A 949,194-nucleotide genomic window follows, 5' to 3' on the forward strand; every position below is an offset into this window, starting at 1 on the left:
CTTCTATGCTGTTTGTAAACCCATCCCTTTTACATACTGCATAATACAGTCATACCTCGGGTTACAGACGCTTCAGTTACGTTTTTCAGGTTACGGACCCGCTGAAACCCAGAAGTACTGGAACGGGTTACTTCCGGGTGTTGGGGGTCGACCATGCGCAGAAGTGCTAAATCGTGCTTTGCGCATGCGCAGAAGTGCCAAATCTCAACCCGCACATGCGCAGACGCGTCGCTGTGGGTTGCGAACATGCCTCCTGCATGGATCATGTTCAAAACCCAAGCATGCACTGTATCACCTGTTTAATCTAATACACCGTCCTCTATTTCATATATTATCATTTTCTTCCCGTTGCTCAGATTTCAAATGCTGCCCGCAATTTCCTCTTAGCACATTTCCTTCCTCTTAGCACATTTCTTCCTTGCGTCCTGAGTTTGAGTGTCTTCAAAGCTTATGACACCTTTGGTAGAGGCTGTTCTCCAACTGGAGTGCTCGCAGGCCAGTGTTTCCCAGTTGTCAGTGTTTATACTACATTTTTAAAGTCCAACCAAGTTGATGTTGAAGATCCATTGCTTCGACATTGAAGAAGAGTTTGGATTTGATATCCCGCTTTATCACTACCCGAAGGAGTCTCAAAGCAGCTAACATTCTCCTTTCCCTTCTTCCCCCACAACAAACACTCTGAGGTGAGTGGGGCTGAAGTGTGACTAGCCCAAGGTCACCCAGCAGCTGCATGTGGAGGAGCGGGGACGCGAACCCGGTTCCCCAGATTACAAGTCTAACGCTTTAACCACTACACCACACTGGCTCTCTCATTGATGATCTTTACTTCTTCCATTACACTGGCATTAGCTCACCTGTCTTCCCAAGTGATGTGTAAGATAAGTCCAGTTTTGACGTCTGCTGCGCTTGCCTCCCCTCCAGATTGACAACATGCAAGCTCTGCTGCACTGTCCCAATGTCCTCGTCTGTGTGGGGAGAGAGCCCTTCAAACCCATCGTGGTGGAAAACCCCCGGAAGCCCTCCTCAGAGAAGCTGCCCGGTCTACCTTCACAGTCCAACAGCAGAGGCAACGTTGGCGAAAACCACGAAAGTAAGAAAGAGGGCAGCGGGGTTGCATTTCGGTTGGTGGTTTGGAAGCAATTTGTTCTTTTTCTGGAAAACGTATTGATCACCCACCCCACCCAAAGGTCTCAGGGTGGGGTGACAAAATCTGGGTGGCCTTCCTGGATCAGAATGAGGATCCATGTAGGTCTGAAGTAAGACTGAAGACAGCGGCCACTCAGATGCCTTGGGAAACGCTTGGTTATATTCCAGCATCTGGCAAGCCAAGGTACACTGTGCCTGACCATGGAGGTTCCATTTAACTTATCCTGGTTGAAATGGATTCCGTTTGTTTAAATGATGACGTGATATCAGGAAGAGCAGTGGAGAGGGGAGGCATAAGAAATACGTTGCCAATATCCGCCACCTTAGACAAAATAATTTAAATAAAAAATACTGTATGCACAGAACTATCACCATTTATTTTTATAATGAATTTTTAGTTTATACTACTAGCATGTTGGGCAACCTAATAGGGTGATACCAATCTGGTTCAAACACAATTAAGGATTTAACAAATGGACAAAAATGTAGCCAAGTTATTTGATGAGACCACAGGTGTTATGGGTTGCAAACCAACCCGCCTATTTCACTATTTTTCGATCAGGGGAACTGTATTATCCTCGTGAAGAAAGCATGAAAATATACAGGGAGATTGCAAATGTGAGGTGCTATTTAAATTAACAGCCAGTAGACAAATTAATGTAGCAGTTTGACTTCACCCCCGGAGGCATATTCCATTGTCTCTTGAGACAGACGGGTGCCAGCAACAATATTTGTGGGGCTGGAAGATAAAGCAGTTGGCATTGTGAGAAATTGGGGGAAGGACTGGGGATGGATGGGGCCAAATCACTATCAAACCTGGTTTCTGCAGATCTGATAGAAAAATACCTTAAATTACAGTTCATTCATTGATTGGTTTATATATATATACCGCTTCTTTGCACGAGGGCCCCCAAAGAGGTGAATGGATGAGTACAAAATAAAACGCATTAAAACTATAGCTTGTACAAGATCGCAATATGTATATCTGAAGGAGCGTCTCCATCCCCATTGTTCTGCCCAAACACTGAGGTCCAGCTTTGAGGGCCTTCTGGCGGTTCCCTCACTGCAAGAAGTGAGGTTACAGGGAACCAGGCAGAGGGCCTTCTCAGTGGTGGCACCCACCCTGTGGAATGCCCTCCCATCAGATGTGAAGGAAATGTTTATTTGGGAGGGCATTCCGCAGGACGGGTGCCACTACCGAGAAGGCCCTCTGCCTGAGTTTTAGGAGACATACCTGACTTTTAGGAGACATCTGAAGGCAACTCTGTTTAGGGAAGTTTAGGCCTTTCAGTTTTTCTCAAAGGGCAGGTGCCAGGTGCCTCAACCTCCTGGTCCTCCAACAGGCCGCTGTTCTGCAGGTTCAGTAAAGAACGGATGGAGAAGCGGAAGTTGGCACAAGTACCTCCACCTGCATAACAGGACTTCCTGTCTATCTCCTCCCCAAATCTGCTTTGGAGTCTTAAGGGAACAATTCAGTAGCAGTGGTATTTAACACAACAGAGACTAAATCAATTGCATTCAAGATTGAGCAGATTTTAGACCTATATTTTGGGAGTGCTCGATCTTTGAAATACATGGGATTATATATATATATATACATGGGATTATATATATATTATTACCAGCAGAATTACTAGTACTGGGTTGTTTGAAGCATTTAGTCCTGGAAACAGATTGAGAAGAACTGATAAATCTGCTTCCTGCTGCCAAAAATAAAAAAGTCCCATACTTTTCCATGTATAAGACTAGGGTTTTTTTACGTTAAAATAATGGAGAAAAATTGGGGTTGTCTTATACACAGGGCAATCTCCCCCCCCCCCATTTTCTTAATTTGGAGTCCCCCCAAAAAAAGGGGCGTCTTATACACGGAGGCGTGTTATACACAGAAAAATATGGGAACTTGGGGGAATGTTTAAAGCCGGGAGGCTGCGTTAAACAGTGATTTTGCAGAGCACATTAGGAAGCAGCCTGCATCCTCCTCTAAATGTCGCTTGAGTGGTGTTGAAAGCAATGGCAGTTTCAAAGAGCCCTTTTGCAAAGGGCCTCCCCCTGCTTCCATTTGAGGCTCTTGTGTCCGGAGGGGAGGAGCTGCCTTAAAAGCCCTTTGCACACAGCCATAGGGCTTTGAAGATGTTGCCGATTCCTAAGTGCCAGACAGATCATAAAATAGCAGCAGCAGCAACCTCTGTACCTTGGCTTTTAACACCTGAGGCATATGTTTTTGGACCCACCTTATATTTATGCTGTGGGTTGTTTTAAATAGTTTTTGATGTTCTGATGTTGTAAGCCACCTTGGGACCTTATGGCAAAGGGACGGTAATAATAATAATAGTAATAATAATAACAACAACAGCAACAACAACAACAACAATAATAATTTATTATTTATACTGGGTTTCCCCAGCCACTCTGGGTGGCTTCTGACAAAGTATTAAAATACAGTAATGCATTAAACATTAAAAGCTTCCCTAAACAGGGCTGCCTTCAGATGTCTTCTAAAAGTCTGGTACAGTAGTTGTTCTTCTCCTTGACATCTGATGGGAGGGAGTTCCACAGGGCAGGTGCCACTACTGAGAAGGCCCTCTGCCTGGTTCCTTGTAACTTGGCTTCTCGCAGCGAGGGAACCGCCAGAAGGTGCTTGGAGCTGGACCTCAGTGTCCAGGCAGAACGATGGGGGTGGAGACGCTCCTTCAGGTATACTGGACCAAGGCCATTTAGGGCTTGAAAGGTCAGTACCAACACTTTGAATTGTGCTCGGAAACGTACTGGGAGCCAATAATAAAAATATCACTGAGCTCCCAGTTTACTATCCTAAGTGTCGCTGTATGTTTGGCATAATTTCTTATGATTTCCCTTTTTGTGTTTCCTCAAAACCCCCATCTCCTGCAAACTCCAGTGAACTTTGGACTCAAAGCCAAGAAAAGTGTGATTCATCCACGGTCGGCCTTGAGCAATCGCTCCGCAAGATTCTCTTTGTCGTCGGAAAAATCCTATCCAAACGGCCTCGTGACATCGCCGGAGAATGGCGCCCCCTGCTTGAGCCACTGTCCACACCCTAAAGCGGGCAACCTGGTTCATTCCTTGGTCAACGATGACATCGAGAAGAGGGTGCATGTGAACAAAGATGGCAGCCTGTCCGTTGAGATGAAAGTCCGCTTCCGCCTGCTCAACGACGAGACGCTCCAGTGGTCCACACATATCCAGAAGTCCAGTCTGAGGGGCAAGGTGCCCTGTGAAGAGTTGGGCATAGACGAAGACAATGGAACTGACCCTGCAGAGAAAGAGAACCCAGAGGTCAACTCTGAGGTAGATGACTCATTATATCCCTGCGATGCCGATTCCTACATCTCGAACCTTGACGTGTCCGAAAACGAGGAGGCGTGTTGCCACAATTGCGGCGAGCCGTGCAAAGACTATGACATTTGGAAGAACCCCATGCATGCTTCCCAGAAAGAGGAGCCATGGGTCAAGAACACTTGGTACACCCACTCTTCTTGCTCGAGCACGTCGTCCCACCGTAGGGTCGTCCGCAAAAAGACGGCCTCCGTCGAGAGCAGCCGCACCTCATCCAGCGGGGAAGAATATTCCAAGCATGTCGTACGGGAATCCTCTTGCTACTCGGAGACTGTAGAATACCGTGCGGTGCAAAAATGCCGTTGTCGACACGGCCAGAGCAACACGAACAAAAGGGGGTCACCTGTGGAAATGGATTCCGCAGCTTTCTTAGCCAATTCCCAAAATGAGGACAATTCCACGGCGACCGCAGAACAAATGGAGGGCAACAGCAGCAGGGCGGGGAGCAGCGGGTCGAAATCGTCTCGCTGTTCGACGGAAAGCCAGATCAAAGTGTGCGAGGAGAGCAGCAGCGTGGTGAGGACCATCTCCTCCCGTAGCATCAAGGCGAGGGAAGAGGTTGAATTGGATGAGGCCAGCTGCCCGTCCTCTCCAAAGAGCGCCTACAGCCAATCCATTCAGCGGACAACACCTGAGAAAAGGGACAACCCAGATGAGCCTTCAGAAGACTCTCAGCCAATCTCTTCATTCTCCGTGGAGGAAGAGGCGGACAAGGAACAAGAGGAGACCAGCGAAGTTCATTCCGCCTTGGAAAATGTGGCGTCCAACCAATTGGTCAGGGATGATGTCAGCGAGTGCGGGAGGTGCTCCACAGAACGGTCCTTCCGTTCCAAAGCTTGCGATGGGAATAGCCAGAGAGAAGACAGCAACGAAACGCAGGTGTGCAGCGCGGCAGCTTCCTCTTCCTCCAGGAGGAGCAAGCACAGCCACAATCACCGAGAGGCAGGCGCCAAAGTCCCCAGGGTGTCCACCATCAAGAAAAAGAGGACAAAACGGTCTCTGCATGCAGAAGATGCACGGTCGAGCAGCAGGGCCTCTTGCTACTCCAAAAGCTCCCCAGAGATGGAGGGAAGAGAGGGAGAATGCCATGCATCTCACGACTCAAGCTCTCCTCGTTCCAACGTGTCGTCCTTAAGCGAAGCGGCGGCACCTCCTGCCGGCAACATGGAGAGTGCAAGTAGCTCTTCCGGACATTGCAGCCAGTCCTCCAAGAGCATCCAGGAGGGCGGCCAGCCGGATTCCTCCAGCAAGGAATCGTCTCCTGGCTCCAGCTTCTCCAATTCCAATGGGAAAAATGGAATTGACAAAGCATCAAGGCCGGGGAGTGTGTTCGAATCCACGTGCTCCAAATGCGGCTGCATGGCGGCAGCAAGAAACAAAGGCATTGGGAGCATCCAGTCGATTGTGTCTTCCCGTTCGGAGAGTAAATGCGCAGAGACAGAGGCGTCAGGGAGGAGCGAGCATGCTGGCTCGCAGTCGAGCGTGGCGCAGTCCTCGAAGCTTAGGAAGAAGAAAAGCAGCCTCCATTCCAACGCAGAACGCTCTAGCCAAGCTTTGGCATCAGAATCTGCATCCATGTACAGTTTGCACTGCCCAGCTCCCCCGAAAGGGAAGCCGAGCGGCAAAAAAAGTCGGTCTGCGGTGCTGAAGAAGAAATCGAACAATGCCAGCGCCGCTGGGTCGGAGCCAACTGCGAGCAAGGAGGAAGAGGAAGCAGCCCGTTCGCAGCCCACTGAAATGGAGGAGGAGAACGGGCCAGGGGGTCCTTCTGAAGCGCTGCATAACGAGGCAGGAGAGGCTGAGGTGGAAGGCAAGGACATCATCCCTTCTTCTCTTCCCAACGCCTCTCCAGAAGAAGTTGTGCACGAGTGGTTGAGGAAGATCCCCTCAGAGACTCTGCTGATGAAATGTGAGATGCAGGATGATGGAGACAGCACAGAACTGGATGCTGAAATGCCCAGTTGCTCAAACAACCGGGAATCGTTGGGAGAGGAGTCAGAAGGAAAGAAAGAGGAGGAGGAGGAAGAAGAAGTGGCAGCTGAGGAGGCGGCTGAGAAAGGGGCCATTGAGGAGGGAGCCGACCAGGATCTCAATGATGAGGCAGCTTCCAAAGCGGTGTCAGAAGAGGCTAAGGCAGGCCAAGCAGAATGCAACCACTCTGTCATCTCCAGCCAGAACAACCACAAAAAGGACTTGCCCAGCACCATCCAGACCTCTGTGCAGATCATGAAGGCGCTGTTGGCTTCCAAGCAAGAGGCCAAGCTGGACCGTTCACACAGCTTGCCCGAAGTCTCCCCTACGATGGGCAGAAAGCTCAGCAACTCAGCAAACATTCTGATCACGTGCCTGGCTAGCCTGCAGATCCTTGACGAAGAGCTGGACCCCTCAAGCAAGTCCAGCAAGTGCCTGAACAGGCCAAGGTACACTGAGCTCTTGAACATCTTCCAGGCTCTCTGGTTTGGGTGCACATCAGAGAAAGGGGGCACGAGCTCAGGCCTCCAAGGAGAGGCCCCTGAAAAAGTGCCCTCCACTTTCAAGGACCGTAAAGACGGCGACTTCACACCCTTGTCCTCTTCTGGAGTGGATGTGAGCAGTGGCGATGGAGGCTCGGGAGAGGGGAGTGTTGCTGGTGCCCGAGACTGTGCCTTGTCACCAGAGAAAACGAATGGCGCCAAACCCACCAAAGAAGAGGCAAAAGAGGAGGCAGAGCAAGAGGGAGGCTGCAGTGAGGAAGAGGAAGAGGAGCATTCCCAGCCTTGCTTAAAATCTGAAGGAGAAGAAAAGGCAGCCTCTACTGGAGGAGAGGATGTGACAGAAACCAACGAGAACCAGGGCAGTGACGTTGGCGAGGAGGAGGAGGAGGAAGATAAAGAAGTTGTTGGAGAAGAAATGGGAGATGTCGAGGTGGAACAGGCAGAAGCTGATGATGCTGATGCAGACCCTGTTGAGCAGACCCAAGAGGACCCCGCTATCCAGGAAGTAGAAGGGAGTCCCAGTCAAGAGAATGTTGAAGTGGCTGAAGAGCCAAGCGATGATCAAGAGAATGTTGAAGTGGCTGAAGAGCCAAGCGATGATCAAGAGAATGTTGAAGTGGCTGAAGAGCCAAGCGATGATCAAGAGAATGTTGAAGTGGCTGAAGAGCCAAGCGATGATCAAGAGAATGTTGAAGTGGCTGAAGAGCCAAGTAATGATCAAGAGAATGTTGAAGATGCTGAAGAGCCAAGCGATGATCAAGAGAATGTTGAAGCGGCTGAAGAGCCAAGCGATGATCAAGAGAATGTTGAAGCGGCTGAAGAGCCAAGCGATGATCAAGAGAATGTTGAAGTGGCTGAAGAGCCAAGCGATGATCAAGAGAATGTTGAAGTGGCTGAAGAGCCAAGTAATGATCAAGAGAATCTTGAAGCGGCTGAAGAGCCAAGCGATGATCAAGAGAATGTTGAAGCAGCTGAAGAGCCAAGCGATGATCAAGAGAATGTTGAAGCGGCTGAAGAGCCAAGCGACAACCAAGAGAATGCTGAAGAGCCAAGGAACAGTCAAGTTGAACCCAACCCAAACACAAATAAGAGCGAACCCCAAGCGAGTGTCGAAAATCAGCTGGTGGATGAGTCAGAAGCTGACACAGTATCCAGCAACATAGTTTCTCGCCAACCCACAGCAAAAGCTTCCCTCATCACCCCACAGAAATCTATCGACCCTGACCCAGTTTGGGTGCTAAAGCTTTTGAAGAAGATCGAAAAGGAATTTATGGCTCACTATGTCAGCGCCATGAATGATTTCAAGGTGAAATGGAACTTGCCAAATAGTGAGGAGTTGGACTTGATGATTGCACAGCTGAAAGAGGAAGTGAGTCGGAGGATCCAAAAGAGTATCGAGAAAGAGTTAGGGAAAATCAGAAGCAGGGCGGGCAGGAGGGTCCCGAGGCCTCCGGACGAGCAGCTGCGCCGCGATTCTTCCATCCTGCAAGTGGAAAACCGAAGGCGCCGTTTGCAGAGCATTCACAAAATGTCCCTCTACAATGACCGCAGCAAGCCGCGCGAGACAAGGGAATTAGATGAGGAATTAGATTTTTTCAGTACGACCATCAGAGACGATATAAGTGACCCCCCTGGGGAAGACGAGTACTGCCCTTGCGATGCCTGCTTCCAGAAGAAAATGGAGGCCAAAGCCCTGCGGTCTCGAGGGCCGGTGGTGGCAGCCAATGCCCCCATTGTGAAGGCCTTTGACCTACAGCAAATCTTGAGGATGCAGAGAGGCAAGGCAGAAGAGGACATTGTAGAAGAGGAAGCAGAAGGGGAGGCCACTGAAGCTGAGGCAGAGCAGGAAGTGTTGGCTGATGTGGAAGAAGTAGAGCAGGAAGTGACCGGAGGTGAAGCAGCAGAAGCCCCAGCAGATGGGGAGGAAGAAAATCAGAACTGTGAGGAAGCCGAGGGGGAGGAAACTGTGAACGAAGAAGTAGGTGGGGAAGCAATGGAGGAAGCAATGGAGGAAGGAGGAGAGGGAGAGGAGGAAGTAGGAGAAAAGGGGGAAGAGGAAGTAGAAGAGGAAGCAGAAGAAGAAAAGGGAGAGGAAGTAGAAGAAAATGAGGAGGAAGTAGAAGAAAAGGGAGAGGAGGAAGTGGAAGAAGAAAAGGGAGAGGAAGTAGAAGAAAATGAGGAAGTAGAACAAAAGGGGGAGGAAGAAGAGGAAGTAGATGAAGAAAAGGAGGAAGCAGCAGAAGAAAATGGGGAGGAAGAAGTAGAAGGAGAAAAGGGAGAGGAAGTAGAAGAAAAGGGGGAGGAGGAAGCAGAGGAAAAAGGGGAGGAGGAAGAGGAAGTAGATGAAGAAAAGGAGGAGGAAGCAGCAGAAGAAAAGGGGGAGGAGGAAGCAGAAGAAGAAAAGGGGACAGAAGTAGAAGAAAATGAGGAGGAAGTAGAAGAAAAGGGAGAGGATGAAGAGGAAGTAGAAGAAAAGGAGGAAGCAGAAGAAAATGGGGAGGAAGTAGAAGAAAAGGAGGAAGTAGAAGAAAAGGGGGAGGAGGAAGAAGAAGAAGAAAAGGGGGAGGAGGAAGCAGAAGAAAAAGAGGAGGAAGGGGAAGGAGAAGGTGAAGAAGAAAAGGAGGGAGAGGGAAGGGAAGAGGAAGACGGGGGAGAGGAAGTGGAAGCAGAGGAACAAGAGGAGGGAAAGGAGGTTGCAATGGAAGAAGAAGATGAGGAAGTGGGAGCCAAAAGTGAAGGAGAGGGGGAAATGAATGAGGAGGAAGAGGCAGTAGACAAAGAAGAAGAAGAAGCTGCAGAGGAACCTAAAACAGAAGATGAAACTGACGGTGCGGCAGCCGATCCAGAGGCAGCTGAAGGAGATAACGAACCTGAATGTGCAGCAAATGTTGACGATGGCGAGATCTCTGAGGCACCAACAGAAGCGGAGGAACAGCCAGCAGACGGTGCAGAAGAGAATGAGGGCGATGCCAAGCCAGAGACAGAAGTGGAAGAAGCAGGAGAAAACGAAGCAGAGGCGAATGGCAAGGGCAGCGAACCTGTGCAGGGCGGTGGCAGTGAAGACCCCAGAGAAACGGAAGAAGGAGCCACCGAGGGGGCAGAGACCCAGAGAAAAAGCTCCGCCTTCTCCTCTATGGGGAATTGTTCCCAGCAATCCCAGAAAGGGTCTGAGGAGGGGAGTGGCGAAGAAGAAGAAGACTGTAAGGAACTGGAGGGTGGTGGTGGTGGTGGTGAGGATGGAGAGACAGAAGGCGACACAGAGGCCAAACCCACAAAGATGTACCCAGACAGTGAAGAAGAGGAGGAGGAGGAAGAGGGAGAGGAAGAAGAAGACCAAGCACCCCCTCAGGCAAAGAAGAAACCCAAAACTGGCAAGAGCATAGGTGGAAGCAGCCCAGTCCCTAAAAAGGACGCGAGCTCAGAGGCGATTGATCAAGACGACCTGGACTTTTAGAATAAGCCACCCAAGACTCTGGGGACCATTGGAGAAGCGTCTGTTTTCTCAGGTCCTACTAAACCAGACATCTCTCACCCTCTGATTCCCTCAATGTTGTTTGTGTCTATTGGCAGCGCAAATACCTGTGCATCTTTGTAACGGGGGAATCGGCCACAGCAGTGCAGATAAGCAACTTCCCGTGGCGAATATTGTAATACAGGGAGTGTCTTCTCCACATGTCAAACTGGAATTCCTTGAGAGCCCCTTGCACTTAAGTCATAGGGTGAACAATTTGCTCCCAAGGGGATGGCGTGTTTGCTTCTTGAATGAGAAGCTTTGGATATGGACAAACCTGCAGGGAGTTCCACAGGTGTTTTGTGCGCATAGACAAGGTCACTTTCCACTCGCTGACGACGTTTGCACATCATTTGAACGTCGCAGCTTGCTTGAACTTTTAAGGTAATCCAACTTTGCTCAACAGATTATGTGTTTACCTCGGAGACAATATGTCGTCCCTTTTACTTGAAAGGCAGCAATATGTATCTCTGCTCCCTGCCCGCCACCAAGCGAATTGTAGCTTTCCAGGGGGAAATGGTTGATGGAAAAGGACAATCAAATCTTATTTGCACCGGTATAAAATGTGTGTGGTTTAAACAGCAAGAAGGCTGTCTTTCCAAATGTGTGGGTTCCCCCTGCCTTTTTATATTTTTAAAAAATAGCTTTTTTTTTTTAATTGTTCGTTTTTAGTCAAGTATGTAAATGTGAATGAAATGTGGAAAATGGATGAGAAAATAAAACAAACCTGATTTGTTTATTTATGTTTTTCTTTATTTGTTTTTAAATGCCCCACCCCAGTGGGAAGCTAGAATCATGCACTTGGAAGGTACCTCAAAGGTCATTTCTCCCAACCCACTTCCAAGGGATCCTGCACCTTGTATTGCTCCTCTGTCAAACAGCCAATACCACCAGAGGTAAAGGTAAAGGGACCCCTGACCATTAGTTCCAGTCGTGGCCGACTCTGGGGTTGCGGCGCTCATCTCGCTTTACTGGCCGAGGGAGCCGGCGTACAGCTTCCGGGTCATGTTGCCAGCATGACTAAGCCACTTCTGGCGAACAAGAGCAGCACACAGAAACGCCATTTACCTTCCAGCCAGAGCGGTATCTATTTATCTACTTGCACTTCGTGCTTTCAAACTGCTAGGTTGGCAGGAGCAGGGACCGAGCAACGGGAGCTCACCCCATCGCGGGGATTTGAACCGCCAACCTTCTGATCGGCTAGTCCTAGGCTCTGTGGTTTAACCCACAGCGCCACCCGCGTCCCTCTAATACCACCAGAGAGTTCCTCCTAAAGTCTAGACAAAATCCCTTTCCTTGTCACTTGAACCTGTTGGTTTGGATGGGGCATACTGTTGTAAATAAAAATATGCCCCCTTTCCCTTATGGGGTATCCAAGAGCCCATATAGAGTCCTTACATAGGTTTCCTATTGATAGGAGAAAATAACAGAGGCCAAGCAGAGAATATTGAGAAGCAAAACAGCTAGTAAGCTTGATCTTTATTGATCTGTTGCAACAGGGTGCTCCCCTCACATGCAGGAAAGGAGGAGGACTCACAGAAATGCTGTGCAAGGGCTTATAAAGACTTTTGAAATCCCCATCCTGTAGACCAAGACCACCCCCAGAAACATTATACATACATCACAGAAGGGGTGTAACCTAAGACCACCCCTCAGATACATCACAGAAAAGGCGGTCTAAAACAGAACATTTGCATGTTGTTTTTCTCCTGTCGCTTGTTTATTTCCTGTCTGGCAGGTTACTTGACTGGACTGCCTGGGTAGCCTGGCCATTCTTTTGTAGTGATAACTACTTAGTTCCTGGGCCAGGTCACAGGCTCACACCCTATTCAAACACAGGTAAAAGGTAAAGGTAAAGGTACCCCTGCCCATACGGGCCAGTCTTGACAGACTCTGGGGTTGTGCGCCCATCTCACTTAAGAGGCCAGGGGCCAGCGCTGTCCGGAGACACTTCCGGGTCACGTGGCCAGCGTGACATCGCTGCTCTGGCGAGCCAGAGCCGCACACGGAAACGCCGGTTACCTTCCCGCTGGTAAGCGGTCCCTATTTATCTACTTGCACCCGGAGGTGCTTTTGAACTGCTAGGTTGGCAGGCGCTGGGACCGAGCAGCGGGAGCACACCCCGCCGCAGGGATTCGAACCGCCGACCTTTCGATCGGCAAGTCCTAGGTGCTGAGGCTTTAACCCACAGCGCCACCTGCGTCCCTATTCAAACACAGACATACCCTTAAAAGAGGATTTGTGAAGGAAAAGACAATGGGGAGGTTTTTCCACTTTGACCTTGCAGAGAAAACATTGGCTCAGTTTAAGAATCAAAATGGCTTCAGGATCGGTCTTCCAGTGCTGATCTATGTACTTGTAGTCATGAACATTACCATATATCTAGGACCATAAAATTCCTATCACAATATCAGGAGAGGCGGTCCCGTAGGTACGAGGGTCCTAGGCCGTGAAGAGCTAGTTCTCAGTTTAACCTGGCAGTGCGACTAATTATAGCTGCCTCCCTTGCTCTGAACCTTTGTGCTGCATGAGCTGCTTCTGTAGGTCAGCCAGGAAATGCCTTGGGGCTGAGCTCTCTAATTCGAGACTCTTTGCTCCTTGCATAAAAGCCTCTCCTTGCTGCTAAGCATGAACATGGGTAGAAACACCAGGAGCAGAGATGCAAGGAAGCCGGTGAGCTTCGATTCCCACAAATATTTCCTGCAAAGCGTCACCAAATGTCCTCAGGTCTCGGATTTCATCCCTAATGCAGCCCAAGGAGAGTTTGGTTGCTTTGACCCTCGATCCTTTTCCTTCACCAACCCTCCCCAAGTCTCCTCTTAGCCTGCCAGGCTTCAAGAATTGGATTTTCCAGTGAAACAAGGAAAAAGTGCTGGGAGCAGACAGAGACTGGAGATTGGAAGCTGCAGATGGACCTGATTCTGTACACACACACACACACACACACACACACACGGAATTGGTTTGTACATTGGATGGAAAGATACTACTGGGATTCTTCCATTTTCCCTTGGACATTTAGGATGGGAATTTCTTTCTTTTACACACACACACACACACACACACACACACATATATATATATATATAATTTTTATTAGTTTTTTTAACATATCATTTTCAACAATAATTAAATATACTGTTACATCTTATTCAAATTTTTGACTTCCATCAATCCTGTCTGAAAATTTTCCAGTCTAATCTCTCAGTATGCATTTTTTATTTTCCCTATTACATTTCAAACTCATAACCAATATCTCTCTTTTTCTACTTTGTAACACTTCGTATATTTCTCCTTACAAAACCTCTTGTAGTCCTACTAGCGTCATTTGTTGATTACAGTTGCTCTTCAAATAATTCATATACTTCTTCCAATCTTCTGTAAATCTCTGGTCCCGCAGGTTTCGAATCCTTCCTGTCATTTTGCCCAATTCTGCATAGTCCATTAATTTTGTCTGCCATTCTTCTTTCGTCGGAATTTCTTCTTGTTTCCATTTCTGGGCTAACAATACTCTTGCCACAGTTGTTGCATATAAAATCAATTTAACATCTTGCCTATTAATGTCCTGACCTATAATACCAAGTAAAAATGCTTCTGGGTTTGTTTTTTTAAAAAAAGTATATTATTAGGATATAATTAGGATGGGGATTTCATCTCCAACCTATTTGGGGCTGAGGGGCACATATGGACATTTGAGAAGCTGCCAGAGGCCCACAAAAATAACCATTAGCCAGAAGAAAAACTGGTGATGCTCAGAGCCTGCTAAATCAGGTCCATCCAGGCCACTATCCTATTCCCACAGTAGCCAACCTGTGGGTAACTGGCAAGCAGGATTGGAACACAAGACCAACTCTCCCCTCCTGCAGTTTCCAGCAACTGGTATTCAGAAGCCAACTGTGGAAGCACAGCCATCATGCCTAATAGCCACTGGTAGCGCTCTCCTCCTCCATGATTCATGCAATTCTCTTTTAAAGCCTTCTACTTTGGAGGCTGTGACTGTTGTAAACAAAATCTGCCCTTTTTCCTTATGGGGTATCCAAGAGCCCATACAGAGTCCTTCCGTAGGTTCCCTATTGGTAGGAGAAAATAACAGAGGCAAACCAGAGAATATTGAGAAGCAAAGCAGCTAGTAAGCCTGATCTTTGTTGACCTGTTGCAACAGGGTGCTCCCCTCACACGCAGGAAAGGAGGAGGACCCAGAATAAAGGTGTGTCAGCCCTTATATAGACATTTTAAATTCCCTCCCTGGAGTCCAAGACCACCTCCAGAAACATCATACATACATCACAGAAGGGGTGTAGCTCAAGACCACCACCACCCCAGATACGCCATACCTACATCACAGAAAGGGCGGTCTACAGCAGAAATCTGAGTGCTTTGTTTACCTCCTGTCTGCCAGGTTACCTGTTTAATGGTCACTTGATTGGATTGCCTGGGGAGCCTGGCCAGTCTTTTGTAATGAATGTGCCCTTAAGACAGGATTTGTGAAGGAAAAGATAATGGGGTACTGTGTCCAGTTCTGGGCACCACAGTTCAAGAAGGACACTGACAAACTGGAACGTGTCCAGAGGAGGGCAACCAAAATGGTCAAAGGCCTGGAAACGATGCCTTATGAGGAACGGCTAAGGGAGCTGGGCATGTTTAGCCTGGAGAAGAGGAGGTTAAGGGGTGATATGATAGCCATGTTCAAATATATAAAAGGATGTCACATAGAGGAGGGAGAAAGGTTGTTTTCTGCTGCTCCAGAGAAGCGGACACGGAGCAATGGATCCAAACTACAAGAAAGAAGATTCCACCTAAACATTAGGAAGAACTTCCTGACAGCAAGAGCTGTTTGACAGTGGAATTTGCTGCCAAGGAGTGTGGTGGAGTCTCCTTCTTTGGAGGTCTTTAAGCAGAGGCTTGACAACCATATGTCAGGAGTGCTCTGATGGTGTTTCCTGCTTGGCAGGGGGTTGGACTCGATGGCCCTTGTGGTCTCTTCCAACTCTATGATTCTATGATTCTATGATTCTAATTTGATTTTGACATGTTTTCAGGAGGTAGCTTAATTATTGTTTGATTTTATACCAATGTTACGTATCTGATGTTAGCTGCCCTGAGCCTGACTTCGGCCAGAGAGGGCAGGATATAAATAAAAGATGATGAAGATGATGATGATGATTCCTTTGTAAGAAAATATGAAATAACGTAAAACCATTTTTGCAGGCCAAAAAATAAATAAATAAATGTGGGGGGGGGGGACACAAGAAATTTTCCACACCGGATACCACCTGGCCTTTCTACGCCTCTGCCTCTTCCTTGAATTCATCCAATCCTCTTTTAAAACCTTCTACTTTGGAGGCCATCGCCGCCTCCCGTGAGAGTGGATTCCATTGTTTAATTGCAGAAAAAAAGGACTTTCTTTCTCAGAATCATATGCCCCCCCCCAAAAAAAAAAACTGGCAAAACACCTACACACAAACCCAAACAAAACACCATCAAAAAATGAAGAGTCGCCAAAACTTTCATTAAAAGTGGGTGTATGCTCATGTTATCATAGAGTTGGAAAGGATCACCTAGTCCACCCCCCTGCAAAGACAGGCACATGCAGTTTTCCCATATGGGGACCGAACCTGCAACCTTGCAATCATCAGCACCATGCTCTAATCAGCTGAGCTATCCAGGCTGACTGTGGAAACCCAGACCTTTGTTCTCTCTCGAGTTGACGGAGTGCATTAATGTCCACATGGAAGAATAAAGGGGCAAGAATCTGGAATGGGGGGTTCACATTTCCTACCCACCCCCTCCCGCTGCCACACAAGCACATTGCAGACCCTATAGCCCCAAAAGTCTGGAGTAGGAAGGGAGGTGCTGTTGCTTTCAGGAGTCTGGGAGTACTGGAAATGAGAATCTGCATTCCGGCGTCGCTGAGCATTTATTTCACGGGTCTTCCCCAGCACAAAGGGTATGTCCACGCAGTGCCAGATTTACGTATAAGCTAAACAAGCTCTAGCTTAGGGCCCCACTCTCTTGGGGGGGGGGCAAAAATTTTAATGGTGGAAAAACTGGACGTACATTTCCAAAATACAAGATAAAAAACAAATAGAATAAAACCTACATATAGCAACAGTGTTTTGCATTGTGTAGGCTCCTATGATGTAAGTCATGGGCCCCACCTGCTAGCCTGCTCCCTAAAATATCACTGGTTTGCTCCTTTCTATATACAGGGTGCCTACATTCTGCATGGACTGGTTGCAGGGCAACATGTGCAAATGGCTTTAGATACCTATTTGTTGTTGTTTAGTCGTTTAGTCTGCTTTTGAATTATGGTGTTGGAGGAGACTCTTGAGAGTCCCATGGACTGCAAGAAGATCCAACCTATCCATTCTGAAGGAAATCAGCCCTGAGTGCTCACGGGAAGGACAGATCCTGAAGCTGAGGCTCCAAGACTTTGGCCACCTCATGAGAAGAGAAGACTCCCTGGGAAAGACCCTGATGTTGGGAAAGATGGAGGGCACAAGGAGAAGGGGACAACAGAGGACTAGATGGTTGGACAGTGTTCTCGAAGCTACCAGCATGAGTTTGACCAAACTGCGGGAGGCAGTGAAAGACAGGAGTGCCTGGCGTGCTCTGGTCCATGGGGTCATGAAGAGTCGGACACGACTAAATAACAACAGTCATTTAGTCGTGTCCGACTCTTCGTGACCCTATGGACCAGAGCATGCTAGGCACTCCTGTCTTCAACTGCGGGAGATACCTGTTAGGTCCATAAATTACCATAGAGCATATATTCAACACAAAGAACAGCAACAATTTGTTGTTGACAAAGGACGGCTGGACATATGAAGGGCCCCATTACCTTCAGTAGCTGAGGGCCTCATCAAACCTAAATCCGGCCCATGCAAAGGGCAAGACCATAGCACGATGCGCAGCAGAGAAACCCATTGCTAAACAGGCTCCTAAATAGCTGCTTGGAAGAGAAACATCACCACGGCCACTGCCCTCCCCGTCAATTCTGCAGAGTCGTGTTTGCAAAGCCAGCTTAAAGTCATTGCATCATGTTCCATCCCATAGGTGCAAAGAGCAGAGTGAAAGGGGGAGGTTAATCCACACCTCCTCTTAACGAACTTCCACGGCTGTGTTCTTATCACTGGCGGAATTAATTACATTGTCAGCCTCCTGTGGCAGCCGACCAACTGCAGAAGCGGTTTGTGGATCTAATCTGATCAGCCTCACCTTCGGATGACATTAACCACCTGGAGGAAAAGAGTGTGGATTCAGGCAGGTACCCAGAAGGTCTGTAGCCCAAGTATTGAGATGAATGGAAAGAGCCCTTTCTCAGGACCAAACTAGAACAAGGGTGTTATTCCAAAAACAGAAGGAGGGCTGGGGCAGAAATTCAGTCCAGCTCATGCGTAAACGTGAACTTTCCTACCTTTAAATTTTGTAGTCCTCTGGATTTCGAAAGCACAGTTCTCCAGCCATGTAAGCTGCATGCATTTGGTTAAAAATTTTTTTTACAAAAATGCTTAATATTAGAGGAGATAGCTTTGCAAAAATGTGTCTATCAGGCAGTGCTGAGGCAGTGTTGCGTAGTGGTTAGGGGCAAGGTGCAAATCCCCACTTGGCCATTTGGGCAGTCCCTGCCTCTCAGCCTAACCTACCTCACTGGGTTGTTGCGAAGATAAAGTGGGGTGGGGGAGAAGGGAGAACCATTGCATATCACTGAGAGCTCCATGGTGGGATATAAATGCAATCAATCAATCAATCAATCAATCAATGTACCTATGGAGCGCCGCCTTTGCGCTGCTCCCCGACCTCTTTGAGGCTTTTCCCCGAGGGGAGGACAAGAGACTGACTGGCCGCATCAGTCCCTTCTCTCTCCTCGTAGAAAAGCCCGCAGGAGCCGTGCGCTCCTTAAAGGGTGTGCAGCTCCTGTGGGCTTTTGCGGGAGGTGGGGGAATTCCGCCACCTCCCGCAAAAGCAGGGAGAAGGTCTGGGAGAAGCGCACAGGCTGTGCGCAGCCTGTCCTCTGCTCCCAGAGCTGCGGGGGGGGTCATATTTTTTCCCTTGATTTCCCCCTCTGAAAACTAGGTGCGCCCTATGGTCAGGTGCACCCTATGGAGCGAAAAATACGGTATATCAGAAGAAATTTGCAATGCGGTGCTGATGAATGTTCATGAGTAGTTTTTTTTGGGGGGGGGAATCAGCATCCAAACTGATGTGGAAATGTGGACAAATGAACTTAAGGGTTGAAAAATGCAGAACCAAAAGAGGCTGATTCGCTTCCTCCAGCGACAACTGAATCTTTGCTCAAAGCTGACAGGGGAAGGAGTAGCCATGGGGCTCAGGAGAAATGGGGGGTGCCACTCTTGAGTCCCCTGCCTCACTCTGCCTAATGGTAGGGCCAGCCCTGCTTAATATGACCCAAAGGTGAAGCTGTTAGTTTTATAGATCCATAAAAGCAGAGAAATCACCTTGCCAACAAAGGTCCGTATAGTTAAAGCCATGGTTTTCCCAGTCGTGATGTATGAAAGTGAGAGCTGGACCATCAAGAAGGCTGATTTGAGAACCAAGGTATACCACTGTATGGCCAATATGGTCAATGCACCCTTAAAGTCAACGGCATACTTCATGGCAAACAACGTTCCCGAGTGAGCAGGACAAGTTCCAGGGAGAGAAAAGTCTCTGTGCTCCTAATTTGAGGCCTTGCTAATTGAGTCCCAAGAGGGGATTCCTGCCTATGACTGAGAGCAACTGCTGAACTGGAACTTTAGCTGTGGTTCCCTAGAGATGACAGTGGCTTCCTTCATCACATTCAGCTTCAGGAAAAAAACCACTCCTTTTCCCCAGGTGAAATAGAAAGCGCTTTCTCTCTTACCTTTGCTTCATTTGGAAAGGTTCGGATAAGTTTTGGCTGGCATTCTCTTCTCTCCCTGTTTGGGTGAACCTACAGCCTACACCAGCCTACAAAATCAAAATGATGATGATATTATTATTATTATTATTATTATTATTATTATTATTATTATCATCATCATTATCATCATCATCATTATTTCTACCCCGCCCATCTGCCTGGGTTTCCCCAGCCACTCTGCACGGCTTCCAGCAAAAGATTAGAAATACAGTGGTACCTTGGGTTAAGTACTTAATTAGTTCCAGAGGTCTGTTCTTAACCTGAAGCACCACTTTAGCGAATGGGGCCTCCCGCTGCCGCGCGATTTCTGTACTCATCCTAAAGCAAAGTTCTTAACCCGAGGTACTGTTTCTGGGTTAGCAGAGTCTGTAACCTGAAGCGTCTGTAACCCGAGGTACCACTGTACATTAATACATCAAAATAAATAAAAATTCCATCCAGTAGCACCTTTGAGACTAACTAAGTTTGTTATTGGTATCAGCTTTCGTGTGCATGCACACTTCTTCAGATACCTGAAAGCTCATACCAATAACAAACTTAGTTGGTCTCTAAGGTGCTACTGGAAGGAATTGTTTTGTTTTGTTTTGTTTTGTTTTGTTTTGTTTTGTTTTGTTTTGACTACGGCAGACCAACACGGCTACCTACCTGTAATTAAAACATCAGTCATTAAAAGCTACCCTAAACAGGGCTGCCTTCAGATGCCTTCTAAAAGTCAGATAGTTGTTTATTTCATTGACATCTAATGGGAGGGCGTTCCACAGGGCGGGTGCCACCACCAAGAAGGCCCCCTGTCTGGTTCCCTGTAACTTGGCTTCTTGCAGTGAGGGAACCGCCAGAAGGCCCTCGGCGCTGGACCTCAGTGTCTGGGTAGAACGATGGGGATGGAGATGCTCCTTCAGGTGTACTGGGCCAAGGCTGTTTAGGGCTTTAAAGGTCAGCACCAACACTTGAATTGTGCTCGGAAACGTACTGGGAGCCAATGTAGGTCTTTCAGGACCAGTGTTATGTGGTCTCAGCTTTGCAGGACCATTCCAGGGAATAGCTGAGATGCAGCCTGGGCAGTTGGCATCAAGTCCCAAGGCGACGGCGGTTCTCTGAGATGAGCAATACGGAGCGGTACTATTCACAGCAGCAGACGCAACGAAGGGAGGCAGCAGCAGGCGAGCAGAGAGAGACCAGGGATCAGCTCTAATGGGAAGGCTTCACTTTGATATATGGGGCCGGGATGGTTATTAATAGCATGCCGGGGTTTACCTTTAAAAATTTACGGTGGATTATTTATTATGTCACTGCTCTGAGTCTATGATCTATAGATGGGGCAGGAATATTTGCTCGGAATTTCTTCCGGAGACAGGGTGGTGGCGGTTCCTACACGGAGAACGAGAGTCTTTAATTAAGGACTTAATCCATAATTGCTTGCGCCCAGGCCTTCACGGGTTGCAGCGTGCAAAGGATATACTTGTGAGTAGGGATGCAAGAGGAAACCAGTTCGGTTCATGCTCAGACACACTTCCCAAAACAAAGCACAGTGACTCGTCCAGATTTTGCAGTGCATTAATCCAACCAAAGCACATGTCCCAAAAGTGTGCATTTTAAGGGGGGGCGGGGTAGTTTGCACAGAAATGCATACAGCTGTTAAAGTAAAATACAGAAATGCATTCTGTTAGGCAAAATCGGTTGCAGAAATTAGGCAAAACTGTGTACAAATATATGTATACCAAGGTGTTGTCAAGCACCTTCGTGAGAAAGTTTTCAGTGAACACTGAAGACGCACCTCTTTAATCTAGTCCAACCTCCAATGCAGGAATCACACCTGAGATGTGTCTACCTGGATTTCATAGGCCAAATTGACATCTGGGGGGATTTCTGAAAGGCGACGCTTTGTCCTGGATCAGGCATAGGCAAACTCAGCCCTCCAGATGTTTCGGGACTACAACTCCCATCATCCCTAGCTAACAGGACCAGTGGTCAGGGATGATGGGAGCTGTAGTCCCAAAACATCTGGAGGGCCGAGTTTGCCTATGTCTGTACTGGATCTTAGAGAAGTCAATCGAAAAATCATGTTTTTTGGGTGATTCAACAACTTTGGGGGTTTTGCTATTTGGAATATGGCAACCCTATGTGTGTTTTCAGAATCCCCCTATTCCTGTGACAGGAATCTCTTTCCACTGTTTTTAATTCTGAATTTTAAATTGTTGTACCTTGCCCTGGGACTCACTGAAGGAAGACAGATAGTAATGCATGCTGATTTGCTTTTTTATGGTTTGGGAAAACCATAGCTTTAACTATACGGACCTGTGTTGGCAAGGTGATGTCTCTGCTTTTTAAGATGCTGTCTAGGTTTGTCATTGCTTTTCTCCCAAGAAGCAGGTGTCTTTTAATTTCGTGACTGCTGTCATACATTCCCAGTAGTGATGTATGGAAGCGAGAGCTGGACCATAAAGAAGGCTCATCGCCGAAGAATTGATGGTTTTGAATTCTGGTGCTGGAGGAGACTCTGGAGAGTCCCATGGACTGCAAGAAGATCAAACTGATCCATTCTTAAGGAAATCAGCCCTGAGTGCTCACTGGAAGGACAGATCCTGAAGCGGAGGCTCCAATACTTTGGCCACCTCATGAGAAGAGAAAAATCCCTGGAAAAGACCCTGATGTTGGGAAAGATGGAGGGCACAAGGAGAAGAGGACGACAGAGGACGAGATGGTGGGACAGTGTTCTCGAAGCTACCAGCATGAGTCTGACCAAACTGCGGGAGGCAGTGGAGGACAGGAGGGCCTGGCGTGCTCTGGTCCATGGGGTCACGAAGAGTCGGACACGACTAAATGACTAAACAACAACAATGGTCATCATGTTGCCTAGACATTGTTGAGCTCCCTTACCTGTAATCCCTGCATCGCAGGGGGTTGAACTACAGGACCCTTGGGTGTCCCTTACAACTCTTCTGCGATTCCAGTCCTGCTGCAGTCTCAGCGATGCCTGTGCGAGATTAAAGCTAATACGCTACATCTTAGCGCAGGCTTTTCCTGGTCAATAGCCCCAAGCAGAAACTACCCCGGCGTCATTTTTCACTCTCCGCAGCTGAAGGATCGGCTTGGGATGATATAATGTTCCCCATAACCTGTCCGTCCGAAGAGACTCCCGGCTCACTCAATACCCTGTCAGCATGACAGGCCTTCTGCGGCGAAAGGGGCCTTGATGGATCATTCCCTGGCTAGATTTCATATATCTTTGGGCTTCCAAAGGGGGCTTGACAAACATAATTGGTGTCACTCGGCTCAGCTCAGCCCAGCACCAAATGCTGACAAAACAGTTTGGAACAAGGAGCTCGGCCAAGTCAGTCTCAATCACTGGAAGGAGAAGGATGAAATCTCGTGCCTTGGCTCCATGGTTTGTTCTCAGCTTCCTGGGCAGCCCATTGCTTTGAAGGACGTATGTGAGTCATTTTGGACTCACAGCTGTCCATGGAGGCACAGGTCAATTCTGTGTCCAGGGCAGCTGTCTACCAGCTCCATCTGGTACGCAGGCTGAAACCCTATCTGCCCGCAGGCTGTCTGGCGAGAGTTGTGCGTGCTCTAGTTAACTCTCGCTTGGACTACTGCAATGCGCTCTACGTGGGGCTACCTTTGAAGGTGACCCGGAAACTGCAACTAATCCAGAACGCGGCAGCTAGACTGGTGACTGGGGGCGGCCGCCGAGACCACATAACACCGGTCCTGAGAGATCTGCCTTGGCTCCCAGTATGTTTCCGAGCACAATTCAAAGTGTTGGTGTTGACTTTGAAAGCCCTAAACGGCCTCGGCCCAGGAGACCTGAAGGAGTATCTCCACCCCCATCATTCAGCCAGGACACTGAGGTCCAGCTCCGAGGGCCTTCTGGTGGTTTCCTCTCTGCGAGAAGCCAAGTTACAGGGAACCAGGCAGAGGGCCTTCTTGGTGGTGGCACCCTCCCTGTGGAACGCCCTCCCATCAGATGTCAAAGAGAAAAATAACTACCAGACTTTTAGAAGACATCTGAAGGCAGCCCTGTTTAGGCAAGCTTTTAATGTTTGATGTATTATGGTATTTTAAGCTGTTGGAAGCCTCCCAGAGTGGCTGGGGAAGCCCAGCCAGATGGGCAGGGTATAAATAATATATTATTATTATTATTATTATTATTATTATTATTATTATTATTACATGCTGAACCCTGGGACAGGACGGCAAACAACTAAATGGCACCTCCACGTCTTGAAGAACTCTACTTTATGTTTTAATGTATTATATATTTTGATCTTAGCTGCCCTGAGCCTGGCTCTGGCCAGGGAGGGTGGGATATAAATAAAATTTATTATTATTATTACTACTACTACTACCCATGAAACACCAAATATAATTTATGTGTTACATTTATATCTGTGATGGGATGATGAGCTGCTTGTGCGTTAAAGCTTAGTCCCTCAGAGCTTGGGCATGTTCCTCAAACTCTGCCTTAAGCGGAGCCCCCTTAAACATGACTCCCTCAATCGCTAGCAGAATCCGACAGTGGGCGTTTGCGGAATCTGCTCCAACATAAAAGTTCCTTAACGGAAACACGTCTTCGGGATTCTCGGCGAGACAGTTTCCGGCGAGGAGTGGGTGTACCTATGGGGGGTCCTGAGACTTCTCCACTGTTTTCGCTGGCAGTCGCTCGGAGCCCTCCCTCCGACTCACTTTCTCTCTGAGCTCTTTCCCTTCCCCTGCTGGTGCCTTCCTCTGCTGCTGAGTCTCTCTTAGCGTCTGAGAGCCCTTCCACCGCCTGCCTTTCCGATGGCAGTTCCCTGACAATATCCGCCCCGCCCCCCTTTCCTCCTAGAAGCTGAAGGGGTTGTACATGTTTCTTTCCCTTCCTCATTTAATCCTCACAACCACCCTGTGAGGTAGGCTAGGCTGAGAGATAGGGATTGGGCCAAGGTCACCCAGGGAGCTTCACAAGCAAGTGAGGATTTGACCTCTGCTCTCCCAGGTCCTAGTATGACACTCTATGACATCACACTGGCAAGATGGAGAGAGAGAGAGAATAAATCTGTCTTATTTTCAAGGTTTGAGATTTTGCTTTGAAAAGCCTGCCTCAGAAAAACACAATTTGACACCAACATTCAACTTTGCGCCGCTCCTCTCGAAGGCGCTGTTTCCTGGCAGGTTAAATGAATGAACGGACAAAGAACAGAAGTTACTACGCGCTTCTGCATGTCGCCTGCCAGCAAACTGTCAAATGTCAATTGCTACTGCGTGCCAATCACCTGACTGAGTCATACTACGAATTACCTTCCAGAAAGTGCCAAATATCGACTGTTACATGTCAAACGCTGTCAAACGCTGCTTGCTTCTGCATGTTAGTTGTCAGGTACTCTCAGATATTGACTGTTTCATGGCAAACACTGCCAAATACTGCCAGGTATAGCGAGAGTGCTGTAGTGCAAAGTGTGTTAATGGCTACCAAGAAATTATTCAGGGTCAACGGCGATCCTGCATTGCAGGGGCTTGGACTACATGACCCTTGGGGTTCCTTCAAGCTCTGGGATTCTATTCTCAAGCAACAATTACCATATTTTTTCTGTGTATAAGACACCCCCATGTATAAGATGGCCCCTATTTTTGAACCCAAAATTAAGAAATCAATTTCTTAATATTTCCATTTTTGACTATTTTTTTTCTTAGCAAAGAACATCCATCGTCTTATACACGGAAAACTATGGTACCCACAAATACACTTTTTAAAATGAGAGTGTAATATTTTAAGGCTTTTTCAGGCACTTTCCCAGCCTTGGAAAACCTGGTATGAGGGATTTAGACAGAGTACAATTCTTCATAACCTTAAATTTTAAATAATAAAATCAGGGGTTTGTTTTGTTTGTATATATATAAAATCAGTATATAATCTCAGAATATTATGGTGAGCATTTAAGGTCCCCAACCCTAATTTGTGGGTTGCCATCTGATTGGATTTTATTCTGATCCTGATCTGATTTTAGGATGTATTTTAATTGATTGCCTGATTTTATGTTAATGTGTTATACATTTGATGTTAGCTGCTCTGAACCCAGTTTTGGCCAGGGAGGGCGGGGTATAAATAAAAATTATTATTATTATTATTATTATTGGCAGAGGAGAAAGCTGGGGACAGCATTTTGAGGCGAAGTTTCTTTTCAAGCTCTCCTCGACACCCACTGTCTAGGAAGTCTGTTGAAAAACTGGGAGGGGGGCAGAGAGACGACAACACGGGTTCTGTCCCAGGAGCTTCCAGCATCTAATTGTTACCCCCCTCCCTCCCCACTTTGCTGCATTGTTTGTGTTATCAGCAATTCACATGCACCACGCTGCCCCACAGGAAAATATTTCTGCACCTGGCATTCAGCATGTATCCTGTCTGAAAAGGCTCCCATTCAACAATTCAGCCGGCACCTACCTGGGGAGGAAATCTAGGGAGAGCACACAATTGATGGAAGATACGACAGCCAGGCATTGAAATAACGTAGGGGAAAAAATGTGTTACCCTGAGGTTCCCTCAAGTCCCCTGGGAAAGAGGCGATGGTTCTGTGATAGAGGAGAAACTTCCTTGTCGGCAGAAATGATCAGGTTCAGCGGATGTGTGGCTGAAGGAACTTTATTGGTAGGGCTAAGAGAGTGTCTCCATTTATCCCAGTACAGTATTTATCCCAACAGAAATACAGTGGTACCTCAGGTTACATACACTTCAGGTTACAGACTCCGCTAACCCAGAAATAGTGCTTCAGGTTAAGAACTTTGCTTCAGGGTGAGAACAGAAATCATGCTGCAGCGGCGCAGCAGCAGCGGGAGGCCCCAATAGCTGAAGTAGTTAAGAACAGTTTCAGGTTAAGTACGGACCTCCGGAACAAATTAAGTACTTAACCCGAGGTACCACTGTATCCCTTTTTATAAGTCTTCAAGTCTCCTGTATACAAGTCACTTAAAAAGGCACAGTTTTGTTTACAATTGTTGTTGTTGTTTAGTCGTTTAGTCGTGTCCGACTCTTCGTGGCCCCATGGACCAGAGCACGCCAGGCCCTCCTGTCTTCCACTGCCTCCCGCAGTTTGGTCAAACTCATGCTGGTAGCTTCAAGAACACTGTCCCACCATCTTGCCCTCTGTCGCCCCCTTCTCCTCGCGCCCTCCATCTTTCCCAGCATCAGGTCTTTTCCAGGGAGTCTTCTCTTCTCATGAGGTGGCCAAAGTATTGGAGCCTCAGCTTCAGGATCTGTCCTTCCAGTGAGCACTCAGGGCTGATTTCCTTAAGAAAGGAGAGGTTTGATCTTCTTGCAGTCCATGGGACTCTCAAGAGTCTCCTCCAGCACCATAATTCAAAAGCATCAATTCTTTGGTGATCAGCCTTCTTTATGGTCCAGCTCTCACTTCCATACATCACTACTGGGAAAGCCATAACTTTAAGCTTTAACTATACAGACCTTTGTTGGCAAGGTGATGTCTCTGCTTTTTAAGATGCTGTCTAGGTTTGCCATTGCTTTTCTCCCAAGAAGCAGGCGTCTTTTGATTTCGTGGCTGCTGTCACCATCTGCAGTGATCATGGAGCCCAAGAAATTAAAATCTCTCACTGCCTCCATTTCTTCCCCTTCTATTTGCCAGGAGGTGATGGGCCCTGTGGCCATGATCTTCGTTTTTTTGATGTTGAGCTTCAGAGCATATTTTGCGCTCACCTCTTTCACCCTCATTAAAAGGTTCTTTAATTCCTCCTCTCTTTCTGACATTCAAGGTTGTGTCATCTGCGTATCTGAGGTTGTTGATATTTCTTCCGGCAATCTTAATTCCAGCTTGGGATTCATCCAGCCCAGCCTTTCGCATGATGAATTCTGCATATAAGTTAAGCAAAGTTTAAGCAAAGTTATTGAATCACCATTCAGTACAGCTCAAGGCCCCTACTTTTACACGTTAATACATTTTTTTAAAAAACACACCACACACTATATAAAAAGTCATACCTACTCACAAAACACATAGCATTAGAAAAGCAATAAAAAAATTATAACAGTCCAAGACTTCCAGGCACATTATAGAACTAGTAACATAAATATGCAAGACAATTAAGAGTCAAACATAAGGATGTAATGCACATATTCCTTTTACCGGTATTTATATTTTACGGACAGCCTTTTCCAACCTGACGCCCTCCAGATCAAGAAAAGTTGCAGCATTTGGGATGTTTTAGTTCAGTGGTTCTCAACCTGTGGGTCCCCAGATGTTGTTGGACTACAACTCCCATCATCCCTGACCACTGATCATGCTGGCTAGGAATGATGGGAGTTGTTGTCCAACAACATCTAGGGACCCACAAGTTGAGAAACACTGCTTTGATTTATTATCTAGAAGCCAGAGTTAGAGGAGATCGCCATCTTCAACTATCTCAAGGGTTGTCACATGGAATAGAATAGAATTTATTATTTATACCCCGCCCATCTGGCTGGGTTTCCCCAGCCACTCTGGGCGGCTTCCAACAGAGTATTAAAATACAGTGGTCTGTTAAACATTAAAAGCTTCCCTAAATAGGGAGCAAGCTTGCTTTCTCCTGCTCTGGAGGGCAGGACTCAAACTCATGGCTTCAGGTTGCAAGAATGGCGATTCTGTCTAAACATTCGGGGAAAAACTTTCTGACAGTAAGAGCTGTTCAGCAGTGGAGTAGACTCCCATGAGAAGTAGTGGACTCTCCTTCCTTGCAGGTTTTTAAGCAGAGGTTCGGTGGCCATCTGTCGTGGATGATTTAGCTGAAATTCCTGCATTGTACAGGGTTAGATGCCTTTTGCGGTCCTTTCCAACCCCATAATTCTATTATTATTCTATTATTATTATTATTTATTAAATTTGTATACCGTCCTATAACTGTGGATCTCAGGCCGGTTTAGGAAACTGGTGACTTAGAGGCGACGTGATAGAAGTTTCTCACATTGTGCATGTCTTGGAGTCACAGAAATGTAGAGCTGGGAGGGACCCTAAGGCCCATCTAGTCTAACCCATTTGCAATGCAGGAATCTCAGAGATCATACATGACATGAAGGAGCGTCTCCACCCCCATCGTTCTGCCCGGACACTGAGGTCCAGCTCTGAGGGCCTTCTGGTGGTTCCCTTCCAGTGTGGTTACAGGGAACCAGGCAGAGGGCCTTCTTGGTAGTGGCGTCCTCCCTGTGGAACACCCTCCCACCAGATGTCAAGGAAATAAACAACCATCTGACATTTAGTAGACATCTGAAGGCAGCTCTGCACCAGAAAAATTTCAATGTCTAATTGTCAGGGGTTCAGAAGGAGAGACACAGGAGGGGGAGCAAATGGAGAGTGAGGAGGAGGAGTACGAGGGGGGCGCAGGCAGTGACAGTGGCCAGAGTTATTCCACAAGCCTCTCTAGCGAATCGGAGGACTCACAGAAGGGAGCGCCGGTGGCCAGAGCAAGGGAGATTCCAAGGGAGAAACCTCAAGAGGGAGGGGCCAGCGGGGAGTCTCTGAACAGCAGCTGGAGATCAGGGCCAGCGTCTCCACCAGAGCGCAGTGGGGAGGGGGAGTCCCAGGAGTCGGAACCAGTGTCCTCACCACCAGAGGGAGGAGAGGAGTCAGGTTTGGCAACACCCACATCAGGAAGCGGGGAAACGGTCAGAAGGAAAGTCACCGGCTGGGCGCGCGCGCCAAGTTCAAATGTACAGGAGCGCGGCACAGCGGGGAGCCCGGGAAGGGAGCCAGGTCCTAAAGCCCGCCGGAGGGAGGGGCAAGACTCAGGAGGCTCCGCGTCAGAGGAGTCCAGGAAGGAGGGAACCCCAGAGGGCAGAAGGACCCAACGCAGGAAAGAGCAGCGCAAGAGGTGGAGCCAGGCTAGAATCTTAAACTGGTGTGGGTGGAGCAGTGAGTCAGAGGGGACTTAGCCGGTCTAGCGTTAAGACGTGGGCCTGCGCGCCCCAGAGCTTGGAAATGGAAACTAAACTTCAATAAAGACTTTTGTATATAATATCCACTGGGCGTTGGTCCTCTGTGAGCTGGGACCTAGCGGCAGTCCTGACAGTAAGTCCCCTCTCCATTTTCACCAATTTTGCAACCTCGTGGAGTGCGGGAAAGCAGCGAGGGGTGAAGATTGGTGCTTCGCGAGCTCACGAAAAACAGGGAAATGACTACCGAAGAGAGGATAGCGAGTTTGCAAAACGCAGTGACGCAGTTGACTGCAGAAATTGCGGCTTCCAGAAAGAAAGAACAGGAAGCAGCTGCTGCCTGCCAGGATCTGCGAACCAGGTTAGAAGTGCTAACTACACAGAGGCTACCGGCCACCAGACCAGAAGGGATTGGGCTGGGAAACAGAGGAGGGAGCCTGGTATCTCACTTCAATGGGGACCTGCAGGAGTATCCTAACTTCAGAGCAGATGTGATTTATACATTGCAGCTGCTTGACAAAGACTTTAAAAATGAGGGAGAGAAAGTGGGATTTATTATTTCGCATTTGCGGGGGGAGGCAAAATCGTGGCTGCGCAATCTATGGAGAGACAAGGATCCAGCCCTCCAAAATGCGGCTGCCTTCATTAAAGTGATGGATGCGTGTTTTTTATCTGAGATTGATGTGGATATCGCTAGGAGGGAGATTCACGGACTAAGACAAGGTAAAGCCACTGTGAGGCAATATCATGCACGTTTTTTCGGATTGGTGAATGTACTAGCCTGGGAGAAAGAATCGCCTGCCGTCAGAGACCTGTTCTGGGAGGGGTTGAGCGGAGCTGTGAAAGATGAGATCGCAAGGGGGGGAAGACCCCAAACCACCAAGGAAGTGGTGGAACGGGCACTCTCCATTGGGGTTCGGTTGGAAGGACGCCCTTGGGGCAGGGAGGAAGGGCATTTGGGACGCACGCCAGCGAAAGGACTGCCTCCCTTCCCCAAGGAGGCGGCGCGCGCTCGATCCATGCCTCCGCTGGGAGGGGGAGAGGAGCCGATGGAGATAGGTGGTGCTAAGGCTCACTCCACAGTCGGAGCCCTAACTCCGGGAGCAGTCAAGATGAAGCCTCCTAGAGGAACCAGGAAGTGCTACATCTGCGACAGTGCTCAGCATATGGCAAAAGAGTGTCCCCAGCGGTTTCACAAGCATACTGCAGCCGCAGCGACAGTAACAGACGCAATTCAGCAGAGGGAGTCGCAGCAGGAAAACTCCACTGTCTGGCTGGAGATGGCATCTCTGGGGACCAGCCAGACAAGTCAGTGAAGCAATCCCCAGGGATCTTACAGCCCACCGACCCCCTCCCACCCAAACCAGTAGTGCAGCTCACCGCATCCCTTTAGCTCCCCAATGGGCTACTGGTGGAAATTCCCATCACCGTAGACTCGGGGAGCAATGCAGATTTTATAGACATGCAGTTCCTCCAGCAACATGGCATAGCCCTTCTGCCAGCGGCGGTACCTCTGAAAGTCGTCACAGTGGACGGCAGGGAGCTACTGGGAGGGCAAGTGCTACAGCAGACGCCGCCAATGGTGATGCGCATTGGAAACCACCGTGAGGTCATCAGCTTCAACGTCACCCGCCTGTCAGACACGCCCATAGTGTTGGGAATGAGTTGGCTGGATAGGCACAGCCCGGCATTAGCTTGGTACCAGCGGCAACTGACCTTCGGCTCCTCTTACTGCGCAGAACACTGCATCCTGGCGGACTTGGAAGATGAGGGGCACGAGGATGGACCACAGCTGAACTTGGGCATGTTGCAAGCGGTGCCTAACAAATACAAGGAGTTTTTGGAGGTCTTCTGCGAGAAAGAGGCGGATAAGCTGCCACCCCACAGACCCTACGACTGCAAGATCGACCTCCTGCCCGGGGCGACGCTCCCGACGGGGAAACTGTACTCCATGTCTGAGGATGAATTGCAAGAGCTCAGGGAGTTCATAGATCACAACCTGAAGCGGGGATTCATCCGGGAGTCCAAGGCGGCAGGAGGCAGTCCCGTGTTCTTTGTAAAGAAGCGGGACACGCCCCAAAAGAGGCTGGTCGTTGATTTCCGCTTCTTGAACCTCAAGACCAAGCCCTCAGCATTCCCTATGCCCAAGATCGATGACCTGCTGGCGACGGTGAGGAAGGGTCGCATCTTTACCAAGTTGGATCTGCGCGGAGCGTACAATCTCATTCGCGTACGGGAAGGCGACGAGTGGAAAACAACCATGTTTACGCCGCTGGGCACTTATGAATACAGAGTTATGCCTTTTGGATTAAAAAATGGTTCCCACTGCTTTCAAGCCTTCATGCATCATGTCTTGGCGGGTCTCCTCTACAAGAAGTGCGTCTGCTTCCTGGATGACATCCTAATCTTCTCGGAATCGCCGGAGGCTCACGAGAGAGATGTTAGGGAAGTTCTGCAGAGGCTGCGGGAGCACAGGCTGTACGCCAAGCTGGAGAAGTGCCAGTTCGACAAGACGGAGGTGGATTTCTTGGGCTACAAACTGTCCGACAAGGGACTGGCTATGGACGGTGCCAAGGTACGTGCAGTACTGGATTGGAAGAGCCCACGCAATAGGAAGGAAGTACAGAGGTTTGTCGGTTTTGCCAACTTTTATCGCAAGTTCATCAAGGGTTTCGCCATGCAGACAGCGGCCATCACCGACACCCTCAGTTCCAAGAAGAAGAGGTTCGTCTGGACGGAGCAGGCAGAGCAGTCCTTTCAGAAGCTCAAGCAGCTCTTCGCTTCCGAAGAGAACCTACTGCACGTAAATCCCAGCAGGCCCATGAGAGTGGAGACGGACGCCTCAGACAGGGCCGTGGGAGCCGTTCTGTTGCAGCAAGACCACCAGGGGGACTGGAGGCCGTGCGCTTTCTACTCCAGAAAACTCAGCAAAGCGGAGCAGAACTACACCATTTGGGACAGGGAGTTGCTGGCCATACATGCAGCCTTCAAGGCGTGGCGGCACTTCCTCGTCGGAGCCAAGCACACGGTGCAGGTCCGCACAGACCATAAGAACTTGGAGTACTGGCGCACGGCGAGGTTCCTGAACCAGCGACACATCCGCTGGGCGGAGTTCTTTGCAGATTTCGACTTCAGAATTGAGTACATCCCAGGAAACAGCAACGTCTTGGCGGACGCGCTGTCCAGAAAACCGCAGTATCTGGAGGCAGAGGCACCGGCGGCGGCCAAGCACATTTTCACACCACAGGCGTGGGCATGCGCGTCAGCCACGGTGGACCTGGACGCGGTGCGCCGCGCGCTGCGAACAGACTCGTTCGCCCGAGCCAAGATGGAGGAGGTGTGCAGTGGCAAGGCGAGGGGCGACGAATTCCAAGTGCGAGACGGCCTGCTCCTACGCAAGGGAGTCCTCTACGTACCAGGAGACAGCCTCCGCGCGAAGGTCCTGCAACAGCTGCACGACGCGCCCAGCGCGGGGCACTTCGGCAAGGAGAAGACGGTGGACTTAGTAGCCAGAGACTTTTGGTGGCCTAAGATGCGGGGGGATGTCGCGGACTATGTCAATAGGTGCGACACCTGCCAAAGGGCTAAGCCTGTGCACCAGCCGCCGGCGGGCCTGTTGGAACCGCTACAGACACCGTTCGTACCGTGGGAGAGGGTAGCCCTGGACTTTGTCACAGATCTACCCAGCTCAAGGGGCAAGACGGCAGTGCTCGTGGTAGTGGACCTGTTCACCAAGATGGCCCACTTCATTCCGTGCGCGAAGGTGGCCACGGCCGAGCAGACCGCTAAGATGTTCATAGACCACGTGTTCAAGGTGCACGGCCTACCACGGTCTATTTTGTCCGACCGGGGGCGCCAGTTCATCTCCAACTTCTGGCAAAAGCTGATGGGATTCCTGAACGTCAAGGTCAGCCTGGCGTCGGCGAGACACCCGCAAACTAACGGGCAGGCGGAAAGGGTCAACGCCATCATGCAGCAGTACCTGAGATGCTACGCGAACCAGCAGCCATCGACCTGGGTGGACTATCTACCGTTGGCCGAGTTTGCCTACAACAACACGAAGCACGGGTCCACGGGGGTGACCCCATTTTTTGCCAACTACGGGAGGCATCCCAGAACCTTCCCGGGTCTGGACACAGTGCGGGAGGGGGAGCCACAGGGAGCAGAGGAAGTGGCAGCGGAGTTGCAGGAGATCCACGAGCAGCTCAGGAGGCAGTTAGAGTTGGCAAAACAGGCTTACAAAGTGCAGGCAGATCGACACAGGAGGGTTGGGGAGGACATCCAGGTGGGAGACTGGGTCTGGTTGGCAGCACAAGCAGTTCCAGCCAGATCGTTAGCCAAGAAGAAACTAGGGCACAAGCAGCTAGGGCCTTACCAAGTAGAGGCGCAGATCAACCCAGTGGCCTTCCGGTTGACACTCCCGGAGGGTTCCAGAATGCACCCGGTCTTTCATAGATCAGTGCTCACGCCCTACAGAGAGCCCCACAGGTTTCAAGCACCGGGGAAGGCGCCAGACCCGCTCAGAGAAGCGCCCAAAAAAGGGGGGTCGCCGAAAGGGGAGCCACTTAATGAAGCCACTGAGATTTTAGACTCAAGGTGGGGGGAGGACGGGATTGAATATCTTCTCGCCACGGAGGACACCCCGGCCAGCGCCAACAGGTGGGTGCCGGATTACGCAGTGGAAGAGCAGTTGCTCAAGGAAGAATTCCACACACTTTTCCCGCACAAGCCTATGCCGGCGGGCTTTTTCGAGGATTGTTTGTTCACACCCACACTCTCGGCCAGCACTTTCCGGGGTTTCTCGTCAGCTGAGGACTCGGCTCCGGGAGGCAGCTCTCCGGAGGGATCACTTTCAGGTTTTGGCACGGGGGGATCTTATTGGTGGGAGGACCAACCCGAGGTGGGCTGGCGCAGAGACATGCCGAAGGGGCCCTGGGAGGTGGACCCCCATCAAACAACAGGGGGAGGAGGGCTCTTGGGTGATTTGGGGTCGAGCGCAGATTTCGAGCACACCGCGCAGGAGATGGAAGCGGAGGAGGTCGTCGTCGACGAGCCCATGGGGGACTTCCCGGACTTATCTCGATGGTTGCAAGCCTCAGGGGACGAGCTGTATCCTGGACTCACCCCTACAACAATGGAGCACCCGGAACCCGCACCGGAAGAGGGGGAGGGGGGAAGGGGGGGCTTCGAGGGGGGGATGGATGTCAGGGGTTCAGAAGGAGAGACACAGGAGGGGGAGCAAATGGAGAGTGAGGAGGAGGAGTACGAGGGGGGCGCAGGCAGTGACAGTGGCCAGAGTTATTCCACAAGCCTCTCTAGCGAATCGGAGGACTCACAGAAGGGAGCGCCGGTGGCCAGAGCAAGGGAGATTCCAAGGGAGAAACCTCAAGAGGGAGGGGCCAGCGGGGAGTCTCTGAACAGCAGCTGGAGATCAGGGCCAGCGTCTCCACCAGAGCGCAGTGGGGAGGGGGAGTCCCAGGAGTCGGAACCAGTGTCCTCACCACCAGAGGGAGGAGAGGAGTCAGGTTTGGCAACACCCACATCAGGAAGCGGGGAAACGGTCAGAAGGAAAGTCACCGGCTGGGCGCGCGCGCCAAGTTCAAATGTACAGGAGCGCGGCACAGCGGGGAGCCCGGGAAGGGAGCCAGGTCCTAAAGCCCGCCGGAGGGAGGGGCAAGACTCAGGAGGCTCCGCGTCAGAGGAGTCCAGGAAGGAGGGAACCCCAGAGGGCAGAAGGACCCAACGCAGGAAAGAGCAGCGCAAGAGGTGGAGCCGGGCTAGAATCTTAAACTGGTGTGGGTGGAGCAGTGAGTCAGAGGGGACTTAGCCGGTCTAGCGTTAAGACGTGGGCCTGCGCGCCCCAGAGCTTGGAAATGGAAACTAAACTTCAATAAAGACTTTTGTATATAATATCCACTGGGCGTTGGTCCTCTGTGAGCTGGGACCTAGCGGCAGTCCTGACACTAATATTTTACAATTTTGAATGTGCTGTAAGCCATGCAGAGTGACTGAGGAAACCCAGCCATATGGGCAGGGAATAAATAATAATATGTTGCTGCTACTGCTGCTGTTGTTATGGCCATCCAACGTCAGCTTAAAGGTGGATAGAGAAAAGCTTTTCTCCCTCTTTCGTAACACTAGAACTGGTGGACATCCTGGAAGATTCAGGACAGACGAGAGGAAGTCCTTTAAAAGAGGACTGGGCTTTAAGAAAGACATCAGATCTAAGATAAATTAAGGACTAGTCAAATTAGGATAAAAGTGTGTATTGGCAACAAGCAATATGTAATTCACCTTGCCAACAAAGGTCCGTATAGTAAAGGCTATGGTTTTCCCAGTAGTGATGTATGGAAGCGAGAGCTGGACCATAAAGAAGAATTGATGCTTTTGCATTATGGTGCTGGAGGAGACTCTTGAGAGTCCCATGGACTGCAAGAAGATCAAACCTCTCCATTCTGAAGGAAATCAGCCCTGAGTGCTCACTGGAAGGACAGATCCTGAAGCTGAGGCTCCAAGACTTTGGCCACCTCATGAGAAGAGAAGACTCACTGGAAAAGACCCTGATGTTGGGAAAGATGGAGGGCACAAGGAGAAGGGGACGATGGAGGACGAGATGGTGGGACAGTGTTCTCGAAGCTACAAACATGAGTTTGACCAAAGTGCGGGAGGCAGTGGAGGACAGAAGTGCCTGGCGTGCTCTGGTCCAGGGGGCCCTGAAGAGTCGGACATGACTAAACGACTAAAGAACAGCAATATGTAATTGAAGTAAGGAATAGACAGGAGGTCGGGTCTATAGTTCAAAGACCAATATTTGTTTTATTGTTTTGTAAGTAATCTTGTGTTCATTTTCATTTGTATTTCTGTTCTTCTATCAACAAAAAATCAAATAATTTTTTTTAAAATTTTATTTTTAAGAGGATTGGGCAAATTCATGGCTAGTGGCAATGATGGTTGTGCTGTGTCTTCACAGCCAGAGGCAACAATGCTACTGAATATGAAGTGCTCTCCAATCCTGCTTCTGGGTTTCCCAGGGTGGCCTGTGAAGAATTCAAGCTGAGATGGACGGCAGCAGGGAGAGAAACTGAAATCGATTCTCTCGCCCATAGTTGCAGTCCGTAACACCTGAAGAGTACCAGGTTTGCTGGGGGTGGAAGGGATACATTTCTGGCTTCCCCCTTTGCTCTTCACACAGGTTGGTTTTTGTTTGTTTGTTTTTTAGGCCAGTAGGGGCCTGATGCCCCCTCGTGGCAGTTCCCAATAAAGCAACACAACAAGGGCTGCTTCTAGATTGTAGTCTTCGAACGCCACTGCTCTTCTGCAATAAGCTGCTCTTTTAAGTATACTGGGCCGAGGCTGTTTAGGGCTTTAAAGATCAGGACCAACACTTTGAATTATTCTTGGAAACTGTTAAAAGATGTCTGGAAGTTAAAAGAGACCTGGAAACCAAGACTTATGAGGATCAGTTGGAGGAGTTGGGTATGTTTAGCCTGGAAAAGAGGAGACTGAGCGGAGATAGGATAGCCATCTTCAAAAAATCTCAAGGGCTATCAAATGGAAGAGGAAACAAGATTGTTTTCTCCTGCTTCTGAGGATAGGACTCAATGGCTTCAAGTTACAAGAAAGGAGATTCCAACTAAACACTTGAAAAAACTTTCTGAGGTGTGTGGACTATCCAGTGTCGTAGCGTGGGGGGTGCAGGGGGGGCCGGCCGCACCGGGCACAACATCTGGGGGGTAGGGTTAGGGGGCGCAAATCCATGGGTTAGGGGGCGCAAATTACTTGCCTTGCCTGGGTGCCGACAACCAACGCTACACCACTGCTTCGAACGCCACTGCTCTTCTGCAATATGCTGCATGGCAGAACTGCAATGGACTTTGCACAGTTTCGTGGATGTAGCTGTTCTGGGTGTGTGCATGCCTCTTGGGCTCTATCCGGTTTAAAGGTCAGCACCAACACTTTGAATTGTGCTCAGAAACGTTGAAGAATGGAGGATGAAGTTAATGGACTATGCAGAATTAGATAAACTAACAGGAAGGATTCGAAACCGGCGAGACCAGAAATGCACAGAAGACTGGAGTAAATTTACGGACTACTTGACTAGTATTTGTGAAGATCAGACAACGTTTGTAGGTTTGCAAGGGGTTTTGTGGGGAGTATTATCGGAAGTACTGCAAAAATGGAGAAGGGGGAGGATGATTTGTTAAGAGATGTAAAGGCAATATAAAGTTAAGAAATGCATAAGAAGTGGTTAAAACGGTGGATCATCAGAGGTGCTGATGGAAGTCCAAAAAGATTGTATAAGTGATAAGTTTTGTGGTACATTTTATAATTTATATGTTAAAATTAATAAAAAATATTATATAAAAACAGAATTGTACTCCGAAACGACGCTTAGAAAGGAAGAGAATGTGCAAATTCGCCTTAGTGGCATTTGATGGTGATTTGCCAGCCTTTGGGGTTCAGCAGGGATGCCGAGAGCCCTGGCAGCATGTGTATAAGTAGCATCATCTCACCTACTCCGTTTCCGATTTCTGGTGTGGGACCCGTTGTGCACAATAGAGTTCCTTCGATTGGCAGGAGAGAGGAGGCCGTTTCCTGTTATGAAAACACAGCCAAGAGCCTGACACTCAGGGTGGCGGAATCTGGGTATTGGTGCAATAAACAATGCCGATTCAGACCTGCAACAGAAAACACAATAGCATGTCCCCATCATTGAGAAGGCAGGGGCACTTGGCGTGACCCCAAGGGCATGGACCCTCGGCCACAACTAATAAATATTTTTTTTTTTTTATACCCCGCCCTTCCGGGTTCAGGAAACCGGGCTCAGGGCGGCTAACAACAAATTTAAAACACTTAACTGATGCTACAAAAAGAAAACCCACAACACAGCATAAAATACGGTACAAAGTGTAAATAACAATAAAATCAAAAAATTAATTTAGGGGGGAAATCCATTCAATAAACATTAGATGATTACCAGGGCTAGCTGGCTAAATTAGTCCTATTTGGGCCAGCGAGGAGACCAGGGGAGAATTAGCTGTGGGGTCCCAGAGCGGGTAATCTTCAAAAAAGGAGAGCGGGAGGGAAGGAAGAGGAATAAAAGATCAGGCCAGGTTGAAATTGAAAGCCAGGCGGAATAGTCCTGTCTTACAGGCCCTGCGGAGGAAGGTTAAATCCTGCAGGGCCCTGGTCTCATGGGACAGAGCATTCCACCAGGTTAGAGCCATCACTGAGAAGGCCCTGGCCCTGGTGGAGGATAGTCTGACTTTCTTAGGGCCCGGGCCTCTAAACTATGGTTATTCATGGACCTTAAGGTCCTCTGCGGGGCAGACCACGAGAGGCGATCCCGTAAGTATGGGGCCCTAAGGTTAAACTGCATTATAGGCAGGAACCAAATGCGATTCCATGCACGCAAATCCAAAGTGATGCACCAAAGGGAAATAATAAGAAGATCTAAAATTCACATATACACTCAAGGGGGGCTGAGAGTCCTTGGGGTCATAGTGGGTGGCTCAGTGAAGTCACCCAGTGGGTGCCAGCTGTGAAAAAGGTGAATGTCATGCAATGGATCGTTAGGAAGGGGCAACAGAGCACATTCGTGTTCTTTTGTTAAATTCCAGGCGGACCTATTGGGGAAATATTAGCCAGTTGTTTTAGAGGACTGTTAGCAAGCAAGCTGCCTCAATAAGGATGGCAGGCCTGCAACTGTAATCTTGCTCCCAGGAGTGGCAGAGAAGTCCCCTAAGTTCTATGGGTATAGTAGCGTGGTATACAAATTTAAATAATAATAACTCTAATCCCAGGTAACTTATGGTAGATGTTGTCGGCATGCAGAGGGCAGGGAGGCCAGCTGGCAAGCCCCAGCTGTGCCGTCTCCATCCATCGGCCCTTGCTCCAACGTACATCAGTGACCCGGACTTCAAAAGCCAGGGCACACGATTAGCAGAGTGTATTGCACACAGGGAAATGGAGCCCCAGCTGTAGCATAATTGCCTTAGAGGACCTCTGTACGTGGACGGGGCCTACTCTGCTTTATGATCACGGTGCCTGCTTCTCCGATGTATGGAAGTGAGAGCTGGACCATAAAGAAGGCTGATCGACGAAGAACTGATGCTTTTAAATTATGGTGCTGGAGGAGACTCTTGAGAGTCCCAAGGACTGCAAGAAGATCCAACCTCTCCATTTTGAAGGAAATCAGCCCTAAGTGCTCACTGGAAGGACAGATCCTGAAGCTTGGTCACCTCATGAGAAGAGACAGTGTTCTCAAAGCTACCAGCATGAGTTTGACCAAACTGTGGGAGGCAGTGGAAGACAGGAGTGCCTGGTGTGCTCTGGTCCATGGGGTCACAAAGAGTCAGACATGACTAAACGACTAAACAATAACAACAACATTGCGCACACAGAACAGGCAAGAGGATTGTGAAGTCAATCTACAGCTACATAAATCAGAACAAAGAAACATGTCTCTCATGTCGTCTCACGGAAGTTCCCAGCAAGCTGTGCAGGAATGTAAACAGACATGTGACACACAACAATCTCATGCCTGTTCCTTAAGGTGGAATGGAAATGTCAACAGAAACAACCCAGAATGGGGTCACGCCTTCTGTGTGTAGCAACATCTGGCTAGCACTTGGGACCGGATGAGCATCTTCATGCAAATAGTTGCCTATATCAATATTGCTGTGCCCAGTAGACACTTTGCTTACCTGCGTCTCCCTTGCTAGATCTGGATTCGTTAAACGCTATATAGCTCAGCTGGTAGAGCATGAGGCTCTTCCTCTCAAGGTCGTGAGTTCAAGCCCCACATTGGGTGTAAGATTCCTGCATTGCAAGGAACGCAGGACGAGATGAGCTTTGTGGTGCCTTCCAACTTGACGATTCAGTGAAAATGCGTTGTCAGGGAACTGACATCGGAGCCAGAAGTGGTGGCAGGGCTCCCAAGTGATGCCGGAGAAGGGCCAAGCAGGGAGAGAGGGAACTCATCGGCTGGGGAAGGAAATCAGCGTAACACCAGGGATAAAGGGGGGCGGATGGGGGAATCGGAGAGGGGGCTCCAGGACTCTTCGCTGGAGACCAGCGGGGAGAGCACAGGTCCTCCGCTACCCACACCCACCCTGCGCAGAAGACTTCCGCGCAGGGAAAGTAGGCGTAGACTTGGCGTCAAAGAACTTCTTTGCTGGAAGAAGTTCAAGAAACGCCCACTGACGGATTCTGCTAGCGACTGAAACAGCCATGGAGTGAAGGGCTGTCCAGCCAGGAAAAGGTATAACCAGGCAACCTAGCCAGGAGTGGCGGCAACTTACGCACGAGCAACCCCATATAACCATTACATGCGTCAAGGAAATATGAAGTCCTGCACTGCAGCAGTTTGGACTAGATGACGCTTTGGGTCCCTTCCAACTCTTCGATTCTGTGAAGTCCTAAATAAAGTTTCATGGGGGAAAGCACTATCAAAGGCCACTAGCTATGATGGTTCTGCTCTGTCTTCATGGCTGGAAGCAATGATGATTCTGAATATCGGTTTCTGGAAACCACAGGAGGGGAGGGGATTTTTTTGTGATCAGGTCTGGTTTGCAGGCTTCCCACTGCAAGAACAAGGAACTGGACTAGTTGGGCCACTACTCTCATCCAGCAGGCTCTTCTTACGATCTTAAAAATACTTAGGACATGTGCCTGGGTGGTAACATGGGCTCTCCAGGAAACCAGGAGGAACGGTTGAGAGAGTTGGGTAGATAGATAGATAATTTATTACGGTCAGAGACCAGCTTATAAAACATACTTGGGGGTAAAGTCACAGAAGGAAAACAAACAATTAAAATAAATTTAAAAACAATATATTTAAAAACAATGTACAACAATAAACTACAGCAGGGAGCTGACCCAGAGTCACCCACAGAACCAAGTTTGGGGGTTTTCTTAACGAACTAGTTTGAGTTGGGAGATGGTCTGTGCCTACAGATCTGTACACAGAATCTGGTGACCATCCGGGTCGTCTTCCTGTTGCCTAAAAGGAAAAGGTCGAATTTTGCTTTTCCAGGAGGACAGCAAGTCTCACTAGTAGGGGATCAATGATCTCACTACGTGCCTCTTCATAAAAGGGACATCTAAAGAACAAGTGCTCTGGGCTTCCTATCTCCCCCAATGAACAGGCACAAAGTCTCTGAGCATATGGGACCTTTTTAAAGACTCCTTCCAGGACCGGCGAGGGCAGAGCCGAGCTTCTGACAAGTGTAAAGGCTCTTCTTGCATTTTTAGATACGAGAAAGAAGAGATATGCTGCTGGTGCAGCTATATATCTTCCAATTTCTCCAATTTTAGGACTCAGAAGGGCTTGAGGGGCAATACCCAGTTTCTGAAGGGTGTTCAGGACTGTTGTCTGCCAGGAGAGAGTTGGGTATGTTCAGCCTGGAGAAGAAAAGACAGAGAGGTGAGAGGATACCTGAAGTCCCCTGGGGAAGAGGTGGTGGTTTTGTGCTAGAGGAGAAACTTCTTTGTCTGCAGAAATTTTCAAGTTCAGTGGATGTTTGGCTGAAGGGACTTTATTGGTATGGCTATCTTCATTGAGATCTTCCATTTATTTAAATTATAAGGACAGCCTTTTTCAACCTGGCTCCCTCCAGATCAAAGGGATGGATCAACCTCCCTATGAAGAAAAGCTGCAGTGTTTGGGATGTTTGAGTTTATTATCTAGAACAGGCATAGGCAAACTCGGCCCTCCAGATGTTTTGGAACAACATCATCCTTGACCACTGGTCCTGTTAGCTAGGGATCATAGGAGTTGTAGTCCCAAAACACCTGGAGGGCCGAGTTTGCCTCGCTGCGAGAAGCCAAGTTACAGGGAACCAGGCAGAGGACCTTCTCGGTAGTGGCACCCACCCTGTCAAGAAAAACAAACAATTAAAACAATGTACAACAATAAAATTAAAAACAATGTACAACAATAAGGCCCCGGGAGGGCCTTCTCGGTAGTGGCCCTCCCACCAGATGTCAAAGAGAACAACAACTACCAGACTTTTAGAAGAGATCTGAAGGCAGCCCTGTTTAGGGAAGTTTTTAATGTGTGACATTTTAATGTATTTTTAATTTTTGTTGGAAGCCGCCCAGAGTGGCTGGGGAAACCCAGCCAAATGGGCGGGGTATAAATAAATTATTATTATTATTATTATTATTATTATTATTATTATTATATTATTATTATTATTATTATTTAAGCAGCTGGGAATGTTTAGCCTGAAAAAGAGCAGAGCAAGAAGAGAAAGCCATCTTCAACTACAGTGGTACCTTGGGTTACAGACACTTCAGGTTACAGACTCCGCAAACCCAGAAATAGTACCTCGGGTTAAGAACTTTGCGTCAGGATGAGAACAGAAATTGTGCACCAGCAGCGTGGCGGCAGCGGGGGGCCCCATTTGCTAAAGTGGTACCTCAGGTTAAGAACAGTTTCAGGTTAAGAACTGACCTCCAGAACGAATTAAGTTCTTAACCTGAGGTACCACTGTATCTCAAGGGCAGTCACATGGAAGATGGAGCGAGCTAGTTTTCTCCTGCTCTGGAGGGTAGGACCCGAACCAATGGCTTCAAGTTACAACAAAGGAGATTCTGACCAAACATAAGGAAGAACTTTCTGATGGTAGGAGCTGTTCAACTGTGGACTGGACTCTCCCAGAGCCTGGTGGACTCTCCTTCCTTGGAGGTTTTCAAACAGAGGTTGGAGGGCCACCTTGCCAGGGTTTCTCTAGCTGTGATTCCTGCACTGTAGGGAGGGTTGGACTAGATGAACTTTGAGGGTACCCTTCCAACTCTGCAATTCTCCGATCCTATGACTCTGTGTGCCTTCACCGCCGGAAACACCGGTGGATCCTGGTTGTCACGTAAGGCGTGGAAGGGCATCCGCTGTGTTTTACTAAAGCAGCGCTCGCTTCTTCAGAAGGGAAGCTGGGTTTGCCAAGCTCATTCAGAGAAAAAGAAAAGAACAACAACAACAACTCGGGGAACCGTCCCACGCAACTGCAACATCACCCATTCAAGAATAATTGCCATGATAATGATTCACCGGGGAATCTGGCGGCCGTCAAAACAACAACCTATGGTGGAAGGTCTGGAAGCCAGGGTGGTGTTCCCTGGCATCAAACCGACATGGACGCTGCCTGTTTCTTCACCATGAATGAGCGCATAAGTACCCACGAGGGGAAGAGGAAACCCCCAATGTAGTTCTGAATAGACCTGTGAAGAGGGATAATAAAAGTTGTCCTGGATTTCCTCTCTCAGCAGGTGTTTCCTTCGGTCCTCCTATTCATTCATACTTTGGGTAGCCAGAGGCTGCCAAGATTATCATTATTATTATTCTTGTAGGAATGCCCCACCACATTTTACTGGCCTGCGTGTGAGAGAGAGCCAATTTACTCGCTCAGTTCTCTAACTGTGGCTCTCCCAATAGTGCCGAATTAATAGCCGCCAAACTGTATATATTACCGTTTTTTTTCCTCCCCAAATTTTTTTTATTCATTTTATAACACAAATAAAAAACACAGACAGAAAAGACAAACAATACGAACAAATTCTTGCCATATCCTTATTTTCTAAACATTGTTAAGTTGACTTTCCCAAGTCCCACCTATCTGATTTTCATTTTACTTCAACTTTAGCAATTTAGATATATCATAATTTCAAACCATCTTTTTTTATATAATCATACTTAAAATAACTTCACATTTTATCACTTACAAATAATACTATTTTAAAATACCCTATCTTCTACATCTAACCCTACAGCCTATACCCACTTCCAAAGCTATTCTAGGGTTTAAATATTAACATATATTTTTCAAATATTCCTTAAACTTCTTCCACCGTCTCTTCTCTCTGGTCTCGGAGTCTCCCGGTCAGTTCGGCAAGTTCCATGTAGTCCATCATCTTCATCTGCCAGTCTTCGATAGTTGGTAAATCTTGTTTCTTCCAATTCTTTGCTAACAATATTCTCGCAGCTGTTGCGGCATACAGAAAAAAAGTAACATCCTTTTTGGGGATTTCACCCTGCGAACTGTATGTCTTCCTGGGGCAATTAAGATTGACACCTAACATTTGAACATGGGCACACACTCCACCAATGTACCAGCTCCCACCAATGTACACCCCCCAACGTACCAGCAGTGGAGGCAAAGCATCACAGTCATGGCTAGTAGCCTGTCGCGAATATTCGCGGAGCTTTAGCAGAAATGCTCAGAGTTCCAGGTTCTTCCGTGCATTATATTTATTGTGAGCTATATATATAGAATCTCTTCATGGATCACTGCCTTACCGTGGCGAAGGGGCTTGAATAACTCAGAGAAGCTATGAACTATGCTGTGCAGGGAACCCAAGATGGACAGGTCATAGTGGAGAGTTTTGACCAAACGTGATCCACCTGGAGCAGGAACCGACGCCTGCTTCTTGGGAGAAAAGCAATGACAAACCTAGACAGCATCTTAAAAAGCAGAGACATCACCTTGCCAACAAAGGTCCGTATAGTTAAAGCTATGGTTTTCTCAGTAGTGATGTATGGAAGTGAGAGCTGGACCATAAAGAAGGCTGATTGCCAAAGAATTGATGCTTTTGAATTATGGTGCTGGAGGAGACTCTGGAGAGTCCCATGGACTGCAAGAAGATCAAACCTATCCATTCTGAAGGAAATCAGCCCTGAGTGCTCACTGGAAGGACAGATCCTGAAGCTGAGGCTCCAAGACTTCAGCCACCTCATGAGAAGACTGCCTGGAAAAGACTCTGATGTTGGGAAAGTTCGAGGGCACAAGGAGAAGGGGACAACAGAGGACAAGATGGTTGGACAGTGTTCACTTCAGCTAATGGGGCCTCCTGCTGCTGCTGGGCCGCCGGAGCACAATTTCTGTTCTCATCCTGAAGCAAAGTTCTTAACCCGAGGTACTATTTTCTGGGTTAGCGGAGTCTGTAACCTGAAGCGTATGTAACGTGAAGCGTATGTAACCCGAGGTACCACTGTACCTATTTATCTACTTGCACCTTGATGTGCTTTCGAACTGCTAGATTGGCAGGAGCTGAGATAGAGCAACGGGAGCTCACCCCATCGCGGGGATTCGAACCGCCGACCTTCTGGTCGGCAAGGCTCAGTGGTTTAGACCACAGCTACAGAGCTAGGTGAACCAATGGTGTTACTGAATATAAGGCAGCTTCTTAGGTTAGAGAGAGAACACGAACAAATATGAGAATGACCGAGGTGTCTATGCAGATGTTACCAAGCGAAGGTGCGATTCCCACACTGAAGAGGAAATGCTGAACCTTTTCTGGAAGCCCTGAAATCCGTCTGAGGAAGTGGCAGCGAGTCGGATTCTCAGAGGCAGAGGGAGATGAAGGTAAAAGGGGGGTCTGGAAGGCATCTATTCTTAGAGAAAAGGCGGTGGGGGGAGGCAGAACGGCAGCAGGGGTTGGGAAGGGGGGTTTATTATTGTGAGTCTTTGTTTACTCCAAGAACTGAATGAATCAAATGACCTTGTTGATTGTCAAAAGTCTGAATGGAGAGCAAGGTGTGAAGGGGGGGGGAGGGCATTCTGTTATTATTGTTCATTCACAACTTTTTTCCCTTTTATTTCCTCTCCTTCATATTATTGCCGAGAACAAAACAAGAAAAAAGGTGAAGAAGACTGAACTTCCCCCATCTTCTCAGATGCATTTATGTGGGTTTCCGAGTAGGGATGTGAAGGCCAGGGTGGATAAATTCACTTTTGTTCGCACTCTAATGAGAAATGATCCAATTCAGTTTTTGAAGCAGTATACAAACAGAAACACGACGCTCCTTCAAAATTCGCACTTCCCTGAATTTTGTGATGCCGTTCTCCAGCCAAAGGACGCACGTGAAAATTTGTAAATAAGGAGAAAGTGTGCATTAAAATGCCTAAATGAGCAAAACAAAAAGATGTTGTATTAGGGGTAATTGCATCACAAAAATATGTGTATTGGCCTAAACTGCCAACAAAAATATTAGAAAGAATTTATCTGCTTGGGGAAATCCTTTGAACTCTTTCACGCAAGCTCTTTATATGGTTCCTGCCTCATCCTGGTGATTTGTGGTCATGGGGCAGTCTTCCAGCAGAGGTTCAGCAGGCACCCTCACTTTCGACTTTCAGGAGTCCCTTGAACACTTTTCAGTGCCAACAAACCTATGCAGTTCTTGAGCGCTTAAGTCATATTGATGATTGTTCTATATTGTCTGCTAAGGGTGGCGCTGTGGTCTAAACCAACGAGCCTCTTTGGCTTACCGATTGGAAGGTTGGCAGTTCGAATCCCTGTGACGGGGTGAGCTCCCATTTCTTTGTTCCAGCTTCTGCCAACCTAGCAGTTCGAAAGCATGCCAGTGCAAGTAGATACCGTATTTTTCGTTCCATAAGACACACTTTTTTCCTCCTAAAAAGTAAAGGGAAATGTGAGCGTGTCTTAAGGAGCGAATGGCGCTGAGCAGAGAGGGAGAACTGTGCAGCACCCTTTCAGCGATGCGCCTCTCCTGCGAAGCTGGAGGAGGAACAAAAGGGACTCCTTCTGTTCCTTCTTCCGCTTGGCTGAAGGGGCACTGCAAAGCTCTCGCTCTCTGCGCAGCACCTCTCCTGCGAAGGAGAGGCGCTGCACAGAGAGGGAGAGCTGCGCAGTGCCCCTTCAGCCAAGCGCCTCTCCTGGCTTCTGTCTTAGCCGCGCGCAACCTCTTCCGGGCAGGGGGAGCCTTCATCCCGCTGCCCTGAAGAGGCTTGGCGCAGCTATCCCAGAAGCCAGAACAGCCAGAGGCTATGCCAGAAGCCAGATCCTTCTTGCTGTTCTGGCTTCTGGGATTCAGAATATTTATTTTCTTGTTTTTCCCCTCCCCAAACTAGGTGCGCATTAGGGTCTGGTGTGTCTTATGGAGCGAAAAATACGATAAATAGGTACAGTGGTGCCTCGCAAGACGAAATTAATCCGTTCCGCGATTTTCTTCGTCTAGCGGTTTTTTCGTCTTGCGAAGCAAGCCCATTGACAGCTTAGCGGATTAGCGCTATTAGCGGTCTAGCGGCTTTTAGCGATCAGCTGAGAAGCGGCTTATCAGCGGAACAGCTGATAGCGGCTTAGCGCTTAGAGAAAGGGCGGAAAAAAGCGGGGGGGGGGAACGCGGGAACTCGCAAGATTTTTTCGTCTTGCGAAGCAACCCCATAGAGAAATTTGTTTAGCGAAGCGCCTCCAAAAACGGAAAACCCTTTCGTCTAGCGGGTTTTTCATCTTGCGAGGCGTTCGTCTTGCGGGGCACCACTGTACCACTGTGGCAGGAAGGTAAACGGCGTTCCTGTGTGCTCTGGCTTCTGTCATGGTGTTCTGTTGCACCAGTAAGCAATTCAGTCATACTGGCACATTGACCCAGAAAGCTGTCTGTGGACAAACACCGGCTTCCTTGGCCTGAAGTGAGATGAGTGCTGCAACTCCCATGGTTGTCTTTGACTGGACTTAACCACCCAGGGGTCCTTTACCTTACCTTACCTTACCTTTACCTTTATACAGTGGTACCTCTGGTTGTGAACGGGATCCATCCCGGAGCCCTGTTCACAACATGAAAAGCCCGCAACCTGAAGCATCGTATCTGCACAGTGCGCGGCACGATTTGATGCTCTTTTTTTTTTTTAAAAAAAAGATTTTTATTAAGATTTCAAAAGTTATATAAAAACAAAACAAAACAATAATAAAAACAGACAAAAATAAAAAACAAGTATAATTTCAATCCCTTTTTTTCTTATAACTTACTTCCCCGACTTCCTCATACCTCCCCTCTCTGTATTCCAATTTCTAATTTATTAATTCAGCAAATCCTTTCCCTTGTTTGTCATTTAATTTTTAACCTTTCTTTTCATTTTACTTATCCATTACCGCTGGAAACCACGTAATTTCTAAACCAACGTCATTCTAACATTCATTAATTTTGCAATGTTTCTTAAGATTTGGTGCTTTTTTAGCACTTCTGTGCATGCGTAATCGGCGAAACCTGGAAGTAACCCTTTCCAGTAGTTCCGGGTCACCGCAGGATGCAACCTGAAAAAACGTATGATGAAGCAAATGTAACATGAGGTATGACTGTATAAAGGTACAGCACCCTGGTTTTGCAAGAGGGCAGTCTAGAAGTACTTGTATAACTCAAATCAATGCATAAAGTCTTCTCTTGCTTTGCAAAGGAACCTCATCCCCTGGCATCTCCCACTGCCATGCCAGGCGCTAGTAAGAATGGCAAACTCCCACAGAGCAGCACAGAAAGGCACATGAGCTTGCATGGGCTAAGGAAAGACTCTCAGTAACCAAGTCTTGCCTCCCTGCAAGTGTTTTTTCCCCAAAAAGAGTTTGCCCAGAAAGCTCCTAAAAGACGGCATCAGTTTTGAAGCGAGCGGAGGAGTGTTTGCTCATTGCTAGGCAGAACGTAAGATATTCCAGAGGAGGCAGAAGGACCCTAGTAGGTGGGGAAGGCAATGTTGCCACCTAGGGGCTTTACTGAGGAACTACTCCGTTCCTTGAAAGGATGGTGTGGTCTGCACTGGAGACTCAGCCCCTGGAGCTGAGTTGGGCCTCCTTCAGCCTTTTCCAAGGAACTATTTGCCTTGGCTAACTGCTTGGCTCCCCTTCTAACCCCCTGCCCTCCCTCTCCCATGCTCCCCACTGATGCCAAAAGGAATGCACCACCCATTGAAAGATCCGTGGGGACAAGTGCCGTATTTTTCCATGTATAACACGCCCCCATGTATAAGATGCCCCCTATTTGAGGGGGGGGACTCCAAATTGAGAAAATGGGGGGAGATTGTATCTGTGTACAAGACGACCCACAATTCTGAATGTTATTTTTAAAATAATAAAACCCTAGTCTTATACACGGAAAAGTATGGTAAAGGGACCCCTGACTGATAGGTCCAGTTGCGGACGACTCTGGGGTTGTGGTGCTCATCTTGTTTATTGGCCGAGGGAGCCAGCGTACAGCTTCCGGATCATGTGGCCAGCATGACAAAGCAACTTCTGGCGAACCAGAGCAGCGCACGGAAACACCGTTTACCTTCCTGCTGGAGTGGTACCTATTTATCTACTTGCACTTTGACTTGCTTTCGAACTGCTAGGTGGGTAGGAGCTGGGACCGAACAACGGGAGCTCAGCCCGTCGCGGGGATTCGAACCACCGACCTTCTGATCGGCAACTCCTAGGCTAGCGCCACCTGCATCCCTATGCGGGATCCCTATGCTTTCTTTTAGAAATCCCCTAAAACAGTGTGGCAGTGCATGCCTTTGCAAAGTGATTTTTTAAAACAACAACAACAACAACAATAACTAGTATTTATTATTTTTTGTACTGATTTTTTAAATGTAATTATTGTTGTAGTTTTAAAATTACAAGGAAAGGAATAAAATTACAGAAGGGGGAAAAAAAGAAAGGGGTGAGAGAAGATAGCAAAAGAAAAGCAGTATCAGAGCAGACATGGAGAAAAATTACACTTGTTGAGGTTTAACGAATACTTCTACATATTTGGAAAAGAAAATATCACAGTAATTACCAACATGTGGAATGCAGAATGGGTTAAACAAAAACGTTAATCTTAATCTTTGGTGATGTTTTTATCTACCTCATTGTAATTTTGCATGCTGAATGCTGCCTTGGTGTATTTTTTGGGGTAAGCATTTCTGTTTTATCTAAGAAATAAATGGTCGGTACTATTGATTCGAATGCCTAATACATGCCAGGAGCTGCACAGAGATAAAGAAAGTTTCTCTCCCCCACAGCCAGTAAACAGCCTTAAAAAAAGACACACACACACACACACAAAGGGTGAGGAAAGTGGCAGGAAGAGGGGGAAACTTTCCACAAGGCAGGGAATGAAAAGATAAAGGTGCGAAGGAATGATTCCCATCTCCCGCTGAGAACTTCTCAGCAGCCTCTTTGCAAACAATTGCTCTTACTGCAGATTTGCAAGCATACAGTGAGGCAAAAGCCATTAATAACAGCACTATCAGTGATGCAAACGATCCTTCTGCAACCGGCATCCATCCAGATGTTGTGGACGACCCCTCCCATCATGATGTCATGGAGACTGAGATCAGGTGATTGACAGGTGAGTGATACTGCCCGTCTGTCCAAAGGGGACACACACTCCTGTAGCGTCCTGACCCGGTGTAGTGTATTTGGTGGTGCAGGTCTGAGAGAAGAGGGCCAGAGGCAAATTCTGGATTGCCAGGGGTGGGCCAGAGGTGGTCTGTGGCCTACAGCAGCTGTTGATGCATGTACACAGCATCTTCTGTTGCAGCGCAGCCTCTCTCTGGCCGCAGTGCGCAGTGTAACCACAAGATGTCCCTCCATATTGCAAAACGTGCCACTACTTGCAAAAAAACCCCGAGAAGTCAGCCCTGGGGGAACGTGCAGGAAGCATGTTCATTTGACGGCCCTCGGGTTTCGTTTTAGGAGCTTTCTTTATTTTACGCATGAAGAAAGCGAGCGAGAACTCTTGCAAGAGAGAGAGAGAGCATTTGCAAAGCGGATTTTATTACAATAAACGGAAAAGTATCGACATCAGAACAGAAGCAACGGCACAGGGGGCGGAAAGGAAGGGAGAGTCGGCCAAACCAGGAACGGGGATTTCGGGATGAGTTATGACAACGTCCACCCCTTCGGGGATTAATGGTTTTTCTTCCTCAGCCGTCACCTCTTCGAACTCAGCCAAAGCGGGAGGAGGGATTTCGGAATCGGCTAGGACCACGTCCACTCCTTCGGGGATAAATGGTTTCCCTTCCTCGGCCGTAACCTCTTCTATCCAGTTGAGGTAGCTGAAAACCACAGTGTAGACAGCGGGGCTGCCCTTTCCTTCGCAGGCCTCACCCTGACTGCCTAGTCCAACCGCAAACCATCTCCCAACTTCTCCGGAAGTGCAAACCAAAGGAGCCCCGCTGTCATCCTGGGAGAGGTCAGAAGGAGGACACAAGAGAAAGAGGTCAACGTCCTCATAGAATCATAGAATTCTGGCGTCGGAAGGGACCCCACGGATCATCTAGTCCAACCCCCACAATGTAGGAATCACAACAAATGAATCCCGATCTGGTGGAACACTCTGTCACAAGAGACCAGGGCCCTGCGGGACTTGACATCTTTCCGCAGGGCCTGCAAGACAGAGCTGTTCCACCAGGCCTTTGGCAAGGGCACAGCCTGACTCCCTCCCTCGGCAATCTTCGCGGACCTCTGGCCCAATGGCTGCCAGTGGCTTGAATTAATTAATTTTATGATGAATGATTTTAGAGTGTTGTTTATGCTGTACTTTTGTACTGTTTTATTGTTGTTAGGCGCCCTGAGCCCGGCTAAGGCTGGGGAGGGCGGGATATAAATAAAATTTATTATTATTATTATTATTATTATTATTATTATTATTATTATTATCCTTCGCAGATGGCTACCCAAACTCTTGTTTACAAACCTTCAAGGTAGCCTACTGCACTGCTGAACAGCTCCTACTGCCAGAAAGTTATTCCTAAGGTTTAGTTGGAATTTTCATTCCTGTTATTCGAAAGCACTGTTTTCGGGCCCTGCATTCTGGAGAAGCAGAAAGGAAGCTGCCAGCTTTGCACTATTATGCACTATTATTCACGGTGAGGGGTTGTTACACCCCTGTTAGGTATCCCAAAACTGAGACGGCGCAGTCGCTCTCTCAAGGTCCATGGGCAAACTTTCCTCTCCATAGGCCCCAAAATTCACACAACAGCCACTTGATGGGCAACCAAGACACCAGAAAATAGTGTGCAAATGTTGGGAGTTTTCCACAATCCTTCATCAGCAGGCTAGGTGTTCAATGACTACACATCAAATGATTTTACATATCAAAAGCTTCTCCGAGGTTTAGCGGCAATTGGGTTGGTCTAATCATGGAATGGCCCTAACGTGAATTGTAGATTTTCAGTTTTATCGGAAAACTCAGCCACTTTAGGTTGTTTTTTTTTAATGTTTCTAAAAACATAAATGGAGACATTTTCTGAGCCTGTGTTTCAGCCAAAACAAAGGCATATTCTTCTCCATTTACCCCAATCTCCATTTCATGCCTTTTCTTTTCTTATCTCCACTGTGTCAGAGTTGAACATTGGGTGCCCCTCAAGACAGGAGTCCAGTGCTCTCGCAGCCTTGAAGCCCCCGACACATCGAAGGCACACCATAGATAATAAATAGCAACCACGTGGTTTATAAATTCCCCGCATTAATTCCTCACCCTCCCTTGTTCCCTTACCCTTCTGCATTTTCCATACAGTTTCAACCAGTGCTATTTTTTCAGAAAATGAGGTGCTGGAACTCACCAAAAACACCTCCCTTGTTCTCTTATAATGGCAATGACGCCCACCTGAGAGGTGCTGGAACTAAGTTCCAGTGAGTTCCGGCTGGGGGAGGGGGAGCCCTGGTTTCAACCCTCTGCAAAACCTCCTCTTGAGTAAAGAATATACATCTCTTCCTAAAGAGTTTCCACCTCCCGCCACAAGCTCACTCCTCCGAAAACACAGTGTGTATCAGTGGAGGCAGAAAAGCAGGACAAGAAAATGAGGAGGGGGGAGGAGAGGAAGGAACAATAATAATAAATATTAATAAAATTTTATTTATATCCCGCCCTCCCCATCCGAAGCCGGGCTCAGAGCGGCTAACAATAGTAAAATGACACAACATTCTAAAATCAGTTCATTATAAAATCAGTTCAAATCAGATTAATGGCAACCATTGGGCTAGAGTTCAGTGAGGGTTAACAAAGGAGGGGGTCAGGCTGTGCCTTGGCCAAAGGCCTGGCGGAACAGCTCTGTCTTGCAGGCCCTGCAGAAAGACGTCAAGTCCCACAGGGCCCTAGTCTCTTGTGACAGTGTTCCACCAGATCGGGGCCACAGCCGAAAAAGCCCTGGTTCTGGCTGAGGCCAGCCTAACCTCTCTGTGGCCTGGGACCTCCAAGATGTTTTTGTTTGAAGACCGTAAGGTCCTCTGTGGGACATACTAGGAGAGGCGGTCTCGTAGGTACGAGGGTCCTAGGCCATATAGGGCTTTAAAGGTTAAAACCAGCACCTTAAACCTGATCCTGTACTCCACCGAGTATAAGACTGGGTGAGTGTGATCCCGTGGCAAGGACCCCGTAAGGAGTCTTGCCCCGTAAGGAGTTCTGCACCCGCTGGAGTTTCTGGGTCAGTCTCAAGGGCAGCCCCATGTAGAGCGAGTTACAATAATCCAGTCTGAAGGTGACCGTCGTGTGGATCACAGTGGCTAGGTCAGGGTGAGAGAGGTAAGGAGCCAACTGCTTAGCTTGGCGGAGATGAAAAAATGCCGCCTTTGTTATAGCTGCAATCTGCACCTCCATGGAAAGGGAGGTGTCGTAGATTACACCCAAACTCTTAAAGAGAGGGAAGGAGAGGAACAAAAATAATCAAAAGGAGGGATAAAGGAGCATGAAGACATCTCTCCTCCCCTTTTTGGGGACTCAGAACAAGACTGGAGGACACGGCTTCTATATCCTTGTAGGTGACCAGGACTTCCCCTATTTGTACGCTTGCTAAAATAAGTCTTCCCCATCTCTCCGGAGGCTGTGCAGAGAAACATTAGCAACCCCCAGGAAGCCTGGGGAAGAGATCGAAGATCATTACCGCATCCATCCTGCCTGCCCGGCCTGCGGCACAGCAGTACAGAGCCAGGTTCATTATACCTTGCAGGTCTCCTTCCCTCCTTCGTCAGAGACGGCGCACAGCATGCTTTCCGTCAGCCCCTGTACGCTCTTGGAACAGGTCTCCCCACCGACCAGAGACATTTCCGTTTTCTTTAGCACTCTGGTCGGTGTGTTCTCGTCGCCTGCAGGCACAGAGGAAAGAGGGGGAGGCGGCGGCTTTCAGAAACGACAGGAGGAGGAGAGGGGGTGAATGGGACGGCGGGGGCTTCGTTTAGGCCTCACTGCTCTGTGCAGCGCGGAGGCTTGTGCTGCTCTGGAATTGAGAAAAGGAGAGCCTGTGTTTCTCGAAGCCCAAGAGGGGCCTCGGATGCTGGTGGCATGGCATCAAGGCAAAGGGGTTGCACTGCTGGCCAGGGCAAGGGCAAAAGGTCTGGGCAATTCAGAGGCCAAATCTATAGCCTGCCAGCTACAAAGGCTGGCGATTCCACTTGCTCTAGATCATTTTGTGCTGGTTCCTTCCAGTGAGATCTCATGGGGAGGTCTCTGTCCCAAGTCATTGAGTTCCCAGTTCAATAATAATAATAATTTATTATTTGTACCCCGCCCATCTGGCTGGGCTTCCCCAGCCACTCTGGGTGGCTTCCCACAAAATATTAAAATGCAGTAATGCATCAAACATTAAAAGCTTCCCTAAGCAGGGCTTCCTTCAGGTGTCTTCTAAAAGTCTGGTAGTTGTTTTTCTCTTTGACATCTGGTGGGAGGGCATTCCACAGGGCGGGTGTCACTACCGAGAAGGCCCTCTGCTTGGTTTCCTGTAACTTGGCTTCTCGCAGGGAGGGAACTGCCAGAAGGCCCTCGGAGCTGGACCTCAGTGTCTGGGCAGAATGATGGGGGTGGAGACGCTCCTTCAGATATACTGGACAGAGGGCTTTCAAGGTCAGCACCAACACTTTGAATTGTGCTTGGAAACATACTGGGAGCCAATGTAGATTTTTCAAGACTGGTGTTATGTGGTCTCGGCGGCTGCTCCCAGTCACCAGTCTAGCTGCCGCAATCACGCTCAGAATCCAACAGTTTTGGTTTCTCTCCATTTCTCATTCCTAAAATCTCCCTAAATCTTAAGTTTGGTTATCTGTATCTTCCTATCAGTTTGGGGGGAAAGCCCTTTAAAGTTCTCATGAGAATTTATCAGCACCTTAGTACAAATTTCTCCTGTTTCTATGCAATTTTGTCACACACACACACACACATTTTTACAAAGCAACTCTCCCTAACATAATGCATTTTTCTGTACTTAAACCAGTACTTGAGTTTTCATGTGCACTTTACACATGAATTTTCTGCACGTTACTTGGCTGGAAAACTGCATTGCAAAATTCAAATGCGAATTTCAAAGGGGACAGCTATGTTTGGGTTCGGAAACTGTGGATTTGATCCTTTCACCTTGAAGTGCAGACTGAGCCAATGGATACCTGCACATTCACACGCCCCATCTGCTCCGACTTACAGCAGCGAGCGCATGTCTGTGCGGCAAACACAGGGGAGTATTTTTTTTACTGAGCTCTGGACTAGAAAATGCAATACCAGGCGTGGTGGATCTCCAAGTTGCAGCCCAGCAGTCTCGCCACGCTCCAAGGTCCTGCAGCAAGGGCAGGCAAATGGGAGTCCTCTCTTCGCCGAAGTCTACTGGGGAGGCCAGCAGGAGCAAAGCAACATCGTTGTTCAGGTTTGTACAGTCAAAGTCCTCGTGGATGAGCACCCTGTCCAACTTCGTTCTCTCCAATTCATGCCCATTCAAAGCAACCACTACATGGAGATCTGAAGGACTTGGGGACAAAGGAAAGAGGGGCAGAGCATCAACAAAGATCAAACAATGAACCCCAGGACTGTGTCCCAACGAACCAATGACTTGAATGAGCATAAAACAGCTTAGAAAGAGTGGGGGAGGCTTGTGGGGCAACATTTGTGTGCTGGGATCCATGCGCTCTCCCCCCACCATTCCCAAGGTGAAGCAAAACAAACAAGAGGCAAAGCCTCAGGTTGGTACCCAGAAAGTTGAACATGCAGCAAAACATTGCAGTGGGAAACATTCTTGTAAAGTTTTCCTGAAAGCCAGCTCTGCCCTTTTTCAGTACACTCCATTCTATTCCCTCTTTGCCCAGTTTTCCATTCCACCCATCTAACAGCTGGGCAGCACCGTCCAATGGGCATGCTTAGTAGTAATTAAGCATTAAGCCATTTGACCTTCCTCTCCTTGAGTATTCTTTTTTCTAGCACAGTCGTACCTTGCATCTCAAATGTCTTGGCTCCCGAACAAACCGGCTCCCGAATGATTGACACCCGGAAGTGAGTGTTCCGGTTTCCAAATGTTTTGGTGAGCAGCCAATCGGAAGCTGTGCTTTGGTTTCCGAATGTTTTGGAAGTTAAACAGACTTCTGGAACCGATTCCGTTCTACTTCCAAGGTATGACTGTATTAAAACACACACACACACCTCTTACTCCTTGCCAAAGCACCCCTGGGCCACCCACTCACCTGTCTGGGGTGCCCACCCACTCACCTGGTCCATGTGCTGCCTGGCTGAGTTGTCTGTCTTCCGTTCTCTCCCCCCTCCGAGTGTCTCTTTGCACCTTGCCAAAGCCACCCCTTCCCCACAGGCCATGTCAAACTTCTACAGCTTGCCTGGAATGCTTGCTTACCTGGGTGGGCGGCCTGCCTGCTCACTCACCTGGACCACCAGCTGCCCGCCTTCCTGACTCCTTCCTTGGTTCTCATCTCCAGTTCCCTCCTCCTTGCCTGTTATAATGGCCTAACAGCTCTGAGACCCAAGCTTGCCATCACACTGTAGTTCATAGCACCACCTGTCTGCAGCCAGGTGAACTGCAGTATGATGACATTCTTACATTTTCGTTATATATGTGTGTATTTGAACGTGAGCCTGCTGATCCCTCCCAGTTGTGTATGGAAGGTGCTTAGGATCCATACTCAAAGGAGGCGTTCACGATTAATATATAGTATTATTATTTGAAGATTGCTCCAAAGAGTGTTTGGAGAGTGAGCTTTCTCAGGGACAAAGGTTCTTTATGGATCATACTCTTAATTCATCCATTAAAAAAACACAGGGGATTTTATTATTTTTAAAGACAACTTGCACAGTTGTCTCCCTACTTAAAGGGAATCCTCAGTACTCACAGTTCCTCCGTGTAGCAGTGAGCTGCAGACAGAACCCACCAACTGCTCAGAATCACACCTCCACAGAAATGCAGCTCATTTGATTGGATGCTGGCCTGCCAGGGAAGTATCTCAGAGGCAGTCGTTGCTCCTGATCCTGAGATGGCTTTAAATTCAGGCCACAGGCCACAATGCACAGGGGGCAAGGCCTGTAGCTCTGTCAAGAGATAGCAGAATTATTTCATTCCCTGCAAGATTTGTGCCCATATGGCAGACTAGGGAAAGTGAGGCCGGGCTTGGCTGGAAGCGTGTCTTGGTCATGGCCTTGCAGCACGATGACTTGTGTTTCAAACCCGTTTTCTCCCCCCCCCCCCCGGTTCCTGTGGACAGCACCAAGACTGAGGGCTTTTTGCCACCTAGCTACCAGGAATAAACGACATACCGCGGAAACAGAATCCGCCTACCTGTATGGGAGATTCTCGTGAAGGATGCTAGCAACAGGAGAAGGCGTTGTAGCATTTCAGCCTCGTTCTAAAGAGGCCCTCAGTCTTCATGTTCAGACCAGAAGCTACAAGAAGCAATCCCATCATTCCTCATTGTACGGGACATAAGCAATCTGTTTGCCTAGAAGTGACATCACTCACAGTTCCTCCCACATTGCCAGTCCCCATGTGATGTCACCCACCAGCCTGTTCCCTTGTGGTGATGTCATAATGGAATGCTGGGTCTGGCAGTGAGCTGGAAGGCCAGCAACCTGCGGGTGTCTAGCCTCTGTTAAATTCCCCAGGGGGATATCTGAATACTGAAAGGAGAAAGTGTCACAAGGAGCCAATGTCAAGATCTGGCAATCCCAAGGAAGAAAAGGGAAAGTGGCTTTTCAAATGAGCTTCATGTGTGTGTGTGTGTGTGTGTGTGTGTGTGTGTGTGTATGTATACACACACTCACATACATATAAAGGTAAAGGTAAAGGTATCCCTGCCCGTACGGGCCAGTCTTGACAGACTCTGGGGTTGTGCGCCCATCTCACTCAAGAGGCCAGGGGCCAGCGCTGTCCGGAGACACTTCCGGGTCACGTGGCCAGCGTGACATCGCTGCTCTGGCGAGCCAGAGCCGCACACGGAAACGCCGTTTACCTTCCCGCTGGTAAGCGGTCCCTATTTATCTACTTGCACCCGGAGGTGCTTTCGAACTGCTAGGTTGGCAGGCGCTGGGACCGAGCAGCGGGAGCGCACCCCGCCGCAGGGATTCGAACCGCCGACCTTTCGATCGGCAAGTCCTAGGCGCTGAGGCTTTAACCCACAGCGCCACCTGCGTCCCACCACATACACATACACACACACAAATAACCACCAGACTCCGGGCATGTACTACCCAAAAACTTCACACCAGGTAGCATAATCCCCACCCCTGTTATTTTAGAAATTAAATTACCGTATATTAATGTAAAAACACACACCAGGAATCTAGTGACAAATGCATCTGCTCTGTGAGATTTTTTTTGTACGCCTTTTGGGTTGAAAATCTGCTTTCAATGCATAGGGCAGATGGGGCCCAATATGGCAGCTCCTCTAGCTATGTCAGGTCGCAGTGTCGTAATCCAGGTTACAAATAACCAGGAACCTTTTATGTGGTGAGTTGCAGAAATGCCTAAAAAACCCATGGAGATAATGGGCAGGTGTGTCTTGCATCCACGCGCAGCACTTACGAACATAAGAGACCGAGCGAAACCTCGTTCCAAATGGCGGCAGCCCAGCATAGCAATATATATAGCCCCAAACAGCTGAAGGGGGGCATTTGTTTTCTGGAATGAGAAAATCCGCTCCCGACACTTGCTGAGGCCCGTGGTATCCGATTTGCTAATAAATCCAATCTCTTTGTGCAAAAGGCACGGCGGCTTCAAGGCTGCAATTTCTTACTGCTCCTTGAAAATGGGCCTTCCCGTGCCAGAGGCCCTCACCCAGCAGCGGGAGGAAAATAACACTCTCCCGCCGCCCAGCCAATACTAACCAAAGAGGTGAAGGCAGCCACAAGTAAAGAATCAGCTGCAGCGCTATTATGCTCTATTCCCCTTTTCACCCCTGCGCCTGGGAAATTAGATAGGGCCAGGTTCCTTGACGGTGAACAACAGAACAATTCGGAGGTATAACACTTCCACACAATGCGCTCTGTTACTATAGGAACCATGCCTTCTAAGGATGAGGGGGGCAGCTCGGGAAGGAGGGCAGAATCACATGTTAGACCCTAACCAAGGACAAACATTGAAAAGGATGGGTGGTGGTGGGGAATGTTGCTCATCACCGGGCCAGTTTGGCCCCACGACCGTGGGTGCCATGCAGCGTGCATGGCCTTGGCACCAAAGGGGGTGCCCGACCCCTCCATGGGGAATTTCGTGGGTGCCCCGGGGAGTTGGCGCCTATGCCACGTGACCCATTCCCACCACCCAGCTGCAGGGCAGAAGGAGAATGCCCTGAAGCGGTCGTGGGTCTGTGGCTTTGAGCATGTGGCCATCAAAATGATCCAACCCACATTTGTTTGCCACGGAAGAAGATAGAAGCGGGCAGAACGGTGGTGCAAGGATTGATTAGCTGGTTGGCGTTCCACTGGTGGACATCTCAGCAGAAACCTTAGTTATGGAGGGACCTGATCTGTAGCTTTACAGAGGGGAGTGGTAAATGAAACTGAGTCTCCAAGCTCAGGTCGGCAGCCTCGTTGTATAGAGCCAAAAAGCAGCTCCAAGGCTTGGGTACGTGGACTCGAGATAACAGCACAAGACATCTTTTTTCCTTAGCAACCTGTCGCTCTTTATTGCATTACATTTGATACAGTTTCCTTGCCGATCCAGACCAGCCCCTGGGTCAAGGGAAGCCAGGTTTCTTCAGCTTTCCCCATGTACAGCTGCTCTCACAAATAAGAAACAACTGCATTCTTTACAACTGAGTGAAGGACGGGGGAGAGAATCACAGGAGTCCTTTCGGTGGGGGTGTGGTGGGAATTGCATGCCATAGACATCTGGGGCAGTAACAGAAGGGTACCCATGGGCCGAGGAGCTTATAAAACTGCACATCTGATGCTACAGAAATCAAACCTTGCGGCTCCTCCTTCAGTCAAGAGACTTCCCCACAGTCCAAGCTCTCAATTTTCACACTTATTTCCAGCAAATTCCCCGCCCCGAGAGGATAGCAGAAGCTTTATATGCCACAGCTGCAAAAGCATCTCAGTTGTGCCCACGTAGCTCCCCTCCCGAAATGCCTTCCGACAGAATTAACTTCTGCAAGAGCACACGTAAAAGATCTGTGGCTGCCTGAACCCACAGAATTAAGGCATTAGCTGAACACAGACTGATATAACTGAGCTCTGGCACCAGTTTCAAAACAAATTCACACCATCAGGATTCCATCGTGGGAGAAGAGGGGCCATTCTTGTCATCCCCACCCTCTCTTGTCACATTCTCGCCCCTAACCCGCTGCATGAATCGGCGTTGGGAGATGTGAAGACTGCTTTCCTCACGCTGGATTGTCATGCTGGCGATACAGACCTGGCTTCTAAATCCTGTGTGTGTGTGGGAGTCTGCAGAGGTTGCTCGCTTCAAACCTTCAGCCCTGGTGCATGGAGGATGGTGGAGGTTGGGTGACAGGGAAGCAACAGAAGGTGGGGGCAACCAGAGTATCCTCGTCAACCCTGCAAAATATTCTAACCCCGTGAACGGGGCTTGAACAACCGAACGGGGGCTTTGCAAGTATGAGCAAAGAAGCTAGAGGGGTGTGCAGATATTTTGCTCTTTCTCTGTTGCCTGCATCTCAAAAGGCTTTCGCCCCCATCATCTTGTTTTTCTATCTCTTCTCTCTCCTGCATGGGAACACACAGCCTTGCCTTCCACACCCCCTTCAGATTCCAGGGCTAATGTTGGTACACAGCGTGAAACACCCAGTCCATCCCTGGGTTCCACTGCAGAGTCTATGCCCACCTAAGGTGCTTGTGTTGGGATCCCGAGCCATGTAGATTCCGCAAAATTACACATTACAGGCCTTCCTGGACTGCACCACTTCAGAATGTAGAACGGGGAGTGCGTTTTTAAATCTCCCCTTTCTTTTTTAAAAAAACCCAAACACTTTGTGCGTAGAAAATTAATATTCCAGGCTATGGCAGTACACCAGTTGAGACATCCGATGAGCTGATTTTCTTTATGCTGTGAATTTGTTTTTACTTATATGGAGGAGCATGAAACAAAAGTGATTTTCCCCGTCTGCATCCTGAAGTGGTGGAGTCCAACAAGGACTCCAGGCATGTGGCTCTGCTAAATGTATAGCTCAGCTCTCAGCCTTTCCTTGCAGGCAGGTGCCTTTGATTTCACGGCATTCACTCGTGTTGGGAGCACCCCGAAGACTGCAGCCAAATGGTAGGAAAGATTCAGAGCATGTCCCTTTGCGTCCGACATCTTGCTTTAAGGTGCTGAGGTGGTCGCAGGAGGAAAGATCTCTTTTAGACGCCGATGGGGCAGGAAACCCCAGTGCCTCCAAGTCCGCAGTAGCCGTTAGGGTGCTTGCTCAGGTACTGCTGGTGATATTCTTCAGCGTAATAGAACTCTGGAGCCTCGCGGATCTCAGTGGTGATCTTGCCGAAGCCATTCTCCGTCAACACCTGCCAGAGGGAGGAAAAGGAGGGAGAATCCCATTAGGAATTGTTTGCACTGAGGTAAGAAATTCATTTGAGTGACCCACCAGCCAACAAACAGAGGCTAGAGCCCAATTCAGGAGTCTATAGCTTGGGGGGTCTCCACACACGCGGTGGCACATGTGAAAACGTCCCCGGAATCTGCAAACCTGATAGTTCAGGGCTGCAAATTCCAGAGAAGTCTCTGCATGGTGAACTATATCAGGGGTGGCCAACTCCCAAGAGATTCTGCAATCTACTCATAGAGTTAAAAACTGGCAGTGATCTACCCCCTTTTTTGGGTTCAGGTCAAAGTTGTTGAGGAGGTAAAATGTTGAACTCTTTTTAGGGGCGTCACAGTTGTTCAGCATCTTTGGGGAGAGCCAATGATCTACCAGTGATCTACCGCAGACGTCCAGTGATCTACCGGTAGATCACGACCTACCTGTTGGACATGCCTGAACTATATGCATGGAGGCCCCCTCCTCTATATGTGGGTGTCAGGAGTGGAGTCCACAATGCCAGGATGGGGTCTACCCAGGGAGGACATAAGAACGTAAGCAGAGCCTGCTAGATCAGGCCAGTGGTCCATCTATTCCAGCATCCTTTTCTCACGGTAGCCAACCAGATGCTCCAGTCCCATGAGAGTTCCTTCCTTATTGTTGACTTCCTTCCATTTCTGGCTGCATGTTTAAAGAACCTTTTCTCTTAGTTGCATGGCTTGGAGGCGGCGAAAGTGGGTTTTTTTTTTACCCCAGCTGTCAGAGAACAAATTGGGGTGTGTGAAATTACTTTCACTTGCTTTCCAGAATGGTAGCCATATAGGTCTACTATACTACAGAAAAGCTACAAACATGAGTCTGACCAAACTGCGGGAGGCAGTGAAAGACAGGAGTGCCTGGCGTGCTCTGGTCCGTGGGGTCACGAAGAGTCGGACACGACTAAACGACTAAACAACAACAACATACTACAGAAAATGGGGGTGGGGGCATTCACTATATACCAGAGACTTGTTCCAATCCATTGATTGCAAAAAACGGATTGCTTTGATCCAATTTCTCCAGACAAAGACTGGCTATTTCCACTGCTATGGGGGATCCCATCTAACCCCTTTATCTTGCCAAAGTTTTGGGTTAAAATAAATGGTTCTTACATAGTGCAATCTCAGCCAAGAAGGAAATGGAATGAGTGGGAGGATGTTTGTAGAGCTGATTTCTCAGAAATGGGGAGCAGCTAATTCTTCATTAGGTGAGTAACCTGATATCTATAATCACCTGAGAGAGACATATCCAGCCAGCCATATCCATCTTGGAATGGAGTCCATAAGCTGACCTCATAGAGACAGCACACAGCCCAATTTTGGGTCTTTCTGTTGTCAGGTTTCCCCTAATTTTTTTCTTGTTCCCCATCACCCACTGCTATCCGTAGCATTCTACTTGATTTCGAGTCCTGAGAACTCGAAAGCTTGCCACAATTTTGCAATGTTTTCAGCTGACCTTAATAAAGGCATTGCCTAGTTGTGGATTTGAGGAGTTTCCCCTTCTCCACGGACCAACACAGCTACCTTTGCTTTTTATGTGAGAACAATTTGAATGTAGGAGAAAGCCTGTTGGTTTCCTTGAACCCTGTTTACTTACATATCTCTTCGGTTTATATCCTGCCCTTCTTCCCAAAGGAGCCCAGGAGGGAATGTGACCAAGAGAGCCAGCTTGCTTTAGTGGTTGGCGTGTCATACTAGGACAACAGGGAGAGCACAGTTCAAAAACGCGCTCAGGCACAGAGCTCAGTGGGTGAGTTTTGGGCCAGTCTCTGCCTCTCAGCCTAACCTACCTCTCTGGGTTGTTGTGATGATGAAACGAAGAGCAGGGTGAACTACAACGCACGAATAAATAAAGAGTTAAATCCCGAGTCTTCGCAGTTAGCGAAGCAGGCATGGCTCCAGGGGGAGGAAAAGGAGGGGGGAAATGTATTTCCCCTAACGGCGGAAAAGGTGTTTGGAAGAATCCAATTCCACAGAGTTGGACTGTTGTTGTTTTGGCTGCTGGCACCATACCGTGGGGAGTCTAAGATGGTGCGAAAAAGGAAAGAAAAGGAAGGCTTTCTTGTTTACATCCGAAGTCTGAAAGTGGTGTGCTGTGAATAAACAAAGGATGCTCCCCCAAAATGCTGTGTCAGCGAAAGGCCCCCCCCCCCCAGCAAAACAGCTCTGCGGAACATGCCTCTGAGCCAAAGGCGTACAGCAGCAGCTCAACTTTTGCCTTTCTGCGCTCCCCCGTTTTTTCAGAGCGCCCTGTTTCTGGATGCCTTCGAATGGCACCCTGCTCCTCATACACACACCCATCCGTGCCTTCTGAAGGTAGAGCGGCTAAAGCGGAGTTTGCATGCAGCTGCACTTCTGAGCAAAGTCAAATCGTCATCCTGCAGTTTGGGGATAGCAGAAATCAGGTCACCTTTCTTCATTCCTGGGAACGTAAGATCTAAGAACAGGACGCAACGGGAGGCGGCCCAGGCGCCAGTTCTGGCTGGCAGAGAAGCAACTTTCGACCTGTAACTCGCCCATGTTCTCCTAGCAGATAAAAGGAACCCTCCAGACCCTGCCAGTCTCTGCGCGGCCCACGCGCGCTTGCTGCAGGATCGGCTTCCGACCTTGCTTTTGCCACAAGCCTGCTGGTGGCGGCTGATAAATCAGGGACAGGAGCGCAGACTCTGATCTCTGTGCCCTCCTTATATTGGCCTGCTGACAAAACCAGCTGCTAAAATCTCAGAACGGGGTCTAGGGGTTAGGACAGGCTGTTCAGTCCTGCAGAGGAGACTTTTAAGTTAAAAAAAGAGAGGATAATTTAAAGTGCAAATTGTGCCCTCTCTTTTTTCCAGCTCTCAAGGGCGCTGGGCACAACTTCTGCTCAGAGGCTCCCTTTCTGCCCTCCAAACAGGAACCATGCTTTGCTTTTAACCCCTGCAGATCTGAGTGTGAAATATTCACCCGAAAGGCTGGCTGCTTTGATAGCTGGCCATCGCAAGGGACACCTAAGCTTCTGGCTGCACCTGTCCCCCCCAAATAGCCGCTGGATATGGAGGCCAACCAGAGTGTGAGCAAGACGCATTCACCATGATAAATTTATTGGGGCAAGATTGGAACGGCCCCGTTTCCCATCTCTGGTGAAAGTTGCAGAAGCTCCAATATGCAGGAGATATTTAATCTGTGTATGTGGCTGAGGGAAGTGAGAGCTGGACCATAAAGAAGGCTGATCGCCGAAGAATTGATGCTTTTGAATTATGGTGCTGGAGGAGACTCTTGAAAGTCCCATGGACTGCAAGAAGATCAAATCTCGCCATACTGAAGGAAATCAACCCTGAGTGCTCACTGGAAGGACAGATTGTGAAGCTGAGGCTCCAGTACTTTGGCCACCTCATGAGAAGAGAAGACTCCCTGGAGAAGACCCTGATGTTGGGAAAGATGGAGGGCACAAGGAGAAGGGGACGACAAAGGATGAGATGGTTGGATAGTGTTTTCGAGGTTACCAGCATGAGTTTGACCAAACTGCGGGAGGCAGTGGAGGACAGAGGTGCCTGGCGTTCTCTGGTCCATGGGGTCACGAAGAGTCGGACACGACTAAACGACTAAACAACAACAACAACAACATGCGGCTGAGGGTTTATCCACCTTCTGCCCTGCATGCTTTCTAGGCAAAGATATGAACTTTCCCGATCTGAATCCGAGTGCATTTTCTTTTTTTTCTTTTCTTTTTTGCCCTGCAGCTTTCCTTGAGGAAACCTGATCATTACCACTGAAATGGAGGAAACGGCAATTCAGGTTTTCTGTGAATTGCCATTTGCTCCTAATCAGTGGCCAATAGTGGGGGTTTTTTGGGGGGGAAGCAGCAAGGTAATCCCCCCCCCCAAAAAAGCACTTGAACAAGGACCTGGAAAGACCAGACCTCTGCCTAGCAATGTGGAACACAGTTTAAGTGTGGATGAGCCCTGTGTTTTCCTTTAGGCATTATAGCAGCATGTACTTCATCCAATCCCATTTTCCTGAAACAGCCCCAATTGACTAATCCACTAGGAAGCCACTCACCCACTAGCTTGCCCATAATTTGTCTGCTGGGAGAAATCAGGGAAAGCTTCTTTGAAATGGCATAAAAAGCACACATGCTTAGGAATATTAGGTGTTAGGAAGGCAGGAAACTGCCTTGTCTATGTCAAACCAAAGGCCCAGCTGACTCGGTATTGCCTTCATCAGCCTTATTCAACCTACCGTATTTTTCGCTCTATAAGACGCACCAGACCACAAGACGCACCTAGTTTTTGGAGGAGGAAAACAAGAAAAAAATATATTCTGAATCTCAGAAGCCGGAACAGCAAGAGGGATCGCTGCGCAGTGAAAGCAGCAATCCCTCTTGCTGTTCTGGCTTCTGGGATAGCTGCGCAGCCTGCATTCGCTCCATAAGACGCACACACATTTCCCCTTACTTTTCAGGAGGGAAAAAGTGAGTCTTATACAGCAAAAAATACGATAGTTGTTTGGGGACTACAGCTTCCCTAACTGCCACAGCCAATAGTCAGGGAGGGAGGGAGCTAGAGACCAAACTATCTGGAGGGCACCTGTTTGGTTTAGATGGGTCTACAATGACTGACTGGGACTCTCCTAGGTATGACGCATGGGCAAGAGCGGCCCTATTTTTTTCCGCAAAACACTGGAGATTTTGCAGGGGGTGTTGTGCTGCAAGGAAGGCACGATTCCAGGATCGGACACCTCTTGAAAACCTTCTTCTGTTTTATTGTGTGTGAGTCCTTGCAGCTATTGCTCTTCTCACCTTGGTAGCTGTATCTGTTCTGGAGGGCTAGCACTTCCCACGCCACATTCCCACCGTACCACTTCAACAGGCATGGCAAATCCCGGGACCTATAATTTGATAAAGGGTGCTGGGAGGTGTTAGAGGAGACCTTTCACAAAGCTACATCTCCCAGCACCCTTAACAAACCACGTTTCCCAGGATTTCTTTGTGGGGGGGGGGAGCTGTTAAAGTGTATGTGAGTGCTTTAAATGTATGGCAGGGCCTCTCTCTCTCGCTCTCTCTCTCTCTCTCTCTCTCTCTCTCTCTGCCTTTTAAACAGGGTGTGGTCTTATAAACTACAGGCTCTGTCCCCCTGTTAGCGTTGATCTCCTTCCCGACTTCCATTATTGCTCTCTTTCCAGCCACGGCAGAAGAACCAGATGCACGAGAGGGAAGAGGCAGGCGAGGGAGATGGAGGGAGGGAGAGTAACAAGGAATGCACCATGCCTTTCCAAGAGAACTTGGCGTTTGCATCCCCTCTCCTTCCCTGCCAGCCATGGAACAGCAGTGACTTGGCAAGAGTTAAAGAGACAGATGTCAGTCTCATCTGGTTGCTTTGGCTCCAGTTGTTTGTTCAAAATGAACAGCAAAGCCAAGCAAGCGTGGGGGTCTTTTGTGCCCAGAGAGAAAGGAAATGAGCAAAGCTCTTCTGGTCAGCGCCTCTGACTCTTGAAGCCCATGTTGGTTTACATGGCTTGAATGAACGTGATGAGGTTTGCGAGGCACAATTGGGAGAGAGGGAACCATCAGGCCAAAACTTCAACAACAGGGAGAAGGGTGTGCATGACAGCCCCTGCGTTTTGTGGAATGTGCAGAGAGGAGCAACTGATCCTTTTAGCATATTCCAGAGCCATGGCATTGGCTCGTCTGGAGTGACCAGAAGACTCACAATAAGGCCTTCCATCATGGTCTGTGATGCAAGTACTGATGTGCCATTGGCTTCGCTCGAGCAAGTTCATGACTTTATTACATCATGAAGTTTGGTAGACAAAAGCCTGCTTCTGACGCATGAAATGGACAGAAAGGGGACTGGTTTATACAGACAGGTAAGTTACCGAGCAAAAGACCAGGTTAACAATGTAAGAGGGTGGGGGGAAATTGGGAAAGCAAAATACAAAGAAAGAATGCTTAGGAACATGGCCTTATCTCCTACTGATCCCTTTAGCAACCAAGCCTTCAAACAAGCATGATCATAGGTCGGTGCTACCCATCGGCAAGTGGATTTTTCAAAGGAAGACATGACCAGACCGCATCTGAATCGTATGTATTTTGCATGTGCCTTTCATGTAAAAGACATACATTTTACATGAAATATGCACTTTTTGATGCATTTCAGTGCATTCACCTGTAAAGCACGTATTTTGAGCACACTGAAAATGCACTGCAAAATCAGTGTAATTTGTGTAGTTCTGAAAGAGAGTTCAGGAGTGTTGGATTGGGCTGGACCACTGTGAAAAGCGGACGAAACACATTCCTCCCCAATCCCTAATTGCTACAGAACCACCATCATGAAGACCTTACTGGCTGCCATTAAGCGCACCATGCTTTATTTGGGGCATTAGTCTGTTATAAAAGAATTGCGACTGCATCATAGGGACCTCGGCACGACCTCCTTGCTCCACAGTAATGAGGTTAGCATACGCCACTCTCTGTGCCCCTGCAATGAGGCACATCTACAGAACCAGGAAGTTCGGATATACAAAGTTGTAACTGCACTTCATGGGTCCCTGTCATATTTGGTCAATTGTGCAGCTACTTCTCAGTGCGGAGCTTGACAAACAGAAATTTTGTATACAGGCTGACCAGGTGGAAAATGCATATTAGGCAGCATGGACAGCCCCATGTAAGCGGAGACCAATTTGCCTCTGTGCCCTTCATTGCTGGGTTCACATTATCCCATAATAATGTAAGAAGAAATCCATTGGATAAGGCCCAAAGCTCATCTAAGCTAGCATCCTGTTGTCACGGTGACCAACCAGATGCCCATGGAAAACTCGTGAGTAGGAAGAAGAAGAGGAGTTTGGATTTGATATCCCGCCTTTCACTCCCTCTAAGGAGTCTCAAAGCGGCTAACATTCTCCTTTTCCTTCCTCCCCCACAACAAACACTCTGTGAGGTGAGTGGGGCTGAGAGACTTCAGAGAAGTGTGACTGGCCCAAGGTCACCCAGCAGCAGCATGTGGAGGAGCAGAGACGCAAACCCGGTTCCCCAGATTATGAGACTACCGCTCTTAACCACTACACCACACTGACTCTCAAATGTTTTCATCTGGTGCCTGAAGATATATAGCAGTTGTGCTGGGCAAGCCTCCCTGGGGAGAGGCTCAGAAGATGAGTACAGGGTCCGTGTTGGTTCATGTGGGGAGAGGCAGTCCTCGAGGTATTGTTGTCCTGAGCCATTTAAGGCTTTATAGGTCAAAGCCAGCACTTTCAATCGAACTCGGTTCCCCAGATTACGAGACTATCGCTCTTAACCACTACACCACACTGGCTCTCTAGGAGATGAGTGCAACAGCACTCTCCCCATTTGTGATTGTGATAGAGGCCAACCCATTTGTCCCCCACAAAAAACAACAACACACCAAATAGTGCAAGAAAATGAAACGGAATGCACACATTTCAAAAAGGAAAACAGCGAGGAAAACATTATGCAATGCAAACAGATCTCAAGTAACACCAACCGGCCTGCATTGCCCAGCACCACTCACTGAGTCTAAGGTGGGTTTTTTGCATCATAGTTTCACAGGGCCAATCCTGATGGACTACACATGCTCTCGTTGGTGCTGGAAGAAAATGAAGTTGTGTGTTTATTGCTGTAAAAGTTTATTTTTTAATTTTTTAAAAATTGAATACTCTGTGCAGGCAGCTGATGTGGTACAGTGGCTAGAGTGTTTAAGACTAAGGCCAGTGAGACCTGGATTCAAATCCCCACTGGGTGGGTCAGTCTCCATACCTCATAGGGTTGTTGTGGGGACAAAACAGAAGCTGCCTTGAGCTCCTTGGAGGACAGGCAGCATATAAGTGTACTAAGCAAGTAAAAGTGCCCTGTTTCGAAAAGCAGTTCAAAGTACAGTGGTACTTCGGGTTACAGACACTTCAGGTTACAGACACTTCAGGATACAGACCTTGCTAACCCAAAAATAGTGCTTCAGGTTAAGGACTTTGCTTCAGGATGAGAACAGAAATCGTGCTTCAGTGGCGCGGTGGCAACGGGAGACCCCATTAGCTAAAGTGGTGCTTCAGGTTAAGAACGGACCTCCGGAACAAATTAAGTTCTTTAGTCAAGGTACCACTGTATGGTTTTAAAGCTATGGTTTTCCCAGTAGTAATGTATGGAAGTAAGAGCTGGACCATAAAGAAGGCTGATCGCCAAAGGATTGATGCTTTTGAATTATGATGCTGGAGGAGACTCTTGAGAGTCCCATGGACTGCAAGAAGATCAAACCGATCCATTCTTAAGGAAATCAGCCCTGAGTGCTCACTGGAAGGACAGATCCTGAAGCTGAGGCTCCAATCCTTTGGCCACCTCATGAAAAGAGAAAACTCCCTGGAAAAGACCCTGATGCTGGGAAAGATGGAGGGCACAAGGAGAAGGGGACGACAGACGACGAGGTGGTTGGACAGTGTTCTGGAAGCTACAAACATGAGTCTGACCCAACTGCGGGAGGCAGTGGAAGACAGGAGTGCCTGGTGTGCTCTGGTCCATGGGGTCACGAAGAGACGGACACGACTAAACGACTAAACAACAACAACCACTGTATTAACCATTCGGTTGAAATTTGAGGGGAATCCAGACCCTAGCTAAATGCTCACAGATGCATGGCTCTTTAAACAGAGGTCGCACAGAACCCGAATGCTTTCGAAACGGTTCCCTACTTTTAGCAATTGCCACTCGATCCTGAAAGTAACTGTTGAGAGCCGGAAGGATCCGTTAGTCACTGACCTTCTACGGCAAGTGAAGCTACATCAGCAACAACAACAAAAAGGGGGAGCGCCGATTGTATGTGCCTCTTTGCATACGCACATCAATGCATGCGAGAAGAAGGGCCGCTTTGTAGAGAAACTTGCCAACAAGCCTACTTTTGGTGCCATCTGCTCCGAGGAGAGTGAGCACCTGTTCGGAGCAGCTGCTGAACGCGGAAGGTAGGTAAGGGAGAAATCAGTTTCATTCTCGACTTGGCCTGCTGCAGGTAGCACATGGGCCTCACCAACGGGAATGCCAACTGTTCCCTTTTAAGCTTGTCCTAATTAGGAAGCGGGGAGCGTTCTGAAATCTCAAAACTGTTTGGTTAGATTATTACAGGAAGTTCCAAGAGAAGAGAGGGTGGCGAGCCTCCTCTCTCTCCTGAACGACAGTTGCGGTTGCTCTTTTTATCAAGGACGCCAGCTTATTGCTGGGCAAGGGGTGGGGAAGAGTGGAAAGAGCATCCCAAACTCCCTTTCGCACCTTAACCCAGCCTTCATTGGCACGGTCCCTATCAGTAGAGCATAAACAGCCCTCCGGCTTTCATTTGCAAGTGAGTCTTCTGCATGTGATGCTTCTATCAGACACTAAAAATACTGCCTCCCTGTTGTAAACAGAACATTTCAGAACAAGGACTTAGATTGCAACGAGACCCGCGAAGGGAGGCTTGGAAAAGCGCCAAAATTGCTGAGAAGAGAGAAAGTGTTCCCTCGCCCAAAAAATGTAACATGAGAAGAGCCCGACTACTGGATCAGGCCAAATGGGGGCACATCTAATCCAGTGTCTTGTTTCTTACAGTAGCCAAATGGATGTCCCAAATGGGAAGCCCACAAGCTGGGCATGGCGGCAACAGCCGCCTCACGCTCTTCTCCCCCAGTGTTTAGAAATGTGTTGTCATTGGTAGCCTTATTCTCAATGAATTGGTCTAATCCAGGCATGTCCAAAGTCCTTTCCGGGGGGCCTAATCTGGCCCGCCGGTCGATTTAATCCAGCCCCTGTGGCAGTTTATTTCCTGGGGTAAAATCCTAAAAAAAACCTCAACAACTTCAATCCTAAAGAAAGGTCAACAACTTTGGTTGGCCCTTTGGTCGGCCCTCACGGCCCTTCACTTCATCAAATCTGGCTCTCGTCCTTAAAAGCTGATTAAGTTGGTGACCATCGCTACACCTTGTGGGAGTGAATTCTATAGTTCGACTTTGCTTTGTATGAAGAAGCACGGCCTTTTTCTCTGCCTTGAATCTCCCAACATCCAGTTGCCACGGGGTACTAGTAACACAAGAGGTTGAGAAATAACTGCCTCCAATCCACGTCTTCACGCCACGCATACATTCATGTAGCTCTATCATGGTCCTTCTTTCTCTCTATTTTATTAAACAAAAAACCTTTCCACGTAAGGAAGCCTCCTGGACATGCTTGCTACACTTCCCTTCTCCTGTCCTACAGTAGTCTTCTTGAAGTCACAGAACTGACCACTAGCCCCGCCCTTCCCCCTCTGGCCGCTCACTCTGGATCCCTCCCAAGCAGACGAAGGCTGCACCGAGGGGGTGAGCTCCTCTTCTGGGTCTGTCTGGCCTGTTGCTCAGCAATGTGCAGAATTCTCCTCAAGCAGGGTGTCCGAGGGGGGGGAGGGCCAGCAGGACTGAGACTGTCCTACTGTTGGGTAGAGAGGACAACCTCTGACCCATCTCTCAGCCTCTAACCCTGTCCTGGAAGGTCCTCCTCCTGATTTCTCTCTGCCCCTGATCACTTAACCCACCTGCTTCTATCACCTGCTAGTTCATCACTTCCCCTGACTGCTCTTCAGTGTCCCAGCACCAAGGTCTAGGGTCCATGTTATCGTCTTCTGTGTCTTCCCTGGAAGGCTTTTGGGTGGGTGACTCCCACACTCTTTCTCATCCAGCCAGTTCCTGACAGATGGACTGTTGTTGGTTTGATTTGGCATAATCTTAAAAAGCAGAGACATCACCTTGCCGACAAAGGTCCGTATAGTTAAAGCTATGGTTTTCCCAGTAGTGATGTATGGAAGTGAGAGCTGGACTATAAAGAAGGCTGATCGCCAAAGAATTGATGCTTGGACTGCAAGAAGATCAAACCTATCCTTTCTTAAGGAAATCAGCCCTGAGTGCTCACTGGAAGGACAGATCCTGAAGCTGAGGCTCCAAGACTGGCCACCTCATGAGAAGAGAAGACTCCCTGGAAAAGATCCTGATGTTGGTAAAGATGGAGGGCATAAGGAGAAGGGGACGGCAGAGGACAAGATGGTGGGACAGTGTTCTCGAAGCTACCAGCATGAGTTTGACCAAACTGCAGGAGGCAGTGGAAAACAGGAGTGCCTGGCGTGCTCTGGTCCAGGGGGTCATGAACAGTCGGACACAACTAAACAACAACAAAGCTTCCCGTGCTCCTAACACTTAGCCTTGGGTCGATGGTGGGAATTTAAAGTAACAGTTCTTCTTATAAAAGGGGGGAAGTCAACATGGAGGTAATTCTGCTGCCCAGCAGGGGTCCCTTCAGTTTGCGTCATTAACTGAGCCTGCAAGTGCCATGGTTTGATCTACAAGGGCTTGGCTCTCTCTTCGCTGCTAATCTCGGTACCATGTAGAGCTCCCAAATGAATAATGTAGTGTTTGTGTTTTCCAAGCCAACTCCATTATCTCGCAAGGTACACCTGGCATATACGAGGCATATTTCCCTTCATCGAAGTACGCAGGCAATGGCTTGAGCTTTTGAGATGGAGAGAGTTTTAAATCAGAGTTTAGATACTGACAGTCGTGCAAGCGTTTCCCATGGTCACCTTCACAACAAAGCCTGAGCCCAATATAACACCGGGCCCGGGGTGTGTGTGTGTGTGCGCGGAGAACGGCTTGGAAATAAAAAGGAACCTCATTTTTTTGCTTTGCAGCAAGAAATAGAAAGACGATAGCATCTGGCAAGATGTCTGGACCAGCCCATTGTGTCATCCTACTCAAGACACGATGGCACAACCTACAAATCTGGCAATGATCATGGCATTCATGGATTCCTTCCACTTCTCCATTACACGGCAGCAGGAGGAGGAGACGCCTACTGAAGCTGTGCTCGGTTCCTCACTCAGTCTCCTCTGCCCCCCAGATGGAGGGAACATTGGGGAACTGCCCCCCAAAAAAATACTGGGGGGGGGCCCAAAAACGCTCGGTCCCCTGGAGTTGGTGCATAGCATGGAGGAAATGGATGAGGTGGTGTTTTCTCCGTCTTGTAATACTCGAAGCACCCAATGGTGACCAGCCAATGAGGTGGAATGTTGGGAGATTCAGGAAAAAGAATGAAAATACTCTTCCATACAGCTCATAGGAATTTGTTCCCGCAAACGTGGTGGTGGCCAACAGCTTGGACAACTTTAAAAGATGATTAGACAGATTGATGGGGAGTAATTTATGGGGACGCGGGTGGCGCTGTGGGTTAAACCATAGAGCCTAGGACTTGCCGATCAGAAGGTTGGCGGTTCGAATCCCCACGACGGGGTGAGCTCCTGTTGCTTGGTTCCAGCTCCTGCCAACCTAGCAGTTCGAAAGCACGTCAAAGTGCAAGTAGATAAATAGGTACCACTCCGGCGGGAAGGTAAACGGCGTTTCCATGTGCTGCTCTGGTTCACACATGACCCGGAAGCTGTACGCCGGCTCCCTCGGCCAATAAAGCGAGATGAGCGCTGCGACCCCAGAGTCGGCCACGGCTGGACCTAATGGTCAGGGGTCCCTTTACCTTTAGACTATCCATGGGGTAATAAGACTAACCACAATGGCTATGTTCTGCCACCGCTGTTGAGAGACAGCATACTTCTGAAAGCAGTTGTTGGGTATCAGAAGTGGAGATACCCAGGTCTTGCTTGTGGGTTTCCCACAGGCGTCTGGTTGGCCACTGTTAAAACAGGATGCTGAACGAAACGGGTCCCAGCAGGCTCTTATGCTTTTACGCTTATTTCTGGCGCAATGACTGATAAGCATCATTACACACACCAAGTAACTGCAGTGGTCAGGTGCCTATTGCAACAGAAGAACAGTGAAATCCCACGTCTTTGTGTAGCAAATGCGTAGAGGAGCAAAGGCAGCTTTTTTCGTGTTTTTACAGCAAGGAAAAACCTCTGGTTTGGGATTTTTAAAGGGTGGGGGACACAAATCTTTTCAATTTTAGGTCTCCTCTTCATTGCTAAAGCTCCAGCTTAACCAAACCACAAAATACTCCCCCCATCATGCTGTTAAGAGTTTAGGTTCTGCTGGCATCTCTTATCTCCGAGAGGAAGACAAGCAGGAAGCCGAATGTGCCGCAGCTGAGAACACGCAGATTTAGAAGCAGCAGGCCGGAGCAGATGGGAGAGCGATTACTGATGCCGAAAGTTATTGTCTTTTAAAAATCTTGGCATTTCAAACAACAGGGGCGGGGTGGGGCAAGAATGACAAAGAGAATGGCATGGAAGTGGGTTTGGGTTTTTTGTTTTGATTTACTCATCCCACTACTTTTCCGACAGCCAAAAGCTTGGAAAGGGTTAACCTCCCCCTACATAAAAGGCTGTGGGTGGTGCTGTGGGTTAAACCACAGAGCCTAGGGCTTGCCGATCAGAAGGTTGATGGTTCAAATCCCCGCAACGGGGTGAGCTCCCGTTGCTCGGTCCTGCCAACCTAGCAGTTCAAAAACACAAAGTGCATGTAGATAAATAGGTACCGCTCTGGCGGGAAGGTAAACGGCGTTTCCATGTGCTGCTCTGGTTCACCAGAAGAGGCTTAGTCATGCTGGCCACATGACCTGGAAGCTGTACGCCGGCTCCCTCGGCCAATAAAGCGAGATGAGCGCCGCAACCCCAGAGTCGTCCGTGACTGGACCTAATGGTCAGGGGTCCCTTTACCTTTACATAAAAGGCAGGTCACTGCCATACGACACCAGACCCGGCAGACTAAAGTTGAGGTGGTCTAACCTTCCTTCTCTGAGTTCGTACATATTGTTTTGAAACCGATTCTCAGTTCGCTGTACTGTTTCCAAAACTCTTTTACGAAATATATGTGAATTACCTTGAGACATGTATGTGAAAGGTGATTAATAAATGTACAAATAATAATAATCAAGCAAAACAATAAAAAATTGAGGCCAGTTTCCGAGGCTTTGATTAAGGTTTTGCAAAGAACAGCTTAAAAAAAAAATGCTTGATACCCTATACTTCATATTCCTAAACTTATTGTGATAGATCAGGAAGTGAGGTTTTCTATAAAGCTTGAAGGTTTTCTATAAAGCTTTATTCAGACATGAAGCCTCGAGACAAAACCTTGATAGGATTAAAAATAAATAAATAAAGGGGTTTCAGTGTCTATCGCTGTAAACCCTAGTCTTTTGTCATGGTATCACTACTGACAAAGATCTTTCTGAGAAGCAAGAGTATAAAATTGCTGCAATTGCCACTTAACACACAACATACACAGAGCTAAGGCTCTGTAGTGTGTCAGTGCCTTTGGACGACATGAATAGCCCTATTGCAGAGATTCAACACTTGTCCCAAGGACAAACAGAATCAATGGTGGCAAAGGAGAGATAATTCCCACCCCAGTGCAATTTAACAAGATTCAGAATAGGGCATCTGAAAATGATAATTGCAGAAATGCCACCTGTCTGATGCAAGCCCTCGTGGACAGGAGTGACTAATCGTGGAGGCTGAAGTGTGTTTTGCTGTGTAATGGTGAATAGCGCTGCTAAGGCATTGTGCTGATGAATGGATGTCTCTATTAAGGCTGTGAAGACAGGGAAGTTCTCACCGGGAGCTCAAGAAGAAAGCAAGATGCAGAACCGGAAGGGGAAATTAGGCCAGGTGCAGAAACACTTCTGCTGGAAACGTCTGCAAGGTAAAGAGAAATGCGGTTTATTTTTACAGCGGATCTCGAGTTCAATGAATCAGTGGAAGAAAATGTCATGAAGCCTCGGGACAATGGAGGCCTGCGCCTTTATGGAATGCGCCCCGGGGACAACAGCTACAAGTCATTAATGCCCCAAAGTTAATATGACCGCTGACTGTACAGGCCATTGTATCAGACTCCTATGAATATTGTAAGGTCAGCACAAGGGCCTACTTGCTCAGCCTTCATTCTTCCAACAGCCTGTAAAGGATGAAAAGGGTTTCACCTGAGGTCCTCTCCTTAGGGCATTTGTTTTCAATGCGCAGGGCGTTTTTGTAACGGGGGCATTCAAATCCACTGAAGAGGGACAGTGCAGGAAGAATTCCAGCAAGTCACATTGGTGGAAGAGCAGATGAGACCTCAGCCACTTGTTTGTGCCTCCCCTCAGGAAGGGGAAAAGCAATGTGTCAAGCATCGAAGTGTTTCGTTACAATACCCGCTGGTCAAAAACGCCTCAAGTTTAAAGGATGTGATGTGCAGAAGTAAGGCTGGTGTGAGGGGGTGCCATTTCCCCACTGAGGACATCACCAGGTCAAGAATGGCTGCTAACTCTCATATTTGTAGACTTGAACCTGCCATTGGACCAGCTAGCTCAGTGTTGTATACACAAATGGGAGTCGCTCTCCAAAGTCTCTGATCCAGCTCTTTCTGAGGCCTCCTTGGAGATGCCCGAGACTGGATCTGGGACCTCTTGCATGCAAACCACATTTTCCACCGCCGAGCTACAAAGCCATCCTCCTCGGGACATAGAGCTTTATATATGAGACAGGTTGCCAACAAAGGTCCGTATAGTGAAAGCTATGGTTTTCCCAGTAGTGATGTATGGAAGTGAGAGCTGGACCATAAAGAAGACTAATCGCCAAAGGATTGATGCTTTTGAATTATGATGCTGGAGGAGACTCTTGAGAGTCCCATGGACTGCAAGAAGACCAGACTGATCCATTCTGAAAGAAATCAGCCCTGAGAGCTCACTGGAAGGACAGATCCTGAAGCTGAGGCTCCAATCCTTTGGCCACCTCATGAGAAGAGAAGACTCCCTGGAAAAGACCCTGATGTTGGGAAAGATGGAGGGCACAAGGAGAAGGGGATGAGAGAGGACGAGATGGTTGGACAGTGTTCTCAAAGCTACCAGCATGAGTTTGACTAAACTGCGGGAGGCAGTGGAAGACAGAAGTGCCTGGCTTGCTCTGGTCCATGGGGTCACGAAGAGTCGGACAGGACTAAACAACTAAACAACAACAACATATGAGACAGGTCCCTTTAACAGTCCTTCATGGTACAAACCAAGGCTTGTTGGCTGATTTCAAGGCCATTTGCTCCAGTGGTTCCGGTTGCCCCTGAGCAATCTCTCCTGCCCAACTATAGGGAGTAAGCAACCATCAATCCTTCCACCCACCCTCCAGCTTCCCCATCACTCACTTCCTCCTTGAAAGCCCAACCTGTGTAGTCACAAGAAGCAGCCACCATGCCCCCTGCAACTGCCAGTGTTGGTGCCCATTGGAGACAACCCCGAGTGGCATTCTCTTGGGATTTCCGGGTGATGTTGCCCGTCATCCCCTGCCCACCCCCCTCCAGAATATGATTATAGTTCTGCCATATGCCAGCATGCAGAACACACAGAGGACATTTGAAAAAAGGGGGTGCGAAATACACCCAAAGCCTTATGGCTACATGGGGGCTCTTTGGTGATGACAGGAAGGATGGCGAGGCAGGCTGAGAAGGAAGCAGAAAACCTGTCACAAAGAGACGAGAAGACAAGGCAGTGGCTTACGGAATGGGGGGGGGGGCGGAGAGAAAGAGATGAATGAAGCACAACAGTGTGAACATTTAAAAAAATACAGAGCATTTCCCCTCTGGGGAGGCAAACCGCACAAATCGGAGCAAAACCAATGTGCTGTCATTTGAAACCTCCCCCCCCCCCAGTTGTTCAAACACAAATACCAAGACAGCAGTAATAATAATAATAATACAAAAAAAAACCCTTTGCACCAACCTTTCCAACCTTGGACTGAACTTGGGGGTGTCGTGAAGCATTATTGACACTCCATCTATTTATCACTTCCTCCTCTTAAGCACTTGACCTTGTCAAAAAGCTTAAAGGTTATTGTTTTAAATTATAAATGAACAAGACTGCTCTACTTATCTGTCAGCACCTGGAAGGCCAGGTGAGGTCAATCCTGGTTCAGAATTCTGAATATGGTTCAGGGAAGAGAGAGGGGGGGGTTGAGTATGCATTGCAATTCTCTGCTCCCTTCAGCCTGGCCTTAGTGCTGCTACATACTAAGTGATTTGTCACGTAGTCAGGTTTAAACAAGTACCAATATGCCCAGAGCTAGTTGCATTTTTGATGTCTTTGCTGTGGAGTTTAGGTCAACCGTCTGGGCAGCAGAGTTTGCTTCAACATACGGACGTGGATGTGCCGGACTTGCCTCGGTAATGGACTGGATGCGAGCCAATAAACTGAAGCTCAATGCAGGTAAGATTGAAGCACTATTAGTGGGTGGCTCCCTCGTCTGGATGGATGGGAGATGACCTACTATTGAGGAGGCTACACTCCTTCTGAAAAAGCAGGCACACAGACGGCAAGTGCTTCCGGATCCACTGCTGTTGCTTGAGGCTCAGGTGGCATGGAGTGCCATCGGCAAGCGGCCCAGCTGTGCCCCTATCTGGATAGAGATAACCTAACTTCCATCATCAATGCTCCGGTAACCTTTAGGTTATGTTACTGCGGTGGGTTATGTGTAGGGCTGCCTCTGAAGACGGTCTGGAAGCTACGGCTGGGGCAGAATTCAGCAGCCAGGTTGCTCACCAGGGCAAGATGGTCTTAAGCATATAATGCCAATCTTGGCCTGCCTGACTGCACTGGCTGCCGTTTCGTTTCTGGGCCCGATTGAAAGTGCTGGCTTTGACCTAGAAAGCCTTAAACGGCTCAGGACCACAATACCTCGAGGACATTCATCTTCTCCCAGGCTAATTAAACAACCTATGAGCTTTTAAGGACGCGGGTGGCGCTGTGGGTTAAACCACAGAGCCTAGGACCTGTCAATCAGAAGGTCGCGGTTTGAATCCCCGCAACAGGGTGAGCTCCCGTTGCTCGGTCCCTGCTCCTGCCAACCTAGCAGTTTGAAAGCATATAAATAGGGTACTGCTCTGGCGGGAAGGTAAACGGCGTTTCCATGCGCTGCTCTTCTTCGCCAGAAGCAGCTTAGTCATGCTGGCCACCTGACCCGGAAGTATTGGAAGTTAGGAAAAGTTTCAGTTGTTTGCCGTACAGCAGAGGCGGATTTAGGGCAGTGCAAGTGGTGCAGCCACACTGGGCTAACAGCCAAGGAGGGCACCTTCTCAATGTCCAAAAAGCACTTGCCCAGCTTCGGGGAAGGAGGAACGAGGGCTGTAGGACCCTGTCAGAGCCTCATGCCTCCTTTCTAGAGACCTGTTTAAGATTGGGGGGGGGGGTGTCTAGCAGAGTGACATATTACCATGGTCTGCCCCTGCCCTCAGCGCTGTCTGCCCTACACCCCATTCACCAACACAGCGTCTTGGACACACAACTTCCTTCCCCGCTTTTCAAACTCAGTTCCTTCTGCGTTGGGCGAAATCAAGAGTAGAAGATCAGGAATTTCCTTTTGTCCCCCCAACCTGAAGCTAATAAGTAAGTTCGGGGAAGCAATGCCTCAGACACATTTCCCCTACTGGCTCTGTAAATAATACTTTGCGAGAGTGACAGAAGTTAAATTACATGGATTACATTATTAAATTACATAGATGATAGATAGATAGATAGATAGATAGATAGATAGATAGATAGATAGATGATAGATAGATAGATGATAGATAGATAGATGATAGACAGACAGACAGACAGACAGACAGACAGACGAATCTTATTTTGATTGAATTTGTTCTTGTAAGAAGCACAGGAGATGCTACTTTTAAGAAAAACACAGTTAAAAGAAATATGGGTTTGTATACTTGCTTGATGTTTTCTCATTGTTAGGGGAGTGGGGGCAGAACAGCGTTTCTTTAAAGTCAGCAACATTGCCCTTGATTTTATCCTTATTATCGGCCAATGTTTCAATGGGCCTTTAGGATATGTGCAGCCTGCACAATGTTTTAAAAGGGTGCCTGCTACACTGCACTTTGTGCATTTTACTGCACTGCAGCTGAAGTAAGAAAAAAACCAGGGTGAGTAAAAAATGGAAATTTGTCTTGCTGTGAATTTCTGTTTACTGGGGATGATGGATGACGTTCCTCATGAGGGTGAAGGAACAGGCAGGGTCTGCTAAAGCATTTTGCTGCCTCTCCAAGGGAGAAGTCATCATCCCTCTCACCAGACCAACCAGGAGAGCAGGCAGCTCTCTGAGCAATTTCTCCTCGCTCTGCTGGTGAGCTGGGGTGTGTGGCTTATGGCTTGTGCTGCCAGTGGTGGTGATGGGGGGGTCCCCTTTTCTTTCCACATGTGTGTGCTCTGTTGGTCAAGGGGCTGCCTGTTGTACCCTGGTGTGGACATCCCGCTTTCTGCCATGCTCCTCTGTTCCGTGTCTGTCTCTTTTTCCCCCTGTCTAGTTTAGTCTATCAACCGTTAGGTTTTAGTCACTGACGGAGCTGAAGTTTCAAAGTCCGCGCGGGACCGAATATTTGTCCACTTTGCTGGTCGGTCTGGAGATGGGGGCAGAAAGCTGCCTGTTCCTCCCAGTCAGAGGCATCAGGCCCGTGAACAATGTCACCTATCACCTGAAGGTAAAGTGTTGTTGTTGTTTTGTTGTTGTTGTTGTTGTTGTTTAGTCGTTTAGTCATGTCCGCCTCTTTGTGACCCCCTGGACCAGAGCACGCCAGGCACTCCTGTCTTCCACTGCCTCCCGCAGTTTGGTCAAACCCATGTTGGAACCTTCAAGAACACTGTCCCACCATCTCGTCCTCTGTCGTCCCCTTCTCCTTGTGCCCTCCATCTTTCCCAACATCAGGGTCTTTTCCAGGGAGTCTTCTCTTCTCACGAGGTGGCCAAAGTCTTAGAGCCTCAGCTTCAGGATCTGTCCTTCCAGTGAGCACTCAGGCCTGATTTCCTTACAGAATTGGTGCAAAAATTACTAAGATAGCATGCATTGCTCATTTTAGGAATTCTATTCCCAGGGAAGAATTCAGCGCTGCACTATGTTTGAAGTCCCTTAGAAGTGTACCAGTTGCACTAGCAGAACGGCTTGCCCAAAAGAAAGGCGGGAAGCTGGCAACCCACTGCCATGTTGTTGTTGTTGTTGTTGTTTAGTCGTTTAGTCGTTTAGTCGTGTCCGCCTCTTCGTGACCCCCTGGACCAGAGCACGCCAGGCACTCCTGTCTTCCACTGCCTCCCACAGTTTGGTCAAACTCATGCTAGTAGCTTTGAGAACACTATTCAACCATCTCATCCTCTGTCGTCCCCTTCTCCTTGTGCCCTCCATCTTTCCCAACATCAGGGTCTTTTCCAGGGAATCTTCTCTTCTCATGAGGTGGCCAATGTATTGGAGCCTCAGCTTCAGGATCTGTCCTTCCAGTGAACACTCAGGGCTGATTTCCTTAATAATGGATAGGTTTGATCGTCTTGCAATTGTAGTAGTAGTAGTAATGATAATCATCATCATCATCATAATTTATTATTTACACCCCGCCCATCCGGCTGGGTTTCCTCAGCCACTCTGGGCAGCTTCCAACCAAATATTAAAAACAATACAGCATCAAACATTTAAAAACTTCCCTAAACAGGGCCACCTTCAGTTGTCTTTTGAAAGTAAAATAGTTGCTTATTGCCTTGACGTCTGCTAGGAGGGTGTTCCCCCATCTATGCTGCACCACTCCCCCAACTGCTATGTAGTTTTGTAGTAGTTTTATGTAGTTTTGTAGTAGTTTTATGTAGTTTTTCAATTTCATTGTTCTGCATGGGACAATGACAATAAAGATATCGTATATCACAGGGCAGGCGCCACTACCAAGAAAGCCCTCTGCCTGGTTCCCTGTAACCTCACTTCTTGCCGCGAGGGAACCACCGGAAGGCCCTCAGCACTGGACCTCAGTGTCTGGGCTAGACGATAGGGGTGTAGACGCTCCTTCAGGTCTACTGGGCCGAGGCCGTTTAGGGCTTTCAAGGTCAGCACCAACACTTTGAATTGTGCTTGGAAGCATACTGGGAGCCAATGAATCTGGCACATAACCAGATGTTGCCATGCAGCAACAGTCTCCAAAAGAAGGTGATGCTGGATACTGTCAAGTTTCAGATTAGCTCCTTGGTTCAAGAGAAATAACACAGTTGACACGTCCCCCATGTCTTCCCACACATTCAGCGGAGCCAGAGAACCCCCACCATCGCTTATATCTGTTTGGTTGCTCTGACTTTTAATGCCTCCGTTTTTAAGTGGGCTGTTGTGCTGGTGCCAAGCCAGCAGCACCTGGAGCTCACTGTCACACTGTGTAGGCGCAGATGTGGGCCTGTGATGGCGCTGCGCTAACTTCCTATTCACTTTCGTGGATGGAGATGTTCTGCTGGATGCAGGCATGAAATGCCCCAACTCGGGGAGAGGGGAGGTGTTCCACAGAGTTTTGCCACTGGTCCCTCTCCACCAATAGGGCTGGGGGTGGGGGGACCAGTGGCAAAGCTGGACAGCGGAACATTGTGCCTCTCTGCTGCCGCCAAAGCTTCCCTTACCTTGGTTGCTTCTGCAGTGGTGAGGGTGGGGTGCTTGCAGGGCCACTGCATTTTCAGTTTCTGCCGCCTCACCCCGTGTCATGGGTGAGCCGGCTCTGAGCGTAACACACTGACTGTCAGGATTCTTTTCCCGTGTTGCAGTCATGGGATTGTTTATATCACATGACGGTGTACGTTTTCATTCCACATTGTGGGAAGTGACGGAGACAGGATGTTTATATTACTGTGGGACGTTTGTCCTCTGTTCTCTCTGTTTGCTGTCTGATGCTGAAGAGGAAGGAGCAGAGTTACGACACTCTGAGTGTGTATACGTAAATAAAATGTCGTATAAACACTGACAACTGGGAAACACTGGCCTGCGAGCGCTCCAGTTGGAGAACAGCCTTTCCCAAAGGTGTTGTGGGCTTAGAAGACGCTAGAACTCAGGACGCAAGGGAGAAATGTGCTAAGAGGAAGGCACGCTTGGCAAATCCACACCGTGATCAACTCCTGCCCAAGAACCAATGTCCCCACTGTGGAAGGATGTGTGGATCCAGAATTGGCCTCCACAGTAACTTATGGACTCAATGTTAAAACCATGTTTATGGAAGACAATCTTACTCGGCTACGAGTGATCGCCAAAGAAGTAGAAAGAAGAGGTAAATAAATGTAGTTTAGCCAAATGCTGCGCTACTGAGTCTGAACGCTGACTGCCTATACTCTGCTGATCCTGAAGTGTGCTGATGCCTCTTAGGTATCAGTCGCTGTGATGTTTGGGCTGGAGAAAGACTTTGATTCTCCCAAATGAACCACCAGGAGAGAGAGAACTTGCCAGTCAGGCACGTGTCTCTGCCGGACCCCTACTCGTGTGTAGGACCTCCTGACACTGACGGTCACCTGCTCCCCAAGGTTTCAGAGTTCAGACAGGAGCCGTTGCCCGTTCTAACTGGACATGTTGGGGATTGAAGCTGGAGCCTTTTGTTATGGAAAGCAGATGAACTAACAGTGAACTCTGGTCCTCCCTCAGTGCTGATTTAAAAAAAAAAAAAGTGTCACAATTAGTTTTACACCTTGAATATTTTCCTAATATTCAGAATTGGGGATATTGAGGGGGTTTAGTGGAAACAATTTTTGATTGTATGCATATTAAAATTATGGGGGGATTCGTGCACACCCCAATAATCCTCTACTTGCAATAGAATATCAGTATGAGAATGCCAGAAAGTCGATTTTCCAACACAAGATGAGATGGATTCTACTTTTTAAGGAAATGCAGTTTGGAAGCTTCTTCTTCTTCTTCTTCTTCTTCTTCTTCTTCTTCTTCTTCTTCTTTTCCTTCTTCTTCTTCTCCTTCTTCTCCTTCTTCTTCTTCTTCTTCTTCTTCTTTTCCTTCTTCTTCTTCTTCTTCTTCTTCTTCTTCTTCTTCTTCTTCTTCTTCTTCTTCTTTTTACAAACTGAGCACATACAAGACTCTACACAAATCATGACCAAATGAGTACAAAAAACTGAAGAGCTAGGTAATATCTAACTCCAACGGACGAATGAGTCCATTCACGCTTCATCTCAAATGTTGACCTGACAGCCTGCCCCATCTTCCTCCCACAGATCAGACTCAAGAGCACAGAACAACCTTGACATGACAGGACCCATCCTGATGGATGGATGAATGAAGACTCAGTTTGTCTTCTTCCTCAAATGAATGAACGACAGCAACGGCTCCACACACAGAGGGCTTTTGGAACTACAAGGGCACTGGAGAGGTGAGGGGGCTCCAGAGGCATCCCTTTCTCTTCTTCTTCTCAAACGGATTAGCAGCAGAAGAGGAAACACAGCACCCCTCTGTTGTGTGTGCCAGCCGTGGGTACATGTGAAAAGAAGCTCAACCTCTCGCTTCCGAGAGCCACATAGATGTGTGTTGAAAAGGGGGTGGAAATGAGACTTGTAACACCCAATTCATTCTCGGCTAGACAAGCCAAACTCTGTTGCAATAGGATCTCAGTGGCACATATGTTTGCCTTCTCCTTCTCCTTATGGGCCGAACTTAAAGCAAAAGGAGTATTAATTGAATTACTGCAACCCTTACTTGGCCTCTGTTTATGGCCTTGCTACACAGAAATTACATTTAAAAGATAGGAAGCCTGTCAGTGTTGGAAAACAGACATTGCATGTAGATCCTATGATTTATATAATTTTTGTTCTGGCTGATATTGTTGTTTTTGATGGATTGATCAAGTTACTGTGGAGGCCAATTCTGGATCCACACGTCCTTCTACAGTGGGGACATTGGTTCAGTCAGGGGAAAAAGGGAGGCAGACTATGTTTAGGGCACCTTTTTAGGCCCCTCCCCATTTTTGGGGTGAGCAGAGTGGATCCTAAAAGGGGCTGCTCAGTCGTGGATACAGCTGCCGAGGTGCTCAACTGCCTCGTTCCTTGAGTCAGAACGACTAAATCTGTATCTACCGCCCATGTGCCGGTTCATGACTAGGGGCTTCCAGATTTCACAATCCTGCCCCCATTACCATTTGCCAATCGCCATGGGACTTTTGGGGTTTGGGTTTGGGATGGGTTTTGGGAAGATGCCTGTGCGTGAATTAGTTTTATGTGTGTAGATCAGGGCACTCTGACCAATGCACAGTCTTCGCAGTAGGGCTCTGTTCCGATGGCTGAGTAGTCACAACAACCAGTAGATTCCTATCTGCTGCAGCCTTCATCCGCCTTCACAGCCATTGTAACATACCGCTTGTTTCACCTGCCTGTTCTGCCATTGAGGACTTCTTGGATCATTCTTTGTCTAGCTCCTTCCCTTTGACCTTACTGTCTTGGGTGACTCCACTGGGAATACAAGATTCCTGACAGCTTTGCTTACAAGGGTCATAGGAACGTGCAAGACCACTCACCATGACAAGGTGATGATCCAGTGAGTGAGAAAGGATCAGGTAGCAAGATCCCTGCCTGGAACATTGGAGAGCTGCTGCCAGAGAGTGGACAATACTGGGCTAGGGGAACAAACAGCCTGACCTGCTGTTGGGCAGAATCTCGTGTTCATTGGCCCCTTTGAAACTACCCACCTCAGCATCATACTCCCTGAGAGCCAGTGTGGTGTAGTGGTTAAAAGCAGTGGACTCATAATCTGGGGAACCAGGTTCGCGTCTCCGCTCCTCCACATGCAGCTGCTGGGTGACCTTGGGCTAGTCACACTGCTTTGAAGTCTCTCAGCCTCACTCACCTCACAGAGTGTTTGTTGTGGGGGAGGAACGGAAAGGAGAATGTTAGCCGCTTTGAGACTCCTTAGGGTAGTGATAAAGCGGGGTATCAAATCCAAACTCTTCTTCTTCTTCTTCTTCTTCTTCTTCTTCTTCTTCTAGCCAGCAGCACTGGGGTGGCTACTTAACAACTTATCTGGAAGACTCAACCAAGGAGCAGGTTCAAGCAACTTGAACTTGCAGAAGCAGTTTTTCGTAACAGCAATAAGTCTGCTGGATGAGCACTGGAATCAACCAGAGGATATAACTAAACAGGGGGCCTGGGGGCCGGCGGAAACCTTACTTCAAGTCCCAGGAAGGTGCGACCATGCATAAGGAGGATAAAAGTGCTTACTCCTTCTTCCCCTCTTTATCTCATTCGGGTCCTCGTCTTATTTTCGTTTAATGTTACCGACCAAACCACCAAAGACGATCCCAATCCGAGAATATGTGCCCAAACAAAACTGGCAGGATAAAAAAGGAAAAGAGAGATGCTTTGGAAGCAAGCCAGAGGAAATCACATCCCCTTGTCAGAGAGAATATTAATAATGTAACAAATTCTCACCCAGTGCTCTCCAGCCTCATGATTTTTTGATGGAAAGATGCTACTAGGATGGTGTGAAGGGATTATGCGCTTCATGCGCCAGGCAGCATTGTGCGTCTCGGTCTGGGCAGTGGGGTGAGCGAAGGAGCTGAAAGCCAAGGCAACTTGACCTTCCCATCTGAGAGAACGACTCTGGATGGCAGCCGAATGTGCCCACCCCCCTGCATTCAGCCAGCCGTGCATCTCCATGACACCCAAAGCAGCTCCAATAAATGTGCTTTTGGTGTGGGCATGTTGTTCTCTGAGTCACAGTTAGAAAAATCAGACTCCGTTCTCTCACTGTGCTGTCAAGTAGGTTTGCTCTGTATCTAGGCCCCTGTCCTGAAAACATTTGGTTCTCGTTTTGCTTTAAAAACACTGCGGTTCTCAGCAGGTGCTAAATAGATGTGTTTTATATAGCAGTGCTATGCTGAATTATTAGCAGTGACAATTCTTTTGTTGCAGAAAGCCCAGGCGATTTGTGCATGATCTTCCTTCATACACTCCTTTGCAGAACCTAACTGCATTTGGCTATTTTCTTTCTCTTTTTATTTTTCTTGCACCCCACCCATTTTTATCCTACCCTTCCTCTAAGAATCTCAGGGTGGTTTCATGTTCCCTTCCCCTTCATCTTCACAACAAACCATGGACACTGAACAGGCTGACAGACACAGTGACTGCCCCAAGGCCACACAGTGAACTTCACTGCACGATCAGGGTTTGACCCCAGGTCTCTGTCTGACACTCTAACCACTACACTCTTGGTTCTTTAGATCAGGTGTTCCCTCACCACAGATGGTCTCAAAGATCTGATGTTGAAGGCAAGGAGTAGATGAACATTAAGAGCTTGGCTTCCATGCAGAGGCTTAAACAGTTGTGACTTGGCCAGATGGAATGATCCCCCATCTCCTCACCCCACATGCTTTTCAGGGGGCTCTTCCAGAGCCAATTTCAGGGGGCACAAGAAGACATGAGAGGGAAAAGTTCCATTGCAAAAGTGAAAGTCCTTGCACTGGGCTTCCACTGCTGAGGTTGGTTAGGTGAATCCCACCCTTAGAATCCAGCAGCTGAGTTGAGTTCCTTCAGGGTAACCCTTGGATTCAGTTGTTTGTGTCTGTGGTCACAGCCTGAACACAGGAAGGAAGGATCATGAAAAGGTGCCTCACTCTGAGTCACACCTTTGGTCCCTCCAGCTCAGAATGGTCAACGAAGAAGGAAAGGATGGAAAGCTGGAAAGGAAGGCTCAAGAAAGTTGAGGCAATTGTGTCCTAACAAGCGGGGTGAAGGCAAAATGTCCATGTCTAGATCTGACATGGGTGGCAAGAGCTTCTATCAGGCTCCCAGCTAATCAAAGCCAAGCTAGGAGGGAACCAAGGAGAGCAAGAGAAATCCTGAAGTACACCAGTGAAAGAGCCCAGGATCTGCTTCTGAAGTGGTCCGCACGCAATAGCAACTACCTTGCCACTGAGAGTTGGGATGGCTGTGATATAAAATGGAAATACAGGAGCGTCAAATGGGTGGTGCCCTTTTAATACGTGGTATTGGGTTGGCTACACTGTCAGAAGCTCTCTTCTAGAGCTGAAAGAAGGGTGGAAGATAGGCTAAATAGGCTCAAGAGACACAGAGGCATTTTCAGTGCATAATACAGTGATCAGCCTTCTAATTTAGGATAGGACATGACATAAATCTTAGTAAACTAATTAAGCAAGTAAAAAGGATGCTGTCTGGAGCCCTCCTGCGTGTTCTGAACTCCCAAGAACTTCACCAAGCCTCACAATAGTGTGATGCAGTGGGTGCCTGGATTAAGTTCAGAGCGTAACCCATTCTAGCCCGAGCGCATAAAAGCTCTACTGTTCTTAATCTTTTTACTGATATGCCAGCATGTAAAAGAAGCATAGGCTCCACACAAGAGGAACTTCAGCGGCTACATAGCTACGAGTTCTAATGCCGTCTGACACTGGAAGACCGCCCAAGGTCCCAATGAAAAGCCAAAAGGATACTTGGCAAACCGACAAGGATTACAGGTGTGAAGAAGCACATTTAATGTCAAGTGACAGGATGTTTCTCAATTTACATGTAGCTTATTTCTTCCCATGACCCGTGTCGTAAAAAAGAAATGTAAATTAGCTCTGGAAAACTTTAATCAGCTGTGGCACCCACTATATACAGCAACAGTTGCAGACCATGGAATTTACCAGCTTTGAGCATACTTTTGCACACAGATGACAAATTAGAGCTGGGTTCCTTCCCTCCCTCCCTTCCTCCCTTCCAATTGGCCCATTCCAAGGGTTGTGTTTGGGGAAGGGTGGGTGACGGGTAACAGTTTAGAAACACAGTGCTGACAAAAAACCAACCAACCAACCAACCAACCAACCAACCAACCAACCACATATATGCAAAATCTTACCCCTTTCGTAAGTGGCAAAAACGTAGTTGAGCAATAGGACCAACCAAAATGCCACAAAATACAGAGAAGACATTCCCTCCAGTTCCTAGATAATGCTACCCTATTTGGCTTTTAATGATTTTTTAAAAAAACTAAAACTGATCTCCAGCATTGCTTAATATAAAAAAGCTGCCATGTTTCTCTCTATTTCTGTTTTTCCTGCCTAACAATGAACCTACACTAGCTTCACTTAAAGATGGGGACAGATCCAGGTAACTGCTGGATTGCATAGTTTTAAAAATAGGGGGTCAGCCATTCTTGAGTTTCTCCCAGCATTCCTACGTAGAAGTGTTAGGTTCACCACAGGTATGAAGTTTACGGCATGCAATGCCTTAAGAGAGAATATTATAAAAATGATTTACAGGTGGTACATGACCCCAATCAAGCTTGCAAAAATTTATCATTTGCCCGATAATAAATGTTGGAAATGCAAAGAAAATGAAGGTACATTCTTTCACCTTTGGTGGACGTGCCCAAGGATTAAGGCTTTCTGGGAAATGATTTATAATGAAATGAAAAAGGTATTTAAATATACCTTCCTGAAGAAACCAGAGGCCTTTCTCCTGGGCATAGTCGGCCAATTGGTGCCAAAGAAGGACAGAACTTTTTTTATGTATGCTACAACAGCAGCAAGAATACTTATTGCAAAGTACTGGAAGACAGAGGATTTACCCACTCTGGAAGAATGGCAGATGAAGATGATCGACTACATGGGATTGGCAGAAACGACTGGCAGAATCCGTGACCAGGGAGAAGAGTTGGCGGAAGAAGATTGGAAGAAATTCAAGGACTATTTACAGAAATATTGTAAAATTAATGAATGTTAGAATCATGTCGGATAGAAATTAAGTGGTTTCCAGCTGTAATGTTTTAAGTGATATGGGGGGGGAGGTATAGAAATAGGTTATAACCTATCGATAAGGATTTGCTGAACTAACAATTTGAACTGGAATACAAAAAAGGGAGGTATGAGGAGGTCGGGGAAATATGTCAATGAAAAATAAGTATTGTGAACCTTATGTGTTTTTAACTATTTTGTATTTTTATATTTTTTGTTATTTTTTCTTTTTCTTTTCTTTTTGATTTTCTTTTATTGTATTAACTTTAAAAACTTTAATAAATATTTTATATATATATATAAAGTGTTAGGTTCAAATTCCTGAGAGCCAACCACTCTCAACTTCTGCTCTCCAGTTGTAAAATGGGAATCATGCCAACCCATCTCTCAGGTTGTGGTGAGGACAACCAGAGGGAATCTGAAAAGCACATTGTGCCTGGAAAAAGATATAAATTACAATACCAAAATTTATTACAAATATATAAAAAAATTGTCCAGTAGCACCTTACAGACCAACTAAGTTTGTTCTTGGTATGAGCTTTCGTGTGCATGCACACTTCTTCAGATACAGATATAATTCAGATATATTACAGTTCTACAGCCCACCTTTGCTCAAAGGAAACCAGAGAACTGGAAGGGTCTCAAAGGGTCTCCTAGTCCAGCTCCCTGTGATGCATATATATAGTTTTCATTATTAGTAGTATGCCACCTTTGCATTACAAAAATGTAAGAAAAAATGAGTTGCCATAAGCAACAAATGAAAACATATCAATCAGCTTACAATAAAATCAAACAATTCCCACATGATTCATAATAAGGTGCAAAAATTAGGTGCAACAGCAAAAATTAAGCATCTCCAAAATTAAATCCTGACCTCTCAATAAAAACCCCTAAATGATGTCCCACCCCAACTGTCTATAGGCACCGTGAGCTGCAGGTTTCGTAGCTGGAGTCCGTCAGGACCCCACCTTCAATCAGCTAGCAAAACAGGGAACAGGTCTTTTAGGAGTCACAGCAAAGATGGTTCTCCTACCCATTTTATCCACACAACGACCCTGTAGGTAGGTTAAGAGACAAGAGACTGGACCGAGGTCAGTCAGTGAGCATCACAGGTGGCTGGGGAGTTGAACCCTGATCTCCCAGGTCCTGTAAAAACACAACCCTGGCTCAATAACCTTTGACTCCTTCGCTTCTCTCTCCTGATGTGGCTTGCCTTCATTGCATGAAGATCACCTGGAAACTGTCATGGGACAGGGTGGGTTCCGTATTTCATGGGATTTAGGAACTGTGTGTGTGTGTGGGATCCCGTGTCCCTGAATCCAATGGCTTTCCACTGTCTTTCCCCCCCAGTGGCGTAGCGTGGGGGGTGCAGGGGGGCCGGCCGCACCGGGCGCAACATCTGGGGGTTAGGGTTAGGGGTGCAAATCCACGGGTTAGAGGGCGCAAATCCACAGGTTAGGGGGCGCAAATTACTTGCCTTGCCCCGGGTGCTGACAACCCACGCTACGCCACTGTTCCCCCCCATTCTATGATTCTATAAATACACGATCAGAGAGCAAAGGGGGGGAAATCAAACAAAGCAAAACCTTTTGGTGTTCCAGAGTTCTCCCCCCGTGTTCCTCTCTGAGGCACATTTGGTATTTCCCCCCCCTCCCCCTGCCCCCTTTAAATTCTGGCCGGCTTTCAATTCCGAAAACCTGATACAGAGAGTTACTTGGTATTCTGAAGGCGTTATTTTAAGAAGAAACAATGTAAATTGTGATTTGGGTGGCAGATGGCTGGCAGTTCACTGCTTGGCAATGCAACATGTATGGTATGTTAGAAAGTCGGAGCAGCAGGTAGCGCAGCTCCATTTGAAACAACCACAGATGCTAGGAAAGGAGCGGGGGAGGGGCACAAGCTGGTCAGGAAATTAAGAACAGGAGTGAGACTCACAGGGGGAAAGGAAGACCATAATTAGCTGAAAGTTTCTTCCGCCAATCAGCACTCCCCCCCCCCTCCAAAGTGCACCACCAGAGAAGCAAAAGGGTCTGGATGAATCCAACTTCCTTTTCACAGCGTTGGAAGGGACCAAGGGTGCAATCTAGTCCAACCCCTGGCAATGCTGGAGTCACAGCTCAAGAACCTCTGGCATATGGATACCCAACATCTGATTAAAAGCCTCCAATGAAGGAGGAATCCTATTCTACCCTACCCTACTCCTTTCTCTTGAGAGGCCCATGAACTGCAAGAAGATCCAACCTCTCCATTCTGAAGGAAATCAGCTCTGAGTGCTCGCTGGAAGGACAGATCCTGAAGCTGAGGCTCCAATACCTCATGAGAAGAGAAGACTCCCTCGGAAAGACCCTGATGTTGGGAAAGATGGAGGGCACAAGGAGAAGGGGACGACAGAGGACGAGAAGGTGGGACAGTGTTCTTGAAGCTACAAACATGAGTTTGACCCAACTGCAGGAGGCAGTAGAAGACAGGAGTGTCTGGTGTGCTCTGGTCCATGGGGTCACAAAGAGTCGGACACGACTAAATGTCTAAACAACAACAACAACCCTATTCTAGAGTGTTGTCTACATTTCCGGTTCAGTACTAAAAGTCACAATAAATAGAAGAGGCGCCTACCACCGGGATGGTCCTTTCATTAAGGCACAGTGCAGCCAGGAGTCAGGCTCCTCCTGGTGCTGTTTAAAGGCCCCTCAGCACTGTAAAATACTCTCCACCGCAATATAATGGTTGCCTCCCCACCTCCCTGAGGCCACATTGTGAAATCTAACCTCCAACATCATACTTTCACAAAAAGGAGGGTAAGAATGAAATCTGGCCTGCATTTCTAAAGCAGGCTATCTCGAGCCTCTCCACTGTTCTAGTCTGGAGAGTGAGGGACAATTTATCGGCAAGGAAGCCAGAGTGAATGCCTGGGCAAAGTTTTCAGTGATGGAGGAAGTGGAAGCTTCAGCACCCTGGACAGTTCCTCAGTCAACGTCTGCCAAAATTTTTCTCTGCCAAATTAGACTCTGCAAAATGGCTGAGAGAAAGACTACTGCAGCAAGACAGGAGGTAAATGTTTACCTTTGGCCACTTTTCTGTTCAAATTTACCCCTCCTTAAAATTCTTCTTCCAACCATGGAAGAAAATAAGACAGGTACATTGCACAAAGCTGCTGATGGAAGCAATTTTGAGAGGAATTTCAGGAGGGGAAGCATGAATAAAAGAAGGTATTAGGCATTCCATTCCCACCTAGCCCCAAAGCACTTCCACTCCCAATGGCCACTTTTATGTTTTAAAAATCAGGAAACTGTTACATAGGTCTACTGCATAATACAGTGGCACCTTGGTTCTCAAACTTAATCCGTTCTGGAAGTCTGTTCCAAAACCAAAGCATTCCAAAACCAAGGCGTGCTTTCCCATAGAAAGTAATGCAAAATGGATTAATCCGTTCCAGACTTTTAAAAACAGCCCCTAAAACAGCAATCTAACATGAGTTTTACTATCTAACGAGACCCTTGATGCATAAAATGAAAGCAGTAAACAATGTACTGCAGTCACACAATCAACCAACCAACCAACCAACCAATCAATCAATCAGTAGCTGAACTGGGTTCCACACAGTCACAAAAACAAAACAAAAAGAGCCGCAAAAACAAAAAAACGCAAAATAAATAGCAAAACCAAACAGACCTTAGCATAACACTCAAATTGTCAGTGTAACACTCAAAACGGAGCACGTTTGGCTTCCGAAAAAAGTTTGCAAACTGGAACACTTACTGGGTTTGCAGTGTTTGGGTTCCAAGTTGTTTGAGTACCAAGGCATTTGAGAACCAAGGTACCACTGTATCTAGTTCAATCCTGAGTCTCCTTGCTGGTCTTCTTCCACTTCCTGCGACTTTCCTTTTTCTGCCATTTTACTCTTCCCCAGTCCTCTGCCACACTCAACCCTGCCCAGAAGCGTCTTAGTAGCATGAATACCTGTGCACCCAAGATGCCAGCGACTTTCCTAGAGTCTCAGGTTGAGCTGTGCCATTGGCCTGATGGAATCATCAAATCACAGATGAAGAAGTCCCACTCCTCTGAATTTGTGGCCCCTGACACTACTGTGCCCTTCTCCAAATGCCAGTCCCATGAATTCCTTATGAGTTTCAATATGAATGGATGAATAATGCTATCATGATGATGTAGGTGATGAACATTCAAAGTGTGCTACACATAAACGCTTCCTTCTGCTGCTGTTGTTACTACAATCAAACTCTTGCAATGGATATACCGTATTTTTCGCCTCATAGGGCGCACCGGCCCATAGGGCGCACCTAGTTTTTTGGGGGGAAATAAAGAAAATAATTTTTATTCCCTCCTCCCAGGCGTGGGGCTGGGGCGGGGGAGGCCCGAGCTTCCCACGGCTTGCGGAGAGCTGCCCGAAGCCCGGGGTGCACTCCGCTGGGCTCCCCAGGCTTCGGGATGCAGGCAGCTCTCCACAAGCCGTGGGAGCCCAGCGGGAACTCCCGTGGGCTCCCACGGCTTGCGGAGAGCTTCATGAAGCCTGGAGAGCGAGAGGGGTCGGTGAGACCAACCCCTCTCGCTCTCCAGGCTTCAGCCAAAGCCTGCATTCGCCCCATAGGACGCACACACATTTCCCCTTCATTTTTGGAGGGGAAAAAGTGCGTCCTATAGGGCGAAAAATACGGTATCTTTCTGATAAGCATCAAGGACAGACTTTGTTCCTTCAAACATCAGCAGCACCAGCAGGAAGCCACTTCTGCGGCTGACATATTTTAAAAGCAATATATATATATATATATATATATATATATATATATATCCCATCTGCTGTTCCACATGAAAGCCACTCTATTACAAGTAAGTTTCATTGTAAGCAGGTATGGGTCACTCAGGTGATCCTGAAATACAATAATTTAGAGAACAGCCCATAGGCATGAACTTTATGAAGGTTAGATCACCTAGAAACAGACTCGTAGGGACGCTATTAAGATACTGTTTCCCCTTCTAACCGAATCTGTTTGGATCTTTTAAAGAATGTGTCCACACGGAATAGAAACCTATGTGGTATGGCGGGCAGTGTGCACACAGACCCAGACTAATGTGACAGCAGCAAGTTAGTTCCCCAACTGTCTTTTGAACTTAACCCAGCGTTCCAGCATAGTTCTTGCCTCAAATGCAGCAAAATGCATTTTAAAATATGCATTTTGAGAGCAAATACATTTAGAAACACACATTGAATGTGAATTTTCTTGCAGACGTAAAAACAAACAAACGTGGAGGGAACAGGCTGATGGGCAAACACATGGGAAAGTGAAATGGACTGGAAAGAGGTTCCTTTGTTCATCCACACTTGTGAAGTCTTAGAGGGGTACAACGGCTTGTTTTATGGCTCACTGCAAAACTACAATTCCCAGGATGTTCTGCATTTCCCCAGGAGGTTTCAGTACAGTATCTTGGGGCTCTCTTTCATTTGCTTCATGGCTGCTCTCCACAGTTACTGTAATGTTCTGCCGTTTTATCACAAGACTTAACAGCTAGATTTCACATCTGCTGCGAAGTGAGCAAAGGGGCAGGGAAGCCAGTTCCCAACAGCAAACGGAAATGCAATTAAGAGAAATGGAGCAGAATCAAAAGGAATGTTGTGAAGAAAAACAAAATTGAAAGACTAGTATTAGCTTATCCGTTAATTTTCAATAACGGAAGAATGAGTCGAAAACAATAGCCAAATTCAAACAGGAAGACTGGAGACCAGCAGAGAGCATGCTGAGCTCCTATCAATATGAATCAACCCCACCTCAGCTGTAATTCTCCTTTGCGGCCTTGGACAAGTCATACACTCATGCCCTTATCTCTAAAACTGCAAAATATTAACAGCTCAAATAATAAATAATAATAATTTTTTATTTATATCCCACCCTCCCCAGCCGAAGCTGGGCTCAGAGCGGCTAACAACAATAAAATAATACAACACTCTAAAATCATTTAATTATAAAATTCACTCAAATCAAATTGATGGCAACCATTGGGCTAGAGTTCTGTGAAGATTGCCAAAGGAGGGAGTCAGGCTGTACCCTGGCCAAAGGCTTGGTGGAACAGCTCTGTCTTGCAGGCCCTGCGGAAAGATGTCAAGTCCCGCAGGGCCCTAGTCTCTTGGGACAGAGCGTTCCACCAGATCGGGGCCACAGCCGAAAAAGCCCTGGCTCTGGTTGAGGCCAGCCTAATCTCCCTGTGGCCCGGGACCTCCAAGATGTTTTTGTTTGAAGATCTTAAGTTCCTCCGTGGGACATACCAGGAGAGGTGGTCCCACAGGCACGAGGGTCCTAGGCCATATAGGGCTTTAAAGGTTAAAACCAGCACCTTAAACCTGATCCTGTACTCCACCGGGAGCCAGTGCAGCTGGTATAGCACCGGGTGAATGTGATCTCGCAGCGAAGACCCCGTAAGGAGCCTCACTATGGCATTCTGCACCCGCTGGAGTTTCTGGGTCAGTCTCAAGGGCAGCCCCACATAGAGCGAGTTACAATAATCCAGTCTGGAGGTGACCGTCGTGTGGATCACAGTGGCTAGGTCATTTTGCAAGACCGTTACAGAAAGCATTGTAATGCTTTGAACTCCTCAAGAAGACAGGCAGATCAGCAGCTTGTGCTCATATCAGGGTTGTCCATCAAGTGTCCTGCTTCCACTAAGGCCTCCTGGTGCTTACAGGTATGGGTCTGGCCTCTGGCCTCAAAGTGGTGGCAATTCCCACTAGTACAACCTTCTTCAAACTCAGCAGGCATAGCTAAGAGTTGGGGTTGGTGGGAGTGACGTCTGGGGATCCAAGGCTGAAGAACAAGGATGAAGAACTCTAATGTCAGCTGGCACTAGTGGAATATGTAATGCTGGTGGTTAACAAAAGAGGTTCGAAGACTCTCTCAAGGCAAATCTAAACACTGACGACTGGCAAACACTGGCCTGCGAGCGCTCCAGTTGGAGAACAGCCTTTACCAAAGGTGTCATGGGCTTTGAAGACACTCAAACTCAAGACAAAAGGGAGAAACATGCTAAGAGGAAGGCACGCTTGGCAAATCCACACTGTGATCAACTCCCGCCCGGAAACCAATGTCTCCACTGTGGAAGGACGTGTGGATCCAGAATTGGCCTCCACAGTCACTTATAGACTCACTGTTAAATCTGTGTTTATGGAAGACAATCTTACTCGGCTACGAGGGATCGCCAAAGAAAGTGGACCCCTTAACTGGCTGACACTGCTGGTCTCCATACCTATCATGAAATTCCCTTTGGTCACTCAATATTTAGGGGTAATGGTTGGGAAGGGCTGGTTATGCCTTGTTGACTAGTCAAAATACTTAATAATTCCCATCTATATCTGCTCAGTATGTACGTACATCCAGAATTCAGGCAGTTGGAACCAGAGATTCCTTTCTCTGATTGAAGGAGACTCCTCTCCAATGGAGAAAAGGAATGTTAAATGGGAAATAAAATTAAATGAGTGTGTGTGTATATTACAGGCAGTCTATGAGTGTTTTCTTGAGGTAAAAGTAATGCATTTGGGCAAAGCTACTCTCCCCTTTTCACAGATGTTTAGATGCAGCCTATAAAAATAGTACCTGCATTACACAGGAAAAGAAGCTTATATTGACAAATCAATATGTTGTGCAAATATTTTTAAAAGATGAAGAAAGAGAAGATTGGCAGGCCCATGGTTTACCACAGGACATATGCCTTCAAGGGAAGTAATAAGATTAGAAAGTGAGGGCAAAAACAGATGGCTTAAACAGGCAAAGAATAGCTCATACCACCCAGGCAGAAAGTCTCATCTCAACATCAATCATGCTGAAAGAGGGCTTGCTCCTGAGAAAGTAGCTTATGGAATTCAGGGCATCTAAATGGATTTTTAAGGAATAAAGGCTTAATTGTTGTGTCTTCAGTACCTAAGTTGCAGGTATAATATATCTTTGCAATGGCCATCACACCCTGGAGCTCACATCAGTGGCCTCTAGAATTATAAATACAAGCAACTGACGCAGTGAGATATATGGTTAGGTTATAGGAGGACTGAAGTCACACATATTGCCCATTCTTTTTGCTTGGCAAATAGAAGGGGAAGAAATGGAGGCAGTGAGAGATTCTACTTTCTTGGGCTCCATGATCACTGCAGATGGTGACAGCAGTCATGAAATTAAAAGATGGCTGCTTCTTGAGAAAAGCAATGACAAACCTAGACAGCATCTTAAAAAGCAGAGACATCACCTTGCCAACAAAGGTCCGTATAGTTAAAGCTATGGTTTTCCCAGTAGTCATGTACGGAAGTGAGAGCTGGACCATAAAGAAGGCTGATCGCCGAAGAATGGATGCTTTTGAATTATGGTGCTGGAGGAGACTCTTGAGAGTCCCATGGACTGCAGGAAGATCAAACCTATCCATTCTTAAGGGAATCAGCCCTGAGTGCTCACTGGAAGGACAGATCCTGAAGCTGAGGCTCCAAGACTTTGGCCACCTCAGGAGAAGAGAAGACTCCCTGGAAAAGACCCTGATGTTGGGAAAGATGGAGGGCACAAGGAGAAGGGGACAACAGAGGACGAGATGGTGGGACAGTGTTCTCGAAGCTACCAGCATGAGTTTGACCAAACTGCGGGAGGCAGTGGAAGACAGGAGTGCCTGGCGTGCTCTGGTCCATGGGGTCACGAAGAGTTGGAACACGACTAAACAACAACAACAACCTTCCCAGGGACTTTAAACAGGACTGGTTAAAGCCCAGGTAATTTCATAGACTCATAGAGTTGGAAGAGACCCCAAGGGTCATCTAGTCCAACCCCCCTACTCTGAACATGTATGCTGGGTCTTAGGAATGTGTTGCAAGTTTACTCAGAAGTCCTTTCAGCTGATGTGAAAATGTGACGTTTGTCCAAAGTGCACAGTGTTATTTGTATGTTGCAATTCTGCACAGGTGAAGAATGTGGTGCAGAATTTAAACTTCTTGGGAACTTCAGTCACAAAATATTAAAAACACAATAAAACACCAGACATTAAAAACTTCCCTATTCAGGACTGCCTTCTGAAAGTTGTCTAGTTATTTATCTCCTTGACATCTTATGGGATGCCATTTCACAGGGTGGGCACCACTACCGAGAAGGCCCTCCGCCTGGTTCCCTGTAACCTCACTTCTCACATTCGAAGCTGGACCTCAATGTCTAGACTGGACGTCGGCGGTGGAGATGCTCCTTCAGGTATACAGGGCTGAGGCCATCTAGTGTTTTAAAGGTCAGCACAAACACTTTGAATTGTGTTCAAAAACGTACCGGGAGCCAATGTAGATCCTTTAGGACCAGTGATATAGTTCTGGCAGCCACTCCCAGTCACCAGTCTGGCTGCCACATTCTGGATTAGATGTAGTTTCCAGGTCACCTTCAAAGGTAGCCCCACGTAGAGCGCATTGCATTCTTGGCTTCTGTTATGCCACCTGTCCTTCAGTGCTTCTCTTGTCCTTCTAAACTACAAACTTGGAGGTTACAGTCTATGTTAGCAATCACAACGGAAGAGGAGAAGCACCACCACAATGGTGATGCTCAGATTAGCACAAGGTTACCATGCCTGTCATCATCATCGTCATGCCCTGTTTATGATCACAGGTACAAGTGCCTCCTTTGAACGGTTCCTGTTAATTGGAGGAGTTATTTCAAAGAGCTGCTGAACTGTTGGGATTTGCTTTCCCTTCACATAGTTTTGTTGACACAGTTTTGCCTGACTATTGTTTCGTTGCTAATGCCCTTCCCACACACACCTAGGAAACCAGCACTGTCGAAATGACTATGCTCAGTGTGTTCTATATATGGATATTGGCATGGAAACAGCATTTTTTGCTCCACAGAGCTGATCCACTTTTGCTTCTTATTCCCCACACCTATTAATTACAGTCTTCTGCTCATGACATCATGATTAGCTGCCATGGGAACAATGGGGGGGGGGGTTGTTTCTTCTAACACCCGTTCCAGGGCAGGTACTCCTGACAGCTGCCAATGCCACCAGAGCTAACTGTAAGAGCAACGACAGTCCAGAATGCTAGACCTTTGGGTGACCACTTTACAAAGTTGAGTATTAGTCAAAACATGCTGCAGCCTGAAGTATTCCAGCCAACCATGCCCTTGTTCACAATACTCCATTGCATTCTCCTTCCTTCCTGGCTTACCACTGCCCACCCCACAAGTATGCCATTATTTCGTGGGCACTTGACCCACTCAGTCCTCAACGTACAGGTTTGTTTACCCCACACCTTAGGCCTTTTTTGTGCTTCTGCAAACTTTGAGGTTCTCCCCAAGTCTGATGATCCCTCCCTCTTGGGAACTGAAGGTGCTGCTTTGTCTGGAAAAGCACCAGCATTCACAGCCTGAACATCAGAAACATGAGGAACAACACCCAGAGAAACCAAAGCTGCAATCCTATTGTCCCCGGGAGGATGTAAACAGATGGCTGTGCCCTTACATGGAAGCAAGACCAACTGAAAGCAGTGGAGTGACTTCTGCAAAGAACTTGCATCGGCCACAGTCTGCATGGCCAATGGCCAGGGATGATGGGACTTGTAGTCCAATGACATCAAATTGGCGGACCCTGATTTATAGAGCAAAGCACTATCTCTTCAAGCAATGGCTGGTTTCTAAAGTGCCCACACAGCATTCCAGGGCCTTTCCATGGGCCCCACATAATTACCCTGTTTCTCCCTGAAGCCCCCCCAAAGCTGATCCTGAAGACCAATGTCCCTCTGGAAAAATAGTCAATACCGGGAACTCATTTACCTTTCACATGGCTGCAGATTTTTTGCTTGCACACAGAGATCTTTATATGTACGCCAAGATATTTTTGGGGGTGGATACTGCCAATTAAGTGTGTGCATGCAAAATAATAATAATAAAGGTTATTTAAATAAACCAAGAAAAAAGTAATGCTCTTGTAGCTGAGAAGGAACAGCAGAACAATGGCTGGGTGGATGGATCGCCTTTGATAATGGAAAGCACAAGAGGAAAACACTAAATCAGGGCACTGCGTTGGCTGAGATGTTCTGCGATGGTGGTTTGGCCTTTGGCCATGCTTCTCACAAAACATTACACTCTCAGCATCTAAGATAGCCTTCCCCAATGTGGTGCCCTCCAAATGCTTTGGGATACAACTCCCGTTGGCACCAGCCAGTACAGCTACACTGCCTGTGGCTGACGGGGAATTGCTTTAGCTGAGATTCCTGCATTGCAGCGGGTTGAGCTAGATGATCCTTTGGGTCCCTCCCAACTCTACCATTCTATGATCTGGAGGGCCCCACACTGGGGAGGGCTTTTCTAAGACAAGCAGAGCTTGTGCACAGAGTCTTTTCCTTCCACCAGCCTTCAATCCGAGACCATTTGGGATTTCTATATAAGCCCATAACAAGACATTCGAAAACCACAGCAGTTATCCCTCCGTTAGTTCACATTTTGGCTGGCAAGAGGCCTTTCTCACTTTTCTGGTGCTTCCCTGGTTGGTTGCTCTGGATCCAACTCTCTTGCCAAGCTTTTAAGTTACAGGAACCCTTTCTGGGGGCGTAGGGGAGGAAAACACCAGGAGACAGTCCCAATGCTTTCACGTGTCAAACAACAGTCAGGGAAAGGGATAGGTGAAATACCGTATTTTCCGCTCTATAGGACGCACCTTGTTTTAGAGGGGAAGAAAAAGAAAAAAGAAAAATCCTTTGCGATTGTATTGGAAGTATTGGAAGACACAAGATCTACCCACCTTGGAAGAATGGCAAATGAAGGTGATAGACTATATGGGACTGGCAGAAATGACTGGCAGAATCCGAGACCAGGGAAGAGAGACGGCGGAAGAAGATTGGATGAAATTTAAGGATTATCTTAGGAAACATTGCAAAATTAATGAATATTAGAATGACGTTGGTTTAGAAATTAAGTGGTTTTCAGCTGTAATGATTAAGTAAAAAGAAAAGAAAGGCTAAACATTAAATGGAAAATAAGGGAGAGGATTTGCTGAATTAATAATTAGAAATTGGAATACAGAAAGGGGAGGTATGAGGAGGTCAGGGAAGTAAGCTACAAGAAAGTAACAGATTGAAATTATACTTGTTTGTGTTTGTGTTTGTGTCTGTTTGTATTGTTGTTTTGTTTTTATATAATTTTTGAAACTTTAATAAATATCTTTAAAAAAAAGAAAGAAAGAAAAATCTCCCCCTCTCTGCTCAGCGCCCCTTCAGCGAAGCGGCAGAAGAAATGGAGCCCCTTCCATTTCTCCTCCCGCTTCACTGAAGGGGCACTGTGCAGCTCTCCCTCTCTGCTGAAGCCAGGAGAGTCTTGCTCTCTTGGCTTCAGCGATAGCAACCCAAAGCCTCCGGAGCGCAGTGGGACTCCGGAGGCTCCAGGCTTCAGCGAAAGCAACGCGAAGCCTCCGGAGTGCGGAGGGAGTGCTCCCTCTGGGCTTCGGAGGCTTCGCGTTGCTTTCGCTGAAGCCAAGGAGCCTGCATTCGCTCCATAGGACACACACACATTTCCCCTTAATTTTTGGAGGGGAAAAAGTGCGTCCTATAGAGCGAAAAATACGGTACTTCAGGAACGAAGCACCTTTCTAAAAATATCCAGGCTCTCAACAGAGAGGCGGCAGCAGCAGCAGCAGCTCAGATATGTTACTAAGGAAAGTTAATTAAAAGAGGGAGGGAGATCTATGCATTCAACTGCTGCCTACCCCCCACCTCCACGTCCCAAGCCCCAAACACAGGGCCTGGCACTTATTCTGATCCCTGGAGTTCGGCGCGTGTTTTGATTCACAGACTGCATCATGTTTGCACCAGATGGCCCAGAGTTAATGAACACAAACTCATCACTTTTGCTCACCAGGGAAATGTGCAACACAACCTGATTTGTACACGGTGGCTAAAAATATTTGCGTATTTTTAGGGAGTGTTTTACTGTTAGAGAACGCCGCTTGAGGGAAGTGTTAAAAAGAACACGGCCTCCTTGACAAATATGCCTGCGCACGTTACAGACCCTGCTGGAGGAGAGCTGGGTTCGGATTCTTTCTCTCTTTTTTAAGGTTGTTTTTTTTGGGGGGGGGGATCAGCTTCTGACACAAGCAATGCTAGCACGCTCACAAACCACAAGGCCTAGAAGCTAGCAGAGTGTTTGACTGCACGTGCTTCTGTGGGAGAGATGACAGAAGGTCTGCGTGGATTTCTCTAGAAGTAAACCTCTTAGAAGAGGAAATCTACAGCGAAATTGTGGCTTAGAGAGCCTCCACCGCACCCTCCTTTGCAAACACACACACAGAGGGAAATTCAGTTGATGCTGCTTTTGTGCAAGAGTCTGATGGCATGTCCACAGCGGGGTTTGCTGAGGCTCAGGTGTGCCAATTCAGCCCAATGGATTTCCTGCAAGCTACAGAGCAGCCGCAATGAATCTTGCACAAATCCCCAGTAGCTCAGAAGACAAACTAGAGTCTCTCTCTTTCTCTCTCTCTCTGTGTGTGTGTGTGTGTGCGCGCGCGCGCGCTTCTCACTAAAGTGATGGACTGTCACAGCATGGAAAATAGTTCTCTGTTGGCATTCGTGATGACCGTGCAGACAATAAAGTTCCACTCAATAGTTCACCACTCAATAGCCTGAAGACGAGGATCTCGAACCACATGCAGATGAATTTAATTGTGCAATTAGACTGGCATAGCAAGTTTAGGTTATCAAGTCTCAGGGCGGCTGGGCAGGCTTTGCTGAGATAACATGGCATGGCAAGCTCCCTCGCGCAGGTAAGGAGGGGAGAGGCTCTCATCTCATCAGGGCAAATTCTTTGTAAAATTCCTCTAGATTGCATAGATTGCAAAAGCAGCCTTGTCGTTTCCTGCTATTCCCCCCAAATCCTGTATGTAGTTCAGGTTTTGCGTTGTTGGCAGGAGTACTCGATAGAGACTGCTAGCAATGAAAATGCATCAGAACTTGGGGGCTGAGAAGGAAAGTGGAAGCAGAGTTGTAGGCTAAGCATGTTGTCCAGAGAAGCCACAGAACCATCAGTAAGCTGCTCTTACCTTTACAATACAGGCACCGAGGAACAATGCAGCAAGGGCAGTGATTAAGGGAGTGAGGTGGGAGCCTCGGGCTCACTTCTCCCCTCAGCCATGAACTCACTGTGTGGCCTTGAGTAAGACACTTGGCAGATTATCTACCTTACCTCAGCCTACCTTACATGATTGGTGCAAAAATCACTAAGATAGCATGCATTGCTCATTTTAGGAATTCTATTCCCAGGGAAGAATTCAGCACTGCACTATGTTGAACTCCCTTAGGAGCGTACCAGTTGCACTAGCAGAACGGCCTGCCCAAGAGAAAGGCAGGAAGCTGGCAACCCACTGCCATGTTGTTGTTCTTGTTGTTTAGTTGTGCCTGACTCTTCCTGACCCCATGGACCAGAGCACGCCAGGCACTCCTGTCTTCCACTGCCTCCCGCAGTTTGGTCAAACTCATGCTGGTAGCTTCGAGAACACTGTCCCACCATCTCGTCCTCTGTTGTCCCCTTCTCCTTGTGCCCTCCATCTTTCCCAGCATCAGGGTCTTTCCCAGGGAGTCTTCTCTTCTCATGAGGTAGCTAAAGTATTGGAGCCTCAGCTTCAGGATCTGTCCTTCCAGTGAGCACTCAGGGCTGATTTCCTTCTGAATGGAGAGGTTTGATCTTCTTGCAGTCCATGGGACTCTCAAGAGTCTCCTCCAGCACCAGAATTCAAAAGCATCAATTCTCCAGCGACCAGCCTTCTTTATGGTCCATCTCTCACTTCCATACATCACTACTGGGCCCTTATAATTGACAACGCTGTGTGCCACAGGCAGATTGCGGCGGCCCTAATACTTTCTGTTGCACAACTGGTTGCGCAACCAGCTTCCGTTATTACAGCCGTTGTGTTAGGTTTCATATTGCACAATCATTATTCTTATCGTTGGCACAACAGCCCTTGTGCTGGTGGTCAGAAGATGCTGAAGCCGGGCCCTAGAATTTGGAATTTTAATGCCACCTGTTTTATAACTGGATTTATTAAGGGGAAACTTATGTGTACACCCTCGTGTTACCTGAATTGCATATGGGCTACCTGAACCACACAACTGCAGTGGAAAATATATCATGCCACGCTTTCTGAATTTCAAAACATACACTTTCGCCACACTTAGGAGTTCACTCTTTTGCCACCAAGATCCTACTGAGCATAAAATCTGAAGTCTAGAAGGAATTCCCCCTGCCCTGCTCAGACTTTTCTGCTGCCTGTGGCCCACAATGTGGTTGATAAGGACCAACAAGGTGGTGAGCCGGTTTTGCCTTGGGGTAGGCAGCTGGGACTAGAACCTACCAGCAGAAACTGCTCAAAGGCTGGCACCCCCTGCAAACTTAAAGGTAAAGGGACCCCTGACCATTAGGTCCAGTCGTGGCCAACTCTGGGGTTGCGGCGCTCATCTCGCTTTATTGGCCAAGGGAGCCAGCATACAGCTTCCAGCTCATGTGGCCAGCATGACTAAGCCGCTTCTGGCGAACCAGAGCAGCGCACGGAAACACCATTTACCTTCCCGCCAGAGCAGTACCTATTTATCGACTAGCACTTTGACGTGCTTTTGAACTGCTAGGTTGGCAGGAGCAGGGACTGAGCAACGGGAGCTCACCCCGTCGCGGGAATTCGAACCGCCGACCTTCTGATCGGCAAGTCCTAGGCTCTGTGGTTTAACCCACAGCGCCACCCGCGTCCTGCAAACTTACGAGGGGGGAAATCCCCCCTCAATAAAGTTGGAGGCTTACTTCTGTGTAGTAACTGCCCTGAACGTTATCCCCCAGCCAGGCGTGACCTTCGATTTGACTCTTGGCAAACGCAGCAGGAGAAGGCACTCTGTTCATATTCTGAGAGAAGAGATTAGTTGGAACTGGGCAGCTGGGCCCCGCAGCTGCCAAAATCGCACCAGCGAGTGGCCCGTGCCAAGCCAATATACTATAGGAAGAGCACATTCTTCCATTACCTCCATCAGGAGGGAAGCTTGCCAGGCGCGTATTGCTACGAAATGGCTTACTCCACGTACAATGCTGAATGCAAACACACAGCTTGGAATGCAGGGTTGACGTTCCAAGCTGCATTCCCAAGTGTGGCATGAGCAGGGAAGGGGAGGGAGAAGGGGAGAGAGAGTGAAGGGCTCTGGTTATTTCCGTAAGAGCCTTTTGTGGGGGGTTGGGGGCGAGGGAGATCCTGCCAGCTACTTCCACGTACGTTGCGAAATTACGATAGAGATATCAAGGGAATGCTGATAATAATAATAAAAAAATATTTTTGTAAAAAAAAAACCCTGCACAAAACCTCCAGATAGAAACTCATTGTGCAGATTGGACCATTTCGGTTTACAATATTGGTATTAAAGATGAAGCAAAGCTGTTCAAGCCAGATATGCCAGCGTTGTCCTCTAGAGGATGGAAGTGGGAAATTAACCCATATGTGAAGCGGACTGGAGTCAAGAGGCATTCTTCCTGAAATAATGTTAACACTTTCTACTCCATTTCCCATTTTTTCAGCTGTGTAGCTGTTTTCCGAGGTGTCGTGAGACATTTTTGTTAGATTCACCTTGAATAAGGGGGGGGGGTGGGGTGCACGTGCAATGTTTTATGTGTCAGACAGGCCATTTTTATACATGTTTCCATGCATTTTTACTTCTCTGGGGCCTCACATCCACTCCCATTCTACCAAGATGAATTTGCTAACTGTGCGATAATGCACTCTTAAAGTTGCACTGTATGCCAGACCTTGCCTTTTACACGCTTAGTTGGTTAGCAAATTCTATCTGGCTTAGGAATGCTGAAGGTATGGAAATGGGACTTGCACAAATGTAGGGTACCTAAATGTGAAAAGGGGTGCTTTCTGAAGTGGGCAGAAACATATACGACAATAAGAAATGAGGAGAGCACAAAGAGGCACTGAAAATGCATTTCAAGTTTTGTTACTCTTCTTCCGGGTAAAGATGGACTGATCAGTCTATTTCCATTTTAGATCAGTTCAACATGCACTCAAGCACAGGTCCATTCCACACTGCCCCACCAGATTTTTTTAAAAATGAAAAATTTGAATTTAAATGATATGCCATTTGTATGGATTTTGTAAGCATTAACCCCATAAAATGTGCCATTTTTGTAAGCCTTTCAAAGCATTTATCCTAATATACGGATGTCTGCATGCTTTTCCCTACAAAATATGTATGTTTGTGCAAATTTGTTTCCAGCGAAAGTACACCAGCAAACACACAGAGATGCGCATAATCTGAGTGACAGCTGTGTTCTGCAAATTAGGTCAGTTTGCCATAAAATCTGGTCTGAACAAATTTCTCCTCCATCCTACTTCGGAGCAACAGCAAAAATGAAGCAAATCCAAGCTGAGGCAGTTGTCATGAAGGCTCTTGTTGTTTTATACTTATTATTTTTGTAGTCAAAATAATGTGATGTGTTTAAACAGTAAAGGTACTCTTCTCCCACAATCTGAACCAGGATTTCTAATTTAAAATTAGTAGGTTTCATCTGTGGAAAGAGCTCACATTTGCCAAGTTCCAAATAATGCTTTTTGCAGTTCTTAGAGGCAGGTGTGTGAAGATACTATGCAACCCGCACATGGTATGTAGTTTGGCTTCAGCTCAGGGTTAGAAAGGACGAAGAGAAAACTTAGGGAAGCTTTTAATGTTTGATGTATTTTAATATTTTTTGGGAAGCCGCCCAGAGTGGCTGGGGTATAAATAATAAATTATTATTATAATTATAATTATTATTATTATTATTATTATTATTATTATTATTATTATTATTATTTAACCACATGCTAAGCCAAACCTTGCCTTAGCTCAGGGTGGAAGTAAAGAGGACCAGGGAGGAGGCAAGAGGCTGTGAGCTCCTCTCCAAGTGCCCTACACAGTCACAGGGCCTCACTAACCCATAGAGTGGTTAACCAAATTGTCTGAATCAGCCTATATGGCCAATAATAACCTAAAAGTAGTATCAGAAAACGGTATGATGGGGAAAACTAAACCTAGGCAAACAAGCAGCTGACCTAGCCTTGGTAACTGTGCCATTTGCACTATGAAGTTTTAATTAGTTGCTTTTCGCTGATTTATACTTAATTCTATGTGACACCACATTTGTCATATTGTACAGTGGTTTGCGCCCCCAAAAGTCTGCAACTAGAGTGGCGCTTTTGCACAAGCGCGGAGTGCGATAGAGCGCTTCTGCACATGTGCAAAGTGCGCAGAACACTTCTGCACACACAAACACGGTGAAACCTGTAAGTATACACTTCTGGGTTTGCCAAGCTCGCAAGCCGGAAAGACGCAACATGAACCTAACTCAACACAAGGTATGACAGTATCTGTCTCCGTTTTAGTCTTGTGATGCCCTCTGGTTTTTGCTGTATTGTGATCCCTCCATTATATTGTTCTACACTGTGATGGCCTATGGTTTTAAGCAATACATTTGAACAGATTGGTTCTTTAAAAAAGATTTTACAATTGTCTTGCCATTGATGTGCTGAGTGGGTCATGGATGGGTTCGACTTAATATGAGTGACTCTGTAGTAGAGCCTCAAGACTTGACAAACAGATTGGGGCAGTAAATTGTTTTCAGTGCACCTATGAGGCTTCCTCCCTACACGTTTTTGAGCTGATGCTCCTTTCCTTCCCCGAATATACATAACAGCCAGACCAGTGGTAGCTGATGAACAGAACCTGCTCTCATATCCCCTCTCCCAGCCATGAAACTTACAAGTTGGCCTTGAGGATATCACTTTCTCTTGCCCTAGATGAGCCCCTCAAAGCTGCAAGAACAAAATTGGATAGCCCTTGATGAGCCCCTTGGCTGCTCTCTACCATCACATGCTGCAAGGCATACAGATAAATATAGGGACACATAAAGGTAAAGGGACCCCTGACCATTAGGTCCAGTTGTGGCTGACTCTGGAGTTGCAGCGCTCATCTCGCTTTACTGGCCGGGTACAGCTTACGGGTCGTGTGGCCAGCATGACTAAGCCGCTTCTGGTGAACCAGAGCAGGGCACAGAAACGCCGTTTACCTTCCCGCTGAGTGGTACCTATTTATCTACTTGCACTTTGATGTGCTTTTGAACTGCTAGGTTGGCAGGAGCAGGGACCGAGCAACGGGAGCCCATCCCCTCGTGGGGATTTGAACCGCCGATCTTCTGATCGGCAAGTCCTAGGCTCTGTGGTTTAGCCCACAGCACCACCAGCGATAGGGACACATAAGAAGCTGCAAATAGCCAGGTAAGCCTCTCTGTCCATCTCCACGTGAGTAATGGCCACCAAGGAAGAGTACTGGAGAGCATGACTGCTAGAAACCTCTGTCCAAGAGTCCCCCGGAAATTCACATCCAAGTCCTGGCCTTGTGAACAGTTCCTTGCCCCTATCAGCAGTAAAGGCAAAGGGATCCCTGACCATTAGGTCCAGTTGTGACCGACTCTGGGGTTGCGGCGCTCATCTCGCTTTACTGGCCGAGGGAGCCGGCGTACAGCTTCCGGGTCATGTGGCCAGCATGACTAAGCTGCTTCTGGCAAACCAGAGCAGCACACGGAAACACCATTTATCTTCCCGCTGGAGAGGTACCTATTTATCTACTTGCACTTTGATTTGCTTTCGAACTGCTAGGTTGGCAGGAGCAGGGACCGAGCAATAGGAGCTCACCCCGTTGCGGGGATTCGAACCGCCAACCTTCTGATCGACAAGTCCTAGGCTCTGTGGTGTAACCCACAGCGCCACCCGTGTCCTATCAACGGTAGTCCATTTTAATCAGTTTGATTTCCCATCAATGCAAAGAGAGGGCTGTCAACGGCTACTAACCATGATGGCTGCAATCTGTCGCCACAGTTGGAGGAAGCAATGCTTCTGTCAACTGCTGGAAACCTCAGGAGGGGAGAGGGGTCTTCTGCTGGGGCCCTGTTTGCGGGTTTCTGACGGACATCTGATTTGCCAATGTGAGAACAGGATGCTGGACTAGATGGGCCCTTGGCCTGATCCAACAGGCCCTTTTTATGCTTTTATCTAGGTTTCCTTTCAGGTCCTTTGCACCTTTCCCTGTACGGCTGGGCTCTCCCAAGATGTCTCTGCACTGCCCATTGCCGCCACTGCACATACAGACCTCGGCTCTCCCTCCACCCTGCTTATCCTCCCGGCTCCTCGTTCACTGGGTCTTATTCTCTCGTCTCAATTTCCCCGTCTCCCTAATTTAGCTCTCTAGTTTAAAGTCTTATTAGTGTTGCATTAGAAGCACGAAGACTCGTGCTGTCATAACAAAGAGACAGAGAGCTTGTAGGCCCACTTTGCAAAGGGATTAAGTGGGAAGCAAGGCACCTTGCCGCATACTAATGATGCTTAAATAATGCTACTCTAGCACCCTTGTGGCTGGGTTAACAGTATGCAGGCTTCACAATAAGCAAGGAATGCAATTTGTGGGCTCGTTATGAGTTAAGATAATGGGGAAATGTACAATCCAGCCAAACAAGTTTGCCATAAACAATAGTGTGCAGGAGACGATAGCCCTTCTCTCCCTTTGTTTCGTTCCTATTTGTCTCCCCCTTCCCTCTCCCAATACCTTTCTTTCTGTGATGGCATTAAGTGACCCCCATTTCATGTGCCTCTCTGATTCCAGTTAAAGAAACAATGTGGTGAGGATGTTTCACACCAATATTTTGAGAGCTTCCTTTCATTCCCCTGCAGATACAATGCCACATGTGGATTAATTATGATGTGTCAAGGTTAGTAGGTTTAAAATCTGCACACACACACACCCCTTTTCTAAATCTGTGTTTGCAAAAAGAACCAGTAATTTCCTCTGCATTTCCTATTTGGAGTGGGTATGTCTGTGATATTATGTGGATGTGGTATCAGTGGTAATTTTTAAAAATAAGGTAAGCACACCAGTTTGGGGGAGAACCCAGCTTCATGAACCAAGGCTACAGAACTTTTTCCTCTATGCCATTTTCTACCTTCTATAAATCAAAATCAGTCACTTTAATCTCAAGCGTGATGGTGAAATGGTCTCCTCCAGCACCAGAATTCAAAAGCATCAATTCTTCGTTGATCAGCCTCCTTTATGGTCCAGCTCTCAGGGCAAACAACTACCGCAAAGTAAAGAGTCGCTGCTGTTACTAGAAACTGCACCTCTGCAATGGTCAAGCAGAGAGTGCAAACACTGAACGGTCCAAAAGACACACTGACTTTTTTGCAACTCCCAGTTCGATGATGGCAATAATCCGCGGGGCTGTTCTTCACGGGCTGAGCTCCACATGAGCATCTGCTGCAGCAGGGCACTGTGTTCCACCTCCTGACTAGGGCCGATATTCGAAAATGACTCAAGGAGGAATTGCTTTCCGTGGTAAACACAGGTGCAGTTCATTTGCCCCTTTTAATTTTGCCGGTGATCAAACTGGCTAGGCGTCTTTAACCCTCTGATAAGAACCATCAGTCCCCTTAGGGATGACTAGGGGTACTGAAGGACCATAAAGAAGGCTGATTGCCGAAGAATTGATGCTTTTGAATTCTGGTGCTGGAGGAGACTCTTGAGAGTCCCATGGACTGCAAGAAGATCAAACCTCTCCCGTCTTAAGGAAATCAGCCCTGAGTGCTCACTGGAAGGACAGATCCTGAAGCTGAGGCTCCAATACTTTGGCCACCTCATGAGAAGAGAAGAATCCCTGGAAAAGATCCTGATGTTGGGAAAGATGGAGGGCAGAAGGAGAAGGGGACGACAGAGGACGAGATGGTGGGACAGTGTTCTCGAAGCGACCAGCATGAGTTTGACCAAACTGCAGGAGGCAGTGGAAGACAGGAGTGCCTGGCGTGCTCTGGTCCATGGGGTCACAAAGAGTCGGACACGACTAAACAACTAAACAACAACAAGGGGTGCTGAAGCACGGGCTCATCTGTAAATCCAAGAGCTCCCTTGCATCTTCCGTAAAGAAAATCTGTGGGGGTTTTTTTTGTCCTTTAAGGACCTCAAAAAGACTTGATCCAAAAATGACCAGGCCAAAATCATTAATGCCAATCGTACATACACTCTTGAGTTTAACCACTAGGAGCACAGGGAGGACAGAAAGATTGCAAAGATTGCCATTTCCAGGAGATTTTCTCCCCTTAGGCCCAAGCCTGTGCATTTTTAGGAATATTCTGAAGCCTCTTCCTATCAACAGGCAGGTCATAAACACTCCTAAATCATTTACAGGGATGGGCTTCAAGTATCGGTATTTTATTTTTAACTGAATGGAGATTGCACATTTTATCAACCAAACAAGCTATAGTTGAATTAAAGTGATGTACAGTAATATCACCAGCAGATGGCTGCAGCTACAGCTTTACTATATGTCTTTAGCAGTGGTGCAACACTATTATAAGATACCAGAAGCAAATGTTCAAGGAATAACAGGAGTTGGATTTTTGCATAGGCCACAAGTTCTCCTTTTAAGTGACACAAGAAAGTATGTTAAAAACAACAACAACCCCAAAGCCAATCACACAAAAAGAGAGATTGTTTGGAATTTGTTAACTGCTGCCCAAATGATTATTGCAAAGAACTGGGAAAATAACAACAATCAATCTGCTGCGGAATGGTGTAAGAATTTGGAATACTTTACTAACAAGAAAGCTTACTGCTCTTACTCAGATACATTTAAGCAGGCAACGTCCCATAAATGCATTTTGAGGTGCAGGGAATGGCAAGCATTCATAGCTTTTTGCACCCTGGACACGGGTGGCGCTGTGGGTTAAACCACAGAGCCTAGGACTTGCCAATCAGAAGGTTGGCAGTTCGAATCCCAGTGACGGGGTGAGCTCCCGTTGTTCGGTCCCTGCTCCTGCCCACCTAGCAGTTCGAAAGCACATCAAAGTGCAAATAAATAAATAGGTACCACTCCGGCGGGAAGGTAAACAGCGTTTTTGTGCGCTGCTCAGGTTCGCCAGAAGCGGCTTAGTCATGCTGGCCACAGGACCCGGAAGCTGTACGCTGGCTCCCTTGGCCAATAAAGTGAGATGAGCTCCGCAACCCCAGAGTCGGCCACGACTGGACCTAATGGTCAGGGGTCCCTTTACCTTTACCTTTTTAAGATCCTGGAAAAAGAATCTGAACACGTACATCATTTATGTTCTATTATTTACAAATCCAGAGAGAAATTGGGTGTTTTGCTATATATCTGTGAGAGTGTTATTAACTGCAATACTCGGTATACATCATTACAATTAAGAAACCAAGGTGATATTGCATGAAAGGAGAAACCGGTGATTTTTTTTCTAAAACAGCCGTTTTTCATTAACCACTATAAGGCTAGAATTTTAGGAAAATGTCACAGAAGTTATGGAGTGGGAGCCTGTGGACAAATGGCTTTGATTTCAGTACACAGTTGTTCCCTTTGGTAAATCTACAGAAAGGGGGAGCTGGGCATTGATTTTTCTAGCATTGGCGGGGATTTAGCTGAAAAACCCAGTTACTGGGTAACTTTGGTTTATTCATAGCTGCTGCAGCAAAATAAAAGGGCCGCTTCTTATTTCATTTAAACAACAATGACCAAGTATGTCTCTCGCTTACCCTGCTCATCAATCTGTTCTTGGAGACTTGCATGTTATGCTCTTCTTTTTATCCTTGCGTGTGAACATCGTGGGGGTGTGAGAGGATAGCATAAAAGCAAAGACACTGGCAGTGATCTGGGTGTTTGGGTGATGCGGGTGCCCAGCTGACTTCAAGCAAAAGTCGCTCCATTTACAACGATGTTCCAAGGCACCGTTAATGCTTTGATGGATCACACCAAAGAGAACCAGAATAATTCCTAGGCATCAGGCAGAGATTTTAACATGCAGGAGGGCAAGCGCTAGAAAGCTCAGGAAAGAGGACGAGGCAGACAATGGAGACATATAGCTTTAAAGAAACAAAGATGTAGTGCAGGCTGTGCTCTTTTCTACGGACCATGTTTCAAATGCCTCCAAAGAGCTCCCTCGGAAATTTTCTCCACATGTGGTGGTTGTGTGAAAAGGTGAAGACTTTTGGGGAGAGTGTGCCTAATGAGTTAAAAAGATATTTAGGTACTTTGCTGCTGTTGTTGTTTAGTCGTTTAGTTGTGTCCGACTCTTTGTGACCCCCTGGACCAGAGCACGCCAGGCACTCCTGTTTTCCACTGCCTCCCGCAGTTTGGTCAAACTCATGCTGGTAGCTTCAAGAACACTGTCCAACCATCTCGTTCTCTGTTGTCCCCTTCTCCTTGTGCCCTCCATCTTTCCCAACATCAGGGTCTTTTCCAGGGAGTCTTCTCTTCTCATGCGGTAGCCAAAGTACTGGAGCCTCAGCTTCATGATCTGTCCTTCCAGTGAGCACTCAGGGCTGATTTCCTTCAGAATGGATATGTTTGATCTTCTTGCAGTCCATGGGACTCTCAAGAGTCTCCTCCAGCACCAGAATTCAAAAGCATCAATTCTTCGGCGATCAGCCTTCTTTATGGTCCAGCTTTCACTTCCATACCTCACTACTGGGGAAATCATAGCTTTTACTATACAGACCTTTGTTGGCAAGGTGATGTCTCTACTTTTTAAGATGCTGTCTAAGTTTGTCATCGCTTTTCTCCCAAGAGGCAGGCGTCTCTTAATTTCGTGGCTGCTGCAGTGATCATGGAGCCCAAGAAAGTAAAATCTCTCACTGCCTCCATTTCTTCCCCTTCTATTTGCCAGGAGGTGATGGGACCAGTGGCCCATCGTTTTTTTTGATGTTGAGCTTCAGACCAAATTTAGCGCTCTCCTCTTTCACCCTCAATAAAAGGTTCTTTAATTCCTCCTCACCTTTTATTAAAAACAAAACCGGAGGCATTTTTGCTAAGAATGGTTGGAGAGGACATTAAAAAGGAAGATCAGAAATTCTTCCTGTATGCCACAACAGCAGGAAGACTACTCCTCGCACAGTGATGGAAACAACAGGATATTCCAACAATTGAAGAACGGCAACAGAAAGTATTGGAGTATGTGGAAATAGCAATGCTAACTGGAAGAATTGACAGCAGGACGATGAGAAATTCCAAAAAGAATGGTCCAAATTTATGGCATACTTAGAGAAAAGTGTACGTAAATAAAGACACTCACAGGACTGAAATAAAACTCATAACGTTTCTTGTTAATTCGGATAAGATACAGATTTAAAGGAGAATAATATTGTTAAGCTGTCTTGTGTTTAAGATATTTGGAAAAAAATAATAACAATTATTGGGGAAAACAAAAACAAAGAGCTCCCTCGATCTGCCAGTGTTGGATGTGATTCTTCTCTTTCCATTGCCGCGAATGTGGTTGGTCCTTGCAGCTCTGGGATTCCTTGAGAAACAAGGCCACGTCAGTAATAAGCAGAGAGCCTGTGGTTCACGTTACACTTGCACGTTGCAAATGAGAAGTTTCACGAGAGGTTAAGGCACCTCTCACGGCAGCCATTCGTGGGCACCCTGCTCATGTCAACCGCCTTCCCCTCGTTCCATGGGGGGCAGCTAGCTACCAAATGCATCATCTGATTTGCCAGCACAAATTGCGCCAAAAACACTCTCCCCTGGCGTTGTGTGGTGGCATTCAGAAAGGTTAGTTCTGCTCCTGGCAAGCAGGTGAGATGCCCCCATTTAACCAACAGCTGGAAGAAGCCATGAGCTTTTAGCGGGGAGGGGAAAAGCAGGTTTTGTGACTCTTCATGACCCCCTGGACCAGAGCACACCAGGCACTCCTGTCTTCCACTGCCTCCCGCAGTTTGGTCAAACTCATGCTGGTAGCTTCGAGAACACTGTCCCACCATCTCGTCCTCTGTTGTCCCCTTCTCCTTGTGCCCTCCATCTTTCCCAACATCAGGGTCTTTTCCAGGGAGTCTTCTCTTCTCATGAGGTGGCCAAAGTCTTGGAGCCTCAGCTTCAGGATCTGTCCTTCCAGTCAGTACTCAGGGCTGATTTCCTTCAGAATGGAGAGGTTTGATCTTCTTGCAGTCCATGGGACTCTCAAGAGTCTCCTCCAGCACCATAATTCAAAGCATCAATTCTTCGGCGATCAGCCTTCTTTATGGTCCAGCTCTCGCTTCCATACATCGGAGAAGCAGGTACTGTGATCATAAAGCAGAGTAGGCCCCGTCCACGTACAGAGGTCCTCTAAGGTAATTATGCTACAACTGGGGCTCCATTTCCCTGGTGCACCTAGTCTGCAGCATACTTAGACTAATGCTTAATGCAGCTCTTATCATTTGTTGTGTACTCAAGGGAAATGGGAGCTGAACTCCCAATCATTCATCATTCTAGAGAGTGCCTCATTAAACTAAACAATCCAATAAAAAACAAAGTCAGATAAGATACAGCTGAAGTTCTTCAGAATCAGTTTATCTCTTAGTAGATTTTATTGTGGAGAGGAGGATTGAGGATGGATTTGCTCGTCTCCCGGGGCCTGAATTTGGAAGGTGAGGAAAAATACACTGCAGAGAGAATCAAATGTATTATTTCAAGCTAGAAAAGTTGGATTCTTCGAGGGCTGTTTAAGATTGGCCTGGGTATCATGGACCCAGGATTCTTCCAACTGACTTGATCAGAAGTAACTATGCGCATCTGTAGTGACAGGGAAAGGGTGCAGAATCTGACCGGTGACTAAAATGGCAAAGGTCTGATGCTTGCAAAAATGGCCTTTCCCCAGAAATTTTGGAAATACTTAACCAATTTAAAATGGCATTGACGTCTGATAAAGAAAGGGTTTCTGTTTGAGAGTGATCCCTGCTTGCACTCTCAGAAGAGGCCTTAAAAAAAATAAAATCCAATGGGACAATGGTTCGGAAAGGAAGGAAGGAAGGAAGGAAGGAAGGAAGGAAGGAAGGAAGGAAGGAAGGAATCTTTGTAATGAGGTAATGTTTTTCAAAATTACGGGATATTTGTTTTCCTGGGGTCCTTGGTATGGAAAGATCTGTACATGAAAAATTACCCACACAAAAACCTAAACCATTAGGCGTGTGATAATGTTCCTACTGCAGCAAAGCTCTTTGCAGTGCTTCATATTAGGGTCATAAGACGAGCCCTGCTGGATCAGAATAAAAGGGCCAAAGAGATCCCTATATTGAGATGTGTGTCTGCTCACAACTGCAGCCATTAGTGTTGAGGTTGTGGGACCAGGGGCTGAGCTAGAGAGAAATAAGCCTCAGGTTTTCATAACACTATTGCAAACATTAGCGTTGTCACGGGCATACGCACTGTGCCTTGACCAGAGCCGTTCCAAACTCACAGGCTGAATAAGTCGATTGCCTTGAAACAAACCATCTAATTAAAAAAAAAAGTCACATTAGCTAGGTGCTATATTTCTTGGCAGCAATGACAAACCTAGACAGCATCTTAAAAACTAGAGACATCACCTTCCCAACAAAGATCCGTATAGTAAAAGCTATGGTTTTCCCAGTAGTGATGTATGGAAGTGAGAGCTGGACCATAAAGAAGGCTGATTGCCAAAGAATTGATGCTTTTGAATTGTGGTGCTGGAGGAGACTCTTGAGAGTCCCACGGGCTGCAAGAAGATCAAACCTCTCCATTCTGAAGGAAATCAGCCCTGAGTGCTCACTGGAAGGACAGATTCTGAAGCTGAGGCTCCAATACTTTGGCCACCTCATGAGAAGAGAAGACTCCCTGGAAAAGACCCTGATGTTGGGAAAGATGGAGGGCACAAGGAGAAGGGGACAACAGAGGACGAGATGGTGGGACAGTGTTCTTGAAGCTACTAATATGAGTTTGACCAAACTGCAGGAGGCAGTAGAAGACAGAAGTGCCTGGCGTGCTCTGGTCTAGGGGGTCACGAAGAGGCGGACACAACTAAACAACAACATATTTCTTGGCATTGCTAATACAGCTATGAATTTATAACATGACTCTGGGCATGTAGAAAGTGCTTGCCCCCTCCCTGCTTAGCAGAGCTGGAAAAAGCTGAAGCAGTTGCGCGCCTGCATGCTGGAAAACCAAGGCTGGTGCTTAGAGTCTGAAACATTTATTTTTAAAGAGATAGGTAGCCGTGTTGGTCTGCTATAGTCAAAACAAAAAAAATTCCTTCCAGTAGCATCTTAAAGACCAACTAAGTCAGTTCTTGGTATGAGCTTTCGTGTGCATGCACACTTCTTCAGATATCTGAAGAAGTGTGCATGCACACGAAAGCTCATACCAAGAACTGACTTAGTTGGTCTTTAAGGTGCTACTGGAGGGAATTTTTTTATTTTTAAACAGAATGTGTGAGAGACGGAAGGAGGCAGAGAGAGAGGGGGGGGCACGGATCAAAGGAGAACCGAGTCTAAAATTAAATCTGGTCCAGGTGCAGAATGGCCCTCTCGGTCCCTCAATTGTCATAGCAATTCTGATGACAGCTGTGCTGTAAATGGAAGTTAATTATAATATCTGAGGCCTGTCATCTGCATTTCCGCCGTTTGAACTGGCAGGAGGAAAGGCCCCCACGCGCAACTGCATCCCAAGCAGTTCAAAAGGAAACGCAGCGAGATGTTAAACAAAAGGAGCCCACCGCTCTCGCACTTCCCAGCTTGACGACTGTCCTTTGGCGACACCCGCACTCGAGGGTCAAGATAATGGCCTTGACCGGCAGGGGACCAAGGCGGGTGGGGAGGGGAGGGGGCTCTGGAGAGCGCGAGCCGGGCAGGGTGCGCAGCTGGCCGTTCAAGTGACCTCTTGGGTGATGCCCTTCTTTGACATTGCCTGTTAATGCGTCCCGGGCGAAGGGTTGATGGGAAACAATGGCAGGCCGGCACCCTGCGCAGGCAACCCTTGACACGGCGGGCCTTTTCTTCCTCCTTTTGAGGATGCAGCCAATGGGCACGTTCCCCAGGCTGGCTGCCATGGCAACCACACTGCAGCTCGGTAGCACATTCGAGGCCTCACGTGAAAGAAGATGAATGTGCTGCACGGAAAGGGGGGGGCAGCAAGGAGGCGAGGAAGGAGGCCGAGAGGCAGGTGATCGCGCTCAGAATTATACATTCCCACCAGGGGGAGCGAGTCCTTTTTAAAGTGCAAAGATGGACCATTTCCATTTTTTAAAGTGTCCCAGGCCCTCCTCACTGTACACAAACACACCACATATATAACACACCATATATATATATATATATATATATATACACACACACACACACACAACATATATACAGTGGTACCTCGGCTTACATACGCTTCAGGCTACAGACTCCGCTAACCCAGAAATATTACCTCGGGTTAAGAACTTTGCTTCAGGATGAGAACAGAAAACGTGCAGCAGCGGCGCAGTGGCAACAGGAGGCCCCATTAGCTAAAGTGGTGCTTCAGGTTAAGAACAGTTTCAGGTTAAGAACGGACCTCCGGAACAAATTAAGTACGTAACCAGAGGTACCACTGTAACACACTATATATATATTGCATGTTTTATTTTTTATATATGTTAGGGTTGCCACATTTCAAAAAGGGGAAATCGGGACACAAAAGTTGAGGTTTTGGCCAAGTTTTTGTGGCCAAAGTTGTTGATCCCAGACGCTGTATATGTGTGTACACACACACACCATTCTTCTCCATTACAGACCTGAAGCAATGATTGTTGTTTTAAAACCAAATGCAACTCTGACCCAATGTTTTGGGAAGATGGGAAAGAATGCCTTCCTGCACAGAGAATCTCTTTTCTCTCTCTAGTGATTTGCACAGGAAATTAATGATACATGAACCCCGAATTCATTGCACTGGAATCCCAAAGAAAAGACCCCCCTGAAATGTCTGTACAATTGAAGAAATCCACATTTAACTACCCATCCTACAAAGTTATCACTCAGACTTTTATCATTTATGTAAGTGGTGATACTGGAGTTGCACCAGTCGTCACTGCTCAAACAAGAACAGCTGCTATCTGAACACCACAAATGGTAATCATTGCTGCCAGACCTCAGGCAGAGTGTCTATGAAGTTTCCTTTGCACCAGGCCTGACTAGTGCTTAGTTCTGGGACCTGCAGTCTGGACAAGGCTCACACCTGGAACATGTAATATACTAATGAAGAAACAGGTTCCTTGACCATGTGTGTAGTCAGCCCAGTGGGCAAGGAGACGGGCCTTTCAGGATGAAGTGTGTGGGTTTCAGGTAAGCTTCTAAACTTTAGACTTGTAAACAAGGCGCTGTCTGAAAGTAACAGCAGCAGCAACAGGGATATACTTACATTCCATTCTTCAACTAAACCTATCTAGAGAAATGAGTAATCAGCTCATCACAATTAAGCCACTCTACCTGTCTTGAACAAACCAATAAACTGAAACTAAGAAACAAAGCTATATTTGCAAACCAGGTGTTAAGATCCCACTAACACCGCAGAACACATTCCACATTTTTACATGCAGTACCATGAACATTTATATTCCGCTTTCTCCTCTACACTACAAGCTTTGTATAAGGCCAGTAATCCTTTCAACTCTGTAAGGAAAGTAAATATTATTGTGTCAGAACTCGGGTGGATAAAGGCTGAGGGTGAGCATTAACGGCTGGGTTCCAGCTGCCCAGGTGAGCTATGCTATCTGACATCTTTCGCTGTATCCTTAGCTGCAGGCCCAACAATCACCATTCACGAAAGGCTGGTTAATTTGAGTTTCGAGGGAAATCCCTGAAGCTGAAGATCTGAGAGTTTTTTGAAAAGCCTGTAAGTATTTTCCCAGTAGCCGTCTACAGAGCACACTTATTTTTCACTACCAATCAATCCCCGAGGTTTTAGTCAACCAACTCAGTGGTTCCCAATAAGGGGTCCATGGACCATTGGAGGTACGTGGAATGCACCTAGAGGGTCCACGGCCCCTTCCCTTGACTCCCCTGCAACTATACTTTTGTCATTTTCACATTGCAATACAGTGGTACCTCGGGTTAAATACTTAATTCGTTCCAGAGGTCTGTTCTTAACCTGAAACTGTTCTTAACCTGAAGCACCACTTTAGGTAATGGGGCCTTCCGCTGTCGCCACGCTGCCGGAGCACAATTTCTGTTCTCATCCTGAAGCAAAGTTCTTAACCTGAAGCACTATTTCTGCGTTAGCGGAATCTGTAACCTGAAGTGTATGTAACCTGAAGTACCACTGTATCACAAATGTTATGGTCTGTTTTAGCGCTGTGCGATTTTTCAATATACAGCCATGCCTTGGTTCTCAAATGGAATCTGTTCCGGAAGTCCATTCGACTTCCGAAAACGTTCAAAAACCAAGGTGTGGCTTCCGATTGGCTGCAGGAGCTTCCTGCACTCAACTGGAAGCCGCAGAAGCCATGTCGGACATTCAGCTTCTAAAAAAAACTTCGCAAACCAGAAAGCTTACTTCCAGGTTTGCGGCGTTCGGGAGCTAAAACGTTTGTGTCGCAAGGCGTTTGAGAACCAAGGTACGGCTGTAGTGGTGACAACACTGCGAGAACTGTTTGCAGGTACATATGCAGCAATGTATTGCGAGGGAAAACAGGGCAGTTGATTTGCAGGCACTGCCGGAATTGCGCAATGATCTCGGCCGATAACACTGTTTATCTGAGACCAGGGCAGCTGATTGCCCTGACTTCAAGGCATCGTGGCACTACTCTCCCCTGGCACTGAGGCAGAGCAGGAAAGAAGAAGCCACAGTGGACATGTATTTTCGCTGGCTGCCATTGCTGGCTGTCCCGCTGACAGCAGCTGATGCGTCCCCCCCCCATCCCCTCCCACTCAAGCCATGCTGCGGACGTTACTCCACTTCCTCTCCTCCCCCCACCCATCCAATCTCTGTGACTGCGCCTTCCCTCATCCCCACGCCTGATCTCCAATTTCAGACATTGTGATATATCAGAATATCACGGTGTTTAGCTGCTGATATATCATAATGTTGAAAACCAGACTTTCACTCAAACCTAGTCTGTTTTTTTAGTATACCTAAAATCCTCTGAAGAAGTGTGCATGCACACGAAAGCTCATACCAAGAACTGACTTAGTTGGTCTTTAAGGTGCTACTGGAAGGATTTTTTTTTGTTTTGACTAAAATCCTTTGCTTATTAGGGGCTACACCACATTTTGTTCCAGAATTTGCCTCGCAGAGATAACTACCATAGAGCTATCAAAATTTTCAAAAGACGAAAAACTATATCCGTATGCGACAACGGTGGCCAGAGCTTTGATAGCTCAAGGATGGAAACATCAAGAAGAGTTTGGATTTGATATCCCGCTTTATCACTACCCGAAGGAGTCTCAAAGCGGCTAACATTCTCCTTTCCCTTCCTCCCCCACAACAAACACTCTGTGAGGTGAGTGGGGCTGAGAGACTTCAAAGAAGTGTGACTGGCCCAAGGTCACCCAGCAGCTGCATGTGGAGGAGCAGGGAATCGAACTCGGTTCACCAGATTATGAGTCCACTGCTCTTAACCACTACACCACACTGGCTCTCGCCGACTATCGAGGAATGGCAAAGATGGTAGAGTATGCAGAATTAGCCAGGCTGACGGGACGAATTTGTGAGCAGGACGACCAGACGTTCCAAAAAAACTGGAAGAAATTTATAACTTACCTTGAGAAACACTGTTTAAATATAAGAACACTGGCAGGTAGAGGATAAACCTTACAATGTATAATTGATGGAGCATTCTATATGAGATTATAGAAAGAACCATGTATAGATATGAACAGTATGCTGATACAAATCAATGTGTACATGTTTTAGTGTGGAAACAAGAAAACCAGAAGAGGGGTAGAGGGAAGTGGTAATCCTGAGAGTTTTAGGTTACTAATATTGTAAGAATGTATAAATATACAATACGAAAATAAACAAAAATTGCAAAACAAAAATTCAAAAGTAAAGGGGTCCATGGCTTGGCTATTGATAAGTACGGGGTCCTGGGTAATTAGCTAATTGGGAACCACTGAACTAACTGATTGATGGAAATAAATTCACAAAAACCTCCAGGCAACTGCTTTCTCCCCTTGAAGATAGAGAAGGAACAGTGACTTTAACTCAATAGCCAAATAAACATCACTACTCATTCTTCGATTTATGCTTCTGCATTATAGTTAATACACCATGGCCAAAATGTTTTCAAACATTTATAGATATGCCCTTCAGTCTCAGCCACTATTAATGTGACAAACGTAGTGTATAGCCCTCATCACCAACCCCTCTACAAGTTTAGTTCCCTGTGCTGGATTTGTGAGTAAAACTAAAGAGCAGCTGAGCTTTTATAAAAAGCGTACAGGTGTTTTCTCCTTGGTTCCTGTTTCCAATAGACAACAAATGGGGATACATTATAGGCCGTAAAATGGAAGCTGAGAGCATCAGACATGTGTATCAGATGGCAGGAGGGGTATGTGCTAGCCTGCAAAAATTGTGATAAAAGGGTTGGGAGAAGGTGTTGAAACGTATTAAAGATTCCCACACAAGCTCAGGTACAGTAGTGGATCCATTTGGGCAACAGACAGAAACTGAGCATCCTAGACCCAAGCACACATCCTGTTTCTAACTAGGCTCCGTTTGGGGTAATTCCCAGTGCTGAGCTGCTTTTTGCAGAGCAAGGTTTAAAAAGCAATTTGTTGTTTTCTCCTTGAAAAAGGATGGCGTGCCTGTGCTCTTCCTCTGCTGGTTCCCGTGGACCAGGGAGTATTGTCAGGATTCATTCTTGATCTTGTTTGAGTGTGCCAGTTTCGGTAGTGTTTGATTTTGGTGATCAGAACCAGCCCTACCCTACAGGACTCACAGCTTTCCAGCTGCCCTACATTTTTAAAGCACATCTGCTGGCAAGCTGATCTCCAGCTGTAACAGGGAACTCTGTGTTCCTGCCTTCTCTTGCTCTGGAATGTTTCCCTGGATTTGAGACCTACCTGGACTTTGGATTTCTACTGGGACCCACTGGCCTGCCGCTCTCAACTTACTTCCTTTCTGAATTTCTGCTGCTTTGACCAAGTTCTGCACTCTGTGGGGCCTTGATCCTGTAAGAAGCATTGGCTCTCGCTAATACCCAATAGCCTACGTAGGGGAAGGGGGCACATACCGATGTGGCTACTGAGAAAAAGGCAACTTCAGCCAGTATAGGAAGGAGTAAATGTGAGCTGCTTCATTTGACTGCGCTGCAGTCATGTCTCAAGGCCACCAGAGGGCAATGAAATAAACCAGGTTCTCCCGTGGTCATAATTCTGAATTTCAACATCTTACAGCAGGCAAGTCAATTACAGCAGCTTTCCCCTTTGCTGCAATAAAATGCCATTGAATAATGTGGATGTTTATTTGCTGTGGCAGTTGATACTTAACACCAATTTGCACATTTGGAAGAGATAATGACAAGTTTGGAGGGGCGCGGGGGGGGGGGGAGATGATCACGCAAGATATAATTAAACAATTGCAATAGTAAGAAATGATTACACCAACACAGAAACAGGGCAGGTGATGCCCAACAGTTGCACAGAGAGATAAATGGGCTATTTAGCATCAGCAACAACTGCAGAGTCAAATATATTAATGCCATTAATGCGGATTCGAGGCAAATGTCTGTCTTGGAGCACACCGTGCAAGTGTCCAGAGTCATGAAGTGCAACCCACAGATATTCCTGGGACACCACCACACGTGCCAGAACCAGCTAAGGACCTAGCCTATCCGTGGCATCCCTTGGGCTAAGAGATTGTAGGGCTCTGCACCCAGCTGACATGTCCCTTCTGTGACTGGTCCGAATAGAGGCAAAAGAGCCTTGATGAGAAACAGGTGACCCTGGACGGGATCTGCTGCAATGGATCTTACAATTCTATTGGTGGATGGAGCAGATCAGAAGGCTTTCTAGGGGTCAGAGATTACTTGAACTAACCTGGCCTACCATAGGGACGGAGGGGAATTTTATTCGATCTGCATGTTCAAACAAACTAACCTAAATCACACCTTCCAGACTAACACACAGACTGGAATACAATTGTCTTTGGATTTTGCTCTTCTCCAAATGGTATGATACAGATTTCAGCTCTAAAATGTACCCAAATGCATTAAAAGAAATACGCGCTTTATGATAAATTATGTTTAGAAATGAATGCATTGAACTAAAGTAGTCCTTAATCAAAATGTTGTGATAACATATATATTCAAGCAACGTCTAAATACAAACTTACAGACTTTAAAAGAAAAGAAAAAAGCAGAATGAAAAAGCATGTGTGAAATCAACCGAGACCAGAAACAGACTGGCCCTTAGCCTATTTATGGGTGCCTTTACTGCTTTCATTCTATTTTGCATGTCGTAAAGTTTATGATATACTTTATGGAAGTGTGGCTTATGTACAGTATATTTCAATAAATAAAATTAAATAAGTTTCTTTAGAGGCTTCCTTGATGGTATGGCTCTGCAATTCTCTTCTTCAGCCAGAGCTGGACAGTGTCACAAAGTCTGAATTGATGCCTGACACCCTTTGTGTCCCATGTTCAGAACCAGCTGTGGGCTTCAGTCCAGGCAATGACCTCTGCGGGAATATTTGCAAGCTCCTCCAGCCCACCTTAATGGGACGCAGGTGGCGCTGTGGGTTAAAGCCTCAGCGCCTAGGACTTGCCGATTGAAAGGTCGGCGGTTCGAATCCCTGTGGCGGGGTGCGCTCCCGCTGCTCGGTCCCAGCGCCTGCCAACCTAGCAGTTCGAAAGCACCTCCGGGTGCAAGTAGATAAATAGGGACCGCTTACCAGCGGGAAGGTAAACGGCGTTTCCGTGTGCGGCTCTGGCTCGCCAGATGCAGCTTTGTCACGCTGGCCACGTGACCCGGAAGTGTCTCCGGACAGCGCTGGCCCCTGGCCTCTTAAGTGAGATGGGCGCACAACCCCAGAGTCTGTCAAGACTGGCCCGTACGGGCAGGGGTACCTTTACCTTTACCTTTACCAGCCCACCTTCCCAGCCAAAAACATTTAATACTGAGAAAAGCAGGTATAACATGCTGATTGGCAATTTACTTATCCCCACTGACTCAGTCCACAAGTCAGATAAGGAACACACAAAAGCAACTGCTCCAGATTTTCCAGGGCGTGCTTGTTGCACCACAGAAGGACAGTGAGAGAAATCCCCACCCCAGCACTCCTTATGACTTAAGCCCTAAGCAGAGGCTTAACACCCACATCTGCTAAAGCGGTCTCTAGTTCACAAAATCTTATGCTATAATAATACTGGTTATCCTTTAATGTGCCACAAGCCTCTTGGTTATTTTTCTGCTGCAACTGACTCTCTTTGCCTGGAAGTTGCTCGCTGAAAATTACAGCTAAACGACACTAAATTGCACCCTTCATTCACTGAGATTGCAGAAAGATTATTTAACATACTGTATATTAAATATCTAAGGCTGCAATTCCATATGTACTGAAGCCCCGATAGGGCTCATTTTTTCCAGAAGACACTGCACATTACCTAAATTAAGGACAATATTGTCCCAAGAACAGATAAACATGTTTCATTTAAACTTCCTATGAATAATTCCACTGACTCGATCTTTCAAGAAACATCTGTGCTGATAAGCAGGAAAAATGGTAAAAAAGGGGAACCGCCGAATTAAAATGCAAGAATATTAGCATGGGAGGAACCAAGGGAACAGCCTGGAGTAAGGCAAAAAAGAGAACAACGAGGTATACATGGAATAAGTAGTAAAATGAACCACTCCAGAGATAAGGAGACATTGAGAAAGAGTCTGGTGAGTATGTTTGGAACAGCACCACCTCTTTCAATTCATCAAAAGACTCTTCAGTCTCCTCCTTTAAGGAAGTCAAATATGCATGGGCTACAGTCTCTCTTGAGACTGTATCATCTTGGGCTGCAAGTAGGGAGCGACTGTGTTGAATGTACCCGTGTGCACAACCCCCTACCCCACCCCAAACCTTTGCCTGTGGAAAGGTATCCTATCAGTAAGGAGGAAAGGGAAGCAAAGGACTGGCTAGAGGCATAGAGACCCTCACAAATCAGGCTGCCATCCCTGATTAGAGGGCCAACGCTTGCGTGGTCGCGCGGTCACGTCTGACCTCCTATCAGTCAGACACAGGCCAGTACTTATCCATCCAAGTTGGCAGCCCAAAACAGACAGACAATGACAGGACTGCCAGCTCCAGGCTGAGCACACCAGGAGGGGAGCTGCGGACACTGAACCTCAGCTTGTGGGAGCAATGAAGGGAGTCAAACCTGCCAGCTTAAAATCTGCTTAACCCTTCACAGGACACAGCTGACAATCTGTGCCAAGCAATCCTAAATATATAGGTCTGGTACTGCACTGTCCTGTCCCCCTCGACCCATCCTCACCCTCTCCGTCTGGCATTCATCATGGCAAATTTCTGGAGGTGAGGAAGGAAAGAGTTGTCCTTTCAACTTTCTCCAGGACCGAAATCAAATAACAGCACTTAGAGCAAGAATGCCAACGACATAACTAGAACTACCTACAGCCCTCTGGGGAGGAAAACTATACTGTAAACCCAAGTTTCAATGGTTGCCAGCTGACAAAGAGAGCAAATCCAATATGTTTGGGGGTGAAAAGTCAGAGGTAGAGCATATGCTCTGCAGGAGAAGGTCTCGGGTGTGCAAGGATGATGCTATTGAGTGCTTTAGTATGTAAGGAAGTGGCCAACTTACCAATTGCCAGGCACTCTTGAGGGCTTTACACCTTAAGAAGAGCCTGCAGGATCAGGCCAATGGCCCATCTGGTTCAGCATCCTATTCTCGCAACAGGCAACCAGATGCCTATGGGACTTCCGAAAGCTGGATCTGAGCACAACAGCACTCTCCCTACCTGCGATTCCCAACAACCTTCCAAGATAAAGGTAAAGGGACCCCTGACCATTAGGTCCAGTTGTGGCCGACTCGGGGGTTGCGGCACTCATCTCGCTTTACAGCTTCCGGGTCATGTGGCCAGCATGACTAAGCCGCTTCTGGCGAACCAGAGCAGCGTATGGAAACGCCGTTTACCTTCCCGCCGGAGCGGTACTTATTTATCTACTTGCACTTTGACGTGCTTTCAAACTGCTAGGTTGGCAGGAGCAGGGACCGAGCAACGGGAGCTCACTCCATCATTGCGGGGATTCGAACCGCTGACCTTCTGATCGGCAAGTCCTAGGCTCTGTGGTCTAACCCACAGTGCCACCCGCGTCCCAAACCTTCCAAGATACCTCCTGGTAATCAAGAGCTCCTTGATGTAAGCTCATGTCTGACTACAGAGCTGGAAACTGACATACTGTTGAAGTATCTCTCTCTAGCGCATTGTTCAAACTCTTTTTAGGCTTTCCTCCGGGAAAATATCATTAATGAAGGCTTGGGTTGACATGGACCAATGGTAAAGCCCAAGAGGTTTGGCCAGTGCTCTGTGCAAATAGCAAGGGCACTGCTGAATGGGACTCTGAATCTGACATAGGTTCCTCGAGAAATGGATAGACTCAGTGGCAAGCAAACAGATAAGGAAAGGGCTCCCTCGGGGGAGGAATATGAAAAGCATTGCTCTGGTGCTGAGTTCTTTTTGACTATGACTGCCAAAAGTGTTAAGAAAAAAAGGATAATGCCGGCAGATTTAAATGCAGAAGAAGAAGAAGCTGCAACATTATAAACCAATGTCATGCAAACCCCAGATATTCCAACAGGGAGAGATGGCAACATCAGCATGGAGTTCACGGTTCAGAGTGATGAATTCTCTCTTCTGCTAGGTGCGACACCATGAAACAAGGATAGCGAGGCCAAAAGGATCTCTCATGTGAGTGCACTAATAGCCAGGCAGGAAACCCAACAGGGAGCTAGTCTCCAGGAAGGCTGGAAAACTCACGCTGGTACTTAGAACTCTGCAAAACTTTGCAGCAAAGCACAGCCTGATGGCTAAAAAGTTGATGATGGATTTTCCACCCAAAGGCCGGATGCTTGTGGGGGACCTGAAAGTCCCCCTCACTGTTAAGTTCTACTCAGCCTTACCTTTTGGTAATCTTCTTTGGATCTCAAAGCAGCCTCCATCTGTTCTGGGGAAAACGTGTAGATGGCAGACCGATACTGTGTGCCGAAATCATTCCCCTGCCTCATCCCTAAGATTAAAGAAGAAAAAGAAGAGGAAGGTGTGGGTGGCTCAGTTCTACATCCCAGAGGGTGAAAATATAACCAAGTAATCTAATGTTAATGTTGTCCTGCCATAGGATTAGAAAAACAAGCCCTCCGCGTGTTGTACGCCCACAGTTGACATTTTTATCAAGTATTTGCCTCTTGCTTAACCAGAAGTGAATGCATATTATGGCTTGGTGACATCACTGGCAGCCAAGTACAGCTGTAAGGCATTAAGAGAAATCAAGAGAGTGATTGCAATATGTGCTGTCATTTAATTCACTGAAGTCAAGAGGCTGCTTTTAAAAAAAAAACGAGAAGGGGGTATCATAAAATCACTCAAAGAACCCAACTGTAAAGAGGCCTTTAGAAACTCTCTAATGAGTGGGGAGTGCTTATCAGAGGAGGCGGTTCTGCACCCTTACAGGAGCTGGAAAGTTCCCCCTATAATCCTGCTCTGCTTTAAATAGAAGGAGGTCCCTGTGCTGGCTCTAGGGCAATAGAAGCCCAAGGCTCATTTGTTACTTCGTCACTGGAGGGAAATGGGCTGAAGATTAAGAGAGGGCTGCATGCCACTGTGAGAAGCCTGAGTGGAAGTATGGATGCACACACCAAATTGATGGCATTATGCTGTGAGTTGGCGCACAGTCAGACAAGGTGGAGTGGCCACTGACAAAGGCAGTTCAGGGGTAGCAAGAGCCAAGCCAAAGTTGGCTCCGACCAACTTTCTGGCACTTCTTAAGCAGCCAGGGAGAATGGCGGTTGGTGGAAACAGTTCAGGTAAGGGAGGAGCCAAATGGCAAGGGATAATGGCAGAAGCAGTGAGCATGAGACCATCCCTTAAGGTGGCATAACAGGGCAGACCGCCTTTGCCTCTCGTACACAAGCCACCCCATGCGTGTTGCACCCATGGTTATCTAAATGACTCTGGGACTGCGCCACTGCTGTGCTGCGTTGTCAAACAGTTTGGACTTGCTTGTGAAATGGAATAGTTTGCCTGCTGGACTGCAAAAAAGGCAGGCCAGGGGAAGAGGGAGATTTTGCCGCCCTGTGAGGCAATGCACGTTTTGTATAAGTGCCCCATTTATTGCTGCTGTTTCATATAAGTGCACCATTTATTTTCAAGAGAACATAATAATAATAATAACAACAACAACAACAACAATAACAATACCATTATTGTCATTGTACAACCTGTGTACAATGAAATTAAATGAGCCTCCCTCCCCCCCCCCAAACACTCAATCTCTTATCAAACAACACACCACCTTGCAAGTCAATTTCACTATGTTATTTTTCTTTCAACAGCCTAACAGCCCACGGATAGAAGCTATTTTTTAGCCTGTTGGTACGGCTGATTATACTTCTATATCTCCAGCCTGAGGGTAGAAGATTAAAGAGGTGCTGGCCGGGGTGTGAGTCATCCCTGAGAATTTTTCTCGCTCTCCTAAGGCATCGATCCCTTGCGATGCCATCCAGCGGATTCAAGGGACAGCCCATGATATCATGTGCTGTATTCACCACCCTTTGTAGAGAATGTCTGCCCGTGACTGTCAGGCCAGCATACCACACTGTGATACAATATGAAAGGACACTTTCTATTGTGGACCGGTAAAAGGAGTTCATCAGTTGTTGTTTAACATTATTCTTTCGCAAAACCCTGAGGAAATGGAGTCTCTGTTGGGCCTTTCTGACCACCTGAGTTATGTTGATTTTCCAAGTGAGGTCCTCACTAAGGTAAACTCCCAGGAATTTAAAGGAGGAGACTCTCTCCACACAGCCCCCTGATATACAACAGGAAGGTTCCCCTCTCTTCCTCTGGAAGTCCAACACCATCTCCTTTGTCTTACTAATATTTAGGTGCAAGTTATTCTCTAAGCACCATGTAGATACTTTTTGTTTTTAAAATAATATTTATTAAATTTTCCAGAATAAAAAGGAAAGATAGAAAGAAAGAAAAATATAGTTTACACTTAGTTTCAGTAACATCTTTCCCGGACTTCCCCCCCCCCTCCCCCTCTTGTATTCCATTTCCCTTAAGTTGATTCCACAAATTCTTACCCCGAATTTTAAAGCCTTATTATAATTTTAAATAACCCATTTATTCCAAATTAATTTATCTTATTTATCTTATTTAACCATTTCTCCTTATATTTTATATACTTCCCTAAGGTCGACCCCATTTCCCTTCCACGAATTCCCCTATTTTCAAACAACAAATAAGAAAAAAAGAAAAGAAAGAAAAAATATGTAATTTTACAGCCTTTGGGTTCCAAATCTCCCCCCCCCCCCCAGTCCCCGGTTCCGATCCCCAAAGTTCATCCATTGTCTACTGCCAGCCTGGTGCATCCACGTCTATATCTCAGTTCCACTTTGCCGTCTTTTGATAGCTTTTAATTTCAGAAAGTCCAATCTCGGAGAAACTCTCAGAAAAGTTCATTCTTCTTCCATCCAGACCTCTATGTTTAAGAGTATAACTCAAATTCTGTTTCTTGATCCTTTTAAAGTCTGGATGTTCCAAATGCTCCAACTTCAAGTTTAGTCCAGCTCTTATTCCTCAGGTTGCTTTTTCCTGTTCTGCTGCAGAAACCTTCTAATTCAGAAACTTCTTGTTCTCCACAGAGGCTTTTGTTATTCAGGAACATAAACTTACGTCAAGTCCCTTCCTTTCTTCAATAGATAAATCCATTGTCTCCTTTAGTATAGAGACCTCTGTAGACAAAATAATGCTTCGTTTTTGCAGCTTTCCCAAGAGATAACAAATCCTGCTCAAATTCATAGTATTTTTCCACTTGCTGCTACTGTTGCAATGTCCCAGCCTCCCTCTAGAGGGAATATGGTAACTTAATTTCTTTCCAGATCAGACCCGAAAGTCAAATAACTTGTTGCCTTTATTTCCAGTAATTTATGTCCAAATTGTATCAAATCTAACCAGCAAAGCCATCGTAACAAAGTTCTCGTTTATTTTCCTGCTTTGACAGCTACTTTGACAGCTGTCAAAGTTTCTGTGTCTCTTCGCCAGTCTCTCATAGCGGATCGTTCCCGGTTCCCGGGGGGGTTGCACTTTAGTTCCTACAAACCAATCTTCTCCTCCAGCACAATTATTGTAATTTCCCTTCGTGAAGTTAATTTTTTTTTCAAGTAAGCAAGTTCATCTCTCGATCTTAGTTGTCAAATCCTTGCGTTAAGCCATCTACAACATGGGGGGCGGACTTCCTTTTTGCACCTCCCCCGCTCACTCCAAATTCGTAGATCAAATTTCCCTTTTAAGTCCAATAAATTTACTCACGGGTTGTTCTTTTTAATCCAAATCCGAAATTTCCAAAGAAGAAGTCGTTGCTCTCCGCCGAATGGCATGCGGCTTCGCTAGGCAGGGGAAGCAGTGGACTCATAGCACCACACACACCCCGTCACCCGCTCCGTAGCCTTTAAAAAGGCTCCTTCGCGGGTCGGGGGGCGCAAACGGTGCCCGCTAAGTCACCAAGTCCATGGGCATCTCCGCCCATGGTTTTTGAGGGTCCCCGCGTCGCCGGCACGGCAGGACCCGACCCCTACCCAGCAGACTCCCTCCGGAGCTCGGAGGGAGTCCGCCATTCGGCGATGGCGCCGACCCGGAAGTAGATACTTTGTAGATACTTTTTGAACCTCCCCCCTGTACGCTGTTTCATCTCTGCCTGCAATCAATGTGGCCTTTTAAAAAAATCTTTTCTTCTTCTTCAAAGCAGCACTGGTGCTTACTATCAACTCCCCCGGCAACTATTGCTTGTGGAAATTTCAATAAGGAACAAATGAGGCAAGAAATTCAATTTAGGAAACAATAGTGTAGAATGACCGATCCTGATAATCCTTTCTTTGTCAGGAAGAATGTCTACCCAGGCAAGCACTACGCTGCCGGTGTGAGATGTGTCACCTTATATTTCCACCTGGAATCCTTAACTCCCCCCAGTGATGCCTTAATCAAAAAATCTGGAGCAACCTTAGATTTGTATCACAGTTGCCAAAATGGAAGGTCTATTTTCCATTTTTGGCCAGGCGGTTTGAAAGTCGCATTTTTCAATACAATGTTTGGGTTCCTGAAATTCGTTCCGATAGTGCAGATAAAATATCAGGGGTAGAATTCTGCAGGGTGTGTTCCTGGTGTGTGAAAACAGTCCCGATCCAAGGATCCCCAGGCAGGCACCTCCAGGTGGTGGAGACTTCAGGCACTATCCTGGCGCCTGGGCATCTTCACTTGGTTGCAAGTGACTGATAGCCTGTTGCAAAATCCACCAGGTGCATTTCAAACGCTGCATATCACTATTGAAACTTCAGAACCAAATTCCCACCTACATAGAAAAGTCATATCTGCTTCTAAAATAAATCAAAACTCAGGTGTCACTTAACCATCCCCACATACCGTATTTTTCGCTCCATAAGACGCACCTTTTTCTTCCTAAAAAGTAAGGGAAAATGTCTGTGCGTCTTATGGAGAGAATGTGTGGTCCCCGGAGCTGAATTGCCCAGGGGGGAAAAGCAGATCATGCTCCTTTTTTTGAAAGAGGGAAGTGGGTGTTGAAACAAAGCCACTGATCTGCAAGCGATCGGGAGCAAGATAAAGGACGCTAGCAATAAAGGAGACTGCCTGGGAGGGGGGAGGTAAAGAACGAACTTGCAAGGAGAGGAGACAGGAAGACTAAAGCAATAAGGAGAGAAATTAGAAGAAAGGGAGGGGCAAAAAACTGCTCCAGCTAAGGAAAAGACACTAAGGCAAACGAGGGAAGGGAGTGTTGAAAGGAAACAGCTGATTGGTAAGCAACTGGGGAGGAAGATAAGGGACACTAGTGATAAAGGAGGCTGCCTGAGAATGGGGAGGTAAAAGCCCATGGACCCTCAGGATTTTTACATTGGGTCACCCCAAATTCACCATCAGATTACATAGCATGTCCATGGCTACAGCCTGCACCAAACACACACACACACACATCCACTGTTGCGTGGGGCCACAATGACGCAAAAATGTGTTTAAAAAGCACGGATCCACATGGATTCTCAGGATTTTTGCATTGGGCTACCCCAAACTCACCGTCAAATTTCACATGTCTGTGGCCACAGCATGAGCCACAAAAATCATACATACACTGTTTCGTTCAGAATATTTTTTTCTCTTTTTTTCCTCCTCTAAAAACTAGATGCGTTTTATGGTCAGGTGCCTTTTATGGAGCGAAAAATACGGTATATCTGAGCCCAGAGGGGTGGTGCATCTGATGGAAAAGCCCTGCTCCACTTCCCCACTGACCTCATTCCACATACGAAAGAAATCACAAGCTGGACCCACTCTGTTGATCTTCAGGGGTGGCTGGGTCTGAAAAGACTTGCTCCCGAAACTGTGTGCAGAAACCTGGCCATTTAAAGCTTTTCTAGTAAGTACTAGCACAGGCATAGGCAAACTCGGGCCTTCAGATGTTTTGGGACTACAACTCCCATCATCCCTAGCTAACAGGACCACTGGTCAGGGATGGTGGGAGTTGTAGTCCCAAAACATCTGGAGGGCCAAGTTTGCCTATGCCTGCACTAGTACTTTAGAGTTGCAGACAGTCTATGAGAAGCCACCATGCAGCTGCCCTACAATTGGCTGAATATGAATTAATGTATATATACTAATGGAGCCTGGTCTGCTATGGAAACTTGTTGTCATGCTGACCCTCAGGAACAAGAAATGCAAAATAGTTTGAACCATGGGCATCTCTGAAACAAGGACCACCTCACCCAGCCAACACTAAGGATTCACTTGTTCTACTGATTTTAAGCATGGGTTTAATTCTCTCACCAGAACCAACAGAATTTAGAACTGATTGACTTAGACCCGGGTCATGCCAGTTACACAGAGAAAGGTCTCTGCTCAGGGCTGGTGCATTTGCTTAACCTGCAGAATATCTCAGGTTCAGTCCTCATCATCTCCAGGTAGGACTAAGAAGGTCCCTTCTGAAACCTTGGAGAGCACTGCCATGAATACTCCAGAAAAGACAAAGAGTTAGATGGATCAAATGGTCCGATTCAGTATGCTTCCTGTATTCCCGAGTTGCTGTGAGCTCTCTGTTAGGTAAGTTCTTTTTTTTTTCCAAATACATTTTTATTAACATTATATACATAACAGGCATACAAACAAATACAAACAAATACAACAAGAAAAAAGTAAAAATATACAAGCCAAACTTTTTCCTCTCTCTAACTATACAAAGAGAGATTAATCCGGCTACTTCACAAAAAAGGAGAGGGGGGAAAAAAACCCACCTCCTGAACTTCCTTCCATCCTTTTGGTAAGTATCGAATGTTTACTTCCATTCACGTATTTGATTTTGATCTGTAAACCTAAATTCACACGCTGGTAGTATTGTTCTGACCCCGCCAGTCACATTAACCATTTATTCCAATGTAGTTCCAGTATTTACTCCAATTTTTCAGAGATTTCTGTTCATCATGGTCTCTTATTTTACCTGTTAATTTATCAAGCTCAGCATATTTTATCATTTTAATTTGCCAATCATTTATATTGGGGATAGTTTCCACTTTCCAATATTGTGCCAACAAAATTCTCGCTGCTGTGGTGGCATAGAGGAATATCGTTCTATCTTCTTTTTTAATATCTTTATCCAACATTCCCAGCAAAAAGGCTTCGGGTCTTTTGGGGAAGGTGTATTTAAATATTTTTTTAAGCTCATTGTAAATCAATTCCCAAAAGCCTTTCACCTTTTTACATGTCCACCATAGATGATATAGGTCACCCTCCACCTCCCCACATTTCCAGCATTTCTTATCCTTTAATCTATACATTTTGGCCAACTTCACAGGGGTGTGATACCACCTGTATAGCATCTTCCAAATATTTTCTCTCAGGGACATACATGCTGTAAACTTTATGTTACGGTTCCACACTTCCAACCACCTTTCAAAGTCGATGTTATAACCAAAATCAATTGGTTAAGTTCTAAAGATTTTTTAAAAAGCAAACCATACCTTGAGCCAGAGGTAACAAGGGTCACGAGAAAAAAGGTGTCTGTCAGCTTTTCCACCCGAAGGCTGGGCAGGGTGGCAGGGAAAGGCACACACAGACACAACCACACTTGCCTCTGTGCAGGAGTTAGGATGGAAGAGCCACAGAGTAAAGCAAGGTTTTTGCTTACAAACGTTTTGCTCTGGTGAAGATTATAGTGGTCTTCAATGTGCATATTGCATGTTAGTTGCCAAACCTGATGCACTAATTCTCAGCTGTGCATCATGCAGGTGAAATTAACTTCCAGTAGCACCTTAAAGACCAACTAAGTTAGTTCTTGGTATGAGCTTTCGTGTGCATGCACACTGTGTATCTGAAGAAGTGTGCATGCACACAAAAGCTCATACCAAGAACTAACTTAGTTGGTCTTTAAGGTGCTACTGGAAGGAATTTTTTTTGTTGTGAAATTAACTGAAAGTGAAAGAAAAACTGTTCAGCTAAAACTGTCGGAAGTTGTGAAAGGTGAGCAGTATGTTATAGAAACGCTCCACAGTAGCTGAAATATGGCACAGGAATTGAGATTATGCCGTGCTTCAAACTGGATCAGGAGCACACCAGAATGCAGACCATAATATGTTGCACAGCTGCCTAAGCCTCCTGTTCCAATGTAATGCAACAGTGTCATTGAGCCAGGAAGCAAAGGCGGCCTTGAATGCACCCAACAATGGCTACCATATCTAAGAAGCATTTTGTAGCCACAAAAAACTCACCGGGTGTTGATAAGCTACAGATCGGGCAGAAGCCAAAATTAATCCTTGCAGTGGGATTTGCAACTAGATGAATAATCCAGGTCTTTGACCATGTTACTTTTCAAAGTGGAATCACCAAGTTTAATTCAGTTCTAGTGTAAACTTGGATTGCAATGGCATTTTGAGAGTCACACACACGGCACTCCCAATCTCCCCCTCTCATGAAAGGCAAGAACCTAATGGAACCATTTTCCTTTCCCCTCCATTCTCAAAGGCTCCAAGTGGTAATGGAGACAAATTGCTACGCTCTGAAACGCTCTCTGGCGTGGTGCAGTGAAAATGTAAAGGGCAGCTCATAGCTCTTACTTTGGTTGTAAAAATGTATCTTTGATTTACAGAGTTTTCTGCAGCTGTCACTTGTCTTCTGATATATCAATCCGCGATTTTCCTCCCCCCACAATCAATAACTGCTGAGTTAAGACTAATAAAACTCCCTTCCTGCAGCTCATCATATGATTATTTAGCAGAAGTCATTTGTACCGTGTCGCCCTGGCTTCATCTCATCATTCACTGTAACGATTCCTGCGAAAAGAGCTTGAGAGTCGCCAATGGGAAAGGGAAATTTTTGAAGAGAAGGCATGTTAATGAGCTGGCACTGAGGCCGTCCCACTTGTTTGGCAAGGGGAGAAGCTCTACACCCAGAGGAGGAACTCAGCAGCTAAGTTCCCGGCTGCAACTGTCCTTGGTGAAGCTCTAGGCCACAAGGAAATCAGAGCCTCTGCTTTACCAAACTTAACTGCCCGTTTCAGGTTTCACAAAGGCATCAGCGGGAGGTGGAGCAGAGGTGAAGAGACACTACTGCCCCTTATGCTTTGTACCATGGGTAGGCAAACTAAGGCCCAGGGGCCGGATCCGGCCCAATCGCCTTCTGAATCTGGCCCGCAGGTGGTCCAGGAATCAGTGTGTTTTTACATGAGTAGAATGTATCCCTTTATTTAAACTGCACCTCTGGGTTATTTGTTGGGCCTGCCTGGTGTTTTTACATGAGTGGAATGTGTGCTTTTATTTAAAATGAATCTCTGGGTTATTTGTGGCGGCATAAGAATTCGTTCATGGGACGCGGGTGGCGCTGTGGGCTAAACCACAGTGCCTAGGACTTGCAGATCAGAAGGTCGGTGGTTCGAATCCCCGAGACAGGGTGAGCTCGGTCCCTGCTCCTGCCAACCTAGCAGTTCAAAAACACAAAGTGCATGTAGATAAATAGGTACCGCTCTGGCGGGAAGGTAAACGGCATTTCCATGTGCTGCTCTGGTTCGCCTGAAGCGGCTTAGTCATGCTGGCCATATGACCTGGAAGCTGTACGCCGGATCCCTCGGCCAGTAAAGTGAGATGAGCACCGCAACCCCAGAGTGAGTCACGACTGGACCTAATGGTCAGGGGTCCCTTTACCTTTACCCTTTACCAACCCCCCAAAAAATATAGTCTGGCCCCCCACAAGGTCTGAGGGACAGCAGACCGGCCCCCTACTGAAAAAGTTTGTTGGCCCTTGCTTGTACTATGGAGTCACTTGCCAGTCCAGGAGCCCGAAGGGTGGGATATTCAAAGGACAGTCAAACCAGTGGTTCATTGTTTGCTAAGAAAGGCTTGTGATGGAAGTTGAAGCTCAAAGAGTTTTGCTGTAAGTTTGCTAGAGAGAACTCTGTGAGAAACTCTCAATGTGCTCTGCCAGGGGTGTTGCCATATATAGTCTCACCTGCCTGGGCACACTCTACTTTGACTCTCTTCATCTCATCACCAAACCAGAAATCTGAGCACAATGTGCATCTCTGCTCCATTGCTCAGACACCACCTTAAACTAGACTCAAGCATGTCTTTGTAATGCAATCACCATTTTAAGCCTGCCTGAACAAAGTTCCGATAATATTCTAGTGGGAGAAGCTGATAAAATGTGGGTTAGACGGTGTTACTGTTATGTGAATTTGTAGCTGGTTGACTCCCTCCTCATTTTTAACATGTCAAAATGAAATAGCATGCTCATAGCAGAATGCATAATGGTGGCTTAGGCCTCCTTTCACATTCTATATGGGTACAGCTGTTCTTCCACTCCTCTAAGAAGACACATCTGTTCATTAGGAAAAACAATGTAATTTCTAGTGACTAATTTTAATTATTTGCAGATGATAGATTCCTTGTGCATCTATAAAAGGCTCAGGCTTCCCCGCTCGGTGACAAACGAACAGGCCCTTTAGGCAAAATGGGATGCAGTAATGAAAATCTGATACAAACTGAGAGAATGGAGCAGGTTGGTCTCTTGAGAAAAAGAAAAGGGGATTCCCTGAGTCCTCCACCTCATCAGCTGATTCAGAGGTAGCAACCAGAGCAATAAACTGGTTTCACAAGCTTGGCTTGCTGTGCAGCATGGTTTAATATTCAGTTGCTGCTGAGGTCTGATTACAGGATTCATAAGGTCCTTTTGAAAGCTGTCAATGAGCTATGAGTCACATATCCCACCACTGCCTCCCTCCCAAGCCACATCCATGGTGGAGGAGGATATGAAACCCCACGGAGACAGCATAGGTAACAGGAGTCAGAGTTGCATCCCATGCTGGAAGAAAAATATGGTTGGAGGCTCACCAAAATGGCATACAATGCCCAGCATGCTCACTGCAGCTGAGCTACTCCACTAGCCAACTAGAGGGAAGGGAAAGGGCTGGGCAAGCTTAAAAAGTAGCAACAGACAGGGCAATAGGAGGAAAGTGGGGAATCTTGGATCATCCCCCCAACCTGCTACCTTCCAAATGTTTTCGACTGCATCTTCCAGCAGTCCCAGTCAGCAAGGTGCTTCAGACTTTAACATCAACAGTAACATCTAGACCATGGGAGTGTTTCAGCCACGTTCTTGAGTTTCTTCAAAATCTAAAATACTGTATTTTTCGCCCCATAGGCGCACCGGCCCATAGGGCGCACCTAGTTTTTTTGCGCAGCTCTCCCACGGCTTGCAGAGAGCTGCCTGCACCCTCCCACAGCTAGCGGAGAGCTGCGCGAAGCCCGAAACCTGGGGCGTGCAAAGTCGCGCAGCTCTCCCATGGCTTGCGGATAGCTTCCTGAAGCCTGGAGAGCGAGAGGGGTCGGTGTATACCGACCCCTCTCACTCTCCAGGCTTCAACCAAAGCCTGTATTCGCCCCATAGGACGCACACACATTTCCCCTTCATTTTTGGAGGGGGAAAAGTACGTCTGTCAGGGAACTGCCATCAGAAGAACAGGTGGTAGAAAGGCTCCAGGAGAATAGGAGAGACTCTGCAGCAGAAGAGGGAACCAGTAGGGGGAGAGCAGGAGCTCAAAGGGAAAGGGAGTCGGAGGGGAGGCTCTGGGATACTTCCAGTGAGAACAGTGAGGAGGTAACAAGACCCCCTTTAGCAACCCCCACCCCTCGCCGGAAGCTGTCACGCAGAGAGTCCAGGAGGCGCATGTCCGTCAAACAGCTTTTATGTTGGAGTAAGTTCCGTAGACGCCCACTGTCGGATTCTACCAGCAACTGACGGAGTCATGCTTTGGGGGGCTCCGTTAGAGACTTAGGTTGGCTGACCAGCCAAAACCCGGAGGGATCAAGCTTTACGCACAAGCAGCTCATTATCCCATCACAGCAATCCGACAGTCTTTGAAAGCAGCTTGTGCAAGCAGAGGGCATCATGAGCGAACCAGCCGGAACCGGAGGAGCAGGAGCTGGAGCTGGAGCGGGTCCAAGCCTGGAAGAAAGGTACAGGGCGTTGGAGGTCCAGCTCGCGCTGCAAACGGCGAGGCTCGAGGAGAGGAGGGCTCAAGATGCGGATAAGGGGAAAACCACCCCACTTGCCAGAAAGGTGCCTGGATTGGTGCAGAAATTTGGGGGGGATCCCAGGAACTATCAAGCCTTTAGAACAGAGATGCAATATGCTCTCAATCTACTGTTTGATGACTTCCCCGATGAGAACTCTAGAATGGCGTACGTTATTGGCCATCTAGAGGGAGGGGCGAAGGACTGGATTAGACCCCTGATGGCAGCCAACAATGAAATCTTAAAGGACACGAGGAAGTTTTTTCGCGCCATGGACTTGATGTTTTCCAGCGAGATTGAGCAGGGAGTGGTGCGCAGGCAGTTAATGGTGTGTAAACAGGGGAGCCGATCTGTACGTGAGTACTGGACTGAGTTCACCATGTTGATACATAGACTGGGGTGGGACCTAGCGAGTGAACCTATTCAAATGCTGTTTGAAGAAGGGCTCTCTCCGGCAGTGAAAGATGAACTTTCCCGGGCACCTAGGGCGGAGTCTATGGATCATCTGACTAAATCTGCACTGTCCATAGGAGCGCGCCAGGAGGCAAGAGCTTTGGAAAAGCGGGAAGGAAAGGGGGAACGTTGGAAGGACTTCCGCATTCCAGAGATTCCGGAGCAGCCTTTCCCGCCAGCAGAGCCGATGGAACTTGGAACAGCGCGCGCGCGCGCAGTTTCAAACACCAGTGAAGGGCGGAGGAAGGAGGGAAAGAGTGCCAAGAAATGTTATCTCTGCCAACAGCCAGGTCACTTTGCCAGAGTCTGTTTGCAAAGGAAGGAATGGCAAGGGATGGCGGGAACTATTGGGGGGAAGGAGGAAGAAGCGCAGCGGGCGTTCGAACGCTTAAAGCAGGCGTTTGCGTCGGAAGAGCAACTTTTGCACGTGGATCTACAACAACCAATGAAAGTGGAGACTGACGCGTCAGACCGAGCGGTGGGGGCCGTGCTTCTCCAGCCGGGAAAAGATACGTCTGAATGGAGACCGTGTGCATTCTTCTCGCGGAAGTTGAACAAATCCGAGAGGAACTACACAGTATACGACCGAGAACTGCTCGCCATTCATGAAGCATTCCGGAAATGGCGGCACTTGCTGATTGGGGCGCAGCACAAGGTTCAAGTCAGAACTGATCACAAAAATCTGGAATACTGGAGAACAGCCCGAGTGCTGAACCAGAGACAAGTGAGATGGGCCCAGGAGTTCTCCAAATTCCACTTTGAAATTCGTTACGTGCCAGGCTCCGAGAACGTAAGGGCGGACGCTCTTTCCAGGAAACCTGAGTACTTAGAGGGGGAGGGAGCACCTGAGGAAAGGCATGTAATCCCTGAGGACCGCTGGGTGTGTGGGGCGGCTTTGGTGGGGCAGAGGGAATTGATAGCGAGTACTGAGAACGATGAATACGCCCAAGAGAAACTAAGAGAACTCAGGAGGACAGAGGAGAACACAGGGGGGTTTGAAGAAAAGAATGGGGCGTTGTATTACAAAGGGGCACTGTACATACCCGATGGGGAACTGAGGGGCAGAGTACTCAAGCAGTTGCACGACAGCCCCACAGCGGGGCACTTCGGGCAGCACAAGACCATGTGGTTGGTTACCAGGGAGTTTTGGTGGCCCAAGGTGAGGGAGGACGTATGGGAATATGTCAGGGGGTGCGACAGGTGCCAGCGAGCGAAAGGGGAGAGGCTGACACCGGCGGGGCTATTACAACCCTTACCCACACCAGAACGGCCATGGGAGGCAGTATCCATAGATTTTATGACGGACCTGCCAAAATCCAAAGGCAAGACAGCGGTCATGGTGGTGGTAGATCTATTAACTAAGATGTGTCATTTTATAGCCTGTTCACATGCGGTCACAGCGGAGGAAACCGCCAAGTTGTTTGTAGAGCATATTTTCAGGTTGCATGGCGCCCCCTTGAGGGTTGTCAGCGACAGAGGGAAACAGTTTACTTCCAGGTTCTGGAGGAAACTCATGAGCTTACTGCACGTGGAAATCAATTTTTCAACTGCCCGGCACCCAGAAACAAATGGGCAAGCGGAGAGGGCAAGCGGGATTTTACAACAATACCTGAGGTGTTATGTTCAGGACAGAGAAAATGATTGGGTAGATAAGTTACCTCTGGCAGAATTTGCCTACAACAACGCAGAGAATGTGTCCACAGGGATGAGTCCCTTTCTGGCAAATTATGGGTGTCATTCCCGGGCTTTTCCAGGAGAGGGAGGGGAGAGGTGGAGCGTGCCGGCGGCGGAACATTTTGTTGAAGAGATGGAAGCGATCCACCGTCAGCTCCAACTCAACTTAGAGAAAGCCAAAGAAGAATATAAGAAGCAAGCAGACAGAAATAGGAGGGAAGGTGAAACTATAAGGGTGGGAAACCGGGTGTGGCTATCCACCCAAGGACTACCGTTCAAGGGAGGGAGTAAGAAATTGAGACCCAAAAGATTGGGACCCTTTGAGGTCATACAGCAGGTCAACCCAGTAGCATTCAAACTCAGATTGCCCAGTCACATGAAATTGCACCCAGTATTTCACAGGTCATTACTGTCGCCGTACCGAGAGGGACGTGAGTGGGGGGAACGTGAGAGGGAGGTCACCCAAACGCCCGTGATAGAAGAGAGAGAACGCGACATGAACGTGGCAGGAATCATTGATTCCAGGTGGAAGGGGAATCAGGTGGAATATTTGGTAGAATGGGAGGGGGAAGTAGAGTCAGAAAACACATGGGTACCAGCAGAGGCAGTCAATGACGAGATTTTAATAGAAACGTTTCATAGGCGTTTCCCAAGGAAACCGCAGCCCATGGCACGATTTAGAAGGGAACATTTCGGGACCACCGATGAGGAAGGGGAGTTTGAAGGGTTCCCAGAGTCAGGGGTGGATGAGGAAGCAGACTCCGACGAAGAAGAGGAAGACGGGGCAAGAGACGGTAAGCCGTGGCAAGAAGTGTTTGAATCCACGGACGACGAGGAGAGTTCCTTCAGGGGCTTTCCACCCTCACCGCCAGTGGGAGAGGAGGCGGGAGGGGGTGAAGGGGGCCCTGGGGGGGAGGTGGATGTCAGGGAACTGCCATCGGAAGAACAGGTGGTAGAAAGGCTCCAGGAGAATAGGAGAGACTCTGCAGCAGAAGAGGGAACCAGTAGGGGGAGAGCAGGAGCTCAAAGGGAAAGGGAGTCGGAGGGGAGGCTCTGGGATACTTCCAGTGAGAACAGTGAGGAGGTAACAAGACCCCCTTTAGCAACCCCCACCCCTCACCGGAAGCTGTCACGCAGAGAGTCCAGGAGGCGCATGTCCGTCAAACAGCTTTTATGTTGGAGTAAGTTCCGTAGACGCCCACTGTCGGATTCTACCAGCAACTGACGGAGTCATGCTTTGGGGGGCTCCGTTAGAGACTTAGGTTGGCTGACCAGCCAAAACCCGGAGGGATCAAGCTTTACGCACAAGCAGCTCATGATCCCATCACAACGTCCTATAGGGTGAAAAAAATGGTAGCAACCCGAAAATACTTATCCCAAAGCTACTTCAACCCGAGGTATGACTGTACAGTTATACCTCATGTTACGTTTGCTTCAGGTTGCGCAAGTTGCGTCCCACAGCTACCCAGAAGTAACGGAACAGGTTACTTCCGGGTTTCACCTCTGGAACAGATCCCGTTCGCAACCTGAGGTACCACTGTACTGCTTTCAGCCTGCAGATACTTCAAGGGAGGAGCTATCAAACCAGAGTACCTGGCTAAGACAATTGTCCAACGCACTGGTGCTAATGGTCTCCGATCAGCAAGCCCCGCAACCTCTCGCTCATTTTTCTCTAATCGTAAGAGATACCTGTAATTCTGGAAAGATGAAAAAACCGCACCAAATTCACAGAGGATAAAGCTCTGTGCCTGAGTGAAATCATCAACTGCGAAGAGGCCTTTAATTTGAAAGACAAAAGATCGCATTAAGGAAGAAACTGTAATAATCAAAGGTGAAAGGAATGTCTATTGTCTTGTTCTCTGTTCTGTTCCCTCCTCTCTCTCTGTGGGAATTTTCACAGCCAGGCATCTGTGGGGGGGTTGGGGGGGGGCTGCCTTGCACGTTTCCTGCTCCTCATTCTTCCCCACCCCATCAATAAATGCCGGCAATCATACTCTCAAGCTGCGGTGTGATTTCAAGGTTCATCTCTTCCTAGCAGCTCGAACACTAATTATCCCAGCTGTAATTAGTAAGATAATTAAATACTGGCTCGCTCATCACTCTACCTTGTGTCGGGTCATGATTCTCCCAGAAGACCTTGAGCAGTTTCTCAAAGCTGATGGTTTCTGGCTGGAATACCACTCGCACAGCTTCGGTATGGCCAGTCCTCCCTTCAACGAAACGAAAAAGAAGAAGAAGCCAAAGTATTAATCACAAAAGGCCACCCCAAAAGAATGGGCATCTGCCTCGCCAATAAATTAAAACGGCAATATAAATATGGGGATAGGATAGGGGTTTCTAATTTGCTCGCAATTTTACCACATCACTTTTTCAGGTGGTTTGAGAGGAGCATTTGCAGTGCATTGCGATGGATTCCTCAAGCAGGGGCCTTGCAAGTCGATCCCAGAAAAGCCAGCTGGCGAACATTTCGCTGTAGCAGCCATGATGTTGGACCACAAGGAAAACTAAGCCAGAACCTCTGCTCTGCTCCACAGTTCATGGCGTGAGGAAGGCTGGGCTGAAGTAGTGAGGCGTTCTCAAAGTAAAGGAAGGATTGAACTCTGATTAATAAGAATACACACAGAGGCTTGAACCAGCAAGACTCTGGGAAGGGTGCCTATAATAATCTCTCTCTCCAGCCCCTGGCCCAGGTCGTTTTATTCACAAAAGAGCTTTTTACAAAGTGTTCGGAAGAACCAATCAGATTTCTTCTGAGCATTTCAACAAACCCCACGTGGGGACAAAGTTAAAACTACAAACACTAGTTAAACATGCATACTTTTGGGGTAAATGAATGAAAACTACAAGAGAGTGCATTCAAGAACCCCGGAGGTCATAAACAATCAATACACATGATAAGAAGGATGGCCAGGAGGACAGCGATCATGATCACCTTTATGTGAAACCTGTTTCCTGGCCCGAAGATTAACATATCAGAAAAGCTACAGCAAAGAAACTGCCCACTGTCTTTGATGACTCAGGACGCCTGCCTGTCTAAGTGAGTACGTGACTTGTGAAGAAAGAGAAATGGAACAGAGATGCAGAGGTGTGGATTGATCAAGAATCATATCAAAATAGTTTAAACCTAGTCAACACAATGCTTTCATTGCTGACACAGATGGCTTACTCTATATTTGTTATAATTCCTCATAGCAATCCCACCTGATCACTACAAGTAGCTTATCAAGTTTCATGCTTTCTTTCATTCGTGTGAAAAGTTACCTCCCATTTTCAGAAGGTGGGTTTGATATCCATGGCAAACAAAAGTTGTGCTGCTTTGACACACTTTTTTCTCCATGGATGTTGCCAACTTTCATTTTCTTAATTGCTCTCACTGTCCTCAAGTTCTTTGCTCTCACTGCTGTTAACCAGAAGTTGGCTCTGGCAACGCATGCAATTTCATTCATGACATTGCATTGCTCCAATGTAATGATACCCTACAGTGTGTGTCGTTAAATTAGGGCTCCAATGATGCCTGCAAACGAATTCACAGCCAGGGGGCAAATGGGGGCAAATGAGGGCAGCAACAGGCAAAGATGTGCTGAGAGGAAGCCACTGTCAGATAACCAGAGTACTGAATCAGCAGAAGGGCTTGGCAAGGTAAGTGCCGTATTTTTCCATATATAAGACGCCCCCATGTATATTTGGGGGGACTCTGATTTAAGAAAATGGGGGGAGATGTATCCATGTATAAGACACCCCTAAATTTTTGACATTATTTTTTAGGGGGGAAACCTAGTCTTATACACGGAAAAATACAGTATTTCTTTGGCAAGTTGCTTGCTTACGTCAAACATGACAATTTCAACATGAATGTCAAAATTCAGGAACATTCAATGTAGCCTAACTAGCACCCAAGTGGTAATAAATTCATAGAGGCTGCAGCAGACAAAGAGCTCAGTGGTAGGGCCCAGGGTTCGAAACTCCCATTGTTCCAGGCATGTTTTGCGACAGGGAATTTCAATAATGCAAGAAGTTTCTGAGCTCTGAGTGCTGTACTGAGCCTAAGATTTCATATTAAAACTGCTACTCCTGGAAGAAAAGGAGGACCTTTTCCTGCCTCCCCAATTCCAGCCACTCTCTGAAGACTAGAAAAAAATATTATCATATTATCATAAGAATATGGGGAGGAGGACTAGACCATGTGAAAAATGAGCGTAATATTTTAGCTGCAGTTCATTCGTTTTCAGCTTTGTATTCTTGTTATTACAAAAGCGTGCCTAGACGTTCCATTGCGGCACCCCGACCTTAGGTTTAAGGTGCCATTTAATTCCTAGCTTTCATATCTCAATTTCTAACACTAGTAGAGCCGTTATATTAGCTGTGCTGGAAGACCAGCTCCATAGGGCTTCTCACTGTCTATATGTCACCTGACGTCAGCTACTTTATTGGGCTGCAGAAAAGACTGAGAAGGGAAACAGGGATGCAAAGAGAGATAAAAATGGCAGTGGCTGAGGCATCTGGGACGCCAGATCTAAACAACTGTGCTAATACAATGCATAGAGGAACACACTTGCATAAACACATGGGTTCTGGTATGTCAGTTCTAACCCTGGGCTGCTAGTCGTTTCCATGTGAACCAAGCAGTTATCATTTTACGCCTGGTAATAGCAGTTCTCAATTAAAACTATGTACAGTGCAAGGGGGGAAAGGCATGATTAATTACAAATTATTCCTGTAATGGAATTACTGCATAATCTACCCAGTGGATTTGGTTATCTCAATAACTCTCAAATTATTAATTGGGGATTATATCTGTTTTATGGTTAAGTTCAAACCCAAGATATGAACTGCTCTTCTGTTGCCAAGAACGCTGATACTCCGCATTCTGTGAATGAAATTTCAAATAACTTCAGTCCAGAAGACCATAGAATCAGAGAATCATAGAGTTGGAAGGGATCCCTACGGTCATCTAGTCCAACCCCCTGCAATGCAGGAATCTCAAGAAGAGCAGCTAAACCTTAGAACAGGAGTTTGCTTATTTATTTTATATATATTTAATAAATTTATATCCTTTATACATGAGATAATTTCTCATAGAATCATAGAATAGAATCATAGAGTTGGAAGAGACCACAAGGGCCATCGAGTCCAACCCCCTGCCAAGCAGGAAACACCATCAGAGCACTCCTGACATATGGTTGTCAAGCCTCTGCTTAAAGACCTCCAAAGAAGGAGACTCCACCACACTCCTTGGCAGCAAATTCCACTGTCAAACAGCTCTTACTGTCAGGAAGTTCTTCCTAATGTTTAGGTGGAATCTTCTTTCTTGTAGTTTGGATCCATTGCTCCGTGTCCGCTTCTCTGGAGCAGCAGAAAACAACCTTTCTCCCTCCTCTATGTGACATCCTTTTATATATTTGAACATGGCTATCATATCACCCCTTAACCTCCTCTTCTCCAGGCTAAACATGCCCAGCTCCCTTAGCCGTTCCTCATAAGGCATCGTTTCCAGGCCTTTGACCATTTTGGTTGCCCTCCTCTGGACACGTTCCAGTTTGTCAGTGTCCTTCTTGAACTGTGGTGCCCAGAACTGGACACAGTACTCCAGGTGAGGTCTGACCAGAGCAGAATACAGTGGCACTGTTACTTCCCTTGATCTAGATGCTATACTCCTATTGATGCAGCCCAGAATTGCATTGGCAAGTCCAGATAAATGAGAGAACGCTTGTTACGGAACAACCAAAAGGGTTTTTATTAAATGCTGCCTACAGAAGCACAACCAATAAATAAAGATGGCCAAGGTTTATGAACACAATTAAACGAGGATTTGCATCTCCTCTTAATATTTTTAGGACATAGGCGTGACTTCCAGGAGTACTGAATGGCAAGAAGCGGGGAAAGGGCTCCTGCAAAACCTATTAATGATAAACTATGCTAGCACAATGGCCATAATATTTTCAAAATCACCCTAGGAGGAGCCATGACAGTAACTTCCCTTCCCAGGATAAGAGAAGCAATAAAATTGCAGATATTGTTGTGTACTCAAATACATACTAATGGACAGTGCTAGACCTTCAAAATTTCTAAACTTTTAGGGCAAACCTGACCTGACCAGATCATACTGGGACATCCATCAACACAGGAAGCGGCTGTATACCAGATTATTTGCCCATCCGACCCTGTACTTACTGACAATAGCGCTGCACTACCTTGGCAGGTCATGTCACCTGACCCTTTTAACTGGAGCCATGGGGGCAGAAAGTTCTGCATGCAAAGTAGGTCCTCTACCATAGAGCTATGGTATTCACCAGTGCTTTTTTCCCCCTACAAAAATGTGCTGGAACTCACCGCCTCAGTCATCAATGCCACCATCTTGAAACCAAAATCACATGACAAGATGCCGGGCCACACCATCATATAGGGAGATTCAGATTGTTTCCCTCCCTCAGCGCCTTCACTCCTTAATGGGGAGCAAGACACTATGTACAGTGGTACCTCTGGTTAAGAACTTAATTCGTTCCGGAGGTCCGTTCTTAACCTGGAACTGTTCTTAACCTTTAGCTAATGGGGCCTCCTGCTGTGCCGCCGCCGCACAATTTCTGTTCTCATCCTGAAGCAAAGTTCTTAACCTGAAGCACTATTTCTAGGTTAGCAGAGTCTGTAACCTGAACCGTATGTAGCCCGAGGTACCACTGTATTCCAGCAGAAAAAAAGCCCTGGTCTCTCCTGTAAACTAGGTTTCTATACACACAACACAACACAACAAAACAATACAACACATAAACATCTAGACACTAGCACCATGATGTTCTTCTGTTCATTACAGTCCACATTATGCATGAGGAATTTGCTGGTGTGTTGTTTTTTTACTATATGTTAGTCAATGTTTGTATCTTACTTATACGTGAATGTAAATCTGGATAATTACTACTGCGACTTCGGTGAAATTGCTCTGTGTAACAGAGATGAAGGTCTACTGAGGACCTATAGGGGCTATTAGAATGACACAACAAAAATAAATCTTGGGAGTCTTTGGGGGGAAAGCACAGTGGAAACATCTGTTCATCGCACAACAGGAATAATGGGGAGGGAGAAATAGGAAGGACATGGAGATATATTAAAACCATTGGAGAATAACAAGAGAAAAGGCACAGGAGCTTTTAACGGTACCTTCAAATCTCAAACCTCCAAATTCAGCACTCATTTCTGTCCTTTTATTGCTAGTTGCAATTGGGGAAGGGGAGAGATGAAAGAACCAAAGTGGAATGATGGGGAGGAGGACTGCTTTCTGTTAAGAAACATATAAAAAATTAGGATTACATGTTGTAGGACACAGTAGTAAAAATGTGTACAACATACTTTGATTTGTGGGACAGTGCAAATATTTTTGTACATTGCATGTGTGCATGTTCCTTTACTAATGAAGTACTTTCTTCTGTTAGTCACACTAAATTTGCAGTGTACAGTCATACCTTGGGTTGAATACGCTTCAGGCTGAGCATTTTTGGGTTGCGCACCGCGGCAACCTGGAAGCAGCGGAACACATTACTTCAGGGTTTTGCCGCTCGCACATGCGCACACTCAAAATGACGTCATGCGCACGCGCGGAAGTGGCAAATTGCGACCCACGCAAGTGCAGACGCGGGTTGCGTTCGCTTCCAGATATGAACGGGGCTCCGGAACAGATACCGTTCGCATCCAGAGGCACCACTGTATGCAAGAGCTGTTTGACAGTGGAACAGACTCCCTCGGAACGTGGTGATCTCGCCTTCCTTGGAGGTTTTAAAGCAGACGTTGGTTGGCCACCTGTCAGGCATACAGTGGTGCCTCACAAGACGAAAAGAATCCGTTCCGCGAGTCTCTTCGTCTTGCGGTTTTTTCGTCTTGCGAAGCAAGCCCATTAGCGGCTTAGCGGATTAGCGCTATTAGCGGATTAGCGGGCTTAGCGGATCAGCTGATAAGCGGCTTAGCGGATCACCTGTTAAGCTGCTTAGCGGATCAGCTGATAAGCGGCTTAGCGGATCAGCTGTTAAGCGGCTTAGCGGATCAGCTGTTAAGCGGGTTAGCGGCTTAGCAGATCAGCTGTTAAGCGGCTTAGCGGCTTGGGAAAAAGGGGGGAGGGGAAAAAACCGCAGGAACTCGCAAGACATTTTCGTCTTGCGAAGCAAGCCCATAGGAAATTCGTTTTGCGAAGCACCTCCAAAACGGAAAACCCTTTCGTCTAGCGGGTTTTCCGTCTTGTGAGGCATTCGTCTTGCGGGGCACCACTGTACTTTAACTGTGAATCTTGTATTGCAGGGAGTTGCAATAGATGGCCCCCAGAGACCCTCCCAACTTTACAATTTTATGATTCTATGTGTGGGTGGGTGTGCACCTAGTAAGCAACATGCTAGGATGCCAAATATGAGTGTATGAGAGAATCCAAGGATCTCGTTTTACTTGATTGGGAGCCGCCCAGAGTGACTGGGGAAACTCAGCCAGATGGGCGGGGTATAAATAATAAATTGTTGTTGTTGTTGTTGTTGTTGTTGTTGTTGTTGTTGTGACCAGGTTGGAGCCCCCTTTCCGCTGGCAGGGCCTATGCCGTTGCCTGTGGGTGGACATGGACTGGGACCCATTACCAGGCCTGCAAGTCTGTGATTCCACATTTGGAAGCAACGTGAGCCAAAAACTCTCTAGAGAATTCTTGGAGACATCAATCGCAAGGTGGGGAAAGACACACTAAGTCTATTTCAAAGTGCCTTTCTAACGAATGTGCATCTTCCACCCCTCTAAATACACAGCAGAAACAAAATCAGCAGGTGTAAGGTAATAGATCTGAATAAAACTCAAATATTTTTCCCCTGAGATAAGGCTTCCAGTAGGGAACATTTCTGCTTTTCAACATGACAGAAGAAAGAGAGGTTGTTCATGTTATAATAGTTTTGATGTGCAACTTAATAACGAAAGGGTCACTGCTGAAGATGAAAACTTCCTGATTCCGGAATGTATTTTCCCATTTTGCTCTTAAAGCATGTTCATTTCACTCTGATTTATCTCACGTTAAAAACAGAAAGTTCTCCTCAGTCAGTCGAGCAGCCCCGCAGTCTGAGGCAGCAAAATTTCAGGAACCTTCTGTGCTGAAGCTTAAACTCTGAAACAGAGCCACAGAACCTTGATGGATTGATCTCAGGTCAGAAAATCTCAGCGTCAAACGGCTTTCTGCTTCTGCTTGCCATGTTCAGCTCAGCCATATGAAGCCAGCTTTTCAGCAATAAATGTTCTTAAGAAAGAAGCTTGCAGCTAGAACCGACATGCTGTTCTAGGGCCTATTATCCTTGTTTCTATGTAACAAGGCCTTTGTGCAATCAAGCTCTACGGCAAGCAGCCGAGGGTTGCCATGTGTCCCAAGGCCGCTCGATACTAAGTGTAGATGTGGGTTAAAGCCCAAGTACGCTGAAGCTCCGTTGATATAAAACAGCACCGACAATTTATGCAGAAGCGGCACCTCGCTCCAGCCGGCCTGACCCACATTAGTTCAAGACGGTGCTTTTCCCCCCTAAAAAAACAATGTTTAGGGGTACTCTCATTTTGACTCAAGAAAATCACCATTTTATAGTTCAAATCAGGGAAAATAAATACAGTAAATGGACAAAAGTACAAAGATTCACAAAACGTTTAGGGGTATGCGTACCCCCAGAAAAAAAGCACTGGTCTTTCTCTTAGCAAAGGTCATGCTGTGGAGTAAGGATGAAAGTTTCCGTTTCAAAACCAGGCCTGAAATCCCATTTAAATGAATCCAAATAACTAGTTTAATCCAAGTGTGAGTGGAATTGGCCAGCAACCACCTGCTTGAACACTTTACCCAGGAAACCCACTGTGGAAGGACGTGTGGATCCAGAATTGGCCTCCACAGTCACTTATGGGCTCAGTGTTAAAACCGTGTTTATGGAAGACAATCTTACTTGGCTACGAGGGATCGCCAAAGAAGTGCAAAGATATCCAGAGCTGCAGAAGTAACTGTGTTATCTTTGACGACAAAGAGTTAACTACCGTATTTTTTGCTCTATAAGACTCACTTTTTCCCTCCTAAAAAGTAAGGGGAAATGTGTGTGCGTCTTATGGAGCGAATGCAGGCTGTGCAGCTATCCCAGAAGCCAGAACAGCAAGAGGGATTGCTGCTTTCACTGCGCAGCGATCCCTCTTGCTGTTCTGGCTTCTGAGATTCAGAATATTTGTTTTCTTGTTTTCCTGCTCCAAAAACAAGGTGTGTCTTATGGTCTGGTGCATCTTATAGAGCGAAAAACACGGTATCTGCTATGTGCATTCCTTTGGCTGGGAAGCACCCCTGACACTGGGAAAGAACTCTGCTTCCATTTTGGAGGTCAGTCACTTCCTATAGGTTACACAAGGAGTGACACCACCCAGGCCAGCAACTGACCAGTCTGATCTGAAGTGGAGAGGGGCTGGACCATGCCTGATCAGCGCAGGATATGGTCCACAGGCTAACAGCTGTCTGCCCCTGCAGCGATGTGTCCACTACCTGACCCTGCTGCTTCCCCCCCATTGCACCACCCAGCTTTCTCCCAGGGAGCCGTGGACCAGTGGAGGATAAAAGTTTATCACGCTGTTGTTGAAAAGCTGTTTTCTGGAAGCTAATTGCCTGTTCAGCCTACATTCATTTCACACTTGGAAAGCATAGCCACTCTTAGAAGATTACATGAAGTAAGCTCTTACAGTGGATATTCCAAACAAGGGAGATCAGAAACACGCAGTCTTGGAAAAGAGCTATTTGTATGCCACCTAACCACTGTTTGTAAATTTCCCATCAGATTGTCAGTTTAAAATCACTGAAAATAGCTCTCTGATTCGGCTTAATGGAGGCTGCAATCACAGCCTGTGGCAGCTGCGTCAAGGGGAGAGAATCTGTCACCTCACCTTATTTCCCTGTGTTGCAGTTTTGCTTCTTGGTGAAGGATTAAATATGCAAAAGAAAGCCTGTGTGTTTACAGAGATCTATCCAGACCTTGTCCTGCCCACAATCATCTCCCCCCCCCCCTTAAATTGCTTGAATAAGATACCACTGAGTATCTTCTAACACGATGCACCTCACTGCGTAACCACCTGATATGGCTGTACAGCTGTTCAATGCACACATTTTTGTTAAACAATCTCCACAGAGTTAAAGTTATCATAGGGTAGGTACTGTTCCACAGCGGACGTTTTCAAAAGCTCTGACATTCTGCTCTGCCACAAGCAGGGATGTACGAATTTGTCAAATTCGCTTGTCTCTGTTTCTCATATTTCCAATCTTAAATTCAGTTCTCCATATTTCCAAAGCAATTTGCAAACAAACACCACCTTTTAGAAAAAAAAGTCCTCATGAATATTTGTCAATATTTTAGTGCAAATTCCTACTAATAAACATATTTTTGGTATGAAGTTTTGACTAATATACACGTTTCCCCTAATGTAATGCATTTTTGTTATTTCCTATTTCACTCATATAGTGATGTATGGAAGCGAGAGCTGGACCATAAAGAAGGCTGATCGCCAAAGAATTGATGCTTTTGAATTCTGGTGCTGGAGGAGACTCTTGAGAGTCCCATGGACTGCAAGAAAATCAAACCTCTCCATTCTGAAGGAAATCAGCCCTGAGTGCTCATTGGAAGGACAGATCCTGAAGCTGAGGCTCCAATACTTTGGCCACCTCAGGAGAAGAGAAGACTCCCTGAAAAAGACCCTGATGTTGGGAAAGATGGAGGGCACAAGGAGAAGGGGACGACAGAGGACAAGATGGTTGGACAGCGTTCTCGAAGCTACCAGCATGAGTCTGACCAAACTGTGGGAGGCAGTGGAAGACAGGAGTGCCTGACGTGCTCTGGTCCAGGGGGGTCACGAAGAGTCGGACACGACTAAACGACTAAACAACAACAACCATTTCACTCATATATGCATTTCTATGCACACTTTCCCCTGGCATACACATTTTTGTACACATTCCTGGCTAAAGACCTGCATTGCAAACTTCAAAGAAATGTAAATTTCAAAAGGTATCTGTGTCTTGGTTCACATATTTGCTCCCGAAGTGTGACTTTGGTAAGAACGCAAGAACATAAGAATAGCTCTGCTGGATCAAGTCAGGGAACCACCTAGTATAGCACCCTGTTCTCACAGTAGACAACCAGATGCACCTGGGAAGCCCACAAGCAGAGCCTAAGCAGAACCAGCACTCTCCCCTTCTGTAGTTCCCAGCAGCTGGTTTACAGAAGCATGCAGTCTACAGTCATGGAAGCAGAGCATAGACTCCATAATGGCTAGAGGCCATTGAGAGTTTTATCCTCCATGAATTGGTCCAATTCTTTGAAACCATCCAATTGGTGGTCATTGCTGCCCTCTGTGGAAGCAAATTCCATAGTTTAGCACCATACTTTGTGAAGAAGCACTTTATTTTGTCTGTCCCCAATCTTCCAACTTTCAGCTTCATTGGCAGTCTATAAGTTCTAGTGCTATGAGACGGGGAGCAAAACTTTCTTCCATCCACTTTCTTCATGCTATGCATCATTTTATAAACTTCTGTCATGTTGCCTCTTACTCACCTGTTCTCTAAACTAAGGTAAAGGGACCCCTAACCATTAGGTCCAGTCGCAGACAACTCTGGGGTTGCGCAGACGACTCCGGGGTTGCGGCGCTCATCTCGCTTTAGTGGCCGAGGGAGCCGGCATTTGTCCGCAGACAGCTTCCAGGTCATGTGGTCCACATGACTAAGACGCTTCTGGCAAACCAGAGCAGCGCACGGAAACGCCGTTTACCTTCCCACCGGAGTGGTACCTATTTATCTACTTGCACTTTGATGTGCTTTCGAACTGCTAGGTTTGCAGGAGCAGGGGCTGAGCAACGGGAGCTTACCCCGTCGCAGGGATTCGAACCGCTGACCTTCTGATCGGCAAGCCCTAGACCCTGTCGTTTAGACCACAGCACCACCCACATCCCTGTTCTCTAAACTAAAAAGCTCCAAATATGTTTGTAACTTTTCCTTCTTGGGGAGTTTCTCCATTGCCTTGTTCACTTCACTTGACCTTTTCTGAACCTCTTCTAACTCAACAATATCCTTTTTGAGGTGAGGCGATTTGGTATTCCAAATAAAGCTGCACCATAGATTTGAATAATTCCATTATGCTATCGGCAGCTTTATTTCCAATTCCTTTCCTAATTATCATTGATCCCCAGCATGGAATTAGCGTTTTTCACAGCTGCCACACACTGGGTTGACATCTTCATCAAGCTAGCTGCTACGATCCCAAGGTCTCGCTCCTGGTCAATCACTGCCACTTCAGCCCCTGTGAGTGTATACATGAAATTAGTAAAAAAGAATTGCCCCAGCATGCATCATCTTATACTTGTCTGCACTAAATTGCACAGTCCCTGTTTGTTTTATGACCCAAACAATTTAACATCAATTGCAAACACGGCCACCTCACTGCTCATCCTGAACACTAGATCATGTATGGACAATTTTAAAAGTGCAGGCCCAAAAGCAATCCTTGGAAGACTCCATTTTCTACATCCTCCCCCCATGAGAACCATCCATTTATTCTTACTCTCTGCTTCCCATTACTTAACCAGTTCCTGCTCCACAAGACTATATCACCAGATATTCCATGACCGCTAGGAGTCTTTGATGAGGTACTTTTCCCTTAACCTCATCTCTGATCTATCTGCATTCCTTGCAATCTAAACCATCTCACACCACAGAAATGTTTAAAGGCCGCCATGCATAGCAGGTGTGGAAGGAAAGGGTCAGGTGTGACTAAAGGCACACAGAAGTGAGCAACAACCAGCACTGTTATTATCTGTGAACCTAACTGAGTGACCTCCTGGCAAATAGAAGGGGAAGAAATGGAGGCAGTGAGAGATTTTACTTTCTTGGGCTCCATGATCACTGCAGATGGTGACAGCAGCCACGAAATTAAAAGACACCTGCTTCTTGGGAGAAAAGCTATGACAAACCTAGACAGCATCTTAAAAAGCAGAGACATCACCTTGCCGACAAAGGTCCATATAGTTAAAGCTATGGTTTTCCCAGTAGGGATGTATGGAAGTGAGAGCTGGACCATAAAGAAGGCTGATCACCGAAGAATTGATGCTTTTGAATTCTGGTGCTGGAGGAGACTCTTGAGAGTCCCATGGAGTGCAAGAAGATCAAACCTCTCCATTCTGAAGGAAATCAGCCCTGAGTGCTCACTGGAAGGACAGATCCTGAAGCTGAGGCTCCAATACTTTGGCCACCTCATGAGAAGAGAAGACTTCCTGGAAAAGCCCCTGATGTTGGGAAAGATGGAGGGCACAAGGAGAAGGGGACGACAGAGGACGAGATGGTTGGACAGTGTTCTCGAAGCTACCAGCATGAGTTTGACCAAACTGTGGGAGGCAGTGGAAGACAAGAGTGCCTGGCGTGCTCTGGTCCAGGGGGTCACAAAGAGTTGGACACGACTAAACGACTAAACAACAACAAAACTGAGTGACAGTGCAGAAGTTAACTGAAAGGGTGACACAGAGAAAAAGAGGCAGGGCAAAGCAAGGTGGGATACAGTGCTCAGATTATGGTTGGGGGAGGGTATGGACCCCCACTTCCTGACTGCCCCACTGACCTTCCCCATAGCCTTCAGCTGCTGATGGAGTCATCATAAATGGTAAGGGATAGTGGGCCCTCTCTGCCCCCTGTAATTCAAGTACTGCTAGCATTTGCACACTGCAATATTTTTATGGCCACATTTCCATAGGGTGCATAAAATCCTTGCACTCATCTCACTTGTGCTCATCTCTGGCGAGCTGAGAATTCGTGCCTCGTCATTCTGCAACCTGGCCTTCTGCCACGGCATTAATTGAAGCTTTTGTTTATTCCCTTGCTCCACATTCAGAACACCACTCCTTTGCAGATAGCACTGATTTCTGCTCTCCCGCTATTAAGGACCAGTTGTACCTTTAAAACAAAACAAAAGATTGCCTATCTGAAAACAGAACGCTCCGAAGCAGCACTTTAAGATCTGGTTTTATTCTGCCATCAGGTGTTGTAAGAGACAGGCTCGGATCTTGCTTAGGACTACCAGGCATGGCCAAACTCAGCCCTCCAGATGTTTTGGAACTACAACTCCCATCATCCCTAGCTAACAGGACCAATGGTCAGGGATGATGGGAACTGTAGTCCCAAAACATCTGGAGGGCCGAGTTTGGCCATGCCTGGACTAAACAAAACCAAGGTGGCTCCCTGTTTGCGGAATGCTCTCCCCAAGGAGACTCACCTGGTGCCTTCATTACATTCCTTTAGGCGTCAGGCAAAAACATCCCTCTTCTCCCAGGCCTTTGGCTAATTATGGCCTTTTAAACTGTGTGATGGGGATTCTTGTTTTGTTTGTTACTGTTACAGATAGGTAGCCGTGTTGGTCTGCCATAGTCAAAACAAAAACAAAAATTTCCTTCCAGTAGCACCTTAAAGACCAACTAAATTAGTTCTTGGTATTAGCTTTCGTGTGCATGCACACTTCTTCAGATACCTGGTATCTGAAGAAGTGTGCATGCACACGAAAGCTCATACCAAGAACTAACTTAGTTGGTCTTTAAGGTGCTACTGGAAGGGGGAAAAAAAATTTTGTTTGTTACTGTTATACATTTTTGTGTTTTTATACTGTAAACCACCCTGTGATCTTTGGATGAAGGGTGGTAAATGAATTTAATAAAGAAGATAAAGAACAAACCTTGGTTACAGTTAGTGGTTCAAGCCATGAGCCTAGGTTTGGACAAAACATGTAAGGTGAACCATGGTTTAGGTGACAGCAGCAGGATCAGAGGAAGAGCAAAGTGCCTGTGATCCTGTGATCTCCTCTCCTGGGAATCTGCATGATTTCATGTTCACACTCAAATCAGTGTGTGTGTGTGTGTGTGTGTGTGTGTGTGTGTACACACAGAGAGGGGGGGGAGGAAGAGGGCCTTTTCAGTTGTGGCTCCCTGCCTGTGGAATGCTCTCCCTACCCAGGTCTACCAAACACCAGTATTAACATTATTTTGACACTGTTTAGTGATAGTATGCTTTTGCAGCTGTTTTATTGGGGCTATTCTTTAGGTTATTGTACGGCTTTTATTGGGAGTAATCTGGTTACTTGGGCACAGCTAGAGGAAACTAGAGGAACTCAATGGCTTTCATTGTAACATACTTGTTATTTTCTGCCTTTATGTTATGCATTATGCTCATAAAAGTTTGCAAGCCACAGTCAGAAACTTCTTTGCAGCAAGGGATTATGTAGCAAGTTTGAATTTTAGCTGGATGAAGAGGTATACAACTGTTTTGGTTTTTTTTACAAACTGAACCAATTCAGCCAGAACACCTGAACACTTACTTCCAGGTTTCCGTTGTTCGGGAGCCAAAACGTACGAGTACCAAGGCATTTGAGAACCAAGGTATAACTGTACTTCCATCTTGTCAGGATTCAAACTCAATCTGTTAGCCATCATCCATCCTCCAACCTCATGTCTTTCCAGTGTGGTGTATTGGTTAAGAGCGGTAGTCTCGTAATCTGGCGAACTGGGTTCGCTTCCCTTCTCCTCCACATGCAGCTGCTGGGTGACCTTGGGCTAGTCACACTTCTTTGAAGTCTCTCAGCCCCACTCACCTCACAGAGTATTTGTTGTGGGGCAGGAAGGGAAAGGAGAATGTTAGCCGCTTTGAGACACCTTGGGGTAGTTATAAAGTGGAATATCAAATCCAAACTCTTCTTCTTCTTCTTCTTCTTCTTCATCATGTACACTGAGGAAAAGACATTCCAAAGTGCAGGGGCAAGCGTGGAAGACCCCCTGCTTCCAGGCTGCCACCCTGTGATATTCTGTAGGGTGCAGTGCCATGAGTAAAATTTCCACAGCTGAAGCAAGCAATGCTTTGCGATGCTTTTGTACTTACGGTATAATATGTGGCCCTGCAGGGTGAAGGTACTGGCCAGTTCTGGAAAGTGTTCTGCTAGGTACTTTTACATAATTTGCCATAGAGGCATTACAGAGTTTCCTCTGCTATGGCTACCCTTTTGCCAGCCTATGTAAAGAGGAAGTGGGGTTTCTACGACACTGCATGGTATTTCAGGTTGGTCCTTGACAGAAAAGGTTGCCCACTTCTGTCATAAAGCAGTAACTAAAAATGTACATCACAATAAATTTAAGATATACACAATTTATGATCTTCTATGTATATCATTTGGGACGCAGGTGGCACTGTGGTCTAAAGCACTGAGCCTAGGGCTTGCCGATCAGAAGGTTGGTGGTTCGAATCCCTGCGATGGGGTGAACTCCTGTTGTTCAGTCCCAGCTCCTGCCAACCTAGAAGTTTGAAAGCACGTCAAGTGCAAGTAGATAAATAGGTACCACTCCGATGGGAAGGTAAATGGCGTTTATGTGCGCTGCTCTGGTTTCGCCAGTCATGCTGGCCACATGACCCAGAAAAACTGTCTACTGACAAACGTCGGCTCCCTCAGCCAGTAAAGCGATATGAGCGCCACAACCCCAGAGTAGTTCACGACTGAACTTAACTGTCAGGGGTCCTTTACCTTTTTTATGTATATCATTTATTTTTGTAGCCATGGTCTCACAATTTCACATTTACTGATGACTAGCATCTTGCCAAGAATATAAATGAAAAGTGAAACATTGTGCTTTTTCACTAAGAAAAAGTTAGCCACTGGGAAATGATCAAGCACCAGCCAACGTATTTCTGTTGGGACTCGACCCAGATTTAAGCTCTCAAGTTTAGCAGATAAAACGCTGAACACATCAATCATTAGCCTTTAATAAATCTTTCCAGATATTTCACTTTTTCTGTGGCAAACCTTTTAGATGTTATTAATTCCCATCCCTTTTTTAATGAATTGCTGTGCCCATGTTTAACCTTCGGAATCCACATAAAATAAATTATTACTGATGATTAATTATGCTGTGAGGGACCAATAAGAGCAACTTAGTTTTGAACCATACAGGGAATTAATTAAAACTGGCTTCAGTAAACAGTTTGCTATTTACGCTGCCACTTCTCCAGAATAAAAGGCCTCTTCTCTCCCCTCTACTCCAAATGATCTTGAATTCTCATCAAAAACAATGCAGTGGGACAAAATCCTTGTCTGTTTACAAAAGAAATTGTGAATTGCAATTTTAATCAAGAGGTCATCCTTTTAAAAAAACAAACCCCTTCATAGCTAATAAGATTTCTAAGTATGACTTTAGTACACATGAACCCCATTCTAACCCACATTAATTTTCTCTTATCAAGCCTACCAGTGTTGAGAAGAGATAATATAACCAGCTCCTCCTGGTCATTCTACTAATATACAAAATCCCAAGGAACTTGGATCCACCTTAAGGCCAACCTGCTCGGCCACTCAGATCTGGAGGAATGCTTTTAGTGGTCTCCCATGTTTGAGAAGTCCGACTGGCATCAACTAGAAGTTGAACAGTTAGTGGCACCTTCCTCATGGTGTACAATACTCTGCCAGCAGAGATTCAGCAGGCATCCTCACTGCTAACTTTCAGGACTCCTGAACACCTTTTTGTGCCAACAGGTCTATTCAGTTGCCAGTTATTTTCATATTGTTTCATGGTACCTTATGTTTTGCTGTGTTTGCATATATATTGCATACATATACATAAAAGTAAAGGGACCCCTGACCATTAGGTCCAGTTGTGGCTGACTCTAGGGTTGCAGAGCTCATCTCGCTTTACTGGCTGAGGGAGCTGGCGTACAGCTTCCGGGTCATGTGGCCAGCAGGACTAAGCCGCTTCTGTCGAACCAGAGCAGCACACGGAAACGGCATTTACCTTCCCACCAGAGCGGTACCTATTGATCTACTTGCACTTTGACGTGCTTTTGGACTGCTAGGTTGGCAGGAGCTGGGACCGAGCAACAGGAGTTCACCCCGTCGCGGGGATTCGAACTGCCGACCTTCTGATTGACAAGTCCTAGGCTCTCTGGTTTGGTCTTGAACCCTTGCCACAGGAGGACCAATTGTGCTCTGCAGCTGCCCTGCCCAGAAAGCCAAGCTGCGGCAAGTGGCTTCTCCCCCTTCCCTTTTGTGTGTGCACTTAGGAATTCTGTGTATTAGATGGCGGTTGTGTGGGGTGTCACGGGATTTCCACCCCTGCCCAAAGGAACATCTGCAGGCTGGATATAGAAGGGTCCCTGCTGGCTGTGCCACTGGGGCTGGAAGTCCCCTGGGGTTGCCTGGCATTTTGTGCATGCCGTTATAACACAGGGAGGTGGCGGGGGGCGCTTCCCCATCTTCATGAGTTCATTGGCTGCTTCCGTGGCTGGGTACAAGCACAGTCATGGTTGGCGGTCACTGGCAAGGTTTTCAGGGATGCTGGGAGTGTTAGGACCCTGTGTAGGACCCTGGCAGAGACACATGCCCAGCTGGCATGTTCTCTCCCTCCTGGTCGATCGTTTGGGAGCTTCAAAAGTTTTCTCCAGCCTGAACATCACAGCGACTGATACCAAAAGGCATTAGTACGCTTAGGGATCTTGCAGAGTATTTGTGGTTCGCGCAACAGAACTCAGTAGCACAGCATTTTGACTAATCTATTTACATATAATACACTCAAAGCATTCTGCTTTAGCTCCTTCCTCTTTCTCATCAGACAGCAAAGAGGGGGGGGGGGAGGACAACAGTCCCACTTTCCGGAACACAGTAACACAAAACATCCTGTCTCCGTCACTTCCCACACTGTGGAATGAAAACATACACTGTCATGTGATAGACAACAATCTCATGACTGCAAACACGGAGCAAGAATCCTAACATGAAGTGCCTCTTCTGTTTTTATGTCACATTTTCATTTCTCGGTTGCTTATTTTTCCAGGTCGAGCATACAGCGAACACTACAATGCAGCAGGATACCCAGTTATTGAATACATATTACTAGAGCAGCCACATCACTAGAGCAGCCACAAAATTTGGTATGATTAACAAACCGTATCAATACTTGATTATTATTTAATTTCACAGGCAACCTCTGCTAAGAAATAGTTTCAAAATGTAACGCAAACAAAGGCCCTCAGTAGAAAAGGGATTCTGATATTATAATGGTGGTGTATCTGTGCATGTGCTAATCTGTTTACATATACATTCCAATTTACATATTCATCAATGTAGATACTGCAGAGTAGTATCACACCTAAATATTTTGCTCCACAGGGAAAATAAGTAAATTTGGAGGAAAGGGTTGTAACTGGGGAAATTGAATGGATGGGAAATGGTTTTAAATATGCCATGATCCTCATTCCAAATCGGCCTTTCCCTGCCGTGCTGCTTTGATCATATATATCTCATTTCACATCTTTTCTGGTCGTAAGTCCTATGTGGTGAACAGGGTAAGATATTTATCTAGTTGTTCAGTCATACATAGTGAAATGCAAAACATACAGAAAAATGCAAAAAATAAATAAATTATGCCGCAAAAAGTGCAACAGGAGTAATATCAGCAAACAGCCTGATTTACATATTCTCCTCCCACAATGACAATTAGACATTCTGGAGTTCTCATAATGCCTACATTTCAATTCCCTGATTTTAGCATGGAGACAATAGTCATCTTCTTAAGCTCCTTCTCAAGAGAATGCAGGAATGGAATAAAAATATTTCATGCCATTATGTTTAAAAGATACATTTCACCATTAAATCACACTTTCAAAAAATGTGGAGGAGAAAGACTACTACTAAGTGTGACCACTATTCAGCACTTAATTGTTTTTATAAATTTATAAATTACGAATTGGATGGATACATCATATGAGCACAGATTCCATTTTCTGGAAATTATGGCGGCGGCTCCATTTTAAAAAGAATGGCATTACAGGCAATAAGATGAATGGCTAAAATAAACTGGCCTTCGTTAAGCTTAACTTAACAAATCTCATGTCATTTCCTGCATTCCACTTTCCCCATTTCAGTTTCCCATGAGTTGCTAACACTGATCAGACTGAAAACAGTAGGGGGAAAGAATCTTTTTAAAAGACAAGAGCAGTCCTGATGTCAACAGGGCCAAGACTCCTTCTTTGGAGGTTTTTAAGCAGAGGTTGGATGGCCATCTGTCATGGATGCTTTAGTTGAGATTCCTGCATTGCAGAGGGTTGGACTTGATGACCCTCTTAGTCCCTTCCAACGCTTCAATTCTATGATTCTATTTTTTTTAAAAAAATATATTTATTAACAGTTTAGACTTTACAAAATAAAAGCAATTAAAACAAAACAATACAGTTCAGTACAAAAACAAAGACACTACATAACACTAACACTAAAATATTAAACTGTCAAAACAAAACAAAAACGATTTAAAACACATCCAATAGTTTCAATATCTTATCTTTCATTCACTTGTTTCAACGACCTCCTCACACCTCCCTTTTTGTATTCCACTTCAGTTAACTGTTTCAGCAATTCCTTTCCTTCTTCCTCTGTTTTCTGTCCTGTAATTTATCTTAACATATTCTAACCTTATTTTTTCTTTTAATATTCTAATAATCTATTTATACTTAATTCCTTATAACATTTCTACTAAAGCCATATAACTTCATTCCAGCATTTTTCTAACGTTCATTAATTTTACAGTATTTCTGTAAATAGTCTTTAAACTTTTTCCAGTCTTCTTCCACCGACTCTTCTCCCTGGTCTCGGATTCTGCCAGTCATTTCCGCCAGTTCCATATAGTCCATCAACTTCATTTGCCATTCTTCCCGGGTGGGTAGATCTTGTGTCTTCCAGTACTTCGCGATGAGTATTCTTGCTGCTGTTGTTGCATACATAAAGAAAGTTCTATCCTTCTTTGGCACCAATTGGCCGACCATGCCCAGGAGAAAGGCCTCTGGTTTCTTGAGGAAGGTATATTTAAATACCTTTTTCATTTCATTATAGATCATCTCCCAGAATGTCTTAATCCTTGGGCATATCCACCAAAGGTGAAAGAATGTACCTTCAGTCTCATTACATTTCCAACATTTATTGTCAGGTAAATTATAAACTGGGACGCAGGTGGCGCTGTGGGTTAAAGCCTCAGCGCCTAGGACTTGCCGATCGAAAGGTCGGCGGTTCGAATCCCTGCGGCAGGGTGCGCTCCCGCTGCTCGGTCCCAGCGCCTGCCAACCTAGCAGTTCGAAAGCACCTCCGGGTGCAAGTAGATAAATAGGGACCGCTTACCAGCGGGAAGGTAAACGCGTTTCCGTGTGCGGCTCTGGCTCGCCAGAGCAGCGATGTCACGCTGGCCACGTGACCCGGAAGTGTCTCCGGACAGCGCTGGCCCCTGGCCTCTTAAGTGAGATGGGCGCACAACCCCAGAGTCTGTCAAGACTGGCCCGTACGGGCAGGGGTACCTTTACCTTTACCTTTAAATTATAAACTGTCAGGTAAATTATAAAGCTTGCAATTCTATGATTCTAAGAGATAAGGCCAAACACTATCATAGCCCATATATGCATTCTTTGACTATGATTATTAAACTTAGCATGTGGCTGACCACATGGACCACAATGGCTGTGCAACTGCTTGTCGTTTATTTCATCCTTTATTTAATTCTTAACAGCACTTTTAGCAATCCTGACCCTGCCTATACTCAGCATCCTTACCAGAGACCAAGCCATCCTCTGCAACACAGTCCGTACCATCCCCTTCTCTGCCACCCCAGTTGTTGACGTAGGTAACAAATATGCCAACCTAGGCAAGCATGAAGCCAAAAGATGGCTCTCTACTTGCTTGTTGTCCTTTTATTCAGAAATGGGAGATTAGACACACTCATGTCAGGCTGCTACAGCACATTCAGCAGAAAGTTCAGCTGCATACACTTTATGGAAATGTGACATTAGAACTGAATAACTGGAAGACATTTCAGCCACAATTAACATTTGATACTGTTTGGAAAGAAAACACAATTAATTTCTAATTTTGCCACTTCGGTGAGCAAACACTAGCTTAAGCCAACAGGGAAATCAGAACACAAACTAGCAAAAGTTGCAGAAGGTGGCTACTCAGAGAGTCTTCGCTGAAGTTCTGATTTGGACTACCTCTTCAAATCTCACAGATGTGGCATTAAAGAACTGAGGCATCTCGCTCAAGTGTGCAAGCTTGAGATAAAGATGTGTGATCACACAGAGGCCAAGCACTGCCCTAAAAAATTATACAGGTAGGTAGGTTTCTTCACATCCAGACAGCCTCCTACACCTCCCAGTATCTGACGACTGTCCTTGCAGCCCTCAATTGCCCTTTGGTCTTCTTCTTGCTTCTTCTGTGAGGAAGTTCCTGGGAGGAGACAGGGTGCCAAAGGAGGCTGCAGGCTGCCAGATGAAGGAACACTATGCCACAGATGGAGCATGGCCAGAATGGGTAGCTGCCAATTTCTCTGCTTGGCCTGGGAAGACAAAACTGGGTGGACCTTGCTCCTCCCCTCACCAGCTCTTCTCCCTCCCCTCTGTCCCCTTCTCTCTTCTTTTGTGGCAAGAATCAAAAAGGAACAATGAGACGAAGAATAGAGCATGAGACTCAGGGTTTCACCCACACTGGGTGAAAGATTTCTGTATTGCAGTGGGCTGAACTAGCAGTCCATCCCAACTCTACAATTTTATGAGTCTCATGGCAACTTAAAGGCTAATAAATATATTGATATATTATTATGGCATATATTTCCACAGAGTATATATTTCCACGGAGTACATCTGATGAACTGGACTCTCTAGTCTACAAGAGCTGATGTCATAATACAATTCTTACTCTCTAAGATGCAACAAGGTTCTGCTGCTTCTGCCCCACCAAAAACTAACATGGCGATCTCTGTGGAAGTTAATATCAAAAGAGACAACTGCCTCACTCAAAACATAAGCCCAAAGAAGAACTCGGATAAATAGGAAATAATACAATAATTTGTTGTTGTTGTTTAGTCGTTTAGTCGTGTCCGACTCTTCGTGACCCCATGGACCAGAGAACGCCAGGCACCTCTGTCCTCCACTGCCTCCCGCAGTTTGGTCAAACTCATGCTGGTAACCTCGAAAACACTATCCAACCATCTCTTCCTCTGCCGTCCCCTTCTCCTTGTGCCCTCCATCTTTCCCAACATCAGGGTCTTCTCCAGGGAGTCTTCTCTTCTCATGAGGTGGCCAAAGTACTGGAGCCTCAGCTTCACAATCTGTCCTTCCAGTGAGCACTCAGGGTTGATTTCCTTCAGTATGGAGAGGTTTGATCTTCTTGCAGTCCATGGGACTCTCAAGAGTCTCCTCCAGCACCAGAATTCAAAAGCATCAATTCTTCGGCGATCAGCCTTCTTTATGGTCCAGCTCTCACTTCCATACATCACTACTGGGAAAACCATAGCTTTAACTATACGAACCTTTGTTGGCAAGGTGATGTCTCTACTTTTCAAGATGCTGTCTAGGCCTGTCATTGCCCTTCTCCCAAGAAGCAGGCGTCTTTTAATTTCGTGGCTGCTGTCACCATCTGCAGTGATCATTGAGCCCAAGAAAGTAAAATCTCTCACTACCTCCATTTCTTCCCCTTCTATTTGCCAGGAGGTGATGGGACCAGTGGCCATGATCTTCGTTTTTTTGATGTTGAACTTCAGACCATATTTTGCGCTCTCCTCTTTCACCCTCATTAAAAGGTTCTTTAATTCCTCCTCACTTTCTGCCATCAAGGTTGTGTCATCTGCATATCTGAGGTGGTTGATATTTCTTCCGGCAATCTTAATTCCGGCTAGGGATTCATCCAGCCCAGCCTTTCGCATGATGAATTCTGCATTTAAGTTAAATAAGCAGGGAGACAAAATACAGCCTTGTCTTACTCCTTTCCCAATTTTGAACCAATCAGTTGTTCCATATCCAGTTCTAACTGTAGCTTCTTGTCCCACATAGAGATTTCTCAGGAGACAGATGAGGTGATCTGGCACTCCCATTTCTTTAAGAACTTGCCATAGTTTGCCGTGGTCGACACAGTCAAAGGCTTTTGCATAGTCAATGAAGCAGAAGTAGATGTCTTTCTGGAACTCTCTAGCTTTCTCCATAATCCAGTGCATGTTTGCAATTTGGTCTCTGGTTCCTCTGCCTCTTCTAAATCCAGCTTGCACTTCTGGGAGTTCTCGGTCCACATACTGCTTGAGCCTTCCTTGTAGAATTTTAAGCATAACCTTGCTAGCGTGTGAAATGAGTGCAATTGTGCGGTAGTTGGAGCATTCTTTGGCACTGCCCTTCTTTGGGATTGGGATGTAGACTGATCTTCTCCAATCTTCTGGCCACTGCTGAGTTTTCCAAACTTGCTGGCATATTGAGTGTAGCACCTTAACAGCATCATCTTTTAAAATTTTAAATAGTTCAGCTGGAATACCATCACTTCCACTGGCCTTGTTATTTGCAGTGCTTTCTAAGGCCCATTTGACTTCACTTTCCAGGATGTCTGGCTCAAGGTCAGCAACCACACTACCTGGGGTATATGAGACATCCATTTCTTTCTGGTATAATTCCTCTGTGTATTCTTGCCACCTCTTCTTGATGTCTTCTGCTTCTGTTAGGTCCTTTCCACTTTTGTCCTTTATTATGGAAATCTTTGTACGAAATGTTCCTTTCATATCTCCAATTTTCTTGAACAGATCTCTGGTTCTTCCCATTCTATTGCTTTCCTCTATTTCTTTGCATTGCTCGTTTAAGAAGGTCTTCTTGTCTCTCCTTGCTATTCTTTGGAAATCTGCATTCAATTTCCTGTATCTTTCACCATCTCCCTCGCATTTTGCTTGCCTTCTCTCCCCCGCTATTTGTAAGGCCTCATTGGACAGCCACTTTGCTTTCTTGCATTTCCTTTTCATTGGGATGGTTTTCGTTGCTGCCTCCTGTATAATGTTACGAGCCTCCATCCATAGTTCTTCAGGCACTCTGTCCACCAAATCTAAATCCTTAAACCTGTTCCTCATTTCCACTGTGTATTCATAAGGGATTTGACTTAGATTGTATCTTACCGGCCCAGTGGTTTTTCCTACTTTCTTCAGTTTAAGCTTGAATTTTGCTATAAGAAGCTGATGATCTGAGCCACAGTCAGCTCCAGGTCTTGTTTTTGCTGACTGTATAGAGCTTCTCCATCTTTGGCTGCAGAGAATATAATCAATCTGATTTCGATGCTGCCCATCTGGTGATGTCCATGTGTAGAGTCGTCTCTTGTGTTGTTGGAAAAGCGTGTTTGTGATGACCAGCTTGTTCTCTTGACAGAACTCTATTAGCCTTTGCCCTGCTTCGTTTTGATCTCCAAGGCCAAACTTGCCAGTTGTTCCTTTTATCTCTTGACTCCCTACTTTAGCATTCCAATCCCCTATAATGAGAAGAACATCCTTCTTTGGTGTCACTTCTATAAGGTCTTGTAAGTCTTCATAGAATTGGTCAATTTCAGTTTCTTCAGCACAAGTAGTTGGTGCATAAACTTGGATTACTGTGATGTTAAAAGGTCTGCCTTGGATTCGTATCGAGATCATTCTATCATTTTTGAGATTGCATCCCAGTACAGCTTTCGCCACAATACAATAATAGCAAGTTATTTACAGGACTGTTCAAAAACAATAAAGACTGCAGCACACCAATACTCATGTGCTTCAAGAGTCTTCCCAAAATAAGAGACACAAAATTATTAGATCATAAATCAGTCCACCAACCGATTGTATTTTTTACTATGGGCCTTCCTCAGCCACTTCCACCCTTGGGAATCCCAAACTCCAGGCACATTCAGCCTGCACCCAAAGAAGCTTTGATGCAGATCTTCCATGGTGAACTTCTCTGGAGATTTCTGAAAAAGGTTCCTCCATGTGCTTTTCCTGCTTACTGAGCGCTCCCCAGCCTAGCTCCCTATCTTCACACCAAAGCTCCTTGGCACCACTGCAAGTGGCTTCTCTTTTTAACCTCACTCCATTTCACTAGTTGCCACTTTGAGTGGTGGCAGGATGCCAAGAAAGAACAGCTGTTGTTGTTAAAAATTGTATACCGCCCTATACCCATAGGTCTCAGGGCGGTTTACCCAAAGCAAACCTCCCATCAGCCTGCAAAATGATTATTTCTTAGTTAGATTTATAGCCCTTACTCCTAAGGATGAGATGTAGTGACTTGCCCAAGTATGGAGGGGACGCGACGGTCACCTCCAGACATGATTACTGTAGAAATGGCGTCTGTCCTTTATGTGATATGGCTCTTGGAGAGTGTAAAATCCACACAGGATATGTTTGTTTTCAACCCGCTTGTGAAGATTATCAGAGATCACAAAGAAAGGAATATATGATAACAACAATAAGATGAGGAAAATAACAAAGAGACTATCTGGACAGAACTGTGTAATTAAAGCAGCAGCAAGAGTGATGTTTGGATCCCTTTCGGAGCTCAAAGTATGGGTACCCCCAACAAAATTTTAAAAATTTGGCTGTATAATTTGGAACTAATGTGATTTGGAATTAATGTGATTTGATTGGCCTGTTAATAAAAATTATTTTTAAAAAAAGACTTGATTATTGTAACTCACTCTACATGGGGCTGCCCTTGAGACTGACCCAGAAACTCCAGCGGGTGCAGAATGCCGTGGTGAGACTCCTTACGGGGTCCTTGCCGCAGGATCACATTCACCCAGTGCTATACCAGCTGCACTGGCTCCCTGTGGAGTACAGGATCAGGTTTAAGGTGCTGGTTTTGACCTTTAAAGCCCTATACAGCCTAGGACCCTCGTAGCTAGGGGATTGCCTCTCCTGGTATGTCCCACAGAGGACCTTACACTCTTCAAACAAAAACATCTTGGAGATCCCGGGCCACAGGGAGGCTAGGCTGGCCTCAACCAGAGCCAGGGCTTTTTCGGCCGTGGCCCCGATCTGGTGGAACGCTCTGCCACAAGACCTTTGGCCAAGGCACAGTCTGACCCCCCTCCTTTGGTAATCCTCACAGAACTCTAGCCCAATGGTTGCCATTAATTTGATTTTGAATAGATTTTAAAATGAATTGATTTTAGAGTGCTGTGTTACTTTTATTGTTGTTAGCCGCTCTGAGCCCAGCTTCGGCTGTGGAGGGCGGGATATAAATAAAATGGTATTATTATTATTATTATTATTATTATTATTATTATTCAATTGAGCTTCACAGCTGAGCAGATGGGCATCCCACTTTGACGCATGTGAATTAAAGAGAGTCAACAAATTTTACCAAATGAGCTCCTTGGGAGACAAACAGAGGAAGGCCCTTGAAGCCTGGAGAATTCACAGGTAGAATTTATCCTCCTCATTTAGTTACGTTTGTGAAACCAATATAGCTTTATTAGCAACATCTTCATGAGGACAGAGCACTACTTTTCTGAGCAAAATAGGCTACTTTTCTGACACAATATAGGCTAAGAAGCCCCCCTCCCACCCAACCCACATTTTAAAAGTGCTCAGAATCATTACCCTGATGTGAAAGGGAATGCACACGACATATGGAGGCTGTTGCTCCTTGGGAACAGCAGTGTATAAATGGCGGCTATAATATTACACGCAGTAATTACAGAAATATCACCATTTCAAGGAAATAGGATGTGCCCTGTAAACGTCATCATCATTATCACTGCAGCTCCATAGCGTTGGATCGTTAAGAGAACAAGAGCTTTAACATTGAACTGAAATAAGAATATAAATTTTTAACAAAACAAAACGCAGCAGCGAACGAGAAAGATGCGAACAGGCCGCCGACACCATCTGCTGCCCTTTGGAAATCTGCACTGATAGCAGCTGCAGTCCATTCCTGTTATTCATGGCCATGTCATAGAATCACAGAATGGTAGAGATGGAAGGGACCTCAAGGATCATCTAGTCCAACCCCCTGCCATGCAGGGTTCTCAACTAGATCATACATGACGGGTGGTCATCCAACCTCTGCTTAAAAACATCCAAGGAGAGTCCACCACCTCACATGGGACTCTGCTCCACTTTCCAATAGTTCTTACTGTCAGATAGTTCTTCCTGATGTTTAGTCGGAATCTCCTTCCTTGTAACTTGAATCCATTGGTTCAGAAGCTAGCCTCCAGAGCAGTTGAAAACATGCTTGCTCCATCCTCCATGTGACCAACTTTTGGATATCTGAAGATGGCAATATCTCTTCTCAGCCCGCTCTTTACCAGGTTAAACATGGGACACAGGTGGTGCTGTGGTCTAAACCACTGAACCTCTTTGGGCTTGCTGATCAGAAGGTCGGCAGTTCGAATCCGACTGCAAGTAGAACAAACCTATCTATTCTTAAGGAAATCAGCCCTGAGTGCTCACTGGAAGGACAGATCCTGAAGCTGAGACTCCAGTACTTTGGCCACCTCATGAGAAGAGAAGACTCCCTGGAAAAGACCCTGATGTTGGGAAAGATTGAAGGCACAAGGAGAAGGCGACAACAGAGGATGAGATGGTTGGACAGTGTTCTCGAAGCTACAAACATGAGTCTGACCAAACTGTGGGAGGCAGTGGAAGACAGGAGTGCCTGGCGTGCTCTGGTCCATGGGGTCACGAAGAGTCGGACACGACTAAACGACTAAACGACTAAACGACTAGACAACAACAACAACCATCCAGGGGTCCTTTACCTTATTACCTTACCAGGCTAAATATGCACAATTACCTCAACCATTATTCATAATGCTTGGGTTTCAGATCCTTGATCCTTCCCACATGTTCCAACTTGTGACAAACATACCTTCTTGCTCTGGGGGCAAACCAATGCACTCCGTCTCCCCACCCCCCACAAAAACAACCAAGACACTTCCCCATTATTTTCTTTGCCTCAGTAACAAATGTGTATATTTCTCAGAAGTGTATTTCTCGCCACAGACACTCATCAGTTTTTTGAAAGTCCAGATTTAGCCATCTGAAGGGCAGATATGCAAATGCACTTAATGCCTACCATTTACTCAGTGTGCAACATCAGCAGTTCAGCATTGGGATCGTTTTTCGCATCAGTCTGACTTCTGAGGAACCTGCCAAGATGCAGAAAATTCCAGGCCATGTTCTAGGGGGCACACTAAGTCAATGTCGTGCTTGCTAGGGCTTTTGTGATCACTGATGCCACCATGTGAACTGGACCCAAAGATGCGCCCATCACTCTTTCGTGACTTCACATTACAGGGCAGAAATTTGTAGTCTTTCATGGAAGCTCAGCTCTGATCTTACTGATCGTCTCATCAAGGAACACCTCGTGAGCTTCTAGAAAACCCCAGAGTTCCTCAAGAACATAGTTTTAAACTTCTTTCGTCCAACAAAATTCCTTATTTTCTATAATGAAATAATGGGCAACGGTTAGGTGCCAACACCTACCCTTTCTTCAGATCATGTTGTTGTTATTGTTTAGTCATTTAGTCATGTCTGACTCTTCGTGACCCCCTGGACCATCTCGTCCTCTGTCGTCCCCTTCTCCTTGGGCCCTCCATCTTTCCCAACATCAGGGGCTTTTCCAGGGAGTCTTCTCTTCTCATGCGGTGGCCAAAGTATTGGAGCCTCAGCTTCACGATCTGTCCTTCCAGTGAGTACTCAGGGCTGATTTCCTTCAGAATGGAGAGGTTTGTTCTTCTTGCAGTCCATGGGACTCTCAAGAGTCTCCTCCAGCACCAGAATTCAGGAAGCATCCATTCTTTGGCAATCACCCTTCTTTATGGTCCAGCTCTCACTTCCATACATCACTACTGGGAAACCATAGCTTTACGGACCTTTGTTGGCAAGGTGATGCTGTCTAGGTTTGTCATTGCTTTTCTCCCAAGAAGCAGGCGTCTTTTAATTTCGTGGCTGCTGTCACCATCTGCAGTGATCATGGAGCCCAAGAAAGTAAAATCTCTCACTGCCTCCTTTTCTTCCCCTTCTATTTGCCAGGAGGTGATGGGACCAGTGGCCATGATCTTCATTTTTTTGATGTTGAGCTTCAGACCATATTTTGCGCTCTCCTCTTTCACCCTCAATAAAATGTTCTTTAATTCCTCCTCACTTTCTGCCATCAAGGTTGTGTCATCTTCATATCTGAGGTTGTTGATATTTCTTCCGGCAATCTTAATTCCGGCTAGGGATTCATCCAGCCCAGCCTTTCGCATGATGAATTCTGCATATAAGTTAAATAAGCAGGGAAATAATATACAGCCTTGTCGTACTCCTTCAGATCATACAGAGTCGTACTTCAGACCATACAGAGTGCTTTGATAGCTTTGACCCTTCAGCCCAGGTGAATAAGTCTATTCAGAGAAAGTGACAGTCTGGTACAGTAAAACAAGCAGAAGAATGTAGAATAATCAAAGGTCCACAGCATACTGATAGTCTCCACTGAATCTGTAAACTAGTCATTTAAATCCTTACACCCTTTCCTTACAAGAGAGGCTATAAGGAGTACAGACAAAAGCTCAACAGGAATCCATTCTCCTGACAATGGCTTGAACAATAAAAGGAAATGTTCTGAACCACTCTCATTACTGTCTGAAGACTTTAATCTTGTGATCTCCTTCAGAGTCTGTTCTCAAAAACCTTCAGGTATCCTTAGAAGCCATAGAAAATGAGGATAATGTTTGCAGTTTAATTATGCAACGAAACCATCACAGAAAGCTAGGTGATCTGGCAAGGTATAATGACGTCTCAGTTATATTGCCAGGACAGTGATGTCTTTTTCTCTAAGTTATATGACAGTTGAATTTTCCTAATGGGGGTGGGAACATTCCACGTACAGGATAGGTGAAACTAGAGGGGGGAGAGAAAAAACTTTGCACTGCTCATTTTCTTTATTCTGCTCAGAGAGTGGTAATTAACACAGGGACTGTCATGTACATCCTTAAGGAAATTTTTTTACATGCACCTGCTATTGTGCACTCGTGTATGTAAGCATGGTTTTTACTTGACAAGATATAAAGCAGTGGTTGGGGCACTGGGCAAGCTTTCTAAGTAAGCAACTGTCTGGAGCCAATTTCATATACAGTTATACCTTGGATCCCAAACGCCTTGGTACTTGGACGTTTTGGCTCCCAAGCGCCGCAAACCTGGAAGTGAGTATTCTGGTTTGTGAAAGTTCTTTGGAACCTGAATGTCCAACGGGGCTACCGCAGCTTCTGATTGGCTGCAGGAGCTCCCTGCAGCCAATCAGAAGCCTCGCTTTGGTTTCGGAGCATTTTGGAAGACTTCCGGAACAGGTTTCGTTCGACTTCCAAGGTACGACTGTATTCAGGTTTGATGCCCAAGTTACACCTATTCCAGGAAGTATAGGACAGCAACTCTTTCTCTCTCTCTAGACAGGTCTGTCCAGAATAACACACATGTCATTCACGATTTGAATGTGGACTAGGGGGCCACCCTGAAGTGTATAACCAAGACCAGGATGGATGACCTGGATGCTCCAAATACTTTTGGTAGTTTGGCCGCCCTCCTAAACGCAAGGAATGACAATTCAGAAGAGCATTTCTCTGCGACAACACCTAAATTGTGAAACTACCTCCTCACAGACGTACATCTGGCACTTTAATTGTACGGCTTCCACCTTAAATTGAAGATGCACTTAACAATAGATTACACTGTTCAACAGAACAGAACAGAACAGTGTAATCTATTGTTAGGTATCAAAAGGTCAGCGGTTCAAATTCGCGAAAGGGTGAGCTCCCGTTGCTCAGTCCCTGCTCCTGCATAATTTTTTTATACAAATAAATAGTTTTCCACCTGCTCAAGGTGGGATCCCAAGGTGGGATTCCAAAGCAGTGTACAAATAGTAAAACTGCACAATAAATGATGACAAAAATATAAAACAACACAATATAAAACTTATACTGAGTTGGGCAAGGTTGGATAGTGGAAAATTCATCTTCAAGAGGTGCTCTGAGCTCAATGGAATCGGGGGCCATGTTTCCATTCTGCCTTGGCACTATCACCCTCTGAGCCTTCCCTACTTTTTCCGGAAAGGTATGCTATGTATCCAATGCACTCTTCTCCAAATGAAGCTGAACCTGCAGAAGAGGCCTTGAGTTTCTTCCCATCAACAAGGGAAGGTAGAACAGAGAAAAGCATTGTTCAAGACAGCGTTTGTGTCGCCTCCACAAATCCTTAAAAATTCTTAGAAACATTAACCAAGGACACTGGGTTACTTGAGTGGCAATCTCATTTCTCCTTCTCTTCATGCATGCCACAGTAATATCTAAAGTAGCTTTTAGACTAGGATTATAAAAGGAAAAGCCAACCACAAAGAACACGATCAGGTGGGTCGCCCCCCAAAAGCTAATTTTGTGACCAGCATAATTTGTCACACAATGCCGTAGGTATCATGGTAACAAAGCTAATGGCAGGATGCATATATTTAAATTGCTATTAATTTTCAAAGATCACTCACGCATATTAAAAGATAAACTGACAGCTGTTGAGAAAAACCATCAGAGGGTGACAAGATTTAAAACAGGCCAACCAAATGACTTTTGGGGTAACACGATGATAAATAATGTTTAAAGCACATGTTTCCCCATATAATTACTTTTTTTAAAAGCTACCCTAAATTCCGGGAAATTACATGGTTGCATACCCCAAGTATGAATCAGAAATATAATGTAAAAACATTCTGATTTCAAGAAGTGCGGGCGGAGGTAATTGCAGTGAAGCAGCTGATAAACCTCCAAGTACTTTCTGCCTCCATCAGATTTCAGTTCCACTTGAGATGTGCAGATTTCAAATAGCTTATGAATACATTGATAAACAAAGAATTGTTCTGAACATCTGTAAGCAAACTATGAAGAGATGTTTCGTACTGAATGAACATCATGAGTTTCACATAATGCTTGCCAAAAAATGTGTATTTGTGTGTTGAGTAAAATGCACTGGAAATAGCCCAAACACTTATCCATTGCAAATGCCTTTTCAAATTTGCATCTGTAGGACAATTTACTGTGATGTAAAAATAATTCCCTATCAGAGTACTTATTGGCTTCAGAAATCTGAGCAGGCCGATTGCTCCTTCAGTTCAATGCAACGTGGCATCCATCTTGCCACCAGAAAAGGTGCTGTGCACCAACTATTCTTAAAATCATATATATATAATAACTCCTTGTTCCTAGTTTCTGCTAATAGCGCATGGCAATCAAAATGGGGTCAATTAATCTTAGAAGGTTTTCAAGTGTGTTGTAGATAAAAAATCTGGGCACGGATTATTTTGCTTTCAGGCAGAGTTTGTGTAAGATGATCACTTTTGTAGTTTCTGATACCAAAAGATCGTATTTTTAGAGATATTCTGCGCTAGCCCAAGCCACTCTGTTACTCCTGATCATGGGTAGGCAAACTAAGGCCCGGGGGCCAGATCTGGCCCAATTGCCTTCTAAATCCAGCCTGCCGACGGTCTGTGAAGAAGCATGTTTTTACATGTGTAATAATAATAATAATAATAATAATAATAATAATAATAATAATAATTTAATATTTATACCCCGCCCATCTGGCTGGGCTTCCCCAGCAGAATGTGTCCTTTTATTTAAAATGCATCTATGGGTTATTTGTGGGGCCTGCCTGGTGTTTTTACATGAGTTGAATGTGTCCTTTCATTTAAAATGCATCTCTGGGTTATTTGTGGGGCCTGCCTAGTGTTTTTACATGAGTAGAATGTGCCCTTTTATTTAAAATGCATCTCTGGGTTATTTGTGGGGCATAGGAATTTGTTAATTCCCTCCCCCCAATATAGATAGATAGATAGATAGATAGATAGATAGATAGATAAATAGATAGATAGATAGTCCGGTCCCCCACGAGGTCTGAGGGACAGTGGACCGGCCCCCTGCTGAAAAAGTTTGCTGACCCTTGCTCCTGATGGCTGAATTACATCACAGCTGTTATGGCACAGAGGCTAGGCCACAACCTTTGCATCCTTTATGTCTGAGAAAAATACAAGTGCATCCAGACTCTAATGCCTTATTTTACAAGCTCCTAGCACACAACCCTCAGATTGCATAAGAAGTCAAGTTATGCTGAGTCTGCCCATTGGTCCATCTAACTCAGCAGTAATAATAATAATAATTTATTATTTGTACCCCGCCCATCTGGCTGGGTTTCCCCAGCCACTCTGGGCGGCTTCCAACAAAGATGAAAGATACACTAAAATGTCACATATTAAAAACTTCCCTGAACAGGGCTGCATTCAGATGTCTTCTGAATGTCAGGTAGATGTTTATCACTTTGACATCTGATGGGAGGGCGTTCCACAGGGTGGGCGCCACTACCGAGAAGGCCCTCTGCCTGGTTCCCTGTAACTTGGCCTCTCGCAGTGAGGGAACCGCCAGAAGGCCCTCGGAGCTGGACCTCAGTGTCTGGGCAGAACGATGGGGGAGGAGACGCTCCTTCAGATATACTGGACCGAGGCCGTTTAGGGCTTTAAAGGTCAGCACCAACACTTTGAATTGTGCTCGGAAACGTACTGGGAGCCAATGTAGGTCTTTCAAGACCGGTGTTATATGATCTCGGCAGCCGCTCCCAATCACCAGTCTAGCTGCCGCATTCTGGATTAGTTGTAGTTTCCGGGTCACCTTCAAAGGTAGCAGTATCTGACTGGCAGGCAATCTCCATGGTTTTGGACATGAGCCTCTTTTCCAGCTCTACCTGGAGACGTCTATGATTGAACCCGGGAACACCTGTATGCAAAGCTTTCCCCATTTTGCATTCGTAAAAACACTCCAGTCATTCCAATGACTTCTTGGATTTCCAGGGCAGCTGGGTTGGCCCCCTTGCATCCACAGGAAACCAAGGACGACGTAGACCTTGAGATACTGGTCTTCTACTAGCAGGTCAAGACCCACAAATGATCGTGCTGTGACTTAAGGTCAATGACAAACCTAGACAGCATCTTAAAAAGCAGAAACATCACCTTGCCGACAAAGGCCCGTATAGTTAAAGCCATGGTTTTCCCAGTAGTGATGAATGGAAGTGAGAGCTGGACCATAAAGAAGGCTGATCGCCAAAGAATGGATGCTTTTGAATTATGGTGCTGGAGGAGACTCTTGAGAGTCCCATGGACTGTGAGAAGATCAAACCTCTCCATTCTGAAGGAAATCAGCCCTGAGTGCTCACTGGAAGGACAGATCGTGAAGCTGAGGCGGAAAAGACCCTGATGTTGGGAAAGATGGAGGGCACAAGAGAAGGGGACGACAGAGGACGAGATGGTGGGACAGTGTTCTCGAAGCTACCAGCATGAGTTTGACCAAACTGCGGGAGGCAGTGGAAGACAGAAGTGCCTGGCGTGCTCTGGTCCAGGGGGTCACGAAGAGTCGGACACGACTAAATGACTAAACAACAACAACAAGTGACTTATTGCAAAAGGAAGTTTCCTAACCTTGCAGATTGTATGCAATCCCCAATGCAAAACATTACCAGGGAATGGGGGTATTTGCTGGGCACATTGCCACAGTTCCCACAATCCCATGTAAGCAGAGCACTAGGCAAAACAAATAAATCTGCGCTTCACTGTCAAAATGGGTTATGGAATCAAAATTAGAAACAGAGCTGTTAGAACCTAAAACTAAGATTTTGTCAAAGATGTATAACTTGCTGTTGAAATGGAACACTCAGGATGAAACAGTGAAATCTGCTATGATTAAATGGGCACAAGATGTTGGACATAACATTATGTTTGCTGGCTGGGAACAGTTATGGACCACAGGTATGAAGTTTACGGCATGTAATGCCTTAAGAGAGAAGATTATGAAAATGATTTACAGGTGGTACATGACCCCAGTCAAGCTTGCAAAAATTTATCATTTGCCCGATAACAAATGTTGGAAATGCAAAGAAAATGAAGGTACATTCTTTCACCTTTGGTGGACGCGCCCAAGGATTAAGGCTTTCTGGGAAATGATTTATAATGAAAAAGGTATTTAAATATACCTTCCTGAAGAAACCAGAGGCCTTTCTCCTGGGCATGGTCGGCCAATTGGTGCCAAAGAAGGACAGAACTTTCTTTATGTATGCTACAACAGCAGCAAGAATACTCATTGCAAAGTACTGGACGACACAGGATCTACCCACTCTGGAAGAATGGCAGATGAAGGTGATGGACTATATGGGACTGGCAGAAATGACTGGCAGAATCCAAGACCAGGGAGAAGAGTCGGCGGAAGAAGACTGGAAGAAATTTAAAGACTATCTACAGAAATATTGCAAAATTAATGAATGTTAGACGATGTTGGATAGAAATTAAGTGGTTTCCAGCTGTAATGTCTTAAGAGAATACGGGGGGGGGGGGGGAGGTCTAGAAGCAGGTTAAAATTTATTGATAAGGATTTGCTGAACTAACAATCTGAATTGGAATACAAAAAGGGGAGATACAAGGAGGCCTGGGAAATAAGATAATGGAAAATAAGTAATGGAAACTTTGTGTGTTTTTAATTATTTTTATTTTTTGTATTTTTGTTATTTTTTTCTTTTTTCGTTTGATTTTTATTGTATTAATATTGAAAACTTTAATAAATATCTTTTAAAAAGCAAACAAAATGGGTTATGGGATTCTCCCTTTTCTTGGCACAAAATCTGGGTTCCTTTGATGGAACACTTGTTTCATTTCTGCTTTTCAGTGCGGAGCACACACAGAGCCCAGCCACAGCTCAGCATTTGAACACTTGGTTTCCATGCTGAGGGTCACGGATTCAATCCCTGGCCTGCACCTCCAGCTAAATGGACCTCTTGATATCTGAGCTGCCAAAGGCTTTTCTGCCGAAGTCCTTGGCAGGCCAGAGTAGGAAGCCCTGGTCTATGTAGAAAGATCAATGTTCTGGGTTGGCATGAGGCAAGTCTGCATGCTTATATGCCACTAATCTTCCTTCTATAGATTAGTCTTAACAACCTGTTTGTTTGGGGGAGGGGACTTACATCACAGTGCTTCAGAAAAAGGTTTATAATCCATGACAGAGTCAGCCCTACCTGAACAGACCTCTTCATAGGTGGGATTTGGGGTGTGTCCTCCAGCATAGCCCACTTGAGTTGAGTAGACGCCTTTCTGTCGCCAAAATTTCCTCTCAGCGCCCCAGAAGCAGCCCATCCCTGTTTGGAACAAAATAGAAAGCATTCTTGTTACAAAAGACTTACAAGGTTTTGGCTTAAAAGAGCATATTCAATGTGCCATAGGACACAGCTAAAAATATAAAACATAAACTATTTAAGAAAAACAAAGCAAAGATTATGGTAAAATGGGCAATAGACATTGGATATAATTTGGATTTTGAAAAATGGATGAAGTTGTGGACTAAAGGAATGAGATTTACAGCCTGTACTGCCCTCAGAGAAAATATGGAAAAGATGATGTGTCGTTGGTACATCACCCCTGTGAAATTGCAAAAAATGTATAAGACTGGCGACAAAAGGTGTTGGAAGTGTAAATCTAAAGAGGGAAGCTTCTACCACATGTGGTGGAAATGTGCAGAAGTTTAAAAATTTTGGGATTCCATCTACAACGAACTAAAGAAAATTCTTAAATACACCTTTGTCAAAAAGCCCGAAGCCTTCCTTCTGGGAATGATCGGAGAGGAGATTAAGAAAGAAGATTATATAATGTTTCAATATGCAACTGTAGCTGCCAGGATTCTGTTAGCACAAAATTGGAAAACCCCAAATACCCCGACCGTTAAAGATTGGCAAATTAAATTATTTGAGTATATGGATCTGGCAAAAATGACGCAGAACATTAGACAGCAAAAAGGTATAAGGTTTATCGACAATTGGTCTAAATTCATAACATATATGGAAACAAATTCTAGAGATATAAAAATCACAGTAGGTTTAATATAACCCTTGTGATGTGTTTACGTTAAAAAATGAAAAACTGCAGAATGGATTTAATATTCACATAACCCAAAACCAAGATGGAGGGAAGTCAAACGTTATTTATTGTTAATTAATGTTTGTTTTTTGGTTGGTTTAGGTGTCTTGATTTGGTTGATGTTTTCTGTTCTTTTTTTCCGTTTTTGGTATGTGTTGGCTATTTTTCTTTTTCTTTCTTTGCTGTTGTTTGGTTATAGAAAATGAATAAAAAGAAGTTAAAAAAAAGAAAGAAAAACAAAGCAAAACCAAGAACAATAAATTCAAGAAAAGGGAACCCTGTCTTCCAATCTGCTGTCAAAAACTCTGTAAAAAATAATAATTAAAAGGAGAAGGGAAAGAAAAAGAAAGAATTACTATACATTTAAGAACATTAAAAAAAAAAAAGCGCTGTCAAAACTGGTGCCACTATGACAGAGCTCAGATACTTACTGGTGTGCCTGGGCAGGTTCCCCAGACTCTGAGTTTTCGTTTAAAAAGAAAATCTCCCTATGGCAGCCATTTTGAATTATTTTATGCCCCATGGCAGCTATTTTGTGACTGGCACCAATTGTATTCTCCCCCTGCTATAAGACATATCCCAAGGGAAAGACCAGTTGTTGCATGGAGTCATTGTCTGGTATCAGTCAGTCCATTAATATCCTCAGTAGAATACTGCCAACCCCTGCCTGTTCCAGGAGGACCAGAAGGATTTAGAGGGCAGCTGCGTCAAAAGTTTATCAGTAGTACCAATAGGATCCCACTTCCCCTATGTAACAAGGAAGAATCGGAGCAGACCCTTTGATCCAATGGGAGGGAAAGGAACTCTTCAATGGTAACTGTCAGGGAACTGCCATCGGAGCCAGAGGGAGAGGGAGGGCTCCAGAGGGGTTCCGGAGAGCGTCCCGGGAGGGAGAGAAGCAGCCTATCTACTGGGGAAGGAATTCAGCGTAGCACCAGTGGAGAAGGAGGGCAGATGGGGGAATCGGCGAGGGGGCTCCAGGACTCCTCGCCGGAGACCAGCGGGGAGAGCACGGGTCCTCCGCTGCCCACACCCTCCCTGCGCAGAAGGCTTCCGCGCAGGGAGAGTAGGCGGCGACTAGGCGTCAAAGAGCTTCTTTGCTGGAAGAAGTTCAAGAAACGCCCACTGACGGATTCTGCCAGCGATTGAGACAGCCACGGGTGAGTGGCTGTCCGGACAGAAAGGGTTCACCCAGGTAACCCAGCCAGGTGTGGCATCGATTTACGCACGAGCAACCCCTAGAACCATTACAGTAACCTAATTAGATACCCTCAGTTGTCATGAACACATACTTTTCTTGAAATAAAATAAAAACCTAATTCTTCCATACTTTAGATGACCCACTTCCTTAAAAAAAAAAAAAAAGGATTTCAAAATGCAGAACCTTTAGGGACGAGAATCCCCATCCATGTAAATGCCTTAGGGTTGGTTAAATGGCAATTGTACATATTTTTACAGCATAATTTTCTTTTAGCTGATTAACAAACTGTCAAAACACAATAATTTGTATTAATGGCAAACATTCATTTAATGTTCTGCTTCCTGGCATCTGCAATCTTTAAAGGTGGCAGAGCAATAATTAACTAAATTAGAGATCATACAGGAATTTGGGGGGGGGCGCTCTCTAGGCTAGTCAATTTATGCATGAAAATAATATTAAAAGTGCACACAAAAATGAAATATTTATTCACTGACATGGCCAGCTAGCCATTAAGTCGGAGCTTCAACTCAACAGAATTCCACTAATTTTAACAAGAGCTTCACCAATTCAAATTATCTGCAATTACAAGTTAGCAAATATCTAAATATAAACAGGGCCTGGCCTGAAAATTCTCCCTTTGAAGCTGAATGCTCCAAAGCAAACAACAAATTAAATAGCAGACAGAACGGACCTTGGTACAACCGGCACCATCTTGAATCCATTCACCCTGTAGTCTCCTGCCCTGTGAGTCATTACCTTTAAAAAAAAAAACTTAACTAGGAGAAAAGCTTCAAGTGGAAGCAAGGAAAAATGCCTTTTCTGTGTCCTTTCTTGAATCAGAAGTCCTACATATCGAAAGTCGGTTTCGTGTGCTCTATGGTGATATCTACTTCTTAGCTCAGACCTGAGAAAGTGGGGTTTGCTGTTCTTTGTGATCCTTGCGACAGGGAAGGGGTGCCACTTCCCTATGAAATTCATCCCTTCAGATGTCGAGAAGAAACCCAAAAGTTCAACGGCTTTTGGATGGTAGCCAGTAGGTGCTAGCTTCATTAACCATGTTCGAATAAATACGAGTTATAACATGTTAGAATAAAGATGAGTTATATCCTGAAGCTGAGATTCCAAGACTTTGGCCACCTCATGAGAAGAGAAGACTCCCTGGAAAAGACCCTGATGTTGGGAAAGATGGAGGGCACAAGGAGAAGGGGAAGACAGGAGGGCCTGGAGTGCTCTGGTTCATGGGGTCACAAAGAGTCGGACATGACTAAATGACTAAACAACAACAAAATAACTGGAGAAACTTGGATACTCTTCAAACCTAGTGGAAGGAACTCTGCACCACCAAGGCCACCTGAGCCTCAAGAACCAGCAAGGGATCCAGAATTACCCCCACGTTGTGTACCCTCTCCTTCAGGGGGAGTGCAACACCAACAAGAGCAGACAATCTCCCACTAAGAGTGCCTCCGTCTTATCTGGATTAAGCTTCAGTTTGTTGGCTCTCATCCAGCCCATTGCTGAGGCAAGACAATGGTCCAGTATGTCCACTGCCACACCAGCAGATGTAAAAGAGAAGCAGAGCTGTGTGTCATCAGCACATTGCTGACAACATACTTCAAAACTCTGAATGACCCCATTCACCGGTTTTTTGTAGATCTTAAACAGCATGGGAGATAGAATTGAACCCTGAGCAACCCCACATTGAAGGCTCCACATTTCTCTCTCCCAACAGAAGTCATCATACAGGCCACCAAAGCAGTTTCTATGCCAACACCAGGCCTAAACCCGATTGAAATGGATCAAGAAAATCTATTTCCTTCAAAAGTGCCTGGATCTGGTCCACAACCACCCTCTCAAGAACCTTGTCCAAGTAGGGGAGGTTGACGACTGGACAATAGTTACTTAGATCTTCCAAATCCAAGGTGGGTTTCTTCAAGAGTGGTCTTATCACTGCCTCCTTCAAGCAGCCAGGGACCACCCCCTCTCTCAAAGAGGCATTAATCATCTCCCTGGCCCAGCCAGCAATTCCCTCCCTGCCAGTTTTTATCAGCCAAGAGGGGCAAGGGTCCAGAATGCAAGTGGTTGCCCTGAAAGAAAGAAACATCTCCATATCCTCGAACTTTGCTATCTGAAATTCATCCAACATAACAGGACACATCTCAATATTCATCGACTTTAACAGTAGAGTCAAGGTCCTGATGGATGCAAGTGATTTTATCCTCAAAATGCTTTGCAAACAAGTGACAGCCAGCTACCGTCAGTTCTGCCACCTCCTTTGGGTCAGACTGTAAAAGGCCCCACACTACCCAGAAAAGCTCTGCTGGACGGCCCAATGAGGGTGCAATGGAGGCAGGAAAGTATGCCTTCTTTCCTGCCTTCACGGCCACTAGGTAGGCTCAGTGATGTAGCAGGCTCTCATAAGAAGCAATGACATCTTTGCCCACACCACTGCTGCTGCCTGCCAGCCACTTAAGTGAAAAGAATGGTACCCCTGCATGCTCAGGATGCTGTGGCTGCCAGCTGGGCAGAAGAGGCAGCTGCTTCCTCTATCCAGTCTCATTTTCTTCTCTTTTAAACGTGCCAGCCATTTTGTGTTATGCTGCGCCCCCATGGCAGCCATTTTGTACCACATTCCAAGGCATCAACTATGCAACTGGCAACCCAGAGCAGTTTCTCAAAATTCAAAATGGGCCCACTGGCCCCAAAAGTTAAACTTCGACTCCAAATGGGTTTGGGATTTGTTTTTTGCTTTCCATCTTTTATTTTTAGGGCCGGGTTCTACTGGACATCCTGTGGTGCATTCTTTTCTTTCTCTTTTTGCTTTTCCTGTTTGAAAAGTGTTTCAGGCCAGGTCCTCTCTAGGAGTGAATCACAAGAGCTCTGCTGCCTTCTGCGAATTTCAAAGATTCTTTGAAAGCTCAGTTAACAGAACAAAGCCGTACCCGCCATCAAACGGATTACAAAGGTATGGCCTTCCTTTGATACTTCAGAAACCAACTTCAAACTAAGTCATGTACTCTGGCCGGCTCCTACCTTTGTTGCTGGTTGAAATGTACTAAAAACAAAGAGACAATATAATGACAATCTAAGAATAATTGTACATCCAGAATATTCTGTATCCAGCAATGTATAAAAAGAACTGAACAGAGACTGTGCGGAATTGTATTCTGGGTCACAAAACCATTTGCTTCCCAAACAGTACCAGTCAGAGTACATGCTTGCAAAGCAAGACCTAGCAGGATTGAACCCTCCTGCTCTATGCAGTGTGGTCGGGAGCCGGGCAGAAGACACAGTGCCTCCTTCCCCCACTGTACAGGCTTTTGTAAAATAAAAAAAACCCAATTAAGCATTAGTTCCACCACCCCCAATTGATATCGGGCCAGATCCAGGTCAGGTGTTTCCCGGGTCACCCCAGAGGGTAGGGGCAGGTATAGCCCTAGAAACTAACCAATTATATTAGCCATTTATGATTCTCAGTATTCTTTGGTTTTTTGGAATTCCCCAGCAATGTCAGGTACTTTCAGCTGGTAAGACAAGATTAGGACCCTCAAACAGGGCTAAAAACAACATGTCAGAATGCCTGGGAAAATAAGCATGTTTAGTTAGCCTTCCCTGGAGAGTTATCACTACCTCTGCAACTGATTCATAGACCGCTGACCACTGTGGCCATGTCCACAGCCCAGAGAATAGCTTGAAGGTATGTGATTAAATTTGACAGCTGAAGCTCAGAAGAACTGGCCCAAAGCAGTGCCTGGATTCGAAACCGCCTAGGAATCATTTGTACACTTTTGCCAGTTCTAGGCAGCATTAGGGAAATTGAAAAGTTCTCCAGAGGGTTGTGGGTTTTTGTTTTTCAGATCGTGTGACACACTCTGCTCCAAAGGAGACTGGAGAGTGCAAGCCAAAGAGATGCTGGACTTCCCCGGGTGAATAAAATATAATAATAATAATTAAAAAAAAAAAAGCCGGGCTCAGGGCTGCTAACAACAATAAAACAGTACAACAGTACAACACAACACAACTCTATAATCATTCCTTATAAAATTAATTGAAATTAAACCACTGGCAACCATTGGGCCAGAGCTCCGCGAAGATTGCGGATGGAGGGAGTCAGGCTGTGCCCTGGCCAAAGTCCTGGTGGAACAGCTCTGTCTTGCAGGCCCTGTGGAAGGATGTCAAGTCCCGCAGGGCCCTAGTCTCTTCTGACAGAGTGTTCCACAAGATCGGAGGCACAGCCGAGAAGGCCCTGGCTCTAGTTGAGGCCAGCCTAACCTCTCTGTGGCCTGGGACCTTCAAGATGTTTTTATTTGAAGACCGTAAGTTTCTCTGTGGGACATACCAGGAGAGGCGGTCCCGTAGGTACAAGGGTCCTAGGCCGTATAGGGCTTTAAAGGTTAAAACCAGCACCTTAAACCTGATCCTGTACTCCACCGGGCACCAGTGCAGCTGGTATAGTAATGAAGGCAACAGGAATGCATGCTTCGGGGCAAAGGAGTCCCAGAGTCAGGGTACTACCACTGAAAAAACTTTGGAATGAATTCAACAAAGTAGTATCCCCAGCAGGAGCCAGCAACGGAGCTTTCCCCACTCCACCCCTCACACCACCACCAAAATTGGCCTGGGAGAGTCAGGGGAACCCCCAGAAAAATACACAGGAGGAGGAGAAGGGAGGTCGTTCAGTTGGGCAAGCAGATATGCTTGTACTGACAGAATGTATTTTTAGTGTGATGTTGAATTCCTCCCTCTATCCCCATCATTCTACCCGGACACTCAGGTCCAGTGCCGAGGGCCTTCTGGCGGTTTCCTCGCTGCGAGAAGCCAAGTTACAGGGAACCAGGCAGAGGGCCTTCTCAGTAGTGGCACCCGCCCTGTGGAATGCCCTCCCATCAGATGTCAAAGAGAAGAACAACTACCAGACTTTTAGAAGACATCTGAAGGCAGCCCTCTTTAGGGAAGCTTTTAATGTTTGATGTACTACGGTATTTTAATATTTTCTTGGAAGCTGCCCAGAGTGGCTGGGGAAGCCCAGCCAGATGGGCGGGGTATAAATAATGTTGTTGTTGTTTAGTTGTGTCCAACTCTTCCTGACCCCATGGACCAGAGCACACCAGGCACTCCTGTCTTCCACTGCCTCCCGCAGTTCGGTCAAACTCATGCTGGTAGCTTCAAGAACACTGTCCCACCATCTCGTCCTCTGTCATCCCCTTCTCCTTGTGCCCTCCATCTTTCCCAACATCAGGGTCTTTTCCAGGGAGTCTTCTCTTCTCATGAGGCGGCCAAAGTCTTGGAGCCTCAGCTTCAGGATCTGTCCTTCCAGTGAGCACTCAGGGCTGATTTCCTTCAGAATGGAGAGGTTTGATCTTCTTGCAGTCCATGGGACTCTCAAGAGTCTCCTCCAGCACCAGAATTCTAAAGCATCAATTCTTCGGCGAGGTATAAATAATAAATTATTATTATTATTGCTATCTGCAGTCACCACCCTTCCTAACTTCAAACTCCAAGAGCACCTAGAGAAGGGTGCCCAATAAAGATCTTATTTTCCAGGCAGCTTCAGAATCAAAGGGGATGGGAACAGATACTCTGAAGTGCCTGGTATGGGGTGGGGAAGAGAGTAACACCATTCTAACGTTCTGTGGAATGGAATAAAGGAAAGGCTGCTCTAGAAATCAGCAGCAGGCAAAAGATCCCAGAAGAGAGTGAGCCATGAGCCCACAGAGATGGAGTTTGAGTTCTACCAGATCTTACAGTTCTTTATAGAATTGTTGAGTTGGGAAGGGCCGAGAGGCCACCTAAACCAACCAAATACCGAATCTGTAAGCATCCACTCAACAGACTCCTCACAAGTCACCATAAAGCATGCATGAACAAGCAAGTTCACCCAACCAGCCGCATCCTGTGGGCAACAAGGAACTTTGCTCCCTGCCTCAGGCTGCAAAAACATGAGGGGAGGAAATAAGAAGGCACCAATTCTGGAAAAGAAGCATGGAGACTTCTAGGTATGCAAATACATGTTTTATTCAGCCCAGCGAAGCCTGGGGTTCAACGAAACATACTACTGTGCATCTTGAGCTGTCTTCCTTTTTTCCCCCAAACACCTGGAAAGTAATTGGCTGGTGAACTGCAGCAAAGCCCAGTGTGCCAGAGGCCAGGTGTCCTCAGAGAACAAGTACCTTGGAATGACATTAAGGCTGCGCATTTCAGAGAAATGTTCCACATACACTGTATGTACATAAAGGTAAAGGGACCCCTGACCATTAGGTCCAGTCGTGGCCGACTCTGGGGTTGCGGTGCTCATCTCGCTTTATTGGCCGATGGAGCTGGCATACAGCTTCCGGGTCATGTGGCCAGCATGACTAAGCCGCTTCTGGTGAACCAGAGCAGCGCACGGAAACGCCATTTACCTTCCCGACAGAGCAGTACCTATTTATCTACTTGCACTTTGATGTGCTTTTGAACTGCTAGGTTGGCAGGAGCAGGGACTGAGCGACGGGAGCTCACCCCGTCGTGGGGATTCGAACCGCCGACCTTCTGACTGGCAAGTCCTAGGCTCTGTGGTTTAACCCACAGCGCCACCCGCGTCCCCTGTATGTACATACATGCACACATATAGACATAGAAAGATATGGCCCACTGTCTCAGACTGTGATCTGATCAGCCAATCATTTCCAAGGGCAATATTATTGGGGCACACCAATACTACACAGCATACCCCATCCCTTAGTTATGGAAGTCCCTTCTGCAGAAATGACAAGATATACAACATATATGTTTATCTAACTCTGCACCGAACCCAAGCAGGTGGTCTGTTCCTACAACTACTCGAGGGAGAATATTTTAAGAATTTTACACTTCCAGAAAGAATGCTATGCTTCTGAAAAGAGTATTCTGCAGATCAAAAAGTCTCTTTTGAAAAGCAATTTGCACTGACATCAAACTCAACGTGCATTGAGACGGATAAAGAAGATACAAGCTGAGCAGATGAAAAATAAAACATAAACTGCAAAATGTCAGAATGAAAAATACAAATTATGGTACCTTGGGGAAAAGACCATGAAAGAGAGCATAAACAGGACCTACACATACACTCAAGAGTTTACAGTTGCATTGCCTTTTTCTCCAAGAACAAAAATCAGAGAGAAAGCATAAAAAGATAAATATGTGATCCTTTGAAATAAGAGAATGCTAATGCAACCTCAATCAAGGACAGTTTCCCGTATTATTCCCGTATTACAGTGTACTTCAAAAATGTCCTTGGTAATGTCACAGTAACTGCAGATGTTTTGAAGGAATCTAGAGCCCAATTCCATTGCTTCTCCATGCCTCGTGTAACAATTTGCCTAGTTTAAAAGGTGAACACATCAGACCAAAAATGGAACATTTTCAATCCAAAAAAATTACTCTCAATTTGTTTTCCAGTGCAAATGATTATAAGTACAATAAACTGAAAAAGAATTAAGTTTAAAGTATTTAGAAGATGCAACTGTTCTAAAAAACGAGAAAGCATTGTTTGCTTAGGGAGCTGTGCATGAGCATCAGTGAGCATATATATTGAAATGTCTCCTGAACTTTTAATCCTTTTATCTATACCAGTGATTACTTCTTTTTTTAATCAATGATTCTCAACTGAATGTTCAGAGAGGTCCTGGTTGCTCCCAAATCCCAAACCAAAATATATGAACTCGTAACACTCAAAAGCAGAAGGAAGGACTTGTAACCGAGCAATTTATAAGAAGTAAAATCAATAAAAATGTAGGGCTGCATTCACATGTCACATTTAAACCATTGTGTGCTCATTGCCCAAAAGTCCTCCTCCTCCACACTAGGAGCAACAAATCACAAGCCTTGGCTTGTTGTGTCATCTAAACATGAGCTCATGGTTTGTTTCTCTCAAAAACAAACCAACCAACCATGAATGATAGCCAAGGTTGCAAGGTTTGCCACATCTGGATTCAAGTCCCTGCTCAGCCTTGAAGCTCACTCAGTCATCTTGAATGAGCCACCAAGGAGTTGGGAATACTAACAACAACCAAGTGGAATAATAATTGTAAATAATTTTATAGAGCACACACAAAGAGCTGCGCTGATAGTCAATATTATTAATAATAGAAAAACTTACCAAATATTGCCATTTGTGTTCCCTCTGGAAAAGGTTCGACCATGCTGTTTCCATTCACATGGTGTTTATCTAAGAAAGAAGGAAATAGCTACCTGTCAGGTAAGAAAATGTATCATGGAAACAAGCCCCTAAAACATATTTATATCTTTGATACCTCAACTAGCATGGGTTAATGCTAAATCCTTTATTCATAGCAATGATGATAAAGGCAATTGTCAAACGGCACTTCTTGTAGAGAAAACTTTTAAAAATTGCATGAAACTAAAAGATTCTGCTCTTTAGGTTTGTTTTTTGGGGGGGGTTATGTATCATGTATATGTGGGACGCGGGTGGCGCTGTGGGTTAAACCACAAAGCCTAGGACTTGCTGATCAGAAGGTCGGCGGTTCGAATCCCTGCGACGGGGTGAGCTCCCATTGTTCGGTCCCTGCTCCTGCCAGCCTAGCAGTTTGAAAGCACGTCAAAGTGCAAGTAGATAAATAGGTACCACTCTGGCGGGAAGGTAAACAGTGTTTCCATGAGCTGCTCTGGTTCGCCAGAAGCGGCTTAGTCATGCTGGCCACATGACCCGGAAGCTGTACGCCAGCTCCCTCGGCCAGTAAAGCAAGATGAGTGCCGCAACCCCAGAGTAATTCGTGACTGGACCTATCAGTCAGGGGTCCCTTTACCTTTACCTTTATCATGTATATGTACCTATATGGTATAGTTTGCCAGGCAACAGCATCCCTGAACACACTTGCTCCATAGCCAGGAAGCCCACCTGCCACCTGGATCACTAATGTGAGCTAAACTCCTGAAAACAGAATAGACTGGGGTCTGGGTCTGCTCCCCTCGGTATCCTGTCCCTAGGTGTGACTGTATTGGAGGGCCTGTTATATTCTTCATGTAGCTTACTTGGTCACCTTGCCTCTGTAACACCCATAACATTTGAATTGGGGTCCTTAAATCTAGAAGACCTGCTGTAAATAAAAATTGTTGTGTGTGAACAAACATAAAAAAAACCTCTTGCTTACTGCAAATGGCAATTCCTTATGTCATTTTTTTAATGTGCTTCCAGGAGGAAGGGGTGGGGACACCAACAACAGTAGTGGGGTGGGAGAGCTGAAAATAATGTCAATACGTATATTTCACATCTGGCAACCAGTGAGCCCCTTTGGTTTCCAATAGCACATGGGTAGACAAGTCTATAAAGCCTGGGACACAAATTTTTATAAAGCCTGGGACATGGCCCTTTAGCGACTTGTTGTTGTTGTTGTTGTTTAGTCTTTTAGTCGTGTCCGACTCTTTGTGACCCCCTGGACCAGAGCACGCCAGGCATTCCTGTCTTCCACTGCCTCCTGCAGTTTGGTCAAACTCATGCTGGTAGCTTCGAGAACACTATCCAACCATCTCGTCCTCTGTAATCCCCTTCTCCTTGTGCCCTCCATCTTTCCCAACATCAGGGTCTTTTCCAGGGAGTCTTCTCTTCTCATGAGGTGGCCAAAGGAATGGAGCCTCAGCTTCAGGATCTGTCCTTCCAGTGAGCACTCAGGGCTGATTTCCTTCAGAATGGAGAGGTTTGATCTTCTTGCAGTCCATGGGACTCTCAAGAGTCTCATCCAGCACCATAATTCAAAAGCATCCATTCTTCCGCAATCAGCCTTCTTTATGGTCCAGCTCTCACTTCCATACATCACTACTGGGAAAACTATAGCTATAACTATACGGAACTTTGTTGGCAAGGTGATGTCTCTGCTTTTACCGGAAGTACTGCATTTAGTGTTAACTCTGGATGTGTATACTTGATTCTGACCAAATTAAGCCTCCTGGTGTATATTCTGCACTAGGAGGCATAGTTTGGTCAGAATCAAGTCTACACTTCCAAAGTTAATGCCTAGCAGGCATTTGGCACAGAGAATTTTATCCATGCCTATTCTCTCAAGAGGGCGTTCTGCGGTGGGCATTACCTTCAAGGCCACAGGAAGGTAACACCTTGGGGTTGGTTGTCATGGCCTAAAAGACCACCCCCAGCTCTTTATTTTCATGAGAGCTCAATAATTTTAGCTTGAACTGTTAATGTCTCCACCACATATAATCAATAATGGTTACTTTGTTAGATACTTGTTATTTATAGCTAATAGGCTTTTAAAATACTTGCTTTCAATTATGCCTGTGTGAAAAAGAAATTCACTTCTGTATTTTATTTCAATACCAATTTATTGTGCTGTTGTTACACATGGGTCTAAAGAAAATATAGAGCTCCATTAATTTTCTTAAACAACCTCCCATTATGTCAGAGATCTAAAAAACCTTTACAGCAATATCCACAACAGTGCCCAGATATTTTAACGTCAAATTCCATTGGCTTTGATGAGACCACACCAACCCAATTAGCATGCAATCCTGCAGGAACTTTTGCAAAAAACAAAAAACTGACCAGCAATGGTCATGAGGCAAAGCCAAGCAGGTTCCAATAAAACGAGCATTTTAGGGAAACAGTACATAGAAAATTGAAGTACATAATGTAATTTTCATGAGTCAGAACAGGATGCTGTACTAATGGTCTGATCCAGAAGAGCTTTTCTTCCGTTCTTAAAGTCTGCAAAATTAACTAGAACAGGCTTAAGCTGCTCCATCTGTACACTTGGAAGAAGCAGAAGATCACCCTCCCGAAAGAAGAGCAGGAGTATATGGGAAGCATGAAGAAGAAAGAATGAGGGAAAGGCGATACCTCAATGATAGAGCATTTGCTTTTTCCGCAGAAGGTCCCAGGTTCAATCCCCGGAATCTCCAGGAAGGGCTGGGAATATCCCCTCTTTTAAACTGCAGAGAAGCCACAGCAAGTCCATGCAGGCAATACAGTGTTACCTTGGTTCTCAAATGCCTTGATACTCAAAAAAACATGGAACCCAAACACTGCAAACCCAGAAGGAAGTGTTCTGGTGTGCAAACTTTTTTTGGAAGCCGAACGTGCTCCGTTTTGAATGCCACACTTCCGTTTTGAGTGCCACGCTTCTGATTTGAGTGCCACACTTCCGTTTTGAGTGTTACGGTGAGGTCTGTCTGTTTTTGCTATTTATTTTGCAGTTTTGTTTTTGCAGCTCTTTTTTGTTTTCTTTTTACGACTGTGTGGAACCCAGTTCAGCTACTGATTGATTGATTGATTGACTGATTCATTGATTGTGCGACTGCAGTACAATGTTTACTGCTTTCATTTTATAGATCAATGGTCTTGTTAGACAGTAAAATTCAAGTTAAATTGCTGTTTTAGGGGTTGTTTTTAAAAGTCTGGAACAGATTAATCCATTTTGCATTACTTTCTATGGGAAAGCGTGCCTTGGTTTGGGAACACTTTGGTTAGTTTGAGAACCAAGGTACTGCGATAGATGGACCAATCCTCTATCTCTCTATAAAGCAGCTTACAATGTTCCCAGGATATGGACTGTCTGTTCCATTTATTCCTTGCAAGTTAAAAAGGCCCAAATGTTTAAGTTCTAAACTAAAAAGAAAAGCAATGAGTAAATTCCTTGTTTCTGAGAGTTGCATGGCTTAAGGGGGAAGGAAGAAGCCCTGCCAATCTGAGATGCAGCAATAAATCACCAGTGCCAGGAAAGACAATAGGATTGCAATGGGATTACACTGGAGGAAGTTTCTTCCACCTGATTTCCAGCCCATTCCCAGACTTACCCCTTAACTCCCACTCTTTGTAACAACCCTTCACTGCTGTGAATAAGCATCAGGGAATATCTGGAAGCCAGTGGTTTGCATTTCACACTTGCATACAAGATACTAACCAGAAAGAGATGGAAATAGCGTATTTAATTTAAAAGCGGGTATTTGTCACTGTGATTTTCTCTTTCAGTATCTTATAAGTGAAACGTCTAATAATGTCAGCAGGTGGGGGGGGGGCGGAGAGACAGAGACAGAGAGAGAGAGATTGTGTCCATTTGCTAATGCTGCTTTCCACTCAAATGTTCCTCTTCAACAGTAGAAGAGTTCGCTCTCATTGTCACGACTGAAAGAACTTGCTCAACTAGCTTCACTGGGGGTTTGCATCTTTGATTCTCAAGCATCAGCTCCTCATGCTCCACAGCAAACAAAGCTTGGTACTCAAGGGAATTTGAGAAGATTGCAAGAGGGTGGGTGTTTTCAGTGCTGTTTACTTATTTTCTTTTATAAACTGAGCCTAAATTAGTTGTTTGTCTCCTGGCCCACTTTAAACTTTCTGCAAGGTCAGGCCAGCATATCAGGCAAACACAGCGTTTGCCCTAATGCTACACAACCTTCCCTGATGTCTTGACTGCCTTTTAAATCCCCAACTGCACCCTTTGCTATACACAGTTGTGCAGGGTACTGATAGTTCTCATGTTCCAAATGGCAAACGATTTAATCTTAACTCCTAGCAAAGGCGCTTTAGGCTCCTGCTTCTTAATCTCCTGCTCCGAACACCACTGCCACTGAACCCAGTCTCTCTCCTAAGATCTCGGACAGCAGTACAATTCCCAGCTCCATGGCTTTCAAGGCTGAATGGTGTGATAGGAATTTTGAGGTCTTAGATATATGGAAATGTTAGAAGAAGAAGAAGAAGAGTTTGGATTTGATATCCCGCCTTTCACTCCCCTTCAGGAGTCTCAAAGCGGCTAACAACCTCCTTTCCCTTCCTCCCCCACAACAAACACTCTGCGAGGTGAGTGGGGCTGAGAGACTTCAAAGAAGTGTGACTGGCCCAAGGTCACCCAGCAGCTGCATGTGGAGGAGCCAGGAATCGAACCCAGTTCACCAGATTACAAGACTACCGCTCTTAACCACTACACCACACTGTAATAAATGTACTAACCAAGCAGGTACATAGATCAGCACAGGAAGACCGACCTGGAACCATTTTGATTCCTAAACTGAGCAAATGTTTTCTCTGCAAGGTCAAAGTGGGAAACCTCCCCACTGTCTCTTTCCTCACAAATCCTGTCTTAAGGGCACATTTAAGATATGAATAAGGTGTGAGCCTGTGACCTGGCTCAGGAACTAAGTATTTATCATTACAAAAGACTGGCCAGGCTCCCCAGGCAAACCAATCAAGTAACCTGCCAGACAGGAGATAAACAATGACAGGAGAAAAACAACATTCAAATTTCTGTTTTAGACCGCCTTTTCTGTGATGTAGGTATGATGTATCTGGGGGGGGTCTTAGGTTACACCCCTTCTGTGATATACGTATGATGTTTCTGGGGGTGGTCTTGATCTACAGGGTGGCAATTTCAAAAGTCTTTATAAGGCCTTGTTCTGGGTTCCTCCTCCTTTCCTGCAGGTGAGGGGAGCGCCCTATTGCAACAGATCAAAAAAGATCAGGCTTACTAGCTGTTTTGCTTCTCAATATTCTCTGGTTGGCCTCTGTTGTCTTCTCCTACCAATAGGGAACCTATGAGAAGACTCTATATGGGCTCTTGGATACCCCATAAGGGGAAAAGGGCAGTTTTTGTTTACAACAATGGCACTTGCCAAGAGACTAGCAAAAGAAAAGTCCGTATCCTTGAAGAGTAGCCCCCACCAAATACCCTCAAATAGTGCTTTTCATCTGGCTGGATGGGAGCTTTGTGAAAAACAATATGGCTCCAAGTTATACTAGGAACAAATTATTTTCACTTATTAAAATTGACACTGACAAAGGGCACAGTGGTGGCTTAAAATAGTTCCAGCAATGTTTTCATGCAGTTGATGTATCGCGATGTGACACCCCACATTCAACTGCATCCATTATATCAAGCGGCATTACTGTCTGCACACTGATTGATGCTACAAAATATGATGTGTTTCAGTACAATATTCAGTACAATATGTCAGCAAATAATGATCTTAAACTGGGCCAAAATTCCTTTAGGTAGGATTTGGAAATTATTATTTTTCTCTTTAAAAAAGTAAAAAGACTGGTGAGGCATTCATAAGAAAAAGAGATTCAGGTAGGTAGCCATGTTGGTCTGACGCAGTCGAAATAAAAATAAATAAAATTTAAAAATTGTCCAGTAGCACCTTACTTTGGCCACCTCATGAGAAGAGAAGACTCCCTGGGAAAGACCCTGATGTTGGGAAAGATGGAGAGCACAAGGAGAAGGGGAAGACAGAGGACGAGATGGTGGGACAGTGTTCTCAAAGCTGCCAGCATGAGTTTGACCAAACTGCGGGAGGCAGTGGAAGACAGGAGTGCCTGGTCCATGGGGTCACAAAGAGCTGGACACGTCTAAACAACAACAGCGCCTTATAAACCAACTAAGTTTGTTCTGGTATAAGCTGAGTATAAGTATCTAAAGTAGTGTGCATGCACACAGAAGCTTATACCAGAACAAACTGAGTTGGTCTATAAGGTGCTACTGGACAATTTTTTATAAAACAGCTTGTACCATTACTGCCAGGAAAAGGAAAGGCAGAATAAAAACATAGTCTTTTAAACGATTTACACATTTCTCTGAAATTAAGAATATTTACATAGGATTGTGGTTCATGGGTTTAGACCACAGATGGTAAGCAAATCAGTCTCCATACCCCACTGACACCCACACCCACAAGAACCTAGCTCACTGTTCTTCTCTTTATATACATTCGCCAGTGCTCGTTCCCCTTCTCCATTCCCATTCTCTTGTTCCCTCTGCTTTACCCTGAGATTTGCAAGCTGTTGCCTGAATTCAATTATTCTCAGGACAGTGGATAGAACAGACAACTGAAGACAGTGAATATGAGCAGACACATGAGAACTGCACTGTGCATGCCACTGCGCTGAGTGTTAGTAGCTCATCACGCAAACAATAGCCCAAGGCCCCAAGCACATTATCACTTGCTTCCAGCCAGACCCTCAAAAACCAGATGGGTCTCTGGTTTTCTCCAGTAGAACTGCTGTTATGGTGAACCGGGACCCACTACCACAGCCTGACCTACAGTGGGTCACATGCATAAACTTATACGGGAACAAATTAAAGAAGCAGGTCACCAAATACACACTTGGCTTCAAAGGGGGTCCTGCGTCTGAAAAGGGTGAACACTTCAGATAGAAGATAAAGAACACTGGACAACCCTTTCACATGTATTACTGGGTCGCTGAGATCCAGATTTCCCATCTCCTACACCAAAATGACCATGCAATATTTCAAGAGGTAAAACATACAGTTGCTGAGCTTTTTTAGGGCAATCACCTGATAGTCCAAGCCACACACGCCAGAGCCACCTCCGTGTAAACAAAAAAAATCCCACAATCCAGGACATTTGCTTTAAAATGCAAGACTTTCCACTGGATGGGCTTGTAGGACCCCAAAAGCGGACACATCCAGGAATTCCCAAACTTTAAGACAGAAATAAGGAGCATGAAAAAGCAGAAATACTTTGCACTGCAGTATCTGTTCAAGACATGAAAAACTTCTACTCACTGGATATGGCATCAGAATCATAAAGGGAAAGGATCATTTGGGTCTTATATAAACTATTCACTGAATGAACTAAGTGGGAGGCACTGTATTAATCACACAAATGAATGATTTCCTGAGTGTGGACTATCCACTTTGTTGTGAATTACTGAATTGCAATGGAACTTTACAGATTACAGATACATGAAGAGGGAGGAGGATAAGTGAGGCACATCTGTATAGAAGCTTCTTCCAAATATAACTTGCTCAGTGTGAAGAGCCACTATAGGACCAGCCAGCCTCCTACTCGTTCCTCGAGTTACCTGGTGCTGCTTTTTCCGACCATTACATAGCTGGGAGTGCAGCACAGCAAACTAGAATCTAGATCATTAAGTCCCTCTACTTGAAAGCTGTCCCAGTAGTGCACAAGTAGGGCGTGATCACCTCATCTGTCTCCTGAGAAATCTCTATGTGGGACAAGAAGCTACAGTTAGAACTGCATATGGAACAACTGATTGGTTCAAAATTGGGAAAGGAGTACGACAAGGCTGTATATTGTCTTCCTGCTTATTTAATTTATATGCAGAATTCATCATGCGAAAGGCTGGGCTGGATGAATCCCTAGCCGGAATTAAGATTGCCGGAAGAAATATCAACAACCTCACATATACAGATGACACAACCTTGATGGCAGAAAGTGAGGAGGAATTAAAGAATCTTTTATTGAGGGTGAAAGAGGAGAGTGCAAAATATGGTCTGAAGCTCAACATCAAAAAAAAAACGAAGATCATGGCCACTGGTCCCATCACCTCCTGGCAAATAGAAGGGGAAGAAATTGAGACAATGAGAGATTTTACTTTCTTGGGCTCCATGATCACTGCAGATGGTGACAGCAGCCGTGAAATTAAAAGACGCCTGCTTCTTGGGAGAAAAGCAATGACAAACCTAGACAGCATCTTAAAAAGCAGAGACATCACCTTGCTGACAAAGGTCCATATAGTTAAAGCTATGGTTTTCCCAGTAGTGATGCATGGAAGTGAGAGCTGGACCATAAAGAAGGCTGATCGCCGAAGAATTGATGCTTTTGAATTATGGTGCTGGAGGAATGATCCTGAAGCTGAGGCTCCAATACTTTGGCCATCTCATGAGTAGAGAAGACTCCCTGGAAAAGACCCTGATGTTGGGAAAGATGGAGGGCACAAGGAAAAGGGGATGACAGAGTATGAGATGGTTGGACAGTGTTCTTGAAGCTATCAACATGAGTTTGACCAAACTGCGGGAGGCAGTGGAAGACAGGAGTGCCTGGTGTGCTCTGGTCCATGGGTTCACGAAGAGTCGGACATGACTAAACAACTAAACAACAACAACAAGGGCATCTGGTCTCAGAATCCCTGGTTTAAGTGCTGCCACCATACAGGTATACCTGTAAAACACCATGATGAGAAGGCTGGGAGCTACTGACTGGATCTGGAGACAAAGCCACAGAAAGGGGCCTGTGCACACTCCTGACCTTTGGAGGCTGAAAACTGGGGAGCATCAGAGCTACAATTACTGCTTTCTACTTACATGGAAACAGCAAAATATTATTCATTAAGGAAGGAGTTTGAAATCATTAAACTAGCAATGGTAAAATGTAGAATACTAGTTCACTGTACTTCCTCTTGCTTGCTTGCTTGCTTGCCATGTTGTTTAATGGGTCATAAAGGAAAAGTTGAAATTTCCAAAGCCACAATCCATGAATGCTACATTCACATTGTTCAAAGAGTTTGAAATTTCACTTTCTAGAATACTTATTGCAGTAGCTTATAACAATTGCTGTCAATAGCGTTTTAACTGACACTACTTTCAAGCAAAGTTCCATAAAATCTGCCTAAGCTAAAGCATGTGATATGAAATGAATCTCAGAAATGATTACATATACAAATGGGAGGATTTAAAGAATTTGGATGTTAGGATGACGGAAGACTCCCTTAGGTTGCAGCACTTGAGTAAAACGGAAGCCATTGTCCAAAACAGCACGCCAAATCCCCCAAGCCACAGAGACAATGTATTTTAACCACTAATAACAACAAATAAAACAGGGGGAAGTGGGATTCTGGGAGGGGGGATGACGACAAAAAGTGAAGAACAACATTGCAAAAAGAAACAAATGAACTGGCCAATTAAATTCAGAACAGGGTGAATTTAATATTTGTTTATCCCCATCCTCCAGGCTGGGGGCAGGGGCTGAGATTGAGAGAATCATGGCTTGCCTGAGGCTACTGGGTGAGTTCACGGCTGTGGCCGAATCAGAAATGAGGAATCTTCCAACTCGCACTATTCTACAGCATCACCAGGCATACCCTGGGTCCCTTGGACACTGACATTTGTCAGGAGTCGACTCCCTCTGTACAAACGCAGAACAAAAACACTGACATCTTCTCATCTGGCTCACAATGTCGTGGTATTATCATTTTGGAGATTGAGAGCACGTCTCCAGTATGCTGCTAATATAGCACAAACGGGGGGAAGGGGGAAAAAACCACCCCAACAGCCCTCGTGAAGATGTCAGTAGCTGTAAGCAATATGCAGGCTGTGATAGAGTATCTTCCTTGTACACACTCCCCCCCACCTCCCCTTGATGGCAGATTATCTGCCTGGAGGTTGCATTAAAGCTTCATTCTGCTGTCAGTCAACAGATGAGCAGGAATGGTTCAGTGCCTCTTCCCCACCCCCGCCCACTCCCATCTGACAGTGATAAATGATCAGGAGTAATGCTCAGATAAGATGGAGAGTTCCAGGCCTCCCTTTCAGAATCTTGTTTCAGACTGGTCCCCCAGTTTTTCCTCCCCGGGATGAGGGATGGGCTACCAATGGAAACAACAAGCAAATAATAATAATAAATAAAGCCCCATCCGCAGCACCTCGACAGCGAATTCCGCGCGGAGTTGGGGTTTAGTGGAAAAGGGAAATTCTGGAAAGGGGATTTCTGCTCCCCCAAAGCGGCCTCGGTTGGGTGCTGAATTTGGAGCGCTCTTGGATGGTTCCTGTTCGTTTCAGTGAGCACTGGTGTTACCGGAAAAATCCGAGGGCTCCCTTGGACAAAAAGTAAAGACACCAACCAGGGTAAATTGAAGCCTGTAGGCTTGGTCTTTATTGAAGAAAGACTGTCGCGACAGGGTGCTCCCCTCACTTGCAGGTGAGAGGAAAGACACAGAAAAATGGTGTGCAAGACCTTATAAAAACTTTTGAAATTCCCATCCTGTAGGTCAAGCCCACCCCCAGAAACATCATGCATACATTACATAAAGGAGGGGTTGAGGGAGGAGTTGTGGTGGTAACCTGAGTGTCCTGTCACCTGGCTGATTCCCTTCTCCCCCCTCCTCATGAGTCATTTTCAGAAGACAAAAGGTAGTCGCAGTTTCCTGCCCCCTGAGGGAAGATCTGATCATTGTCCTTTGTTCCAGTCCATGCTGAATCCACTCCCATGTGGAAGTTCTTTGTGATCTTGATTGTCTTCTGTCTAGGACCATCAGGGTTGGCATAGCAACTGGGCAGGGCTCCTGTGGATGTGCTGGGATGGTGAAGGGATTATGGCTGGCCTGTATCAAACCTTCCCCATTTTGTAGTCCTTCCTTCATGGAGTAAAATAAAAGTGGAACAGTGCAAGTCCGATGTATGGTTGATTTTCTATGAATTTATAACAGAAGTGTAGCATATGTAGTGTGTGAGTGTGAGTATGTGTGAAGTTTGTACAAACTGAATGATGGGGGGAGGGGGTTTCCTGCTACACTGGGCAGAAGAACCACCCGCTGGATTGTGCCCCTTGTTGGTTAGTGGAGAGTGTGCGTATGGTTGGGGACAGGACCACCTCAGGAACCAAAGTATCCTGGGTCAGCACCAGTTCTTGCCAGGGAAAATCAAGGAAGGCCACAAGTTCTGTGAAGAACCTCTACAACAGTGGTTCTCAACCTGTGGGTCCCCAGATGCTGTTGGACTACAACTCCCACCATCCCTGAGCTCTGGCCTTGCTAGCTAGGGATGATGGGAGTTGTAGTCCCAAAACATCTGGGGACTCCACAGGTTGAGAAAGGCTGTTCTACAACCAGGTTTCAGTTTACACCTCCTCTTTAAATGGATACAGGTTTTGGAAATAAGCAGCAGTGCTTTAGCTGCCCTGTCCAACAAACTCTCCGTGTTTAAAAAGGAGATATCCAAAAGAGAGAGAGTCTGCACAGCCTGCTTTTCCCTCTTGGAAATAATCTGGATAAAGAAGTTCCCAAGCCAAGGGAGATTCCATGATTAAAACATGAGATAATGGGTCTCCAGAAGGAATCACAAGGCAAACAGTTGTCAGGGGACACCCAATCTTCTTCCTTCCCTCTCCAAATGAGTCATAACACTGGACAAACAAGCAGAAGCTCAACGTGCTCATGTAATAGTCCCCTCTTTTCATGTACTGATTAGGAATGTATGGAATATTTGCATCATTTCAAATTTTGAGTGTGAAAATTCAACCAACAGGAAATGGTCGGCTCTACAGTTCTGACCAGAACTGGCCAGAATATGAATACTCAACCGGTATTTTAAGCTACTGGGTGCGCAAGCAATTTGTCATCATGATCATTATTTATATTTTTTACAGTTGCAATCAAAATTACTCAACCCACATTGCAATTCAAGTTTGTTATCAAAATTTACAGACTTTCAGCTACTTGCAATGAGTTTTAAAGCACAGTTAGCACAACGCCAAGTGTACCCCCCCCACACACACACAAACTTCATGGGTGAACACTAGGTATCACACTGCACCCAAATGCATTTATCTGGATGCAAATCCCATTGATCTTATTGGAGCTTGCCTCCAAGTCGACAAGCCCAGGATGACAGTCAAAGTACAGTGGTGCCCCGCAAGACGAACGCCTCGCAAGACGGAAAACCCACTAGACAAAAGGGTTTTCCGTTTTGGAGGCGCTTCACAAAACGAATTTCCCTATGGGCTTGCTTCGCAAGACGAAAATGTCTTGCGAGTTCCTGCGGGTTTTTTTTCCCTTTCCCCCCCTTTTCCTAAGCCACTAAGCCGCTTATCAGCTGATCTGCTGATAAGCCGCTTAACAGCTGATCGCTAAAAGCCGCTAAACCGCTAATAGTGCTAATCCGCTAAGCTGTCAATGGGCTTGCTTCTCAAGACGAAAAAAGCGCTATACGAAGAGCCTCACGGAACGGATTAATTTCGTCTTGCAAGGCACTACTGTATTCTCTCTCTCCGATTCTATGATTCATGTTATTAATTTTAAAAGTTTTCTAACACTTTTAACTTTCTGGGCAGAAGTGGGGGGGGGCAATCAATAGATCTGGGCTCTTTTGTTTCAAACTGGTTACAAATTTCTATATTAAATGCAGATTTCCATTATTACTGATCTAATAAGCCTTATTCTCATCTGGGCTATCAGCGACTCAATAAGTAATTATCATTCACCTTAGGCTGTTCCAGTCCATTAGACCAATACTGATGACTCAGGAGAGACAATAAATGAAGAGCAGAACACTGATAAAAGAGTAGAGAAGCAACATAAGTGGGGAAATGCTGTGGATGTAACTCTCTTAGTCTTGGCTACGCTTGCTGAATGCGTGCAATGCATATAAAGATTGGGGCAATTGAACAGGAAAGTTTATTCTAGGTAAGGCAAGACGGGCACCCTACTTCTGGGTGTGCCCTATAAGACCCTACACCAGCACGCAAGAATGGCGCAAGGAGTGCCAAGTCAGCTCAGCATAGCAACCCATGGAGTTCTCCAAGCCAATACTCAGTAGGTGTCAATGGCCCAATGGAAACTGGTCCATTAGGGTGAATGGGGCACTGCCACACCAAGCTCAGCCAGCCCTCAGCTGCCTACCTCCTTGCTCATAACCAGTCCAGGGGGTGGCAAAGCTGCCAACTTTCTAATCTTTGGTCTCAGCGCTCCCTTTGTAGAACTCAGCAGGGAAGAGTGTGAGAACAATATCAGAAGTAACTGGCTCTGCCTAATATTTGCTCTGCCTCCGCCAGTCACTTTTCTGGAATCCGTCTACTGTTGGCCTCTCTGCCTTCTGACCTACAAGTCCCAATGGGTACGGGCCTCCACTACTCAATGCTATCACACTAATAACCGACCCTCCCATCCCACGCTGCACAGTCCTAATCTATAAGTGTTCCTACATTTATGAGATGCTGCTGATAGGAAGTACAGTGAAGATGGGCCAGAAACAATCCTGAAAGTGGCCTTCTTCTGTGGATCCTAACAGCAACACTGTGCTTGAAATATGAAAGTGACTACAGTGGTAGCTCAGGTTAAGTACTTAATTCGTTCCGGAGGTCCGTACTTAACCTGAAACTGTTTTTAACCTGAAGCACCACTTTAGCTAATGGGGCCTCCTGCTGCTGCCGCGCCGCTGGAGCACGATTTCTGTTCTCATCCTGAAGCAAAGTTCTTAACCTGAAGCACTATTCCTGGGTTAGCAGAGTCTGTAACCTGAAGCTTATGTAACCTGAAGCATATGTAACATGAGGTACTACTGTACCTGTAATGGGATTTTTTTGGAGAGGGGTGTTAGCAGGCAGTGTTACAATATGGCCTTGTCCTACCCGAGATGGAAGGGTAGCTCTGTAAGAACAAGTCACAACTTGTTTGAAAATGAATCCCACTGGCTTGGGTAGAACTTAGTTCCCAACAGTGTTGTTGTGTTATATTTGGTCATTTTCCCCCCTCCCATTTTTCTGCAGATTCATGTTTGCGTACACATGCTTTAAATTTTAGTTAAAGGGGGAAGATAAACTAATCCCAAAGCATGTTTAAGCTTCTAAATATTAAACCTGTCTCAAATTGGATTGATACAGCATATTTCCTTGAATAGGCTTTTTATTTGTTTGATTTAAATTAAGTCATAGATTTGGGTGGATCACCTATAAAATAAAAGAAGCTGAAATAGATTATGTAAAAGATATAATAAGAAATTTTGCAATTCCAAAATATTCCAGTGAAATGCAAGAATGGCTTAGTGAAGTATATCCTCAACTACTCCTGTTAAATAGGTTGTCCAGATTCAGGTATTAAGAATTAATTAATAAAATTACTTAAAATTAGAATGCAATGACAATTTCTCATGGCTAAGCTGAATTGCTTGAACATGTTCTCTCTAAAAGCTTTTTAGAAAATTAAAGCTCTTCCAATACATATGCCATTGTATTTTCTGTAGCTGACAAAAACTGACAATTATAATTGAAATAAGAAAATTAAATATACTTTAAAAGAAATTCTGCCAAATACACCACTTTTATTATGAACTGTGATAATATGAATAGAATCAGAAAGCGGGAGATGGGAGGAAAACAGCTAGTGTAAGATGGGGAAAAAACCTCTGAGTACTCATTGATTTTCCTGTTATGGAAACCAAGGTTAAAAGAGAAAAACACACATTTTTTAAAAAATACTATAGTCAGCATAGTATTCATTTCTATACTGAAGATTTACAGTAAGCTAGAACAAAAACACGTGGAAGGTTCTGTATCCTAAAAGGTGATATTATAAATAACTGTGTTGTTGTTGTTTAGTCGTTTAGTCGTGTCCGACTCTTCGTGACCCCATGGACCAGAGAACGCCAGGCACCTCTGTCTTCCACTGCCTCCCGCAGTTTGGTCAAACTCATGCTGGTAACCTCGAAAACACTATAGAACCATCTCGTCCTCTGTCGCCCCCTTCTCCTTGTGCCCTCCATCTTTCCCAACATCAGGGTCTTCTCCAGGGAGTCTTCTCTTCTCATGAGGTGGCCAAAGTACTGGAGCCTCAGCTTCACAATCTTTCAGTGAGCACTCAGGGTTGATTTCCTTCAGTATGGAGAGGTTTGATCTTCTTGCAGTCCATGGGACTCTCAAGAGTCTCCTCCAGCACCATAATTCAAAAGCATCAATTCTTCGGCGATCGGCCTTCTTTATGGTCCAGCTCTCACTTCCCTACATCACTATTGGGAAAACCATAGCTTTAACTATGCGAACCTTTGTTGGCAAGGTGATGTCTCTACTTCTCAAGATGCTGTCTAGGCCTGTCATTGCCCTTCTCCCAAGAAGCAGGCGTCTTTTAATTTCGTGGCTGCTGTCACCATCTGCAGTGATCATTGAGCCCAAGAAAGTAAAATCTCTCACTACCTCCATTTCTTCCCCTTCTATTTGCCAGGAGGTGATGGGACCAGTGGCCATGATCTTCGTTTTTTTGATGTTGAGCTTCAGACCATATTTTGTGCTCTCCTCTTTCACCCTCATTAAAAGGTTCTTTAATTCCTCCTCACTTTCTGCCATCAAGGTTGCGTCATCTGCATATCTGAGGTTGTTGATATTTCTTCCGGCAATCTTAATTCCGGCTAGGGATTCATCCAGCCCAGCCTTTCGCATGATGAATTCTGCAAATAAGTTAAATAAGCAGGGAGACAAAATACAGCCTTGTCGTACTCCTTTCCCAATTTTGAACCAATCAGTTGTTCCATATCCAGTTCTAACTGTAGCTTCTTGTCCCACATAGAGATTTCTCAGGAGACAGATGAGGTGATCTGGCACTCCCATTTCTTTAAGAACTTGCCATAGTTTGCCGTGGTTGACACAAAGGCTTTTGCATAGTCAATGAAGCAGAAGTAGATGTCTTTCTGGAACTCTCTAGCTTTCTCCATAATCCAGCACATGTTTGCAATTTAGTCTCCAGTTCCTTTGCCTCTTCTAAATCCAGCTTGCACTTCTGGGAGTTCTCGGTCCACATACTGCTTGAGCCTTCCTTGTAGAATTTTAAGCATAACCTTGCTAGCGTGTGAAATGAGTGCAATTGTGCGGTAGTTGGAGCATTCTTTGGCACTGCCCTTCTTTGGGATTGGGATGTAGACTGATCTTCTCCAATCTTCTGGCCACTGCTGAGTTTTCCAAACTTGCTGGCATATTGAGTGTAGCACCTTAACAGCATCATCTTTTAAAATTTTAAATAGTTCAGCTGGAATACCATCACTTCCACTGGCCTTGTTATTAGCAGTTCTTTCTAAGGCCCATTTGACTTCACTCTCCAGGATGTCTGGCTCAAGGTCAGCAACCACACTATCTGGGGTATACGAGACATCCATTTCTTTCTGGTATAGTTGCTCTGTGTATTCTTGCCACTGTAATAACTGTAATAAACAATAAAACCAAATGGAATTGCATCAGCAGTTGATCCAGCATGATAACAAAAATGTATAAATTAAACAGATTTACACACTTTTGATCTGGATCTGCTTTTTCCATTTTTACAAAGTTGGCCTAGTCCAAATATTCCAGAAACTATGTAGGCGGCCATTGGAAATGCAACCATATTTATGAACCTTCATAGAGCTCACCTTTCATATGGCACAGTGGCCCAAGCAGGTCAGGAAATTTCTTCTCTACCAACACAAGCCAGGAGACACTGTGTACTTGCACTTTCGAAAACTTTGTAATGAAGTCAGGATGAGTTCCTTTAATAATCTTGCCTGATATGTGGACCAATTCTTGTAGGGTCTCAACCCCAGATGCCAACGCAGTACCTAAACCTACTAAATCAAACTAGTACTGGATAAAACAAGGGCAGACCCAATAGTTCATTTACCAGGTCATCTTCCACTGTGATACAATAGCATCCATCTCTCAGCAGTGCCTTTCTACATTCCAGGTAGGATAAACAAGCCTGTTCCTGTAAATGTCATTGGCATCTGTGTGTCCTGAGAGACAATGGAGTACCTTTTCAGAGGTGAAGTCAACCTGCTGCATTAGCAGCGCCACAGTGACTTCCCCAGTGTGCAAGCCTGGGTAGTGTGTATGGAGGTCCTGGGCTGCCCAGACAAGAAGTCCTCGCTCTTGGCCTCACTGATGTGGTCTAAAGAAAAGCAGAGAAGAAGAAGAGGAGGAGGAGGAGGAGGAGGAGGAGGAGGAGGAGGAAGAGTTTGGACGCGGGTGGCGCTGTGGGTTAAACCACAGAGCCCAGGACCTCCTGATCAGAAGGTCAGCGGTTCGAATCCCCGGAACGGAATGAGTTCCCGTTGCTCGGTCCCTCTCCTGCCAACCTAACAGTTCAAAAGCACCTCAAAGTGCAAGTAGATAAATAGGTATCACTCCAGCGGGAAGGTAAACGGCGTTTCCGTGTGCTGCTCTGGTTCACCAGACGCAGCTTAGTCATGCTGGCCACATGACTCGGAAGCTGTACGCCGACTCCCTTGGCCAATAAAGCGAGATGAGCGCCGCAACCCCAGAGTCGGCCACGATTGGACCTAATGGTCAGGGGTCCCTTTACCTTTACGTTTATCACTACCCAAAGGAGTCTCAAAGCGGCTAACATTCTGCTTTCCCTTCCTCCCCCACAACAAACACTCTGTGAGGTGAGTGGGGCTGAGAGACTTCAGAGAAGTGGGACTAGCCCAAGGTCACCCAGCAGCTGCTTGTGGAGGAGCGGAGACGCGAACCCGGTTCCCCAGATTACGAATCTACCGCTCTTAACCACTACACCACACTGGCTCTCAATATGTTTGACTCTAGTGTAGCCGCAGGAGTTGCCAGAAGGGGGCATACAAGGTGCCATCCAATCTCAAGGTCTCCACTCCAGTCTTTCATAAGGTTTACTTATTAAGTTTTTCTTCTCTCAAAGAAATCCAGCAAGGCTCAGGTTCAGTGTTCTCCTCCTAGATGGCTCAGTGAAGGCTCAGGGTCAGTGTTCTCCTCCTAGATGAGCTGCTTTTCCAGGTTGAAGAACCCTATCTGTCCCTCACTTCCTTCTCCAGCATGCACAGAAACCATCTTCTTGACCGTTGGACTCACTCTTGGTCTCATCCGCTCAATCCACTAGAGCCCGTCTTCGCATGCGTGGAAAGTCCCTAACTCATTGAGACTTTGAGACCCATAAGCTACACTCACCTGGTTTAGCCGGCCAGTTGAAGCTGTTTCCGGGGGTGTGGCTGCTGTTGCCTGCTGACAGCTTCTAGGAGCCACAGGTGAGCGCTGAGTGCAGGTGAGGACCAAAGGTGGACAAACTAGCCCAGAAGGAGCCTGACGTGTCCCCCACCAGAGGTACTATCCCACCCCATAAACCCATGGGTGCCAACTTGAACAAAATATTGAGGGGGAGCAACATCACATGATGTGGCACATGCACACCATTTGAATGGCAATGCCTATTAGCTTGAGGGGCTCCTCAAAAAAATTATTGGCGCAGCCAAAATCCCTAGGAGTTGGCTCCTATACCAGCTCCTGTAAATATATAGGCACAAATCTGACACCAGAATATTCAGAAACAAGTAAGGCAGCATTACAACCTACAAGGAATTTAAGGTGCCCATCTATGTTGGGCTACTTGTGAAGGTGACTCAGAAACTACAACTAATCCAGAATGCAGCAGCTAGACTGGTGAGTGGGAGAGGCCACCGGGACCATATAGCACAGGTCCTAAAGGATCTTCATTAGCTTGCAGTGCATTTCTGAGCACAATTCAAAGTGTTGGTGCTGACCTTTAAGGCCCTAAACAGCCTCGGTCCATTATACCTGAAGGAGTGTCTACCCCCATCATTCAGCCCAGAATTATTATTATTATTATTATTATTATTATTATTATTATTATTATTTTACAAAATAACTTTAAAGGAAAACTCCAGTATTAAACTGCTGAATTACAACTTATCAAGACATAAATTCTATTCATCTAGATCTGGTTTCCTGTTCTTCCTCAGATGCTAATTTACTAAGCAATGGTAAGATTCTGCTTATCACCATTTATTGCTATTGTGAAGGGTCACTGTGCTTATTTGGCCTACATTGAAGCTTTAATTAATTTCAGAGAGTGTACTTTGTGTTTTTTATTGCCATTTAACTTCCACTGTTTGCTGTCCTCTTCAACCATGTGAACCTGGCAACTGAGGAATACATTTTCTGCATCTGACATAATGCCGGGGTGCCTAACCCCTGCCTGTGAGGTACGCATGGCCCCACTCAAGATTTTTTGTACCCCGCAGCCTCCCCATCTAACATTTTCTAATATATCTTTTGCATTATGGTGCTTGAGGAGACTCTTGGGAGTCCCATGGACTGCAAGAAGATCAAACCTCTCCATTCTGAAGGAAATCAGCCCTGAGTGCTCACAGGAAGGACAGATCCTGAAGCTGAGGCTCCAAGACTTTGGCCACCACATGAGAAGAGAAGACTCCCTGGAAAAGACCCTGATGTTGGGAAAGATGGAGGGCACAAGGAGAAGGGGCGACAGAGGACGAGATGGTTGGAGTGTTCCTGAAGCTGCCAACATGAGTTTGACCAAACTGCGGGAGGCAGTGAAAGACAGCAGTGCCTGGCGTGTTCTGGTCCAGGGGGTCACGAAGAGATGGACACGACTAAATGACTAAACAACAACAACAATATATCTTACTATATAATCTTTTAGTAAGAAAAAAATCATCGCATTGCATGTTGCATGGCAGCTGATAGGGGAAGATGCTAACAGGCAAGGGCTCCCTGCCGGACGTATCAATGGGTAGTTTATTTTATGCTTCTGCTCACTGAAGGCAGATGTAGGGGAGCTGGTATCACTGAAAATCCTGCTGCTACTGTAGTAACTGCAGCACATGACAATGTTTATGAACACCTGCATCTTGTGAGTTTTAAGAGTTCAGCTGTTAGGACAATCCTGACATAGTTTTCTGCAGTGGAGATTATCCTACTAAAACACTGGTGGCCTTTTCTGTCAAAGGGTTCCATTTCTAAAAAGTCTGCGATCCAAACCCAATGGCTGCTTTGTTATTTTTAAACTGCACCCATGCAGTTTGTCCTCAGCGCCAAAATGAGCTGAACTTGTAAGTTTCAATAAAACTTGCTCTACTGTGCATCTTTCCCTCCTCCCCTTCGGGGGGGTGGGTAAAAGTTTAGCCCCTTTGCATCTTGTGCATCAAATTAAGTCATTATCACAACCATCTAATTAAGAAAATACATCAAGACTCCTAAACGTTTATTGGACAACTTCAGCAGGAAGAAAAGGCAAAAGTGGCCAGAGGAGAACTAGGAATTAATGGAGATACTTAATTAAATCAATATCCACAACAGCATTCAATGGAATCAAATTGTTTTCTATGCTGGATGGAATGATACTGCTGGGAAATTTTTACATTGGCATTGGGTTTTTTTTTATTACTCTCATTCTTATGATTCGTGCGCATGTACATGTGACACTTAGAAATTAGGTGAATGCAGAGCCATTCGGAATATTTCAGGGCAAAGGCTGCATTAGCTCTTATTACCCTGTTTAGTTATTATTGTTTGTAGTAATTACATCACAAGAATTAGCCGTGTTAATTATTGGCACAGTAATTCAGTCCTAATTGCTGCCACTGAAAATAGCATCCAAGCAGTATTCAGTAGTGGCATCTTTCAGCGGAACAACTTCTGCTTGTAAATGGAATTTGTCTGGAGATATAGAAACTGGATACCAAGAAGAAGAAGAAGAGTTTGGATTTGATATCCCGCCTTTCACTCCCTTTAAGGAGTCTCAAAGCGGCTAACATTCTCCTTTCCCTTCCTCCCCCACAACAAACACTCTGTGAAGTGAGTGGGGCTGAGAGACTTCAAAGAAGTCTGACTAGCCCAAGGTCACCCAGCAGCTGCAGGTGGAGGAGCAGAGACGCAAACCCAGTTCCCCAGATTACTAGACTACCGCTCTTAACCACTACACCACACTGGCTCAAACAGTTGGACTAGTCCAGGCATAGGCCAACTCGGCCCTCCAGATGTTTTGTCACTACAACTCCCATCATCCCTAGCTAACAGGACCAGTGGTCAGGGATGATGGGAGCTGCAGTCCCAAAACATCTGGAGGGCTGAGTTTGCTTATGCCTGGACTAGCATGACCCCCTGAAACAACTTTGCAGGATGACTCACTGAGGATGCAATGCAGGTAGCAACGTCCTTTCCTGCCTTCATCACCACTTGGCAGGCAGGACTCTGTTGAACTAAACAAGCGTTCAGCCACCTTTAGGGAGCGTTTTCTGCCACCTACACCCAATCAACTCCCAGCTGCTTCATTGCTCCCAGCTCTTTGGTAAAACCAAGGTGCAGAGCAGAACCGGAGGCAGCAGAGGAGAACCCGTGGGAGCGAGTTTTTGACAGCTCTCCTCATCTCACCAACTCACAGAAAAATCAAGGCATCAAGAGGATCTGAATTCCCCCCATTTGTACCATTTATACCGGGCACAGATTTCAGCTTTGTTTGTACAGAACTTAGATGCCCAGGTATGTAATTCTAATTTGCTTTAAAAACACAGAGGGCTCGCACACACATAATACTAAACCAAGGTTCAGTGTTGATCCTCAGAAAGCTAGAGCAAATGGACAAAAACATACACACTCCTCCCTCCCTTCTTCCACACAGCCAGGACAATGACTGCTACTGGCTTTACTTTCATTTTCAAAGAATCTCAGCTTAGCGTAAGGTTGCAAATCAGAAATCCTGTTTTAAAACAAATACAGTGGTACCTGGATTTAAGAACAGCCCGGTTTAAGAACAATTTGATTTACAAACTCCGTAAAAAAATAGTGTCTTGGTTTGAGAACTTTACCTCAGTCTAAGAACGGAAACCGAACGGTGGAAGGACACCGGCGGCGGGAGGCCTCATTAGGGAAAGCACATCTCGGTTTAAGAACAGTTTTGGTTTAAGATCGGAGTTCCGGAACGGATTAAGTTCGTAAACCAAGGTACCACTGTAGTGGTTAGTAAAGTCATGGTTTGAAACTTTCTTGATTAGCAAGAAATAAGCACTGCTTATTTTAATCCAGGACTCCTTGTTCACACGTACACTCGAAACAGACATTCATGCAGGCAGGAGAGGGAAGCATATTAACTCAGTGGTCTACTTCAGCTTGCTGAATCTTATTCGCATAGCACTGATACAGTTTAGTGTTCCATGCAAACTAGCCCCAAAAAATACACTGTCTTCTGCAACCCTTTCAGAATCTCATTTGCTTAGTCTTTGGAGATATAAGAACCAGAGAATGGTTCCTTATCCCATTAAAATGTGGTGGAAATGAAAATCCCTGCACCAAGATCAGAAGACATGTATGTGTGCAAATGCATGGAACATTTAAGGAACCAGAATCCAAATATTGTGAAATAACAACTACAATCAGCTAAAACTGCCCTAGCTTTATTAAACGTAATACTGGAACTGGCCACATGTATGTAGTTGGTTGTTTGCTTTGGGTTTTCTAAAGAGATGTTGCTAAATTTCTCCGCATTAAGCTTCTGCAAACCTCCATTAAAAAGCTTTCACGAGTAACAGTTGCTGTTTCCATAGAAACAGAAGATCATAATTTCCGTGAAAATATAAAATCTTTTCAATGTGTTTGATGGCAATTTTCTCCAAATGACCTCCAGATAATTAACACAATGGTTTAACCCAAGCTTTAACATAACTTTCTATGAGCCAAGCTAATTTTCCCCTTAAAAAAAAAGGAATGTATTGTTCTTCCAAGGCAAAAAGAAAGTCCTTGAAACTCTGTGATCTTTTCTGAAGAGCTTTTGTGAATGTGGCCTGTTAATGTTTCTTCTCCTATTAACACATTTGATCTAACCTTGTGGAAAATTACACATATTTATGACCTCTGTGTCTTTGCTGAATTAGCAATCAGAAAACCTGCAGTGCTAAACCAAATAAATGGAGAAAAGTCCAATCAATTTGCATCCCATTGTGACAGCCTGGAACGCATTCTTTCTGAAATCATGAGACTGCATTTGCTCAATCAAAACCTAAATAAAAGCTGTTGTTAAAGGGATACGAACTATGGATTTTACTTTTTGATATAATTCTATACCCCCTATTAGTGTGGGCAGAGATCACAGACTGCAACACTCCAGTAAAAGGACAAAAGCAAACAACAGATTCTTATTACTAAACGATGCTCACTCTTCTAGTGATGCTGTTCCTACAAGCAGTAGGGCCTCTGGGGAACACAGAAGAGGATGGTACTAGCAAATGTGCTATGGAAAAGGGAGAGATAACCAGGGCTGTAGCTGAGCTGTAGAACACATGTTTTGCATACAAAAGGATCTAGGCTCCATCTCCAGCACTTCCTGACAGGGCTAGAAAAGACTCCTGCTTGAAATCCTGGAACGCTTGATGTTGTTGTTTAGTCGTTTAGTCGTATCCGACTCTTTGTGACCCCCTGGACCAGAGCACGCCAGGCACTCCTGTCTTCCACTGCCTCCCGCAGTTTGGTCAAACTCATGCTGGTAGCTTCGAGAACACTATCCAGCCATCTCGTCCTCTGACGTCCCCTTTTCCCTGTGCCCTCCATCTTTCCCAACAGCAGGGTCTTTTCCAGGGAGTCTTCTCTTCTCATGAGGTGGCCAAAGTATTGGAGCCTCAGCTTCACGATCTGTCCTTCCAGTGAGCACTCAGGGCTGATTTCCTTCAGAATGGAGAGGTTTGTTATTCTTGCAGTCCATGGGACTCTCAAGAGTCTCCTCCAGCACCATAGTTCAGAAAGCATCAATTCTTCTGCAATCAGCCTTCTTTATGGTCCAGCTCTCACTCCCATACATCACTACTGGGAAAACCATAGCTTTTACTTTACGGACCTTTGTTGGCAAGGTGATGTCTCTACTTTTAAGAACGCTACGAGTGGTCAATAGAGACAATGCTAAACTAGACGGACCAGCTTCCTATGTTCTTCCTAAAACACAAAGTGAGGAAGAAAGAATGCAAGGTACAGGTAGAAAACTAGGAGGAAGGAATGGGAGTGGAGTAACCCAGCAAAACGGGGTACAAAGAGGCTGAGAGGTTCATGGTTCAAGATGGGCAAAGTTTGGGGTTGGGCACCACCTACCACAGAACTGTGGTCCACATACAGGCACGTCAGCCACTCTGACAGCATGGATGCCCAGCAAGCAAAAGTCTTCTGCCACCTTTCCTGTTGGGTCAAGCCCTGATGGGTTCAGAAAATACTCATAGGTAAAACTGTCTGTCAACATGTATGGGAGTCCACCTAGGAGTCTTAAGTAAGCCACTCTTAAGTAATTACAGTGGTATCTCGGGTTACATACGCTTCAGGTTACATATGCTTCAGATTACAGACTCTGCTAACCCAAAAATAGTACCTCGGGGTAAGAACTTTGCTTCAGGATGAGAACAGAAATCGTGCAGCCGCAGCACAGCAGCAGCAGGAGGCCCCATTAGCTAAAGTGGTCTTCAGGTTAAGAACAGACTTCCAGAATGAATTAAGTTCTTAACCCGAGGTACCACTGTACCTTTAAAGCCCTAAACGGCCTTGGCCCTGTATACCTGAAGGAGCACCCCCATCCCCATTGTTTAGCTAACAGACACTGAGGTCCAGCTTTGAGGGCCTTCTCAATAGTGGCACCCACCCTGCGGAGCACTCTCCTGTCAGGTGTCAAACAATTACATGACCATTTGTAGACATCTGAAGGCAGTTCTGTTTTGGTCACCAACTTGAGTGCTTGCTACAAGAGAAGCCTAGAACTAATAATTTATTATTTTCATGAGATACTTTTAAACAAAAATAGTGAGGCGCCCAGAAAACCAAAGAGCTCTCCCCCCTGCAGGGTTCAATGTGCAATGAGTCAAACTCATATAAGAGACAAAGGAACCCTGGAGCAGGAGGAACTGACTTTTCCAAAAGAGCAAGCTTGGCTGCCCCAAACCTGGTACAGCTGCCTAGTAGGTAGGCAAGGAAGACTTAAGAGACCGGAGGCTGTGGGATGTAGCTGCTTAAGAAAGTGCAATGAACTGATGATACAGGAGGCAACCAGGCCTGTAAGGCATATGCTCAAGGTGTTGAATCAAGTCTGGACAGGAAAGGAATGTATTCGGTCACTCGCTTATTTTCTGGTGAGCCAGTCTGCACATTCCCTCAGGCATATTCCACTGTTGCTGAGTTGCTGCAGATGAGAATTGTGAGTGGCGATCTAACATGCTGCATTGCCCACACAGCTAGATGACTCTCATGAAAACAGCAATTCCAACATAATCCATGAACAGGCTTTGTGTGCAAAGTACAAGGGAGTAACACTCCTGTTTCTGGGTCCTGGTTTCAGAACAAGAAGGTATAAACCTTCTCTAAATTCCAGTATATGAGGTTCAAGGGCTGCACTGGTAAATTGCATATCTATATCTATATCTATATCTATGTTGTTGTTGTTTAGTCGTTTAGTCTTGTCCGACTATTCATGACCCCATGGACCAGAGCACGCCAGGCACTCCTGTCTTCCACTGCCTCCCGCAGCTTGGTCAAATTCATGCTGGTAGCTTCGAGAACACTGTCCCACCATCTCGTCCTCTGTCGTTCCCCTCTCCTTGTGCCCTCCATCTTTCCCAACATCAGGGTCTTTTCCAGGGAGTCTTCTCTTCTCATGAGGTGGCCAAAGTCTTGGAGCCTCAGCTTCACGATCAGTCCTTGCAGTGAGCACTCAGGGCTGATTTCCTTCAGAATGGAGAGGTTGGATCTTCTTGCAGTCCATGGGACTCTCAAGAGTCTCCTCCAGCACCATAATTCAAAAGCAATCTATATCTATATCTAAACTTCCAAGGGAAGAAACTTTGATGGAAACTAGCATTCATGTTCACAGAAGCATCTATCGATATAGATATTGATATCAATATCAATATAGATATAGATGGATGCATCTGTGAACATGAATGCTAGTTTCCATCGAAGTTTCTTCCCTTGGAAGTTTCTTTCCCTTGCCTACGACCTCAGAAAAAAGAGATTCTTGAATAAAAACTGCCACCTTCTCAAGCACAGTTGCTAAAAACATGTAAAAGGCAATATATTACCATAATATAAAACTGAGGATACTCAAACAAACCAAAACAGGCAGCATCTTCACATCCTACGAGATTGTAAACAAATAAAGGGAAAAACCCAACAATAGGCCCTTGCCCTGCAGATGGGATGGAAATAAGCAGGCATCATCAGAGGACACATGAGCAGAGATTCTGACAGGTTGAAATGAATTATGCATACAGCAAAGAATTACAAAAAATGAAGCTTGGATATTTTCAGCTACGAGACACAAATTCAATAAGCCAACCAGAAGCAGCCTTAAAGGTAAAAAAGGTAAAGGTACCCCTGCCCGTATGGGCCAGTCTTGACAGACTCTGGGGTTGTGCGCCCATCTCACTCAAGAGGCCAGGGGCCAGCGCTGTCCGGAGACACTTCCGGGTCACGTGGCCAGCGTGACATCGCTGCTCTGGCGAGCCAGAGCCGCACACGGAAACGCCGTTTACCTTCCCGCTGGTAAGCGGTCCCTATTTATCTACTTGCACCCGGAGGTGCTTTCGAACTGCTAGGTTGGCAGGCGCTGGGACCGAGCAGCGGGAGCGCACCCCGCCACAGGGATTCGAACCGCCGACCTTTCGATCGGCAAGTCCTAGGTGCTGAGGCTTTAACCCACAGCGCCACCTGCGTCCCTAGAAGCAGCCTTACAATGGATTAAATACATGGCATGTTTCTTTTTCAGATGCATTCCGCCATTCTGCAGAATGACAACTTGCCTGAATGTTTTGTTCTGGAATCTACTTACTTGTTTTCAGCTCCTAGCTAATCAAATATCAGAGTATCAGATGGTTATTTGCATCCTTTATTGGCCTTAAACTATCTCAGACAACAATTGAGCACTTAGGTTACTGCAGGGCCAGGGTCAGCTCTTTCCCACCCTAGCAAAGACCACTGCCTCAGGCACTCCAATAAGCACCAGGCAGTCACCATTTACCGTATTTTACGCTCTATAGGATGCACCCAACCATAAGACGCACCGTGTTTTAGAGGGGGAGAACAAGAAAAAAAATATCTCCCCCTCTCTGCTCAGCGCCCCTTCAGCGAAGCAGCAGGAGAAACGGAGCCCCTTCCATTTCTCCTCCCGCTTCGCTGAAGGGGCGCTGCGCGAGTTCCCGCTGCGGCGGAGGCTTCAGGCAGCTATCCCTGAAGCCTTTGGAGCACAGCACGAGCTCCCACTGAGCTCCGGAAGTTTCAGGTTCCTTTCGCTGCGCTCTGGAGGCTTCAGGCAGCTATCCCTGAAGCCTGGAGAGCAGGAGGGGTCGGTGCGCACTGACCCCTCTCGCTCTCCAGGCTTCAGCGAAAGCAACGTGAAGCCTCCGGAGCACGGAGGGAGCGCTCCCTCTGCGCTTCGGAGGCTTAGCGTTGCTATCACTGAAGCCAAGGAGCCTGCATTCGCTCCAGAGGACGCACACACATTTCCCCTTAATTTTTGGAGGGGGAAAAGTGTGTCCTATAGAGTGAAAAATACGGTAAATTTCCAATGATGTCCTAGAACAGGGTTAACCAGTATGGTGCTCTCCAGATGTTGTAGGACTCAAATTCCCATTGGCTCCAGCTAGCATGTCACGGGAGATGGAACTTGCATGGAATCATAGAATTGTAGATTTGGAAAGTAGCCTGAGAGTCATCTAGTCCACCCCCTGCAATGCTTGAATCTGACAGGTGGCCATCTAACCTCTGCTTAAAAACCTCCAAGGAAGGAGGGTCCACTGTTGAACAGCTCTTACCATCAGAAAGTTCTTCCTGATGTTTAGTTGGAATCTCTTTCCTTGTAAGTTGGAGCCGTTGGTGTGGGTCCTACCCTCCAGATCAGGAGAAACCAACTTGCTCCATCTTCCATGTGACAGTCCTTAATACATTTGAAGATGGCTATCATACCTCTTCGAGGTCTCCTCTTTTCCAGGCTAAACATACCCAATTCCTTCACCCGTTCCTCGTAAGGCTTGGTTTCCAGACCCCTGATCATGTTGGTCACTCTTCTCAGCACACATTCCAGCCTGTGAATATCCTTCTTAAATTGTGGTGCCGAGAACTGGACACATTATTCCAAGTGTGGCCAGACCAAGGCAGAATAGAGTAATGCTTTTACTTCTCTTGACCTGGACACTATACTTCTAGACACTATACAGTGGAACCTTGTGTTATGTACCGTCCCCCTTGTGAACGCTTCGGGTTATGAGCTCCACTAACCCGGAAGTAGATGCTCCTGATTGCAAACATTGCCCCAGGGTGCAAGTGGGAGGCGCCATTAGTGAACGCGCCTCATGTTACGAGCGGTTTCGGCTTAAGAACGGACCTCTGGAACAAATTAAGTTTGTAACCAGAGGAACCACTGTACTTTGCAGTCCAACAACTTACGGAGGGCACCACATGGTATACCTTCACCTTTCAGTGCCCCTGCTAGATGCTCTAATTCCAACATCTCTTCAAGCTTAAAGCCAGTCCTGGGTTGTTGCTTATAGGAAGAACTACCCCAGCCTCAGTGTGCCAAAGTTACTTTGTCAAGACTGACAGAAAGCCAGTCTGCCAAATCTGAGGAGCACTCAAGGGACCAGAAATTAGCCTAGTTGATGGAGAAACAGCCTAGGAAGAGGGTTGCCACCTCTCCACTTGAAATTGGCCCTGCCACACCTCACATCCTGCCACAGGCATGCCACCATAGCATCCAGTTTGAGCTGAAAATGAGAAACTGCCTCAGTGTCCTAACAGTGATCTGTTCAAAACAATGCCATCAACGCCACATTCACCTATCATTTCATTCTTAAAGCAAGCCTGGCAACACTTCTCATCAGCTGGAGTTTGGAGAAGAGGCTCAATTCTAGTCATTTCTCCTCTCAAACAACCCAGATTTGCAGGGGAAGAGGCGCATTTGTGAAACATACAAAATGACAGTAATCATGGAGTTTGCGTGTATCGTCTTAAGCAATCAAGGCAGAGATTTAAGCATAGTCAGATGTGCCTATTCCCAAACTGGCCACCTCTGATGAGCCAGCTGTGAGCTACAATTGCCACATTCTAATATAGGCAAAGGTTGGGGGGAGGAGGAGGCATCTGATTCTACACAGGATTAACATAATTATTCACAGCAGGATACTGCGGAATTAATTTAGCCAATCAGAATTACAGTTGGGGGCTGGGCATGTGCAAGGCTGAATATGAGGGGGGAAAGATAAGCAAACACGGAAAAGGAGGCAGCAAAAATGCTACTTGCGCCTTGCTAATGTTTTGATTATTCATCACTCAGAAGAACTGGAAGACAACCAAGTGAAAATGTAACTGTTACACGAAGGTCCTTGGCTCCCATAAGCAGACTTGAAATTAGAGAAACTGTGAATGTGTGTCAATAAGAAACGAAACAGCATGAATGTTATTACTGAGACGCCGTGTAAGCTGCAAACTGGACAAATGTATATTTCTCGGCGGCGCTGCTCTGGGATTTCTGAAGCGGATACTGTATATTAATGATTTCCAGAGACGCAGGGTGAATTTAGCCTGGAAGTCCCTTGACCCATGCAGAATGGAATGAGGGAAAGGGTCTTCATTCAGTGGCAGAGCCCATGCTTTGCAGGCACACAGGTCAACAGATATCACTGGGCTGGGTGGATAAACATGTATCTGGTACAGTATAAGGCAGGTTATTCCATTCCTAAGAAAATAACATGCATAACTCCTGGATGGCTTCTTAACATGTGAGTATAGAAAGCTGCCTTATATGAAGTCAGACTAGTTTAATTTAATTAAACCCAATACTGTGTACTTGTTGTGACCCAGGAACTGGATTCCCTACAACCTGGAGAAAGCTCTGAGGACGCCATAAAGCACAAGTCTGAGTGTATCATGCCTAGAAAGGACATCGGAGGACTTCAAATAATAATAATAATAATAATAATAATAATAATAATAATAATAATAAATTATTTATACCCCGCCCTCCCCAACCAAAGCCGAAGAACCTTAAGAGATCCACAGTGCTCAAGCTCACAATGTGAAGTCATTCTACTCTCCTCCACTGTGAAGAACACCAACTTCAAACCTTCACCTGTGAAGGAAGCCAATCAGCCTTGCTAGAGCCGACAGCTGATCCCAAAGGAACTTTGACCCAACCACAGCTTACCTACCGTAAATCATCAGTTAGTTTCAGGCCTTCACTAGAGTAGCGTCATACTCTGCTGCCTGTATCCAGCCTGAACTTTTTCCAGCACCACTTGGAGCTGTCCCAGGTATTGCTGCCTTGCTTGAACTCTATAATTCTCCGTGCAATATCTGCCCTAGACCATAATTCAAGCAGCGACAGATCTAAGGTCTCAGGCCCTGTTTTCTTTGCCACATTGGCAGCAATCCTTTTAACTGGAAATGCAGAGGACTGGCCCTGGAGGTTTCTATATACAAAGCCTGTACTCTGCCACTGCACTCAAGACCCTCCCCTTGAACACCTTTGAGAAATGGGGATAGATTTCACCTAGTCTCCGTGCTTACACTGGCCTGCTTAGAGTGAAAATCCTGTGTAATGTATTGTCATCCATGGAAGAACCAGAGTTAAGAGGCTGGATCCACAGGGAACTTGGCTAAAGAATGCACACCAGGAGCAGAGTTTCCTTTATTCTTCCCTGCAAGATATTTGGATATTAGCATTTTTGGAGCATCTTGGAGTAGCCAGCAACTAGAGATCCAGACAAGCGTGGTTTTGGACACCTCTGCACTATATGAATACTGAGACAAACACTGAAGTTACATTACCCTAATGCAACTGAAGAACTCCCCCCCCCAAAAAAAAAGCTTAACTCTTCTCTCCCCAGCTGTGAACTCCCAAAATCACTTCTTTCCCACTACCATTAAGCTTGAAATGGGGGTTTCTATTTGCTTCAATATAAGGTTTTCTTCAAGCCTATTTGTGGAGTGGGATGATCTTCCTGGAGAATACAGCTGTAAAGGTGAGATTAACTCTTGCCTCCCCAGCTGCACTCTCTAGGAAGACCACCCCCTACCTCCATTAGGCTTCCCAAAAAAGAGTCTAATTTCTAGCGCTGGTATAAAACAGAGTGTGTGCAAGCTTGCGTGTTATGCTCATGACAGTTTCTGCAGTTTGCAAGATCATGTTTGTTGTGCAATACACCATAACAACATCCACGTTTTTCCACAGCAGTTGTCAACATGGAAATTTGGCTAAAGGAACAGCAGTAACTCTCTCAAGCACAACTAAAAAAAAAGTAACTACACAAGGAATAATTCTGTAATAGGGTAATACAGTGGTACCTCTAACTGCGTTCAACTCCGGTTACATATCCTTTGGGATACATACGTGGCAAACCTGGAAGTATTTTTCCGGGTTTCGCCCCGCACACATGCGCAGAAGTGCTAAACTGCACTGCGTGCATGCGCAGAAGTGGCACCTCCGGATATGCACACCTCGGGATCCGACCAGAGCTCCAGAACGGATCCTGTGCACAACCACTGTACTTCTATAAAGGATCAGTACAGTGGAACCTTGACTTATGTACGGCTCTACTTACGTACGATTCCAGTTACGACCTTCAGTAGGTGCTTCGACTTATGAACTTTCCTCTAGATACGAACAGAGGCTTTGCCAGCAGCCCGGAGCTCGCCCGGCCAGCTGTGGGGCAGTGATGGGGCCTCCGCCACCGGAGAGAGACATCCGGTTTGCCGGAGCTCACCCCGCCAGCTGCAGAGCAGCGCTGAGGCCTCTGCGCTGCTGGGGAGAGGGCCCCCATCCCACCCCCGAAGCTGTGGAAGAGGTGCCGCCTGCAAGAGGAACAGCAGGGCGTACTGCAACCCCAAACCCCGCTGAGGAACTAACCTGAGGAAGTCCAGAGAAGAACCTGGCCTGGCAAGGGGGGGGGGGGGGGAAGTGACCCTGGCCAAAGTGAATCAGCTCTTTACTGACCCTTGCTCCAACCCAACTTGTAGGCAGGTAAGCCCACCAACCCTCAGTGCACGTAAGGGGAAAAAATGTTGAATTTTGTTCATCTACAATACTGTCTTATTTATTTTATAGTACAGTACATTGATTATCGCCTTCATTTTATGGATCTATGGTCTCATTAGACAGTAAAATCCGTGTTAAATTGCTGTTTTAGGGGTGTTTTTCATCGTCTAGAAGAGATCAATTCACTTTTCCATTACTTTCTATGGAAAAGTGTGCCTCTACTTATGTACGTTTCTAGTTATGACCAGACCTCCGGAACGGATTATGGTTGTAAGTAGAGGTTCCACTGTATATTGGGACTGGTGCTTTTTTCCTTGATCATAAATGATCTACAGTTAGGGGTAACCCGTAAGGTAGCCAGGTTTGCTGATGATATCAAATTGTTCAGTGTGGCCAAAACAAAGGCAGATTATGAAGAGGTTCAATAGGACCTGTCTAAACTGGCTGAATGAGCAGTAAGATGGTGAATCCAATGCAATGTGAAATAAGTGCAAAATGATGCACATTGGGATTAAAAAAATGAACATTTCACATATGTGCTCATCAGTTCTAAGCTGGTGATGACCGACCAGAAAAGTGACCTTGGAGTCATAGTGGATTGCTCTATGAAGATGGCAACCCAGTAATGTAGGATCTAATGCCATGCCAGAAACCATGAGGCAAGAAATTGAAAATATAACTGCCATTAACAATGGTGTTACACCAATCTTTGGTGTGACCACCCTCGGAATACTATGGTAAGTTCTGGCCACCTCACCTCAAAAAGGATATTGTAGAATTCAAAAAGGTTCAGGAAAAAGGCAACCAAAATGACCAAGGGGATAAAGCAACTCCCCATGAGATGTTTTGATATGGAAAAAAGACAAATAAGAGGTGACATGACAGCATTATAAAGTGATGCACGGCATGGAGAAAGTAGATATCCCCTCTCATAACATAATAATAATAATAATAATTTATTTGTACCCCGCCCATCTGGTTGGGTTTCCCCAGCCACTCTGGGTGGCTTCCAACAAAGATAAAAGATACACTGAAATGTCACATATTAAAAACTTCCCTGAACAGGGCTGCCTTCAGATGTCTTCTGAATGTCAGGTAGATGTTTATCGCTTTGACATCTGATGGGAGGGCATTCCACAGGGCGGGCGCCACTACCGAGAAGGCCCTCTGCCTGGTTCCCTGTAACTTGGCCTCTCGCAGTGAGGGAACCGCCAGAAGGCCCTCGGAGTGCGGGATGTACTCCACTGGAGCAGTCAAGTACAGCATTACCTGTTTTGCTAGAGTGGTCATGCAGGGGCTGTTGGTCCAGCCAGTTGAACTTCCTGTTACACCTGGCTAGAGCATCCTTCTTTTGCATGTGGCTAGTAGGCGGGCAGGGGACGCGGGTGGCACTGTGGGTTAAACCACAGAGCCTAGGGCTTGCCGATCAGAAGGTCGGCAGTTTGAATCCCCGCGACGGGGTGGGTTCCCATTGCTCTGTCCCAGCTCCTGCCAGCCTAGCAATTCGAAAGCACAAAGTGCAAGTAGATAAATAGGTACCGCTCCGGCGGGAAGGCAAACAGCGTTTCTGTGCACTGCTCTGGTTCACCAGAAGCGGCTTAGTCATGCTGGCCACATGACCCGGAAGCTGTACACCGGCTCCCTTGGCCAGTAAAGCGAGATGAGCACCGCAACCCCAGAGTAGTCCACAACTGGGCCTAACAGTCAGGGGTCCCTTTACCTAGTAGGTGGGCATGACCTTTCCAGACCTGGTAAAAGACCAAGTCACATAACCACCTCCCTTCTTTTTCATCCTGCCTGGTTCCTACTTCACTTGGACTGGACTGCTGGCTGCTATCTCCCATATGGGGTAAGCCTGTTTGTACATATTTGTAACTTTAAGCCTAAAGCCTGCCTTCAGGGAATCATACTGTGCTCTGCCTGATCATAAGTAAAACTACTTTTTGTTACTTATGTTACTGTTGTGTCTTTATTCTTTTATTCACTCAAGTCGGCAACCAGCTTTCTGCTGTGTAAAAGAGGGAATGCATTCTGCTGTATAAAGAAACTTGCTAGCACGAGTTAGGAAGGATAATATTAATCAATATATCCTCTCCTGTTACCCACAACATTCCCACAATCAGAACTCTTGGACATGCATTGAAGTTGAATGTTAGAAGATTAATGACAGACAGGAGGTGGCAATGCTCCAAACAGTGCATAGCGAAACTATGGAAACTCAGGCCCGCAGGACGCAGTGATGATCACTAACATAGATGGCTTTAAAGGAAGACCACACAAATTCATGGAGGATAAGGATATAATGATGGCTATTTTCTCCCTCCAGTAGTGATGTATGGAAGTGAGAGCTGGACCATAAAGATCGCTGAAGAATTGATGCTTTTGAATTCTGGTGCTGGAGGAGACTCTTGAGAGTCCCATGGACTGCAAGAAGATCAAAGCAATCCATCCTGAAGGAAATCAGCCCTGAGTGCTCATTGGAAGGACAGATCCTGAAGCTGAGACTCCAATACTTTGGCCACCTCATGAGAAGAGAAGACTCCCTGGGAAAGACCCTGATGTTGGGAAAGATGGAGGGCACAAGGAGAAGGGGACGGCAGAGGACAAGATGGTTGGACAGTGTTCTCGAAGCTACCAGCGTGGGTTTGACCAAACTGTGGGAGGCAGTGGAAGACAGGAGTGCCTGGCGTGCTCTGATCCATGGGGTCACGAAGAGTTGGACACGACTAGACAACTAAACAACAACAATTTTCTCCCTCCGGTGTCAAGAGTGGGAACACCAGCTGCTGGAAACCCCAATTAGGGAGAGTTCTGTACCAGGATTGCAGGCCTCCCACTGGGGCATCTTGTTGCCACTGTGATGGTGGGCTAGAAGGGCCTCTGGCCTGAACCTGCAGGCCTTCTTATGTTCTTCCCACATTGACCCAGAGAACGGCTTGAACTTGCTGGCCTTTACACATTAGACTCAACTGCATGTGCCATTTGCAGGACCATAGCCAATGACACTGACTTGAAACTTCTACAACGTTGATACAAGCTTTAAAACCTGCACGTTCAACTGGCCAACTGCCCTAGGATGAAAGGACTTGGAGCTTCTCAACTTCAGGTTTCCTATACAATGCAAGGGTGATGGTCTTGGGGAGTGTAAAATAGGAAGCCAAACAGCACGTCAGCTAGACATCTGGGCTCTTCTAAGCCCAACAAGAAATTCTTCTCTTGCCTCCTCCTGAATTTCTTCCTCTTTATAAAAGGCAGAATGTGCTGACCGTTTTACAAATGACCTCAAGCTGATGGGAAAGTCACCATGCCTTATTTCCTCTCATGAATACTGTGGCTGAAGATGCTCTTTGCACACAAGAGTGCACCCTGTCCCTTTTAATCACTCTCTTCTGGAGTGATGCTATGGTGCACCAGAAGCCTGTTCTTTGTGCAGGAATTCTGCGGGGATCAAAGGCATTAAGTCGGGCAAGCAGCACTCTCTGAGTTTCCTGGAAAAGCTAAACTTGTGTCTTTGCTTCTGGTAATAATGAGAAAAATGACAGGAAGGCTGATGCCATTTTATATCTTGCAATAATGGTTGATCTATGCCACTGTCAATGAGAACCATGATTCAATCTATAAGAATATAGGGCCCCGCGATGAAAATAGTATAACTGCAAATCCTGATTAACAATCACTGCATCACTAAAATGGGTTCCCATAGCAACAGGACAGAAATTATACAACAAACGGCTTTGCCATATCAAATAAATTATTCCGTGAAATGTTCCTTTTTCGGAAATCATTTGGCTTTCTGCTGCGTTGACGCTTAAAAGTCTGGCAAGTGCTACTTCAGATGCTTGTGCCATACCTCTCAAAAAAAGATGCTAAACTCCATCATCATTTGCAATTCAAATATCTGAGAGCTGCTTTTCTAAAATACATGCGGAAAACCACAAGGCGCAAACTGACTGAAGGTAGAATTGGCCCAATTTAAACAGACGCATTGTTCCTGACTCCAGGCTGTTGTTTGTTCTGCCCAAAACATGGGGTGAAGTTTCAGACTCACTTATGAATTGCTTAACTTAGAGTTCCTTTCCTGTGCATCTCCCATTCTTTGAAAAATGGCATCTCTTCCTTAGGAAAAATGCACACTCTATTTTTCACACTTGGAAGCTATATTGGTGCATCTGTGTATTGCTAGACCAGACAAGTCCAAAGAACTCTGGCCAAGTAACAATGCATAAAGCATCCATAAAAGTCAGTTATAAGCCAATAAGACAGAAAAAATATTATTAACAGAAACGCATACTATTTTAACTCATCTGCTGTCATTATGTATTTATCATTTTAATGCTTCTCCAAATCAGCTTACAAAACATGAAATCACACTCCAACAGATAAGATGAAGGTAAAAAAGGTAAATGACCCCTGGACGGTTAGGTCCAGTCCAAGGCAAATATGGGGTGCAGCGCTCATCTTGCTTCAGGCCGAGGGAGCTGACGTTTGTCCACAAATAGCTTTCTGGGTCATGTGGCCAGCATGACTAAACCACTTCTGGCACAACGGGACACCGTGATGGAAGCTAGAGCAAACGGAAACGCCATTTACCTTCCTGCCACAGTGGTACCTATTTATCTATTTGCACTGGTATGCTTTCAAACTGCGAGGTTGGCAGAAGCTGGGGCAGAGGAACAGGAGCTCACCCTGTTGCATGGATTCGAACAGTCAATCAGCAAGCCCAAGGGGTAGCATGAAACAGAGCACAAAATAAAAGTCAGCCATAGATAAAGCCACCAGCCGCCCCCCATAGAGAAATTTTTAAACAAAAGAGTCTCACAAGCCTTCCTTACAGTCCACAAACTGAGGCAAAATCAGCCACTAGCAGGCAGGCTGTTCCATAGAAAATTATATTGAAAAATCAGAACTCCTATTAGAATAAACAAGTTCCGTTATAAATACTGAAATACTAAATAAGATGGATAACAAGGTGTAACAGAAAAAGAAGCAGAAAATTGGTTTAAAAGTATGTGAAAGAAAGTAATAGAAGTGGAAAGAAATTGCAATTGAGTGGATTGGAAGTTTGTCACAAGGGTGGGGTGAGGGGTGAGGTGGTGGGAAAATGAAGTATTTGTGGGATTGAGTGTGGGTATGTATGAATATTTTTAAAGATTGTATGTAATGTATGTTTGTATATTCATAACATATATGCATTAATGTTGAATTATTTTAATAATAAAAAAGAAAGAAAGGGAACAACTACAGGAAGACAGAATTGGAGGAAAAGAGAACAAACTAAATAATTTTAGAGACTCTTCAAGGAGCTCCATATTTGTGGGACGGGAACTGAAAATAACTCTTTCAGTGTGCTCAACTTGGTGCAGACAATGTTATAAGTTAATTGCAGGTGTTATGCTAGGATGACAGGAGGTCATTATACTGGGTCTCAGCAAAGCATGTCAAAATGTCTCCATGTTTTAATGGCAAAAATTTCATCAGGCAGTAGAGAAGAGGACAGCACAGAAGCAAGACTATTCCTTTGGCCTTCCCTCAACAGTCACTTAGCAACAGCCATTTCATCAAGCTCTCTCAGCAGCTCAATCTTAGCTGGCCATTACAAGTTGTAAGAACTGGAGAATGCATTTTTTTTCCGCCCTTCCCATCCCTTTTCCTTTTGTGCCATGTCATGCCTTTTAGAGTATAATCCCGAGAAGGTTGGGGCTGTTTTACTACTGACTTCTGATTTTTGAAAGCCACTCTGGGATAGATATGGGGGAGAAATCCATTTGATTCACCTTCCCATTTGTACTTCCCAACTTAATAAGCAAACCAAAACACAACTACCCTCCAAAATTTGTACTTAAAAAACAAAAACAAAGAAAGAAACAGAAAACCACCTTAAAATGCTTGCTGTAATAGGAAAGTCTTCGTTAAGTGCCTGTTAAGTCAGGATGGTATGTGTCTAATCTTAGTCAGGATGGGAAGGAGTCCCACAGGACTGGACCTCAAATATTGAATGTACATCTGGACCTCAAATATTGAATGTACATCTGGTAGTTAGACCAGATGCAAGGTGGCCTCACATTCAGCACACTGCTATAAACAAGCCTTGAGGTTACCAATGAATGATTCACCTTGGCAAAGGTATCCCTGTCCAAGAATGATCATAGCTGAAGTACCAGCTGCAGCTGGTAAAAGCCACTCCTGGCCACTGAGGCTAGCTGAGCCCCAAGTATCAGAGTTGGATCCAGGAGCAGCCGCAAAGTACAAATCTGTTCTTCCAGAAGGAGAACAACCCTCTCTAGGACTTGCAAGTAGCCAGTCTCCCAGACACAGGAACCATTCATAATTCCTCCGTCTTCCTGGGGTTCAAACTCAGTTTCTGGGCCATCCATACCAAAACTACATCCATACAACGTTCTAGACCAGGGTTTCCCAAACTTGGGCCTCCAGCTGTTTTTGGACTACAATTTCCATCATCCCTGACCACTGTTCCTGCTAGCTAGGGATGATGGGTGTTGTAGTACAAAAACAGCTGGAGGCCCAAGTTTGGGAAACCCTGGTCTAGATCATGCTCAGCCTCTCCTGACTCAGATGTTGTAGAGAAATAGAGGTGTGTATCAACAGCATACTGATTATAGATTGACTCCCAAAACCCCAATGACTAGGGAGGAAAGGAACAACTGTAAAACAAAGTCCATTCTACAGAGCTGATCCAGGAGGTTGCCATGGTCCATGGTGTTAAAAGCCACAGAAAGATGGAAGCAGATGGAAAATGCATTCCCATGTATCACTCTCAATACAGGTCATCCATCAGGCCAAGCAAGGCTGATTCGGTCCAAAAACTGTGCCTGAGCCCAGACATAGTCTGTATCCTTTTATCCTACAGTTATAACTGCTCCATCACCACTCGCTCCCTCACCTTGCCCATGAAGTGGTGTTTGCGACCAGGCTTTTATAGTAAGTGTTGCAAACCATGGGGTGCTGGTGGGATTCTTCAGTACAGTGGTACCTCGCAAGACGAATGCCTCGGAAGACGAAAAACTCGCAAGACGAAAGAGTTTTTCGTTTTTTGAGTTGCTTCGCAAGACGATTTTCCCTATGGGCTTGCTTCGCAAGACGAAACGTCTTGCGAGTTTGTTTCCTTTCTCTTAAAACCGTTAATACCAGGGTGCATCCGTGCTTCGCAAGACGAAAAATCCGCAAGACGAAGAAACTCGCAGAACGAATTAATTTTGTCTTGCGAGGTACCACTGTAATGGATGCATGACTGCTTGTTTAAGGGCAGCTAAAGCAACACTCCCTACTAAAGCTGCTGCCGCTTTGCCGTGCGTTTGTGGGGAGGGCTCTTCCCCTGCTAGCCCATTCTCCATCTTGGGCTTGGGGACGGGCCCCATACTCCACCTCAGCATAAAAGACCCCAAGGAGGCCCGGGACACTGCTGCTGCCGCTTTGCTGGTGAGTCTTGGGGAGGACCGCTCCCCCTGCAAGCCCATTCTCCACCTTGGGCCTGAGGGCGGGCCCCAGACTCCACCTCAGCATATAAGGCTCCAAGGAGGCCTCGGAACATCGCTGCTGCCGCTTTGCTGTGCGTTTGTGGGGAGGGCTCTTCCCCCTGCAGGCCCACTCTCACCACTGCCGCAGCTTTGGGGACACTGCTGCTGCTGCAGCGGTTGTTTGAAGTGTTTTTATATGTTTTAAACTGTTTTTATTTTTTGCTTTGTTGTACCACCATAAGCGGTGGTTTTTATCCATGTATTTTTTATCCATGTATTTTTATTTTGTTTTGGTTTATTTTGGGTTGGGGTGGGGTGGTTGTGGAGTGGGGTGGGGATTGGTTTTGTTTTCGTGTAATTGTTTTTGTTTGTTTGCTTTTATATTCTGTAAATGGAGGCGAGTCTGAGGCTTGGGATTCCTACTGTAGAGGGGCGAGGGAGGTATGGCGGTGGGGGCAGATGTCATAGGCGAAGGGGATCGAGATACGGATATGCTCGTACCCCTTCCAATCTGCGCCCCATCCCGAGAGACGAGGGTAGGGTGAGCAAGGATCACTCACCTCCGTCACTGGTGTTGTGCAATGCCAGGTCTATAGGCAACAAAACCGCCACCCTGCGAGATTTCTTCACCTCGCAGGGGGTTGACCTGGCATGTGTGACTGAGACCTGGGTGCGCGAAGGGGATACTGTTACCTTACGAGAGATGGCGCCCCCGGGTTTCTCCGTCCTCCACCAGTCGCGGACTGTGGGCCGGGGGGGAGGGGTGGCGTTATTAATCCGGGAAGATTGTTCTTTCAGGGCTCTACCATCGCCATCGATCCCCGGCATTGAATTTGTTGGCCTAGTGTGGGGCTCCGAGGTGAGCTTGGCTGTCTGGCTGGTGTACCGGCCACCTAGCGCAGCAGCAGCCACCCTGTCAGGCCTGCTGGAGGCGGTGGCTGGCTGGGCCTTGGAGTTCCCTAACCTATTGGTATTGGGGGACTTCAACGTCCATGCTGATGCCACTCCCTCCTCACAGGCTCTGGACCTGGTGTCTTCCATGGCGACACTAGGGCTCTCCCAGTTTGTTTCGGGCCCCACACATCAAGCAGGCCACACGCTGGATTTGATCTTTGGCAGCGGTATAGATGTGATCATGTTTCCTTCGATGAAGGTGCCATGGTCTGATCACTATGCTCTGAAAGCCAGGATTGACGTTCCACCCCCACCCTGCTTGGGTGGCGAGCCAATTTGGGCTCGCCCGCAGAGGCTGATGGACCCTGATAGATTCCGTCAAGCCTTGCGGGACCTTTCTCCCCCTGGCGACTCATTGACTGAGCTTGTTGAGGCCTGGAATACCCAGCTCCTGGCAGCCATCAATGAGATCGCACCTAAGCGCCCTCTGCGACCCCGCAGAAACCGGGCTCCCTGGTTTACCGAGGAGCTCCGGAAAATGAAGCGGGACCTCAGACGGCTAGAGCGAGTATGGCGGGTTGCCCGTGACGGAGCTTCAAGAACATCTTATAGGGTTTTTATGAAAACCTACGAGATGGCTGTGAAGGCCGCTAAGAAGTCCTACTTCTCGGCCTCCATTGCATCCGCTAGCTCTCGCCCGGCGCAATTATTTAGTATAATTCGGTCTTTAACGTCCCTCGAAGGACAGCCAAATTTAAATAACAATTTGACACACAGCTGTGAGGCATTTGCGAGCTTTTTTGCGGAGAAGGTCTTGTTGCTCCGCCATGACCTCCCTGCCAATTTGGATACAATAAAGGAACTGGAGGCCCCTCAACTGTCCTCGGGTTCAGTATTGGACCACTTTGACTGGATATCCCCAGCCGATGTGGACAGACTCCTCCGAGCTGGAAAGCCCACCACCTGTCCTCTCGACCCGTGCCCGTCCTGGCTGATTAGAGCGTGTCCAGACGAGGTGTGGGCCCCCCTGGGGGATATCATCAATCTGTCCCTTGCCACCGGGACATTCCCAGGGGAACTGAAGGAGGCAGTGGTGCGCCCGCTCTTAAAGAAAACATCATTAGATCCCTTAGATCTATCCAATTACCGCCCGGTTTCGAATCTTCCATTCCTGGGTAAGGTGATTGAGAAAGCGGTTGCTGAACAGCTTGGTAGGTTTCTGGATGAAACATCAGCTCTGGATCCATTCCAGTCCGGCTTCCGCGCTGGTCATGGGACCGAGACGGCTCTGGTCGCCCTAACAGATGATCTCCGCAGGCAGCTGGATCGAGGCGGGTCGGGGCTGCTGATTCTTCTAGACCTGTTAGCAGCCTTCGATCACGAACTCCTGGACCACCGCCTTGCCGACGTGGGGATCCAGGGCACAGTCCTTCAATGGCTGCGCTCGTTTCTCTCTGGTCGGGGACAGAGGGTGGCGCTTGGGGGGGAATTGTCATCCCGCCACTCCTTGGTGTGTGGTGTGCCCCAGGGTGCAATACTCTCCCCGATGCTTTTTAACATCTTTATGCGCCCCCTCGCCCAGCTTGTCCGGAGTTTTGGGCTGGGCTGCCATCAGTATGCTGATGACACCCAACTCTATCTGTTGATGGACGGCCACCCGGACTCGGCCCCAGACACACTGATCAGATGCTTGGAGGCTGTGGCTGGATGGTTACGTGGGAGCCGGTTGAAGTTAAATCCTTCGAAGACAGAGGTCCTCTGGCTGGGACGGGACGACATGGGACTGAGGGGGCAACTCCCATCTCTTGCGGGGGTGCAATTAGTGCCAGCACCGTCCGTTAAGAGTTTGGGTGTAATCTTCGATACCTCCCTCTCCATGGAGGCGCAGATTGCAGCTATAACAAAGGCGGCATTTTTTCATCTGCGCCAAGCTAAGCAGTTGGCTCCTTACCTCTCTCGCCCTGACCTAGCCACTGTGATCCATGCGACGGTCACCTCCAGACTGGATTATTGTAACTCGCTCTACGTGGGGCTGCCCTTGAGACTGACCCAGAAACTCCAGCGGGTGCAAAATGCCGCAGCGAGACTCCTTACGGGGTCTTCGCTTAGAGATCACATTCATCCGGTGCTATACCAGCTGCACTGGCTCCCGGTGGAGTACAGGATCAGGTTTAAGGTGCTGGTTTTAACCTTCAAAGCCCTATACGGCCTAGGGCCCTCGTACCTACGGGACCGCCTCTCCTGGTATGCCCCACAGAGGAACTTACGATCTTCAAATAAAAACACCTTGAAGGTCCCAAGCCACAGAGAGGTTAGGCTGGCCTCAACTAGAGCCAGGGCTTTTTCGGCTGCGGCTCCAACCTGGTGGAACGCTCTGTCACAAGAGACAAGGGCCCTGCAGGACTTGACATCTTTCCGCAGGGCCTGCAAGACAGAGCTGTTCCACCTGGCCTTTGGTCAGGGCGCAGCCTGACTCCCTCCTTTGGCAATCTTTACAAAACTTTAGTTTATGGTTGCCATCAATTTTGATTTTAATTCATTTTTATAATGTTTTATAATGTTGTACTGTTTTAGTGTTGTTAGCCGCCCTGAGCCTGGCTTCGGCTGGGGAGGGCGGGATATAAATAAAATTTTTTATTATTATTATTATTACTAACTTAAATAATTCCTTTAACAAGACATTTCTGGAGATTTCCTATATTGATGCTTCTTTTCAATGATACTTTTTTTTACAAGAAGAAAGTCCAAAGTAGAAAAAAGTGCGTCATCAGGTGAGGCATCTCCTTTGGAAGAATAACAAAACTGATTCAATTTATCCAGAAATGTCAGCCAGTTTACTTTATTATGCTGACTACAATATTTCATTTTCAAAAATCATTCTCAAGAACCATTTTTTACTCTCCAGCTTGGAAATGTAAAAGAATTGCAAACAGACAGTGCTGCAGTTATGGAAGCAAATGAGAATATTCTTCATTGATTTTTGTTGTGAAAAGTTTCCAAGTTGCAAACAAATAAAAATTACCAGCACAATTCAAGAGCAGTAATCAATATCAAGTTACTTTCTCTCATTCTTTCTCATCATACCCCTTGCAAAACTAATTTCTTCTTACTTATATAAACTTATCCAAAGGCACAATTACTATGCTGGCTACTAGTGACAGAATTGAAGACTTATTTAAGTATTTTTATGCCACTCTACACTTATATTCCCAGGGTGGTTTACAAAAAAAAAAAAAAGTTTAAGTTAAAAGCCAAATATATTAAGATGACTTTAATTTTATACAGTCTTTGGAAAATTCACTAAACATTGCTGCTAAGCTTATCATCAATAAATTTATTTAATAGAGGGTTATCCAATACAGAATTTGACATTGCTCTCCCTCAAGTCAAGAGCAGTAAGTTCCTGGAACTAAAGAGAAGAGGGTGGCATGCCTGTTCTTAAGCAGCAGCGATCAGCCTTTACAGATGCAGAACCCACCATTAAGCTTCTATATAATACTTCATTTTCTCCTGTATTAATTTTACCTTTACATCTTACATCTATTGAACAAAATCCATCGTATCCTCTCTTTCTCTTGTTCGCTCTCCCTTTCCCCACTCTCACCAGTGTCGCAAATCCCTCTTAGGTCAGTTCACAAACCACTTGTGAGTTGTGACCAGTGCTGTTCTAGAAAACGTGGTGCTGGAATTCAACATGGACACCTCCCTTGTTTTCTTAGAACGGCAATGGCACCCACCTGAGAGATGCCAGAACTGAGTTCTGCTCAGTTCCAGCTGGAAAAAAGCTCTGGTTGTGACCAATCTATTGAAATCTGCAGTGGTACCTCTGGTTAAGTACTTAATTCATTCCGGAGATCTGTTCTTAACCTGAAACTGTTCTTAACCTGAAGCACCACTTTAGCTAATGGGGCCTCCTGCTGCCACTGTGCCGCCAGAGCACGATTTCTGTTCTCATCCTGAAGCAAAGTTCTTAACCCGAGGTACTATTTCTGGGTTAGCGGAGTCTGTAACCTGAAGTGTATGTAACCTGAAACGTATGTAACCCGAGGTACCACTGTACTGTTCTAATTTGTGGGGATGGGTAAAGGAGAAAAGCAGGTTTATACTGCTGCAAAAATGCAACTAAGGTTTTTAGATGAAATAATCCTGAATTTCAACCTGAACTCCATTCAGTAGCCTCCTACTGGTCACCACCATTATTGAACTATATAAGCAAGAGCACAGAGGCACTGATCAAAGAAGAATTATGTTATCCTGACTCTTGGGAACAATGCCCCTGTATCTATAATTTTTAAAAGGAGCTGGCCATTTCTACCAGAGTATCACATTGTTCATGGCTCAGGTTCTTCTGCTGCTTTCTGCTTTTTAGCTCACACTGACTATTAGTGACTTCTGTGGACCTCATTGTACATCCCAGAGACACTGCAGCACAAAGCCTCATTGCGAGTACCCACAACTGCAAGAGCTGCAAAGCATAGCTGAAAATATGATAAGCAAAAGGCACTTGCTTGGTTGTGGCAAGTAAGAAATGCCTCAGACGACCAGGCTGGGAAGGATTACAAAGGCTGGTCTCCATTTTCTTGTAGTCCACACGAGGGGTGGGGGGGCTAATGTTTGAGGGCTAGTCAAATTAACGGGCTTGTTTGCAAGGTTGGTTGGATCACAATTGACTAAGATGGGAAGTAAATTAACCGGCAGCTGTACACACTACACACTCAGTACCACTTGATGCATTTATTCAGGACCCTAGAAAAACAATAAACACGTTTTAAAAATCTAACCTATCCCAAGAAGGAAGGCAAATGTGAATAAACACTGGACAATTTTTTGCCTCCAAGTTCCTTGCGGGAAACTGAGCACTGCTGAAATAGGGAACAGCAAAAGGTTAAGTGCGATGCAAGAAGGCTAATTCCGCCCCCTCCCTCCAAAACAAAAAGTGGGGGGGGGGGGAAGGGTGTTCAGACCTTGAGTACAGATGTCTGTGTTGAAACAATAGGGGTTTTTTTTTTCTCCCAAAAGCATACAGAGCTTGTCCATCTTGCTCCCTGTAATTATAAGAGAACACAAACAAAAGCACACTAGGAACAGAACAGCAACACACAGTCACATCTCATCAGGGAGGAAACGTAATTGCACTAGGTCACTTCAAGGGGAGCCACAACTAGGCTCTCCTTTTATACAGCTATACAGAAGAACACTGTACTTCAATGTGATTTCCCCCTGCAACCTTGGGGGCTAAAACAAGAGGGGGAAAGCAGCTAAAGACAACTTATATTATTAGACGGACACTAAGGCTGGCAGCCAGAGAGACAGGCTAAAAGGTCTTGATTTGTAAAAAGCATCGGAGGAAAAATTGTTTCTTAACAGGGGAGTGAACGTGAGGAAATTGGGATAATTTTCTCATTTCATTAAAGGGAGAGATAGGAAATGTTCTGCTTCTTTATTGTGGCTGTTGTTCTAAGGCCGACCTTCGTGTTGCCCTCCCTTGATTAAAAGAAGACTTTCTCTCTCTCTCTCTTTTGCAAAAAGCAAGCGAAAGACATCAGGCACAAGCACCGAGCTATTTACAGCCTCCTCCACAAAGCAGTTAAGCTGAAAAACTTGGGTTCAGAGCAACTAAGATAACTCAGCCCAAATATTTTGTTGTTGTTTAGTCGTTTAGTCGTGTCCGACTCTTCGTGACTCCCTGGACCAGAGCACACCAGGCACTCCTGTCTTCCACTGCCTCCCGCAGTTTGGTCAAACTCATGCTGGTCGCTTCAAGAACACTGTCCCCCCATCTCGTCGTCTGTCGTCCCCTTCTCCTTGTGCCCTCCATCTTTCCCAACATCAGGGTCTTTTCCAGGGAGGCTTCACTTCTCATGAGGTGGCCAAAGTCTTGGAGCCCCAGCTTCAGGATCTGTCCTTCCAGTGAGCTCTCAGGGCTGATTTCCTTCAGAATGGAGGGTTTGATCTTCTTGGAAGTCAACTTGCTTCCAAAGAAGAGTGCTTAAGATTGCAGCATGGATGCTTGCGTGTTAGTATGTAGTAATACCAGTAGGTATATTTAGGATTGTAACTGGGCTGTGTGGCTATGATCCTCAACATACGTTCCCTAGAAAAACATTGAAGTGAAATCAACAAGACTTAGGGCTCCTGCACACCCTCATTTACTTTGCTGCTTTCCGCTGGGGAAACCCAATCTTCAGCGCTGAATGGGAACAAAGGGCAATCAGGTTTTCAGCAGATTGCTGTTTGTTCTGATTTAACACCTAAGAGTGGGCTTTCCAGGGGAATGCGGCTGGGGAAAGACAAAATCACCTCCAAAACACGGGGGGAAGTGGAAAACTGCTCAGACCTGTGCTTTCTAGGACAAGCAGAAATGTACATGAGCTCTCGCTATCAAGTACAGTGGTACCTCAGGCTAAGTACTTAATTCGTTCTGGAGGTCCGTTCTTAACCTGAAACTGTTCTTAACCTGAAGCAACGCTTTAGCTAATGGGGCCTCCTGCTGCCGCGCCGCTGGAGCACGATTTCTGTTCTCATCCTGAAGCAAAGTTCTTAACCCGAGGTAGTATTTCTGGGTTAGCGGAGTCTGTAACCTGAATCGTATGTAACCTGAAGCGTAAGTAACCCGAGGTACCACTGTAAATTCATTTAAGTACAAGATTTTGTACAAGTAAAGGAGTTCAGACTTTCTCCCGAAAAGATACAGCTCTTATCCAAGGATTTCAATTAAAGTACTGCACAGCAAGGAAATTGACTATGGTTTTAATAACTCCAGTTCCAGGTTTGCAATGAGGCCATAGCAAGAGCAAGGGGACAAACGGTCTGGCAAAAATATAGTATATTACAGTACTGATCCTTACATTGACTTGGATCATTTCAATATCTGCTGAGGATGCCTTCCTGCTCTATGACTAACAAATCCAGACCTAAGAAATCTACAAACTGGGCTGGTTATGTCTTCTCTTCCAGAATATGAATGGCATCCTCCTTTAAAAGGTGTTAACTAAAAGGGAGTAATAGGAGAGACAACAAACAGACCCCACAGCAGGAGGAAGAAGCACAAGTCAGGGATTCTGCACAAACACAAAGGGCTACAAACTGACACAGAGGATCATGGGATGTTTCTTTTGTTATTGCCAAGAGAAACTGGCAGTGCTGATAGATAGGGATGCAAGCATATACCTTGCAGAACCTTTGAATGCACAGAGGGAAATCTCTAAGAGCAGCGAAGAAAATTCTCCACCAGCTTTGAGTGCTTCCTTCAGAAGCTGACAAGACTTACAAATATTCAGCAAAATAACCAGGAAGCTTCTGAAGGCGAAGGAGAACATTTAAGAGCGACGACAATGAGAAAAAAGTTTTCCGCACTTCTTAGATATCACACACCGAACACAGCAGTGCAGAAGTCAACATGTTCCAATTTCTTACAGCAAAGCTTTAGGGGGCATACATTTGCACCATACAAGTTTGCATATATAAGCTTTGATGGAAGAGGTATGCATCTTCCTGCCAAGAGGCAAAAGGCGTCAAATGTGGTGTGAAGAGCATGCTGACAGCACCTTTGATGGGACATGAGAGGGGAGGGGAGGGGTCATGGGGGAATTGTCAACTTCCTTTTTTCTCCTGTTTACGTTATCGAACAGTGGGGGCAATGGGAATGGTTCATGTTCTACAAAGGAAAGGGGAAAATCCCACCCCTTGATCTGGAGTCATCAAAACTCCAGCACAGCTTAGCTGGATGTTAAGTCTCTTCTGAGCAGAATCCGTGCACCAGTTCTGCACGGAACCAAATAAAGGTTGGAAGTAGCAGCATGGTAGCAGATGAACGAGTGGGAGAATGTGTGTCAGCAAGGGAGTGTGATGAATCTGTAGGTGGAGTCTGGGTGAGTGACAAGTGGAGAGTCAACTGAGAAAGACAGGGAGGTGGGACAGTTGAGACAAAGTGTGAGAGGACTGAGCAATATTAGAGAGCAGCAGCTTGGACAAAAAAATGGAACAGCTATTAAAGGGGGAAATAAAGTATGCTTGGTTAGGATAGTAAATGGCTACTTGTTCAGATTGCTGTTTTCCATAAATAAATAAATATATGTACATATTTTTAAATTTAAATGTGTTTTGGTCTGGGGGCTTCCAGGTTAGTAGATCTCGCCCCACGACTGTGTATTTCAAAGCTAGCACAAGTAAATAAAAGGAGAATCCCTGAGGAATGCTAAGGGAAGTCTCGACTCCAGGTAGCAGCTGCAGAGCTGACCTACTTTCTACTTTCTACTCTTGAATCGGCAAAAATAATCATGTTGGAGTTTGTTTTGTTTTGTTTAAATGATATTTATTGAAGTTTCCATTAACAACATATAAAAACAAACAACAACAATAAAAAACAAACATAAACAAAAACAACAAGTATAGTTTCAGACCTTATTTTCTCAGCCTACTTTCCCCGACTCCCTCATACCTCCCCGTTCTGTATTCTAATTTCATTATCCAGTCAGTAAGTCCATTCCCTTATTTCCCAAAGTTTTTTGACAATTCCATTCCTTTTCTTAATTAACATCTCTGAACACCGTATTATTTTCCAACCCATGTCTTTCTAGCCTTCATTAATTTTATAATACTTGTCAAGATAATCTTTAAATTTCTTCCAATCTTCTTCCACTGTCTCTTTCTCCTGGTCTCGGATTCTGCCCGTCATCTCTGCCAGTCCCATGTAGTCTGTCATTTTCATCTGCCATTCTTCCAAGGTGGGTAGCTCTGGTGTCTTCCAATACTTTGCAATAAGAATCCTTGCTGCTGTTGTGGCATACATAAACAAAGTTCTATCCTTCTTTAACACCACATGGCTAACCATGCCCAGGAGAAAGGCCTCTGGTTTCTTCAAGAAGGTATATTTAAATACCTTTTTCATTTCATTATATATCATTTCCCAGAAAGCCTTAATCCTTGGGCACGTCCACCATTATAATCATGTTAGAGTTTGCATTGAATGAAGTGTTTGGCAATTCTTTTCTCACAAATCTTCACGCGGGACAATAGATGCTTGCTCCCAATGTCCATATCGGGCTCCCCACAGCTTCTTGGTACCGCTGTGTGCCACTGTCCCCAATAGCATGGTAGTACTGATGTAAAATGCCAGGTCAGTATGTAATGAGACCACGGTTGTACATGATTTAATAGCAGAGGAGGGTACTGACCCGGTGTGCATCACTGTGACTTAGGGGTGGGGAGAGATGGCTGTGCTTCACTGAATACTCAGCACAGGACCGGCACAGGCTAAGGGTCAGGAAGGTGAGGGGGGCATATTTCACCGGAGTTTGTTCTATCTAACCAGGAACCCTCTCTGCCCTGGAGCAGATATAGAGGGCCTGCATCTGGCACCGGGTCTTGGAGGCAAATTAAGGATGCTATTATTGTATCAGTCACACAGCTGTCCAACAACCTCCCTGACCCAGCTGGGCAAGGTAGTCCCAAGCACAGTGCTGAAGGGATCCTGGGTGATAATTCTGGGTGACTTCAACATTTATGCTGAGGCTGCACTGGACTGGCTCCAAATTTCATGGCCTCCACAGCAACCATGGGACTGTCTCAATCTGCCTCTCTCAACTGAAAGAGCTGATCGGTTGCCAATCTGCTACCAGGACAGGTCCAAGGTACTTGTGTTAATCAGGGACGTCTTAAGCATATCTGGCGCCGTGGTGCAGAGATCCCTCCGGTGACCCCCCCCCCTTTCCCAGAGTTGTCAACCTTTTCCCAAGCTTCTGCGGGGATTGTTCTCCTCCCGCGGAGGCTTGGGAAGGAAGATGCACACCCGCAGGTGGTGTGACGGGAGCACAGCTGGCGGGCGTGCAGGAGGCCGCCGGCAAAGCTGCGTAGCTCCCCCAATCGCTGGAGCGCCCCTGAGAGGCCAGCGCCCTGGCGCAACACACCAGTAAGCCCAATAGGAAAGACGGCTCTGGTGTTAATCCACAAAGCCCTAAACAACTAGGGCTCAACGTACCTTAAGGGCCGCCTGATTCCTTATATTCCACCTTAGTAACTGAGATCCCCTGATGGAGCACTTCTGGGGCTTCCCCACGCCCCTGAGATTCAATCAGCCTTTACTATGGACCAAGCCTTTTGGGTAACAGCAGAGGTTCAGCAGAAACCATCCCTCCTTTCAGATGTCTTGTGAAAATGCTTTTCTTTAGACAGGCTTGAACAGCATTATTTTTTATTTTACCCAATCAGTATTTATTTATACTTATTTATTATGTTTTTATATGTGCTGGAAGCTGCCCTTAGTGGCTGGGGAAACCCAGCCAGCTGGGTGGGGTAAAAATAATAAAATTATTATTATTATTGCTTTATTGGTGTTTTTGCTTATTTTAAATTTTATTCTTCTTCTTATATACTTGCTACATTTTTTATGAAAGAAAGGACTATAAATTTGCAAATAAATAAATCTGCTTCCTTGAGCAGAGATGTCAAAATATCAGGTATGGCAGGCGGTTTATTTTCCCTGAAACTATTATGTCAGCTGTGTCTGCCCAGGCTCTTCTTTATCTGCCCTTTCCTTGTTGCTGTTCATTACAAATCACTGCCTTTTTATGAGTAAATTATATAGTAATACTAATATGTACCAGAGATCATATATAGGATAACTGATAACTACAGTGTTAATAAAAAGCTGTAATTCTCTGGAGTACACTTCTAGGAGTATAAAATGGACTACACATGTAAATCTCAATATGAATGTTAGCAGACCTTTGTGAATGATTTAGAGTTTTATACTCACTACTTAAGCAGCACATTTTAAAGAGAACTGCCACTTGTCTAAGAAGCGGTTGAAACTGAAGCACTATCAGCATTGTTATAGATATAGATATATAGCTTTTCAATTGTTTTCATATAAGCAAGTAGTTTACTGTTTTTATATGTGCAATTGTTTCATATACATATTTATTGTATGGTGAAATCACTTTGTGATGTTTCCTAGGAAGAGATTTATAAATGAAAGAAATCAATAATTACTTTTTTCCATGCAAAGTGCAGCACTGGATTCATGCATCTCATCTATGATGAGGTGTCTTCACCCCCTGGTGCACAGCTGAGATGTACAAGACCTCTTTTGCAAGTTACAGAAAAAGCAAAGAAAACACAGCAGGAAACACGTGTGCAACTCCTGTCATTGCTCTTGTTGAAACTATGAAGGAAAAACAACAGACTGCAGCTGACAACAGAAGGAACAGCAATTTTTTTGCATATATGGGATTCAATGCCCAACTCACTCCCAATATTCACTAACAAGGCTGTTAGTAACTGTTGGAAGTTAATGCATCTTGCAGGTTTTAACAGGGACAATCCCAGTTCAGCTCCAGAGAAGGGGCAGGTATTACTGTTCTCAGAATACAAAAATGCCAGATATTTGCACTGTTATATTCCCAATGCAGAACTTATTTTGCATTGGCTGATAGGTATTCAGCAAGTATTTGTAACATAAATCTTCTCAATATGACTTAGCTATTTCTATTCGAATTAGAACCATATCGGCTCTCCCAACATCTTTGCTCTGGAGGTCAGGTTCAACTAGGTAAACTTCAGCTAATGCACATGATCTGTTTTACTCATCTAGAACCTCAGCTTGAAAAGTTTGCTTTCTAATACTACAAAAAAATACTTGGGCCAACTATCAAAAGTGCAATTCTATACATCGTCACATATATATCCAAATCTTTATAAATACAGAAAACGCTGGCCATGAGCAAAGTATCACGTATCTTAAGGTTGGTGTCATCATCAGCCTGTCCAGTTGAATTAATTTGCCTCTGGTTGGAAACAACTGTTTACTTTGGTGCACGAAATAAGCCTCCTGGCAGAAATGCCTGTTTGCTTGGTATACACACAGTATGCATGCCTGCAGGCCACTGCAAACATGACATCTTCTGCAATGACTCAGCAGAGTGTGCCGTCTAATCCGTGATGGATCATCTGAAACCGGCCACTTGCTTTCATAAGGCCTGAACCAAAACGTGATGACAGTACTCTGGTCCCAAAGAACTCAAGAGGAGGAGGAGGTTGCACACACCTGATCGAGTAGCCTCTACATCAGGCATAAGCAAACTCAGCCCTCCAGATGTTTTGGGACCTCAACTCCCATCATCCCTGACCACTGGTCCTGTTAGCTAGGGATCATGGGAGTTGTAGTCCCAAAAACATCTGGAGTGCCGAGTTTGCCTATGCCTGCTCTACATTAAAGCACAGCACCTATCTAGATGCTGGTTCGTGTCATTGCCAATGGCAAACAGGGAGGGAGAACAATTACTATTGTATTTTAATATTTTGTTGGAAGCAGCCCAGAGTGGCTGGGGAAACCCAGCCAGATCACCTCCAGGCTTCATTATTGTAGCCTCCAGGCTTCATTATTGTAACTCGCTCTACGCGGGGCCGTCCTTAAAGCTGACCCAGAAACTCCAGTGGGTGCAGAATGCCGCAGCGAGGCTCCTTATGGGGTCCTTGCTGCGGGATCACATTCATCCAGTGCTTTACCAACTGAACTGGCTCCCAGTGGAGTACAGGGTCAGGTTTAAGGTGCTGGTTTTGACCTTTAAAGCCCTATGCGGCCTAGGACCCTCGTACCTACGGGACCACCTCTCCTGGTATGCCACACGGAGGACCTTAAGGTCCACAAATGACAACACCTTGGAGGTCCCAAGTCACAAGGTGGTTAGATTGGTCTCAACTAGGGCCAGGGCCTTTTCAGTACTGGCTCCAACTTGGTGGAACGCTCTGTCACAAGAGACCAAGACCCTGTGAGACTTGACATCTTTCCGCAGGGCCTGCAAGACGGAGCTGTTCCGCCTGGCCTTTGATTTGGACTCAGTCTGACCCTTATGTATCCCTCCCCTTATGGTTTTGATCTATGGGCTACTATTAAAATGAGGCTGCATTTTAAATTATATTTCAACCTGTATTTTAAATTGGTGGTGTGTTTTTTTAATTGTAATTTTACTGGTGTTAGCCGCCCTGAGCCTGGCTCTGGCCGAGGAGGGCAGAGTATAAATCAAAATTTATTATTTATTATTATTATTACTCAGTGGCAGCCCCTGGGAATGGTGGAACAGCAGCAGTTAGGTGCTGCTGACCAGGGCACCCCACCTTCCCCACTACACAGGCTGCATGAATGCCATCAGTAAAACAGTGGACAGAGCTGGCTGGGAGGAGCAATCCCTTCTCAGCCCCTTGGGAACAGACAAGGAGCCAAACCACAGGCCGGGGAGGGAGAAGGTGGAATGCAGCCATCACAGTCTCTGAACAGCTGCCCCCAGGGTGCCAAGGCATCCTATCCAATTGCACGGAAGAGCTGTTTCATATATAGATAAGTCCAAGCAGCCAGAATATATTTATAGAGCAGAAATGTTATGCTTCACGTATTTCCCCTCCATATTAGATGTTGATCATCTTTTCATTTTGCGCACATTATGTCAGCTCCCCCAAAAGATAGCTGTGCCTCTTTTGTGGGTTTTAACAGTGTGTAAGCTGATTTTAAAAAGAAAACACTCTGCAAAGGAGCCCCCTGGGATTCGGAATTCATTAGCATGCTAAGGGAACATGTGCCAACAGGAGAGGTTTAAAACAAGCCCCCTAGGGGATAGGGAAGATTCTTAGAGACTGCCGCATACAACTCCAAAAGACAGCATTTGATGTCAAGGAAAAGCTTTTGCTATAACCAGCTTTCCTGGGGAAATCTAGGAGCCTTGCATCATTTATTCAAATAGAGTTTTGTGCTCAGTGAAGTTAGTAAATAATCTGGACATCTTTGAGTACTAATGATTTCATATGTGTGAAGCCTTTGGTAAGAACAACACAGTCTGTCAACAGGAGTTAAATGCAATTAGGGCACTGTTGGGGCAGCTATCTCCTTTTTAAAACATCACCGTGAAGCACCTCCGGTGCCAACAACAGCTACCCTCAGCCACCAAAGGTCAGAATTGGTCGTCCTCCACAATGTGAGCTCCGCAGGTTCCCTTTATCTGCCATTATTGTCCACTGACAAAGGACAGGTAATCTGTGTTTGTTTGGCGGAGGTCCCAATTAGGCTCGGAGATTCTTTGATTCTATGTTCCACTTACATTCTCAGCTCATTATGACAAGGACTAAGAATTCATGTTTTTAATCCACTTAAAAAAAGAAAAAACAGTTTAATTCAAGGTTTTTCTCTCATCACCTCCATAGCAACCATGGGGTGATCATCTACAGCACAGTGCTCAGAAATAGTGGCGCACTGGTTCTCATGTTCAGAGTTGAGGAAACTGGATGAGGGAAATGTTCCCCTTGGCCACTATCGCCACAAGCCTAATCTTGGTGGGTGCGGGAGGGAAATTCTCTTTTGATGTTTCATTCCAAAAGATGGATGAAGTCAACGAGATCTATAACAGACCTGAAATACTGAATCACTGGGCAGAAAGACCACTCTATTCATGCTTAGTTCTGAGCATTTAAAGTTACTTCATCATCAAATCACTACCGTAACTTCAGACCTCTACCTTTACCTACCCTTCGCGATCCCATTCTCGGTACATGTATGTTCATGCTTCCAACTTTTACCCACCCTGTACCATTATTTGTCTGTCTGGTGTAGACCAGGCATAGGCAAACTCGGCCTTCCAGATGTTTTTGGCCTACAACTCCCACAATCCCTAGCTAACAGGACCAGTGGTCAGGGATGATGGCAATTGTAGTCTCAAAACATCTGGAGGGCCAAGTTTCCCTATGCCTGGTGTAGACTGTAAGCCCTCTGGACAGGGACTGCACCAACCTCTTATCTCCTGTGCTTTGTGCAGTACCCAGTAAAGGGACCCCTGACTGTTAGGTCCAGTCGTGGACAACTCTGGGGTTGCGGTGCTCATCTCGCTTTACTGGCCGAGGGAGCCAGCGTACAGCTTCTGGGTCATGTGGCCAGCATGACTAAGCCACTTCTGGCGAACCAGACCAGCGCACGGAAACGCCGTTTATCTTCCCGCCGGAGCGGTACCTATTTATCTACTTGCACTTTGTGCTTTCGAACTGCTCACCCCAACGCAGGGATTCGAACCGCCGACCTTCTGATCAGCAAGTCCTAGGCTCTGTGGTTTAACCCACAGCACCACCCATGTCCCAGGCAGTACCCAGTAAAAGTAAAGGTAAAGGTACCCCTGCCCGTACGGGCCAGTCTTGACAGACTCTGGGGTTGTGCGCCCATCTCACTTAAGAGGCCCGGGGCCAGCGCTGTCCAGAGACACTTCCGGGTCACGTGGCCAGCGTGACATCGCCGCTCTGGCGAGCCAGAGCCGCACACGGAAACGCCGTTTACCTTCCCGCTGGTAAGCGGTCCCTATTTATCTACTTGCACCCGGAGGTGCTTTCGAACTGCTAGGTTGGCAGGCGCTGGGACCGAGCAGCGGGAGCGCACCCCGCCGCAGGGATTCGAACCGCCGACCTTTCGATCGGCAAGTCCTAGGCACTGAGGCTTTAATCCACAGCGCCACCTGCGCAGTACCCAGTACAATGCTGCTAATAAAGAAATTATGCAGTCCCTGTGGTATTGATAACAGTGGTTTATAACAGTACCATTTATGTGGTCGCCAAACAACCACCCCTGTTGGTCATTCTTGGGGAAACACCACAGTTGAAGAAACAAGGAATCATGGGAACCTTAGAAATTTGGTACAGATTGGGCCTCTGGAAATTGCACAATACAATCCTATGTATGCACCTTTTCTTTCAATGGTCTGTTCTCCCAAGCAAGTGTGTTTAGAATTGCAGCCCAAATTAAGCAACAGCCTGAATCATTCAGCCTACAGAGTTAAAGGAGACAGCAGCAAAGTTATCAGAAAAGTTCCACATAAGACCAAAACACCTCCACCTGGAACAAGCTACAGTGGTACCTCAGGTTAAGTACTTAATTCGTTCCAGAGGGCTGTTCTTAACCTGAAGCACCACTTTAGTTAATGGGGCCTCCTGCTGCCGCCGCACCACCAGAGCACGATTTCTGTTCTTATCCTGAAGCAAAGTTCTTAACCTGAAGCACTATTTCTGGGTTAGCAGAGTCTGTAACCTGAAGCGTATGTAACCCGAGGTACCACTGTAATATTTTTCTAGCTGGAAGAAGGATAGAACAATAGTTGTCACTCATTAAAGCCTAACTTTTAGGAAATGAAAGGTTGTTTTTCATGAACCTATGGCCATGTTTCCTTTCATTGTAGGAAATGAAAGACACTTAAGGAACCAATGGTCATGTTTGTGTAGAATATTATTATATAAAACCCATTGTATAGGAGATGTGGTTCATTTTAGTTTTGCATTGTTTTACATGCAATACTTAAAATGCTACATTATTCTTAGCATTAGCCGCCCTAAGTCTTTGGTGAGAAAGCAGATTGAAAATCTAAAGACCACTCTGAAAGTCAGCCCAGCCTTTAGTACAGCTGTAGCTTGCTTCTTAGCAGAAACTATAAGCTTCCCTCCAACTCATTAAAACACATACGGAGTTGTGAGGTCATTAAATATCATTAAGAAAAATAGAATCATTACGAAATGTAATTTTAATTTAATTTCCCAAGTGAAATGTAGATAATAAAGGGGAGGTTAATAAAAGGTGTGAAAATGCAGCCAGAGGAAAAAGGTGCTCTGTTCTATAAAATTTAATTAACTCTTTCAGGATTCAATTGAATTGCAAAGTTATGTGATATTTTATTTTTTTATTTTTTTTGCCCAACTCCTTTCTCTCACCTTAACTTTTTGGGCAATAAGCTGAGCTATATACTACCCCATGTTCCAGACGATCTCATGACCGCAGAAGAGACTCCTGTTGAAAGTTGGTGCCAGCTTTATTTTTTAAGAATAAGCACCTAGTCCTCATGACTGACAATGTGATACTATGCATATTCGTCCAGAAATAAGTGACACTGTATTAACCATTGCTTTAATGGAAGTGAGCACTGGATTTCAGCCAGAAAAAATAATTTTAATGTGTGTGACAATTTTGTTTAAGGACCAGGAATTAAAAGTCCCATGTGGTCATCTCTTTTTGTCCTAGGCTTTGGACAGTGACAGCAGGGGGTTGCAAAGAGGAGGCCCACATGCGAAAACCACAAGACCTAAACCTTGGGGGTTCAAGGAAAATTCAGTTGTACACATTTGTTTCTATCCTCTCATTGCCTCAAAGTCCAAATCAAAACTGTTTATTTTTGCTGTTACAGCAACAGGAGACAATAGGAGAGCCTCAACATCATAATTAGCAAAGCAAACAGTTTAAAACAATCAACCAGTAAGACTTGAACATAACAGTACCTTCAGAATTATGATGTTGTCATTTCATAGTCTTAGCGCTAATATGATTTGCCATGCACACAAATATTACAACATATTATTGTCTAATAGATGCAGGGCTCAAATTATGAGGAGAAGAGCAAAGTAGGGGCACTTAATAACATCCCCAAGTCCCACTCTGACTCCCTGCCCCTGCTATTTTAGCCAAATCCAAGGTCTTCTGAAATCCATCGTCAAAAAGGAACCATCCCCACCATGGCTCAGCCCAACCCTCAGTATTCTGAGGAATGAAAAGATCAGTTAATTATAACAATGCAAAGGAAATGTGTATATAAACAATATTTCCAGTTCAATTTTGGACTAGCAAACACTGCCGTAATTATGAATTCTGAAGTAAAATGCATTGCTTGCACAGCCAGTATCAATAATTTCCCTCTTGAAAGGTGCACTTTCTGATACTCTGCCATTGCTACTGAAAAAGGAGTTGCTTCATTCATAATACACTTTTTGGTGACTTCCATCAGGAAATTTCACATTTGGGCATACGAGCTTCATTAACAGGAATAAGAAAAATTCTGTTTTGGAGACCTCTGAATTGCATCAACTATATTTCAGCATTTGTGGAAAATTACAGAGATTAATTCTAAATCCTCTTCAGCCCGGGACATCAATTTTCAGCTGTCTCATGAAGATGCCACTGAAATTATGCACATTAAATGTACATTATGTAGGCACTATCATGGTATAAAGCATAGCTATTGTTATTAATCTAAGAGCCGTGGAATCAAGCCCCACATTGGGCAAAAGAGTCCTGCACTGGGTTGGACTAGATGATCTCCGGAGTCCCTTCCAACTCTACAATTCTGTGATTTATATCCTACCTTCTAGAGAGGAGCTCATGGTTCCCCTTTCCCATTTAGCCTCACAACAACTTTGTGAGTAGGTTAGGACAAAAAACAGTAACTGGCTCAAATTCACAAAGCGAGAGCATCATGGCCGAGAAGGGATTTGAACCTGATGTTGTTGTTGTTGTTTAGTCGTTTAGTCGTGTCCGACTCTTTGTGACCCCATGGACCAGAACACGCCAGGCACTCCTGTCTTCCACTGCCTCCCACAGTTTGGTCAGACTCATGTTTGTAGCTTCGAGAACACTGTCCAACCATCTCATCCTCTGTCGTCCCCTTCTCCTTGTGCCCTCCATCTTCCCCAGCATCAGGGTCTTTTCCAGGGAGTCTTCTCTTCCCATGAGATGGCCAAAGTATCGGAGTTTCAGCAACAGGATCTGTCCTTCCAGTGAGCACTCAGGGCTGATTTCCTTCAGAATTGATTGGTTTGATCTTCTTGCAGTCCATGGGACTCTCAAGAGTCTCCTCCAGCACCATCATTCAAAAGCATCAATTCTTCAGCGATCAGCCTTCTTTATGGTCCAGCTCTCACTTCCATACATCACTACTGGGAAAACCATAGCTTTAACTATAAGGACCTTTGTTGGCAAGGTGATGTCTCTGCTTTTTAAGATGCTGTCTAGGTTTGTCATTGCTTTTCGCAAAAACTGGGGAGTATCAGGTTTTTGAACCTGATACTCCCCAGTTTTTGTTTGAAACACAAACCACCAAACCACACAGAAGGCGTAACTGTCCCACCAGGTATGAAACCTTCTTTGAAAATGGCAGTGATGGTTATGGAGACTCAAGTTGGTATCCTATTCTTCTGTGGTCCTCCATGAAGCTCATTCTCATATCACTTCTACGGCAAATCCTGCATTACTGTGGGCTGGACTAGTTGACGTTTTGAGGTATCTTCCAACTCTGTAATTCTAAGTTAAGTTCTCATTTTGTATGTTCTTGACTTAAGAATGCAGAAAATAAAGGAGCTGCTTGCTGGACCCAACTGAAAACTGTTTTTAATTTTTATTCCAAATGCCCATCCTATCCTCAAGGAACTCTGCTTGCTTTTTTTTAAAAAAGAGCCCAGTAAAAGCTATCAAATCTCTCCTTTCTGGATGTAACTTCAGTGGGTAGTTTTAGCAGAACAGCTCTAAGATCATTTCCCCTGCAGCAGCTATAAAACGTTTATAGTCTTCAAAAAGCTACACTAAGAACCTGCTGTTGGAATTCTTCCTCATTAATTAAGCTAAACAAGCCCCTGAAAAGCCTTTGGTAAGAGACACTATATTGCATTAATTAATCATTTAATTTTCTTCTGAAAAAATATTTCTTCCATTCCCACAGGCAATCCCAGTTCTTCAAAGGCTATGACTGCAGTTCACGGGGGCAGCTACAAAACAAGATGTAGGGTTGCACACAGGGGCAGCTGAAGCCTATTTATTAGAATCATATATCCTAGCAAAATCACTTTTGCCTATATACTGTATATAAAAAAATAAAACGCACCCCAATTTGGGTCCATGTTGAAGAATGCAGCTTTGAAAGATGGGGAAGCAAATGCTTTATTTACTTTAGATTTCCATTCTATTGCAATGGCTTGGTGTGAATTATGAACAGAACTGCCAGATGATTAAAGAAATCTGAACTGATTAATGAAATGTGTTTAGTTTATCAATCAGTTAATTAGTTGATTAAGATTGCAGCTCATGCACACTTTCCTGAGATAAGGGCCCACTGAATATACCGGGAAGTATTTTTCATGTAAATATAGAACTGAACTGTGGTCTCCTATCATTTACCTTTAATATTAACAGGTTGGTTTCAAAAGGAAGCTTTCATTTTTGAATGATATGTGCATGTGTCACAGCAAACATCACCTTAGGAGAGAGAGGCATCCACTCCTATCCTTGCAAAGAAGAGAATGCCTCTTCCAGCAACAGCCCAATACGTTTTGCTGCCTGAAGCAGAACTAATACAGAATGTGGCAGCTCATACGCTCACACAATTTTGCTTGTTCAACCTACCAAACAACCAAACAACCAGAAGGCAGGACTTATGCTGATTATGAATCTGTGAATGAATGCATGGAAGGAGTCTGTAAAATGTATGAAGAGCGTCTGAACAGAATGAGTGTCGATTTCATGCTATTTATTCAGCTCACAGTAGTGAGGAATGGAAGTTCCCCCAGAATGTCTGCTTTCTATACATTATTTACACAATGGGCCCCACGTGATTGGCTAATTCCGGGATTCACCTGTAGGCCAATCAGGTTGCGGATCCACTTCCACCTGGAGCTGGATTGGGTGGCTCCTGTGGACCAATCAGACTGCTGCATTCTGGACCCTATTGTTGAATCCTATTGTTCTAGGACCAATCAAACTGCTGCCTTTTGGGTCCTATTCAACTCAGTATATAACACAATCCATTAGCCAGTTATTTGATTTCATTGATGACTTGGCTGACCTCAGTCACCTTATTTATCGTGCTTACACTCACACATACCAGCCATACAATAAAGATTGGATAAAGGAGAAGACCTATGTCCTTCTCCGCAGACAAGCTCAGCAAGCAAGCAAATAGACACAGTGGTTAAGGGGGTTTTGACAACAGGTGTGTACAGCATTCTGTAGTGAAAGTTTGGTATTGTAGTCCTCCTGTTCATTCTTGTTAGCCTGTACCTGAGACAAAATCTGTTAGAATTCCAAGGGACTTTCTCAGTTTAACACTCAAAGAAGAAAGGATATGCCTTCCGCAGGTCTTTTAGTTTAATTGTCTTTGTTTAGAGAGTTCTACTTTTGTTCCTCACTCCCAGGATCGTTCAATTCTGCTTTACCAAAGTCGCTGTATGTGCCCCTCTTTGGGGTTTCCCCCAATGTTATTTCTTGGAGACAGTCAGGGTGAAGAATAAAATAAATACTCTTTAGATAATAATAAAAAATGCTGACTGGGGCAGAATAACATCATCCTATTATGCTCTTGGGAGAAAAGCAATGACAAACCTAGACAGCATCTTAAAAAGTATAGACATCACCTTGCCAACAAAGGTCCATATAGTAAAAGCTATGGTTTTCCCAGTAGTGATATATGGAAGTGAAAGCTGGACCATAAAGAAGGCTGATCGCCGAAGAATTGATGCTTTTGAATTCTGGTGCTGGAGGAGACTCTTGAGAGTCCCTTGGACTGCAAGAAGATCAAACCGATCCATTCTATAGGAAATCAGCCCTGAGTGTTCACTGGAAGGACAGATCCTGAAGCTGAGGCTCCAAGACTTTGGCCACCTCATGAGAAGAGAAGACTCCCTGGAAAAGACCCTGATGCTGGGAAAGATGGAGAGCACAAGGAGAAGGGGACGACAGAGGATGAGATGGTTGGATAGTGTTCTCGAAGTTACCAGCACGCGGGAGGCAGTGGAAGACAGAAGTGCCTGATGTGCTTTGCTCCATGGGGTCACGAAGAGTCGGACATGACTAAACGACTAAACAACAACAACATTATGCTACTGTTGAAAAAACTGCACCAGCTGCCGATTAGCTACTGGGCTAGGTTCATGGTGATATTATTGGTGTACAGAGCCCTAAATAGCTTGGGACTAGGATACCTGAAGGATCCTCTCTCGCCCTACATACCGAACCAATCACTATTCTCTGCAGTAGAGGGAACCAGCAGATGCCATCATATCAGGAGGCCCTTCTGCAAGGTGTCAGTATCAGGCCTTTAGTGTGGTGCCACCTACACTCTGGAACTCCCTCCCATTAGGTATCCAACAAGCTAATTCATAGGAAATGATTCATTAATGAATGAATATTTGCAATTGGAATCAATTCATTGTTTCAAATCAACTTACAAAACAGATTTCCCCCACACACACAAAGCACTGGAAAATTTTCTGCTGCTGACCTCAATCAGCTCAACTAATACCCCAATCAGTTCAAACTAATTTTTTATTTATTTGTTTTGTTAATCTGCTGTTGCTTGTTGTTTGTTATTGCTGTTATTTTATTTCAAAAAATGTTGTTGTTAACTGACTTGTGACGCTGACGAGAAGGGGGGGTTAAAGTTTTGAAATGTTTTATTAAAAAATCTGAAGATCATAAATGGAAAGCCTTTTGATTTGCACTCTTTTTTGTTCTTAGACAACAAAATTCCCTTGGGAGTACAACACTGCTAGAAAACTGAACAGCATTTAATCTCTCACTCTTGTCCACTGCTTCGAAGTCATCAAGTGGCTCCCCCATTATTTCCTAACACTTGAACATAAAGGTCAAGTCCTTCTGAGGCAGTCAGTTTTAATTTTGCATTCCTATTTATTTTGAAGCAAGTTGTGTTGATTCCAAACACACTCCCTTTCAAGCGCTTAGGGTTGCTTCCATTTCAAGAATTGGCCAGGTCACTAGCAGCAAACTTTCAAATTATAATGAGAATTATCATAAGAATATAATGATAGGATCACCGTCAAGAGACTTTTCCAATATCAATATTTGACTACAGGTTTGCCAAAATATAAATGCTTTGAAAATCAGGAGCAGGGCAAGCAATCAGTAATTGGCAAAGGCTTATAATAAATCAAAATAAGAACATGTCTCTCTTGTACAAAGCAATAATCCAATCTATTTTTTTCAAGTGAAGACTAGGAGCCCAAAGGCCAGGCAGTTTATTCAAATAAAGGAACTGGATTATTACCTCATAAAACAGCACAGCACACTGATGATTACCTTTCTGCTACAAGCCTTGTCAAAATAATATCACCCGTAAATGCTAAAAACATAACCAGCAGCAGAGAATAAGACAGTGCTGATTCAGGGAAGAGGGAAGGAGACACAGGGGGGGGTGTGTTTTTTTGTCACTTTCCAGGTAAAATGAAAACTAAGCCCGTCACTTTTGTGGAAATAAGTTCCATTAAATCTAATGAGACTTCCTTCCAGGCAAACATTATTTGGAGGGAACACTTAGCATCAGGCTCAAGAACCAGCTACAGACTTGTAGATCTCCTCTTTGGAGGAAAATTCCTATTGCAGAAAATAAGTCGCTGAATAGCACATTTCCATGGGTTCTTCCACTGAAGAAGAGAAAGAATCTTCGGACTCGCATCGTCCATCCTCAAATCTTGTGACCACCTAATCTCTGGCACCCTTGAATGTGAGAGATGCCTCTTGCCCCAAAGCCCTCAGCATCCTGCCTCAACACAATCTCAAGGTAACAACAGGCTTAACAGTATAGCCAATATGTGTACAAGGCAAAAGCAATGCTGCTTTAAATGTAGGCAGACCCCTCAAATGGAAGCTGGCCTGGGCAGCATTGTATGTAGAACTTCTGTGCACAGCTACTAAGAGCACTGATGGGCTCTGCCTTTAGAGCTCCAGTGCTCTGTCCAAGGTGCTGAAATATTGCTTGAATTTCCAGCTTTCCTAAATCAACCATCTACTTGATGTCTACTTAAGATACCTCATCAGCGTGAAACACCTGTGCTCAGAGATGTGCACAGATTGCCAATCTGCTACTGGGCCAAGTTCAAGGTGTTACTATTAGCATATAAAGTCCTTAACAACTTGGTTCCAGTTTAGCTACAAACTCTGCTTACTCCACAAGTGCCCGCTCAACCACTTCGATATGCAGAACTGGCACTATTACAGGGACCACATAACACCCGTTCTGCATTTGTAAGAGCTTGATTGTTTAGTGTGGTGCCACCGACGCATCGGAACTCCCTGCCTATTGAGAAGAAGCAGGCGACTTCACTGTACTCTTCGACGCCTGCTAAAAGAACTCTTGTTTAAAAAAACATACACAGATGCTTAGAAAGTTGAGGTATTTTTAATCTGTTTTAGTATTTTAACTTTTGTATGTTTTAAAGTACTGTTGTAAACATTGTAAAAAAAAATGTCTTAAAGTGGTTTACAAAGAGATAAAACAATTGTTTTATCTCTTTGTAAACCACTTTAAGGCATTTTTTTTCAGTCAAGCGGTATGTAAATTTTATTAAGTAAATTAAGCAAAATAAATCAACTCCCTTCATTCTTCGCCATTACCCACACTGGCTGGGGCTGATGGGAGTTGAAGTCCAACAGTATCTGGAGTACCACAAGTTAGCTACCCTTGAACTAGACAGAAGGTGCTCCCCACAAGCCAAGTACACAGTGGTTCCTCTGTGGAATGTGTTTACTATAATGTTTGATATACAAAGGGCTCTTTCTGTTCTTCTGTATTCCTTGATATTTCCCACAAAGCTGACCTTTATAAGGGCCGTCTGGCGGTTCCGTCATTGCAAGATGGGAAGTTATAGGGGACCAGGAACTCAGTAGTCATGCCCAGCCTGTGGAATGCCCTCTCATTAGATGTCAAGGAGATAAACCATTTTCTGACTTTTAGGAGACACCTGAAGGCAGCCCTGTTTGGGGCTTTTTTAAAAATATGATGTTTTAATTTGTTGGAAACCGCTCAGCGTGGCTTGGGTACCCCAGTTAGATGGGTGGAATAATAACAACAACAATAATAACAATAAGAATAATAAGAATAATACCACCTTGCTTTGCAAACCCAGTCATCTTACTCACTCTTCATTCGCTATACACAGGACATTCAATGACAGTTCAAACTCAAGTTTATCATATCACCTGGTTCCCAAACATATACATAATTGTGCCCACTTGGGTGTATTTATTTCTGGGGTGGGGGAAACCTACTTTATTCCTTCATCAAAAGTTTCATTTCAGAATGAGGAACCAGACATATCGCTCTAACTGCTGAACTGCTCTAATGGGTAGGAAGTTCTTCCTAAAGGTTTTACCTACACTCCCAATTTTGAAGAAATGCTTTTCATCCTGTCCTGGATGGGGAAGGTGTGCAACTGATCCCCCTCTTTCTTCCTCTCTTATTGTAGTTGCTGTGAATTGCCAACAAATCACAGCACAGCAACAACAACTGAGGTCCTATACTTAACTTTTCATGGTGTTTGATTGTCTTTGGATATTGTTTTATGCTTTGTTGTTTGATGATGTTAACCATGTTGTGCTTCCACTTGGAAGCAAAGCAAGATACAAATAAGCACTGAAACAAACAAATGTTTAGGGAGTCTGGTTAAGACAGGCATAGGCAAACTCAGCCCTCCAGAAGTTTTGGGATTACAACTCCCATGATCCCTAGCTAACAGGACCAGTGGTCAGGGATGATGGGAATTGTAGTCCCAAAACTTGTAGAGGGCTGAGTTTGCCTATCCCTGGGCTAAGACATGCCTGCCATCTTGAAAGCAGAGCAACTGGAGAACTGAGGAAACAGCCTTAACCAGGGTTTCACATCCCGGTATTCTTACAGACAACCATTATTGCTTAGTTTATTCAAGACTAGATTGCTCAGATTTAATTGCCATATTTTTCGCCCAAAAGACGCACCAGACCACAAGACGCACCTAGTTTTTGGAGGAGGAAAACAAGAAAAAAAAATATTCTGAATCTCAGAAGCCAGAACAGCAAGAGGGATCGCTGCGCAGTGAAAGCAGCAATCCCTCTTTCTGTTCTGGCTTCTGGGATAGCTGCGCAGCCTGCATTCGCTCCATAAGACGCACACACCTTTCCCCTTACTTTTTAGGAGGGAAAAAGTGAGTCTTATAGAGCAAAAAATACGATAACTGTGGTAAAGGAAACAAACTGTAGCTAAACATTTTGTCTGCCTAAGGCCTAATACATTATTAACACGTTGCTGGTAATGGCATTTTCTAAAAAAAATTCTAACACATGTCGTACATGCTGCAGCAAAAAGTGCAGTCCCCAGGAACTACTCCTATGCATACCCCATCAAATCAATGGAGATTGAGCCAGAGCATTGTAATATTTTAATACTCCATTGTGAATCCTAACAATTTCAATGAAAGTTGTGCAGGAGCTACTGTGACTGGATTGCATTCAAATTAACACCTCTAAAGAAATACAGCATTTCAGAATAAATTGGCAGTTTGTATATTTGAATACTCCCCTATATTACATGTTCTGTATAGGACAACGACAATAAAGATTATCATATCGTATCTGAATCTATTTTAAAGAACATTTCAAAATTCAGTTATTTTTCCAGCTGGCTTACTGCACTTTTAGAGAGAATTTCATTCCAAAAGCCTGGAGTTTTGGGTCCATAACACACAAACAATGCACTCTTGTGGCATCTCAGTTTGGGGATTCAGAATAATTCCTTGGCAATCATTTGGCTAAAAAGTTTTTTAAAAAAACTTTTGAAAAAGGTAAGCAGAATACTAATGCATCTTGCATGAATACGTCAAAGTATATTTAAAGCAGGTTACTTGGTATATCCTCCTTTAAAATTCTGCATACTTTCCCATATATTTGTTTAGGAATTGCAACCAAAAATTAGAATAGGTTTTCAAGACCAAAGGGCACAATCCACCAAAGTAATCCTGCTTAACTGTGTAACCCTACACATCTGCTGTGTTCCCCTGAGTTCAATAGTTTATTCCTATATAACTGGGCATACCATTGCAGAATCCTAAGCACACCTAGTAGGGAGTAAATCCCATTGGATACAGTGGCTCTAACTTTCATGGAATCATGCACCGGATTGGACATTCAATCCCATTCAATCCAATGGAAGAATTCAAGGTGTTTAAATATCTCTCTTTCAAATCAAAGCAGTTTTAAAGTGCTTACCTTTGGCTGAATACTGCTCATCTTATGTTATGTTATGAAGAATTACACAAAAGATAAACACAGAAAAAGTACATTAATAATAATGGTAACTTCAACCCTATAAAATGCAATCAAGTCTACATGAATATTAGCATGAATGTTACAAAATAAAATAAGCTACATGCAGACCTTTCATTTCCAAAAAATTAAATGAGATCTTACAAAGGCAGTTCTAAATATCTTTCCAAGCGAGCCATTACAACAAACACTGCAATAAGACACAAAAAGAAGTTCAGTGACAGCATTTGCTTTACTGTAATGACTCTGGACTCTGTTCAGCTAGGCAGGAACTTTGTTATTAAAAATATATCAACTTCTATATACACTAAAAACTCCAACTATTTTTGGCTCTTTAAAATCCCAGTCCTAAACTTGTTATTCATAAAGTTCTTTGAATTTCAAGGGAATTAATTTCCTCATAAGTGTGCTTGGCATCACAAATGTAACAATTTTCTATGTACATTCAGGATCTACATAAAGATTTTTAAACACAGTCACGGGCTTGTTTTGTAAAAAAAAAATATATGATGGAACTTGTTATGCTAACAGCTGGTGGCACAAGTGAACAATCTCATATTTTAAAAAAAGTTCATCAACTATTTGTGCTAAGTGAAAAGGACCCACACTAGACTGTCATAACTCTCTAAACCAGTAATGAAGGAAAGAAATGGAGTAATTCAAGGCCTAGTTGACAAGATACTTATGCATTTGTTGGTTCAAAATTAGGAATAAACTATTCCTCTCCTGTGTCATAAAGTTAAAGACTGCTTTAAGAGAAAATTACTCTACCTAACTGCATAACTAAAATCACACTGAAACTGATCTTCATTCATTGTTAAACTACTTAACCCAACAAATTCAAACTCAAGCAAATAAATTGTGGGGCTTTTCTACCAGTTATCTCAATCAACAGAACAGAACCTACTTAACCCAAAACTTTCCTTATCCTGAGTAATCAGCCCATATTCCATTTCCTGCCACCATCAAACAATTTTACAGAATCCATTACAATTTGCTCCTGAAGTATTCAATTTGCTAATTTCACAAGCGACTTTTGAAAGTTATACTGTATGCCCAAAACTGTTTCCAGGCACTAAAACAAATTGCCATCTTTCTAGCTGCATGTCTTCAAGCAAAGACTGGTGCCTTCAAACTGAACATTGTGGGTTTTCCCTGTTGTCACCAATTGAAGGGAAACGTGCTAGGTAAAGGAGGAATTGTTGAAAACAAATGCTGCTGTTTTAAGAAAATACAAAACACTATTTTACATCAATATTTAAACTATATCATTTCACAGCGGATATAGGAACATATATCAGAGGGAATCCCTTTTAAAAGTTATCATTTGCAATGTATTATAAAGGTGAAAGAAAGAAAAGCTTATACCCTCAAACCAGTTTTCTTGAATAAAAACAACTGTTCAGCTTGATCCCAAAAGCTTAAAGTCAATGAGAACTTTTATTCTGCAAATGTATACCATTATTTTAAAACTTAGAATCTTCCCCCCGCCCCCGCCCCCTCATCCCCATCTTCCAACCTTACTATACATTCAAAATTCAAATACCGTATTATCCTATATGTATAAAGATAAAACACTGTGGTGGCTTCTTTAAGAAAGGCTGCTATTTCCCAAACCAGTGATGGACGAATTTTAATATACCGCCGCTTTAAAACAAAACAAAACAAAAAAACCCAAGCGACTTTTAATAATCTTCTAAGTTTGGACACCGAAAACTTCTGAGTTTTTTTCTGTATCCCAAGATGGTTTTCTTTCCTGAAGCTCAAGCCGAGAAAGCAGACAAAAGAAGCCGATTTGATTGAACAGTGCCAAGTCTTGCCTTTTTTCCCCTTTCTTCAGCTTGCTTGCTTGCTTGCTTGCTTGCAGCATGGCAACCTTCCCAAGCAGTCTTGGCAGAGCTCCAGCCTGTGCCAGGCTGTTGGAAGTCCTTGTTTCCAATAGATGCCCTTTGCAAGTCAATTAATATACATATATATATATATATATATATACACATATATATACACACACACACACACACAGACACACACACACACACATATATATATATATATATACACACATATAAGCGTGTGTGTGAGTATAGATGTATATGTATATGCATACATATACATATATGTATATATTCTTAGCCAAAATTCTTATTCTTAGCCAAACCAAATCCTGGCACCAGCATCGCTTCATCCTGCCAAATCGCCTTACAGCCTTCATGGTTTAGTACACTGTGCACAATGGTAACAAAAACATTTTACTCAGTAGTCCTGGAGAACTGGATGCAATGCGCACCATTCAGCGATAAGAAATGTGTTCTCTATAAACGTCTGCAGGCAATACATAAAGATGGCAAGCTTCTTTCGAAGGAGGTTCTACCCATAACATTAAGAAGCATGGAATACTGCATTAATATCAGGCTGACTGGTCATAATGGGGAAAGCTCCACTATGGAAACAGACCTAAATCATGGATAAAACTGAAATTATAATCATTTTGTTCTCAGAGAAAATACAAGGAATGTTAATTTCCCCTCCCCTCCTTGTGTCTCATCTTGTCAGATATCTTGTCAGGTGGAACCACAGGCAATGGGTGGTCAGACCGTAAGATACAGTAAAGGTAAAAGGTAAAGGGACTCCTGACCATTAGGTCCAGTTGTGACCGACTCTGGGGTTATGGCGCTCATCTCACTTTATTGGCTGAGGGAGCCAGCGTACAGCTTCCGGGTCATGTGACCAGCATGACTAAGCTGCTTCTGGCGAACCAGAGCAGCGCACGGAAACGCCATTTACCTTCCTGCCGGAGCGGTACCTATTTATCTACTTGAACTTTGACGTGCTTTCGAACTGCTAGGTTGGCAGGAGCTGGGACCGAGCAACGGGAACTCACCCCATCGCGGGGATTCGAACCACCGACCTTCTGATCGGCAAGTCCTAGGCTCTGTGGTTTAACCCACAGTGCTACCCGCGTCCCTTCCGTAAGATACAACAAGGCATTGAATTGGGACCAGTTCATAAAAAGTGCTTCCCTCTCCTACAAATGCCTGGTGACACTGTGCTGGCATTGAAAAGGAACTCTTAAAGGGATCTTGCTGTCCATTTGCAAACATTTCTTCTTCTTCTTTTACAATAAAAAGCAGTAGCAGGCACACCTAATTATTATCCTCACCAAACTACAGTTAAAACCGATGTTACAGTTAAAACACACTCCTACAGAAGGCAGTAATGGCCACTAACTTGGGTAGCTTTAAAAGAGGATTTGACAAATTCATGGAGGAGAGGGCTATCAATGCCCACTAGCCATCATGGCTATGCTCTGCTTCCATAGTTGGAGGCCATAATGCTTCTGAATGCCAGTTGATGGAAATTGCAGAAGGGGAGAGTTGCTCTTGTGCTCAAATCCTGCTTGAAGGTTTCCCACAGGCATCTGTTTGGCCACTGTCATGTCGTGTCACTGCCCTTACAGAAGCCGTGCTGGCTGTGCTTCAGCGAAGCTTGTCCTTCTGTATTATTTTATCTTCAGCAATACCTCCCACCAGTTTTCCTGGAACAGACATTAAGTTAACCAGTCCATAATTTCCTGGATGCACCCCCACCAGCCAATTCCAACAGTTATTTTAACGTATGTTATTATACTGTGTTTGAATTATGGTGCCGGAATTATTATACTGTGCTTGAATTCTGGTGCTGGAGGAGACTCTTGAGAGTTCCATGGACTGCAAGAAGATCAAACCTCTCCATTCTGAAGGAAATCAGCCCTGAGTGCTCACTGGAAGGACAGATCGTGAAGCTGAGACTCCAAGACTTTGGCCACCTCATGAGAAGAGAAGACTCCCTGGAAAAGACCCTGATGTTGGGAAAGATGGAGGGCACAAGGAGAAGGGGACGACAGAGGACGAGATGGTTGGATAGTGTTCTCGAAGCTACCAGCATGAGTTTGACCAAACTGCGGGAGGCAGCGGAAGACAGGAGTGCCTGGCGTGCTTTGGTCCATGGGGTCACGAAGAGTCGGACACGACTAAAAGACTAAACAACAACAACAACAAATTATACTGTGCACATAACACTGTACAGTTTCACAATCTGAAGGGTCCATGTTCTGGCTTCAGAAAAGTATCAATGCTTCCATGAAAGAGTGCATTAACTGCAGGAAACAGTATGCTGCAATAGGGAGGACGTCAGTCTTAGACACGGACACCCAAATGGAAAAACGGGTTTCAAACCCCTGCTCAGCCACAATATTTTACTGGCTTGCTCTAGATTGCATTCCAGCCCCCAGACAACTTCACACAGCACTTCAAGGAGCTGTAAGACAGCATGAGAGACAATATTTAACCCCGGGGAAGCACAAAGGACAATTCCCAAGGGGAGAAGATGCCACTAAAATGCTATCTCCAATTCCCAACACACAAGGGTAGTTGAGAAGGACACCGTGGCTGATGGCGTCAGAGGCCACCAAAAAGACAAGACGCATTAGCAGGATCATCTTCTTTTCTCAGTAGAGATAGGTATTGGCTTGTATGTGGCTAATTGTATGTATCGTACTTTTCCGTGTATAAGACGGGGGGGGGGGGTTAACTGAAAAATTATGTTTAAAATTGGAGTTCATTTTATATATGGATAGTGCACAGTGGGGATGTGGTTTTGGTTGCTGCCACGATGCGGAGATTGCCAGCATCTATTTGGTGTGCTATTGGTGGCTGCGGCAAGGGCTGGTGTTGACTGGCTGTCGCTGTGGCATTAGGGCAGGTAAATGGTGGCTTGTGCCGACACAGGGACATATTTTAGGTGGCTTCTGTGATGCGTTCAGGTGAGCGATTTCCTACAACCCCCCCCCCCCCAAAAGCTCAACAACTCAGAGCAATCTCCCCCATTTTCTTAATTTTGCATCCCCCAAAATAGGGGGCGTGTTATAGACAGAAAAATACGGTAAGCCACTCTGGGAGCCTTTTCAGCTGAAGAGCGGGGTAGAAATGCTAATAGTAATAATAGTAACAAATTGTCCATAAACGCAAAGTAAGTTTCCATCCTCAAACCATGCATAGAAGTTACCTTTTACTAGGATCCCTGGGGAAGGATAGGCTGCTGCCTGCCACAGGAGAGCCACAGTTGAAACTGAACAGTGTGGCCAAGTCATAGCACCCTCAGAAGGGTAGCAAGCAGCTCATTGCTCAGTGAAAGAAACTGATGTAGTAGGGAATAGGTTATTTAAGGTCCCTGCAGGAACCACTCAGTCACCAACTCTCTGTGAATACAAAGATTTTTTGTTTATTTTTGTTTGACTGATTTACTGTATTTCTATGCCACCCTTCATCTGAAGAAAATGAAGAAGAAGAAGAAGAAGAAGAAGAAGAAGAAGAAGAAAAGAGAAGAGAAAAATACCCCACCTATCTGAATAGGTTGCCCCAGCCACTCTGGGCATTTTCCAACACATTTTAAAACATTTGCAACACATTTTAAAACTTCCCAATACAGGGCTGCCTTCAGGTGTCTTCTAAAAGTTGCATAGTTATTTATCTCCTTGACATCTGGTGGGAGGGCGTTCCACAGGGTGGGTGCCACTACCGAGAAGGCCCTCTGTCTGGTTCCCTGTAACTTCACTTCACACAGTGAGGGAACCAGCAGAAGATCCTTGGAGCTGGACCTCAGTGTCCAGGCTGAATGATGGGAGTGGAGATGCTCCGAATTAGCCACAGGTCTGGGATAACTGTATATGTAACAGAGGCGCGAGGCAAACTTCCCTGGGGAGAGTGTTCCACCAGCGGGGAACCACCACAGAAAAGGCCCATTCTCATGCTCTCGCCCTCTAGACCTTAGGACTGCATTCCAAATGTCCACACCTCTACAGATGTAGAAAGGGAAGAGAGATGCTTGAAACTGCAGATTTGTATTGAAGACCTACTTCCGTTTGTCACATATGCTAGCCTTTGAAAATACAGAATAGAATTTAAGTTCTTTAATCACAGCCCCAGGGATGCGGGTGGCGCTGTGGGTTAAACCACAGAGCCTAGGACTTGCCGATCAGAAGGTCGGCGGTTCAAATCCCCGCGATGGGCTGAGCTCCCGTTGCTCAGTCCCTGCTCCTGCCAACCTAAGCAGTTCGAAAGCATGTCAAAGTGCAAGTAGATAAATAGGTACCGCGCTGGCGGGAAGGTAAACGGAGTTTCCGTGCGCTGCTCTGGTTTGCCAGAAGCGGCTTAGTCATGCTGGCCACATGACCCGGAAGCTGTACACCGGCTCCCTCGGCCAATAAAGCGAGATGAGTGCCACAACCCCAGAGTCGGCCATGACTGGACCTAATGGTCAGGGGTCCCTTTACCTTTAGCTTTTAATCACAGCCCCACTGTCTTACCTATAGGGACACAGGAATCTGTGTTATACCAAGTCAGACTAGCAGTACCCCCTAGTTCAGTGGTGTACACTGAATCATTGAACACTGAGCCATTTGACAGTGGCTCTCCAGGGTTTCAGACAGGGAGTCTTTTACACTCCTAGCTGGTGATGCTGCAAAGGAGATGATCTACAACTGAGCTATAGGCCTTGCCCAATAAAAGCAGGTATTAAAAACCTGGGTTTGTTGTTAGCCTCCTGCAGCATTAATGCTTGTATGTATACCAAATGTTTGTATTCCAAAACATGCACTAAAGGCAAAAACCATTAAAGATTGCCAAACGTTATGCCTGAAGGGTAGGTAAGAATTTACATTTCAGCCTGAAGTGGTGGTAAAGCTTCTGACAGCTAATTTTAAAATCTGCTCAACCTCAGCAGGCTTAGAAATTATTAGCAGACTTTGAAATGTTGAAACCGTACATGCGCACATAGCAGAGAAGAAGTCCCCTTGAATTCAGCGGGACTTTCACCAAGTAAACATGCTTAGGGCGTCACTGGGACAAGGTACATTTAGCTACCTATCAGCACAAACGTAGTCAATGTTCTTCATTTGTGTGGAAACTAGCTGCAGACCTTGCACAACTCGCAGGTGAGTTGAGCTTGTTTTTGTTTTGACGAAGTCAAGCCAGCTCAGCCAATGGGAAACTTCTGATACCATAGCCTGGGAAACCGCAGAGGAGGAGGAACCGACCGCAAAGAGGAAATATCACTTTCAAAGCGGGAAAAAGAGAAATGAGCCTGGAAATGAGCTGCCTAAATAGCTAGAGCTGGTTGATCCACAGTACCAGGCTCAGTTAATATAAGGATCTTTTATTATTATTCATTAGCAGCTCTGCATACCAAAGGAGTGACTCAGGTCTGTGAAGTGGCAGCACTTTCTATTCACAGCAGCAGACATCAGGTCCATACTGATAACCGCAAGTGAACAGAGTTTCTTCATCCCTGGGGTACGGGAGAAGCGGAGACTCTCGAGGGAGAATTTGAATAAAAAGAAGGAAGCAAACCTAGTAATCGCTGTGGACAAGGCATATTATAATGTTATCTGTGGCACAGCTATTTTGTTATTGATAACCTCAGAAAAGCTTTTAGTATGGTTTGTTAAGCCGTATCAGAAATTCATCCCTCAATTGCAGTACATGAAACACTGTCCTTTAAAAAATGTAAACACAACCTTTGGGAAATTGGAGATAACAGATGTTTTTAAGATATTCTCCCTCTTTGGCGTACATAACCGTTTTATTCATGGATAAACATTTTCCACAGGTTTCTGAAAGGCTGGTCTTGCTGCCACTGTTAATAAACTATAGAAGCTATAGGACTGCACCTTCGTCCCCAGTACAGGACCAGATTTTCAGCAATAAGGGAATTTACACCAGTGTTGCTGCATAGGCTTCCTTGCTCAGCAATGAAGCAGCACACTTTGATAAATCAGAGTTTCTCAACTTAATCTGCCTCACAGGGAAGTTGTGAGAAAAATAAAGTAATACTCTGCAAACAATCTTGACACAGAGTGCAGGAAAGATTTCAAAATTATTAATCTCTGCTCCATAGACCCCAGGATGTTTTGATATAGTGTCCAGAAGCAGAAGAGGCTAGGGCCAGGTCTTCTGTATCTTTAATTGGCCCACAGAAGAGGGAATTCCGGAAGGTGCAGTTTTCCTAACCCTTCCAAAATTCCCTCTTCTAAATGCCATCTTCCTCTAATCCCAGATACTATTTGAAGAACCGATCAGCTGCTGTATTTTATTCGAGGGCCTTCCCAAGCCTTGACAGCCAGGCATTGAAGAACGCCTTCACATCAAGTTATTTTGTTCCATAATCTGGAATAAATTCTCAGAGCAACACACAAGCATCATTCTCTGAATACAGATCTTCTCCATTTTCTTGTGGTCAGGTTCATGAATATGCAATCTGCTGAATACGTCTCTTTTATGTCTTCTTTGCAATCAAGGGATTGCCAGTTGAGTAAACGTGTCCACCCCTCAAGTGATGCTGTTCCCCAGCAACCTGACTTTTATTGCCAGGAGGGACCCTTCTGGTGAGATACTTCGGCTTACAAGCCCATCTGAATCCTTGTGGGGTGGGGATCCAGCTTTGCACAATAAAGCTTCAGGCCCATGCACACCGCAGTGTGAGAGGAATGTTAAGCAGCTTTTGAAGAACTCCAGGGATTGGAGGTGTGGGGGCTTTCAGGTGAAAGTGCTGGCTAATGAATATTGTGCGTGGTACTTAGGAGGTGATAAGACAGTGTTGGGTTTTGAGGACTCCCAGGAGCTGTGTTTCTCTGACAGTTGGCCAGGCCATCTGAAATGCATACATATTGGATACCATTCATCTACCAAAGATTATTTGCACGCTTTTGACGTATTGCTTCTTTTCCAGAAGCCACATGAAGAATTTCCACCTAAGTATCAGTTGCATTATCCCTGCATCATTTTACCTGAAGTACAAACACACAAAAAAAACTAACACATCCCTGTTTCTGGTTGCTGTTGCTATAAATTTCAGTGAAGAATACATCGTAGGGTACAGGCACATTGCACGAGAGAACAGTTCTTTTTTTCCCTTTTTCTTTTTAGAAAAGAGGGGGAGGGAACACTTCTATAAACTTCTATCATGCCATCTCATACTCGCCTTTCCTGGGGGGACGCAGGTAGCACTGTGGTCTAAACCACCAAACCGCTTGGGCTTGCCAATTATAAAGTCAGCAGTTCGAATCTGCGCAATGGGGTGAGCTCCCATTGCTCTGTGCCAGCTCCTGCCAACCTAGCAGTTCGAAACCATACCAGTGCACGTAAATAAATAGGTACCGCTGCGGCGTGAAAGCAAACGGTGTTTCTGTGCGCTCTGACACTTATCATGGTGTTCCATGCTCCAGAGGCGCTTTAGTCATGCTGGCCACATGACCCAGAAAGCTGTCTGCAGACAAACGCCAGCTCCTTCAGTCTGAAAGCAGATATGAACGCTGCACGCTATAGCCAAATTCAACTGGACTTAACTGTCCAGGGGTCCTGTACTTTTATCTCACCTTTGCTCACCTTTTCTCTAAACTAAAAAGTCCCACACGCTGCAACCTTTCCGCATAGCAGAGTCGCTCCATCCACTTGATCATTTGGGTGGTCCTTTTCTGAATCTTTTTCAACTATACAGTATTTTGAGGTGAGGTGACCAGAACTGTACTTCTTGTTGTTTAGTCGTTTAGTCGTGTCCGACTCTTCGTGACCCCCTGGACCAGAGCACGCCAGGCACTCCTGTCTTCCACTGCCTCCCACAGTTTGGTCAAACTCATGCTGGTAGCCTCGAGAACATTATCCAACCATCTCGTCCTCTGTCATCCCCTTCTCCTTGTGTCCTCCATCTTTCCCAACATCAGGGTCTTTTCCAGAAAGTCTTCTCTTCTCACGAGGTGGCCAAAGTATTGGAGCCTCAGCTTCAGGATCTGTCCTTCCAGTGAGCACTCAGGGCTGATTTCCTTCAGAATGGATAGGTTTGATGTTCTTGCAGTCCATGGGGCTCTCAAGAGTCTCCTCCAGCACCATAATTCAAAAGCATCAATTATTTGGCGATCAGCCTTCTTTATGGTCTAGCTCTCACTTCCATACATCACTACTGGGAAAACCATAGCTTTAACTATATGGGCCTTTGTCAGCAAGGTGATGCCTCTGCTTTTTAAGATAATATGCCAAATGCAGTTGCACCATCAATTTCTATAGCAGCATTATGATAGCATTTTATTTTCAATTCCTACCATGGAATTTGCCTTTCTCCCAACCACCGCACACTGAGGTTAACACCTTCATCTACTATGATCCCAGGGTCATGCTCCTAGTCTCTGGTTCAGTCCCCATGAGTATGCACAGTAAGCCTGCAACTTATAAAGGTGGCTATGTTCAGCGGCTTGCTCCTAAAGCCAAAATCATGTATAGTCAAAACCCTCTGGGTTCAGTGGCGGGTGGGCTTGCCAATGTTATTTTCCCCAGAACCCTGCCCCTTAAAAAAAATAAAACTATTTTTTGCCCTGTGCGTAAATCTGAATGCGCACATATTAACTGTGTGTAAATGGTGGGCTTACTCTATGTCAAATTTCACCCTGGCATGTATCACTTCACACTTATTTACAAAGGACTGCATATGCCATTTTACCACCCATTCACTGACCCCTATCAACTTAACACCCCTCTGCAAACTTGGGCCACCCCTCCACTGCCTTCCCAACTCCAAGAGAACATTTCATGCAATGTGTCTTTTTAGGTACTTTTCATTAGAGCACGTCTTCTTTTTGCAAATAAAGGGGGAGGAAAGCAGGTATTTTATTGTAATGACATGTTTATTTTATGTATAGTGGCATTATGGTAACATACTGTTTTTAGATGTTTCTATTTTAGCTGTAAGCCACTTTGAGTTCAGGGGAAAAGGCAAGGTATGTACGTATGTATAAATATTTTTCTCCAACCATTAGTTGCAACCCTTAACTTTCCAAAGCCAGAGGTGTGCAAGGAAGTATAACTGAAAAAACCGCCTTATGCACGCTGTGAGTGAGATGGAATGCCCTTTATTGGAGCAAAGCCTGGGGATAGCTCAGTCACTAGAGCACGAGACTCTCAGTCTCAAAGTCGTGGGTTCGAGCCCCACGTGGGGAAAACAGATCCCTGCATTGCAAGCGGGTTGGACTAGATGACCCCCGTGGTCCCTTCCAACTCTACGTTAAAAATCATTGCTCCAGTTGCAAAACAGCCGCCTCTGCTGCTCCTTAGAAAAAGACAGCCTAATGCAACCTATGCACCGCCTAAGATTGCAGAGACCCACGCGGAGCATGCGCACTGGGGCTTGGCTTTTCCCTCGGAGAGAGGCGGGCCAAGAGGCGCGCATGCTCCCTCCGAACACCACCGCGAGGTCGCCGACCCACCTCCTCAGCGCGCAGGCGCCGAGCGCGGCTTGGGAGAGCTCGCGCATGCGCCACAGTCTCGAGAATAACGTCTCCCTCACGAGCTGCGCTCGCTCTCACCAGCGACTCGAGACGCATGCGCGGCCTTCTCCTTCGCTCTGACTCGAGGCGCCCGGCTCCCCTCAGGAGGCCGCTTTTTAAGTCTTATCTCTTTCTCACTCTCCCCGCTCACTTACCCAGGAGGCGCACAAGGCTCCGGCTCCGGCCGGGCAGGACCTCTCGTTCCCCGGCTGCCTTGAGGGCAGAAGAGGCGGCTTCTCCCATGGCTGCGAAAGCGATGAAGAGTCTGCGGAGGCCGACGGAACTCATCGCCCCTCCCCCCACCCCATAAACTGGGGCAAAAGGGACGGGGAGGCGGTAGCCGTCAGGTGGCGCGCGCATGCGCCGGGACGGAACCCAAGTCGCGAGGCTCGAGGGGGGGTGGGAGGGCACGTGGTCAACGGCTGGGCGCGAGTGATGGGGAGTCACGTGCCTCCGGAGAGGAAAGCTGCAGTTGCGCATGCGCGGGCGGGAACGTTATTCAACTTACCTTGCATAATATTGGGGTTTGTTTTTTTTAACGCCTATGGGGGGGTGTGGAGGGCAGGCAATGGATCAAATTACGTTGCAAACTTCCCGCGGTGGTCGGTACAGAAATGCAGTCCATGATCATAAAATTAATTATCAATAATAATGCTTCTTGTTTAATGTTATTTGATATTAATTTGTTATGTCTGCTGCATCAGAGGCTAAGCCCCGAATTAATGGATTCAAGTTGCAAGGAGGGAGATTCCGACCAAACCTTGCCCAAGCAAGTGTGATGGCATGGGCGTAGCCAGGGGCAGAACAGAGTTATCTGTGACACAGTTGGTTAGTTAAGTATTTTTATTTATTTACCTGATTTGGCAGGCAGCTCCCCACTACACCCAGGCTGCGCACCTGGTCCTTCAGGGGCACAGTTACCCCATTCAGGACCAGGGAATCCTCCACACCTGCCCGCCCCCTGTCCCCCAAGAACAGGACTTCTGTCTTGTCAGGATTCAACCTCAATCTGTTAGCCGCCATCCAACCTCCAACCGCCTCCAGGCACTCACATAGGAAGCAGCAAAACGCAAAACCGTCACAGCTTATGTTGCGTTCAGGATGCAAACGGGGCTCTGGAACGGATCCCGTTCGCATCCCAAGGTACCACTGTATGAGGTTGCGGCACTTGTCTCGCTTTCAGGCTGAGGGAACCAGCGTTAGTCCACAGACGTCTTTCTGGGTCACGTGTCCAGCAGGACTAAACCTGCTTCTGGTGCAACCGAACACTGTGATGGAAGCCAGAATGCACAGAAACACCATTTACCTTCCCGCCGCAACGGTACCTATTTATCTAATTGCACTGGCATGCTTTCGAACTATTAGGTTGGCAGGAGCTGGGACAGAGCAACAGGAGCTTACCCCATTGCGCAGATTCGAACTGCGACCTTTTTATCAGCAAGCCCAAAGGCTCTGTGGTTTAGACCACAGCACCACCCACGTAGTAGATGATGCGCTAAATGGGTGCCTGGCTCTTGGGAATGGACTGTCTGAGAACATCTGCATCAGGGGTCGACTTTTTCCCCAAAGAAGGTTTCGTACCTCAGTGACATGAGAGGACAAATGCAAAGGGCACAGCTCACCTTGGCATGGCAATGAAATGATGGGAAGTGCTGTGCTATTTCTGCTTGTTGTGCAGCTGATTTTTAAAAAGGCAATGACAATCTCTCAGGAAAGATATCAGGAAGAATTTTCTGATGGTAAAAGCTCTTCAACAGTGGGATGAACTCCCATTAGAGGAGGTGGACTCCTGTTCCGTGGAGGTTTTCAAGTAGAGGTTGGATGGCCATTGTCATGTATCATCTCGTTGAGGTTCCTGAATTGCAAGGGGTTGGACTAGATGACCATGGGTTCCTTCCAGCTCTACAGTTCTATTATTCTATTTACTTACAGCATTTATATCCTACCCTTTTTGGCCTAAGCACCTTTCAAGTCAGCTTACAGAAAACTTGTCCATAGAGGGCTGACAACAACAATAATAAAAATACATGTCACATGAGGAAAAAAGGAAGGGAAGGGAGGAGGAAGGGAAACTACATAAGGCACACAGGTTCCTGAAGTTATAGGCAGTCTCAGTGATGGTTCTGGCTGTCTTGCCCTTGAAAAATAAGCCCCTGTCCTCTTGACTGCCTCCACCCCACAGATCCAGAAGCAGAACTGGGGGAAGCATCTTGGCCAGGAAATTAGGGCACCTCTTGCCACGTAGTTCTGTAACACAGCGAGAATGGACTTTGCAAAGTTCAGTGGTTGTATTATTGCTTTTGAGGTACTTTCAGGTTTTATACGTCAAATCCTCTGCCTCTGTTTTGGAAAGTTTCGGCTTCCGAACGCCGAAAACCCAGAAGTAAATGCTCCAGTTTTTGAACATTTTTTGGAAGCCGAACGTCTGACGTGGCTCTGCGTGAGTGCAGGAAGCTCATGCAACCCTCAGAAGCCGCGCCTTGGTTGTCGAACATTTTGGAAGCCAGACGGGCTTCTGGAACAGATTATGTTCGGCAACCGAGGTTTGACTGTACATACTTAGACTGTTGTGCCCCAGTGAACAACGTGGCTGCCAAATCCTGCACCAGCTGAAGTTCCTAAAGCGTCTTGGGGGGGGGGCAGCACCATGAATAATGCATTGCAGTGCTCTATAACATAAGTTACCAGAGCAGTTAAGCTGTCCCTATCCAGATAGGGGCACAGCTAAGCCATCAGCAGAAGCTGATGGAAGGCACTCTGCACCACTGACGCCCTGAGCAGGACTGACGCCCTGAGCAGGACTGGAGAATCTGCCCCCTCAAATAGTTGCTGACTCCCAGCTCCCATCACCCCTAACTGGGCCATGCTGGCTGGGGCTGAGGCTTATTTATTGATGCTTATTAATGTGATAAAATGTAAACCACTGTGTGTCGGTCTTCACTAGAAGAGTGGTACATAAGCACCCTAAACAAACCTTGGGGATCTCCTCTTAACTACAATAACATCTGGTTTTATTTATTAATACAGTGGTACCTCACAAGACGAATGCCTCGCAAGACGAAAAACGTGCAAGACGAAAGGGTTTTTCGTTTTTTGAGTTGCTTCGTAAGACGAGTTTCCCTATGGGCTTGCTTCGCAAGACGAAAACGTCTTACGAGTTTGCTTCCTTTTTCTTAAAGCCGTTAATTCCCAGGGAATCCTCGCTCCGCAAGACGAAAGAAACAACTCGCGGAATGAATTAATTTCGTCTTGCGAGGCACCACTGTAAATAAAGGACCTTAAAGACACAACAAAGTCTTCTGGTACCTTAAAGCATGGGTAGGCAAACTTAAGGCCCGGGGGCTGGATCCAGCCCAATCACCTTCTAAATCTGGCCCATGGATAATCCGGGAATCAGTGTGTTTTTACATGAGTAGAATGTGTCCTTTTATTTAAAATGCATCTCTGGGTTATTTCTGGGGCCTGCCTGGTGTTTTTACATGAGTAGAATGTGTCCTTTTATTTAAAATGCACCTCTGGGTTATTTGTGGGAACTGCCTGGTGTTTTCACATGAGTAGAATGTGTCCTTTTATTTAAAATGCATCTCTGGGTTATTTCTGGGGCCTGCCTGGTGTTTTTACATGAGTAGAATGTGTCCTTTTATCTAAAATGCATCTCTGGGTTATTTCTGGGGCCTGCCTGGTGTTTTTACATGAGTAGAATGTGTCCTTTTATTTAAAATGCACCTCTGGGTTATTTGTGGGGACTGCCTGGTGTTTTCACATGAGTAGAATGTGTCCTTTTATCTAAAATGCATCTCTGGGTTATTTCTGGGGCCTGCCTGGTGTTTTCACATGAGTAGAATGTGTCCTTTTATTTAAAATGCATCTCTGGGTTATTTGTGGGACATAGGAATTTGTTCATATATACCTCCTCCTTTTTTCAAAATCTAGTCTGGCCCACCACATGGTCTGAGGGACAGTGGACCGGCCCATGGCTGAAAAAGGTTGCTGACCCCTGCCTTAAAGACTAACATTTATTATGACATAAGCTATTATGGAGCAGGGCCCACTTCATCGGATGCAGCTCCGTTACATTTTCAGCGTCTTAAAATTATAAGTTGAAGGTTTCCGTTCAGTTTATTTATATGCCTAAAGCGGATTGTGATAAACATGTAGCTTGCCATCAAAATACAGAACATTTGGGGAAGCATGATTTGTTACGAAACATAAATAAACTCAAAAGGAAATAAAATCAGCAGCTTAATAAACCTAGGGTAACACTTAGGCACCGTACAATTAGGTGGGGCTGTCTGACATCTGTTCACAAAATGCTGCTGCTGCAACCACCCGTGAGGGAGCAGGCACTGCATGTCACGTAAAACGCGGACTGGGCCTCCAGCTTTTTGCAAATGCCTACGTCTTAATCTTTTCCGCAGCACCAGTGTTACATGGGCTGAAGAGGGGCTCTGTGAGAGTTAGCTGCAGGTGTGCATTTGTTTCACACGGTATGGATTTCTTAATGCGGCCTAAGATGCTCACAGGCAGATTATAAAGAAATGCGCAGGCATAACGACATGCATCATGTAGGTTGTTAGTTTGCGTAACACCGTATTTTAAGAGTTATTCTGAACGTTACCAAATAGACCATCGGTGGGGGGGGGGGTCCTTCTCCTTCGTCAGGAATTTTTGGTTTTTGCAACAGATTCCCTCAAGCCACCTGGTGGATTTCCGGTGTAACTACAGCATCAGGGAGCTATGCCGGCAGCTGAACGCTCCTAGTGACTTGTTAATGCCAGTGTTGGTCCCAAAGGTTGAGAACAACAGGGCACATTCCAAGAAAAGAATAAAAATGCCAGAGGGCAGAACTAGCTCCATCCAGGAGGAATCATCCACTGGCTAATGCCCTGAACCACATGGTACCTGGGCGAGCCCCACAGGTGCACATGATTCCATGGCAGATGGTGACACAGAGTCCAGCAGTCCAACAAGTCCAAAGTCCGGTCAGGCCAGGTTCCTGCCTCTGCAGCCGATCTGGGGTCAGGACACCTAAAGGTCAGTCCCACACAAGAACAGTCCCAAAGAGCATCTCATGGTATATCCCACAGAGGACCTTACGGTCTTCAAACAAAAACATCTTGGAGGTCCTGGGCCAGGGCTTTTTCGGCTGTGGCCCCGATCTGGTGGAACTCTCTGTCACAAGAGACTATGGCTGTGGGACTTGACATCTTCCTGCAGGGCCTGCAAGACGGAGCTGTTCCACCAGGCCTTTGGCCAAGGCACAGTCTGAACCTCTCCTTCTCTAATCCTCATAGCACTCTAGCCCAATGGTTGCCATTAATTTGATTTTGAACTGATTTTAGAATGTATTGATTTTAGAATGCTGTATCACTTTACTGTTGTTAGCCGCCCTAAGCCCGGCTTTGGCTGGGGAGGACGGCATATAAATACATTATTATTATTATTATTATTATTATTATTATTATTATTATCCAAGCCATGATCCAACCATTGTGGAGAGTTGAGCAGACACAGCACCTCCGCTCTGCTTCCCTTTTATACCTTGTATCCTGGTTGCAGCATCTGGGCTTGACAAGGCATGTGACCCTCACCTGTCCTGAGCCTACTCCACCTGGGGAATTGGACACCTCCTCCCAGAGCTAGCAAGCCTCACCTGGCCAGCTACTGAGCTGGGCTGTGAGCCCTTGGCTGCCTCAACCTCCTAAAGCATCCCTCCTGCTTCTCCTTAGGTCTCAGAGCCCACCATGTTCGGGGAGACCCGGGCCCCTCTGGTGATGGGTCCTGCTGCTCTGGTTCCCCGTGCACTGTCCCCCATCACCTCACCATTCTCCACTGCCCCACAAGTACTTTCCACACCAATCATCCCCAGCTTGCCCCAGTCTGTCCCGGTCACGGCTACACTCTTCGCTGGGCTCTTCTTCCTTGTTCCCGCCATTCATGACTTCAAGATTCTGAGTGCTAGGTTTTCATAACCAAGTGAATTGGCATGGCAGGCAAATTGCCTTGCAACATCAACTCCAAGGTGATTTCGGTACAGAAGCACTCATGAAAGGGAGTGCTCAAAACAGGTAGGAACTTTCTCCAATCCAAGGGATGCATTCTCTTCTGGGAAACCTTCTGAGGACAACATGCCAGCAGTAGGCGGAGCAACAGATGTAAATTTAGGCTGGTTTCTGTCCCCCACCAAGAAAACAAATGGTCACTGTCAGAGTTCAGAGACTCCATCCAGGCAGAAACAATTCAGCTGCAAAGGAGAGCCAGTGCGGCCTAGTGAAAGTTCTGCAGCACAGGTAGAGAGGCCTGGAGAGCCTGAGGTTCTCTGCCCCATAGTAGAGCGTAGAAGAGACCAGCTGGGGAGGTGGGAATCCCAAATGGAATTTCCATATTTCCGTTATCAAGGCCATTTAAGTGCATCCATTGAAGCTGAATATTTGATAATTCAGGATGGAAAAAAATAAGGATGGCTTTAAAAGAGGATTGTCGTTTAGTCATGTCCGACTCTTCGTGACCCCCTGGACCAGAGCACGCCAGGCACTCCCGTCTTCCACTGCCTCCTGCAGTTTGGTCAAACTTATGCTGGTATCTTCAAGAACCATCTCGTCCTCTGTCCCACCATCTCGTCCTCTGTCATCCCCTTCTCCTTGTGCCCTCCATCTTTCCCAACATCAGGGTCTTTTCCAGGGAGTCTTCTTTTCTCATGAGGTGGCCAAAGTCTTGGAGCCTCAGCTTCAGGATCTGCCCTTCCAGTGAGCACTCAGGGCTGATTTCCTTCAGAATGGAGAGGTTTGATCTTCTTGCAGTCCATGGGACTCTCAAGAGTATCCTCCAAGACTGCCCAAAATAGGATTTTGGGCTATAGCCCAAAATATTGATGGCTACTAGCGACAATGAGCATATTCTGCCTGCACTGTCAGAGGCAGTATGCTTCTCAAGACCATTTGCTGGGGGGTCCTAAGAGAGGAGAGTAGTTGCTGTATTCAAGTCCTGCATGCGGGTTTCCCATAGACATCTGGGTGGCCACAGCAAGAACAGGATGCTGGACTAGATGGGACTTTGGCCTGATCCAGCTGGACTCTTCCAATATTCTTTTTTTATAATAATATTTTATTATTTTTCCAAAGATAACAAAAATAAAAACAACAATACAAAAACAAAACAATAGATTGACTTCCCTGTTGTCCCTTCCTTGGTTCCATTATTTATCAATGTACTGCATGTGCATTGCTAAGTTTAAACTCATTTGTATCCATTCATAACAAAATTACAAGTAATTTTAAAACCCTGCTAATGTATTAACTTCTGTACAATGCTTCTGTACATATGCAATAAAGTCCTTCCAATCTTCCTTAAATTCGTTGTCGTCTTTTCCTCTTAGTTCCATTGTCAATTTTGCCATTTCAGCATATTCTTTAGCTGGGTTACATTCTTCTTTCCAATGTGCTAATAATGTCCGTGTGGCTGTAGTTGCATACATAAATAAACTCTTTTGTGATTTTGGTAAATCCACTCCTATAATACCTAAAAGAAAAGTTTCTGGTTGTTTTAAACATCTTCATTTCATTATAAATCATTTCCCAATATTTCTTTATAATTTTACAATCCCACCACATATGAAAAAATATCCCTTCAATTGTTTTGCATTTCCAATCCTTCTTTCCTTATTTTTATGCATTTTTGCTAATTTAACTGGGGTTAGATACTATCTATACATCATTTTCATACAATTTTCTTTAATCGCCACACATGCTGTGAACTTCATCTCATTCTTCCATAATTTTCCCCAATCCTCCATCTGGATATTATGTTCCACATTTTGTGCCCAGACTCTTCCAATATTCTGATGTTCTAGCTTAGGGTTACAGGACGTCCCCATTTCCCGGAGACAGTCCCCGGATTTGCAAAAAAGTCCCTGGACAAATTCCATCCCCGGATTTCATCTAATGTCCCCGGGAAACGCAGCAGCGGCAGTCTCAGCAGCTCGGAGCAGTTAGCTCTGGCTGGCTTCTGGAGCTGCTGGGAAGTCCCCATATGATGGTGGTGCAGGGGCTCCAAGATGCAGCTTCCGGGCTGCCTCCACCTTCCCTGACCCCAGCAACTACCGTATTTTTCGCTCTATAACACGCACCTGACCATAACACGCACATAGTTTTTAGAGGAGGAAAACAAGGGAAAAAACATTCTGAATGAAACAGTGGATGTATCATTTTTGTGCTTCATGCTGTGGCCACAGACATGTGATCTGATGGTGAATTTGGGCTGACCCAATGCAAAAATCCTGAGAATCCCTGTGCATCCATGGTTTGTAACCACGTTTTTGCACCATTGCAGCCCCAGGCAACAGTGGGTGCGTGATTTTGGGGGGGCAGGCTGTAGCCATGGACATGCTATGTGCTCTGATGGTGAATTTGGGCTGACCCAATGTAAAGACCCTGAGGATCCATGTGGATCCATGGTTTGTAACCACGTTTTTGCACCATTGCAGCCCCAGGCAACAGTGGGTATGTGATTTGGGGGGGGGGTGGCAGACTGTAGCCATGGACATGCTATGTGATCTGATGGTGAATTTGGGGTGACCCAATGCAAGGATCCTGAGAATCCCTGTGGATCCATGCTTTTTAACCACATTTTTGCACCATTGCAGCCCCAGGCAACAGTGGGTGCGTGATTTTTTTGGTGCAGGCTGTAGCCATGGACATGCTATGTGATCTGATGGTGAATTTGGGGTGACCCAATGCAAAGATCCTGAGGATCCATGCTTTGTAACCACATTTTAAGTGGGGAGCGAAGGAAAAACAAAGAAGGGACATTAGAGGGGTGTGCAGAGAAGCAGCTGGCTAAGAATGCAGGAGAGGGATTTAACGGGAGGGAAGAGAGAAAGGCAAAAGTTTCCCCCCACCCAAGCCAGCCATCTCTCTCTCTCTCTCCCTCCCTTCCTCCCTCCCCCCCTCTCTCTCCCTCCCCCCTCTCTCTCTCCCTCCCCCCTCTCTCTCTCCCTTCCCCCCTCTCTCTCCCTCTCCCCCAGCAGCACCGGAGCTTGCCTGGAGGGGAGGGGCTTTCCCTGCTCTTTGTTCCGTTTCAGCAAACACAGCAACGAAACAGAGTAGGGTGGGCAGTAAGACCCTGAGGCAGAATGCAGGAAAGCAGCCGCTTCCTCTTTTCAGGTTTCGCTTCTCCGTGCAGCGTGCAGCGCCGCGATTTGATTTTTGCATGATTTTTCGGCTCCAGGGACCACACATTCGCTCTATAACACGCACAGACATTTCCCCTTCCTTTTTAGAAGAAAAAATCTGTGTGTTATAGAAGGAAAAATACGGTAAGTTGTGAAAGGAGGCTTCGTGCTGCCTATCGGAGCAGCCTCCCAACTCCTACTTGCGTGCAACCAGGAGGGGGCAGGGATCTCTCAGTTAGGCAACGGGAAGCCTTTCCCAGCTGAGGGATCCCTTCCGCCTCCTCCCTGCATGCAAGTAGAATGGGATTGGGGCTGCTCCGATTGGAAGGGAGGCATCACGCTGCCTGAGAAATCCCTGCCCCCTCCTGCTTGCACGCAAGTAGGAGTTGGGATGGGGCTGCTCCGAAAGGCAGTGTGAAGCCTCCCTTCCCAGCTGAGGGATCCCTGCCCCCTCATGCTTGCACACAAGTAGGAATGGGATTGGGGCTGCTTCAATGGGAAGGGAGGCATTGCGCTGCCCGAGCCTTGCTGCAACCACCACTCTCGGCCCTCCTTCTCTGCCTTCCATGCCTGACCCACCACACACTGCTTCCCCACCACCACTGAAGAACCAACAACTCAGGGGCTGCCCAGGCTCATGGAGAAAGGAGACAGAAACCTCGGAGGAAGGAGGAATGTGGCGGTTGAGGTCAAGGCAGTGGCCGCCCCTCTGCCACCTCCATCACTGCAACATCAATGTCCCGAACATGTATTAATTAATTAATTAATCAATCAATCAGCGTGTCCCTGGATTCATTGAAAAAAAATCTGGCAACCTTATTCTAGCTATGCCAATGGTCTGGCTTCAGTACGAGGTTGCTTCCTCTGCTCTGATCTGTCTTGCATACAGAAGGTCTGGGAGAGAATTCTGGAGAGCTTCTGCCAATTGAGATCTAATATAATGCTTCCTATGTTCCGATATGCCTGTTGTCTTTGTCCATGGAGTTTTCTTGGCAGGGATACTGGAGTGGCTTGCCGGTTCCTCCTCCAGGTGGATCATGTTTGGTCAAAACTCTCCACTATGACCTGTTCATCTTGGGTGCCCTGCTCGGCATAGTTCATAGCTTCTCTGAGTTCTTCAAGCCCCTTCGCCACAGCAAGGGAAATCAGCCCTGAATGCTCACTGGAAGGACAGATCCTGAAGCTAAGGCTCCAATACTTTGGCCACCTCATGAGAAGAGAAGACTCCCTGGAAAAGACCCTGATGTTGGGAAAGATGGAGGGCACAAGGAGAAGGGGACGACAGAGGACGAGATGGTGGGACAGTGTTCTCGAAGCTGCCAGCATGAGTTTGACCAAACTGTGAGAGGCAGTGGAAGACAGAAGTCCCTGGCGTGCTCTGGTCCAGGGGGTCACGAAGAGGCGGACGCGACTAAACAACTAAACAACAACAACAATGTTCCGATAAATTGTTCAAGGTGTTGGAAAATGAAGAAAACAAATCAGTCCCTGCCTACAGTCTTAACAGATGCAAAGATTGGGTGGGGACGAGAAGAAGCAAATTTAGCCACTATGTCTTTTTACAAAGCACCCTTGTGCACTATAGGACCTGTGCTCGGGAATTGTAGCCATTCATTCATTAAACCAAACCCCCATGAAGATGGCCGGTTGTTATTCACGTGATGGGACAAACATCCGTCATCGAGGTGGGAAGATGGGAAATCAAACTAAATCCACTGAATTTTCATTAAGGCCGAGCCCTCTGCTCCTCTATCCTACTGGCTCCATTCGACATTTATTCATTGTGATAAGGAAGAAAAGGTCGTGCAGAAGTCATTGCCAACACATGGAACCAGGGTGTTCTGTCTTTTATTCCTTTGGCCAATTTAAGCATGTTGACAAATTTATGTTAACATTTTCCCCCCTCCTGACATACTAATGGCCATATAGCTTGTTTTTTCCAGCAAATTACACATTATCTCTAATGGAGAAAGTAGAGGAGGGTGTTCCCTCCCACCCCACCCCTTCACTCCAAGGATGCTCAACAATTTCCAAGGGCTGAAATGAGCATTATTGAGAAGGCATAACAGAGAGGCATTGGCTACCTCTACCACCATCATAATGTGAGCTTCCATCATCTTTATTACCAGCCACATAATGCACACAAGCACATTTTGGGGGTGCTTCTATAACGGCTTTATATTGTGGTTATCTATAAGACTCCACCTAACGTTGCATCCCAGAATGCGGACACACCTTTGTGCTTTCGGATTTAATTGCAAGCAATATACGATCTCGCTAAGCATTTGATTAGCCATCCAAGGCATCAGCTAATGTATCCCTTTTTCATTTGCCCATTTAATTTCCCTTTATCTATTTGCACTATTTTACCATGATTATGTGAGAAACAACTACAACCAGGCTTGTTACTATTAGAGAAGTCATGACATTTGTGAGATATGGAACAGGCACAATCCTAGCCAGTCGCCTGTGGCTTTTTTTTAAAGGGTCAGATTAATATACACCTAGGTCTGGGAGCTTACAAAGCTGGCCACTGTCTCTGCGCTGCGCCTCTCCTGCGAAGCGGGAGGAGGAACAGAAGGGGCTCCATTTCTCCTCCTGCTTCACAGGAGAGGCACTTCGCTGAAGGGCCACTGCGCAGCTCTCCCTCTCTGCGCAGCGCCATTCGCTCCATAAGATGCACTCACATTTCCCCTTACTTTTTAGGAGGAAAAAAGTGCATCTGATGGAGCGAAAAATACAGTATGTGCTCGAACCATAATATACAGTGGACGTGCGGGTTGCGATTCGGTGCTTCTGCGCATGCGCGACTGCTGAAACCCGGAAGTAACCCATTCTAGTACTTCTGGGTTTCAGCAGTCCGTAACCCGCAAGAACCTAACCTGAAGCATCTGTAACCCAAGGTATGACTGCACTTGTAGTATTTTGGGAGTGTAGACCAGCCTTCACCAACCTGCTACCCTCCAGGTCCGAGCCACCATGGCCATACTGGCTTGGGCAGAAAAGAAATGGGACACTGGGTTGACAGAGGCTGTTATCACAGAACCCAACCATCTTACTCATCTGCCAGAGGCTGAAGAATCGCCTGTGACTGAAGTTAGGAAATGGAAAAGGCTACACAATGAAAAGAAAAATAAGGCAGATTGTACCTCGTCCTTGACTGTAAGGCTTCAAGACTTGTCCTTAATGATGCAAGGATGAAAGGGTAAGCCTCAAGGCTGAAAAGGGTGAAGTGGCTGGCCGGACAATGGCATCGAGGAGGTCTGCAACAAGAACTTGATTTCAGACCTTGACCACTTGAAGGACAGAATTAAGGAAGGAGGCCCAAATAAGAGATTTGCTACGTTAGTGCAGCTAGCAAAAGAGAAACTCGGGTTATAGGTATATATGGTTTTTGTTTTTTTGCAGGGGTGCGTGTTATTTCTCAGCAGTGACCCTCTAATATAGCAGAGGTGGCTTGCTATTGATTCCATCAGGCTAGCTGAAAGTGGCATGGAAAATAATGAACGGTGCGGGGGGGGGCGGAATCACAGGCAACTTTCCTTTCTTCCTCTTCGTGGCACTAAAGACATCTCTGTGCCACCTGCAAGAGGAAAAGTCATCAACTGGACCAGGGATGTGGGGAGTGAAAGGGAGAAAAAATGGATGACATTATAAAAGGAAACACACAACTCATCTATAAACAGTGTGCAATTAGCTGATAAAATGAACTGCCATAGCTCTCGCTGGCGTCCTGGCTTTTGCTGGGGAGTGTTGTTGCATCCTGCAGCCTTCCAGGTGTCCATGCATTGAAGGGGACATGAACCATGGGCCCCAGCAGCCGGACTTTAGTGCCTTGCCCACCACACCACTATGGTACTTGGATGCAGGACCAAGCAGTGGTCTGGCTCTCTGGAAACATAGGAAGCTGCCTCTTGCTGCGTCAAACCATTGGTCCATCCATTGTAGATGTGCTGGGCCCGGTGGTAAACCGAGTAACGCACTCCAGGTCCAGTCCTGAATCCAAGGGATCCATGAGGAGTCAGTCCGACAGGGCCAAGGCAGGACACGAGGCAGGAAACCAGGCAAGGTCAGGCACAGGATCACAGGCAGGTTCTGGCAAACAGCAATGTTGCTCCCGAAACCTGGGGCAGGGTTCGACAGCCTTTTATCTCTGTCAGGGTAACAGCTGGTCCTGATCCCCCAGTGACTCACCTCCCTGTCTCGCCCAAAGGCGAGCACTCCTCCTGCGAGTACTCAAGTCTCTCCTTCTCTCAGACCTGAGTCTCTGCAGCTCAGGAGACATCAGTGTGTTACTAGACCCAGAGGCCACCTCAGCCTCTCCTGACCCAACTGGCAGTGGAGCAGCTGTAGGTGATGGCCCAGCTGGAGGCAACGAGGGAATCCCCACATCTGGAGCCAGGGCAGGCTCAGGCCCCTGACTCAGCCCAGCTGGTGCTTGTTGCAGGGGAACCTGTGCAGACTGGGGCTCTTCAGGATCAGGCCCCAGACTTGGTTCAGATGCCACCTGAGGCAGAGGATCCAGTGCGGATTAAGACTCCTCCGGTTCCAAGTCCAAGCCCGAGTCCAAGGCCATCACACATAGGAAGCTGCCTCTTGCTGCGTCAAACCATTGGTCCATCCATTGTAGTGCTGGGAGGGATCCTGAGGCTCATCTAGCCCAATACCAGAGTCTCAACTTAAGCATCCATGACCGATGGCCATCCAACCTCTGCTTAAAAACCTCCAAGGAAGGAGAGTCCACCACGTTTCATGGGAGACAGTTCCACTGTTGAACAGCTCTTACCGTCAGAAAGTTCTTCCTGGTGTTTCGCTGGAATCCCTAACAGGATCATTTAGAGGAACATGGAAACAAAAAACAACTCGAGTATGGATAATATTCAAGAACTATGTAAAACTTTATTGTACAGGTAATTCCATATTAGCAGACACTGAGTGATATTTGTAAAGAAAACGATTAGATGAATATATACAAAGTAGAAAGAAATGATATTATGCAGTACAAATCTGTGTTTAAAAAGAATGTTTATATTACAGTATAATAATAAGGATGGGAAGGATTGTGTCGATGAACAGTTTTATTGTGTAAATAATGTCTTGTCTTTTCCTCTTTTGATTTTTTTTACTTCGTATCGTTGTTATTTCTTTATTTCTTTCCTTTCCTCTTTTTTGTTCCTTTAAAAATTTTCTATTCTCTACATAATTTTCTTTTTCTTCATATGTAAAGATAGTGTATAATGTTTGTATAGATATGTAAAATTTAAATCAATAAAAAAAAATTAAAAATTAAAAAGGAACCCCCTTTTTTTTACAACTTGGAGCCATTGGTTTGAGTTGTTCTTGAGCAGGAGAAAACAAGCTTGCTCCATCTTCCATGTTGCAGATCTTTCTCTTTGACAATAGTTGATAGAAAAGGCAAGTAGGCATTGACATGGCAGAAGCAGGGCTCTCTTTTGTTAGCCAGAACTCATGGAAACTCCGCCCGTCCAAGTGCCCCTATTTTCCAGGGACCGTCTCAGGTTTACAGATGCCATCCCAGTTTCTGACTTGATCCTAGAATGTCCCACTATTCCTTAGGACATCCCTATTTTTGTTGGAGAAATGTTGGAGGGCATGGAAGAGGATGTCCCTATTTTCATCGGAGAAATGTTAGCGGGGGTGTCTCTGTTTTAATCAGAGAAATGTTGGAGGGTATGGGAACTCCATTTCGGCATTTCTCTTTTCTTTTTCTTTTTTTTAAATAATATTTATTAAAGTTTCAAAGAAGTTACAAAAATGAAAAGAAGGGGGCAGGAAAGAAACAGGAAATACAAAATACAGAAAAATAAAAACAATTAAAAACAAATCAGTCTTTCCATGTCTTGTCTTTCATTTGCTTGTTTCCCTGACCTCCTCACACCTCCCTTTTTTGTATTCTAGTTCAATAGTTGTTTCAGCAAGTCCTTACCATTTTCGCTTTTATCTTGATATTTTATCTTAATATATTGTAACTTTACATTTCCACCTGTTAATCCATTTTTACATACCCCTTTGTAACATTATTGCTAAAACCACATAACTTCATTCCAGCATCCTTCTAGCATTCCTTAATTTTACAGTGCTTCTGTAGATAGTCTTTAGCCGTTTCGGCATTTCTCAGGTGTCATTGCCAGTATAAGAGCACAAGGGAGGCATTCCTAGTGAGTTCTGGGTCCTCTGAGCCAGTGTGGTGTAGTGGTTAAGGGAGGTGGACTCGTAATCTGGTGAACCGGGTTCGCTTCCCCGCTCCTCCACATGCAGCTGCTGGGTGACCTTGGGCCAGTCCCACTTCTCTGAAGTCTCTCAGCCCCACTCACCTCACAGAGTGTTTGTTGTGGGGGAGGAAGGGAAAAGGAGATTGTTAGCCGCTTTGAGACTCCTTAGGGTAGTGATAAAGCGGGATATCAAATCCAAACTCTTCTTATGCATGGCATGGTGAAAGCGAAGAGTCTCCATCCGGGGGTTACATTCCCTTTGGGGGCAACCTTCCGGAGCCTCCCTTCTCCTTAGCCAATGATTACCACAGGAGCCACAAACATTATGAAATCCCTTTTGTGGGGGCGACAGCATGTGTTTACCCATTTCACGCACTCAACCCCCCCAACCCCGCTAGCTCTGCCATTTCCTTGTGATTTCTTTTTTGTCACAATTTCCTCCGCCCTCCCCGCTCCAAATAATCTAAGTACAGCACTTTCATAGCTGCTAATGTGATGGAGAATGAGAACTATAATGGCATATAACTAGGGGGGATCTAATTTTAAAGGGAAGCTGTCAAAGTTTAGAGTAATCTAGTCTTAATTAGTCCATTTAGAATGCCACTCTGGTGCCTCAGCTTAAGTATAATTACACGGAGGCCTGGCGGTGTTTAACAAGGGACAGACCCACGAAGAGATGGTGGTTGTTTCCCATGTGGCAACACAGAAACGTGCAGCCCCAATAAATTCCACGGTGGTGGGCGTACTTTTACAGTGAACTTCCCTGCTAAGAAATTTAAGCTTGGCCGAACGAGAGGAACATTTCCTTTTCACTTTGCTAGCAAAGATCGACATTTCTGATGCCTTCAAGTTCCCATTGCAAAAACATATCAGCTGATTTTACAGGTCTGCAGGTGAACTCCGTGAAGCTACAAAGTTTGGCGTTTGTTCCTTCACGCAAACCTGCCAAATAATAAAACATACAATCTGATCCACCTTCAGCAGTGTGTATGTGTGTGTTTGTTTGTGTGTGTGTTTGCTATTAGCTCATTTACAGCCAAGCACTAAGTTTCTTACTTAAAAACAAACACTACACGCAGAAGATGGCAGCCTGGGAAAATGCAGTGCATCGTCTTTTAAAACTAACTCTGCACGGGGCAAAAAGACAACACTGAAAGCTTTCAAAGGATTTCGGGCTGATTTCTGTTTCATTCTATTTGCATAATTCTATCAGGTTATTATTATTATTATTAGTAGTAGTAGTAGTAGTCCACTTTATTAGCCACTTGCCAGCCTCTAAAACTTAAAGTTTTTAAAGCATACAATCAGGAAAAGAATAGTACATTACAATAAGAGCCTATAAAACAAACCAAATAAACAGCAGCAAAACCAGACAGCAGAATCATCCTGTTCTGCCAAAGGCCTGTAAGTAAATATACGTTTTTAACCTCGCCTTGAAAGGGTGTAAATGATGTCACCATGCAGAGCATTCCACAAACAGGGAGCTATAACTGAAAAGGCCCTCTCCATTGATACCACCCTCCAAACCTCCCTCAGAACGGTGTGGCGTAGTGGTTAAGAGCGGTGGACTCGTAATCTGGTGAACCGGGTTCGATTCCCTGCTCTTCCACATGCAGCTGCTGGGTGACGTTGGGCCAGTCACACTTCTCTGAAGTCTCTCAGCCCCACTCACCTCAAAGAGTGTTTGTTGTGGGGGTGGAAGGGAAAGGAGAATGTTAGCTGCTCCTTCGGGTAGTGATAAAGTGGGATATCAAATCCAAACTCCTCCTCCTCCTCTTCTTCTTCTTCTTCAGACAACAGTCTGACTAGAGCTGACAACAGTCACTAGAGTAATGCGACTGGAGTCCGGAGAGAAAAGTCCTGACAACACTTTGCTGAGGAAACTGAACTCTCCTGCATAATCTGATGAGCAACAGATGGGTTTTGTCACTTCAGGAACTTTGTACTTTGCAGGGAAAGCGTTCAACTAAATGTACAGAGGTAAGCTCCCTCAGAACTAAGCATCCAATTGGAGCATGTGCTACCACAGTAGAAATCATGCCGCTGGGCTGGGCTGGGCTGGGCTGAGCTCCCGTTGCTCTGCCCCAGCTCCTGCCAACCTAGCAGTTTGAAAGCACACCAGCGCAAGTAGATAAATAGGTACTGCTGTGACGGGAAGGTAAACAGCGTTTCCATGCTCTCTGGCCTCCATCAGGGTGTTCTGTTGCACCAGTAATGGTTTAGTCATGCTGGCCACATGACCCAGAAAGCTGTGTGGACAAACACTGGCTCCCTCGGCCTGAAAGTGAGATGAGCGCCACACCCCATAGTCACCGTGGACTGGACTTAACCATCCAGGGGTCGTTTACCTTTTTACATACCTGCTTGCAGACTTCCCACTTGGGTATCTGGTTGGCCACTGTGGGAACACTGGGGGAACTAGACTAGATGGACCTTTGACCTGGCACTTTTTATGTCATTAAGTAAGGCAGAGCTTTCCAAACTGTGTCACAACACGTTGGTGTGTCAGCTGCAGTGTGCAGGTTTGTCGTGCAAACGCTCCCCGCATTCCTCCCGGAGCTGGAAAGGGGTTAGATTAACCTCCGGTTTGCTAGTAAAACCGAATTACTGTGTCACGAAAGGATGCGTGTCTAAAATGTGTTGTCACCAACATGAAAAGTTTGGAAAGCTCTGAAGGAAGGGATGAGAGCGCTGGTCCGGCCACATCCTGGCACGTATTCCCAAGTTAACGAGTCACCTGAATGGAAGCCAACAATGAAACGAGGAGGAGAAGGCAGCCATTTTAAAAAACGGAGGCGCATCTGAACGGAAAATGTCAAGTGTTGCCGAAAAGGCGGCCCCAAATGGTGCGCCTTCACGGGGACAGCCGACGGAACGGGTTCCTTGACGCGAAGAGTGTTTTTGGAGTGTTTAATTGCCAGCCCTACATAACAAACTAGAATCATTATATAATTAGCAAGAAATTACAGATCCCATTAGGTGCTTAGAACGAGCCAGATTAAGTTCTGATTATTTTTTAATAAGGAGGGAAGTTTGATGCATCGTCGAGGTTCTCTGCATAATGATGCTGCCTCCAAGAATGGAACTGTTCATTCCATCTCCAAACACTTGAAGCTGGAGCAGTTTGGGGGGTTTACACTGCAAATGCAACTGCTACACGTGTGTAGGCCCTGAATGGACCATGTTTCCTGGCACCAGGGGTGTAGCTAGCTGCTCCAGCATCTGAAGCAGCAGGGGCAGGGCGATCCGCGCTCCATGCTCCGCCCAGGGTAGGGGGCGTCGCGGCGAGCTGCCCACGGAGTCCGCCTGGCGGATGTAAGCCCCACGCTGCTGTTCCAGGCAGCGCAGGGCCCTGAGCCACCGCGTCACTCTTAGGAGAGATGTGTGGCTTGGGTTCGCTGCAGGCCAGGCCCCACAGTAAGTGCCTCCCCCCACGCTGTGCCATTTTGTGTCCCCCCCCCTCAGGGATGGCACCTGGGGCAGACCGCACCCCCACACCTCCCCTATGCCCCTGCCTGGCACAAGTACAGTGGTACCTCGGGTTAAGTACTTAATTCGTTCCAGAGGTCCGTTCTTAACCTGAAACTGTTCTTAAACTGAAGGACCACTTTAGCTAATGGGGCCGGCCTCCTGCTGCCACTGCAAATTAAGTTCTTAACCCGAGGTACTATTTCTGGGTTAGCGGAGTCTGTAACCTGAAGTGTCTGTAATCTGAAGCGTATTTAACCCGAGGTACCACTGTATGTGAGCAATGCATCTGCATTGTGCAGAAATCTTCTTGTTCAGAAGAGATGCCCCATAGCAGAGGGGTGTGATGGCCTGGGACTCAGGCTCGGACTCGGAATCAGAGAAGTCTCAGTCCACACCGGATCCTTTGCCTCAGGCATCATCTGAACCTAGTCTGGGGCTTGATCCTGAAGAGTCCCAGTCTGCACAGGTTCCCCTGCAACAAGCACCAGCTGGGCCGAGTCCGGGGCCTGAGCCTGCCCTGGCTCCAGATGCGGGGATGACCTCGTTGCCTCCAGCTGGGCCATCACTTACAGCTGCTCCACTACCGGTTGGGTCAGGGGAGGCTGAGGCGGCCCCTGGGTCTAGTCACCCACCGACGTCTCCCGAGCTACAGAGACTCAGGTCTGAGAGAAGGAGAGACCTGAGTACTCGCAGGAGGAGGTGAGTCACCGGGGGATCAGGACCGGCCACTACCCCGACAAAGATAAAAGGCTGTCGGACCCTGCTCAAGGTTGTGGGAGCAATGTTGCTGTTTGCCAGAACCTGCCTAAGACCCTGTGTCTGACCCTGCCTGGTTTCCTGCCTTGGCCCTGTCGGACTGACTCCTTGCAGAACCCTAGGATTCGGGACCAGCACAAGGGGCATCGCTGAAGAGTCAGTTTGCCTCATTTAGCTCCCAGGTTATTGGGGAAATCGGTGTAGCTCTGGGGCGAAGGGTGCTAAGTTCAGTCTCTAGCAAATCCACGTAGGGCTGAGGAAGATCCCTGCCTAAAACCCCAGGTAGTCAGCACCAGTAGGTGTAGGTAACTCACAACTTGCACGGGGGATACGTTCCAGGGGTCAGCACAAAAAGCCAAAATCGTCTAGAGTCAAAATAACCCCTTTGAAGTGCCCCCTGCACTAGCAAACTTTGTTTCCAGAGCTGGCGCTCTAAATGGGTCTTATCCCCCTGCACAAGAAAGAAAGAGAGTTTTTGAAGCCCTTTGGCTTGCTTACTGGGCTCCGTAAGGCTCTTGCAAGATCTCACAGGACTGTCCAAGTTCCTATGAGATGAATAGAATAGAATAGAATAGAATAGAATAGAATAGAATAGAATAGAATAGAATAGAATAGAATAGAATAGAATAGAATTTATTATTTATGCCCCACCCATCTGGCTGGGTTTCCCCAGCCACTCTGGGCGGCTTCCAACCAAATATTAAAATACAGTGGTCTGTTAAACATTAAAAGCTTCCCTAAACATGGCTGCCTTCAGATGTCTTCTAAAAGTCTGGTAGTTGTTCTTCTCTTTGACATCTGGTGGGAGGGCATTCCACAGGGCGGGGGCCACCACCGAGAAGGCCCTCTGCCTGGTTCCCTGTAGATTTGCTTCTCGCAGTGAGGGAACCGCCAGAAGGCCCTCGGCACTGGACCTCAGTGTCCAGGCAGAACAATGAGGGTGGAGATGCTCCTTCTGGTATACTGGACCGAGGCTGTTTAGAGCTTTAAAAGTCAGCACCAACACTTTGAATTGTGCTCGGAAACATACTGGGAGCCAGTGTAGGTCTTTCAAGACCAGTGTTATGTGGTCTTGGCGGCCGCTCCCAGTCACCAGTCTAACTGCTGCATTCTGGATTAGTTGTAGTTTCCGGGTCACCTTCAAAGGTAGTCCCACATAGAGCGCATTGTAGTAGTCCAAGCGGGAGGTAACTAGAGCATGCACCACTCTGGCAAGACAGTCCGCGGGCAGGAAGGGTCTCAGCCTGCATACCAGATGGAGATGTGAAGTTTCGCAAGAGCCTCCCAGAGCTCACTAAGCAACTCCAAGAGTTTAAAACTTCTTTCCACACCAGGAAAAGGGTCTGTAAACAAGAGCTTTTAAGCTCCCCACCTTCTGTGCATTTAATTTGTATGATATCAGCCAGCGGTATGAAGTTGTGATCGCATGTGTTAAACGCACGTAAGCTGCAAGTTGGTGGCATAGACAATAGTGAGCTGGATACACATTGGGCATCTTAACTGCTACAGATTGTGGCTAACATTACTTGTTTGCTACTTCCCAGAATACTAGTAAGAGCGCACTCAGGCCTACCTTGGCTCTGGAAGAAAATGGGGCATGATGGTGCCATGATAGAGCCAACATAGTATAAGGGGTGGAGCATCAGACCAGGGCCTGGGAAAGACCAGAGTTCAAATCTTGCCCCCAACTTGGCCACGAGTGGCCTTAGGGACTAGTCACATGGCCTTTCAGCCTTTCTTACCTCACTAGGTTGTTGTGGGATTAAATGAGGAGAGAGAGAGAGAGAGAGAGAGAGAGAAAGAAAGAGAGAGAGAGAGAGAGAACAATGTATGCTAGCTTGAGCTCCTTTGAGAGAAAGATGGTGTATACTTGCAATAAAATGAATAAATGACATCTCCTGTTAGAAATTATAGGGGCAAAAATCTCCCCCCCCCCCAAAAAAAAAATGTTAAAATCGTTCATCTATGTAACTACAGCAGCTAGGATACTATATGCACTGAAATGGAAGGAAGAAGAAGTTCTAGCCAAATAAGAATGGATAATTAAGACAATGGACTATGCAGAATTGGCAAAATTAACAGCAAAATTAAGATAATCTAATGATGGCTGTTTTGTGGAAGAATGGATGCCTTTTTCAGACTAAACAAAAGAAATTCCTTCCAGTAGCACCTTAAAGACCAACTAAGTCAGTTCTTGGTATGAGCTTTCGTGTGCATGCACACTTCTTCAGATACACTGAAACAGAAGTTTCCAGACCCTTCTATATAGTGAGAAGGTGGGGAGGGGTATTACTCAGAAGGCTGGTGGGAATGGGTGATTGGCAGATAGCAGATTGGCAGACTCTTCAACAGGCTCATCACAGCTATCTGCCAATCACCCATTCCCACCAGCCTTCTGAGTAATACCCCTCCCCACCTTCTCACTATATAGAAGGGTCTGGAAACTTCTGTTTCAGTGTATCTGAAGAAGTGTGCATGCACACGAAAGCTCATACCAAGAACTGACTTAGTTGGTCTTTAAGGTGCTACTGGAAGGAATTTCTTTTGTTTTGACTACGGCAGACCAACACGGCTACCTATCTGTAACTTTTTCAGACTATTTAAAGAAATATTATAGTATGATGAACTCGCGAGCAGAACTATAAGCGACAGAAGTAATTAGATTATAATACTGTGGTTATGATTTGATAGCAGACCCTCCAAGTGTCCCTGTTTTCCAGGGACACCCCTGATTTAGAGAAGCCAGTTTCTTATTTGATCCCAGAATGTCCCACTTTTCCTTAGGACGTCCCTATTTTCATTAGAGAAATGTTGGAAGGTATGGAGTTATCTGACCCCTGAGCCATCTGAAGGCAAACCTGTATAGGGAAGGGGTGTTTTTTTTTAAAAAAATTAAAGTTTAATGTTTTGTTATGTTTTTTATATATGTTGGAAGGTGCCCAGAGTGGCTGGGGCAACCCTGTAAGACGTGTGGCTTATAAATAATAAAATTATCATTATGGAACGGGACATCTCTATTTCCATCGTAGAAATGTTGGAGGGGATGGGACAGATAGAAAACAAGGTGCCACAGAAGGGGAGAAACAAAAACTCCACTTAAAATGTGGTTAGAAGCCGACAAAAATAAGAGAAAAGATGGAATTGTGTTTGGACTGTACCATATATGTTAGAATTGTTGAAATGGAAGCAAGAAGAAATTCCGACGAAAGAAGAATGGCAGATGAAATTAATGGACTATGCAGAATTGGACAAAATGAAAGGAAGGATTCGAAACCTGTGGGATCAGAGATTTACAGAAGATTGGAAAACGTATATGAATTATTTGAAGAGCAACTGTAATCAACAAATTACAGTGGTACCTCGGGTTAAGTACTTAATTCGTTCCGGAGGTCTGCTCTTAACCTGAAACTGTTCTTAACCTGAAGCGCCACTTTAGTTAATGGGGCCTCCTGCTGCCACTGCGCCACCGGAGCACGATTTCTGTTCTCATCCTGAAGCAAAGTTCTTAATCTGAGGTAATATTTCTGGTTTAGCAGAGTCTGTAACCTGAAGCGTATGTAACCCGAGGTACCACTGTACTCTAGTAGGACTACAAGAAATTTTGTAAGGAGAAATATACGAAGTGTTACAAAGTAGAAAAAGATAGAGCTATTGGTTATAAGTTTGAAATGTAATAGGGAAGATAAGAAATGCATACTAAGAGATTAGATTGGAAAATTCTCAGACAGGACTGATGGAAGTCAAAAAAATTGAATAAGATGTAAAAGTATGTTTAATTATTGTTGAAAATGGTATGTTAAATAACACACACACAAACACAAATATATATAATGTTGAAATGTGATAAAAAAAGAATTGGAGAAAATAAATAGCATCTCCCTCCTGTCTTCCTAGGAGGCGCCATAACCACCCTTTTAACCCCAGGGTGTGACTTGGGGTCCGTTCCTCATCTGCCCCATTGTCTCAGGCCTTTGACAGGCCTAGCGGAGACCCAAGGAATCAGGAAAAGAAGCCTTTTCACCGGAGACCTTAATATATGCGCATACGAAGAATGGGCAGAGGGAGCGCTGACAGAAGGCACGTGAGGTCATTTGAGAGCAGATGTCACGTCAGCTGGGGACACAGAGGAACTGAAACGGACCGAACTTGGATGAGCCCAGCAGTTTTTCACTTGCTATCCCAGCCTTTCTCTTCTGGTGACAAAAAACGAAAGAGCCTAGGAAAAAAACGTGTCACTAGAGAGCTGGCCCATTCTCCTTCTTTATTTTATTTTTTGCAAAGATAATCAGCCTAGGTGATGGCGTCTTGCTGCTCAGGGGGGGGGATATGTGGAACGAAGGCTACAAAGAGTTTTATCTGCGATCAGCACTCTGGCTTTGCGGTAATGAAAAGATTTGCATAACAAATGCTTCCTTGGTTGCTCTTGTTCAGGCCGAAATAATTCATTTCCCCAGCTAAAATAAATCCACCTACGAGTGAGGGTTTGCTAGGTGGGAGGAGGGATCAGCCTCGCTTCCCTCTCTCCCTATGTGATTCCCTTTAATTTGTTGTTTAGTCGGGTCTGACTCTTCATGATCCCATGGACCAGGCCCTCCTGTCTTCCACTGCCTCCCGCAGCTTGGCCAAACTCATGTTGGTAGCTTCAGGAACACTGTCCCACCATCTTGTCCTCCGTCGTCCCCTTCTCCTTGTGCCCTCCATCTTTCCCAACATTGGGGTCTTTGCTTCTCACAAAGATTATGAGTCTACCGCTTTTAACCACCACACCACACTGGCTCTCTGGGCCCTGGGTTTAAATAACACACACTTCCCCGAACATGTTTTGGGTGTATAGTCAACGGTGAACTTCCCAGCTTCCCAAAGGGCCCATCAAATCCTCCCTGCCCATCCCTGAAGAGGCTGTCTTCTGACGCCGCTCGCTTTGCTTCCCCAGATTAGCCTGACCAAAAATAGCCAGTCCTAATCCCATAATCCAAAGAGCCTTTCCTAACAGCAGATTTGATCCGAGTGTCTTCCTTGCGTCAGCCTTTTAACTACCGTATTTTTCAGTGTACAGTGGGCGCTCGGGTTGCGAACGTGATCCGTGCGGGATGCATATTCACAACCTGCAGCATTCGCAACCTGCATCTGTGCAACTGCATGTGCGCGGGTTGCGATCCGGCACTTCTGCGCATGCGCAAAGCACGATTTAGCACTTCTGCACATGCGCAACTGCTGAAACCTGGAAGTAACCTGTTCCGGTACTTCCGGGTTTTGGTGGTCCGTAACAGCCTAGGACTTGCCAATCAGAAGGTCGGGAGTTCGAATCTCTGCAACGGGGTGAGCTCCCATTGCTCGGTCCCTGCTCCTGCCAACCTAGCAGTTCAAAAGCACATCAAAGTGCAAGTAGATAAATAGATACCGCTCCGGCGGGAAGGTAAACGGCGTTTCCGTGCGCTGCTCTGGTTTGCAAGAAGTGGCTTAGTCATGCTGGCCACATGACCTGGAAGCTGTACGCTGGCTTCCTCGGCCAATAAAGCGAGATGAGCGCCGCAACCCCAGAGTCGGCCACTACTGGACCTAATGGTCAAGGGTCCCTTTACCTTTACCTTTAACCCAAAAAAAATAACCTGAAGTCGCTGTAACCTGAGATATGACTGTATAAGATGAGCTTTTTTTGACCCAAAAATGAGGTTCAAAATTTAGGTAGTGCTGAGGGGGGACGCACGAATGTTTTTTTGGCGTGAGCTCGAGATTGAAAGTGGTGATTGGCTGCTTGATTGTTGGGGGGGTGCCGAAAATTGCTCACCCGCCAGAACGCAGCTCATAACCGCTCGCGTCGCTTACAATTGCTGCTTACAATCTCGGGCTCACACTTCATTCCGGAGGGTGAACGATTTTCGGCATTGGCCGCTTGATTGTTGTGGGGCGGAATCCCGAAAATCACTCACCCGCTGGAACACAGCGCACAACCACTCGTGTCGCAGCTGCCTGATCGCCGCCATCAGCCTTTGCTGCGGCAGCCAATAGACCACTTTCGCTGGTGGCGATCGGGCAGCTGATAGGTGGTTTTCTCCCCGAAAGCTCAATCCCCACTATTTTCTAAATTTTGAGGCCCCCCAAATAGTCTTATAGACAGGAGGGCGTCTTATAGATGGAAAAATACAGTAGTTCCTCCCACTTTCAGAGTTGTTGGCTTTTCCTGGGTCACTCTGTTTCCAAGGTAGGGAGGCCAGTCCAACTGTTTTGCAAAATACACAACAACGCACTTCGAGCTGCTTTTGCGCTGCTTCACATTGCAAAATTTCAGGAATTTTGCACGGGAAGCCCCAGGAAGAGAGGCCTGTCAGAGTTGCATAGGTCTCTGGTTATAACAGCTGATGCAATTGGATAACAACCCCAAACACACACACACACAACACACAGACACAAACCCTGGAGGTTGCAAGGAATTAAAGGATGGGAGAAGGGAACCTTGCTATTAATTTTGAAGATGCTACAATGAATCTCTGCTTTATGACACACTCTGATTCGCTCTGGCCTTGCAAGACTTGTCAAGCCCAGCAGGGACAGCTGCATATAGATTTCCTTTCCCCTCTCCTTCCTCCCCTCTCTCTACTACCCAAAATTAATTTCTGCTGTGGATTCAACACCTCGCTTCCACGGCTCCGGAATGAGGTTGCATGTTCTCTGTTCGAACTGCTGCATTTCCCCAACCCCTCCCTACTCCACCTCTGCGTGAACAGCAGAAAAAGCTGGAAATTCCCCGCAGTCAGCATTTCATCCTTGGTGCAGCCGCCCTGGGCAGCAAATCAAGGGATAAGGCAGTGGGTGGCGGGGGGATGAGGAAGAAGAGGAGGAGGAGGAGGATGAAGTCAGGTTTGCACCATTTCGCGACTCGTGGAGCACCATCATTCAGGAGCTACAAAAGGCAAAGTGCGCCAAACACACAAACAAGCCGAGGGTCCTGCTTTTTTGAAATGCCTGGGGCATTTATTTATTTTTTGAGAGCAGTGAACGCAGCAGCAAAATGCAGTTGTCTGGATGGGGTGGAGAATTTATGTACTGCATTGGGTGGAGCTGGTTTAACCCTCTGCGTTCGCCCTGACCCCCCCCCCCCACCGTGGAAACGGAGGGCGAGAAAGCAGAGCTGCGTTGCTCAGATTTGTCCCCTTCTCTTCCACTTGCTCCTTCCTGCTTACTGGTCTCTGACAGGAACCTGGTGGATCACTTTGAGAGCAGGATGCTGGACCAGATGGGCCCGATCCTGCGGGCTCTTCTTATGCGATTGTGTTTTAAGTTTTGTGTGCTGTATGTTTTATATTGTTATTGTTACTACTACTACTACTACTATCATTATTATTATTATTATTCCCCGTAAGCTACTTAGAGTCATATTGTTAAAATCAGGGTATAAATTCCTTAAATGAAGAAATGAAACTTAGTTTGTTGTTGTTGTAGTTTAGTCATTTAGTCGTGTCCAACTCTTCATGACCCCATGGACCAAAGCACACCAGGCACTCCTGTCTGGAAGTGGTGGCCATCTAAACTAAGCAATGACAAACTTAGACAGCATCTTAAAAAGCAGAGACATCACCTTGCCAACAAAGGTCTGTATAGTTCAAGCTATGGTTTTCCCAGTAGTGATGTATGGAAGTGAGAGCTGGACCATAAAGAAGGCTGATCACCAAAGAATTGATGCTTTTGAATTCTGGTGCTGGAGGAGACTCTTGAGAGTCCCATGGACTGCAAGAAGATCAAACCTACCCATTCTGAAGGAAATCAGCCCTTAGTACTCCCTGGAAGGACAGATCCTGAAGCTGAGGCTCCAAGACTTTGGCCACTTTATGAGAAGAGAAGACTCCTTGGAAAAGACCCTGATGTTGGGAAAGATGGAGGGCACAAGGCAAAGGGGATGACAGAGGACGAGATGGTTGGACAGTATTCTCGAAGCTACTAGCATGAGTTTGACCCAACTGCGGGAGGCAGTGGAAGACAGGAGTGCCTGGCGTGCTCTGGTCCAGGGGGTCATGAAGAGTCAGACACCACTAAACGACTAAACAACAACAACAGCCACATGCCATAGATTTTTGCCGTGCCTAACCTGTAGTTTCATGTGGAGAGGTTGTACTGACTTTAACACCGTTACAAATTCCATCCGTAGTGAGAGATTGAGCTCTGAGTTTAAATGGGAGGACCAGGATACAAGCATACTGCAATCCCTGCAGGAAAGAGCCTTCTCCAGCCCAGAGAAGGCACCCTTCTGCTACAGAAGCCTACAGGGCTCACCCCATTTGGGGTGCACGTGTGTGCTTGAGGCAGTTTTCAGGATTTCGCCAGGATATGTTTCCAGCTCTGTTGTGGAGGTTTTTAATGTGACCGGCCTGGTCGCTGTCCGTGGTCCTGACTCGCTTCCTTGGCTTCCCTTGTCTGTGTTCAGTTGCCTTACTGTTTTCTATCAGAATCAGTAGTTTCCTGATGGGGTCTGTAATATTGCAACCAAGGACAAAGCCAGTCTGGTCTGGGGCTATTAACTTGCATAAGAAGATTTTTAGGCGGTTGGCCAAGATTGATGTGAATATCTTGTAGTCTTGGTTTATTAGTGAGATTGGGCGGTATGGTTCTACTTTCAAACTGTCTTTCAGTGGTTTTGGGATGGAGATTATTTTGGAATGGGTCCAGGTTTGGGGGATGGGCCCCCCTTTCATGATGTCATTGAATAGGTGGGTCATGTAGGGAATCAGGGGTTCTTTGAATTTCCTATAGAATTCTGCTGTGAAGCCATCTGGGTCTGGGGCTTTGTGTGGTTTCAAGTTTTTGAGGACCGTATCTATTTCCTCTTGGGTGATAGGACTGTCTATGAATGCTTGTCCCTCATCTGTTAAGGTAGGCATGGTCAGTCCTGCTAGGAATTTTCTGATTTCCTCCTTGGGTGGGTTATGAGAGGTGTATAGGTTGGAGTACAATTCTGCAAATTCTGAGATTATTTCTTTGGGGGAGAATGTTATGTTGCCGTCTTTTTTGGAGATGCAGTGTATTCTTGTTTTGAGTGCTTTTCTCCTACATCTATTTGCTAATAGTTTGGAGTTTTCCCCTCTGTATTCATAGAAGCGTGGTTTAGAGTATAGAATGCTGATCATTGTGTTGTTGATTTCTAGGGAGTCTAGTTCTGTCCTTTTTTTTGTTCTATAAGTTGAAGGAGTTTTTAGCTCCTGTTTGTTTGTAGCGTGATGTCTTGTTCTGTTTTGCTAATTTTTGAGGAGGTTTGTTTTTTAAGGAGAGCTTTCTCTTTTATGCAAGCTCCTCTGGTTCCCTTGTCTGTGCTGAACTGGCTTCAGAAACCACTGCCAGCTGCCTCTCATTCCCCCATCACCACCACCACGTGATCCCACGCCATGTTTTGTAGACTTCAGTCAGTTAGGACAAGACACAAATCCAGATGATTGCTTGGGTTTCTGCGTCCTTAGACCCCCTCGGGGTCTCCATCCTTTCTTCACCCATCATTCTTAAGTAGAGAGATTCGAAATTTGCCGTTGGGGTGGGAACATATTGCTTTCCTTTGCTATTATTTCTCTTTCCTTCTGCTATGCACTCTCATGAGGCATAACAGGGCAGTGTTGGAACCAACGATTTACTCTGCTAACGACGTCTCCGTAAAATAGACATTTTGCACGATGCATATTAAGATATACGTTGTGTCGAACAGTTGCTAATTTTCTTGCAGAAACAAACATGCAAATAAATGTTTTCTTCTCACTGTGTGTGTGTGTGTGTGTGTGTGTGTGTGTAGCACCCATCATGCTATGCAAACCCAGTGATACAAATTCAATCTGACATGGAAAAACATTGCCTCCAGCAGTGCTAACTTATTGCAGAAGCCTTGCTCACAGACAACACTGTGGAAAATATTCCATACTCTTGTGCGTTTGTGTGTATGTGCGTGGTGATATAATATATTTGACTAAAGCTGCAATCCTAGCCCCTCTTACCTGAGAATGTGCTCTCTTAATTCAGTAGGCATGGTGTCAGTTTGGGAAGAGGCCTTCCAGTGGAAGGAAGAAGAATTTTTAGATGTTGCATCAGCAGAAGGAAAACTCAAAAGACTATCAATCGTGTTTATTCTTAGAATATTGTTTATCATTAGACATTTCATTAGAACCTATCCTCTGAGATGTGCATGTGTTTATGTGTGAAATATTCTAAATAAATAGCGTAAACATTAATAGATCAGATCTGTAGGTTAGGCAGCATGGTGTTTACCATCTGCTTCCTAGGCCATGTGCTATTGAAGCATGCCAAGCAACCCTTATGGAAGATACACTCTTCATTGCTCAAATTACTGGGTGGGGCATAGGGACACCACACTCCTTATTTTTTACTGATGGACCCTATAGAAGAAGAAGAGTTTGGATTTGATATCCCGCTTCATCACTACCTGAAGGAGTTTCAAAGCAGCTAACATTCTCCTTTCCCTTCCTCCCCCACAACAAACACTCTGTGAAGTGAGTGGGGCCGAGAGACTTCAGAGAAGTGTGACTAGCCCAAGGTCACCCAGCAGCTGCATGTGGAGGAGTGGGGAATCGAACCCGGTTCACCAGATTATGAGACTACTGCTTTTAACCACTACACCACACTGGCTCCCTGTATATTAGTCACCAGCACGAATAGCTACTATTCTCAGAAGACAACCAGGGGATATCATGATCTGGCTAAAATTGAGGCAGGTGGAGCATGTGGGTAGCCAGTGCAATGCCCTCCAGATGTTGTGAGCTATGACTCCCATCATCCCTTAGAACATAGGAAGAGCCCTCCATATGGGTCAGCCCAAAGGGGCCCCATGTATTCCAGTATCCTGTTCTCACAGTGGCCAACCAGGTCCGTCAAACGGAAGCTCCTAATCAGGCCCTGAGTGGTCTCCAGGCTTGTGGTTCCTAGCATGTTGTTATCCAGAGCTCTACTCCCTCCAACAGTGGAGGGAGATCGTATCCATCATGGTGAGCAGCCTTTGATATTGTCCACGAATTTCTCCAGCCCACCTTTAAAACCATCCAAATTGGTGGCCATCACTACTTCTTCATGGGAGCAAAATCCACAGCTCAGAGGTTTTCAACTTTTTAGACTCCCTGGCTCCCTTGACCAACTACATTCTTTAGGAGGCTCCCCTGTAGTAATAATAATAATAATAATAATAATAATAATAATAATAATAATAATTTATTTATACCCACCCATCTGGCTGGGTTTCCCCAGCCACTCGGGGTGGCTTCCAACAGAATATTAAAATACAATAATCTATTAAACATTAAACGCTTCCCTAAACAAGGCTGCCTTCAGATGTCTTCTAAAAGTCTGGTACAGTGGTACCTTGGGTTACAGACGGTTCAGGTTACAGACTCCGCTAACCCAGAAATAGTACCTCGGGTTAAGAACTTTGCTTCAGGATGAGAACAGAAATCGTGCTCCGGCGGCGTGGCAGCAGCAGGAGGCCCCATTAACTAAAGTGGTGCTTCAGGTTATGAACAGTTTCAGGTTAAGAACGCACCTCCGGAACGAATTAAGTACTTAACCCGAGGTACCACTGTAGTTGTTTTTCTCTTTGACATCTGGTGGGAGGTTGTTCCACAGGGCGGGCGCCACCACCAAGAAGGCCCTCTGCCTGGTTCCCTGTAACTTGGCTTCTCACAGGGAGGGAACCACCAGAAGGCCCTCGGCGCTGGACCTCAGTGTCCGGGCAGAACAATGGGGGTGGAGATGCTCCTTCAGGTATACTGGGCCGAAGTTCAGGAGCCCAGTTATGGCACTCCTTGCTTGAAGAGCTGGCAGTCTCTCACCCTTTCTCGAACACCTTCCCTTGTGGAGGGTTCCCTCAGCCTCTTCTCCTCCCCCCCTCTCCTTGGGAGTCCTCTGGACAGCTGCTACTGCTGCCCCTGCTCCAATAGAGGTGTCTCCAAGAGGCACCATTCGCCTGCGGAGCTTGTAGCCAGGGCTGCTGCAACAAACAGCCTTTGGGAGGCAGAGATGTGAGAGGTTCATCAGAGGAGGGAAGGAAGGAAAGAGGGACGGAGGCCAGTGTTGCCCGCGGCACTCCTGACCATCATTCAAGGTACCCCAGGGTGCCACGGCACACTGGTTGAAAACTACTGCCATACTTTAACTGTATGCTGTAATCACTTCGTAGGATGAGCTTTTCCAGTTCAGTCGTAGCGGAGATTCCGACATTTCTGTGGTTGCCAGTAGCTGGTGTGCAGAACCATTGCTGCCTCCGGGTGCTGCTAGTAGTCACTGAAAGCCCTCTCCTCCAAAGTTCATGAAAGCCCCAAGGAGGCCACCCTTCAGGTGATTTTAATCATCAGCTGGCACAATTGTGATATTCCACACACACCTCTGCTGTTTTTCAAGGTTGGGGTCGCTTTTGACAATTGAGACAGATCTGCTGTTGTGGAATTTAAGGTGGGAACTTCTGGGATCTGTGTTTCTTTAGACAAAATTCTTACTGTGGCAAGGGAGGGGAGACGTGACTCATAGGCTTGCCTTGCTTTGGGTGATGATCTCTCTTCCTTTTAGATGGCACAGGTGTGCATGTTGGATTCCCCAGCAAAAAATAACCTATGGAAACATATGGAGGGAGTGGAGCGCCCAGGAGGGATTTTAAGGTTAACACCTTTCCAAGAAGATCTTTGTGCCAGATTTAACCCAGGCGCCTTAAGGGTTTAACTGTTAGAATGTAGCTCGGAGCAGGCAATTACATGACCTCTTTGCAAAAGATGTAACACAGTGGCTAAGAGCATGAGCTGTGAGCCAGGAAATTATCAGATCAAATCTCATCTGAGCTATGAATTATTTAGGTGTCCTTAAGTAAACTGCTATCTCTGAGCCCTATCTCCCACCCCACCAGCAATATGTGGGTGACAATGGCCTACCTTATAGGGCTGGTGTGAAAATTGCTCATATGGAAGCAACATCTCTTTGCCTTGGAGCTCTCCAAGGTACTGAAAGTTCCCTTGTAATTGGATTTTGCTAGCGCAGCGCCAGAGACCTCCTACTCCAGCCCACTTTTGCTGCATGCTCTGAAAGCTCTCAAGCAGGCCAAATCAAGGCACACTTAGATCTTTCTTTCTGTGTGCACCCTCCGCCCCCCCCCCAAAAAAAGAAGTTGGGACATGCCCATGTCAGGTATATTCTAGCACAGATTCCTTGCAAGGAATTGGTTTAGCTCAGGGTACAGGAAACCTTTTTAGTCCAAAAACTGTATTCCCTTTATAACAACATTCCAGGGCCTCCTACCTATGGTGCACAAAGCTACAAACTGGTAATTTTGCCTCCCAAAAAGCAGAAGACCTTGCTTTCCCCAGTGCCTTCTGAGATTTCCACCAGACATTTCTCACCCACTCTCAAGGCTTGATGGCTTGGAACTTGCGGGGTGGCCATAGCTCAGTGCTGAGCCTCTGCATTGCATGCAGAAATTCCTGGGGTTCAATCCCAGCACCTCCAGGCAATGCTCAGAGAGACCCATGCCTGAAGGCTGCTGCCAGTCATTGCTGATCTAGGTGGACCCAATAATAATAATATTTTTTTATTTGTACCCCACGCATCTGACTGGGTTGCCGCAGCCACTCTGGGTAGCTTATATAAAACATAATACAGTGCTACCTTGGTTCTCAAACGCCTTGGTACTCAAACAACTTGGAACCCAAACACTGCAAACCCGGAAGTAAGTGTTCTGGTTTGCGAACCTTTTTCGGAAGCCGAACGTGCTCCATTTTGAGTCTTACGCTTCCGATTTGAGTGCCACACTTCCATTTTGAGTGTTACGCTGAGGTCTGCCTGCTTTCGCTATTTGTTTTGTGTTTTGTTTTTGCGGCTTTTTTGTTTAGTTTTTGTGACTGTGTGGAACCCAGTTCAGCTACTGGTTGATTAACTGATTATGTGACTGCAGTACATTGTTTATTGTTTTTGTTTTATGGGTCAATGGTCTCTTTAGATAGTAAAATTCATGTTAAATTGCTGTTTTGGGGGGTTGCTTTTAAATGTCTGGAACGGATTAACCCATTTTGCATTACTTTCTATGGGAAAGCGTGCCTTGGTTTTGGAATGCTTTGGTTTTGGAACGGACTTCCGGAACGGATTAAGTTTGAGAACCAAGGTACCACTGTAAAACTCTTAAATGTTAACAAGATTAACAAACAAACGAAAGCAAACTAAGCACTGTTGAATTCACACAATCTTTCCCCACCTTCATGACTCATAGTTTACGACTCATTTCATCCTAAGACTGAAAAGTGAGACAAGGCAAGTGGAACAAGCCCTATGGACCCAATGGTTTGACTCGGTTGAAGGCAGCTTCCTATATTCTAGATATAAAGATACTGTAGATAGACAGGCATATTGTGGAGTTGAGATCTGAGTCCTATTCTGATTTATGTTCTTTCACAGAATGTCAAACTAAGAACATGGCCACTGGTCCCATCACCTCCTGGCAAATAACAGGGGAAGAAATGGAGGCAGTGAGAGATTTAACTTTCTTGGGCTCCATGATCATTGCAGATGGTGACAGCAGCCACAAAATTAAAAGACACCTGCTTCTTGGGAGAAAAGCAATGACAAACCTAGACAGCATCTTAAAAAGCAGAGATACCACCTTGCCAACAAAGGTCCGTATAGTTAAAGCTATGGTTTTCCCAGTAGTGATGTATGGAAGTGAGAGCTGGACCATAAAGAAGGCTGATCGCCGAAGAATGGATGCTTTTGAATTATGGTGCTGGAGGAGACTCTTGAGAGCCCCATGGACTGCAAGAACATCAAACCTCTCCATTCTGAAGGAAATCAGCCCTGGGTGCTCACTGGAAGGACAGATAGTGAAGCTGAGGCTCCAATACTTTGGCCACCTCAGGAGAAGAGAAGACTCCCTGGAAAAGACCCTGATGTTGGGAAAGATGGAGGGCACAAGGAGAAGGGGACGATGGAGGACGGAGGACGAGATGGTGGGACAGTGTTATTGAAGCTACCAGCATAAGTTTGACCAAACTGTGGGAGGCAGCAGAAGACAGGAGTGCCTGGCGTGCTCTGGTCCAGGGGGTCATGAAGAGTCAGACACAACTAAACAACAACAACAATAGCAACACAGCCCTAGGTTCACACACCCCAAACATGGTCATCATTTCAGTGAGGCTTGTTTGGGACACAGCTTTAACGAACAAGTGCCGTTGCACTGAATAGTGACCATGAATCTGCTGCTCTAGTTGGATCATTCCTGTGATCAAAAACCACTGCAATCCATGGGGGGTTTGCTATCGTGGGGAACGAATTGCACGTGGTACCTGAATCTATTTATATTTGCTCCTGCTTTTATATCCTGCATCTTTTATTTTGTTTTATTGTTGCTGTTCCAAGTACAGAAATGAAACAAGTTGATGTTAATAGGCTAGGCATGAATGCTATAATAATAGGCATGCTTAAGGCTCAAGAAACCTCGCAGGGTGGGGGAACATTTTTAAAGGGAAATTAGATCCCAAATTTAGCACCGGGAGATTAAGAACATGGGTGTGCATAGCAACGGGTTCTGAGTTGATATGCTCAGACACCCGCCCACCCAAACAAGAGGAAAAACACATACCTCTTCCAAAAATCCCAAAATGCATAAATGTCCCACACTGAAATAAGCACAACAACAACATCAATTATGGGGGGCAGTCTTGGTGGATGTCAAAGGGGAGAGAGGTCTGTGGCCACATTGGGGAACCCAAAATTAGTGACTCTTTGCAGCTAGAAGAGAGTTTTATGCATGCAGCCTCGGCCGTGCTGTCCTGTGCGACAGCACAATGTCGGCTGTGAGTATGGCTATGCGAGTATGACGTTTCCGAGCACAATTCAAAGTGTTGGTGCTGACCTTTAAAGCCCTAAACGGCCTCGGTTCAGTATACCTGAAGGAGCATCTCCACCCCCATCATTCTGCCTGGACACTGAGGTCCACCTCAGAGGGCCTTCTGGCGGTTCCGTCACTGCAAGAAGCCAAGTTACAGGGAACCAGGCAGAGGGCCTTCTCGGTGGTGGCACCCTCCCTGTGGAACACCCTCCCACCAGATGTCAAAGAGAAGAACAACTACCAGACTTTTAGAAGACATCTGAAGGCAGCCCTCTTTAGGGAAGCTTTTAATGTTTGATGTATTACTGTATTTTAATATTTGGTTGGAAGCCGCCCAGAGTGGCTGGGGAAACCCAGCCAGATGGGCGGGGTATAAATAAATAATTATTATTATTATTATTATTATTATTATTATTATTATTATTATTCATTTTTTGTATCTTCTAGTCTTACCCGGCCACTGGCTCTTGGAAGGTATGTGACGGAGCACATAGCATATAACCCCATTTCTTCCTGCCACAACTGTTCGTAAGTAGTTCAAAGCAGCATCACTACAATGCAAAATACTGTATCTATCCCCCCAACTGGGTATGTTTTCCTACAATAGCAATTAGTCGTCTTCTTCTTTGATGATCACTCGTAGCCGAGTAAGATTGTCCTCCATAAACATGGTTTTGGGTTGGGTTTTTGGAAGATGCCTGTGCGTGAATTTGTTTTATGTGTTTAGATCAGGGCACGCTGACCAACGCACAGTCTTCGCAGTAGGACTCTGTTCCGATGGCATGAAACAGTCACAACAAACCGGTAAATTCCTATCTGCTGCAGCCTTCATCTGCCTTCACAACCATTGTAACATATGGCTTGTTATCACCTGCCCGATCTGCCATTGAGGACTTCTTGGATCATTCTTTGTCTATGTGCTGGGCCCAGGGGTAACCCGTGAAACGTGGTCCAGGACTGGTCCAGAATCCGAAGGTTCTGCTAGGAGTCAGTCCGACAGGGCCAAGGCAGGACACGAGGCAGGAAACCAGGCAAGGACAGGTACAGGAACTCAGGCAGGATCTGGCATACTCCTGCAACCTGGGGTGGGATCTGACAGCCTTTTATCTTTGTCTCGGTAGCGGCTGGTCCTGATCCCCTGGTGACTCACCTCCCTGTTTCGCCTGAAGGCGAGCACTCCTCCTGCGAGTACTCAGGTCTCTCCTTCTCTCAGACCTGAGTCTCTGCAGCTTGGGAGACGTCGGTGGGTTACTAGACCCAGGGGCCGCCTCAGCCTCCCCTGACCCAACCGGTAGTGGAGCAGCTGTAAGCGATGGCCCAGCTGGAGGCAACGAGGGAATCCCCACATCTGGAGCCAGGGCAGGCTCCAGACTGGGACTCCTCAGGATCAGGCCCCAGACTTGGTTCAGATGATGCCTGAGACAAAGAATCAGGTGCAGACTGAGTCTCCTCTGGTTCCAGGTCTGAGCCCGAGTCCCAGGCCATCACAGTCTAGCTCCTTCCTTTTGACCTTACCGCCTTGGGTGACCCTGCTGGGAGTACAAGATTCCCGGCGGCTTCGCTCACAAGGGCCATAGGAACGTGCAAGCCCACTCACCACGACAAGGTGATGATCCAGCAAGTGGGAATAGCAATTAGTACTGGGCTTCAGGTGTTTGTGTGTGAAGTGGGGAGGAGAACCACATTGAACTGTGGGAATTTTCAGATGATGAAGAAGAAGAGTTTGGATTTGATATCCCGCTTTATCACTACCCTAAGGAGTCTCAAAGCGGCTCACATTCTCCTTTCCCTTCCTCCCCCACAACAAACACTCTGTGAGCTGAGTGAGGCTGAGAGACTTCAGAGAAGTGTGACTGGCCCAATGTCACCCAGCAGCTACGTGTGGAGGAGCGGGGAAGCGAACCCGGTTCACCACATTACAAGTCCACTGCTCTTAACCACTACACCACACTGGTTCTCTACTGTAGGAACATCGGGAGACAGAAAGCTGCCACACCATTCTTGGTCTACCAGAATTGCCTTAACTGGCTACCTGTGGCTCTCCAGGATCACCAAATCATGGAATGATAGAATTGGTAGGGACCCCAAGGGTCATCTAGTCCAACCATGTACCCCACCTTGAGTTCCTTGAGCTGCAGGGGAGAATATAAATGCAATAATAAATACATTGTGGGAGATCTAAGGCAGGGAAGCTGTGCCATCACCACCCATCAAGCTTGCTTGATGGCCTGTGCAACAAGGAGACCTTCCAGAGATGGCTCCAGAATCCTTGTGCTAAACTCAGCAGGCTTAGCTTAAGCTCTCCTTAAGAAGCGATTTTCAAAAAGCACCCAGGTCCTCCCTGAGGTCAAGCAGGCCTTGATCTGAAAGGTTGTTCCAGGGCTCAGGGAGAAGTGACTGATCCATTCCGACATACGGGTGCAAGAAGGGCTCCCTTGGCTAGTTCTCCCTTTTATTATCCAGAACTGGGTGGGTGGCACACAGTGCAGAAGAAGACCTGCGACAGGCTCCAGTCCTGACAGAATTTTCCCAAGGTCAGATGAATGAGCCGTGGCCAGGGAGAGGGGTATATAGGAAACACAGACAGTGCCATTGATTCTGCTCACATTTGTTATGAACAATTCCAGGCACACCCATCACCACTGTCAATATTTATTGCAGTTGCCTAGCTGGGTTCTGTTTTTTTATGAAGTTGTTTTGCAAATTGCCTGTTCACTCCAGCCACGCTCTCAACCTCTGTGAAGAGGGGCTCACAAATCCATATAAGCCAAGTTAATCTTTGGACTTTTGTCTTTCAGAGAGTGAGTTGGAAACTAAGTGAAACTGCATCATTATTCAGATTTTTAGTATTTGTTTTTGTACTCAGACATGTAACCATAGCTGCAATGGGTGAACTCAAAGGAGCAACATCTGAGTTGCCCGGTTGCTGTCCTTGGTCCTGAAGAATCAGCTACTGGCTGCCCCATTGCCAACACTGAAGAGAAGCACGAACTTACTGGACCCTTTCAGTCCAGCTCAGCAACCTCTTTACATGCGTGGCAATGACACGGACCAAGAAATTGGGAATAATGACAATAGTAGTAGCAGCAGCAGTAATAATTTTACTATTTATAAATTGGGTGGCTTCCAGTACATATCAAGTTGTTCTGAGGCCCTTCGGTTCCTCTCTCTGCCATTTCTGGTCCACCACATGCCATTGCCATCTTGAACATTGCAATGGATGTGTGCATACAAATCATATATGATAACATACATGTGCACACATGCTCTGCTGCCTAAAGGACTGCTGCACATAACTAAGGATGGCACCACCCATATTGATGTCAGTGGGATGTCAGTGAAGATCTCAACTGTCTGGACGCAAAAATCCAAAAATACAAAGGCCAACAGCAAAGCTCTGGACATAAATGGCAAATTCTTTCTCTGGGTTTCCTTCTGAGTAGTAAGTGAAATAGCCTCCTTGCAGCCGCCTTTCCTGTCTCTGCTTGAAAACCTCCAGGCTAGGAGAGATTCCACACAGCCTCCTGACAGAATAGCTCTTAATAAGATTAGGAAGTCCTTCCTGCTGTTAAGCTCCACCTGTTCTGGTTGCCTCATCTCAAAAAGGATATTGTAGAGTTGGGGAAGGGGGACCAAAATGTTCAAGGCTTGCAGCATATGAGACTTGTAGGATAGAGGAAAGGCGAGTGAGAATTGACATGATAGAAGTTTATAAAATTATGCACAGCATACAGTAAGTGAAGAGAGAGGTTCCCCTCCCCCGCTCTTTCTTAACACTGGAACTCAATGGACCTCCAATGAAGCTAAATTTGGGGAGGTTCAGGACAGATGAAAGAAAGCACTTCTCCACGCAGTGCCTAGTTAAACTATGGAACTCCCTGCCACCGGAGGCATTGGGGGCCACCAACCGGGTCAGCTTTAAAAGACGATTGGGCAAATTCTTGGAGGAGAGGGCAAGTAATTGTTGATCTTTGCTCAGCTTGAACCTTGCTGGGGGGTCTCCCACAGGCGTCTAGTTGGGCACTGTGAGAACAGGATGGTGGACTTAGGTGGACCATTGGCCTAATCCAGCAGGATCTTCTTGTGTTCTGAGTTTAAGGCTGTTGCAGTTCTGCCTCTCTCCTCAGTGGGCAGGGAAAATGCAACAGCCCCCTCGCTGCCTTCTGCAGATCCTGCAATGGCTCGACATCTATCCCCTTTCTCTACACCCCCCCCCCCTTTTCAATCTCCTTTTCTCCGGGCTAAAGCGCACGCATCTTATCCCCCATTTCCTCCAGCGACCTCGGCCTCCTCTCCTTCCGGGCTCTGCCCACCTCCTCCTTGAGCTCCCCTGCCTAGGACTGAAAAGCGCACAACAAACAGCCCTCGTCTCCTTCAAATTCACCTTGAATGCAGTAAGGTGGGTTGGAAGTGCGGAGGGGTGGGGTGGGGGTGGAGAGGAGAGGGGGGGAAGAATAGCTCTCCTTTCTCTGGCAATAATCAGTAGAGTGGCTGGGGGAGGGAAATAATGGCTTTTAAAAAAATAGAGAAAGAGACACACTGTACAGTATCACTGCAGCAGCCTGCATGCAGTCTCAGAAATTCTCGGTTCTACTCCACCGCAGTGATGTCAGCTGCAAAAGATGGCTACTCCCTCCCTCCCTCCTTTAGCAACCCCCCCCCCCACTTCTCTCTCTCTCCCCCCCCCCAACCCTGTTCCCAGTTTCATCATCAACAGCAGTCAAACTCCAATGCACAACACACGCTCTGCATGCACACACACACACACACACACACACACACACAGACCTCAAACCTTCCTATACCTTGCTATTTGCGTCTACATAGGTATCTGAGAGTTTGCTGTTTGTGTTGGGTTTTCACAGGCAGGGTTAAAACACAGTGCAGGATTTCTCTGTTTTGCATCCACGTCTATAGATAGCTCTCCTTTAATCAGGAGCCACCTTTGATAGATACTGAGAGGGCTGTTTGGGGTCGTTTTTGTCCTCAAATTATAGCAAACCACCTGGAGCTTTTGCAAAACGCAAAACCAGAAAGAGGGGCATAGACATAGCTGTCAACGTTTCTCTTTTTTTAAAGGGAAATTCCCTTATTCCAAATAGGATTCCTCGCAAGAAAAGGTAAAAGTCGACAGCTATGGGCCCATAAAGAGGAAATCTCCGGGACGTGGAAGCTGTTGACAATCCACATGTTAAATGTTGTTGTTCGCAAATGCTGTTGTGAGTTACCCAACTCGGACCGCCAGCATTCCGACCAAAACAGGATGGTGGGGCGCGTGTGTGTGTGATTGTGTGTTAATCCGAGATTGTCAGCATGCACATAAAGGATGCCCATGACGTGCCCGAAATCTGGGGCACTCCACTGCAGCGTACATGCGTGTGGATCCGTACATACATCCACAAGCGCCCCCGCGGAAGAGGAGGGCGGAGAGACTGGGACGGGGGACGCGCGCGCACACACAAACATACATATCCAAGCGATGAGTTCATTCAATCTCCCCAGCCAAAGAGCTGTCAAGGTGGGACCCCTAGATGACCTTTTCTGGTCAAGGTGAAAGCTCAAGAGGATTCTTGGCCATGAGAGGTGGGGCGGGGTGTGTGTGGGACGCGTTAAGAAACTAGCCTCTCCTCCCTCCCCAAACGGCTGTCGAGAGAGGCCGCGGTGGATCTTCCAAAACGCTTCTTTTATTCCCCCCCCCCCAATTCTCCCACTCCTGCCTTAGCAGCTGGGTCGTGGGTGCCTCTGTGGTCCCTCTTAGGCACCCCCAAAACCTCACCTCTCCCTCTCCTTCCCCAAAGATCCCATCAGCACCGCCGGAGAGGGAACTCAGAGACAGAAAAGCAAAGGGCATCTCCAAGACCTTGCGCAGAGCGCTGGTTAAAAAGAGAAACGGGCGGGGAGGAAATAATAGGTGTAGGGGGCTGATAAAGCAGCTGCTGGTAGATTTTTTTGGGGGGGTTGTTTTTTAAAGGAATAACCCCTCCAGGACTAAGGGAAGGAGGGCAGAGCGTGGAGGAGGAGGAGTTGCTGGTGGAGAGCCCTGCGGAAAGGCCGACAAGCGGGCAAAACAGGCGCGGAGGTTTTCTCCGAAGGAAGGACATCCTTTGAGGCTGCCCCTCTCCTCCCCCTCCTCCTCCCCCTCCCCCAGGTGATCCGCAGCCTCCTTTCTTTCTCTTCTTCCTCCTCCTCCTCCCCCATCTCCCCCCCCCCCCATTCTGCCTAGGATGGCGCTTGCCGGGTCTCCAGATTGAGCATCAACTACAGAAGCGCCTCGCAGCCTCGTCCTGCCTGCCTCTCTCTCTCTCACAGCGCTGCCTGGACCATCGCTGGGGGGGACTCCCGGCTTCCCTCCTCCCCGGACTGGTCCCATGGACGCATCTTTTCCTCTCCGGAAGGTTTGGAAGAGTCTCAAGTCCTGCTTGCGGATTTTAAATATATATATATTTTACCCCTCCTCCTCTCCTCCTTTTGCTTCAGGAAGACTACCCCCCTTCTCACCCCCCCACTCCCGACAGCATCTTTCCCCCCCCCCCTCCATCCCTCCCCCCTCTCTCCGTCTTCTTGTTCTCCCGCTCCCCCCACCCCAGCAAAGAAGCTACCCCCTGGAGGGACAAACCGAGCCCTTCCCATAAAGGGGAGCCTGGAGATGGAGAAAGTGGGGGGGGTCTTGTTTTCTGTGCTGGAGGGGTTGGTTTGTTGTATTTGGGGGTTTTTTGGGGTGTGTGTGTGGCGTCGTCAGAAGCAGCTTTAAAGCAAAGAAACAACAACGACAGCAAAAAAAAGCGTTCGGGAGAGGATGCTAAATGGAACGTCCGCGTCCAGGCGCAGTCTACCGGCTCTTGAATATCAGCTGCTTGCGGGGGGGGGGCACACGGAAAGGCTGGTTGGGGCGGGAGTTCCTGCTTTTGCGCTCTTCCCGGAGGCAGCTGTCCGGCCGCGGTTGGAAGCAGGAGCCTGGCTCCAGTGAGGCTGGTCCAATGGAGAAGAAACTCCAGTTGGGTGTTCGTAGGAAGCTCGCGCTCTTGGGTGTCATGGGAAAGGGGACTCCGCGGAGTTTCCCCTGCCTCCTCCCGGGGAGCTGGAGAGGTGAGGACGGAGAGGGACTTTGGACCAGGGAAGGTCCTGGGAGGTGTTTGGTGCTGCACGTGTGTGTGTGTGTGTGTGTGTGTGTGTGTGTGTGTGAGAGAGAGAGAGAGAGAGAGAGAGAGAGAGAGAGAGAGAGTTCTTGCTTTTGGTTGGTGGGGAAATCGCATGATAATCCTAACGCGGAGGGAATAATCTTGTTGGTGGCTTGCAGAAAGAATGCCGCTGCTTGTCTTTGCCCGCAATTATTTGGGGGGGGGGACAGGCGGGTGCCCCCCCACTCTGGTGGAGGGGTGTGTGTGTGTGTTGGCTTAGGGAGGCTGCAGAGAAGAGGCGCCGAGGGTTCGATCTCATGGGTCTCTTTTAATCTGGGGCACCTTGGCAACCCCCCCCAAAAAATTCTATTTTTAAAAATATGTTTTTTTAAAAAAAACACTGGGGGGGTGACCTTTGGCCAGGCTCTGGCCAAACCCATCTACCTAAGCAATAAAGGGCTTTGAAGCTGGGGCGAGGATACGTTTCTATGTGCGTGTGCGCGCGGTGGCCGGTGTGTGCGGGGTGGGGGGGGCGAGATCTGGTTCTCTCCCCCTCCCTCCCCCTCCTCTTTCTGCTGCTGCATTTTGCATGAGCTATCTAGGTCATTAGCATTTTAGCGTATGCAAGAGTTGACAAAGCAGGAGACAGATGGGCCCCGCTTCGCCGCCGTGTGGCCCCCCCCTCCCCGCCTCCCCCCCTTCCCCCCCTTTTGGACCACTTGGGACCTTCGCTTTAGAAGACTGGCTGCAGCAGTCAAAGACTGGCTTCCTCCTTTCTTTCTTTCTTTCTTTCTTTCTTCCTTCCTTCCTTCCTTCCTTCCTTCCTTCCTTCCTTCCTCCCTTCCCTTCCCTTCCCTTCCCTTCCCTTCCCTTCCCTTCCCTTCCCTTCCCTCTCTGCTTCTCCTTCCATCCTTCCTCCCCGCCGAGCGCAGGCCTGGCAGAGGCTGCGCGCTCAGAGCATCCTTTGCAGAAGAACCAAAGCGCAGCATCACCGACGCAGCATCCGCAGCATCAGGACCAGTAGGGATGCTATTCTTCTTCTTCTTCTGTTTTCCAAAGATGCTCTTGCAGGGATGGGTCCGGCGCCGTGCGGGGCGATGGCGGGGGGAGGATATAAGGGCATTGGCTTCTCCCCTCTCCCCACAACCTGAGGTCTTCACTCCCCTCCTCCACTCCCTTCTCCTCCGCCCCACTTTTCCTCCTGGCATCAGCTCTTGTGGGGGGACGGGGGGGCGGAGAAACAGGGCCCACCGCCCACTGCAGAGCAAGCAGATCTGACAGCGGCGCCCGCGAGGGGCTTAAGAACAAAGACGCCCTTTTGCAGAGGCATCGTCATCGTCATCGCCTCCCTCCCCCCACTATTGTTTGTGGGATGGGGTGGGATGGAAGTGGGGGTGGTGGGAGAGAGAGAGAGAGGGGAGAAATAGAAGCAGGTTTGGGGAGGGAGGTTGGCTGATCTGACGCCCCCCCTCTCTCCTCCCCCTACCCACCTCCACTCCATTCCACTCAGAGGGTGGGGGGTTTGCCCACCTCAATTTGGGCTGCCGCTACCCCTGCCTGCCTGCCTGGGGCAGGATCAGGACCAGCAGAGGCCCCCTTTCTGCGTGTTCACAGCGGACCTTGATTTAAATGTCCATACAATTAAGGCACGCGGTGAATGCTAAGGACGAGGCTGCCGAATCGTCGGGGGTGGGGTGGGCGCGGGGGTGGACGGCAAGCCGAGCGACCCAGCAGCCCGGCGCCCCGGGGGTCTCTGGATGATGCGCCAGGCAGTGCCAAAGCCCCCCCCCCGCTGGATTTCCACTCTAGCCCCCAGCCTCTGCGGAAGGAAGCCCCCTGTCCACTATGACCCACACGCCTCGGACGCCCCCCAGGTAAGTGTGTGCAGAGAATTCTTGCAATCATCAGCGCCACTTCCATCCGTTGAGCATGCTTAACTCTATGGCGGGTGGGTGGGGGGTACGTTGGATTGGGGCCCTGATGTGTTCTGGGCTTAGCCAGCCTTGCCCCGACAGAGAAACCCCCTCCTCGTTTTAGTTTCCAACGGGAGCTGCCCTATGGGGTGTCTCCTACCCCCACCCCCATAGGGGTCACCTTCTGGGCATGTGGGATGAGAGACACCCACCTAGGAAACAAGGAGGGGGGTCCCTGCAGGAGGTCTTCCTATTTTGTGAGCGTGTCACTAAACCAACCCTTGAAATGCCCCTCGCTTTTTGGTGGCTTTTTTGTTTTTTTCAAAATTTCCCCACCTGCCGCCAGGGCCCTCAGCTGCTAGCTTGTGATTTCGGTGGGGATAATTGGGGGGGGGGGGAGAGAGAGATATGCTGTGCATCACTGGAAAAAAAAAGGTTTACTACTGTGGCTTGTAGTCAGCTGAGTCCTACTCAGAGTAGACCCATTGAAATGAAGTGAGCAGTGCCCACATTAACCTCCATGGGTCTACTCTGAGTAAGGTTGCATGCCACCCAGTGTTTTGTTTCGAATTAAGGGGTAGGGAGGGATAAAGCGAGTAGGGCACATTGCTACCCTAACTGCAGATGAGGCTGTAAATATTTTTTTAAAAAACAATAAAATAAAATAAACCCCAAAGAACAATTACTTTGTAAGTAAATAAATATTACAGGCATGTGACAAATGTAACAGGCAATCAAAGCTTGTGAAGGAATAACCTATTGAGAACAAGAATGTATAGACAGTATAGAACGCTAAATATGATAGCTAATAGATAGGTAGATAATAGATAGGTAGGTAGGTAGATATAGATATAAAATATCAATCAATTTCTAGAAATTTGACATACACAGAAAGCTCATAGAGCTGTTAAAACTCCAACTAATGTTTTAGGTTCCACTGATTTTAATAGGACAGGAACCAATGAAAGCCCAAATTTCTTCTATTGAACTCAGTTGGTGCTTAAATGCGAATGGATTGTGGCCATGTTCTATCAGTGTGCGCGCGTATGAGCATTGTATGGGCTTTTTTTTTTTGCAATTTACATCATATTGCAATCAGTGAGGAAACTCCCATAGATTTTAATGGCAGCATGTAATTGAGATATAAGTGATAAGCATGTATAGAATCTGGATATGACTGCAAAAAAACAACATTGCACATAATCACAAGGCTAGTATCTAGAACCACTAAATAGGACCGGTGTCATTGGTGTCATTGGCTATAATGCAGTGTGGATGTCACAGAAACAATTGTGTGTGTATAGACACACACACACCCACACCCACACACACACAAACACACAACCTTAAGCATTCATGGTAGATTTTTATTGGTTAGATTTGTCGTTTAATTTTCTCATCATGTTGTTGTATATTTTACGTCTGCAAAAGATTTATCTGCAAAGGCTTGTTCTCCTGAATGCAAAGACTTTATGTTTCTGCAGAATGACATAAGCAAACTTAATACGATTTGCCCTGCAAATTTATTGTTATTATTATTGTCATTAGTAGTAGTACTATGATGATTATTTACTGCAATTATTATTTTAAAAGGTCATTTGGGATATCATTTCGCCTTTCTGCAACGAATAGCTATGTCTCTCTCTTGCGTACCTTCTGCTGAGAAATCAAAAATTTCCTCTCTAGCCATGCATGGCTTTCATTTATTACTGGGAAAGAGTTCTGTAGGATTATATAGATAACCTGCATTTTAAACAACACCCAAAACAAATGCATCATAATGGGAAATATACCCTCTCCTAGCATCGATACACAGATGTCCAGTGGAGAAGGCAGATTTGCAACTCCCCTCCCCCAACCCCCAACTTTAAAAATATAATTTAAAACCGAAGGACCCCAGGAGGGGGGCAGCCCCATGTGTGTGATATAGGGGGGTGGGTGAGAGGTTGCCTGTCAGCCTCCTTGCCAGATAAACATGCCATTTGTTTCCTTTGTATGGTAATACAGACGTTGGGCCCCCCCTCGCCACAACCACCTCACCCCCAACAGCTGCCCCAGCATCTCCACAATGGGGACCAATTACCCTACAGAATTGGACCCCCCCCACCGTTCAATTCATTTTACATCCCCTCCCGTCCTCGCTGCAGAGAAGGCAGCGTATAGATGGCAGCGGGAGAGGGGGGAGGAAGGTGGGGGAGGAGATAATAAACCAAATTATTTATAGGATCAAAAGAAAAAGAATCAGAGGAGGTGGTAAAATAAAGGGGGGGTTGCCCTCTCCAAAGAAGGGGGGGGAATGGCCCAGGGAAGCTACAGACCACAGACAAAGCCAGCCGCCTTGACTTTGAGGGCCTGTGTTTTAAGGTGGGGGGTGGTGGCGAGGAACACTCTCCCCCCCCCCATGAAAACCCTCTAAGATAAGGAGGTGGCAGAACGAAGGGGGCTCTGATCAATATTGGAAACGAGGAATCCTTTGGGCTTTTTATTTCGAAGAAAATGTGTTTTCGCCCCATTTTAAGGCAATGGGTTTTAAGTGCCTCCTAAAGAAGCCGTGCTATAGATGCTGGTGGATCATGCCCCCTATTTCAAGAGTGAGCCAATAATAATAATAAATTTGAATCGTGGAATTCTAGAGTGGGAAGGGAACCCCAAGAGGCATCTAGTCTAACCCCCTGCAAAGCAGGAATGTGGCTGTTCTTCTAAGTAAGGCCTTGTCGTTTGCAAGCCAGGCTGCGGAGGGGGGGGAGCGTGCTGATGGGAGTTGTAGTCCCAACCACCTGGAGGGCGCCAGGTTGAAGAACCTAGGTCTGCAGCTGCAAGCAGAAGAGAAAGCAAGAGGTCACTGGTGGACAAGGAAGGCCAAACCTTTTCAATGCAGTTGACTCGCCACATCAACAGGAACCTAGGAAGGCATATTATACCAGGCTCTTTGTCCACTGATCCATGTGTTGTCCGCTCTGGCCGGCAACCTCTTTTTTGGGCCTCAGGCAGAATGAAGTCTTTTCCCAAAGAGCCTTTGGATTTGGAGGTGCAGGGGGCTTGAACCTAAGGTTAGGTACATTCTGCATCTGAAGCATGTGCTCTGAGCCGCTAAGCTGCACTCCTCTGCCCTCTCCTGCAAGTCATCCAGCCCCCAGTCACCTGACCCTAGAGAAAGCAAGCAAGTTGGAACATTAATGCACACCAGGAGCAGCTCTGTGGGCAAATGCATTGTGGCTGGTGGCTGCAATTCAGGCTCCATTTATGCATGGGGAATTTGCCCATGCATTAAATGCAACAAACTTTATTTATTTTTAAATATATTTTTTTACACAAAATGTGACATTATTCATTTCAATTTCAACAGAATAACTTAATACATGTTGACTTCCTATCCTTGAATCGGTGCTTTCCTTTATCTGCTGCCATAACTGCCATTTATTTTCTATTGTATTATAACTTATGTTATCATTTATTCTCTTTCCCCTTGCCTATTATCCAACTCCTGCTTGCAGTTTTATTTGGCTATAGTTTTTTTTTCCTCTCCCAATAGCCCCCAAAGGACCTCCACTCTTCAACAAAGTTCTCCTCTGTCTTTATCTCTTATTTTTGCTGCCCACCTCGGCATCTCTGTGTAGTCGTTGACCTTTAAAACCCATTGTTCTTTCATTGGGACGTCTTCGTCTTTCCTTTTCTGCGGATACAGGATTCTGGCTGCGATAGAAGCACACACAAACAACTTGGCCATCTCTTTTGGAACCTCTAAATGCACTGAACTTGAGAGCAGACATTGCATGCCTTGCAGCTGCCACCCCTTCTCACTTAGGCGTAGATCGGAACGGGCCATTTCTGCTTACGAAAACAGGGATCCTGGAACACGGGAAGCTGAGACCAGTGGTTCATCTCACTCAGTGCTGTTGACACTGGCTGGCAGCAGCTCTCCAGAGTTTCCTGGCCCTAGCTGGAGATGCCATTCTGGGTGCATGGAAGATGCTGTCCCACTAAGTTGCTTCCTAAAGATCCCACAGAGTGACAGATACTTTTAAGACGACATCTGTCCATTTGCAAGCTGAGTGGCACATTTGAATGGGCGTCTTGGCCAAAGTCGGCGTCCAGCGCAGGAAGGGGCAAAAACCGCAGCATGTTGGACGGATGCAAGGATGGACCCTGCATCCCACTGGCACCCCAAGAAAATATATTCAGGGTCAAGCTATGATGTGGAAAGCCCCCACATTAATTCAGTGCGTAAGCAGCACTCCTGAACATAGGCTGGTGTGTTGCAGCCTAGCAGGACCCTTGATCCTAAAGTCAACACCACTCATTTCAACGCAGTTCATTCATTTCCCCAGATTTGTTCGTCCTCCACCAAAGCGGCGAGAGGATTCCACTTCTATCTGAAATAGCACAGGTGCCAGTCGTTACTTGATCAAGGGAGCAAAAAGAGAACGGCTTTATTTATTGTACTATTCATATAAAGTGGTTTAAGTGGTTTGGGGACTGCACCACAAATCTGGGGCAGGGGAGAGATATTTTTTTCTCCCCCCCCCCCCCGTACTTCATTCATGGGGAAATTTATCCTGACCATTCTGCTCAGTGGGCTTTCCAGGTAGCTTGCCGAACCAAAACCAAAACCATTTCCCCAAAACCCATTAACTTCAGCATCAAGGAACGCGAATCCACAGCAAGCCGCCCATAAAAATGGCAATATATTTGGTGGCCTCATAATTCACTGTTCTCTTGCCTCCATCCCATAGGAATTCTTTTAAAGGGGAAAAAGCAATTCTTTTTAAGGTCACCTTGCAGAGACAGGAAGGAATCTTGGGTCTCTGAGTAAGGTTGCAGTCCTAGGCGTGCTTTTTTGATCTTAGAAGAAGTTCCATTCAGCCAATGCTTTTTTCCCCCCATTAAAATGTTTAGGGCTACTCTCATTTCCCTACTCATATTGAAATACTCCTCCTCGATGAGGCCAAATTCACCAGAAAAAAAGCACTGCATTCAGCTCAATGAGACTCAGTTCCAAGCAAACATACTTAGGGACTGAGCTGCGAGTTATCCAAGTCTAAAAGGGGTGACTCAATTTGGCACCACCCCTTCAGAAGCCTACTGACATCTGCTTATTTATTTCAGTGCAATGCATATCCTCAAGATTTTGACATGGCTGGCATCAGTCTTAGTAATTTAGCGGAATTCGCGTCTATGGCACTTTGCAGAAGAATAAACAAATGTAGGTCTCTACCCCAGGGCTAACAAAACAGCAGAGAGGGGAGAGGAAAGAAAGGGTTTAGAAACAAAAAATCACCCAAGTTTTGATCAACAAACAGTAGAGTGATACCTCGGGTTACATACGCTTCAGGTTACATGCGCTTCAGGTTACAGACTCTGCTAACCCAAAAATAGTACCTCGGGTTAAGAACTTTGCTTCAGGATGAGAACAGAAATCATGCGGTAGCAGTGGGAGGCCCCATTAGCTAAAGTGGTGCTTCAGGTTAAGAACAGTTTCAGGTTAAGAACGCACCTCCAGAACGAATTAAGTACTTAACCCGAGGTACCACTGTATCTAAAATAAAAGGCACAATAAAGTGAAAATCAGAGCCATTAGTGCAAAAAAAAACCCCCAGCAACCCAAACTTAGATCATGCAGAGTCTAAATTCACAACTCAAAGGATTCGTGTTTGTTTTGCCGTGTTTGCTAAATATCTTCAGGGGTGCCCAACAGTTGGATCTCAGGAGTTAATCGAGCATGGGGCAGAAAGGGGGACCAGCCTCGAGTCAGAACCCATTCCAGATCTCCTCAGGAAAACCTCCTTGCACCTGATTAGAGGATCTTGCAAGATCTGAATCACCCAAGGAGGAAGGTGGAGGTGGCAGAGCTCGGCTCCAGAGCTGAAGGCACATGGCTAAATGCTCATCGCATCATGCATTCTCCCTCTCACCCACACTGTGAGGTCTGCAGGGGAACGGGGGATGCTAAAACAAAATGGGAACCAAGACTTCTTGCAGGGCTTGAAATATACGTCTCATTGAACTGGATCCAGAGATCTCATAGGGATATTTTCTCAGTACCTTTCGCAGATGGAGAGGAAGAGGCCTCCATTATTGTGTTTACAGTTTTAACAAATAAAAAAAGAGGAAGAAATCACATTTCCCCGTGTCTTATTGTTCCTGCATGTTTCAGCCGTTGAAAATGGCTCTCCTCCACTGATTGTCCCACTGTTAATGTGTTGGGGTTTGGGAAACGGGCCTAATGAACTTATGAAAATCCTTTTTGCCATTTCTGGCTCTTGTCTCTAACAGGAATATGTATTAATTGTTTTTGTTTGTGTATTTGCCCCACGGAAGTGCAAACTATGACCCCAGATTTCCCCCTCCCATTACTGCTAAGATCAGGCTTCCTCAAACTCAGCCCTCCAGATGTTTTTGGCCTGCAACTCCCATGATCCCTAGCTAGCAGGACCAGTGGTCAGGGATGATGGGAATTGTAGTCTCTAAACATCTGGAGGGTCAAGGTTGAGGAAGTCTGGCTAAGATGATGGTGGTAAGTGATTTGCACATCTCTCTGTCTAGCAACAGATATTTCTACGTGGCCCCAGAAGTTCAGCCATGGAAGAAGCAGCTAGCGGCACAATCTTAACCATGCCTACGCTGTCGTAAGTCCTATTGAATTCAATGGGGCTTACTTTCAGGTAAGTGGGGTTAGGATCGCAGGCTAAGCCAGGAAGAAGGGAAGAGGCAAAGGAGCGCTGGATAAATTTGCATTTAGGTTTTGTTACGTATTTGGGGTGAAAAGCATTCAAGAAACTCCCGTATGAACGAACCTCTCCATCTCATTTATTGCTTCAGTTTTTCCTGCCTCTAGGAAGGCGTGTAAGTCAATGGCAGAGGACTGCGTGCCCATGTTTGTGGGCTCGATCCCCACCATCCCCAGTTATAAAAGGATCTCAGATTCGTGAGAAGATCTGCCCAAATTCTGGACCACCGTTTGTCAGGAAATGAGCAAAATACTCAAAACATCCCAGTTCACCTTTAGCGCACCTTTGTTTACTAAATCTGCGGGGTGGTAAATTGAAAAGCTTCAGCTCCCATGAACTCTAGCCAGAAGTTAAATTGCCCCCCCCCCCCAATGAAAAACCTTGCAGGATTTGCAACTTTCGCTTTCGGTATGAAAATATATGGAGTTTAGCACGAGCTAAAAAACAAAAATCATAAATTTCGGGTTGCCAAAAGCTTAGAGGCCCCTGAAAAATTCTATGCTGCTTAGTGGGGATTTTATCTTGTATGCAGACACACAGAGGACTCCCTCCGCACAGCATGAAATTGGGTTTCCTGAAGGTCTTGAGTGCTTTACTAACCTAATATTAAGTTTCTCTTGTATATACTGCACAGCTGTTTTGTACTTCTAGTCTTTCTGTTGTACTGATTTGCTTGATTTATTCAATAAAATCTTTTCTGAAAAATTAAAACAAAGATTTGTGAGAAGATCTTTGCCTAAGACAAAGGTAGCCTTCCCAGATCCCACAAACCTCCCTATTTTCCAGGGACAGCCTCAGATTTACAGAAGCCGTCTTGGTTTCTGATTTGATCCCGGAACATCCCGCTTTTCCTTAGGACGTCACTATTTTCATCGGAGAAATGTTGGTGGGTATGGAGTTATGTGACACCCGAGCCAATAAGGAAATAAATAACTACACAATCTTCAGAAGACATCTGAAGGCAGCCCTGTATAATTTTATTATGTTTTTATATATGTTGGAAGCTGCCCAGATTGCCTGGGGTAACCCAGTCAGATGGGCAGGGTATAAATAATAAAATTATTATGAAATAGGACATCCCTATTTTCATCAGAGAAATATTGGAGGGTATGCCTTTCCCAGCCTGATGTGCTCCAGATGTTAGAATCATAGAATTGTCCAACCCCCTTGCAATGCAGGAATCTCAGCTACAGCATCCCTGACAGTTCCAATCCCAGCCAGCGCTTGGCTCCAGGTTGAAGAAGACTGCCTAAGATCTTGGAGAGCTGCCAGTCAGAGATGGCACAACTGGAGTTGGTGGCCTGGCAACGTCACATGTATTGATTAACAGCTGTAGCAGACCACCCATTCATGTGCTGCCTGGATGTGATGGTCATAGAGATGTTGGAAGAGCCCTGTTGGACCAGACTGCTGTGGCCTGCCAGAGCATTTGCTATGCATGCAGCATGTCCTGGGTTCAAACCCTGGCGTCTCCAGGCCAGCATCCGAAACCCTGCAGAGCTGCTGCCAGTCAGTGTTGGCAGCCCTGAGTTAGATGGACCAATGGTGCATAAGGCTACTTCCTGTGTGCCTATGTAAGGCCACAGGCAGGCCATGAATGTGGTAGCCTCCTGCTTCTCCTTGCACGCCAGTACAGTGGTACCTCGGGTTACATCCGCTTCAGGTTACATACGCTTCAGGTTACAGACTCCGCTAACCCAGAGATAGTTCCTCGGGTTAAGAACTTTGCTTCAGGATGAGAACAGAAATCGTGCTCCGGCGGCACGGCAGCAGTGGGAGGCCCCATTAGCTAAAGTGGTGCTTCAGGTTAAGAACAGTTTCAGGTTAAGAACAGACCTCTGGAATGAATTACAGTATTTTTCGCTTTATAAGACACACCAGACAACAAGACGCACCTAGTTTTTGGAGGAAGAAAAAAAGAAAAAATATATATTCTGAATCTCAGAAGCCAGAACAGCAAGAGGGATCACTGTGCAGTGAAAGCAGCGATCCCTCTTGCTGTTCTGGCTTCTGGGATAGCTGCATTTGCTCCATAAGACGCACACACATTTCCCCTTAATTTTTAGGAGGGAAAAGTGAATCTTATAGAGCAAAAAATACGGTAATTACTTAACCCATGGTACCACTGTACCTGATAGTCAGAGCAAGACTGCCTCTCAAGATGGCTGCGAGCCACTGAGAGAGTTCTCCTCCAGGAATTTGTCTAATCACCTTTTAAAGCCTTGCAGGTTAGCTGCCAGGATTACATCTTCCAGGCATGTGTATATTAATATTTTAGTGTGGCAGCACATGCACTTTGGAACTCCCCACCGATTGACACCAGGCCGACCCCTTCACTGAACTCTTTTCGGCACCAGCTAAAACATTTTTGGTTAGGCAAGCCTACCCAGGTATGTAGAACGATGGCGTGCGATTGAATCAGTCTTTAGCTTAGCGTTGGTTTCAATTAATTTTTGGATGGTTTAAGTAGTTGCTCCTAGCTGTGAATTTTATTGGAGAATCAAACCAGACGGCAAAAAACAAACATTGTAGCATGTAAGCCGTGGTTTTGGTTTTTAAACGATGGAGATCATATTTAATGAGAGAATTAAAAGCAAAACAAAAACTCTTCACCTATACTGGAGTTCGCAGATAGTGGGAGATGATACAAAGACATGAAAGCAAACTGTGTCTTAGTGTCACCTAATAAATTCTTGGTGGAGGTGAGATTTGAGCCGGTTCATAACTTGTGCCCTAAGCCGGGCTTCAGGAACCTGATGCTCTGCAGACATTTTGGAGTGCACCTCTCATCAGCACTAAACAGCATGGTAAACTCCCTATGGCTGATGGGAGATGTAGTCCACAACTACTACTTCTTTGGTGATCCCTCGTAGCCGAGTAAGATTGTCTTCCATAAACACGGTTTTAAAAGTCAGTCCATAAGTGACTGTGGAGGACAGTTCTGGATCCACACGTCTTTCCACAGTGGGGACATAGGTTTCCGGGCAGAAGTTGATCACGGTGTGGATTTGCCAAGCGTGCCTTCCTCTTAGCACGTTTCTCCCTTGCGTCCTGAGTTTGAGCATCTTCAAAGCCCATGACACCTTTGGTAAAGGCTGTTCTCCAATTGGAGCACTTGCAGGCCAGTGTTTCCCAGTTGTCAGTGTTTACACTACATTTTAAAAGATTTGCCTTGAGAGTCTTTAAAACTCTTTTGTTGACCACCAGAATTGCGCTTTCCATTTTTAAGTTCAGAATAGAGTAGTTGCTTCGGAAGACGATCATCAGGCATCTGCACAACATGACCAGTCCAACAAAGTTGATGGTGAAGAATCATTGCTTTGATACTGGTGATCTTTGCTTCTTCCAGTACACTGATAATAGTTCGCTTGTCTTCCCAAGTGATGTGTAAAATTTTTCGGAGACACCGTTGATGGAATCTTTTGAGGAGTTGGAGATGGCGTTTATTAGTGGTCCATGTTTCACAAGCATATAGTAAGGTTGGCAGTCCACAACACTCAGAGCATGGCAAGCTATCACAGACTGTGCTGCCTATTCCATCTCTACACTGGGTGTTTTTTAGTCAGAATTCACAGGAACTCCATTCCGGCATTTCTCAGGTGGAGGTGTTCATGGTGAGTTCCAGCACTTCTTTTTCTGGAAAATAGCACTGTATAATGTGCGTGCATGTGTACACACATATAAATAATGTTTTTGTATTGACTGTGCACATAAATATTCCCAAAGCCCACCCTTTCTGCAAAGTCCTTGCTCCTTCTTCCTTCCCTTCTCTTCAAATGTATCACAATGCATTTAAACCCTATTAAGAAGCAATTAAGACCCCATCGATCACAGAACAGTCACCCAACATTTTAAATCACATTATAGCAGAGCAGAAATATCAGACATCAGGAAAAAGTCTTTGGGGGAGGTGGAGGGTTGGGGGCGGCCCCCTGGCTGACCACACGGCAACCAGCTTTCTGTTTTTATTTTCATTTTCTGCTTGGTGATGAAGAGGGAGGGGCGTTCTCCTTCCCTCCACAGAACAGGACAAAGAATTGGTTTTTCTCCAGGACAAATTTTCATCATCAGTGCAACATCTTACGGTACCTTTAAAGGGATGTATAAATGGTATGCAAATACATTTTCCTATTTTGGTTGCAGTCTTATGCTTACGTAACTGAACACTGAATTGGACTCGCTTTTAAGGCTCACGATGGGGATTTACTCACAAAGGAGTGGAATTAGAACCAAGGCTTTAGCTCCAACTCAACCCAGTGCTGCTGGGATTTAGGTTGACTTGCAGACACCCAGTTGTCCAAAAATACATTTCCCTGGAGTGAAACCAACAGACTCAAAGGCTAATAGACTAACTGCTGTGTCGGTTTTCACAACATAGAGGCCACTACATCAGATGCCTGGAGAAAAAGATAGTCATGTGCCGGGATAATTTTACTCAGCTACCCAAATGCATAGCATCACATTTCTTAGCCATAGAAATACAACACAGTGGTGACTGGTACCCATTGGGACGGATGGGGCGAAAGGCCGGGAGGCCAACAGCAGGTGGCACCAGAGAGCCAGTGACAAGCAGAGCCAACTGACTCTAATTTTGTCCCCATCTTCCTCCTTCCTGGTGAATTCGTCAAGGGGAAGACTAAGACACACAGCGAAGGCCTCCTCCTTGACTAGTCATAGATAAGGAGGCAGGCAAGATGGGGGCAGGCTGAGGACAAAGTGGGATTGATGGGGGTGGCCTCAATCGCTCTAAAGCATGGGTAGGCAAATGAAGGCCCGGCGGCCGGATCTGGCCCAATTGGCTTCTAAATCCAGCCCACAGATGGTCCGGGAATCAGTGTGTTTTTACGTGAGTAGAAGGTGTGCTTTTATTTAAAATGCATCTCTGGGTTATTTGTGGGGCATAGGAATTTGTTCATTTTTCTCTCTCCAAAATATAGTCCAGCCCCCCACAAGGTCTGAGGGACAGTGGACTGGCCCCCTGCTTAAAAGGTTTGCTGATCCCTGCCCTAAAGGATCAGCCTCCGCTGATGTAACAGACCCAAAGCTACAGCCTTCTTGGCCTATTTGTAACATCATTCTAGTCTAGCAAGGCAGTTTTGCTTCTTTGGTTCTATGTACTGTGGTCTAAACCACTGAGCCTAGGGCTTGCCAATCAGCAGGTCAGTGGTTCGAATCCCCATGACGGAGTGAGCTCTCGTTGCTCGGTCCCAGTTCCTGCCAACCTAGCAGTTGAAAAGCATGCCAAAAAGTGCAAGTAGATAAATAGGTACTGCTCCGACAAGAAGGTAAACGGAGTTTCCATGTGCTGCTCTGGTTTTGGCATTCCATTGTGCCAGAAGCGGCTTAGTCCTGCTGGCCACATGACCCAGAAAAACTGTCTGTGGATAAACACCGGCTCCCTTGGCCTGTAAAGTGAGATGAGCACCGCAACCCCAGAGTCGTCTGTGACTGGACTTAACGGTCAGGAGTCCCTTTACCTTTACCTTATTCTCTCAGCAAAGGAAAGCCAAATTATGTTGGAGGAAGACTTGACCCAAGAGAGAACTGGAAAGAGCAATCCCTCACCCACTGTTGACCCCAATTGTAGGGAACACCTCCTTCTTTCACACCGCATGCCCAAGACACCCCGAAAGCTGTTGAGCTTTTTTTAAAGGAAGACCCCCAAATTGTTGAGCAAACCCAAAAGATCCAGGACAAAGCACCACCTTTCAGAAATCACCCCCCCCCCAGGTCATCAATTCCAGCTTTGAAATTCTGGTAATGTCCAGGACATATGGCAGCCAATAGGACATATGCCACATAGACTGTCCTGATCAAATGCCTTCCTCCCCAAAAGCAATAACTTCAATGTGGTTAAGATCTGGAATATCAATGTAGAAATGTATCATGCTATGAGCTCCTTGGAGGTCTGGGGTATGAATTTAATTAATTAATTAATTGGTTGGTTGACTATCATGGCCATCCAGGATAGCTCTGTTGGAAGAGCATGAGACCGCTAATCTCAGGGACATGGGTTCAAGCGCCAAACTGGGGGAAAGATTCCTGCATTTTAGGGGGTTGGACTAGATGACCCTCGTGGCCCCTCCCAACTTTGCAAGTCTGTGAGACAGGGCTCACCACACACACTTAAAAGATTTGTCTCTTCTGAAGTGCCTATCAAGGAAGCACCATGGGTTAAGCAAGACGCCCCGGAGCAGGTCCTCTCAGCTGGCATTTGAGTAGTCACAGAATCCTAGAATGGTAGTCACCACATCGAGCGCAACCCACTACGATGCAGTCAGGAAACAGTTATCCCGTCAAAACAATGGCTGAAGATTGAGACTCCAAAGTGAGTGTGTTAGTGTAGCCTCTACAAGGTGGAACTGCGGTCCAAGACGACCCTGGATGAATGGGTCTTGCTCCAGGTGTGATCTCATTGCAGAAGCTACTGCGCCTTCATAATAATAATAATAATAATAATAATATTTTTTATTTATACCCCGCCCTCCCCAGCCAAGGCCAGGCTCAGGGCGGCTAACAAGCAATAACAAGTTGAATGAATACAACTTAAAAACAAGATTAAAATACAACATTAAAATACTGAAACAATAAAATATTAAAATGCAGCCTCATCACAGGAGGAGAAAGGAAAAAGGAAAAAGAAAGAGGGGGAGGGAATCGAATTGGCTCCAAGCCAAAGGCCAGGTGGAACAACTCTGTCTTACAGGCCCTGCGGAAAGAAATCAGATCCTGCAGGGCCCTGGTCTCATGAGGCAGAGCGTCCCACCAGACCGGGGCCAGTGTTGAAAAGGCCCTGGCTCTGGTTGAAGCTAATCTAACTTCCTTAGGGCCCGGGACTACTAGGGTGTTGCTATTTATGGACCTTGAGGCTCTCCGTGGGGCATACTGGAACGTGCGATGCCTGGACTTGAGGCCGCAGCGATTCCAGCTCCAAATTCACCACCCCACCTCTGTTTCATGCATTGGCGCATTGATCTGCCATGAGCTAAGAAAACCCTGGTCTGATTTCAGCACCACCAACCAAAAGGCTTTCAGTGGACAGCTCCCTGGTCTCAATGGCTAGTGCTCTTCCCATTATTCCAGCGTTTTCCTTTCCCGGAGCCAAAAGCAGCCGCTGAAGGCTGATTCATTTAACCAGTCCGGCCTGTGGCACGGCTGCATTTTGGGGCACCCTGCCCAGTGGCCAGCTAATTGTGGGCGACTCTGACACAGGGTCAAGGCTTTGCTTTAGAGCGCAGCTAGTTTGCATGGCGAATAGTTAATCCAAGCGCACCCCCTGGTGGCGAAATCTGGGGTTAACATACAGAAGGATAGGGGACCCTGGAAAATGTTGATTTTTCGAGGTAGGGCCAAAATGTGGGATATTTTTAGGGCCCTGATATTACTTTGTGGGGCTCATAAACCTAGAAAAGGAGCTCATCTAGGAGAAGGAAAACTCTGGTCCTGAACCTCCATTGCCTTGCATTAGAACTTTGGGAGAATTATTATTATTATTTCTTTTTTATTGAGTTTATATATACTCAAAGGTCTCAGGGCGGTTCACAGAAAATATCACAACATATAAAATCAAACCAAAAGTAGTAACCCAATAACACCCGCCCCAAAAAGCCACATTCTAAAAGGGTGTTGGATGTCAATATGATACGATACAATACGATAATCTTTATTGTCATTGTCCCATACAGAACAACGAAATAGAAAAATCTACATAAGACGTTCAAAACCGAACAAGCCTGCTATCCCAGCTAATCCCAACCTGCTTAGCCCCCTAAAAACTCTGATACCCCATTTTTAAATACAATATACTCCTATACAGACTCCTTACACTGTGTTCAAAACCAAAATCGCATTTGGGTAGAAACTGTTTCTCAGGTGGCTAGTCCTAGTCTTTATAACCCTGTACCTTCTTCCAGGAGGCAGAAACTGAAAGAGATCATTTCCGGGGTGCGCACTGTCCTGCGCTATCTCTGCAGCTTTCCTATGGCACCTGGAAGCATAGATTTGATCCAAGGTAGGAAGAGTGCACCCAATTTATTCAATAAGATTAACCAAAGGCCTGGTTAAAAAGGAACGTTTTTGCCTGGCACCTAAAGGTGTGTAATGAAGGCACCAGGCGAACTTCCCTGGGGAGAGCATTCCACAGACGGGAGCCACTGCAGAGAAGGCCCCGTTCTTCTGCTGCCACCCTCCAGACCTCTCGAGAAGGAGGCACACGAAGAAGGGCCTCAGAAGATGATCTCAAGGACCAGGTAGGTTCATATGGAAAGAGGTGGCCCTTGAGGTATGAGTCCTTAAGATGATTGGATGACACCTTGTACGCCTCCTTACATCAGCTCCTGCAGCCAAGCTGGTGCCAAACATCTTGCTCTGCTTTCATTTAGACCACATCAATGAGGCCGAGAGGGGGGGGGGTCTTGTCATTTTGGCAGCCCAGGACCTCCATACATACTGCCCATTCTTGCACCTGCGAGAGCCAAATTGTTGTGATAAAGCCACTCCCGACTTAAGGGGGGGTTGCGGACTCATGCCCACCATCATCCGTGTGGGGCTGGCTGCGGCCCCGTTCCAGCTGCGGTTTCCCACCCACCCACCCTCTAGGTTTTCCCTCTGACTTTGCTATGGACCTCGGTTGGTCGCCGCAAGGGGCCTGGTAGGAGTTTTTCCACTTGGCTAATTGGCATTGTTCTTAAAGCCATTTGGTTTTTTCGCCTACGTCGTAGCAAAACGTCACAACGCCTTTGGTTTTGGCACTTAGGCATTGGTAGGGGTATTATTATGCAGATGAGTTGGGGGGGAGGAGCGCCATCACCTCCCCCAAATATTTAGGGGTAGTCCGATAAAGGATTCCGGGGGGCGTTGCCTCGTCCGAAACCTATGGAGGCTAGGGCCTAAAGCGCGCTCCCGAGCGGTGACCCCTCGGTGAGCACCTAGGGATGTGCATCTCGGGGGCTCCCCCTGTTGGTGTTAACCCCTTCCGGTTCTGCCGGGTAGTCTGATAGGACCAATGCCTAAAGCGAATACCGCTCTCACCTGTAACCAATAAAGTTGTGGCCATTTTTCGCCCATTAATCTAAATTTCTGGTGTCCTGTGTCTTTATTTATTCCAATGGGAGGGGGGGCGGGAATCGCCACGCAATTCATCTTCCAAGTGCAGAAGCAGTCTGACTTTAGCAAGTCTGACTTTAGCAGTCTGACTTTGGAAGATGAATTATTGAATGTGATGATAGCATATCACTTCACCAGCTGCCCATCACATTAACAGATTAATTTCTTCGGTGTGTTTTCCAATACTACGATTCAAAGCAAACCATTGACCACTAGTCAATTTATTTATATCATGTATATGTATATTGATCCAAGAGAGAGATTTCTGAAAACTGCTGCAATATGGAAGCAGGAACGCCCTGGTAGAAACACTTCGTTTTCGTGTTCTCCTACTGGTTTCTCTGTCTTGTGATTCCAAGGAGAACACTTCAGTCTCCCAGGACATTCTATACAAGATCTCAAAGTAGCTGTTCTACTACAAAGGAATTTCAGAAATAGACTGGAAAGAGAAGCTGCTGAATTGCAACTTATTACCAAACTTAAAACCATGGAGAGACCTGGTCTGAACAAAGACATTGGATTCTTATCTTATTATACATGACAAAGCCATTTTTCACCTTCTCACCCCTTGCTTTTTCCTGTAAGACCTATTGCAGTCGTTAAGAGTCGTCAACAGGCTCATCACAGCTATCTGCCAATCACCCATTCCCACCACCGTTCTGAGTAATACCCCTCCCCACCTTCTCACTATATAGAAGGGTCTGGTGACTTCTGTTTCAGTGTATCTGAAGAAGTGTGCATGCACACGAAAGCTCATACCAAGAACTAACTTAGTTGGTCTTTAAGGTGCTACTGGAAGGAATTTTTTTATTTTGTTTTGACTACGTATTTTGGCACATTCTAATGTGATTGCTATGGCTTTTGGTTTGCCAACAAAGGTCCGTATAATTAAAGCCATGGTTTTCCCAGTAGTGATGTATGGAAGTGAGAGCTGGACCATAAAGAAGGCTGATCGCCGAAGAATGGATGCTTTTGAATTCTGGTGCTGGAGGAGACTCTTGAGAGTCCCGTGGACTGCAAGAAGATCAAACCTCTCCATTCTGAAGGAAATCAGCCCTGAGTGCTCACTGGACGGACAGATCCAGAAGCTGAGGATCCAATACTTTGGCCACCTCACGAGAAGAGAAGACTCCCTGGAAAAGACCCTGATGTTGGGAAAGATGGAGGGCACAAGGAGAAGGGGATGACAGAGGACGAGATGGTGGGACAGTGTTCTCGAAGCTACCAACATGAGTTTGACCAAACTGCGGGAGGCAGTGGAAGACAGAAGTGCCTGGCGTGCTCTGGTCCAGGGGGTCACGAAGAGTCGGACACGACTAAAAGACTAAACAACAATAACAACAATGGCTTTTTGTTAGCACAATAAGCATACTGAAGGAATGAATCAAATCAGCAGATGTTAAAATGTACCTGGGGGAAATAAATATATACCAGGACACCCAACATGCTTGATCTCTCCCCCCCCCCCCCACACACTCACTTCCCACCCTGAAAATGTTTCTGTGGTCGCTGAATGCATGAGCTTATTCCATTACAGTGGTACCTCAGGTTACATACGCTTCAGGTTACAGACTCTGCTAACCCAGAAATAGTACCTCGGGTTAAGAACTTTGTTTCAGATAACAGATTGGCAAATCAAATTACAGGAATTGGTGGAGATGGCTCAATTGACTAGTAAACTCAGAGGAAACTCAAAGCAAAAATTTGCGGGAAAATGGGATGGTTATAGAATATATGTTCAAAAATACATAATAGTTTTGACTCCATGCTAGCATTCTAGTGATGAAGGAACTAAAAGGAGGTGGACAACAATTAAGGATTTATTATGTTTTCAGAATGTATTGGAAAATTTATATAGAAAGGTTTATTGTTTTGTGTACATTCCATTGTAAGATAAAATATATGCAAAGGGACTTGACAGGAAGTCAAAGCTGAAGAAAAGATTTTGGAAGGTAAAAGGGGAAAAAAAACATTTACTTTCATTATTATTATTTTGTGTGCGGGTGTGAGTGTGTGGGTGTCTGCACATATGTGTGTTTTTGTATGGAATGTTTGGGAGGAAATAAGACGGTAAATAACAAATAAACTAAATATTGGTGTATGTAATTTTTATTTCTTAATTATAGTTAGTGGTAGTATGGTTGTATTGTTTTTTGTAACATAAAATCATTCAATATTTTTTAAAAAAGAACTTTGCTTCAGGATGAAAGCAGAAATTGTGCTCCGGCGGCGCGGCGGCAGCAGGAGGCCCTATTAGCTAAAGTGGTGCTTCAGGTTAAGAACAGTTTCAGGTTAAGAACGGACCTCCGGAACGAATTAAGTTCTTAACCCAAGGTACCACTGTACACCAAGAGTGGAGCTTTTTTCCTAGCCCAAGGGCCGCAATGCCCTTTGAAGCAAACTCCCGAGGGGCCACATGCCAGGGATGTTTTGGGCCAGAGGCAAAATGACATGGAGCAACAAAAGTTACATTTTGCCTTTGTACAGAAGCTGGATTCTGAACACCCACATTCTTTCTCTAGCCTTCATCTGGGCAAACAGAGGCACGATCAGAGTTCAAGGACCTATTCCAGCCAGGCAAAAACATTCAGAGTGCAATAATAATAATAATAATTTATTATTTATACCCTGCCCATCTGGCTGAGTCTCCCTAGCCACTCTGGGTGGCTCCAAATCAAGTGTTAAAAACAATACAGCATTAAATATTAAAAACCTCCGTGAACCTTCAGATGTCTTTTGAAGATAGGTTAGCTGCTTATTTCCATCACATCTGAAGGGAGGGTGTTCCACAGGGTGGGCGCCACCACCAAGAAGGCCCTCTGCCTGGTTCCCTGTAACCTCGCTTCTCACAGGGAGGGAACTGCTAGAAGGCCCTCGGAGCTGGACCTCAGTGTCCGGGCTGAATGATGGGGGTGGAGTTGCTCCTTCAGGTCTACTGGACCGAGGCCGTTTAGGGCTTTAAAGGTCAGCACCAACACTTTGAATTGTGCTTGGAAACGTACTGGGAGCCAATGTAGGTCTTTCAAGACTGGTGTTATATGGTCTCGGCGGCCGCTCCCAGTCACCAGTCTAGCTGCCGCATTCTGGATTAGTTGTAGTTTCCGGGTCACCTTCAAAGGTAGCCCAACGTAGAGCGCATTGCAGTAGTCCAAGCGGGAGATAACCAGAGCATGCACCACTCTTGCGAGGCAGTCCGCAGGCAGGGAGGGGAAATGAGCCCAGTAGGGGAAGTTTGGAGGGCCACGCAGACAGACCCAGAGAGCCGCATTTGGCCCCTGGGCCTGTCCTTCCACACCCCAGCACTGCATCTTCTCAACAGCCCTGCGAGCTAGCTTTGACTGAGATCACCTGGTGAGTTTCGTAGCTGTGCAGAGGCTTAAAACACATCGTTCTCCCTGTTCAAAGCCTCCCATACCGACTCTTTGACCCCATTGCCAGTTCTTGAACGAAGGATGGCCTCTGTGATTTTCTTGCAAGAGGGTGTGTGTGTGTGTGTGTGTGTGGAAGAAGCACCAAGCCATATTTAATACTGCAAATCTGCAAATTTTCAGTAGCAAGACTCATTTTTCTCCCTCTGCAGAACCATTCGAGCCCCCTGTTCATTTCACCAAACCTAGTGCAGTGTTTGTTTTGCAGCTTCCCAACTTGATTTCGCAGTTACAGTGGTGCCTTGCAAGACGAATGCCTCGCTAGACGAAAAACGCGCAAGACGAAAGGGTTTTTCGTTTTTTGCGTTGCTTCGCAAGACGATTTTCCCTATGGGCTTGCTTCGCAAGACGAAAACGTCTTGCAAGTTTGCTTCCTTTTTCTTAAAGCCGCTAATACCCAGCGAATTCGCGCTCCGCAAGACGGAAAAAATTGCAAGACGACACAACTCGCGGAACGAATTAATTTCGTCTTGCGAGGCACCACTGTAAATCATTAATGTGGTAAGAGATTTCCTGCCTCGTATTATTATGAACCTTAACCCAGCAGCAGCAGCACCAGAAGACCTGTATTTCTAATCCAGTAGAAGACGTGATGTTTTCTGATTCATGGTCCTGGCTGCCACTGCAGTCTGTACCCCCGCTGCTTGATATTTTAAAAATCTCTATGTAGTGTACAACATAACAGCAATAAAAACTAACGTCGAAACATTTATAATGCCCCTTCTGCAAATCTCTCTTTCTCAAGAAATGGTTACATATGTTTCAGGTTACATACGCTTCAGGTTACATACGCTTCAGGTTACATACGCTTCAGGTTACAGACTCCACTAACCCAGAAATGGTACCTAGAGTTAAGAACTTTGCTTCAGGATAAGAACAGGAATAGGGTTCCAGCAGTGCGGTGGCGGCAGGAAGCCCCATTAGCTAAAGTGGTGCTTCAGGTTAAGAACAGTTTCAGGTTAAGTATGGACCTCCGGAACGAATTAAGTACTTAACCCGAGATACCACCGTATATGATTTTTATCAGATTTTCTGTTTTACAATTTTAAATACTCATTTAAACATCCTTACAATATCAGTGACTCCCCTTCTTCTCCTTCCATGGTTCATTTTGCATACCATAAATCCCTGTCTATTTTACATAAACTAAACCATTCCGTATTCCATTATTACATCCATCAATACTTATTTACACCGTTGAATTTATCTTAATGCTGCCAACGTTTTCAGCTCTACACAATTTCCCCCCATATATTCAATAAACATTTCCCAATCTTCTCTAAACACGTGTTCTTCTTGTTCGCTTCTTGTATATGTTAAGTCCGCAAGATGCGCATATTCCGTCAGCTTAAGTTGCCATTCTTCTTTAGTTGGGACAATCGCTCATTTGCCATTTTGGGGCTAACAATTTTGGGCCTGCACATTGGAAGTCAGGGACTCGCCTTTGCTCAGCGCTTCCCAGCGGAGAGTTGAGGGTGGTTTTCCTTGCTGCATCCCCTTTGCCGGATTGCTGTGCTGGGGGAACCACCGCTTGAGGCTTCGTTTGGCTGCTGGGCTTTCTGCCTTTGGCTTGGGAGCTGGTTGACTAAAATCCCTTATTTTGGCTGCTGGTCCCTTATTTTCGAGGCTGCTGGCCCCTTATTTTCAAATCTGTAAGTTGACAGCTATGCCACAAGCATCTGGTTGGCCACTCTGATAACATGTCAGGGACTGTCCGGGCACTGCTGAGTGTGTACAGGGAAAAGCGGGACTGGAGTCTGACTCAGGAGAGGGAGCCAGGGATTTTGGGGGGAATTGTACCAGCCAGGAGGCAAGAATAGGAGGCAGCTTCGCAGCTGGAAGGTGGACCACAGAACGGGTCAGAAGAAGAAGAGGAGGAAGAGGCAGGCCAGGCAGGTGAAGGGCCGGGTGCTTCTGGCCGAGAGCCAGCGTGGTGTAGTGGTTAAGAGTGGTGGACTAGTAATCTGGTGAACCGGGTTCGATTCCCCGCTCCTCCACATGCAACTGCTGGGTGACCTTGGGCCAGTCACACTTCTCTGAGGTCTCTCAGCCCCACTCACCTCACAGAGTGTTTGTTGTGGGGGAGGAAGGGAAAGGAGATTGTTAGCTGCTTTGAGACTCCTTAGGGTAGTGATAAAGCGGGATATCAAATCTTCTTCTACTACTACTACGACTACACCCTCTCCTGTACTGCTGTCTCCCAGAACCAGAAAGGGACTGAAGAGATAGGAGCAGAGGCAGCTTCCTTGAGGGCGCAGTCTCCAGCTACGTGCATGCAGTCCGTCAGGGGAAGGTACATAAACTTGTGGAGTGGGCGCGTTTGCCAGTTGCTGCAACTGCTCCATAGGGCATGGGCGTAGGAATAGCTGCCTGGATGCTACATTGGCGTGTGGGGGGTATCCAGAACTGGAGAAGCAACGGTGTTACCTTTGACAATAAACAGTTGACTATGTGCTGGGTGCATTCCTTTGGCTGGGATGTGCCCTTGACAGAACATGATGCTGGAATCGATAGGTCATAGTCACCCAGTGAGCTTCATGGCTAAGAGGGGAACTGAACCCTGCTCTCCCAGATCCAAGTCCAGCACTCTAACCACTAGGCCACACTGGCTCTCACAATTATATCTCCTGAGAGATGAAGTCGCCAGCAAGCCAAGGCAGGAAGGCATTTTTCCAGACTTCCATATGTCAGAATGACTACTGCAGTTTTGCTTCAAGCAAGTGTTACCTGTATATTACACTGGGCTGTGCAGTTTGTAATACTTTATTCTGCAACCTCAGCATCGCTTTTGTGTGTGTGTGTGTGTCTCTCTCCTCCCATCTGCACCCAAATGCTTCCACCAGGAACTTCCACTCTCAGATTCATGGATTTCCAATCAAGCACATAAATACTTTTTACACCCAACTCTATTCTGGCCTGAAGAACTGGAACAGTCAGGTTCTCCATTAATTGGCCAGTGTCTCTTCGTATCCGTTAATCTATTGTTAGTTTTCAAAACGTGCAATGGATTACAAAAATTGTTTGACAACCTGCATCCAGCAGAGGGTTTGCGGGTTTCATTCCAGCCGTTATAATTGAAAACACAAATAACAACAACAACAACAACAAAATGCACCACCAACAAACTTTATTACAACAGGATGAATTTTCTTACTCGCCCACAAGGTGCCACTGGTGCATATATAAAGTCAGCTGCTCAGAAGGTTTTCATACCCCTGGACACAGATTTAAGTCTTGATGACTTTTGAAAGCAGAACTAGCAAAAGAGAGGTTTCTGCTGACTTGGGGATTTCAGTTTTTGTTCCGTGTCCCTCACACACATGATTTATCATAGAATGAGATGGTTTAGAGATTTTAGTCTAAATAAAAGGCCAGTTGAGGCCATGAAAGAGGGGTGTATGGCATGGGGAAAGGGGTCAGAGAAGGGTGTTTGGTTTTTTTACGCAGGGTAGAGATTGGCATAAGGAACGCAGGTGGCGCTGTGGTCTAAACCACAGAGCCTAGGACTTGCCGATCAGAAGGTCGGCGGTTCAAATCCCCACGACAGGGTGAGCTCCCATTGCTCGGTCCCTGCTCCTGCCAACCTAGCAGTTCGAAAGCACATCAAAGTGCAAGTACAGTGGTATCTTGGATTAAGAACTTAATTCATTCCGGAGGTCTGTTCTTAACCTGAAGCACCACTTTGGCTAATGGGACCTCCTGCTGCCGCTGCGCCGCCAGAGCATGATTTCTGTTCTCATCCTGAAGCAAAGTTCTTAACCTGAAGCACTATTTCTGGGTTAGGGGAGTCTGTAACCTGAAGCATATGTAACGTGAAGCGTATGTAATCCAAGGTACCACTGTAGATAAATAGGTACCGCTCCGGCGGGAAGGCAAACGGCGTTTCCGTGTGCTGCTCTGGTTCGTCACAAGTGGCATAGTCATGCTGGCCACATGACCCGCAAAACTGTCTGTGGACAAACGCCGGCTCTCTTGGCCTGTAAAGCAAGATGAGCGCCGCAACACCAGACTTAACGGTCAGGGCTCCCTTTACCTTTTAGAGTTTGGCATGCATACGACTTATGTTAAAACACGCAGTGAGATCAGGCCTCAGCGTGAGTCCCTCCATGCATCCTGCCACAGGATCCGGTCTCCTGAGACACATATGTTTTATCTGTCTGTGCGTGTTTTAAAAACAAAACAAAACTGCAGGTTTCTAGTCCCTAATATTGCAAACGGAGGCTTGGAACCTGCGAGCAGGGAACCCTGGTGAGATCTGAGAAGCCAGACAGGGTGTGGCCAATGGCCGGTGCAATCCTGGAAGCCAAAGGGTGTGGCGGCCTCAGGCCAGACCAAGGTGGGGTCCTCCTAAACAGGATTTCCAGTATCTGCTGGGCGGAGGAGGGAAGCTGAGTGCTGTGACTAACATGGAGCAGGGTGCAAAAAATAAAAAATGACTGCCGCTGAAGATAAGGTCTGGGCCTATATATACATGGTCTAGATCCATTTGAATCAGTGAAGCAGTTTTGTGCTAAGCAAAATGATGGACCTGTCTAGCTCAGCACAATCTCTGATGACTGCCTGCTCTTCTGCAAGGTCTGTTACATGGGAGGAGGGAATTTGGAGGGTGGTGGTCCTTTGCAGCTTAGCAGCAGAAGCCCCTCACCCCAGCTCAGCCAGCAAAACTTAAGTCGGTGTGTAATTTATGCCTAGATAGGTCCCCCAATGCTTCAACTATTGCACAATTGCACTCATTTCACATGCTGGCAAGGTTATGCTTAAAATTCTACAAGGCAGGCTCAAGCAGTATGCGGACTGAGAACTCCCAGAAGTGCAAGCCGGATTTAGAAGAGGCAGAGGAACCAGAGACCAAATTGCAAACATGCGCTGGATTATGGAGAAAGCTAGAGAGTTCCAGAAAGACATCTACTTCTGCTTCATTGACTATGCAAAAGCCTTTGACTGTGTCGACCACAGCAAACTATGGCAAGTTCTTAAAGAAATGGGAGTGCCTGATCACCTCATCTGTCTCCTGAGAAATCTCTATGTGGGACAAGAAGCTACAGTTAGAACTGGATATGGAACAACTGATTGGTTCAAAATTGGGAAAGGAGTACGATATGGCTGTATATTGTCTCCCTGCTTATTTAACTTATATGCAGAATTCATCATGCGAAAGGCTGGGCTGGATGAATCCCAAGCTGGAATTAAGATTGCCGGAAGAAATATCAACAACCTCAGATATGCAGATGACACAACCTTGATGGCAGAAAGTGAGGAGGAATTAAAGAACCTTTTCATGAGAGTGAAAGAGGAGAGCGCAAAATATTGTCTGAAGCTCAATATCAAAAAAACGAAGATCATGGCCACTGGGCCCATCACCTCCTGGCAAATAGAAGGGGAAGAAATGGAGGCAGTGAGATATTTTACTTTATTGGACTCCATGATCACTGCAGATGGTGACAGCAGCCGTGAAATTAAAAGACGCCTGCTTCTTCGGAGAAAGGCGATGGCAAACCTAGACGGCATCTTAAAAAGCAGAGACATCACCTTGCCAACAAAGGTCCGTATAGTTCAAGCTATGGTTTTCCCAGTAGTGATGTATGGAAGTGAGAGCTGGACCATAAAGAAGGTTGATCGCCGAAGAATTGATGCTTCTGAATTCTGGACGAGATGGTTGGATGGTGTTCTCGAGGCTACCAGCATGAGTTTGACCAGACTCCAGGAGGCAGTGGAAGACAGGAGTGCCTGGTGTGCTTTGCTTCATGGGGTCACGAAGAGTCGGACACGACTAAACAACTAAACAACAACAACATAATTATAATACAATAATACTAGGAGCAGGGGCAGCCCTAGTTGTGCATATGGGGCTAGGAGAAGCCTCATCTTCAGGGAGTATAGTAGGAATAGCAGAACCAGGCTGCAGTATCGAAGAGGCCACAAACTCCTCTTCATTTTGTTACAAACCAAATATTATCACAAAAGCAACCCCAAAAGCATATCCCGCTGTGTTATTATGGCGCGAGTGCTTGCTTTTCTGCATTCCGCTCCACCCGCCTCCTGATTTAACTCAGGATAATTTCTCAAATTAATTTCATCTTTGACTCGCGCATGCTGTGATTTAAATGCCGCCTAAGCAGGAACCGCCTCCTTTTGCGCGGAATTTATTTAGTGCACAGACACACATGACCGCAACCTGATTCAGCCACAGGGCAAAAAGAAACAAAAGGGGGGGGTATGGGTGTGACCCAGCCATGCTACTCAGATTCGATTTCAATGATGCTTTGATCAGTGCATTGAGGAGAAGTAACCTGCAAATGAAGAAAAGCGGGAGATGGAACTGGGAAACGGGGACAAACTGCATGGGCGATAAGTGAGCAGACAAATGGCGGATGCCTAATGGTTTGTTGCTGTGCCGCAAGCAAGACCGGGTAGCTCAGATCTGCAGGAGAGAAATTCAGGCAAAGGGATGAAAAGGTAAAAGAGGCATGAAATGAATGAGGGACAAAGTTAAAATCAGAGTCTACTTGTTTAGGCCAGGTTCTGGAAAGACCTCTCCATGAATTCTGATGAACTGCAATAAATAAATTTAATAAATAATAATAATATAATAGTAATATTGTTGCAGCGGCACAATATTTAATTGGGTATAAATGGGATACTTAAGGTGGGATACTTATCAGGTTGGACCAGAGCACGCCAGGCACTCCTATCTTCCACTGCCTCCTGCAGTTTGGTCACTCATGCTGGTAGCTTCGAGAACACTATCCAACCATCTCGTCCTCCGCCATCCCCTTCTCCTTGTGCCCCCCATCTTTCCCAACATCAGGGTCTTTTCCAGGGAGTCTTCTCTTCTCATGAGGTGGCCAAAGGATTGGAGCCTCAGCTTCAGGATCTGTCCTTCCAGTGAGCACTCAGGGCTGATTTCCTTCAGAATGGAGAGGTTTGATCTTCTTGCAGTCCATGGGACTCTCAAGAGTCTCCTCCAGCACCACAATTCAAAAACATCTATTCTTCAGCGATCAGCCTCTCACTTCCATACATCACTACTTGGAAAACCACAGCTTTAACCATACGGACCTTTGTTGGCAAGTAATATCTCTTTTTGAAGATGCTGTCTAGGTTTGTCATCATTTTTCTCCCAAGAAGCAGGCGTCTTTTAATTTCGTGACTGCTGTCACCCTCTGCAGTGATCATGGAGCCCAAGAAAGTAAAATCTCTCATTGCCTTCATTTTTTCTTATATATATGCTACTATATGGCTCTTTTATATACAAAAACAACAGGCATATAAAAGAGCCATATAGGAGGCTTTTAAAAAAACCCCAATAAAACAGCAGCTAAAACAGACAGCAGAATCATCTTATGCTGCCAATGGCCTGTAAGTAAATATATGTTTTTAACCTGGCGTTGAAAGGATGTTAATGACGGGACTCTCAAGAGTCTCCTCCAACACCAGAATTCAAAAGCATCAACTCTCCGGCGATCAGCCTTCTTAACTGTATTTCACTATTGATATACTTCTTCTTAACTGTATTTCAGTTCAACCATTACTTTGATAAAATACATATTCTGTTATGTGCAAATGGCTTTAGATACCTATTAGGTCCATAAATTACCATATAGCATATATTCAACACAAAAAACAGCGCCAAATTGTTGTTGACAAAGGACAGCTGGACATATAATGGGCCCCATGACCTCCAGTAGCTTAGAGCCTCATGAAACCTAAATCCGGACCTGGCTGCACCTAGAAACCTAGCTCCTCAGGCTGCCTGGCTCTCCCTGACGGGCTACTTCTCTGCGTGCGGGGAATTCTCCGCGCAGGTGAGCGCTCAGCCGCGAGAGAGAGCCGCCAGCCAATCAGAGCCGCGGAAACGAGCCGCCTCCCTCCTCTCTGGAGCCGCACCTGCGAATTGCCGCGTGGGACTACGCTTCCCAGGAGGCACCGCGCCGGGCGAAGCTCCTTCGGGCCTTTCCATTCTCTCTCTTTCTCTTCCTCCGCCCCCTTTTGAGCGGACTACAATTCCCAGCGGGCTTCGGTCCCTCCGTACCGGCCTGGCTGCTCCCAGGACCACGTTTCCCGTCAGGCAGCGGGGCTGCCGGCCGCCGACGGGAGCCGAGAGGGGCCGAAAGAGTGGCGCTGGGGCCGCCGCGGTGCATGCCGGTCGCCGTAGTCCTGGAGGGAGTCGGTGGCTGCGCTCCGCCTCGTCCGCGAAGACGGAAGCCTGGAGAGACCCGGAGAGGAGCGGCGGCGGCGGGAGAGGCGCTGCTTTGGCGGAGATGGGGGACTCCAAAGTGAAGGTGGCCGTGCGGGTCCGGCCCATGAACAGGAGGGGTAAGTCGTGGGGAGGGGAGAAGAGGAGACCCCCCCAAAAAAGCAGAGAGGGAGAGGGGGGAAGGGAGGCACCCCAAAATATAGGGGAAAGGGGGAGGGAGTAGAGGAGTGACCCCCCACCCAAGGAAGGAAAAATCCCCGGTGGAAACATTCCGCCCCCCCAGGAAGACCCCTCTACCCAGTGAAAGTGGGGGAAAGGGGAGACCACCTACGAAAAGGGAAACCGAGGAGACCCCCCACCTCAAAAAGGAAGAATTCATTCCCCGGTGGAAACATAGGAAAAGGGGACCCCCCCCAAAAAAAAAAACCAGGGAAGAAATCTGTGCCAGTGAAAGTATGGGAAAGGGGAGATCACCTCCAAAAAGGGAAGCAGAGGAGACCCCCCCCCTAAAAAGGAATCATTCCCCCACCCCCGGAAAAGGGGAAACTCCCCCCCCCGGAAGATCCCTCCCCCATTGAAAGTGGGGGAAAGGGGAGACTACCTCCAAAAAGGGAAGCAGAGACCCCCACCCCAAAAAGGAAGAATTCCCCCACTCCCGGTGGAAACATAGGAAAAGGGGAACCTCCCCCCCCCCCCGAAGATCCCTCCCCCAGTGAAAGTAGAGGAAAGAGGAGACCCCCATGAAAGGAAGAACTTTAACCCCAATGAAAACATGGGAAAGGGGAGAACCCCCCAAAAAGGGTGTGAAATCCCCTCAGCTGAGATATAGGGAGATGAGGAAGCACCCCCCCACACACACAAATGGGGGTGGATGTGGGGAGTCTTGCCCTAAGTGATTAGAGGGGGAGGTGGCCCCCCCTGCCTTCTGAAAGGTGGTGGTGGGAGAGAAGGAAAATATTGCGCAGGGGGTTGTTTGAAGGGGGGGGGAGAAGGAAAATAGGGTCTCCCCTTCGCCTGAAAACGGTGGGTGAAGGGGGGTTTGCAAAATGGGCAGAATGGTGTTCCTGCGGGGAGAAGGAAAGACACCCCCCCCCAATCTAAATGAAGTTGGAAGGGCACCTGTCACTCACGAGAAGCTGAAGGAGAGGGGGGGCGGACAAAACACCGGAGGAGTACCAGAGTACTAAGAGAAGATCCCTCCACCCCAAATAAAATTGGGCAGGGGTGACCCCCCCCCTTCCTTTCAAAATGAGACGGGGGGGGGGGGAAGAGTGAACTCCATTCAGGAGCTGCAAGGAAGAGGCTGCCTTGATTTGATGGGCAGGGATTGCCCCCCCCCAAAAAAAAATAACCATGGGGAGCGGTGGGTGAGAAGGATTTGCCCTGGCTTGGGAGGCAGAGAGGAATCCACCCCGTGCAAAAATACTGCATTTTGAGGGACAGCTTCTTCATGAGGGGGGTAGGTGATGTCTGGGGGGTCAGAAGAGACCCCAAACTCTGAGAAAGTAAAGAGGGAAGCTGGTGCTGTGGGCGAAGGTCTGTAGTTTCAGTCCTCAGACCTCCAGGTGAAAAGATCTCAAAGGATCTGGCTGGGTCCTTGGACTGCTGCTGCCAGTCAGAGTTGGGTGAATGGCTTGAGCTGGCAGGGGGCAGCTCCCTATGCATTGGCACTAGGGTGACCTGATAAGAGGTAGACCTCCATCCTGTTTGCAGAATGTGGGGTTCACCTGTCACAGGGAAGGGGAGAACAGCCAAGGAACCCAAAGGACCTGTTGATGGCATTTTACCACTGTACTGTTGGGAGTGTATTAACTTATGGTCTGTGTGTGTGGTTTGGGAGCTGCACGGTCAGGGAAAAAACAACGCTGTCCAGGGTTGTAAAGACTGCGGAGAGAATAACTGGGTGCACTCTTCCCACCTTGGATCAAATCAATGCTTCCAGGTTCCATAAGAAAGCTACAGAGATAGTGCAGGATAGTGCACACCCCGGAAATGATCTCTTTCAGCTTCTGCCTTCTGGAAGAAGGTACAGGGTTATATAAAGACTAGGACTAGCCACCTGAGAAACAGTTTCTATCCAAATGTGATTTTGGTTTTGAACACATTGTAAGGAGTCTGTGTGGGTGTATATTGTATTTAATAATGAGGCATCAGAGTTTTTAGGGGGCTAACCAGGTTGGGATAGCTGGGACAGCAGGCTTGTTGGTTTTTGAATGTCTTATGTAGATTTTTTCAATTTCATTGTTCTGTATGGGACAATGACAATAAAGATTATCGTATCGTATCTGGTCCAGCCCTCTGCAATGCAGGAATCACAACTGCAGCGTTGAGGCTTCCACTTTCCTTCTCGCACTTTTCTCCCTCCTTGCCCTTTGGGGTGACTTTTCCGCATTCCCCAAGTCTGTTAGGCCAAAAGACACCCCCCCATGTGGGGGGTGGGACTAGATGACCCTTGGGGTTCCCTTGCAGCTCTGCAATTCTGTGATTCTGCTTCCTGTGAAACCTTGAAACGATATGCTTCGAACAGCCTGCTGCGCTTTTCCTGCCATTGCAGTCGGCCTCCTCTGTTTCGAACCGAGCTCAGTTGCGGTCTTAAGCGTGCGGCCAGATGCATGTTAGGAAATTGGGTGTTCCCAAAAACTTCTGAGCTCCTGTGCCTGCAAGCAACTTTCTGTTTCCCCCCCCTCGCCGCTTAACGCTGGTTGGTGTCAACACACGGTGAGGTCACAGGAGGTCCGTGGAGGGAGATTGCGTCAGTAATATTATTATAGCTGAGGTGTGTCCTGTTCGACGTGAAAAGAGTCACCTTGCCATGCACTCAAAGGAAGGCGAGTTCTCGATGGGCGTTCCCAGAGTTGCTGTAATGTTAATGTGGAATTTGCAGAGGTGGCTTTGAAGTACCTGAGGTTCACCTGCATGTTACTTAGCAGGCGTTAGTTGCGGAAGGTCTCTGGTTTGGTATCTCCAGGTAGGAGTCTGAGAGACCTTGGTCTGCAATCGGTTAGGCGTGGAATTATTGGTGCCCGTCCGCCTCGAGAGACAATGGAGTGCGCCTTCGGGGGCGAACTCAAAGCGCTGCACCGGCAGCACTGAAGTAACCTCCCTGATGTGCAATCCTGGTGGGCAGTGTGTCTTGGAGGTCCAGGGCTGCTCGGACAACAAGACCCCTCCTCTCAGCCTCGCTGATTTGGGCCAGAGGAAAGCAGAGCGAGATGTTGAGCACTAGTTTGGTTGCAGGAGTTGCAGGTGTACAAGGTGCCGTCCAACTGCCTTATGGACTCTACTCCAGATTTGCGTAGCATTTTCTCCTCTGCCTTCTCTTCTCCTGAAGATGCTCTGCAAGGCAGTGGAGATTTAGAATCAGAGTTTTCCTTCTCCTAGGTGGGCTCCCTTCCCAGAGCCCCACCTGCCCCTCACTTCCCTCTATAGCACACGCAGAAACCACCTTCTTGACCACAAGACCCACTCTTGGCCTCATCCTTCCCATCTGCCCTGTCTTCTCACAAAGGGGAAATCCCCAACGCCCTGAGAGCCAGTGTGGTGTAGTGGTTAAGAGCAGTAGATTCGCAATCTGGTGAACTGGGTTCGATTCCCGGCTCCTCCACATGCAGCTGCTGGGTGACCTTGGGCTAGTCACACTTCTCTGAAGTCTCTCAGCCCCACTCACCCCACAGAGTGTTTGTTGTGGGGGAGGAAGGGAAAAGGAGATTGTTAACCACTTTGAGACTCCTTAGGGTAGTGGTAAAAGCTGGATATCAAATCCAAACTCCTCCTCCTCCTCCTCTTCTTCTGAGGGTTTGAGACCCGTCGGCTGCCTTCATCTGGTTTAGCCGGCCAGTCGAAGCTGTTTCCTGGGATGTGTTTCCTGTCACATAGGAGCCACCTTTAGAAGGGTGGAGGCCAAAGGTGGACAAACTACCCCAGAATGAGCAGGACATTCCCCCCCTGCAGAGGTTCACGCCCTCCCATAACACCCCACACAGGGAGTTGTAATGCACCTTTGAAAACAAAGGGTTTCCCCTCCCCGCCCAACACGTATAGACATGCCCCCAAAGCAAGTGTGCTCCTATCTTCATCCCTTCCTGGCAAGTTGGCTCAAAGGCAAGGAAATTTGTATTTTAAAGAGACGAGCTTTGCATGTTAGCAAACACTAGGTGTGGGTTGAGATTGCCTGTTTGTTTTTGCTGTGCTGGAGTGGAAATTCGGGACTTGCACTGGCCATGAGCTCTCATGGAATTGTGGTGTTGGAAGGGACCCTCGAGGGGGGGGGTGTCCTCTAGTCCTACCCCCTGCAGTGGAGGGATCTTTTTGCCCGATGTGCGACTCAAACCCACGACCCTGATCATAAAAAGTCTCAAGCTGTACCGACTTTCTCACCATGCAGAGATATCACAAAGTTTGCAACAAGATAAGGCATGGAAAAACATGTTGAAATGCCGTGTAATTGGGTAATATCCAGGATCACTTGTACATTGAGTAGACCCATTGAAATCAACCAAAACCATTAGGTTTGTTCTGAGGGTGGCTAAATGCTGAATGTTGCCCATGGTAATAATTTAGTGGTGGTTTGCTAAAGATTTTGCAAGGGGAACGTTGATGGGTGTGAAACCTTGGAAGCTTTTTCTCCTGAATGTGTGTGTTGTGTTTTAAACAAAAAATTACTATTGTGAATTTGTCATCACCTGAGGGCAAAGGGGCCAGGCAGGCAGGTTTCATCTCTGAGCTTGCAGAACATCTGTTTCCTTATTACTTATTGATACTCTGGCTTTTTAACATTTGTGCTCCTGAGCCGGGGTAGATGATCCCTCTTCTGAATAGCTTTTGTGCTAAGCCGCCGGGCATGTAAAGCTTGCAAGTCAAGAAATATCAAATTGGGCTCTGGGGCAAAACAGGTTCGTCCCCTTCCCTGTCCCCCCCAACCCTGCAAGAGAGTGCAAAAAGGCCCCTTTACAGCGTCAACTGCCTGTCTCCTTTCCTTCCATTGGCCTTCCAAAAATGCTATTGATCGGGTGCATGTTGCCCACCTCCCAGCCAGAAAATGCCCTCCTCACCCTGGGCATGCCCAGAGCAGTCTCCTCTCCCGGTTCTAAATTGCTGGCGCAAACTTGGAAGACCTAAGGCGAGGGGCTACCACATAGAAGTGGGTCAGAAAGTGGCGACTTGCCTGAGCTGGGGGTCAGGGGTGTGTTGGTGGGGGGCTTTGACGCAAGCTGTACCTGCCCACCTGTTCTTTCTCCCCCAAATAAGCTTTCTGCCTCTGCCCCTTACAAGGGGATTTTACGAGACATCGCAAGAGCAATAACGGCTCTCGGGCTTTGGCTGGGAGCTATTAAGGAACCCCCTTCCTTAAAAGTGTGAAACCGATTATAACCGGAAGACTAAACAGGCTTGTGTCTGTCGTAGCTTCGCTTTATTCCTTCCGACGCCCGTGCCCTTTTCGAATTCTAAATGCACAAAATATTCAGAATATACATTAAGCAGAGAAAAGATGGCTATAGGACCAAAGTCGGCCTCTCTTAACCTTTTTTTTTTTTTTTTAATCCAAACCCCCAAAGCAATACTATGCTGCTTCGGCACATGTTACCAGAACGTAGATCTATTTTTACATCTGAAACTTGTGCATGCATGTGACCAGGGGAGGGTAGCCCATAGCTTCTTTAAACTGGCAGATTTTTCCAGGGTTGGGGGGGGGGGAAAGAGATGCATTATTTCCTGCATCAATCCTGCCTCTGTTCTCCTTGAATGTGGCATGCACCAAGGCTCCTGCGTCACTTTGGAGGAATGGTGTCTAACGCATGCCATTGTTCCACCTAACAATAGCCTTATCAGAAGAAGATGGCTTAGTGATCTCTGCCCCCTGGGCTACAAATACTTCATTCCTTAGGGCCATATATTCAAAGCTCCCGTCCTTTTAACTCTTCCGCCTTCCAAGGTGCAATTCGCCTTGCAAGGTCCAGGCTTCGATTTAGGACCCAGTGGTTTGGTGGCAACGAACACGTCAGAGACCCGGTCTAGATGTATTTCCTGGGTTTTCCAAACCACAGTTTAGCAGCCAGGAATGAGCGTCAAGGCTATAAATGTATGTTTATTATATTATATTATTATTATTATTCATAAAAGTTGCTTGCCATCCTTCTGTACAATGCACTTTTAGAAATATTGGGAAGGTGCTCAATACCGAGTGTGAGACTCTTAATCTCAGGGTCGTGGGTTCGAGGTCTACACTGGGCAAAAGATCCCTGCATTGCAGGGGGTTGGACTAGATGACCCTTGGTGGGCCCCTTCCGGCTGTACGATTCTACAAAATTCTGTTCTGTGAGTCATTCAGCTCAGCATTGCCTGCACGGGCTGGCAGCAGCTCTCCAGGGTTTCAGACATGGGGCGTTCCCAGCCCTTCCTAGCAGTGTCAGGCTTTGAACCTGGGACCCGGATGACCTTACTGCCGAGCGACAGCCTCCGCCAGTATCAGGAGACCACCGAATCTGTGTTCGCTGGAGTATCCAGGGCCCTGGCTAGGTTACAGCCATGGTGAGAGAGGTGATTGCGTGTTGCAGAGGTTCAAAGTCTGAAGGAACTGCGTCATTGGGGTGTAGATCCTGGTCAGCACACAAACACAGTTCATCTGCGGCTGCGTTTGGATGTAACACTAAACCGTGGTTGAGCATTGCATGAACTTTGGCTCCCTGCTCCCTTGCCTTTCTTCCTCTGGCGTGGCTGCAAGCGGGACTCCTCTGGAGGTGGAGAGGGTAGGCTGTGAGCCCAATGCATGCATTTGTTGCACCGCTGTTCTGGCCACCTTTAGTAGTGATGGGTGGGATACAAATTAAGCGAGTAACTGAATCAGAAGCAACAAACCACAGTTCTGTGTGTTGCACTGGAACGTCAAGGTGCATGACAGGGAAAAGGAGCCTTTTTCACCCTTCTGGGTGACTTTTCGGGGGCCGCTTAGTGGTGGCGATTGGGGCCAGAGGCAAAGGTGGTCAGAGCGACGAATGTAAATTTGATCTTCCCTTAGCGCACTGTTCCTTAACCTTGAGTCCTCAGCTGTTGTTGGACTACAACTCCCATAATCCCTGACCTGCTAGAAAGGGATGATGGGAGTTGTAGTCCAACAGCAGCGGGGGACCCAAAGTTTGAGAAACACTGGCTTAGTGTCCATGAGCACACAGACACAAATTCCTCTGTCCAGTCAGTGCCAGTATCAGAGTTCAAGGACACATTCCTGCAGACAGAGAAACTCAAGGAAGGGTGAAAGCCATGTCCCTTGAGGGGAGGAGTAGGGTGACCCACGTGCCAGAACGGGAGCCCTAGAGCATGGGTAGGCAAACTAAGGCCCGGGGGCCGGATCCGGCCCAATCGTCTTCTAAATCCAGCCGGCGGACGGTCCAGGAATCAGTGTGGTTTTACATGAGTAAAATGTGTCCTTTTATTTAAAATGCATCTCTGGGTTATTTGTGGGGCCTGCCTGGTGTTTTTACATGAGTAGAATGTGCCCTTTTATTTAAAACGCATCTCTGGCCTATTTGTGGGGCATAGGAATTCGTTCATTTTTATTTATTTTTTAAATATAGTCCAGCCACCCACAAGGTCTGAGGGACAGTGGACCGGCCCCCTGCTGAAAAAGTTTGCTGACCCCTGCCCTAGAGGGTTGCAATTGCTTTCCCCTTGGGCCCTGAAGTCTCCCCAACCACGCTGTAAAAGGTTACTCCGTCACCTTATCTGAATTGCCAGTTTTCAGCTGGGCGGCTTAGAATGTAGAGGAATGAAATTGCTTGTCCTTCCACGGGGCCACCTCCTCTGTGTTTGTTCTGGTGTTTAATTATACCGTGTGCGCTAGATTCCCTGTTTGAACCAAGGAACCTGTTTACACAAGATGGTTAACTCCCTTTCCCGCACAACTCCTGTTTCTGTCGCTTGCAACTGCTGTTTCTGGTCTGTGTCGACTTTGTGTTGTATGCCTCTGAAACGGGAAGGGGACTGACGCGTATGTGAAAGGTGAAAAGCTGGAGTCTTCTTAGCCTTACCGTATTTTTTGCTCCATAAGATGCACTTTTTTCTTCCTAAAAAGTAAGGGGAAATGTCTGAGCGTCTTATGGAGTGATTGTGTGGTCCCTGGAGCCGAATTGCCCAGGGGCAAAAAGCAGATCATGCTATTTTTTTTTTTAAGAGGGAAGTGGGTGTTGAAACAAAGCCGTTGATCACCAAGCGATCGGGGAGGGAGATAAGGGACGCTAGAGATAAAGGAGGCTGCCTGGGAGGGGGAGGTAAAAGCCCATGGATCCTCAGGATTTTTGCATTGGGTCACCCCAAATTCACCATCAGATGACATAGCATGTCCATGGCTACAGCCTGCACCAAACACACACACACACACACATCCACTGTTTCGTGGGGCCACAATGGTGCAAAAACGCATGGATCCACATGGATTCTCAGGATTTTTGCATTGGGCTACCCCAAACTCACCGTCAAGTCACATGTCTGTGGCCACAGTATGAACCACAAAAATCATAGATCCACTGTTTCATTCAGAATATTTTTCCTCCTCTAAAAACTAGGTGCATCTTATGAAGCGAAAAATACGGTAGTTATGCTTGGAATTGTAGAATCATAGAATTGTGGAGTTGGAATGGGCCCTCCAGGGTCATCTAGTCCAACCCCCTGCAATGCAGGAATCTCAACTCGTTCATATATGGCAGGTGGCCATCCAGCCTTAATCTCATTTTAAAACTGGCCTTCTTAATGTCCAGAGTGCATGTCCGACTGCACCCCGCTTTCCCTTGCTTCTGTATCACGAAACCCAAAAGGACGTGATCACTTCCTGCCACGTTTCCGAGTACTTTCCCTTCGTCGATCAATTTCTCCCTGTTGCTGAGGTCCAGGTCCAGGACAGATGATTTCCTTGTTGCTTCTTCCGCCTTCTGGGAAATGAAATTGTCAGCGAGGTCGATGGAGGAATTTGCTGGACTTTACATTCTTGGCAGGGTTTGAGTCTCAGCAAATATCAGGAAGTCTCCCGTGAGTGTTATCTCTCTCCTTTTTGAACGTTCGTTAATCTGCTTCTAAACAAAGTGGCAGCCTTCAATTACCTTTTTCTTTTTGAAGACCAGGAAGGTTTTTTAACACAGTTCGTTTTATTGGCTCTGAGTGCCCTTGTAAAGCAACTTGCACGGCAGGAGGAGTGAAATATTGGAAAACTGTGCGATGGGGAAGCAAACACATCCCTGTGTAGGTTGTTTCAGCTTGCTTAAAAATAGAGCAATGCCTAATAAAAGCTTTGCAACAACATCGGGATTCCTGAAAGTCTCTTGCACTTGTGAGGCAATTATGCCCATTTTGAGAGAAACTTCTGTAGCTTTGGAGTCCACATGTCTGTTCAACAGTAAGAGCTGTTCGACAGGGGAATTGGTCTCACTTAGAAGGTGGTGAACTCTCCTTCCTTGGAGTTTTTTAGATAGAGGTTCAATGACCACCTGTCCAGGATTCTTCAGCTATGATTCCTGTATTTCAAGATGGCTCAGAGGTCCTGTGTGAGTGTCTGGAGGCGGTTGGAGGATGGATGGCAGCTAACGGATTGAGGTTGAATCCTGACAAGACAGAAGTACTGTTCTTGGGGGACAGGGGGCAGGCTGGTGTGGAGGACTCCCTGGTCCTGAATGGGGTAACTGTGCCCCTGAAGGACCAGGTGCGCAGCCTGGGAGTCATTCTGGACTCACAGCTGTCCATGGAGATGCAGGTCAATACTGTGTCCAGGGCAGCTGTTTATCAGCTCCATCTGGTACGCAGGATGAGACCCTACCTGCCTGCAGACTGTCTCGCCAGAGTGGTGCATGCTCTAGTTATCTCTCGCTTGGACTACTGCCATGCGCTCTACGTGGGGCTACCTGTGAAGGTGACTCAGAAACTGCAACTAATCCAGAATGCGGCAGCTAGACTGGTGACTGGGGCGGCCGCCGAGACCACATAACACCGGTCTTGAAAGACCTACATTGGCTCCCAGTACGTTTCCGAGCACAATTCAAAGTGTTGGTGCTGACCTTTAAAGCCCTAAATGGCCTTGGTCCAGTATACCTGAAGGAGCGTCTCCACCCCCATCGTTCTGCCTGGACACTGAGGTCCAGCTCCGAGGGCCTTCTGGCGGTTCCCTCATTGCGAGAAGTGAGGTTACAGGGAACCAGACAGAGGGCCTTCTCGGTAGTGGCACCCGCCCTGTGGAACGCCCTCCCAGAAGATGTCAAGGCAGTAAACAACTATTTTACTTTTAAAAGACAACTGAAAGTGGCCCTGTTTAGGGAAGTTTTTAATGTCTGATGTTGTATTGTTTTTAATATTCGGTTGGAAGCCGCCCAGAGTGGCTGGGAAAAGCCCAGCCAGATGGGTGGGGTATAAATAATAAATTATTATTATATTATTATTCAGGGGGTTGGCCTAGATGCCCTTTGGGGACCCTCCAACTTTCCAATTTGATGATTCCATCTCTTCCCCATCTTTGACTACCTTTCTCCTGTGCCTTTAATTCATGGCTGCCCGAAACATTAAAATGGATGAATGGAGCATATTTATAACACAGCAATAATACCTTTTAATTGCTGGGTCGAAAAATTCTGGGCGAGTTGCCTTTTCATTGCGTGCAATTACTTAGCAGAAGAACGATTAAGCTGAGAGCGAGAAACGACGCCTCTTTATTATTTGAAAATTTTGTTTACCCTATCCCAAATACTTAGGGCAGATTCCTCTTTCAGTGGTTTTGACTTCCTCGCCCCCCACCCTCCTGCGGCAAGGCAAAATTGGAGCACAATTACCTTTTGCCTTTCTGACTCTCCTTATTGCGGAGATCTGGGTGCAAGTATTGTATGTTTCCCGGCAGATGTACCCATTCATAATTAACCAGCTAATTACCGCGGTCTGAAAATTTTATGAAAATTGTAACCCAGACTTTTATTGTAAGGTAGGCTTCGGAAGAGAGTGTCTCTGGCTGAACAGAAGCCAGTTTTCTTCCGTCTTCTCAAACTCACCTTTTTGTCCACGCTTGAAGTTGGAGACCTGCTTCTTAATTCATTTATCATACGTTTCTGTAGTGATTAGGGGATGAAGAAGAAGAAGAAGAAGAGTTTGGATTTGATATCCCGCCTTTCACTCCCTTTAAGGAGTCTCAAAGCGGCTAACATTCTCCTTTCCCTTCCTCCCCCACAACAAACACTCTGTGAGGTGAGTGGGGCTGAGAGACTTCAGAGAAGTGTGACTGGCCCAAGGTCACCCAGCAGCTGCAGGTGGAGGAGCGGGGAAGCGAACCCGGTTCACCAGATTACGAGTCCACCGCTCTTAACCACTACACCACACTGGCTCTCAAAATGGCAACGCAAAACGGGTTACTCTGCAAGTCTCTGAAACTTCAGGAGCGATCCTTCCAGCCATATTTGTTGACTTTGGGTGCAATCCAAGGGAAATATCTTCAAGCCAAGCTGTGTCAATGAAGCTGTACGAGAACAAGAGCACTGTTCTCGCACAGGTTCCCTTCACCCGAATGCGGCTTAGGTGGCAGAAATTTCCACCGGATTGTGCCCCTGGTTGGCGCTTTCTGCAGCTTCTTCCATGCAAGGCTTTCTGTAGTCTCTCCTTTCCCCTCCAGCGCCATGGAGTCAGTTCAACTTTCACTCAGCAAAGGCACTTGGAAAACAGCATGTGTTGGTGGGACAAATGGATTGGAGATGTGGTTGTCTCGTGTTACTTGATTTCCCTAACCGGTGATGCTGCTATCGAGTCTCTCTCTTTTTGGATTGCCAACTGGCATCCGTTTGCTCGAAGCAGCGGGCTTTAATTCCAGAAATCAAGAATAAATAATAATAAACCTCTGTGGGGGAACTGATCTCCAAGCATGGGCTGCCAGGCCAAATTTGACCCAAATGTTCAGTCTCTGTGGTTTTCAGTCTTGGGAATCCTGAGGCTCTTCAGAGGCTGGCTGAAGAGTGTATGTTTCATGGGAAGACTGGACTTCTAGGGAGGGCTTGCAGGATGAGGCCAGAGGCCCGTCTAGTCCGGTATCCTCTTCTCACAGCGGCCAACTGGATTCCTGTGGGGAACCCGCGAGCAGGATCCGTGCGTGAGAACCTTCTCCTTTCCTGCGGTTTCCAGCAGCTGGTATTCAGAAGGATTATTGCCTGCAGATGTTGAGGTCGGGCACAGCCATCGGATAGCCTTCTCTTCCAGGAATTTGTGCAGTCTTCTTTAGGCTGGTAGCCAGACTGGCAGACTGACCAGGTGAAATGCAATCCATCCACCATTTGTGATGAGTGTTCGAAATTTTGCACCTGGCTTTCGACCACTTGTGACCAAGGAAAGATGCTTGGGCGGCGCTGGGATGGTGCCTGACACCCCCACCATCTGGGGATCATTGGATCTTGACCGTTTTCATTGCCCCATCCTGTAGAATTCTATCAGCTAGACTGGGGACTGGGAGCGGCCGCCGAGTCCGCATAACACCGGTCTTGAAAGACCTACATTGGCTCCCAGTACGTTTCCGAGCACAATTCAAAGTGTTGGTGTTGACCTTTAAAGCCCTAAATGGCTTCAGCCCAATATACCTGAAGGAGCATCTCCACCCGCATCGTTCTGCCCGGACGCTGAGGTCTAGCTCCAAGGGCCTTCTGGCAGTTCCTTCACTGCAAGAAGCCAAGTTACAGGGAACCAGGCAGAGGGCCTTCTTGTGGTGGCACCCGCCCTGTGGAACACCCTTCCGTCAGATGTCAAGGAAATAAAGAACTATCTGATGTTTAGAAGACATTTGAAAGCAGCCCTGTTCAGGGAAGTTTTTAATGTATGGCATTTTAATGTATTTTTAATCTTTGTTGGAAGCCACCCAGAGTGGCTGGGGAAACCCAGCCAGATGGGCGGGGTACAATTTTTATTATTATTATTATTATTATTATTATATTTTACCTGCAGAATCGGAATGGATTTCAGGAACCAGATTGCTTTTTCTGTGCACCCTGAGCAGGAGCGGTGAACAGCATCATAGTTCATTGTTGTCAATTCTCTTCCCTTAAACCCACCGCCCTGCTCACAGTTGTGAAGAATATTTCTTCATTATGAATGGTCTGCGCCACTGACTTTTCTTCTTAACCTAGCTCAAGGTTGTCATCTGAACCAGCCAAAAGTTTAGCTCATAATCACAGTCAGTCCGTCGTTTGAAAAAGAAAACTTTTGAACCACCTTGCCCCCAGATGGTAACTAGACATTCCGTTTTGGCGACTGCAACCTTGGTTTAAGGAGCCATTTGGCGCCTGGCTTATATATGTGAGTTTCTAACACTGGGATGGTTTTTCGGTATTGTACAGCTACAGGAGAGCATGGCATATTTTATAGTGGACCTTTCAGTTTGTGCATGGCAGCAGTCAGGCCAAACTGGCAGAGGGTGTCTGGACCTTAGGAGATAATCCTGAAACCTTACTTAGTACAAAGAAATTTTGACTAATCTCAGGGGCTCTGCAGCCAACAAACTGACGAAGGCTTCCCCAAGGGGGAAAAGTTTGACAGCATCCGTTCTAGTTTCACAGCTGCAGTCTTCTCTTTAAACATACTCATTTTCTGCGCTTCTGTATTTCGTTTAATTTCAATAGTAGCTGCATGTAATAATGTTCTAGTCTAATCTACGGGACACGGGGGTCCGATGCCACATTCTAACAGCCCAATGTACACTGTTGGGCATTGCCACCAACCCTGCTGGTACTTGCCACAAGTGGAGAGGCGAGGATGGAGTTGGAGGGGATGCCTCGCCCTCTGAAAGGCAGGCCACCCCAGACTGCAGGATGCCAGCTTGAAATACCATCATACCTCATGTTGCGTCTGCTTCAGGTTGTGTGTTTTCATCTTGCATCCCGTGGCAACCTGGAAGTACCAGAATGGGTTACTTCCGAATTTCGCCGCATGCGCAGAAGTTCCAAATTGCATCGTGCGTCTGCGCAGACGCGGCGCTTCGAGTTGCAGGTGTTTCACGTTACGGACGGAACGGATTCTGTCCGTAACATGTGGTACCAATGTAAACTGTGTTGAGCACATTGCTGGGGAGCAACAACATCTGTCTGTAGGCAGCCAGTGTAGCAGCCTGTCAGTATAGTTTTTGCTTATTCATAAATGGAGTTTGGAGGGTGTCCATAACCCCATGCCCAGCAAACGTAGCCTTTTGCCCCGTGCTTGAAGACATCTGCATCAGAAAAATCTGTTGGGTTTTTGCATGCCGCTATGCTGACATTGGGGACGTGGGTGGTGCTGTGGGTTAAACCATAGAGCCTAGGACTTGCCGATCAGAAGGTCGGCAGTTCGAATCCCCGCGAGGGGGTGAGCTCCTGTTGCTGGGTCCCTGCTCCTGCCCACCTAGCAGTTCAAAAGCACGTCAAAGTGCAAATAGATAAATAGGTACCACTCCAGCGGGAAGGTAAACGGCGTTTCTGTGCGCTGCTCTGGTTCGCCAGAAGCGGCTTAGTCATGCTGGCCACATGACCCGGAAGCTGTACGCGGCTCCCTCGGCCAATAAAGCGAGATGAGCACCGCAACCCCAGAGTTCGTCACGACTGGACCTAATGGTCAGGGGTCCCTTTACCTTTACGCTGGCATTAGGAGCCGGAACTCACCATTGTGGGAAATTGCACCTCTCTCAAAATTGAAAATGGTTCCCACGTAATGAACGGCACTGTGGCTTATGTGAGAGGCATTTTGAAAAGCATGTTAAGGACTCTTCCTGAAATGAAATAGCTAAATCTCAATGTTTTTTGAATGGCCATATAATTACGGAACATCAGAGGTACCAAAGGAGTATACCTCACTTACTAGATCTGTAGGGACTTGGGGGGAAAAACCTCAACTTTCTGCATTCTCATCCCAAACCGGCAACTTCCTATGTCAGAGTTTCTTCTGACCTTGCTGTGTGCTTTGAATTGAAAGGGGCTGTCATTTCCTGTGTGGACTGATGTCTAGGCTTCACCTGTAGAGAATATTTCCCAAGGTGGTGATGGGAATTTGACACCCGTGGCTTTTTCCAAGCATAGCAAGCCGATAATTATCTCGGGATGGAATTTTCTTTCAGTTTCGGTGAAGCGAAAGAATAGCTCCTTTTAGGCCTCTTAGTAGCCCCCTCCTCTCCCCCAACCCTTTCCCCTTCCTAAGATATTTCTTATCTACAAATGGCTTTTTTCATGGCCAGGTTACCTTTTAAAGGAACCCAAACCCCTTTCTATCAGAAAGCCTCCTTCGGATGCCAACGCTGTGCTCCGTAAGACAGAGTGGGGTTAGTTCCAGGAATAATAAAATAATAATAATAATAATTTATTATTTATACCCCGCCTATCTGGCTGGGTTTCCCCAGCCACTCTGGGCAGCTTCCAACAAAACACTAAAATACAATAACCTATTAAACATTAAAAGCTTCCCTAAACAGGGCTGCCTTTAGATGTCTTCTAAAAGTTTGGTAGTTGTTTTTCTCTTTGACATCTGGTGGGAGGGCGTTCCACAGGGCAGGTGCCACTACCGAGAAGGCCCTCCAATTTCCTTTTGGGAGCCAGCGTCAAGAGGGACCCAAATTCATGAGGACCAGCATCATGCTTCGTAGGTGCTTCGGCGTTTGGAAATATTGGGATTCCCCCCCCCCCTTTTGCAGTAGAACAGTGTGTAGCATGTTCCTCACCTCCTGCATTTGAAAGCTTACAGCCTAGCGACTTAAAAATCCCAATTAGTGACAGATTGGAGGTGGGAGGGAAGGCAATGGTAGATTAACCGCCATAGCAGGTGTGCACTTCAAAGGGACACTCAGAAGTGGAAATAAAACCAATTTGCATTTCCCGGAGAAAACCCGGGAAAGCCTTGCGCTGCCTTATTCTCGGTGCATAGCCTGGTGATTTCAGAAATGTCTCGCCGTATTTTCCATCTGCCTCCACACCCTACTGGCCCTTGGACTGGCTATGCCCCCGAGGCCTTGTCATCCTGAATTTGTCATCTTGGTGTTTACCTTCAGCTCGGCAGGGAAAGGAAGGGGCACGGACCCACTGGAAAGCTGAAACTGTCACAGTGGCATTGGCTGGGTGGGAGAGAGGATTAGGAGACCCTGCTCTGTGGGCGTGATGGGCAAGTGTTGGGGACAGTGACGGAATCCATCCATTTGCTCATTCGATTCCATTTGTGAATAGCTTCCCATAAAATACCTTGAAGTGAGCTCGCAGAATTGATTTACCGCTTTTATGTGTTGGCACCTGTCTGTCTCTTGGGAGACAATGGAGGAGTATACCTTTTTTGGGTGTGAAGTCAAACCGCTGGGAGATTTGATGGTTGGGTCGGTGACCTGTTTGGGAATCGCGAAAGAAGAAATATTTAATATTTATTTCATTGCATCTTGCCTTTCCCCGCAGAGAACTCCAGGTGGTTCATGTGACTCTTCGATGTTTCAACCCCCATTTTATCCTTACAACAAGCCTGCATCTTGATTGTTGTTGTTGTTGAGTTGTTTAGTCGTGTCCGACTCTTCGTCACCCCCTGGACCAGAGCACGCCAGGCACTCCTGTCTTCCACTGCCTCCCCCAGTTTGGTCAAGAACACTTGTTGGTAGCTTCAAGAAGCTACCAACCATCTCGTCCTCTGTTGTCCCCTTCTCCTTGTGCGCTCCATCTTTCCCAACATCAGGGTCTTTTCCAGGGGGTCTTCTCTTCTCATGAGGTGGCCAAAGTATTGGAGCCTCAGACCAAAAGGGTGTGATTGACCTAGAGGGCCAGATTTTAGGGTTGAAGTTGTTGAGGTTTTTGGGGGATTTTACCCCATGAAATAAACTGCCACAGGGCTGGATTAAACCGACCAGCGGCCCGGATTAGGCCCCTGGAACAGGCTTTGGACATGCCTGACCTAGGGTCACTCGGTGGCATTTGTAGCCCAGCGGGGATTTGAACTCTGGTTTTTCCAGCCCTAGCCTAACCGCTGCCCCGTGTCAGATCTGATCAAATCCACTCCTGTCATTTCCACGAGATTCAGTCCAGTCCGTTCCCATGCTGCTCTGTTGATACGGCAGAGCAGTTTTTATTTAGGGAGAGAGAGGCGGGGATGGGGGTCTCCAGTTGTTCAGCCTGGGCGCGATTGACTTTGGAGCATCACCTCCCTGGACCATATCAAGACAGCAAGGTCTTCAAACAACGGGAATGAAATGAAGGCACCTGCTCTGGTTTCTTGTGCAAAGACGTAGACTGGAGTTGGGCACGATCTTCTGCAACAGCCTTCTCTCTAATCCAGCGGTTTTCAACCTGTGGGTCCCCAGATGTTAGACTACAACTCCCATCATCCCTGAGCTCTGACCTTGCTATCTAGGGGTGATGGGAGTTGTAGTTCAACAACATCTGGGGACCCACAGGTTGAGAAAGGCTGCTCTAATCTGTCTTCCGACCAGCCCTCCATATACCTCCATATATCTTGGACTATGATCCCGGTCGCTGTGCTTGCTGAGGCTTGATGGGAATTGTAGTCCCAAACATATCCACCATGTTCTTCTTCTGCGTTGCACCTGCTGTTACGCTACAGCCCACCTGGAGGCTCGTAAAAACCAGAGACGCACTTGGAAACGTTGGGAGGTCTTCCTTTCGGTGGCCAACGTTGAGCTTTCAAGTGTGATTTTGTTTTTTAGTGTGGCTTTGTTAAACCAACCTTCATCTGTGGGAATGGAGCCTCGGGCAGGAGCAGCTGGAAGTTCGTAGAAAATATATTAGGAATAAATTGCATGCATTTTTTGTGGTGGATGTAGAATCACAGAACTGTTCAACTCCCTGCAATGCAGGAATCACCATGTTGCAGTTGTTTTGTAAAAGTCTTATCCAGAAACTCTTAAACTTTCAAGAGTCTTAGGCTTCTTTTATGCCCGTGGGGCACTGGTGGGGCAGAGGCCTGCTTTGCTGCTTTTTTGCTTGCCTTGGGCCAATATCTGGCTAAGCAGCTGCTTGGCAACCCCTTGCCCCTCTTCCTGCCCGCTGTGCCAGTCTCTGGGGCTCGTTTGCCAGCTGCAAATAGCTCCGCAAGTACTTTCCTGGTGGCGTCTCTGTAAAACTGGGGGAACACTGCTGGAATGACCCAGCAGCTTCTGTGGCCAAGTGTGTAGCTGGAGATGAACCCACGTGCAGCTGCAACAGTGTGGGTGAGTAGTCAGAGTGAGGCCCTTAGTTTGTGCCAGTGGGTGGGACGGCAGTGCCAAACCGGACCCAAGAGACTAAAATCTGTATGGAAAGATTGATTTAAAAACTCATCAGCAGGAGGGCCAGTGAATGAACGCCGGCATATGAAAGACGTTTTCGTCCGATTTGATTCACCATATTTCTGTTTGACTTGCTATGTTTTCCTTCAAATGAATCGCAAAGCGGCTTACAAAAGATAAATAGCAGTGACGTCCCAGAACATCACAAATGCAGCATAAATTACACTGAATAGATGGCAAATCATCTGTGAAACATTTGCAAGTCATCATTAAAACAATTGCGGCCTATGAAACTCTGTTAACAAAACAAAATAAGCCATGCAGCAGAATTACAACAAAAGTCACACAGGAGTCACTGCAGCCTTCTTGATCTGTAAAACAGATATAATAATAATAGCTTCAGAGAGAAATCAAACTTATAGATAGATGTATCTTTAACTTGAGGAAGGGAGGAGCACAATGAACGGTATATACAAACAATGATTTTTATTATTTTTATGAAAACGAAAATAGGATAGGAATATACAACTTTTGAACTGCACAGAAGGGCACCGTTGACTGTTGCAATGAATAGTTACGACGTGTGCTGTAGGTTATCAACCAGTGTGGTGTAGTGGTTAAGAGCAATGGACTCGTAATCTGGTGAACTGGGTTCGCTTCCCTGCTCCTCCACATTCAGCTGCTGGGTGACCTTGGGCTCCTCTGAAGTCTCTCAGCCCCACTCACCTCATAGAGTGTTTGTTGTGGGTTGTGGGGCAGGAAGGAAAAGAAGAATGTTAGCTGCTTTGAGACTCCTCCGGGTAGTGATAAAGCGGGATATCAAATCCAAACTCTAAATAACAGCAGCGCAAAACTAGCTGTATCTTTTAACCTGACTTTCAAGCATCTGGGTGAATTGGGAAGCTCAGCAGAAATATTCCAGCTGCACCACGAAACGCCTCTGATTTTAAGGCAAACTTTTGACGTTCTCTTTCCTTACCCTCTTTTTCCCCCTTTCTAATAGAAATAGACCTGCATACGAAATGTGTGGTGGATGTGGACGAAAACAAAGTTATCCTTCATCCTGTGAACACGAACCTTTCGAAAGGGGATGCCAGGTAAGTCTTTATTTTCATTAGGAAGGAGAAAGGAGAGTGTGGTGGTGCTGGTTTAATTGGTTTGTTACTGATGTGATTTCTTTTCTTGTGTATTTGTGTGCATAGCTGTCAACCGTCCCTTATTTGGCGGGAAACTCCCTTATCCCAGCGCCATGTCCCTCTGCTGTCCCTTATTGATGATGTCCCTTAAATTTCCCGGGTTTCAAAGGAAGCAGCTCCTCTCCCTCCCTCCCTGCCGGCCAGGAAGAAGGGAGGCTCCAACTGTGTTGCTTGGCTGCCCGGTCCGCCCCCCTCTGGCCTCCTCTCACCAGCCTCGGCCCCCGGGAGCCCCTCCCCGCCGGGACTGGTGGGAGCCTTGGGCCCTTCCGCCGCCATCCTCCTCCTGAGCGTCTCTGCCTGGGGCCTCCCCTCTGCCTGTCACCGCCGCTCTCGCTAGGCCGTACTGTGGCTGCACTGCCGAAGGACCCGGATGAGATGGGCAGCCTGGCACAGCCTATGAATTGCTGAGGAGCCTTGAGAGGAGAGCGAGGGCAAGCATTAGAGAAAGCAGTTCAGAGAGAGGAGGAGGAGGGGCGGGCAGGTGTTCTAAGGGGGGAAAGCAGAGGAAGGGCCGCAAGCGCTTTCCCCATAGATTAGTAGTGGTAGACTAGCATAGATGGTTTGATCTGCGGGTTTACTTCGGGCGCTATTCCCCCCCCCCCTTCCTCCCGCCCCGCCTGATGGAATTGAGAGCTGCAGATGGAGCACGAGAGAAAAGATACAGAACTGCAGCAGCATCTTCGTAGCTTGGACTTCGTTTTGCACGAAAAGTGGTTGCTGCTTGTAGTTATTTCATTGCAGTGTTTCATCAGCTGGTGTCTTGAACAGCAACCTCTGAAAACGAAGGGCCAAAAACCGGCGCTGCTCTCCAAAATTATCTGGTCCCTTTTAACTTGGTATTTCAGCTGGTTGTCTAAAATCCCTTATTATGGCTGCTGGTCCCTTATTTTCAAGGCTGCTGGTCCCTTATTTTCAAATCTGTAAGTTGATACCTATGTTTGTGTGTGGCAGATACAGGAGACTGGTTTTTTTTTTGGGGGGGGGGGTTGCCAGTTGGCACGGGGAGCCGTTCAATCTGACTTGGCTGCTTCCAGCCTAGCAACCCTGCAAACACGTATTTTCGTCATGCTTCGCTACGTTTCTGAAAACGTGGTTGAAATATATTGCTGTTGTAAAAATGGCTGCTCCTCAACTCATATTTCCATCCGCAGTGTCGGGAGTTGCTCAAAACCTGTCTGGTTTCGTCTTCTTTTTCCTCCACCCCTCCTTCCCAGGGCATAAAATATGACTGTTTTCAATGTGACAGCCGGATTTGGGGCAGGCTCAAATGTCGTCTTGTTAGAAGGGAATGTATTCAGACGTTGAAGCAAATTTGCTCTCCTGGCTAGTGGGGGAAGGAAGGGAAATTAATAGGTCCTGATTGGAAGGCGGCGGGTGTCGCTTCTGGATAATGGGGTGGAGAGGGTTGCTAAATGTTGAGATCCTTTCTGTGAGAAGGAAAACCAGCTCAGCTTTGCCCCAGCTGGCATCTTCGTGGTGTTTTGGACTACATCTCCCATGGGGCTGATGGGAGCCATAGTCAAAAACATCTGGAAGGTGCCAGCTCTACTCAGGCTGCTGCTGTTGGACCATGGCTCCCATCAGGTGGTCAGGGATGAGATTCGGCCTGCTATTTTGTTTTATTCATTTGACTGGTGGGCTGGTGTATTTCTCCCTTTCCCCTTCAGCCATAAAAGCCCCTTAGAACAGCTTGCATCGATCAATAATGCGACAGACATGTGTCTCAGAGACATGGGCTCTTGAGGGTTCTGTACTGTAGCCCACCAAGGCCTTGATTCAATAAGCTCCCTCTGCAATATGTCGAAGAGCTTGTATCAGTTTTCCTTAATCTCTGACCTCGTATTGACCAGTCCCCAGAAAACATCCATATCCCTTTCTCTCGGGAGAATATCTGTTACACACATATCTGTGTGCACTTCTTGCAAACGGCAGATATTTCCCTAGCAGCCTTGGGAGGAGATCCTTTCTCAGTCTTGGCCGAAGAAGATCCCCGAGGCTGCAATTTTATACCCACAAACCTGGGAGTAAGCCCCATTGAAGTCCCTGGGCCCTGCTTCTGAGTAGATGGGTATAGGATTTCACTGTGCATCTGAATTCATGGAATCGTAGAATTATAGACTCGGAAGGGTAATCGCATCCGACCCCTTGGAATGCAGGAATTTGCTTTCACTAGTTATGGATGGTTGTGAATCAGTTTCTTTCCACGAAATCACACATATGATGCAATCTCCGGCCCTGAGATGCTGCTTCGCGGAGTGATAAATCCCAGAGAGCAGGTGAAATTCCAGATTCTGGTGTGGCTATGTCTGAGCTGTGCTGCCGAATTTCTAATGCTGTTTCAGCTCTCCTTAAGTAGCTGTTTGGTTAGCTGAAGGCTCTTATGACGTGTATCTCTAGTAGCAGAGATGAAAAGCAGGGCTGTAATCAAGCTCACGTGCATGGTGCGATTCTGCAGAAGCACAAGGAAAACTGCAAAATGTGCAGGATTCCGCTTACGGAAAATATTTGCTAACAAAATGAGTTTCAGTAGGGACCAATGTCAGGTTCTGCGGTTAGGCAGGAAGAACCAGATGCACAAATGTAAGAGGGGGGGACATCTGGCTAGCAGTACATGTGGAAAGGATCTAGGAGTCTTGGTGGACCACAAGCTCAACAGTGTGGTGCAGCAGCAAATAAAGCTAACGCTCTTCTAGGCTGCATCAACAGAAGTCTAGTGTCCAGATCAAGGGAAGTGATAGTACCACTCTGTCATGCCTTGGTCAGACCACACCTGGTGTCCAGTTCTGGGCACCACAGTTTAAGAAGGATGTTGACAAGCTGGAACGAGCAACCAAGATGATCAAGGGTCTGGAAACCAAGCCTTATGAGGAACGGTCGAAGGAGCTGGGTGTGTTTAGCCTGTGAAAGAGGAGACTGAGAGGAGATATGAGAGCCATCTTCAAATATCTCAAGGGCTGTCACATGGAAGACGGAGCAAGCTTGCTTCCTCATGCTCCATCTTGGAAGTTCATACTTATAAAAACAGCTATAGTTGGATCGTGGCCATCTTTCAGTATGAGAAGATCTGAGTAAACAACCAGGGTAAGGAGCCCCTAGAATGGCTCCTGAGGCAGGATCCATTGTTTGTGGCAGGCTACATGGGCTGGGGGCCAAAGCCCCTTCGCGTTGCAAAACTTTGAGCCCCCCAACATTATCAAGAGGCCATCAAATATTCTGGCAGCGTTGGTGTCTTTTGCTCTTCTCGTTCCGCTCATATAAGCTGCCAATATCTATTCTGTTCGTTGCCGAAGAGGGTGTCCGGATTCTACTGGGAAGGTGACCTACAACTAATCCAGAATGCAGCAGCTAGACTGGTGACTGGGAGCGGCTGCCGAGACCACATAACAGCGGTCTTGAAAGATCTACATTGGCTCCCAGTACGTTTCTGAGCACAATTCAAAGTGTTGGTATTGACCTTGAAAGCCCTAAACGGCCTTGGTCCAGTATATCTGAAGGAGCGTCTCCACCCCCATCGTTCTGCCTGGACACTGAGGTCCAGTGCTGAGGGCCTTCTGGCGGTTCCCTCACTGCGAGAGGCCAAGTTACAGGGAACCAGGCAGAGGGCCTTCTCGGTGGTGGCGCCCGCCCTGTGGAATGCCCTCCCATCAGATGTCAAAGAGAAGAACAACTACCAGACTTTTAGAAGACATCTGAAGGCAGCCCTGTTCAGGGAAGCTTTTAATGTTTAATAGGTTTTTGTATTTTAATATTCTGTTGGAAGCCGCCCAGAGTGGCTGGGGAAACCAGGGCGGGGTATAAATAATAAATTATTATTATTATTATTAGGAGAGAAGGAGTGAGGTAGAAATCTGGAGGAGGTGTGGGCCTGTACCAGCCTTCCATGTGGTCCCTAGAAGCAATTTGCAGGCAGGATCAGGACTTCTGTGGACTTGAACTTGGAGCTTCTCGATTTCATTGACCCAGCTCCTCGTTGCTGGATTGTAAATTGATGGGAAGTCCATTCTTCCCTGCAGCGAAGACGGTGGAAACCAGCACAGACTAAACACCATTTGGCTTCTGCCTGGCTGGTAGAAAACCACAAGAACAAGGCTGTCGAACATGGGAACCTCAGGGAGCAGCAGGGGAATGCGCAATTAGGATTCACGGCTTTGGGGCGGGCGGGCAGCCAGCTGAGCGATCCCATGTTTTTGCACTGCAACTTTCACTTCCGTGAACTAAGCCCACTCACTTTGGCACGGGGCAAAGTTCACACTCCCCTATCAGGATCACAAGGTAGGTTTGTGTGCTTTGAAGGCTGGCACCCGTCCCGGCGTCTGAGCAAACAGCCCGAATAGCTCCACCGCGGATCTGAGAAACCACAGGGGATGTTGTTGTTATTGTGGCGGAGGCTTGCAATGCAAGGAGGAGAGGGATTTTTTTCCCATCAGGACGCCGAGTTCTGGGGTCACGTCGCCACCTCGGGTTTCTAAGAAACAGCGATCAGGGTGGTTAGAAAGTTCTGGGCTGTGCATTCCTCTCTTTTTCCAGATCTCAGGGAAATGCAGTGCTTAGTCAAGGTCGGTACTGCATAAGATGGGATCCTTTTTTTCTTCTTTTTTTTTTTTTTTTTGGAGCCTGATAGTGCACAGGCTGGGTGTCTTTCAAAGGCTCTGTCATAGCTGACTGCCTTTGTTAGGAGGAGCACTTAAATCACAGATAGCCCCTTGGGCAAGGCTATAATAGCATGTAACTGATAAAGCATCAGAATCAATTGCGGACTGGCCTGTCGCAGGCTTGGACCGCCTGCAAAATGAACTGCGGTTTGGTTGCATCAGTTACAACCAGCCTGCAACCTTCCTTGAAGGAGGGAGCCAGCTGTGCTTTTCTGCCACATGTGATATGTTCTGAGCTGTTGTAAACAAAATCTGCCGTTTTTCCCTTATGGGGTATCCAAGAGCCCATATAGAGTTCTTACATAGGTTCCCTATTGGTAGGAGAGAATAACAGAGGCCAACCAGAGAATATTGAGAAGCAAAGCAGCTAGTAAGCCTGATCTTTGTTGACGTGTTGCAACAGGGTGCTCCCCTCACACGCAGGAAAGGAGGACCCAGAACCAAGGTGTGCCTGCCCTTATACAGTGGTACCTCGGGATGCGAATGGGATCCGTTCCGGAGCCCCGTTCGCATCCTGAAGCGAACGTAATAAGCAACAGCATGTCTGCGCGGATCGCGTTTTGCCACTTCCACGCATGCGCACGACATCATTTTGAGCATCTGCACATGCGCGAGCGGCAAAGCCCAGAAGTAACGTGCTCCATTACTTCCGGGTTGCTGCGGAGCGCAACTCGAACGCGCTTAACCCGAAGCATATTCAACCCGAGGTATGCCTGTATAGACATTTTAAATTCCCTGCCCTGGAGTTCAAGACCACCCCTCCATACATCATACATAGATCACAGCAGGGGTGTAACCCAAGACCACCCCCCACAAACATCATACCTACATCACAGAAAAGGTGGTCTACAACAGAAATTTGAATGTTCTTTTTCCTGTCTGCCAGGTTTTCTGATAATGCCTTATCTGATTGCCTTTCCTGGTAATCTGTCACCCTTTGAAATAGTGATTACTAAATTCCTGTATCAAGGAAGATTTTTTTTCACCTCCTCCCTCCTTGCAGAGAAACATTTGGTCAGCTTGGGAGTCAAAATGGTTTCAGGACTGTTTTCCTGTGCTGGGGTTGCGGCGCTCAACTTGCTTTATTGGCCGAGGGAGCCGGCGTACAGCTTCTGGGTCATGTGGCCAGCATGACTAAGCTGCTTCTGGTGAACCAGAGCAGCGCACAGAAACACCGTTTACCTTCCCGCCAGAGCGGTACCTATTTATCTACTTGCACTTTGACGTGCTTTCAAACTGCTAGGTTGGCAGGAGCAGGGACAGAGGAAAGGGAGCTCACCCCGTCACGGGGATTTGAACCACCGACCTTCTGATCGGCAAGTCCTAGGCTCTGTACGCAGCGCCACCCACGTCCCCCAAGAACCAAGGTTCGACTCTGTTAAATTTGTACACCACCCTGTACCCATATATCTCAGGGCAGTTCACAACATAAAATCACAGTATAAAATGCATAATTAAAAACCAAAACGAAGACAACCCAATAATCTCCCCTTCCACAACACATCTTAAAATGGCATTGATTCTGTGCTGTTGGACAGAGCCAGGAGATCTGGAAATACATCCTCTCCTTCGCCATGATTTCACGCCATTTCAAAACATAAAAAAGAACCCCAAACATGGTGATGAATTGCAACTTTTGACTCGGTGGGCAGTAATGCAGATTATTATGATAAGTGTTGGCGATGCATAGGGCATTGGGTTGATGCAGAGGTCATTGTGTACGGTGGAAACATCTGTTCAGAAGGCAGAGCTGGGGAAAGAAGCGTTGGATGTGAAACCATGCTCGGAAAAAGCCCCCCCCCCCCGGTGGCGCGCTTCAATAAATCAGGGCTCTTTCCTCACCTGGAAAAACGAATTTTGCTCTCGGCACCTTACCCTGGAGCAAAGCGCTTGCGTCTGCGGTGGGGAGCGTGTCAGTCATCACATGCCTGGGAACCCATCTGTGGGAGGAGAGATTGAAAAATGTGAGACGGAACTGGAAGTTTCTGTTCCTGTTTTTTAAGAAATGATTTTGACCGTTGCTCCCCCCCTTCTTGAGTGGGGAAGCTATGCCTCTCCCAGTACTGGAGGATGGAGTTGGAGGATGGATGGCAACTAACAGACTGAGGTTGAATCCCAACAAGACAGAATTACTGTTTTTGGGGGACAGGAGGTGGGTGGGTGTGGAGGACTCCCTGGTCCTGAATGGGATAATTGTGCCCCTGAAGGACCAGGTGCGCAGCCTGGGAGCCATTCTGCACTCACAGCTGTCCATGGAGGCGCAGGTCAATTCTGTGTCCAGGGCGGCTGTCTGCCAGCTCCATCTAGTACGCAGGATGAGACCCTCCCTGCCTGTGGGTTATCTGGCCAGAGTGGTGCATGCTCTGGTTATCTCCCGCTTGGACTACTGCAATGCACTCTACGTGGGGCTATCTTTGAAGGTGACCTGGAAACTGCAATTAATCCAGAATGCGGCAGCCAGACTGGTGACTGGAAGCGGCCACCGTGACCACATAACACCGGTCCTCAGAGATCTGCATTGGCTCCCTGTACGTTTCCGAGCACAATTCAAAGTGTTGGTGCTGACCTTTAAAGCTCTAAACGGCCTCGGTCCAGTATACCTGAAGGAGCATCTCCACCCCCATCATTCAGCCCGGACACTGAGATCCAGCACCGAGGGCCTTCTGACGGTTCCCTCCCTGCGAGAAGTGAGGTTACAGGGAACCAGACAGAGGGCCTTCTTGGTAGTGACACCCGCCTGTGGAACACCCTCCCTTCAGATGTGAAGGAAATAAGCAGCTATCCTATTTTTAAAAGACATCTGAAGGCAGCCACGTTTAGGGAAGTTTTTAATTCTGTATCGTTTTTAACACTCGACTGGGAGCTGCCCAGAGGGGCAGGGGAAACTCAGCCGGATGGGTGGGGTATAAATAAATTATTATTATTATTATTATTATTATTATTATTATTATTATTATTATCATCATCATCATCATCATTATTGCCAAACTGCAGTTCCCATTATCCCTGACCACTAGCTGTCCTGGCTGGGAGTCGGGAGTTTTAGTGCAGGGCCGGTTTTAGCCTCTCCCCTTCTGAAGTTCTGAGTTCTACTCCTGCCCTGCTCCAGATTCTGCTCCCCGTGTAGTTGCGATGTGCATATCCCCAGTGGCACAGTGGATCGGTGCGTCTGGCTGTTAACCCGCAAGCTGATGTTTGAGCCCACCCTCTCTAGCTCTATACAGTCATACCTCGGGTTACAGCCGCTTCAGGTTGCGTTTTTTTTTGGGTTGCAGACCGCTGAAACCCGGAAGTACCGGAACAGGTTACTTCCGCGTTTTGGCGGTCGTGCATGCACAGAAGCACTGAATTGCAACCTGCGCTTGCACAGACGCAGGTTGCGAACGTGAATCCCGCACGGATCACGTTCGCAACCTGAGCGTCCACTGTTATTTTATTCTGTGAACTGCCTTGAGACCCTCGGATATAGGGCAGTACGCAGGTGGCACTGTGGTCTAAACCACGGAGCCTAGGACTTGCCGATCAGAAGGTCAGCGGTTCGAATCCCCGCGATGGGGTGAGCTCCCATTGCTCGGTCCCTGCTCCTGCCAAACCTAGCAGTTCGAAAGCATGTCAAGGTGCAAGTAGATAAATAAGTACCACTCCGGCGGAAAGGTAAACGGCATTTCCGTGCGCTGCTCTGGTTCGCCAGAAGCGGCTTAGTCATGCTGGCCACATGACCCGGAAGCTGTATGCCGGCTCCCTCGGCCTTTAAAGTGAGATGAGCGTCGCAACCCTAGAAGTCGTTCACAACTAGACCTAAGGTCAGGGGTCCCTTTACCTATAAATTTAATTTAATAATAATAATAATAATCGATTCCAGCCAAATGGCTGTGTTGAGAGTTGTAGTCCAAAGCGTCTGGAGGGGCACCTGCTTGGTGATGGCTGACGTGCTGCTTTTTAACAAAGTTTCCAGGGTGGTCTAGGGAAAAAAGCAATTAATTTTTTATTTTTTGAAAACTAAACAGAAATAGAAGTAGCAGCGGCAGGGTATGAGAGAAATTCAACTTTCAGGGCTCTGAAGGAATCGGAGCATTTTTGCTTCAATGAACTTTTGAAGGTCAAGCCTTCAATTATTTTCAGGGGCCACCACGGCACAGGCCCTGCTCCTGGTAGACGCAGGTTCTTCTTGGTTAATCTCAGAGGCTGGAGGAAGGTGGTTGTGCGTGGGTGGATATGTTCCCTGAGACAGTTTGAACCCCAAACAGACAAATGAGAGTACTAATTCAGTCCTCAAGGACAGGAGCTCTTTGTTAAATCCCTAAAACGAGGAGAAACTTTCCCCTGGGCGTATTCTGCATAACTGTAGAGCGAGGTTTTCCCCTTGAGCTCCTTCTGGCAATCCTTGTTGGGTTTAGTCATCCAAAGATGATCATATTAGCGTTTTGTCAACAAACAGCCCGGAGGAGAAATGTGCTTTTTTTCTTACGTGGTGTATTTGGGTCTTTGTGTGTGAGATTTTATACTTCTAGGTGGGGGGGGGCGGCGGCAGCAGAATTGCCTGTGATTTCCCCTCCCCTTTTACTAGAAAAAGCTGACTGAGAGGTCAATATAACTGGTATTTCTTAGCTATAGCCAAACATTTGCTCCTGAGTTGGTACCTTTCATATATATTTTTAAATTTTCGGTGCATGAGATTGTTTGCTTTGAGTAAACGTCCAGGTCTCCCATCAAGGCTCTGGAGTCCAGTGCTTCTGTTATATATTAACCCAGTTTAGCCTTGTGCATGAAGTCTTTTTTTTTTTTTGCAATTCTGAATTGCCCATTAGGGAAACCTCATAGGTGTGGCTACCATGAGCCAATCTCTGAGGAAGAGCCAAGTTCCTTGTGGAGGAAACCAACCCAACGGGTAATTCTGGTCCATAGACTCCAGTCTTGTGACCATCCACTCTCCCTGGTTGCTGCAACTCCCATTGCAGGGAGATGTCTGGGACCCATGGCTTAGTGCAAGTCAAGGGGCCTGAGGCTAAAGATCAGCTTCAGCCAAACCTGGGTCTCCAGCGGTTGTCGGACTACAACTCCCATCATCCCTGACCACTAGGGATGATGGGTGTTGTAGTCCCAACATTGGCTGGGGACACAGGTTTTTGAGAAACACTGCTTAAGACTTTAAAGGACCAAAGGAAAATAGCAGTATGTGCAACATGCCCGCCCATGTAAACTGGCGTCCAAACCATTTTGGATCCGACTTTACGGCCATCTGTCATGGATGCTTTAGCTGAGATTCCTGCATGGCTGGGGGTTGGGCTAGATGATCGCTGAGGGTCCCTTCAAAGCCTACAATTCTATGATTCTCAAGCCCACACAGCCCACTTTCAAAACAACCAAAACCTTCGCCCTGGAATCGTTTCTTAAGTGCAGGCGGCTGTGTAGGAATTTTCTCGTTGGCACACAGCAGTGATGAACCAATTACAGTTGGTTGTTCCCAGCTTTGGGTGGTTCAGAGCTGACGATAAATCCTTTTAAAACTCTCTCCACTTAGAAAAAACCCCCACTTACCCAGGCAAGCCCGGACACTGAGGTCCAACTCCAAGGGCTTTCTGGAGGTTCCTTCACTGAATTGATGAGGTTTTGATGTTTTATTGTGTTTGCCAATCAGAAGGTCGGCAGTTCGAATCCCCGCGACGGGGTGAGCTCCCATTGCTCAGTCCCTGCTCCTGCCAACCTAGCAGTTCAAAAGCACGTCAAAGTGCAAGTAGATAAATAGGTACTGCTCTGGCGGGAAGGTAAATGGCGTTTCCGTGTGCTGTTCTTGTTCGCCAGAAGTGGCTTTGTCATGCTGGCCACATGACCCGGAAGCTGTACGCCAGCTCCCTCGGCCAGTAAAGCGAGATGAGCGCCGCAACCCCAGAGTCGGGCACAACTGGACCTAATGGTCAGGGGTCCCTTTACCTTTACCTAATATTCAGTTGGAAGCTACCAAGAGTGGCTGGGGAAACGCAGCCATATGGGCAGGGTATAAATATATATTTATTTATTAGTAGTACAGTGATACCTCTGGATACAAACGGGGTCCGTTCCGGAGCCCCGTTCGCATCCAGAAGCAAACGTATCTGGTGACGGCACATCTGCGCACGTGTCTCTTTTTGCTGCTTCTGCGCATGCGCGTGATGTCATTTTGAGCGTCTGCACATGCGCAAGCGGCGAAACCCGGAAGTAACGCGCTCTGTTACTCCCGGGTTGCCGCGGAGCGCAACTTGAACGCGCTTAACCCAAAGCACATTCAACCTGAGGTATGACTGTATTGTAGTAGTAGTAGTAATGTAAAGGTAAAGGGACCCTTGACCATTAGGTCCAGCTGTGGCCGACTCTGGGGTTGCGGCGCTCATCTCACTTTATTGGCCGAGGGAGCCGGCGTACAGCTTCCACGTCACGTGGCCAGCATGACTAAGCTGCTTCTGGCAAACCAGAGCAGCGCACGGAAACGCCGTTTACTTTGATGTGCTTTCGAACTGCTAGGTTGGCAGTAGCAGGGACCGAGCAACGGGAGCTCACCCCGCGGCGGGGATTCGAACCGCCGACCTTTCGATCGGCAAGTCCTAGGCGCTGAGGCTTTAACCCACAGTGCCACCTGCGTCCCCTACTAGTAGTAGTACGCTCCAATTTTCAGCATAGTGGTGGCTTCAGCTTGTGGTTTCAAAGGAGCTCTTCTTGCTTGGCCAACCTCGGAGTGCATCTCTTGCCCCCTTCCTGTCTGGCCCGGCTGTCAGTTCTGCCAGCGTGGCATGTGGGGCTCGCCATTGAAATACATGTGAGCCTCTCCGCTCGAAAACAGATGCAAGATAAAACAAAAACGGGGGGCTTCATTTCCATCCCCAATACACCAGGGCTTCTGCTGAAAGGAAGATTTTTAATTAATGAGATCCCCAGGGACTGAGTAAGATACTTTCCCCTTTGTCTTCTGTGACATCTCTGTCCGTGTCTCTTTGCGCCGCAGACAAAGGCAGAGAAGGCCCTTTTCCCTTCCCCACGAAACCCAGCGTTTTATAGGGCTCTTTTATTGCGGGGTCCTCTTTATAAGTCCCTTTTACAGGAAGGCAACATCTGCTGTAGGCCGTCCAGAAGGCAAGGACCCTGTGCTCCGGGCTGCGTCTGCCCTTTTGACAAGAGAAACCAGACAGGACTACCAGCCTTCAGCCACCGTTCATCCCCCTTCTTCGCACTCCTGCTTTTAAGCAATACTGTATAATTTTAATGGGGGCAGCTCCTTCTATACCTGCTCTGACATTTCACAAAGGAGGATCTGGGGCCGGAGGGATCCTTTGGCACAACTTGTTGATCGACTCTCCCTGCCCGAGACGGCTGCTTTCTTCTCCTATTAAAGCCAGCGTCGTTTTTCAGAATGGAGCCTGTTACAGAAGAATGTTCATAATCCTAATATTAAGGAGCAACGAGTAGAGCTGGATAGAAATATTTCAGATTCCTAGGCGCTGGCCTGAGATTTCCCAGAGCCTGCACAAATGTTTAACGTGCTGGCACGTTGCAATTTGGAGAGGCGGAGGGGCAGTTGCGATGGGCATTGCCACCCACTCGTTCCATGCCTTCTGTGGCCCCCAACACGCACTTTCAGAAGTTGCTTTAGTGCCTCATAAGCAGGGAGAGTGAGGGCAAAATGTCCAAGTCCTTTTGCTCGTAGAGCAGGGGTAGGCAACCTAAGGCCCGTGGGCCCGATGCGGCCCAATCGCCTTCTCAGTCCGGCTTGCGGACGGTCCGGGAATCAGCGTGTTTTTACATGAATAGAATGTGTCCTTTTATTTAAAATGCATCTCTGGGTTATTTGTGGGGCCTGCCTGGTGTTTTCACACAAGTAGAATGTGTCCTTTTATTTAAAATGCATCTCTGGGTTATTTGTGGGGCATAGGGGGGCATGGGGCATGTCAGGAGTGCTCTGATGGTGTTTCCTGCTTGGCAGGGGGTTGGACTCGATGGCCCTTGTGGTCTCTTCCAACTCTATGATTCTATTATTTTAGGAATTCATTCAACTTTTTTTTCCAAAATATAGTCCGGCCCCCCACAAGGTCTGAGTGACGGTGAACCAGCTGAAAAAGGTTGCTGACCCCTGTTGTAGAGCCTTAGATTTAAATTCTAGCACAAGTTCCTAAAGGGTAAAAGGATGCTGAACTCTGCTGCTTGCAAGGATTTGATTGAAGGTGGTTGACTGACTGAACCCAGAGAACTCATGAATGGTTCCTCGTCGTCCTAGAAAAAAGTTTACAAATGAGGTGCTGCAGGGTTCTGTCCTGGGCCCGTTGTTCAGCGTCTCTGTATACAGCTTGGATGAAGGGATTGCGGGGATGCCTCAGCGTTGGGCAAAAATTCCCTGCATTGCAATTCTGCAATTTTGTGATTCTTGAGACAGTGGAACGGTCTCCCTCAGGAGGTTGTGGGCTCTCCTTCCTTGGAGGTTTTTAAGCAGAGGTCGGATGGCCATCTCTCAGGGATGCTATAGTTGAGATTCCTGCATTGCAGGGGGTTGGACTAGAATCATTATTTTTTAAGCATTTATTCAAAAGTTACAATACATTTTCAATCAATATATCCCCTTGGGGTCCCTTCCAGCTCTCAAGTTCTGTGAAACAGCCGTTCTTTTCCTGTTTGTAATTTTTGCAGGAGAGGCCTGAGCTGCAAAAACCATTCTTGCCGGAGGTCTGAACCGATCGCTTGCGGGGGGGCCCCTCCTGCGTCCCCCCTCCCATTCTTTCCATCTGTTTCTTTCCCCCTCCTGCCTTCCTCCTCTTCCTCCGTGATTCTGTCCACCCCCGTCCACACACACAAAACTAGGCCAAAGGCCTGAGGCTGCAGGTTGCCTATTCTTTTCCCAACTGAAGGGGGTGCCCCCTTGCAAGCTGTTCACCCCCCCCCCCAAGGCCAGCTTCCTCCACCCTCACACACGGGTTGAAGGGGAGCAGCAGGCGGCCAGTCATGGCTCAGAGCATCTCCTTTTCGGGCACAGTGCCGCAGGCTCAGTCCCCAAGATCTCCAGGGAAGGCTAGGAGAGAACCCTGCCAGAAGTCCTGTACAGCCGCTGCCAGCCAGTGTAGGAAGTACTGAGCTATAAGCGTAGGGCAGCTTCTTCTGTTCCTAGTCACCAGAGTTCTCTGTCCTGCCAGATATGCTCTCTCGTGGTCAGATAGTATTGCCCCTGGGGCTACCCTTTCCCTTTGTCAGCTCTTGGTGGGCGTTATTTTTCTGCATGGGTATTTGATCTCTGCTAAACGACTAAACAACAACAAACGGTAAGGGGGAACCTCCCCCCCATCCTATTTCTCGTTGTTGTTTAGTCGTTTAGTCGTGTCCGACTCTTCGTGACTTCATGGACCAGAGCACGCCAGGCACTCCTGTCTTCCACTGCCTCCCGCAGTTTGGTCAAACTCATGTTAGCAGCTTCGAGAACCATCTCGTCCTCTGTCGTCCCCTTCTCCTTGTGCCCTCCATCTTTCCCAACATCAGGGTCTTTTCCAGGGAGTCTTCTCTTCTCATGAGGCGGCCAAAGTCTTGGAGCCTCAGCTTCAGGATCTGTCCTTCCAGTGAGCACTCATAGGCACACTAAATAATAATAAGAATACCCCGCCCATCTGGCTGGGTTTCCCCAGCCACTCTGGGCAGCTTCCAACAAAATATTAAAAATACAACAAAACATCAAACATTAAAAACTTCCCTAAACAGGGCTGCCTTTAGATGTCTTCTGAAAGTCAGGTAGTTGTTTATCTCCTTGACATCTGATGGGAGGGTGTTCCACGGGGCGGGTGCCACTACCAAGAAGGCCTTCTGCTTGGTTCCCTGTAACTTTGCTTCTCGCAGCGAGGGAACCACCTGAAGGCCCTCGGAGCTGGACCTCAGTGCCCAGGCTGAACGATGGGGGTGGAGACGCTCCTTCATGGAGACACACTTTCACATGCAGGGATATGGGTGGCGCTGTGGTCTAAACCACTGAGCCTCTTCGTCTTGCCAATCAGAAGGTTGGCGGTTCGAATCCGCACAGTGGGGTGAGCTCCTGTTGCTCTGTCCCAGCTCCTGCCTTCAGTTTGAAAGCACACCAGTGCAAATAGATAAACAGGTACCACTGTGGCGGGAATGCAAAGGATGTTTCCATGCGCTCTGGTTTTTGTCATGGTGTCTGGTTGCGCCACAAGCAGTTTAATCCTGCTGGGCACATGACCTGGAAAGTTGTTTGCGTACAGTGGTGCCTCGCTAGACGAAATTAATCCGTTCCGCGATTCTCTTCGTCTAGCGGTTTTTTCGTCTTGCGAAGCAAGCCCATTGACAACTTAGCGGATTAGTGCTAGAGCTGTCAAGCGGCTTCCAGCGATCAGCTGTTAAGCGGCTTATCAGCAGAACAGCTGATAAGCGGCTTAGCGGCTTAGGAAAAGGGCGAAAAAAGCAAAAAAAAAACCCGCCGGGGGGCAAGATTTTTTCGTCTTGTGAAGCAACCCCATAGGGAAATTCGTTTTGCGAAGTGCCTCCAAAACAGAAAAACCCTTTCGTCTAGCGGGTTTTTCGTCTTGCGAGGCGTTCGTCTTGCGGGGCACCACTGTACAAATATTGGCTCCCTCAGCCTGGAAGTGAGATGAGCGCCACAACCCCATAGTCGCCTTGGGCTGGACTTAACCTTCCAGGGGTCCTTTACCTTTACCTTCACATGCAGACTTGACTAACGTAAGATTCAGTAGTTCTTTACCCTTCTTAGTTTTTATTTTGCGCAATCTGTTGCATTGGCGGCTGGCTTGCACAATTCCCATAAATCTTCTTGTGGTGAATCTGCGGAGAGTTATAGCCCGGAAAGCAGAGGCGCCTCTTCCGACACCCTGAAAACTGAATTTCTTTCCTAAATCGTAAGGTGACTTGTGGGCGTAGCACTGGATCGCAGCTGGAATGCCTTTCCTTATCGGTATGCTGTTGGCATAGTTAGAGAATGTACTTTGCAGTTTCGCCCTCCCCTGCAGCGACTCTTTAAATGTAATTGTTAATTTGGGATTGTTGTAAACAAAAATCTGCCCTTTTCCCTGCCCTGGAGCTCAAGACCACCCCTCCATACATCATACATACATCACAGAAGGGGTGTAACCTAAGACCACCCCCCAGATACATCATACCTACATCACAGAAAAGGTGGTCTAAAACAGAAATCTGAGTGACTTGTTTATCTCGCCTGACAGGTTACCTGTGTAATGGTCACTTGATTGGATTGCCTGGGGAGCCTGGCCAGTCTTTTGTAATGATAAATACTTAGTTCCTGAGCCAGGGCAGGCTCACACCCTATTCATATCTTAAATGTGCCCTTAAGACAGGATTTGTGAGGAAAGAGACAATGGGGAGGTTTTCCCACTTTGACCTTGCAGAGAAATCATTTGCTCAGTTTGGGAATCAAAATGGCTTCAGGTCGGTCTTCCTGTGCTGATCTATGTATGTGCTTGGTTGGTACACTTATGAACATTTAACATATACCTGTTGTTGTTTAGTTGTTTAGTCGTGTCTGACTCTTCGTGACCCCCTGGACCAGAGCACGCCAGGCCCTCCTGTCTTCCACTGCCTCCCGCAGTTTGGTCAAACTCATGCTGGTAGCTTTGAGAACACCGTCCAACCATCTTGTCCTCTGTCGTCCCTTTCTCCTTGTGCCCTCCATCTTTCCCAACATCAGGGTCTAAGATATACCTAAGACCTCAAAATTCCTATCATAGGATGCAAGAACTTCACAGTGTGGACCTCACCAGGGTCAGTGTTGTTGACTTGGTTGTGGATCTCCTGCTTATCACTTTCCCATGCCTTGTCCACGTTTCCTTTACAGGTGGAGGAGGTTTGGATGGTTTCCCACCACAAATTGCTTAATAAATATCACTGGACTGGTGTTTGTTTGCTTTGCTGAGCTGGCTCAGCTCTTCTCCTCCTTCTCCTCTGCTGCTGCCTTGGAGATTAAGCCAGGTACTTTCACATCATTCCCCTTCTAGGCTGTTTGTAAGTTTGCAGACGATAAGGAAGCCTTTATCTACCCAGTGAGCAATAGATTCAAGATGTTTGCATATAGCTTTTTGTCCTCCCTTAAACCCTCCAAGGGCGCTATCTTTTTCTTTTCTTTTTCCCCCAAATTTTTTTATTCATTTTATAACACAAATGAAGAACAGAAAAACAAACAATACAAACAAATTCTTGTCATATCCTTATTTTTCTAAACATTGTTAATCGGGGTTCCCCAAGTCCCACCTATCTGATTTTCATTTTACTTCATCTTTAGCAGTTTACATATATCATAGTTTCTAACCATCTTTTTTTTAAAATCTCACTTAAAATAGCTTCACATTTATCATTTACAAATAATACTATTTTGAAGTACATTAACTTCTAACACTACAGCCTATATCTACTTCCAAAGCTATACTAAGATTTAAATATTAACATATTTTTTCAAATATTCCTTAAACTTCTTCTAAACTTCTTCCAATCTTCTTCCACCATCTCTTCTCTCGGATCTCAGAGTCTCCTGGTCAGTTTGGCAAGTTCCATATACAGTGGTGCCTCGCAAGACGAAATTAATTCGTTCCGCAAGTTTTTTCTTCTTGCGAGTTTTTCGTCTTGCGAAGCACGGTTTCCCATAGGAATGCAATGAAAATCAATTAATGCGTTCCTATGGAGACCGCCTTCAGACCAGGTCCGGGGACAGTCTGCCCCCAGACCTCCTCTGAAGGCTGGCGGGGGGAGATGGACTTTTCTCTCCACCGCCAGCCTTCAGAACAGCCTTGAGGTGCTGGCTTTGGAAAACTCACAAGTGGGGAAAGGTAGGAGCCGATGTCCCCTGCCCCAGAATCGTAGAATCAGAAGGGACCCTGAGGGTCATCCAGTCCAACCCTCTGCGATGCTGCTGTCCCATACGGGGATCGAACCTGCAACCTCGGCGTCAGCAGCACCAGAGCTATTTTTTGTTTTTAGGGAAGAGGTAAAGGCACCATGGGGGCCATTTGAAATAACCCTGCCTCCTCAAAAACAAGAAAGAAAGTGTGATCGTTAGGACACTTTTCGCGGGTGGGCGGAAAAGCAGCGCGTAGTTAAATTGTGGACAGACACGAAGGGATCTGCCCAGCATTGCGGGAACCCGGTGTGTGTGTGTGTGTGTGTGTGTGTGTGTGTGAGAGAGAGAGAGAGAGAGAGAGAGAGAGAGAGAGAGAGACACAAGACCCGGTGGGGCCCAGAGCGCCCTCTGAAAGGCCCGACGGGGCCTAGCTGCAGCCACAGGAGGTCCCAACAGGGCTTGCTTGGGAGCAGCATATTGAGGGGGCCCAGCCTCCACGGTCCAAAAGGTGGCACACCTGACTGTGGAACTCGCTGCCACCAAACAAAGTGATGGCATCAACCTGGATGGCTTTAAAAGAGGATTGGACCAATTAATGGGGGAGGAGAGGGATAGCGATGGCCTGGGAGTCATTTTGGACTCACAGCTGTCCATGGAGGCAGAGGTCAATTCTGTGCCCAGGGCCGCTGTCCACCAGATCCACCTGGTTTGGAGTCTAAGACCCTCCCTGCCCGCAGACTGTCTGGCCAGAGTGGTGCATGCTCTGGTTATCTCCCGTTTGGACTACTGCAATGCGCTCTATGTGGGGCTACCTTTGAAGGTGACTCGGAAACTACAACTAATCCAGAATGAGGCAGCTAGACTGGTGACTGGGAGCGGCCGCCGAGACCACATAACACCGGTCTTGAAAGACCTACACTGGCTCCCAGTACATTCCCGAGCACAATTCAAAGTGTTGGTGCTGACCTTTAAAGCCCAAAACAGCCTTGGCCCAGTATACCTGAAGGAGCATCTCCACCCCCATTGTTCTGTCCGGATGCTGAAGTGCAGCAGCGAGGGCCTTCTAGCAGTTCCCTCGCTGTGAGAAGCCAAGTTACAGGGAACTAGGCAGAGGGCCTTCTCGATAGTGGCACCCGCCCTGTGGAACACCCTCCCATCAGGTGTCAAAGAGAACAATAACTACCAGACTTTTAGAAGACATCTGAAGGCAGCCCTGTTCAGGGAGGTTTTTAATGTGTGACATTTTAATGTATTTTTAATCTTTGTTGGAAGCTGCCCAGGGAAACCCAGCCAGATGGGTGGGGTAGAAATAATAAATTATTATTATTATTATTATTATTACTACTACTAGCCAGGATGGCAAAGCTCTGCTTCTGCAGTCGAAGGCAGTGATGGTTCTGGATGCCAGTCTCTGGAAACCACAGGAGGGGAGACTTGCTTTAGTGCCCCAATCCTGCTTGCTGGTTCCCCACAGTTGGCCACTCTGAGAATAGGATGTTGGACTCGATGGGCCATTAGGCTGATCCAACAGCCTCTTCTCAATTTCTCATTCTCTCAGCAAAGCAGCGCTCTTCTTTCTCAGCTGCAACTTGCACCACACAGTGTCCCCGTGGATTTTCTGCCCTGGAGCTTTCTGGAGAAGAGTTTTCTTTTGCTGTTTTGAGGTGAATCCCTCAGCCTTTGACGTGTGCAGGCCTTGTTACGGCATGCTAAATATCGCCCCTGCGAGACGACAGCACCATTGTTGGTCTGAGGGCTTCGCTCGCTTTCGCCTTTTGCTTTAATGGGTTGCGCCAAATCGAGCTTGAAACGTTTACGAGCGGCAGATGTGTCGGGGAGCCCGCGGGGGTCTTAAAAACTCACCCCCGGGTGACCCTCAACCGTTGCCATGGCGTCGCCTTTGACCAAGTCAAGGGTGGTCACTGTCCGTACTCTGCACACCGTGTGATTCCCGTGCGCCGTGGCGCGTGGCACTCCTTTAGTGCAAGGAGCTCGCCAAGAAAGTGAAAACAGGTTTTCCTTCTCTCTCTCCAATTTGCATAGTACCCAAAACATGAGGTCACCCAGTGGCATTGATTGATTGACAAGGGATTCCGGCCAGGCTAAAGAAACATATTTTCTATTAGGGATCGCAGCTAGGATCCTTGTGGCTCAAAAGTGGAAATCACAGGAGATCCCAACGGTAATGGAGTGGCAGGCAAAAAATTTTGAGTTTACAGAATTGGCTAAAATGACTTATAAAATTCAAGACCAAAAAGCGATAAAGTTTGAAGAAGAGTAGAGTAAATTCGTTGCATATATAAGAATTATCTGCAGAAGTCTAAAAACTGCAGCAGGGCTAACATAAATCCTGTGATGTGTATAGAAGGTAAATAAGAATCTGCAAGAGAAGATATAAACTAAGAAAACCGAAGCAGGGAAGGAAGGAAGTCCGGACGTGAATTTACGCAGCGTAAATAAGATGATATTGAATGATGACGATAAAAGATTAAGTTTTATTTATGTTTGTTTGTGAAAAATCATTAAAAAGCATTTTGAAAAAGAAAAAAAAGAAACGTCTCCCCAGAAGCAGAAGTCCCAGCAAAGGAAGAATTGGATACGAAAACTTACTGAATATGCAGAAATGGTGAAACTTACCGGAAGAATAAGAAATCAAGATGACCAGCGTTTTATAAAAAAAGAATGGAAATGGTTTATGGAATATCTACAGATAAATTGTTAATAAATAAGAACATTGGCATGATCATTGTAATGACCTGCAGTTTCATAAGAGTGTATATTTAAAGTAGAGAAATAAATGAGCAAATAAATTGAATTTGGATATTGAAAATAAAATTAAGGAATCGCAGAAAGAGGGGGATGGAAGTCAAGTTTTGAAATGTTAAAATGACTGTAAAATTAATCAGATGTATAAACCTGAAAAAGGGATGCGGGTGGCGCTGTGGGTTAAACCACTGAGCCTCTTGGGCTTGCCGATCAGAAGGTCAGCGGTTTGAATCCCCGTGACGGGGTGAGTTCCCATTGCTCGGTCCCTGCTCCTGCCAACCCAGCAGTTCGAAAGCACGTCAAAGTGCAAGTAGATAAATAGGTACCACTCCGGCGGAAAGGTAAACGGCGTTTCCGTGCACTGCTCTGGTTCACCAGAAGCGGCTTAGTCATGCTGACCACATGACCCGGAAGCTGTACGCTGGCTCCCTCGGCCAGTAAAGCGAGATGAGCGTCGCAACCCCAGAGTCGGCCACGACTGGACCAAATGGTCAGGGGTCCCTTTACCTTTATAAACCTGAAAAGCATAAATAAAATCAATGTCTTCCCTACATAGCAGTTTTGGCTCGACTGCACAGGCTGCCAACATGTTTCTGTGCACCGTGCAAAGTGCTTTCGTTTCGTTTCTTTTAACCTACAATGCTTCATGCAACTCGGGGCCCAAATACCTTAAGCTGTGTGGCACCTACCCGGACCCCTTGGCTCGCCTTTGGGTACCCCTTCCGAAAAACATTTGGAGGGTGGCAACCAGGGAGACTGTAACCTTGGTTTAAGGAACTGTTTGGTGCCTAGCTTACGTATCCGAGTTTCTAACTGTGCCTCTGACACTGAAGCAAACATGCTATAGATGTGCTTTCAGACTGATTTAGGAGGCCAGGCCCTTCTTGTATTAATGAGCTGTTCCTTCAATCAAAACCGTGGAAATTATAGTAGCCAGGCAGGAAGACGATCTGTGTTGAGAGATGGTGGCCAGATGTTAAGAAGCGGATGGGTTCTTTAAATAAGTGAACACACTCCTTTTTTGTATTATATTTACAGAGCCTTTACGACCACCTCTCACTTACTTGTTGTTCGTTCCTGGTCTGCAGAATGATTGGTATATTTCTCTTGTAGTTTTATGAAGTACAGTGGTACCTTGGGTTAAGTACTTAATTCGTTCCGGAGGTCCATTCTTAACCTGAAACTGTACTTAACCTGAAGCACCACTTTAGTTAATGGGGCCTCCCGCTGCCGCGCCGCCAGAACCTGATTTCTGTTCTTATCCTGAAGCAATGTTCTTAACCGGAAGCACTATTTCTGGGTTAGCGAAGTGTGTAACCTGAAGCGTATGTAACATGAAGCATATGTAATCCCAGGTACCACTGTATTTTTTGTTTGAAATTGCCGTGCATTGCATTGAAGACCTTTTGTGCAAAGTGTCACGCAAGTCTCATGAGTAGACAAAATTTTGCGTGACGTTGTTTTTCCTTACAACATCATCATCAACAACATTGTTATTGTTATTTCTTCTTCCTCCTCCTCCTCCTCCTCCTTGTAAAGGAAATTTGGGCAGTGAAAATAAGTAGGGAGAGAGGGGAGCAGTAGGAAGTAAATGTGTTACCAGGAAAACACATCTGGTCCCTGCAAAAGGAAGAATCAAGTTTCTGAAATTTACACATCATTATTCAACAGCAGGTTTAACCATCCTTATGTCAGGGATGGGGCACCGCTCTGGATGTTGTCAGAACCCAGCTTCCATCAGCATACCCTGTGACTGTGGATGATGGGAGCATGGAGTTCCCAAAACCGGCGACCATAACCCTTGCTAGAGGAGCCATTTGGCGCCTAGCTTATACAGTGGTACCTCGGGTTACATACGCTTCCGGTTACAGACTCCACTAACACAGAAATAGTACCTCGGGTTAAGAACTTTGCTTCAGGATGAGAACAGAAATCGTGCTCCGGCGGTGCGGCGGCAGTGGGAGGCCCCATTAGCTAAAGTGGTGCTTCAGGTTAAGAACAGTTTCAGGTTAAGAACAAACCTCCGGAACGAATTAAGTACTTAGCCCGAGGTACCACTGTATTGGATACCCTGCGCAGAGCAGGGGTATTTTAGGTGACACTTTCAGGAAATCACTTAAGGGTCAGGAGAGAAAAACCAGAAAACGGAAACCCACCCACAAAACATTGCAGTTGGGGCTTTTGGGGGGGTGGGGAATGGGTTCAGCTGTGGGGACGAAGAGGTTTTTTTTTTGCCGTGACAGTTTCTGCTGAGAGGAAGTGTCTTCTCCAAGACTCTTATCTCTCCGTTGCTTGGGTGGTCTCTCGGAAGAAAAAGCCTTCTGCATGGCATTTCCTTTTCAACGGCAGCTGTGGCGAAGCGGCAAGGAAGGCAGTTGAGGCCGGTAGGGGCATGGAAGGGCAGAGGGAATGGGCTCGTCTCCTGGAGCACAATTGAGAGTGTCTGGAGGCGGTTGGAGGATGAATGGCGGCTAACAGATTGAGGTTGAATCCCGATAAGACAGAAGTACTGTTTTGGGGGGACAGGAGGCGGGCGGGTGTGAAGGACTCCCTGGTCCTGAATGGGGGAACTGTGCACCTGAAGGACCAGGTGTGCAGCCTGGGAGTCATTCTGGACTCACAGCTGTCCATGGAGGCACAAGTCAGTTCTGTGTCCAGGGCAGCTGTTTACCAGCTCCATCTGGTACGCAGGATGAGACCCTACCTGTACACAGACTGTCTCGCCAGAGTGGTGCATGCTCTGGTTATCTCCCGCTTGGACTACTGCAATGCGCTCTACGTGGGGCTACCTCTGAAGGTGACCCAGAAACTACAACTAATCCAGAATGCGGCAGCTAGAATGGTGACTGGGAGTGGCCGCCGAGACCACAAAGACCTACATTGGCTTCCACCCCCATCGTTTTACCTGGACACTGAGGTCCAGCGCCGAGGGCTTTCTGGCGGTTCCATCACTGCAAGAAGCCAAATTACAGGGAACCAGGCAGAGGGCCTTCTCAGTGGTGGCACCCGCCCTGTGGAATGCCCTCCCGTCAGATGTCAAAGAGAAAAACAACTACCAGACTTTTAGAAGACATCTGAAGGCAGCCCTTTTTGGGGAAGCTTTTATTGTTTGACAGAGTATTGTATTTTAATATTTTGTTGGAAGCTGCCCAAAGTGGCTGGGGAAACCCAGCTAGATGGGCGGGCGGGGTATAAATAATAAATTATTATTATTATTCTGCCCCCCCCCCCGCCCCCAGGCTGTAATACCAGTGTACTGAAAGAAGCAAAGATCACCAGTGTTGAAGCAATGATTCTTTAACATCAACTTTGTTGGACTAGTCATGTTGTTCGGATGCCTGATTATCGCCTTCCAAAGCTCTATTCCCAATTTATAAAAATGGAAAGCATAATGCTGGTGGTCAACAAAAGAGGTTTAAAGACCGTCTCAAGGCAAGTCTTTAAAAAATGTAGTATAAACACCGACAACTGGGAAGAACTGGCCTGCGAGAGCTCCAATTGGAGAACAGCCTTGAGCAAAGGTGTCATGGGCTTTGAAGACGCTCGAACTCAGGACGCAAGGGAGAAACGTGCTAAGAGGAAGGCACGCTTGGCAAATCCACACCGTGATCAACTCCCGCCCGGAAACCTATGTCCCCACTGTGGAAGGATGTGTGGATCCAGAATTGGCCTCCACAGTCACTTACGGACTCACTGTTAAAACCGTGTTTATGGAAGACAATCTTACTCGGCTACAAGGGATTGCCAAAGAAGAAGAAGATATCAGGCACCACCCAACCATTTTAGGGACTCCACTCTGGATCTGTGTAGCGTTTACTCCTGCAAGGCAGTGGATAATAATTTTTAATAATAATAATAATAATAATAATAATAATAATAATAATAATAGAGGTTTAGGATCAGAGTTTTCCAAGGGGCTACCTTGCCAGGTTGACAAGCCTCATCTGCCCCTCACTTCCTGTAATAAGTGCATGAGATTCCTGCACGGAAGGGGGTTGGACTAGATGACCCTCGGGTCCCTTCCAAATCTACAATTCTAAAATTCTATACAGACTTGGAATTAATTTCCTCTTGTCTCCTCCCAGCCACACCTGGACTTCTCACTTTACCACGGTAGAGAGTGATGTGAAATCTGAAGCGATGGCGCTCAGGGCGTTCTTCCTTATTAATTTTTCGAAACAGAGGTTTATTATGTGTACGAGTAACTTTGGAATAGTTCAAAATGTGTGTTTTTTTAATGTCGAAACAGCAGTGCTTCCCTGCCGCTGCCCGAAACAATTAATGGAAGCCCGTTGTGTTATGTTCACGTAGTCTGATCCTTCCCCTGGGAATATTTCATTATTAAGTCATGAGTGTGCCAGTATGAAACGTCAGGGAGGGGAAATAACCGAGGGGTGAGGAGAAAGGTTATTTCGGATGCTGTGCGAAGGGTAAGGCAAGAGCACAGCCGACAGAATGATCTCTTTTCCCTGGCAGGGTGGGTGAAACAGGGTGCAGAGTTTTTAAAACAGGGTTGTTTTTTTCCTGCCATGCCCCTCTTTAAACTCAAGCAGGCTAGCAACAAATACAGTTGAAAACCCAAGAACAGGGGTCAGCAACCTTTTTTAGCCATGGGCCGGTCCACCGTCCCTCAGACCTTGTAGGGGGGCCGGACTATATTTTGGGGAAAAAATGAATGAATGAATTCCTATGCCCCACAAATAACTCAGAGATGCATTTGAAATAAAAGCACACATTCTATTCATGTAAAAACACCTGATTCCAGGACCGTCCGCAGGCTGGATTGAGAAGGCGATTGGGCCGGATCCGGCACCCGGACCTTAGTTTGCCTACCACTGCCCAAGAACTACCAAGGGGGCAAAGCTGTAATAAATGTTCACTCCTTAAAAACCCAACAAAATCAGGAGCTGCACATTGAAACAACAACAGTATTTTGTAAAGCCACATAGCCTCATAACAGAACTTTTAAATCACCATCAGAGGCCTTTCGTAGAATCATAGACCTGTAGAGTTGGAAGGGAGGACAAGGATCATTTAGTCCAACCCCCTGCAATGCAGGAATCTCAGCTAAAGCATCCATGACAGATAGCCACCCAACCTCTGCTTGAGAACCTCCAAAGAAGGAGAGTCCATCACCTCCCGAGGAGAACGTTCCTCTGTCGAACAGCTCTTATTGTCACAAATCTCCTTTCTTGTAACTTGAAGCCACTGGTTTGAGTCCTACCCTCTGGAGCAGGAGAAAACAAGCTTATTCCCTCTTCCATGTGATAGCCCTTGAGATATTTGAAGAGCAGTTCAAATCAGATTACAGTGGTGCCCCGTAAGACGAATGCCTCGCAAGACGGAAAATCCACTAGACGAAAGGGTTTTCCGTTTTGGAGGTGCGTCGCAAAACGAATTTCCTATGGGCTTGCTTCGCAAAACAAAAATGTCTTGCGAGTTCCTGCGGGGTTTTTTCCTCCCCCCCCCTTTCCCCAAGCCGCTAAGCCGCTGATCCGCTAAGCCGCTTAACAGCTGATCCGCTAAGCCGCTTAACAGCTGATCCGCTAAGCCTCTTATCAGCTGATCTGCTAAGCCGCTAATAGCACTAATCCGCTAAGCCGCTAATGGGCTTGCTTCGCAAGACGAAAAAACCGCAAGACAAAGAGACTCGCGGAACGGATTCTTTTCGTCTTGCGAGGCACCACTGTAATGGCAACCATTGGGCTAGAGTTCTGTGAGGAATACCAAAGGAGGGGGTCAGGCTGTGCCTTGGCCAAAGGCCTGGTGGAACAGCTCTGTCTTGCAGGCCCTGCGGAAAGATGTCAAGTCCCGCAGGGCCCTAGTCTCTTGGGACAGAGCGTCCCACCAGATTGGGGCCACGTTCAAAAAAGCCCTGGCTCTGGTTGAGGCCAGCCTAACCTCCCTGTGGCCCGGGACCTCCAAGATGTTTTTGTTTGAAGACCGTAAGGTCCTCCGTGGGACATACCAGGAGAGGCGGTCCCGCAGGTATGAGGGTCCTAGGCCGTATAGGGCTTTAAAGGTTTTCTAGGCTAAACATAGCCAGCTCCTTCAAGTGCTACTCCTAAGGCTTGGCTTCCAGACCCTTGATCATCTTGGTTGCCCTCCTCTGCACATGTTCCAGTTTGTCAATATCCTTCTTAAATTGTGGCTCCCAGAACTGGGCAGGAAGAGCATAATCTGCGAGAGAACAATCAATATTCAATTCCAGATGAGTTCCCTATTAGTCTACTCCCGCATCTGTTGGTTCAGGTTCTCGGCTATGAAATCTCGTGCAATATTTGAAAGATCTTTGACTGAATGGGCTGCTTTGTTTTGTTTTTGTTGATGGTTCTCCCTTGAGTCCACGTGCAAATTCTTCCTCTCCGCTCTACCCCTCTCACTCCTCCAATTTATTCGATTCATTATCACCACTCAGGCATTTCTGAACTGTTGGAACATCTTGGTTTAATTTTCGCTCACCTTAAGCGCTTCCTCTGTTCCTTCTCGAATGCATTTAAGGCGAGCAAGATCTGTTTCCCTAAACTTTACAAAATGCGATCTAGGCGTCTTCCTCAGCAGGATCAGCCATTGCTGATGGAGGTAGTGGGGATGCCGCCATCCCAGGCCAGGTGACTATGGAGCAGAGAGATCGCTGGGACCAGGTCTTGCAGGTCTCGTGGTCTCTTCACATTTTCCTTCAGGAGCAGAACGGCAACACCCAACACCGGCATCTGACTTTGGAAACCTTGACCTGGTCCATGCCTGACTTGTATTTTGACCATGTCTGGGCCAAGGCCCAGATGTAGTGGAACAGAATTGCAGGTGTTGTTGTTTAGTCATTTTGTCGTGTCCGACTCTTCGTGACCCCCTGGACCAGAGCACGCCAGGCGCTCCTGTCTTCCACTGCCTCCCGCAGTTTGGTCAAACTCATGCTGGTAGCTTCGAGAACACTGTCCCACCATCTCGTCCTCTGTCGTCCCCTTCTCCTTGTGCCCTCCATCTTTCCCAACATCAGGTTCTTTTCCAGGGAGTCTTCTCTTCTCCTGAGGTGGCCAAAGTCTTGGAGCCTCAGCTTCAGGATCTGTCCTTCCAGTGAGCACTCAGGGCTGATTTCCTTCAGAATGGAGAGGTTGGATCTTCTTGCAGGCCATGGGACTCTCAAGAGTCTCCTCCAGCACCAGAATTCAAAAGCATCCATTCTTCGGCGATCAGCCTTCTTTATGGTCCAGCTCTCATTTCCATACATCACTACTGGGGAAACCAGAGCTTTTACTATATGGACCTTTGTTGGCAAGGTGAATTGCAGGTGCATTTTGCCAAATGTCTGCTTGCCCAAGTCAATTGCTACTATACCCAGGCTTCAAACACCGCAAGATCTCCAGTGTGTTGTGTACACCCCGAGGATTGCATCTAATGCAAGCTGTCTCTGTGAGCTGCTCAAAACCCCACATTTCTGTCCCTCTGCAGAGAAAGCTGGGGTTGGGGGTTTGTTCTTGAGAGATGGTCCATCAGAAGCCAACAGATCTGGCACTGCAGCTGATGGAGGACCTGGCAATCTCAAACAAAAACTTCTGTAGCCTCATGAATTTCCCCTGGGGTTAGCCACCTTTTGCGAGTTAAAATCTAGCCCTCCACAGACCCGAGCTGGAGGGATTCAAGATCTCTGACAATGTCTGATGGAGTTAAACTGTCGAGGAAATCGGTGCTTTTCAGTCAACCTGCCAGTTTTACTACATACAGTGGTGCCCCGCAAGACGAATGCCTCGCAAGATGAAAAACCCGCTAGACGAAAGGGTTTTCCGTTTTTTGATGCGCTTTGCAAGATGAATTTCCCTATGAGCTTGCTTCGCAAGACGAAAACGTCTTGCGAGTCTTGCGATTTTTTTTTGCTCCCCCCTTTTTGTAAGCCGCTAAGCCGCTAATAGCCTTTTAGCCGCTAAGCCGCTAAGACTTTAATAGCCGCTAAACCGCTAATAGCGCTAAGCCGCTAAGCCGCTAATAGGGTTGCTTCGCAAGACGAAAAAACCGCTAGACGAAGAGACTCGCGGAACAGATTATTTTCGTCTTGCGAGGCACCACTGTAATGCAATACTGGTAGAATACCGTCGGAGACCTCAGAAAACACCTGTGGAATACCTTTGCTTAAAAACTGAAATTACCTGAAAGTTAAATGTAAATAAATAGACATTTGGCACTTCGGGATGGGGGAGTTGTTGCTTCTTGTATAAATGAGTGAAAAGAACAAAATATTTTTGGGAACGATCACCAATCTTTAAATCAATTTCCTCCTTTTTTTAAAAAAAATTGGATGCGTATCTTAGCAGCTGTGATTTTTGTCAGCGATTCTCATCCCTCCTGTTTCCTCGTTCCCTTTCTAGCTGCCTAAAGTTTGATTTTGATGTATTTTACATCTGCCAGCCATAGTTTAATCAAAGCGAGTTGTCTCTTAAAGATAGTGGAAGAGAGCCGGAAATTTGGCAGGGCTTTGATGGGACAGTCTTCTTTGCTGGGAAACAGCTGCTCAGAGCTAATGATTTGCTTCTTGCAGTGTGTTCAACACCTGGCATCCTATCTGGCCGACCCAATGGAATTTGAAAGGTTTGGGCTGGCTTAACTCTTAGGCTGCGCAATCTTGTACTCGGGCAGCCCCTGAGCCAAATACCGTATTTTTTGCTCTATAAGACTTTTTCCCTCCTAAAAAGTAAGGGGAAATGTTTGTGCGTCTTATGGAGCGAATGCAGGCAGCGCAGCTATCCCAGAAGCCAGAACAGCAAGAGGGATTGCTGCTTTCACTGCTCAGCGATCCCTCTTGCTGCTGTGGCTTCTGAGATTCAGAATATTTTTTTTCTTGTTTTCCTCCTCCAAAAACTAGGTGCGTCTTGTGGTCTGGTGCGTCTTATAGAGCGAAAATTACGGTAGGTTGTTAGGACTGCAGTTGCCCAGAGTTAACATAAAAAGTTAGTTCAATATTTCATGGCCCCTTCAAGTATTTTTAAGTCATTTACCCTCTTGACTGTTGTTTGTGAAGCAAAGATCACCAGTGTTGAAGCAATGATTCTTCAACTTTGTTGGACTGGTCATGTTGTACGAATGCCTGATTATCGTCTTCCAAACAACTACTCTATTCCGAACTTATAAAAATGGAAAGCGTAATGCTAGTGGTCAACAAAAGAGGTTTAAAGACTGTCTTAAGGCAAATCTAAAAAATGTAACATAAACACTGACAACTGGAAAACACTGGCCTGAGCGCTCCAGTTGGAGAACAGCCTTTACCAAAGGTGTCATGGGCTTTGAAGACACTCAAACTCAGGACGAAAGGGAGAAACGTGCTAAGAGGAAGGTACGCTTGGCAAATCCACACCGTGATCAGCTCCTGCCCATAAATCTACGTCTCCACTGTGGAAGGACGTGTGGATCCAGAATTGGCATCCATAGTCACTTACGGACTCATTGTTAAAACCGTTTTTATGGAAGACCATCTTACTCGACTACGAGTGATCACCAAAGAAGATCAGTTAACCACAGTTAACCTTGCCATTTTTTCTAAGGGTTAATAATAATAATAAAATAACCTGCAGTAGCGGCAACAGGCAAATGTTCACAACCTGAATTTTTGCTCTTAAAAGTGCTGAGAGTTGCAGGCGGTGGTTCTGCAGCGAAATGTTGCAGAAAAATAAGGCTGGTTTGCCAGAACTGTAAAAGGTTGCGTCCCAGTCTACTTATCTGCACTGAATTTGAGACAGCGTTTTTGTTTTTTTGCATGTGGAATTGTTTTGAATTTATTTATCGTTGATCATTTCCCAAACAATTGCAAGATTGCTTCTTTGACAACTTTCATGGGAAATGATTCTTACATGGAATCAAAGAAATAAACAGGGCCTGTTGGATACATATCAGTGTTCAGAATGCACCTTATTGGCTGCGTATGCAATTATTCCATGGGGGTGGGGATATTACTCAGATGCATAATGTGCAGGTAATGTAAGAGAATCCCTTTCACTTCTTGGAAAGGTGAGATAAGAAATATTATTCATGATTTATCTGACTCGGTATGATGCAACTCTTCCTGCCTTCCCCTTCTATTTTATTTTTAAATTTTTTATTAACTTTTTCTTTGTTGCCCAGGGTTGTTCACAAGACCTCCCCACCCACAAACTTGTTTTAATTTGATTATCAAGAGAGCGTTGTGCAAAGGAAAATAGCCCTGCAAGGCTCTGCATGCCAGTCCCGAGAAAGAAGAGGGGAACGTTGTAAAAGAGAATCAAACTCTTTAAATCTAAACTTCTTAGGTCTCCGAGTACAAAACAGGCGTTCGGAATTGCCAGCCCGAAATGCAGCTTGGTGGGTGAGAGGACGACGGAGCAGATGTTGAAAGATGGTGAAATAGAGAAAGTAGGACAAGCCTTGGAGGATGGGGCGGAATCCGACTTGCGCAGAAACATGAACATTTCTTCCCTGTCCTTAAATTCCGGTCCTCATTGCTGAAAGGGAATGGCGAGGCCTCGAATACAAGCCACAGTCCCTTTGGACGTCCCAAATATTTCTCTTTCGTCGCCATGTCTCTGCGTATTCTCCAGGCACCGCTTGTTATTAAGTCTCCGTTTGATTGTTCAGCAGCTTTTTATCCCCCATCTGTCGCTAAAATCTGGACTTGCCTACTTTCCCCCTGTTCCCACCCATCCTGTCCATATTTGAAGCCCCCTTTTGTAGACTGGGCACAGGGGTGGGATTTCTGCCATTTTGACTGGAACGATGTTGCTGCTGTTTTGCGGGGAGTTTGGAGATGAGGATGAAACCATTTACCAAAGCCATAGCAGAATGGAATCTGGGGTGTAGACCGTATGTAGAAAGTTCTCCCACGATTTCTGACAACACAAACGCACACAGAGAGAGAGAGAAAGAGAGAGAATTGTTGCCTTGCTCTTTGGGTAAACCAGGTCATTGAGAGCTTATCCCCCTCCTCTCCCACCCATAAAACCCTTCCTGACACGAGGTGGCAAACAGGACAGACTTGCATGCCATAAGTAACATGGGAGAATTACAGCACCAACAACTTGCAGCCAATGCTTGCGTGTATTTAACAGCATCAACGGCAAAAGCAAACTGGAAAGCGTAGCAAGAAAAGGCAAATCGTGCAAACCCAATCTGATTTCAGGAATTGGGCCTATTCAGATGCGGACAGCATGCAAATTGCTGGTTGGGGCGGGGGGAGTGTCACCAAAGTTTTAGAGAGCCGTGGCTTCGAAACTCTTTTCCCCTTCCCCAACCTTGGTTTAAAATGTAAAGGGACCCCTGACCGTTAGGTCCAGTCGTGGCCGACAATGGGGTTGCGGCGCTCATCTCGCTCTATTGACCGAGGGAGCCGGCGTACAGCTTCCGGGTCATGTGGCCAGCATGACTAAGCCACCTCTGGCAAACCAGAGCAGCACAGAGAAACGGCGTTGACCTTCCCGCCGGAGTGGTATCTATTTATCTACTTGCACTTTGACGTGCTTTCGAACTGCTAGGTTGGCAGGAGCAGGGACCGAGCAACGGAAGCTCACCCCGTTGCGGGGATTCGAACCACCAACCTTATGATCAGCAAGTCCTAGGCTCTGTGGTTTAACTCACAGCGCCACCCGCGTCCCTCCCCACTGCCTAACAAACCCCGAATTCCTCCCCTCGACACCATCGTCTCATCCGCACGTTGAGACCGCAAAGCTGTGCCTGTTTTCACAGCATTAAAATGAGCAGCGAAAGAGTCATAATTAAATCAAGCTTGCTAGAAATGCCTAAGGAAGGTGATGGAGAGCTGGGTTGTCTCTTACTGTTCAGGGTTTTCCCTTTTGACTTTTTATTAGCCTTTTCTCCTCCAGAGCAGACACACTTAGGCATCCTGACTCACTAATTGCTGCCACAGTCTATTGTGGTTTTCACAAATTAAACAAACCGCACATCATAAACCCACGTGTATTGGCTACTTACTCTAATTTACAAGCCTTGTCTCAAAATGAGCCACCGCTGGCTGAGTAGGAAGTTTTTGAATAATGGGGAAACGGTGTGTATTTTTAGGAAGGCAAAACACGAGCCTATTGCTCCTCTCCCCCCTTTCTTAACCCACCCATCCTTCTGATGTCTCTCCAAAGACTTTCCTGAAAATTTTAACAAACACCCTTTAATTATTTGAGATTAGTGCTGTCAAAAGAGAATGAGGATAGGAAAGGCCGGGATTTAATCTCTTAGCCAGACAAACGCATCTGACTCCCAGATGGAAACTGAGCATCTCCTCTCATCTGTGTTGCGCTTCGGATGTGATAAATGTCTGTCGCTCACCTTCCTTGCCGCTAAACTGAAGCCCGAGTCAGGGCTGTCAGTAAATGCAACGGGAAGGAGTAATGCGAGCCAGCGGGAGTAGTTTTCCTGCAAATAACATTCCCACGTCCTAACATGGTTCCAATGTTTAAAGGTAAAGGGACCCCTGACCTTGAGGTCCAGTTGCGGATGACTCTGGGGTTGCAGCGCTCATCTCGCTCTATTGACCGAGGGAGCCGGCGTACAGCTTCCGGATCATGTGGCCAGCATGACTAAGCCACTTCTGGCGAACCAGAGCAGCGCACGGAAATGCCATTTACCTTCCCGCCGGAGTGGTACCTATTTATCTACTTGCACTTTAACGTGCTTTCGAACTGCTAGGTTGGCAGGAGCAGGGACCGAGCAACGGGAGCTCACCCTGTCACGGGGATTTGAACCGCGCTGTTTAACCCACAGCGCCACCCGATAGGTAGCCACCTTCAAATATCTCAAGGGCTGCCGAATGGAATATGGACCATGGAAACTTGTTTTTCTGCTGCTGCTGCTGCTCCAGATGGTCGGACCTGAACCAATGCGTTCTCATTACAAGAGATTCCGACTTAACATCAGGAAGAACTTTCTGACGCTAAGCGTTGTCTGACATTGGAATGGCCTCCCTCGGAAGGTGGTGGAGGTTTCTAAGCAAAGGTTGGGTGGCCGTCTGTCAGGGGTACTTTAGGTGTGATTCCTGCATTGCAGAGGGTTGGACTGGATGACCCTTGGGGTCCCAATTCTGTGATTTTTTAGGTCAATGACAACTGGCCTAGCTAAACTCAGCTGCTGTGACAACTGCTGAGATACAGCACATGCAATGCTTTGGAGATCTTGCGTAAATGACCACTGCAAAATAATAACGAATCATTCCATCTTCCAACTCTGTGATTCTGTGCTGAGATTCCTGCATTGCAGAGGGTTGGACTAGATGACTCTGGGGGTCCCTTCCAACCCTATAATTCGATGCGCTCTGCCAGTAAGCTACAACCCTTCCCCTGTTAAAAGAAAACAATGGAACATACTGTATTTTTCTGCGTATAAGACTATATTTTCCCCCAAATTTTTTTAATTTAGAATTGGGAGTTGTCTTATACAGTCATACCTCGGGTTACAGATGCTTCAGTTGCGTTTTTTGGGGTTACGGACCCGCCGAAACCCGGAAGTACCAGAACAGGTTACTTCTAGGTTTCGGGGGTTGCGCATGCGCCGAATCGCAACCTGCGTATGCGCAGACGAACTGCTGCAGGTTGCGAGCGCTGCGGGTTGCGAACGTGCATCCTTCATGAATAACGTTCCCAACCCAAGCATCCACTGTACATGGAATGTTGCAATTATTTATTTCTTAATTTGGGGCACAAAGAATAGGGGTTGTCTTATACATGGGGTCTTATACACAGAAAAATACGGCAATGTTGCCGTGCTGAGAATTTCTCTCGCTCTCGTCCTCCGCGCTCATTAACTCTCTCTTTCAGGGACAGGAGAAACATTATCTGCATCCAGACCCCCAGGGTCTTGCATGCGTGCACATGTACATGGTCCGCTTTGATGTGGGCAACACTAGTATGTATTCAGCCACCTTCGCCGGGCAGGTGCCCTGCAGATGTTTCGGCTGATAGGAATTGTGGCCTAGCCCATCTAAGGTCACCAGGTTTGGGGGAGGCTGCCCACAGAGATTGCCTGAGCTGCAAGCTGTGCCTGGGTGCCCTGCGGTTTGCTTTCATGGCAGGGCTTCTGGTCCTCTGCTTAGCCGCGGACATCAAATGAGGCTGTGTGTGCATCTTTGTGGAAAGAACACAATGCTTATTTGAAACCGGCCTTTTGGCCTATATTGAGCTGCTTGTTTTACACCACGTAATCCTCTTTTTGAAACCTCCATATGCAGGGAAGGGCCACAGGGATTATGTTCTTATTGCTGCTTTTAATCCCAAGCGCCGAATAATACGAGCACAATAAAGACCTAAACGTTTTAAGTGACATATAATAACATAATCCTGTCTCGCAATTTGGGGGGAGGGGGGGCGAAAAGCCTTCTCCGCTAGAGGTTGTTCGGCTGGACAGCTGCGTGAAAAGGCAAATCTCTTTGCACTTCCTGCTTCGGTCACATGAGCCGTGCTTGCGCGTAAGGATAAACCATGGTTTAGTGTGGTGTGCATGAGCCACAGTGGGTCTTTCCTGGCCTTTCACGTCTCCTTGTCCCACACAACTGAGAGGAGAAATTCAGCAGCTTCCACTTCTGCTTTTAGCTAACCATGGTTTACTGTGCCTTTCGAACCCAGAATTGCTGTTAAGGCTAACCACAGTTAATTTCAAAAAGCCTGCTTAAAACTCATCTCTTCGCCTCGTCTTTCCCGAGGGATAAATCTGCTGTGTCGATGTATTAAGATGATCTGCAGATTTGCGACGCATTTTGCGCTTTCCTTCGGAATGTACATTCTACAGTTCCATTTACGCTGTTTGCCACTATGATGGTTTTTGCCCCTTAACACTGGTATTAGAATCCCCTCCCCGCCGATAGAGAAATACGTATATAAACGCCAGCTTCAGAAACCACTGTTTGATGCCGGCTTCTTTGAAATTAGCCATAGTTAGCACGAACCACATTTGGGTGGAACAGACCGCACAACAAACTTCAGTTAAGCAAAAGCCCCCAGTCTTCCCCTTTTCTTGGAGGGCCGAAGTTTGCTCCGTCTTTGCGACGTTCCTAGCGCTGCACCTTACCAATGCTGCTATTACAGTGCTTTTCTCTGTGTGCCTCTTGACTCTTAATCAGATGGAGGGTAAGAGCAGAGCAGCAGCGGTCAAGGTCAGATCATTATGCCAGGAGACAGTCCAATCGAAACAGATACCTCGAGAGCTGAACACCGCCTCCCCTTCTAAGCACAAGTGACCAATGAGAGAAGATCTGCAATTCATGTTTTATTCCTGCGACTCTCTCTGCCTCGCTTTCCCTTCCTCCACTACACACTCCTGCTGCCCAGAGGGGCTGGGAAAATGTCAGGGTCAGTCTCCTTACACCTGATGAGGGAGATGCCGGGGTGTTTTGTGGCTGATATTGCTGGTTCCTCTTTCCCCCAACCACCCTGCAGTCTCATCATGGTTATCTCACATTGGAAACGGCATTCGGATTTCCGCAAACTGCTTGCCTCAGGAGAGGTGGTCAGCGCTTTCCCAGAAAAGCAGGGTGAAAATATAATAAATTGGGAGGCAACAACACACACAAAAATGAGAGCACACTTTGGAGACTAATCTTCTTGCGAACAGGGCTGGGCAATATATCAATATGCCGTTCAAAACCGTTTTGAAGTCAATAATAATAATAATTTATTATTTGTACCCCACCCATCTGGCTGGGTTTCCCCAGCCACTCTGGGCGGCTTCCAACAAAGATTAAAAATACATTAAAATGTCACACATTAAAAACTTCCCTGAACAGGGCTGCCTTCAGATGTCTTCTGAATGTCAGGTAGTTGACATCTGATAGGAGGGCGTTCCACAGGGCGGGTGCCACTGCCGAAAAGGCCCTCTGCCTGGTTCCCTGTAACCTCACTTCTCACAGGGAGGAAACCACCAGAAGGCCCTCGGAGCTGGACCTCAGCGTCCGGGCAGAATGATGGGGGTGGAGAAGCTCTTTCAGGTATACTGGGCCGAGGCCGTTTAGGGCCTTAAAGGTCAACACCAACACTATCCATATCCATGATATCGGTTTCATCATTCTTGACCTGGCAATATATTGTGATTCATGATGTGTGTGTGTTTGTGTTACGCAAAAATCACAATGTAGGGGAAACCGTGAAGCCAGCCAGTGCCTCTGCATAGCTCCATCCTTATTTCAGACATCACTATATATCGGTACAGTGGTACCTCGGGTTACCGACGCTTCAGGTTACAGACTCCGCTAACCCAGAAATAGTACCTTGGGTTAAGAACTTTGCTTCAGGATGAGAACAGAAATTGCATGACGGCGGTGCGGCAGTGGCAGGAGGCCCCATTAGCTAAAGTGGTACTTCCGGTTAAGAACAGTTTCAGGTTAAGAACGGACCTCCGGAACGAATTAAGTACTTAACCCGAGGTACCACTGTACATTGCTATGTTTAGCTGGTGATGTATCACGATGTTGGAAACCAGATATCGCCCAGCCCAACTTTCAGGACTTGAATTTCTGCAAAATCTGTGGGATCTTGACCCTGTCGTATCTGCGATCCTATACAGTGGAACCTCGTGTCACGTACCATCCTCCTTACGAACACTTTGGGTTACGAGCTCCGCTAACACGGAAATAGATGCCCATTGTTGCGAACTTTGCCTCGGGATGCGAGAAGAAGTCGTGCGCCGGCAGCAGCGGGAGGCGCCATTAGCAAAAGTGTGCTTCAGGTTAAGAACGGTTTTGGCTTAAGAATGGACCTCCGGAACGAATTAAGTTCGTAACCGGAGGTACCAGTGTATCTATTTACTTGGGTGTAACGCGCCGTAAGTCTTTTACTCGTCTCTTCTTGAACTCTGTACTGTGTGCGGAAATTCCTTTCTCCTGACAAGCCAGCATATTTGCAGAAAAAAACCTGATTATTGAAAGTGATATTAAAGTGAATACTTTTGAAGATGTGTATCTGCGTCATTGACCAGAACTGTTGTCTTGTGCATTTTTTAACTTGTGATTTCTTTTGCACTTACGAAAAAGAGCGAGCGAGCAAGGTGTTAACCTGTTATTTTCCTTCTTTCCCTACCTCTTTTTCCTTGCATGTCCTGCGATGTTCCTGTTTCTGAACTGTAGGAGCCAGCCCAAGGTAAGTCGTTTCCGATTGCACTTTGGAGCCTGGATTGTGTGTGTGTGTGTTGGGGGTGTGTGGGAATCCTGATATTTATTTGCCTTTGGATTCTGGGCAGAAAAATATTTACCACTTTCTTTCTAAATGTGCTCGCTGCTACTGTGCAAGGAAGGGGAAACAAAACATTAAAAGCTCTTCTTCTCCAGAAGCGCCATTGGCAGCCAAGATATGAGTCACAGGAACAAATGACAGCATGGTCACACACTGAACGCTGGGGGTTGTGGATGAAAGATTGTGTTGTGTGGCATTTTTTCTTCTTCTTATTAAACCACACAAATCGTTTCCTCCCATTTGCACAGCGTTGGAAAGTTGCAGTTGCTGCCTGTCAGTATTCTCACTCTCTTCTTCTCCAAAGGTTTTATTTTCAGACAGTTTCCTTTGCAGCGTTTTAAAGAAGTTGCAGGCCCAAAGGGGGGAGGTAAAACAGCCCTGAATGGCTGCATTGCAGGGGGTTGGGCTGGATGACCCTCGGGGTCCCTTTCAACTCTGCAATTCTATGAATAGGGAAACGAGAGGGTGCTTAGAGTATGTGGGAACGTATCCTCATGGAAGCTTTGGTCAATGTTGTTTCTTTTCGGGGTGGAGGTGTGTGGTGAGCACACACCTCAGTTGTTCTGTCAGGCAGAGGGCCTTCTCGGTGGTGGCACCCGCCCTGTGGAACACCCTCCCACCAGATGTCAAAGAGAAAAACAACTACCAGACTTTTAGAAGACATCTGAAGGCAGCCCTGTTTAGGGATATTCTGTTGGAAGCTGCCCAGAGTGGCTGGGGAAACCCAGGCAGATGGGCGGAGGAGTAATAATAATAATAATAATAATAATAATAATAATCCTCTCATCCTCAATCGCTTTCTCAGTCCATTTCTGAAAGACTGCAGAAGTGCATGACTGCAGATTCCAGGCGTGCGGGTTGCTGCAGTCAACACTGGTCCCTGCCAGATTGAGCCTGGGTAGCAGGGAGCCTCTAAAATCTTGCTGTAAAATAGACACAGGGAGGAATTGCCCCAAGAATTGACATTGCCAGTCCATCAACCTCTAGTCTAGCACTATTCCAAGTCTGGGTCCCCAGTTGTTGGACTCCAACATAATAATAATAATAATAATAATAATAATAATAATAATAATAATAATTATTATTATTATTATTATTATTATTATTATTATTATTATTATTTATTATTTTTACCCCGCCCATCTGGCTGGGTTTCCCCAGCCACTCTGGGCAGCTCCCAACAGAATATTAAAAACACGATAAAACATCAAACGTTAAAAACTTCCCTAAACAGGGCTGCCTTCAGATGTCTTCTGAAAGTCAAATTATTGTTTATTTCTTTGACATCTGGTGGGAGGGCGTTCCACAGGGCGGGCGCCACCCCCAAGAAGGCCCTCTGCCTGGTTCCCTGTAACTTGGCTTTTCACAGTGAGGAACTGCCAGAAGGCCCTCAGCGCTGGACCTCAGTGTCCTGGCAGAACGATGGGGGTGGGGACGCTCCTTCAGGTATATTGGGCCGAGAGCATTGGTCAATGCCTTAATGATGGGAGTTGTAACGTTGCAACATCTGGAAGACCGCAGGTTAGTTGCCAGTGACCTACATGGAATGTTGGCAGCAGTTAACTGACCAACCCAGATGTTTCCAGACTACAACTTCCATCTTCCCTGGCCAATGGTTAAGCTGGCTGTGGATGATGGGAGTTGGGAGTCCCAACTGCATCAGATCAAACGGGGTTTCCCAAACCTGGGTCTCCAGTTGCTTTTGGACTACAACTCCCATCAGCACTGGCTCCCGGTGGAGTACAGGGTCAGATTTAAGGTGCTGGTTTTGACCTTTAAAGCCCTTCACGGCCTAGGACCCTCGTACCTACGGGACCGCCTCTCCTGGTACGCCTCACAGAGGACCTTAAGGTCCACAAATAGCAACACCCTAGTGGTCCCGGGCTCTAAGGAAGTCAGATTAGCATCCACCAGGGTCAGGGTCTTCTCAGTGGTGGCTCCGGCCTGGTGGAACGCTCTGTCTCATAAGACCAGGGCCTTCAGGATCTGATTTTTTTCCGCAGGGCCTGTAAGACAGAGTTGTTCCGCCTGGCCTTTGGCTTTTAATCTTGTTTTTAGATTGCATTTCAATCCATTTGTTTTTATATCGGGTGTTAGCCGCCCTGAGCCCGGCCTTGGCTGGGGAGGGCGGGGTATAAATAAAATTTATCATCATCATCATCTCCAGCTAGCAGGACCAGTGGGCAGGGATGATGGGAACTGTAGTCTGAAAAACACCGGGAGACCCAAGTTTAATTCGAAATGCACAGCCCCTTTTGAAGTTTAGCTATTGAGCAGGGACCATACACATCCTAAACTTATCGTTGGATAACCGTGTATTGGTAGCTGGGTGTCTGTTTTCCGTATGGCCTGTTAAGCTGGTTGGATTCTTCACCTCGTAAAAGTAAGACTTTCATAAGATGTCTCTGGTTTGTCTCTCCGCAGGTCTTTGCCTACGATCACTGCTTCTGGTCTATGGATGAAGCTGTCAAGGAAAAATATGCAGGTAGTATTTCAGGGCTGAGATACAGACCTAGTACTGATCTAGCAAGGAACACCAGGCAGGCCCCACAAATAACCCAGGGATACATTTCTAAATAAAAGGGCACATTCTACTCATGTGAAAACACGCTGAATCCTGTCCTGTCCGTGGGCCGGATTGAGAAGGCGGTTGGGCCGGATCCGGCCCCCGGGCCTTAGTTTGCCTACCCCTGCCCCAGAGAGTATGTGTCCCCCACCTTAAGGGTTAACACGGAGATTCACAGCAGCGGCTGAAAATTATCTGTGTTCATACCAACATGGACTCTCCTGTTACTTCCTGAGAAATCACCAGTCTGAGCAGAGGAATGATGGGTGGGGCAGAGGGGCTGCTGAACATTTCCCCAGTCATTCTTTTCCCAGCTCAAAATTTGCCCTTCCCAAGTTGCTTCCAAAAGTTAAAATACCAAAAAACGAAATCTTACCAAGTTTGGCTGCGCACTGATGTTCCCTGCTGGATGCAGGCATGGGCAGCCAAGGTAAGCGACCATGTTTTCTTAAACTCTAATTGTTCCACATCCCCTGTTTTTGTATAGGCTCTGTATGATCACAAGGATTTGCTTAAAAGCCTGCAGGGCGACGGACAAACCATTTTTATTTTTATTTTCTTAGCGAAAAAAGCAGGCACTTCTACTGAGCAAGAGGAAGTGGTATTATTATATTTTAAATTTAATAATAATAATAATAATAATAATAATAATAATAATAATAATATATTATTGTTTTATTATTATTATTATAAATAATGAAATAATAATACTACAGTGGTACCTCAGGTTACATACGTTTCAGGTTACAGACTCCACTAACCCAGAAATACTGCTTCAGGTTAAGAACTTTGCTTCAGGATGAGAACAGAAATCATGCTCCGACGGCGTGGCGGCAGCAGGAGGCCCCGTTAGCTAAAGTGGTGCTTCAGGTTAAGAACAGTTTCAGGTTAAGAACAGACCTCTGGAACGAATTAAGTACTTAACCTGAGGTACCACTGTAATAATAATAATTACGCATCCTCCTTACATCTCCTCAGCTTTGGTCCTTTTACAGTCAGCTCTGAAAGATGAGCTTATCTGTAGCTCAGGCTGGACCCAGACACAGAGAAACAGTGTGGCCTAATGGGTGGAGCTGAACCTGGGAGACCCGGGTTCGAATTCCCTGCTTGTTTGCCAAGCTCCCTGGAAGACCTTTGGCCAGCAGCTATCTCTCAGTTTGGCCTTCCTAGCAGGGCAGTAAGGTAAAGGTAAAGGGACCCCTGACCATTAGGTCCAGGCATGACCGACTCGGGGGTTGCGGCGCTCATCTTGCTTTAGTGGCCAAGGGAGCCGGCGTACAGCTTCCAGGTCATGTGGCCAGCATGACTAAGCCGCTTCTGGCAAACCAGAGCAGGGCATGGAAACGCTGTTTACCTTCCCGCCAGAGTGGTACCTATTTATCTACTGACGTGCTTTCGAACTACTAGGTTGCCAGGAGCAGGGACAGAGCAACGGGAGCTCACCCCGTTGCGGGGATTCGAACCGCCGACCTTCTGATCGGCAAGTCCTAGGCTCTGTGGTTTAACCCACAGCACCACCCGCGTCCCTAGCAGGGTAGTGGGTGAGGGCAAAACCACGTAGCCCTTCCCCTCCCTGCGAGACTTCCTTGGAGGAAAGGTGTACTAAATCCCAAGAGAGAGGGCTCACAGTCCCAAGTCCGTACGCTGCCTTGTCGTGATCCATTCTGCGTTGGTGTAAATGCAGATTAACATAAAAGGGACTTACGGGAGACTTCAGCGCGATCAGAATAAAGATCTGCCCTGCAGTTTCCGTCCTTAAAGACTTCATTTGCTTTGGACACACATGAAAGACGTTAACAGTTCTCATATGATGTGTCTTGCAGCGTGTTTTGAAGTCCTGGAGGGCCTTATCAAAGGAGGTTTACGACTTCTTCCTCTTCTGACCGAGCCATTTGAATCTTTTTGTTCTAATTTTAGGCCAAGACGTTGTTTTCAAGTGCCTTGGGGAGAATATTCTCCAGAACGCTTTTGAAGGCTACAACGCCTGCATCTTCGCCTATGGACAGACCGGTAAGCGCTTGCCCCTTGGGAGGATGGGAAAATAAAATAAAATAAAATAATAAAGTTTCTGATTATATGAGATTACGCTTTGGCAGTTTGGTTAGACCCTACCACCACCACCCAGGTTGCCGGACTACGACTCCCATCATCCCTGACTGCTGCCCCTGGTGACTATGGATGATGGGAGTTGTAGTCCCACAACAACCCAAGATTGAGGAAGGCTGATTTAACGCAGCTGCAAGGGACGGAAGCCAGGATGGGGCTAGAGAGAGACGAGCAGATCCTCCTGTGCTGAGCAGTTGGCCATTGATTCCTAGGCCTGAAAACTGTGGTCCGTTTGGGGTTTGGCTCTGCTTCTGGAGTTTTTTTTTAATATATAATTTTTTTATTCATTTTTCTTTTTCATTCATTACATACATCTCAAAGTCTTAACATTTACTATATATTCCTCCCTCCCTCCCCTCCAGGGCTTCCCCCAACTTCCGCTTCTGGTTTGTTTACCCCGCTTTGCTACCTCCTAACAGAAAAAGTTATTAATAACATAACATCAAACCTAAAAATATAAAGGTAAAAGTAAATACACCATAGTATTTCTCTAACCTCTAGACATTTTCTAAGACTAATAGTGTGAATGTTTATTTAAATCCTGCCATCGAGTCTATCGATTACTTTGTTTCTGCAAGTATAATATACCGTATTTTTCACTGCATAAGACACACTTTTTTCCTCTTAAAATCTAAGGGGAAATGTCTGTGCATCTTATGGAGCGAATGTGTGGTTCATGGGGCTGGTGGGGGGGGACCTGGGCTTCCCCAGCCACCCCCAACCTGCTCTTTGAGGCTGGCGGTGGGGGAAAGCCGCGCTTCCCCCCACCTGAGCCCCACAAGCTCGCGGAGCAGCAGGAAGGCTGCACACCTTTCCACTGCTCCCTGACCTGCTGTTTGAGGTCAAACATTAAAAACTTTAAAACATCAAGCATTAAAAACTTCCCTAAACAGGGCTGGCTTCAGATGTCTTCTAAAAGTCAGATAGTTGTTTATTTCCTTGACATCTGACGGGAGGGCGTTCCACAGGGCGGGCACCACCACCGAGAAGGCCCTCTGCCTGGTTCCCTGTAACCTCGCTTATCGCAATAGGGGAACCACCAGAAGGCCTTCAGAGCTGGACCTCAGTATCCAGGCTGAGCAATGGGGATGGAGACACTCCTTCAGGTCTACTGGGCTGAGGCCGTTTAGGGCTTTAAAGTTCAGCACCAACTCTTTGAATTGTGCTCAGAAATGTACTGGGGACCAATGTAATTCTTTCAGGACTGGTGTTATGTAGTCCCAGCAGCCACTCCCTGTCACCAGTCTAGCTGCGACTACAGCAGGAAATGCCAGAGATCAGTACAGTGGTACCCCCGGTTGCGAATGGGATCCGTTCCGCAGGTCTGGCCTCATTCCGAGGAATTTGCAACCGAAGGACCGCTTCTGCGCATGCGCACGGTGTGGTTTAGCGCCTCTGTGCATGCGCACGACGTGTTGAGCACTTCTGCACATGCGCATGTGGCGATACCTGGAAAAATACTTTGGGTTTGCTGTGTTTGCATCCCGAAGCTCACGTTTCCAGAGGGATACATAAGCAGACGTACAACTGTACATTGACGTTTGTGGAAGGCTACGTTTTCCTGTGGAATTTCTTCCAGGAATTTGGTGTACAGTGGTACCTCTGGTTGTGAACGGGATCCGTTCCAGAGGCCTGTTCACAACATGAAAAGAACGCAACCCGCAGCGGCACGTCTGCGCACGCGTGGGTTGCGATTTGCCACTTCTTCGCATGCGCATGGTGTCATTTTGCGCTTCTGCGCGAGCGGCGAAACCCGGAAGTAACCCTTTCCAGTACTTCCGGGTCACCGTGGGACGTAACCTGAAAGAACGCAACATGAAGCAGATGTAACATAAGGTATGACTGTAGTTTTGTTTCACCTTCCCACCTGCAAATCTAGAACACTCCTTTTTTTGTGCCGATCTCCTTGGTGGCTTGTTTACGAAGACACCCTGATATTCTCCCTTTCTTCCTATCCGCCGGCCTTCTCCTCCCTTCCTCCTAAAGCGCATCTTCCTCCCCTTTTCCCGCAGGGTCTGGAAAGTCTTATACTATGATGGGCACAGCTGACCAGCCTGGACTAATCCCTCGCCTGTGCAGCACCCTCTTCGAAAGGGCCCAGAAAGAGGAGAGCGAAGAGCAGAGCTTCAAAGTGGAGGTTTCTTACATGGAGATTTACAACGAGAAAGTCCGGGACCTGCTGGACCCAAAGGGGTAAGGTGGAACGCGGCGGTGGCCAGCAACCTATTGAGCCAGGCGGTGAAAGCCAGCCTTTTCTCAAGGCATGGCTTCAGAGGGGCCAGCCGAATGAAATGTGTATTTCGTTTAGTGGGCAGGGCCAGCCCTTCGTAGTAGGGTGTGTGCTTTGCTTGAGAAATATCCTCAGCGTTTTTGGGTGGGGCTGCAGAGCCATGGCAGGACTCCTGCAGAGTAGGGCTAAGCAATACAGTCATAAGGTAAAGGTAAAGGTACCCCTGCCCGTACGGGCCAGTCTTGCCAGACTCTGGGGTTGTGCGCCCATCTCACTCAAGAGGCCAGGGGCCAACGCTGTCCGAAGACACTTCCGGTCACGTGGCCAGCGTGACATCGCTGCTCTGGCGAGCCAGAGCTGCACACGGAAACGCCGTTTACCTTCCCGCTATAAAGCGGTCCCTATTTATCTACTTGCACCCGGAGGTGCTTTCGAACTGCTAGGTTGGCAGGCGCTGGGACCGAGCAACGGGAGCGCACCCCGCCGCGGGGATTCGAACCGCCGACCTTTCGATCGGCAAGCCCTAGGCGCTGAGGCTTTTACCCACAGCGCCACCCGCGTCCCCAATACAGTCATACCTCGGGTTAATGGCGCTTCAGGTTGAGCGTTCTCAGGTTGCGTCCCGCGGCGACCCGGAAGTAACGGAACGGGTTACTTCCGGGTTTTGCCGCTCGCGCATGCGCAGACACTCAAAATGCTGTCGCGCGCATGCGCAGAAGTGGCAAATTGCGACCCGCAGACGCGGGTTGCGTTCTGCTCAGGTAGCAACGAGGGCTCCTGTTCGCAACCAGAGGTAACACTGTATTGGGTTTTCAGCACTGTGATCCATCAGCAGCCAAACATCGCAATATACAGTGGTACCTCGGGTTACATAGGCTTCAGGTTACATACGCTTCAGGTTACAGACTCTGCTAACCCAGAAATAGTGCTTCAGGTTAATAACTTTGCTTCAGGATGAGAACAGAAATCGTGCTCCGGCGGCGCGGCAGCAGCAGGAGGCCCCATTAGCTAAAGTGGTGCTTCAGGTTAAGAACAGTTTCAGGTTAAGAACAGATCTCCGGAACGAATTAAGTACTTAACCCAAGGTACCACTGTACTTCTACAGCCGTACCTCAGAAGTAGAATTTTGCCTTGCAACTCAAATGTTTTGGCTCCCGAACGCCGCAAACCCAGAAGCGGTTTGTGAACACTCTTTAGAACCCTAATGTCTGATACAGGTTCTTCGGCTTCCAATTGGCTGCAGGAGCTTTGACTTCCGAGGTACGACTGTATATCGCAGTGTCTGAAATAAGAATGGAACTATTAATAATAATAATAATTTATTATTTATACCCCGCCCATCTGGCTGGGTTTCCCCAGCCACTGTGGGCAGCTCCCAACAGAATATGGAAAACACAACAAAACATCAAACGTTAAAAACCTCCCTAAACAGGGCTGCCTTCAAATGTCTTCTATGTAGGGACATTGGCTGGCTTCAACGTTTTTCCCACGTCCTGATTTTACATAGCACACAGACACACCATGATTTGCTGTATATTGCCAGGTCAAAACTATGAAATCAATATCGTGATACGGACTTGAAACTGGTTTTGGACGATATATCAATATATCTCCCAGCCTTACTGGAAAGCCTCTGCTGGCCAGTGTAGACAATACTGAGCTAGGTGGACTGGTGGTAGAAGACAGTTTCATGCATTCCTAGTACGTCTAGTCAGAATTGCAGTTAATGTGGCAGATCTGTAACTGGGATCTCCCATGTTTCACTTTATTTTTCTTTTAAATTGCAGCTCCACTCCTCTCAAATCAGATTGAGACCATGGTGCTGGGAGAGAAGGGATTGACTTTACCTGTTTGGGCTGCCTGTTGTTGTTGTTGTTGTTGTTGTTGTTGTTGTTATTACTACTACTACTACTACTACTATTATTATAATTACTGTATTTTTCGCTCTATAAGACGCACCAGACCACAAGACGCACCTAGTTTTTGAAGGAGGAAAACAAGAAAAAAAATATTCTGAACCTCAGAAGCCAGAACAGCAAGAGGGATCACTGCGCAGCGAAAGCAGCAATCCCTCTTGCTGTTCTGGCTTCTCTGATAGCTGCGCAGCCTGCATCCGCTCCATAAGACGCACACACATTCCCCCTTACTTTTTAGGAGGGAAAAAGTGAGTCTTATAGAGCAAAAAACACGGTATTTAAATATATTACCTGCCCTTCATCCTAAGGCGGGTTACAGCAATATAAAATACAGCCTTACAAACAGTTTTGAATAATTTAGAATTACGAAAACAATGCAGTCACATCTAACAACAACAACACACTGTAATAGAAAGTAATAAAAGCTCGTGCAATTGCTTATATTCGGAGTTCCAGTCTTTCTGCATCAGAGAACTTCTTCTTTGGAGGGTCAAGGCTAAGTCATGAAAGGAGAGGGAAGTCTAAATAGCCCCAGACATACGTCCTTGGCAAATATCTCTTAACCTTCCCTCTTCCCAGCCTTCCCATGACAATTGTCGCCTTGCGTTAACTTGAATGCCTTTCAAACCTAAAGAAGTAATTTTTCTGTACTTCCCTGTTAGCGTGGAAAGGAAGCGTGCAGCTCTTATCTCTTCTATCTTTTTTTCAAGAAAGTTTTTGTGATTGCATTCCTACCCTCCACCAATTGCGGGAATCGGTTGGCAAAATGTGCCGTGACTTGGAGCACACTGGGCCTGATCTAAGCTGAGCATCCTTTGGTTTCAGGAGGAAGGGTTTAAGCACATGACTCAACTCTCCCGTTGGAAATCGGTAGCACGTAGCATCGGCTGCCTGGGTCGTGGGCCCAACATTTGCAAGGAGAGTAATGCCTTATTCTCTGTGCTTCCTTTGGAAACAGGAGTCGACAGTCGTTGAAAGTCAGAGAGCACAGCGTTTACGGACCTTACGTGGATGGGCTTTCTAAACTGGCTGTTGCCTGTTACAAGGTAAAGAAATCTAATTGTTTGGTGGCAATAACAGCCAAAGCTGCTTACAGTACATAAGAAAATAACAATGGCGCAGTTCAGATGCGACGGTTTGAAAGGCATTCTTGAAAGACCTACACTGGCTCCCAGTACATTTCCAAGCACAATTCAAAGTGTTGGTGCTGACCTTTAAAGCCCTAAACGGCCTCGGCCCAGTATACCTGAAGGAGCATCTCCACCCCTGTCATTCAGCCTGGACACTGAGATCCAGCACCGAGGGCCTTCTAGCGGTTCCCTCATTGCGAGAAGTGAGGTTACAGGAAAGCAGACAGAGGGCCTTCTTGGTAGTGGCGCCCACCTTGAGGAACGCCCTCTCTTCAGATGTAAAGGAAATAAGCAGCTATCTTCTTTTTAAAGGACATCTGAAGGCAGCCCTGTTTAGGGAAGCTTTTAATATTTATTGCTGTATTGTTTTTAACACTTGATTGGAAGCCACCCAGAGTGGCTGGGGAAACTCAACCAGATGGGCGGGGTATAAATAAATTATTATTATTATTATTATTATTATTATTATTATTATTATTATTATTAATTTTAATATTCTGTTAAGCTGTCCAGAGCAGCTGGGGTATAAATAATAAATTATTATTATTATTATTATTACTTAGGTGGTGCTTTGTTTTTTTTGCAGAATCATTTTTACCAATTTTCCAAGTTGTTGTTGTTGTTATTATTATTATTATTATTTAATTTATTTATACCCCGCCAATCTGGCTGGGTTTCCCCAGCTGCTCTGGGCAGCTTCTAACAGAATATTAAAATGCAATAGTCTATTAAACATTAAAAGCTTCCCTAAACAGGGCTGCCTTCAGATGTCTTCTAAAAGTCTGGTAGTTCTTTTTCTCTTCGACATCTAGTTTTAATGAATCAGCCACAAATTAAAACAGATTAAATACCTATCCTGCCTCCGTGATTGGGATACCTCCCCTCAGCACCAGCCTGGCTGCGCTTCAGGAAAACTAGAATATTTGCAAGTCTATTCCTTAACCATATGTTGGTGTTCCGTATCGCCCACCTCTGGGTATACAAGCCCTGCCAGGATTAAGGATATGATATGCTCTCGCAGGCATACACAGAGGTCTCGAACGCCTTCATTCCCCCAGTCTTCAAAAAAGTAAATAAAAAAATCTTGTAAAACCGGTTTAAGGAGCGAGCACACTGTTTGCAGAAATGTTAGCGATAGCCTGAAGCACTTAAAGAAAGTTTAGCATGCAAGGAAGGTGACTGGGGCCTCTTGGCTGTGTTTGCAGCAGCCACACGTGGAGAACAAAAAGGAGACAAAGCCACAAACACAGGAAGCAGCCTTATGTTGAATCTGCCTGCCTGGTGCCGGCCCACCCATAAGGCAAGATGAGGCGACTGCCTCAGGCGGCAGGATACACAGGAGGACCAGATACAGTCCCCATGAACTGCATCACTTGCTTCTGCAGTGGCAACGATGGCTGTGACGTTCTCTTTGGGGGCCGGATCTGCTCCCCGCCCCAAACATCGCCTCTACGGTGGCCCGTTAAGGTCTCAGAGGCACTGCCGTTCTCCTCCCACCCTTGTTCCCGATGTAAATTTGAATTCCCTCCTTGTTCCTGACGCCGATCTTCATTCACCTGCAATACCGTGTCCAGTTTTGTTTTTGTTTTCTTTCAAAAATATTATTAGTTTTCACAATATTATAAACAAACAAACAAACAAACACACAAGACAAACAAACATAAATCATAGCCTTATTGAAAATTACACTTAATATATTTGTTAAGTGACTTCCTCACTTCCCCTTGGTTGAATTTCATTGCATGTCCTTTTAATGGTTTTCCAAATCCCAATTCTTATGAAATTTAACTTAAACATTAACATCCTTAAATCTTCACCTTATGGAATTAAACATATTAATTCATCACTTAACATAAATAAAATCATAAGCCAATTAAGTATCTGCAAGCTATTTTCAGTTAATTTAACTTAACAAATTTAACTAGATAATCATTAAATTTTTTCCACTCTTCCTGATACTCCTCCTCCTTCTGATCGCGGACTCTACCGGTTAGGTCGGCTAGCTCCGAAAAATCCATCATCTTCATCTGCCATTCTTCTGTTGTTGGTAATTCTTGGGTTTTCCACTTTTTAGTTAACAAAATACGAGCAACAGTTGTGGCATACAAAAATAATTTAACATCTTTCTTGGGCAAATACCGTGCCCAGTTCTGGGCGCCACAATTTAAGAAGGATGTTGACAAGCTGGAAGTTGTGCAGAGGAGGGCAACCAAGATGATCAAGGGTCTGGAAGCCAAGCCTGATGAGGAACGGTCGAAGGAGCTAGGTATGTTTAGCCTGGAAAAGAGGAGGTATGAGAGCCGTCTTCAAATATCTCAAGGGCTGTCCCATGGAAGATGGAGCAAGCTTATTTTCCTTGCTCTGGAGGGTAGGACTTGAACTTGTAACTTGAATCCATTGGTTTGTGTACTAGCCTCCAGAGCAAGAGAAAACAAGCTTACTCCACCTTCTACATGACAGCTCTTGAGATATTTGAAGATGGCTATCATAGACGGCAGAAAGTGAGGAGGAATTAAAGAACCTTTTAATGAGGGTGAAAGAGGAGAGCGCAAAATATGGTCTGAAGCTCAACATCAAAAAAACTAAGACCATGGCCACTGGGCCCATCACTTCCTGGCAAATAGAAAGGGAAGAAACGGAGGCAGTGAGAGATTTCACTTTTTTGGGCTCCATGATCACTGCAGATGGTGACAGCAGCCACAAAATTAAAAGACGCCTGCTTCTTGGGAGAAAAGCAATGACAAACCTAGACAGCATCTTAAAAAGCAGAGACATCACCTTGCCAACAAAGGTCCATATAGTTAAAGCTATGGTTTTCCCAGTAGTGAGGTATGGAAGTGAGAGCTGGACCATAAAGAAGACTGATTGCCGAAGAATGGATGCTTTTGAATTCTGGTGCTGGAGGAGACACTTGAGAGTCCCACGGACTGCAAGAAGATCAAACCTCTCCATTCTGAAGGAAATCAGCCCTGAGTGCTCACTGGAAGGACAGATCCTGAAGCTGAGGCTCCAAAACTTTGGCCACCTCATGAGAAGAGAAGACTCCCTGGAAAAGACCCTGATGTTGGGAAAGATGGAGGGCCCAAGGAGAAGGGGACGGTGGAGGATGAGATGGATGGACAGTGTTCTCGAAGCTAGTAACATGAGTTTGACCAAACTGCGGGAGGCAGTGGAAGACAGGAGTGCCTGGCGTGCTCTGGTCCAGGGGGTCACGAAGAGTCAGACACGACTAAACGACTAAACATCATAGTTCCTCTCAGTCTCCTCTGTCCCAGGCTGAACATACCCAGCTCCTTCGACCGTTCTCATCAGGCTTGGAGGGAAAGGGCTATGGATGGGTACCGGCCACATTCTTTGCACTCTGCTTCCACAGCTGGAGACAGCATAGCTTCCAGGTAACAGTCTCTGGAAACCCCAGGGGTGAGAGGGCTCTTGGGTTCAGATCCTGCTTGCATCCGGGCAACTGCTGTGAAAGCAGGATGCCATTGGGCTGATCCAGCACGCTCTTCTCCTGTTCTTACGTCGGACAGATGCACAGTGCCTTTCCTTCACCACTGAGAAGTGGGGGACTTTCAGATTGCAGAGCCAGGACTCCAGGCTTACTCTGGAGGAAAGGGGTATGCCTTGCATAGTTGGAAATGAAGCCCTGAGCAGAACGATACGATACGATAATCTTTATTGTCATTGTCCCATACAGAACAACGAAACTGAAAAAATCTACATCAGACATTCGAAAAACCAACAAGCCAGCTATCCCAGCTTACTTAACCTCCTAAAAACACTGATATCTCATAATTAAATACAGTATACTCCCATAGAGACTACCTCAAAAGGTAAAGGGACCCCTGACCATTAGGTCCAGTCGTGACCGACTCTGGGGTTGCGGTGCTCATCTCGGTTTATTGGCCGAGGGAGCCGGTGCACAGCTTCCGGGTCATGTGGCCAGCATGATTAAGCCGCTTCCGGTGAACCAGGGCAGCGCACTGAAACGCCATTTACCTTCCCGCCGGAGCGGTACCTATTTATCTACTTGCAGTTTGACGTGCTTTTGAACTGCTAGGTGGGCAGGAGCAGGGACCGAGCAACAGGAGCTCACCCTGTCGTGGGGCTTCGAACCGCTGACCTTATGATCGGCAAGTCCTAGGCTCTGTGGTTTGACCCACAGCGCCACCCGCGTCCATAATAATAATAATAATAATAAAAATTTTTTTACTGTATATACCTTGCCCATCTGGCCAAGTTTCCCCAGCCACTCTGGGCGGCTTCCAATCGAGTGTTAAAAACAATACAAGCCAGCTTTCCCAGCCTGGTTAACCCCCTAAAAACTCTGATACCCCATAATTAAATACAATATACTCCCATAGAGACTACCTTACACTGCCTTTAAAACCAAAATCGCATTTGGATAGAAACTGTTTCTCAGAACGGAATCAACGCAGCAGCTCTCGCGATGGGTTAATTTGGAGGGTTTATCTTCCGAGCTCGAAGCTTGTTTAATTTCGAGGCCGGATTGCTCTGTGCGGCCAGAATGTTTTCCTTTGCTCAGAATTAATGTTTTGTTACCCAGCCGACTTGTCAAAATAAGGGACGGAATGTGCCCAGAGATGGTCAAGGGCAATTGGAGCAAGATGAGTTCTGTAGGGCTCCCTTGAAACGGCATCTCTCCGCAAGAGTCCATGGATGGCACAAAATGTACGTTGTTTTGCTAATTCTTACAGCAGTCGTGAAAGAGAGTTATATTTTGATGTTATCGCAGATGGGCAACATGAAGGCTCAGGAACGACCATAGCCGGATTTTGTTTTTGTTTTGTTTTGTTTTGTTTTTCACTTAATTTATTTATTATTAATGTTGCAATACATATATGAAATCTTTACATATTGATACATATGCATTATATTCGCAAATTCACATTTTCACATTTCATTATGTACCAACATTTATCCATTTCTTATTTCTTGACCTATGACTTCCTTGTTATTATTTTGCAACTTTATTATTGAGATTGTAATTTTGTATCTTAATAATTAAACATTCAATCTTATATATCTGCTTAGCTTAGCTTAGCTTAGTTTAGCTTAATTTAACTTTGTGAAATCAGTCTATACATATCAATAAATTCATGTTGGAGCATCTTTTGGTCATGTATTCTTCTACACATTTCCATTCCTGTTTGAGATTTTGATTAGATTGCGTTCTAATTGTTGCTGTCGTTTTTGCTAATTCAATCACTTCAAAAAAAGTATTTTGCCAATCTCTCAATTCTTCTGATTTCCAATTTTTTGCAATCAATAACCTTGAGGCAGCTGTTGCATATAAAAAGATTCTCTTTTGGGGTGTCATTTGTTATAATTCCTAAAAGGAATGTTTCTGGCCAATTGTTGTTTTAAGCATAGTCAGATTTTGAACCAGGGGTATTCCAGTCCCAGACTGCAGACATCATTTACCCTTCACAGCGCTACAGTTCCCAGCACCCTCAAACTACAGTTCCCAGGATTCTTTGGGGGGAAGCTGTGTGCTTTGAAAAGTAGAGACATCACCTTGCCGACAAAGGTCCATATAGTAAAAGCTCTGGTTTTCCCAGTAGTGATGTATGGAAGTGAGAGCTGGACCATAAAGAAGGCTGATTGCCGAAGAATGGATTCTTTTGAATTCTGGTGCTGGAGGAGACACTTGAGAGTCCCACGGACTGCAAGAAGATCAAACCTCTCCATTCTGAAGGAAATCAGCCCTGAGTGCTCACTGGAAGGACAGATCCTGAAGCTGAGGCTCCAAAACTTTGGCCACCTCATGAGAAGAGAAGACTCCCTGGAAAAGACCCTGATGTTGGGAAAGATGGAGGGCACAAGGAGAAGGCGGTGACAGAGGACAAGATGGTTGGACAGTGTTCTCGAAGCTACCAGCATGAGTTTGACCAAACTGCGGGAGGCAGTGGAAGACAGGAGTGCCTGGTGTGCTCTGGTCCATGGGGTCACGAAGAGTCAGACACGACTAAACGACTAAACAACAAGTGTGCTTTGAATATCTGGTGCAAACAGAGCCCCATTCCTTTCGCCTCCTCTGCGGTAGGCCATCTCCCAGGATGCAGGCATTGCAGGGGCTGGATTAGATTAAACTTGGGGTCCCTTCCAGCTCCCCGATCCTAGGATTCTGTAATAAGCCTAGCTTTCTTTTTCCTGCACATATTGAGGAAAGAGCTCTTTCCACGAAGTGCCAGCGTGCTGTGTAAGCTGCCTCAAGAATGCTTCCTTTTTTAAAAAAAGTGGGGAATAAATAATTAAAATGAATATTAAATAAATGGATTTTAAAAAGGAACAGCCCTGTATCTGTGAGAGCAAGGGAAAGAGGAGCTGAGGACAGCCTTCTCCACGATCACCTGAGAGCTACCTCATCTTCTGCTTCCATTTTCAGGTTTATTTTTGTAACGTTACGCAACATTTTCATGCTTGGATAACTGGCTCTTGTGCTCGTGAGCGGCTCAAAAGCCTATTTCGGCATCAAGTGACGTATAAATTAATTAATTAGCAGTTTGGCATTGTTTCTGTATCGCTTCACGTGACTCTATCTAAGCAGTGGTCAGGAAAATCAGTGCATAAAATGCAGAATTGGCAAAAATGTGCATCACAGACACAGATTGCAACGTCTGAAGATGTATAACACCAGAAACAGTGGGTGGAGAGATGAAAATGCAAATTTGGCTAAGCCTTAATCAGCAAATGTTTGCGTCAATAAGCCCCTTCCCACCCGTGGTACTCAGAGTATGTTGAGGGGTAGTATTTGAGTTCAAGTAAATACAGGGGGGTTCACCTCAACTTGCACCCCCCAACATGTGTGCAATATATTTTCACTGTGATTCACTTTAGGGAAATGGAATCAAGATTGCTGAAATTACCGTATTTTCCCGTGTATTAGAGCAGGGGTCAGCAACCTTTTTCAGCCATGGGCCGGTCCACCGTCCCTCAGACCATGTGGTGGGCCGGACTATATTTTGAAAAGAAAGAAATAAAGAAAGAATTCCTATTCCCCACAAATAACCCAGAGATGCATTTTAAATAAAAGGACACATTCTACTCATGTAAAAACACACTGATTCCCGGACCGTCCACAGGCCAGATTTAGAAGGTGATTGGGCTGCATTTAGCCCACGGGCCTTAGGTTGCCTACCCCTGTGTTAGAGCATCTCGCTGATAATGCCAAAGTTGCGGGTTCGATCCCTTTATGGGATAGCTACATATTCCTGTACTGCGGGAGAGTTGGCTTAGACCGGCAGTTCTCAACCTGTGGGTCCCCAGATGTTGTTGGACTACTACTCCCATCATCCCTGAGCTCTGGCCTTGCTAGCTTGGGATGATGGGAGTTGTAGTCAACAACATCTGGGGACCCACAGGTTGAGAACCGCTGGCTTAGACAGTCTTCAGGATACCTTCTAACTCTCCGCGAACCCTTTGGGATAGGAATGGACATAAATCTAAATGGTTTTTATTTCTGTAATGAAAACGGCAGTCGTGCCACCGGTGCTGCTACCCGCTTTAAGTTGGGCCACAAACTGCCCGCTTGGTCCTGACCCACCCACAGAAACCCGGTGGTTTAATGCAGAGATCCCAAGCACTGGTTTGCAGTGAGGATTGGGCAGCTACCGCTGTGTGAAGTGTGAAGCCACGCTCAAACTTTGGAAGTTCTCCCTGATGTGTTCGCACCGCACCTGCCTTCCTGCAGATCCTCACTGCGATTGCTTTTCAATCCTGTCTTTTGTTCAGGACATAGAGTCTCTGATGTCCGAAGGCAATAAATCTCGGACGGTCGCCGCCACCAACATGAACGAAGAGAGCAGCCGATCTCACGCCGTCTTCAAGATTATCCTCACGCACACATTGTATGACGCAAAGTCCGGGGTGAGTTCTCAAATGCTGCACTTCTGGTCTTTTCTGAGGAGTGGCGCCCCACATACTGTAGGGGTCTTTACAGTTTCTGGGGCAAATGGAAGTACGTGTGTGTGTGTGTGTGTATACATACTGTCAGGGGCTCAGGAGCAGAGGCACAGGAGAGGGAGGAAATGGAGAGTGAGGGGGAGGAATCCGAAGGGAGCGTAGGCGGTGACAGTGATCAGAGGGATTCCATGAGCCTCTCCAGCGAATCGGAAGATTCACAGAAGGGAGCGCCGATGGCCAGGGGAAGGGGGGTGCCAAGGGGGAAACCCCAGAAGGAAGGGGCCAGCGGGGACTCCCAGAGCAGCAGTTGGAAATCAGGACCAGCTTCCCCACCAGAGCGCAGTGGGGGGGGGGAGGAGTCCCAGGCATCGGGACCAGTGTTTTCACCACCAGCGAGAGGAGATGAGTCAGGATTGGCCACGCCTCCATCGGAGAGCGGGAAAACGGTCAAGAGGAAAGTTACCGGCTGGGCGCGCGCGCCAAGTTCAAATGTACAGGCGAGCGGCACAGCAGGGAGCCCGGATAGGGAGCCAGGTCCTAAAGCCCGCCGGAAGGAGGGGCAAGACTCAGGGGGGTCAGCGTCAGAAGAGTCCAGAAAGGAGGAAACCCCAGGGGGCAGAAGGACCCAGAGGAGGAAAGAACAACGGAAGAGGTGGAGTAAGGCTAGAGTCTTAAACTGGTGTCTAAGAGGCGGAGACTCAGATGGAGCTTCGCCGATCTAAGCTCTAAGACGTAGAGTTGCACGCTGCGGTTTGGAAATTGAAACTAATCTTCAATAAAGACTTTTATACGTTATTACTGACTAGCGTTGGTCCTCTGTGAGCTGGGACCTGGAGGCAACTCTGACACATACACACATTACAATTCAAAGCAGTGGCAATTAATTGCATATTTATTCAAAACTGAATTAAAATGATTCCATTTATCTAATTAAACAAAACATACAAACTTGATTCCCTCCAGCCTTGCCTCTTACCACCCCCTCCCCCGATAATCCCACCACTCCCTTTGGAAGCCCCTGACCCACCGTACTTTTCCGTGTATAAGACTACTTTTTTTTACTCTAAAATAATGTTGAAAAACAGGGGTCATCTTTCCCCTTTCCCCCCTTTTTCATAAATTTGAGTCCCCAAAAGTAGGGGTCGTGTAATACACGGGGGCGTGTCATCCACAGAAAAATATGGCCGCTGCTCCTGCAATTGAGCAGTTTGCATAATGTCAAATAAATAAATGCACTCACTATCCCTTTGGTGCCGCAGTTTTCTTCACCTACAACCAATTCCCAAAGCATCCTCCCTTGTCTTCTTCCACCTAAAGCGGAGGCGCCCTGAACCGTGTCGCTTGGGCCCGAGTTCAGGAGCTGCATTTCCGGGCTAACTCCCCGCTCTTTGTTCCACAGACGTCTGGCGAGAAGGTGGGCAAACTGAGCCTGGTTGACCTGGCGGGCAGCGAAAGAGCCACCAAGACCGGGGCAGCGGGTGACCGGCTGAAGGAAGGAAGCAACATCAACAAGTAAAATTTTGGGTTCATTGGGCGCTGAATACTTTAAAGGGATGAATAATGGGAAGGGGTTTGCGTGACCCAGCGCATTCCATTAATCCACGAGAATAGCAGGAAGAGACGAAAGGACGTAGCAGGATCAGTGCGCTTGATCTCACAGGAGCAGAAATGCCCATCTTAATCCATACCTGGATTAGGGTAGTTAGAACGGGTCTCTGGGCTGAATTTATTCTGCTTTTGTGGATGGCAGGTGTGTGTGGTGGAGAGATGAATTGTGTGAAGAAATCCTTAACTTTTCCTTTTTTAAAAAACATAGTTTTTATTAGTTCTCAATTACAAAAGTCCAATATAAGCCTTAATATAGCCATACCGAATTACAATACTAGTTCAAATACCAATCATTCATATAGCCAATTACACAATTTAGGTGGCCCTCTTCATGCTAGATTCCTAGGTTTAATAGTTCCCTTTCATAACACTTCCAAAATATTATTTAATCCAATTGCAATCCAATCTTGTCACAGCTACAATATTTTAATAATTTAATTTAATAATTTAGAGTTCACATTTAATAATTTAGGGTGCGCAAGTGAAGTTCTCTTTTCTTCTTCCTGTGTTTTTTGTTTTATTTTAACTGTATTGCTCCATATTGTCCTTGGCAAATACAGTGGTACCTTGGTTTAAGAACAGCTTGGTTTATGAACAACTTGGATTAAGAACGCTGCAAACCCAGAAGTAGGTGTTTTGGTTTGTGAACTTTGCCTTGGAAGCAGAACATGTTTTGCTTCCTGTTGAGTGTGTTCCATTTATAAATTGAATCCCCCGCTGCTATGGGAAAGCACGCCTTCGTTTAAGAACGCTTTGGTTTAAGAACGGACTTGCGGAACGGATTAAGTTCATAAACCAAGTTACCACTGTATTATGTCTGTTTTAGTTATTTTTAATCCCATCATAATGGACGCAGGTGGCGCTGTGGGTTAAACCACAAAGCCTAGGACTTACCGATCAGAAGGTCGGTGGTTCGAATCCCCATTACGGGGTGAGCTCCCGTTGCTCGGTCCCTGCTCCTGCCAACCTAGCAGTTTGAAAGCATGTCAAAGTGCAAGTAGATAAATAGGTACCGCTCCGGTGGGAAGGTAAATGGCGTTTCCGTGCGCTGCTCTGGTTTGCCAGAAGCGGCTTAGTCATGCTGGCCACATGACCCAGAAGCTGTACGCTGGCTCCCTCGGCCAATAAAATGAGATGAGCGCCACAACCCCAGAGTCAGCCACGACTGGACCTAATGGTTAGGGGTCCCTTTACCTTTACTAGTGCTGCATGGGAGAGGTTTGTTGCTAAAAGCAAGATTCCAGTTATGTGAAGCTCATATGTTGCCGTTTGTTTGACTAGGTCAGATGCTGCTAAGGTTTGGAAGTTGTCCTCCAGATGATGCTACATGTGATTTCAAAATGTTTTCTCCCCCATGCAGGTCCCTCACGACTCTCGGGTTGGTCATTTCTGCCCTCGCGGATCAGGCCGCCGGGAAAAATAAGAACAAGTTTGTCCCGTACCGCGACTCGGTGCTCACCTGGCTCCTCAAAGTAAGTCGAACGGTCATTTGGCGTTTCAGGTGAGAGAGCGTGAGAAGTCTCAGCCTTAAATCACAGGAGACAACAATGGTGACCAGCTTGGAGGACTTTAAAAGAGGATGAGACAAAATCATGGAGGGAGGAGAGGGCGATCAATGGCTACTAGCTCTGCAGCAATGTCTCTGAACCCCAACTGCTGGAAACCACAGGAGAGGAGAGTGAAATTGTGCTCAGATCCTGTCTGCTGGCTTCCCAAAGGCCTCTGATTGGCCCCAGCCCGATCTGACAAGCTCTTTTTACATTGGTATGTTTCTTATCATTCAGTTCCCATTCCTCCCATCCTCCATCTTAGTGCTTCTGCTTGTCAGGGCAGAAGACGTGGCTGTTTTAGGGTCTTTTTTTAAAAAAAATGGAAAAGCCTGTTGAAAAAAAGGAGGGATGCATCTCCCTGTACGAATCCGCCAGGGTCCTCAGGTGTCAGCAATATCGAAAGCAACACGATGGCCAAAAACAATTACAGTATAGAAAACTTTATGAAATAATGCAAAACATCAAAACTATAAGACTGAAGTCCCTGAAAGTCCTTGAATCTTTTTTTTTTTGAATTGATATAATGTACATGAGAATGAAAAATAGTCTGGAACAGTACTCATGCGATTATATCAGATGAGCAGCTTCTCTAGGTCCAATCGACATCTGAACCAAACCTGGTAGTGACACAAGACAGAGCCTTTTTTGTGGCTGCCCCCTTACTGTGGAATTCCCTCCCAAGAGAGGCCAGACTGGCTCCCTCCTTGTTATCCTTCTGCTGGTAGGCTAAGACCTTCCTGTTCAGGAAATTAAGATGCAGGTGATGCTGATCACTGGTCTGCTGTCAGGGCAAACTGTACTTTAGCTGCTGGTTCTCAATGTGTTTCCTAATGTATTTCAATTATTCCATCCTGTTTGCTTTTATTTATTTTTTGCTTTGTGTTTTATAATGGTGTTTTTAAATGCTGTAAGCTGCCTTGCATCCTGACTTGGTGGGATATAAAGACATTAAAAATAATAACAACAAGAACAAAAACTTGCAAGTCACAAACTTCATCAGGAAGCAGCAGCCTCTCTGGTTCTGTGAGCTGTTGGTTCACTTTTCCCCAGAGGCAGAGCTTTATACGTTCTCTTGCTTTTGTTTTTTTTATTGTGTTTTTTTTTAATTTAAAAAAATTGCATTGTGAAATATGCTCCAAAGGTGGGTTTCCCCAGCCACTCTGGGCGGCTTCCAGCATAACACTAGAATACAATAACCTACTAAACATTAAAGCTTCCCTAAACAGGGCTGCCTTCAGATGTCTTCTAAAAGTCTGGTAGTTGTTTTTCTCTTTGACATCTGATGGAAGGGCGTTCCACAGGGCGGGCACCACCACCGAGAAGGCTCTCTGTCTGGTTCCCTGCAACCTCACTCCTCGCAGTGAGGGAACCGCCAGAAGGCCCTCAGCGCTGGACCTCAGTGTCCGGGCAGAACGATGGGAGTGGAGACGCTCCTTCAGGGATACTGAGCTGAGGCCGTTTAGGTGCTTTCAAGGTCAGCACCAACACTTTGAATTGTGCTTGGAAACGTACTGGGTGAGTGAGGATTTCATCCCTGGTCTCCCAGGTCCTTGTCCAACACTCTAACCCCTACACCACACCAATGCTTCATAGGAAGAAGTTCACAAAAGAAATAAATAGTAGGATCTCCGTACCCACCCACCCACACACATACCATTTTATTTTCATAATGAGTTCTTAACCCTTTGTAACCCAAATTTGCATCGTGTCATCACTGCTGACTTCAGAGATTAGCCCTTTGCTTCCAGTCTGCAAGAGGGAGGCAGTCGCGAAACACGTACCAACCGCAGGTCAAAGGGGGAAGGGTTAGATGAGGCCGTGCAAAATGCCACAGATACAGGGTGCCTCCATGTTCCAGGAAAGACGTCTGGCTTGACGGCTGCTGTTGCAAAGGTATAACTGCACTAGGCAGGAGTTTCAACAGAATGTTGGCAAGGGCTCAGTGAAGCTGCCTGATCGTTGTTGCTGCGGTTGTTTAGTTGTTTAGTCGTGTCTGTCTCTTCATGACCCCCTGGACCAGAGCACGCCAGGCACTCCTGTCTTCCACTGCCTCCCGCAGTTTGGTCAGACTCATGTTGGTTTGAGAACACTGTCCCACCATCTCGTCCTCTGTCGTCCCCTTCTCCTTGTGCCCTCCATCTTTCCCAGAATCAGGGTCTTTTCCAGGGAGTCTTCTCTTCTCATGAGGTGGCCAAAGTCTTGGAGCCTCAGCTTCAGGATCTGTCCTTCCAGTGAGCACTCAGGGCGGATTTCCTTTTTGTAAAGGTAAAGGGACTCCTGACCATTAGGTCCGGTCGTGGCCGACTCTGGGGTTGCGGCGTACAGCTTCCGGGTCATGTGGCCAGCATGACTAAGCCGCTTCTGGCGAAACCAGAGCAGTGCACAGAAGTGCCGTTTTCCTTCCTGCCGGAGCGGTACCTATTTATCTACTTGCACTTTGATGTGCTTTTGAACTGCTAGGTTGGCAGGAGCTGGGACCGAGCAACGGGAGCTCATTCTGTCGTGGGGATTCGAACCGCCGACCTTCTGATCGGCAAGCCCAAAAGGCTCAGTGGTTTAACCCACAGCGCCACCTGCGTCCCTTGTTGAAGAATTCCTTGTTGTAGAAAGGACTGTTGAGCTCTGGCCACTCTTAAATTGCAAGGGGGTTCACTTTGCTTTCCTCCTGTGTGTGTGTGTGTGTGTGTGTGTGTGTGTGTGTGTCCCTTCCTTAAACCACAATCGGTCTGGACTGGCAGTAAGTCAAAGCAGATGAGAAAGAGCCTGGAATCATCGAATCACAGAATTCTAGAGATGAAAAGGGACACCAAGGACCATTTTTTCAACTTTTTTCAAAAAGGGCCAGATTCGATGAAGTGAACATGCGTGGGGGTCAACCAAAGTTGTTGACTTTTTTTAGGATTGAAGTTGTTGAGGTTTTCTTTGAATTTGCCCCCAAAGTTGTGGAGCTTTTTTTAAGATTGAAGTTCTTGAGCTGTTTTTTAGGATTGAAGAGCATTTTTCTTTGGATTTTAGCCCAAGAAATAAACTGCCACATGGGGGCCAGATTAAATCAACCAGAGGGCTGGGTTAGGCCACCAGGCTGGACTTTGGACATGCCTGATTTAGTCCAAGGCAGGAATCACAAGGGGGAGAGGCTGATCTCCTTCCCCCACTTAATTTTCAACTCAAAATCACACTTTCCAATACTTTTTTTAAAAAAAAACCAACCTGGATTTTTTGAGGGGACAGATGGAGGGAATCAGCTGTGGCTTTGCTACTGTGGGTGAAAGCACAGGTTGTGAAGGGTGGTTTGCTTGGTTTTTTAAACTAGAAAACGGCCGCCGTTATAAGGATTAAGTTGCACCCTTCTTGCCCCACGTTGGGTCTGCCCAGCCTGAGCCTGTGTGTATTATTATTATTATTATTTATTTATACCCCGCCCATCTGGCTGGGTTTCCCCAGCCACTCTGGGCAGCTTCCAACCAAGTTCAGTGGTACCTCGGGTTAAGTACTTAATTCATTCCAGAGGTCTGTACTTAACCTGAAACTGTTCTTAATCTGAAGCACCACTTTAGCTAATGGGGCCTCCCGCTGCCGCCGCGCCACCAGAGCACAATTTCTATTCTCATCCTGAAGCAAAGTTCTTAACCTGAAGCACTATTTCTGGATTAGCGGAGTCTGTAACCTGAAGCGTATGTAACCCGAGGTACCACTGTATTAAAAACACAATACAGCATTAAACATTAAAAACATCCCTAAACTGAGCTACCATCAGATAAATCCATTTAATCCACATAAATACAATGTTTTATTATTATTTTTTTAACCCAGGCACTGGTTTTATGCAGAGGGCGGGAGAGAGAAAAACACGCACCCCTCTTGATTCCACAGTTCCTTTTGGTTCTTGCCAGCGTTTTGGTGCCAGCGCATACCTGGCCGGCTTAGTCACGTTGCACAATTATTCAGCTCTGTACCTGCCTCAAGTATTTCATTAGCTTTGATTCTTTACCCCCTGTTTAGAGGTGAAATCTTGGGCAACTTTCTCTGGTGGAGGTGCTTAGAGTCATAACTCTCCCTTTTGCCTACCCTTCCCCCTCTTCTCCCGATCCGAAATACCCTCCCAGGCTTGCTCCAGAGCTACAGCTTCCAGGGTTTATTGGTTAAAAGCTAAATGAAAACCAATTTGTAGTCTCCTGCATGTCTCCCAAGAAGGCTCCAGGGCAGCATAGAACACAATAAAAGGCAGCAATTAAACTGAGCAGGGCCTTCCGAGTAGTGGCACTCGGGTTACAGAAAACTCGTAGAACTAGCTACTTTTGTTACAGTTTTCAGGGAAATGAGGAAGACCCTTTGAAAATTTTCCTTCAAGTTGACCTTGGGGTGGTGGTGTGGATAATAATAATCATTTTTATTTATACCCTGGTCTCGTGAGACAGAGCATTCCACCAGGCCGGAGCCAGTGTTGAAAAGGCCTTGGCCCTGGTTGAAGCTAATCTAACTTCCTTAGGGCCCGGGACCACTAGGGTGTTGCTATTTATGGACCTTAAGGTCCTCCGTGGGGCATACTGGGAGAGGCGGTCCCATAGGTACAAGGGTCCTAGGCCGTATAGAGTTTTAAAGGTCAAAACCAGCACCTTAAATCTGACCCTGTACTCCACCGGGATGATGCTTGTGGGAAGGTTTTTAAAAAACTGGATACTGTGGAGGTTAATAGCCTTTGATAGCCCTCTCCTCCTCCGTGGATCTGTCCAATCCTCTTTCAAACCCATCCCAGTCCGTTGGCTTTCACTGTCTCCTGTGGCAGGGAGTTCCACAGTCCAACTATTTGCAGCGTGAATAAGTCCTTTTCTTTGTGGGGCTATCTTTGAAGGTGACCCGGAAACTGCAATTAATCCAGAATGCAGCAGCTAGACTGGTGACTGGCAGCAGCCGCCGGGACCACATAACACCGGTCCTGAGAGATCTGTGTTGGCTCCCAGTACATTTCTGAGCACAATTCAAAGTGTTGGTGCTGACCTTGAAAGCCCTAAACGGCCTTGGTCCAGTATACCTGAAGGAGCGTCTCCACCCCCATCGTTCTGCCTGGACTCTGAGGTCCAGTGCCTAGGGCCTTCTGGTGGTTCCCTCATTGCGAGAAGTGAGGTTACAGGGAACCAGGCAGAGGGCCTTCTCGGTAGTGGCACCCGCCCTGTGGAACGTCCTCCCTTCAGAAGTGAAGGAAATAAGCAGCTATCCTATCTTTAAAAGACATCTGAAGGCAGCCCTGTTCAGGGAGGTTTTTAATATTCCATGCTGTATTGTTTTTAACACTCGATTGGGAGCTGCCCAGAGTGGCTGGGGAAACTCGGCCAGATGGGCGGGGTATAAATAATAAATTATTATTTGTTCTGAATCTTCGGCTTCCCTGGAAGTCCACGAGTTATTACAGTGTGATGAGAGAGGGAGGGGAAAAGACCCGCACCAGATTTTGCAAATTTCCTGCACGCCTTGTGTAGAGAAAAGCTGCGGCTATGAGCCTTTCCACTCCATCTCTATCCCTTCCTCCAAGCAGACAGATCTACCTCCTTTTTTTCCGCCTTCATCCCCTTGGGCCTAGATTGGGCCGATAAGTCACTTGCCCCAGGTCCGAACCTGCTTTTTCCAACATCCGAACCAGCCGTTCTCACCGCTGCCCCCCTGGATTTAACGAGGGTTGTTATGAAAAGCTTAAATTCAGCAAAACAATTAGGAGTGGTTATGATGAGGGTGGGGAGGGGGGAGGCAGAGATAAAAACAATGTTAATGATGCCCACTGGCGACGCATGACCTAGATTTCGCAGGCAAAGTGTGCAGATCCGGCAGCCTTTTCCCTGCACCTTGTTTCGGCTGTGATCGCTCTCCGCCGCAACCCAACATCGCTGGTGTGCAGCTCCCTTGCAAAGCACGCCAGGCGAGAGGGAGGATTTTTTTTTAAATCATTTTTTTTATTGATTTTCCACATTTATGACAAATATAACCTATAAAACACACAAAGGAAACCACATTACAATATTAAAAGAAAAAAGCAAGAAAAATATAAACACTTATTACAGTGGTACCTCAGGTTACATACGCTTCAGGTTACAGACGCTTCAGGTTACAGACTCCGCTAACCCAGAAATAGTGCTTCAGGTTAAGAACTTTGCTTCAGGATAAGAACAGAAATCGTGCTCCAGCGGCGTGGCAGCAGCAGGAGGCCCCATTAGCTAAAGCGGTGCTTCAGGTTAATCACAGTTTCAGGTTAAGAACGGACCTCTGGAATGAATTAAGTACTTAACCCGAGGTACCACTGTACTTCTAAACCCATTTTAACTTTAATCGTTATCTGACTTCCTCCAATCCCCCATAACTGAATGTTCATTGTATCACCTTGTAACAGTTCTCCAAAATCATCTTTCTAATAAAATTAACTCTTTCAATTTACTATCTTCTTCTCTTTTCTTATTAGTCTAAATCCATAATACTTTACAACTCATTCTTATTCTAATCGATACAATATCTTTATTGTCATTGTCCCATACAGAACAATGAAACTGAACAATCTACATAAGACATTCAAAAACCCCTAAAAACTCTGAAACCCCATTTTAAAATACAACATACTATAGAGACTCCTTATGCTGCGTTTAGAACCAGAATTGCAAATCCTAAGCCAGTTTGATACTTTCAAGTGACTTCTAATTATCTCATATTACAATATTTACCTAGATAATCTTTAAATTTCTTCCAATCTTCTTGGTGTTCCTCTTCTTTCTGATCGCGGATGCTTCCAGTCAGGTCGGCCAGCTCCAAAAAGTCCAACATGGCAAGAGGGAGGATTGCTCGGTCGTGGGGAACATGCAGAAGGCTCTGGGTTCAAGTCTGCTCACGTACCCTTCCAGCATCTCCAGTTAGAAGCAAAGCCCTTTTTCTTGCTCTGATCCTGGAGGCCAGCGGTCAACCAGAAAGATCAGTACAGTGGTACCTTGATTCTCGAACTTAGTCCGTTCCGGAAGTCCGTTCCAAAACCAAAGCATTTCAAAACCAAGGCGCACTTTCCCATAGAAAGTAATGCAAGAAGGATTAATCCGTTCCAAACTTTTAAAAACAAAACCGTAAAAAACCCCATTTAACATGAATTTTGCTATCTAACGAGACCATTGATCCGTAAAATGAAAGCAATAATCAAAGTAGTGTACTATAAAATAAATAAGGCAGTATTGTAGATAAAAATTAATATATATATATAATTATTACCTGCACTGATGATAGTCATTGTTTGGATGGGGGGTTTTTACCCATTTCCACAGTCACACAATCAATCAATAGCTGAGCTGAGTTCCACATAGTCACAAAAACAAATGAACCGAAAAAGCCTCAAAAATAAAAACACAAAATAAATAGCAAAAAGAAAAGCGCTAAACTTAATGTGTTTCGGAAGTCCAGAAATGTTCGAAAACCAAGGCGCAGCTTCTGATTGGTGCAGGCGCCCGAGAAACCATAGCAGACAGCTGCATTGGACGTTCGGCTTCCGAAAAATGTTCAAAAACTGGCTTATAAACTAAAGTATTTTCAGCAGAGGCAGAAAATAGCACAGCAAAGGAAGTTGCCTGATATCAAGTGGCAGGGAGTTCCAAAGTGCAGATGCTGGACTTTCTTGAAGAAGGCTGCTCTTTTGAAAACCACGAGCTATTTGCCAACATGGTTGGATATAGAAATTGGCTGCTCTTTGGGGGGTTTACTTGTGTGTAGCAAAATGTGTGTCAAGTCGAGCGGAGGGCGAGTTCCGTCTGCAAGAAATCTGTTCCCTCTGTTGTCCCACATTCTTACCCCATGATATCACTTCCCAGGACAGCCTCGGGGGCAACAGCAAAACCGCTATGGTCGCTACGGTGAGCCCTGCGGCAGATAATTACGACGAGACCCTCTCCACCTTGCGGTATGCCGACCGGGCCAAGAACATCGTCAACCACGCCGTGGTGAATGAAGACCCCAACGCCCGGATCATCCGGGAACTGCGGGAGGAAGTGGAGAAACTCAGGGAACAGCTCACCAAAGCCGAGGTGGGTTTGCTGTGTGGAATGAGTTTCCTTGGTCCTGCAGTGCCCAGTTAGCCGATTAAATAGAACTTCTGTTTTTTTCTAATGGACTGATTTACGGTATTTTTCGCTCCATAGGACGCACCTTTTTCTTCCTCAAAAGTAAGGAGAAATGTCTGTGCGTCTTATGGAGCAAATGTGCGGTCGATCGCTGGCTCCCTTTCCGGCGCCTTGCCCAGCCCTCCATTGCTGAATGTTCTGCAGATGGAGGCTGTTTGTTTCCCCAGCGACATGTGACTGGCTGATTAGATTATCTGTCTGGAAACTGTAGAAACAGCTCCCTTTCCTTTCCTAAAGAAGCTGCAGAACTGTGAGTTGAACCCCATAAAAACAGGATTTTTTTTCCCTTTGCAAAGTAAGCTCAACAACTGTGAACTGATTCTCAAAAAAAGGGGGCTTTCCCCCTTTGCAAAAGAAGCTGCACAACTGTGAGCTGACCCCCCCAAAACGTGGCTTTCCCGCTTTCCTCCTCTAAAAACTAGGTGCGTCTTATGGAGCGAAAAATACGGTAACTGTCCGCAAAGACCTGCACCAGATTTTGCAAATATATTTAGTTCCTTGCCAACATTGTTTGCTGGCGGTAGGTGACACCTGAGAAGAGGCACCCTCTGTTTTCACACAGAAGCGAAGGCCTCTTTCGTGATGGCTCCTTCTGGGACTCTAAAATGCGACTCTAAAAAAAAAAGGTGTTCTTTCATAGGCAAAATTCATTCAGCTATGAGTTCATTTAATTGAGTGACAGCCCTCCAATTTACAGCTCATTAAAGAGTTCCCGTAAAGTTGTTTTGTTTCAGCCAGGCATCTCAAATCTCTCTCACGGGTTGTTGGTGGGTTTTTGTTTTTTTTTGAGGTTTGTTTTCCTGCTCTTTTGGCAACCCAAAGTCCCCCTCTGCCGGTACCTTTTAACCCCTCTCACCTTGGCACAGACCTTGGCCATCTTATAACTGTTTGTTTTGCACTAATGAAGTCAAGTTTTGCAAGGCTGGTTCTTTTCCCATGCCGGTGCCCTCAGCTAAAACCTCACGCATCACGGCAGCCGATTCCTGAGCGCAGCATCTTTGGTTCCTTTTCTCAGCAACTCGGATCACAGTGATAAGAGAGCTGGGAGCCCCACACACCCACCTAGCCTTAAGTAGTGGTATTTCTGAGAAATATTCCTTCTCCTGCTTTCTCTCCCCTTTCCTTTATGCGACTTCACAGGCTATGAAGTCTCCAGAACTGAAAGACCGCTTGGAGGAGTCTGAGAAACTTATCCAGGAGATGACTGTGACCTGGGAAGAGAAACTGAGGAAAACAGAGGAGATCGCACAGGTCCGTATTTCTGTTTTGAGGGGGGCTGGGGGTGCAGAATGAGAGGCACTTTCCTCACTCAAATAATCCCTTCACATGACTTTATGGTATCTTAAGCTGGCCAATTCATGCCTTCCAAATGGGTTTTTGCTTAATTCCTGGGGTGGTTGTTTTCCAAGGGAGATTATTACTGTTTTCAGAAACAAAGGACGTGTTTACTGGCAAACAGATTTATTACGGCATTAGCTTTCATGGACTAGATACCACTTTGTTTGTTTTGTTCGTTCGTTTGTTACTTCCGATTTGCAATCCGATCTCCCTCCCCGAAGGGGAGGTGGCAAACGATAATAGAATTACGCAAAAATGATGGTAAAGGCGAAGATTACATATTGCAGACCGTCGTTAAAACCATCAGCAGAAAAACCTCATAAAACTCTCAACTGGATAAATGTAGAAGAAGCATTTACATCCCCCCTGGGAGGGAGTTCCACAGAGGAGGGGACACCACCAAAAGTGCCCTGCAATGCGTCAGATTCCCTCTTCTTGCTAGTCCTCCTCGCAGGAGGATGAGTTGGGCCTCATCCCCAAATCTTAAATTTGGAGAGTCCTGGTGAAGGCACTGCTTTGTAGTCATTTAGTACATTTTACACGTGATCCCCTTCCGCAGGGCCTGTAAGACAGAGCTATCCCGCCTGGCCTTCAATTTGAACTAGCCTGATCCTGTATTCCCTTTTCCCTTTCCTCTTCTATGAAGAGCCCCTTTCTGGGACCCCACATTTAAATTTGTCCCTGGTCTCCTTGCTGGTCCTAGTAGGACCAACTTGGCCAGTTAGCCCTGGTGATCATTTGATGTCTACTTACTGGGTCCCCCGCCCCTGAAATGATCCCTGAAATTTTTGAATTTTATTGATATTGATGCTGCATTCTAGGTTGTGTTTTATGCTGCTTTTAAGTCGTATTTTAATCAATGTTTTATATTTGCAGTTAGTCGCCCTGAGCCTGGTTTTTAAACTGGGAAGGGCGAGGTATAAATGAAAGTTTATTTTTATTTATTATACTAACTTCTTGAGTAGAACTCAATAGCTTCTAGGTCTTGGGAATATTGGTTCTAAGGTCACTTTTTGCCTCTCTGTACCATAACCAGGCAGAGGGACGCGGGTGGCGCTGTGGGTCAAACTACAGAGCCTAGGACTTTCTGATCAGAAGGTCGGCGGTTCGAATCCCCACGACGGGGTGAGCTCCCGTGGTTTGGTCCCTGCTCCTGCCAACCTAGCAGTTCGAAAACACGTCAAAGTGCAAGTAGATAAATAGGTACCGCTCCGGCGGGAAGGTAAACAGCGTTTCCGTGCGCTGCTCTGGTTTGCCAGAAGCGGCTTAGTCATGCTGGCCTCATGACCCGGAAGCTGTACGCCGGCTCCCTCAGCCAATAAAGCGAGATGAGCGCCACAATTCTAGAGTCGGCCACGACTGGACCTAATGGTCAGGGGTCCCTTTACCTTTACCTTTACCATAACCAGGCAGCAGCATTCTGTGCTAGCTAACGCTTCCACCTTCAAGGTTAGCCCCATGTAGAGTGCATTGTAGTAATCTAACTTGGAGCTTGTTGGACCACTGAGGCCATACTCTCCCTGTCCAGAATTGGCCCTCGCTGCATGGATTACCCCTTGCCACTAAGGCTTACCACTTAGTACTCCAAAGCTGTGTGCCTGCTTGCTCGGCACCCTCCGTCTTGCCAGGATTTAATTTTAGTTTAGGGATGCTGGTGGCGCTGTGGTCCAAACCACTGAGCCTCTTGGGCTTGCCGATCAGAAGGTTGGCTGTTCGATTCCCCACGACACAGTGAGCTCCCGTTGCTCTGTCCCAGCTCCTGCCAACCTAGCAGTTCGAAAGCACACCAGCGCAAGTAGATAAAGAGGTACCACTCCGGCGGGAAGGTAAACGGCATATCCATGCGCTCTGGTTTCCGTCACGGCGTTCCGTTGCGCCAGAAGAGGTTTAGTCCTGCTGGCCACATGACCCGGAAAACTGTTGACAAATGCCGGCTCCCTTTGCCTGAAAAGCAAGATGAGAGCTGCAACCCCATAGTTGCCTTTACCGTTTTCCTACCTTTTAATAATTATAATAATAATTTTTTATTTATATCCCACCCTCCCTAGCCGAAGCCGGGCTCAGAGCGGCTAACAACAATAAAATGATACAACATTCTAAAATAATTTCATTTAACTTCAGTTTATTGGCCATCACCCAGTCCATCATCCCTCCCCAATCCCCCAACCCTGCTTTCTCGTAAGATTTTTGTTCCTTCGCGCAGGAGCGGCAGAAGCAACTTGAAAGCCTTGGGATCTCCCTCCAGTCTTCTGGGATCAAAGTTGGCGATAACAAGTGCTTCCTGGTGAATCTGAACGCGGATCCCGCTCTCAACGAGCTCCTGGTCTACTACTTAAAGGTGAAATGCCGGAACGTTACACGGGGTCATTTCCAAACGAAAGCTTCCCCCCCTCGGGTGTGAGTTCAGTTCATGAGTCCCACTCTGGCAGAATCTGCCAGCTATTGAAGCAGTAGTGGTAGTTGTAGAAAATGATGATGATGATGATGATGACTTCCTTGGAGGTTTGTAAGCAGAGCTTGGATGTATCAGGAGCTCATCCTGCACTCGATTAAGACCCTGGCAGAGACACATGCCCAACTGGCATGTTCTCTCCCTCCTGGTCGATCGTTCGGGAGCTTCCAAAGCTTTCTTCTGCCCGAATATCACAGCGACCGATGCCAACAGACATCGGCACACTTAGGGATCTGCAGAGTCTTCACAGCTTGCGTGATAGACCTCAGCAGCTCAGCATTTTGGCTAATCTACTTTATTTACATATAAACAGACACGGAGCACTGCAACATGGCTCCTTCTCTCTCTAGCATCAGCCAGCAAAGAGAAAAAGGACAATAGTCCCACTTCACGGAACACAGTAACACAAACATCCTGTCTCCGTCACTTCCCACTCTGTGGAGTCAAAACATACACCGTCATGTGAAAGACAACAGTCCCATGACTGCAATCATGGAGCAGGAATTCTAACAGGATGGCCATCTGTCATGGATGCTTTAGTTGAGATTCCTGCATTGCAGGGGGTTGGAATAGATGACCCGTGGGTCCCTTCCAACACTATGATGCCGTGATTCTACACTTTTATGATTATGAATTACAGTCGTACCTTGGTTCGCGAACGCCTTGCGAGTCGGACGTTTTGGCTCCCGGAAGCGAGTGTTCCGGTTTGCGAATGTTCTTTGGAACCCAAGCATCCGACGCGGCTTCCGATTCGCTGCAGGAGCTTCCCGCAGCCAATCAGAAGCCACACCTTGGTTTCCGAGTGTTTTAGAAGTCGAACGGACCTTTGGAACGGGTCCCATTCGACTTCCGAGGTACGACTGTATATGATCATGAACATGAAATTTATTACGGTCAGAGACCAGCTTGAGAAACACAAATGGAACTACAATCCCAATAGCAAAACAAACATTTAAACAATAGATTTCAAGTTTAAAAGTGCGATAGGCATATTAACACATAAAAACTTTAAAATAGACTACCTTAGAGAAGGTATGACTGTATAATTAACTGTGGATGGCTCCGAACACAATATTGAAAACACCATGAAGCATCAACCATGTTTGGGTCGGAAGAGAGATTCTAGCTGATGTGAAGTCTGAGGTAGAGACTTTGTAGGTTGTATCTCTAAAGCACTGTTTCGCTACTGACTAGAACCCGAGTCTTCCTGCATGTGCACAAGCAGTTGTGACTGTGGTTTGAAGTGGAAACTTGTTATAACATTGCCTCCCAGTACGTTTCCAAACACAATTAAAAGCTGACCTTTAAAGCCCTAACAGCCTTGGTTCAGTATACCCGAAGGAGCGTCTCCACCCCCGTCGTTTAGCCCGGACACTGAGATCCAGCTCCGAGGGCCTTCTGGCAGTTCCCTCCCTGCAAGAAGTGAGGTTACAGAGAACCAGGCACAGGGCCTTCTCAGTGGTGGCACCTGCCCTGTGGAACTCCCTCCCATCAAATGTCAAGGAAATAAACAACTATCTGATGGTTAGAAGACATTTGAAGGTAGCCCGGTTTAGGGAAGTGTTTAATGACCGATGTTTTAATGTATTTTTAATCTTTTGTTGGCAGCCACCCAGAGCGGCTGGGGAAACCCAGCCATATGGGCAGGGTATAAATAATAATAATAATAATAATAATAATAATAATAATAATAATAATAATAATGCCTCTTCTCTAATAACAACAACAACAATAATAATAATAATAATAAATTATTTGTACCCCGCCCACCCATTCCAAGAAAGATCAAAAATACATTAAAATGTCACACATTAAAAACTTCCCTGAACAGGGCTGCCTTCAGATGTCTTCTGAATGTCAGGTAGTTGTTTATCTCTTTGACATCTGATGGGAGGGCGTTCCACAGGGTGGGTGCCACCACCGAGGAGGCCCTCTGTCTGGTTCCCTGTAGCTTTGCTTCTCGCAATGAGGGAACTGCCAGAAGGCCCTTGAAGCTGGACCTCAGCATCCGGGCAGAACGATGTGGGTGGAGACGCTCCTTCAGGTATACTGGGCTGAGGCCGCTTAGGGTTTTAAGGTCAGCACCAACACTTTGAATTGTGCTCGGAAACAGACTGGGAGCCAATGTAGGTCTTTCAAGACCTGTGTTATGTGGTCCCGGCGGCCTCCCCCAGTCACCAGTCTAGCTTCCGCATTCTGGATTAGTTGTAGTTTCCAGGTCACCTTCAAAGGTGGCCCCACATAGAGCCCCATCGCAGTAGTCCAAGCGGGAGATAACCAGAGCATGCACCACTCTGGCGAGACAGTCCGTGGGCAGGTAGGGTCTCATCCTGCGTACCAGATGGAGCTGGTAGACAGCTGCCCTGGACACAGAATTGACCTGCGCCTCCATGGACAGCTGTGAGTCCAGAATGACTCCCAGGCTGCGCACCTGGTCCTTCAGGGGCACAGTTACCCCATTCAGGACCTCCACACCTGCCCGCCCCCTGTCCCCCAAAAACAGTACTTCTGTCTTGTCGGGATTCAACCTCAATCCATTAGCTCTTCGGAGAGCTGCTGCCAGTCCGTGCAAGCATTGCAGAGCCAGATGGACCATTGGTCGTTGCAAGAGCTCCCTCTTTAAGGAGAGCTTGCTTTGCAGCAGCCGGAAGAATGCAGGGCTGGGATGGTTCCTCAGAACCCCCCCCCCCCTTGCTTGCTTGATAAAAAGCAGCAAAAGAGCTGATCGGAGGCTTTTGGAGTGGATCCGGAGAACTTCCCGGAGGTGTAGGTGTCTGGGCTGTGACTCAAAAGTGCTTTGTCAGCCGACACACACACAAACACACCCGTTTCTGAGCCTGAAGGCGCAGCAAGAATGCCTTGGCAGCGAGACAAATTCAGGAGGGTGACCTTGAGTCGCTTGCAGAAGGATCGGGTTTCCTCTCGGCGCCCTGATAAGTTAGAGGTCAGGAGAATACAGGGAGGGGCGAGAAAGAGGAAGCGGGCGCTTTCAGATCCTGGTGCGATAGAGGGGAATAAACAAGGTCCTCCTTATTTAATGCAGTCCGTCCTCTAGGAAAAGAGTCGGCAGGTGTTCTGAAGACAGTGGACCTGATCCAGTATATGTTATTCCCAGGAATCTGTGCAAACAAACTCACAGCGCCGCCTCATCTGCTGTCGTCCGCCTTATGTCGCAGATTTGCTTCTCCTCTGACAAATGAAAAATAATTTTTAAAAGCTGGATTTTTGCTCTTGGGATCAAGGGAGACGCCAGCAGTTGGAGAGGGCAATAAATCTTGGGCCCGTTTCATGGCATCCTAGAGGAAGCATCAGGGGTGGAAGAAAGAAAGAGAGAACAAGGGGTTGAGGGGAGAGAGAGAGAGAGAGAGGTGGGGCCCTACTCAATTCTGGGGGTACGTTAGCCGAATTTTTTTTTCTGATACAGTATAAGATTGAATTGATGCAGGTCAGATTCTTCACAAGTTAGGGACACTGAAAGCTGCCTTATACTGCGTCAGACCCACTGGTTCAGTTATAGTTTTATTTCTTTCCGTATTTTAGTAGATACGGGTGTGTGTTTTTTGCATTGTTTTAATCCCATAGATAGTTGTGGGTTTTTTTGTTTTTTAATTTTTTTTTTTACCAACAACCAAAACACAAAACAGCGAAAACGAAGAGTGAAAACTCCCAGGCGGCTGATACATTGGGTATACATAATCAATAATAACATATTCAAATCAACCATATGTACAATTTTTACATCTTAACCCTCCTCCCTCCACAAGGTTTATTTAACTTTTAACATTTTAATTGCCCCTGCCCAAATAATCCAATATTTTCTCAAACCAACCCTCCTCTTTCTCACTGACTTTAAACCCTTTCATTTTATGTATCTTCAGTCCCAGAGAGAGTTTAATGACTTTTTTAACAGTTGCCCCATATATATATATATATATTAGCTAGTTGCGTCTTATCTGCGTAGGTTTACATTTTTGTGAGCCACCTGGAGTCCTGGTTCTGGGGGGGAAAGCAGGATATAATCAAATATAACAACAACAACAACAACAACAACAGATATCCTGACTGGCAGCAGCTCCACAGGGTTTCAGGCTGGGGCTTCTGGGGCTGCCTGGGATTGAACCTGGGATTTTTCGGGTGCATAGAATCGTAGAATTGGAAGGGACCCCGTGGGTCATCTATCCCAACCCCCTGCAATTCAGTGGAGGTCCTCTGCCACTGAGCTATGGATCTTCCTCCCATGTTGAACAAATGCACCCCCACACTTTTGCTGTCTTTTAAACCGCCCATCAACCTTGAACCTTTTGCAGGAGCACACGTTGATTGGGTCAGATAACTCCCAAGACATCCAGCTTTGTGGCATGGGCATTCTGCCTGAACACTGTATAATTGACATCACTTTGGACGGTCAGGTTATGCTGACACCCCAGAAGAATACTAGGTAAGATGAGTGTTTATTTATTTCTTTCTCTCTCTCTCTCCTTCCATTACAAGAAAAACTGCTCCTTTCCCTTATAGTGTATTCCGGAGCTTCATATAGAGTCCTTAAGTGGGTTCCCCATCGGTAGGAGAAAATAATAGAGGCCAACCAGAGACTATTGAGAAGCAAAGCGGCTAGTAAGCCTGGTCTTTATTGATCTGTTGCAACAGGGTCCTCACTCACCACACGCAGGAAGGAGGAGGAATCCAGAACAATGGTGCACAAAATAGACTTTTGAAATTGCCCACCCTGTAGCTCAAAACCAACCCCCCCAAAAAACCCCCCCCACATCATACATACATCACAGAAGGAGGCGGTCTGCAGCGGAAATCCTGCCTGCCAGGATACCTGATAAAGGTCACTGATTGCATTACCTGGGCAGCCTGGCCATTCTTTTGTGATGGTTAATACTCTAGTTCCTGAGTCCAGGTCACAGGCTCACCCTGTTCATACACAAATACGCCCTTAAGACAGGTTACAGGTAGGCAGCCGTGTTGGTCTGCCGTAGTCGAAACAAAAAAATAAAATTCATTCCGGTAGCACCTTAGAGACCAACTAAGTTTGTTATTGGTATGAGCTTTCGTGTGCATGCACACTTCTTCAGGATTTGCAAGCAAAAAGACAATGGGAAGGCTTTCCCCATTTGCCTCCCTCACTGAAGAGGAATATTTGAGGTCACTGGGAGAGTCAAAATGGCTCCAGGATTTCTCTCCTGTACTATTTCTGACATGTGGTTCATATATTTAGATATGTGTGCATTTATGAATATTTATATTTGAGATCTTAAAATCCTTATAACCCTTCCTTCCTTCCTTCCTTCCTTCCTTCCTTCCTTCCACCCATCCATCTTTCTCTCTTCCCCTCCCTCCTTCTCTTTCTTTCCTGAAAGAAAGCCTTGTGGCTTTTCCTGCAGAGTGGTTCATAAAACATGGAAGGAATTCTGAAATTCCACTTTGGGAAATTAGGGGAAATTGCCCAGCTCCCCCTTCAGCTGCCTGCAACCCCCCCTTCCCTCCTTTCTCAACATCCCACTTCATTCTAAACAGAACAAATCAATGCAGAGAATTTAAATGGAGACATGGTGCCAAAACTGTGGGCTTTCTCGGCTTGGAATTTTTTTATGTATTCAGTAAAAAGAGAGAGAGGGAGGGAGGGAGGGAGGGAGGGAGAGACAGACGCTCTGTGAGGCTAACCTGCCACTCCCTGCAGTGACTTAGAGCTTCCGGGGCCATCTTGGCCGTAAGTCCTGGAAGACCTGCTCCCTCCTTTGCAGGCCTTTTCCCACCTGGCCTGGGTGGGCCCGGACTGACTTCAGCTACAAAAGCTCTTGGGCCATAGGGAGCAAGGCACCCACAGCGGGAGCCCAGACTGGCTGCCTTTCTGTCCGCTCCCAGCCAGGAGGGACAGAAAAGGACCACCTTGGAGAACTTGGAAACAGAATTCGGCCAGGTTTCCAGGAACAGAGAGCCGAGAGGACTCGGGAGAGACAGAGTAAGGGCTTTGCGGCAACCGAGAGAGTGCGGTTCTCTTTCCACAGCGAGGAGATCGAAGCTTTCAGGAGAGGGTGCTTCCATTCACAAGGATTTTGACTTTCCAAACTGAGATGCTAAGGATCTGCAGGGTGAGGGAAATGGGAGATGCTCCGTTATTTTCCAGTTTCCTTAGCTGTGCATGATCTTGGTGGCTGCTCCCAGAAAACTTCTTAACTCCCTCCCTAGAGAAGCGTGACTGTTTTCCTCCTTGTCCTTCAGCTGGCAGACAAAGGCTATTTTATCCCTGCAGGCTTTTGGGAACTTTGGGGGAAAGCTTTCAATGGTGCCGTGCCATTTATATTATCTGTGTTTAATTTGTTTTTTTAATATCGTTCAAATTCTATTACAGTTTTGCAAGTGAGAGCTAGTGTGGTGTAGTGGTTAAGAGTGGTGGACTCGTAATCTGGTGAACCGGGTTCACTTCCCCGCTCCTCCACATGCAGCTGCTGGGTGACCTTGAGCCAGTCCCACTTCTTTGAAGTCTCTCAGCCCCACTAACCTCACAGAGTGTTCGTTGAGGGGGATTGTTAGCCGCTTTGAGACTCCTTAGGGTAGTGATAAAGCGGGATATCAAATCCAAACTCTTCTTCAATTACCTTTGATGTGCTTTTAGCTTTTTGCATTTTATCTGCCTTACGTAAGCCGCCTTGAGTCCAGGAAAAAGGCAGGTATAAAGAAAAATAACAGTGGCCCTAACAGATCCAGTCCCCTTTGCTCATCGTACCACAGCCTTCTAATAATTGGGGTGCAGGATTTAGGGCCTAACTCTGTTTCTCTTCCTCCTCCTCTTCCGCAGGACCTTCGTCAATGGCACGGCTGTGACGGGCCCCACACAGTTGCACCACGGAGACAGGATTCTGTGGGGAAACAATCATTTTTTCAGGTAGGCGGCTACTCTTTGTCCCTCCCTGGCTTTGTCTTTTGTGTTTTTGGAAAGCTCTCAGGGTCCCGGGGTGGAGCTGAACGGCGTTCGCCAGATAGAACCGCCGGATCTCACCAAACCTGGCGGCGGTGGCCCCTTTGCTGTGGGGGCTGCAGCCTCCGTTGTGAAATGCACATCTCCTGAACGGATGTTGTCAGAGGTACTGATTTACTTCATGGCGGGTTCCTGATCCTTGCTTCAGTTTTTCTTTCTCCTCTTTTTGTTTTGTTTTCAAAGTAGGTTACTCGAGTGCTTGAATTACAGAGGCAGGCAGAAGAGGAGGCCCTCTTAGCTTTTTAGAAGTGCGTGTATTCAGGGCAGGGGAAATTATTTCTCTAAAACTGAGAGGGAGTCTAAGATCGGGGTTTGTAGATTTCATGAAGCTGGGGTTTTGGCTAGCTTGCATGTTGATGTTAGCAAGCAATGCGTTTGCCTTTCAAGGCACATGGAATCTGTGCTGTTTTTCTCGAAAAAGAGGAGCCATGAACAGCTCCCTCATTCTCTTGGAATGGCAATGGCGCCCATGTGAGAGTTATATATAGTTGATATAATTAAATGCAAAGTGGGCTGTACACCCTCTCTGGGGGGAATTACCGGGGGTGGGGAGCTCTAAGAGGAAAGTGGGTGGCAGGGGGGCACTGGAGGTGTAAATGGCTATTAGACTTTGAAAATCTGGTATCACTGGGTCAAGTTCATCAGTTTTGTTCAGTAAATTAAGGTAGGGTAAAGGGACCCCTGACCATTAGGTCCAGTCGTGGCTGACTCTGGGGTTGCGGCGCTCATCTCGCTTTATTGGCCGAGGGAGCCGGCGTACAGCTTCCGGGTCATGTGGCCAGCATGACTAAGCTGTTCTGGCAAACCAGAGCAGCGCACGGAAACGCCGTTTACCTCCCCGCTGGAGCGGTATCTATTGATCTACTTGCACTTTGATGTGCTTTCAAACTGCTAGGTTGGCAGGAGCAGCGACTGAACAATGGGAGCTCACTCCGTCGCGGGGATTCGAACTGCCGACCTTCTGATCGGCAAGTCCTAGGCTCTGTGGTTTAACCCACAGCGCCACCCGCATCCCGTTCAGTAAATTAAATTGTTTTAATTGGGACTTTAAATGAACATGCAATTAACTGTTACCGTTCTGACTTTTCTGGTGCCGTTCCTTAGTGGGTCATGCAAACAGCTGTTCTGAGTGATGCTTTTTATAGAGGGGGCACTGGGGTGAGTTTATGGAACCCGGGGGGCAGTGACCCAAAAAGGTTTGGGAACCCCTGATTTAATCGTGCTCTGGCGGCGCGGCGGCAGCAGGAGGCCCCATTAGCTAAAGTGGTGCTTCAGGTTAAGAACAGTTTCAGGTTAAGAACAGACCTCCGGAATGAATTAAGTACCGTATTTTTTGCTCTATAAGACTCACTTTTCCATCCTAAAAAGTAAGGAGAAATGTGTGTGTGTCTTATGGAGCGAATGCAGGCTGCGCAGCTATCCCAGAAGCCAGAACAGCAAGAGGGATCGCTGCTTTCGCTGCGCAGTGATCCCTCTTGCTGTTCTCGCTTCTGAGATTCAGAATGTTTTTTTTTTCTTGTTTTCCTCCTCCAAAAATTAGGTGCGTCTTGTGGTCTGGTGCATCTTATAGAGCGAAAAATACGGTACTTAACCCGAGGTACCACTGTATACCTTTGCAGTGCTATGTCACTGGGTGTCCTGGTTTAATTTAAAAGCATTGCAAAAAATCTTTAAAAACCAGGAGCCTGGCAAGTCCACACCTAGGCCTGTAGGATTCCCTTGACCTCTGGCATTGCAGATGAATCCCTGTGATTTTTTAATAACTCCCTTGGGTGCCTTTTAATTCCGGATAAAAGCTGGATGGGGAACGGAGGGCGTGCCTGTGGTTTTCTGTTTGAAGGATATAATCCTTAGAGCTGTTTGGTTGGTTAGAGCTCACCAGAGGAATTTTGGCTTTAGAAAACTTGAGCGGCACACGCCCTCTTGCCAGGTAGCAACGCAGCGCATTCCTCCCAGATGTTCGCCTGCACATGCCTTACTGCAGCCTTCCCCAACCTTATGCCCTCCAGAGGTTTGGGAGCAACACTTCTGAGGCTGAGTGCGACTGATGGGAGTTGTACCGTATTTTTCGCTCCATAAGACATACCTGACCATAAGAAGCACCTAATTTTCAAAGGGGGAATGCGAGGAAAAAAATATTCTTTAAAGGGAGCGCTGAGCAGAGCCTGTATGCATCCCAGGCTCTGCTCAGCGCTCCCTTTCACAAGCCGTGTGGAGCGTGTGTGCGGCGCTTGCAGGCTTCTCCCTCCTCGGGGAAAAGCCCCCAAGAGCCGTACACAGGCTCTCTGTCCCTTCCCCCACCTCGCGCAAGAGCCGTGCGTGAAGCCAGAAGCCAGGACAGCAATGGGGATCGCAGCGCAGCAATCCCACTGGCTGTCCTGGTTTATGGGATAGCCGCGCGCAGCCTTTCCCGGGCAGCGGGATGAAGGCTCCCCCAAGAGCTGCGCTCCCTTTAAAGAGCACGCGGAGCGTGTGTGTGGCTCTTGGGGGCTTTTCCCCGAGGAAAAGTGCTCTTTACAGGGAGCGCTGAGCGGAGCCTCCCGCCTGCATTCGCTCCATAAGACGCACACACATTTCCCCTTACTTTTTAGGAGGGGAAAAGTGCGTCTTACAGAGCGAAAAATATGGTAGTTCAAATCGCCTAGACTGCAGTGGTGTCCAAACATTTTTCAAAGTCCTTTTTTTTAGGATTGAAGTTGTTGAGGTTTTACAGATTTTACCCCAGGAAATAAACTGCCACAAGGGATGGATTAAACTGACCGGCGGGCCAGATTGGGCCCTCGGAACCGACTTTGGACATGTCTGGGCTAGACGGCTCCACCTTAGAGTAAGCAGCCTTACTGAAATGAGCAAGAGTTGCCTAAGAGCGAATTGTACCCTGTGGGTTGAAACAAAACGAACAATAAAGGTGTTGATCTCCCACTCTGTAACTTTCACTAGAACCAAAACCTGCTGGTTGCAGTGGCTGGCACCTCCCTGCATGGCACAGGAACATTTGCTATAATAATAATAATAATAATAATAATAATAATAATAAATATTTATACCCCACCCTCCCCAGCCAAGACTGGGCTCAGGGCGGCTAACACCAAATATAAAAACAATTGATTGAAATGCAGCTTAAAAAACAAGATTAAAATACAACATTAAAACATTAAGATGCAGCCTCATTTCAGTGCAAACCCAATCAAAAACTTTTTGGGGGATAAAAATGTCAGGTCTTCACCAAGGCCAACTATCCAAACTGGTCCTATGTGGGCCAGAAAAAAGCCAGGGAAGTCCCCAAATAGGAGTTCCAACATAGAAGGAGAATGGAAAAAAGAAGAGGGAGGGAATCAAATTGATTCCAAGCCAAAGGCCAGGCGGAACAACTCTGTCTTACAGGCCCTGCGGAAAGAAATCAGATCTTGCAGGGTCCTGGTCTCATGAGACAGAGCGTTCCACCAGACCGGAGCCAGTGTTGAAAAGGCCCTGGCTCTGGTTGAGGCTAATCTGACTTCCTTAGGGCTCGGGCCCTCTAGGATGTTGCTATTTATGGACCTTGAGGCTCTCCGAGGGGCATATCCGGAGATATATTATAACCCTGTAGTTTGATCAAAGGTCATAGAATTGTAGAGATGGAAGGTACCATTTAGTCCAAACCCCCTGCGGGGATCTTTTGCATCGACCAGAGTTTTAATGGGACCCCTCCCTCCCTTCCAGGCTGAATTTGCCGAAAAGGAAAAAGAAGTCGGAAGCCGAGGACGATGACAAAGACAATTCAATGAAAGGAAGCAACAGTTCAGAGCAACTGGATTTGGACGGGGACAGCTCCAGTGAGGTTTCCAGCGAGATTAACTTCAGCTACGAATATGCGCAGATGGAGGTCACCATGAAAGCTCTGGGTGGCAACGGTAAGGAGCATAATAGTACTAAGAATAATAATAATTTATTATTTATACCCCGCCCATCTGGCTGGGCTTCCCCAGCCACTCTGGGCAGCTTCCAATCGCATGTTAAAAACAATACAGCATTAAATATTACAAACTGCCTTCAGGTGTCTTTTAAATATAAGATAGCTACTTATTTCCTTCACCACTGAAGGGAGGGTGTTCCACAGTGCAGGTGCCACCACCGAGAAGGCCCTCTGCCTGGTTCCCTGTAACCTCTCGCAATGAGGGAACCGCCAGAAGGCCCTCGGAGCTGGACCTCAGTGTCCGGGCAGGACAATGGGGGTGGAGATGCTCCTTCAAGTATACTGGACTGAGGCCATTTAGGGCTTTAAAGGTCAGCACCAACACTTTGAATTGTGCTCAGAAACATGGGTTCTCTTGCTCTGAATTCATAGGTGCACTGAGCAAGCAGCTGCAATGCTGAGCAGCATTGCCTGGGATTGCTCTCCGAAGCAATGCACCTCGGGCAAGGCTTGTAAGGAATGGTGCCTCTCCGTGGTTCTCTCTCTTCTTTGGCAATCCCTCGTAGCTGAGCAAGATTGTCTTCCATAAAAACGGTCTTAACAGTGAGTCCGTAAGTGACTGTGGAGGCCAATTCTGGATCCACACGTCCTTCCACAGTGGGGACATAGGTTTCCGGGCGGGAGTTGATCACGGTGTGGATTTGCCAAGCGTGCCTTCCTCTTAGCACGTTTCTCCCTTGCGTCCTGAGTTCGAGTGTCTTCAAAGCCCATGACACCTTTGGTAAAGGCTGTTCTCCAACTGGAGCACTCGCAGGCCAGCTTTTCCCCAGTTGTTGGTGTTTATACTACATTTTTTTAGATTTGCCTTGAGAGAGTCTTTAAACCTCTTTTATTAACCACCAGCATTACGCTTTCCAGTTTTAAGTTGGGAATAGAGTAGTTGCTTTGGAAGACGATAATCAGGCATCCGAACAACACGACCGGTTCAATGAGGTTGATGTTGAAGAATCATTGCTTTGACGCTGGTGATCTTTGCTCCTTCCAGTACGCTAAGAAAAAAGCACACCAAGAACTCTGGCCAATATAAGTTTCAATAGTGGGAGTGGTCCCTACTCACAGATCAATAGTCAGTTGTAACAAAAACTAACCCATACAAAAGTGTGTATTCTGACAAGGATTACAAACTCAGATAGAGATTACAAACTCAAACAGAGATTACGAACTCAAACTCATGAGGATATGTATAACACAATAATTCATTACAGGATTAGAGATACAGTAAGAGTTTCTGGGGAGGCGGGTGGCACTGTGGGTTAAACCACAGGACTTGCCGATCAGAAGGTCGGCGGTTCGATTCCCCACGATGGGGTGAGCTCCCGTTGCTTGGCCCCTGCTCCTGCCAACCTAGCACGTCAAAGTGCAAGTAGATAAATAGGTACCGCTCCAGCGGGAAGGTAAACGGTGTTTCCATGTGCTGCTCTGGTTCGCCAGAAGAGGCTTAGTCATGCTGGCCACATGACCGGGAAGCTGTACGCTGGCTCCCTCGGCCAATAAAGTGAGATGAGCGCCGCAACCCCAGAGCCGGCCACGACTGGACCTAATGGTCAGGGGTCCCTTTATCTTTTAAGAGTTTCTGAATGGAGATAAGTTCATGTAAGTCCATAGTCCGATTCGACGTGAAGGTCTTAGTTTCAATCATTGAGCAGAAGTCAATTATGAATCCACTACGCTGGCATTAGTTTGCCTGTCTTCCCAAGCGATGGGTAAAATTCAGAGACACCATTGATGGAATGGTCCTCTGTAGATACCATTGAGCTTTGCGGAGCCTGAGGCCCGCGTCCGACTGAAACAAACTCTTCCGCCTTCCTAGACCCCATGCAGTCGATTTTGCAAAGCCTGGAGCAGCAGCATGAGGAGGAGAAACGGACTGCGCTGGAGCGCCAGAGGCTGATGTATGAGCACGAGCTGGAGCAGCTCCGGAGGCGCCTTTCCCCTGAGAAACAGCACTTCCGCACCATGGAGAGGTTCTCCTGGCACTCTCCCAACGCTCAGCAGCGGCTTCGGCAGTGGGCAGAAGAGAGGTGAGTGGAGGGAGTACAGCAGTTCAGTGGGAGGAGCACCTGCGTAGAAGTCGCAGCCTTTTTTAAAAAAAATAATTTGAAGATCTTTATTGAAACTTAACATATATACATGTAATGGTTCTAGGGGTTGCTCGTGCGTAAATCGGCGCCACACCTGGCTGGGTTACCTGGGTGAACCCTTTCTGTCCGGACAGCCACTCACCCGTGGCTGTCTCAATCGCTGGCAGAATCCGTCAGTGGGCGTTTCTTGAACTTCTTCCAGCAAGGAAGTTCTTTGACGCCTAGTCTCCTCCTACTCTCCCTGCGGGAAGTCTTCTGCGCAGGGAGGGTGTGGGCAGCGGAGGACCTGTGCTCTCCCCGCTGGTTTCCGGCGAGGAGTCATGGAGCCCCCTCGCCGATTCCCCCATCTGCCCCCCTTCTCCACTGGTGCTACGCTGATTTCCTTCCCCAGAAGATGGGCTGCTTCTCTCCCTCCCGGGACGCTCTCCAGAATCCCTCTGGAGCCCTCCCTCTCCCTCTGGCTCCGATAGCAGTTCCCTGACACATAATAACCAAAATTCCCAATGATTCCCTCACATAAAATATAATATCTAAATTACAACAGTTGCATAATTATACAACCCATCACCCACTCTTCTTCCCTCCACAGCAATTCGACCTCTGTATATTTCTTTCTACCTTTTCCCCCTTGCATTCTATAATAAATTATAGAATGTGCCTTCTTCCTAGCAAGTTTCTCCCTTGTGTCCTGAGTTTGAGTGTCTTCAAAGCCCATGACACCTTTGGTCAAGGCTGTTCTCCAACTGGAGCGCTGGCAGCCCAGTGTTTCCCAGTTGTTGGTATTTATACTACATTTTTAAAGATTTGCCTTGAGCCGGTCTTTAAACCTCTTCTGTTGACCACCAGCATTACACTTCCCGTTTTTAAGTCCGGAATAAAGTAGTTGCTTAGGAAGACGATCATCAGGCATCTGCACAACATGACCAGTCCAAAGAAGTTGATGTTGAAGATTCATGGCTTCGACACTGGTGATCTTTGCTTCTTCCAGTACACTGATAATAGTTCGCCTGTCTTCCCAAGTGATGTGTCAAATTTTTCGGAGACACCGTTGATGGAATCTTTCGAGGAGTTGGAGAGGGCGTTTATAAGTGGTCCATGTTTCACAAGCATATAGTAAGGTTGGCAGTCCACAACACTCAGAGCATGGCAATCTATCACAGACTGTTGCTCTCAGCATGAGTGGGACTTATCCCTAGGTAAGTGAGTTGAGGACTGCAACCTTAGCCTTTTGTATTTTATAGGTGCATTGTGACCCCATCCAGGCACGATGACAAATCCATGGTTTATTCATCAGGGACATGTTTTGGGCCTGTGTGCTCTGTCCTCCCACTTCCTGGTTCATACAAGCCATAGTTTACTGGAGGGGTGTGTGGCTCTCGGACGCTATTGAGCTTCCAAAAGCCCCAGCCATTATGACCAGTGGTCTGCGATTATGTAATTGTAGTTCAACAACCACCTTAACAGCCACAGTTTCACCACCCATGCTTACCATGGTGTCCCAACAGGGTAAACTATGGTTAGTGATAACCATGGTTCGTCTCCAAACCATGATCTAAAAACCATAGTTCAAAGTGGCAAACTGCTTACTGTGAGCTCTTAAACAAGGTGGTCCCTCTAAATCTAGGAATGATAATGACAATGGAAGTTGCAAAACCACTCCTGCCCTGTTCAGATACCAGCATAGAGGTCCCATAAACAGTTGAGCTTCTGCTGCTTGCGGTAGTGTAGCCGTATTACAACACCCGGTGCAAATTCAAAACTGATCCTTGAGATTTGCATCCTTAGCAGCTGTTGAAATGCCAGTGTGGTGTAGTGGTTAAGAGCGGTGGACTCGTAATCTGGGGAACCGGGTTCGCTTCCCCGCTCCTCCACATGCAGCTGCTGGGTGACCTTGGGCTAGTCCCACTTCTCTGAAGTCTCTCAGCCCCACTCACCTCACAGAGTGTTTGTTGTGGGGGAGGAAGGGAAAGGAGAATGTGAGCCGCTTTGAGACTCCTTCGGGTAGTGATAAAGCGGGATATCAAATCCAAACTCTTCTTCCAAACTCTTTTTCTTTTCCAAATCACACGGTTTCCTCTTTCGCCAAAGGGAAGAGATGCTGACCCACAGCCTGAGGAAGTTGAGGGAGCAGATTATGAAGGCCAACTTGTATGTGAGAGAAGCCAGCTTCATCGCTGAAGAGATGGACAAACGGACAGAATACAAGGTCACCCTACAGATCCCAGCCTCCAGCCTTAATGCAAACAGAAAGGTGAGGAACTAGCCCGGCCACATCCACCGTCTTTCGAGAATGGATTCCTTAGGCCAGCTGGAATTTCGATGATTATTATGTATTGATTTAGAGCATTTGTATTTTTAGGCCCAAAATGGCAGCTTTAGTTAAAAAACAACAACCCCAAAACATACACCTTATTTATTTGCACGATCAGTTAGGTACGCCATATGCTTTTACAACAGAATACAGTGGTACCTTGGTTTTTGAACATCTCGGAAGCCGAACGTTTTGGTTTTCGAACGCCGAAAACCCGGAAGCAAATGCTTCCATTTTCGAACGCGTCTCGGAATTTGAACAGCTTCTGTTGAGTTTCCCCCCAATTTTCTCCATTGCATTTGCAGACAGCCCTTTGCCCCTCAGTTTTCGTACGTTTCGGAAGTCTACGGTCTTCCGGAATGGATTAGGTCCAAAACCCAAGGTATCACTGTATGGGGTACAGTATAACACTGTACAGGGACGTGGGTGGCGCTGTGGGTTAAACCACAGAGCCTAGGACTTGCTGATCAGAAGGTCGGTGGTTCGAATCCCCGCGACGGGGTGAGCTCCCGTTGCTCGGTCCCTGCTCCTGCCAACCTAGCAGTTCGAAAGCACGTCAAAGTGCAAGTAGATCAATAGGTACCGCTCCGGCGGGAAGGTAAACGGCGTTTTCATGCACTGCTCTGGTTCTCCAGAAGTGGCTTAGTCATGCTGGCCACATGACCCGGAAGCTGTACGCCGGCTCCCTCAGCCAATAAAGCGAGATGAGCGCTGCAACCCCAGAGTCTGTCACGACTGGACCTAATGGTCAGGGGTCCCTTGACCTTTACCTATAAAACTATACAGTGGTACCTTGGTTTACAACCATAATCCGTTCCGGAGGTGCGTTTGTAAACCAAAACAGGTTGTAATCCAAGGCGCGCTTTCGCCAATGAGGCCTCCAAAATTCTTTTTGTTCGTAATCCAAAATAAAATGGGCTGTAATCCAAAAAGTGATTGCAAACCAGGACACGCAGTTCTGGGTTTGACTTGTTTGTAATCCAAAACGTATGCAAACCAAGACGTATGTAAATCAAGGTATCGCTGTATAGGGGTTTTCTTGAAAAATAAAGAGGTTAAGCTATCAAAGGCTTTCATCTTAACAAGCTGCCGTTTGCCTTCGGTTCAGCCTACTGGTTCACAATATGTATTCTCTTCATAAACCTCTTTGGGGTTGTTTCCTTAACAATTTATGAACTAGATAAAGGATCAAATATCTTCTCCATCATGTGCAATACTTCTATTGCATGCAACATGAAAACATTCCAGTTCTAGTTGCTCTTTGGGTGTATTATGAGTGAGTTTGCTTTGCGTTTTAAAGGAAATTCCATTCGCATTCCCAAGCTGCTTTTTGCCTTGACATTTTATTTCTGCTCTCTCCCGCCAATCTCCTCCTTCGTCCTTTCTTCCCCTGCAGCGAGGTGCCGTGCTTAGTGAGCCGGCCATCCAAGTTCGGAGGAAAGGGAAAGGCAAGCAGATCTGGTCCCTGGAGAAGCTGGAAAATCGGCTGGTAGACATGAGGGACCTCTATCAAGAATGGAAGGACTGCGAGGAAGACAACCTGGTATGGAGCCAAAACAAAAAAATTCCTTCCAGTAGCACCCTAAAGACCAACTAAGTCAGTTCTTGGTATGAGCTTTCGTGTGCATGCACACTTCTTCAGATACACTGAAACAGAAGTCACCAGACCCTTCTATATTGTGAGAGGTTGGGGAGGGGTATTACTCAGAAGGGTGTTGGGAATGGGTGATTGGCAGATAGCTGTGATGAGCCTGTTGACGACTCTTAACGACTGCAATAGGTCTTACAGGAAAAAGACATACATGACAAAGCCATTTTTCACCTTCTCACCCCTTGCTTTTTCCTGTAAGACCTATTGCAGTCGTTAAGAGTCGTCAACAGGCTCATCACAGCTATCTGCCAATCAACCATTCCCACCACCCTTCTGAGTAATACCCCTCCCCACCTTCTCACTATATAGAAGGGTCTGGTGACTTCTGTTACAGTGTATCTGAAGAAGTGTGCATGCACACGAAAGCTCATACCAATAACTAACTTAGTTGGTCTTTAAGGTGCTACTGGAAGGAATTTTTTTGTTTTGACTATGGCAGACCAACACGGCTACCTATCTGTAACTGGTATGGAGCCACCGCTTCTCCTGAGTAGCAGAACGGTTCTCTGGGTCCCTCGGACTACAGTTCCCACCAGTGGCCAGATATGATGGGAGCTGGAGTTCCACAACATTGGTTCCTCATCCCCGGGGTGTGGCGTCGCAGCGTGAGAGAATGTTAGGAAGGCCCCCGGTTCAAATCTCGCCCCTGCCGTGGGTGCGCTAGGTCAGCGATTCCTGACATTCCCCCGGATGTTGTTGGACTACAATTCCCACCATCCATTGGGCGACGCTGGCTGGGGCTGATGGGCATTGTAGTCTCAGCAACACCCGGGGGGGACTCAGGTGTTTGGAAAAGCTGTATGAGGTGTGGCCTTGGGCCAGCTTCCCCAACCATGGATATGTTGTTGTTGTTGTTGTTGTTTAGTCGTTTAGTCGTGTCCGACTCTTCGTGACCCCATGGACCAGATATACCGTATTTTTCGCCTTATAAGACGCACTTAATAAGACGCACTTTTTCCCCTCCAAAAATGAAGGGGAAATGTGTGTGCATCCTATGGGGCGAATGCAGGCTTTCCCTGAAGCCTGGAGAGCGAGGGGGGTCGGTGCGCACCGACCCCTCTCGCCCTCCATGCTTCAGGAAGCTATCCACTAGCCGTGGGAGACCCAGCTCTCCCAGGGCTAGCGGAGAGCTTGCCTGCACCCAGAAGTTTGGGGTGCGTTGAGCTCCGCACGCCCCAAGCTTCGGGATTAGCGCAGCGCTCCGCTAGCCCTGGGAGAGCCACGCGGCTCTCCCACGGCTAGCGGAGACCTTGCCAGCACCCAGAAGCTTGGGGCGCACTGAGCTCCGTGCACCCAAGCTTCGGGATTAGCGTGCGGCTCTCCCACGGCTAGCAGAGACCTTGCCAGCACCCAGAAGCTTGGGGTGCGCTGAGCTCAGCACGCCCCAAGCTTCGGGCTTAGCGCAGTGCACCTGGGGGGGAAATAAATTTTTTTCCCTTTATTCCCCCCCCCCCAAAAAAACTAGGTGCGTCCTATGGGGCGAAAAATACGGTAGTTTTAATAAAGCTTTTCAACATAACGGTAAAAAAAACAGAAACAAGAAAACGAATAAGAAAGAAAATGAAGAAGAAATCAAACAAGCAAATATTTAAGAATGATAGAATAAAGGGAAAGAAAGAGATGAGTAAAAAGTGACTTCTGTCAGTTGTACCTACAATAGTTCCTCATAATATAGTGGTACCTCAGGTTACAGACGCTTCAGGTTACAGACTCTGCCAACCCAGAAATAGTACCTTGGGATAAGAACTTTGCTTCAGGATGAGAACAGAAATCGTGCGGTGGCAGCGGGAGGCCCCATTTGCTAAAGTGGTGCTTCAGGTTAAGTACAGTTTCAGGTTAAGAATGGACCTCTGAAACAAATTAAGTTCTTAACCAGAGGTACCACTGTAGTCCAGTGTTCAATCCAGAGTAATATCTAGTTATTCTTCCCACTGCTAGCTGATGTTCAATCCAGGCACCACAAGTTCATTCATTTTCCTTTCTATCCCAGAAGCCCAAAAGAGGTTCTTTGATTATTATTATTGTATACAAAGATCAGCCGTACTCTTTCTCCAGATATTTTGGACCACATGGCCCCTGCCAGCATGGACAGAGATGCTTTTTTGTGAAATAGTACATCCATACCGCTTTCATTTTCAAAGTTGTGTAGCTACCCTGGGTTACCGGGGAGGAAAGGCGGAATAGAAAGCGAGATCTGCCGTTCTCAATCTTGTGAGATAGTGCCATGGCAGCTGTCTGTGGATCTGGTCACCATAAAGCTTTGCCACTTGTCTCCCTTTCGCGATCAAGGTCATGAGGTCGTACTTCCGGCGAGCGGATCCTTTCTACGACGAGCAGGAGAACCACAGCCTCATCGGCGTGGCGAACGTCTTCCTCGAGTCCCTCTTCTACGATGTGAAGCTGCAGTACGCTGTGCCCATCATCAATCAGAAAGGAGAGGTGAGTTTCTCCTGGGTGACCTAAGCCAGGGGTCAGCACACCTTTTCAGCAGGGGGCCGGTCCCCTGTCCCTCAGACCTCGTGGGGGCCGGACTATATTTTGAAAAAAGAAAAAAGTACAAATTCCTGTGCCCCACAAATAACCCAGAGTTGCATTTTAAATAAAAGGACACATTCTACTCATGTAAAAACACGCTGATTCCTGGACCATCCGTGAGCTGGGTTTAGAAGGCAATTGGGCTGGATCCGGCCCCACCCACAAATAACCCAGAGATGCATTTTAAATAAAAGGACACATTCTAGTCATGTAAAAACACCAGGCAGGCCCCACAAATAACCCAGAGATGCGTTTTAAATAAAAGGACACATTCTGCTCATGTAAAAACACCAGGCAGGCCCCACAAATAACCCAGAGATGCGTTTTAAATAAAAGGACACATTCTGCTCATGTAAAAACACCAGGCAGGCCCCACAAATAACCCAGAGATGCGTTTTAAATAAAAGGACACATTCTGCTCATGTAAAAACACCAGGCAGGCCCCACAAATAACCCAGAGATGCGTTTTAAATAAAAGGACACATTCTGCTCATGTAAAAACACCAGGCCTGCCCCACAAATAACCCAGAGATGCATTTTAAATAAAAGGACACATTCTACTCATGTAAAAACATGCTGATTCCCGGACCATCCACACGCTCTCTGTATTTACTGGTGGCGCCTCTTCGCATTCTGGGACTTTGCATAGAAATAGTGTACGGTTTGTCTTGGGTTGCATTTTTATTTTGGGTTCCTAAAAATCTCCCCCTCCTGGGTGTCAAAGTGGGGGTCAGGGGCAGCTCCCCGGCCGCTCAGCCTCCCGCCACTCCTCAGCATCCATCTGACCGGTCCGTGACCCAGCCATTTCCCCCCCCCCCTTACAGGTGGCCGGACGCCTCCATGTCGAAGTCGTGCGGGTGAGCGGGGAGATTGGGGAGCGCATCGCAGGAGGCGAGGATGGCATGGAAGGATTCTGCGAGAACGACCTGCAGGAGCACAAGTTGGCGTGCATGGTGAGTTTGCAGAGACAGTGGTCCCCGCTTCCCTTTGCGAAGCACCTAGGCACAGAAAACGGGCAATTAGCTGTCTGATAGCTACAGAGGCAGCATACGTCCCTCATATACAGGGCCGGATTCAGGCTGGATGAGGCCCTAAGCTACTGAAGGTAATGGGGCCTTTATATATCCAGCTGTCCTTTGTCAACAACAAATTGGCGCTGTTTTTCGTGTTGAATATACAGTCACACCTCTTGTTATGTTTGCTTCAGGTTAAATCTTTTCAGGTTGTGTCCCGCAGAGACCCGGAAGTACCAGAAAGGGTTACATCCGGGTTTCGACGCTCGCGCATGTGCAGATGCTCAAAATGACGTCATGTGCAGAAGCGGCGAATCGCAAGCCACGCATGCGCAGAAACGCAGGCGTGAGTTGCGTTCTGCTCATCTTGCGAATGGGGCCTGGAACAGATCCCGTTCGCAACCAGAGGTACCACTGTATGCTATATGGTCATTTACGGACCTAGTAGGTATCTAAAGCCATTTGCACATATGTATTTTGTCAATAATTGTTGAACTGAAATACAGTTAGGAAGAAGTATATTAATAGTGAAATACTGTACAATTAAGAAGACTTATGTTAATAGTGAAATACAATTAAGAAGAAGTATGTTAATAGTGAAATACAATTAAGAAGAGGTATATTAATAGTGAAATAATTAAGCCCTAACGTAAAATGATTTTTTATTCGTAACAATAATGCAAACACCTTGGCATTTGGCAATGACAAAAGTTCCTTTAGAAACACAATTTCCAAAGACTCATAATCTAGTCTCTAGAAACTTGCTATAACATGAAATAATAATAGGTGTAAATATATGATGCAAACTACTGATAATTATAAATAGCAGAATGTAGGCACCCTATATATAGAAATGAGCAAACCAGGGATATTTTAGGGAGCAGGCTAGCAGGCGGGGCCCATGACTTACATCACAGGAGCCTACACAACACTAAACACTGTTGCTGTCTGTAGGTTTTATTTGATTTGTTTTCTATCTTATAGTTTGGAAATGTACATCCAGGTTTTTTCCCTTTAACTTTTTTTGGGGCCCTCAAGAGAGTGGGGCCCTAAGCTATAGCTTGTTTAGCTTATACGTAAATCTGGCACTACCCATATGTGCCCACTCGACTGCTTCAATAGGTCCAGGTGCCACATGATGCCCATTCCATGTTTGTCAGAACTCGATCTTTTACTGTGGCAGCAACGCTTTGAAAGAATAATACAGTGGTACCTCAGGTTAAGTACTTAATTCATTCTGGAGGTCCATTCTTAACCTGAAACTGTTCTTAACCTGAAGCACCACTTTAGCTAATGGGGCCTCCCGCTGCCGCCGCGCCGCTGGAGCACGATTTCTGTTCTCATCCTGAAGCAAAGTTCTTAACCCGAGGTACTATTTCTGGGTTAGCAGAGTCTGTAACGTGAAGCATATGTAACCTGAAGTGTATGTAACCCGAGGTACTACTGTAATAATAATAATAATAATAATAATAATAATAATAATAATAATAATAATAAAATAAAAATAAAAATATTATTTATACCCCGCCTATCTGGCTGGGTTTCACCAGCCACTCTTGGTGGCTCCCAACAGAATATTAAAAACACGATAGAACCTCAAACATTAGAAACTTCCCTAAACAGAGCTGCATTCAGATGTCTTCTAAAAGTCAGATAGTTGTTTATTTCCTTGACATCTCCTTGCCTACTGATCCCAAGCAGGCACCTTCACTGTATATTTGTATAGACAAACCTGCTCGTCTGAATGTTTCTAGCTTTCCATTTTAACTTTTCCAATGCCTTAAACTGCTTCTTGATTTTCCTTAGTGGCCATTTTATTGCTTGATCCTTTTTGAAAACCACTTTGAGCGCTTTATCCATTTTATGAAACAAAAATAAAATTAAATAAATGCGTATACTGATGTTGCATTAGAAGAGAGCTGTCCTTTTTTTCACGCCTCCCTTGAGGACTTTTGAAGGCGCCTGACTGTCCTCCGTTGGAAACAGGATACAGGGCTAGATGGGCCATCAGGGAATCTGGCAAAACTGCAAGGATACCCAGGAAATTAACCAGAAATGTCCCTCTCGACTGTTCCCTGGTCACTGGATGAGACCACAGCAGCAGCAGTCCGAGCTGTGAGCAGTTCCAGTGGAGTCCGATATGAAACATTATTGTTTGGAACAGTGCGCCAGTTGTATAGAACTTCATTCGGGAAGTAGGTGCGCATCAAGACAGCCAGGGGAAAATCCTTTGGGTCTGCTCCCCCCCCAATAAAACAAACCCCAGCTGTGCCTTCCCCCAAACTGGTCATTCAGTGACCCCTAGTGGGGATTTTCATTCTGCGTTATCATCCATATCTATTTCATGGGATAAAAAGGTAAAGGGACCCCTGGAGCCTCTTATGGTCATGTGCGTCTTATGGAGCGAAAAAGATGTGATTTAAAGCTTGCTGTGTAATTGCACAGTTGGAACGTGACTCCGTGTGTGTTTGCTTCCTCCTAGATCAAAATCCTTCAGGCTACCGGCTTGCCGCAACACCTCTCCAACTTCGTCTTCTGCAAGTATTCCTTCTGGGATCAGATGGAACCCGTGACGGTGGCCCCAGAAGTGGACCCCTCTCTGTCTCCCATCAGCAAGGAGCCACGGGGCATGGTGGTCTTCGATCACTGCAATGTAATTTTGCTTCTGCTTTTAGTCCCTGCAGAGAAAGTGAGGGTTTTTACGCTGTGGGAGTATCTATTGCCTGCGCCTTGGTGCCTTCCGGTGAAAACTGTACAGAGCAGAGGAGTGGCTTACAGTGGTACCTTGGTTCTCAAACTTAATCCGTTCCAGAAGTCTGTTCCAAAACCAAAGCGTTCCAAAACCAAGACGCGCTTTCCCATAGAAAGTAATGCAAAACGGATTAATCCTTTCCAGACTTTTAAAAACAACCCCTAAAACAGCAATTTAACATGAATTTTACTATCTAACGAGACCATTGATCCATAAAATGAAAGCAATAATCAAGGTAAAGATAAAGGTACCATTGACCATTAAGTCCAGTCGCGGACGACTCAGGGGGTGCGGCGCTCATCTTGCTTTACTGGCCGAGGGAGCCGGCGTTTGTCCGCATACAGCTTCTGGGTCATGTGGCCAGCAAGACTAAGCCACTTCAGGCGAACCAGAGCAGCGCACGGATCCATAAAATGAAAGCAATAATCAACGTACTGTACTATAAAATAAATAAGACAGTATTGTAGATGATAAAAAAAAAAAAAATCCATTCCGGAAGTGTGTTTGACTTCCGAAATGTTCAAAAACCGAGGCGCAGGTTCTGATTGGTGCAGCTGAAACAGCCGCCGACAGCCGCATCAGACGTTTGGCTTCCAAAAAACGATCGAAAACCAGAACACTTATTTCTGGGGTTTTGGCATTTGATTACCAAGGCACCACTGTACTTTTTAAGGGGGGAAAAACCTTAATTGCTCTAAATTCAAAGGAATCTCAAAGCAATGCACAAAACAGTTAGGTCATATGGATTAAAGCTTCCTGTAAATTTCTGTATCTCTGACCTATTGATTTCAAGCATTCCTGGGCAGATTTCTTGGCTTTGCATAGTCGAAACTTTTCTAGCGTCTTTTTTTTTTTTTTAAGGCTTCTTGTCTCCATGGAACAGAGACTAAATTTGAAGCGCTGCAATTGTTCTCTCTTTTCTCTGACCTAGGAATTCTCTGTCAACATCACTGAAGATTTCATGGAGTACCTTTCCGACGGTGCTTTGGCCATCGAGGTTTACGGGCACAAGGCGTGCGACCCCCGCAAAAACCCAGCGCTGTGGGATTTGGGGATTATCCAGGCCAAAACGCGAAGCCTCCGAGACAGGTAAGATAGAGATGCAAAGGTGCTTCTTCACAGCAAATGCTCTTTTTGCGGGGCTTAGCAATGGAGCACAGAGCTAGCTGCTTCGTACATCCTATATAATCCTCTGCAGGATTAGCGGGAGGTTAAGTGGAAAGGTAAGTGGAAAGCAGAGACATCACCTTGCCAACAAAGGTCCGTATAGTTAAAGCCATGGTTTTCCCAGTAGGGATGTATGGAAGTGAGAGCTGGACCATAAAGAAGGCTGGTCGCTGAAGAATTGATGCTTTTGAATTCTGGTGCTGGAGGAGACTCTGGAGAGTCCCATGGACTGCAAGAAGATCCAACCTCTCCATTCTGAAGGAAACCAGCCCAGAGTGCTCACTGGAAGGACAGATCCTGAAGCTGAGGCTCCAATACTTTGGCCACCTCATGTGAAGAGAAGACTCCCTGGAAAAGACCCTGATGTTGGGAAAGATGGAGGGCACAAGGAGAAGGGGACGACAGAGGACGAGATGGTTGGACAGTGTTCTCAAAGCTACCAGCATGAGTTTGACCAAACTGTGGGAGGCAGTGGAAGACAGGAGTGCCTGGTGTGCTCTGGTCCAGGGGGTCACGAAGAGTCGGACACGACTAAACGACTAAACAACAACAACAACAACAAAGTGGAAAGGAAGGAGATCTCTTGTAAAACTGGATCCTTGGGTCAGCCTAACCTGACCTATGGCAAAACCTATTGGTGTTTCACAACTTTCCGACTAGTTGCAGGACCTTAGCCGACCTAGCAGAGTACACGCAGAATCCATGGAAGCAATTGGCGACTTGGCTGCAGACAGGATAGACGAAGCAGGAACCAGGAACTTGTAGTTAGGTGTTTATTATATACAGGAACAGAACAGAACACGGATCTTTAGCTAGCTCTCTCATACACGGCTCACAACTCCTACACTGACACACTGAACCACTGAACTAACAGTTAGTAGGCCATTAATTATCACTCCCTTGAGAGAGCTTGACCAATCAGGAAGCTGTCTCCATGCCTCTGTATCACCAGGCAGACATACTCCTTCACATGAGCTTTTGGCTGTCTGCCAAACCCTAATTGACTCTGTGTTGGTAGCTGTACGTATTCAGATTCCCAACACCCCCTCACAACTCTCACACAGTGCAATTAACTTCTGAGCACATACAAAGTATTTTACCCAACTGGGTTTTGCAAACCCAAGCATTCACACATTTGCTTGTTCGCTTGCAACTGCATCTATTGGAGACCATGGTTGCTGACCAAGAAGATGGATTGTTCTTTTTTTTAATATAATTTTTATTAAGTTTTCCATATTTTATTACATTTCAATATCAAAAATAATAATTCATGACTTAAGACATTGCTTAAATAAAGCATGGACTTCCTTCCCTCTAGCAGACATCCATATCTCATTACCAATTTCTCCACATTCCTAAATTCACTTTTTTACCTTAAATCAATCTTTTCGCAATCACCTACTTATAAGTAAATCAGCTCCTTAATTTCCCATTACCAAACATTTCGCCTTAAACCTACAAACATATTCAGCTGTTTGCAATTTTCTTTCATATGGAGTCTAAATTTGCTCCAGTCCTTTTGGAACAAATCATCACAGCGATTCCGAATCTTCCCCGTCAGTTTCGCCAGCTCCACGTATTCGACCATCTTTACTTGCCAATCTTCTTATGTGGGGAATTCTTGTTGCTTCCATTTCTGGGCCAGGAGTATTCTTGCACCCGTTGTTGCATACATGAACAAATTTACATCTTTCATTTGGATTTCCTCAATTAACCCCAACATGAAAGCCTCTGTTTTTTTGCTGAAATTATACTTAAATATCTTTTTCAATTCATTATATATGGACATGTTCCAAGATTAAAGCTTTTTGGGATACCCTATATAAAGGAGATGGATTGTTCTGTAGATCTGGCACTGGCAACTACTCTCTGCCCTTCTTCGAAGCTCCCTCTCCTGTTGCCCCGATACCATCCTCTTCTTTCTTTTTAAAATTTTATTATTATTAATTGACATCCACACACAATCTTAAGTACATGTACAAAGAAATACCTACAAAAATATAACACGATATAACATCTGTGGCGTTTGAATGACCCTTCTTTAAATCAAATACTTATTAAATAAGGAAAAATCGTATGATGTGTTATAAGAAAGTACTAGAAATTAGAGTAAGATAAGAAGTATAATTACATTCAGTGTTGTAAATGTAACTTACATCAGGAATTGATGGGAAGCCTGTTTTGATATAATTTAGTTTATTGGATTTTTACTTTGGTTTGTTTTTGTTTAGCTAGAAAGTATAAGAAAAGAGCATGTGCAAATTCAAGTTTAAATCAATATTTAACGGTATAATTATTTAAGGTTGTTATTACTATTATTATCAGTTTTACCTTTTCTTGAACATATCCCATTTTTGTGTAAATGATTGTTTTGTATTTCCCTTAATCTATTTGTCAATTGAGCCATTTCTGCGTAGTCTTAATAACTTATTCTGCCATTCCCTTACTGTTGGTACTTTTTTCCCTTTCCAGTTTGATGCAATTAATAACCAGGTAGCGGCTGTTGCATATAAAAAGATTTCTCTTATATTTTTCGGGATATCAGTGCCTAGAATTCCAAGTAGCTGTTTTCCATCGCCCCACCCTGCTCCCATCCTCTTCAATGTTTTCGGACATTTCCCAGGGTTTAGCCAGGCTGCCGAAGGCCTCTTTCAAGAGGCAAAGTTATACATCGGTCACAGAAGTGTTGTTATTTGCAGGTGGAGCGAAGTCACCCGAAAAGTGGAGTTGTGGGTCCAGATTCTGGAGCTTAATGAGAATGGAGAATACTGCCCGGTAGAGGTGATTCCGGCAAAAGATGTACACACAGGGGGCATCTTTCAACTCAGGCAGGTAAGATGGAAAGTAAGGCAGTAACCGCTGCCTTGTTCAGCATGCTGAATTCTCTCTTTAGTCGACCGATCAATTAATGAAATATCAGTTAATCATTGAAATCACTGAGCGTCACTCTGCTGGCAAGATATTCGGGATATCTTTGTCAGGAGCTCATCCTACACTCGAGTAGGACCCTGGCAGAGGCACATGCACAACTGGCATGTTCTCTCCCTCCTGGTCAATCGTTCTGGAGCTTCAAAAGCTTTCTTCTGCCCGAACATCACAGCAACCGATGCCAACAGACACTGGCACACTTAGGGATCCGCAGAGTCTTCACAGCTTGCGTGACAGAACCCCAGCAACTCAGCATTTTGGCTAATCTACTTTATTTACATATAAACACACACAGAGCACTGCAACATGGCTCCCTCTCTCTCTAGCATCAGACAGCAAAGAGAAAAAGAACAAAGGACAATAGTCCCACTTCACGGAACACAGGAACACAACATCCTGCCTTATTTGGAACCCAAACACCTGACGGGGCTTACGGGGCTTCTAATTGGCTGCAGCAGCTTCCTGCAGCCAATCAGAAGCCGCATTTTGGTTTTTGAAAATTTCGGAAGTCGAACGGACTTCTGGAACAGATTCTGTTCGACTTCCAAGGTACAACTAGATAGATAGATAGATGATATAGATATAGATATAGATATAGATATAGATATAGATATAGATATAGATATAGATATAGATATAGATATAGATATAGATAGAAACTCTGTTATATGTTTTCAGCAAATGCTGAAGACACATCTCTTTATGCTGGTGTTTGACACCTGGATAAATAACTGACACCTGGATAAATTCCACAGTTTTTTGTTGATTGTGGTTGGGTTTTTTTTGTAATTGCAAGTTTTAAATTGTACATGTTTTGGAGGGAGCGGGTTGTCAATCTGGACATACATATTTCTGGTGCAATGCTGTCTAGAAAGCAGTTGCCAGCAGAGGTCTCCCCCCTACCATCATTCCCCCCACTTCCAACGTGCCGTTTCTTTGCATTCCCCGGGCTTGCAGGGCCAGTCGCACCGAATTCAAGTGGAAGTGAAGTCCGTGCAGGAGTCGGGCACATTGCCTCTGATGGAAGAATCTATCCTCTCAGTCGGAGTGGGCTGTGTTCAGATCAAGCACACCAGGTCTCCAAAAGGACACGAGATACATCAGGTAAGAGCCCTTGCTTGTAATGTAAATATCGGAGATCTCGTAGCTCAGAGAGAAAGTATCTGTGGTGCATGCGGAAGGTCCCAGGATCATATATCTGTAGCCACACTGCAACCTTCCAACAGTTTGACTTCACCCCCAAAGGCGCGCTCCTCCTTTGTCTCCCGAGACAGACGGAAGCCAGGAGACAGATAGGTAGTTTCAATTCTATCAATGCTTAATGGTTTTTAATTATTATTTTTTCTCCTTGCGTTTTTACCTGCCAGTGCCGGATTTACATATAAGCTAAACAAGCTGTAACTTCGGGCCCCACTTTCTTGGGGCCCCCCAAAAAAAATTTAAAGGGGGAAAAATCTGGATGTACATTTCCAAAATATAAGATAAAAAACAAATAGAATAAAACATACACACAGGAGGAGTGTTTTGTGTTGTGTATGGACCTACTAGGTCCATAAATTACAATATAGCATGTATTCAACGCAAAAAACGGCGACAATTTGTTGTTGACAATGGACAGCTGGACATATAAAGGGCCCCATGACCTTCAGGAGCTGAGGGACTCATCAAACCTAAATCTGGCTCTGTTACCTGCGCTCATTTTTACCTGTAAGCCTCATTGAGTCCCTGTCAGGGAAAAAGTCAAGGTACAATAATAATTACTGCTTTGAATTTACTTGCATTTGCATGGTTTTTGCCTAGGAAGAAGACGACGACATGGACAGCTACCAGGTAAATAACCTGCTAAAACCTTTCTCTAAGTCCTTTAAGATCATGCGGTCCTAATATTCCTTCATCCATCAGAGCAATCAGCATTATAAGATGGAAGTCGCAAGCAAAGGCCACCAGAGTCTCTATTTGAGTCTTCTTCTTCTTTGACAATCACTCATAGCTGTGTAAGATTGTCTTCCATAAACATAGTATTAACAATGAGTCCGTAAGTGACTGTGGAGGCCAATTCTGGATCCACACGTCCTTCCACAGTGGGGACATAGGATTCCGGGCAGGAGTTGATCATGGTGTGGATTTGCCAAGCATGCCTTCCTCTTAGCGCGTTTCTCCCTTGCGTCCTGAGTTTGAGCGTCTTCAAAGCCCATGACACCTTTGGTCAAGGCTGTTCTCCAACTGGAGCGCTCGCAGGCCAGTGTTTCCCAGTAGTCTGTGTTCATACTACATTTTTAAAGATTTGCCTTGAGAGGGTCTTTAAACCTCTTTTGCTGACCACCAGCATTATGCTTTCCATTCTTAAGTTTGGAATAGAGTAGTTGCTTTGGTAGACGATAACCAGGCATCCGAACAACACGACCGGTTCAACGAGGTTGATGTTGAAGAATCATTGCTTTGACGCTGGTGATCTTTGCTTCTTCCAGTACACTGGCATTAGTTCGCCTGTCTTCCCAAGTGATATGTAAATTTTTTTGGAGACACCGTTGATGGAATCTTTTGAGGAGTTGGAGACTGTTCTAGTAACACAGTTTAGGCTCTTCCTCTCTGGGAACGGGTGACTGGGACAGGGAATGGAGGATCTCGACTAGGAAAAGAACAGGGCCTTCATGTTTCTGGTCCTCAAGGTCTACACAGAACCTGGTTCTTCACATAAACACAGACCCTCCTGTCCTTCATCCAGACAAGAGGCATTGTCAGAATTCAAGGACATGTCCCAGCCAGGCAAAGAAACACTCAAGAAGGTTGTGAAGGAAAGCCACTGTGGGTTGTGGCCTGGGGAGACTTCTGAGGGCCAGATAGAGCGGTCTGGGGGCCACATTTCAACCCTGGTTTACCTGTGTGTAAAGTGCGACATCAGGATGTGGCATTCTCCACCGCTCTCTCTGTGCGCAGTCTCGGACTCCTGCCTTTCCATCTTTGCTCACAAACCGCTGCTTGCTTAAAAAATAAATCGAAATTAAGTGGTCCCAAACTTCTTCGCAGGACAGAGACCTGGAGAGGCTGCGTCGGAAATGGCTGAACACGCTTACGAAACGCCAGGAGTATTTAGATCAGCAGCTGCAAAAACTGGTTGGGAAGCCCGGTAAGCAAAAAATATGCTTTCTGCTGCTGCGAAAAGATTATGCACTTAGAGGTAGGTCCCGGGCTACAAGGAGGTTAGGCTGGCCTCAACCAGAGCCAGGGCTTTTTCGGCTGTGGCCCTGATGGAACGCTCTGTCACAAGAGACTAGGGCCCTGCGGGACTTGATTTTTAGGCTGTCTGTCAGTTTGAATTAGCATCTTTTAGAACTTTGTTGTTATTCACGCTTTTATACTGCATTTTATGCTGTTTTTTGTTTTTTGTTGTATCACAATTAAGTGTTTTAAACAGGCTGGATTTAGAAGGCGATTGGGCCAGATCCGGCCCCCCCGGGCCTTAGTTTGCCTAGCCATGGACTAGAGCATGTGAAAAAGGAACACAATATTTTAGCTGCAGTTCATTCATTTTCAGCTTCGTATTCTTGTTATAACAGAAGCGCGCCCAGATATTCCGTTGTTGCACCATAAGATAGGTTTAAGGTACCATTTAAGTCCCAGCTTTCATATCTCAGTTTCGAACACTGTAGCCCTGACAGAGTGATTGGCACAGCGAAATGTTGAATTCCTCCCTTATAAAGCAGTTGCATGTTATATATGTATAAATGGAATTTCGAACCCGGTACAGCTGCTGACTGCTGCAAACGTGAACGTTTGGTAAACTCAAGTTTGGACAGCTCCTGTGTTTTTTAATTAACGAGCTTCTTGCCCCCGGAGCACGGGGATTATTATTTTTAAAAACTTTTTTAGAACTTCATTTCTTTAAGGCCTTTGGGGATGAGCCAACCCACAAAGTTCTCTGGGGGCTGCTCAGACGCCGGATCTTTCAAAACATGAATCAAAACACTAAAAGTCAATTGCTCGGTTTCCTGCCTTAAAAAATCAGCACCATTTATGTTATATTTGCAGAATCAAAGAAAGTCAGTAGACTTGATGGCAGGATTTAAATAAACGTTCACATTATTAGAATCAGAAAATGTTTAGAAAATAGCAAAAAATTATAGTGTATTTATTTTTATTTTTATATTTTTAGGCTTAGTGTTTTGTTATTAATAACTTTCTGTTAGGAGATAGCAAAGTGGGTGAAAAGAAAAACATATCAGAAGCGGAAGTTGGGGGAAGCTCTGGGGGGGAGGGAGGAATATATAGTAAATGTTAAGAAATTGAGATGTATGTAATGAATGAAAAAGAAAAATTAAGAATAATAATAATAATAATAATAATAATAATAATAATAATAATCAGCACAGGGAGGGGGTTTAATGTATTTTTAATCTTTGTTGGAAGCCGCCCAGAGCAGCTGGGGAAACCCAGCCTGATGGGCGGGGTACAAATAAAAAAATATTATTATTATATTATTATTTGCTGTTCCGGGAGCTCCCAGCCAACCTCCGCCCTGTGTCACAGTGTAGCCTTATTGGAGTCCACTGATTGGGTCTGCGTTGCTCCCGGACAGGAGGGAGGAAGTCAAATGACACCGAGGGCTGGTTCAGAGAAAGAGTTCTTTATTTCTGCTCTCCGGAGCAGCAGAAAGGCACTTGCATGGTCAGTCCACAGCAAGTCCAAAGAAATGAGAAATTTCATGCAGTATATATATCCTCCAGGCACCCTCTCCCCCTTCCCCAGGAATCCAGCCACGTCAGCTTGTGCATGCAGGTTGACATCATAGATGTTCCTGCTCCGGTATTCTTAACCATAAAAAGGTATTCCTCCCTGTACTCCCTGGCCATAAAAGGTTGTTCCTGTTTCCTATGCTTGCTCTTGGAGCAAGAGGTCATCAACTCCAAGAACACACTCTGGTGCTGCTCCCGGACTAGTTCTGTGCGTGTTTGTGGTCTTTGTGGTCAGGACGTAACATAAGGCACAGACGTGTCTTCCCTGTTCTAGTGGTACAGTCAAGGCCATCCTTGCCATCGCGAACTGATAAAGGAGGGGGCTCTGAGCACTTGTTTATACAGCTGGGTTTTAGGCTCAAGAGCTCAAGTTAAAGCATTTTAGCTAAGGAAAAATAGGGATTTGGGTGCAGTTTCAAACTGCCTGCAGAGTCAGTTTTGGGTTTGGGAAACCCATTCCTTCAACAGCAGTCGGGATAGGAGCCACGGGGCTGTTTGGGAAGCCCCGGCAGAAAGCTATAACTTTGTTGAACTCTTGCAGACAAAACAGAAGACGACACAGACCGGGAAGCCCAACTGCTGGAGATGAGGCTGACCCTGACGGAAGAAAGGAACGCGGTCCTGGTGCCTTCCGCAGGGAGCGGGATTCCAGGAGCACCCGCTGAGTGGTAAGGGGCCTTTGCAACCAGGCCACAGCAGAAGGGCTGCGTTTTGCAGCTTGCTTAGAAGAAAAGCTTTCGCCATGTGCCAAAACCTCATCCGTGTTGGCGTCAGCCGCCTTCTTCTTCTTAGGCGATCCCTCGTAGCTGAGTAAGGTTGTCTTCCATGAACACAGTTTTAACAATGAGTCCGTAAGTGACTGTGGAGGCCAATTCTGGATCCACACGTCCTTCCACAGTGGGGACATTGGTTTCTGGGCAGGAGTTGATCATGGTGTGGATTTGCCAAGCATGCCTTCCTCTTAGCGCGTTTCTCCCTTGCGTCCTGAGTTCGAGTGTCTTCAAAGCCCATGACACCTTTGGTCAAGGCTGTTCTCCAACTGGAGCGCTTGCAGGCCAGTGTTTCCCAATTGTTGGTGTCTATACTACATTTTTAAAGATTTGCCTTGAGACAGTCTTTGAACCTCTTTTGTTGACCACCAGCATTACGCTTTCCATTTTTAAGTTGGGAATAGAGTAGTTGCTTTGGAAGACGATTATCAGGCATCCGAACAACATGACCTGTCCAACGAAGCTGATGTTGAAGAACCTCTAGGTCTGTTGGAGGTTTTAAGCAGAAGTTGGATGACCATCGGCCCTGGATGTTTTAGCTGAGATTCCTGCATTGCAGGGGGTTCGGCTAGATAACCTGTGGGGTCCCCTCCAGCTCTGCCATTCTATGGTGCTAAGAGTGTTTCACAGTTAGGGTGCTGCCACCAAGAAGACCCTGTTCCGAATTCTAATCATCTGGACTTCGTTAGGAGATGGTATGACCAAAAGGGGACTCCCAAACAGATCTGAACTTACCGGCAGGACTAATGCATTCCCACTTGGTGGTGTGATCTCAGCGCTGTTCTCTTCCCCTTGAATTCCCCTTTGCCTCTGCAGTGACCCTGAATAGCAGATCCATAGCCCAAGTTTGGGACCAGGCTGCCACACCTCCTTGCACTGAGGAAAGGAAGATTTTGCATTTGAATCCTTGGAATTTACTATTGGAAATTTACTTGGAATTTACTATCAGGACATAAGAAGAGCCTGCTGGATCAGGACTGTGTCCCATCTAGTAATAATAATAATAATAATAATAATAATAATAATAATAATACTACAGTGGTACCTCGGGTTAAGTACTTAATTCATTCTGGAGGTCCTTTCTTAACCTGAAACCGTTCTTAACCTGAAGCACCACTTTAGCTAATGGGGCCTCCCGCTGCTGCCGTACCGCTGCAGCACGATTTCTGTTCTCATCCTGAAGCAAAGTTCTTAACCCGAGGTAATATTTCTGGGTTAGCAGAGTCTGTAACCTAAAGTATATGTAACCTGAAGTGTATGTAACCCAAGGTCCACTGTAGTAGTAGTAGTAGTAGCAGTAATAATAATAATAATAATAATAATAATAATAATAATAATAAATTTATATCCTGCCCTCCCCAGCCGAAGTCAGGATCAGATCGGCTAACAACAGTAAAATGATACAACATTCTAAAATCAGTTCATTCTAAAATCAGTTCAGCATCAAATTAATGGCAACCATTGGGTCAGAGTTCTATGAGGATTACAGAAGGAGAGGGTCAGACTGTGCCTTGGCCAAAGGCCAAGCAGAACAGCTCCGTCTTGCAGGCCCTGCGGAAAGATGTCAAGTCCCGCAGGGCCCTGGTCTCTTGGGACAGAGCGTTCCACCAGATCGGGGCCACGGCTGAAAAAGCCCTGGCTCTGGTTGAGGCCAGCCTAACCTCCCTGGCCCAGGATCTCCAAGATGTTTTTGTTTGAAGACCGTAAGGTCCTCCTTGGGACATACCAGGGGAGGCGGTCCAGCATCCTGTTCTCACAGTGGCCACCCGGACACCCCAGTGGGAAACCCTCAAGCAGGATTTGAGCACAAGGCCAACTCTCCCCTCCTGTGGTTTCCAGCAGCTGGCATTCAGAAGCATTGCTTCCTCCGGCTGTTAACAATGTGGAACTCCCTGCCACATGAGGCGCTGGTGGCCACCAACCTAAGTGGCTTTCAAAGAGGATTCGGGAAATTCACAGAGGAGGAGAGGGCTATTGAGGGTTACCTGCCAGGATGGCTGTGTTTTGCCTCCACGTTTCGAGGCGGCAACACTTCTGAGTACCACTGGTTGGGAAAAACAGAATGGGGGAGAGGGCTCTTGGGCTTGGATCCTCCTTATGGGTTCCCCGTAATGAGCATCTTTCTTGGCCGCTGAGGACAGGATGCCGGACTCGATGGGCCATTGGCCTTGATCCAGCAGGCTCTTCTAGCTTAACTATGTGGTTTAGTTGTTTAGTCGTGTCCGACTCTTCGTGACCCCCTGGACCAGAGCACGCCAGGCACTCTTGTCTTCCACTGCCTCCTGCAGTTTGGTCAAACTCATGCTGGTAGCTTCGAGAACACTGTCCCACCATCTCGTCCTCTGTTGTCCCCTTCTCCTTGTGCCCTCCATCTTTCCCAACACCAGGGTCTTTTCCAGGGAGTCTTCTCTTCTCATGAGGTGGCCAAAGTCTTGGAGCCTCAGCTTCAGGATCTGTCCTTCCAGTGAGCACTCAGGGCTGATTTCCTTCAGGATGGAGAGGTTTGATCTTCTTGCAGTCCATGGGACTCTCAAGAGTCTCCTCCAGCACCAGAATTCAAAAGCATCCATTCTTCGGCAATCAGCCTTCTTTATGGTCCAGCTCTCCCTTCCATACATCACTACTGGGAAAACCATAGCTTTATGGATCACTGCCTTGCCGTGGCGAAGGGGCTTGAATAACTCAGAGAAGCTATGAGCCATGCCGTGCAGGGCCACCCAAGATGGACAGGTCATAGTGGAGATTTTTGACCAAACGTGATCCACCTGGAGCAGGAACCGGCAAGCCACTCCAGTATCCCTGCCAAGAAAACTCCACGGACAAAGACAACAGGCATATAAAAGCTTAACCATACAAGGGAGGAACTTGGCAGTGCAGAGAAGAGACTTTCCCCATCCCTGAGAGACAGGTGTGCCCTGCCGTGTCCCAGAAGCCATGGCAAAGCTTGAATTTGCGGAGTGACATTGGTTCCTCCTTCCTGAGATCCTTGAGAGGGTTTGAAATGACATCTGAGAGGATGAAGGGTGAATGGGGAGGGTGGGGAAGGGAGGAAGGAAGGAGAGAAGGAAGGAAGAGGCCGAAACGACCTGAATAATGTCCCCTAGGCTCCATATAACGCAAGCAGCGAAATGTCCTCTGCTTAAAGCAACCGGGTTATTAGCCAGAGTTTAATTATGATCCTCTGTAGGAACGGAATCAATATTTATTGCTGCTGCACTTTAGCTGATTTGAAAGAAAAATGTTAATGCTAATTGCCCGGTTCATTCACTTAAGAGGGGCCCTGCTCCGTACTCGCGATAACCGCTTCGGTCAGAACATCGGCCTGGATTCCGGGTTTCACGTACCTCCCCACCCTGCCAGAGTCCTCTGTAGTCAGCAGATATGCCACGAAATCTTTCATTCGTGACGCTGGTAATAGAATCAGGTCCAGCCTGCCCTGGCCTCCGGGTCACAGGAGCTGCAATTATCGGCAAGCCAGGAAATTCTACGCCCAAAACTGAATTTGAGGTCTGGTTAAGAGAGCGATCCGTCAGCCAGGGAGTCGCCAGTTCAAATATCATTTCGGCCGTGAACTTTCTTGAATGTTCTTAGGCAAACTAATATCCATTAGCCTGAATTAACACACACACCCCTTCCAATCCCTTGCCTAATGAGAAAAGTAATGGTGTTTTTTTAAAAGGTTCTTATAAAGATTCCTGAGATAATGTTTGTGAACTGTTCCAAGTACAGGGGGAAATGTCATATAAGTACCAGGTATTATTATTTAGCCTTCTTTTCAACCTCCTCAAAGTCAAGGTTGGATTCGGTTCCGGTTTAAACTGTGAGTGGCCTACAGATTGCTACAAACAAGGAGGACCCTCCAGCCAGGCTTAGAATCTGAAAAGACACAGCACAGAAGGAAAGTGGATCGGGAGTGTTGTAACTAAAAATTGCCCTTTTCCCTTATGGGGTATCCAAGAGCCCATATAGAGTCCTTACATAGGTTCCCTATCGGTAGGAGAAAATAACAGAGGCCAACCAGAGAATAGTAAGCCTGATCTTTATTGATCTGTTGCAACAGGGTGCTCCCCTCACACACAGGAAAGGAGGAGGACCCAGAAAAATGCTGTGCAAGGCCTTATAAAGACTTTTGAAATTGCCACCCTGTAGATCAAGACCACCCCCAGAAACATCATACATACATCACAGAAGGGGTGTAACCTAAGACCACCACCCCCTCAGATACATCATACCTACATCACAGAAAAGGCGGTCTACAACAGAAGTTTGAATGTTGCTTTTCTCCTGTCATTGTCTGGCAGGTTACTTGATTGGATTGCCTGGGGAGCCTGGCCAGTCGTTTATAGTGATAAATACTTAGTTCCTGGGCCAGGTCACAGCCTCACACCCTATTCATATCTTAAATGTGCCCTTAAGACAGGATTTGTGAGGAAAGAGACAATGGGGAGGTTTCCCACTTTGACCTTGCAGAGAAAACATTGGCTCAGTTTAGGAATCAAAATGGTTCCAGGTTGGTCTTCCTGTGTTGATCTATGTATGTGCGGTTATGAACATTACCATAAATATATCTAAGACCTCAAAATTCCTATCACAGGAGGGAAGAGGGAAAAAACAAACCCAGACACAAGTTTTTGCTTCTAAGGAGGTTGAAACGTTCAAGGAACTGAGGAGCCAAAAGTTGCTGGTCTCCCAGCTGCACCAGTGTAAAGGAGGAACATTTTAGCTGTATTCATGCTTTACCTTACGTATTTTAGGTAAACGCCTGACGTGTTTTAAGATTACAGCTGAACATGTTGAATGGAATCTTTGTCCACACCGCCTTGGTCAACACTGGCTCTTGCAGATTCTAGAACCACAACAGCATTTCATATCTTAGCAAAGCTGTTTGCAGTTTGCAGAACACTTCCAAACCGACCTAAGGAATGGGAGGGAGCTGTTTCCGAGGGCCTGAGACTTTGCCTAGATCAGGGGTAGGCAACCTAAGGCCCAGGGGCCGGATGCGGCCCAATCACTTTCTCAGTCCAGCCTGCGGACGGTCTGGGACTCAGCGTGTTTTTACATGAGTAGAATGTGTGCTTTTATTTAAAATGCATCTCTGGGTTATTTGTGGGGCCTGCTTGGTGTTTTTACACGAGTAAAATGTGTGCTTTTATTTAAAATGCGTCTCTGGGTTATTTGTGGGGCATAGGAATTCGTTCACTTCTATTTTTATTTTCAAAATATAGTCTGGCCCCCCACGAGGTCTGAGGGACGGTGGACCGGCCCACGGCTGAAAAAGATTTCTGACCCCTGGCCTAGATAATATTTCTGCCGCTTGCCCTTTGCAGATAGCTGTGAAAAACCGTCCCGCTTAATGCCTTTGGCCCATCGCTTTGCAGCATCCGAGAGAGTGGTTTAAATTAGCTGGTTGGTTTGTTTTGCAATTATCCAACTACATGCGCTTGGAGTAAGCAGCGTGGGGAAGCTCCTTAGCATTTGACAGCAACGCGCACTCTTTTCTGCTACAAGGGAATGCAGCCCTGGTTGAAAAGAGGCCCCGAAAGTACTGAAAGTCCTCTGCGTCTAGCAGAGTAAATTGAGATGAAGCCACAGCCCACCAAGGTTATCGTTGCCTTGACCTACAATTGCCCGGGTACCGAGTGTAATAACACAGTTGCCGTGATGCTCCCGGCGACGTGTTCTGTATTAAATCTGCCACCATTGATATGCCAGTGTTGACTGCGTCTCTCTCTTTTAGGACTCCTGTGCCAGGTATGGAGACGCACATCCCAGTCATCTTTCTTGATTTAAACGGTAAGTGAGATCAGAAATGACAGCACTTCAGGGATGTGGAAAGGAATGCAGCAATAATTGGGTTGGGGGGCGGGGAGTGAATGACAAGCAGGCGTTACGAGTGGCTGCTCCTGGTGTCAGTCAACCATCGAACTGTCCAAAAACCTAGGTCCTATGTACCACTTTTGTATCATCATCATCATCATTATTATTATTCAGTTTATAAACCACCGTTTATCCAAAGGTCAAAGGGCGCTGTGCAACACGGAGAGCATAATTTACGTAGCAAAATGATAAAAGAATAAAACCTAATAATGCACAGCGTGTTCATGAAATTTTGAGACCTGCGGGTATACAAATTTACACAAATAGTAATAATAATAATTGAAATAATCATACCAGCAGTCCCCCCCACATTTAACAAACCGTAGATTATTATTATTATTAATTATTATTATTATTATTATTATTATTATTATTATTATTATTATTATTATTTATACCCCGCCCGTCTGGCTGGGCTTCCCCAGCCACTCTGGGCGGCTTCCAACAAAACACTAAAATACAATAACCTATTAAACATTAAAAGCTTCCCTAAACAGGGCTGCCTTCAGATGTCTTCTAAAAGTTTGGTAGTTGTTGTTCTCTTTGACATCTGGTGGGAGGGCATTTCACAGGGCGGGTGCCACCAGCGAGAAGGCCCTCTGCCTGGTTCCCTGTAACTTGGCTTCTCGCAGGGAGGGAACTGCCAGAAGGCCCTCGGAGCTGGACCTCAACGTCCGGGCAGAACGATGGGAGTGGAGACGCTTCTTCAGGTCTACTGGACCGAGGCTGTTTAGGGCTTTCAAGTCAGCACCAACACTTTGAATTGTGCTCGGAAACGTACTGGGAGCCAATGTAGGTCTTTCAAGACTGGTGATATATGGTCTTGGCGGCCGCTCCCAGTCACCAGTGTAGCTGCCTCATTCTGGATTAGTTGCAGTTTCCGGGTCACTTTCAAAGGTAGCGCATTGCAGTAGTCCAAGCGAGAGATAACCAGAGCATGCACAACTCTGGCGAGATAGTCTGCGGGTAGGTAGGGTCTCAGCCTGCGTACCGGATGGAGCTGGTAAACAGCTGCCCTGGACACAGAATTTACCTGTGCCTCCATGGACAGCTGTGATTCCAAAATGACTCCCAGGCTGCGCTCCTGGTCCTTCAGGGGCACAGTTATCCCATTCGGGACCAGGGAGTCCTCCTCACCCGCCAACCATCTAACTGTCCAAAAAACTGCCCTAGGTACCACTTTTGTATCACTATTATTATTATTCAATTTATAAACCACCGTTTATCCACAGGTCTGAGGGTGCTGTGCAACACCGAGAGCATAATTTATGGCAGCAAAATGATAAAAGCGTAAAACAGAATAATGCACAGCATGTTAATGAAATTTTGAGGCCTGCGGGTATAAGGCAGTATACAAATTTACACAAATAGTAATAATAATAATAATTGAAAAAATTATACCAGCAGTCTCCCCACCCCACACATTTAACAGGCCGTAGATTGTTTAGTAATGCCCATTTCGTAGAAGAAACATTGGCAATGTCCACCTAAACAAGAGGGAAACGGATGCACATCTTCCAAAAATCATAATGCATATAAAAAAGCAGCCCCTGCCCTCTGTTAAGCAACAAGAACAAAACCCTCAATTTGGGTAATCTGCCTGTTTTCTGCTCTGGCGCCACCTGCTGTTCGTCTCCCTGCCTGCTGACCAACCAGTTGGGCACCAGCTACCACTGTTAATATTGCAGGAGTTGCTGTTGGTGGAGAGGGTTTGCCTTGCCCAGAGTTTCCTGTTGAGCTTGCAACCCAGGGTTTCCCAGGTCCTCTGTGCTGCAGTTGCTCAGCACATCCTGAACTTCTGTCTCCCTCTCTTTCTACAGCGGATGACTTCAGCTCTCAGGATAACCTCGACGAGCCAGAAGCTGGCGGCTGGGACGCCACCCTGGTTGCCGAAGACGAGGACGAATTCTTTGAGCTGCAGATTGTGAAGCACCACGAGAGTGAGGTAAGGCATGGAACAAGTCGTAAACTCCATTCCCAAGGCTGCCAACGGAGCAGGGTTAACAGCAGCCCTGGGAGAGATGTGACCAGTATCTGTTCTTCGTACAGTGGTACCTTGGTTTTCAAACTTAATCCGTTCCGGAAGTCAGTTTCCAAAACCAAAGCGTTCCAAAACCAAGGTGTGCTTCCCCATAGAAAGTAATGGAAAACAGATAAAAACATTGGCAGGATTATTGTAATAAGCTGCCGTTTGATAAGAGTATATACTTAAAGTAGATAAACAAATAAGCAAAGCTGAATTTGGATATGCATAAGACATATAAAAAACAACTTTAACGATCCACAGAAAGAGGGGGGAAGGAAGTCAAGTTTTGAAATGTTAAAACGATTGTTAAATTAATGAAAACCTGAAAAGTGAAAAAAACTATTATTTTTAAAAGGCCTGACGGGGAAAAAACAGCCTTCAGGAAGGACAGGGAGGGACCCAATCTAACTTCACTAGGCAGGGAATTCCAAAGTTTGGGAGTGGCCACTGAGAAGGCCCTTTCCCCATCAAAAGAGTTCTCTTACTTAAACCTGTTGCAGTTGCGAGCCTCTTTGAGTGTGGTTTCACCCCGGAAATGCGGCTTACAGACAAACATAGATGTTGGTGTGTTGACCGAGGATGTTGTGTTTGTGTGTTGTTTCGCAGGTGAAGGCCGAAGCTTCCTGGGACTCCACAGTCCACAACTGTGCGCAGCTCAGCAGAGGAACAGCCGCTGAGCAGAGGGTCTTCCTGATTGTACGAGTGACCGTACAGCTCAGCCACCCGGCCGAGATGCAGCTGGTCCTCCGCAAGCGTATTTGCGTCAGCGTCTACGGCAAGCAGGTACAGCAGCCTTCCTAGGCGTTCATTATCTCCATTTGCTCTCGGCGTGACGCAGTTGCACGCCTAGAAGCATTGCTGCCATTGCAGCGAACAGGAAATGGCAAGGCATGGCTTTGATGAAGCCGATGTCTCTTAACGTGGGACGAGGGGGAAACATTGGGGCAAAGCTCTACTTCTTGCTAACAGCAGCTGTCTCAAAACAGCAAGTTCTAGGAGTGCAAATATCCAGAGTGTGGGGTCAGGTGGGATTACTATGAGGAATTATAAAATATGCATCAAGCCGTTGTGTCCGCTGTGAAAGCATGGCGTTGACTGGGTTCGATTCATTGACAATAATTTCTGATCAAATCCCACAACCTTCTGCATCTCTGGCCATTTCCTCTACTGTCCATTTCTCTTGCTTGACAAGTCACATACACAGCCCAGCCGCCAGTTGCTTCACCAGGCAGCCATCCTGGGCCATCAAAGACAGTGGGCAGTTTCTTTGATGTATCTTTTCTGATATGTTAATCTTAGGATATTAATCTTAGGGCCAGGAAACAGATCTCACCTGAAGGTGATAATGATCGCTGTCTTCCTGGCCATCCTCCTTATCATGTCTATTGCTTGTTTATCGCCTCCGGGGTTGCCAGATGCACTCCTTTGTAGTTCTGTTTTGTTTACCCCAGAAATATGTGTGCTTAATTAGTTTTGGTAGTTTAACTTTGTCCCCACGCTCAGAAGAAATCTGATTGGTTCTTATGAACATTCTGTAAAAAGTTCTTTTGTGAATAAAACGACCTGGGCCAGGGGGTGGAGAGACAGATTATTATATGCACCCTTCCCAGAGTCTTGCTGGTTCAAGCCTCTGGGTGTATTCTTATTAATCCTTCCTTTACTTTGGAAACGCCTCAGCCAATCAGGCACCAGGGGCGGCGCAGGGGTGAGACCAACTGGGGCAGGACGCGCCGGAGTCTGCCTGCCTCCTCCCACTCAGCCGCCCCATAGCTAAGGGGGAGGCAGCAGGTGGGCCATTCGGGGCAGTGCAGAGCCTGCGTGCACCCAAACCACTGTGTCTCTCCCAGGAGAGATGCGTGGCTCAGGCGCACTTCAGGCCCCGCAGTGAGTGCCGCCCGGCATTTTGTAACCCCCCTCAACGGTGACACCTGGGGTGGCACTCCGTCACCACACCCCCTTTCCTCCATCCCTGCCTCAAAAGAAATGACTGTCTTTCTAGTTTAGTCTTTTCAATTAAAAATGACTTTTGGCGTGTCCCCGTTCCTCTGCTTCTTTGATCCCTGGGGATTTGGAAAAGGGGATCCACTGGCTACACCCACTAGCTTTGGGACTCAGCCGTGGAGCTTAACCCTCTTGCCTCAACTGACTCTCTCTCTTTCCTTTTCCTCCTCTCTTCTTCCTCGCTCCGGGCTCCCTGGCAGTCGTGAGAATGCTGCAGAGAGGCTTCAGGAGGGTAGTAACCCATTGCCGACTCTGCCCCCGTGCCAATGCCTCTTTCTGCATGGCTTCGATGTGTGCAAGGAGCTGAAGTAGGACCGCTTGTGTTGTAGCATCCTTTGCCACTGGAATGAGATGCTTCATTCATTCCCCTTGCTGCCTTGTGAGGGTTTTGTTTTGTTTTTTGTGAACAGGCAGTGTTGGGCAGGTTGTATACTTTCATGGGCCTTTGCTGCATGCGAACAACCTGTGCTTCAGCAAATCTACGTTGCCAGCAGGTCACCCTATCTCTTGTCATCTCATGTAGCCAGCTTTGTTTTGGCGGCGTTTGTGACCCCCCTTTTCTGTTGCCCTGCGTGCTGGGATGTGGCTATTGTGACTGGAACGTGAGGTATTCGTGTGTGCTTTTCCCCCTGCCTCACTTTACAAGGACAAGTAGGAATAGAGGAAGCAGCCTTCTGTCTAGCTCAGCGCTGTCCACGCTGACTGCCAGAGTCTGTCCACGGTTTCAGACAGATTATTTCCTAATCCTAAAGTAAAGGTAAAGGGAACCCTGACCATTAGGTCCAGTCGTGGCCGACTCTGGGGTTGCGGCGCTCATCTCGCTTTACTGGCCGAGGGAGCCCGCATACAGCTTCCGGGCCATGTGGCCAGCAGGACTAAGCCGCTTCTGGCGAACCACAGCAGCGCACGGAAACGCCGTTTACCTTCTCGCCGGAGTGGTACCTATTTATCTACTTGCACTTTGCCATGCTTTCGAACTGCTAGGTTGGCAGGAGCAGGGACTGAGCAACGGGAGCTCACCCCGTCGTGGGGATTCGAACCGCTGACCTTCTGATCGGCAAGTCCTAGGCTCTGTGGTTTAACCCACAGCGCCACCCACATCCCTACCTAGTCCTACCTAGAGATTAAAAAAGGTAAAGGACCCCTGACAGTTAAGTCTAATCGCAGACGACTTTGGGGTTGGGGTGCTCATCTCACTTTACTGGCCGAGGGAGCCGGCGTTTGTCCGCAGACAGTTTTTCCGGGTCGTTATGCCAGAAGCGACTGAGCCGCTTCTGGCATAACGAAACACCGAAAGCAGAGCCCGCAGGAGAGATGCGAGCGAAACAAAAGAAATGCCTTGCAATGCAGAGGGTTGGACTAGATGACCTTTGGGTGCCTTCCAGCTCTTAAATTCTATGATTCGGTGGTGCTTTTCCTTTTCATCCCATAACCTCTGGGCCTGTTTCACTGTGAGTTCTCCTGGGGTCATATGAACCCCCTGCCCCTTGAATACACTTAAATATCTCGTTTTCCCACGTTTCTGTTCAGCTGCTAGTTTTGGGGGGGACAGTTTGGAAGTGGAGCATTTGGGGGAATTGCAAAACTTCACTCCCCCACCTTCGCAGGATCTTCTTCTTGATTCCCAGCAGCCATTGACAGCAGCCTTCTCTCCCTGAGGAGTTCTCTTTATTTTATTTTATTTTATTTTATTTTATTTTATTTTATTTTATTTTATTTTATTTTATTAGAAATTTTAATAAATTTATACATACATATTACAGATATACAAACATCCATTTCATACAATCCTTAAAAATATTCCTACATACCCACATTCAATCCCACACATACTTCCTTTTCCCACCACCATCCCTCACCCCACCCTGTGCTAGACTTCCAATCTACTCAATTGCAATTTCTTTCCATTTCTATTACAGTGGTACCTCGGGTTAAGTACTTAATTTGTTCCAGAGATCCATGCTTAACCTGAAACTGTTCTTAACCTGAAGCACCACTGTAGCTAATGGGGCCTCCTGCTGCTGCCGCGCCGCCGGAGCACGATTTCTGTTCTCATCCTGAAGCAGAGTTCTTAACCTGAAGCACTATTTCTGGGTTAGCGGAGTCTGTCACCTGAAGCGTATGTAACCTGAGGTACCACTGTACTCTCTTTCACACACTATTAAACCAACTTTCTACTCCCTTTTCTGTTACACGTTGTTATCCATATTATTTGATATTTCAGTATTTATAGCGGAACTTGTTTATTCTTATAGGAGTTCCGGTTTTTCAATATGATTTTGCAAATATTCTTTAAACGCCTTCCAATCCCCTGAGGAGCTCTCAAGTTCGGATCTTTCCCAGCCCTTTCTCCCAGAGGTGGTTGCGCTGGAGATGTTGAGGACCAGACACTGGACCTTCTGCTTTGCAGACCATGACCTCCACTCCTCAGCTGTGACCCTCTCTGTGTTTTCCACACCCCAGCCACAGGCAACACCCTCCACAAATTCCTTTCCTGCACTGCCTGTGGAGCTCACTGGGCTTCTTAGCTATTCAGCGCCGCCACCGACGTGCCGCCCAAATGTGCATTTCAAAAGCGTATCAATAACCTTCCGATGCGCCCAGTCGTTTTGCAGCAAGATGGGGATGACTCATCTCTGCATTAATTCAGGAGTCGGGATTTTAACCTCAAGAGGCACCCTGTCAGCATAAACAATGGCTCTGCCCCGTCTTAAATCATTGCTGGCAATGATCTCTGTGGCCAAGGATTCGGTGGCCAGACTCGTCTGCAATTCGAAGCACAAATAACTCTGAGCTCATGAGAAAAAAGATAGAGGCTTGCGCTGGTTCTGCAGGTTAAGTCGTCACCTTCCTAGGTTTTCTGTAATTCATTTGTTCATTTGCAGCGTTTATACCCCGCCCAAAGAGGCCAAAGGCTAACTAAAATCAGTTCGAAGACAGTCCCTGCCTCATGATCTGGAAAGACACGACACACAAGGAAAAAGGGAAGAGGAGGGAAGAGGGGGAAACAAGCACAAGTTCTTCCAGTTGCTGTTTTTACGATGCAGTTGTATGTAGTTCCTTCTGTGCACACTCTGGAAGAGTAGCAACTCCTCCCCGATATCATTGTTGGTTCTGGCTCACTTGCCCCTTATAAAGAACAGTAACCACCCCAAAAACACCTCCCCCCCCCCGGTTAGAACTAGGAGCAGAGCTGGTGGCCAGGAGCACACAATTTTCCCCTTGCAGGAGGGGAAGTTACCCTCCTCCTTCACTGATGCCACTGGCAGATCCAGTTACAGATAGGTAGCCGTGTTGGTCTGCCATAGTCAAAACAAAATAAAAAAATTCCTTCCAGTAGCACCTTAAAGACCAACTAAGTTAGTTCTAGGTATGAACTAGATCCGACGGCCTTGCCCTCCCAGGTGGCAACATCCAGACTCGGTCATCTATGCAAACCAGATGACCAGATTCGGTCATCTACGGCCTAGGACCCTCGTACCTACGGGACCGCCTCTCCTGGTTTGTCCCACCAAGGACCTTACAGTCTTCAAACAAAAACATCTTGGGAGGTCCTGGGCCACAGGGAGGTTAGGCTGGCCTCAACCAGAGCCAGAGCTTTTTCGGCTGTGGCCCCGGCCTAGTGGAACGCTCTGTCCCAAGAGACTAGGGCCCTGCGGGACTTGACATCTTTCTGCAAGGCCTGCAAGACAGAGCTGTTCCACCAGGCCTTTGGCCAAGGCAGAGTCTGACCCCCTCCTTTGGTAATCCTCACAGAACTCTAGCCCAACGGTTGCCATTAATTTGATTTTGACTTGATTTTAGAATGAGTTGATTTTAGAATGCTGTGTTACTCGTATTGTTCTTAGCCGCTCTGAGCCCAGCTTCGGCTGGGGAGGGCGGGATATAAATAACATTTTATTATTATTATATTAAACGTAACATTTGCGCTAGCGCAAAAAACGAGGTCGATTCACATGCTTGCTTTCTGGGGATCTAAGCATCTCTAACCACTACAAATCATGTTTTCGATGTGGCACAGAGCCTCTCAGACACACTCAGTCCCACAGATCCTTCCACCTGCCAGAAAGATTTGGGGGTTGGGGGTCCCCAGAAACCAGGACAACCAACATACAGTTTAGTGTGTGAATGTCCTCCACCACCTGAGGTACCAAATGCAGAGCTATGCATGCTTTCCTTTGATACCTGCATCCCAGGGGCTTGGACTAGATGGCATCTGGGGTCCCTTCGGGTTTTTCCCCCCTCCGCTGCCTCTACCCCCAAAGAAGAAGCGACTTTTCCTTTTAAGAATAGTTCTTGGTTGTCAGAGGCTCAGGAGCAGAGGCACAGGGAAGAGAGGAAATGGAGAGCGAAGGGGAAGAATCTGAGGGCAGCGTAGGAGAAGATGACAGTGGCCCGAGAGATTCCATGAGCCTCTCCAGCAAATCAGAATATTCACAGAAGGGGGCGTCGGTGGCCAGGGCAAGGGGGGTCCCAAGGGGGACACTCCAGAAGCAAGGGGCCAGCGGGGACTCCCAGAGCAGTAGTTGGAGATCAGGACCAACTTCCCCACCAGAGCGTAGTGGGGGGGAAGAGTCCCAGGTATCGGGGCCAGCGTCTCCCCCAGCAGGGAGAGAAGATGAGTCAGGGCTGACCACGCCTCCATCGGAGAGTCAGGGAACGGAGGGGAGGTCAGGTCCAGCTAGCCTCCCGGAAGAGGGAAGCAGTGACAGAAGCAGTGTAACGGTCAGGAGGAAGGTCACTGGGTTGGCGCGAGCGCCAAGTTCAAATGTACAGGCGCGCGGGACAGCAGAGAACCCGGATTGGGAACCAGGTCCTAAAGCCTGCCGGAGGCAGGGGGAGGAGTCAGGGGACTCAGCGTCAGAAGAGTCCAGAAAGGGGAATGCCCCAGCGGACAGGAGGACCCAGAGGAGGAGAGAGCAGAGGAAGAGGTGGAGCAGGGCTAGAGTCTTAAACTGGTGTCAGAGGGGAGGAGATTCAGACGGAGCTTCGGCGGTCTAGGGTTTAAGACGTAGAGCTGCGCGCCACGGCTTTGAAATAGAGACTGAACTTCAATAAAGACTTTTGTATATAACAACGACCTGGCGTTGGTCCTCTGTGAGCTGGGACCTTGGGGCAGCTCTGACATTGGTTTTTATATTTACAAAATACAATTACTTGCACGTTCTAAAAGGTTACCATGGGTTTAGGTAAAGGTAAAGAGACCCCTGACCATTAGGTCTAGTTGTGACTGACTCTGGGGTTGCGGCACTCATCTCGCTTTACTGGCCAAGGGAGCCGGCGTACAGCTTCCCGGTCATGTGGCCAGCATGACTAAGCTGCTTCTGGCGAACCAGAGCAGCGCACGGAAACGCCGTTTACCTTCCCGGCGGAGTGGTACCTATTTATTGCACTTTGACATGCTTTTGAACTGCTAGGTGGGCAGGAGCAGGGACCGAGCAACGGGAGCTCACCCCGTCGCGGGGATTCGAACCACCGACCTTCTGATCGGCAAGTCCTAGGCTCTGTGGTTTAACCCATAGCACCACCTGCGTCCGGATCAATTTGAATATAATTGCTTAAAAGCAGGTGGCAAATCAACTAAAACCTTTCTCAGCCGGCTGGTATCACACTTCTGCATATGTTTGTTTTGGGTGGAACAGGAACAGGAATTGCAGGTTGCAAAAGGCCTCTATTTTGTCTTCCTTCGAGCTGAATGGGAGCTGCTTGTTCTTCTCTTGCGCTAAGCGGCTGCTAATGTGCTTATTGGCTTCCTCCCATTGGAAGAGTCCTCTTTGTATTTGCCATCAACTTATTTGAAGCTGCAAGTTTTCCTCTTTTCCCCCCTCCCAGGGTTTTGCTCAGAGTTTCCTGAGAAGAATGTCTTACCGAAGTTCCGTTCCTGGTTGTGGAGTCACCTTTGAAATCGTCTCAAATATCCCAGAGGTGAATATATAATTTTTTTTACAGAGCAAACCTCTTCCCTCAACTGCTGTCATATAGTTGTACAGTGGACACTCAGGTTGCGAACGTGATCCATGTTCAACCCGTGTCTGTGCACACGTGGGTTGCAATTTGGCACGTCTACTCATGTGCAAAGCGCGATTTAGCGCTTCTGCACATGTTCCAAAAGCTAGAACAGCGAGACGGAGCGCTGCGCACTGCTCCCTCTCCCTGTTCTGGCTTCTAGGGCAGCCTGTGAAGCCTCCGCAGGGCAGTGGGGTGCCTTCATCCCGCTGCCCAGCGGAGGCTTTGCGCGGCTGAGCCAGAAGCTAGAACAGTGAGACAGAGCGCTCCGCGGCGCTCCCTCTCCCTGTTCTGGCTTAGCCGCGCAGCCTGCATTCGCTCTATAAGACGCACACACATTTCCCCTTACTTTTTAGGAGGGAAAAGGTGCGTCTTATAGAGCGAAAAATACGGTATTTGAAAAGCAAATGTAATCAGCACATTACACTAGTAGGATTGCACTAGGAGGACCACGCGAAATATTGCAGAGAAAACTATGATAAGAATTATCGGTGAAGGAGTATTAAATATAATACTGAAAATAATGAAATGCAGGTTAAATGATAAAGACTGGAAAATCTTCAGGTGCAGTTGATGGAAGTCCAAAGCATTGTATAAGATAAAGTATGTTATATGATTTTTGGAAATAATTTGTAAAAATATTAATAAAAATAAATTATTATTATTATTTATTATTATGTTGCCAACTCCTTGTCTTCCTTCCAGGATGCCCAGGGGGCAGAGGAGAGGGAGGCCCTGGCGAGAATGGCTGCCAACGTTGAGAACGCAGCATCAGCCGATTCAGAAGCCCGGATAGAGAAGTACCTTCGGAGTGTCCTGGCCGTTGAGAACATCCTTACTTTGGACCGGCTGCGTCAGGTGAGCCGTTGGTTGGCTGTGGAGTTGGGGCCTCTGTGCAAAATCGCAGAACACGGGGAATTCTTCCCGTTGGATTCCTATTTGTAATACAGTGGATGCTCGGGTTGCGAACTTGATCCGTGCGAGATGCACGTTCGCAAGCCGCAGCGTTCACAACCTGAAGCGGCGTGGGTTGCGATTCAGTGCTTCTGCGCAAAGTGCGATTTAGTGCTTCTGCACATGCGCGACCCCCAAAACCCAGAAGTAACCCTTTCCGGTACTTCAGGGTTTCAACCCGAAAAAACACAACCTGAAGCATCTGTAACCCGAGGTATGACTGTAAATGGATAACTTTTTATGAAATAAATGGATAAATATTTTTTGGGAGAATATTACGTTTGTAGTCCTCATGTCAGCAAAGAACAGGCGTTGGTGTCCCTTTTGTTCAGCTCAGGTATTTACTGTTCCTCTTGTTTCGGAAAGACCTACATTGGTCCAAAAAAAGACCTACATTGGCTCCCAGTACGTTTCCGGGCACAATTCAAAGTGTCAGTGCTAACCTTTGAAGCCCTAAATGGCTTTGGCCCAGTATACCAACCCCATCACTCAATGCGGACACTGAGGTCCAGCTCCAAGGGCCTTCTGGCGGTTCCCTCCCTGCGAGAAGGGAGGTTCCAGGGAACCAGACAGAGGGCCTTCTCAGTAGTGGCATCTGCCCTGTTGAACAACCTCCCCTCAAATATCAAGGAAATAAGCAACTATCTGACTTTTAGAAGACATCTGAAGGCAGCCCTGTTTAGGGAAGTTTTTAACGTTTGATGTTTTGCTGTGTTTTTAATATTCCGTTGGGAGTCACCCAGAGTGAGTGAGGTATAAATAAATTATTATTATTACACTGGTGCCTTTGGTTGCAAACGGGATCCGTTCTGGAGTCCCATTCGCAACATGAGCAGAACACAACCTGTGCGTGCGCGGGTTGCAATTTGCCGCGTCTGCACATGCGCATGACGTCATTTTGCGCGCCTGCACATGCGCAAGCGGCAAAACCCAGAAGTAACCCTTTCCAGTACTTCTGGGTTGCCGCAGGACACAACCTGAAAAAATGTATCACGAAGCAAACACAATACGAGGTATGACTGTATTACTATTACTATTATTACTATTTATTATTATTTCTCTGTTGCAGGAAGTTGCGGTGAAGGAACAGCTGACGGGCAAAGGAAAGCTCTACCGAAAGAGCCTTAGCTCGCCCAACGTCAACCGAGTGAGTCTCCACAATTGTGTTTCTCCTGCCCCGGGAAATGCTTGGCAGCGGTGGGCGGCTGTGTGGCAGAGAAATGTGGCCCCTCTTCTTGCAGCTGGGGAACAGTATGTGCTTGGGAACGGGGACCACCCCACCAGTCTCAGTACCTGTGTAAGCACACCTGTCCTTCAGGTGAGGGCTGGCACCCACCTCTGCTGCCAAGCCAAGAAGCCCGGGCTCCAAAATCCATGTGGGAGCTCAGCTCACCTCTTTTCTCATACCTTTTCCTGAAGTTTTAAAATCAAGTTTTCCAAAATTTCACACATACATCTCAATACATAATAAAAACATTTCCCCCGACTCCCCCCTCTTTTCCATGCTGCTTCTGTTTCCACGCTGTTTTCAGTCTCTTAAACCTTAACAAAGCTACTATAATCTTTAACCCCTTCTGCTGCCCGTACTTCAAATCCTGCTCACGTGTTCATCATATAATAATATTTCTTTAACATTATTTCTTTAAATATTTCTTTAAATAATATTTCTTTAAATATAATATTTCTTTAAATATTATTTCTTTAATATTTCTTTAAATAATCCACAAAACATTCATCATTAGGTTCTCCTATTTTAGCTGTTAACTTTTGCCACACGCACAAAAAAAGTTTGCAAAGGGTTTTTTTTCTTTTTATTTTCTAAAGTCCCCTCTTCCTTTTCACTCTTCCAGCTCTCTGGAAGCCGCCAGGATTTAAACCCGCCGTACAGCCTTGCAACTTACAAAGTAAGATTTCTCAATTGCTTAGCAGGGTTCTTTTGTTTTGTTTTTAAAAACGTTTATGAGAGAGCACACCCTAGCATGCCCTGTTAGGAGCATAGACAGCTGTGTTACGCTGATCCCAGCCATTGGTCTACTTAGTTCAGTATTGTCTTCACTGGCAGACAGCAGTTTTGCAGGACTTCAGACAAGGAAGTCGCCCAGCCTTGCCTGGAGAAGCCAGGGATTGAATTGAACTGCATGTTAGGATGTGAATAGATACTGGGAGAGGCTCTATTTATCAGATCTTATCCTTCCTTCCTCACGTTTGTGAGTTCAGTGCCACGCCTTGTGTGGTGTAAAGAGCCAGTGTGGTGTAGTGGTTAAGAGTGGTGGACTCGTAATCTGGTGAACCAGGTTCGCTTCCCCTCTCCTCCACATGCAGCTGCTGGGTGACCTTGGGCCAGTCACACTTCTCTGAAGTCTCTCAGCCCCACTCGCCTCACAGAGTGTTTGTTGGGGGGGAGGAAGGGAAAGGAGAATGTTAGCCGCTTTGAGACTCCTTCGGGTAGTGATAAAGCCGGATATCAAATCCAAACTCTTCTTCTTTGGAGCTTAAAAGGGAAGCTTAGATAGGCTAGTTTTAGCCTTTAAAGTTATCCGAGATGCTCTAAGGCAGACTGGATTCTCCTGGTATCCCCCCCTTAAAATAACAATAGAACAGACAGCCTTGGAAAAGGCAAAACATCATCATCATCATCTTCATCATAATTTATTTATACCCCGCCCATCGGGCTGGGTTTCCCCAGCCACTCTGGGCAGCTTCCAACAAAATATTAAAATACAGTAATTCATCAAACATTAAAAGCTTCCCTAAACAGGGCTGCCTTCAGATGTCTTCTAAAAGTCAGATAGTTCTTTATTTCCTTGACATCTGATGGGAGGGCGTTCCACAGGGCGGGTGCCACCACCGAGAAGGCTCTCTGCCTGGTTCCCTGTAACTTCACTTCTCTCAGGGAGGGAACTGCCAGAAGGCTCTCAGAGCTGGATCTCAGTGTCCGGGCTGAACGATGGAGGTGGAGACGCTCCTTCAGTTATACTGGGCCGAGACCATTTAGGGCTATCAAGGTCAGCACCAACACTTTGAATGGTGCCTGGAAACGTACTGGGAGCCAATGTAGGTCTTTCGCATTGGCTCTACACATCAGATCAATACTTTTCTGCACCAAGAAATGCAAGCTGACACCAGGGAGATTCTGCATGCAAGGCAAGATGATCTGCTGCTTCTTCGCCTTCCCCTTGTAACGGAACGGGATGCTAGGACGTAGCTTCCGTTCAGCCTTGGCTGAAGATTCAGCGGAGGAATCTTCTTCCCAGCCATTTTTCGGGTTGTGAAATGCCCTCGCGCTTTTAGCACTTGTGTCCGTTAAGTGCAAACTGGGGGAGGACCGTAGATGGTGCCATCCCAGGCATCTCCAAGACAGGCTGGGAAGGAACTCTACCCGAATCCCCGGGGAGATGTTGGCAGTCATTGCAGACAGCGCTGAGCTAGGTAGACCGGTGGCTCTGACTCAGTGAAAGACAACTTGCTCCATCCATAGCTAAGCATGTTCTCAGTCCTGTTGTTTTCGGTGAGAGCGAGTTGGGTGCTTCCTCGATTTCCCTGCTTGGAAATCAACAGGACTTGAGTGCTTCACTTCTGCTGGGCTAAGCCTCAGGGTTTGTCTCTGTAAGAGCTGTAACTTCCGCTGGAAAAGCATTGGAGGAAATCCGTGGCTCCTTGGGGGGGGGGGCGGCTTCTGCATTTCCCAATATTTCTGTCGGATTCTGGAGCTTCTGCAAAAACGACCCGTGAAGGCATGTTGCCTTTGACCAAGCTAAGGGGGCTTTTAATTTGCGCTGGGGTGGGGAGGGCGGGGTGTGCCGAATCATTCGTAATCCGGATTTTCATTGTTCTCTCTTTCTTTCTCTTATGTTTTTGTTTCTTAACCCTTCCGGTATCCACCCCTCATTGCATGTGTCAGTATCCAAAGGTCAAGGCAGAGGTAACTAATTCATTAGGTTCACCTAATGAACGGATAAATCTGTTATCCCATTCTGGAGTGTTTTCCCGTGAACCTCCTTGCTCACTAACCCTTAAAAACCTGCTTTGGAAATTCTGTTGTCGTTCTTTGTTTTCGCCCTGTGCTTCGTTAACCTGGGAGGAGGCATAGCTCTTTGGAAGGTGGCAGTCGGCATGTTAGTGTGGAACGTGCATTGCTCAATGAGCTGTGAGCCTGATGACTTTATCCGACTAGTCAAATAAGTCTTGCTTCTGATACCCTATCTCTTGTACAGTGCCATCAATTTGCAGAGAACTTTAGACCACAAAATAAGCCCCAGATACATTGGATATCTGCCCCAAAGACCCTACAGTGCTGACAAAAAGCCCGTGGGAATAGAAATGGCTAGCAATAGATGCACACGAGCCAATGGAATTAAAGTCATACCTCAGGTTGAATGTGCTTTGGGTTGAGCACGTTCGAGTTGCGCTCCACAGCTACCCGGAAGTACCAGAGTGCGTTACTTCCGGGTTTCGCCGCTCGCGCATGCACAGACGCTAAAAATTATGTCACGCACATGCACGGAAGCGGAAAAACGCGGCCCGCGCCGACGCACCGTCACATCTTACGTTGAGTTCAGGATGCGAACAGGGCTCCGGAACAGATCCCGTTCACATCCCAAGGTACCACTGTATAAGCATAAACATAGCGCATAGATCAAGTGTGTTGGACTGCACAGGGAGATCAGAATCTTGTCCCAACAGTGAACAGCGGGACCCTTCTGGGAAGTCAACAGGCAGGACATGAAGGCGAAACCCAAAACTTCGTTTGCACCCAGGCACCTCGTATTCGGTGCTATACTGCCACAGAACATGGAGGTTTTGTTTCGCTATCATATCCAGTGAATTTATCTAACGTTACTTTTGGTTTGTCCTGAATCCAATGTCCGTTCTGAATCTTTTATCCACCCTGAATTTAGTAAGTAAAGCTAGGCTGGAATTGTTAAAACAGTGAGCACTAGGCCAGGCTTCGTGACCAAACTGGTGAGGTTCCACTATGGGGCGGATGAATTTGTATAGCATTCAGTAGTTAACGGTTCCTTCAGCATGTCTTGCAATTTGGCCCATCGCCAAGTGACCACTGCCCAGTCGACTCTGCAGCGGGCACAGTAAGTGTCGGTTAGGTTGTAGATTTGGCTGCACCCCCAAAGCAGGCTCATGACACGGCCACCCACCCATGCCAAGCGCTGCAGAGGCCCCTGCTGACCACAGTCACAAAATTCTCCTTTTTTGGTGTCCCAGACCCCCCCCCCCCCACGCCAAAATCCCAGACTCAGCATAAGCTATATGGAACGTCCTTGCTGTTCTGCAAATTTAGAATGAAATGTGGGAGTGGTTCTTGATGGTACCTGGACATGATTCGGTTGTGCACAGATGTCTGCAGTGTGAGCTGACGCCTTGCTTGGTTTAGTGGCGATCAGGTCGTGTGATCTGTGGCCTAACAGTGCTTGACTCACACATGCAAGTTGGTTTTTTGCATTCCTAAGCTGGCAGTAGGGACGTGGGTAGCACTGTAGGTTAAACCACAGAGCCTAGGACTTACCAATCAGAAGGTTGGCGGTTCGAATCCCCGCAACGGGGTGAGCTCCCGTTGCTCGGTCCCTGCTCCTGCCAACCTAGCCATTCGAAAGCACGCCAGTGCAAGTAGATAAATAGGCACCACTCCGGCGGGAAGGTAAACAGCGTTTCCGTGCGCTGCTCTGGTTCGCCAGAAGCGGTTTAGTCTTGCTGGCCACATGACCCAGAAGCTGTACGCCGGGTACCTCGGCCAGTAAAGCGAGATGAGCGCCGCAACCCCAGAGTCAGCCACGACTGGACCTAATGGTCAGGGGTCCCTTTACCTTTACCTTACTAAGCTGGCAGTAAAAACAGAAGGCTCATCAAGCCCCTGATAATTCACTGCCCGTGTTTGGAGCTTACAGGATGGATTTGATTTAAATCACTAGTCAGTAAGATTTGATTTAAATCATTTTTTTTTTTAAAAAAAAGACTCATTCTTGCTGGTATAATCTTAATATTTACAACCAGATGAAGGTTTCATTTTTGGAATAATAAATTTGCAGAGTAGTTTTTACAGTTATATCAAAAATTACTGATTTGGTTATACTATTAGAAATGCATAGACAGATAATTATGAAATCATTGTTTATATTTGGACAACTTTTCTGCTGTACTTTATTGGAAGGAAAAAAAATAGTCATTTCCTTAATAGCAATTTAAATAATTTATTTAACTAAAACAATAGCATTATATCATATGTATCCATGTTTGTTAACTGATGTGGTTAAATGTTTTTTTAAAATATATATATATATATCTTAGACTGAGTTTTAGCACACATGAAAAACTTAAAACAAATCCTTATTTCCTGATGAATAGCCTTTGGGTTATTATGTAACTTAAATAGAAAACTATCTTTAGAAAGATTTTTCCTCCAAAAGCTTTTTATTTTAAAAATCCGATTTAAATATATATTTTTTTATTTTTTAAAAAATTGATTTTTTAAAAAATAAAAAAGTCATTGATTTTTTATCCAACCTGGGTGCTTAATATTTGGCTGTTTGCGGGCACAGCGGGGTCAGTCATTGTTCGGGGTCTTGTGCACTCACACTGGTTTTCAGCCCTGTTATGCCTACGATGCTGAAAGAGCCGTCCGTGGAAAAGTGGGGAGAATTATTCATTAAGTTGTTTGTCAGCAGAAGCACCAGATAAACATCCAGATTAATTTCCCTACCTCGCTGGCTGCCATGAGAAGCAGAAGGAAGGACTTATAGACAGCTCTCCCCAACCTGCTGTTTTTTGGACTACAACTCCCATGACCACACCAGCCAGCGTGGCTGCATTTGCTGGAGCTGATGGGAGTTGCAGTCTGAAACTTTCTAGGCTGGCAAAACCTGGGCTCAGATATTTTTGTATCTGTGTTGGACGGGGTGGAGAGGAGAGGAATCATTCACGGTGTGAATTTATCAAATAGAGCAAGAAATTGAGTGTGGTTTTTTCCAAATGTGGAATCAGTGGTATCAGCTTTGTGAGTTGTTTTTTTCTGATACCCAAGCCTCTGGCTGACGAAATGACGAAATATTCTTAGCGACTGGTCCAGCATTATTTGTTTTTTCAAAATGGAACACTTCAGTGAGGTTTCTGTTAAAAGAAGCACCTTGATAATGGGTAGGCAAACTAAGGCCTGGGGGCAGGATCTGGTCCAATCGCCTTCTAAATCCGGCCCGCGGACAGTCCGGGAATCATCATATTTTTACATGAGTAGAATGTGTGCTTTTATTTAAAATGCATCTCTGGGTTATTTGTGGGGCATAGGAATTGGTTCGAATTCATCATGCGAAAGGCTGGGCTGGATGAATCCCAAGCCGGAATTAAGATTGCCAGAAGAAATATCAACAACCTCAGATATGCAGATGACACAACCTTGATGGCAGAAAGTGAGGAGGAATTAAAGAACCTTTTCATGAGGGTGAAAGAGGAGAGCGCAAAATATGGTCTGAAGCTCAACATCAAAAAAACGAAGATCATGGCCACTGGGCCCATCACCTCCTGGCAAATAGAAGGGGAAGAAATGGAGGCAGTGAGAGATTTTACTTTCTTGGGCTCCATGATCACTGCAGATGGTGACAGCAGTCACGAAATTAAAAGACGACTGCTCCTTGGGAGAAAAGCAATGACAAACCTAGACAGCATCTTAGAAAGCAGAGACATCACCTTGCCGACAAAGGTCTGTATAGTTAAAGCTATGGTTTTCCCAGTAGTGATGTATGGAAGTGAGAGCTGGACCATAAAGAAGGCTGATCGCCAGAGAATGGATGCTTTTGAATTCTGGTGCTGGAGGAGACTCTTGAGAGTCCCATGGAGTACAAGAAGATCAAACCTATCCATTCTGAAGGAAATCAGCCCTGAGTGCTCACTGGAAGGACAGATCCTGAAGCTGAGGCTCCAAGACTTTGGCCACCTCATGAGAAGAGAAGTCTCCCTGGAAAAGACCCTGATGTTGGGAAAGATCACAAGGAGAAGGGGACAACAGAGGACGAGATGGTGGGACAGTGTTCTCGAAGCTACCAGCATGAGTTTGACCAAACTGCGGGAGGCAGTGGAAGACAGGAGTACCTGGTGTGCTCTGGTCCATGGGGTCACGAAGAGTCGGACACGACTAAAAGACTAAACAACAGGAATTCGTTTATATATTTTTTTCAAAATATAGTCCGGCCCCCCACAAGATCTGAGGGATAGTGGGCTGGCCCCCTGCTGAAAAAGTTTGCTGACCCCTGACCTTGATGATGTCCCTGGGCAAACCTGGAGTTCCCCCCTTTGGGCTTGGGTTCACTTTCTTTCACCTTGCGGATGAAAGACCCTTGCGGGATCAGACCCAAGATCCATCCAGCCCCGCTGCAGCAACTCTTTGCTTTTAAGATGACAGCGGTGGGCCGAGATCTCCCCGCAGTTTTTCCCTGGGATCATCTGCAAAACAGGTGCGTGGAGAGGGGCAGGCAGGCGAAAGATCGTGCAGAAGCCGCTGAGGCATTTGTGCATCGACCTTTCAAGGGCAAGGGGAGAGCAAGATGTTCTTAAAAGTGGCTGCTGAGAATTAGCTTAATGAAGTCTGACCTCTGTGGCCAGTCATTTGGCAGAGCTTTCGCCAGACAAATAATGAATAAGTCCGTTCTTGTCTTTCTCTATTATTACGATCCTTTTCGGGAGGCTGAAGTGATGAGCGTGATCATTCTCTCTCTCTCTCTCTCTGCCTGAAACTGCATCAGGGGAGCGATAGGTCTGTGGGTGTGATTCAGCCTGAGCTTGTAAGAAGGTCTTCAACGCTGATCTCTCACTTTCAACGTTACGGATCCGTACCACGAAGGGATGGGAGTTGTCGTCCGAAACATCTGGCTCTTTCTGTGCATTCTGTCCCCACCAGCCCGGGCTTCTAATCGCAGATGATAAAATTGTTGTTGTTTAGTCGTGTCCGACTCTTCGTGACCCCATGGACCAGAGCACGCCAGGCACTTTGTCTTCAATGGATCACTGCCTTGCCGTAGCAAAGGGATCCCTTCATGGATCATTGCCTTGCCGTGGCAAAGGGGCTTGAATAACTCAGAGAAGCTATGAACTATGCTGAGCAGGGCACCCAAGATAGACAGGTCATAGTGGAGAGCTTTGACCAAATGTGATCCACCTGGAGGAGGAACCGGGAAGCCACTACAGTATCCCTGTCAAGAAAACTCCATGGACAAAGACAACAGGCATATGATAAAATTACAGCTTTGCAAAAAATCACAAATTGCGGGGTAACTGTAGATGATAGGCGCAACCTCCAACGGCGTCGTGGGCAAAACGTTCTCAATTGCCGTAATCTTCTGATTACAGCAGGTCACACATTGGACGAAAGGCTGGAGGCTCCTTAAACCTGTCTTAATTTCCTAACTAGGTTGCAGAAGGCTAGGCCAGGTTTATTCAAAGAGCAGTAAACTCTACAACTGCGTTGCGGTTCTGCGTTATCCGAAGAGAAGCATCACCACTGCAGCTGCCGCTTGTGGGACAAAGCGATCGGAATATTTTTGGGGCGGACTGATAGCGTTAAATCCATCTGATCACTCTTTGGCCAGTTTAGGACAGTCTTCTTTAACCTTGTGCCCTCCGGGTGTTTTTTGACCACAGCTCCCTTCAGCCCCTACCCAAGGGGCTGTGCTGACTGAGTCTGATGATAATAATAATAATAATAATAATAATAATAATAATAATAATAATGCCCCAAATATCTAGCAGGATATCTAAAAACATAATATAGTCGTACCTTGGTTGCTCAACGCTTTGAAACTCATATGTTTCGGCTCCTGAATGATCAAAAACCAGAAGTGAGTGTTCCGGTTTTCGAACGGTTTTCAGGAGCTGAACATCCGGCGCAGCTTCTGCGGCTTCCGATTGGCTGCAGCATGCTCCTGCAGCCAATGGGAAGCCGCGCCTTGGTTTTCGAATGGACTTCCGGAACGCATTCTGTTCGAAAACCAAGCTACAACTGTAAAGGGGAATTGTATTCTGAAACTTCTGAAAGGCACCAGATTGCAGAGGGCAGTTTAGAAATCTCAGCAGAGCATTGTTTGTACATTATTAAATTATCCTACCACCCTTCATCTGAGGAGCACAAGACTCTTTGCAATATAAAAACACAAAAATACGTAACAATGCCACGCCCCCCCACACCCTGTTTCAAAGGCCATAGGTTGTTTAATTAGCCAAATGCCTGGAAGAAGAGGACTGCTTTTGCCTGGTGCCTAAAGAAATGCAACAGAGGTACCAGGCGAGTCTCCCTGGGGAGAACATTTCCCAAATGGGGGCCACTGCAGAAAAGGCCCTGTTCTCGTGTTGCCACCCTCCGGACCTCTTACGGAGGAGACACACGAAAAAACACTTCGGTTGATGATCTCAGGGTACATATGGAAAGAAGCGGTCCTGAGGTATCGCGGTCCTGAGTCGTTTAAGGCTTTATAGGTCAAAAACAGCGCTTTGAATTGAATTGTTCTTTGGGACAAGGATTCCTGTTCTTGCTGCTCTTCTTTTTTTTTTTTTTGCTTACGACATTTTCTGCAGGAAACTTTGGCCAAGTATTTCCTGAGCGTTGGGACTTCCGGTTTCATCTCTCTTGGTTTCTCTCTCTCTCCCCCCCCCCCCTTTCTGAATTGTTTTTAGAGTCGTTGGGAAAGCCAGCAAGACGTATCACAAAACTCAGTGCATTCGAACAGGTCCAGGTCTAGCCTCTCGGACTCTCCGCAGCAGAACGGTTCTGCAGACCCAGGTAAGAACATAACCAGCGAAAGAAGCCCTTGTGGTTAGCCAGGGTAGAGCAGAGAGCAGAGAGCTAGGCTACTTCTTAAGAAGTACTTAGGCTTCCTAAGATGTATAAGACTGAATCGGATAAGTGCTAGAGATGCAAAGAGGCGGAGGGAACGTTCTTTCATATGGGGTGGACTTGTAAAAGGGTAAAAGATTATTGGGAAACGATCCATAATGAATTGAAAAAAATGTTTGAAAGTACTTTCCCCAAAAACCCAGAGTCCTTTCTGTTGAGGATAATTCAGGCTGAAATTCCCAAAAAGGGTTAATAATAATAATAATAATAATAATAATAATAATAATAATAATAATTTATTTTTACCCCGCCCATCTGGCTGGGCTTCCCCAGCCACTCTGAGCAGCTTCCAACAGAATATTAAAATACAATAGTCTATTAAACATTAAAAGCTTCCCTAAACAGGGCTGCCTTCAGATGTCTTCTAAAAGTCTGGCAGTTGTTCTCTTTAACATCTGGTGGGAGGGCGTTCCACAGGGTGGGTGCCACCACCGAGAAGACCCTCTGCCTGGTTCCCTGTAACTTGGCTTCTTGCAGTGAGGGAACTGCCAGAAGGCCCTCGGAGCTAGAGTTCAATGTTCAGGATGAACGATGGGGGTGGAGACGCTCCTTCAGGTCTACTGGGCTGAGGCCGTTGAGGGCTTTAAAGGTCAGCACCAACACTTTGAATTGTGCTCGGAAACGTACTGGGAGCCACTACTGTATGGCACCACTGCAGTCCGTGTTTTGTTAGCCCCAAAATAGAAAATGAGTGAGGTCCCAACTATAGAAGAATGGCAACTTAAGTTGACAGAATATGCACAACTAGCAGACTTAACATATAGAACAAGAGAACAAGAAGAACATACATTTAGAGAAGATTGGAAAACGTTTTTTGAATATATGGGGAATAATTGTGTACAGCTGAAAACGCTGGCAGAATTAGGATAAATTCAACAGTGTAAATAAGTTTTGATGGGTATAATAACGAAATACTAAATGGTATAGTTTTTTGTAAAATATTCAGGGATTTATGATACAGTGGTACCTCAGGTTACATACGCTTCAGGTTACATATGCTTCAGGTTACAGACTCCGCTAAACCAGAAATAGTGCTTCAGGTTAAGAACTTTGCTTCAGGATGAGAACAGAAATCGTGCTCCTGCAGCACGGCAGCAGCGGGAGGCCCCATTAGCTAAAGTGGTGATTCAGGTTAAGAACAGTTTCAGGTTAAGAACAGACCTCCGGAACGAATTAAGTACTTAATTAAGTACATATCACTGTATGTAAAATGAACCATGGAAAGAGAAGAAGGGAAGTCATTGATATCTTAAGGACATAAAAATGAGTATTTTAAATTCCAAAACAGAAACTTTAATAGAAATTATATACAGAAGCATTGCTGTCTCAGACACTGGAGGCAGAGTCTATCCGTCAGGGCTGGTAGCCACGGAAACCCCTCTCCTACTCCGTGGATTTCTCTAACCATCTTTTAAAGCCACCCAAGTTGGTGGCCGTCCCTGTGGCAGGGAGTTCCACAGTCTAACTGTGCATTGCATGACAAAACCTCTTCTTGTATCTCAGGACTCCTGGCTTCAACCAAAGCAGCCCAAAGGCTTGGAAGTGGTTCAGGGTGGGTTTTTCATAGCGCTGTGGGCGTTCAGTAGGCAAAGAGATGGCAGAGTTTTGAACTGATTGTTGTCGTTGTTGTCCCTAGGACTTGGTAGCCTGGCTGCATCCTACTTGAATCCTGTGAAGTCCTTCGTGCCTCAGATGCCAAAGCTGCTTAAATCCTTGTTTCCTGTACGGGATGAGAAGAAGGGCCGCCAGCTGTCTCCCTTGGCGCAGCAGGTATAATAAGCGCATGATATATGGGGAAAGGAGGAAAAAGGGAATTATGCAGAATTTCTGGTCAATACACATAATCTCCAAGAGGCTTTGGGGGAATGTGCCTATCAGGACTCCCATTTTCTGCATCCTCCAGCTATTATGGGTAATCACCCAATGGAGATTACGTATTTGGTTTTGTTGCGTTTTTATATTTATAATAATAATATTAATAATTTATTATTTATACCCCGCCCATCTGGCTGGGCTTCCCTAGCCACTCTGGGCAGCTTCCAATTTTTTTTTAAAATACTATAATACATCAAACATTAAAAGCTTCCCTAAACAGGGCTGCGTTCAGATGTCTTCTAAAAGTCTGGTAGTTGTTGTTCTCTTTGACATCTGGTGGGAGGACGTTCCACAGAGAGGGCGCCACCACCGAGAAGGCCCTCTGCCTGCTTCCCTGTAACTTGGCTTCTCACAGTGAGGGAACCGCCAGAAGGCCCTCAGTGTCCGGGTAGAATGATGGGGGTGCAGACGCTCCTTCAGATATACTGGACCGAGGCAGTTTAGGGCTTTCAAGGTCAGCACCAACACTTTGAATTGTGCTCAGAAACGTACTGGGAGCCAATGTAGGTCTTTCAAGACCGGTGTTATGTGGTCTCGGCGGCCGCTCCCAGCCACCAGTCTAGCTGCCGCGTTCTGGATTAGTTGTAGTTTCTGGGTCACCTTCAAAGGTAGCCCCACGTGGAGTGCATTGCAGTAGTCCAAGCGGGAGATAACCAGAGCATGCACCACTTTGGCAAGACAGTCTGCGGGCAGGTAGGGTCTCAGCCTGCGTACCTGATGGAGCTGGTAAACAGCTGCCCTGGACACGGATTTGACCTGTGCCTCCATGGACAGCTGTGAGTCCAGAATGACTTTTGCTCGAAGCCGCCCAGAATGGCTGGGGAAATCCAGTCAGATGGGCAGCATACGAATAACGAAACAACAACGAATATTATTGTTATTACGACTTGGAAAAGTGCACATTTTCCCTCTCTATAAAAAGATCAGCTGGCGAATGTGCAAAGCCGCCCGTTGTTGTGCATATTAACGACACAAGTTGCGTAACCTCGTAACATACATGACAAGTTCGACATAGTGCCATTGCGAGGCAGGTTACTGACAAGCTCAGAGGAGCTCACGAAGTGGGTTGCAGGGCTATTGAAAGGAAAACTAAAATATTGCCACTCTTCCGTAATAAATGCATATTGATTGAAAGTCATAACGGCATTGAGTGTTTAGTGACTCAAGCTGAAAGGTTGTGTTTGGGTCAGTGTCTGGCAATCACTGTTTCTGGGCTATTTTATGTCCCCCTTTTTACTTGGTATGCTGTTTTTGCGGGAATGTTAAATATAGTAGGAAAGGATATATTGAATAAGTATTATCCTTCCCTAACTGATGCAGCAGAGCAGATTCTGCTCAATATGGCTGGAAACTAGTTTGTAGATTCGTTTGAATCTCTTAGTTAATATTATTCCTGGTGTCCTTCGATCCCTCTTAAAAGAATAAAGACACAAGTGTTTGTCTGAGTAAAGTAACAAAAAGTTTACTCACATTTCAGCTCACGATTTGATTCCAAAAAGGCAGGCTTTCCTAAATAGTTGCACAAAGAAACTCTTGAGTTAATCTCATATGGAGTCTGAACTCGTGTGCTGCTGGCTGAGATCCAGCAGACATAAAAATTACATTTAGAGTTCAAAATGGCTGCAGGAGAGCAGGTTGGCTGCAAAAGACAGAGCAAGACAACAGCAGTGTCAGGACGAACTGGACTGGGAAAATGGCTCTTTTATTGGGTCAGCCAGAGCCACCTCATCTCCCAAGTCACATGCAGGGAGAATAGAATAGAATAGAATTTATTATTTATATCCCGCCCATCTGGCTGGGTTTCCCCAGTCACTCTGGGCGGCTCCCAACAAAGTATTAAAATACAGTAGTCTGTTAAACATTAAAAGCTTCCCTAAACAAGGCTGTCTTCAGATGTCTTCTAAAAATCTGGTAGTTGTTCTTCTCTTTGATATCTGGTGGGAGGGCGTTCCACAGGGTGGGTGCCACCACCAAGAAGGACCTCTGCCTGCTTCCCTGTAACTTGGCTTCTCACAGTGAAGGAACCGCCAGAAGGCCCTCGGCGCTGGACCGCAGCGTCCGGGCAGAACGATGGGGGTGGAGATGCTCCTTCAGTTATACTGGACCGAGGCCATTTAGGGCTTTGAGAGTCAGCATCAACACTTTAATTGTGCTCGGAAACGTACTGGGAGCCAATGTAGGTCTTTCAAGACTGGTGTTATGTGGTCTCGGCGGCCGCTCCCAGTCACCAGTCTAGCTGCCACATTCTGAAGCTCCAGACCAGTGGAACAGGAAGTTACGCCAACTGGATGTCCCCTCTAGGGAAGCAGGGAATGTTGCATTTGAAGAAGAGAAGAAGAAGAGTTTGGATTTGATATCTCGCTTTATCACTACCCTAAGGAGCCTCAAAGCAGCTAACAATCTCCTTTCCCTTCCTCCCCCACAACAAACACTCTGTGAGATGAGTGGAGCTGAGAGACTTCAGAGAAGTGGGACTAGCCCAAGGTCACCCAGCAGCTGCATGTGGAGGAGCAGGGAATCGAACCCGGTTCCCCAGATTATGAGTCTACCGCTCTTAACCACTACACCACACTGGCATCCATTTGACTGCACCAATGGATTACACCCCACCGTTTTCGGTTTGCGACATGCTCCAGCAAGTTCCCAAGGAGTTGCGGTGGCTCGCTTGACATTTCCCTGGTGCCGATGTCGGTTCCCCTTTCATCTCGGCATGCCTCTAGGCTGAAGCCTCACAAGCAGATGGGGCTGCGAGGGGCTGGGCCTAAAAAGCCCCGGATTTCATTCCCTGCGTTTCTTGCCTCGGGCGGGAGATCGCCGCCAAAGAGCGGCATTTCAGTATCATCTTTTATTCTATTAAATCTGTAAAGGTTAACTTTAAAAAGCAGCTATTCGAGTTGCATATTAAGTATGCGCAATAACCCATTTCACGAGGCTGGAGAGGCACACTCGACGCAGTTCCCGGCCCGGGTCTGTGGCATTAATTACGTGGCTCCTTTCTGGGAGTCAAGAGGTAGCTTAGAGTTAACCTCCAGGAAACAATAACCAGCGATCAGTGGGCATCTAGCACTAGACTAGAATTTATTGAGTTAGTCTGCAAAGCATCTCAAAAGAGCACAGAATTAAATTCAGAACTTCAAAGTATGCATAACATAGTTTCGTATCAGTAATAAAATGAAACGGAAATAAAATAGGGGAGATATACACATCTTAACGTGTAGATACACTCAGAACTTGGAAGCTCCACAACTGTTGGGGGAAATAGATTTCAAATTTATTTGTTTTTCTGTGGCTGCCCTCCAGGTCACGTAACAGGTTATTTATAAGCAACTGAAAGCTCAGTTTTTATTACACATTCCAGTACTTCTTGTTCTTTAGCGAGGGATCTAGGTAGCTTTCTCCAATATCAGAATAAAGCAGAAGTTCACGAATATTGTGGGGGAAACACCCCCAAAATGGCTGCTCCAAAAAAATATCTTCAACTCACTCTAAGCACTGCTTTGCATCCCAAAAGGTAGGGTACAAATTTAGCAAAAATAAACAGCTATGCAGACAGTAAAAACAGAACTATAAAAAGGGAAGTCTGATAAAAAGGGAAGTCATGATATGATAAAAAGGTAAAGGTACCCCTGCCCGTACGGGCCAGTCTTGACAGACTCTGGGGTTGTGCGCCCATCTCACTCAAGAGGCCAGGGGCCAGCGCTGTCCGGAGACACTTCCGGGTCACGTGGCCAGCGTGACATCGCTGCTCTGGCGAGCCAGAGCCGCACACGGAAATGCCGTTTACCTTCCCGCTGGTAAGCGGTCCCTATTTATCTACTTGCACCCGGAGGTGCTTTCAAACTGCTAGGTTGGCAGGTGCTGGGACCGAGCAGCGGGAGCGCACCCCGCCGCAGGGATTCGAACCGCCGACCTTTCGATCGGCAAGTCCTTGGCGCTGAGGCTTTAACCCACAGTGCCACCTGCGTCCCCATGATATGATAGCCATGTTCAAATATATAAAAGAGGAGGGAGAGGGAGGGAGAGGAGGGAGAAATGTTGTTTTCTGCTGCTCCAGAGAAGCGGACACGGAGCAATGGATCCAAACTACAAGAAAGAAGATTCCACCTAAACATTAGGAAGAACTTCCTGACAGTAAGAGCTGTTCGACAGTGGAATTTGCTGCCAAGGAGTGTGGTGGAGTCTCCTTCTTTGGAGGTCTTTAAGCAGAGGCTTGACAACCAGGAGTGCTCTGATGGTGTTTCCTGCTTGGCAGGGGGTTGGACTCGATGGCCCTTGTGGTCTCTTCCAACTCTATGATTCTATGAATCGAAGAGACAAAAGGCTCTCCATTTACATGGAGGAAACTCTAGCCCAGCTTATAATTCAGAGTAGATTTTGTATTGACAAAACAGAAATCAGCTAAATTCTAGTTTGCATATCATAGACTTAAAGAATTGTAGAGTTGGAAGGCACCCCAGGGGTTGTGCAGTCCATGCCCCCTGCCTCCAGCAATGCAGGAATTTATTTATTTGTTTGTTTGTCCAAAATATTTCTTTTTAAAAATAATGATGATATTTATTAAGTTTTCCATTTTAACAGTCCAATATAAACCACTGGCATGCTTTCGAACTGCTAGGTTGGCAGGAGCTGGGACAGAGCAACGGGAGCTCACCCCGTTGCAGGGATTCGAACCGCCGACCTTCTGATCAGCAAGCCCAAAAGGCTCAGTGGTTGAGACCACAGTGCCACCTGCGTCCCTATAAGGGATCTAGATAGCTACCCCCAATTTCAGAATAATGCAGAAGTTCAATAATATAGTGGGGGGAATCCTCCCAAACTACTGCTCCAAAAAAATATATTTTCAGCTCACTCTTAGCGCTGCTTTGCATAAAGTGCCTTTGCGCATGGCGACCTCTTTGTTGTCACGGTCGGGCTTCCAAACACACCAGCGTCTCTCTGCACCTGCGGTTGACTTCTCCCATGCTGCTTCTGCCAGCCATCTCCACCCGGCCTCTGTCGGCCCCTGTGCTCCGATGTCTACCCATTGAACAAAACCTTTTGGGGGACCACAGGAGCTAGAATCATAGAATTGGCTTGCTGGGGGCAGTTTCTTTTTAAAAATAATCAGCTCTGCAGCTCTATGATTCACCATTCATAATTCTGCACACCTCTGTAAGTCTGTGTTAGACTTGGAAAGATCTTTGCTCTGAACTGGCTGGGTGCCCTTTTCCTTTATGTTCTCTAGACCTGAACTGCCACGGTTTTTTCAGTCTATGGGTGATAAGTAAGTTTGTGTGTCCATGTCCACATCTGGGCAGGTGTGTCTGCCTCTCACGCCTAACAGCTGGAGACTCATCCATCTCCATGTACCCGTGGACACCCTTCAAGGCTGTGGCTCTGCCTGGTCTTTTGGATCCACGGGGTTTACCAGAAGGAGAGACTGGGGGAATGAAATTTACGGATTAAAAATAGAAGCCACATTTTCCATTTGGCAAGTCGCAAACAACACTAAGTGCACATCATAAATTTTACCATTGTTGCTGGAACTGATGTTACTGTAAATCACATTAGTTGAAAACGCCTCGTGCGAAATGGGATTCGGGCAGATGCGGCAGCCAATAAGTTTAATCAGCACAGCCGGTTTTCTGTTTGAATGGAGTGTGTTCTGTCCCCTTTCCTGATTCCTGTGAGAGAGGTAGCCATGGTGGTTGATGGAGATGATGGAGTATTTATTTATTAATTCTTTTAAAACATTTATATGCCTCCTTTCCGAGTGGCACTCCTTCACATGTCAATTTCTTTGAGTATACAACAGCAATAATAATAACAATAATAAAGTCTTCCCCCACTCCATGCCAGGAAGCTCAAAACATATCGTTCATTTTGTATATTGGTTTAACAAGATGTGTGGATGATTTAATCACACACATATGGAGGCATTAAAATTCCCACTAAAGTGATTGTTCTGTCAAGCCAGGCATTTCAATTTGCCAGGCGGAATGAGCCCCTTTTCTGCCCCCTCCCCACTGTTCTGGGGGGGGGGGTTCTCCTGACCCCCTTGAGGCAATTCTGGGGGGGGGGTATGCAGTGGGAAGAGAAGGAGGGAAGTCCCATTGCACAAGGCTTCCGCTGGCAAGACTCATTCCGCAAACCCTGCCCACATTTCACCCAGAATAGTATTTTTAAAAACCCATTAGAAAATACCAGTGAAATCCACAGACCTTAAAAAACAGGTAGACATAACAAGAGTATCAAAATAGCTTGACATCACCTTGCCGACAAAGGTCCATATAGTTAAAGCTATGGTTTTCCCAGTAGTGATGTATGGAAATGAGAGCTGGACCATAAAGAAGGCTGATTGCTGACGTTGACGTTGCAGCCAGCCCATTGATCCTCGGTTTTTGAACTTTCCGGAAACCAAATGGTCTTCCACAGGGGTCAGCAAACTTTTTCAGCAGGGGGCCGGTCCACTGTCCCTCAGACCTTGTATGGGGCCGGACTATTTTTTTTTTTGGGGGGGGGGTGAACAAAATTCATGTTGTTGTTGTTTAGTCGTGTCCAACTCTTCGTAACCCCATGGACCAGAGAACGCCAGGCACCTCTGTCCTCCACTGCCTCCCGCAGTTTGGTCAAACTCATGCTGGTAACCTCGAAAACACTATCCAACCATCTCGTCCTCTGTCGCCCCCTTCTCCTTGTGCCCTCCATCTTTCCCAACATCAGGGTCTTCTCCAGGGAGTCTTCTCTTTTCATGAGGTGGCCAAAGTACTGGAGTCTCAGCTTCAGGATCTGTCCTTCCAGTGAGCACTCAGGGCTGATTTCCTTCAGAATGGATCGGTTTGATGTTCTTGCAGTCCATGGGACTCTCAAGAGTCTCCTCCAGCACCAGAATTCAAAAGCATCAATTCTTCGGCAATCGAACAAAATTCATATGCCCCACAAATAACCCAGAGATGCATTTTAAATAAAAGGACACATTCTACTCATGTAAAAACACGCTGATTCCCGGACCGTCCGCGGGCCGGATTGAGAAGGCGATTGGGCCAGATCTGGCCCCCGGCTGGGCCTTAGTTTGCCTACCCATGGTCTTCCGGAACGGAGTAAGTTTGAAAACCACAGTTCCACTGGTGAAGGGCAGGATATAAATATCAAAAATAATAAAGTGGACTTGGGAGAAAAGCAAAGACAAACCTAGACAGCATCTTAAAAAGCAGAGACATCACCTTGCCGACAAAGGTCTGTATAGTTAAAGCTATGGTTTTCCCAGTAGTGATGTATGGAAGTGAGAGCTGGACCATAAAGAAGGCTGATCGCGGAAGAATGGATGCTTTTGAATTCTGGTGCTGAAGGAGACTCTTGAGAGTCCCATGGACTGCAAGAAGATCAAACCTGTCCATTCTGAAGGAAATCAGCCCTCAGTGCTCACTGGAAGGACAGATCCTGAAGCTGAGGCTCCAATCCTTTGGCCACCTCATGAGAAGAGAAGTCTCCCTGTAAGGGAGGTCCTGTAAGGGGAAATGTATGTGCGTCTTATGGAGCGAATGCAGGCTGCGCAGCTATCCCAGAAGCCAGAACAGCAAGAGGGATTGATGCTTTCGCTGCGCAGTGATCCCTCTTGCTGTTCTGGTTTCTGGGATTCAGAATATTTTTCTTCTTATTTCCCTCCTCCAAAAACTAGGTGCGTCTTATGGTCTGGTGCATCTTATAGAGCGAAAAATACGGTATTTGGTTGTTCCCTGCGAGAACAGGAGACTAGCTGGACCATTCACCTGATCCAGGAGGGTTGTTTTTGGGATGCTTGGGGAGGTGTTTTCAGAAGGAGGGTGGTGGTGAGGCCTGGCATGAACTGGGTAAAGGTAAAGGTAAAGGTACCCCTGCCCGTACGGGCCAGTCTTGACAGACTCTGGGGTTGTGCGCCCATCTCACTTAAGAGGCCAGGGGCCAGCGCTGTCCGGAGACACTTCCGGGTCACGTGGCCAGCGTGACATCGCTGCTCTGGCGAGCCAGAGCCGCACTCGGAAACGCCGTTTACCTTCCCGCTGGTAAGCGGTCCCTATTTATCTACTTGCACCCGGAGGTGCTTTCAAACTGCTAGGTTGGCAGGCGCTGGGACCGAGCAGCGGGAGCGCACCCCGCCACAGGGATTCGAACCGCCGACCTTTCGATCGGCAAGTCCTAGGCGCTGAGGCTTTAACCCACAGCGCCACCTGCGTCCCAACTGGGTGCTCACCCTCAAACGTGAAGCTTCCCATGGCAGGCCCTTGCGAGACCCCCAGGCTGAGTGCATGGCTCCCTGAATTCGGAAAGCTGGACAGCTGCTGATTACAGTGAAAAAAATATTGGAATACTCTAAATTATCGGTGCACCGAGAGGGGCTCAGCAAGGTGACCCATAGCCCAGGGAGCGCACTCTGTCTTACTGACATCTTGCTGAGGCAGTAAAAAACTCAGCAGGGTTGATAGCATTAATTGATAATTACGACCAGTTCATTGATTGGAACTTGATCGATCGGGAAGATTGCAAGGTGGGAAAGTGGGCTTTTTATTCCTTAAGAATCATATCTGTGCCACCCCAGAGCCTCTAGGTATTAGGCGCTCCCTCCTCGCCCCATAGTTTGGTGAGTTTCTTCAGACTCCAGACTCCTGTTTAATTTCAGTGGGATTCCAAAAGTTGAGCAGGTGGAGGGGGAGTTGGTGTCTAGGTCCAGAGAACCTGGGCGTGCAGATTTCGAAAATCACGCATTCTATCTTTTAAATTATTTTTATGCATAGACCTAGGTTTGGAAGGGACGTCTGTGGTCGTTTAGACCAGGAGTCAGCAACCTTTTTCAGCTGTGGGCCGGTCCACCATCCCTCAGATCATGTGGTGGGCCGGACTATATTTTTGGGGGGAAATGAACGAATTCCTATGCCCCACAAATAACCCAGAGATGCATTTTAAACAAAAGCACAAATTCTACTCATGTAAAAACACCAGGCAGGCCCCACAAATAACCCAGAGATGCATTTTAAATAAAAGGACACATTCTACTCATGTAAAAACACACTGATTCCCGGACTGTCTGCGGGCCGGATTTAGAAGGCGATTGGGCCACATCCGGCCCCCGGGCCCTAGTTTGCCTACCCATGGTCTAGACCAGTGGTTCTCAACCTGTGGGTCCCCAGATGTTGTGTGACTACAACTCCCATCACCCCTGAGCTCTGGCCTTGCTAGCTAGGACTGATGGGAGTTGTAGTTCAACAACATCTGGGGACCCGCAGGTTGAGAACGACTGGTCTAGACCAAACAGGGTTCCCCGTCCTCTTGCAATGTGTCCCTTCCCTACCCACCAACTTTCTGTTTGGCCTACCACCAATTTCTACCAATTTCTGGAGTTTCTGGAGGCGGCAGCGAGCAGAGCAGCTGCTTCTGACCCCCCCCCCCATTGCGAGTTCAGGAGCGAATCTGTAGAAATAAGGACGCCGCAATTAAGGCAACCTGCTCTCGTATTCAAGTGCGCTTCTCAGAAGGTACATCAAATAATTGAAAGAACTTCCTGCTCTCTAATTAGTCAGATTGAATTAATTTGGCATAATAGGATTCTTTGCGTAACTCGCGGGTTGGCTTCCGATGGAAGGGGGCCTTTCTGATTAAGCTGTTTGTGCGCTGCTTAAGATTTAGGATGAGGGGAAATCTGTTGGACTGATGGCACCTCTTAGCATCTCCGAGTTTTTTTGGGGGGGGGCGTGTGAACAGAAAGGCCCCTTCTCTTTTAACCCCTTTGGTCTCGACTCCCAGCTACTACTCCTCTTTGTTTTGAATCTGTGGGGAATCTGGCCGGGGAAGTTTGGGGCTACAGCGCACCCCAGCTCCAAACTCATAACAGTGTGTTTATAGTCAATTTCACCTGGCAGGTACGTCACGCTGCGGAAGATGGAAGGGCGTTGTCTCTCTGCGAACTTCCTTCCTAGAATTAGAATCTCCTATTATTATTATAATCTTTGTCCATGGAGTTTTCTTAGCAGGGATACTGGAGTGGCTTAGAATCATAGAATCATAGAGTTGGAAGAGACCACAAGGGCCATCGAGTCCAACCCCCTGCCAAGCCAGTTCCTCCTCCAGGTGGATCACGTTTGGTCAAAACTCTCCACTATGACCTGACCATCTTGGGTGCCCTGCCCTGCACAGAATAGTTCATAGCTTCTCTGAGTTATTCAAGCCCCTTCGCCATGGCAAGGCAGTGATCCATGAAGGGATCCATTTGCCACGGCAAGGCAGTGAATTCTGGTGCTGGAGGAGACTCTTGAGAGTCCCATGGACTGCAAGAAGATAAAACCTCCCCATTCTGAAGGAAATCAGCCCTAAGTGCTCACTGGAAGGACAGATCCTGAAGCTGAGGCTCCAAGACTTTGGCCACCTCATGAGAAGAGAAGACTCCCTGGAAAAGACCCTGATGTTGGGAAAGATGGAGGGCACAAGGAGAAGGGGACGACGGAGGACGAGATGGTGGGACAGTGGTCTCGAAGCTACCAGCATGAGTTTGGCCAAACTGCGGGAGGCAATGGAAGACAGGAGTGCATGGCGTGCTCTGGTCCAGGGGGTCACGAAGAGTCAGACACGACTAAACGACTAAACAACAAAAATAATTATTATTATTATTATTATTATTATTATTATTATTATTATTATTATTATCCCCAGCCACCCTGGGTGGCTTCCATCAAAAAATTTAAATACAATAATTCATCAAATATTAAAAACTTCCCCAAACAGGGCTGCCTTCAGATGTCTTCTAAAAGTCAGACAGTCTCTTTGACATCTGGTGGGAGGGCGTTCCACAGGGCGGGCACCATCACCGAGAAGGCCCTCTGCCTGGTTCCCTGTAACTTGGCCTCTCGCAGTGAGGGAACCGCCAGAAGGCCCTCGGAGCTGGACCTCAGTGTCCTGGCTGAGCGATGGGGGTGGAGACGCTCCTTCAGGAATACTGGGCCGTTTAGGACTTTCAAGGTCAGCACCAACACTTTGCATTGTGCTCGGAAATGTACTGGGAGCCAATGTAGGTATTTCAAGACTGTGTTATGTGCTCTCGGCGGCCGCTCCCAGTCACCAGTCTAGCTGCCGCATTCTGCATTAAGGTGGTACCTCGGGTTACAGATGCTTCAGGCTACATACGCTTCAGGTTACAGACTCCGCTAACCCAGAAATAGTACCTCGGGTTAAGAACTTTGCTTCAGGAAGAGAACAGAAATCGGGCTCCGGTGGCGCGGCAGCAGCAGGAGGCCCCATTAGCTAAAGTGGTGCTTCAGGTTAAGAACAGTTTCAGGTTAAGAACAGACCTCCAGAACGAATTAAGTTCTTAACCCGAGGTACCACTGTAATTGCAGTTTCCGAGTCACCTTCAAAGAGAGCCCCACGTAGAGAACATTGCAGTAGTCCAGGCGGGAGATAACCAGAGCATGCACCACTCTGGCGAGACAGTCCAAAATAATGCCGTGTTTGGCTGCCTGTGTGTTTAGGGTTGTCTTTCTTTCTTTCCCTCCTTGCAGCCTGTCCCGAGAATTATGGTCCAGTCTGCCAGTGTTGATGCCACCGCAGCAAAAGAGAAGCAGGTAAGCCCTTGGCGAGGTTCTTTTTGCATCCTGCTCTTGCATCTGTGACCTGGGTAGCACCTTTGCGGAGATCTCACCTTTGCCGCAGGCTCACTCAGTGGTCCTCAAAAGCTGCTGACCTCTCGCCCCGGAAAGTCCCCCTTCCACGCATATTCTGTGGGTGACAAGGCTGACCCAGCCCTGTGTTTGCTGGAGGGAACCTCCGCGCTTGTCTTCATATTCCTCTAGGTTAGCAGAAGCATCTTCCTGGTCCTCTTGGAAGGACTGCTCTCCTCCAGTGCCAGATATACGTATAAGCTAAACAGGCTATAGCTTAGGGCCCCGCTCTCTTGGGGGCCCCCAAAAAATTTAAAGGGAAAAAAACCTGGATGTACATTTCCAAAATATAAGATAAAATAAAGCCTACATACAGCAATGGTGTTTTGCTTTGTGTAGGCTCCGGCGATGTAAGTCATGGGCCCCGCCTGCTAGCCTGCTCCCTAAAATATCCCTGGTTTGCTCATTTCTATATATAGGGTGCTTACATTCTGCTGTTTACGATTATTAGTAGTTTGCACCATATATTTACACCTATTATTATTTCATGTTCTAGCAAGTTTCTAGAGACTAGATTATGAGTCTTTGTTTCTAAAGGAACTTCCGTTATTGCCAAATGCCAAGGTGTTTGCATTATTAAGTTTGAAAAATCATTTTAAGTTAGAGCTTAATAATTATTTCACTATTAATATACTTCTTCTTAATGGTATTTCACTATTAATATACTTCTTCTTAATTGCATTTCAGTTCAACAATCACTTGGATAAAATACATATTTTGTAATGTGCAAATGGCTTTAGATACGCATTAAAGGTAAAGGGACCCCTGATCATTTGGTCCAATCATGACCAACTCTGGGGTTGCAGCGCTCATCTCGCTTTACTGGCCGAAGGAGCCGGCGTACAGCTTCCGGGTCATGTGGCCAGCATGACTAAGCCGCTTCTGGCGAACCAGAGCAGCGCACGGAAATGCCGTTTACCTTCCCACCGGAGCGGTACCTATTTATCTACTTGCACTTTGACGTGCTTTCGAACTGCTAGGTTGGCAGGAGCAGGGACTGAGGAACGGTAGCTCACCCCGTCGTGGGGATTCGAACCGCCGACCTTCTGATCGGCAAGCCGTAGGCTCTGTGGTTTAACCCACAGCGCTGCCCGCGTCCCTTCTAGATACGCATCAGGTCCATAAATTACCATATAGCATATATTCAACACAAGAAACAGCGACAATTTGTTGTTGACAGCTGGACATATATAGGGCCCCATTGCCTTCAGTAGCTTAGGGCTTCATCAAACCCAAATCTGGCCCTGCTCGCCTCCTGTGATGGGGATCTTAGAATGCTGCAATGCCCCCCCCTCCTCCAAATGACATGGGGACAACATAGAATCATGGTCATCCAGTCCAACCCATTGCAATGCAGGAATCGAACCCGCAACCATGAGATAGAGAGTCTCACGCTCTACGGACTGGGCTATCTTGCCGAGTCCCTCGCTTGAGCCCTCCCGATACTTACCTCCCCGTTCCCTGCAAAAGAGGGGCTTGTGGAGTGTAAAGTCATCTTAACAGGGAACAGCTTGGCAGGAGCGATTGATTCTTCGGAGTTTGTCAATGCTGTTGCCAAACTACATATATCACCAGGATGGGCTGTTAATCTTAGCAGGTGCTGTTAACTCTGTACCTTGCAAGTTTGTCCTGCCGCAGTTAACGCGTTTGCGAAGGGCTCTGGGTTTGGACTCTGCACATCCTGGAGCCTGGCTTGCGCCCGAGTGATTTATCCCTCCAGCAAATTAAGCCAAATAACTGGCAGAGACTTATAGATCTGGCTTGTTTTCCCCCGTTCACATAAATCGCCCTTTTCAAACAGCAGGTGCCCGTTCCCGTAATATAAATGATATTTCGGTAAATAATAGGGGGCATATTTATTGTGCTCCATACATTTGTATATTAATCCTACCAGGCCTTTCTGGAAGAAATTGGCTATTTGCAAAACTGGCTGCTAATGCACCGGGAGTTCAGATAATCCACAATCTCATCGGCGTCTGTTGCTAACTCTCTGTGAATCATTCAGGCTCTGGCTTCTGTAATGGGAGCATGCCTGAGAATTTTGAATTATGAAATGTAAGAGGATGCTGCGCAGATTTGTGGCCTGTTCTGAATGTGTAAATTGTGTGTGTGTGTGTGTGTTAAGAACAGGTCTCAAGTTTTTTGAAAAATGTTTTGGGCCTCCTGCTGACAGTCCCCAACTCTTTGGAGCGCATCTGGAGCTTTAAGAAACGGTTGTGCACACCGCAAAAATACCCATTTCACAGAACCTGGCAATACTCAGAACCACCACCCTCGAATAAAAGCACGCAGAAAACCTCCGCCCTCCTCAAAAAGAAATTAAAAAAAAACACTGTAAGATAATAAAAGCAGCCAAAAGAAAGAAAGCCCACCCACTCCCAGCTCTCAGTTTTTAAAATTAAAACATTGGCAGGGGGATTTTGATGGACCACCAGGAGAGATGTCTGAAGTTGCTACCCTGGAGAAGTCAGCTTCAGATGCTGTGGAAAATGCAGATAAGCCCTTGCTCCCTCGAGGCCAGGGATTGAGAAATGTTTGGCCAAGACGGGCATCTCACACATCTTTTTGGCTCCATGAACGCATCCCTGGTGCCGCCTAACCCTATAAAAAGCATTGCTCAGAATAGCCTTTTGCAAGACCCACTAAGGGAAATGATAACACAATACAATTCGAAACAGCAACAATTACTTATCAAAGAACCCCCGAAAGCCTTAGATGACCTTTTTTCTCTTCAAAAGGACCAGAGGTTTTCTTTCAGGTGGTAGGAGTGTCTCTCTGTGCCCAAACCCTATTGCCACATTCAATCCCCCAACCCCAGATATCGCCCAGACCTGCTTTTGAGCTGACACACCCTGCTTAGGAGATTCCCAGAAGGAGGCATGGGAAAGAGGAGACCAGGCTTAGATTGTACACAGCATTCCGTGAATCCCGACACATGCCTAATATATCACTTTTTATTACCTTCTCAGTGCTTTGCTCTTTCCTAAACGTGTTGTAATTTTGGCCTCTCTGTTTGTGCTCCAGGTCTCCCAAGGGGAAGGCGCCAAGGAGCCCTTTGAGGTGGCCACGCAGTTGATGGAGCCGGACCAGACCCCCGAAAGGACCCCCAAAGTGCTTCCGCAGCCGCCCGCAGCCGATATTCAGGCGCAGGACTCCCAGGACGGCCCGCCGAGCCCCCTGAGCGAGGCCTCCAGCGGCTATTTCTCCCACAGCGTTTCCACGGCCACCCTTTCCGAGGCGCTTGCGCCGGGGAACGACACCCAGCTCCCAGCCGGCGGGCAGATGCCCGCCACAAATGACGCAACGCAGTCTGCTCCGGCTGCCCAGACAGGGGCCGCCGTGGACGTGCTGGTGAAACCGTGTCTCGCTTCTTCTCCTGAGCCTTGCGTCCCTCCTACAGCGAGAGATGACCCGGTCACCCCCGGCCTTAACAAAACGGACCAGGCAAGAACTAAGGGCGGCGGAGACCGAGGGCACAGCGACGGCACCTCGAAGCCAAAGCCTGTGGCCTCTTCCGCCGCTCCGAGCGAGGACAGCACTCCTTCCTCTCCGTCAAAGAATGACTCGCAGGCGACACAGCGGCCTGGCGCTTCGACAGCTCGGAGCCCCCCTTTGGTGACCAAATCTCTCCCCGAAGCAGGACTTTCCAGATCTCCGGTTCTGGCCGAGCCATCGCCTCAGCCCGGCGTCGCGAGCTCCCCGTTCAAAATCCAGAGAGTCCGGACGTCGGAACTGAGGTCCTTCTCCAGCATGCTGGGAGGAGAGCCAGCAGGGTCCTCGAGTTCCGAGGAGGCGGGAGAGGAGAGAGAGGGGCGAAGCCCGCAAAGCCCCGCCCAGAACAACGGCACAGCGGCCGGCGCCTCCGAGGAGAAGCCGGACGCCGCGTCTGACTCGGAAGAAACCAACGAGGTCCCGGACTGGCTGAAGGAGGGAGAATACGTGACCGTTGGTACGAATAAGACCGGGACCGTGAGATACGTCGGGCCGACCGACTTCCAGGAGGGCACCTGGGTGGGAGTTGAGTTGGACATGCCGTCAGGTAAGTGTGGCTGGGGAGGTGATGGGGTGTTTTGCGGGGTGGTGGCCGATCTTGGGGCAGGAGCCGCTTCCTCAGAACGGAGGAAGCCTTGGCGCAGATTTGCTGCGGGAAGCGAGAGAGGTATCTGTGGGAGAAATTGCACGGGTTCAAGCACGGAGGCTCACACCAAGTTCCCAATTGGCAGAATCAAATCAGATTCGAATTGGTCAGACTTTGTTCGGTAATTGATTTATTTACGCAGTGGAACCTCGGCTTTTGAACGTTATCCGTTCTGGAAGACCGTTTGACTTCCGAAGCGTTCAAAAACCAAGGATCAATGGATGGTCGGCAAAATCTATTGGAAATTTGGAGAAATGCGCCTTGTTCGACTTCCAAGGTGCATTCGAAAATGGAAGCAATGACTTCCGTTTTCGGCATTTGGGTTCTGAATGGTTCAGCTTCCAAGGTGCTCAAAAAACCGAGGTTCCGCTGTATTAAATTTGCGTGCTGCAAAACTTGGCCACCCTTAGCGTGATCTCTGAATCCTTATCCTCTATCAGGGATTTTAAACATTGAGGTTCAGACCCATTTGGAATCTTCCTTCCAGTAGCACCTTAGAGACCAACTAAGTTTGTTCTTGGGATGAGCTTTCGTGTGCATGCACACTTCTTCAGATACACTGAAACAGAAGTCACCAGACCCTTATATATAGTGAGAGGGTGGGGAGGGGTATTACTCAGAAGGGTGGTGGGAGATGCGGGATTGGCTGATAGGTGTGGTAAACCTGTTGACGACTGTTAACGACTGCAATTGGTCTTACAGGAAAAAGCAAGGGGTGAGACGGCCAAAAATAGCTTTATCATGTGTAATGAGATAAGAATCCAATTCAGACCAGGTCTCTCCATGGTTTTGAGTTTAATAATAAGTTGCAGCTCAGCAACTTCTCTTTCCAGTCTATTTCTTTTGTAATATGACAGCTACTTTGAGATCTTGCATAGAATGTCCTGGGAGACTGAAGTGTTCTCCTACTGGTTTCTCTGTCTTGTGATTCCTGATATCAGATTTATGTCCATTTATCCTTTAGCGTGTTGTAAACAAAATCTACCCTTTTCCCCTTATGGGGTTTCCAAGAGCCCATATAGAGTCCTTACATAGGTTCCCTATTGGGAGGAGAAGATAACAGAGGCTAACCAGAGAATATTGAGAAGCAAAACAGCTAGTAAGCCTGATCTTTATTGATCTGTTGCAACAGGGTGCTCCCCTCACACGCAGGAAAGGAGGAGGACCCAGAACCAAAGTGTGCCCGCCCTTATATAGACATTTTAAATTCCCTGCCCTGGAGCTCAAGACCTCCCCTCCATACATTATACATACATCACAGAAGGGGTGTAACCCAAGACCACCCCTCAGATACATCATACCTACATCACAGAAAAGGCGGTCTACAGCAGAAATCTGAGTTCATTGTTTATCTTGTCTGACAGGTTACCTGTTAATGCTCAGTTGATTGGATATAGTAATCACTTGATTGGATACCCTGGGGAGTCTGGCCAGTCTTTTGTAATGATAAACACTTAGTTCCTGAGCCAGGTCACAGGCTCATCCTTTTCAAATACAGACAGACATACCCTCAAGACAGGATTTGTGAAGGAAAAGACAATGGGGAGGCTTTTCCATTTTCCTTTGACTTGCATGGAAAACATTTGCTCAGTTTGGGAATCAAAAATGGTTTCAGGTCGGTCTTCCTGTGCTGATCTCTGTTCGTGCTTGGTTGGTACATTTATGAACATTTAATATATATCTTAAGACCTTAAAATTCTTATCACAGGAGTAGGGTTTGGCCTGGTTGTCCAATATAGAGGGGATCATAAATTATACATTTTGGACGAAAGTTTCTCTTTGTAAAACCTCTTCTTCTCTCCCCCCCCCCCCCCCCGCAGGCAAGAACGACGGTTCAATTGGAGGGCGGCAATACTTCAAGTGCAATCCTGGCTACGGGCTCCTCGTGAAGCCCAGCCGGGTCAAGAAAGCCACGGGGCCGGCCAGGCGCCGGAGTGCCGGGACGAGATTGCAGGGCGGGGGGACCCCCGAGCAGCGGAAGAGCGGCACCTTCTCGGGCTCGGCCTCCAACCTCGCTTCCCTGACCGCCTTGGCCAAAGCGGAAAAGACCCCCAGGAACGCAGAGAACCGGAAGTCGTGGGCCAACTGAGCTGGACAGCGGCCGGACACTTCCTTGAGAGCGGCCTTACTTTGCACAACTAAACAAAGCCGGCGGGGGCAGTTGCAGGGCCCAGGGGTGGCTGCGCTTGTTCTTTTCTTGGGTCGTCGATTGAATTCTTGCCATGAAGGGGTATCGGCATGCCGCTCCTGATGCAAACTGCGTCCCTTTTCCATCCCTCTCTTCACCCCCTGCCAGGTGAGGATAAAAAAAAAAGCCATCTGCTATCGTGACTGCACAGATTTCCACCCCTTCTGCAAGAGGCAATGTTCACGGAGCCTTTTTTCTAAGGAAATGTGCTGTTGTTCAGGGCCTCACCCTTAAACCACGGGAGAGAGAAGAAGAGACTTGTGTGTCCTGGCGGATGGCGGCTTCAGAGAAACAGTGCCTGGCTTGAGTATTGCTCTCTGGTCTTTTCGTCCCTCTTGCCGGCGTCGCTGGGAAGGTATCTGGGACGAGGCTTTTGGGGGGCTAGCCAGTTGGGTGGTGGGTTGTCCCCCCCCCCAAAAAAAGCCTGAATCTTTAAAAGCAAAGACACCTTGCATCTGACGACACTGCTCTAGTGCTTTTTCTATTTAAAGGAGAAAAAGAGACTTTTCTCCGAGACCCTGCTTGGGTTTTTTAGAATTTATTATTTCGGCATGCCTTCTGGTGCTACTGTATTTATGAAACTAGTTTCCAGTACGGTTGGTTGAAAGTTTGGTCTCTGGGGGGCTTCCTCCTTTGCGGCGTTGACGTTTAATCAGTGTGTAAAGCAGATTCCCACCCCCATCTCTCCCCCACCCCCCTCCAAAAAAATTTCTATGGTATTTATTTCTTATTTATTGCTAAAAGAATGATAGCAGCACAGCCCTTGCGATTTGCAATCAGCACGCCGCCTGCCAGTTTGCGCCAGCCTCTTTGCACTGCAGGTTTGCCTCAACTGCTCTCCTTCCCATCGAAAAATTAAAACGTCTCTCCAGATTTTAAGCTGGCAATCGGACTGAGGTGTGTAGTTTCTGCAGCTGCGTTGAGCCCAGAACAGAACCGCTTTGTGGCTCACTCAGCTCAATGCAACCCCCTGAGCCACAGGTGGAAGCTGGGAAATTTTCACAGATTCCCATTGGCCTAGAAACACCCCCCCCAAAAAAAAAACCTCTTGGTAGCTGAAGGCACAGAGGAGGTTGTAGAGTTTCTGCAAGGGTCCTGTAACTGTTGAGCTGCCTTAGTCGGCCACCGTGAGTTACCCTTGCCTGTTTTATGCTTCCCCACTGAAAGGAGCAGGACACGAGCAATGGCCTGCTAAAACTCGGAGCTGATTTCCGGTTGCCTGGTGCATTCGCAGGGGGTCCCCCTCACCCCCCCCCATTCTGCAAGGGCATCTCCCGCAAGCATGCGCGGCGGTAATCTTGCGAGTGGACCTTGCTCCTCGTCGATCCTTCATTTCTGCCTTGAACCCCTTCCAAAATTTCTGGGATTTCCCATGGGTAAACACCGTTGCACTCTGTCTCTCTCGCTGTTTTTCGGCTTGTAGCTGTTTTCTCGCACAGCCTCCCCGTTCTTCCTCTCCCCTTCCTGTGCGGTTATGCAGCCAAGTTGTGCCTTAATCATCCAGCCGGACGGAAAAGCCCATGTGAAAGGATGTGCGGACGATTAGGAAGGAAGGGCAGAGCGCTCTGCATGCAGGTTCAGTCGGCAGCATTATCCCCTGCGACAGACGCCCTTCCTGACACCCCGGAGAGATGCTGCCAGTCAGTGTAGACAATACTGAATCCGATGGACCAACAGCCTGACTTGGCAGAAAGCGGGTTCCTGTATCTCCTTTGCAGGAGATGCTCCTGCCGCCTGGACTCTCATTTGGCCCTGGAAGGAGCGCAAATGTGATGTTCAGATAAGAAGCCGTGTGGGTCAGGAAATGGTCGGCTGTGGAAGACGGGGGGGAGAGGGGCAGGCAGGCGCCAAGCGGAGAACTAGCAGACTTGACTTGGCATCGTAGAACAGTAGAGTTGGCCGGGACCCTAAGGGGTCCTCTAGACTGACCCCCTTTCACCACAGCTAACGGGGGGCGCTCTTCTCCAGACAGACAGAAAAGGAAGACTAAGGCGCATAGTCTTTTCAGTGATGCATGCACCACTACAAAGGGCGAAGGGGACTGGAGATAAATGAATACTACAGAGAAAGGAGCCTTAAAGGCCTCTCTGGACATTCTGTAGATCAAGAAAACCCAGAGGCTTTAGATGCATAAGAGACGGTGGCAGAGCAGAAAGGGGGTGTCTTTGGAACAAGCCGAGCTCCAGGACTGAGGGGACAAGAGTATAAAAGCAGCTGGTTCCCTATGCCCCCCACCCCTCTAGGAATTTTAATAAAGCACACTTGGGGGGGGTTAGGAAAATATTTCACCGTTGCGTCTTAAAGCGCCTCCTCGCGGCTTTCTAACTGGAGGAGAAATGCTCCACACGGGGTACAATTGCCCCCCAGCACAGCTTCAAAGAAATGAAATGAGTGCCAAAATCTAGGTGTTTTAATATCCAGGCAGGGTTTTACTGGAAAAGAAAAAAAAATTATATAAAGTTCTGCGGGGGAATCTTTCAAAGCTATCAGTCGTGATCCTTACAGAATTAAGCCCACCTGAGTCCCGTGGAAATTGGTTATGCTGGGTTTTGTGACTCAATGAGGGCCAGTAGTTTGCCTGTTAAGTGGAGGTTTCTAGGATTCCACGTTAGGTTCCTACACTCTGCAGTCCTCCCTCGGGGCTGCTGTGCTGAACAACACAAGTGGCAACATCCTAAATGAACAGGCATCCTTAACGAACTTATCATTACCTTCCTACTTATTTCTGCCGTTGGGGCCCCCGGGTTTTGCCAGAATTTTTCATGCACTTTACAAAGGGGCAAGGGTGCTGGCTGGGCAAGTTGTGTTGGCAACCCGTAAGCCGGAGGACGCCTTTGAGACCAGACTTCGCCAACCTGATGCCCTCCAGTTCTTTAGGGCTACAGCCTCCATCAGCCCCAGCCAGTTCAGAGGGCACCAAGTTGGCAAAGGGCTCTTGAAGCCTTTGCGGTTCTCTGACTCGGGGGCAGCCTCCTTCTAACCCTTTGACACTTTCGCCCTTCCTTTTATATTTAATTCATTGTCCAAGCTCAAGAGCCCTTTGCATAAAGAATAGCTGGGAACAGGACTCGAGACAGTGAAATAAAACGGCTTGTTGCAATTAGAAGCCCTACTGTGGGTATTCGTGTGGTTTTCTGGATCATGCCCCCGGGTCTTTTCAACAAGACGTAACGTCCTTTCCTTTCGTCTTGCGTTAACTGCTCTTTAAAAAAACAGGTCTACTTTTTCCAACAAATTGTGGCAGCTCTTAAGCCAGAGCGCCGCTGACAAGTTGTTTTTCCACGTTAACAAGGAAACGCAAGCGTGCTCCAGCCGTTGCAACTCCCCATGTAATTTGCACGTGGAACTGGGCTTTGAAAGATAGGCGTCTCCTAGGACCTCCACCTCCAAAAATAACCTTTTTTCTTTTTTAAATCATGGAGCAAAGGGTTTCTACAGTACGTTCAATGGGTCCACCGTAGAATTATCCACCGCTAAGACTTTAAAGTTCAAATACTTTTTTTTTATAAAAAAGTGCAGTTTCTTGAGTTTGCAGCTGTGTACACTTTGCTTGCATCGAAAGCGTTTATATAGTTGAATTGGGGGTGCTGAACACATGGGACACTGCCCCAGTGGCTCGTATTTTCGGCTTCCTTTTAACCAAGCCACAATTCCTTCTACTGTGCCTTATCGGTTTGACAGCTGGCTTGCCCACTAAACCAGGGCCTGGGAACCTCTGACCCTCCAAATGGGACTCCCAGCACCCACCAGTCTCAGCCAGGCCTGGCCCCTGGGTTCCCCAGTCCTGCTTTTAAGACAATAGCAGGCGCTCCCAGGTCTGTAGGGCCAACAAGTTGGCTGGAGAGATGGTTTTAGAGGAACGACCTCCCTGTCATCGTCATCTTGAAATGTGGAAGGTTTTCTTTAGCACCACTTTCCAGCTGGGGCACTTCATCAACACCAGCTCCATTAGCAGGCTGCGTCCCAGTAGAATCGCAGAATTGTCGAGTCGGAAGAGGGACCCCACGGGTCATCTAGCCCAACCCGTTGCGGTGCAGCCCTGCCTTTCTTCAGCCAGCTCTGCCACGGCTGTGTCTCGTTCCAACATCTCTGAAAGAGCTCCCCAGTTTCCCCAGGGCTGGGGCCAAAGGCCACACCCAAGATGGCGGCGCCAGCAACCTGCCGCCATTTTGTGTGCGTGCCAGGTATAGAATGGTAGCTGCCAAGGAGGCAACACCCAGTGGGAATTTTACCTGGCAAGAGTCACGGGCAGACATTTTGGGTGATCTGATTTAACACACAAATTCATCCCAAATCTGCTTGAGTGGGAAAGCGGCCTGATCCTTGCTCCCCCACCGCAGACACACTTAAACACTACACATGAGCACAAGAGGCGTTTGCCAAGGCGACAACCTTGGCTCTGTGCAGAATGCGTCCCCATGTGCTCATGATTCCAGGGTCACTAACTCTCTCTCGCCCGTCTTAGGGAGGGGAGCGGGCTTTCAGAGTTAACTTCTTTCCGTTGATTTGTGTTGTGATCTTTACTTCTTTGTAAATGTAGGGAGACTGTATATAAAGGACGGATGTTTAGCTGGTTTCGGAATTGTCTGTTGGTTGTACCTTTTTAAAATGCGCTAAAAATCCAAAGATAAATTGTAATGAAGTGTAAAGTTTTTAATGCTCTCTTGTATCATACTAAACTTGTAATATTGTACCATACCTGTGACATGATGTACCTTACCTGAAATAAAAACACCTCCTTTACGTTAAGCCTCGAATCCTCGCTCGCTCTGTTTCTCCCTCCCTCCCAGACTTGAGACCTCTGGTTATTAGGGCGCTATATAAATTCAATAAATAAATAAAAATAGAGGCCTGCTTGCCTGGCCAAAGCACTGCAGATCTGCTGGGATAAGGAAACTCAAGCAACTAGGCATCAGTGGAGGAGTCAAACCACCTGGCCAGAGCTCTGTGCTCAAAAAGGAAATCCAGATTTATTTATTGTCCTGGATGTGTTCCATGAAGTGAGCATGTTTTTATGCTTTCCCTTGCCCAATTCACTCCGAAGATTTGCTAGTTGTGCGAAAAATATAGCAGCGGCTGTGCAGGGAACTGAAGTGTTTCTCTAACCCAGGGGTCAGCAAACCTTTTCAGCAGGGGGCCGGTCCACTGTCCCTCAGACCTTGTGGGGGGCCAGACTATATTTTGGGGGGAAATATATGAACGAATTCCTATGCCCCACAAATAACCCAGAGATGCATTTTAAATAAAACATTCTACTCATGTAAAAACACACTGATTCCCAGACCATCCGTGGGCCGGATTGAGAAGGTGATTGGGCCGGATCTGGCCCCGGGCCTTAGTTTGCCTACCCCTGCTCTAACCCTCCTCCCCATTCACTAAAAACTTTTTGCTTTCAGTGAGAGCTCAGTCAGTAGAGAATGAGTCTGTGACTCTCAGGGTCGTGGGTGAAAGATTCCTGCGTTGCAGGGGGCTGTATTTGATTTTTTTGATTTTACAACTTCAGCAAGCTTTCCTAACACTGCGCCTTTTATTCATAGGGGATAGAAACATGTAAGGCGGTTCTCAAGACGACTGTGGGTCATTAAACTTCCACGTACCTGTGAAATTGCAGTATACAGACACGTGCAGTGCGGCGCTATTTTACTTTAAACAAATTAAAAAATTGTCCAGTAGCACCTTAGAGACCAACTAAGTTTGTTCTGGGGATAAGCTTCTTCAGATATACAGATGTACACTTCTTCAGATATACAGAGTGATTCCTTTTAAGAGTTGTTCAGTACAGAGAGTTCTCCTTTATTTGCTTCTGTTTTAGGGAAGTTTTTAATGTGTGACATTTTGATGTATTTTTAATCTTTGTTGGAAGGCACCCAGAGTGGCTGGGGAAAATTAAAAAATTGTCCAATAGCACCTCAGAGACCAACTAAGTTTGTTCTGGGTATAAGTGTATCTGAAGAAGTGTGCATGCACACAAAAGCTTATACTCAGAACAAATTTAGTTGGTCTCTAAGGTGCACTGTGGGTTAAACCACAGAGCCTAGGACTTGCCGATCAGAAGGTCGGCGGTTCGAATCCCCGTGTCGAGGTGAGCTCCTGTTGCTCGGTCCCTGCTCCTGCCAATCTAGCAGTTCGAAAGCACGTCAGAGTGCAAGTAGATAAATAGGCACCGCTCCGGCGGGAAGGTAAATGGTGTTTCCGTGCGCTGCTCTGGTTCGCCAGAAGCGGCTTAGTCATGCTGGCCACAGGACCCGGAAGCTGTACACCGGCTCCCTCGGCCAATAAAGCGAGATGAGCGCCGTAACCCCAGAGCCGGCCACGACTGGACCTAATGGACAGGGGTCCCTTTAACTTTAAGGTGCTACTGGACAATTTATTTATTTATTTTGACTGCATCAGACCAATATGGCTACCTACATTATTTTAAATAGATCAATATTTTAATCGAGTGCAGGGCAAGAAGTCCAGGACGTCTGAAGAAATGCCAGGACTTTGGAGAAATCGTGAAGCCAGCATGAGACTTGACAGTGGCCATCCATTATAGGTGTTAAAGCCCCAAGTTGGACCCACCCATAGCCTCATTCACACATGACAGTAAACCCAAAGGCAGACTTGCTGGGAGCAGGAATGCGCCCAGCCTTCGGGAGAGCAGCTCACAGCCACTTTACTGTTGCGTTGTTGCACCGAGCTAAGCCAAGCTTGGACTTGGTGCGTCATCCAGAGGCAGGCTTCTGTTAAAGTTTGCTCTCTGTTCCCTTCCTGCTTCTTGCAAATGCTTCCCCAGCTCACTATCTGTGTTAATGCAATCACCACTGCAATTATCGCTAATCTGCCGCTGTAAAAATTGTGTGCCTATTTAACGTGAGTTTATGCTCTCGTTCGCACCAGCTGCAATCTTTTTGCATCAAGCTGCCATGCAACTCCCACCTGGAAATTTTCTCCTTTAATCCACTCGCCAACAGAGTCGTCACTCGTGCAACTTACAAGGCAGGCCCAAGTCTATAAAATCTTATGCTGTAATATATATTTTAGTGCCCTAAAGCTGCCACAAGACCTTTTTAAAATAATAATAATAATAATAAATAATTAATAATAAAATAATAATAATAATATATTTATATCCCGCCCTCCCCAGCCGAAGCCGGGCTCAGAGCCGCTAACAACAGTAAAATGATACAACATTCTAAAATCATTTCATTATAAAATCAGTTCAAATCAGATTAATGGAGAAGGTCAGGCTGTGCCTTGGCCAAAGGCCAGGTGGAACAGCTCCGTCTTGCAGGCCCTGCGGAAAGATGTCAAGTCCCGCAGGGCCCTAGTCTCTTGGGACAGGGCGTTCCACCAGATCGGGGCCACAGCCGAAAAAGCCCTGGCTCTGGTTAAGGCCAGCCTAACCTCTCTGTGGCCCGGGGCCTCCAAGATGTTTTTGTTTGAAGACCGTAAGGTCCTCCGTGGGACATACCAGGAGAGGCGGTCCTGTAGGTACGAGGGTTCTAGGCCGTATAGGGCTTTATAGGGCAAGACCAGCACCTTAAACCTGATCCACTACTCCACCGGGAGCCAGTGCAACAAATTGGTCATATTACCGACCCCCCAAACACTTGTGTAACTTTTTACAATGATGTTGTTGTAGTTCAAGGTGTTGCTGTTAGTATGACCCCCTTAGAAACTTGGGACCAGTTTACCTAGAAATACCCTCTCCACCACTTTGATCGGTCAAACTGGCTCTGTTACTGGTGTCCTATTAAAATCCCCCCTGCATAAGAACTCTTACCTTTCTGTGTGGTAGCACCTGCACTTTGGAACTCCTTGCCACTTGACATCAGACATGTGCCTTCACTGTACTTTTTTTCGGCACCTGCCCAAATCATTTTTGTTTGGACAGGTTTTCCCCTGACATTTAGAAAGCCGAAGGGAGTTTTCAGTCTGTTGTTATTTTCAAATGTCTTAAATGGCTATTAAATCTCCTTATTGTTAGTTTTATTGCTTTGGCTTTTCTGTAAACCAATTTGCGGTGCTTCTTCCTCCCCAATCAAGCATTGTACCAAATAGTAAAAAAGAAAGAAAGAGTCTGAATTCCACCGTAAAGGCAATTCTCCAAGTAGCATGTTGGATTCCCTTAACCATTGTCCCCCCCCCCCAATTTGAAAAGCTAGGGATGAATCTTCTGAACAGCACCATTCTCAGGACCAACCTGCCACAGAAGTGGGTCAGGTGGCTGGGTGACCCATGGCGGCCGGCCGTGTCATGAGAATTCGGGGACTCTGTGAACCCCCAGAGAAATGAAACCGGCGACGTTTCGCACAAAGAGGACCGAACGAGAACTTTCTTTTTCAGTTATACATTTTAATTTTCTAGTAGGTACAATACTAAAATAAACACAAATTAAAAAAAAGTTTTATTTAAAACAAAACTGTACAAAAAAGCAGTTATACTACAATTTAATTACAGAACAGTCTACTGTCCAAAAAGGCACTAATAATCCAGAATAGGAGATTACAAGGATACAAGGACTCGGTTGTCATTTTTGTTTTTGTATTTTTTTTCTCTTTTAAACTAGTATTTAATCAATACAATAGAGCACTTGTTTCTCTCTTTGTCTCTCCCCAACCCCCCCTTTCACGTACAGAAACAAGGACACCTCTCACAGTCAGTACACATTGGTATAAATATGAGCCCTACGTAGAAAGATGTCGTCTCTCTCTCACGCTCTCTCTCTCCTGTTTCCCCTCATCGCCACCCCTGTTTGGGGGGGAGGAAGGCAAGAGGTAATTATATATATATATATGGCATTTTATCTTTTAATGGAGAGATGGGGAAATATGTGAATAGCTCCTCTCTGCAAGAATGCATTGTATTAAATGGGTGGGGAAATCGAGGCCCAGGGAGAAAAAATTCTGACACGAAAGAGGCTCTGAGACTCTGAATTATGGCTGCAACTTCGCTTTAGGAAGAAGCTCTTGGCAAACCGATTCCATCATTCAATAAAACCGCACTTGGGAGCGTACGGTGCTGAATGCCTGCCCACAAACACAAAATTAGCACAGAAGGGAAAATTACGTTTCTCCCTGCTGTGCACGTTTTCGTTTTTTTCATAGGGCTGAGCATTGAACATCATGTGTTCCTCACCTGCAATGGGGTGTGGCGCAGACCAAGCACGTTTTTACCGTGGTTTGTCGCAGAGGTGCTGTTTGTTTGTTCCTCGAAAGGGCCTTTCGTAAGTGTGTCCGTTTACACGCTAGCAAAGCACTCAAGGCACTGACCGTTCTGTAAAAAAAAAAGCACAGGGTTTCAACAACCGTGGTCCCAGTTTTGCACAAGCTGTTTGGGAAGAATTCACGCAGGGGAATTGGGACTAGCCTTGCATTTAAGAAGTAGGGAGAGAGATCCTTAAACAAAATCCTTTGCAAATTAAAGGTAAAGGGCCCCCTGACCATTAGGTCCAGTCGTGGCCAACTCTGGGGTTGCGGCGCTCATCTCGCTTTATTGGCCAAGGGAGCCGGTGTTTGTCCGCAGACAGCTTCCAGGTCACGTGGCCAGCATGACTAAGCCGCTTCTGGCGAACCAGAGCAGCGCACAGAAAATCTGTTTACCTTCCCACCGGAATGGTACCTATTTATCTACTTGCACTTTGACGTGCTTTCGAACTGCTAGGTTGGCAGGAGCAGGGACCGAGCAACGGGAGCTCACCCCGTCGCAGGGATCCGAACCACCGACCTTCTGATCGGCAAGTCCTAGGCTCTGTGGTTTAACCCACAGCGCCACCCGCATCCCCTTTGCAAATTAGGACGTCATTATTAATGATTTGGAGGAGGGAAACTGGCAGGGAATGATCTGTGGGCATGGTCTTCAAGGCATCGGCCAATACACTCGCTGGATCTTTCACTGGCTGTTGCACGGGGAACAGTTTTGCCAGAAAATGCCTCCTCCTCCTCTCTTACCTACAGGGCCGTAACACAGATTATGGAGATGGGAAATTAAGATTACTAACGTTCGCCAACCTGGTATCCCTCGAGATGTTTTGGACTGTCCTGAACTATCTTGAGGGGCAGGAGGTGGCCAGTTGACGCTATGGCTCAAACCATCACGGCACAAAGCCGCCATTTTGGTTTGGGTGGGGTCAACGACCTCAAAGTGGCCATTTCCCCCCACTTCCCTCCCAGCCCCCACATTTCCTGCACAATTTGGAAATTCCCCCAAATATCTCTGCCAATCGCTTCTGGTGTGATTTGATAATGGTGTTATTTGCAGCAATATCTCAGTGAAGAGATTTGGATATTCTGACCCAAGGGTTTTTTTCGCTACTAGGGGCCAGTGCGCAGAAGGACCTGCAAGGATGATTTAAGAATTCTGAGCAATGCAGTGGCACCGGCCGGAGTTTGGCGCCACGAAGAGCGACGGCAGCGAATCCTCTCTGAGGAGTCTTCTGATATTAGCAGCTGTCTGTTACTCAGCCCTTTGGGCAAAGGGGGTTTCTGGGGGGGGGGTGACTAACCCGAACCTGGTCCTGAAATACGGAACCAAAGGCAAGAGGGCGAGAGAAAGAGAGAGAGAGAGACCACCTCTTTTTCCAAAAACTGTGTCATACATACAGAAGACAAAGACAGGCATATAGATGTTAACAAAAATAAGTAGCAAAAGAAATTTGATTAAAAAAAATTCTCTCACATCATCCTATATACTACATCCTCCCTTCTGCTTAGCAGAAAATTTTACGTACACAAAAATACAAATACACAATTTTGTAGAACAGTCTGATTTTAATATATTTATATATATTTATATTTATATGAGTGGCAGGTTAGTTTATTATATGGAGCTTTTTGCACTTTTGGCTCATATGCAACAAGGCTTATAAATTCAGCTTTAGCTTTTCATTCAGGTTTATTTTTATTTTTTTATTTTCTTCTCTTCCTTATATAGCTTTTTTTAAAACAACTGTTTCTTTTTTTTCACATTTAAAGCAGCATTCAATCTGCAAGAGGAATTGGTGGCAACAGCAAGGGGCGGGGGGGCCTTTTTGAGGGGGGGTTGTCAGTGGTGGAGGATTTTGGGGAAAAGGGATAGGGATATACATACATTCCAGTGCGTTGGGGGTCGTGGGTTTTTTTGCGCGGAGAGTGGATGTTTACGGACGAAAACGAAAACGAGGGTTGCGAGCTGAGGGGCGGCGAGACACAGATTTACCTCATGAGGTAGGCTGAGACACAGGTTGGCAGGGCAAGGGCACCAGGCCGGGTGCCCATTGCCACCGCAATAGTGAGCGAGGAGGGGGAGACGCAGGAGACCCCGGGACGTCAACGGAGGAAATGCACAGGCAAAGACACACAAAGGCTTCTCAACGGCAGGTTGCGGAAAAAAGGCAAATAAATGAGCTCCTACGACAGGACAGGTCTTGTCTCCAGCGGAAGAACCGAAAAGTATGAGGTCAGCATGCCGTCCCCCTCGCCGTTTACAAGGCAGACGGGCTAGCTTCCTTTTTTTGAAAAATAATAATTTCTTTGTAACTAGTTTTCCGATTTACTCCCAATAATAACCAAATTGTAACAGATAACAGTTAATTCCCAAATTATACAGTTGTCAAAATGCGAATCGACTTGGACTGGCAAGATTCCAGGGGTATCAACCGAAATACAGTGGTACCTTGGTTTGCAACCGTTTTGGATTACAACCACGTCAAACCTGGAAGTGCATGTCCCTTTTTTTGGATAACAACCATTTTTTATTATTACAACCAATTTGGGGGGGGCAGAGGCCCCACTGGCAAAAGCGCACCTTGGGTTACAACGTGTTATGGTTTACAACCGGACCTCCGGAACGGATTATGGTTGTAAACCAAGGAGCCGTAGATTCCGGCATATAAAATGACTTTTTAACCCCGGAAAATCCTCTAAAAAGTTTGGGGTCATCTTATACGCCAGGTATGGGTTCGATGGGCAGCAGCAGTGGGCAGGCTCCGCCCGACAAAGCTGCCCAGCGATACTGCCAATTTGGGGGGTCGTCTTATACGCCCAGTTGCCTAATACGCCGGAATCTACGGTACCACTACTGTAACCAATTTTTTGGGAGGGGAGGGGCAGGTAAGCCCCACCAAGCAAAACCGATCACGTGACACGGTGCAATGCCCATCAACTTGGGGGCCCTCAAATATTTTATGGGGGGGGACAAAGGGGATCTCGGCTCCTGGGAGTTTGGCTCCTACGCTTCCGTTTTCCAAATGCAATGTTTAACGCTCTTCGCCGCAGCCCCCCCTCTGAACATTACCAATGCCACACAAAAACACACACGGGGAACGAAACTAGAGATGGCCTCTTCCCACATCGCTAACTCCTGATGATGCAGGAGTTGAAATGCAATAACTTAACGGGAGGGGGGGTGGGTCAGTATCCGTCCTGCCTTTTTCGTTTTTGGAGAGGGAAAGAGCCTAGAGAAGGATGCAATTGCTCCTGGCCGCCCATCACTGAACAAGAGGCGCTGGCCAAAGGCACGGACCAGGGACCCCCCCCCCCGCAGCAGCACAACACCCTTCCAGGGGGAGGGAGAAGAGCGAAGAGTTGCTACTGACCCCCTGGTACACGAACAACACCCCCACTCACCACCTTGGCCCTTCTGGGCGGATAAAGGCACCACCATCTGCCTTGCAGGAACCCCCCCCCCCACTGCGACACCAACGTAAGGACCACACAAGGGCTGCAAGCGAGATGAACAGAAGTGGAGGAAGTCCCTGCACCTTTTGGGTAAGGGGGGGGGCGACTTCAGCAGGCCTTGCTACCTTCTGCTGCTGCCAAAATCTTCTGCTTGCAGCAGTTCTCAACCTGTGGGTCCCCCAATGTTGTTGGACTACAACTCCCATTATCCCTGAGCTCTGGCCTTGCTAGCTAGGCGTGATGGGAGTTGTAGTTCAACAACATCTGGGGACCCACAGGTTGAGAAAGGCTGGCTTGAAGTAAGGTGCAGGGACCCCACCATCTTCTGCAGCCCCAGCACAAGTCTGGATGGTTCCTTTTCAGAAAGGGGCTTTCTCGTCCAGGTAATGCGTCGGCAGGTGTTGGGCCGGAACAGGTCAAGGCGCGACACCAGGATGCATGGCAGGCCTCTGAGGCTGCGTTCCACGCTCCTTGTTTTCTGTGCCAGGGAGGGAAAGAGCTTTCTGACTACGGAGCCGCTGTCTGAGAACAGTGCAACAAAGACGTCTGGCATTCTGGCTTCGGGTGCCTGGCCGGTAAACCAAATAATCTGGAACCACGTGTGTTTCGCACTCAGGACTCGCAAAGCAGCGTGGAAACCAGCCTTTCCCCAACAATGGTGCAAGAACCTTCATCGCTTTGTAATCAGAGGGGCGCGGCGCCTATGAAACCAGTCTGCAAATTGCACGCCACGAAACAGACATCAAACTAACTGCAAATCTGGGGGAGAGATACTTTTCCTTTAAGAATTTTTATAATACCCATTTTTTGTTTTTTGAAAGAAAGAAAAAAGATTAATCAAGAACGCTTTCCACTTAACGCATTTACAAACTTAGGGTGAGCCATGACCGTTTACAAAAACAAGCCTGACTGAAAAAGAAGAAGGCATTTTTTGGAAACCTGATTTAAGGACTGGATCGGAAGCTTCAGCTACAGAGGGATGAAATTGAGACAGTCACTTGTCCAGTTAGATCCCTCCAGGTGGAATTAAATGCACAGATCTGGGAACCCGGAAACTAATCCTGCACTGCTTTAGAACTCCAACGATCGGGGCAGAGGTTAAGTTGCAATGGTTGGCAGTCTGGCCAGGAGAATGACTTTGCAAGAGGGGGCGCGAACCTGCCTGAGGTATCGTGATGTCCGAGGAGCTCGTGAATTGCAGAGGTGCTGAAAATTGTCCCCCGCAACTACCCGGTTTGTCCAGGGGTGCAATGGCGACTCGGGGAAGAGGGTGGGCAGGAGAAGGTTTGGCTGGGGTGGAAGAGAAAGAGGAGGAATAATCTCTGCATGTCCGATATGTCACGGCAGACTTCGGTCTTGTGGGTGCGTATCACTCGTTGGGACGGCCCTGCCTCCCTGCCACCAGGCGCAAGCAACACACATCTCTGAAGCATCGGGGCGATCTATATCCCTGCTGCCCACATCCAAACAGGAGACTGAAACGAACCTCAAACGCCCAAACTTCACAGAGGTTTTCCAGAAACAGAATTCAAGTCAAGAGGAGAGGAAAGAGAGGCAGTGGAAGCGGCCGTCATGGCTTCTGCCCAGCTTTTGTTGGGCAGCTAATGCAACCTTCTAGGGCCTCCTGCCCTCCGAGTCCCACAGGCGGAAGGCATGTAAGGGAGAAATGCCCTTTTGCCGTCGGTCCCCGGGCAGGGTGAGGCCGGGCGGGGGCCCTCTTGCCTGCTATCCTCCCTGCCCCCCAGTCGCTCGTGTAGGCACTTTTAGAAAATGAACACCTAAGACAGACAACAACTACTCTGTAGCGCACAGGCCACTCTCCGGACTCAAGGAAGCGGATGTTTCTACCCAAAGGCAGTTGGTCCAGAGCGCCACACCCAAGATGGCGGAACCCATGATTTATCTTCTATTTCGGCTTTCCAATGCTGGCCTTTTCTCGGAGAGAGGGGAAGCCGGCCTTCTCCCAGGCCTCACCACACTGATGGGCCACATGCCACAGAAGTGGCGACATGCGCCTCCCCCTTCGGAAACATCACAAGCTAAGGGAAAGTTGCACAAAGCCGGCTCCTCGTATCGGGATGGGAAGGTGTCGGCAGTGGCTGCTTGAAATCCGCCTGGAATACCAAACGGTTTATCAGAGTTCACAGAATCATAGAGAGGAATCCCATCTTGAGAATCCCCGGCAGATGGCTGTCCTACCGCTGCTTAAAAACCTCCAAGGAAGGAGAGCTCTGCACCTTCCAATGTCAAACAGCTCTTAGCATCACAAAGTTCTTCCTAAGCTTGAGTTGGAATCTCATTCCTTAAAAGTCCAGTGCGATCTCAGTCAATTCAATATGGTGCAGCAGATTGCAATGTCCTACCTACCTGTTTGTTACAGCTTCCCTTTTGGGATAACCAGCTAAGCGGGTTCCACGGAGGTGTTTCTGTACTTGGACACCAGAAACAACACACTGTGCTCCACCGAAAGCCAACCCATCAGCTGTACCCAAGCCATTCCAACCGCAGACCCGGGCAGAGACCCTGTTCCCGGCCGCAAACAGAAGAACCACTGTAAGAGACACTACGAGAATTTCAGCACAAAGTTACTTCTCGGCTGGGTGGCTGGCCTAAACCGAAACCTCGTTAAAGACCGGTTGCTGAGGATCGACAGCGGGACAGAGAGGGCAACTGGAACCTTGTTCATCTCTGTGGGGAAATGGGATGGCGAACTAGACAGTCCGTTGGTCTGATCCAGCTGCCAGGATCAGCCACAAATGGCCGCTGGTCTTTATCAGCTTGTGATATTGGCCTGGAGTGGCAAAAGGACGTGGTCTGGTTGGCCGCTGGGAGAATGGCCAGGATTTGTGGCAGACAAATCACACGGTGCGTGTTGACCCAGCCAGGCTACCATGTAATGGCTGTCGCCGCTGCAGAGCCAAGGTGATGTGCAAATCGCCCTTGTATACAAGATTGTGTAAGATAAGGAGAGTGGAAGATTCTCCTGAAGGCTGAAGGTTAGACAAGGAGAGCTCTGCTTTCGGCACGAAGCTAAGCTACAGTTTAGTGCCTTCCTCTGATGTAGCCACCAGGAGTTTGGAAACCTCTGGCTCGGTTTAGCGTTACGTCCAAAGCCCGGCAAACGTTTAGCGCTACATTCGAACATGGTCATGGTCACAGAGGCAGGCACGACGCAGGCTGGTCCCCAAGGAGAAGGGGAAGACCGGAAAACGTGGCTTTATCATAGAAGAAAAGACTCTTAATGGCTACTAACCACAATGGCTATGTTTTAGCTCCGCAGTTGGAGGCCTCTGAATATTAGCTGTTGGGAATCACAGGTGAGTGAGCCTTGCTGGGCTCAGATTCTTCTTGTGAGCTCTGTCTGGGTAGTGAACCAACCACAGTGAAAACAGAATGCTGGAGTGGTCAGGCTGCTGGCCTGATCCAGCTCCAAAGAACAGGGAACAGGGCAACAGCCGAGTGGATAATCAGGTTCAGTCCCAGTTAAGAATGGATTTGGGTGGAAGAGCCAGGGAGAAGCTTCAGCTGCTGCCAGTCAGAGTGGACATTTCTAGGCTAGGGAAGCCGGTGGAAGCCGGTGGATGTATGGCAGCTTCGGTTACATGGAAGGCACAACCTACAATTATTATTATTATTATTATTAATTGAATTTACATACTGCCCAATACCCGGAGGCGGTTCATGGAATAAAATCAAAATACGAAACCACAAAATACACAATCAAAATAAGAACAACAACCCAATACCCACCCATCCACACAAAAACACACACATTTTAAAAGGGCATACAATGTCAGACCCTGGTGTGAGATATACAAACTCCAACAGACCAGGCAAGAGTCTCCACAGAAACGCCGTCACTCCATAGCAGATTGTTCTCGGCCACAAATTATTTCCCACGAAGTATTAAATCGGGCTAAGCACATAATAAACTGAGTAACAATTATTTATTTCTGCATTTTATTAAAAAGTAACCCTAAAGCAAAAAAGGGGGAGATTCAGGAACTAAGTTTTATCCACAAGGAGGTTGTCAGAAAGGACGGGTGCATTCAAAATTTTGTTTCTTGGGCAAAAATAAAGGAGCCCCAAGTATTAACAGATCCTGAGGAGCACACGAAGACAGCGAGCAGTGCAATTCTAACCACGTTTAGTCAGAAGTAAGCCCTGCTGAATTCAGGGGGGCTTACTCCTAAGTAAGCAGAATTGGGACTGCAGCCTAGGAAACTGGGGGGGGGGGGGGCTGGCAGTTTGCATGTGACCTGAGCAAATACCCTAAGCTGGAAAAACACACACACAAAAAGATCCAGCGTATGGAAATGGCGCGATTCTTTCTCTGCCAGGGGGATCTAGTTGCTCTCACTGGGAGCCCCTGAGATCCATTTGCATTTGTGGTTCAAAGTCTCAAATAAGGGATACCCGCTGAAGGGAAGTCACGAGCTCGGCAGAGCAAAAAGTATATATGGGATTTAATGTATTGTAAAATGACCGTGCAAAGAAAATAATAAAAATGTATTGTTTACAAAAAAGAAAATAAATGGATGGGCCAGCCTGTCCGCAAGAGCCACAGGTGCGCATCAAGAGCGCATGAGAAGGTCCAGATCAGCCAAGTGGAGGTTCAGGAGACAAGGAAAGGTAGGGCACGTTTGCCAATGGTTAGCAAGGGGTGCTTTGAACCATGCTCCTGTTGTGGGCAGGAAATGTCAAATCTCAACAGCATCTCCCTTTCGTTCCTCGCCTCTTCCCCCTCATCCTGGCTGGGACACCTACCTGCCACTGCTAAGGCAGCACCGTGGGAGAACACCTGCATTGAGTGCAGAAGGCCCTGGATCTAATTCTTGCCCTTCCCAGGAAGGAATGGCTGGCAAAAGCCCCTCTCTGCAATCTGGGAGGCTCTGCTGTCTGCGAGTCTGGAAAAGATGGAGCTGGTCTGATTTGGGAGAAGGCAGATTGCCTCCGACGGAAGTGATAAAGCGTCATCTACCATGGAACGTAAAACCGTTGTCGGCTTGTGCGTGGAAGCAGCAAAAGAAGGGGAAACGGGCCAAATATTCTCATGCGCCATGGAAGAAAGTTGACGTCGCTGGAGGGAACTGTAACGGGCGCAGAGTTTCACCATGTTTGCCCAGACAGGCCAACACTGACAAGGCCCCACACCCAAGCCAACGCTTATTGCCAGAAAATTCATTCCAATCCCGGTTGCTGAAAAGAACAAGTAGTGCAGAGGGCCAAAAAAATAAATCAAAATAAATCTCAACAGGAAGCACTTTTGTGAACGTGGAATTTACTTCTGGTAGGAAATCTCAGCGTTTCCTGGTCATCTTCTAACCAGGTTCTCCCCTTCTCCAAAGCACCCCCTGCCGCTCCAAATATGCGGAAAGGCAGGGTTTGGGATATAATAATACACATCTTGGGAGAAAAGCAATGACAAACGTAGACAGCATCTTAAAAAGCAGAGACATCACCTTGCCAACAAAGGTTCGTATAGTCAAAGCTATGGTTTTCCCAGTAGTGATGTATGGAAGTGAGAGCTGGACCATAAAGAAAGCTGAAGAATGGATGCTTTTGAATTCTGGTGCTGGAGGAGACTCTTGAGAGTCCCATGGACTACGAGAAGATCAAACCAATCCATTCTGAAGGAAATCAGCCCTCAGTGCTCACTGGAAGGACAGATCCTGAAGCTGAGGCTCCAAGACTTTGGCCATCTCATGAGAAGAGAAGACTCCCTGGAAAAGACCCTGATGTTGGGAAAGATGGAGGGCACAAGGAGAAGGGGACGACGGAGGACGAGATGGTTGGAGAGTGTTCTCGAAGCTACAAATATGAGATTGACCAAACTGCAGGAGGCAGTGGAAGACAGGAGTGCCTGGCATGCTCTGCTCCATGGGGACATGAAGAGTCGGACACAACTAAATGACTAAACAACAACAATACACATCTGGAAGGAAGTGAAAGATACACAGAATAACATGGATTGTTCTAGAGGAAGCTGCTCTTCGTTGACTCTGGCTGTACGTCTAGAGCACATGGCTTTATCCAGAGTATCCTGGGAACTGGAGTTCACCCTTGGCAAACCAGCACCTTTAACAAGCTACAGTTGCCAGGATCCTTTGGGCTGGGGAGCTTTAAATGTATACGCACCTCCACCTGGAAGAAAGGAACAGTACACCTCACCTCAACGCTAACGTTATACAGTTTCAAAGTAAAGCTCTGGCTCCAAATTCAAACAGAAGACTATGGAAGGAAGAAAGGAATTGGAAGCCTAAAAATTAAGATGCACCCTAGTGTTATCCCAGTTGTTTCACAAAACCATAGAGTTGGGCAGTACTGGAAGACCAGACCAGACCCTTCTGCTGGGAGTAAAGGCTTTATCTTCCCACCAAAGGCTATTTTCCCACCAAACCCACAACAGAGGGAGTTTGCACATGACCAAATGGATTTACGGGTCAAACCATTGAGACAAATTCCTCCTCAAAATTTTTGTGTGTGTGCATGAATTGGTTAAATCACTCTGCGACTACTTTCCGAAAACCTCAACCCTTCCCACGATGGTTAAGATGCCTAATGAGGGTGAGGGTATAGCAGCTGTGGCCAACCTAACGGCCCTCCAGATGTTTTCAACTTCAACACTCATCAATCCCAGCTGTTTGATGCTGAGGTTCATGGGAGTTGCAGTTCCAAACGCCTGGAACTTGGCGAAGGCTGGGGTGGTGGGTTAGGCACCCGGCAGTGCATCTAGAAAACTCTCGTTGGACCGTAAAGGCAACTTGGGAAGAAAAGAGAAGGAAGAAGAGAGTTTGGGTGCTCAGAGTGAGGGAGGATGGAGCTGAACTGACTGCTCTGACAATACTGATGGAAACTTCAGCCATTCCTCATCAGGCACAAAGAGCAACTTAGCGGCTGCGTCTCATATTTCCATTGAGATACAATATCCGAAAAGGGTGGCAGAGTGACTCAGAGTGATGCCAGGACTTTTGTTGCCTCGATACACACAGCGACTCCTCTTAGATCTGTACAAACCTGCCCTCTGCACATTTATTGCTGAGTCCACACATCCTCCCACAATCAGGGTCCAAGCCCTGGGACCAGGCTCCTTTCCTTCCGTAACCCAGTGCACCGTTCTCCTTTCAGCCTTGGGAGCAAAACCTTCTGAAAATATCCGTTCCGGAACGGCTGCCATTTTGAATTCGTTCTGACAACGCAGCAGCCGCCAACGTTTGAATCGATAGCAAAAAGCCGTCGCTGCAACAAGTGGCCCAGAGCCACAAACTCACACGAGATCTTAGCGCTTATTTCGAAAACTGGAGACGGTGGCGGAGGTGAAATTGCAAATCCGTCCACGGGAAAAAGGGTTGGCTGTTTGACCCAATGGCCCTGACTGTACTTGGGAACGTGAGTTGTTCCTGCAGTCTAATTTCTCTCCTTTTTTTCTTTCCTAAAGTTGACTGCTGGAACAAATTCGGAACCGGAATAACATCAAGGACAACATTATCAGTGCGGAGAAGGCATTGACCAATAAATGGTCCTCTCAAATCCAGACACTTTGCTTGCCAGCTCCATCTGTGATTGTACGACAGGTCAAAATCCCAACGAAGCAGCTCTAGTTTCCTGCTTCACTCGCTGGGATGGGTGAATCCAAAACTCTCCTTCATTGGAAGGGACCCCCAAGGTCATCGAGACCAACCCCCTTGAAATGCAGGAACGACAGGTGGTTATCCAACCTCTGCTTAAAACCCTGCAATGAAGGAGAGTCCACTACTTTCTGAGGGAGTCTGTTCCACTGCTGAACAGCTCTTACCGTCAGAAAGTTCTTCCCGATGTTTAGTCGGAATCCCCTGTATTTTAACTTGAATCCATTGGTTCGGGTCCTACTACCCTCTGAGCAGCGGAAAGGAATCTGGGGCAGTGCTGGGTCATTCCCTCAGACAGGAGACCCCAAATCTCCCCACCTCTTCACTCCCCAGCACTGAGAGGGTCCCAACTTCTGCCCAACAGGGAGAGAATCTCTCTCTCCAGGCGCCAGATTAATCTCACAACATCCCTGAGTCTAAGTCCAAGGCCCCTTGAAAGCTGGCCTACGCTGGACAAGGCAGCGCCGGGCAGAAGACATGCGGTTGCTTACGTTTCAGTGGAGGGAGGAAAACAAAGAAACGAGATGTGTTTTGGTCAGTAAAATCTACCAGAGAAAAACGAGGCTGACACGTCACCAGAAAAACCGAGAATTGGGGGGAAAGGGGTGCAAGAAGTCAATGGGCTGAAGATTTGCACCCAAGAGGTGCTGAGTGACATGGGCCACGATCCCACCAGGAACGACTCCCGGGTAAATTCCGCCGACGTGACCGGGAAGCGGTAAAAGGCAGCGGCGATGAGTGAACTCAGATACTCAGCACAGAGTCCTTCACCACCCTGGTGCTTGCCAGAGATTTCGGACCACAACTCTCCCATCGAGCTCCCGTGGCAGCGCTGATGGGAACCATAGTCCCAAACATCTGGAAGGGACCAGCGTGGCCAAAGTACAGGAGCATCTCCAGAGCAACAGGTGAGGCTCCTTGTCCCCTGAGATGCCCTGGACTGATGATTCCCCAAGATGGGATGGTTTAACACAAGCTTTTACATATATATATTTTCAGTTTAGGCTAATCCAATGTTATATATATATATATTTAAAAAAGGGAAATTATCAAATACAAATATATCGATTTATTTACGAAAGAAAGTAAGAAACCCAAAGTGCTACACTGGATCCAAGATGAACAAAAAACAAAGGAAACACACCTCCATTTGTTTCTTCAGAAGTCGGTTCTTTTCCTACGTAGCCAGAGCGTTCTGACCCAACCATAGGCATATCCCTGGGCAGCCTGCCTCTCCTGAACCCGACCTCACGGCCACCCAACCAAAGAGCGCAAAAGGAAGTAGAAACTAACCCGCGTCGTGCTAGGAGGTGTCAACGGCAACTGGACCCCAGCTGCTGAATACCTGGCTCAAAGCTAAATCCATTCTCCGGTTTACTTATGGCTTCCAATGATTATTTCACCTGCCCCCTGATTCAGGTTTCTAGCTCCTGAGAAACAGCAGGACGAAAAGACACCAAAAAAATCTCCACCCGGTTTTCTTTCGGGTCAATTGTGCGATTCTGCGGGGAACAGGCTACGGAAGAGGCACACTCTCTGATGGGCTAACTGTGGCGCTCATAAGACTCGCCATCTGCGTTTCCGAAACGCTTTAGGGGCAACCAGCTAAAAGGCGATGGTCAAGCTTTCCTTGAGAGCGCTGCATTTTCTTGCGGGGAGGTGGGGTGCAGAGTAAGTGGTCGTAAGACTTTGGAGCCATTTCCCAAACTTCTGAGAGCTGGGGCCGAGTTTGGAAATGTAAGACCCATTTCGCCACAAAATGTTCACATTTAGAGACGCGGAAGCCCAGCCCTGCCCACTCTGCCCGAGTCACTGTTCCAGCCCTGCACCCTCTGCGTTTGGGTCTTTGGCTAGATCTCTGTGGCCGGCAGCTCCGTTCACAGCCCACTGCGCAGACACCGAACACCCAACCACCACCACCCCATCACCTCCACCAAGAGAGACTTCCTTCTAAGCCACCCAATGATACTACGTTCTCTCTGGAAGACGACACACCTGTGGTTGCCACACAGAGACACAGCGGGCACCCTCTTCTGCGGACGGAACCTAACAAGAGACCCTCGGCTTCTTTCAAGGTCAGCTGGCATCTCACACATCCCAGTTTGCAAGAAAAGAAGGTCGGGTCGAATAGCAGAGGGACATCGCTGTTTCCCCATCTCCCTGCCAAATCCCGCCACGCACCGGCCGCCAGCCCCGAAGCGACGCAAACTCCCGTTGCATGGAATCGTAGAACTGCGGAGTTGAAAGGGGACCCCCAGCGGCCATCTAGCCCAACCCCAGCGATGCAGCAACAACAGCTTCCCCCAGACTTGGGACGGGGAAAGCATCCACGGGGGACGTTGGGAGGGGAGAAGGCAAAGCGGCACTGTGCCAGGAAGAACACTCGTGGAATGCTAGAGAGAGCGCAGCAGCAGCAACAACAACAACAGCAACAGAGATTTTTCGCCTAGCTGTGAGACGGGGGTTGCATGGGGAGGGAGGTCACTCGGTTTGGTTGCTTATTGGACCGGGAAAGATAATACTGAGTTTATACGCGGAATCGGAGGGCGTTGTGCCCTCTTCACAGGACAACGAGACCCTAAACGGCTAACTTGACATACAAGAGACTGCAAAGAGTTATACTGTTAAGAAGAACACATTTTGGAGACCGGGGGGTGGGGGCTTGGGGGCACGGGGTGGGGGGCTTGGGAGGGTCGGAAAAGGCTGCTAAGGTGCTACGGCTAAAAACTAAGTTTACTTTCTCGTTTCGGAGCCCCTCCCCCTCCGTCGCGTCATCAGTCGTCGTCCAGGGCCTCTGTTTTGATCTCGCTGGTTCCTTGCCGGGCCAACGCCAGGATGGTGTGGTTCACGGCCGCCATCTCCACGGCTAGTGAGATAGGGTCTTGGTGGTCGCTATGACTAGTGCTGTCATCCTGGGGAGGCGGAGGGGAAGGGAGGGAGGGAGGAAAGAGAGGGAGGGAGGGGAGGAGAAGGGGAGGAAAGCCCCATTAGCAAGCAAACCATCACTCGACAGGAGTTCAGAATCAAGTCTTTATGGTGCAACAGTCCAAGGGCAGCAAATGACTCTAATCATCTAGTGAGTCTTATTTCCAAAGATGGCAGGACATGCTGGTCAGGCACTGGTGGGAGGGAGAAGAGACGTGCAGAGATAACCACGTTTTCAGGGTTTTATTATTATTACATCTGAAGGCAGCCATGTTCAGGGAAGTTTTTAATGTGTGGCATTTTGATGTATTTTTGATCTTTGTTGGAAGCAGAGTAGAGTGGCTGGGAAAGCCCAGACAGATGGGCAGGGTACAAATAATAAATTATTAAATTATTATTATTATTTCTGAGAAGAAGGTTCCTTTGTTCCCTTGCGCTACGTGCCCCTGGAGGGTCCCTTCCGAATCAAAGACAGAAAGGAAAGAGACTAGGCGGAAGGAGCAACCTGCCACTCTTTCGAGTCCTGCGGGGAATTATGGAGAGGCATGAAAACCACAACACACCTAAAAGGGAAGTTTTGGGAAAGCTGGGCTCTCTCCTTCCCGTCTCTCCCCACCCAAATTCCGCAATCTTAAATTCCGCAATCTTAAATTCCACGAGCGGAAACCTGAAAATCTGCAAGCGGCACGGCAGTATGAAAATCAGAGCAAAGGGGCACACGTCCCCTGTTTATGCAGCCAGAGATTAGGAATGTCTCTACAGGTTTGCCATGGGATTTGGGCGCTATTTATCAGTTTAGCAAGGCCAAGCTCACAGGCAACCAAAGGCACAGGCATCCTAGCTAGTGATGACTGCTGGGCCCAAATGCTTGACTCTTCGGGGCTCTTGGCGAGGGTCTTAGGGAAAAAAAAAGCGATTCTGCAAGACCTCTGAATTTGTACAATCTAAGACCCCGTCCATAATCTCAATGGTAGAGAACTGATGCGCTTATCTGCACAAGCACACATACATTTCACATCTGGCCAAATATTTCAGGTTTTTTTAATTAAAAAAAAGACAAGGAAGGAAGGAAGAAGTGTGCAAACAAGGCATTTTTAGAACTCTGCAGAGAGTGGAGGCTGTGCATTCCTGGAAGTGATCTAACACTTTTCTTTTTTAATTTCAGCCGCAGAAGACGGATATAGAAGCTTGTTTGTGGAAAGGGTGTTGACGTGCGTATGAATAAAATACATGCTTATGTGTTTGTCTCTCTCCCCCCCCCCTCTGCGGGAACGTTTTGCCTTCTCTTTCAGTGTCCCAAGGATGGATGTTTTATCCATGTGTCGCTCAGAGCTCAAGACACACCTCAACATTGGCATCTGAGTACACTCGCAAATCAAGATAAAACATTACGCTTCAACCTGCTCTCAGGAAGAAAACGGGAGGGGGGCAGATAATACGGGAAGAAATGTATTTGGGGGGGGGGATAGTGACATTGAGCACCTCTGAAAAATTAGTATTTCTGCAGCTTTGGGGCAAAATACAAGTCAAGGTGGCATTAAGATTTGTAATGCTTGTAACTGAATCAAAGAGAGAAGGAGGGGATGTTATTTCCTGATTAATTTGGATCATAAACCCAACCCAGCAGACAAGTTCAGTGGGAGGTAGGAACGCATGAGCTCTGTTTTTATTGTATACAGTGGTGCCTCGCAAGACGAAATTAATTCGTTCCACAAGTTTTTTCTTCTTGCGAGTTTCTCGTCTTGTGAAGCACGGTTTCCCATAGGAATGCATTAAAAATCAATTAATGCGTTCCTATGGAGACCGCTTGCCAGGCTGGCGGTGCGGAGAAGGGCTTTTCTCCCCACCGCAAGCCTTCAGCACAGGTACAGGAACAGAGGGGAAGGCGCGCAGCGTTTCTCCTCTGTTCTCGGGGCTTGCGGTGGGAGGAGGGTTTTTCCTCCCCACCGCCAACATTCAGAATGGTGTTCTGAATGTTGGCGGTGGGAAGGAAAACCCTCCTCCCACCGCAAGTCTTCAGGACAGCCTTCCAAAGCCTGGCGGTGGGAGGGTCTCTCCGCCCCACCGCCAGCCTTCGGAGGAGGTCCGAGGACAGTGGGGAAGACGCGCTGCGCTTCCCCGCTGTCCCGGAGATTTCCCTATGGGCTTTCGTCTTGCGAAGGAAGCCCATAGGGAAATTCGTTTTGCGAAGCGCCTCCAAAACGGAAAACCCTTTCGTCTAGCGGGTTTTCCGTCTTGCGAGGCGTTCGTCTTGCGGGGCACCACTGTATATTCAAGGATCAAGTCCTCAGTGAGGCCAGGAAGCTCCCTGTATGACTGAGGCAAGTCCTCAGCTCTCAGCCTAATTTAACTCGAATGCCTTGATGTGGGGGGGGGGGGAGAAAACTTAAATAATGCTACACACTGTGTGCTTAGTTCTTTGGACACAGCAGATAATAATAATAATAATAATAATAATAATAATAATAATAATAATACATTTTTATTTATACCCCGCCCTTCCTGGTTCAAAAACCGGGCTCAGGGCGGCTAGCAACAAATTTAAAACACTTAATTGTAAATTAAGTGGGGGGGAAAGGGTAGGACAAGACAAAATTTAAACCAATCTATGGGGAGCGCCAGTTTCTTTCCTCTATGAAGCTATCTCTGCAAGTCTCCCTGCTCTAAATGCTTCTGGCACTGCCTCTGCACTTTCTGATTCATGCCAGTTCTGTGTTTCTTTGTGTACATGGTGAAATGCCAATTGCTTAAACCACATAACTCAAGTACTGTTCTTGGGGGACAGAAGACAGGTAGGTGTAGGGGACTCCCTGGTCCTGAATGGGGTAATTGTGCCCCTGAAGGACCAGGTGCGCAGCCTGGGAGTCATTTTGGACATGCAGCTGTCCATGGAGGCGCAGGTCAATTCTGAGCTTGTCAGTAACCTGCCTCGCAATGGCACTATGTCGAACTTGTCATGTATGTTACGAGGTTACGCAACTTGTGTCGTTAATATGCACAACAACGGGCGGCTTTGAACATTCACCAGCTGATCTTTTTATGGAGAGGGAAAATGTGCACTTGTCGTAATAACAATAATATTCGTTGTTGTTTTGTTATTCTTATGCTGCCCATCTGATGGGGTTTTCCCAGCCATTCTGGGCGGCTTCGAGCAAAAGTCGTTCTGGACTCACAGCTGTCCATGGAGGCACAGGTCCAGGGCGGCTGTCTACCAGCTCCACCTGGTACACAGACTGAGACCCTACCTGCCCGCGGACTGTCTCGACAGAGTGGTGTATGCTCTGGTTATCTCCCGGAAACTACAATTAATCCAGAATGCGGCAGCTAGACTGGTGGCTGGGAGCGGCCGCCGAGACCACATAACACCAGTCCTGAGAGATCTGCATTGGCTCCCAGTACGTTTCCGAGCACAATTCAAATTGTTAGTGCTGACCTTGAAAGCCCTAAACAGCCACAGCCCAGTATACCTGAAGGAGCGTCTCCACCCCCATCGTCCAGCCTGGACACTGAAATCTAGCGCTGAGGGCCTTCTGGCGGTTCCCTCCCTGTGAGAAGTGAGGTTACAGGGAATCGGGCAGAGGGCCTTCTCGGTGGTGGTGCCTGCCCTGTGGAATGCCCTCCCAACGGATGTCAAGGAAATAAACAACTATCTGACTTTTAGAAGACATCTGAAGGCAGCCTTCTTTAGGGAAGTTTTAAATGTTTGATGTTTTATGGTTTTTTAAAAATTATTATTAATATTCTGTTGGAGGCCGCCCAGAGTGGCTGGGAAAACCCAGCCAGATGGGCAGGGTAATAATAATAATAATAATAATAATAATAATAATTTTGCCCAAGCTGCCCTCCAGCTGCTATGCACTACAATTCCCATCAGCCCCAGACACCACAACAGAGAGGATTCTGTGGCCAATGGGAGTTCAGCTAGGCTGGCTGGGGCTGATGGGAACTGTAGTCCAAGGTGTGCAGTCTGGAGTGTGCCAGGCTAGAAAAGCTGATCTGAAGACAATCATATCCATGGGTTTATTTAAAAAATACAAAAATAACCTTAACAAAGAGGAGATGAAGCAGCTTCTGCTTTTTCTAAGGAAGTAATTTGTGGGGGGTTTTTTCCCACATCTGAGAAAGCAGTGAATGGCCATAGGTGCTGGAACATGAACGTGCTGTGAGATTAAAATGTTCTGGCCTTTAACATCCCTTTAACTAAGCATGGCAAGATTCAATGCACTGTATTGGGTTCTTTTTATCTGCACAAAGACATTCTTTCCACCAAAAAAATACAGACGCAAAATTAAAATCGTCGCCTTCATATTTGTAAAGAGCCTCAGTGGAAACCTGAAGCACTACCTAGTTATTCTTTCATTTCTGTGTCATTCCTCTTTCCCAAACAGCAGCCCAGGGCAGCGCACAACTAAATCAAAACACCAGTTAAAAAATGATCCACAATGACAATAAGAAAACTAAAAACATAGCTGGAAAGTGGGACATGCATGGGATCATTTTGCTACTTTTTGATCGCTCTTCATACAAGATCCCCAGATGTGTTGGGGCGTGGAAAATCTGAACAGAATGTCGGGTATAACACACCCAAGAAAGCATTTTTTAACTACAGAGAAAGCTTCTTTTTTCAAGGAAAAAGAAGGTGCAAAGGTTCAGATTTTCACCTCTCTCAACAAAGAAAGAAAGAATTTAGAAGAAAAACTATTCCCCCCGTCCAGCAGTATATTCTTTTGCATTACTTCTTAAAACTTTTGAGTAACTTTTTCAACTAAAAATGACCACGGTGAAATATGGCGCCATCATTATATGCCTTTACGCGCCAGGCAAGAACGTTCATCTGCAACCAGGCATAGGGCTGAATAATCCCCTATTCTGTTTTTAAATGTTTCTAGGGCCGGGGGACGGCATTTGTTCTTGTTTTTGCTTTGTTCTTGTTTTTATTATGCATTTTGTGTTTTTCCACCTTGTATTTTTATGTTGTGAACCACCCTGAGATCTATGGGGGAATGGCAGTATAGAAATTTAATATCATCATCATCCAAGGCTTGAGAACCTCCATCCTGGTGCCTCTGGTGGGATTCTCCTAAAAAGGCGCCCGGAAGTCTTAAGTTAAAGGACCCCCATAGCAGAAAGCTTTCACTGCCTGGGTAGCTCAGTTGGTTCCAGCATGGTGCTGATAATGTCAAGGTTGCATGTTTGATCCCCGTCTGGGACAGCTGCAAATTCCTGGCTTGCAGGGGGTCAGGCAAGATGGTCTTCAAGGTTCCTTTCCAACCCTACAATTGGTGGCCAGTTTATACAGCGGTGGGAAGGGGGCTACTGGGCAACCTGAAAATATGACCATTGGCTTGCCTAGTTCAGGTGCGGACGCTCAGTCGTCCCCTATGCAAGAGTTTGCCTTGATGATCTTTCCTGGTAACAACAAAGGAAAGAGACAAAACGACTGATGGTGAAAAAGAAAATCAAAAGGTCCGCCTGCTTTATTTTTCTTCTTGCTCACCCTTAGGAAGCTGCCTTAATACATGTGGAGGATTCCCTGGTCCTGAATGGGGGAACTGTGCCCCTGAAGCACCAGGTGCGCAGCCTGGGAGTCATTCTGGACTCACAGCTGTCCATGGAGGCACAAGTCAATTCTGTGTCCAGGGCAGCTGTTTACCAGCTCCATCTGGTACGCAGGCTGAGACCGTCCCTGCCTGCAGACTGTCTCGCCAGAGTGGTGCATGCTCTAGTTAACTCTTGCTTGAACTACTGCAATGTGCTCTACATAGGGCTACCTCTGAAGGTGACCCGGAAACTACAACTAATCCAGAATGTGGCAGCTAGACTGGTGACTAGGAGCGGCTGCCAATACCATATAATACTGGTCCTGAAAGACCTACATTGGCTCCCACTACGTTTCCGAGCACAATTCAAAGTGTTGGTGTTGACCTTGAAAACCCTAAACGGCCTTGGCCCAGTAAACCTGAAGGAGCGTCTCTAGCCCCATCATTCAGCCCAGACACTGAGGTCCAGCTCTGAGGGCCTTCTGGCGGTTCCCTCACTGCAAGAAGCCAAGTTACAGGGAACCAGGCAGAGGGCCTTCTCAGTAGTGGCCCCCGCCCTGTGGAACACCTTCCCACCAGATGTCAAAGAGAAAAACAACTACCAGACTTTTGGAAGACATCTGAAGGCAGCCCTGTTTAGGGAAGCTTTTAATGTTTAATAGATTATTGCATTTTAATATTTTGTTGGAAGCTGCCCAGAGTGGCTGGGGAAACCCAGCCAGATGGGCGGGGTACAAATAAATTATTATTATTATTATTATTATTATTATTATTATTATTATTATTATTATTATTATTGCAAAGCCCTGGGCAGCTCGCAGTAGGATCAGTGAGGAATTATCAACTTAAATACATGTGCAGCGAAGCAATCTGCTGGCCTCTTCACCAAAGCTGACCACAGTTCCAAATGCTCACAGCCACAGTCACAGACTGAAGGCCCAGGGTCACTGAATCATGAAGTTATAGTTTTACAGACCACCTAATCCCACAGCTGGAGAAAAGCCTTGCATAAAAGTGGACCCCACAAAAAGCTCCACCAGGGCAGACTGCCGAGGAAGAGGGAACTGGCGATGCTCTGTATTTTCCTGGTGAGAGAAGTCGTGCATCGCGGGAGCCTCGTGCGCTGAGAATCCCGAAGTCTTTCCTCGGCACAGGGCAGAGGAAGACGGAAGGGGTTGCAATTATGCATGGGGGCGAAGGAGCAGCTGACTCCTGGCCCCTCTACGCTTTCGGGAATGTGTGCGGAGAAGGGCGACCGAGACCGACCGTGGGTGCGGACACCAAGCCTGATGAGGAGTGGCGGAAGGCATTGGGGATATTAAACCCGGAGGAGAGTGAGAGGAGAAATGATGGGCATCTTCAAAGATCTGAAGGCCCATGGAAGAGGGAAGAAGCTGGTTTCCCCCTGCTCCGGAGGGGAGGATTCGAACCAATGGCTTCAAGAAAGGAGATTCCGACAAAACATTAGGAGGAACATTCTGTCGGTAAGAGCTGTTTGACGGTGCAATGGTCTCACTCAGGAGATTGTGGACTCTCCATCCTTGGAGGTTTTTAAGCAGAGGTTGGTTGGCCGTCTGTCAGGGATGCTTTGGTTGAGATTCCAGCATTTTAAGGGGGTTGGACTAGATGGCCCTTGGGGTCCCTTCCACCTCTACAATTCTATGATTCTTTAGCCATGGACTGAATAGCCTTTGGTCACCCCACAGAACATCATGAGAAGGTGGACTGGAAGGGGTTCCCTTATTGCGCATCGAGCTTCCATACTACTAAGTCGCGATCAATGCATTCATTCCTGGGGGAGAGGAGCATGCATGGATGTCTTTGCATTCCTTGCACCGGGAGGGGAAAAGGGGAGGGAGAAACAACTTTGTATATTTTTGTGCTATAAGCAGGGCTGTGTGTTCCACACCTAATGTGCCATTCAAAAGCCTAGGCGCTCAGAAACGCACCTTGAGAATTATGCAAATACGTGTGCCTTGACCTGGGATTGCATCCTGACGGATTTTGTTCCCAGGTTTTGTGCCGTCAGAGGAATTTGTAATTCGTTGGCAAGGAGCAGAGGGGGCGGGGGGGGGAGGCGAAGGAGAGGCCAGGACTATGCAGCCAATGGAATTAGAGGGAAGGGGGATGGCTGCCTGGTTGATGGAAAACAAAGAGAGTGGCCGTCACTCCGTCAAATCAAACGGGTGGCGCCCGTCCTTCCCTCCATGGGCTGTTCGGAGAAAAAACAACAACCCAAAACGCGACCATGCGCAGAACCCTCTGGTTTCTGAAACTTTACTGAATGCTGTTTCCAGGCTTCTCCCTCCCACTGACTAGGAACGACGAGCACTGGCAATATTGGTTGCCTTTTTCCACTTTTTTAAAAAAATAAATAAAAAAATATAACAATAACACAAGGATGGATTTCGTAGGATACACACAGCTCTGGTTACACGGGCACACGGGAGCAAACAAGACCACAGGGTTACGATGCGTGGCGGTGCAGAATTTGGGAGTCTCAAATCATGCCCTTGTATTTTATTTTTATTTTTTGCAAACGGAGCGTTAACTTGCTTGTTTTGAGCAGATCCTCCTGTCTTCTTCTAACTTCTCTGCTTCTCTGCCTCCCTCTGAACATCGGCCCTCCTCCTCCCCATTGCGCACTTGCCAAGTGTCCTGTTGTGTGACAATAAATCCATGTGGGTGAAGGCTGGTCCGGCAAGAGGGCTTTCCCCGCCTTCCCCCCGTTGCGCGACAGAGCACAAAAAAGCTGGGAGGGTTAATCCAGGAAGCGGAGGAGGGAGGCCAGGCCCACCCCCCCCACCCCCTTCCCACCCCCACCCCAAATGAGGATCGGCGGCCACCGGTGGGAGAGACGCGCCGCTGGGGGTTGGGAGCCACCTGGCTCGCCTCGGATACTTACCTGCTCCGAATAGTCATTCCCGTCTATGTCATCACTGTTGGAGTGGCCTCCGGGACTTTGAACATCTATGCCATGACTCTCCAGGATTGCTGCTTCTTCGAAAAAAGCAAATGGATCCCTAAATTATCTGCTGCAAGGGTTACCGGCAAGGATGAAGATGAAGAATGGGGACCCCACACACACACACAAACGGGGCATGTTGTTTCTTGTAAGAACCACAAATAAGACAACCAGAGCTGTGTGTACCCCACGCTAAAAAAATAAATAAATGAGGAGTTAAACGTTCCTGCAACCGAAACGATCCAGATTCGGCAAAACAAGAAATTGGGCGAGTTTGCCTGGTTTCCAGGTTTGTCATGCGCATCTGCATAGTGTTTTATTCTGCATTTTTAAATTTTATTTCGCTATTGCGCAAAATTACTACTGGGAATCTTATGCAGCCACTTCTCCGACTCATGAGATTTCGGCAGGCGCTATCTTTTCAGTCATAAGGGCTAGCGACTTGCCTTTCAAACGAGAGCAGCAGTTCTCAGGAAGCCAAATAATGCGTCCAGTTTCACACTTTTTTCCTACATGGTTGTGGAAGTGCAATGCACACACACACACAAAATCCCTACCTAACAGGCTTCAAACCTAAAAGGCCCTTTCGTCAAGAAGGGTGGAAAACTAGGCTTGATTGGTAAAAAGCAACATTCATACATTCCCTCCCTCACTCCCTCTCTTTCCTTATGCTTGCAAATGTTCCCGGATTTATTTATTACTACTGTGGCTTGATGGTTCTTACAACACAGGCACACCATGTGAGGGGTCCCATTTTCATCTTCATTTCAATACAGTCATATCTCTGGTTGAAGCAGCTTCGGGTTGAGCAATTTCGGGTTGCGCTCCGCGGCGACCCGGAAGTAACGGAACGCATTACTTCCGGGTTTCGCCGCATGAGCAGACGCTCAAAATGACGTCACACGCATGCACGGAAGCGGCGAATCGCGACCCGCGCACACGCAGACGCGGGTTGTGTTCGCTTCAGGATGCGAACAGGGCTCCGGAACGGATCCCGTTCACATCCAGAGGTACAGTGCAAGCCCCTCTTAATGCGTGTTGTTAGGCTGTTCAGGAAGGGCGGGTTGATGGGGTTGAAGAACACCAATTTTCCCAAAAACGCAGAAGCAGTTCTGAGCTGGGGTCTTTGCTCAGATAATGGGCACCTTGCCATCTTAACAAAACAAAATAGGAGACCCAAACATATCTGCCTTTCCTAACAGAGGTGGCTCTCCAACTCTGGGTGCCCCCTCCGTTGCAGAAAAGGAAGACTTCTATGTGGTTTTCTATTTACTTCCTTCCTTAGGTGAAAGTTTGTATAGCCCGGTAGCAGATCATCTGGTCTTATAAGGCAGCTCCTTCCTTTCCTTCCTTCCTCCCTCCCTCCTCCGCCATGAAGAGGACCAAAAGTCCAGAGAGATTCCTACATCTGGGGGGGAGGCTACTGAGACCACGCACTGCAGGGGGTTGGATGCTGCAGCAGCACCGAGGGCTGGGGTTGGACTGGATGTCCTCTGGGGTTCCCTCAAACCCTTTATGACCAAGCCAAGGCACCAGGATATATTCACTGAGGAAAAGCTTGCGTTACAGAAGAGAAACTTTGCATGGCAAGGACTATTCTATGGAATTCATTCATTTTGGAGCAATCTCAAGCAAATGCAAACTGATTTCTGGAATTAGCTGCGCAAACACAGTTGGTACAGCCCTCGTTCACTGGCTTACCGTGAACAAATGAGCCAATGAGAATGAGCGAGATGTGACTGAACTCTCCAAAGCGGGGGTTGCGGCTGCTTCACTCCTCTTCCCTGAGCACTTTGCTTCTGTGCCACATGAAACCATGGTTTGGAGCAGCACTTAGTTTCTGTGCCACATGAAACCATGGTTTGGAGCAGCACTTTGCTTCTGTGCCACATGAAACCATGGTTTGGAGAAGAGCTAAACTATGAACCCGGGTCTGGGCAGCATATTAAGGCAAACCTGAGCTCGATGAAGTGTGTCAGCAAAACCACCTGCACATTTGTTCTGTCACGCTAAACCATGGTTTGGCTTAGAGTTACTGAGCCAGCGTGCATTTTATACGAACAGCCGTTGTGCTTAAGAGCTTCTCTTTTGAGCACATCGTTTTAAAAACAGATGGTGCGAGATAAAATTCTGGTGGCAGTGAAGGGTGCGTAAAATACCCAGAATGCCAACTGAATGGTGTGGAGGGGCATTTAAAGGCATTTATCTTGTTCCTGCAGAGGGATTAAGTGGAGCAATATCGCAATATCACAGCCAAAAATGGCTGCAGGCTCCAGAACAGCCTACCTGCAGGGACCGTTTTCCCACAGTCACCTGCCTGATCCTTGGGAAGACTAGAAAGACCTTCACTGCTTAGGTCCAAGCTACCTGGAGGACTGTATTCCCTCATACGAACCTTCCTGGGCTCTGAGATCTTTATGGGAGTCCCTTCTCTCTTCTCTCAGTCCCGCCACCAACTCTGGCTCGCTTGTTATGGATGAGGGAGAGGGCCTTATCGGTGCTCCCAGGGAACTTTGGAACTCCCTGCCTAGAGAAGTTAGACTTCCTCCTTCCAGTGGCAGGTGAAGACCTTCCGATCCGAACAGGCTTTTGAAAACTAACTGCTTTTAATGAAAAATGGGTTGCTTTTATTGTAATTATCTGTACGTTTGAAAAAGGGGCTGTTTTTATTGTAATTATCTGTAATTATTCCTTTGCTTTTCAATATTTATATGTTTACTAAAATTATTCAGTGGGGGAGTAGTGTGAAAGAAAAGCAAAAAGCGAAATGTTGAAACAATAGAGTGTATGGGTATATAACTAATACCATTATTCCAATAAAATTATTCACATTATACCTTTCACAAATGGATCCCAAATATCATTATATTTATCCATACACAACCTGCGCCTACTCTGTATGTTTTACTATATATTTATATGTAGTTTATATAAAGAGTTTATATACAGATAATATAATATATATATTTTATATCGTTTATATACAGTTTATATGGTTTTAATTCTATCAGCCTTTAATTGTTTTTATTAATGATTTTCCCCATATGTTTTTAACGGTTCTTATTTTATTTGTCAGCTACCCTGAGTCCCTGTCAGGGGAAAAAGCGGGAAATAAACAAATATTTGGACTCAGAGGCCTGCCAGGCATCGCGAGTGAACCAACAGCTCACTGTTTCACATACCTAAGTTCAGGTTCAAGGTATAATTATATATTAGTACATAAAGCCATTAGAAACTGGGATCAGCTTACCTATGAGATCACCTTCCCCCACATGTATCCACTTGACCACATAAAATTGGTGGAACTGGCATTGCTACAGGTGCCACAAAAATGCCCGTTCTGCATTTTGTCAAGGACTTGATTGTTTAGAGTGGCAGCGCCTACACTTCGGAACTACCTGCCACTTGAGATCAGGCCGGCAAGGCCTTCGCTGAGCTCTTTTCGGCCCCTGCTAAAAACGTTCTTGTTTAGACAACCCTGCCCAGGTATCTAGAATGCTGGTGCGAGTTCTAAGTTGCTTTTAAGTCTGCTGTTATTAGATGAACTCTTTGAAAGTTGTCAATTATTGCTGTTCGTTTTTGTTATTGTTTTCTTGTTTTGCCTTTTTTGCAAACCACTTTGAGGGCTTTTAAAAAAATAATAACAATCCACAGTTGTATAATTTTTAATGAACTTAATAATAATAAATTACCTAACACTCCCTCACTCCTCCGGGTTGCAGGTGAAGGAATCTCGCCTGCCACTACGGATGTTTTCAAAGGAGGAAGAGCAAGGTGAAGTTTTCCTGGAGCACATAATTTGAAAGCTCTCAAGCCTTTAAGGTCTCCAAACACCAACTGCTTTGTAGACATCTGAACTTCAGCCTATACAACATCTCCATGGGTCAGGGGGAATGGGGCAAGCGATCTGTTTTGACCAAGCCCCCTAGATTCCACGTTCAAAATGTCCTCATGACCCTTCCACATTCCCCTTAAAGAAAGCCAAATCAAATCCCATTTCTAAATGGCCCGGACACTGAGGTCCAGCGCCAAGGGCCTTCTGGCAGTTCCCTCACTGCGAGAAGCCAAGTTACAGGGAACCAGGCAGAGGGCCTTCTCGGTGGTGGCACCCGCCCTCCCAACAGATGTCAAAGAGAAAAACAACTACCAGACTTTTAGAAGGCATCTGAAGGCAGCCCTGTTCAGGGAAGCTTTTAATGTTTTAACTGTATTTTAATATTTTGTTGGAAGCCGCCCAGTGGTTGGGGAAGCCCAGCCAGATGTGCAGGGGTAGAAATAATAAATTATTATTATTATTATTATTATTACTACTCGTGGGCAGCTGCTTAAGGCGCTAGTGATACATTACCAATGTTGGCTCTCCTCTTGATTTCCTTCCTTCGGTTGGCGAACCAGTTGTACACTTTGAGAGAAGTGACTCGCTCCAAGTCGGACAGTTTCTTCCCTGGATTAAAAAACACACAACCCCCCAAAACAAGCTGCGTCAACGTGTATTTCGCACGGGGTACCGAGGATTTGGGGGTGGGGGGTGTTAACCACACGCAGACACACAAACCCCTCTTTCCCTACCTGGTTTCTGAATCACCGCATTACAGGCATTTGCGATTTCTTCCCTCTTGGCCTCATCCGGATACTGATTCTCATTGAAGTAGCTGCGGGAAAAAGGAAAGGGCCGTTTGCTTTTAGGATGCCCACAACCCCTTCTCCCCCAACCCTCAAAATAAAACACAGGCTTCTGAGAAACTTTTGTTGTGGGAGGGGGAAAGAAATCGCCACCTTGAGTTTGCCAGATATCGATTCACTCCTGAAGCTATCCCTGCTAACGTGACTTTCTCTGTCCTTTCTCTCTCCCCCGCCTAATAATTTTTATTATTTTTTTCCAAATTATCTTAAACACAATACAGCTTAACAATATTATTCTCCTTTCAATCTATATCTTATCCAAATTAACTTCCCTCCACCCCTTTTCTGGCTTCTCTACATTGCTCTTACTTAAGCATGATTACTATATATACATTCTATAAATGTCTAGAATTCCTTAATAATTTTTTGTATTATACTTTAGACATACATTCCTTATTATATTACAGCATTACATCTTGTGGTCTAACCAAATGATTACAAAAAACGTTATGAGATTTATTTCAGGCCTGTGAGTGTCTTTATTTATGTACAGTTTTCTTTACGTATGCCATAAATTTGGACCATTCTTTTTGGAATTTCTCATCGTTCCTGCTGTCGGATTCTTCCAGTTAGCCTTGCTATTTCCGCATACTCCAATACTTTCTCTAAATCCATGTGAAGCTTTTCTCCACAAACTTGACCTTTCACTCCCCTCGCAGAAACTGTACTGTTTCTCAGCGTTCTATTGGTGCCACCAAGACATCCCACCCAGCGAGACATCACACCGATTCCATGAACTGCAGGAAGGGAGGGAGGGACACTCAGGCCAAAGGTGGGTAGCAGGTAAGGTAAAGGTAAAGGTAAAGGTAAAGGGACCACTGACCATTAGGTCCAGTCGCGGCCGACTCTGGGGTTGCGGTGCTCATCTCGCTTCCAGGTCATGTGGCCAGCAGGACTAAGCCATTCTGGCGAACCAGAGCAACGCACGGAAACGCCGTTTACCTTCCCACCAGAGTGGTACCTATTTATCTACTTGCACTTTGACGTGCTTTCGAACTGCTAGGCTGGCAGGAGCTGGGACCGAGCAACGGGAGCTCACCCCGTCACAGGGATTCGAACCGCAAACCTTCCGATCAGCAAGTCCGAGGCTCTGTGGTTTAACCCGCAGTGCCACCCGCGTCCCTTAGGAGCAGGCCGTAAATATGCACAAATAATCAAGGAGGCTTCCTGCCTGAACCTCCATTAACGCCCAAAGCGACCTCCTGGCTCTCCGCGCAAGCAAGGAGCAGGCCGCTCTCAGGAGACCAGGGCAAGGCTAGCCTATTTTATTTGGGGGTTGGGGTTGGGCAACAAACAAGGTTATGTTCATGCAGGTGATGTAGAAGACTGCACAGCCACGAGAGAGATCTCACGACGCAGTTTATCTAGAACCACACCCATCCTGCAGCTACGAGCGCAGACGTCCGCTCACTGCTTCTCTTTAACCTTCGGCTCGTAAATATTCCAAGAGAAGTTTTTAAGAAGCGGGGAAGGGAGGGGACGGAGGAGAGATGGAGGAGAGACGCGAGAGATTCTGGATCTCCAGCACAAAAGCCGCACCCTGGCAGCCCATAATGTGCACTGGGAGGAATTCCAAAGCAGCAGCAGTGAAGGAAAAGAGAATTGAATTACAAGCGGGCTGCAGATCCCTCAGCATGCAATACTTATGCAGCGGGGGCGAAGGAACAGGACGCCCAGAGATGTAGTGATCAGCTACGGAACGGGCTGCCCAACGTGACCAGGCAGTCTTTGTTGCCGCCTGTTGTTCCCAGCTCCAACCTCTCTGCTGGATCCAGTGGATCCCAGCCTTGCAAAATCAGCCAGGGTGGGGAACAGGAGGGCCAAGGGCCAAACACGACCCACCAAGACCCAGTATGTGGGCCTCAGGACTTTTCCACGCCAGCCATGCCTCCTCTGCAACTACTGCCTTGAGTGGGCTGGACTGGCAGGAATCTGCCCTTAAACTGTGATGATGGAGAGTACAGTTGTACCTCGGGTTAAATTCGCTTCAGGTTACAGACTCCGCTAACCCAGAAATAGTACCTCGGGTTAAGAACTTTGCTTCAGGATGAGAACAGAAATCGTGCAGCGGCAGCAGCAGGAGGCCCCATTGGCTAAAGTGGTGCTTCAGGTTAAGAACAGTTTCAGGTTAAGAACGGGCCTCTGGAACGAATTAAGTACTTAACCTGAGGTACCACTGTATTGTAGTTTTTTTCGTGGGGGTGGGGCAGTGTTAGAAGTCTCTGGCTTTTGTAGGGTTGGAATGTAGTGATGCAACTAATAACAATTCTATTATTTATTCCCCGCTCATCTAGCTGGGTTGCCCCAGCCACTCTAGGCAGCCTCCAAAACGTACAAAACAATAATAAAACATCAAATATTTAAAATGTCTCTATACAGGGCTGCCTTCAGATGTCTTCTAAAAGTCAGATAGTTGTTTATTTCCTTGACATCTGATGGGAGGGCGTTCCACAGGGTGGGTGCCACTACCGAGAAGGCCCTCTGCCTGGTTCCCTGTAACTTGGCTTCGCACAGGGAGGGAACCGGCAAAAGGCCCTCAGCGCTGGACCTCAGTGTCCGGGCTGAATGATGGGGGTGGAGACGCTCCTTCAGGTATACTGGGCCGAGGCCGTTTAGGGCTTTCAAGGTCAGCACCAACACTTTGAACTGTGCTCAGAAATGTACTGGGAGCCAGTGAAGATCCTTTAGGATATATGTTCCCGGCAGCCGCTCCCAGTCACAAGTTTGGCAGCTGTGTTCTGAAGTCGTTGTAGTTTCTGAATGACCTTCAAAGGTATAGTCCCATGTTGCCCACTGGAGAAATCTCAGGCACCACACCTATTGCTGTGCCCACTTTTCGCTCCTATGCCTGCCCTCCATGGGCACAAATGCCCGGGAAAGGTTACTCAAGAAGGAATTTATTTCATTTATTAAACCCATACCCTGCCCTTTCTCCCAAAGGAGCGCAGGGCATCAAACCACAAGCGGTATGAACACCTTTCGAAAGACTCAGAACGCAATTCCAATATACAGATCCAAATGGGATGAAGATCTCTGCTTAAGAAGCTTGTTGTTTTTGTTTAGTCGTTTAGTCATGTCCGACTCTTTGTGACCCCCTGGACCAGAGCATGCCAGGCACTCCTGTCTTCCACTGCCTCCCGCAGTTTGGTCAAACTCATGCTGGTAGCTTCGAGAACACTGTGCCACCATCTTGTCCTCCTTCATCCCCTTCTCCTTGTGCCCTCCATCTTTCCCAACATCAGGGTCTTTTCCAGGGAGTCTTTTCTTCTCATGAGGTGGCCAAAGTATTGGAGTCTCAGCTTCAGGATCTGTCCTTCCAGTGAGCACTCAGGGCTGATTTCCTTCAGAATGGACAGGTTTGATCTTCTTGCAGTCCATGGGACTCTCAAGAGTCTCCTCCAGCACCAGAATTCAAAAGCATCCATTCTTTGGCGACCAGCCTTCTTTATGGTCCAGCTCTCACTTCCATACATCAGAAGAAGTTTGTTGGGAGAGGAAAATCTTCAGCAGGTGTCAAAAAAACAGCAGAGGTGGTGCCTGTCTGGTATGCAACAGGGAGGGAATCCCAAAGGGTCGGTGCCACCACGCTCAAGGCCCTGCTGATGAGAAGGGATCTGCAGGACGCCCTAACCTGAACAGTGCCAAGCATTGGCTGGGCTGGAAAAGGTGCGCCACCCTTGCCTGAACTGGGAGAGGCCTGTCCCTACAAGATACACACCCCTGTCTGCAGTGGCTACTGACCAACAACGGTACACAACTAGGAAGCAACTCCTGCAGATCAAGTTGATGGACAATGCCGAAATGGCTAAAAGGACCGGAAGAATCAGGAACCAAGAAGACCAACATTTCAATAAGGAATAGGGGGGAAATTGTAATTTGTCTTAAAAACCTTTGTAAACTAGTAGGATTGGAATAACACTTGCGGTTTAATGGTGAATTTTGGACACAACGGAGAGGTAAAAGTTTCGGATTATCTTAAAAGATGCAGGAGGAAATGATTAACAAGAGGACCCACAAAAGGGAACAGGTAAGTCCAAGAGATTCTTTGGAATCTTGGTTTTATGTTGTATGCTGGATACGTGATTGTAAAAATGTAATCTGAAAAGCCAAATAAATAAATTTAAAAGGAAGCTGCTCCATCAGCAAATAATGGTGCCCCAAATTCTGCCCCAAAATCTCCTTGGGCAACAGGACCGCCATCTGCGTATCAGGGGGCTGCTCACCTCAACATCCTCCAGTACAATCTACAACCTTCGGTGGTTTCCTTCGGGAACCGCTGGTGTAGATAACACAGTCGTACCTTGGAAGCTGAACGGAATCCGTTCCAGAAGTCCGTTCGACTTCCAAAATGCTTGAAAACCAAATCGCGGCTTCTGATTGGCTGCGGGAAGCTCCTGCAGCCAATCAGAAGCCATGGAAGCCCCGTCAGATGTTTGAGTTCCAAAAGAACATTTGCAAACCAGAACAATCACTTCTGGGTTTGCGGCGTTCGGGAGCCAAAACGTCCGAGTTCCAGGGCGTTCGGGATCCAAGGTACGACTGTATTGGGAACAGGTAGAAATGCCCCCCCTTTTTTTTAATTAGGCTCCACAGCACAACTGACATTTGTGCCAAACCCGGTCCACCCAGCCCTTTGGGGTTCCTTACCTTTCCATGACGGCCAAGCACTCCTTCCGCCAGGTGAACCGACTTCCCCGCCGTAAGCGGAAGGTGCCAGAGGTAGCTGTGACGGGGGGAGGAGTCTGCCTCCATTCAGGTTCTTCTACCGGGATCGGGGCCGGCCTCATGCTTAACGTCGCCCCTGGAAAAAAGCAAAGCGGGACACGGAAGTGTTTCCCGGCGGAACTGGAAAGCCCCGCTCGGCTCCCCGCTCAACACCGAAGGAACGCAGCGGCCCACTTAATCCAGAAACCTATTTTCACAAAGGCCAGCCAGATACCTCTTCTGGGAAACCTGCAAGCAGGATTCAAACGCAAGAGCAGCTCTTCCTCTCTGGTGACTTCCAGCACCTGGGATTCAGGAGCATAGCTGCCTCTGAGCATCAAGGCAGAGAACAGCCATCATGACTAGTAGCCATGAAGACTGACCTTCCGTAAATTTGCTCCTCTCTAAAACTGCCCTGATGAAACACAGGAGCTCGTCTAAAACTACAGCACACCTGCTCTTTCATTTTTTTAAAAAGCCTCTTTTGCTCAGGTGAAAAGGCACGCAGGTACAGTGGACATTTCGGTTGCGAACATGATCCGTGCGGGAGGCACGTTCGCAACCCGCAGAGTCGTGGCTGTGCACATGCGGGTCGCAATTCGGCGCTTCTGTGCATGCGCAAAGCGTGATTCAGTGTTTCTGCGCATGCGCGAGCACCAAAACCAGGAAGTAACCCATTCGGCGCAGTGCGCAACCCGAAAACGCACAAACTGAAGTGTCTATAACTCGAGGTATGGCTGTATAACCAAACTCCTATAACTTACAACCTCATTTCCTCCATATCCACTTTCCACATAATTCATATACTGTATCCCTCCCTCTCTTGCACACATAGTAAACCAAGGATTGCCCACCGCTGCGACAGTTCTCCCTTCTCCACACTGCTGCCCATAATCAGATCCCCGCAGTCCCTCAATCTAGAGCGCAGATGTGCTTTATTATTAATCATCATCATCATTCATTGCTTCCGAACTGCTGAAATGCTCGTGAACACGCCAAAACTCCTCTGCAGCTAAGCCGGAGGTCTAAGTTCAGAGAAGGCCCTAATTCTTCCACCCAAAAACAATGCAGGTTTAAAGCACCACTCCCCAAAAAAGTTCCTTTTTCTTTTGCCAAGCTCCTTATTTTGATCAGAACAGCAAAGCCACGTGCCGCGGGAAACATGCTTTTCATGTGCAAGTTCCAAGTCAGAGCAGGGGGCCAATGATCCGACCCAACGTACCACAGGAACCTAGAAATTTGCCTTGTATAGAGTTGGTATTCCCTGCACTGACTGGCAGCAGCTGTCCAGGATTTCAGGGGGGAGTCTTTCGCAACCTTACCTGCAGTAACCGGGGATTGAAACCGCTGACTTGCATACCTTCCCTTAAACCAGGGTTCCCCAAACTTTTAAAGTCATCTAGGCCAGACCTTCCCAAACTTGGGTCTCTCTCCAGCAGTTTTGGGACTACAATTCCCATCACCATCCCTGACCACTGGGTCTGGCTAGCTTGGGATGATAGGAGTTGGAGTCCAAAAAACAGTTTGGGAAACCCTGTTAAACAAACACGCTTGGACTTCTATCGAGTCAGTACAATCAACGTCAAAGCAGGGGGCATGGGCTGGAAACAGATTTCTGTGCTGATGTAGCATCCAGATGCAAATAAATTCTGTAAGAGGAGCATTACAGAGATCCTCCTTCGTTAAAAAGAGGACCAAAAGAAAAAGAAAAACCCTATATGTTCTCAACTACCTTTGAAGGTGACCCGGAAACAACAACTATTCCAGAATGTGGCAGCTAGACTGGTGACTGGGAGCGGCCGCCGAGACCACATAACACCGGTCTTGAAATACCTACACTGGCTCCCAGGACGTTTCTGAGCACAATTCAAAGTGTTGGTGCTGACCTTAAAAGCCCTAAATGGCCTCGGTCCTGTATACCTGAAGGAGCGTCTCCACCTCCATCGTCCAGCCCGGACACTGAGGTCCAGCTCTGAGGGCCTTCTGGCAGTTCCCTCGTTACGAGAAGTGAGGTTACAGGGAACCAGGCAGAGGGCCTTCTTGGTGGTGGCACCCGCCCTGTGAAACGCCATCCCACCAGATGTCAAGGAGAAAAACAACTACCAGACTTTTGGAAGACATCTGAAGGCAGCTTCTCTTTAGGGAAGCTTTTAATGACTGGTGTTTTAATATTGCAAAACCTTTTGTTGCAAAATACGCCTGGCACCGGCCTAATTTCTAGTACTGATTCGGCAGCTGGGGTGCGGTCTTAGCTCATTGGCAGAGCATCTACTTTGCATACAGAAGACCCCAGGTTGCATCCCCAGACACTCCAGGTAGGGCAGAGATATACTCCCTTCCCAAAACCCGAGGCACAGCCAGTGTCAACATTACCATGCCAGATGGGACCCCAAAAAATGCAGTATAAACACCAACAAATGGGAAACACTGGCCTGCGAGAGCTCCAGTTGGAGAACAGCCTTTACCAAAGGTGTCATGGGCTTTGAAGACACTTGAACTCAGGACGAAAGGGAGAAACGTGCTAAGAGGAAGGCACGCTTGGCAAATCCACACCGTGACCAACTCCCGCCCGGAAACCTGTGTCCCCACTGTGGAAGGACTCACTGGTAAAACCATGTTCATGGAAGACAATCTTACTCGGCTACAAGGGATCATCAAAGAAGGAAGGAGGAGGAGGAGGAGGAGGTTTTTTAAAAACCTTTTTGTAAAGGCAACAGTAGAATTTTCACAGCTGAGTCCTCAACTCTTAATTACTGTGCTTTGCTTCCTTTAAGTTGGGCTCTGTCTAAACCTTGCCCTTTTTGTAAATTCAGTATTAGAAACTGTACCTTTCAGTCCTCAATCCTTTATTGCTGCGCCTTGCTTCACCTAGGTCGAGCTAGGATTACAATACTTCAGAATTTTTGGGAGTTCTAGCCCCTCTTTTTGAATTTTGGTCATTTAAGATTTATGACTTTTCTATTTCCTTCTGAGGAATCTGAATATTTCAGCGAAAAAAGGTTTGTAGCCGGCATCCTGTTAAGGCTTTGTTCAATTGTAGGTTCTTCTAATGTTTTCCTTAAACTTTTTGATTTTTATTATAGTTTATTTTCATAAGATAATATTTCTGGTTGATTACTTCTTGTTTCAGGGATTTTCACGGTATTTCATTTGTTTTGTGCAACTACAGTGGTACCTCGGGTTAAGTACTTAATTCGTTCCGGAGGTCTGTTCTTAAGCTGAAACTGTTCTTAACCTGAAGCATCACTTTAGCTAATGGGGCCTCCTGCTGCCGCCATGCCGCCAGAGCACAATTTCTGTTCTTATCCTGAAGCAAAGTTCTTAACCTGAAGCACTATTTCTGGGTTAGCGGAGTCTGTAACCTGAAGCGTATGTAATCTGAAGCGTATGTAACCTGAGGTACCACTGTACTTGGGTTAAAGCAGGAGCAAATTCAGGAAGGACATTCTGGCATTTGTGCTAAAAAAACAACAAGAACATCCCAAAAGGGACGCAGGTGGTTGATGCCTCGCATCTCCAAGCCGAGCCCGAGTCTTTGACAGCCGAGGGAAGAAGAGACGGGGAGCTCAGCCAAGGGAACTCATTCATCCTTTCGCACTTGGCCAGCTACCTGCTGGCTCTGCCAGACTGATCCGGTCCGCCCTAATGAATCAGTGCCGCTGGTGTCAAAGCGTGGGCGCTCCGAGGTGGGTCGGCCAATGCGGCAAAGCTCCGACCCGGTTCCCAAACGCGCTTTGCTCGGAACGCTGGCGGATGAGCCGCAGGGCCCTTGCGGGAAGAAGCGCCAGCCAACTTGGCGGAGGAGAGCCCTGCTGGATCATGGCCCTTCTAGTCGGGAACCCTACTCTCACGGCGGCCAAGCAAGATGCTTATGGGAAGCCCGCAAGCAGGACCCGGGTGCAACAGCAGCACTCTCTTCCCTCCTGTGGTTTCCGGCAGCTGGTGTCTAGAGGCATGCGGCTTCCAGCAGCAGAGGCAGAGCGCAGCTGTTGTGACTAGAAGCCCTGACCAGACATATCCTCCTTGAATTACCGTGGTTTTCGCTCCATAAGACGCACCTGACCATAAGAAGCACCTAATTTTTAGAGGAGGAAAACAAGGGGAAAAAAATATTCTGAATGAAACGGTGGCTGTATGATTTTTATGGCCACACACACTTGTGATCTGATGGTGAATTTGGGGTGACCCAATGCAAAAATCCTGCGGATCCATGTGGATCCATGCTTTGTAACCATGTTTTTGCACCATTGTAGCCCCAGGAAACAGTGGACGCCTGATTTTTTTGGTGTAGGCTGTAGCCATGGACATGCTATGTGATCTTGGGGTGACCCAATATAAAAATCCTAAGGATCCATGGGCTTTTACCTCCCCACTCCCAGGCAGCCTCCTCTAGCGTCCCTTATCTCTCTCCAGATCCCACCGATCAGCTGTTTCCTTTCAACACTCCCTTCCCACTTGTTTGCCTTAGTGTCTTTTCCTTAGCTGGAGCAGTTTTTTGCTCCTCCTTTTCTTCTAATTTCTCTCCTTATTGCTTTAATCTTCCTGTTTCCCCCCTTTGCAAGTTTGCTGTCTTTACCTCCCCCTCCCAGGCAGCCTCCTTTATCTCTAGCGTCCCTTATCTCTCTCGCCGATCGGCAAACGATCAGCGGCTTTGTTTCAACACCCACTTCCCTCTTTCAAAAATATATATAGCATGATCTGCTTTTTGCCCCTGGGCAATTCGGCTCCAGGGACCACACACTCGCTCTGTAAGACGCACAGACATTTCCCCTTACATTTTAGGAAGAAAAAAGTGTGTCTTATGGAGCGAAAAATGCGGTATCTACCATGGCTAGCCACTGTGGCTTGGCTAGGCCTCCATGGTTGTACGAAGCAATGCTCCTGAAGACCAGTTGCTGGAAAAGGCTGGAGGGGACAGTGCTGCTCTTGGGCTCAGATCCTGGCTTGACGGCTTCCCATGTTGTCGACTAGATGCCAGACTAGGTGGGCCATCGGCCTAGTCCAGCAACGCTCTTCTTGTGCTCTTAGGATAGCCTTCTCTTCCGCGAAGTCGGTGGCTGTCCCTACATCTGCTGCAGCAGTTTCCACTCTTTGCTATGAGTTGTGGACCTCCCTTTGGCCTGTCCTGAATCTCCCAGATTTCATAATAATAATAATAATAATAATAATAATAATAATTTATTATTTATACCCCGCCCATCTGGCTGAGTTTCCCCAGCCACTCTGGGCGGCTCCCAATCAGTCTTAAAAACAGTACAGCATTACATATTAAAAACTTCCCTGAACAGGACTGCCTTAAGATGTCTTCTGAATGTCAGGTAATTCTTTATCTCTTTGACATCTGATGGGAGGGCATTCCACAGGGCGGGCGCCACTACAGAGAAGGCCCTCTGTCTGGTTCCCTGTAGCCTCACTTCTCGCAATGAGGGAACCGCCAGAAGGCCCTCGGCACTGGATCTCAGTGTCCGGGCTGAACGATGGGGGTGGAGACGCTCCTTCAGGTATACAGGACCGAGGCCGTTTAGGGCTTTAAAGGTCAGCACCAACACTTTGAATCGTGCTCGGAAACGTACTGGGAGCCAATGCAGATCTCTCAGAACCGGTGTTATGTGGTCCCGGCGGCCACTCCCAGTCACCATTTCAGCTTCGTTGGAGGACTGTTAGCCAGAGGTACATGGAAACCTCCATGTGCGGTGGCCGTACATGCTGGGAGTCCCCCTCTTAATTTCTAAGAAGTCACATATGGAAGACAGGAGCACAGAGCGACAGATGCAGCTCAGAAAAATAAAATCGGCGCAAAGCAAAAATCCTCAGCTTTTCAGAAGGAAGTGGCCGTGTCATACAATCTGCACTAAAATACGAAACTGCCCTATAAGTGGTAAGGTCGGTTTGTCCATCCAGCCTGGTATTGTGCGAGGCAGAGGTCCCCCTCTGTTATCTGCTACCTGCAGACGTCAGGAAGGGCCATAGCTGGGAGAGAGCCGTCACTGGAAGCCAGGAGAGCCTCTGCCAGTCAGTGTAAGCAATCAGAGCTAGGGGGACCAATGATTTTCCATAGAAAGTGCTCTACCAACGAGCCACAGTGCTTCTGCAAAACGCAAATCCAGGCACTGTACTCCTGGGCTTGAACTTCACTCACCAGCCACTTGAAAATCCGTGGGCTAAGCCCCCCAAGCAGAAAAGCACACCTATTGCTTTTGGTTACTTTGGAGGTAAGAGAAGAGGTAGCCTCCAACTGCAAATCCTCATTGATAAAGCCAGATAAGGAAGGGAGGGAGGGAGGGAGGGAGGGAGGGAGGGAGGAAATCAGCCCTGAGTGCTCACTGGATGGACAGATCCTGAAGCTGAGGCTCCAGTACTTTGGCCCACCTCATGAGAAGAGAAGACTCCCTGGAAAAGACCCTGATGTTGGGAAAGATGGAGGGCACAAGGAGAAGGGGACGACAGAGGACGAGATGGTGGGACAGTGTTCTCGAAGCTGCCAGCATGAGTCTGACCAAACTGCGGGAGGCAATGGAAGACAGGAGTGCCTAGCGTGCTCTGGTCCATGGGGTCACGAAGAGTCGGACACGACTAACCAATTGTATTTTAATCTTTTGTTGGAAGCCGCCCAGAGTGGCTGGGGAAACCCAGCCAGATGGGCGGCATATAAATAATAAATTATTATTATTATTATTATTATTATTATTATTATTATTATTATTATTATTTGCAATCCTCTGCATCACTGCATGCTGAGCAGACTCTTATTGCATTATCTTACGCCTGTTGCCTTTGGGGATCCTTAAGGACTGAGGCTGGGACTTAAGGAATGGGACGCGGGTGGCGCTGTGGATTAAACCACAAAGCCTAGGACTTGCCGATCAGAAGGTTGGCGGTTCGAATCCCCGCGACGGGGTGAGCTCCCGTTGCTCGGTCCCAGCTCCTGCCCACCTAGCAGTTCGAAAGCACATCAAAGTGCAAGTAGATAAATAGGTACCACTCCGGCGGGAAGGTAAACGGCGTTTCCGTGTGCTGCTCTGGTTCGCCAGAAGCGGCTTAGTCATGCTGGCCACATGACCTGGAAGCTGTACACCGGCTCCCTCGGCCAATAAAGTGAGATGAACGCCGCAACCCCAGAGTTGGCCACGACTGGACCTAATGGTCAGGGGTCCCTTTACCCTTTAGGACTGAGGCGGGAGGACAGAAACCAAATAAACAATAATTCGGAGGCCACGGGCGATAGCTGTCATGGCATTTAAAGCTCCCATTCTTGTCCTACCTTCTCCCTCCGGTTAATCAAAACAGCAGCGCCGCCTGCTGACGAGTGAAGGAATCGCCGTGCAATGTTGTCCAGCGCACTTTGGGATCGTTCAAGTTGCAATTCCATGCCATAAATTCCACGCACGCCCCAAACCTCTGCCAGCCCTCTTTGGAAAACAAGGCCCCCGATACAGATCCGTTTGCAGGGAAGCCCCCATACCTTCCTCTCCCCAATGCAAACCTCCTCCCACTCCCACCCACCCCAATTCCTGAGCATGGACTGTAACTGGGGGGGGGGGCGGGGAGCAAGGGAGGGAGGGGGGAGGGGAGGGTCCATGCCGACCGAAGCACGATGAAGCCAACAACACTCACAGCCGCTGGGCAAAAGGTTTGGTTCAGAGGGAACAGCTGGAGTGTCTCGGCTTGGTTTTGTTTACCGGGGTTTGTCTTCTCAAGCTGGTACCATCGGTAAAAGGCCCTTTTCTTTTGCTCGCTCAGGTCCGATCCCTGCTGCAACAGCCAGTGGGAGATCCGGCTCTGACTGATACCTGCAGGAAAGAGCAAAGAGAGGAGAGAGAAAGGGTGGATCTACACATGAGGGGAAAACCCGCTGTAAATAAGTCATAAATTAAAACGTTATAATAAAATGGAAAGGAAAAAAACAACCGCTATGTAAAATTGCAAAGAAAAAGTTTGTGCTATACAGCGCCATCTGGTGTTGCATGTTTATAACGCATTCAAAACACTGGGTTTTTTTTTTTTTACTAATGTAGCTGAGGGTTATAAAGACTAGGACAGCAGCCTAAGAAACAGTTTCTACCCAAATGTGATTTTGGTTTTAAGCACATTGTAGTCTGTATGGGAGTATATTGTATTTAAAAATGGGGTATCAGAGTTTTTAGGGGGCTAACCAGGCTGGGATAGCTGGGGTAGCAGGCTTGTTGGGTTTTGAATGTCTTATGTAGATTTTTCAATTTCGTTGTTCTGTATGGGACAATGACAATAAAGATTATCTTATCGTATCGTATCGTATGAGTCCCCAGAGAGAGAAAGAGAAACTATGCAACTGATTGCCACAGCATGTGGCTCCTCCTCTTGCGCACAAGTTTTCATCACGCCCTACGGACAACCTGTGATCAAGCCACACACGCTGTTCCTAATTCTAGCCATGCCAGGGAGCATTAGGAAAGGAACTGAAAATAAAACTGCCTATTTATCATAACGCCATCAGACAAAATCTATGGTGCGACCACATTTGGTCACTTCGTGTCAAAAGGGACATTGCAGGGTTTATGGGCATTGCCATTCAAATGGTGTGGTTGTGTGTGCTGCATCTTGTGATCAGTTATGTGGGGCAGGGCTTACCTGGGCCCCTCAATATTTTATTCAAGTTAGCACCCCGGCACTCCCCTGGGTAATCCCACTGCTACCCAGGGGGTGGTAAATTCCCTGCTTTGGGAACCACTGCCTTAATATCCCCATTCTGCATTAAATCCTACATTGAGTTTTCATTCCGCCAGGCACATTTTGCAAGGTGCGGGGAACATCGTGACACCAGTTTTGGGATCCCTAACCCTACTCTGGACACACAGTTTGGGTGCTTTGGAGCTAGAATACACAGACCCGGGCATTCTTATTTCAATTTAAAAAGAGCCCATATATATATATATATATATATATATGCAGGTTTTGGTGTCCTCGGGTGTCTTCCCGTGTAAAAGTTGGGGTGTCTAGGCGACGTTTCGACGAGGTCTCACTCGTCATCTTCAGGCTGGTGCTTTCGGCTTCTTGTTACTGGAACAGAGCGGGATCTCAATGTTTGAGTTCCTATAAATACTGTAGAGGGGGTGTGGTGTCTAGCCTCCAATGTTCTGGGCAGAGAGGAAGTTCCCAGGCTAGTGTGCCTTTTCTTCTTTTGTTCCTTAATTACTTGAGAGATACCTTGAGTGATTTCTTGAGTGATATCCTGAGTACCACTTAGGTGGGTCATTAGGTGTGGATTAGTTGCTAAAGTCTTTGTGTCTTGACCTCTTGAACTTTGTGAAGAGTTTTCCTGAGAAGATGGCTGTATTGCACTTAGTTGTGCTTTGGCTTGGCTTCGTGTATAGGGGCGAGCTGTGGTTTTGTGGCTTGTGTCAGCCAGATCTGTGTAGGGATTGCAGGGGGGTGCAGCATCCGGAGGTGCCACCATGGATTGGCTACTGGATGGTGTCAGTAATTCATCTGTGGAGAGGGTCTGGGTTTGGGTCTGGTGTGGTTGATTGGTGTTGGCGTTCTGTGTGCCTCTGGATCTGGTGTCAGTTTTTGTGGAGAGGGCTAATTTCCAGATGTCTGGCAAGCGGGATGTGTCGTCACGCTTGTTCATGTTGTGAGGGTGTTTCTCTATCTCGATGGCTTCCATGATTATTCTCTTGTGGTGATGTTCCGTGTTAAAGAGCAATTTGGAATCTGCAAAATTAATTTCGTGTCCTGTTTCTTTCATGTGTTGGAAAAGAGAGGAAGTTTTTTCTTCTTTTTTGACGCCTAGACACCCCAACTTTTACACGGGAAGACACCCGAGGACACCAAAACCTGCATTCCTGTACCCGTGAAAATCTACGAAAGCATATATATATATATATATATATATATGGCTTTGAGCTCTCACATTTAAGAGACCGAATTTTCTCACATTTAAGAGACCGAATTTTCAGGTGACATTATTGTGATTAATTGCTCCTACCGCTTACATAGATAGACAACGACTTGGGGGGGGGGGGGGAGAGACAGCGAGCGCAGAATAGCAGCTTATAGGACATTACGAACACGTCCACCAGGAAATGGAATGACTCACTCGGCCGTTCATTCTGCTCTGGACAGAACGATCCAGCCACGCATGCGCACTACCCAGGAGTAAACAGCAGCCATTCCTGGGTAGATCAGAAATGCAGACCGGGAAGGAAGTGATAGAAATTGCCACATCTTTAAGATAACTTTGCATGCAGAAGAAAAGAGAGTGGGTGATATTCCAAGACATGGAATGAATTTTTTGGTGTGGGGAGGGGCCATAGGCAACTCCCTGGGGCCCTGGGTGCCCTGATAAAGGTAAAGGGATCCCTGACCATTAGGTCCAGTCGTGACCGACTCTGGGGATGCGGCGCTCAGCTCGCTTTGTTGGCCGAGGGAGCCGGCATACAGCTTCCGGGTCATGTGGCCAGCATGACTAAGCCTCTACTAGCAAACCAGAGCAGGGCACGGAAACGCCGTTTACCTACCCGCCGGAGTGGTACCTATTTATCTACTTGCACTTTGACGTGCTTTCAAACTGCTAGGTTGGCAGGAGCAGGGACCAAGCAACAGGAGCTCAGTCCGTCGCAGGGATTCGAACCGCCAACCTTCTGATTGGCAAGTCCTAGGCTCTGTGGTTTAACCCACAGCGGTACCTGCGTCCCATGCCCCATGAAGGGGCCGGGCACCCACAAATTTCGGTGCCAAGGCCATGAAAGCTGCATGGGCACCCATGCAGCCCTGGGCACCCATGGTCGCGGGCTAAGCTGGCATTCCTGGGAGGGGCAGAGATTATCCGTAACTTCAGTGGTAGGCAGGAAAGCTACTTCTCTCCGCATCTTTAAAACGGGAAGCGTATCATTCATTAAACACTCCCCTGTGTGTTATTTTTAGGATCTGGACTCGTAGTGCCTGGATAGATGACTCAGTGCGCTGGCTCACATGTGGTGCGAAGCCAGGGATTGGCAAGCTTACCGGATAACGGGCTAGTCCACACTCCTTCTGTTGGAGGATGGGCCGCAGTGTGTTCACACGCACACTCTTCTGGGTTGGAGGAGCACGCATGCGTGTGCACACACACTATTTCCGGCTCTCCTCCGACCCAAATGTGCCCCAGAAATAGCATGTGCGCATGCGCACGGGCGCTTCTCCGTCCCACACGCGTGCACACATGCTATTTCCAGCGCACATCCAGGTCAGAGAAGCGCCCGTGCGCATGCGCACAGGCACCATCAACCGAGACGTCAGTAAGAGCGGGCAGCAGGGGGCAGCAAGGGTCACCTTGGCCCAGTTAGATGAGCCCCGTAGGCTGCTACTGGCCCAAGGCCTGTAGGTTGCAGACCCCTGTGCTAAGCCAAACCACGGTTTACTGCACATGAGCACAGGCTCTGGGAGAGGACATTGTGGCTTCTTTGCTCTTCCTTGGTTGCCACTGCACTGGGTTTAGTGGTTTCATGCTCCTTTGACGAACGGCCTAACTATGGCACCAAGAGAGCGAAAACACGACCTCACGTTCAGAGAGTGTGCTAAGCCAAACCATGGTTTCTTTTAGCACAGCAGCAGAATGCGGAGGAGGAGGGAAAGTGGCCACAATCACCTCCTCCCCACAAGCCCCATGCATTTGTGCCACTGTTTGGTTGAGTGTGAACCGATTCCTGAATTTTAGCTGTGGATCCTTCGCTGCGGATGGTTAGGCTAGATCGGGGTTTCCCAAACTTGTGCCCCCCGCTGTTTTCAGACTACAATTCCCATCATCCCTGACCACTGGTCCCACCAGCTAGAGATGATGGGAGTTGTAGTCCAAAAAAACAAGATCTAGGTCCCTTCCAACTCTACAATTTTATGAAAACCAGGCCACTGTGATCAAGGGAAGGGCTTTTGACACATTAAAGGACTCTGTGTCTACTTCAAAATTCACAGCTTTGGGGGAGAGCTTTATTTTAAACACGACGTTTGAAACGTATTCTTTTCGCATTTTTATTTGGTTGCCAGCAGACTTGTTTCCACTGAAACACCCTTATTGCCTGGGGAACACGACTGGGGCTGATGAACCTGGGAGACCCCCTTCCCACATCACAGTTCCCCCACATGCCAAATTAGTTCCCACTGCGTGCTTTTCCCCAATCTCATCTCTAGAGGGCGCAAGCATGAAAGGAAGAGCCCCTTTCCACTGGGTCTTCCAGCACAGGCTATTATTAGCTCCGGTTCACCCTGTCATTCGCCTTATCTGCGTATTATTAATAAGCTGCGCTGCCCATCAGCGTCTTGTTTGTCTTACTACACAACCCTTGAAAGGCAGCTTCTATAAATAAAAGACTTCCCCATTCCGCTCCAAGACCCCACAGCTAATTCTCCCCTGGCCTCCTCGCTGGCCCAAGTATGACCAATTCAGCCAGCTAGTCCTGGGGATTATCTAATTGATTTTTCAATTTTATTGTTATTCATGTTTTTATACTGTATTTTATGCTGCTTTTATAATGAAGTGTTTTAAATTTGTTGTTAGCCACCCTGAGCCCAGTTTTGAACCGGTAAAGGCGGGGCAATAATAATAATAACAACAACAACAACAACAACAACAACAACAACTAACTGCAGCAGCAAGCTTTGGGTCCCCCCCCCCCTTTTTCAGCTTTTCTGCTTTATTTTGCTGCATAAAGGTAAAGGTAAAGGTACCCCTGCCCGTACGGGCCAGTCTTGACAGACTCTGGGGTTGTGCGCCCATCTCACTTAAGAGGCCAGGCGCCAGCGCTGTCCGGAGACACTTCCGGGTCACATGGCCAGCGTGACAAAGCTGCATCTGGTGAGCCAGCGCAGCACACGGAAACGCCGTTTACCTTCCCGCCAGTAAGCGGTCCCTATTTATTTACTTGCACCCGGGGGTGCTTTCGAACTGCTAGGTTGGCAGGCGCTGGGACCGAGCAACGGGAGCGCACCCCACCGCGGAGATTCGAACCACCGACCTTTCGATCGGCAAGCCCTAGGCGCTGAGGCTTTTACCCACAGCGCCACCCGCGTCCCTGTATTTTGCTGCATAGCATTACTTTATTGTTTTACTGCATTTATAGCTTGCCCTTTTCCTCTAAGGACCTCGGGGTGGCATGCCTGAGAAAGCCAAACAAAAAATCTCAAGCAGTCTCCCAGACTTTTCTCTCCAGCCCTCTACTCAGACCAGATTCCTCCTCACCAGCCCTGATCTGTGTATCCCAACCACCACCCCTACCCAAGTCCTGTGACTAACAATAATAATAGTAATAATAATAATAATTTTTATTTATACCCCGCCCTCCCCAGCCAAGACCGGGCTCAGGGCGGCTAACACCAGATATAAAACAATTGATTGAAATACAACTTAAAAAAACAAGATTAAAATACAACATTAAAATGCAGCCTCATTTCAGCAGAAACTCAAAACCGTTTTGGGGGATGAAAACGTCAATTCTTCACCAAGGCCAACTATCCAGACTGGTCCTACGTGGGCCAGAAAAAAAGCCAGGGAAGCCCCAAGTAGGAGTTCCATCACAGGAGGAGAAAGGAAAAAGGAAAGAGGGATCAAGTTGATTCCAAGCCAAAGGCCAGGCGGAACAGCTCTGTCTTACAAGCCCCGCTTAGCTAGAATGTGCCCCTGAAATACAGAAATACTTCTTGCTCGGAGGGAGGTAGGGAGGGAAAGAGGATGGGGTGGGTGACTTTAGCGTGATTGCAAGATAGCCTGCAGTGCAAAGAATCATAGAATTGTAGAGTTGGAAGGGACACCAGCGGTCATCTAGTCCAAACCCCTGCAATGCAGGAATCTTAACTAAAGCATTAAACAAATTTGCCATCCAACTTCTTAAAAACATCTGATGAAGAAGAGTCCACAACCTCCCAAGAAACTTGGGTTCCACTCTCAAACAGCTCTTACAGCCTGAAAGTTTTTCCTGGTGTTCTTGTTACTTGAAGCCATGGGTTCGAATCCCACCCTCCGGAGCAGGAGAAAACAAGCTTGCTCCCTCTTCCATGAGATACTTGAGAATGGCTCTCATATCTCCTCTCCGTCTCCTCTTTTCCAGGCTAAACCTACCCAGCTCCTTTGACCGCTCCTCATAAGGCTTCGTTTCCAGACCATTGATCACCTTGGTTGCCCTCCTCTGCACAGGTTCCAGCTTTCAATATCCTTCTTAAATTGGGATGCCCAGAACTGGACACAGTATATCTTCATGTGCATCCTTCATGAGAGTCGCAACATGAGAACAGGCCTTTTCCCATTGGTGGGATGCTCTCCCCATGGAAGCCTGCCTGGCTCCTTCATTCTACACCTTTAGGCGACAGGCAAAAACAGTCCTCTTAATCCAGGCCTTTGGCTAATTACATCCGATACCCTTTTAAATGTGCTGCGGGAGGCGATGAGGGGAGAAAGGGGGTGGGATATTGATTTGTTTCTCTGCTTGTTTTTATTGTGGATTGTGTGTTTTTTTGTAAAACTCCCTCCCATCAGGTGTCAAGGAGGGAAGGAATACACAACCTTTAGAAAACATCTGAAGGCAGCCCTGTGTCAGGAGGTTTTTAATGTTTGACGTTTTATTTTGTTTTTATGTTTGATGAAAGCCGCCCAGAGTGGCTGGGGCAACCCAGCCAGGTGGGCGGGGTATAGATATTATTGTTATTATTTCTACTTACCAGTAGTAGGATTTTTAGGCTGCGAATCACCCTAAGATCTATGGATGCAGGGCAAGATACTACTACTACGATGATGACTAATACAGTCATACCTCGGGTTACAGATTGCGTTTTTTTTGGGGTTACAGACCGCCAAAACCTGGAAGTACCAGGTTTTGGTGGCTGCGCATGCGCAGAAGCGCTAAACCGTGCTTTGCGCATGTGCAGAAGTGCCGGATCACAACCCGCATGTGCACAGACGCGCAGGTGCGGGTTGCAAACGTGAATCCTGCACAGATCACGTTCGCAACCCGAGCGTCCACTTTAATAGAGGGTTTCATCTTTTACTCCACTCCATTTCCCATCTGATCACACCGTCCTCTGGCCCCTGGGCCCTGGAAGCTTTCATACGAGCAAATGTACGATAAAGGTTCTGCGCTGCTGATTTAAACCTCACATTTCCAGAGCACGCTGCCTGCTGCTTTGTCAAATGCCTGCCTGGGTCAGAAGCTCGCTGCTGCTTATTCAGAAGAAGAAGAGAGGGGAATTATGCGCGGAATCGGCCTGCGCTGAAGTGACAAATTAAGGGGACGGGGCTCACAAAGCCCTTCGCTTAAGCCGGAAAGGCCTGGCTGTCAAGATCTGAAGCAAAGCTATTGTCCTTACGTAGGCACGCAACACACTTCTGCAGCGAGCGCTCCAGGCTCTGCCACCACACGACGCATGAGATATGATCCATCTATTTAATTTAGTCTTTGTATCTATATGTTATTTAGATTTATAACTTGCCCTTCTAGGCTGTCGTCATTGCAGTCGGCTCCCAGGTGCAACAGGCCTCCCGTATTAGCCAATAATCATAATAACAACAGCAACAATTTATTATTTACACCCAACCCACTTGGCGGTGTTTCCCCAGCCACTCTGGGCGGCTCCCAATCAAATATTAAAAACACAATACAGTCCTACCTCGGGTTGAAGCAGCTTCGGGATAAGTATTTTCGGGTTGCGTGCTGCGGCGACCCGGAAGTAACGGAGCACGTTACTTCCAGGTTTCGCCGCTCGCGCATGCGCAGAAGGTTAAAATGACGTCACGCGCATGCGCAGAAGTGGCAAATGACGTCATGCGCAGACGTGGGTTGCGTTCGCTTCTGTATGCGAATGGGTCTCCGGAACGGATCCAGTTCGCATCCAGAGGTACCACAGTACAGCATTAAACGTTAAAAACTTCCCTGAACAAATTTCCCCCCTAAAAGCCAAGGCCAGCTGGGGGAATTTCCCTGCGGCTTATGCTCCCAGTTAACTGGGAGCAAGCCCTGCTGTACTCAGTGGTGCTTAAGCTCAAGAGTAAACAGGTAGAATGTCATGGGCTGGCTAGGTGCTGAGAAGGGAACCCCCAAGAGAAGAAGACTCAGAGCCAGGGGATGATGATGGTTGGGCAGAGGGAGAAGACCAGGAGGAGGAGGTGTCGGAAGGTGAAGGGGCAACAGAGTTTAGTGAGCGGTCCAGAATCACACGCAGGAGGGAGGCCAGAAGACAGCGATGAGGCAGGATGCTGAAGGAACCAAGGAATCTATTCCCGGATGCATCAGCAGAAGTCGAGTGTTCAGATCAAGGGAAGTCATAGTACAGTGGTAAGTACTTAATTCGTTCCGGAGGTCCGTTCTTAACCTGAAACTGTTCTTAACCTGAAGCACCACTTTAGCTAATGGGGCCTCTGTTTCTGTTCTCATCCTGAAGCAAAGTTCTTAACCCGAGGTACTATTTCTGGGTTAGCGGAGTCTGTAACCTGAAGCGTCTTTAACCTGAAGCGTATGTAACCCGAGGTACCACTGTACCACTATTCTGCGTTGGTCAGGCCACACCTGGAATATGGTGTCCAGTTCTGGGTGCCACTGTTTAAGAAGGGTGTTGACAAGCTGGAAGGTGGGCAGAGGAGGATGACCAAGATGATCAAGGAGTCTGGAAACCAAACCTTATGAGGAACGGTTGAAGGAGCTGGGTACGTTGAGCCTGCAAAAGAGGAGACTGAGAGGAGAAGTGAGAACCATCTTCAAGTATCTCAAGGGCTGTCACATGAAAGATGGAGCAAGCTTGTTTTTTCCCCTGCTACGGAAGACAGAACTCGAACCCATGGCTTCAGGTTACGAGAAAGGGGATTCCAACTCAATACCAGGAAAAACTTTCTGACAGTAAGAGCTGTTTTGACAGGGAACGGTCTCCCTTAGGAGATTGTGGGCTCTCCTTCCTCGGAGGTTTTCTAAGCAGAGGTTGGATGGCCATCTGTCAAGGACGCTTTAGCTGAGATTCCTGCATTGCAGGGGGTGGGACTAGATGACCCCTGGAGGTCCCTTCTGGCTCTACGATTCTAAGGGCCTTATGCTCTCCTGACTGAGCCATTCACTCTCTTTAGCATCTAGCACAGCGGTTCTCTACCTGCAGGTCCCCAGATGTTGCTGGACTACAACTCCCATCACCCCTGAGCTCTGGCCTTGCTAGCTAGGAGTGATGGGAGTTGTAGTCCAACAACATCTGGGGACCTGCAGGTTGAGAACTGCAGAAAGCAAGACAAAAGGTTGGGAGGAGGCAGCCTTAGTGTTTACCCACGCTTGGCTTAAGTAGGCAGGTTGGGTTATGGGTTTAATGAAACAACTTGGGTGCAATTAAACAAAAGCCTTTGCAGGCAAGTGCCCCACGAGGCCTGGATGGCCTATTAGGTAAAGGTAAAGGGACCCCTGACCATTAGGTCCAGTCGTGACCGACTCTGGGGTTGCGGCACTCAGCTCGCTTTACTGGCCGAGGGAGCCGGCGTACAGCTTCCGGGTCATGTGGCCAGCATGACTAAGCCGCTTCTGGAGAACCAGAGCAGCGCACAGAAACGCCGTTTACCTTCCCGCCGGAGCGGTACCTATTTATCTACTTGCACTTTGACGTGCTTTCGAACTGCTAAGTTGGCAGGAGCAGGGACCGAGAAATGGGGATTCGAACCGCCGACCTTCTGATCGGCAAGTCCTAGGCTCTGTGGTTTAACCCACAGCACCACCCACGTCCCGGATGGCCTATTCCGAATCCTAAAAGGACCGGAACCTCACCTTCCCGCTCCCAAGGGAAGGGCTGTGGATGACGTTCACATTTAAAAACAAAGCCATTTCGGCGCTAGGCGCTTGACGCTCGTTACAGCATTCCTAAGAAAAGCAGGGAGATATCCTGCTGACGTAAGCCGCGTAAGGAACAGGGGGAGAGCAGATCAGGCAGGACAAGGGAGGTGCAGAGAGAGAGAGAGAGAGAGAGAGAGAGAGAGAGAGAGAGAGACTGATTCACCAGGGAAGTTCCACAATGGGTCTTAAATCAAAGGCATACATTATCATGACTAAGCTGACAGATTTGCACTGCAATGCAGAAAGCCAAGCGATATCCCAACATCTGCGCCGGCAGGAGAAGACGCGGCGAGACGGCGGTGCTGAGCTACAGAGAGGGGGTCCAGGCGAGGCGTTTCCGGGCTCTTACCTGTTACCTGCGCTACGACGGCTTGCGAAATCCTCCGGTTGGCCAGGAAGGCCTTGATTTCCTCTTTTATCACGCTGCTGTCCCTCCTAACGAAACAGGGGGAGTTTTTTTGGGGGGGGGTTGGAGGGTGGATGGGAGGGGAGAGGAAGAAGAAGATGATTAAAAAGAGAGAGGGGGCAAGAAAGAGGGCCAGAGTTGAAGACGCGTTTAATTTGTGGAGGGGGGGCGGCAGAGGGAGCAAAGGGCCTGACGGATGGCCCTCGCCGTCGGACGTTGCTTTGAATCCGTGTCGCCGGCTGATCAAAGCGCACGAGGAGCAGAACGGATGACTCGCAGTCCGTGTAAATTCATGCAGGCCAGATGGGATTCGCAAAGTTTCATTACGGAGGGATGAATAAATCTCTCCCAACGGTGACGACGCTGGCATCAAACTAGGGTGTTGCCCATGGGGGTGTAGCTTAGCGCATTACTTAGCCGTAACTCGGGGACAGAGAACATGTTTTGCATATCGCAGGCCTTGGGTTCAAATGCATCTTTGGGGTGGGCTGGCAAAGAGACCAGTCTGAAATCCCGAGAGGGCTGCTGCCAGCCTGTGTAGACAAATTAGGCCCCTCCGGGCCTCGCTGTCTGGCCTCAGGGCTCTGCCCACGACCCCCCCACCCCAAATGCTTTTGCCCGGCTGGAACGTGTCTTCATGACAAATTTATGCTCCTTGCGCCGTCCACTTTTCCCTCTGGCCCCGCCCACCACTGTCTTGTGGCCCTCAGAAGACTGGCCTGCCAGGAAAACGGCCCTTGGGTTCCCCACCCCCGATCTAAGGCCTGCTTGGGCCGCATGAAATTCTGACTGTTATTATAATTATAATTATAATTTATAACTACCTTTCTCCCAGACGGTGACTCAAGGCAGTTTGCAGGTAAAATAAGAAAATCTGAAAATTTAGGGTCAGGGGATGATGACGATAATTTGAAAAAAACAACAATTATATACTAACAGTATTAAAACACTGATTCATAGGATTGCAGGGCTGGAAGGGACACTCAGGGTCATCTAGTCCACCCCCATGCAATGCAGGGAACTCGACTAAAGCATCCACAACATGATATCTATCTATCTATCTATCTATCTATCTATCTATCTATCTATCTTTCTATCTATCTTTCTATCTATCTATCTATCTATCTATCTATCTATCATCTATCTATCATCTATCCATCCCTCTCTCTCTCTGGGAGCAGCCACTAAACAGCAGCATGAACTTTCTCCAGGAAATTTTCATTAAAGTTTTCACAATACAGTGGTACCTCAAGTTAAGTACTTAATTCGTTCTGGAGGTCCGTTCTTAACCTGAGACTGTTCTTAACCTGAAGCACCACTTTAGCTAATAGGGCCTCCCACTGCCGCCGCACAGCTGCTGCGCTATTTCTGTTCTCATCCTGAAGCAAAGATCTTAACCCGAGGTACTATTTCTGGATTAGCAGAATCTGTAACCTGAAGCATATGTAACCTGAAGCGTATGTAACCCGAGGTACCACTGTATAAATAAAATTCTATCTAGAATAAATGAAATTAGAAAGAAAGAAAGAGAAACAACAAAAGGAAAGGGAGGAAGGCAAAGGAAGAAAGAAAAGAGAGGAAAAATACAACATAAATAATAAAACACAGAGAGAGAGATATCCCCCTCTATTCTAATTGTACCTTGATTTCCAATCTACATACGTTAGGAAAAACTTTCTGTCGGTAAGAGCTCCTTGACCGTGGAGCGGTCTCCCACGGGAGACGGGAGACCTTCCTTGAAAGCTTTCAAGGAGAGGTCGGATGCCCCCTCATCATGGATGCTACACTTGAGATCCCTGAATTGCAGGGGTTGGTCTAGATGGCATCTGGGGGTCCCACAGAGAAATTCCGCGCTTCCTCTGATTTTCGGCAAACCGCCTTGCGCGCCCCGGTTGAGGAAAGGGAAGCCAGAATTAAGGGATGCGGCGGTAACGGCGAGCCCACCAACAGGAGCGCGCCCCACGGCGAGCCCCAAGAGCTCACCTCATCAGCTCCTCCACCTTGTCGTCCACATCCAGGTCTTCTTCAGAGGCCTCGAAGCTGTACGACCTCTGCGCCATGCTGCTGGCCAGAGGGTACCGCGTGGGCGACATCTTCCCGTTGAAGGCGGACAGCCGCTCGCTGCTCTCCCGGCCATTCTGGTTGGTGGTGCAGGGCTGCGGGGAGGTGTCGTAGCTGTTGCTGGGCGAGGGGGACATTCCCGAGTGCTGCGTCTGCGTGGAGGCTGTGGCGGTGGAGGACGAGGCGGCCACGTTGTTGGTGCTGTTGCTGCAGGAGCCGCCGCCGGCCCCATAGGCCGAGCGCCGGCCGAACTTGTCGCTGTGCTCCTGGTCAAGGCGGTCAAAGGTCTCCAGGGCGTGCAGGATCTCGTGCCGCGTCATCCCGGTGCGCCGCAAGCGCTGAAGCAGGTCGATCTGCTCTATGGTGAACCGGGGCTCGTCGGTGTAGTGAAACATGGTTTCCAGCAGGCTGCGGAGGCACAGAGGAAGAAGGTGAGGAAGAGAGAGAGAGAGAGAGAGAGAGAGAGAGAGAGAGTTTGGATTTGATATCCCGCTTTATCACTACTGGAAGGAGACTCAAAGCGGCTAACATTCTCCTTTCCCTTCCTCCCCCACAACAAACACTCTGTGAGGTGAGTGGGGCTGAGAAACTTCAAAGAAGTGTGACTGGCCCAACGTCACCCAGCAGCTGCATGTGGAGGAGCGGGGAAGCGAACCCGGTTCACCAGATTACGAGACTACCGCTCTTAACCACTACACCACACTGGAGGAGGGAAGAAGGCGCAGGGACGCAAGAAAGAGGCCAGGATCAGGCCAAAGGGGGCCCATTTGCAGGAGCGAGTCAGCGGTAGATCACACTGAAGGAGTTGGAGCTGACTCACTATTAGCAAAAATGGGATCTAAACGGAAGGGCAAGGCCTAATGTGTGCAGGAACGGGTCTGGGCTCACCCCAATTAAGAAGTGGTTGGGACTAAAGATCCCACCTCTCCACAGCCGTCCTCTCTGGGGTCACCCCCCCAAGCAATCACAGACAGCTCCAGCAGGCGGCCAACCTTTCCTCCACCCTTTTCATGCCTCTTCTGGTTCTGGGAGACCAGGTGGCGAGGGGAGCTTGTCGCAGCAGGAGGGGAAGACCCCCGTGACTCTTCACCAGCCCGACTCATCTCGGCCCTAAACAGGGCTGCCTTCAGATATCTTCTAAAAGTTTGGAAGTTATTTTTCTCTTTGACATCTGGTGGGAGGGCATTCCACAGGGCAAATGCCACTACAGAGAAGGCCCTCTGCCTGGTTCCCTGTAACTTGGCTTCTCGCAGCGAGGGAACTGCCAGAAGGCCCTCGGCGCTGGACCTCAGTGTCCGGCCTGAACAATTGGTGTGGAGACGCTCCTTCAGGTATACTGGGCCAAGGCCATTTAGGGCTTTCAAGGTCAGCACCAACACTTTGAATTGTGCTCAGAAATTCCCACCTCCCCACAGCCGCCTATGTCTCCTCCTCTCTGGGGCTCCCCCCCCAAGCAATCAGAAACTGCTCCTGCAGGCGGCCAACCTCTCCTCCACCCTTTTCATGCCTCTTCTGGTTCTGGGAGACCAGGTGGCGAGGGGAGCTTGTCGCAGCAGGAGGGGGAGACCCCCGTGACTCTACACCAGCCCGACTCATCTCGGCCTCTCGGCCTCCCTCCTCCCCTGCTTCATCTTCTGCCTCTGCTTCATCTTCTAGACTTCTCTCTGCCACAGACTCTCCCTCCTCCCTAAGGCCTGTTATCTTCCCAGCTTCCGACACCCCTTCTCAGCCTGCTCCCTCTTTTCCCTTGGACCGCTCATCATCATCATCCCACCACCACTCCCTTCTTAGAATTCCTCCTCCTTGATTGCAGTCATGGGATTGTTGTCTATCACATGACGGTGTATGTTTTGACTCCACAGAGTGGGAAGTGACGGAGACATGATGTTTGTGTTCCTATGTTCTGTGAAGTGGGACTATTGTCTTTTGTTATTTCTCTTTGCTGTCTGGTGCTAGAGAGAGGAAGCCATGTTGCAGTGCTCCGTGTATGTTTATATGTAAATAAAGTAGATTAGCCAAAATGCTGAGGTCTGTTACACAAGCTGCGAAGACTCTGCTGATCCCTAAGTGTGCCGATGTCTGTTGGCATTGGTCGCTGTGATGTTCGGGCTGAAGAAAGCTTTTGAAGCTCCCGAACGATCGACCAGGAGGGAGAGAACATGCCAGTCGGGCATGTGTCTCTGCCAGGGTCCTACTCAAGTGTAGGACGAGCTCCTGACATCCCTGGGCTCTGAGCCTTCATCCCTTAGGGTTCCCCAGCTGGTTCCTCCCCACCTTTCCTCTGCATCCAACCAGTCCCTGACACCCATCAATATCTCCTGTAGGAGAGAGTTCCACAGTTTAACAATGTACACATGAAAAAGGACTTCCTTCTATCTGTCCTGAAGTTTTCACCATTCAGGCCCGCTGGACGTCCAGAGTTTGAGTCTTACGTACACATGCGCCAGCTGTTCATCTCCCAACCTTTGCACAGCCACCGTTCTGCCAACGCACCGTCCACTGCGATGCACAAGGAACCCTGATTAAAGACTGTGATGGTCCAATGCCACTCTGGAAAGTTTTCCAGCTTTCAGAAACAAGTGGCTTGAGAAGTCCTGGCATGCTTGCAGACTCCTCTCTGGACTCCGGCCAAGACACTGAACCTATACTTTTAAAGGACACCGGGAGGGAAGCTGGCATGATCTGGTGGGCCGGACGGGGGCTGTCTTGGTGGCAAAAGTCCAGTTCCATCACCAGCCAGAGACCTCATTAAAGTGACCACGCTGCCAGGAAGGCTCTTTGATCAGAGCTCCGAATTACGGCTGGGATCCAAAGAGCTGTTTCTGGCATGCCCAGGGACTTCTGCCCACCTCTGTTGCTGGCGACGCACCTTTGGAACTCACTGCCTCTTGACGCTGACGCGATTCCTTCCCACCCAACTCTTCCAAAGTAACTTTTAAGGCAAACCCATTTCCCCAAGCCGTCGCTACTTGATGTGGATTTTTAAACTTTGTCTTAGTTGTCTTTCTGGCATAGTTAAGAGTGCTGGACCGGGAGCTGGGAGAGCAGAGCTCGAATCCCTCGTTCGGTCATGAAGCTCACTGGGTGACCTTGGACCCGTTGCTGCCTCTCAGCCTAAACAACCTTGCAGGGTTGTTGTGCGGGGATTAAATGAGGATGGGGAGAACCATGTGGGCCACCTTGAGCTCCAAAGGTGGGATGGAAATGCAATGAATAGATAAAAATAAATATATTGATATAGCCTTCTCCTCCCCCCCTCATTGGGGCAGTGGCAGACTGAGACGCTATGGCACCCTGGGAAGGAGGCGTGAGGGTTCTCACAGCGTCCTGGAGCCCTTCTACCTCCTTTCCAAATCCAGCACATGTGCTCTGCTCACCCAGTCCTGAAAGGTAAAGGTAAAGGGACCCCTGACCATTAGATCCAGTCGTGACCGACTCTGGGGTTGCGGTGCTCATCTCACTTTATTGGCTGAGGGAGCCGGCGTACAGCTTCCGGGTCATGTGGCCAGCAGGAATAAGCCCCTTCTGGCGAACCAGAGCAGCACACGGAAACGCTGTTTACTTCCCGCCGGAGTGGTACCTATTTATCTACTTGCACTTTGACGTGCTTTTGAACTGCTAGGTTGGCAGGAGCAGGGGCCAAGCAACAGGAGCTCACCCCGTCGCGGGGATTCGAACCGCGGACCTTCTGATCGGCAAGTCCTAGGCTCTGTGGTTTAACCCACAGCACCACCCAAGTCCCAGTCCTAAATCCACCCCCAATTGGGGAAGGGTCCTTAGATCAGTTGTAGAACACCTGCCTTGCATGCAGAAGTTCCCAGGTTCGTTCCCTGGCATTTCCAGGTGAGGGTGACCTGAAACCTTGGCTGTTGCCAGTCAGTGCAGACAATACTGAGATAAATGTACCGTCTCTGCACAAGGCAGCATGCTATGCTTCTAACCTAGGCATGTCTACTGAGTGGGAAGTTCCATTGCGCACAATGCGATTTGCTCCCAGGGCTATTTAACTGTTCAGTAATTGCAAAAGGGGCATGTGACAAATTCAGATAAATCCTGGAGATGATATAAAGATAGATAGAGCCCCAGGGATGAGCATGAGACGCTTGATCTCAGGGTTGTGGATTTGAACCCCACATTGGACACTGCAGGGGGTTGGACTAGATGACCCTCATAGGTCCCTTTCAACTCTACAATTCTATGATTAGATAGATAGATAGATAGATAGATAGATAGATAGATGAGGCAGCCACACAGCATGCTTGCAATTATCGAGGAAATTAAAGCTTAATCGTCACTACAGGACCAATGATTACCATTACGAGGATTTTTTGAAAAGCGTGGTTAAGATTAAAGATACAAAAGATGTGAAGATGACGGCACAAAGTTGATGGTCACAAGGAGCTGGAAACTGAAATAAGTTCTGAGAGATGAGAGGAATTCTGGGCACGGCGCTTGGACCAATACGGCTCGAGTTAAATGAATGAACGACGGAACAATATACTGCTTTTCCAGGAAAAATTGGGTGTACGCATCCGGATAAAAAAATGCTTGGGTCAAGAGATTTGTTTCTGATTTTTGCATGGGAAACGACAGAACTGAAGATGATGCTCGAACAGATTTTGGTTGGAATCCGAAAATCTATTGGAATCCTTAATTCTCTTGGAATCCTAAATGCACTTGCTAGACTCATCGAGAAAAGGTAGAATTAACTTGGGGTAATTGCACACTAGAGACATCACCTTGCCAACAAAGGTCCGTCTAGTTAAAGCTATGGTTTTCCCAGTAGTGATGTATGGAAGGGAGAGCTGGACCATAAAGAAGGCTGATCGCCGAAGAATGGATGCTTTTGAATTCTGGTGCTGGAGGAGACTCTTGAGAGTCCCATGGACTGCAAGAAGATCAAACCTCTCCATTCTGAAGGAAATCAGCCCTGAGTGCTCACTGGAAGGACAGATCCTAAAGCTGAGGCTCCAATATTTGGTCACCTCATGAGAAGAGAAGACTCCCTGGAAAAGACCCTGATGTTGGGAAAGATGGAGGGCACAAGGAGAAGGGGACAACAGAGGACGAGATGGCTGGACAGTGTTCTCGAAGCGACCAACATGAGTTTGACCAAACTGCGGGAGGCAGTGGAAGACAGGAGTGCCTGGCGTGCTCTGGTCCAGGGGGTCACGAAGAGTCGGACACGACTAAATGACTAAACAACAACAACAATTGCACACTAAAATAAAAAGTTTCATCAGACGAAGCCTTGTGCAAGCTCTTCTGCTTGAGCAACAGGGCTTTCCCTCCTGCAGCCCCGAAATCGGCTTGGGGGGCAGTGGAACCCCAGAGGGGGAGGAGAGAGAGGTCCTTCCGCCTGGAAATCTGAAACACTTGCGGTGGGAACACCCTCCTTTATTGCAACAGGGAATTCCTCCCGCCGAATTACCAGTAAAAAAACTGGCTTTTCTGGCATGTCCATCCAAGTCTTTAGAACGGCAACGCTCAGCCGTAAATTTCACCATTCACCAAATTTCTGCTGTAACACACACCTGTCTCTCCACAAGTGCTACTAAGAGTCTCGTTGAGGGAAACCTTAATTGCTTCCCAAAAAATGCCTGTGATTGAAGTCGGGTGCGGAACCGCAGATGCAGACGGTTCAATGTGACCCCCGGGTCTCTCATTTTTTTTTAAAAAAAATAAATTTTTATTAAGATTTTAAAGGTTACAAAAAAAGAAAAGAAAAGAATCAAGGAAGAAAAAGAAAAAAAAACCCAATACATATCATCAAAAAACAGGAAAAAGAAAAAAGAAATAAAAAACAAGTCACACCTTTAACTCACTTACTTACATTCACCTATTTCCTTGACTTCCTCACGCCTCCCATTTTTGTATTCTAATTTAATTAAATATTCCAGCAAATCCTTCCAACTTTGTTTTTATCCTAATAATTTATCTTAACATATTATAATTTTACCTTCTCTCTTAAATGTGGCCCCCGGGTCTCTCTCTGTGGCCCTCAAAACTCTCTCCAGGCCACATCTGCCTCTTGCCTGGCTGAAATGGGTCTTTGGATTCTGATAACGCCTCTTGCTGGTCTGGGTGCAGGATGGGACAAGGGGCATGCATGGAAAATAGCCCTCTGTACAAAGGGATATTTCACATTCGCTGCCCCACCCACTTCTGCCTCTGGCCACGCCCACCACTGCCATGCGGCCCCAGGAAGGCTCCCCAGGAGGTAAGGCGGCCCTCGGGAAGAAATAAGTTTGCTGCAACACCCCTCACTCTCGCTCATGTGAGGAACTCATCCTGCATCTAACTTCCAGCGTGCTGAATTTTTCAGCTTTCAAATCCCCCCCAAATGAGGGGTGCTTAAAAGTCAAAACATTACTTGGTAATTCAAAAGAAAGGCTTCTTTGTGTGTTTGTTTTGTTTTTTTCCTTGCATTTTTGTGTTGTGAGATTAGATAAAATATATTGGTTGAATTCATATAATTTATTTTTGCCTGGTAAGCAAAATGTGTGCAAAATTTCATAGAAATAAACCTGTGGTAATATTGTATATTAATATTAATATTATCTATCTATCTCTATCTATCTATCTATCTATCTATCTATCTATCTATCTATCTATCTATCATCTATCTATCATCTCTATCGTTTAGCATCTCCTGACATTTCCAGAAGACAAAATCAAAATAGTTTGGTTTTCTGAAAGTGGCTTGCATGCTTCTTCATCGAACGTGGACTTGCCAAGCTATATGCAGTCCCATCACAAGAAAGGAATAGCTGATTTGAATTCCTCCCACCCAAAATCGTATTTTCATTCCTTCCTTCTTCTGGCTTTTTAAAATCGTATCTAAATTTTTAGGAAGGAAGGAAGGAAGTCAGCTCTTAGGAGCAAGTATAAATGTAAAATGTAAAACAATATTTGTATGTGGAGTATGTAACTGAAAAACCAATAAAGATCATTATTTAAAAAATCATATTTTCAAGACGCCTTGCTTTAAAAAATGCTTTAAAAAAAAAAGTTTCAGCATCTTAAAAAGTAGAGACATCACCTTGCCAACAAAGGTCCATATAGTAAAAGCTATGGTTTTCCCAGTAGTGATGTATGGAAGTGAGAGCTGGACCATAAAGAAGGCTGATCGCCGAAGAATGGATGCTTTTGAATTCTGGTGCTGGAGGAGACTCTTGAGAGTCCCATGGACTGCAGGAAGATCAAACCTCTCCATTCTGAAGGAAATCAGCCCTGAGTGCTCACTGGAAGGACAGATCCTGAAGCTGAGGCTCCAATACTTTGGCCACCTCATGAGAAGAGAAGACTCCCTGGAAAAGACCCTGATGTTGGGAAAGATGGAGGGCACAAGGAGAAGGGGACAACAGAGGACGAGATGGTTGGATAGTGTTCTCGAAGCTACCAGCATGAGTTTGACCAAAGTACGGGAGGCAGTGGAAGACAGGAGTGCCTGGCATGCTCTGGTCCAGGGGGTCACGAAGAGTCGGACACCACTAAATGACTAAACAACAACAACAACATAGCCCCAAAGGGGCAGGCCCCAGTTTGCTGCAAGACCCTGGTGTAAATCCCTCGTGTAAACGTGCCCTCGAGCTCCAGCCGGCTAATTTACTAAGTAGCTCTGCAGCTAGACATTTAAGAATAATGTGATGTTCCTTGTTAATTAAGGGACACACTTTCCCATTAGCGGTTTATCGCTACATAATGTTTGCAAGACCTTATAATTTCCCGCAACACCTTTAATTGCATTGCTTTCAATTTGTTTCTTTTGAAGTGGGCCAGTGCTGGTTACTTTTAAATAATTTTATTCTCCTTCCCTGGGCTTGACCAACTGTTGGGGGAAAGTGGGAGAGGAAAGAGCAAGACTTTCTTTTCGAACTAAAATAAAATATAATAAGAGCAGATAAATAAAGGAAGGGCGTTTGCGCTCTGCAAAGAGTCATCTCTCTTTCAGAGAGCAGGAGATTGTCAAATGAGGCTGCCTCTGGATGCAGAAATATTTGCAACAGAAATGGGCATCATTCATCAACCTCGTGCTTAAAATAAATAAAAAAATCACTCTGAAACGGTATTATAAGAAGGTACAGACTGGCTGAGGGGGAGGGAGAAGGCTTGCAAAAACCCAGGGACAGGGTGACTTTCTGGAATTATATTATATTATATTTCCATTTCATCAGACTGCAGGGGAGAGAGAGAGAGATAGAGATGGAAAACCAGGCCTACTCTATTATTATTATTATTATTATTATTATTATTATTATTATTATTATTAGGCTTGGCTGAGAGATCAATGGCGATCTGAATTCTCTCATCTCTTAAAATGTCATTTAGCAGTAGTTGTACTAAGATACCTCCTTTTCCAAAACCAGTCACATTCAAGCTGGCCGTTATAACAACTTTGTCTGTGTCTGCTTGTTTTCCTCTTCCCTCGTCATGTTTTTTTCCTTTCGTGCCATGTCTTTTTCCCTGTGCTGCCTTGTTTTATTGCTCCTACGTATGCTGCTCTGGGAATCTTTGGACCCGACGGGCTGCTTTAAATTGCTACCGATGTGCAAATTTAATAAATAATATAGGACTTTAATAAATAATAATGTCATGAAATGTTATTATTGTTACTGGAAGCCAGTTTTAACGGTAATAAAAACCAAAAGCATTTTACTTTAATAATAATAGTTAATGATGCCATGCATTTTAAATATTTTTTTAATTACTTAATGAAGATACGGAGCATTTAAAGACACGGTGCGTCGGCTCACAGCCCCACACGGCAAGCCAATAAATGACCCCCAATTGTGCCCTTTAACTGTCTCCAAGGGATGGTCTGGATTCAATCTGCTCAATAGGTTCTCAAGCAAAAAAAATTGTTTTGTAAACCACTTTGAGGTCTCCCGCGACCAAGTGGTATATAAATGTTGTGAAACAAATACAGTGGTACCTTGGTTCTCAAACACTTTGGTACTCAAACAACATGAAACCCAAACACTGCAAACCCAGAAGTAAGTGTTCCGGCTTGCGAACTTTTAACAGAAGCCAAACGTGCTCCATTTTGAGTGTTACACTTCCAATCTGAGTGCCACACTTCCGTTTTGAGTGTTACACTGAGATCTCTCTATCTTTGCTATTTATTTTGCGTTTTTGTTTTGGCGGCTCTTTTTCGTTTTTGCGACTGTGTGTAATCCTGTTCAGCTACTGATTGATTGATTGATTGATTGATTGTGTGTCTGCAGCACATTGTTTATTGCTTTCATTTTATGGATCAATGGTATCGTTAGTAAAATTCATGTTAAATTGCTTTTTTTAGGGGTTGTTTTTAAATGTCTTGGACGGATTAATCCGTTTTGCATTACTTTCTATGGGAAAGTGTGTCTTGGTTTTGGAACGCTTTGGTTTTGGAACGGACTTTCGGAACGGATTAAGTTTGAGAACCAAGGGACCACTATAAAAAAATAATATAAATAAAGTCGCCTGGAACCAGGCAATGCTTTCTCTTCTTCCTTGCCCCAAATGTGGAGCCCCTATGTCCAGAGGCAGTTTGCTGCTGAATACCAGTTGTTGGGCAGCAACGGTGCAAAAAGGTCCTTGCTTTCGTATCCTGCTTGCTGGCTTTCCAGAAGCACCGGGCTGCTCCCTATGGGAGGCAGGATACTGGGGAAGGCAAGCAGCAGCGTTTGAAATTAGCCAGGAGCCAGGCGCATTTTGCACCTGGCTTCCAACCACTTGTGACCAAGTGAAGATGCCTGAGTGCCAGGATTGTGCTGACATCTCCATCATCTTGGTACAAGGACGGGGTGAGCTCCCGTTGCTCGGTTCCTGCTCCTGCCAACCTAGCAGTTCGAAAGCACGTCAAAGTGCAAGTAGATAAATAGGTACCACTCCAGCGGGAAGGTAAACGGCGTTTCTGTGCGCTGCTCTGGTTCGCCAGAAGCGGCTTAGTCATGCTGGCCACATGACCCAGAAGCTGTACGCCGGCTCCCTTGGCCAATAATGCGAGATGAGCACTGCAAGCCCAGAGTTGGTCACGACTGGACCTAACGGTCAGGGGTCCCTTTACCTTTATCCTTTGGCGTAGGTTCTAAACCTCTTTTGAATGTTTTTAGACGCTTTTTTTTTATCTGTGTGGTTTTTTTTCATATATATTAAAAAATCAAAAGGAGAATGTTAATGTTTTCTTTTACATTTTTGTAAATTGCTTAGAGAGCAATGGTGCCCCAAGTTGGGGGGCACTGCCCCCTATGGGGAAGTGGGAATACCCAGGGTTGCACAAAGAGGCAAGGGGGGAGGCAGTGGAAGTGGGAGTGTTGGATATGTAAATGACTAGCGGACTTTGAAAAGCTGGTATCACTGGATCAAGTTCATCAATTTTGTTGAATTAATTGAATTAAACACTTTTAATTGGATTGTGAATAAATGTGCAATTCATTGTTGCTGTTTTGAATTGCTGTTATCTTCCTTAGTGAGTCATGCAAACCGCTATTCTGAATGATGCCTTTTATAGGGTAGGGGGCACGGGGGATGAGTTTATGGAACCAAGATGTAGTAGCCTGAGCAAGTTTGGGAACCAGTAGCTTAGAGGTACAGTGGAACCTCGGGTTAAGTACTTAATTCCTTCCGGAGGTCCGTTCTTAACCTGAAACTGTTCTTAACCTGAAGCACCACTTTAGCTAATGGGGCCTCCTGCTGCTTCCGCCCCACCGGAGCACGATTTCTGTTCTCATCCTGAAGCAAAGTTCTTAACCCGAGGTAATATTTCTGGGTTAGCGGAATCTGTAACCTGAAGCGTCTGTAACCTGAAGCGTATGTAAGCCGAGGTACCACTGTATTCTTGAAATCAAGTGGGATATAAATTTAGCTGAATAAAACGATTAAATAAAATTTCACTTTAGCATCTGTCCACTCGCCCTGATCCCGATTTCCCCGAAATGCAAGGTAAAATTGTAAAAAGCAGGCAGCACAAGGACCTCTTTGCACCTTGCCACAACCTGCAAACCCAGGGCTTCTGTTTAGGCATGCAAGCCAGACGCTACAGATGCAGAAATCCGCCACACGCTTTCGATCAAAGCGATGACAGTTAATAAGAACAGCCCCAGACGTCTGAAAATAAATCCAGCATAATCAAATGCTCGACGCCGCACGACTTATACAACTCAGGCCAAGAACGGAATAGCAACACATCGTTCTTCCGAGTGTCCTCAAGTCCTTCAAAGCTACCTCCTTCAAGCAGAGGCTTTGAGCAAAGCTATTACTCTGGCGGAGGCTGAACCTGGGCATCACAGCAAACTACGGGTTGGGCTAACCATACATAGCCTAGAACCTACACAATGGAGGTTCCAAGATCTACAACAGAGAAACTGGGGTTCAAAGATGCCCGCTTTGGCTTTCTGCGTGTGCAACAAATCACAATATAGTACAGCCTTTCACAACGTGGTTAGCACTGGATGAAGCTGTTGGGAACTGCAACCCAAAATATCTAGAGCATGGGTATGCAACTAAGGCCAGGCCCAATCGCCTTCTAAATCTGGCCCGTGGATGGTCTGGGAATCAGCATGTTTTTACATGAGTAGAATGTGTGCTTTTATTTAAAATTCATCCCTTGGTTACACTCATACCTCATGTTACATTTGCTTCATGATACGTTTTTTCAGGTTGCGTCCCGCGGCGACCTGGAAGAACCGGAAAGGGTTACTTCTGGGTTTTGCCGCTTGCGCATGCGCAGAGGCGCAAAATGACGTCACACACATGTGCAGAAGCGGCGAATCGCAACCGACACATGCGCAGATGCGCTGCTGCAGGTTGTGTTCTATTCATGTTGTGAGTGGGCCTCCGGAACGGATCCCGTTCGCGACCAGGGGTACCACTGTATTTGTGGAGCATAGGAATCCATTCATTCCCCCTCCCAAAAAATATAGTCCGGCTCCCCTCAAGGTCTGAGGGACAGTGGACCGGATCCCTGCTAAAAACGTTTGCTGACCCCTGATCTAGAGGGTGCTGGGTTGGAGAAGGCTGGTGTAGAATTGCTTTGGTTTTCCACCAGACTCGGGTAAGCGCAAAAGAGGAGGCTGGATCAGGCCCGTGGCCCATATAGTTCAGCATCCTGTTCTCACAGAGGGCAGCCAGTTGTGTGTGGGAAACCAGTGTTGCAGGAATTTATGTATAGGTTGGGGGGTGGGTTGCCCCTCCAGCAGACTTCATGCACATGCAGCCCACTACCAAAATCAGCACAATCACTTTTGTGACTTTAGCGATTTGTCCCCACAAAACACTTCTTTTTCCTCCTAAAAAGTAAGGGGAAATGTCTGTGCGTCTTATGGAGCGAATGCGTGGTCTCTGGAGCCGAATTGCCCAAGGGCAAAAAGCAGATTTTTATTTTTTTTTAGAAAGAGGGAAGTGGGTGTTGAAACAAAGCCGCTGAGCAGCTGATCAGCAAGCGATTGGGAGGAAGATAAGGGACTCTAGGGATAAAGGAGGCTGCCTGGGAGGGGACAGGTAAAAGCCCATGGATCCTCAGGACTTTTGCATTGGGTCACCCTGAATTCTCCATCAGATCACGTAGCATGTCCATGGCTACAGCCTGCACCAAAAAAACCACGCATCCATTCTTTCGTGGGGCCGCAATGGCGCAAAAACGTGGTTACAGAGCACAGATCCACATGGATCCTCAGGATTTTTGCACTGGGCTACCCCAAACTCACCGTCAAATCGCATATCATGTCTGTGACCACAGCATGAACCACAAAAATCATACATCCACTGTTCCGTTCAGAATATTTTTTTTCTTGGTTTCCTCCTCTAAAAACTAGGTGCGTCTTATGGTCAGGTGTGTCTTATGGAGCGAAAAATACGGTACTTCCTTTATGTGTCCTGAATCTTCTGATCTCTGGCTGATCCAAAGTGTGGATCACCAATCCAGAAATCTCGCCAAACCACATTGAAGCTTAAAGAGTTACGCTTTAGCAATGCAGCTGTTATGTTTAAATCAGTAACACCACGAGTTGCTTGGTTTTTTTTAAAAAATATTAATCAACTAATAAGTTGCCCCAAGCAGCAATATTCTTGTCCCAAAAACAGGAACCAAACACCATCTCCAAAGGTACATTATCCCTCCTCTCGCATATGGGAGGCGATGCCTCTGAGATGATGCTTCTACAAAACATAAAAGCTTCGTGTAAGAAAATGCATTCCGGCTTCATAAATATTGTTTTTATCCATATGCAAATTCAATTGCAAGATCAATTAAACAGACTTAAGACTCATGTGATTAAATCAATCAAAAACATTTTAAATAAGTTTGCAGCCCTGACAACTCAAATATACAATTAGGGGGGCGGGGAGCAAAGGGAAAATATGCCACCTAAGTCACTTGTTTTAAAAGTCCAGAAGGAAGCATTTGACAACAGAATGCTCACAGACTGACAAGGCCAATATTTTGGGTCCTGTGCTCCCTTGAAGGAAATAATCCACTTACTCGAGGGCTGGGTGTTGGTCTTTGTCCTTTCCTAGTTTCGTCTGAAAACCCATGTCAGGCAGTGGCAACGTCAAGTGCTGGAATTATGGTGCTAGAGGAGACTCTTGAGAGTCCCATGGACTGCAAGAAGATCAAACCTCTCCATTCTGAAGGAAATCAGCCCTGAGTGCTCACTGGAAGGACAGATCCTGAAGCTGAGGCTCCAAGACTTTGGCCACCTCATGAGAAGAGAAGACTCACTGGAAAAGAACCTGATGTTGGGAAAGATGGAGGGCACCAGGAGAAGGGGACGACAGAGGACGAGATGGTGGGACAGTGTTCTTGAAGCTACCAGCATGAGTTTGGCCAAACTGCGGGAGGCAGTGGAAGACAGGAGTGCCTGGCGTGCTCTGGTCCATGGGGCCACGAAGAGTTGGACACGACTAAACAACAACAGTTTCGTCTGAAAATCTGTGCCGTAAAGTGCGGACCAATCTGGGGGTCTCCAGCAGGCAGTTTCTCAGAGCTTGCCCCCTGCAGACTTCTGACGCTGCTGGCGGCATGGAGGGAGACGGGAAGGAAGAGACAGGAAGTGGCAAAGCAGTTGGCACAAGGCGGAACAGAACTGGGTAGGAAGAGATACAGGGCCAGGGCAAAACTGACTTTCCGCCCAAAGCCGGCCGACACTCAGGGGCAGAGAACGTGTTGCATGCAGAAGGCCTCGGTTTCCATTCCCAAGTAAGGGCTTAAACGTGCCCCGTCTGAAACCCAGGAGAGCTGCTGCCAGCCCGTGCAGGCAATGCTGAGCCACAGGGGCCAACGCTCTGACTCAGTATAACACAGTTTCTTATGCTCCCTGGACAAAAGGGTTTTGCTTTTCCGCTCTCCTCCTGCATGGGCTTGGACAGAGAAAAGAAAAAGGATTGCCATCACCGCTGAAGGTGATGCCTGCATGTTCTTCAAGGGGACCTTTGGGCACGGAGCGAGGTCACCTTGAGAGCCGCTGTCATTGTCGAATTGGAAGGGACCATGGCGGTCATCTAGTCCAACCCCCTGCAATGCAGGAATCTTACACCCAACGTGGGACTAGAACCCACAACCTCAGGGTTTCTCATGCTCTACCGACTTGGTGGTTGGCCAAGGGGCAAGGCTGCAGCCCGCCACCTCCTGGGAACTCCTCCCAAAGAGGGGCTGAGCTGAGATGCCACTGCCAAACGGCGGCAGGAAAGGCTGACTGACTGGTCAGCGGTGGCCCCAGTGCTCTGGCCAGTGCCATCGCTGTCCACACAGAAGCAATAATAATAATAATAATAATAATAATAATAATAATAATAATAATAATTTATACCCCCCCCCCCCATCTGGCTGGGCTTCCCCAGCCACTCTGGGCGGCTTCCAAAAAAATATTAAAATACTGCAATACATCAAACACTAAAAGCTTCCCTAAACAGGGCTGCCTTCAGATGTCTTCTAAAAGTCTGGTAGTTGTTCTTCTCTTTGACATCTGGTAGGAGGGCGTTCCACAAGGAGGGTGCCACTACCGAGAAGGCCCTCTGCCTGGTTCCCTGTAACTTGGCTTCTCGCAGTGAGGGAACCGCCGGAAGGCCCTCAGAGCTGGACCTCAGTGTCTGGGTAGAACAATGGGGGTGGAGACGCTCCTTCAGATATACTGGACCAAGAGGCCAAGAGGCTGGATCCTGCCACCAGGCAGACGTTTTATGCAACTCATACTGCACTTCCAAAGGGCAGGGGAGAAGGAGAGCTTGAATACAGGGGTTAGGTAAAAAAAAATCTTACCTACTTGGCGTAAGAACATCAGAAGAGGCTGCTGGATTAGGCCAATAGCCCATTTGGTCCAGCGTCCTGTCCTTACAGTAGCCAACCAGATGCCCATTATGGGAAACCCGCAAGCAAGACCCAAACACAAGAACGACTCTTTGATTTTAAGCAACTGATATTCAGAAGTGCTGCTGCCTCCAGCTGTGGCTACTAGCCTTCAATAGCCCCGGATTTGTCTGTTTCATGCAGAATATTTTTTGGGCTTCCTTATCCTTTTCCTCGCCCCAAATGCGGAAACCCTAGGAATAATGATAGTCCTACCCCCCCCAAAAAAAAATTCTAAATAAATCAAGACTCCAACAGAAACAGCATGCATTATGCATTTCAGAGCAGGGAAGGTTGTGCAGATCTGACAGATTATGAATCAGCAGTTTGCCAATTCTTTCTCCTCCGGGAACTCTGTTCCCTTTGCTCGATCATCCGATTGGCCCCCACCCCCCACACATATCTGCTCAAAAGCTCCTTTTTTGCAGAGGATTCTGGGATGTTGTCTAGGGCACGTTCCCAGGCGGAAACCATGCAACCAAGTTTTCACCCCTGCTCCCAGCCAAATGGAGAGCTCTGCACACACACACACAGAGGGTTCGATTTCTGGCATTCCCACTTAAAAAGATTGGGGAGCAAATGGTAGGAAAGAGAGCTGTCGATTCATAGGCTTGAAGAGCTGGAAGGGTTTGGTATGTATAGTATAGGTAGGTATAATATAGAGTAATGTAGGTATCCTTTGTGTTATGAAAATAAGGTATTGTGTTGTGTATACATGTACTGTGTAGATGTAAATGTATGTGTTCTATATGTTAATAAAATATTTTAATAAGTCTTAAAAGTAAAATAAAAAATAAAAAATGAAGAGTTGTAAGGGACCCCAAGAATTATCTAGTCCAACCCCCGCAATGCAGGAATCTCAACACGTGGGCCCCCATCCAATTTGAAAACCATACCGGACCCTGCTTAGCTTTGCAAACGGGCTAGCAGTTTTATTGTTATTTGACCAGGGCCCAAAAAGGCACTTCCAAGCCAAGGACTGGGCTATGCCGATCAACGTATTAAGGGTGAGAAAGAAGGGTGAGAAGCGGACACGGAGCAATGGTTCCAAAATACAAGAAAGAAGATTCCACCTAAACATTAGGAAGAACTTCCTGACAGTAAGAGCTGTTTGACAGTGGAATTTGCTGCCAAGGAGTGTGGTGGAGTCTCCTTCTTTGGAGGTCTTTAAGCAGAGGCTTGACAACCATATGTCAGGAGTGCTCTGATGGTGTTTCCTGCTTGGCAGGGGGTTGGACTCGATGGCCCTTGTGGTCTCTTCCAACTCTATGATTCTATGATTCTAAGAAAAATAAAGGAGGTGGACCTTTTGATTTCCTTTGCACCATCAGTCATTTTGTCTCTTTCCCTTGTTATTACCAGGAAAGATCATCAAGGCAAACTCTTGCATAAGGGACAACTGAACGTCCACACAACTAGGCAAGCCAGTGGTCCCAACTGCTGGAAGTGTGTGGACCACAGAGCGCCCCCTTCAGGCACAAAAAGGGACAACAATGCGCAACACTGGTCCCTGCGATTGGCAGGCCGCGTTAAGTATTTGCCTTCATACCCCCCAGCCCTCAATCCTGCTCCAGCCTTGAGCCCCCCACTCCAGGTATTTGGAGGGACCCCACAAATATGTGGTTTGGAAGCTGCACGGTCAGGGGAAAAACAATGCTGTCCAGGGTTGTAAAGACTGCACAGAGAATAATTGGGTGCATTCTTCCCACCTTGGATCAAATCTACGCTTCCAGGTGCCATAAGAAAGCTGCAGAGATGGCGCAGGATAGTGCGCACCCCGGAAATGATCTCTTTCAGCTTCTGCCTTCTGGAAGAAGGTGCAGGGTTATAAAGACTAGGACTGGCCGCCTGAGAAACAGTTTCTATCCAAATGTGATTTTGGTTTTAAACGCAGTGTAAGGTAGTTTCTGGGACGCGGGTGGGGCTGTGGGTTAAACCACAGAGCCTAGGACTTGCCGATCAGAAGGTCGGCAGTTCAAATCCCCGCAACGGGGTGAGCTCCCGTTGCTCAGTCCCAGCTCCTGCCAACCTAGCATTTCGAAAGCACGTCAAAGTGCAAGTAGATAAATAGGTACCGCTCCGGTGGGAAGGTAAACGGCATTTCCGTGTGCTGCTCTGGTTCCCCAGAAGCTGCTTAGTCATGCTGGCCACATGACCCGGAAGCTGTACGCCGGCTCCCTTGGCCAATAAAGCGAGATGAGCACCGCAACCCCAGAGTCGGCCACGACTGGAGCTAATGGTCAGGGGTCCCTTTACCTTTACCTTTAAGGTAGTTTCTATGGGAGCATATTGTATTTAATTATGGGGTATCAGAGTTTTTAGGGTTGGGGTTTTTGAATGTCTTATGTACATTTTTTCAATTTGGTTGTTCTGTATGGGGCAATGACAATAAAGATTATCCTATCATATCGACTTCCATGGGGTTCAGCCCTGACCAAAAGAGTGGGAGAGTAAAAGACAGGCAAGAGTAAATCGACATACCAAGTCCAACTTTGGCACCAAGCTTCTAGTCGGTACCAAACATCTATGGCACACTTTTGCAAACCTTTCTGAACCAGTGGACACATTCTGAATTTTGAGTGAGTGCTGTGGGAACCACATGCAAAGCGACTGCCATCGGCACAGGGCATAGCACAAAACGACTGCCTTGAAGGGCACGGTATAACAGAAAATTCTGGGCACCACAGTTCAAGAAGGACCCTGACAAACTGGAAAGTGTCCAGAGAGGGCAGCCAAAATGGTCAAAGGCCTGGAAACGATGCCTTATGAGGAACGGCTAAGGGAGCTGGGCATGTTTAGCCTGGAGAAGAGGAGGTTAAGGGGTGATATGATAGCCATGTTCAAATATATAAAAGGATGTCACATAGAGGAGGGAGAAAGGTTGTTTTCTGCTGCTCCAGAGAAGCGGACACGGAGCAATGGATCCAAACTACAAGAAAGAAGATTCCACCTAAACATTAGGAAGAACTTCCTGACAGTAAGAGCTGTTCGACAGTGGAATTTGCTGCCAAGGAGTGTGGTGGAGTCTCCCTCTTTGGAGGTCTTTAAGCAGAGGCTTGACAGCCATATGTCAGGAGTGCTCTGATGGTGTTTCCTGCTTGGCAGGGGGTTGGACTCGATGGCCCTTGTGGTCTCTTCCAACTCTAGATTCTATGAAAATTAAGAGAGAGTACAGCCATGGATAATTTTCCCCATAATCGTATTTCCATTCTGGAAAAAGGTTTAACTTGCTGAATTTCTCAAATAACCTTTGTAAAAACAAACAAACCAGAAGCTTTTCTTTTGGGTATTATACCTAAATTGTATGGAAATTTAAGAATGCTACTTGCCCCAAAATGGAAAGAAGTCCCAGCAAAGGAAGAATGGATACAAAAACTTATGGAATATGAAGAAATGGGAAAAACGTACTGGAAGAATAAGAATCAAGAGAACAAAGTTCTTATAAAAGAATGGAAATGGTTTATTGAACTTTTACAAATCAATTGCAAACAGATAAAAACACGGGCAGGATTATTGTAATAACTTGCAGTATATATTTAGAGTAGATAATTAAATGAGCAAATTAAATGATGTTGGACATGCAGAAGGTAATAAAAAATAAATTTAAAGAACAACAGAAAGAGGGGGAAGGAAGTCAAACTTTGAAATGTTAAAATTATTGTAAAATTAATGAAATGTATAAACTTGAAAAGTATAAATAAAAACTTTTTAAAAAGTCTACGTCAACCCTAAAGCAAAGTCTAAGCTGCCATCCTTTACCAACTTACCCGGAAGCCTCATTAAACACAAAGAGATCTATTTCTGAGTAGACATTTGTACTATAACTTAGCTATACAGTGAGGTTACTTTGTACTGTGAGTTAACTGGACAGCAGGAGACATGCCTCAGCTTAATTTCCGCATTTGCCTTTTGGTGAGAGGACAGGAAGCTCCTACAGCCAATCGGAAGCTGCGGAAATCCCATCTGACATCCAGCTTCCAAAAATCATTTGAAAACCAGAACACTCACTTCCAGGTTTTGATCATTCGGGAGCCAATTTGTTCGGGAGCCAAGGTGTTCCATATCCAAGGTACGACTATACCTTCTACAGACTGAAAGACGGCCCCGCGCTCTTCCTGTAACTGTCTGGCAAATACAGTGGATGCTCGGGTTGCGAACGTGATCCGTGCGGGACGCACATTCGCAGCCCGCAGCGTTCGCAACCCCTGTCTGCACATGCGCAAAGCACAATTTAGCGCTTCTGCACATGCGGGACCGCTGAAACCTGGAAGTAACCCGTTCCGGTACTTCTGGGTTTTGGCGGTCTGTAACCCAAGATACTGTGGGTAAAAGCCTCAGCGCCTAGGGCTTGCCGATCGAAAGGTCGGCGGTTTGAATCCCCGCGGCGGGGTGCGCTCCCGTTGCTCGGTCCCAGCGCGTGCCAACCTAGCAGTTTGAAAGCACCTCCGGGTGCAAGTAGATAAATAGGGACCGCTTACCGGCGGGAAGGTAAACGGCGTTTCCGTGTGCGGCGCTGGCCACGTGACCCGGAAGTGTCTTTGGACAGCGCTGGCCCCTGGCCTCTTGAGTGAGATGGGCGGACAACCCCAGAGTCTGGCAAGACTGGCCCGTACAGGCAGGGGTACCTTTACCTTTACCTTAACCCAAGATATGACTGTACCTTAATAACAGCAAACCAGGGGGCTGAGCCACGGCTTCTCCCCCTTTTCTCCTCTCTTAGACACATCATGCTTTTGAAACTGAACAGGGGGTTGAGCTTGTACTTACACGACTGGAAAGGTTCTCAGCATACTTTACATGGGGAGTGGAAGTCAGAGAGCCTCCGGGAGGTCTTCGGCATTAGTTACCATTCTGAAACAGATAAGCAAAAGAATTGAGGGAAAGCACAGGTTGACAAGACACAGGCGGAGAGATTAATTAATACAAAAGTGCATTCACAATTATTATCTCATACAACTGCAGAGCTGCCTTGAGATGTACGTGTCTATCCTATGCTCTTCCTGCCTCGAAACTCCCTTCTAATCAGGTGCAGCCAGAATTTCTCTCCTAAAAGATGGGACATCTTTCTTGACTACGAGTAAATATCTTAGGATGTAACATTTACTCTATTCTGCACTCAGACCCTTCAAGACCCTTCAAAGGCCTGGAAACGATGCCTTATGAGGAACGGCTAAGGGAGCTGGGCATGTTTAGCCTGGAGAAGAGGAGGTTATGGGGTGATATGATAGCCATGTTCAAATATATAAAAGGATGTCACATAGAGGAGGGAAAAAGGTTGTTTTCTGCTGCTCCAGAGAAGCGGACACGGAGCAATGGATCCAAACTACAAGAAAGAAGATTCCACCTAAACATTAGGAAGAACTTCCTGACAGTAAGAGCTGTTCGACAGTGGAATTTGCTGCCAAGGAGTGTGGTGGAGTCTCCCTCTTTGGAGGTCTTTAAGCAGAGGCTTGACAACCATAGGTCAGGAGTGCTCTGATGGTGTTTCCTGCTTGGCAGGGGGTTGGACTCGATGGCCCTTCTGGTCTCTTCCAACTCTATGATTCTATGATTCTATGAAGAAAGGGTTAGAAATCAGCCAGGAGCCAGGCGCGTTTTGCGACTGGAACGGGTGCAATTGCGGCCACATAGGGATCTCTGGATGCCAGGATGGCGACTGGGGAAAGCAAAATGTCACTCAGAGAAGGATCTGAAAGGATCTGCTTGAAGCTTGAATTAAATTTATTCTAGATTGTTTTATTTGGTGTTTGAATGTAAACTGGGTCCCTTTCACCTCTACATTTCTGGGATTGGAACTCTATGAATGAGATCTGTTCTTTAAAATATAAAGAAGTACAGAAATGAAAACAATGAAAACAACATCCACTACTTAAAAAACAAACACAACAGCACCTAGACATTCCACTGTAGCAACATTAAACTAGGTTTAAGGTGTCATTTGGTGAGTAGATTATACATCTGAGTTTCTAACACCGCTAAAAACCCATAATTAACTAACGAACTATAAAACTAAGATACCACTTCCTCAGAAAGATGCATTGATATAGGAAACTTGAGCCAGCAATGTGATGCTTTGGCAATCAAAGCCAATACAATGGTACCTTGGTTGTTGAACTTAATCTGTTCCAGGGGTCCGTTCGACTCCTGAAACTGTTCGAAAACCAAGGTAACGACTTCCAATAGGCTGCAGGAGCTTCCTGAACTCAATTGAAAGCCACGGAAGCTGTGTCGGACGTTCGGCTCCCAAAGAACATTTGGAAACCGGAACACTTACTTCTGGGTTTTTGGGGTTTGGGAGCCAAAATGTACGCGTACCAAGGCATTCGAGAACCAAGGTACTACGTCGTTGCGTGTTGACAGTTTTGCACACTACAGATATGGGCAGATGAGGAAGGATTAGGGGGGAGAAGCTACGTGAATGATAAAATACAAGGGGCAAAAATCAGAAGGGAAGGGTGGAGGAATTGAACTCAACCAGCTTAAAGGAAAGAAGATTATGGAAGACCATTTTGACAGCTCTCGGTTGTCGTTTCGGGTTTAAAGAATGGCACAGAGAACAGCAGGGAACAGCGGCTGATCTGATCCCATGAAAAGCTAACACAGAATGTATTTAAGATTCATGTTAAATATTTGTCAAAGGCTCCTAACCTTTGGGGGAATTCAACCACGAGAAAACAGACTCAGGAATCACCTTTCCTGGAATGGTACCAAAAAAAAAAAAGCCAGCTAATGACTTTCAAGGATAGAATCATGTAGGTAGCCGTGTTGGTCTGACGCAGTAGAAATATAGATGTAGAGATAGATGATAGATAGATAGATAGATGATAGATAGATATAGATAGATGATAGATAGATAGATAGATAGATAGATAGATAGATAGATAGACAGATGATAGATAGATGATAGATAGATAGATAGATAGATAGATGATAGATAGATAGATAGATAGATAGATAGATAGATAGATAGATGATAGATAGATAGATGATAGATAGATGATAGATATAGATAGACAGATAGATAGATAGATAGATAGATATAGATAGATAGATATAGATAGATATAGATAGATAGATAGATAGATAGATAGATGATAGATGATAGATAGATAGATAGATAGATAGATAGATAGATAGATAGATGATAGATAGATAGATAGATAGATAGATAATGTCCAATAGCACCTTAGAGACCAACTAAGCTTGTTCTTGGTATGAGCTTTCGTGTGCATGGACACTTCTTCAGAAATCTGAACAAGTGTGCATACACAAGAAAGTTCATACCAAGAACAAACTTAGTTGGTCTCTAAGGTGCTACTGGACTATCTATCTATCTATCTATCTATCCTTTCAGCTAGGAATGGACCAGCTTATCCATTTCAAGTTCTGTCAGTTCCCCCATGTTAAGTTCAGTTTGTCACATTTTAGTTTGCAATCGCCGTAATTTTCGCTCCATAAGACGCACCTGACCATAAGACGCACCTAGTTTTTAGAGGAGGAAAACAAGGGGAAAAAATACTCTGAACAAAGCAGTGGGTGCGTGATTTTTGTGGTGCAGGCTGTAGTGATGCTGTGTGATCTGATGGTGAATTTGGGGTGACCCAAAGCAAAAATCCTGAGGATCCATGTGCTTTTACCTCCCCGCTCCCAGGCAGCCTCCTTTATCTCTACCGTACCTTATCTCCCTCCCCGATCTCTTGCGGATTAGCAGGTTTGTTTCAACACCCACTTCCCTTTTTCAAAAAAAATATAATAAAAGCATGATCTGCTTTTCGCCCCTGGGCAATTCGGCTCCAGGGACCGCACATTCACTCCATAAGACGCACAGACATTTCCCCTTACATTTTAGGAAGAAAAAGTGTGTCTTATGGAGCGAAAAATACGGTAAATGAAATCACTATGGAAAACCATCACCGTTGCAGTTCTCCTGGCACAGGCATTCTGTATGCAATTTTGCCCAATGCACACTTCTTTTTTTGCAAGTAACGGCCCTTCGTGTAATGTACTTTGGGTACATTCCCACTAATATGTGCTTATTTTCCCATCCTTGGGATCTCTGTCGTTTTCCCCTAGGAACAAGGATGCATCTTTTCTTGTGGTGGGGTTGTCTGAGATCAGGTAGGAAGCAATGATGGCCACCAACGTGGATGCCTTTGAATAAGATCATTTGCAAAACAACAACAACAAACCTATGGTTACGTGGAACATACTCAATACACACACAAGACGTAACTGGCTGTACTTTTGAATATATAAGGTATACTATTCATTGTATCAATTTGTAGATTTCAACAGAAGTCTCATAAAGTTCAACGCAAAAAGCAGAAGAGTTCGGAATATTAGCAACCACTACTATGCTATAAGATCCACTATCCTGTAATATTACTTCCATCCTGTTCTACTGATGAAGCCTAGGATGGCGAAATAAAGCTAATATTCCAGAAATCCTTGTCTGAGACTGTGAACGGATTCTGTGGAACTGTAACAACCCTTCATGTGGATTATTGGACTCTATGAACAGACAGGCGGAATAGATACTTATACAGTGGTACCTCTGGATGCGAACGGGACCCGTTCCTGAGCCCCGTTCAAATCCTGTAGCGAATGCAACCCGCGTCTGCGTGGGTCGCGATTCGCCACTTCCGCGCAGGCGCGTGACGTCATTTTGAGCATCTGCGCATGCGCGAGCGGCAAAACCAGAAGTAACGTGCTTCATTACTTCCGGGTCGCCGCAGAGCGCAACCCGGAAATGCTCAACCCCATGCACATTTAACCCGAAGTATGACTACATGTATGGACCTTATGCATGAACTCTCACTTTCTTCTCACTTTTTTATGCCCATGGAGTTTTCTTGGCAATATACCAGAGTGGTTTGCCAGTTCCTTCTCCAGGTGGATGACATTTAGTCAAAACTCTTGGCTATGACGTGTCCATCTTGAGTGGCCCTGCACGGCATAGCTCATAGCTTCTCTGTTATTCAAGCCCCTTCTCCATAACAAGGCAGTGATCCATGAAGGGGCTACCAACTGTAAAAGAAGGTAAAGGACCCCTGACAGTTAAGTCCAGTCGCAAACGACTCTGGGGTTGCGGTGCTCATCTCGCTTTACTGGCTGACGTTTGTCCGCAGACAGTTTTTCCGGGTCATGTGGCCAGCAGGACTAAGCCGCTTCTGGAGAACCAGAGCGGCACACAGAAACGCCATTTACCTTCCCGCTGGAGCGGTACCTATTTATCTACTTGAACTGGTGTGCTTTCGAAATGCTAGGTTGGCAGGAGCAGGGACTGAGCAACGGGAGCTCACCCCGTCGTGGGGATTCGAACCGCCGACCTTCCGATCAGCAAGCTTTAGGCTCAGTGGTTTAGACTGGTTCCCAAAAAGATGTCTGGCTCCCAAAAATATGTCAAAGAGGGGAAGTGATCCTCAGGCTCAAAACAGTTCCCCACCCCTTGCGCTGAAAGAACATTGACACCACCAGATTTTGAAAAACAAACCCGAAATAGCGAAGTTCCAGGCCTTCGCCCTCCAGCTTCCTACCAGGGACCCAGGTCTCCCTGGCTTGCATTACCCAGCCAGAGCAATCGGTGTCATTAATCTCTATAACTAATGCAGAGGTTAAAGCTGACAAACCTTTGTCCTGTCTGCATTATTCATTAATGAAATTAACTTGTTAAGGGGATGGAGGGAGGGAGGGGGAGGAGGACAAGGGAAGGGAGCATCAGAGGCCAACAAAATAAAATAAAAAAATAAGGGGAGTTCCTCCATCTTTGGTGCAGTCAGCTCAAAGGCGGGAGGGGGGTGGGCAGAGAAATTACATATTAGTATGAAAATCGTGGCAGCAACTGTGGAACAGAACGAACAATCCAATCCCCAGCTTAAAAGCTGCACTAAAAGGCAGCTCAAATTTACAATGGATGAGCCTCCGTGGCAATCTGTTTTTCCGATATTAAAAATCTCATTTTCTCAGCGCCAAGGACAAGTGGATGCGTGAGGCATTGGAGTATCAACTCGGCATTTGTCTCATTTGACATTAAATCATTCTCATTTTCAGCTCGGATTTTCTAATATCTCCTTGGGAGCCACTTCAGTTTTCTTCATCTCTCTCTCTGGTTGCAATTAAGATGTTTGAGTACAGTCTACACTACCATCGCCACCCTCCTTCGCCAGCAATGCCGGCTCCCTTTAAGGAAGGGCTGCGTGCTTTTGAAGAAGCTTCACGGCAGGCAATAAAACCAACAGGTGCAGCCTAGCGTCATCTGTTGGATTTCTGCCTGTCGGGCAGAAGCGAATGTGCCCTGATCCCAACAGCTGGAAGTAGCAAGGGTGAAGAGGTTCAGGCTGATTACAATCAGAAAGGCGATTTAATTAAATAAGAATAATAATAATTGCATGGATCACTTACTAATTGTTATTTTTCTCCAAGGCTCTCATGAAGGGACCAGGCTGTGGATGCGAGTACTGCAGCTAAATCCAGACCTGGAGTGAGTCTTCTTCAGCTCAAGGTCCCAGAATTGTACGCTCTTGGAGGAAGAGACCTGTGCTATTGTATCCTGGAAAGTGTGATGTACAATGGTACCTCAGGTTAACTACATAATTCGTTCCCGAGATCCGTACTAAACCTGAAACTGTTCTTAACCTGAAGCACCACTTAAGCTAATGGGGCCTCCTGCTGCTGTCGCACCGCGGGAGCTCGATTTCTGTTCTCATCCTGAAGCAAAGTTCTTAACCTGAAGCACTATTTCTGGGTTAGCAGAGTCTGTAACCTGAAGCGTATGTAACCTGAGGCCTCAGGTTACATACGCTTCAGGTTACATACGCTTCAGGTTACAGACTCCGCTAACTCAAAAATAGTGCTTCAGGTTAAAAACTTTGCTTCAGGATGAGAACAGAAATTGTGCTCCGGGGGTGCAGCAGCAGGAGGAGGCCCATTAGCTAAAGTGGTGCTTCAGGTTAAGAACAGTTTCAGGTTAAGTACGGACCTCCGGAACGAATTAAGTACTTAACCGGAGTACCACTGTACTTTGGTGGTGCTATTTAAATAAATGTACTAAAATGGGGGAGATGACATGGTGACCTTTCTGTCACAGCCCTCAGTGACCACCCCACCATCTTCCAGTTTCCAGCTGCCCAAGACTGCATCGCTAAGTATATCTAAAGGTAAAGGTAAAGGGACCCCTGACTGTTAGGTCCAGTCGTGGACGACTCTGGGGTTGCGGCGCTCATCTCGCTTTATTAGCCGAGGGAGCCGTCGTACAGCTTCTGGGTCATGTGGCCAGCATGACTAAGCCACTTCTGGCGAACCAGAGCAGCGCACGGAAACGCCGTTTACCTTCCTGCCGGAGCGGTACCTATTTATCTACTTGCACTTTGAAGTGCTTTCGAACTGCTAGGTTGGCAGGAGCAGGGACTAAGCAACGGGAGCTCACTCCGTTGCAGGGATTCGAACCACTGACCTTCTGATCGGCAAGTCCTAGGCTCTGTGGTTTAACCCACAGTGCCACCCATATATCTAGCAAAGAGCTTTTATAACACGGCACTATGAAGATGCTTCCAAACGTTCTCAAACTTTTTTTAAAAAAAATATTTTTTATTGATTTTTCCATGTATACTTCTTCTAACAATATATCTTTATTTTTTTGCCCTATTTCCACCCTCCTCCCCTGGACTTCCCTCATACTCCCGTTCTGCTTTATTTCCATATTGTTCACCCTGCGTATTGTTTTCCCCAAATTTTCCCAATACATATAGTCTTTATTTTTTGTTGTATACAGTTGTATATTGTCTCCCTGCTTATTTAACTTATATGCAGAATTCATCATGCGAAAGGCTGGGCTGGATGAATCCCAAGTCGGAATTAAGATTGCCGGAAGAAATATCAACAACCTCAGATATGCAGATGACACAACCTTGATAGCAGAAAGTGAGGAGGAATTAAAGAACCTTTTAATGAGGGTGAAAGAGGAGAGCGCAAAATATGGTCTGAAGCTCAACATCAAAAAAACGAAGATCATGGCCACTGGGCCCATCACCTCCTGGCAAATAGAAGGGGAAGAAATGGAGGCAGTGAGAGATTTTACTTTCTTGGGCTCCATGATCACTGCAGATGGTGACAGCAGTTATGAAATTAAAAGATGCCTGCTCCTTGGGAGAAAGGCGATGGAAAACCTAGACAGCATCTTAAAAAGCAGAGACATCACCTTGCCAACAAAGGTCCGTATAGTTAAAGCCATGGTTTTCCCTGCAGTGGTGTGTGGAAGTGAGAGCTGGACCATCAAGAAGGCTGATCGCCGAAGAATGGATGCTTTTGAATTCTGGTGCTGGAGGAGACTCTTGAGAGTCCCATGGACTGCAAGAAGATCAAACCTGTCCATTCTGAAGGAAATCAGCCCTGAGTGCTCACTGGAAGGACAGATCCTGAAGCTGAGACTCCAATACTTTGGCCACCTCATGAGAAGAAAAGACTCCCTGGAAAAGACCCTGATGTTGGGAAAGATGGAGGGCACAAGGAGAAGGGGACGACAGAGGACGAGATGGTGGGACAGTATTCTCGAAGCTACCAGCATGAGTTTGACCAAACTGCGGGAGGCAGTGGAGGACAGAAGTGCCTGGCGTGCTCTGGTCCAGGGGGTCACAAAGAGTCGGACACGACTAAACGACTAAACAACAACACAGTTGCGATTGTTTCGTCAAACTCTGCCAATGAGTCCATTGCTTTACGTTGCCTCTTCATATATGTCGTACAGTAAATGGTTCCCATTCTCTTTTAAAGTCTTTCTTGTCCTTTACATGTGGTTTTTCTGTTAGTTTTGCCAGTTCTGCATACCGTATTCCATAAGAGTTTGAAGAAGAAGAGTTTGGATTTGATATCCCATTTTATCACTACCTGAAGGAGTCTCAAAGCGGCTAACATTCTCCTTTCTCTTCCTGCCCCACAACAAACACTCTGTGAGGTGAGTGAGGCTGAGAGACTTCAGAGAAGTGGGACTAGCCCAAGGTCACCCAGCAGCTGCATGTGGAGGAGCAGGGAATCGAACCCGGTTCCCCAGATTAAGAGACTACCGCTCTTATCCACTACACCACACTGGCTCTTCATAAGTTTCCCTTGCCATTGTTTTTTCGTTGGTATTTCTTCTCTCTTCCAAGTTTGTGCTAGTTTAATTCTTGCCGCTGTTTTTGCATACATAAATAATTTCCAATTTTCTTTTTTTTATATCGGTCTAAAATTCCTAGGAGGAATGCTTCTGGTCCAAACATTCTCAAACTTTCCATTCTTTTTCTTGCCACCTTTTGGCGAGCTGTGGCAATCGGATCCAGGGCAGCGCTGATCCAATGAAGGGATCACACAAGTTAACAGGATCACAGTGCTGCAGAGTTAGAAGGGACCACGAGGGTCATCTAGTCCAACCCCTCGCAACGCAGGAATCTTCCGCCCAACAAGGGGTTGAACCCATGATTTAAAGTCTCAAGCTCTTCCGAATGAGCTATCCGGCATTATGAACACCCAGTTCAACGACCTGCTACGGTATATGCCATTTTCATTTTTTAAAGGAAGGAAGGAAGGAAGGAAGGAAGGAAGGAAGGAAGGAAAGAAGGAAGGAAGGAAGTTTGTATCTCAATGCTACATAAAAACTGGTGGATGTTGGCAGCTGAGAAGCTAGAAAACATGCTAAGCTGAATTTCTGAATTGGCCCACCCTTGGGAGAAGGCAAAACAGAATTTCACAAAAATATTGCAAATTTCTCACTATTAGAATCAGTTGTCATTGTTGTTTGGAAACAACACAAACGGCATGTTTAACCGGCCTGTATATACACGCCAACATGCCTATGAAATCAATTAAATAAATACATCTTGTACAGCTTTACAAATTGAAACAAAATAAGCAAATTGCAATGGTTTTGCATCAATGTATAAACAGAACAGAATTTATTTATTTCGTCCATTTTTACCCTGTTGGCATTCATATATGAACCAGTGGATCATGCCCTCTTGGCAGCCCATAATAACAACCACCACCACCAAATGCCACACCAGCGCCAAATCAGTATAAAACCAGCACAAGATCAATAAAAATAGCTCTAAAACCCAGCATGTGGTGGCAAGGGGAAACTATAGTTTGAAGAACTAATTTAAAATTTAATTTTAATTTAATTTAAAATTTAAATTTAAAAGGTGTGGGAGAGCATAGAATCATAGAACTGTAGCGTTGAAAGCGTCCCAACTCCTTGCAATGCAAGAAAATGCAGCTGTCCCACTAGGGGATCGAACCTGCAACCTTGGCGTTACCAACACCATGTTCTAAACAAAGGAACTCTACAGGGAATGAAAGGGCAAATACCTCCGGAGAGACCATTCCCAGAGTTGAGCACCACCATTTCCAAAAAAGCCTTTCTCCCACTAAGCCACCTGCCAACCACAACCTGGATGTCAGGAAACTGCCATCGGAGCCAGAGGCGGAGGGAAGGCTCCAGAGGGATGCCGGAGAGGGTCCCAGTAGGGAGAGAGGCAGCCCATCTGCTGGGGAAGGAAATCAGCGTAACACCAGTGGAGAAGGGGGGCAGATGGGGGAATGGGAGAGGAGGCTCCAGGACTCTTCACCGGAGACCAGCGGGGAGAGCACGGGTCCTCCGCTGCCCACACCCTCCCTGCGCAGAAGACTTCCGCGCAGGGAGAGTAGGAGGAGACTTGGCGTCAAAGAACTTCTTTGCTGGAAGAAGTTCAAGAAACGCCCACTGACGGATTCTGCCAGCGACTGAGACAGCCACAAAGTGAAGGGCTGTCCAGACAGAAAGGGTTCACCCAGGTAACCCAGCCAGGTGTGGCGGCAACTTACGCACGAGCAACCCCTAGAACCATTACACTGGAGATAGGCCTCCAATTAAGATATTAAGTTGTGGACAAGTATACATGAAAGGAGGCTGGAATTACCCTTTAAAAGCACTAAATAATTTGGGTCCAGGATGCCTGATGGAAGGCTTCTTTGCATATATATCTGTCTAGACCTTATATCTGTCTATCTTAAGGCCCATGGCCTAGGACCCCCGTACCTACGGGACCGCCTCTCCTGGTATGCCCCGCGGAGGACCTTAAGGTCCACAAATGACAACATTTTGGAGGTCCCAAGTTGCAAGGTGGTTAGATTGGTCTCAACCATGGCCAGGGCCTTTGCAGTAGTGGCCCCGACTTGGTGGAACGCTCTATCACAAGAGACTAGAGCCCTGCAGGACTTGACATCTTTCCGCAGGGCCTGCAAGACAGAGCTGTTCTGCCTGGCCTTTGGTTTGGACTCAGCCTGACCCTTACGTTTCCCTCCCCTTATGGTTTTGATTTATGGGCTACTATTAAAATGAGGTTGCATTTTAACCTGTATTTTAATAAACTGTTTTTGGTTTGTTTTTTATTTGTTTGTTCCCCCTATGATGTTTTATTGTAATTTTATTGGCGTTAGCTGCCCTGAGCCCGGTTCTGGCCGGGGAGGGCGGGGTATAAATAAAAAATTATTATTACTACAGTGGTACCTCGGGTTACATACACTTCAGGTTAGAGACTCCGCTAACCCAGAAATAGTACCTCGGGTTAAGAACTTTGCTTCAGGATAAGAGCAGAAATTGTGCTCCATGTGCTCCGGTGGCGCGGCAGGATGCCCCATTAGCTAAAGTGGTGCTTCAGGTTAAGAACAGTTCCAGGTTAAGAACAGACCTCCGGAATGAATTAAGTTCTTAACCTCGGGTTACATCCGCTTCAGGTTGCGTTTTTTTGGGATACGGACCGCCGAAACCTGGAAGTACCGGAACGGGATACTTCCGGGTTTTGGCGGTCGCGCATGCGCAGGAGTGCTAAATTGCGCTTTGCACATAAGTGCCGAATAGCAACCCGCACGTGCGCAGACATGCAGACGCGGGTTGCGAACATGCATCCCGCACGGATCACGTTCGCAACCCTGGCATTCAGAAGCATCGAAGCCTCCAAAGGTCAAAGCAGAGAATAGCTATCTTGGCTAGCGGCCATCGATAGCTCTTTCCTCCACCCATGAATTTGTCTAATCCTCTTCTAAAGCCACCTAGGTTGGTGACCCTCGCTGCCTCATGTGGCAGCGAGTTCCACAGTTTAACTATGCACTGTGTGAAGGGCTTTTTTTTAATGATGCTCCCGACAAAACATATACGTAAATACAAATATACAATATATATTTAGCCAAACACACACACACACACACACACACACGGAGATGCCCTATACCGTCAGAGATCGGTGCATGTAGCTGTTGTAAACAAAAATTGCCCTTTTCCCTTATGGGGTATCCAAGAGCCCATATAGAGTCCTTCCATAGGTTCCCTATTGGTAGGAGAAGATAACAGAGGCCAACCAGAGAATATTGAGAAGCAAAGCAGCTAGTAAGCCTGATCTTGATTGATCTGTTGCAAGAGGGTGCTCCCCTCACACGCAGGAAAGGAGGAGGAACCCAGAAAAATGGCACGCAAGACCTTATAAAGACTTTTGAAATTGCCACCCTGTAGATCAAGACCACCCCCAGAAACATCATACGTATATCACAGAAGGGGTGTAACCTAAGACCACCCCTCAGATACAACACACCTACATCACAGAAAAGGCGGTCTAAAACAGAAATTTGAATGTTCGTTGTCCTCCTGTCGTTGTTTATCTCCTGTCTGGCAGGTTAAGGTAAAGGTAAAGGTACCCCTGCCCATACGGGCCAGTCTTGACAGACTCTGGGGTTGTGCGCCCATCTCACTTAAGAGGCCGGGGGCCAGCGCTGTCCGGAGACACTTCCGGGTCACGTGGCCAGCGTGACATCGCTGCTCTGGCGAGCCAGAGCCGCACACGGAAACGCCGTTTACCTTCCCGCTGGTAAGCGGTCCCTATTTATCTACTTGCACCCGGAGGTGCTTTCGAACTGCTAGGTTGGCAGGCGCTGGGACCGAGCAGCGGGAGCGCACCCCGCCGCAGGGATTCGAACCGCCGACCTTTCGATCGGCAAGTCCTAGGCGCTGAGGCTTTAACCCACAGCACCACCTGCGTCCCGTCTGGCAGGTTACTTGATTGGATTTCCTGGGTAGCCTGGCCAGTCTTTTGTAGTGATAAATACTTAGTTCCTGGGCCAGGTCACAGGCTCACACCCTATTCAAACACAGACATACCCTTAAGACAGGATTTGTGAGGAAAGAGACAATGGGGAGGTTTCCCACTTTGACCTTGCAGAGAAAACATTGGCTCAGTTTAAGAATCAAAATGGCTTCAGGATCGATCTTCCTGTGCTGATCTATGTACGTTCTTGGTTGGTACACTTATGAATATTACCTAAGAATTACCTTAGAATATATCTAAGACCATAAAATTCCTATCACATAGCTTACTGACAGAAAGCAGCTCTCCATGGAGATCCTTTCACCTGAAGATGCAGAGGGCAAACCTGGACCGCTGGCAAGAACAGCACAGGCCTTTCCACTCGGCCATGCCCCTCCTGCGTCAAAGTCCAAAACAGCAGAGCCAGGCGAAAGTGATCCCTTAAGTGGTTAGCGGTGCTTTTTTTTTACAAGAGGCAACGGGAAAGCAAAAGATGCAATTAGGAATGTCTGGACCTGTGAAAAAATCAAAAGTTTCTGGAACCTAGTATATGACGAACATAAAAAAGTATTGAAGTATAACTTTGTGAAAAATACAGAAGCTCTTCTACCAGGGATAACGGACACAGGTATAGCAAGAGAAGATCAGAAAATATTCCTCTATGCCACAGGAGCGGCAAAGATCCTAACTGCTAAAAACTGGAGTAAAGAAATTGTGCCAACAAAAAAGGAATGGCAAGACAAACTGCTAGAGTATATTGAAGTGGCTAGATTAGCAGAGGCAATTAGAGATCACACTAGACAAGAGTTTCAAAAAGCATGGGGGAAATGCAGAGAATACTTCGCAAAACAGTGCCCTAAAATACATACCTGGACTTGTTTCGATTAATGTCTGCAGGAGACTTTGTGGATATTTAAGTTATAATTAGAAAAATCTTAATAGTGATTCATAAAGGAAACAGTTTATAAGAAGTAAATAAGGAGGCCAGATACAGGATAAAGGAAGTCTTTTATTTGGCTGTTTGTATTGTTGTATGTTATGCTTATTGTATGTTATTTTCGTGTTTAATGAGGGTGGATTTCTGTATTGGGTGGGGTTATGTTATGTTGTAAATAAAATTTCCAAAAAAAGAAGAAGGAATGCTAAATGTCTAAAGCGGCCTCTGACAACCTGGCTTCGGAGTCCAGAAGCTTCGGACTACAACTCCCATCAGCCACCAGTGGTCCAACGCGTCTAGGGGGCACCAGATTGGCACTTTGAAAGCAAGGCATTCTCTGTGTCTTCTGCAGATTGCCTTCCTCGCCTCATGCATTTCAGATCTGCAAGTTATCCTAAATCTGACACGCACCCAAGAGACTCTCCGCTCCACTCCTTTGGATATCGTGAGACAGGGGTGGCTTTCCTTGCCTCCTGAATGGAAATCCAGCGCTCCCGCCGATCCCTGCCCCTTATGTGAGCTGCTAAAATCCCTGTCCTTAACTAGGATTGTGAAACCACTTTAAAAGCACAAAACAACCAGGCTTGAACTCACAGATGAGCTGGGGGCACACCCACTGGGCGCTGTTGAACCCAGAGTCTCTTTTCGGTTGGACCAGGTAGGATTCTGCTGGGTCTAACCTAGGTAAAGGTAAAGGGACCCCTGACCATTAGGTCCAGTTGTGGCTGACTCTGGGGTTGCGGCGCTCATCTCGCTTTACTGGCCGAGGCAGCCGGCGTACAGCTTCTGGGTCATGTGACCAGCAGGACTAAGCCGCTTCTGGCAAACCAGAGCAGCGCACGGAAATGCCATTTACCTTCCCGCCGGGGCGGTACCTATTTATCTACTTGCACTTTGACGTGCTTTCGAACTGCTAGCTGGGCAGGAGCTAGGACCGAACAACAGGAGCTCACCCCGTCACGGGGATTTGAACGGCCGACCTTCCGATCGGCAAGTCCTAGGCTCTGTGGTTTAACCCACAGCGCCACCCACGTCAGGATCTAAGCTAGGGGCTGCCTAATATTTCCCAGTGAGCTCCATGGCCAAGTGAGGATTTGAACCCAGGTCTTGCCAGAGTCCTAGTCCAACACAGGAAGATGCCATCGGTCTACCTGCACAGACAGGTCTCCTTCTCCAGGTCTACCTTCTCCAGGTCTCCAGAAAGGGGGCCCTCCTGGCCCTATCTGGGATTTTCTGCACGCAAGATAGATGCCCTACCATTTTTCTGCCAGATAAAACAGTTTTACATGCCACCTTAAAGGTAAAGGGACCCCTGACCATTAGGTCCAGTCGTGATCGACTCTGGGGTTGCAGCGCTCATCTCACTTTGTTGGCCGAGGGAGCCGGCGTACAGCTTCCGGGTCATGTGGCCAGCATGACTAAGCCGCTTCTGGCGAACCAGAGCAGCGCACAGAAAATCTGTTTACCTTCCCACCGGAATGGTACCTATTTATCTACTTGCACTTTGATGTGCTTTCGAACTACTAGGTTGGCAGGAGCAGGGACCGAGCAACGGGAGCTCACCCTGTCGCGGGGATCCGAACCACCGACCTACTGATCAGCAAGCCCTAGGCTCTGTGGTTTAACCCACAGCGCCACCCGCGCGTCCCTTTTACATGCCCAAACCAGTGCTGTGCAGCGCTTTCCCAACATGGATACTTGCCACGTCAGACAAGAGGTCCATCCCTTTGGGAGGCAGAAATCGGATAAAAACAAAACAGGAAAAAAGCCTTTGTTTCCCCACCCCCTCGCCTTTGGGATAAAACTCCCCTTTGCACCCAAAACACATCCTTAAACCTCCCTCCGAACGGCGCAGCAAGAAGGCATTATTATTATGACAGGGGCCGGCTAATAAAAGAGAGGGGGGGGTGAAAAACCCTCCAAAGATGGCAGAAGACTTCGAAATGCATAATTTAACAAGAGGACAGCCAGCCCAGATTCATAAAAAGCGAAGGTCACGGCTGACAAATCTGCTGAAATCCGGTTTTATTATACGACCAAATCGTTAGGTTAGACAAGACTGAAACGGCAGACATACGTTATCAGGGTCTTCGATTTGATTTGGTGCCGCTCAGGCTGATTTACAAAGTCATAAAGTGTCGCACGGAGGAGATTGGCGGGTGGGGGGGCGGAGAGAGGCATAAATGGATTAAACAACATTGGCGGAGGGAGGAGCAGGAGGAAAGCTTTGGGGAGCGGAAACTGGTTTGAACACTGCCAGGATTTTGGGGGGGGGGGCGGAACGGAAAAGAAAGAATAAAAAGGTCAGCCTGTCATTTGTTTACCTTGTTATAGTATGGAGGACCCTGAGGACTATATATGTGTGTGTGTAGTTTGTTTGTAGCTGGCCGTACGGAGCGTGCAAAGCCCTGGGACTTGGGGTCAGGCGGAGGAAGGAAGCCGTTCAAATGAAAGAATGCTGTAAACTTAGAAGCAATGTTTTCCACGGCACACCCCCCAGAAAACCAGGACGCTCCTGCTTATGGAATTTGAAACAGGAGAACATGATCTAGCCCAGGGGTCTGCAACCTTTAAGACAAAAAGAGCCACTTGGACCCGTTTCCAAAGAAAAAAAAAACTGGGAGCTGCAAAACTCGTCATTATAAAAATAACTTTTTTTGTCACTTTTTTATTATTTCTTTGTTTGACCCCTCAGAATTATTCCTCCTCATAGAAATAAACATTAAATTAACAAGTTACCTTTTTTGTGTGTGTGTGTTCTTCACTCCCCTTCAAAACAGTGACCAGCGTACATGCCCCCTTTCAATGTAGCGGGCGGGCGGGAAGGTGACGTCGGGACGGTGCGTGACTAACGCACGCACTGCCCCCATGCGACGTCACAGCCAGTACAGCGCCCGCCACAGTGGGGAGTGTCGGGGGGCACAATGCGCCTCCTCCCCTCGCTAGTATCCGCCCCGGAGCCGCGGCAAAGGTGTAAAAGAGCCACATGCGGCTCCGGAGCCGCGGGTTGCAGACCCCTGAGCTAGTCCATAGAGGCAGGGAGAGGGAGGTCTCAGGGCAGGCTTCCCCAACTTGGTGCCTTTTGGGTGCTTTGGACTACAACTCCCATCACCCCCCAGCCCTAAGGACTGACGGGAGTTGTAGTCCCAAACATCTGGAGGGTGGGATGTGTTGAGACCGGGGTGTGGGTACACCAACAACTTTAGCTTTTACTTTGGTATCTGTTTTAATTTTTGTATTGCACGGCAAGTGGCTTTAACTTTTCACTTACCGTATTTTTCGCTCTATAACACGCACCTGACCATAACACGCACGTAGTTTTTAGAGGAGCAAAACAAAAAAAAAATATTCTAAACGAAACAGTGGATGTATGATTTTTGTGGTTCATGCTGTGGCCACAGACATGTGATCTGACGGTGAGTTTGGGGTAGCCCAATGCAAAAATCCTGAGGATCCATGTGGATCCATGCTTTGTAACCACGTTTTTGCGCCATTGCGGCCCCATGAAACAGTGGGTGCGTGTGTGTTTTGGTGCAGGCTGTAGCCATGGATATGCTATGTGATCTGATGGTGAATTTGGGGTGACCTAGTGCAAAAATCCTGAGGATCCATGTGGATCCGTGCTTTGTAACCACGTTTTAAGTGGGGAGGGAAGGAAAAGAACTCAAGGGACAAGGAGCACGCGTGGGGTGTGTGGAGAAGGATGCTGCTGATAATGCAGGAGAGGCTCCTCTCCGGCTTTGCTCCTTTAGAACAAGCAGGCTCTGCATCTCTCCCTCCTCCCCGGCAAGGAAACCATGATAGTAACCACTCTGAGACAAATCAAGAAAAATTGCGACCAACACTCTCCCCCAACAAGCGCAGTGAGGTCAAAACACACACACACGCAGAGAGAGAGAACTGGCCCTAAAGTCACAGGGCGCTGGAAGTCGCAGGGGCGCTGGGGGAGTGAACGGGAAGCAAGAGAAGGAGAAGAAGCCCCCCCCACACACACAGAGTGTCAATTCTAAAGTCGGAGGGAGAGCGCAGGGGCGCAGGGAGAGCGAAGGGGAAGCAGGAGGAGGAGAAGGAGCCCTTCTCATACACACACCAGACACACAGAGTGTCAATTCTAAAGTCGGAGGGAGAGCGCAGGGGCGCAGGGAGAGCGAAGGGGAAGCAGGAGGAGGAGAAGGAGCCCTCTCTCACACACACACAGACACACAGAGTGTCAATTCTAAAGTCGGAGGGAGAGCCAGGGAGAGTGAACAGGAAGCAGCAGGAGGAGAATAGCTCAAGTACACACACACACAGCCCCTATAGTGGCTAATCCAAAATCGGACAGCAAAAAACTGCAGGCAGGGACAGAGAGCAGGGGGTTGTTTTAAAGCAGCCAACCCCACTCTGCTTCTCTCCCTCCTCCCGGCTAGGCTGGCTGAAAAGCTTTGCTGCACCTTAGCAGCTCAGTGGGGAAGAGAGAGGAACATAGAGGACGGGGTTGTTTTAAACAACCCCGCTCTGCTTCTCTCCCTCCTCCCCAGCTTGGCTCGCTGACAGGAGCCGCTTACACCCGCTTTGCTGTTTCAAAGCGAGCCACGGACTGCTCACAACTGCAGCAGATTCCCCCGCCATCTGTAGGCATTCGCTCCATAACACGCACAGACATTTCCCCTTACTTTCTAGGAGGAAAAATGTGCGTGTTATGGAGCGAAATTTACGGTAAATAAAAAAAAGGCAAGTGTTAAGTCCAATAAATAAACAAAGTCTCCCAAAATAATTGAAGCATGGGTAGCCTGCGGCAGATCCATCAGCAGGGCGTTCCAAAGTTGTGAGACCAAAACACCCAGCGACAATAGAAAGTCACCCTTGCCGCTTTTAATTTTTCTCCCCCAAGAGTGCAGCAGAAACCAAAAACACAGTGCTAGGGTCAGGGCAGTGGGCCCCGGCACAAGGTTCAAGTTTCCGGGCTTCTGCCCAAGTCAGCTGAACTCTGGTACCAACCCTGGCAAGCAGGACAACATGCAAAACCTATACAGTGTTCGGCAGATGTTTTGAAGCGCAACTTCCATAAGCCCCAGCTAGCTCAGCTGTGCTCCTAGAATCATATAGAATCATGGACGTTTTAGTCCACAATATCTGGAGGACAGAGAGATGGCAAAGGCTGCCCCACAGAGTGACCTAAGGGCTACCCGCCTATCTTCCTGCAAATAAATCAGGATGAATGTGCAATAAACAGGCCATCTGTGAGCACCTGGATGCTTGTGCTCTTAAATGCTGAGGTTGCTCAGGAAAACAAGCTTTTCAGAGTTAGCTGCAATGTTGGCAAAGAGAAGCAAACCACCTGTCCGTGTCTCTTTTGTCTCTTTTGCCACAAGGACAGAGATAACCAGCAGACAGGGAGAAAGCAAAGTTCTGAAAATGGGAGACTGGGTAAAGGAAACCCGGAATAACTTATACACGCTTGGGTTCAATGATTTCCCAGCAATTCTAAAACGTATTTTTCACTCTATTAGACGCACCGGACGATAAGACGCACCTAGTTTTTAGTAATAATAATAATAATAATAATAATAATAATAATAATAATAATTTATTATTTGTACCCCGCCCATCTGGCTGCTTTGACCAAACTGCGGGAGGCAGTGGAGGACAGAGGTGCCTGGCGTTCTCTGGTCCATGGGGTCACGAAGAGTCGGACACGACTAAACGACTAAACAACAACAACATCTGGCTGGGTTTCCCCAGCCACTCTGGGCGGCTTCCAACAAAGATGAAAGATACACTAAAATGTCACATATTAAAAACTTCCCTGAACAGGGCTGCCTTCAGATGTCTTCTGAATGTCAGGTAGATGTTTATCGCTTTGACATCTGCTGGAAGGGCGTTCCACAGGGCGGGCGCCACTACCGAGAAGGCCCTCTGCCTGGTTCCCTGTAACTTGGCTTCGCACAGGGAGGGAACCGGCAAAAGGCCCTCAGCGCTGGACCTCAGTGTCCGGGCTGAATGATGGGGGAGGAGACGCTCCTTCAGATATACTGGACCGAGGCCGTTTAGGGCTTTAAAGGTCAGCACCAACACTTTGAATTGTGCTCGGAAACGTACTGGGAGCCAATGTAGGTCTTTCAAGACCGGTGTTATATGGTCTCGGCGGCCGCTCCCAATCACCAGTCTAGCTGCCGCATTCTGGATTAGTTGTAGTTTCCGGGTCACCTTCAAAGGTAGCCCCACGTAGAGCGCATTGCAGTAGTCCAAGCGGGAGATAACCAGAGCATGCACCACTCTGGTGAGACAGTCTGCGGGCAGGTAGGGTCTCAGCCTGCGTACCAGATGGAGCTGGTAAACAGCTGCCCTGGATACAGATTTGACCTGTGCCTCCATGGACAGCTGTGAGTCCAAAATGAAGAAATAAGAAAGGAACGCAAAGCGTCCTGAGCTAAGAGGGAGCGCTCCTCCTTCTTCGCTCAGGACGCTTTGCGGGGCTACCCATGAAGCCAGGAGAGCAAGCAGGATTGGTGCGCACCGATCCCTCTTGCCCTCCTGGCTTCAGCGAAAGCAAGCCTACTGGTTTTTCTCCCACAAGAGCTGGGCGCTCTTTAAAGGGTTAAAGGATTGTCCCTGCTCTGAGAAGGCCCCGTTGGAATTAATGGACATGACTGACTTAGATCTGTTCAGTTTGATGTGTCTAAATTCCAAGTCAAACTTGGGTTGGATGCAGATCTTGGCTAGTTCCGTTCAACAGTTTTGTGCAGTAAAAATGCTAGGTCCCCAGATCAGGAGATGAGTGCTAGGTAAAAAAAAATATCTGAGTCTCCTATAACAGTAGGGTTAGAAAGCAATTTCTATGTTTCAAATTCATAAAATACTAGTTAACAGTTTGTGTCAAATGTATTTGGAGATGTTTGTTTCAGATCATTCTATTTCTTATTTTACCATGCACTTCCCCCCAATTTTGCAGCCAGAAATACATTTCGACTAAAAGCAACATTCGGTTAGGCATCTATTCTAGGGGCAATAGTCCCATTCTGTGGAACATCCTTTCAGCAGAAATCCAGCAGGCATCCTCACTTTTTCGACTGTCAGGCACCTATTGAAAACCTTTTCATGCCAACACAGCCCTTCGCAGCTACTTCAAATTTCTTTACTTATTCTGGAACATTAATGATCACTTGCATTGTTTCTAATGGTGTTTAATGCTTTATCTTTTTGCACCGACCAGATATTTTATGCAATGGCAGTACAGAAATGCTTCTATAAATAAATAAGGAGTTCTCCCTCCCCCTAAAATAGAAGACTATAACACATCTTGTGTGTATCTGAAGAAGTGTGCATGCACACGAAAGCTCATACCAAGAACTGACTTAGTTGGTCTTTAAGGTGCTACTGGAAGGAATTTTTTTTGTTTTAACACATCTATGGTTTTCCCAGGAGTGATGTATGGAAGTGAGAGCTGGACCATCAAGAAGGCTGATCGCCGAAGAATGGATGCTTTTGAATTCTGGTGCTGGAGGAGACTCTTGAGAGTCCCATGGACTGCAAGAAGATCAAACCTGTCCATTCTGAAGGAAATCAGCCCTGAGTGCTCACTGGAAGGACAGATCCTGAAGCTGAGACTCCAATACTTTGGCCACCTCATGAGAAGAAAAGACTCCCTGGAAAAGACCCTGATGTTGGGAAAGATGGAGGGCACAAGGAGAAGGGGACGACAGAGGATGAGATGGTTGGACAGTGTTCTTGAAGCTACCAGCATGAGTTTGACCAAACTGCGGGAGGCAGTGGAAGACAGGAGGGCCTGGCGTGCTCTGGTCCAGGGGGTCACGAAGAGTCAGACACGACTAAATGACTAAACAACAACAAAATAACACATCTGTGTTTTGAGAATGGGCATTCTGTCATTCAGTGGGTTAAGAGACAGGGAGGTCAAGGGAATCTATGGGACTCTATTGACCAATCTGCTGAGAATAAGACACATTCGTATTTATGAAATCAACTAAGATTGTTCTCCGCCTGCATTTGAATTGTGAAAACGATGTGCCACATGTTAATGTTTTTTAAAATATAGATATATAGTAAGAATAAAAGGTTAAAAAGAAGATTTTTAAAAAAAGTATCTTTATCTTAAAACCAATCTCCATCAAGCAATTTACTTAAAATGCATCCCCGCACCACTGGCAAAAAAAAAAAAAAGTTCTACATATTCTTGGTGAGAAACCAAACCTACTGCCAAAAGAGATGATCTCTGGGGACAAGACATTCTCATTCCACCGTTCCAACAGAAATGTACCCAAATTGTGAATCAGATAGAAAAAGAAAGAGAGACTGGACACTCACAGAATCTCAGAGGGTTCCAACACGAATGCAGCCTTTTCCATAAGATATGAGTCACCAATCGATACTGCGAAGCAAAATTAAAATTAAATTCTGGAGTAGGAAATTTAGATTGAGAAATTGCTCCCTATAAATAAAGCAGGCTATTCAGACCCCTGCTGAGATGGATCTTCTTCTTCTTCTTCTTCTTCTTCTTCTTATTATTATTATTATTAATACCCCGCCCATCTGGCTGGGCCTCCCCAGCCACTCTGGGCGGCTTCCAACAGAACACTAAAATACAATAACCTATCAAACATTAAAAGCTTCCCTAAATCAATTGCTTTTGTACCCCCTCCTCAAAGCGGAGCTCAAAGTTGCATACATGGTTCACACACACACACACCCAGTTAATTGCTGCCACAACCTTATAAGGTAGGTTAAGAGAATATGACTGGCCCAGTGAGCTTCATGGCCAAGTGGGGATCTGAACTCTGATCTCCCAGGTCCTAATTCACCACTATAACCACTGCACTGCATTCCCTCTCAGGTTGAAAAGGGCTCGTTTCCCTCCACGGATCATCAGTGCCCCCCACTTTCAGCTCCCCCGGCTCCCCCCACCCCTCAAAGAAAGCCAAATCCCTTGCTTGCAGAAAGCGGTTCATGTCAGATGTTTCCAGCCTGGCCATGACCCAGATGGCCCAAGGCAGAACAAAACAAAAGATGTTAAAATCAGAACAGAGAATATATAAAGCAGGGGTCGGCAACGTGCAGCCCATGGGCAGGATCCGGCCCACGAAGACCGTTTTACGCCGCCCCCGAACCGAGCCGCATGCTGCGCTAAAGCGGCACAGCGCAGCACAGGGACTCGCTGAGCGCCAGAAATTGCGGCTGCGCATGCACAGATACCGGAAATCGCTTCTGCACATGCCCAGACACTGAAAATCGCTTCTGCGCAGCCACAATTTCCGGCGTCTGGGCATGAGTAGAAGTGATTTCCGGCGCTGCGGACATGCGATTTCCGGTGTCGCGGTGCACCAGTCCAGCCCACAGAGTGATAAATGTACACGTATCTAAATATATGAACCATGTGTCTGAAATAGTATGGGAGAGCAATCCTGGAGCCATTTTGACTCTCCCAATGACCTCAAATATTCCTCTGCAGTGAGGGAGGCAAATGGGGAAAGCCTTCCCATTGTCTTTTTGCTTACAAATCCTGTCTTAAGGGCATATTTGTGTATGAATAGGGTGAGCTTGTGACTCAGGAACTAGATTATTAACCATCACAAAAGAATGGCCAGGTTGCCCAGGTAATGCAATCAGTGACCATTATCAGGTATCCTGGAGGGCAGGATTTCCGCTGTAGACCGCCTCCTACTGTGATGTATGTATGATGTTTTAGGGGGTGGTCTTGGGCTAAACTGCGGGAGGCAGTGGAGGACAGAGGTGCCTGGCGTTCTCTGGTCCATGGGGTCACGAAGAGTCGGACACGACTAAACGACTAAACAACAACAACTTGGGCTACAGGGTGGGCAATTTCGGAAGTCTACCTAAGAGCTTGCGCTCCATTGTTCAGAGTTCTCTCTGCTGGGTGTGGGGAGTAGGGGCCCTGTGAATAAAGATCAGGCTTACTAGCCGCTTTGCTTCTCAATATACTGTGGTTGGCCTCTGTTTTCTCCTACCGATAGGGAACCCACTTAAGGACTCCATACGGGCTCTGGAACACCCCATAAGGGAAAGTGAGCAGTTTTTCTTACAGCAATGCTTTAGCTGAGATTCCTGCATTGCAGGGGGTTGGTCTAGATGACCCTGGACCCCATCACAGCTCTGCGATTCTGATTCTATCCATTACAGACAGGTAAAGCACAGACGACACAGAGCTACGCTTAGCCCAAATGTGCCACGAGTCCATTTCGAAACGCACAAACTGGAACAAAGCATTTATTTTGTGATTTGGAAGAGAGAGAGAAAAAAATCAGTAAGCACAAACTAATGTGGAAACAAGACCAAAAAGGCCCGTGAATGAACACCGGGGAAGCAGACAGCGGCCCGGAAATTGACTGATCCCTCTCTTCCTCGCCTTTAATGGCCTCTATCTCAGCTATCTGGAAGCCAAAGAAGCTATTTTGCCTATATTAGTGGGAAATGGAGCGTCTCCTTTTTATTGCGTAGGATCTCGCCCATCATGTGAGAAAGAAAAACACGCCATTTCCTGCTAGCGCGCAGCCGAAATTAATAAGAGGCCTCTCTAACGGTTGTTTACCACTGCGCAAGAGTCAACGCGATTTCCAGTCAGTGCCACTGATACACCCATAAATTAGCACTAAGTACTCCATTAAAATCTAGAGTTCTAATGCTTGCGCAGAATTTCCCCCTGCTTTTCCGGGCCCCCCTGGGCATAGCCTTCCTCTCTGGGTCCCTGGTGGGGATGCCCTCATAGAAGGGGAACGTTAACCAGCCCTTGCTTGCGGCATCGGCGCAGGGGAGATAGCAGGTCCTAGCGTCTGTTGCAAGAGCTTCTCCAAAGAGATGCAGACCCCAAAAAACCTCCAGAGCTTGTTTGGGGCCACAAGCGCTCACTCCAGCGCACATTGAGGAAAGGGTTTGGGGGCACCTGGCAAAAATGAGCCCTGGCAAAAAGCTTAAAGGAGCTGCTTCTTCTTTTGCAGGTGGAGCACAGTTCCTTCCCGACAGCAGCTTTGTGCTGGGTTGTCAAAGCCTTCCAAAAAGCGCATGCCTTCATTGCTTTAAAATCAGAGGCAGAATCACAGAACTGTGGGGTCAAGAGGGACCCCTGAGGTCATCCAATCCAACCCCTGCAATGCAGGAATCCTGGCCACAGCCATCCCTGGGTGGGCTCGAACCACCAACCTTCTGGTTAGCAGCCAGATGCGCTGAGCCATTGCAGGCCACAATCGTCTCTTTGCTCACAAATCCTGTCTCAAGGGCACATTTAAGATATGAATAGGGTGAGCCTGTGATCTGGATTCAGGAATCGAGTAGTTATCATAACAAAAGAGTGGCCAGGATGCCCAGGTAATCCAATCAGGTAACCTGGCAGACAGGATAAAAACAACGCAATCAGATTTCTGTTGTAGACCGCCTTTTTTTGTGGTGTATGTATGATGTATTGGGGGGTGGTCTTGGGCTACACCCCTTCTCTGATGTATGAAGGAGTGGTCTTGGGCTCCAGGGCAGGTAGTTCAAAACTCTATAAAAGGACTTGCACAGCTTTGTCCTGGGTCCTCCTCCTTTCTCCTGCGTCTGGGGGGAGCACCCTGTTGCAACAGCTTTAATCAATGTTTTCTCTGCAAGGAGGGAGGAGGTGGGAGAGCCTCCCCATTGTCTTTTTGTTCACAAATCCTGTCTTAAGAGTATGTCTGTGTATGAATAGGGTGAGCCTGTGACCTGGCTCAGGAACTAAGTATTTGTCATTACAAAAGACTGGCCAGGCTCCACAGGGTATCCCATCAAGTAAGCATTAACAGGTAACCTGCCAGACAGGAGGTAAACAACGCACTCAGATTTCTGCTGTAGATGTAGGTATAATGTATCTGGGGGTGGTCTTGAGCTACACCCCTTCTATGATGTAGGTGTGATGTGTCTGGGGGTGGTCTTGGACTCCAAGGCAGGCAATTTTAAATGTCTATATAAGGGCGGACATACCTTTGTTCTGGGTCTCCCTCCTTTCCTGCGTGAGAGGGGAGCACCCTGTTGCAACAGATCAATAAAGATCAGGCTTACTAGCTGCTTTGCTTCTCAATATTCACTGGTTGGCCTCTGTTATTTTCTCCTACTGATGCAGAACCTACAAAGGACTCTATAAGGGCTCTTGTGTCCCCCATAAGGGAATAAGGGCGGATTTTATTTACAACAATGGCTGTTAGCCAGGATAGCTCTGATCTACCCCAATGGTAGAAGCAGTAATGCCTCTGAATATCACGTGCTGGAACCCGCAGGAGGGGAGAGGAATTTTGCATTTCTTATATTGTAATTCTATGTTGTGAACTGCCCTGAGACCTACGAGTATAGGCCAGTATACAAATTTGATTAATAATAATGGTGCTCGAATACTGCTTGCAAGTTTCCCACAGGCACCACTGTAAGAAGTAGTTGCTGGACTAGAGGGGCCATTGATGCAATGGGCTCTTCTGACCTTTTTAGGTAAAAAAAGGAGTTTCTCGGATTATTGTACTGTGATAGGAATTTTGAGGTCTTAGATACTAACCAAGCACGTACATAGATCAGCACATAAAGACCGACCTGGAACCATTTTGATTCCTAAACTGAGCAAATGTTTTCTCTGCAAGGTCAAAGTGGGAAAACCTCCCCATTGTCTCTTTCCTCACAAATCCTGTCTTAAGGGCACATTTAAGATGTGAATAGGGTGTGAGGCTGACCTGGCTCATTACAAAAGACTGGCCAGGCTCCCCAGGCAATCCAATCAAGTGACCATTAAACGGGTAACCTGGCAGACAGGAGGTAAACAACAACAGGAGAAAAACAACATTCAAATTTCTGTTTTAGACCGCCTTTTCTGTGATGTAGGTATGATGTATCTGAGGTGCGGTCTTAGGTTACACCCCTTCTGTGATGTATGCATGATGTTTCTGGGGGTGGTCTTGATCTACAGGGTGGCAATTTCAAAAGTCTTTATAAGGCCTTGCACAGCATTTTTCTGGGTTCCTCCTCTCTCCTGCAGGTACCCTGTTGCAACAGATCAATACAGATCAAGCTTACTAGCTGCTTTCCTTCTCAATATTCTCTGGTTGGCCTCTGTTGTCTTCTCCTACCAATAGGGAACCTACGGAAGGACTCTATATGGGCTCTTGGATACCCCATAAGGCAAAAGGGCAATTTTTGTTTACAACAGTACGTACAAAGAAAGCTCCTCTGGTGCAAAAGGGATCGCTGCAGTGGCTCCGGGAACACCCTGTCCCAAAGAGCTGCTATTTTGAGCGTGTAAATAATTAACCGCTTTAAGAGCAGGTCTTTTCATCGAAAGAAGGGGAAGAGAAAGACACACGCTCACACCCATCACAGGGAAAAAGCTGCCCGAACAAAGATGGCTGGGATATCTTATATCGATTTCAATTAGAGATGGAGCCGTACTAGAAAACGTCTTGTTTTCCCAAAGCTGCCTCCTGGTCCATTTTTAGATTCGCAGGATGCTGGGGGATGCCTGCACAGCTTATCACGAAATAATTCTTGCAGTGCAAGAATCACGGCAATGTCCCAGACCAAATGCAGACCACCAGCTACCAAAGGCTTGGCAAACCCCTTGTTTTTCTAGCCTACCTGGGACTGCACACCTGGAAAGTCCTAATATAGAGCTGATGGGGTGAGACTACAGGAAGCCGACTGGGTCAGACTAATTGGCCCATCCGCCTCAATATTGTCTGCACTGATGAGCAGCAGTTATCCAATGTTTCAGGCACGGAGCTACAGCTCTTCGCCTCCGAATCTTCTCTGTGATATAAGAATTCTAAAGTGCCATAAATGAAATGCACGTTCAGAAGGGCACAAGGTAAATGCATAAACCACATGCCTGTGAAATAAAAAAAATTAAGGTCTTTTTATATATATATAATGGGACGCGGGTGGCGCTGTGGGTTAAACCACAGAGCCTAGGGCTTGCCGATCAGAAGGTCGACGGTTCGGATCCCCGCAACGGGGTGAGCTCCCGTTGCTCAGTCCCTGCTCCTGCCAACCTAGCAGTGCAAAAGCACGTCAAAGTGCAAGAAGATAAATAGGTACTGCTCTGGCGGGAAGGTAAATGGCATTTCCGTGCGCTGCTCTGGTTCGCCAGAAGCAGCTTAGTCATGCTGGCCACATGACCCGGAAGCTGTACGCCGGCTCCCTTGGCCAGTAAAGCGAGATGAGCGCCGCTACCCCAGAGTCATCCGCGACTGGACCTAATAGTCAGGGCTCCCTTTACCTTTATATATATAATAAATGTTCATAAATGTACCAACCAAGCGCATACATAGATGTGTGGACCACATGTCTGGAGCAGCACAGGAGGACCGCCCTGAAACCATTTTCAAATGTTTTCTCTGCAAGGAGGGAGGAGGTGGGGGAGCCTCCCCATTGTCTTTTCCTTCACAAATCCTGTCTTAAGGGTATGTCTGTGTATGAATAGGGTGAGCCTGTGACCTGGCTCAGGAGCAATACTCAATTCGTCATTACAAAAGACTGGCCAGGCTCCCCAGGATATCCAATCAAGTAAGCATTAACAGGTAACCTGCCAGACAGGAGGTAAACAACGCACTCAGATTTCTGCTGTAGACCGCCCTTTCTGTGATGTAGGTATGATGTATGGGGGGGGTCTTGAGCTACACCCCTTCTCTGATGTATGTATGATGTTTCTGGGGGTGGTCTTGGACTCCAAGACGGCAATTTAAAATGTCTATATAAGGGCGGACATACCTTTTTCAGGGTCCTCCTCCTTTCCTGCGTGAGAGGGGAGCACCCTGTTGCAACAGTTCAATCAAGATCAGGCTTACTAGCTGCTTTGCTTCTCAATATTCTCTGTTTGCCCTCTGTTATTTTCTCCGACCGACGGAGAACCTGCAAAGGGCTCTTGTGTCCCCCATAAGGGAATAAGGGCAGATTTACGTTTATTACAGAGGATTTAAAAATTATATCATGCTTTCTGTTCTGGGCTCCTCGCCTCCTTACAAAGTGGGGGGGACGGACAGCTCCTTGTAAGAGCTCCTTATGGGGTCCCTTGGTGGAGATTTGGGCTGCAAAAACCAACCCCAATTCCCTTACAACGTGGGAATTATCTGCTGAATGAAAAAGAAGTAAGACAAACAACACTTCCTCCACTTGCAAAAAAGTCAGCTCTGGAAATGATTTAGGACAGATGCTTTAAGTAGAAGAGTTGGACCAGACTGTAGGAGTTTCTTTTATTTTTCTCCTTCTCCCCTCAAAAAAAGAAAACCCCTACACAACGCTATACTGTTTAATTTAAAATAATTTTTTAAGGCTACAACCAACTGGCTTTCTCCCTCATTAAAGTCTGATGAACTGTAATTGAGTCGGTATATTTTTACATTTAAAACGGTGATTTAACAGCTATATTTAACCCTTAATTTGGGCAAGTGTTAAGTATTAAAAATCAAGACCCAATTTGAAATTAAAAACTCAATCAATTTTTATTCGCCCTGATTACCAGCCCCAATTTGCTCCGGTTTATCCCAACTCTGCAACGTTAAAAAACAGAGAGAGAGAGAGAGAATTTGAGGAGCTGCCAGTGACTGGTCCTAAACACCTGTGCCTACCTTTTTCTGAATATACCGTGAGTTAGTCCATACAGGGCCCCTGATCGTGAATCGTGGCAAGTCAGAAGCCATGATTTGACATCTTTGACATCATTCCACAGGGCCTGTAAGACAGAGTTGTTCTGCCGGGCCTTTGGTCAGGGCTCAGCCTGACTCCCCTTCCGTTTTTGTGTAAGAACTACAATCATACCTCGCCTTACAGGTGCTTCAGGTTGCATTTTTTCAGGTTACGGATGCGCTGAAACCCGCAAGTACTAGAACGGGTTACTTCCGGGTTTCAGCGATCGTGTATGTGCAGAAGCAATAATAATAATAATAATAATAATAATAATAATAATAATAATAATAATAATTTATTATTTGTACCCCGCCCATCTGGCTGGGTTTCCCCAGCCACTCTGGGCGGCTTCCAACAGAGATGAAAAATACACTAAAATGTCACATATTAAAAACTTCCCTGAACAGGGCTGCCTTCAGATGTCTTCTGAATGTCAGGTAGTTGTTTATCTCTTTGACGTCTGATGGGAGGGCGTTCCACAGGGCGGGCGCCACCACCGAGAAGGCCCTCTGCCTGGTTCCCTGTAGCTTTGCTTCTCGCAATGAGGGAACCGCCAGAAGGCCCTTGGAGCTGGACCTCAGTGTCCGGGCAGAACGATGGGAGTGGAGACGCTCCTTCAGGTCTACTGGACCGAGGCCGTTTAGGGCTTTAAAGGTCAGCACAAACACTTTGAATTGTGCTCGGAAACGTACTGGGAGCCAATGTAGGTCTTTCAAGACCGGTGTTATATGGTCTCGGCGGCCGCTCCCAGTCACCAGTCTAGCTGCCGCATTCTGGATTAGTTGTAGTTTCCGGGTCACCTTCAAAGGTAGCCCCACGTAGAGCGCATTGCAGTATAAAATTGCACTTTGTGCATAAGCGCCAAATCGCAACCTGCACGTGCGCAGATGCGCCGCTGCAGGTTGCAAACGTGCATCCCACACAGATCACGTTCATAACCCGAACATCCACTGTAGTACGAAAGAGACCTCCCAGCGTTCTCACAGGCCCATATAAGATCAGCGTACACAGTTGGGCCTGATGAGCATTTACTGTTCCCAACCCAAATCCTGCGGAAAACCATCTAATTCAGATTTTAATTTTATCCTGACTTGTTTTCAAGAGGTGATTTCATTATCATTTGATTTTATATCAATGTTTATATTTGATGTTAGCTGCCCTGAGCCCAGTTTCAGCCAGGATATAAATAAAAGTATTATTATTATCACTACTATTATTATTGGTAAAGGTAAAGGGACCCCTGACCATTAGGTCCAGTCGTGGCTGACTCTGGGGTTGCAGCGCTCATCTCACTTTATTGGCCAAGGGAGCCGGTGTACAGCTTCCGGGTCATGTGGCCAGCAGGACTAGAACGCTTTGGGCGAACCAGAGCAGCGCACGGAAACGCCGTTTACCTTCCCGCCGGAGTGGTACCTATTTATCTACTTGCACTTTGACGTGCTTTTGAACTGCTAGGTGGGCAGGAGCAGGGACCGAGCAACGGGAGCTCACCCCGTCACGGGGATTCGAACCGCCGACCTTCTGATCGGCAAGTCCTAGGCTCTGTGGTTTAACCCACAGCGCCACCCACGCCTTATTACGATTATGGCATGCAACAAATAGGCTGGCAGACTGCTGGGTGAAGAAGAAGAAGACGACGAATATGAATTTCACCTAGCCAGCCAAATCTGTTTTGGTGACAGGTCTCCAAAGTGACCCTGCTGTTTGTCCGGCTTATCGCCGCTTTGTGGGCAAATGACCTAGAGAACGGTCGACGTCTCCTATGATACATTTCCCTACATGCCATTTACGTACCCATTAGCATCAAGAGCACCTGAAAGGGCTTTTCTCTCCTTAAAAAAGAGGGGGAAAGCAGGAAGCAAACACTTCCTGTTTCCTGTCTTCTGTCAAGAAGCACAGCTGCCAAAGTAATAAGGTCCTTTCCGTAGCAGGAGAAAAGTCAAGCCTGGGACTGACACCTGGGGAGTCCAGGGCAGGTGACAGCAACCTTGGCGGCACGACTGCAAAACGGCACCATGCTTTCTGGACCCTTACCAGCGCAGACAGGCGGAAAGCAGGATGCTCTGAAACAGAGTAAACATCTTGTCGGAGAACAACCAAAGGCAGTTTTATGCTGCCCTGGGTTTTTTTTATTATATTTTAAACCTTAAGTAGCTGGGAAAGTTGCCAACGTCAATATGGACTTTGCAAAGATGGTATCCTCGGTATCAGAGAGTGAGAGCGAGAGAGACATAAAGGGAAGGCTCTCCTTTCTCTCCCGCAGAGGAGGAGATCACGGAAAGAAGCGATCATTTTTTAAAAAGAAGGCCCAATGTATTAATCAGACTGAAGGTTATGATGAGACAGCAGGCTTGTGTATTCTCTGCTCAAAAAGAAAAACAGTACATCCTCTCCGTTCGACGTCAAGGTCACCAGAATCGCGCCCCCTCAAGGAAAGCTCAGTTCAGCACCCTGCGTGTAAATCGCGCGAAATAAGCAAAACTGGGCATCCCTGACTCATTCGGCATAATTCATCCAGCTCCTCTTCATGGTGGGGCAAGGCAAGAACCAGCCGCAAGGGCAGAAGAGGGGAGACTTGACCCACAGAGATCGCCCACGTCTGGCTGTTGAGATTAGCCAGGTATCCATTGCTGGTCTACTCTTGTCTCCACAAGGGACAACAGTGCTACTTTTTTGGGGGGGTGGGGTGGAGGGGACCAAATGAGGCTTCCATCTTTTGTCATAGTAGGTAGGTTTGGTCTGCCGTAGTCGAAACAAAATACCGTATTTTTTGCTCTATAAGACTCACTTTTTCCCTCCTAAAAAGTAAGGGGAAATGTGTGTGCATCTTATGGAGCGAGTGCAGGCTGCGCAGCTATCCCAGAAGCCAGAACAGCAAGAGGGATTGCTGCTTTCGCTGTGCAGCGATCCCTCTTGTTGTTCAGGCTTTTGAGATTCAGATTTTTTTTTTCTTGTTTCCCTCCTCCCAAAACTAGGTGCGTCTTATGGTCTGGTACGTCTTATAGAGCGAAAAATACGGTAATAATAATAAAATTCCTTCCAGTAGCACCATAGAGACCGACTAAGTTTGTTATTGGAATGAGCTTTCGTGTGCATGCACACTGTGTATCTGAAGAAATGCGCATGCACACGAAAGCTCATACCAATAACAAACTTAGTTGGTCTCTAAAGTGCTACTGGAAGGAATTTTTTTGTTTGTTTGTTTCGATCTTTTGTCATGTTCAGTTCTTAGATAATCTGGGAAAGTGTTGCTCACAGCATCAGACTCCCCCCCCCCCTCCGAGTAGGTAAGGTAAAAAGGTTAAGGACCCCGGACGATTAAGTCCAGTCAAAGGCGACTATGGGGTTGTGGTGCTCATCTCGCTTCTTAGGCCGAGGGAGACGACGTTTGCTAAACCGCTACTGGTGCAAGGAGACACCGTGACGGAAACCAGAGCGCAAGGAAACACTGTTTACCTTCCCGCCACAGTGGTACCTATTTATCTACTTGCACTGGTGTGCTTTCGAACTGCTAGGTTGGCAGGAGCAGGGACCGAGCAACAGAAGCTCACTCCATCGTGGGGATTTAAACCTTCTGAAGGGCAAGTCCAAGAGGCTCAGTGGTTTAGAGCACAGTGCCAGCCGCGTCCCCAGAATAACTACAGGCCGGTGACCCCGAAATGGGCATTTTCTGCTATGGCTGCTGAACTTTGGAATGACCTTCTCTTTGCCCAACACTTTCCCTGACCCCAGGAGATTGGACTCTCTTATTACTGAATTCCTGTTTCTCACAAAATGAAAACCAGTATAGAGCTATTGTATCTCTGCTTTTAGGATAGTGTTTTGTTTTATTTAAAAGCATTTCTTTTTTCTTTAAAGCAGGTTCAAATTTTTTAAAAGTTCTATAAGCGGTGCACAAAAATGCAATACAATTTTTTTAAAAAATAATATTGTATGTTTATTCTTCCATGCCTGCAAGGAGCTAAAGCACACATGCATGAACTTTTCCCAACCACACCATGAGGAAGGTTAGGTTAAAGTAGAGAAAGCAACTAGCTCAAAGCCACCAAATGAACTTCATTGGTTTAGGGCAGGGGTCTGCAACCTTTAAGACAAAAAGAGCCACTTGGACCCGTTTCCGAAGAAAAAAAACCTGGGAGCCGCAACGGGCGGGAAGGTGATGTCGGGACGGTGCGTGACTAACGCACGCACCGCCCCCATGCGACGTCACAGCCAGTACAGCGCCCGCCACAGTGGGGAGTGTCGGGGAGCACAATGCGCCTCCTCCCCTCGCTAGTATCCGCCCCGGAGCCGCGGCAAAGGTATAAAAGAGCCACATGCGGCTCCGGAGCCGTGGGTTGCAGACCCCTGGTTTAGGGGCATTAAATTCAATTCCCGCCACGTGTGAATTCTGTTGAATTGTGCACCAGATTAAATTGCACTGAATTTTCGCCCCAAAAGACAGGAGAAGGGGAGGCTAGAAGAGAGACATTTCACCACCCATTGGCAGTTCCTTTCCTCAATCAGAAGTTTCGATACCACTAAAATAAAATAAAAACCAGGGTCTTCCTCCTGATGCCACTCCAGCAAATAAGGGAACATGCACGCAGAATTATGACATTGCAATGGTACATGCCAATCTGATTTCCCCCCATGGTTTGTTACTGTAGATCATGACGTCAACACAGATGTCATCAAAATACACCCCTAAATGAACTTCACCGACCCCGGTCTCATTCTTATCTCAAAAGTGTCCTGCGAGGCATTGATCACACCTCCTGAGCTCCTCCGACTTTAGGTAAAGATCACTGCAAATAATCTGGTTACCAGGATAATTTAATTACCTGCCACCTGTAGAAGAATGGGTTTCATACAGGTAATAGTAAGATAAACTTAGAACTCGGGAGACAAACAAAGATAACCGGTTTGCCATTCCTCACCAAGATCATACTCTTTCAACAACCAACTCGGCAAAGTAAACGAAATAGGAAATAGGCAATGACTTGCAGGAAGAGGCAATAGAACAAAGAAATATAACAAGGCTACTCGTCTCCTCTCCATTGAGATGCACTGGCTAAAATCAGTACAAAAACCCTAGTTTTTCAAGAGTTCTCTAAGCTCCATCAAAGAGCTTTATGCCCTCAAGGAACCAACACTCCAGACAGATATTCCCCTGCTCTTTCTTACATGAATTTTAGTGTGGGTTCTGCAGCAACACAGTGACACTCACTTCCCTTGAGCTTTGGGGAATAGTTGGGGGTTCTTTTGCCGTCTAGAGCGAGGTGCATTTGTCTTGTAAGATTTGAAGGAGCATCTCCACCCCCATCGTTCTGCCCGGACACTGAGGTCCAGCGCCAAGGGCCTTCTGGAGGTTCCCTTGCTGCAAGAAGCAAAGCTACAGGGAACCAGGCAGAGGGCCTTCTCGGTGGTGGCACTCACCCTGTGGAACACCCTCCCACCAGATGTCAAAGAGAACTACCACCACCAGACTTTTAGAAGACATCTAAAGGCAGCCCTCTTTAGGGAAGCTTTTAATGTTTGATGCATTACAGTGGTACCTTGGGTTAAGTACTTAATTCATTCTTTAGCTAATGGGGCCTCCTGCTGCCGCCGCAAGACCGGAGCACAATTTCTGTTCTCATCCTGAAGCAAAGTTCTTAATCCGAGGTACTATTTCTGGGTTAGTGGAGTCTGTAACCTGAAGCATATGTAACCTGAAGCGTATGTAACCCGAGGTACCACTGCACTGTATTTTAATATTTTGCTGGAAGCCGCCCAGAGTGGCAGGGGAAGCCCAGCCAGAAGGGTGGTGTATAAATAAGTTTGTTGTTGTTGTTGTTGTTGTTGTTGTTGTTGTTGTTGTTGTTGTGTTGCACTTTTGCTGCCTGCAGCAGCACCAACATATTCTGTCTCTTTCACTTCACATGACAAAACCAAACTGCAAACTGCAGGCCTGTCACCACTTGAACACAGACCCGCGTGGTGCAAGAAACAGAAAGCAGTCAGGCAGCGCAGCATTTCCTCTGTGCACGCCCCACCTACAAGAGGTGCCTTCTGCCCCACGTACGGCGGCTTTGATCGGTGGCCAGAAGTGCTGGGCTGTCGGCGAGACTCGAGCCGTTCAGCTTCTTGAGAGGCTCAATCATTAGGACAATTTAGTGGATGAGTAACTTGAGCATCTGCCCAGTTGGCTTAAGTTCCAGAATCTGAAGAAAGCAGGAGGCTGGAACGATATGTAGTTGTTTTATTCTTCCATGATGTCATGTTGAACATCACCACCGTGGCCTCCGGGGGTCAGGAACGGTGGAAGAGAGGGGGTCGGGAGGGGGCTGAACTTTTATCCCAATCAAGTTCTCCCCAGGGGAAATAGGATGGGCAGGTTATGCTTCGCTTTCAGTGGCCTAAAAAGGAGGGGGCATCATGCATGGCGCCAAGTGTGCGGTGAGCATCTCTGGCTGCCCCTGAGATAGGATAAAGTGATGCACATTCGGCACCTCCAACTTCACAGAAATCACCACTTCCTGAAAGATCTGCATGAGTTGCCCATCTGCTCCTGAGCCAGTTTCAAGGTTCTAGACCAGGTAGGCAAACCTGTAGCTAACTTAGGACCTCCTTACCTGCAAGACAGTCATCTATAGCAGGGGTAGGCAACCTAAGGCCCGTAGACCGGATGCGGCCCAATCGCCTTCTCAATCCAGCCTGCAGATGGTCCGGGAATCAGTGTGTTTTTACATGAGTAGAACGTGTCCTTTTATTTAAAATGCATTTCTGGGTTATTTGTGGGGCACAGGAATTCGTTCACCCCCCCCCCCAAAAAAATATATAGTCCAGCCCACCACATGGTCTGAGGGACGGTGGACTGGCCCACGACTGAAAAAGGTTTCTGACCCCTGCGCTATAGGATAACCTGTGTTTTAAAATCAGCTAGGGAGGCTCTCTTGGCAGCGGCACCTGCTACCGGGGTTCATTTGGTGGTGCCACGAGGGAGAGCCTTCTTGGGGGTGGCACCCCCATATTTGGAACTCCCTCCCCTCTGAGATATGGCAGGTGGAGATGCTGAGCTTCTGGTGCCAGGTAAGGACTTGATCATTTATCCAGCCCTTTGCTGGACTGTAATTTGAAGCAAAGGTCCTACTGGCTTTTTTAGGCATTCAGATTTGCAGAAGGAACTGCTCTTATTTGTTCCACCAACCTCAGAGGTGCGGGGCAGCTGCTAAATTGTGGAATTCTCTCCCCACAGAGGAGTAAGCCAAGCATCTTCATTGTACTGTACAGTGGTACCTCGGGATGTGAACGGGATCCGTTCCGGTGCCCCATTCGCATCCTGAATGGAACATAAGATGCGACGGCGTGTCTGTGCGTGTGCGGGTCGCGTTTTGCCGCTTCCGCGCATGCATGTGACGTCATTTTGAGCGTCTGCGCATGCACAAGCGGCAAAACCTGGAAGTAACGCGCTCATTCAACCTGAAGTATGACTGTATGCTGAAAATGCACCTCCTTGCCTTGTCCTTTGAGATGTAATGTATTTTGGTTTGGGGGACATAAACCTCTTTTGCCTAATTTATAATGTTCTCTTCCATTTGGAATGGTTTTTATGTATTTTTTATCACTGGAATGTCTTTGTCCGCTTTTAGAATCGTCTCTTCTATTGCTTCAACCTGCCCAGGGAACTTATGGTGAAGGGCAAGATAAGAAATCCTACCAAAAATTTTTCCGACTTGGTAATCTGAGGTTTGTATCTCATCTGCTTTATGACACTTGTGCTTCTGTTTTACGTATGTTTTATTGCATCTGGTTCTGGAATGGCTTTTTGCAACAATGTGTTGGGATACAAAGGATTTTAAATAAAATAAAAATATACCGACAAGGGTCCAAGCTGACGGTGACCTGACCAAAAGAGGGGACCCAAGATTATTGGAGGAGAGGTCAATGGAAGCATCAACCCAGTGTGGGGCAGCTGCCAAAAATTGAATTCCGTATTGTGCACCACTAGGAAAGAGATTCGGCGTGCAAGTCTTCCAATATCATAATACCTTTAGCTCAGTGGTTCCCAAGGTGGGCTTTAGGGTCCCTTGTGGGGGTGGTAGGATTAAGGAGTGCTAAACCACTGATTAAGGGGTCGTCTAAACTACTGAGCCTAGGGCTTGCAAACCAGAAGGTTGGCAGTTCGAATCCCTGCCACGGGGTGAGCTCCCGTTGCTCGGTCCCTGCTCCTGCCAACCTAGCAGTTCGAAAGCACGTCAAAGTGCAAGTAGATAAATAGGTACCACTCTGGCGGGAAGGTAAAGGGTGTTTCCGTGCGCTGCTCTGGTTCGCCAGAAGTGGCTTAGTCCTGCTGGCCACATGACCAGGAAGCTGTACGCCGGCTCCCTCGGCCAATAAAGCGAGATGAGCGCCGCAACCCCAGAGTCGTCCGCGACTGGACCTAATGGTCAGGGGACCCTTTACCTTTAAGAGACAAGGAGGCAGCCGGGGATGGTGCTGAAGGTACAAATACCTATCAAACTTTGAAAAGCTGTTATCACTGGATCCAGTTCATCCGTTTCATTGTACTAATTATCGTGTCATTACATTCATACCTCGGGTTACAGACGCTTCGGGTTGCGCGTTTTCGGGTCTTGTGCACCATGCCAAACCCAGAAGTGCCGGAACAGGTTACTTCCGTGCTAAATTGCGCTTTGCGAATGTGCAGAATCGCAGAATCATGACCCGCGCATGCGCAGATACGGCGGTGCAGGTTGCGAACACTGCGGGTTGCGAACATGCCTCATGGATCATGTTCGTAACCCGAGCATCCACTGTATTTAGTGGGCTGTGCAAACCACTATTCTGAATACAGTGGTAACTCAGGTTAAGTACTTAATTCGTTCCGTAGGTCCGTACTTAACCTGAAACTGTTCTTAATCTGAAGCACCACTTTAGCTAATGGGGCCTCCTGCTGCCCCCGCACTGCCAGAACCCGATTTCTGTTCTTATCCTGAAGCAAAGTTCTTAACCTGAACCACTGTTTCTGGCTTAGTGGAGTGTGTAACCTGAAGCGTATGTAACCTGAGGTACCTCTGTATTGCTTTCTATAGGGTATTGGTAGTGGGCACTGGGGATGAATTTACGGTGGACCAAAAAGTTTGGGAACGACAGGTTTAGACAAATCTGTGGCACTGGTGCACGTTGGAGCACTGTGTACAGCTCTGTTTGTCACACCTCAAAAAATATTGCAGAATTGGGAAAAGGTCAGACTTCCTCAGTGCCTGGATTTTTTTTTAAGCTCGTCTGCAAAGCTGATTCACAACCTGGTTAATGTTTAGAATCCAATCGCAGGACTACCAGCTGAGAGTTCATAACCCGCCCGCCCCCCCTTGCAAGCTCATTTTCGTAGTTAGGAACGTCTCTCGTAAAAATTGCCAAGCGCCGCACAGCACGTATGACACCGAGAGAGGACACCCAGCACAGTCGCCCTGCTCTGTCTAACCCAGCAAGGGAACTCCGGGGCAAGTACAGATAATAAAAGACCCGTTGAGGAACAGATCAGCAATCATGCATGGCGAGGCTGTAAACTCCACAGCTGGGGAAAGCTGAAGAGTAACCGCGGGTAATGTAATTATTGTGTGTTCACAAATCTTACGCCGAGCCCAGACGTTTCAACGCAATGTACACACCACCTTACAAAGTTCGCAATCTGCCCCTTGGACAAAAAGCGCGAGGTTATGAGAAAGGAATCTATGGGGGAAGCCTGTTTGCTAAATGGAAAGAGCTCAATCTCTTCCCTCGCGTATTCCGTGTGATGGTCACCGCCAGGCTCGAATATTGTACAGCGGTACCTCTGGTTAGGAACTTAATTTGTTCTGGAGGTCCGTTCTTAACCTGAAATTGTTCTTAACCTGAAGCACCACTTTAACTAATGGGGCCTCCTGCTGCCAGAGCACAATTTCTGTTCTCATCCTGAAGCAAAGTTCTTAATCCGAGGTACTATTTCTGGTTAGCGGAGTCTGTAACCTGAAGCATCTGTAACCCAGGTACCACTGTAACTCGCTCTACACGGGGCTGTCCTTGAAGCTGACCCAGAAACTCCAGCGGGTGCAGAATGCCACAGCGAGGCTCCTTACGGGGTCCTTGCCGCGGGATCACATTCATCCAGTGCTACACCAACTGCACTGGCTCCCAGTGGAGTACAGGGTCAGGTTTAAGATGCTGGTTTTGACCTTTAAAGCCCTATACGACCTGCGACCCTCGTACCTACGGGACCGCCTCTCCCAGTATGCCCCATGGAGGACCTTATGGTCCGCAAACAGTAACATCTTGGAGGTTCCGGCCCTCAAGGAGGTTAGACTATGGAGGCAGAGCAGAGCCATCCTGGCCAATAGCCCTCTCCTCCTCCATGAATTGGACCCATCCAAGATGGTGGAGTTTCTTTTTTTTATTTTTTATAAATTCGTCTTTATTAATTTAAAATATCATCTTACATATGCATTACAAATGGTTGCAACAAAATTAAACACGAAGATCTAAAAGAAAAAGTATAAAGAAAATAAAAATAACAAATAACAAAAGAGAATTAACAATAAGAAATATTAGCTATAACATCCTGTTTTATCTAATAAAGTCTTCTGAAAGAAATTTCCAATCTTTCTCGTTGTACTTTTTCTATTGTCTTAATTTTATCACACAGTTTGTTTTATAGCTTTTTCCTGTATATATTTCTAGTATATTTATTCCATTTGTTTATTATATACAAGTATCATTCAATTCTGCAAGGATAATATGGTGGAGTTTCATAGCTGGTGGCAACTAGGTGCTGAATGGGCAATATTTGATATTCAACCTCGTGATATTTCACCTGCTAAACATCGTGATATCCTGATATATCATATCTGAAATAAAGATATGATATATCTGAAATAAAGATAGAACTACGTAGAGGCATTGGCTGGCGTCACGGTTTCTCCCGCATGTTGCCGGGTCAAAAATTATGATACCAATATCACAATATGGACTTCCAGCCAGTTTTGGACAATATATCGCCCAGCCCTAGTGAAGACATCCTTTCATTTCCATGCCATAAACCTGGTTAGGGACATTTGTGATTCTCCATCAGGGATGATGGGAGTTGTAGTCCAATGTCTGGTGGGCCACAGTTTCTTCACCACTGCATACAGCCCTCAGGCCTTTTGTGGGGCCACCCTGTTCCACACAAACCCCTCTGTCCTCCAGTCAGGGAAGCAAGTGGGATTATCGGAGCTCAAGGACAAATTCCAGCCAGGCAAAAACTCTCAGAGCAGTGTGGCGTTTGGTCGGTGGGGAGGGGGCGTGGGGAGCACCCCACAGGCTGCATAGAGAGGCTTGTGGGCCACATTTGGCCTCTGGGCCCACAGTGGTTCCCCTCCCCTGGCATAGACAAGCGAAGGAGCCAAAAACTCGATATAATCTCCAGTTTGGGACGCTCTCCGCCTTTCTAATAATAATTTTTTATTTATACCCCACTGGGTCAGGCTCAGGGCGGCTAACACCATTAAAATAACAATAAAAACATAACGGGGGGGCAATTTAAAATACAGGTTAAAAATACAATTTAAAATGCATCCTCATTTTAAAAGTAGCCCATAGATCAAAACCACAAGGGGAGGGAAACCTAAGGGTCAGAGTGAGTCCAAACCAAAGGCCAGGCGGAACAGCTCTGTCTTGCAGGCCCTGCGGAAAGATGTCAAGTCCCGCAGGGCCCTGGTCTCTTGTGACAGAGCATTCCACCAAGTTGGGGCCAGTACTGAAAAGGCCCTGGCCCTAGTTGAGACCAATCTAACCACCTTGCGACTTGGGACCTCCAAAGTGTTGTCATTTGTGGACCTTAAGGTCCTCCGCAGGGCATACCAGGAGAGGCGGTCCCGTAGGTACGTGGGTCCTAGGCCGCGTAGGGCTTTAAAGATCAAAACAGACAATGCCCTCCCCGAATGCATCTTCTGAACACGCAGGGCGTTTCGTGAAGGACGCGAAGCGGCACCAAACCTTCTTGTAGCAACGTTACAGGAAAATGGCTCATCCTTAATGTAATCAAGCTCTGCGTTGAGGCCATATGGAAGCAATTTTAGTCAATAAGCAACTCCTGGAGGGGAGACGGAGGAGCAGAAACGATGGGGAAATTGAGAAAGGAGGCAGGAAACTCAGCGTTTGCACTGAGAGGGGAAGCCTCCCCTACCAACAGGAGCTTCGGGTCCCCGGTGTCGGACATGGCACTGTTCTGGGTCTCTGCCTGGGCAGGATGCTCCAATTGCTGTTGTTGGCACCTGTCTGTCTCGAGAGGCAGTGGAAGTCAAAACACTGCTGTGGTATGTCTACCTAGGAAGGGAGCCCATCTAGGAGAAGGAAAACTCTGATCCTGAAACTCCACTGCCTTGTGGGATATCTTCGGGAGAAGAAAGGCTAAGGAGTGAAACCTACGTAAATCCAGAGTGGAGTCCCTAAGATGGTTGGATGGCGCCTTGCACGCCTCCTTCCGGCAACTTCTACAGCCAAGCTGGTGCCAAACAGTTGCCAATGGAGGTTGATTAGGAGCCGCCCAGAGTGGCTGGGGAAACTCAGCCAGATGGGCAGGGTATAAATAATAAATTATTATTATTATTATTATTATTATTATTATTATTATTATTATTATTTAGTCCTGCTGGCCACATGACCCAGAAAGCTGTCTGTAGAGAAACGCCGGCTCCCTCGGCCTGAAAAGCGAGATGAGTGCCACACCCCATAGTTGCCTTTTACTGGACTTAACCGTCAAGGGGTCCTTTGACTTTTTTACCTATATGCCTGCGAGTAAAGGTAAAGGTAAAGGGACCCCTGACCATAGGTCCAGTCGTGACTGACTCTGGGGTTGCGGCGCTCATCTCGCTTTATTGGCCGAGGGAGCCGGCGTACAGCTTCCGGGTCATGTGGTCAGCATGACTAAGCCGCTTCTGGCAAACCAGAGCAGCGCATGGAAACGCCGTTCACCTTCCCGCCGGAGCGGTACCTATTTATCTACTCGCACTTTGACGTGCTTTCGAACTGCTAGGTTGGCAGGAGCTGGGACCGAGCAACGGGAGCTCACCCCGTGGCGGGGATTTGAACCGCCGACCTTCTGATCAGCAAGTCCTAGGCTCTGTGATTTAACCCACAGCACCACCCACGTCCCACTATGCCTGTGAGTACCCTTGGCTAAAACACATAATAAAGCAAGCCAGTTAAAAAGCTTGAAAAAGCAGTTGAAAAGCAGTTAAATCAGTAAGATCAGACATTCAAACTCAGGGGAATGCTTGCCTGAACAGGTCAGTTTTCAGGAGCCGGCGGAATGCCAATACTGATGGGGCATCTCGCATCTCAGACGTGTCAGTATTTGCCTTGGAAAGCATGTGGGTAGATGGACTCCTGGAATCCCCACTAATGGAATACGGCTAGCCCCTGATTTGCCTCTACACCCCTTTCCAGGGGAAGAGGACAGGACACACGAAGGTTACCCACTCTTCCCCTCACTTATTTGGAGAGGAAAAAGTGAACAGGCCACAACAGCGAACAGGAAGAGCAAGACGGCCGAGGCTCTCAAGGGTCTGGCAACTAGCCTTGGCAAGCGCCCAGCAACGCCGATGTCCAACGCCAGGCTTAACAAGCCAAGCGCTTGGCTCGAGGTTTACTGTCATCCTGGAAGTGAAGTCACGATCCCATCTTAAAAAGCGGGGAAGCTTCGAAGAGAACCCGAAGCAGTAAGTTCGGGGAAGGGATGGAGGACAGGAGGACTGCAGCAACACGACAGGCTCCAAGCAAAAAAAGAAAAGAAAGTATTTATAGAAAACTGTCACTGCTCGAAATCTCAGAGGTCAGCTTTGCGACCCAAGCATTTGCGGTTGTACATTAAGTTACAAATATCCGGGAACGCTGGCAGAGAGGGAGAAAAAAGCTTAAACCGCTACCGAGAAAACAACACTGTGTACAGAAATCATCACTTGGATATAAAGGTCTGGGCAGCAGATTCAAAGATTAACCAGTTCGAGAAAACTGCAGGCGACAGGCAGGGTTACGGAAAGAAACGAGGAGCCCATTTTTTCTCCCTAATACCCAGCAGAGGTTTTTCGTAGGTGAGCCTAATGTTGCCAGATGTGGCACATGGAAAACAACAACTCCAGTCCAAACCCTCGACCACAACAGGAAGGAAGACACACCCAGTGCTCCTGATCTGCAGAGGGGAGATATTGACTGGCGTAATCCTGCAACTACACATCCAGCAGGAGTGAATCTAGTATAGCAGAAGTTTAGAATAGCAAGGAATTTCCTCTTCCCGTTCTGTCTGTGCTGTTTTGTGCTTGCAGCCACTAACATCGGTTAGCAGAATCGGGGCGGCAGCACAGAACGTTCACAAACATCTCAACTCTCGGTTCTTTTTTTTGCCAGAATGTCTGACGTCCCGTTTCCGAGGGAGAAGTGGAACTTGTCCATCTTGCAGGGATTAAACCTGACACGAGTGCAAGTGATGGGGCTTTGGAGCAGCTTTGTAGGGGTGGCTGAGCCCTGGGAAATGACGCAAGGAAGCAGAGGAAGATGAAACCCAGGAGGGTATGGTGGCTGGAGGAAATGTGAAGGGAGGCACACAGGGCAATGGAAGGCAAATAAGAATGAGACTTACCGTATTTCCCGCTCTATAAGACGCTCTTTTCCCCTCCTAAAAAGTAAGGGGAAATGTCTGTGCGTCTTATGGAGCGAATGCAGGCGGGAGGCTCTGCTCAGCGCTCCCTTTAAAGAATATTTTTTTCCTTGCATTCCCCCACTAAAAACTAGGTGCATCTTATGGTCAGGTGCGTCTTATGGGGTGAAAAATATGGTAGGCCAAAGGGGATGGGGAGGCAGAGCAGTGAGGAGAAGAAAGAAAGAAAGAAAGAAAGAAAGAAAGAAAGAAAGAAAGAAAGAAAGAAAATCACAAGAGGAGGAGAGGAGAGGGGAGGGGAGGGGAGGGGAGGGGAGGGAAGACAGGAGATGCAAGCCAAAAGAGAAAATGTGGCTAGACAGAGAGATGGAGAACCAAAGGCTGTTAACTGACCCAGTGCTTAAAAAATAATAATCAAGGAACTAAAAGAGAACACAATAGTAAGGAATAATCAAGGAACTAAAAGAGAACTAATAATCAAGGAACTAAAAGAGAACACAATAGTAAGGAAGATTTGGGTAACCAGGGACTGTGGGTCAGGGAGCCAGTGAACATTGCACTGCCAGGTATAGTCTGAGCCTAGACTCCTAGCAGGACTGAGATGGCAGAATTGCGGAGGAGAGGAGTTCGCTAGCATCGTGACCTGGCAATGCTAAGCGGCAACCAAGCAGAAGGAACGTGAAGGAAGGCTGAATGTCACGGACTGGCCTTGCCTTGAACTAGCCAGCGAGATCTTTGCTTGCAGGCCCTAAGTAATACAGTGGTAGCTCGTAGAACGTAACACGTGACTGCGCGTCTGTGGGTCACGTTTCGTCGCTTTCTGCGCATGCGCTTGACGTTGTTTTGAGCTGCTGCGAATGCGCGAGCGGTGAAACCCGGAAGTAATGCGTTCCATTCCTTCCGGGTAGCCGTGAAGCTCAACCTGAAGCATATTCAACCTGAGGTATGACTGTATATGAATTCTGAGTTACCCAACAAGGGAGAGACTGGCAACATTAAGAACAGCCCAGTACCCGATAGCATTTTGCGAGTACAGTGGAACCTCGGTTCTCAAACCGCTCCGTTCCCAAATGTTGAAGCTCCCAAACATCGAAAACCTGGAAGTAAGTGTTCCGGTTTTCAGACGTTCCTTGGAACCCAAACATCCGGCGCGGTTTCCGATCTGTAAAAAGCCTAGCTGTCAGCCAATCGGAAGCCACGCCTTAGGATTCGAATGTTTCGGAAGTCGAACGTCCTTCCAGAATGGATTATGTTCCACTTCCTTCAGGCAATCCTGTATACTTCATAAATTGGAAGAGAGAGGTGGTTCTCTCTTCTCTTATTCCAGACCACCAAAGTCCTAAAAATAGGTTTCCACCAGGATCCACATCATGTGACGAAGGTAACAAAGTGGGTGGCTGTGGACAGAACCAAGCACCACGAAGCGTGACCAGGGAATGACACCCAAATTTGTCAGAATTATCGCTGGTAAATGAGCCAAAGGGAAATTCATGAGCGACGTCAGCCGCAGCTCTCGGCTAGGATTTGACTGTGCTACCATCATGATGTCCAAAGACCTGTCTGGCAGGAGATGGAATCGATACCGGGAAGACGACTGGAGTCACTGCAACCATCTCACGTTACAAGAGTAAATTTCCTGTGTGGAAATCCACTTGCGTGTGCGCGCCTGGTGAAAAGGAATGCTCTGGTGGGCTGGCCAAGCAAGACTTAAAGGTAAAGGGAACCCTGACCATTAGGTCCAGTCGTGGCCGACTCTGGGGTTGCGGCGCTCATCTCGCCTTATTGGCCGAGGGAGCCGGCGTACAGCTTCCGGGTCACGCGGCCAGCATGACTAAGCCGCTTCTGGCGAATCAGAGCAGCGCACGGAAACGGCGTTTACCTTCCCACCCGAGTGGTACCTATTTATCTACTTGCACTTTGACGTGCTTTCGAACTGCTAGGTAGGCAGGAACAGGGACCGAGCAACGGGAGCTCACCCCGGCGCGGGGATTCGAACCACCAACCTTCTGATCGGCAAGTCCTAGGCTCTGTGGTTTAACCCACAGCGCCACCCGCGTCCCTGAGCAAGACTTAGCTGCAGGCAAAAGAATGGAAGGGCATTCGAGCCAGAGGGAAGCAATGCAAAATGGGATAGCAGGGGGCAGGGACCAAAGCAGCAAGCACAATTCCTCTGCCAACCTCAGCATCAGGGGTGGAGGAGGTGAGGGCGGTGGGGGTGGGCCGCCCTGAGTGTCATTTCCGAGGGGGGTGACATTTGACGTGCCGCCCGCCCGCAACTCCCACCTATCCCCTTCATTTTGATAGCCCCGCGCTCCCAGGCTGCTGGAGGACACATGCAGGCATAATAATGATGATGATGATTTATACCCCACCCATCTGCCTGGGTTTCCCCAGCCACTCTGGGAGGCTTTCAACAGAATATTAAAATACAAAACCTATTAAACATTAAAAGCTTCCCTAAGCAGGGCTGCCTTCAGATGTCTTCTAAAAGTCTGGTAGTTGTTCTTCTATTTGACATCTGGTGGGAGGGTGTTCCACAGGGAGGGTGCCACCACCAAGAAGGCCCTCTGCCTGGTTCCCTGTAACTTGGCTTCTCGCAGCGAGGGAACCGCCAGAAGGCCCTCGGCGCTGGACCTCAGTCCCATCAGCCCCATGCAGCGCAGAATGAGTCCAAAAACACCGGGAAGACACACCAGGTCAAGGAATGCTGCAATAATGTTCCTTGCCCTTCTACTTTCTCATAGAGGCTGCTCTGCTTTTAACTGGTATGCCATCGCGATGCTGCAATATTATTATTTTTAGTCCGCTTTGCAAGTTTCATATGCTTACGTCGGCCACTTTGGGCGATTATAAAAAGAAAGGGCAGGTAACTGATAATTGAGAACGGTAAACAGGGATATTTTTAGCCACCTAATTGTCCAACCATTGACAGACCAGCCCTTTGTACTATCTGAGTATTGTATTGCAATACAAATTGTACCACTGATTTATTTATTTTTTTAAAAATTAAATTCTTTATTGATTAAAAATTTACATATCTATACAAACGTCATACGCTATCTCTTTACATATGAAAAAAAAATTATGTAGAGAATAGAAAATTTCTAAAGGAACAAAAAAGAGGAAAAGAAAAAAATAAATAACAAAGATACAAAGTAAAAACAATCAAAAGAGGAAAAGAAAAGACAACATTTACACAATAAAAGTGTTCATCAACACAATCCTTCCCATTCTTCTCATTATACTGTAATATATTCTTTTTTAACACAGATTTGTATTCTATAATATCATTTCTTTCTACTTATATTCCCTCTAATCGTTTTCTTTACAAATATCACTCAATTTCTGCTAATAAGGAATTATTTGTACAATAAAGTTTCACATAGTTCTTGAATATTATCCATTCTCTAGTTGTTTTTTGTTTCGATGTTCCTCTAACTGATCCCACCAGTTTTGCTAATTGCAGATATTCTAACATGAGTATCTGCCAGTCAGTAATCTCTGGAAGCGTGTCATTCCACAACGAAACAAAAAAAATTCCTTCCAGTAGCACCTTAAAGACCAACTAAGTCAGTTCTTGGTATGAGCTTTCGTGTGCATGCACACTTCTTCAGATACACTGAAACAGAAGTTTCCAGACCCTTCTATATAGTGAGAAGGTGGGGAGGGGTATTACTCAGAAGGGTGGTGGGAATGGGTGATTGGCAGATAGCTGTGATGAGCCTGTTGACGACTCTTAACGACTGCAATAGGTCTTACAGGAAAAAGCAAGGGGTGAGAAGGTGAAAAATGGCTTTGTCATGTATAATGAGATAAGAATCCACGGTCTTTGTTCAGGCCAGGTTTCTCCATGGTTTTAAGTTTGGTGATAAGTTGTAATTCAGCAGCTTCTCTTTCCAGTCTATTTCTGAAATTCCTTTGTAGTAAAACAGCTACTTTGAGATCTTGTATAGAATGTCCTGGGAGGTTGCATTCCACAACGAGTTTAAGAAACTATTTAAAATCACCTTCAGAAAAAAACCAGAGATCTTCCTGCTTGGTACATTACCACCAGAAATTAAAAAAGAAATAAGAACATTGTTTATGTACGGTATAACAGCAGCTAGAATCCTTGTAACAACGATTTTCACCGCTTTCATTGTACGTTTTTGAATAGAGGTTGGGTGGACATCTGTCAGGGATCCTATAGCAGAGATTCCTGCAGAGGTCAGCCTAGTAGTAGACTGACAGTGCAACTCCCATTTAAAAAGGTGTTATACTTAGGCACTGTACACACCCCTAGCGGGTTGGTCTAGATGACCCTCAGGGTCCCCTCCAACATCCCACCACCGGAAAATGTTCACACTTTACTCCAAGCCTTCACTATAAACTACCCACATACATCCAAGCTGTTTTCTGCCACAATAAGGGCTAGAATCTTGCTTTTTTTGAGTGCCTGGAGGCGGCTGGAGGATGGATGGTGGCTAATGGATTGAGGTTGAATCCTGACAAGACAGAAGTACTGTTCTTGGGGGACAGGGGGCGGGCAGGTGTGGAGGACTCCCTGATCCTGAATGGGGTTACTGTGCCCCTGAAGGACCAGGTGCGCAGCCTGGGAGTCATTCTGGACCCACAGCTGTCCATGGCGCAGGTCAGTTCTGTGTCCAGGGCAGCTGTTTATCAGCTCCATCTGGTGCGCAGGATGAGACCCTTCCTGCCCACAGACTGTCTCGCCAGAGTGGTGCATGCTCTGGTTATCTCCCGCTTGGACTACTGCAATGTGCTCTACGTGGGGCTACCTTTGAAGGTGACCCGGAAACTGCAATTAATCCAGAATGCGGCAGCTAGACTGGTTACTGGGAGCAGCCGCCGAGACCACATAACATGAAAGACCCACATTAGCTCCCAGTACGTTTCCGAGCACAATTCAAAGTGTTGATGATGACCTTGAAAGCCCTAAACGGCCTCGGTCCAGTATATCTGAAGGAGCGTCTCCACCCCCATCGTTCTCCCCGGACACTGAGGTCCAGCTTCGAGGGCCTTCTGGCGGTTCCCTCATTGCGAGAAGCAAAGCTACAGGGAACCAGGCAGAGGGCCTTCTCGGTAGTGGCGCCCGCCCTGTGGAACGCCCTTCCAGCAGATGTCAAAGAGATAAACAACTACCTGACGTTCAGAAGACATCTGAAGGCAGCCCTGTTCAGGGAACTTTTTAATGCATGACATTTTAGTGTATTTTGGTCTTTGTTGGAAGCCGCCCAGAGTGGCTGAGGAAGCCCAGCCAGATGGGCGGGGTACAAATAAATTATTATTGTTGTTGTTGTTGTTGTTGTTGTTGTTGTTATTTGTTGTTGTTGTTGCTGCTGCTGCTGTTTTTCCAAAAATGAGATTTATGGGATGATATGTTATCATGCAATGAACAGAGCCGGCAAATGAACAGGGCCCACGCAAGAAAGAATTACATCTGAGAGAGAGAAAACAGATTTAACTCAGAGCCTAGAATTTCACATTAGCACAGGATAAAAATAAAAGTGTGCATTTCACAGTTACACGGTGAGATTTTCAGTCGGCCAACTAGTAGAGGAACGATTTCCCACTCCTGAAGACCGGATGGCTGTGTAACAGAGGAGGAACGAAACCTAATGTTTTATGTGCTAATCTTAAACTTAAATTGCATCTATTTGCGAACACTCTCAGTGTTTAATCAAAAAAGCTTCTCGCACCACAAACGGCGGCGGGGGTAGGGGAGAGAACAGCCACCCATGTCTCGCTCGCAGGAAGACTATTTTGGGACGGTATTAAATTAGGAAGCCGTGCTCTAAACAAAAGAAGATGGTTGAGGAGGAAGATCAGATGCGACAAGGGCCTTCCGTTCGATCCAGCCAGCCGTGCGATGAAACAGCTACATCTCAGCCGGAAGCATTGTCCCAGGATATCGATACTCGCAGAAAAATGATGCCCCACTTCCCTAACAGTAGGGCCGGTTTGTTACTTAGAAACTATGGTTTAGGACAAACTCTGCTCCATTTGTAAGCAAGCCAAACCGAAACCAAAGACGTTGGTTTGGTCAACTATGTAAAACCAGGGTTTCCCAAACTTGGATTATAATTTTTATGAGATTTTCTGTTAAACATTTTAAAATACTTTGCATCCTTAAGGTATCAATGACTTCCCTACAATGACCCTGCGAGGGAAGTGAAGAGGCTGCAACTGATTCCAAGGTCACCCAGAGAGATTCATGGCTGAGTGAGGATTTGAACCCTGATCTCCCAGGTCCTAGTTTCTGACATCCTAACCACTGCTTCTGCTATGGGGCAGCTATGTAAAGTACAGTGGTACCTCAGGTTACATACGCTTCAGGTTATATACGCTTCAGGCTACAGACTCCGCTAACCCAGAAATATTACCTCGGGTTAAGAACTTTGCTTCAGGATGAGAACAGAAATCGTGCTCCGGCGGCGCGGCGGCAGCAGGAGGCCCCATTAGCTAAAGTGGTGCTTCAGGTTAAGAACAGTTTCAGGTTAAGAACAGACCTCCGGAACAAATTAAGTACTTAACCCGAGGTACCACTGTAGACAAATAAGTATGGGGAAAGCAAAATGTAACTTAGGGAAGGATTTGAAATACTTTCCTCAAAGCTTGAATTTGTTCTATTCTGGATTGTTTCATTTGATGCTTTAATGTGCTCTAAACCACCAAATAAATAAATAAATAAATAAATAAATAAATAAATAAATAATCTGTCCTTATCAAAAACAAAAACCTGGCACCTAGACATTATGTTGTAGTGACCGTAATCTAGGTTTAAGGTAAAGGGACCGCTGACCATTAGGTCCAGTCGTGGCCGACTCTGGGGTTGCGGCGCTCATCTCGCTTTACTGGCCGAGGGAGCCGGCATACAGCTTCCAGGTCATGTGGCCAGCATGACTAAGCTGCTTCTGGCGAACCAGAGCAGCACACGGAAACCCCGTTTACCTTCCCGCCGGAGTGGTACCTATTTATCTACTTGCACTTTGATGTGCTTTCAAACTGCTAGGTTGGCAGGAGCAGGGACCGAGCAACGGGAGCTCACCCTGTCACGGGGATTCGAACCACTGACCTTCTGAACAACAAGCCCTAGGCTCAGTTGTTTAACCCACAGTGCCACCCGCGTCCCCGGGTTTAAGGTACCACTTGGCTTATATATCTGAGTTTCTAACACTGTATCCTTAGGAGATGAATAGAAACAGTGGTAGCATAATATATTTTTAAAAACCAGGATTCCTTGCCTGTTGCGCTTTCCAGGGGAGCTTCTACAGAATCACGTCCTCCCCTATTTTATCAACCTGCCGCTGTTCAAAAAGTTGCTCAGGAGACTTTCAATTAGGCTGCTAAGCTGCTGAGGTCTTGCGCCGCCATCATCTGCTACTGATCTGGTAGCCAAGGGACCCCTGGCTTTCAGCCCATCAAGGCTGCCCACAGGCAACACCAGACCTTGCTACGGTTCTGCTTTCTACACAACACTTTGCCCTTGGCAACCACCCAGGAATCTTATGTGGAAATATTTGCTGGCAAAAAAAAAAAAAAAAAAGCAAGTATACTGTTTTTTCCAAGCTCCGACCCCCATCTTTTCTCCCCGAATCTCTTATACTGCTTTATTCATTACGACCTTCTCTGCCAGGACTGTGACTTTAAAACCCCTGGAAAGCTCCAGGCCTTATTCACATCGCTATGGGCTATCTTCCGATATGGGACTGGGCCCAAGTGGAAAATCTCACCCATTAAATCCATTTCTCGAAGTCTGGGAAAGCCAGGGTCTTGCCATTCCCAAACAAAAATCCCTTATTAGGTTTATTCGGAACTACCCGTATTTTTCGCGCTATAAGACGCACCAGACCACAAGGTGCACCTAGTTTTTGGAGGAGGAAAACAAGAAAAAAAATATTCTGAATCTCAGAAGCCGGAATAGCAAGAGGGATCGCTGTGCAGTGAAAGCAGCAATCCCTCTTGCTGTTCTGCCTTCTGGGATAGTTGCGCAGCCTGCATTCGCCCCATAAGACGCACACACATTTCCCCTTACTTTTTAGGAGGGGAAAAGTGAGTCATAAAAATACAGTAAATTGCTCCTGTTCATTTTGGAGGGGAGTTTTACTATGGTCTGCTGAAACCGTGGTGCCGCTAGACAGTCCTTTATTGCTGCCTCCCCCCAATGCAAATACTTCTCTCCCCCCACTTTCTGGCCATTTTCCTGGTCCTGGTTTCAAGCACTTCATCTCAGATAAGTCTTTCGACAGGAGGAAACACGGCTCCAAAAATTATCGAGAGAGAAGTGACCCGTTGTATGAAGTTGTTCTCTCCTCCTCGAAAGGCAGCCTTGCCAACTTCCAACACGCAAATGCCTGAGCCGGCCAAGGAGATTCCCCAATTAATAGAAAGTTTCCTACTGGCTGCTACAGAACTCTGTCCCCAGCAGGATCTGGCAGTGATGGGAGGAGGAAGAAAAAGCGCCTGCGATTCCAGGCAGGATTGCGAATGTGGAGAGAGAGAGAGAGAAAAGACACAGACAGACAGACCAAACACACCTGCTCATTTTGGCCATAGCTCAGCAAGCAGAACATCTGCTTGGCATGTAGAAGGTCCTAGCTTCAAGACCCAGCAGCATCTCCTGGTAGGACTTGTTAGGGAAATGACCGGGGGGCGGGCATCTTTAAAGTTGTTTCAGCATTACAAATATTATGCCTGAATGCATCCTTTCGACTTGACAGCTCAGGGAAGATACAGTCATACCTCGGGTTAAGTCATACCTTCAGGTTGAGCATTTTCAGGTTGCATCCTGCAGCAACCCGGAAGTAACGGAACAGGTTACATCCGGGTTTTGCCACTCGCGCAGACGCTCAAAATGACGTCCCGCGCTTGCACAAAAGCGGCTAATCGCGACCTGCAGGGACAGGTTGCGTTCTGCGCGGGTTGCAAACAGGGCTCCGGAATGGATCCCGTTCGCACCCAGAGGTACCACTGTACAGTTATACCTCGGGTTACAGACTCTTCGGGTTGTGTGATTTCGGGTGGCGCACCGTGCTGAACCCGGAAGTACCGGAACGGGTTACTTCTGGGTTTCGGCGCATGCGCAGAAGCACTAAATCACGCTTTGCGCATGCGCAGAAGCACCGAATCGCAACCCGTGCATGCACAGGTGCGCTGCTGCGGGTTGCGGACGCTGCGGGTTGCGGATGCTGCAGATTGCGAACATGCTTCCCGCACGGATCATGTTCGCAACCCGAGCGTCCACTGCACCTACCTTTATAAATTCATAGAAAATCCATACTTTAACCGACTCTCCATTTTAACCCTTAAAGAAAGGTGACTTTGGGCTTCACCTCCCTCCATGAATCAAGAAGCAGGAAGTCCTGTAGGCAGAAGAACAGGGCATCCCGAGGCTCCAGTCCTTTGGCCACCTCATGAGGAGAGAAGACTCCCTCGAAAAGACCCTGATGCTGGGAAAGATGGAGGGCACAAGGAGAAGGGAACGACAGAGGACGAGGTGGTTGGACAGTGTTCTCGAAGCTACGAACATGAGTGTGATCAAACTGCGGGAGGCAGTGGAAGACAGGAGTGCCTAGCGTCCTCTGGTCCAGGGGGTAACGAAGAGTCGGACATGACTAAACGACTAAACAACAACAGCTGCATTTCTTATATGTATTTTAATAGATTAGTTTTTAAATTAGTTTTGTTGCTTTCTTAATGATTTTTATACATTTTAACTTTTTGTATTTATATATATATATATATATATATTTTAAAAAATGGATGTATGGTTTGTATCAATTGTTGACAGGTGCCAATCAGGGCCAATAGAGCAGGGCATACATTTCAACTATAAGCAAATAAGTTCATGCAGTTGTGCGAAGGAAACTGCGCAGGACGCAAACCTCGTCATCATTACAGACAGGGAGGCGGACTTTTGCACTACAAGAAGCTCAACAGCCAAGCAAAACACAACTGGCAGCTCATGTTCAGCAGGAAAATGGGTAATGCTGGATTCCGTGATTGGCGTTCGTGGCTGCTGTTGGGTTTTATCATATTGAGAGGGGAAACATTCAATATTGATTGTCACTCCACAGAAGTTGAGCGTAGAAAATATCGTGAGCAGATATATTCAGCCCAGGGTGACGAACAGGCTAACGATAAAGGAATTAAAACATTTTCAGCACAGTTCCAGTGTGGATGCACACCAGGAAAGATCTTAGCTTAGAAGGCTTCTTGGAAAAGGAAGGTTAAAAGATAGCTAAGACGGAGCCTGCCTAATATCCACGGAGAGGGAATTCCAAACACTCAAGGCTTGGCTCCTACGTTGGGTGCAATGGACTTCCGGGTAAGATGGCATCGCGGGAGGCTCTCGGCAGCACAGCACAGTGATCGATTAGGTGCATAAGGGGTGAGGCGACCTTTTAGGAACACGCACATACCGTCTGCCTTGCATGACAGGGATGAATCATAGCTGCCAATAATTCATCAAAGTTGTGAAGGGGGCCGGGTATTGCATCGCACCGTATGCAAAGCAAACAAACAGTAAATAATAAGAGAGCTTTTGGGGAAAGGTGTTCAGTGGGCTACAAAAGCTCTTTTAAATAAGATGCCCCTATGCCCCAAAGTGGGACGCAGGTGGCGCTGCAGGTTAAACCACAGAGCCTAGGGCTTGCCAATCAGAAGGTCGGTGGTTCGAATCCCCTCAACGGGGTGAGCTCCCGTTGCTTGGTCCCTGCTCCTGCCCACCTAGCAGTTCAAAAGCATGTGAAAGTGCAAGTAGATAAGTAGGTACCGCTCCGGCGGGAAGGTAAACGGCGTTTCCGTGCGCTGCTCTGGTTCGCCAGAAGCGGCTTAGTCATGCTGGCCACATCACCCGGAAGCTGTACGCCGGCTTCCTTGGCCAATGAAGTGAGATGAGCGCTGCAACCCCAGAGTCGGTACCGACTGGACCTAATGGTCAGGGGTCCTTTACCGTTTTATGCCCCAAAGTATGCATTTCTAAGCATCTTTTATCCTAAAACGTTTTTTAATCCCCTGTCTTGGAGCCGATAGCTGCGCTGCGAAATCTGAAGAGGAAGGGTGAGCTGTGTTCTAAAACTGCCCACCAACCCAGAAAGTGTAGCTCACACTGGGATTTGCAGGGAACAGGTAGCTCAGGCATCCCTGCTAAGGACTCCCAACTTCCTAACCGTTCCCAGCACCGCCCGCAGGCCCCGAAAACACTGATGCATTGCTAGCGACATTCTGGACAGCTTTATTTCTGCCCTCGTGGGAGAAATAAAGGCCAGCTTCCCTATCCTTAGGAAGGAAACGGCAGCACACTCAAGCCCACCACCTGATAAGCACTGCAGAAATGAGCTGTTCGTATCATGGGACCAGCCTTCCACGGTGATGGGGAGCCCGTGAGCCAGCAGTTTCTCTCCCTGCTCTCTCCAGCTGAGTCTCCTCTTTTACAACTTGAACGCTGCATCACCCACATGCAGACAGAGCATCCCACAGAACCCACCTTGGGATCCTTTGCAGGACAGGTAGACAGAATCTTTTCCTGAGCATCATAAACAAACAAACAAACAAACTTTTATTTATATCCCGCCCTCCCCAGGCTCAGGGCGGCTAACATCAGATATATAACACTGGTATAAAATCAAACAATAATTACCCTCTTAAAAACAGGTCAAAATCAAATTAAAAATCTAATCAGATGGCTTTCCGTAGGGCTAGGGTTGGGAACAGTAATTGCTCGTTGGGCCAACTGTATACAGTGGTACCTCAGGTTACATACGCTTCAGGTTACATACGCTTCAGGTTACAGACTCTGCTCACCCAGAAATAGTACCTCGGGTTAAGAACTTTGCTTCAGGATGAGAACAGAAATCACGTGGCAGCGGCAGGCCCCATTAGATAAAGTGGTGCTTCAGGTTAAGAACAGTTTCAGGTTAAGAACAGACCTCCAGAACGAATTAAGTTCTTAACCCGAGGTACCACTGTACGCTGATCTTACATGGGCCTGTGAGAATGCTGGGAGACCTCTTTTATATTAGTTCTTATACAAAAATATAAGGGGAGTCGGGCTGAGCCCTGACCAAAGGCCAGGCGGAACAGCTCCGTCTTGCAGGCCCTGCGGAAAGATATCAAATCCCACAGGTCCCTGATCTCTTGCGGTAGAGCATTCCACCAGGCCGGGGCCAAGGCCGAAAAGGCCCTGGCCGAGGCCAGCCTAGAGGCCCGGGATCTCCAAGGTGTTATTATTTGCAGACCTAAGGTCCTCCATGGGGCGTACCAGGAGAGGCGGTCCCGTAGGTACGAGGGTCCCAGGCCATATAGGACTTTAAAGGTTAAAACCAGCACCTTAAACCTGATCCTGTACTCCACTGGGAGCCAGTGCAGCTGGTATAGCACTGGATGAATGTGATCCCACAGTGAAGACCCCATAAGGAGTCTCGCCGCAGCATTCTGCACCCGCTGGAGTTTCTGGGTGAGTTTCAAGGGCAGCAACAGACCAGACCCTTACTCCCATCTCAAATCTCGGATCAATGCTCCGCTTGTTAAACAACCACCTCTTCCCTAAAACAATTTTTTTAAAAATAGTATCCAGCTCCAAATCACAAGTACAGTCATACCTTGGGTTACGAACACTGCAGGTTGTACGTTTTTGCATTGCGGACCACGCTGAACCTGGAAGTACCGGAACAGGTTATGTCCGGGTTTTGGGACTCGCGCATGCGCAGAAGCACAAAAATGACGTCACGCACATGCACAGAAGCGCCAAATCGCGTCACGCGCATGTGCAGATTCCACACGGATCACGTTCGCAGCCCGAGGTATGACTGTACGGGATCTGCCATTGTTTGCACCCAGAAACAATGTTTTAAAATGCCCTCCTGTTAAGCATTCATTAGCCTGAAGCAATGACGTCATCTCCTGGACTTGCACTGGCCGTAAAAAATGAATTGGGGGGAAAAAAATCATCCACAAACAGGGATGCAAGGAGCGAGGGAGTTTTGAGCCTGCGAAGCAAGTGAGTTAAAAAGCACAAGAGGTGTAGTTTTATTACCGAGTTAGTTATCTTGAGGATCCATCCACAGGTGCGAATGATGTACAGGTAGATTTAAAAGAAAAGGGTGCATCTGAACACATTCTGAGCCTAAGGATTTGTTTCCAGCGTCAGAGTATAGCCCTGTCAGTCAAATGCCCACTCCTTCTGGCTAGTTGTTTTCCCATAGGCTACTTTATAGTCACTGCCCTTAGTGGGGGCCAGTAACCCTAACAAAAGATTTACCAGTAGATCCCAGTCTACCTTCTCCTGCTGTATGGGGAGAACAGTAGTATGCTAGTCAAGTTCAACGAGCTTAAAAAACACATTCGATGAACTGTGTTTCTGTTTGCATTTTACAGATCACGTGGACTCGTATTTTTAGGATGAGGTCAATGGATCGGAAACACAACGTATTCTTTTATACACATAGCCCCCTGCGCACAATGCATTCTTTAAAACATAAATGGGACTACGAGGCGTCTCTGCCCCAAGGAGCTTACAAATCTAGAGTTTGACAGCAGCAGGGTGGAAATTAGGGAGGGGAGGGGCAGGAGAGGGGAGGCTAACAAGGGATGGATGTTAGAAAATGAAGCTGTATGTACTTAGTGACTTCCTTTCACCTTGTGGCAAGGAAAGCAGTTCAAAGAAAAAGAGGGTGTGGAAGACAATGGAGGAGAACATACAGAGGTAAGTGCACACAAACCACATATTTAAAGCACATGACTTCTCCCAAAGAATTCTGGGAACAGTAGTTCACCCTTCGCAGAGCTGCAATTCCCAGCAGCGCTAAGGAACTACAGTTCCCAGGATTGTTTCTGGGGATGCACGGTGCAGCCAAAAATCTGTTTCTTCATCCTGCAAAGCCTGAGCTCACTGTCAAAGATGAACTCATGGTGAAGTGTCCCACAGGTCTTCCACAGGGGTGGAAGCGATTCATCTCGGTCGCCCTGTCCTGCCCCAGGCTGCCCTCAACTCAGGAAGTGAGCTCAGGCCCTGTGGAAATGGAGCAGCCTCCACAATGACCAAAAGAAAAAAAGGACAGGAAAAGGTACAAGCTTTCAGAAAATCCAGTGTTTTATTCCAAGCACAGCTTTCAAGCGACAACAGCAGCAGAGATTTATACGGGTGCAATTTGCAAAACTCAGCTTTAGCTAGCTGGGGTTTACCCATCAGCTTCAAACACACTGCAAATATTTTTACCCTTCCAGAAAGCACTAGGAAAATAGGAAGCTGCGGAGCAGCTTGGAAAACAATGGCGTTTAGGTACAACTCCCAAGGTCAGGAAAACGCTGCCACACATTAACTAGGCTTTCTCTCTCTTTTTTGGAGAGGGGGTGACTTCAGTTCACAGCTAACCTGTTATCCAAACAGAAGCTGAATGTTAGCAGCAAACCAGCCACTAGCAGCCCACAGCAAGCCTTGGCCATTCATTCGTGGGGCCGGGGAATATGACCAAGGTTGGCCGCTGCAATCCTTGTAAACGTCACCCTTTGGTTGAGCACATGCTTTGCCTGCCAGAAGTCACAGGTGCAATCTAACGGGATCTCAGGTAGCAGTCGCAGAATCACAGAACTGCAGAGTTGGAAGGGACCCTCCGAATGTCATCTAGCCCAACCCCCTGCAATGCAGTTGCTAAGGAAGATCTTTGCAAAAGACCCTGGAGAGCAGCTGCCAGTCAGAGCAGCCAGTATACTCCTCCCAGTGCCTTTTCTTTTTCTGCTACGTCTTTTAGACTGCAAGCCCAAGTGCTGGGACTGCCATATCGCTTGTAAGGGACTCTTTCTGGCTGAAGAGGAATATTTTTTTTAAAAAAAAAAAACCATGCACCACTCTAAATAAATACATAATGGCAGGTTAGGTAGTCCAATGGTCTCTAATGCAATGTAAGTCAGAGGCATAGAACAAAACATCACCAATCCGGTTCTGAACCCTCCACTAGAAATCCAGCCTCTTTGTCTGAATTCATTCTGTGCTTCCTGGCTAATTCAAAACATGATTTCTCTTCATTAGGTCAGGAGTCACACCTTTCTCCAGTCTCCCACCCTCTCTCTTTTTAACCTTAGTCTCTCTTACTTACACAGCCAAAAGACACCTGCCCAAACAGAAGCAGAAAGCTCAAACTCACTTCCACGGGATGAGTCTTTTAAACCCCTCAGGAAAGTCTGCTCTTATTTGGGCATAACGGTGATGCTTCAATGAAAAAAGAACGAGCAGTTTTCAAGGCAGCTCCACCGGTCCCCTCCTTTATATTTTCCTCCTGCCAAGATGCACAAGAGGATTTAAAAATAATAATACTTGTTCAGATTACCCATGGAGATATCGAGTATTGAGGCCTCACTTTCTCAGCCACCTTCCTATTTTACAATATATTTATTAGCAATTTTTTAATTTAGTTACAATTCCAATAAACAATACCATATAGCATATCTTTTAACATAATCTTCTTAACTTCTTTGGACTCCCTCACATCTCCCGCTCCTGCGTTGCTAGCCAAAAAAAATTTTCCAGCAAATTTATCCCCTTATTTCGATTCTTATTATCTAATTTTCCAATATTATATCTCTAATTTTAAGTATCCTTTATTCAAATCTTAAAAAAATAAATATAACTTAAAAATTTTCCAAAAATTTGTCTTTTCTTAAATTTAACTTTTCTTCATATATCACTTCCTCTATCTCAATGGTGCCCAATTGTTTACATTCTAGCATCCTCCTTAACATTCATATAATTTACCACCTTCCTATTTTACAGATGGGACACAAGTCTGGAAAATAAATATAGTACAGCTTAGCACTGGAATAATGCTTCTGGGCGTTCAAAGAGATCCTCATTTTCTCCCTTAGTAATCCTTACAAACAATCCTGTAAGGTGGATCAGTGTTGCTATCCCTAGGCTGAGGATGAAAAAAGGGTTGAGAGTAGGAATTGGTGTTCCGTCCAAGACTGGTGTGTATAGGACTGTAGCCTATTCAGGAATAACCGCCCCCCATGAATTAACTCAAAGGAACTGACTTCTGAGTAAACATGAATAGGACCGCACTGCTAATGATCTCATGGCTGCAATCCTAACCATGCATATGCAGAAGTAAATCCTTCTGACTTCCATGGGGCTTAATCTCAGGTCAATGGGTTTCAGATTGTGACCTAGAATGGGAGTTGAAGGGGAGGGGGCTCTTTAGCTGGAGCTAAAGTCCCAGCGAATCCCTGGCTGCATTGGATCTGAAACAGAACCTCGCAGGCTCAAGTTCAGCCCTTCACTCAAGGTACCACAATGGTTCATTTACAGTACAGTGCTACCTCGGGTTAAGTACTTAATTTGTTCCGGAGGTCCATTCTTAACCTGAAACTGTTCTTAACCTGAAGCACCACTTTAGCTAATGGGGCCTCCTGCTGCTGTCGCACCGCCGGAACACGATTTCTGTTCTCATCCTGAAGCAAAGTTCTTAACCTGGGGTACTATTTCTGGGTTAGCGGAGTGTGTAACCTGAAGCGTATGTAACCTGAAGCATATGTAACCTGAGGTACCACTGTATCCTCTTAACTTTCTGAGAGGTGGGGAAGGAAAACTTTCAGAACTCCTAGGAGCTTGCATCAGATTTTAGGTGCCCCAGAAACATCTGAGGTGCAAAGGGCAGAAAGCAGCCTTTACCCATGTTCCAAACAAGGTCTGAATCAGCAATATTATGCGAATAAATGGGGATGAAAATCGCATGACATCCAAGTGCCGCACAAATTGCCTTGGTTTCCTCAAGGCTAAGGCATTCATTTCTCCTGTTCCAAGCCAGTATTCCCATAGCGGATCCCAACCCCTCCCTCTGAAGGTCTGGACACAGCAACAGTTCACACCTTCTGCTTGTCATTCTCGCTTCTTCCAGGAGGATCTTTTAGCCTCAGTGTCTCAGGTATCCTGACACAGACCCCATCAGCAACCTTAGGAAGCACCTTCTTCCTTTTCAACCTGTGCACATTTTGCATACTAACATTCTCATCACGCCAAAAAGAAAAGGAAAAAAATAGACAACAGCTTCTTCAGTGTGCTGTGTGTCAGAAACCTTCCCTGCCTCTTGCACAGTCCAGTCCACAACTCAGTGAGGTCAAAATATTTCGGCTTGTTTTAGTGCACTCAAGGCAATAAGATTACGAAAGTTTGAGATTAATGCAGCTTTAGCTCAACTGCCTGTAAGCAGAGCATCAGTTGCCCCAGTCGGCACTGAGACCAGTTCCCCAGCAAGACTTGGCAGACATGAAACCCAAGCTCCCAACCTTATATCCTTATTTTCATTTCTTAAAATAATTCCCCATTTCAGGCACTCTGAAAAGCACTAGGACCGTCAAGATGAAGACAGCTGCCCTGCAAGATCATCAAAAAGGAATTTGTCATTGCTCTCGTTCCTAAGATCCCAGCAAACCCTAGCCGTAAAGTAGCAAGCAGAAACCATCCTGCCATCATCACACACAAGTCATGCAAATCCCACACATCATGCAAAACAGGATTTTTTTGTTCATGTGGTTTGCACTGAAGGCGAGAGAAGCATCCCTGTTTGACTTTTCTCATGCCCTGAGGGATCACCACCTTGACCTAAGCAAGAACACATTTGTTAGGAAACAATCGTGTCAGACTGGCATGGCTTTGCCTGGCTAATTCAATGCAAAGATTATCAGGGCTCCGTTAAGCCTAAGGTTTTCAGATGCTTGGGAGGCGAAAACGCAAACTCAAATCCAGACAACATCACATCTTCCCATTCAAGTAATTAATCCAGAATAAACATGATCGGCATCATCGACAACGGTCTCTCAACCCAGTTCAGGACCACCGGAACCACTCAAGACATATGAGCACATCAAGACGATTAATCCAAGCTTTCATTTCACTTTGCCTGCTTCCCAAAAGGATGGCTAAAGTGAGATAAGAGGCAACTACGAACCAGTGATAAGTGATTATGAGCAAGCACCCATCTAGGCATTTCATCCCCACCTCTTTTTGCCCCCAAACCAGACCTTTCAAGGGGAAAGAAAGGGGCGCCCGTATTCCTTTTTAAAAACTTCCCCACCAAAATTTTTTAAAAATAAGAAATACCCCCCCCCAAAAAAAAGCTATTTGCAAAAGACTTCCCCGCCACACACAAAACTCAGAAGGAAAAACATTCCCCCTCCTTCCATTGACTCTTACAAATTCTCATACGCCACAAAAGTTACTTAGGGTGCATTTTTTGCCACCTCCCTCCCACCCCCCCCCTCCTAACTCCCAAAGGTTGCAATGAATCGCTCCCACCAGAACCCCCAAAAAGAGGTGAACGGGGGGGGGGCGGAGGGAGGGGAAGGAAGAGGTGGTGGAAGTCATGCCCCACTTTTACTCTCCCCTTTTGCAAGATCACTCCCACCCCCCAACTCCCCACCCCAGATCATGCCCTTCCCTGCCCAAAGGACAACTCACCTTTGGGTCCCGCTTCCTTCCTTCTGCACTTGACCATTGAACGGCAGGAGTTGGGGGGTGAGGGGGGGTGTCTCCCAAAATGCAGAAAAGGAAAGAGGCTGGTTTGGTGGGTTTTTCCTCCCCCTTTTCCTTGCGGGGGGGGTCTGCAAAAATAAAATGAGGGGGGGCAGTGTGCCCAGGGGTGTGTGCCAAGCCCTGCAAGCCCCCAGCCCCAGCTCCCCCTGGCGCCCCCCGAGGAAAAGAAGGGGGGAAAACCCCTCCCACTCCTCCCTGCTCCCCTCTGAGCTCAATCAGACCAGACTGGCTGCCTTTGTCTGTCTGACAAGCGCCATGTTGATATCAACATCCAAGCTCCCACCTGCCGCCGCGGGGAGGCCCTGGGATTTGTAGTCCTCCTTCCCCAAGGGGGCCGGCGCAGACCGGGCGGGCGGGGACTACGGCTCCCGGCGGCCCCCGCGCGCGCCGCCGCTGCGCCAATGAGGCGGCAGGAGACGGGAGATCGGGGAGCAGGTTGGCGTCGGGGGTGAAACGGAGCCAGGAGGGGACTACGGTTCCCGGCATGCTCTTCGGCCGGCTGCCCATGACTTCATTGGGGACGGGATGAGGGGGGAGACTACATATCCCAGCGTGCTTTGCGGGGGGAGAGGCCTAGGCCGGGAAAGGGGCCGGTCCTCTGCAAATAACAGCCGGGTGAAGCATGAAGCTGGTGAGTTGGGGAGGCCGGTTGGGACCGGCATGAGGGGGACGTACACGCGCCCTGCAGCCCTGCGAGGTGGACCTCGGCTCCCCTGAGGGGGGGGGGGGAGATTTAATCAGGAGGCTATTACTATTCATATATAGACGAAAGAGCCTCGTTTGTTCCTTGGAGGCCACCTGGCAGGGATGCTATGGCTGAGAATCTGGCAGCTTTCCTATAAAGAAGGGGGAATGTCTGGATTTATGAGCCTCGGGTTTTATAGTAGCTGCACTATTTCCAAAGAAATCACCGTTTTAGTGTCCGTCGCATATAATAATGTTGTTGTTTAGTCATTTAGTCGTGTCCGACTCTTCATGTCCCCATGTACCAGAGCACACCAGGCCCTCCTGTCTTCCACTGCCTCCCGCAGTTTGGTCCAACTCATGCTGGTAGCTTGGAGAATACTGTCCAACCACCTCGTCCTCTGTCGTCCCCTTCTCCTTGTGCCCTCCATCTTCCCCAACATCAGGGTCTTTTCCAGGGAGTCTTCTCTTCTCATGAGGCGGCCAAAGTCTTGGAGCCTCAGCTTCAGGATCTGTCCTTCCAGTGAGCACTCAGGGCTGATTTCCTTCAGAATGGAGAGGTTTGATCTTCTTGCAGTCCATGGGACTCCCAAGAGTCTCCTCCAGCACCAGAATTCAAAAGCATCCATTCTTCGGCGATCAGCATATAATAATAATAATAATAATAATAATAATAATTTATTATTTATATCCCACCCATCTGGCTGGGTTTCCCCAGCCACTCTGGGCGGCTTCCAACAGAACACTAAAATGCAATAACCTATTAAACATTAAAAGCTTCCCTAAACAGGGCTGCCTTCAGATGTCTTCTAAAAGTCTGGTAGTTGTTGTTCTCTTTGACATCTCCTGGGAGGCCGTTCCACAGGGCGGGTGCCACCACCGAGAAGGCTCTCTGTCTGGTTCCCTGTAACTTGGCTTCTCGCAGTGAGGGAACTGCCAGAAGGCCCTTGGCGCTGGATCTCACTGTCTGGGCTGAATGATGGAAGTGGAGATGCTCCTTCAGGTATACTGGACTGAAGCCGTTTAGGGCTTTAAAGGTCAGCACCAACACTTTGAATTGTGCTTGGAAACATACTGGGAGCCAATGTAGGTCTTTCAAGACCAGTGTTACGTGGTCTCGGCAGCCGCTCCCAGTCACCAGTCTAGCTGCCAAATTCTGGATTAGTTGTAGTTTCCAGGTGTGAATATTGATGGTCATAAATTCAAATGCAAGTATTTCATGCAAAACACGAGTAGCTTGTGGAACTCCCTTCACAAATTAACTACGTCCTGTGCAAAGGAATACTTTCTTTCCTATAATTTCCGACACTGGATGTCCACATCTTCTGGACAATAATTTCCAACACTGGATGTCCACATCTTCTAGTGTTAATAAGGGAGTGAGGGGGGGTGGGAACCTTTTTCCATCCACTTCCTCCATGCCATTTTATAAATGTCTATCATGTCACCTCTTACTAGCTTTTTCAATAAATTTAAAAGATGGAGGCAGCCATGTTTCTGAAACCACAGGAGGGGATAGGGCACGCGTGCTCAAGTCTTGGTTGCTGATTTTCCAAAGGTTGGCCGCCAAGAGAACAGGATGCGGGACTAGATTTACTATTATATTTATTTTATTAAATCTATGCACCACTTGTGTGTAAAAAAATAAAAATCCTCAAAGCGGTTTACAAAATCTAAAACAGGAAAACAAGGGGGGGAAACCACAACCCCCCTTTAAAACATGCAAAAGTTAAAATGCTGAAACTGATTAAAATCACTTCAACTTTCTAAGCATCTGGGCAGACTCGTCTAAGCAGGATTGTTTTTTGCATGTGTCAAAAACAGTACAGTTTGATCTCAATAGGCGGGGAGTTCCAAAGTGCAACAGCACCTGCAGTAGTTTTATAAACCCTACTTTACAACCTGAAGATTCTCAAGGCAGCTTGCAACACATTGCAAAGACTGCAGCAACATCTCATATGCACACAAACAAAAGCCGGCAGCTCTGGCTGGTGGAGAGGGCAAGTGCTGGAGGCCAGAATTCCAGGTGGCATAGAATCCTAGAGAGGCTCCATCTTTTCAGACAAACTGTGATTCCCGGAAAGTCCCTAGTTCAAAGGTCACTTCATGCCACAATTTCAGCAAGTGAAATAAGGCATCAGCAATATTGAATCTGGCCTACTTTGCAGGGTTGCTGCTAAGTTTTATTGGCAATGAAGTGCCAACAGTGCTAGAAATTCACCCTACAAATGTCAAGCATTATTCCTAGGCTTGGGAAAGGGCAATCAGTCCTAGCCTGCTTTGCATTTTGCAGCTTTCCTATAAAGAAGGGGTAATCTCTGGATTTATGAGCCTCGGGTTTTATAGTAGCTGCACGACTCCAAATAAATCACCGTTTGAGTGTCCATCACATATTATTTGTGTCGTGTGTGAATATGGATGGTCATAAATTCAGATGCAAGTATTTCATGCAAAACATGAGTAGCTTGTGGAACTCCCTGCTACAAGATGGCATTAAAGCAGAAATGGGGCCCCTCGTGATGTTGAATTCCCAACTCCCATCGTCCACAGCCAGCACAGCCAGCACTGGCAATGGCCAGGGATTATGGGAATTGCAGTCTCCCAAAATCTGGAGATCCACAGTTTCCCCATTCCCTGCTTTAAGGGAAGATTTGTGAAGGACAACAGGACCAGCGGTACATCTGTAGAGGGGAAATCACAATATCTCAATGGAACATCCACATTGGGAGCAGTCTACCTCTGAGAATTTGGTGTTGGAGACAAGCAGTGGGAGAGCTGCTGGCCTTCTGTCCTCCTTGAGGGCTTTCCAGAAGATTCTGGCCGGCCACTATTAGGAGCAGGTTGCTAGGCTAGATGGACCCTGACTTAGTGAGGTGAGGTGAGAATATTCTGCAGAGAATATTCTCGAGAATGAGAATATTCTAATAATTCTGTAAATTCTAATGTAAGAACCACATTTAAAAAATCTAGTAAATAATAAGTCAAGCTGTGATATTGCCAGTGTAAGTAATGAATAATGATTGATTGATTGATTTATTAATCCAGTTACCTTACTGGGCATTCTGTCATTCACCACTGGCAGTTCTGAAATGTGAGCTACAGAAAACAGGTTTTTTTCTTTTTCAGTTTTAAAAATGCTATTCATTTAATTTGATGAACATTTGAATTTGTATGTATTTCAACTATATGTAATAGCCTTTGTTCTATTTTGGTGTGACCTTATCCTTAGCAGTTCTATACCCTTGGCCATATAGTGTAGTTGCTGTTTTTTGTTTTTTTTACAGAAAGTAGCTTTAATATGGTTAGTGGCAGACTTAGTGATTAACATGAGTCATTCATGTTGAAGTTTTGATTTCAAGTTTGGTGCAAAAAAATCAAAGAATGTGAATTCACTGCATTGCCCCTTTGAATAAAAGTATCTGTACAGTTTTTGGTTGCCATCTGAACAAGTTTACCCATGAATAAACATGTATATTAACTAATTATATCATTTTCAATGTGTTAAAATTATATCATTTTAAATGCATTAAAATAAATATTCTCCTATTTTAAATGAAAATTCTCTAATATTCTCATTAATCGAGAATATTCTCAGTAATATTCTCCAAAAGGTTATTCTCAAGAATTTAACATCACTACCCTGACTTTGATCCTGGAAGATGCATCTTTTTATTTAAGCCATTGCAGGAGACATTGGGGAAGAGAGCTATTTTAAAATCGCATGTACTTTCTCACTTTAAGTAAAGCTAATTTAATTCTCACATGTGAAAACACCTTGCCTCCCCACCAGAAACAAAGCAGATGAACAGCCATTGCTTCCTCAAGGAACCCGTGGTGTAATAATACATACTCATAGTCCAAAATCCAACGGAGAACTTCACATCTGAGGGTTCCTTACAGCATGGATTTAACGTTGAAAGACACCCCTGAGCTTCTATCATAGCATTTGTGCCTATTATTATTATGCTGGGATAGCTCAGTCAGTAGAGCATGAGTCTCGTAAGGTTGGGGTTGTGGGTTCGAATCCCATGCTGGGTGAAAGATTCCTGCATTGCAGGGGGTTGGACTAAATGACCCGCATGGCCCTTTCCAACCCCTACAGTTCTGTGATATCATTAAAATGCTTTAAAATGTCTAGGGGCTTTGCAAAAATTAAACTACAGCACAAATCATTCCCCACGGGTTTACAATCTTAAACACACAGGAGTAGGACGAGAGAGTGTTTTCTCCCCCCTCTCAGAATCTTTGAACCCCTCAAGTCTGGGGGAACCCCATGCAATTTAATTGCAAGAAAGTCAGGATAGCATCTGGAGGTTCCTCAATTTTACTCTCTATTTAATGGCAGCAACAGGTTTGCAAAGGAGCAAGCCCTATCAAGACGTGGGTGGCACTGTGGGTTAAACTAAAAAGCCTAGGGCTTGCTGATCAGAAGGTCGGCGGTTCAAATCCCCGCGACGGGGTGAGCTCCCGTTGCTCGGTCCCTGCTACTGCCAACCTAGCAGTTCGAAAGCACACCAGTGCAAGTAGATCAATAGGTACCGCTCCGGCAGGAAGGTAAATGTTGTTTCCGTGCGCTGCTCTGGTTCGCCAGAAGCGGTTTAGTCATGCTGGCCACATGTACGCCGGCTCCCTTGGCCAATAAAGCCAGATGAGCTCCGCAACCCCAGAGTCGGCCACGACTGGACCTAATGGTCAGGGATCCCTTTACCTTTTAAGCCCTATCAAACACGGTTAGGTTTATTTCAGAGTAAGCAGGCATAGGATGATGTGTGAATTGTGTGTAGTTTGTGTCATTCCCGCCCCCTTCCTATTATTTCTCTCTGTGTGTGATTATTGTGTATTTCTGCTATATGTTCGCTCATAAATGCCGTACGTAATTCTTGTTTTAAATCGAAAGTCCAAACCATAGAACTTGAGAAAATGAAATGATTTTTTTATTTTAAAAAAATGTGTGTTCTACCCAGTATAGAATGTTTGCTGCCTTATCCTGGAGTGATTTCACCAGCAAGTGGCTTAGGGCTTGTTGCCATCATTCTCTTTGCCTTGACTCTCAAAGTGTTTGCATTTTGAATTTTCTCCCTTGCGCACAAATGCACCCATGTTTGCATATTATGATTTCATACGTTTGGTATTATTTGAGTCTCAAAGAGCTCTCTGGTAACGTACTTAAGGGAATAAGCCAGCCCTCTTTGCTTTGGACTTGGCACGGTCAGCGATCGAGATCTCGTCCCTCATCGAGAGTTCCCTCTTTCCCATCTTGGGTGATGGGTAATGCTTTTCCGCTTAGCGTCAACCTATGTTCCCATCAATACCTCTTAAGTCGTTGCATGAACCTGCCTCTTCTCTGCAAGGTTGTCCCCAGGCATCTGACTGCCCAAGCTTTGGGCAAACACTTGGTCTTATTTCCTGGCCTCTTCTGCCAACCAAGGCTTTTGGTGATAGACCCGAGAACGATATATCTTGCATTCCAGCTGTTTCTGCAAGTACATAGTTTCTGGTCATCCTGCTTTTTGCAAAAGGGTTCTTTTTCTTTGCAAAGATCTAGTGGCTCAGTTAGTTCAGGCCAAATTGTGAAATTGAGATCTCCTCCTTCTGCTATAATAATAATAATATTTTTTTATCATTTATACCCCACCCATCTGGCTGGATTTTCCCAGCCACTCTGAGCGGCTCCCAACAGAATTAAAAGCACAATTAAAAGTACTTCGCCCCTCTTTTTTGCACCCCTCTTAGATTTTCCAGGGACGCGGGTGGCGCTGTGGCCTAGGGCTTGCCAATCAGAAGGTCAGCGGTTCAAATCCCCTGGACCTCGGTGTCCAGGCTGGACAATGGGGGTGGAGACACTCCTTCAGGTATACTGAGCCGAGGCCGTTTAGGGCTTTCAAGGTCAGCACCAACACTTTGAATTGTGCTCTGAAACGTAAAAAGTTAAAGGTAAAGGACCCCTGACAGTTAAGTTCAGTCGTCAACGACTCTGGGGTTGTGGCACTCATCTCGCTCTACTGGCCAAAGGAGCCGGCGTTTGTCCGCAGACAGTTTTTCCAGGTCATGTGGCCAGCATGACTAAGCCACTTCTGGCGGATACGCCGTTTACCTTCCTGCCGGAGCAGTACCTATTTGTCTACTTGCACTTTGACGTGCTTTCAAACTGCTAGGTTGGCAGGAGCTGTGATTGAACTACTGGTGCTTACCCCGTCACGGGGATTCGAACCGCTGACCTTCCGATCAGCAAGCCCAAGAGGCTCAGTGGTTTAGACCACAGCACCGCACTTGGAAACATACTAGGAGCGAATGTAGGTCTTTCAGTACCGGTGTTATACGGTCTCGGCCGCCACTCCCAGTCACCAGTCTAGTTGTAAGTGAATGATCCAATGAAGCCCCCCCCCCCCCAAATACATAGGTGAAGTAACAAATGAGTTAAGGGGAGCCATAGTTCCTCAAAGGAAGCAGTTGCTGTCCGGTGCGCTTCAACGCCCCATGTTGCTGTTCAACAAAATACAATGCAAATTGCCAAACAATCATTATCAAATTGCTAACTGTTCTGGAGCAAATTCAAATACCTGCTCGCTATAGTTTAACAGCTGCTCTGCAAGAAATGTAGTGCATTACAGAAGGCTTGTTTTTGATTCTGTATCTTTGCATTTTTGTTTTCCTCTCTTCTTTTTTTTGTAAACTGCCTACTTGCGATCAAGGGCCGTGTAAATTTTGCTCAGGGAATAAGTGTCAAAGAAAATGGGGAGCAGGTCATGCTAACCTTGAACCGTTATGAGATTATTTGAAATATGGCGAGGGTTCTTGGGCAGCAGACTGGTTGGCAAAATTACTTCCTCCCTTCCAGGCCTGCAAATTCCTTTTGCTTTTATTGGGGCTGGTCATTTATTGGATCCCATCTCATTCCCTTAGTACTGCCTGTCCGGACACCCTACGCTGCCATGCAACGTCCTCAAGTTCAAATCGACCACCATTATGCTTGACTGTGGGCTGGATATGACCTCGACGCTCAACTTCCTGCCCCTGCCTTTGGTCCAGAGGTACGTCCTCAGGCTCCTTGCACGCTTTCCGGTTCTGCTTTCCGCTTCGTAAGCTAGATTTTGGGGAGGGGGAAGTTTAGGGGGTGAGGGCATTCTTTCTGGGAGGAAAGCCCAGACCTGACTTGCCTGGGAAAGGAGGTTGTTTTTTTTTTTCAAATGAGCCCGCAGCATCGCCCGATAGCATAAATAGACTTAGTCCACTTAAAAATTCCCTTTATCAAAATAACGTCCTTTGGCTCAGTAGATGGAAAACGGTTTATGGATTTATCGATTCGGTTTTCCAGATAATTTATTCTAAGCTTCAGTAAAGTATTGCGGCAGCGGCTCAGCGCAAGTGAGGTCACAGATCTGTCATCTTTTCTGGCTTCTTCAGGCAAGGAGAGATAAATGGGAGGCAGGAGGAAAGTGCAAGCTTGCCAGGCGTATATCTCCCCCTCCCAGACACACAGCAGCCCACCCCACAAATTAAAAAGTAGATATGTTACAGGATCTTCAACATAATCAGAAAAGGAAGTGGGTCTCCCGATGGGTCCCGATTCCTGTGCGCTGGGAAATCCTTGTCACAGCTCAAACGAAGGGAGGGCAAGGGGGCAGAGGTGTTCCTGGCTTCACATTTCTCTGCCTCGTCTCTGCTTCCAGATTGGAGCTAGTTTGCAAGGAGAGTCTCCCTTGATTAGACGCCGGCTGGCAAAGGGGCTGACTGCTGCCCAGTCTACCGGGGGGCGCGATGCAACACTTGCCCCGTCACGGGCAACGGCAACCCATGCTACGCCTCTGGACTACATGGGCCGTTGGCCTGATCCAACAGAGCTCTTCTTATGTGCTAAGCATATCCCTTCAGACCATGCATGCCCTGACCTTCGTACAAGCAGATTGCTCCCACGTGGAGAGCTGCCTGTACAGATTCCTAGCTTCCTTTTCGGGATCGTAAGTTGTTTTAAACTGTTTTTAACTGTAACCTATGGGGACGTAGGTGGCGCTGTGTGTTAAACCACAGAGCCTAGGACTTGCCGATCAGAAGGTCGCTGGTTTGAATCCCCGCAACAGGGTGAGCTCCCATTGCTCAGCCCCAGCTCCTGCCCACTTAGCAGTTCAGAAGCATGTCAAAGTGCAAGTAGATAAATAGGTACTGCTCCGGCGGGAAGGTAAATGGCATTTCCGTGCGCTGCTCTGGTTCGCCAGAAGCGGCTTAGTCATGCTGGCCACATGACCCAGAAGCTATACTCTGGCTCCCTCGGCCTATAGAGCGAGATGAGCGCCACAACCCCAGAGTCGTCCACAACTGGACCTAACGGTCAGGGGTCCCTTTACCCTTACCTAACTGTAACCTGCCCTGAGACCTTAGGGTAAAGGGTGGGTGATTAATAATAACAGATAATAATAATAGTAATTAATACAAATAATAATTAATAGTAGTAGATGTGATCGCACCACCACCAGAACTAATTTTCCAAGGAACTTGGTTTACTTTCGTAAGCAGCCTGTACGTGGTTCTGGGAACAATGAGGTTGAACAATTGAAACTTCTCCTCCTGTAACAGAATCCGACTGCGGAGATGCTGAAATCCAGTCGCAGGGAGGCTGTTAACCTTTCCTGTCTAGAGGAGCGTCACATTTGCTTGTTTTATTTATGTGTCGTGTCGAGCTATTTAGGATTAATCAATCACTTCATTACACCGTCAGGAGCCCGTCGGCGAGAGTTGCTTTATTTGGGAGGCTTCTGGGAAGAGAGCCTCAATATCGCGGGAGACGTTGATTGTCCCCCCCTCCCACTCCCCTCTTGCATATTGCATCATCGAAAGGGAACATCTTGTGCTTATCGGGGAGGAGCGTAAAGTTCCTGGGCGAGCAGCTCACCTCTTAATCATCTTCTCTCTTTAAAGAGTACAGTGAGAGAGAGAAAGTATTTGATCCCCTGCTAAATTTGCCCGTTTGCCCCCCGACGAAGAAATGACCAGTCCATAATTTTAATGGTAGGTTTATTGTAGCTGTGAGAGACTGAATAACAACAGGAAAAGCCCCAGAAACCCAGAAGACAAAAGTCAGAGATTGATGTGCATTAGAATGAGTGAAATAAGTATTTGATGCCCTATCAACCAGCCAGATGTCAGGCTACCTGGTATTTTCACTGTATGCAATGAGCTGAGATTAGAAGCACCTGCTGTAAGGGAGAGAGAGGTCTTACCTGTTATCACCTGTCAACAGGAGCTGAAAGGTTAGACTACCACAATGTGTTGCATGGAGGGGCTGCCCTTGAAAACTGTTTGGAAGCTGTTGGCTTCCCAGGATTTAAAAATTAATCCATTAATGGTAAGGCCCGGGAAGTATTAAAGCTCAGTCGTGGCTCTGTCTGGGGCTCAATATTTTCAATTTTTTCAAATCATTTTTTTATGATCTGGCTGGGTCTATTACGAGTTGCAGCCTGAAACATGTGGAGGAGCACTATGTGGGGGAAAGGTGACTTAGCTGTGCTACATTTGTGAAATCTACGTGGAGCATCAATAACTTAATTTTTTATTATTATTACTATTATTATTTTAAATTTTTATACCGCCCTATACCTGGAGGTCATATTATGCCGTTCTCTGAAAATGGGTGCTGATGTTGTCATAAAACCCATTAACACAGCTTTTTCCCCCTTTTCTTTTCCTGTAGTCCAAGGCTATCTAAGCTCCCTGGTTGGATCTTAAAAGATGGGAGCACTTTTCTAGACAAGGTAATGTACAACTGGGATTGGGTTTTTCAGCGAGCCTGGCTAATTAGCCAGCACCGTTGAGCTTGGACAAACTCTGATTTAACTGGGGAGAAAATCAAAAGCAATTGCATTTCCAGGCCAAATCCTTTGAGTCCTGCCCTTTATGATTCTTAGCCCCGTCTTTTACAAAATTAATAATAAAATATTATTATTTACAAAAAAGATTTTTTTTTTTTGCAAAAAGAATACAGTGGTACCTTGGTTCTCAAACTTAATCCATTCCTGAAGTCCGTTCCAAAACCAAAGCGTTCCAAAACCAAGGCGCGCTTTCCTATAGAAAGTAATGCAAAATGGATTAATCTGTTTCCGACTTTTAAAAGCAACCCCTAAAACAGCAATTTAACATGAATTTTACTATCTAACGAGACCACTCATCCATAAAATGAAAGCAATACATTGTACTGCAGTCACACAATCAATCAGTAAGTAGCTGATCTGGGTTCCGCACAGTCACAAAAACAAACAAAAAAAGAGCCGCAAAAACAAAAAGGCAAAATAAATAGCAAAAACAGACAGACCTCAGCTTAACCCTCAAAACGGAACTGTGGCACTCAAAATGGAAGTGTGGCACTCAGATCGGAAGTGTAACACTCAAAACTGAGCACGTTCGGCTTCTGAGAAAAGTTCGCAAACCAGAACACTTACTTCCGGGTTTGCAGTGTTTGGGTTCCAAGTTGTTTGGGTACCAAGGCGTTTGAGAACCAAGGTAACACTGTACCTTGAAATGTCTCCCCGCCCCTCGTGCTTTTCCCCTGGACTCTGTTGGAGACTTTGGAGGGAATGCTTCAGAAACTACCATATTTTTTGCACCATAACACTCACTTTTAGAAAGTAAGGGGAAATGTCTGTGCGTGTTATGGAGGAAATGCCTACGGATGGCATGCCTACGGATTTTCCTCCTCTAAAAACTACGTGCATGTTATGGTCGGGTGCGTGTTATAGAGTGAAAAATACGGTAAGAAGTGTTTTACAGGATCAGGCCCATCTAGTCCAGCATCCTGTTGTCACAGGGAATGCACAAGTCGCGGCGTATGTTGAATCCCTGAGCATTGCAAGACGCCCCGTCAGCCGCATGGATACAATGCGTTCCACAATCGCATCGGAAGCCTCTCGGAGGCGCTGCCTGTAGTGGGCCCCTTTAATTATGACTCCTGCTGCGCTTCTTATATTGACCGTTGCGCTTGCTTCGAATGACAAACAAATTGACCAGTTCTCCACACAGCCTGGGAGTCTGGGGTCAAAGGTGGGTGCTTTGTCATGTAAGGAGGAAGGCCCTTCTTTTTAAGACTGGAGGAGGCATTGAAATTCACCCAGTCTACCCATAATTCACCTTTTAACATAACTGGATGAGGTTAAGCGCCCCCTGCCATTTGAAGTAATTACTCGTTTGTTAGAACTTGCCAAAAATTGCTAGAATTTCTGAAGAGCTGAAGCCAGGGGGATACACTGTAGAGAAGGTAATGCACTGTTTGGTAAACATGCAACCTATAACTTTGGGGGGAGCTCCCCCCCAAAAAAAAACCCTTTTCCCCGTGTAGAGAACTGTACAGCAGCATAGTGCATGCATCATTTGATTGCTGAGAGACATCGCTGCCTTCGTTGTCTAAGCAGCCATTGCTCCCATCTCATCTCAGACCTATTTGCATGCGCAGCAATCAACTTGCCGGACGGAGCAAAGGGAGAAAGACTAATTTAACAGGCCTGGGAGAATATTAATGTGGATGTCTGGAGGAACTCACAGGGTGGTTTCCATCTCCAAACCCGACGGAGTGAAAGTACAGAATGTGGGGAAGGAAGGAAGTGCCAAGGGAAAGAGAGGTTTGGTGGAGATTTCCGGGAGAGAACGGGGCCGGCCCTGATTTTCGGCAGACCCTGAGGAAGATCCGCACCAGATCCCTAACCCTGCCTGCCTCCGATGCCAGGCCTGAGGAGCGTGTCAGGATTGGCAGGTGTCCATCCATTCAGCTACAGCCCTTTGCAATGGCCGGATGTTCGGATGCAGCTTGTGAGCTGTTTGGCCATCGCGGCCTATAAGCGCCGGCAGGTGAAGCCCAGAGTGTGGTCCTCTGCTGCCCTCGCTGTCTCCTAGCCTCAAATTTCTTCCTTTTCAGCTGAGGGTCTTCTCTCTTCTCCTCCCCTCCCATTTCCCAGGAGCTGAAAGACTGTGCTGGCCGGGCGTTTGTGGATTCCGTCCCAGAGTTCTGCTTGCCGGAGGTGAGTCTTCGCAGGATCCTGGGTGCCAAACTGTGACCACCCTACTTTTGGTCCCCAGCTGGAACCATCAAAGGGTTCTCGAACCCGCTGCTTCCCTCTGCTGATTTCAAAGAGGCTTGCAGGGGTCGGAGGAGTCCCAAGCCATCCACCTCGCTTTGGAGAAAATGCACGTTTCACGGGAGGCTCTTATTGAAATAATGCCCATTGCTAGATGACTTTCCGATTCATTTCTCAAAGCCACTTACGGCTCCTGTTGCAATTTAAGGGAAAGCGGAACTGCAAACGATGGTTGTTTTTTGAACATTTATTTCGCTGCAGGCCCCTTAAGGGAGAAACAGCAGCTTACTAAGAGTGCAAAATAATAACACTCAGCGCTTTATATAGAGTGCTTTCCAGAAGGGAGCATTACATATATTATCTCGGGAATTGTCACAAACAACCCTGTAAGGTGGGCTAAAGTTGTTTTTTTGTCTGTGTTGCTGATTTGCCTGAGGCTGAAAGAGAGAACAGCTTTCCCAAAACCTGCTGATGTTCCAGCTCCCCACCTGGCCAATATATATATATAATTTGGACACTTGAATGCACCTCATTCCTCAGAACGAAATCATTTTGGACCTTTTTTCCTACCGGCTAAGCCTTCTCAACAGGGAGGTGGTTGGCATTCAGACAATGTGGGTCGTGGGGGGTCTCTCTTCCCATCCCCTGTCTCCTCGTCCTTATTTTCTTTGCCTGGACAGTGTAATCTACTATTTGCCCCATTTATCTGTCATTTATCTGTCCCAGAAATTCCAGCAGCTGGACTCTTAATCTCAGGGCTGTGGGTTCGAATCCCACTTTGGGCAAAAGGTTCTTGCATTGCAGGGGATTGGACTACAGTGGTACCTCAGGTTAAGTACTTAATTGGTTCCAGAAATCTGCTCTTAACCTGAAACGTTCTTAACCTGAAGCGGACTTTCCCATTGAAAGTAATGGAAAGTGGATTGATCCGTTCCAGATGATGAAAAACACCCCCTAAAACAGCAATTTAACATGAATTTTACTGTTTCACGAGACCATTGATCCATAAAATGAAGGCAATAACCAATGTCCTGTACTATAAAATAAATAAGACAGTATTTTAGATGAAAAAAAATAACATTTATTTCTTTTCTTACGTGCACTCACTGTTTGGAGGGGGCTCAGGGTCCTCTTCCACAATCACAATCGGCTTGGCTCCCGGCATTCGTGGAGGCCTCAGAGAGCTCCTGCAGCTGGAGCCCAGCCTCTGCAGGCCCCGTGGACATTGGGGCTTGGCTCCTGGCATTAGCAGAGCTGCTCTAGGCACCGCGGATGTAGGGGCTTGGTTCCCTGCATTCACAGAGCCCTCAGACAGCTCCGTGGGCACCGCTGATGTCCGGGTTTGCCTCCAGGCAGCAGCGAGACCTCCGAGAGCTTGGACAGCTTACTTCCGGGTTACAATCGTTTGTAACCCGACAAAATGTAAGTTGAAGCATTCGTAACCCGAGGTACCACTTTACAGATTCTTACCCATCCAGGGGGGGCAGTCTTCCTCCCACTCAGTCTCAGTTTTGCCCTTGCAGGACTCAGCAGGGGCGAGGAAGATGGAGGCAAACCCAGAATCAACTGGCTCTGCTGCCTCCCAGTGTCTCTAGCGCCACCTACTGTTAGTCTCCTTGCATTCTGCCCTCCCAGTCCCACTGGGCCACCAGCCACCCCTGAGAGCACCTGCTTGGCATGCAGAAGTCCCCAGATTTCAATCCACAACACCAGCGCTTTAAGATCAAGCAACAGATGCGTCAGGGGGAGAGACGTTTCTCTGCTTGAGACGCAAAGAAGCAGACTTTCCTGAGCAAATGGGACCAAAGGTTTCCTGAGAACGTAAGGAGAGCCTGCAGGATCAAGCCAGTGGCCCACCTAGACCAGCATCCTGTTCTCAGAGTGGGCAGTGAGATCAGGGCCAGATTTAGGTTTGATGAGGCCCTAAGCTCCTGAAGGTAATGGGGCCCTTTATATCTCCAGCTGTCCTTTGCCAACAACAAATTGCCGCTGTTTTTTGTGTTGAATATATGCTATACGGCAATTTATGGACCTAATGGGTATCTAAAGCCATTTGCACATAACAAATAGGAGCCTACGCAACACAAAACACTGTTGCTGTATGTAGGTTTTATTTCATTTGTTTTTTATCTTATATTTTGGAAATGTACATCCAGGGTTTTTTTCCTTTAAATTTTGTGGGGGGCCCCAAGAGAGCAGGGCCCTAAGCTATAGCTGGTTTAGTTTATACGTAAATCAGGCACTGAGCGAGATGCCCCTATGGGGAGCCCCACCTAGCAGCTCTCTCCCTGCCTCAGACATGAGAGGGAAACCTCATCCATCAGGCTTAGCAGCCACTGAGTGTCTTATCCTCTGTGAATCTGCCTAATCCTCTTTTCAATCCCACCTCTGTTGGTGGCCTGGCCTCCCTGACTCTGAATTGTACAGCTAGAAGGGACCCAAAGGCTCATCTTGTCAGCCCCGCGATCTCAGAGGTAGTTTTCCTGCGTGCAGAAAGTCCCCGAATTCCTCTCCAGCCAAAATGAACTTCCTGGCAGGAAGGGGGGAGGACAGAGAGCTCAGGGAATGCAAGTGGGGTGCTGCAACACAAAGTTGCTGTTTGGAGTGGACCTGTTCGCTCTTCCAGTCAGTGAGCCATGCTCTCCTCTGTGATGCGTTCGGCAGGAGCTTGAGGCTGCCAGGGGGAGCCAGGCAATGTCCCACCCAGCAAGACCCAGGGTCCAGAGATGCATTTTAAATAAAAGGACACATTCTGCTCATGTAAAAACACCAGGCAGGCCCCACAAATAACCCAGAGATGCATTTTAAATGAAAGGACACATTCTGCTCATGTAAAAACACCAGGCAGGCCCCACAAATAACCCAGAGATGCATTTGAAATAAAAGGACACATTCTACTTATGCAAAAACACCAGGCAGGCCCCACAAATAACCCAGAGATGCGTTTTAAATAAAAGGACACATTCTACTCGTGTGAAAACACCAGGCAGGCCCCACAAATAACCCAGAGATGCATTTGAAATGAAAGGACACATTCTACTCATGTAAAAACACCAGGCAGGCCCCACAAATAACCCAGAGATGCATTTTAAATAAAAGGACACATTCTACTTATGTAAAAACACCAGGCAGGCCCCACAAATAACCCAGAGATGCATTTTAAATAAAAGCACACATTCTACTCATGCAAAAACACGCTGATTCCCGGACCGGCCATGGGCTGGATTTAGAAGACGATTGGGCTGGATCCGGCCCCCGGGCCTTAGTTTGCCTACCCATGGACTAGATGATCCATCACAGCTCTGCAATTCTATGATTCCATTGCCCAGTCTCTGGGTTGTGGGTTACAACAGATGCTCTTATTTTATTCCACCTCCCACCCAGTTTTCCATTTCCTTTGTGGACTGAATGCCTCCCCCCCCCCAACCTCCCCTAAAAAAGCAAAAGAACCGTCAGGTCTTAAGTTAGCCGCCATGGGACTTTTTGAGCCGCTGTGTTTTGAGCAGCCATGTTGACCCATTTCTCGGCTGTTACCTTCGAATCGATGGGAAGGTAATTTTTCCACTTGACGACTATTGAATCCCATTAGCTGCTCCATAATAACTGAGTTAGAGGTTTAAGTTTCTGGTAAGTTTTCCAGACCAACATAATCGAGGGTTATAGCCTTACCAGTAAATATTTCCAATTACAGTTCCTGTTACGGGGATGCAAAAAATCATTTTGTCTCCTCCTCCGACCTTGGCTGACCCTACCTACCTATTCCTCTGCCTGGAGAACAGTCTGGAGAGGACAGGTTTAGTTCCAGCCCCAAATGTAACTATTGCAACCTAACTATTATAAATCAAACATATTTAAGATTCTAGGCCATCCTTGAGGACCCAGGCCTTGCCTTCCAGCTGCTTCCCACCTCCCCTTCTAATAGTTGCCTCCTCTCAGCTTTTCATCTCAGAAATCTTGGCCCCTTGGATAGAATCACAGAATCGTCGAGTTGGAAGGGTCACCTAGCCCAAGCCTTTGAAATGCAGGAATATTTTGCCCAGTGTGGGACTCGAACCCACAACCCGGAGAGTAAGGGTCTCACAATCTACTTGCAATGGGCCCCTGGCTGGACCCCAGGGTCAAACAGGCCCAAGAAGGAGGGAAACCACTCAATAGGGCCAAAGGAGCGGAAACGAGAGCGAGACATAGACTGAGGAGATCTGGAGAAAAGGGAAAAGTCATGTCAGAAGCAGAGCATTGCTGGGCCCTCACTACACCCTGAGCAGTGTGGTGGTCAGAGTACTGGATTAAGACCTGGGAGACCAGGGTTCGAATCCTAACACTGGGAAATCCAATGATGCTGAATGTTGGAAGGTTCAAGACAGGTAAAAGGAAGCATTTGTCCAAGCAATGCCATAGTTAAACTGTGGAACTCCTTGCCACAAGAGGCAGTAATGGCCACCAACCTGGATGGCTTTAGAAGAGGATTGGACCAATTCATGGAGGAGGAGAGGGCTATCGATGGCCACCAGCCTGGACGGCAATGCTCTGCCTCTGTAGTTGGAGGCAGCAGCGCTTCTGGGTACCAGTTGCTGCAAACCACAGGAGGGCGAGAGTTGCTCTTGGGTTCGAATCCTCCTTGCGGGTTTCCCACAGGCACCCAGTTGGCCACAGCAGGAGCAGGATGCTGGGCTCAATAGCCTCCTCTGACATTCTGAGGGAGGGAGAAGACTTTTTTAGGAGGTTGCATTTCCCAACAGCGCCTTACTGTGGCGATCACACAGGGTCGCCAGACGTTTAACGGTCTATAGATCCCTGTGCCACCACTGTGTTCGCTTCCCCGCTGCCACCAACCCATTAAAAGGTAAAGGACCCCTGACCATTAGGTCCAGTCGTGACCGACTCTGGAGTTGCGGCGCTCATCTCGCTTTATTGGCCGAGGGAGCCGGCGTACAGCTTCCGGGTCATGTGGCCAGCAGGACTAAGCTGTTTCTGGTGAACCAGAGCAGCGCACGGAAACGCTGTTTACCTTCCCGCTGGAGCGGTACCTATTTATCTACTTGCACTTTGGCGTGCTTTCGAACTGCTAGGTTGGCAGGAGCAGGGATCGAGCAACGGGAGCTCACCCCGCTGCGGGGACTCAAACCGCCAACCTTCTGATCAGCAAGTCCTAGGCTCTGTGGTTGAACCCACAGCACATCCCTAACTCTCGGGTAAAACACTGAGTCCAGACAGTTGTTAAAAGTGAACCAAAAAAAACAAGTTTATTTTACAAACATTAACAAGTTTATGGTTTCTCAGATAATATTCCTGTTGGTATCTTAACTTTAGTTTCTTTACCGGCCTATACCTTCCTAATACCTTCTGACTGATTATCTCAACTGTTTGACTGACTCCTCTTAACAAATTCTCTCCCTCTCTCACGCCAGACTAGCCCAACCCACAGTCTTCTCTTCTTTGTCTCGTCTAACTCCAGACTGTCTTCTCAACCACCCTAACTCTAACTCTCCCAAAAACCTCCGTGCTTAAACCTTATACACAGTTAATTCTGCCCCTTGGGCTCCCATTGATTAGTCATTTTACAATTAGTTAACCCTTTCCTTATGAACCCAGTATGATGTCACACACCTAGGAAGGGGGAACGCCACACGTACGCTCTCTGTTTTCAGATGGAGCTGATTGACCTGTCGACGGTGGACGTCATCCTGATCTCAAACTACCACTGCATGATGGCCTTGCCCTACATTACGGAGCACACCGGGTTCACCGGAACCGTCTACGCCACCGAGCCGACAGTTCAAATTGGCAGGTAAGAAGAAAAAAACCTCATTTTATCTCCTCGCCTTGAGGGCAAGATGTAGAGGACGACACCGGAAAGAGGAGCGTTGCCTCTCTAATGTTCTTGAGAGGCTTTTAAGACACGGCTGAGAGCGAGCCAAGGAAGTTCTTCTTCGCAGCTTTAAGTGTGTGCACTGCATGCTTGACTTCTTCCCAAATGTTGTGAGTCAGTTTGGGCTCCTCTGTTTGGCAGGCCTGGGCAGAGCAATTAAATGGTGCTAGACGGTGTTGCGCTCACAGAAAACATCTGCCGCTGCTTCCGTGGTGGGCAGCACAGTGTGGTGTAGTGGTTAAGAGCAGTGGACTTGTAATCTGGTGAACCGGGTTTGCTTCCCCGCTCCTCCACATGCAGCTGCTGGGTGACCTTGGGCTAGTCCCAGTTCTCTGAAGTCTCTTAGCCTCACTCACTTCACAGAGTATTTGTTGTGGGGGATGAAGGGAAAGGAGATTGTTAGCCGCTTTGAGACTCCTTCGGGTAGTGATAAAGTGGGATATCAAATCTAAACTCCTCTTCTTCTCAGCCTCACTCACCTCACAGAGTGTTTGTTGTGGGGGAGGAAGGGAAAGGAGAATGTGAGCCGGTTTGAGACTCCTTCAGGTAGTGATAAAGCGGGATATCAAATCCAAACTCTTCTACTCTTCGACACATGCCAGGGACACACTCCTCTGTTTTGCAAGTTGCTAAATGCAGAATCACAAGATCGTAGAATTGGAAGGAACCCTGGGTGTGCTGGGCGCGGGGGTAACCCGAGCAACGTGGTCCAGGTCCAGTCCCGAATCCAAGGGTTCCACGAGGAGTCAGTCTGACAGGGCGAAGGCAGGACACGAGGCAGGAAACCAGGCAAGGTCAGGCACAGGATCACAGCAACATTGCTCCCACAACCTGGGACGGGGTCCAGCAGCCTTTTATCTCTGTCGGGTAACGGCCGGTCCTGATCCCCCGGCAACTCACTTCCCTGTCTCGCCCGAAGGCGAGCACTCCTCCTGCGAGTACTCAGGTCTCTCCTTCTCTCAGATCTCAGTCTCTGGAGCTCCGGAGATGTCAGTGGATTACTAGACCCAGAGGCCGCCTCAGCCTCCCCTGCCCCAACCAATAGAGGAGCAGCTGTAAGTGATGGCCCAGCTGGAGGCAACGAGGTAATCCCTGCATCTGGAGCCAGGGCAGGCTCAGGCCCCTAACTCGGCCCAGCTGGTGCTTGTTGCAGGGGAACCTGTGCAGACTGGGGCTCTTCAGAATCAGGCCCAAGGCTAGGTTCAGCTACCGCCTGAGGCCAAGGATCCGGTGCAGACTGAGACTCCTCTGGCTCCGAGCCCGAGTCCCAGGCCATCACACTGGGGATCATCTAGTCCGACCCCCTGCAAGAGGCAGGAATACGCAGCTGTCCCTTATGGGAATCGAACCTGCAAACTTGGTGTTATCAGCACCATGCTCTGACTCAGCTATCCAGAAGGATAAATTGCTGGATTGAATGGGAAGGCTTGTAGAAAACTAGCGTGTCAGGAAAAATGGGTTGAGCATTACCTCCCAGACCTGCTTGGAATTTTTAATACTGGGGAGCAAACAGACATGAAAGTGCTCAGTCACTACAATCTGGTCCTGATAAGCTAGTGTGAGAGCCAGTGTGGTGTAGTGGTTAGGAGCAGTGGACTTGTAATCTGGTGAACCAGGTTCGCGTCCCCGCTCCTCCACATGCAGCTGCTGGGTGACCTTGGGCCAGTCACACTTCTCTGAAGTCTCTCAGCCCCACTCACCTCACAGAGTGTTTGTTGTGGGGGAGGAAGGGAAAGGAGAATGTGAGCCGCTTTGAGACTCCTTAGGGTAGTGATAGAGCGGGATATCAAATCCAAACTCTTCTACTCTTCTTCCTCTACAAGTGAGACCCACAACAAAAAAACTGCAGTATGTGAAACCTGCCCACCTCCAAGGTACTCTGGGTTGCATGGAAGTTGTAGTTAAGACAGTCATGTTTATTCATTTCAAAATGTCTACTCTGAGTAGGAATAACATTGGTTGCAGGGTTCAGTTAGCATTCTGCGACCACCCTCCGTTGTTTTGGGACTTCTTCCCCCACCCTTAAGGGTGTTTCCCCCCCTAAATATTTTTTATACCTCTGCCCATCATGGGGTCCCACCGAGCCAGCTGATGCCTGTCGCTTGAGTCTGGATATCTACTTAAGGGGACCTGCCTTCTCACCCCTGACCTTTGGAAATGGGGAGAGCAGTTCCGGTGTGCCATCAAAGCCTTTTCTCGCTTTTGCTGCTGCTGTTGCTGTCAGAAGCTTATCCTACTCTCAAGTGGGACCCTGGCAGAGACACATGGCTGACTGGCATGTTCTCTCCCTGCTGGTCTTTCATTCGGGAGCTTCATTAGCTTTCTTCTGCCCGAACATCACAGCGACCAATGCCAACAGACACCGGCACACTTAGGGATCCGCAGAGTCTTCGCAGCTTGCGTGACAGACCTCAGCAGCTCAGCATTTTGGCTGATCTACTTTATTTACATATAAACACACACAGAGCACTGCAGCATGGCACCCTCTCTCTCTAGCATCAGACCAGAGCAGGAATTATAACAGTTGGTCCTCTCTGCAGGCTTCTGATGGAGGAGCTGGTCAACTTCATTGAGCGGGTGCCCAAGGCTCAGTCTGCCTCCATGTGGAAGAATAAGGAAGTGCAAAGGTAAGGATGGACACGCCCCCTCCGCAGGGCACCTCCCATGGGAACGGGTATGTGTGTCTGGGGGGGCACTCCCCCTACGGTTTGGTTTCTCGCCCTGCTGCTCAGCTGCCCAACCCTCAGAGCTGCTTGCGTCAGTCAGAACAGCATTTTCCAAACATTTTGGGGGCCATTTGCCCCATTGGTTCCATAATCTCATCCCCAGTGCCCCTCTAAAGGTAAAGGGACCCCTGACCGTTAGGTCCAGTCATGGCCGACTCTGGGGTTGCGGCGCTCATCTCGCTTTATTGGCCGAGGGAGCTGGCGTACAACTTCTGGGTCATGAGGCCAGCATGACTAAGCCGCTTCTGGCGAACCAGAGCAGCGTACGGAAACGCCGTTTACATTCCCACCAGAGTGGTACCTACCGTATTTTTCCCTCTATAACACACAGATTTTTTCTCCTAAAAAAGGAAGGGGAAATGTCTGTGCGTGTTATTGAGCGAATGTGTGGTCCCTGGAGCCAAATGGCGCGAGGGGAGGCAAAAAAAATCAGGCAAAAATCAAATCGCGCATCTCAGAGAAGGGAAATCTGAAAAGAGGAAGAGGCTGCTTTCCTGCATTCTGCCTCAGGGTCTTACTGCCCACCCACCTCTGTTTCCTTGCTGTGTTTGCTCAAACGGAACAAAGAGCAGGGAAAGCCCCTCCCCTCCAGGCAAGCAGAGGGGAAAGCAGCGTGTCGTCTCTGTGCTCCGGTGCTGCTGAAAACATGCAGGAGGGAGAGAGAGAGAGAGAGAGAGAGAGAGAGAGAGCGCGAGCGAGCACTGGCTGGCTTGGGTGGGTAGGTGAGGGAAAACTTTTGCCTTCCTTTCCTCCCTCCCGTTAAACCCCTCTCCTGCATTCTTAGCCAGCTGCTTCTCTGCACACCCCTCTCCTGCTCCTTGTCCCTTCTGTGTTTTTCCTTCCCTCCCCACTTAAAATGTGGTTAAAAAGCATGGATCCACATGGATCCTCAGGATCTTTGCATTGGGTCACCCCAAATTCACCATCAGATCACATAGCATGTCCATGGCTACAGCCTGCCCCCCCAAAATCACGCACCCACTGTTGCCTGGGGCTGCAATGGTGCAAAAATGTGGTTAAAAAGCATGGATCCACATGGATTCTCAGGATCTTTGCATTGGGTCACCCCAAATTTACTATCAGATCACATAGCATGTCCATGGCTACAGCCTGCCCCCCCAAAATCACGCACCCACTGTTGCCTGGGGCTGCAATGGTGCAAAAACGTGGTTACAAAGCATGGATCCACATGGATCCTCAGGATCTTTGCATTGGGTCACCCCAAATTCACTATCAGATCACATAGCATGTCCATGGCTACAGCCTGCCCCCCAAAAATCACACACCCATTGTTGCCTGGGGCTGCAATGGTGCAAAAATGTGGTTACAAAGCATGGATCCACAGGGATTCTCAGGATTTTTGCATTGGGTCACCCCAAATTCACCATCAGATCACATGTCTGTGGCCACAGCATGAAGCACAAAAATGATACATCCACTGTTTCATTCAGAATGTTTTTCCCCTTGTTTTCCTCCTCTAAAAACGATGTGCGTGTTATGGTCAGGTGCGTGTTATAGAGCGAAAAATACGGTATTTATCTACTTGCACTTTGACATGCTTTCGAACTGCTACGTTGGCAGGAGCAGTGACCGAGCAATGGGAGCTCACCCCGTCGCAGGGATTCGAACCGCCGACCTTCTGATCGGCTACCCTACAAAAAGCATTATTATTATTAGTACGAATAATTATTTTACTTTTTATACCGCTCTTCATCCGTAGATCTCGGGGCTGTTCACAGCATAAAAACACAGTGGTTTGCAGGGCCCACTAAGGAAGATAATAGCACAATAAAATTCGAAACAGGGAGGATTCATTGCACATTTATTCAAAATCCAATTGGAACCATTCAGTTTAATGAACTAATTCAGCAGAATTGATGGACTCAGCCCAATGATGCCAGCTTTCCAAAGTTTGGAAGTCAGTTACACCCTCCTGCTGCCCCCTTGCCTCTTAGGCTGCCCCCCCCAGGTAATCCCCACCTCTAGGCGGGGGAGGGGGAGAACCACCAACTTTGGAACCACTGACTTAGAACAACAAAATCAACAATACCCCAGGGACCGCAGAACCTCAAGGACCACCTCTCTCCATATGAACCTACCCAGACCCTGCAATCATCCCCTAAGGTCCTTCTTTGTTTGCCTGCTCCATGTGAGGCCCAGAGGGGGGCAACACGAGAACGGGGCCTTTTCTGCAGTGGCTCCCCATCTGTGAGGGGCTCGCCTGGCACCTTCATTATACACCTTAGGTGCCAGGTGAAGCTATTCTTCTTCAACCAGGTTGACATTTTACTGTGTTTTTAAATATTTTGTTGGGGGCCACCCAGAGTCGCTGGGGCAACTCAGTCGTATGGGCAGCACATGAATAGGAAAATTATTATTAATATTTGGCTGGTTGACATCCGGGGCCCTCTTAAATGTGCCGTGGAAGCGGGTGGGGATGCTGGGTTGCCTTTGTTCTTATTTTTATTACGTATTTTGTGTGTGGCTTAGGGCCCCCGTATCTACGGGACGCCTTTCCTGGTCTGCCCCGCAGAGGACCTTAAGGTCCATGAATAACCATAGTTTAGAGGTCCCGGGCCCTAAGGAAGTCAGACTATCCTCCACCAGGGCCAGGGCCTTCTCAGTGATGGCTCCGACCTGGTGGAATGCTCTGTCCCATGAGCCTAGGGCCCTGCAGGATTTAACCTCCTTCCATCGGGCCTGTAAGACAGAGCTATTCCGCCTGGCCTTTAATTTGAATTCAGACTGATCTTTTATATCCCTTCCCCTCGCCTTTTTATGAATATCACCCGCTCTGAGACCCCACAGCTAATTCTCCCCTGGCCTCCTCGCTGGCCCAAGTAGGACCAATTCAGCCAGCTAGCCCTGGTGACTATCTAATGCTTATTGGATGGCTTTCCCCCAAATTGATTTTTGAACTTTGAATTTTATTGTTATTCATGCTTTTATACTGTATTTTATGCTGCTTCTATGTTGTATTACAATTAAGTGTACTAAATTTGTTGTTAGCCACCCTGAACCCGGTTTTTGAACCGGGGAGGGCAGGGTATAAATAAAAATGTATTATTATTATTATTATTATTATTATTATTATTATTATATCATTTTCTGTTGTGAACCGCCCAGAGATCTACTGCTATAGGGCGGCATGCGGATTAGATTTTTTAAAAAAACCAATAATACAATAATGGAAAATCACAACAAAACAGCAGAGTGGACAAAAGCCCAAGCTTTTGAATACCGATGAACTAATAGATCTTAAAGGCCTGGGAGGACCTGAGCATGATGGGACTCTCCCCAGCGCATGGCGCATGGCACTAGTGCCTTTGAAACAGAGCATGGCCAGCGAATCCGTGAATCCATGAAGGTTTTGAGCATCTCCGCTTGGCGCTGTCAGGTTGGGTCCTTGACGGAGAGGCCTGGAGAAGAGGAGGTTAAGGGGTGATATGATAGCTATGTTCAAATATATAAAAGGATGTCACATAGAGGAGGGAGAAAGGTTGTTTTCTGCTGCTCCAGAGAAGCGGACACGGAGCAATGGTTCCAAACTACAAGAAAGAAGATTCCACCTAAACATTAGGAGGAACTTCCTGACAGTAAGAGCTGTTTGACAGTGGAATTTGCTGCCAAGGAGTGTGGTGGAGTCTCCTTCTTTGGAGGTCTTTAAGCAGAGGCTTGACAACCATATGTCAGGAGTGCTCTGATGGTGTTTCCTGCTTGGCAGGGGGTTGGACTCGATGGCCCTTGTGGTCTCTTCCAACTCTATGATTCTATGATTCTACGTCAGCCCCGAGTTGGGCTGGCTGTGCCCAAATCGGTGCCTCTTTCCTAGGGTGGGTGAGATAGCGGCTTTTGAAAACAGGGGACACCCCCAAGCGAGCGCAATGTTAAGCCGATCTCCTTTTATTTTGAGTCACCCGTGAACCGCGTTCAGCTTGTCGGTGGTGCCTCTTCCCCTCTTTTCACAGCAGCCTGGAGCGTTCCCTGTGTTTATATCACTTTGCAGCTCAGAAACTTCCAGCCCCGATTGGGTTGTGTGCAACCGAGCCGCTCCCTTTCTTGTAGGAAACGTCGGCGCCTTTTAAACGGAAAGCTCTGCAAGGAATATACTTAGTGCATCAGGGCAGCTGATGGTTTTTACTCCATTACCGTCTGCAATCTAATGGCTGGCAACTCCAAACCCCACTGAGTTGTGGTGCTGCGGTGGCTGACATTGTATTTCCCCTTTCATTCCTCCAACTCAAACAACGGCACCTTCTGGATGAGTGCCATGGAATTGGGGGGTGGTTTTGCAGGGAGGATGACAGAGGGGGTGCCCTCCCTTTACAGTGGTGCCCCGCAAGACGAACGCCTCGCAAGACGGAAAACCCGCTAGACGAAAGGGTTTTCCGTTTTGGAGGCGCTTCGCTAAACGGATTTCCCTATGGGCTTGCTTTGCAAAACGAAATGTCTTGCGAGTTCCTGCGGGTTTTTTCCCCTTTCCCCCCCTTTTCCTAAGCCGCTTATCAGCTGATCCGCTAAAAGCCGCTAAACCGCTAACAGCGCTAATCCGCTAAGCAGTCAATGGGCTTGCTTCGCAAGACGAAAAAAACGCTATATGAAGAGCCTCACGGAACGGATTAATTTCGTCTTGCGAGGCACCACTGTATTAATGTTTCTAAGCATGGTTTTATGCAGGGGTCAGCAAACTTTTTCAGCAGGGGGCCGGTCCACTGTCCCTCAGACCTTGGGGGCGGACGGCGGACTATATTTTTTAAAAAAATAATGAACGAATTCCTATGCCCCACTAATAACCCAGAGATGTATTGTAAATAAAAGGACACATTCTACTCATGTAAAAACATTCCCGAACCGTCCGCAGGCTGGATTTAGAAGGCGATTGGGCCGGATCCGGCCACCGGGCCTTAGTTTGCCTACCCATGGTTTTATGGAGATCTCTCTTATTTTAATGAAAGTGTGTCTTAGAAATTTGCAATAACTTGGAGAAAACAGGCTGGGTGTTGGGTTTCCTATGGCATTCCATCCAAAGAGGACACGTTATTTTATTATTTTTACATTCATATTCCACCTTGTCCTCCAAGGAGCTCAAGAGATGATTCTCTCCCTCCCTCATTTAATCTCCCACAACACCCCTACAAGGGAGGTTAGGCTGAGAGGCAGTGAGTGGCCCAAGGCCACCCAGTGAACATCATGGCTGAGCGAGGATTTGAACCCAGGTCTCTCCCAGGTCCTAGTTTGACACTCTAACCACCCCCACGCACTCTGACTCTCTTCTGTTGGCCTCTGTAGAAATTACAGGTTTTGTGCGCTAGGTGAACATGGAGACATTGGCAGGAGCAATCCTCAACACTTGCTTCAGTCTCCCAAAAATTATGGAGGAGGAGGTCAGTGGCCCAAACGATTCCCCAGTAAATCAGCTCCTTTCAAACAAATGGATCGACAGAAGTTGACCGGTTTTCACAAATCATCGGAAATGGGTTGGAATGAGCTTTTGATTTAGCATCTGTTTAATATACAAAGTAAGAACCCAATTCTTCTTCCCCTCGCTGGCAGCTCTCACTGCCTTCCTGCCTGGGCTCCTCGTACTGTAAGAGATTTATGGCCAAAGAGACGGCCATCCTTTTTATGTACCTTGACGCTGCCATTCTCGGATGTCGTTCTCCAGCTTCCTTTGCGAAGAAAGGGGGGGAGTCTGCAACAATGGCGGCTTTTCCAAGGAATAAAAGGTTTTAATACTTGTCTCAAAATTTCTGTTTAAAAAACCAGTTTCCTCCCCTTCCTTTTGCCTTCTGAGTGCTTACTCGCACAGCACACAATCTGCTCGTGTTTTCCGAATCTTCCAGCACATTTTTGGCATTGGCAGTGGATATGCATATTGCAAATTGATTTCTCTTCATTAAACTACGGAACGCCCTCCCGCAGGAAGTTGTGATTTCTAAAACTCAGCATGAGTTTCTCAAAAATAAGGCATGCCAGACCAATCTGATTTCTTTCTTTCTTTTTTGACGGAATTACAAACTTGGTGGGTCAGGGGAATGCTGTGGACATAGTGTATCTTGATTTCAGTAAGGCTTTTGACAAAGTCCCCCTTGATATTCTCACGAGGAAGCTGGTAAAATGTGGGTTGAACGAGGTAACTGTTAGGTGGATTTGTAGCTGGTTGACTGACAGAACCCAAAGAGTATTCATTAATGGTTCCTCGTAACAAGTGGGGTGCCACAGGGTTATGTCCTGGGCCCATTGTTGTTCAACGTCTTTATAAATGACTTAAATGAAGGAACTGAGGGGATACTCATCCGATTTGCAGATGACACCAAACTGGGAGGGGTAGCTAATGCCGCAGAAGGCAGAATTTGAATTCAAAATGACCTTAACGAATTGCAGAACTGGGCACAAGCAAAGAAAATGAATTTCAATAGGGACAAACGTCAGGCTCTGCACTTAGCTGAACAAAATAACACAACACGATGGCCAATAACAATGGCACTAAACACTATTTACAGTGGTACCTCAGGTTAACAGACGCTTCAGGTTACAGACTCCGCTAACCCAGAAATAGTACCTCAGGTTAAGAACTTTGCTTCAGGATGAGAACAGAAATCGTGCTCTGGCGGCGTGGCGGCAGCAGGAGGCCACATTAGCTAAAGTGGTGCTTCAGGTTAAGAACAGTTTCAGGTTAAGAACGGACCTCCGGAACGAATTAAGTTCTTAATCCGAGGTACCACTGTATAAAGGGTAAGGGGGACCCCTGACCATTAGGTCCAGTCGTGGCCAACTCTGGGGTTGTGGTGCTCATCTCACTTTATTGGCCGAGGGAGCCGGCGTACAGCTTCCGGGTCTGGTGGCCAGCATGACTAAGCCGCTTCTGGCGAACCAGAGCAGCACACGGAAACGCCGTTTACCTTCCCGCCGGAGCGATACCTATTTATCTACTTGCACTTTGACGTGCTTTCAAACTGCTAGGTTGGCAGGAGCAGGGACCGAGCAACGGGAGCTCACCCCCTCGCGGGGATTCGAACCGCCAACCTTCTGATCGGCAAGTCCTAGGCTCTGTGGTTTAGAGCACAGCGCCACCCGCGTCCCTTGTACTACTGTATAGACTAATACAAATGATCAGAAATTGCAACCAAAGTCTCTAAATCTTCTTCACCAGTTGCTGTAGAATAATTCAAAAGTTCGATATATACATAGTCTGTCACCAAATGTCACCGAAACAGAGTTAGGCTCTGCACTTAGGCAGGAAGAACCAGATGCACAAATATAGGATAGGGAACACCTGGCTTACTGGCAGCACACGTGAAAAGGATCTAGAGTCTTGGTGGACCTATGTGTGCCCAGAGTCTTGGCGCATTGCTGAGCCTGATCCAGTCTTCCTCTGTCTCCAGGCTGCTTCCCACCCCTCTGAAAGACGCGGTCGAAGTCGCCATGTGGAGAAGGTGCTACAATATGCAGGAAGTGAACTCGGCGCTCAGTAAGATCCAGCTGGTGGGGTATTCCCAGAAAATAGTGAGTATCCGTGGTCACATCCTGCTTTTTGTGGGATGTGGGAGGCGTGGTAAGGTGCTCACCTGCCCTGTGACCTGATGGCAAAGGGCAGGTAACAAATCTGAAAAGATGCATAAAAAGGTCAGAGGAGCTTTAAAACATAAAATATATGGAGGATGGAAAATACTTAAGGAATATATAAGATTATATTGGACAAACAATACCATCCTAGCAGAACTGGAGTGATACCTGTAAACAAAAATGAGGGAAACAAATACTTTAGTGGAATACATGAAAAAGGATATAATGTAAAGCTGTGCGATAAAATAATGATTATATAAACAGTATAATAAGGACGATTGGAAGTTTTTTGCGTAATTTTTTTATTTGATGGATATGATTCTGTATAAATTTTCTTTTTTTTATCTTTTTATCTTCTTTTTTCTTATTCTTATGTCTTGGTGGTTTCCCCCCCCTGTATTCAATACCTTTATACTTACCTTTGTTGTGAATAATCATTCGTGTCTGTATTTTAAACCAATAAAGATTTAACATGAAAAAGAAAATATGCGTAAAATAAAATCGTATGCCGAGAAATATTTTCTGGAATTCTTCCAAGTGTTGTTTTTCTCTGTCCAACAGGAGCTTTTCGGTGCAGTCCAGGTCTCCCCTCTCAGTTCCGGTTATGCCCTAGGCAGCTCCAACTGGATCATCCAGTCGCATTATGAGAAAGTTTCCTACGTCTCGGGATCCTCGCTCCTCACGACGCACCCGCAGGTACGACGCCCTCCCAGAACTCTGAGGTTTCGCCTTCCTTAAGGGGTGGCGTTCTCCTTCCTCAACACAGTTTATCTACAGCGCATGCGCGACTCCACAGCTCCTCGATCTTGTGCAGCAGGAGTGAGCCTGTTTGATTGGCTTTCAGTCCCTTCCACATCCAGATTTAGGTTTGATAAGGCCCTCAGCTACTGAAGGTCATGGGGCCCTTTTTATGTCCAGCTGACCTTTGTCAGCAACAAATTGTCGCTGGTTTTTGTGTTGAATATATGCTATACAGTAATTTATTGACCTAAAGCCATTTGCATATACAACCAGTCCATGCAGAATGTAAAGGTAAAGGACTCCTGACAGTTAAGTCCAGTCACAAACCAATCTGGGGTTGCGGCGCTCATCTCGCTTTATTGGCTGAGGGAGCCGGCGTACAGCTTCCGGGTCATGTGGCCAGCATGACTAAGCCGCTTCTGGCGAACCATAGCAGCACACAAAAACGCCATTTACCTTCCCGCCGGAGTGGTACCTATTTATCTACTTGCACTTTGATGTGTTTTCGAACTGCTAGGTTGACAGGAGCAGGGACTGAGCAACGGGAGCTCACCCTGTTGCGGGGATTCGAACCACCTTCCTTCTGATCGGCAAGCCCTGCATTCCTATGCAGAATGTAGGCACCCTATATATAGAAATTAGGAAACCAGTGATATTTTAAGGAGCAGGCTAGCAGGCGGGGCTCATGACTTACATCAGGGGTCAACAAGCTTTTTCAGCAGGGGGCCGGTCCACTGTCCCTCAGACCTTGTGGGGGGCAGACTATATTTTAAAGACAAAAAAATGAACGAATTCATGTGCCCCACAAATAGCCCAGAGATGCATTTTAAATAAAAGGACACATTCCAATCATGTAAAAACATGCTGATTCCTGAACCGTCCGGGGGTCGGATTTAGAAGGCGATTGGGCCAGATCCAGCCTCCAGGCCTTAGTTTGCCTACCCATAACTTACATCATAAGAGCCTACACAACACAAAACACTGTTGCTGTATGTAGGATTTATTTTATTTGGTTTTTTATCTTATATTTTGGAAATGTACATCCAGGTTTTTCCCTTTAAATTTTTTGGGTGTCCCCAAGAGAGTAAGGCCCACAGCTATAACTTGTTTAGCTTATACGTAAATCCGGTACCTGTCATCTGCTACTAGCAGAGGCAGACGCGGAGCACTTTGCAAAGCAGGCATCGCATTCCCACTCCCTCTTCAAGAAACCAGCACATGTTGTCTTTCCCACTTCCATGAGGAGGTCCTGCAGCAGAAGAGGCAGGGACAAGAAAGTCCTAGAATCGTAGAGTTGTACAGTTGGAGGGAACCCATAAGGTCATCCAGTCCAACCCCTTTGTTGTTGTTTAGTCGTTTAGTCGTGTCCGACTCTTCTTGACCCTGTGGACCAGAGCACGCCAGGCACTCCTGTCTTCCACTGCCTCCCGCAGTTTGGTCAAACTCATGCTGGTAGCTTCGAGAACACTATCCAACCATCTCATCCTCTGTTGTCCATTTCTCCTTGTGATCTTTCCCAACATCAGGGTCTTTTCCAGGGAGTCTTCTCTTCTCATGAGGTGGCCAAAGTCTTGGAATTTCAGCTTCACGATCTGTCCTTCCCTTGAGCACTCAGGGCTGATTTCCTTCAGAATGGAGAGGTTTGATCTTCTTGCAGTCCATGGGACTCTCAAGAGTCTCCTCCAGCACCAGAATTCAAAAGCATCCATTATTCAGCGATCAGCCTTCTTTATGGTCCAGCTCTCACTTCCACACATCACTACTGGGAAAACCATAGCTTTAACTATACGGACCTTTGTCAGCAAGGTGGTGTCTCTGCTTTTTAAGATGTTGTCTAGGTTTCTCATTGCTTTTCTCCCAAAAAGCAGGTATCTTTTAATTTCATAACTGCTGTCACCATCTGCAGTGATCATGGAGCCCAAGAAAGTAAAATCTCTCACTGCCTCCCTTTCTTTCCCTTCTATTTGCCAGGAGGTGATGGGACCAGTGGCCATGATCTTAGTCCAACCCCTTACAATGCAGGAATCACAGGCCTGCTCTTTGAGGGAAATTCTGGCTTACTTCCTAGGATCCAGCCTTGTATCATTATAATGTTACTGAATCATAGAAACGTGGAATTGTAGAGTTGTAGGGGACGCGGGTGGCGCTGTGGGTTAAACCACAAAGCCTAGGACTTGCCAATCAGAAGGTTGGTGGTTCGAATCCCCACGACGGTGTGAGCTCCCGTTGCTCGGTCCCTGCTCCGGCCAACCTAGCAGTTCAAAAGCACATCAAAGTGCAAGTAGATAAATAGGTACTGCTCTGGGGGGAAGGTAAACGGCGTTTCCGTGCGCTGCTCTGGTTCGCCAGAAGCGGCTTAGTCATGCTGGCCACATGACCCGGAAGCTGTACACTGGCTCCCTCGGCCAATAAAGCGAGACGAGCGCCGCAACCCCAGAGTCGGCCACGACTGGACCTAATGGTCAGGGGTCCCTTTACCTTTATCTAGAGGACCTCCAGAGTCATCTAGTCTAACCCCTGGCCATGCAGGAATCACAGCTAAGGCATCCCTGAGACATAGCCTTCCAACTTCTGCAAGGAAGGAGAGTCCACCACCTTCTCAAGGAGTCCTTTTAAAACCTTTTAATGTAATCCTTTTGATGTAACCTGAGACCATTGCAAAATGTCAAAAAAGAGATTACGGGTCCAGCTTTTTCGTTAAGAAAAACAACCTTTTGCATATTAATAACAGGCCAGGTATTATTAATGCGATTGCCTTCCCAGTTTAAGGCACCTATGAAAGCCCCACATATTCTCCGCGCCTGCTTCCCTTCTCTCCCCCTTTTTATTTATTATTCAAACGCCACATATTTCAACTCCGCAATATCTGAAGGCGGCTTCCAGGCTACATCTATATCGCCCCTTGAATTATCTTTTTTCTCGAAGGGATGATGGCTTAACTGGCTGCCAACTCGTCCACCCCGCTTGTCTAAGGGCAAACTCTTCAAAGTGCTATAGATGTAATTTCCAGTAAATTAATTCTCACAAGATCCATAATTTCCCTCCATGCCCCCCCCATAGAAAGACAGCTACATCTTTGGAGGGCTGATGGATTCGGCAGGCAGAGCTCTGAGCTACAATCCCCAACTGCGGCAGACTAGGGAAAGGAGTCGTGCCCAGTTTTTGCCCTTGGGTTTATTTCTTTTAGGGCAAAAGGTGTGATTTGGCAGAGCGGTTGGGGCATCCAAACCAGACCTGCCTCTTTCCTTTCTCCTGCACTTTTTCATAGAGTGTTCCCCACCCTCTTGCACCTGTACCAGCAATGGGGGGGGGGCAGGTTTTGCCTTTCTAGAGCCGGCCAGTTTCTATAAGAGAGACAGCAGTTGCCTAGTGGTTAGAGTCCCGGACTAGGACCCGGGAGACTAGGGTTCGAATTCCCCGCTTGGCTACGAATCTCGCTGACTGACCTTAGGGACAGTCGTGCTGGCCCTTAGCCTAACCTACCTCACAGGGTTGTTGCAGGGAATTACTGTATTTTATGTTCTATAAGACTCACTTTTTCCCTCCTAAAAAGTAAGGGGAAATATGTGTGCATCTTATGGAGCGAATGCAGGCTGCGCAGCTATCCCAGAAGCCAGAACAGCAAGAGGGATCACTGCTTTCACTGCGCAGCTATCCCTCTTGTTGTTCTGGCTTCTGAGATTCAGAATATTTTTTTTTCTTGTTTTCCTCCTCCAAAAACTAGGTGCGTCTTATGGTCTGTTGCGTCTTATAGAGCGAAAAATACGGTAAATGAGGGAGCAAGCCGCTTTGAACTCCGTGGAGGAAAAAAGGGGGGGATAGAAATGCAAAAACAGAGTCTAGTCTCCACCCAGACAAGGAAAAGGCAATATCAGAGTCGAAGGACACAATCCAGACGTCTCCATCACCGCAAATGTGTCTGGTTCTCATTTTGAAAAGCCTTCTAGGCTGAAGTTTCCATGTTCTACTGCAGGAAGAAGCCTAGCGCAAGGGGATTTTTCAGCTGCGGTTCCTGTGTCATGGGGTTTGACTAGATGACCATGGGGGTGCCCTTCCAACCCTACAACTCTTGTGTTTCTAAGGAAGGCTAGAGAACCAGTGTAGCTGGTAGTGGAGAGAGAGAGAGAGACCTCTGAGCGAGCTTTCAAAAAAAAAACCCAACACAGACAAATGAAATGCCTGTCATCCGAAAATGCCAATAAGACAGTAAAAGTAATATTGAACCTGCCCGTGGAAAATATATGTAATGATTATGCCAGTATTCAATAGTCATAATTTCATCTTCCGTTTGAGTCGAGGGGGGATGGCATTGATTCACTGGGGCTGCTTTGCAGAGGATAACTTTGAAAGACTTTGGGCCAAACTTCTGATCGGCTCTCCCTTCAATCTTCCCCCGCTTGTCAAAGTCAGGCTTTCTTTCCTGAGACAAGAGTCTTTATTTTTCTGCCCCTGTGCTGTTGATTGGCTGTGGTATTATTTTTGCGTTTTAATACTGTAAACCCCCTGTGACTCTCAGATGAAGGGCGGTAATAATAATAATATTTTTTTATTTATACCCTGCACTTCCTGGTTCAGAAAACCGGGCTTAGGGCGGCTAACAAAAAATTTAAAACACTTAATTGATGCAACAAAAAAACATAAAATACAGTTTAAAATGTGAATAACAATACATTCAGAATTCAGAAATCAATTTAGGGGGGAAATCCATCCAATAAACATTGGATGATCACCAGGGCTAGCTGGCTAAATTAGTCCTATTTGGGCCAGCGAGGAGACCAGGGGAGAATTAGCTGTGGGATCCCAGAACGGGTAATCTTCAAAAAAGGGGGAGAGGGATGGAAGGAAGGGGAATAAGAGATGCAGTGGTGCCCCGCAAGACGAACGCCTCGCAAGACGAAAAACCCGCTAGACGAAAGGGTTTTCCGTTTTGGAGGCGCTTCGCAAAACGAATTTCCCTATGGGCTTGCTTCGCAAGAAGAAAGCCCATAGGGAAATCTCCGGGGACCTCTTTTAAATGCTAGCGGTGGGGAGCAAAGCCTTTCCCCCCCCTCCAGCCTTCAGAAGAGGTCCAGGAAGGCCGGCGGGGGCCGAAAGGCTTTGCTCCCCACCGCCAGCATTTTAAAAGCAGTCCGGGATAGCAGGGAAGCGCTTCCCGCTATCCTGGATGGCTTTTTGAAGGACCTCTTCTGAAGGCTGGCGGGGGGCAAAAGTCTTTGTCCCCCCTGCCTGCCTTCCCGGGGGCTTTTAAATCGCCCCGGGACAGCGGAGAAGTCTCCGCTGTCCCGGGAAGGCAGGCGGGGGGGGGGGAGCAAAGACTTTCGCCCCCCGCCGGCCTTCAGAAGAGGTCGGGGGACAGACTGTCCCCGGACCTGGTCTGAAGGCGGTTTCCATAGGAACGCATTAATTGATTTTTAATGCATTCCTATGGGAAACCGTGCTTCGCAAGACGAAAAACTCGCAAGACGAAAAGACTTAATTAATTTCGTCTTGCAAGGCACCACTGTATTTTATTATAGAGGCAACAGGGATTTTTGTGCCCAAATTAAACAAACAGGCTGTGCCTATGAGCGTGCAAGTGATTATGTTTCTGGAGCAGATTTAGCACAAGAGACGGTCTTTTTCAATGTAGCCCCCCAGATATGGAGCACTCTCCCCAGTGAAGGCACACCTTGCACCTGGTCAAGACTTTCCACTTTCCCCCAGGCATTGGTGAACTGTGATGGCTGAGAATCAGAGAACTGTAGAGTTGGAAGGGCCCTCGGGGTCATCTAGCCCAACCTGCTGCCGGCAGGCTCATCAAGGCCCATGTGCTGCTAATAATAATAATAATAATTTTTTATTTATATCCTGCCCTCCCCAGCCAATGTCGGGCTCAGAGCAGCTAACAACAGTAAAAATAACACAATTTACATAAAATCACAATCAATTAATTGAAATACATTCTAAAATCAATTCATTCTAAAATCAGTTCAAAATCAAATTAATGGCGACTATTGGGCTAGAGTTCTGGGAGGAATACCAAAGGAGGGGGTCAGACTGTGCCTTGGCCAAAGGCCTGGTGGAACAGCTCCGTCTTGCAGGCCCTGCGGAAAGATGTCAGGTCCCGCAGGGCCCTAGTCTCTTGTGACAGAGCGTTCCACCAGATCGGGGCCACAACCGAAAAAGCCCTGGCTCTGGTTGAGGCCAGCCTAACCTCTCTGTGGCCCGGGACCTCCAAGATGTTTTTGTTTGGGACATACCAGGAGAGGCAGTCCCGTACGTACGAGCGTCCTGGGCCATATAGGGCTTTAAAGGTTAAAACCAGCACCTTAAACCTGATCCTGTACTCCACCGGGAGCCAGTGCAGCTGGTATAGCACCGGGTGAATGTGATCCCACAGCGAGGACCCTATAGGGAGTCTCGCCGCGGCATTCTGCACCCACTGGAGTTTCTTGCTGTTGCTGATAGAACAGGACTCTGGACTACATGGGCCTTTGGCCTGACCCAGCTAGGTTCGTCTTAACATTATTCCTGTGAATCCACGGCCGAGCAATGGAATCTGTTCACAGCAGCCTGCAGTGATGAGCCCCAACGTGGATAACTTTTAAAGAAGATCTCTGGTCTCAGGGGCTGTGTTCAGCCTCCAAATGCTGCCTTTGTATACCAGTTGCTGGAAGTGGTGCGTGCTCTAGTTATCTCCTGCTTGGACTACTGCAATGCACTCTACATGGGGCTCTCCTTGAAGGTGACTGGGAGCGGCCACTGAGACCACATAACACCGGTCTTGAAAGACCCACACTGGCTCACAGTACGTCTCCGAGCACAATTCAAAGTTTTGGTGCTGACCTTTAGAGCCCTAAATGGCCTCAGTCCAGTATACCTGAAGGAGCGTCTCCACCCCCATCGTTCTGCCCGGAAACTGAGGTCCAGCGCCGAGGGCCTTCTGGCGGTTCCCTCCCTGCAAGGTTACAGGGAACCAGGCAGAGAGCCTTCTCGGTGTTGGCGCCCTCCCATCAGATGTCAAGGAAATAAACAACTATCTGACTTTTAGAAGACATCTGAAGGCAGCCCTGTTTAGGGAAGTTTTTAATGTTTGATGTTTTATCGTGTTTTTAATATTCTGTTGGGAGTTGTCCAGAGTAGCTGAGGAAACCCAGCCAGATGGGCAGAGTTTAAATAATAAATTAGTATTATATTAGTATTATAGAAGGGGAGACTAGTATTGCACTCCTCTAGTCCCATTAAGGAGGGGCGCAGGTGGCGCTGTGGGTTAAACCACAGAGCCTAGGACTTGCTGATCAGAAGGTCGGCGGTTCGAATCCCCGTGACGGGGTGAGCTCCCATTGCTCGGTCCCTGCTCCTGCCAACCAAGCAGTTTGAAAGCACGTCAAAGTGCAAGTAGATAAATAGGTACCACTCCGGCAGGAAGGTACCGTAAATTTCGCTCTATAACACGCAGATTTTTTCTCCTAAAAAGGAAGGGGAAATGTCTGTGCGTGTTATAGAGCGAATGTGTGGTCCCTGGAGCCGAAAAATCAAGCAAAAATCAAATCGCGGGGCTGCACGCTGCACGGAGAAGCGAAACTTGAAAAGAGGAAGCGGCTGCTTTCCTGCATTCTGCCTCAGGGTCTTACTGCCCACCCTTCTCTGTTTCCTTGCTGTGTTTGCTGAAACGGAACAAAGAGCAGGGAAAGCCCCTCCCCTCCAGGCAAGCTCCGGTGCTGCTGGGGGAGAGGGAGAGAGAGGGGGGAAGGGAGAGAGAGAGGAGGGGAGGGAGCGAGGGAGGGAGGGAGGGAGGGAGGGAGAGAGAGAGAGAGAGAGAGAGAGAGAGAGAGAGAGAGATGGCTGGCTGGCTGGCTTGGGTGGGGGAAAACTTTTGCCTTCCTTTCCTCCCTACCCCTCTCCTGCATTCTTAGCCAGCTGCTTCTCTGCACACCCCTCTCCTGCTCCTTGTCCCTTCTGTGTTTTTCCTTCCCTCCCCACTTAAAATGTGGTTACAAAGCATAGATCCTCAGGATCTTTGCATTGGGTCACCCCAAATTCACCATCAGATCACATAGCATGTCCATGGCTACAGCCTGCCCCCCCAAAATCACGCACCCACTGTTGCCTGGGGCTGCAATGGTGCAAAAATGTGGTTAAAAAGCATGGATCCACATGGATCCTCTCGATCTTTGCATTGGGTCACCCCAAATTCACCATCAGATCACATAGCATGTCCATGGCTACAGCCTGCACCAAAAAAATCACGCACCCACTGTTGCCTGGGGCTGCAATGGTGCAAAAATGTGGTTAAAAAGCATGGATCCACAGGGATTCTCAGGATCCTTGCATTGGGTCACCCCAAATTCACCATCAGATCACATAGCATGTCCATGGCTACAGCCTGCCCCCCCAAAATCAGGCATCCACTGTTGCATGGGGCTGCAATGGTGCAAAAACGTGGTTAAAAAGCATAGATCCACAGGGATTCTCAGGATCTTTGCATTGGGTCACCCCAAATTCAACATCAGATCACATAGCATGTCCATGGCTACAGCCTGCACCAAAAAAATCACGCACCCACTGTTGCCTGGGGCTGCAATGGTGCAAAAACGTGGTTACAGAGCATGGATCCACAGGGATTCTCAGGATCTTTGCATTGGGTCACCCCAAATTCACCATCAGATCACATGTCTGTGGCCACAGCATGAAGCCCAAAAATGATACATCCACTGTTTCATTCAGAATGTTTTTTCCCTTGTTTTCCTCCTCTAAAAACAATGTGCGTGTTATGGTCAGGTGCGTGTTATAGAGCGAAAAATACGGTAAATAGCATTTCCGTGTGCTGCCGTGGTTCACCAGAAGCGGCTTAGTCATGCTGGCCACGTGACCCAGAAGCTGTACGACGGCTCCCTCGGCCAATAAAGTGAGATGAGCGCCGCAACCCCAGAGTTGGCCACGACTGGACCTAATGGTCAGGGGTCCCTTTGTTGTTGTTGTTTAGTCGTTTAGTCGTGTCCGACTCTTCGTGACCCCATGGACCAGAGCACGCCAGGCACTCCTGTCTTCCACTGCCTCCCACAGCTTGGTCAAACTCATGCTGGTAGCTTCGAGAACACTGTCCCACCATCTCGTCCTCTGTCGTCCCCTTCTCCTTGTGCCCTCCATCTTTCCCAACATCAGGGTCTTTCCCAGGGAGTCTTCTCTTCTCATGCAGTGGCCAAAGTCTTGGAGCCTCAGCTTCAGGATCTGTCCTTCCCGTGAGCACTCAGGGCTGATTTCCTTCAGAATGGATAGGTTTGATCTTCTTGCAGTCCATGGGACTCTCAAGAGTCTCCTCCAGCACCATAATTCAAAAAGGGGGTCCCTTTACCTTTACCTTTAGTCCCATTAAGGATCTGGTTGGTCCCTGTGAGAAAAGGATGCTGGGCAAGACACGCCCATTTGACCTGCTCCATCATCTTCTGCGTGCACTGAGGATCGCGATGCCTCTAACTCTGCACTTTTGTCCTCTTTGCAAGATGCCTGGAGTCTATTTTTGGTTTAGAATTGTGTGACTAATTATAAATAAATAAACAAGCTCTGCCTCTTGGACCTTCCCTTTCAGCCCATGGACCAAGCTTCCCTGAAAAACAGTGATGTGCTCATCCTGACCGGCCTCACCCAGATTCCCACCGCAAATCCCGACGGCATGGTGGGAGAATTCTGCAGTAACCTTGGTAAGGTGGCCGTGGGTATTGGGTGTGTGTGTGTGGCAGCGATGGCCGTGTTGTTGCTGGTTGGGTTGGGTTGGGGTGATGTTTCCCCTGCTTGCTTTATAATCTGACTCATAACCCCATGTGGGAAATTGCTCCGAGATTCCCGGAACAGAAGTAACTGTTTGACTCCCTCTCTCCCTCTCCCTGGCATAAAACTAGCAGTTGAGATTTTTTACGATGTGCCTTTGCCTCCCTCATTAATACAGTAAGTGCTTTTGAGAGATGCAAGTTGTACCTTTTGGAGACGACACCCAGTCTTGGAACGGAACAGGCATAATGAGATTGAATCGCCCGCTCTCGTTGGCTCGCTAAGTGGGTGGCTTCATTGCCAGCGGTTTGTGTTTTGACAAGGCTCTCCCGTCGACAGGTGGCCCTGCCGCTTCCTGGCTGCCCCTCGGCCAGTTTAACATCTTCGCGTGTGCTTTGTGAAAAGTCGGCCTCCCGTTTCTCGAAAGGCACAGTCGTCGCCAGCACCTGGTGACCCAAAAGCCTGTGCAAGGCAGAGGCAGCGTAGCCCACAAGCTTGGTCTGGCCTTACATGGAATCATAGAATGGTGGTGTTGGAAGGGACACCAGCGGTCATCTAGTCCAACCCCCTGCAATGCAGGAATAAATGGCCAGCTGATTCCATGTAGCTGCTACTGACAGCCAAGCCAGAAATCGTGGTTGTCAAGGCAGTGACAGGGGTTGGCCTAAGTGACCCTTCCAGCTCTACATTCCATGAAGACCCTAACCTTCCCCTTGGGACTGACCTTGTCCAGGATCTCTGCATGAAGTTAGGATCAGTCCTGGGCTCCCCTCCCTAGATCCAAACTTGGAGGAAGAGAGCTCAGTAGCAGAGTGCAAGCTTTGCATGCAGAATCTCTGGCGTCAATAGATGGATTCAATCTATGGTGTGGATATTAACATTGAAATGATTGGATGCATATAAATTGACTCCACTGGGAATAAAATAGTCTAGGCCCATTTGTTTGATGCAAAACTTCGCTTGCAGAGCTTTCTTCAAAACAGAACCAAAAAAACCACACCCAGTAAATGATAAATTTACACCATAAATATATTGCAGTGTTCAGCACGGGCTCATCACCTTAGAAATAAATAATAATTCCAAACAGACCTAAAAGCATAGATCTCTCTCTTCCTTCAGCATCCATTTGCCTAGATCTGTATTGACTCCCTTCAGGAGAGTCTCAGAGCCTGAGAACAAAAAGCCAAAGGCACCAGCCTTTCAAGGTGGCCAGTTTGCCATTCAATAGCCTCTCATGTGATCTAAGGTTAAACACGCACAGGTTAGCTAGCAGAAAGCTCTTAGTATACCACTGTGGAATTTCCCCGTGTTAAACCTTTCCAGCAATACACACAGGCGTTCTCCATTTCATTGTCAATTAAACAATTATACTTGACAAAGGCTAGGGAAGACTCCCTGGCTAAAACTCCTGCCAGTCAGGGGAGACCCATTGGCCTGCCTCTGTATAAGGTATTTTTCTTCCCTAAAATAACATCAAGGCCTCGATGGCTTTAAAATTGGATTAGACCCACTCATGGAGGAGGAGGAGAGGACTTTCGATGGCTACTAGCCGCAATCGGAGGCAGCAGTGCTTCTGAATACCAGTTTCATTGAATCCTGCTTCAATGGCTTTGAGCCCTCTTGGGGTATTTTGTCGGATTGTGACCCTCGGCTTTTTATCAGGCTGCTATTATAAGGTATGGTAAAAAGGACGCAGGTGGCGCTGGGGTCTAAACCACTGAGCCTCTTGGGCTTGCTGATCAGAAGGTCGGCAGTTTAAATCCCTGCGACGGGGTGATCTCCTGTTGCTCTGTCCCTGCTCCTGCCAACCTAGCAGTTTGAAAGCACGCTGGTGCAAGTAGATAAATAGGTACCACTGTGGCGGGAAGGTAAATGGCGTTTCCGTGCTCTCTGGCATTCATCATGATGTCCCGTTGCGGCAGAAGCGGTTTAGTCATCCTGGCCACATGACCCGGAAAGCTGTGGACAAACGCTGGCTTCCTCGGCCTGAATTGACTTTGACTGGACTTAACCATCCAGGGGTCTTTACCGTTATTATAAACGGGCATGTTGTCTTTTAAGTTTTGGGTTTTTGTTTTGTATTTTGTAGTTCCCCGGATGGCTTTAAGTACTGTCCCAAGTTTTTCTTGTCCAAACTGGATTTCTTCTATTTAAATTGAGACTTTGGTTTAAGTTAATAGGTTTTTTTAAAAATTATTTTGGACCCTTGTCCCTCTTTACATATAGCAAAGGTTTTCAGTCTTTTTGGGTCCACGGCTCCCTTGACCAACTGCATTCTTTCTGCGGCACCCCTGGGGGCTCAGGAGCCCAGTTATGTCACTCCTTGCCTGCAGAGCCAGCAGCACCTCGCCCTTTTACGAACACCCTCCCTTGTGGAGGGTTCCCTCAGCCTCCTCTCCCCTGCGCAAATTCAGCTGCTGCCCCTGGTCTCTGAGCGGTACAACCCCAAAGGGAGGTGCCTCATCACACTGCCCCATAGGTGCCGGGCAAACACCCCCTGGCCAGCCCCAGTGCCACCATTCGCCTGCGGGGCTTGTAGCAGGGCTGCTGCAACAAACAGCTATGCAATAATAGTAATAATAATAATTTATTATTTATACCCTGCCCATCTGGCTCGGCTTCCCCAGCCACTCAGGGCGGCTTCCAACCAAATATTAAAATACAGTAATACATCAAACATTAAAAGCTTCCCTTAACAGGGCTGCCTCAGATGTCTTCTAAAAGTCTGGTAGTTGTTGTTCTCTTTGACATCTGGTGGGAGGGCGTTCCACAGGGTGGGGGCCACTACCGAGAAGGCCCTCTGTCTGGTTCCCTGTAACTTGGCTTCCCACAGTTACAAATAGGTAGCCGTGTTGGTCTGCCATAGTCAAAACAAAAAAAATTCCTTCCAGTAGCACCTTAAGAACCAACTAAGTCAGTTCTTGGTATGAGCTTTCGTGTGCATGCATACATCAGATACATCATGATACATCAGATACACGTGTATCTGAAGAAGTGTGCATGCACACGAAAGCTCATACCAAGAACTGACTTAGTTGGTCTTTAAGGTGCTACTGGAAGGAATTTTTTTTGTTTTGGCTTCCCACAGTGAGGGAACTGCCAGAGGTCCCTCAGAGCTGGACATCAGTGTCCAGGCTGAACAGTGGGGGTGGAGACACTCCTTCAGGGATATTGAGCCATTTAGGGCTTTAAAGGTCAACACCAACACTTTGAATTGTGCTCAGAAACGTACTGGGAGCCAATGTAGGTCTTTCAAGACCAGTGTTATGTGGTCTCGGTGACCACTCCCAATCACTAGTCTAGCTGCCGAATTCTGGATTAGTTGTAGTTTCTGGGTCACCTTCAAAGGTAGCCCCACATAGAGCGCATTGCAATAGTCCAAGCGAGAGATACCGTATTTTTCGCTCCATTGGACGCACCAGACCATAGGACGCACCGGATTATAGGAGGGGGAGAACAGGGGAAAAATTTTTTTTTCTTGTTCTCCCCCTCTAAAACAAGGTGCGTTCAAGGTACATTCACCAGAGCTTGTGGGGCTGGTGGTGGGGGGAAGCGCTGCTTTCCCCCACCGCCAGCCTCAAAGATCCCTGAAGCCTTTGGAGCTCAGCGCCCCGCTGCCCTGGAGAGGCTGTGCGCGCAGCCATCCCCAAGCTAGAGCAGCGAGACGGAGCGCTCTGCAGTGCTCCGTCTTCCTATTCTGGCTTTGGGCTTAGCGGCGCAGCCTGCATTCGCTCTATAGGACGCACACACATTTCCCCTTAATTTTTGGAGGGGAAAATGTGTGTCCTATAGAACGAAAAATACGGTAAGTAGAGCATGCACCACTCTGGTGAGACAGTCTATGGCCAGCTAGGGTCTCATCCTGCGTACCAGATGGAGCTCATAAACAGCTTCCCTGGAGACAGAATTGACCTGCGCCTCCATGGACAGCTGTGAGTCCAGAATGACTCCCAGGCTGCGCACCTGGTCCTTCAGGGGCACAGTTGCCCCATTCAGGACCAGGGAGTCCTCCCGCCCCCTGTCCCCCAAAAACAGTACTTCTGTCTTGTCAGGATTCAACTTCAATCTGTGCAAGCCTTGGGGAGGCAGAGACATGAGAGGGCACCAGAGGAGGGAGGGAAGGAAAGAGGGACAGAGGCCAGTTTTGCCCACGACACCCCTGACCATCATTCAAGTCACCCAGGATTCCATGGCACGCTGGTTGAAAACCATTGGCATATAATAATTGTATTCCCTGCTGATTGTCGTGGACTTTGGTGCAGACGATGAAGTGCCCAGCACAGAAAAAGGGGTGTTCTGGCCCCAGCCAATGTAACTAAACCCAAAAGACGTAAGTGGGTTCAGAAGCTTAAACATACTATAGGAAGATGAAATACAATTTTAATCCAGCATCAGAATATGAAAACGTAATCAAAGCAGATGAAATTACAAAGATGACACAATAACAAATTGACTTTGCTATTCGGGTCAAAGCCTGATCCAACTCTCCATATCTACCGATAGATGACTACAAAATTTGTCAGAGGCCAGTAGTCAAAATAGATCAGATTACAAATACGATATAATAACAAATAGACTTGCCAAAGCATGATCAAAATCCTTATATGACTAATAGATGACTACAAAATTTGACAAAGGCCCGATGCGCTTCGACCCAATTGGTCAGGAGAAAATTATTAAACGCAACTTGGTCACAGAGAATTGGTTAGTCTGTCGAGACCTTAAAGTGACCATATATCCCTTTAATTTACATCTACACAATGAATATCTCTCTCTCTCTCTCTCTCTCTCTCTCTCTCTCTCTCTCTCTCTCTCTGATGGTTTATAGAGAAACATAGCAACAGCTGCTATTACATATTTAGAATTAACAAGCAAATTAATTTTCACCATTGGAAAAGCTGTTAATTGTTGAGCTGTATGATGTCGTGGGTGTGAACAGCATCACTTAGCATCCTGCTCAAAATGTGCCTTGGAAGGGCAAGGCTATCAGTGGCTATTAGCTGTCTGTCTTGGCTCCGTTCTCCCCCCACTGTCGGAGGGTTGTGGCTTTGAGCCCCACATTGGGCAAGAAATTCCTTCATTGCCGGGGTTGGACTAGATGACCCTCGCGGCCCCTTCCGATTCTGTGACGAGAAGCTGAGAATAAAGTTTCCTAGGTGCTGAATTCCTTGCAACGTCACTTCCGACCCCGTAACCCCTTGAGAGGGTATATTTGTGCTTCCTTGGCTATTTAATGCACACCGCGTGACTTGGCTCACTTCCTCGAGTCGTCTGTTGGCATTCTGACGGTGGCACTGTTGTTATATTGTTTGCTTGTAAGCTCACACCTCAGAGCCAGGGTTTAGACAATGTGGTGCCCACCAGATGTTGCTGGATGCCATTCAGCTACGCCTGGCATGACTCAGTGTTCAGGGGTGCTGGGAATTGTAGTTCAGCGACAACTGCTGCTCACCACCTTGGCTACAGAGCCTTAGAAGAACAGACAGAGCATTTTCCGCCAGTTTTTCCTTTGTGGTTCTCAGGATCTGCCTCCATGCCCAGCTGAGTATCAGAATTTTATCCCCCCGCCCCAAGGTGTTGACCTGAGATGTTTCTGACTTCTCTTGTTTTTGCTGCCAGAGCTGAAAAAGCACCCAACTTGCATTTTTTTTTTCATGTTTTGGAGCTCTTCTGCCCTCTTCAGGAAAAGGATGTGACTACATTGGAACCTTCATGGCAGAAAGTGAGGAGGAATTAAAGAACCTTTTAATGAGGGTGAAAGAGGAGAGCGCAAAATATGGTCTGAAGCTCAACATCAAAAAAACGAAGATCATGGCCACAGGGCCCATCACCTCATGGCAAATAGAAGGGGAAGAAATGGAGGCAGTGAGAGATTTTACTTTCTTGGGCTCCATGATCACTGCAGATGGTGACAGCAGCCGTGAAATTAAAAGACCCCTGCTTTTTGGGAGAAAAGCAATGACCAACCTAGACAGCATCTTAAAAAGCAGAGAAATCACCTTGCCAACAAAGGTCCGTATAGTTAAAGTTACGGTTTTCCCAGTAGTGATGTATGGAAGTGAGAGCTGGACCATAAAGAAGGATGGTCGCTGAAGAATTGGTGCTTTTGAATTCTGGTGCTGGAGGAGACTCTTGAGAGTCCCATGGACTGCAAGAAGATCAAACCTCTCCATTCTGAAGGAAATCAGCCCTCAGTGCTCACTGGAAGGACAGATCGTGAAGCTGAGGCTCCAATACTTTGGCCCCCTCATGAGAAAAGAAGACTCCCTGGAAAAGACCCTGATGTTGGGAAAGATGGAGGGCACAAGGAGAAGGGGATGGCAGAGGATGAGATGGTTGGACAGTGTTCTCGAAGCTACAAACATGAGTCTGACCAAACTGCGGGAGGCAGTGGAAGACAGGAGGGCCTGGTGTGCTCTGGTCCAGGGGGTCACGAAGAGTCGGACACAACTAAACAACAACAACAAATTGGAAAAGACCAGATAGCCATCTTCAAATATCTTAAAGGCCATCACATGGAAGAGGGAACATGTTTTTTTCCTCCTGCTCTGGAGGGTAGGACCCGAACCAATGCCTTCAAGTTTCAAAAAGGAGATTCCGACTTAACATCAGGGAAAACTTTCTGACAGTAAGAGCTGTGTGACAGTGGAACGGTCTCCCTTGGGAGGTTTTTCACTGGAGAATTTTAAGCAGAGGTTGGAGGGCCATCTGTCATGGATGCCTTAGCCGACATTCCTGCATTGCAGGGGTTGGACTAGATGACCCTTGGGGACCCCTAAGATTCTGTGATCAGGACACAGGATGAAATTGTCACGACAAACACAAAAGCATCACATGCCATCTGCTTCACCCTTGCTGCAATTCCTGCATGGAAACTGCGTGCAGCTTTTCAGATGTGAGGAATTACATTACGTGATTCAAGTGATGTCATAAACCTAAATCCATTTATTTATTTTTTTGTCCCCAGGCCCGAATGCAGTTTCCCCCCACCTTTTATTGCATTTCCAAATGCTTAATTTTCATTGAGAAGGTTTAAAGTAACAAAGTTGTGATTCTATTTGAATCATCTCTTTTCATTCCACACTCCAACGACGGCACATTAGCGTTGATTTTACCGCTGCCTCTTTTAAACGTCATCGCTTGCTGCATCCGGATATTGATTTGTTGTTTTGGTGTGTTGTTGTTTTTTTATTATTATTATTATTATTATTATTATTATTATTATTATTATTATTATTTATATTGCAACCCCCTTGGGTTCAGGAGCAGAGGTGGTAAATGTTTAAAAGGAATAATGGGGAAAGAACGGACGAGAGAACCAGAGATATCCCTCCTTTAATCTAACAGTAGACAGGATATTAAACTTCTACCCGCTGGATTTTCAGAGAAGACGGTGCTCTGAAAATATTGGTGCAATGCCTGTGTAACAGCAGCAGGTGTTTTTTGTTTAAAGGACGATTGCAGCATTTGGAAAGACAGGGTTGCCAACTTGCCATACGACCGGGAATTCCTGGACGTGTCCTCTTTTGCAGGTCCTAAATACCCATCCAGTGCATTTTACATTTTAGAGCAAATGTCCTGGAGTTGGGGTTTAAAAAATAAAATAAAAAAGTGCTCAGGTTACTCTGGTGTTCAGACTCTGGCTCTGGCAATTTGGGCTCGGATTTTGTGTCCTGCTTTTTACCTCTTGAAATATGGCAACTCTAGGAAAAAGGCCAGGAAAAGGAATTGCAAATGAAGCAACGAAGATCTCTGCCCGTGTGAATTCTCATTTGGAATTCTGTGTGCAGTTCTGGTCTCTCTGCATCTTAAAAATGATCTAGTAAAAAAGTAGGGAATATGGAAACCAGTCCATTGCGAAGGCTGGTTAAGTGATGGCAGCAATTTTGGACAATGGAGCAATTGAAAGTACCTAGACGGGTAAACCTTGATTTATTTTTCTTATGTTCTTATTTATTTGTTTGTTGTTGTTGTTTAGTCATGTCTGACTCTTTGTGACCCCCTGGACCAGAGCACGCCAGGCACTCCTGTCTTCCACTGCCTCCTGCAGTTTGGTCAAACTCATGCTGGTAGCTTCGAGAACACTCTCCCACCATCTCGTCCTCTGTCGTCCCCTTCTCCTTGTGCCCTCCATCTTTCCCAACATCAGGGTCTTTTCCAGGGAGTCTTCTCTTCTCATGAGGTGGCCAAAGTCTTGGAGCCTCAGTTTCAGGATCTGTCCTTCCAGTGAGCACTCAGGGCTGATTTCCTTCAGAATGGAGAGGTTTGATCTTCTTGCAGTCCATGGGACTCTCAAGAGTCTCCTCCAGCACCAGAATTCAAAGCATCCATTCTTCGGCGATCAGCCTTCTTTATGGTCCAGCTCTCCCTTCCATACATCACTACTGGGAAAACCATAGCTTTGTGGATCACTGCCTTGCCATGGCGAAGGGGTTTGAATAACTCAGAGAAGCTATGAACTATGTCGTGCAGGGCCACCCAAAATGGACAGGTCATAGTGGAGAGTTTTGACCAAACGTGATCCACCTGGAGGAGGAACCGGCAAGCCACTCCAGTATCCCTGCCAAGAAAACTCCATGGACAAAGACAACAGGCATATTTATTTAATACGTTTTACTTATTAAACTCACCTCTGAATGCTGCCAGCAACTGTAAGCATTTCATGCAGGAGTTTGGCTTATTTATATGAAGGCCAACGGGAAGATGTCACAAAGCTGGCAATATTGTTAAAAAATCTCAATAAATCCCTCCCCTCTCTTTTTGATATTTTAGTTATTATACTTTTCAAGTTTATACATTTCACTAGTGTTATACATTTCACTAATTTTACATTCATTTTGACATTTAGAAACTTGACTTCCATCCCCCTCTTTCTGTAGTTCCTTAAATTTGTTTTTGATATCTTCTGCATATCCAAATTAACTTAATTTGCTCATTTATTCATCATCTTTAAATATATGCCGGTATAAAACTGCAGGTTGTTACAGTCATCCTTCCAATGTTTATATCTGTTTAAAAAATATCTGTAAATATTCAATAAACCATTTCCATTCTTTTATTTAAAAAATTGGTTGTCTTGATTTCTTATTATTCCAGTAAGTTTTGCCATTTCTGCATATTCCATAAGTTTTTGTTTCCATTCTTCCTTTACTGGGACTTCTGCTTCTGTCCATTTTGGGGCAGGTAACATTCCTCCCACTGTAGTCGCATACATGAATAGGTTTCTGTACATTTTAGGTAGTTCTGTCCCAGTAATTCCCAAAAGAAAAGCTTCTGGTTGTTTTTTAAAAAGGGGATTTTAAACATCCTCTTCATTTCATTATATATCATTTCCCTTTTTTTTTTTTTTAAGGAATAAGATATGAGTTTTTCGGGGGGGCAACATAGACAATGGGGCAGTGGATATTATAGAGCAGCCTTCACAAACCTCGTGCCCTCCAGATGTTTTGAACTACAACTCCCATCATCCCCAGCGAGCACAGTGTACACGACACTTTTTTGGTTAAAAAAAGAGAGAGGTGCCAGTACTCTGAACCATTGAGTGCCATTAAAAAAGAAAACTGAATAGTTATTCAGGTCCACATACCTACAGGACCGCCTCTCCTGGTATGCCCTGCGGAGGACCTTAAGGTCTACAAATGACAACATTTTGGAGGTCCCAGGTCACAAGGTGGTCTCAACTAGGGCCAGGGCCTTTTCAGTACTGGCCCCGACTTGGTGGAACGCTCTGTCCCAAGAGACTAGGACCCTGCGGGACTTGACATCTTTCCGCAGGGCCTGCAAGACAGAACTGTTCTGCCTGGCCTTTGGTTTAGACTCAGTCTGAACCTTCTGTTTCCCTCCCCTTATGGTTTTGATCTATGAGCTACTTTTTAAATGAGGCTGTATTTTAAATTGTTTTTTGTTTTTTGTTCGTCCCCCCCCATTTTGTTTTTAATGTGATTTTATTGGTGTTAGCTGCCCTAAGCCCGACTCTGGCCGGGGAGGGCGGGGTATAAATAAAAATTATTGTTATTATTATCTCTTCCCTATTCACTAACTCAGGGGTCTGCAACCTTTAAGACAAAAAGAGCCACTTGGACCCGTTTCCGAAGGGAAAAAAACTGGGAGCCGCAAACCTCGTCATTATAAAAATAACTTTTTTGTTCCTTTTTTATTATTTCTTTGTTTGACCCCTCAGAATTACTCCTCCTCATAGAAATAAACGTTAAATTAACAAGTTAACTTTTTGTGTGTGTGTGTTCTTCACTCCCCTTCAAAACAGTGACCAACGTACATGCTCCCTTTCAATGCAGTGACCAGCGTACATGCCCCTTACAATGTAGCGGGCGGGCGGGCAGGAAGGTGACATCTGGACGGTGTGTGACTAACGCACGCACTGCCCCCATGCGACGTCACAGCCAGTACAGCGCCCGCCACAGTGGGGAGTGTCGGGGCACACAATGCGCCTCCTCCCCTCGCTAGTATCCGCCCCGGAGCCGCGGCAAAGGTGTAAAAGAGCCACATGCGGCTCCGGAGCCGCGGGTTGCAGACCCCTGCACTAACTAAAAAACATGTCCTTGCTCTTTGTTAAGCTTTGACCGTCCGGAACGGGGGGAACGTCCTGGTCCCTTGCTACCCGTCCGGCGTGATCTACGACCTTCTCGAGTGCCTGTACCAGTACATTGACTCTGCCGGCCTCTCCAACGTCCCCTTCTACTTCATCTCGCCAGTGGCAAACAGCTCCCTCGAGTTCTCCCAGATCTTCGCCGAGTGGTAAGTATTGGCAGCAAAGAGGTACCCCATGGCTGGGTTGAGGGGTACCTCCGACACAGGAAGGAGGAGGGTGGGAGAGCAAAGCTACTACAGTGGTACCTTGGTACTCAAACTTAATCCATTCCAGAAGTCCATTCCAAAACCAAGTTGCGCTTTCTCATAGAAAGTACAGTGGACACTCAGGTTGCGAAGGTAATAATAATAATAATTTATTATTTATACCCCGCCCATCTGGCTGGGTTTCCCCAGCCACTCTGGGCGGCTTCCAACAAAACACTAAAATACAATAACCTATTAAACATTAAAAGCTTCCCTAAACAGGGCTGCCTTCAGATGTCTTCTAAAAGTTTGGTAGTTGTTTTTCTCTTTGACATCTGGTGGGAGGGCGTTCCACAGGGCAGGTGCCACCACCGAGAAGGCCCTCTGCCTGATTCCCTGTAGCTTTGCTTCTCGTAGTGAGGGAACTGCCAGTGATCCATAGTGATCCGTGTGGGAGGCGCATTCGCAACCCACAGCGCTGCGCCTGCGCACACATGGGTTTGCGATTCGGCGCTTCTGCGCATGCTCAAAGGGCGATTTAGTGCTTCTGCGCATGTGCGATTGCTGAAACCCGGAAGTAACCCATTCCGGTACTTCCAGGTTTCGGCGCGTCCGTAACCTGAAAAAACGCAATCTGAAGCATCTGTAAGCCGAGGTATAACTGTAATGCAAAATGGATTAATCTGTTCCAGACTTTTAAAAGCAACCCCTAAAACAGCAATTTAACATGAATTTTGCTATCTAACGAGACCATTGATCCATTAAATGAAAGTGATAAACAATGTACTGCAGTCACACAGTCGATCAGTCCGTACCTGAACTGGGTTCCACACAGTCACACACAAAAAAAAGAGCCACAAAAACGCAAAATAAATAGTGAAAACAGACAGACCTGAGCGTAACGCTCAAAACGGAAGTGTGGCACTCAAAACGGAAGTGTAACACTCAAAACGGAGCACATTCAACTTCTGGAAAATGTTTTCAAGCTGGAACACTTACTTCCGGGTTTACAGTGTTTGGGTTCCAAGTTGTTTGAGTACCAAGGCGTTTGAGAACCAAGGTACCACTGTATTCTGAAAAATGCTTTTTTATCGGATAGGGCAGTGGTTTTCAACCAGTGTGCCGTGGCACCCTGGGGTGCCTTGAAGGATGGTCAGGGGTGCAGCGGACAACACAGGCCTCTGTCCCTCTTTCCTTCCCTCCCTCCTCTGATGAACCTCTCACATCTCTGCCTCCCGAAGGCTTGTGTGGCTGTTTGTTGCAACAGCCCTGGCTACAAGCTCCGCAAGCGAATGGTGCCTCTGGGGCTGGCCAGGGGGTGCTGGTTGCCAGGAACAGAGGTAGCCTCGGAGTAGGCAAGCAAGGGAGCCCAGCAGGCCAGTCCGCCAGCCCTTGTTTTGGGGAATGGACGGACAGGTGGGAGGCCAGGCAGACAGGAAGGCACCACGCTGTCTCTTCTTTGTTCTTGTCCTGTGCGAGGCCTGCCTGGGAGCTGAGTGCCTGGCGCCGAAGGTGAGAATTTCCCCCATTCAGGCCCAACAGCGCCTGCTGCTGCCTCCCAAGGTGGGCAAGGTGCTGGCATCGCGTTCACCGTTGGCCAGCCTTCGTCAGGCCACTAGGTCTGGGGCATCCTTTCCCCAGACCCCTGTGGGGCGGTGGGTGGCTCAGAGATCGGGGGCAGTGGCGGCATCTGCCCAGAGGACTCGCAAGGAGAGAGGAGAGGAGGCTGAGGGAACGCTCCACCAGGGAGGGTGTTCGAAAAAGGGCGAGAGGCTGCCAGCTCTGCAGGCAAGCGGGGATTTTTTTTTATAATTTGCATTTTATTAATTTTGTTAACATTCTTATACAGTGGTACCTCGGGTCACATACGCTTCAGGTTACAGACTCCACTAACCCAGAAATAGTGCTTCAGGATAAGAACAGAAATCGGGCCCCGGCAGCGTGGCGGCAGCAGGAGGCCCCATTAGCTAAAGTGGTGCCTCAGGTTAAGAACAGTTTCAGGTTAAGAACGGACCTCCAGAACGAATTAAGTACTTAACCCGAGGTACCACTGTATTATATTGGTAAACATTGTCATATTACATTACAGGACTTACTATAATATAATTTCCAACATGTATACAAAAAATATATACAAATTTTATATACCTAGAAGGAAAATGAAACAAAAAAAGGAAAGAGGAAAAAACAAAAACAAATTCCCCCACAAAATCATATACATACCAACACACTAAACATCCTGTCTTTCCCGTTGTATATTCCATTTTTTACGAATGATTGTACTCTTGTTATTGTAAATTTCGTTACATATCATCTAATACATTCCTATATCAATATGTGCTCTTAGCCTTATTTCTCAACTCAGTCTCACTCCAACGTCAATCGAATGCTAGCATAGATAGCGAACCTTTACTGTATTTTGAACATACATTTTATATCTATCCCACTTTTCCATAATTTTTTGTTTGGAATTGCCTCTCAGGGTACTTGTTAACTGCGCCATTTCAGGCAAGCGGGGGACATACCTGGGCTCCTGAGCCCCCCAGGTGGGCCGCAGAAAGAATGCAGTTGGTCAAGGGAACCGTGGACTCAAAAAGGTTGAACACCTCTGGGATAGGGGGAACTGGGGATGAGTTTATGGGACCAAAGGAGGGCGGTCCTCAAAAGTTTGGGAACTGCTGGGCTACACGATGCTGCCAGCTGCCAGCACAGAACTTCTCTTCTTGATTGGGAGATCTGAACACTAGGTGGCAGTGCTAAACTGCAATGGGTTGTCAGATGGGTTTGTAAATCTGGCTTCTTTTTCTCCCTGTTTTTCTCTTTCTCTCTCTCCCCCTGCCTTTCAGGCTGTGTCACAATAAGCAGACGAAGGTGTACCTGCCAGAACCACCCTTCCCTCATGCGGAGGTAAGAGAATTGCCCTGCCCACCCGATCCCATCTCACGCAAGAGGAAGGAACGAGGGAGAAATTCCAGCCAGTTTGCATTTACAGTGGACGCTCAGGTTGCGAACGTGATCCGTGCGGGATGCACATTCACAACCCGCAGCTGCGCGTCTGCACATGCGCAGGTTGCGATTCGGCGCTTCTGCACATGCGCGACCGCTGAAACCTGGAAGTAACCCATTCCGGTACTTCCGGGTTTTGACGGTCCATAACCCCCAAAAAAACAACCTAAAGCGTCTGTGACGCTGTGGGCTAAACCACAGAACCTAGGACTTGCCGATCAGAAGGTTGACGGTTCGAATCCCCATGACGGGGTGAGCTCCCGTTGCTCGGTCCCTGCTCCTGCCCACCTAGCAGTTCGAAAGCACATCAAAGTGCAAGTAGATAAATAGGTACCGTTCTGGCGGGAAGGTAAATGGCGTTTCCGTGCGCTGCTCTGGTTTGCCAGAAGTGGCTTAGTCATGCTGGCCACATGACCTGGAAGCTGTCTGCAGACAAACGCCGACTCCCTTGGCCTATAGAGCGAGGTGAGCGCTGCAACCCCAGAGTCAGCCACGACTGGACCTAATGGCCAGGGGTCCCTTTACCTTTACCTTTAAAGCATCTGTAACCCGAGGTATAACATTAAAGGGCTTTCCAAAACAGTACCAGACCCAGGAGGCGACCCTCTTTCGGAATTCATGCTTCCCTGAATTTTGCAGCACGCTCCTCCAGCCAGCATCTGCTGGGGTAAAGCGTGCATAAAAAGGCATATGATAGTGAAATGCATTTTAGGGGAAATTGCTTTGCAAAGATACGTAGTTCTGCAGAATTTCAGAAACTTCCAGAAATGTCTTCCTCCCTTAAAAAGAAAACAAAGTTTAGCTAAGAGTCTCCAGATGCAGAAAAAGTTCTCTGCCAATTGTCGCATTTTAAGGATTCTCCATTCAGTTGCAGGGGATGCTGTCGTTACTGAGAAGCTCTGTGGCCCTTTCTGATGATGCTATTTGGTGCCTTTCAGAGGGATGTGGCTGAAATGTCATTACTGGGCAGTGGTTCGGTCGCTGCACTTACTTTATTTTTCTTTATTTTTGCAGTTCTCCACATGTAGCTAATTTGGGGTTTATTTTGAGTCCCCAGATATGAAAGCGCAAGTACTGCCTCCTTTCATGTTCAAACCCATAAGTGCTAATATAGGCTTGCCAAATTTCAAGAAGTAAAAACCCTAGCATGGAAAATAGCCTTTTCCCCTCCCACTAAGGGCAGCCAGAGTGAACGAGGGACATGAATTCAACCCACAGAGCACCTGCTTCCTTATCAATCTTCAAAAGGAGGTTTGAAATTTCTGGGCGCGTAGACCCACACAAAATGAATTGCCAATGTATTTTGGCCTTGCCAAAGACAGCATCCTAGATTTCTCTGATTTTGCAGCCTTGCTCATTGACCTTCCAAATACTGCAGACGAGGGACAAAAGTTGTTTTTATCGTCACTGGTTTAATCACCGCACTGCTTAGAGATGCCCTTGACATCCATTCTCCTCTTTCAGAAATATATGTCTAGGTCCAATTTCAGAAATATATGCCTATGAAGCGTACGCTCCATCTTTCCATTTTAAATAAATGTGTGAGGCAGATTACATCAGAAATACAAACCCTTTAAAAATCCAGTCCTCTCCTCCATGAATTTGTCCATTCCTGTTTTAAAGCCACCCATGTCTGTGACCGCCACTGCCTCCGGTGGCAGGGAGTTCCGTAGCTTAATTACATGCTGCAGGAAGAAGTCCTTTCTTTTATCTTTCCTGTATCGTCCACCATTCAGCTTCATGGCATTCCCACAAGTGCTGGTGTTCTGATTTAAACCATGGTCTGATTTAAACCAATACTCTGGTCACATGCACTGCGCACGGTCACAGGATTTCCTAGTCTCGGAGATGAACTTTTCTCTATCTTCTTCCTTCATGCCACGAACAATTTTACCAAACTTCCATCTTTTTCACCTTGCCTCTAAATGGAAAAGTCCCAAACGTGGCGGCGTTTCTTCGTAGGGGAGCCATCCATCCCCTTGATCACTCTGCCTCCCCTTTCTCTAAACCTTTTCCAACTCTTACGGGATAGCTCAGTCAGTAGAGCACAAGACTCTCAATCTCAGAATTGTGGGTTCGAGTCCACTTCAGGCAAATACTCCTGCTGTATTGCAGGGGGTTGGGCTAGATCATGGGTAGGCAAACTAAGGCCCGGTGACCGGATGCGGCCCAATCGTCTTCTAAATCCGGCCCGCAGACGGTCCGGGAATCAGCGTGTTTTTACATGAGTAGAATGTGTCCTTTTATTTAAAATGCACCTCTGGGTTATTTGTGGGGCCTGTCTGGTGTTTTTACATGAGTAGAATGTGTCCTTTTATTTAAAATGCACCTCTGGGTTATTTGTGGGGCCTGTCTGGTGTTTTTACATGAGTAGAATGTGTGCTTTTATTTAAAATGCATCTCTGGGTTATTTGTGGGGGCTGCCTGGTGTTTTTGCATGAGTAGAATGTGTCCTTTTATTTAAAATGCATCTCTGGGTTATTTGTAAAAGGTAAAGGGACCCCCAGCAATTAAGTCCAGTCGTGAAAAACCCTGGGGTTACAGTGCTCATCTCGCTTTAAAGGCTGAGGGAGCCAGCATTTGTCCGCAGACAGTTTTTCCGGGTCATGTGGCCAGCATGACTAAGCCACTTTTGGTGAAACCAGAAAACACTGTTTACCTTCCTGCTGGAGTGGTACCTATTTATCTACTTGCACTTTGATGTGCTTTCAAACTGCTAGGTTGGCTGGAGCAGGGGCAGAGCAACGGGAGCTCACCCATCACGGGGATTTGAACTGCCGACCTTCCAATCGGCAATCCCAAGCAACACAGTGGTTTAACCCACAGCGCCACCCGTGGGGCATAGGAATTCGTTCATTCCCCCCCCAAAAAAATAGTCTGGCCGCCCACAAGGTCTGAGGGACAGTGGACCGGCCCCCTGCTGAAAAAGTTTGCTGACCCCTGGTCTAGATGACCCTCAGGGTCCCTTTCAACAATTCTATGATTTTAATAACCCTTTTGAGATTATGTGCCTTTTATTCGGCGCATTTTGAGGTGAGGCTTCCTTTCAGGTGAGTCAAGTCCGCCAGCAGGCTCACCCAGGCCACCTTCGGTTGAGAAAGAGCTATCAAAACCTGCTGCAGAAATCTCATCCTTCCCCTACTAATCCACAGGCAAATCTGACGGCATTTATGGCATCTCACAAACCCCGCTTTCCTTGTTGTGGGAAATGCCCGCCAGCACCTCTGAGGCAGGTTCTGCTTCCTTCAGGTTGTGTCTGAAATTTCAAGAGCTGCTTGCAGGGGTCTCTGTCTCTCCCTCTCCCTCTTTCTTTCTCTCTCCCTCTCCATGAAAGCCACATAATCCTCATCTAGCACGTCCTTTGCTGGGCCTCCAACTCCCGTTGCTGGAGGTAACGCTTAGATGTTGAAGAGCTGGCCTCGGCGGGCTCCGAGGAGAAATCTCTTCCACGCTTAATTACAGGCACACTTGCAAGACGGAGGGCTTATTAACTCCCAGCGTGGCTCGCATGTGCGCATTTAGATTTCTCGCTAGCAAACGAGCGGGGTGTGTGTGTGTTTTCTGAGCAGCCATCTTGTAGAAAGAGGAGGGCATGCCAAATAGCTCATGAGACTCCCACTCTTGGGGTTGTGGGTTTCAGCCCCACGCCAGGCAAAAAAAATTCCTGCATTGCAGGGGGTTAGACTACATGGCCCTTGAGGTCCCTTCCAATGTTACGATTCCACAATTCTACGCTGGCCTCTCAGGTGGTTTCCACTGAGCCCAGGACCTAGCTGATAACTGTCAGATACCAGGGACGCGGGATCCTGCCTCAATACGAGTCAGATCATTGGTCCACCCAGCTTAGTGTTAGCTAAGTTAAACTGTGGAACTCCCTGCCACCAACCTAAAGGTAAAGAGACCCCTGACCATTAGGTCCAGTCATGGCCGACTCTGGGGTTGCGGCGCTCATCTCGCTTTATTGGCCGAGGGAGCCGGCATACAGCTTCCGGGTCATGTGGCCAGCAGGACTAAGCCGCTTCTGGCGAACCAGAGCAGCGCACAGAAATGCCGTTTACCTTCCCGCCGGAGTGGTACCTATTTATCTACTTGCACTTTGACGTGCTTTTGAACTGCTAGGTTGGCAGGAGCAGGGACCGAGCAACGGGAGCTCACCCCATTGCGGAGATTCGAACCACCGACCTTCTGATCAGCAAGTCCTAGGCTCTGTGGTTTAACCCACAGCACCAACTGCATCCCTCTTGCCACCAATGGCTTTAAAAGAGGATTAGACAAATCCATGGAGGAGGAAAGGGTTACTGATGTCTAGCAGCTAGTGTTGTTGTTTGTGCTGTGAACAGCACAATTACCCAGAAAGTTTTATCATTCCCTTTTCTTTTTTAACTTTTTTATATAAATTTTTTATTAGTTTTTTAATTTATCATTTTCAACAGTAATTAAGCATACTTTTACATCTCATTCAATTTTTTTGACTTCCATCAATCCTGCCTGAAAATTTTCCAATCTAATCTCTTAGTATGCATTTCTTATCTTCCCTACTACATTTCAAACTCATAACCAATATCTCTATCTTTTTCTACTTCGTAACACTTCGTGTATTTCTCCTTACAAAACTTCTTGTAGTCCTACTAGCGTCATTTGTTGATTACAGTTGCTCTTCAAGTAATTCATATACTTCTTCCAATCTTCTGTAAATCTCTGGTCCCGCAGGTTTCGAATCCTTCCTGTCATTTTGTCCAATTCTGCATAGTCCATTAATTTCGTCTGCCATTCTTCTTTCATCGGAATTTCTTCTTGTTTCCATTTCTGGGCTAACAATACTCTTTCCGCAGTTGTTGCATATGAAAACAATTTAACATCTTGCCTATTAATGTCCTGACCTATAATACCAAGTAAAAATGCTTCTGGTTTTTTTTAAAAAATGAAAGTTTGATCATTCCCATCAATATACAGTACAGTGAAACCTTGGTTGTTGAACGAAATCCGTTCCGGAAGACCGTTCAACTTCCAAAACGTTTGACAACCGAGGCGCAAAGGGAGAATGTCAATTTCAGTGGTGAAAATTGGGGGGGGGGATACGTAACAGATGCCGTTCGACTTCCGAGGCACATTCAAAAATTGAAGCATTTACTTACGGGTTTTCGGCGTTCGGGTTCCAAAACGTTCGTCAATGGAGATGTTTGACAACCGAGGTTCGACTGTATGATTATTGTTATAACCTTGGTTGCTAATACAAGAGTTTCCCTTGCAATCTGAAAGAGTGTTTTAGCATTGATTGTATAACTACTATTTTAAAGCCATTGAGACGAATCGCTTGTTTGGATCGTCGCTTTATGCTTTGGAATGTATTAGCGCGCGGCTGTTTTTGCAGGGACGTATCGGCACATGTTTTTGCCATGACGCTTTGAACACGTTTGCGTGCAAGAGAGGTACGCGAGCCGATTCCGTAGGTAGCGATAAATAACTTGCGTCGAGAGTGGTGCTTGAATGTCAATAAAGGAAGAACGTGGGAAAGGATATGGAGGTTTCAAACAGCCTCGTTTCTCTCTTTCCAGCTCATTCAGACCAACAAGCTGAAGCATTACCCCAGCATCCACGGAGACTTCAGCAACGACTTCAAGCAGCCCTGCGTGGTCTTCACGGGACACCCCTCACTCCGGTTTGGGGACGTGGTGCATTTCATGGAGCTGTGGGGGAAGTCCAGCCTCAACACCATTATATTTACAGGTAAGAGCCTGGCTGGGAGAGTGGAGTGCAGACTGACTCCAGCTACAAAAGCTGAGGCTGTTGAACAGATTCTTGGGCTGGAGTATTGTTTACGGGGGATTGAGAGAGCTTGTTGCTGTTAGTGATATTATTGTTGTATCTTTAGTTAGATCTTAGGGTTTACGTAGAAATTGTTTCCGTTTGGTTGTTGTTTCCTCCAAACCGGAGGAGACCTGTGCTCTACGTGGGGCTACCTTTGAAGGTGACCCGGAAACGACAACTAATCCAGAATGCGGCAGCTAGACTGGTGACTGGGGTGGCCGCCGAGACCATATAACACCGGTCTTGAAAGACCTACATTGGCTCCCAGTACGTTTCTGAGCACAATTCAAAGTGTTGGTTGGTGTTGACCTTTAAAGCCCTAAACGGCCTTGGCCCAGTATACCTGAAGGAGCATCTCCACCCCCATCGTTCTGCCGGGACACTGAGGTCCAGCCGCAAGGGCCTTCTGGCGGTTCCCTCATTGCGAGAAGCAAAGCTACAGGGAACCAGGCAGAGGGCCTTCTCGGTAGTGGCACCCGCCCTGTCCAACACCCTCCCATCAGATGTCAAAGCGATAAAGAACTACCTGACATTCAGAAGTCATCTTAAGGCAGCCCTGTTCAGGGAAGTTTTTAATGTGTGATATTTTAGTGTATTTTTGGTCTCTGTGGAAGCCGCCCAGAGTGGCTGGGGAAACACAGCCAGATGGGCAGGGTACAAGTAATAAATTATTACTATTATTATTATTTGCGTGTGTTTTGTCCGAATCCCCCCCTCTCTCTGTTTCCATTTACAGAGCCCGACTTCTCCTATCTCGATGCCCTGGCTCCATACCAGCCGCTGGCTATGAAATGCGTTTACTGCCCCATCGACACCAGGCTGAACTTCATCCAGGTCTCCAAATTACTCAAAGAAGTCCAGGTACACCAGGCCAGACCTCTCTCCACTTAACGGGCCTCGCTGCAGAGCCAAGCTGGGCTTTGCCCACTAAACCAAGGCTAGGGCCTTCCAGGGCCAGCGATGGTGGGACATGGCAGCGTCTCAAAGGCCACAGGCTCCCCATTCCTGCCCCAAACACTTGGCCATTTACAAAACACAGCAGCTGTGTGTCATAGAATCATAAGAGTTAAACAAGGGGTGGAAGGTCACCTGGCCCAACCTCAGATTTGATGCAGGTGGCAGCCTCTGCCTGAAGACCTGCATACCAGGAGAGGCCACTTACCCTTCCTAGGCAATGGGTTCTATTGTTGAACCTATCTGACTGTCATCGTCAGAGCCGTCTTTCCCATGGTGCGTCGCGCCAGGGTGCCAGCCTCTCAGGGGTGCCCCAGCAAGTAGGGGGGCTGTGCAGCTTTGCTGGCAGCCTCCCCTTTCCCTACTCCACGCCTGCCAGCTGCGCCCCGCCAACCATAAGGCTGGCGGGCATGCAGCTTCCCTTCCAAGCCTCCTCGGGAGGAGAGCAGTCCCCGCAAAGGCTTAGGATGGAAGCTGCGCCCCACCAACCATAAGGAATGGGGGAAATGTATAACTTATCTTAAAGACCATTGTAAACAGTTAAAATTGTCACTAGGACTGGAATATCACTTGCCGTTTAAGAGTGAATTCTGGACACAATGGAGATCTAAAAGATTTGGATTGTTCTAAAAGGTGCAGGAGGAAATGATGAATAATCAGACCCACAAAGGAGAGGATGGAAGTCCAGGATATTCCTTGGAGTCTTGTTTTTATGATCTATGTTCGATATATAATTGCAAAATTTCAATTTGAAAAACCAAATAAGTAAATTTATTTATTTTTTTAAAGAAGAAAGAGATTCTTGTTTTGATACATGTAAACCGCCTTGTGATCTTTGGATGGAGGGCAACGTATAAAATAAATGTCATAAATTATAACAAGGCATCTACCTCAGGGGCTTACGGATCAGGGCATGGATGTGTGTCTGTCCCTTGACTCTTTCTTTTCCTCCCTCCCTCCCCCCGGCAGCCTCTCCACGTTGTTTGTCCGGAGCAGTACACCCAGCCCCCTCCCACCCAGGCCCACCGCACGGACTTGATGGTCGACTGTCTGCCCCCACCCATGTCCTACCGCAGAGCCGAGGTGCTGACCCTCCCGTTCAAACGCCGCTACGAGAAGATTGAAATCACACCAGAGGTGAGTGAAGACAAACCAAGGTATGGGGTGGAGGTGGAGGGGAAACTGTCAGGAACTGGAATGAAGAGGAGGGGGAATGGTGGAGATCGCCTTCCCCTTCTCCTGTAGCTGACAGAGAAGAAGGAGACCGTGTCAGCTGAACTATGAAGGAGAGAGGGACGCGGGTGGCGCTGTGGGTTAAACCACTGAGCCTAGGGATTGCCGATCAGAAGGTCAGCGGTTCGATCCCCGCGACGGGGTGAGCTCCCGTTGCTTGGTCCCTGCTCCTGCCCACCTAGCAGTTCAAAAGCACGTCAAAGTGCAAGTAGATAAATAGGTACCACTCCGGTGGGAAGGTAAACAGCATTTCTGTGCACTGTTCTGGTTCGCCAGAAGCGGCTTAGTTATGCTGGCCACATGACCCAGAAGCTGTACGCCGGCTCCCTCGGCCAATGAAGCGAGATGAGCGCCGCAACCCCAGAGTTGTCTGCGACTGGACCTAATGGTCAGGGGTCACCTTTACCTTTATGAAGGAGAGAACAAGTCCGAGACAGGCAAGCAGCCACCTTACGGGGGGGAGGGCGGGGGACAGAGCAGCCAGCAGACACTGTCAGGAGGTCATCCTACACTTGAGTAAGACCCTGGCAGAGATACATACCCAACTGGCATGTTCTCTTCCTCCTGGTCGATCGTTCAGGAGCTTCAAAAGCTTTCTTCTGTCTGAACATCACAGTGACCGATGCCAACAGACATCGGCACACTTAGGGATCCTCAGAGTCTTCGCTGCTTGCGTAACAGCAACTCAGAATTTGGGTTAATCTACTTTATTTACATATAAACACAAACGGAGCACTGCAACATGGCTCCCTCTCTCTCTAGCACCAGACAGCAAAGAGAAAGAACAAAGGACAATAGTCCCACTTCACAGAAAACAGTAACACAAACATCCTGTCTCCATCACTTCCCACTCTGTGCAGTCAAAACATACACCGTTATGTGATAGACAACAATCCCATGACTGCAATCACGGAGCAGGAATTCTAACAGACACTTCATTAGACAGCATCAGATCAGAGATGTCCAACAGGTTGATCGCGATCTACTGGTCAATCTTGGGATGTCCCTGGTCCTGATTGATCGTCCCCAAAAAGACAAAAATAAAAAAGCTCAACCACTTTGGCTCTTCCTCCCCAGAAAAGCTCAACAACTTTGGTCAATCCAATGAGTAGATCACTGCCAGTTTTTTTATACTGGATCGCAGTCTCTCTGGAGTTGAATTTGCCTGGCATAGATGATCCGCTGTCCCCTAGAAGGCGAGGTTCGTTAAGGGTACAGGAGCAACAGACGCAGAGGCATTTGACCACAGGGAGCCTCTGTAGGCTCAGATGATGTTGGGAGTGAGGGAAGGGTGAGGAGCCAGAGTGAGCAACCTCACTGACCGTGAGGACTTTGCCTCTGACAGTGAGGACTGAATAAATCATAAGTAAGACGTGGGTGGTGCTGTGGGTTAAACCACAGAGCCTAGGACTTGCAAATCAGAAGGTCAGTGGTTCGAATCCCTGCAATGGGGTGAGCTCCCGTGCTCAGTCCCTGCTCCTACCAACCTAGCAGTTTGAAAGCACATCCAAGTGCAAGTAGATAAATAGGTACCGCTCCAGCGGGAAGGTAAACGGTGTTTCTGTGCGCTGCTCCGGTTCGCCAGAAGCGGCTTAGTCATGCTGGCCACATGACCCGGAAGCTGTACGCTGTCTCCTTCGGCCAATAAAGCGAGATGAGCGCCGCTACCCCAGAGTCGGCCACGACTGGACCTAATGGTCAGGGGTCCGTTTACCTTTTAAGAGCTTTGTTGTTTCCTCCCTGCTTCTTGAAACCATGGGGGAGGGGAGAAGAGAATTCCTCAAGCCTGACAGGGACGTAGTGAGGAACCCAGGGGGCTCCCTTATCCTGCACCAATCCCTTGGTTCCTCTAGTGTTGTTCACACCGGCCAGCGGCAGCAGCAGCTTCTCTGGGATTTCAGGCAGGATTCGATCCGAGCCCCGAACCTGGGGATTGCACCTGGGCCCTTCTGCATGCAGAGCAGGTGTTCTCGCCCTGAGCCACGGCTCCTCCTCAAACCTGTGGAAACCAGGGTCTTCACACCGACAGAGGATTTCAGGCAGGACATTCCCAGAGCTGCCTAGACATGCCAAGGATTGGGACCGCCTGCTTTAGTTGCAATTCCTACAAGGACACGGGTTGGACTATCGCTGACCCCTGGTGGCCCCTTTGAGCCATATGATTCTGTGCCCACTCGCTGGATCATCACCTTGTCGTGGTGAATGGGCTTGCATGTTCCTATGACCCTTGTGAGCGAAGAAGAAGCAAAGATCACCAGTGTCAAAGCAATGATTCTTCAACATCAACTTTGTTGGACTGGTCATGTGGTTTGGATGCCTGATGATCGTCTTCGAAAGCAACTACTCTATTCCGAATTTTAAAATGGAAAGCGTAATGCTGGTGGTCAACGAAAGAGGATCAAAGACTCTCTCAAGGCAAATCTAAAAAAATGTAGCATAAACACCGAGAACTGGGAAACACTGGCCTGCGAGCGCTCCAGTTGGAGAACAGCCTTGACCAAAGGTGTCATGCGCTTTGAAGACACTCAAACTCAGGACGCAAGGGAGAAACGTGCTAAGAGGAAGACATGCTTGGCAAATCCACACCGTGATCAACTCCCGCCCAGAAACCATGTCCCCACTGTGGAAGGACGTGTGGATCCAGAATTGGCCTCCACAGTCACTTGTGGACTCACTGTTAAGACCATGTTTATGGAAGACGGTCTTACTCGGCTACGAGGGATCGCCAAAGAATACGATGATTCTGTGATTTAAGCATCTCACGGCTTGCAAGACAGCAGGTTCATCCCCACCCGGATCCAAACCCCAATTGCTGCTTTTAGCTGAGCCCTCTGTATGCATTTCTGGCAGCTGAGGCTAGTTTTCGTCCCAATCCTGGTGGCTTCATGTGACTTGCGTTCAAGGTGCTTGGAGGAGTCAGCTGCCACGTAGTATGCATTAGCCTAAAGAGGGAGCCATTTCTCTGTTTTGCCTGGCAACTGCACAGCCCACCAAAAATACATATAATCCTGGTTGGAAGGGGCCCCTAGTTCCCGCCCCCCGAAACGCAGGAATCAGAGCTCAAGTATCCCTGACAGATGGACACCCAACGTCTGCTTTAAAAGCCCAGCACCTTCCCAGGTAGTTTGTTCCACCTCTGAACCCCTCTTACCGCCAGAAAGGAGGATCCCAAGGTTTAGGCAGAATCTCCTTTCTTGCAACTTGGTTTGGGTCTTCCCCTCCAGAGTAGCAGAAAAGAAGCTCGCTCCCTCTTCCTTGTGACAGCTCTTCAGATATCTGAAGATGACCATCATTCCAGTACAGTGGTACCTTGGTTCTCAAATGCCTTGGTACTCAAACAGCTTGGAACCCAAGCACTGCAAACCCGGGAGTAAGTGTTCCGGTTTGCAAACTTTTCTTGCAAGCTAAACGTGCTCCGTTTTGAGTGTCACGCTTCCAATTTGAGTGCCACACTTCCGCTTTGAGTGTTACTCTGAGGTCTGTCTGTTTTTGGTATTTATTTTGCCTTTTTGTTTTGGCAGCTCTTTTTGTTCTGTTTTTGTGACTGTGTGGAACCCAGTTCAGCTACTGATTGATTGATTGATTGATTGATCGATTGATTGATCGATCAATAGTGTGACTGCAGTACATTGCTTATCGCTTTCATTTTATGGATCAATGGTCTTGTAAGATAGTGAAATTAATGTTAAATTGCTGTTTTAGGGGTTGCTTTTCAAAGTCTGGAACGGATTAATCCATTTTGCATTACTTTCTATGGGAAAGCGTGCCTTGGTTTTGGAATGCTTTGGTTTTGGAACGGACTTCCGGAACGGATTAAGTTTGAGAACCAAGGTACCACTATATTGGAATGATTCACAGGCTAGCCTTGCGTGATCTCGGAAGAATCCGATGGAATCCCGTGGAATCCAGTTCAGCCTCTGATCTAAAGCACCGCCTTCTTCCTTGCAAACAAACTTTGCAGCACTTTAGAAAGAGAGCCCACAAGCTGAAACTGCTCCCCCCCCCTTTTATTGCAGCTCAAAGGGGTGCCATTTAGCACAGGGTGTAAAAACGCAATGCAGAGCCCTGTGTGCAATTAACTAGCTTCCCTAACGAACGCAGGGCTTGCCCCTACTGCTGCATCTCCCCATCCAATTTAGAAGGGAGCTCCGATATGCTCATTTGCATTTAAAGAGCCCATTTACCTGAATTGGAACTCCGAGTCCAGGAGCGTGTTTCTAATTGGGAAAATAATTGCCCCCCTTGCAGCAGACTCTCCATGTGCTTAGCTGTTCTCGAAATGTGCTTATTTCTCTGGTCCCGTTAAGCCAAGGAGTCATACAATGAGCTGGAGGTTCTTTTTGGTGATGGTGGAGGTTGCATTGAACAGTAAAAGTCAGCCCCATACAGAGGGAGACCACTGGGCACTACCTAGGGGCACTACCTAGGGGTGGGCTGTACCCCCTATGTTTAATTTCCCAGTGGGAAGATTTTGGTTTGCTTGAGAAATTCTTGACGCCCATGGAAAAATACCTATTCGTTCCCCATTTGGATTTCTTTGACCGAATCAAAAAGTTGCCCGAGCAGAGCCATTTCCACTACAAAACTTCCCTCCAAACCCCTGCTGTTAAAGCTATATGGGGTTTTGTGGTGGCAGCTGGGATCACTACAAAAGTGATGGGCTGAGTGCAGGAAGGTGCCTTAAACATTAGGGAGAACTTTCTGACAGTCTTCTTTGGCAATCTCTTGTAGCCAAGTAAGATGGTATTCCATGAACACACTCTTAACAGTGTGTCTGTGATGGTGGAGGCCAATTCTGCATCCACACGTCCTTCCACAGTGGGGACTTAGGTTTCCAGGTGGCACTAAGCGCCTGTTGCTCTGTCCCAGCTCCTGCCTACCTAGCAGTTCGAAAGCACACCAGTGCAAGTAGATAAATAGGTACCACTGCGACGGGAAGGTAAACGGCGTTTCCATGCGCTCTGGTTTCCATCACAGTGTTCTGTTGCGCCAGAAGCAGTTCAGTCATGCTGGCCACATGACCCAGAAAGCTGTCTGCGGACAACACCGGCTTCCTCAGCCTGAAAGCGAGATGAGCGCTGCAACCCCATAGCCGCCTTTGACTGAGCTTTACCATCCAGGCGTCCTTTACCTTTACCTACCTGATAACGGTGAGGGTTTGCCAAGCGTGCCTTCCTCTTAGCACATTTCTCCCTTTCGTCCTGAGTTCGAGCATCTTCAAAGTCCATGACACCTTTGATAAAGGCTGTTCTCCCATTGGAGCACTCGCAGGCAAGTGTTTCCCAACTGTCGGTGTTTATACTACTTTTTTAAAGATTTGCCTTGAGACAATCTTTAAACCTCTTTTGTTGACCACCAGCATTACGCTTCCCATTTTTAAGTTTTTGACAGACGGTGGAACGGTCTCCCTCCAGAGGTTGTGGACTCTCCCTCCTTGCCAGTTGGATAGCCATCTGTCAGGGATTCTTTAGGTGTGATTCCTGACTTGCAGGGGGTCAGACTGGATAGCCCCATGGGGTCCCTCCCAGCTGTACGATTCTATGATTCCATGAGTCAGACCAATTTTCCGCCCAGCTCAGTGGTTCCCAAGCCCACTCAGTGACTCGAGCCGTTCAGATGTGGGTTGCGATACTCTCCCTGCCCATCCTTCAGTGCCAGACAAGCCGCCCGCCACCATTGTGCCCCCTGCCTGGCAAGCGCCTCCGCCCTTTCCGCTGTGTCCTTGGGAAATTAACTTCTACGGGTTTAAGAAAGCTGCTCATCTAGGCAAAGGCACCTCCCTGCTTTATTCCTTAAACGTTTTCAAGCGCCCCTCGAGACTCATTACAGTCCCTGTAGCAGCAAAATGACTTTAATGATGTCTGTGATGAAAGGCTTTTTAATAAAAAATTTAAAAGCCTCCGTTCGGCACACTCCCGCCCCCGAAAAGGAAAGGAGGGGGGAGGACAGATCACGCTTGCCGCCCATCTACCGCAGGCCGGATCCTCTGCTGTTCCCGCATTCCTTCCAGGCAACAGAATACAGAGGTTCCAGTTTGCCTTCGCTGGACCTCTCTCTCCTTCTTCCTCTTAATGGACGACCCCAGGGCAGCGCTGCTCAGAAACATACTGGGAAGCCAACATAGAATAATTAACAACTCATCAGCGAAACAACTGCAATCCATAAGACTCCTTTAACGAAGCAACAGCTGAGAAATAGGCCGAGGGTCACAATTAAAGCAAAAGTCTTTTTTTTTTAATTGCTTCATTGATTGTAAAAAAAGAGAGAAAAGTCAACAAGGGGAAAAAATCAAAGGATACTACAAATTACAAAAAAAAAGTTAATTTCTTACATCACAAGTTCTACTATGACTTCCAGTTACCCCATCGAGGATCTTTTGATCAGCGCACTTTTCATTATCACTGCATACTTCTCCCAAATTTTTATTTTAATACGGTTTTCTGTGTTCATACAGGGGTCAGTCTAAGCCTGCCAGAGAATTCACATTTTTACAATGCCCTTTCAGATATTTTCTGTAAACGTCCCACTCTCTAATAAACATTTCTTCTGTATTATCTCTTAATTTTTCCCGTCATCCTTGCTCATTCTGTGTATTCTAATATATGACCTCAGGGCGCAGGGAAAGAAAGAAAGAGGTGGCAGTTGTGCAAATAATCCCTTTTCAGAGGCTTCCAGGGTCCCTGCATGCTTTAAAAGTTGCATTCTGTGGGAGGAGTGTTGTGCATCCTACTGGTTTTCAGGAAAATCAAATTGCCTGATTGGACTTGAAGTGGCTAAATTTGCTAGTGTGTGTGTAAATTGGCTCCATCTTTCTTTCTCCAGCTTGCAGATTCGCTGGTACCCACCGAGATGAAGCTGGGGATCTCCTTGGCGACCGTTACGGCTGTTTTGCACACAAAAGACAACAAACATGTGCTTCAGGTAGGGTGTGAATACTGGGGTGCTGGCAGGGGGTGGGTTTGGGTGAAGGCCGCTCCCTGTGGCTCTGATCCCTGGGGTTTCCCAGTTAGTTAACCAGCAGTTGCGCTCACCAAATCCCAGCAAAACCCCTGGGACAAAACATTTCTCTTTTTTGTGTGTGCTGAGGTTCTCAAGAGAAGCTGAACCCCTTAATCAAAATCAATTCCATTTTGGAACAAACAGCAGGCAGCCGAGAAGGGTCCAGGGGCTCAAACCTATTCATTTTTATTGCTGTTTATTTGACTTGTGTTTCTGTGTACACACACACGATAAACAGCTCAGAACTAAGGTAAGCTAAAAGTACCCCTCACTCCCTAAAAAATCTCCACAATTTAGAATTTATTATTTATACCCCGCCCATCTGGCTGGGTTTCCCCAGCCACTCTGGGCAGCTTCCAACAGAGTATTAAAATACGGTGGTTTATTAAACATTAAAAGCTTCCCTAAAGAGGGCTGCCTTCAGATGTCTTCTAAAAGTCTGGTAGTTGTTTTTCTCTTTGACATCTGGTGGGAGGGAGTTCCACAGGGCATGTGCCACTACCGAGAAGGCCCTCTGTCCGATTCCCTGTAACCTCACTTCTCGCAGTGAGGGAACCGCCAGAAGGCCCTCGGCACTGGACCTCAGTGTCCGGGCAGAACAAAGGGGGTGGAGATGCTCCTTCAGGTCTACAGGACCGAGGCTGTTTAGGGCACAATTAAAGCGACAACTAATTCATGCACAATGAAATGCACAATTAAAGCGACAACATGGTTTTAAAGCAGGAGAAGGCAATCCTTTTTTATGCATCAGACTTCCCCAACCAGGCACTCTCCATATGCTTCAACCATCTCTGAACAGTTTGCAGGAAAAAAACCCATAAAACCGTACATCCATCTCCTTTGACAGCTCCCCCCAAAGCCCCCTCAGCCTCAAGGGGGCAAGAAGAGGAAGCGGGTAGCAGACGAAGTTCCGGAGCTGAAACCCGTCAAGCCTTTGCTGAGCGGCTCCATCCCCATGGACCAGCTGGTGCAGACCCTGGAGAAGGTAAGAAGGGGCTGCCTTCATGGCCAGAGCACCGGGGAGGCGGTTGGCACCCGTCCGCCTTGAGAGACAATGGAGTGCGCCTCCGGGGGTGAGAGACAATGGAGTGTGCCTCCGGGGGGTGAGAGACAACGGAGTGTGCCTCTGGGGGGTGAGGGACAATGGAGTGTGCCTCTGGGGGTGAGGGACAATGGAGTGTGCCTCTGGGGATGAGAGACAATGGAGTGTGCCTCCGGGGGGTGAGGGACAATGGAGTGTGCCTCTGGGGGGTGAGGGACAATGGAGCGTGCCTTTGGGGGTGAGGGACAATGGAGTGCACCTCCGGGGGTGAGAGACAATGGAGTGTGCCTCCGGGGGGTGAGAGACAACGGAGTGTGCCTCTGGGGGGTGAGGGACAATGGAGTGTGCCTCCGAGGGTGAGAGACAATGGAGTGTGCCTCTGGGGATGAGAGACAATGGAGTGTGCCTCCGGGGGGTGAGGGACAATGGAGTGTGCCTCCGGGGGTGAGAGACAATGGAGTGTGCCTCTGGGAGGTGGGGGACAATGGAGTGTGCCTCCGGGGGTGAGAGACAATGGAGTGTGCCTCCGGGGGGTGAGGGACAATGGAGTGTGCCTCTGGGGATGAGAGACAATGGAGTGTGCCTCTGGGGGGTGAGGGACAATGGAGTGTGCCTCCGGGGGTGAGAGACAATGGAGTGTGCCTCCGGGGGGTGAGGGACAATGGAGTGTGCCTCCGGGGGTGAGAGACAATGGAGTGTGCCTCCGGGGGGTGAGGGACAATGGAGTGTGCCTCTGGGGATGAGAGACAATGGAGTGTGCCTCTGGGGGGTGAGGGACAATGGAGTGTGCCTCCGGGGGTGAGAGACAATGGAGTGTGCCTCTGGGGGGTGAGGGACAATGGAGTGTGCCTCCGGGGGTGGAAGTCAAACCGCTGTGTTTGTACATCTTCTAACAATCTAATGCAATACAAAAAAATGTGATAATAAAACATAACTTTAAAATAGGCAACCTCCATCAAAAAAGGAACATTCAACAGTCATTAGAATAGTATAAAATAATATCAACATATAAAAGTTAAACAGAAATCCACCCAACAGTTACAATAATATCTAAACTATAATCAGTAAAAGAACAAGCCACAGTACATAAAACAATACAATACACATTGAGAAGCAGTGGGTGGAGCAAGGCAGGTGGAAGGAGGCCTGGCCTGATGGAGTCTCTCCCCTCACCTGGGCAGTGTGTCTGGAGGTCCTGGGTGTGCTGGGCCCGGGGGGAACCTGAGAAACGCGGCCCAGGTCTGCTCCAGAATCCAAAGGTTCTGCTGGGAGTCAGTCCGACGGGGCCAAGGCAGGACACAAGGCAGGATACCAGGCAAGGACAGGTACAGGAACTCAGGCAGGATCTAGCATACATCAACGTTGCTCCCACAACCTGGGGCAGGGTTCAACAGCCTTTTATCTCTGTCGGGTAACGGCCGGTCCTGATCCCCCGGCGACTCACCTCCCTGTCTCGCCTGAAGGCGAGAACTCCTCCTGCGAGTACTCAGGTCTCTCCTTCTCTTAGACCTCAGTCTCTGCAGCTTGGGAAATGTCGGTGGGTTACTAGACCCAGAGGCCGCCTCGGCCTCCCCTGACCCAACCGGTAGTGGAGCAGCTGTAAGTGATGGCCCAGCTGGAGGCAACGAGGTCATCCCCACATTTGAAGCAGGGCAGGCTCAGGCCCCTGACTCAGCCCAGCTGGTGTTTGTTGCAGGGGAACCTGTGCAGACTGGGGCTCTTCAGGATGAGGCCCCCGACTTGGTTCAGATGATGCCTGAGGCCAAGGATCCGGTGCAGACTGAGACTCCTCTGGTTCTGGGTCTGAAGCCCAAGTCCCAGGCCATCACACTGGGCTGCCCAGACAACAAGACCCCCCTCTCGGCATTGTTCATGGGGTCCAAAGGAAAGCAGAGCAAGATGTTTGACACCTGCCCAGGGGCCCTTTACCTTTTAAATATAATTCTGGCAAGGGGCGGCCGACCCCTGTACACCTTTGTTCATGCCAAGTTGTAGAACTGTTGAGTTGGACAGGGACCCAAAGGGACCCAGCTCCCTGCAATGCAGATCCTCCCATTTGCCACACTACCTCTACTTTGCCAGCTGAGCCCCCCCTCCTTCCCTTTTCCCTTTCCTTCTGCAGCACGGCTTCAGCGACGTGAAGGTGGAGGACACCCCGAAAGGCCACATCGTGCTCTTCCAGGATGTGGAGACCCTCATCCGCATCGAGGAGGACTCCACGCACATCATGTGCGAAAGCGACGAGGCGCTCCGGGTGAAGCTGCAGGACCTGGTCCTCAAATTCCTGCAGAAGTTCTGAGGCCTCGGCCTGCCTCGGAGTCCAGCCGTCCCGGTCCCCCCACAGCAGGGGCAGAAAAAAGGAAGGGGCTGCTGACCCAAGGGGAGAGCAGAGAGGCTCGTTTTACAATGGCAACAAATTGCACGGTTCTCCAGAGTGTGGTTGCCGGGGCTGCCGTGCCATTTTGAAAACCAGGAATAATGAAACAGGCACAATTTTTCCACTATCGTGACACAACAGTGGAGGCAGCTGTCCCATATCACCCCACCCCGAATGCGGACATCACTAGGGCATTTTGTAGAATATCAGCAGGCTGCTTAGCAGACCTCCATGGCCCCCGGTAGAAGTTGGGGGGGCAGGGGAGGAGACACAACTTTTTGTAAACAAATAAACAAACTGTGTTTCCTGTTCCATTCTCAGGAACATTTAACAGAACTCTTTTGGACTACAGCTCCCATCAGCCCCAGCCAGCAAGGGGGAGTTGTTTACCAAAATACCTGGCAGGTACCAGCTTGGCAAAAATTGAATTAAAGCATTTTCTCTCCCCACCACACACCCCCATTTTGGAAGGGAGCAGCCCCTATTATTTCTAAATGAAGTATTTTGCTTTAAGATTGTTTGTGACGATGCGTTTTCGCCGCCTGTCAGTTCTCCTTTGTGTTTTAATACTGATTGTTTACTCAAAGCGATGCTTTTTTTCCTTCTAAAATAAAACCGAGAAGCCCGGTCATAGTTTACCCCTTTTTTATTAAAAGAGACCACCACCTTATTGTTGTGGGCTTCCAAGACTGCATTGGGCATCAATAAAGGCTTTTCTTAAGGAGTGTGGTCAGAAAAGCCAGCTCTTTGGTATTTTGAACTAGCGTATTTTTCATTCCATAAGACGCACCTGACCATAAGATGCACCTAGTTTTTAGAGGAGGAAAACAAGGGGAAAAAATTCTGAAAGAAACAGTGGATGTATGATTTTTGTGGTTCATGCTGTGACTACAGACATGTGATTTGACAGTGAGTTTGGGGTAGCCCAATGCAAAAATCCTGAGGATCCACGTGGATCCTTGCTTTGTAACCACGTTTTTGCGCCATTGTGGCCCCACGCAACACTGGAAGCGTGTGATTTTTGGTGCAGGTTGTAGCTATGTGATCTGATGGTGAATTTGGGGTGACCCAATGCAAAAATCCGGAGGATCCATGTGCTTTTCCCTCCCCCCTCCCAGACAGCCTCCCTTATCTCCTCTCCCGATCGCTTGCTGCTCAGCTGCTCAGCGGCTTTGTTTCAACACCCCCTTCCCTCTTTCAAAAAACAAAAAAACCAAAAGCACGATCTGCTTTTTGGCCCTGGGACGACGCATTCGCTCCATAAGATGCATAGGCATTTCCCCTTACTTTTTAGGAAGAAAAAAGTGTGTCTTATGGAGCGAAAAATAAGGTAGTTGCAGGACCTTTCTGGATCCTGCGTAGTATGTTCACGGGGAGGGAATTCCAAAGGGTTTGGGGGCCACAACAGCAATGGACCTCCTGATAAGATGGCAGTGCTTGCTCTTTTCCTCCTGGTCCAGCACCCTCTTTGCACATCTGGGCTCCAAATGCATAATGATCTCCCCCAACGAACGGAAAGAGAGACCGTTAAGGAGAGATCGGACCAGAGTGATTGGCGGCTGTGGGAATAGCCAAACCTCGAAGCCGCCATCTCATCGGCCTGCCTTGCAAGTGGTGACACCTGTCTGAGTCTTGTATTAATCGCCTGCCTAATAGCCTCCGATTTCCCTCTGCCTTATATATATTTACAATTTCTAATCACAGCCATATTTTACTGCAACCTGCTGTCAAGGCAGCAGCGATCCTTCACTGGTTGACTGCAGAAGTTTCGTTCTGTCGGTAATTGATGGCTTTGCTTTCCACCACTTCCTTTCCTTCCTGGACACCATTCATTATTAACTGCAGGGCAGAGAGAGAGAGAGAGAGAGAGAGAGAGAGAGAGAGAGAGAGAGAGGTGGGGAGGAATAATCCAATTACATTCCAAGTTTTAACAGACTTATTCCAGAGCCCCAGGAATTCTGGGTTTGTGCACATTGGTGCTCATTAGCTCTCCCAGGCTCCCAGCTGTCACTTCTTTCAAAAAGCAAGGTGCTAGTCCACATGGAACTGAAGACAATGGTAAAAATACGGAGACAGGTTTGTGCCTGCATGAGTGCTTCCCCCGCAATCCATCCTTATAACCTGCTAGGATAGACATGGAATCAAGAGGTAGGAAGATGTCAATCATAGTTCAGTGGTCTGGATCCAATATTTTTGCATGTTTGTGACTGGGGAGCACCGTCCTCTTCCAACAGAGCAGTAAAACAAACAAAAAAAGGAGTTTGTACTCTGACTCTGTTTTTACACTGTATGGGAAATGTGATTCCTCATCTCCTTTCTTAACATTTAAAAATTGTGCTGCACGTGCCAGTATAGTTGATTATCTCGTCATAAGTAGAGCTGTTTTGCGATTAAGAGTAACTTACAACACCCCAGAAATGCAGCGCAGTGTTAGTACTGCTAGTTATAGGTGAGGCTGGAGGCCGCTTTGCCTTTTCAGCCAATTTAATTTAATTCCACACACGAACACACATATCCCAGCCCAAATCCAGTGTTCAAGCAGCACAGACAAGTTGCATATTGTAATATTTTTTTTTTATAGAATATTTATTGAAATTTTACAAAGACATAGATTTACAAAATACAAAGAAAAAAAAGACATATTGTCAGGGGTTCAGGAGCAGAGACACAGGAGGGGGAGCAAATGGAGAGTGAGGAGGAGGAATCCGAGTGGGGTGGAGGCAGTGACAGTGGCCAGAGTTATTCCACGAGCCTCTCCAGCGAATCGGAAGATTCACAGAAGGGAGCGCCGATGGCCAGGGCAAGGGGGGCTCCAGGGGGAAAACCCCAGGAGGAAGGGGCCAGCGGGGACTCCCTGAGCAGCAGTTGGAAAATCAGGACCAGCTTCCCCACCAGAGCGCAGTAGGGGGGGGAGTCCCAGGAATCGGGACCAGTGTTCTCACCACCAGCGAGAGGAAATGAGTCAGGTTTGACCACGCCCACATCGGAGAGCGGGGAAACGGTCAGGAGGAAGGTTACCGGCTGGGCGCGCGCGCCAAGTTCAAATGTACAGGCGAGCGGCACAGCAGGGAGCCCGGATAGGGAGCCAGGTCCTAAAGCCCGCCGGAAGGAAGGGCAAGACTCAGGGGGGCCAGCATCAGAAGAGTCCAGGAAGGAGGAAACCCCAGGGGACAGAAGGACCCAGAGGAGGAAGGAACAGCGCAGGAGGTGGATCCGGGCTAGGATCTTGAACTGGTGCGGAAGGGATAGTGACTCAGAGGGGACTTCGCCGATCTAGAGTCTAGACGTAGGGCTGCGCGCTCTGGGGTTTGAAATGGAAACTAAACTTCAATAAAGACTTTTGTACATTACATCAACCGGGCGTTGGTCCTCTGTGAGCTGGGACCTAGAGGCAGTCCTGACACATATGAAAAGAAAAAGATAAAAAAAGAAAACATACAAAAATACGTAAAAAAGAATAAAAATACAAAAAACATATATAAAAAAGAATTAAAAACGAATCCATTTTTTGTAACTTTAAACTCATTAGCTTGTTTCCTTGACCTCCTCACACCTCCCCATTTTGTATTCCTATTTACATATTCAAATCAGCAAATCCTTACCCTCTTTCATTTATCTTAACTCTATATCTTAACATATTATAACTCTATATTTTCAACCATTATCAATTCATTTTTGCATATTCTTTGTTGCTAATGTCACTTATTTTCAATCCAACATCATTTTAACATTCATTAATTTTACAGTGTTTCTGCAGATAGTCTTTAAATTTCTTCCAATCTTCTTCCACCAACTTTTCTCCCAGGTCTCGGATTCTGCCAGTCATTGCTGCCAATTCCATATAGTCCCATCACCTTCATCTGCCACTCTTCCAGGGTTGGTAGTGCATATTGCAATATTTTAAAAGAGGAAATGTGTTAGGTGCAAACTAAGAGCAGGCATTTGCACAGCTAGCAAACCGTTTCCTGTAATTGCCCAAATGCTGAGACCTGGGGGTTTGACTGATCTCTGTGCTGGCGCCCTGCAAAGCGGGAGGGAGAAATATTTGTGTCTCCGCCCCCCTCGCTCTGTGCAACCCAGTTTGCATCGCAGTGCTGCAAGCCCCGCAGAGCGAGGCCAAAATCCCAGGCGTGGGAATTGCCTTTTCGGAGCCTGAGAAGAGATGCTGTTTATTCCCCGCTGGAGCCGGCGACACCGGTTCCACGTCCATCACATTTATGCTAAATTGAAATAACACAGATGCAAACAAATTGGAACAGCGAGGGGCTGGAGACCTTCGCTGTGCAGAAACAGCACACAGAAGCTGATGTCTGAAATCGGGAACAAATTCCCCACTGGGGCCCACAGCGAGAACCTGCAATGAGCTGCTCAGTGGGGCACAGAGCGAGTGAGCAGAGGCGCATTGGAGGCAGGGGGGGGGGGGAGAAAGCTTTCTATTCTCATCCACCCCACTGGCAAAGTCTCTGCCGCCTCCCCCGGCGACACACAGCCTCCATTTCTGTATTTTCTTGGGTCTGTGGCCAGAATCTTTAGCTGAACAGAACATTTTTCTTGGTAGTTCCTCCAAGCTGGGAAGTGTGGGATGCATAAGTAAAGAGCCCCCTGACCATTAGGTCCAGTCATGGCCAACTCTGGGGTTGCGCCGCTCATTTTGCTTTATTGGCGGAGGGAGCCAGCGTACAGCTTCCGGGTCATGTGGCCAGCATGACTGAGCCGCTTCTGGCGAACCAAAGCAGCACACGGAAATGCCGCCAGAGCGGTACCTATTTATCTACTTGCATTTTGACGTGCTTTTGAACTGCTAGGTTGGCAGGAGCAGGGACCGAGCAACGGGAGCTCACCCCGTTGCAGGGATTTGAACCGCCGACCTGATCAGCAAGCCCTAGGCTCTATGGTTTAACCCACAGCGCCACATAGGTCCTAGCTAAGGCTAGGATTCCCCAACCCATAGCTGTAATTGCCAATGGAAGTGGGAATTATTTTCTCAGTCTATTTTAGCTGAGATGGGGCGGGAAGGGAGTTTGGTGGCCTTAGCTAGGACCAGGCCAGAAGTCCACATAGACAGGGGCGAAATAATCACTAACCAATATCCTGTTACTGGGCAATCTCAACACCGAGTAAGAAAGAAAATCAAGCTACTAGGGCAGATGTCAGTGGAAACAGAAGGAAACTAAATGTGGCGTTCATTCACAAAGGTGTTGATAACACAGACATCTTGGCATCGGTAAGCCAAGTAGTGGAATTATTTCCAGTAGAATGAAGGAACTGGGCCCCCCAAGGCTCTACTGCTCAGAAGGCAGGGTGGCACGTTCACTGTAATTTAGGGGTGTCCACGTGCTGCACTTTCACCCCCACAGCAGACTCTGGCTGGCACAACAAAACCTCCCCTTCTTTCTTCCCGATGGACTCTCAAAATCTGCTCCAGAGGGGTGGGGAGGACTGTCCAGAACAGATTTTGGGGACAGGAGAGGAGAGTGAGAGTGGTCCCATTTCTCTCCTTCAGACAAGGTGGGAAATCTCCCCTCCAGCAAGACCAACTTCCTTTGGAATAAAACCACCCGGCCTTTATTTGAAAGCATGAACTATTCTTAACTGGGAGCTGTGTTGTTTAAAATAAACAGTGATAGTGCAAAAACGGCCTCGCCTCACCCTGCTGTTGCTCAAGAGCTCGTGCTCAAATTTGTTTTGACTGCACATCACAAAAAAATCCCCTTCCACGTTAAATATTGTATTAACTGATAGCACTGGATTAAAACGCTAGAAAGGTGATTTATGATCTGCTTTTCCTTCCAGAGCAAGTCTGATTTCGCTCTTATTCTAGGCAACAGAAGAAGAAGAGGAGGGGGCTGTGTGTCCCCTCGTAGGGATGTGGGGTAGAAAATGGGAAGGGGGAGCTGGAGGTGGGGGCAGAGAGAATTCCCCCAGACCCATGGCATGGTTGGAAATAGGTCAATCCCTCCTCCCCATTCATCCTGGTCCTTGGCCAGTTCCCTGCCAGTTTATTTGCCAGTCCTCCTGGCAAGTTTATTTTCAAAAAGGGGGGAGAGCCAGAGACATTCAATGTGCTAATGCAGAAGTTCCCCAACTCTCCACCCTGACCACTTGAAAATTGATGAGGGATACTTGATGTATTTTCTGTCTTTTGAAGTAATTGCGGGACTTTACACCTTTCCGCAGGGCCTGCAAGACAGAGCTGTTCCACCAGGCCTTTGGCCAGGGCACAGCCTGACCCCCTCCCTCGGCAATCTTCGCAGAGCTCTGGCCCAATGGTTGCCAGTGGCTTGATTTGAATTAATTTTATAATGAATGATTTTAGAGTGTTTGTTTGTGCTGTGCTTTTGTACTGTTTTATTGTTGTTAGCCACCCTGAGCCCAGCTTTGGCTGCGGAGGGCGGGATATAAATAAAAATTATTATTATTTATTATTATTATTATTATTATTAATAATAATAATAATAATTGCAATGAATTGTGCCCTGTGCGGTTCGATCTTTTAATTCTAGCCTCCCATTCACCTTGCTGCTAATCTTCTCCACTCCTTCCAAGCAGAGGGACACATTCTAAGAACAATGGAGCAGTCCCTGTCCCTGCCATTGTTCACAGAGATTGCACAGACCGCAGTTTGGGAACCCCCCCGAATTAATGCATTGATGCATTAATTCCTGAATTGCAGGGGGCTGGACTAGATGGCCCTCGGGGTCCCTTTCCAACTGTACCACTTGTTTAATGTACAGTCATACCTCGGGTTAAAGACGCTTCAGGTGAAATCTTTTCAGGTTGTGTCCCGCGGCGACGTGGAAGTAACAGAACGGGTTACTTCCAGGTTTTGCCGCTCGCACATGTGCAGATGCTCAAAATGACGTCACGCACATGCACAGAAGCGGCAAATCGCGACCCGTGCATGTGCAGACACGGGTTGCGTTCTGCTCAGGTTGCAAACGGGGCTCCAGAATAGATCCCGTTCGCATTCAGAGGTACCACTGTATCGTCTAGTTTGGCCTGTAGGCAAGTCCCTGTGCCTCCTTCAGCCTCAGTAGCCCATGTCTGGAGTAAGGGGATAATGTTGGCATCCGTCTGTCTTGGGAAACTATGAAGGAGGGTGCTTTTGTAGGTGAAGTCACACTGCTGGAGAGTCACAGGGCCTTGCTGTAGCTGTAGAGACTGATACTGGAGAGACATGTTTTGTTGCAGCTGGGGCAGATGGAGGCTTCTGGCTGTGCTGCTGCAGATGCACCAGGGCAATTATTCTCTCTGCGCTCCTCCCAGCAGTCATTCCTAGTCTGACTTGACTGCCTGTCTCCAGGCACTGTGGTCATCTCCCTAGCTTATAGGGGGGTTGTGGGGAAAATTAAGTGCTTTGAACATTTGAAAGCATGATATTGAATGTTCAGTAGCATTACCGCCTGCCCGAACGATAACTTCAAAATAGTCTCAGTAACTTATTGCGATACCCTCAATAACCTCTGATAAGTCTGCTTGGGGAAAAACTTAAAAATCTCCTTCTTATATCTCACTGATTCTAACTGCTTTCACCGTTACTGTTAATCTGCGAAGAACTCTTGCAATGTGGTAGATGATCGATCAACGTAAAAAGCCACTCACAGAGGAAACCACAACGAAAGGTTGCGAGGCCACCTTATCTGTATGAAATACCAGATTGGGGGAGTCACAATGCAGTGCTGCTAACGGACTGACGCTCTTCAGAGAAATTGCAGCGACCCAAGATGCGGTCCTAAACATCAGCCGCCAAGGAGCGCAGCTGGGGTGTTCAGAATGTGACGTGGGTCACCTGTCACACAATGGAAGCCGTCTGGGCTTGACCATAACACAAAATGGCTGCCTTGAGGGTGTGGACTGACACCACATGTCTGCTGGCGTGGGCTGGGGTGGCACAATACAAAAGGGCTCCCACTGCGCTCACAGGGAGAAAGATGCTCTTTGAGATGTTGGATTGAAATGAAGCGGTTTTAGCTATAAGGTTAAAAAGAATACGTAAAAATAGATTGATAATCAGATGAAAATATGAAGCTATAATATGTTAAGATATAGAATTAAGATAAAAACAAAGAGGGAAAGGATTTGCTGAATTAACTATGTGAATTGGAATACAAAAAAGGGAGGTGTGAGGAAGTCAGGGAAACGAGTAAATGAAACATAAGATATGAAAAGATTGATTTGTTTTTAACTGTTTTCTATTTTTCTTGTATTTTGTATTTTTCCTTTGTATTGTTGTATCTTTTTTATTTTTATTTTTTCTTTTTTTTTTTTGTTCTGTAACTTTCTTCTGTTTGTAAAACCTTAGTAAATATCATTTAAAAAAAAGAGAGAGAGAGAGATGCTCTTTGAACCTCTTTGCCATCTTCACATATCTGAAGGCTGTCCCATGTAAGAGGGAGCAAGGTTGTTTTCTGAGGCTCCAAGCCAATGGATTCAAATTGCAAGGAAGGAGGTTCCAACTCAACCGTGGGGAGAATTTCCTGACAGTAAGAGCCGTTCAACCACAGAAGAGACCTCCCCCAAGAGATCATGGACTCTCCTCCATTGGAGGGTTTTAAGCAGATATTGGATGGCCAATATCAGGGATTCTTGAGCTGCAATTGCTGTATTGCAGGGAGTTAGACTAGATCAGGCTTCCTCAAACTCAGCCCTCCAAATGTTTTTGGCCTACAACTCCTATGACCCCTAGCTAGCAGGACCAGTGGTCAGGGATGATGGGAATTGTAGTCTGAAAACATCGGGAGGGCTGAGGTTGAGGAGGCCTGGACTAGATGGTAGGGAAGCGGGTGGCGCTGTGGTCTAAACCACTGAGACTCTTGGGCTTGCTGATCAGGTTGGCGGTTCGAATCCCCGCAACGGGGTGAGCTCCCATTGCTCTCTAACAGCTTCTGCCAACCCATAAGTTCAAAAGCACATCAGTGCAAGTAGATAAATAGGTACCGTTGTGGCGAGAAGGTAAACAGCATTTCCATGCACTCTGGCTGCCGTCACGGTGTTCCGTTACGCCAGAAGCGGTTTAGTCCTGCTGGCCACATGACCCAGAAATCTGTCTGCGGACAAACGCCGGCTTCCTCAGCCTGAAAGTGAGATGAGCACCGCAACCTCATAGTTGCCTTGGGCTGGACTTAACCATCCAGGGATCATTTACCTTTACCTTTACAGTGGTACCTTAGGTTACAGACGCTTCAGGTTACAGACTCCGCTAACCCAGAAATAGTACCTCGGGTTAAGAACTTTGCTTCAGGATGAGAACAGAAATCACGCGGCCGCGGCAGTGGGAGGCCCCATTAGCTAAAGTGGTACCTCAGGTTAAGAACAATTTCAGGTTAAGAACGGACCTCCGGAACTAATTAAGTTCTTAACCCGAGGTACCACTGTACCTTTTACCTTAGACTAGATGCTGCACCTCCCAATGCCTTGTTGAGAACAGATGGGAGGGTAGTCATCCAGTCCCATGAAAGGTGGCCAGGTTTATGGGGCGCACATTTGATATGGGGAGGATGAGCTGGTGCCAAGCAGGGAGTGAGCAGGGAGAGGAAAAGGTCTCAAGCAACAGTGGATATTGGAGGGGAAGTTTGTAGAGAGTTTCTGAGGTAGTGGTTAAGAGCGGTGGACTCGTAATCTGGTGAACTGGGTTCGCTTCCCTGCTCCTCCACATGGAGCTGCTGGGTGACCTTGGGCCAGTCCCACTTCTCTGAAGTCTCAGCCTCACTCACCTCACAGAGTGTTTGTTGTGGGGGAGGAAGGGAAAGGAGAATGTTCGCCACTTTGAGACTCCTTCAGGTAGTGATAAAGTGGGATATCAAATCCAAACTCTTCTTCTTCATGGCCAGTGTTAGCAGGTACACTAGGGGCCCACGGGCGCTGCGTTGGCACCCCCTGCTAAGCAGCGTATGCTATAAATACACGCTGCACAGAATGCTCACTTCTCCAGGCATAAGCCCCATGGATCTCAACGGGCTCGTCTCTGCGCAGGCAATCGTGCCGCGAAAAGCCTTTTCAGAGACGAGGGCTTTACGACCCACTGCTGACGCCTTTCTCTTGTCTCTGCTTTTCCTTTTTTGTCCCCGGCAACTTAGCAAGGAAGAGCTGGAGTCAAAAGTCCACGGCTGTACCAATCTCGGTGCAGGGAGATACAAATCGCTGGAAACCTTTTGAAAACTGCGGGGGGGGGGAGGGGAGGGAAAGAACGAGCTGGACTGCTGAGACCGCATGAACAGATAAGGTTGACAAAAAGCCGTTTTGGACGAACTGCAAATTAACCTCAATTTCCTCCAGGGCAATAAAGATTGTAATGCACAAATGATGTTGTCTATTAGAAAGAGGCATTTTCTGCTCCTAGGTGAGCCCATATTGTGAAACTCACTTATTCAGGTATGGTGAATTTGTGGGAGTTTTCCTAGAAACCAGCCACACATCATTTATTGCATGCATCCAATCATTTTGCATGTCTATCTTCTTACTTGATGGTGAGTAATAACCCCCGGGGGGGGAATCTCCAGGGGAGGGTGCTAAGAGGAAGGGCTGTGCTGGAAATGTAAATGTCTATCGGTCTTTGAAAAGCTGGTATAAATTGATGGTTCAAGTTGATCAGTTTTCTCAAATTAAACCAAATAATTTTAATTGGATTTTGAGTAAATGTGCAACAAATGCTTTACTATTCTGAATTTTGTTGTGGGTGCTTCCTTAGCAGGTCGTGCAAGCCGCCACTCTGAATAACGCTTCATACAGGATTGGGGCCCTTGGGGATCACCAAGGGGGACAGGCCCCCCAAGAAGTTTGGAAATCACTATTTAAATGAAGTAGACATTGCAACACCCACTCGCTGTCAGTGCTTGTCCCCTTCTGCTAAAAGTGGCAAAGAGTCTTGAGACGCGTTCAAGTTAAACTGAGTTTATTTCACCCTTTTACAAAATTCAACATATGAACAATTGTGCTCGTGTCAAGGTTTTAGATTCCCCCCGCCCCCACTTTTTGCTTTTCCGTCTTTTAAAATTTGGTGCTCACAGAGCTTTTAAAACACATTCATAGTGGCAAGGGGTAGAGGGCCCACAAATGGCCGTTGCACTGGGCAGAGGAGAGCAGAGGAAATAAAATTGAGCAGCTGTACCCAGTTGCAGAGATGCCAGAAGCCCTTGGATGAGGAAACCTTCTCACTCGTCACGCAGACCCCACCTTTTCCTATATCCTCAAAGAAATGAAAAAGGGCCACCATTTTGAGCAGCAGAGGACGGCAGGTTCTTAGGAGGAATGGCACCAACACGGGTGTTCAGGGTCTGGCAAAAGCCGCTGGACTTGCCTCCAGACAAAAGGGACTTTCTCTCACCTCACAGCTTCCTTCTCCTGCCCAGGTGCCCATCAGCCTGAGGGATGGCTCCAATAATCGACTGCCTCCTTTTCCCGGCAGAAAAAACCCACAAATTTAGCACAACATGAAGAGGACGGCACGGCAAGGCTCCACCTTGGCCTGCTAAGGTTATCTTTTTAGAAATCTCCATTTGGGATGATCACAACATTGAAGGGGGTGATTAAAAAACAGCCCCGGTTATTTTAAAAAGCCCAAAGTGCACATGTGTATGTGTGTGATTTTTTTTTATTAAAAAAAAAACCTGGTCGTATTCCAAAAAGAGCGAGTGCTTGCGTGTGTTTGAACTGTGCATTGTGGTTCTAATCTGGGTTTCCACACATCCAACAGAGGTCAGAGAACACCGCTGGGACAGCAGGAGGGAGAGGAGCCTGTGCCTTTTTTTGGGTGGGGGTCCAAGTTGGGTAACCTCCAACCAGCACAGCAAAGGAGGACGACGATGAGGAGGAACCATGTAAACACATTTTTGAGTGGATGTCCAAAACCTAGCTTGGCACCTTAAAGGTAAAGGTAAAGGTACCCCTGCCCGTACGGGCCAGTCTTGACAGACTCTGGGGTTGTGCGCCCATCTCACTCAAGAGGCCAGGGGCCAGCGCTGTCCGGAGACACTTCCGGGTCACGTGGCCAGCGTGACATCGCTGCTCTGGCGAGCCAGAGCTGCACACGGAAACGCCGTTTACCTTCCCGCTGGTAAGCGGTCCCTATTTATCTACTTGCACCTGGGGGTGCTTTCGAACTGCTAGGTTGGCAGGCGCTGGGACCGAGCAGCGGGAGCGCACCCCGCCACAGGGATTCGAACCTTACAGATTCTAACCTTGGCACCTTACAGAGGTTTAAATGCACTAGGAGGAACAGGAGGGGTGACGCTTATCGTGGGCGGGGAGAGATGAAGTTACTTTCATGTCACGTTCCCATCCACTAGATCTGGCACCACCAAACTCAGCCCTCCAGATGTTTTGGGACTACAATTCCCACCATCCCTGACCACTGGTCCTGTTTGCTAGGGATGATGGGAGTTGTAGTCCCCAAACATCTGGAGGGCCGAGTCTGGGGATGCCTGCACCAGACGGAGAGACGATCTGCACATGGCTTCCTTTTAAGCCTTGCGCACCCAACAGAGGACGCCTGTACATGTTGTGGACATGTGAGGGAGGCTGATCACCATGGAGAATCCAACGTTTTATGCCCTGGCTGAGGATTATTCATTCATCCAGGCAGGGAGCAGAGTATGGGGAGAACGAGACTTGTGGCTTAGAAGTGGGACGGGGGCTGCCTAAGGAGAACCTGCTTCCGTTGGAACAGCCACCTTTGTCCTTTGTTCCGCTACATTTCAACTCGCATGGCGAGAGACTGCATTATTGGGTTCCCGGGTGCAAAAGAGAGAGAATCTCCTTTGGAAAATGCAAAGGGGGAATTGCAGTCCCTGAAGACTATCCAGAAAAAGAGCAGAGAGGTCTGTAAACATTCCTGAGTCTAAGCCATCAAACATGCCCGCGAGCGAATGCGCTTCCTGCCCAAATGGGGCACAGGGAGCCCCCCCTTCCACCTGCATTTCCACAAGAGGGTGATGGTTACCTTTTGCCTTCAGAGCTCCAACCAGCACCCATAACATGCAAAAATCAGGACCCAGGACAGGAATCGCAGTGGGAGAATATACCAAGGGGACTGCCAACCTTCCCGGATGCCACAGGAAGGCGGCTATTTCACTACTGCCTTTCTATAAATAAAAAAGAGAAGGGGAATCTAAATTGCAGCCGGGGTGGGGAGCAGCAAGTTGTTCCACACCATCTCTTATAGTTTTGCAAAGACTGCACACAATGGCCTACATGGCCAATGTGATGTCGAAGCGAGAGCCTTTCTAGAAAAGGCCCCCTGCAGAACCAAAACCTCTGTGCAGAAGTAGCTTGAAAGCAATTGGGGGGGGGGCAGAGACGGCCTGCACTCTTTAGAACTATAATATTAATTTGTGTGCAGTCTCCCGTGGGGTCCAGCGCTCCTGGGGAGTAGACCACTCACCTGTCTCTCTCCAGCGGCTGCCGGCACCCCGGTCCCAAGAGCCATAGAGGAAAAAGGGCACAGGAGGGAGGAGGAGAAGGGCAGTTTTAAGCATCAGGGCTGAGAGAGCTGTTGAGACCAGACATGATTGCTTGACAGAGGATGGATTTGGGGTACACTTCATGAGCAGGAATACAGCACCTTTCATCCGGAACACACCACAGACCCGTTACGAGTGTGTGTGTGTCTTGTTGAAGAATCCCTAAGAGGCCACATCTAAAAGGAAACTTAACCCGCACTCCCAAACGACTCGCCTGCAGCGCGGAAACCTCCCACGCTGTGCAAGCGACGCTTAAATTAAGACCTTTGAGCTTCTGCAAAGGGAGGTGGGGTGCTTACGCGGTGCCCCCGCCTGGCACAGAGAGAAGCAGCAGCCCCCCCCCGAGCCTGCAAGGAAGCAGCAGGGAAAGGGCACCCATTTTCCACTGGGGGAACCCGCAGCTGGGAAAGGCGCCGCTGGGTGCTTGGGTCGCCACAAAAAAAGGTTGATGCGGCAGGATCCTTTAGCGCAGGTGGGTGTGGAGGTGAGAAGCTCCCTGGAATCACTTCGCTCCTTGGCAGCTGCAGGGAGAGGGTATTTTTCAGCGGAAAGGGATCCACGGTTTCCTCCAGGAAATCCCAAGCCGGTCTCACGGAGAAGCAAACGGATGGAGGCCTCAGGCAGCCGGGTCTTCCCTTCTTGAGAACAAGAAAGAAATCTGGGATATTGGCCGGGGTGGGCAGAGGGTGTTGAACGGAGCTTCCTGGGGCCTCTGCTTCTCCCCAAACAACATCACGGGCCGGGGGCGAAACAAACATGAAATATCCCCTCCCTCCCTCCCTCCCTCCCAGCAGCCCCCTCCCACCTTCTGGGAAAAAAAATATAGAAAGCCTTACCAGGCATATCTAAAACACTTCCATTTTAAATAATAATTAATATTTTAAAAACCCCAGTTTTGCCCTTGGCTAACCCACTACCTGGGGGACTAACCAGTCTCAGTTTTTCCTCAGTACACAATACCAAGCAGAGTCTTTAATGGGTGGTGCCCCACGGCTTACAGTCCCCGTGGGGCTGGCACAAGATGGCGGGAGCCACTGCTCTGTCCTTCTCCTCAGGCAGAAGGTGGTGCCTGTCCCAGGGGATGAGGAGCAGCAGCGGGAGGAGGAAAACCCTTCCAGCCTCCCTCCTCGCCTCCGGTCTCGATCCAGAAGTCCGCAGCCAACGCACACAGACGCGTCTCCACACAGGCCTAGATGAACTTGAAGCACTTGGTCTTGTCGTGGGGCAGCCTGGTCTTGAAGAGGACGGAGTCCACGCGGAACTGGGTGTAGAGCAAAGGCATGTAGCCGTAGACTTTGACAAAGAAGTTGATGCATTTGTGCCGCTCGTGGAAGTGGGAGTCGTCGTGGGAGAGGGCCTGGGGGCAGCCGGGGCAGCGGAAGGTCCAGCGGGACGTCACCTGCGCACAGGAGGAGGAGAAGGGAAGCAGGCCGTGAGCTGGGAGGAGTCCCCCAAGAGGATTCAGCAGCCCAAAGTTGTGTGCTGGGCAGAGGATGCTCAAGCAAGCAGGGCTCCTGACAGAGTGGACTGGCACACTAAACTACAGTGGTACCTCAGTTTTCAAACAGCTTACCGTATTTTTCACTCTATAGGACGCACCGGACCATAGGAGGGGGAGAACAGGGAAAATTTCCCCCCCTTGTTCTCCCCCTCTAAAACAAGGTGCATTCAAGGTGCATACACCCGAGCGTGTGGGGCTGGCGGTGGGGGGAAACTGCTGCTTCCCCCCCCCCCACCAGCCTCAAAGATCCCTGAAGCCTTTGGAGCGCAGCGCCCCGCTGCCTTGGAGAGGCTTTGCGCGCAGCCGTCCCCAAGCTAGAAGAGCGAGACGGAGCGCTCCGCAGCACTCCGTCTCCCTGTTCTGCCTTTGGGCTTAGCGGCGCAGCCTGCATTTGCTCTATAGGACGCACACACATCTCCCCTTAATTTTTGGAGGGGAAAAAGTGCGTCCTATAGAGCAAAAAATACAGTAGTTCACAAACAACTTGGAACCCGAATGCTGCAAAACCGGAAGTAGGTGTTCCGGTTTTCAGACTTTTTTGGGGGGAAGCCAAACATGCTCCGTTTTGAGTCCCCCTGTGTTTCCTGTTGCGCTGCTAATTTGCGTCCCCTCATTCAAGCCTTCCGTTTCTGATTATAGTGTTCTAAGGTGATATTTGGAGCTTGTATTTGGTGCTTTTGTGTTTGCTATTTATTTAGTGTTTTCTGTTTTGAGACTTTTTCAGTTAATTTGTTTTTGTGACTGTGTGGAACCCAGTTCAGCTACTGATTGATTGATTGATTGATTGTGTGACTGCCGAAATGGATAAAAGCCCCCCATCCAAACAATGACTATCATCAGTGCAAGTAAGAAAAAAAATTAATTTTAATCTTTATCATCTACAATACTGTCTTATTTATTTTATAGTACAGCACATTGATTATTGCTCTCATTTTATGGGTCAATGGTCTCGTTAGATAGTAAAACCCATGCTAAATTACTGTTTTAGGGGGTGTTTTTAAAAGTCTGGAACGGATTAATCCGTTTAACACTACTTTCTATGGGAAAGCGCGCCTTGGTTTTGGAACGCTTTGGTTTTGGAACAGACTTCCAGAACGGATTAAGTTTGAGAAGCAAGGTACCACTCTAGAAGACTATGCAGAGATGGTAAAAATGACAGGGAAAACCAGAAACAAGGAGGATCAACACTTCAGCAAAGAATTGGAGAAATTCACATTATATTTGACAGAACACTGTAAACATCTGAAATCTTTGGCAGGTTTTAAATACCTCTTATAACATTACATAGACTTTGGATATAAAGGGTTATGGTTAGGGTTAGGGTTAGATCTTTTTCTACAAGATCTCAAAGTAGCTGTAATATTACAAAAGAATTTCAAAAACAGACTGGAAAGAGAAGTTGCTGAATTACAACTTATTACCAAACTTAAAACCATGGAGAGACCTGGTCTGAATAGAGACATTGGATTCTTATCTCATTATACACGATAAAGCTATTTTTGGCCATCTCACCCCTTGCTTTTTCCTGTAAGACCAATTGCAGCCATTAACCATCAACAGGTTTACCACACCTATCAGCCAATCACCCATCTCCCACCACTCTCCTGAGTAATACCCCTTCCCACCCTCTCACTATATATAAGGGTCTGGAGACTTTTGTTATTTCAGTGTATCTAAAGAAGTGTGCATGCACACGAAAGCTCATGCCAAGAACAAACTTAGTTGGTCTTAGTTGGAATTTTTTAATTTTGTTTCAACTACGGCAGACCGACACGGCCTTTGATCCTGGGACGATTCTGGTTTCCAGAAACACTGCGCTTCACCAGAGCACCTCCCCAGAGGTGGGCACACCCAGCTACGCCAACTGAGCCTGAGGCCAAGGAGGGGCAGGGTGGGAGAGGGACGCCCTGTGCCCACCCCCTCTGGAGCCCTCACGACGACTCTGGGAAGCCAAAGGATTGCTCTGCCCACGCCAAGCAGCTGCCCTTATCCGCAAAGGCTCGTTTTCATGAAGAGACACATAATGCCTGGCAGGGACCTCAGCAGGTCGGCCTCAGCTAGAAGCCTCCTCCGTCTTCCTCCTGCCAACCCTGGCTGCTAAGCAGAGCCAAAAGGTCAAAGCAATTACTAACAGCCACTGATGGACTTTGCTCTGGAGAAATACCAGCTAATGACGGTGCCAAATTAAAGGGCCTCTGGAAACCTGTCCTAGGCCTTACGCAGTGGGCACCCTGACCCCTATGGCAAGAGCTGGCATAGCTGTCAACTTTCCCCCCTTTTTAAGGGAAATTCCCTTATTCCGAATAGGATCCCTCGCAAGAAAAGTTGACAGCTATGAGGGCTGGTCCCATCTCAAGTACCGTATTTTTCTCTCTATAGGACGCACTTTCCCCCCTCCAAAAATGAAGGGGAAATGTGTGTGCATTTTATGGAGCGAATGCAGGCTCCTTGGATTCAGCGATAGCAACGCGAAGCCTCCGAAGTGCAGAGGGAGAGCTCCCCCTGTGCTCCGGAGGCTTCGCATTGCTTTCGCTGAAGCCGCCTGAAGGCCCCTGAGCGCAACGGGAACTCCCACTGTGCTCAGGAGGCTTCAGGCAGCTATCCGCAAGCCTGCTGCGCTCCGAAGGCTTGCGGATAGCTGCCTGAAGCCTGGAGAGCGAGAGGGGTCGATGCACACCGATCCCTCTTGCTCTCCAGGCTTCGCTTCGCTGGAGAGGCGCTGCACAGTTTTCCCTCTCTGCGCAGCGCCCCTTCAGCGAAGCGGGAGGAGAAATGAAAGGGGCTCTGTTTCTCCTGCCACTTTGCTGAAGGGGCGCTGAGCAGAGAGGGGGAGAATTTTATTTCCCCGTTCTCCCCCTCCTATGGTCCGGTGCGTCCTATGGTCTGGTGAGTCCTATAGAACGAAAAATACAGTAATACTCAAAGGAATTGTGCAAGTCAGTAAGATCTACTCTTTTTTTGCATGGTTTTTTTTTTTTCATGGAGAACACCACCACCTTGCATGCTGTAGAATGCTTCCAAATTTTCAAAGTACCCCCTCGGGTTGCCTTTGCCTTCAAAGGCAAAAGCCGAGGATGTTTAGCTCTGACAACCGAACGAGCTTCCCTTTACAAAGGTATCTGAATGGAGACCTTCCCCCTTTCTCAACCTGCGGGTCCCCAGATGTTGTTGAACTACAACTCCCATCACCCCTAGCTAGCAAGGCCAGAGCTTGGGGATGATGGGAGGTGTGGTCCAACAACATCTGGGGACCCACAGGTTGAAAACCGCCATTTCAAGGAAGGACAGTGTCTTCTCCTTCTGGGGTGTCTGGAGGGGGAGCTTATTAGCAGTACTGGGTTCAGAAAGTGCCATAACTTACCCACGGAGCTTATTTGTGCCTTGAGACAACTGCAGGTGAGATCTAAAAGATCACCCCACTCCTTATATGCACTACCAATCGCTGTGCATACAACCTGTACGAGAGGACCTCCTGAAGATGTCACCCTATTAGGAGATTCATTCTGGACAATGCAGAAATATGGCCTTTAGTGTGGTGGCCCCTAACTTGGCCCATAAGAATCCCCTACGCTATCTCTCTGGAGTCTGCTGAAGACTGCCAAAGCGTTTTAAGCATAGATTTTCTTTACCCGCACTGGACCAGATACCGTATTTATATGCTGCTTTCTAATCGCTGTTGTCTTTATTTTTCATTGCTTTGGGGTGTTTCATGGGAAGCGACTCCTAAATTAAATTGATAACACAAAATACAGGATTTCCTAAGTTGCGGGGTAGTTTTCAATCCTGGGGGGGGGCGGGTCTCTACTTGTTATTCTTTCTCCCACACCCCAGGGCCAATTTGACAGGCCTGGTCTAGATCATATTGTATCAAACCCAAAGGGAAAGAAAAAGGCAATGAAAACAGATTGTGAATTTGTGCATGAGCTTGGGTGTGTGTGGGGTGTGTGTGTGTGTTTATATATAGGGGAAGCTTTTTACTTGATGGGAAGTTTCTTCCACTTGACCTAACAGTTTAATTGATTAAATGCTGCAATCCTCTTTTCCACACCATTCTTCAGTTTGGCATGCCCCAAACTCGGCCCTCCAGCTGTTTTGGGACTACAACTCCCATCATCCCTAGCTAACAGGACCAGTGGTCAGGGATGATGGGAATTGTAGTCCCAAAACATCTGGAGGGACGAATTTGGGGGTGCCTGCCCTAGTAGCTCAGGAATGAGAGATAATTTTGCCCTAGCAAAAAAAGGAACCGGTCCTCTCAAGTCCCCCGCCAAGCGTTTACCTTGATCGGTGGCTTCCTGGTGATATGAGAGACCAGGAAGTTCATAGCGATATCCTCACAGTTGATGTATTCATCTACCATATCTCGGATGGCCTGGGGCATCACGTAGGAATACAGGTAAGCATAGTACTGCAGGTGAAAGGGAGAGAGAGAGAGAGGGAAGGAGAATGGGAAAACATCAGAAAATGGCCAAGATCCCACCACACACACACAAATGCCACTGCTTTCCCTTGGCTGAGTCCAAATATACACACCTTGGGGAAAAGAGAAGAGTCTTGTGCAGGTGAAATGGACCCAATATAACACAATGGCTTGTTCGATTTCATTTTCTTCTCTGCCTCAGAAGAACCACATTGGATCTGGGTGTAAGCCAGGGACGGAGATCCTGTGGAACTCCAAATGTTCCTGCACTCCAACTCCCATCATCCCTGGATATTGGCCGTGCTGGCTGAGGATGATGGGAGTTGGAGTCCAACAGCATCTGTGCCCCATTCTAAGTCCAAACTCCTTCCAGACAAGGGAAGGAGGAACAGCGCTTAGCTCCTTCGCTGGCTCTCTAACTGCCCACCTAGGCAAGTCCATTTGCACTGAAAAGACGGCCCGATATTGGTTCCAACCACTAGATCACGAGTTTCTGCACCCCTTCCCTCTACTTTGCCCAAGAGGACAATATCTCAGCCCTGTTCTGTTTTCTCCATCCTCCCCGAACAGGTGGAAGGATAGGACAGCTTGAGTTTGGCTCCCGGCTTCTGTGGATGTGGCCTGTGAGAATAACAGCCCCCTCTGTCCACCAGGAACAGGCAGGTTGGCAAAGGAAGCTCCACAAGGGACAGAGAACATGAGAGCTGGGGTGGTGTTGTTTTTTTGCAACTCCCCTTCTTATAAAAATATGTGAGCTGAGTGCCACTCCCAGCGACTGGGGTCCCCCTCCCTTACCTTGTGGAAGAAGGCAGCGCCCGTCAGGACCATGGAGAGCTCACAGGAGTAGTTGGAGTTGTACAGCCAGGATTGATGAGGGATGTCCCATGCGTGGTAGCGCCCAGGGAAGCCGACAATGCGGTCCCTGGCTTCTCTCCAGACCCTGAAGATGCAAAGTGGGAAGGGAAGAGATGGAACAAGGCGGACAGACTGGGGACAAAGAGTGCCGCACAACACCAACACAAGCGGCCCTCTCACCAAGCCGACGGTGGCTGATTCATACATTGTTTTAGGCAGACATCACAGGGCGTTCGCTGTTAAGCCAGGCGGCAAATATTCAGCAAAGAAAATGGGCAACACTGAGAACAGAGGCTGACTGTAATGCAAAGCTCAGAGGACTCCCCCCTCACACACTTTCTTTTAGACTTTTAACATTCAGCTTTTTCTTGGTTTCTACCCTTTTCTTCAGCAAACACACAGGCACACATTTTGTTTCTCTTCTGTTTATTGTAATGATAACAGAAACAGCTCATCCTTCCTAAAGTTACTGGTAGGGCAAGGGCAGGACTGCGAATCACAGCCACTCGGATTTCGGGGCAGAAGACCAGAGCTTTAGCTTACACAGCCTCACATCTCACAAAATGCTCCTGCTACTATTTTACCTCCTATGGCCATTACATTTTACACTCCAAGAAGCTCAACGTGGTGCACACGGTCTATGTATCTCCCACTTGGACTACTGCAATGCGCTGTACGTGGGGCGACCTTCGAAGGTGACCCGGAAACTGTAACTAATCCAGAATACGGCAGCTAGAAGAGCGCCAGAAATAGCTTGAGTGCACGCTCCGGCGCACACACTCCGGTTCACCGAGAGGTTTGCCGGGGAGTGGGCCGGACCAGCCTCAAAAAATGTTGCCGACCCCTGGACTAAATGACTCTTTTGGTCCCTTCCAATTCTATGATTCTATGCACGTACACACCCTGCAAACTTTGATAATTATCTGAAGTGAAGCCCATATCTTGAGTGAGGTCCACGTCGATCATCTGACCGGGGCCGTATATGGCTATACAGGCCTCTCCTCATCCACTTAAAAACAAGATTTATAGAGGGAGAAGCAAATCCTGCCATCTCTCCATGTCTCTTCCCCCCACAATGCCAGTTTCATAAACGTGGTTGGGGCTTATTCCCCTTCCTACAAAAACACTCCCACGACTCCGCAAGTCGTGCCAGCAAGGAGCAGTCCCTCTTGCACTGCAACTATAAATAGAGGCACGTTGCTAAAAATAAGGATTTGTTGCAGCCAAACATCTGCATGCGGTGGGAATTTAGAGAAATAAGACCCCGCAGCTAATTTTTCCTGAAGATATCCCCTCGTGCAGATAGGGAGAGTAAGATCTATGAACAAGACGCAGTTTCCCTTGCTGGGGGGAAAGCGGGAGAGCAGAACTCCTCAGGAAAGGAGGAGGAAAGGACAGAGACAACAGTCTCTCTCACATGCAACCTGAGAGGGAAGTATGTTAGGACTCAAAGCAGAAAGGACAGCGTAATTATGCAAGTGGAAGGGAGGAAAACCAGCCTTGTTTGGCCACAAAGTGCTCAGTGGTTGCTAAAATGGGTGGTACGCCTTGGGGGGGGGGGATTTCCAGGGGACATTAAGAGGCAAGAGGGCAGAAGAAGGACATTAGAGGTGTAAATGGCTTTCATTTCATCAGTATGCAGATGATACCCAGCTCTACCTCTCTTTTAAACCAGAACCAGTGAAGGCGGTGAAGGTCCTGTGTGAGTGCCTGGAGGCTGCTGGAGGATGGATGGCAGCTAATGGATTGAGGTTGGATCCTGACAAGACAGAAGTACTGTTTTGGGGGGACAGGAGGTGGGCAGGTGTGGAGGACTCCCTGGTCCTGAATGGAGTAACTGTCATTCTGGACTCACAGCTGTCCATGGAGGTGCAGGTTAATTCTGTGTCCAGGGCAGCTATCTACCAGCTCCACCTGGTACGCAGGCTGAGACCCTCCCTGCCTGCAGACTGTCTCGCCAGAGTGGTGCATGCTCTGGTTATCTCCCGCTTGGACTACTGCGATGGGGCTCTATGTGGGGCTACCTTTGAAGGTGACCTGGAAACTACAACTAATCCAGAATGCGGCAGCTAGACTGGTGACTGGGGGAGGCCGCCGAGACCACATAACACAGGTCTTGAAAGACCTACATTGGCTCCCAGTCCGTTTCCGAGCACAATTCAAAGTGTTGGTGCTGACCTTAAAACCCTAAGCGGCCTCAGCCCAGTATACCTGAAGGAGCGTCTCCACCCCTATCATTCTGCCCGGATGCTGAGGTCCAGCTTCGAGGGCCTTCTGGTGGTTCCCTCATTGCGAGAAGCAAAGCTACAGGAAACCAGGCAGAGGGCCTTCTCAGTAGTGGCGCCCGCCCTGTGGAACGCCCTCCCACCAGATGTCAAAGAGATAAACGACTACCTGACATTCAGAAGACATCTGAAGGCAGCCCTGTTCAGGGAAGTTTTTAATGTGTGACATTTTAATGTATTTTTAATCTTTGCTGGAAGCCACCCAGAGTGGTTGGGGAAACCCGGCCAGATGGGCGGGGTACAAATAATAAATTATTATTATATTATTATTATTTCAGGCTTTGAAAAGCTGGTATCACTGGATCAAATTCAGCAGTGTTTTTTCAACTAAACAATAGGATTTTGAACAGGCAAAGGCAAACTCGGCCCTCCAGATGTTTTGGGACTACAACTCCCATCATCCCAACTAACAGGACCAGTGGTCAGGGATGATGGGAGTTGTAGTCCCAAAACATATGGAGGGCCGAGTTTGCCTATGCCCAATTTTGAATGAAGGTGTAACTGGTTGTTACTGTTTTGAATTTTACTGTATTATCTTTCTTTGTGTGCCGTGCAAACCACTGCTCTGAATAATGCTTTTCTGCAGGGGAGGCACAGAGAATGAGATAATGGAATCAAGGTGGTGGGGACCCAGAAAATCAAATGTTCGGGAACCGCTGGGTTAGCTTAATTGGGCTTGCTGGAGAGAGGCAACAGTGAACGGCCCCGAATGAATGGGAAGGAAGGGAAGAGGCTGTTGGGCCCCTTGGCAGGATCCATCCCTTGCCCGTTAAAGAGCAAAGTTTTTGGCTCACCGGAATCCAAACATGATCTCATCGTGGCGCAGGTGGGCGTCGTCGTCGATGGACAGGATGGCTTCCGTCTCAATCTCATCCCAGGGCAGGAAGCGGTTGTTCAGGCTGTTCTTCTCTGTGCGCACCACCTAAGGAACAGAAGTAATTTTTCTAAATAAAAACAACAACAACTCATGCTGGGCAAGATCTCGCAGTGGACGTAACAGGGAGGGGGTTTCCCTGTTCCAGAGATCTCCTAAGGTATCACACAAGCATGGAGAAACAAAGCCCCCTAACAGGACACTATGCATGTATGTGGATAACCGCAGCCAGGGAGAAGCGACTCTGGAGAGAATGACTTGGAGCACAGACTCTATGTTGTGTGTGTGTGTGTGTGTGTGTGTGTGTGTGTGAACTGCCCTTCCCTCTGCTCTAAGCTACCCTCCCCTAAAGATGCTGCTGTCTGATAGACAGATGGAGAGTCCACCTTCAGCCACCTATGACTTGGGTCACCTTCAGCCCTTGGACTTAGGACTGCTTTCTATACCTTAACGGTAGGGCTCTTCCTTAACGTTACTGTGTCCAGCTATAGGCAGGGGACTGGGTGCTTGATTATTATTATTATTATTATTAAACTTAAAATTAGACAATACAACACATTGCATACAATACATACATTACCTACCTACATACCCAATGTAAATATACCCAAGTGTTTGACTTTCAGCTACAGTGGTACCTCGGGTTAAGAACATAATTTGTTCCGGAGGTCCGTTCTTAATCTGAAACTGTTCTTAACCTGAGGTACCAACTTTAGCTAATGGGGCCTCCCGCTGCTGCCGTGCTGCTACCATACGATTCTCATCCTGAAGCAAAGTTCTTAACCCAAGGTAATATTTCTGAGTTAGCGGAGTCTGTAACCTGAAGCATCTGTAACCTGAAGCGTCTGTAACCCGAGGTACCACTGTATTCTCATTGTGATATTTTACAATTTGGTGGTCTATACACATTTATACTCCTCTATTTTCTAGATTCATTCTATATCTGTCAGGAGATTTGTCTTGTCCATATAATTCTTATGGGTATTCACTGAAGATTATCCATTCATTGTTTATACTTTTTGTACAGCATTTCCTCTAATTCTCCCTGTTAACTTGAATGAAAAACAACCATCCGAAGGATAAATGGACATAAATCTGATATCAGGAATCACAAGACAAAGAAACCAGTAGGAGAACACTTCAATCTCCCAGGACATTCTATACAAGATCTCAAAGTAGCTGTCATATTACAAAATAATTTCAGAAATAGAGAGGAAAGAGAAGTTGCTGAATTGGAACTTATTACCAAACTCAAAACCATGGAGAGACCTGGTCTGAATAGAGACATTGGATTCTTATCTCATTATACATGATAAAGCTATTTTTGGCCATCTCACCCCTTGCTTTTTCCTGTAAGACCAATTGCAGTCATTAACAGTCATCAACAGGTTTACCACACCTAAATTACCCATTCACACCACCCTTCTGAGTAATACCCCTCCCCACCCTCTCACTATATATAAGGGTCTGGGGACTTCTGTTTCAGTGTATCTGAAGAAGTGTGCATGCACACAAAAGCTCATACCAAGAACAAACTTAGGTAAAGGTAAAGGGACTCCTGACCATTAGGTCCAGTCGTGGCTGACTCTGGGGTTGCGGCGCTCATCTCGCTTTATTGGCCGAGGGAGCCGGCGTACAGCTTCCGGGTCATGTGACCAGAATGACTAAGCCACTTCTGGCGAACCAGAGCAGCGCACGGAAACACCGTTTACCTTCCCGTCACAGTGGTACCTATTTATCTACTTGCACTTTGACATGCTTTCGAGCTGCTAGGTTGGCAGGAGCTGGGACAGAGCAATGGGAGCTCACCCCATTGCAGGGATTCGAACCGCGACCTTCCAATCGGCAAACCCAAGAGGCTCAGTGGTTTAGACCACAGTGCTACCTGTGCCCCATGGGGCCAAAGGCAAAAGTGGGGAGGGCAATGGACACAACTTTTACCTTTGTAATGTGGGCTAGATTGACCAGAGTTCAAGGGCATGTTTCAGTCAGGCAAGAGAACTCAAGGAGGGTGTAAAGCAGGGCTGGCAGGGGTGTGTGGCCTGGGAGATGGGTGTGGCCTGGAGTGAGAGTTCTGATGACCAAGCAGAGGATTTTTAGATCTTATTTTGGGGTTTTTTTATAGTTAAAGCTATGGTTTTCACAGTAGTGATGTATGGAAGTGAGAGCTGGACCATAAAGAAGACTGATCGCCAAAGAATTGATGCTTTTGAATTCTGGTGCTGGAGGAGACTCTTGAGAGTCCCATGGACTGCAAGAAGATCAAACCTCTCCATTCTGAAGGAAATCAGCCCTGAGTGCTCACTGGAAGGACAGATCCTGAAGCTGAGGCTCCAAGACTTTGGCCACCTCATGAGAAGAGAAGACTCCCTGGAAAAGACCCTGATGTTGGGAAAGATTGAGGGCACAAGGAGAAGGGGACAACCGAGGACAAGATGGTGGGACAGTGTTCTCGCAGATACCAGCATGAGTTTGACCAAACTGCGGGAGGCAGTGGAAGACAGGAGGGCCTGGCGTGCTCTGGTCCAGGGTGTCACGAAGAGGCGGACACGACTAAACGACTAAACAACAACAACATGGTTTATCTGGAAATCATTCAATTTGGTTGCACACTTTTTGGATGTCTTTTATTTATTGTTCATGACCACTTGTTGTTATTAAGCAAATATTTTCACGTTGGAGTACCGCCTTGCGCATGGCTGTGAACTATGGAAAGGCAGCTTACAAATAAAATGATGATTAATTGGGGGAGTCCACATTTGGCCCCCAGACACAAGTTTCCCCATGACAGCTCTTAAGATGTCCATTTCCCATTCCAAAACTCCCTTTACTGCCCCCCCATGCCTACATTTTTCATATAGCAAGCAAAGTCTTTAAACAAGCATAGAGAAATACGGCATTATGGCGGTGAAATGCTATTAAATAAGATTACATTTGGATCGCATTAACAAAAAAATAAAATCTGGCCCTGAAACCATTAGCGGTGGAAAATATTTGTCGGAAGGAACCAGGTGACAGCTGGCATGATTAAATCCCCGCATTAAGCCAACATTAGTACTTTCCCCTGTCAATAGCGGGAGAGAGAGAGAAAAAAATATGGAACATTCGACAAGCAGGCATTTAGAATGTTCCAAGAAAGATCCATCAAAAGAAGAAGGAATATCCAAGGCAAGCGAAGAAGGCAGCTGGCCAGGGTGAATAGCGGAGGCGCATGGTGGGCATCGCGGATCATGCAGCGAGCAGCGCACTGAAAGGGGCACATGATGGACCTGGGCTCCTTTGCAACATCCCAGCAGCGCCCAGCAGAAAGAGCCCAGGTCACCCGGCCAGCGGTAAACGAAGGTGTCGTGACACCCGGGATGGGGCGTCGCTATGTAGGGCGCATGTGCGGCGTCGCTACATACGCCGCATGCACCGTACATAGTGACGCCGCACATGTGCTGCACATAGCGGTTTGCTGGCGGTGGTGCTCCAGTGCTGTATGGATGGTGCCAGGATCCTCTGCTCGCGGCTGTACACCACATGTGTGGCGTTGTTACGTACAGCACATGTCAGTGTTTGAAAAAGAAAAGGTTCTGACCTCCTTTTTACTCCGTTGCCTAGTCCTCAGACCTTAGTTGGCAGAAAAGAGTCTTTGAGAAAGAGTGTTCTTGCAGAGTATTGCTGCTTTCATTCCGGAAAAGTCTTCTTCTCCAACCACGACCGACAGCTTTTACACACACCAAACGCAACCAGCTTTCTACATTCCAACTAACCCACACCAAACACTAACATTGACCACTCTGTATATACAGGTACAAGAGGCAGGTGGCACTGTGGGTTAAACCACAGAGCCTAGGGTTTGCCGATCAGAAGGTCAGCAGTTCGAATCCCCGCGACGGGGTGAGCTCCCATTGCTCGGTCCCTGCTCCTGCCAACCTAGCAGTTCGAAAGCACATCAAAGTGCAAGTAGATAAATAGGTACTGCTCCAGCGGGAAGGTAAACGGCGTTTCCGTGCGCTGCTCTGGTTCGCCAGAAATGGCTTAGTCCTGCTGGCCACATGACCCAGAAGCTGTACGCCGGCTCCCTTGGCCAATAAAGCGAGATGAGCACAGTGGTGTAGCGTGGGGGGTGCGGGGGGGGCCGGCCGCACTGGGCGCAACATCTGGGGGGGGGCGCTCGCACTCGCAGCTCTCTGCCCCTACCTGGCTCACTCACTCTCTCTCACTGCAGTGCTGGCTGTGCGAATCCAATCCGAGCTGCCGGTTTGCCGCCCACTGTGGAGGGGGTGGGTGTCAGGCGTGCGGAGAGAGAGCGAGGGACTATCTGGGGGAGGGACAGTGCAGCGGCCGCCCAGCACAGCGCTGAGTGCGGGAGAGAACCACACCAGACCAGACCAGGCAGCAGCAAGAAGAAGCTGGCAGCGGCGGCAGGTTAGGGGTTAGGGGGCACAAATTACTTGCCTTGCCCCGGGTGCTGACAACCCACGCTACGCCGCTGGATGAGCGCTGCAACCCCAGAATCGGCCACGACTGGACCTAATGGTCAGGGGTCCCTTTACCTTTTTATATACAGGTACAATTTGGTGAAAGGTTGCATGAGACATTGTAGGCCGCTGACTCATGCTGACTTAGCTCTTTTAGCATTAAAGAAATAGCAGCCAATTTTTAGCCGTGACAGTGCATGCATGTGACGCCGCACATGCGCTGTACATAACAGTTTGCTGCTGGCGCCGGGATCATCTGCTCGTGGCTGCAACCATGAACGGAGGATCCTCCACATGTGGCTACAGCAGCGCGATAGCTGCTTGCCTTCTCGTCACTCCCCCGACATGGCACCCGGGGTGCACCGCTCTCCCCCCCGCCCCCCCGTTGTGACGCCACTGCACCTGGCTTTTGCTAGGCAAGCGCACACAAAAATTCCACCACTCGACCTCCCTCTACTTTCTTTACAAAATGCACCAGCACTCACCAGTGTACAGGGAGCAGCGCTTCCATTATAACGAATTTGTGTATTATTAGTTTGCAAGGTTTCTCACCCGCTTTCCCCAGGACAGCTTACAGCAGTGACGCTCAAAGGGTGTGAGAGGAAGATTCAAGGACAATCAAAGAAACACTTAAACTTTTTTTAAAAAAATAAAAATATTTGCAGAATATGGATAGTGTTCTCTGTTATCAATCAAGCACCGGTAGTTGTTGTTTCATTTTGCTTTCCAGCGTATTTCTTATCAATATTGGCGCAGTGCGAGCAAATGTTTATCCTGGAAAGTGTGGCCCAGAGAAGAAAGTTTGAGAACCGTTGGCCTACAGCAATGTAATATACATATCAAACGGTTACGGTTATTTAAAAAACAACAAGCAGTTTCAACCAGAACAGAATACTTATCCAGCAAAAGAGGCGTGAGCCACTAAACAAAATATCTTAACTGCCAATTGACAGGGTAAAACAGAAACAGGGAGCAAGGCAGAGGGCCTTCTCGGTGGTGGCTCCCTCCCTGTGGAACGCTCTCCCATCAGATGTCAAGGAGATAAAGAATTACACAACATATGTGAATTACTGGCATCTGAAGTCCGCCTACGACAAGGAAACGGGTCACAGTGCAGTTACACATTTCAAATCGCCAAGAGGGAATAATTAAAGATTATACGCAGAACGTCAGCCTTTCCATTTCCCGGATCTTAAATATTAAGCTGTCCAGACTTCATGGTGCATTAAGGCAGCTTTTAAATCCTAGTTCTATGCAGCTTTGATAGTAATCAATAATAATGATAGCAGCAAGAATAATGCAGCTGTACACATATATAGATTTCTGCATAATGAGACAATATTTATTTGGAGATATTTAAGATGCAAACACCCTGCGGATCAATATAGTCTAAGGAAGCAGCTCAAACGGTCACATTGATTCTCCTGCTGTTTTTCCTGTAAACGTGCAGGAGACCGAAATGCGAACACTGCCTCTTGAGGGAAGAGAGAGCGGATTCCTTCCTCGTGCAACTGGAAGGGGCAACCTCTCTGGAGAGGCGGATTAATGGGCACTATAACCCTGAACTCATTAATTGAAAGCAGGAGCTATTTAATCTCTGCGATTCCTTATAAGGAATCTGGGGCCAGTATGTTACAGGGTTGGGGCGAGAATACTGGTATTTAAAATAATATTTCTTTTTATTGGTTTACTCAAAAACCTACAAATCAATAACACATTGAAGGAAACAAATAAAAAGGAAACAGTACTCCATGAAAACTAAAATTGAACATACAAGATACAAAATTTGGTGACTCCATTCACATTTTCTAGGATGATGATGATGATGATGATGATGATTGCTATTGGGAAGTAGTAACATGTCCTTTTTTCTTTACTTTTTAATCTGGTTTATAAATATCAGGGAACTGTCCTAGGGGTCTTATTATATTGCCACTTGAAACTGCTGTAAACAAAAATCTGCCCTTTTCCCTTATGGGGTATCCAAGAGCCCATATAGAATCCTTACGTAGGTTCCCTATTGGTAGGAGAAAACAACAGACGCCAACCAGAGCATATTGAGAAGCAAAGCAGCTAATAAGCCTGATCTTTATTGATCTGTTGCAACAGGGTCCTCACTCAACACACGTAGGAGGGAGGAGGAACCCAGAACAGTGGTGTGCAAGCCCTTATATAGACTTTTGAAATTGCCACCCTGTAGATCAAGACCACCCCCCAGATACATCATACCTACATCACAGAAAGGGCGGTCTACAGCAGAAATCTGAGTGCTTTGTTTACCTCCTGTCTGCCAGGTTACCTGTTTAATGGTCACTTGATTGGATTGCCGGGCCAGTCTTTTGTAATGATAAATACTTAGTAATGATAAATACTTAGTTCCTGAGTCAGGTCACAGGCTCACACCCTATTCAAACACAGACATATGGTACTTAAGACAGGATTTGTGAAGGAAAAGACAATGGGGAGGCTTTTCCATTTTTCTTTGACCTTGCAGAGAAAACATTTGCTCAGTTTGGGAATCAAAAATGGCTTCAGGTTGGTCTTCCTGTGCTTGGTTGGTACACTTATGAACACTTAGCATATATCTAAGACCTCAAAATTCCTATCACAAAACTGAAAAGTTACTAAGAATTCATATATCTCACAGTAGGCAATTGAACTGCCAATGCAGCTCAGCTGGTTAGACTGTGGTGCTTGATAACACCCAGGTTGCAGGTTCAATCCCCGCCTATTCCTACATTGCAGGAGGTTGGACTAGATGATCCTCAAGGTCCCTTTCATCTCTACAATTATGATTCTACCATTATTGACCTTAATATATAAAACAACTTTTTTGCCGTATGCTTGGAAATGATTTTTTTGGCCTTTCTTTGCCCTCCAGGATACCTCAACAGGATTGAGAAGAGAACATAGAAGGCTTACTGAACGTGGAAGAAAGCAGGGCAGTCACAACCTCCACCAACTCATAAAACCGTGCAGAAGCCTTGGTGGACATTATTCAATATTGCTAGATCTCAGGTTTTCCAACAGAGTCCCAAGGTCTACCAACCAGAGGTGGGTTCAAAGAACACGTGCCGTTGGAATGAAAGGAGAGCGGCCTCTGAGCACTTTCTAAGCTTGGGAGCTTTGATCTGAGCACCGTAACTCAACTGAGCTCATAATCCTACCAAAAGACCGCCTCTGCTTACCTCAAGATATCTTCATTTTGGTGGCCTAACTCAAGCAGGCGGTTGGGGAGGGCAGGGACTGAACATGAACATGAAATTTATTACCGTCAGAGACCAGCTTGAGAAACACAAATGGAACTACATCCCAACAACAAAACAAACATTTAAAACAATATACAACAATATATTTTAAGTTTAAAAGTGAGATAGGCATAAAGGTAAAGGGACCCCTGACCACTAGGTCCAGTCGTGACCGACTCTGGGGTTGTGGCGCTCATCTCGCTTTATTGGCCGAGGGAGCTGGCGTACAACTTCCGGGTCATGTGGCCAGCATGACTAAGCTGCTTCTGGCGAACCAGAGCAGCGCACGGAAACACGGTTTACCTTCCCGCTGGAGCAGTACCTATTTATCTACTTGCACTTTGACGTGCTTTCAAACTGCTAGGTTGGCAGGAGCTGGGACCGAGCAACGGGAGCTCATCCCATTGCAGGGATTCGAACCACCGACCTTCTGATCGGCAAGTCCTAGGCTCTGTGGTTTAAACCACAGTGCCACCCACAAAACCTTTAAAATAGACTACCTTAGAGGAATGACCCAAAGTCGCCCGTGGATCCAGTTTGGTAATTTTTTTAACAAACTACCGTATTTTTCGCTCTATAACACGCACCTGACCATAACACGCACATCGTTTTTAGAGGAGGAAAACAAGGGAAAAAACATTCTGAATGAAACAGTGGATGTATCATTTTTGTGCTTCATGCTGTGGCCACAGACATGTGATCTGATGGTGAATTTGGGCTGACCCAATGCAAAACTCCTGAGAATCCCTGTGCATCCATGGTTTGTAACCACGTTTTTGCACCATTGCAGCCCCAGGCAACAGTGGGTGCGTGATTTTTGGGGGGCAGGCTGTAGCCATGGACATGCTATGTGCTCTGATGGTGAATTTGGGCTGACCCAATGCAAAGACCCTGAGGATCCATGTGGATCCATGGTTTGTAACCACGTTTTTGCACCATTGCAGCTCCAGGCAACAGTGGGTATGTGATTTGGGGGGGGGGGCAGGCTGTAGCCATGGACATGCTATGTGATCTGATGGTGAATTTGGGGTGACCCAATGCCAAAATCCTGAGAATTCCTGTGGATCCATGGTTTGTAACCACGTTTTTGCACCATTGCAGCCCCAGGCAACAGTGGGTGCGTGATTTTTTGGGGGGCAGGCTGTAGCCATGGACATGCTATGTGATCTGATGGTGAATTTGGGGTGACCCAATGCCAAAATCCTGAGAATTCCTGTGGATCCATGCTTTTTAACCACATTTTTGCACCATTGCAGCCCCAGGCAACAGTGGGTGCGTGATTTTGGGGGGGCAGGCTGTAGCCATGGACATGCTATGTGATCTGATGGTGAATTTGGGGTGACCCAATGCAAAGATCCTGAGAATCCCTGTGGATCCATGCTTTGTAACCACATTTTTGCACCATTGCAGCCCCAGGCAACAGTGGGTGCGTGATTTTGGGGGGGCAGGCTGTAGCCATGGACATGCTATGTGATCTGATGGTGAATTTGGGGTGACCCAATGCAAAGATCCTGAGGATCCATGCTTTGTAACCACATTTTAAGTGGGGAGCGAAGGAAAAACAAAGAAGGGACATTAGAGGGGTGTGCAGAGAAGCAGCTGGCTAAGAATGCAGGAGAGGGATTTAACGGGAGGGAGGAAAGAAAGGCAAAAGTTTTCCCCCACCCAAGCCAGCCATCTCTCTCTCTCTCTCTCTCTCTCTCTCTCTCTCTCTCCCTCCCTCCCTCCCTCCGTCCCCCCTCCCTCCCCCTCTCTCTCTCCCTCCCCCCTCTCTCTCTCCCTCCCCCCTCTCTCTCTCCCTTCCCCCCCCTCTCTCCCTCTCCCCCAGCAGCACCGGAGCTTGCCTGGAGGGGAGGGGCTTTCCCTGCTCTTTGTTCCGTTTCAGCAAACACAGCAACGAAACAAAGGAGGGTGGGCAGTAAGACCCTGAGGCAGAATGCAGGAAAGCAGCCGCTTCCTCTTTTCAGGTTTCGCTTCTCAGTGCAGCGTGCAGCGCCGCGATTTGATTTTTGCATGATTTTTCGGCTCCAGGGACCACACATTCGCTCTATAACACGCACAGACATTTCCCCTTCCTTTTTAGAAGAAAAAATCTGCGTGTTATAGAAGGAAAAATACGGTAGATTGAATCGGGTGGTGGTCTGCACCTACAGATCTGTGCGCAGAACCTGGCGACAATCTGGGTTGTCTTGTGGTCTTTGCCTAACAGGAGAAGATCGAATTTTTGCTTTACTGGGCAGTCAGAGAGCCTCACCAGCAGGGGGTCAGTGGTTTCTCTACGTGCCTCATCGTAAAAGGGACATCTAAAAAATATGTGTCCAGGGCTTCCTATCTCCCCCAGAGGACAGGCGCAAATTCTCTGGTCATATGGGACCTTTTAAAAGGACCCTTTCAAGACTGGCGAGGGCAGAGCCGAGCTTCTGGCAAGTGTAAAAGCCCTTCTTGCATTTTTGGAGGAGGGAGGGCCTTTTTGTTGATGTTGCCAAATGTTACACAACTGGGAGACAGCAGACACCCTTACTAGGCTGCTTCCAGTCACCCTGAGATCTATCTGTAGGACCTGATGTGCCTCCTGCCCAGCCCATCCTCCCAAAAAACTCAAGTGTGTGTTGATGATGGATGAGGTGGAAGCAGTCGGGGTCTTGGAAGGAAGTGACCATGTTCCTCTTGGGATTCATTATACAGAGGAAAAGGAAAGCTGAATGCACTCTGGACTTCAGCAGAGCTGATTTCAAAAAGTGTAAGAAACTACTGGGTAAACATCCTGTTTAGGGAAGTGTTTAATGACTGATGTTTCAATGTAATGTTTCAATGTTTTGAATCTTTTGTTGGAAGCCGCCCAAAGTGCCTGGGGAAACCCAGCCAGATGGGCGGGGTATTTATTATTATTATTATTATTATTATTATTATTATTATTAGTGTCATACCTTGGGTTATAGACGCTTCAGGTTCATTTTTGGGGGGTTAAAGGTAAAGGGACTCCTGACCATTAGGTCCAGTCTTGTGGCCAGCATGACTAAGCCACTTCTGGCGAACCAGAGCAGCGCACGGAAACGCCGTTTACCTTTCCGCCGGAGCGGTGCCTATTTATCTACTTGCACTTTGTGCTTTCGAACTGCTAGGTTGGCAGGAGCAGGGACCGAGCAATGGGAGCTCACCCCGTCGCGGGGATTCGAACTGCCGACCTTCTGATGAGCAAGTCCTAGGTGCTGTGGTTTAACCCACAGCACCACCAAAACCCAGAAGTACCAGAACGGGTTACTTCCATGTTTCAGCATCCGCGCATGCGAAGAAGCACTAAATCGCTCTTTGCGTAGAAGCGCCGAATCGCAACCCACACGTGCTCAATTGAGCCACTGTGGGTTGTGAACGTGCATCCTGCATGGATTACGTTTGCAACCTGAGCGTCCACTGTATTATTATATCCCAGGGTCAGAAATACTCAGAGTGAGGGTTGTATGTGGTGGGTGGGAGTTTCTTAAAAGCGAGATATCGAAGGCACAATCACAAATAATTCTAACAGGAAAGAAAAAAAGGGGAGGCACATCGGCAGAGGGGAAGCTTGCCAGCTGGGTCTTGTGTCTCCCCATGTGCTAGAATCCTGTGTGTGTCGAAATGGACGTGCAAATAAAATTATGCTTGGAAGGCTCATGCAAGAACCAGCCTTGAGGCTACAAACTCCACCATGCCCAAGTCTCTTTGACAAGGAACAGACAGCCATTGTTGATTCAAGACAACGACTCAGAGACGTGGCAATGGAAAAACACAAACACCCACCCACTCTCTCCCCCTAGCCAGCTGGATGCACTGGAAACCAATAACAGCAGTCAGCCGAGAGCAGAGGTTCCCAGTTGGTGGTCCGCAGACCCCAGGAGGTCCTTGTAATCCATGCAGGGGGTCCATGGCACCATTCAGGAAACAAAAGCTTGTTGTTGTTTTGTTGTTTAGTTATGTCCGACTCTTCATGACACCCTGGACCAGAGCATGCCAGGCACTCCTGTCTTCCACTGCCTCCCGCAGTTTGGTCAAACTCATGCTGGTAGCTTCGAGAACACTGTCCCACCATCTCGTCCTCTGTCGTCCCCTTCTCCTTGTGCTCTCCATCTTTCGCAGCATCAGGGTCTTTCCCAGGGAGTCTTCTCTTCTCCTGAGGTGGCCAAAGTCTTGGAGCCTCAGCTTCAGGATCTGTCCTTCCAGTGAGCACCCAGGGCTGATTTCCTTCAGAATGGATACGTTTGATCTTCTCGCAGTCCATGGGACTCTCAAGAGTCTCCTCCAGCGCCATAATTCAAAAGCATCAATTCTTTGGCGGTCAGCATTCTTTATGTTCCAGCTCTCATTTCCATACATCACTACTGGGAAAACCAGAGCTTTAGCTATACGAACTGTATATCAAAAATGTCAAAAGTCGGGGGTCCATGCCCTGGCTTTTGAAAAACAGGGGGTTCACTGTACTTAGCTAGAGGTAACTGACCTAGAGGAATGACGGGAACAGTCAACTGATCCCAGTCCCTTAAAAGAGGTCACAGAGCTTGCATTCTGCCGGAAGGGTGAAAAGACAGAAAGTTCATTGCAAGGCCAAAGCCTTCAAGAGCCGTCAGTGCGCTTCAAAAACACCCATTGTTCTCGCAGTCAGCAAAATATAAAAATGATGCTGTAGAGCGACAGACCCCCTTGCTTACAACATCTCTTGCTCTGGGGCATGTGCTGCTGTGACAGCAGCCCACAGCACAACAATATGCTTCAAGGAGGTACCCTCGCATTTCACTTTGAGCAGCCTCGCCCTTGGGTGAAACTGGCTCGCTCGCTGCCGCGTCGGAACACGCAAGCAGACTTGGCAGAAACAACCCCCTGCAGCCATTCTGGGCAGCTGAGAAGCCCTGGGAATGGCTAAAACCTTTGTTTCGTTAAATTCCATCACATGGCTTTGTGGAGCCAACACGTCATTTCGTACTGGAGTGAAGGGTCAAGGCTTCAGAGGGCGAACAATGCAATTTCTCTTGCTCTCACTTGCATCACGGCAGAGACAAAATCTGATTGGCTCTGGCTTCACGATGTCATGGAAGTCACTATACTGTCCACCCTATTAGTTGTGAGGATCCAGAGAGTAGGAAAAACAATGCAATTTGAAAGATATAAAAACAAACAAGTATACTATGTGATGTTAATGGTTTGATGTAAAATTTAAAAGAAAATAGAGCATTTAGGGAAAGGAGTATGAATCTAAAATATATGAAAGTCTGCAGAACGAGAAAATATTTTAAAGATCACAGAACGGGAGATTGAGGGAAGTCGTTGCGTGGGTGGAGGGGGGAAAAGGGATTTGTGTTTATTTTTCTTCGTAATTTATGTTGATTATGTAAAACTCAATAAAAAATGTTTTTAAAAAACCACAATGCAATTCGAAAGCACCGGATGATCTTGGAAATGAGGGGTCAGATGGCTTAGCACCACCTCAATGGCTCCCGGGGAGGAGATGGCAGCCTCTTTGCTCCTCCCTGGACTTTTTGGATCAGTGTGGCACAAGCAGCTAAACCAAGGTTGTCTGAACCCAGAACCATGGTTACGCTCTCCTCCTCAACCGCAATCTGGAGCCAAGGTTCATCTGATGGTTACAGGTAGTGACTAAGGAGCAGAGACCTTAACTACGACCCTGAGTTTGGGCAATATGCTTAGCTGTCGCGCCACAAAGACCTAGAACGACCAGGGAGGAGCAACGTGCTTGTGAGAGCCTTGCTGGGAGGCAGCATATTCACATGGTCACAGTAAGCCATGGTGTGGCTCACTGCAATGTGCAAACCAAGCCAAAGGCTGCACACAGAAATGAAAAGCAGCCCCAAAGTGAAAGGAATAAAGATTTGGGAATGTTTTTCCCAGAAGGAAAGATTTCCACGTCCAAAATGTTTGAGGGCCAATAGAAATCTCATTGTGGGACGAGAAGCAACAGTTACAACTGATTGGTTCTGAATTGGGAAAGGAGTACGACAAGGTTGTATATTGTCTCCCTGCTTATTTAACTTATATGCAGTATACATCGTGAAAGGCTGAACTGGATGAATCCCGGAAGAAATATCAACAACCTAAATATGCAGATGACACAATCTTGATGGCAGAAAGTGAGGAGGAATTAAACAACCTCTTAATGAGGGTGAAAGAGGAGAGCACAAAATATTATCTGAAGCTCAACATCAAAAAAACTAAGATCATGGTCACTGGTCCCATCACCTCCTGGCTAATAGAAGGGGAAGAAATGGAGGCAGTAACAGATTTTACCTTCTTGGGCTCCATAATCACTGCAGATGGTGACAGCAGTGACAAAATTAAAAGATGCCTGCTTCTTGGGAGAAAAGCAATGACAAACCTAGACAGCACCTTAAAAAGCAGAGGCATCACCTTGCTGACAAAAATCCGTATAGTTAAAGGTATGGTTTTCCCAGTAGTGATGTATGGAAGTGAGAGCTGGACCACAAAGAAGGCTGATCGCCAAAGAATTGATGCCTTTGAATTATGGTGCTGGAGGAGACTATGGAGAGTCCCATGGACTGCAAGAAGATCCAACCTCTCCATTCTGAAGGAAATCAGCCCTGAGTGTTCACTGGAAGGACAGATCCTGAAGCTGAGGCTCCAATACTTTGGCTACCTCATGAGAAGAGAAGACTCCCTGGAAAAGACCCTGATGTAGAAAAAGATGGCGGGCACAAGAAGAAGGGGATGACGGAGGATGAGATGGTGGGACAGTGTTCTTGAAGCTACAAACATGAGTTTGACCAAACTGCAGGAGGCAGTGGAAGACAGGAGTGCCTGGTGTGCTCTGGTCCATGGGGTCACGAAGAGTCGGACACGACTAAACAACAGCAACAAATTTGGCACTGCTGCGGGTACTTCCGTTTAATTTTAGATTTTCAATTCCAACACTGCAGTGATCTTGTTTGACATTAATGGCTCTATTTTTTGCTCCTCCTTCCTTGCATCCAGTGGCCAATTAAAATGTGTGTTATTTATTATTTGATTTACTGCTTTTATAGCCCAACTTTTCCTCCAAGGAGCTAAAGGTGGCATACATTATTATCCCCTCCTCATTTAATCCCCACAACGACCCTGTGAGGTAGGTTAGGCTGAGAGGCAGTGACTGGCCCAGGGTCACCCAGTGAACTTCATGGCTGAGCGAGGATTTGAACCCAGGTCTCCCAGGTCCCAGTCTCTAACCACTACACCACAATGGTTCTCACAAAAACAACACAAATCTTTATTTACTAGCCTGATTCAGGTAACAGTTGATAATAAAGTGCGTTTGGGGAAGAGAATACTATTAAGGTGAGTGAATGTTCCCTTTGTACTACAGACCTATATGTCAACAGCACTACGTGAAATAATTTAATCCACAAGCTATTGTTTCATATGTCATTTAGGAATTTGGGCTCTGACTGGTTGTGAGTGACTGTGCGTGCGTGGAAAAATCAAACGGTGGCAGGAAAAACTAAAATATATACAGCCAACTGCGTACATTCAGACCTATTACCACTGGGAGGTTTTACACTCAAGTCTTGAATTAAATGTCAAATATAATTTGCTGCCGGAAACAGGGGAGCGTGTCTGTGCCCTCGTGGGGATTTCTGACAGACCAGTTCTGCGCGCTGCACTTAGCTTCTGCCGGGAGGAGAGCGGATGCCACGGACCTCTCCGGATGAAAAATGAGGGCACCTGCACCAGAAATGTGGGGCTGCCACTGTTTCCTCGTTAACAAGTCGAGGAGCAAGCGGAGGAAACGGTCGCTGGCCAGAGTTTGAGTCTTCCCTCGCTCATTTTGGTCACAACAGGCAGCTGACACAACAGGCAGCTGAGGGTCTGCTTCAAGAGGCAGGGTATAGCACTGCAGAAAGCTACTGCTGGCGGATCGGTCTTTTTCATTGTAAATGGTTGTTACAATTGTGTAAAGACATGAGAATTCCTGTCAAATGTCCAACCCAGGTTTATCAGGACCACAAAGCATGTTTGGCTTTGCTGGTTGTAAGCAAAGCACAAAGCACTTGCAGTTGAAGCTGCAACATGCTAGAGAATGTGTTCAGAAAGGACTTGTAACGGTGTCCTGCATGCCAGGTAATGAAATTCCTGCTGATTTATTGTCCAAGGTTGTTCCGAAGAATCAACACTGTACCTCTGAGCCGCTCTGAGCCCGGCCTTGGCTGGGGAGGGCGGGGTATAAATAAAAATTATTATTATTATTATTATTATTATTATTATTATTATTATTATTATTATTATTATTATTACCTATGTACAGAAACTGGGTTTGTACTGAGATTGTACATGACACACTGCCCAGCGGTGTTCACAGAAAGGGGGAGGATGTTAGGTTTGTGTGTGTTGCCACTGTGCAGTGCTTTGAGTCACCAGACTCTGTTTACATTCCAGAGACATTCCAGGCTGTTGGAAGTCTCACGGAAGACAGGAGACAGATGTGATGTTACTGGTTTCCTGTTCCTTTGTTTTTCTGTTGCTCTCTGTCTTTCACAGAGAGAAGATGATTTCTTTTCTGTCTCCGTAGTTAGCAATAAAGTCTTTGCAATGTAGCTCATAAATCTCGTCACTTCTGCTGCTTTGATACTCTGCGTAACGGGGACTGTGCCTGGAGGCTTATCAAAGGCTCAGGTCGTTAATTATCGTCGGAGGCGATTCTGAAGAACTCGACTGGAGGAGTCGCTTGGTCAAACGCAAGTCCGACATCTGAACCTATTGGTTTGAGTCTTGTGCCCTTGAGCAGAGCGGACTTGAGGAATTTTGGGGTGGCCCTCAGCAACATTTGATGCCCTTCCCAGCCACTGTGCTGCCTTCCCAAAGCCAGGTAAGGGAGGAACTAGGCTTTGGGAAGGAGGTGGGATGGTTCTGGCAGGGTCCTAGAGTCTCTGGCAGGGTCTGAGAGTCCCGACGCCTCCTTCCCAAAGCCTAGTTAGAGCTTTCCCAGCTTTGGGAAGGAGACGGGAGGGCTCTAGGAGCCTGCCAGAGCCTTGCGCCTCCTTCCCAAAGCCCAGCCCCTCGCTTAGCCTGCTTTGGGAATGCATCACTAGGGGCATGTGTCAAATATTGGCCATGCTCTCTCCCACCCCCACCCCCAAACAACACAGTGTGTGGCCTGTGGGTTCTGCAAATTCTTGCAGCCCACTTGGTACGGAAAGTTGGACCGCCTTGCCCTGGAGAAACAGATAGGAAATGCTTACAGGAAATCCCAGAGCAGGATCCGAGCGCAAGACGACTTTTCCCACCAACTGGTAGTTGGATTAGTGCTGCTGTCATGACTAGCAGCCACTGGGAACCTAACCAGTACATCAGTCTAATCCATTCTATATCAGGTGTGGGGAACCTTCAGCTGAACTACAACTCCCATCGCCCCTTGCAACTGTGGCCAATGGCCAGAGATGATAAGGAGCTGTAATCCAGCAACACTGGGAGGGCCAAGGATTCCCCAGCACCTGCTGCAAGAGCAGTCCTGCCAAGCCAGGCCACAACTTGGGAAGCTTTTCCTGCCCACGGGGAGGTGTCCCAACCTGAAACCCAGATGACTCATTGCCACATGAGACAGGTGCCCGCAGAGCACCAGGGTCCCGCTTCCAGCCCTGGATGCACCAAAATGAATGTGAAGCCTATCTGGGAAGGATCCTGGTTTTTTGTTGCCTGCTTGGGAGGGGGCTGCTAAGCACCAGGAGGCAGAAAGGCTGCACTGAGATTGACGGGTGACAAACAGAGGAGGTCAGTGCTAAGCAAACATTAAATGGATAGTTAAAGATGGGGTGCAAATGAGGCCAGCTCTGCCACTTTTCTTTTTTAAATGCAGCTGTTTCCAAAAAAAGGAAAGGAGAGGTGCCCTCTAAATTTGGAAGCTAAGATGCATCTTGCAGCAGCGCCCGAGAGAGTCAACACTCCCCCTTGTGAGGGTTCGTGGCTGTTCTTGCAAGGGAGTGGAGCTGCAGACAGACTGGAGCGTTGTTAGCAACTTCATCTGAGGGTTCTGCCAAATTAGGAAAACCTTCCGTCAGCGCCGTGTCTCCGTGGGTGTTCTCAGCAGTGATGGAAAGGAGTATATTTAGACAGTGTTTTGACACTGTTACTTAAAGCAAGGTTAACATTGTGGAACAATCGCTCATTACGGCTCATCTAGGAGCCCTGAAGAAGAGGATTCGGGGATCTCCTGTTTCAGATGCTCGGCCACCGAGAGCAGGGGAAAGAGGGGAGGGTCTGTGCTAATGGAGGGTCTCAAGCTCACAGGGTTGGACAGCAGCTCAATTTGGGGGGCATTATTTGGTCCTGCTATTTTGTCTCCGGGATGTGCTTCCTTGCAGGCTCACCTCTGGCAGGGAAGTGGGAGAGAGGGAAGAGTCCACGACAGGCAAAGCCAGTGCTTTTTTTTCCCAGCGGGGACTCAAGGTGATGAATTACCCGCACCTCTTTTTGTTATTGTTAAAAAGTGTGGCACTTATTGTGACAATTTCATGGTGAGTACGGGCACCCATTTATATATTTTTTAGAACAAAAGCACTGGGAAAAGCCCATTCAGAGAGAGGGTCTTGAGGCAAAGTCAACACAGAGGGAGGGCAGGCACTTTCCAGCAATGTTATAGGCAGAGGAAGGGCAAGGCTGATAAGAAATCCACAGCGGGTCTGCTCCAAAGAGAAGGAAGAGCCAAAGAGGAAGAGAAGAGTAAAGGGGGCCTGTCAACCTCCTTCCCACTGCAAAAATACTACGCTAACCAGAGAGTTGTCCATTTTTGAAACCCGTGTAAGTGGCCTAATGCTTTGAAAGTGCTGTACGTGTATTTAAGACAGGGCCTGCCCCCAGGCTCACAAAAGGAAAAAGGAAAGGAGAGAGAAGAGAAACGCATGTGTTTCATCGGTTGCTCCTTCACTGGCTGCTGGTCTCCCCTTTGCCCTGATGTTCTCCCTGGAGGCAAATGGTACAGAGCGTTAGGATCGTCCTACTCTCGTGTAGGACCCTGGTAGAGACACATGCCCGACTGGCATGTTCCCTCCCTCCTGGTCGGTCGTTCGGGAGCTTCAAAAGCTTTTTTCAGCCCGAACATTATAGCGACTGATGCCAAAAGGTATTAGCACACTCAGGGATCCGCAGAGTATTCGCAGTTTGAGAAACAGAACTCACTAGCACAGCATTTTGGCTAATTTACTTTATTTACATATAATACACTCTGCCTTAGCTCCCTCTCCTTTCTCATCAGACAGCAAAAAGAGAAAGAACAAAGGACTATAGTCCCACCTCACAGAACACAGTAACATAAACATCCTGTCTCCGTCACTTCCCACACTGTGGAACGAAAACATACACCGTCATGTGATAGACGACAATCTCATGACTGCAAACACGGAGCAGGAATCTTAACACAGAGCTCCTGGCCAATGGCTGTGGCCTGAGACCACCTCTGAGGGTTGGCGCAGAGCATTCATCCTGGCAAGGTTGGGAGAAATCAAGGTCCCTGCAGTTACTCCATCCTAGGCCAACGGATGAGGCCAAGTTGGTCTCCCTCTTTTTGAGATGCCCTTCCTGGGAAGGAAGATGGCCACTAGGCCCAGGTCTCCTGGCTGGTGGGCAGCAGAGGCCACCAAGTGACCCCCTTAAACTCTGAATTCATTCCTACACAACCTAGAGCCCACCTTCATAATTGTAGGCCTTAGTAATACTGATCTCTAAGATTTGACCCAAACGGGAGTCAGAGAGGGCAAGTTAGCGGTCAAAACTACTTCTTCCCCCTCCCATGTGAGAAAAAGGTGAAACAGAAGCATTTTTCTTTTTCAAATGTACCCCAATTAAAAAAACATATAGTGCCACTACTAGAAAATTAGACAGCAGGCAAAAAAAGGATGAAGAGATGTTCACTGCGGCTGCTCCCAATGACTCAAAACTCCTACACAAATTCAGCCGCCAGGGTTAAATGTGAAGCCTTAACCTTATGTCAGAAGACCACAATTTAGCAATTAGTTTCATTGGATGACCCCAGAGTCTAATATTATGAAACACAGAGAAGCTTCTCTTGATCCACTTTCTCCACATTATGCCTAATTTTCTGCAGCTCTATCGTGTCCTGGCTTATTCACCATTTTTCTTAAACAAGAAAACCCAAAACAGGACAACACTTCCTCATAGTTGTTCCAACCCCTCGGTTGTTTTGGTTGCCCCTTTCTTATAACCTTTTCCAGCTCTGCGATATCCTTTTCTGAGGTGTGGCTACCAAGAACTGCATTACAGCGCTGCTGCACACTGCGTTGACTTTTCACCCACTAAGAACCCAAAATCTCATTCCTGGGCAGTCACTGTCAGCTCAGACTTGAGTACGTAGTGTGAAGCTAAGGAGTTTTCACCCCAATGCGCATCGCTTGGCACCTGACATTTTATGGTTGTTGTTGTTTAGTTGTTTAGTCGTGTCCGACTCTTTGTGACCCCCTGGACCAGAGCATGCCAGGCACTCCTGTCTTCCACTGCCTCCCGCAGTTTGGTCAAACTCATGCTGGTAGCTTCCAGAACACTGTCCCACCATCTCGTCCTCTGTCGTCCCCTTCTCCTTGTGCCCTCCATCTTTCCCAACATCAGGGTCTTTTCCAGGGAGTCTTCTCTTCTCATGAGGTGGCCAAAGTCTTGGAGCCTCAGCTTCAGGATCTGTCCTTCCAGTGAACACTCAGGGCTGATTTTCTTAAGAATGAAGAGGTTTGATCTTCCTGCAGTCCATGGGACTCTCAAGAGTCTCCTCCAGCACCAGAATTCAAAAGCATCCATTCTTAAGCGATCAGCCTTCTTTATGGTCCAGCTCTCACTTCCATACATCACTACTGGGAAAACCATGGCTTTAACTATACGGATTTTTGTTGGTAAGGTGATGTAACACTTAGGAGGCCTCAGTGTGGACCAAATCTGCTTTAAAAAGGAGGTGGAAGTATGTAGCCTAAACAGAAACGTGAAGGAAAGCTCTTTTGCCCTGAAATCTCAGTCCAGATTTCTGTTTCTTTTTTCCCCCATAAAAAGAATTCTGTTTACGCGATGGTGGCAAGATGACTTGTTTCTGCAGGCTGGGCGCCAAGGCGAGGATAGATGAGTGGGGGAACTGGCCTGCCTTATTTCTTTGAGAAAGATCTGCTGCGTAGCGCTGACCGCCCCCTCCTCCGCTGCTGCCACCTGCGATATTTCAGCTGACAGGAAAGAGCTTCCTACACTTTCCCTAACGCCTTCCAAAAACACAAATTAAATGTGGGTTTAAGGTGATTCTGCAAATGCTGGCACGCCTGCATGCCTCTGGAAGTTTTTAACTCCGCCACCTGAATCGGTGGGGCTCTCTGGGGAGGACTGGAGTGCTGGCAATAACTCTGTATGTTTATCTTGCAGATCCGTATCAAAAGGATTTATTTTTCAGGAATGTGCATTTTGTAGCACTTTAATGCTGGAAGGACTCCAAAGAGCTTTGCAGTCGGAACAAGCTGGTTCTCACAGTTTTCAGAGGGGCCTTTGCTTTTTCTGTGGCATTTGCATATTGGCTTTGTTGGCACTGCCAGGTTGAGGGTTTCCAAGCTGCCTGGTTCTCTAACTGGGATTGTTCAGGCCAGCAACCGCCCTGGCTGAGCTTTTGGAGGTGCCCTCCTGCCTCAGAAAGAAGATCTCAGAAGAGAACATCCATCGCAGTGGAAAGAATGAAGGCAGACGTAGGGCTGGGCCATATCTGGTTTTCAGTATCATGATATATCGCCAGCTAAACATTGCAATATCTCAATATATATATGTCTGAAATGAGGCTGGAGCTTATAATGACCTGGGGAAATATTGAAAGAAATAAAAATCTAAATTTGATGCGTATATTGTTGTTTAGTCGTGTCCAACTCTTCGTGGCCTCATGGACCAGAGCACGCCAGGCACTCCTGTCTTCCACTGCCTCCTGCAGTTTGGTCAAACTCATGTTGGTTGCTTCGAGAACACTGTCCCACCATCTCGTCCTCTGTTGTCCCCTTCTCCTTGTGCCCTCCATCTTTCCCAACATCAGGGTCTTTTCCAGGGAGTCTTCTCTTCTCATTGATGCATATAGTTAAATGAAAATTTACTCAGTTGATAGCATGCTTAACTAAACCATTGAATAATATATTGCTGTTCTGTTAAGGGCTTTATATATCCATAGCAACACCTTGATCAAATTGGGCAACTGGTGTAGATCAGTGTTAGAAAGTCAGGTAAACACTGAGGTCCGGCTCCGAGGGCCTTCTGGCGGTTCCCTCCCTGCTAGGAATGTTAATTTTTACCCAGTCACTTTTGCTATTCTGCTGTTCCATCAAAGATGCATGTTTTTCTGGATTCCATTTTGTTATAAATTCCTTAGAGATCTATGATTTGCAGCTGATTGATAAATATTTTCAATAAGTTGAATTTCAAGAGGTACATTTGGCCCTTGTTAAATGCTTTGTAATTGTAGAATTGAACAGTCCATAACAAACCTCTGGCATGAGTTAAGTTTACCTTGAGCTGCTTGATTTCTGCTTGATTTTTCAATATTTCCTTGGAGCTGAATCTCTCAGGTAGAAGCAAGGTTTCGTGCATGAGGGGAGAGACTAGTCCCAAGGCTAGTGGGGTTCCCAGCACAGTTCTCTGATTATTATTTTTTTTTTTGGGGGTGGGGGGAGAGAGATTCTTAGCCTGCAGTTTTGGAGAGAGGCTGCAGAACACATCGTTCAAAGCCTTCTACATTTTGCACTGCTGAGTGAATGCATTTGATACGTTCAGGTTCGTGCAAATGGTACCCGTTCCACACACTGAAATGTAATTTCAATGCGCTGGAGGTTTGCTTTACTATTGCTGTGGAAATTGTTCGTGATTAGATGCTCTGCCACCTAGCAGAAATTCTGCTTGAAGATGCAGTGCCAAAGCACTGCAGAAGCCCGTAAAACCTTAAAACAACAGAGCTGTTGGTTCCTGAATCTCTTGTGAAAAAGATGTTTTTGTCCTGAAAACGACTGTTGTATCTCTCTGGCGAAATCCGTTTCAACCTCCTTTCCTGCAAGTGCTTTGGCCTTGTGGCCTGGTTAAACTGCCATCGTGAACATTTCTTCCAAGTGACCTCTGCTGTTTGGAGTGTTATAAGTTTTCCCTTATGGGGTATCCAAGAGCCTGTTTAGAGTCCTTAAGTTGGTTCCCTATCGAAAGGAGAAAATAACAGAGGCCAACCAGAGAATATTGAGAAGCAAGGCAGCTAGTAAGCCTGATATTTATTAACTGATGCAACAGGGCACTCACTACCACATGCAGGAGGCAGGAGGGACCCCAAACAATGGTGCACAAGCCCTTATATAGACTTTTGAAGTTGCCCACCCTGTAGCCAGAGACCACCCTCAAAACATCATACATACATCACAGAAAGAGGCTGTCTACAGCAGGAATCCTGTCTGCCAGGATACCTGATAATGGTTGCTGGTTGCATTACCTGGACAGCCCGGCCATTCTTTTGTGATGGTAAATACTTTTAATTCCTGAACCCAGGTCACAGGCTCACCCTATTCATACACACATATGCCCTCAGGACATGTAAGCAAAAGACAATGGAGAGGTTTCCTATTTCCTTCCTCCTTGCAAAGGAATATTTGAGGTCACTAGGAGAGTCAAAATGACTTCAGGATTGCTCTCCTATACCATTTTAGACACGTGGTTTATATACTTACATTTGTGTTTGCCTTGGGACGTGGGTGGCGCTGTGGGTTAAACCACAGAGTCTAGGACTTGCCGATCAGAATGTCAGCGGTTCTAATCCCCGCGACGGGGTGAGCTCCCATTGCTCGGTCCCTGCTCCTGCCAACTTAGCAGTTCAAAAGCACGTCAAAGTGCAAGTAGATAAATAGGTACCGCTCCGGTGGGGAGGTAAACGGCGTTTCCGTGCGCCGCTCTGGTTCGCCAGAAGTGGCTTAGTCATGCTGGCCTCATGACCCAGAAGCTGTACACCGGCTCTCTCAGCCAATAAAATGAGATGAGCACCGCAACCCCAAAGTCAATCACGACTGGACCTAATGGTCAGGGATCCCTTTACCTTTACTATGTGTTTGCCTTGCAAATTTATGAACACTTATTTTATATTTGGGGCCTTAGGATTCTTATAACAGAAGGAACGGAGTTTGGGAACAGTAGGGCTTTGCTAGGCAGCTCTCTCCAAGCCGGCGAGCTGAAGGTGAAGCAGAGTTGGAAATCTTTGCTTATGCAGATGAGATGCGAGGGAGCCTTTGGAGAAGGTTTTGCTTTTGCAGGCGAGCTTGTTAAGAAGGTGATTTTTCAAGAGCGGAAAGCTGACAAGGAGAGTGGGGCTTGAGTGCTTTATATTTGAGCCTGTCGACTTCCCCCCTCTTGCTTAATGGCATGTGGCACTCAGAGTGGCAGCTTTGATCCTACCTGGTTTCAAAAGGCTTTGCAAATGGTCACACATTTGCGGCGGTGTCTTTCTTTTTCTGCTTGCATCAGGGGGATTTTCTCCTTGCTCTTGGATGTACTGACAAAATGAGCAGAGGACAAGACCAGGTGGCTGAATTAGGAGCAAGCTGCTCAGTTCAGGGCCCGAACCGTACTCCCCAAATTTCATTTTGCTGGTCTGGTGTGTGTCTCTGGATTTGTGGCTGAAGACGGGAGATGGCGCTTCTACCACGAGAAATATCCATATTGATTTTTAATTAGATTTCATCGCTTCTTTTATTGCTTAGTATTTTGCATGTTGTTGCAATACAGATTTGAATACTATGGGATCCAAATTGCTATGCAACGAAATGCAATACAAAAGAAATAAAAGAAAACAAAAAAAATACAATTAAATATCTGCAGCAGGCAGAAAAATCACCTGCCAAAGATCCTCAGCAATTTTCGGGTGGTCCTTGGAGGAAAAAGTTTGGGAGCCACTACAGCATCTTAAAAAGCAGAGACATCACCTTGCCAACAAAGGTCTGTATAGTTAAAGCTATGGTTTTCCCAGTAGTGATGGTGGGACAGTGTTCTTGAAGCTGCAAACATGAGTCTGACGAAACTGCGGGAGGCAGTGGAAGACAGGAGAGCCTGGCGTGCTCTGGTCCAGGGGGTCACAAAGAGGCGGACACAACTAAACAACAAGAAGAGGCCTCCTAAAACTTACCACGGGATTGACAATCTGCAACTGACAGCTCAGGGGCTGCTGTCACAGGGTGCCAAATCACCCACAGAAGGCAAGGGTGATGCACCCATGGCAGAAGCTGCAGGAGCCCAAGGGTTCAGAGTTGCTTCAGAAATGTGATTAATAATAAAATAATAAAAATAATAAAAATATTTATATTCCGCCCTCCCCAGCCGAAGCCGGGCTCAGAGCCGCTAACAACAATAAAAGTAACACAGCATTCTCAAATCAATTTGTTTTAAAATCAATTCAAAATCAAATTGATGGCAACCATTGGGCTAGAGTTCTATGAGGATTACCAAAGGAGGGGGTCAGGCTGTGCCTTGGCCAAAGGCCTGGTGGAACATCTCTGTCTTGCAGGCCCTGTGGAAGGATGTCAAGTCCCGCAGGGCCCTAGTCTCTTGGGACAGAGCGTTCCACCAGATCGGGGCCACAGCCGAAAAAGCCCTGGCTCTGGTTGAGGCCAGCTTAACCTCCCTGTGGTCTGGGATATCCAGGATGTTTTTGTTTGAAGACCGTAAGGTCCTCTGTGCGACATACCAGGAGAGGCGGTCCCGTAGGTACGAGGGTCCTAGGCCGTATAGGGCTTTAAAGGTTAAAACCAGCACCTTAAACCTGATCCTGTACTCCACCGGGAGCCAGTGCAGCTGGTATAGCACCGGGTGAATGTGATCCTGCGGCAAGGACCCCGTAAGGAGTCTCACCACGGCATTCTGCACCCGCTGGAGTTTCTGGGTCAGTCTCAAGGGGAGCCCCACGTAGAGTGAGTTACAATAATCAAGTCTTATTCTGGGCATCTGACCGACTCTTCCAGTCCAAAATGACCAGTGTAGAGCAGAAATTTTTAAAACAATGCACAGGCTAAAGTGCTAGAAAGGGCAGCCAGCCTTCATCAGTCCATGATGATGCTGTGCACAGAATATGGACTTCAGAATAGTGATATTCTGACCAAGCCCAACCTTCTTACCTCTATGACGTGGCTGTAACATTGACTAATCACTTCCCATGAAGCATGCCTGCTAGGATAGCTCCGTCGGTAGAGCATGAGGCTCAATCTCAGAGCTGAGGGTTCAAGTCCCACGTTGGGCAAAAGATTCCCAAAAAAGGGGGGTTGGACTCAATGACCCTCGTGCCCCCTTCCAACTCTGCAACTCTGTGATCTCAAAGCAAACAGAATAAGCACTTTTCTGCAGCAATGGGATCTATAAATCAAAATGTCAAACCCAGCGCTGTGTGGTTTTTAATTGCACAAGGCAGACCATCTGCATGAAACTTGCAGACCATTGGTGTTCCATGGACCATGGTCTGGAAAGCTCTGGGGTGTTACACTGGCCGGCAGTGGCTCTCCAAGCACTTCAGACAGGGGGATAATCCCACCCCTGGAAACACGGAATTAAATTTGGGACCTTCCCTATGCAAACTACATGCTCTGCCCCTGAGGTACAGCCCACCATGCTTCTCTGAATACGGCCAGGGTGGCCTTCCCAATGGTTTCTCTGAAAGGTAGGGATTAGGGCTGGCCGATATATCAATATATCGTGTCCAAAACCGGTTTGAAGTCCATATTGTGCTATCGGTTTCATAACTTTTGACCTGGCAATATATCATGAATCATGATGTGCATGTCTGCTATGTAAAAATCACAATGTGGGGGGAAACAGTGAAGCCAGCCCATGCCTCTACATAGCTCCATTCTTATTTCAGATGTTGTGATATATCAGTATATTGCAATGTTTAGCTGGTGATATATCACAATGTTGAAAACCAGATATTGCCCAGCCCTAGTAGGGATGGGGAACCTGTGGCTCTCTTGATGTCCTTGGGTTTAAACTCCCTTCAACTGAACCGGAACGGCCTTTTGGCAGGAATGAAGGGATCACTCATAGCCAAGTAAGATTGTCTTCCATGAACACGGTCTTAACAAAAAAATTCCTTCCAGTAGCACCTTAAAGACCAACTAAGTTAGTGTGTATCTGAAGAAGTGTGCATGCACACGAAAGCTCATACCAAGAACTAACTTAGTTGGTCTTTAAGGTGCTACTGGAAGGAATTTTTTTGTTTTGACTATGGCAGACCAACACGGCTACCTATCTGTAAACGGTCTTAACAGTGAGTCCGTAAGTGACTGTGGAGGCCAATTCTGGATTCACACATCCTTCCACAGTGGGGACGTAGGTTTACGGGCAGGAGTTGATCACGGTGAGGGTTTGCCAAGCGTGCCTTCCTCTTAGCACGTTTCTCCCTTGCGTCCTGAGTTTGAGTGTTTTCAAAGCCCATGACACCTTTGGTAAAGGCTGTTCTCCAATTGGAGTGCTCACAGGCCAGTGTTTCCCAGCTGTCATTTTTTTAGATTTGCCTTGAGAGAGTCTTTGAGTCTCTTTTGTTGACCACCAGCATTATGCTTTCCATTTTTAAGTTCAGAATAGAGTAGTTGCTTTGGAAGAAGAAAATCGGGCATCTGCACAACATGACCAGTCCAATGAAGTTGTTGAATAATCATTGCTTAGACACCAAAGACCTTTGCTTCTTCCATCACCCCCAGAACCGCCTTGTGGTCACTCATGCCCACCTGTAGGTCTGACTCTGACCTACAGGTCACAATCCTATCTGATGCCAGCAGACATGAATTCTGCCAGCGTACAAACTGAAGACGCATCTGAATGGATCTGCTGCCAAGCTTGCCCTGCGACACACAGGCAGGTAACCGTTTTGAATTTTTGTTCCCTTGTTTTTGAATTTTTGTTCCCTTGGCAACTTGAGAATGTTTGTACTTACCTGCAAGTCTGAATCACATGCATACAAATCACTGCATAATCACTGCGAGGCAATGCGCACCCCCTTCAGCGTGTTTGTACAATAGGATGCAGATTAGCATACACACATCTGCCTCGGAGGTGCACAATGAAAGGAGCAGGCGGGGGGGGGGAGGCTGCCTTGAGTGACAAGTTTATGCCTCGGCAATGATGGAATCGCTCCGTCCTGCCCTGTAGCCGTCGCAACAAACTGCTCAAGAGTAGAGAGCGACTTAAGAGGGGGGTGGAAGGGAAGACTTGCAGCAGCGGCAGGTTGAATATTCATGGCGAGGGGTTTTAATAAGAAATGCTAGATTGAATCTTTCCTACAGGGACGCACTCTTTGCTCGAGTACAAGCTCCAGGATTCTGCAGGTGGGAGAATTAATCCAAATCCTACATACCACATTCCCAGAGGTACAGCTAATACGGGGCCCATAGATGTATGCATATTCATCCTTTATGTAAAAAGAGGCAGCTCCAGGGCTCAGTCTCTTGCCAAACTGAAATGCCACCAGAAACTTTGCATTTACCACGGTGGTTCTCAGAGGCTCCTGCTCAGTTTTATGGGACCAAATGATACCCAACGCAACCGAGAGGCTCTGGCTCAGTGGGAGAATGTGCGCTTTGTACACAGGAGCCCCCAAGTCCAGACTCCTGACATCTCCCGCTAAAAAGGTTTAGGTAACAGAAAATGAGAATACCAGCTCTAACCAGCCACAATGTGCACGGCTGTTGGGCAGTGGATAAAATCCGCCCTCTACGAAAGAACTGGGAAAGTTTGAGCCCATTCCAGTAAAGGTAAAAGGTAAAGGTAAAGGACCCCTGGACAGTTAAGTCCAGTTAAAGACGACTATGGGATTGCGGTGCTCATCTTGCTTTCAGGCAGAGGGAGCTGGGACAGACAGGTTTCACGGTCATGTGGCCAGCAGGACTAAACCGCTTCTGGCGCAACGGGACACCATGAAAGAAGCCAAAGCACACAGAAACACCGTTTACCTTCCCGTCACAGTGGTACCTATTTATCTACTTGCACCGGCATGCTTTCGAACTGCTAGATTGGCAGGCACTGGGACAAAGCAACGGGAACTCACCCTGTTGCGGGGATTCGAACCACCAACCTTCCGATCGGCAAACCCAAGATGCTCAGTGGTTTAGACCACAGTGCCACCCATGTCCCCATTTTAACCCCTTTTTTACCATTCCAGCATCATCCATGGGCACTCACTTTTATTTTCTCCCAAAGAGATGAAAGGCTTCCATTGATTCCAACAGGCAAAACTGACCATTGCATTTGAGGATACTTTTGAAGAGAGGGCAAAACCTGTACAAGAAACTCCATAGGATGTGTCAGATTTTGGAGCCCCACAGATGACTGGAGTCCGATATGCAAGCAAGTCCTTGCAAGATACAAGCCCTTTGCGGTGAGGGTAATAATGGCAAATATTTTGCACACGCTCAGTATAAAAGAATGTGCATATATGTACATATTCCATGTTAAATGCTTGCTGGCTACCGCACATGTCATGGGTTTCCCTCCCTAAGCTTCCTAAACACAAGGTCACAGCATTGAATGCACCAGGAGAGCTTGCACAATGCATACACATTTCTAAATATTTGGATCAGACCCCAGCTCTGAGGGAGTAGAAAATATCTGTGTTCAGATTGCTCACCCATTACAACCACATTGTTAATAAAAGGATGCTTGGGACCGGAGGGAGGGAATCAGCTCCTCAGCATTAATAGGCCAGAACACCCGGATTTAGCAAATGTGTGCATAACTCTAGCCACATGAATAATCCCTATTACATTCAGAGGAATAACTTGCCTGGAGAAACCGGGCACGCTTTCTGCATAATCTGCCAGAGCTGGCAAATCTGAAGAGCTACAAATAAGTCTTCGTCGTGATTTTACGTAGCACCATAAACGTTTGCGATGTTTTACTAAGCAAATCATAGAATCATAGAGTTGGAAGAGACCACAAGGGCCATCGAGTCCAACCCCCTGCCAAGCAGGAAACACCATCAGAGCACTCCTGACATATGGTTGTCAAGCCTCTGCTTCAAGACCTCCAAAGAAGGAGACTCCACCACACTCCTTGGCAGCAAATTCCACTGTCGAACAGCTCTTACTGTCAGGAAGTTCTTCCTAATGTTTAGGTGGAATCTTCTTTCTTGTAGTTTGGATCCATTGCTCCGTGTCCGCTTCTCTGGAGCAGCAGAAAGCAACCTTTCTCTCTCCTCTATGTGACATCCTTTTATATATTTGAACATGGCTATCATATCACCCCTTAACCTCCTCTTCTCCAGGCTAAACATGCCCAGCTCCCTTAGCCGTTCCTCATAAGGCATCGTTTCCAGGCCTTTGAACATTTTGGTTGCCCTCCTCTGGACAACCAAAATGGTCAAAGGCCTGGAAATTAAGCAAAAATGGCACAGGCCTCCGTCCCCTATGAGTATGCAATCCAAGTTTCATCAGCCTAGACAGGCAGAGTATAAATTAAAAAAAAATGTTGTTCTTGATAATATATATAAAGGGAAGCTATACGAGGTATGCTTCATGTTGGCTCTGGGTAGAAACCGAGGGGTTAAAATGTGGTCCTTTTATTTTTCCGAAGGGGCTGCTGACAACACTTTGGAGGTCCCAAGCCGCAAGGTGGTCAGCTTGGTTTCAACTAGGGCAGGACCTTTTCAGTCCTGGCCCCGACTTGGTGGAACACTCTGGGGGAAACAATAGGGGGAAACAAACAAACAAAAACAAAACCAATTTATTAAAATGCGGGTTAAAATACAATTTTAATTGCAGCCTCATTTTAATAGTAGCCCATAAATCAAAACCGTAATGGGAGGGAAACTGAGACTGAGTCCAAACCAAAGGCCAGGCGGAACAGCTCTGTCTTGCAGGCCCTGCGGAAAGATGTCAAGTCCCGCAGGGCCCTGGTCTCTTGTGACAGAGCGTTCCACCAGATCGGGGCCACAGCCGAAAAAGCCCTGGCTCTGGTTGAGGCCAGCCTAACCTCCCTGTGGCCCGGGATCTCCAAGATGTGTTTGTTTGAAGACCATAAGGTCCTCCGTGGGGCATACCAGGAGAGGCGGTCCCTTAGGTACGAGGGTCCTAGGCCGTATAGGGCTTTAAAGGTCAAAACCAGCACCTTAAACCTGATCCACTACTCCACCGGGAGCCAGTGCAGTTGGTAAAGCATTGGATGAATGTGATCCCGCCACAAGGACCCTGTAAGGAGCCTCGCCGCAGCATTCTGCACCCGCTGGAGTTTCTGGAGTATATGTTAAGGATAGACAATATGTTTAAGGAGTCTAACAATAAAGAGTAGAGTGTTTTGAAAACTGAAGTATGGCACCAATATTTTCATTGTAAACGCCAAATTAAAGATGTATTAAAATTGTGATATTAACTATGTGTGAATTGCATATTAATTCATGCTTATCACAATAATAAATAAAAAGTCTTGCCAATCCACCCCACCCCCGAGTGGTGATTAGACATTCTCATTTGGCACCCACAACCATAGTTGTCAACTTACAGATTTGAAAATAAAGGACCAGCAGCCTCGAAAATAAGGGACCAGCAGTCAAAATAAGGGATGTTAGTCAACCAGCTCCCGAACCAAAGGCAGAAAGCCCGGCCAGCAGCCAAATGAAGCCTCAAGTGGTGGTTCCCACAGCGCAGCAACCCGGCAAAGGGGATGCAGCAAGGAAAACCACCGTCACCTCTCCGCTGGGAAGCGCTGAGCAAAGGCGAGTCCCCAGGCAACGCGGCCGATTTGATCGGCACAAGGCATGCAAGCTCCACCCCCCAGTCGTTCTTAGACTCCTTATTGGGTGAGCAACGCAGCCAAGCAACACAGTTGGAGCCTCCCTCCTCCCTGGCCGGCAGGGAGGGAGGGAGAGGAGCTGCTTCCTTTGAAACCCGGGAAATTTAAGGGACATCATCAATAAGGGACAGCAGCGGGACACGGCGCTGGGATAAGGGACTTTCCCGCCAAATAAGAGACGGTTGACAGCTATGTCCCTGTGTACTACTCTCTGCGTTATTCATGGGAGTAAAGATGCAATAAAATGCAAAAAAAATAGTAAAAAGTTCGATTCCTTTTCTTTGTAAACCTACCTGTATCAGGAGGTTTTTTAACGCTTGAAGTTCTTATTTTGTTTTTAGATAGGCTGCAAGCCACACAGAATTTTAAAAAAGATTTTAAAATTCACATTTCCCAAAATACCAGAGGCCTTCCCATGAGGGATAATAGGTGATAACATTCCAAAAAAAGGCACTCAGTATCTTTCTGTATTTAACCGCTGCAGCTAGAATAGTATATGTGACAAAATGTAGAAGAGAGACTCACAAAGGAAATCTGGCAGAACAAATTGCTAGAATACATAGAATTAGTAACCACAACAGCGAAACTAAGGAATAAGGATGAGTTAAAGATAAGAAAAGAGTGGAGGTGCTTTGGAGATTATCTTAGAGAGGGTATAATATACAATTTAACCTACAAGTAGGAGTTAACATATGAGCAGCAGATAACATCAAAAGAGGAAGACTTTAAATGATAATGGGTGAAATATCAGGATATGCAACAGATCAAGATTTCCCTAGAATGCCACAGAGAAGATGGATTGGGATGTCTTGGGAAAAGAGACAAGTGATGGATACCGTACGATGCGTGTATAAAAGCTGTTAAAATTGCATAAATGAAAGTAAAAAATTAAAGATATGCTGTAAGCTGCCCAGCCAGAGAGGCGGGATATAAATACAACAACAACAACAAATAATAAATAATAATAACAAACAAATAATAATAATAATAGTAATCATCATCATCATCTGTTTGGGAGCTGGTAGGAAAAGGAGCAATTTTTGATGTTACTGCAAGACTTTGGAAGCACCACATTTGTTACTTGGGCTAAATGAGAGAAAAATGACTAATTGGCCGGATGAACACGAGGGTGTTTCATAAAGGAATGGCAATTTGCAACATATTTGCCTCCCTTTTCCCAACCCTGGTAATTACTTCATTTCCATTCCCCAAATTATCCTAGTTTAACATGCACAGCTTTTTGGCAGAGAAGGTCTTTTGACTGGGCTGGTGGTGACCTGTGAATACATCACACAAACTGTAGTTTGAAAAAGACCCAAAGGGTCCTTTGCTCCAGGCCCGTCCAACTCCCAACAGAATGTGATCTACTCCCAGTACAAAAAAACTGGGAGGGATCTACCCATTGCCATTGAGGATTGACCAGAGTTTGGGGAGAGATCAGAGTTGTTGAGCTTTTTCAGGGGGGCGGAGGGAAGATTGCATAGCTATTCTTCAGGGAGAATGACACACATCGCTCACCTCAAACTCCAAAACGCAAAGAAGCGACCACTTTATACAGCGGAGGGACAGAGTGAGCGGAAAAGGGGGCAGAGATATTCATACCGTTGCTTTTTTACTCCTGCGATCGATAATGATCCCGCGATCAACCAGGGGATCTACCTGTCGATTGCAGTTGATCGGCTGGACATCTCTGCTCTACCCAACCCCAAGCAAAGCAGGGGGTCAAAGCCCTCTGCACTGCGTCACATGCACAACATCCATCCACATTTTGCCAGTAGGGGGGTGGGATCGAAGTTTTACATTCATACATATATATATATATATATATATATATATATATATATATATATGAATGATATTTATATATTAGAAAGAGCAAGTGGGAACTGAGAAGACCATGGGTAGGCAAACTAAGGCCCGGGGGCCGGATCTGGCCCAATCGCCTTCTAAATCCGGCCCACGGACGGTCCGGGAATCAGCATGTTTTTACATGAGTAGAATGTGTCCTTTTATTTAATATGCACCTCTGGGTTATTTGTGGGGCCTGCCTGGTGTTTTTACGTGAGTAGAATGTGTCCTTTTATTTAATATGCACCTCTGGGTTATTTGTGGGGCCTGCCTGGTGTTTTTACGTGAGTAGAATGTGTCCTTTTATTTAATATGCACCTCTGGGTTATTTGTGGGAGCTGCCTGGTGTTTTTACGTGAGTAGAATGTGTCCTTTTATTTAATATGCACCTCTGGGTTATTTGTGGGGCCTGCCTGGTGTTTTTACATGAGTAAAATGTGTCCTTTTATTTAATATGCACCTCTGGGTTATTTGTGGGAGCTGCCTGGTGTTTTTACGTGAGTAGAATGTGTCCTTTTATTTAATATGCACCTCTGGGTTATTTGTGGGGCCTGCCTGGTGTTTTCACGTGAGTAGAATGTGTCCTTTTATTTAATATGCACCTCTGGGTTATTTGTGGGGCCTGCCTGGTGTTTTTACGTGAGTAGAATGTGTCCTTTTATTTAATATGCACCTCTGGGTTATTTGTGGGGCCTGCCTGGTGTTTTTACATGAGTAAAATGTGTCCTTTTATTTAATATGCACCTCTGGGTTATTTGTGGGGCCTGCCTGGTGTTTTTACGTGAGTAGAATGTGTCCTTTTATTTAATATGCACCTCTGGGTTATTTGTGGGAGCTGCCTGGTGTTTTTACGTGAGTAGAATGTGTCCTTTTATTTAATATGCACCTCTGGGTTATTTGTGGGGCCTGCCTGGTGTTTTTACGTGAGTAGAATGTGTCCTTTTATTTAATATGCACCTCTGGGTTATTTGTGGGAGCTGCCTGGTGTTTTTACGTGAGTAGAATGTGTCCTTTTATTTAATATGCACCTCTGGGTTATTTGTGGGGCCTGCCTGGTGTTTTCACGTGAGTAGAATGTGTCCTTTTATTTAATATGCACCTCTGGGTTATTTGTGGGGCCTGCCTGGTGTTTTTACATGAGTAGAAAGTGTGCTTTTATTTATAATGCATCTCTGGGTTATTTGTAAAAGGTAAAAGTAAAGGGACCCCTGACAACTAAGTCCAGTTGTGAACGACTTCTGGGGTTGCCGTGCTCATCTCGCTTTACTGGCCGAGGGAGCCAGCGTACAGCTTCCGGGTCATGTGGCCAGCATGAAACCCGGGGGGGGGGTATTTTACTTCTTTTTATTAGCTGTTTTAAAATACAAATGATTTTGTTATCTAAATTTCACTACCAAGTTTTACTTGCTTTCCAGGACAGTGGCTGTTTCGGTACAAAAGCAACCCTTTATACAAATGAGAGTAACCCCACCAAATTCGGCGGTGCTTACTTCTGAACAGATCAGCGTTAAGTCTGAGAATTCTATTTTTTTATTTTTGGTAAATGCTTTTTATTAACTTATTACTACAGCACATACACACATGACACTTAGAAAGCAAACTACAAAAGAAAACACAAGATAAATTGAAGGAGTGAGGACCAGGGGTCCACCTGGGTCCACTTTGGAGAGCCAGACTGAAGCCATTTTATAAGAAGCAAGCTAAAAGCCAAAAACTATTTCTCTCCTCTGCCTGCACACAGCGTCTTTGTAAATGCAGCAAGTGTGGTCAGAGCACTTCACACCTGCTCTAGCTATTGACCCAATTCCAGTAAACAGACCGAGAAGAGAGCAACAACAGGAAGATGTAGCCCACCACAAGACTAACGGTGAGAACACAGATGGTCAATGTGGTTTTACAAGGAATTGCAAATAGGTCAAGAGGACTATAAGCTTACAGCACCACCTAGTGGATAATGCAGCTTGGAACCGAACACGGCAAACACCAATTTTTATTGGTAGAGCTTTAATGAATATGCATAAAGGGGAATGTTTAAGGGGTTGGGTTTAGGGGCTGAACTGTGCTTTTGCCAAAAGGTATAAAAGATGCCTGCATCTGATTGACAGGGGGCATTCTCTCATTTTTGCTGAATGTACCCACTTTGCTTTGTTTGTCTGACAACTAAACCAAAGTCAATAAAACTTCTTTTAAAAAAATATTGCTGCCTGGATTTTTCCATTCTGGTCCGGATTCTGAAGTCTCTAACAAAATGAAAAACATGTACCGTATTTTTCACCCTATAGGACGCACTTTTTCCCCTCCAAAAATGAAGGGGAAATGTGTGTGCGTCCTATGGGGCGAAAGCAGGCTTTCACTGAAGCCTGGAGAGCGAGAGGGGTCGGTGCGCACCGACCCCACTCGCTCTCCAGGCTTCAGGAAGCTATCCTCAAGCCTTGGGAGCCCGCGGGAGTTCCCACAGGGCTCCCACGGCTTGCGCAGAGCAGCCTGCATCCCGAAGCCTGAGCGCGCTGAGCAGTCGCGCCTGGGCTTCGGGTAACTCTGTGCAAGCCGCGGGAGCCCTCCCACAGCTTGCGGAGAGCAGTCTGTTCTGGGGGCTGTGGAAGCCGGGAGGGGAAAATTTTTTCTTCTTCTTTATTTCCCCCCAAAAAAACTAGGTGCATCCTATGGGGCGAAAAATACGGTATTCATAAATCCGCAAGTATCTGCACACGAACTTATGTTAGCCATTGTTAGTTCTTATTCTATTCTAATAGACTTCCTTCCTCCTCAATGCGGGTCTGATTTTAAACTTCTGAACTGTTTCTTTCTCATTTCGTCTTTTCTACTCCTCTCCATATGTTGTCTTTGTAAACTGTATTTTGTTTTGCAAAAATTATTTGAAGCAAGTCCAGGTTTTAATTTGAGGGCACTGGTTTTTTAAAAAATAATCTCTTTCCCCTCTCTTTTTTTGAAATTTTTGTTTAGACTGTCCCCTAATTGCATCCATCATTTTTGCCAACTCAAGGTAATCAAATAATCTCTCTTGCCACTCTTTTTTCGTTGGTACTGTTTCGCTTTTCCAGCTTTTTGCAATTAGTAGTCTTGTTGCAGATGTTGTGCAAATGAATATTTTTTTACTTTCATTTGCGGTGTCTGAATCTATTATGCCTAATAGACGGCCCAGTAGAAATACTTCTGGTTGTTGTTGTTGCTTGTTGTTTTTACAAACGTTTGTTTAAATACCCCCCCCCCCTTGATGTCCTTTAGTTCAGCTGTTTGAAATAGGTGAGTCAGGGCTGCATTAAGCAGGGGGGACCATTTGATTCTTTTAGCTGCAGATATGCCAAGATTTGCATTAAGGATATATTGTGGTTTTACGATAGAATTGTTGGGGAGCGGACCTGCAAGAGCCAGAGTTAAGGGTAAGTGGTCACTTTCAATGTTATAGCCCACTTGGAACTCCGTGACAAACTTGTATGCAAATCTTGAGATTAGGATATAATCTATGACACTACCATCAAACTTTGTGAAGTGAGTGTATTCCCCAGGGCGATCCCCCTCTATATTGTCATTTAATATCAGCAATGTTAAGTCGTGAGTGAACATATCAGACGACACAGCGATTCTTCAAACAGCTCTTGTTTATTCACAGGCCAGAACAGAACTGAACTGAAGGGTTCAGCAAGCCTGCTTATATAGAGCTCCAGTACAATGCAACAGTAACAACTTTCTGTAACTATCCAATTCCTTATTTGCATATGTGGACCTGAGTGAAAACTATCTACAGTATCCCCCTGCTGGCCCAGGGTGAGAGCTTCAGTATATAACAAGCAGGTCCCTCCACTTTGCGGCCTGGGCTGAGCAAAGCCCTGGGTAGTTGCATCTAAGACATTTAGAAAGGCGGGCAGTGCCTGTATCTAAATAGATGTCAGAGTCCAGAAACTGGTTGTAGTGGATGTATAAGCTGTCATCATTTGCACCCATGCGTGCGTTGAAATCTCCACCGATAATGAGCGGAGCAGCAGGGTCCCCCCCCCCCCCGAATTCTAATTAATATCCAAGATGCCCAGTGGAAACTAGAGCAGCTGGGCATTTTTAAAAAAAAACCCCAGTTTAATTGACCCAGGACACGTTTGTCTTGGGCTCTGCCTATTTCCAGCTTGGGCACTGCCTATCAGTGACTGGTTACAGGCAAGAGGAGAAAAGTCCCCCCCCCCCCGGCCTAGATATTGCATGACTGCCTCGAGGATCCCTGGAAGGGAGTTGGAAAGGCAGCACACTACAAGCCTCTTCTCCTATCACACCAATTACAGACTCCTCTCCTGGCTGAAGAGATAGCCAAGTACATTTCCTGAGCATGTAAAAAAAAAAGGGGGAAGATTTTTTTTTATATTAAAAAAAATATCAATTGCTATCGTTAAAACCGTTGCAGCTGTTTGGCATCTCTCTGCTTTAAGGATGCGTCATAATTGCCATTTCCAAAAACAAGCATTTTATGTTCCATGGAGGAGAATTCTGAGCATGGGCAAAGCTGGCTCCCTTTCCTTTAAAAAAAATAAAATAACAGCAAAATTATTTCTTCAGAAAATTCTCTCTCTCTCTCTCTCTCTCTCTCTAAATCCAACCTGCTACTTCCTTCCAAGTTTTTATTACGAAGATCAGGCTGGAGAAAACAACTAGAGCATTGCCACACTGGAAGATCATGCCTTTCTGGAGGTTTGGAAGACAGCGCTGGATTATACAACTACCTGACATTCAGAAGACATCTTAAGGCAGCCCTGTTCAGGGAAGTTTTTAACGTGTGATATTTTACTGTATTTTTGGTTTTTATGGAAGCCGCCCAGAGTGGCTGGGGAGGCCCAGCCAGATGGGCGGGGTATAAATAAATTATTATTATTATTATTATTATTATTATTATTATTATTATTATTATACAAGTCCAGATGGGTTGAAGGTGTAAACCAGGCATCCCCAAACTTCAGCCCTCCAGATGTTTTGGACTACAATTCCCATCATCCCTGACCCACTGGTCCTGTTAGCTAGGGATCATGGGAATTGTAGGCCAAAACACCTGGAAGGCCAAAGGTTGGGGATGCCTGGTGTAAACCCTTTTATTCCTACTCCACAAACAGGGCCAGATTTAGGATTGATGAGGCCCTAAGCTACTGAAGGCAATGGGGCCTTTTATATCTCCAGCTGTCCTTTGTCAACAACAAATTGCCGCTGTTTTTTGTGTTGAATATATGCTATATGGTAACTGATAGACCTAATAGGTATCTAAAGCCATTTGCACATGTTGCCCTGCAACCAGTCCATGCAGAATGTAGGCACCCTATATATAAAGGTAAAGAGACCCCTGACCATTAGGTCCAGTCGTGGCCGATTCTGGGATTGCGGCACTCATCTCACTTTATTGGCCGAGGCAGCCGACGTACAGCTTCCGGGTCATGTGGCCAGCATGACTAAGCTGCTTCTGGCGTACCAGAGCAGCACTCGGAAACTCCATTTACCTTCCTGCTGGAGCGGTACCTATTTATCTACTTGCACTTTGACGTGCTTTCAAACTCCTAGGTTGGCAGGAGCAGAGACCGAGCAATGGGAGCTCACCCCGTCGTGGGGATTTGAACCGCCGACCTTCTGATCGGCAAGTCCTAGGCTCTGTGGTTTAACCCACAGCGCTACCCGCATCCCTTACCCTATATATAGAAATGAGCAAACCAGTGGTATTTTAGGGAGCAGGCTACCAGGAGGAGCCCATTAGTTACATCATAGGAGCCTACACAACACAAAACACTGTTGCTGTATGTAGGTTTTATTCTATGTGTTTTTATCCTATATTTTAGAAATGTACATCCAGGTTTTTCCCCTTTAAATTTCTGGGGGCCCCCAAGAGAGTGCGGCCCTAAACTATAGCTTGTTTATCTTATACATAATTCTGGCACTGCCCACAAAGCTTGTTTGCACGTGGAAGTTCATCAAGGGATATCTTGGCACCAGATTACTCAGCCGACAACTATCAACGGGATGTACAAACCTAGTGAAAAAAGTAAATTGGCATATTCCTGTATTGTAGGCGGTTGGACTAGATCAGAGTTTTCCAAAATGTTCACGTTGGCGACACACTTTTTAGACATGCATCATTTCACGACACGGTAACTCAGTTATACCAGCAAACCGAAGGTTGGACTAACCCCTTTCCTGCCCCGGGAGGAGAAAAAAAGGGAGAGTTTGTGCTCCAGTTCGTGGTTTCTGTGTATTGGGTGCTCTATAGCTTTGGAGACTCTGACTACTTCGCGATGCACAAGGTATTCTCCTCATTACGCTGTAATTTGTTGGAGTTCATTAGCCGTCTGCTTTCGGTGCTTTGATCAGCAATCACTTTGTCACAGTCGCATTATCACTGCTCTGCACCTGGTGGTCTTACGAGGCTTGAAATTGTTTTGGTGTTAATAGAAAAAAGCAATTTTTAAATGGCGGCGGTTTCCCCCCCACCCCCTCCATCCTTAATTAGAAAGTGGGGGGAAACTTCCCCAACCCCCAGCGCCTTGTGCTAAGTAGCTTGCAATAAATTAATAACAAGAAATGAAAGAAAAAACACAAACACACGCACATTTGCATGCCTGTGTTATAGAAAGGGAATATATTTCATTTCCAGACTCCAATATCAGGTTCTAAAAGCATATGGGCAGACACCTGGAATTTTCCAGCCCAATTTGCTCAGGATTAATGAATGGGAAGTACAAGCAGGCTTGTTCATGTACAAGAAAAATAAAAACTCTGCCCCAGTTTGGTGCCCCGCATAAAATGATCCAAGGTAAACGGATTTGCATGTGTTCTCTTATTTTGAACTACTCGCCGGTGTGGCTAGGAGTGAATTCAGCTGTAAATCAGGGATCCCACTGTTTCAATTCCAGCTCTGCGATAAACCCCACAGCTGCCTTCGAGTGCCACTATCATCTCAGCCTCAGTTCATCCAGCTGCAACATTGGCATAGCAATGCTGATCTACAGTGGTACCTTGGTACTCAAACAGCTTGGAACCCAAACACTGCAAACCAAAAAGTGTTCCGGTTTGCAAACTTTTTTAGGAAGCCAAATGTGCTCTGTTTTGAAAGTTACGCTTCCATTTTGAGTGCCACACATCCATTTGGAGTGTTACGCTGAGGGCTTAATGTGGAACCCATATATATATATATGAAGAAGAAGAAGAGTTTGGATTTGATATCCCGCCTTTCACTCCCCTTCAGGAGTCTCAAAGCGGCTAACATTCTCCTTTCCCTTCCTCCCCCACAACAAACACTCTGTGAGGTGAGTGGGGCTGAGAGACTTCAAAGAAGTGTGACTCCTGGCTAGGTAGCCTGGTTAAACCTTTCCTGGCTGGACAGCCCTTCACTTCGTGGCTGTTCAGTCGCTAGCAGAATCCGTCAGTGGGCGTTTCTTGAACTTCTTCCAGCAAAGAAGTTCTTTGACGCCAAGTCTATGCCTACTTTCCCTGCGCGGAAGTCTTCTGCGCAGGGTGGGTGTGGGTAGCGGAGGACCTGTGCTCTCCCCGCTGGTCTCCAGCGAAGAGTCCTGGAGCCCCCTCTCCGATTCCCCCATCCACCCCCCTTTATCCCTGGTGTTACGCTGATTTCCTTCCCCAGCCAATGAGTTCCCTCTCTCCCTGCTTGGCCCTTCTCCGGCATCGCTTGGGAGCCCTGCCTCCACTTCTGGCTCTGATGTCAGTTCCCTGACACTAGCCCAAGGTCACCCAGCAGCTGCATGTGGAGGAGGGGAGACGCGAACCCTGTTCACCAGATTATGAGACTACCACTCTTAACCACTACACCACACTGGCTCTGGTTTATACACACACACACACACACATATATATATATACCAGTATACCAGTATATATATATATATATATATATATATATATATATATATGCAGGTTTTGGTGTCCTCGGGTGTCTTCCCGTGTAAAAGTTGGGGTGTCTAGGCGACGTCGCCTAGACACCCCAACTTTTACACGGGAAGACACCCGAGGACACCAAAACCTGCATTCCTGTACCCGTGAAAATCTACGAAAGCATATATATATATATATATATATACACACACACACACACACACACACAAACACACACACTGGTACCTCGGGTTATATACGCTTCAGGTTACAGACTCCCCCAACCCAGAAATAGTGCTTCAGGTTAAGAACTTTGCTTCAGGATGAGAACAGAAATCGTGCTCCGGTGACGCGGTGGCAACAGGAGGCCCCATTAGCTAAAGTGGTGCTTCAGGTTAAGAACAGTTTCAGGTTAAGAACACACCTTCTGAACGAATTAAGTACTTAACCTGAGGTACCACTGTATATAAAATGTCCAGTAGCACCTTAGAGACCAACTAAGTTTGTTCATGGTATAAGCTTTTGTGTGCATGCACACTTCGTCAGATACCACTGTGGAACTATGGAACCCAGTTGAGCTACTTTTTGATCGACTGCAGTATTTTTGTGTGACTGCTGTATTTTGTTTATGGCTTTCATTTTACAGATCAGTGGTCTCATTAAAGGTAAAGGTAAAGGGACCCCTGACCATTAGGTCCAGTCATGGCCGACTCTGGGGTTGCGGCGCTCATCCCGCTTTACTGGCCGAGGGAGCCAGCGTACAACTTCCGGGTCATGTGGCCAGCATGACTAAGTCGCTTCTGGCGAACCAGAGCAGCGCACAGAAACGCTGTTTACCTTCCCGCCGGAGCGGTACCTATTTATCTACTTGCACTTGACGTGCTTTCGAACTGCTAGGTTGGCAGGAGAAGGGACCGAGCAACGGGAGCTCACCCTGTCGCGGGGATTCGAACTGCCGACCTTCTGATCAGCAAGTCCTAGGCTCTGTGGTTTAACCCACAGTGCCACATGGGTCCCATTAGATAGTAAATCTATTAATGGTCTCATTAGATAGTAAAATTCGATATCTAATGAGATATCATTAGATAGTAAAATTCATGTTAAATTGCTGTTTTAGGGGTTGTTTTTAAAAGTCTGGAATGGATTGATCCATTTTGCATTATTTTCTATGGGAAAGCACGCCTTGGTTTTGGAATGCTTTGGTTTTGGAACAGATTAAGTTTGAGAACCAAGGTACCACTGTTCCTTATAAGACTCTTGCATACCCCAAGGTAAGTCAGCAAGACCCTGACTTCAAAGGTCTCACCAGTCATCACTCACATAGTGCCAAATGCGTTTCATATCCCTAAGAGTAAGAAAGTTGCCTTTTAAAACATCAGCGAAAGCCAACCTTCTCCTGGTGGGCAATTGCAGCTTCCTTGCAGTTTCACAGATTCATAGTACAAAGTACATAACCTTGTGTCACCAAAATAATAATAATAATAATAATAATAATAATAATAATAATAATAATAATTTATTTATACCCCGCCCTCCCCAGCCAAGACCGGGCTCAGGGCGGCTAACAACCAATAATAAAAACAAGTTGATGAAAATACAATTTGAAAGATTAAAATACAACATTAAAACAATTAGGGAACAATCTCTTCATAGGAGGAGAAAGGAAAAAGAAAGAGGGGGAGGGAATCAAACTGATTCTGAGCCAAAGGCCAGGTGGAACAACTCTGTCTTACAGGCCCTGTGGAAAGAGATCAGATCCCGCAGGGCCCTTGTCTCAAGAGACAGAGCATTCCACCAGGCAGGGGCCAGTGTTGAGAAGGCTCTGGTTGAGGCTAATCTAACTTCCTTAGGGCCCGGGACCTCTAGGGTGCTGCTATATATGGACCTTAAGGTTCTCCGTGGGGCATACCAGGAGAAGCGGTCCCATAGGTACGAGGGTCCTAGGCCATGAAGGGCTTTAAAAGTCAAAACCAGCACCTTAAATCTGACCCTGTACTCCACCGGGAGCCAGTGCAGCTTGAAAAGCACTGGGTGAATATGCTCCCATGGCAGAGACCCCGTGAGGACCCTCGCTACAGCATTCTGCACCCGCTGGAGTTTCTGGGACAGCTTCAAGGGCAGCCCCGCATAGAGCGAATTACAGTAGTCAAGCCTGGAGGTGACCATTGCATGGATCAAAAGCAAAACATTTTTATAGGAGTGCCGGGCTGTCAAAAGGTTGGGGGTCCAAGCAGATTTGGCCACACAGGGAAATGTGTCAAAAGAGTCTGCAGATTCCCTAAATGCCTGAGACCCCTGTCTCTGTCTCAACAAAAATCCCAGTGCAAGACTGACTGGGCACTGCTGTTTGGCACAGGGAGCCTAAGAGGGGCTTGCAGATTTTTAAGCAGCTAATTATGGCTTCCTTGCAGAAACGTATGCCTTACACCCTGGAAATCCTGTGAGAGCTTTCAGTTCCCAATCATGTACATCGCAAGCTACAACCTCCTATTCCTCCTTCTTGCAGCCTTGGAAGATGAACTGGTACACATCAGACAGAAGTCAATCAAACATGGACCACAGAAGCCGACAGCAGTTTTATCTTATTTCTCATTTTTAAAAAAATGCAGTTGGGCTCCATCTATTTTCACTAGAGATTTTATCCCACAGGTTTTATGTACTCTGCCTTTAATGAGCTATCGCCAATTAAAATGGGGCAAGCTGAAACTTGCAAATAAATAACAAGTTTCCATTAACATTCCTCTAATCAGAGCAAATTCAGGGTTGCAGGCAGAGGTGAACTAATTTGGGGAAGATCTGCCGGGTTGTTAAGAGACCTGCTCCTCCTTGTGTACATCGTGCCCAAGAAGCCCCCTTCTGGCTGCCATTCTGCAAAAGCGACGAAGGAGTTAATTTTATTTCAGGTAGGCATTATTTCAAGGATTTTGCTTAAAAGAAGAGCAAAAGACGCAGCAGGACTAATGTGAATGTTCATTTCACAGTGACATGAGCAATTGTAACTCATTTTGCTGCTCCTGGAAGAAAGATAATCTTTTCATTCACTCCTGCCTGTGAGCAGTGTGATTTACTAGTCAGAAACAATAAGATGAAATATTAAGAATAAGTTCATTTCATGCGGTGCTCAGATCCCGAAAGTCAAAACGGGAGCCGGCGTCTCTGTGCCCCAGTCTCATGGAAGCGCCACGTTCCTCTTCTGCTACAAAATACCACCTTCCTCTGCTTTTGGCACCTCTGCATCTGTTTTCTGGGTTTTCTTCTTTCTTTTAGTGTTATAACTCTTCATAAAGGTAAAGGTAAAGGGACCCCTGACCATTAGGTCCAGGCGTGGCTGACTCTGGGGTTGCGGCGCTCATCTCGCTTTACTGGCCGAGGGAGCCGGCGTACAGCTTCCGGGTCACGTGGCCAGCATGACTAAGCCGCTTCTGGTGAACCAGAGCAGCGCACGGAAACGGTGTTTACCTTCCCGCTAGAGTGGTAGCTATTGCTCTACTTGCACTTTGACGTGCTTTCGAACTGTTAGGTTGGAAGGAGCAGGGACCAAGCAACGGGAGCTCACCCCGTCATGGGGATTCGAATCGCTGACCTTCTGATTGCCAAGTCCTAGGCTCTGTGGTTTAACCCACAGCACCACCTGCGTCCCTCCATAAAGACAAAGGTAAGGTTAATGACCGCTGGATGGTCAAGTCCAGTCAAAGGCGACTATGGGGTTGCGGCGCTCATCTCGCTTTCAGGCCGAGGGAGCCGGCGTTTGTCAACAGACAGTTATCTGGGTCATGTGGCCAGCAAGACTAAACTGCTTTTGGCGCAACGGAACACCGTGACAGAAACCAGAGCGCATGGAAACACTGTTTACCTTCCCGCCAGAGCGGTACCTATTTATCTACTCACACTGGTGTGCTTTCGAATTGCTAGGTTGGCAGGAGCAGGGCAGAGCAACAGGAGCTCACTCCGCCACGGGGATTCGAACCACCAACCTTCTGATCAGCAAGCCCAAGAGGCTCGGTGGTTTAGACCACTGCGTCCATATTCACAAGAGACTTTAGGTTGGCTGGGGACAAGCCCCCCAAAATCACACCCACTACCCCGGCCCAAACTGGTGTCAGGGGAAATGGGGCACTTGTCAAAATACCCACTGAATGCCCTCTGGCCTGCACTGTGTCATCTTCAGTGAAAACACAACTCACATCTGCATCCAAATGCTCACTTTTTCCATTAGCTCTTGGATGTGCATCACCTGTGAGCAAGCCACAAACATTTTCACAGGTGCACACTTGCCACACAGCTAACCCAAATATCTGCACAAACCCCAGATCAAGTTGTGAGGCTCAGTCGTCAAATGTATCAAAAATGGCACATTCAAAAGGAGAAACGGCTGACTGGCTAGAACAGCAGAAAAACAACCCACAGTATATATTAAAAAAAAACAGAAAAGTGCTCCAGACAAGATATTTTTGAAAGAAGTCTCGCTTGTGTAAGAAACAAGTAGCCGTTTGTGTTTCACCCTCTCCCAGTGTGACAGCACACAATTGTTTAAATTTGTTTATTTTTCTTTTTTCAAAAAAGCTTTTAGCGAGCTATGAAATGTTCTGCATTTGAACATGCGCTCACGCTCTCTCTCTCTCTCTCTCTCTCTCTCTCTCTCTCTCTCTCTTTATCTTGCATGTAAACTGCCCGGACCAAGAAGCAACTCAAGGGAAGCGAATGAGACACACTTAAGACATGTAATTTAAATCATTTCACTTTGTCCTTTTGTGCCACAGCCTCAGTCCATTTAGGACCATTTTGCTCCTCTTGTTTGTTGACGGGTCTCTTTGAAAAAGTACATTAATGGCACCCGCAGCGGATGACTTCATCCCTTCACAATTCTGGTAGGCTTCACAATTACTGCAAAGCCCTGACTGCAAGGGAGCCGTAACTCTGTTTTAGGGGCCGTAAGGAAGTTGTATGGTGTAGCAAACTAGTATCTGAGGAGTACAGAGAAGCGCCCTTCCTTCAGGGGATGGAAGAAACACAGGCCGCAATAGCTCACTTTTATTCCGCCCTATAAAAAGCACCACAGTTGTGGCTTGAGAGGACTTATTCCAGGCCCTCAACAGCAGCATTCCTTCAACCAAAACTATTAAATTAAAATCATCTTCCACACGCTGTTCAGGCTTTAAAGGCAAAACATCCATTTCCCTCAAGTTCTCTGCTTGCGGGCTGAACATGTTGAGATGTTACCTATATAAAGATGTACATGCTCCATTGGACAATAAAGAAGCAGGTCAAGACTCCTTCAGGGATACGAAAGGGAGAAGGTGAACTTCTACAGCACAAAGCTGCAGTAGACACTGCCCTGAAACCCAGCAGATGACCAGACACTCAAGGGACGAGACTGGCCCATCTCCCTTCGGCAACCAAGGTCGTATCAGTTTAGTAGCTAGCCATGAGAGAAGCTGCTAGCAGATGGCAATAAAGCCATCTTTCCTGGAAACATGATCAGTTCTAAGGAGCCCTTGCTATTATCAACTTGGACTTGAACCATTACTACCCTTTGGCCAAACAGCCTACAAATATAATACAGTCCTAAAAGGTAAAGGGACCCCTGCCCATTAGGTCCACTCGTGGCCGACTGTGGGGTTGCGGCGCTCATCTCGCTTTACTGTCCGAGGGAGCTGGCGTACAGCTTCTGGGTCATAGAATCATAGAGTTGGAAGAGACTACAAGGGCCATCGAGTCCAACCCCCTGCCAAGCAGGAAACACCATCAGAGCACTCCTGATATATGGTTGTCAAGCCTCTGCTTAAAGACCTCCAAAGAAGGAGACTCCACCACATTCCTTGGCAGCAAATTCCACTGTTGAACAGCTCTTACTGTCAGGAAGTCATGTGGCCAGCCGCTTCTGGCAAACCAGAGCAGCACACAGAAACGCCGTTTACCTTCCCGCTGGAGTGGTACCTATTTATCTACTTGCACTTTGATGTGCTTTCGAACTGCTAGGTGGGCAGGAGCTGGGACCGAGCAGCGGGAGCTCACCCCGTCGTGGGGATTCGAACTGCCAACCTTCTGATTGGCAAGTCCTAGGCTCTGTGGTTTAACCCACAGCGCCACCTTGGGTTAAATATGCTTCAGGTTGAGCGTTTTCAGGTTACGCTCCGCTGCGACCCGGAAGTAACGGAATGCGTTACTTCTGGGTTTTTCCGCTCGTGCATGTGCAGACGCTCAAAATGACGTCACGCGCATGCGCAGAAGCGGCAAATCACGACCCGAGCACAGGATGCGAACAGGACTCCGGAACGGATCCCGTTCGCATCCAGATGTACCACTGTAATAATAATTTAAATTAATTATTTATACCCCGCCCATCTGGCTGCGTTTCCTCAGCCACTCTGGGTGGCTTCCAACAGAATATTAAAATACAATAATCTATTAAACATTAAAAGCTCCCCTAAACAGGGCTGCCTTCAGATGTCTTCTCCACTCTGAACTTGCTGCCTGGACTTTGGGACTCCTAGGATGCTGTCATCATTGAGGATTCACACAAGCAACTGGAGTCTGCTTTGCTTCAAGCCGTGCAAAGACTTGCCCAGGGGATAAGGTACTTTTACAATATTACCATACGCAGTTGGATTCTGAGACTACGCTGGCAGAAAGGGGGCAGTGGTGGAATCAGGCAACCAGTTCCTCCTCTCTCTCTCTCTCTCTCTCTCTCTCTCTCTCACACACACACACACACACACACACTGCCCACTGCCCACTGCAAGCATTTGAAAGAATCTAAACCAGAATTTATTTCTTTTTCATTTACGGTGCACCTAAAAACATAATGCACATCCCTCAATGCTCCACATTGCAACAAAAGAATTCTGAAGTCTCTCCACTCCAATATATCCAAATGCTCTTACCACAATTGGGACGCCGATGTCCGGCCACAGGAGGTCCTCTGATGGCAGCTTGGGAGAGTTCCAGACCACCACCACTTTGTTTAAGTAGGGGAGGCCGTTGAGCCTCTCCAGGGAGTTCATGAGCACCTCCTCTCGCTCGTAGGTCAGCATGACGACGGTGAACTGCTCCCTGGGGACGTTGCCCCCCAGCGCGGCTTGGAACTCCTTCCCGGAGCCGCCAGCTCCTCCTCCGATGGGCCGGAACCCGGTCCCAGATCCGAGGAACTTGGCTTCAGACGGCAGGACAGGGTCAAAGGGTGTGTGGGGGAAGAGGTGGAAAGGGCCGGGGGCCGAGTTCCAGTTTCTGTAAATATCCATGGCGGTGAGGGTAAAATTGCGCAGGTATTTGGGCGAGGAGTAGGGCGGCTCCGTCTCCACCGGGCCCAAGTCTAAGTCCCCGTTGTCGGCCATGTTGGGGTCTGTGCCAGCAGCCTTTCCGGACCGGTGGGGGATCTCCACCGCAGCCTCCTCCCGGATGGGGACGGCCGGGATTTGGATTCGAGTCCTTATGATAGCTAGAACTGTGCTGAAGATGCTGTCCGAGGTGGAAAAGTAGGTCTCCCACAGGAAGCGGCCCTGCCTCCTCATGGCCAGAAGGTCGTTGTCGGAAATACTCCGCAGGAGAAAGTGCACTTCCGTGATACGTGGCTTTGGTATGATTAAGGCTGCCTCGTTCCACCGGATCACATCGTGGTAGGGCAGCTGGACCTGCTCTCCCAGGATCACCGGGATCGCCCCAACCTCCAGGGCCTCAAAAAGACGCATTGCGCACCCGGCGGAGATGACAAGGTGGGTGTCCCCCGGGGTGATTATCAGTGCAAAAGTAGATAGTTTCAGTAGCTCTAGTCTGTCTTCCCTTTCTCCACAAAGAGCCCACTCAGTGGGCAGGCTTGCCTTCGGCTGGTTCTTACAGGTGAATTCCACCAAGACAAAGTCCAGCTTGCTGTCTTGAACAGCCTTCAGGGTGGTAATGATCCTGTCATCATAGTCTGCCGGGGCGTTGCCTTCGATTTCTTCTTCGAAGGAGCGTACTTCTTGCAAGCTGGACCGGAGAGACTCCACCTTCTCCCCCTGGAAACTGAACAGGTATTTTCGCTTGACCGGCACCTGGGGTGGGATCTCTAGGAAATTGGGCTCGGACATGGCGTGGACAAGAGGGGAGACCACAATATCGAAACCCGGGCGGTACTGTACATCGTAAAAGGTGGACTGGGCGACCATGGCCCGCCCGGTGCTGACGTTATAAAGGAAGTTCTGAGTTTCCGACTTCCTGGACAAGTTGATGATCAGGTGGTTGTGCCCGTCAGTCCTCCAAAAGGGCAGCGTGTGCAACTGTTGCTCGAGTTCAGTAGGTTTTGGCATAACGGGCTCCTGCATTTCCCCCATGAGGATTATGTACAAACAGGCAATGTTTGCGTTTTCAGTAACGTACACGTTCGTTCTGACAGTGGACTCAAAGGCTTGCTTAATTAAGGGGTCTAACGAGCTCCCGAAATCGAACTGGTCACTGTTGTAGACATACACGGGGAAGCCGGATGTCAGCGGGCAGCGGGAGTAGTCGAAGCAGTTGTGTAGCCGGCAGCTCCTGTGCGATTTGGGCAGGGGGAAGTTGGAGTCGTCCTTGTCGGGCAACAGCCGGATGGGCAGGGAGAGCTTGGGTTGGTTCTGCGCCATGAGTTCTTTGTAGGAGTGCTCCGTCTGGCTGATGACATTCTTCAGCTGCAGGAGGTCCTGCTTGGCGTTCTCAATGCTTTTCTTGCAGGCTTCAATCTTCAGGTTCAGCTTGGCGATCTCGCTGTTCAGCTCCTGCCTCTTGGCTTCCAACTGCAACAGCTCCTCGCTCACCGACTCCCGTATGCGGCAGAGGTCCTGGACGTGCTTCACCTCGCAAAGCTCGTTGCCCGTGCGCGGCCCGAAGATGCGCTTGCCAGCGTCGTCCGCGTCGTCTATGGTGGTTAGGTAGTAGTGGGCGATGAGGGGGAAGAAGACCAGGATGATGAACAAGGTGAAGCTGAGCCAGGTGAGTCGAATGCGGCTGGACCATCGCAGCATCCAGGGTTGGCCTCCATTGCCTACCCCTCCATTCCGCAACATGGTATACCCGGTCATGAGTCCAAGAGTTGGCGCTGACCTCTTATCACGTTGGATCAGTAGCCATTACCAAGGCGTTTTTTACCGGCAAGGCTCCAGGAGGAAAGGCTATTGCGCCCGTTGGACCAAGGGCCAATAGAATGGAAATTTCATCTTCTCCTTGAGATGGCGGACGCAACTTCCGATCCAGTTAGAACCAAGGGCGAAACTCTTCTTCTTGGCCTCCAGTTAACTGGGTGTTGCTAGGAGAGCGCTGGCAGGGTCACCACGGCAATCGGTTGCCCCCTCTGGGCCAGAGAAACACAACGGGAGCAAGGCAACCTTCGATGCCACCCTCCACATTCTGTATTAGCATCCAATGAGCAAGACAAGCAGGGGGAAGTTCATGCAATCATGATTCTCTGTCGCCTCTGTGCTGCCAGGATTTCACCATTCCTAAAAGAGAGAGAGATAGGAGACAACCATGACACATCGGGCAATATAAGATGTGCCTCCTTCATCGCATTATAAAAACAGAGACCAGGAAAACATTAATAAAGAGAACAACATCCTTCCTTCTGCCTAGATCTGACCTGCGGCTTATACAGTAAGACCACAACTTATGTTGCACATTCAGCTTTATGCGCTTGGTGAAAACATTTTTTGGGGGGAAAATAGAAAGGGGGGGAGGAGACTTTGGTAATCCCACCGGCCATGGCATCCTATGAATTTTCACTTTATGCAATTTTGACCTGAAGCATTATCCCCTGTGTAAGTTGCGGACTAGGGACGCAGGTGGCGCTGTGGGTTAAAGCCTCAGCGCCTAGGACTTGCCGATCGAAAGGTCGGCGGTTCGAATCCCTGCGGCGGGGTGCGCTCCCGCTGCTCGGTCCCAGCGCCTGCCAACCTAGCAGTTCGAAAGCACCTCCGGGTGCAAGTAGATAAATAGGGACCGCTTACCAGCGGGAAGGTAAACGGCGTTTCCGTGTGCAGCTCTGGCTCGCCAGAGCGGCGATGTCACGCTGGCCACGTGACCCGGAAGTGTCTCCGGACAGCGCTGGCCCCTGGCCTCTTGAGTGAGATGGGCGCACAACCCCAGAGTCTGTCAAGACTGGCCCGTACGGGCAGGGGTACCTTTACCTTTACCTTTTAAGTTGCGGACTTACTGTAAAGCCAAGCTGGCCACATGCTGCTTAGGTTGTGGTCAGATGCTACGTTCCAAACTTGGTACAAGAAAGTCCTGGGACAGCCAATGCCCACCGTTCTTCATATAAAACACTACTATTCAAAACCCCTCTCTCCCTCAAATTAGAATCATAGAATCGAAGAGTTAGAAGGGTCATCGGTCTACACAGCTTGAAACATTTCAGAACCAGGACTCACTTTTAACCCAAACATGCATTTGGGGATCCACTTATTAACATTTTGCCATCTATCTGCATGGTGGTAGTGCTCCTGTTGCAACCCAGCTTGGATCAGGCCACTAGACGGTCCCTACCCCACCCATTGAAGACCAGTGATTCAACCCAAATTCCTGCAATACAGGTATCACAGCTGAAACATCCCTGACAGATGGACATCCAACCTCTGTTTTAAAACCTCTAATGAATTATTATGGAGGATGCCATGTGTGGATTACGAAAAGAAGAAGAAGAAGAAGAAGAAGAAGAAGAAGAAGAAGAAGAAGAAGAAGAAGAATTTTATTCATGGGTGGAGGTCTTCAGGGGGTGGAGTAAATAGTTATTTGTTCTATTGTTCCTTGATGTATTACATTCATCAACCTTTGCAACAACTGTTAGTGACTTATAAATGAGAAATATCTGCTGAAGAAATATATATAGAGAGAGAGAGACCAGTAGCATCTTCGAGATCAGCTAAGTTTCTTCTAGGTATGAGCTTTCGTGTTCATGCACACTTCTTCAGATACCAAGTGTGCATACACAGGAAAGCTCATACGAAGAACAAGTTTAGTTGGTTTCTAAGATGCTACTGGACAATTTTATTGCTTTATAAATATTTCTACTGCGTCAAACCAACACAGCTACCTACCTATATCTGCTGAAGACATTCTTATTATTCTGTACCTAGCTGTCAGAGCTGCCTCTAGGTCCCAGCTCACAGAGGACCAACGCCAGGTTGATGTAATGTACAAACGTCTTTATTGAAGTTTAGTTTCCATTTCAACGCCAGAGCGTGCAGCCCTACGTCTTAGACCTTAGATCGGCGAAGTCCCGTCTGAATCACCTCCCCTTCCGCACCAGTTTAAGATCCTAGCCCTGCTCCACCTTCTGCGCTGTTCTCTCCTCCTCTGGGTCCTCCTGCCCGCTGGGGCATTGCCCTTTCTGGACTCTTCCGACGCTGAGTCGCTCAGCTCCTCCCCCTCCCTCCGGCAGGCTTTAGGACCAGGTTCCCAATCCTCATTCTCTGCTGTCCCGCGCTCCTGTACATTTGAACTTGCCTCTCGCGCCAACCCAGTGACCTTTCTCCTAACCGTCACACTGCTTGTGTCACTGCTTCCCTCTTCCGTGACACTGGCCGGATCTGACCTCCCCTCCGTTGCCTGACTCTCCGATGGAGGCGTGGTCAGCTCTGCCTCGTCTCCTCTCCCTGGTGGGGAAAGCACTGGCCCCGATACCTGGGACTCTTCCCCCCCACTCTGCTCTGGTGGGGAAGCTGGTCCTGATTTCCAACTACTGCTCTGGGAGTCCCTGCTGCCCCCTTGCTCCTGGGGCGTTCCCCTTGGGAACCCCCTGCCCCTGGCCACTGGCGCCCCCTTTTGTGAATCTTCCGATTCGCTGGAGAGGCTCATGGAATCCCTCAGACCACTGTCCCCTCCTACGCTCCCCTCAGATTCCTCCCCCTCGCTCTCCATCTCCCCTCTTCCCTGTGCCTCTGCTCCTGAGCCCCTGACACTAGCTATTGTTAATAATAATAATAATAATTCATTATTTATACCCCGCCCATTTGGCTGGGTTTCCCCAGCCACTCTGGGCAGCTTCCAACACAGTATTAAAATACAGTGGTCTGTTAAACATTAAAAGCTTTCCTAAACAGGGCTGCCTTCAGATGTCTTCTAAAGTCTGGTAGTTGTTTTTCTCTTTGCCATCTGCTGGGAGGGCATTCCACAGGGCGGGTGCCACTACCAAGAAGGCCCTCTGCCTGGTTCCCTGTAACTTGGCTTCTCGCAGTGAGGGAACCGCCAGAAGGCCCTCGGCGCTGGTCCTCAGTGTCTGGGCAGAACGATGGGGGTGGAGACGCTCCTTCAGGTATACTGGACCGAGGCCGTTTCTTGAAAATAAATAAAAGCACACAAAAATACCCCCACCACCCTCCAATGAAGGAGAGCTTACCACCTTCAGAGGTCGTCCGTTCCACTCCTGAACAGCTTTTACCATCAAAAAGTTCTTCCTAATGTTGATTTGGAATCTCCTTCCTTGTAATTTGAACCCACTGGTTTGAGTCCTATCCTCTACACACAGATTTGTTTGAACTCACTATAAAAACCTGGATCAAATATGAGTGGGGCGGAGGCCCTCTGATGGCAGACTCAAAATACAACATTAGGCCGGGCTCCCTAGATTTCATCCAACTTTGGCAAGATGTCAGGACGCCACATGATTAGAGCAGAAGAGCAGCTGCAATTTTCTGAGCTCGAACTTTACAAACCATTTCAGCCTTTGTCTGCCTCAGATCTTGCACCTTTTGAAACAAGCAGCTTACATGGGTTTCTGCCACCTTAGATGCAAATGACACGGAAAAGCACATTGCGGGAAGGGGGCAGAATATTTGCACTCTATAAATTTAAAATAAGAGAAAAAGGGAAGGAAACGTTGCGGTAATCCTCTGAAAGGCAGCAGACTTAAGGGATGGAGAGCGATTCTTCACATATGACATAATTAGCTGGTGGAATTTATCGCAAGCCATGATGGACACAAGCAGCTTTCTTTCAAGAGAGAGGGAGAGAGGAGAGCATTTTTGTGCGAATAGGCCAGCAGTGTGCCAAATTTAGACAGCAAGGGCACGCAAGACAGCCATTCTTGGTAGTCGCCCCAGAATGGTGGAAGACTCTTCCCTTGGAGCAAAGGTGAGGAACCTCAAGCCCAGGGGATGAATGCAGTCCCCCAGGCTTCTCTATCTGGTGCTAAGAACTGCCCCCATGAGTCCTTTAGGCTGAGTGGAACCTGTCCTTGCAATAGGATCAACCCCTTTGCTTGCCACTCTCTCGCTCCCTCCCTCTCTCTCTCTCCTCCACCCCTCTGCGTAGAAACAGATGACTTTTTTGGTGAACTACCTTGGAATGCAGTCTACTGTACAAAAGTACAAGTCACACCCTTTGCTTCTTTCGCTTTTGCCTCTGCGACTACCCACCACTGGCTCGCAGCTCCCAGTAGGTGCTGGGCAATACATCAATATATCGCTCCAAACCAGTCTGAAGTCCACATTGTGATATCGGTTTCATAATTTTTGACCTGGAAATATATCACAAATCATGGTGTGTGTGTGTGTGTGTGTGTGTGTGTGTGTGTGTGTGTATGTGTGCTATGCAAAAATCACAATGTGGGAAAAACTGTGAAACCGGCCAGTGCTTCTCTCGATTCCTGCAATCCCTGCTAACTCTGACGGCTCAGCTCTCCCCGAACTCCTGCAGTGTGGTAGCACATCACAAGAGCAGGCGCTGGCAAAAATCACAATGCAGGGAAAAACCGTGAAGCCAGCCAATTCCTTATTCAGACACCGTAATGCAGTGATACCTCTTGTTACGTTTGCTTCAGGTTAAATCTTTTCAGGTTGCGTCCCGCGATGACCCGGAAGTACCAGAAAGGGTTACTTCCAGGTTTCGCTGCTCGCGCATGCACAGACACGCAAAATAACGTCATGCGCATGCGCAGAAGTGGCAAATCGTGACCCACGCACACGCAGATTGCGTTCTGCTCATGTTGCAAATGGGGCTCTGGGACGGATCCCGTTCGCAACCAGAGGTACCACTGTATTTTGGTATATCGCGATCCTTGGTGATATATCACAATGCTGAAAACCAGATATTGCCCAGCCCTAGCCCCCAGAAAGTTGCCCATGAATGAAAAAGGTTCCCCACCCCTGTCTTTGGGGTTCACCAAAATCAGAGCCTGTGTGCTTTCCAGAAACATTGTTGTAAGGGCATAAGAAGATCCAGCAGGATCAGGCCAGTGCCTCAACCAGTCTCTGCAGCGGCCAACCAGATGCTAGACATCACTGTCACAGTTCTCTGCCCACCTGCAACTTCCAGCAACTGGTATACAAGGCTACACTGCCACCTTTGCTTTTAGTAGGCCCACTGCCCACCATCCACCAAGACATTCACCACACACACACACACACACACACAATCTTTGCTACTCTGGCTAGTACAAGAACATGAAACGGAGGAGAACCTTCAACACCTAGGGCGATGTTGGAATAAACACCAGCGAGGTCACCGACCAGCACGTTGCTCCATTAATTCCCAGTATCACCCAGCAAAGGGCATCCATGTAAATTACAGAAGATGTCTGGAAAGAGAGAGCTGCTAGAGGGTCCAGGGAGAAAAAGGATGAATAGCTTTCTGGATTCTTGGCAGTGCAAGTTAGGATGTGTGCGTGGAAGAATGAGAACGGCTGTGGAAAAGAGATATCGAATTTACGGCATGCTATAATTTAAGAGAGAATGTAATGAAAATGCAATACAGATGCAATAAGGAGTAACAGCGGCAAGAATATTACTGGCCCAGAAATGGAAACAAGAACAAATACCAATGTTGGAGGAATGGAGAATGAAGCTGATGGACTATGCAGAACTTGATAAACTGACTGGGAAGATTAGATATCTACGAGATCAAAAGTTCATCGAGGACTGGGGAAAATTAGCTGAATACTGGGATTGCATAAGTGATAACGGAATAACGTTAGTGGCATTTAGAGAAGCTCTGTAACAGCATAAGAAATATTGTAAAAAAGCAAAATAGAAGAGGGGGGGTAGGTATAAAGGCAATACCAAAATTTGGAAATGTGTATTTAAAGAAATTAGAATTTGGATGATTGGCAGAGAAGCCGAAGGAAGTCAAAAACTGAAAAGTTTAATAGAAATTGTAATGTGGTATGAGTGTATGGAAAATTAATAAAATATAATTTTAAAAAAAGAAAGAAAATGCAATACAGATGGTACCCGACCCTGGCCAGATTGGCAAAAATGTACAAAAACTGTAGTGATGTCTGTTGGAGATGCAACAATGGGGCAGGAACTTTTCTACATATGTGGTGGGAGTGCAAAGAGATAGCGGGGTTCTGGGAAAATATCTATAACAAACTGAAAAAAATGTCCAGATTTTCATTTGGGGGGAAAAACCAGAATTCTTTCTCCTAGGTATCATGTCAGAGGAAATAAAAAGAACGGTCAGACCAATATTTATGTAAGCAACTACGGCGGCAAGGTTATTGATTGCTAAAAATTGGAAAAGCAGCAGTGTCCCAACTAAAACAGACTGGTTATCTAAAATGATGGAATACTTCCATATTGCCGAACTAACAGGGAGGATAAGAGGAGATAAGGTACAAAAAGTGAATAAGGAGTGGGCTATCTTTAAGGAATACATCAAAATTTATATAGAAAAAGTAGAATTTCTGACAGATACTGAGTGAATCCAGAAAATGATTAGAGTGAAAGGAGAGTAAAGTTAAGATAGAAGAAGAGATTAAAGAAATAATGAAATGTGTTTAAGCTAGTTGGAAAAATAAAGTAACGTAACAAGAACGGCTGGAAATCAAGTCACTTGGTGGGTGTCTGTGTGGGGTAGGTGTGTTGATATGTATAGTATAGTTAGGTATTATATAGAGTAATGTAGGTATGTTTTATGTTATGAAAAATAAGGTAGTGTGTTGTGTATGTGTATTGCGTAAATGTATATGTATGTGTTTTATATGTTAATAAAATAAAAAAAATTAAAAATGGATGTATGCATGCAGGAGAGACGAATCACCTCAGCCAGAACCATATTTGTGCTGTATATGTGTCCGTATTTGTATGCTGGAGAAGGAAACTGTACGTCAAACTCTGTTAAACCTTCAAATTAACAAGCTATCCTCATGGTGCCCCTGGGTCCCACTGCTACCACGCTGCCTTATGGAACAGACGAGGTTCATCGGATGTGAGACACAAGCAGCGCCTAATTGGTTGAGCCAACAGAAACAGCCTGGAGTGTGCTTAAAAGCCAGTCGTAATTTTAATGTCCTGCCCTCTGCCAGAGAAGAAGGTGACTCTTGTAGAGGGGAAATGCCTGCCCAACTCCTGTTCCCGGCCTCCGTGTCTGCTTCCCCCCCCCTCTCCCACAGGCTTCTTCTATGCTTAGGGGGGGAATGTCTCTCAACACCCCTGCTTGCTTTGTGTCTTCTGTCCACATGGCAAACGGTGGTTTGGTCCTACACAGAGAAACCTCCGCAAAGCCAGGTAATGCAACAGGCTCTCACACTAAACAGGACTTCTGGTATCTTTCAACGGTTGCCATTTTAAATATACACCGTATTTTTCGCTCTATAAGACACACCAGACCATAAGATGCACCTCGTTTTTGGAGGAGGAAAACAAGAAAAAAAAATCTGAATCTCAGAAACCAGAACAACAAGAGGGATCGCTGTGCAGAGAAAGCGGCGATCCCTCTTGCTGTTCTGGCTTCTGGGATAGCTGCGCAGCCTGCATTCGCTCCATGAGACGCAGACACATTTCCCCTTACTTTTTAGGAGGGAAAAAGTGAGTCTTATAGAGGAAAAAATACGGTAGGTAGTGATGTATGGAAGTGAGAGCTGGACCATAAAAAAGGCTGATCGCCAAAGAATTGATGCTTTTGAATTCTGGTGCTGGAGGAGACTCTTGAGAGTCCCATGGACTGCAAGAAGATCAAACCTCTCCCTTCTTAAGGAAATCAGCCCTGAGTACTCACTGGAAGGACAGATCCTGAAGCTGAGGCTCCAATACTTTGGCCACCTCATGAGACGAGAAGAGAAGAGAAGAGAAGAGAAGAGAAGAGAAGAGAAGAGAAGAGAAGAGAAGAGAAGAGAAGAGAAGACTCCATGGAAAAGACCCTGATGTTGGGAAAGATGGAGGGCACAGGGAGAAGGGGACGACAGAGGAGAAGATGGTGGGACAGTGTTTTCGAAGCTACAAACTTGAGTTTGACCAAACTGCGCGAGGCAGTGGAAGACAGAAGTGCCTGGCGTGCTCTGGTCCAGGGGGCCACGAAGAGTCGGACACGACTAAACGACTAAACAACAACATTAATGCAATAAAATAATACATATCAGGCCGGTAAGGAGGCCCCTATTTTAGATGGTTGCGCTCTGTTGTTACATTATTATTATCTGCCTTTTCAGTGGCAGCACCACACTCATGTAACTTCCTCGCCGTCAAAGTTCACCTGGCATGAAATTTGATGCTCTTCAGACACCGGGTGAAACGAATTGTGTTTTCCTAGTTTTTAATGGGTTGTCAAACTGCTCTTAGCGGTTCTCAGCATTCTGACGGCATTTAAAGATTCCCTTGGTGCTGAAATGTACTGTTTTAAATCGGTCTAATAGTTTTAGCTTTTGCCAATTGTTTTATTGTGATTGTTCCCAGTTAAGCTTTTGTACCAGAAAGGTGGCATAACTTATTTTATTTTTTAAAATAATAATAATAATAAAAGGATGTTTTGTACAAGGACTACAGTATTTCCCTCTCCCTGCTGGAACAGCCTTGCCTAAATATCCTCGCATTTCTGCTATCTGTTTCTATACCCAGGATTGGGATAAAAGAGCATTCCCTTTTTACGCTTGTATCACTGCAGGCAGAAAGTGCTTTTGGACGTGAAATTGCTTTACGCCACTAATCTTGAGCAGAAGCCACACAGCAGAGATTTAGAAGGAGCCGCCGGAGAATTTATCAGCCGCGAGATGCCAGATTGCATAATGCTGTGGCATGTTTCGCGTTACAAAAGACACACCGAGATTTGCAGGGTGTCTAGGATATGACAGCCACGGGGAGAGGACTGTTTGCTTCTTAGCTGGTACAACCCAGACTTCCTTAAGGCCACAAAGGGAGTAATTTTGGGGTCAGGCGAGAAAATAAAGTCCAGATTCATAGTCCTAATATCATCTTCAATGAGAAGCACTAGGGAGAGTCTGAGAGAGGGAGGGTTGCCCTATCCTACCCCATTGCACTTGAGATCCAATTGCAGCTCATTTTTGCTCTGCTCTTTAGTTTTATCTTCACAGACTGCCTCCTTTTTCTGCTTTTTGTTCTGCTTATCTGCTGGCTTTTAATATCCTTTGCATACTTTGTACGAATAATTTCACTCTTCCTTCGTACAGCGCCCTGGAATCCTCCTGACGAAGGGAGGCGCAGAAATATTTTAAAATACCGTATTTTTTGCTCTATAAGACTCACTTTTTCCCTCCTAAAAAGTATGGGGAAATGTGTGTGCGTCTTATGGAGCAAATGCAGGCTGCGCAGCTATCCCATAAGCCAAAACAGCAAGAGGGATCGCTGCTTTCACTGCGCAGCGATCCCTCTTGCTGTTCTGGCTTCTGAGATGCAGAATGTTTTTTTTCTTGTTTTCCTCCTCCAAAAACTAGGTGCGTCTTGTGGTCTGGTGCGTCTTATAGAGCGAAAAATACGGTAAATAAGACTGGAACTTGTCGACAAATATACCACTCGCATTTGGACCAATGGGTGTAGGTTCATACCCGGGAATTATGCGTGCATTTGCAAGGCATTAAGAGTTCCCCAGCCCCACCAGGCTTGCAACATTGTAAAGGTGACACCCACCCACCCACAGGCTCAGGAGGCGTGAAGGATTGGTTTCAAATATAAGGTGCTTCTCGAAATTCCAGATAAAGAAAAGAGCCATAAACATTAAAGCACCCAGCCCTCTCTCTGCTTAAACCAAGCCCCTAAACTAGACAGACCAAAAGCTCTTGCAGCCTCCATAAAGAGTGCCACTCCTGGGGGAAATCCAACAAGTTGTACTTTTCATAGAATCATAGAATAGTGGAGTTGGAAGGGAGCCTGACCCCTGCAATGCAGAAATATGCAGTCGTCCCATACAGGAATTGAACTTGCAGCCTCGGCGTTATCAACCCCACACTCTAAGCAATTGAGCCACCTGGGTTTTTGTAGCGTAACTGACAAGAAATGGTGCTCTCCAAGTGGCTTCACCTTGGGCTGCCTTCGGACTGTCACAATTTTGTGAGAGAAATGCAAGCGCACACCATGAATTTAGCTTTGAAAGGGGATGAAAGCACTCTGCACACCCCCTGGCACAACAAACCCACTTTAAAACAGAAGCTGGCTTTTTAATGTTAAGAAGGTGCCTTAACTCCCAAACCTAGATTTTGTGAATGGCCAGACAAGGGTTGCGAGACAGCATCTTAAAAAGCAGAGATATCACTTTGCCAACAAAGGCCTGTATAGTTAAAGCTATGGTTTTCCCAGTAGTGATGTATGGAAGTGAGAGCTGGACCATAAAGAAGGCTGATCGCGGAAGAACTGAGGCTTTTGAATTCTGGTGCTGGAGGAGACGCTTGAGAGTCCCATGGACTGCAAGATCAAACCTCATGAGAAGAGAAGACTCCCTGGAAAAGACCCTGATGTTGGGAAAGATGGAGGGCACAGGGAGAAGGGGACAACAGAGGACGAGATGGTGGGACAGTCTTCTCGAAGCTACCAGCATGAGTTTGACCAAACTGCGGAAGGCAGTGGAAGACAGGAGTGCCTGGCGTGCTCTGGTCCACAGGGTCACGAAGAGTCGGACACGACTAAACAACAACAACAACAGCAACAACATATAGGCAGGCCTGCACTTCTCAACCACTGCTGTTAACATATGCAGCTGAGAACACCCCCGGTTTTTGTTGGCCAAAGGAAAAGACTACTGCCGCAACTCCACCCTAGACAGAAATGTGCCCCTTCCCCAGAGTTCCGCCTTGCGGATCCTTTCCTTTAAGTTACCCAGAGTCAACCTTGAAGAAGAGATTTGCCAAGTAACTGAGTTTTGATTTATGACTGTTGAATTACAGCAATTACTTATTGATGTGGGGAACCTGGTTCACCCGTTGACCACAAAATCTGTTTTCGAAAAATAGGTGCCTTTTTTGAAAGTTCAGTTTTTTAATAGAGACAGTGACCGTTTTCGGTGTGTCTGATAGGTGTGTGGCAAGGGACGTGGGTGGCGCTGTGGTCTAAACCACTGAGGTTCGTGGGCTTGCCGACTGGAAGGTTGGCAGTTCAAATCCCCACGACGGGGTGAGCTCCTGTTGCTCTGTCCCAGCTCCTGCCAACCTAGCAGTTCGAAAGCACACCAGTGCAAGTAGATAAATAGATACTGCTGCGGCAGGAAGGTAAATGGCATTTCTATGCGCTCTGATTTCTGTGACAGTGTTCTGTTGTGCCAAAAGTGGTTTAGTCATGCCGGCCACATGAACCAGAAAGCTGTATGTGGACAAATGCCGGCTCCCTTGGCCTGAAAGCGAGATGAGCACCGCAACCCCATAGTCGCCTTTGACTGGACTTAACTGTCCACGGGTCCTTTACCTTATTCGTGTGGCACACCAAACCTGGAAGTGACCCCAAAACATCACAAAAAGGGGCGGAATGGGTTCTTTGCAGACTATACGGAATTTCACTTAAACATGTGGTGCCTTGGAGTGTAAAACCCAATCCATCACTCTGTCAACGAAAGTCAAGCTGAGACTCCAAACAATGCCACTGTGTTCTTCTGGTCGCTCTGCTGCACTGCACAGACTGGATGCGCTGCATAAGAAATGCCTTTGCCCATTACCGCTGTGTGTCTGATTTCACCGCTTGCAAAACTCCCCATGGCACCAACAAAAGTAGCGATGGGCATCTGCAAGAAGTACCACATTTTCAAGACTCGGGAAGCAACTGTATTGCTCCGCTGAGCACCTGGCAGGACGCAACTGAAGTGCAGCATTCTGTTCTGGGAGCCGCATTTCAAAGGAACAAGCTGGAAATGATTTTGGGGGGAGAGCTGCGGAAGATGACGTTTGTATTAAGGATCAAATCCCAATGATGTAACGATAGGCTGAAGGACCTAGGGTATATTTGCTGCCAAGGAGTGTGGTGGAGTCTCCTTCTTTGGAGGTCTTTAAGCAGAGGCTTGACAACCATAGGTCAGGAGTGCTCTGATGGTGTTTCCTGCTTGGCAGGGGGTTGGACTCGATGGCCCTTGTGGTCTCTTCCAACTCTATGATTCTATGATTCTATGATTCTATGATATTCGTCCTAGAGGAATGGATATTAAGGGAGGGAGTTGCTGACAGCTCCAAAATATTAGAAAGATCTCAGGATTTGAATCTGCACCGGGGCTGGGGCAAGCATCAATGGTTTGAAGTACTGGGCTGGGGAAGAGAAAACCTAATGGAAAAAGCTAAACCAGGCTAGCAAGGGAGTTTGTTGAATCTACTGCCTCTGAGGTTCCCAGGCAAATTTGGGAGGGATGTTTTGAGCATGCAACGCCCTGCTTCACAACAGTGTTAACCAGAAAATCCCTCTGGCTCCCCAAAGCTATTGTTCTACCCATGCATAAAAACCCATAATGGCTGATGATAATGGAGTAAGTCTGGGGGGAAAGAGCCACCATTTATACATTCATGTTCCCAATGCTTCTGGCACTCTGTAGGAGAAAGAACTTGCAACATTTTAAAGTCTCCATATTTGCAGCCTACTCAATAACTTCCAAGGGACGCGGGTGGCACTGTGGGTTAAACCACAGAGCCTAGGGCTTGCCGATCAGAAGGTCGGCGGTTCGAATCCCTGCGACGGGGTAAGCTCCTGTTGCTCGGTCCCTGCTCCTGCCAACCTAGCAGTTCGAAAGCATGTCAAAGTGCAAGTAGATGAATAGGTACTGCTCCGGAGGGAAGGCAAACGGCGTTTCCGTGCACTACTCTGGTTCACCAGAAGCGGCTCAGTCATGCTGGCCACATGACCCGGAAGCTGTACGCCGGCTCCCTCGGCCAGTAAAGCGAGATGAGCACCGTAACCCCAGAGTCGGCCACGACCGGACCTAACGGTCAGGCACCCCTTTACCAATAACCTCCACCACCAGGTCTTTTCCACAGGTTGGCCCCTGGTTCATTCCTCATGAGGAGCTTATGCCCACAAGTGTGGGACAGCAGCTAAAACCAAGGTATGGCTTAGTGCAGCGGTTTCTAAAGTGGGCACCCCTGTCCCCTGGAGGGTGTGGGATTACTGGGGGGGGGGCACTAAGAGACAGGAGGCACTGAAGATGTTCAGACTTTGGATAACTGGTGTCCCTGGATCACATTCATCAAGTTTTTCTGACTTAATTAAACTGAACAGTTTTAATAGGGTTTTGAACCAATGTGCTGCTCTGAATTGTGTTGTGTTATTATCTTCCTCAGTGGGCTGTGCTTTTTGTAGGGCAGAGTAGGGGGCACTGAGAATGAGTTTAGACAGGGGTCAGCAACCTTTTTTAGCTGTGGGCCAGTCCACCATCCCTCAGACCATGTGGGGGGCCGGACTATATTTTGAAAAAAATAATGAATGAATTCCTATGCCCCACAAATAACCCAGAGATACATTTTAAATAAAAGCACACATTCTACTCATGTAAAAACACCAGGCCAGCCCCACAAATAACCCAGAGATGCACTTTAAATAAAAGGACACATTCTACTCATGTAAAAACACTCTGATTCCCGGACCGTCCGTGGGCCGGATTAAGAAGGCGATTGGGTCGCATCCGGCCCCCGGGCCTTAGGTTGCCAACCCCTGAGTTTAGGAATCCAAGGGGGAGGCCGCCGGCCCCCCCAAAAAATGGAAACCGCTGGTCTAAAAGAATAAAAATTGTATAAGCATCGGTCCTCCATATCTCTCAATGACCATATACAGTGGTACCTCGGTTACATACGCCTCAGGTTACATACGCTTCAGGTTAGAGACTCCGCTAACCCTGAAATAGTACCTCAGGTTAAGAACTTTGCTTCAGGGTGAGAACAGAAATTGTGCTCCGGTGGCGCAGTGGCAGCGGGAGGCCCCATTAGCTAAAGTGGTGCTTCAGGTTAAGAACAATTTCAAGTTAAGAATGGACCTCCAGAATGAATTAAGTACTTAACCCGAGGTACCACTGTACTAAATAAATGGGGCGACAGTGACAAGACATAGCAGATGCTGTAAGAACCATGTACAACACCAAGCAAGCATGGATGACCCGGCCAATACAACAACAGCTAAACTTCCTGCCTTGAATTTTTTTATCCCCAGAGATCGAAAGCATTCTCTTGGCGGACCTACAACACACAGGGCAGGTTTGCCCAGCAGCGGTAACAAATGCGCCCGAAACAGAACGGTGCAAGACCTGCTTGCTGTTTTGGAGAAGACAGGGGTGAACTAGATAGAGCTGGCAGCTTTTACGTTTATTTTAAGAAGTATACTTGAGCCACAGGTGGGGGTTTTGTTATTTCTTTAAAAGGGGGGAGGGAGAGAAAGGAAGGAGCCTGTGCCTCCATTAACAAGCTCTTTGCCCTCCAAAGGGGGGTGGCGCGGTCTCTAAACCACAGCTTAATAGAACAAAATAAACAGCAGAAGAGATTTAAGAACCACACATTTGGAGCCTGTAGGAAAGCTGCCAAAAGGGTGGCTAATTTCGCAGCTCCATCTAGCAGCTATCTCAGCCCATTAGCCTTTCATTTCTGCCTCGCACCTCAGACTTTAAGTAAGAACCCATCAGCAAATCATTAAAGGGCTTTATCCAAGGCTCTCCTAATAGAGCTCTAATACTAGCTGGCACTGAGCAGAAAGCTAATTTCATATAATGGTCTTCCAGACGAGGCACAAACGGCAGGCAATACCCAGGTGACAAGATGTTCTTGCCTTTTAAAAAATTAGACCTCTGTACTCTCCTGGCAAGGAGTGGGGAGAAAAACGTGCCAACCCACTCGTCTGCACAGCATGCCCCAGTTGGCCTTTAAAAATATATTTTTTATGTATTTTTTTTTAAAAAAAACCCTGTGCCAATTCTGCACAGATCTTTCTCCATGAATCCCAGGCAGAAAAGAACAGCCGTCATTTGCACAATAACAGAGTCAATGAAAGGAAGCCACAACCAATTGATTGATTGATCAATTGATTTATCTATTGCATCTATATCCCACCTTTTCCAAGGGTGGCACTGTGGGTTAAACCACAGAGCCTAGGACTTGCCGATCAGAAGATTTGAACTGCTGACCTTCTGATCGGCAAGTCCTAGGCTCTGTGGTTTAACCCACAGCGCCACCCGCGTTCCAATCTGGAACTTGAAGATTGTTCAATTATAGTATCATAAGGCATTTACCCTGCACTTATTACTGGATCACTGCTCAGAGTGTTGTGTTTTTTTAAACTGAACTTCAACATCTTATTTCACACACTGCTTCTTCAGAAGCTACAGAGAAAGACTTGTTTTACCACTTTGGGCTCACTTCCTACAGAGGGAACTTATATCAGTATTTAGGGACACGGGTGGCGCTGTGGGTTAAACCACAGAGCCTAAGACTTGCCAATCAGAAGGTTGGCAGTTTGAATCCCTGCGAGGGGGTGAGCTCCCGTTGCTCGGTCCCTGCTCCTGCCAACCTAGCAGTTCAAAAGCACATCAAAGTGTGGATTCAAACCGCCGACCTGATCAGCAAGCCCAAGAGGCTCAGTGGTTTAGACCACAGCGCCACTCACCAGCCTACTGATGTACACCAGTTGTGGCTCCTGGGCTATGTCTTCTATGTTCAAACCTTGAACACGGGAAGCTTTAAGTGAGAAGAACGTATTTGACAATCCACTAGTGCATCTCTTCCTTCCCTGATGGAATCCCTACCACTCCCAAGCTGCCATGTGGGGTGATACAACACCGGTGTTTGAAATTAGCCAGGAGCCAGGCACATTTTCCACCTGGTTTTCGACCACTTGAGACCAAGATGCCTGGGCGCCAGGATGGTAACTGAGGTCTCCACCATCTGGAGCTGCATGCCTGGGAATCCTTGGATCTTGACTTTTCACATACTAGCAGCACGTCCTGTAGAATTCTATCCATTCTGTTTTTATCTGCGCAATCAGAATGAATTACAGGAACCAAAAAGTCATATTGAACAATAAAACTTTTGAGCCGCCTCGCCCAAAAAGGGCAACTAGACATTCCGCTTTAGTGGCTGTAACCCTGGTTTAAGGAGCCCAACACAGATCTGTTAAGCATGGCAGTAGATGCCATCTGCGAGCTACTGGGTCCATTTCAAAACGTTGGTACTAATCTACAAAGCCCTGACTCAAATACTTAAAAGAGCATAGGGGACACCCTGCTTGTGGTCCTCTCTATGGGTACTGTCTGTGGGGCAGTGGCACAAGACAGGGCCTTCTCGGTGGTGGCTCCGTCTGTGGAATTCCCTCTCTGTGCAAATTCAGTTGTTCCCCATGATGCTATCATTTCAGCGCTGACTTTAAAACGCTTTGTTTGCTCAGGGGTTTTCGGATCATGCCTGGAGCAGGGCTGAGTGGTTAAGTTATTGCTGCTTGCTACATTATATTTTTGTTGTTCTTGTAAATGGATGTGGATTTTAATTAGCGCTTTTATGTTGGCTGCATTTTATGGCCGTCGTTAGCTGCCCTAGACTCCTAGGAGATGGAGGGTGGGGTATAAAAAAATAAAAGTAAACAAAAACAGCTACAGCTGCCGCCTCCTCGCTTTTCAGGGGTCCATGGGCAGGGGACAGCCAGTCTCAGGACTCTGACTGCAGAACTCAAGAGCGGCCGCAGATCACATTTGGTTCGCTTGGAAAAGCTGCACTGACTTATGTACCAGCATGGGAATTGTGAAGCTCTGGTAATTAAGAAAACGTTTTGATAAGCTTTTCACTTTTATGAGGGCAGCCATAAAAACCTCCTCCAGACAAGGAGATCCAGCAGCAGTTGTGCTTGTGCAGCAAAGTAGGGTGGGGTGGGGTGTGTGGGTCTTTTTCCAAGGATGAGGGGTCCTCTTTAGCAAACCGTGCAGCACCCAGATAGAGGAAGCAGTGTGCAGGCAGCTCTGTTTAGGGGAGCTTTTAATGTTTAATAAACTATTGTATTTTAATATTCTGTTGGAAGCCGCCCAGAGTGGCTGGGAAAACCCAGCCAGATGGGCGGGGTATAAATAATAAATTGTTATTATTATCTGCGAGTGCTCATCTGTGGGGACCTGCAGGGACAGGACACCTCTCTGCTGGCTCTGGTTTCCAATGCAGAAGTCTAAAGACCAGCTTCAACGGTTAGCATGGTGTGGGGAACCCAAGGGCTGACACCCCCCCCCCAATATGTCTGTACGTCCACCTGCTGGGGTTCTACCGTATTTTTTGCTCTATAAGGCTCACTTTTTCCCTCCTAAAAAGTCAGGGGAAATGTGTGTACGTCTTACGGAGCGAATGCCGGCTGCGCAGCTATCCCAGAAGCCAGAACAGCAAGAGGGATTGCTGCTTTCACTGCGCAGCGATCCCTCTTGCTGTTCTGGCTTCTGAAATTCAGAATGTTTTTTTTTTCTTGTTTTCCTCCTCCAAAAACTAGGTGTGGCTTGTGGTCTGGTGCGTCTTACAGAGTGAAAAATACGGTACTTAGGTCCAGCTTCCTGACAGTCCTTGTCCACGCCCTCCGTGAGTGCTTTGGCCTTGCTAGACTATGTCCTTCAACAGTAATAGATTTATACAAATTATGCATGAAGTTTGCAGTATGCATAGCATGGAGAAAGCGGGCGGATACATGTTTTTCCTCCCCTTCTTGTAAAACTACAACTTGCTGTCATCCACAGAATGAACGTTGGGAAACTCAAGACGGATAAAAGGACGTCCTTCTTGACGCAGTCTCAAGAGATAAACTATGGAACTCACTGCCACAGGAGGCAGAGATGGACACCAACCTGGGTGTCTTTAAAAGAGAGACAAATTTGAGGGGGCGCTATGCTCTGCCTTCAAAGCTGGAGGCAGCATTGTCAGTTGCTGGAAACTACAGGAAGGGATGAGTGCTCAAATCCTGCTTGGAGGTTTTCCCCAGGCACCTGGTCAGCCACTGGGAGAACAGGATGCTGGCCTAGATGCGCCATTGGCCAGATCCAGCGAGCTCTGCTTATGTTCTCATGATAGTGCCCCCGGTTGACATTTCCATTCCACCTTAAGGAACAGGAATGAGATTGTTGCGTGTCACATGTCTGTTTACACACCAGCACAGTTTGCTGGGAACTTCCGTTTGTATATAGCTTTTGCTTTTGCTGTTCTCTCCGAGACTGGGGACCTAGACATGTTTCTTTGTTCTAATTTATGTTTAATAAATCTGTAGCTGTAGCATGACTTCGCCACACGCCTCACGCCTACTTCTGTGTGCGCAGTAAGGTAAAGGTAAAGAGGTACCCCTGCCTGTACGGGCCAGTCTTGCCAGACTCTAGGGTTGTGCGCTCATCTCACTCTAGAGGCCGGGAGCTAGTGCTGTCCGCAGACACTTCCGGGTCACGTGGCCAGCGTGACGAAGCTGCTCTGGCAAGCTAGCACCAGCGCAGCACACGGAAACGCAGTTTATCTTCCCGCTATAATGCGGTACCTATTTATCTACTTGCACTTAGGGGTGCTTTTAAACTGCTAGGTGTGCAGGAGCTGGAACCGAACAACGGGGATTCGAACCGCTGACCATGCGATCAGCAGGTCCTAGGCGCTGAGGTTTTACCCACAGCGCCACCCGCGTCCCGTGCACAGTACACTCTGCTAATTGCGTGCCCTGGCTTTTGAAGTCCGGGTCACTGATTTATGTCGTAGCAAGGGCCAATGAATGGAGACGTCCGAGCTGGGCTTGCCAGCTGGCCTCCAGGCCCTCTGCATGTCAACATGCTTATTTGGAGAGAGGAGTATGTGTGTGAATCCATGTGTGAACCTCTAACTTCTGTTTGGCTGGAGCGCAGCTTAGTGTACAACGGGTAAGAGTGATATTCATTGCTCTGCCGCCTTTGCCCACCACTAGGTCCCCAGTAAGGAAATCAGCCCTGAGTGCTCACTGGAAGGACAGATCCTGAAGCTGAGGCTCCAATATTTTGGCCAACTCATGAGAAGAGAAGACTCCCTAGAAAAGACCCTGATGCTGGGAAAGATGGAGGACACAAGGAGAAGGGGACGACAGAGGACAAGATGGTGGGACAGTATTCTCTAAGCTACCAGCATGAGTTTGACCAAACTGCGGGAGGCAGTGGAAGACAGGAGTGCCTGGCGTGCTCTGGTCCAAGGGGTCACGAAGAGGCGGACACGACTAAATGACTAAACAACAACAAAAGGTCCCCAGTTGTCAGGCTGGCTCTGGACATTGGAGGCTTCAGTTTGGACCACTTTGCAAGGAAGCTGATTTGAGGTCTGATGAGGAAAAACAGCTGAAGGTTGGTAACCATCAACTGAGTTGACATCTCAGGCCATATGTGTAGGGAATGGCCTTTTGCGATGCAAATCCAATCCGCCATCTGCAGGACAGACGGCCCATTACTCTGGGCCCATTATATGGGTCCAAAAATCCAATCACGCTGGCCAAGGAGTGACTGCGCCAACTGAAGAAACAGAAGGAAATCCTGTCAGGGTGGACATATCCACCCTAGCCTGCCAGGAACTACGTAACTATGGTTAAGAACTGGGTGGTACCTCCCTGATCCAATCAATGTTGAAAATTGCTTTGAAGCTTTGATCAGAAGGATATAAAGATTGAGCTCCTCAGGCTGCTTTGGGTTTTAGTCCCTCAAATCTGCTCTGTCCGAAATAGCTTGGTGAGTCATTTTTGCTGCTAGTCAAAACTCAGGGATCTGAGTCTCCTGCTGTCCTCCGGGTCTCTAACTTGCTGCAGCCAGAGTGCTTTCGAGAACTCTGCTTTAGTTCCTGTTTTAGTCACACTTCTTTGAAGTCTCTCAGCCCCACTCACCTCACAGAGTGTTTGTTGTTGGGGAGGAAGGGAAAGGAGAATGTGAGCTGCTTTGAGACTCCTGAAGGGGAGTGAAAGGCGGGATATCAAATCCAAACTCTTCTGAAACTGTTCTTAACCTGAAGCACCACTTTAGCTTATGGGGCCTCCTGCTGCCGCCGCCGCGCAATTTCTGTTCTCTTCCTGAAGCAAAGAGGTACTACTTCCGGGTTAGCGGAGTCTGTAACCTGAAGCATTTATAACCTGAGGTACCACTGTATTAATCGTTTCCTCCTGCTTCTTTTATAATAATCCAAATCTTTTTCATGTCTGTTATATCCAAAATGCACTCCTAACCCAAGTTTCAACGTGGCCAAGTTCTACTTCACCTTGCCAACAAAGGTCCGTATAGTTAAAGCCATGGTTTTCTCAGTAGCGATTTATGGAAGTGAGAGCTGGACCATAAAGAAGGCTGATCACCGAAGAATTGATGCTTTTGAATTCTGGTGCTGGAGGAGACTCTTGAGAGTCCCACGGACTGCAAGAAGATCAAACCTCTCCATTCTGAAGGAAATCAGCCCTGAGTGCTCACTGGAAGGACAGATCCTGAAGCTGAGGCTCCAAGACTTTGGCCTCCTCATGAGAAGAGAAGACTCCCTGGAAAAGACCCTGATGTTGGGAAAGATGGAGGGCACAAAGAGAAGGGGACGACAGAGGATGAGATGGTTGGACAGTGTTCTCGAAGCTACCAGCATGAGTTTGACCAAACTGCGGGAGGCAGTGGAAGACAGGAGTGCATGCTCTGGTCCAGGGGGTCACGAAGAGTCGGACACAACTAAATGACTAAACAACAACAACAATAAGTTCTACTTCTCCAGGACTGCACACAAGGGCTCAGAAAGGTGCCATTTTGCTCCTGTTCTACCTTACGGATGTACTTTTCCTGCAAATTGTGGCCTCCACATCTGTTCCATCTTCCTACTCTGTGTGTGTGTTTTAGAAACCACACTCTGCTCCTCCCTGCTCTGTGGCAATTGCCTCAGGCATAGGCTGCCGGGTGAGCCCAGAGCCAGCCACAAACAGCACTCCCTCCCTTATACATGGCCTGAGTTTCCATTTATTAGTCTTCATTCAACTCCAGGCCTCATCAGCTGTGGAGGAGGAAGAAGGAGTGTGCTGGGGAGACGGGTGGATTACTTGCCATAGCAATGCATCAGGGAGGCATATGAAGCAGCAATCTTTTCAAGCCCTCATTTATGCAAAGGCAAGGGCTAGAAGCTCGCTGAACGTTCAAGACAAATTCTGTGTTTCGGTCCTGCCAACTGCATGGAAGGCACCAAGGTGCCCCCAGGTAAACAGACAATCTCTACAAGGCACAGGTAAAATCCGCATCCGTCCAGCAGAAGGCAGCAACTTGCCCGTAACTACTGGGCACACCACATGCCAAAAGCTACATTCCAGAGAGTAAGAAGTAATGCAGGCTATTAACTTTATACAAGCTTCACAGGGCAACAATCTAAATCACATAATGTTCCAGCAACAGGCAATTCAATCGTTCCAAATGAGCAGTCGGCTGAACAATGGCAGTGTTGTGGGAAAACACAGACAGGGAAAACCAAAAATCAATAGGCTCCAATTATGAACTCTAGTAAAAGTGGAGTTTAAAGGGGGAGAGAACCAACTTTCCCCTCCCCCTAGTCACTTCACATGCACCTTAAATCTACGGACAGCTTGGTCTGTTGCTGCTGCTGCTGCTGCTGCTTCCATAGCTGTTCCAAGTCACGATGATCTCTCATTTGTGGAGTCCTAACTTCTAAGACTGAAGTGATAACAACATGGACAGAAGGATGCTGAGCATGCCAGTCGAAGGGATATACATGCACACATCGAATAAGGGCAAACCCAGGCAGCATTTCTGCTGGATCCAAGGCAGGGGAAACTGCTCTTGTGCTCATGTTCTGCTCACTGGTTTCCACAGGCACCTGGTCAGCCACTGGAAGAACAGGATGCTAGACAAGATGGGTGTCAGGTGTCCATGCAGAAGCCAGGCCCTGTGACCAATAGGACTTTGCAGGACTAGGGCCTTCCTAAGTTTGTTCTGAAGAGGCAAGGCGCGGCCTCAAAGGTGAGGCCGATTGGTAACTCACAGCACCTGGTGGCAAGAGCCGGTAAGGGCTACAAGGTCAGTCAGCATTTCTCTTCGGCTCTTTGCCACAGCAACACACTTCCTGCCTTGCTGCGTTTGGCTTCTTGCTTCCTGATCCTTGAACCTTGACTTCTTGACTCCCTGCTTCTTGATCCTCAGACCCCTGACTTCGTGACTCCTTGCTCCTTGCTCCTTGACCCTTCGGACCCCTGACTTCGTGACTCCTTGCTTCCTGACCCTCAGACCCCTGACTTCGTGACTCCCGGCTCTCTGACCCTCGGGCTCTTGGCTTCTTGACTCCTGGCTTCTGGACCCCCGTTCCTACTCCTATCCCACCATCTTGTCCCCGGTCCTGACGGCCCCAGCCAGGACTTCGATCGCCCCTGAACCAGACCGTGACAATGGTCCAGCAGGCTCTTCTCACATGTTCTTCTCACATGCAACAGAAAAGTACCAAGAGACTCAGAGCCCAAAGACAGGGCTCCCCTCCCGCATTTTTAACAGCATTGTGGAAGAGAGAATTTCAACAGCTACAGCTTGTTTAAATCAGTTGTTCTATGGAAGCAAACTTCCTTCCATCTGTCCTGAAGCTTCACAACATCAGTTTCACTTAGCGGCTCCGAGTTCTAAAGGCGAGAGAGAGCGAGGAACGGTTCTCACTGCAACCAGGTTTATAATTAAGGGCAGTGGAATCTCACAGCAGCAAACCTCATGCCTTGAGTGGAGAGGTTGAGGCAGAAGTCACGAAAACCTAATCCGAGAGTTTTGCCCTCAGGTTTTTCCTGAGTCGACGACAAGGCAGTGTCGCGTGCATTTTGGCTGTGAACCACAGGACAGAAATTTTAAAATTAACAAAATCATGTAGTTTTAATGAAAACTAACACACACAAGACACGGGTGGTGCTGTGGGTTAAACCACAGAGCCTAGGACTTGCCGATCACAAGGTCAGCGGTTCGAATCCCCGTGACAGGGTGAGCTCTCGTTGCTCGGTCCCTGCTCCTGCCAACCTAACAGTTCGAAAGCACGTCAAAGTTCAAGTGGATAAATAGGTATCACTCCAGCGGGAAGGTAAACGGCGTTTCCATGCGCTGCCCTGGTTCGCCAGAAGTGGCTTTGTCATGCTGGCCACATGACCTGGAAGCTGTACGCCGGCTCCCTTGGCCAGTAAAGCGAGATGAGCGCCGCAACCCCAGAGTCGGCCACGACTGGGCCTAATGGTCAGGGGTCCCTTTACCTTTACCTAACGCGCATGCACGCGCACACACACGTACATTACTGGGCTCCCAGAGAACACAAACCTATCTCAGTCCTTTGTCGCCGAAAAAGGAAGATAATAAAAAAATGAGTCACCTATAGGGTTGCTCCCTGCCTGGCAGCCCTCGTCCTCTCTACAAGGGGCTGTCTGCAAGGCTGGGTTAGAAGAATCTTACAGTTCAGGACCACCTGCCTGGCCAGTGCAAGAACAGGATTAAGCAGAGGTTGGAGGGCCATCTGTCATGGATGCTTTAGCTGAGATTCCCGCATTGCAGGGGGTTGGAATAGATGACCGTTGGGTCCCTTCCAACTCTAAAGCTCTGTGATTCTATGATGTGGGGCAGGGTGAGCCTCAATTAGGCAGCTTTTCGTATGTTCTGGAGGCTGATTGTTAAAAAGCGGCTGATGGATGGAAGCGGTGGCCGATAATGCAAAATGTGAGGCCATGATGGTTCGCCACACCCCTCCCAGAAGCAGTGTGCAAGAAGGAAAGATTTTGAAGACGAATTTAAAACAAAACAAAAAATAGGAGGAAGTTGGCTTTGTGAAAGGGGGTGGTGTCACTGTTCTAAAGAAGCATTGGGGGTGAGAGGTGGAGAAGGGGCTACAGGGGGCTCCAAACTAAAAGCATAATAATAATAATAATAATAATAATAATAATAATAATAATAATATTTTATTTATATCCCGCCCTCCCTAGCAGAAGCCGGGCTCAGAGCGGCTAACAACAGTAAAATGATACAACATTCTAAAATCATTTCATTATAAAATCAGTTCAAATCAGATTAATGGCAACCATCATCATCATTTTACTTTTATGCCGCCTTTCCATAGCTGAAACTATGCTCAAGGCGGCTTACAGCATGACAAGATTTCCATAATTACAAACATAACCGAAGTCATAGACAACAAATAAAACACATCAAAAAGTACACAACCAAATGGAAACAATTTCCACGTAAATCATAAGATCAAAAACAAAAGATACAACAGTAATATCAGTAACAGCAACAAGATCTCTCAACGCCCCTTGTAAACAATACTCCAGCCCAAGAATCCATTCAACAGCCTCAGCTTTTGTAGCTGGAGTCAGTCCACACTCCACTCTCCCAGGCCAGATGGGAAAGGGCCAGCAAGGCAGGATGAGGTCTTCCAGGGCTCACAGCCAAGACAGTCTCATTGAAAATGTGATAGGAATTTTGAGGTCTTAGATATATGTTAAATGTTCATAACCAACCAAGCACATGCATAGATCAGCACAGGAAGACTGACCTGAAACCATTTTGATTCCCAAGCTGACCAAATGTTTTCTCTGCAAGGTCAAAGGAAAATGGAAAAGCCTCCCCATTGTCTTTTCCTTCACAAATCCTGTCTTAAAGGCACATTTAAGATATGAATAGGGTGTGATTCTGCGACCTGGCCCAGGAACTAAGTATTTATCATTACAAAAGACTGGCCAGGTTCCCCAGGCAATCCAATCTAGTAAGCAGGGTATCCAATCAAGTAACCTGCCAGACAATGAAAGGAGAAAAACAACATTCAAATTTCTGTTTTAGACTGCCCTTTCTGTTATGTAGGTATGATTTATCTGAGGGGGGGGGGTCTTGAGCTACACCCCTTCTGTGATGTATATGTATGATGTTTCTGGGGGTGGTCTTGATCTTCAGGGTGGCAATTTAAAATATCTATATAAGGTCTTGCGTGCCATCGTTCTGGGTTCCTCCTCCCTCCTGCGTGTGGTGAGTGAGCACCCTGTTGCAACAGATCCATAAAGATCAGGCTTACTAGCTGCTTTGCTTCTCAATATTCTCTGGTTGGCCTCTGTTATTTTCTCCCACCAATAGGGAACCTATGTAAGGACTCTATATGGGCTCTTAGATACCCCATAAGGGGAAAGGGGCAGGTTTTATTTACAACAAAAACAACACAGATAGAAATTTTTGCTGTTGTTGTTTAGTCGTGTCCGACTCTTCGTGACCCCCTGGACCAGAGCACGCCAGGCACTCCTGTCTTCCACTTCCTTCCACAGTTTGGTCAAACTCATGCTGGTAAATTCGAGAACAGTGTCCCACCATCTCGTCCTCTGTCGTCCCCTTCTCCTTGTGCCCTCCATCTATCCCAACATCAGGGTCTTTTCCAGGGAAGATAGAAATTAAAAACAATTTAAAAGAGGAGCCCTCTCTGCTCAGCAGCAGCAGCAGCAGCAGCAGCAGCCCTTAAGAGCTTGTCAGGTCCCACTCTAAGCCACGTGGAGAGAGGCAAGGGCAGGGTCCTTCAGGCCCTCAGCAGGCCTGAGTCAAAGAGAGAACCAGAGCAGAGAGTCTCCTACACCCCAACCCAGAACGCTGGATTTTGCTCTTTGCTCCAGACCAGCTGTCTGCACCCAGCGAAGGTGAAAATTGGTGGTTTGGCACCAGCTCTTCACACAAACTGCAGACGCAGAAGTAAACCTTTCAGCAGCTCGGCTTGACTTCCCCTCCGAAGGGCATTTTATCAGCCATGTCCGCAAAACTGGTTCAGAGAAGAGGACAGAGCCCCTCACATTGGGAAAGGGAGAGCGAGAAATGAAGAAGGGGCCTGCCACTACCATCCTTGGCTGGATTTAAAGCTCTGGCGCTGTCTCCAAAGCGAGTTTCACCCCACACTTTCCGTCCTTGCTGTTCTCTGGATTTTTAAGCAAGGTCCACTTAATACTCTACACTTCTCTCTCTCTCTCTCTCTCTCTCTCTCTCTCTCTCTCTCTCACACACACACACACACACACACAAGCCCCACATCTCTGCTCGTTTCTTAGCCTTCCCCCCCTCTCCCAGCCCACAAGACAAAGAGGTGGGGCAGGGAAGGAGAATGGAGGTCCGTGGGCACAGACTCAGACAACAAAAAGGTCATTATGAGGGACTCTGACCAAGTTCCAGAGCAGCTAACAGTGGTTCAAACAGCTGCACTTCCCTCTTGGTTTCCAGCTAAAAGGGGCTGGGTCCGAGATTCCTTCAAAATCATCCCTCCGTTGGATCCTAACTGCCCACCACTAGGTCTTTTCCAGTATTGGAGCCTCAGCTTCACGATCTGTCCTTCCAGTGAGCTCTGTCCTTCCATCTGCTCCCTACTGGCTCCCAATTCGCTGCCCTGCCTGCAACAGCTACAGCTCCATCGAGGTCCACCTCCCTCTAGGTCCAGCCACTCAGGGGCGTGGGGAGGCAGCCGGCAGCCCCATTTCCCCAAAGAGCAGTAAACTAGCAGATATAAAAGAGCAGCAGAGAGATATTAACCAGCACACCTAGGGCTCCTGCCCCCGGGGAGCCATGAAATGTGCTAATGCATGGGAGGAGGGGCTAAATAATGTCTAGAGGCTCCTGCCAAGTGCTGTCAGAGAGGCTTTTATCATTGATCCGAAAGAGGGGTTGGAAGCGCTCCGTCACGGCACATTCCAAACAGATCCAGGGACGGAAGGAAGGGCCCATGCTGGATAACCCCACCGCGGATCACGTCTAACTCCTTTCAATGCCAGCTTCACTTAAGGATTCGGTTTTCCGATCACCTGGCTATGACAACAAGGGCGCTAGAATGAGAAGCCTGGACTGGACTCATGTCTCTCATAGCTGGTTACCTAACCACCAGCCTTTCCCAATCTACCAAAAGAATCGTGATCTCCTTCTCAGACCCAGCTAGGAGACGAGGAGACCATCTCTCTTAACAAGAAGTGGCAGTGAAGTCCCTTCAGCAAATAAATCTGACCTGCAAGCTTTTATGAGAATCAGGGTCACAGGACCCTATTATGGCTCCCATTGTTAAAACATCTCTCTGGCTTTTCTCATTAGTTTCACTGTAGCAGCTAGCTCATCCATTGAGAAGAGATGAATGGGAATGGCCTAGGCTGAATCATCCCTCCAACATCCAGAATATACCAAGGCGGACCATTCATTAGGTAAAGGTAAAGGGACCACTGACCATTAGGTCCAGTCGCAAATGATTCTGGGGTTGCGGCGCTCATCTCGCTTTATTGGCCGAGGGAGCCACCGTACAGCTTCCGGGTCATGTAGCCAGCATGACTAACCCGCTTCTGGTGAACCAGATCAGCGTACGGAAACACCCTTTACCTTCCCGCCAGATTGGTACCTATTTATCTATTTGCACGTTGATGTGCTTTCGAACTGCTAGGTGGGCAGGAGCTGGGGCCGAGCAACGGGAGATCACCCCGTGGTGGGGATTCGAACCACCGACCTTCTCATCGGCAAGCCCTAGGTTCTGTGGTTTAACCCGCGTCCCTTACAGTCCATTCATTAGTCCACCTCTAAAGTATGGGAACTCCCCGTGATATTTCCCAGGCCTACACTGCATGTAGAAGAGGTGGTGATGCAGAGACAGGCCCACCTACAGGAGTGCAAAAATCCAGGCACCCCAGTAGCTTCTGGAAGTGTAAAAACCGGACGCAGCATGTGGAGCCCAGGGCTGCTGCAATGGCAGAGAAGCACATTTTCCCTCTTCCTAGCCCCTAGAAAATCTCATCAGCTCGAAATTTAGCAAGAAGGGTTTGCGCCCCTGCCTATATGCATGGCCGAGTCCCAAAAGCAAGGCTCAGCATGGACCTAATTCTCATCCTGAAAAGTTCGGCAGCCAGAACCTGTAAAGTCATCGACAGCCTCCTAAGTCCAAGCCTCGACCATCCAAGCTGTTTCGCACAATAATTGTGTCCGCAAAGGCTAGACAATAAACACCCAGAGTGTGAAGGGAAGACGTGTATCTATGGATTGCTGCAAGCGATCAGAGCTCCCCGGCGCATCGTTGTAGCATGTTTAGCATTCTTCTCCTGCCCTCCACGTTTTATGGATTTGTTGTCAGAAACATGTAAAATGTGGCAGGTCTAAGTGGTATAGCAAGCGAGTCCCAAGGACAAGTAAATCGTTTTATTTTACGTTGGATCCCACTTCGTGGGCTGATCGTTGGACATGTAAGCGTACGCATTGAAGCGGAAGTGGCTCAAGGCAACAGAAACAGCGGTGCCCCCTTCTCTCTCTCCCCCCCCCCCCGTTCTGCAGATTTTCGCCCCTGAGCTTTCGTTGCAAGCCTTTCGCCATTCCCAATATAGTCGTGTTATGGAACACTTTACTTCAGGGCAGATCAGCTGCTGGAGCCCGGCCAGTTGACAATGTCAGCTCAAAAGCAAGGAGGAGCGCTTATCTCCATGTTAACACCTCCCACAGCAACGCTTCCACGTAAAATCCCAGCCAACGCAGCAGCAGCGGACTTGAAAATCCAGAGTGCTGCATGCAGCTCACCTCCATCGCCCAAGGCTCCTTTCTCTTTTACATTACGAGGCATATTCTTTCCTCTACCAAAACAACCTTCCCCACCTGCTTTGAGAAGACCACAACCAGGCCTCAAAGCAGCAAAACCTTTTGAACTCCGAGAGGGCCAGGACCTCTTGGGAACTGAGCACCGAGGCGTCTTCAAAGGAAGAAGGAAGAAAGGAAAAAAAGGATGTACTGTGGAGGGGAAAGCAAAGGATGTAAGGCCTAGATTTGAAAGGGAGCTTTCACAAATTTTGACACTGCCAGGATAGAGGGGGGAGTGAGCCATCAGACCCCAGACCCAAGGGCACGAAACAAAAATTGGTATTCTGCGGCTTACTAGGGTGGTTGGGTGTAGCCTGTGGATTAAATAAGCACGACTTAAAAGGCTTGGCTCAAATGTGGAAGCACATCACGGAATTGCTACACACTTGATAAGCGTCAGCTGAATATCTAAACAGATCCCCGAGGTCAAAAATAAGCGAGCGAGCCACGAAAGCTCTTATCTGTAGTGACTCATTCCCGAAAACACGCCAGGTCTTCAAATTATTAGAGGAAGGGTTGGGGGTTTCACATGCCACTGGGTGCTTCCCGCTACCCGTGCAGCGAGTGATCAGGACCAGAGAGAGTCTGCATAGAATGGCTTTCAAGAAAAGGCACCTTGCCTTCTTCCAAGGATGAAATTGGTGGGTGAAGAACCAGACAGGGCATGAGAACCTACAGTGCAGACACATCCTGAATTGAGCCTCGAGATATGCTTTGAATGCAGGCTTGGGAATGGCTTGGGCCGTCATTCCAGTTCACAGCCCGATCCCAAACACCTGCAATTCACTGTGGCTGTTGGTCCCTGCTGCCATGCTCCCTTACAATGTTGGGCACTCTTACTGTTATTCTAAAGCAGCAATGCTGCAGCAAACAAAGGCTCTAGCAGCTCAGTCTGCTGCTTGTGGCTGGAAAGCAAAACAGGAAGTATGTGACTGTTGCCATGAAAACGAAGGGGCAGTCCATTCTCCTTATTGAGCACAGGATGTGAGCTCAGGATGTGTCACATGACCTGTACAGGATGTACATGGGTGGAGTTTGGAGTTTCTCTCTGTTTGTTGAAGAGAGCAGACATCTTTACTGTATGACTGCTAAAGACACAAATAAAGACATGTAGATACGTTTCTGTCTGTGTCTGATTCCCCTCCCTGGGGATATGCAGGGAGCAGGGAGGAGGAGAAGCAGTTGGTGTGTTTTTCTCACAGCCTGAGAAAAATCGCCGGAACGGACCTCGTGTGAGTTTTATCCTGCCGGGAGTCGCCGGAGGGAGGTCTAAGGAATTCAGCCGGTGCCTGAACAGATAGGCACATACCTATGAACGGGCTAGAATTCCAACACCTATGCAAACATGCATCTGGGCGATGGGAGCCACTGCATGAAACCAACAGAAAGAGATTGTGGAAGACTGAGAGGCTGGGAGGTGCATAATAATAATAATAATAATAATAATAATAATAATAATAAATTTTATTTATACCCCACCCTCCCCGGCCAGAGCCAGGCTCAGGGCAGCTAACACCAGTAAAATTACAGTAAAAACATAATAGGAAAGAAAAACCAATTTAAAATACAGGTTAAAATGCAATTTAAAAAGCAGCCTCATTTTAAAATAGCTGATAAATCAAGACCATAAGGGGAGGGAAACATAAGGGTCAGACTGAGTCCAAACCAAAGGCCAGGCGGAACAGCTCTGTCTTGCAGGCCCTGCGGAAAGATGTCAAGTCCCGCAGGGCCCTAGTCTCTTGTGACAGAGCATTCTACCAAGTCGGGGCCAATACTGAAAAGGCCCTGGCCCTAGCTGAGACCAATCTAACCACCTTGCGACTTGGGACCTCCAAAGTGTTGTCATTTGTGGACCTTAAGGTCCTCCGCGGGGCATACCAGGAGAGGCGGTCCCGTAGGTACGTGGGTCCCAGGCCTAAGCAGGAGGTGTGACTGTCCTATTCCAGCCAATCATCCTCCATGAACCTTGACTCTTCTCTTATGCTCAGGGAACCCCGGACATCCCTGCCACCATCTAGTTGGGCCCTCAAACCCCAACATCTCCCCCACGGTACCTTTTCACATTTTGCTCTTGGGCTCAGGCCCACAGACTGCCGTCATCAGGGACGCACATTCCCCTCACTGCTCGACAACTTCACAGCATGGAATGCCGATCTCCAGGGGTTTGCCTCCTGTTTAATACAAAAACAAAAAGCAATGCTTGCTTAGATACAGACCGGAGGCTTTCTGCAAGAAAAGGTTCTGCCTCGGCGTGTCGGCTGGAAACAAGCCTGGCAGTCATTCCATCAATGAAAGGGGGAGCGGTGGGGGAAAATAATGAGCCTAGGTTGGGACACAGAGACCTTCCTTCATGACGGAGCTCAGCCAAGTGCAGAGAGGCTGGTTAAATTAGCGGGCAGAGGAAAGCCCCCTTCAATTCTCCGTGCCCTATACCCGATTCCATCACATGCCAAACTCCCTGGTCTCTCTGGCTGCAATATGACCTCAGGGAACCTTTCCAGATGTACTAACTGGGGCTGATAGGAGCTATAGCTCCAAACACCTAGAGAACACCAGGCTGGAAGTGGCTGTCTTGAAGTAAGGGCAAAGTTGCACACATAGTGCATGGCCTAGGACCCTGGTACCTACAGGACCGCCTCTCCTGGTATGTCCCACGGAGGACCTTACGGTCTTCAAACAAAAACATCTTGGAGGTACCAGGCCACAGGGAGGTTAGGCTGGCCTCAACCAGAGCCAGGGCCTTTTCAGTACTGGCCCCAACAAAGAAAGTCTATAGACTTGATGGCAGGATTTAAATAAACATTCACATCATTAGTATTAGAAGATGTGTAGAAGATAGAGAAATAATATGGTGTACTTATTTTCATCTTTATGTTTTTAGGTTTGATGTTACTGTATAAATATGTTATTAGTATTTTTTCTTTTAGGGGGTAGGAATGTGGGTGAAAGGAGAAACAAACCAGAAGTGGAAGTTGGGGGAAGCCCTGGAGGGGAGGGAGGGAGGAATGCATAGTAAATGTTATGGATATGAGATGTATGTGATGAATGAAAAAGAAAACAATCAAAATTAAAAAAAAAAAAACAACTTCAGTCTCAGGAGCCACTGCAAACCTAGGAAACAGAATCATAGAGTTGAAAGGGACCGTGAGAGTCATCTAGTTCAACCCCCAGCCCTGACACTCTGAGATTAAGAGACTCATATGCTCTACCGAGTGGACTATCCCAGCTTCTTCACACAGTTGCAGAGGCAGTGGCGATGGGAGGAAAGGCAGGAATCTGCGAGATCACCTCCTGAAGAGCAGAACACCACCCAGCACATCAATCCTACCGCTGCTAGAGCTGTTCGACATGCAAGAAGTATAAAATGCCTTTGTCAAGCACAGGGGAAGCCAAAGCCATTGCCTCCGCTACAGCCTCTGCCAATCTGATAAACTAGCAATGGGTGCTTGCCTGTTTCTAAGAGCTCCCATGCCCCCCACAGAGGCAGTGAAGGAGTGAGGACCAGGGGTCCACCTGGGTCCACTTTGGAGAGCCAGACTGAAGCCATTTTATAAGGAGCAAGCTGAAAGCTAAAAACTATTTCTCTCCTCTGCCTGCACACAGCATTTTTGTAAATGCAGCAAGTGTGGTCAGAGCACTTCACACCTGCTCTAGTCGTTGACCCAGTTCCAGTAAACACACCGAGAATAGAGCGAACAACAGGAAGATGTAGCCCACCACAAAATAAGGTGAGAATATGGATGGCCAATGTGGTTTTACAAGGAATTGCAAATAGGTCAAGAGGATTATAAGCTTACAGCGCCACCTAGTGGATAATGCAGCTTGGAACCGAAGGGCCACCATCAGTTCTTTAATTGGTTGAGCTTCAATGAATATGCATAAAGGGGAATGTTTAAGGGGGGTGGGTGAAGGGGCTGAACTTTGCTTTGCCTAAGGGGATAAAAACTGTCTGCCCCTGGTGTTCGGGGGCATTCTCTCATTTTTGCTGAATGTACCCACTTTGCTTTGCTTGTCTGACAAATAATCCAAAGTCAATAAAACTCCTTTTAAAAATATTGCTGCCTGGATTTTTCCATTCTGGTCTGGATTCTGAAGTCTCCAACAGCAGAGTACGTGTTTTCCCATGGGTAGGACCCCAGCCTCAAATCCCAGCCTCTCCGGTTAAAAAGGCAGCAGGGAGCTCAACTGGAAAGAGAGATTATACGACTCAGAGCCAAGTGGGCCGGCATCTGAACAGAAGCAGGCTCCAGCATCCCAGCTGTTCTGTGAAAGGCAGGCCACAGATTAGAAGCGGCGCACGGGTTGTCCTTGCAAAAGCAAGACTCTCCACGCAAGCAGAGCTCCTTCTCCTTCCATTACAGATAATCAGACCGTTGCAGCTGCAATACAGTTTCCCGGATTGCTATCAATAGCTGTAAACTAAAGGATCTTAAGCTGTTCCTTATCTGATTCATGCTCTCCCGAGTGCAACTTGCTGGAGAAAAACAGATCAAATGCTCCAGCCTAAGTGTGGCTGACAAAGCACATTTAGGCACAGTTGATATTTACCGTTGTTCTGCTTGAAAAGCTGGCGCAACACCTGTAGGATACCCTGCTTTTAACAGGAATTGCACACACAGCTGGAGATCTAGATATAGGACTTGTCTCCTAAGGGCAACTATTGGCTTGGGTTTACAAACTGGCCCTACCTTGGAGTGGCCACCAGCCCCCTGCTTTCCAGAGTGGTGCATGCTCTAGTTATCTCCCGCTTGGACTACTGCAATGCACTCTACGTGGGGCTACCTTTGAAGGTGACCCGGAAACTGCAATTAATGCAGAATGCGGCAGCTGGACTGGGGACGGCTGCTGGAACCACATAACACCGGTCCTGAGAGATCTGCATTGGCTCCCAGTACGTTTCCAAGCACAATTCAAAGTGTTGGTGCTGACCTTTAAAGCCCTAAACGGCCTCGGTCCTGTATACCTGAAGGAGCGTCTCCACCTCCATCGTTCAGCCCGGACACTGAGATCCAGTGCCGAGGGCCTTCTGGCGGTTCCCTCATTGCGAGAAGTGAGGTTACAGGGAACCAGGCAGAGGGCCTTCTCGGTAGTGGCGCCCGCCCTGTGGAACGCCCTCCCTCCAGATGTGAAGGAAATAAGTAGCTATCTCATCTTTAAAAGACATCTGAAGGCAGCCCTGTTTAGGTAGGTTTTTAATATTTAATGCTGTATTGTTTTTAACACTCGACTGGTAGCCGTCCAGAGTGGCTGGGGAAACTCAGCCAAATGGGCAGGGTATAGATTATAAATGATGATGATGATGATGAAGAAGAAATGACTATGGGGTTAACCAGGAGCTACCCTTTTTGGTCCAACAGGCTCATCTGGAGTTTTGAGCGAGTGCTGTGGGTTCCCACTTCCTCTGGTCACTCTCCTCACCCCTCACCAGATCAGTCCCCTCCCCACCCGAAAGGAAGAGGGAAAGGAAGGAAACACGCCTCACTTTCCCAAGGGATCTTTCCCAAAGGCTAGATGTTGTTGTTTAGTTGTGTCCGACTCTTAATGACCCCCTGGACCAGAGCACACCAGGCACTCCTGTCTTCCACTGCCTCCCGCAGTTGGGTCAAACTCATGCTGGTGGCTTCGAGAACACTGTCCCACCATCTCGTCCTCTGTCGTCCCCTTCTCCTTGTGCCCTCCATCTTTCCCAACATCAGGGTCTTTTCCAGGGAGTCTTCTCTTCTCATGAGGTGGCCAAAGTCTTGGAGTCTCAGCTTCAGGATCTGTCCTTTCAGTGAGCACTCAGGGCTGATTTCCTTCAGAATGGATCGGTTTGATCTTCTTGCAGTCCATGGGACTCTCAAGAGTCTCCTCCAGCACCACAATTCAAAAGCATCAATTTCTCGGTGATCAGCCTTCTTTATGGTCCAGCTCTCACTACAGAAGAATTAACCTGAGCCTTGAGAAGCCAAAAAGCAGAATCCAGAAAGAGGGACATTCTGCCAAGTTCCTTCTTCAGCAACCACCATCATTCCCTGTCTAAGGTGACCCCCATGACAGAGCGTGGGGCTGATAATGCCAAGGTTGCAGGTTCAATCCCCATACGGGACAGCTGCATATTCCTGCATTGTAGGGGGTTGGACTACATCATCACCACCATTTTATTGTATGCTGCCTTTCCATAGTTGAAACTATGCTCAAGGCGGCTTACAACATGACAAGATTTACATGATTACATGCATAACAGAAGTCATAAACAATAAATAAAACACATCAAAACGTACACAACCAAATGGAAACAGTTTCCACGTAAATCTTAAGATCTAAAACTAAAGATACAACAATAATATAAATAACAGCCACAGTTCTCTCAACACCCCTGTAAACAATACTCCAGCCCAAGAATCCCTTCAACAGCCTCAGCTTTTGTAGCTGGAGTCAGTCCGCATTCCACTCTCCCAAGCCAGATGGGAAAGGACCAGCAAGGCAGGGTGCAGGTCTTCCAGGGCTCACAGCCAAGGCGGTCTCATTGAAAACAACACAGATATAAATTAAAAACAATTTAAAAGAGGAGCCTTCTCTGCTGAGCAGCAGCCGCAGTGCCACCCCAGGTGGAAAGGGGCAAGGGCCTCCTGATCCTCAGGGGGCCATCCTCCTGAGTCAAACAGGGAACCAGAGTAGAGAGTCCTCTACACCCCAAACCAGCACCTGGGTTTTGCTGTTTGCTCCAGACCAGCTGTTTGCGCCCAACATTTGTAGCTGGAGTCAGTCCGCATTCCACTCTCCCAGGCAAGATGGGAAAGAGCCAGCAAGGCAGGGTGCAGGGTTTCCAGGGCACACAGCCAAGACGGTCTCGTTTAAAACAACACAGATAAAAATTAAATGCAAGGGCAGGGTCCTTCAGGCCCTCAGCAGGCAGTCCTCAGGTTCCCTTCTGATTCTACAATTCTGCGATTCTATGAAGTGCACCATTGTGCCCACAGGTGCTGTGTTGGCAATCTCTGCAATAGTTGCTATTAACAGTTAGCAACAGCAACTGCAGAACAGCCACTGGCAAAAGAAACACGCAAGTTTGGAACCAGTAACTGGTGTGGTGTTTTGTTTTGTTTTTAGTTAAAACTGGGATTTAACATTTCACACAAATGATACAAGGCGGTGGAATCACAGAAGAAACTGTGACTGCTAATGGGTGGCAATAAATACTGGGAGGCAACGGATTCTTCTTTGTCAAGTGGTATCACCTCGCATGATCATCATAATCCCATCTGCACACTTCAATTTGGATTACAAATTACTGCGTTCACTCCTGAAAGCGCCCCGTGGGATTTCCAATTTCTGGTTGCACTCATGCGTTCTCATGCTTCATTATCGCTTTTAATTTGTCAAATGCTTTTTGCGTCTTTCCACAGAGGACAAGGCCATGTTCTGCCTCCAACGCCGGAGACATCGGACTGGATGTGCCCTTGTCCCGAGGAAGAATACAGAGCACCAGGATTCTAGATTTTCATCTTCCTGTACGGGACAGGCGTGATCTTTGTGTCACATGCTTTAATGGAGGGGAATAATGTGTGTCCTTCTACTGAACATCTAATCAACACAACACAGACAGAGGTCAGGGTTCTTCTCTCAATGCAAGCCTAACCCTTGTATGTCCACAGGCCAACAGAACAGTCCAAGGACACAAAGCCATGTGTCACCTTACTTTTACACAAGGACTCAAGAGAAGAAGCAAGCAAAATAATAAATTAATAATAATAAAAAATTATTTATACCCCGCCCTTCCCGGTTCAGAAAACCAGGCTCGGGGCGGCTAACAACAAATTTAAAACGCTTAATTGATGCAACAAAAAACAGCATAAAATACAGTATAAAACTTGAATAACAATAAATTCAGAATTCAAAAATCAGTTGAGGGGAAAAATCCATCCAATAAACATTAGATGATCACCAGGGCTAGCTAAATTAGTCCTATTTGGGACTAAAATGAGCCCACATCCAAGCAACAGCACAAACGATCAGCCCAACTGGATATAATAATAATAATAATAATAATAATAATAATAATAATAATAATAACAACAACAACAACAATAATGATTATGGTGATGATAATGCTAATTTATTATTTATACCCCACCCATCTAGCTGGGTTTCCCCAGCCACTCTGGGCAGTTCACAACAGAATATTAGAAATGCGATAAAACATCAAACATTAAAAACTTCCCTAAACAGGGCTGCCTTCAGGTGTCTTCTAAAAGTCAGTTAGTTGTTTATTTTCTTGACATCTGATGGGAGGGCGTTCCACAGGGCAGGCGCCACCACCGAGAAGGCCCTCTTCTGCCTGGTCCCCTGTCACCTCACTTCTTGCAGGGAGGGAACCACCAGAAGACCCTCGGAGGTAGACCCCGGTGTCTGGGGTAGAGACACTCCTTCCGATATTTTTATTTGGATAAACTGAGCTTGGGGTGGGGAGGAGAGGCTACTTTGCTCGTGGGAGTTCTGCTCGATTCCCAGATCTGATCCAGGGGAGTTTTGGCAGCAGGCCTGACACCCGGGACGGATGCCCCACAGAGGACATTCCAAGCCGTACAGAACGAAGGCCCCAGGGATCTACAATAGGATATCCTGTGGAAGCGAGAGAGTGCATTGTACGACACCCTGGGGGGGAATTACAGAGAGAAGAGGCCGTGCCGTTTCCCTTTCCACCCATTCATGCTGCCCAGGAGAGTCTTTTGCTTCCACTGCATTGAAATCTGCCCCTTACCGCTCCCCCGGTCATCTTACTTGGCCTGGATCCGATGTCAAAGCTCAACACTCTCCCACACCCCACAAATCCATGCATTAGAGAATCCATGCCTTTCTCATCAAACCCTCAGGCCAACGGTAAAAGACCCCAGCTACACATCTTCTCCTTCCCGTGTTACTCCCCCCCCCCCCAAGATCCCATGGTGCATTCTGTACCACTTCAACACACTATCCCTACTGAGATTGGCTATTCTTGTTTCCTCCTAGGTCAAATGTGCACTCTGAGAAAGCTCATGTTCCTGTGCAGTGAAGAGCACTCCATTTTTATTTTTAAAAAGGACATGTTCAGCGTATCTGAACAGGGCTGCTTTTTCAGGAAGGCAGTTCTTTCTTTCTTTCTTTCTTTCTTTCTTTCTTTCTTTCTTTCTTTGCAATTTTGAAAATACAGTGGTACCTCGGGTTACATATTACCTCGGGTTAAGAACTTTGCTTCAGGAGGAGAACAGAAATCGTGCTCCGGTGGCACAGCGGCAGCAGGAGGCCCCATTAGCTAAAGTGGTGCTTCAGGTTAAGAACAGTTTCAGGTTAAGAACAGACCTCCGGAACGAATTAAGTTCTTAACCTGAGGTACCACTGTAATTTTTATTTGATTTCACAATAGGGTTACCAGATGTCCCTGGTTCCTGGAGACAGTCCCCGGATTGCCAAATCTGTCCCTGGGAAACGTGGCAGCGGCAGTCTCACCAGCCCGGAGCCAGCCTGGTAGCGCAGTTGGCTCTGGCTGGCTTCAGGAGCTGCCCGCTGCAGCTGCCACTGCCGAAGGGGAACCGGGGACGCCTGGCGGTACAGATCTCCTGCCCCCTTCCCCCTTTGTTTTGACAGATCGGGGGAAGCTCGGGTGTCGCGAGTGGGTGGCCATTGCCCAGGAGGGGTGCAAGACATGCAGTTTCTCTGCCAGGCAAGGTGCAAAGCCCATCTTTCACACCCTGTGAAACATAAATGTGCAGAGTTTTTTAAAAAAACTGGGCAACAGCTGCCCACCCGCGACTTCCAAGTCTCCTCCAATCAGTCAAAACAAAGGAGGAAGGGGGAAGGAGATTGGGGGAGTCATGGGTGGGTGGCACACCATTGCTGTTTTTAAAAACCTCTGTGCATTTATGTTTCACAGGGTGCAAAAGAAGGGCTTTGCACCTTTATACAATATGCATGCGTGCTTGGGCCCAGGGTCTTTTGCCTCACCATCCCCACCACTGACTCCCTGTTGGTACTCAGCTTTTTTTTAAAAAAAAGTGTCCCCAGATTCATTGAAATCTGGTAACCATATTTTACAAGCATAAAATTATAATAATACCAAACCCCACCCCACATTTAGAGCTTTCTCTGAATCTCTAGACTTTCCCCCATCCCCTCCATGGGTCTCATTGCCATCATTTCCCAATGCATGTTGTTTCATAGAAGAAGAGTGACTAGTGGGGTGCCACAGGGTTCTGTCTTGGGCCCGGTCTTATTCAATATCTTTATCAACGACTTGGATGATGGACTCAAGGGCATCCTGATCAAATTTGCAGATGGCACCAAAATGGGAGGGGTGGCTAACACCCCAGAGGACAGGATCACACTTCAAAACGACCTTGACAGATTAGAGAACTGGGCCAAAACAAACAAGATGAATTTTAACAGGGAGAAATGTAAAGTATTGCACTTGGGCAAAAAAAATGAGAGGCACAAATACAAGATGGGTGACACCTGGCTTGAGAGCAGTACATGTGAAAAGGATCTAGGAGTCTTGGTTGACCACAAACTTGACATGAGCCAACAGTGTGACGCGGCAGCTAAAAAAGCCAATGCAATTCTGGGCTGCATCAATAGGAGTATAGCATCTAGATCAAGGGAAGTAATAGTGCCACTGTATTCTGCGCTGGTCAGACCTCACCTGGAGTACTGTGTCCAGTTCTGGGCACCACAGTTCAAGAAGGACACTGACAAACTGGAACGTGTCCAGAGGAGGGCAGCCAAAATGGTCAAAGGCCTGGAAACGATGCTTATGAGGAACGGCTAAGGGAGCTGGGCATGTTTAGCCTGGAGAAGAGGAGGTTAAGGGGTGATATGGATATGATAGCCATGTTCAAATATATAAAAGGATGTCACATAGAGGAGGGAGAAAGGTTGTTTTCTGCTGCTCCAGAGAAGCAGACACGGAGCAATGGATCCAAACTACAAGAAAGAAGATTCCACCTAAACATTAGGAAGAACTTCCTGACAGTAAGAGCTGTTCGACAGTGGAATTTGCTGCCAAGGAGTGTGGTGGAGTCTCCTTCTTTGGAGGTCTTTAAGCAGAGGCTTGACAACCATATGTCAGGAGTGCTCTGATGGTGTTTCCTGCTTAGCAGGGAGTTGGACTCGATGGCCCTTGTGGTCTCTTCCAACTCTATGATTCTATGATTCTATAGCACATATTTTTGTAATTGTTACATTACAAGTGTTATTAAAATCCTGATAATGTTTCCATCCGCTTACAGCAGTCTCCCAATCACGAAGGCAGTTCAGGTGTAGCTGGAACTTCCAGAATAGCCCCTTGCTGTTCTTCCAACTGGCCATTACGTCTGGAGCCAAGGAAGACGATGTGGAAAATGGGTGGTGGGTGACACTGCTATCCCCCAGTCTAAATTGGCATTCCCATCAAAATGGAACAAGCAATGGCAAAAGGTTCTGGGGGGGGGGGGACGACCCACCACGCACCACTTGACTGTTATTCCTCCTGTTCAATCAAAAATTACTTCAAACAATGGGAAACTGCCGTGGGAAGTCGAGGTTATTGTCCAAAGTCACTGGGCCCTCCAGGGTGCAGTCTCCTATTCTGTCCCCACGGACTCCGCGTTCTGTTCAAAGGTGTGGTAAGTAGGCTCTAATAAGCTCCGAAGCAGGCAGGAGAAAGGAAGGGAACAAAAGCGAAAGGAGTTTCATAGGAATTCAGCCTACTGCAGACCCCAGAAAGCAGTCAGGCCAACTCATAAGAACGCCAGTAACCTCTATTTATCACAGCAATTCCAAGCCCAATGAATATAAATGAGCCTCCATCTCTCCACAGGAAGGAGGGAAAAGTTATCACCAAAATAGCAGAGCTGAAAGGCGATCGGTCGAAACACCCTGCAAAATGCACCCAGTTTTCACTAATTGTGGCGAGAGAAGGAAAGCTACGTTGAGCAAAAACACCTTTTTTTTACTGATAATAATAAGCTAAACAGTTGGAGGATCTATACAACTATGTAACATGCAGAAAATAGCATTATTGGAGAAACCAAAGACTGGAACTGAGGAAAGTCGGGGGGTGGGGGGATGGGTTTTATGGGGGGAGGAAAAATGGGGGGGGGGAAATAAGAATATGTTGTTGGAAAATATGTTTTGTTATAATTTTGAATATTTTTTTTTTTTTAAAAAAAAGAGCAACAACACCTCACCACCTTATCCCCGAATGTCATGCTCTCACACACTTTAGTACTTCTGAAAATTCCCTGGGCAGCCAATATACCCACAACCATGAGGAGTAGAAACATTTATTTAAATTTGGGGGTGGGTAGCTGGTGCGAGGGGAACGCGGGACTTGTCCAAAGCCTTATTGAAATCAAGATACACTATGTCCACAGCATTCCACTAATCCACCAAGTTGGGAATTCCATCACAAAAAGAAACTACCGTATTTTTCGCCCTCTAAGACGCACTTTTCCAGCTCCAAAAATGAAGGGGAAATGTGTGTGCGTCTTATGGGGCGAATGCAGGCTCCTTGGCTTCAGCGATAGCAACGCGAAGCCTCCGAAGCCTGCGCTCCAGAGGCTTCGCGTTGCTTCTGCTGAAGCCAGGAGAGTCTGCTCTTTGAGGCTGGCGGTGGGGGAAAGCAGCGCTTCCCCCATCGCCAGCCCCAGAGGATGGGGGGCAGTGGGAAGGCGCGCGAAGCCTTCCTGCTACTCTCCAACCGGCTTGGAGGCTGGCGGTGGGGAAAGCAGCGCTTCCCCTATCGCCACCCCCCAGAGGATGGGGGGCAGTGGGAAGGCGCGCAAAAGCAGGCAAAAGCCGGATGCTCTTTAAAGCAGCTGCGAGGCTTTGCTGGCTTTTCTAGGAGGTGGGGGAATTCCCCCACCTCGCAGAAAAGCCTGCAGGAGCCGCGCAGCCTTTAAAGAGCGCGCAGCTCTTGGGGGCTTTTCCCCAAGGAGGGAGAAGGGACAGACTGGCAGAGTCCGTCCCTTCTCCCTCCTGTGGGCTTTTGCGGGAGATGGGGGAATTCCCCCACCTCCCGCAAAAGCAGGCAAAAGCCCTGCGCTCTTTAAAGCAGCTGCGAGGCTTTGCTGGCTTTTCTAGGAGGTGGGGGAATTCCCCCACCTCGCAGAAAAGCCGGCAAGAGCCGCACAGCCTTTAAAGAGCGCGCAGCTCTTGGGGGCTTTTCCCGAAGGAGGGAGAAGGGACAGACTGGCGGAGTCCGTCCCTTCTCCCTCCTGTGGGCTTTTGCGGGAGATGGGGGAATTCCCCCACCTTCCGCAAAAGCAGGCAAAAGCCCTGCGCTCTTTAAAGCGGCTGTGTAGCTTCTGCTGGCTTTTCTAGGAGGTGGGGGAATTCCCCCACCTCCTAGAAAAGCCTGCAGGAGCCGCGCAGCCTTTAAAGAGCGTGCCGCTCTTGGGGGCTTTTCCCCAAGGAGGGAGAAGGGACTGACTGGCCGTTTCAGTCCCTTCTCCCTCCTGGTCGAAAAGCCCGCAGGAGTCACGCGCGGCTCCTGTGGGCTTTTGCGGGAGGTGGGGGAATTCCGCCACCTCCCGCAAAAGCAGGAAGAAGGTCTTGGAGTAGCGCACAGGCTGCGTGCAGCCTGTCTGCTGCTCCCAGAGCTGCGGGGGGGAAATCATATTTTTTTCCTTTAATTCCCCCCCCCCCTGAAAACTAGGTGCGTCCTATGGGCCGGTGCGTCCTATAGGGCGAAAAATACGGTAACCTCTTTTCATAACAGCACAGAGAAGGAAACCATTTCCTTTCCAAAACAGCCAACAACAAAACATCTACAGATGACATTTAACTTGGTGGCACCAGCTCAGAAGCAGGCTACAAAGCACCATAGTGGCCTCCCCGGGGCACAAGGCTGGGCAGTGTCTATGGAGGTACATGTGGGTCCAAAGGAAAGCAGAGCAATAAGTTTAACGCCAACGTGGCTGCAGGAGTCGCCGGAAGGAGGCGTACAAGGTGCCGTCCAACCATCTTAGCCCCATGAAAAACAACAAAAATATATATGAACAAAACAGACAAGCAGGAGCTTAAAACGTAGCAGAGAAGAGCCCCATGTCACCCCTAAAGTTTTATAGGGTATCCTGGCACAGTTAAGTCCCAAAAAATTTAGTATAATAGCATTAGCAGGAATCATTATGACGTCTGCATCAAAATGATTACAAAGCCTGGCTGCTGCTTCCCAAGTCCTCCTCTCCCTGCACTGGCTGCTTAAATTTTCACCTTTGCACATCTCTGCATCATTTTGGGACATTCCCAAATCACTTCCCCAGTACCTTGAAGACTCCCTCTTTCCCATCATCAACACTCATTTGCCTTCCCATTCTCTCTAATCAAATTTCCTACAAAATCTATGCCAAATCTCTGCTTATTAAATTGGAAGAATGGATGCTGACAAAAGGTCTACCTGGTAAAGAGCAGGCTGGTTTTAAGGCAGGCTCGTCAACTCTTGACCAGTGTCTAGTGTTAAGTCATCTTGTGGATAAATATGTCATGAGAAATAAACGAAAACTCTTTGTGGCATTTGTGGATTTTAAAAGTGCCTTTGATTCGGTCGACCGCAACAAACTATGGACTAAACTAGAACACCTTGGTATCGACCCATATCTACTTACACTGATTCAAAGTTTACATTCTAATAACCAAATATATGTTAAAGTATCAAAAGATGGTAGACTTGCAGGTCCTATTCTGAATAATCGAGGAGTTAGGCAAGGCTGTATCTTGGCCCCTACCCTATTTAATCTATGGCTTCCCACCTGTGTTAGAAACTCAGATATATAAGCTAGGTGCCAAATGACGCCTTAGACTTGGGTTGCGGCCACCGCAACGGAATGCCTGTTCATCAGGGTCCCTTCCAACACTACAATTTTATGAGTCTATGATTTCAGCTACATTGCTTGGCTGTATCTCGTTCTTACAACAACAACCACAATAATAATTTATCATTTATACCCCGCCCATCCCGCTGGGTTTCCCCAGCCACTCTGGGCGGCTTCCAACAGAATATTAATATACAATAGTCTATTAAAGATTAAAAGCTTCCCTAAAGAGGGCTGCCTTCAGATGTCTTCTAAAAGTCTGGTAGTTGTTTATCTCTTTGACATCTGGTGGGAGGGCGTTCCACAGGGCGGGTGCCACCACCAAGAAGGCCCTCTGCCTGGTTCCCTGTAACTTGACTTCTCGCAGGGAGAGAACTGCCAGACAGCCCTCGAAGTTGGACCTCAGCATGTACCTCCCCACTGAACGATGGGGGTGGAGACGCTCCTTCAGGTATCCTGGACCAAGGCCACTTAGGGTTTTAAAGGTCAGCACCAACACTTTGAATTGTGCTTGGAAATGTACTGGGAGCCAGTGTAGGTCTTTCAAGACCGGTGTTAATGTGGTCTTGGCAGCCATTCCCAGTCACCAGTCTAGCTGCCGCATTCTGGATTAGTTGTAATTTCTGGATCACCTTAAACAATTCACTTGTCCCACTAGGCAAGAAGTGAGAATCACACCCAGTGGAAACGGTAATAACTATGGACTTTCACATGTCTTTTGCTATGCACAAGTCAGCTGGCTCCATGGAGATGTCAGTTTGCAATCTGGCACCCAGAAATCTCCAGTACTGGACCCGCACCAGTAGCAAAACACCCCTGGCACCCGGGGAATTTCAAACACTGCTTTCACCTGCCTGCGTGCCAACCGCGAAGCTATGGGTATCGGCATGCAAACAAGGTGGGATATTAAGCTAATATATTAACCTTTCCAATCAGTTGTCTAAGACGGTCTAAATAAAAAAAAAGACAACATGCCCAGTCCAACCAAGTTGATGTGGAAGAATCATTGCTTCAACACTTGTGATCTTTGCTATTTTCGATACACTGGTATTAATTCACCTATGGACTGGACATGTTGTTTGGATACCTGATTATCGTCTTCCAAAGCTATTCCAAACTTAAAAATGGAAAGCGTAAAGCTGGTGATCAACAAAAGAGGTTTAAAGACTGTCTCAAGGCAAATCTTAAAAAATGTAGTATAAACACTAACAGTTGGGAAACACTGGCCTGCGAGCGCTCCAGTTGGAGAACAGCCTTTACCAAAGGTGTCATGGGCTTTGAAGACATTCTAATTCTGGACACAAGGGAGAAACGTGCTAAGAGGAAGGCATGCTTGGCAAATCCACACCATGATCAACTCCCGCCCGGATACCAATGTCCCCACTGTGGAAGGACGTGTGGATCCAGAATTGGCCTCCTTAGTCACTTATGGTCTCACTTTTAAAACCGTATTTAAGGAAGACAATCTTACTTGGCTACGAGTGATCGCCAATGGCGATGTTTCCAAATATACCGTAGGTGCGCTCTTTAATGCAACAGTAGTTGCAAGAAAGGTAAACTGTGGAGCCCCCTTTAGGTAACAGAGGGAATGCAAGCAAGAAGCAGTTACAAGAAAAATGGAGGACTTTACACTTAGCAGGGTAGATTTGCTGTTGATCAATAGAAAAGCAAGTTTTGTTTTGTTTTGTTACAAATATGCATTTCATTATTTGTATGTGACTTCTCATGGGGATGTAGCGGACTGAAAAAGCCAATCTCATTTTTACATAAAGACAAAGAAACCAGCTCACTTAAGAGACAGAATTTCACCTTACCTCAATTTTGTGACCAGCCTGCAACCCAGAAAGAGCCTCCAATCTGTCCACTGGATGAAACACTGGAAAAACTTTTAATGTCCAGATTTCCCACCAGGAACAGGATTTTACGGATTATCAACAGGATCAGCTGCAATAAGAGTTAAAAAAAAGGGGAGATAATGAAGGAAAGATAGAGAAAGTAGTATTCTCTGAAGTCAGTTGATAGGCACACACATATATGGACGGATAAACACATGGCAACTAGAGTGAGTCAGCAATTGGGCTGCTTGAACAGTAATGGAAGAACACGGTGGAGATAATAATGGCCTGTGGAATAGAAAAACCCACACAGACCGTCCAAGTGCATTTCTCAATGACAAGGATGAAGATCCAAAAGTATTAATACATGCTTAAGATGCAAATCCGCACAGGACGTGGGTGGCACTGTGGTCTAAACCACAGAGCCTAGGGCTTGCCGGTCAGAAGTTTGGTGGTTCGAATCCCCGCGACGGGGTGAGCTCCCGTTGCTCGGTCCCTGCTCCTGCCAACCTAACAGTTCGAAAGCACGTCAAAGTACAAGTAGATAAATAGGTACCGCTCCGGCGGGAAGGTAAACGGCGTTTCCATGCACTGCTCTGGTTCGCTAAAGCGGCTTAGTCATGCTGGCCACATGACCCAGAAGCTGTACGCTGGCTCCCTCGGCCTGAAAGCGAGATGAGCGCTGCAACCCCAGAGTTGGTCACAACTGGACGTAATGGTCAGGGGTCCCTTTACCTTTGAGATGCAAAGCAACCACAAACTCTGGGCAAGAAAGCATTTGAGGCAAAAATAAACCATTCCAATGACAACTGTACTTTTAAAATATGTTTAGCCTGGAGAAGAGGAGATATGAGAGCCATCATGGCTGCCACATAGAGGATGGAGCAAGCTTGTTTTTTGCTGCTCTGGAAGGTAGAACTCAAACCACCTAAGTCAAGTTACAAGAAATGGGACCCCCCAACTCAACATCAGGAAGAACTTTCTGACCGCAAGAGCTGTCCATCTATGGAATGGACACCCTCAGGAGACTGTGGACTCTCCTTCCTTGGAGAAGGTTGGATAGCCATCTGTCATGTGGATGCTTTAGCTGAGATTCCTACAACCCAGTCGATGACTCTCTGGGTTGCTTCCAACTCCACATAACACTGGCCTTGAAAGACCTGCATTGGCTCCCAGTACGTTTCCAAGCACAATTCAAAGTGTTGGTGCTGACCTTGAAAGTCCCAAACAGCCTCGGTCCAGTATATCTGAAGGAGCGTCTCCACCCCCATCGTTCAGGGCAGACACTGAGGTCCAGCTCCAAGGGCCTTCTGGCGGTTCCCTCACTGCGAGAAATGAGGTTACGTGGAACCAGGCAGAGGGCCTTCTCGGTAGTGGCACCCGCCCTGTGGAATGCTGCTCCCAGCAGATGTCAAAGAGAACAACAACTACCAGACTTTTAGAAGACATCTGAAGGCAGCCCTGTTTAGGGAAGCTTTTAATGTTTGGTGCATTACAGTATTTTGATATTTTCTTGGAAGCTGCCCAGAGTGGCCTAGAGTGGCTGGGGAAGCCCAGCCAGATGGGTGGGGTATAAATAATAAATTATTATTATTATTATTATTATTATTATTATTATTATTATTATTACTACTACTACTACTACTACTACTACAATTCTATGATTCTAAATTGTAACCATCTCCCGTTCCAGGAAGGAAAGTGCCCAGTTTGGAATTATTAAAAAATGCTCTCTCTCACATGCGCTCCCTTCAGCTTCCTGTTTCCTTCCCATTATATACATTAAAAAAATCTCCCACGCATTGTGCAAGTATTTCCCCCCACCGATAAGCCTCTCCTGGATTTTCAGTATTTAACACAACAGCCAATCTAGCAGCTGTTGAAAGAATGAATACCTAATCTACATTCCTTTGGGAAAATCTCCTCCCTTCTGTATCTCCTAGCTCGAAATAACTCTGATAAGCAAACTATGCACACTGATGACGCCGTGTGCCACAGTGGGGGGAGCAGCTTTTTCGAACAGAGAAGCAGGCGACAGGTTGTGGGTAGGGTCCCTCCATCCTATACCTACACTCCCCAGACAATCGCCTCTTCCTGCTCCAGAGCAAGACTAAGAAATAAGGGGGAGAGGGAAGTGGTAAGAAGTAGGAAAGAGGGGCGTTCAGCATCCCTGCCCATCTCATGAGAGCCAGCGTGGTGTAGTGGTTAAGAGCAGTGAACTCGTAATCTGGTGAACCGGGTTCGCTTCCCTTCTCCTCCATATGCAGCTGCTGGGTGACCTTGGGCCAGTCCCACTTCTCTGAGGTCTCTCAGCCCCACGCACCTCACAGAGTGTTTGTTGTGGGGGAGGAAGGGAAAGGAGAATGTTAGCCGCTTTGAGACTCCTTAGGGGAGTGATAAAGAGGGATATCAAATCCAGACTCTTCTTCTTCACCCACTGAAGTTACAGAACATCCCTCAGTGCTGCTTTACCCTCTATGACTTATAAAGAGCACTTTGACTGTGTGTGTGGTTGTGCGTCTGCACAGCAACTCCAATTAGATTTTAAACATATAAATTTATTTATTTCCTCGTAATTTTTGCAAATAGGGACACAGGTGGCGCTGTGGTTTAAACCACAGAGCCTAGGGCTTGCCGATCAGAAGGTCGGAGGTTTGAATCCCTGCAATGGGGTGAGCTTCTGTTGGTCAGTCCCAGCTCCTGCCAACCTAGCAGTTCGAAAGCACGTCAAAGTGCAAGTAGATAAATAGGGACCGCTCTCCAGCAGGAAAGTAAACGGCGTTTCCGTGCGCTGCTCTGGTTCGCCGGAAGTGGCTTAGTCCTGCTGGCCACATGACCCGGAAGCTGTACGCTGGCTCCCTCGGCCAGTAAAGCGAGATGAGCGCCATAACCCCAGAGTCGATCACGACTGGACCTAATGGTCAGGGGTCCCTTTACCTTTACCTAATTTTTGCAAATGTTGAGAAGCAGCCTATATTTCGAGACAAGTCATAATGTGTAGCTCTGGAACTCCCTGCCTATTGACATCAGGTCTTCACTTACCTCTTTTTCAGCGCCTGCTGAAATCGTTCTTGTTTAGACAAGCCTACCCAGACATGAGGAATGCTGATGTATGCTTTAATTTGCTTTGAGTTTATTGCTGGTTTTATCTTTCAAATGTTTGACAGGGTTGCTTCTACTGATAATTTTATAGTTTTATTTTCTTTGTAAACAGCTTTGAGAAATTATTGTTATTATTATTATTAGTTTGTAAATTTTATGAAATAAATTCAAATAAATACTCTGCCTGAAGTCCAAACGAGATCTATAGAATGCCTGTAGAAGCCCATTAGCAGCTTCAAGCAGCGCTAAATTTCCTTCTCCGATTTCAGAAACAACACATATCCATTTGTTCCTTTCTCTGCAAGCTCCTCTTAACACTAGAGACATATCTCTGATTTAATCACAGTTTCGCAACAGAAGCCAACGCCCAATCCCTTTTTATCCTATTTCAGCATTACTCCAGTAAGTGCATGGAAGCAGGCCATGCCTTTGATGGTGGACGCATCAGTTTAGGGTCTTTAGATTAATAGTGGCAAAAAGTCTCCATATGTTTAGCCAGCCCACAAAGCCCCCCCCCCCCCCAAGCCAGAAGAACTGATATTAAATGATGAGTCAGAGAACAGGCAGGCAACAGGCTCTGACTGCAACAACAAAAACCACAGCAAAATGCTAGGAATTTGGAGAGACAATATTTACAGCTGTATGTACTGTGTCAGAAAAAGGGGCTGGGGTGCTGGACGCACAAATCGTTGACCCGGCAAGCAGAGGAAAAATGTTTTTGTCTTTTTCCCTGAGCAGATACGCAATCCATCAAGCGCCACAAAGGCTCATCCGCAGAACAGAGGCAATACCCTGGCCTCAGAATTCACTCACCACGTCTAGAACTGTTTTGCCAAGCGACAAGAGCAGAGATCCATTTTTCAACACCAGGTTTTACCATTTATTTCTCGCCGCCTTTACAACCAACCGGATTTGGACAAAGAGATAGTGCAGGATAAGCTCTGAGGGCAGGGAGAGAGGAAGATTAGGAGATTCGGCTGGGATTGCAAAGTTCAGAGCAACGGAAGCCCAGTCATATCTAAAGCCCAGCCTTTCCCAACCTGGTGCCCTCTGCATGTTTTGAACTTCAACTTCCATCAGCCCTAGACAGCACAGCCATGGATTAGAAGGCCAGTGGTCCGAATCCCCGCGACGGGGTGAGCTCCCATTGCTCGGTCCCTGCTCCTGCCAACCTAGCAGTTCAAAAGCACGTCAAAGTGCAAGTAGATAAGAGTCGGTGGAAGAAGATAGGAAGAAATTTAAAGTTTATTTACAGAAACTTTGTAAAATTAAGGAATGTTAGAAGGATGTTGGAATGAAGTTACGTGGTTTTAGCAGAAATGTTATAAAAGATTAAGTAAAAATAGATTGTTAATTGGTGAGAATGTAAAGTTACATTATATTAAGATAAATTATTAGGATAAAAACAAAGATGGAAAGGATTTGCTGAAATAGCTCATTGAACTAGAACACAAAAAAGGGAGGTGTGAGGAGGTCAAAGAAACAAGCAAATGAAAGATAAGTTATGGAAGGTTTGATTTGTGTTTTTTTCTTAATTGTTTTTATTTCTCTGTGTTTTTGCTCTTTTTTCTTTTCTTTTTCTTTAATTTTGTAATCTTTCAAAACCTTAATAAATATTTTTTTTAAAAAAAGTGCAAGTAGATAAATAGGTACCACTCCGGCGGGAAGGTAAACGGCGTTTCCGTGCGCTACTCTGGTTCGCCAGAAGCGGCTTAGTCCTGCTGGCCACAGGACCCGGAAGCTGTACACCGGCTCCCTCGGCCAATAAAGCGAGATGAGCGCCGCAACCCCAGAGTCGTCCGCAACTGGATCTAATGGTCAGGGGTCCCTTTACCTTTACCTTAGATTCCCAAGCTCTGCTACTAGCCTAAACCCTCCCCCTTGATAGCTAATCAACTGAGCCCAGCGCAGAGAGTTGTTGATGGGACTGCTAAGCAGAGCTTAGTTGCACAGCGGGTTTGAGCGCACCAGCCGGGATTCTTGCTTTCTGTTTCAGCCCAGTTTCAGATGCTTGATCCATTGCTAATCCCTAATATATATATATATTGTTAAAGAGCCTCTTGACCCAATTGTTCCCTTCCACCCTTACAGCAGCCCTTGTAATCCTGAAACGATGGGAACTGCTTCACTTTCCAATAAGGAGCAAACAAAACCATCAATTTCCTGGGTGGCATTTACTCCTCTCCTGCCACCCTATTAATGAGATAAAATCCTCAATTCTTTTCTCAGGCTGCCGGCAACCTAGAATTAAGACTGCCCACATATTCTGCACAATCGGAATCTGAACAGCCTTTATTTCACCCATGCAAGATGTCCTCCATTGGCTTAGTTCAGCATCCTCCACCCGAAATCAAAACTGCATGTTTCATTACTTCATAAGGGCCAGAAGCCTAATTTAAGGAAGAGCTGCAGCAATATTCATACTGAGACCAAGGTGCTGTACAGGAGCTGGATATGCTTAGCACGAGAAAGAGAAGACTGAGAGTAGATGTGATAAAGGTAAAGGGACCCCTGACCATTAGGTCCAGTCGTGGACGACTCTGGGGTTGTAGCGCTCATCTCGCTTTACTGGCCGAGGGAGCCGGCGTACAGCTTCCGGGTCATGTGGCCAGCATCACTAAGCCGCTTTGGCGAACCAGAGCAGCGCACAGAAATGCCGTTTACCTTCCCACTGGAGTGGTACCTATTTATCTACTTGCACTTTGACATGCTTTTGAACTGTTAGGTTGGCAGGAGGAGGGACCGACCAACGGGAGCTCACCCCGTCGCGGGGATTCGAACCACCAACCTTCTGATGGGCAAGCCCCCCTAGGCTCAGTGGTTTAGACCACAGCGCCACCTGCATCCCGTGTAGTTGTGATAGCCATCTTCAAATATCTTAAGGAAGATGGAGTGAGCTTCTTTTCTCCTGCTCTAGAAGGTAGGACTCGAACCAACGGCTGACTAAACATCAGGGAAAACGTTCTGACAGCGTATCTGAAGAAGTGTGCATGCACACGAAAGCTCATACCAATAGCAAACTTAGTTGGTCTCTAAGGTGCTACTGGAAGGGATTTTTTTTTTATTTTGTTTCAAAGTTCTGACAGTAAGAGCTCTTCAACCGTGGAACGGTTTTTCGCTGGAGGCTTTTAAGCAGAGGTTGGAGGACCATCTGTCATGGATGCTGTAGTTGAGATTCCTGCATTGCAGAGGGTTGGAATGGATGACCTTTGGGGTCCCTTTCAACTCTTCAGGTCTATGATACAGTGGTCAGAGTGACAGACCAAGGCTGGGAAGCTTGTTCCACGCAGCCATGAAGTTCACATGGACCATTTACGTACTTTCAGCCTAGTTGGTTGTTGGTTACAAACTAATGCCTGTCTGCAGAATTATCCCACAGCTGCCCTTCCAACATGCCAGCCCTGGAGAGTAGTCGCTGCCACACTTTATTCCCCCTTCCCCATATAACACCGCAATAGCCGCCTTCTTCAATGAGCAGGAACCTTCTCCAATCCATCACTTTGGCATTTTTTATTTATAAAATCATTTATACCACACCCTAAAAAAATTAAAAAGGTCCTCTAGGCAACTCACAACCATAAAAACACAAATGCAATAAAAACAGGGAGATTCAAAACAGAGCCATTAAAACACAATCAAGCAGAAAAGAGGAATTCAAAACAAACTCAAAAGCCCAGAGGAATAAAAAGAGGTTTACAGCATCCCATCCCTGCAAGGACCACTAGAAGGGTTTTCTCCTTTCCACCTTTGGTGCAGCTTCCCTCTTGCACAAGACCTGAATATAGTCGTATTTTGGATCCCGAATGCCTTGCGACTCAAACATGTTGGCTCCCAAACATTGCAAACCCGGAAGTGAGTGTTCTGTTTGCGAACATTCTTCATAACCCAAACGTCCAACGTGGCTTCCGATTGGGTGCAGGAAGCTCCTGCAGCCAATCAGAAGCTGTGCCTAGGTTTTCAAATGTTTTCGGAAGTTGACCGGACTTCCGAAACAGGGTCCGTTCGAGTGCCAAGGTACAACAGTATCTCACACAAGGGTCATTCATCAAGCCTGATGCCAACCTGTACCAATGCAACTCCTCTAATACAGTGGTACCTCGGGTTACATACGCTTCAGGTTACATACACTTCAGGTTACAGACTCCGCTAACCCAGGAATAGTACCTCGGGTTAAGAACTTTGCTTCAGGATGAGAACAGAAATCGCGTGGCAGCGGCAGCAGGAGGCCCCATTAGCTAAAATGGTGCTTCAGGTTAAGAACAGCTTCAGGTTAAGAACTGACCTCGGGAACGAATTAAGTACTTAACCCGAGGTACCACTGTAATAAATAATTTATTATTTATATCCCGCCCATCTGGCTGGGTTTCCCCAGCCACTCTGGGCACCTCCCAACAGAATATTAAAAACACCAGAAAACACCAAACATTACGAACCTCCCTAAATAGGTCTGCCTTCAGGTGTCTTTTAAAAGTAAGATAGTTGCTTATTTCCTTGACATTTGATGGGAGGGCGTTTCACAGTGTGGGTGCCACCACCGAGAAGGCCCTCTGCCTGGCTCCCTGTAACCTTGCTTCTCGCAAGGAGGGAACTGTCAGAAGGCCCTCGGCGCTGGACCTCAGCGTCCGGCTGAACGAACGGGGGTGGAGATGTTCCTTCAGGTATACTGGACCGAGGCCATTAGGCTTCTACTCGTGAGAAGTGGGGTAAAAATGGCCAGGGCAAGGGAAGATTTTTCTCAGATCTCCTTTTGAGGGTCACCCTGTGTATCGCCTATATAAGGAGTCCCGCTTATTCCATATGCCATAATGGGAATCCTCATTTCCCTTAAGGGAGTTTTCCAACACCAAGGACTCTTCTCCCCTTTCCCAGCTTTCGCTCTTCCTTTTAAGCTTAAACCTTCCTTGGGAAAACGAGAGGCTGCGCAGCAAGAATCCATCCCCTGTCAGAGCACTCAAGGGTCAGATTTTGTCCCTTTTTTTACTTACACACACACACACACACACACACACACACACAAGCGTCTAAGAACAAGGACAAGAAAGGATTGGAAAGGAACATGGGAACCAGTTCAGTTCCACGTTTCTGGGGCTCCTGGGTTTCCCGTTGTTTGGGCTTTGCTAGTGCAAGCAAATAGTTTCGTCATCAACACCGCCTACAAAACATAACCAGACAACATCCCCAGCTGCTTGTCTGTTACCTTCATGCAACACCTTTGTGTGGACTTCCTGAAAGCACCCAGTTGGCCACGGACGGTGGAGAAACAAGTTGCCGGATGATACAGCCATGCCCTTGTGTCTCAACTCAAAAGAAATCCATTACACAGCCCCGAAAGTGAGATTTAGAATTCCATCCTGTGGCTGTGAACATGTACTTTGCGTGAGAAACAACATCACTGACAGAATACATCATCGTTTTTAAAGGGGTGTTCAGCTTGTCTTGCACACAGATAAACCAATTGCAGTTGCTTCCAAGATCTGGGACACCAGGCAAGAAACACACACACAGAGGAAATCAATATGTTGGCATTTTTACACAGTGCTCACGGTGTCCCTGGAACCTCAAAAATAGAGCCGTTTTCTTTTTAATTAAAAAAAGCCCTTCCACTCAGGCTCTGCGTTCTTTACAGACATTTCTGAAGATGTTAAAAGCGTGCAATTCTGTGTTGGAGGCAGATGCATCATCCTCCCAATTTAGGCTTATTAAGCAAGGCCCAGCTGTTCAATAGCTGGCAGCCAGTTTCTGTCCCAATTTCAAAACCATGACTCAAGATGTGCTGATTTACATCAGGAGAAGAAAAGGTGAACAGGAGAAGAAAAGAGGCAGACCCAAATATGTAGCTACATTCCTTATAGACGGGAGGACTCTTGTCTTCGCAATCGAACAAATGTACTGAGAAAGCGCAGAGGTGGATAAGTGCAGAATTCAATACCTTGAGGATCCCCGCTTTTTAAATAGCAGGTTTCTAATCCCTAAGGATAAAACGACAGACCTGAAGGTATGCAGGCAATGGCCTGGTTTGCACATAGCACACAGAATTTATAGAATTGCAGAGGTGGAAGGAGCTGGACCATAAAGAAGGCTGATCGCCGAAGAATGGATGCTTTTGAATTATGGTGCTGGAGGAGACTCTTGAGAGTCCCATGGAGAGAAGACCCTCTGCCTGGTTCCCTGTAACTTGGCTTCTCGCAGTGACGGAACCGCCAGAAGGCCCTTGGAGCTGGACCTCAGTGTCCTGGCTGAGCGATTGGGGTGGAGACGCTCCTTCAGATATACTGGGTCAAGGCCGTTTAGGGCTTTAAAGGTCAGCACCAACACTTTGAATTGTGCTTGGAAATGTACTGGGAACCAATGTAGGTCTTTCAAGACCGGTGTTATATGATCCCAGCGGCCGCTCCCAGTCACCAGTCTAGCTGCCGCATTCTGGATTAGTTGTAGTTTCCGGGTCACCTTCAAAGGTAGCCCCACATAGAGCGCATTGAAATAATCCAAGCGGGAGATAACCAAACATTCCCAGCAACCAGAATTCAGAGGCCTGCTGGTGGTGGCAGAATCCCCAATAGCAAGTGCTAGCATTCAAAGTCTATCGGCCTGTCATCAGCAGGAAATCCCACCCCCCACCTTTCCCCCCTGTACATGAATTAGCTTACAATTTTCCCATGCTGAAATTCCATCCACTTTCAGCCCCGCTTGCAACTCTGGGGCTCATCACACTCCTCCTGGAATTTCTTTATGACCCCCCTAGGGAGCTAACCGTCTCTGGCAAATTGACATTCGCTTGCCCCTGCCAGGCTATGAATATACTACAAGCTGACACCAACTGAGCCCCGTTACGACTCGGCTTCCCAACTGCAGTAGACAGACATGGTTAGTTAGCAGCATCTCGCATCAGCAAGTTTTCCGCCAGCCCGGGGCTTTACCTCTGCACACAGGCTTTTCTTAATAGGTCCCCACTGGTTTGCCCTTACATAGCATCCTTCACCCTGAAGAACAAGAAGTTGCTTTCACTGTCTGGGATGCAGGATAGCACCAGCTGCTCTGCACACCTACCACCTAGTTATCTAGGAGAGTCAGCAGTGGTTGTCAACCTTTTTTCCTCTGGGCCACACTTCCAGAATAGAAATTTGCAAATGCCACACTGAATTTAGTTATTCATTAAAAAAAAAAAGACATTGGAAAACAAGAAGAAGAAAACAGTGCTTGATTTATAACAAGCATGTCCAACAGGTCGATCGCGATCTACTGGTTGATTGTGGGGTGTCGATCCTGATCGATCGTGTGATGCTGAGCGATCTCCCCACCCCTCTAAAAAAAGCTCTGCAACTCAGGCCTGATTTATAACGCAGAATACACCTGCTTTATAATATGACCATGAGACATCCAGAAAGTATAAAATATTGCAGCTATGTAAGAACACGAAGCATTTCCAAAATATAATACTGTCCCTGAATCTACCTGCCACGTTTGGCATCCTCTCCTGACACACAACTGGGTTGGTGGACTCTGGGAGACCAGGGTTCAAATCCCCACTCAGCCATGAAGCTAGTTGGGTGACCCTGGACCAGTCGTCGCCTCTCAGACTAACCCACCTCACAGGGTTGTTGTGAGGATTAAATGGGGGGGGGGGGACGAGAACCATGTACACTGCCTTGAGCTCCTTGGAAGAAAGGTAGTATAAAAATGTAATCAATCAATAAAGTGAAAATGGGGACATGGAGGGAACCAAGGATGCGGAAGAGAGTGGTTTGCCCAACACAAACCAGGAAGGTTCATGAAAAGGACAAGACTGAAACCAGCGGCTTCTGAATTCGTAGCCACTGTGTTCAACAATGAATCATAATAACATGGTAAGAGGCTGCTGGATCAGGCCAATGGACCATATAGTCCAGGAGTCGGCAAGGTTTACTGGGCATGGGCCGGATCACTCCTGCGGATTGATTCCAGCGCAACGCCAGAAATCAGGTCCGCGCATGTCAGCGGCGCCAGAAATCACTTCTGTGCATGCCCAGATGCCAAAAATTGTGCCTGCGCAGAGGCGATTTTTGGTATCTAGGCATGTGCAGAAGCGATTTCCAGCACCACAGACATGCGCAAACACGATTTCCGGAGCCACGGGAGAGAGTCTCTGTGCTGCACTGCACCAATTTAGTGCAGCGCTCAGGGACTTGCCAAGCGGGCAGCTCGGTTCGGCGGCAGCCCATGGGCTGGTTAAGCGACCCTCATGGGCCGCTTCCGGCCCATGGGCCTTAGGTTGCCGACCTCTGATCTAGTCCAGCATCCTGTTCTCACTGTGGCCAGCATTCAAAATTTGCTAGGTGCATTTTGCACCTGGCTATCAGTCACTTGCAACCAAGTGAAGATGCCTGGGTGCCAGGATGGCGCCTGACGTCCTAGAGGTGCATTCTTGGGAAACCCTTAGATCTGGACTGTTTTCACACACAAGCAGCACAACCTGTAGAATTCTATCCATGCTATTTTATCTGGCCAATCAGAATGAATTTCAGGAACCCTAAAGTCATATTGAGAAACACAGCTTTGAGCCGCCTGGCCCCAAAATGGCAACTCCGTTCTGGCGACTGTAACCCTGGTTTTGGCGACTGTAACCCTGGTTTAAAAAGCCACTTGGCCCCTGGCTTATATATCTGAGTTTCTAACACTATCAGTGTCCAACCAGATCCCTGCGGGAAGGGACCCACAAACAGGATTCGAACACAAGAGCAACTCTTTCTCCTCCTGTGGTTTCCAGCAACCAGTACTTGGAAACATTAATGCCGCCAACTGTGGAGGCAGAGAATAGCCATCAAAGAATAATCACAGGTGCACAGAAGAGCAAGTTGGGCAAAGCTAAGCAAGCCAAGGGACGTGGGTGGCACTGTGGGTTAAACCACAGAGCCTAGGGCTTGCCGATCAGAAGGTCGGTGGTTCGAATCCCCGCAACGGGGTGAGTTCCCGTTGCTCGGTCCCTGCTCCTGCCAACCTAGCAGTTCCAAAGCACGTCAAAGTGCAAGTAGATAAATAGGTACCGCTCCGGTGGGAAGGTAAACGGCGTTTCCGTGTGCTGCTCTGGTTCGCCAGAAGTGGCTTAGTCCTGATGGCCACATGACCTGGAAGCTGTACACCGGCTCCCTCGGCCAATAAAGCAAGATGAGCGCTACAACCCCAGAGTCGGTCACAACTCGACCTAATGGTCAGGGGTCCCTTTACCTTTAAGCAAGCCAAAGAAGAACTACACTGAATTATTCTGGCTACCATGTTTATTGTGCATGGAATATGCGCAGCATAGGGCTGAGATGTCTTTAAATCCAGCCCTGCAGAAAAAGTCAGCTTTTTAGCCAAATACCATCAGAGGCAATGATAAAGTCTGGTGCTTGCTTTACCTGAAGACTGTAAATCTTTACGCGTCAAAAGCAGTGTTGCTCGTAAAGCATGGTATTAAATATTTCCCAGCCCACAGCGCTGCAGGGCTAAGTGCTTGTCTCTGGGCTCTGCAGGGGAAGCAGAAAACTGGCTGGTCGCCCTCAGCTGGAATCATGCCTCAACAATACAAGAGCACGATACAAAAGTTCACTTTACTGCTTCAGCAAAAGCCAGTTGCAAGAAAAGGAATACTTTCTCAGGGATGAAATTAAAGTGAAATGGACTCTTTTCATGTTTGTCAATAAGGAGAGCGACTAGCTTTTTACGCAAAACAGCAGGGCCAATTGCAAAGGATCTCACAAGGAGCCGTGAACTCGCTTGGCCTCTTCTTTCACTGTCCAAGTTCGTTCCCTCCAGGCAGCCAATCTAAATGCAAATTGTAAAGAGGCAAGAGCTGCAATGTTTTGGAAGAAGAAGAGCAGGAGAGAGAGAAAAAATAATTGCAGACAAAGCAGCAAAGGAAGTACTTGAAGACATAATCCTGCATAGGTCAAGAGAGTCTGACTGGGCTGGATTAATCATTATGCTAACGGCAACAGAGTCTGAACTGTGCTGTGGCCCAATTATCCAGGAGTCAAGTCAGTGCCTTGAAAAAGTGCATCTACTTGCGCTACCAAGCTTGATCTCCCTGAAAGTTCCTTGCAAACTGGAACCTAGTTCTACACAAACTACTAGGGCTGGGCGATATATTGATATATTGTCCAAAACGGGGATGCGGGTGGCACTGTGGTCTAAAGCACTGTGCCTCTTGGGCTGGCTGATCAAAAGATCAGCAGTTCGAATCCCCACAATGGAGTGAGCTCCCGCTGCTCTGCCCCAGCTCCTGCCAACCCAGCAGTTCGAAAGCACGCCAGTGCAAGTAGATAAATAGGTACCACTGTGGCAGGAAGGTTAACAGCGTTTCTGTGCGCTCTGGTTTCTGTCACGGTGTCCCGTTGCACCAGAAGTGTTTAGTCCTGCTGGCCACATGACCCGGAAAACTGTCAGTGGACAAACACCGGCTCCCTCGGCCTGAAAGCAAGATGAGTGCTACAACCTCATAGTCACCTTGGACTTCACTTAACCATCCAGGGGTCCTTTGCCATTTTTTATTTTTTTTACTCTTCATACCCTCCTCCTAAGCAGCTGATTTCGCACATTGCAAGCCCTACACAGCTGAACCTTTTGTGGCTGGAGGCTCCTTCAAAGTTGTGCAGAAAGGCCTATCTAGGGTCACTTGATAAATTCTTAGTTACACCTGATTCTTAGCTAGGCTAAACAGTCACCAGAACTATTTGCCATTTGAAAAAGAAGCAGGGGGAGAAAGAGAGAGTGTTAACTGTACAATTCCTGCACCGCCAAATAAATTTTCCCCATGGATGCCTCCCAATGTAGCTCACGCTGGGTTATGTTAAAAACCTCAATCTCATGTTCAGAGCGCTTTTGACTCCGAAAATACAAGCGCATTTATAACCAAATAAGGGGCTGAACAATGAAGACCCTTTTCCCGAATACGCAAACTTCACCCCAAGCCAGATACCAAGTCTCTGCACACACAAAAACCCTTCAAGGACTCAAGGGAGACGTTTGCCGGAGCCGCATTCAGACCGCCATAAGTTAACACCAATCCTTCCGTGGATGTTTCTCAGCTTGATTCCTTACAACAGGGTACCTACACCTATGAAGAGCACCTGCCCAAATCGAGGCCAGGTACAAGCAGACTTCGAAATTAGCCATTATTTTTTAAGGTGATGCATACCAGAAAGCATTGTCTCCCCAAATTTGTCAGCTGGGTAACAGTGTTCAAAATTAGCCAGGCGCCAGGCGCAATTTGCACCTGTCTCCACCATCTGAAGGTGCGTGCCTAGGGATTCTTGGATCTGGACTGGTTTCACACACTAACAACACATCCTATAGAATTCTATCATCCTATGAAATTGAGGGACGAAAATGCTTTTTTCAGTGTAGCCGGAGCATGAGCTGTGAACGATGTTATGAATGGACCACGTCACCATTAAGAGAAAGAGGTAGGAATAGGCCAATATATATGTGGACTGTCCCTGGATCAAGGGATTTTTCTTCTTTAAGTTCTCAAGGTTTTTAACCCAGCTCAAAGTGGTCGTCTGTACTAGTCGGATGTCTAACTAATAATCAATCACAGCTAGTCCAGCATCTGGAAAAATAAGAGATGCCTTGCCCCAAAATGGCAACTAGACATTCCGTTTTGGTGACTGTAACCTTGGTTACAGACAGCATTTTAAAAAGCAGAAACATCACCTTGCCTACAAAGGTCCGTATAGTTAAAGCTATGATTTTTCCAGTAGTGATGTATGGACCATAAAGAAGGCTGATCACCGAAGAATTGATGCTTTTGAATTATGGTGCTGGAGGAGACTCTTGAGAGTCCCATGGACTGCAAGAAGATCAAACCTCTCCATTCTGAAGGAAATCAGCCCCGAGTGCTCACTGGAAGGACAGATCCTGAAGCTGAGGCTCCAAGACTTTGGCCACCTCAGGAGAAGAGAAGACTCCCTGGAAAAGACCCTGATGTTGGGAAAGGTGGAGGGCACAAGGAGAAGGGGACGACAGAGGACAAGATGGTGGGACAGTGTTCTCGAAGCTACCAGCATGAGTTTGACCAAACTGCGGGAGGCAGTGGAAGACAGAAGTGCCTGGCGTGCTCTGGTCCATGGGGTCACGAAGAGTCGGACACGACTAAACGACTAAACAACAAAGATGCTGCACCTCCCAATGCCTTTGCTGAGAACAGATGGGAGGGTAGTCATCCAGTCCCATGAAAGGTGGCCAGGTTTATGGGGCGCACATTTGATATGGGGAGGATGAGCTGGTGCCAAGCAGGGAGTGAGCAGGGAGAGAAAAAGGTCTCAAGCAACAGTGGATATTGGAGGGGAAGTTTGTAGAGAGTTTCTGAGGTAGTGGTTAAGAGCGGTGGACTCGTAATCTGGTGAACTGGGTTCGCTTCCCCGCTCCTCCACATGCAGCTGCTGGGTGACCTTGGGCCAGTCACACTTCTCTGAAGTCTCTCAGCCCAACTCACCTCACAGAGTGTTTGTTGTGGGAGAGGAAGGAAAAGGAGAACGTTAGCTGCTTTGAGACTCCTTTGGGTAGTGATAAAGCGGGATATCAAATCCAAACTCTTCTTCTTCATGGCCAGTGTTAGCGGTGTTAGAGTCGGACACGACTAAACGACTAAACAACAACAACAACAACCTTCGTTTAAAGAGCCTGCTGGTAGTAGCTAGGGAAAATCCATAATATGTAGCTTTTTTGGGAGGGTGGCACGGCTGAATCCAGAGCAAGCACCAGGGCTGTGGAGCATCACTCTAAGAAACATCCCTGCTGCCAATCACGGGTTAGGATTGCGCCTGCAGAAATTTACATCGGCACAAGCTTTTTTTTTGGACTACATCCCATCCCATCAGATGCATGAAGTGCTATCCGAGCTGCGGGTACATATACCTTTGGTTTGGCAGTAGGATGCGTTTGTGTGTACATATATACAGTGAGGTCAGAAAGGAATGAAATGCAGAAAAGTGCAGGTGGTGATAATTGTAGTTTTAAAACTGCTCCTTCCCAAAGAACAGTTGTGTTGATAACACGGGGCATCCAGGCACTGGTAAACCAATTACTATTGCTAAGCCACTTTATGCATGTAGTGAGATAAGAAGAAGAAGAAGAAGAAGAAGAAGAAGAAGAAGAAGAAGAAGAAGAAGAAGAAGAAGAAGAAGAACAACAACAACAACAACAACAACAACAAATTTTATTTATACCCCGCCCTCCCCAGCCAGAGCCAAGCTCAGGGCGGCTAACAGCAGTAAAATTACAACAAAAACATAAAAGGGGGGGGGGGGGAGAAACAATTTAAAATACAGATTAAAATGCATTTTATAATACAGCCTCATTTTAAAGTAGCTGATAAATCAAGACCATAAGGGGAAGGAAACATAAGGGTCAGACTGAGTCCAAACCAAAGGCCAAGCGGAACAGCTCTGTCTTGCAGGCCATGCGGAAATATGTCAAGTCCCGCAGGGCCCTAGTCTCTTGGGACAGAGCGTTCCATCAAGTCGGGGCCAGTGCTGAAAAGGCCCCGGCCCTAGTTGAGACCAATCTAACCACCTTGCGATTTGGGACCTCCAAAGTGTTGTCATTTGTGGACCTTAAGGTCCTCCGCGGGGAATACCAGGAGAGGCGGTCCTGTAGGTTAAGAGGGTCCTAGGCCACATAGGGCTTTAAAGGTGAAAACCAGCACCTTAAACCTGACCCTGTACTCCACCAGGAGCCAGTTCAGTTGGACCCCATAAGTTGATCCCGTGACGAGGACCCCATAAGTAGGCTTGCCACGGCATTCTGCACCCACTGGAGTTTCTGGAGATGAAAACCCATCCAATCAAACCAGTCCACAGGTGATGGCACCTAACCCCTTGAGGCACCACAAATTCAGTGGTCTCACATTGGGAGCATCCCCAATTGAGACGGACATTCCTGCACCCACTGGACACCCGGGGGACTCCATGTTATGTAAATCCAAGGAGATCCTCTCCATTTCTGCATGAATTGGGCAAGAATTAGGAACCCCACTGCAGAAAGAAACATGCACTGAAAAAGGTGGCAGGGGAGAGAGGGAGGGAGAGAAGACCCCAAGCATTTTTTATTTTATTTTTAAAAGGCTGCAACATAGCTAGGAAGAACCAAAGGTTGCTCCAAACATCCGACTCTAGCGCCACGGCTCAACCAGAAACCTGTTGGCTTTTTCTCACGCTCAAACAAATTCCACCCACTGGATTAAACAATGTATTTTAAACCATAGTTACTGTTAATCTTCAAGGTGCTGTAAGACTCCTAAGTGTTTCCTGAAGAAACCAGAGGCCTTCCTTCTGGGCATGGTCGGCCAATTGGTGCCAAAGAAGGATAGAACTTTCTTTATGTATGCTACAACAGCAGCAAGAATACTTATTGCAAAGTACTGGAAGACACAAGATCTACCCACCCGGGAAGAATGGCAGATGAAGGTGATGGACTATATGGAACTGGTGGAAATGACTGGCAGAATCCGAGACCAGGGAGAAGAGTCGGTAGAAGAAGATTGGAAGAAATTTAAAGTTTATTTGCAGAAACATTGCAAAATTAAGGAATGTTAGAAGGATGTTGGAATGAAGTTATATGGTTCTAGCAGATATGTTATAAAGGATCAAGTAAAAATAGATTGTCAGTTGGTGAGAATGTTAAGTTACATTATATTAAGATAATTTAATAGGATAAAAGCAAAGATGGAAAGGATTTGCTGAAATAGCTCACTGAACTAGAATACAAAAAAGGGAGGTGTGAGGAGGTCAAAGAAACAAGTAAATGAAAGATAAGTTATGGAAGGTTTGATTTGTTTTTTAATTGTTTCTATTTTTCTGTTTTTTCTTCTTTTTCTGTTTTTTCTTTTTTAATTTTATATTTTATTGTGATGTGATGTCTTGTTTTTGTAACCTTTGAAACTTCAATAAATATTACTTTAAAAAAAAAAAGACTCCTAAGTGTTTTCCGTGACCATGGAAGAGACTTAGCCACAATAACCACCAACCACCGATTGCTCTCCTAAATTTGCAAACGCCAAATTTCTGTCTGTCTGCCTTCCCCGTTCTTTCTGTGTTTATACCCAACAGTTCTTCTGCGATGGAACGCAAGGGGGCTCAGAGAGGATTAGAAATGCAGGAATCTGCCTTGAACAGAGTCAGACCATGGGGTCCATTCGGATCAGTCTTGTTTACGCCAGCCAGCAGGGGCTCAACAGGTTTCCAAGTGGGACTCTCTCTCAGCCCTCTCTAAAGATGCCAAGGACTGGCTATGGGAACGTTTTGCATGCAAGGAATATTCTCTAACCCTGAGCTGCAGTCCTTCCTAGCCATTCTCCTGTCAGGGCATTGACCGGACCCAGAAATGATTAACTTCAACATGTGCTTCAGACAGTGTCCTGGGGCCTACTCACTTGCAGGACACACAACCACACTGGCATCCAAATTATAGCTTGCAGCTGAGTATTCCCAGCAGTATAAAACTACAGTGGGACCTCGGGTTACGAACTTAATTCGTTCTGGAGGTCCGTTCTTAACCTGAAACTGTTCTTAACCTGAAGCACCACTTTAGCTAATGGGGCTTCCCGCTGCTGCAGTGTGATTTCTGTTCTCATCCTGAAGCAAAGTTCTTAACCCGAGGTACTATTCCTGGGTTAGCAGAGTCTGTAACCTGAAGCATCTATAACCTGAAGCGTCTGTAACCCGAGGTACCACTGTACTGATTTTGTGCATGTTCACTCCACCTTCAGCCAACCGCACCGCACCTTGCCAAGCAGCAAAGCAGCTCCTCGTGAGAGCATTTTTGGTTGTTGGCTACTGGTGCAGTCAGGAATTAATTCTGCTCGGAGCTGGGCCAACAGGCTGCAACCCACCTGGGTGTGTCAGCCTAAATCTGGAAGTTGGAGCATGTCGGCGGGATCCATGCTTACTCAACAGTTTCAAGGGAAAAGCCATCGATGTGGTCTGATCACATGAGAGAGGGCTTAGTGTCAAGGCTCCAGGAAATTAGAAAGAAAGGAAGTCCTGGCGTACTCTGGTTGCAAGGAGAAAGGTGCCCCCTGGATATATGGGACAGAGGAGAGAAGACAGCAGGGGGAAAGTGATCCAGCTCAGGAGCTGACAAAAGACCACAGTCAAATCAGAAAGCAAGCCTAAATGCCAAATCGAAGCCTTAGGAACGCAAGGAAAACAGCTTTCCACCAATTCCTATCCCTCCCTTACTTGGCAAGTGGCTGAGATCACAACCCCCAGATCTAGACACTCTGCCAACCACTTTCCAATCATCTCATACTGAGAGAGACAGGCTCTGACAGCCTTTTGGGAGGATTCAAAGCAGAACACAATTTTCAGAATTTAAATATGCCCCTTTTCACATTCTGCATCTCAAATAACTAATGGCGGGCATCCATCTCTGAAAGACAAGATGGCCTGCCACTCCCCATCTTCCCCCGAAATAGAGACGCTGCAGGGGGGGGGGGCACTGAGTACACTCTTGACCCCCAGGGTGCAGAAAAATAAATCAGGGTCTACCCTACTGGGAAGTAATCTATTGGGTTTACAGAACTTTGGGTGCAGATGAGCAAAGGTGTCTCCCAGCTGAACGTAAGAACAGTGGTCAGCATTCTCCTCTCCCAGCAGCTAAACAGATCTCTGTGGGAAGCCCACAAGACAGACCTGAGTACAAGAGCCCTCTCCCCTCCTGATGTTTCCAGCAACTGGGATTAAGGTGGTTTAAAAAAGGCCTCTTTCCTAAACAGCCTCGGTCCAGTATACCTGAAGGAGCATCTCCACCCCCCATCGTTCTGCCCAGACACTGAGGTCCAGCTCCAAGGGCCTTCTGGCAGTTCCCTCATTGCAAGAAGTGAGGTTGCAGGGAACCAGACAGAGGGCCTTCTCGGTGGTGGCGCCCGCCCTGTGGAACGCCCTCCCACCAGATGTCAAAGAGACCAACAACTACCAGACTTTTAGAAGACATCTGAAGGCAGTCCTGTTTAGGGAAGCTTTTAACGTTTAACTGACTATTGTATTTTAATATTCTGTTGGAAGCCGCTCAGAGTGGCTGGGGAAACCCAGCCAGATGGGCGGGGTATAAATAATATATTATTATTATTAAAAGAAAAAAAGACTTAAGATACTGATTTGTACTTGTATATAAAGGTCTTCTTGGAGTGCAGGACGTAATGGACCTTCCCCCCCGAGAAGTGTTAGAAACTCATAAACTAATCACCAAATGGCACCTTAAACCTAGGCCACAATGGAATGTCTAGGTGCCAATTTTCAAATGAGTATTATTATTAATAATAATCATTTTATGTCTATACCATTTTACATTTTTAAGGGGGGTATCTCAAAGCAGCTTACAACAAATTGAAACATCAAATCAAACAACCCAGAATAAAACAAATTCAAGCTTCAAGGAAAATATTTCAAGGTCCCTCTCCAAGGGACATGGTCTACCTGGACACTGAGGTCCGGCTCCGAGGGCCTTCTGGCGGTTCCCTCACTGCGTGGAGCCAAGTTACAGGGAACCAGGCAGAGGGCCTTCTCGGTGGTGGCGCCCTCCCATCAGATGTCAAGGAAATAAACAACTATCTGACTTTTAGAAGACATCTGAAGGCAGCCCTGTTTAAGAAAGCTTTTAATGTTTGACCCATTACTGTTTTTTAATATTTTGTTGGAAGCCGCCCAGAGTGGATGGGGAAACCCAGCCAGATGGGCAAGGTATAAATAATAAATTCTAATAATAATAATAATTCTAATAATAATAATAATAATAATAATAATAATAATAATTCTAATAATAATAATAATAATAATAATAATAATAATAATAATAATAATAATAATAATTTGCTTTCCCCAGTCACCAAACCGGCACCCTGAGATCTCCACGTGGTCACAACTGAACCTGTGCCAGTCACAAAAAGTGCCTGCCTAATTTCTAGCACTGCCCCCGTGTTGCCATTTTGCATCCAAGCTCTGCTCCCCCCCCCCCATACCCGGCTCCGATGGGTGGGCCTCTGGGTTCTGCCTGCCCAGTTCACACAGAGCAACAATGAGGCTCAACGGGCCTCCTTGCCGGTGCCGCACGAACCGAGCGTGTGGCCTCAAAACACTCCCCGGGATCACCCGCAACATGCCAGAGATTCAGCAACACGCAGGTCAACATGAGGAAGGCTCCCTGAAGTTGAGAAAGTCTCGAAAGCCACAGCCGTAGGAGCATGATTAATCCTGCCCAGATGTATCACGTCTGCCAGTTCCGAGGACATTTGCCTGGTATATTATGGTGTGCCTTTGCCCCTCTTGGGCTAGGGCCCAACACGCATGCCAGAGTTTGCTCTCGGCAAGGCTCTCCATGCTACACATCCAGCTCTTTAATAAGGTTTGAGCTTCTCGGACACAAAAAGGCAGGCATGTGCTTTGCATGGGTAATGTTCGAATTAAAGGCCCCGGGGCAAAAATCGCTGCCTTCCCAAGGGGGGGGGGGGCGGGGAGAGAGGGAGAGAGCTGCTTTCTTTTTGGCAGCAGCCCACGATAACACTCATAATCCTGCAAAATGTAGTAGAATACATTTCCAAATCCTTATCAGCAAATCTCATAAACGGAAGGTCTGTTACACGCTACTAGAGCTCAAAGGAGAGAGGAGGCTGGTCCAGGATCGCGGCAGCTGCCATGGGGCAGGATGCTCTTGCATTGCCACCAGCCCCCCCCCAGCCCCCCCAGATCCTCTCATCAGCATGCTGGACGTCCCCCACCTCCAAGCAGCAGACTCTTCAGAAAAGTAACCACAGACCCTGCGATGCTCTGAGAGGCTGCGCGCCTGGGTGCTCTGGTGCTCCCGCAACACAACAAGTGCGCTTACTGACAGCAGCTGTTCCGCGGGCAAATGAAAGAGCCCCCCCCCAACCCGCTTTTAATAGCACAAGGATCAGAGGGAGGCTTCAGCCCAAGCTGCAAGTGCAATCAATGAGGAAAACAGAGCCTGGAAAAGGCTTTGCTGGAGACGAGAAGGAAGGCTGTAAGGTCTTCAAAAGGGGGGGGTGAGGAAACAAAAGGAAAGCTTTGGCGTGGGTTGTCAGGAAGCACCGCCTGCAGCTGCAAGGTCAGTGGTGCAAATGCACGGCTGCGCAGCTGTTTGGGTTTTGGGCACAGAACCTGGATCTGGAGAATTTCAACTTTCATTTAAAAAGAAAAAGAGACAGTCGCACCTTGGATCTCAAACGCCTTGGCTCCCGAACAAATCGGCTCCCAAATGACCGAAACCCGGAAGTGAGCGTTCTGGGGTTTGAACGTTCTTTTAGAACCCAAATGTCCGGCGAGGGTTCCACGGCCTCCGATTGGCTGCAGGAGTTTCCTGCAGCCAATCAGAAGCCACGCTTTGATTCCCAAATGTTTTGGAAGTCAAACGGACTTCTGGAATGGGTTCCGTTCAACTTCCAAAGTACGACTGTATTAATATGTTCCTAGCTACTCTGCAATACATGTGGTTCAGCCCAGCAATACCTGGTGAGGCTACACCCAGTCCTTTATTCCTTGTGAGGCTTGCCTCCTGGACATAGCTGTCAAGTGTCCCTTATTTGGTGGGACAGTCCCTTATCCCAGCTCCATGTCCCAGTGCTGTCCCTTATAGATGAGGTTTCGTTTGGCTGCTGGCTGGGCTTTCTGCCTTTGGCTCGGAGGGGCTCAGAAGCTGAACATACCTGTGCCCGGAAAATCCCGCTGATCCCTTATTTTCGAGACTGCTGGTCCCTTATTTTCAAATCTGTAAGTTGACAGCTATGCTCCTGGAACGTAAGCCATCAGTTTCACTTTCAGTACATACAGCACTTTGTAGACTTCCAAACCATAACAACACAGGTGAGAAGACCAGGAGAGTCTCCCCTGGGCTATGCGCTCACCAAGCTGGCCCTGTGCAAGGTGCAATTTCCCCGCTTTGCAGGAGGGAAACTCCTTAGAGCATACAAAACTGCCTTATGCAAAGTCAGACCATCCGATCCACCTAGCCCAGTATTGTCTGCACGGACTGGCAGCTGCTCTCCAGGGTTTCAGGCAGGGGGCATTCCCGGCTCTACCCTGAGATGCCGAGAATTGAACCCGGGGCAGGCAGATGCTTTGCCACTGAGCCTTGCTCATGCCCCTCTGCAAAACCCACAAAATACAAGGCCAAACCTAAGGGGAGAGAAAGAAATGTGAATCTTGCCCTTAAAAAACCCGAGAGAGACCGAGAAAACAAATCACTCAGACACACGCACATTAAGACCATCAGGGCAGTTTCCTGTTGACATGTTAAGGCAGAGAGGGGCAGCCTGCAGCACAAGACACCCAAACCACGAGGAACGAAGATGGCAATGAAAAAACAGCTAAATTTACTTCTTTGCGGATATTCACTGGGATCGGCAGCTGTAGCCAATTACTGCTAGGAAATGGCACTGAGGAAGCAGATACGAGACGAATTAAGCAATGTATGAACTCTTCATTATTATGATCTTTTTTAAAGACCTAGCCAGTGAAAAGCAGGAAAACCCAAATGCAGAAGGGAAGGTAAACGGGAGGAAGGGGGAGAATTGTAGGAAACGAGTCAGAATTTACTTGCAAGTGGCGCTGTGGGTTAAACCACAGAGCCTAGGACTTGCCGATCAGAAGGTCGGTGGTTCGAATCTCCCTGCGATGGGGTGAGCTCCCATTGCTTGGTCCCTGCTCCTGCCAACCTAGCAGTTCGAAAGCATGAAGTGCAAGTAGATAAATAGGTACCACTCCAGCGGGAAGGTAAATGGCATTTCCGTGTGCTGCTCTGGTTCGCCAGAAGTAGCTTAGTCATGCTGGCCATATGACCCGGAAGCTGTACGCCGGCTCCCTCGGCCAATAAAGCAAGATGAGCGCCACAACCCCAGAGTCAGCCATGACTGGACCTGATGGTCAGGGGTCCCTTTACCTTTTATCCTACCCTATAAAATGTATTCATTCAGAGTACACCGTTTACCTTCCTGCCGGAGCAGTACCTATTTATCTACTTGCACTTTGACGTGCTTTCGAACTGCTAGGTTGGCAGGAGAAGGGACCGAGCAACGGGAGCTCATCCCGTCGCAGGGATTCGAACCCCCGACCTTCTGATTGGCAAGTTATAGGCTCGGTGGTTTAACCCACAGTGCCACCCATGTCCCTCATGAACAATAGCCAGCACAAATATCCCCTCCCCTTCTGGGGTTTTGAAAAAGGTAGTGGCATGAGGAGCCGTGAGGTCCTGCCGCCCCCTCCCTGTGGTTCTTCCCTCTAAAAAGCATTTATTTTGCCACATTTATGCCTTCTTGGACAACGGGCAGGAGCTGCACAGCTTCCAGACAGGGCAAAAGATGTACGCTCAACTCTACACAGACACACACAAGAGTAAGAGAGAAAACACGTGAGGAATGTCCATTATTCTTCGGGAATATAGGAACCCCAAAAGCCTCAACCAAAAGCTCAACACTTTAAATCCAGAGTTCTCTTTCTCTCCGCTGAAAAAACTTGTGGGAGTCCAACCGGGTATGTTGAAGGAGGTGGGGGAGAGGCTTGCTGGAGGCAGATTAAAAAGGCCTCATTGTAAGTTTCACAGCGTGAAGTGTTAGGATAATGAAAACTGCATTTGTGTTTCGCTTGTTCCTGCTGCTAATCCAATGCCGTTGCTGGGAATTCAGCGCGGGGTCTGCTAGTGACAGACCGCTGCCCAGACTTAGAAAACCAACTCTTGCCGGAGTCTCTCTTTCTCCAAATTCTCACTGTTTTATGGGAGTGCAGCTTTATTTGCAAGCTATGACTCCCGAGGCTGGAATTACTCCCATCTTCCAACTTTTCTCTTTCGCCTTTGGCCTCTTTTTTGTTCCTTGCGCATCGCTCCCTCTCCAGATCCACCCTCGACCCCCTCTGGGATACAGTTTTTTTCCTGGGGCGTTTTCCAACTGGGAGAGGAGGGCTTTAGCAAGTCTCTGTGAGCCAGTTGGCCCGTGCGCTTCAGAAAAATCCTCGTGCCAGGAAAACTGGCTGAAAACATTTGCAGCACAGGGCTTGTTAAACCGTCTCTGAGCAAACAGACATCTTCCCACATGCATCTGGTTGGCCACTGTGAGAAGAGGATACTGGACGAAATGGGTCATTGGCCTGCTCAAGATGTAGGCGCTGCTTGAAGCTTCAGAAACCAGAACCACACGACCATACTGGTTCCGTGCAATAACAGCTGGGAAGGCGCCGATGATGGGCCAGCACAGGCAGCTGTTGTAAACAAAAATTGCCCTTTTCCCTTATGGGGTATCCAAGAGCCCATATAGAGTCCTTACATATGTTCCCTATTGGTAGGAGAGAATAACAGAGGCCAACCAGCGAATACTGAGAAGCAAAGCAGCTAGTAAGCCTGATCTTTATTGATCTGTTGCAAGAGGGTGCTCCCCTCACCCGCAGGAGAGAGGAGAGACCCAGAAAAATGGTGTGCAAGGTTTTATAAAGACTTTTGAAATTGCCACCCTGTAGATCAAGACCACCCCCCAGAAACATCATATATATATCACAGAAGGGGTGTAACCTAAGACCACCCCTCAGATACATCACACCTACATCACAGAAAAGGCGGTCTAAAACAGAATTTTTTCTCCTGTCATTGTTTATCTCCTGTCTGGCAGGTTAGTTGATTGGATTGCCTGGGGGGGAGCCTGGCCATTCTTTTGTAGTGATAAATACTTAGTTCCTGGGCCAGGTCACAGGCTCACACCTTATTCATATCTTAAATGTACCCTTAAGACAGGATTTGTGAGGAAAGAGACAATGGGGAGGTTTTCCCACTTTGACCTTGCAGAGAAAACATTTGGTCAGTTTGGGAATCAAAATGGCTCCAGGTTGGTCTTCCTGTTCTGATCTATGTACGTGCTTGGTTGGTACACTTATGAACATTACTATATATCTAAGACCTCAAAATTCCTCTCACACAGCAGAGTCAAAGAGCATGGATGGAGATGGAAATGGAGAGACATCCTGGCTGAACTTCTGCACTCAGTAAAGGTAAAGGGACCCCTGACATTTAAGTCCAGTCGTGAACGACTCTGGCGTTGCGGCGCTCATCTCGCTTTACAGGCCAAGGCAGCCGGCGTTTGTCTGCTCTGCAGACAGTTTTTCCAGGTCATGGGGCCAGCATGACTAAGCCGCCTCTGGCGCAACAGAACACTGACACCAGAGCAGCGCACGGAAACGCCGTTTAACTTCCTGCCGGAGCGGTACCTATTAATCTACTTGCACTTTTGGCGTGCTATCGAACTGCTAGGTTGGCAGGAGCAGGGACTGAGCAACGGGAGCTCACCCTTTCGCGGGGATTCGAACTGCTGACCTTTTGATCGCCATGCCCAAGTCTCAGTGGTTTAGACCACAGCGCCACCCATGTCCCTTACTGCACTCAGTCCCTTACTTCTGCACTCAGTACTGCACTAAAATTTATCTCCGTGTAAGAATTTTCCCAGCTGCCTAAAAAGAACGTCACACACTTGCCTGGCAGGCTGCATGGTTCCCCCAGCGCCACTCAAGAGAGGAAATGTACCTGCAGGTTAACAAGGCAGGAGCCTTTTTATACTCCATGCTTAAAAACCACAGCTGCCAGGATGTTATTCTATGCTCTCCTATTCTTGTTAACTTGGTTTATCCTCATAGAATCATAGAAGAGTTGGAAGAGACCACAAGGGCCATCGAGTCCAACCCCCTGCCAAGCAGGAAACACCATCAGAGCACTCCTGACATATAGTTGTCAAGCCTCTGCTTAAAGACCTCCAAAGAAGGAGACTCCACCACACTCCTTGGCAGCAAATTCCACTGTCAAACAGCTCTTACTGTCAGGACGTTCTTCCTAATGTTTAGGTGGAATCTTCTTTCTTGTAGTTTGGATCCATTGCTCCGTGTCCGCTTCTCTGGAGCAGAAGAAAACAACCTTTCTCCCTCCTCTATGTGACATCCTTTTATATATTTGAACATGGCTATCCTATCACCCCTTAACCTCCTCTTCTCCAGGCTAAACATGCCCAGCTCCCTTAGCCGTTCCTCATAAGGCATCGTTTCCAGGCCTTTGACCATTTTAGTTGCCCTCCTCTGGACACGTTCCAGTTTGTCAGTGTCCTTCTTGAGCTGTGGTGCCCAGAACTGGACACAGTACTCCAGGTGAGGTCTGACCAGAGCAGAATACAGTGGCACTATTACTTCCCTTGATCTAGATGCTATACTCCTATTGATGCAGCCCAGAATTGCATTGGCTTTTTTAGCTGCCGCGTCACACTGTTGGTTCATGTCAAGTTTGTGGTCAACCAAGACTCCTAGATCCTTTTCACATGTACTGCTCTCAAGCCAGGTGTCCTGCACTGCAGCTAAACCCCACGTCCACCTATGGCAACAATTCCAAATGTGGATGGTACAACTCCCTAGAGGGGTAGATGAACTAGGAGGGCGTTAGGAGGCAAGAGGGAAGCAGTAGGGCACTGGAAGAGATAACGTTTATCAGGCTTCAAAGAAATGCTATCACTGGATCAGGTTCATCAACTTTGTTGAATTAATTAAAACAAATAGTTTTAATTGGGTTCTGACTAAATGTGCAACTGATTGTTGCTCTTTCAAATTTCATTGTGTTATCCCCTTCCTTAGCAGGTCATGCAAACCGCTATTCTGAACAATGCTTTGGTAGAGTAGGGGGCACTGGGGTGAGTTTATGGAACCAAGGGGGCAGTGGCTAGAAAAAGTATGGGAACCACTGATCTGCAGTCTCAATTTTTTAAAAAAACACACACACTAGAATTTAAGATGCTATTGGTAAACAAATGCCAAGCTATTGGGTATGTTTGTTTGTTTTTTATAAAAATGGGGCACTGCAAAATATTCCAACAGAACGTCTCCAGTGAAATGTAAACTTCTTAACGAAAAGCAGCTGCTCTCCATGAAGTTCTGCTATTCGCAGAAAGGCCCACTGGCAAGCAATGAGTATTCTTTGTGGGTCTAGCATGCAGAGGGAAGTAGGAGTAGATCATTCCTCTTACGGTTTTGCTTTCGTCATATTAGCAAGATAAACAAGAGTTTGTCTAAAACAGAAACCCCATGAACAGCACAATCCTATGCGAAAGTCCATCCAAACTCAGTCCCACTAGCTAAGTGCCTACAGCACTGAAGGCTAAAGGTTCGATTTCATTCACTGACCTCCTCCTTAGATGGCCACCAACTAATTTGGGAAATTAATACTGAACATACAGCAAGAATCTCACTTCACGACTGGTCAGCATCTTCTAATCAAGGCCGGAAACAGACTGAAAATAATGGTTAGAAATATTCTGCCTATCACCTTTTATCATATGTGGTGGATATGCAAGGTAATAAAAGCATTCTGGGAAATGATATATAATGAATTGAAAAAAATGTTTAAAATGACTTTTATTTAAAAAAGCAACAACCCCAAAGCTTTTTTTACTAAGAATTGTAGGTACCATGATCTCAAAGGAGCAGAAAAGTCTTTTTATGTATGCAACGACAGCCACACGAATGATACTAGCCCAGAGATGGAAAGAGCACAAAGTCCCTACTAGAGAAGAATGGCAAACTAAGCTATTGGATTATGCCCATAGCTGTCAAGTGTCCCTTATTTGAAGGGACAGTCCCTTATTCCAGCGCCATGTCCCGCTGCTGTCCCTTATTGATGGGTGTCCCTTAAATGTCCCTTAAATGATGTCCCTTAAATTTCAAAGGAAGCAGCTCCTCTCCCTCCCTCCCTGCCGGCCAGGGAGGAGGGAGGCTCCAACTGTGTTGCTTGGCTGTGTTGCTCACCCAATAAGACTAAGAACGACTGGGGGGTGGAGCTTGCATGCCTTGTGTGTGGCTAGTTAATGCAAGCTGAGGGGTTTTTTGAATGCTGGACACCATTTTGTTGCACGTGCTGCTTCAAACTTTGCAGTGCAAAGCCAGGCCGGGGAGCCATCTTAAGTTGAGGCTGCATAGGCCTTGTGGTGCATGTGATTCAGATTCTATTCAGTTGAACCTCTGGTTACAAAGTTGGTTGGACAGTGTTCTCGAAGCTACCAGCATGAGTTTGACCAGACTGCAGGAGGAGAGGAAGACTGGAGTGCCTGGAACAGGTGAGGCTGCAGGTCCCTTATTTTGGCTGCTGGTCCCTTATTTTCAAATCTTTAAGTTGACAGCTATGATTATGCCTAAATGGCAAATCTAACCGGAAAGCTCAGGAACCAAGAAGACCAAAACCTCAATAAATAGGAAAAAATTATAATTTACTTGAGAGACCATTAGCAGGATTGCAATAACACTTGTAAGATAGAAGATATTATGGACAAAATGGAGAGATATAAAATTTGGATGATGAGATAATATGCAGTTGAAAAGATTTATAATAGGACCCATGGAGGGGAAGGTGCGAAATATAGAGATTCAGAGAAATCTCTAAATATGGATATGTATTTTGCATTGTTATAACTCTACACTTGCAAAATCAATAATAATAATACATTTTATTTATACCCCACCCTCCCCAGCTAAGGCTGGGGTCAGGGCAGCTAACAACCAATAATAAAAACAAGTTGAATGAATACAACTTAAAAAGATTAAAATACATTAAAACATTAAAATTAAAATGCAGCCTCATCACAGGAGGAGAAAGGAAAAGAAGAAAGGGGAGGAGGGAATCAAATTGACTCCAAGCCAGAGGCCAGGCGGAACAGCTCTGTCTTGCAGGCCCTGCGGAAAGAAATCAGATCCTGCAGGGCCCTGGTCTCATGAGACAGAGCGTTCCACCAGGTCGGGGCCAGTGTTGAAAAGGCCCTGGTTCTGGTTGAGGCTAATCTAACTTCCTTAGGGCCCGGGACCACTAGGGTGTTGCTATTTATGGACCTTAAGGTCCTCCGTGGGGCATACCAGGAGAGGCGGTCCCGTAGGTACAAGGATACTAGGCCGTGAAGGGCTTTAATGGTCAAAACCAGCACCTTAAACCAGTACTCCACTGGGAGCCAGTGCAGCTGGAAAAGCACTGGGTGAATATGCTCCCAAATTATTTCAAAAAAGAAATGTTCTGCCTCTCATTTCCCAGGCCAGTCACCTTTGAAAGATAACTGCTGCCTTTAAACATGGTGCTGATGGGAATTGTAGTCCAAACCATGTGGGAGGCCCCAAGTTGGTGAAGGCTGCTTTAAAGACTCGAGGAAATCTTCCCTTCCCACGCTCGTGCTTTCCACAAACTGATTGCATCAATACATCTATGGAAATTGGTCGGCTGGTTTATTAGGAGCCAGTAAGGGAAGAACAAAAAAATGAGGGTTGTATCTTCGATGGGTATCAGATTAGCACGCGCGCACACACACACAGAAACACAAACCTCATGCCCCAGCAAACCAAAAGAATGTAAAAGCGAAAGCTACTAAAAGTAGTTGAGGGAGAAAAGCCTGTTCCAATCTATACAGAATTATAGCAGTTTGGAGTCATTTCAAATATTGGCCTCGAACGACTTGGGTTTTTCCTCCCCAGAACTTAATCCATTTGCAGCGGATTAGCCAAACCACTCTCAACAGAAGGAGACTTCAATTAGCAGTTATATTTCAAAGATAGGGTACCGCTTTGCAGTTCAAAAAAATAAAAATAAAACCCTCCTCCGCTTTACGATAGCATCAGTCTTCCGGGCTGGACAGCAGTCAAGGCTTCCAATTCCCACATTACCTGCAGAACGACTTGCCAAAAGGGACGGAGCCTTCACAGCCTGGCAAACACCCCACCTTGGCTCCATGGCCTGTACCAGCCCTAACAAAGCCTCTAGCAGCCAGACTGTCAGGCAAGTGACTCAGGTTGTCTGGAGAACAGGCCCAAAGGCAAACATCACCAAAAAAGCAGTGCTGAAGCATCGAAATTTGGCTGCAGTCATTAGATAAAAGCAGTCTGAAGCCGTAATTAGAATACTCTGTCCTGGGTGATCTCCCCAACCCAACCTTCCACATCCTCTGGCACATCAGGTACCGCCACAGAGATCAAGTGTTGGGCAGCATCGTCACATTTAAGTTTCTCTTGGGACAATGATGAGGGCCGTTTCCTAGGAACCTGTTGGTTCAGGTTATGGCGCATTTAGCCAAGCAGCCTCCTCTTATGGTGGCCGACCACATGTTTGTGGGAAACTCGAAAGCAGGATCTCAGCAGCCCTCCATAGCCTTTTTCCTCCATGAATTTGCCTAATCCTCTTTTAAAGTCATCTAGGACGCAGGTGGCGCTGTGATCTAAATCACAGAGCCTCTTGGGCTTGCCGATCGGAAGGTCGGCGGTTCGAATCCCCGCGACGGGGTGAGCTCCCGTTGCTCGGTCCCTGCTCCTGCCAACCTAGTTCGAAAGCACACCAGTGCAAGTAGATAAATAGGTACCACTCTGGCAGGAAGGTAAATGGCGTTTCCATGTGCTGCTCTGGTTCGCCAGAAGCGGCTTAGTCATGCTGGCCACATGACCTGGAAAAAAGTCGGCTCCCTCAGCCAGCAAAGCAAGATGAGCACCACAACCCCAGAATCGTTCACAACTGGACTTAACTGTCAGGGGTCCTTTACCTTTTTCTTTTTTTAGGTTAGCGATTATTGTTGCTCTCTGCGGGACCGAGTTCCACAAGGGCACACAACCATACTGATTTTCTTCATGGTGGTGGGTATACTTTGGAGCCACCAGACATCACAGTAGCAAAATACCATGGAGGGGGTGTGTGTGTGTGTGTGTGTGTGTGTGTGTGAATTAGCAAAAGCTGATATAAATCCTTGACTCAACTGGATCAAATTCAACCAAATGCCCAGGTGAGGGGGGGAAATCTTAACCTGGTGCTGAAAAGATGTAGATATCACTACTGCAGGACTCACTCAGGAGCAGTATATCCAGATACAATATCCTAAAAAGAACAAATAGCCTCCAGTTCAGACTGTATTTGCATTTAAAAACAAACAAACATGTCCCTAGCTGTCAAAATCAAATTTAAAGTCTACAGTTGTCCTCTGCATATCCTAACGTGTTTGTAAATAACATACAACAAAATTATTCAGGTAGGTAGCCGTGTTGGTCTGACACAGTCGAAATAAATATTTCTTTATTTTAAAAAATTAGCATCTGAAGAAGGGTGCATGAACACGAAAGCTTATACCCAGAACAAACTTAGTTGGTCTCTAAGATGCTACTGAACAATACAGCAAAATGAATATCTTATCCAAGGGCCACAAGTGAGATGCTACCACCAAAAAGGCTGTGCCCCTCATATGCCCATCAGCTGCTCCTGAGGTTCTTATGTCATCTCCATGTGGCCACAGCCTAACTGTGAGCTGGATAGCAGCACCATGTGGGAGCTGCCATGTGCAAGACAACCTTCAGGATCCGGCTGGCACCCGCAATTGTGGTTAGAAAGGCATTTTGCTCCAGACTGCTGCTAGCCCTGCCCTTTCATTTCATTTCATTCACCCCCTGCTGAAATTTTTATTTTATGTTCCTGGGTGAGGTAAGGCTGCCTTTATCACTTACGTTACTCCCACAAAGTCCCACATACACACTGACGTACCCTTTTTTACAGCTAACAATAACAATTTGCCTCACGCTCCCAGGTTAGAAGCTAGCAGGGCTACAATTTCAGATTTAAAGCAGCACAGCAGGGCAAACAACAAAGAACCATTATGAGCCGTAAAGCCATACTCAAGTCGTGTAAATAAGAGCCTGACCACACACACAAAAATACCAAAAGGAGCTTCTCCAGAATCTGCAAAGAGCAAACCTCTAGAAATGCTTTCCAGAATGAAAATCCAGAGATCTCAAATTCTAAATGAACCTGAGCCTGGATTGACATTCACTGTTGTTACTCTAAAGCAGGGGTCCCCAAACTAAGGCCCGAGGGACTCATTTATCCAGCCTGCGGTAACCCCCACTGCCCACTGCTGCCGCCCGCTCTTACCGACATTGCGCTGCGTGGCTGACCACTTCCGGGTCGGAGGAGCACCGGAAATAGCTTGCGCCCATGCGCAAGTGTTGTGCGCATGTGCAAGTGTTGTTTCCGGTGCACATCCAGGTCGGAGGAGGCCCATGCAAGTGCGCACAAACCATTTCCAGTGCTCCTCTGACCCAGAGGTGCACTAGAAATAGCATGTGCGCATGTGTATGGGCATGTGCTCCCCAGCCGTCCGCGCTATCGGCGCTGGAGACACAGGCCCAAGGCGCAGTAAGTTTGCTGACCCCTGCTCTAAAGACTTTAAGGTAGTTAAACACAAACACAGAAGCATCAGTGAAAAATGCACCTTTGATCATCTGGCCTTTCCAGCTATAACAGCTGCCCACATCTGAACGCCACAAGCCTCCAATATCTCTTCCCACCAGCACACCACTCCAAACAACAACAACAAGACATATTAAAAAAAGAAGAAGTTTGTTTTGACATCCCTTTTGCAACGAAATGTCAGTCAGTTCACAGGCTGTTTGTACCACTGTTTTGCTGCCAAGACCCTTTGGCTGCACATGAAGCCAAGCTCTGAACGAAGATACAACTGTCATTGCTGGAAGGGAGGGGAGAAGTGGCTCAGACAATAGCAGAAAGGGGATTTTCGTCACCATTCAGTTGAGGACGGAGGGGACTGCTGGAGAAAGGGAACTCAAGAATCCCCTCCCCCTACAAACTCCCCTTAGCGTTTCAGTAAATACCAAGAGAAGTTAGTCATTACTGCCACACAGGACTCCCTACTGAACGCAGCATTTTCCCAGTCTGGATCCTTCGCCTTCCCTCAAAGCTGTTGAATCCATCCATTTAATATTGATTTCATCCAGCAGCGAAGACAGATGACGATAATAAATTATTTGATATGTCCTGGCAAGAGTACAAGTGAAGCCTCTGGCCCCCAAGGAACTTAATGGCACAACGCAGAGGGCAAGATACATTCTTCTGATCAGGAGCCAAGTTAGCCACCTAGCTTGCGTACAACGTGAAGCACTTCTGCCCAGTTCCAAGATAAAAAGGCTTTACTCCTCCCTAAGTGTGCTAGGAATGCATCTTGCAGTTCCTTTGGACCAAAGCGCTCCAGATAAAGATCAGGCAATAAAAGCAAATAAAATTCTGATTAATGCAAGAATTCACAGGGCAGCATTTCCTTCTCTCTCTCTGTTGACAGAAGGCCTCTTTAAAAATGGCATCTCCCGAGACATGCACTCACATCATCTAGAAAACAAAGTATTTTTTTTTCCTTCAGAAAGGATTTGCTTTGATTCACACAGAAGTTTGACAATTTAAATCCAATCCGCTATAGCTGAAGTGATTCATTGACTAAAATTGCTCTTCAAAGTTTGGCAATTTGGTCTAATCAGCTGTAACTTAAATGATTAAATGCTGCAATCCTAAACACCTTTACCCTTTTAATTCAATGGGATTTACTTCCAAGGAGACATGACTGGGATTGCAGCCTCTTAATATTTATTTAACTGGCTGACAAGTCAAAACCAGATTACGTGAGTATATATATCTTTCCAACTACAAGGCAGCTAATCTTCATCACAATTGCCCCAAAACTTTTGCCAAGCAAGATCACAGTGTGGCAAAGTGGTTGGCGTGTTAGGAGTCCAGGGGTTCAAATCCTCACTCCACCATGAATTGCACTCGGGTGACCTTCGGCCAGTTACCATTTCTCAGCCCTAACCTACCTCACAGGTACAGATAGGTAGCCGTGTTGGTCTGCCATAGTCAAAACAAAATTTTTTTCCCTTCCAGTAGCACCTTAAAGACCAACTAAGTTAGTTCTTGGTATGAGCTTTCGTGTGCATGCACACTTCTTCAGATACACTTAAACAGAAGTTACCAGACCCTTCTATATAGTGAGAAGGTGGGGAGGGGTATTACTCAGAAGGGTGGTGGGAATGGGTGATTGGCAGATAGCTGTGATGAGCCTGTTGACGACTCTTAACGACTGCAATAGGTCTTACAGGAAAAAGCAATGGGTGAGGTGGTGAAAAATGGCTTTGTCATGTATAATGAGATAAGAATCCAATGTCTTTGTTCAGACCAGGTCTCTCCATGGTCTCCATGGTAATAAGTTGCAATTCAGCAGCTTCTCTTTCCAGTCCATCACAGCTATCTGCCAATCACCCATTCCCACCACCCTTCTGAGTAATACCCCTCCCCACCTTCTCACTATATAGAAGGGTCTGGTGACTTCTGTTTCAGTGTATCTGAAGAAGTGTGCATGCACACGAAAGCTCATACCAAGAACTAACTTGGTTGGTCTTTAAGGTGCTACTGGAAGGAATTTTTTGTTGTTTCTACCTCACAGGATTGTTGTGAGGATGAAATGGAGAGGGGGAGAAACAGGTATGCCACACTGGAAGAAACGCAAGGTAAAAATGAAGAAAATCAGAGTAGCAGTAGTGTTTCATATTTGGAAACAAGTGTCAGGTGTGCGTACAGAAGCCAGGCCCTGTGACCAGGACTGGGGCCTTCCTAAGTTTGTTCTGAAGAGGCAAGTTTGTTCTGAAGAGGCCGATTGGTAACTCACAGCACCTGGTGGCAAGAGCTGGGAAGGGATATAAGGTCCGCATTTCCCTTCAGCTCTTTGCCACAGCAACATGTTCCCTGCCTTGCTTCTTGATCCCCGACCCCTGCCTTCACAACTCCTTGTTTCCTGACCCTTGGCTTCTTGACTCCCAGGTCTCTGACCCTCAGACTCTTGGCTTCCCGATTCCTGGCTTCTGGATTCCAGTTCCTGCTCCCACCCCGCCATCTTGCCCCCGGTCCCAACGTCCCCAGCCAGGACTTTGATCGCCCGTGAACTGGACCGTGACAACAAGCAGGGGTTGAGAGGCGGAGAGCAAACCATCCTGAGCTCACAGGAGGGTGCTGTACCAGAAGGACCACTGTCTTGATCCAGCAAGCTCTGGCAGGCTGAGTGGACAGGACCAAGAGGGTGTCCAACAGTCAAGAAGGCAGTTTCTGCACATGTTGGAAGCAAGGGGCAGATGGGCCTCATCCACCTGGGAAGGGAGCCCATCCAGGAGAAAGAAAACTGATAAACCTCGGCCGCCTTGTGGGACATCTTAATAATAATAATAATAATAATAATAATAATAATAATAATAATATTTTATTTATATCCCGCCCTCCCCAGCCGAAGCCGGGCTCAGAGCAGCTAACAATAAAATTAACACAGCATTCTAAAATCAATTCATTCTAAAATCAGTTCAAAATCAAATTAATGGCAACCATTGGGCTAGAGTTCTATGAGGATTACCAAAGGAGGGGGTCAGGCTGTGCCTTGGCCAAAGGCCTGGTGGAACAGCTCTGTCTGGCAGGCCCTGCAGAAAGATGTCAGGTCCCACAGGGCCTTGGTGTCTTGTGACAGAGCATTCCACCAGATCGGGGCCACGACCGAAAAAGCCCTGGCTCTGGTCAAGGCCAGCCTAACCTCCCTGTGGCCCGGGACCTCCAAGGTGTTTTTGTTTGAAGACCGTAAGGTCCTCTGTGGGACATACCAGGAGAGGCGGCCCCGTAGGTACGAGGGTCCTAGGCCGTATAGGACTTTAAAGGTTAAAACCAGCACCTTGAACCTGATCCTGTACTCCACCGGGAGCCAGTGCAGCTGGTACAGAACTGGGTGAATGTGATCTCGCAGCGAGGACCCTGTAAGGAGCCTCGCCACGGCACCCGCTGGAGTTTCTGGGTCAGTCTCAAGAGCAGCCCCACGTAGAGTGAGTTACAACAATCAAGTCTGGAGGTGACCGTCGCGTGGATCACAGTGGCGAGGTCAGGATGAGAGAGGTAAGGAGAAGAAAAGGCTAAGGAGCAGACCCCCTACACAAATCCAGAGTGGAGTCCCTAAGAGGGTTGGATGGTATCTTGCATGCCTACTTCCAGAAACTCCTGCAGCCAAGCTGGTGCCAACCATCTTGTTCTGCTTTCTTCTGGACCACAACAGCAAGGCCAAGCGGGGTGGGGTCCTCTCTGGAGAGCCCAGGCTTGTGCCGCAAGAAGGTCACTTCAGAGCTGCTAAAGCAGTGGTTTAACATCACCCTTGAGACAGACAGATGCCAACAACAATAGGTTCGTAAACTGAGCCTGATGGGAGTTGTAGTCCAACAACATCTGGAAAGACATGGTCTAACCACTCCTACTTTAGCCAAGACGCTAAGTCTGCCGCATTCTTTCGCTTTAATCATTTCTATACTATGCATTTCTGAAGAAGAAGAAAACCCTAAACAATTTTCAGCCTCTCTTTAAAACACCGCATTACAAAATATTGAAATGAAACAGATGCCAATCAAGAACAAAATACAATTTAAAAAAATAAATAAATCATGCATAAAGTACCATAAGCAGCCAAACAAAATAATTGAATGTGGGCGAAGAAGTTCATATGCGCTGCTGTTGTTTTTAATTTATCTTAATTGCTCATTATAACTTCATGTCCCACCATTATCAGAAGTTTACCTGGTGGGAATAAGAGACAGCCTCGTGAAAGTCTCCTGGAGATCTTGATAATAACCAACTAATTAATAATAACAAAATGTAATAAATGTAATGATAATGATGATAATAATAATATAGTGGTAACTAAAACACCTGCCTTTTGACAGTTTTCTCTCTGCCATCTGAAGGCTTTTATCCATGTGGCCTTTTTAAAAAATCCACTGTTTTTCTATGGTTCAGTTTTTTTAAACGGATACTGATACTGTTACTGAAACAGTGTATATGCAGGGATATACACTGTTTCAAACAATCCATTTGGAGAGTTGGTGGGTGGAAAAGCAGGAAGGAAACCCTGAAACAAACAAATGTAACCACTGCTTTTATTGCTGTTGCTGACATACAGTGGCGGCGCTCTCCCAATCTGCTGTTTGGCATTTAATAATAATACCAATACCAATGTTTTATATGAGATTAGCTGAAATGCCAGCCAGGGGAAGAGAAGACAGGATTTGGTATTTAAAACAACCACCACCACAATGAGATGATTTGATCTGGTTTTGCATTGTTTTAGCTTCTTCTTTTCCCCTACCTAATGGGATTATTTCTTTTTATTCTTATTATTCTGACCTGCAAGCCACAGCCAGGAGCATTCATGTGCTAAAGGCGCAGGATTTCAGCGAGCTAGTTCTTCCACAAAACCAAACACACCAGTGACCAGATCAAACGCACACCAAGCCTCTGATGTGTAAGCGCAATACATTATTATTAATGGCAATATTAATAATAAAGAGCCTGCGCTTTCAAAAACCACACGCGCATACACAGGTGGAAGACCCCAGACCCCAGGAATAGGGGGATACTTCTTTGCCCTCCAAAGTTGGGAGTCCCTAGACCCCCCCATGATTATTTTTGGAGGGTGTCCCCAGAATTACCCCAAACAGCCCCCCCAGATGGAGAGACCCCCCCACCCCCAAAGCTACCTTAAAGGGGGATGGGGGGCTTTCCTTCTTTAGGCATCACCATTATCCAAAAAAGGGGGTTATCCCCCCTCCAAAGCCTCAATGCACCCCCCCAAAAAAATCGCATACTTGCCTTGTGCGCACATACCCCTCTCCTTCATCACTCGTGGTACGTTCCATCTCTGTCTCGCGCCCCCCCTCCGCTTTCACCTTCTTAGTTTAACCCTCCCGCAGTGCTAAGCCGGCCGCTCCCGGGATCCGTAGGCAGCGACCATTAGGACAAGGAGCGGGGGGGGCGCGGTGCGGGTGGAGAGACGCGCCGCTGTTTTCGCCTCCCCGCACCCCCCGCGGAATCCCGCGTTGCCTCCGTCCTTCCCCACGTCTCGCCTACCTCCGAGCCAGCCGCAGATGGTTCGTCCCACGGAGCCAGCCACCCAATCCGCGCGCGACAGCCCTCCTCGCCTCTCGCATCACCTCGCCCGCCGCCGGTTCCTTCAGCGCGTCTTCGGCCGTTTCCGAAAGGGGGCGGGCGGAAACGGCCGAAGGGCGGGCGGAAAGGGACGAGGGGCGGGGCTGGGAGGGACGGAGGCGGACGGAGATTGCCGAGAGAGCGGAGCGGGCGGGGCAGCAGGGAGGAGATTCGGAAGGCGACGGAAACTGCCGAACCTCCCTCTCCGTCAACTCTCCCCACCTTACACACCCCAAGTGTGACGCATGCGCAGTCGACAAGGCGGCTTTTCCCGCCCAAAAACGGGTAAAGTCATAGGAGCAAATCCTGTCGCTTATTTTTATTTATTGTTTCATTGCAACGAATACACCTTTTGGACTGTAAAACAAAAACAAAAAAGCACCTCAACGCAATTTACAAAAAATAAATCACAGCTGTACATTGAAAACATGAACAGATTAAAATGCTAAAAAACCCCACAAATTAAAATCACCTCAGCTTTCTAAATATCTGGGCAGGCTTGTCCACACAAGAACGTTTTCAAGCAGGTACCAAAAAGAGTGCAGTGGAAGACGCTTAAGCGATATCAATAGGCAGGGAGTTCCATAGTGTATAGGCAATAAAAAAACTCCAGCCAATTTCTTGCATTGGGTTTAATTTTACAGCAAACTCCCGAGTTTTTTTTCCTTTTAAAATGTTCTAATTAGAAGCACACAGCAACAACAATACACACAAACACCCTTATATATGCCCTATACGGATTCAGTTCGATTTCATTTCCACAAGTAGAATGGGAAACCCATTTTCTTCCTTGGCAGCATTATCTGACCTTGCCTGCCCCCCCCCCCCCGCTCCTTCTAAAAGACTTTTATCTGATGGAAAAGGAGAGGGAGAAAATCATGGGGGGAGAGGAGCGGTCTCTACATCACGATTTCCAGTATTTGCACACCTGCCATCCCAAACAGAATATGTCTTGGATTTTTGCAATATATAAAAAACACACTGTTGGAGGGATTAGGCCAAACAGGGCCAGATTCTCCCTACCCCCCCAAAAAAAAGGACATGCATAGTCTGGGGGGGGCTCCTAAACCCAGTTTTGGCATTTGAGGGTCGGGGAGCCTCAGTGACAGCTTCCCAATTGCTCCCCCGTACTGCTAATACTGCCTCCATTTCAGAACGTGACTCTTTCATTAACTGTATAGGATCTGTCATCTTTTACTATTGAGGAAAGCAGAACAAAAGTCACACCGGAGCAGTTCCGTTCGGAGGTTTGCTTCCATAAAAACTGTTAACGTCCTGGATCTGGAAATCCATGCTCAAAGAGGCGAAAGATGTCGGCTGCCTGAAAAAATAAATCTGGAAACTGACTTTGCACAAGGTTGTGCAATACGTAATGCCTGCTATCAATACCTAGAGAGCAGGCCTTTGAACAAATGAGATTAAATTGCTTTGCTTTTGCTATCATCCAAATGAAGACACCAGTACAAATTAGGTTTGGACATGCCTCATGGTGCACAGCTTTAGCAAGTCAGAAACCAAAGTTACCGAAAGCAGCTTCAAATAAATATGCATTTTTTTAAAAAAAAAAAACTTTATAGAACACACACACAAGTTTGCTGAATTATGTCACACAGCGCTTGTTTGTTTGCAAAATTCAGAATGAGTGGGTCTTAGGAGTTGGGGCAGCTGGGGCCGAATTCAACAAAGTGGTTCTGCAAGCAGAAACCTCTGCAAGGAATAGTGCAATGGGGATTTCCCCCTCCTCCCCCTATAGCCCCCCCCAAGTGACTCAAAGGACTCAGGGGAACCCCCCAGAACAACACATGGGATAAAGAAAGGGGAGATTGCTCTTCCGACACAAGCATTTCCATCAGTCTCCTCGGTGCTACTCTGAACTCCTCCCGTGAGCAATCATTCCCTTTCAAAGATGAGGAGGGCACAAAGGGGTGGCTGCAGTTGGAGGGAGAAGCTTGAAGAGGAAAAGGATTGCCACGGGAAAACTCCATTCCCCTTGCAGATCACATTCACACAGCCGCTCTGCATTACTGAGCCATGCATCAGATAAAGGTAAAGGGACCCCCCTGACCGTTAGGTCCAGTCGCAAACAACTCTGGGGTTGCGGCGCTCATCTCGCTTTACTGGCCGAGGGAGCCGGTGTACAGTTTCCATGTCATGTGGCCAGCATGACTAAGCCGCTTCTGGCGAACCAGAGCAACGCATGGAAACACCGTTTCCCTTCCCACCGGAGTGGTACCTATTTATCTACTTGTACTTTGACGTGCTGTCGAACTGCTAGGTTGGCAGGAGCTGGGACCGAACAACGGGAGCTCACCCCATCGCAGGGATTCGAACCGCTGACCACCTGATCGGCAAGTCCTAGGCTCTGTGGTTTAACCCACAGCACCACCTGCGTGCCAATGCATCAGATAAGAAGAGCCTAAAGGCCTAGAATTCAGCTTCCTTTTTCCTACAACGGACAACCAGATGCCTATTGCAAAGCCATAAGAAAAACATGAGTGCAATAATCCCCTCTGCTGCAGTTTCCCAATAAGCTATCCCCTCTGCATAAAGCATATACCTTGCATATACCTTGACTAGCAGTCAGGGCTGGATTTAGGTTTGATGTGGCCCTAAGCTACTGAAGGTAATAGGACCCTTTATATATCCAGCTGTCCTTTGTCAACAACAAATTGTCGCTGTTTTTTGTGTTGAATATATGCTATATGGTAATTGACGGACCTAATTGGTATCTAAAGCCATTTGCACATAACAAAATAACCAGTCAATGCAGAATATAGGCACCCTATATATAGAAATGAGCAAACCAGTGATATTTTAGGGAGCAGGCTAGCAGGTGAGGCCCATGACTTACATCACAGGAGCCTACACAACACAAAACACTGTTGCTGTATGTAGGTTTTATTTGTTTTTTATCTTATATTTTGGAAATATACATCCAGGTTTTTTTTCCTTTAAATTTTTTGGGCACCCCCAAGGGAGTAGGGCCCTAAATTATAGCTTGTTTAGCTTATACATAAATCCGGCATTGCTAGGAGCCCTCAATATCCTAGCTGGCAGCCCATACCACAACTTGTGGGAACCAGATTTCTAGTATTACAAGAGAGGTGAAAATCTGCTCTATACAGTTTTCCCCCATACCATGCATAATTTTATAAACCTCGCCCATCTTTCTCTATCCCTTACACTTCTTCTAAACCAGTGATGGCCAGACTTGGCCCTCCAGCTGTTTTGGGACTACAATTCCCATCATCCCTGACCACTGGTCCTGTTAGCTAGGGATGATGGGAGTTGTAGTCCCAAAACAGCTGGAGGGCCAAGTATGGCCATCGCTGTTCTAAACTAAGATGCCTCAGACACCATAGTCTGACCTCAGGCAGGGAAGAGAAGGAAGATTCCTACATCAGCCATTCCCTCATTTTTCCTTTAATCCAGCCACCCAAAAATAATGGAAAAACCTTGGCGCTAAAAAAATAACCTACATTGGTAGTGTCTCCATAGCTGTTGCCACGTTTAGATCGGCCCAGAGGAAAAGAGCCCCAAGAACACAAACAGGTCAGACTTCTGGGCTGTGCCGAATCTGGCAAGCATATTATTAAGCAGCTATTAAAAATTTGTTGTTATAGGAGCCTCAGCTCAGGAACAAGAGTGGTACACTCTCTCCACTGAAAGCACCAGGGGGTGCATGAGCAAGAACAGTCAGCAAGGAAAGAGCTAGTTTCCTGTAATGCCCTAAAAACGCCACATGGTACTCACAAAATCAGGGTGGCTACAGAACAGAATTTACCACATCCTTTCAAGGTATAATTATGGGAGAATCCTTTCTTCTAACAGAAAAGGGCAGGGGGAAGCTATGTCTGGGTCGACAGGGCAGGCCAGGGAGGGGAAAGAGGGCTAAGGCTGTAAAAAATAATAATCCGAGGCGCAATTATTGCTAATTGAAAACTTCTCCCTTTTCTGGAAATCTGTATAGCCTTGCCAACATGTCGTCAGACCTTGTGGCACCGTTGCTAAATGCCAAGTCAGTCCGTAGGAAATCTACCCTTTAGCTGCAGGATTTGACCTCGGAGAAAGAGGCAGGCTTGGTCTGCAGAGGAGCTAATCTCTCCCACTAGGCTTTTCCCATAAACCGTCACTTGCCTGGGATTCCTGGTTGCTGACAGCTACAAGGTGAGTCATTAAAACATTTGTTTGTTTATTAAATTTCGTTACTGCCCCTCATCTGAGGATCTCAGTGGTGGCCTACAGTATAAGGTAAAGATAAAGGGACCCCTGACCATCAGGTCCAGTCGCGGACGACTCTGGAGTTGCGGCGCTCATCTCTAAGCCGCTTCTGGCGAACCAGAGCAAGGCACAGAAACGACATTTACCTTCCCGCCGGAGCGGTACCTATTTATCTACTTGCACTTTGACGTGCTTTCGAACTGCTAGGTGGGCAGGAGCAGGGACCAAGCAACGGGACCTCACCCCGTCACGGGGATTCGAACCGTCAACCTTCTGATCGGCAAGTCCTGGGCTCTGTGGTTTAACCCACAGCGCCACCCGCGTCCCTACAGTATAGAAACACAAAAATACATAGTAACAAACATATACCGGGCTAGGCTCAACCAGAGGACACCTATCAGATTGGCCTTGCAGCAAGAATATTCTGCTCTTGAGAGTAATAGTGCTGAAGATGCCCTTCTAAATTAATAAGTAAGAAACTAAGGGCAGAGTCACAGCATACACTGAATGCACATGGCTTCCCCCAAAGAATCTTGGGAACTGTAGTTTCTTGTGGATGCTGGGAATTGTAGCTCAGTGAGGGTGGAACTACAGTTCCCAGTAATCTATGGGGGAAGCACATGGGTACTGAATGTGCTACGAATGTATGGAGTGGATCTGCCCTAGTTGTGAATTTGACCATTATACTAGGAAGTTCAAGAGAGTTGGGAGTGTGTGTGTTTGTGTGTGTGTGGTCTCTATGCATTTAAAGTTTGCTCTTGTGCACAAGATCCAAGACCTTAGCTCTGGACTTTCTAAAACAAGCGTGGGAAGAAGCAGCAAAATCCACTCGAGCGCCCTCCTTTCCCCTCCCCACCACACTTGTTTAAAATACCCAAAGCCACATTCAATCCTCTCTTTGTTAGGTGGCATGCTATTCAGGATCAAGAACTGGGGAAACAGCCGCTGCAGAGAGAGAGACAAAAGCAGCATTATAGGTGCACACCTACAGAGAGCAATTGGAAAGTGTACATCAAAGTGCCTTTTCCCAAAGAGACAATTACTGCATTATGTGCAACTTAGGCAAAATGTCATTGAAACGACTGAAGGCGCCCACGCATCTTTTCCTCTTCGAAATATAAACACCTTTGCCCATGGTTCACCACACACACACCTTTTTGCCATTCTTAACGCAACCAACAATGGCAAGTACAACCTTTGAGGAAAGGGCAACAGCTGCAAAAATATTCTATGAGTGTCCTATGTATTATTGCGCAAATACTTAGACTATCTTTCTTCTTAGACATGGATAGTGCCACCTGCGTGCTTTCAAGTCAGATGTTTTTTCATCTGCTTGGAAGTTACGTAAGAGGAGCCCTACCTGGATCAGACCAAAGGCAATAGTGGTCCCAGTTACCGCAGCTGGCATAATCCTCACAACAACTCTACAATATAGGCTAGGCCGAGAGGCGGCAAGCTTTATAACTGAGCGGGGCTTTGAACCCCAGTTTCCCAGGTCCTGTGGTCTGGCACTCAAACCACAACACCAAATTGGCTCAGGTGTCATCATACCTCAAATCCACTACGTTACTAGCACTGGGGGTTTTTGAGGTCTGTACGGGTTGGCTTTGTGGATGAATGCTGAGTTTGCATTTTGTATTAAAGTTGGTTTTTGCTTTTAAATGTGCTTGGGGGTAAGCTACACTTCTGTGAATCCTCCCTCTCCAAAGACCTGCTCTGTTTATTATTTTTATTTTGCAAGGCACCAACTGCCACTCATCCTCTCCCAAAAGTCCCCCTGGCTGCTGTTTCCCACACTATTAATTTAAACGGAATGTCTACCAGGGAAACCAAAGTCGCTTCCCACCCTCCAGATCCCACCTCCCAGCAGATGGCAAAGTTATAAATATCAACACATTCGTCAGCTAGTGGTACTCAAACCAGGCAGACCAGAGGACCTTCTGCACAGCTTAAAAATACCACAACGGATTCACAGAATCATAAAATTGCAGAGTTGGGAGGGACCTAAAAGAGCAGCTAATCGAACCTCATGCGATGCAGGAATCACGGCAAGAGAATCTTTGATCTGCAAGCAACCTTTATTTCAACTCTGGCGTTGCACCTCCAAAATGCAGAGCCTGAGTTTCTGCAGTGCAGGTGCATCGAGAATTATGGAACTCCACGCAGATATTTATTTGCTGTGCGCAATCCATACCGCTGGAGCATGAAAGGCTGGGCTTATGGAAACCCTTGGGTGCCCGGGACATACGTTCAAGCACATGAACAGGACAGCGAATGGCACAAATTAAGTAGATCTGTGGGAGGTTCAATACAGATGAGAGAAACTAGGAGGCAATGCCGCTGGCCTCAAACCACCCCGTCTCCTGGGTAATCTCCTGGGCATCCAACACTAGGGGTCCTCAGGCGGACTAGGCCCTAGGGCAGCCTTTGCCAAGCTGGTGTGCTCCTGGCATTTTGGACTACAATTCCCAGCAGCCTCAGCCAGCATGGCCGTGGAGGGTACCTGGTCAGCCACCATAGGGAAAAGCCTGCATTTCTAACCTGAAGCAAATCAGCTGACTCGCCAAGGGAATTGGGGTTCTGTTGTTATTTAGTCGTGTCTGACTCTTCGTGACCCCCTGGACCAGAGCACGCCAGGCACTCCTGTATTCCACTGCCTCCCGCAGTTTGGTCAGACTCATGCTGGTAGCTTTGAGAACACTGTCCCACCATCTCGTCCTCTGTTGCCCCCTTCTCCTTGTGCCCTCCATCTTTCCCAACATCAGGGTCTTTTCCAGGGAGTCTTCTCTTCTCATGAGGTGGCCAAAGTCTTGGAGCCTCAGCTTCACGATCTGTCCTTCCAGTGAGCACTCAGGGCTGATTTCCTTCAGAATGGAGAGGTTTGGTCTTCTTGCAGTCCATGGGACTCTCAAGAGTCTCCTCCAGCACCAGAATTCAAAAGCATCCATTCTTTGGCGATCAGCCTTCTTTATGGTCCAGCTCTCACTTCCATACATCACTACAGGGAAAACCATCGCTTTAACTATACGGACCTTTGTTGGCAACTGGGGTTCTACAAGGCCCAATAAATCCTTTGCAGCCAAGCCAGCTAGTTAGCCAGAGCATTCTGCCTGATATTTTGTCAAAAAACAAAGCATCCTTGCCCTGCCTTTCTGCCAACCGAGGTTCCCAGACTGGGTTACAAGGTCCAAAAATAAGACAGTCCTTGCCCTCAGGTTTGCAATCTATAAAATACATGTGACAAAAGGAAAGGTGATCGGGAGGGAGGAGGGGGAGGAAAGCAGCTTGTTCACCAGTTCAAGGAGGGTGGTGATGCGAGAACGCCTGCATCGTTTGCTGCTTTCCTCTGCCTTTTCCAAAATTTGGCAGATGACACAATTAAGGTAGCAGTGAAACTGAGCTGAAATATTTCTCCAGCAGGGCAAAATTTCTAACGTTCTGGTTGTTGTTGCTGCTGCTTTTCCTGCCACCGCTATTCTCTCCTTCTGGGCTCATTAATCACAACTGTCAGAGAAGGGAAAGGAAACGTGCCCACCAAAATGTTTTCAGGATTCCCCCCTCTTTGGGTGCACAGATAAATTTCTCAACTGCCCTGGAAGAAGCTGCAACCCTGTGTGCAGTCAACCTTCTTGAATCCCACCGATTTCAAATAATTATATATATATCTCCCACCCATCTGGCTGGGCTTCCCCAGCCACTCTGGGCAGCTTCCAACAAAATATTAAAATGCAGTAATGCATCAAACATTAGACGCTTCCCTAAACAGGGCTGCCTTCAGATGTCTTCTAAAAGTCTGGTAGACATCTGGTGGGAGGGTGTTCCACAGGGCGGGTGCCACCACCGAGAAGGCCAGAACCTCTCTGCTTCGGAGTACAGAATTCTCTGCTGACATCTAAACCTGCCTTCTAGTCAGTCAAGCCGTTTGTCCAGAGTGGGGAACCAGTGGCCCTGCAGAGCATTGCATTGTAGCATTGGAAGGGACCCAAGGGTCATCTAGCCCAACCCCCTGCAATGCAGGAATCTCAGCTAAAGCATCCCTGACAGAGGGCCATCCAACCTCTGCTTAAAAACCTCCAGGGAAGGAGAGTCCACTACCTCCCAAGGGAGACCATCCCACTATCCAACAGCTCTTACTGTCAGAAAGTTCTTCCTGACATTTAGTTGGAATCTCCTTTCTTGTACTTTGAAGCCATTGGTTCAGGTCCTCCGCTCCGCAGCAGCAGAATTTTTTTTTGTGGGACTACGACTCTTGACATCACTGGTTGTGTTGGTTAGGGTGGATGGGAAAGGACTTATTGGTGCACTGTTAAACTGCGGAACTCACTCCCACAAGACACAGCAATGGCCACCGATATGGATGGCTTCAAAAGAGGATTGGACAAATTTGTGGAAGATAAGGCTGCCAATCGCTAATAGCTATGATGGCCATAGGGACACGGGTGGCGCTGTGGGTTAAACCACAGAACCTAGGACTTGCCAATCAGAAGGTTCGAATCCCCGCAACAGGGTGAGCTCCCGTTGCTCGGTCCCTGCTCCTGCCAACCCAGCAGTTCGAAAGCACGTCAAAGTGCAAGTAGATAAATAGGTACTTCCCCAGCAGGAAGGTAAACGGTGTTTCCATGCGCTGTTCTGTTCACCAGAAGCGACTTAGTCATGCTGGCCACATGACCCGGAAGGTGTACGCCAGCTTCCTCGGCCAATAAAGCAAGATGAGCGCCGCAACCCCAGAGTTAGCCACGACTGGACCGAATGGTCAGGGGTACCTTTACCTTTATGATGGCTGCTATACAGTGGTACCTTGGTTTACAAACTTCATCCATTCCGGAAGTCCGTTCTTAAACCAAAGCGTTCTTAATGCTTTCCATAGCAGCGGGGGACTCAATTTACAAATGGAAGATACTCAACAGGAAGCGAAACATGTTCTGCTTCCAAGGCAAAGTTCACAAACCAAAACACCTACTTCCAGGTTTGCAGCATTCTTAATCCAAGTTGTTGATAAACTAAGCTGGTCTTAAACCAAGGTACCACTGTAGTTCGCCTCCACTGTTAGAGGCAGGATATGACCCTAAATGCCAGTTGCTGGAAAATAAAGAAGAAGAAGAAGAAGAAGAAGAAGAAGAAGAAGAAGAAGAAGAGTTTGGATTTGATATCCCGCCTTTCACTCCCTTTAAGGAGTCTCAAAGCGGCTAACATTCTCCTTTCCCTTCCTCCTCCACAACAAACACTCTGTGAGGTGAGTGAGGCTGAGAGACTTCAGAGAAGTGTGACTAGCCCAAGGGCACCTAGCAGCTGCATGTGGAGGAGCGGAGACGCGAACCTGGTTCCCCAGATTACGAGACTACCGCTCTTAACCACTACACCACACTGGCTCTGGAGAGAAGAGTGCTGTAAAAAAAATTCTAGGAGTGCTAGCACCAGGCTGAGGAATGGTTCTCTACCATAGAGCTTTCATTATCCCCATTATCAATAGATCAATATCATCACCATTCAAACTGAAGTTGATTCTATTGGAATTGGGTATGAAGTATGTATCTTTCATTGAAGTTCAGATCCAAGGCCATCTTTCTTTGATCCGTCTTTTTCCATTGTTTCCAAATTTTTCTTACAAGAGAGGACGCTCGAACAGCCTTCTCGTAATCTGGAGCGATGGAGAACTCTCAATCTGTTTTACGGCATCGTAAAAAGAAATGCCAGTGGGATCATTTAAGGCCCATGCAAGTGAAAATGTTTATCATCGGGAAGGAGCCAAGACGTAAAATTGGATTTTACTTGGTGTGCTCCACGACGGAACATCAATAAAAAGGGAATCCCATAAAACTAATAAGAGATCTTGCTTATTGGGCCGGTCAGCATATAAAAATACTCTTGGCTAAACCTCTCGGGGAGTAAATTACTGTAACTTTATAATTAGTAGGACAACAGCATGACTAGCCATATAGACCATGACTAGCCATATAGAAGTGGGTGCAGAACCAGTGACTACTCAAGATGTTATTGGACTCCCAGCAGCCTCAAAAGACAGAGATGGTGGGATCCTGTTCATCTGGAGAGCCACAGCTTCCCTTCAGTCAGCCCTAAGAAGCAACACAGTTAACCGAACAAACAAGTCAGGATCCATCATAAAATACATTTAAAGCAACAACTTTGGGCTGGATATATTAGCACAATGCAAAAACACCATGCTACCCGCCCACATATAAAAGTGAAAGCAATGCCAAAATTAGAAGTTTAGGGCACAGATTTCTGCCTGTTAGGCAGAGACTCCCTCTTGCAGCAAAAGAAATTGCCAGGAAGCGCTACAACATGGGTACGCAAACTAATGCCAGGGGGCCGGATCCGGCCCAATCGTCTTCTCAATCCAGCCCGTGGACGGTTCGGGATTCAGCGTGTTTTTACATGAGTCGAAGGTGTGCTTTTATTTAATATGCATCTCTGGGTTATTTGTGGGGCATAGGAATCCGTCCCCCCCAAAAAAATATATCCCGGCCCCCTACAAGGTCTGAGGGACAGTGGACCGGCCCCCTGCTAAAAAAGTTTGCTGACCCCTGTGCTACAAGGATCAAGGCGCTGGGATCACAGAATACCCGAGTGCTGTTTGAGTTCAGAGTAAAATAAGGAGAGAGAGATCGAAGGAGAGGTAGCCACTTGTTTCTCCTTATGGTGACTGGCAAGCCATGACTGTCACTCATCGCCGGTAAGCTGTGTGTGATAAACACAGACACACAAAAATACATCCTTTAACTACAGGGCAGGGCAGCCCAGAGACTGAATGCCAAAGGGCCAAAGAGTCATTTGCATCCCGCTCTCTTTCCCATTTTCCTTTCCCAAACCACAACCATGGTGAGGAGGGAGAATTCTCAGTGGCTCAACAGCAGGGATCCTTGATGGCTGAATGACCTGGCAATGAAATACAAAAGTGAATCAAATAACACACAGATAGACAAACACACACACACACACACACACACGGAGTGGGAGGAGAGAAAGAGATGTCATTCCATATACCTGGTGTTATTTGCTCAGCTGGGCACCCTAAACTTCTTCTTGCCACTGCAATACCACTGGTCAATCTATCTTAGCATTGCCTACAAACTAACACTTAGGCTGCATGCAAACAGTGTAAGGAAAGCCTGCTGGATCATGCCAAAACGAGCCCATCTCGTCCAGCATCCTGTTCCCACAATGCCCAACCAGGTACCTATTATGGGAAACCTGAAAGCTGGATTCTGGACCAAGCCAGGGTTCGAAATTTGCCGGGCGCATTTTGCACCTGGCTATCGAACACTTGTGACCGAGTGAAGGTGCCAGGGCGCCAGGATTGGCCCCTGACATTTCCATCTGGTGATGCATGCTGGGAGATCCTTGGATCTCGACTGCTTTCACACACTAGCAAACACATCCTGTAGAATTATATCCGTGGTATTTTATCTGCACACTCGGAATGAATTTCAAGAACCAAGAGGTTGTTATTGAAAAGAGCTGCCTTGCCCCAAAACGTTCAGTTTTGGCGACCGTAACTCTGGTTGAAGGAGTCATTTGGCGCCTAGTTTATATATCTGAGTTTCTAAGACTGCCAAGAGCGCCGCTCTCCCCTCCTGTGGTTTCCAGAAGCTGGTATTCAGAAACACTGCTGCAGAGCAAAGCCATAGCTGATCAGCGAAAAAAATCTATAGACCAGCTCTATGGCTACCACAAGGGACGCAGGTGGCGCTGTGGGTAAAAGCCTCAGCGCCTAGGGCTTGCCGATCGAAAGGTCGGTGGTTCGAATCCCTGCGGCGGGGTGCGCTCCCGTTGTTCGGTCCCAGCGCCTGCCAACCTAGCAGTTCGAAAGCACCTCCGGGTGCAAGTAGATAAATAGGGACCGCTTACCAGCGGGAAGGTAAACGGCGTTTCCGTGTGCGGCTCTGGCTCGCCAGAGCAGCGATGTCACGCTGGCCACGTGACCCGGAAGTGTCTCCGGACAGCGCTGGCCCCCGGCCTCTTGAGTGAGATGGGCGCACCAACCCCAGAGTCTGGCAAGACTGGCCCGTACGGGCAGGGGTACCTTTACCTTTACCTATGGCTACCACAGTTATCCCCTCTCCCAACCCCAATTCCAAGAGGATGTTGGAGGGTGTCCAGATCCAAGGCATCTCCAAACATGCCCTTGAAATGCCTCTCTTTTTTGCTTTCTCCATTAGGTAAAGGTAAAGGGGACCCCTGACCATTAGGTCCAGTCATGGCCGACTCTGGGGTTGCAGCGCTCATCTTGCTTTACTGGCCAAGGGAGCCGGCATACAGCTTCTGGGTCATGTGACCAGCATGACTAAGCCACTTCTGGCGAACCAGAGCAGCGCATGGAAATGTCGTTTACCTTCCTGCCGGAGTGGTACCTATTTATCTACTTGCACTTTGACATGCTTTCAAACTGCTAGGTTGGCAGGAGCAGGGACCGAGCAACGGGAGCTCATCCAGTCACGGGGATTTGAACCGCTGACCTTTTGATCGGCAAGTCCTAGGCTCTGTGGTTTAACCCACAGCGCCACCCGCGTCCCTTCACTTTCTCCACTATCTAACCACAAATGACAGGTGAAGGGGAAATGCATGATTTCTGCAGCAATGAGGTATATCCATGGGTGACTGCATTCTTCCTCTCCCGGGGGATAAATACATCTGCAAAAGTTTCTCAATATGTCCTCCAGGTGACCACAGGTTGGTCCCTTTCAATTTACCTGGAGCTCAGCCTAGCTTCATCCAAGCAGTAAAGGCTATGCGTTATATCTCTGTTGCTCCAAGAGTGGGGTGTTTGGCAGGAGTTACTATATATATTGCTCTTTATTAGTTTTAATTTTATATATATTGTAATTTTAATAGCATGCTCTTAGGTAAGCCACCCCAGGGAATATTTATTGATGGGCAGCTCTATAGATCAAAATTTGAATAAATAAATAATGCCTTTGCCAGAGTCTCTGGAGAGCTTCTGTTTAAGAGTAGAGATGGCACCGAACCACCTGGGCTGAATCCCTCTGGGCTCCATGTAAGGCCGTTTCATACATCTCCTGGCACCACACGTGAATTAAGCTTAGCTGTCCCACTGGCTGTCCACTTCCAAGGAAGCGTAAGAAATCATTCTGCGTGGTTTATGTTTGCAGCAAGAGAAAACAGGATTATTTTTCTTCGCTGCAGCCAGGCCTTGCAGGAAGCTGAACCACGAAATTTATAGAAGGACGATCAAACAACATCTCTCAACCCTGCAAAGCTCATGGAGTGGCTAGAATAGGACTTGCTAACCTGGTCCCTTCTTGGGATATAGCTCAGTTGGTAGAACATGAGACTATTAATTTCAGGGTTGTGAGTTCGAGTTTCACCTTGGACAAAATATTTCTGCATTGCAGGGGGGTTGTACTCGATGACCCTCATGGACCCTTCCAACTCTGGTTCTAGGTTTTGGTCCTCAACTCCCATCAGCCTCAGCTAGCATAGTCAGCAAGCACCATATCTATTTATCCTGGGTTAGGGTATCAGCCCAGATGGTTCGGTGCCATCTCTACTCTTAAACAGAAGAGAGCCAGTGTGGTGTAGTGGTTAAGAGCCGTAGACTCGTAATCTGGTGAACTGGGTTCGCTTCCCCGGTCCTCCACATGCAGCTGCTGGGTGACCTTGGGCTAGTCCCACTTCTCTGAAGTCTTTCAGCCCCACTCACCTCACAGAGTGTTTGTTGTGGGGCAGGAAGGGAAAGGAGAATGTTAGCCGCTTTGAGACTCCTGAAGGGGAGTGAAAGGCGGGATATCAAATCCAAACTACTACTACTACTACTACTACTCTTCTTCTTCTTCTTCTTCTTCTTCTTCTTCTTCTTCTTCTTCTTCTTCTATTTGACTAGGAACTGGAGGTCAGGTGTCCTGACTCCCACTCACAGACTTGGGACTCACACCTCACATGTTTTGCTGAAAAGTTTTATTCCAAAATTCACTACAACACCCAAACCCAAACAGGGTTAGAGGTTAGAAAGTCAGGAAGCAGGACAGAGTGCTTGAGTTTTTATATCACAAACCTCCCAAAGAGTGATATAGAAATTTAATAAATAGTAATAATAAGAAAATACATTGATCCCACTACAGAACTCGCTCCCATGGGAAGCAAGCCGCCAATCTAGATGGCTTTAAAAGATGATTAGGCAAATTCCTGGAGGAGAGGGCTGTCATGGCTATTAGCCAAGGCAGTGAAGGTCCTGTACGAGTGCCTGGAGGCGGTTGGAGGATGGATGGCGGCTAATGGATTGAGGTTGAATCCTGACAAGGACAGGGGGACAGGGGGCAGGTGGGTGTTGAGGACTCCCTGCTCCTGAATGGGGCAACTGTGCCCCTGAAGGACCAGGTGCACAGCCTGGGAGTCATTTTGGACTCACAGCTGTCCATGGAGGTGCAGGTCAATTCTGTGTCCAGGGCAGCTGTCTCCCAGCTCCATCTGGTTTGCAGGATGAGACCCTCCCTGCCCGCAGACTGTCTCGCCAGAGTGGTGTATGCTCTGGTTATCTCTTGCTTGGACTACTGCATTGCGCTCTACGTGGGGCTACCTTTGAAGGTGACCCGGAAACTACAACTAATCCAGAATGTGGCAGCTAGACTGGTGACTGGGAGTGGCCGCCGAGACCACATAACACCGGTCCAGAAAGACCTACATTGGCTCCCTGTACTTTTCCGAGCACAATTCAAAGTGTTGGTGCTGACCTTTAAAGCCCTAAACGGCCTCGGTCCAGTATCCCTGAAGGAGCATCTCCACCCCCATCATTCTGCCCGGACATTGAATTCCAGCTCCAAGGGCCTTCTGGCGGTTCCCTTGCTGTGAAAAGCAAACTACAGGGGACCAGGCAGAGGGCCTTCTCAGTGACGGCGCCCGCCCTGTGAAACACCCTCCCAGCAGATGTCAACGAGAAAAACAACTACATTTAGAAGACATCTGAAGGCAGCCCTGTTCAGGGAAGTTTTTAATGTGTGACATTTTGATGTATTTTTAATCTTTGTTGTAAGCCACCCAGAGTGACTGGATTTCCCCCTAAATTGATTTTAGAACTTTGAATTTATTGTTATTCACGCTTTTATACTGTATTTTATGCTGTTTTTTGTTTTATCACAATTAAGTGTTTTATATTTGTTGTTAGCCGCCCTGAGCCCGGTTCTCTGAACCGGGAAGGGTGGGGTATAAATTATTTTTTTTTAAAAAAGGCAGCAAGAGGAATCATTTCAGGACTATATTACAGACAAAACGGGGTTGAAACGGCAGTGGAGCAGATAACAGGGTGAAGTTTCCAGAGGAGCGAAGGAAAACAGAAGGAACTATCGGGTGTGCCGAGGGGAACAGGTAGGCAGGCGTCCAGAGACAAGGCACATTCGACCGAGATCAACCCCATCCCGAGACAAAAATAAATAATTCCGGGAACAGGAATGTTTGCGTTTGTACAAGGCTCTGGCAGCCCTGGGCAGACGAGAGGCAAGGGTGTGTTTGTATTAACTTTGGCCTGGTTTTTCAGTCCCAATGTACTCTCCCGGCTCTATTTGTTAGAGATATTCTACAAAATCATTTCTCAGCCTTTCCACAGGCAGGAGGGCACGAGGAGCTCCTTCGTTAGTTATCTCAATAAACCAAACTTTTCGACTCTTCAGCATCTCTGAACCTGTGGCTGTAGGCAGTGGCGTAGTGTGGGTTGTCAGCACCCGGGGCAAGGCAAGTAATTTGCTCCCCCTAACCCGGGGCAAGGCAAGTAATTTGCGCCCCCTAACCCCTAACCTGCCGCCGCCGCCAGCTTCTTCTTGTTGCTGCCTGGTCTGGTCTGGTGTGGTTCTCTCCCGCACTCAGCGCTGTGCTGGGCGGCCGCTGCACTGTCCCTCCCCCAGATAGTCCCTCGCTCTCTCTCCGCACCACACGCCTGGCACCCACCCCCTCCACAGTGGGCGGCGACCCGGCAGCTCGGATTGGATTCGCACAGCCAGCACTGCAGTGAGAGAGAGTGAGTGAGCCAGGTAGGGGCAGAGAGCTGCGAGTGCGAGCGCACCCCCCCCCAGATGTTGCTCCCGGTGCGGCCGGCCTCCCCTGCACCCCCCACGCTACGCCACTGGCTGTAGGCGTGCGATACACACAACCATTAAGCCATCTAGGTTAGTGGTCATCACTAAGTATCAAATGTGGTGACAGTAATAATAATACAGCAAAACAACAACAACACCATTGTGGCGGCACGGGGTTGCCGTTCTGTGATTGGACTCACACTACTTGTTGAACAGTTCATTTATCCAGTAGGTATAACGTTTACTGCACGTGTAACTTGTTAAGATAGAGTTGCACATTTATCCACTCCATGTTTACAGTATCTCCAGGCTTTGTCTTGCACATGGCACCTTAATATGTTTTCCGTTTGAATGGTTACAAGTCTATCTCTCTTCTAGCTACTATTCTAGTAAATTTGGTTTTATACTTATAAACCAGTTTGTGGTGTTGTTGTTTTGTTGTAGTGGTCATCACTAACTCCTGTGGGAATGAGTTTCACAATCTAACAATCCCATATTCCTGATCCATGTATAGTCTGGCTTCCCTGTGGCAGCGTTCGCACATAATCTTAAACCATAGTTCAACATTGCCAGGAAAAGCTGCAGTGAGCCTCGGGTTTGTATAGAGCCTCGCCTTCTTTCCAGGAGGCCAGCATTAGGGATTTGGAAGAAGGTTACCAGATTTTTTTCAATGAATCCGGGGACATTTTTCAACTTCAATGGATTTTGTATGGGGACTGATGTGTAAATACGGGAAACGGGGACGTCTGGTAACCTTAAGGCCTTTGCTTCCTTTCCAACAGTCTGACATGGCATCAAAACCTTGTCAAAACCGGGTAGCCTTAACTATTGTCAGGGGAAATTACTCAACTTCAAACCAGAGTTTAAAAAGCTGGTTTTGTTTTCAGTAAACTTAAAGGTCAGCCATAGCTTAGGGCTGAGATGCCATAGTTAACCTCCAATTTGCAGTGGTGGAGGAGAGGGGGAAGGAAGATTATACAGGTTTCCTGCAGCTCATCCTTGCAAGGCTAAACTGTGGCTTGACATTATGAGGAAACCAAAGCACAGGGTGTTGCTGGGATTTGAGACTGCATTATTCAGCATGCAGTATCCACTGCTTCCCCCACAGGTTGTCATCACTTCTGAGCGAAGCTTGCAGGTAATCGGATGAGGTACGCAGCAGGCTACTAATTGACTGGCGGATTTCTCTGTTTCCCTTCCAATTTTCTAAGCAGTTCAACAAACACAAGCCAAGCATTCCATTTCTTTCAATACAGTCATACCTCGGGTTGAAGTAGCTTCGGGTTGAGCATTTTTGAGCTGCACTCCGCGGTGACCCAGAAGTAACAGAACACGTTACTTCTGGGTTTCGCCACTCGCACATGTGCAGACGCTCAAAATGACGTCACGCGCATGCGCAGAAGCAGCAAATCACGACACGCGCAGACGCAGGTTGTGTTTGCTTCAGGATGCGAACGGGGCTCCGGAACGGATCCCGTTCACATCCAGAGGTACCAGTGTATTTAAACAAATAAAGCATAACTAAACATCAGGAATAACTTTCTAAGAGCTGTTGGAGGGCCATCTGTCATGGATGCTTTAGCCGAGATTTCTGCATTGCAGGGGGGTTGGACTAGATGACCCGCAGGGTCCCTTCCAACTCTACAGTTCTACGATGCTATGATAACGCAGTCCTGCCAACCTAGCAATTCAAAAGTGCAAGTAGATAAATAGGTACTGCTCTGGAGGTAAACAGTGTTTCTGTGCACTGCTCTGGTTCGCCAGAAGTGGCTTAGTCATGCTGCCCACATGACCCGGAAAAACTGCGGACAAACGCCGGCACCCTCAGCCAGTAAAGTGAAATGAGCACTGCAATCCCAGTCGTCCACGACTGGACCTAACGGCCAGGGGTCCCTTTACCTTTTTGATAACACAGAGTAGCATTAAAAATGCAAGAAAATATACCCACAGCGACGTCTTTGCTGAAACAAGCAGGTTTTATTCAAATGTGTCTCAAGAAAAAGACTGGAGGGGGTGGGCTGAGGAAAACTTGATTCAGAAGTTTAGTTCCTTCCTCTTGGGTGAGGAAGGAATAAGGGACGTTGGCATTCCACCTAAAAACACACCCACCTGGGAGCTATCTCCCTGTACCATGCTTTCCTTGAGCACCCCTATACACTTGGACACCTGTAGGAAGGGCCGGTCCACCCATGAGGCAAGGAGAGGCGACTACTTTGGGCAGCAGGATCTGCAGAGTAGCAGATCTGACCTCCAAGGAATGGATCACCCGCAGCCACACGGTCCTTGGCGGCTGGATCTGCCGCCTCCTTGGCAGTCCCCTAGCACCCTCTTGGTGAACAGGAGACACCGTCCATTGGTCTCCTTCCACCTCAACTCTACTAACTCCAGAAACCCAAGACCACATGGAGGAGGCTCCTCCCCATGCCGGTATTGTCCAGTCCAAAAGCCAAGGCCATCCTGATGGGGACACAGAGCGGTCGGGGTGCGCCTGGTGCCCGCCAGGTGTTCTGCACTACAACTCCCATCAGCCATGACAGCCATTAGTCAAGGGCAGGCTTCCTCAAACTTGGCTTTCCAGATGTTTCGAGAGTACAATTCCCATCATCCCTGGCCACTGGTCCTGCTAGCTAGGGATGATGGGAGTTGTAGGCCAAAAACATCTGGAGGGCTGAGTTTGAGGAAGCCTGGTCAAGGGTAATGGGAGTTGTGCTCCAACATCTGGAGAGCTCCAGGTTGAGGAAGGGTGATCTGAATAATCCTAGAGCAGTTATAAAAATCAGAGAAGCCCATGGACGATGATTCTTTATTAAATTTGTATACCGCCCCCCACCCAGGGTGATTCATGACATAAAAACACAAAATGACAACTCACACAATATATAATAAAAACAAACCAAAGACATCCCCTCCCACAAACACATTTACAGTGGTACCTCGGGTTAAGTACTTAATTCGTTCTGAAGGTCCATTCTTAACCTGAAACTGTTCTTAACCTGAAGCACCACTTTAGCTAACGGGGCCTCCTGCTGCTGCTGCGCCACCGGAGCACGATTTCTGTTCTCATCCTGAAGCAAAGTTCTTAACCAGGAGGTAATATTTCTGGGTTAGCAGAGTCTGTAACCTGAAGCGTATGTAACCTGAAGCTTATTTAACCTGAGGCACCACTGTAAAAGGACACTTCCAAGTTCCTTTTCGAAGCACCAAGAAATTGATGATCAACATGGCATGCAGGGTGTCACACCTGAAAGAGAGATGGGACCACAAAGCCATGCCTCCCATCAATGAAAGGAGAAACGTTTGTGTATCAGCCACTGCTATGGTCACTTCCAGAACAGAAGGGAGGGTGAGTGTGGGCATATTTAAGGGGATATTTTCAGTGTTGGAGATGGTGATGAACTGTGCAGGATGAGGACATTTCTCATGAAATGTGAGTTTCTGAAGGGTGAGACCTTTGTAGATGCCATAGGAGATACTGATACAGGTGTTCATAAGTGCCACCTTGGTGATCCCTAGCTTATGCCATAATAAAGCTTGTGAGCATTTAAGGCACAAAAAAACACCCAAACAAACAAACATGACATGCAGACTATTCCTCCCCCCTTTCCAAATATCACACTCACAGACCCACATAATTATTCCCCCACTCCTCCCAGTAGTAGAAAGAAACCCAAGTCTCACAGCAGCAGTCATATCCTACTTTCCCCCAAATCTCCCATTGCAAAAAAAAAAAACCAGGAAGAAAGGCAGAATCAAAGCATATGTTTTAAAGACAAGAAAACATTGGGTTTCTTTCCCGGAAGCTAAAAACACCATCCCAGAGTATCATGTAGTGCATTTCCGAGACTTAATATTCAGAATTTGGGATCCTAAAATGTCAACAGGGAAGGGTTGTAACTTTGTAGTAAGGCAAATGCTTTGCACATTAAGAACCCCTCTGGTTTGACAGTTTTTGGGAAGAGGTTTTTTTCAGAGAGCAAGGCAGGGAACAGAGATATTTAAGGAGGTGGAGGATTGTCGCTCTGAGCTAAAAGTATAGGGCCAGACTGAATAACAATCTGACACAGTGACTCCCCTCTGAGGCTACTTCTGAGCAAGGAGGTCCACAACGCCTGCCACAAAACACCCAGTTCCTTCTGCCATGCTTCACATATCCATTCTGATCCACTGCACACCACCCAAAACAAAGAGCTTGCGCTGCTATGATCATTATAGGATTCCTGTCTTTTTGGGACCCAGCCAGTGGCGTAGCGTGGGGGGTGCAGGGGGGGCCGGCTGCACCAGGCGCAACATCTGGGGGTTAGGGGGCGCAAATCCACGGGTTAGGGGGCGCAAATCCATGGGTTAGGGGGCGCAAATTACTTCCCTTGCCCCGGGTGCTGACAACCCACGCTACGCCACTGGACCCAGCCACAGGGCAGAAAGGCGTGCGCACCTCTCAGGATGAGGTGCACTCACGGTGAGCGCATGGGGCTGGCTGCCAAGAAGCCACAGGGCGAGCGCATGGAGCCTTTTCAGCAGACATGGGGAAGAAGGGCCCCCACTTGCCACAAGGGAGAAGGTGCTCCAAAACTCCACAAGGACCTTTCCTGGGGAAACTGCTGGGGGTTGGGGAGCAGTCTAATGTATAACCGGGACCACCAGATCCTCGCTGACTGCTTGGATCTGGCTGCCTGCTCCCTTTCCGGAGGGCACATGGACAGAGTGGGCACCACAGTTCAAGAAGGACCCTGACAAACTGGAACATGTCCAGAGGAGGGCAACCAAAATGGCCAAAGGCCTGGAAACAATGCTTATGAGGAACGGCTAAGGGAGCTGGGCATGTTTAGCCTGGAGAAGAGGAGGTTAAGGAGTGATATGATAGCCATGTTCAAATATATAAAAGGATGTCACATAGAGGAGGGAGAAAGGTTGTTTTCTGCTGCTCCAGAGAAGCGGACACGGAGCAATGGATCCAAACTACAAGAAAGAAGATTCCACCTAAACATTAGGAAGAACGTCCTGACAGTAAGAGCTGTTTGACAGTGGAATTTGCTGCCAAGGAGTGTGGTGGAGTCTCCTTCTTTGGAGGTCTTTAAGCAGAGGCTTGACAACCATATGTCAGGAGTGCTCTGATGGTGTTTCCTGCTTGGCAGGGGGTTGGACTCGATGGCCCTTGTGGTCTCTTCCAACTCTATGATTCTATGATTCGATGAGAGCATATGCTCAGAATTCCCCATCCAAGACTGGCAGTCCACTCTCTGCCTGTTTCCTGATCGGATCCTGCAACGAGGAGGCTCCCGGGAGGCCAGGAGGAGCTGGCAGGAGTGCCACCTTGGCCCTTTGACCGTGGGTGGCAGTGGGTACCATGCAGCCATGGCGCCTAAATTTGTGGGTGCCCACATTTATGGGGAATTTTGTGGGTGCTGGGGCCCGCAGGGCCCCAGCATGTATGGGAGCTGGTTATTGCAGCCCCCCCCCCCGCCCCGGATCTGTACCCTCGACGCCTTGGCATGCATTGCAAGTCATTATATCCCCCGGGTTCCTTCTTCCCCAAGGCGCCGGGTACGTGAAACCGTTCCGGGGCTGCGGAAGGGAGAGGAACCGGGCGGGGGCTGATCCTGCATCGGGGAGAAATGCATGCAAGCCAAAACGAAAGCAGGGTGTAGGGTGCAAAGGAGGAGCTGTCCTGTGCAAAGTCAGAGCCACCCCACCCGGCGCACCCCGGGGTCGCCCTCCAGAAATCTCTGCAGCGCAGCGCTTACCTCGTAGCTGCAGGGAGCGCGGCTGGAAGCCAGCAAGTTCGTGCGCAGCTGCCGGGAGGAAAAGGCTTCCGAGGGAAGGAAGGAAGCTGGCTGAGCCCGGGCGCCGCTGCCTGCCTGCCTGGTTGCAACCGTCCCGAGTCTGCAGCCCAGCGGCCAATGCTCGGCGCGCCGTGGGAAGCGGAGCTTTTAAAACGGGGAAGGAAAGGGGGTCCGGCGCGCCCTCTGGTGGAGATGGGAGGGAGATCATAAATCCTAGAATTGGAAGCGGGCACCCCAAAGCTCATCTAGTCCAACCCCCTGGAATGCAGGCATCTCAGCTAAAGCATCCATGACAGATGGCCATCCAAGCTCTGCTTAAAAAGCTCCAAGGAAGGAGAGCCCATCACCTCCCAAGGGAGACCGTTCCACTGTCTAGCACAGGCTTCCTCAAGCTCAGCCCTCCAGATGTTTGGAGACTACGCGTTAATGAGTCGTCGCCTGTGCATGCAGTTCCTCTGATCTTTGAAGTAAAGATACGTGCACATAGAGAGATCCGTTAACACCATCACCATGCTAGCTAACGCTGGAGTCGGACCCTGACGGCAAACAAGGCCCTAGAGCAGTGCTTCTCAACCTGTGGTTCTCAACCAGATGTTGTTGGACTACAACTCCCATCATCCCTGACCACTGGTCCTGCTAGCTAGGGATCATGGGAGTTGTAAGCCAAAAACATCTGGAGGGCTGAAGTTGAGGAAGCCTGGTCCAGTGGCCTAGCATGGGGGGTGCAGGGGGGTGGCCGCACCGGGCGCAACATCTGGGGTTAGGGTTAGGGGGCGCAAATTCACGGGTTAGGGGGTGCAAATTACTTGCCTTGCCCTGGGTGCTGACAACCCACGCTACGCCACTCGCCTGGTCCAGCAGTTCTTCCTATCAGAAGGTTCTCCCTGATGTTGAGTCAGAATCTCCTTTTTTACAATTTGAAGCCATTGGTTCAAGTCTTACCCTCTGTAGCAGGAGAAAACGAGCTTATTCCCTCTTCCATGGCCCTTGAGATAATTTGAAGATGACTCTCATGTCTCCTCACAGACTCCCCAGGTGTGCAGCCTGGAAGTCATTCTGGACTCACAGCTGTCCATGGAGGTGCAGGTCATTTCTGTGTCCAAGGCACCTCTATACCAGCTCCACCTGGTACGCAGGCTGAGACCCTCCCTGCCCACAGACTGTCTTGCCAGAGTGGTGCATGCTCTGGTTATCTCCCACTTGGACTACTGCAATGCGCTCAATGTGGGGCTCCCTTTGAAGGTGACCCAGAAACTGCAACTAATCCAGAATGCGGCAGCTAGACTGGTGACTGGGAGCGGCCGCCGAGACCACATAACTCCGGTCTTGAAAGACCTACACTGGCTCCCAGTACATTTCCGAGCACAATTCAAAGTGTTGGTGCTGACCTTTAAAGCCCTACACAGCCTCGGTCCAGTATACCTGAAGGAGCGTCTCCACCTCCATCGTTCTGCCCGGATGCTGAGGTCCAGCGCCGAGGGCTTCAAATAATAGATTTGTGGAGTTGGGTCATCTAGTCCAACCGCCTGTGATCAGCGTTCGAAATTCTCCAGGCACATTTAGCACCTGGGTTTTGGCCACTTTTGACCAAGTGAAGATGCCCGGGTGCCAGGATTGGCACCTGATGTCTCCATCATCTGGAAGTACCATACATGCCTGGGGATCATTGGATCTTGACCGTTTTCACACACTAGCAACACCTCCTGTAGAATTGTACCTGTTATGTTTTAACTGCACAATTAGAACAAATTTCAGGAACCCAAAGGTCATGTTGGAAAATACAACTTTTGAGCCGTCTGGCCCAACATCGGCCACTGGTCGTTCCGTTTTGGCGGCTGTAACCCTGGTTGAAGAAGCCATTTGGCGCCTAGCTTATATATCTGAGTTTCTAGCTGCCTGCAATGCAGGAATCACAGCTAAGTAAATATGCAAGGAGCGATGCTGGTGGCGCTGTGGGTTAAACCACAGAGCCTAGGTCTTGCCGATCAGAAGGTCGGCGGTTTGAATCCCACAATGAGGTGAGCTCCCGTTGCTCGGTCCCTGCTCCTGCCAACCTAGCAGTTCGAAAGCACGTCAAAGTGCGAGTAGATAAATAGGTACCGCTCCGGCGGGAAGGTAAACAGCGTTTCCGTGCACTGCTCTGGTTCGCCAGAAGCGCCGGCTCCCTCGGCCAGTAAAGCGAGATGAGTGCTGCAACCCCAGAGTCGGCCACGACTGGACGCAATGATCAGGAGTCCCTTTACCTTTACCTTAAATATGCAAGGGGTTTCTGTTTTCTGCATTGATAGCTGCATTGATTTTCTGCATTGATAGCTCGCCTCTTTGTGCTACATGGTTCTCCCCCTCTTCCTCATTTAATCCCCACAACAACCCTGTGAGGTAGGTTACACTGAGAGGCAGCAGCTGGCCCAGTTCCACCCAGTGAGCTTCACAGCCAAGTGGGGATTTGAATCCTTGCTTCCCAACCATCCAGCCACTACACCATTCTGGCCTAAGGCTGCCTCCTCCAAACTTTGATCCATCTGTTGCTCTCCATGGGTTTTTGGACTACAACACCCATCAGCCCATGGCAAGCACAGGTGTTTGGTGCTGGGGTTGATGGGAGTTGTAGTCCAAAACATCAGGAGCACACCAGGCTGCGAAAGGGGGAGTAGTCTCAGGCAGAGCCTTTTCCCCAACTGTGTTAAATGCCAGGCCACCACAGAAAAGGCCCTGCCAATGGACATTACTTTGGTGGGTTACAAATACCTTTAAATAAATAATTAAAAATAAATAGATAGCTAGATAGATATAGATAGATAGATGATAGATAGATGATAGATAGATAGATAGATAGATAGATAGATAGATAGATAGATAGGTAAACTTCACCTTTGAAGACCTGGGGACAGGCCTTAGAGCAGAATCTTGATCTTCAGGCAGATTTGCATGGGAGGAAGCAGTCTTAAATAGGACAAATTCTTTTACCAACTCAGACCATTGATCCACCTGGCCTGGTATTGTCTCTCCAGCATCTTGCTGTAGCATCCTTGCGACAGAGTTGCCTAGGCCTCTGGGCATCTTGTGAACTTATAAATCAACAATAAATCAACAAAATGCAACCCAAAACAGTTTTTGAAACTACTAATTCAATATCATTTTTTAAAAAAAAAACAGCTGGGGAAAAAAACCTGGTGTAAACACAGACGCACACAGACACACACACACAGACATATACACATTTTACAAAACCCAATTCAATCCCCAAAGCATTACATATGTCAGTGTGGTGAGGTGGCTGGAGTGCTGGATTAGGACCTGGGAGATCAGGGTCTAATCGATGTCAGAATCGCCCTTGAGCCAGTGTCACCAACTGGACTCATCCACTTCAGCCCCGACTGGGCTAGGCGAGCTGGGTAGCACTTCCAGAGACCACCTTCTGCACAGAAACAGGTCAAAGTGCTGTGGACTCACAGCTTAGAGTTGTGAGCACCGGATTCACTTCCACAAGAAGACTGTCGTCGCACAGCAGAGTCTAGCAGAGTACAGCAGAGTATAAACAACTCGGAGAGCAGCTCTGTAGAATATCTTCTTTATTCTATCTACAGCTATAATACACAACTATGTACAGAGTTAAATGAGGTCTAAGCATAAATGAATGCTGCACTGCACTGAGTGTCTGCAGCTGCTCTTAGCAGCAACCTTATCTATACACACGATCTCTAACACTCAGTCTCTCTCTCTCCGACACACTGACTGACTGACTGACTGACTGACTGTTTGATGTGGTGCTGGAGCAGAATAAGTAGAGAGCAGAACACTGCTCCTCCTCTCTGGAGAATCAGCAGACTCATCAGGAGATTCTTGGATGTGGGAGGGGTGAAATCTCCTCACTAATCCCCACTCAGCCATGAAGCATTAAAACCTTTGGAAAGGCTTCGTCTCCGGATCTTTGTTCTCCGGCAACTGGGAGTCAGGACCCTGCAGTCTTGATATTCCTGAAAAGCAAGGGATTCTCGTGACTTAGCAGGCCACGCCTTGTCTTTAAAAAGTTGGCAGGAGAGGCAGGGAGGCTTGCTGAGACATCTTCATTATTTTGGTCCGTTTCCGAACTTTTTGCCCTGCTCCTGAACTCATGAAGTGTGACACCCTGAGTCCTGTGTCGGCTGTAGAGTATGTACCTCTATAAATGTATGTATTTCATGCTTCCAAGTACAGTGGTACCTCTAGCTGCGTACCGCTCTTGTTATGGGCTTTCAGCTTACGAACATGGAAAACCCAAAAGTGTTTACTTCCGGGTTCGCCACATGTGCATGCGCAGAAGCAATCTGAGTCCTTTGCACATGCGCAGAAGCAACCTGCGTGTTTCACACATGCGCAGAAGCGCTCGATCGCACTGCACACATGCGCATAAGAGGCGCTCTAGTTGCTGACTTTTCAGGATGCAAACGGCACCCCGAAACTGATTAAGTCTGCAACTAGAGGTACCACTGTAAGAGCCTCTATCTGCAGGGGCGTAGGAAGGGGTTGTCGACATTCAGAGGGCCGGGAGGCCAGCTGGCAAGCCCCAGCTGTGCCATCTCCATCCATTGGCCTGTGCTCCGACGTAAATCAGCGACCTGGACTTCAAAAGCCAGGTCATTCTATTAGCAGAGTGTACTGCACACACAGGGACACGGGTGGTGCTGTGGGTTAAACCACAGAGCCCAGGACTTGCTGATCAGAAGGTCGGCGGTTCGAATCCCCGTGACAGGGTGAGGTCCCGTTGCTCGGTCCCTGCTCCTGCCAACCTAGCAGTTCGAAAGCACGTCAAAGTGCAAGTAGATAAATAGGTATCACTCTGGCGGGAAGGTAAACGGCATTTCCGTGCGCTGGTCTGGTTCGCCGGAAGCGGCTTAGTCATGCTGGCTACATGACCCGGAAGCTGTACGCCGACTCCCTCGGCCAATAAAGCGAGATGAGCCCTGCAACCCCAGAGTTGGTCATGACTGGACCTAATGGTCAGGGGTCCCTTTACCTTTTTACTTTACTGCGCACACAGAATAGGCGTGAGGCTTGTGAAGTCATACTTTAACTACAGATTTATTAAACATAAATCAGAACAAAGAAACATGTCGACTCTCTCTCGTGTCGTCTCGGAGAGAACAGCAAAAGCCAAAGCCATACACAGACAGAAGTTCCCAGCAAGCTGTGCTGGAACGTAAACAGACATGTGACATGCAGCAATCTAATGCCTGTTCCTTAAGGGGGAATGGAAATATCACGGGGGGGGGGTGCGGACCACCCCGGGTGTCATCCCGAAGGGGGTTGACATTCGGCATGGGGCCCCCGTTCACGACTCCCCCAAGCCCAGCGAGTGGCAAAGCGGCAAGTGGCGAAGCAGCTGCTGCAACTCTTCGCCTTCCCCTGGTTTGCTGTAGGCTTGGGAGACACAGGGGGGGCCCAAATGTCACCGCCCTTCAGCCTGAAGGGGGGGTGACATTTGCCACCCCCCGGTGCTGAGATCAGCCCCTGGGGAGGATTGCGCAGCCGCGGTGATTGTCCCCGTGGTCAGATCACCCTGCCGCCGGGTGCCAGAGCACCCGGCTACGCCACTGACTCTCTGCTTGTGTTGGAGCTGGGGGGAAATGACAGACTCCACACTGCTGCAAAGTGCCCTGCATATTATTTTTGTTTCACCGCACAGAGAGAGGGGTGCTAGAATCAGAATCGCCCAGGACGGAACCCGACAGTTCCTCAAAACTTTTCAATCCAGGATCTCAGTCTGCATTCTGGGTAAGGACCCAGGCTAGACCCTTCACCCTTGTCCCCAAAATGTGCTGTAAAATCATACGCCCCCAGCATACGCCAGCCTCTTTCAGATTAAAAAAAAAACCTATTATTTTAGGAAGATCAGTTGCTTCCTCGTTTAAACATGAAGCTGTTTGTGTGCCTCTTCAGCGGCGGTGGGTGAGCAGGACAGTCATGGAGAAAACCCGATAGGGAAGGCGATGCGTCACGGCCCGTCTGTCGGGGTAATCTGCTAATATGAGACACAAAGTCCTTCGCAAGCCTTACGCAGATGAAAGGAAAGATATCAGTGCTGCGGGAGGAGAGAGCTAAGCAGCAGCAGAGCTGGCAAAGCTCATGCACGGTATGAAATGGGAACGCAGCCCCCCGCGAGGGAGAGCCTTTTGTTAGCTAATTGGACCTGAGTCTGCTCAGACTGAAGACTAAAGCAGGTGTGATGGCATATAGATTTCCTTTCCGCCGACTCAGGTGGCCTCACTGTGAGGTGTGGATAGTGGCGTCATTGTGGCAGGGAGTGGGGGCGAACAGGAAGATCTCCTGCACAGGCCCTGCGTCATGGAATGGAAGCTGTATATCCGCAAATCGTATGCTGAACCCGGAGGCGGATGGGGCTGATTGAGACTGATAGGGAGGAAGGCAAGGAGGTGAAGACTTGGTGTATGTTTCTGAGCACAATTCAAAGTGTTGGTGTTGACCTTTAAGGTCCTAAACGGCCTCAGTCCAGTATACCTGAAGGAGCGTCTCCACCCCCATCATCCAGCCTGGACACTGAGGTCCAGCGCCGAGGGCCTTCTGGTGGTTCCCTCCCTGCGAGAAGCCAAGTTACAGGGAACCAGGCAGAGGGCCTTCTTGGTGGTGGCACCCACCCTATGGAACACCCTCCCACCAGATGTCAAAGAAAAGAACTACCAGACTTTTAGAAGACATCTGAAGGCAGCCCTGTTTAGGGAAGCTTTTAATGTTCAATGGGACGCGGGTGGTGCTGTGGGTTAAACCACAGAGCCTAGGACTTGCCGATCAGAAGGCTGGTGGTTCGAATCCCCATGACAGGGTGAGCTCCCATTGCTCGGTCCCTGCTCCTGCCAACCTAGCAGTTCGAAAGCACGTCAAAATGCAAATAGATAAATAGGTACCGCTCTGGTGGGAAGGTCAACGGCGTTTCCGTGCACTGCTCTGGTTCGCCAGAAGCGGCTTAGTCATGCTGGCCACATGACCCAGAAGCTGTACGCCAGCTCCCTCGGCCAATAAAGCGAGATGAGCACTGCAACCCCAGAGCAGCGCACAGAAACACCGTTTACCTTCCCGCTGGAGCGGTACCTATTTATCTACTTGCACTTTGACGTGCTTTCAAACTGCTAGGTTGGCAGCAGCAGCTCTCCAGGAATTCAGGCAAGGGATATTCTTAGCCTTACCTGGAGAGGCCGGGATTTTAACCTTGGACTTTCTGCATGCACAGGAGATGCCCTTCTGCTGAGCTGTGGGAGATACCCGGGATTTCTTTTCCTCTTGAACCAAAGAGGCTTCTCAGTCCTTCTGCCTGGTGCTGCTGCCAGATCCCCAGCTCCTCAGCTCCCTTGTTAAAGAATATTAACAGCACTGCAGTGGGACACAGCCATAAGCCATTTTTACGGGCGTTTTCTGCAGGCTGCTTTGCTTTCCCCTTAACAGGTAATTAACCCGGTTTTAAAGAGTTGGTGTCCCTGTCAGGAAGGAATCCCGCTCAGGCTGCAGCACCTATGGTGGCGGGATGATGAAGGGTCTTTTCAGATGTAGGTAGTCTTGGCGGCGAGACTGCAGTCTTTGCGGTCTCGGGCTGGCGGTATCAGGCCTCGGGCGGAATCCTTTAGTCTATCTTCCTCTTGGCAGTGGCGATACCAGGGTTCCCCATTAAAGGGGTTTCTGAAGGGAGGTTTTGCCCGTACGCCGAGAGGTCGTCATTGCTCTCCCCTGCGGCGGTGGCATAACGGGGGGTGGCTATCTCTGCTTGAACATATGTTCTCCAGAGCTGGCCCATCCCCCCCCACTGGATAACCCTGATGCTCCCTAGGTCCCCGGCTGGGGACTGGGGAGGGATAATGCCCAATGCCTGAGCCAAGGTCTACCCACATTTTAAATTTAATAAAGTTGTGGCCAATTTAATAAAGTTGTGGCCAATTTAATCCCATAGCACGTTGTCTTGAGTCGTTATTCCACATGACGGGGGGGGGGGTCGCCCGGGATCTGGGGGACTCTGCCTGTCCACGCAAAGGAATCCAGCTCAGGTTGCTTCCCATCCCCTCTAGGCTCTAGCACCTATGGTTGCGGGGAACATCATTCAGGCATCTCAGCGCTCCATCCATCACTCGCATCCCAAGCCGAAAGACCAGCCTTGCCGAACGGAGGTGGAAGCAAAGGCCATAAACTCAGAACTCACAATTCGTCAGCAAAGAGCAACACGCCGGGTTTTATTCCTAGCAAAACACCAGTTGAAACGCATCATTACAAAAGCATCACTTTTGGGTAGCAAGTCCTCCCCATAATTAGAGTCTAAGTAGCTCTAAGTCTCGCAACCTCCACCTCCATCCTTCATCAACCTGGTGCCCTCCAGATTGGACTACAACTCCCAACAGCCCCAGTTCTGTTTTTGCCAGGCCTGTGTCCATTTCTGGGCACCACAATTCAAGAAGGATATTGACAAGCTGGAAGGTGTGCAGAGTAGGGCAACCAAGATGATCAAAGGTCTGGAAACCAAGCCCTATGAGGAACAGTTGAAGGAGTATGTTTAGCCTGGAAAAGAGGAGACTGAGAGGAGATACAATATTCATCTTCAAATATCTCAAGGGCTGTCACATGTAAGAGGGTGCAAGCTTGTTTTCTCCTGCTCTGGAGGGTAGGGTATGAAGCCAATGGCTTCAATTTGCAAGAAGGGAGATTCTGAGTCAACATCAGGAAAAACTTTCTGACAGCAAGAGCTGTTCAATAGTGGAGCAGACTCTCTCGGAGGATTGTGTTCTCTCATTCCTTGGAGGTTTCTAAGCAGAGTTTGGGTGGCCATCTGCCAGGGATTTTGTTGTTGTTTAGTCAGGTCTGACTCTTTGTGGCCCCCTGGACCAGAGCACGCCAAGCACTCCTGTCTTCCACTGCCTCCCGCAGTTTGGTCAAACTCATGTTGGTAGGTTTGAGAACACTGTCCAACCATCTCGTCCTCTGTCGCCTCCTTCTCCTTGTGCCCACCATCTTTCCCAACATCAGGGTCTTCTCCAGGGAGTCTTCTCTTCTCATGAGGTGGCCAAAGTCTTGGAGCCTCAGCTTCACGATCTGTCCTTCCAGTGAGCACTCAGGGCTGATTTCCTTCAGAATGGAGAGGTTTGATCTTCTTGCAGTCCATGGGACTCTCAAGAGTCTCCTCCAGCACCAGAATTCAAAAGCATCTATTCTTCGGCGATCAGCCTTCTTTATGGTCCAGCTCTCGCTTCCATACATCACTACTGGGAAAACCATAGCTTTAACTAAACAGATTAAAAAGTAAAGGTAAAGGGACCCCTGACCATTAGGTCCAGTCGTGGCCGACTCTGGGGTTGCGGCGCTCATCTCGCTTTATTGCCGAGGAAGCCGGTGTACAGCTTCCGGGTCATGTGGCCAGCATGACTAAGCCGCTTTTGGCGAACCAGAGCAGCGCACAGAAACACCGTTTACCTTCCTGCTGGAGCAGTACCTATTTATCTACTTGCACTTTGACGTGCTTTCGATCTGCTAGGTTGGCAGGAGCAGGGACCAAGCAACGGGAGCTCACCCTGTCGTGGGGATTCGAACCGCCGACCTTCTGATCGGCAAGTCCTAGGCTCTGTGGTTTAGAGCACAGCGCCACTATACAGATTATTTACCTCTAATTCCTGCATTGCAGGGGGTGGGGCTGCATGACCCCCGGGGTCCCTTCCAACTCTCCAATTCTATGCTTTGAAGGTGAGAGAGCCTGGTGTGCAATCAGAGAAAAGTGGCAAGTAACCGTGTCCTGCCAGATAAACAACCATTAAGATTTAATTCAAAATCCAACAGGAAGAGAGGGGCGGGAGACAGCAAAGCACACCAGCCAGGACAGAGCGCAACGATTAACTGCTTAGGGATACTGGATATGTGGGGTGAGATGCAGAATTGGTGGGGTTTGAGACTCGTTAAGACTAATAGATTTATTCAGGAGTAGTAATTAGGGGCTACAGGCATTTCATAACTCACATTTTTGCATCTTCTGTTTTACATAAAGAAATGAATTGAATACATAAACGTATAATCCCTTTTGACTTCCCTCCCGCCCCCCAGTTTTGGATCTTAATGTAATGATTTTCCCCTTTATTGGAAGAAAACCATAGAATGAAAGCTTTGCATGCAGAAGGTCCCAGGAGCAAATCTTGGTATTTTCAGTTTTTTTAAAAAACGCCCTTTTTTTCGAAAGGAGCAACTGAACATGAAAGACCTCTTGGCTGAGACCCTAGAGGGCTGCTGCCAGCCAGAGTAGGCTCCACTGGACTGAATGGCCCAGGTGGGCCATAGCTTAGTGGTACAGCCTTAGCCTCTGCCAGAGGACCACAGATCACTGATAAAGCATCTGTGCTGTATGCAAAACGTCCCAGATTCAACTCCCAGCATCTCCTGACACTTCTGCCAGTCAGTGTAGACAATACTGAGCTAGATGGACCAAGGATATTTGCATAGCTGTCAACTTACAGATTTGAAAATAAGGGACCAGCAGCCAAAATAAGGGATTTTAGTCAACCAGTTAAAAGGGACCAGATAATTTTGGAGAGCAGCGCCGGTTTTTAGCCCTTCGTTTCCAGAGGTTGCTGCTCAAGACACCAGCTGATGAAACACTGCAATTAAATAACTACAAGCAGCAACCACTTTTCGCGCAAAACGAAGTCCAAGCTACAAAGATGCTGCTGCAGTTCTGTATCTTTTCTCTCGTGCTCCATCTGCAGCTTATTGACATCATCAATAAGGGACAGCAGCGGGACATGGCGCTGGGATAAGGGACTGTCCCTCCAAATAAGGGACGCTTGACAGCTATGGTATTAGGCACCTTCCTCTGTACACCCTGTGGTTGGGTGCAGAGACCACTCACCATCACTGCCTCGCAGAAGGCTTTCCTCCAGGGATATATATTTTGGCTATATCCTGGAAATCTGTTCCAGGCAGAAGCAGAACTTGGGCAGTTTATTCAGCAGATGTCCGTGCAGTGCAGACAGGATCAATAAACACTTCTCATTACAAGTCTCAGTACTTTGATTTAACAAGAAACCGATAACCAGATGCTCGAGCTGCTTTCTGAAGTGCACATATCTTCCTCTGCTTCACCTCCCAGCTCCGCCCAATATACTCTACTCCCTTTCCCTCACCCACATGGCACAGGGCAGGCTAAAGCCTCACCTGCAAGAAACCGCTAAGCTGGACATTCCCTTTGCTTTCTGGGCATTCATTTGCCTCATCCTGCAATGTAATAAGGATTTTTGCCACTGAATTCTGCTACGTTAATGAAGTACCGGAACTAACAATCTTGGTATACTTGGTATATAGCATTTTTTTTTCTTTTTTAAAAAGTAATATTTATTAAAGTTTCAAAAAATTACAAAAATAAAGAAAAGAAAAAGAAAAACAGAAAATACAAAATACAAAAAAAATTAGAAACAATTAAAAACAAATCCATCTTTCCATATCTTGTCTTTCATTTACTTGTTTCCTTGACATCCTCACACCTCCCTTTTTTGTATTCTAGTTCAATTGGTTATTTCAGCAAATCCTTTCCATCCTTGTTTTTATCTTACTAATTTATCTTAATATATTATAACTTTACATTCTGACCTGTTGACAATCCATTATTACTTAACCCTTTATAGCATTACTGCTAAAACCACATAACTTCATTCCAGCATCCTTCTAACATTCCTTAATTTTACAGTGTTTCTGTAGATAGTCTTTAAATTTCTTCCAATCTTCTTCCACCGACTCTTCTCCCTGGTCTCGGATTCTGCCAGTCATTTCCGCCAGTTCCATGTAATCCATCACCTTCATCTGCCATTCTTCCCGGGTGGGTAAATCTTGTGTCTTCCATTGGTATATAGTATCCTGCCTGCCTGCGAACCTTCCACCCCATTACAAATTTATAATAATGCTATCTTTGGACTTTTGGTCAGCTTTAACCCAGTGATTTCTGTCATCTCCTTAAACACCCTTTGCCAGAAAACACCCTTCCTATATTAATAATAATTTTTAAAAAGTCCAGTAGCACCTTATAGAACAGGCATAGGCAAACTTGGCCCTCCAGATATTTTTGAGACTACAATTCCCATCATCCCTGACCACCGGTCCTGTTAGCTAGGGATGATGGGAGTCGTAGTCCCAAAACATCTGGAGGACCAAGTTTGCCTATGCCTGTTACAGTATAGACCAACTAAGTTTGTTCTGGTATAAGCTTTCGTGTGCATGCAACTTCTTCATAGACAGAAGATTCCAGGATCTGAAGAAGTCTGCATGCACACGAAAGTTTATACCAGAACAAACTTAGTTGGTATAAACCAGGGGTCAGCAAACCTTTTCAGCAGGGGGTTGGTCCACTGTCCCTCAGACCTTGGGGGGGGGGGGCTGGACTATATTTTTTTAAAAAAAATAATGAACGGATTCCTATGCCCCACACATAACCCAGAGATGTAAATAAAACACCAGGCAGGCCCCACAAATAACCCAGAGATGCATTTTAAATAAAAGGACACATTCTACTCATGTAAAAACATGCTGATTCCCGGACTGTCTGTGGGCTGGATTTAGAAGGCGATTGGGCCAGATCCTGCCCCTGGACATTAGTTTGCCTACCCATGGTCTATAAGGTGCTACTGGACAATTTTTTTTATTTATTTCGACTGTGTCGGACCAACACAGCTACCTACCTGTTCCTATATTAAGTTCAAGTGAATCTGCATTGCATGTCTAAGCTAACCAGCAGTGGATCTCCATGGATTAAGGCGGGGGGGGGGGTCTTTCCTAGTCCTATTTGGAGATACCAGACTTTGAACCTGGGACCTTCTTCATGCAGATGTTCTAGCACTGAGCTCCGGCCCTTCCCCAGAACTGTTATTTTTCTTGAAATGAATTCAAAATGCATTTTTTAAAATAAATAAAAATAAAAATAAAGAAAGAACAAGGAAGCCCCTTCTCCTTTCCAGGAGGCCCAGACTGGATGCGATGATTAGCATGACTGATGAAGACGGCTACCCTGTGATGTACTTAATGGCATATCGTCTTCTGTCTATCTGTACCGCTGCTGTTGCCATGACTACATCCATCCCGCATGATGCCTTGATGCATTGTCCTGGTGTTGAAAAACAAACAACAGCCCGCGACTGTTGTTTTGCAAGCCTTCTGAATAATGGCCTTCCCCTGGAAATATTCCGCAAAACACCAAAATAGATGGCTTACAAAGAAACACATTTCAAAAGATTGGCCTCTCAAGGAGAAGGAAGCAAATGTCAAGCACCTCTTACACCTTCCCAGAAGCTGAAGTGGCAGGGATGAATGCCCACAGAGACAGTGAACTTAAAATATAATAATAATAATAATTTATTATTTGTACCCCGCCCATCTGGCTGGGTTTCCCCAGCCACTCTGGGCGGCTTCCACAGAGACCAAAAATACAATAAAATGTCACGCATTAAAAACTTCCCTGAACAGAGCTGCCTTAAGATGTCTTCTGAATGTCAGGTAGTTGTTTATCGCTTTGACATCTGGTGGGAGGGCGTTCCACAGGGCGGGTGCCACCACCGAGAAGGCCCTCTGCCTGGTTCCCTGTAACCTCACTTCTCGCAATGAGGTAACCGCCAGAAGGCCCTCGGCGCTGGATCTCAGTGTGTGGGCAGAACGATGGGGGTTGAGACGCTCCTTCAGGTATACTGGACCGAGGCGTTTAGGGCTTTCAAGGTCAGCACCAACACTTTGAATTGTGCTCGGAAATGTACTGGGAGCCAATGTAGGCCTTTCAAGACCAGTGTTGTGTGGTCTCGGCGGCCGCCCCCAGTCACCAGTCTAGCTGCCGCATTCTGGATTAGTTGTAGTTTCCGGGTCACCTTCAAAGGTAGCCCCACGTAAAGCGCATTGCAGTAGTCCAAGCGGGAGATAACCAGAGCATCCACCACTCTGGTGAGACAGTCTGCGGGCAGGAAGGGTCTCATCCTGCGTACCAGATGGAGCTGCAGGTGGCATCTTGATGGAGTTAGGCAATGGGTCTTCTTGGTTTCTAAGAAGAGCCTCTTGGATCAGGCCAGTGGGCCCATCTGGTCCAGCCTCCTGTTTTCACTGTGGCCAACCCGATGGCCAACAAGTGAAATAAAAAATTTAAGGTCCTATATATATATATATATAATAAATGTTAATAAATGTACCAACCAAGCGCATACATAGATGTGTGGACCACATGTCTGGAGCAGCACAGGAGGACCGCCCTGAAACCATTTTCAAATGTTTTTTCTGCAAGGAGGGAGGAAGGAGGTGGGGGAGCCTCCCCATTGTCTTTTCCTTCACAAATCCTGTCTTAAGGGTATGTCTGTGTATGAATAGGGTGAGCCTGTGACCTGGCTCAGGAACTAAGTATTTGTCATTACAAAAGACTGGCCAGGCTCCCCAGGGTATCCCATCAAGTAAGCGTTAACAGGTAACCTGCCAGACAGGAGGTAAACAATGCACTCAGATTTCTGTTGTAGACCGCCTCTTCTGTGATGTAGATATGATGTGTCGGGGTGGTGGTCTTGAACTAAAACCCTTCTGTGATGTAGGCTGGATGTTTCTCGGGGTGGTCTTGGACTCCAAGGCAGGCAATTTAAAATGTCTATATAAGGGCGGGCACACCTTTGTTCTGGGTCCTCCTCCTTTCCTGCGTGTGAGGGGAGCACCCTGTTGCAACAGGGTGGTGAGTGAGGACTCTGTTGCAACAGATCAATAAAGATCAGGCTTACTAGCTGCTTTGCTTCTCAATATTCTCTGGTTGGCCTCTGTTATTTTCTCCGACTGATGGAGAACCTACAAAGGACTCTATAAGGGCTCTTGTGTCCCCCATAAGGGAAGAAGGGCAGATTTATGTTTATCACACCAGCAAGCAGGACCTTAGCACAAGAGCAGCATTCACCCCTCCTGCAGTTTATAGCAACTGAGATTCAGAAACATTCCTGCCTCCAAATGGAGAGGCAAAGATGAGCCATCACGGGTAGTAGACCTTGGTCACCTTCTTCTTCTCCATTGTGCTGGGCCCGGGGGTAACCCGTGAAACACGGTCCAGGTCCAGTCCATAATCCGAAGGTTCCACTGGGAGTCAGTCTGCCAGGGCCAAGGCAGGACACGAAGCAGGAAACCAGGCAAGGACAGGTACAGGAACTCAGGCAGGATCTAGCATACAGCAACGTTGCTCCCACAACCTTGGGTGGGGTCCGACAGCCTTTTATCTTTGTCAGGGCAGCGGCCGGTCCTGATCCCCCGGCGACTCACCTCCCTGTTTTGCCCGAAGGCGAGCACTCCTCCTGCGAGTACTCAGGTCTCTCCTTCTCTCAGACCTGAGTCTCTGCAGCTCAGGAGACGTCGGTGGGTGACTAGACCCAGAGGCCGCCTCAGCCTCCCCTGACCCAACCGGTAGTGGAGCAGCTGTAAGTGATGGCCCAGCTGGAGGCAACGAGGGAATCCCCACATCTGGAGCCAGGGCAGGCTCAGGCCCCTGACTCAGCCCAGCTGGTGTTATTGCAGGGGAACCTGTGCAGACTGGGGCTCTTCAGAATCAGGCCCCAGACTTGGTTCAGATGATGCCTGAGGCAGAGGATCCAGTGCCCTCCACATATTTTGGAACACAATCTGTGCTGATGGGAGTTGCCATCCGAAACCTCTGGAGGGCACCAAGATGGGGAAAGTTACTGGGGAAACAATGCTGGTTTGGTCTACATCTTCTGCTCTGCTGTGCAACGCTAAGACGTAGGAATAGGAAAATGGACAAGTGGGGCCTGGACCAATCTCCACTGGTGACCACATCTATTGCCTCTGACTCATTGATCTTCTCTTGCCTTAGTCAGTCTCTAGCACTGACCCACAAGTTTGCAGACTGATGGCTGGAGACGGCGGATGGGTTCGATGGACCTTTGGCTTGACCCAGCAGGGCAATTTTTAATGGCCCACCCCAAAGGAGTTTCGCCCTTCTGTTCTTGCAGCCGAATATGACGGTTTTGAAAAGCTATTTTTATTTCACCAGACAAGAAAAGAAGATATTTCAAGGTGGCGTAACTCCTGGGGCCTCTAATTGTGAATTGATCACAGGGCTTGAATGTGTGAACTCTGCCAGCAATGGCAAGTTCTTGGTGGGAGGTTTCTAGTTCTGGCTTCTTGCAAGAGCAATGACGCGGAAAAGGCTCTTAAATGAAATGCAGACGATGCCACTAATTGATTTCCGGCGTAAATCTCTTTCTCTTTCTTCCCCCATCATCCCTTGCAGGCTCCTGTCTCACCTTCAGTCTTTCCTCTGACAAATCTATTGCCAAAATAAGTACGTTCTGTCAAATTGGCTCATCTACGCACTCTGTACTGCAGGGTCCTCTTACATTCATTTGCAGGAGGTGCGTTCCTGCAGGTGGAAATCTATTTTCTGAACTTTTACTTTCTGTCCAGTCCCATCTCCGGAACTAGCCCTGTTACAAACTTTAGTTTGCAAATGTCCCAGGTTGTGTTTTGCTTTGATCTAGGAAACTCAGGTTTTGGACAATTAAAAAAAAACCCCAAAATGGTGTGGGAGCACAGATAATGAAGTTGGCTCCTTGCAAACCATGGTGTGAAAATGGGGAGCTAACCATGGGTGCATGTGACCCCTCTCCAGATTCAAGTTTCTCTATCCAAAGCCTTAGCGATGTCACATTTTATGTGTACTGGCACAAGCCATAGTTAACACACAACAGGTTTCCAACTCCATCTGGTACACAGGCTAAGACCCTATCTGCCCGCGGACTGTCTCACCAGAGTGGTACATGCTCTGGTTATCTCCCGCTTGGACTACTGCAATGCGCTCTATGTGGGGCTACCTTTGAAGGTGACCCAGAAACTACAACTAATGCAGAATGTGGCAGCTAGACTGGTGACTGGGAATGGCCACCGAGACCATATAACACCGGTCCTGAAAGACCTACACTAGCTCCCAGTACGTTTCCGAGCACAATTCAAAGTGTTGGTGCTGACCTTTAAAGCCCTAAACGCCCTCGGTCCAGTATACCTGAAGGAGCGTCTCCACCCCCATGGTTCTGCCCAGACACTGAGGTCCAGCGCCGAGGGCCTTCTGGCGGCTCCCTCATTGTGAGAAGCAAAGCTACAGGGAACCAGGCAGAGGGCCTTCTCGGTAGTGGCGCCCTCCCTGTGGAACGCTCTCCTACCAGATGTAAAAGATAAAAATAACAACCAAACTTTTTGAAGACATCTGAAGGCAGCCCTGTTTTGGGAAGCTTTTAATGTTTAAAAGGTTCTTGTATTTTAGTGTTTTGTTGGAAGCCGCCCAGAGTGGCTGAGGGGACCCAGCCAGATGTGCGGGGTATAACTAATATATTATTATTATTATTATTTGCTTGCACAAAGCTTACATAGAGTCGAGGCTATGTCTGGTCTTTATTGAGCATTTGTTTGTTTGTGTGTGAGGGAGAAATTAGATATTAATGACATCTCACAGGTGATCTATAAAAGAGTTGGTTGGATCCTTAGATCCAAAGGACGGGGCTAAACTCAGTCTCTAGTCAGTGGCGTATTAGGGGTTGCTGGGGCCCAGGGCAGGTAAGCCACTGACACCACCAGAATGCCCTCCTTTAGCAGAGCCAAGCAGGGCTGTGCTGTGCCAGGGCGGGGATCCCCACCGAAGCTGGTGTCTCCATGGTGGCACCTGGTTGTGTCCCTTCATAATTTTGCACCTGGGGCCACAGTCCCCCCTCCGCTGCCGCCCCACGTTACTCCACTGTCTCTAGCGAAAGAGAGAGCCCTCCAGTAGAGTTTTAAGGTCACAAAAGAAAGCTGCAGTATAGCGTGGGGATTTGGGCTGTTAGAACTTTTAAATGCAGGCATCCCCCCCATTTATGCACAATCAAAATAATTACATAATTCTCTTCAAACCCAGAAGTGGCAGAAGAGAGCTGGAGAGTCCTTGCGGCTCACATTTGAATTCTTTGAGGCCTCTTGGGTGGATGGCATCTGGACCCAGTAATCTGTTAAGTTTTTATTTCCTCTCTCAAGCCTAGAACTTGACAGTGCCAGATTTACATATAAGCTAAACAAGCTATAGCTTAGGGCCCCACTCTCTTGGGCCTCCCCCCCAAAAAAAAATTGAAGCAAAAAACACACCTGGATGTACGTTGATAAAGTACAACAATGGTACCTCGGGTTAAGTACGTAATTTATCCGGAGGTCCGTTCTTAACCTGAAACTGTTCTTAACCTGAAGCACCACTTTAGCTAATGGGGCCTCCTGCTGCCACCGCGCCGCCAGAGCCCGATTTCTGTTCTTATCCTGAAGCAAAGTTCTTAACCTGAAGCACTATTTCTGGGTTAGCGGAGTGTGTAATCTGAAGCGTATGTAATCCGAGATACCACTGTATGTGCAAATGGCTTTAGATACCTGTTAGGTCCATAAATTACCATATAGCATATATTCAGCACATAAAACAGTGACAATTTGTTGTTGACGAAGGACAGCTGGACATATAAAGGGCCCCATTACCTTCAGTAGCTTAGGGCCTCATCAAACCTAAATCCGGCCCTGGAACGTGACCTCTTATCAACACTATTTGCCTCACTCTGTTTTCCCCTGGACCCCAGGGTGGGCTGCAGCAATAAAGCACACAACAATCAATAGCCCAAAATTAAAATAAATTGGACAATAGCACCATTAGAGGTGCAATTCAATGCAGCTATGGATTAAAGATGCAATATACTCATGAGTATTCACATTGCCTCTGGCCAGCTTTAATGGCTCCATCTGGGCAGTGTCAGAGAACAACTATCAAGATGATTTGCAAACTTCCTTATGCATTCAGCGCTCACCTGAAATGGCATCTGGTTTCCGGATGTGCACTATTTGAGCATCCCCACGCATGCCTTTGCTCTGGTCAGCCCCTGCTGTAATCAACCACCGCATTTCAGAAGACCCTGCTTTTCATCAAACGTCCTGTTTGCCCCTAAATTCAGGTGGACGTTACACAAAGCACCTGGCTATTAATAAACAGCTCTGCTGTGTCTCAGTGCTGCAAGAAAATGTCAAAGCATCAAGTCTATCCTTCACATTAGGAAAAGGGGGCACTTAAATATTCCCAAGCATACCTTGCAGACGTGCAAGAATTAAAGAGAGGCTCATTGCCCTGATTTAATTTAAAACATCAGTGCATTCTTCAGATGTACAGGGCTTATCTGACATCTACCAACCAAAGCCATTTGTAACCATTATAAATATAACTGGGATGGGATGAGCGGGGTTTGGGGGGAGACAACAAAGGACATCTGTAACGTTGGTGTTTTTTTAATGAAAAGAACTCCATAATTCACTGCTCGTTCATTCATTGCATTATACTTCATGCCATTTAACTAGGCAGATCTAAAAGCCTGGGATTGAAATGGAGACTCTGTGGAGTTGTCCGTTCCACCGCCTGCCCCAGTTTTTGTTTTCAGTTTGTAACCATGCTGCTATGTAAACTGCATTTTGCGTTAATTAGATGTTGTTATTGCTGCTAACTGTTAAGTCATGGGTGAACATATCAGATGACACAGCGATTCTTCAAACAGCTCTTGTTTGTTCACAGGCCAGAACAGAACTGAACTGAAGGGTTCAGCCAGCCTGCTTATATAGAGCTCCACTACAATGCAACAATAACCACTTTCTGTAACTATCCAATCACTAAACGTCACTTTCAATCCCTTATTTGCATACGTCGACCTGAGTGAAAACTATCTACAGTATCCCCCTGCTGGTGAGAACTTCAGTACATAACACTAACCATTTTTGGTTCCTATCATGTGCTTCACAGCTTCAAATCTGACTGGCTTCCAAGTTATCAACATTTAGGATTAGGGATAAAGACTTTGGGTAGTATTTAACTTTTACTCAAGGTAGGTCCATAGAAAATAATGATCGGGACTAAGGTGGTCAATTAATTTCAGTGGGTCTGCTCTGAGTCAAAGTGAGTCAAATTCCACCTTGCATTCTGATTTTACAGTAGTCATATTGGAACAAAGACGGCAACATGAAACTGCTGAATTGCGCATGCATCAAGGGCTTCAGTGCTATCACTTCTGAACAATCAGGACCAGGTTTTTTTTTCCAGTCAGGACTCACCGAAACTCGGTCCTGGCACCTCTCAGGAAAGTGCCATTGCCATTATAAGAGAACAAGCGCAAAAAATTGCACTGATTAGGACTAATGGTGTTGCTTTTTTTATTGCACTACATGTTTAATTGGCTTACCAATGCCAAGATGTCTGTGGTATCAAGCATAAGTGTGCCTGTGTGAATAGCTATTGTCCGTGCATTTCTACATTTAATTTCCTTCTGGCCTCTCTGTTTACAAACCACCCCACTCCTTGCTGTCCCTACCACATGTATATACTGTATACCTCAGGAGAACACTTCAAGCATCTGAAAAACTGGATTGTAATATAGAAAGTAAATGCAAGGTTGTATCCTTAGGCAAGTATGCCTGATATCAGATCCCCAAAGGATCCTTTTACTTTCCAGGGACAGTCCTGGATTTACAGAAGCTGTCCCGATTTCTGATTTCGTCTCGGAATGTCCCACTTTTTCTTAGGATGTCCCTATTTTAATCAGAGAAATGTTGGTGAGTATGGAGCTACGCGACCCCCGAGCCAAGGAGATAAGTAACTATACAACCTTCAGAAGATATCTGAAGGCAGCCCTGTATAGGGAAGTTTTTAAATGTCAGCTGGGTGGGGTATAAATAAATAAATAATAAAAATGTTATTATGGAATACGATGCCCCTATTTTCAGAGAAATGTTGGACAGTATGTGATATTGTAGGCCAGGGCTACCAACTTTTGAAAGTGTCCCTTTGGGGTGTTCGTCTAACAGTACTTAAAAACCTGCTAATGCATTTAATATACTTTGTTTGCAAAAGGGCAAAAGGAAACAATCTCAACCACCAACATTAAGGGGGGGGGAATTTATTTAGTGGACAGCATTAAATGACCAATAAAACTGCATTCATAAAACACTTTCAATCTACATTATACTCCTGAAGGAGAATCTCCACCACTGTAATCCAGCCTGGACACTGAGGTCCAGCTCACTTCTGGCGGAAGCGAGATTACAGGGAATCAAGCAGAGGACCTTCTTGGTGGTGGCACCCGCTCCCTTCAGATGTCAAGGAGATAAAAGAACTACACAATTTTTAGAAAAAATTTCCTTCCAGTAGCACCTTAAAGACCAACTAAGTTAGTTCTTGGTATGAGCTTTCGTGTGCATGCACACTTCTTCAGATACACTGAAACAGAAGTTACCAGACCCTTCTATATAGTGAGAAGGTGCAATAGGTCTTACAGGAAAAAGCAAGGGGTGAGAAGGTGAAAAATGGCTTTGTCATGTATAATGAGATAAGAATCCAATGTCTTTGTTCAGAGCCGGTCTCTCCATGTATGTGGCAGCAAAGTTGGCACCTGGATTTATTGCAGGCTCTGGTGCCAGTGTCCGTGTTAGGTCTGTTTGTAGTATTATTGTATTATTTCCTAACCCACAATAATACTACAAACAGACCTAACACGGACACATCACATTACTGGCCCCAACAACATCACACATACCATCTCGGGACTATTTAATTGCTCATCGTCTAACATTGTGTATGCCATCAAATGCCAACAGTGTCCTTCAGCTCTCTATATTGGACAAACAGGCCAGACCTTACACCAAAGAATAAACAGACATAAATCGGACATCAGGAATCACAAGACAGAGAAACCAGTAGGAGAACACTTCAATCTCCCAGGACATTCTATACAAGATCTCAAAGTAGCTGTTTTACTACAAAGGAATTTCAGAAATAGACTGGAAAGAGAAGCTGCTGAATTGCAACTTATCACCAAACTTAAAACCACGGAGAGACCGGGTCTGAACAAAGACATTGGATTCTTATCTCATTATACATGACAAAGCCATTTTTCACCTTCTCACCCCTTGCTTTTTCCTGTAAGACGTATTGCAGTCGTTAAGAGTCGTCAACAGGCTCATCACAGCTATCTGCCAATCACCCACTCCCACCACCCTTCTGAGTAATACCCCTCACCACCTTCTCACTATATAGAAGGGTCTGGTGACTTCTGTTTCAGTGTATCTGAAGAAGTGTGCATGCACACGAAAGCTCATACCAAGAACTAACTTAGTTGGTCTTTAAGGTGCTACTGGAAGGAAAAAAAATTTTGTTTTGACTATGGCAGACCAACACGGCTACCTATCTGTAACTGTAACAATTTTTAGAAGACATCTGAAGGCAGTGCTGTATAGGGAAGTTTGTAATGTTTTATTGTGTTTCTGTATATGCTGGAAGCCACCTAGAGCAGGTGGCAACCCAGTGAGATGAGTGGGTTGCAAGTAATAAAGTTGTTGTTGTTGTTATTTTATATAGGTGCCTATATTGGGGAAGCTTTTAATGTTTGATGCATTACTGTATTTTAATATTTTGTTGGAAGCCACCCAGAGTGGCTGGGGAAGCCCAGCCAGATGGGCAGGGTATAAATAATAAATTATTATTATTATTCAACCAGGCATTTTAAATGTGATTGTGCAAAGGCAGGAGGGGGGTTATCAGTCTGTTCTATTTTTATTATGTATTTATTATGTATTTTGTATTTTATTATGCATTTTGTAATTTTACATGAACTGCCCTGTGCTCTTCAGGTGAAGGACTGTATACATCAATAGGACTGTAAAAAATAAATCAATGAATAATAAGAAAACGGACAAATCTTCCAAACGCAGCCCTAGGCGCACCTGCCTTCTCCTCTGACTCGACAGGACTGAGGGGAAGAGGCGGGGAGCCACTTTGGTTCATTCCCGCGAGATTTCCCAGCTCTCGCGTGGCGCGGCGGCTTCTCGGCCTGCTCTCGGAAGGAAATCTCGCGAGGCGTCGCCCGGGTCCTAAGCAGCCGCGTCGCCGCTGTCGTCAAGCGGGCAATGGGGAGCGGGGCGGCGACGGGCGCCTGTGCCGGCGAGGGGCCCCCTTGAGCCCCGGCGAGTCCAGCCCGCGTCCTTCGCGAGATGGAGGCGAAGCGGAAAGAGCCGCGGAAGGCGCTGAGGATCAAAGTCATCTCCATGGGCAACGCGGAGGTGGGCAAGGTAAGAGGGAGGAGGGGGCGGGGCGGGAGTCGCCTTATTGGCTCGCGGGGCGGGGAGTGACAGGGCGCGCAACCAGTCAGTCGCCCCCCCCGTCGTTATGGCAGTTGGGCGTTAGCGTGGGATGGGGCGCTGATTCTTTGGCCAAGCGCAAAGGCTTCTGGGAGGGCAGGAGCAATCCTTATCTGTAGAGTTATATTTGCATATATGTATATTGCAGGCATCCCCAAACTCGGTCCTCCAGATGTTTTGGGACTACAACTCCCATCATCCCTAGCTAACAGGACCAGTGGTCAGGGATGATGGGAACTGTAGTCCGAAAACATCTGGAGGGCCGAGTTTGGGGGTGCCTGGTATATTGTGTGTGTGTGTGTATACACACATACATACAGTGGTACCTCAGTTTACATACGCTTCAGGTTACAGACTCCGCTAACCCAGAAATAGTGCTTCAGGTTAAGAACTTTGCTTCAGGATGAGAACAGAAATCGTGCAGCGGCAGCGCAGCCGCCGCAGCAGCAGGCCCCATTAGCTAAAGTGGTGCTTCAGGTTAAGAACGGTTTCAGGTTAAGATGCAACAACAGCAGCAAGAATACTCATCGCAAAGTATTGGAAGACACAAGATTTACCCACTCTGGAAGAGTGGCAGATGAAGGTGATGGACTACATGGAATTGGCGGAAATGACTGGCAGAATCCGAGACCAGGGAGAAGAGTTGGTGGAAGAAGATTGGAAGAAATTTAAAGACTATCTGCAGAAATATTGTAAAATTAATGAATGTTAAAATGATGTTGGATTGAAAATAAGTGGCATTAGCAACAAAGTTAACAAGAATATGCAAAAATGGATTGATAATATAGGAAAATATATAATAATATGTTAAGATTTAGAGTTAAGATAAATGAAAGAGGGCAAGGATTTGCTGATTTGATTATGTAAATGGGATTATGTAAAGGGGAGGTGTGAGGAGGTCAACGAAACAAGCAAATGAGTTCAAAGATACTTAAAAATGGATTTCTTTTTAATTTTTCTTTTTATCTTGTAATCTTTATTTCTTAATTTTTGCATTTTTCTTATTCTTATTTTTTTCTTTCTTACATGCTTCTTTTTATTTCATTCTGTAAACTTTTGTTTTTTGTAAAATCTCAATAAATATTTTTTTTTTAAAAAAAGAACAGTTTCAGGTTAAGTTCTTAACCCAAGGTACCACTATGTGTGTGTGTGTGTATACATGCAAATATAACTCAAATATACACATAAATATATATATATGGTAATGTTTATATTGTTACAGAAAAATCTAGGTGTGCAGGTACTCAATCACCCAGCTGGTCGGGCAGAGCCCGCGGGTCCCTGCGGAATAAAGGAAGGAGTCCAGCCACCAACCAAAACAAATAGCTATAGACCAAAGTTTATTGCGCAACAGGTTCAAAGAGGAATTTTGAACCCCGAGGATGGGGTGACAAGGACTTTTAAAAGTTTCTATCTTATCACAGCATACAGTTCATTAAGTATCATCACTGCATCATTGGTACATCAGAAAAGGGGAGGGTTATTGTTGTTGTTTAGTCGTTTAGTCGTGTCCGACTCTTCGTGACCCCATGGACCAGAGCACGCCAGGGTTATATGTGATTAAAATAGGAGGAAGGTGTTGGGGCAACAGGCTGATACTCTGGGGTTGCTGCGCTCATCTCGCTTTATTGGCCGAGGGAGCCGGCGTACAGCTTCCGGGTCATGTGGCCAGCATGACTAAGCCACTTCTGGCAAACCAGAGCAGCGCACGGAAACACCGTTTACCTTCCTTCTGGAGCGGTACCTATTTATCTACTTGCACTTTGAAGCACTTACTACAAAGGGACAATAGAACTTTGGTTTGCATAGTCTGCCACCTGGGCAAGTCCGGAGGAGTGCCTTTGCCCAGCGATTGACACCCATGAGTACCTTCCTGTGAGTACGTGACCTCCCGCTTGAGGGATTATGGTGGGGACCGAGTGGTTTCCAAGTCCTTGGCCAATGAAGCAAATTGGCGGTGGAATGAAGGAAACTGGCAAAGGAGTTGATTTTATAGGATTTTTAAAGCTAGGTAACTTCCCGAGCAGTCAAGTCGAAAGGATACATTTATGCATAATATTTGTAACATTTAACAACTTTAAAGATGTGCGCCCCCCCCCCCGTAATTTCCGTAACAATATGCTGACTCCGAGGGACTCGACGCAGCATAACGTTCTGATTACCGCCCACGCCCACAGTAACCCTTCGAGGTAGGTTAGGTGAGAGGGGTGTGTGGAGGACCCGTTTCCCTCTTTGCTATTTGTGCCGGACCCTCACCATTTTATCCAAGCAGGACACACACATCGTTATCTTTTCTCATTTCATTTGAAAATAGTTACAGGGCCACCCAATCACCTTTTGAGTTGGTTTTGGTTGAGTGCCACTGGGGAAGGGGAATCCATTGGATTTCATCCACAAACAGTAGAAGTATAATAGGTCACCCATTTTCCCTCTACAAACACTGACATTTAACGAGTTTGGGAAGTTTTGCTTCCATTGTTGTTGATAATTTCAGGGGCAGACCCCTGTTTCTTGTTTTTCTTTTGCCTATTAAGTTAATATAGAGTGATTGCAGCATGTTTAAACAGTAATAACTTGGGAACTTATCCTCTCAGTTTTTTGGAAGATGTAAATTGTAGGCATTTTAAAATAGAAAACATATATTCTAAACCATATCTATGCACAGACTTTTTGCCTGCTCAGCCTCTTTGCTCTTCCCTTTGGAAGCTTATAATTAACCACAGTTTACCAGTTCAGATGAAATAGGAAACTATGGTTAATTAGGAGCTTCTTGGTTTAATCAAAGTGTTGTTGTTTCAACTGCCCCCCCCTTTTTTTTTGCTTTTTAAGTTGAAAACAAAATTTAAAATAGCTTATATTGAATCAAATTTGCCAGTCATGCACATACACATACAGATAAGTGTTTTAAAAAGACGTGCTTTGCACTTAACCTGGCGAAATACAGAATACAGTGGGTTGAATAGACAGCTCAGCCAATTGCATAACAATCTCCATTCTTTTGCATTTTAGAGCTGCATTATAAAGCGATACTGTGAGAAGAGGTTTGTGCCCAAGTACCTTGCAACAATTGGCATCGATTATGGTGTCACCAAGTGAGTAGCCTGCTTTCACAATAGAGAACACTTGACACAGCAGCTCCTGAAACTAAGAGCCAAGGCATTGTGTGTGTGAAACAGAAAGAGGGGAAATCATGCTTTGATTTTTCACTTACTTCAATCATTCAACATTTTGTTGCTATGATATTAATGGAAATTGCTACTTGGGAACTACAGGTGTTTGTGGCCATCTCATTTTGTGCTATATTTTGCATACAAGTGGGGCACATCCCAGTGGAGCAGATTTTACATCTCTAATGAATCCTTTAAATGTAAAGGGACCCCTGACCATTAGGTCCAGTCGCGGCCGACTCTGGGGTTGCGGTGCTCATCTCGCTTTATTGGCTGAGGGAGCCGGTGTACAGCTTCCGGGTCATGTGGCCAGCATGACTAAGCCGCTTCTGGCGAACCAAAGCAGCGCACGGAAACGCCGTTTACCTTCCCGCCGGAGCGGTACCTATTTATCTACTTGCACTTTGACATGCTTTCAAACTGCTAGGTTGGCAGGAGCAGGGACCGAGCAACAGGAGCTCATCCCGTCGCGGGGATTCGAACCGCTGACCTTCTGATCGGCAAGTCCTAGGCTCTGTGGTTTAACCCACAGCGCCACCCACGTCCCTTGGGTCAAAATGGTCATCGCCTGTATGTAATCTGGATGCCTGTGGGTCGCCCTTCACTGCTCTTTTATCCAGTTACAATTTTTCTTTGCAGATTAGCCCAGAAGCTTTTTACTGAGCCCTAAATGATCACACCAAAATTCATCTGTGCTCAGCAGTCGTGTTGCGATTCTTGCCTAATACCCGTGTCATAGAAAAGTTGAACTTGGTCTGAGAAAGAAGGGTCTCTGAAGTGTGTGCACTTGCACCTTATGGCTGTGTTCCTCTTTCTTTCAGAGTGCAGGTTCGGGATCGGGAAATCAAAGTGAATATTTTTGACATGGCTGGACACCCCTTCTTCTATGAGGTAAGCGAGGTGGCAGCTTTCTGGCCATTAGTTTAGGACAGAAATCCATAGACTTCTGGTCCTGGGAAGCTAAATCGCTCCATGGTTAAAAATGTGACCCATTTCATACCCTCACATGAGCTGGAGGGCTTTGACTAATTTGCATTTAACATTTATAGATTGTCTGGGCATTTTGGCTTACGGTCATTGTAACTGTAGGATATCTATTTTAAATCTTAGTAAGTATACAAGAACTGAAAAGTAACGAATTTGTACGTGGCCTGTCCTGATGCAGTTAATCTGCTAAGATTGCTGGTCAATCCAGCAGCAGCGCTTTTCTGCCCGCACAGATGATGTCAGATCAGTTGAAAAGTGGCACACATATAAAGGGAAACTGATCCAGACATTCCAAGCCATTCTCTTTCCTGTAGCACCCTCTTGGTCCCAAATATCCAGTTGTTTCTTTCTGTGCTCTGTTAGGTACGCAATGAGTTTTACAAGGACACGCAGGGCGTAATCCTGGTGTACGATGTTGGGCTGAAGGAGTCATTTGATGCCCTCGACTCATGGCTCGCGGAGATGAAGCAGGAACTTGGACCACATGGAAACATGGAGAATATTGTCTTTGTAGTTTGTGCCAACAAGGTAACCATTCCCAAGAGGAGGCTAAGGTGTAGAAAATCTTGCTTGTAACCCTGGGCTCTTGCAGAGGCAGAGGCCGCCCCCACTCACAGATCAGAGAACAGTATGTAGTTTGAAGACTTTACCAGTGTGAATGACTGGATTTTAAAAAGGTTGGGTAAAGTCATGGAGGCTAGGTCAGTAGCTGTGAGCCAGGATCATTCTTCCCCCCACCCACTTGTGTTACAGGTTGATTGTACCAAGCACCGTTCTGTGGACGAAAGTGAGGGGCGGCTGTGGGCAGAGAGCAGAGGCTTCCTTTATTTTGAGACTTCTGCTCAGACTGGAGAAGGAATCAACGAGATGTTCCAGGTAAAACCAACTATGTCAAACAGAGAAGCCCTCATCCAGCCCTTTTCCTTGGCTCCCAGTGCTCTGTAAGGTTTCCAATAAATGCAACATATGAAATAAATATCATTTTGTAAAAGAATTACTGTATTTTTCGCTCCATTGGACGTAGTTTTTCCCCTCTAAAACTTGCGTGCCATAGCCGCACGCAACCCCTCCGGCAGGGAGAAGCTGCACAGCGCTATGGCTTCTTTAGCCCCGCGCAGCTTCTCCCAGGAAGGAGAAGTTGCGTGGGGCTAAAGAGGAAGCCAAAGCAGCCAGCGGGATGGATCCCCGCTGGCTGCCTTGGCTTGTTCCATAGCCGCGCGCAACCCCTCCGGTAGGGAGAGGCTGCACGCGGCTATGGCTTCTTTAGCTCTGCGCAGCCTCTCCCGGCAGGGAGAGGTTGCGTGGGGCTAAAGAGGAAGCCAAAGTAGCGAGCCGCTCGCTGCCTTGGCTTGTGCCATAGGCAGGGAGAGGTTGTGGGCAGCCTGTACGCTACTCTTTGGGGCTGGGGGGGGGAAAAGATTTTTTTTATTGATTTCCCCGTCTAAAAACTAGGTGCGCCCTATGGTCCAGTGTGCCCTATGGTGCGAAAAATACGGTATGTCAAGAGAGTTACCCTTGAAGGTGAAGTTGCATACCCCAAACAATTTGTTTGGCTTATTCCTGCATTGCAGGTAAAGGTAAAAGTAAAGGTACCCCTGCCCGTACGGGCCAGTCTTGACAGACTCTGGGGTTGTGCGCCCATCTCACTCAAGAGGCCAGGGGCCAGCGCTGTCCGGAGACACTTCCGGGTCACGTGGCCAGCGTGACATCGCTGTTCTGGCGAGCCAGAGCCGCACACGGAAACGCCGTTTACCTTCCCGCTGGTAAGCGGTCCCTATTTATCTACTTGCACCCGGAGGTGCTTTCGAACTGCTAGGTTGGCAGGTGCTGGGACCGAGCAGGGGGTTGGGCTAAATGACCCTCAGGGTCCCTTCCAGCTCCACGTTTCTCTGAGTCTGATCACAATGCACCTGCTGAGCACATCACCACTTTTTCATTTTTAGAGCTGCTTCTGCAATTTTCCTTCTTGGGGGATTCACACCCTACACACCCACTTTCCTTCTCTCAAATATATTTTCCTCAAATGCAGGGAATGACTTAATTGCTTGAATTCCATTTTGTTGCCATCTGTTTTTAATGACTTTCAAATGAGCAGCCCTTCACTTTTAAATAAATAAAACAATAGGAGCTAGTAGTACGAGAGACTGGCCCTGCTGACTGTGGGAGGCCTTGTGGATTTGGGGTCAAGAGAGACAAGGAACAGTGGTATGGCAGATTATAGGTGAAGACAAGCCCTTTTGACTGTGGGGTGGCTAAGTGGCCATTGATGTGGGGGAACTGAAAACCCCAAAGAATGGTCTGAAGGTCACTGCAACTCCCAGAAAGCCACGCAGTGGCTGTTCTGACACCTTCAGATGAAAAAGGAACTGGCTGAGGAAGAGGCAGCAGTGGAGATGGCAGGTGGTAGGTTTAAGAGTCTTGGTCTTCCCCACAAAATCTATATCTGTTCTCCCTTTCTCAGATTTCTCAATATGAGGTAGCAGAAGGACCTGAGGTTTGGTCCCTTTAATGAAATAGGGATTGTCGAGCTACAGGCACATATAAAACTTTGCTACCTGTTCCTTCTGTGTGCTTGTAGACTTTCTACTCTGCCATCGTTGATTTGTGCGACAATGGGGGAAAGCGGCCCATGGCCAGCATGAGCGTCAGTTTCACCAAGGAGCAAGCGGACACCATCCGAAGAATCCGCAGCAGCAAGGACAGCTGGGACATGCTGGGTGTCAAGCCAGGGGCCACCAGGTAATGGAGGCAATCCCTGCTGGTGTAAAAATAATAAATTTTATTTATACCCCACCCTCCCCTCCCCAGCCAAGACTGGGCTCAGGGCAGCTAACACCAGATATAAAAACAATTGATTAAAATACAACTTAAAAACAAGATTAAAATACAACATTAAGATGCAGCCTCATTTCAGTAGAAACTCAAATCAAAAACTTTTTAGGGATGAAAACGTCAAATCTTCATCCAGACCTGTCCTACGTGGGCCAGAAAAAAGCCAGGGAAGTCCCCAAATAGGAGTTCCATCACAGAAGGAGAAAGAAAAAAAGAAAGAGGGGGAGGGGATCAAGTTGATTCCAAGCCAAAGGCCAGGCGGAACAACTCTGTCTTACAGGCCCTGCGGCAAGAAATCGGATCCTGCAGGGCCCTGGTTTCATGAGACAGAGCGTTCCACCAGGCTGAAGCCAGTGTTGAAAAGGCCCTGGCCCTGGCTGAGGCTAATCTGACTTCCTTAGGGCCCAGGACCTCTAGGGTGTTGCTATTTATGGACCTTAAGGTCCTCCGCGGGGCATACCAGGAGAGGTGGTCCCATAAGTACGAGGGTCCTAGGCTGGGAAGGGCTTTAAAGGTCAAGACCAGCACCTTGAACCTGATCCTGTACTCCACCGGGAGCCAGTGCAGCTGGAAAAAAGCACTGGTGAATATGCTCCCATGGCAGGGACCCCGTGAGGAGCCTCGCTGCAGCATTCTGCACCCGCTGGAGTTTCTGTAGAAGCCAGCAAGGGAGAATTTGGCAGACAGAGAATGGGAAGGGGCCCTTGGGCAAAGCTATAACTTTGGGAGCTTATTATGTTTGTGCTTGTGGTGGCCTCTCTTAATGGATGCCTGTCTTGCCCTCCAGGGATGAGGTGAACAAGGCCTATCGGAAGCTGGCGGTGCTGCTCCACCCGGATAAGTGCATGGCTCCTGGCAGCGAGGACGCCTTCAAAGCTGTGGTCAATGCACGGACTGCCTTGCTTAAAAACATCAAGTGAGAAAGGGAGGAAGCAGCTTCTCCCGAGGACAACTGATCCCTTTTGAGAGGGCTGCCCTTCTCCAGTCCAAATGAGAGACCTCAAGCGTTGCCTTTGAGCAAGGATGGTAGGAGCAAGAACCAGAGGGAACCACTACAGACAGTTTCCCCTTGTGCCCCCTAACCATCCAGAACTGTGTCCTGCACTGTTGCAACCAGCTCGTCCATCTGTGGTGGATTGCCAAATCCATCTGAATGCATCCGTAGCTGTACTTTCCTCTGGCTTTTGATTGAGTTGACTCTAAAAAATATTTAGTCTTTGTTTAAAGAGCTGCTCCTCTGTACTTTGTTATCCCAAACTTGGTGCTTTTAAGTCCAGCCTTTTCTCCTCCTCACCCTATGCCTGTCAATGTGTCCTGTTCCTTTCGAATGGTCCTCAATAAGTGAGCTATGGTTCCCTGCCCTCCCTTTCCCATGGTCACAGCTGTATAAGGTGGTAACCTCACATAGCATCTAGCCACACAGACCGGAGCACAGGGAGGAGTGGCTTAGGAGGTGAGCTGCCCCATCTATGCTATCTAGAACACCTCAAAAACTTAACTGGAAGTGGAGGAGCAAAGAGGGTGGAGATAGGATCCTCCCCTTTTGCTCGTGGCCTCTTTTCATTTCCCTTCTTCCAGTCTCCTAAGGCAGTGGGTTTGTCTGGCAGGGAAGATTAACTGGAAAATGTGCTTGTGATGGACAGGGGATAGCAGGATTCATTCTGAGGCTCTGTGGTTTCCGTCTTTTGCATCCCTTTGCCTGACTGCTCATAAAGTGACATTTGCACCTACAGCTGTCACAAGGCCACTTTGCAGAAAATTATCCAGGGAGTACCAAAATGTTCCAACTGGAAAAGACTCTGAGATTCCCTCTCTACAGCTCTGCTTCCTGGAGTGTCAACCATTGAGAAAAGGAAGTTTTCACATGGATTACCTTTGGGTCAGAGTTGGAGATGAGCGAGAACTGCAGGACTGTACCGCTTGGCATTTCTTGCCTGCCTTCAGTGCAACCTGTTTAGCTTTTGATCAGATAAGGGAGGGGGAGATTTGCACACACACCCCCAGCCAAAAATGATGCCCTCCCCTGCAGTGTTTGTATAGGTATATATTGATTCACATGTGCACTTTAAGCCTTGGGCAATGGTTTTAAGCTTGCAGACTTGTATGAACCCCACAGTAGTTCCTTCCCCTCCAGTTGCCCGTGAAGCTCAGTCTTAACCACCATTGTAAATGCCTTGTGATATAAATTCCCTGTGAACTTAAGGTTTTGCTGTATACCCTTGCGATTGCACTTTCCTGACTTTGATTTCTGCCTGTGGCGTTGCATAACTGAGATCTGCCTTCATTCCCCCTGCTATTTTGTTCTCCTGCTGAGCTTTTGACCTTGTGAACTCCCATCTCCAGGGCAGGCTTTTCTACATGTGGAAGGTACCGCAAGCCCTCCTGGCTCCCTCAGCAGTTGGTGCGGTCCCCGACAGAGATTGCTGTGCAAACCAGAGCAGGCTTGGCACCACAGGAAGCTGTCTTGTACTTCTCAGTGTTGGCCACATTCAGTAGCAGCTGCTCTCCAGGGTTTCAGACAAGGGGCATTCCCTTCATTAGCTAGAAATGCCACGGATTGGACCTGTGATCCTTCTACATGCCAAACAAGTGTTCTGCCAAGAGCTATGTCCCTTCCCCTCATCAGTCTGCTGTAAGTGCAGGGCTGCCCCACAGAAAAAGGGTACCTTTGTATTTTAGGAGACTGTAGATCTATACTGGCTACTGTTTTATTTCTACTTCAGGTCTGGCTATTGGGGCAGCCCAGCAGGCATGAAACTAAACCAGGGTGGAGGTGGGGAAAATCCAACGTAATCTTTCCTAATGTGAATTATACATTTTTTTCCTCCTTTCTAATGCATATTTTTTTACCCCTTTGGTTTCATTCTTGCATCATCACCCCCCCACTTCTTTTTGGGTGCAGAGCCTTTACGTTTTCGTTTCACAAGGCTGTTGAAGCTGCAAGCAGCTGTCCCATCACAAGGAAAGGCTTTGTCGGGAGGTCTTGCCCTGTAACGAAACTGTTCTGCTAAGACAGCAAAATGCCACCCCATCAGAACCAGAGTGCAACATGAAGAGATCGGAGCACCCAGTATTGCCACTGTGATTTATCTGGGTCAGATCCTGTCCCCGAGAATGGGTAGCAGCTTCCTGTAATTTTGATGTGATCCTGGCATGCTAAGTGGGGCATACGGGAGGTACCCATTATTTTTGGGGTGCTTGTATGGCTCAGCTTTGCATGGTCTCTGTTGAATCCGCACTTGCGCAGCCTCTTTGGATGAGCAGGGAAATGGAATAAGCCTGGGACATGGAGCAGATGTGTGCTCCCTCTTTGCATCTGCCCAAGAACCTTGTGACCAATTTCTCTGTAAAATTCCCTCCCAGTGCAGGCTTTTCTTCTGAAAGTGGAAAAAGATAAATGCAGGGTGACTTAAACTCCCAAGCCATAAAGGCAGGGACCCCTTTCAAAGCATTTTCTGCTTTTCAAAAACAGTTTCTACTCTCCACCCACCCCATTCTCAGCCTGCCTTGTGTGATAAATGGATTTGAATGCACTGTATTTATTTGGTATTTACTTACACTCAACCTCTCTCACCATACATCTGAAGGTGTAGATCAGCTTACTGTGAGCTGACTGAAGATGTTGGAACGCCAGACACCTGCATGTTCTTGCATAGAAAGCGTTTCTTCTTTTGAAGTTTATGTATTATTTTTTTACAAAATTAAATTGGATTTAAAACACACTTACTTGATGCTTTTGTTATCAAACATGTGCATTACTGCCTTTTTGAGACCCTTGTATACTTCTCTAGGATGATGGAAGAAGGGGTACAAAAGCAGCTTGATTGGGGTTTGGTGAAGTTCTGTTGAGCCAGTCCAGTTCGGTAAATTGGTCTGGTTGGATTTAGACATTAGACATTTGCAGATTCAACCCCTACGTCAGCTCTAATTCATGAGTGGCTCTCTTGCTGGGCACGACAGCTTTATTCGTGTGACTCTTCTTTACCTGCGAGTGCTGCCCCCAATTTTACTTGTACTAAGTTTCAGTTAATAAGGCTCAAGGATGTGGACAAGATGCTTGGTTCTTTCAGGGCAACCGCTTGCACACTGGACCCTTGCCCGTCTTGGCTGATAAAAACTAGCAGGAAGGAGACAGCTGGCTGGGCCAGGGAGGTGATTAATGCCTCCTTGCGAGAGGGGGTGGTCCCTGACTGCTTGAAAGAGGCAGTGGTAAAACCACTCTTAAGAAACCCACCTGGACTGAGAAAACGTAACTACTGGCCAGTTGACAAATCTCCCCTTCTCCCCGTGTATCTGAAGAAGTGTGCATGCACACGAAAGCTCATACCAAGAACTGACTTAGTTGGTCTTTAAGGTGCTACTGGAAGGATTTTTTTTGTTTTGACTATGGCAGACCAACACGGCTACCTATCTGTAACTCCCCTTCTTGGGAAAGGTTCTTGAGTGGTCACGGACCAGATCCAGGCACTCTTGGAGGAAACTGATTTTCTAAATCCATTTTGATCAGAGTTTAGGCCCTGGTTTGGTGCAAAAACTGTCTTGTTCAACCTGTATGATGGCCTCAGCCAGGAGAGAGACGGGGGTCCATGTATAGCCATTTATAGCCTAACTTCTGTTTTCTAAGCTTTGGTAATCGCTGGTAGATTACTGCAATGTGTTATACGTAGGGCTGCCTCTGAAGATGCTTCAGTTGTTGCAGAATTTGGTGGCCAGGTTGCTCACTGGGTTTATTATTATTATTATTATTATTATTATTAATTTATTTATTTATTTATTATTTATATTCTTCCCATCTGGCTGGGTTTCCCCAGCTACTCTGGGCGGCTTCCCACAAAATATTAAAGTACAATAGTCCTTCAGATATTAGAAGCTTCCCTAAACAGGGCTGCCTTCAGATATCTCCTAAAAGTCTGGTAGTTGTTTTTTCCTTTGACATCTGGTGGGAGGGCGTTCCATAGGGTGAGCGCCACTAGACCGTTTGAGCATATGACATTGATTTCAGCCCGACTACATTGGCTGCCAGTTAGTTTCTGGGCCCAATTCAAAGGGCTGCTTTTGACCTATAAAGCCTAATTCGGCTCAGGACTGCATTACCACCTCTCATATGAAGCAGCCTGGATCCTGCGATTACCCTCTGATCCACTTCTTCATGTGCCTCTTCCCAAAGAGTGGCAGCATGAGAACGGGCCTTTTCTGCTGTGGCTCCCTTGCTTGTGCAACGCTTTCCCCAGAGAGGCTGGCCTGGCTCCTTCATTACATATATCTTTATGCGCCAGGCAAAAACTTTCCTCTTTAACTCGGCCTTTGGCTGATTAACATTCTGTGGCCTTTTAATAATAATAATAATAATAATAATAATAATAATAATAATAATAATAATATCTTTATTGTCATTGCCCCCTCTCGGGGACCACGAAATTACTTGGCTGCTATTATTATTATTATTATTATTATTATTATTATTATTATTATTTTAAAAACCATGTTTGTGGGAGGGAGTTATTGGCTTGTTTTAGTTTTATTTTGTATTCATTGTTATTGCTTTGTATTTTTATGTTGTGAACTGCCCTGTGATCTTTGGATGAAGGACAGTATACAAATTATTCTTCTTCAGGTCAAGCCTAAGCTCCCCCCATCAGAAAAAGAGGGATAAACCCTGACTTGATAGATTAGCCCCAATGTGACTGGGGAACATGTTTCTCCATTGTTCTTGCACCCCTTTATTTCCCATTCTGTAGCTCGGTCTTTGAGCATTGACTTTGCACGCACAACGTTCAATCTCTGCTATCTCCTGGTAGGACTGGGAAAGACTTCTGCCACAAACACACCAAACTGTTGCCACAAGTCAGTGTGGGCCATACCGACCAAGATGGACCAGAATAAGGCAACTTCATGTGCTCTGTGTAACACAGACACCTGGGAAACAGCACAGCCAGTGATGCAACAGGACCCATGTCCCTCTTGCCTTGCTGGTCGCCCTCTCTGCTGGGACACCAAAGCTTTTCTTGTAATGGGCATTTCTGTTAAGTCTTGCTGGAGGAGCTACCTGAGTTTTACTTCAATGACCACTGGGTGACACTATAGGCCCATGCATAAAGTAGAGCTCTTAAAAAGTGTATTCTGAGTATATTAAAAAGGTAAAGGGACCCCTAGCCGTTAGGTCCAGTCGTGGATGACTCTGGGGTTGCGGCGCTCTTCTCGCTTTATTGGCCGAGGGAGCCGGCGTACAGCTTCCGGGTCATGCGGCCAGCATGACTAAGCCGCTTCTGGCGAAACCAGAGCAGCGAACGGAAACGTTTACCTTCCCGCCAGAGCAGTACCTATTTATCTACTTGCACTTTGACGTGCTTTCAAACTGCTAGGTTGGCAGGAGCTGGGACTGAGAAATGGGAGCTCACTCCATTGTGGGGATTCGAACCGCTGACCTTCCGATCGGCAAGCCCAAGAAGCTCTGTGGTTTAGACCATCTTGGCTCCTGCATTGCTCTTCTGTTGACGTAAATAAAGGCGATTTCCTCCAACAACCACTTCCCATCAGTAGCCCTCTGCATAGAGGACCTTAAGACATTGTCTTCTACTGAATCAGGCAAAGGATGCTCCTGCCTCCCTTCGTAGACTTATCTAATCCACTGGACTTCTCTTTTTGCAAAATTCAAAGGGAGGTTTGCAGAGTTCTGTTGTAAGATGCAGTTGGAATAGGCTGTGGAGCGAGCACCTCTTCCGAAGCCAAATTCTTCCCCTCGTCTCTACTCCAGCGATACTTGCAGGGGGCAAATAGGTGACAGAGTTGGGCTGAGGTTAGAACTTAAAGAAAAGGCTATTGTGCAGGAGTCTGAATTGGGCTTGGAGAATATACAGCATAGGTCTGTTTCCTTGTCAGTATTCCCATTGCTGACAGAGACCCTTTTTCTACCCAGTGCTCTCCCCATTCAGTGGCAATATTAGGCTATGTTCATGCTATACCAGGGGTCAGCAAGGTTTATCTTGCCTGGGCCGGATCGGTCCCATGGAAATCCCTCCATGGGCTGCATTGCTCACGCGCCTGCGATTTTCAACACCTGTGCAGAAACGCTTCCGTGGCACCGAAAATAACGAAGCGAGTCCCCATGCTGAACTGCGCTCAGTTCGGGGGCAGCTAGTGGGCTGGTCAAATGACCTCCGCAGGCCGGTCCCGAACCATGGGTCTTAGGTTGCTGACCCCTGCACTATACCTTTAAAACAACAACAACAACAATAATACCTTTATTGTCCCCTGCACTATACCTTTAAAACACACTCAAAGCACAAAAGCCTTTGACTGTGTCGACCATGGCAAACTATGGCAAGCTCTTAAAGAAATGGGAGTGCCTGATCACCTCATCTGTCTCCTGAGAAATCTCTATGTGGGACAAGAAGCTACAGTTAGAACTGGATATGGAACAACGGATTGGTTCAAAATTGGGAAAGGAGTACGACAAGGCTGTATATTGTCTCCCTGCTTATTTAACTTATATGCAGAATTCATCATGCGAAAGGCTGGGCTGGATGAATCCCTAGCCGGAATTAAGATTGCCGGAAGAAATATCAACAACCTCAGATATGCAGATGACACAACCTTGATGGCAGAAAGTGAGGAGGAATTAAAGAACCTTTTATTGAGGGTGAAAGAGGAGAGCACAAAATATGGTCTGAAGCTCAACATCAAAAAAACGAAGATCATGGCCACTGGTCCCATCACCTCCTGGCAAATAGAAGGAGAAGAAATGGAGGCAGTGAGAGATTTTACTTTCTTGGGCTCCATGATTACTGCAGATGGTGACAGCAGCCACGAAATTAAGAGACGCCTGCTTCTTGGGAGGAAAGCAATGACAAACCTAGACAGCATCTTAAAAAGTAGAGACATCACCTTGCCAACAAAGGTCCGTATAGTAAAAGCTATGGTTTTCCCAGTAGTGATGTATGGAAGTGAGAGCTGGACCATAAAGAAGGCTGATCGCCGAAGAATTGATGCTTTTGAATTATGGTGCTGGAGGAGACTCTTGAGAGTCCCATGGACTGCAAGAAGAACAAACCGATCCATTCTTAAGGAAATCAGCCCTGAGTGCTCACTGGAAGGACAGATCGTGAAGCTGAGGCTCCAATACTTTGGCCACCTCATGAGAAGAGAAGACTCCCTGGAAAAGACCCTGATGTTGGGAAAGATGGAGGGCACAAGGAGAAGGGGGCGACAAAGGACGAGATGGTTGGATAGTGTCTTCGAAGCTACAAACATGAGTCTGACCAAACTGCGGGAGGCAGTGGAAGACAGAAGTGCCTGGCGTGCTCTGGTCCATGGGGTCACGAAGAGTCGGACACGACTAAACGACTAAACAACAACAACAACAACAACAAAGCACATTTCCACCCTCAAAGAATTCTGGGCGCTGTAGTTTATCCCTCACAGAGAAAGAGGAGTTACTATTTTATTGCCCACCCTTTGCCCCGAGGTCCCAGTGTGGGTTAAGTGTTACAAAAATTTTAAATACAACACTTTCGATTCCCAGCCACCCTTTGTTGTTTAGTTGTTTAGTCGCGTCCGCCTCTTCGTGACCCGCGGGACCAGAGCACGCCAGGCACTCCTGTCTTCCACCGCCTCCCACAGTTTAGTCAAACTCATGCTGGTAGCTTCGAGAACACTGTCCCACCATTTGGTCCTCCGTCGTCCCCTTCTCCTTCTGCCCTCCATCTTTCCAACATGAGGGTCTTTTCCAGGGAGTCTTCTCTTCTCATGAGGTGGCCAAAGGATTGGAGCCTCAGCTTCAGGATCTGTCCTTCCAGTGAGCACTCAGGGGTGATTTCCTTAAGAATGGATAGGTTTGATCTTCTTGCACTCCATGGGACTCTCAAGAGTCTCCTCCAGCACCATAATTCAAAAGCATCAAAGGATATTTTAGACTTGGAAAAGGTTCAAAAAGGGGCAGCTGAAATTATCAAGGGGAGCGGAATGATTCTCCTATGAACAAATGTTGCAATTACAGGTAGGTAGCTGTGTTGGTCTGCCATAGTCGAAACAAAACAAAATAAATAAAATAAAATAAAATAAAATAATTCCTTCCAGTAGCAACTTAGAGACCAACCAAGTTAGTTATTGAGTAAGAAGCAACAGAACAGAAGTGTATAAACTTGGCGAAGCATGGAGAAAGCGGGGTTCAGAAAAGTTTTCTTCCCTCTTTGATAACACTAGGGCTGGATCTACGCAGATATTAAAAAACGCTATGAACAAGCCATGGAAAAACCCACTAAAAAATAGATACACAATTTGCATTGAGCTCTACAGCGCCATCTGGTGTCACTTTTTTATAACGTTATAATTGCAGCTGCGTAGCTGAGTCCCCAACTAGTAGACATTCAACGAAGCTGAACACTGGAAGATTTAGGATAGATAAAAGAAAGTACTTCTTCATGTAATGTAGTTAAACCTTGGAACTCACTTCCACAGGAGGCAGTGATGCATAGCTGTCAACCGTCTCTTATTTGGCGAGAAACTCCCTTATCCCAGCGCCGTGTCCTGCTGCTGTCCCTTATTGATGATGTCCCTTAAATTTCCCAGGTTTCAAAGGAAGCAGCTCCTCTGCCGGCCAGGGAGGAGGGAGGCTCCAACTGTGTTGCTTGGCTGCGTTGCTCACCCAATAAGGAGTCTGAGAACGACTGGGGGGGGTGGAGCTTGCATGCCTTGTGCCGATCAAATCAGCTGTGTTGCCTGGGCACTCGCCTTTGCTCAGCGCTTCCCAGCGGAGAGGTGACGGTGGTTTTCCTTGCTGCATCCCCTTTGCCGGGGTTGCTGCGCTGTGGGAACCACCGCTTGAGGCTTCGTTTGGCTGGCTGGGCTTTCTGCCTTTGGCTTGGAGGGGCTCAGAAGTTGAACATACCTGTGCCCCTTGGAAAATCCCTTATTTTGGCTGCTGATCCCTTATTTTCGAGGCTGCTGGTCCCTTATTTTCAAATCTGTAAGTTGACAGCTATGCAGTGATGGCAACCATCCATGAATGGAGTTAAAGGCTAACCAACATGGTGATGATCTGCTGTCACAATCCCCTGGTGGGCCACTAGGTGCATAGGAGTTTTATTTTATTTAAACACATTCCTTTCTTTCTTCCCCTTATACCTGTAACTGCCTTGCACATCCCGCCTCTATTATTTCTTTCAAACCCCTCCTCAAAGCCACCTTTTCCGCAAAGTGCTTGGCCTAATAAATGCCCTCTTGTACCTAATCCTAAACCCTGGTGTGGAGAGACAGCCCCACTTTTATTCTGGATATGTGAGGAAAACCAGCTTTTATTTACCATGGCTTATTCACCTTCCAACCACTGCCACCAAATGTCTGCGCTCTACTGCTTTGCCAACACCTTTCGCTGTATCCCAATCGCTGCAGTGATTTAAATGTGGTATAAAACCAGCCAGACACACTTTATAAGGTAATAAAAATAGCAAGATGCTCTTTGTTTATTATTAGCTGTAAAGGTAAAATAAGGTAAATATTATACTTAAATGTGTTACCGTCACCTTAAGGTTTCATCTTTACTTTTAAAGGGGGACTGTTATTTTAAATGGCATTGAGAAATAAGCTGATTTTGTAAAGCGCTAACCTCGTTTAATTTATATGTTAATTACCCTTATTCCTCTTTCCCCAGTTAGAAAATTCCCAGCAACCCTTAACCAAGAATAGTGCCCAGAATATTTGATGGAAACAATGTGCTTTAAAGGCATAGTGTGTACACAACAGTGTGATGCAGCCGCAAAAAATGTGAATTCTATTCTAGGCTGCATCAACACAAGTGTGTCCAGATCAAGGGAAGTACAGTGGTACCTCGGGTTACAGACGCTTCAGGTTACAGACGCTTCAGGTTACAGACTCCGCTAACCCAGAAATAGTACCTCGGGTTAAGAACTTTGCTTCAGGATGAGAACAGAAATCGTGTGGCGGCGGCAGCGGGAGGCCCCATTAGCTAAAGTGGTGCTTCAGGTTAAGAACAGTTACAGGTTAAGAACAGACCTCCAGAACAAATTAAGTACTTAACCCAAGGTACCACTGTAATAGTACCACTCTATTCTGCCTTGGTCAGACCACACCTGGAATACTGTGTCCAGTTCTGGGCACCACAATTTAAGAAGGATATTGACAAGCCTTAGGAGGAACGGTTGAAGGAGCTGGGTATGTTTAGCCTGGAAAAGAGGAGACTGAGAGGAGATAGGATAGCCATTTTCAAATTCCTCAAGGGCTGTCACATGGAAGATGGAGCAAGCTTGTTTTCTCCTGCTGTGGAGGGTAGGACTTGAACCAAACTTGTAAGAAAGGAGATTCAGACTAAACTTCAGGAAGAACTTTCTGTCAGTGAGAGCTGTTCAGCAGTGGAACAGACACCCACAATAGATGGTGGTCTCTCCTTCATCGTAGATTTATAAGCAGAGGTTGAATGGCCATCTGTCATGGATGCTTTAGCTGAGATTTCTGCATCGCAGGGGGTTGGTCTGGATGACCCATGGGGTCCCTTCCAATGGTACAGTTCTATTATTCTGCCCCAGTGTTGACTGACAACAGCTTCCTTGGGTTTCAGGCAGTTTCTTTTCAGTCACATAAATGTTTTCTGGGTACCATCCACTTGTCACACCCAGTACATTTTATATCCTCGTTTTAAACTGGAGTGAAATTGCAACATGAAAACCTGCAAAAACAAAGTGCCTCTCTTTGGCAGCATTTGATTTCCCAATGGCTACAGAAATACTTTCTGACACCATGAAGTATAATAATACAGTATAGGGTTGCCATATTTCAAAAAGTGAAAAAATAAAATGAAGGTTTTTCTCCCCCAGGACATTTCAGCGATTTATACCCGGACACTGTTTCCCGCGGACATATGGCAACCCAAAATAATAGTAACAAGAAGAAGAGACAATCCTCACCATCAAGTGATGAAAGCACTTCACGTGATATAGTTGTACTCCTCACAACCACCTTGCATGGTGTTGGCAATTTGGGCTTGTATATTGACCCAAACGGGACGCGGGTGACGCTGTGGGTTAAACCACAGAGCCTAGGACTTGCCGATCAGAAGGTCGGTG

The 949,194-nt window shown here is 47.1% G+C and overlaps 8 protein-coding genes and 3 long non-coding RNA genes across 31 annotated transcripts in view; 5 read left to right on the forward strand and 6 right to left on the reverse strand.

Annotated features, from left to right (window-relative positions):
- The window catches only part of RP1L1 (RP1 like 1), a 48,217-nt gene extending 36,993 nt beyond the window's left edge, over window positions 1-11,224 (forward strand). The window contains exons 4-7 of one of the 3 annotated variants that reach the window (XM_083732950.1): window positions 922-1,090; window positions 4,043-9,114; window positions 9,229-9,495; window positions 9,565-11,224. In XM_083732950.1, the coding sequence (XP_083589076.1) occupies window positions 922-1,090; window positions 4,043-9,114; window positions 9,229-9,495; window positions 9,565-10,428 (6,372 nt within the window). In that variant the 3' untranslated portion in view covers window positions 10,429-11,224. The remainder of the gene's footprint in view (window positions 1-921; window positions 1,091-4,042; window positions 9,115-9,228; window positions 9,496-9,564) is intronic. The other 2 variants (XM_083732951.1, XM_083732952.1) reach the window with 2 other exon arrangements.
- A 39,563-nt stretch (window positions 11,225-50,787) lies between these two features.
- LOC310841946 (serine protease 55-like) lies at window positions 50,788-57,770 on the reverse strand. Its single transcript, XM_083733706.1, has 5 exons — window positions 57,569-57,770; window positions 57,126-57,321; window positions 55,519-55,760; window positions 53,974-54,116; window positions 50,788-51,216 (listed from the first exon to the last, which is right to left on the reverse strand). The coding sequence occupies exons 1-5, from the start codon at window positions 57,621-57,623 to the stop codon at window positions 50,809-50,811; spliced, it is 1,044 nt and encodes a 347-aa protein (XP_083589832.1). The 5' UTR covers window positions 57,624-57,770; the 3' UTR covers window positions 50,788-50,808.
- A 2,111-nt stretch (window positions 57,771-59,881) lies between these two features.
- On the reverse strand, window positions 59,882-270,188 carry MSRA (methionine sulfoxide reductase A). 4 transcript variants are annotated; one of them, XM_083733805.1, is made up of 7 exons: window positions 269,888-270,112; window positions 258,329-258,349; window positions 191,021-191,089; window positions 180,812-180,931; window positions 145,030-145,134; window positions 129,143-129,249; window positions 59,882-61,743 (listed from the first exon to the last, which is right to left on the reverse strand). In XM_083733805.1, exons 1-7 carry the CDS (start codon window positions 270,090-270,092, stop codon window positions 61,585-61,587), a joined length of 786 nt encoding a protein of 261 aa, XP_083589931.1. In that variant the 5' UTR covers window positions 270,093-270,112; the 3' UTR covers window positions 59,882-61,584. The 4 variants fall into 4 exon arrangements, with proteins under 4 accessions (XP_083589931.1, XP_083589932.1, XP_083589934.1 ...); XM_083733806.1 differs by lacking the exon at window positions 258,329-258,349 and having other exon boundaries at window positions 269,888-270,188; XM_083733808.1 differs by lacking the exons at window positions 258,329-258,349; window positions 269,888-270,112 and adding an exon at window positions 259,932-260,134.
- Window positions 125,690-128,015, reverse strand: LOC310842203. The gene is made up of 2 exons (XR_014562994.1): window positions 126,106-128,015; window positions 125,690-125,724 (listed from the first exon to the last, which is right to left on the reverse strand). It is a non-coding gene; the product is annotated as an uncharacterized lncRNA (long non-coding RNA).
- Window positions 270,189-270,835: 647 nt separating the features above from the next.
- Window positions 270,836-825,499, reverse strand: LOC310842216. The gene is made up of 3 exons (XR_014563007.1): window positions 825,404-825,499; window positions 620,892-621,109; window positions 270,836-270,881 (listed from the first exon to the last, which is right to left on the reverse strand). It is a non-coding gene; the product is annotated as an uncharacterized lncRNA (long non-coding RNA).
- KIF13B (kinesin family member 13B) lies at window positions 341,666-516,722 on the forward strand. 2 transcript variants are annotated; one of them, XM_083732987.1, is made up of 41 exons: window positions 341,666-341,810; window positions 360,906-360,999; window positions 398,411-398,423; window positions 400,941-401,001; window positions 403,000-403,092; window positions 405,201-405,381; window positions 408,293-408,380; window positions 416,220-416,354; window positions 417,790-417,902; window positions 419,359-419,470; window positions 427,378-427,590; window positions 428,827-428,937; window positions 431,228-431,362; window positions 435,784-435,914; window positions 438,282-438,368; window positions 442,164-442,354; window positions 444,227-444,437; window positions 446,586-446,748; window positions 448,205-448,351; window positions 450,749-450,898; window positions 451,819-451,947; window positions 454,490-454,660; window positions 455,691-455,848; window positions 458,626-458,758; window positions 459,812-459,958; window positions 460,655-460,684; window positions 461,882-461,981; window positions 464,129-464,255; window positions 470,095-470,150; window positions 472,055-472,179; window positions 472,867-473,043; window positions 480,094-480,186; window positions 480,973-481,125; window positions 482,291-482,368; window positions 483,072-483,125; window positions 485,123-485,143; window positions 491,890-491,995; window positions 493,746-493,879; window positions 505,489-505,551; window positions 508,672-509,686; window positions 511,606-516,722. In XM_083732987.1, exons 1-41 carry the CDS (start codon window positions 341,756-341,758, stop codon window positions 511,872-511,874), a joined length of 5,823 nt encoding a protein of 1,940 aa, XP_083589113.1. In that variant the 5' UTR covers window positions 341,666-341,755; the 3' UTR covers window positions 511,875-516,722. The 2 variants fall into 2 exon arrangements, with proteins under 2 accessions (XP_083589113.1, XP_083589114.1); XM_083732988.1 differs by lacking the exon at window positions 485,123-485,143.
- On the reverse strand, window positions 522,855-655,762 carry HMBOX1 (homeobox containing 1). 8 transcript variants are annotated; one of them, XM_083733607.1, is made up of 11 exons: window positions 655,742-655,762; window positions 593,417-593,500; window positions 573,247-573,732; window positions 571,207-571,292; window positions 560,739-560,849; window positions 553,003-553,156; window positions 548,242-548,324; window positions 548,021-548,116; window positions 543,613-543,707; window positions 543,264-543,365; window positions 534,617-535,154 (listed from the first exon to the last, which is right to left on the reverse strand). In XM_083733607.1, the coding sequence occupies exons 2-11, from the start codon at window positions 593,437-593,439 to the stop codon at window positions 535,017-535,019; spliced, it is 1,374 nt and encodes a 457-aa protein (XP_083589733.1). In that variant the 5' UTR covers window positions 593,440-593,500; window positions 655,742-655,762; the 3' UTR covers window positions 534,617-535,016. The 8 variants fall into 8 exon arrangements, with proteins under 8 accessions (XP_083589738.1, XP_083589733.1, XP_083589735.1 ...); XM_083733609.1 differs by having other exon boundaries at window positions 543,613-543,701; window positions 655,384-655,761; XM_083733608.1 differs by having other exon boundaries at window positions 543,613-543,704; window positions 655,384-655,761.
- On the forward strand, window positions 655,941-727,689 carry INTS9 (integrator complex subunit 9). The gene is made up of 17 exons (XM_083733381.1): window positions 655,941-656,089; window positions 663,046-663,173; window positions 665,828-665,888; window positions 668,079-668,141; window positions 673,847-673,986; window positions 676,608-676,694; window positions 684,179-684,299; window positions 684,921-685,055; window positions 694,669-694,780; window positions 705,422-705,602; window positions 708,488-708,548; window positions 714,203-714,374; window positions 715,192-715,316; window positions 716,379-716,546; window positions 723,465-723,563; window positions 724,489-724,626; window positions 726,806-727,689. Exons 1-17 carry the CDS (start codon window positions 656,081-656,083, stop codon window positions 726,980-726,982), a joined length of 1,977 nt encoding a protein of 658 aa, XP_083589507.1. The 5' UTR covers window positions 655,941-656,080; the 3' UTR covers window positions 726,983-727,689.
- EXTL3 (exostosin like glycosyltransferase 3) lies at window positions 737,935-907,056 on the reverse strand. 8 transcript variants are annotated; one of them, XM_083733232.1, is made up of 10 exons: window positions 884,816-884,946; window positions 845,942-846,071; window positions 831,375-831,491; window positions 798,543-801,107; window positions 750,373-750,500; window positions 747,234-747,378; window positions 746,298-746,426; window positions 739,486-741,916; window positions 739,237-739,346; window positions 737,935-738,911 (listed from the first exon to the last, which is right to left on the reverse strand). In XM_083733232.1, exons 4-8 carry the CDS (start codon window positions 800,688-800,690, stop codon window positions 741,707-741,709), a joined length of 2,760 nt encoding a protein of 919 aa, XP_083589358.1. In that variant the 5' UTR covers window positions 800,691-801,107; window positions 831,375-831,491; window positions 845,942-846,071; window positions 884,816-884,946; the 3' UTR covers window positions 737,935-738,911; window positions 739,237-739,346; window positions 739,486-741,706. The 8 variants fall into 8 exon arrangements, with proteins under 8 accessions (XP_083589358.1, XP_083589357.1, XP_083589359.1 ...); XM_083733231.1 differs by lacking the exon at window positions 884,816-884,946 and adding an exon at window positions 906,900-907,056 and having other exon boundaries at window positions 739,237-741,916; XM_083733233.1 differs by having other exon boundaries at window positions 739,250-741,916.
- On the forward strand, window positions 891,643-892,315 carry LOC310841180. The gene is made up of 2 exons (XR_014562393.1): window positions 891,643-891,691; window positions 892,174-892,315. It is a non-coding gene; the product is annotated as an uncharacterized lncRNA (long non-coding RNA).
- Window positions 907,057-929,836: 22,780 nt separating the features above from the next.
- Window positions 929,837-940,839, forward strand: DNAJC27 (DnaJ heat shock protein family (Hsp40) member C27). The gene is made up of 7 exons (XM_083733785.1): window positions 929,837-930,062; window positions 933,141-933,223; window positions 934,120-934,189; window positions 934,649-934,813; window positions 935,039-935,161; window positions 936,864-937,024; window positions 937,905-940,839. Exons 1-7 carry the CDS (start codon window positions 929,985-929,987, stop codon window positions 938,035-938,037), a joined length of 813 nt encoding a protein of 270 aa, XP_083589911.1. The 5' UTR covers window positions 929,837-929,984; the 3' UTR covers window positions 938,038-940,839.
- The last annotated feature ends 8,355 nt before the right edge of the window (window positions 940,840-949,194 follow it).

This window comes from Podarcis gaigeae (genome assembly GCF_964106915.1).
Source record: "Podarcis gaigeae genome assembly, chromosome: 3".
Classification (NCBI taxonomy): Eukaryota; Metazoa; Chordata; class Lepidosauria; order Squamata; family Lacertidae; genus Podarcis; species Podarcis gaigeae.

Coding starts and splice junctions, on each gene's coding strand:
- LOC310841946 (XM_083733706.1), bottom strand. CDS start 57,623: ATGCTACAACGCCTTCTCCTGTTGCTAGCATCCTTCACGAGAATCTCC. Junction 55,761..57,125: donor CACTGCTACACGGAGGAACT/GTGAGTACTGAG, acceptor TTTGTCCCCAAG/TCCTTCAGATCTCCATGTAG. Junction 54,117..55,518: donor TTGGAGATCCACCACGCCTG/GTATTGCATTTT, acceptor CTGTGCCTGCAG/GCGACGAGAACACACCGACC.
- MSRA (XM_083733805.1), bottom strand. CDS start 270,092: ATGCGCGCGCCACCTGACGGCTACCGCCTCCCCGTCCCTTTTGCCCCA. Junction 191,090..258,328: donor TGAGCAGTATTCAGCCAAAG/GTAAGCACTTTA, acceptor CTTCTTTCTTAG/ATAAACACCATGTGAATGGA. Junction 61,744..129,142: donor CCAAAGAAGATTACCAAAAG/GTAAGGCTGAGT, acceptor TCCCTCTGGCAG/GTGTTGACGGAGAATGGCTT.
- KIF13B (XM_083732987.1), top strand. CDS start 341,756: ATGGGGGACTCCAAAGTGAAGGTGGCCGTGCGGGTCCGGCCCATGAAC. Junction 416,355..417,789: donor TGTATGACGCAAAGTCCGGG/GTGAGTTCTCAA, acceptor TTTGTTCCACAG/ACGTCTGGCGAGAAGGTGGG. Junction 448,352..450,748: donor ACTGCGAGGAAGACAACCTG/GTATGGAGCCAA, acceptor TTCGCGATCAAG/GTCATGAGGTCGTACTTCCG.
- HMBOX1 (XM_083733607.1), bottom strand. CDS start 593,439: ATGCTGAGAACCTTTCCAGTCGT. Junction 553,157..560,738: donor GCTTGAGAAGACAAACCCCG/GTAAACAAAACC, acceptor GCTTTTTTCCAG/GGGCGACGTTAAGCATGAGG. Junction 535,155..543,263: donor GGAGGATCTGCTCAAAACAA/GCAAGTTAACGC, acceptor CCGCCTCCCCAG/GATGACAGCACTAGTCATAG.
- INTS9 (XM_083733381.1), top strand. Junction 685,056..694,668: donor TCCTCACGACGCACCCGCAG/GTACGACGCCCT, acceptor CTTCCCTTTCAG/CCCATGGACCAAGCTTCCCT. Junction 715,317..716,378: donor AATTACTCAAAGAAGTCCAG/GTACACCAGGCC, acceptor TCCCCCCGGCAG/CCTCTCCACGTTGTTTGTCC.
- EXTL3 (XM_083733231.1), bottom strand. CDS start 800,690: ATGACCGGGTATACCATGTTGCGGAATGGAGGGGTAGGCAATGGAGGC. Junction 750,501..798,542: donor ACATCGGCGTCCCAATTGTG/GTAAGAGCATTT, acceptor TCTGTTCCTTAG/GTGGTGCGCACAGAGAAGAA. Junction 747,379..750,372: donor GAGATCATGTTTGGATTCCG/GTGAGCCAAAAA, acceptor TTGCATCTTCAG/GGTCTGGAGAGAAGCCAGGG.
- DNAJC27 (XM_083733785.1), top strand. CDS start 929,985: ATGGAGGCGAAGCGGAAAGAGCCGCGGAAGGCGCTGAGGATCAAAGTC. Junction 930,063..933,140: donor GCAACGCGGAGGTGGGCAAG/GTAAGAGGGAGG, acceptor TTTGCATTTTAG/AGCTGCATTATAAAGCGATA. Junction 935,162..936,863: donor GAATCAACGAGATGTTCCAG/GTAAAACCAACT, acceptor GTGTGCTTGTAG/ACTTTCTACTCTGCCATCGT.